The 1,144,080-nt window shown below is 40.6% G+C and overlaps 7 protein-coding genes, 2 long non-coding RNA genes and 2 other non-coding genes across 26 annotated transcripts; 6 read left to right on the top strand and 5 right to left on the bottom strand.

Moving 5' to 3' along the window:
* Positions 1-29,032: 29,032 nt before the first annotated feature.
* usp46 (ubiquitin specific peptidase 46) lies at positions 29,033-119,119 on the bottom strand. 3 transcript variants are annotated; one of them, XR_010017355.1, is made up of 10 exons: positions 116,447-116,882; positions 78,705-78,785; positions 75,828-76,041; positions 61,487-61,713; positions 59,000-59,076; positions 46,798-46,881; positions 41,855-42,052; positions 39,822-39,900; positions 38,389-38,540; positions 29,033-35,409 (listed from the first exon to the last, which is right to left on the bottom strand). XR_010017355.1 is itself a non-coding variant. In XM_063043153.1 (9 exons), the coding sequence occupies exons 1-9, from the start codon at positions 119,020-119,022 to the stop codon at positions 35,308-35,310; spliced, it is 1,095 nt and encodes a 364-aa protein (XP_062899223.1). In that variant the 5' UTR covers positions 119,023-119,119; the 3' UTR covers positions 29,034-35,307. The 3 variants fall into 3 exon arrangements, 2 of the variants coding, with proteins under 2 accessions (XP_062899223.1, XP_062899221.1); XM_063043153.1 differs by lacking the exons at positions 38,389-38,540; positions 116,447-116,882 and adding an exon at positions 118,990-119,119 and having other exon boundaries at positions 29,034-35,409; XM_063043151.1 differs by lacking the exon at positions 38,389-38,540 and having other exon boundaries at positions 29,035-35,409.
* Positions 119,120-177,242: 58,123 nt separating this feature from the next.
* Positions 177,243-183,754, top strand: LOC134343425 (uncharacterized). The gene is made up of 5 exons (XR_010017226.1): positions 177,243-177,448; positions 178,591-178,678; positions 179,516-179,576; positions 180,752-180,851; positions 181,794-183,754. It is a non-coding gene; the product is annotated as an uncharacterized LOC134343425 (long non-coding RNA).
* On the top strand, positions 179,155-179,271 carry LOC134344640 (small nucleolar RNA SNORA26). The gene has a single exon (XR_010017486.1). It is a non-coding gene; the product is annotated as a small nucleolar RNA SNORA26 (small nucleolar RNA).
* Positions 181,535-181,653, top strand: LOC134344639 (small nucleolar RNA SNORA26). Its single transcript, XR_010017485.1, has one exon. It is a non-coding gene; the product is annotated as a small nucleolar RNA SNORA26 (small nucleolar RNA).
* Positions 183,755-260,250: 76,496 nt separating the features above from the next.
* rasl11b (RAS-like, family 11, member B) lies at positions 260,251-269,036 on the top strand. Its single transcript, XM_063043150.1, has 4 exons — positions 260,251-260,510; positions 260,913-260,969; positions 261,099-261,175; positions 267,398-269,036. The coding sequence occupies exons 1-4, from the start codon at positions 260,396-260,398 to the stop codon at positions 267,863-267,865; spliced, it is 717 nt and encodes a 238-aa protein (XP_062899220.1). The 5' UTR covers positions 260,251-260,395; the 3' UTR covers positions 267,866-269,036.
* Positions 269,037-269,877: 841 nt separating this feature from the next.
* scfd2 (sec1 family domain containing 2) lies at positions 269,878-572,879 on the bottom strand. Of its 2 annotated transcripts, XM_063043148.1 has the most exons (9): positions 571,809-572,877; positions 567,135-567,303; positions 526,555-526,682; positions 495,530-495,705; positions 425,298-425,547; positions 325,009-325,154; positions 291,475-291,609; positions 278,782-278,901; positions 269,878-270,433 (listed from the first exon to the last, which is right to left on the bottom strand). In XM_063043148.1, exons 1-9 carry the CDS (start codon positions 572,632-572,634, stop codon positions 270,341-270,343), a joined length of 2,043 nt encoding a protein of 680 aa, XP_062899218.1. In that variant the 5' UTR covers positions 572,635-572,877; the 3' UTR covers positions 269,878-270,340. The 2 variants fall into 2 exon arrangements, with proteins under 2 accessions (XP_062899218.1, XP_062899219.1); XM_063043149.1 differs by lacking the exons at positions 269,878-270,433; positions 278,782-278,901; positions 291,475-291,609; positions 325,009-325,154 and adding an exon at positions 336,324-336,434 and having other exon boundaries at positions 571,809-572,879.
* A 4,643-nt stretch (positions 572,880-577,522) lies between these two features.
* On the top strand, positions 577,523-672,163 carry fip1l1a (FIP1 like 1a (S. cerevisiae)). Of its 5 annotated transcripts, none has more exons than XM_063043145.1 (16): positions 577,523-577,714; positions 577,929-577,974; positions 588,827-588,890; positions 590,489-590,595; positions 596,805-596,863; positions 598,223-598,333; positions 598,638-598,768; positions 606,925-607,034; positions 612,147-612,252; positions 617,945-618,110; positions 622,922-622,948; positions 625,604-625,655; positions 646,205-646,260; positions 652,634-652,871; positions 669,898-670,053; positions 671,794-672,163. In XM_063043145.1, exons 1-16 carry the CDS (start codon positions 577,627-577,629, stop codon positions 671,933-671,935), a joined length of 1,659 nt encoding a protein of 552 aa, XP_062899215.1. In that variant the 5' UTR covers positions 577,523-577,626; the 3' UTR covers positions 671,936-672,163. The 5 variants fall into 5 exon arrangements, with proteins under 5 accessions (XP_062899215.1, XP_062899214.1, XP_062899212.1 ...); XM_063043144.1 differs by having other exon boundaries at positions 612,150-612,252; positions 671,791-672,161; XM_063043142.1 differs by having other exon boundaries at positions 671,791-672,160.
* Positions 672,164-672,355: 192 nt separating this feature from the next.
* On the bottom strand, positions 672,356-854,426 carry lnx1 (ligand of numb-protein X 1). 6 transcript variants are annotated; one of them, XM_063043139.1, is made up of 12 exons: positions 854,303-854,421; positions 841,861-842,334; positions 778,384-778,865; positions 728,645-728,919; positions 727,571-727,717; positions 724,069-724,271; positions 716,551-716,910; positions 709,299-709,427; positions 700,489-700,666; positions 695,066-695,297; positions 678,317-678,475; positions 672,356-673,571 (listed from the first exon to the last, which is right to left on the bottom strand). In XM_063043139.1, exons 3-12 carry the CDS (start codon positions 778,746-778,748, stop codon positions 673,436-673,438), a joined length of 2,184 nt encoding a protein of 727 aa, XP_062899209.1. In that variant the 5' UTR covers positions 778,749-778,865; positions 841,861-842,334; positions 854,303-854,421; the 3' UTR covers positions 672,356-673,435. The 6 variants fall into 6 exon arrangements, with proteins under 6 accessions (XP_062899209.1, XP_062899210.1, XP_062899206.1 ...); XM_063043140.1 differs by lacking the exon at positions 841,861-842,334 and adding an exon at positions 843,838-844,148 and having other exon boundaries at positions 854,303-854,417; XM_063043136.1 differs by lacking the exon at positions 841,861-842,334 and having other exon boundaries at positions 854,303-854,426.
* A 38,713-nt stretch (positions 854,427-893,139) lies between these two features.
* LOC134343423 (uncharacterized) lies at positions 893,140-897,013 on the bottom strand. The gene is made up of 3 exons (XR_010017225.1): positions 896,887-897,013; positions 896,338-896,505; positions 893,140-893,736 (listed from the first exon to the last, which is right to left on the bottom strand). It is a non-coding gene; the product is annotated as an uncharacterized LOC134343423 (long non-coding RNA).
* Positions 897,014-1,067,723: 170,710 nt separating this feature from the next.
* On the bottom strand, positions 1,067,724-1,125,771 carry LOC134344027 (cysteine-rich hydrophobic domain-containing protein 2). 4 transcript variants are annotated; one of them, XM_063043131.1, is made up of 6 exons: positions 1,124,437-1,125,737; positions 1,096,363-1,096,417; positions 1,090,111-1,090,266; positions 1,074,565-1,074,621; positions 1,074,327-1,074,386; positions 1,067,724-1,070,644 (listed from the first exon to the last, which is right to left on the bottom strand). In XM_063043131.1, the coding sequence occupies exons 1-6, from the start codon at positions 1,124,787-1,124,789 to the stop codon at positions 1,070,594-1,070,596; spliced, it is 732 nt and encodes a 243-aa protein (XP_062899201.1). In that variant the 5' UTR covers positions 1,124,790-1,125,737; the 3' UTR covers positions 1,067,724-1,070,593. The 4 variants fall into 4 exon arrangements, with proteins under 4 accessions (XP_062899201.1, XP_062899200.1, XP_062899204.1 ...); XM_063043130.1 differs by having other exon boundaries at positions 1,124,389-1,125,724; XM_063043134.1 differs by lacking the exons at positions 1,067,724-1,070,644; positions 1,074,327-1,074,386; positions 1,074,565-1,074,621 and adding an exon at positions 1,075,228-1,076,771 and having other exon boundaries at positions 1,124,389-1,125,759.
* An 11,031-nt stretch (positions 1,125,772-1,136,802) lies between these two features.
* On the top strand, positions 1,136,803-1,138,495 carry gsx2 (GS homeobox 2). The gene is made up of 2 exons (XM_063043135.1): positions 1,136,803-1,137,227; positions 1,137,822-1,138,495. The coding sequence occupies exons 1-2, from the start codon at positions 1,136,855-1,136,857 to the stop codon at positions 1,138,160-1,138,162; spliced, it is 714 nt and encodes a 237-aa protein (XP_062899205.1). The 5' UTR covers positions 1,136,803-1,136,854; the 3' UTR covers positions 1,138,163-1,138,495.
* The last annotated feature ends 5,585 nt before the right edge of the window (positions 1,138,496-1,144,080 follow it).

The raw sequence follows: 1,144,080 nt of genomic DNA, 5'->3' as shown, positions 1-1,144,080 counted from the left end.
AAGAGGCAGATCCTTTAACCACTCTTCAGGATACACTTACAATGTCAGTTCATGAATTCTGCATTGCATGTCAACAGAAAGATACATAAGTTTAGTGGATGGACACATGAAAATCATGGCAATAGATTTCATTATTCTGGAAAACAGTTGATTTCTTTGCCTTGCTACTGTCACCCCAAAGGAGATTATTCTTGAAGACAATGACTGAAATCAAGCTAAATGTCCAGTTAGAAGACCTTGAGATAGTGACCTACTTACTCTTAATTTCACTCAAAGAAGCATCAAACAAAAGCAGAGGCACTATCAAACTTACTGGAGTTCTTTGAGGATATAATGAGATACTTTGCGGACAGGACCCAAGTCTAAACACGAAATCCATTTATATTACTTATACAGCTTATACATATAAACTGAAGATTTTTTATGCAAAATTTTTAAATAATTTTTGTGCGACAGTAAGCAGTCTTTGTCTTACATATGTACTTAACAGTAAAAATTATTACATACCATTAATATAAATAAAATATGCCGGGTAACAAAAGCAGCATCATCAGAAAACTTGAATCAGCAGATGAACAACAACAAAAGGCAGGCTTTCATCCACTTACGATGCACAGTTTGATTAAAAGGTTACAGTATATTGTCTTTGTATTTTTTTTTAGGTTTTATGACAGGTATTAAAGCAAAAGATTGAATTAATTACAAGTAAATGTAATGAAAATTGAAAAAGTCAACATTTTATTTTTAGGACAATAATGATGCTGGTCATGCTTGCCCTTCAATTTCTCTGCTTCTTCATAATCACACTTTATCACAAATCTTTAAAAATTTAATGTCATACCATTGCTTAAATTTCTGCAACCAGCCTGTTGAATATTCACAATTTCCTTCGATTTTCAGTTCATCATGATAGATCTTTCCTTATTTCATGACCAGCATACTGTTAAGCGGCATATGTTCACTCCAGCAGTGATGAATCCACTCTTTCAATACATAATCGAGATCTTCATTTTTCACTTTATGTAGTGTTTTCTATTTTTCATTAACTTCTGTCCATTATTCTCAGCATAGAATTTTAACAGCTTGTCCTTCTGTTTTTTCAAGTCATAGATGGAGGTTGTTCCAACACAGTGATCCTCTGTCAGATGCTTCACTGCTGACAACTTTTTCCAACAAATTAACTTTCTGTGTTGTAGATAAACATAAATGCTTCCTCTTTTTTCCTTCACTGTTATCCATAGGGCAACTGCAGACCCTTTTGACATTTTCAACAATATCTTCACAGCACAGAGCAACTAAGCACAAATCACATGGTAACCACTGTGAGTAAAGCACAAAGGTCTGGTGACCAAACAAGCAGGCGCCAACAGGGCCCCACTCAAAGTACATCAAGTCACTTCTCAGAACTGACTGTGATGCACAGAGATCTGCATATCACCTGGGAACCTTCCCAGTGCCTTGTGGAACCTACCATTGGTGTTGTCACGTCAGCACTCCAAAAAAAATTCAGAGTCCAGTGGTTTTCAGATTTTGGATTTTTGGATAAGGGGTGCTCAACCTGTACATCTAAGGCACAGTTAGATAGATTTTTGCATGGTAGTGGAATTAAGGGTTACGGGGAAAAGGTAGGTAGGTGGGGCAGAGTGTATGGCCACATCAATCATGATCTTAAAGAATGCAGGGTTGATTGGGCATTTTTCCTACTTCTGCTCTTATTTCTAACGTTCTTATGTTTTAAACCATTTTAAAAAACAAAAAATATGTGGAGTATTTTACCTCTTTAAAAGTATTTATCATTGAGAAGCTACTTTGTTGCCACAGTTGATAATATATCTTCACATGGGTAAGTCATACACATGAAATAAACAAGGCTTAGCCAAGTATAAAGGACCCAGAGGTACAGTAGAAGAGAAGCCAAAGGACATTCCAATTAGGACAGAACTGTTATGATCTTGCACTGATCATACTAGAACACAAAGGAATTGAATATTTGGTACCAAAACTCCAAAAAGCAAGTCAGAGGGTCTTTGTGACAGTCCTGCTCTAGTTTAACTAACCAGCATGCAACACCTCACACTTGTGCAAGTTGAAACCCATTTGTCATTTACAAATTTATTAACCAACTACATTATCATAGAACATAGAAACTACAGCACAGGACAGGTCCTTTGGCCCATAATGTTATAGCAAACTAATTAAGTTAGTGAAAAAGAATCTAATACTTTCCCGGCATATATGACAAATAAATTCTTCTCGGGCTTATAGCAGGGTAGAGGAATCAATTTTAACCAATGTTTCAATGATCTCTGCCATCTTCATCAGGGATGATGCCTAGGCATGTCTAGTCCGGAGGTATATATAACCCCGTTGTCCGTCCCTCCTCATCCAAGCAGTCTTCCACTGTCCCACCTTGCTTACAATAGAATTCCAGTTCTTACTTGGAGTGAGATCTTCATCTTTGTTAAAATTCTTCTTCCCTAGTTTTATTTCAATGGCTTCCATCACCAGGCGATCCCAAAACCCATTGGCACGGCACAGTAGTTTTGTGTCATCAAAGTCAATCCTATGGCCATTGCGAATGCAATACTCTGCTACTGTTGATTTCTCTGGGTAACCCCATCAGATACATCTCCTGTTCTCCTTGATGCGGTTTCCACTGTCTGGCAGATATACTCTGCTCCGCATTCACAGGGTATCCTGTAAACTCCAGCCATCCTGTGTCCCAGGTCATCTTTGACTCTCATAAGCTGTGATTTGTGCTTCCTTACGGGTTTGTGGACGGTATTGATCCGGTATTTCTTCAGGATCTTAGCGATCCTTCCAGAAACTGTGGAAATATAGGGAAGACAGGCGGCAGTGATGGGTTCCTCCTTGTTGTTAGGCTTCCTGGTTCTGCTGTTGGCCCTTTTAAGGGCTCGATTGATTTCCTTCACCTTGTAGCCATTTGGAGAGTGTCTATGAAGAAATATGACAATTACGCACAACGTTCCTACAGAATGGCTGCAAGGTGAAGGACTAGGAATACCCAAGCATCACTCCTGATGAAGATGGCAGAGTTTGTCATCGAAACGTTGGTTAAAATTGATAACTGCGTGCAGTTGGAAGCCAGAGAAGAGTTTATTCATAATTAAGTTAGTAATTGAATGCCCAACTAAACTAATTCCTTCTGCATACACTTAGTCCATATCCTTTGCCTTCCTTCACATTCCTGTGCCTGACTAAGAGCCTCTCAAACACCTCTATCCTATTTGCCTCCACCACCACCCCAGGCAGCCACCAGTCTGTGTAAAAACCTTGCCCTGCACATCTTTGAATTTGTCCCCTCTCCTTTTAAATGCATACCCTCTGGTACTGAACGTTTCAGCCCAGGAAAATCCGCATCAAACATTAATGGACCTCACACGAATTCCTGTGGCACACCACTGATCACAGGCGTCCAATCTAAAATAGTAAAATCACTATCACTTTCTGACTTCCATCACCAAACTAACTTTGCCCATCCCTCCCTGGATCCCATATGATTTAATCTTCCAGACTCACCTACCATGTGGAATCTTGTCAAAGGCATGGCCATTTGGTCAACATCCACTGCCTTGCCCTCATCAGTCCTCTTTGCCACCCCTTCAAAGAACTCAATTAAATTTGTGAGACATGATCTCCCATGCATAAGGCCATGCTGATGATTCCTATTCAAAGTTCAAAGTAAGTTTATTATCAAAGTACAGATATGTCATCATATACAACCCTGAGATTCATCTTCTTGTGGGCATACTCAGTACATCAATGGAATAATAATAACCATAAGAGAATCAATGAAAGACTGCTCAACTTGGGTGTTCAACCAGTGTGCAGAAGACAACAAACTCCAAATGCGAAAAGAAAGAATAAATAAATAAATAAATGCATACATACATAAATATCAAGAACATGAGATGAAAAGTCCTGGAAAGTGAGTCCATTGGGTGTGAGAACATATCAATGATGGGACAAGTGAGGTTGAGTGAAGTTATCCCCTTTGGTTCAATAGCCTGATGGTTGAGGGGTAATAACTGTTCCTGAACCTGGTGGTATGCATCCTCAGACCTTGCCTTTCCAAATGATGATAGATCCTATTCCTCAGAATAGCCATCTGTAACTTTCCCAACATTGTAGTTTGGCTCATTAAACTGTAGTTCCCTGGCTTGTCCTTCCTCTCCTTTCCAAATAAAGGGATAACATTTTCCACCCTCCAGTGTTCTGGTAACTCAGCCATGGCTAAAGATGTAAATATATCTACTAGGGTCCTTTCAGTTTCTTCCCCAGCTTTTCACAATGATCCTAGGATATTAGCCAGGTCAGATTTGATTGATCAAGTTAATATGCTTTAACACCATCAGCACACCCTCTTTTGTTGGATATGTGGATATGTTCGAGGATATCACTGTTCATTTTCCTTCTCTCCTGCGATCAACTGAGATGAGAAATATTCATGTAGGATATCACCCACCTCCTTTAATTCCACACATAGATGTCCATATTGATCCCCAAGGGGACATATTTTCTCCTTAGTTACTCTTTTGATCTTAATGTAGAATTTCTTGGGATTATCTTGTATCTTATTTGCCCGAGCTATCCAATCTCTTTTTACCTTCCTGGTTTATCTTTTGTATACAACTTAATTTCTTATACTCCTCAAGGGATTGGCTTGATTCCAGCGGCCTTTACTTGTCAAGTGTCTCCTCCTTGTTCCTGACCAGAGCCTTATCAACCAAGGTTCCCGAAGTCTGATAGTCTTGCTCTTCACTCTAACTGGAACATGCTGTACCTGAACAATCCCTATCTCACTTTCCACTTTGAAACATCCTCTCCCAATTCAACCTTTTCAAGTTCCTGTCTAAAGCCTTCAAAATTAAATTCTTTAACATGTGGCAATTGATGGTGATGAGGTTAGAACTTCAGGGTAGCATGTAGAATGGTGAACTGGGCCAATGAACAGCAGGTAGTGATCAATGAGTCTGACTAACATGGAAAGAAAGAATAACATAAAAAGCATTGTTTGAAAACTATAGACACAAGAGATTCTGCAGATGTTGGAAATCTTGAGCAACACACATAAATTGCTGAAGGAGCTCAGTAAGTCATCTATATTAAGACTGTAGATGAGATGAGAAAAATTGGATGTCCATACACAGAAAGGTAACAGGATAATTTAATAAAACAATTACATAGTGAGTTTTGCATTATTAGGCAAACAAAATATAAAAGCAAAGGAATCATACTACAAAATAAGTCACTGTTTAGGTCACAGCTGGGATACTATAAACCATTTTGGGCACCATACTTCAAGAAAGATAAAAGTAAATTACATTTACTGGGAATGAAAGATTTCAGATATCAGGAGAGTTTGGATAGTTGGGACAGATCAAGAAAGTTAATGTTTAAAAAGCCCTCTGGACTGATGATAACATTGCAGTCAATTCCTTGGTTTAACATCTGTTCTGCTAATGCACTGGATTCTAAACAGAATGATAAATTTGTTTTGTCAGTCAGCACTGAGTTTCAAACATTGAAAAATTTGCTCAAACGTCACATTTTCTTAGAGGTCAGATGGATAAATTTTGAATAAAATATTTAAGTCACAATTTTGCGGTAATTAATAATTTTCAGACATGTTCCTAAGATAAGGTAAGCAACTTTTCTTCTTTTCTACTGTGTTTTATCTGGAAATGTAGAATGCAGATGGTGTAAAGCAATAAACATAAAGCACTATCTAAAAAAAATAGAATTCCATAGCGAAGTTCCTCACAATGGAATATAAGCAAAGCTTGAATCATTTTATATCAGAAACAGCTGTGAATACAACCAGGGCCAGGCTGTCCTGCCCTAAAATGTTACATTCATATCATAAAAGATTATTTGTTGAATATTTTCTTCCACTGCCGAGCACCAAACTAATGTTTATGAGTCTATGAGTCTTTCTTTTTTAAAAACATCCTGTGACAAAACTGAAATTTCCAAAAGGGTCACAAAATTCTTCAAGCTAAGTATACTATTGCAACAATGAATATATCTCCAACAAAGGTAAAATTAACTCAGCAACTAACAGGAACAAGGAAAATAATGTAAATATCTCCAAAGGAGAGAACAATTATGTACCATGTTGTATGACGTGGGCAATCACGGTCTTCCATCTGTCTTTAATCTGAGAAGTTCTAATCACCCCTTCAAAACTTTTAACCGCTTATCCCTTGATGTAAGTATCAACTGTGACTTTTTCTTCCATTAATTTTTCCCGTCACTGCAAGGCATTTGAGCTTCTCTTTCCTTAGTATATCCCAGAAATTCTAGCTGCCATTGCCTGATCAATGATATCAGCTCTCTTCTTATTATTCCAGCTTTTCACAACACTTCCTCATTTGTTACTCTGTGCTTCTACGATACTTCCATCATTCTTCTCAAAAGCCACGTTTCTGCAGCTTCCAGTCTTCCCTCATTTTGCTTTGATATTGTCCAGTATTTGTTTCTATAGGTTAGTTTGGAATGAACATAGCACCGCAACACTCCCGAGTTTCGTACCCATGGAAGTTACAGTATGTTTTTTAGTACCTTGCTCAAATGCTCAAATGTGGATTTAGCAATCCTCTCTTTGCAATTTCTTAGATGACTTTATCTAGTATTTCCTGGAGGTTCTTTTTTTTTTAAGAAGTAACTATCAGCACTGTGTTATCTGTGTTTTGTAGGTTGTCCAAATTATCGTGCCTGGAATACTGCTAATTCCTCTTGGAATTTTCTCACTATAAAGGTTAAATACGTCAGGCAAGAGAACACATCCCTGTCTGACTCCCCTCTTATTCTGGACAAAATCACTTGTCTCATTTTCAACTCTCATTCCTGCTCTTTAATCCCAATACAAATTTCTGATAATTCTGATACCTTTCCCATCAACGTCCAAGTGCTGAAGGATTTTTATAAGTTCTTCATGTCTTACCTTTGGTTTAATCAATGAAACATAGGTATAGGTCTTTCTGGACCTCTATGGTGCACTCATAAATCATTCTAAGGATGAAGATTGCATTTTGCGTTCCACTATCATCAATGAAGCCACACAGCTCTTGCACAATCTTTGGTTTCGTGCTTTTTCTTGCTCTCATCATGATGATTCATAGCAGGACTTTTACAACATGACTCATCAAACTAATTGTGCAGTGTAAGTCGCATTCAACTGCTCTAGGATCTTTTGGCAATGCAGTAAATACTGACTTGCTGATTTCCTCAAGTATTTCCCCGTTATCATCTATTTCATTCAGCAAATCCCTCAACCTTTCAATCTGGAAATCTTCCAGTGCTTCAGTCATTTACGTACCATCTGGTCTTAATGCTTTATTCTTTTTCCACATTCCCCACAGCTGCTCTGACTTCTGATTTCATAATCAGTGGGCCACCTATCTTCCTAGTAATAGAGCGTTACATAAGAACATAAGAAATAGGAGCAGGAGTAGGCCATCCAGCCCATTGAGCCTGCCCTGCCATTCAGTAAGATCATGGCTGATCTGTCTGTAAACTCAGCTCCATCTACCTGCCTTTTCCCCATAACCCTTAATTCCCTTACTATGTAAAAACTTATCTAACTGCATGTTAAATATATTTAGTGAAGAAGCCTCAAATGCTTCCCTGGGCAGAGAATTCCACAGGTTCACCACTTTCTGGGAAAAACAGGTTCTCCTCATCTCTGTCCTAAATCTTCTCCCCTGAATCTTGAGGCAATGTCCCCTAGTTCTAGTCTCACCTACCAATGGAAACATCTTTCCTACTTCTATCTTATCTATCCCTTTCAAAATTTTGTATGTTTCTATAAGATCCCCTCTCATTCTTCTGAATTCCAGAGAGTATAGTCCCAGGCGACTCAATCTCTCCTCATAGGTTAACCCCTTCATCCCTGGAATCAACCTGGTGAACCTCCTCTGCACAGCCTCCAAAGCCAGTATATCCTTCTTCAAGTATGGAGACCAGAACTGCACACAGTGGCCAATCCTGCCATGAGAAGTTTTGAGAGGAAAGAACTTCAACCAGGTCTACAGTCTGAGGATAAAAGACAGCAGATGGCCGCGGCAGCATAATCGAGCTTTGACCAGTGACCAGTCGGCGCCTGGGATTGATTAGTAACAGCAAATTAAAGGAAGGCGGGGGCAAGTCATCTGAGTGGGCAGAGTCAGAGTGGTGATCTTGAGGGTTTAGCACTTCGAGGCTTCACTCAGAGAAAGCAAAAATCTAGTTTTTTTTTCCCTTCTCTTCTTTATATCTGCTCAGCTAGGACAATAGAAATGCCAAGCAGGATGGTGAAACACTCCTTTTGCAGGATGTGGGGAGGTAGGGAGACCTCCAGTGTCCCTGATGACGATAACTGTGAGAAGTGCATCCAACCACGGCTTCTAATAAACCGTGTTGAGGAGTTCGAGCTGGAAATGGATGAACTCCGGATCATTTGGGAGCTGAAGGGGTAACAGATAGGACATATTGAGAGGTAGGAGGTGCAGGACACAGAAAAATGGGTGACAGTCAGAAAGGGGAAAGGAGTTAAGAAGCCAGTGTGGAGAGTACCCCTGTGACCATGCCCCTCAAGAACAGGTAAATCACTTTGGATACTGTTGAGGGGTGAGATGACCTACAGGTTTCTGACACAGAGTCTGTATCTGTGACTCGGAAGGGGGGGGGGGGAGAAGAGGCACACTGTGGTGATAGGGGATTTGTCAGTTAGGAGAGTGGACAGGAGGTTCTGTGGGTGAGAACGAGTTTCCCAGATGGTAAGTTGCCTCCCTTGTATCAGGGTCCAGGATACCTCAAACAGCCAGACGCCGTGGCCCATGTAGGTACCAATGACATGGGTAGGATGAGTGATGAGACTCTGCATGGGGAGTTCAGGGAGTTAGGTACTAAGTTAAATGGCAAGACCTCCAGCACTGTGATCTCAGGATTGCTACCTATGCCATGTGCAAGTGAGGCTAGAACTAGGAATATTATATAGCTTAATACGTGACTAAGGTGTTGGATAAGTGAGAGGGCATAAGATTTTTGGATCATTGGGCTCTCTTCCAGGGAAGGTGAGACCTGTACAGAAGGGACAGTTTGCACCTGAACTAAAGGAGGACTAATATCCTAGCGGGAAGGTTTGTTAATGCTGCATGGTGGGGTTTAAACTAGATTCGCAGGAGGATGGGAACCAGAATGCCAGAACAGTTAGTGGAGAGATTGTGAAGGTAGCTGTTGGTAAGACCTCAGACAAAGTTTGGAATCAAAAGATTGAACATGGTGCAACTGGTGTCCTGAGCTGCCTATATTTCCAGACGAGAAGTATCGTAGGAAAAGCGGATTATAGTGCTGAGGATGAGGTAGCTGGTTTACAAACAGAGGCAATGTGTAATGAGGAGAGGCTGTTGATCGGGCAAGATTGCAATCAACAGAATGAGCTGCAACATAAAAGGCGGACAAAATTGAGAGGGGTGAATACAATACTGAAGGTGTTGTACCTGACTGCACGCAGTATACGGAATAAGGTAGATGAACTTGCAGCACAGTTGTAGGTTGGCAGGTATGATGCTGTAAGCATCACTGAAGCATGGCTGAAAGATTATAGCTGGAAGTTTAATGTCCAAGGATACACATTGTATTGAAAGTACTGGCAGGAAGGCAGAGGGGACAGTGTCGCACTGTTGGTAAAAAATGAAATCAAATCATTAAAAAGAGGTGTCATAGGGTCAGAAGTGTTGAATCATTGTGGATAGAGTTAGAAACTGCAAGAATAAAAAGACTCTGATGGGAGTTGTATACAGATCCCCAAACAGTATCAAGGATGTGGCTTATAAATTACAACGGGAGATAGAAAATCCATGCCAAAAGGGTAATGTTACAGTAGTCATGGGGAACTTCAATATGCAAGTATATTGGGAAAATCAGGTTGGTGCTGAATTACAGGAGGAGGAATTTCTAGAGTGCTTACGAGATGGCTTTTTAGAGCAGCTCATGGTTGAGCCCAATAGACGATCAGCTATTCTGGATTGGGTGTTGTGCAATGAAACAGAATTAATTAGAGAGCTTAAGGTAAAAGTACCCTGATGGGCAAGTGATTGAATTCACCCTGAAAATTGATAAGGAGAATGTAACAGTATTGCAGTGGAGCAAAGGGAATTACAGAGGCATGAGCGAGGAGTTGGCCAGAATTGATTGGAAAAGGACACTGGCAGAGATGACAATAGAGCAACAATGGCTAGAATTTTGGAAGCAATTCAGAAGGCACAGGATATATACTGTACATCCCTTTTAAAAACCAACAAAACGCAACTGAAAAAGTAAGAAGGTAACGACAGAATACAAAAGTAAGTTAGCCAATAATATTAAAGCGGATACCTAAAGTTTTTTCATATACATAAAGTGTAAAAGACAGGTGAGAGTGAATAACAGATCACTAGAAGACGAGGCTGGAGAGGTAGTAACGGAAGACAAGGAAATGGCGGATGAACTAAATAAGTATTTTAAACCAGTCTTCACTGTGGAAGACACTAACAGTATACTGCAAGTTCCAGGTATCAGGGGTGTGAAGTTACCTTAACTAGAGAGAAGGTGCTGGGAAAATTGAAAGGTCTGAAGGTTGGTAAGTCACCTGGACCAGATGGTCTGCATCCCAGAGTTCTGAGAGGGGGCTGAAGAGATTGTGGAGGTATTAGTAATGATCTTTCAAGAATCATTAGATTTTGGAATGATTCCAGAAGATTGGAAAATTGCAAATGTCATTCCACTCTTCAAGAAGGGAGGAACGCAGAAGAAAGGAAACTATAAACTAGTTAGTCTGACCTCAGTGGTTGGAAAGATATTGGAGTTGATTATTAAGGATGAAGGCTCAGGGTACTTGAAAGCTCATGAAAAATAAGCCATAGTCAGCAAGGTTTCCTCAGGGAAAATCTTGTCTGACAAATCATTGGAATCCGTTGAAGAAATAACAAGCACGATACACAAAGGAGAATCGGTTGATGTTGTGAACTTGGATTTTCAGAAGGCCTTTAACAGGGTGCCACACATGAAGCTGCTTAACAAGATACAAGCCCATGGTATTACAGGAATGATTCTAGCACGGATAAAGCAGTGATTGATTGTCAGGAGGGAAAGAGTGGGAATAAAGGGAGCCTTTTCTGGCTGGCTGCCAGTGACTAGTAGAGTTCCACAGGGATGAAGTACCACTGCATGAAATGCATCCAGCTGCACTCCTTGAAGACCGTGTTAGAGATCTGGAGCAGCAGCTGGATGACCTTTGACTTGTATGGGAGAGTGAGGAGATCATCGATCAGACAAACAGGGAAGTAGTCACCCCTAAACTGCAAGAGGCGAGTAGCTGGGTGATGGTCAGGAGAAATGGAAATGTGAATAGGCAGTTAGTGCAGAGCACCCTTTGGCCATTCCCCTCAATAATAAGTATACCATTTTGGATACTGTTGTGAGGGATGAACTCCCAGGGGAATGGAGACCAGGTTACTGGCACTGAGCATGGGGCTGTGGTGCAAAAGGGAAAGGAGGACGACAGGGGACTCAATAGTCAGCAGAACAGACAGGAGATTCTGCGAAGTGAACGGGACTCCCGGATGTTTTGTTGCCTCCCAGTTGCCACGGTCAGGGATGTCTCAGATCGCGTCCACAGCATTTTGAAGAGGGAGGGAGAGCAGCCACACATCTTGGTAAATATTGGTACCAATGACATCGGAAGGAACTGCAAAGAGATCCGAAAGAGAATTTAGAGAGCTAGGCAGAAACCTGAGAAGCAGGAACTCCCAGGCAGTAATTTCTGGATTGTTACATGTGCCAAGCGCCAGTGAGGGTAGAAACAAGTTGACTTGGCAGATAAATGCGTGGCTGAGAAGCTGGCACAGGGGGCAGGGCTTCAGGTTCTTGGAATATTGGGATCTCTTCTGGGGGAGGTATGACCTGTTCAAAAGTGACAGGTTGCACCTGAATTGGAGGGGGACCAATATTCTCATGGGCAGTTTTGTTAGAGCTGTTGGGGAGGTTTTAAACTAATTTGGCTGGGGGGGAGGGGGTTGGGAATCGGAGTGATGGGATTCAGGATAGGATGATGGTTAAAAAAAAACCAAAGATAGCATGCAGTCAGACTGTTGGGAAGGGCAGGCAGATGACGGGACAAAATTGCAGACAGCAGGAAGAGTATCAGTGCATTAGGGATGCAGAATCAAAAAGGGTAGCAAACACAGCACTCAAAGTGTTATATCTCAATGCGTGGAGTATAAGAAATAAGGTGGATGATCTCGTTGCACTATTACAGATTGTCAGGTATGATGTTGTGGCCATCACTGAATCATGGCTGAAGGATGGTTGTAGTTGAGAACTAAATGTCCAAGCTTATATGTTGTATTGGAGGAATAGGAAGGTAGACAGATGGGGTACTGTGGCTTTACTGGTAAAGAATGGCATCAAATTAATAGAAAGATGTGACAGGGTCGGAAGAAGTTGAGTCCTTGTGGGTTGAGTTAAGAAACTGCAAGAGTAAAAGGACATTGATGGCAGTTATATACAGGCCTCCCAACAGTAGCCGGAATGTGGACCACAGATTACAATGGGAAATAGAAAAGGCATGTCAAAAGGGCAATGTTATGATAGTCACAGGAGATTTCAACATGCAAATCAATTGGGAAAATCAGGTTGGAAATGGATCTCAAGAGAGTGAGTTTGTTGAATGCCTATGAGATGGCATTTTAGAGTAGATTTCCATTGAGCCTACTAGGGGATTAGTTATACTGAATTGGGTGTTATGTAATAAACTAGAGACTATTAGGGAGCTTAAGGTAAAAGAACCCTTAGGAAACAGTGATCACAATATGATGGAGTTCAACTTGAAATTTGATAGGATGAAAATAAATTCTGACAGAGCAGTTTTTCAGTAGAGTAAACAAAATTACACTGGCGTGAGAGAGGAGTTGGCCAAAGTAAATTGGAAGGAGATGCTGGCAGGGATGACAGCAGAGCAGCAATGGCGTGAGTTTCTGGGAAAAATTAGGAAGGTGCAGGATAGATTTGTTCCAAAAGCGAAAAAAATACTCAAATGGCAAAATTGTACAAGTCAGAGCTAATGTAAAAGCAAAAGAGAGGGCATACAAGAAAGAAAAAATTAACAGGAAGATAGGGGATTGGGAAGATTTTAGAAACCTACAGAAAGCAACTGAAAGAATCATTAGGAGGGAAAAGATTAAACATGAAAGCAAGCTAGCAAACAATATCAAAGTGGATAGTAAGAGCTTTTTCAAGTATGTAAAATATATGAGAGATGAGAGTGGATAAAGGACCACTAGAAAGTGAGGCTTGAGAAATAATAACAGGGGACAAGGAGATGGCAGATGAACTAAATGAGTATTTTCCATCCGTGCAACACACATAAAAGTTGCTGGTGAACGCAGCAGGGCAGGCAGCATCTCTAGGAAGAGGTGCACTCGATGTTTCAGGCCGAGACCCTTCGTCAGGACTAACTGAAGGAAGAGTGAGTAAGGGATTTGAAAGTTGGAGGGGGAGGGGGAGATCCAAAATGATAGGAGAAGACAGGAGGGGGAGGGATGGAGCCAAGAGCTGGACAGGTGATAGGCAAAAGGGATACGAGAGGATCATGGGACAGGAGGTCCGGGAAGAAAGACAAGGGGGGGGGGACCCAGAGGATGGGCAAGGGGTATATTAGAGGGACAAAAAGGAGAGTGAGAGAGAGAATGTGTGTATAAAAATAAGTAACAGATGGGGTACGAGGGGGAGGTGGGGCATTAGCGGAAGTTAGAGAAGTCGATGTTCATGCCATCAGGTTGGAGGTTACCCAGACGGAATATAAGGTGTTGTTCCTCCAACCTGAGTGCGGCTTCATCTTTACAGTAGAGGAGGCCATGGATAGACATGTCAGAATGGGAATGAGATGTGGAATTAAAATGTGTGGCCACTGGGAGATCCTGCTTTCTCTGGCGGACAGAGCGTAGATGTTCAGCAAAGCGGTCTCCCAGTCTGCGTTGGGTCTCACCAATATATAAAAGGCCACATCGGGAGCACCGGATGCAGTATATCACCCCAGCCGACTCACAGGTGAAGTGTTGCCTCACCTGGAAGGACTGTTTGGGGCCCTGAATGGTGGTAAGGGAGGAAGTGTAAGGGCATGTGTAGCACTTGTTCTGCTTACACAAATAAGTGCCAGGAGGGAGATCAGTGGGGAAGGATGGGGGGGACGAATGGACAAGGGAGTTGCGTAGGGAGCGATCCCTGTGGAATGCAGAGAGAGGGGGGGAGGGAAAGATGTGCTTAGTGGTGGGATCCCGTTGGAGGTGGCGGAAGTTACGGAGAATAATATGTTGGACCCGGAGGCTGGTGGGGTGGTGGGTGAGGACCAGGGGAACCCTATTCCTAGTGGGGTGGCGGGAGGATGGAGTGAGAGCAGATGTATGTGAAATGGGGGAGATGCGTTTAAGAGCAGAGTGGATAGTGGAGGAAGGGAAGCCCCTTTCTTTAAAAAAGGAAGACATCTCCCACGTCCTAGAATGAAAAGCCTCATCCTGAGAGTAGATGCAGCGGAGACAGAGGAATTGCGAGAAGGGGACGGCGTTTTTGCAAGAGACAGGGTGAGAAGAGGAATAGTCCAGATAGCTGTGAGTGTCAATAGGCTTATAGTAGACATCAGTGGATAAGCTGTCTCCAGAGACAGAGACAGAAAGATCTAGAAAGGGGAGGGAGGTGTCGGAAATGGACCAGGTAAACTTGAGGGCAGGGTGAAAGTTGGAGGCAAAGTTAATAAAGTCAATGAGTTCTGCATGCGTGCAGGAAGCAGCGCCAATGCAGTCGTCGATGTAGCGAAGGAAAAGTGGGGGACAGATACCAGAATAGGCATGGAACATAGATTGTTCCACAAAGCCAACAAAAAGGCAGGCATAGATTGATCTACCACCACTCTGCTCCGTCTAGCGGAATTAGTCCTTATTCTTAATAATTTCTCCTTTGGCTCCTCCCACTTCCTCCAAACTAAAGGTGTAGCTATGGGCACCCGGACTCAGGTTGGAGGAACAACACCTTATATTCCGTCTGGGTAGCCTCCAACCTGATGGCATGAACATCGACTTCTCTAACTTCCGCTAATGCCCCACCTCCCCCTCGTACCCCATCTGTTACTTATTTTTATACACACATTCTTTCTCTCACTCTCCTTTTTCTCCCTCTGTCCCTCTAATATACCCCTTGCCCATCCTCTGGGTCCCCCCCCCTTTGTCTTTCTTCCCGGACCTCCTGTCCCATGATCCTCTCATATCCCTTTTGCCTATCACCTGTCCAGCTCTTGGCTCCATCCCTCCCCCTCCTGTCTTCTCCTATCATTTTGGATCTCCCCCTCCCCCTCCCACTTTCAAATCCCTTACTCACTCTTCCTTCAGTTAGTCCTGACGAAGGGTCTCCGCCTGAAACATCGAGTGCACCTCTTCCTAGAGATGCTGCCTGGCCTGCTGCGTTCACCAGCAACTTTTATGTGTGTTGCTTGAATTTCCAGCATCTGCAGAATTCCTGTTGTTTGCGTTTAAATTTTCCTTCCGTCTTCACTGTGGAAGACACTAGCAGTGTGCCAGACGCTGAAGGGTGTGAAGTAGGGAATTGAGTGCAGTTACTATTACAACGGAGAAGGTGCTCAAAAGGCTGAAAGACCTAAGGGTACACAAGTCACCCGGACCAGATGAACCTGAGGGTAGCGGTAGAGATCATGGAGGCATTAGTAATGATCTTGCAAAAATCATTGAACTCAAATATGATGCCAGAGGACACAAATATTGTAAATGTCACTATACTCTTTGAGAAATGAGGAAGGGAGCAGAAAGGAAATTATAGGCCAGTTAGCCTGACCTCACTGGTTGGGAAGATGTTAGAGCCGATTGTTAAGGATGAGGTTATGGAGTACTCGGTGACACAGAACAAAATAGGACAAAGTCAGCATGGTTTCCTTAAGGAAAATCTTGCCTGATTAACCTGTTGGAATTCTTTGAGGAGATTGCAAGTAGGATAGATGAAGAGGATGCAGTGGAGGTTGTATATTTATACTTTCAGAAGGCCTTTTACATATGAGGATGCTTACTAAGTTAAGGGCCCATGGTATTATAGGAAAGTTACTAACATGGTTAAAGCATTGGCTGATTGGTAGGAGTCAACGAATGGGAATAAAAAGATCATTTTCTGGTTTGCAGCCAATGACTAGTGGTGGTCTGCAGGGGTTGTTGGGGGACCACTTCTTTTTATGCTGTATATCAATGACTTATATGATGGAGTAGATGGCTTTTTTGCCAAGTTTAAAGATGATACGAAGATTGGTAGAGGGGCAGGTCATTTTGAGGAAACAGGTAGGCTGCAGAAGGACTTAGGCAGATTAAGAGGATGGGGAAGAAAGTGGTAAATGAAATATAATGTTGGAAAATGCATGGTCATGCACTTTGGTAGTAGAAATAAATGTGCAGACTATTTTCTAAACAGGGAGAAAATCCAAAAATCTAAGATACAAAGGGATGTGATGCTGAGGCTTTATAAGTCACTGGTGAGGCCTCACCTTGAGTATTGTGAACAGTTTTGGCCTCCTCATTTAAGAAAAGATGTGCTGTTGGAGGAGAAGGTTCATAGGAGGTTCACAAGGATGATCCTGGGAATGAAAGGGTTATCATATGAGGATGTTTGATGGCTCTGGGCCTGTACTCAGTGGAATTTAGAAGGATGGGTGGGGATCTCATTGAAACCTTTCTAATATTGAAAGGCCTAGACAGAGTAGATGTGGAAAGGATATGGTGAGGGAGTCTAGGACTAGAGGGGCATCTATTTAAAACAAAGATGCACAGAAATTTCTTTAGCCAGAGGGTGGTGAATTTGTGGAATTTGTTACGACAGGCAGCTGGAGGCCAGGTCATTGGGTGTATTTAAGGTGGAGATTGATAGGTTCTTGATTGGACATGACATCAAAGGTTACGGGGAGAAGGCTGGCAAATGGGGCTGAGGAGGGGAAAAAAAGATCATCCACGATGGAATGGCAGAGCAGACTTGATGGGCCAATGGCCCAATTCTGCTCCTATGTCTTAAAAGACCATAAGATATAGGTTACTTGCAGGTTAACTTGCAGGTTGAGTCTGTGTTGAGGAAGGCATATGCAATGTTAGCATTCATTTCATGAATGAAATAAATGTGCTGAAACTGGAGAGGGTTCAAAGGTGGTCTAAAAAATGATTCCAGGATTGAATGATTTGTCACATGAAGAGCATTTGATGGCTCCGTGGCTGTGTTCACTAGAGGTCAGAGGAATGAGGGGTGACCTCTTTGAATCCTATCAAATGATGAAAGGCCTTGGAGTGGATAAGAAAGATGTTTCCTCTGGTGGGAGAGTCTAAGGCTAGAGGACACAGCCTCAGAATTGCAGAGCGTCCTTTTAGAATGGAGATGAGGAGGAATGAGGAGGAATTTCTTTAGCCAGCAAGAGGTAAATCTGTGGAATTCTTTGCCACAGGCAGTTGTGGAGGCCAAGTCTTTATGTATATTAAGGCAGCGGTTGATAAATTCTTGATTGGTCAGGGTATGAGGAGATATGTGGAGAAGGCAGGAGATATGGGCTGAGAGGAAAATTGGATCGGCCATGATGAAATGGTGGATCAGACTCGATGGGCCAAATGGCCTAATACCGTTCCTATATCTTACGGTCTAATTGTTGGCTTCTCTCGTCTCATATCTTTAAAAGAGTTGACAATGTATTCAGACCATCTAGCCTGTATATCTGCTTTTTCCATGAGTACCAATCCATCTTTCGCCTCCAAACATCCACTAGATGTTCAAGAATTCGCACCTGTTAGTGTCCTCACCCTCTTGTGCATATCGCCAGAATTTTTCAGTTTCTCTACCTTTGTACATTCTTCATTTATCCACTGTCCTTTTGCTTCCCTTCATTTTTGCTTGATTTCTTTGTTCAAAGTTTTATATTTATCACTGATGTTTGGTGTGATTTTCTGTCTTTCTTTCATTCATTAGATCCAGAATCTCATCTGTAATCCATTTTCCTTCTCTTTTCTCTATTTCAGTATCACTTCATTAGACAAATTCATGACTGCCTTTTTTTAAAACTTCAACCAACTCGGTGTGTTCTCCACTGTGAGAACTTCAAATCTGTTCTTCACTGCTAAAGTGCATTTCACTTTTATGCCTGGATCTTTCAAGCAAGCCAGATCTAATTAGGTAAAACCCTTAGACTTCTTTAACCATCTAAGCTTAACCTTTAGCTTGTGTATCACTGGAACATGATGACTCTCACAGCCTGCTCCTGGACATGCCTTGGACTATTGCATGGCATTCCTGAAATGTTTGCTGATTGTGATGTGTCTATTTGATTGCAATATTGACCTGGGCTTCTCCAAGTTCACTATCTTCTTACTGTATATTCTGCTTCAACCATGTGTTTGCTATTATCTGATCATTTGCACAACACCAATTTATGGATCACTCACCTCTGTCGTTCCTGGTTCCCAACCCAATGTGCTGACAATATCACCATCTCGTTGTTGTCCAACTTTAACATTCACCTCTCCTGCCAACATAATGATATCTTGTGATTTGCAGTAGTCCTTTGCTTCTTGCAAGGTTTCATAAAAACTCTCTATATCTTCTTCACTACAATCAGTTGTTGGAGCATATACTACTATTTTTGAAATGCTGATAGGTTGTTCTCAGAGTTTCACCTGTAGTACTCTGATAATGCCCAGTATCCCATAAGGCTTTTGCTTCTTTCAGCATCTGGTATCATTCCCACACCTCAGTCATGTTTATCACTACCTGAATAGACCAGTTTGTCTTCATCAGAATCAAAACATCCAGTCATTTTCTATTTGATGCTTCACATTCTCTAGATTTCCAGTTTGATATAGTTTTCACATTCCATATATTTGTTGCGGATAGTAGCCTGATGATGGTCAAGTCTCACCTATCGTACATGAATGTCTTTACTCAGTGAGGGATCATTGTCTGTAGGATGACTCTTCCCCTCCCCCATCCCTATCCATTTTTTCCTTTCAAAGTCACATTTTAATCATGCACAGATATAATATCCCACTAACTTTACACCAGTAGTCTTATAATCATTTATGATGTCCAAATCACTGCACCCATGAGTGATAGAGCCATTAAGTACAGAAACAAGTTCCTTAGTCCACATTGTTCATACCAACCATCAAGCACCTATTTGTACTAATCCTATTTACAAGCAATCAGCTATAGCGTATTGTGCCTTAACAATTCAAATGCTTGTCTAGTTGCTTCTTAAGTATCTGCCTCCATAATCTTCTCAAGCAATGTGTTACAGTTGTAACCACCCTACTGGGTGAAAGTACCCAAGGAGGACTAGAATATAAAACAAGGGCGTAATATTGAGGCTTTATAAGGCACTGGTGAGGCCTCACTTGGAGTATTGAGAGCAGTTTTGGGCCCATTATCTAAGAAAGGATGTGCTGACAAAGGAGGCTCACGAAAATGATTCGGGGATTGAAAGGCTTATCATATGAGGAGTGTTTGATGGCTCTGGGCCGGTACTCACTGGAATTTAGAAGCATGGGGGATGGAGCGGGGGGGGGGTTCTTCAGTGAAACCTTTCAAATGTTGAAGGATCTCGATGGAATGGATGTGGAGAGGGTGTTTCCTATAGTGTGTGTGGGGGGCAGGGTCTACGGCCAGACAGCACAATCTCAGAATAGAGTGACGCCCATATAGAACATATAGAATGAGGTCTTTGGAATGTATGTAGGAGGAAACCAGGGCACTCAGAGAAAACCACATTGACTCGGGGTTAACAAACAAACTAACTTCTGACAGCAGAGGGAATTGAATTCCAATTGCTGGTGCCGTAAAGCATTACGCTAACCACTACGCTACCGTGCCACCAAACTTTAAGTCAAAACTTTAAAAGAAGATTACAAGTATCGGTAGGGAATCGGACAAGTCGTTAACTGAAGTTTTAAAACTTCTTCTTCTTCTTCTTCTTCTTCTTCTATTTCCAGCTGTTTAGACTCATCTGGGCGTATTACAGCCCTCCGCAGGATGTACAATTAATTATAGAACTTCAAGGAACTCAAATTCTCGAATATAAACTAGTCTCATGTATAAACTGAACGACAGACTCTTCAATCAGATGTTGATTCTCTTGATGGCCAAACAAAGATTGAATAGAAAACCAAAATAAATTTAAGCCAGATAGCCTCTTGAACAGCATGCTTCTTTCAATTTTGTATCGATTACACCTCAGCAAAACATGCTGGACTGTCTCTGGACTACCACAGTCACATAATCCAGTAGGATGTTTTCCTATTATATTTAAATAATAGTTCAGCCCACAATGCCCCAACCTAAGTCTTGTAAATTTCACCATATCTCTATGACTTAAAAGGTAACAGTCTGAGACCTTTTTAACTAGTGGGTGACTAGAAAAATAATGCCTGCCTCTTAATTCATTTTTCCAATCCTCCTGCCACTTCTTCACTATACCTTTTTTAATCCTACTTCTCAATTCTGCTCTGCCTAGGGGAACTCTAATTTCTACTTGCCTGCTCTGTAAGGAAGACTTTGCAATGCCATCCACAATTTCATTTCCCTACACCCCAGCATGCCCAGGTATCCATGAAAATCTAACTGTACAACCCATCTTCCCTTCTCTAAACAACACTAAGAGAATCTCAATAACTATGTCAGGACGAGCTTTTGATTTAGTCCCTTTTATAGACTCTAAGGCAGCAGCAGAATCCGAACAGATGATAACCCTACATGGTTGAGAGTCTTCTATCCACCATAATGCCCAGAGGATTGCTAATAATTCTGTTGCAAAGACAGAAACACCATCTGAAACTCGGTGACCAATCTTAACTCCAAGTTGAGACACATACATCCCAAATCTGGGTCCACTGAGCCATCAGTAAAAATCTTTAGATAAGATCCCCATTTATTATTTAAATATTCATTTGTGATCATCGCTGATGAAATTGCACTGCTTCCTTTAAGCTGAAAAAGGAGGAATAGGTCTACTTCTGGTTCTGGAAAGAGCCAAAAAGGGATGGGTGGCAGGCAAATTTGGCCAACTATGTCTTCCTCAGTCAGTTTCAATTTCACAGTCCAGTTATTAACCAAATCTAAAAATGGATATCTTTTAACTTTACTTTGGCGCTCTGACTTCTCCTGCAAAAGACACTTCGATGGACAGCTGTGATTGAATCCATTTAGTTTTGCCCAATACTGCAGGCCCAACTGAATTCGTCTTAAATGTAGAGGCACTTCTCCCATCTCCACACATAATGCCGGGACTGATGTTGTTCTAAAAGCTCCACAACAGAGTCTAAGTGCTTTGGACTGCACAGTGCCTAATTTTCCAAGCACTGCCGTAGCAGCAGAACCATAAATAATACAACCATAATCTATAACTGATCTAATCATAGCTAGATATATTAAGTACATAGTTTCCCACCCTGCTCCCCAGTCACATCCAGCAATACTTCTCATAACATTTAAAACTTTCTCACACTTTCCAATTGTTTTATCTATATGAACCCTCCAAGTAAGTCTTTCATCAAACCAGACACCTAAAAACTTGAATACCTTGACTCTTTCTAGTGCAGAATCATATAGACACAATTCACGATCAGGAATCTTTCTTCTAAAGCCAAAAATCAGACATTTGGACTTCGAAGCAGAAATTCTGAAACCCCATTTATTAGCCCAGTTTTCAACTGATCTTAAAGCCTTTTGTACATGCCTTAATATATACTTGACGTTTCTTCCTCTTTTCCAGATTGCACCATCGTCTACAAACAATGATTTGCCAAATCCTGGCCCTACCTGATCAAAGATATCGTTTATCATGACATTAAAAAGAACTGGACTAATGACACTACCTTGAGGCGTACCATTACCTATTTTAACCGACTTGGAGCTTGTTCCGCCTTTTCTTACTTGAATTGTCCTTTCCTTAAGGAAATCTTTGATCCAATTAAACATTCTACCTCTAATTCCCGCATCATAAAGTTTAATTAATAAGCCATCCTTCCATAGTGAGTCATATGCTCTTTCAATATCTAGAAATACACTTACCATTACTTCTCTATTTTGAAACGCTTTTTTAATATCATGATCTAAAAGGGCAACAGATTCCATTGTTGATCTTCCAGTTCTAAAACTATCTTGATAGGCAGCAAAATGTCCCTTATTTTCCAAAAAATAAACAAGTCTGTTGGTGACCATTCGTTCCATAGTTTTACAAAGCACTGGACGTTAAAGCTATAGGCCGATACGACTAGGACTAGACGTGTCCTTATCTGGCTTTAAAATTACCACCACATGCTTCCATTCTACTGGTAATTTTCCTTCTTTCCACACTGAATTAAACAATGCTAGAACTTCTATTAATAGTCATCTAAATGCTTAAGCAATTCATAACAGTCCATCCCTACCAGGAGAAGTGCTTGAACCTGATTGGACAGCTTCCTGCAATTCCTGAAGGGAGAAAAACAAATTTATGGAGCTATTATCATCCAAACTCCTGTCCAATTTCCAACTTTCCTTTAACATAACTTCCTTTCTCAAATCACCTAACTCTCCAGAACTGTGTAACACTTGGAACACCTCTACAAACATATCAGCCTTTTCCTTATTGGTTACAGCTTCAATATCCCAGCAAAGCTGGGATAGATGGTTTCCTATATATATCCCTGACATTCTGTGAATGATCGTCCATAGCTGCTTTATAGGTGTCTCAGGGCCCAGGGTTCCACAAAATCTTCCCCAACTATCCCTCTTTGCATTTTTAATTACTCTTCTTGCTACTGCTCTTTCCTTTTTATACTCTATAACATTATCTAACACTGGGTACTTTCCTAATTTCCTGTAAGCTCTATTTCTGTTTCTTACTGCAATATCACAATTTTTATTCCACCATGGAACTAATGCTCGAGCCTTAAGTACATTCCGTAGCAGAATAGTCAACTGAGCAACTTTATGAATTATAGAACAGAGGGATTCATTCCAATCGTCTATGGAGCCCTCCCTATCAATCTCTTCTATTATATCAACAGCTTTCTCCTGGTACTCATCCCAATGGGCCAAAGAAAAATTATACCTAGCAGACCTCTCCTCAAGTTCTACTATCAAATTTCTACCAAATCGACATAATATAGGACAGTGATCACTTCCTAGTGTGTATCTGGCCATAACATCCCATTCCCCAACCCTAGCTAAGTTTGAGGAAGTGATAAATAAGTCTAAGTGACTATACATATCCTTTACAATATTGATTCTTGTAGGCCTTCCGTCATTTAGTAGTACCATGTTGTATTTATCTAGATACTCCTCTACTACTGCTCCATTACAATCTTTACTTTCACTACCCCATATAGGATTATGGGCATTGAAATCTCCAACCCAGATTACTGGGGATCTTACCTTATTCATAATTTCATCCAAATCTGATAACATCATATTACCTGGATTATAAAAGTTAATCAAAGATATTTGACCACAAGAGCTCCAAACCTCCACAGCCACAATTTCAAGGTTAGATTTAATATCAAGTCTTCTAAACTGGAGTCCTGTTTTTATGAAAGTTGCACACCCCCCACCAGATTTACCTGTTCTGTCAGCTCTCAAACTATCATAAAACGATCACAAAACCTAAATGAGGCTTCAACCATGTCTCCTGTATACAGATCAAATCAGGCTTGTCTTTAAAAGTTCCAACAAATCTTTTTAATTCTTGACCATTTGTAGATAAACTTCTTGCATTCCATTGTAATATTAAAAACATCGAAATACTAACTATTGGCCTCTTCATCCACATAAAGCTCCTCCGTACTCTCTGATCCCGACAACTGGCAAGTATTCAGCGATTGTTTGTCTATCATATACTCATGTAATTTTTCCGGCCAAATCTGTTTTATATCAAGGAATCCCAGCTCCAACAACTACTTTTATCATATCCGACCTCTTGGCTGTAGTTTTAGCCCCAAACAGTACATCAACAACAAACGCCAAAAAAAGACTCTTTAGTCATCAACAACATGCCTGAAGGAACCATAGTTGGAGAACTCGGAATGAACTGACTCCCCATCATTCCAATCTTTTCTTTACTTATCCCTTGCTCTCTTATCAACTTTCTTTACTGCCTGAGCATATGATATTTTTTTGTTGGATACTAACATCCTGAATCTGCTTTGCCTTACTAAAATACTCACATCCTCTGAACGCCGCTATATGGTCCCCTCCATAGAAACTGCATTTCGGCACCGCTGCCTTACGTACTTTAATATCATGATCCTCTCCACATTTCACACATCTTCTTTTACCTCGACATGAACTAGCAACATGTCCAAATCTCTGGCAATTATAACAGCGTAAGGGAAGCCTAATGTATTCTCTAACTTGATAAGACATGCACCCAAGATAGACTCTAGTTGAAACCAGAAGAACAGGGGAATCCCAATTACCACCTTCTCTCGATTTTAATCGTTTGGCTTCAATCAGAACTATAAATTCCTCCAATTCACCCATTTTCCTCAATTTGTTGTTCCCCCTTTACTTCAGGTCTTTCACTTGATGCACCCCTTTTTTGGCTGCCCTTACTTCGGGAGTATTCCACAGTCTCCCGCCCTCCCCCTTCAATCTCAACCCCACCTCTCCCTCTTGCAGCCATAGGCTACAAGCTAACCCTTTCCAAACTACTAGGCTCCTCCACACCAAAGTCAATCCACCTAACCCAATTCCAGCCAGCAGTTCAAGTTTTAAAACTGGCCCACTTCTTTCACTTAAATACGTAGTCCGTGCAACGTTGCCGGACATCAAGAGCGCCGGTGCCTGATTGAAGATTACTGAAGCCAATTGTGTAAGGGAATGCAAAAGACGTGTAAACGTTTTACAGCACATTCTCCCGAAATGCCGTGCCATTTAAAAACGCTACGAGCACCTACCTGGAGTCGGTGTATTAGCCGTTGCTATGGAGCGGCATTGACTGGAAGTGCGGGGCCCGACTCCCTGAACCATCAGCCGTTCTCTCACCAATCGCGTGCGAGATTTCCGAACCCGGCTCGCTTCTCTGGAACAGCTCGTAAACGCCTGATAAACCTCCAGTTACCTTTACTAATCCATGGCTTTTAGCCACAGTTTGCACGGTGTTGTGCCAGCTTCAAGCATGGATTGTGATTAGTTCAGCAGTTCTGGCTTGTAAGCGTGTGCGTGTTGTATTCGAAAATTATATTACCAGAAGTTCCTTTGACTAAATCCTCTTAGATTGTCCCTTGGGATGGTGTAGTGGGTTCCATTTTGACTAATGAGGTCAATGTGGGAAGTGCGGACACTCTGCAGTTGGAAAAGGAAACGACTGACCTGGCGACTGGGTAGTTTGTGAGGCGGTGCGCTCCTGTTACAAATTCTTGAGGTTCTCAAAGCAATCGCAAATGTTATTTCTTCACCTCTAGTCATCAAAAAGAGTTTTAGAGAATCGGTAGGGATATCGCATTTCTTGAAGAAAACTTTGACGTGACCCTGATTGTGTTTTTTCGTATCGCCGGCAAATTCCTCTATCGAAGTTAAATGGTACGTGTCCGATTTCCATTGTAACGAAGAGAGGGAAGAAAAGTTTATGTTTTTAAAAAAAGACCGTGTCTAAGAAAATACAGATAGGACTGAAACAATGATCTCATAACATTTTTTCTTTGTTAATATTTATAAACATGCAAACCGTTTGTTAAACGCTAACAGCGAATGCCTTTACCCCATGCAAGAAATTAAAAATTTGTCAGGAATTATTTCTCTGAAAAGTTGAGGAATAGGAATACAGTATCTGAGCTACTTTTAACATTTCAAATGTAAAGAGGACTTATTAATTTTGAACATCTTGCTTTCCACTTCTAATAAGTTACAAGACATGAACTGTTACATAATAAGCTGACATGAATAGTTACATCACATGAACATGAACAAGGAATTGATTGTGGACTTCAGGAACCGATTGTCAAGGGAACACCCACCAGTGCTCACTGAGAGATCAGAAGTGGAAAAGGTGAGCAGTTTCATGTTCTCGGGTGTCAACATCTCTGAGAATCTATCTTGGGCACAACATATTGATGCAATTATAAAGAAAGCACGACAGCAGCTGTATTTCATAGGCTTCTGGGCTCATTTGGTATGCTCATTTGGTACTTGCAAATGTCTACAAATGTAAAGTGGAGAGCATTCTGACTTGCTGCATCACTGCCTGCTGTGGAGGGAACACGGTACAGGATTAGGAAAGAACGTTACAGAAAGTAATACTCAGCCAACTCCATCGTGGACAGCCTCAAAGGGCAATGCCTCATAAAGGTGGCATCCATCATTAAGGACCCAGGACTTGCCCTCTGCTCACTGCTCCAGGCAAGGACGAGGTACATGAGCCTGAAGACACACTCAACATCAGATTTTTGAATGGACAATGAACCGATGAACACTTCCTCAGTATTTCCCTCTCTTTTTGCACTAATTATTTTTTTATATATGCTTATTGTAATTTATATTTTTTATTACTATGTACTGCTGCCACAAAATACATTTCATGACATATCGATGATGTTAAACCCGATTAAGATTCTGTTATTGCTTGTTTTAGATATAATTTCAAGGTAGAACATAACTTCCACTGGATTCCAAGCTATTTAATACACTCTGTGTAGGATTGTAGTCTCACCAACAGCCGGAGCTTGTTGCTTAGTAAATGCTCCTACTGTCGCACTTGGCCTCCATGTGCTCTGAACAGAAACAGATTAGGTGCTTAATGCTTTCCTGTATCCAGTTGTCTTGGGCCAGGGATACTCAAGTTAATGAGGACATTGGACTTTTTTCAAGTTTTTTAAAAATGTAATTCCTCTCTTGAAGCTTTTTACCTGTCCTCCTGGAAATCACATGATTGCTTCGAAATCTTTTGAAGATAAAGGGGCTGATAATCGAAACCAGTGGGTGTGATCACCGTCTCGTTACTACAGATGGCAACCTAAATTTCCTCCCAGGGGAATGAGAGAATTTTAAGGACTCCCTATCAGTTTTTCTGAGGGAGTAGAGGTAATCTACAAGATAATTTACAGGAGTGATCCTCTGAGAATTTAGGAAGGGAAATCTGGAAAATATACAGCAATCTTCATTGAGGGGTCAGCCGTGGCAAGTGGGAGCAGCTTCAAGCTCCTGGGTGTCAATGTCTCTGAGGATCTGTTATGGACCCAACACCAATACAATCATGCATGCCAGCAGCTTTAGCTGGTTAGGAGTTTGAAGAGATTTACTATGTCACCAAAGACTTGCAAATTTCTATATATATATATACAGTGAAGAGTGTTCTGACTGGTTATGTAACAGCCTGGTATGGAGGCTCCAACACACAGGATTGCATAGAGTTGCAGTGTTGTAAATGTAGCCAACTTCATCTTGAGTAAACCCTCCCCAACATCTTCATGAGGGGGTGTTTCAAGAAAATGCCATGCATCATTAAGGACCCTCTCCATTTGAGACATGCCCTCTTCTCATTACTACCATCAGGGAGGTGGTATAGGAGCCTAAAGACCCACACCCACTGATTCAGGGAGGTGGTACAGGAGCCTAAAGTCCCACACCCTACCATCAGGGAGGTGGTATAGGAGCCTAAAGACCCACACCCTACCATCAGGGAGGTGGTATAGGAGCCTAAAGTCCCACACTCTACCATCAGGGAGGTGGTATAGGAGCCTAAAGTCCCACACTCTACCATCAGGGAGGTGGTATAGGAGCCTAAAGACCCACACCCACTGATTCAGGGAGGTGGTATAGGAGCCTAAAGACCCACACCCTTCCGTCAGGGAGGTGGTATAGGAGCCTAAAGACCCACACCCCTGATTCAGGGAGGTGGTATAGGAGCCTAAAGACCCACACCCTTCCGTCAGGGAGGTGGTATAGGAGCCTAAAGACCCACACCCACTGATTCAGGGAGGTGGTATAGGAGCCTAAAGACCCACACCCACTGATTCAGGGAGGTGGTATAGGAGCCTAAAGACCCACACCCTTCCATCAGGGAGGTGGTATAGGAGCCTAAAGACCCACACCCACTGATTCAGAAACAGCTTCACCCCTTCCATCATCAGATTTCTGAATGGTCCATCAACACTATCTCTTTTTCTGTACACTTGACTTTATAATTTATATAAGTTTTATGTCTTTGTACTGTACTGCTGGTGGCGTAGTGGCATCAGTGCTGGACTTCTGGGTGAGAGGTCCCCAGTTCGAATCCAGCAGGCTCACTTCAACACTTTCCGTCCGTGCCTGGTTTGAGTGTCGAGCTAACAACTCGACCTCTTAAAGACAAAACCTGGAGAGGGATGGGCTCCGCCAGGTTTCAGATGCCCAAGACACGCCGTACGATAAGCATACCAAAAAGATCGGTGCAAAACCTTGTCAGACGGTGATAATAAAGCTAGTCTGATCTTTTATGAGAAGAGGCCACAATGGCATAATATTATGTTCCTGGACAAGTAATGCAAAAGACTGAGCAATTTATTTGGAGCAAAGTGGGGAAGGAATGCAAAACCAGGCAATATTGTTTCATAAAAAGGAGCTGCTCTGTTAAAAGTGAAATGAGAAATGCCTTCCATATGAAGAATCTTTCTATACCAGAGAGTTATCAAGGTTCGGACATGGACAGAGGAACACTTTTGGACTATTGAAGGACTCAAGGGTTATAGGAGAATCAAATGGAATTGCAGGTCTGCCATTGTATTGTTGAATAAGAGAAGCAAGCCTTAAGGCTAAATGGCTAACTTCTGATCCAATATTTTTAAAAATGAGGTCATCAGTTAAGTTTTTTGTCCAAAGATCCTATTTTGCCTGCTCAGTTTTTCCCTATCATTGCTTTTCATCAGCTCATGCTTAAAATATTGCAGTAACCTGTGGTAAAATATTTAAACATGGCAAAACATAACCTACAAATCTTTGACATGTACCCTTAGAAGTACAAATGCATGACGTTCAAAGAAACAAAATCACCTAAGTCACATGCTGTCCTTAGAAATAGAGAACTGGTCAGTTTTTCCAATCATCACTGGGTATAAATTACTAAAACTCCTTTTATAAAAGCTTAGTAACCAAAATGGGGTTCTGTTGGGTCAAGCTGACAACTCAGCGCTCAAGAAGTGATTATAGACTTAAACACCAGCCTAGCCTCACCCTTAATAATACAACCCAACTGAAACTAGTTGGAATGATTAACAGGCATTTCCTTAATGATGTTTTTTTAAAAATTCTGGTACATGGTTGTAACATTTTATATTGTGATCTGGAGAAAATACAACCACAATTTGTTTTTAGATTTTATTGAAGAAAATACAGATTATATACAAATTCTATATACATCCTCTGTCATGATCCCCATTTAATGAACACATTACATTTAAATCAAAGTGCTGTGTGGGTACACATACATAGGTACATTAAAATGTAACATTTTCCCATCAGTTCATTCTTCCAAACTAAGTGTTAAGCTTTTGGAAGTTTTACACATAACCTGCTTTTTGTTGATACATATTTATTTACTCAGTCTGATGCTGCTTTGACCAAATATAGTGATGGAAGAAATGAAGACACAAAGATTAAGAGAAAGTATTCACCACTTTCTAGGATTACAATATTGTTACTTGTGTACATCTGCAGTGAAAAGTTCTTGAATGCATAAATTTATCCATTGGCACTATATATTTTGAATGCCAAATGATCCAATGATTAAGATATTTTATGTACCCACAAAATGTCATCTGATATGAGCATTGTGTGTTATTTCACTACAGCAGATTACAATTTCAAGCCAACATTATTTTTTGCCATCATATGCACTAGGGGTTGTATGAAAAAATAAATCTTTTCTCATACATATCTATTATTCTAAGTTTGGCACCTTTTAAATCTCTTAACTGCAATTAATCTATTACAGTAGTTTACAGAAACCCTCGAGTAAACTGTGTACATTTAATCATTTTAATATTGAAAAGGATTTGCAGCTTTCATATATATAGGTACATATCCATTCTATATGCAGGTTATTGATTTCTGTGTATTTCTACTGTTTACATAATCAATAAGAAAAATGGATAGAACCACAGATATTGAACCTACACTAAAAACTCATTGCTTTTAAACTAAAATGTTGACAATATTACATTTCGCTAATAAAAAAAAATGTTAGTTTTCTTCACTTCAATGTAGGGGAAAAGTGTATTTAATGAAGTAGAGACAAATAGTACAGTGAAAATATCGATTCTGCAGCATTTATTTGTATCAAGATGTGCAAACTAGGTCATTAAAAAGTACCTAAAATGTGCAATGAATGTCATGTACAGGGATGTGCGAATAAAAGTCATTAACTTTAGGTCACTGAAGTTATTTAATCTAATAGGCATTGCCATCAGCCAATAAAAATAACAATTTTACATTGAGTTTGTTATTACAATATTGTCAGCAATTGGACTAAAAGGAGTATATATCTTGCAAGAAAATGAGCAATTTCATGACAACCTTTATCTTTTAATTGTTCTTCATCAGCACTGGAAAGGAGTCCAGTTTAAAAGCTGCAATAAATGCTGATTGGAAGGTAATATACAAGCCATGGCACCATTTATCAAAGTCAGATTATTGCTGGTAGGGATGCTGAAACACAAACAGTTATTGTATTTGCAGCACTGAACACCGTTCCCTCCAAGTGTGACTTGCCATTTTTAAATTGCACTAGCCCATTATTACATTGACAATCATTGAGTAAAATGAGGCTTGAACAGTTAGATACACAATAAATACTAAAGTTGCCCACAATTTGAAAGGAAAAATAACGTCAAAAGAAATCTACACTGCTAAGTTAACTGTACTGTGGCACAGAACATCTGGAATACAACAATGTTCACACGCCCAAATTGCCTTAAGGAAAATATTCTAGCAGGGAAGAGCTATAAGAAAGATAGAAAATAAATTTGTTGAGTGCATTTGTTATTTCCAATAACTTAGAATAATTTCATGGACAAAAATTTCTTACAAAAGAGAAGGCGGTGAAAATACAAGCAGCTTAAACTACCTTTGTTTCAGAAGGATAAATATATAGACTGACGAGTGCAAAAACTAAGATTGATTTTGGGAGGTCAGGTAATTAATCAGTAACTTTAAAGAATAGTATACTAAAGATGATTGATCTGATTATAAACACAAACAAGCACAAGTTGCCCTGTACAGATTGGATAGAAGCCTGTAATTTTTCTAATTGCATCAAGACTTCGAAAAGGTTATTGGTCGTGCTGTGTTCCTCCTTTTCCTCACCATTTTTTTCACGGATCTGTGGACATGCACAAGTTAGCTACACAAGAGGGAAACGTGCAGGGGACATTATATTAAAATACCAGTGCCAAAATTAACTAGTGTATCTCTCCACATTCCTCCATACAAATACACAAAGTACCAATAGGCTGTAAAATAGTAGTTTTAAAGGCAATTTAAATGATGCACAAGTCTAGGGCCAGAATTAACTCTGTAATTTTATCTAAGCCTAAAGTAACAATTGTCACAAATTCTTCTTCAACTAGCAACATAGTGCCCAATTTTGAGTTAATTAGCTTCCTAGTTTAGCAAGCTCTGTAAAGACTGAACAGATGTAAGGGGAAAAATAGATAAAGTGAAATCATCAGAAATTTTATTTGTATAGAAATTGGAATGGCTAAATGATGCTTAGTAAAATGGAAGAACGTTTTGATGACTAAAACAAAAGTGAATAAATTGAAGATGCATTTGCCTGCATTTAGAAAATGTTTGCTTACATTAGAAAATTGCAAATGAGCTTATTTTACTAATTGAAGGAAGGAGAGACAATATAACTGAGGAGCACACAAAATGCTGGAGGAACTCAGCAAGTCAGGCAGCATCTGTGGAAGAAAATGAACGGTTGACTTTCAGGCTGAGACCCTTTATCAGGACTGGAAATAAAGGGGCTGAAGCCAGAATAAGGCGGCAGGAGGAACGAGTTGGAAATTCAACCTACAGAGAATTGTCAGGAATTAATTGGACAAAATACAGCGTGGTACAGCAGGCATACAAAAGTATACTACAGTAATCTCAGGGTTTAAATTGAGGAAAGTTGACCCAAGAGAAAATGAGGTGGCACTTTCTAATGGGATCCAATTCTTTGACAGCGAGACTATGGCAATACATGTTTCTGAAAGTTTCAAAATCTAAGTTCTGCGACCACATTCATGTTGCTTGCTGTTCATTTCCTCCTCCACTCAAACCCACAAAAACTTACTTTTGCTATATGTTCATAGCCATTAGGCAGCTTCCAAAAGACAATTCCAAAGTAATGTTCCCCTGAAAATTTCCTTGAGAATTAAAGACTTCACTACAGATGAATGCTGGATGAAGGTACATTATTGGGCAAAGATTTTCTGGGTTAACATGAAAATTTCAAGAAAGTGACAACCTTGAATCTCGGGAAGCAAGAGAAGGGAAAGGGTTCTTTGAAGAGAAAGTAATGTGATATCATAATCACCATCCCCTAACTATTTAAAAAGGCAATGTCCATCTGTGAACCACCAGTGGCATTCTGAAGTCATGGTCTAATATTTAGACCAAATATGGCAAGCTAAGGGAAACAAAACAAGTTCAGCATTGCCAAAACAAAATTATCTCAAATATACCTGTTGTGTTGTTTTTTTTTGTCAGATGCCAAATGGATGGCAGGGAAGGATAGGTGGGCTGACAAATATTCGCTGTATACATAATGGAAACGGTTTCCTTTAGCAATTCAATCTAGTCCAGCTGGGAAGGTGCCAGAATTTAGAATCCAAACAAATTGTGAATCTAAAAATGTGCATGTCTATTTAATCAACTATAGATAAATCCTAGTAGAATGAGGGATCAGCAGATCAGGAATCTAGCCAGGATTTAGGACTTTGGAATTGCTATCAACTCCAGACCTGGAAGAAACAAGGCCTTGGTAACTTGTAAAAATCCTGCACTACATTCAAATAGGCATTTCACATCATGGAGGTTGCTTTATGAAAACCATTAGGTAGGTTCTAAGGGGATCAATCTTTATTCAGAGGTTCCCAGCCTGGGGTCCATTGACCCTTGGTTAATAGTAGGGGTCCATGGCATAAAAAAGTTTGGGAACCCTTGCTTTAGCTGATCTGATCTCCGTGTTTTTGGATTTCTGTTAAAATACTGATTTAGCTACTGTGATCAGGTGGACCATCAGCTGTAATTTTCATCACCATGCTTTTAATCTGATTGCAAATTAACATGGTCAAACAGACCATTTTATTGAGCTGAGAACAGATTTTTATAAAAAATAGTGCAATATTCCTAGGTATTATAAACAAGTGCTATGGATGCTGGTCATCAATAAGAAGCAACTATACAAGACCAATTTCAAAAGTGAAAAGTCACACGAATTGAAACCTAATACAATTTGATCACCACACAAAAAAAAAATCAGTCAAGGACTAGACTGCAGCAAATTGATCACAATACTCACTTTAGACTAGATTGAAACAATATTTGTCAGAACTTTTGTAAAGGTAAGTAAATGCAAAGGTTAGGTAAACTAGCATAAAGGTTTGCATACAGACTGAATTACTAGGCAATTATTTTAATAATATAAATAACCAAAGTGATTTTTGGAAGGATCATAAGCAGGAAGATGTGACAGTTGTTTAGAATTTTGTGTAAGTGATACAGATGTCTATGGCATTTTATTCTAATGTAGTCTACAGACTGGAACAAAGTACTTTAATTTAGAAACAAAAAGTAAATATTTTGTAAAAGTTTAAAAGAAAATCAAATGAGATGAATCTTACATATGTAGAATGGAAATATTAATCAAGTAAGATTTTAAATAAAAAAGCCCTTTCATTTGATTAGTACTTTATAAATCAAATTTATTAATTTAATCTGAACTGAAATGAAATAGGCCAAGAGATTAGATATTCTTCTAAATCAGGGGCTTCCAACCTTTTATTATGCATTGCACCAATACCATTAACAAAGGGTCCATGGACCACAGGTAGGGTACCCCGGTTCTAAACCAACACATTCAATCAAGAACCTATTAATCTAGTTTCAGTTTACCTCTTAAGCATTTTTGACAATGTCTTTGTTTGATCCTTTGTATAGTTATTTCTATCCATTCCAGATTTGCCAAAGATATTTTGTTTACCCCATCTCACGTGCTAATGTCAAACTAATCAATTGCTAATATTTATAGTATTCTCATAGATATGATTAAGAAGAAACACTAGATAACATCACAGAAAGTCATATATTTGATTGTTATCAATGATCAGTGTGGTCCAGCTATATTAGCTACATGATCTAGTTATATTGGGAAGCCATTTAAAATAAAGACTAAACCATAAGACTATTGAAGAATTACACTGCACTATTTAAAAGTGATTTTAAGGTTCAAATTTTGATTGCATACTATTCACTTCAAATCAGAATAAAATAATAATTCATGATTTGTTCCCATTCTCTTGATCTCTCAGAAGATAGGACCTTTTACACATGCAAAGACAGAAACCATTCAGCAATTTAAAAATGAAATGATCAAACTAACTGTTTCTATGACTTATAGCTGCTATACATTAGTCTGCAATGAAAGGGCTTTTAACACAAAAAAAAATCACATTTTGAAGCAATTAGCAACAATATTCCAAATTACACTAGGGAAAATAAAAATCAACCGAAATACATTTATTTTTCTAATCCAGTGAATCAACGGTCATTTTGGATGAGGCAAACTTGCATTTTGGAATTTAGAGGTAATTCTTTCTTCTTTGTTACCCCCATTATGCTCTAAAATCCAGGTCTAATGTTAGTAACATAAACAAATGTTTGGGCTCAGCAAAAGAAGTACACCTACATGGGGGGAAAAATGGAAACACTGCCATATCTATTGGCTCACTGCAATGCTTTTTTTTAAAAAGAAGGAAAGACAGTCTTGCATGCATACTTGCATTACCTTTGTTAGTATTTTGACAGGATGTTCCCTTGTCAAAACTACTCTGACTTGCATCTCCCATAAGATCATATATTTGCCATTAGCCTACAAATGCCTGGAGTACGATCGAAATCCTATTCCGACATCCTGAGCGAAAGGCCCTTAAAGGACAATGAATGCCCTAATAATCAGATGGCAATGGCCTGATCTTCTTTGGACAAGTTAAACAATTATCCTTCTGATTACTTAGTCCAGTGTTTTACATGTTACTCTCTTGATTGATAAAATAAAATATATCCTGACTCCGAGTTTTTTGAAATGTCTGAAGTCAAACCGTAGAATTCTTCAATAGCTTGAGCATCAATTTTCTGTAAGAGAAATAGAATTCCTTAGCAACTTTAAACTTATAAAATAAGCAGATACAAATTCAGATTAGTACTGTAATGTTTTAACCTTGAGAATTTTCAAACTGCAAATATGAGTTGCTTCTTCCAAATATCTGCATTGGCAAATTTCTGATTAATTGGCAAATCACAATCCTACATTATTTTGAAATTTTAATTCACCTTTGATCACATCAGCCAAATATTTTGCTTTCCAACCAACTATAGTTGCATTCAGATTGGGAACTTGTCAAACTATGATTAGATAAAATAATTCATAATAATTTGATTTATTCCTTTGTTTCAAATCTTGTTAATTCCCAAACATAGTAGTCTTAAACATCTGATATTCTGCTTACTATTCCAAAAAGTGTTCCCATAATACTCAAGCATAACATCCTTCCACATTACATTTTTCATATTATCCCAGCCCTGGGTCACTAGCTGCATCTCACTTTAAAGCAAGTTCCTACATATTCTCTATTGACCCTAATAAAAATTCAGAGACTGATGGGGGTGCTTGTACAGCTCACCAAATCTCTACCATTTGAGTCCATGCTCAAAAATATTGATAAATGTGATTGATATTGGTCATGTTCTGCTCCATCCATCTTCATGTTGAAGTGGGAGGATCACAAGATTGTCTCCCTTAGAACACCACCACCTTTTTCCCTTGACCAAGTTATGCATGTTGCAGATATGGAAGTTAAGGTCAATGGCAATTTATCAACAAGTAAGATTTACTTTAAATTTTCAGATAAAATAGTTTAACTCCCTCAGTTCCTGAGGGGAGAGGAAGATGCAGCTTCATAATTCACGTTATTCCATCTCACATGCCTCCTCTCAATGACCTTCAGATGGAGCAAATACCATAGGTTGTCATAAATCACGTCAATGCCTATCCACTCTATATAAATTACTTAATCCACAGACTTCAGAAGCTAGATCACCACCAAGGCAGATTCAGTCAGTAGACTCATTTCAATGCATTTCCAGTAGACAGTGTATGTAATAATTCAAAGTTTAACAGAATTATTTTATTAGCATAACCTCAAAATATGCAATCAGTTCAGGAAAAACAATTAAATATTCCTCATAAAAAGCAAATGTTGGGACATAGGGAACAAGGTTGAGGTATTTATACTAATAATTATAGACATTGTAGCATTAGTGCACAACGATGTAAATACAGAATAAATCCAAACAAATTGTTTTGTATTGAACTAAATAATACCAAGAGAGCAACACACTATGCTAGGTCCATAATAGGCAGCCAAATAATGGAAATGAAATCAAAAATGATATCTGTAAACTGGTTAGAAAGGCATATGTAAGTAACTGAGTAATAATTAAAAGATTACAAGATATCCAAAAATTAATCCACAAGATAAATTCTGTTCATTGCAATGTTCGAAATACTAATTCAGTAGGTTGCTAATCCAACAAGGGAAAATGTACAACTAAGACAGGTTCTGGGTAATGAGGTAGAACACATCTAAAAGTAGGAACTTTTTAAATAAAGGAAACCACAATCTAAACTGGTTCAGAAAAAGAGTGGCAAAGAGTATCAGCAAGAGCTGACCAATGTAATTGGTTATAAAGATAAATTTACTATAGATACAGGTGGTCAGAAAAATTGTAAGTGGGATTTAATCCAGGGAAGTGTGAAGTAAAAGCACTTGTGAATATGGAAATAGAAAATACCTGAAAGGTTTAGTAGGCTATGGAAAGAGAAGGTTAACATTTCAGGTCTGGGACTGTTCATCAAACCTCAAGTTTCCACAGATCCCACCTTACCTGCTGCATTTTTATGCAGCATTTTGGTTTTTCTTCAGATTTCCAGCATCTGCTGTTTTTTTTATTTTTATTTACTATGGAGTGCTTCTAGGGAAATGTAAAAAGGCAAGTGAACATACAGTGATGAAGATATCCACCTGCTGTGGACCTTGGAGATATAACCAAAGGTCCTTGCAAGTTGCAGGACAAGCAGGGCAGTTAAAAAGACATACCTGCAAAAGGTAGTTAAAAAGCCTTTATTGGCCAAGGCATAGAATACAAGAGTAAGGAGGTTGTTCTGAACAAGTATCTAACAATAGCTAGGCTGCAGTTTGAGTACTATCATCATTCTGGTCACAATTTTACAGGAAACACATGATTGCAAAAACAGAATGCAGAGGAGATCTACAAATATGTTGCTGGGACTACAAAATTATATCACTGAGAAAAATTCTACAGTGTGCATCACAAAATGTTTGACTGACATGAGATCTGAAGCTCATCTGGAGAAGAAATCGCAGAGCTATATAACACAAGATTAAACCCACATTTCAAACTCAAACCACACAACTGAGTGACTTCAGCCTTGTTCTCCTGCAACATGTAATAGTGATTTCTTAATAATGATCAGACATGATTACTCAGTGAGAAACCAATAATACTAGCGTTAGATACACAAATGGCCTATTTGATCATTATTGAGACACCACTAGGTGTGTATATTGTTGCAGGTTGCACAAGGACATGATCAGGATTGGTTGCACACCCATCTTTTTCCACTTCTATCATGGACAAATAGTCTGCTCGGTCAATATTAAGACTTTAACAGCAAAACTCATCAATGAACACCGACAACAAAGGTGAGGTTGCCCATGTGCCTACGGAAATGTACATCAATACCTTCAATACAAATGGAGGGAAGGGAAAAGTTAAAAAGAAAAACAAAAATGTATTTATATGGCACCTTTACTATATTCTGGATGTCCCAAAGTGCATCAAAACCAATTGTTTCAAAATCATGTTGATTTTATGTACGCAAATGTTGCAGCCAATTTGTGTACTTCAGGGTCACAAAGGACTAGCTAATCTGACTTGGTGATGTTGGATGAGAGGCTATTTTTGGCCAGAACTCTTGGGTAACACCCCTGCTCTTCTTCAAATAGAGCTACGGGATCTTTTACATCTCACCTGTGTGATGGCACATCCGACAATGCAGCACTCCCTCAGTACTGCACTGAAGTGTCAGCCTAGATTATGTACTGCAGTGGGTCCTGAATCCACCAGCTTCTGACTCAGGAGGTGAACGAGCTACCAGTGAGCCAAACTGACACTTGAAAGCTCTAAAGAAGAAGATAGTTAATAGATGGGTAATAGCAAACACTAAGAGTTCCCATTTCCCCAGGGTTAATCCTAGGTCCCATCATATTTAAAGGAATAAATATCGAGTAAAGATATTGTAAATAAAATGAAGCTTTTGGATATTAAATTAGACAGAAAACAAGATGTTCTGAGGAGACAGATGCAACCAGTTGAAACTTAAACAATGCTTGCTATTTCGGCACCCTATCCAAAAGCCTTTTCTTCATATATACTGTCTACTTCTAAACTTTATTTCACAAATCCTGCACATCCATTATTTCTGTCCTTGCAGCTCCACATGAGTTTGCCGTTCCTTAATACTCCCATTCTAGGTTTTCACCTGAGCTGAAATCATGGATCTGTTACTCTGCTTATTAAGCACCTGCTGCCTTATAAACATCACACCACGACGTCTACTCTTAACAGCTCATCCAGAGATCTTTCACTTCCTCCAAGCTTCTTATTTTCCACAGTGCTTAACTTTATACTCTCAGTCAAGTCATCAACTAGATTCCATACTCAAATCTATTCCCACCATCCTTCTAATCTTCTCACCTCCTTTAAGACCCTTTGTAAGACCAAATTATTTGACCAAATCTTTAGTGATTTGTTTCAAAATAGTTATTCTTATTCCATGTACATTTTTCTCTGATTGAGTTTTTGAGGTGCCTTGGGACATATTTCAAAATTAATTTTATAAATGAAAGTTATTGTTACTATAGTCCATTAACTCTGTCCCCAGAAAGACGTCTGATTTTGCAAATTCTACCATTGGACCCAAAACAAAAATAACCAATTGCTACGCTTGCTGTGAAAGAAAACAAAATAATATGCATGTCAGCTCAACTTTTTTCCCTGAATTATCTGATAAAGATTTTGGGAGTGGCACTGGTACAGAACTAGGAGATGGTTGACCTTGATTGGAATCTCCCCAAAGAGCAGGGCAAATTTTCTATTGTACTGCCTGGATCTATATTTATCAGCCAAGTAGAATGCAGAGGGGGATAGAATGGCTAGGAAGCTTTCATACTCTTAAGTGAGCACTCACTCCCTCTCATATCCCCAAGCAATTTTTTTCTAGTATAACTACAAAAGCTGACAAGTTCAGTGTAGAAAAATAAAATCAGACCAAATCCATAATAATCCATCTATTCCAATTTTGTACTCTATGCATCAGCCATGCAACACAATTACGAATCTACCCCATTCCTGTCCTTTTAAATGTACAATTTTATTCAGGTATTAATATTCATCAGACTGACCTCAACAATATCATCATCAAACAAAAGCCAGAAGCCATGACTTTTCACAATAGTTATGTAGTGTCCACGGTTAGGACCACTGAAAGAGAAAAGAGAAAAATATAACTAGGATATCTCACAAGCATAAGAAAACAAACATTGTGCAATAATTCTTGAAATCAAGGCTTTATTATTTCCTCATTTTAAAGCCATCCTGGAAGCAATGCTCAGTTACTCTGATTTATAGTAGTCGAAATAGATACCGAATACAGTGATTTGCCCTTGTAAATCAGATTACATATTCTTCTGTATTTTTCATACCTTATTTCCTGTCCTATTTCCAATTTCTATTTTAAAATTTTCCAAAGTTTTCTTCTCTCTGCATTACTAATTGGCTTTCGAAGTCACTCAATTTAAACCCAGTTTTATATTATCTGCGTAAATATCTTTCTGGTCCCATTTAATCTCTGGTGCTTCAGTCAAGCAGTAAAATTGACTATGTACTGCCATAAATAAATCCTCTTCTACACAGCTATAGGAAGTAGTCCGAATAGATGAAAGACAAACTTTAAGTCATGTAATTCACTAGGAATGGTCAGGAAGAAAAAAAAGCTCTGGTCAGTACTGAGATCTCAACATTAAAATGGAGAGGGTTCAAAGGAAGCTCCCAAAAGTGATACCAGGTTGGAATGGCTTGTTATATGAAGAGCGTTTGATGGCTCTGGGCCTGTATTCACTGGAATTCAGAAGAATGAGGGTTGACCTCAATGAAACTTATCGAATGGTGAAAGGCCTTGATAGAGTGGACATGGAGAAGATGTTTCCTATGGTGGGAGAATCTAAAACCAGAGGACACAACCTCAGAATAGAGGGGCGCCCTTTTACAACAGAGATGGAGAGGAACTTCTTTAGCCAGAGTGTGGTGAATTTGTGGAATTATTTGCCACAGGCAGCTGTGGAGGCCAAGTCTTTATGTATATTTAAAGCAGAGGTCAATAGATTCTTGATTGGGCAAGGCATGAAGGGATACAGGGAGAAGACTGGAGACTGGGGCTGAGATGAAAATTGGATCAGCCATGATGAAATTGTGAAGCAGATGCAATGGGCCAACTGGCCTAATACTGCTCCTGCATCTTATGGTCTATGGTCTTACTAACTGATGATATAAACTAGCTAGGTGCTCAGAAATAAACCTTTGTTTTAAACTTGTCCATTATGTTAGGTAGACTGGGCAGCAAGGTAGACAGGGAAAGGAATGCGATGTCTTGTATTATCGAGGAGCTGAGGTGCAAATTTGCAAGCATTTAGTAGCCATACTGAGGTACATGCAGTTAGTGTAAAGGTAGGCCTTTTATTACATTATATACAGATTATACTTGTATATTTAGGTGAAATCAGAAAATTGAGCAGACAATGTAATTTCCAAGTCTTAACTGATAGGAAATAATATGTTTTGGGAGGTTTTGCATTGTTTTAAATTTTCTCACTCTGACTAAAACTAGCAATTCCAAATATTAAAACAGAAGTAAAAGATAATCCAAAAATCAAATCCCCAAATTCTTGTCTGGTCACTATGCACGAAATTGCAAACTAGGAGTTTTCTGTCTCAGTTGTTCAGGAACTAACCCCTATTCCAGTAACAAAATAAAGGCTAAAGCTTGCATTTAATATCATGCGTGTCATGTTACATAAAATTGTTGAATGGTTTGTACTCAATTATTTTAAATTTATTTGTGGAATCCATACATTCATTCTGGAGTTTACTCTTTAATTTAATCATATAGCCACAGTAGTAATGTTTAATTTCTAACAAAATCAGAAGTTTTGTTTAGAGAATCAAAGGATTAAGCAATTGACTTCTGATTTTATGGGCCTCACCCCACCCATATTTGCAGCTTTATCAACTTCATGACATCCATTACCTATGTTCTTTTAAATACTAATTTCAAAGAAATATTTTAATGTACTCCATAGTTTTTCTACTAATGAAATCCACTTCCATGTTCATGGTAGTTTAGTTTGCCATAGCAAATAATAAAAAACTTCGAACAAACCTGCCACAGTGAACAACAACAGCCACCAGATCATACATCCGGTCCAAATTAATAGCGTCTCCTGATGTATTGAACAACCTCAGTTCCAGTGGAAACACCACTCGGTAAGAGAGTTTTGTGTACCGATGCAATTGTTCCATATATTTGAACCTCTTCAAGTGCAACGCAAGAATCATGGGCAGCTTCTTCACGCACATTCTGTCAACCAAAAACAAAACAAATAGAAGATTAATCTCAAACAACAGGAATTCTGCAGATGCTGGAAATTCAAGCAACATACATCAAAGTTGCTGGTGAACGCAGCAGGTATAGGAAGAGGCGCAGTCGACGTTTCAGGCCGAGACCCTTCGTCAGGACTAACTGAAGGAAGAGTGAGTAAGGGATTTAAAAGTTGGAGGGGGAGGGGGAGATGCAAAATGATAGGAGAAGACAGGAGGGGGAGGGATAGAGCCGAGAGCTGGACAGGTGATAGGCAAAAGGGGATACGAGAGGATCATGGGACAGGAGGTCCGGGAAGAAAGACAAGGGGGGGGGGGTGACCCAGAGGATGGGCAAGAGGTATATTCAGAGGGACAGAGGGAGAAAAAGGAGAGTGAGAGAAAGAATGTGTGCATAAAAATGAGTAACAGATGGGGTACGAGGGGGAGGTGGGGCCTTAGCGGAAGTTAGAGAAGTCAATGTTCATGCCATCAGGTTGGAGGTTACCCAGACGGAATATAAGGTGTTGTTCCTCCAACCTGAGTGCGGCTTCATCTTTACAGTCGAGGAGGCCGTGAATAGACATGTCAGAATGGGAATGGGATGTGGAATTAAAATGTGTGGCCACTGGGAGATCCTGCTTTCTCTGGCGGACAGAGCGTAGATGTTCAGCAAAGCGGTCTCCCAGTCTGCGTCGGGTCTCACCAATATATAAAAGGCCACATCGGGAGCACCGGACGCAGTATATCACCCCAGTCGACTCACAGGTGAAGTGATGCCTCACCTGGAAGGACTGTTTGGGGCCCTGAATGGTGGTAAGGGCATGTGTAGCACTTGTTTCGCTTACACGGATAAGTGCCAGGAGGGAGATCAGTGGGGAGGGATGGGGGGGACGAATGGACAAGGGAGTTGTGTAGGGAGCGATCCCTGCGGAATGCAGAGAGAGGTGGGGAGGGAAAGATGTGCTTAGTGGTGGGATCCCGTTGGAGGTGGCGGAAGTTACGGAGAATAATATGTTGGACCCGGAGGCTGGTGGGGTGGTAGGTGAGGACCAGGGGAACCCTATTCCTAGTGGGGTGGTGGGAGGATGGAGTGAGAGCAGATGTACGTGAAATGGGGGAGATGCGTTTAAGAGCAGAGTTGATAGTGGAGGAAGGGAAGCCCCTTTCTTTAAAAAATGAAGACATCTCCCTCGTCCTAGAATGAAAAGCCTCATCCTGAGAGTAGATGCGGCAGAGACGGAGGAATTGCGAGAAGGGGATGGCGTTTTTGCAAGAGACAGGGTGAGAAGAGGAATAGTCCAGATAGCTGTGAGTCAGTAGGCTTATAGTAGATATCAGTGGATAAGCTGTCTCCAGAGACAGAGACAGAAAGATCTAGAAAGGGGAGGGAGGTGTCGGAAATGGACCAGGTAAACTTGAGGGCAGGGTGAAAGTTGGAGGCAAAGTTAATAAAGTCAACGAGTTCTGCATGCGTGCAGGAAGCAGCGCCAACGCAGTCGTCGATGTAGCGAAGGAAAAGTGGGGGACAGATACCAGAATAGGCACGGAACATAGATTGTTCCACAAACCCAACAAAAAGGCAGGTATAGCTAGGACCCATACGGGTGCCCATAGCTACACCTTTAGTTTGGAGGAAATGGGAGGAGCAAAAGGAGAAATTATTAAGAGTAAGGACTAATTCCGCTAGACGGAGCAGAGTGGTGGTAGAGGGGAACTGATTAGGTCTGGAATCCAAAAAGAAGCGTAGAGCTTTGAGACCTTCCTGATGGGGGATGGAAGTATATAAGGACTGGACATCCATGGTGAAAATAAAGTGGTGGGGGCCAGGGAACTTAAAATCATCGAAAAGTTTAAGAGCGTGAGAAGTGTCACGAACATAGGTCGGAAGGGATTAGAGAAATGGCAAGCCAAATTTCTTGAAGCAAATGACACTTCAGTAATACACGAAACTCTCACTTCCCAAAAAAAAATCCAGATGTGGGTGACTAGTTGTAAACAATAGTAAGGAATATTCTCAGATGAAAACACTACGGCTTCATTCCAATGATAAAATAGTAGGGCCTCTGCATTTACAAAATGCTGGATGAACTCAGCAGGCCAAGCAGCATCAACGGAATAAAGTAAGCAGTCAACATTTCAGGCCGAGACCCTTCCTCAGGACTGGTGAGAAAAAAAATGACATCAGAGTAAGAATGTGGGGGGAGGGGAGGAAGAAATACAAGATAATAGATGATAGATGAAAATGGGAGAGGGGAGGGGTGAAGTAAAGAGCTGGGAAGTCGATTGGTCAGTTCCCCCGTCTCTGCTGCATCTGGTCTCCGAATGAGGCTTTTCATTCCAGAGATAAGGAGATGTTATCCTTCTTCAAAGAAAGGGGCCGCTCTTCCTCCATCATCAATGCTGCCCTCAGCCGCATCTCTTCCATTTTGCTCATGTCTGCCTTCATCCCATCCTCCCACCACCACACCAGGGATAGGGTTCCTCTTGTCCTTACTTACCATCCCACCAGCTTCCATATCCAGCAAAAAAATTTTTCGTAACATCTGCCATCTCCAACAGGATCCCATCACCAAGCACATCTTTCCCTCGCCCCACAGTGCTTTCCACAGGGATCACTCCCTAAAAGCTCTCTTGTCTATTCATCCCGCTCACTGATCTCTCTGCTGGCACTTATCCTTGCGAGCTGAACAAGAAGTCCTTCCAGGTGAGGGACGATTTCACCTCCAAGTCTGTTGGGGTCATCTACTTTATCTGATGCTCCCGGTGTGGCCTCTTGTATATTGACGAGACCTGACATAGATTGGGAGACCACTTCGGCGAGCACCTGCAGTCCATCCACCAAAAAAAAGCAAGATCTCTCAGTGACCACCCAAATTAATTCTATTTCCCATTACCATTCCCATATGTCAGTCCACGGCCTCCTCTAATGCCACGATGAGGCCACGTTTAGGTTGAAGGTGCAACACCTTATATTCCATCTGGGTAACCTCCAACCTGATGCCATGAACATTGATTTCTCGAACTTCTGCAAATGCCCCCCCCACTCCCATTTCCCTCTCTCATCTGATCTCCTTACCTGCCCATCACTTCCCCCTGGTGCTCCTCCCCCTTCCCTTTTCTCCCCCATGGTTTTCTGTCCTCTCCTATCAGTTTCCCCCTTCTCCAGCCCTTTATCTCTTTCACCAATTGCCCAGCTCCTTGCTTCACCCCTCCCCGTTTCACCCATCACCTATTACCTTGTATTTCTTCCTACTCTCCCCCACCTTCTTATTCTGACTTGTTGTCTTTTTTCTCCAATGCTGATGAAGGGTCTCAGCTCCAAATATCAACTGTTTTCCCTTTTCCATAGATGCTGCTTGGCTTGCCGAGCTCCTCCAGCATTTTGTGTGTGTCTGTATGTGTCTCTGTCTGTCTGCACGTGTCTTGGATTTCCAGCATCTGCTGATTTTCTCTTGTTTGTGAGGGCCTCTACGTTATTCAACCTCCCGCCAAGGACTGTTGCATAATAAAAAATACTTCACCTGACGGAACAACACATGAATAACACAATAAACAAAGTACAGGCATGGGTCATGAAATTCTCAAAGACTGAGCTCTTCATGTTAAGGAGAGAGCAAGGTCACACATCTCCTCACCAACCCATCACTGTATCATTCTCTCATCATCATCAAACTCCCGCCCCCAGATATAGCTATATTTACATGTTCAACTTCAGGAACAAACTCAGGAAAATTTAAAGTCCTGTGAGAGCCCTGTTGAAAGTCATTTGAAAATATTGTCCACCTGACTGCAAATTATTTCAGTTATTGCGGACACACTTGGTGGAGTATGGTTACATATTTCCCTCACAAAATAACTAATTAATTTCTGAATTGTAAGAACTGAAAGCCTGGATTACCATTGGCAGCCACTAGATTCAATGGGTCATCTGGGCCCTTACAGCTTCTTGAGTAGGATTGAAAAATTCTCCTTTGATGCTTTCGTATTTGCTGTTGGTATGCATTAACAGTCTGATTTCTACATCAATACCATCTGACATATCAGTGAATGACATAACTGTGACTTCAATTTGTTTTGAAACTTATTGAAGAAGCTGAAATGACCTCTCCAGTGCACTAAAATTCCTGTGCTTCTAAATAATCAAGAACAGTTCATGTGTTAAGAGTCACACTTCCAGTTTTGTAGACGTGCTCTAGAGAGACAGAAGAGTGCTAGAAATGTCTGAAACGGTGTCAAAAAAGCTAATAAATATTTGCCTAACTGTGTAAGGGGCTCATTTTGACATTTTGTTTTGGACCTTACTCCCTTAGCTGTTGTCCTCTAAAGATGGCTTAAAAGGTAATATCAGTGTCTTCTACCAGTTTTGCCGTGTCTTCCATCATGACTACACGGTTCTAATAACAGTCACTTGTGATGGAACTTGCTCCTGTGCTGTCCAATGTTCAGTTGCAGGCTAGAGTGGATGTGAAAGCTTACGTCACATGGAACCTTAGTAAGAGGTTGAAGCAAAGTGAGATCACTAATATCAAGCCATTTCGTCAAAGCTCTCAAACTTTTAGAGACAAAGATTTAATTCTTGAAAAGCGTAAATTCAGGGTTACTAGAACTATTAATTCAGAATTTAATCACTGCTTAGCCTAGCATGTTAATTATTTGACAGCCAGAGAAGATGTACAAAATTTATAATTCCTTACAACTTGTAGATAACATAAGTTACAGGTTATACACTTTCAATATACTCACCTTTTCTGAGCCTCCTGTTTACTACAACATGTCTCACAGTAATATTTATGTTCACTGCACAGTGTTTCCGTGTTGCTGAAGTCTCTAAGAATAAAAGTTGGGGACGTGTCACTATTAAATGTGTGTGCAAATGCTCTTAAAACATTGATTACATTAACTTTAAAATTGTACAGGAAAATTTAAACAATGTATCAGTCACAATTCAGATCACTTGTAAAGAATTATTAGAAGTTAAAAAAAGATTATAAATAGTAAGGTGGCGTGGTAAAGCGCACCATCATAGAAGTATTCAATAACAAGATGTTGTATTGGGAAATGGATCAACATTATTAATTTCAGACACTCGTATATTCCTGTCTTAATCATAAAACAAAAAGAGAAGGCACCAACCACCATTTTTCTATAGGAATGCAAAATAGAAAAATATAGGTTAGTGGATGAGGGTTAACAAACAAAACTACATTCTCTCTTGATTAGATATTTCAACCTAATTCATTTTTTTCCTTTGGAACAGGAGTAAAGGAAAGCTAGAGCAGGATTCCTGATCAATTTCATCTTCTTCAGAGATGTTGAAACTTTACATTGGGCTGGATATATTCAGTTAAATTAGGCAGACTTCATATAGTTTTCTAGATGTTATTGGTCAGAACACAAATATCATTTTTTAAAAATCACAAATCATTATTATTGTGATCCTGTGGAGAAAATCAGTCCACACACACAAAAATTAATCTTTCCCAGGTTCAATATCAAGTTGTCTAATTTTAGATCAAATTTATACTGTCGATGTTGGTACTGGTTTTACTGCTATCATTTGTAAACCACCTGTTTCTTTACTTATCCTATTATAGTGCCAGAGTGTAATCATTTTTTTTTCCCAATCTTTTTATTAGTTTCATAAAAATAAACATAACATGGTAATGGTACAAAGTTATTGGGAATACAGGAACATAGGAAAGACTGGCAGGGGCTCACAAGGCTAGCAACATTGTGGGCAGCACTCGCAAGAGGGCAGCACTCAAGCTACGACTGAACACGAAGAGCAATACCCCCAGAGTCTCCCGAGAGAGGGGGGTGGGGGGAGAATGAGAGACTCAACAGGTCGGTCATACCGGCAACGGCCAGGACAGGAAACACGACTACGAGGAAGCTAAAGCAAACAACACTGACCGGAGAGAAATTCACAGTAAGGTGTCATTGCGGGAAAGTCTGCAAAAACATCAGCGGACTCAAGATGCACCACAGCAAGTCTAGATGTGGATCAATGGTGACCCAAGTGCAGCGCACGGACATAGTGTCTGGTGAGACGAAGGAGAATTCCGGCCAGGAAGCACCCCACACCACTGAAGATCTCTCCGCACTTGAGTTGCCTCAGCACCGAACAACAGACCTAGTGAGTTCCTCTTCGGCTACCCAATCCATTCGTCAAAGAAAGACCGGATCAAATGGCCTAGATCGTCAGACAACGTCACCTGGGTGCAGTTCGATGATGATCTAGACGGCATCCTGGAAGTTGCCTTAGCAGGTCCAGTACACACAAAGATCGACTCATTCACAGCTATAGCGTACAATCTAGCTAAGGAACGATTTGGCCCAATGGAGCGGAAAGGCCAGCTGGAGTTACCGCGGCAACCAAATAGGAGGGAAACAGAGATTCGTCGCTTGAGAGGCGAATTAAAGGCACTCAACAAGAGATTTAAAACCAGCTCAACGGCCGAAAAAGAAGGCATCAAGGACTTAACCAGTATGCTGCAGGAAAAGCTGTGCAAACTCCAGAGGGCGGAACATCTGCGACAGCAAAGAAGGAAGAAAGAGAAAAGGCGAGCATAGTTTGTGAGAGATCCATTCAGCTTCATCAGGACTCTTCTCGGCCAACAAAAATCTGGTATACTATCCAGCTCGAAGCCAGAGGTAGAGGAGTTCCTGCGGGAGGCACAGCGACCCATGGAGGGGTCGGGGACTAGGAACCAATCGGGCTGTGCGTAGACCAGAAAATCCATCAATTGAGCTGAATGTGAAAGCGCCTACATGGCAGGAAATCCAGGACATCATCCGGAAAGCTAAAGCATCAGCTGCCCCAGGCCCGAGCAGCATACCTTATAAGGTGTATAAGAAATGCCCAAAACTTCTTCGGAGGCTGTGGAAAGTCATGAAAAAGATCTGGGCCAAAGGTACTATTCCATCAAGTTGGAAATTGGCAGAGGGATGCTTTATTCCAAAGGAAGAGGTTTCTTCCACAATTGCCCAGCTTAGGACAATTTCTCTCCTGGATGTAAGATTTTTGTTTCTGTGCTCCCAAGAAGGCTGACTTCTTACATGACGCAGAACCGCTATATCAACACATCCATCCAGAAAGGCGGTATTCCAGGCTTTTCGCGGTGTCTGGAACACACCTCAATGATTAGCCATTTGATCCGTGAGGCCAAGCAGAAAAAAAGGCGACCTAACAGTTGTCTGGTTAGACCTCGTGAACGCCTATGGGTGTATTCCACATGACCTCATCCTAGAAGGACTCGACCACTACTACATCCCAGTGGCTATTCGAGACATGATCACCAGCTACCGAGGAGATGAACTCAGATTTACATCAGCCCATTTTACAACTAGTTGGCAGGACCTCCAGAAGGGGATTCCAACAGGGTGCACCATCTCCCCCATCCTATTTATTATGGGAATGAACCTCCTATTATCAGCAGCAGAAGATGTAACCCGCAGCCCAACGCTGGAGTCAGGCATTGTTCAGCCGGCTCTACGAGGGTTCATGGACGACATCACTATAACAACTGAGTCACATGTCCAAGCAAGATGGGTATTGGAAACCCTGGGTAATGTAGCCACTTGGGCGAGGATGTCCTTCAAGGTTAAGAAGTCCAGGTGCATGGTGATCAGAAAGGGCAAAGCTACTAGCAAGTTTAGCCTCCAGGTTCAGGGTGAGGTCAAAGATCAAAGATAACCCGATAAAATGCTTGGGGAAGTGGTTTAAATGTGTCACTGACAGATGGGGCCAATGTCACCAATGCAGTGAAGCAGACAGACGAATGGCTGAAGAAGATCGACAAATCCGGGCTTCCAGGTAAATTCAAACCCGGCTGTACCAATACGGCTTTCTGCCCAGGCTTCTCTAGCTTCTCTGGCTCTTCACACTTTATGAGTTCCCCATGACTGTCGTAGAGGACATCGAGAGGAAAACCAACAAGCACCTGCGGAGATGGTTGGGAGTTCCCCCAAGCTTCCCTTCAGTGGACCTCTACATTTGTTCTGGGCAACTGCAGCTTCCCCTGTCATCGGTTGTGGAGGAATTCAAGGTGGCAAAATGCAGAGCTTTATTAAGCTTGAGAGATTCCAATGACGTCATGGAAAAGCAAGCAGGCGTTACAACCAGATCTGGGCGCAGGTGGGCAGCTAACGCAGCTGTGGAGGAGGCAGTGTGTTCTCTGAAGCTGCGAGATATCATCGGCAACCCCTACGTCGGGCGGCAAGGCCTCAGCTCAGTTCACTTCCAGAAGTGGGGAAACGCAAGCATAAGGAATAGGCAAGACATGATACAGGCAGAAGTACGGATCCGTGAGGAAGAGAAGCAGATTTCAAAGGCAGTGGAACAAGGGTCCCAGGGTGACTGGACAAAATGGGATCTGCCTAAGCACAAGATCTCATGGGCAGAGTTATGGAGACTGGAGCCCTTCCGTATTTCCTTCCTCTTGCGATCCGTGTATGACACCCTTCCTTCGCCATTACATCTGTACACATGGGGGATGAGAAAGGACCTGAACTGCAAGCTCTGTGGTCAAAAGGGGACACTGGTTCATATACTGTCCGGGTGTAAAACAGCTCTAACTCAAGGACGGTATAGGTGGCGCCATGATAAGGTGCTTCTGGCTCTTGCTGACACAATAGAGCGGGAGAGATGCAAGAAGAGGACGGCTGGCACAGATTTGAGGAAGGCCATCACCTTCATCAAAGAGGGAGCTAGGCCTTTCGTAACCAAACAACCAAAGCCCAATCTGCTGCTAACGGCCAGTTCCTGGGAGATGAGGGTCGATGTGGGAAGGAGGCTGCAGTTCCTGGATGTGGTGCACACAACCCTACGCCTGGACATTGTACAGTGGTCAACCGAAGACAAGAAAATAATTGAATTGACTGTGCTGTGGGTACAGTGATCTTAAGTTCTCTTTCCAAATTAGTTTTAGTTTTATTAGGTACATCAGGACATAAATTCATAATTATATTATAAATAATTTCTACAACACCTTTCTGAAAAAGATTTAAATCTAAAATTTTTTCCAAAATATCCATTGGATATAAATGTGGAAAATTAGGAGAAACAGTAATTTAAAAGTTTCTAACCCGTAGATATCTAAAAAAGTGAGGCTAGGCAAATTATATTTATTAGATAGTTGTTCGAAGGACATAAAACAATTATCCAAAAATAAATCACGAAATCGTACTATACCTTTGATTTTCCAATCTAAATAAGCTTGATCCATAGTGGAAGATTGAAAACAGAAACTAGATATAATAGGACTTGCTAAAATAAATTGATTCAACCCAAAAAAATTTCAAAATTGAAACCATATATGTAAAAGTATGTTTAACTATTGGGTTATTCATTTGTTTATACAATTTAGAAAGAATAAAAGGAAGCGAAGTCCCTAAAATAGAACCCAGTGAAAACCCTTGTAAAGAATTACATTCAAGATTTACCCAATGTGGACTTGAAATTACACCCAAGTCCCGTAACCAAAATTTTAACTATCGAATGTTAATTGCCCAATAGTAAAATCTAAAATTCGGGAGCGCTAACCCCCCTCTCACCCTTTTTAGCTTTCTGTAACTGCCTGTTACCTAACCTAGGGGTTTTTTTTCTGCCATATATATGAGGAAATTTTTGAATCAACATTATCAAAAAAGGATTTTGGAATAAAAATTGGTACCGTTTGAAATACATATAAAAATTTAGGCAAAATAATCACCTTGATAGCATTGATCCAACCCATCAGTGACAAAGACATTGGTGACCATTTAGTAAGCAAAAGTTTAATCTGATCAATTAAAGGTAAAAAAATTAGCTTTAAATAAATCTTTATGCTTTTTCATGATTTTAACCCCTAAATATATAAAAGAGTCAGTAACCAATTTAAATGGTAGACATCCATAAATAGGAACCTGCTTATTTAGGGGAAATAGTTCACTCTTATTAAGGATCAATTTATAACCAGAAAAGTTACTAAATTGAGCCAACAAAGATAAAATAACAGGAATTGATTTCTCCGGATTAGAGATATATAATAACAAATCATCGGCATATAATGATAATTTATGTATTTCATTTCCACGGGTAATACCAAAAATGTTAGGTGAGTCTCGGATAGCAATTGCTAAAGGTTCAAGGGCAATATTAAATAATAATGAACTAAGAGGGCATCCTTGCCTAGTACCCCCAGATAGACGAAAGAAGGGAGATCTTTGATTATTAGTACAAACCGAAGCTACAGGGGTATGATATAACAATTTAATCCAGGATATAAATATCAGACTAAAATTAAATTTCTCGAACACACTAAATAAGTATGGCCATTCAAATCTATCGAAAGCTTTCTCAGCATCTAATGAAATAATACATTCCGGAGTGTTATGTGAAGGGGTATAAACAATATTCATTAACCTCCTGATATTAAAAGATGAATAACGGTTTTTAATAAATCCTGTTTGGTCCACAGAGATAATTTGAGGTAATACCTTCTCTAACCTAGTTGCTAAAATTTTGGAATCTATATTCAAAAGAGATATCGGTCTATATAATGCACAATCAGTAGGATCTTTATTCTTTTTAAGAATTAAAGAAATAGAAGCTTCATAAAACGATTGTGGTGATTTACCTAATCTGTTTGCTTCTTTGAATATTCTAGACAACCAAGGAGAGAGAATACAGGAAAAAGACTTTAAAAATTCCACTGTAAAACCATCAGGACCAGATGCTTTACCGGAATTCATTGCGAAGATTACAGCTGTTATTTCTTCCTCTGTAATAGGAGTTTCTAATTTTAAACAATCTTTGGGTGATAATTTCAGAAAATTCAATTTTCTTAGAAAATCATGCATGATGTTAAAATCATGAGGAAAATCAGAATGGTATAAAGAGGTACAAAATTCTTGAAAGGTTTTGTTTATCTCATCATGATCAACTGTCAAGGTATCATCATATTTACGGATCTTAGTAATTTGACGTTTAACCAAAGTAGATATCAATTGATTAGCTAATAATTTACCTGATTTATCACTATGAATATAAAACTCATTTCTAGTTTTCATTAATTGATTTTCGATCGAGGATGTTAATAGTAAACTATGTTCCATTTGGAGTTCAACTCTCTGTTTATAAAGCTCCTTGATAGGAGCAATAGCATTTTTTTTAATCAATTTCTTTAAATTTATCAACCAACACAAGTATTTCATTCTTAATACGTTTTTTCAAACCTACAGAATAGGAAATAGCCTGTCCACGGATATAAGCTTTAAAAGTATCCCATACTGTTCCGTTGGAAATTTCTTCTGTAATATTAGTTGAAAAGAAGAAATCAATCTGTTCCTTCATAAACTTAACAAAATCCAAGTCTTGAAGCAAATTAGAATTAAATCGCCATTGTCTATTAGTAGAAGTAGTATCCATTAACTTAATAAAAAGTTTCCTTGGAGCAAGATCCGAAATGGCGATAATGTCATTATTGCAATCAATTACAGATGGAATTAAACAATAGTCAATAAAAAAGTAGTCAATTCGAGAATAAGAATGATAAATATGTGAGAAGACTGCAAACTCTTTGTCCTTTGGGTGTAGAAATCTCCAAATTTCAGAAATCCCAGAATCAGTCATAAAAGAGTTGATAAGAGTAGCCGACTTATTCAGTAGATCCGGACTACATATGGATCTATCCAACATGGGATTTAAACACAAGTTAAAATCACCACCCATTATCAACATATACTCATTTAAGTTAGGAAAGGAAGTGAATAGATGCTTAAAAAATTTAGGATAATCCACATTTGGAGCATAAACGTTAACCATAGCAACTTTTTTATTAAAAAGTAACCCAGTAATTAACAAAAATCTTCCACTAGGATCTGAGATAATGTCTTGATGAGTAAATGTAATTGAAGAATCTATAAAAATTGAAATGCCTAAGACTTTGGCTTGGGAGTTCGAGTGGTATTGTTAATCCTTCCAAAACTTAAAGAAGCGTTGATTATCCTCTTTCCTTACATGAGTTTCTTGTGCAAAAATAATGTGAGCATTCAGTCTTTGGAATACTTTGAAAATCTTTTTCCGTTTTATTGGATGATTTAAACCATTTGTATTCCAAGAGACAAAATTAATAATGTGAGCCATAATTTAATGGTAACCCTTTGGTATATAAAGAGTTAACCATAATGTAAACTCATGAGATCGGAAGAGGAATAAATATTCACAGCGGAACCGGAAATCACGACACTGCAGACATCTTTGTAGTACTAAATCAGCCCAATAGAAAAAAATAATAAAAAAGAAAAAAGAGTCCCTCCCACCCTCCACCCCTGAAATCCCCGATCTAAGCCACAGAAGGCTGAAAAAACTAATACTAAATCTAACCCCATTTCTGCGGGAGGCAACTCCAAAAATATATGTTACAAAGAAGACCCCTGAAATCCAATTAAAAAAATTAAACACTGTACTATAATAATCTACATATTGTGATTTCTAAAATACATGAAAAGTTAGTACCAATACATATGATTAGTGAATTACAAATAAAAGTAATTAGAAATGTCGCTTCCAAAAAAAGAGGAATTATGGGAAAAAGAAACCTAAGAACATGGCGTACACAGAAAGAACAAAGGAAATTATGCAAAAAGGGAAACAGACTGCCATTTTAATTATACAAAAGCAAAAATAAAGAAAATGTTCCTCCATATAGTCACAATTTATCATCAAATCGAATCATTAATGACAATGTCAGAAATCAAATAGGTAAAAATTAACTAGTTAAAGAAAAGTAAAATTACTCCTGAAAGAGAAAAAAAAACTTTAGATGAGTTGTGAAAAAATACCTACACTACTAACCACAGATGAAAATCTTGTTCTTGTGAAAAACCTCCTTCATATGGTAATTGAAGGTTTAGTTTTTTTTAAAAAAACACCTGAAAAAAGAGCCGGTGCTGAAAGTGCGGAACATTAATTAAAGGATGGTGTCCGTATCAAATGGGTAGTTCTCACCCAAAAAACTTCCAACAGCACTTGTGGAATGGAAGACACGATGAGATCCATCGGAAAGAGACGTGCACGGTACAATAATGCCAGTTTAAGATTATTTGATAGCATTCCGACATCAGAGGTTTAAAAGCCAGTCGCTCTTTCATCACTTCGGGACTGTAGTCTTCAACCAAACGGAATGAATGTTGTTGATATTTAATCATACCTTGCCGGCGGGCAATACAGATAAGTTGTTCTTTAACGCTAACATAATGGAAACGGAGAATAATTGGGCTCGGTCTAGATTCGGCGGATACTGATTTTGGACGCAGTATACGATGGGCGTGTCGAGCAATGGAGGATCGTTGGAAAATACTGAACTAAACGCATCCTTTAAAAGTTGAGAAAAAACTATTGAAGGGTCTCCATCCTCAACATCCTCAGGGAGACCAATTATACGCAAGTTCTGTCTACTACATCGATTTTCCAGATTAATAACCTTGGATTTAAAATGTTCCAGTTGTTTAGTGATCGAAGCTAAATTCTGCTCCAATTTCTTGATTTTTAAGTCACTCTTCTGAGATTTAGTATCTAGTTCAGAAATTTTACTTCTATGTTGCTTAACTTCACAATCCAGCGATTTCAGAGATTCCATGACTGACTTTAAGTCTTCTTTAAAACTTTGACGTTGTTGTTCAAATTTTTCCTCTAAAAACTTCATCATAATCTCATAAGATAGCTCCGTTTGTTTAGGATCACCTTTTCTTTTTCCTCCGTTCCCATCAGAATCTTTCCCGCCTTTTATTTTGGATCTTGTACTCATTTCTTCAGACTTCACAGTTACAGTTCAAGAAAAAAATCAGTAAAATAAAATAAATCTTCTAGTGTAGGTAAAAATTGGTTAAGTAAGGGAAATCATAGGTTAAAAAGGTAACAGGAATGGAGCGAAGCCAAAAACGGCCTCACTCCATGAGCGCTCCCTGCAGAATCCCTGTAATCATTTCTAACTCCAAATCAGCCCAGACCTTTCCCTCATTTTGTACCCCACCATTACAAATCTCACTCCACAGCACCAATATCAAACTCCACTTCTCCTCCTATCCTTATCTTCCAGTGTCTTCGAGGTCTGACAAATCAATCTGAAATATTAATCTTTCTGCCATCATTCTTTGTACGATATTGAATATAGAAACATGGAAAATCTACAGTACAATACAGGCCCTTCGGCCCACAAAGTTGCGCCGAACGTGTCCCTACCTTAGAAATTACTAGGGTTACCTATAGCCCTCTATTGTTCTAAGCTCCATGTACCTATCCAAAAGTCTCTTAAAAGACCCTATCGTATCGGCCTCCACCACCACCACCGGCAGCCCATTCCACACACTCACCACTCTCTACGTAAAAAAACCTACCCCTGACATCTCCTCTGTACCTACTCCCAAGCACCTTAAACCTGTGCCCTCTTGTGGCAGCCATTTCAACCCTGGAAGGTAGTGAGGTGACCAGAACTCAGAATATTTCCATGAATTTCTATCTGCATTCCTAGTAAACAAAATATCAAACAGGGATCTTATTTTTTTTTAAATAAGCTCCCTATATTTGTTGCAATGACAGCCTTTTAAAAGCCTGTGGCGGTAATACATTCTGTAGCAGTAATACCCTATTTAAGACCATACAACATAGGAGTAGAATTAGGCCATTTGACTCATCAAGTCTGCTCCGCCATTCAATCATGGCTGATCCTTTTATCCCCTCCTCAGCCCCACTCCCCTACCTTCTTCCCGTAACCTTTGATGCCGTGTCCAATCAAGAACCTATCAAACTCTGCCTTAAATACACCCAATGACCTGGACTCCAGAGCTGCCTGTGGTAATAAATTTCACAAATTCAGCACTCTCTGGCTAAAGAAGTTTCTCAGCATCCTTTTTAAATGGATGCTCCTCCATCCTGAGGCTGCGCCCTCTTGTCCTAGACTCCCCCACCATGGGATACATCCTTTCCACATCTACTCTGTCTAGGCCTTTCAACATTCAAAAGGTTTCAATGAGATCCCCCCCCCCACTTCCTTCTGAATTCCAGCAAGTACAGACCCAGAGGTATCAAATATTCCTCCTATAACTATTTCATTTCTGGAATCATCCTTGTGAACCTCCTCGGAACCCTCTCCAATGCCAGCACATCTTTTCTGAGATGAGGAGCCCGAAAGTGTTCATAATACTCAAGGCGAGACCTCACCAGTGCTTTATAAAGCCTCAGCATCACATCCCTGCACTTTTATTCTAGACCGCTTGAAATGAATGCTAACATTACATTTGCCTTCCTCACCACTGACTCTACCTCGGAGTTAACCTTTAGGGTGATAAATACATTTAATCGAATCTTAAGCAGCAAAATCTATTGCAGAAAACCATGAGAATCCCAAGGTATTTATTGATTGAACATTAAGTTTTATAAACTACCCAATTTACTCTTTTCTTGGCTCCTTATATTTAATGTTACAAGATACAGCCCAATACACACTGTAGCTACTTTATTACGTACAACCGGTTGTTAATGCCAATATCTAGTCGACCAATCATGCAGCAGCAACTCAATGCATGAAAGCATGCCGAGATGGTCAAGAGGTTCAGTTGTTGTTCAGACCCAACATCAGAATGGGGAACAAGCATGATCTCAGTCACTTTCACTGTGTTACAACAGTGGTGTGCAGAACAGTATCCCTGAATGCACATATCGAACCTTGAAGTGGATGGGCTACAGTAGAAGATCACAAACATACACTCCTGTATTATGTACCTCCTGTACCTAATAAAGTGGCTACTGTGTGTACATTCTTTATCAATTGAAGAGATCCGTTCCATTAATCAATATTCAATGCCAGTAGCCATAGAAAGATTTTATTGTCTGCCAAGGCATTTTATCCCATCTATTTTGCTCACTTAATCATGCTTTAGTTCAAGGGTGTCAGGACTTGCTTGTGAAGTTAACTTCTGCATTAGGCAACTGGAAGCATATCAGGAACAAATCCAACACTTTGTCGAAATATCTGTCTTAGAATATCCATTTTGCAGATCTAAAGTTAGAGAAATCTGGATGCCCTACTTTATGGTTTACAAAAGACTGCCGTGCTGGTACTGTGACCAACTAGAAAAGCTAACAGAATATTTCATAATTTTTTTGCTGGGAGAGAGAACCAAATACAAAAGTAGGGAAGTTATGCTTCAGTTACAAAATGGTTTTGGCAAGACTACAGCACATCTGGTGTACTGCATACTGTGATTATCTTATTTAAAAGGTCATCTTAATGCATTGGAAATAGTTCAGAGATATTTCATTGAACTAATGTTCAAAATGAACAAGATGTCTTAAGAAAAGCTGCACAGGCTAGACTTGTATTCTCTGGAGCTTAGAAGAGTAAGTGGAGAACATGTTCTAGACATGGAAGATCCTGAGGGGTCTTAGCCAGAGCACATGTTGAGAAATTATGAAGTGGCTGGCGGGGGGATGGGGTGGTGATAGAGCTCACTTCTAAAAGTATGTTGACGCCCATTTAAGAAAGATGGCATTTTTTCCTCAGGGAGGGTTGTGTTATTTGACATTCAATTTCCTCAAGTGTTAGAGGAAGTCGTCTCTGAATATTTAAGGCATAGGGAGGTAGATACTTGATAAGCAGACTAGTGAAAAGTTACCAAGGGTAAAATGGAGTTAAAGTCACACTTAGATCAGCCCTGACCTTATTAAAAGGTAGAGTAATCCTGACAGGCAGAGGCCTACTCCCCCTTCATATGTGTAGATTGGGTAGTGTTAATGGTTTCTACTTATTTTTGAAACTTCCGCCATGTAACACTTTAAAAAGCTGGAAAGAGAAATCTCCTTTAAAATTAAAACACCTACCATTGAGACAAGCAAAACAACTACTTTATAATGATAGCTTTAAATTATATAATTTCCAAGATTACTTAACTGGTCACTACTTACCTGAGGCAATGGGTAATTGATGTGTTCTGTTCCACGTCAACTGAAAGATCCAAAAAATCTTCATCTTTGCTGCTAACCTGCAGAAAACCCCTTATGCGTTAACATATACTTCCCACGTTACAAATATGTCTACATTTCAAAGGTATTTTTCAGTGTGATGCATTTTGGGATGCTCAGAGGTAGTGAACTACAAGTGATTTTCTTCCACTTTGACAAAGTTTAAGTACATGTAAGGGGTATTGAATATAAAAATAGAGTAGTCAGCTGAAACTTTGCTGGAATTTTGTGCTTAATTCATAGTCCTATGCTTTAGGAAGGATGTCAAGGATCTGGAGGGTGTTCTACAGAAAATACTTAATAGAATCATACACAGGATGAGCAATTTTAGTTACATGCACAAATTGGAGAACTTGGAATTATTCTCCTTAGAGTGGATGGTCTAAGAGACATCTAAATGAAGCATTCAAGATTCTGAAAGGTTCTAATACCAAAAATAAGAAAGAGACCATTTCATCTACAGAATAGCCAACATCCACAAATAATAAATTCAATATGGTTACCAAAATTCTAAAGTGAAACAAGGAGGTTAAAAAAAGCTCAAAAGCAAAATTTAAAAAGTAGCAATATCAGATTCTAAAAAGTAAATTCAGATAAAGGAACTGACATCCAGATGAACAATTCTCAGTTACTGAGGTTAAGGGTAGTAGGTTATTATGACTGCTTGTGCCTGCTGTACCGGTAAACAGACATGGCTGTTCAACTTCAATTTGATTTCTCTCCAATAACCCCTAATCCACCACCACAACACCCATGTTCCTAGATTTTTCGGGGTCAAAAAAAAATCTGTAATCTTTTTGTTTTAAAAAAAGTGTTCACTTTTTGGATCTGGGCATTGCTGACAAGGACACCTTATTGCCCATCCATAAATGCCAACCTGCAGCCCTAAAGAAAAGCAAGCAATCGCAATTATTGAGAATCCAGAGCCCATCTGGAGTTGCAAATTTGAAGGTTTCAAAGAAGAAATGACACCTTATCTCAATCCTAAATGTCTGATTCACTGCTTCAAGCTTGTCTTCTCGTTCTACACTTGCTCAGGATAATGGCTTTGCAGCATTCACTGATGAGTTTTCTGAAGCTGTTCTTTGTTAGATTATGGTCTTCTCTCAGAAAGAAACTTAGTGGATGGTTTAGGCATCAACTTCCATACCCTTGGTAAAATGATCAAAAAGTACACACAATAATGACACTAATGATCATCACAACACTGTGGATCAAGTTGCAAATTTTTGGTATTATCACTCAAACTGGAAACATCACATCCATCACTTTAAAAATGTATTCACATCACAAACCTTCACTGGCTACAGTGTCTACTAGCCGCATGATACACAGTAGCACTGACTAAGGTTTCTTTCAACATCTCCCAAACTTAACTGCACAACTACCCAAAGAAAAGCAGAAGACATAGGGAATATCACCAATTCTAAGATCACTTCTGTGTATCTCTGAGTCGGAATTGTAACTTCATTGTTCCTTTACTGCTTTGAAATCTAAACCTCAGAATTCCCTATCCAAAAGTATCTTCATATCTACAAACACTGCAACAAGATGACTCAATATCACTTCCTGAAGGACAATTAGAAGTGGTTGATAAATAATGGCTTTGCTTTTGAAATCCATTTCTTATCAATAAAATAAGTTAATTTATACTTTTGCATGCAGTCTCATGACTATTTGACTTACATTTTGCATAAATTGTTGACTTGTCTCAGGTGCTATGTAACAAGGTTTAGTTTGTTTGCATGTATTTGAAAAGGTTGTTTTGAACACTGGGAGAATACAGGATACCTTACAGCAGTGTAGGCCATGAAAATTAACCTTACAGGATTCACAAATCACAACCAAAAGGACTGAGATACAGAATAAAAAACATTTTTATGGAATGTGAAGAAAAAACAAAGTATAGATACAGAACTGAACTAATTTAGCAAGAGCAATGATTACAGACTGCCATTTCACAGTGGAAAGCCACTTAAGAGACCTTCTTTGGAAGCTGACGAGCCAATCACTTCTACTGATACTTCTACAACAAACAATGCATGTTTTAAATCAAGCAAGCTACAGACAGAGTAGGACTTGAATAATTCAAAATAAAGTTACATTTTCTTCTATATAATTTCTTTTAATTATTAAATCAAAATAAAATTTTACAATTCAGCCAAATTCAGATAATCTATATTCAAAAGGCTGACCATTTCAGTTGAATTCATAATCTCAATTATACTGCTCGTGAAAAAGATAATAGGAATTTCTCATTCAAGAGGTAAAATCTAATAACTGGAGGACATAGAGCAGAGGAATTGGATAATCCACTAGTTTAAAGTGAAACCAAGAATCTTATCCACATTTGAAAATTAGTTTTAAGAATTAGCAAGCATGTTTTTAAATAGTAAAATTAAAGTGCAAATTTTCTGTGTCTTTACTTACTGTTTCACAGTTCAGACATCTGGTCTCATTCGTGAGTGTTCCCTGAAAAATTTCATGTACCCATGTGGGTTCAAGTTTGTTCTCTTCAATTTCATTTGCATTTCCATTCTTCAATTTTCCATTTTGTTTCTCCTGCTTCTTCTCTTCCTGCAAGATGTCAGCGATGGTATTCAGCAGGTAGTTCAGAAACTCGTGTGCATCTTGTTGCATGTAGTTATCAAACAAATCTACAGTTAAAAAGAAAAATAATTATTTCACAATTGCAGACCTTTATCAGATCATGCAGGATTAGCTCCATAGCGTGCTTGTGGTGCTGTGCTACAAGTTCCGCTATGAGCATCTCCAAAACAAAGTTTTGCGGAAGACATTTTATCATGAGTATTATTGATAGAGATCCCATAAAAATGACAGTGATTTTTTTCAGCCAGTGTGTAAGCACTCACTTTCTGCCATTATGAAAGTATGAATAGGTAAATTGAAGGTATAGATGAGCAAATTGAGTAATACTGCATTGTGTGGTTATACCTTATGGTACTGAACATAGAAGAGGTAAAAAAAATAATACCCCAAAACCATGTTTATTACTCAATCAAGCTGTCACTTAACCATTCAGAATCATATCATCTTATATGACATGAAATTTGTTGTTTTGTGGCAGAACATTGGAAAGACATTAAATTATTGTCAATTACAATAAATAAATAGTCAAAAAGGAATAATGAGGTAGGTTTCACGGACCATTCAGAAATCTGATGGCTGAGGAGAAGACGCTGTTTCTAAATCATTGAATGTAGGTCTTCAGGCTCCTGTACCTTGTTCCTAATGGTGGTAAAGAAGAGGTCATGTTCCATATGGTGAGGGCCTTTCGTGAGAGATGCCACTTTTGTAAGACAGCATCTCTTGAACATGTCCTCAATGGTGGGAAGAGTTGTGCTCGTGACAGAGCTGGCTGAATCAACAAACCTCCACAGCCGCTTACAATCCTCTGCATTGGACACACCACACCAAGCCACATGCAAACAGTCAGAATTCTCTCTATCTAGATCTATAGAAACTTGCAAGATCGATTGGTGACATACCAAATCTTCTCAAAATCCTAATGCAGTGGAGCCACTGGCATGACTTCTTTGTGACTGTATCAATGTGTTGGGTCCAGGCCAGATCCTCTGAAATGTTAACATGCAGAAACTTAAATCTGCTCATGCTTTCCACCACTGGCCCCTCTGTGAGCTTTGGTGTGTATTCTCATAACCTTCCCTTCTCAAAATCCACTATCAATTCCTTGGTCTTGCTGACATTAAGTGCAGTATTATTGTTGCAATAACACGCAACCAATTGATTGATCTCACTCCTATGTGCTTCCTTGTAACTATTTGAGATTTTAACCGGGAGACTTCCGGTAGCGCTCATGGAGTGAAGTCGCGTTCTTGACTCGCTCCATTACCTCTGAGTTTTTTTTCTCTATGGTCAGCTATACTTTAATTAACCATTAAGGCATCAATTTTTACAATACTTTGAATTAAACTGAATCCTCCGACAATTGGATGGAACTTAGATCTGCTATGTCTAAGAACGGGAAAAACGGCAAGGATGGTAAACCTCCGGTTAAACCGAAAGCTACGGATCTCCCCCCGACTGAATCACCGGTGACTTTGAAAGCGATATCGGAGTTAATTCAGAGGGAAATTTCAACCTCTGTTAGGGAGATGATTCGTACGGAAATTGCAGGCTCTGTTAAAGACCTGATTCATACGGAAATCTCAACTAATTTCCAGAAAATTGCCGATTTAATTGATAAGATGCAAACATGTATTGCGGAACATCAGTCGGCTATATCTGATCTTCAAAAATTCGCGCAACAAAGTGAGCTTAAGATGGGGAAAATCGAAGAAACAATTAATGTAATGAAGAAGAAACTTGACTTTTTGACTTTTAAAAACTCTGACTTGGAATCTAGAATGTGACGGCAGAATTTACGAATGATCGGGGTAAGGGAAGCCGTGGAATCCAACAATCCCATGAAATATTTCTCTCAACTTTTAAAAGATGCATTCCCTACTGTATTTCCTGACCAACCACTGCTTCTGGATCGTGTTCACAGAATCCCATCATATTCGTCTAGGTCAGATAGACCTAGGCATGTTATTTTACGTTTTCATTATTTTCAAGACAAGGAGAGACTGTTTCGATTCGCTCGATCTAAAGGTTTCATTGATTTTTCGGATCTTAGGTTCCGATTTGTGGAAGATTTCAGTAAACCAATCTGGGACCAACGGGTTCGTTACAGATCCGTGATGTCGGAATTCTATAAGATGGATTTAAGACCAGCGCTGCTGTACCCTGCACGTCTAAGGATTCGCATGTCAGATGGAGCCCTTCGTTTTTTTGATTCTCCATCGGATGCCCAGAGTTATCTGGATCAACTTTCATCTTCAACATCTTAATTGCTTTTTTTTAATTATCTCCGTTGATCGGAGGCTGTGAATTGGTTGGTTTTAACTTTTTCGTGCCCTATTTGGGCAGAAAAGTTTACTTTTGATTTCTTAATATGGTTGCTAAACTTTCTTTTTAACTGCGTCATTTCTTTCTTTTCCCAGGGGATTCTGGGTGGTTACTTCCCTTTTGTCATCTTACGTATTTCCTGTGTGGCCTTAAATTTTGTAGTTTTTTTTTAAATTTTATTCTGTTTTGCTTTTTATAACCACTTTATGTCAATAATCTTATTGTTTTTTGTTGCTGTGTCTATTCATGGGTTTGAGGTTTATTGTGGTTTTTTTTTAATATATATTTTCCGGCTTTTGTTCTGTTCTGTGTGTATTTTAATTGAGCTACCTTTTTTTTTACTTTTTTACTGTTTTACAATTAGCTGATCCTTTTTCATATTTATACCTTTTTTTTTAGGGAGCGTATACCGGAAGTCACGGGGGTAGATTTAGCGCTTGCTTCTTTCTGGCGGGTCTGCTTTAGATTTTGCCTTGGGGTCTTGGGGTGGGGGGTGGTGGGAGGGGCTTCACGTTTTAGTTTGTTTCTCTTTGGGCTATATACATTATTGAAGTACTGGTTGCGTCCTTTTTCCCGGTATCTTTTGTATGTTCTGTTTCCTCTCCGGATTTGTGGGTCGCGCCTATCGTCAATCCTCCTTGTTGTGGGTTGACTTTAGGATTTATGGAGTCTATTATTAATTTTGTCTCCTGGAATACTAATGGTCTTAATCATCCTATTAAAAGGAAAAAAGTTTTTAAAGTGTTCCGGAGACTTAAAGCACAAATTTTATTTTTACAAGAGACCCATGTACGGAGAGGGGACAGACTACGTTTTTTCAAATTCTGGAAGAGACAACAATTTCATTCGAACTCCAATGCTAAGATTCGAGGCGTCTCTATTTTTATAGATTCCTCAGTTACTTTTATACAACAGGATATTATTTCTGATCCGAATGGTAGATTTTTATTGGTTAGTGGTTTACTATTTAATAAAAAAGTAGTTTTGGTTAATGTTTATGCTCCTAATATGGATTGTCCGGAATTTTATAAATCATTGTTCGATCAGTTTCCGAATTTGAACGAGTTTTCATTGATCTGGGGCGGAGATCTTAATACCTGTTTGTCTCCAGCTTTGGACCGTTCGGCTCCTTTACGGACTTTACCTAATAAATCTGCAAATCTGATTAATTTTTTCCTTTCTGATTCTGGGTCGACGGACATTTGGCGTTTTCTGCATCCTCAGGAAAAAGATTTTTCCTTCTTTTCACATGTTCATCATTCCTATTCAAGAATTGATTATTTTTTCATTGATTCTCGTCTTATTCCTTCAGTGATTAAATGTGATTATGATTCTATAACCATTTCGGATCATGCTCCACTTAAGCTTTCTATTAAAATTATGGCCAATATACCGAATAATAGACAATGGCGTTTTAATTCGCTGTTGCTTCAGGACTCGGACTTTGTTAATTTTATGAATGAACAGATTGAGCTTTTTTTTACAATTAACCATACAGAAGATATTTCGGTTAACACTCTTTGGGACACTTTTAAAGCCTATATTCGGGGTCAGATTATTTCGTACTCTGTTGCTTTGAGGAAGAAACAGAAGCAGGAGGAGATGGTAATTGTGGACAAGATTAAAGAAATTGATAAGAAATATGTTATGGCTCCTTCTGAGGAGTTATATAAACAAAGAACTGAACTTCAAATGGAACACAGTTTACTACTCTCGTCCTCGATTGTAAACCAATTAAAGAAAACAAGAAGTGACTTTTATGTTCACAGTGACAAAATTGGCAAGCTGCTGGCTAATCAATTGAAATCTAATTATGTTAAATCTCAAATCAATCAGATTTATAACCAAAATGATCGATTGATACTGGATCATGTGGGGATTAATCAAACCTTTTGTGATTTTTATTCTTCTTTATATCAATCAGAGTCTCCTCGAGATTCTAAATATATGAATGATTTTTTAGATAAGTTAGACTTCCCTCAGATTTCACAGGATATGTCTTCCTTATTAGATACTTCCATTACAATGGATGAGATTAAGAATGTTATTTTTTCTATGAATCTGGGGAAAGCTCCTGGCCCTGATGGGTTTACCGTTGAATTTTATAAATGTTTTGCTTCTTTATTGATTCCTTGGCTCGGTAGGGTTTTTGAGGCTTCTTTGAAACTTGGTAAACTTCCTGAATCTTTTAATAGAGCATCAATTTCTCTAATACTAAAGAAGGATAAAGACCCTGCTCAATGTGCATCTTATAGACCAATATCTTTATTAAATGTTGATTCTAAAGTTTTTTCTAAGTTATTAGCAAATAGACTAGAAAAAGTACTTCCTTCTATTATTTCGGAGGACCAAACGGGTTTTATTAAAGGTCGTTACTCTTTTTATAATATTCGTACATTGTTAAATATCGTTTATACTCCCTCACAAAATGTTCCTGAGTGTGTTATTTCTTTAGATGCCGAGAAAGCTTTTGATAGAGTAGAATGGCCTTATTTATTTAAGGTGCTTGAAATGTTTAATTTTAGCTTGAGATTTATATCCTGGATTAAACTGTTATATCACTCCCCTGTAGCCTCGGTTCATACTAACTCTTTAAACTCACCTTTTTTTCCTCTCTTTCGTGGTACTCGACAAGGCTGTCCTCTTAGTCCCCTATTATTTGATATTGCATTAGAACCTCTTGCAATTGCTATTCGAGAATCTTCAAATATTACTGGGATAACTCGGGGATTAAAGTCCCATAAATTATCACTCTATGCTGATGATTTACTTTTATATATTTCTAATCCTGAGAGATCCATTCCTGCTGTTTTAGAGTTATTAGCACAATTTGGTCTTTTCTCAGGTTATAAATTAAATCTTAGTAAGAGTGAACTTTTTCCGATTAATAAACATCTTCCCTTATATTACAAATTTCCATTTAAATTGATTAATAATTACTTTTCATATCTTGGGATTAAAATTACTTGTAAATACAAAGATTTATTTAAGACTAACTTTTTACCATTAATAGACCATATTACTCAACTTTCATCTAAATGGTTTCCTTTATATTTAACTTTGATTGGTCGTATTAATGCGGTTAAGATGTTTTTTTTGCCAAAATTTTTATATGTGTTTCAGGCATTACCAATTTTCGTTCCAAAATCTTTTTTTGATAAAGTTGACTCTAAAATTTCTTCATTTATTTGGCAGAATAAGAATCCGAGACTGGGTAAAATACATTTACAGAAAGCTAAGAGAGATGGAGGTTTAGCATTACCTAACTTTAGATTCTATTATTGGGCTATTAATATTCGACATATGAAATTTTGGTTACTTGACCAGGACATACTATCTATTCCTAAATGGGTAGCATTGGAATTACAATCGGTTCAGGGTTATACACTTGGTTCTATTTTAGGCTCCTCTCTCCCTTTTGATTCGAAACGTCTTAAGCAGGTCTCTAACCCGATAGTTAAATATGCTTTGCGCATTTGGTTTCAATTCAGAAAATTTTTTGATCTTAATCAATTCGGGTTAGCGATTCCTATTTTAGGTAACATATTTTTTCCTCCCTCTTTTATGGATCGCGCTTTTCAAACTTGGAAGACTAAGGGTATTTTACGGTTTTTGGATTTATTTTTAGATGGTTCCCTTATGTCTTTTGAACAATTATCTAATAAATATAACTTATCAAGAATACATTTTTTTAGATATTTACAAGTTAGAAATTTCCTAAGTACTATACTTTCTTCCTTTCCAATGCTTCCTCCTACATATATTTTAGATTCGATAATTAACCTTAATCCATGTCAGAAAGGTGCATCGGCTATGATTTATAATATTATTATGAAACTTAGGAAAGCTCCATTTGATAAGATTAGGGTAGATTGGGAACAGGAATTGGGGCTTACCATTTCTGTGGATGATTGGGAGCAGATTTTACAATTAGTTAATACTTCCTCTATTTGTGCTAAACATTCCCTAATTCAATTTAAAGTGGTTCATAGAGCACATATGTCCAAAGATAAGTTAGCGCGTTTTTACTCGCATATTAATCCTTTCTGTGATAGATGTTCGGGGCAGATAGCCTCTTTAACTCATATGTTTTGGTCTTGCCCTGCTTTGGAAACTTTTTGGAGAGATATTTTCAATATTATTTCTAAGGTATTAAATATAGATATCTCTCCTCACCCTATTACTGCTATCTTTGGACTACCTAAAATTTCTAGTAATCTTTCCCCTTCAGCCCGTAGAATGATTGCATTTCTTACTTTAATGGCGAAAAGATGTATTTTACAACATTGGAAAGAGCTTAATGCTCCAACTACCTTTTTTTGGTTTTCTCAGATGATTTTATGTTTGAATTTGGAGAAAATTAGAAGTAACCTTTATGATTCTTCATTTAAATTTGAACAGATTTGGGGACCTTTTATTCGATATTTTCATTTAATGTAATATTTACCCTTCTTGTTTTTTTTTCACTGTTTTTAATGGAGGTCGGGATTGAGGACGTGATTTTAAGTTTAACTCTGTTTGGTTTCAAGTTAGCCCATTGCTTTGCTTTGCTTTTAGTTAGCTGCACGGTGGGTTTTTTTTGGGGGGGGGGGGTTTTCTTTTTTTTCCATTGATATATATAAAATTTAGTATACTATTATGTTATCTTGGTTTCTTATGTTTAAATTACATTGTTTGTAGTAATTTCTTTTTGGTATTGATATCTTTTGGAATTTTATTATACTTTAACATTGTATTAATGTTTATATGGCTTACCTTTTTTGTATACTTACTCAATAAAAAGATTTAAAAAGAAAGAAAGAGATTTTAACCAAAAACAGTGGTCTCAATTGCAAATCTGTAGATGTTGTTTGGGCTGTGCTTAGCCAGAGAGTCATGAGTGGACAGTTGAGCAGTGGCTAAGCACAAATCATGAGGAGCACTCATGCTGATTGTCAGCAAGAAGATGGTTATCACAGATGCATACTGACTGTGGTGTCCCAATTAGAAAATTGAAGATCAATAACTAGGGCAACTACTTGGAATTTCTGAGCTTGCAAAAGGGGGCAGGGGACCATACATCAAATCATACAGCACAGAAATAAACTCTCAATGCTGACCATCAAATGCTCATCTTTACTAATTCCGTTTATCAGCTTTTTGTCTGTGGCCTTGAATGATGTGGTGATATATTTCTAAAATGTTCTGCCAATCTTATCAACATCATCATCCACTCTACTGTCAACACCACCAATTCTCATGTCATCTAAAGACTTACCAGTGACATCTTCTACTTTCACATCCAAAACATTAACATATGACAAACAATAAGGATCCCAGAATCAATCCCTGTGGTCCACCACTGGTCACAGGCTTCTAATCACAAGCACAACCCTTGATCAACACCCTTTAGTATTTACCAAGGCAATTTGCTGAATTGTCCAGGACCCTGACCATTTGATCAAGTTTCTCATTAGGACCATGTAAACAACATTAATTACACAGTCCTCAATACCATTTCTTCAAAAAACTCAATCAAATTGTCAAACATAATTTCCTTCTAAGAAAGCCGTGCTGACTACTTTTGATTATTCTCTGCTTTTCCATGTGTAGATTAATCCTGACCCCGGATTTTCTTTTCTTTTCCAACTTTCATACCACCGCTACCACATACCAGGATGGGTCACAACACATCCCTGCAACCCACATTGAATAAAGATACTGATTTTGCTGCCCTTCAATCATTTGGCACTTCACCTATGGACAGAGATTTAACAACTCAAATCTTCTAAGCCCTCTAATACCACCTTTATTAAGGTAAATGTGCTAGCATTTCACGTCCTTCTCCCTAACTTCTCCAACTACAATGTCTTTCTCCTTAGTAAAATCAGAGAAGTATTAGTTCCTCTGCACAACCTCTGGGTCCAAACACAGACTGCTTTTTTAGCCTCATCTTTTTCCACTGGTTACCCTCCTGCCCCAAAATACTTACAAAATGCTTCAGGATTTTCCTTAATCTTGTCCAGCAGTAATATTGCATGTTGTCTCCTATTTTTTTATATATGTACATTTCCGCCCCCCCCCACCCCGCCTTTACACTTTCTACACTCCTTCCACATTTTCAATTCTCCAAACCTGCCATGTATTTTCTTTCATTTGTTCTTTCCTCTTATCCAACCTTCAATATCCCTGGACATCTAAAGCTCCTTAGACTTACTACCCTAACCTTTTAACTTACAGGAAACATGTTGGTCCTAAGTTCTCATTATTTATTTATTCTGAATTACTCTCACTTGTCTGATGTAGGCTTAACAGCAGCCAACTGCTCAGAGTCTACTTTTGCAGGTCCTTTCTTATGACACGAGTTCTGCCGAGAGGTCTTGGCCCGAGGCATCAACTGTACTATTTTCCCTCCGTGGATGCTGCCTGGCCTGCCATACAGCATTTAGTTCCTCCAGCATTTTGTGTGTGTTGCTTATGACAGTGAACTCAGCTTTCCTCAATTCAGGTCCTTAATTTCTGCATCATCTTCATCTTTTCTCATTACTTATAGTCACACTCTCCAAAATGCTCTCCCACCGACATCTGAACTACTTGTCCTGCTATATACTGTAGAATCCAATGCTGTTCCTTCTCCATTGAGAAGACTTAGATACTGGCTCAAAAAGCTCGGCAGACACACTTTAAAAAATTCCAGTTTCACTACGCCTTTAGCACTAAACTAAAGTATCCTGCATTTGAAAACCACAAACCCTACCTACTTACAATATCCTTTTGTGGTTTTTTGCACCAATAATGTGAAGCTGTTTGTTGCTTCTAGTTAAAAATAACATCTAAGAACTCTGTTGAGGACATATATTATTCTTCGCCGCAACATTATACAAACCCCATTTCCAGAAAAGTTGGGATATTTTCCAAAATGCAATAAAAAAAATCTGTGATATGTTAATTCACATGAACCTTTATTTAACTGACAAAAGTACAAAATATGTTTACAAAATACAATTAAGTTGGTCAGTAAAACGATTGAAAATCTTTTCTTTGTACCTTTGTCAGTCAAATAAAGGTTCACGTGAATTAACATATCACAGATTTTTGTTTTTATTGCATTTTGGAAAATATCCCAACTTCTCTGGAAATGGGGTTTGTAAAATTAGGCATGAATCAAGTAACAATAAACAAAACAAAAGATGACCTCTTAAAACTTTTCATTGATTATCTGATATATAGCTATTGGTAGGATATTTAACTGCTTTGTCAAGCAGAATGTTATAATTGCAATATCATGTTTTATACCAATTTAATTATTCGTAAAGAATACCCAAAAATTGTATCCTGATAAGTATTCAATATTGCCCAAGAAAATTTCATTTGAATCCAGGAATAAACCACACTATGTACAGACCAAGCAGGCAACTGGCAAATGAATTATAATAAAATACAAAGTGATGCACTTTCATAAAAATAAACAAGAACAACAGAAACTAAATGGCACATATCTGTTCAGTAGATAGAAGGTATTGCCTTTGAGGTCAAGAGACATAGATTCAAAAGTGATAGACAAAAAATGCAGAATAATTCAAAGAGGAAAAACCTTTTTAGGAACAGGGTGGTTAAAATTTGGAACCTAGTAATGGCAGAGTTCATGGAGAAATCAGAATAGAAGAGACTGGGGAGTCAATTTTCAAGGCCACAAGGTAACCACAGGAAATTGGGAACTACTGAACTGTTCTGCAAGGAGTCAACATGGATAGAATGGGGCAGATTACCTCCTTCTGGGTAGTAATCATTCTATGATTCTTCAGTTCTGTGAATGATCTACTGATTTAGGTTCTGATTTGTCCATCGTCGTCGATGAAGGCCTTGACATCATTAGTCACTTTGAGACTGGATGCGGCGTGTCCGAAGATGACTGGTCAGGCCAATTCGGGCACGGAATGTCCTGGCACATGTTGGGCAGACATGCGTAGGCACTGCAGTTGGTGCGCTGGTGGCTCTGGACTTGTGCAGCTCGCGCTTATCTTGTGCTTCAGCAATGTGCCTTGCTTCGTAAGCTTGACAGCCCTTGTGGATGAGGCCGTGCCAGGCAGGGCGGTTTTGTGCCAGCATTTCCCAGGAGGTCCAGTCAAATGACTTCAGGGAGGCCTTTAGTGTGTCTTTGTATTGTTTCTTCTGCCCTCATTGCGAGCGTCTTCCAGCAGAGAGTTCCCCAAAAAGGAGCTGCGTGGGTATGCGCTCGTCTGGCATGTGGATGACATGACCTGCCCACCGGCTCTGTGCTCTCATCAGCAGTGTGTGGACTGATGGTAGACTTGCTCTAGAGAGATCTTCAGTGTCTGGTACTTTGTCTTGCCATCTGATGCCTAATATTCTGCGAAGACAAGTCATGTGGAAATGGTTGAGATGTCTTGCATGCCTTCGATATACAGTCTACATTTCACAGGCATACAGGAGGGTAGTGAGTACCAGGGCTCTGTAGACCTTCAGTTTTGTTGCTGGACTGATTCCTCAGCGTTCCCATACAGTGGAGCGCAGTCTACCGAAAGCAGAAATTGCCTTCGCTATTCTGCAGTTAACTTCTGTATTGCTCAGGACAGGGTACTGTTAAGGTAAGTAAACTGGTCCGCTGCCTGTAGTTTCTGTCCTTCGACTGTGATTTTCGGTTCTGTGCACGGTGCATGAGGAGCAGGCTGGTGCATGACTTCGGTCTTTTTGATGTTGATGGTGAGTCCAAAGTTGTCACACGCCGTGGAGAATTTGTCCATATTGACTTGCATCTCTGGCTCTGAGCCAGCATACAGGGCGCAGTCATCGGCAAAGAGGAAGTCTCTCAGAACAGTCTCCTTCACTTTGGTAATGGCTTGAAGTCTCCTCAGGTTGAAGAGCTTCCCATCCACTCTGTACTTGAGGCTGATTCCAGCATCACTGTCCTGGAAGGCATCATTCAGCATGGCAGAAAACATCATGCTGAACAGTGTGGGTGTGAGCACACAGCCCTGTTTGACACCATTGGTGACTGGGAACGCCTCAGAGGATTCTCTGCCGTCCAGCACTCTGGCCATCGTGCCATCATGGAACTGGCGTACCATCTGAATGAATTTGGCGGGGCAGCCGAACTTTGACATGATCCTCCACAGGCCTTGTCGGCAGACAGCGTCGAAGGCTTTCATGAGGTCAGCAAAAGTTGTGTAGAGTTTGCGATTCTGCTCCTGACACTTCTCCTGAAGTTAGTGCCCGGCAAAAATCATGTCAATAGTCCCACGACCTTTGCGAAAGCCACACTGTGGCTCTGGCAGCAGGCCCAGCTCCAGATGAATGACCAGACGATTTAGCAGGAATCTTGCCAGGGTTTTTCCTGCGATGGAGAGCAGCGAGATTCCTCGGTGGTTGCCGCATACTTGTTGATCGCCCTTCCTCTTGTAGAGGTGTACAATGGATGCCTCTTTAAGATCCTGAGGAATGGATCCTTGCTTCCAAAGAGACTGGAACAACTCCGTGAGCTTCTGTATAAGTACAGGACCACCGGCTTTGTAGATTTCTGCAGGTATGGCATCTGCCCCTGGGGCTTTGCCACCGGATAGCTGGCTGACAGCTTCCGGGACTTCAGCTACTACCAGTGGGTCATCCATGGCACTGCTGATGTCGACCTGGGGAACCTTGTCTATCACCTCATTGTCAGTGGAGGACGGCTTCAAAGTGTTCAGCCCATCTCTGCAGGATCTGAGCCTTCTCTGTAATGAGAGTTGTACCATCTGTACTCAGGAGGGGAGAACTCCCAAGAGGTCCATAGAGAGTGTTGAGGGCTTCATAGAATCGTTTCCATCATTTCTGTCAGCGTATCCCTGTATTTCATCTGGCTTGGTACTCAGCCAGGCATCTCGCATTTTACGCAGTTTATTCTGGACTGTCCTGCGAGCACAGGTAAAGGCGTTTTTCCTGGCAGCTGATGATGGGTCGTTCTGATGGGCCGTTCTGATGGGCACGATGAAGGCGGTGCTTTTCAACAAGTAGAGCCTGTATCTCCTCATCATTCTCATGAACCAGTCATGCTGCTTGCGGGTAGAGAGCCCTAGCATCTTCAGTGCAGATGAATGGACAGCATCCCTGAAGCGATCCCAGTCATCCACAGCACTGCCTGCAAGGTGTAGGTCAGCAAGCTTGGTTTCTAAATCTTCAGCCAGTGCCGAAGCTATGCTGGAGTTCTTCAGCCTGGCCACATTGATTCTTTTCATAGCCTTGCTTCCTTGTGGTCACTTCTTGGGTCTGATGCGGAGCTTCATTTTGGAGGCAATGAGCCTGTGATCTGTCCAGCCGTCAGCGCAACACATGGCCTTGGTCACTCTGACATCCTGCCTGTCTTTTCTCCTGACAATGACATAGTTGATAAGATGCCAATGCTTAGAGTGGGGGTACATCCAGGAGGTCTTGTTACGAGTAGGCAGGTGGAAAGTTGTGTTGGTGATGAGCATATGCTGCACAGGTTTTCAGTAAGAGTAGGTCATTACTATTACATTTGCCCACTCCGTGCCTCCCAGCAACTCCCTGCCAGGCTGCAGAGTCGCGCCCTAGTCTTGCATTGAAGTCGCCGAGCAAGATCAGCTTGTCGGTGCTACTCAATGCTGATAGTAGGGCGTCTAGTTCTTCATAGAACCTGTCCTTTGTCACGTCCGGGTTGGTCATTGTGGGGGCATAGGCGCTGATCAGGGTGGCTTGACTTCTGTTCTGTAACGGAAGCTGTAGTGTTATGAGCCGGTCGTTCACACCCTTGGGGAGACTGGCAAGTTTTCGAACAAGGTGACTCCTGATGGCGAATCCAACTCCAGCATCATGACGCTCATCGCTGCCGCGAGCAATCCAGAGAAATGTGTATCCACCTCCAGTTTCAGCCAGCTGACCTTTGTTGGCAAGCTGAGTCTCACACAGGGCTGCAATGTCAATGTTGTATCTTGCAAGCTCTCTGTCAACTAAGGCTGTTCTCCTCTCTGGTCTGTTTGCTGTAGGGTTGTCCAATAGCGTGTGCACGTTCTAAGTGCCAATGGTGAGCGGTGTCACCTTGCGTTTTGTTGTGTTTGTTCGGCCGCCAAGATGGGATCCCCGCCAGCTGCGGTAAACTGGCCAGGGTGTAATGAAGCAGGCAATGTTTAGGACACCTTTTCTAGCCCCTTCCTCATATTACGGAGGTGAGCAGCGCGTTCCTAAAGAGGACTGCTCAGTCGCCCAGGTAGACACCGAGTTTCACTGCCACTTCGGTCAGCGAAAAGTGACCATTAAACCTGAGCCGCCTGTGTGTAGGTCTGTGACTACAGCTCCCAGTGTATCCACACGTGCTGCTTCGTCGCTCGCCTATCGCCACAGGACTTCAAAGGTTGAGGGTGATGATGATGATGGTGTCGAGACTAGCGCTTGATTTGGATTTAAGTGAGGGAGAGTTGCGCAGCGTCAGCCTCACTCTCTCTTCCCAATTCCTATCTGGATCCAGTGGCAAGACAGAGTTGAGACGGCTGGAGATAGGACTAGGCACAGTGGATGACCAGGACGTCTTCTGTGTCTTGTCCTGCTCTACACATCCCACAACACTTGCAGAGACCACCTTCTTGACCGTTGGACCTTCCATTGGTCTCGTCCGCTCAATCCGCTGGAGTCTGTCTTCACATGCTGGGATAGACAAGTCCCTAACTCACTGAGAGTTTGAGACCCATCAGCTACCCTCACCTGGTTTAGCCGGCTTGTTGAAGCTGTTGCCCAGGGTGTGGCTGCTGTCACATGCAAACAGCGAACTGATTTAGGTACATACTTGTTAAAATGTGTTACAACTAAACATTCACAAAATGCATGTAATCTTTCTCATTGCAATACTTACCATTCTCTTTGCGTAACCTGGAAATAAATTTCTTGGGAGGAATCACACCGACCTTTTTCTTCTGGGTGGCAATGGAATGGAAGAGGTCAGCTAGACACGTCAGGAGATTTTCTTTCTTTTTCTGCTGTGCCTTGTATGCAAGTACATTCTCTCGAAATGGTCGGCAGAAGTACAGCGCTTGCAGCACAGAGTTACAATAGCAGGTGTTCCCAAACTATAACACCAAAAGACAAACGGTATTTATATCATACATTAATACAGTTTTTCATCTAATAGTTCCTGATTTTATACTTTACACAACCATGGAGAAAAAGGTGTTCAAGTGTCAAAGTTTTTAACTGTCACTCTTTATATCATAGTGTACTGTATAAAACTTTCAAAGCAAAAGATACTCTGTCCAATTGACTAAAGGTCAGTCTTAGAAGTAACTCATGGTAAAGAACTAGAAATGCTTGATAAAGATTTCTTTTTTTAAAATAGTTCCAATTACTACAGCCTTTTTAAACCACATTTTAATTTAGAGGATGCAACCCACAAATAACAAGCTCTTATTCTAAGATACCGTATATTATGATTTGAATCACAGTTAAAGATTACCTACCTTTTGCAGGAAACACCTCTATATTTTAAAGAACACTTAACAATTTTTATTATATTTTATTACCTCACTGATATTTTATACTTATACAGCAAATTTACAGAGTGTAAATGGAAAATGATCTTGAAATTCTTGACTATATTCAGGCAAGACCCAAGTCGGAATAATATAGCCGTTCAACAGATCCAACCTTTACACGAATATTATTGGTCAATATTTCAGTTAAGTATTATGTTTCTGGTTTATGTGAACTAGGGAGTTTAGCTTCAGCCAAGAAACACTGAAGGATATAGACAATGTGAAATGCAGAAAAGGGAGACGTGCCTGGCACTTCCAAGGGAATAATAAGGATGGGGGGGTGGTGGTTGGTGAGAGTGAAACTAAGCCTTCAGGACTCAGTGGTGACAAGAGAACTGCAGATAATGGAATCTGGAGTAATGAACAATCTGCTGGAGAAAATCAGGGGGTTGAGCAGGAGGAAATTAGTTGTCAAATGTTACATTAGGCTAACAGTGGGTCAGTGTCAATCCACAGGGTTTCTTCAGCAGAGTGCTTGTTTGCTCCAAATTCTAGCCTCGTCTCCATTGTACTACTCCTTCTGGAGTCAATATTGAATTCTACAACTTCAGGTAATTTAGTTTCTCTGCCTGTATCAGTCATCCATCTGCAATATATTGGCCCAGCTTGTTCCCCCCACCTCAAGGTCCTTTTTCATCTATGTAAGTGGGGGACATACATAGCCAGGCATGTCTTCCTGCACTGTGTTTCACAGCTCCACAGTCTTTTGTCTACATTCTCATTTTCTGACTGCCCCATTGACTCATTGACCAGATAACCTTTGTTGACAGCTCACCTCCACATTATTGATTTTTACCTCATCAGGAATGCCCTCCTTCCTGAAACTTAAGCTTTTTTTGTCCCATTCATAGTTCTCATAAAGGGCCTTCAACCTGGAATATTGACTCAGAATCCCTTCCTACAGATACAGCCTCACCTACCGAGTATTTCTAACATCTTAAATTTGTAGCATCGGCATTTCTATCTATTTACAGGCCTTTAAGCAACTCTGCCGTAATAATCTTCGCACAATGTAAGCAAACCAAAGATCCAGTCCAATCAGCTCAATGGATTGGGGCACTTTTAAAGACATTCACCAAAATTGAAAATATATGTAGTAAGATTTAATTCCTCAGCCACAAATTGTTCATATTGTTAAGTTCCACTGAATTTGAAAGTCTTTAAACCAACTTACATCTCCCTAAATTGTCTCCTTATTCCTTTTCCTTCAGCAAACAAACCTGAAAAATTGATACTGTGGATGCTTCCTTCACTATCTCTACAGTCTATAGGCGGAAAGGTATTTTCTTAGCCCTCAATCCTATATTTTAAATTTCATTCTGAAATTTAGTTACAAAGAACAGAATCACTGGAAATAGTCCCAGATCCTACACATTTTTATAAGAAATAAAAACACACTTAATTCACCTCAGTCTACTCTTCTCCCTGTTGCCAAGCTCTGCTCATACTCCATCTACAAGATTGCAGATGATATCACATAGTGAGCCATACCTCACATAACGAATAGTTGGAGATAGAGAGCCTTTTGAAGTGGTATCATGATAACAAACTTTCCTTCAATGTTAGCAAAATAAAACAGCTGGTTATTGACTTCAGGAAGTCATGGGGGGGGGGCGTGAAGAAGGCAGAGCAATGCTCCTGTTTACTTCAACAGTACTAAGGTTGAGAGCTTGCAGTTCATAGAGTGAACATCACCTGTCCTAGTCCAATCACTTTCATGTCAGGGACAAGGAAGCTCATCAGCACCTCTACTTCCTCAGGAGGTTAAAGAAATTTGGCATTTTCCCTTTGACACTCACCAATTTTAATCAATGTACCACAGAGAGCATCCTAAGTGGATACATCACCGTTTGGTGCATGACAGCGAGAAACTAGAGTCGTGGACAAAGCTTGGCACTTGGAAGCTACAGCAGGACATGGGTTAAGATGGTGTGCAACTGTACAGAACAAGGTCCATGGAAGAATAAACTCCCTTTAGTACAGTATGAAATACCAAGGCCATGAGAAGGCCAGACAAAATAAAAATCCTAATAAAGGATTAGAAGCCATTTTTGATCAAATTTGCTAGAAATAGAATGTCTCCTCCAAGGACAAATTATTCTTATTCATATAAGATTTCTTGATGATTTTGAAACAAATGTTCTTTCTTTGAAACAGTATTCACTATGTATTAGTTTCTTCAAAAAGTGAAACAGACTTACATTAACCAAACCAAAGTAGTGTTCATTGATTGGGAACTGCTCTGGGCCAATGTCTTTCTCCAGAGCAGAGGCATTGGTGCCCTGCAAGAAAAAAAATTGATGAGAATAGAGCCAGAGGTGTTGCAAACAACTGTTATTATTGAGCAAGCTGCGCAAATTGAACCAGCAGTACACAATGATAAATGTGTGAAAAACGGGAAAACAAATGGAGATCATCTTCATTCTATGTTTGGTACAATTCTGGTAATAGGATGAAAACACAAAAAGGATGACCTCATCTGATATTGCATTTATACCTTCAAACAGGCAAGCTATCTGGAAAGAATTGAATTAGTAGAATACACCAGTACTCAATCACATTAACAATTAGTAACAAAATCTTCATATACACAGCACAGCTGCAACTAAATGAGTCATGCTCATTATTTTTTTTGCACTGGCCAGCATTCTAAGTAGGAGAGCAAAACAAACAGAAGATTTTGAAAAAGGGACAAGATTCTAAAGTGGAAAAAGGACGATTTTGATTACCTCAGAAAGGATCTGCAGGCATGGATTAGGATAGTCTGTTTTCTGGTAAGTGGGAGGATTTCCAAAGTAAAATATTAAGAGCACAGAATCTGTATGTTTCTATTAGAATAAAATCCAAGATTACAGATTGAGAACCTCTGTTATCAAGGGATATTGGGGCCCTTGAAAAAGGAAGATGCTTATCAGCTATAGGCTGTTAGGACTAAATGAGGCACATTAGGAATGTAAGAGAACATGAGAGAAATCAGAAGGGCTAAAACATGACATGAGATTGTCCAGGCAGACAAAATGAAAGAGAATCACAAGGCTTCTATAGCTAGATTAAGAGCAAAATGGTAGCAAGGAAAAAAATTGGTCCTCTTGAAGATTAGTATGGTCAACTATGCATAGAGCTAAAAGAAAATGGAGGAGATCATAAATGAATTTATTTGCATCAGGAGACAGACACATACACTATTGAAACTGAGGCAAAAATGTAGTGAGGTCATGAGGAGATGTTGACTGTCTTGAGGCAAATTAGATTCAAGATAGTCTAATGTCTTTTCCTGAACGCAAGTGTAAAGGAATTAGAGTGGATATATCCCCAAGGTCTGATAACGTGCTCAGTTGGAGCTGGTGGGAGGCTAGTGCAGAAATTGCCCTAGCAAACATAATTAAATTGTCATTAGCCACTGGTGAATTGCCAGAGGACTGGAGGATAGTAACGTTGTTCTGTTTTCAAGAAAGGGTCTAAAAATAAGCTGGGAATTAATAGGCTGGTGAGGCTGACATCAGCAGTGGGTACATCATTGGAAGGTATTCCTAGAGATAGGATATTAAAGTATCTGAATGGACAGATCCTGATTTGAGATAGGCCATGTGTGACCAATATTAGGAGTTTTTCTAAGGAGGTTATCAAGAAGGTTGATGAAGGAAAGACAGAGGACCCTGTCTACATGGGCTTTAGCAAGGCCTTCAACAAAGTTTTGCATGGGAACCTGATCCAGAAGGTTCAGTCGCTTGACATTCAAATGAGGTAGCCAATAGGACCTTAGCAGGAGAAGGCAGAGTGGCAATGAATGCATGCATGGTACCATGGATCAGCAAGTCAGCAGATTACACCAAAATTGGGGGCATAGTGGATGATGGGGAAGACCATCAAAGATTGCAGCATCATGATCTTGAACTAGGAAAATGGACTGAAAAGTGGCAGATGGAATTTAATGCAGACAATGAGCTGCATTTTGGGATGATAAACCAGGTAAGACTTGCACAATAAACAGTAGGGCACTGTGGTTTGTGGTATATCAAGGGAAATTTGGAATACATAATTCATTAAAAGTGGCATCACAGGTAGATAGGGTCATGCAGAGAGCTTTAGGCACATTGACCTTCATAAATCAGAGCACAGATAACAGAGTTGGGATGTTATGTTGAACTTGTATAAGACTTTGATGAGGCCAAGACATTAGTAATCATGAAAAAGTTCAGAGACAATGTACAAGGATGTTGCTGAGACTTGAGGACCTGATTTCAGAGAAAGGTTCAATAGGTTAGAATTTTATCCCCTACAGCCCAGGGGAATGAGGAGATATCTTATAGATGTATACAAAATTATGAGGGGTATAGATAGGATGAATGCATGCAGGCTTTATCCCCTCAGGTTGGGTAAGCCTAAAACTAGAGGTCACAGGTTAAGGGTGAAAGGTGAAATAATTAATAGGACTGGGGGGGGGAGGAGGAGAGAGGAGGAGCTCCTTCACCTAGAAAGTGGTGCACGTGTGGAACAGGCTGCCAGTGGACGTGCTAGATGTGGTTTCAACAGAAAATCCAAAGAGAAGTTTTGATAGGTACATGGATGAGAGGGTTGTAGAGGACTACTGCCCAGGTGCAGATATGGGACTCGGCAGATGACCAGGTCAGCATAAACTAGATGGGTCAAAGGGCCTGTTTCTGTGCTGTTGTAGTAGTCGATGACTACGTAGAACAACATATGATTTATGGGAGCAGGCGGCAGGAGAAAGGGGGGAGAAGTGTGAGAAGTACAAAATGATGACATTTCAAAAGATGTTCAGTGCAGGTCAAGATGGCTGTAGATTCTGGCATTAATGGTACAACATAGCAAAAAACACACTGTGAACCATATTTGGCTGAGTAGTGACGCAGGCAAGAGTGCAAGACTGGGGAGCCTTTAGATGATAGTATAGGGAAAGTTGTTATGTTATTTGGTTGTTTATGCATAAAGAATGGAAAATCTGGAAGTCATACATCCAGCAACAGGGAACCAGTGTTAGTCAGTAAAGATCAGAGTAATGAGCAAACAGCTTCAGAGGTGAGGGCAGGTTCTTTATATGTTAGTGCATGGAGGGCCAGGGAGAATACTTAGGTTAGAATCAAAATCTATTCTAGCAGGAAAGATGCCAATGAACATTTCAGCAACAATATGGGCAGGGCAAGGCAGAAATCACCAATGTTACAGTGGTGGAAATGAATATTCTCATTCTGGGGACAGCAGGTTAGAGACCCGAAACTTAGTATTGAGTAGGACTCTCAGATTGCATGCGTGACCGTAAGACATAGGAGCAGAATTAGACCTCATGGGCTATTGAGTCTTTTAGCACTCAATCATTGCACATTCAATTTTCCCTCTCAGCCCCATTCTCTTGCCTTCTCCCTGAAACTTTTGATGGCCTTATTGATCATGAACTTATCAACCTCAGCTTCATATATACCCAATGACTTGGCCTTCACAGCCATGTGTGGCAACAAATTCTATAGATTCAACACCTTCAGGCAAAAGAAATTCTTCTATTCTGGATGACCTTTTCTTCTGAGGTTGTGCCCTCTGGACCTAGATTCTTCCACTATTCGAAATATCCTCTCCACATCCACTCTATCTGGGCCCCTCAATATTCATTAGGTTTCAATGGGATCCCCCACCCCCATTCTTCTAAACTCCAGCAAGTACAGATCTTGAACCAAACACTCCTCATACACAAACATCTCCTTCAAGATCATTCTTGTAAACCGCTTCTGGATACTCACCAATGCTAACATATCCTTTCTTACACATGGGACACAAAACTGTTCACAATTTAACAGGCACCTAATAATTTATTAAAAATAAAAATAAATACTGTAGGCACTTTCTGACAGTGGCATAGGAGGTTAAATTCTCTCAAATGATTTTCCATCTGTATTAATACAGTTCATTGACAGCCTGATAAAGACCAAACAGGTTTCCATTTCTGTAATACCATTTCCAAAACTCAGAATACCCCAGTTCATTTCTTTTGGATCTGGACCTCACTGGCAAGATCAAAATTAATTTCACTCCATAATTACTCAAGAAGGTGATTAAATGCCTTCTTGAACAGCTGCAATATTTCTGATGAAGTTACTGTTGTATTGCTGTTGAGTAAGGAAATCCAGGAGCTAAAGAGCTGTCAATATAATTGTAAACTGGTATAGCTGTGAATTGCAGCACTAACTTGGAGATGGCAGCTTTACCTGCTGTCCTTCTCCTCCATGATGGTAGAGACAGATGGCTTGAAGAATTCTGTCTCAGTAGCCTAGGTTAGTAACTGCAGTGCACCTTGTACATGCCACATACTGTAACACTAGCTACCATTCAGAAATAGTCACTGCCTGGCTCCTTCGTGGCACAAGTGGCCACTTAGTTGTTTATGCTGCTACATTTGCTAAGCGAATTTTGAACAGAATTGGACATTGTGCAATCTATCATTGATAAGATAGATGTTTAAACATAGAGTACCATTCTGACATATTTTAGCACATGGACTATTAGCCTGGTAATGTAATCACTATGCAAACACCCTCGGCAAGATTCAGGCATAAATTAGTGTAATAAATTTAAAGTGGAATAAAGGGACGAATTAATCTAAAAAGATTGTCCAGTATTGTAAAAAAAAATAGGTTGCATAATAAATTCAGCAATTAAGATAAAATTGCACAAGAATGGAAGATAATGATTCACTGGAGGAAGCCAAATTAGCTGAGCATGCGGGATTAATTCAAAGCTTGAAGGCAACATGGTTTGCCAAATATTAAATGAAAAAAAAATGTAAAACTCAGGAAAATGGACAAACAAAATGTAAAGACTTGTATTAACTGGGATAGAACTATACTGCTCTTTGCTAGCTATTTCAAACCTAGTGTTCAGTGTTTATACTGGATCCATAAAATCCATAGTATTCCAATGTTATATAACTAAAGGGTATGAAAATGCAAAAAATAACAGGAATGGATCATAAACCATTTAGAGAAACTAAACTGATGGTCAGCTTACACATATACGTACACACAGACAAAACCAATTGCGGTAAAATGGTTTGTTTGGAAGGTTCTCACACAGTTAAGATTATCCAAAAGACAGGAGTGCACAGAATCACAACAGTGTAATCAAACAAAGTTTATATTATTTCAACATTCTTCATATAAAAGATACTAAGTTTCTCAAGAGTTAGGAAATCATAATGTGTTTGTACAGCCCAATCTCACATTCTTCAGTAGACATTGATATCCAATTTCACAAGATTAACCTTCATATCATATTTTAAATAGACTATGTTCAAACTGAAACTTGAGAACGCTTTCATTGGAAACCTGTTGAACAAGGCAAAATTGTGCGTTTCCCACACAGGGATTAATTTAATGCTACACAATCTTCCCCATTCCCTTCCCCTCCTCAGCTAGATGATCCACTTTATTCAGAAAAGTTGCAAGAAAGTGCAGTCACTCCTTTCATCTGCTGTTGATGTATATCAGTAGTTCTCAACCTTTTTCTGCTCGTGGCCCTCTTGTGACATTCATTTACCTCTATTGCCCCCACCCTCTATAGTCTCTGTTAGTTGCTAAAGTCTTTTTTGGTCAACTGTACTTATTATTCTAATATACAGTCAATATTTATATTTAAAAGTTTGTGGGTAGGCCAAATATGTTATAGATGTATATGAAAAATAAAGTTATTTCAAAGCTCTGAATAGGACACTATTTATAATATTTTTCCAACTAGCAAAGAAAAAGTGCTTAATATTGTTACTTTGAGTATTTAGTGAAATCCTTGCAACTGTTTCAAACTAGCAAATTTTTAAGTATCTGGTTGCAACTTGGTTAAATATAATCAAAGAACACCTCCTTTCACAACACCAAGACAGTTATGAGCTTTTGCTAGCAGGTGAACAGCTTTTCTAAAAGCACATACAACTCGATAAGAAGTGACAAATTAAATCCAATTTTATTTTCTACCAGAGCTGTGGAAACTTATTTTGATATCACTAGTTATCCAGAAATTTTGCTTAGTGTGTTAGAATTTTGCTTGAGCTGTTAAATCACCCTGCAGCCTCAATAAGGCATCTTACAATTTGGTGGCAATATCATTCACATTCCTCCAAAAAGGCCCACCACCCAATCTGGAATATGCATCTCCAGTAGGTCCCTGAATCAAAAATTCCATATCATTATGCAGTCGTTTCAAATGATCAAGATATACAATCAGATCATCACCTTGCAATTCTACCTTAAGTGTGACCAGTGAAGGAAATTGCATAAAGTCGCGATGTTCAATTTTGCTGCTGAAAAATTTGTTTTCCAAAGAAAGTAGTAATACCCTCTTCATGTGATAAGAAATAGTATTTATTTCTTTGTAACTGTTTGTTTAATAAATTCAGTTTTTCAAATTTATCTTACAGCTAAAATATGTCAGCAACAATTTGTTCTCCAAGCTGATTATCACTTCAAAATGCTACAATACTAACACAAAGTGCAACAAAGCAATGAAGGCAATTATCTTTTGATAAGCAGTTGACCTCCGTATGCATTAGTAGCATGCTCTGTCTGCACAGCGGCATGATCAGCTGCATACATCATTATGTTTTCCAGCAGAATATTGTTTCCCAAGCATTAGCTATTGACTTCTTCAAAAATAATTTCAGCTTTGGTATCTGTCTTTAGCTTTCAGGCAAAAAGCATTACCTCACTGGCCTGATCACCATTCAAAAACCTACCATATGCCATCAAAAGGGCTTCATTGTCACGTAATGTGCTTTTATCAATGTGCAGGGCAAACTTCTTAAGTGCAGTTGTTTGACTAGTTTTACCACATCATCTGACATTTCATCAATACACCTTGATACTGATGAGTTGCTCAAGGGGATGCTTTGAATAGTTTCATATGCAGTCTGATTCATAACAATAGAAATTACAACATAAAACGCAGGTAGAATCAATGATTCACCTATGTGGCTTGACAGATTTTGCAATTAAGTTTGACATCTCATAGGATGCAAGTAAACCTCTGTCTGTCTTAACTGCTTTTTCACTAAACATTTGCTTTACTCTCAGCCTTGATTGAAAATCATTGTGTAGAAATTTGAAGTAATCCAGCGTCGCCTTTCTTGTCCTGATGTGCTGTCTCTCCAAGTACTTCCTCAGTCTACACAGCCACATGCTTTCACTTGAAAGTGTAGTCATACAAATTAGACACAGTGGCATCCTTCTGTCCTGTGGGGATGGAATAATATCATAGGCAAGATACTCAATGGAATATTGCTGACATTTTTTCTTGCCGCAATAGCTATGAATAATCTGATATATAAAAAGTATAGTGTGTTTGTGTTTGTCTGCAATGTTTGTGGGCTTGTAAAACAGTACCAACAATACAATTGTGTGCTTCGGCTCTACAGAAAATTAATAAATGTCAAAGTATTATAATGTATAATAAGTATATTATATAAGTATAAAAAATACCAGTACTGAATATACATGCAAAAATACCAGTACTGAATATACACGCTCTGTCCACCAGAGAAAGCAGGATCTCCCAGTGGCCACACACTTTAATTCCACATCCCATTCCCATTCTGATATGTCTATCCACGGCCTCCTCTACTGTAAAGATGAAGCCACACTCAGGTTGGAGGAACAACACCTTATATTCTGTCTGGGTAGCCTCCAACCTGATGGCATGAACATTGACTTCTCTAACTTCTGCTAATGCCCCACTTCCCCCTCGTACCCCATCCGTTATTTATTTATATACACACATTCTTTCTCTCTCTCTCTCTCCTTTTTCTCCCTCAGTCCCTCTGACTATACCCCTTGCCCATCCTCTGGTTTTTTTCCCCCCCTCCCCCTTTTCCCTCTCCCTGGACCTCCTGTCCCATGATCCTCTCATCTCCCTTTTGCCAATCAACTGTCCAGCTCTTGGCTCCATCCCTCCCCCTCCTGTCTTCTCCTATCATTTTGGATCTCCCCCTCCCCCTCCAACTTTCAAATCTCCTACTAGCTCTTCCTTTAGTTAGTCCTGACGAAGGGTCTCGGTCCGAAACATCGACTGTACCTCTTCCTAGAGATGCTGCCTGGCCTGCTGTGTTCACCAGCAACTTTGATGTGTGTTGCTTGAATTTCCAGCATCTGCAGAATTCCCGGTGTTTGCAAAAATAAAATTAGCTTTTTAGGCAGAACTTTTTAAGAATAATTTAATCTTTTAGGAAAATATTTTTAAAAATATACAGTGGTGCTAGAAAGTTTGTGAACCATGTAGAATTTTCTATATTTCTTCATAAATATAACCTAAAACAGGGTCAGATCTTCAAGCAGGTCTTAAAACTAGATAAAGAGAACCCAATTAATTAAATAACACAAAAAATCATTATACTTGTTTATTTCTATCACACTGTATACAAATTCTACGTGGCAATAAAAAGCATGTTCCCACCAAGGAAAGTAAATTGAACTTCCTTTCAAAATATAAGAATCAAGGACTTAACGGAATTTGTAGTGGTAGATAGTGATGCAATGGTAGACTTCAAATGTTCTTGCCTCTCTGCAGTTTAACCATTTCTGGCAGCCTTCCTGACATATTGTATAATTATTATAATACGTACAGGTCAGTGGAAGTCAAAGAGAACCAGCCTCCCTGCTGCATACTCGCAGACTGGTCTTGCTGCAGACAGTCCTGCCCAATCTGCAATTTGTAATTTGGTAATGGATGTGGAGGCAGTGGATCACCCTGCAGGGTGTAAACTGATCTTTGCATGCTCAAGCAGGAGCAGAGGTAACAATTGAATTGCCACGCACTCCCCCCACCCCCACTGTGCACATACGTAAACACACACACACACACAGCTGTTTTGCTACTTCATTTGGATCATCCTGCAAATTTCCCCCATTCATTTCATTTGGGGTTCCAATTAAATTACACATTTATTTCTTTTTTATTTAAAAATTTTAGTAATTTTTTCCATTAAAACAGTAAACTTATCATGGCCCATTCAAAAACTCCTGTAGCCCACTGTTTATTGCTTTGTTACTTGTGGCTCCTAAGAAATCCGGCATGGCCCTCTGGGGGGGTCATGGGGTGACATTCAGAACCACTGATGTAGATAATTGGTCTGCACTATAGATTTAAAAAGGGAATTTATTTAAGTCAAATCCCATTTAATCAATAGTTCTTAACTAATATTTTGTAGCTTCTTGTCAGCATGTTTTCAGGATAGCATTTCTTACCCCTAAAAGTATTGTTTAAGTATTACTGCATGTCAAAGCAAAATAGATCGCAACTGTTCTACACATGGAAATGTTTAAGTACCATCAGCATTATCTTAGCGTATAATCTTATAACTCGGCATAGGGACTAACCAACTATCTTCGATGTCAGAAGCAATTAATATTTTACCTCATTTCTGCAACAATTCCAGATAATTCTGAAAAAACCTCCTGCACAACATCCTTATCATTTACACTTGATTCTAGGTAGCGACAGTCAGAACAGAAATATGCTCAACATTAACTCCATTTTCCCATATCAGGGATGTGTCCTTCTATGGTTTGCCTACTAAATATCTAATATCTCTTAAGTAACTATTTTTTATTCCATTGCCTCCTCTGGCAGCGAGTTCCCAAAATCAACCACACAATATGTAGTGTATTTAATATTTCAGTAATATTGTTGTGGAAACACTAACTAAAGACACCAGAGTGACTTTGAGTTTTGTTTGAAGAGTTTATTAACATGATATCATGGAGAGTCTCCAGCAGTCTCCACTGCCACCAGAACTCTGATTTTTAGGTTATACTGAGCTCATCTTTATACAGCAAGATAAATAACTTCACATAATTTTGTTTGGCATCCCACGGTCAGTACATGATCAATCGCTTAAAAGGCACGTCAAGTATCTCTCAGTGCGAGTCTAACAGTTTTTCCTGCTTCCTGTTATCAGGACTCATAATTTACCCCCAGATGCATCCTCCCTCCTGGTTCCAGGGGCCGAGTATCTTATTTATTGGAGTTCCTAGTACTGCACTTATCATACAAGGTTATTCTCAACACACATCAGCAATCTTAAGCCCAGCTGCTCCAGAATGGTCGTATACAGCAGGCGGTGAAAAAGGCGAATGGTATGCTGGCATTTATAGCGAGAGGATTCGAGTACAGGAGCAGGGAGGTACTACTGCAGTTGTACAAGGCCTTGGTGAGACCACACCTGGAGTATTGTGTGCAGTTTTGGTCCCCTAATCTGAGGAAAGACATCCTTGCCATAGAGGGAGTACAAAGAAGGTTCACCAGATTGATTCCTGGGATGGCAGGACTTTCATATGAAGAAAGACTGGATGAACTGGGCTTATACTCGTTGGAATTTAGAAGATTGAGGGGGGATCTGATTGAAACGTACAAAATCCTAAACGGATTGGACAGGCTAGATGCAGGAAGATTGTTCCCGATGTTGGGGAAGTTCAGAACGAGGGGTCACAGTTTGAGGATAAAGGGGAAGCCTTTTAGGACCAAGATTAGGAAAAACCTCTTCACACAGAGAATGGTGAACCTGTGGAATTCTCTGCCACAGGAAACAGTTGAGGCCAGTTCATTGGCTATATTTAAGAGGGAGTTAGATATGGCCCTTGTGGCTATGGGGATCAGGGGGTATGGAGGGAAGGCTGGTGCAGGGTTCTGAGTTGGATGATGAGCCATGATCATAATAAATGGCGGTGCAGGCTCGAAGGGCCGAATGGCCTACTCCTGCACCTATTTTCTATGTTTCTATGTTTCTATCCCATCATACACTAGTTTTAACCATTTCTACCACAAATATTATAAGTATATTATTTGATTAAGCATTCTTTGTTGATTACATAATGATTTGAAGTTATAAAACACAAATGGCAATGAGAAAGTTTTAAATGAACCAACATCATCTACCTGTTGAAGTGCAGCAAAACATTGAGTTTTTTTTTTAAAAAGCAATGCAGCACCTGTTTCTTTGCAAGAGAACAGAGATGTCAAGTTTAAAAAAAAGCAGAAAACAGGCAAATTCACAAGTTCATAAACAAGGAGCTCCTGGTGATAATAATCATAAATAAAACAAAAAGCAGAAATGACTGGCTACATTGGAAAGATGGACACATTTGATTGCTCAGCGTTCAACACAATCATTCCTCAGAAACTGATTGGAAAGCTGAGCCTACTGGGCCTGAACACCTCCCTCTGCAACTGGATCCTAGACTTCCTGACTGGGAGACCTCAGTCAGTCCGGATTGGAAGCAGCATCTCCAACACCATTACACTGAGCACGGGGTTCCCCCAAGGCTGTGTGCTCAGTCCACTGCTGTTCACTCTGCTGACCCACGACTGTGCTACAACACACAGCTCGAACCACATCATCAAGTTCGCCGATGACACGACCATGGTGGGTCTCATCAGCAAGAACGATGAGTCAGCATACAGAGAAGAGGTGCTGCAGTTAACAACCTGAGAACAGCCAAAAACCTGTCTCTGAATGTGAACAAAAGAGATGGTTGTTGACTTCAGGAGGACACAGAGCGACCACTCTCTGCTGAACATCGACGACTCCACTGTAGAGATCATTGAGAGCACCAAATTTCTTGGTGTTCACCTGGCGGAGAATCTCACCTGGTCCCTCAACACCAGCTCTATAGCAAAGAAAGCCCAGCAGCATCTCTACTTTCTGCGAAGGCTGAGAAAAGTCCATCTCCCACACCCCATCCTCACCACACTCTACAGAGGTTGTATTGAGAGCATCCTGAGCAGCTGCATCACTGCCTGGTTCAGAAATTGCACCATCTCAGATCGCAAGACCCTGCAGCCGATAGTGAGGTCAGCTGAGAAGATCATCGGGGCCTCTCTTCCCACCATTACAGACATTTACTCCGCACGCTGCATCCACAAAGCAGACAGCATTATGAAGGACCCCACACATCCCTCATACAAAGCCTTTTCCCTCCTGCCATCTGGCAACAGGCACCGAAGCATTTGGGCTGTCACGACCAGACTATGTAACAGTTTCTTCCCCCAAGTCATCAGACTCCTCAATACCCAGAGCCTGGACTGCCACCAACCTACTGCCCTCTACTGTGCCTATTGTCTTGTTTATTATTTATTGTAATGCCTGCACTGTTTTGTGCACTTTATGCAGTCCTGGGTAGGTCTATAGTCTAGTGTAGTTCTTGTGTTGTTTTACGTAGTTCGGTGTAGTTTTTGTATTGTTTCATGTAGCACCATGGTCCTGAAAAACATGGTCTCATTTTTACTGTGTACTGTACCAGCAGTTATGGTCGAAATGACAATAAAAAGTGACGACTTGTACAAAGAATACTGTATCTGGGGATGTATAATGAATGCATTGAGCAGTATTTTGAAGCAAATAAAACAGCCAATGAGAAGTGAATGCCAATTTTGTTGAGTGCATTAGGTAGAAAGCATACAGTTTGCTTCAAAGTTTAACTGCTCCAACCAAACCAGCTGAAATAAGCTTTGCTGTTATCATCATGAAAGTAATGCAAGAACATTTTGAACTGAAACCATTGTTGATTGCAGAATACTTTAGATTTCATAAGCAGAATCAAAAAGAAGGGGAATCCATTTCAGCATATGTAGCTGATTGAAGAAATTGTCTGAGCATTGCCAGTTCAGTGATGGACTTAAGTTGCACCAAGTGCTTGTGGAATCTTACAAGAAAGCATTCAAAATGGCTCCTAACTAAAGTATAACTTACATTGAAAAGAACAGTTGAAATTATATCAAACAAAAAAGCAGTCAGAGGGGCAATTGTGTTGCAGTTGGAAATTAAAGTGAGCATGAACAAAATTGCAACGTTTAAACAGTAACCAGCTTGGCTGAACAAATTGTTTTACCATAGTGGCTCACATACAACAGACCAATGCAAATTTAAAGGTGAAATTTGCAGAAAATACCACAAAGTAGGACACATACAAAGAGCATGTCGGGCAGACAAAAGTTAAATGGACTGCACAGCGAAGAGATAAATATAACTAGTTGCAGATTCAAAAAGAGCACTAATTGGCATGCCTTTGATGAAAAATCTGATAATAATGAGTGACACAGCATTGAGAATTAGAATGTGGAAGACAACAGAGAAGTTAAATGGTTTATACCAGAAATGAACAGCAAATTAATTAAAGCAACACACATAAAAGTTGCTGGTGAACGCAGCAGGCCAGGCAGCATCTCTAGGAAGAGGTGCAGTCGACGTTTCAGGCCGAGACCCTTCATCAGGACTAACTGAAGGAAGAGTGAGTAAGGGATTTGAAAGTTGGAGGGGGAGGGGGAGATCCAAAATGATAGGAGAAGACAGAAGGGGGAGGGATGGAGCCAAGAGCTGGACAGGTGATAGGCAAAAGGGATACGAGAGGATCATGGGACAGGAGGTCCGGGAAGAAAGACAAGGGGGGGGACCCAGAGGATGGGCAAGGGGTATATTCAGAGGGACAGAGGGAGAAAAAAGAGAGTGAGAGAAAGAATGTGTGTATAAAAATAAATAACGGATGGGGTACGAGGGGGAGGTGGGGCATTAGCGGAAGTTAGAGAAGTCGATGTTCATGCCATCAGGTTGGAGGCTACCCAGACGGAATATAAGGTGTTGTTCCTCCAACCTGAGTGTGGCTTCATCTTTACAGTAGAAGTGGCCGTGGATAGACATGTCAGAATGGGAATGGGATGTGGAATTAAAATGTGTGGCCACTGGGAGATCCTGCTTTCTCTGGCGGACAGAGCGTAGATGTTCAGCAAAGCGGTCTCCCAGTCTGCGTCGGGTCTTGCCAATATATAAAAGGCCACATCGGGAGCACCGGACGCAGTATATCACCCCAGCCAACTCACAGGTGAAGTGTTGCCTCACCTGGAAGGACTGTTTGGGGCCCTGAATGGTGGTAAGGGAGGAAGTGTAAGGGCATGTGTAGCACTTGTTCCGCTTACACAGATAAGTGCCAGGAGGGAGATCAGTGGGGAGGGATGGGGGGGATGAATGGACAAGGGAGTTGCGTAGGGAGCGATCCCTACAGAATGCAGGGGGGGGGGGAGGGAAAGATGTGCTTAGTGGTGGGATCCCGTTGGAGGTGGTGGAAGTTACGGAGGATAATATGTTGGACCCGGAGGCTGGTGGGGTGGTAGGTGAGGACCAGGGGAACCCTATTCCTAGTGGGGTGGCGGGAGGATGGAGTGAGAGCAGATGTGCGTGAAATGGGGGAGATGTGTTTAAGGGCAGAGTTGATAGTGGAGGAAGGGAAGCCCCTTTCTTTAAAAAAGTAAGACATCTCCCTCGTCCTAGAATGAAAAGCCTCATCCTGACAGCAGATGCGGCGGAGACGGAGGAATTGTGAGAAGGGGATGGCATTTTTGCAAGAGACAGGGTGAGAAGAGGAATAGTCCAGATAACTGTGAGAGTCAGTAGGCTTATAGTAGACATCAGAGGATAAGCTGTCTCCAGAGACAGAGACAGAAAGATCTAGAAAGGGGAGAGAGGTGTCAGAAATGGACCAGGTAAACTTGAGGGCAGGGTGAAAGTTGGAGGCAAAGTTAATAAAGTCAACGAGCTCTGCATGCGTGCAGGAAGCAGCGCCAATGCAGTCGTTGATGTAGCGAAGGAAGAGTGGGGGACAGACACCAGAATAGGCACGGAACATAGATTGTTCCACAAACCCAACAAAAAGGCAGGCATAGCTAGGACCCATACGGGTGCCCATAGCTACACCTTTAGTTTGGAGGAAGTGGGAGGAGCCAAAGGAGAAATTATTAAGAGTAAAGACTAATTCCGCTAGACGGAGCAGAGTGGTGGTAGAGGGGAACTGATTAGGTCTGGAATCCAAAAAGAAGCGGAGAGCTTTGAGACCTTCCTGATGGGGGATGGAAGTATATAGGGACTGGACATCCACGGTGAAAATAAAGCGGTGGGGGCCATATTAATTAAAATTAATTAATTAAAATGAAATTGGACACTGATTCAGCTATTTCAGTCATTCTATAAAATGAGTGTGATCAGAATTTCAAAGATACTAAACAGAAACCCAGATACCCAACTAAGAACTTGTACTGTTAGGAATGACATTCGTAACAACCAACAAACCAAAATTGTGCTTGTATGTGGTAAAAACAGGAGGGCCAACATTTTGGGATCATGATTGGTTGAGACAACAACTTAATTAATGATCCATCCACCTTTTGCATGCCATATCCCTTGTAATAGAGTTAATTGAGAGTGAATTAGGGAAGGGACTGGATGATGCCACAAGCAGTGTTCGAGAATGGCATCGGAAATACTTTATACTTTATTGTCGCCAAACAATTGGTACTAGAACGTACAATCATCACAGCGTATTTCATTCTGCGCTTCCCACTCCCTGGATTACAAATATTAAATATTAAAAATAGTAAAAATTAGTAAATATTAAAAATTTAAATTATAAATCATAAATAGAAAATAGAAAAATGCAAAGTAAGGTAGTGCAAAAAAACCGAGAGGCAGGTCCGGATATTTGGAGGGTACGGCCCAGTTCCGGGTCAGGATCTCAAACATATCAAGGGTAAAATAGCATTAAATTAAAATGCCACATCCCAGTTTCACAAAGCCCATCTGGTTCCTTATACCATCCCTGATAAAGTAGTCAGAGAGCTAGATCGCATGGAGGTGGAAGGAATTCTTTACAAGTTGAGTGGAGTACATGGGCATCACCAGTGGTCACAGCAGCCAAGAAGAATGGGTCTGTCAGGATCTGTGGTGATTTTAAAGTCCCCGTCAACCCAGTACTGAAAGTAGATCAATATCCTCTATCCAGACAGAGGGCATCTTTGCAAACCTTTTTGGAGGGGAACACTTCAGCAAAGTGGACTTTGCTGAGGCCTACCTACAGATGACGGTGTTTCTTACCTTAAGGGGCTTTTTCAGAATAATAGCTTTATTTTTGTAACATCTGCACCTGCACTCTGACGGAGAGCTATGGACCAGGTGCTGCAAGGCTGCCCAGGCACTCAGTGTTACCTGGATGACATCACAGTCATCAGTGAGGATGACAAGGAACATCTCTAACGTTTCAAGATGGTGCTAAAAAGGCTAGAAGATTGTGGGCTCAGAGTACAATACAACGAGTGTGAATTCAATAAACCAAGCATCACTTACTGAGGTCACACCACTGATGCACAAGAAATTCACAAGTATGCTCAGGAAATTCACAAGTATACTCAGAAAATTCGAGTTGTGGTGAATGCCCCAAGACCAAAGGGCATATCACAGTTGCGGTCCTTTTTAGGATTTGTCAACCCCTATAGTTCCTGCCAAATCTGGCTATGGTGCTGCACCCCCTGAACTCATTACTACAGATTGGGAAAAAATGGCAATGGACAAAGCAGTTATCAGGTGACTTTCAAAAAGGTAAAAGGAAATGGTGACGTCAAGAACTGTAGTCCCATATTATGATCCTCATCATCCAGTGAAGCTTGCCTGTGGTGCCTTGCCTTATGGCAACGGTCCCCAAACACCGGGCCGCGAGGAAACGATATGATTTGGCGATAGGAGTCAGCTGCACCTTTCCTCATTCCCTGTCACGCCCACTGTTGAGTCATTACGCATGTAAGGTCATTACCCGCCCGTCATCCATTTCAGCGCGGGAAGGAGATCAACTCCTCGAGCTTGCAAATGACGGCGGGCTGAAAAGCATGTTTGACATAACATCTCTGCCGGCATTATGGATCAAAGTCAAGGCTGAATATCCTGAGATAGCCACAAAAGCACTGAAAACGTTGCTTCCATTTCCAATGTATCTCTGCAATGAATGCAACCAAAACCAAATTGCGGAATAGACTGGACATAAGGAACCCTGTTCGAGTATCGCTGTCTCTCGTCACCCCTCGATGGGACCGTGTTGTTGCAGGAAAACAAGCCCAGGGCTCCCACTGATTCAACGATATTGGTGTGTTGCAATGATCTTATATGTTCATACGGGGAAAATATGTGCTGCATGTTTAATATCCAAAAGATACTTAAAATGTTATGATGCTATTGACTTATATAACTATATAACAATTACAGCACGGAAACAGGCCATCTCTGCCCTTCTAGTCTGTGCTGAACGCTACTCTCACCTAGTCCCACCAACCTGCACTCAGCCCATAACCCTTCATTCCTTTCCTGTCCATATATCTATCCAATTTTTCTTTAAGTGATAATATCGAAACTGCCTCTACCACTTCTACTGGAAGTTCATTCAACATTTACTTCAAGCTCCCCTGTCCTCCCCTGATAATTGATTCTCACTATATTCATGCGAGGAAAATATGCACTGTGTGTTTAATATTGAATTCGTTAGATAAACCCTTTTAGAAACGAAATTGAGTGTATTAGCTAATTATCTATATTCCGGTCGTGATTAACTCTCCCCTCCCCCCGAACAGAATCTCCAAAAATGATATGTAGACAAAAAATTGCACACGCATGCGCAAGTTACGCATGCGCACTGGTGCCCGCGCAAGGCTTTATGGTCATTGTAGTCTTTCTCGGGGTAAACCCAGTGCATCTGACTGCCACTCCTGTCCACTGGCAACTGCCGCCGCCACCCCGCCCGGTCCGCAAGAATATTGTCAATATGAAACCAGTCCGCAGTGCGAGAAAGGTTGGGGACCTCTGCCTTATGGGATAGGTGCAGTCATGTCACATGTTATGTGTGATGGAAGTGAAAGCCCCATAGCATTTATGTCACATTCCCTTACGGATGTAGAGAAAAATTACGCACAGATTGACAGAGAGGCATTGAATAATGTTAATGGCTGTAAAGGTGTACTTAAACTGGCTCATGCAACTTATAAACTCAGTATCATTGTAGCTCCTTAGCAGAGATACTGACTGTCTAAAGGTGACCTGGACATTCATGATCTCCTGAATCTGGTTTGGGGTATATACTGTTTCAACCAGTACTTGAATGGGAGAGAAGTTACCCTCACTTGTTATTGTTGTTCAGTCATTAAGTCGAGTCCAACTCTTTGTGACCTTACGTAAACCCATAGGGTCCATAGGGTTTTCATGTCAAGATACGGAAGTAGATTGCCAGGCCTTTCTTGCACACAGATACTGCTGCTTCCCAGATTGGGACCTGGCTGGGTTTGAACTCAGGACCATCTGCCTTCAAGTCCAGTGCTGATGACAGTACATACCAGCCAGCCCTCAATACTGATCACCAACCACTAATGTCCATTTTCAATCCACAGAAGGGTATTCAACAAAAGCACTAGCACAAATGGGATCTGTTTCTTGGAGAACAGAATTATAAGATTGAATTCAACAGGACCACAAGTCATGAAAATACTGATAGATTGTACTGTTTACCCTTGGAAAAAGAAATACCTTTGTTCCCTATTACAATTCAAAAGTCTCCCTATCATGGCAGAGATGATCCAAAGAGAAACCAGAAAAGAAACCACACTGTCTCAGGTCTACATAACAACTCAAAATGACTGGAATGTGCAGAAACTCCAGTTTCCCCATTTTTAAGAGCACCAGGATGAACCTAATCTCAGAGGGAGCATGCAGGACAAAGAGCTGAGACAAATTGAAGGCTCTTCAAACAAAATGTCCTGGCGAGGGACTACAGAGGATCAAAAGTGGATACTTGGAAAGATTAAGGACAGAAATGGACCACTCTCCTACACAGTGGAGATTGCATCTGATATCATCTGGAGATGACATATCAATCAGTTGAGAGCAGACTCAGTTGTTAGAGAAGAAAGGTGTTCAAAGCTGTCAGAACCAGTTCCTGTAGTCCCAGAGTCAACTACTACAACTACCACAAGGGAGGCCCTGAACCGGACATTGTTTCACAGCCACAAGTCTCACCTGCCAAGCAGAATGGTCCACCTCATGGGACAATTTACAATGACCTATTAACCTACCAACCTGTGGGAGGAAACCTGAGCTCCTGAAGTCAACCCACACGGTCACAGGGAGAATGTACAAATTTCTTACAGACAGCGGTGGGAATTAAATCCAGGTCACTGGTAAAGCATTGTGCCAGCCACTACGTTATGTATGTTTACAAGTTAAGATACATTCTATATTGAGTTGGAATTTATAGCTAAGCAGGAAGGAGAGTTGTGTATTTAATATTTCAGTAATATTTGTGTAATTTAAATATATTTTTTGAATTTGCATTCTTCATTGATTACATAATGCATTGCAGGTAATATGCAAAAGTATGTAAATAGCATATGTCATTACGCTGCCATGTCATACATTTATGTCTCACTAAAAGTCCAAATGAAAACAAATGTATGCGAGTTATCCCAGCTCCATGTTTTTCTTTTAAAAAATTCAATATTTTGGAGTAACAAAACATAACACTGAATAAATTTTTACCTCAGATCTCCTTTAAAATTCCTACCTCTCACTATAAACTTATGCCCTCATACTTTCAATGCGGCTACCATGGGAAAAAAATTCAAAGTCTCTTATGTATGCTTTTCATAATATTATTATACTTCTATCAAGTCACTTCTTGGTTGCTTTCACACCAGGGAAAATAGCCCTACCAATCCAAACTCTCCCTATGGGCTGCATCTCATTCTTCATCCAGCACTACCACATCCTTCCTTATAATGTGGCACTGAGAACTCTGGTGCAGCCTAATGAGTGTCTTACAAAGCTGAAACATGACATCCCAATGCTTATATTCCACGCCCCAGCTGATAATTGCAAGCATGCTATTTGCACTCTTTACTTGCACTGTCTACCTGTGTTACCACTTTCAGGAAACTTCAAAGTCCCCCCTTTGTTCATCAAAACACACAAGTTGAAGAAAGAAAAAGATATTGTAAATCTTAAAAGTACACACAAAATACAATGAAGAGAAAAGACTCATTTGTGAAGACAAGCATGCCATATGCTTTCTTTGCCACCCCATTGACCTGCATTGCCTATTTCAGGAAGTATAGACTTGGATCCCTACATATCGTTGCTCAGCAACATTCTTTAGTGCTCTTTCATTTACTGTCTATTTCCTTCCCCTATTTCACTCCCAAAATACTTCACCTTACACTTTTTATAATCAAGCTTCATCTGCTAAAACTGCACCCAACTTTCCAACTGATCAACATTCTTCTGTAACCTAGATAAACCTCCTTTACTATCCATAACAGCACCAATTTTCATGCCACTTGCAAACTTACTAATCATACCTCCTATATTCACATCCAAGTAGTCAAACATCCTAGCACCAATCCTTGCAGTATGCCACTAGTCAGACTTTGAATCAGAAAAATATCCCACACCAAGACAATTTTTCATTCAATTAGCCAAGGCACTTTGATTCCGGGTGCCTTAACCCTTTGAACCAGCCTACCAAGTGGGACCTTAACAAATACTTTCCTTAAGTACATAAAGGCAACATCAATCCCCCTGACTGCAATCAAAAAAAAATCAAATTAGTGAAATAGGATTTCACCCTCAACGCCGCTCATTGTTTTCCCACATGAACACAAATCCTGTCTCCTCGGATTTCTTCCAATAATTTCGCTACCAATGACATAAGACTCAATAGCCTGTAGTTACTTGATTTATCCCCGTTGTCCTTCTAAAGGAAGGACATTAGATACCCTCCTATCTTCTGGTACCTCAGCAATAGCTAATGAAGATGCTGAAATCATCACTGGGGACCAGAAACCTCCTTTCTTTTTTCTCTTTGCATTTTGGGATAGATCTTATCCAGTCTTGGGAATTTATCTACCCTCTTGTGTTCCAAGCCATCAAACACCTCTCTCTTAATACCTACGTGGTCCAGGTAACTACTATATCCTTCACTATTCTCCACGTCCTATGCCTTGCTGAACACAGACAACTATTCACATGACCTTATCTACATCTCCTAGTTATACATTGATTACCCTTTGCTCTCTAAAGGGGGCCACTCTTTCCATAGCTATCATTTTGCTCCTAATATATTTATGTAATTACTTAGAATTCTCCTTAATCTATCCTGTCAAAAACATTTCATGACTTCATTCATTCCCCTCCAGTTTTCCAAAGTATTTGATTACACCCTCTATATTCCTCAAAGGGCTTAAATGATTATATAGGTGACCCCGCTTTTATGCCTTTACAAAATTCCCAAATAACTATTCAAAAAAATTGAAGTAGGAAATAAAACTTGCTTTTACAGAATTTGGATTTAAAAATTAAAAATGAACAAAAATTTTAATTTTGCATTTCTTGATGCATACACAAATGATATAGCATCACATTACAGAAAGTCAAAATGCATCTAAGAACAGAACCATCTTATAACACAGGAGTTGTTGATAGTTGCTTTTCATTGCATCATTACTAACTTCAGAACTTTTCAGAGGAGACCAGTTATCTACAATGATCATTCATGTAACCATTTCATTACTTCACAGAATGACATCCTCTAATAAAAACAAAGCTTTACATATAAATTTATACTTAAGGTAATGAAAATTATTTTAATAGTCTAACAGCACTTCCTTACATGACAAATATTTAGAGCTCAAGGAAAGTATATTTGTCAACTCCCTTTAATGTCACTTAGTGTCACTTTTCATTTCTTTTAAAATTCATTTGGAAAAGAACACTTTAACTCACTATTTCAACTGTTTGGCAATTTGTAATTTAACCAGCATAGTAATTGAGAGATTTCTGCTGCATTGGTAATTGGAAATATAACATTATTTCAGGGGTCTTGGGGTCCCATTCTATATCTCCCTGAAAGTGACCATACAAGTCAATAGGGTAGCAAAGGCAGCATGCAGCACGCTTTCCTTTATTAGTCAATGCATCGAGTTCAAGAACCAAGTTATACTGCAATTTTATAAAACTCTACTTATGATGTAACAATCCAGAATGAACTACTGCATTCAGTTCTGGTCATCTCATTATAGGAAAGATGTGGAGAATGGAGAGGCTCAGAAGAGGCTGCCTATAATAGGGGGTATAACTTAAGGAAACATTGGACAAACTAGGGTTATTTTCCTCAGGAAAGACAGAGGCTGAAGGGATAAAAGTGAGAGGGGGACCAGGATAGACAGATCATATAAATGATATATATTATTATAAGTATGTTATATTATATATACACAGACACATCATGGTGTGTGTCAGGGATGAAGTTGGAGGCACATACGAAAAAGGTGTTAATGAGGTTTTTAGATGGTCACATGAACGTGCAGGTAGGAATCTGGAACAGGTGCAGACAGAAAGGATTAGGTATCATTAGTTCAGCACAACATTGTGGGTCGAAGGGCATGTTCCTGTGCTGTACTGTTGCATGTTCACTATGTTATATGATTTGTTGGTGGAAACTGAGGTTCTGTTTCCCCAATTTATCTTGTTTGGTGGGATGAATCACTAAGTTTTGATGAGGAAGCAAACAGATTTATTCAGCAACATTTATGGCAAGTTCATTTTCTTTCCCAATGTTTAGCTGGGTAGTTTCTCGATCATATACAGTGCAATAGACAGAGAATCAATGTGCTCACTACGGAATTGAAGATGCATTTCGGTCAGAAATAACGTTAGTTATTTTGTCCCAGTTATATACAAATAACCCAGAAAATAACAAAACAAAGTCGTCAAACAATTCCTCAAAGAAATTCATTCATCCCAACATTGCCTAAAGACTTTAAGCAACATTAGCATTAAGTTCAATGCACATCAGTTGAATTGCTACCAAATGCGCTGATTAAGAAATATTTTGGCGGAAACTTGCAATAATGTTCAAGTTAGTGCACCTTGGCAGCTTAATATTAATTTTGTTTCTTAATTACGTGATTGTTTGCGAATGAATTACTGCTCTGTTAACAAAAATGGCAGACATAATACCTTAAGCTGTTGAATCTGTAAGAATCACAACATGACTCACAAATGTAAGATGCAAAATATAGAGATCGTGACTAACAAGTGTGGGCTAAATATTTCAGCAAGATAGTCACTTTTTCTTTTATAAACAAAATATTTACTTAGTCTGCAAACAATCAAGAATGGAACAGAGAAGTTACTTAATACCAAACTTATTTTAAAACTCTGTTGATAAAATTCAAGCTCATTTTGAGCAGTGAACAGGCCTATTATCAGCAGGGCACAATGACAGATCAAAGATCTCAATGAACACTCCAGCCAGTTGATCAGCGCAGGTCTTTAGTACTTGGCGTGGTACCCCATGTGAGCCAAATGCTTTTCATGGGTTCACGCTCCTGAAGGCTGCTCGCACCCTCCTGATTGCAGCCTCAGACAGCACAGCTTTGTGGGCTGAAAGGCCTGTATTTTGCTGTAGGTTTTGTTTTCTAAATCACTGGATTATCAGGGGATGTGGGAGTTCGTGATGGTTCCTCCATGCTTTGGTGGTCCAAGTGAACATAAAGGGCATTGAGCTCATCTGGAAGTGAAGCTCTGTTGTCACCCATGTCGCTTGATCTCACTTTATAGGAGCTGATAGCATTCATACCCTACTACAACTGTTGTGCCTTCTTTGGAATTGCACTTGCGTGCTGGTCCCAGGACAGATCTTCTGATAAGATAATGCCAAGGTATCTGAAGTTATTTACCCTCTCTATCTCCAATTCCCTAATGAGGACTGACTCATGGACCTCCAGCTTCTTTCCCCTGTAGCCAATAATCAGCTCTTTGATTTTGCTGATGTTGAGAAAGATGATGTTTTTGTGGCACCATTCAACCGTTTCCAATCTCCCACCTAAATGCAGATTCATCACCACTTTGATTCGGCCAACAACAGTGGTGTCATCAACAAAATTAAATATAGCATTGGAACTGTACTTGGCCTCACAGTCACAAGTATAAAGAGAGCAAAGCAGGGGGGCCAAGCACGCAGCCTAATGATGCACCTGTACTGATGGTGATTGTGAGAATATGTTGTTGCCAATCCAAAATGACTGGGGCCTGGAAGTGAGGAAATCACCCCCAAAATAGCAATATAATCAGCTAGGTGCTTATATTCATTTGACACCATCCCACTTCTTTCTTATTGTGTATACAAATCATCTATGATAATAGTTTCCAGAATATTTGCAGCTAGACTTGTTCATGGAATCCTTGAAATCTCCCATCAGTTTTTCCAGTTACTGATAATAAAAATATGAATTCCACCCTACTCAATGAAAGCTAGATCATGGGGAGGAAAGGTACTTGAACAGGTACAAGGATAGGAAAGGTTTAAAGGGACAGGGGTCAAACTCAGACAAATGGAACTGGTTTAGATGGGAATTTGGTCAGTATGGACTAGTTGCTAAAGGACCGTTGCTGTATTTTATATTAAATGCATACCAGGTTTTGGCAGCCTACTTTCACTAAGTGAATAGAATGGAACGTTATTTTATGTCAATACAAGCAGATAAAATTCTGCAAACATTAGGCAGTTCTTTCCCCTCATTATGGATGGCAAACAAGGCCAATCTTGCTCACTAACAATTCAAGGTGGTGGCTCACCACCAGTTTCTAAAGGACAATTCAAAGATAGGGAACAAGCAATAGGCCATAAAATGGTGAAATAAGGAAGACAATGAAGTAAACTTTTACCATCCCAGCTGATTTTCTGACTGATGTTAGTGTACTCAACACAACACATTTTAGGAATCAAACAGGCATGTACATCAACCCATCACCATTTGAAATTATTTACCTTAGTGTGTAAACAAATAAACATTTGTTTTTTGTGTTTAGTGACACTCTTGGTTTATTATATAATTACCCATGCAAAGGAAAAGGCCATAGCGCTGAAGGCTTCATATTTGCTTTTTAAAGGCACTTTTTAGATGCAGAAAGAGAAAGTACTTACAATAATGTGGTCTGGCTCACCACACTTTCTGACTGTGGATGAGGAAAGATCAATGGCCCAGCTCACTGTAGAAAAAAGCCTACTTTGGGATATTATAGACAAGCTCAAGTCTCTTCCCTTTCCTCTTCCACTTAGGAAACACAAAAAAAAGAGTACATTTGCATGTGGGGGAAGGGTATTGTGATAACTCATGTTGACAGTTTAATCATCACAATATTTATACTCCACTTGTTCAGAATTTGCTGTGACCTTCACAATTGGGTTAGTGTGATATCATTTTACTCCAATCAAACCATTACAACAAACCATCAAAACATTAAAAGCACCCAAAAGATAAATGTTGTAAAAGGGTCACACACAATTCAAACTAAATTGCATTAAAAAAGAAACAAATGCAGAAAAATCACAAAAAAACGACCAATCAGCTTTTTAAAATTTAATCAAGATTCTTTTGATTACAGTGGTTGGCCTTGATGTGTTGGCTTACAGAAAGGAGGTACAGAGGTTTGTCAAATTATGTGATAGCAACAATGTGAGTCACAATATTCACAAAAGAAATGGTTGTGGACTTCAGAAAGGCACAGGTCAACCACTTTCCATTGTACATCAGTGGCTCTACCATAGAGAGAGTGAAGAGTACAAAATTCCTTGGTCTGCACTTAGCAGATATCTATCCTAGACCCACAACACCGCCTCATTAGTTAAGGCACAGCAGCATCTACACTTTCCAAGGAGATTAAGGCATACAAATCAATAAACCTCTATCAAATGTCTAATCAACCCAAGAAAAATTAAATATTTAATTTAGGCTAGACAGATATGGTTGGAAAAATAGAGTAAGCCTATGGTGATTTTATTCTTAAACAAAATAACAAGAGGGTTCTCAAAGATCAACTCTTGTTAATAATAACCAAAGTTTCCAGATTACACTTACAGCAGAACTATACTACTGGACCCTGTTAGTATTCCTCCTTCCCGCCCCCACAGACTTCCCTTCGTCTTTCCCCTATTATTTTTCTTTACTGTGCAATTTAATATATTAAAGCATTTTTTCCCCGACAAGATTGGAGAAATTTAAAGAACACTAGTTTGTACATTGCAAATCCTCTGTCCTTTCTTTCTCTGCAGCAGGAATATGGCTCATTTCTAAGATTGTAGCCATTTATAAAACAGAAGGAAATATCAGTTGGCCATTTAGCCCTTATCATTAGTGGTCCAACACAATGCGTTTTAACACATTCAATTAACAAAAAGAAAAACCTGGATCTAAAATTAGGAAGAACTGCACTCCCAGAAATGCTCTCAGTGCATTAGACGTAATCCAACCAAGACTCTGCAAAGGCATATCAGTACAGTATAGCACAGTACAGGTCCTTCGGTCCATGGTATTGTGTCGACCTCTTAACTTACTCCAAGATTAATCTAACCCTTCCCTCCCACATAGACTTCCATCTTTCTATCAACCATCTGACTATCTAAGAGTCTCTTAAATGTCTCTAAGGTGTCAGCTTCTATCACCAACCTTGGCAGTGCATTCCACACACCCACCACTTTCCATGTGAAAAAAAAACCTACTTCTGATATTCCCCTCCCTCCCCCCATACTTTCCTCCAATCACCTTAAAATTACGACCCTTGCATTAGCCATTTCCCCCCGGGATAAAGCACTTCAGACTTTCTCCTTGCTGGTAAAACCATGCTCTTCCTAAGATGCCTTCCTTAATTTTTCTCCAAGTTATGGTTTGTGTATTTGTTTTACAAACCTAGTGAGTCCTAAAAATTTTTAAGTGATATAAAGACAGCAAAGTCTGAGGAAGAAATACAGGGTGAAACATTTCAGAATTGATCTGCCCGGTGACTAAATGAAGGACCGAGACAGGACTGTTTGCCCATTTGCTCCTCAAAGCTCATACAAATCGGTTGAAATTGAGCAGTATGGTACTGGGTGCCGTGGACACACAGTGATTAGCATGATGCAATTACGGCACAGGGCATTCTGAACTTCAGAATTCAGTTCCGGCTCCATCTATAAGAAACTTGAACATTCTCCCTGTGATTGTGTGGGTTTCCTCCAAGTGCTTCAATTTTCTCCCACAGTCCAAAGACATACAAGTTAGTAGGTTAATTGGTAAATTGTTCTATGATTAGGCTTGTGTTAAAAAGGTGGGTTACGGGCTGTGCGGCTCAATGGGCCAGAAGGGCCGGTTCTGTGCTGTTTCATCAACAAACCTGGATGAGTGGCTTTATAACCTGTCACCCAAGGCATTTACAAGATCAATTGTCGCACTCCCAGAGATACTTATGGAAAACACCCCTACAATTAACTAAATTCTCCCTCACCAATGGTGAATCAATTTCCTAACCAAGTCAATAACCACTTCCAAAAATTCAGTCTGGTGTGTCAGAAATAACCTACCCTACAAACTCAAGCTGGCTAACTCACTGCACACAGCTGAACATTTTCAACATGTTCAGTTTTCCATTTTTTAAAACTACAAACTGGTAATTTTCCAACATCAGATAGTAGATTAAATGGTCTCAGTCTCCCACTTAAATAATAAAGCAGGAACAATTTTTCTATGGTCACAAAGGTCAAACTTCAGAAGATTAAGATGAGGTCATCGCAACTATTCTCACCTACATCCTTATAAATTTGGGATTGTTCCAAGTAATGTTGCCTCTCGGTGTCATTATTTTCTTCAATATTACTTTTCTTATGTTCATTCTGATTATTTATTATCCCTATTTCAATATATGGCCCACTGAGTTTGAATCTGCACAATGAAAGGGAGCCAAACACATTCACATTCTTCTCCATAACACAAGTTACTGATCTTCAGTGGTCATCCAACTTCCTTTGAAACGAATTGGCTTTTAACATCCTTTTAAGCCAAGTCATTGTACATCACAACATGTTGGGAGTGAGAACAAAAGTGTTGATCTCTCTCTACTTTGTGTCAATGGTTCAACAGAAGCAGTTACCATCGTTATGTCAGGAAGGGATTAACGGGTAGAGAAAAGATTCAAGAGTGTGCTCAAAGCTTCCTTGAAGAAATCCAACATTCATATGGATTCTAGGTAATTACTGGCCCATTATTCAAACCAAAGAAGCAATCAACAAAGTATTGAGAGCCGAGGCCAAAGAAAACCAAAAGTGGATAGCAGATCACATCACAAACTATCTTCCTTCCCACCTGTTGAAGAATCTACACTTTCCATGTTGACTCATCTGCAATTTCAGATCCACAAAGGCAACATGGAAGCAAATAACCTGTATCCTGAACAATAGGTAATACATATCGACTTTACAAAGTGCATCCAAGAGTATATGTCCTGAGAACAAATGAAAATAACTATGAATACCATTACACATGAATTCAAAAATGTGATTACATTTCTGCTCATTTTTAAAATTTTACGTTGCATTGATCCATTTAACTAGATTTTTATTGCAAGTACAATTTTTATTGTAAGTATAATTTTGAAGTTTACAAACAGCTACAATCTACTTCATTTTAAAATTAAACACTTCGTTAATCTGTTTCATATTTTCATTTCTGCTTCCTGTGGGATCTTTGCATTATTCAAGTCTCTATGGTAGAACTTGAACCTGCAGCCTTCCTACTCAAGAGTGATACCAAAACATTAAATGATATTCATTAATTATTCATTAACATTTGTAGATATAGATAACAATATTGAAGATGGAATGAAATTTGAAAGTATATAAATAATCATTAAAAATAGAAATTAACTTCAGAGGAGAGACAGGGTTGTGGAGTGGACAAGCATGACAATGAAGTTAAATGTAGCCAAAGCAATAGGTAATGGATTTGGAAGGAACAATGAACAGTCAATACAAGTTAAAGAGCATATTTACAAAAAAAACTAAACCAAAGACTTAGGGATGTTTGTACACAAAAGTCTGATTATAGCAGGAAAGATTTTATTAGTATTAAGACTCAGAATTAATATAATTTGTTACATCAGCAAAAATGCTAGCAGTAACACGAGTGGAAAAAAATTTTTATGCAGCAAGTGAAAGGACAGTGGATGCAAACTTAATAGCAACCTTTCAAAAATAGGAAGCTAGTAGGCTGAATGGTCTATGCTGCTGCTATTTTAAAATTCTATGACAACAAGCAATGTCTTCTTAAACTCCTGCCAACATTATTGTGATCAATTTTTTGGAATTCCCTCCGTATTTTCCCTGTCAAGGACTCTTCATCTCATGTTCTCAATATACAAACCCCATTTCCAGAAAAGTTGGGATATTTTCCAAAATGCAATAAAAACAAAAATCTGTGATATGTTAATTCACGTGAACCTTTTTTAACTGACAAAAGTACAAAGAAAAGATTTTCAATAGTTTTACTGACCAACTTAATTGTATTTTGTAAACATACACAAATTTAGAATTTGATGGCTGCAACACACTCAACAAAAGTTGGGACAGAGGCCTGTTTACCATTGTGTTACATCACCTTTCCTTTTAATAACACTTTTTAATCGTTTTGGAACTGAGGATACTAATTGTAGTAGATTTGCAACTGGAAATTTTGTCCATTCTTGCTTGATAAAAGACTGCAGCTGCTCAACAGTCCATGGTCTCCATTGTCTGATTCTCCTCTTCATGATGCGCCATACATTTTCAATAGGAGATAGATCTGGACTGGCAGCAGGCCAGTCAAGCACACGCACTCTGTGTCTACAAAGCCACGCTGTTGTAGCCCGTGCAGAATGTGGTCTGGCATTGTCCTGCTGAAATAAGCATGGACGTCCCGGGAAGAGACGTCGCCTTGATGGCAACATATGTCTCTCTAAAATCCTAATATACGCCTCAGAGTCAATGGTACCTTCACATACATGCAACTCACCCATGCCGTGGACACTGATGCACCCCCATACCATCAGAGATGCTGGCTTTTGCACCTTTCGCTGATAACAATCTGGATGGTAGTTTTCATCTTTGGTATAGAGAACTAGACACCCATTTTTTTCTGAAAACTAGCTGAAATGTGGACTCATCTGACCACAGCACACAGTTCCACAGTCTTTCGGTTCATCTGAAATGAGCTCGGGCCCAGAGAACTCACCGGCGTTTCTGCATAGAGTTGATCTATGGCTTCCTCCTTGCGTAATACAGTTTCAAGTTGCATTTCTGGATGCAGCGACGGACTGTGTTGAGTGACAATGGTTTTCCGAAGTACCCCCGAGCCCAGGTGGCTATAATTGTCACAATAGCATGACGGTTTCTTAGGTAGTGCTGCCGGAGGGCTCGAAGATCACGTGCATTCAACAGTGGTTTCTGACCTTGCCCTTTATGCACTGAGATGTTCTGAATTCTCTGAATCTTTTCACAATATTATGTACTGTAGATGTTGAAAGACCTAAATTCTCTGCAATCTTGCGTTGAGAAATGTTCCTTTTGAACTGACGAACAATTCTCTCACGAATTTTGGCACAAAGGTGTGAGCCACGACCCATCCTTGCTCGCAAAGACTGAGCCTTTGATGGACGCTACGTTTATACCCAGTCATGATACCTCACCTGCTACCAATTAGCCTGCTTAATGTGGAGTCTTCCAAACTGGCGTTACTTGAATATTCTGTGCAGTTTTCAATCATATTTTAACTCTGTCCCAACTTTTGTTGAGTGTGTTGCAGCCATCAAATTCTAAATTTGTGTATATTTACAAAATACAATTAAGTTGGTCAGTAAAACTATTGAAAATCTTTTCTTTGTACTTTTGTCAGTTAAATAAAGGTTCACTTGAATAACATATCACAGATTTTTGTTTTTATTGCATTTTGGAAAATATCCCAACTTTTCTGGAAATGGGGTTTGTACATTGCTTATTTATTATTATTATTCCTTCTTTTCTATTTGCAGTTTATTGTCTTCTGCACGCTGGTTGAACGCCCTAGTTAGGTGGTCTTTCATTGATTCGATTATGGTTATTATGCTATAGATTTACTGAGTATACTCACAAGAAAATGAATCTCAGAGTTGTATATAATGACATGTATGTACTGTGATAATAAATTTAATTTGAACTTAACCGTCAAAATTTTTCCTTATTGGAAGTCAATTATTATCAAATGTCAAATTCATCTAAACTGGCACATTTAGTTGCTTACCAAATAAGTCTATAGTTTATGGTTTTCAAGAACTTGTTAAAGACTCAGATTCACCCGAAACCATTACAAACAAAAGTTGACAAGGAAGGAAACTAGTGTGAGGAGGAGGTGGGTGTATGGGAAGCAGCCAGAAAAAAAATCTGCTTTTAGATTAAGGGCGATTGCACCACAGCAATAAATTAGCTTAGACATAACCTTTCTGCCAGCTGGTCTACACTACTTCACAGCATTACAGCTGAGATCCAGCCTCTTACACAACTGCACAACATATTGCTGAATCACAGTGCAACGACACACAAATGTACTGTATGTCAAATCTTAAGGACTGCATTTTCTTAAATTCTCCTATGTAACGTCATTTTATCCTCGGCCACTCAGTACAAGTTAGATTTTGTTCTCCGAGCCACAAGCAGAATTTCTTGCCTAAAACTCCTCTGGAAGGAAACATGACATGCTAAAAGCTCCAGGCATACAAAATATATCAGCCAGCTTACTTCCTTGCTTAAAAAAAACACAAGTATGAACTTGTCACAAAGACAAGCACAAAATTTTACGTTTTCCAAATCTGGTTAAAAGCGTTTCCGGGAATTAATAAAAAGAACATGTATTTCAATTTTAAATCTAGACCATGCCATGCACTCTTCTCACTGCTGCCATCAGGAAGCCTCAGGACCCACACAAGCAGGTTCAGGAGCAGTCCCCTCAAACATCAGACTTTTTAAATCAGAGGGGATAACTTCACTCACCCCATCACTGAACTGTTCCCACAACCTATGGACTCGCTTTCAAGGATTCCTCATCTCATGTTCTCAATATTTATTTCTTTATTTATTTACTTTCATTTTTCTTTTCGTATTGGCATAGTTTGTCGTCTTTTGCACATTAGCTGTTTGGTACGATCTTTAATTGCTTCTATTGTGCTTCTCGAATTTACTGTGTATGTATGCCCAAAAGAAAATGAATCTCAGGGTTGTATATGGTGACATATGTACTTTGATAATAAATGTACTTTGAACTTGAACATTGAACTTTGTCTCATAGAAATAATTTTGCTTCCACTTGACCAGAAGTTTTAAAAAGAGTAAAATTGAAAACACAAGTACAAAATATTTGAAAATATATTCAACAGAAAAGTCAGAAGGAATTTCTTTACTTATAGAGTGTAAATAAAATGGAATCTTCTACTAATGAGTTCAAAAGGCATCTAATAAGGAAGAAAGGAATAAAAGAATGTTGATTGAGTTAAGTGATATAGGGTAGGAACTGGCTCATATAAATGATCAAAAGATGTCAATTGGGGCAAAACAGAACCTGAGAGAAGTACAGCGCAGAAACAGGCCCTTCAGCCCATCTAGTTCATGTGGAAACCATTTAAACTGCCTACTCCCATCAACCTGCACCAGGACCATAGCCCTCCATACCCCTACTATCCATGTTCCAATCCGAACTTCTCTTTAAGTGTTGAAATCGAGCTCACATGGAACACTTGTGCTGGCAGCTCATTCCACACTCTCACAACTCTCTGAGCGAAGAAATTTCCCCTCCTGTCCCTACTTAAACTTCTCACCTTTCACCCTTAACCCACAACCTCAGGTTGTAGTCCCACCCAACCTCAGTAGAAAAAGCCTGCTTGCATTTACCCTATCTATACCCCTTGTAATTTTTAATAACTCTACCAAATTTCCTCTCAATCTTCTTTGCTGTTCATTCTCTGCAATTATTTATACAACCTAAAAAGCTCAAGGGAAGGTGTATTTGTACACATGTTGATTCAAAACATTTTTCTCTGATTCAAAAATTATGAAAATTCAGATAAACAAAGAGTACCTAACTTTTCCCGACCTATGCAAATTGTAGCCTGTAAGGAACAGAACAAAAAATCCCTCTAGATGGTTTTTTCTTGTATTTGTTGTCTGCATGTCGTCATCCTTGACACAAAATTAAACATTTTAACCAGGTGGTGCTATTGGCCAATAAATGCAAAATAAGAATGAGCAAGTGAATTATTGTTTCTGTTTACTGTATAGGTATAACTATGAAATTGCAAGACTTATAAAGAATGGTCCCAGCTATTACACTAATCTGCTGTGAACATTTCTCCTTAATATCAACTTTTTCATCAATGGACTTTATGGACTTAATTTGTCCCACTTCTCCATCCTGTCATTTTGGCTAATAACTTAACGGAAGCTCAATAAAAATACTAATGGGCTACATTACACTTTAAAATTTTGACCTGGAACAAAGGTATTTAAATTAAACTACTAACCAAATATATTTAAAATAAACCCACATTATATATGTGTTTTAAATCAAGTGACTTGGCACCTCTAATTCTCATATTCATGATATGCACACATTTTTATGAGTGAACATTTTTGTATCAAACTGGTATTTACTGTAACAGAAAAAAAATCCTTTTTTTAAAACAGAAATCAGAATAAACTCTTCTCGGGCTTCCAGCTGGGTACAGGTATTGATTTTAATTGATGTTTCCATGACAAACTCTGCCACCTTCATCAGGTATGAAGGGCATGTCTAGTCTGGTGGCATTTATATCCTCATAGTCAGTCCCTCCCGATTGGGACAGCAAAAATCTGATTGGATGAGGACTAACCACCTTGTTTAGAATCGAATCCCAGTTCTTACTTAGAGTGAGACTTTTGTCTTTGTTAAAGTTCTTTTCCTTTAGCTTTACTTCAATGGCTTCCTTCACCAGGCGGTACCAAAAGCCATTAGCATGGCACAAAAGTTTTGTGCCAAAGTCAATCCTATGGCCATTGTGAATGCAACGTTCTGCTAGCACTTCCAATCTCTTTCACCTTTCCACAGGGATCACTCTCTCCACGACTCCCTGGCTCATCATCCCTCCATTCAGACCAAGCACAGACCAGGAAGCTGATTTACTAAGCCGCAATGACCATCTGGAGCTGCCAGTTGAAAATCATTTTTGTCTCCTTCCCACTTCCACACTGAACTGAACTTGCAACAAACATGTATCCTTCTCTCATTAATGGATTCAGATTTAAAAGGTATGTTTCAATTACTAACCCCTCCCCCCCCACCTCTATATAGACTTTTGTAACCAAATTAGTGCTTACTCAAATTTAAATCTAACTTGGAAAGTAATTAAATGGGATACACGCTGGTTAGATTCATTCTTAATGAGAATGGTGCAATTTTCCCCTATTCTGATAAAGAATTAATAAATGGCAACAAAAAAGGACAAGAAATACATGGATTATAAAATTTTAAATCAAGCCATGCGTTTACTAGTCTAAGCCAGTGGTTCTGCTTCAAAGGCCTCTTCCAACACTTCTAAGCATATTCTTACTTCCTCTATGAAAAAAAACTAACCTACTTAATTTTTCAGTCCCCTTCTTTTCTATCATGTGAAACTACAAACTATTTTTCTTTTGGGCCAATTTATTTCCCTTATCACCTTTAAGAAAGTAAATGAGAGATGTTTTGCCTGGCCTAATTATTTTTTCCATCATAAATCTATGTGTTGAACAACAAGTAATCCATACCACATATTTTGTTCCAATGATATAAAACTGTAGTACTCAAATGACAATAATGGACATTGATATGCCTTTTTATAAAGCGCAAACTCAAAACAAATTTTTGTTTTAATTTTAAATAGAATTTGGATTTTTTTTTGGTTCTGATACGTATTCCATCTTATTCATCTCTTTTAGTGGAGAGTGTTCAAATATTTTGTAATCCCAGTCACATAAAGCAGATGCTGTAAAAAAGAGACAATATCCAAATAAGACGGAGACAATCATTAGTTTATTGGAATTACTACAGGCACTGGCAGGGATCAACAAAAATTAAAATACGATATAGCCTTTACCCTCTGAAATAACGGAGGTGCTTTTCACTGATACAAGTTCAGGAAAGCCAAATTTTTTGTGTGTCTGTGTGTGAGAGATCTGTGCAAGTTCTGCGTCTCTGGTCTGCCTCAAAGGCCGCTTTCACAAACTGAGGTAATTGTGAATACAATCAGAAGCTGCTTTGTGCAAGCTCTCTGGGAAAAAAAAATGGAATGCTGATTTATAATGTTTACAAGTTTAAATTCTTGAAATCAAATCATAACATGAACCTTGAATAGGTTACGAATTGTGAAGATCAAAAACCATTATCAAAATATAAATCAGCAATTCCTGTGAGGTGATAGATTTCACAAGGCATGGTAGTAATGTTCACAAGATAAAAGGAGAAAAGAGATTTCTTACCAACAGGAATTCATGAGAGAAATTGAAAGTTTCATGAGAAGAAGAAAATTATCTCTAAAGAAATTCAAATAATTTTAATTACAGTCAAAGGGCTTGTCTGAATTCTTGCAAGCCCCAAAATTCAGCAACCATTTCAATAGGAAGGCACATTTTCTTCCAAGTTAAAATACACATTAAAAATAATAAATCTAAAGACACACCAGTTAACATCATCCTAATTCAGGAAACTGAATGATGCTATTCAATTGGGTCTCAAGAAAAATATGCAATTCCACACAAGTTCAGGTGTATTTCTTAGCAATACAAATCCATTTCATTTCAAGGGTGCATTTTCATAATTTTGAGGTATTCAGCCTATTTTTGAACTATGCTTGACTGAAGATCATAAGTAGCTACTTTGTATCTTCCAGCCCAAATTATCAAAGTGGCCCAATGACAAGCAGCAGTATATTTGGTGTTAATTATATAAATGTGGATAATTAACTAAGAGACCTCAGGTCATACAATTCCAATGCTTCTGGGTCTTGCTGTAAAATACGGATTTTAGCGCCAGCCAAAATACAATGGTTTAAATTAATTATTAACTTAGCCAGACCAAATTCAAAAAGACAACTTCTCACTGTAATAATCAAAGTATGCTGATACATCATTACCTTGACTTCTATCATTTCTACAGTAATGTTGCTGATGACAGATTACACTTGTTACTTACCTTACATATTGTTCATAGCAATAACATTTCCTCCATAATTCAGGGCCAATAATTTACAATTCCTTCACATATATTTATTCTTCAACTGAGGTAAAGTTTAAAATACCCAAAACAACAAGTAATTCAACACCTCCTATTGTTACTCTCTGTTGTATGGAATGATTCATAAAGAACAAGCAGCTACTTCCAATAAATCACATTAACTGTTGCATAATTTGTAAATTTCAAATATATTGTGAGGTTCATTTGTCACTCATTCCCTTTGAGCTTTCTAACTTGTGAAACATAAGCATTACATTTCTCCGCTGTATTTAATCTTTCTTTCCATACAGCAATGAAATGCACATGCTTTGCAAATGAAGAAAGCCATTCAGCCCATCATTTCTAACTTCTGTTGTATAACACAGGCTACAGATTAAATGTTACAACCTTAAACAAACTTTAGCCAAACTTGTGATCTCAGACTAAGCATGATTGAGCCTTTTTTTTAAAAAAACAGGTTTTTTTATGCAGTTAGGTTGATTCTAAGAATTGTATTCGTTTACATTTTAAAATGTGTAAATTGCAAATCTATCAAAGATTAGAAACTTAATCATCATATTTCATGGGAGAAAAGATGATTTCAAATTTTTTCTTTGATCAGAGATTACAGGAGAACTGCAAGAAAAATTGAATAATTGAGATAGCTTTTCATCTAGATGGAAAACTACAAACTCCAGGAAACACACAAGTAAACCAAAGCACAATATGGCTGAAAAGTAAAGACTTTACCATTTTTGTCCAAAATAACAAAATGCAATAAAAAACATACACGAAGAAAAATTAATCTTAATGAAATAAACGTCTTAGAGCAGGAATCAGTAGTATAAACGTACTTTGTGTACATACCATGATATTGTCTGTTCCCTAATTCCTGCTCAAATATCATAAATCAGTCACTAAAAGGTCAGTGTTGCAGGAGCAAAAGCTGTCAGTGTCAATCTATGCTGACAAGTTCAATATTCCAAAAAATAATGTAGCTAACATTCTAACTCGACACAGAAGCATATCCAAATGAGGGAAAATAAATGAATAATCTTATGCCGTTGTTTTGGGAACTCATCCTCCTGTTTTGCAAGAATATCGGAGGCAGAAACAAATATTCCACCCATCTCCCTCTTCTAAAATGACCCAACCTAAATGCTTTCGCCTTAAGAGAGGGTCTTTATCACATTTTTTATTCATCCATGTAGAAAGAGTTTCAAGTTCCCCACTACAATATCCAGTTGCTTCCTCAATGATTTCTGATGTTCTTTCATACATGGAAAAAAAAACTTTTGCTGCAAGTCTATTCCTGTTGATAGAGTTTTTGTGGTATCTCGAGATGGGTCAACCTCCGCCCAGTAACTTTCATTTAAATTCCACTGAATGATTGTTTTACTTAAAATAGTCAACGGTAAACATCTTAATGTAATCTTGTTTTAAGGGCCCAGATTTGTTTTCCCATTCAACAATACACCTACACATCTCGTTATGATTTCTTCAATCCCAAAAATGACTTTTTTACTAGTACATTTTCTATGCAAACACAAGAAAGGTTAACAGTGTTATACAACATATTTAAAAGTTATCCTCCCCCTACCCACGTACAATTTGCCATTGCATTTAAATTGCAATTCCACGGGTTCAAAGCTCTGTGTGTTTTCTATATATAAAGATAATTTCATCCGTGGTAGAATGTCTAAGGAAGTTTCATTTTCATTCAATGGCAATTCGATTAATACAGTATTAGGTTCGTGAACATGATGACACCCCGGCTTCGAACTATTCATGCAGATATCAATTTTAATCCCAATTTTTATATTTCGTCAATTTAATTTTGAATTGCACACAACTTCTTATCAGCCGCGGTGCTATTAAATCGACTCTCCAAAACCGAAATCTGACTAAATTAGATGGGCAGTTATCTGCACCGTAGATCAAACTGTAACGGCTTGTGTAACCAACCCGTGTAGCCCAAAAGCGTCCACGGACGTCTACTCACCATATTACAAATTGAAGCGATGTTTCTGACAGTCATTAGTTTGCAGCCTGTGGTCCCTCCGCCATCTTTATGAAAATATTATAAACCCAGGGGGAAAGAGGGAGAGAGGTGGACAGGATGTTTAACAGGACTCGGCGATGAGAACGGAACCGGCCGATGGTTTGCAAAGCCGGCACGACTAAGGTAAACAAAGCGCTAAAGCGGCATTGAGCCCTCTCTCACTGAAGTGGTTGTCCAGGCCCATCAACTGCCTAATCTTACCTAGCACCCCAAAATCCGAAAATATTAATAATTTTTTGCTATACAGTAACTGTCCCAGCTCGCTTGCCATGCTAATCGCTTTAAATGCATAATGGCGATCCCAGGCAGAAACCGGCGAACAGAAAGTCGAACAACTGCTAACCCCGTTCTGGATCGCTCGTGACAGCTAGAGGGAGGTGGGAGGGGGGCGGGGGGCAAAGCAGGGAGAGAAAGAAAAGAGGTGTTTGATTGATACGAGTTCTATCCAATCAAAAGACAAATCAAGTTGCCAATCACGTTAAAATTAAAATAGCTTGACCAATCGGTGCAGCCAGTACTTCTCACTTGGGTTCGTCATGTTCTTGATCTCAGTCTGTTCTGTTAGAAGGGGTAGTATTCATAAGTCTCAAGGTCGGCTCAGCAAATTTCTGAATACATATATGCAAACATTAATGAGACAATTTCACCTGCTTTGCCAGCCTACTATAAAGTTGGGTTTAGTCAAAGATTTTAATATGAAAATAATTGCAGGCCATACAGTTCATAAAATATTTTATTGAATAATTTGATCATTCAATTGAAACTAAAATTATTATGTACCTCTACGTCTATGCTATGCGATTTACAATAATATATTACCATCAATTTCCTACTCCAACTTATTTTTAAGATTTTGGATAACTAAATAATTTAGTGGCTATCCGTTTACAGAATGCTGCAGTATACTGTATATTGTGAAAAGGCTGAATGAAGAACAAAGATGCTCTCATGCATGTTCTTTACTCATCTCCAATTCAGCCCCCACCCACAAAAGAAAAACTTCTAGCCCTAATCTTATTCAGGAGCCAGTAATTCTTGTTCGTGATTTCATATATAAATGAGGGTTCAAGACTATGCAAAGCTGTGATGCCATAACCCATATTCTGCAAATAGTTATGTTAAGTATTTAACTAAAGGAAGAGTAAGGAATATTCTACCTATAACTGTTGATGACCTTTCGTATAACATGTAATGGGTTAATAAGGTCTCAAAACAACTGCCCCTGAGGGTGGATGACATTTATCCTGTTGAAAATTAGATTTGGAAGATGAAATAGCCATTGTGAGTGAGTGGGGAAGAACAGACTTATACAAACACACAGCCAAATGTCTTACATCCAATGGATGTAACAACTGAACCTATAATCAAAAGTCAAATAAGGATTATCTTTACACTTTGGCAATACAGTGAACAGCAGCCAACACAGGATCAGATGGAGATGATTCATCTCTGATATGTTTTGAGGAATGTGCTGTGAGGCATTTAAATTTCAAAATAAATTTGACAAAATCCTATTTAAAAACTCCTGCCTAGGAATTATGCAATCATTTTTAAAATCAAATTTAGAAACGGATAAGAAATTCTGGTCTTATAGGAATCAACTCATACATGTCAACAAATTTTGTGATAGAGGATGGTGCTGAAATTCCCAAGATTGTTTTGCAAGATCTTACTTCTCTACTGCACTATTCATTCTACATTTGTGCCTTGCATCCTAAAGTACAATATATGCTGATTAAGCTGAGAAATAAAACCAATGGGATTGATTAGGTTATCCAAGTGCCCCTGCATTAGTGCCCAATTCTAATAACACTGTTCCAGACTAACCACATCACTAAATTGCTGCAAAGAACTACCCAAGTCATCTTTTGTCCCAATGTCTGCTTTATTTTCTGACCTCCTCCCCTTTTCCTTCCATCATTGTCTAAGTGTCTCCGCGATCCTGCTTTAGTCAGTTCCATCTTGGGTACTAGTCTCCGTAGTATCCAAGTCATCTTCCAGGACGGTGCCTTAGAAAGGCAATATCCATTATTAAGGACCCCCACCACCCAGGACATGTACTCTTCTCATTGTTACTGTCAGGAAGGAGATACAGAAACGTGAAGGCACACTCTCAGTGATTCAGGAACAGCTTCTTCCCCTCTGCCATACAATTCCTAAATGGACATTGAACCCATGAACACCATATCACTTCTTTTAATATATATTATTTCTGTTTTTGCACTACTTTAAATCTATTTAATAGACCTATATATACTTACTGTAATTGATTCACTTATTATTTTTTCTATATTATTATGATTATATATCACATTGTACTGCTGCTAAGTTACCGAATTTCAAAACACATGCTGGTGACAATAAACCTGATTCTGATTATCTCCAAAACATGTCAGTTTCTTTGAAATGTTTCTACAACCTATGGTCTCACTTTCAACGACTCTACAACTTACATTATGTTCTCATTAGTATTTATTACTTACCTGTATTTGCATAGTTTGTCTTCTTTTGCACATTGAGTGGTTGTTAGTCTTTTCTTTTGTCTGCAGTTTTCACGGATTCTATTGTATTCCTCCATTCTACAGTGAATGCCTGCAACAAAATGAATCTCAGTGTAGTATACGATGACATTTGTAAACTTGCTTTGAACTTTGAGTTTATGTTTGTGTGGAACACTTAGCATGGAAGTAAGCTGACATGATATTCAATTTATTTAAAATAGCAGGGAAAAACTTGCACGAAGATAAGACCATCAGTCTCAAGTCCGAATAAGGTGGCCACTGATTGTATGTCTGTGGTCTTCTGCTGCTGTAGCCCATCCACTTCAAGGTTCGATGTGTTGTGTGTCAGAGATTCTCTTGTGCACGTCACTGTTGTAACACATGGTTATTTGTGTTCCTGTCGCCTTCCTATCAGCTTGAACCAATCTGGCCTTTCTACTCTGAGCTCTCTCATTAACAAGGTGCTTTCCCCCATAGAACTGATGCTCACAGGATGTTTTTTTGTTCTTCGTCCCAATCCCTGTAAACTCTACAAACTGTTGTGCAGAGAAATCCCAGGAGATCGGCACTTATGGAGATAGTCAAATCATCCCATCTGGCATCAACAATCATTCTCCTTTTGTTTTATTTTGTTTGCTTGTTAGTCTATGATAGTGTGTAGTTTTTCTCAGATTCTTTTATATTTCTCCATTATACAGTGAATGCCTACAAGAAACTTAATCCCAGGGTAATATATGGTCACATATACAGTACATGCATTGATATTAAATTTACTTCGAACTTTGATTTCCTGGTTGAGTGAAAAACTTACCCTTTTTGTAAGTTGACATGATTTTCAATTAATTTAAAATGGAAGGGAAAAACTTGCACAAAAATAAGGCCGTCAGTCTCACATGCATTGGGAACATAGCACCTAAAGTACGATGCAGAGCATCTTAATGCCTTAGTAATCTAATAATTCCCAGCCAATGGCACTGCAGTCTGAAAGAATGTGGTGGGGTTCATTTGGTTCAGAAATAGGCGGTTCATTTTTCTTGCTCTACATAAGCTTTTGAGCAGCTGGCTCTAGCAGCATTGGAACAGAGAGAAACTTTAAAGAACCTGTCATTGAAAGAACATGAAAATAAATTTGTTTGAGAGGATAACACAGATTTAAGATGGGTAACTGTAATGTTTTACAACAAAAAATGGAAAAGATACATTTTCTTATGAATGCTGGAATAGCAAAAGATGTGAAAAGAATAATAATGCTTTTAGGATGTGAAGCATGAAACAAACAGAATAGTGAATTATATAATTAAATTAAAAGAATAAAAGTCAGGAAAAGTCATGTACAGATTTCAGCATTCTCCTGCCGTAGTCATGTGGTTATGGCACTACACTCCCATTCCAGACATTGCACATTCAAGTCCTGTGCTGACAAACTGGGAAACTGAACTCAAAAAAGTCACATGATTTGTGAAATGACAAACAGTAAAATGGCATCAAAAATCTGCCTCGCTAATATCCTCCATGGATATCATTACAAATACCTTGACAGAGGGCACGTGACTCCAGTCCCACATTAAATTTTTGGTTCCTGATCTACACAGATTAATTAGAATAACCTTGTCACTGTCATCCACACCCTACAATAAATATATAAGTTTCAAGACTTCCTTCATGAATCCCAATTAACATAAGTACGAACTTAATTACTGACATCCTGTCTGTACCATTTCGTAATTTTCCTCTAAATGATACTTCAGCACCGTGTAAGATTTCAGACTCATCATTTTTATTTATAAATGCCTTCAAGCATCACCCTAAAATATCCTCCACTGTTTAGACTCGTGTGTACATCACCACTCAAATTCACATGTTTCTCTAAACTTCTTTCCTTCTCCTTTTAGATAGCTTCAATGGCCTCCTAAAGTCCTTTGAAATATCTTTCACGATGACTTTCATATGTCCCTGTTCCTTCTTTTGCTTTTACTTGGTGATATATTAAGTTTGTTAGGTCTTTAAATAATGAACGTCATTGAATTACACTCAGTGCTCACTCTTTCAGTACCTGTTGGACCCGATAAAGTGGTATTATGTGTATCTTTGTGGTCTTCTGGCTCTGTAGCCTGTCCACCTTGGGGTTCAACGTGTTGTGTGTCAGAGATGTTCTTCGTCACATCACTTTTGTAACACACGGCTATTTGAGTTACTGTCGTCTTCCACTCAGCGTGAGGCTTTCTGGCCATTCTCCTCTCTCCTCTCTCATTCACTCATAGAACTGCTGCTCACCGGATGTCCTTTGTCTTTTGTGTCACTCCCTGTAAACTCTAGAGACCATTGTGCATGAAAATCCCAGCAGATCAGCACTTACCGAGAAACTCTAAACACCCGATCTGACACCAACAATCACTCTTCTTTTGTCTTATTTTGTATATTGTTTGTCTGTTGGTCTCTACTTGCTTATAGTTTTGCACAGATTCTTTTGTATTTCTCCATTATACTGTGAATGCCTGCAAGAAAATTAATCTCAGGGTTGTATCTGGTGACATGTACATATTTTGATAATAAATTTACTTTGAATTTTAAGTTTCTGGTTCAATTGAACACTTACCCTGGAAGCAAGCTGACATGATGTTCAATTTATTTCAAATGGATGAGAAAACTTTGCTCAAAGATAATGCCTTCATTTTCTTATGAACGCTGGAATAGCTAAAAATGTTAAAAGGACAACAGAGCTATTAGGATGGGAAGCAGGAATCTACGAAGCAAACAGAATAGTAAATTATATCATTAAATCAAAATAATGAAAGTCAGAAAAGTCACGTACGGAATTCAACATTCCTCTGCTGCAGACATGTGGTTATGCCACTACACTCCCATTCCAGACATAGCACATTAAAGTCCTGTGCTGACAAACTGGGAAACTGAATGCAGAACAGTAGTCATGGTAGCATGGTGGTTAACACAATGCTATTGCAGCTTGGGGCTTTCAGCAGTTCTGTAATAAGCCTCTGTACGTTCTCCCAATGGAAAGCCAGGGTGTTCTCCAGGTTCCTCCCACAGCCCAAAGACCTACCAGGTAGCTTAATTGATCATTGTAAATTGTCTCGTGATTAGGTCTGGGTTAACGGGCTTGTGGGTTGTTACTGAGGTGGCATGTTTTGAGGGGACAGAATGGCCTACTCTGCACTGTATTACTAAGTAAATGAATAATCTTGTGATGCTGTTATGCACACCACTGTTGTAACATGTGATTATTTGAGTTACTGTCTCCTTCCTATCAACTTGAACTTGTCTGGCCATTCTACTCTGACTTCTCTCATTCATTAGACGTTTCTGCCCACTGAACTGCCTTTCACTGGAGCGTTGTGCGTGAAAATCCCAGGAGATCAGCAGTTTCAGAGATACTCAAATCACACCCTCTGGCACCAACAATCATTCCACGTTCAAAGTCACTTAGATCACATTTTTTCCCCGTCCTGATGCTTGATATAAACAAGAACTGCACCTTTTGACCATGTCTGCATGCTTTATGCATTGAGCTGTTGCCACGTGTTTGGTTGATTAGATATTTGCATTAATGAGCAGGTGTGTCCAGTAATGCAGCCACTGAATGTACAATATATATTGAAATGAGATCATACGTGACCCAGCAGAATAGATTGTGTAAATGTCAAATGAATTTTATACCATTATCACAAAGTGATAAGTTGATTGGAGGAATAGGGTGCATCATTAAAAACCCCCATCACCCAGGGCATGCCTTCTTCTTATTGCTATCATTAAACAGGAGGTACAGGAGCTTGAAGTCACACATTTAACATTTCAGGAACAGTTTCTAACCCCTCCACTATCAGATTTCTGAATGAATCCAGGAAGGTTACATCATTATTTTTTCTCCTCTCTTTTTATACTACTTCTTTAATTTAATTTTCAATATATACTTACAGTAATTTGTGTTTTTTATTATGCAGTAATATACTGTTGTCATAAAACAACAAATTTCACAATGCATGATGGTGATATTAAGCCTAACTCTGATTCTTTGAAAAATCACATGGTGGGGCAGATAAAGTTCTAGCCATGCACCTGCAAGTTCTTAATAATAATTTACAAAATTTACATAAAAAACATCATTCCCACAATCCTGATTGATAATTTACAGAACCTGGGCTTCTGTACCTCACTCTACAATTGGATCCTCGACTTCCTAAGTGGAAGACCACAATCTGTGTGGATTGGTGATAATATCTCCTCCTCGCTAACGATCAACACTGATGCACCCCTAGTGTGTATACTTAGCCCACTGCTCTACTCTCTCTATACCCATGAATGTGTGGCTAGGCATAGCTCAAATACCATCTATAAATTTGTTGATGATACAACCATTGTTGGTAGAATCTCAGTACAGGAGCGAGATATACCAACTAGTGGAGTGGTGTCACAGCAGCAACCTTGCACTCAATACCTGTAAGATGACAGAGTTGATTGTGGACTTCAGGAAGGGTAAGATGAAGGAACACATACCAATCCACATAGAGGGATCAGAAGTGGAGAGAGTGAGCAGCTTCAAGTTCCTGGGTGTCAAGATCCTAGAGGACCTGACCTGGTCCCAACATATCGATACAACTATAAAGAAGGCAAGACAGCGACTATACTTCATTAGGAGTCTGAAGACTCAGAAACTTCTATAGATGTACCGTGGAGAGCATTCTAACAGGCTGCATCACTGTCTGGTATGGGGGGGGGGGGGCAGGGTCTACTGCACAGGACTGAAAGAAGCTGCTGAGGGTCGTAAATTTAGTCGCCTCCATCTTGGGTACTAACCTACAAAGTACCCAGGACATCTTTAAGGAGCGGTGTCTCAGAAAGATAGTGTCCATTATTAAGGACCTCCAGCACCCAGGGCATGCCCTTTTCTCACTGTTACCATCAGGTAGGAGGTACAGAAGCCTGAAGGCACACACTCAGCGATTCAGGAACAGCTTCTTCCCATCTGCCATCTGATTCCTAATGGATATTGAACCCTTGAACACTACCTCACTTTTTTAATATATATATTGTTCTGTTTTTGCACGATTTTTAATCTATTCAATATACATATACTGTAATTGATTTACTTAGTTATATATTATTATTATTATTTTGTTTTTTTCTTTTTTCTATATTATGTATTGCATTGAACTGTTGCTGCTAAGTTAACAAATTTCACGACACATGCCGGTGATAATAAACCTGATTCTGATTCTGATTCTATTTCTAATTGAGCGAAATACAAACTAAGGAAATCTCTTACTAACTCTTCCTTCAGTTAGTCCTGACAAAGGGTCTCGGCCTGAAACGTCGACTGTACCCCTTCCTAGAGATGCTGCCTGGTCCACCAGCAACTTTGATGTGTGTTGCAACCATAAATTTTAATTAGTTACTAACAGTTTCAATAAAGAATTCAGGAGTAGGGTTAAGTTGCCTTTAAGATAAGCTAAATAGGTTCATGCCAGAGAAAGGAATAGAACATAGAACATACAGTAGAACAGAACAGGACAGTACAGGCCCATTGGCCCATGATATTGTGCCAACCTTTTAACCGATTCCAAGGTCAATCTAACACTTCCCTTCTGAATAACCCCCCCTCGAATATCATCCATGCGCCTATCTATGAGTCTCTTAAGTGTCCCTAATGTATCTACCTCTACCACCAACCCTGGGAGCACATTCCATGCACCCACCACTCTCCATGCAAAAAAAAATTACATTCCCCCTATACTTTCCTCTAATCACCTGCACATGAATCAAATTCAAAATTGCCAAAGTGACATGTTGAAGTTATTGAGAAGATGGGTTAACAGCTGCAGCAAGCCCTGGTGAACCTCTAAATTGTCACTGCAACAGCATGAATGAGCGAATGTGTTCCCAGTGATGACAATTACACAACTATGAGTTCTGAACTGGAAGCATCCCATATATGCAACAATATGATTGTACCTGCATTTGAACGCTAATGGCAATTGGCAAAGATTATGTGGATTCAACCACCTTCAGTCAATTGATATCTGGTCATTATTCACATTTGAAATCAAAGCACAGACAAGCATAAAGGCCAGGTCTTTGGGAATATTTAAAGTGGAGGTTGATAGGTTCTTGGTTAGTCAGGGCATCAAAGGTTACAGAGAGAAGGAAGGAGAATGGGGTTGAGAGGGTAATAAATCAGCCATGATGGAATGGCAGAGCAGACTCGATGGGCTGAATGGCCTAATTCTGCTCTGATGTCTTATGGTCTTAAGTTATTAATCACCTTAAAACTTCCTCTCCCATATTAGCCACTTCCATCCCGAGAAAAGGCTGCTGGCTGTCCACTCTATCAATGCCTTGATCCTCTTATACATAACTATCAAGTCACCTCTCATTCTCCTTCATTCCATGAGAAAAGTTCAAAGTTAATTTATTATCAAAGTGCACACACATATATAAAACCATGAGATTCATTTTCTTGCGGGTATACTCAATAAATCCATAATAGAATAATAACTATGTAGAATCAATGAACAACTGTACCAACTTTGGCATTCAACCAGTGTATAAAAAACAACAAACTGTGAAAATACAAAAATAAATAAATAATAATAGTGAATAAATAAGCAACAAATATTGAGAACATGAGATGAAGAGTCCTTGAAAGTTGTGCAAATATTTCCATGATGGGGCAAAGTGATGTTCAACGAAGTTATTCCCTTTGGTTCAAGAGCCTGATGGTTGAGGAGTAATAAGTGTTCCTGAACCTGGTGATGTATAGAAACATAGAAACATAGAAAATAGGTGCAGGAGTAGGCCATTCGGCCCTTCGAGCCTGCACCGCCATTTATTATGATCATGGCTGATCATCCAACTCAGAACCCAGCCTTCCCTCCATACCCCCTGACCCCTGTAGCCACAAGGGCCATATCTAACTTCCTTTTAAACATAGCTAATGAACTGGCCTCAACAGTTTGCTGTGGCAGAGAATTCCACAGATTCACCACTCTCTGTGTGAAGAAGTTTTTCCTAACCTCGGTCCTAAAAGGCTTCCCCTCTATCCTCAAACTGTGACCCCTCGTTCTAGACCTCCCCAACATCGGGAACAATCTTCCTGCATCTAGCCTGTCCAATCCCTTTAGGATCTTATACGTTTCAATCAGATCCCCCCTCAATCTTCGAAATTCCAACGAGTACAAGCCCAGTTCATCCAGTCTTTCTTCATATGAAAGACCTGCCATCCCAGGAATCAATCTGGTGAACCTTCTTTGTACTCCCTCTATGGCAAAGATGTCTTTCCTCAGATTAGGGGACCAAAACTGCACACAATACTCCAGGTGTGGTCTCACCAAGGCCTTGTACAACTGCAGTAGTACCTCCCTGCTCCTGTACTCGAATCCTCTCGCTATAAATGCCAGCATACCGTTCGCCTTTTTCACCGCCTGCTGTACCTGCATGCCCACTTTCAATGACTGGTGTATAATGACACCCAGGTCTCGTTGCACCTCCCCTTTTCCTAATCGGCCACCATTCAGATAATAATCTGTTTTCCTATTTTTGCCACCAAAGTGGATAACTTCACATTTATCCACATTAAATTGCATCTGCCATGAGTTTGCCCACTCACCCAACCTATCCAAGTCACCCTGCATCCTCTTAGCATCCTCCTCACTGCTAACACTGCCACCCAGCTTCGTGTCATCCGCAAACTTGGAGATGCTGCATTTAATTCCCTCATCCAAGTCATTAATATATATTGTAAACAACTGGGGTCCCAGCACTGAGCCTTGCGGTACCCCACTAGTCACCGCCTGCCATTCTGAAAAGGTCCCGTTTATTCCCACTCTTTGCTTCCTGTCTGCTAACCAATTCTCCACCCACACCAATACCTTACCCCCAATACCGTGTGCTTTAAGTTTGCACACTAATCTCCTATGTGGGACCTTGTCAAAAGCCTTTTGAAAATCCAAATATACCACATCCACTGGTTCTCCCCTATCCACTCTACTAGTTACATCCTCAAAAAATTCTATGAGATTCGTCAGACATGATTTTCCTTTCACAAATCCATGCTGACTTTGTCCGATCATTTCACCGCTTTCCAAATGTGCTGTTATCACATCCTTGATAACTGACTCCAGCAGTTTCCCCACCACCGACGTTAGGCTAACCGGCCTATAATTCCCCGGTTTCTCTCTCCCTCCTTTTTTAAAAAGTGGGGTTACATTAGCCACCCTCCAATCCTCAGGAACTAGTCCAGAATCTAACGAGTTTTGAAAAATTATCACTAATGCATCCACTATTTCTTGGGCCACTTCCTTAAGCACTCTGGGATGCAGACCATCTGGCCCTGGGGATTTATCTGCCTTCAATCCCTTCAATTTACCTAACACCACTTCCCTACTAACATGTATTTCGCTCAGTTCCTCCATCTCACTGGACCCTCTGTCCCTTACTATTTCTGGAAGATTATTTATGTCCTCCTTAGTGAAGACAGAACCAAAGTAATTATTCAATTGGTCTGCCATGTCCTTGCTCCCCATAATCAATTCACCTGTTTCTGTTTGCAGGGGACCTACATTTGTCTTTATCAGTCTTTTCCTTTTTACATATCTATAAAAGCTTTTACAGTCCGTTTTTATGTTCTCTGCCAGTTTTCTCTCATAATCTTTTTTCCCCTTCCTAATTAAGCCCTTTGTCCTCCTCTGCTGAACTCTGAATTTCTCCCAGTCCTCAGGTGAGCCACTTTCTCTGGCTAATTTGTATGCTACTTCTTTGGAATTGATACTATCCCTAATTTCTCTTGTCAGCCACGGGTGCACTACCTTCCTTGATTTATTCTTTTGCCAAACTGGGATGAACAATTGTTGTAGTTCATCCATGCAACCTTTAAATGCCTGCCATTGCATATCCACCGTCAATCCTTGAAGTGTCATTTGCCAGTCTATCTTAGCTAATTCATGTCTCATACCTTCAAAGTTACCCCTCTTTAAGTTCAGAACCTTTGTTTCTGAATTAACTACGTCACTCTCCATGTTAATGAAGAATTCCACCATATTATGGTCACTCTTACCCAAGGGGCCTCTCACGACAAGATCGCTAATTAACCCTTCCTCATTGCTCAAAACCCAGTCCAGAATAGCCTGCTCTCTAGTCGGTTCCTCGACATGTTGGTTCAAAAAACCATCCCGCATACATTCCAAGAAATCCTCTTCCTCAGCACCTTTACCAATTTGGTTCACCCAGTCTACATGTAGATTGAAGTCACCCATTATAACTGCTGTTCCTTTATTGCACACATTTCTAATTTCCTGTTTAATACCATCTCCGACCTCACTACTACTGTTAGGTGGCCTGTACACAACTCCCACCAGCGTCTTCTGCCCCTTAGTGTTACGCAGCTCTACCCATATCGATTCCACATCTTCCCGGCTTATGTCCTTCCTTTCTATTGCGTTAATCTCTTTTTTAACCAGCAACGCCACCCCACCTCCCCTTCCTTCGTGTCTATCCCTCCTGAATATTGAATATCCCTGAACGTTGAGCTCCCATCCCTGGTCACCCTGGAGCCATGTCTCTGTGATCCCAACTATATCATAATCATTAATAACAATCTGCACTTTCAATTCATCCACCTTATTACGAATGCTCCTTGCATTGACACATAAAGCCTTCAGGCACTCTTTTACAACTCTCTTAGCCCTTTTTAATGCTTGCCCTGGATTTGTCGGCCTGCCACTTTTACTTTTCCCCTTTGTACTTTTTGCTTCTACGCTCACTTTACACCCCTCTGTCTCTCTGCACTGGTTCCCATCCCTCTGTTGTGAACTAACCTCCTCACACCTAGCCGCTTTAATTTGATTCCCACCCCCCAACCATTCTAGTTTAAAGTCACCTCAGTAGCCCCCGCTAATCTCCCTGCCAGGATATTGGTCCCCCGAGGATTTAAGTGTAACCCGTCCTTTTTGTACAGGTCACACCTGCGCCAAAAGAGGTCCCAATGATCCAAAAACTTGAATCCCTGCCCCCTGCTCCAATCCCTCAGCCACGCATTTATCCTCCACCTCATCGCATTCCTACTCTCACTGTCGCGTGGCACAGGCAGTAATCCCGAGATTACTACCTTTGCGGTCCTTTTTCTCAACTCCCTTCCTAGCTCCCTATATTCTTCTTTCAGGACCTCATCCCTTTTCCTACCTATGTCATTGGTACCTATATGTACCAGGACCTCTGGCTCTTCACCCTCCCACTTCAGGATATCTTGGACACGATCAGAAATATCCCGGACCCTGGCACCAGGGAGGCAAACTACCATCCGAGTCTCTGGACTGCGTCCACAGAATCGCCTATCTGACCCCCTTACTATCGAGTCCCCTATCACAACTGCCCTCCTCTTCCTTGCCCTACCCTTCTGAGCTACAGGGCCAGACTCTGTGCCGGAGGCAGGGCCACTGTCGCTTCCCCCGGGTAAGCTGTCCCCCCCAACAGTACTCAAACAGGAGTACCTGTTGTTAAGGGGCACAGCCGCCGGGGTACTCCCCATCACCTTCCTTTTCCCCTTCCCCCTCCTAACCGTGACCCACTTGTCTGCCTCCCGTGGCCCCGGCGTGACCACCTGCCTTCCACTCCTCTCTATCACCTCCTCACTCTCCCTGACCAGACGAAGGTCATCGAGCTGTAGCTCCAGTTCCGTAACGCGGTCCCTTAGGAGCTGCATCTCGATGCACTTGGCGCAGATGTAGACGTCCGGGAGGCTTGGAGACTCCAGGGCCTCCCACATCCGACACCGAGAACAGCAAACTGCCCTCACAGTCATAATGCCCCTCTCCTCAAATAGCAACAGAAAATGAATGTCAAACCTTCCTCGCCTCACCCGCTTCCGCCTAAGCCCGGTGAGCCGAAGCCCTTAAGTCTTCACTCTGCTCCCGGCTCACTCCGCCGCCCGCAAACTACGCTGCCCGCTCTATGAGGCTCTGTTCCTTTTAAATCTGCCGCGCTGCACTGCCCTACGTCACACGCCTGCGCAGTCCCGCCTCTCAGAAAGCCGTTGGAGAAAAAAAAATAACGAAAATTTCAAAAATCTCTTTTTCGGCACTCCCACTCAGACTCTCAGACTCCTTCTTCGAATCAAATCCGAAGCAGGATGTCTGCCCTTTTAAATCTGCCGCGCTGCACTGCCCGACGTCACACGCCTGCGCAGTCCCGCCTCTCAGAAAGCCTGAGGCTCCTCTACCACCTTCCTGATGGCAGCAGCAAGAAGAGAGCATGATCTGGGTGGTGGTCACTGATCATGAATGATGCTTTCCTGCGACAATGCTTTGTGTAGATGCACACAGTGGAGGGGAGAGCTTTCCCTGTGATGGACTGGGCCATATCCACTATTTTTCATAGATTTTCCATTCAAGGACATTGGTGTTTCCATACCAGCTGTGATGCAGCCAGTCAATATATTCTCCAACACACATCTATAACATTTGCCAAAGCTTTAGATGTCATGCTCAATCTTCACAAACTCCTAAGGAAGTAGAGGTGCTGTCGTGCTTTCTCTGTAATTACACTTGCATGCTGGCCCAGGACAGGTCCTCTAAAATGATAACACCAAGGAATTTGAAAGTGTTGGCCCTCCCCACCTCTGATGCTCTGAAGAAGACTAGTTTATGGATCTCTAGTTTCCTCCCCCTGAAGTCAATAATCCGCTCTTTGGTCCTACTAATATTGAGTAAGAGGTTGTTACTGTGGCACCACTCATACAGATTTCCAATCTCCCTCCTAGGTGCAGATTTGTCACCACCTTTGATTTGGCTGCAACAGTGCTGTTGTCATCAAACTTAAATATAGCATTGGAGCTCTGCTCAGCCATATAGTTGTAAGTGTAAAGCAGTAGGGCAGAGGGCTAAGCACACAGCCTTGTGGAGCGCCTGTGCTGATGGAGATTGTGGAGGAGATGTTGTTGCCAATCTGAACTGACTGGGGTCTGCAAGTGAGGAAATCGAGGAGCCAATTGCACAAGGAGGTATTGAGGCCAAGAAGTTGAAACTTAATTATAAGTTTTGAGGGGATGATGGTATTGAATGCTGAGCTGTAATCAATAAAGAGTATTGTGATGTATGCATCTTTGCTGTAAAGGTGTTCCAGGGTTGAGCTTAGAGCCAATGGGATGGTATCTATTGTGGACCTGTTGCTCTGGTAGGCAAATTGGAGCAGATCCAAGTCACTTCTCAGGCAGGAGTTCATCAACAACCTCTCAAAACACTTAATCACCATTGATGTAGGTGCTACTAGAATAGATGATAATCATTGAGGTAGGTGACCACGGTCTGGTATAAGTGAAGTCTGCGTGAAGCAGGTGGACACCTCAGACTGCCGAAACGAGAGGTTAAAGATCTCAGTGAACAAACAGTTGATCAGCACATGTCTCCAGCACATTACCATCTCCCCCATCTGATCCGGATGCTTTTTGTGGGTTCACCCTCCTAAGAGTTGCTTGACATCAGCCTCAGAGACTGAAATCACAGGATCAGAATCAGAATCAGGTTTATTATCACCGGCATGTGTCGTGAAATTTGCTAACTGGTCGCTGTGGGAGTTTCTATTGGCTCCTTCATACTTTCATGATCAAAGTGATTGTAGAAGGCATCAAGCTTGTCTAGAAGTGAAGCCATTCCATCGCCTATGTCACTTGATTTTACTTTGTAAGAGGTAATAGCATTCAAGCCCTGCCACAACTGTCGAGTGTCCTTCAATGTTTCAAATTTAGTCTGGAATTGCCAGTTTGCCCGTGAAATGGCTTTCTGGAGATCATACCTGGACCTCTCATAACTTTCTTGGTCACTGGGCTTGAATGCTTCTGACCTGGCCCTCAGCAGACTGTGGATCTCATGGTTCATCCAGGGCTTCTGATTGGGAAAGACTCTAAGTGATTTTGTGGGGACATATTCATCTACAACTGTTTTAATAAAGTCCATGCTATCCATGGTGTATTCATTCGGATCCCTAGATGAGTCCCTGAACACGGCCCAGTCCATGGACTTGAAGCAATCCGGTAGCCGCTCATCTGACATCTGTGACCACCTCTTTGTTGTCCTAGTCTCTGGAGCTTTGCTCCTCAGCAAAGATTAGGACTGTATGCGGGTAGGAGAAAGATGCCAGGATATCAGGATGCTATAAATTAACTATAGCTCACCATTTAATACCATCATTCCCACAATCCTGATTGAGAAGTTACTGAACCTGGGTCTCTGTACCTCCCTCTGCAATTGGATCCTTGTCTTCCTAACTGGAAGACCACAATCTGTGCGGATTGGTGATAACATCTTCTCCTCACTGACGATCAACACTGGTGCAACTCAGGGATGTGTGCTTAGCCCACTGCTCTACTCTCTCTATACCCATGACTGTGTGGCTAGGCATAGCTCAAATACCATCTATAAATTTGCTGATGATACAACCATTGTTGGTAGAATCTCAGGTGGTGACGAGAGGGTGTACAGGAGTGAGATACGCCAACTAGTGGAGTGGTGTCCCAGCAACAACCTGGCACTCAACATAAGTAAGACAAAAGAGCTGATTGTGGACTTCAGGAAGGGTAAGACAAAGGAACACTTACCAATCCTCAGAGGGATCAGAAGTGGAGAGAGTAAGCAGCTTCAAGTTCCTTGGTGTCAAGATCTCCCAGGACTTGGTCCCAACACATCAATGCAGTTATAAAGAAGGGAAGACAGCAATTATACTTCATTAGGAGTTTGAAGGGATTTGGCATGTCAACAAATACACTCAAAAACTTCTATAGATGTACCGTGGAGAGCATTCTAACAGGCTGCATCACCATCTTGTTTGGGCAGGGGGGGTGGGGGTGCTACTGCACAGGACCAAAAGAAGCTGCAGAGGGTTGTAAATTTAGTCCGCTCCATCTTGGGTACTAGCCTACAAAGTACCCAGAACATCTTCAGAGAGCGGTGTCTCAGAAAGGCAGCATCCATTATTAAGGTCCTCCAGCACCAGGCCATACCCTTTTCTCACCGTTACCATCAGGTAGGAGATACAGAAGCCTGAAGGCACACACTCAGCGATTCAGGAACAGCATCTTCCCCTCTGCCTAAATGGATATTGAACCCTTGAACACTACCTCATTTTTTAATACATTCAGAATTGTTCAGACTTTCATCTAATATTTTACAAAATTTAATACACTGCAACATGTCTGAACAGGCCAAAGACACATAGAACTCTTGCTTCTGCTTAAAATGAAGATTACATATTAATATCCCTTGATTGATTGAAAAATAATATTATCAAAATTATTAAAATATGAAAAATTATACAGATCCAATTATTAACCTCAACCTTCACATTAAAATATATATCCTCATCCTCAAGGGGCATTAACAACATCTTGTTGAGAATTGAAAACAGAATGAGTTAAATTTACAAATTCCACATTGTGATCAAGGTTGTAAGAGTCAGATTACAATTAATTTGGCTCGTGTTTCACAGGAAAAAGTTGTATGAGGCCAGTCACTCTAGGTTTACAACATTCTCTCACACCTTCAGGCCCCCAATTAGCACATAATAATGTACATTTTTCCACAAAACAATAATATCCTTTTCACAAATCACAAGATTATCAGTGGCTTGTCGGGTCTCAGCTGAAGTCTGACATCCAACAAGACAAGCATGAAAACAGAACAAAGCAACATTCCTGCAGGAACCTTTAAAAACAAAATTAGGGAGATGGTTAAAAATATTTTCATTCCGTCTTAGTCAATTCACCCTTATCCACACACACACAGGATGGGTCTGTCCTCATACCATCATCCTGTATGTATTTCCTTGTCTATCAGCAATAATCTCACCCTCCAGTGGAGGGGAAGGCGGGTATGTCATAAACACCTCACCCCCCCCCCTTGCAGAACTGAATAAACTCTTTATCAGCGCATTCAGTTGTGCAATCAGGAACACAAGGAATAGATTGTTCTGTCATTAACAAAAGGGAGTATCTCCTTTCTACAGGCAATTGTTCAAATTGTACAAAGTATGGGAAAGGACAGGTAACCCTCCAGATAAGGTTTGGGCTGGAGCAAGTAAACAAATTTGCTGTTTTAATAGGCCATTTGTTCGTTCAATCAGACCACTGGCCTGAGGACAATAGGGGTCATGGAAGACCCATTATACACCATTAGAGACAGCCCACTCTTGTATCCTGGAATCCGTAAAGTGTGAACTATTATCGGATTAAAATTCAAGGGGATCATCATATGCAGAAATGTCCTGATCCTCAAATGATACCGTTCTGATTAGATCTACAATAGGGATTGCCATCAAAAGACCAGACACAAGGAAATTTGCAGATGCTGATCAAAAGACCAGCACTGGAATCATTTTGGTAAAAGAAGGGGACCAACATAATCTATTTGTCATATCTAAACAGGGACATGTCCACTGCCAAGGGGCAGCTGTTGGTCCTTAATTTCTAAAGGTAGCCTAAAATTCCCTACCACTATACAAGCTGTATCGGTGGAAAGGAAAAATCCCCATTGCCTAGACCAATCCATGGTACCCTGTAACCTCCCCCCAGCACCCACAATGACCAGAATAATCATGGCCCCACCGAGCAAGTGACAATAATGGTATCTGAGGCCGGGGGCTAGATGTCACTGTGTCAACACGAGCGAGTTTGGCGTCAATGTTGTCAGATCTTGTCACTGGAGAGTCATCTTTCAAATGGGTGTTGACATGGTAAACTGCATTAGCAACATCGGTTGCGAATGCCCTCCCATAATCTCATTCTCCATAAGGGACGTCCCATAATAAGACAGCTGGTTCCATTGGGTCAACCAGACAGCGTCCATTAGTAATAGCCCAAGATTCAGTACTAATATGGGCTTCTTCAGTTTCATGCATGACTGCTAAAAGCTCTGCGTAACGACTCGACCCATCCAAGCCTTTCTTCTTCAGAACTCGCTGGGTGAGACGGCTAAAGGCAGCAGCCTTCCATCAACGATTCCTCCATCTCACAGAGCCACCGGTGAACCAGGCATGATGCTGCTAAGCAGGAGTCAATAGGTCAAAGGGAACAGCAGGCGAGAATTCAACCAGAGTAAATTCAGACGTGGGTGACATAGCCTGAGGGGACTCAGCAACCAGTTCACGTATTTTGCTAATTCCATCCGGTCCCTCTGATGCTCATTCAGAAATATACCACTTCCAGTTGACAACTGAACTCTCATGCACGCCCAACCGTATGGGCGAGTGTGTAAGACAGTACCCATCCCATAATAGGTAAGTCAGGGCAGAGGGAGATGAGAGAATCCCCTGTCTGTGTTTCAGTCTCTATTAAAGCCCAGTAGAAGGCAAGAAGCTGTTTCTCAATCACAGTGTATCTGATGGCAGCATCAGGAAGCTTTGGGGACCAGAAATCCAGAGGCATATTCTTTCCTCCATACTTCTGCCAGAGGCTCCAAAGTGTCACATCATCTTTAACAGAAACTTGCAGGTCAAAGGAGAGGCTCAATGAGGAGAGAGAGGTAAGCCCATGGCAATGGCCTCCTTTGCAGCCTGAAAAGGCTGAATGTTGCACAGGGCCCCATACAAAACTAAAATTTCTTTCTGGTCACAACATATAAGGGTCGAAGGAGCATAGTCACATGGGAAATGTGGCACCACCAGGTTCCCAAAAGGCCAACAAATGTTGGGCTTCTTGATATGTCATGGTGGGGTGCTATGTCCGGATCTTATTCCTGACCTTATTGGGAGTTATCCTATCACCCTTGGTCCATTGTATTCCCACAAAATGATCAGTGATAGCTGGGCCCTGTATTTTATCAGAGTTCATTTCAGATCCCCTCGACAGCATGTGGTCAAAGCATTGATGATTTCAGAAACCTCCATTTCAAAGGATCCCCACAATTGCACATCATCTATTTAATGAGCTACCTTAATGCTGGGGAATAGGACACAGTCACACAAATCCTGTGCCACCACACCATGGCAAATAGTAGGACTATGGACATATCCCTGTGGAAGCCATGTAAAGGTGTACTGAAGGCCGTTTCACGCAAAAGCAAGCTGATCTTGGAACTGTTCAGCAATAGGGATGGAGAAGAAAGTATTAGCCAAATCAATAGCAGCATAATAACTGTCAGTCTGGGTAGAAATATCCTCAATCTGGGTCACAGCATCTGGAACAGCTGTAGCCAATGGAGAAACAAAGTGATTTAACTGCCGAAGAACTCCCAGGTTTAAAAGAGATTTGACTATCTCATCAATTTCCTTATGCCCTCCTGGGATATAAGATTACTCAGAAATTTGTAGTTGCAATGGCAAGGGTGTAAAGACAGGTTCCAACTTTGCCTTTCCAACCAGAATAGACACCTTTCTAATACCAAAGGCAAATTTGCCAAAATGTATCGTGATAGAAGTTCCCATTAACAAGTCAATTCCCATGGAAGATGAGCACACGAACAGCTTTGTTCTCTAACTTTTACATGTCTGAGGTGGTGCAGCTCAATTACACTGTTCTCATCCCTATCCAAATCATCATTATACCAAATATCCCCATCCCAGGCATCTGGATCCCAATCCTCCTGCAATACCATAGATCAGATCTTTACTGGATCCACCATCATGCAGCTCGGAGCGCTCAGTGCATTCTTGCACTGCACATGCCCTTTCGTTTAAAATAGGGTTCTGAGAACTCAAAAGGTCCAACTTGCTCTGCATTCACAAAATTTCCTCAGAGATCTCAGCTTTTTCAGGATTTAACTGTCACAATGCAGTCATAAAAATTCACCCTACAAAAGCAGAGAATTCCTGTTAGAGGGAAAAGCTATATGGTTAAGGTATTATGATATTGTATTTGGAAGCTTAACATCAGATAATTCAGTAAATACCTTCTCCTAACATATGAGAGGACCCCATTTACGCAGAACATTAGCCAGCGATCCAAAACCCTCAGGGTGATCCGCCCGTCCAGGGAGCAGATAAGTCTCAGCCATGCGATCACTCGATGGGCTTGTGCATCACCACATTTTCCTGGATCCTGCTTGTAGTGCTAAAGTGTAAAGGGCTGGGTTGATCAGGTCCAAAAGGCCCAAACAAATCTGAGTGTCCAGGAGATGTGGTAATAAGCATACAAGCACAACAAAGTAACTGAAGTCTAGTTTATTATCATAGAATAGAAAGCACAAATAAACTAAATACTATGTAGTAAGTTACAAAGGTTTCAGGGCTCATGATTCACAGTCTCCACGTGATTGTTGCTGTTGTTGAGGGATTTGGTTGTTGCTGTTGTCGGGGGAACTCTAAATTCTAACTCGTGAAATCAGCCTGGGTCCTTCCTCAGCCCCGATCGTGATCCCTTGGTCTAGGTGAAGTCCCAGGATCCGAGGCAAAGGTGCCTTAATAAATAGGGGTTCAACCCACAAGCAAAGTCACACAGATTAAAGCTTTAATCTTTTGAGCTTCCAGCCAGGTACAAGTATCAATCATAACCGAGGTTTTGATGACAGACTCTGCCATCTTCGTCAGGGATGATACCTGGGCATGTCTAGTCCAGTGGTATTTATACCTTGTAGTCCATCACTCCTAATTGGTTAGTCCTCATCCAAGCAGGTTTCCACTCTCCCACCTTGTTTACAATTGAACTACAGTTCTTACTTAGAGCAAGGCCTCCGGCTTTATTAAAATTCTTTTCTCTCATTTATCTAAATGCTTCCTATACCAGGCAGTCCCAAAAGCCATTGGCGTGGGACCGTAGTTTTGTCATCAAAGTCAATCCTATGGCCATTGTGAATGTGATGTTCCGCTATCACCGATTTCTCTGGGTAACCTAAACAGATACACCACCTGTGCTCCATGATGTGGGTTTCCACAGTGTGTCCTGTCTGGCTGATATACACTGCTCCACATTCACAGGGAATCCTGTAAACGCCAGCTAACCTGAGTCCCTGGTCACCTCGGACCCACACAAGCAGTGATTTGAGCTTCCTTATGAGTTTGTGGATGGTATTATTTGGTATTTCTTCAGGATCCTGGCGATCCTTCCAGAAATATAGGGAAAACGTGGAACCATCGATTATAATCGATACCTGTTGCCGGGTGGAAGACAGAGAAGAGTTTATTCATCATATACGCCGAGAAAGCACTAGATCCTTTTTCTTTGATCTTTTGTTCTCTTGCTACTAACTCAACATGGTTTCTTTCATTCAAACAACCCGTGTTCATCAACAGACATCCTGACGTCACTATGCCTGAGGCCAGAAAGAATCCAGCCACTATCAGCTGACATTTAACTAATCTCCAGTGGTTAATTTGTACAGACACCTTACATGCTACAAGCTCACAAAGATAAAGTATTACTTTAATTGGTCAGATTTTATCCAATAGCTTACAAAGTTTAATACACCACAACACAGTTGATATGTAAACTGCAGTTAGGGCTATGGAGGAGAACTTCATTAGTAAATAGAAAATATGGCATTTGCCCGCTAGATTTTCAAGGTTGTGGGAGCATGAGTTCAACAAAACCACCACATTGGAGCACCACCAACTGTTTATTATAAAACACACACCTCCACCTTATGCCTTTTCCTAATCAGCAGTTCTGTCTGATCATTGTATCTGTTGTATTGAGAGTAAGCCATGTCTCAGTCAAATATAGAACACAATAACCTTTCATTTCCCTTCGATACAGCAACCTTGGCCTCAGGTCCTCAGTTTTGTACTCCAGTGACTGCACATTTATGAACAAAATAGCTGAGTAGAGGGGCCTCATCCCTCTGCACTTCAGCTTGGTTTGGAACCCACCCCCCTCCCGCCTTACTTCCGGTCATGGCGATGAACCTTCGACCACTTAACGGTGCCATATCTACTTGTTTGAGAGTTAAATACACAGAGTCCTTCAGAAGATTGTGAAATCTGTAGTTCATTAGGTCAATTAAAAGTACATTACTTAAAGGGAAATTACATGCTGCAGATTGCAATGAGAGTAATTCAAGGACGTATGTTTAGAAGCATTGTTCGTAGCCCACAGAAGGTCACCATGGTTTGCCGGCACCATCCTACATCTAGCCCTAGCTCACTTCAACTTTCCTCATAGGACATGCTCTCTAATCAAGGCACCATTCTGCTAAATCTCCTCTGCACCTTCTCTAAAGCTTCCACATCATTCCCATAATGACAACTGAACACAATACTCCAAGTATGGTCCAACTAGAGTTCTATAATACTGCAACATTACTTTGTGGCTCTTGAACCCAATCCCACAATGGCGGCCAACATGCCATATGGCTTCTTAACCACCTACCAACTTGTGGAGCAACTTTGGATGATCTATAGATGTGGACATCAATTTCCCTCTGTTCCTTCACACTGCTAAGAATCCTGCCATTAACCCTGTACTCTGCCTTCCAGCTCAACATTCCAATTCCTCAGCCAAGTCATTTTTAAAATTCATTAATAAAGGACTAGAAAACAAAGGTTTAGATTCAGTAGGATGATAAGGGTCTCATTCAGAACTGCAATAGTACATATTAACTGAATCAAGTGTTTTTCTTTTATTTATCAATTAGTTATCAATAATCCTTCCTTAGAGTATCATGATGTAAATTTCCTCCCAGAAAAAAAATCTACCCTCCCTTGGACAGACAGAGATACTATTCTACAAGAATGTTGCAAAAACATAACTGAAGTTGGGAGAAGTGCTGCATTGCAGGATATATATGTAACTTATATGCAGAAATAATTCTTACTCAGAATAGTAACATTATTTTTGTATTAATGAGTAAGTGATAATGTACTGTAGATGGAAATCATGCATTTTGGATTTCTGTTTGGAAAGATAGTATGTAATCACAATAGTTGAGGTGAATATGTTTAGAAGATAACAAAACAACTATTATTCTATTTCAGGTAAGTAAAATCAGTAATGATGATACTTTTTACAGCACTGTAATTTCAAATTATAGCTTCTGAAACTTTTATCTGCAGCCTTATAAAGAGCTTTCATTCAAGAAAGGATGTTAACTGTTTGTGGCACCACAGCCTATTTTTACCTAATATCACAGAGTATTAAGTTGTTGTGAATCTGCCTTTGACTACTATAATATCCTTAATTAACTGCTTATTACAGTAGTTCTGGCTAAATGTAATTTGAAACCTCTCAATTGGTAACCATGTTTCACATGCACTGATGTAGGTTGCCTTACAACAGAACATAACAAGGAAAACCTCGTAATATAAACTGTAAATTATAATTAATTTAATTTAAAATTTCACTGCAATAAACTGCCCTGTCAGTAGGTAACTACATAAGCAGCAGTCTGCCTGGAATAAAATCTAATCAAAATACTTTTCAATAGACTGTTAACTTGAACAGGCATGCAGCTGAAGTCCTTTGAAAGAAATTTTAAGACATTTCTGAATATTAAATTAGATTACAGACACACAATAACATGTTACGTGGCAACTACAATTTACTTCGAAATGGTTTGTTGAAGAAGACTGATTTTATTTAGAATCAGAATTGTTACAGAAGGAAACAATTCAGGTACAGCCTGGTTCTTAGTAGAAAAATCCGATGGGTTCCATTCCCCCACTTTCCCCCCATAGTCTTGTCAGTTATTAACTCTTAAATGTTTGTCTAACTCCTTGTGAAAGCCCTGATTGATTGTATTTCCAACACCAGACTGTGTAAAACGACTTTCCTCACATCCCTCTTGTAACTTTGTGGCAGAACTTTAAACTTGTGCCTCTTGGCTTTGAACCACTATGATGTGAATAATTTCTTTCAATTTACCCCATCTAATCAAGACAGGACTTTGTGCACCTTCATTAAATATTTTCTCAACCTTCTAGAAATTCTAGAAGAACACTTCAGGCTCCTCAGGTCTAAATTTATAGCTGAACCATTTATTGTTGGAGCCATTTTAAAAAAGCTGCACCTCTCTGGGACCTACACATCTTTCTTAAAGTAGCCAGAATTGATATTATACTTGAGATTGTGATACAACCATGTTCAATATAACATCTCTGCTTTCTCATTCAATGTTCTAATTATGAATTCCAGGATTCAAAATGTTTTATTAATCTCTCTTATGTGCCCTGCTGCTTAAGATTTAAGTACATATACAGTGGAATAAGATCCCTACACTCTACTTAAAACCATGCCCTTTAGTCTATATTGTTACTTCCTATTCTCTCTGCTGGTGTATTGTGTTATACAATCTCTGTTAAATTTCAGCTGCTATTTGTTTACCCATTTTGCCATCTTATCTCTCTTTCTGCAGTTTAATACCACACTCCTGATTGTTTACCATATTTCCATGTTTTGTCCACCCAGGTCTAATCATTAATATATATCATACAAAGTTGCACACCACTCAATAGGGAACAGTGTCTACCATACTCCAGTCTGAGAAACAATGATTTCCACTACTGCCTACTTTCTATCTTTGAGCCAATTTCAATCCAAACTGCTAGTGACCCTTTAATTCCATGAACCTCAATTTTTCTAACCATTTTTTTCTTCGGAACCTTATGGCACACTTTCTGAAAATCCATAGAGATAACATCTCCTATATTCCATAAGACATAGGAGAAGAATTACGCTATTCAGTGCATCAAGTCTTCTCCACCACTCAGTCATGGCCGATCCATCATCCCTCTCAACCCCATTCTCCTGCCTTCTTCCTGTATCCTTTGATGCCCTTACTAATCAAGAACCTATCAACAACCATTTTAAACTTACCCAATTTCTTGGCCCCCACAGCCGTCTGTGGCAATGAATTCCATAGATTTACCAATATCAGGCTTACAAAATCTTTCCTCATCTCTGTTCTACATGGACGTCTCTCAATTCTGAGGCTGTGCTGTCTGGTGCTAGACTCCCCCACTGTAGGAAACATCCTCTCCACATCCACTCTATCTAGATGTTTAAATATTCAATGGGTTTCAATGAGATCCCCCTCATTCTTCTAAACTCCAGTGAGTACAGGCCCAGAACCATCAAACACTCCTCATAGATGAACCTTTACATACCTGAGATCGTTCTTGTTCTTGTGTACCTCCTCTGGACCCTCTCCAATGCCAGCACATCTTTTCTTAGGTAGGAGGCCTGAAACTGCTCACAATATTTCCAAGTGCAGTCTGACCACTGCTTTATAAAACCTAAGTATTACATCCTTGTTTTTGTATTCTAGTCCTCTCAAAATAAATGCTCACTTTGCATTTGGCTTTCTTACCACTGACTCAACCTAAAATTTAGCCTTCAGGGAATCCTGCAAGTCCCTCTGCACCTCTGATTTTTTAAATTTTCTCCCCGTTTAGAAAATAGCCACACCTTTATTCTTTCTGCCAAAGTGTGTGATCATGCACTTCCCTGCATTATATTCCATCAGTCATTTCTTTGCTCATTCTCTCAATGAGTCTAAGTCCGTTTGCAGATATCCTGTTTCCTCAATACTGCCTATCCCTCCACCGATCTTCACATCGTCTGCAAACTTGCCCACAAAGCTATCAATTCCTCCTTCCAAATCACTGACATACAACATGAAAAGAAACAGTTCCAACACAGGCCCCTGTGACACTCCACTAGCTACTGGCAGCTAACCAGAAAAGGCCCCCTTTATTCCCACTCTTTGCCTCCTGCCAGACACCCAATCTTTTATCTATGCTAGTACCTTTCCTGTTATACCATGGGCTCTTATTTTCTTAAGCAGCCTCTTCTGTTGCACCTCGTCAAATGCCTTCTGAAAATCCAAATAAGCAACATCCACTGACTCTACTTTGTTTATCCTGTTTGTTCTTTCCTTGAAGAACCCTAACAGAGTTGTCAGGCAAGATTCCCCCTTTAGAAATCCAGGCTGACTTTGGCCTATTTTATCACGTGCTTCCAAGTACCTCGAAATCTCATCCTTAAGAATATACTCCAACATCTTTCGAACCATTGAAGACAGTCTAACTGGTGCAAAATATCTTTCTTCTGCCTCTCTCCCTTCTTAAAGATTGGAGTGACATTTGCAGTTTTCAAGTGATTCTTGATAGATTACTAATGCCTCCACAATCTCTTTAGCTACCACTTTCAGAACCCTGGGATGTAGTCCATCTGGTCCAGGTGACTTATCTACCTTCAGGTTTTTCAACTTCCTAAGCACCTTCTCCTTAGTAATAGCAACGACACTCACTTCTGCCCCTGACACACTTGCACTTCCAGCATTCTGCTATTGTTTTCCACAATGAAGACTGATGCAAAATTCTTATTACATACTTCTGCCATTTCTTTGTCCCCCTATTACTCCCTCTCCAGCACCAAATTCCAATGGTGTGATATCCACTCTCATCTCTCTTTTACTCTTTAAAAATCTGAAAAAAAAACTTTTTGTATCCTTTTTTATATTATTAGTAGCTGCCTTTCATATTTCATCATTTCTCTCTTTATGGCTTTTTTCAGTCGCCTTCTGATCATTTTAAGAAGCTCCCTAATGCTCTACTTTCCACTAATATTTGCTATATTATATGCCCTCTTATTTGGTTTTAAGCTATCTTTCACTCACCTTGCCAGCCACAGTTGCCTCATCTTCCTTTTAGAATATTTCTTCACCTTTGTGATATATCTTTTCTGTGCCTTCAGAATTGCCCCCAGAAACTCCAGTCATTGATGATTCTGATGTCTTCTATGGCTGAGAGGGGGCAGGGCTTCAGATTCCTGGATCACTGGGGCCTCTTCTGGGGGAGGTACAGCCTGTACAAAAAGGACAGGTTACACCTGAACCCAAGGGGGTCCAATATCCTAGCAGGCACATTTAATAAAGCTGTTAGGGAGGGTTTAAACTAATTTGGCAGGGGGGTAGGAACCAGAGTGATAGGGCTGAGGAAGGGGAAAACAGAAATAAATCAAGGATAGCGTGCAACAGAGATTATAGAAAGAACAGGCAGGAGATGAGGCTTAATCACAGCCAGTGGCATGAGTTACAGGGCAACAGAGGCATGGTGCAGTTAAAACAGAAAGCAACAAATACTGGGCTGAAAGTGTTATATTTGAATGCATGCAGCATAAGGAATAGAATGGACGATCTTGAAATTCGGCTATAGATTGGGAAATATGGCTTAGCAGTCATCTCTGAAACTTGACTAAAGGATGGCTGCCATTGGAAGCCGAACGTCCAAGGACATATGGTGTATCATAAAGATAGCTTACTAGGCAGAGGGGGTGGCTCTGTGTATAATAAATAATATTAAATCATTAGAAAGAGATGACATAGGATTGAAAGGTGAAGAGTCTCTATGGGTTGAGTTAAGAAATGGCAAGGGTAAAAGGACCCTAACAGCAGTTGTATACAGGCCTCCATACAGCAGCCAGGATGTGGATTACAAATTACTGCAGGAGATAGAAAAGGCATGTCAGAAAGGCAATGTCATGATAATCGTTGGGGATTTTAACATGAAAGTAGATTAGGAAAACCAGGTCAGTACTGGACCTCAAGAGAGGGAATTTGTAGAATGTCTGAGAGATGGCTTTCTAGAACAGCTTGTTGTTGAGCCCATTAGGGGATCGGCTGGGGTGTTGTGCAATGATCCAGAGGTGATAAGAGAGTTAAGGTTAAGGAACCCTAAGGGAACAGTGATCACAATATGATCGAGTTCATATTGAAATTTGAGAAGGAAAAAATAAATCCAATGTGTCGTTGTTTCAGTGGAATAAAGGAAATTACAATGGCATGAGGGGGGAACTGGCCAAAGTTGACTGGAAAGGGACATTTGCAGGAATGATATCAGAGCAGCAATGGCTGGAGTTTCTGTGAAAAATGAGGGAAGTACAAGACAGATATATTCCAAATAAGAAGAAATTTTCAAAGGGAAGAAAGACACTACTGTGGCTGACAAGTGAAGTCAGAGCCAAAGTAAAAGCAAAAGAGAGGGCATACAAGGAAGCCAAAGCTAGTGGGAAGATAAAGGATTGGGAAGCTTTTAAAAACTTGCAGAAGGAAACTAAGAAGGTCATTAGGAAGGAAAAGATGAATTATGAAAGGAAGCTGGTGACTAATATCAAAGAAGATACTGAAAGCTTTTTTAAGTATATAAAGGGTAAAAGAGAGTCGAGGGTAGATATAGGACCAATACTAAATGAGGCTGGAGATATTGTAATGAGAGGTGCAGAGATGGCAGAGGAACTGAATACATATTTTGCATCAGTCTTCAGAATGGAAGACATCTGCAGTATACTGGACATTCAAGAGTGTCAGGGAAGTGAAGTCTGTGCAGTGAAAATTACGACTGAGAAGGTGCTTAGGAAGCTTAATGGTCTGAGGGTGGATAAATCTCCTGGACCTGATGGAATACACCCTTGGGTACTGAAGAAAGTAGCTGGAGAGATTGAAGAGGCATTAATGATGATCTTTCAAGAATTGATAGATTCTGGCATTGTACCGGATGACTAGAAAATTGCAAATGGTACTCCATTATTTAAGAAGGGTGGGAGGTAGCAGAAAAGAAACTATAGACTTATTGGCCTGACATCAGTGGTTGGGAAGTTGTCGGAATCAATTGTTAGGGATGAAATTATGGAGTACCTGGAGGCACATGACAAGATAAGCCAAAGTCAGCATGGTTTCCTGAAAGGAAAATTCTGCCTGACAAACGGACTGCAGTTCTTTGAGGAAATTACAAGCAGGGTAGACAAAGGAAATGCAGTAGACGTGGTGTACTTGGATTTTCAGAAGGCCTTTGACAAGGTGCCACACATGAGGCTGCTTAGCAAGATAAGAGCCCATGGAATTACAGGGAAGTTACTAGCACGGGTGGAGCATTGGCTGGTCAGCAGAAAATAGACAGTAGGAATAAAAGGATCCTATTCTGGCTGGCTGCCAGTTACCAATGGAGTTCCACAGGAGTTGGTGTTGGGACCGCTGCTTTTTACAATGTACATCAATGATTTGGACTACAGTATTAATGGATTTGTGGCTAAATTTGCTGATCATACAAAGATAGGTGGAGGAGCGAGTAGTGTTGAGGAAACAAAGAGCCTGCAGAGAGGCTTAGATAGTTTAGGGGAATGGGCAAAGAAGTGGCAAATGAAATACACTGTTGGAAGGTGTATGGTTATGCACTTTGGTGGAAGAAATGAATGGGCAGACATTTAGATGGAGAGAGAATTCAAAATGCAGAGTCGCAAAGGGACTTGGGAGTCCTTGTGCGAGATACCCTAAAGCTTAACCTCCAGGTTGAGTCGGTTGTGAAGAAGGTGAATGCAATGTTGGCATTCATTTCTAGGGGTATAGAATATAAGAGCAGGCATGTGATGTTGAGGCTCTATAAGACACTTGTGAGACTACACTTGGGGTATTGTGTGCAGTTTTAGGCTCCTTATTTTAGAAAGGATACAGTATACTGATATTGGAGAGGGTTCAGAGAAGATTCACAAGAATGATTCCAGGAATGAAAGGGTTACCGTATGAGGAATGTTTGGCAGCTCTTGGGCTGTATTCCCTGGAGTTCAGGAGAATGAGGGGGATCTCATAGAAACATTCCCAATGTTAAAAGGTCTGAACAGATTAGATATGGCAAAGTTATTTCCCATGGTAGGGGATTCTAGGACAAGAGGGCACGACTTCAGGATTGAAGGACATCCATTTAGAACTGAGATGCGGAGAAGTTACTTTAGTCAGAGGGTGGTAAATCTGTGGAATTTGTTGCCGCGAGCGGCTGTGGAGGCCAAGTCATTGGGTGTATTTAAGGCAGAGATAGATAGGTTCTTGATTAGCCAGGGCATCAGAGTGTATGGGTGAAGGCAGGGGAGTGGGGATGACTGGAAGAATTGGATCAGCCCTTGACTGAATGGTGGAGCAGTCTCGATGGGCTGAATGGCCTTCGTCTGCTCCTATATTTTATTGTCTTATGGTCTTCTCTGATAGTGTCCCCCTCGAATCAACTTCGTCCAGCTCCTCTCTCATGCCTCTATAATTCCCCTTACTCCCCTTACTCTGATGTTATACTGATAGATCAGATTTTGGCTTCTTCTCAAACCGCAGGTGAATTCTATCATATTATGATCACTGCCTCCTTAAGTTTCCTAATCAAATCTGGGTTATTACATAACACCCAATCCAAAATTACTGTTCCCTAGTGGGCTCAACCACACGTTGCTCTATTTAGTCATCTTGTAGGAACTCTACAAATTCCCTCTCTTGAAATCCAGCACAAACCATGTTTTCCAAATCTACCTGCATAATGAAATCCCCCATGATTATCATATTATTGCCCTTTTATCATGCCTTTTCTATCTCCCATTGTAATTTGTAGCCCACATCCAGGCTACTGTTCAGAGGCCTGTATATAACTCGCATCAGGGTCCTTTTACCTTTGCAGTTTCTTAACTCTACCCACAAGAATTCTATATCTTCTGATCCTATGTCACCTCTTTCTAAGGATTTGATTTAATTTTTTACCAGTTTACCCCTCTGCCTCCCTGCCTGTCCTTTTGATACAATGAGTATCCTTGTATGTTAAGTTCCCAGCTATAATCTTCCTTTATCCTCAAGTCAGAGATGCCAATCTCTAACTGCACCACAAGATCATCTACCTTATTCAGTATACTGTGTGCATTCTAATATAACACCTACAGTCCTGTACTCATCATGTATTTTGATTTTGGCCCTCCATTAGACTTTAACTCAACCCTGTGATTGTAACCTTGCCCTATCATTTGCCTGTTCTTCCTCCTAGTCTCACTGCACACTGCATCTACTTGCATACTAACTGCCCCATTCCTCAACCCTGTCACACCGGTTCCCATCCCTCTACCAAATTAGTTTAAACCTTCCCTCACAGGTCTAGCAAACCTGCCCGCAAGGATATTGATCCCCCTCGTGTTCAGGTGTAACCCATCATTCTGTACAGGTAGTATCTTGCCCAGATCCAGAAAATAAAACCCTGACCCCTGCATCAACTCTAAGACACACATTCATGTGGTAAATCATCCTATTCTTACCCTCAATGACACATTGCACATGGAACAATCCAGAGATTACTACCCTGGATAACTTGTTTTTCAGCTTTCCACCTAAATCCATATAATCTCTCTTCAGGACCTTCTCCTTTCTCCTACCTATGTCTTTGGTACCAATATGTACCATGACTTCCAGCTGTTCACTCTCCCCCTTTACAATACTGTGGACCCAATCCAAGACACCCCTGACCCTGGAACTGGGAGGCAACATACATATGGATGTCTCTCTCATGTCCACAGAATCTGCTTTCTGCTCCAGTTATGGCATCCCCTATCACTACTGCACTCCTCTTCTCCCCACTTCCCTTTTGAGCCACAGAGCCAGATTCAGTACCCGAGGCCGGGTCGCTGTGGCTTCCCCTGGTAGTTTGTCACCCCCAACAGTATCCAAAATGCTATACATATTATTGAGAGGAATGGCCACAGGGGTTCTCGGCACCGGCGACCTATTTCCTGTGCCTCTCCTGAGAGTTACCCAAGTATCTGCCTCCTGCAACTTAGGGGTGACTATCTCCCTATAGATCCTATCCATCACCTTGTCATTTTCCCACATAAGCCCAAGGTCATCCAGCTGCAGCTCCATTTCCTCAGCATGGTCTCTAAGGATCTGCAGCTCAGTGCACTTCATGCAGATGTAGGTCTCCCAGATTTCCTACGACTCACACAAGGAACATACTGCTACCTCTAGATCCGTTCTCAGCGCACTAGCTTTATACCAACAGAGAAAAAAAGATTCTCTTCATCAAACTTACCTGATACCTCATCAAAAATTTCAATCAGGTTAATCAAACAGAATTTACTTTTAATAATCCCTTTATTAACTCAAACTTCTCCAGGAATCTATTATATCTTATTCCTTGATAATTTTTTTCCCAAAAATCTTAAAGGTTAAACTGAACTGCCCAGGAATAGCCCAGATCCTTGTACTTCTTTTTTTGAAAAGGGGCATTGCTATTCTTCTTCAGAGGAAGTTTACCTGAAATTTAAAACTACTGTTAAAATTTCTGATTCATATAGATTTGACCATAGAGGACTGAGGGTGTTCAATTGATGAGCATATTTAAGAATGCGCTATAAATTTTTGGCACTCAGTGAATCAAGGGTTAGGGGATCTAGTGGAAAATTAGATGAGGTGTGGAGTTACCTATTATCTTAGTAAGTGGCAGATCATGTATCAGAGAACTCCTAGTTTAATGCCCATCCTTCTGTTCTTATGTTTAGAAAGACAAAATATGATGACTTTCACTAATTAGCATGAATTGTTTATAAATCTTCTGTGGTGAGACTTGCCTTTAGAATTTGAAGTGAACGAATATAGAATGAGACCTTTTGGAGATCATGCCAAAACACCAAAGTACACTGGAGTAAAGTACAATAGATTGTGATGGTAATATTCATTCGCACAATGTGAAGAAACTGATTATCAGTAATGATCAAATACATGAAACATATTTCATAAGAGTTGGTTATGCATCTCTTTTTCTGTGTACATGGCTTTTTCACTCAAGGATAAAATGGACAATGCAGGCTTGTTTCAGAATCAGGTTTATTATCACCAGCATGTGTCATGAAATTTGTTAACTTAGCAGCAGCAGTTCAATGAAATACATAATATAGAAGAAAAATTACAATAATAATGAATAAATAAATCAATTACAATATATGTATATTGAACAGATTTAAAATTGGGCAAAAAACAGAAATACTATATATTAAAAGATGAGGTTGTGTCCAAAGCTTCAATGTCCATTTAGGAATCGATGACAGTGGGGAAGAAGTTGTTCCTGAATCGCTGAGTGTGTGCCTTCAGTCTTCTGTACCTCCTACTCGATAGTAACAGGCCATTCCCTGGATGCTGGAGGTCTTTAGTACTGGACGCTGCCTTTCTGAGACACTGCTCCCTGAAGCTATCCTGGGTTCTTTGTAGGCTAGTACCAAAGATGGAGGCGACTAAATTTACAACCCTCTGCAGCTTCTTCTGGTCCTGTGCAATAGCACCCCCCACCACATAGCAGCCTGTCAGAATGCTCTCCACAGTACATCTATAGAAGTTTTTGAGTGTATTTGTTGACATACCAAATCTCTTCAAACTTCTAATGAAGTATAGTCACTGTCTTGCCTTCTTTATACTGCATCAATGTATTGGGACCAAGTCCTGGGAGATCTTGCACCCAGGAACTTGAAACTGCTCACACTCTCCACTTCTGATCCCTCTATGAGGATTGGTATGTGTTCCTTCCTCTTACCCTTCCTGAAGTCCATAATCAGCTCTTTCGTCTCACTGACATTGAGTGCCAGGTTATTGCTGCAACACCACTCCACTAGCTGGCATATCTCACTCCTGTACACCCTCTTGTCACCATCTGAAATTCCACCAACAATGGTCGTGTCATCAGCATATTTATAGATAGTATTTGAATTATGCCTAGCCATACAGTCATGGGTATATAGAGAGTAGAGCAGTGGGCTAAGCACACATCTCTGAGGTGCACCAGTGTTGATGGTCAGTGAGGAGGATATATTATCACCAATCCGCACAGATTGTGGTCTTCCAGTTAGGAAGTTAAGGATCCAATTGCAGAGGGAAGTACAGAGGCCCAGGTTCTGCAACTTCTCAATCAGGATTGTGGGAATGATAGTATTAAATGCTGAGCTATAATCGATGAACAACATCCTGACATACGTGTTTGTGTTGTCCAGGTGGTCTAAAGCCGTGTGAAGAGCCATTGAGACTGCATCTGCCATTAACCTATTGTGGTAATAGGCAAATTGCAATGGGTCCAGGTCCCTGCTGAGGCAGGAGTTCATTCTAGTCATGACCAACCCCTCAAAGCATTTCATCACTGTAAATGTAAGTGCTAAAGGGTGATAGTCATTAAGGCAGCTCACATTATTCTTGTTAGGCACTGGTATAATTGTTGCCTTTTTGAAGCAAGTGGGAACTTCCACCCATAGCAAGCAGAGGTTGAAGATGTCCTTGAATACTCTCACCAGTTGGTTGGTATAGGTTTTCAGAGCCTTACCAGGTATTCCATCAGGACCTTCTATCTTGCAATGATTCACTCTCTTTAAAGACAGCCTAACAGCCTACCTTCTGAGACAGAGATCACAGGGTCATCAGATGCAGCAGGGATCTTCACAGCTATAGTTGTAGTCTCCCTTTCAATGCAAGCATAGAAGGCGTTGAGTTCATCTGGTAGTGGAGCATTGCTGCCATTCATGCTATTGAGTTTCGCTTTGTAGGAAGTAATGTCTTGCAAACCCTGCCAGAGTTGTCATGCATCCAACGTCGCCCCCAACCTCATTAAAATTTGTCTCTTTTCCCTTGAAATAGCCCTCCACAAATCATACCAGATTTTCTGGTACAGGCCTGGGTCGCCAGACTTGAATGCCACAGATCTAGCCTTCAGCAGATGTTGTGCCCCCTAGTTCATCCATGGCGTTTGGTTTGGAAATGTACAGTAAGTCTTTGTAGGCACACACTCATTCACACAAGTTTTAATGCAGTCGGTAACAACTGTAGCATACTCATCCAGGTTTGAAGATGAATCCCTGAATACAGTCCAGTGCACCGATTCAAAGCAGTCCTGTAGGTCCTCCTGTGCTTCCTTTGTCCATACCTTCTAGGTCCTCATTACTGGTGCTGCAGTCTTCAGTTTCTGCCTATACTCAGGGAGTAGAAGTACAGCCGGGTGATCAGACTTCCTGAAGTGAGGGCATGGAATAGCACAGTAGGCATTCTTGATGGTGGTGTAGCAATGATCCAGTGTGTTGTTTCCTCTGGTATTGCAAGTGATCTGTTGATAGTAATTGCTTAGTGATTTTTTCAGACTGGCCTGGTTAAAATCTCCCAAACCAATGGATGCACTGCTTCGTGCATGTTGATCCCATTGCTCAGATCATCTAAAGCCTGATTGACATTGGTCTGTATACTGCTACCAAAATGACCCTGGAGAACTCCCGTGGTAGGTAAAAAGGATGGAACTTAACTGCTAGATATTCCAGGTCTGGTGAGCAGAATTGGGAAGGCACTGATATACTTGTGCACCAGGAGTTGATCATGAGGCATACTCCTCCAGTTCTGCTTTTGAGAGATTCTATAGATCTATCCTGACGGTGTACTGTATAGTAAACCCATTAATCTGAATCGCTGCATTCAGTACGAAAGGAGTTAACCAGGATTCCGTGAAACAAAGGACACTCGTGGTCCTAATGTTTATGGTTGAAACCAACTTAATTTGATGAAGTGATCAAATTTTGTAACAAATCAATCAGAGTTAACTATATATGGGCATATTCGAGGCAGAAATAAAAGTCAAATAAGACATATTCAAGATACCTATACCTATACAGATATAATAAGATAGATCCTCCCAGATAGGTATGTTTACTACTTATTATTGTGTCAATTCAAATAAAATTCTTTCTCACCATCATTTGTCTAACTTAAATGTTAACATTTCACAAGAATGAGAAAGCCCACATTAATCTTATTAATTTATCCATCTGGTAAAATCTTACTTCGACACAGTACACCTTGCCTGTATCCCTGCAGTTAAGTACGAATGTCTTACTTTGGGCATGTCCTCTTCTCATTGTTACCATCAAGGAGGAGGTACTGGAGCCTGAAGACACTCAATCAACATTCAAGATCACTTCTTGCCCTCCGCCATCAGATTTCTGAATGGACAATGAACGCATGAACGATTATTTTTCCTCTCTTTTTTGCACTACTTAATTAATTTAATTTTTTATATATATTTATTGTAATTTTTAAATTATTATGTATTGCAATGTGCTGCAACTGCAAGACAATGAATTTCATGACAAAAGCCAGTGATATTAAACTTAATACTGATTCTGATTCCTCACTTTGAACCCGTAACCCCTTGAATGGCAGCAACAACAATCTGAATATTTATAACACTTATCGCACAGAGGAAGATAGGTCAATTTACTCGAGATTAGGAGAGTGAACTAGTGAGCCCATGCCCCTAAGGAGGGACAGATGCATAGGGAAGAACATGCGGACCCCATGTACTCAGGAGTCACGTGGTAAGATACAGTGAAATTAGTGAAAATGTAGTGAGTCCCTGCTCGTGGACTGTTTGTCCCACCATCAGGTGAGAGGCTACACAGCTTCCATGCCAGGACCACCAGACTCAAAAACAGTAACTTCTCCCAAGCCATCAGGCTGATCAACACCTAGACCCATTAACACCACACCCTCCACCACCACTACTTTATCATTTCCTGTCAGGGTTTCCTTATGTACAGATACTCCTGTGCCAAATATCACTTTATGTATACTGTATACAATCAGTCCATGTATATAAGCTAACCTTATGTATTTATATTTATTGCCACCCTTGGGTAGTGCATTCCTTGCATCTACAATTCTCTGTGTATGTGCCTGCGTGTACTTCATCCTTATTGTGTTTTTTACTGCTGCATTAGATCTGAAGTAACAATCATTTCATTCTCCTTTACATTTGTGTACTGAAGAATGATAATAAGCAACCTTGAATCTTGAATCTTGAGACTTCAGCAACATTTAAGCCTCCAGTGTCCTGGGAGACAAATGAGGAAGGAGTTTGGCATTCAGAGACATGTTGAAACTATTAGAATTGCTGCAATAATTCATTCATTTATTATGTGCTGTGTCATATGACGTGAGCAATCATGGTCTTGACCATAACTATTCTTGGCAAATTTTTCTACAGAAGTGGTTTGCCAATGCCTTCTTCTAGGCAGTGTCTATATGAGATGAGTGACCTCAACCATTATCAATACTCTTCAGAGATAGTCTGCCTGGTGTCAGTGGTCACATAGCAAGACGTGATATACACCAGCTGCTCATATGACCATCTAGCACCTGCTCCCATGGCTTCACATGACCCTAGTTGGGGTGGGGGGTGGGGAAGCTAAGCAAGTGCTACACTTTGCCCAAGGGTGACCTGCAGGTGAGCGGAGGGAAGGAGCCCCTTATGTCTCCTTTGGTAGAGACATATCTCCACACCGCCATCCAAGCTGCAATAATTAATAAAATTAATTATACCTAAAAAATTGAAGTGCTTTAAGACAGTCAGAAATAATTAAAAACATTACAATAAAGAAAAATAAATGAAAGGTAAACTTAGCCTACTACCTTGTTTCTATCTATTTCACAAGGTCAGGAATTCCTATTCAAATAAGTAGAACGCTCAAATCCAAACCAGGGCAATCCCATACTATTTTTTGACCGTTTAACTTCATCATCACAGGTGAACCAGCATCTTTCATGCAATAAATCTAGGTTTTATGGTCAATCCTTGTTAATCTGGAATTTGTTAACTGAAAGTAGCTGAACGAAAGGTGGTTCCTAAGCCCAATATCTATGAATAAGCCAAAGATCAACCATGAGCTTTTCTTTCTACAAACCAGTCGAATGTTACTGCCATTCAGGTTGCAGAAATTCACCCTGCTGAGTTCTTGGGATTATCACGCACAACAGTCTCTGGGGATAACAGAAAATACCCAGTGAGTGGCAATTCTGTGGGTGAAAACACCTTGTTAATGACAGAGGTCAGAGAAGAATGGCAGGATTGCTTCATGCTGACAGGAAAGTGACAATAACTCAAATAACCATGCGTTACAACACTGGTGTACAGAAAATCACCTCTGAACACACAACTCTTTGAACCTTGAAGTGGGTGAGCAGAATATATAGAATTACACTCAGTGGCCAGTTTATTAGGTACCTCCTGTATCTAATAAAGTGGCCACTGAGTTCAAATAAATCAACTTACAATTTATATAACTCTCATTTCTTGGCGCAAGCATGGATGCTGTGGTGTTGCATTTCAGAAAATTACAATAGAGACCAGGAACACAACACTTCACTAATGCCTGTTCAGTTTTTCCCAGAGGAAACTCTCAATCTCACCAGATCACATGGGACCATAACATTTATAGGAAGACAAAGCTTGATCGCTGATCTGCAGACTCCAAAGTCGGGATTCAGTTTGTCAACCTACAGGTTCCTCAAATTCTTCTTGAGTTATTTTAGAAGTAAGTTCTGAGATTTGAGGAAGTACAACTGTCTGCACTATAGCTGCTTAACTTAGGTTAGCATCTCACATACTTATGGAGGTTGACATTAATAAATGTGAGTTTGCTAGTTACATTCTGATTTTTGGCACATCCCGTTGGAAATGTGGTAACAAAATTTGTCCTAAAATGGCAAATCAGCATTGCTTTCAATAAAAAAAATGCTGGAAGAACTCAGCAGGTTAATAGCATGCATGGAGGGGAATAAACAGTTGATGTTTATAGCTGGAAAGTCCTAATCAGTGGTCTTGGTCTGAAACTTCAACTGTTCATTCTCTTCCGTAGATACTCCCTAACCTGCTGAGTTCCTTCAGCATTTGTGCATGGTGCTCTGGAATTCCAGAATCTGCAGAATCGTATTAATTTTTGGTTTCCATAATCCTATGGCAATTTTTCAAGACGGTGTTCCATTGAATATCAGCAGAGTTTATTTGTGCAGTCCCTGCCCCTGCTGGTATGTAACATAGAGTTCAGTGAGAAAACAGGAACTACCGCAGCTGTCTGCAAAGTGTACCGCAGTTGGTTTCTATTCATAGCTGGTTTAAATTGATACTTGATGTTATCCCAACAGCAAATTTTGTCTGATGTTGAGAGTATCAAGAACTTAGAAAAACAACTTGGAAAATCGTCATGCCTTAGTGGACTACTTATGAGATTTTCTGCATAGTGAGTGTTTAAATGACTTAAGGAGTTGCAGTTTCTTAAAATTTAGGTTAAGCTACAATTTTTTCCCCAAAAATGTTCATTTCTTTGTGCCTTACTTGGTTAATGATTTGGAAAGATGTTGAAGGATTATCTGTACAAATAATTTTCTTTGACTGAGACAGCAGAATATATTTATGACTTTGGGAGTAGGCTATTCGGTAGACAAGGTCAATCTGTTTCATTAGATATACACAAAATATGCAATTGGTTAGCCGGACTGTTAAGTGTGTGTAAAGCTGCTTTACAATGTATTACAACAGATGCTTCAGCTAAAAGGCATAAAATGAACACAACATGAGTTTTCTAAATGTTAGAAAGGAAACTACTGTTGCCCGTTTCATTGATCAAGACTCTGGGATCAAGGAGTCCTAGTATAGCTTGGCAATAGGATTCAAGGGGAAAACATTTCGATGATGGAGTCATATCATGCACAACAGAAAAAGTCATTAGAGGTTTATCTTTCCATTCCCAGAATATCACTAAAGGAGTTCCTCAGAGCAGTATGCCTTAGACCCAGCCATCTTCAGTTGCTTCCATCATAAGATCAGGTAATTGTAATTAATACCCACCTGCTCAGCAAATGAAGCTACATATGTAAACGCTGCAAGACCTGTTCGGCACTCAGGCATTAGTTGAAAAGCCATTGAAAAATTCATGCCAGTAGAGTCTGAGGCAATAACAGAAGAGTTTATGCACCTACCAGCAGTGGTGGGTTCTGGTGCCATCAATATTAAAATAAAATAACTAGGTGTAGTACACACGCACTCTTACAGCTCAAACATATCTTTATTTTACTCATGCACAAGGAAAACAGCGTGGCTCCTGTCACCCACACTGTTCTCAAGCCAGGACCGAAAACTGCTATTTTTATACAGAATTGGCTTATCAAATATGGATATTGATCAAATGGTAGATTGTGTATGTTTGAATTCCTTACTTGCAAGATCAATTGCCATTCACAATCGAGATGTTAAAAGTCAGTTTAAACTTTAAACTGACAAGCAATGATATTTTGAAGTTAATAAAGCAATTGTCCCTTAGTTGTGCAGATTTCACATTCTCCCATTATTCATATCTCGTCTGTCTCCGGCACCCCCTACTGTGTAAAGAGAAGCTGTGTTCTTCTAGGTTGGTGACACACTCATTCTCACCTATCTCACAGTCATTTTCATCTAGCTGTCTGCAATAGGCAAGGTGGGCTTCTGTGGCGCTCTAAAGGTACCCCCTGTCTGGGTTTGACTACACACTGCTGCAGTCATCCTTGCCTGGATGCTGTCTTTAACACTTGCCCTAGTGCAACTTCCACAGTAAATGGCATGCTAATTTTCAGTGGACTGGTTTGTCCTAGATGATGCCAAGTGATAATACCATCACCAAGATTCCCACCACCAATTTCCTGGGGATCTCCTACGATCAGAAATTTAACAGGACTATCCACAAGTATTGTCTACAAGAATATGGCAGAAGCTGAGTATCTTGCAGTGAGTGAGTGATGGTTTAAGTACAAGTTCTGCCAGTTGCTATAGCAGTAGGGAATGAGTGCAAGGACAGGGACAAGTGAAGCATGGGGAGGGGTTGTCATGGAGAGAATAATACCTGTGAAAAGCAGAAAGTGGGGAGAGGGGAAGATATGGCTGGCAGTGGGGTCCCTTTGGAGTTGGAGGGTGGTGAAGATGACATGCTAGAATTGGAAGTGACTGGGGTAATTCTACGAGGAGCCAACCCGCCACGGGAGCCAACTTTGCCTATTGCAGACAGATAGGTGAAAATGTCCGTGAGATTGGTGAGAATGAGTGTGTCAACAACCTAGAACACAGCTTCTCTTTACACAGTAGGGGGTACAGGAGAGAGATGAGATATGGATAATGGGAGAATGTGAAATCTGCACAACAACTAAGGGACAATTGCTTTATTAACTTCAAAATATCATCACTTGTCAGTTTAAAGTTTAAATTGACTTTCAACATCTCAATTGAGAATGGCGATTGATCTTGCAAGTAAGGAATTTAAACATGTGCAATTTACCAATTAGTCAATATCCATATTTGATAGGCCAGTTCTGTATAAAAATAGCAGTTTTCAGTCCTGGCTTGAGGACAGTGTGGGTGACAGGGGCCATGCTGTTTTCCTCATGCGCAAGTAACATAAAAGTATGTTTGAGTTGTAAGAGTGCATGTGTACTGCACCCAGTTATTTTAGTTATTTTATTTTAATATTGATGACAACATCACAGCCAAATGAGGAGGTGGAGAGTGCTGGGTGGTGAGAACAGATGGAGAGAAATAGAGGATCTGCATGGGAGGACTCCATCAACAATGGCACAGGGAAGCCGTTTCTCCTGAAGAGATCCTACTGGGGTATGCCTCATCCAAAGAACAGAATTGGCAGAAACAAAGAACAGAGGAAAGGGGATGGCAGCCTTATAGAGAACAGTGTGAGAGGCAATGTTCCCTCTAATTTGTTTTACAGCTGCACAGACCAACCATTGCTCTGAGCAGAAAATTTTTACACATTCTGAAAACAGCACTGCACTTCAATTTTTTTAATATGCTTAGTATGAATATTTAGAATGAAAATTGAAGAATCACATACTTTTGATTTTATTTATTAAAGGGTACAATGAAATACATTACAACAAAGAAAATCTTTCATGTTTCATGAAATTTTTCTCATCTATCTTTATTACAAATCGAACATATGTCCAGATTAATTTTGCATCCAGATGGATACATCTTAATCCTCTTTAGATCATCCAAATGTTCCACTTCCAGTCTGTTTCTGAATTTACACTTGATTGAATTCATAATACTGATTCCATGTTCACAGTCAGACCTAGAGGCTTGAAGCGTTCCAAAGATGGAAACAAGAATTAAAAGTGCTTCAAAGTCTTCATTTCTGAGCATGTAGCTCAACGTCTTAATTGAACCAATTTTAACTTTCTCAGAAACGACGGATTTGAAATCACAGTATTGCTGCTATACTTTTGAGGCAATACTTTCATCATAGTTCGTATTAATAGCTGAATTTTTTTTGTTAGTCATACAACATTCTCTTTTCCAAATTCAGAATTTGTTGTGTTTTCAATAGCACCTGGGTCAAAAGCTTCTTTTAGCACATCATCGGGAAATCCATTATCCAAGTGATCACACACATTGAATGAATCGAATAATAGGCACAGTAACAACATCAGAACTTGTAGATGCAAGCAGAACCTTCACTTTGTCACTCTAATTAATGGTATCACCAAAATACAGTATTCATAACTTGTTCATTTTTGCTTTTACATACTGTAATGCTTCAATTGTATTCAAATAGCTTTTCTGAAGGAATTTACAAAGAGATGCTAGATCTTCTAAAACATCATTAAGGATAATTAATGCTACTTAATATTGTGGATTGGTCTAAACCTTCAGGCAGTAGTTGCTGATTGGATTATTATATTCATTAAGTTGCTCTTTGCAATACTGGATCAACAGTTGCATAATTTCTCATTAAAGCAGTAACGGTAAAATGTCTTGACAAGCCTTCTTACTTCATTTAACCGTCTAAATGACACGTCACATTCTGTGGCATTAGCTAATTCTTCTAGCTTTTTTTTTAGCTAGTGACCTGTATACACTGTTGATAGCAGTGTTTCTATATCCTGTATAATTGATACTTTCTTCCATGAGCTGTCTAATCGCAGGTCTTTTCTGTGTACAGCACAATGTTGCTCCAATGCTTTAATTCTCATCAAAGAATTGCTGCCACACCATTATTTTTCCAAGCATAACATTTGCCCTGTCGGATGTAAATATCACCATCTTTTGAATATCAAGATTGTTGCAGATATATATTTTTTATTGCTTCAGCAATAGTAATACTGTTACATGCAGTTGGGTTCACAATACCCACAAACACAGCATTATAGCAAGTTTCATTTTCCTGTCAAAACTTAAAATTCAGAAATGTCTGTACTTTCGTCAGCAATTAATGTATCGAAAGCAGATTTCTATAATTCTTCCATTATCTGTTTATGAAGCACAAAGCTGATGAACTCAACAAATTCAAACACATAGTTCTTGCTACACTAATGCTCTGGTATATTTACCTATTTGGCCACATGTGTATGAATTTCTTACACAGAATGCATAGAAACATAGAAAACCTACAGCACAATACAGGCCCTTCAGCCCACAAAGCTGTACCAAACATGTTCCTACCTTAGAACTACCTAGGGTTTACCCATAGCCCTCTATTTTTCCAAGCTCCATGTATCCATCCAGGAGTCTCTTAAAAAGACCCTGTCGTTTCTGCCTCCACTACAGGCGCCAGCAGCCCATTCCACGCACTCACCACTTTCTGCGTAAAAAACTTACCCGACATCTCCTCTGCACCTACTTCCATTTTGAAGCATTAATTTTAAATGCTAAGACATTAATTACCACTTTGACCATATCAAAGTTAGACATCTTTTGTGCATCTTGTTTCACTCTCACTTTAAGCTCTTTTGGAGTTTCAGTTAACATGCATAAAATTTCACATTTCTTCGGTTTCGTAATTTGGTAACTTCGTCTCTATAAATTCTCTGGTTAAGATGGAATTTTAAGTAATCTAACTTCCATTCTTCCCTTTATTTTTCACTACTGAACTCGCCACCAACTTTCATTTCCACACAAATGAAGCATTGCCAGTATTTTGATAGGTAAAAATATCACCAACTTTTATTTTTTGTTTTTGATGCGAAGAGGGTAGTTCAGTATCTGCAAGTTGAAAAAAATTCTACCTTAAATTTTGCACAAGCATTTAACCTTCCTTCTGGTTTTCTTTTTGACATCTTTTATGATACTAAAAATGATAAATATTATTATTTGAAAATTTTAACAATTTAAGTCAAAAATTTTATAATTTTAATAAAATTACCACAGCCCTGCAAACAATTTTACAGAAACATGTTTTTCCCTTGTTCTAACAATTTTTTGATTAAAAAATTCTTATTACATTATGATTTTTTGGAAAGATTACTTACCAAAAATGTCAGAATATAGAATTTTTCACATCAAACAAACACCAACCACAACTCACAACACAAATAAACCATGTCAGCAAGTCAAAACAACTGACGGGAACAATGGCAAAAATAAAATGTTTTGACTATACGCCGTATGCATTCAGAGGACCAGCACAAAAACACTGAAAACCTACAGCACAATACAGGCCCTTCGGGCCACAAAGCTGTGTCGAACATGTCCCTACCTTAAAACTACCTAGGGTTTACCCATAGCCCTCTATATTTCTAAGCTCCATGTAGCCATCCAGGAGTCTCTTAAAAGACCCTATTGTTTCTGCCTCCACCACCGTTGCCAGCAGCCCATTCCGTGCACTCACCACTCTCTGCATGAAAAACTTACCCCTGACATCTCCTCTGTACCTACTTCCAAGCACCATAAAACTATGCCCTCTCGTGCTAGCCATTTCAGCCCTGGGCAAAGCCTCTGACTATCCACACAATCAATGCCTCTCATTATCTTGTACACCTCTATCAGGTCATCACTCATCCTCCATCACTCAAAGGAGCAAAGGCCGAGTTCACACAACCTATTCTCTTAAGTCATGCTCCCCAATCCAGGCAACATCCTTGTAAATCTCCTCTGCACCCTTTCTATCGTTTCCACGTCCTTCCTATAGTGAGGTGACCAGAACTGAGCACAGTACTCCAAGTGAGGTCTGACCGGGGTCCTACATAGCTGCAACATTAGCTCTCGGCTTCTAAATTCAATTCCACGATTGATGAAGGCCAATACACCATATGCCTTCTTAACCACAGAGTCAACCTGTGCAGATGCTTTGAGCATCCTATGGACTCGGACCCCAAGATCCCTCTGATCCTCCACACTGCCAAGAGTCTTACCATTAATACTATATTCTGCCATCATATTTGACCTACCAAAATGAACCACTTCACACTTAGCTGGGTTGAACTCCATTTGCCACTTCTCAGCCCAGTTTTGCATCCTATCAATGTCCCACTGTAACCTCTGACAGACCTCCACATTATCCACAACTATCCACACTAGTGTCAGAAAGTGTCCACAAAGTATCCACAAAGTGTCAGAGGTGGTCCAAATCAATTTTAGGACAGGGTGGAAGTTGGTGGAGATGGATACCAGTGTAGGTTTGTAATAAGGACTGTTCCATTTAGTCTACAAAAATGCAGGTGAAGCTGAGGCCCGTGTCTACATCCTGATTTGCAGATAATGTGAGGAATCAAAATTAAAATTTGGCAAGAGTAAGAACAATTTCTGTCAGGTGGCTGAGTGTGTTGGTGGTGGGGAACTGGTTGGATCTTCATTTCAAAAGAAAAGTTGAGGACGTTAAGATCTTCCTGATTGGATGGAGAAATAAAGGTGTAGAAAAAATTAAATTTCTGCCTTCCAGCTGAGTCTCAGCACTATCATCTCTCTACCCCCCTCACCTGGCTCAATTTGCCTATCATATCCCTTCATCCGGTTCCACCTATTACTTACTAGCCTCTCTCTTTCTCACCCTTTTGTGTAACTTCTACTGGGGTGGCAAGGTAGCAAAGTGGTTAGTGTAAAGCTACTACAGAATAAACGATCTGGGTCCAAACCCCCCCCCCCGGCTAAAAGGAGTTTGTGCTGTACGTTCTCTCTGTGATCTTGTGCATTTCCTCTGGGTACTCTGGTTTCCTCCCACATTCCAAAGATGTACAGGTGAGCAGGTTAGTTGGTCACATCAGTGCATGGGCTCATTGGGGTGGAAGGATCAGTTGCAGTGTTGTATCTCTAAATAAAAACAAATAAAATAAATACACTCATAGTTCTGACACGGTGCTCAACTCATCCTTTGCCTCCACATATGCTGCTTGACCTGCTGAGTTCTTCCAGCAATTTAATTTTCACTCTAGATTACAGCACCTGTAGTCCCTTATGTCCCTATTCAATCCGTTGCCTGTTCTGTCATTTATTTAGGTCATTGTTCTATATCTTAATCCCATCCACACATAATACCCTTACTATGCTGCCAGACAAAAATCTGCAGGGCTATAGTCCATCATTTCCATCCGTCCATTGACTCAACCAGTACTTCTTCAGCTGCAGGATTATTTGTTGTCCAGTATTTTTCCCAGCATAACATTGCTGTCAGCTGACCAATTTGGATGGCCAGTTTTCTCAAATAGTTTTACTAAGGTTAGTGAATGTAGCATAGTTTACTGCATCATTGGGAACTTATTGATCCATTTCGTCAAGTTTTCATTTTGCTATTTCAGGTAGCCATCATGAAGTAGTGCTGGGTACATCAAACCAATGTGAATAACAGAACAATTTTGACTGTGCTGAATAACATTAAGGAAAAGGCTTGATCTATCTTCACTTAGGGATGAACCATTTCACTCACAGGAACAGGAGGATAGCCCATTTTGTTCCACAGCTTAACAAAGGCTCCAAGAATAAGCTGGGAAATTATAGGCTTATAATGGGTAAGTTATTGGGAGGTATTCTAAAGGACTGAATATATAGGTATTTTGATAGACAGCTACTGATTGGATAGTCAATATGGCAAGTCAGGTCTAGCTAATCTTATAGTGTCATTCGAGGAAGTTACTGGGAAAATTGATGAAGGCAAGGCAGTGGATGTGTTCTATATGGACTTTAGCAAGGCCTTTGACAAAGTCCTATATGAGAGGTTAGTCAAGAAGTTTCAATCGCATAGCATGCAGGATGAGCGAGTAAATTGGATTAGACATTGGCTTTGTGGGAGAAGATAGAATATTGCCTCTCTGACTGGAGGTGTGTGACTAGTGGTGTACTACAGTGTTTGCTGATGGGTCCGTTATCTGTCATCTATATCAATGATCCGGATGATAATGTAATAAACTGGATCAGCAAATTTGTGGATGACACTGAGGTTGGAGGCATAGCAGTTCAAAGTACAAAGTTCAAATAAAAATGTATTATCAAAGTACATATATGTCACCATATACAACCCTGAGGTCCATTTTCTTGCAGGCATAATAAATCTATAGAATAATGACCATACCAGTATCAGTGCAAGACTGCACCAACTTGGGCATTCAACCAGTGTACAAAAGACAACAAACTGTGCAAATACAAAAATAAATGAAGAATAATAATAATAATCAATAAATAAGCAATAATATCAAGAACAAAGTGAGTCCATTGGTTGTGGGAACATTTCAATGATGGGGCAAGTGAAACGAACCCCTTTGATTCAAGAGCCTGATGGTTGAGGGGTAGTAACTCTAACTGAACATGGTGGTGTGAGTTCTGAGGTTCCCGTACCTTTTTCCTGTTGGGGTTCCCTGATGATGGGTGCTGCTTTCCTGCAACAGTGTTTCATGTAGATGTGTCCAATGGTGGGGAGGGCTTTACCATGGGCATGTTAGACTGTGATGGACTGGGCTATATCCACTACTTTTTGTGGGATTTTCCATTCAAGGGCATTGGTGTGTCCATACCAGGCTGTGATACAGCCAGTCAATATACTCTCCACTGCATATCTATAGAAGTTTGTCAAAGTTTTAGATGTCATTCTGAATCTACACAAACCCCTAAGGAAGTAGAGGCACTGCTGTGCTTTCTTCATAATTGTGTTTACATGTTGGGCCCAGGACAGGTCCTCGGAATTAATAATACCAAGGGATTTAAAGTTGCTGACTCTCCCCACCTCTGATCCTCCAATGAGGACTGTCTCAAGGACCCATGGTTTCCTCCTCCTGAAGTCAGTAATCAGCTCCTTGGTCTTGCTGACACTGAGTAAGAGGTTGTTGTTATGGCACCACTCAGCCAGATTTTCAATCTCCCTCCTGTATGCTGATTAATCACTATCTTTGCTTCAGCCTACAACAGTGGTGTCATCAGCAAACTTGAATATGGCATTGGAATTGTGCTTAGGCATATTGTCATAAAGTAGTGTAAAGTGAGTAGAGCAGGGGGCTAAGCACACAGCGCTGTGGTGCACCTGTGCTGATGGAGATTGTGGAGATGTTATTGCTAATCTGAACTGACTGGGGTCTGCAAATAAGGAAATTGAAGATTCAATTGCACAAGGAAGTACTGAGGGCAAGGCCTAAGAGCCTATTGATTAGTTTTGAGGGAATGAATGCTGAACTGTAGTCGATAAAGAGCATCTTGATGTATGCACCTTTGCTGTCCGGATGCTTCACGGTTGTGTGAGGTGGCATCTGCTGTAGACCTGTTGCAACAGTAGACAAATTGGAGTGAATATAAGTCGCTTCTTAGGCAGGACCTTGATATGTTTCGTCACCAACCTCTCAAAACACTATATCACTGTGGATGTAAGTGCTATTGGACAATAGTCATTGAAGCAAGTGGGTACCGACTCCTGAAGTGAGAGATGAAAGATCTCAGTGAACAGTCCAGCTAGTTGATCAGCACAGGTCTTTAGTACATAGTCAGGTACCCCATCTGGGCTGGATCAGATTGAAAGACTGAAAGAATGCAGTGAAAATTTACAAGCATGTTGATGGGACTTGAGGACCGGAGTTATAGGAAAAGTTTGAATATGTTAGGATTCTATTCTCTAGAGAGTAGGAGAATTGGGGGGGGGGGAAGAGATTTGATAGAGGTATACAAAATTATGAGGGGTATAGATAGGGTAAATGTAAGCAGGATTTCTCCACTGAATTTGGGTGAGACTAAAACTAGAGGTCACGGGTTAAGGGTGAAAGGTGAAACATGTAAAGGGAACTTCTTCACTCAAAGTGTGGTGAGAATGTGAAATGAGCTTCCAGTGGAAGTAGTGAATGCTGGTCCAATTTCAACATTTAAGAGAAATTTGGATAGGGGTGTACATGGTCAGGAGGGGTATGGAGGGCTATGGTACGGGTGCATGTCTATGGGACATGGCAGATTTATAGTTCGGTACTGACTAGACAGGCCTGCTTCTGCTGTAGTGATCTATGACTCTATGACTTGTTGACCCTGACTTAAAATCACATATCCAGACAGTAATCTTTTTTCTCCATCTAGTTGAAGTTTCTTGCTGATTCAGATCAAGGCTCTGATATTTCGATAATTTTCTGAAACTATTCATATGCTATGTCTTTGCTGTCACTATGTCCAGCTTGTGACTCAGCTTGTGAGTTAGGCAAGGATCGCAAGATCTTACATCTGCAGGCCCCAGAGCCTGCTGGCCCCGACACTAGCAGGCATGAGCTTCAGATTGTGGCCCCTGCCATTGATCTCGCCAGCTCCAACACCCCAGGGCATGTTCAAAACCCAGACTCCAGCAACGACAATGGAGACCTTCAAAGTGATTGCGCAACCACTAACTGCGACTCCAGCCTTGAACTCCAGGCCGGGTCTTTATGTGCTGCTAATGTGACTCCCATCTCCCCTTCCCCCTCCACCACTCTGCAACCCCGTCTCCCTCAGATCCCACCGTCAACTCCTGGACCCTCAGAGGCTCCATCTTCCTCTCACCCCAACCCTCCCCTCTCCACTGACACCACCAGCCTCCCTCCCCCTCCCCCCTCTAATCCCACTTCTCATCTGTGCTGGGTCTTTACCATCCTCTCCGACCTTCAACTGTCTGAGGCAGAGCACTCTGTCCTCAGTAAGGGCCTCACCTTTGTCCCCCTTTGCCCACTCCTCAGCGAGTTCCGTGTTCACCATGACGCTGAACTCTTCTTCTGCCCGCTCCATTTTCGAGCCTACTTCAACCCTCCTCCTCTTCATGGACACCTCGCTCTGGTCTTCTGCCTGCTCTGGATCTCTTTATTGCTAATTGCCGACGGGACATCAACCATCTCGACTTCACCACACCTTGCTCCCATTCCAACCTCACTCTTTCCGAACGCTCGGCTCTCCACTCCCTCCGCACTAATCCTAACCTTACTATGAAACCCGCCGATAAGGGGGGTGCTGTAGTAGTCTGGCGTACTGACCTCTACCTTGCCGAGGCACAGCGACAACTCGCGGATGCCTCCTCTTATTTACCCCTCGATCATGACCCCACTAAGGAGCACCAGGCCATTGTCTCCACACCACCACCGACTTTATCCGCTCAGGGGATCTCCCGTCCACTGCTACCAACCTTATAGTTCCCACACCCCACACTTCCCATTTTTACCTCCTACCCAAGATCCACAAACCTGCCTGTCCAGGTAGACCCATTGTCTCAGCTTGCTCCTGCCCCACCGTACTCATTTCTGCATACCTCGACACTGTTTTATCTCCCCTTGTTCAATCCCTTCCTACCTATGTTCGTGACACTTCTCACAGTCTGAAACCTTTTGATGATTTTAAGTTCTCTGGCCCCCACTGTTTTATTTTCACCATGGATGTCCAGTCCCTATATACTTCCCATCAGGAAGGTCTTAAAGCTCTCCGCTTCTTTTTGGATTCTAGACCTAACCAGTTCCCCTCTACCACCACTCTGCTCCATCTAGCGAAATTAGTCCTTACTCTTAATAATTTCTCCTTTGCCTCCTCCCACTTCCTCCAAACTAAAGGTGTAGTCTTGGGCACCCATATGGGTCCTAGCTATGCCTGCCTTTTTGTTGGCTTTGTGGAACAATCCATGTTCCAAACCTATACTGGTATCTGTCCCCCACTTTTCCTTCGCTACATCAATGACTGCATTGGCGCTGCTTCCTGCATGCGTGCTGAGCTCGTTAACTTTATTAACTTTGCCTCCAACTTTCATCCTGCCCTCAAGTTTACCTGGTCCATTCCCGACACTTCCCTCCCCTTTCTAGATCTTTCTGTCTCTATCTCTGGAAACAGCTTATCTACTGATGTCTACTATAAGCCTACGGACTCTCACAGCTATCTGGACCATTCCTCTTCTCACCCTGTCTCTTGCAAAAACGCCATCCCCTTCTCGCAATTCCTCCGACTCCGCCGCATCTGCTCTCAGGGTGAGGCTTTTCATCCCAGGACAAAGGAGATGTCCTCCTTTTTTAAAGAAAGGGGCTTCCCTTCCTTCACCATCAACTCTGCTCTCAAGCGCATCTCTCCCATTTCACACACATCTGCTCTCACCCCATCCTCCTGCCACCCCACTAGGAATAGGGTTCCCCTGGTCCTCACCTACCACCCCACCAGCCTCCAGGTCCAACATATAATTCTCCGTAACTTCCGCCACCTCGAACGGGATCCCACCACTAAGCACATCTTTCCCTACCCCCCTCTCTCTGCATTCCGCAGGGATCGCTCCCTACGCGACTCCCTTATCCATTCGTCCCCCCCATCCCTCCCCACCGATCTCCCTCTCAGCACTTATCCTTGTAAACGGAACAAGTGCTACACATGCCCTTACTCTCCTCCCTCACTACCATTCAGGGCCCCAGACAGTCCTTCCAGGTGAGGCGACACTTCACCTGTGTCAGCTGGGGTGATATACATCCGGTGCTCCTGATGCGGCCTCCTATATATTGGCCAGACCCGACGCAGACTGGGAAACTGTTTTGCTGAACACCTACGCTCTGTCCGCCAGAGAAAGCAGGATCTCCCAGTCGCCACACATTTTAATTCCACGTCCCATTCCCATTCTGATATGTCTATCCATGGCCTCCTCTACTGTAAAGATGAAGCCACGCTCAGGTTGGAGGAACAACACCTTATATTCTGTCTGGGTAGCCTCCAACCTGATGGCATGAACATTGACTTCTCTAACTTCCGTTAATGCCCCTCCTCCCCCTCGTACCCCATCCATTATTTATATATATATATATAAAATCTTTCTCTCTCTCCTTTTTCTCCCTCTGTCCCTCTCACTATACTCCTTGCCCATCCTCTGGGTTTCACCTCTCCCCCTTTCTTTCTCCCTAGGCCTTCCGTCCCATGGTCCTCTCATATCCCCTTTGCCAATCACCTGTCCAGCTCTTGGCTCCATCCCTCCCCCTCCTGTCTTCTCCTATCAGTTTGGATCTCCTCCTCCCACTCCCACTTTCATATCTCTTACTAACTCTACCTTCAGTTAGTCCTGACGAAGGGTCTCGGCCCGAAACGTCGACTGTACCTCTTCCTAGAGATGCTGCCTGGCCTGCTGCGTTCTGCCATCAACTTCATCCTTCCTCTAACTGTGGAACACAGAATATAGAAACTTACAGCACATTACAGGCCCTTTGACCCACAATGCTGTGTCGAACATGTAACCTACTCTAGAGGCTGCGTAGAATTTCCCTCTAGAGGCTGCGTATAATTTCCCTAGTGCATAGCCCTCTATTTTACTAAGCTCCATGTACCTGTCTAAGAGGATCTTAAAAAACCCTATTGTATCTGCTTCCACCACCGCTGCCGGCAGTGCATTCCATGTACCCACCACTCTCTGTGTGAAAAACTTACCCCCGACATTCACTCAGTACCTATTTCCAAGCACCTTAAAACTATGCCCCCTCGTGTTAGCCACTTCAGCCCTGGGCAAAAGCCTCTGGCTATCCACACAATCAATGCCTCTCATCATCTTATACACCTCTATCAGGTCGCCTCTCATCTTCCGTTGCTCCAAGGAGAAAAGGCCAAGTACGCTCAATCTATTCTCACAAGGTACGCCCTCCAATCCAGGCAACATCCTTGTAAATCTCCTCTGCACTCTCTCTATAGTATCCACATCCTTCCTGTAGTGAGGTGACCAAAACTGAACACAGTCATCCAAGTGGAGTCTGACCAAGGTCTTATATAGCTGTAACATTACCTCACGGCTCTTGAACTCAATCCCACGACTGATGAATGTCAACACACCATACATCGTCTTAACAACACTGTCAATCTGCACAGCAGCTTTGAGTGTCCTATCGACACAGACCCCAAGATCTCTCAGATCCTCCACACTGCCAAGAGTCTTACCATTTATGTTATACTCTGTCGTCAAATTTGACCTATCAAAATGAATCACTTCACACTTAGCTGGGCTGATGTCCATCTACCACTTCTCAGCCCAGTTCTGCATCCTATCGATGTTCTGCTGCAACCTCTGACAGCCCTCCAGACTATCAACAACACCCCCAACCTTTGTATCATCAGCAAACTTACTAACCCACCCTTCTAATTCTTCGTCCAGGTCATTTATAAAATCACAAACAGGAAGGATCCAAGAACAGATCCCTGTGGAACACCACTGGTCACTGACCTCCATGCAGAATACGAACCATCTACACCCACCCTTTGCCTTCTGTGGACAAACCAATTCTGGATGCACAGAGCAAGGTCTCCTTGGATCCCATGCCTCCTTACTTTCTGAAGGAGCTTTGCATGGGGAACCTTAATAGATGCCTTACTGAAATCCATATACTCTACATCCACTGCTCTATCTTCATCAATGTGTTTTGTTACATCTTTAAAGAATTCAATCAGGCTTGTAAGGTATGACCTGCCCTTGACAAGGGCTTGCTATCCCCAATCAGATTATGTCTCTCCAAATGCTCATAAATCCTGCCTTTCAGGATCTTCTCCAAAAACTTGCCCACTGCTGAAGTCAGACTCGCTGGTCTATAATTTCCTGGATTATCTCTACTCTCTTTCTTGAAAAAGGAACAATATTTGCAACCTTCCAATCCTCCAGTACTTCTTCCATCCCTATTGATGCTGCAAAGATCATCGCAAGAAGCTCAGCAATCTCCTCCCTCGCTTCCCATAGTAGCCTGGGGTATATCTCATCTGGTCCCAGTGACTTATCCAACTTAACGCTTTTCAAAAGCTCCAGAACATTCTCTTTCTTAATGTCTATATGCTCAAGTGTTTCAGTCCTCTATAATTCATCCCTACAATTGCCAAGGTCTTTTTCCCTGGTGAATACTGAAGCAAGGTAATCATTAAGTACCTCCTCTGACTCTATGAAAGTATGTCCACTACCACAGCTGATTGGTCCTATTCTCACACGGCTCATCCTCTTGCTCTTCACATATTTGCAGAATGCCTTGGGGTTTTCCTTAATCCTGTTTACCAAGGCTTTCTCATGGCCCTTTCTGGCACTCCTAAATCCATTCTTAAGCTCCTTCCTATCAACCTTGCAATTTTCTAGAGCTCTAACAGTACCTAGTTTCTTGAACCTTTCATAAGCTTTTCTTTTCTTCTTAACTAGATTTTCTACATACTTTGTACCCCATGGTTCTTTAACCTTTCCCTGCCTCAATGGAACATACCTATGCAGAATACCATGCAAATATTTCCTGAACATTTGCCACATTTCTGCCATGCATTTCCCTGAGAACATCTGCTCCCAAGTTCCTGCCTAATAGCATCATATTTCCCCCTACCGCAATTCAATGGTTTCCCTCTCCAGTGCTAGGATGAAGGAGGTAGGGTTGTGGTCACAACTCTAAGGGAGGGAAGCTTAGGGGAGACATCAGGGTAAGTTTTTTACATAGAGGGTTGTGGGTGCCTGGAATGACTTGCCAGGGATGGTGGTGGAGGCTAAAACATTAGGGGTATTTAAGAGCCTCTTGGACAGGCACATGGATGAAAGAAAAATAGAGGGTTATGGGGTAGTGTGGGTTTAGTAGACTTTTTTAAGGAATATATGGGTCGGCACAACATTGAGGGCCGAAGGGCCTGTACCGTGCTGTAGTATTCTAGTGTCTAGTGTCTACCTTCAAAATGCTCTCCCACTAAGAGATCTTACACCTGACCAGGTTCATTTCCCAATACCAGATCAAGTACAGCCTCTCCTCTCGTTGGCTTATCTACATATTGAGTCAGGAAACCTTCCTGAACACACCTAGCAAACTCCACCCCATCTAAACAATTGTGCTAAGGAGATGCCAAGCAATATTAGGAAAGTTAAAATGTCCCATCATAACACTCTATTTATGATTGTACCACTCCAGAATCTGCCTCCCCAACTGCTCCTCAATATCCCTGTTGCTATGGGGGTGGGGGGGGTCTATAAAAATACCCAGTAGAGTTATTGTCCCTTTCCTGTTTCTGACTTCCACCCGTACTGACTCAGTAGACCATCCCTCCATGACTTTGCCATTTTCTGCAGCTGTGACACTATCCTTAATTAGCAATGCCATGCTCCCAACTCAGTTGCCTCCCTCTCTGTTCTTTTTGAAATGTTTAAAGCCTGGCACACTCAACAGCCATTCCTGCTCCTGAGACATCCAAGTCTCTGTAATGGTCACAATGCCATAATTCCATGTATTGATCCACTCTCTAAGTCCATCCGCCTTGTTTATGATACTCCTTGCATTAAAACAGACACATCTCAAGCCATCAGGCTGAGTGCATCTTTGCTCTAACATCTCCTCACGAACTCCCTACAAGCTGTTTCTACTTGTGCTCCAATCTCCCCATCCGCTGCCTCTTCACTTTGGTTCCCACCCCCCTGCAAGTCTACTCTAAACCCTCCCCAATAGCATTAGCAAACCTCCCCACCAGGATATTGGTCCCCCTCGGATTCAAGTACAACCTGTCATTTTTGTACAAGTCACACCTGCCCCAGAAGAGGTCCCAATGATCCAAAAATCTGAATCCCTGCCCCCTGTTCCAATCCTTAGCCAAGCATTTATCCTCCACCTCATTCTATTCCTATACTCACTGCTGCGAGGCACAGGCAGCAATCCCGAGATTACTACCTTTGAGGCCCTGCTTCTTAGCTTCCTTCCTAACTCTGTATTCTTCCTTCAGGACCTCCACCCTTTTTCTACCTATGCCATTGGTACCAATATGTACCGCAACCTCTGGCTGCTCACCCTCCCATTTCGGGATATTGTGGACGTGCTCAGAAACATCACAAACCCCGGCACCTGGGAGGCAAACTACCATCCGAGCTTCTTTCTCATGTGCACAGAATCACCTATCTATCTCCAAGGTAGTCACATTCCACTTTGTAAGTGCATCTTTCTTTCCTGAAATCATTTTATCATAATCCTGAAATGTTTTGTCACCTCATTGTGAAAGCATCATCAACTCAAACATGGTACTGACTGTTGGAGACAGTTCATCCATGGATGTAAAATATGCAACTTTGGCAATAACATTTACAGCCTATAACTAAAACAGTATATATAAAAGGATGTATTGTTCTCTTGATTTATAAAATTTGAGCTGAATTTTGACTACACTGGTTTATTATTGTCACATATACTGAGGTACGGTGAAAAACTTGGAGCAGGGGGCAGGGATACAGGTTTCTGGATCATTGAGACCTCTTCTGGGGTAGGTGTGACCTGTACAAAAAGGACGGGTTGCACTTGAATTCGAAGGGGGCCGATATCCTGGCAGGGAAGTTTGTTAATGCTATCGGGGAGAGTTTAAACTAGATTTGTGGTGGGGGGGGGGAACTGAAGTGAAGATGCAAGACCGTGATAAGTTACATTGTAGGGTCAAAGGTCCATCTTGAGAAATATATCTTTCGAATAATTTCTTATTTACACCCTACACTGAAAATTTGTTTTGTTCTCACCTGGTAGACAGGATTGGACATAAAACAAAATATGGAGGTGTTAATGCTGTGGAAGGTCAGAAGCATTTGGAGAGTTCAAGTTGATGCAACTTCGAAAATAGCATTTTAACTTAATGTCCCTTGTAAGGCAATGTGACATGCAAAGGAAGAATAGCAAATAAAACTCAGCAAGCCATATCTACTGCGACCTATGCTGAAGCCCTTGTTGTTTCTCACAGCATAGCCTGATTGCATTTCTTCCACTGGGGCTCATATTTACAAGCAGTAAGATCCCTCAAGAACTGATTTAAAAAAAACAAGACAAACCTTTTCCCTCTCTCATTCTGAAACATTGACATTAAAGAAGCATTGGCCTTAGGATTTATCCATCCACCCACCTCAGCAGCAGAGGTGGGCTCCGTTTTTGTGAGCAAGAATGATGACAAGCTCCATCTCTGCATTGATTATCCGCCACTCAGCAACATTGCACTGAAGAACCATTGCCCTCTTCCCCTGATTGTCTCTACATTTGAACATCTCCAGGGAGCAACCATATTGTCTAAGAAAGATCTGCGCAATGCTTACAACCTGAATGAGTGGAAAATAGCATTCAACACTTCCACTGGCCAACTGAGTACCTCATGATGCCATTAGTCTTGGCCAATTCCCTGGTTACCGACGTGCTCCAGGCCATGTCAAGTCAATTGGTTTTTATGTATTTGGATGGCAGTTGTGGACTGGTTCTCTGAAACAACCCACTTCATTGATCTCCCAAAGCTCTCATCAGCTTGTGAGACTGCTACTCCCATGGTTCAGCATGTGTTCAGGCTGCACGGCCTCCCTCCCGGGACATTGTGTCTGACTGAAGACCGCAGCTTGCGTCCCATTTTTGGAAGGTTTTCTGTGTGTCAGTGAATCAGGAGCTGGAGCCAATCCGGTGCTGTCGTGTTTTTGCCAGCTGGTTTGGGCGGAAACTTACTGCCACAGTGATATGGAGTCTGATACAATAGGGACATTTAGAAGACTCTCAGATAGGCCCATGGAGGTAAGGAAAATGGAAGGCTGTAGCTGAGTTAAGGGGGAATGGTCAGATTTACAGTTCAAGATAACTTTTCAAAGATCAAAGTACACAAAGAGAGGTCAGTTGGGTCTTTTATAGGTAGAGGAGGGGGAGTATGCTTCATGTATATGTTACATATACTATATTGGGATACATTTTCGCTGGCATTTATAGGAAAAAAACCCATAGAATTTACAAAAAAAATCTATATGTAAACAAAGACTGTCAAACAACCAAAGTACAAAAGATTAGCTGTGCAAATAAAATGCAATCCTGAGAACGAGTTGAAAAGGAGCATTTAAAGTGAGTCTGTAGGTCACAGAATTATTTGAAAGTAATGTTGACTGAAGTTACTCACGTCGGTTCAGGAGTCTGGTGGTTGCAGGGTAATAACTATTCCTGAATCTAGTCGTGTGGAACCTTAAGCTTCTGTTCCTGCCTGATGGTGGTAATGAGAAGATGGCCTGGCCTGGATGGCGGGTGTCTTTGAACATGAATGCTGCTTTCTTGTACAGAGTATTCAATGATGGGGAACACTTTGGGTATGATGGACCAGGATGTGTTCACCACTTTCTGTAGCTTTTTTCCACTCCTGGCAGGATTATATAGTTGGCACAACATTGTGGGCCTAAGGGCCTGCACTGTGCTGTATTACGTTCTAATACACAATGGCAAAAATACTTGAAGCTGCAGGAAGACTATTGTTGCTGAAAAATTGTGATCTTGCATTCCACAATGAAAAACCATTGACAAGAGGCAGCACGGTGGCGTCGTGATTAGCGTAACATTATTACACCAGGTTCAATTCCAGCTGCTGTCTGCAGTGAGGTTGTACCTTCTCCCTGTGACCGCATGTTCCCTCCGAGTGCTCTGGTTTCCTCCCACATTCCAAAGACGTAGGGGTTGGTAGGTTGCTTAGTCAAAGGGCAGCACAGGCTCTTTGGACCAGAAGGGCCTGTTCCCGTGGTGTATTTTAAGATAAAATAAATAAATAAAGTGAATATAGAGCACAGATATAGCAGATGTTGGCTTCTCTCTGGAAATATGATTATAAATTAAACTGTTAAAATTTGTTTTTTTTTAATTAAGAAAATATATGGTAACATAGTGGTTACCACAATCACTTTAAAGCATTGATCTGGGTATGATTCCCGCCACTGCCTGTATGTTCTCCCCATGATCGCATGCGTTTCCTCCAGGTGCTCCGGTTTCCTCCCATGTTCCGAAGGCATACGCTTATGGTTAGGGTTAGTAAATTGTGGCATGCCAGGCTGATGCCAGAAGCATTATGACACTTGCCAACACGATGTTCTATGATGTTGAAAAACACATCACAAAACAACGCATTACACTGAATGTTTCAATGTACATGTGACAAAAACTAATCTTTATCTTAATAATTTAACAGTCTGACAGTACGAAAGAATGGGGGAAAGTACTAAGAATCTTTTATTAAATAATTGAGGTAAAATTGGCATCAGATTAAATTTGAACAAATCTTATCAAATTCATGCTGTTTTTGATTAATTTGTGTATTTTTAAAAGAAGTTCATTCCATCCCTCGGGACTAAAGTTAAGTAAATAGGCCCATGATAATTCATCCCTTTTTACATAATGGTACACTCTTAACTTTCCTCCATTCCTTGCAGCCAGGGAGAGTTGAGGAATTACTGCAATTAGTCTGGGATATGTCAACCAGGGCAAGTCACTTCTCTACTGTCAAGGATGTTAAACCCTGTAATACATCCTCTTTATTATGTTAAACCATTTTATTATTTCTCATTTTTCCTTTATAAAACACCTTCTGTTTTGAGCATATCTACTGCTAACCCTCTTGAGGTAGAACTAGAACTCCATTGACCTTTATCTTCAGTTCCTCTTGCTGTGCACGTGAATTGGCTCACAAAGGGCATTAAGAATGTTTCTGATAGCCGTTGCCTCTCCATAGAGGTGTCTTTTTCGTTCTTCAGTTATCTTACAACTCTCACTACACTTATTAAACACCTTTGGATTTTCTTTAATTTTACTTGCACACCTTCCCTTTGGTTTCCTAATTTCCCTTTTATTTTTACTCCTACACCTTCTGTAGAACCAGAGGCCAGAGTTTAAGAATAAGGTGTAGACCATTTAGAACGGAGCTGAGGAAAAACTTTATCACGCAGAGGGTTGTGGATCTGTGGAATGCTCTGCCTAAGAAGGCAGTGGAGGCTAATTCTCTGGATTCTTTCAAGAAAGAGTTAGATAGAGCTCTTAATGATAGCAGAGTCAAGGGATATGGGGAGAAGGCAGGAACAGGGTACTGATTGCGGATGATCAGCCATGATCACAGTGAATGGTGGTGCTGGCTCAAAGGGCCTACTCCTGCACCTTTTGTCTATTGTAGATACTATACTTTGTTTTTACAAGTTCTTACAGGGGCATCTCTTCCTGCCTTAACTTTCATCCTCCGGAGAACACCAATCCTGACTATTTTCTTGACGAGATATGCTTGTTGTGAATCCCATTAATCTCCTTCTTGAAAGCTTCCAATTCACTGATTTTACTTTCAAGTAGCTGCCTCCTATCTACTTTTGCTAAATAATTACTAATTTAGTAAAATTACTTTAATACAATAGAGAATATTTATCCTTATTTTATCAGGTTCAATTTCTATAACCACGCCCAAGTGAAATAGCAAAACCTGAAATAGGCCGCTGAACTCCAACAGGTTAACAGTCCCGTTAATGCCCGCTACTCATATGAGGGGCAGGTGGTGCCTCTTCCACGTGACCGACGCGTAGAAGAGCCACGCCGTGTGATAGGGCAGTCCGTGGAGTACTAGTCACGTGAGAGCCACGCCCATATGCGATAGGATGGTTGCTGGAGATCTCGCCATGTACCCGCCCCGTCCCGCTGTGATAGGGCAGTCGGAGGAGACAGGGGCACGTGACCTCCTTTCCCCGTCCCGATAGGGCAGTCGGTGGAGACAGGGCCACGTGACCTCCCTTCCCCCGCCCCTCCGTGATAGAGCCGGCTGGCCCCGCTGCTTCTTCCTCTTCCTCCTCATGTCGGCTCGGCGGCGGGTGGCCTGCTGTTATGTGCGGAAGCAAGCGCGGCCCTTTGGGGTCCAGTGGGCCTGGGAAGGCACGACGCGGTGCTCTCTACGGCGTCCACGGGCCACCGCAAGCTGACTGGCACTTCTGCGGCGCTCTGCCTGTATGAGCGGGGTGGCGTTCCTCGCAGTGAGTTCGGCTTTATGTGAAATCCATAACGCGAAGCGTGGGGGTGGAGGCGGGCCCGGCCATTCGGCGCTGCTCTTTATTAAAGGCGCTGTCAAAGAGCAAAGAAAAGCATAGATGTTAAAGATGGGGGTGAATCGGCCCGTGATTTACTTTTTTTAGAGATACATTTGCGGAACGGGACCTTCCGGCCCAATGAGCAACCACCCGTAGCCTAATCACAGGACAATTCGCCATTGCGAATTAACCTTCAGATCGGACTGTGGGAGTACGTACACCCTTGCAGACGGCGGCGGAATTGAACTGACGTCCCGGCCTGGTACATCGTCCCGCTGACAGCCACGCTGCGTGGCGCCCCTGCCTGCGCTGAACGGGGGTCTCGGCCCGAAACGGCAACTATTCATTCGTTTTCTTCCTGGCCTTCGAACATTTTGAGTGTTCACTGGATTTCTGGCATCCGTTTTAGTACTTTACCGCTCCAACCTGTGCGGTTTGATTTCCGGGCGGTGCTGACCTCGTGGTTATTGGCGCCACGGCCAACGTGGCAGAGTCGCCAGAGCTTCCTTTCCATACACCCATACACGTCTGGTACCTTAAAATAGGGATAGTGTCCAGTATTTTTAGATATCCTACCTGAGCCATTCGGTCATGGTGTACGTGGGATTTAATTTAACAAAAGACAACGTACTCTATTTAGACTTTAATTGGGTGATTTTATCTAAATGGAGCACGTTGGGTGTTTTTATGGGGGGCGGGTGGCACGGTGGATCAGGCTGGAACGATACATGATCGATCCTATTTTGTGTGACCTGTGGGAAGTAGGTGTGATGGTCGTGGACTCGGAGGGCCTGTTCCCTTGCTGCATGACAGTTTTGAAATGATTTGAAAGAGGTAATAACATGAAACTTGTATCATACTTTTAGTTTAGTATCAGGGGTATAGATAAGTATGAGGGCTCAAGGAAGTATCCTGGACATGGTAGTGGAGGGGGGAGAAACTGTCTCTGATGTTTAAACAAGAATACAACCAAGGACTTCAGCCTACTTAACTGGATATAATTTGAGGATGTTGTGCCAGGAGGTTCAAAGTAAATATGTTATCAAAGTGTAAAGTTACCATATACTAAAGATTTTATTTTCTTGCAGGTAATTACAGGAGAGAGCAAAGAAATGAATTAGAATTTCATGAAGAAAACTGACTAACAACCAATGTGCAAAAGGCGACAAACTGCAGGTAAAAAAAAAACCAGGAGTGCTTAAAAAGTGTGTGTAGGTTGCGGAATAGGAAGATAAGTCAGGTTTCAACATTACTGCTGGAACTGAAAACCAGATCTCAGAATTCCAATAAAAGAAATGAAGGACGAGATAGGAATTGCATTCAAAACCAGTTAATTGGAATGAAAATCTGAGATGATGGCTGATTTAACTTGAAATTTTTGTCTTGGCTCTGTAGAATCTCTGCCAGGGTGTGGAAATATGGTATCACAAAGAGGAAACTAGCAGATTTTTGCTTTTTAGATTCAAACTTCAGTAAAGAAAACCTGAGGCAGTTGACGGGGAGATAGTAAAAGTCAGTTGGGGTATGCATTTGTGCAGTAGAGTGATGAATGGCTTGCTATAACTTGAATGTGTAAAATGTTTAAGGCTAATTAGGTTGAAAGTCAGCAACAGTAATTTGGGGTATCATTGTACAAATCCCCCTTTTCAGCTTTGCACATCTAAGATGATCTGTGTCTTAAATGTCCATTACAGAGGGGTAAATAATTTTCTCTTTCACACCAGGGCATTCTTGTCATGTTGTCTTGGATCCTGTCTAGAGGAACACACTGCTTTCTATTGGATTTATTATTCGCATGTACAGTGAAGGGTATAGATAAATATGAGGGCTTATCATACTTTATGTTGCCAGTACAATTGGAATGCTGGGGCAGTCTGCAGGTGTTGCCACACATTGCACTGCCAGCAATTAATGGTTGCGATCTTTTACAGATTTTTAATAACATGTATTGGGGAAAATTTTTATATCCTTAAATTTGGTAGTTTCAATAAATCTTACTTTCTCCAATTGCAGGTGAATGAAGTAAACAAAAGTGAGGAAGGATGTACATTTGGAAATGCAAAAAGTTGTCAAGGTGGGGAGCATTAAGAAAAAAATGCCCTGAATATCAATTTATTTTTTTTTCTTCACGTTCAGCCATTTAATTATCAGTGTACTGAGTGACTGACCTGAGCAAACTTTCTCTAACTCCAGATCAAATGTGCTGTCACTTTGAATCCTGTTGTGAGGAACAGTTATTTGAATTGGTGAAATTGGGGTATTCAAGGTTGGCACAAATTTGCCATTTGGTTATTTTGTTACAGTTGTACAAAACATAAGAAATAGCAGGAGTGGGCCATCTGGTCCACTGAGCCTGCCCTGCCATTCAATAAGATCATGGCTGATCTGTCTGTACACTCAGCTCCATCTACCTGTCTTTTCCCAATAACCCTTAATTCCGACCTTCCTGAATCCTCCTTATTAACTTAAAATATATGAATAGGGGAGCGGAGTTGATGACATTATTGAACGTATTTGATTTAAGATATTGGTCCAGCCTTGTTTTGTTCTGGTTTTTTTTAGGTTTAGTATTTATTTTTTGGGGGGGGGGGTCTTTGTATTTTTTCTTTTTATTTCTTTTTTCCTCTATGATTAACTATATTAAGAGTTTGGGAGTCTATTACACCTGTATTGAAATCTTTTTTGTACATGTTTATCAACAATAATATTCCAATCTCTCTCAATATTCTGTTTATAATTTTGGAAAATTAATAAAAAGATTTAAAAAGAAAGAACCCTTAATTCCCCTATGTGAAAATCTATAACTGTGTCTTAAATATATTTAGTGAAGAAGCCTCAACTGCTTCCCTGGGCAGAGAAGTCCACAGATTCGCCACTCTGGGGGGGGGGGGGAAACGGTTTCTCCTCATCTCCATCCTAAATCTTTTCCCCTGAATCTTGAGGCAATGTCCCCTAGTTCCAGTCTCACCTACCAATGGAAACAACTTTCCTACTTTTATCTATTCCTTTCAAATTTTGTATGTTTCTATAAGGTCCCCTCTCGTTCTTCTGAATTCCAGAGAGTACACAGTACTCCAGGTGTCCTTGAGTGAAGTATGTTAATGGGTGGTATCGAACTGGCACTGATCCTTCAAATATATTCAAGCTTTGAAATTTATAATTTTCTGCGAGGTCTATTGGAGACATTGGGAAGACCTCAAATTTTAATATGAAACACTTAAAATTGCAACTTACCTTTTTTACCCTCAGCTGAATTGCACAGACCAGAGCAAATTTTTAAGCGTTAAAAGCAAGACTCATCAAATTCATGCTACATCATTACAGGAATGTAATAAGGAGGATAAAAAAGGTAAGTTGCAATTTAAGTGTTTCATTTTAAAATTTTGGAACTCTTCTGAATGTCTGATTTAGAAGCCTTACAAGTGCTTGTCACCATTTGGCAGACTTAGCAAAATAGAATTGTCTCAGTTAAGTCATTAAATCTTTGTTTATTTAAAAATACCTTGCTATGTTCTTGTTTTAATATCCCAAGAGGAATATTGACTGAAAATCATTTTTTAACCAATTCAGAGGTCCTGCCGTGTTTTTGATCTTTGGCAGAAATCTTAATGGATTTTTCATATTTTAAAAATGTGTAATTGTGGCACTGTACATTTTTATTTTGTAACTAGAATGCAACTTCAAAGCTTTTTACCGATACACTCTTTAACAAAAAGTCAATATCAAGGCTGAAACAAAAACTCAATGAGTAGGATTTTTAAAATTTAAACCATGCCAATTTGGACAGAAATGATAGATTGCATATGCGTGGCAAAGATATCAGTCTGCTTCAAATATTAAATGCATTCATAAATTTACATCAGGAGATATAAGACTAAAATTTTGCTGTCATTACATGTTTTAAAAATCTCAATTTGCAGAGCAATGAAGTGAGCACAGAAGCAAGAGACGGAAATCTAGATGAATGTGCTTTGAAATGATAATGCGTGCCTGAAATGCCTGGTAGTTTTTAATTTGCCTCCCCCTTTATCATTGCCCATCTAAGACTAATAATGTCTTGGGTGACTAACACAGAAGGGTAGAGCAATTTCTTTCTAAAACACAAAGCAAGTGCATTGTCATTGTTTTGGATCCTGTCGTAAGAAACATCTGTGTTCCGTTATAAGCTGCAGTTGTGTGACTGAATGAGTCCTACCTGACTTCTCATTTGAATGAAGGTGTGTTGGGTTGCCCTGACCTGAGTTGATACCCATCTGACAGCTGTTCAGTCTTGTCTTTTTTGTATTTTCAGCATATGAAAAGCAACCCTTGGGATTTCCCCAACAAAGAATTGACAACTGAAGAGAAACTGGCAAGAGCAAGAAACTAAATGGGATTGGAAATTGTTTACATTTTGGTTTTGTAATTGGTTTGGAGCAAAATAAAGGACTGGTGGAGGAACTCAGTGCATCAGGTAGCATATGTTTGAAATATTGGTTTGAGGTGCAGGAACTCAATAAGATGTGTTAACTGTCCCAAATGATGCTGCCTGACCTGAGTTCCTCTGGCATTTATCTTTTCCGATATCAAAAAGTATGATTGGTATTCTTTTGTTTAATGCTGAGTTTGCTATCTTTGGGCCATGTTTTCATATTTGGTGTATTAAAGAAAACAGCAAGTGAAAGGGGAGGCTTAGGTTTGCTACTAAATGTGAATCATTTTTAAAATTTTCTAGGGAAATTTGTCAAACCAGAAGCTGGAGCAGCATAAGTGGGAGAACATCTGTGTATTCAATGTTTTTTCAATAGTACATCAAAGCTATTTAAATGAGCCAGAGGTTCACAGAAAGTTTAAAAATATATAGAAAGACAAGCTGAGTAACAATTTATATATTAGAAAGAAATGCTTAACAAATTGGAGTATTGCCAGTACTACCACAGTACTATAAAACTATAATTCCTAATAGTAATTGATGGACTGCCTTCATATGATGCTGTTGACATTTATTCATTGCTTTTATAGCATTCAAATTCTTAGTTTCTAGCCATTTCTAGCATCTCTAGGTTTGAAGGCTTGAAACAGCCGTGAGCAAAACAACACTGAATTGTCTTGCTCATTTCTCACCAACTACTGCTGACAAAATTCAGTACTTTGAACATAAACACACAGCTGACGATATTTAAGAACGGTTCAGCAAGTCTTCTGCCCTAAATAAACAAGGGGAATCATGACTATTTTGACAACTTTTTTGAGTTGACCCAAATAAGCGGCTGCCCTGATAAACTGATGACCCAGTTAACCAGAATTCACTGGATTTGGACTATTTGTCTATTCCACTGGCAGTTCAATCATCCCAGAATAAGTATTTTGTATGCAACACTCATCAAAGTTGCTGGTGAAAGCAGCAGGCCAGGCAGCATCTCTAGGAAGAGGTACAGTCGACGTTTCAGGCCAAGACCCTTCGTCTGTTGATTTTATTAGAGCAACTGTAAGTTCATAATGTATGCGGTGTTCTGATTGCATCTAGTTTTGTTTGAATTTTAATTGAATTATTCAGAATAATTCATTTAAACTGGTTCTTTCACCAATCCAATCTATCTTGCTCTTATGTTTTTTAAATGATGCCTTTTTAAAGTAGTTCTTAGTTATTGAAAATGTAATGATTTAAAGTTACCCATTGCTGAAGTGTCAAGTGCATATATGGGCAGACACAGCCTTTTGTAAGATCAGTTCTTAAGAAACCGCAAAGTGGCCAATAGTGATTCAAGGGAATGCAGTTGCACATTAGTAGAATAGCAACATTCCATCTAAATGTGATCTTGAGATGCAGTGTTCGGTTCTTTTTTGTACTTGTGTCTAAGAGTCCAACACTTAACCCTCTGACTTTTGAGGCTTGAGAATTGCCTGTCATAGTTAGTAAATTATGAGCTGCTTGCTGTGAACCATGATCATATTAACTTGTGTAGAAAAAACACACTTAAATCAGGGAGTTTGCATTTGTAGAAAATGTTTTGTGATTTTCTGTAATGCAAAATTTGTTGGAGTTGTAGAATTTTTTAAATATGTTTCATGAGAAAATTCTTCATTTTGAGATTTGAATGTTGTAGGGGGGTTCCATTACTTCTGTAATGCAGTTGTCACCTGTAAAAATAACCTCCAGTTTGTCAGAAGTTAGTTCTTATTAAGGGAATTGTGATTTTCTATTTTTGAACATTCCTTTGTATATTATATGTAATGTTTTGATTAGTTTACATTAAAATAAGAATAAATCAATGCTGCTGTCTACAATCTTCGTGTTTCCTCCTACATTGCAAAGATATAGATTAGTGGGTTAATTGGTCAGACGGCTCGTATGTGGTTGTTGGATTGGAGGGGCCTGTTACTGTGCTATACAGGTATCTAAATAAAAATAACTTGACCTATTGGAAAATCTGGTAGTGGAATAAATTGCTACCTACAGAATATTGCTGATGGCACAATTATGCCATGGAGTGGTCTGTCAAGGAAAGAATGGATGGGTTGGGTACTCAATGTTTATAGAAGTTGTTCTTAAACTTATTATTGCAGCTTGATATTCTTAAGCTAAACAAGCAGGTATGATGTGAGAGTGGACGTGTGGGAAGTTTTGCTCTCCTAGCTTTACTCTGCTTGATATAGCTCCATTTGTTACAGTGGGGATAATGTAGTTGTGTTACTCAAATCTGGCAGAAGATGCCTGCGGCAACTGACAAATCTATTCTGCTGGTCTCGTGCTTATTTACATGTAGGGGCTGCCTCTAAGTTGGATCTTGGTAACCTTGGGAGGGTCTCTACAGTGTTGCCAATAGATTTTAACTTTATAAAGACAGCAAATGGTGGAAATATTCATTTTGGTTAGGCCACCCATGGGAGAGATGCCTCAAATGATTTTCATTTCAGCTCCTATGAAGATCAGTTGATGACAATCAGTAGATGGAATGCTGGGTGCAATTAAATTAACATGCAAGGCTTGAAGCATAGACTGGGTTAAAAAACATAGATGAAGGGTCGATCTAAAGTGTCCACTTTTCTCTAGGGGTCTTGACTGACGCCGTTTGTCCAAAACTTGTGCTATTTAATTGCTGATCATTGACTAAATACGCAATGCTTCTGGCGTGTGTTGGAGTACTCTAGTGAAATACCATTTGGTACTGGTTGGTAAATTGTAAATTTTAATACTGTTGGGTGGAACATATTTCGGAAAAGGTTGGTGATCTGAAAGAATAACTTGATCTGGTTGACATGCTGAGATGTATACAAACCAGAAACAACTAAATTTATCACTGAACAAATTAGAAAAAAAATCATTAATTCAGTTGAAAGGACTTGTTCGTTCAGCTTGCAACATGAAGGATAAGCTGTAAACATGTAGGAATGTGCTTTAATGCATTGGCCTATTAAATTACTGCTTTATTGGTAGCTTTGAAGTAAATGAAGACTGGGGCTGCAGTTTATGCTGGAGTATATGTGCTAAGAGCATTATGAACCAGTGTTAATGAGGTCTCAAGATAATGGATGACCAACGGGAAAAGTAAGGAGTTGCAGTAGACTGGGAGTGCAGGGGTCTCCTGTGACCATTTGTCTACAATATTTTGGATACTGTTTAGCAGGGTGGTAATGGCTTTTCAGAGAACTAGCAGTCTAATTGGCTTTGCACAGCAGGAGAAGGTGGGATCTAGGACAGCTGTAGTGACATGATGAGACAATAATTTTGGTTGTGAAGGGGAATCTGGGAACCTTTGTTCCCTCCATAGTCAAGATGTCTGGTTGCTTTGGGGAGGGAGAGCAGCAGCAGGTCAATGTAAGCTGCTATAGATGACATAGGAATGAATGTGGTTCTGCAGTGTGCCTACAAAGGAGTTGGCCAAGAGGTTGAAAAGCAAGTGATTGGTCTTACCTCAAATAAGAGGCAGCCTGCAGAGAAGTCATCAGCCTGACAGTGGTCAAGAAAACAACCTCTCCTTCAATGTCATAAAAACAAAGGAGCTGGTTATGGACTACAGGAGGAATGGAGACAGGCTAGCCCCTATTGACATCCATGGATCTGGGGTTGAGAGGCTGAACAAGTTCCTTAACACAATAGCGCCTCTTTCACCTCAAGATGGTTAGAAAAAGTTTGGTATGGGCCCCCAAATTCTACAAACTTTCTATAGTAGCACAATTGGGAGCATCACTGGCTGGTATGGGAACTGTACTTACCTCAATTGCAGAACTCTGCAGAGAGTGGTACGGACAACCCAGCGCATCTGTAGACGTGAACTTCCCACTATTCAGGGCATTTACAAAGACTGGTGTGTAAAAAGGGCCCGAAGGATCATTGGGGACCCGAGTCACCCCAATCACAAACTGTTCCAGCTACTACCATCCAGGAAACAGTAAACCACAGCATAAAAGCCAGGACCAACAGGCTCCAGGACAGCTTCCACTAAGCCATCAGGCTGCTTAACTCATGCTGACGCTGTATTTCTATGTTATATTGACTATCCTGTGGTACATATTATTTATTAAAAATTGCACATTCAGATGGAGATGTAACATTAAGATTTTACTCGTGTATATGAAGGATGTAAGTAATAAAGTCAGTTCAATGTAATGTAAACCTGTACAGAATGAGCAGAGGAACCAATGTCCAGGGAGGGAAATTTGTTAGAGACTAATATAACAAAGATGTGGGATCCAAAGAATGTATGAGAAAGTTGAAGCAAATATAGAAGTCAGAACAAGCAAGTAAGCAGGAAAGGTTGGTGGGCTGAAATACATTCATTGCAAGGAAAGCTTGGGGTTAAGGCAAATGAACAGCCTGAGTAGGCACCTGGGATTTTGAAGTAGCTAATACAAAAATGTGGCTGAGGGATGGACAAGATTAGCCACTGTTCCAAGGTACAAATACTGGCCTGATAGCAATGGAGATAAATGAGGTTGGTGAGTTTTTGGTCAGGGAGAACATAATGGCAGTACTTGGGACATTACTGGTGGGAATGTCCAAAGAGACAGTATGGGTAGAATTTGGAAATGGGGTGGGTGGGTGATATCCTTAGAATTGTTCTATAATTACCCCCACCCACTGCAAGTAGCAGGAATTGCAGGAGTGGAGATGTAAGAAGCTCAAATAGCTCTTGGAATAATGTTTCAATAGTGGATGATTTTTACCTTTTCTAATAGTAACTGGGGCTCTTGCTGTGTTAAGAAATTGGGGTAGATTTAAGTGCAAGTTTTCGAGCATGGATATTCTGGTCATTGATTTCCAGCTGTGTTTGAGTTAACATACAGCAGCTTCTTTCAGAAGAAAAACTCTACATCAAATGCTAGTTTTTCTCAACAGGTGACAATTCTGGAATTTTCTGTTTTAATTGCATGTCTTCACAGCTACTTCCATATCTGATGTGTAACGTAACCTTGTTCTTAATCTAGTCAAGAATTTTATGCCTATATCCAGTACTTTAGCAGAAATAGCCCTATGCAAGAGTGATAATGTGCATCAGAGTTTGGGAGCAAACACAATGCCCATAGTGCCTGGAGTATTGAGTCCAGCATGTACAAAAATGTTTTCTTCTCTGCAACCAGCGCTAGTGCAATATGATCTGCAGTCAGCCCATATGTAATTGATAGCTTCTGAGCAGCTGGGCATGTGGAAGTTCATGTCATTGACAATTTCTGATACCAGGGTGTCCTCTTTTAAAGAACTGAAAGGCTTGCATGTTTAAGGGATGCAAAGTATTGTTTAAAAATAATTGCAGTGTGCATAAATACCTTATTTGTAAGGTAATATTGGAACCTATGCTAGGCACACAATGCGCTGGATGTACTCAGCAGGCCAAGCAGCATCTATGGAAAAGAGTAAACCGTCCTGATAAAGGGTCTCGGTCTGAAACATCAGCTGTTTACTTTTTCCATGGTTGCTGCCTGGCCTGCAGAATTCCTCCAGTGTTCTGTGCGTTGCTTGGATTTCCAGCTTCTGCAAATTTTCTCATGTTTTTGGGATCTCTGCTGGATTAATTACCTTATGTAGAAAAGGGAGGCTAACTTAGGTTCTATAATTTGTGCTGCTTTAAGTTTTAAAAAGTTTAATCTTAAGCTTATCCTCTGAGCTGCAGGTGACAAGCAGGCATGGAACAGCAAAGATGATTTAGGGTTGTCGTGGTGGATTCACCAATACTGCCATCCTACAAGACTGCTCTAAAGAACAATTATTCTAGGAGCTGTTAGCAATATAGAAACATAGAAAACATATAGCACAATACAGGCCCTTTGGCCCATAAAGCTGTGCCGAACATGTCCCTACCTTAGAACTACCTAGGCTTTACCCATAGTCCTCTATTTTTCTAAGTTCCATGTAGCCATCCAGAAATCTCTTAAAAGACCCTATCATATCCGCCTCCTTCACCGCCATCAGCAGCAAATTCCATGCACTCACCACTCTCTGCTTAAAAAAAACAACTTACCCCTGACATCTCCTCTGTACCTACTTCCAAGCACCTTAAAACTATGCCCTCTTGTGCTAGCCATTTCAGCGCTGGGGAAAAGCCTCTGACTATCCACACAATCAATGCCTCTTATTTATCTTGTACACCTGTATCAGGTCACCTCTCATCCTCCGTTACTCCAAGGAGAAAAGGCAGAGTTCACGCAACATATTCTCACAAGGCATGCTCCCCAATCCAGGCAACATCCTTGTCAAACTCCTCTGCACCCTTTCTATGGTTTCTATGCCCTTCCTATAGAGGTGACCAAGTTGAGCACAGTACTCCAAGTGGGGTCTGACCAGGATCCTATATAGCTGCAACATTACCTCTCGGCTCTTAAACTCAGTCCCACGATTGATGAAGGTTAATGCACCGTAAGCCTTCTTAACCACAGAGTCAACCTGCACAGCAGCTTTGAGTGTCTTATGGACTCGGACCCCAAGATCCCCTGGATCCTCCACACTGCCAAGAGTCTTACCATTAATACTATAGTCTGCCATTATATTTGACCTACCAAAATGAACCACCTCACACTTATTTGGGTTGAACTCCATCTGCCACTTCTCAGCCCAGTCTTGCATCCTATCAATGTCCCGCTGTAACCTCTGATAGCCCTCCACACTATCCACAACACCCCCAACCTTTGTGTCACAGCAAATTTACTATCCCCTCCCTCCACCTCCTCATCCAGGTATGTCCAACATTTTACTGCTATATCCTGAAAAATTCTGAAACAACTATGATAGAGTTCACGTAGCGTATGGCTTGAGGTTTCGGTGTGGGGTTCAGATATTGGTTACTTCTGTGGTTGTATAGAAGCTAGGGCATTGGCAATCTAAGGTGCATGAAATCAGACAGCAAGTTGAAACTGAGCTAGCTATTACTTTTAGGAAAGTTAGGCTCTGGACGTTGCACAACATATTCTGCAAGTTTATACTGATCTTTGAGATTACATGTAGACTTCATGGGACTCCCAGTGCACCCGCTTCCACAATTGGTATCTGTCAGGTACTGCAGGTTGCCTCTGTAGTCATCATTCAGTTCTGCATCAGAAATGAGTGGCAACCTTGTCCTCTGGGATGCAATAACCATGCTATCCTTTTCCTCCTCCATTGGTCTATTTGGCAGGTAACTTGCCATATATCGATCTTGTCACAATTATCCTCCGGTATTGCCAGTATCAAAGCTTGCACTTGGCAATGTTAAAAGTGGTATCGCTCTATTTACTTTCGCTCTTCAGCACTGGCTATTTTGCAGTGCTTGATCATATAAAAAAGAGGCACTAGTACGTAGTTGGGGATTAGGTGTTGAAACTCGTAAAGCAGAGGAAACTGAGACAAGGATGAAGTGTGTGTATGAAGAATTAGATATTAAGATACTGCTACAACCTTTGACTTGGTCCCCACTGTTAGCCATACATTCTTGGGGCAATTTCAATTATAGTGAGCATGGTTTCTGATGCAGGACAAAGTGCAGCCATTCCAGATGCTTATCAGTTAACTGTTTCTTGAGCTGACCCATTTTCTCCACAAATGGGTAATGTTTATTGGTGTGGCATAATGTGCTTGGTTGATATGTTAGTGAATAATCGCAATGCTTTCAAAATGGAAATGTAGAGCTTGCAACAAAGCTAAATTGAGGGTGCATTAAAGCAAATAAAACTTGGCTCAGGCTGGTTAATAGATTGTTGGTAGGTGTGTGGGGCTGTGGTGCATTGGGACCAGTGTCCAGGGCCAGGACTAATACTACAGTTGTCGGGATGCTAGCATTTACAGACACTGATCATTGAACCTTATTAAGTTATATTTCTATACTTGAATCTTTGGAGCATGACTCTTGGCACTGATTGAAATAACTTTCTTCTCCCCTGTTCTGCAGCTGGAAAATTCTGATTTGCTGTGGGCATGTGATATATTAATAATCTCTTCCAACAAATGCCTCCAGTATAGTGCCAGAAATTGGTGCTATTGCTGAATGTCTCTTGGGTTAGCATATCTTGAAATTGTGTAAGCATCTTTTTCAGCATGAAGTATTGAGAATATGTATAAACGACCATGCAAGTCTGTCTCCAAACTTGTCCACTCCCAAAGTCTGGAGAGACCAGAAGCTCCAGGTGCTGGAATCTAATGCAACAAATGTGATTCTGTATCACCGTTGCGGGTCAAGCAACATCTTTGGAGGGAAATGAAGACACTTCATCAGCACAGAGAGATAACCCGTATAAAAAGGTAAAGGGAAAAGTGGAACAAGAGCTGGCAAGTGTTAGGTGGATCCAGGTGAGGGGTGATAGGCAAATTGAGCAGGAGTGGAAATAGCAAGAGGCTGAAGTGATTGGTCTAGGTGACAAAAGTTACAGATCATAGAATCTGATAGGGAAGGGCCCAGTGGATACAGTGTGCGGGTAATGGGCAGTACGTCTGGGTGGAGTAGGGGGAGAAAACAGGGTGATGCGGTGTGAATTCCAGAAAGCCATGATGGATGGAGTGCAGGTGCTCAGCAAAATGGTCACCTAATCCGTACCCAGTCTCACTAATACAGTACAGGCCACATCAGGAGCATTGAATGCAAAGAGCTGGTAGAAATGCGTGTGAAAGTCTGCCTCACCTGGAAGGGCTGTTTAAGGCACTGTATGGAATTGAGGGAAGAGGGTTAGGGGAGGGTTTCATCTCCAACAGTTAGAGAGGAGTATGTCCATGACAATCAGGGAATAATGAGCAGTTGAGGGAGTCACAGAATGAGTGGTCCCTGCTGTAAAGGGGTGGGGAGGCAATGACTCTGGTTACCGGCCATTTTAATTCTCCTCATTCCCACATGGTTTGTCCTCAACTCCCTCCACCTCAAGGTGAGTCTTCGTGTAAAACATAGGAATCATCATCATCATCAGGTGCCGTGCCCAGTTTGAGCTTTGACTGCATTGGCCCACACACTCCTGTTTTGGGTCAAGTGGATCAATTAAATATAGGAATAGCACCTTCAATTCCACTAAGGTAGTTTATAACAAGATACACTAAGAGACTCTTAGATAAGCACATGCACAAAAGGAAGTGGAGGTCTATGTGGAAGGGAAAGGTTAGATTGATCCTGGAGTAAGTGAAAATGTTGGCACAACATCGTGAGCTAAAGAGTCTACTGTTCTATGTTTTAAGCTCTTAACATAAACGTATGGAGATATTGCTGAAAGCAGTTGGTTTTCTTTTCATCTACATTCAAATTCAAAGCTTTTAAAATCTATGCACAGTACATCCTGAGGATAATTATCAGTGCAGCATTAAATTTTCATCTTGAATGCTTAAAGCACTAGGGGGAATTAATGACATCAGATTCACTTAACCTTTCAAAAATAATCTCCTTTTGACTTTCTGTCATTTAATTGTTCGTGAATTGCCAGACGACAATTGTATGAGGATAATTCTAGTCTGTGAATTTAGGCATTGAATTATTTTTTAGATCGTCCACTTTAAACAAATCCTCTTGGTTTTGGAGAGTGACGATAAAATTACTTATATCTATCAGCAATTAAACTAAAATTACCTTAGATAATTGCGGTTTTATATTTGAATCTGCTTTTTTCAAGAATTTTTCATTACTTAGGTCAGAATATACAGAAAAAATAACTTTCTTACTAGACTATTATATAATATTTCCTTTGGTAATGGGTTCACTTTTTACCAAAGTTGTGACAAGTTTTGAAAAAGTGCTTTCTACAACTTCCAATGGATTCATTTAGTGAAAACATTTCTCTGCTGTTAGAATTCAGCTTGTATTTGCCTTAGGTTTTACTATTATTGAGCCTTCCTGTCAGCTAGTCTTAACAAATCCATTAAATTGACTTTGAGGTGTGGCTGAGTCAATGAGATCCACACGTTAGGACCCGCTGCATAATTGCTCCAAGTCTAATACAAACAGCCTTTTCTCTTCTCGTAGCCTTTTAGAAAGAGTTGACACTTGCTGTAGTACAGATCTGAAAGTGTCAGCTGCCATCTGGTATTTTCCTCAGTTGGCCATTATTGATGAGCGAGCCTTGACATAGTGTCAGCAGATTACTTGACCATAGGGGATTTGAGCATTTCCTGCAAAAGGCTGATGAATTGCCTTCAGGGTTAAGAATTCTGAATGATTTTCTCTTCCTTAACTCAGAGCACCAAAGAAAATAGTAATTCCACTGATGGTGCAGATTAAAGGCGTTTGGCACAGGATTAAATATCACAAGGCCACAAGGAAATAGGAGGAGTAAACTACCTGCCCCTCCAACCTGCCCCACCATCCAATATGATCACAGCTGATCTTCCACAGGGTCTTGACTCTTCCTCTGACAGATCCAGAGCCTCCAATTCTTTGCTCTTCCAAAAAAATTCTCATTCATCTTTAAATACCCCAGCATTCAGAGTAAAGAATTCCAGAGCTTCACCAGACTCTGCAAGAAGTTCTGACACACCTCTGTTTTAAATGGCCATATCCTTATCTTCTAGGATCCTTGTTTTAGATTCTTAACCTGTCATTACCCCTTAGCATCTTGTATATTTTAATATTAACCTTTATTATGCTAAATACAAAATGATACAAATCTGATTTTCGTATAGTCACTTGGGATAGAACCTTATCACAGGAATTAGCCTAGTGAATCTCTTGGATTGCCTCCAGTGCTAATATATTCTTTTTTGGTGTGCAGTATTTCAGGTATGTGCCTTATGAATATCCTGAGTACTTTGAACAGTTCTTCCTCATGTCATTTGTCTTCCTAACTACTTGCTCCACCTGCCTGCTCATTTTTTTTTGATTCATGTACAAGAACACCTGGATTCTTTCTGTACTACTTTCATCTGTAATCTTCTTCCAACGGCATGATCGTCTGCCTTTACATTCCTCTTAAAAGGGCAATTAATGAAATCGTTCCATTCGTGAGAACCTTGAATGAGGGGACATAATTGCAACAGAAGGGGTTGGTCATTGAAAACTAAGGTGTTTAGGAATTACGGTACACAGATTAGTGAATCCCCAGAACATGAGGTTTTTGGAGAGGGATGAGGAAGGTACATTTTTGAAAGATTTGGGGAATTGAGAGTTATGGGATATTGCTGCAAAAGAGATGCGACAAGGAGCAGATTGAATTGCATGGTGGATTTGAAGGGTCAAATGGCCTAACCATGCTTCTATTTTCTTTGTTCTTTGTTACATTAACAAGATTGTATAAGGAAGATGGCTCCAGTGAACAACATGACCAAAGGCAACTTCCTTCAGATAGTTAATGAAATTATTACTTTTACTGCCATCTCTTCCAGATACAATTCTGCTACTATTGGAAACTGAGATTTGCATTTTGGTGTGTTTTCGGACTGATTGAGCAACCTTCTGTGTTGTTGTCTCCAAGGGTGAAGTTTTGAGCAGAGTGTATGACCTGGAGGCCAAGAAGCCTGGAGCCCATGACAAACTCCATTTCTCGCTGACTAAAGCGGTGAGCAAGATTGAAATTAACGAGGATGAGAGCGGAAGGTGAGTGGGTGTTTACCGCCCTCTGCCTGCATTTGACCGGACTCGCTCACCGCGGCAGGAGGAAGGTACCTGCGCGTGATTGGTCTTTCTCTCTGCTCCCGGAGGGTGGTGCTGGAGTTTTGGGTCTTGAGCAAGTTTTGATGCAATCGATGAATTGGACTTTTTCATTTCTGGTTACTCTCTTCTATTACTGTTTTGTGTGATTTTGATCAGGGCAGACTGGCTCTGTGACCTGGAGTTAATGAGTGACAATGTTAAATTGAACTGGACTAAACTAAGCATCCCTCGACTGTTTAAATGACTGATGTTTTACATTTTGTTTCTCGCTCATTTTTTGCGGTTTGCGCGATTTGTTCTTTTATTGCGCATTAGGTGTATGATGTTTTCTTTGAATGGGTTCCATAGTTTTCTTTTGTTTCGTGGTTGTCTGTGGGAAGCCAAATCTCAGGATTGTTTACTGCATACAAACTTTGATAATGTAATTTGAATTTTTGAAATGGCTATTTGTAATGTACTGAAAGAAAAAGCCAGCAGTAGAAAGGTGTCAGCTGTTCCCCTGTTTGGTGTTACTGTTGCAGGCTGGAAAGCGTTAGAGGGGTTTTGGTGCATTTTCACCTGCAAGATAAATGGGCTGAATCTTGCTGAACTTAATTGATTGAATACTTGAATTCACAACCACATTTTTCACCCACTAGGACTGTTTCCTAAATATATAGGGCTGCGCCAGTTGGCCTTTGGACCTAACAGCTATGCTGTACTGTGATTAGGCTTCAAGTGGCGTGTCCCAAGGCTCCACATTGGAATGCCCAGATGCCCTTTGACAGCTATCTAAGCCCCTTGAACAGTTTTAAACCTATCTGATAGAAACATTTAAAACTTATTAAAACAGCTTTAAATAATCAATTCAACCTTCTACTTGAACAAGAAGCAGGGTGATCACCTGAGAGGTCAATGCAGACTGAGAAGGGTTGAGAGGCATAATAAATCAGCCATGATCGAATGGTGCAGTACCAGCCATGATCGTACTGAATGGCGGTGCAGGCTCAAAGGGCCGAATGGCCTACTCCTGCACCTATTTTCTATGTTTCTAGTTCTGATGGGCTAAATGAACTAACTCTTATGGGCTTGTGGTCAAATATTATTTGAAAAATGCTATTCTGGTGAGAATGATATCCCTCCAATGTTCAAACCACAAACGAGAAAATCTGCAGATGCTGGAAATGCGAACAGCGCACACAAAATGCTGGAGGAACTCAGCAGGCCAGGCAGCATCTATGGGGGGGATAAAAGTACAGTCGACATTTTGGCCTGTCCTGTTGAGTTGCTCCAGCATTTTCTGTGTGTTCCTCTAATGTTAACTTTTCAATTGCATTCCGCAGTTGTTAAATGTCTGATCTGAACTGACTTTGTTCCTTTTCACAGGTAACAGAATTATGAAGGGGTTTAACAATGCTTTACCTTTATTGAAAGGTTAAAATTAGTTTTCATTTGGAAGGAGGGGGGTTTGGTAGGAAGAATAGTATTTCTTTCACTTTTGAATGTTGCACTATCAGTGACATCGTAGAATAAACGGTATTCAAAAAGGGAAGGAACTGATGTCCAAAAAAGACATTTGTTACATCTCCATCTCATCAGTTGTCTATTTTTCTACCTTTGACTTCATGGATTATGAATGTAAAAACAGCCCTTATAGGTGTAATTGTTAGAAGATAAGTTTGTGACAGATTTGCTTCACTGACAAGCTTTGATGTGAAATTTGCCACTTTTTTTTTGCTGTCCAAGAATACTTGTTCAGTCATTGAAATAACATGTTATATAGTAAAGTATGTCACTCAGTAGCTTTTGTAGCTGACAGCTGATAGATCTGTACGGCATGTTTTTATTAACTGATAAATTTCCTGACTGCAAAAATGGCCCTAATCTTGAGTACAGTTGATAAGTTAGATGATAAATTGGGGTTTATTATTTCTAGATCTTAAATTGTAAGAACTTGTTCACTTGTGGAATGTTAGTTTAAAGATATGCAGAAGATTGTTAACAATTTTGTGTATGGAGCATGACTGAGTTTTGTTCATAATACTAATATTTTAAGATGTATTTTAGTGTACTTCTGCCTGTTCTTTACCTAGAAAAAAAGTTTAATATCTTTGAGAAATTATAGCAAACTACTGCAGGACTTTAAACATAAGAAAGCTTAATGTCTTAATTTGAAAAGCAATGATTATTGGTGATGTGGCAGTTGTATGCAAGAGGTGTAGTGAGTTGGAGAAAGGAATATTTTTCTCATTTGCTTTGAAAACTGGCAGCCTGGGGACATAATGTTAAGGGATATGGGTAGGAGAGTTTTCTAATTAATTGCTGTGGACCATAATAGCAAGATGCACTATAGCAATTCACAATCCTGTCTTTGTTGTTCCCCAAACCTATGACCTCACCATCTGGTAGAACAAATGTGTAGAAATTGCACCCCTTGCTAATTTCCCATTCCAGTCACATGTCAACCTGACTGAAATATTGTTCTTCCTTCATTGTCTATGCTGCAATCCTTGAACTCCCTACCCATCAGCACTGTGGGAATAATTTTACATGCCTGATTCAAGAGAATGGATCCCAAGCAATCCACAAAGGCAATTAGGAATGGCAGAAAAATGGCAATCTTTGCCTATACCCAATAATGTTCTTGAATTTTAACTTCGCTAAATTTTGAATTTCTGGAATCTTTCAAATATATAAAGGTTCTACATTTTCTCCCCATTCTTGCTTCTTTACTTGAGAAAAAGAATTGCATTAAGAATGCGGAGATATTAAGTCAATTTACCAAAGGTGACTCCAAGCTCTTCCTGGATCTTCCCTATTTTCCTCTGATATGGAAAAGGTACTGCTCAATGATCCCTTAGCTGCACTCAAACACAGCTTCCTCCCCACTGCAGTGGAAGCATCTTCACTAGAAAAATGGCTACAATTCATGAGGATGTCTCACTACCTCCTTGAGAGCAATTAGAGCTGGTTAATAAATGCAGGGTTCAATTAAAAAGCAAATACAACCTGCAGAAGTTGTCAGTCAGCTGCACACTAAGCCATTAATGAGACTTCAAATTAGCTAAGATCCAATCATACCACAAACAGAGTCCCAGAATACATCATAGGAATGTAGAAAGTCATGCACTTTGCTAAAAGGAATAAAGGCATAGACTATTTTCTAAACAGAGAGCGAATTCAGAAATTGGAGGTGCAAAAGTACTTGGAACCCTAGTGTAGGGTCCCCTAAAGCTTAACTTGTAGCTTGAGTTGGTAGTAAGGAAGACAAGCACAATGGTAACTTTCATTGTTAGAATGTAAAAGCAAGGATGTAATGCTGAAACTTTATAAGGCACTGGTCAGATTGCATTTGGAGTATTGTGAACTGTTTTGGGCACTGTGTCTAAGAAAGGATGTGTTGGTATGGAAGAGGATCCAGAGGAGGCTCATGAGAATAATTCCAGAATGAAAGTGTTAACATATGAAGAGTGCTTGATGGCTCTGGGTTTGTACCTGCTGGAGTTCAGAAGAATGAAGCCGGGGGGGGGGGGGGGGATCTTATTGAAACTTTTCAAATATTGAAAGGCTGAGAGAGTGGATGTGGAGAGGATGTTTCCAATGGTAGGAGGGTCTAGGACCAGAAGGCGCAGCCTCAGAATAGGAAGATATCCCTTTAGAACAGGAATGAAGAGCAATTTCTTTCACCAGAGGGTGGCGAATCTGTGGAAATCCTTTCCACAGTCAGCTGCAGAAGCCAAATGATTGGGTATATTTGAAGCCAAGGTCGATGGGCTTGTGATTAGTAAGGCACTAAAGGTTACAAAAAGAAGGCAGGAGAATGTGATTGCAAGGGGGCAATAAATTGGCCATGTTCAAATGATAGATTAGACTCAGTGGGCTCCTACATTTCATGGTCTTGTGCAGACAGATGTGATCAGTAAAGACATCATAGCCCGACTGGCCCATTGCTGTGCTGTACTGTTCTCATTCCTAACTTTGAGAGATAGTTGTGGAGCTTTAGTTCAAGGTATGGCTGATTCTTTAACCTCATACCTGGAGAGTTTGATTTTTGAGGATCTCTTTACTCAGGATCAATAGTTGGATCTTATTCCACGTTGTAAGCAGTCAGTTATTCGGCTTAATTGTTGAAGATTCCTTTACCTCAGCGCCATTTTGCTTTGCTTTTGCCTGGATCTTGTGCTGCCGCAGTAGGATTAGATTTTTCTCCGAAGATTAATGAGAAGCAGCAGACCATAAAATCATAGAAATTTGTGGCTGTAATTGAAACCCTCATGCCATGTCTGTATTACCCAAAAAAAGAGACATGGGTTAATCACACAACCTGTCTCTGCTGCTGGATTGCTATTTAAAATAGAAAGTATGGCGAGAGATGTACCAGCATTCAGCCTGGCCATTCTCAAGAGAACAGAGCTCCTTGCTCCACTAGTTGCACCACGAATACACCAGAAGCTGTATTGTCTGCCTGCTCCCCAGGTGCTGAAGCTGTTGTATCACTAGGTGAGCATGGCTAACTCACCACAGCCTGCCAATCGAACATCTTGCTCTCTTGCTGCTATCTGTAGGGGGATTTTTGGCCATTATAGCAATGAGAACCTGCCAATGTTTAATTATTTTAAAGAAGATTCGTTTCTCCAGAGGTATTTGTATGCCAGAAACCACATGTGTGCAAAGTTGAATTGGCTCTGCTGATCCAAAGAACTCAAGAGAAAATTCAGTGAACTCGCAAAAATGATGGTGAATTTTCAGGAGAAATGTGTTGAACATTCACATAAGTGAAAAAAATTCTCAGTATTCTGCTATACTTTGAAGATTCAGATGTGAATTTGATAAATCACCAATTTTCAGCCAAGTGGCTACATCAGAATTAGTTATTGCAATGCCTATTATGCATACAAATCAGGTATAAATAGATGGTGGAGTTGCTTAGCAAGTTGGAGACATCTATGGAGAGAATCCACTAATCTTTCAAATAATAAACTTTCAGTTTTACCAGCATTCATCAGGCATATATCTGCTGTTGCTCAGCCTGCTGAGTTCTTCCAGCAGATTGTTTGTTGCTCCAAATTCCAGCACCTGCAGCCTTATATAGGAGACTTAATACCATATCTGGTGACGATAATATTTCGCTGATGATCAACACTAGTAACTTGGTCCCAACATATCGATGCAGCTATAAAGAAGGCAAGACAGCAACTATACTTCATTAGGAGTTTGAAGAAATTTGGTATGTCAACAAATACACTCAAAAACTTCTATAGATGTACTGTGGAGAGCATTCTGACAGGCTGCATCACTGTCTAGTATGGGGGGTGGGGGGTGCAGACACTGCTGCATAGGACCAGAAGAAGCTGCAGAGTGTCGTAAATTTAGTCAGCTCCATCTTGGGTACTAGCCTACAAAGTACCCAGGACATCTTTAAGGAAAGGTGTCTCAGAAAGGCAGCATCCATTAAAGATCTCCAGCACCCAGGGCATGCCCTTTTCCCACTGTACAGAAGGAGGTACAGAAGCCTGGAGCCACACACTCAACGATTCAGGAACAGCTTCTTCCTCTCTGCCATCCAATTCCTAAATGGACATTGAACCTGTGAATACTACCTCACTTTTAATGTTATTTCTGTGTTTGCACAATTTTTAATCTATTCAATATACAGTACTTTTATTTATTTATTTTTTCTTCTTTCTCTCTCTCTCTCTCTCTCTCTCTCTATATATATATATATATATATATATATATATATAGTATTGAACTACTGTTGCTAAGTTAATGAATTTCATGACACATGCTGGTGCTAATAAACCTGATGCTGGTTATCTGTTAATGAGCATGGAGACAGAGAATTTCACAGTGTGATTCAGCAACAAAAATACTAACACTTGCATTCGGGTAACAACATGGTTATGCTTAACACATATTGACAATGTTTTTTATAGACTTACTAGTTCATATCAGAATCAAGTTTAATAGCACCGGCAAAGGTGGTGATATATATTTTAAAAGGGGAAAAATAGTGAGGTAGTGTCCATGGGTTTATTATTCATTCAGAAATCTGGTGGAGGGGAAGAAGCGGTTCCTGAAATGTTAATCATGTCTCTTCAGGCTCCTGTACTGCCTCGATGGTAGCAGTGAGAAGAGGGCATGTCCTGGGTGATGGGGGTCCTTAATGATGGATGCTGATTTTTTTTTCTTTGAAGGTATCCTCTGCTGGGGTGTCTAGTACCTATGGTAGACTGGCTGCAACTTTCTGCAGTGCTTTTTCCCCCCAATCCTCTGCAGTGGCCCCTTCATACCAGATGATGATACAAAGAGAATGCTCTCCATGGTACATCTCCAGAGATCTGCGAGAGTCTTTTTTGACATACAAAGTCCGCTCAAACTTCTAATGAAATATAGCCACTGCCATGCCTTCTTTGTAATTGCATCAGTATGTTGGGCCCAGGATAGATCCTCAGATCGGGAGCTTGGAACTGCTCACCGTTTCCACTGCTGATCCCTTGAGGACTGGTGTGTGCTCCCTCGACTTCTTGCTGACTCTGCAATCAACTCCTTGATCCTTATGCTGAGCGCAAGGTTGTTATTGCAATACTATTCAACCAGCTGATCTGTCTTGCTCCTGTATGCCTCCCCGTCACCCTCTGAAATTCTGCCAACAATAGTCCTTGGCAAATTTATAGATGGCATTTGAGCTGTGCCCTGCTACATGGTCACTGGTGTAGAGCAGTGGACTGAACACGCATCCTCGGGGTGTGCCAGACTTGATTGTCAGTGAGGAGGTGACATTATTTCCAATTTGCACAAACTGTGGTCTCTGGGTGAGGAAGTCGAGGATCCAGTTGCAGAGGGGGTACAGGGGCCCAGGTTTTGGAGCTTATTGATTAGAAATGAGGGTATGATTGTGTTGAACACTGAGCTGTAATTAATAAACAGCAGCCTGACATAGGCATTATTATTGTCTAGGCAATCCAAGGCCTAGTGGAGAGCCAGTGAGATTGCATCCACTGTAAACCTATTGTGGCGATGGGGAAATTGCAGTGGGTCTATGCCCATGCCTAGGAAGGAACTGATTCTAGCTATGACCACCTTCTCAAAGCATTTCATTACAGTAGATGTGAGTGCCACTGGGTGACGGTCATTGAGCCAACTCTCCCTGTTCTTGGGTACTGGTATGATTGTCACCCTTTTGAAGCAGGTGGGAGCCTCTGACTGCAGCAGTGGGAGACTGAAAATGTCCTTGAACACGCCAGCCAGTTAACTCCTGCATAGCTAACATGATATTATGGAGCAAAGTAACATGGATCAGTGATGAAATTTGTCATTACTTTCAACTTGCTAACATTTGGTCTATTGACAAAAAAGGTATATGAAGATGAGGGTTTCAGACCTATCCTCCTATATGCTTCTAATCAACACTGTCTGAAGCAGGAATCTCAAGACATGGAAAATACCACCAGTGCTGCCTGCTCACAATCTTCTGTAGTTGCTTGAAAGATGTGAGCTAATATCCTTGTTTTCTCTCAGCACTGAGGACTACCATCCATCTAACTGTTGGCCCACACTTGTTCTATTTGACAACTGCCAATGCTGTATTCCCATTACTGTATCCCCCACACCCGTGTGTGAAGCAGGAGCTCATGTACAGAGGGTCTGCAGCACTGAACCCACCCCATGTCATAGAACATCAATGTACAAATTAAAAACCACTTTTTCAGTGCTTTGTAATCATAAAATTAAATTTGCAACATGGCTACAGGTTAATTTCAAAAATAAGTATGAACATTTAAATATATACATTTGGAAGAACTCAAGTAATAGCAACAGACTGCAATGGGTCTAATTAAAGGTGAATAAAATCAAAAATTGTTGCTTGTGTAATTTACCTATTAGTCCTTTTTGCTTGATGGTGGGAGAATTTGCTGTCAATTCTCGAGTCGGAGGATCTTGGAATAAAAAGCGACAGAGCAAGCTGTAACATCGTAACAGTGACTATCAGTGTCCCGTTTCGCTGTGAGAATGGGTGATATCTCTCTATTCCTTAGTGAGAGAGAGCCTGTGGTATGTCAAACTGTTGGTGAACATTACTCCTTGTTGACTGCAGATCATGGTCTCTCTTAGGGTGCTTTTGCTGTTGCTTGGTGGGTGCTGATGCTTTTTTCTGAAATGGCGGGGGAGGGGGGAGGATGACGCTTGCTGCTTGCAGCAAGTGGGGGGGGCTTTGGGGTTCTAATGTTTTTGTCGTTCATTCTCTGAGGGTTCTTCTGTTTTCATGGATGTCTGTGAAGATGAGTATCTCAGCTTGCATAAGGTATACATTCTCAGATAATAAACAACCATTTGAGAATGGGGCTTTGTATGGTTTAATATTTATCAAGATTACTTACCTAGACTAAGTTGTTCTAAATAGTAGCTTAGTCAGTTCATTGATCAGAAAAGTCTGGATTTTTAATAAGGACTGTGCATATACAATATGTATTCTCATACATAAGTGTGCATAAAAGAAATGATTTGCTTTATTTCAAACAAACTTCTATGTAACCTTTTGGTTGTAGTATTGCAATGACCTTAACTAATTTTATCCCTCTTAACCATCTTTGAAGATTATTCAAATTAATTGGTGAGCACCAAATGGATAAAAAACCTAGTACAGGAGGCTTAATTTGTGAATTTATTCTGTGATCGCTGAGCCATTCCTGACTGAGAATGTAGCACGTTCAATCCATGGTATGTTAGCAATCTACAATGGCCCTGCAGAAGGGGCACCACAGTTGGCCTCACTGCTATGGTATTAAAAAGAGGAAAAATCAGTTATGATGTTTATGCTCCATCAATATTCTGTGATTTCCCCTACTAGCGATGAAAGTGGATGTTTAAACAAGATAAAAATTTGACTCTGGTGCTCCAATTATACAAGTAACTGCACAATCAAATCTCACACACGCCATTAAACTCACTGGATAAAGTACCAGAGGGGATCTGCTGAACTGTAAATGGAAAGGGCGGGGGTGGAGCTAACAAGGAATATAGAAGAAATAGAGCAGAACACATTTGAACATTATTGTTTTGGCTGACAATCACGCATTTCTGGAATGCAGAGACAGCCCTTGTAGGAAGTATTAGATGCTGATTGGCTTTGACAGCCACCATCTGCTAACAATAATATAAAGGAATGCTGCTTTATCAATTGGCAATGACAAATATTTAAAAAGTAAATAAACAAAATTAGATTTGCAAAACTCTTACAGCATTTCCTTTTTAATATTGGCTCCCTCCTTTTAAGAATATTCAAGTCATTAACTGCTTCACAAAGAGCAATCTGAATCAAATAGCAGACAATTAAGTGTTGATGGTCGGATTCCCAGCAGAACACTACAGGAGACCCATTTTTTTGTAAATGTTGATCTTGAACAAGAACTTGCAATTTAAAAAAAATACAGCCTTAATACATCAAAATTTTCTGAGATGCTTTGCAGGAGAGTTGTGAAACAACAAAAAATCCCAAGCTGAATGCTGATTTATTAAACAAAATCACGAAAGCTTTGCTTAAAGGAACTGATTTTAAGAAGCGTGCTGGAAGAGCAAAAGGAGATGAGAGCTGGTGGAAGCATCTCAGTATTTGAAATATGCCAGCAATAGACCAATTAACCTCAGTTGATCAAGAGGGTTGTGAGAGAGGAGTGAAGATTTCTTGAAGGCTTACAAGACTGAAGAAAGGGAGGAACAACCTCATGGAGAGATATGAAAGCAATTTTATCCCTTTCCTCCCTCCCTGACTTGAGTACAAATCAGCAATATTATTTCCAAGTTGAATTTCTTCATGTTTGAACCATAACAATGAGTGCCAGCTGGCCATCTCACTGGAAGTTAGATAGAAGTGTTTCCGAGTTTATTCTAACCTCTGGCATGCTTTGCAAGATAAAGATTAGCTTTCTTTGTCACATGTACACTGAACATCATTGTTTACATCAACAGCCAAGACAGGCCAAAGGAGTGCTAGGGGCAGCCCACTGGGCCTGACTCACATTCACTACCTTATTTCTGGGTCAATGCGACCACATTTGAAGCTTTTGCCTGAGCCTAATTTACTATAAGCTGATGACTAGTTGTGGATCTAACCTGGGATTTCTCGGTATATATCATTTTAGAATTAGATTTTGAGTCTTCTGTTGATTATTACATAATATCCCAAGACGTAATCAGAGTTAGCTTTGCACCTGCCGAGTTTCTCACTGCTGACTGAGTTTTTCAGACCGATTTGATTTTTTTTTAAGCATGCTCATAAGAATATTCTGGCTATTATCAGGAAGATTCAGAAAAAAAAATGTCAATCTTCTCAGCTGCTAGAGCATTTTTGGCTGCAAGAGCAGCTAAAGAGCTACTCTGGTCCCATCAGGAAAAGTTTTATCTACTTTTAAGTACAGTATAAACTCTATTGTTTCAGAAGAGACTGCACCACTCATACTACTGGTAGGTTTCTGGTCCTGACACTTCAGCATGGCCTAATATACACCCAGTGAGCCTTTAGTCAAAGTAGGCTTTTCAGTTCAATTTAATTGTCCATTGAGGTGGGGATATGAAATATTGATTGTTTTTCTGCTAAAGGTTGAAATTTATTATTTGAAGGATTTTCATAAACTTCAAGCACGAATCTGGAAGTGGCCGGTCAAATTAAACTTGTATGTGTTTGAGATGCTTGAGAAAGAAATGGACCATAGTAAAGTAACTGTCTCAAAGCCCGGCTTAACGTTCATATAGGCTAATGCTATGACCAAAATCAAAAATGAAGAAAAGTTACAGACCTACTGATTAATGTAAGCTTAATATAATTTACATTATAATAATTATTACCAAGCAGCAGCAAATCATGGCTCAAAACAAGCAACTAATGTTTGGCCATCAACATAGAAGAAATGTTTTTCCAAGGACAGGTATTAGAATGTTGAATGCTTTACCAAATAACTGCTACCATTTAAGAGATAATGTTTGAAAAGGCAAAACTCTTCCAAGGAATGGAAAAGGGGAAAGGAAATGGAATTAGTATGGCTTTTCTCTGAATTACACCAAGGGGATTTAGCATTCTCATTATGTTAAGACCCTGCCACTGTCTCCTACCCAGATTTTCCTCGTGTTTCTTCAAACATTTAAATTGGCCTGTGGCTAAAATAGGATCACATCATCTGCAGGAAGTGTCGTGAGACAGGGCCTCTTGGCAACTTCACCTTGCTTCAGGTCCCCTCATTGGCCCGCCTGGTAGAGGAATGAATGTTAAAAGGTGATGCCAACCAGAGAAAACCATGAATACAGGAGAAGACAAAACAAAACAAAGACAAATATTAAATTGTATACCTGCAGACTATTCTGAATGTTATTTTCCAATAAGAGGAGGAGGAACAGATCTTTATTCCCAATCACATGGTTCAGTCAGGGTGAGCCCACACCTCAATACTGTGGGAGAAAAATTGCAGCTGGCTACTGATTCTCATGACAATGAGCACCAATATATAAAAAATCTACCCTAGCTTTATAGCAGAAAGTGGCTATGCACCTCCATCCCCCACCAGGACGGCCTCAAAGCTCTCTGGACACCAGACCTAACCACCACTCTCCTCCATTTCCCAGAACTTGTCCTCACTCTAAGTAATTTCTCCTTTGGCTCCTCCCACTTCTTTCAAACAAAATGGGTAGCCATGGACACTCAATGGGTTCCGGCTGTGCCTGTCCGTGTGTCAGCTACATGGAACAGTTTATGTTCCAAGCCTGCAGTGGTGACACTCCCCCACTTTTCCTACACTACATCGACTGCATTGGTGCTGCTTCCTGCACCCATGCTGAACTCGTCGACTTCATCCACTTTGCCTCCAACTTCCACCCGGTCCTCAAATTTACCTGGTCCATTTCCAACACCTCCCTCCATTTTCTGGATCTCACTCTCTCCATCTCCAGAGACAGCTTATCCACTGATGTCTATTACAAACCCACAGACTCTCACAGCTACTTGGACCATACCTCTTCCCACCCTATTACTTGTAAACACGCCATCCCTTTCTCTCAATTCCTTCATTTCTGCCGCATCTGCTCTCAGGATGAGGCTTTTCATTCTAGGACGAAGGAGATGTCCTCCTTTTTCAAAAAAAGGGGCTTCCCTTCCTCCACCATCAATGCTGCCCTCAATCGCATCTCTTCCATTTCAAGCAAGTCTGCTCTCACCCCAACCTCCCACCACCCTAGCAGAGATAGGGTTCCTCTTGTCCTCACCTACCACCCAGTGGCATATCTAAGGTATGGCACGTGCCCTGGGCGCCACTTGAAGGGGGCACCACTGAGCAGTTTCTATTAAAGTCAGACAAGCCATCCTCGGATAGTGAAAAAAGAATTTTCTTCAGATGTATGATCTGTCTTTGATTATCATGGGTGAGAAGCACTAGGATGGCCTTACTTCAGAGCATTATGTAAGAAGACCATGAAACGTTTCTTCACGAAGAAGAAAGAAAGTGGAGCTGAAGAACGGAAGAGATGAAAGTTAGAGGTGGAGGAAGCCAAAAAGTCGAACAAGTTCTTTATGCCCTTCTTTGAAAAGTCCAGAACAAGTAGCTCGACATGTTCCATGGAGTTGCCTGCACCTGCTACAAGTTTGTTAGTATCCGAAGGTGGATGAAGTACAAATGTGTCACAAGCCGAGGAGGAAGTCAAGTCAGATAAATCCACGTATGACGAGATTAAGGGTGAGGCTGCCACAGAGAATGTGGACATGACAGGAGGGGAAGACGATGGTGGTGGTGGTGATGTTGAGTTTATAGACGAGATTTTACCTGATGAGATTGAACCTGACGATACTGAACCTAGTGAACTGGATGGTGTCAAAGAGCCTCGAACTGTCATACCAGAAGTGATTGAACAGCATGACATTGGACTTCTGAAGTTCGACAAGGATACTGGAAAAGCGATTCTGCCTGACGAGTTGAGAACAGAAATAATAAATCTGGGTTCAAAGTATTTCCGGAACAGTGAGGGGCCTTTCCTACCAACAAATAAACAAAACTTGGTTCAGGAGGAAATTTGGGAAATGGTCATGGTGAGGAAGTGACTTGCCCATGGCTGGTCTATTCCCCTTCTAAAAAGTCTGCATTTTGTATCTGTTCCCGGTCAGACCATCAATCCTCGTTGGAGCAGGAAAGTGGATTCAACCAGTTGAAAGCACCTGAAAGGATTAGTGTTCATGAAAATGCCAGGAATCATCGGGAATGCTTCACACAGTGGAAAGAAATGGAAAGAAATTTAGCTAGAAACAGAGGAGTTATTGACGCGGTATTTCAGTCACAGATTGAGAAGGAAAAGCAGAAGTGATGTGATATCTTGACGAGAATCCTTCACTGCATAAAACTCCTTGCGACTCAGAACCTGGCTTTGCGAGTACACAGGGAGTCACTTCAGCTAGACGATGACTCCAATGTGGGAAATTTCCTTGGCTTACTGAAACTACTGGCCATCTCTGACCCTGTCATAAAAGAACACCTCACTCATTTGGAAAGTCATCCTGGATCCACGTCTTATCTTTCACCGGGTGTTCAGAACGAATTTATCCACATAATGGGATCCACTGTTCACCAGAGTTTACTGAGAAGCATTCGTAAAGCCAAGTACTATGGTCTCATGTTCGACTCGACTCCTGTTCAGGCACACCGTGAGCAGATGTCAGAAGTAGTGAGGTATATGGAAGTTGATTTTGAGAGGAAAACAGTCCGTGTTAGAGAGTCCTTTCTTGGTTTTATCCAAATAAGCCAGAAGGGTGCTGAGAGCTTGGTTGAAGACATCTTGAAACAGCTAGAGAAGGACGAAATGGAGCTACAAGATTATCGGTCACAGTGCTATGACAACGCTGCTGTGATGGCTGGACACAGAAGTGGTGTTCATCAAAGAATAAGTGAGAAAAACAACCTGGCAGTGTTTGTGAATTGCGACAATCCTTCACTCAACTTGGTGGGTGTACATGCAGCCAAGCAGGATACAATGATGGTCACGCTTTTTGGAACCATCGAAGCTCTCTACGTGTTTTTCTCTCATTCAACACAGCGCTGGGAAAAACTCAAAAACACCTTGCCTGTGGTTGTTAAGTTGGAGTCCGAAACCAGGTGCAGTGCAAGGACAGAAGCAGCGAAGCCCGTCAACAAGTACCTTGAGGAGATACTTCAAGCAGCAGCTGGATGACTTCGACTCATAAGGGAGAATGAGGCAGTCATAGATGAGAGCTACAGGGAGGTAGTCACACCGAGGTTGTCGGAAGCAGGTCATTGGGTGACAGTCAGAGGGGGGAAAGCGAAGGTAAGCAGACAGGTAGTGCAGAGCACCCCTGTAGCCATTCCCCTGAATAATAAGTTTACCGTCCTGGATACTGTTGGCGGGGACGACCGACCAGGTGTGAGCCACAGTGGCAGGGCCTCTGGCACTGAGTCTGACCCTGTGGTGCAGAAGGGTGGGACGGAGAAGAGGAGAGCTGTCGTCATTGGAGACTCTATAGTCAGGGGAGCAGACAGGAGATTTTGTGGACGTGAGAAGGACATCTGCATGGTTTGTTGCCTCCCGGGTGCCAGGGTCCGGGATGTCTCTGACTGGGTGCACGACATCCTGGTACGAGAGGGAAAGCAACCAGAAGTCGTGATACATGTTGGGACCAACGACATAGGCAGGAAGAGGGATGAGGTCCTGAAGTGTGAGTTTCGGGAATTAGATAGAAGGCTGAAGAACAGGACCTCAAAGGTGACGTTCTCAGGATTGCTGCCAGTGCTACGTGACAGAGATGGTAAGAACTGGAGAAGATGGCAGTTGAATGCTTGGCTGCGGAGTTGGTGCAGGGAGCAGGGTTTTAGATTTTTAGATCATTGGGATCTCTTCTGGGGAAGGTGGGACCTGTACAGATTGGATGGGTTGGACCTGGACTCGAGGGGGAGAAATATCCTTGCAGGTAGGTTTGCTAGCATGGTTCAGGAGGGTTTAAACTAATTTGTGAGGGGGATGGGACCCAGAGCGATAGAGCAGTGAAAGAAGTGCATGGAATAAAGCCAGATCTAACATACAGAGAGGCTTTGAGGAAAGAGAAGCAGAATAAACAGTGTAAAGACAGTAAGGTAGAAGGGCTGAAATGTGTGTACCTCAATGCAAGAAGCATCAGGAACAAAGGTGATGAACTGAGAGCTTGGATACATACATGGAATTATGATGCCATTACAGAGACTTGGCTGGCACCAGGGCAGGAATGGATTTTCAATATTCCTGGATTTCAGTGCTTTAAAAGGGATAGAGAGGGCGGAAAAAGGGGAAGAGGGGTGGCATTACTGGTCAGGGATACTATTACAGCTACAGAAAGGGTGGGTAATGTAGCAGGATCCTCTTTTGAGTCAATATGGGTGGAAGTCAGGAACAGGAAGGGAGCAGTTACTCTATTGGGGGTATTCTATAGGCCCCCTGGTAGCAGCAGAGATACAGAGGAGCAGATTGGGAGGCAGATTTTGGAAAGATGCAAAAATAACAGGGTTGTTATCATGGGTGACTTTAACTTCCCTAATATTGATTGGCACCTGATTAGTTCCAAGGGTTTAGATGGGGCAGAGTTTGTTAAGTGTGTCCAGGACGGATTCCTGTCACAGTGTGTGGATAGGCCAACCAGGAGGAATGCCATACTAGATCTAGTACTAGGTAATGAACCGGGTCAGGTCACAGATCTCTCAGTGGGTGAGCATCTGGGGGACAGTGACCACCGCTCCCTGGCCTTTATAATTATCATGGAAAAGGATAGAATCAAAGAGGACAGGAAAATTTTTAATTGGGGAAAGGCAAATTATGAGGCTATAAGGCTGGAACTTGCGGGTGTGAATTGGGATGATGTTTTTGCAGGGAAATGTACTATGGACATGTGGTCGATGTTTAGAGATCTCTTGCGAGATGTAAGGGATAAATTTGTCCCGGTGAGGAAAATAAAGAATGGTAGGGTGAAGGAACCATGGGTGACAAGTGAGGTGGAAAATCTAGTCAGGTGGAAGAAGGCAGCATACATGAGGTTTAGGAAGCAAGGATCAGCTGGGTCGATTGAGGAATATAGGGAAGCAAGAAAGGAGCTTAAGAAGGGGCTGAGAAGAGCAAGAAGGGGGCATGAGAAGGCCTTGACGAGTAGGGTAAAGGAAAACCTCAAGGCATTCTTCAATTATGTGAAGACAAAAAGGATGACAGGAGTGAAGGTAGGACTGATTAGAGATAAAGGTGGGAAGATATGCCTGGAGGCTGTGGAAGTGAGCGAGGTCCTCAATGAATACTTCTCTTCGGTATTCACCAATGAGAGGGAACTTGATGATGGTGAGGACAATATGCGTGAGGTTGACATTCTGGAGCATGCTGATATTAAGGGAGAGGAGGTGTTGGAGTTGTTAAAATACATTAGGACAGGTAAGTCCCCGGGGCCTGACGGAATATTCCCCAGGCTGCTCCACGAGGCGAGAGAAGAGATTGCTGAGCCTCTGGCTAGGATCTTTATGTCCTCGTTGTCCACGGGAATGGCACCGGAGGATTGGAGGGAGGTTTGATGTTGTCCCCTTGTTCAAAAAAGGTAGTAGGGATAGTCCGGGTAATTATAGACCCGTGAGCCTTACGTCTGTGGTGGGAAAGCTGTTGGAAAAGATTCTTAGAGATAGGATCTATAGGCATTTAGAGAATCATGGTCTGATCAGGGACAGTCAGCATTGCTTTGTGAAGGGCAGATCATGTCTAACAAGCCTGATAGAGTTCTTTGAGGAGGTGACCAGGCATATAGATGAGGGTAGTGCAGTGGATGTGATCTATATGGATTTTAGTAAGGCATTTGACACCCTTGTTTTTTTTACTGTTTTTAATGGAGGTCGGGATTGAGGACGTGATTTTAAGTTTTTTAACTCTGCTTGGTTCCAAGTTAGCCCATTGCTTTGCTTTGCTTTTTAGTTTAGTTGCATGGTGGGTTTTTTTTGGTTTTTTTCCCCTTTTCTCTATTGGTATATATATATAAAAATTAGTATACTATTATGTTACCTTAGTATGTTATGTTTAAATTACATTGTTTGTATCATTTTTTTTGTATTAATATCTCCTGTAATTTTATCATATTCTAACAATGTATTAGTGCCTTTATGGCGTATCTTTTTGTATACTTATTCAATAAAAAGATTTAAAAAGAAAGAAAGTAAGGCATTTGACAAAGTTCCACACAGTAGGCTTATTCAGAAAGTTAGAAGGCATGGGATCCAGGGAAGTTTGGCCAGGTGGATTCAGAATTGGCTTGCCTGCAGAAGGTAGAGGGTGGTGGTGGAGGGAGTACATTCAGATTGGAGGATTGTGACTAGTGGTGTCCCACAAGGATCTGTTCTGGGACCTCTACTTTTCGTGATTTTTATTAACGACCTGGATGTGGGGGTAGAAGGGTGGGTTGGCAAGTTTGCAGATGACACAAAGGTTGGTGGTGTTGTAGATAGTGTAGAGGATTGTCAAAGATTGCAGAGAGACATTGATAGGATGCAGAAGTGGGCTGAGAAGTGGCAGATGGATTTCAACCCGGAGAAGTGTGAGGTGGTACACTTTGAAAGGACAAACTCCAAGACAGAGTACAAAGTAAATGGCAGGATACTTGGCAGTATGGAGGAGCAGAGGGATCTCGGGGTACATGTCCACAGATCCCTGAAAGTTGCCTCACAGGTGGATAGGGTAGTTAAGAAAGCTTATGGGGTGTTAGCTTTCATAAGTCGAGGGATAGAGTTTAAGAGTCGCGATGTAATGATGCAGCTCTGTAAAACTCTGGTTAGGCCACACTTGGAGTATTGTGTCCAGTTCTGGTCACCTCACTATAGGAAGGATGTGGAAGCATTGGAAAGGGTACAGAGGAGATTTACCAGGATCCCTGCCTGGTTTAGAAAGTATGCATTATGATCAGAGATTAAGGGAGCTAGGGCTTTACTCTTCGGAGAGAAGGAGGATGAGAGGAGACATGATAGAGGTGTACAAGATAATAAGAGGAATAGATAGAGTGGATAGCCAGCGCCTCTTCCCCAGGGCACCACTGCTCAATACAAGAGGACATGGCTTTAAGCTAAGGAGTAGGAAGTTCAAGGGGAATATTAGAGGAAGGTTTTTTACTCAGAGAGTGGTTGGTGCGTGGAATGCACTGCCTGAGTCAGTGGTGGAGGCAGATACACCAGTGAAGTTTAAGGGACTACTAGACAGGTATATGGAGGAATCTAAGGTGGGGGCTTATATGGGAGGCAGGGTTTGAGGGTCGGCACAACATTATGGGCCGAAGGGCCTGTACTGTGCTGTACTATTCTATGTTCAATGTTCTATGTTCTAAGTTCTCCAGGACATGATAGATAATGAAAACGAGACCAGTGAAACAAGAAGTGATGCGAGGTAGCTGTACAACCGCATGTTGAGTTACGATTTTCTGATTTTGCTAGGATTTTGGAACAAAGTACTCAATCACATTGACCGTATTCAAAAGAGGCTGCAGGATCCTAGCATGAACTTCCATGATGCTGCCCTGGATTTGAAAGCCCTCCAAGATCATTTTTATGATGAAAGAGAAGTGTTGATCAGTGAGTCACTCGAAGAAGGAGTTGGTCTCTGTCAAGAATAGAATATTGAAGTTGAAAGACGTCAGAGACGAAAGAAACGAATGGCTGATGAGAACTTGAGAGACGCTGGGTTAACAGCTAAGGAGGAAATGGAAAGAGTCATGAAGGGAACACTCAACCATCTTCGCAGAGAAATGGACGAAAGGTTTGCTCGTTTGCACGACACTGACGCCAAGTTTGGGTTCCTTCTCAATGTCGAGGGACTGAGTTACGGCGTCGACAGTATTGACCTAAAGAAGAAGTGCAAAAATTTGGGCAAATTGTACAGCTCTGATGTTGAAGGACAACAGCTATATGAAGAAATTTTGGATTGCAGAATGTTGCCATCAAGGTGGGTCAATATGAATTTCTTGAATCTATTGTTCAGTATGGAGATGAGAGCGTCTTCCCCAATCTTCGCATTGCTATTCAGATAATGCTAACCATCGCAGTTTCCATCGCCAGCTGTGAGAGATCATTCAGCAGGTTAAAACTAATACTTTCGTATTTGAGAGCCTCCATGGGTCAAGGCAGACTGTGATCTTGTTCTGCTGAGTGTAGAAAGAGAAGAAACTGAGAAAACTGACTTTGATCACATCATAGACCAATTTGCATCAGTGAAAGCAAGGAAGGTGCATTTATAATTTTCATGTACTGCCATAATTTGTTAATTAAAATATTAAAGAGCTTGACTTGTATTTTTGAACTGATATTATGGTAAAGTTATCTAAAAGATGGGTGTCAGATGTTTGGACAGGGGCACAATTTCAGTGTTTGCCATAGGCGCTATTTTCCATAGACACACCCCCTACTACCACCCGACCAGCCTCCACATCTAACGCATGATGCTCCGAAACTTCCACCATCTCTAACAGGTTTCCATCACCAAGCACATCTTTCCCTCTCCCCCACCGCCACCTTCTGCTTTCTGCAGGGATCGCTCCCTACGCAACTCCCTTGTCCATTTGTCCCTCCCCACTGATCTCCCTCCTGGCACATCCTTGCACGCGGAACAAGTGCTACACCTGCCCCTACACCTCCTCCCTCACTACCATTCAGGGCCCCAAACAGTCCTTCCAGGTGAGGCGACACTTCACCCATGAGTCTATTGGGGTCATCTACTGTATCCAGTGCTCCTGGTGTGGCCTCCTGTATGTCGATGTGACCCGATGTAGATTGGGAGACTACTTCGCCGAGCACCTATGCTCCGTCTGGCAGAAAAAGCAGGATCTCCTAGTGGCTACCCATTTTAATTCCACTTCCCATTCCCATTCTGATATGTCCATCCATGGTCTCCTCCACTGTCGTGATGAGACCACGCTTAGGTTGGAGGAACAACACCTTACATTCCATTTGGGTAGCCTCCACCCTGATGGCATGAACATCGATTTCTCAAACTTTTGGTAATGCCCCCCACCCTGTTCACCATTTCCCATCCCCTTCTCCCTCTCTCACCTCATCTCCTTGCCTGCCCGTCACCTACCTCTAGTGCTTCTCCCCCCTTTTCATGGCCTTCTGCCTCTTTCAACAATCAACTTCCCAACTCTTTACTTCATCTCTCCTTCCCACAAAGCTGTGCCGAACATGTCCCTACCTTAGAGCTACCTAGGTTTTACCCATAGCCCTCTATTTTTCTAAGTTCCACATAGCCATCCAGAAGTCTCTTAAAAGACCCTATCGTTTCCACCTCCACCACCGCCGTCGGCAGCCCATTCCACGCACTCACCACTCTCTGCTTAAAAAGACTTATCCCTGACATCTCCTCTGTATCTATTTCCAAGCTCCTTAAAACTATGTCCTCTTGTGCTAGCCATTTCAGCCCTGCAGAAAAGCCTCTGACTATCCACATGATCAATGCCTCTCATTATCTTGTACACCTCTATCAAGTCACCTCTCATCCTCCGTCGCTCCAAGGAGTAAAGGCCGAGTTCACTCAACTTATTCTCATAAGTCATGTTCCTTAATCCAGGCAACATCCTTGTAAATCTCCTCTGCAACCTTTCTATCATTTCCACGTCCTTCCTGTAGTGAGGCAACCAGGACTGAGCACAGTACTCCAAGTTGGGTCTGACCAGGGTCCTAAATAGCTGCGACATTACCTCTCGGCTCTTAAACTCAGTCCCATGATTGATGAAGGCCAATGCACCATATGCTTTCTTAATCACAGAGTCAACCTGCGTAGCAGCTTTGAGTGTCCTATGGACTCAGACCCCAAGATCCCTCTGATCCTCCACACTGCCAAGAGTCTTACCATTAATGCTATGTTCTGCCATCATATCTGACCTACCAAAATGAACCATCTCACACTTATCTGGGTTGAACTCCATCTGCCACTTCTCAGCCCAGTTTTGCATCCTATCAATATCCCGTTGTAACCTCTGACAGCCTTCCATACTACCAACAACACCCCCAAACTTTTGTTTAAATGAATGTGGTATACTTTTTGTTTAATCAATGCATTATGGCAGTCATTTTCATTTGGGATTATCACTCTATATATTTGTACGTCATTTTTGATGCAAGTTCTCTTACAGTTATAAATGTATTTAAGGAACCTTGAAATTCACTTACGTGTTTCACCTGATGATGTTTATACTGAGGATGTTGACCTAACAGGGTGACCTGCATTGTTTTCAAAGCTTGACACAAATCTGTGCCAAAGGTTCGAAATACAATTGCAAACTCTCTATTTTGTGATAACAAACAATCAAGTAGCTCAAAGAAAGATGGTACTCTTTCCCATCTTCACCAGTCGCAGACAGGTTATCATCGTGGGGATCTGTCCATTCCATTTGCTGTAAGTGATCAGTGAAAATCTTTTCAAAGAGGCAGCCATCCACAGTCCAGTGGCAGCGCCAGAGATTTTTTCTTGCTGGGGCTACAGTGGGGCTGAATTATTCAGTGATGGTGCTGAGGGATGTACCCTATGGTAATAGGTATTCACAATGCCAGACGCGTGGCGTTTAAAAGTAATTTTCAAGCATTATGTGCCTACTATAAACGTTTCTGTTGATTCACAAGCAACGGCAATTGATAAATATAATATAGAAGTGAACTGTGACAGTGCTAACAGCATCGGAGACAACCCGGGATACACAGAGCATAAACAAACAAACCAACAGAGCATCCGACCCACAGCGCACAACGTCAATCACGCACCAATCCCGCAATCAGCATCAAATGTGTGCCTTTCAACTGAAAAACACAACACTAACCCACAATGTCCACTGCTATTCGCATTACATAGACAGAAAATGCCAAAAGATACACCGTTATTAAAGTCAAATAAGGCAAACAACAGATGCAAGGCTTTGCCAGGAGTTGGACAAATCATACTCTGACCACGCAATACCTCAATTAATTCGGCGGCTGAACTTAAAACAAAAATCAACAGAATCACTGCTTGGAAGTCTAAGCAAAACCAGTAGGCTTAATAGCAGTAAATGTAATAGTATAGGATTTGCAGGAAACATAAGGACTATGGGGTATCCACCACAAAATAATAATAATAATCAGTATTATTCTTGGCCTAAATTTAAAAAAAAATCAACTGCACTCACCAGTGATGTTTTCAGAGAAGCACAATCCATCTGTTGTTGTGATTGGTGGTGAAAGTATCAATGATTTTCTGGGTGTGAAGTGCTTTGGTCCTCCGGCTGTTTATGGCCAACAGGGCCAAGTTGCTGTTCCGAGCATCGCCGCTGCTATTCCTTAGGTAGTTTTTGAGACGTCTGAGGCAAGAGAAACTCTGTTTGCATGAGGCAGATGTCACAGGTAGAGTCAGTGATATGCAGATTAATTTGTATAAATCTATAAATGCATCGTGGTAGGGTCTCATTGGAGCTAGAAATTCCACTGTGTCATTCACTGTCTGTCCTTGCTAGTGACTCAACCACTGCTCTCATATACTCACGATTTTCTTGGACAATCTTTGCATGTCCTTTGTCAAGCATATTTCCCAATCTTGAGCCATCTTGTTTTCTCAATCTGAATTTGGCCTGTGCCCCCATAGCAAACTTATGAGCTGCACTTACATGGTGGGTTTTGAAAGCTGTTGTAGCTTTCCGCCAGTTGCGGTAACCGGTGACAGTGAAGGTAGACTCGGAATGGAACCCATGTCCTCCACACAGGAAATGACTGCATGCGAAGCAGAATGTAGTATCTTTCGTGATCGAATATTCCAGTCAGTCAAACCAGCCACGAATAAAACTCCTTTGCTGATTGCCAAACTGTTGCGAGCAGCGAAGGGTACTTCTTCAATGCTGGCCGATGGGGTCCTTCCTCAGGCTGCTGGATAACATCGCTAACAGTATTCCCACTAGCACTAAGAGCAGCTTCATCTGCGTTCTCTTCCGAATCCCGCTCCATTTCTTGTTCCTCTACTTCGCCCTCACACTCCTTCGATGAACTGCTGTCGTCCTCATCCCCACTTACTTCTTTCTGCATGTCACTTTCAATTAAGACAGGCTCAGGCTGAGACACCACAGGCTGAGATTCCTCTGGAAGAGGTCGTTACCTCACGAAAAATCGATCCATTTTCACGCCACCAAAATAATGCACGTGCCAGGCCCATGTTGGCTTGTAAAAGCACAATGTGTGTGTGTGGGGCATCCGTTAGTCTTGCGAGACCATGGATCTGCACCTGGATGTATACTATCAATCTCTCGTGTGACTGACAGTGAGTGACATCACCACCTTAAGTGATCTTAGATAGCTTAACTGATCTGAGGACAGCAACAGCAAGACATTGACAACGAACGAAGTGTAGAGTCGGTCTGACAGAGTTTATAACTTTATTGCTGCGTGGGTGCTATGGTAATTGGGGGCGCTGTTTCACTAGATCAACTGGAGAAATAAGCTGTGTTCAAAACTATACAGAGAAAGCAAAGCAGCTGCAATTTGTATGTGAAATTTCAGTTAATTTCTTGGTGGTGCTACGCTGGTGCTATTGCAATTTCTGCTGGGGCTATAGCACCAGCTAGCACCACCTTAGCGCTGCCCCTGCTACAGTCTCTATGAAATCCAGCAGTTTCCCAAACTGTGAATAAAAGCTCACAGCCCCATCACAAGGTGGATTCAAAGAAGGTACATGGCTTGTCCATTTTCACTTTTCTTTCTGGTTGATCCATCACCTTGAATTTCTCTCTCCCCCTTCCCCCATCTTTTGCATCAATTTCTCAGCTTTTCTCTTCAGTCCTGCCAAAGGGTTTTGGCCCAAAATGTCGACTACTCTTTCCCATAGATGCTACCTGGCCTGTTGAATTCTTCCTGCATTTTGTGTGAGTCAGATTTCCAGCATCTGCAGATTTTCTCTTGTTAGTGGTAATGGGCTGATTAGTTTCTTTCTACCAACCAGTTATTAAGATATTATTGGCAGTGTATTGCCATAAAGCACAACATGGAGAACTCGTAATTTTAATGATGCAATTGTGACAGCACCCTAAAGCAAGTAAGAATCTGTCTCATTACTGTTGAAAGGTGAGGGAAGTGATGCTGAACAGTGGTACGTACAAGGTTACAACTGTAATTCGGATAAATAAATTCTAGCCAAGGAAAATAATATAAAAAAGTAATTATTCTGAAAATCTAAAGAAACGAAGTTTACTGGAAATTCTGGATGAATCAGTCAATATCCAGAGAAACAAAAGTAAACATTTTGGGTTAATGACCTTTTATTAGGTTGTTTAAAATGTCAGGCAGCATAACATCCGAGAGGATTTGTAATCAGAGGCTGAGGAACCTTGGTTCAGGGTATATTCCATGGAACTCATGCAAGGCATGAATTTGCAGAAGACTGGGAGGAGGTAGGAGTGAATCACAAAGGCAGACAAATAAACAGTGAGGGAAAGAGAATGAGAGGAGGTAGCAAATGTGGAGACATGGAGAATGTCAGAAATAATAAGGAAAAAGAGCCGAAGACAACGGCTGAGACAGTTTATTTATTTAGAGATGCAGCATGGAATGGGCTCTTCCAGCTGTTCAAGCTGTGTCTCCCAGCTGCCCTCGTATTAACCCTAACCTAATAACAGGACAATTTGACAATGACCAATTAACCTACTCACTGGTACATCTTTGGGCTGTGGGAGGGAATTGGAGAAAACGCCATGCTTTCCACAGGGAGGACATACAAAGTCCTTACAGAGGACACAAGGATTGAACTTTGAACTTCACCGTCCTGAGCTGTGGTAGCTTCACACTAACAGCTACGCTACCAATAAATGGACTCACTCATGGAGAACTTTGATGATGCAAGAAGTGAGTTTGAAGGAAGTTAGGCATCTGAGCCCTGCAGAAACTTTGATGGGCCTGTTTTCTGTGCTTCTGTGACTCTAATGGCTTATAAATGACTTTAGTTGCTTAACTTGCAATTCAAACTCCTCCTTGGCTGCTATGGAATTTAAATGGACTTAATAACCTGTTTTTTTTCCAAAAGATGAATTCCTGGATTGTCATAGAACACTATCAGACCCATTAATCCCCTTCAGGAAAGGAAATTTGCCATCTCACCTGGTCAGTCTCCATTAACACAATTGTGGTAGACAATGAAATGACCTTTAGACACAGTTAAACCTCTGATACTACATTGAAGCAGAGGAAGAATAACAAAAATGGACTGACCACTTGGTACTGACATTGACATAAGTTTCAGATACAGCAATATCATTAACAGCACAATCAACCTTCATATGTCCTCCTCACAGTCATTGTCCACCTGACATTGTTGTACTCTCACAGACCTCTACATTGCATATGTCCTGTCTCACAGAATGAAAAACAACATGTCTGAGATGTTGGTAGACAGCCAGGGGTGGGGGGGGGGGGAGAATAATTCTAAAACAAGAGAGAAATTATTAACCTATCTTTAAAGTTCAGTGTCCATGCTATAACAGAGTTCCTTCCCATAAACGTCTTGGAGTTCTGGGTACAATTGACCAGATTCGCAACAGGGCCAGCCACATTAATACTCTGACTACAGGAGCAATCAGAGGCTGGGTAATTTGTGGCAAGTAACTCACCACTTAATAAGTAACCATATCTACAAGGGACAAATCGGTAGTTTAATGGAATCCTTTCCACTTGTTTGGATAAGTGCAGCTCTAACATCCTCAATATTCTTTTACACAGTCAAGGAGAAAGGAACCCATTATAGTTATACCACCCTAAGCATTCATCCCCTCCACCATTGGTACACAATGGTTACAGAGGGCACCATCTACAAAAAGCACAATGGTTACTCCAGCAGCACCTCCCAAGAGGGATAATAACTGCACCACCTAGAAAGAGAATGACTTCCTGCACATGGAAGCACTCCCTATACAGACAAGGCGCTTTGCACCTCATCGTGTCTTGGAAGTACATTGGCGTCCTTCACTGTCTCAATCCTGGAAGACCCACACAGAGGGATTGCAGCAATTAGAGAGCGTTGCTTACCACCACCTTCTTATGGGCAAGTAAGGATAGACTATAAATACTGGTTTTCCTAGCAATGCCCTGCTCCTAAAATAGTAGTAAATTTATTTTAAAATGCCTATGAAGAATTACCTGATACGATTGGAAGGCACAGCAAGCTCAATACTTGAGAAAGAGAGAAAGAAAGTTATCTTCTCATTTCCAATAGCTGGAAGATGGAATTGTCCCATGTTAGATCTTTAATATGTTTGTACCGAATGATTTTCCACAGAGAATTTTCCTATTGCAGTGAACTTCTGGAATTGGGTATTCCTTGGTTTTATTTCAAGATTAAAAGAGCGGAAAGGCAGTGTTTAAGGCTGAGGTTGGTGACTCAGAAATGACCTGTGATCAAACTACCTCATCAATTCCTTTCAAAGTAAACTTACTCTGCTGCTACGAATGAACTCTGATTCATGCAGTAAATACTCCAGACTGATTCATCTGGTTGCTATTCAGTGTGAATATAGCTCTACTAGTGTTTTAACCCCCCCTGCGTCAAAGAAGATTATCACTATAACCAAGAACACACTGTACTTTTTCAGCAATGATAAATTTTGGTGTAAATCCGGACTTGGATTAACTAGCAGTTCACAGTATATGTTTTGCTTTAACCACAAATGGAGTTTACAATATTTCCAACAAAAGAAATACAAAATTTGAAAATCCATGCATCGCACAATTAATATTTAGAATTATTGTGAAGGTGCACTTCTTAGAAATAGAGATTGTTTTTAAAAGACAAACTTTGTGGGCACCAACTCGAGTACTCTGAGTGTATTTCGGCCGTTAGATCACTTTGCTTAGCAAGAACTGTCAGACCCAGAAGTTCACGATCCCAATCTGTTAGTCTACTAGTGGTGGAAAAGAACCTTTTCAGTGAAGTTCTGATTTCCAGGCTATGTACCTGTACTGGGTGGGGGGTGATAGTATTGGTACAACTTGACTGTGGGGAGAGCTATGAAGTGAACTGTCTGGAAGCCATGTGGGGACAATTCTGATAGTTTCTGAGTGACTGTAATCCAAAGAAAAACGGATTGACCCTATTTTACAAAGTCTACTTTCTTTGTATCTTCTGATCTCCTTGCACGTACTGTAACTGCTGTAAGGAAGTTGGGCAATAATCAAATGGTGGGTCCCACCTGAATGACTCACGGCCTTTTCACATAGGCGGATAAGTAGGGGCACAGGAGATGCCATTGTGATGAACTACAGTAGGTGACATCAATTCTCACTTTTGTCCCACCTCTGGAAAAAACATACATCATCGAATAAAACAGCACAGTATGGACCCTACGGCCCACAATGTTGTGCTGTTCTTTTAACAAACTTCATGATCAATTTAACCCTTCCCTCCTATGTAGCCTATAACCCTCCATTTTTCTTTCACTCATGCTTATCTAAGAGTCTCATAAATGACCCTAATACATCAGTCCCTGCCACCACTCCCCGGCAGTGCACTCCAGACATTTACTATTCTCAGTGTAAAAACCTACCTCTAACGTCACCCCTAAACTTTTCTCCACTCACATTAAAAGGATGTCTTTTGGCATTAGGCACTGCTGCCTATCAACTCAATCTATGCCTTTTATCATCTTCTACTCCTCTGTCAAGTCTTCTTTCATTCTCACCCTGCTGGATCTTGTCAAGTGTCATCCTAAAATCCATATGCACATGTCTACCACACTGTCTTCATAAATTTCTTTTGATACTTCCTCAAAAAAGTCAATCAAGCTTGAAGAGTGAGACCACCTACAATTTTTACCCACTGGTAAGAACTTTTCACTCTCTACGATAGTCCAGGCCCTATTCAAGTCCAGTCGTAACAGTTCTAATTGGATTTAGGAAGACAAACTTCTGCCTCTGTCAGCTCCAACAATGTCTGAGATACCCTAAAATATTGTTTTTAAATAAAGCTACTGGATCCTGATATTGTTACTTCTAGGAAGGCAATATAAAGTGTTTAAAAGAGGCAAGTACGGTGAAGAATATGAACTGATTTTTTTTATACTTTGGAGGGAATAGCTCTCTTTGATCAAATATAAAAAAAAACTCTCAGAATTTTCTCTGCCTTCAAGCTCTGCATGAGCTTATCCCCAAATGATGTAAAAGTCAAATGGGCTGAGATGTTAGCATTCACAACTTGGTTAAAAAAAAGGGTTATGGATTCGAATCACATTCAGGGTTTGAGTATATCATTTATTTTGATGTTTGTAATATGTTATAGGGCCTTTCTAATGAACATAAAAAGACCCTATAACATAAGCCAAAGCACTGTGAGTACTTTTGGTGAACCAAGCAACAATTCTTCCTCATCCATAAAAATTAGAAAAAGACCATGTATAGTGTTGAGGCCAAAAAGTTCTACTTTAGTCTTATCCAACCACAAGATCTTCTTCCACATCTGTACAGTGTCTTCTAAATGACGTTATGCAAAGTCTTTACTGGCAAGCATATGCTTCTTTTAGTAGTATGTGTGGCGTAGATCTAATACTGCTCATCAGCCAGATAACTGAATTCCTATTCTAAAGTGTGGTGGAGGTAGCATCATGCTATGGAGATACTTTTTAGCAGCAGAGACTGGAAATCTGGTCAGGATTGATGGGAAAATAAATGCACCTAAATACAGAGAGATCCTAAATAAAAATCTGCTTGCCTCTGACAGAAAGCTTATACTGGAGAGGAAGTTTGTCTCTCATCTAGACAACAACCCAAAGCATACTGCCAGAGCAACCATGGAGTGGCTTCAAATGAAGAAAATTGACGTCCTTGTGTGGCCCATTCAGAGTCCTGACCTTAACCCGATTGAACATCTCCGGCACGACCTCAAGATTGCAGAATGCTGCTCTCCAACTAACCTGCCATAGCTTGAGCAAATTTGCAAGGAGTGGGCATACCTTGCCCCATCACATTGTGCAAAGCTAACAGAGACTTATACAAACGACTACTAGCTGTAACAGATGCAAAAGGTAGTTCAACTAAGCACTGAACAAAAGAGGATGAATACTTTCGAACTGCTGACATTCCATTTTTTGAATTTTTAGCTTTTCATGCTTTACAATTCTCCCTGTTTTTTGGGCTCAACTATGGAAAAATGTAGCATGTGATTCACAAATAAAAATTCTCAGTAGTTAAATTGATCAAAATCTCCTGTTGTAATACATATTGTGTGAAAAAAGGTTGTTGGGGGCTGAATACTGTACTTTTTCAGGCACCATATTATAGGTCAAACTGCTTTTGTGTACTTTCTCCATATTTATATGAATATCTCAGAAATGATCTATAAATTGAAAAGTGCTTAGAGATAAAGTACCAGGTACAATTTACTTCTTTGACCTAAATTTAGTAACATTGTACATTTTCTACTGTCCTTTTTAAAAGACCTTACTGACAAAAAAAGAAATTAGGTAGTAATAAGACTTTTTAGTAATTTAAACAAGTTGTCTGGTACAGCAGGCCAACTTCCAATTTCCATCTTCCTGGTCATGGAAAAGAAGTCCAATTATCTTTCTTCTCAGGTGTGTGCTGTTTTAAGCTGAAAGATTCTTTTCTGTACCTTGTCGAATGTGGTTAGTTGGTGACTGGTTGTATTATCTATGTAGCTGTCTTTCATACCTTATTAAATAATTCCATTTATCTGGGAAATCATGTTTAGTAATTCAGAAGCTGCCTCCCATGTCTTTAATTGGTCTGGAGTCTAGATGGGAAGCAGGATTACTATAATATTGGCACCATCATTCCTACACCTAAGCTTCAGTTAGATTCACTTCCTAAAATATAGTTTAATTTGCTTTTTTGCTAATTAACTACTGTACGTATCTATATGTATATAACATTATGTAGAAGGACGTCCATTTAGAACAGATGAGGAGGAATCTCTTTAGCAAGATGGTGGTGGATCTGTGGAATTCATTGCGACAGAGGGCTGTGGAGACCAATCATTGGGTACACTCAAAGAAGAGGTTGATAGGCTCTTGATTAGTAAGGGTGTAAAAGGTTTTGGGGAGAGGGCAGCTGAAAGGGGTTGAGAGAGAAAGTAAATCAACCATGATTGAATGGCGGACAGACTTGATGGGCCGAATAGCCTAATTCTGCTCCTATGTCTTATGCTCTTATGTTAAAGTATATATACAGTATATTCCTTAAATATAGCCGGCCAGCGGTGTAGTGGCATTGGCTCTAGACTTTGAGGCGTATTATCCCGAGTTTGAGTCCAGCTGGCTCTGTGCACACTGAGTTGAGCATTGAACTAGCAACTTGGCCTCGTTAAAAACAGGCAAATGCTTCAGAGGTGGCAAAAATGCCATCCAATGTGCCACAAAATACAAAAAGGAACAACAACTTATATCCATTCTTGTTTATTGGCAATGTAGAGCAGCATTAATTACAGCAGATATTGGATTACTGCCAGTGGTAGTATGCTGTAATCAACGGTAAATGTAAGACGATATCATTCCAGACAGCACAGTTCAAGTAATGAACTTAAATCTGCCGACTGGACTAGCATAGACCCAAGGGCTAAATGAGAAAGTTCTGCATTGGTTATATCTGAGTATGGCTGAAAGTCAAAATGGCCTTGTACCATTTTCAACAAACAGGCATAAAGAAAATGAGTTGAATTTTTCCTGGAAAAAGAGCACATCCTAGCAACTCCCTGTTTTAACATCTGAAAATGCTATTGAAATGCTACTAAATTATTCATTATTTGTTATTTATATGTAGAATAATGCAAGAGGAAAAGACAAGTGGAAAGGATTTATGCATATAAAGCCCCAGATCTGTCTATTCCTTTATCGCTTTAGAATTGTTCTGTTTAGTTAGCTGTCTTTTATTCTTACTGCTGAATTGCAATATTTTGTACTTCTCTGTGCTACATTTCATCTGCTACTTTTCTATCCATTCCACAGCCTGACCTGAAGTCTATTATTATCATCCCCACAATTCATGACCCTCACATAGCCTGTGTCATCTTCCAAAATGGAAATTGTCATTAATATACAGTACTAGACAACAGGGTGACCCGTTGGGGCACCCTTTGAGAGAAAATTAGTGCCGTCTGATGTGATGTGCTTTGGAAATTAAAGAAGAAAAACTCAGTTTATTAAAGAAGAAAGACACATAGCAAGACAATTATAGCTCCTCCTTGTTTAACGAAAGACACTTTTGATGATAACATTTCTGGTTGATCTACCACCCTTCAAGAATACTCTAACATTTTCATTTCTTTTTCCCCGGCTTAAAGCCACATACAGCTGACCATGCTGGAATACTGGTTTCTCCAGATAAATCAACACACTCTCCACGGTTTGGCCTTGCGCCTTATGTATAGTCATAGCAAAGCATGACTGTATCGGGAACTGACTCCGCTGAAGAGGGACATCTTCCTTTCTGATAAACTGAGAGTAATTCTTGGGATCATGGCAATGTCATTTTTGAACGCACCAATGTTTATCTTTGCTATGATGAGATCGTCGTGCAGTTCTTCAACCATCATTCGCGTTCCATTGCAAAGCCTTGGTGGATCCAAGATACAGTTCCTCGAGAACAGTTCTGCAGGATTGTCGAATGTTGGGTAGATGAAATCAATGCATTCTTCCATAGTTTTTGCTGGCAGAATCATATTTTCAGGTAATTTGATTTCATCGTTTTCATTTTTCTCAACCTTGTCTTCTTCAGCATCCAATAAGAACTCAGAATATCGTCCTTCTCCCTCACTCAATCACATGTTTCTCTTCAATTGAAACTTGATGAATCTTCTCCATAAGTAGGATTTTTTTATGCATGAGTTCCCCACATCAGCATCATTTCCACGTTTCACAACTGCTAGAAGCTGACGGAAATCACCACAGCAAATGGTTAAAATACACCCAAAAGCCTCGTTCTTGCCGCATACATCACAAAGAGTCCAGTCCACGGCTTCGAAGCTCTCCCTCCTAATCATGCGGCACTTAACCCAGACAATAAGCCTCGCATTTTGGAGTAAATTTGCAGTATTGGTGTTTTTGTCGATGTAACAAAGGGCATCTTCATTGACTTTGAGGGGTATTTTGAATCTTGAATGCGCTGTCCTACCACCAGGCATCAATGTTGCTGTAGCAATAGCAACATCTCCATCTCCCCTAACTTTAACGAGGATCAAATTGATGATAAATGACTTGCCCATTCCTCCTGGTGCATCAATGAAAATAATTGAAGAGAGATTCCTTTCCAAGCAGTCGCACACATATTCATATACTTCTCTTTGCTCATTATTCAATAGGGTACTCCTTGCCGCATATTCTCGAATCGATCTTTCCTTTCCTCTTCTGTCTCTTCCTCTCTCCTCCTCCTCTGCCTGTTTTTGTCATTCTAGAGACATGTAGCCCTTTCATCCTTCGTCTCTTCATCTGACATCAACCTCTATATATATATACACTCACACTCACACTCTCTGTCTCTCTCTCTCTCACCTCTCCCTTTGCTCATTTCTTTCTCAATTCCTGCTAAAACATTGTTTACATTTACATCATTTATTATTTTGTAATTTGTCCTTTACTGTGCCTATTGTCTTGTTTATTAATTATTGTACTGTCTTGCACTGTTTTGTGCACTTTATGTAGTCCTGTGTAGGCCTGAAGTCTAATGTAGTTTTGTGTTATTTGATGTAGTCTAATGTAGTTTTGTGTTGCTTCATGTAGCACCATGGTCCTGGAGGATCATTGTTTCGTTTTTACTGTGTACTGTACCAGCAATTATGGTTGAAATGACAATAAAAGCGACTTGACTTGACTTTCTACCATTTGTTCTTTCTCTCTGATCCTGGAGTCGTGCGGCCCTGGCCTGATGGATTCTTGTTCTCTCCTCCTCCTGTGGCTATTGTTGTCATTTTGGAGACCTGCATGCCTCTCCTCCTCTGTCTCGTCTTCTCTCATCTTTTTTGTCCTGACTCTTTGATCCTGGAGTCATGTGGCCCTGGACTCATCCGGTTGATGTTCTCTCCCTCTCCTTGCCACTTCCCGATGACGTTTGGTGTAATCTCTTAACCATAATGTCCCCCTTCCCTTTCTACATAATTAGGCTGTCCGTATTTTTTTACCTTAATGCTGGATAGAAGATACGAAGCAGTAACACCAAAGCCTCCCGGATGCTGATTTTTCTTGATGATGTGGTTGGTGCTCTCCTAAATGGACGTGATAGCCCTGCCCTTTTGCTGTGGTTGGTGTCGTTGCTGTGAGCATCATGAGGCGCTGCAGAGGCTGGCCGTGCGCATACGTCGTAGTGTCGCCTCGTCGTTTCCATGAAAGGTGGAATCGGCTCGGGTTGTGGAAAGCGGGCCTGTTGATTGACAAGTGAGCAATTTTATACAAACATATAACCCTGAACTTTGCCTGCATCCAGTAAGTTAGCACATTTTAAGTCGATATAGTCAAAAAAAGTGCTGCTGTAATGCACCGTTTGGGTTAATTGGAGGTCACAAACAGACAAACAGAGCATGAGAATTTTACTAGTACAGTATATAGATATTCAACAGTGATCCTACTACCAATCCTTAAGGATCACCACGGTGAACTTTCCACCAGTCTAAAAAAATGTTTCCTGCCTCAGTCTGCTGCCTTTCATTTTCCATTTTTTCCATATTGTTACTGCCTCTTTTATTCCATCATACCTGATGACAAGCATGAATGTGACACTTCATCATTTGTATGCACAGCAATTACAGTTTGTAGAACATAGAACAGTACAACACAGGAGCATGCTCGTTGGCCCACAACGTCAGTACTGATTGAAACTGCACATTTGCCTGCACGTGGTCTATATCCCAACATTTCCAGCCTGTCCAAGTGTCTGTCTAAATGTCTGCTAAACGTTGTTATCATTGGCTGCTCCTGCTGCTTCCCCAGGAGTGTGTTTCCCATACCTACCACACTTCCTTGTAAATCTCCTTTCAAACTTGCCCCTGTCGCCTTAAAGGCAAACCCATCTAGTATTTGACAATTCCACCTGAGGAAAAAGAAATCCGACTATCTGCCCTATCTATGCTTTTCCTAATTTTCTGTACTTCTATCAGGCTACCCCTCAGCCTCCAACACTGCAGAGAGAACAACCAGCTTGGTCCAACCTCTCCTTCTGCAGGCAATCCCCCTTCCCTCCTTCCATTCCCTACTCTGGCTCCCCTCTTGTCTCTTCTCTTCTCACCTGCCTATCATCTCCCCTGGTGCCCCTCCTCCTTCCCTTTCTCCCATGGTCCACTCTCCTATCTGATTCCTTCCTTTCCTGCCCTTTACCTTTTCCACCTATCACCTCCCCCTGGTGCCCCTCCTCCTTCCCTTTCTTCCACAGTCCACTCTCCTCTCCTATCAGATCCCTTCTTCTCCAGCCCTTTACCTTTCCCACCTATCACCTCTCTCAGGTGTCCCTCCTCCTTCCCTTTCTCCCATGGTCCACTCTCCTATCTGAGTCCTTAGCCCATCACCATTTTCATCTATCATCTCTAAGCTTCTTACTTCATTACCCCTCCCCCCACCCACCTACCTTCATTTATCAATTTCAAGCATGTCCTCCTTCCCAACTCCCCCTCCCCACCATCTTATTCTGGTTTCTCCCCCTTCCTTTCCAGTCCTGATGAAGGTTTTCAACCTGAAGTGTCGACTGTTTATTCATTCCCATAGACGCGGCCTGACCTGCTGAGTTTCTCCAGCATTTTGTGTGTGTTGTTCTGGATTTCTTGCACCTGCAGAATCTTTTGTGTTTATAACATCCCAGTGAACGGTTTCTGCATCCCCTCAGAAGACTTCACATCCTTCCTGTAACATAGTGGCCAGAACAGCACACAAACTCCAAATGTAGCCTAATCAATATCTTGTACAGCTGCCATATGACTCACTGATTTTTGTATTATTGCCCCAATTGATGAAGGCCAATATGTTAAGTGTCTTATTTACCAGCCTACTTATTTGTGTGCCACTTTCAGGAAGCTATTGATTTGCACCTCAGGATCTCCCCATTTATCAGTGCTCTTATGGGTCCTGTCACTGTGCTTTTCATGAGTTTCTTCTCACCCTGCCTCTAGTGGTATAATCCTCAATTCCCTTCTGATTTCCACATAAATGCACACAAGTTTCAACACCAGATATACCCAAACTAGTGAGAGGAGCAGACTTTAAAAGTAACCCTGGCGCTTCCTTGGGTGCCATATGTTAGTGCGTGTGGGCTGCCTTTTACAAGAGACAGTTCAATGCTCTTTTGATATCACTTGTAAAAATTCTTACAGTATACATGAGACTCAAGAGCTCATTGAAGAAGGTCTTAAGAGGAGGATTGACATCTGCTTCAAGAGCTCCACAAAATCTTTGCTGCTACCAGTGAGATGCCACCTTTTACCAATTAAATGCCTTTGTAATTTCCCTTCCTGATCATTGCCAGGATTCATCCTAACCTTCACTAACAGCCCCCTCATCCCATCCGCAACACCAACTTTCAAACTCACCTGTACCAATACCTTCAGCCTGTGTCTCTCCATCATCTATCAATTACAATCCACCACTGTCCCCTATCTTCAAACCGATCCGCATTTCCTCTCTTTACCTGGTTAACCAGCTGTTCATTATTTGCTTGCCCCACAGTCACTGTCTGATCCATTATCATTTGTACAACTCTTCTCCACTCACCTCAGTGAGCCCACAGCATAGCTCCTACACTCACCCTTTGGACAGGCCTCCTGCTATCTGACCATCACATAGGCAGAAACACGGACATTGGTCACAGTGAGCTTTTAGAGCCTGAGACAGTAGGTCAATCTGAATGTTACTGTGGGCCATTGTTCTGGCACTCAGATCTACATCAATCACCTCAGCCACTCCCTGTGGTAATGAATTCTACATTCTCACTATTTCCAGGTAAAGAAGACTCTTTGTTTTTATTTGATCTCTGGTAACCATCAAGTATTGATTGCTCTGTGTTCGCTCTTCTCCAAAAGTGGAAACACTCTCTCTCACTAACTACATTAAATGAAACCTTTCCTTACTAGAACATGGAACATAAAACAATATGGTCCCTTCAACCCATGACGTAGCACCAACTTTTTAACCTACACTGAGATGTACCCAGCCCTTCTCTCCTACATAGCTCTCCATTTTTCTATCACCCATGTGCCTATCTAACAGTTTCTTAAATGCTCCGAATGAATCTGCCTCTACCATCACCACTGTGCTCTGTGCACTCACCACTCCGAGCAGAAGACTTACCTCTGATATCCCCCCTATGCTTCCCTCCAATCACCTTAAAATTTTCCCCCCTTGTATAAGCCATCTCTGCCCAGGGAAAAGTCTCTGGCTATGCCTCTTATTGTAAAGATCCCTACTTCTTTCAAGAGACGATAAGGCCATAATGATGAAATGGATTTCTGACATCCTTCTTTATCTTTCTTTAAGACCTAGGGATTCAGGATCACTGAAAGACATGCCAAGGTTTGTATTCCAGACCTGTTTTGTATGGACCCACCAAACAGAATGATTTATGCATACAATTCAGAAACCTGCAAAATCTCTCATTAAGATCGCCATGTTATCTTTGAACTGAAATTAGACAGAAAGTGTCTCTTTTGTGCGCACTGGTGTGCTTGCACGATCCACCAATTGAAAAACGAGCTGATGATCTGTGTTATGAATTAGCAAAATTTTCTGAACAGATTCAGTGTTTAGACAGTTGCCTTAACAGCTGCTCCGAGGATTCTGTTTAGTCGAGCAAATGACTGCATAACAACAGCAGATAGCTTTGCTGTCAATAGCTAAAGGATGGACTTTTCTGATCTTAAATGTCTATCCATTTGGGAAGCAAAGAAAAATGTTGTAGACACAGCTTTTGTTAAGGATAAATAATGCTTTCTGTGGTGAAACCAAGAACCTTCCAGTCGATCCAGATGGCGCTGAGCTGTGATCTCTGGTAAAGTTGTGGCTCAGGTTTAGTTGTTCTTTAGGTTCTTAGGAATAGTTTTGCAGAAAGGGAGGGGATTTAGGGGCCCGGTTAGGGTTTAGTCACAGGGATGTAGCAGTTAGAGATCAGGCTGAGGTCTAGGTCTCTGCTCCACATTCAGAGGCCAGCAACAACAGGGACAAAAGTCATGTCAGGCCAACAAGTCCTGTGGATGAATATTAGCAAGGACGAGGTCTGGTGCTCTCCCTGGTCCCCTGCTGGATCAGTGAGATCGGAGGTACCTGGCAGCAGGACGCACAAGAACTTGTGAATCCCTATTTACACAAGTTGGCAAGTTGGGAGTTCAAGGCCAGGGTTTCAGGATCCCGTCATCGGCAAGTCTTGAGTTCATGGCCCAGACTCCAGCACCTCTTCATCGGCAGGTGTTGGGGTCAATTCTATGATTGAAGCTCAAAGCTCAATCGGATGTCCAGAAGTTGAGACTAAAGCTCTTGGTCTGCAAGTCTGTGAGTCCACTAAGAAAGTTGGGACACTGATGACTGCAAGCCCACAAATCTGATGGAGCTGGAAGGCATGGAGGCAGCCTGTCCTGGGTTTGAAGATTGCCTGTGTTTAAGAGTGGATGGGAGGGAGGAAAGGGGTTTGTTCTGCTGTTGTTATTTTGTTGCTTGTGTTGTTCTGACTAACATTGTGGGCATATGATGTTGAATGTATAGTGACACTTGCAGGTTACCCCCCCAGCACATCCTTGGGTTATGTTGGTTGTTAACATAAATGACACATTTCACTGTATGTTTAGATGTTGATGCAGCAAGTAAGTGAATCCGAATATGAATCTGATTATTTGAATTGATAATTAATAACTGTAAAATTCTATAATCAGAATGTTATCTCCATTCCTAAAAATCATTCCAAGGAAATAGTTTGAATTTGCACATCCCCCTTCACTATTCCCCATTCCCGTTTCTCTCTCTCACCTTGCCTGCCCATTACCTCCCTCTGGTGCTCCTCCCCCTTTTCTTTCTTCCATGGCCTTCTGCCCTCTCCTATCAGATTTCTCCTTCTCCTGCCCTGTATTTCTTTCACCAATCAACCTTCCAGCTCTTTACTTCACCCCTCCCCCTCCCGGTTTCACCTATCACCTACGACCTTGTATTTCTTCCTCCCCTCTCCCCCCCCCCCCACCTTCTTACTCTGACTTCTCAACTTTTTCTCTCCAGACCTGCTGAAGGGTCTCGGCCCAAAATGTCGACTGTACCCTTTTCCATAGATGCTGCCTGGCCTGCTGAGTGCCTTCAGCACTTTGTGTGTGTGTTGCTTGGATTTCCAGCATCTGCAGATTTTCTCTTGTTTGAGTTTGAATTTATATAGTTCTCATGATATTCCAATGTACTTCACAAACAGGCAAGCATTTTTAAAGGGTACTTCATAATGTGGAAAGGTTACCAGACAATCTGCTCAGTGATGTTAGTTACAAAATAGGCATTGCCCAGAACATCTCTAAAAACTGGAATTTTTTCATAGCCATCTGAGGAAAAATCACACCTTTCTAATTTAGCATAGATAAATTAGGAACTATCTCATTCAAAGATGAATAGTTGAAAAGGAAACTTGGAGAATTATTGTCACTATCTAAAGTTAACTCAGTGTGGGGTGAACTAAATTAAATATCTGTCCATTCAGAATCCTTTAACAGTCTTTACATCACGTCTGTCTCCACATAACTCTTCCTGTTTCTGGCATTCCTCCCTTGAGGAGAGGGAACGGAAGTGCAAAGTCTGGAAATTCTGGCACAGAAACATATACATTTGGGAAATTTCCAGGACTATCTGCATATTGTTAGCTAAAAGTTATCTTTTCACCAGTTTTGAATCAGAGTTAATTAAGGATATGGTGATGAAATTGATATATTTGTAAGAAACTCCTCAGTGGATGCTTAATGTGAAAATCATGTGCCTCTGCTACTCTCTGGCAAAATATTAATGGTGCTCCGAAATATTCACAAATGCCTTGTATTTTTCTAACTTGATTTATAGTTTTTTAACCTTCTTTCAACCTCCAGAATTTGTAGTGTGCCTTTTTAAGTAGAATGCATTTTTGACATTCTTACATAACAAAAACAATGAAGCCAGTTTTATTCCGTACTAGCTGCTGCATGTTCGTCATTTTGTTGATTGCTTTTGTGTCACGTCTGTCCTGAAGAAAACTCAATGTTTTCATTGCATTATCAGTATAAATTGTGCCTGTGCGCCTTTGTAACTTTTAAAAGTTGTCCTGAAACTGACGTGTTTAGTAGTCCTATAAAAGTGTGCTTCTAACATATGGATCATAAAAGAGGAAAAAATCATTGTTAAAAGACAGAAGAGTAAAAAAGAATAATGGAGCAAAAACAGATCAAACTTTGTTGCTAGAAAGATCCAAATATTTCAAACAAACCATGTGAGATTAAGATCTACACTTCTAAACTTTAAAATGGAATTGCTTTTATTAAGTGCATCCTGTCATGTCACAAGACCAGCAAAGAGAGCCAAGATCACATCTGCCTGAAGGCTGCCAGGAAAAACAAGACAAAAATCAAAAAGATGGTTAGTGGAAGACATCTAAGGCAATGCCCACACAGGCAATGCAATTGCAACAACTTGGAGTCATGCAGGGAAGGAGAGAACGGTATGGGTAAACAGCAGCTTAATCGTAAGTGTGGATTTCAGAGATGGTAAAACTTAGTGATGGCAAATGGTAGAAGGACAAAGCTGGAGGCACAGCCAGTAAACATGGGCTGAGGGCAAGCATGCTGGATTCAGGCTAATAGGTAGGATTCAGTAGAGAGTACAGAGCAACAGGAGATACCTGTTACACTTTATGCATCGATGAAGCTCTGATAGAGATTGATTTTTCCATGAGGATGAGCCACACTTCAGCCGTGATGATTTGAGCACTCTCTAGGAAATTCTGCACAGGCTACTGACAAACTTTGATGCTAATGGGTGCATCATGTAACAAGCAGGTTTGATCTCAATTACAATTGGGGGAAGATTGTCAGAATAATGGAACAGCAATGAGATGCAGCTTAAGGAAGCCATTGATATTCTTTCACCAATGTTTTGCCAAAGTTACAAGAGGAGCAAATGAAACTTCCAAGGCCAAGTATAAGCACAGAAAAATAACTGTTCAGTTTCAGTCAACTTTCTCAGACAGCAAAGAAAGGTAATGTCATGCAGGGTGCAGGTTTGTGAATGTTAATCTTGGCAGTGGGATTTGGTTTGATGTAATCCATGTGTTTAATTTAGCATTTAACAGTATAAGCATGATACTACTGTGCAGCTGCAGTAGTATCCTTCATCTAGTTGTTCAAGACAGGAAGCTGTCCAAACCCATCAAGAACACTAAATGCTGTTCTGAAAAGGGAAGTTGTAAATAGAGAAAACGTCAAGGGGTCTACAAAGGACCAGGCATCCAGGGAAAGGAAATCAGCATAAGACAAAATATTTAACTGGATCTCCTCCCGGTGGAGATAGCACATAGTCCTCTGCAGTCTACTGCACATAGACCTGAGTGGCAAGGTAGGAACAATGAGTACCAAAAGGCAGAAGGCAAAACGTAACTCTTTAGTTTAGAAATTAAACCTCACAGTGTGTATTGGCTACTTGCTGCACAGTTGAACTGAGGTAAAAATTAATCACTGAATGGATCTGAGATGCAGACAATGGAACATAATTTAGGATCACAGGCTACCCTGAGCATAATGTGACCATGAAGTGAGCTGGACACTGTCGCAATCATCAAATCCATCACTTCCGAAACAAATGATCTTGAATTTCCAACAAAGAAACAGCATTAGCCTCAAATGGAAAAGTACGTGCTGATGGACAATTGCACTTCTACATCCACGTCCCTTTAAAGCACAGAGCTCACTTTCTTCATTCATTGCAGGTGACGTTGGTGGAGTCAGTTCAAACGAAACAATGGATAACACTTCATAGCACCTCTTTACTGTTTTGATTTTCTCCATTAGTAACCACTCTTTAGCACCACAATATTCAATCTAGTGACAGAGGAGAGAGATACTTCATCCAGTTCATCCAGAGCTCCTCATGGCACTTCACTCCAAACCAATCCACTACTTCCAGCAATGCATCCAGTGGAGAAATCTCATGGCGGTCAGATTAAAATCCACATACATCTATCACACATACTGTACGCATCTTTGCATGTTTTCTTGTGTAAGTGTGAATTCTGAGTCTGAGAATCTGCGAACTGGAGGTGGCTTGTAAATAGTTGGAGGCCTGTTTGGCTGTGTGGGAGGGAAGGGAAATGGATTTGTTTCGATGTTGGTGCCTTGTTTTATTTTTGATGCTTATGTTGTTTTGTGGAATATTGAGGGCATACTTTGTTGGCAGAATGTGTAGTGACACTTGTGGGCAGCCTCCCAGCACATCCTTGGGTGTGCTGGTTATAGAATACAGAACAGTACAGCACAGGGTCAGGCCCTTAGCCCCACAATGTTTTGCTGAGCCAGCTAAAAGCAAATGAAAAACACCCAAATACCAATCCTTCCCACCTACACAATCTCCACTTCCCTCCATCTTCCTTACATCTGTGTTTATCCAAATTCCTCTTAAAAGCCTCTAGTGTATTTGCCTTTAGCACCATACCAGGCATCCACCGCTCCCTACCCCTCACATCCCCTTTGAACCTACCCATCTCACCTTCAATGCATGCCCTCTGGTATTAGACATTTCAACCCTGGGAAGCAGATACTCCCTCTCTACTCTACCTATGCCTCTCATAATCTTATAAACCTTGATCAGATCTCCCCTCAGCCTCTGCACTCCAGAGAAGACATCCCAAGTTTATCCAGCCTCTCGTGATAGCACATGCCCTCTAAACCAGACAGCATCCTGGTAACCTCTTCTGCACCCTCTCCAAAGCCTCAACATCCTTCCTATAGTGGGCGACCAAAACTGTATGTAATATTTCGGATGTAGCCTAACCAGAATTTTATAAAGTGGCAACATAACTTCTTGACTTTTGAACTCAATACCTCAACAAATAAAAGCAAACATTCCATAAGCCTCTTAACCATCTTCTCAACCTGCGTCGCCACTTCCAAAGACCTAAGAACTTGGATCCCAGAATCTCTCTGCTCTGCGACACTGTTAAGGATCTTGCCCCTAACAGTGTACTGTCTCCTTGCATTTGCCCTACCAAGGTGTAACACCTCACATTTATTTGAGTTAAACTCCATCTGCCATTTCTCTGCTATATTTGCAACTGATCTATATCGAGCTATATTCTTTGCCAGTCTTCTACACTACCCACAACTCCACCAATCTTGGTATCATCCGCATGTTACTACCCACCCAGCTACATTTTCATCCAGATCATTTATATACATCACAAGCAGCAGAGGTCCCGGCACAGATCCCTGTAGAGCATCACTAATTACTGCACAGACCTTCAATGCGAATGTCCCTTTGACCACTACCCTCTGTCTTCTATGCACAACCCAGTTCTGAATCCAAACAGCCAACTTGCTGCAGACCCCAAGCATCTTAATCTTCTGGATTAGCCTCTCATGAGGGACTTTGTCAAATGCCTTACTAAAATCCATGTAGACGACATCACGGCCCTACCCTCATCAACTCTCATCACCTTGTCAAAAAATTTAATCAAGTTGGTAAGACATGAACTGCCCAACCTACACAAAGCCATGCTGCCTCTCCCTAATTAGCCCATAGGTTTCCAAATGCTCACATATCCTATCCTTAGAAATCTTCTCCAGCATTTTCCCTACAACTGATGTGAGACTCACCGGTCTATAGTTCCCGGGATTTTCCCTTGTTAACACAAATGACACATTTCATTGTATGTGATAAATAAATTTGAATCTCAATCTCAATGCCATAGAGGTTAGTCTGACACAATGAAATGAAAAATATAATCCTATCTGGGTTACCTATCAGACCTGTGCAGAAATCAATCATATACAGCTTTGCTGCATTTTACAGTAAAAGCACCTGATAATTATCTCTGGCTCCTGATTTAAATTGATAGAACAAAAGGAAAATATTCTGCAAAACAATAAGGAAGCCCACATGAATTGAAGGCTGAGCCTTAAATGCTATGGGAGGCTTTAAAGAAAGTTGGAGAGTAGTTTCAAGTTTTCCATGTATTAGCACATCAAAGATTACTTACAAGAAATAAAAACACCTGAGATTTTTGCAGTTCCTCAAACAGGAGTTTGGCGGTGTCCCAGAAAAATAACTAGCGGCTATCAGCCATTTATACTGTACTTGCCAAGGCTCTGCAGCAGCTACTGGAGGATGCCAAGGATTGGGAGAGTATGACAGAGCAATGGTTGAGAAATCTTATAGGTACATAGAGAATGTCGAAGCAGCCTAAATCACAAATGATGTATGGACACACTGTACCAGAAATGATCTTTGCATTATCTTGCAAGAAGTCCAAAGTACAAGCTTTGTACCTTAAAAGCAGATTTGAGTCCACGTTATGTGAAAAAACAGCTTACAGCTCATATCAGGGCCCTTTCCCAATACTGGGCTGCCTTAAACACAGCTAATACTTGGCCAGAATCTATCAGATTCATAGAGCAGAACCCATTGTTAGTATTCCCAGCTATAATCCCTGCACACTGCCTACTCTGTATATGCTGAGTTTCGGTAAAAGGGCACAGATTTGGGGAGTTCTGTCCCAGTGAGGGTCCAGGCCTTCAGAATGGTTAGGTGTAGAGGAAATTTGGAAAATTCTGTATTTTTGGGAATATATTCCATATCTTTAGCAAGCATTCACTAAATGCTAGTTACATTTCTTACTTTCCATGAACTGTAAACGTGATAGTATTTACCAGGACCACCTAGCTCAGGACTTAATCAAATCTTGGTCCAAACCTGAAATAATGGGCTAAGTTTTACAGGTAACATGAGAATGGCTGTTCCTGATATCAAGGCAGCACTTGAACAAATCTGGCATCAAGGCAATCCAGCATCAAAGGAAAAATGTTCCAGTGTCTGGATTCATACCTCTCACTAAGGATGCAGGTTGTTGTTGTCAGTCCGGCCCCAGAGCATCACTGCACAAATTTCTCAAGGCAGAGTCCTTCGTTTAGTTAACTTTGGTTGCTTCAATCATCTGTCTTAGAAATTCCAGTCTCTACTCCTCAGTAAATGAAGTAATCTGCACCCGTATGCTGCAAGGCCCAAGCAACATTTAATCATGAAATGGTAAGTAGCTGTGACAGTCACAACTTCAGAACGTCCCAAATCTCATCCCTTTAGAGAAGGAGTAAGCCTTCTGCCCCCCCCACCCCGCAAGCCTGCCTTCAAATTACTTGATCCTGGATGATCTACTTCTCTGTAGTTTCCCAATAGCCCTCAATTCCCCAAACTTCCAAAAAATGATCTAGTTTCTCTTTGATTACCTCCAGAGAGCTTACCTCCTCATTCTCTTGTCCAAACTCCCCTACCTGGTGCAACCTGCCTGTCAGCTTAATGCCTCTCCTTGGTCCACGAATCATCTCAGACTCCTGTCTCACCACTCCCCTTCTCCTCTTTACATGGTCATCTCCCCCACCACTCACTGTCCCGATCCAGGGTTTCAACATGAAATATCAACAGTTCCTTTCCTCCCACAGACTCAGCCTGACCTACTGAGATCCTCCAGCAGATTGTTTCTAGCCTCTCTAGCTGTCGCAGTGGAAAATTCCAGAGATTCACTACCACTGTGAAACAAAATGATTGCTATCGCTGCAGCACACAAAATGCTGGAGGAACTCAGCGGGCCAGGAAAAGAGTAAACAGTTGATGTTTCAGGCTGAGACCCTTCATCAGGACTGGAAAGAAAAAGATGAGAATGCAGGAGGTAAGATGGAACAGTTGATACTTCTTGTTTAAGTGCTAAGGTGTAGTGACAACAGCAAGGATGCTGACTGGAAGAATCAGGTTTATTATCACAGACATATGTCATGAAAATTGCTATAAATTACAACCAGAAAATAAATAAATAATTCAAATAGGCGGATGAATGAATAAATAAATGGACAATGAGATGACAGTAAAGCAAATAAATCAACAAATAATTGGAGAAATAGATACATGTAAACAATTAAATGAATAAATACTGTAGTGCAAAAAGAGACCAAAGTGAGGTAATATTCATGGGTTCCTGAACCGCTCAGAAAGCTGATGGCAGAGGGGAAGAAGCTGTTACTAAAAAACTGAGTGTGCGACTTCATGCTCCTGCATCTCCTTCATCATCGAGTCATAGAGAGGAACAGCACAGAAACAGGCTGTTCAGCCCAGCTAGTCTCTGCCTAAACCATTTTAAATGCCTACTCCCATCAATGTGCACCAGGACAATAGCCCTCCTTATCCTAACCATCCTCCATATTGCAATCCAAACTTTTCTTAACCATTGAAGTAGAGCTCGCATGAACCACTTGTGCTGGCAGCTCATTCCACAATCTCAGAGCCCTCTGAGTGAAGAAGTTTCCCCTCATGTTCCCCTTAAACTTTTAACCTTTCATCCTTAACCTCTGAACTCTACCCAACTTCAGTGGAAAAAGCCTGCTTACATTAACCCTATCTATACCCTTCATAACTTGGTATAATTATGTCTATCAAATCTCCAATCAATCTTCTACATTCTAACGAATTCAGTCCTTCCTTATAACTCAGTCCTCCAGACCCAGCAACAACCTTATATATTTTCTCTGTACTCTTTGAACCTTGTTTACATCTTTCCTGTAGGTAGGTGACTAAAACTGCACGCCATACTCCAAATTATTCCTCACCAATGTCTAATACAACTTCAACATGACATCCCATCTCCTGTACTCATTGATATATGAAGGCCAATGTGTCAAAAGCTTTCTTTACAACCCTACCTATCTGTGACAACACTGTCATCAAATTTTGGACCTGTATTCCCAGATCCCTTTGTTCTACCACGCTCCTCGGTGCCCCACCATTCACTGTGTAAGACCTACACTGGTTGGCCCTACTGAAGTGCAAAACCTCACACTTGTCTGCATTAAATTTCATCTGCCATCATGGTAGTAATGAGAAGAGGGCATGTCCTGGATGGTTTTGCCAAAATCAGTAGTTAGTAACCAGGATGTTTCAGTAATTATGCTGTTTCAAAGGATCCTTCCTGTGTAGCTGTGCCAGCTTATTTCACAGTTCTCTGCACCTGGAACATTACCTAGCAGAGAACTGGATGCTGGGGCCAAAATGAAGAATGTAATTGTGTTGTGACTGGAGTCAGATGAAAAATGGCCAAGAGGCAGTACAAACTCCATAGTAACAGAGTGAAGTATTCCCTTAACTACTAGTGATGCATCCAAAAAGCATTACCTAAGTGCTTTATGTGTGCACAGGTATGCTAAAGTAAGTATTGCCATATAAGCGAGAAAATTGATCTTTCAAAGAAATAGAGGCTAGGGGTTTTTAGAATTATTGAAGTTTTATTGAACAGAACCTCACAAGCATTTGTTTCTATGACTAATTAAAATTGGTTTTATAACTACACACTGCCTTTGGAAGAGTGTTGGAAGATCAACTTCTCTCATGCAGGCCAAAGTGGCAAATTGCATGTTGCTCGTCTGATGCCACAGATTTGCTTTCCAGTTTGGAGAGTCAGTCTTAAAGCAAGGAAATAAGTCTCTTGTTTACTTTGTCCCTGCTGACCATCAAGTACCAATCTGTACTAATTCAATTTTCCAACACTCTGTGCACAGACTCCTGTACCAGTGTTATCAGGTACTTATCTAAGCTTCTACAATGTAGTCAGAGTACCTGCCCCCACCACTCCTCAGCCAGTGAGTTGTAGGTTTTAAAATTCTTCTTCAGGTCACTTCTGAATCTGTTATTCCTTAACTAAAACACATGCTGTCTGTTTACTGGCACCTCTGAGAGGGGGAAATGTTCCTCACTATCTACACTGTCATTGCCCCTCATAATTTTGAAAACCTCAGCCTTCGCTCCTCTTCAGAAAACAAGCTCAGACTACCAGTTCTCTGTGTAGCTGAAATGCTCGATGCCAAACAACATCCCAGTGAATCTTCTTTGCACCTCCTCCAGTGCAAGCATAGCCTTCAATAATGCAATGACCAGAGGTGCATTGTAGTACTCCTGGTATAGCCTAAGCAACATCTGATATTGTTGAACCATCACTTCCTTGCTGACATAGATGATGACTTGGCCAACGAAAGCTAATACTCCATATGTCTTCTTAAAACCTTATGCGCCTGTGCTGTTGGACATAAAAAACTGAAAGATTCCTACTGGTGTTTCATAGATATAAAAGAAAATGAACACATTTATATTACTCTCTACCATGTTATCAGAGGTACAGTGGCACAGTGTTAACTGAATAGACATTTTTACTTTTTCTATTCAATAAACTATTTAAAATTAATTGAAACCTATCTATGGACAACTTAATCCTATTTTTAATCAGTTTATTTATTGTCTCCTTTATAATTGCACAGTTAAAAACAGTAGAGATGGCAGGCAGGATAGTAGAATGCTTCACTTGTGTGATGTGGGAAGGCGGGGAGACCTCCAGTATCCCTGACCACTGCAACTGTGAGAAGCTGCAGCTTCTAACGCTCCGCATTATGGAGTTCGAGCTGGAACTGGATGAACTCTTGGATCATTTGAGAGGCTGAGGGGGTGACAGATAGGACATATGTAGTAGTTACACCCAAGTTGCAGGACACAGGAGACTGGGTGACAGTCAATGAGGGGAAAGGGGTTAAGGAGCCAGTGCAGAGTACCCTTGTGGCCATCCCCCTCAACAACAGGTAGACCACTTTGGTAGTATAGCAGAGGAAAGTTACAGCGGTCTGGTCTCTGGCACTGAGTCTATCTCTGTGGCTCAGAAGGGAAGTGGAGAGAAGAGGCGAGCTGTGGTGATAGGGGATTTGTTAGTTAGGGGAACAGAAAGGAAGTTCTATGGATGAGAACGAGATTCCCGGATGGTTTTTTGCCTCCTGCGTGCCAGGGTCATCTCAGTATTCTTAAGTGGAAGGGTGAGCAGCCAGAAGTCATAGCCTACATGGGTACCAATGAAGTGGGAGTTCAGGGAGTTTGGTGCTAAGTTAAAGGACAGGACCTCCAAGGTTGTAATCTCAAGATTGCTACCCATGCCATGTGCTAGTGAGGCCAGAAATAGGAAGATCAGACAGCTTAACACATGGCTAAGGAATTGGTGTAGGAGGGAGGGCTTCAGTTATTGGACTCTCTTCCAGGCAAGGTGGGACCTGTACAGAAGAAGTGGTTTGCACCTAAACTGGTGGGGACTAATATCCTAGAAGGAAAGTTTGCTAGTACTGCGGTGGGGTGGTGGGGGGGGTTAAACTATAGTTGCAGGGGGATGGGAACCAGAATGCCAGAACAGATAGTGGAGTGGTTGTGGAGACAGATATTGTTAAGACCTTAGACAAAGTCAGGAATCAAAAGGTTGAGCATGATGTGTGTCTAATGTTCTGAGTTGCATATATCTCAATGCAAGAAGTATCGTAGGAAAGGCAGGTGAGCTCAGGGCATGGATCAACACAATTATGACATTGTAGCCATTAGTGAGACTTGGTTGGAGGAGTGGAAGGACTGGAAGTTTAATATTCTGGGATTATGTTGTTTTGGAAGTGATAGAGCGGGAGGGATTTAAAGGGGGACGGGTGGCGTTTACTAGTCAGGGAAATTTGTCATGACAGTGCTCAGTCAAGATAGACTGGAAAACTCGTCTAGTGAGTTTTTACGTGTGGAACTGAGGAATAAGAAAGGTATGACCGCGTCAGTGGGTCTATATTATAGACTACCCAGTAGTCTGTGGGAATTAGAGGAAAAAATTTATATATTGATCACAAACTGTTGCAAAAAGCATAAGGTTATGATAGTAGGTGATTTTAACTTTGCACATATTGACTGGAAATCCCATACTTTAAAAAGACTAGATGAGATAGAGTTTGTCATGTGTTCAGGAAAGTTTCCTTATTCAGTACATAGAACTCCCAACAAGAGAGCATGCAATACTTGATCTCCTGTTAGAGAATGAGACAGAGCAGGTGACAAAAGTTAGTGTAGGGGAAAACTTTGCCGCTTGTGATCATAATGCCATTAGTTTCCAGATGATTACGGAAAAGGATAGTTCTGGTCCTTGGGTTGAGATTCTAATTTGGAGAAAGGCCAATTTTGATCGTATCAGGATAGACCTGACAAGTTTGGATTGGGACAAGTTGTTTTCTGGCAAAGCTAACCTCGATGAGTATGCCTCAGCTGTCACGGACTTTATCTGGAAATGCACAGAGGACTGTGTGTCTCGCAAGACGATCCGGGTATTCCCTAACCGGAAACCTTGGATGAATTATGAGGTCAAGTCCCTTTTGAAGGTCCAGAGATACCAGTTGCTACAAGGAATCCAGGTGTGAACTCCGGAAAGCCATTAAGGGCGCCAAGAGGCAATATCAAGCCATGTTGGAAGCCCAGACTAACCAGAGGGATGCCGGTAGACTATGGCAGGGTCTAAATGAGATCACTGGGCGCAAAGAAAAGGCTGGGAATATCAATAACTGTGGCGCTTCTCTTCCTGACGAACTTAATGTATTCTACGCAAGATTCGAACAGAAGAGGAGCGTACCGCTCCCTCCGGATGAACCGGACCTGGTGGCATTGAGATTCATCGTCACCGAGGAGGACGTTAGAAGGGCCTTCCTGAAGATAAATCCAAGGAAGGTGACGGGCCCAGATGGCATCCCAGTACGGGTTCTCCAGGCCTGTGCAAGCGAGCTAGCTGGAGTGTTTGCTGACATCTTCAGCTGCTCCTTGCTTCAGTCTAAGATCCCCTCGTGTTTTAAGAAGGCAACGATAATTCCAGTGCCGAAGAAGAGCAAGGTGGCATACCTGAATGACTATCGACCTGTAGCTCTGACATCAATTGCTATGAAGTGCTTCGAGAGATTGGTTATGGCACACATCAACCACAGCCTACCGGTCAACCTCGACGCTTTGCAATTCGCCTACCGGAGCAACAGGTCAACGACAGATGCCATCTCTCTGGCCCTACATTCCTCCTTAGAATATCTGGAGAATAAAGACGCATACGTAAGGCTCCTTTTCATTGACTACAGCTCTGCCTTTAATACCATCATTCCAAATAAACTGATTCCTAAGCTCCGGAACCTGGGCCTTAGCACTCAGATCTGCAGCTGGATCTTCAACTTCCTCACAGACAGGACCCAGGCTGTAAAAATAGGGGACAAGCTCTCCTCTACAATCACTCTGAGCACCGGTGCCCCACAAGGCTGTGTACTCAGCCCCCTGCTGTACTCACTGTACACCCATGATTGTGTAGCCAAGTTTCCATCGAACTCAATATATAAGTTTGCTGATGACACAACAATTGTAGGCCGTATCTCGGGTAATGATGAGTTTGAGTACAGAGAGGAAATTAAGAACCTGGTGGCATGGTGCAAAGACAATAACCTATCCCTCAACGTCAGCAAGACGAAGGAATTGGTTGTTGACTTCAGAAGGAGTAGCGGACCGCACGACCCAATTTACATCGGTGGTGCGCAAGTGGAACAGATCAAAAGCTTTAAGTTCCTCGGGGAAAATATCACAAATGACCTGACTTGGTCCAACCAAGCAGAGTCCACTGCCAAGAAGGCCCACCAGCGCCTTTACTTCCTGAGAAAACTAAAGAAGTTTGGCCTGTCCCCAAAAACCCTCACGAATTTTTATAGATGCACCATAGAAAGCATTCTTCTAGGGTGCATCACAACCCGGTATGGAAGTTGTCCTGTCTAAGACCGGAAGAAGCTGCAGAAGATTGTGAACACGGTGCAGCACATCACACAAACCAATCTTCCATCCTTGGACTCACTTTACACCGCACACTGTCAGAGCAATGCTGCCAGGATAATCAAGGACACGACCCATCCAGCCAACACACTTTTCGTCCCTCTTCCCTCCGGGAGAAGGCTCAGGAGCTTGAAGACTCGTATGGCCAGATTTGGGAACAGCTTCTTTCCAACTGAGAGAAGACTGCTGAACGGATCCTGACCCGGATCTGGGCCGTACCCTCCAAATATCCGGACCTGCCTCTCAGTTTTTTTGCACTACCTTACTCTCCCTTTTCTATTTTCTATTTATGATTTATAATTTAAATTTTTAATATTTACTATCGATTTGTACTCCAGGGAGCAGGAAGTGCAGAATCAAATATCGCTGTGATGATTGTACGTTCTAGTATCAATTGTTTGGCGACAATAAAGTATAAAGTATAAAGTATAGCTGTACTTGGTAAGTGGGAGGCCTTCAAAAGTGAAATTTTGAGAGTACAAAGTTTGTCAGAATAAAAGGCAAGGATAACGGATTTAAGGAACTTTGTTTTTCAAGAGATATCGAGGCCCTGGTTAAGAAAAAAAGGAGGTGCATTGCAGGTAGGCACAAATTGAGTATAAGAAATGCCAGAGAACACTGAAGAAAGAGATCAGGAGGGCTAAAAGATGGCATGAAGTTGCTCTGGCAGACAAGGTGAAGGAGAATCCTAAGGGATTCTAGAGATATTTTAAGAGCAAAAGGATTGACAGGAACAAAATTGGTCCTCTGGAAAGTCAGAATGTTAATCTATGCGTGGAGCCAAAAGAGATATGGGAGATCTTAAATGGATTTTTTTGCATCTGTATTTAGTCAGAGATGGACGCAGAATCTGTAGAAGTGAGGCAAAGCACCAGTGAGGACATGGACCCTATACAGATTACAGCAGAGGAGGTCTATGCTATCTTGAGGCAAATTAGGGGAAACAAATCATTAGGGCCTGACAAGGTGTTCCCTCGGACCCTGTGGGTGGCAAATGTAGAATTTGCTGGGCCCCTAGCAGAAATATTTAAATCATCCTTAGCGACAGGTGAGGTACTAGAGAACTGGAGGATAGCTAATGTTATTCTTCTGTTTAAGAAAGGCTCTAAGAATAAACCAGGAAATTATAGGCTGGTGAGCCTGACATTATTAGTAGGAAAGTTATTGGAAGGTATTCTCAGGCTCAAGATATATGAGTACTTGGATAGTCATGGGCTGATTTAGGGATAGTCAGCACGGCTTTGTGAGTGGTAGGTTGTGTCCAACCAATCTCATAGAGTTTTTCCGAGGATGTTACCAGGAAAGCTGATGAAGGCAAGGCAGTGGATGTTGTCTGTATGGACTTTAGTAAGGTATTTAATAAGGTCCCACAAGGGAGGTTAGTCAAGAATGTTCAGTCACTTGGCATTCAAGATGAGGTAGTGAGTTTGATCAGACATTGGCTTTGTGGGAGAAAATAGAGGATGGTAGTAGATGGTTGCCTCTCTGACTGGAGGCTTATGACTAGTGGAGTGCCACAGGGAATGATGCTGGGTCTGTTGTTGTTTGTCCAGATCATCTATATCAGTGATCCGGATGATAATGTGATTAACTGGATCAGCAAATTTGTGGATAACACCAAGATTGCAGATGTAATGGATAGAAGAGAATACTATCAAAACTTGCATTGGGTCTGGACAAGCTGGAAAAATCATCGTGAGAAATGGCAGATGGAATTTAATGCAGACAAGTGTAGCACTTTGGGAGAACAAACCTGGGTATGTCTTACATAGTGAGCAGTAAAGCACTGAGGACAGCGGGAGTACAGGTCCATAATTCATTGGAAGTGTTATCACAGGGAGATAAGGTTGTAAGGAAATTTTTGGCGTGTAGTCCTTCATAGATCAAAGTATTGAGTACAGGAGTTGGGATGTTATTTTGAAGTTGAATTAAATGTTAGTGAGGTCTGTTTTGGAGCATTTTGTGCATTTTGGCCACCTACCTACAGGAAAGATATAAATAAAATTGAAAGACTACAGTGAAAATTTACAAAAATGTTGCCTGGACTGGATGACCTGAGTTATGGGGAAAGATTGAATAGATAAGAACTTTACTCCTTAGAGCGTAAAAGATTGAGAGTAGATTTTTATAGAGGTATGCAAAATTATGAGGGGTTTAGATAGGGTAAAAGTACATAGATGTGAGGAGTATGGAAGGCTATGGTCAAGATGCAGGTTGATGGTCATAGGGAGATTAAAGAGCTGTTTCTGTTCTGTAGTTTTCTGTCTCTATGATTCAGAAAACAGAGGTTCTAGAAATTGCAGCAATTTCTTGGCCAAAACTGTAATTAGGGTTTCTTTTTCCTGAGAAACTAGGGGACATTTTGAGAAGCTAGGGAAGAAATTTCTGTGCCCCTGGTACAGTTTTTATGTCTCTGCACTCTGCACCCCACATCACCCACTCTAACACTTTGATGCATAGAGTGCACAGGACTCTGTGCTGCAGTCTTGGATGTGCTACTGAACCAAAGCAGTATCCACTTTCTCAAGTGTAGGGAAAAGTTTGCAGGCCACTGCTTCAAAGATGAACACACTTATTTTCTTCAGTGTCCTGTTCAATATTTATTCTTCGGCCAATTTTACTAAAAACACATTCTGTGACCCGTTACTTATGTGATTGTGTAGTACATCACTTGGTTGCTACCTTTCCTACAAGGCACTGTTGTCTGCAGAGAATTCTTTGATGGTGAACCTTCTTTTGAATGTCAAGAAATTTTAATTTCTTTTGGTCCCAAGAGCCATATTCCAGCAAGAGGTTGTGGATCACAAGCCAGAAGGAAAGCCCCAAATTTCTGCGGAGCCATTGATGTATTCCTTTGCTCTGGCAAGTGACCAGAGTGTGTCCAGAGTGTAGAGTGTGCTTGTCATTGCCCTATTCGTGAGACGATTCTCTCTCTCTCTATCTATTCCCATTTCGTAAATACTTGTAAAACACAAGTAGAGAATATGAAACTATAATAATTTATGAATAAAGGGAAATTCCATTAGGCCCAAGAGGCTGGCAAATTTTGATTTATCTCAATTCCATCCAGCTTTCTTTGGAAGCATACTTGACTCCACATATATCCTGATTGAGGATCTTGCACAGAACGTGTGGGATGCTGGAGATATGAAAGTATACACCAAAGCACAGGACACCACTTTAGAGCTGAACTTTTTATTTCACTATAGTTTATAGGTATTGTAACTATGAACTGCTGGAAAAGAAAACGTAATAAAATGCATTAATATTCTATTAATAAAAATAATACCTCTGCCAGAAACGAGTAAAATGGAACATTGGATTATCTTCTCCTAAAAATAAATACAATATCTGTTTAGTATGACAGCTTTACCTTTTGCTGTGCTCCCTTTGTGCCTTTGCTCACTCATCTTTGTCTTTTAAGGGGTTCTTGCAGTTGTTTTTTTGGATTGATATCAAATATTCTTCGCAGGCTTGCCAGAAACAAAATGCTGCAAATGCTATTCCTGTCTTTGGAAAATTCTTCAGAGCTAGATCCTCCAGACAGTAACAATAAAATGTGATTCGGGAGATACTTCAGTTCAGCTTTGAACTAGAGAAAACAGCAACACCTTACAGCACCTTTACAGGGTTGATATCTTCCAAGGCACTTTACTTCATAGAAATTTTATCAGACAAGATTTTGGAAGATAACTAGAGAGATTAGCGCAGATTAATTAAAGACATTGAATGTCTTGAATTTGGAAAAGGTGGAAAGTTCCAAGGAATGGGTGTGGGATTTCCTTCCCGGTTTTATTTAATGTATTTTTCCACCAAACTATTAGGATTAATGTTACAACATGCTTTTCATGCAAGGAAACGTTGTTTACTATTTTTCATGAGTAAATAATGCCTTGTCCCAAATGAGTTGACCACAGCATATTAGGAAGCAAAATACTGATTCTTGTTTCCTGTTTACATCTATAAGGGGTGGTGGATATGTTTCCTAGTTTCTTCCTCTTCTTATTTCTTACAGCAGCCTTCTACTGCATAAATCTGAGTACCCAATAAAACAATGATTCAGCTTTTTTTCTCTTGCAATGCACGTGGAATGTAAATCAGATTCTTCTCCCTATTCATTGCATTGGCCACCCACATCACAGTTTTGCATTCTATGTGTAAACAGTGAAAAAATTGAATGTTGTCAGCTTTTCTGACAACAATAAGCACAACACTATCATAACCATTGCTCACTGCCTGGTTAGTGAAACCATAATAACTTAATTCCTCATCTGTACAGCACATTGCAATTACTAGCCTACAAAGTATCCAGGACATCTTCAGGGAGCGGTGTCTCAGAAAGGCAGCATCCATTATTAGGGACCTCCAGAACCCAGGACATGCCCTTTTCTCACTGTTACCATCAGGTAGGAGATACAGAAGCCTGAAGGCTCACACTCAGCCATTCAGGAACAGCTTCTTCCCCTCTGCCATCCGATTCCTAAATGGACTTTGAAGCTTTGGACACTGCCTCACTTTTTTTAATATACAGTATTTCTGTTTTTGCACATTTTTAAAAATAATCTATTCGAAATATGTAATTGATTTACTTGTTTATTTATTACATTTTATTTTATTTATTATTTTTCTCTCTCTCTGCTAGATTATGTATTGCATTGAACAGCTGCTGCTAAGTTAACAAATTTCAGGTCACATGCTGGTGATAATAAACCTGATTCTGATGCTGATTTGTAGCATTGTTTGCTTACCATGTTGAATTAAAGCATTGTGGTTGTGCCAGATTTTGATGGTGATTGATATTTATCAGAAGCTAGTATGGAATGGCATGATGCCAGTATGCTTGTCACTTATATATTAATTATTTAAATTAGGCTACTGGTCAAATTTCCTGACTGTGAACAATGCTCTTTGTTCTCTGTATCTTTTACTTTTCATGTCCATCATTCCACCGATAAACACATTGAAAGCTCACAAGCTGTTGCCTCTATCCCCATTCACAGATTACAGGTATTGTACTAAGCATCCATTATTCCCATGTCTCTTTGAATATAGGGACTATTAATGACCATCCAGGTATCCCATGACTCCTCTTGCCCTCAGGAAACCGTTCAGATTCCCTGCTTTCCACTGCTGGCTTTGCTGGCAAGGTCTGTGAGTTACGCCTGCCATGATCGGTGACTGGTTGCCGTGGTAATGCTGACTACCTGTGCGGTCCTGAACAGCTTCTGGTGCTTTTGCTACAGATGGACCAGCCTCTCCTGTTTATCTGTCATGATCTGGCTGTAAGGAGTCCTGAGCTGCAGGGTATTACTTTTTGTGCAAAGATTTTATTTAGAGATACAGTACAGCAACAGACCCTCCTGCCCAGTGAGCCCAATGACACTCGTGTGACCAATTAACCTACTAACCGGTATATCTTTGGAATGTGGGAGGAAACTGGAGCACTCGGAGAAAACATGTGGTCACGGGGAGAATGTACAAGCTCCTTGCAGACACTAGCAGAACTGAAGCCCGGTCACTGGTGCCGTAATAGTGCTATGCTGACTGCTACACCACCATACCGCCAGTGATATTGCTTCGAGCTCTGCTTCTCTGCAGGGAACTATAGGAGTGATTCATACCATATGTAGCTCATACGGTTACTATAGGGGTGATTCTGTACTGTAGATCATATGGTTTATATAGGGGTGTTTCCGTACTGTAGATCATAGAGTTACTATAGGGGTAGTTCTGTGGGTAGTTCATAGGGTTACTCTTGGGGTAGTTCATAGGGTTAGTATAGGGATAGTTCTGTGGGTAGTTCATAAGATTAGTATAGGGGTGGTTCTGTGGGTTAGTATAGGGGTGGTTCTGTGGAGAGTTTTGTGGGTTAGTATAGGGGTGGTTCTGTGGGTTAGTATAGGGATGGTTCTGTGGGTTAGTATAGGGATGGTTCTGTGGGTTAGTATAGGGGTGGTTCTGTGGGTAGTTCATAGCGTTATGGCCTGACAGTGCCAGGGATCTGTGTCCAGTCCTGGCTTAGATTGCCTGTTTGACCATGTGGGTTTCCTCCAAATGCTCTGGTTCCCTTCTGTACCGCAAACACATGATTATTGGCAGGTTAATTGGTGACTGTAAATTGCCCCAAGTGTGTAATGGAATCCAAGGAAGTTGTTGAGAATGTGGAGAAAATGAAAAGGTGGGATTAGTATGGGATTGAGTGTAAAATGGCTGGTTGACTCAATGGTTTGATGAGCCCGCTTCCACATTGTATCTCCATGACTCGATGATTTTTTTCCTAATTTTAAACAAATCATTTCAAATATTTTTCTCTTTGGCTCCTAGTTTCTAACCCCAGGTCTATTGTGCTGTCAAGCAGAGAAAATATCTGCTTGCCTTTGTACTGCTTGAGTTTGTCATGACCTTGAGCTTTTTAAGGCAGTTATGTGATGGCCATAAAACCATAAAACACAGGAGCAGAATTAGGCCATTCGGCCCATTGAGTCTGCTGTACATTCTTTATTATCCCCCTCAAACCTATTCTGTTGCCTGCTCCCTGTAACGTTTGACAAACTTACTGTAAAGCACCTATCAATCTCCACTTTAAATATACCCAGCAACTTAGCCTCCACATCCATCTGTGGCAATGAATTCCAGATTCACCATCCTCTGGCTAAAGAAATTTCTCCTCAGCCAAATGGCCAATTGAAACGACATGTAGCAACACAAAGCTGCCCTGTGCCAACTATATTTTCCTGCATATTCCTTAACTTTTATAGTTTCTTCTGCAGAGACATCCACACCAACAGTTGGAAGGATTGGGCATTCTGTGCCTATTTCCATTGCATAAATTGACTGAAGAGTCTCGTTTGTTCACTTTGCCTAATTTTTCCTCACAAGCACTTGTTGCCATCACAGTCATAAACTTTTACATCCTTTCATAAATCATCTAAACCCTGGGAGGATATTTTAATCAAATTCAACCAATAACAGAATGGATTAGGGTTGCTACTCTGCTCTTTTCCATTCTGTGCTCCTTGGTATTAAGTATAGCGTTTCTTTCTTTTTGATACAGTGTTATGAAAATAACTTCAAAGATGTACTTCTGCCTTGAAAAAGATCTGTTGCTCTCCACAGCACAGTTACTTATCTTCTCAGTTTTCTTCATTTTTCCGAAAGCTTTGAATGGTTGCAGGGAAATGGCTTCATATGTGAGTCTCAGAAATGTTGCTGGACTGTTCAACCACAGAGGATTTTGCTGCTCATCTTGTTCTGTCCTTCTCTGGCGTTCTTATATGCCGCAGAGTGTTAGAGTCACACCGTGTGGAAACAGACCCTTTGCCCAACTGTTTCATGCTGACTAAGATGCCCAACCAAGCTAGTCCCATTTACCAGTGTTTGGCACATAACCATCTAAATCTTTTCTATCCTTGTTTCTGCCCTCTTGTCTTTTAAAACTTGTTATTGTACCACTTCCTCTGCCAGCTCATTCTACATAGTGTACATACCATCCTTTGTATAATAAAGTAGCCCTCAGGCCCCTCTTAAATCCTTCTTCTCTCACCTTCAGCCAATGCCCTCTAGTTCTTGATTTCCCCAGCCTTAGGAAAAAGACTAAGTACTTTTACCCTGTTTATACTCCTTGTGAATTTACCCACCTCTCCATCTCTTTTGCTCTAAGGAATTAAATGTCCAATTCTAAATGAGAAATTGTAGTGTGAAGTGATTAAAAATCTTGGACAGTTTTCTGCTTGCTTGGCATGTAAATAAATTGTAGATCTCCAACCACCATGCTATCAGCTAATTCCATATAAATCAGCAATTTAACCTGAGGCGGTGCATCTGGATTGCTGTGCTGCTCAGTGGTTCAATTTGCTGAGTGGATCGATTATTAGTTATTTGCAATCAATTCTCTATTTATTCCTAGCAGAGTATAGCCATTGTGATATTTTAATCTTGATACAATTACACTTTAGTTCGTTATGACCTACTGCCAATATTTTTGTTTGGTTAAACTGAGAAGAATGTTTACATTTGGTAAAGAGTTCAAATGACAACAAGAATTAAAAGTCAATTCATTCATTGTTATTATTCATGGCTGAACTCTATTGCTGCAAACAACAGGAATTCTGCAGATGCTGGAAATTCAAGCAACACACATCAAAGTTGCTGGTGAACGCAGCAGGCCAGGCAGCATCTCTAGGAAGAGGTACTGTCGACGTTTCAGGCTGAGACCCTTCGTCAGGAGGGTCTATTGCTGCAAGTTTACTTCTAATGAAACTTAAGTAGAATGTAAAAATGGCAGATCACACTTCCTTTAAAATTCTGAAGCTCTCAGAAAGATCTGCTGTGTATACACTGTGGCGATCAAGATCAATAAGTTTTGAAGAAATAACAAAAAAAATACAAATTTTCAAAAGAAATGAAAAGTATGAGTTTGGTGAGAGGACTTAGATTCTTCTGACTTGGATTTATACCAGGACAAAACAATTTTTACTAAAATACTAAATACATTGTACTAAAATAAATTTGGTGCACAGTTTGTTTACAAGAACCCTCCCTGAATCAGATTTAAACATGTAGCATGTTTCCTTGACAAGGTAATCTTTTACCTAAGTAACAGAGCCAGTGGAAATAGAAGTTTTAAGTTTGCTTTCAAGTCAACATTTGAATCTTAGCTGAGAGCTAACTGTACTATCTGTATTTTCCCTGGAAAATATAAAAAATAACCTCTCATCCAGAGATTGATGAGCAGAACTGTTTACATACTGTAGTGCCAATCTTCCACATCAATTCGAGCCTCCATTGCAGTCAGAGTTGAGTCAGATAGAAACAAAGGATTTCTCTTCTCTCCATCCATTTGGTGGCTATTTGGCAGCTGATGTTTGTGTCCTTGAATTGCTCTCTCTTGCTTGTGGAGGAGTATGTTGTGTGGGAAACAAATACGTCTGTGATATAGAAATGTCCCACGATGAGGGACCATCAAGGACTACTTGAGGATAAATGTCCTTTATAAAGTTGAGTATGTCCAATCTGTTACCAGCTGAATGCTTGGCAAATGTTTTAATATGTGCTGTGATATTTCCTTTTTGTAGATATGTTTATCACATCAGAACAAACTGAAAACCCACAACCCAGATAAATATATTGTTTAGTAAAAAGCTGAAATAAACAGACCAGGGAGAGATTCACCTGCCTTCACAGCTCACACTTTATGAGTAATCTCTTGGTCAACATACTGAAGGCTGTTTGGCACCAGTAGAACCACAGACAGCGTAAGGCAGAAGAAGAGGAAAAGAATTATAATAGTGAAAAGCTGGCACCAAAGTACCCTGCTTCTCTCTTTAATATTGTCTGGATAGGAGAAGTACCATCTCATTTCTCAGATAGCCTTAAAAGATTGCATGAAACTATTTAAAAAAAAACAAAGTATACTCTCAGTTTCCAAAATGGTATTTATCCCACTACCAACATAAGCTAGAAAAAAAAAACTATGTGAAAGAGGGAAAGTAAGGATGTTGAACATTTATATAGCACATTATTGGTTCCTTTAAGGACATGCAAAAACATAGCACTGCCAGTGATTTACTTTGTGAATTATAAAATTGCTGTAGGCAATTTCCACACAGTAAACACTCACCAGCAATGTGACAATGGCCAGATAATCTGTTTGATGATGGGGTGTCAGGTAACAGCAATGCTGTTGACCAGCAAGAGGAAATGGTTAATCTGTCACTTGTTGGAGATGGGTATTGTCTGCCAATCATGTAGCACGTACTCAAGTTTTTAAACATCTGTGTGTTGTCTCAGTCTTGCGTGCATGGATTGCTTTGTGAATGGAACTGGATGTTGTCTATTCAGTTACTTATCAGGACATGAAAGAAGACCATTCAGTCCATGCCAGCTTTCAACGGAGCAACCTATCTGTTTAAATCTATTATTTCTTTGTTTCCTTACAACTTGTTCTCTCTCACACACCGATTACTTTAATCCTTTTGCCACTTAGGGATAATTGGGTTGTGAGCAGAAACCAGAGTAGCCAGCAGAAACCCACGCAGTTACATGTGTAAACTTCACACAGAGTGTCGTCAGGATGAAACCCGAGGCGGCAACACCATCTAATATACCACTGCGCACCAGCACCCTCAGCAAACAAACCCACCTCTGTATTTGTGTGGAGGAAAGAGCATTGGTGAAACAGTTGAAAATAATTGAGCCAAGAACACTGCCCTGGAGACCTCAGGGTAGGAACCATTGTATGTGATTGGTGCTGGGATGCTGCCTTCAATCTGAGATGTCCTGGGGCAGGGATGATTGGTTTACAAATGATTACCATTCCTTGAGGTTTCATTGCATGATCTTCTGCCTGTAACATCTGCGCCCTTTGAACTGCCTTTCACCCTAGCTTCACTGATGTAGTAACAAAGAATCTAACCTGTTGTCTTCAGAGGAACATTAGAATCTAAAGTCTTTTGCCACTGAGAGCTCAACTGTCATTAGGAAATAATCATGTGATGCAAGTTTGTCGAAGTATTGTCAATAAGAAACCAAATATTCTAATTAAGTGCTCTTCTTAAGCACTGGGGATGAGTTCCATACCACGTCTGTGGTGACTAAGTGAGTCCACATGGAAATCACAGGCTCTTCTACAGGTGGGTCAGGAGTCGGCTAGACGTGCTTAAAGGAGGGATAGAGTGAGTGAGTGGCTAGTTTGTGAGATCCCTTTGCAGGGACTCAAATTTCTCAATTTGAAAGATCATGGGCCAGGGATTCCCAGTGCCCTTGTGCACACTCCGGAATGTTATCCTCTGTCTCCCTGAGATTGCTTTCAGTGATGGAGCTTGGAATGGCATGCTTTTGCTGACAGTTTGGTGTTGGACTGCACAACTATACAAAACTGTTCATGGAGCTGGCTGAGACCAAAGAGGGGCTCAGTACTGATTCTTGGTGCAGTTAATTATAAAAATAGATGCCTCAGACCCAGAATTTACAGCTTCCACTAGCTATCTTGAGAGCTCCTGTTATGTGGAAAGAGTAAACTGAAGAATTGCTCTAAGAGATAAAAGCAGAAAAAGCTACCATTCCAATGTATTTTTGTACAAAGCCTGAAACAATGGGCTATTGAAGCTAAAACACACCTCAATGCCAAGTTTTAAGTTTTGCTTAATTATAAGCCAGTGAGGATACTTTAATCAAGGTTTAAAAACCAAATTGCAGCATAATCAATGCTACATTGAAAATCACTTGTTAGCGTCCAGGTACTTCCCAGAAAATATTTTCCAGATATCTATGCCATCACGCTTTGAGAGATTTGGCAATTTACATGAATACAACAGTGTGTGAATGGAAGTGAGCAGGAAAATAAAACAAAGTATGATAATGGTATAAAAGAGAACACTGAAATCTTCTATTACCATGTAAATTGTTGGAAGGAAATAAGAAGGGAGAAATAAACTGATTAATTTTAGAAGTGTTGGGTAAGGCTAGAATACTTCATTGAATGCTTTTAATAGCACTTAATCGAGAAATAAATGCTGATCAAAAGTTGGTAAAAAAAAACAATGGATGTGGTGAGAATTGGTGGGCAGGATGTACTGCTTAGTTGGGATTATTTACCTGGACCCATGGCTTGCATGCCAGGTTGCTCAGAGAAGTGAGCTGGAGGTACAGTATTGGAAGACCTTGATTTTCCAGCCTCTACATAATACAAGGGGAGGTAGCAGAGTATTGGGAATTGTCATCTGCTGAAGAAAGGGGGTAAAACACTCATACTAATTACAGTATAAAGCAGTATAAAATGATGATAATGAAACAATAATGAGGGAATAGATGACCAGAGGACATATCAGCACACATCTGTGAAGGACAGATTGTATTTGACTAATGCAACTGAATTTTTAGAACTATCACTCGAGAAGGTTCATGAAGAGAATGCGGTGGATGTGGTCTAAATGTTTGACTTCTTCATGAAAGATTGATTGACATTGTGCATTACAAGAATCATTGTCTTCCTGCATAAAGACAGTTGAGGTAAATATTTTACTAACTGCAGGATTGTAAATAATGCTACTTCGGGGGATCTGATTGAAACGTATAAGATCCTAAAGGGATTGGACAGGCTAGATGCGGGAAGATTGTTCCCGATGTTGGGGAGGTCTAGAACGAGGGGTCACAGTTTGAGGATAGAGGGGAAGCCTTTTAGGACCGAGATTAGGAAAAACTTCTTCACACAGAGAGTGGTGAATCTGTGGAATTCTCTGCCACAGCAAACTGTTGAGGCCAGTTCATTGGCTATGTTTAAAAGGAAGTTAGATATGGCCCTTGTGGCTACAGGGGTCACGGGGTATGGAGGGAAGGCTGGGTTCTGAGTTGGATGATCAGCCATGATCATAATAAATGGCGGTGCAGGCTCGAAGGGCCGAATGGCCTACTCCTGCACCTATTTTCTATGTTTCTATGTTTCTATGTTTCACAAAGCTCTGCCAGGGCAACTTGTCTTTTTTAGATATATAAATGATATGTATCTCAATAAAACACATTGGGTTATAGAGTAAATATATTTTATTTACTTTATTGGAATATAAAGTAAAATTTCAAAATTTGCCAGTATTACCATTCAACATGCTCGAAATGCTCGAGGAACTTAGCAGGTCAGGCAGTATCTGTGGAAGGAAATGAGCAGTCAATGTTTCGGGCTGAGACCCTTCATTGGGACAAGAAGGGAAGAGGACAGAAGTGAGGATAAAAAGGTAGGGGAGGGGGGAGAAAAGCAAATGAGGGTGGATAAGTCCCAGGGCCTGACAAGATGTCCCTTCAGACTTTATAGGAGGTAAGTACAGAAGGTGCAAAGTCCCTGGCAGAGTTATTTAAAACATTCTAAGCCACAAGTGAAGTACAGTAGGATTGGAGGATAGCTAAAAGTTGTTCAAGAAAGGCTCTAATGATAAGCCAGGAAATCATAGGCCAATGAGCCTGAACTTCTAGTGGATAAGTTGTATGAAGGTATTCCTAGCAACTGGATATATGAGTAAATGGGTAAATAGGGCCTGAGTAGAGATAGTTAACATAGTTTTGTCTGTGGTAGGTCATGCTGAACCAATATTACAGTGTTTTTGGAGGAGCTTATCGGGAATGTTGTTGCAGGAAAGGCAGTGGACATTTTCTACATTTGCCTTTGACAAAGTCCCCCATCAGAAGATGGTCCAGAAAGTTCATTCGCTTGGCATTCAGGATGAGGTAATAAATTGGATTCAACATTGGCTTAGTGAGAGAAGCTGAGTAGGAGAAGGTTGTCTCTTTGACTGGAGGCCTGTGACTAATGGTGTGCCACAGAGATTGGTGCTGTGTCTGTTGTTGTTTGCCATCTATATTAATGACTTGGACGATAATGTGGTAAACTGGATCAGTCAATTTGCGGATGACACCAAGACTGGGGCAGAGTGGACAGCGAGGAAGGCTATCAAAGCTTGCAGAGAGATCTGGATCAACTGGAAAAATGGGCTGAAAAAAGGCAGATGGAATTGTAATGCAGATAAGTGTAAAGTGTTGCACTTTTGGAGGACAAACCAGGGTAGGACTACAGTAAACGGTGTGGTAAAAGAAAGGGATCTGGGAATAAAGATCCATAATTCCTTGAAAGTGGCATCACAGGTAGATAGGGTCATAAAGAGAGCTTTTGGCACATGGGCCTTCGTATTGAGTACAGGAGTCGACATATTATATGCAGTTGTATAAGATATTGGTGAGGCCTAATTTGAAGCATTGTGTGTAATTCTGGTCATCTACCTACAGCAAAGATATCAATAAGATTGAAAGAGTAAGAGAAAATTTACTTTGCCAGGATCTGAAGACCTAGGGAAAATTTCAATATTATACTTTATTCTCTGAAACATAGGAGAATAAGTGGAGATTTGATAGAGGTTTATTTATGAGGGGGTATACATAAGGCAAATGCAAGCAGGCTTCTTCCACTGAGGTTGGGTGAGATTAGACCTAGAGGTCATAGGTTGAGGGAAATATTTAAGGGGAACCTGAGGGGGAACTTTTCCACTCAGAGGATGGAGCAAGGAGTTTTGGATGAGGTTTGATTGCAGCATTAAAGAGAAGTTTGGGTGGGGAAGGTATGGAGGGCCATGGTCTCGGTGCAGATCAATGGGACTAGAAAGAGTAATAGTTTAGCACAGATGAGATGGGTCAGAGGACCTGTTTCTGTGCTGTGGTGTTCTATGACTCTATAGTAGGCGAGTCCAGGAGATAAGAAAGGAAGGTGGGTGGGTGGGGTACAAAAGGAAATGACGTGAGAAGCTGGGATGTGATAGGTGGATAAGGCAAAGGACCAATAAAGAAGGAATCTGATTGGAGAAGACAGTAGACCATGGAATAAAGGAAAGGAGAAGGTGGAGAACTAGGGGAGGACGATGAGCAGATCGTAATGATGGGGAATGGGAAAGGGAAGGAGTGAGGAAGTAGAGTGATTACTGGAAGTTAAATAAATCGATGTTGATGCCAATGTATTGTTCTGCTGCAACTGGACATGGATAGCAGGCAGAATGGATGGACATGTGGCAGGTGGAATTTAATACAGATAAGTATGAGGTGATGCATTTTTATAGAATGAATGTAGAGGCGACATAGATTTCATTAAAACACCATCCTAAAATATCAAAGAAAAACCTGAGGGCTTATGTGCATAGATATTTGAAGGTGGCAAGGTGTGGTGAGAGAGCAACTGGCAAAGCATAGGAGATCCTGAATTTTTTAAATATTGAATGCAGAAGTAGAAATTTATACTGTATTTAAAGTTCTGGTTACGCCTCAAGACAATTGATCCATTTCTGCTTAGCACATTTTAAGAAGGATATGAAAGTCCTCAACAAAATGCAGAAGCGATTTCCCAAAATAATTCCAGGGTTGAAGTATTTTGCTTTACTGTTAGGCCTTGTTCTTTTTGAGAAGAATAGATTGAAATGAAATTTGATAGATGTGTGACCCATTTCAATAAGTTAAAACAAGGAGAAGAGCCAGAGTACACACAGAATGGGGCAGGAGACAGGACACAATGTGAGAGAGAACTATTTTTACGCAGATGGTGGCCATGATCTTGATCTCACTGCCTAGAAAGCTGGTATGATTTCCAAAGGAAATCAAATAGGATCATGTAGGAAAAGACAATTCTGGGATGTAGCGGAGGAAATGAGACTGATGAGCCAGCTTGGACTCGATGGGCCAAATGGCTTCCTTCTTTGCACCCTTGAGAGTTTATCTTAAAGCTGGACATTTCTGAAGTCATTTAACAAGTTCAAGTTACATGTCAACCATTAGGGACAACTGAATACTTTACTAAGCTACAGTCGTTCTTTGCACATAAGAGGTTGCTTTGGCATTGAAGAGGTTAGACCGTACCATAGAAACATGCTACGATTTAAAAAAAATAGAAGTTACACACCTGTTTATTCGCATTGCTTAGACTTCCTTCTCAGTGAAATGTTAAGAATCTAATCCGACGGAAGAGAAAACCATGATTGCTCTCACAAGTCTATTTGAATAGACTAAACACAATAATAATAGGGGATGAAAATAATAAAACTGCAGTGCCGGAAAAAACATTTAAAACAGAAAATGCTAGAAATATTCAACAGGTCAGGCCGCATCACATATCCTCACACCTGCTGAATATTTCAAACATTTTCTGTAACGATAGGGGGTATTGGGCCAGGTGCCACGGAGTCAAGGTGTGTGCACTCCCCTGCTTAGCCACGGCTGGCAGCAACCCAGTGGTAGGCGAGATGGAGGACTTGCAGGTAAGATGACGTCCTTCTGCAAGCATCCAATCGGTGGAATCACTGGTGTCCAATCAGAGGCAGCGTGCAGGTTGGCTATAAAAGTGAGCCGAGCGGGCGTCGCGGCTCCAGTTTGAGGGAGCGGACGCGTGTGGTGGGGATCGTGCTGTGCTGAGGCGGTGGCGGCTTGCGGGATCACCACTGTAGGTGGTGTTTTCTCAACTTCTCGCCACGATTTTCGCTCTAGTCTTGCCCCCGGCTGCCCGCCGACTTTCCGTCGCCACCGCTTGATATGCGCCTGGTCCAGAGCATGTCGACGATTCAGGAACTTGGACCTGCGGAGTACACCCCTAGCAACCGGGTGATCAAGATCGCAGTCATCGGCGGCAGCGCTGTGGGCAAAACGGGTGAGAAAGTTGGGGCCGGGCGCAGCTCTGGGCGGGCGTAACCCGGTGGGTTTACTGCAGGCGTCAGTCGGTGTGGCGGCCTGTGGCTCTGAGCCCAGGGAGCTGAGCTGCGAGGCGAGTCAGGTTGGTTCGCCGGGCTTTGATGTGTGTTTTGTTGAGATCCCCGACGCCGGCTGCAGCCAAGGCCGCGTCCCCCACGCGGCGGAGGAGGGGTTTTGACAAATGGAGAAAATCGGAGTTATTTTCCTTTGGGGAATAGCGGTCTGGAGAAAAATCCTTTACTGGAATTTAGCGGCTACCCGTCCACTGTCAAATGCATTATCTGAGAGAGGGAGGGGACGTGTTGAAGGATTCATGTCTGGGTTACACGCAACTTCACAATCCCATTTATTTCTCCTTCAGCTTTGGTGGTGCGGTTTTTAACCAGGAGGTTTATTGGCGACTATGAAAGAAATGCAGGTAAGTTCCTATTTTGAGAATACATAAAAGTTTGATTTGCGGCACCGTGTAAGTTTCTTTTTTGCCTGCATCAACTCCGCTGTTCAATCGAAAATTAATTCTCTATTCTGTCGGCTGGTAATATTTCAGGTACATTATACTCCAGACAAGTACAAGTAGATCGAGAGCAACTTGCACTTCAAGTTCAAGACACACCAGGAGTTCAGGTGAGGTTTCTGGATAGGGTTTTTAAGCTTTGTTCGTCTTCCCCAACCTTTATTGTCTATTGCATGGATGAAACCTTATAATGGGAATTAAACATCACTACTTCCACCAGTGTAAATAAGGGAATACTTGGGATAATTTGGCTTAATTGAAAAGCTGTTTGGATTCTCTAAAGACGATTTTAAAACTTAATTAGTGCAAAGGTAGAGGTTTGCAAAGCTTTAAGAAAACAAGGCAACTAAAAGGTCATAAGGGAAAAGGTGAACTATGAAGACAAGCAAGTCAATAAATCAGAGGATACCAAATGTTTCTTCAGAATCAGGTTTATTATCACTGGCATGTGATGTGAAATTTGTTAGCAGCAGTTCAATGCAATACTAGAAGAGAAAAAATAAAGTAAATCATTACAATGTATTTATATTGAATAGATTAAAAATGTGCAAAAAACAAATACTGTATATTAAAGTCAGACATATAAAGTGAAAAAGAGGTGAGAGTAGATATAGGACCACTGGAAAATGGCACTGGTGAGGTAGTAATGGGAGATAAAGAAATGGCAGATAAACTAAATGAGTATTTTGCATGTATTCACTGGAGACACCAGCAGTATACCGGAAGTTCAAGAGTGTCAGGGCAGAAGGGAGTGAAATTGCTATTACTAGGCAGGTGTTTGGGAAGCTGTGAGGTGTGAGGGTAGGTGAGTCACCTAGACCCAATGGACTACACCCCAGGGTTCAGAAAGGTAGATGAAGAAATTGTGGAGGCATCAGTAATAATCTTGTGAGAATCACTGGATTGTGGCATGGTTCTGGGTGACTGGAAAGTTGCAAATCTCACTCCACTCTTTGGGGGCGGGGAGTGAGGCAGAAGGGGGGAAATTATAGGCCAGTTGCCCTGACCTCAGTGGTTGTGAAGATGTTGGAGCTCATTTGAGGTCATCTCAGAATACTTGGAGGCACATGATAAAATAGGCCAAAGTCAGCATGGTTTCCTCAAGGGAATTCTTGCCTGGCCAATCTGTTGGAATTCTTTGAGGAAATAACATGCAGGATGGACAAAGGAGAATCAGTGGATTTTCAAAGGCATTTGACAACATGCTGCACATGAGGCTGCTTAACAAGATGAGAATCTATGGTATTACAGGAAAGATACAAGCGTGGATAGACAATTGGCAGGAGGCAGAGAGGGAGCCTGTTTTGACTAGCTGCTGGTGACTAGTGGTGTTCCATGTGATCATTGTTGGGACTGATTCTTTTTGTTATGTCACTGATCCGGATGATGAAGTTGATGGCTTTGTGGCCAGGTTTGCAGACATCATGAAGATAGATGGAGGGGCAGTTAAACTCAGGAAACGGAGGGGCTGCAGGAGGATTTAGACATTAGGAGAATGAGCAAAGAAGTGGCAGATGGAATACAGTGTCAGGAAGTGATGATCAGGCACTTTGGTGGAAAGAACAAAAGTGTAGCCAATTTTCTAAATAGGCAGAAAATTCAAAAATCAGAGGTGCAAGGTGACTTGGGGTCCTCGTGCAGGTTAACTTGTAGGTTGAGTTGGTGGTGAGGAAGGGAAATGGAATGAAAGGGTTATCGTCTGAGAAGCACTTGAGGGCTCTGGGGCTGTACCTGCTGGAATTTAGAAGAATGAGGGGAGATCTTACTGAAACCTATCGAATATTGTAAGGCCTTGATAGAGTGGATGTGGAGAGGATGTTTCCTATTGTGGGTGAGTCTAGGACTGGGGGGGGTCACAGTCTCAGAATAGAGATGGAGATGAGGAGAAATTCCTTCAGCTAGAGGGCCGTGAATTTGTGGCTGTCGGGGCCTGTGGAGACCAGGTCATTGGGTGTATTTAGGGCAGAGATTGATAAGTTCTTGGTTAGTCAGGTGTGATGGGTTACCGGGAGGAGGCAGGAGAATTGTGTTGAGAAGGAAAATGGATCAGCCATGATGAAATGGCGGAGCAGCTATGGCCTAATTCTGCTCTTGTATCTTATGGTCTAAGATTTGCTTCTAACTTTGTCAAAGTCATAAATGTCACTATAACAATTTTAGGACTGAATGTGCAGGTGTTCTTGTTCTCCTCAGATTATACTTGTTGACCGTATGGTTCTTCAGTCTGTGTCACTTTAGATCATGGCTTATGATTGTGGCTCATCACTTTCCAGTCTGATCCTTGAATCGTATTCAAAAATCTTACTGCAAATTCAAACATATAATGTGGTTTGGCTTGCACAGTTCTGGGTGAGAAAATTCCAGATTCATGAAATGCTGGAAACATTCAGCAGCTTGGGCAACATCTGTGGAAGGAGAAATGTCAGCAATTACCTGCTGCCTTGTACTCCTTGCCCTCCCCCACCCTTTTATTCTGGCTTCTGCCCCCTTCATTTGTAGTCCTGATGAAAGATCTTGGCCTGAAGCATCATCTGTTTATTTCCCTGTATAGATGTTGTCTGAATTGCTGAGTTCTGCCAGCATTTAGTATGTTCCAGTGGAGTTCTTGTTTCAGGTTTGGACTTTTCAAATAAAGGGCTTAGACTTGAACACTAATGATTTCTCTATCCACAGATGCTACTTAACCAGATGTTTCCAATATCAGAATTGGGCTTGGTATCACGGCATATATCATGAAACTTGTTCCTTTGTAGCAGCAGCACATTGCAATAAGCATATATAAAAGAAAATTAAGTTAATTTGAACCAAGGGGAAAATACCAAGGTAGTGCTCGTGGGTAAATTGTTCATTCAGAACACTTTTCATTTCCAGAGGTCATGGGGAAACAAAGTTTTACTTTTATACTAATTTCACTGTTTAAGATTTAGTCTCCAATTAGTGAGTTGGTGTCCTCACAAAATTGACACTGAACTACAGTAACCAACAGGAATTCTGCAGATGCTGGAAATTCAAGCAACACACATCAAAGTTGCTGGTGAACGCAGCAGGCCAGGCAGCATCTCTAGGAAGAGCTACAGTTGACGTTTCAGGCCGAGGCCCTTCGTCAGTCCTGACGAAGGGTCTTGGCCTGAAATGTCGACTGTACCTCTTCCTAGAGATGCTGCCTGCTGCAGCTTTGATGTGTGTTACTGAGATAGTGTTAGTTTTGTGAGGATCTCGCGTCTCACTTTTTAGAGTGTAATAATATATTTAATTTAGATAGCTATTTCGATTCATACATCTTTATTGTACTTGAGATCAGGCAAGGCAGTGATCAGGGAATGAATGGAGTTGCTGTCTTAAGTTAGTAAGTTAATAGGATTAGTGACTTGCTGTTGAGTGTGCAGCGAATGCATATCCTGTTGTAACCTATGACAAACTATTCACAACATCTCCAACCTCCATGGCAAATCTGAAGCTGACAACCCTTCCACTTTCATATAGAAATGACAAAGAACAGGGGTTCCAGAAGATTCTGGTGGACACTGCTAGTCACTGACCTCCAGGTAGAATACATACCATGCACCACCCTCTGCTGCCTTTGGGCAAACCAATTTCAAATCCATGCCATCAGGTTCCAATGGATCCCATGCTTTATGACTTCCTGTATAAGCCTACCATGGGGAACTTTTATCAAATGCTTTCCTAAAATCAATATATAATCCATTGCTTTAACATATCAATAATTAGAAATAGAATGGCTTGGAAGGCAACTTGTGGCACATTGTGGAAAGAACAGGTGATGGGTTTGAGGGTTTCTGTTCGGTAGTGTTTTTCTTATTAAGCAAATGGACCACTTGATCACAAAATCTAATTGGATTAGGCCTCAAAGGCTGTTTTGGCTGATGAAAGCTGAAAAGCTAGTGTTAAGTCATGTAAATTTTCTTGGAAGATAGTTCTGGAAGATTAGTGGAATAAAGGCACAAAGGATTTGGATGGAAATTTTAAAATATGCCCTGCTTATCTGGGAGTCAGTATACCAAAAGTGCAAGTAAAGGTTGAATTAGACTTGGTGTTTTTTTAAAAGAATATAGGACATTTGGTTGACATTTAATTTGAAAGTTTGGAACAGTGATCAAATTGGGGATGATGGTAGCTTAAATCAGTTTCAGTAGTGTGAAAGTGAGCAGTGTTAGTTTGTGCGGTCCTGATGGTTCCCAAGTGCAGAATTGAGACAGCTGGGTTTCTTCAGTGTGCTTATAGAGTGAGGTGACATGGATAAGAAGGGCAAGGACAGATTCTAGAGCGATGTGGTACAAATGAGTGGATGAGAAAGGAACAGGAGTGTAGCCTCAATACCTAGACAATGATGTTTTGGAGATGTGCAGTTAAATGAGTGCAGACAGGTTAATGAGAAGAGATGGATAGCCTTCATCAAAGTTACTTTGGATATAATTAACTTTGAACATTTATAGTATTTTGGCAGGGATGGAAAGTAATTGAACTGCTCTGGGGATGATGAGCATGGTTTGGTATGTAGCACCAGGCTAGAGGCATAGTTTGTATGGGTAAAGGGCAAGGCTTATTGTTAAGGAAAGGAGTGAAAATGAATCTGAGGGAGAATTTGCTCTTCAGCAAGAATCCATTTATTTCCTTGACTATTCTTATCCTAGGGGCACTGAATTATCATGTAGAGCATGACTCCTAAACTGCTGCTCGTGATTTCTTTTAAATTGGATAAATAGTTTTGTTGTGAGCAGGCAAATGAGGATCAAGTTTGGCAGTAAGCTTGGCATACTTTTGCAGATTTCTAAAGCACTAGCACTTCTGTTGCCTGAACTGAGAAGCCCTACAGATTCACAGTCCATTAATCAGCAGTCTGTGGTAAGCTGCTGGATACATGTCAAGTCTGTTCTTTATCTTACTGCAGTTAAGTCCAGAGCAGAAAAACAGGATCTGGCATTTTAAACCTCTATGATATTCCAGTAAGGTGATTATTTGAGTACATTCGATGAAGAATTAGTCTTTAGAAAAGCCTGGAATTCTGCACCAGTGGTTTAAGAGCAGTTTTGTGTAATGTGGAGGTGGTCCCACAGTTTGCTCTTTTTCAAGATTTTGATTGCAGCAGTTCAAATGTATCCCTTCAACCCATCTCCCATTTCAAAAGTCAACATTTTGGGAACATGTGTTTTCACTTGATACTTAAGTCTTGAAGTAATTTAACTTGTGTGAAAATTTAACAGAACAGAGTTAAAATGTTAAGCTGGATGTGGAAACTGCTCACTAAAACTGAAACAGCACTAGGAAGAACATCCTGCCTGAATGCAATATGCTGGTTTTGGTGTTTCCATTATTCCATTAGGGCTAGTTTTTGTGCAAATTTAAATGTACATTTAGCAAATGTTACTGGAAACACTTGAGTTCAACCAAATTGATGATTAATGTTGTTGCTTAAAGACTGAATACATTCCAACTAGTTTTTCTTCCCAATGCCTCTGGTTAACAGTCCACTATAGTTTGTTTCCTACTGTGAACTTTCTATTAACCTCAAGCTGCCCCCAGTGATCCTTTCTGCCATCTCCCAGGTCCATCTGGTGCTGTTTCATGTTTCTGAGATCAGTTCCAGCCGTCATTCCAAGCTGGGAGAACTCTATGCTTTGATACTGAGTTATGGAGAAACCATGGGAGGCCCACCATACTTGGAATGCCACTTACGTAGATGATGTCTTGGAATTTTAACAAAATGAGAATATATTAATGACTTGTATTTTATGACTAGATCTGCTGCGACACTAGAAAATTTTGGCTGTTTGTTATTTTAAGCTTTTTTGTTTTTTTAAAAACCATGAGTTCCCCTGGGTTTGCTTTTTTCAAATAAAATTAAAATGTTGCATTCAGTCTAGTTAGTTCAATTTGTAACTTTGCCCACAAACCCCCATGTTTGAAGTATAAAATAGAGAATTTTTACAGTCTAGTCAGTCTGTTTCCTGCGAATAGAAGTGCTACTTTAATCAGACTGCTCCTTTGATTCCTTGCTGAAGTCTGACACTTTTTGTGCTTTTGAGCTGTACAGCTGAATCAACACGGCTCTATGGTAGTAAAGCCATTATGTAGCTCAAACAAAACCAAATGATTCAGAAATGCAACATGGCACATATTTGGATGGCTTTTGTATTTGACCTTTGAGTTTTTGAGTTATCTACAAAGTAAACTTTTCACTGCTGTATTTAAACTAGATGGAATCTGACATTTCCATTCATCATGTTTCTGCTTGGAGTATTATTAATCCTTTGAAACTTTTTCAGCATTTGCATTTTGATACAAACTTGATCACATTTTATTCTCGTTTCTAGATAAATGGGCAGAGTCTTAGCTGCAACGAGCTGCTTAACAGATCCATACAGTGGGCTGATGCAATTGTACTGGTCTATTCAATCACAGACTACAAAAGTTATGAAATGATCAGTCACCTCCATCAGCATGTCTGCCGTGTGCATCCAGAAAACAGAGTTCCTGTCATAATTGTTGGAAACAAGGCTGACCTCCTTCATGCTAAACAAGTGGAACCTCATCATGGCCTCCAATTAGCAAACATACTTGGATGCACCTTCTATGAGGTATCTGCCAGTGAAAACTATAATGACGTGTACAATGCATTTCATGTGCTTTGTAAAGAAATTAGTAAGCAACAAATGAGCAGCAATGCTGAAAAAAGAAAAACATCCATTATACCCAGGCCAAAATCACCAAACATGCTAGATCTGCGGCGGCGTTTCAAACAAGCTCTTTCTGCTAAAGTACGAACTGCAACATCTGTTTGAGGCTGACACCTGAAGATCCTGATATGAAGTGCTTAATCACTTTTTTGTAAAATACTGTGACAAATCAACGTGGGTGTGAAAATCTGGAAAGCCAAGGCTATACCAGAAACTGAATGACCTACCCAGAACAGACTGTCCATTTAATCATTCACTTGGATCTTTGATCATTATCAAGAAGTGATTTTTGAAAATGGGTACTTCAGTGATCACTGCTATTCTCTTGAACATGGTGGGACCAGACCAGAAGTATCTGAAGTTGACTTCTGTGCTCCCTATTGGGAGCCTTGTAGGTTTTGATTTTGCAGTGTCTGTCATGATTTGTGTAAAATATGCACTGATGCATGGCCCAGATGGGACAGAGCGATTTCAAATTGGAGTCTTTGTTAATTCCTTTAAACAAAAAGTAAATCAGTTTGACTGCTTGGTAGCACATCAGTTGCTTTGTTTTATAATACTGTTTCACAAACTTGAATGTGTGGACAATCCTGCTCCTGTGCTGTGGGAGTGCATGCGAAGAATTCAAAGACAGCTCTGATCTTGTACTCCGAATTGCCCTCTGCTAGAAGCTGTGAACTATGTGGAATAAACATCCCAATAGTTGTTTCCATGTGCTGGTTTGGATGGCTGTTCAAATATGTCAGAAGTCAGATGCAACCTTCATATGTGGAGTTTCAATGAGCTAGCTTCATTTGAATAAAGCTATTACATAGGCAAAGTTGTTCTCTTTCCACTTCATTTTAGCCAGTATGAGGTAGCATTTGCTGCAGTACAAAATCATCTGCTTCAGTCTTGCATTTTTATTCTACCCCTCCCATTCCTGAGAGAATATGAAAATGTTAATAGAAGTATGATAAAGTATTTCATCCCACATCCAATACAAAACAGCTTCCAAACTGGAGCACCACAATATGCTGAAGGAGCTCAATCTATGGAAATGAATAAACAGTTAATGTTGTGGGCTGAAACCCTTCTTTAGGACTGGAAAGGAAGGGGGAAGATGCCAGAATAAAAAGGGTGGGGAGAGGGGCTGGAAGATAGCTGGAAGGTGATAGCTGAAGCTAGGTGAGTAGGAAAGTTAAGGGACTGGAGAGGAAGGAATCTGATAGGAGTGGACTATTGGAGGAAGGGTAATACAGGTGAGAAGAGATAAGAGTCCAGAGTGGGAAGGGTGAGGGAATTTTTTTTTAACCAGGAGGAAAAATTAATTTTTTTTCTCCCTTGGGTCTCCTCTTCCTTTTTTCCTATGATCCACTCTCTATCAGATCCCTTCCTCTTCAGCCCTCACCTTCTAGTTACCCTCCTTGCCCTTCCCTTCCTTTCCAGTCCTGAAGAAGAGTCTCAGCCTGAAATGTTGACTGCTTATTCATTTCCAGCAATTTGTGTGTGTTGCTTTGCATTTCCAGCATTTGCAGTGTGTTCCAAATTGGAGTTAGTTTTAACTTGGGTCAAATGTCAAAGCCAAGTTGGACAATGCCTGTCTTAATGGAATGGGGTTCCTACAGTCTTAAGTGCAATGGGCTTGAAATGTCTTTCTAAGTGCACTTTATGGATAGCTGGGCTCTTTGATGTCTGCAGTAGGAATTCCTTTCCAAAGAGCGCATACTTTCCAGCATGTTGACAAATAAACAGTTGAACCAAGTGTACTAGTGTTTTATGAAAGATCTTGTATTTACTTGCATAGAAATGGTTGTGTACAGTATCATTGTCAAGTTAGAGTATGTTCATTTGCTGTTTATTTTGCCACGTTCTAATTGTTATGTCAGCTGGGTTCCAAGCATACTTGTGTGACCAAGCACTTTAAGCATATCTAATCTCGACTATTTGAATTCTCTAATTCCATGATTGTATAGTGGGTCACTTATGGCTGCTATTTAAGTCAGCCCAGAGTTCATGCTGAGTTTCTAGTATTAAAAAGCTGTTCTCAATTAAACATGAAATATATTAAGTGTATCCCAGAGTATCTACTTAAAAAAGAGTCACTGAACATTTTAGGCAAAATTATGATTTTAAAGTATTTAATACAAACTCTGCCTCTTACCCAGTTAGTACAATGAACATGTAGACAAGTAGAAGTTGACCAGAGATTTCAGGAGTGGAATACCATCCTTTCACTAAGCACAACAGTAATCTAGAAATCCTGGTATGTTTATTCTAATACTGATGTTTTTATTTCAAAGCACTAGTACCGTGTGTATATAAAATTCTAAACTCTTCAAGCTAGGGTAAAAATATATTCTGGAAAAAACTGCTTTGAAAGCCAAGTCCCACAGCCTTGATAAAAATGAAAAAACGGTTATTTACATGGCTCATTTGAATGTCAGACAGGTTACTTGACTTGTTGTGTCATCCCTTATCACAAAAGGGCATGGAGGCAATTTGCAGCATATCCATTTATTTTCATATATTCAGGTAGATGTCTTGGATTTCTGAGTTTGCAGAACAGTTGAAAATTTATGGCTAGCAACACTGCATTTGTTACACTCCAATATCTGGATGTAGTCTGTTATTTGCAAAGATGAGCTGAGTCACATCAAGTGGTGTTAGTAGGCGAGTGGACAGCACAATCACCTGAAAACAAAAGATAAACAGAATCTGAGCCATGTGTTTACAAATCTGTTACCTTATAACTAATAGAAAGTCGCAAATTTGGATAACAAATATAAAGTACTAATGATGACATTAAACTGCTTTATGATTTACCCTCTCTCATTTGATCCTGTATTCATGTAGTATGGTCACAGGGCTATCACAGTTAGAATGATCCTGGGCTAGTACTGGACAACAGGCTAGGTTGCTTGCATGTAAGGAGAGGACATAGATACCCTGCTATGTTCATTGTCAAGGCTCATTCATCATTAATAATTATTTATGGCAATGAAAGAATGCCTCTTCAGGATCAAATCAAATGTAAAAAAATGCCACTGAAAAACTCCTTGACAAATTCTCAGTTTTCAAAGTGAAATATTTGTAGTTGCCATTGTAGACATTCTCGCACAAGAATGTAAAGCAAGTTGAACCAGAAGTCATACTCTGCCAACAATCAAATTGATTTTGGGAGAACAGTTTACAGAATCATATTACAAAGAGTAAGAAATCTGCCGGAGGGTATCCCCTGCAACTTGAGTAAAACCTACACAAAGCTGATACAGTACCCATTGGCCCTGTAATTAGTTCAGCACTCTTAAAAGGTTGTATCAGATTTTTAGATACTGCATTTTGCAGTATTTTAAAAATATAACACAATATGATTTATTTTTTGGTCGACTGCAACCTTTTTCTAGATCACATAAATACAATACAGTACTCCAGTTTTTAAATTACACAATTATAGGATGAACCTTGATACACTTATATGTAGCTAAAGATAGAAATGCTGTAGCAGTATCAGTTGATCCATTAGCCAACATGCTTTCAGCTACTGAGGGTAGGTTACTCCTGATTTGTTTTCCATGATTCTCTAGAAACAGATAAAAGAAATCTGACTGCAGGAATGTTAGAAATTTGAAAAATCTGAAGTAATGCAATTCACAGCAGGTAGATAAACATTTTAAAGAAAGTAAAACTTGCTAGCATTGTTAATGTTTTGAGGAGAATTTGAAACCAGAGTTCCCTTGAAGGTCACAAGTGAAATGTTACTGTGATTTTCTCTTTCAATTGGCAATCAAGCTGCCTTACATTTCCAGCATTTTTGTGTTTTTTTTTGCAGCAATTGCCTTATTGAACCTTCCTAACAAGACCCTTTAAAATGAACGAGACACCCCTTGGGTCCACTCTAAAAGCATTATATTTCTTTGAGGAGGAAATTGATTTGTTGATGAACATGCAGCCAACTGCATACCTTTGTAAGGAAAAATAGATGATGTTGAAGCTTTTTCAGTGAAATAGTGAAATTAAGCTTAAATGACAGTAACAGAAGATAGAGCAGATCGCATTAGATTGTGGCACATTGGGATTAGTACCTTTTGGCCTTATTAAGGGCTGCCCTAATAATCTGAAGTTTAAGGGAAATAGTTAAAAAGGTATCAAAAAGTCAAACCCCTGTTTAACTGAGTAAAAAATTATGTATTTAAACAGAACAAATTAGTAAACTACCAATGTTACTACAGTACTATAAATCTAAGTATTAGTTCATCATGGTTACCACCATCTGAATTCATTGTGTTTTACCTGGCAATTGGTAAACTATCCATAAAGCATCAAGGTTTAAAGCTTTTCCCAATAACTCCTTTTAATCAGTTCCTGACATACTTGAACATTACAACACAGTTATGCGATCCAATGCTTCCTTTGAACCTGATGTTGTAGTGTGTTTGTTGCCAAGGGAACTGTTTGGTGTGGCATGATTAAAAAAGCCTGTTTCATCTTCATTGTAGATATCGGCACAAAATTTTTGAAGCAAGTTGGGGAGTTTTGTGAATTTCCATGTTCATGCACTTACTATCAGCACTACCTTTCTCGCAGTGAGTGCTTTCTTGAAATTAATGTGGTGCCTGTATTTCCATTGAGACAACCAACCATCTGTTGCTTTAAAATCTTTGTGATCCAGCTTCTCAGCTAACTCCTCTGACTTGTTTTTTAACATTGGTCCACCAACATGCACACCTTGTCTTAGTTATAATCGACAACCATTGATTCAGGGCCTCTTCAACATCTGGGTCCTTACATTCAGACTTTTGTTTTTGTGATGGCCCCTGTTGCTACTCACATAACACCCATTCTTCTCGCCATTTATCTTGCTGATGTATCAGGTGTGTAATTGTAGGTTTTGGCACTCCAGTTATCTCTGCCAGCTGATGGTGAGCGGTGTCAGAAAGCTGGCTTTTAATTTGGTCCAGCAGGGTTTTTAGCTAGTGTCAAATCTTTTCATGGCAAAGGTCTCAGTTTAAAAATAAATGTATCCCAAATCACTGCTTTTTGAATTGGTGTCTGCCGGCCCAAATGGATAACCTAACACAAGCACAAGCAACTGATGCAACCGTTTACTCCAAGCACAGTGCAGTGTCTTATGGCCACACGAGTGCATGTGACTGACTGTCTCCTGCCCCAGTTAAGTAGCATTGTGTCCCAAATAAACAAAGGGAATCTCAGCTATTTTTCAATTTGTTTTTGTTCTTTAAAAGTTTTCCCAAATAAGTGGCTGCCCCGATTAACTAATGGCCCAATGAACTGGAATCCACTGTATTTTACTTAGGTTTTGATTCTTAGTTGTACTGCATGGAGAGCTAATTGCCAGCTAAAGTTTTGTTCCTCTCCTGATGCAATGTGTTTTGAAGCGGATTCCGCTCAGCCATGGTTACTTTGCTGTGAATGCTATAGACACCTGTGCACAATCTGAGTAACAAACCATCCACTCAGTTGCAGCTATGATCCATGAGGCAAATCTTGAGTAGCTGGCAAATGAGGAAAAATAAGGAAAGAGACTGAAGGATGAAGTTGTTAGATATGCAAGATAATGAGGCCCAGAAAAAAACTTCCCAAAAAAATCACCTTCAAATTAATTGAGACGGTGTTCAGGAACTAATAAAGGCATATTTCTCACACATTGGTAGATTTTATTCTGGCATGACTAGCATACAGAAAACTGGAGAAACAGGAACCTGGAATTACTTGAAAAGCATTTGTATGCTCTGGAAGGAGATATTCAGTGGTTTCCCAGTTGAATGAACCTCAATAGAAAAAAATCAGCTCCTAATCTAAGATGGCTTTTTGTTGGGTGTGGGTTTTTCAGCATGAAACTGACTTAAAATATAACAAGTTCTTTACACTTGCAGTAGAAATATTCAATTAGTATTGTACTTGGTTTGGACAATCTACAAAGGGAATTATAATGAATTTTAAACTCGAGGGTACCTTATGAATATCCAGAACTGAAACCATAGCAAATTTCTTATCCTTTGGTTTATTTTTGAAGCCATTTACAGTAAACATGTCATTGAGATATGTAAAATTTATTTCAAAATGGATCAACTTGACTGGTAGCAGGCTGGATCAGTTATTGGAAGTGTTGATGTTTTCCAATTTACAGAAAAGAAAATATCAAATAACTTAGAAGAGGTACAGAGTCATATAGTCAGACAGCATAAAGACAGGCCCTATGGTCAGTCCAATACGCTCATGCCTACCACACCATACTAATCCCATTTGTCAGCATTTATCTGTAGCCTTGTGTACATTGGTGATTCAAGACCTCAACTAGTTACATCTACAATGTTGTGAGAGTTTCTGCCTCAGCTATTCACTCAGTATGTTCCAGAATACAATCACTCTTTTGGTGAAAGTGTTCTTCCTCAGATCCCTTCTAAACCTCTTATCATTGCCATAAATCTATACCATATAGTTTTAAATATTTCTATTTTGGAGAAATGTTTCCTACTATCTACCTTATGTACACCATAAAAAGTTTATATAACTCCCAGTCTCCACTACTCCAAAGAAAACAAATCCGTCCTGTCATGAGAACTGAGACACTTCGACCCCGGCAATCTCCTCAGTATCCTTTCGATTCTAATCACATTCTTCCAAAAGTGTGATGATAGAACCAGATATACCATTATTTGGATAGTTTACGTATCAGTCTTTTACTGCATATGAATTTTAGAGACGAAGACCCCTGTTATTGTTGCATCAGATAGAATTTTTGGGCAATTGATATCTATTGGCTAAATTAGCTCATTTTGTTGGCAGAGTTCGCACCAAACACTTCATATTTATTTTCCAGTATCCTAGAGTGTGTTGTTCAACTATACTCTCATCTCTTTTTATTGCAAATATCTATTCAACTGAATTTCTTCACAAACAACATGAACACTGCAACAAAGTAAAATTAAATTGCTACTGCAGTCTCCTTGATTTCTCAGTTTCAAATTGTAGTGTTCTACGTTCTTCACAATGTTTATTTTTTTGATGTCAGATCATATCTTCAAACAAAAATGTTCACTTCTAATCTATCTCTGCTTTAGCCTTGATGCCTTTACTTCCTGATTGACATAGTACTCTTATCTGTAAACTTTCAAGATATGGCTTGCCTTTCACTGCCCCCATCTCACAAATCTTCACTCCATGTATGGTCCACACCAGTTCATCATACTCATTTTTAATTTCCCCAATATTGATTGGCATCTTCCTAGAGCAAGGGATTTAGATGGGGTGGAGTTTGTGAGCTGTGTCAGCAAGGTTTCCTGACACAGTATGTAGATAAGCCTACAAGAGGAGAAGCTGTACTTAATCTGGTATTGGGAAATGAACCTGGTCAGGTGTCAGATCTCTCAGTGGGAGAGCATTTTGGAGATAGTGTTCACAATTCTATCTCCTTTACCATAGCATTGGAGAGGGATAGGAACAGACAAGTTAGGAAAGCATTTAATTGGAGTAAGGGGAAATATGAAGCTATCAGGCAGGAACTTGGAAGCACAAATTGGGAACAGATGTTCTCGGGGAAATATATAGCAGAAGTGTGGCAAATGGGGATATTTGCGTGGAGTTCTGCATAGGTATGTTCCAACGAGACAGGGAAAGGGTGGTAATGTACAGGAACCGTGGTGTACAAAGGCTGTTGAAAATCTAGTCAAGAAGAAAAGCTTACAAAAGGTTCAATAAACTAGGTAATGATAGAGATCTAGAAAATTATAAGGCTAGCAGGAAGGAGTTTAAGAATGAAATTAGGAGAGCCAGAAGGGGCCATGAGAAGGCCTTGGTGAGCAGGATTAAGGAAATCCTTAAGGCATTCTACAAGTATGTGAAGAGCAAGACGATAAGACGTGAGAGAATAGGACCAATCAAGTGAAACAGTGCAAAAGTGTGAACGGAACCGGAGGAGATAGTGGAGATACTTAATTAATACTTTGCTTCAGTATTCACTACAGAAAAGGACCTTGGCGATTGTAGGGATGACTTACAGTGGACTGAAAAGTTTGAGCATATAGACATTAAGAAACAGGGCATGCTAGAGGTTTTGGAAAGCATCAGGTTGGATAAGTCACCGGGACCAGACGAGATATACCCCAGATTACTGTGGGAGGTAAGGAAGGAGATTTCTGAACCTCTGGCAATGATCTTTGCATCATCAATGGGGAAGGGAGAGGTTCTGGAGGATTGGAGGGTTGTAGATGTTGTTTCCTTGTTCAAGAAAATGAGTAGAGATAGCCCAGGAAATTATAGACCAGTGAGTCTTACTTCAGTGGTTGGTAAGTTGATGGAGAAGATCCTGAGAGGCAGAATTTATGAACATTTGGAGAGGCATAATATGATTAGGAATAGTCAGCGTGGCTTTGTCAAAGGCAGGTCATGCCTTACGAGCCTGATTGAATTTTTTGAGGATGTGACTAAAGACATTGATGAAGGCAGAGCAGTAGATGTAGTGTATATGGATTTCAGCAAAGCATTTGATAAGGTACCCATGTAAGGATTATTGAGAAAGTAAGGAGACATGGGATCCAAGGGGACCTTGCTTTGTGGATCCAGAACTGGCTTGCCCACAGAAGGCAAAGAGTGGTTGTAGACGGATCATATTCTGCATGGAGGTCAGTGACCAGTGGTGTGCCTCAGGGATCCGTTCTGGGACCCCTTCTCTTCATGATTTTTATAAATGACCTGGATGAGGAAGTGGAGGGATGGGTTAGTAAATTTGCTGATGACACAAAGGTTGGGGTGTTGTGGATGGTGTGGAGGGCTGTCAGAGGTTACAACAGGACATTGATAGGATGCAAAACTATGCTGAGCAGTGGCAGATGGAGCACAACCCAGATAAATGTGAGGTGGTTTATTTTGGTAGGTCAAATATGATGGCAGAATATAGTATTAGTGGTAAGACTCTTGGCAGTATGGAAGATCAGAAGGATCTTGGGGTCCAAGTTCATAGGACACTCAAAGCTGCTGCGCAGGTTGACTGTGTGGTTAAGAAGGCATACGGTGTATTGGCCTTCATCAACCATGGGATTGAGTTTAAGAGCTGAGAGGTAATGTTGCAGCTTTATGGACCCTGGTCAGACCCCACTTAGAGTACTGTGCTCAGTTCTGGTCATCTCACTACATGAAGGATGTGGATACTATAGAAAGGGTGCAGAGGAGATTTACAAGGACGTTGCTTGGATTGGGGAGCATGCCTTATGAAAATAGGTTGAGTGAACTTGGCCTTTTCTCCTTGGAGCGACAGAGGTGTTGAGTGACCACTCTCCGCTGAACAGTGACGGCTCCTCTGTAGAGATCATTAAGAGCACCAGATTTCTTGGTGTTCACCTGGCGGAGAATCTCACCTGGTCCCTCAACACCAGCTCCATAGCCAAGAAAGCCCAGCAGCGTCTCCACTTCCTGTGGAGGCTGAGAAAAGTCCATCTCCCACCCCCCCCATCCTCACCACATTCTACAGAAAATGTATCGAGAGCATCCTGAGCAGCTGCATCACTGCCTGGTTCAGGAATTGCACCGTCTCGGATCGCAAGACCCTGCAGCGGACAGCGAGGTCAGCTGAGAAGATCATCGGGGTCTCTCTTCCCACCGTTACAGACATTTGCAATACACACTGCACCCATAAAGCCAACAGCATTGTGAAGGACCCCATGCAGCCCTCATACAAACTCTTCTCCCTCCTGCCATCTGGCAAAAGGTACCAAAGCATTCGGGCTCTCACAACCAGACTGTGCAACAGTTTCTTCCCCCAAGCCATCAGACTCCTCAATACCCAGAGACTAGACTGACATCTACATTATTTATCATTATATTGTAATTTGTCCTCTACTGTGCCTATTGTCTTGTTTATTATTTATTGTACTGCTCTGCACTGTTTTGTGCATTTTATGTAGTCCTGTGTAGGTCTGTAGTCTAGTGTAGTTTTTGTGTTGTCTTACGTAGTCTAGTGTAGCCTTGTGTTGTCTCACTTAGTCTAGTGTAGTTTTGTGTTGTTTCACGTAGCACCATGGTCCTGGAGTAACGTTGTTTCGTTTTTACTGTGTACTGTACCAGTAGTTTATGGTCGAAATGACAATAAAAAGCGACTTGACTTGACTTGGAGGATGAGAGGTGACTTGATAGGGGTGTATAAGATGATAAGAGGCATTGATTGTGTGGACAGTCAGAGGCTTTTTCCCAGGGCTGAAATGGCTAACACGAGAGGGCACAGTTTTAAGGTGCTTGGAAGCATGTACAGAGGAGATGTCAGAGTAAGTTTTTTTATGCAGTGGGTGGTGAGTGCGTGGAATGGGCTGCCCGCGATGGTGGTGGAGGCGGAAACAATAACAATAGGGTCTTTTAAGAGACTCCCGGATCAATACATGGATAGAGGGCTATGGATCACCCTAGGTAATTTCTGAAGTAAGTACCATGTTTGGCACAGCATCGTGGGCTGAAGGGACTGTATTGTGCTGTAGGTTCTCTATGTTTCTATACCCTCATCCTCCCTAAAACTCCATACCTTCAAAATCTTCTCAACTTACTTTTTATTTATTCTCGCTCAGCATCCACTCTCTGTAAGCTGCACTAATAAACTATAGAGATATTACTTGCAGCTGTGGCCAGACATAGTTTTATGGTCTGTAGCGGCAGACGAAGACATCATGAACTCTTGTTCTCTTTATTGAAATGACAGAGATACCAATAACCTTTAATGGGCATTCCAATGCATTAATTTATTCTGTAGATGAAGGGAATTATTCCACTATGGAGGATTTCACAATCAAATCCAGACCTTTTAACATGCATGAAAACCAATTCAAGCTCAACAGAAAGCAAGAGGAAATCTTTGATTCCTCCTTCCCTGAGCCTAAATCCATGAAAGTCAATTGGAAAATTGAAAGGCCAGCGTAAACCTTAGCTTATCAGTCCTCAGTTTTAGGACTGAGAAGCAATTATTTAAAAGAGTAACAATTGCTTTCAAGATGTACAATGTTGACTCACTCCATCAGTCAAGTGCAAATATTACTCACCTGAGAGTTGGGTTTGTATGTTGAGACGAGGTCTCTTATCATTCGTACTTCTGAGATTGTGACTCCACCCAAAAGGAACACCATTAGTAAGGGATGGTCACTGGGATGGGGCCGGCTCACCTATCATGTTAACAACATAGAACAGTATTTTTGTCATAATCCAGACTACACTGTACAACTCTCTGCCCCTTTTCCAAGGCAGAAGTCACACTGCTTCATTATGAATACTTTACAACTTATATTTTTTTGTGAAGGTATTTTTGCCACATTACACACACTTTGTAAACTGAGCATTTTACAGATTTAGAAAGGAAACTCTTGGAGGACTAGTGGATTTCCTGTTTAAATATCAGAGGTTTGATGAAGTTGCTATAGGCTGGAGTAGACCGTGATGACAATACTCCCAGTGAGATGCTTATGAAATCCATCCTGAGTCAAGCATGTACTGTAGAAAACAGTGAACATGGCTGAAACGAAAGAAGAGAGACTCACCATCACTTCTTGGTGCATAATAAGCCTGTGAACCTCAATCATCCCCAGCAAGCAATATGGACTTCATAAGGCTGCCTTTAAACTATGGCCTTTGCCAATATGACAAGCTTAGAAACAATTCAATACCAACACACACATTTAGAAATTAACAATTATTGTGTTCAAGAATACTGCTGAAAATGGCACAAACACATCGTTATACAGATCAGGGAATAACTTTGATTTTAAAAATAATTTTTAAAATTGTCATTCATCACTGAGATAAATTCAATGATGTATTACACATTTCTAGCAACTTTTGAAATAGCTGCTAAAAAAACTTGCCTCGTAATTCTCCTTTAAACTTTTCCCCACTCTCTCTAATGCTATGTCCTATGTTTAAGAGCTATTTCGACAGTCACGTGATTAGGCAGGGAATAGAGGGACATAGCCCCTGTGCAGGCAAACAGAATTAACAACAAGGCAAGGGACTCTGTGGAGTGGCTCCCTGAACAAACTGTCCAAATCACTGGCAGAATGTCTCATCGCCAGAACTCGTTAACAAACATCAATAACTCTCATGATGAGAGGGGCCTTCAGTCACATTCTTCCTGTACAGATGGCAGAATCCTAACACACACTGCTGTCAGGACAATTGTGATGGGAAAGAGATGGTCACTCACCTCTTTGCAGACTGGATTTGCTAAGAGCGTGTGGTGAAGGATGCAAGGGTCCTTGTCTCGGTTCACCCCCAGCAGATGCAGAACAGAGGACTCTCTGATCTATGGAGTGTTCCCAGGGGTACACACACTGAGAAAGGCAAGAAGTGCTACTGAAAGGTCATCAGCTTGCTGAAAGCCACACTTTGAACTGGCTGAAACTTGTTGGCCTTCCAGTACAACAAAATGTCTGTAAGGAAATGCTGCTGACTGGCACATTCCAGTCTGCGGGAGTACACACTGAGAGATGTACTGAAGCTTGGTGCAGCCAATGCAAAGACTCTGGTGGGAAGGTCCACAGACTAGGCTCTTCACTACAGGACATGGAGGGACTGAGTCAGATAGGGATGCCCCTCAAAAAATGAAAGGGTGTACTGCCCCAGAAGCCATATAGAACATAGAATAGTACAGCACAGTACAGGCCCTTCGGCCCACAATGTTGTGCCTACCCTCAAACCCTGCCTCCCACATAAGCCCCCACCTTAGATTCCTCCATATACCTGTCTAGTAGTCTCTTAAACTTCACTAGTGTAGCTGCCTCCACCACTGACTCAGGCAGTGCATTCCACATACCAACCACTCTCTGAGTAAAAAATCTTCCTCTAATAACCCCCTTGAACTTCCCACCCCTTACCTTAAAGCCATGTCCTCTTGTATTGAGCAGTGGTGCCCTGGGGAAGAGGCGCTGGCTATCCACTCTATCTATTCCTCTTATTATCTTGTGCACCTCTATCATGTCTCCTCTCATCCTCCTTCTCTCCGAAGAGTAAAGCCCTAGCTCCCTTAATCTCTGATCATAATGCATACTTTCTAAACCAGGCAGCATCCTGGTAAATCTCCTCTGTACCCTTTCCAATGCTGCTACATCCTTCCTATAGTGAGGTGACCAGAACTGGACACAGTACTCAAAGTGTGGCCTAACCAGAGTTTTATAGAGCTGCATCATTACATCGCGACTCTTAAACTCTATCCCTCGACTTATGAAAGCTAACACCCCATAAGCTTTGATAACTACCCTATCCACCTGTGAGGCAACTTTCAGGGATCTGTGGACATGTACCCCGAGATCCCTCTGCTCCTCCACACTACCAAGCATCCTGCCATTTACTTTGTACTCTGCCTTGGAGTTTGTCCTTCCAAAGCGTACCACCTCACACTTCTCCGGGTTGAACTCCATCTGCCACTTCTCAGCCCACTTCTGCATCCTATCAATGTCTCTCTGCAATCTTTGACAATCCTCTACACTATCTACAACACCACAAACCTTTGTGTCGTCTGCAAACTTGCCAACCCACCCTTCTACCCCAACATCCAGGTCGTTAATAAAAATTATGAAAAGTGGAGGTCCCAGAACAGATCCTTGTGGGACACCATTAGTCACAATCCTCCAATCTGAATGTACTCCCTCCACCACCACCCTCTGCCTTCTGCAGGCAAGCCAATTCTGAATCCACCTGGCCGAACTTCCCTGGATCCCATGCCTTCTAACTTTCTGAAGAAGCCTACCGTGTGGAACCTTGTCAAATGCCTTACTAAAATCCATATAGATCACATCCACTGCACTACCCTCATCTATATGCCTGGTCACCTCCTCAAAGAACTCTATCAGGCTTGTTAGACAGGATCTACCCTTCACAAAGCCATGCTGACTGTCCCTGATCAGACCATGATTCTCTAAATGCCTATAGATCCTATCTCTAAGAATCTTTTCCAATAGCTTTCCCACCACAGACGTAAGGCTCACTGGTCTATAATTACCCGAACTATCCCTACTACCTTTTTTAAACAAGGGAACAACATTCGACTCCCTCCAATCCTCCAGTACCATTCCCATGGACAACGAGGACATAAAGATCCTAGCCAGAGGCTCAGCAATCTCTTCTCTCGCCTCGTGGAGCAGCCTGGGGAATATTCCGTCAGGCCCCGGGGACTTATCTGTCCTAATGTATTTTAACAACTCCAACACCTCCTTTCCCTTAATATCAACATGCTCCAGAACATCAACCTCACTCATATTGTCCTCATCATCATCAAGTTCCCTCTCATTGGTGAATACCGAAGAGAAGTATTCATTGAGGACCTCGCTCACTTCCACAGCCTCCAGGCACATCTTCCCACCTTTATCTCTAATCGGTCCTACCTTCACTCCTGTCATCCTTTTTTTCTTCACATAATTGAAGAATGCCTTGGGGTTTTCCTTTACCCTACTCGCCAAGGCCTTCTCATGCCCCCTTCTTGCTCTTCTCAGCCCCTTCTTAAGCTCCTTTCTTGCTTCCCTATATTCCTCAATAGACCCATCTGATCCTTGCTTCCTAAACCTCATGTATGCTGCCATCTTCCACCTGACTAGATTTTCCACCTCGCTTGTGACCCATGGTTCCTTCACCCTACCATTCTTTATCTTCCTCACCGGGACAAATTTATCCCTAACATCCTGCAAGAGATCTCTAAACATCGACCACATGTCCATAGTACATTTCCCTGCAAAAACATCATCCCAATTCACACCCGCAAGTTCTAGCCTTATAGCCTCATAATTTGCCTTTCCCCAATTAAAAATTTTCCTGTCCTCTTTGATTCTATCCTTTTCCATGATAATTATAAAGGCCAGGGAGCGGTGGTCACTGTCCCCCAGATGCTCACCCACTGAGAGATCTGTGACCTGACCCGGTTCATTACCTAGTACTAGATCTAGTATGGCATTCCCCCTGGTCGGCCTGTCCACATACTGTGACAGGAATCCATCCTGGACACACTTAACAAATTCTGCCCCATCTAAATCCTTGGAACTAATCAGGTGCCAATCAATATTAGGGAAGTTAAAGTCACCCATGATAACAACCATGTTATTTTTGCACCTTTCCAAAATCTGCCTCCCAATCTGCTCCTCTGTATCTCTGCTGCTACCAGGGGGCCTATAGAATACCCCCAGTAGAGTAACTGCTCCCTTCCTGTTCCTGACTTCCACCCATATTGACTCAAAAGAGGATCCTGCTACATTACCCACCCTTTCTGTAGCTGTAATAGTATTGCTGACCAGTAATGCCACCCCTCCTCCCCTTCTCCTGCCCCCCCCATCCCTTTTAAAGCACTGAAATCCGGGAATATTGAGAATCCATTCCTGCCCTGGTGCCAGCCAAGTCTCTGTAATGGGCACTACATCAGAATTCCATGTATGTATCCAAGCTCTCAGTTCATCACCTTTGTTCCTGATGCTTCTTGCATTGAGGTACACACATTTCAGCCCTTCTACCTTACTGTCTTTACACTGTTTATTCTGCTTCTCTGTCCTCAAAGTCTCTCTATATGTTAGATCTGGCTTTACTCCATGCACTTCTTTCATTGCTCTATCGCTCTGGGTCCCATCCCCCTTGCAAATTAGTTTAAACCCTCCCGAACCATGCTAGCAAACCTACCTGCAAGGATATGGCTCCCCCCTCGAGGTCAGGTGCAACCCGTCCAATCTGTACAGGTCCCACCTTCCCCAGAAGAGATCCCAATGATCTAAAAATCTAAATCCGTGCTCCCTGCACCAACTCCTCAGCCACGCATTCAACTGCCATCTCCTCCAATTCTTTCCATCTCTGTCACGTAGCACTGGCAGCAATCCTGAGAACGTCACCCTTGAGGTCCTGTTCTTCAGACTTCTGCCTAATTCCCGAAACTCACACTTCAGGACCTCATCCCTCTTCCTGGCTATGTCGTTGGTCCCAACACGTATCACAACTTCTGGTTGCTTTCCCTCTCGTACCAGGATGTCGTGCACCCGGTCAGAGACATCCCGGACCCTGGCACCCGGGAGGCAACAAACCATGCGGGTGTCCTTGTCACGTCCACAAAATCTCCTGTCTGCTCCCCTGACTATAGAGTCTCCAACGATGACAGCTCTCCCCTTCTCTGTCCCACCCTTCTGCACCACAGGGTCAGACTCAGTGTCAGAGGCCCTGCCACCGTGGCTCACACCTAGTCGGTCGTCCCCGCCCACAGTATCCAGGACGGTAAACTTATTATTCAGGGGAATGGTGCAGGGGTGCTCTGTGCTACCTGTCTGCTCACCTTCACTTCCCCCCTCTGACTGTCACCCAACGACCTGCTTCCGACAGCCTAGGTGTGACTAGCTCTCATCAATGACTGCCTCATTCTCTCTTATGAGTCAAAGGTCATCCAGTTGCTGCTCCAGATTCCTTACACGGTCTTCCAGATCGCCCAGCCGTATGCACTTCTGGCAGATGTGACTCTGCGGGAGAGGGGCGTTCCCCCAAGACTGCCCCATCTCACATGAGAGGCACATCACCATCTCAGGAGACATTGTAAAAACTAACTGCGAGCTAGCTTGTCCTCCACCTCTTCTCGTCGAAGCCTCTTAAGTCAAAGCCTCAAAGCTCCACTCCTTCACTGGCCCACTCACTCACTGGCCGCTTCGCTTGAGCTATCCCTCTATTTATCTGTTTGAGCTTTTCAAGATACTTGGTCACCTGACCTCGACTGCCCAATCAGCTGCTTTCTGCTGAGTCTGAACTATTCAAATCTTGATTGTCTAATCAACGGCTTTTTGCTGATCTATTCAAATCTTGATTGACTTGATTGCACAGACCAACTGCCAAAACTGCCAGAATCTCTTGAGTCAAAGCCTCAAAGCTCCACTCCTTCACTGGCCCACTCACACACTGGCCGCTTCGCTTGAGCTATCCCTCTATTTATCTGTTTGAGCTTTTCAAAATGTTCAACATCTGTAGCAATAGTATCATGATTTCAAAAAAGAAACCCCACTGAATGTAATAACCATAAATGTGGAAGTGTTGCAGTGTTTCTTCTTTTGTATATATATTTTTATTATGATGAAAGTCTATTTTTGAAATAAACAAAGATGGAATTAGTTTAAATTGTGGGTTGAAGGGATTCATGCCATACTGTAGCTGAAGTTCCAATCCAATTAGACAACATACTTCGTGCGGCAAGTTAAAAAGTAACCTTTACACAGCAAAGAAATCTGCCCTGAAATATTTTTCTGTCCAAGAGAAATAGTTTCCAACAGGATATAAGGAATGCAAAACACAAATTCCAGAAATACCAAGCCACAGCTTATTTAGTGAGTTCAAATGTTCAAAGTGAAATTACATCATTAGTTTAATTTGAAATGAGGCCAGCAATTTGGTAGTTCAGTACATGGACGCGAGGGTCTTATTTCTTCCTTTCAATGTCAGATTCATCTTTGTGAGCCACTCAGACAGGAAATGCTGCTTTCAACTTTAAAGTTAGCAGAAGCCTGAATTAAAATGTCCACAGAAAAGGTAAACACAACAGTGTGTGAAAAGTTGGTGTGTAATTATTGAATTGAGAAAGAAAGGAATTTTTATTCGTTTTAAAAAAGTAAACATTGCTGGCTTCATTTACTCTGAATTTGTCTGATCAGTTACATATTCTGCTCAATATCAGTTTCACGACAGCGCTTTGTCAATGAACAGTCATCTATTTTGTTCATTTTATGGGTGTTCATTATTCAAAATATAAAATTTTCACTCTTGGATTCATCTGAAATTGCTCAATTAGATTTAGTTATTTATTTTAGATATTAATTAGAGATACAGCTCAGCAGAGGCCCTTCCAGCACAAGGCCCTGCACCGCCCTGCAGCCCACCTATTTAACGCTAACCTATTCATAGGGCAATTTAGAATGGTCAATTAACCTACTAAAAAGCAAGTCTTGTTTATTGATCAGGCCTAATCTCTGTAGGCTAATTTTGCCAGATGGAGGAGAGTAATGTTAATAAACTAATTTTCTACAAGATGCTGCTTCACCAGAATTTTCTGTAACAGCTTCCTGCACAAAACCAGTGCCTGGCTATTTATTATCGTCTTTATTCTGTTATAAATATCTCAAGGTAGAATCCCAAGTGGCAAACACCTGTATGATTAATATCCAATATACTGGATGGGATTTGATCAAATTTTATCAATATAATTCATCAGAAGCCTGAAAATTATTTGTTGGATAAAACTCTGCTACCATAGCATGTGCATGGGCAAGAACTCAGAGACAAATACATTGGCGGTATTGTATACCCTCCTGGTACAGGAATTAAGATAAAGTTGCACTAACTTATGCCTCATTGCTCTATTCTCTTTGAAAAAAAAAATCCCTAAAAATGTCTTCTATTGAATCCAGAAAAACCCTGTAATTTTCGATACTCTGAACAGAATATCTGCATTTTCATAAAGTTATTTTTTTTATCAACTTTAATCATTCAGAAAGAATGTTACAAAATAATAGGTTGTTTAGTTGTACACAATCCAATTTATTTCTTGTTTTTGATTACTTAGCTATGCTCAAATTCAATTATTTCAGCCTCTAACAATTTTCCAGATGGTTGGGAGTGACAGTGAGTTTGTGATTATAGAAGAGGCTGTATACTTAGTGAACTTCTTCCTTTATCTGACTCATGCTTCTTTTCATAAAGTGTTGACACCTCTCAGCTAAAGAGGTTGCATGGTTGAATGCCCTTCAGTACTTTATCAGCAGATCATTAATCACAATTAAGCCTTTACTGTATGTGAGAGTTTTCAGCCTATTTGATCTTGTGAAGCATTACACCTGAGGCATAACCTTCCCTTTATCTCCTTATAGAGGCTGTCCCCCCCCCGCCCATCTTTCAGTCCAGATGTTGAATCCTGACCTAAAATATCGATTGGCCACTTCCCTCTGCTGAGCTCATTCTGCAAATCACAAACACTACAGATTCTGCAGGTACTGGAAGTAGTCTTCAGTTCCTCCAGCTCTGGCTCCAACATCAGCCCTGGCCTGGGCCACCTCCAGGCTGAGACCTTTCTTACTGCCGCTGAGTCCTACTGCTCTTCTTCCTCCAACAATCTTCCTACCCACTCTTGGTCTCTCAGGCTCCCCTCTACCCCTCATCTGCCCTTCATTCCTCTGAGCCCATATCTTCCTCCCTGAACACCCTAATCCTCCCTTGACCCCAGCTCCCACACCTGCTATGTCTTCATCATCCCTTTCGATCTTCCTTTCTCTGCCGCAGAATGTTCTGTCCTTAGCAAGGGCCTTACTTCCCCTCACCCGCTCCTCAATGAATTCCGCTCCACCCATAGCGCTGAGCTCTTCTTCCATTGCTTCTGTCCCCAAGCCTACTTCTTTGATAAGGATTCCCCAACTCTCACTGATGACCCCTTCTCCTGTTTTCAGTCTCTGCTTGGACATCTCACTCTGACCTTGTGCCTGCCATTGATCTTTTCATTTTTAAATGCTGATGGGACATCAAGCATTCCAATATGAAGAGATGAAAGGATAGTTTTGACTCAGGTGTGAACCTCCACAAGATCAAATGGGCTGAAAACTCTAACAGTAAAAGTCTTGAATTTTGAACTTCGCCTTTCCTTTCACCTATTCTAAACTCACCCACTCTGAACACACTGTCCTCCACTTCCTCTGCAACAATCCCCACTTTATCATCAAACCTGCATATGAGGGCAGTGCTGTTGTAGTCTGGCAACTGACCTCTACCAGAAGGCAGCTCTCAGTCACCTCCTCTTACTTAGCCTTTGCACAGGACCTCACTAAGGAGACCATGCTTCCTTCACCCATGCTGAGCTCATCAATTTCATGACCTTTGCTTCCAACTTCCACCCTACCCTTAAGTTTACTTGGTCATGTTCCCTTTCTTACTCTCTCTATCTCCATCTCTGACATATTTTACAAGCATACTGACTCTCACAGTTATCTTGACTATACCATTTCCCACCCTGTCACTTGCAAAAATGCCGTTTCCTTCCCTCAGTGTCTCTGACTCCACCATATCTTTTCTCAGGATGAAGCTTTCCATTCTAGAGCATCTGAGGTGTCCTCTTTTTTCAAAAAAATTGTTTCCACCACCATCAATGGTTCCCTCACCCTCATCTGTACATCTCATTTCCTGTACATCTGCCCTCACTCCATTTTCCCGTAATCATAACAGGGATAAAGTTCCCCTTGTCCTTACCTACCACCCCGTGAGCCTCCATATCCAGCAAATCATTTGTGGGTGGGTGGAGTTAAGAAATTGCAAGAATAAAATAACCATTATGGGAATCATAATGGTATTAGAGCAGCTTGTGCTTGAGGCTACTCGGGGGAAGGCTATCTTAGATTGGGTGTTATGTAATAACCTAGAACTTATTAGGGAGCTTAATGTAAAGGAACACTCAGGAGGCAGTGAGCATAATATGATTGAATTCATACTGCAATTTGAGAGGGAGAAGCATAACTCACATGTATCTGTATCACAATGGAATAAAGGGAATTACAGAGGCATGAAAGAGGAGCTTGCCCAGGTGGACTGGAGGAGGATACTGGCAGGGATGATGGCAGAGCAGAGATGGCTGAAGTTTTTGGGAATAGTTCACAAAAAGGCGCAGGATAGCTATGTTCCACAGAGGAAGAAGTTCTCCAATGGCAGGGGTAGGGAACCATGGCTGACAAAGGAAGTTAAGGACTGCATAAAAGCCAAGGAAAAGGTATATAAGGTAGCAAAAGTGAGTGGGAAGTTGGAGGATTGGGAAGATTTTAAAATCTGACAAATGGCAACTAAAAAAGCTATAAAAAGGGAAAAGATGAAATATGAGGGCAAACCAGCTAATAATATAAAGCAGGATACCAAGAGGATTTTTTTTTATATAAAGAGTGGACAAAGAAGAGGCAGTGGATATCACTTACTTGGATTTTCAGAAGGTGTTTGATAAGGTGCCACACATGAGGTTCCTTAACGAGATAGAATCCTGTGGCATTACAGGAAAGATACTGGCATGGATAGCGGAATGGCTGACAGGCAGAAGGCAGCGAGTGGGAATAAAAGGGGGTCTATTCTAATTGGTTGCTGGTGACCAGTGGTGTTCCTCAGGGGTCAGTATTGGGTCCGCTGCTTTTCACATTGTTTGTCAATGATTTAGATAATGGAATTGATGGCTTTGTGGCAAAGTTTGTGGATGATATGAAGATAGGTAGAGGGGTAGGAAGTGCTGAGGAAGCAATGTGATTGCAGCAGGACTTAGATAAATTGGAAGAACAGGCAAAAATGTGGCAGATGGAATACAGTGTTGGGAAATATATGATAATGGTTTTTGGTAAAAGGAACAATAGTGTGGACTATTATCTAAATGGGGAGAAAGTACAAACATCAGAGGTGCAGAAACTTGTGCAAGACTCCCGGCAGGTTAACTTACCGGTTGAGTCTGTGGTAAAAAAGGCAAATATAATGTTGGCATTTATATCAAGGGGAATAAAATAGAACAAGGAGATAATGCTGAGCACTAGTCAGGCCACACTAAGAGTATTGTCATCAGTTCTGGGCCCCACATCTTCAAAAGGATGATTCCAGGAATAAAGGGGTTAATATATGAGGAGCGTTTGGCAGTTTTGACCCTGTACTCACTGGAATTTAGAAGAATGCTGGGGGATCTCATTGAAACCTACCTAAAGTTGAAAGGACTAGATAGGGTAGATGTGGAGAGGATGTTTCCTATGGTGGGGGTATCCAGAACTAAAGGGCACAGCCTCAAAACTGAGGGGCGACTCTTTAGAACACAGGTAAAGGGAGTTTTTTTAGACAGAGAGTAGTAAATCTGTGGAATGCTCTGCCACAGACTGCGGTATAGGGCAAGTCCGTGTGTATATATAAGGTGGAAGTAGATTGTTTCCTGATCAGTTGGACATCAAAGGACATGGCTGGAAGACAGGCATATGGGGTTGGGTGGGATTCGGGATCAGCCACGAAAGAATGGTGGAGCAGACACGATGGGATGAATGGCCTAATTCTGCTCCTATGTCTTATGGTCTTGTCATTCTCTGTAACTTTTGCTATCTCTAACGGGAACATACCATTAAGCACACTTTTCCCCCTCTCTCCAACTTAATGGCATGAACGTCGATTCTCCAGCTTCTGATAATTTCTTCTCCCTTCCTGCTTCTCTCTTTTTCCATTCCTTATTCTGGTTACCCTATTACGCCTTCTCTTCTCCTCACCTGCCAATCATCTCCCTCCTGTTCCCCGCCACCTTCCCTTTTCTCCATGGCTCACTACCCTCTCAGCTTAGATTCCTCCCTCTTCAGTCTTTTACCTCTTCCACCTTTTGCCTCTCAGCTTCTAATTTTATTCCCCCTCCCCCACGCACCCACTTTCCCCTCTCCTGGCCTCAACTATCACCTGCCAGCTTGTACTCCTTCCCCTCTGATCACCACCTTTTTCTGGCTTCTTTCCTCTTCTTTTCCAGTCCTGATGAAAAATCTCAGCCCAAAATTTCGACTGTTTTGTTCCCCCACAGATGCTGCCTGACATGGTAAGAACCTCCAGCATTTTGTGTGTAGAGTTCTTTCAGCATCTTGCTTGTTGCCCCTTAACTGCCTTACCTGACACCACCCACTTCCTTCCAGCAAGTGATGGTGATAACAACATGGAAAATGGGATGGCTTCCTCATCATTATACAAGGACACGTTAAGGGTCAAATGGAACTCGAAGGAAAGCTTGGTATCTTCTAATGACTTTCTGACTCCCAAAAGCCTCTCCACTATTTATAGGTCAGTCATCAGTTGTGCTAAAACACATTCCATTTTCTTCTGCCTGGCGGGGGCAGGGGCGGGTGTCGGGGGGAGTGCCGTTGTGGAGAAGAGGGGCATGCAGCTCTAACACGCCTAAAGGTTTCAGCATCCCGAGGTAAATACCCATCTCCCACACCAGCATACTTGTGTATAATATTCACAGTCTGTATTGCACCGATTCACCAAGGCTTGTTCGACAGCAACTCAGATCACTGTGACTATTGATGTCTTAACCCTCCCATGTATCACTGTTTTTCTGGTCCAAGATCCTGGAAATCCTTCTCATTAATTCAGAGTCGTACAGCACAGAAAACGTGCCCTTTGGACTGCCACACCCATGCTGACCTCCATCCTGATTTACACTGATCCCATTTGCCTGCTTTAGGTTCATATCCATCTGTTTCTTGCCTATTCAAATGCTGATCTAAATGGCACGTAAACGTGGCGATTGCCTCTTCTGCAGTGAGTTCCAGATATAACTTTTGTTTCAAAACCATTTTAAAGCTCTTTCCTCTCAGCATAAACCTATGCCTTCCTGTTTTAGATACCCCTACCATGGAAAAAAAGATTTCTAACTATCTGCACAGTCCATATCTCTTATAATGTTATACACCTATCAGGTGACCCCTCAACCTCCTTCATTCCAGGGAAAACAAACATCCAATGTCTCTCCATAACTAAGGTCTTCTAATCCAGCAACATCCAGGTAAATCTCTGATGCAGTAATATCTTTCTTATATTGTGCAGACCAGAACTGCACACAATACTCCAAGTGTGGTCTAACTAGTGTTTTGCAATGTTATGGCATTACGTTTCAGCTTTTATATTCTATGCCCCAACATAGACATGCATAGTATATGCCTTTTTCAACACCCTATATGTATAATGATCATCTTTTTTTTAAGTTAAGCACAGCTAACCTTCATGAACATACTGAATCCAGTTTTCAGCAGTTCAGTTAAACCACCAGACATGTATTCAATATCCACAGTGTCAGTTCGGTCTGGATGAAATATTTCCTCCAAAATTTGCTTCACCAAAGGTTTGTACGTTGCCTACAAAAATAAAAAAAAGTTTGAATTAATCCTATTTGCTAATAGAAATTAATGCATGAAAGTATTTTCAATAAAAATCATAACATATTACAAGTAATTAATCCCCAGTGGAACTCATTACAGATGGCAGATGTTCTTTGTAGCCTTGCCATCTGTCTAGGCTCACCAGGCCTATGATTTAATGGATCCCACAACCAAAGTGAAGCCTTCAGCTACCTTTGAACTTCCACCATTTCTCCTCCATTTAAAAAAAGGTCTGGCAGAGATTTAATTCTTGCGGCAGTTGGTAAAATTCTATCTTCCCCAGAGCATGCTGGTGCAATTCTACACTGCCATCATCGAGATCATCCTCACATCAGTCATTATTGTCTAGTTTGGTGGCAGCACCCTCTCACAATATAAGAAAACTATGAAACTACAGCAAGCTGTCAGAACAGCAGAAAAAGTAATGGGCTGCAGTTTATCATCTTTGCAAGACTTGTATGTATCCACGACAAAGAAGTGGGCAGGAAAAAAACATCATTGTGGACATTACTTGCCTAGCAAACTGACTTGTCCAAAAGCTCCCCTCTGGAAACCACCATTGGGCTTTGAAAACAAAAATTTCACATTATCTTAAAAGTTTCTTCCCTTAGTGGTTAATCTGATCAACCTTTCTAGTTAGCCCTTCCATACCCCACTATTTATTCTCAGTCATTGCACTGCAAACACTTTAAACCACTTACTATAATCCTGTTTACATTGTAAATACATGCTGGTATTTACGCACATTTTTATTCCATATCTGTATTTCTAACTTTATTTTTAATTGTTAAATGTCATTTTCTGTTGCATGTTGCACCAACACATCACAGCAATTTCCTAATACATGTAAATGTATACGGTGAATAAAGTTGATCCTTGATCTTTGAAGTTAATCCCTTTTCATACCTTAAAACTTACCTTTTTTTTAAAAATCAAGCTTTTAGTCATTTCACATGTGGCTTTAGTTTAGTCTTTACTTTGTCAGCTTATTTTTGATATGTTCTTGTTATATTAAAGGGGGTTTATAAAAGTTGCTTCATATGACCAACATCTGACTCTTGAAACAGGTATTCTCTACTGTGTCCTGACATGGGAAGGGAACAGAAATATAGATTCAGTGATATCTCTAAGCCAACAACTGCAACATCAGCGTTGATACCTAGGACACTTGCTCATCACTACTAAATATGCAGGAGCATTTGGAATGGTTTGAAAAACTTTGAGTCCCAAGCATTAAAGAGTCCATCAAGAATGTAATCAGCACACAGCTCATGAATGACGCACTTGTCCATCCTATCAGACATCTCTTGTCCCAAATGTGGAAACTGCAAGGCCCACTTGGCCACATCAGTCACCTCACAACCGGAGCGAAGTACTGCGTCACGACAACTGTGCCTCCTGTTGAGCAGGTGTCACATGGGCAGTCGTTCACCTTGGGTGGGATGCTTCTGGTTCCATGTGCTAAACTCTCTTCATCCTTGAACAGGGTCACCTCATTCTCTCCCCCTCAGGAGAGACTGCCCAGAAAGATAACAATTGTTGTTGATGAATATGTCATAGCCAGAGTGCTTGGTCGCGGAAGGAGCAGTTATTGTGAAGTTCACTTACACTCCATAGCCACTTTATTAGTACCTCATGAAGTAGGTACTGGGTACATGTTCATGGTCTTCTGCTGCTGCAGCCCATCCATTTCAAGCTTTGACGAGTTGTGCTTTTCTGTACACCACTGTCGTAACACGTAGTTATTTGAGGAACTGTCTGTCTCCTCCCTGTCAACTTGAACCAGTCCAGCACTCCCCTTTGACCTCTCATTAACATGGCATTTCCACCCACATAACTGCCGCTCATTGGATGTTTCTGTGTTTTGCACCATTCTCTGTAAACTCTTGAGATGCTTGTGCATGAAAATCTCAGGAGATCAACAGTTTCTGAGATACTCAAACCATCTCGTCTGGCACCAACAATCATTCCACGGTCAAAGTCACTTAGATCACATTTCTTCCCCACTCTGATGTTTGGTCTGAACAAAACTGAACCTCTTAACCACACCCAGATGCTTTTGTGTATTGAGTTGCTGCCACACGATTGGCTGATTAGATATTTGCACTAATGAGCCAGTGGAAACTGAATATACATTCCTAATATAGTGGAAACTGAGTATACACTTAAGTGATTATTTTATTTTGATTCAGTTTTCAGCTTGGAAGTGTCACTTACTAGGTTGACATTCATTGCCCTCAAGGTGATGACAGCGAGCCACCATTCTGAATTGCTGCAGTCTGTCTGTTGAAGATAATCTCGAGGTGCTGTTGGGGATGACCTAATAGCATGTGACTTGGAGGGTAACCTACAAAATTTGAAGTTATAGAACACTACACAGAAACAGGCTTTACAGCCCATCCAGTCTGTGCTAAACTATTAACCTGTCTAGTCCCATCAACCTGCATTCGGACCATAGGTCTCTACACTCCACCCAACCGTGTACTGATCCACGTTTCTCATAAAAGCTGAAGTCAAACTTGCACCACACATAAAAATTGCTGGTGAACGCAGCAGGCCAGGCAGCATCTCTAGGAAGAGGTACAGTTGACGTTTCGGGCCGAGACCCTTCGTCACAACCAACTGAAAGAAGAGCTAGTAAGAGATTTGAAAGTGGGAGGGGGATCCAAAATGATAGGAGAAGACAGGAGGGGGAGGGATGGAGCCAAGAGCTGGACAGTTGATTGGCAAAAGGGATATGAGAGGATCATGGGACAGGAGGCCCACGGAGAAAGAAAAGGTGGGGGGGGGGGAGCCAGAGGATGGGCAAGGGGTATAGTGAGAGGGACAGAGGGAGAAAAAAGGACAGAGAGAAAAAGAATGTGTGTATATAAATAAATAAATAACGGATGGGGTACGAGGGGGTGGTGGGGCATTAGTGGAAGTTTGAGAAGTCAGTGTTCATGTCATCAGTTTGGAGGCTACCCAGATGGAATATAAGGTGTTGTTCCACCAACCTGAGTGTGGCTTCATCTATACAGTAGAGGAGGCTGTGGATAGACATATCAGAATGGGAATGGGACGTGGAATTAAAATGTGTGGCCACTGGGAGATCCTGCTTTCTCTGGTGGACAGAGCGTAGGTGTTCAGCAAAGTGGTCTCTCAGTCTGCAAACTTGCACCAACCAGTTTCACTGGCAGCTCACTCCACACTCTGACTGAAGGCATTCAACATTTCACCATTAACTCATAACCTCTAATTCAGGTCTCACCCAATGTTAGTGGAAAAAGCCTGCTTGCATTTAACGTATCTATAATCCTCATAATTTTGTATACCTCTATCAAATCTCTCCTCATTCTTCTACAATCTAGTGAATAAAGTCCTAAGCTATTCAATCTTTCCCTATTAACTTGGATCCTCAGATCTTGGCAACATCCTTGTAAATTTTCTCTGCACTTTCAATCTTGTTAACATCTTTCCTGTAGGTAGGTCACCAAAACTGCACATTTAGGCCTTCCCACTGTCTTATATGGCTTCAACACAACATCCCATCTCCTGTACTTAGTACTTCAATTTACGAAGGCCAATGTGCCAAAAGCTTTCTTTATGACTCTATCTACCCATGACACCACTTTCAAAGAATTATGTATCTGTATTGCCAGATCCCTCTGTTCTACCGCACTCCTCAGTGACCTACCACTCACTTTTCTCTCCCAAAGTGCAACATCTCACACTTGTCGGCATTAGATTCCATCTGCCATTTTTTCAGCCCATTTTTCCACCTGGACTAGATCCCACAGCAAGCTTCGATAGTCTTCCTCACTGTCCACGACACCACCAATCTTGGTGTCATTAGAAGACAACCAACAATGGATTTAGCAATGATACCTGTGGCAGACCACTAGTTACAGACTTCCAGTCAGACAAGCAACTATCTGCTACCAATCTCTGGCTCCTCCCATGAAGCCAGTGTGTAATCAAATTTACTACCTCATCTTGAATGCCAAGTGACTGAACTTTCTTTGCTGGACTTTGTCAAAGGTTTTGTTAAAGTCCACATAGACAACATCCACTGCCTCGCCTTTATCAATTTTTCTGGTAACTTCCTCAAAAAACTCTATAAGATTGGTTAGACAAGACCCAGCAAGTACAAAGCTATGTTAACCATCTGTAATCATCCCTGTCTATCCAAATTCTCATATATCTGGTCCCTTAGAATACCTTTAAATAACTAACCCACTACTGATGTCAGGCTTACTGGCCCAAAATTTCCTGGGCAATGTGCTAAAAGGCTTTCTTAGAGCATTTCTTAAACAATGGAAAAACATTAACTATCTGCTTATCCTCCAGCACTTCACCCTGGCTAAGGATATTTTAAATATCTCTGCTAGGCTGCTGTGATTTCTGGACCAGCCTCCCACGGGGTCTGAAGGAACAGTTTGTCAAGCCCTGGGTATTTATCCACCCCTAACTTGACTCTAGACAGCAAACACCTCCTCCTTTATAATCTGTATGCGGTCCATGACTGCCCCTTTGCCTCATTTCTATAGTCTTTGCGTCTGTCTCCTGAGCAAATACCAGATGCAAAAAATCAATTTAAGATCTCCCATCTCTTTCAGCTCTATGCATAGATGCCCACTCTGATTTTCCAGAGGACCAATTTTGTCCCTTGTTGTCCATTTGCTCTTAATATATCTGTAGAAGCCCTTGGGATTCTCCTTCATCTTGTTAGCTAGAGCAACTTCATGTCTTCTTTTAGTTCTCCTGATTTCCTTCTTAGGTATTTTCTTAAATTTCTTCTATGCCTCAAGTACATCATTTGCTCCTTCCTGCCTATACCTGCTATGCACCTCTTTCTTTTTCTTAACCTATGCCTCAATATCTCTTGAAAACCAAGTTTGTTACCCTACATAATTGCCAATTACTCTGACAGTAAAGCTCCCAATTTTTAAAGCACATAGTCTGAAGTCCTACAAATGTTTTGAACATGGTTATTGCTTTGAGGATTCACATAACTATTTTGTGCTACTATGAAAAGGGAAGCACAAAGAAAACATTTTCATAAAAGAGACATGAGACAAGAGACACATTTTCATAAAAGCTGGACTCTGCTGCAACAATCTGCTGGAGGAACAGCGGGTTGAGCAGCAGCTACGGAGGAAAGGAAACGTCAACGTTTCGGGTTGAAACCTCTATCAGGGTTGAGGTTGGAGAGACAAGATGGCCAGTATAAAGAAGATAAGGGGAGTGATGAGAAACAGCAGGCATAACCTGCCTCTACACCCCTCATCACTTCACCAATCACCTCAAGAGTTCAAAGAAGATTTATTATCAAAGTACATATCTGTCACCTTATACAAACTCCAAATTTATTTCCTTGCGGGTATTCACGGTGGAACACAAAAATGCAATAGAATCAATGAAAATCTACAAACAGCCAACGTACAAAGGAAGACAACTATGCAAGTAAATAAATAAATAAATACATAAATAATATTGAAAACTGGAGTTGTAGAGTTTGTGAAAACCCACAGTTTGTGGAATCAGTTCAAAGTTGAGGTGAGTGACGTTATCCATGACTCAAACTACTTTCTGAACTCTACCTTTCTCTTCCTTGTACTGGCCCTCTCTACCCTCAGTCATGATGCAGGGTTTTGACAATTCCTTTCCTTGCACAGATGATGCTTGAACCACTAATTTCCCCTGCAGATTGTTTGCTACTAATGTTTTCAGAAAAACTGATGTAAAATTAATAACAGATTTATATTAAATATTTAAAAACCTTTAAACATTTGAAGAACACCAAAACTTATCATTCATGAAAAAAGCCCAATTTCTTTATGGACTAGATTAGATTTATTCATTAGTCACATGTACATTGAAAGGTGTTGATAGCATTAACAACCAACACAGTCTGAGGATGTGTTGGAGACAGCCCACAAATGTCACCACACTTCCGACGCTAACACAGCATGTCTGTAAAGTTCAACAGAACAACAAATAGCCAACATATAACAAGGTAGACACAACAGCAAAACAAATCCCTTCCTACCCTCCCACCTCCCATTGGGGATCAAAGCCTTTGACCTCAGGGCCCACAGACCACGGTGATCGCAGGTCTTTGTCCTCAGCTGACTCGACCTCCATCCTCAGGGATCACAGGATTCTGGCATCCAGATCTGATGATTGACCTTGTGTCTCCAGACCTGTTGACTGATCTCGGGTCTCTGGATCTGTCCCCCATGCACTTTGGCCCTGTGACTCACAGATCTCAAGGGTCACCAACTTTTATTGTCGTGGCCCACCAACTTTGATCTTTAACCATGGGGATCGTTGGGCTTCGACCCATAGCATTGTGATCTGGACTACGACTGCTGCCTCCTGCCCCTGACCTCTAACTCTCCCTCATCACTAAACTCTAACCTGACCCCTAGCCCCGTGTTGTCCCCAAAACCATCCCTATGAACTGTTGGATTGAACTGTGTAATTGTTACTTTCCTTTAACTTTTCTATTCTTGTTTGTATTTTAATACAAACGTACATTTACCTCTTTACATGTAATTGTTCAGTGTGTTTACTAGTAGTTGCAGTTGCTTTTGTAACAACTTAGTTTAAGTGGTGGGTATCACATTACTTGAACAGGGACCATCTTTTTGGTTAACTGATACCTATGGAAACTTAATGGATTGTGTTATCTGCAAACGGGTATAAAAGGACTAAACCATGCTGGTTCAATCTCTGTGTCTTTGGCTCTTTATCTCTTTATTTCTCTCTCTCTCCCTTACCCTTATGCTTCATCTTCTTTCTTCATTCATTCTTGTAGCACTTAATAAATAACAGCAATGGTAAGCAACAAAATTTAGGCCTCATTCTTGCCTTCTGAAGAACATTTGATCGCAAAAAAATCAGAATCCAACAGAACCTAAAAAACAATTAAGGCTGAGCCACAACTTTGAGAAACCTCGCAGCTTGGTGCCATCGGTTCCTCAGAACAGAGCCAGGAATTTTGGAAAGATTAGCCAAGCTAAGCTTTGATTAGCATAAGCTTGAACTACATAAAGCTACCTGGGCAAGACATGCAGCCTTAGATTACAGGCCAGCAATACTGTGGAAAGAGTGTGTGAATATTTTACGTAAGTATTGATCCAGGGAAAGAGTGAAAATAGAAAGGCAAACTCAGTGGTGCCTAGGTTTTCTGTCCCTACTTTAACTGTAAGGATGCATTTATAGCTTCTCCCATAATCAGTATCCTTTGAAATGACTAGTAGTGGCCCTTCCATTAGTCGAACTGAGAGAAGTTTCCAGAATTTAACTCCCCGCCCCCATCAGCAAACTAGAGCGGTGATAACTCTGCCTTGGTGGTCAGCAGTGAAGGACTCATCAGTAGCTAATGAAGACCACATCCAACAAAGGTCTACTCTGAGGGTTCCAACCAAGGAAGTGAAGACTTCACCAGTGTTATCTGAGGCAGGAGACCAGTCTTTAGGAAAGTAGAAAGCCTGGTGAAGATGCTCATTTGTAGTGTTGTTCGAGCTATACTATCACAGAGGTATCTGTTCAATACATTGGCAGTGATTCCACATCCTGTCTGCATAGCATCACTGCTACTCCTGTGGTCTGCTGGGATGACACAGACTTCAAGTGCTTGAGGAGCTTCTACCATTGGCCTAGCCTCTCAATGTCTAGTAGTAGAAAGTCCTCATCTACAGTGCCTATAAAAAGTATTCACACCCCTTCAGTTTTCATGTTTTATTGTTTTACAACATTGAATCACATTGTATTTAATTTGTTTTTTTTGACACTGATCAACAGAAAAAGACTTTTGTATCAAAGTGAAAACAGGTCTCTATAAAGTGATCTAAATTAATTACAAAATAATTGATTGTATAATTATTCACCCCCCTTTAATATGACATACCAAATCATCACTAGTGCAGCGAATTGACTTTAGAATCACATAATAAGTTAAACGGAGATCTGTTTTTGGAGACCTGTGTGCAGGCGAGGTGATTCAATTGATTGTAGTAAAAACACACCTGTATCTGGAAGGTCCAACTGTTGGTGGGTCAGTATCCTGGCAAAAGCTACACCATGAAGACAAAAGAACACTCCAAACATCTCTGCTAAAAGGTTATTGAAAAGCACGTCAGGAGATGGATACAAGAGATTTTCCAAGTCACTGAATATCCCTTGGAGTACAGTTAAGTCAATCGTCAAGAAATGGAAAGAATATGGCACAGCTGTAAATCTGCCTAGAGTGGGTGTGCTTAAAACTGAGAGACTGTGTAAGAAGGGGACGAGTGAGGGAGCTCACCAAGAGACCTATGACAACTTTGGAGGAGTTACAAGTTTCAGTGGCTGAGATGAGAGAGACTGTGCATACAGCTGTTGTCCGGGTGCTTCACCAGTCGTAGCATGGAGGAGTGGCAAGAGAAAGCCATTGCTGAAAACAACTCAAATGAAATCTTGGCTAGAGTTTGGTAGAAGGCTTGTGGGAGACGCTGAAGTCATCTGCCAGAAGGTTCTATGGTCTGATAAAACCAAAATTGAGCTTTTTGGCCATCAGACTAAACACCACGCATCATCAAAAACAGACCATCGCTACCGTGAAGCTCCGTGGTGGCTGCATCATATTGTGGGAATGCTTCACTGCAGCAGGCTCTGGAAGGCTTGTGAAGGTAGAGGGTAAAATACAGGGAGGAAAACCTGATCCTGATGCAGACTGCAAGAGAACTGTGACTTGGGAGATGTTTTCCAGCAAGACAATAACCAATGGCTTAAAAACAACAAAGTTAATGTCCTGCAGTGGCCAAGTCAGAGTCCAGACCTCAATCCAATTGAGAATTTGTGGCTGGACTTGGAAAAGGGCTGTTCACTCATGATCCCCATGTAATCTGACAGAGCTTGAGCAATTTTGTAAAGAATGGGGAAAAATTTCAGTGTCCAGATATGCAAAACTGATAGAGACCTATCCACACAGACTCAAGGCTGTAGTTGTTGCCAAAGCTGCATCTACTAAATACTGACTTAAAGGGGGTGAGTAATTATTTTGTGTTTAATAATTACAATAGATTTGGACCAATTTGTAGAAATTTGCTTTCACTTTGATACGAAAGAATCTCTTCTGTCGATCAGTGTCAAAAAAGCCAAATTAAATCCGTTGTGGTTCAATGTTGTAAAACAATAAAACATGAAAATTTCCGGGGGGGGGGTGAATACTTTCTTTAGGCACTGTTCTTGAAGGAAGGCAACGATATTGTCCATGTGCAGGAAGACTTTGACCTATGTGCCCCACTGCCTAGTGTCATCTTGTACTCATTCCCCTCTTGATGGATTTAGTCAAGGCTTTCATGCAGCACACAGACTAGCCAGAAGAGAATGGGCAACCTAGACTTGATGGGAAGCTATCTGCTTTCCATCTATTGATTTAAACTGCATTACAGATGCCTGTGCAGTGCAGTAGGATCCAATTCCTGATTCCCTTCCTAAAGTCCATTTTGGAAAACAAATTCATCATGACATAGGTGATATTTTGTTGAAAGACTTTGTCCTAGTCCACTGCACCAATCATTACCTTACAGAACCAAACATGTATCTGATCGTCTCAGGCCTTTCAAAGACTTGAAAGCCTGGTTCTAAGCATGATTAACAGCACAGAGGCAAAATGCTGTTGCTTCAAAATTTCATTCAGCATAGGTTAGACAGGTGACATATTGTGACACTTTGGATGTCTGATTCTCAGTCAACAGGAGATTTTCAAACAACTGTAATGGTTAAAAAAAATGAGAAAGGTAAACAAGACATATGGAAACCATAATAGAAAACAAGTACAAATGCAAAAGCACCAGTAAAGCTTGGAATAAGAACCAGATGTCATAAAGCACCATTACTAAAGTAAAATAGTCATACATTTGCAACCCATTTTCTATTTAATATTTTTGATCATTTAACATTTTGAATAAACTCTCCTCTACTTAGTTTCAGGTAAAATTGCCGCTCTTTATCCAGTAGCAGAAGAAACATAATCTTTTTTTTCTCACTAATCTCTCATTGGAATGTGTTTCAGATACTTAATGAATTACAAAGAATCATAGAAAATGATGTCACATAAGGTAGCCCATGGTACTTGTACCCATCAGGGAAGAGTTACCCAGTCTAACCCCATATACAAATATTTTTTTAAATATGTGAAGGATCTCTGGCTCTAGCACTCTTTTAGGTGAGGGGATCCACTATCATCTATCAAATACTTTAATGCCTCCTAATCTTTGGCTCCTCTGTCATGAAAAACAGTTTCTTACTACATCTGTGCCCATTCAATCCTATATACCTGTACCTCAATTAAGTCTCATTTTAGCCTCCTCGGTTCAAAATAAAATAACCCCTGCCAATTCACTCCTTCTACATTTTTCTCTTCTGCAACACATTTATAAATCCTCTATGCTCCTTGTTCAATGTAATCACACTGATCCTGTAAAATAGTGTACATACAGTTCCAGCATAACCTCCCTGTTCTTCACCATCCTGTTTGCTTTTCTCATTACGTTATCAACTTGTTCCGTGAAGTACACTGCAATATCCCTCTGCTCCTCATAGAAAAGCTTTGTGATTTTTCAGATCTATTCTTTGGAAAAGGAGGCGGCAAAAGTCATGAACCATTGGAAATCCAGAGCACCAAGTTCTACAAGAGTACAAATGATTCAAGCAAACAGGAGGCAGAATGCCAAGCAGACTCATATCTACATATGTTCTATGTTTGCAAAGGTCAACTAAAGAGAGATTCAGGCATCACCTTCATTTGAAGCCAGTGATAACTTACATTATTGGCCACGCGAATTAGTACCCCTCTATGGACACCTGACAAGGAGGGAATGCCCACTACTCAACATGGGAGAATGATAGCACAGATGGTATATGTGGAATCCAGGCCTCAGGATGAACTCACAAAGGGCACTGGTGATTTTATAACAGCAACTAACAGACTCCTCAGAATTATTTAGAACAGATCACTTTGACTAGAGTATCTGTTAAGCTTTTAACCATTACTAGTAGATCACAATGAGTAGCTGAATATGAGATACCTCCTCATTCTTGTAAGTTCCAGTGAGTACAGCCCCAGAGCCATCAAACACTCCTCACTCCTATAGGACCCAAAACTGCTCACAATACTCTAAGTGCAATCTGACCAATGCCTTATAAATTCTCAGCATTACATCCTTGCTTTTACATTCTAGTCCTTCTGAAATGAAAGCTATCATTGCATTTGCCTTCCTCACCACTGACTCGAAGAAGGAAGTCTGAGAATCGGAGCGGGAGTGTGGAGCAAGCCATTTTTGAATTTTTCGGTCTTTTTTTCCATCAGCGTTCAGAGACTGTGCAGGCCTGTGACGTCGGGCAGTGAAGCGTGGAAGATTTAAAAGGACACAGCCTTATACAGCGGGCAGCGGAGTGAGCCGGGAGCAGAGTGAAGGCTTAAGGGCTTTGGCTCAACGGGCTTAGGTAGAAACTGGCGAGGCGAGGAAGGTTTGGTATTCATTTTTTGTTGTTATTTGAGGAGAGGGGCAGTATGAGTGTGAGGGCAGTTTGTTGTTCTCGGTGCTGGATGTGGGAGGCCCTGGAGTCTCCAAGCTTCCTGGACGTCCACATCTGCGCCAGGTGCGCCGAGATGCAGCTCCTGAGGGACTGCGTTAGGGAACTGGAGCTGCAGCTCGATGACCTTCGTCTGGTCAGGGAGAGTGAGGAGTTGATAGAGAGGAGATACAGGCAGGTGGTCACGCCGGGGCCACGGGAGGCAGACAAGTGGGTCACGGTTAGGAGGGGGAAGGGGAAGAGTCAGGTAATAGAGAGTACCCTGGTGGCTGTGCCCCTTGACAACAGGTACTCCTGTTTGAGTACTGTTGGGGGGGACAGCTTACCTGGGGGAAGCGACAGTGGCCGTGCCTCCGGCACAGAGTCTGGCCCTGTAGCTCAGAAGGGTAGGGAAAGGAAGAGGAGGGCAGTTGTAATAGGGGACTCGATAGTAAGGGGGTCAGACAGGCGATTCTGTGGGCGCAGTCCAGAGACCCGGATGCTACTTTGCCTCCCTGGTGCCAGGGCCCGGGATATTTCTGATCGCGTTCAAGATATCCTGAAGTGGGAGGGTGAGGAGCCAGAGGTTGTGGTACATATAGGTACCAATGACATAGGTAGGAAAAGGGAAGAGGTCCTGAAAGGAGAATATAGGGAGTTAGGAAGGGAGTTGAGAAAAAGGACCGCAAAGGTAGTAATCTCGGGATTACTGCCTGTGCCACGCGACAGTGACAGTAGGAATGCAATGAGGTGGAGGATAAATGTGTGGCTGAAGGATTGGAGCAGGGGGCAGGGATTCAAGTTTTTGGATCATTGGGACCTCTTTTGGCGCAGGTGTGACCTGTACAAAAAGGACGGGTTACACTTGAATCCTAGGGGGACCAATATCCTGGCAGGGAGATTTGTGAGGGCTACTGAGGTGACTTTAAACTAGAATGCTTGGGGGGTGGGAATTAAATTAAAGAGACTAGGAGAGAGGAGGTTAGTTCACAACAGGGGGATGGGAACAAGTGCAGAGAGACAGAGGGGTGTAAAATGAAGGGTAGAAGCAAAAAGTAGTAAGGTGAAAAGTAAAAGTGGCAGGCCGGCAAATCCAGGGCAAAAATCAAAAACGGCCACTTTTCAGCATAATTGTATAAGGGCTAAGAGCATTGTAAAAGCGAGCCTGAAGGCTTTGTGTGTCAATGCAAGGAGCATTCGTAACAAGGTAGATGAATTAAAAGTGCAGATTGTTATTAATTAATATGATATAGTTGGGATCACAGAGACATGGCTCCAGGGTGACCAAGGATGGGAGCTCAACATTCAGGGATATTCAATATTCAGGAGGGATACACATGAAAGAAAAGGAGGTGAGGTAGCATTGCTGGTTAGAGAGGAGATTAATGCAATAGAAAGGAAGGACATTAGCCGGGAGGATGTGGAATCGATATGGGTAGAGCTGCATAACACTAAGGGGCAGGAAACGCTGGTGGTTGTGTACAGGCCACCTAACAGTAGCAGTGAGGTTGGGGATGGTATTAAACAGGAAATTAGAAAGGTGTGCAATAAAGGAACAGCAGTTATAATGGGTGACTTCAATCTACATATAGATTGGGTGAACCAAATTGGTAAGGGTGCTGAGGAAGAGGATTTCTTGGAATATATGCGGGATGGCTTTTTGAACCAACATGTCGAGGAACCACCTAGAGAGCAGGCTATTCTAGACTGGGTATTGAGCAATGAGGAAGGGTTAATTAGCAATCTTGTCGTGAGAGGCCCCTTGGGTAAGAGTGACCATAATATAGTGGAATTCTTTATTAAGATGGAGAGTGACATAGATAATTCAGAAACAAAGGTTCTGAACTTAAAGAAGGGTAACTTTGAAGGTATGAGACATGAATTAGCTAAGATAGACTGGCAAATGACACTTAAAGGGTTGACGGTGGATATGCAATGGCAAGCATTTAAAGATTGCATGGATGAACGACAACAATTGTTCATCCCAGTTTGGCAAAAGAATAAATGAAGGAAGGTAGTGCACCCGTGGCTGACAAGGGAAATTAGGGATAGTATCAATTCCAAAGAAGAAGCATACAAATTAGCCAGAAAAAGTGGCTCACCTGAGGACTGGGAGAAATTCAGAGTCCAGCAGAGGCGGTCAAAGGGCTTAATTAGGAAGGGGAAAAAAGATTATGAGAGAAAACTGGCAGGGAACATAAAAACTGACTGTAAAAGCTTCTATAGACATGTGAAAAGAAAAAGATTGGTTAAGACAAATGTAGGTCCCCTACAGACAGAAAGAGGTGAATTGATTATGGGGAGCAAGGACATGGCAGACCAATTGAATAACTACTTTGGTTCTGTCTTCACTAAGGAGAACATAAGTAATCTTCCGGAAATAGTAGGGGACAGAGGGTCCAGTGAGATGGAGGAACTGAGCGAAATACATGTTAGTAGGGAAGTGGCGTTAGGTAAATTGAAGGGATTAAAGGCAGATAAAATCCCCAGGGCCAGATGGTCTGCATCCCAGAGTGCTTAAGGAAGTAGCCCAAGAAATAGTGGATGCATCAGTGATAATTTTTCAAAACTCTTTAGATCCTGGACTGGTTCCTGGGCATTGCAGGGTGGCTAATGTAACCCCACTTTTTAAAAAAGGAGGGAGAGAGAAACCGGGGAATTATAGACCGGTTAGCCTAACATTGGTGGTGGGGAAAATGCTAGAGTCAGTTATCAAAGATGTGAAAACAGCACATTTGGAAAGCGGTGAAATCATCGGACAAAGTCAGCATGGATTTGTGAAAGGAAAATCATGTCTGTCGAATCTCATAGAATTTTTTGAGGATGTAACTAGTAGAATGGATAGGGGAGAACCAGTGGATGTGGTATATTTGGATTTTCAAAAGGCTTTTGACAAGGTCCCACACAGGAGATTAGTGTGCAAAATTAAAGCACACAGTATTGGGGGTAAGGTATTGATGTGGATAGATAATTGGTTGGCAAACAGGAAGCAAAGAGTGGGAATAAACGGGACCTTTTCAGAATGGCAGGCAGTGACTAGTGGGGTACTGCAAGGCTCAGTGCTGGGACCCAAGTTGTTTACAATATATATTAATGACTTAGATGAGGGAATTAAATGCAGCATCTCCAAGTTTGCGGATGACACGAAGCTGGGCGGCAGTGTTAGCTGTGAGGAGGATACTAAGAGGATGCAGGGTGACTTGGATAGGTTAGGTGAGTGGGCAAATTCATGGCAGATGCAATTTAATGTGGATAAATGTGAGGTTATCCACTTTGGTGGCAAAAATGGGAAAACAGATTATTATCTGAATGGTGGCCGATTAGGAAAAGGGGAGGTGCAACGAGACCTGGGTGTCATTATACACCAGTCATTGAAAGTGGGCATGCGGGTACAGCAGGCGGTGAAAAAGGTGAATGGTATGCTGGCATTCATAGCAAGAGGATTCAAGTACAGGAACAGGGAGGTACTACTGCAGTTGTACAATGCCTTGGTGAGACCACACCTGGAGTATTGTGTGCAGTTTTGGTCCCCTAATCTGAGGAAAGACATCCTTGCCATAGAGGGAGTACAAAGAAGGTTCACCAGATTGATTCCTGGGATGGCAGGACTTTCATATGATGAAAAACTGGATTGACTAGGCTTATACTCATTGGAATTTAGAAGATTGAGGGGGGATCTTATTGAAACGTATAAAATCCTAAAGGGATTGGACAGGCTAGATGCAGGAAGATTGTTCCCGATGTTGGGGACGTCCAGAATGAGGGGTCACAGTTTGAGGATAAAGGGGAAGCCTTTTAGGACTGAGATTGGGAAAAACTTCTTCACACAGAGAGTGGTGAATCAGTGGAAATCTCTGCCACAGGAAACAGTTGAGGCCAGTTCATTGGCTATATTTAAGAGGGAGTTAGATATGGCCCTTGTGGCTAAAGGGATCAGGGGGTATGGAGGGAAGGCTGGTACAGGGTTCTGAGTTGGATGATCAGCCATGATCATACTGAATGGCGGTGCAGGCTCGAAGGGCCGAATGGCCTACTCCTGCACCTATTTTCTATGTTTCTATGACTCAACCTGCAAGTTAACCTTTAGGAAATCCTGCATGAGGACTCACAAGTTCCTTTGCATCTCTGATTTTTGAATTTTTCCTCCCTGTTTTAGAAAATAGTCTATGCCTTTATTTCATCTATTAAAGTACATGACCATACATTATATTACATCTGCAACTTCTATGCCCATTCTACCAATTTGTCTAGGTCTTTCTGCAGACACCTGCTTCCTCAACACTACTTGCCCCTCCATTTATCTTTGTATCACCTACAAATCTGGCCACAAAGCCATCAATTCTGTCATCCAAGTCATTGACATATAATGTGAACAGAAGTGGTTCCAACTCCGACCCCTGTGGAACACCACTAGTCACCGGCAGCAGCCAACCAGAAAAGGCACCTTTTATTTCCACACTTTGCCTCTTGCCAATCTTCTATCCATGAGAGTATTTTTTCTGTAATACCATGGACTCTTAACTTGTTAAGCAGCCTCATGTGCAGCACCTTGTCAAAGACCTTCTGAAAATCCAGGTAAACAACATCTGTTGACTCTCTTTTGTCTATCCTGCCTGTTATCTCCTCAAAGAATTCCAACAGATTTGTCAGGCAAGATTTCCCCTGAAGCAAACCATGCTGACTTTGGCCTATTTTATTATTAAATATTTTCTATGTTTATGTTTCTAGAATTTTAAAATGGTTTTTGTTTTCTGTGACGGCTTTTCTCTTTTTTGAATTCACTACCCCTGCACACTTCCCTGATTATCAATGCTTTCAGGACTTAATTCTTTCTTAATTGTGGCATTAAGCAGGATACACCATGCTGTAATTTATATAAATATAAAAGCCATGATTTAGAATTTTCAGGCTGTACTGCACAGCTTCTCCACATTTATTTTTTTTGGATAAAAATGATGGCAGTTGCTCTAACTGTTTTATACTTGCTTTCATCTATTGCTTTCCATTTTAGGCAGGGATTACATGTTTAAAAAAAAATCAACCATCCCAGCAAATACTGGATTGGTACTTTTTGATAACTGCGTGTCTGTGTAAAGCCAACATACGTTTTCTGTTAAGGCCCACAGGTGTTGCTAATCTAATCTTTTCCTTTCTCTATCATTCTTAATTTCACAACATGGGGTAGAGAGATGCCTTATTCAAGCCCTTTACCCAAAACATTAAAATTTCCACAAAGTCCATCTAAAAATGAGCCAACAGTTCAATATTAAAGCAACATCAGAAATCAGAATTAACATAACTGGCATATGTCGTGAAATTTGTTAACTGTACGGTGGCAGTACAATGAATATATGATAAATAAATATAGAGGAAAAACTGAGTTACATTAACTATATATATATTAAAGATTTAAGTTAAAGTAAGTAGTGCCAAATAAAAGAAATAAAAAAATAATGAGGTAGTGTTCATGGGTTCAATGTCCATTTAGAAATTGGATGGCAGAGGGAAGAAGCTGTTCCTGAATCACTGAATGTGTGCCTTCAGGCTCCTGTACCTCCTTCTCAACAGTAACATCGTGAAGGGGCATGTCCTGGGTGGTGGGGATCCTTAGCGATGGACGCTGCCTTCCTAAGGCACTGCCCCTTGAAGATGTCTTGGATACTACAGAGGCTGGTACCCATAATAGAGGTGACTAATTTTACAAGTTTCTGCAACTTAATTCGATCTTGTGCAGTAGCATTCCCCACTCCCGATACCAGACAGTAAAGCAGCCAGTCAGAATGCTCTCCATGGTACATTTGTAGAAGTTTTCAAGAGTTTTAGTTGCCAATCCAAATCTCCTATAACACCTAATGAAATATAGTCGCTGTCTTGCCTTCTTAGCAGCTGCCTCAATATGTTGCATCCAGGTTAGGTCGTCAGAGATATTGACACCAGAGAACTTGAAATTGCTCACTCTCTCCACTTCTGATCCCTCTATGAGGACTGGTTTGTCTTCCTTCGTCTTACCCTTCCTTTGGTCTTGCTGACGTTGAGTGCAAGGTTGTTGCTGTGACACCACTCAACTAACTGGTATATCTCACTCCTGTACACCCGCTCATCTCCATCTGAAATTCTGCCAGCAATGGTTGTATCATCAGTAAATTTATGGACGGCATTTGAGATGTGCCTAGCTACACAGTCATGAGTGTAGAAAGAGTAGAGCAGTAGACCCTGTGAAGTGCCAGTGTTAATTGTCAGCAAAATGGAGATGCTGTTTTGAATCCGCACAGATTGTGGTCTTTTGGTTTGAAAGTTGACGATCCAGTTGCAAAGGGAGCTACAGAGGTCTAGGTTCTGTAGCTTTTCCATCAGGACTGTAGGAATGATGTTGTTAAATGCTGAACATTTAATTTAAGCAAACACAGTGATTTTACATTTGCCCTTGGATATCGAAATGATGCTTATATTAGCCTTCAAATAATTTGAGGCAGAAGTGATGGAAATCAAAGGTTCATTTATTAACAAAGTATACAACTCTGAAATCCTTCTTCTCCAGAAAGCCATGAAACCAAGAAAGAAAAGAAAGGCAGCATGATCATCAGCCCCCAAATCCCTCCTCCTGCACAAAAAGTAAAGATGGAACAAGGCACATCAACCCCCAAATCCCCCTCCCCCGTAGACAAAAACAAAGAAAGATTGGGCGAATAACACAGCATACAAAAAACCGTAAGACTGAAAAAAGTCCACAGTTCAAGTCCAAGTACACATCGAAAACAGAGAAAACCTGGGCAACATCCTCCCTCTCTATAACAGAGTGATCACACCAGTGATAAAAAAAATACAGCCTCCCCTCTCCGTGCAGAGCAATCTCACCAACAATAAAAAGACATTTTCCCCTCTCCATGCAAAGTGATCTCACTAGCGATAAAAAGTCAGTCTCCCCTTTCTGTAGCAGAGCAATCTCACAGCAATAAAAAGGCAGTCTCTCATCTCCATAGCAGAGCAATCTCACCAGCAATAAAAAGACAGGCAGTCTTTTGTGACTGCTTAAATTCTCCAAACTTTACAGATTTCATATTGAAGCAAATTTTATATTGGTTATTTTAAATTCTTGCATTATTGCTCGATTTTACTTTGCTGGTGCTACCTTAATCATCAATAAACTAATATTAACTGAAGATCATTAGATCACTCCTGAGTGCTGTACCATGTAATATTCCCACTACATTTTCTTTTCCTCTTATTTTTCGATCCATACTGAAATACTTATTGTCCCTCAGCTTCTAGTCTAATGAAAGGATCACAATTGAAGCATAATTTACTCTTTCCACTTAACATGGCTAAGTGACTATTTTCTCCTGTAGTTTGTAAAATAATGAACTTTTCTTTAATAACTAACACTGCTTGTGATTTTCATATGTGGTTAGAACTCATCAGTAAAATAAAACTAAATTGGAAAAATAAATATGTAGGTAATAGAGTTTAAAACACTAATTTGTGTAGTTCATTATCCAATAGAACTAACATAAAAGTAACATTAAAATACTGAAATACCCCGTCATCGGCAAATTTAGAAATATTGATGAAATTACCATTTAGAAATTTAGAAGTTGCAATTACATTGTGACAGAAGTAGTGTAATACTCTTCAGCTAAGTACAGGAATTAAAAAAAACCTGTTACTGGGTAATGTTTATAGCAAATTCAATCTAAGATGTATTGAGCTTGTAACATGATTGATTCTGTAACTTACAAAAATAATGTCTTTCTAGCCTGTAATGTTGAATTCCATCAGGTGACTGATGCTTAAATCCTGACTCAAATTCCACGTGGGCTTTCATTCAAGTTTGGCAAAAGGTTGAGAAATTCCAGCTGTGTATCACTCCTTGGTTGGTACACCGCCAGCCTTGTGAGCTGGTCATTCTCATTTCACATTTATCCATATGAATGTTCAGTGTTCAAAAGCAACAGTAACGCAACATATAAAATTAGTTAGAAGGCTGTACGTTGAAGTCCCACTGCAATAACTTCAGTGTAAAAACCTTGGCCAATATGTCAGGGTATTAGAAAAGGAGTACTGCACCAATGAAAGCATTGTTATTTAGTCCATACATTAAGTTGGAACACCAATTGTTTTCTAAGATGGATGCAATAGATCCAATAGCTCTATTTTGAAGAAGATCAGGAGTGATATCCCGTAAAACAAATCCCTTACTCAATATTACAAAAACAGTTTTGTGTAAACTATATTTAGTTGACAGTTGTTCAAACGAAAAGAGACTTCCCTCTACAAACAAGTCCTGAAAGCACTTAATATCTCATCTATCCCATTCTTTAAAAGCCACATCAATCATGGAGGGTTTAAAAAAATAATTAGAAAAAATGGGACCCGAAAGAGAAAATCTCAATAAGCCAAAGTATTTTTGGAATTGTATCCAAATTCTCATAGTGTGTTTAACTACCAGATTATCAGTTAACTTACTCAGAGACAAAGGAAGTGAGGATCCAAGAAGAGAAATAATAGAAAATTTATTAACAGAGTTAGCTTCTAAAAAAACCCACATCGGGCAATCCTCACGATTAATGTAATATAACCAAAATGTAAGATTTCTTATATTAACTGCCCAATAATAAAATCTAAAGTTTGGTAAGGCTAATCCTCCATTCTTTTTATCTTCCTGAAGATGAATTTTATTTAATCTAGAACGCTTATTCTTCCATATATAAGAAGATATAATAGTCAAGAGAATCAAAGAAAGATTTAGGAATAAAAACAGGTAATTCCTGAAAAAGACATATAAATTTAGGTAATATATTCATTTTAATAGAGTTAATTCAGCCAATCAGCGATAACTAAAGAGGTGACCAATTTGATAGTATCCTTTTTACGTGATTCAATAGAGTAAGAAAATTTTCTTTAAATAGACACTTATAGTTTTTAGTAATTGTTACACCCAAATAGGTAAATTGGTTTCTTACAATTTTAAAAGGACGGTTAGAATTTATTGGTATCAAATTATTCAATGGGAAAAGTTCGCTTTTATGTAGGTTTAATTTATAACCTGAGAACTGGCTAAAACAGGAGAGTAAAGAAAGCGCATGAGGTAACGAAGTCTCAACATTAGAAATAAATAGCAGCAAATCATCAGCGTACAGTGAGACTTTGTGAATAGTGTCTCTCCTTAAAATACCGGTGATATCATTAGATTCTTGAAAGGCAAAGGCTAAAGGTTCTAAGGCCAGATCAAAAAGCAAAGGGCTCAACGGACAGCCTTGTCTAGTGCCACGTTGAAGCTTAAATGGTTTGGAATTATGAGAATTAGTGATAACCCTAGCGGAAGAAGCTAAATAAAGTAATTTAATCCATTGAATGAAAACAGGTCCAAAATTGAATTTTTCTGAAGTTTTAAATAAATAATTCCATTCAACTCTGTCGAAAGCTTTCTTAGCATCTAGAGATACCACACATTCCGATATCATGTTAGAAGGAGAATAAATAATATTTAATATCTGACGAATATTAAAGTGAGAATATCGATTTTTGATAAATCCAGTTTGGTTATTGGAAATGATTGGTAAAATATTTTCAATCCTATGGGCCAAAACTTTAGATAGGATCTTAGTATCAACATTAAGTAAAGAAATTGGTCGGTAAGAGGAGCATCCAATACAGATGGAGGCCACTGGGCCTGGAGAGTTTATACCAGCTCCTGGTAGAACTATCCCATTCCTGTGATCTTTCCCATTAGCCTTGGAAATATTGCCCTCTGAGACACGCCAATTGCCTTTCATTTTCAACAAAAAACACAATAAAAACTAATCAATTGTTGGTGCCTGGCAACTAAGATGAGCACAAAAGGGCCTAAATAAATATCTTCCTTTTTTTCTTTGTCCAGAACTATTTCAGGATATGAAGACACTTGAACTCTACATATCATCAGCAAAATGTCAGAGCAATTTAATAAATGCAGAACAACCAGTACTGGCAACAAGCAGATGATGATTATCTATTTTTACTTAAGTCAGTGAGTGGCACGGTGGTACAGTTCCACAAGTGCTGGCCACCTGCATAAGAGCATAAGTAGATGTAGACCATTCAGTTGCTCCAATCTGCCCTGCCATTCAACACAATTATGGCTGATCTGCCTCAGAACTAGTTTCCTGCCGTTTTCCTTTGTTTTCATTACTATCCAGAAAACTAGTATTCTTAGTTCTGATTGCAATCAGTGATGGAATCTCCATAGCCCTGTGGCAAGAAATTCCAAAAACTCATCACTCTCAGGGTGGAGAGTATGCTCTTCATTTCAGTCTTGAATGGGCTATCCTTTATCATGAGACGGTGCCCCAGCACAACGAACATGCACATTTTAAGGAAATACACAGATCATTATTTGAGAGTTGGGGTAAGCAGATCTGGTTTCACCCAATACAAAATAAGTATGCTTTTGAACAAATCAATAAACAGACAAGATTCTGCAGATGCTGGAAATCCAGAGCACCAGACACAATTTTGGAGGAGCTCAGCAGGTCAGGCAGCATCAATGGAAAGGAATAAAGAGTTGGCATTCCAGGGCTTGTTCAGGATTTTCCAGCAGGAGCTAGGACAGAGAGTTCTGACATCCAAGGGACATAAAGCCCTACCCTTATCAATGAACATTTCTGCTAAGACTGGAGAATGAAGGAATAATTAAGTTATGCATTTACACAAGGAACCAATGGGAGAGCTACCCTCATCAGCTGGGAGATCACTTTGGTAGAATCTGAATGTTATTGTCACAGGACGACTTAACTCCACCCTTCTAGCCATTGCCTGACTCTGGAGACTGGGAAGTTTCAGGCCTATTTGGTCAAAATGCAGCCTAAACCCAACATATGGATTACTACAAATGATACTGGGAGAAAGATAGAAAATTATTACAGATAAAAGTTGGCATTTCTTCTGCTAAATTCTGGAGCTGCAGTCTGCAAGATAATAAGTAGTTCAAAAAGAAAGGCAAGGATGGGGTTAGGCTTGAGAAGATGATTGTGGAAATTCACATCTGCAATCTCTGCTGGTGTCAGAATTCAGTAAAGTCAAACTTCTTGTGTTCAGCATTGCAATAGAAAATAGACTGCCTTCTCTGACTGTACAATCCAATTACCCCCATTTATAATTGTGTGCTAATGTCAGTCCTGATAAAATTCCAGACATTTGAGAGGAATTGAAACCTATTTTTCTCCTGCCCTCTGGCCAGACAGAGGGTCAGAGATTAGCATGAATGACATAAATTAAATGTCGAGGTAATTAAAGTAGTAATACATAGTATTAATGCTACTTTCAAAGTAGATTAACACAGATGCATAAACAATACAACGCTTTCAAAACGAACTCTGGTTTCTCGAACTTTTGGTAACGTCCAACCGCCCACTTCTCCATTCCCCATTCCCATTTCTCTCTCTCAACTTATCTCCTTACCTGCCCATCACCTCCCTTTGGTGCTCCCCCCCCTTCCCTTTCTTCAATGGCCTTCTGTCCTCTTCTATCAGATTCCCCCTTCTCCAGCCCTTTATCTCTTTCACCAATCCAGTTCCCAGCTCTTTACTTCACCCCACCACCTCTCCCCATTTCACCTATCACCTACTATCTTGCATTTCTTCCTCCCCTACCCCCACCTTCTTACTCTGACCTCATCTTTTTTCTCCAGTCCTAAAGAAAGGTCTTGGTCTGAAACATCGACTGTTTACTCTTTTCCAAAGATGCTGCCTGGCCTACTGAGTTTCTCCAGCATTTTGTGTGTGTTGCTCAGATTTCCAGTGTCAGCAGATTTTCTCTTGTTTGTAGTTGAGCCCACTAGAGGAAAGGCAATTCTGGATTGGGTGTTGTGTAATAAACCTGATTTGTTTAGGGAGCTTAAGATAAAGAAAGCACTGGGATGCAGTGATCATAATGTGATAGAATTCATCCCACAGTTTGAGAGGGGGAAGCTATAATGAGATGTGCCACTGTTACAGTGGAATAAAGGGAACCACATAGGCATGAGCGATTAGCTGACCAAAGTTGACTGGTAGAGGCCACTAGCAGGGATGATGGCAGAACAACAATGACCGGAGTTTCTGGGGATAATTCGGAAGGTATAGGATAGATACATCCCAAAAATGAAGAACAATTCTACAGGGAGGATGAGGCAACTGTGGCTGACAAAGACAGCATAAAAGGAAGTTAGAGGATTGGGAAGCTTTTAAAAACCAATAGAAGGCAGCTAAAAAAAAACATAAGGAAAGAAAAGATGAAACATGAAGGAAAGCTGGCAATAATATAAAAGAGGATACCAGAAGTTTTTTTTCAGGTTTATAAAAAGAGTAAAAAAAGAGGTGAGAGTGGATATTGGACTGCTGGAAAATGATGCCGGAGAGGCGGTAACGGGGGACAAACATACGGAGGACGTACTTAGTAAGTATTTTGCGTCAGTCTTCACTGTGGAAGACAATAGTAGTATGCCAGAAATTCAAGGGTGTCTGGGGATAGAAGTGAGTGTAGTTGCTATTACTAAGAAGGTGCTTGGTAAGGTGAAAGGTCTGTAGGTAATTAAGTCACCTGGACCAGATGGACTGCACCCCATTCTGAAAGAGTTAGAGGCATGAGCAACGATCTTTCAACAATCACTAGATCCTGGAATGGTTCTGGAGGATTGGAAAATTGCAAATGTTATTCCACTCTTTAAGAAGGAATGGAGGCAAAAAAAAGGAAATTATCGACCATTTAGCCTGAATTCAGAGGTTGGGAAGATGTTGGAGTCCATTACTAAGGATTAGGTTTCAGGGTATTTGGAGGCACACCCATTGTAGGCAAAAATCAGCATGGTTTCATTAAGGGAATTCTTGCCCAACAAATCCGTTGGAATTCTTTGAGGAAATAACAGGCAGGATATACAAAGGAGAGTCAGTGGATGTTGTTTACCTGGATTTTCAGATGGCCTTTGACAAGGTGGTGCATGTGAGACTGCTTTACAAGATAACAGCCCATGGTATTACATGAAAGATACTAGCATGGAGTGGGTACAAAGGGAGCCTTTTCTGGTTTGCTTGCCAGTGACTAGTGGTCCACAGGCATCAGTTTCCGACTGCTTTTTTTCATGTAATATGCCAAAGATATTGGATGACAAAATTGATGGTTTACAGACAATAAAGTAAGGAGTAAGCAAAAGGACCTAGATTGTTAGAACAGGCTAAGAAATAACAGTTGGAATATAATGCAGGGATGTGTATGGTCATGCATTTTGGCAGAAGGAATAAAGGCGTGAAGTATTTTCCAAAAGGGGAGAATATTCAAAAATCAGAGGTGCAAAAGGACTTGTCAGTCCTTGTGCAGGATTCCCTAAAGGCTAACTTGAAGGTTGAGTCAGTGGTAAGGAAGGTAAATGCAATGTTAGTTTTCATCTGAATCAGGTTTAATATCACTGGCTTATGTCGTGAAACTTGTTAACTTTGCAGCAGCAGTACAACGAAATACATGTTAAATAAATCTGGAGAAAAAACTGAATTACTTTCATTTATATTTACGTCCATTAAATAATTAAGTTAAAACAAGTAGTGCAAAAAAACCAGAAATAAAAAGTAGTGAGACAGTGTTCATGGGTTCAATGTTCATTTAGAAATTGAATAGCAGAGGGGAAGAAGCTGTTCATGATTGCTGAGTGTGTGCCTTCAGGCTCCTGTACCTCCTTCCCAATGGTAACAGTGTGAAGAGAGCATGTCCTGGATGGTGGGGATTCTTAATGATGGAGGCACCACCCTTTGAAGTTGTCTTGGATACTACAGAAACCAGTACCCATGAAGGAGCTGACTAATTTTCTGCAACTTACTTCAATCCAGGATGTAATACTGAGGCGTTATAAGGCATTGGTCTGACCACACTTGGAGTATTGTGAGCTATTTTGGGCACCTTATCTAAGATGTGCTGGCATTGGAGAGAGTCCAGAGGAGGTTCACAACAATGATTCCGGGAATGAAAGAGTTAACCTATGAGGAGCATTTGATGGCTTTGGGCCTATACTCACTGGTGGTTAGAATGGTGGGGATGGGGGTGCAGAATCTCACTGAATATTCTCAATACCGAAAGGCCAAGATAGAGTGGATGTGGAGAGCATGCTTCCTATAGTGGGGGAGTCTAGGACCAGAGGGCATGGCCTTCTGAATAGAGGAATGTCCACTTAGAACAGAGATAAGGAGGAATTTCTTTAGGCAGAGGGTAATGAATCTGTGGAATTCACTGTCACAGACAACTGTGGAGACCAAGTCATTGGGTATACTTAAAATGGATGTTGATAGGTTCTTGATTAATCAGTACGTCAAAGGTTATGGGGAGAAGGCAGGAGTATGGGGTTGAGAAAGATTAATAAATCAGCCACGTTGGAATGGCAGAGCAGACTCGATGGGCTGAATGGCCCAATTCTGTTCCTATGTTTTATGGGCTTATATCCAGGAACGCATCGGAAAGAAGCCATGCTGCATCTATATAAAACTTTACTTAGTCCACACTTAGAATATTGCATGCAGTTCTGGTTAGTAGGATGCTGCCTGGATTAGAGGATATTAACAATAAGGCTGGACAAATTTGAGTTGTACTCCCTAGAGTTTCAGAGGCTGAAGGGTGACCAATAAAGGTTTTTAAAATTATAGGAACCATAGATTGGATAGTCAGTCAGAATCTTTCCCGAAGATAGAAATGTCAAGTACCAAAAAACATGCTTTTAAGGTTAGAGGAGGGAGGCTTAAGGGTGATATGAGGGGCAGGTACTTTTTAAACACAGTGAGTGGTAGGTGCTTGGAATAGGTTACTGGGGTTTATAAGTAGAAGCAGGCAGATGGATGGGGTTTTAAGAGGCTCTTATATAGACGCATGAATATGAAGGGCAGAGGATACACAGGACATATGGAGGATACACGGACATTTAGTACAAACCGGCATCAACATGAGCTGAATGGTCTGAACTGTTCTATCTCAGAAAGAAATTGTGCAGGGAGACAAAATGAAAGAGGAATCAAAGGGAACACAAGGGTCAACACATAGGGAAAGGGATGGAAGAATGGGAGGAGAGTTTGTACAGAGGATTTTTGGTGAAATGTAGGGAAAGAGGAAGGAAAGGAAGGTTACACTGGCCAGAAGGGAAGGGGAGGTACAGAAGAAGAGGACGAGGGGAAAGCATAGATAGAAATAGGCAGGTGGAGGGGAAGGTGTGGATAAGCAGGAGGAGAACGATCGGGAATAGAATAAACAAGGAGGTGTGAGGAAGTAGAAACTGCCCCATTACTGTGTCAGCTATTCCAGGACTGTAAGCTTAAAACTGTGAAGGTAAGCCCAATGTGGCAGGACTGTGTCAGTAGAATGAAATTAGTCAATGTTGTGTCTTTGCAACCACATATGGAGTAAATAACTGTTGGTGCAGTTCATGATATTTTGTGACATTCAGTTCTAACTTGTCACCAACTTGTTGAGAGAGAGAGAGGGATAGAGAAAGAGAGACAGACAGACAGACAGACATGTGCAGACAACCAATCCATACATAGTCAAAAGAAAATCTGAAGATGCTGGAAATCCCAGCAACACACACAAAATGCTGGAGGAACTCAGCAGGCCAGGCAGCATCTGTGGAAATAAGTACAGCCGATGTTTCAGGCTGAGACCCCTTGGCGGATTGACCAACACATAGTGCTGGGGGGGTGGAGTCATTGCTCTAAAAGAAAGAGATCCGTACATTACAGTTAAGGTGAGAGTTGGTGGAAGTTTCAAAAGACAATGATATAATTGCAAGAATTTATTTCCTTCCCCTATTGGTGCCAGAAGCACATCTGAAATACAATTTAAAAAATTCAAGAGGATGCCAGATAAAGCTGAATTTATGGAATGCAGCATTATTGAATTAATTCATAATTCATGACTCATAATTTATGAAATAATTCAAGAATAATTTAACGAATTAATAAAAAAAGGAATACCTAAGGATCTGGAAAAAAGAATATGATGGACAAGGTAGCGTAAATGGAAACTATTGGTGGAGATAAGTAGCTGCAATGTTACCATTACCAGGTTGACTTTCTGGGTTGGAAGTTGATGAAAGTGGCAAGATGGGGCTGGAAGCTAATGGAGAAACATAAGCCCAAGCTTCTCAAAGGCTACTGAGTCTTAATTTCATTGCAGGCCACTTCTCCCTATGCCAACATCCACAGCAGGTAGTCGACTTCCATTCTAGCAGGAACCATTACAGAGTAAACACAAAATAATCTGCAGATGCTGAAGTCAAAGCAACACTCACAACACGCTGGAGGAACTCAGCAAGTCGGGCCTGCTGAGTTCCTCCAGCGTGTTGTGAGTGTCACCATTACAGAGTAATCCGTAGTTTCAGATTCGGCAGCCCATTCCCATTGCTAATAGGAATAAGTGAGCGGGTGTTCAGTCCTTGGCATTACAATGGAATTGTGTGCAGTATATGATTTTATTCAAGGAAATTGGCAAATATTTCTGCTGTTCCTGGTTCACAAGCCGTGTCTTTCCAAAACTTCTGAGAAACCTAGCCTGTCAGCTTCAGTGAAACATATAAATTGCCAACCTGCCTATTAGAAATGGTTGCCTGTCACTGTCTAATTTCAAGTTTTATCCACAGGGTTGGTTGAGTGAGTAAGGTCTGAAAATAATTACATGGAAACACAAGAGATTGCAGGTACTGGAATCTGGAGACAAAGGCAAACTTGGAGGAACGCAGCAGATTAAGCAGCATTTCCAGAGGCAAAGGGATGGTCAAGGTTCTTGGCTGAGACCCTGCATCAGGATTGAGAGTGCAGAGGGAAGACAGGAGGGGTGAGACAGGGGCTGGTAGGGGATAGGTTGAAGCAGGAGAGGTAGGAAATCATGGGAAGATGGAGTCAGGTGGGGAAAAAGGAGGGAAAAATGAGTGAGCAGAGAGCAAGGGACAGCACAGTCTGTTGAATGAGTTTTAGATTTCTTACTCAGTAAAACAGAAAAAAAGATAACCAATAGCTAAATGGAAAATTGATATGGCATACTGGAAATAGCTGAAAGGTGTGTTGTATAGATATAATTAATTCTTTCATTGAATATGGAAACCATGTTTTAGTAGCAGAAGGTTTTCATCATTTGGACTTGCCTCCCAGACACAATATTACATTTCAACATTTCTACTTGAAACAATTGCACTGAAATTGCAAGCGATTTTGATAGGAGGCAGCAATGAGTTTTGCTTCATATAATGTGTGTTGTCAGCACAGAGCTCAATGGACTGCATGGGCTTTACAACAGCATAATGTTTCTTTCCCATCATCCAGCACATATTTTATTCTGAACAATTATCACAGCTACTTTAGATTTGGCCTGAAAATTAACAAACAGATAAAAAAATTCAGTCTTGAATGACTTGGGTCACAATTAAATGAAAGAAACCCAGGACCCTGAGCATTTCTGCATGCAAGAGAGACTCCAGACCAAAAGACAAGCCCACTGCAGTCACTGTGCAGATGTTACAAATAGTATATCAGTTAACCTATGATTACTTAAAAACTAAACTGTATTCTCAAAATTTGTTCAAATGTTTTGAAATTCCAAAGAATATGAACAAGGATTGAAGTGAATCTTAATTAAAATGCATTAAAAGGCAAGTGACATTTGAATTGTTGCATACAAGTCAAACTATTATGAACTATTACTGTATCTCCCATATCTATAGAATTTTTAAAGAAACACAAAACATTTTGACAACTTTGATAACAAAAAGATACAATGGCACGAGCAGTCTTGTCATTCTGCTGTTGCACGTCTGCTGTGACTAAGTTAAGATTTGGCTGCATTTGAAGTATTGTGTACAGTTCTAGTTGCTGCATTACAGGAAGGACATGGAGGCTTTTGTGAGAGTACAGAAGAGCTTCATCAGGATGCAACCTACATTAAGGAGTATTAGCTATAAGGAGAGGATGGAGAAACTAGGATTGTTTGCTCTGGGGAGTCAGAGGCTGAGGGGAGACCTGATAGAAGTTTATAAAATTATGACAGGAATTGATGGAGTAAACAGAATCTTTTTATCAAATATTAGAGGGCACAGCTTTAAAATGAGAGGAGGGAAATTAAAAGGTGATGTGCAGGGCATGTTTAATTTTGTAACACAGAGTATGGTAGGTGCCGGGAAAATTCTGCCAGGGAGGGGCTGGAAGCAGACATTTAGAGGCATTTAGAAAGGCACATGAATCTGCAAGGAAATGGAGGGATTGGTATTACCTCCAGATGGGATTAGTTTAATTTGGCATCACGGTCAATATGCACAACATTGGCCAAAGGGGCTATCACTGTGCAGTACTGATCTATTTTGATGCAAGAGTGAGGTACAAGCTCTGGAAGAAAGTAAGAAAAACACTCAAGTATGTATATATGGGTTCTCATGTAAAATTTTATTTTATTGATTAACCATGACAAAAGGGGAATGATATTAAAATTACATTCCTCTGTCTTATCAGTTTGTCTCCCCTTCTTCTTTTTGCCAAAATGTTATCATTATGTACTTCGTCTTTAGTACTATCAATATTATCCCTTTTTTCTATGAAAACTGAACAATTTGGCTTGATCAATCTCACCTCTGAGTGGGGCAACATTACCTATAGCTGCATTTTCTTCAAGGGGTTGGTGGGTGCTAGCAGTAGGCTAGGGATAGTAGAGAGTACTTGGAATTGCTGCATATTTCAGAATGCCTGAGAGCTCCTAGTCACGCAAACCCCAAGTGCCTCTAATAGCAGTCAATAGCTCTAAGCCAAAAACAGACCATCTGGTTAACATCCAGATACAGTCAAACACTTGAAAACTGAAATACATTTGGAATGAGGCCAAGACTTTTGTTGAAGAATAATAACAAACATCACTGATAGTTCCATGCCTGCTCTCCTTGGTACCATATTGAAATTTAATTACAATTATCAGTATTTTTTTACTACTTGAGTTAGAGCTTTTTAAAAAGTGTCCTTTCTGTAAACGGTTCAAGAAAATATGTTGTATAATATATTTAAAAATGTGCAATACTGAGTTTATCAATTGGAGCTTAATAAATTTAATGATGTGCATTAATTTTATATATTATTGGGTGAGGTTTCAAAATATGACATGTTAATCACCACATTCTCCTTGAAATGCATTGAAGGATAACAGTAATATGCTGATAACAGATATGCATTATATCAGGACAGGATGGAGGACATAAAGTAAGATGATGAGTTTGGGGGTAGGGGCATGTAGTGATGCTGGAAGAGACAGTAAAGCGCAAGGGGAAGACAGGGACTGTCAGCATGAAATTGCTATTGTTTTGTGCAGAAGATGACAAGAATTTGCATGATATTCATACAGCCTTCATTACAAGAAAGCTTTAAATCCTAAAGGCACAGAATTGCATTTATATGAATCGTTTTACGTCCTCAATGTCTTCCAACCAAATGGATTACATCCATTCTTTGATTTACAAAAGGAATGTGTTCCTCCAACTGAAGCTTTGAAAATGATAAAAGCTGGGGGAAGGGCACCATGGACATTTCTATACAGTGCAGTCCCGTGTATAAATTGTAGTATACTTCTATACAGTGCAGCAAAATATTGATTCGTAAACTGAAGACAAGGCTCAGTGATGTTCTAGAGAAAATTCATAAATTATACTTTTGGGATGCAGTCACTGTTGTTATACTGGCTCCAGCTACTTTACTGGATGCATTCATGTGAACTTAATTTGCCCACTGTAAAGATTAAAGTTTAGCTTTATTTGTCACATGTACACGAAAACCATTAAACATACAGGGAATTGCATTGTTTGTGTCGAGGATGTGCTGGGGGCAGCCCACAAGTGTGGCCACACTTCTGGCACCAACAGAGCATGCCTTCCACTTACTAACCCTAACTCATATATCTTGGGAATGCGGAGGAAACCGGAGCACCCACTAGAAACCCATGTAGTCATAAGGAGAACGTACAAACTCCTTACAGACAGCAGCGGGAATTACAGCTGGTGCTGTAAAGCATTACACTTATTGCTGCCACATGCGTATTGCATGGAAATGCTGAAAAGATGGATTTACCAGTAAGGTATATCAAAGGGCACTCTTTAACAATACTTAACTGCGGAGGCATAACCACTGCCTACTTAACAATGAAATACTATTAGGAAGGTCAAGAAAATTGTCTTGAGTACTTTTTCCACAAGTTGGATAATTTGGTGTGCTTAGACAAAGTGACCATTGTATTCCCGATTCCATGAATTTGGCAAATTCACAATTGTCCTGACAGTATAAATTAGCTTTTAAAAATTCACCACTATTTATGTAGAGACCACTACTTCCATACTTTTTACAGAAGAAAGACCAAACTCCAACAAATAACATTAACTCCTTGGTGTACTGATTACTTAAGGAATGAAACTACTTGTATATTGTTGAAACTGATAAGCATATCCACATGATACTAGACCTTTGTATTATCCAAAAGCTTCCAATGTGGCTATTTATAATAACTGAAAAGTTGTGTTTATTCTTTGCCTTAATGGGATGTGAAGCCATGAGCAAACACACCTGTTTCCATTCAGTTGAAATGGAGCATTTCAGCACGAGACTTTAAAATGAACATTAATGGATGGATGGATGAAGGTTATTACTTATTTGATTCATATTATTGAGGGATTACTTCACTTCAAATGATGGGTAGCTCATTGGAAAATGCTGCATCACTTGAGAACAGCATGATCCCACATGCAGCATGTGATCAAATACAAAAAATCTGCTGGATAATGGTTGGAGTTGGGAGGCAGTGTCAGGTAGAATACAGATGGAGACAGATTAGGAGAACACAAAAATATGAAAGGCAGATGGAACAAGGTGAAAAAGAGGAGGATGAAGGCAGGAGACATCAGGGACAATTGTTGAGGGAAAACTTTGCCTCGGATACATCTGCTGCTGTTGTTCAAACAGCGAGGCATGGTCTTTTACATTCAACGAAGCGAAAAATTAATCCCAAAGTTAATGTTTCACTGCATGATCTCTACCTATCAAGCCTTCAGCCATAGGAGGCAATTTCATTTTGTTTACCATTCAAACACTTTATTTAATAATCCCTATCCAATCTGTTCAATCTTCTCTGCCCTACAGAAAACAATCACTGCTTCTCAAAGTACATTCACATCACCGTAATCTCTCATCTGCAGAACCATTCTATTAAATCTTTATCTGAACTCTTTTAAAAGTCTCTTAATCCTACTAAAGTGTGGTGCCTAGAATTGGAGCAATTTTAGATACAGTACAAAGGAATTTGCTAGAATCTATTAATAGGGTTGAGTTAGCAGAAAGTCACAATATGATATCCACAATCAACATGTATTTATTAAAGAAAAATAAGGTTCAACAAATAGATTTGAGTTTTTGAGGATGTAACTAGATGAGAACTAGTGGAAGAGATTCTCTGAAAGCCTTTGGTAAGGTGCCATGTAACAGAATATCACACAAGATTAGAGCTCAGAGGATATTAGTACAGATTGAGGATTAGTTAATGGACAGAAAGCAGTAGGAATAAATAGGTCATTTTCCAGTTGGTATGTTGTAATTACAGCAAGGATCAGTGCTTGGACTAGTGCTACTTTACAAATTATATTAATGATTTAAATGAAGAAACTGAATGCTTTGTAACCTAGCTTCCTGGTAATATAAAACTTAAGTGGGAAATTAAACTGCAAATGCTGGTGATAAAAGAGTTAAGAATTTCATTCGGCACTTCTTTTTGCCTTGGTAAGTTGAAAAGGATCAACAAACATGTATGTAATTAAATTTAATTCCATTGCCTTACCTGATGGGTATTACCACCGGGAATGTGTAAAGTCTTGAACTGTTTCATGTGTGCCCGTGCTCTTGCTATGCCCCGAAGTGTCTCAAACACTTGCTCCACAACGTCAGTGGCTATGTCAGATGTTAATTCAGCTGATGAAGAACAACCTGAAATCAATATATAAATATACTTAATTTAGGGATATTTCTTGTGCAGCCCCGTAACACACATTTTTATTTCACTGTTCACAGAATGCCTGCTATGAAATTATATAAGTCATGCATTCACTTCAGTTTGTAGTGATTGCTATGATATTGATCCACAAAGGCTAGAAAGGCTCTGAATTAATCACTGGTCACTGTTTAGATAAAGAATTTCATTTGGGATGACAAGTTTCCCAGTTCAGTACAAATCACTATGGCCTGGAATAGAAGCAGAGATGGAATGTGGTGAATTCAGGAAGTTTATTATCCTCATTGCCACTAATTCTACTCAAAATACCAGCAGAACTTTTGTAGCAATTGAACACCGTCATGATTTTCAATAGCCTAGCTTTTAAAGGGGCTAAAATTGACTGGCTTTTCTGTTCTGGTTCACTCTCCAGACGTGCTGCTACCTGTGCCTGACTGCAAGCTCTGTGCTAATTCCTAATGCAAACATAATTATACATTAGGGAATAATGTAGATCACATGGGGTAAATTGCACTTCATTCTCTTTCAGAGGAGCATCCTTTAATCAATAGTTATAAATATGGTTGAGAGTTATCCTTATGCCATCTCTCAGAGATGGCACCAAGACAGCAAGTGAGTAGTGCAAAGTTCTTGAAGTTTTCACTATGTTCAGTAGCTATCAAGTAACGATCTAATATTAATCATCATGGTCTTTAACTTTGCTTAAATAATCATAATTTCAATTCTACTCAATCACTTTCGTAAATCAGGTAACTGCTCCAAACAAAGTTTCCTTTCAGTAAGCAAACAATGTTTCTATGTGATACACATAAAAATTGCTGGTGAACGCAGCAGGCCAGGCAGCATCTATAGGAAGAGGTACAGTCGATACCTCTGTAGATGCTCGAAACCTCGACTGTACCTCTTCCTATAGATGCTTGAAACGTCCACTGTACCTCTTCCTATAGGTGCTGCCTGGCCTGCTGCGTTCACCAGCAATTTTTATGTGTGTTGCTTGAAATTCCAGCATCTACAGATTTCCTCGTGTTAATGTTTCTATGTACTCATTTTAAGATGGGAAATAGTGAAGTGATAGGTAACTTAGACCCTGGGGTAAGGATTGTGAAAATGTATAAAGGATTCCATCACGATTGCTACCCAAATGTTGTATGTTTACCACGATGATTAGGGTTTGCCTCATTCTTTTAAGGGATGGAAGAAGCAGTGCAATTTGGGGCAGTTCTAACAAAGCAGTGGGCTGCCAAGTGTCTTCTTTACCGTAAGCTTCTAGGCCAGTGATAGTGAGAATCACAGAAGATGCACGTAGCCAGGTCAGAAACTACAGAAACGTGAGAAAATCTGCAGCTGCTGGAAATCTGAGTAACACACAAAAAATGCTGGAGGAACTCAGCAGGCCAGGCAGCATCTAGAAAAAGAGTACAGTCAATGTTTCGGGCTGAAATCTACAGTATGTGTTTTCTATTTGCAGAAGAATATGCAAGGAAACATAATCCCCAGACAATAATACTAAATTGAATTTACTGAAAGTGATGAAGGAATTGTTAGGATCTCAGTCCTTTGCAGCAATTGTACAATTTCACCAGTCCTTATTATTACATCAATTTCAGATTTTAACAATGGGAGAAGATTCTTTGTAGTTAACTGTGGAAAACTTTAAAATGTAAAATAAAATTTGTTCTGTGAAATTGAATAAAATAATCAGTCTGTCAGAGTGCACAAAGTAATTAATGAATGTGAATCTAATTTTTTGTCAACAGTCATTGACCAATAACTTTTTAGGATGTTTTAATCACGGTGCTTAGCTAATTCATCTTATGGAACACCTATGGTAGACCCCAATTGTGTGTTTACAACAAGGTTCTTAGTTGTTAGCCTTTCTCTAAGCCAATGTAAGACCACCTTTTAACCATTTTAACCTCACGCTTCAGGTCTTGCTTAGATTTAGAACAGTGACCAGTTTACAAAGTCTGCCTGTTGATGCTGTCACCTCTGTGCTGGTTATCAGGAAGACACACCTGGTAAGCTGTCTCACTGTTGACTTGTTAATGAGCATTCATGTTGAACACTTGACATTCAACTGAATGACAGAGTACTTTAAAATTAATTTCCCTTGCATGGAGTTAGATTAATGGAATCACAAAACATTCTTAAAATACCATTCAGCCTTGTATCACTCAAGTGTTGGGAACCTCCTTTTCTTATTCTACAATACCCCTGTCAAGAATGCTTCAATTATGAATTACATTTCTAGTTAAAACCCCTGTGAAAGTGAGTAATAGCGTTGCATGAAAAGAGTCAGCAATTGACTGAGACGACAAAGTCATAAGATTGCTTTTTTTTTACCTTGATAATAGAGGCAGTTCTGACAATCAGAAGCCAAGTATGGAATTCCTTTTTCTGGGAGATCATACTTCCATGACATTCTTTGCTGCCTTCAGATTTGATCAACTGAAGGCACTCCTATTTGGTCTTGTATTCCCTCTATTCATCCACCTTGCTTATATCTAACATGCACTGTCTTTTTCAGACATTATTCACAACTCCCTATAATGATCTATAAAATTTATTTTGACTTACCCACTTCTATTTCTTTGATCTCCTGCAGTGTTTTACTCACTTGTGAGCTCTGACCTCCTGGGCATCTCCTACTTCCTTCATTTTATCAAATGAAACTACACCTTTTGCCAGCTAAATTTTAAATGTTGTACCCTGTCCTAGACCTCTCTACCTCCAATTCTGCATCATCACTCAAAAAGTTTATTTAAACCAATCTTTCGTCCGAGATCTTTGTCATTGTTGTTAATATCTCCTGCTCTAACTCAGTATAAGCAGTGTTTAATTACATTACAGTAAGTTGCTTCAGGATCTCTCACTAACTTCTCTATTCCTCATTTACGCATACTAATGCTCATAGTTTGTTTGATGAGCATAAACATACAGTTCCTAATAGCAATGTTGTCAACCTAGATGTTCAAGTTGATTGAAAATTAATATATTAAAAATCCCCTAAATGGTGTAAAGATTATGTTCCTTATTAAAAGAAAACAACATCTGGTTGCAGTTTCTATGAGAATGTTAAAACAAAACATCAAAATTGCCCATTTTTTCTATAGCCCCTCAGAATGAATAAATAACTGTTCAGTTAATCTGGAAAAGTTCCAAATAGTTCCAAATCAAATTTTAAACTACGTAGAAATAGTTGATTTATCTTGCTACGTTTTTCAATTCACTGCCCTCAAAAATGTTGCAAGTCAAGCCAAGCTGCAATTCAATTTTTCTGCCCCAGGGGTTAATATTTTCTCAAACATTTATAATCTATTCATTTGTTCATTTGGATTAATAAATAATTGGCAGGCTTTGAAAAACTGTAATATTTTTCATTCAAATTAATTAAGCTGTTTACAAAATGATTTTGGTTTTCAACATGTGCATCTGCAGGCATTTTCAGTCTCCACATAAAGTGAGAAGAAATACCCACGTGGACCTTTCATCAATGCAAGGTAAAATTAACTATGTAGAGTACATATGTAATATAATTTACATAAAGTATAATAAATGCTATATATTATGTTTATATAATGTGTGTATATAATAGTACATCACAAAGAAGTCCAACTTTGTTTGAGATGCAATTTTTTAAATATATTAGGCATAGCTAACATCCAAACTAAAATTAATGCGTTGCAAACAGTCAAATTGCAAGAACAATTAAAGTGCTTGACCTTAACCTTTACTGATTTTATAAGCAAACCCTGTAGCCTTAAGGAAACAACTTCTCCATAGCAAAGAACTCTACCTCACTTTTTAAAAAAATATACAGTACTTCTGTTTTTGCAAATTTAAAAAAATCTATTCAATATATGTAATTGATTTACTTATTTATTATGTTTTATTTTATTTATTTATTTCTCTCTCTGCTAGATTATGTACTGCATTGAACTGCTGCTGCAAAGTTAACAAATTGCATGTCACATGCCGGTGATAATAAACCTGATTCTGATTCTGAATATATAATGCAAAGAAAGTAAAACCCTTTATTAACCTGAAGTAAATCTGGAAAATTATAGTTTTATCATTAGAAACATTAAGGATTTGTTCTGCATAAATGTTGATGGCGAACATGTTAATCAGATATTGTCTAAAATCAGAATCAGCTTTATTGTCACTGACATTAGTTAAGAAATGTGTTGTTTTGTGACAGCAGTACAGGCATTACAAATTAGAATAAGTTACAATAATAAAGAAATAAGGAAGCTAGTTCAGCTGTGATCTTATTGAGTGGTGGAACAGTTTCAACAGTCTACTGTTGCTCCTATTTCTTATGTTCTTATAAATATTGCAAAGTACAAGGGGTGATTGGTAAGTTCATGGCCTAAGGTAGAAGGAGTCAATCTTAGAAAACCTAGCACATTTATTTTTCAACATAGTCCCCTCCTACAGCGGTCATGGAGCATACGGATCCCTTCTTTGTAGAAGTCAGCGTAGGACCTATGTAGAATTGTGCTTGAGCCTTTGATGGTATACTAAGCTCCTTAACTCCTAATTTAAGTATAGCTGCTGTATGCTTTTGTTGTGTGTGCATCAATATGGTGGGTCTAGGATAGATCTTCAGGTACTTTCTTATAAAGTACTTTAGTAGTTAGCTATTTGCAATACAATGGAACGTTGTCTAGTGATATGAACAAGGCACACCAACTACCCCACCCTTATGTCTGTCAGATTTGAAAACGGTAAAACAAGAATGTGGCAGATTGCAATGTATAACGAACACTCCTGGAATAGAAAATAATCAGTTTGTAGATTGTACATTGACCATACCAAACAAAGTCAGCATTTTGACCCATGGCATACAGAAAGCCTGAAAACAAATACTCTTTAACAGAAATTAAACTTTCTGGCTTTAAACTGTTAGAACTTCAGTACGTAAATCAGCTTATGACTCAACTTATTATAAACAAAGGGATAGGAGATCAGAGGTATGAATCATAGAGAAATACATCATATTTGAAGTTATGCTTCTCAGATACAAAATCTCTAAAATATATCATATGAGCAGATCAGAAAAACTGAACTAAATACTACAAATCAAATGATTTAAACATGAGGAGTAATACTTTTTTGTCAATAGTAAAGGACAGAAAGAACTAATGAAATTGTTCCCTTCCTGTCCTTTACTATTGACAGAAAAAATGAATTAATCAAATTATTTTATTTTCAGACTAAGTTTGAACGATTTGCAAAATAAAAGTTTTAACATAGTGTGATGCTTAAGGGGGGGTGCAGTCGACAGATCGTCTCAGCATTCCTAATGACAAGTGCTACTTATTGCTCTTTTGTGGGATTATGGTGGGATGCTCAAGTTCATTTACTGTTACATTTTAGTGTGGGTTATGTGTAATAATCACCTCCTCCATCTGTATGTGACTGAGTGGGTTCGCTCTCTGGATCATAGTGGCTGGTCTGTTTTTGTACTTATCACAATAAAACAGTTGCTGAGTTTAACGATCTTCCTCGTCTGTCATTATGGACCAAATGCTCGCCACCATAGTAAAGATGTAAACAAATCTTAGTTCAGAAAAAGATGATGTGAAATGTTACAAAAAATGCTTTGATCTGTCCTGTCTGTCTGCAAAGCTTCAGTTTAACAGCTTTCTCCAGAGCTGTCATTCAATTAGGTGCATCAAGGACTTGAACAAGACAGCAGACAACAATCGCAATTCATCAATTCACTGTCCAAGCAATTTGTATGTCCTATACAGTTAACAGAATAATTTCTTGGAGTGTGGGGCACGAGGAATTTTATCTGATTTGTTGCAAGACTGGCCATGCATAAGGCATACTAGAAATAGCCTGATTTTAGTCTCAAGTCATTATCCAGTAATAAAGATGACTGATAGTATTCAAAATTAGGACATGAATTATGCGTTACGTGTATGTTTATAGACAATCACAAATTTGTTTCAAGGTACTAAATATCAAAACAAATCATCCATTTTAATGGATATAACTCACATAGTAACTAGTAGAACTTTATTCAGGAATAATTAGGCATCAAAAGAATATTACATGGACAACCATTTGTTTACTGTAACTGCAAAAAAACTATTATTTTCCTAATCTTCAACAGATCCAGAAAAAAACAATTGTTTTACATTTGTATAAAGTAGAAAGGCCAAAGATTTGCTGTAATTAATAATGCATAGATTTTGAAAGGAATGTGTTAGTCAGATGTTAAGTGTCCATATTGTATACAAAATCCTGATTTTCTAGGAGCCTTTAAAAGAAGTAATTTCCTCCCCACTGTCTTCCTCTAAAAGGCTTACTAGATCCTTTCAGTTGTCAGTGTGACTTCAAACCTGATAACTGCATTGGAACCAAGAACTTTACCAGTTACTCAGATCAATTCCGAACAAATAAGTACAATTCCAACAAGTTGAAAAAAAATTCTCATTTGGCTTATATTTTTTCCTGACTCAATCCAGTGATTTCAGGAGGAATACCCTGCATTCTGGAACAGCTCTATTTATTTCAATGTTTGTAACTATGGATTGCCATAAAATTAACCTGAAGTCTTAAGGACATTGGGTGGAATGCAAAGGAACCTGAATTTTCTTTGGATTGTCCATGGATGACACAAAGGTTGGAGGTGTTGTGGATAGTGTGGAGGACTGTCAGAGGTTATAGTGAGACATTGATAGGGATGCAAAACTGGGCTGAGAAGTGGCAGATGGAGTTCAACCCAGATAAGTGTGAGGTGGTTTATTTTGGTAGGTTAACTATGATGGCAGAATATAGTATTAATGGTAAGACTCTTGGCAATGTGGAGGATCAGAGGGATCTTGGGGTCCGAGTCCATAGGTCACTCAAAGCTGCTGTGCAGGTTGACTCTGTGGTTAAGAAGGCATACAATGCATTGGTCTTCTTCAATCGTGGGATTGAGTTTAAGAGCTGAGAGGCAATGTTGCAGCTATATAGGACCCTGGTCAGAGGTCAGACCCCAATTGGAGTACTGTGCTCAATTCTGGTCACCTCACTACAGGAAGGATGTGGAAACCATAGAAAGGGTGCAAAGGAGATTTACAAGGATGTTGCCTGGATTGGGGAGCATGCCTTATGAGAATAGGTTGAGTGATCTCGGCCTTTTCTCCTTGAATCGACGGAGGATGAGAGGTGGCCTGACAGAGGTGTACTAGATGATGAGAGGCATTGATCGTGTGGATAGTCAGAGGCTTTTTCCCAGGGTTGAAATGGTTGTGACAAGAGGACACAGTTTTAAGGTGCTTGGAAGTAGGTACAGAGGAGATGTCAGGGGTAAGTTTTTTTACGCAGAGAGTGGTGAGTGCATGGAATGGGCTGCTGGCAGCGGCGGTGGAGGCGGAAACAATAGGGTCTTTTAAGAGACTCCTGGACAGGTACATGGAGCTCAGAAAAATAGAGGGCTATGGGTAACCCTAGGTAATTTCTAAGGTTAGGACATATTCGGCATAGCTTTGTGGGCCGAAGGGCCTGCATTGTGCTGTAGGTTTTCTATGTTTTCTATGTACATCCTTTCTAAGATAGGGGGCCCAAAGCTGCACACAGTATTCCAAATGAGGTCTCACTAATGCCCCATAGAGCCTCATCAACACCTCCTTACTCTTATACACTTTTCCCCTTGAAATGAATGCCAACATAGCATTCGCTTTCCTTACCGCCGATCCAACTTGGTGGTTAACCTTTAGGGTATCCTGCACGAGGACCCCCAAGTCCCTTTGCACTTACGATTTTTGAATTTTCTCCCCATCTCAATAATAATCTGCCCGATTATTTCTTCTTCCAAAATGTACAACCGTACATTTGTCAACATTGTATCTCATCTGCCATTTCTTTGCCCACTCTCCTAAACTGACTAAGTCTCTCTGCAACCTTTCCGTTTCTTCAATATTTCCTGCTACTCCACTTGTCTTGGTGTCATCCGCAAACTTAGCCACAAAACCATTTAATCCATAATCCAACTCACCGATATACATCGTAAAAAGAAGCGGCCCCAACACCGACCCCTGCGGAACACCGCTAGTAACCAGCAACCAATCAGAATAGGATCCCTTTATTATAATTCCATGGGCTCTCAACTTATTACGCAGCCTCATATGCGGCACATTATCGAAGGCCTTTTGAAAATCCAAATACACAACACAGTCTCTCCCTTGTCAATCTTATTCGAGATTACCTCAAAAAATTCCAATAGGTTGGTGAGGCAGGATCTTCCCCTCATGAAACCATGCTGGCTTCGGCCTATCTTGTCATGCACCTCGAGGTATTTCATAACCTCATCCTTGAGGATCGACTCCAATAGCTTTCCAACTACCGATGTCAGACTAATAGGTCTGTAATTTTCTTTTTGCTGCCTCCTTCCTTTCTTAAATAGTGGAACTACATTTGCGACCTTCCAGTCTCCGGAACCATGCCAGAGTCTATTAATTCCTGGAAGATCATTTCCAATGCTTCCACAATCTCCAAAGCCACCTCCTTCAGAACCCTTGGGTGCACCTCATCCGGACCCGGAGACTTATCTATTCTTAGTCCACTTAGATTCCCAAGCACTTTCTCTCTAGCAATCTTGACTGTACCTAATTCTATTCCCTGATACCTCTGGCTATCAGGTATATTGCTCATGTCTTCCACTGTGAAGACTGATGCAAAATACTCATTCAGCTCCTCCGCCATCTCTTTGTTATCCATTATAATTTCTCCAGCATCATTTTCAATCAGTCCCATACCTACCCTTTTCACTCTTTTACTCTTCATGTATTTAAAAAAACTTTTAGTATCCTTTTTTATGTTAATCACCAACTTCCTTTCATAATTCAGCTTTTCTTTCCTAATAACTTTCTTAGTTTCCTTCTGTAAGTTTTTAAAGGTCTTCCAGTCCTCATTTTTCCCACTAATTTTTGCTTCCTTGTACGCCGTTTCTTTTGCTTTTATTTTTGCCTTAACCTCTCTCGTTAGCCACATTTGTGCCATATTTCCATTCATGATTTTCTTTTTTCTTGGAATATATTTTTCCTGCATTTTCCTTATTTCTTGTAGGAATTTCATCCAATTCTGCTCTGCCGTCCCTCCATTTAGCTTACTTTTCCAATCGGCTTGGGCCAGTTCCTCTCTCATACCACTGTAATTTCCCCTGTTCCACTGAAATATCGATACACCTGATACCAGCTTCTCCTTTTCAAATTTGAAACTGAACTCAATCATATTATGATCACTACTTCCAAGAGGTTCCTTTACCTCCAGCTCCCTAATCGCCTCAGGTTCGTTATACAGCACCCAATCCAAAACAGCCGGTCCCCTGGTGGGCTTCTGGACAAGCTGTTCCAAAAAGCCATCCTGTAGGCATTCTACAAACTCCCTCTCCTGAGATCCATTACCTTCCTGACTTTCCCAATCCCCTTTCATATTAAAATCCCCCATAATTATCTTGACATTTTCCTTCTGACACGCTTCTTCTATTTCCAGCTGCAACTTGTAGTCCACATCCCGGCTGCTGTTTGGAGGCCTGTATACAACTGCTATTAGTGTCTTTTTACCCTCGCCATTTCTTAATTCTACCCATAAGGATTCTACCTCTTCTGATCCTATGTCCCTTCTTTCTATTGATTTGATATCGTTACTTACCATCAGGGACACGCCACCCCCTTTACCTACCTTCCTACCTTTCCTATACACTGTGTATCCTTGGATATTCAGCTCCCAATCACATCCATCATTTAGCCATGACTCGGTGATGGGCACAATGTCATATCTTTTAACCTGCAGCTGTGCAGCAAGGTCATCCACTTTATTTCTAATGCTGCGTGCATTTAAGTACAGTACATTTAGATCGGTATCTGTTGTCGATTTTGCTATATTTTTATTTTGCAGCAAATTATCCTGTATATTCACCCGCCGGTCCTTCTTGCCATCTTTGCTGCACAGTATTTTTGACTTATTTCTATTTTCCTCTTCCTCGACCCTAACACCTTGGTTTCCTTCCCCTTGCCAACTTAGTTTAACCCCTCCCTAACAGCTATATTAAACAATCCCACCAGGATATTAGTACCTTTCGAGTTCAGGTGTAATCCATCTTTTTTGTATAAGCCATACCTTCCCCAAAATAGATCCCAATGATTAAAGAATTTGAAGCCCTGCCCCCTGCACCAGTTACTTAGCCACACATTCATCTGCTTAATTCTTCTATTCTTACCATCATTAGCATGCAGCTCAGGCAGCAATCCTGATATTATTACTCTGGAGGTCCGGCTTTTCAATTTTCTTCCTAGCTCCCAGTAATCTTTCTTCAGGACCTCCTCTCTTTTTCTGTCTATGTCATTGGTACCAACATGTACCAAGATTTCCGGCTGCTCGCCCTCTCTCATCAGAATACTCTGGACTCAGAATAATCCCGTACCTTGGCACCAGGGAGGCAACACACCATCCGGGTATCCTTGTCCGGCTCGCAGAATCTCTTGTCCGTCCCCCTTACGACGGACTCCCCTATAACTACCGCATTTCTTCTTGCTCTCTTGATTTCGGCGTTGGGCAGAATGCCAGAGTCTCGTTCACTGTGGTCCTCCTCTGTCAGGTCTGCCTCTTCAGCAGTATCCAAAACGATATATCGATTTCTGAGGGGGACTGTCACAGGGGTGCTATCCACTACCTCTCTATAGGTAGTATCTATCACCTCCTCACTTTCCCTAATTAGCCAAAGGTCATAAATTTCCATCTCCAGCTCCTTAACACGGTCCTTCAGGAGCCTCATCTCAGTGCACCTGGTGCAGATGTAATCCTTGGGGAGGCTGGGAGTCTCCCAGGGTCCCCACATCTGGCACTCCAAGCACAACACTAATCCTAGATGCATACCTCTAGTGCTACTGTTTGTACTAAATACCAAAAAACTGTAACTTACTCCGATACTATGAGACTCAACGGTCGCAAGAAGCCTCTTCCCGTCTCCGCCAAAACTCGTTGAGCCAAAGCCCTTTCACTCTGAACCCTCTCACTCCGCAGCCCGCTCCGACGCTGGATATGGCGGTTTTCTTTTTAAACTGTTCGTGCTCAACTGGCTGATGTCACGCGCCTGCGCAGTCTGGCCTCTCTCCTACTCCGAGAAATAAAATGTCTTCTCGCTGGAAATCCTTAGACTCTTACCGCTGTCTTCTTGATCCGAAGAGAAAAAGCCTGCGACTTCCTTCCTCTTTTTAAACTGTTCGTGGGACGAAGTGGGACAAACCAGAGACCTTGGAGAGGAACCCAAAAGATCACAGGTAGAATATGTAAACTTACAAACATCACCACAGGTCAGGGTTTAACCTGGGTCACTGGGGCACTGTGCATCACTATATCATCTGTTTGTTTACTCATATTATTCATTTTCAACACCTGAATTCACTGTATTCTCAGTATCAAGATGGTAGATTACTTTCATGAGTCAAAATTAAATGCATCTAGATGGAAAATCAAACTCCTTGTCAGAAGCCTCTACTACTTGAAGCTTAGATCACATTTAGTTTGGCAGAATGCATGATCCACTCAATTCAGTCATCCCCAGCAAAGTTGAACCAGTCATTTAATAGGTTTTCAATATGGTTGCCCTGCAAACCAGGAACTTGTATTTAAATTTTTAAAACCTGAAATTATTCGAAACAAGGGAAACAAGTAATCTAGATATTAATACGTTTATTCCACTTCTGGTTATAAAGAAAAATACTAGAGATCTATGGTTTTACAAGAAAATCAAAGCTAATCATGGAAAAATAATTAAAAATCCAGAAAGAACCACCTGCAATACTGCAACAATAAATTCCTGCTATAACTGAATAGTCCTACATCACACAACCTCAAACTTCTCACCCATACTCTCTCCAGTCATGAGACACAAACTAATATACATTTTCTAATAATTACAAACCATTCATCTATTCATGTTGCGTATTAACTGATTATAAATATTAAACATAAGTAAAGCGAAAAATGATTTCTAAGGTCAAATCTAATGACATTATGTCTCTGAGCTCATAAGCTATTTGCATTCACATTTTTTCATTTTTACCAGTGTGTTGGTATTGGGTTTCTGAAATATTTTTAATACCAAGAGTCAATAGGTTTAACAATCAATTTTGCAGGAGCAGATTAAGTGGAATCAGAACTGTCTCATCCATCCTGTGAGCTTAACTACTTACTGCAGTTACCAGCTCAGCTGCTCATGGAATCAGTGGTGCCCCCAAATAAACAGTTCCTAGACAAGTTTGATCATTTCAAATCAGTTTTTAATGCCTACTTGTTTATCTCTGAAAAAAAATTCAAGTAAGCATCTGGAACAAATAGATTTATTATATAAAAATTAAGATAAGAAAGCTGTTTTATCATTTGTACTCTAATAACATTTAATGGCATGTAAGAAATGATAGAACAAAGCAGTGACTTATACTTAGGTCAGGCAGCATCTGTGGAAAGAGAAATAGAGTTAACATTTTAAGATGAGGACCTGCAAAGGATCGTTGACATGAAACGATAACTCCAATTCTCTTTTCACAGATACTAACTGAATTGCTGAGAGTTTCCAACATCACCCTTTATTATTTCAGACTTACAACATCTGGAATTGCTTAGTTTATCTCAAAGTAAAAGTTTGATTATGACAATAAGAGCACTAGGCACTGCAAGTACACAACTCAGAGCAGTTTCCTCAGAATACTCCTATACTTAATTTTTTGGTATGCAAGACATCAGTCTCTATAACACAAGAAAATAGTTAACTTGTCACTAACTGTTATTTTAACAAGGTGACACTGCACTCTCTTACACTGTTATAAATCTGTCAAAAAATTAGACAATCTGAAATCATTACAAAGGAATTCAGCCTTTAAAAGGTTCAATCAACTCCTACAAGGAACACTTCCATCTGGAAACTTTGCCTTCCTCAGAAATGTGTACAATGCCTATGTACTGACAATCACTTTATTAATATAAAAGTAGGATTTATTGTTCACTCACTTCTATAAGGGTTGTGCTATTTGTACTACAAGTATCTGGGGATGCAGCTGGATGACAGACTTGAGTGGAGCACCACACAGAGGCTGTGTGCAAGAAGGGCCAGAGTTGCCTCTATTTCCTGAGGAGACTGAGGTCCTTTGGAGTGTGCAGGCCTTTCCTTCACATGTTCTACCAGTCTGTTGTCGCCAGTACAATCTTGTATGCGGTAGTGTGCTGGGGCAATGGCATCAACACGGGTGATGTCAACAGGCTCAATAAACTGGTTAGAAAGGCTGGCTCTGTTACAGGAGTCAAACTGGACACAGTGGAGGCTGTGGGAGAACAAAGCACCCTACGGAAAATCCTGGCAATTCTGGACAATGTTTCTCACTCTCTGCATGCCACCTTGGCTGAACAGAGGAGCACTTTTAGTAATAGACTAAGACAACACTGCTGCTCCAAAGAGCGCTATATGAGGTCATTCTTACCCTCGGTCATTAGACCCTATAATGAGTCAACCTATAACCGGGGAAGTGATGACCACCCCCCACCCCACCCTCTTGTTAGACTGGTTGAGGTAACTTATTTTTATTCTTTCTTACTTCTCTTCTAATATTTGTATATTTGTACACAGTATCTGTGCACTTGTAATGCTACCTTAACACTGTAATTTCCTTTGGGATCAATAAAGTATCTATCTAATTAAAAAATGAGATTACTGTTTTAATGTTTTTTTGACAATGTAATGCAACATTGGGTAGACACTGATTTATGATATCAAGAATCCCAAATAACCTTGCTATAATACCACAGATCCCAGGTATCGATTCAGGATGGACTGCTGATTCTCATCTATGAGAAACCAAGTTTACTGAAACAGATCTTTGTTCTTTGGAGCGTAGAAGGTTGAGGGGAGACTTGATAGAGGTGTTTAAAATTATGAGGGGGATTGACAGAGTTGACGTGGATAGGCTTTTTCCATTGAGAATGGGGGAGATTCAAACAAGAGGACATGTTGAGAGTTCAAGGGCAAAAGTTTAGGGGTAACATGAGGGGGAACTTCTTTACTCAGAGAGTGGTAGCTGTGTGGAACGAGCTTCCAGCAGAAGTGGTTGAGGCAGGTTCGATGTTGTCATTTAAAGTTAAATTGGATAGCTATATGGACAGGAAAGGAATGGAAGGTTATGGGCTGAGTGCAGGTCGGTGAGACTAGGTGACAGTAAGAGTTCGGCATGGAATAGAAGGGCCGAGATGGCCTGTTTCCATACTGTAATTGTTATATGGTTATATTAGACCAAAATTAAATTAATATGAGGCTTTGCAGGAGAATTGGGATAGAGCTTTTCAATATGTCTTGGACTAGATTTAAACTGCATTTCTCAATGACTTGATTGAATCCAACTTATTGTTCAGTTGTGCCTATTGTAATTTGTTTAAGAATATTTTTTGTTATATAACAAAGAATTCTACTGTACTCCCTTAAACATCAGATGCAGTGGTGGAGAAAATATACCATCAAGTATAATTTCAGGTTAGTAAAATAAAACTAAAGATACTTAACTGAGAATTTACTAATTTTGCAGCAAGCTTTGGCTTTGTATTGAATAATTATCTGCTAATATATTTTCTTTTACTGATTTATTTGTTTCTATTTTCCTTCTGGGTTTGTGCTTTCCTGTAGATGTTTGACTTAATGACTGCTGTTCCATAGATTCTCTGTACAACTTGGATTGTGTGGATTGGCAGGTTTCTGCATTCCTGGCAGACAGCAGTGGGGAAGATGATGGCAGAGGTAGCAGAGCAGTTTAGACATTGATCCAGGAGACAGAAGCGTTGATAGAGAAGAGAAGGGTCGGGGGGGGGGGAAATGGAGCTAGGAGAGGGCAAAGGATGGTGAAAGGGGGAAAATAGATGGGGAGCTGGATGACGGGGGAGGCAGAGAAAGTGACATACTGGGAATAGATGGCAGGTGACGGATATGAAAGGGGGTTACAGAAGACAAGAGAAGGAGGGGCGGTGCAAGAACATCAGGAGCTGGGACACCAGAAATAACCTGTATTTATTTACTTGGAAAAAAAAAGCATGACAAGGTGTTTCAGAGAAGTGCAAGCAAAATAGGTTCAGGATGACTTTGGGGAAGGTGAGGGTTAGTTGAAGGGTGAGGGGTGAAAAGAAGTAGACTTGAAGTGCAGTACCTCACTTAACAGCTAAAATCTCATCAAATAGCACAGTAGTCAGCTGTCTAGCAAAGGCCATATTTTATTGAAGGTATCTTCCTCCTCCTCCTTCCTTCTTCTTCCATTGCCCATTCTAGTTCCCCTCTTCCCTCTTCACTTCTCTGCATCTGTCTATCACCTCCTCCTGCCCTTCACTTTCTCCCATGGTCCACTCTGTTCTCTTATCGGACTTGCTGAGCTCCTCAAGCATCTTGTATATATTATTGTACATTTTATTTCTTCTGCTCTTAAGGATGCCCAGTAACAGAAGGTCAAATACCAGAGACGGCCAAAAGCTTGGAAAAAAGATGATTTTTTTTGAACACAAACCCAGCTGCAGGGAGTTTGGAAATCAAAGCACAGTCAGTGCAAATGGATTGAACTTTCAATGGATGGAAACGTTGGAGAGATTCTTAATTAAAGTCAGAGGAACAATTATAGAGCTAGAATGATTACAGGGGCATGGATGAACTGTATCACATGATGGGGATTTAATTCTATTATGATGGGGAGGAAGGAGCCAACTCAGATTAATGAGATAAATATGATGTTCATGTATGTTTTCTTAAATAATTCATTGACTATGGCAGCTGATGGCAAGACTAAAATTTATTGCCATCCCTAATTGCTCCTTGAAGTGACAGCTCCAGGCACATTACTGTTAGTCTAGAGTCACAAATAGGATAAACTAATTAAAGATGGTACAATTTCTTCCCTTCCAATAGTAATAAGTGAACCAAATGAATTTTTATGATGATCTTTCATAGATACTATTATTACTATTAATTTTCACTCCAGATTTACTAGATCAACTTAAATGCTATTTATTTACTGACATGCTGGGATTGGGTCTCATGTAAATGAATCATTAACTCAGGAGTGCGAGTTCAGGTATTAAAGATAATTCAATGCATAGCACTTTTCCTCTCGCATTGTGCGATGGAAAATAGATTTTTTTAATTTAAGTACAGTAACATCTGTTTCTGGGTATTGTTGCATTGCAGGGAACTCTTGGCCATGTGGGGTTGATTTCTGTGAGGGGACGGAGGTGCAGAAATAACTTTCTGTTCATAAAGTTTGAAAATACTTCATTGTGTGGATAACCCTTTTAATTCAACATGACCAGAATTAAGTCAATTCACCAAGCAAAGCCTGCTTTGCAGCATTGCAGGATAACTTGGAAGCTCTTTACTCTTGGAGAATGCATAATTGGTTACCTCTAGGATAATTGATTATACAGCATCCCACTCTAGGTTCCATAGGCCTCAGCCCTAGCATAAAAACAAACCCTTTTCCATACTGCCCATGATCTCTGGGAGTCCCCGGACACACTTGCACCCAAAACGTACACTTCGACAACCATCTCCACAATTCTCCAGCAAGATGTCCATAGGCTACTGAAATTTGGTTGCACATCCTCCTCCACATGGTAGCAACCCAAGCTCTCACATACAATAATAGCCTGCTCCTAGATTGAGAAGGTTCTAGCATCATATGGAATGAAGTCAGGAGAAGAGGAGAAAAGGAGGACAACATAACTGTTATAGGTCACAGACCATCACACTCATGGAGACACAAGATACTGTATTCGATGCAGGACTTCAACAATTCCTTCCTCCCACAGTTGCTGCTCAACCCACTGAGTTCCTTCAGCAGATTGTTTGCTGCAGTGTCACTCATTACAGATTAGAGCTGCTTTATACTGTGACTTGGATGGAAATGGAGGGACTTAGAATTTGCACAAGGACTAAGGAAATACTTTGTTAGGGCGAACATGTTAAAAGAAACCTCAGGAAAGGACAGTTGAGGATCAAGTGAATAATTTATGAGGATGTTAACAGAAGTTAAATTTTAGTACTGTAAAACATATCATTATGGTTAGTTACAGGGAAATTAAAGAGCAGATAGACAATAAGGCATGTAGGAGCCATGTCTATTTTCTGCCTGTATTGTACAAACGTATTTTGTGTTGTGCGTTTATTATGGGTTTTGGTAATCTGTCACGTAGGTTCAGGTGTAGTAGAAGCAAACACGTATAGTTACGTATTCACACTTTGTCATAGTTAGTTCAGTTGAGAGTGAGTGGGCTGGGGATGATCATTTGAATGCTAATTGATCTTATTTCGTTATATTGCTAATTTAGTTTTGTTGGTTTTTTATTGTAATAAGATCATTAATCTTTGCTGTTTCGTAATAAAAGATCAAACGTACTTTTTTCGACTTGGAACTAGGTTACTTGGAAGCACATCATACTGTGTTAATTCCTGTACTGTCTCTCAACGGTTTTGATTTGTTTTCAAGTATCTGCTACATGGTGCAAGGTCCTTGACGCAGTACATTGCAAGGACAAGAATTCATCTTTAACATACAGGAGGTCCATTCAAGAACTTTATAACAGGGGGATGGAAGCTTTCTTTGAGTAGTGCACACTGCCAAGCTTTTGAATCTTCTGCCTAATGGAAGGGCAGAGAAGAGAGAATGTCAGGTGTGGGAAGCACATATAAAAATTAGAGAGAAGAAAATAATTGAGCAAAGAACTGAGTCTCCATTTGACTGCTGAAAGATAGAATAGAAGCCATAGGGAAGAAGAGCGGGGTATGGACCTGGGCTGCTTTCATTAATTTCCTGCAGAAGAGTGCTAAAAGAAAGTCTATAGCTAATAAATTATGCCTAAGTGTTTCCATGATGCTGAGGTGGAGATAGAGCTATGAGGTGGAGAGAGTCATGGAGCAAGGATGTGGTCCAGAGCTACGATTCTTTGGTGTAGACATCACCAGTAGCTTGACCTGGTCCAAGTTGATGGTATGGCCAAGACAACACATAAGTACTTCTACTTCCTTAGAAGGCTAAGGAAATTTAGCATGTTGTTCATCCTCTCCAATTTTGATAAAATGCACCATTGAAAACATTCTATCCAGAGACATCACAGCTTGTTATGACAACTGCTCTACCCAAGAACTTACAGAGAGTTGTGTGCAAAGCTCAGTCCACAACAAAAACCAGCTTCCCCTCCATGGACTTTGTGTATACTTCTCACTGTCTCAAAAAAAACAGATGGCACAATCAAAGACCCTTCTCTTAGTTTGCAAAACTTTTACTGTATCTCAGTCCATGTGACAATAATAAATATCAATAAAAACTTGGAATCTAATGTTATTTAACAAACTTTAACTTGAATCATCTTCAGAAAAGGAAGAACTTTACAGAGAAGGGGAAAGGGGAAGAAAATGACTTTGAGCTATAATGGAACAGTAAGAAAGGCTAATTTAAGTTTTGTCAAAAAGATGCTTCTAGAAAGTGGAGAGTTAATTGAAAATGGTCAATTATGAGAGATTTACAAGCTCTGACTAGAGAATTACAAAAGAGGTAGTGAGAGATTATAAAGAACCTTAAAATTCTTTCAATACACATAATATGTCTAAAAGAATTGGCATAAAGTTTGAGGCAGCAATTTTGATTGACAGCTCAATAAATCAATTGCCAATGGTGAATTATGGGGGGGGGGGAAGGGAGGCACTGAATTCAAGTCTTTTTCCTTCTCTCAAACTGGAATCAACACAGTCTTAAGTCAATTTTCAGGAAAAGAACAGTGATAGAAGTAGTGATAGAGTTTCAACCCAATTAAATATATTCCCTGGTGAAAAAAGATGCTATATCACTGCAACTTCATCTTTAAATACATGAAGAAACAAGGCCAACACACACAAAATGCTGGTGAACGCAGCAGGCCAGGCAGCATCTATAGGAAGAAGTACAGTCGACGTTTCGGGTCGAGACCCTTCGTCAGGACTAACGGGAAAAAGAGATAGTAAGATATATGAAAGTGGGAGGGGGAAGAGGGAGACAGGAGGGGGAGGGATGAAGCCAAGAAACAAGGGTGGTTGGATCATCCTTGTGAAGGGTACTATGAGCAGTTGTATTCACTCTGTCTTTTCTTTAATGTTAAAGTCACTCCATAAACCAAAACTCTTTATAAAGATTTTATAAATGAACCTTTTGAAATATTTGTTCTAGGTAGATCATATCCCAATGATGAATTCAGTATTTATTATGGGTAATTAAAGCTTTAACTATATGAATGCAGACAGCTTTCTTGTTAAGTAGACAAGCGCCATACAAGATATGAGCATGAAATCAGTGATTTAAGAATAGCAATAGCTCGGATTCAAATAGTTGGCATGCCAGCAGATTCAAAGCACACAGGCCAAATGAGGGTAATGTTGTCAGATTAAAATTATTGCTGAAATTCCTGCATGTTTCTAAACTTCTGAAACTCATTATAAAATACTTCTGAAATTAAACTTTTTATTTATTGAATTTATAGTAAGTGTACAAGAAACTAAAATCCTTCACTGGTCAAACAGTAACACATGTTCAATTGTTTTTTTTGTGGATTTATTAATTGTTTGAAAAACAACCTGCAAGTAAGAAAATAAATCCCATATTTCATTTCCAGCAGCTGCATACTTTGGTCTTTAGTTCTGATGTTTTCATTTCATCCTAAATAAAATGCCAACTTGTATTAAATTGTTCAGTTGTACTTTCACTGAGTTTGTAAACCTCAAAACATTGAGCGTTAATTGCTTAACATTTTTGAAAAAAATTATATATCTTCACAACTAGAAACATTTAAAACAAATTAAAGCAGGACATTCAAAACAAAATTTTCACTTGAACAGTGTGGAGGATCAGAGGGATCTTGGGGTTTGAGTCCATAGGACACTCAAAGCTATTGTGCAGGTTGACTCTGTGGTTAAGAAGGCTTACGATGCATTGGCCTTCATCAATCGTGGGATTGAGTTTAAGAGCCGAGAGGTAATGTTGCAGCTACATAGGACCCAGGTCAGACCCCACTTGGAGTACTGTGCTCAGTTCTGGTCTCCTCACTATGGGAAGGATGTGGAAACCATAGAAAGGGTGCAGAGGAGATTTACAAGGATGTTGCCTGGTTTGGGGAGTATTCCTTATGAGAATAGGTTGAGTGAACTCAGCCTTTTCTCCTTGGAGCGACGGAGGATGAGAGGTGACCTGATAGAGGTGTATAAGATGATGAGAGGCATTGATCATGCGGTTAGTCAGAGGCTTTTTCCCAGGGCTGAAATAGCTAGCACGAGAGGGCACAGTTTTAAGGTGCTTGGAAGTAGGTACAGAGGAGATGTCAGGCATAAGTTGTTTTTTTTTACACAGAGTGTGGTGAGTGCATGGAATGGGCTGCTGGCGACGGTGGTGGAGGTGGAAACGATAGGGTCTTTTAAGAGACTCCTGGTTAGGTACATGGAGCTTAGAAAAGTAGAGAGCTATGGGTAAGCCTAGGTAATTTCTAAGGTAAGGACATGTTCGGCACAGCTTTGTGGATCGAAGGGCTGTATTGTGCTGTAGCATTTCTATGAAGTTGAATTCCACATGCTGTTAAATGTTGATGGTTCTGAATAGAAAATGGAAGGAGTCCTGCATTCTTGTGCATATGTGATTAAATGCAGAACAGCCAAATGAATCAGTTCAACTTCTGCAAGTTGTAGCAAAGCTTAGTCTTGTTGAGATTATCCTATGTTTACAATGGGGAAATTTGCCTTACTGATTCTGTCATTGATTATAGAACTGCAAATGGAAAGGACGAAAGTTTCTTATTCTTCAAAAATCATTTAAATTAAATGCTCATTATATGATATTCCATTTCATAATATTTTATAATATGGTTCCTTAAGGTTGTTATAACCGGGTTTGGGTGTGGGGGGGGGGGGGGTTAGTGGAGATAAGCTCCCACTATCTATTAAATGCTCCCAATGACATGAGTCTGAAATAGACTTTGACAACCAAGTTCAGCTCCTGGCCATGTGGGTTTAGCTATCAAGCCTGGGGGATCCCTTTCCACTGACGGGAGAAGGGGCGAAGGCAGGTTGCCAGTACCTTAAATCCAGTTATTTTGGGTACATGGAATGTATATTTTAGATGAATTTGAGTAGATACTTTAAAAAATAATATTATTTTAATTTTTTAAAAATGTACTTCAATTTCAATAGTCTTTCAACTGTCTGAGTCCTAGAGCCATTTCTACACTATTAAAATAATTCTCAGAGCTTTGACAGGTGGCAAAACTTTACTGTTGGTCAAAGACTTCTGTGGTTCTGTGGTCCAGCTGCCGCTAAGATTGTACTGCTGGAGTCTGGACAGTGTTAGGCCAGAAAGATCAGCCCCCTGCACTCCGCCCTGGCAAGTACAAGTGTGAGGACACTGTGGAGTGAGATTCTGAGTGTGGGTTCCAGGCCAGTAAGACAAGATGGAATAAATGCTTTTGCAACAATTGTGTTTGGCACAAGACACATGTCATTGCTATTTTTATGTCAACAATGCAAGTAGTATTTTAAAATTGTCCCTGGCTAACCAAAAGGATCATGAACGCAGGTGCCTTTGTTCATATTGCTGCACAACTGTGCAAAGCTTTTCGTTTGTATGTGATTCAGTTGTTGAGAAATTTATTTGGCTGTGTAATTACTGAGAGGTAATTCATGATTGCTGGTGTCCGAGAACTCAGGTTACACTGGACCGGTATGAAAATGCCTTAAGAATTCAGTAGATGCTGAAAAGTTTACATACACCACTACTGCCATCTTCTGATGAAGTTCTGTAATGTATTCTTTGTAAATAGGTGGCAGACTTTGTAACACCGATCCATGATCTCTTTAGCATGCACAGAATACTTGGGATGCAAGATGAGTTAAATAAATTTGTTTCTGTAACTTTACTTTGCTGCTTCTTAAGACAATGATTGGACAGAGCTAGGACAGATGCAAAGATGGCACTGATGAGACATGGTGACACTTTGCAGGCTGCAAACAAAACTACTAACAATTCTACTAAATGTACTTTTTCAGGACTATGATCACTGCAATCCGCAGCCTGTAATTTCCTGCTGGAAGGTGTGCTTTGAGCTATCCGTATGACTTGGCATTTTAGTGGCTCCTGAGTGCAGGTATCAGCATGGCAGCCATTGCTGGCGCAGACAGGGCTGAACTGAAGAGGTGGGGCATGGGCCCCAAGACTGGTGAATGAACCCATGTTTGGCCAATTTAAGTGCTGAGCCAGATTAAAAAGATTAAGGTGTCGAGGCTGAAGGCCAATGATGAAACGGTGTTCAGCTCACTATTCTGGGAGGCTTTACTTGCCTCGGCACTGAACCTAGCTCCACTGGGCTCCTGGACCAGCTGCAGTGTTGAACTGGCAGTGGACTTACTTTTGGGACTCTACAGTTCAGGTTCTGTGGATCGTTTGCTTGTTTTTTAAAATTTAAATTGCCTACATGATTTGTTCTTTGTTTTGTGCACGTTGGATGTACGACTGTCTTTGTGGTGTGGATTTTTTTCATGAATTCTGTTGTGTTTCTTTGTTTTGTGGCTGCTTGCAAGAAAAGGGATCTAAAGGTTGTACATTTATTATCAATGGCATACTCTGATAATAAACGTACTTTGAATTTTGAACCCTGGATAAACTGGAAAGGTGGAAAGACTGGATAAACAGGCTGCTTGAACTTAAATGGAAGTGACTGAGGGAAGAGAACCTTGAAAAAAAATACTAGGCCGGTGAAAGAGCAATTTGGAACATATGTTAGGAACATCATGCAGAGTGATCAGCATTTAGTGATATTTTTATTGTAGAAAGATGAATTAACTTATCAGCATTTAATGATAAAGTTACAATACTTGAATCAATTTCTGCTGCCTATGGCTGAGCATATTTATTAATTGTTTATCACATTGGGCATCAACATGGATTTCCCATTAGCCAAAAAATTGCAAGAGATGAACGTGGTAAAGGAAAGATGACAGGTTGTTCAGAGTTAAGGCATCTTGGCTACTTTTGCCAGACAAGTGATGTTTTTCTCCCACTCTAATAAAGGAACTGAGCAAAGTTTGGGAAAATCATGTACTCTTTCAATACATAAATATTGTGAGTGTACTGTTCACAAAATATGCCAAGTATCTCCACTAGAAATAATATTTCATATTACATTAATATTTCCTCAGCTCCTTAGAATATGATCCAGAAATTTAAAACAATTTATTTCTGATGAGTGAAAACTGGTACAATTAGTATAGAGGCACTTCCCAGATTACCTAAGGGTTCTGTTCCTGAAAACTGTCTGTAAGTCAGTGTTTTGAAATTTCCGTTTTCTATAATAACCAACATTGTATTGCTCTGCATATGTTTGCTGAGTTTCCAAATTCCCAATGGCATCATTCTACCTCTGTAACCTGGATATGAGTGCAGCCCAGAATGATGACATGCAAAGCATCCATGGTTTATTTTTGACATAATAATTTAACATTAAATGGGTTCTTTCACCCAAGGTCAATCATTAGAGCATAGCTGATGGAAAGTGGAAATATTGTCCTGCAATGAAATTGTCCATCTGAAGCTGGAATTGAGACAGGTGGTATTGGAAGAATAAGCATTTTTTTAAAATTTGTACTGCCTAGTTCAAAGGAAGATACATTTCAAGTCCTGTTCTGTTAATCTTAAATTCTGGGTGGCAGGGTGGTGAAACGTCTCTACCAAAGGAGGTGCTCCTTCCCTCTACTAGCCTGCACATCACCCTTGGGCAAAGTGTAGCAGTTGCTTAACCCCACCCCCACTCCTGATTAGGGTCACGTCAAGCCATGGGAGCAGGTGGTGAATGGTCGTATGAGCAGCTGGTGCTCATCACAAGTCCTGGTTATGCGACCATTGACACCAGGCAGACAATCTCTGAAGAATATTGATAATGGCTAGGGTCACCCTTCTTGTAAAGACACTGCCAGAAGGCAGAAAATTTGCCAAGAACAATCATGGTTATGGAAAGACCATGATCGCACACATCATATGACACAGCATCTTAACTTTACAGAATTCTTTTCCCCACTACCAGATAACGCAAGAGAAGTACTTAACCAATTAATAAAAATAAAATATTTTGCTTTTCTGCAGTTTGGTTCCATATTCCACTTACTGTACCATAAATTATTTGTATACCAGGAAGACAAGCAGTGCTTTGCTTATTTAATGCCATTTCATTACACTGAACTATTAGGTTGAACCATAGAGACACAGTGTTATATCACATGAATACAGGTCATGTCAATCAATTTGTCTGCTTGAACTAGTCCTACTTTCTTGTATTTGGTCCATATTCCTCTAAACCTTTCTTATCCATATACACATCTAAATGTCAGAATCAGACTTGCCAAATTAATAACACCCTTCTTATAAGGAGCCGGCTGGAATGGTACACACTCTTCCGCATGCAGTCTCAATATGTCTTGTACAGTTGTAGTGTGACTTCCCAACTCTTGTACTTAATGCCCTGACCAATGTAAGCTTAAGTAACCTTCTTCAATATCCACTAACCACTAATTATGGTTTTGTTTTCAAACTTGTTAACCATGTTAAAATATTCTCATCCACTCATTAATATAGATGACAGGGAACAGGGAACCCAACACCAATCTCTATATACACCACTGGTCACAGGCCTAAGTACTAACAATTGACAAGACACTATTTTAGCTCTGGTAAGGTTTGTTCTACTTATTTTTATTTTCCTATTTTACAATTATTAAATAAAAGCTATCAACAGCCTTCAATACTCTTAGTATTTAAAGTCTAAAATCTAATAGAGAAATAAATTTTGAATTATAATTCTGATATTACACAACTTAAAAATAGGAGTTTGAATAGGAGTTTGAATCTCTACCACTTAATTTAATGTTCTAAAGCTGAAATCGCAGCAATTTATCCTCCATGGCTCAGGGTGGCACAATAACCCAAGCCAGAAAATTCAGAAAATAATCTTAATTTCAGAAGAAATCATTTTAGTTTACCCCAAACATGCAAGATAACCTCTCTGTTCAACAGCTGTAAGGATCATGAATTGTGGAAGTACCATGAGATCTCCAATTAGTTGGAGCAGTACTATTCAGATAGTGGGAGTTTGCACCATGACCTGTGGGTCACATCTTTGTCTGACTAAAGCAGTTACTCTTGTAGGATACATTATGATAGAAAGGGATATTTAACTTTCATACTTGTTAGACAAACCTAATAACTATTGACATGATAAGGGTGATTGTAGACTGGGTAGAATAAACACTATGCAATCTAACCAGTTGAAGATTTCTCCATACTAATAATTCCTTTATAATTTACTATACAATCAAGCTTGTAAGCAGTATTTTTAATGTTAGATTCTGTAAATGAAGGTCAGCTGTTGATTGCCGCAGACTCTTGGGATTCCATTGGAACATCATCTACTTTACAACTGAAGAGAACACAAGGTCTTAAACTTCTTGCCAAAAGAAACAAACAAATTGTCGCTTTCAGAACAGTCTGTGGTTCTTTTTTCTCTAGAAAGAATATTACTACAATCTGTTTCAACTAACTTTTTTTTCTAAACACAATATATTTGAAGAGATTTACTTTTCTTGAAAGTGAGCCAAAAGTGCAATTTTGATTCCAAGAAACTGATGTTTGTGCAGCGTTCATAATAAACTCTTATGGTCTCACTCACCACCAACCCCCCCCCCCCAACTCTCATCTTCCGTCCAACCACCCTTAGCTGCCAGCTAATTTGCCTATGACCCTTCTCTTTCCATCTATCATAAGCTCAGACACTGGGCGGCTTACTGACATTTATAAAGTATACAGCTTCATTCAAAAAAAATCTGCTGGTAATGATTCAGCCCGTCACACAACAGAAGAATCTGTGCAGTATCCTAGATTTGGGCTGACAAGTACCAGATAATATTCATGTCACATATCTGACAGGTCATACTTATTTTCAGTAGAGAAAGCCCAGCCATCTCTCCTTTGACCTTGCATGGTTGAATTTCCCATTATCATTTTGCTTGCTGGGGTTGCAGGAAGCTAGGATCGTGGTTCTGACTGACCAAAACCAACGTAATCCAGCCATATTAATGGCAGAGTAGAGCAAAGAGTGGGTTCCCTATCTGTTGCTCCAGATTTCAGTGTCTCTCTAAATCAAGAAGTGCACATCTTGTAGTGTACTTAATATCTCAAATATTACCTATTTGAGTAATATGCAGATATATTGTTTGATTAAGCATTCGTTTGTTTATGGTAATATATAAGTAGTGTATGTGAATGGCATACATCATTACACCATCATGTCATATGTGAGCACCTCACTAAAGAAAACCTAATTAGACAAAAAACTGGGGTTTATATGCTTTTCCTTCAATTAGTTTCTGGAGTTGAGGTGACTTTAAACTAGAATGGTTGGGGGGTGGGAATCAAATTAAAGAGGCTAGGCCAGAGGAGGTTAGTTCACAACAGGGGGATGGGAACCAGTGCAGAGAGACAGAGGGGTGTAAAGTGAGGGTAGAAGCAAAAAGTAGTAAGGAGAAAAGTAAAAGTGGCAGGCCGACAAATCCAGGGCAAGCATCAAAAAGGGCCACTTTTCAACATAATTGTATAAGGGCTAAGAGAGTTGTAAAAGAGCGCCTGAAGGCTTTGTGTGTCAATGCAAGGAGCATTTGTAACGAGGTGGATGAATTGAAAGTGCAGATTGTTATTGATGATTATGATATAGTTGGGATCACAGAGACATGGCTCCAGGGTGACCAAGGATGGGAGCTCAACGTTCAGGGATATTCAATATTCAGGAGGGATAGACATGAAAGAAAAGGAGGTGGGGTGGCGTTGCTGGTTAAAGATGAGATTAACGCAATAGAAAGGAAGGACATAAGCCGGGAAGATGTGGAATCGATACGGGTAGAGCTGCATAACACTAAGGGGCAGAAAACGCTGGTGGGAGTTGTGTATAGGCCACCTAACAGTAGTAGTGAGGTCGGAGATGGTATTAAACAGGAAATTAGAAATGTGTGCAATAAAGGAACAGCAGTTATAACGGGTGACTTCAATCTACATGTAGATTGGGTGAACCAAATTGGTAAAGGTGCTGAGGAAGAGGATTTCTTGGAATGTATGCGGGATGGTTTTTTGAACCAACATGTCGAGGAACCAACTAGAGAGCAGGCTATTCTAGACTGGGTTTTGAGCAATGAGGAAGGGTTAATTAGCAATCTTGTCGTGAGAGGCCCCTTGGGTAAGAGTGACCATAATATGGTGGAATTCTTCATTAAGATGGAGAGTGAGATAGTTAATTCAGAAACAAAGGTTCTGAACTTAAAGACGGGTAACTTTGAAGGTATGAGTCGTGAATTAGCTAAGATAGACTGGCAAATGACACTTAAAGGGTTGACGGTGGATATGCAATGGCAAGCATTTAAAGATTGCATGGATGAACTACAACAATTGTTCATCCCAGTTTGGCAAAAGAATAAATCAAGGAAGGTAGTGCACCCGTGGCTGACAAAAGAAATGAGGGATAATAGTATCAATTCCAAAGAAGAAGCATACAAATTAGCCAGAAAAAGTGGCTCACCTGAGGACTGGGAGAAATTCAGAGTTCAGCAGAGGAGGACAAAGGGCTTAATTAGGAAGGGGAAAAAAGATTATGAGAGAAAACTGGCAGGGAACATAAAAACTGACTGTAAAAGCTTTTATAGATATGTAAAAAGGAAAAGACTGGTAAAGACAAATGTAGGTCCCCTACAGACAGAAACAGGTGAATTGATTATGGGGAGCAAGGACATGGCAGACCAATTGAATAATTACTTTGGTTCTGTCTTCACTAAGGAGGAGATAAATAATCTTCAAGAAATAGTAGGGGACAGAGGGTCCAGTGAGATGGAGGAACTGAGCGAAATACATGTTAGTAGGGAAGTGGTGTTAGATAAATTGAAGGGATTAAAAGCAGATAGATCCCCAGGGCCAGATGGTCTGCATTCCAGAGTGCTTAAGGAAGTAGCCCAAGAAATAGTGGATGCATTAGTGATAATTTTTCAAAACTCGTTAGATTCTGGACTAGTTCCTGAGGATTGGAGGGTGGCAAATGTAACCTCACTTTTTAAAAAGGAGGGAGAGAGAAACTGGGGAATTATAGACCGGTTAGCCTAACGTCGGTGGTGGGGAAACTGCTGGAGTCAGTTATCAAAGATGTGATAACAGCACATTTGGAAAGCGGTGAAATGATCGGACAAAGTCAGCATGGATTTGTGAAAGGAAAATCATGTCTGACGAATCTCATAGAATTTTTTGAGGATGTAACTAGTAGAGTGGATAGGGGAGAACCAGTGGATGTGGTATATCTAGATTTTCAAAAGGCTTTTGACAAGGTCCCACACAGGAGATTAGTGTGCAAACTTAAAGCACAGGGTATTGGGGGTAAGGTATTGATGTGGATAGAGAATTGGTTAGCAGACAGGAAGCAAAGAGTGGGAATAAATGGGACCTTTTCAGAATGGCAGGCAGTGACTAGTGGGGTACCGCAAGGCTCAGTGCTGGGACCCAAGTTGTTTACAATATATATTAATGACTTGGATGAGGGAATTAAATGCAGCATCTCCAAGTTTGCGGATGACACGAAGCTGGGCGGCAGTGTTAGCTGTGAGGAGGATGCTAAGAGGATGCAGGGTGACTTGGATAGGTTGGGTGAGTGGGCAAATTCATGGCAGATGCAATTTAATGTGGATAAGTGTGAAGTTATCCATTTTGGTGGCAAAAACAGGAAAACAGATTATTATCTGAATGGTGGCCGATTAGGAAAAGGGGAGGTGCAACGAGACCTGGGTGTCATTATACACCAGTCATTGAAAGTGGGCATGCAGGTACAGCAGGCGGTGAAAAAGGCGAATGGTCTGCTGGCATTTATAGCGAGAGAATTCAAGTACAGGAGCAGGGAGGTACTACTGCAGTTGTACAAGGCCTTGGTGAGACCACACCTGGAGTATTGTGTGCAGTTTTGGTCCCCTAATCTGAGGAAAGACATCCTTGCCATAGAGGGAGTACAAAGAAGGTTCACCAGATTTTCCTGGGATGGCAGGACTTTCATATGAAGAAAGACTGGATGAACTAGGCTTGTACTCGTTGGAATTTAGAAGATTGAGGGGGGATCTGATTGAAACATATAAAATCCTAAAGGGATTGGACAGGCTAGATGCAGGAAGATTGTTCCCGATGTTGGGGAAGTCCAGAACGAGGGGTCACAGTTTGAGGATAAAGGGGAAGCCTTTTAGGACTGAGATTAGGAAAAACTTCTGCACACAGAGAGTGGTGAATCTGTGGAATTCTCTGCCACAGGAAACAGTTGAGGCCGGTTCATTGGCTATATTTAAGAGGGAGTTAGATATGGCCCTTGTGGCTACGGGTATCAGGGGGTATGGAGGGAAGGCTGGTGCAGGGTTCTGAGTTGGATGATCAGCCATGATCATAATAAATGGCGGTGCAGGCTCGAAGGGCCGAATGGCCTACTCCTGCACCTATTTTCTATGTTTCTATGTTTCTATAACAGTGGCGACAAGAGGATTTAAACTGAACCTAAGACAACTTCCATCTGTTGAAACACAGCAAGTTTTTCCTTTGGAAGGGGGAAAGAAACATTCTTGTTAAAAAAAAAGGCAGAGAATGGACAAAATTAACAAGTAACGCGTACGGCCACAGCTTCATAAACGATGAGTACCAGGTAATAATATTATACAAATTTTTAAAAAGCAGAAATGGCTGACTACAATGGAAAGATAGATACATTCAAATGCACACAGATAACTGGATGATGTATACTGAAAAAACTGAAGTGTTTTAGAGCAAATTCAATAGCCAATAAAAATCGAGTGCCAGTATTGCTGAGTGCCATGGGTGGAAAAGCGTACAGATTGCTTAGAGGTTTAACTGCCCCAATCAAACCAAAGCCATTGCTGATTACAGAATGCTTTAGGTTTCATAATTGGAATCAAAAGGAGTCATTATTAGTTTATGCGGCTGAATTGAAGAAATTGTCTGAACATTGTCAGTTCAGTGATTACCTTAATGAGGCACAGATAAAGTATGTGGAATCTTACATGAAAGCTTTCAAAAATGGCAAATTGAAGCACAACTCACATTTAAGAGAACAGTTGAAATCAGTACATCAATGGAAACAGCAGACAGAAATGAAATTAAGTTGCAGACAGGAATGAAAGTGGATGTGAACAAAATTATAATGTCTAAATAAAAACCTGCCTGGTTGAAAAAATTATGTTTACGTTGTGGCAGGGGCTCACATACACCAGACCAATATAGGTTTAAATGTGAAACTTTCAGAAAATACAACAAGCTAGGATACATAGAAAAAGTATGTTGGGCAGAGAAAAATAAATGGAGTGCACAAGGAAGAAAAAAAGAGAAAACATTGATTTGCAGTTTCAAAAAGAGCACTAACTTGCATGATGTTGATGAAAAATCTGATAATGATGAGAGTGACACAGCTTAGAGATTTACAATGTGAAAACTAACAATAGACAAACAGTAGGTTTACACCAAAAGTAAATGGCAAATTAATTTAAATAGAATTGGACCCTGGCTCAGCTGTTTCAGTCATTACACAAAATGAGTTTCAATGTCATTTCCAAGATACTGAACTGAAGCCTGCAGATACCCAACTAAAAACTTACACTGGAAAAAAGGTAAGTCCTGTGGGAATGACATTCATAACAGTGAAATACAAGAAGCAAGAAGTCATATTGGGCTTGTATGTGATAAAAACAGGAGGGGAAGCATTTTAGGACCATCTGAGACAACTACAACTTGACTGGAGATTCATCCACCATTTTCATGCTACATTCCCCAGCAATAGAGCCAACTGAAAGCGAACTAAGAAAGGTACTGGATGATGCCACAGCAGTGTTCAAAGATGGCACTGGAAAACTTAAATATATCAAGGGTAGAATAGTGTTAAATGAAAATGTCACACACAAATTTTTACAAAACCTGTCCAGTACTGTATACCACTTGTGATAAAGTAGCCAGTGTGCTAGGTTGCATGGAGGCTAAGGGAATTCTTTCCAAGGTTGAGTGGAGCCTGTGGATAACATCAATAGTCCCAGTAGCTAAGAAGAATGGGTCTGTCAGGATCTGTGGTGATTTTAAGGTCATCATCAACCCAGTACTGAAATTAGATTAATATCCTCTGCCCAGGATAGAGATATATTTACAAACCTTTCTGGAGGGAAATACTTCCGCAAAGTAGACTTTGCTGAGGCCTACCTACAAATAGAGATGGAAGAAGAATCCAAAGTATTTCTCACCATGAACACTCAGAGGGCTTTATCGTTACAATAGGCTTATTTTTGGAGTAGCATCTGCACTGCACTCTGGCAGAGAGCTATGGGCCAGGTGCTGCAAGGCTGCCCAGGCACTCAGTGTTACCTGGATGACATATTGTTACTGGTGAGGATGACAAGGAACATCTCCAAAATCTCAAGAGTATTAAAAAGATTAGAAGTTTATGGTCTCAGAGCACAATGCAACAAATGTAAATTCTTTAAACCAAGCATTATTTACTGTGGTAATCCATCAGATTTCTTCACCTTCAGCCCTTTAATTTTCCCATCCACCTGGCTTCACCTATCAACTTCCAGCTATCTTCCTCCTCCCCCCATCTTTTTATTCTGGCATCTACCCCCTTCCTTTCCACCATTTTCAACCAGTACTTGTATTTTAAGAGAGTTTACCCTCATTATTCATCATCAACCACTAGTGTCCATTTTCAATCCACAGAAGGGTGTTCCACTAAAAGCAGCAGCTGCCTGGACAAGCAGTCCAGTTGAGGGACTACAAAGGTGATCAAAAGTGGGTACAGTACTTACAAAGATTAAAGACAGAACAGGACCACTCTCCTACACAGTGGAGATTGTGTCTGATGTGATCTGGAGATGGCACATAAATCAGTTGAGGAGAGCAGAGTCAATTGTTAGAGAAGAAAGATGTCCAGAGCTGTCCGAACCACTTCTGTAGCCCAGAGTCAACTCCTACAGCCACCACATAGGAGGCCCCAGAAGCTAAGGTAGTTTCACAGCCATAAGTCTTACCAGCCAAGGAGAAAGATATTATCCCACAAGAGTAAGAAATCCTCCACAGCCATTTCATCTTTAAGCCAGAATAAATTATATATATGTAAGTGTCCACACAGATGTGGAATATACCAGGGTGATGCACTATCCCACTACTGTTCTGCACAGGCTTGAACCCCCCTCAGCCAGATCATCTCAAAGAGTGGGTGTGTGTACAGGTCCAAGAGTGGAGTGACCATCAGCACTCCTGTATATCAGTGACATCAAGCTGTATGCTAGAAATGAAAGAGACATTGACTCACTGACCCACCTGACAAGGGTGTACAGCAGAGACATCGGATGAATGCAGTCAGATAGTAGTGAAAAGAGGACAACTCATCCAGACTGAAGGAGTCAAGTTACCTGAAGGCCACATACCAAATGTACAGGACAGCTACAAGTACCTGGGGATCCTGCAGGCGCATGGTAGCCACCATGAGGACACAAGACTACAACATCCAAGTACCTCCAAAGAGTGAGACAGGCCCTAAAAAGTCAGCTGAATGGGAAGAACAAGATCAGAGCCATCAACACATTTGCCCTACGGTCAGCAGACACCCAGCCGCAATAACATGCTGGCTAAGGAGCAAACTGGAAACCTTTGCCATCAAGATCCAAAAACTACTAACAATACATGGAGGTTTCCACCCAAAATCTGATATCGGGTGACTGTACACCCACCAGAGTAAAGGAGGATGGGGATTTGGAAGTGTCAAGGCCACAGTCCCGGAAGAAATGTGAAACATCCATGAGTATATCAGCAAGGTGGCCCTGCTGGGAGATGACCTGCTAGGAGAATACCTCAGACAGCAGGCAGGACATGCCACTGCATGGGATGTACATTCGCCAGGCATCAGAGGTGGCTGACATCAGAAAGTCCTACCAGCGGCTGGAAGTGGCAGGGTTCAGGGACAGCACAAAGGTGCTGCTCATGGCTGCACAGGAACAGGCACTGAGCTCAAGAACAAGAGAAGGAGGGGTCTGGTGTGACAGCCCCAAGATGCAGCGTACACAGAATGGCACAACCAAGTGCAGGAATTGTGTACAGGAACATCTGCGCTGAGTATGGATTGGACACTGCCAAATCCAAATTTCAAACACCCGAGAAAGTAGTGGAGAATGACAGAGCTATAATCCTGTAGGACTTCCAAGGTACTGGCCGACCAACCAGACATGGTAATACTTGACAACAAACTAAAGGAAGCAATACTAGTAGATGTGGCATCACGAAGAAAGAATATTAGAAGCTGGAGAAATATCAGGGCTTGAAGAGCAGAAAGAAAGGATGTGGAAGGTTAAAGCCAGAGTAATCCTGATGGTGATAGGAGGGGAGGAGAGAGGGGGAAGAGGGGGGAGGGGGGAGAGGGGGGGAGAGAGGGGGGAGAAGGGGGGAGAGGGGGAGGGGGGGGAGAGAAGGGAGAGAGGGGGAGAGAAGGGAGAGAGGGGGAGAGGGGGGAGAGAGGGGGAGAGGGGGGAGAGAGGGGGAAGGGGGTAGAGAGGGGGGGAGAGGGGGAGGGGGGAGAGAGGGGGAGGGGGAGGGGGGAGAGGGGAGGGGGAGAGAGGGGGAGAGGGGAGAGAGGGGGGAGGGGGAGAGGGGGAGAGAGGGGAGAGGGGGGAGAGGGGGAGAGAGGGGAGAGGGGGGAGAGAGGGGGGAGAGGGGGAGGGGAGAGAGGGGAGAGGGGGGAGGGGGAGGGGGAGAGGGGGAGAGAGAGAGATATGTGTTTACAAATCTAACAGGTGCAAAGGATGTTGGGAATACTGAGGGTGGAGGACTGTGGGACAAGTGACAGAGAAAGAGTGCCAGGGACAGGGGTGATGCAGGTTCGGAAACACCCAGCTCTGAGACACCAGACAAGGTCACTTGATTCCAAACAATTGCTTTATTGATCACTACAGAATGCCTCACTGGTGCTTCCTGCTCCTTCCCCTCTCCCTGCCCCCTTTCTACCCTCAATCCTCAATACAGACCAATATCAAAATCAGGTTTATCATCACTCATGTCATGAATTTTTATTTTGCAGCAGCAGTACAGTGCAACGTAAAGTTATTACAGTACATACATACATATTAAAAGATGACTAGCGAACAATACATTATATATTTGAGTTGAGATGCATTCCATTTTCAGTTGGAATGTATAGCTATGCAGGGAATATTGTAATGTATTCAATATTGCAGTGATCTTTGAGTAATATTGGAAATATATTGCTTGATTAAGCATTCTTTGTTTGCTTACATAAATAAGTTAGGAGTTCATGAATGGCACACATCATAACACCACCATGTCATATGTGAGCACCTCACTAAAAGAAAAACTCATTAGAGAAGAGTCCTGGGCTCCTGTGTTTTTGCTCTGATTAGTTTCTGTAGTTACAAAACATAACACATCTGTAATGTAGTACTCCTGGAAAAGCCCAGTCCAATTCCTAGCATAATCAACTCTGTAAAACCACTTTCATGCACAATTTGCACCTGAGAAATGTGGGCAAATTGAGTAAATTTTGTAATTTTAAATACGGTCTTCCTAGTAGTAGCCGTATCAAAGGAACAAAATAATAGTCCTTGTAAAAAATTATATGAAACAATCTATTGCTAACAATAGCTCTAGTTTAAAGTATCATTTATAAGTCCTTCAATCCGTGCTAGGTCAAACATTGCTATCAGTCCTGAAAGACCCACTCTTGTTGCTGCTATTCTCTGATAAGTAATTGCTCGGAAATACTGACAGCCATCTAAATCATGTCCATTCAGCTTGGCCAGCTATTAAACCTGTCAAGGACTAATAAGGAATCTATAATTCAAGAGATGCGAATTATCTAAATACTTGCCCTGACAAGCAACACCATATTACGGGTTTAAGCAGGCAGACTCCCTGCCACTGAGTGAGAGGAAGTTGTGGCAAGTTTGCTCCCTATCATGGAGCTGCATAAGGAGTCCAACACTGAAGAGCAGTTATAAAACTCCACAGTGAAAGGCTGCCAGCAATTTCAGGCCTTCAGCAATCACATGGAAATCCCAGAGTTAGCACTATGCAAAGATATGCCAGCAGTTTGACACTGAACTGTCACTAATGCTCATCAGGAATGTTTTTCTCTTATAATTGGAATATATTATCACATATTAGTAATTATTTAGGCCAGCTTTCTACTGCCAGCAAAAACTCAACCCATATTAGAGGTCATGAGCAAAACCAGAGCCGAAGAAGTTTTGATAAATGAGTATTTAAAGTAACATTACAAAAATGCCTGGCCTGAAAGAAGCAGCTGAGCCAAATAATAAGAAAACTATCTTGTAACATGCTAAACGAAGTCCTGTTTTTTTTGGAGAGGTTTCAATTCCTTCTTGTAAAGATTTGGTGGTTCTACATCAAGTATAAAAGTGGCATATCGTTTTTTAAACAGTATCTGATGAGGGGAAATTTCTAAGAACCTCCAATAAAGAATCACTAGTGAAGTATTATATATTTTGTGGCAAACTCTAGAAAATCAACAATGCATGTAACTACAGACTGAAATGCTGGCATAATATCAGAATATCAAGCTAATTTAATGGCTTTGAGCATTGATAATGAAAATTCAAAAGAGTGCAAAATATATTAGTCAAGTATGTATGAAAAGATCCTGAATTTTTGCATAAATAATCATGAACCTGCATGGATTTCAAAACAGTAAATCAATCTTACAACTTAAAGTGAAGCTACAATTCATAGAGCAAAGCTCAGATATAAAGGTGCAACATTTTAGCATTTTGTTCTGTTAGAACATAGAAATCCACAGCACATTACAGGCCCTCATCTATTTCCAAGCACCTTAAAACTATGTCCCCTCGTGTTAGCCATTTCAGCCCTGGGAAAATGCCTCCAGCTATCCACACGATCAATGCCCCTCATCATCTTATACACCACTATCACGCCACCTCTCATCGTCCATTGCGCTAAAGAGAAAAGGCCAAGTTCAATCAACCTATTCTCATAGGGTAAGCTCTCCAATCCAGGCAACACCCTTGTAAATCTCCTCTGCACTCTCTCTATAGTACCAACATACTTCCCGTAGTGAGGCGACCAGAACTGAGCACAGTACTCCAAGTGAGGTCTGATCAAGGTCTTATATAGCTGTAAAATTATTTCACGGCTCTTGAACTCAATCCCACAGTTGATGAATTCCAACACACTATATACCTTCTTAACAACACTGTCAACCTGCGCAGCAGCTCTGAGTGTCCTATCGACACGGACCCCAAGATCTCTCAGATCCTCTACACTGCCAAGAGTCTTACCATTAATATTATATTCTGTCTTCAAATTTGATCTACCAAAATGAACCACCTCACATTTATCTGGGCTGAAGTTCATCTGCCACTTCTCAGCCCAGTTCTGCATCCTTTCAATGTCCCGCTGTAATCTCTGACAATCCTCCAGACTATCCATAACACTCTCAACCTTTGTTTCATCAGCAAACTTACTAACCCACCCTTCTACCAGTTCATCCAGGTCATTTATAAAAATCACAAAGAGGAGGGATCCCAGAACAGATCTCTGCGGAACACCACTGGTCACCGACCTCCTTGCAGAATACCAGCTTTTGTAAAATAATAGTTGCAATTGCTGCTTTTGAACCAAGCCTTGGTACACAGGAGACTTGAGAGTCTGCAATGCTGGAATCAAAATAAAACCAAACTGCTGGAGGAACTCACAGCATCCATGGAAACAAAAGAACAGTGAACCTTTTTGGTTGAGGCCATGTATCAGGACAGAAGCTTTGGTCCAGCGGTATATTATGGTGTGTGTTGTAACATTAAGGAACAGTACCTAAAGGGAAAATGCTGGAATAAAACACAGATAGGCCTAAATCTTTCCTGGAAATGTCAGCACATAACATTGCAACTTGTCTGGAGTCCAATGGCAGAACAGAAACTTCTATTGTTTTTGCAGCAGAAGTAGTATATCCCTGTGGGTAAAGGACAAGAATGATATAATTTATAGTTTTGAATCAATGAGTAAAGTGCAGCTAATGGCTCTGAAATGTTTCAGATGATGTGTTTTGATGTTTCATATTGGTTAAATTTCAATTTTTAAAATCTGTTTAATCTTTTCAATAAGTTTGGAATGTTTATGTACGTTAGAGACATTACATTTCTTTGATAGCTTCAAAAAGCAATTAAGCCCACGGATGTGGCTTAACTAGTTACCAAAGCCGTTCTGTGGTGAGACTTACTTTTTTATGATCAGAAATGTCCTGTGCTGGCCCTTGTCATTCAGTGCAGATTCAGCTTCCTTACATAAATTTGCTGTAAGGATCTACTCCGTGTGAGAACGGATTTAGTGGGAAAGTAACTAGCAAGCTGTAGTGGCTCACGGTTCAGAAGATCTGGGTCAATATTAACTGGTGTTGACATTTTATGATAAATATTAGTTTGTATACAGTTCTACAACTAATCTTCATGTCCTTAGTCAATATTTTGCAAAGTATTAAAAAGCAATGAAGAGGAAAATGAATTTATTTTCTTCTTTACACTATTTTGCATATGGTACTAATCAAGGTACTGCTGTGTTTACTTACATCAGAGTTTGCAGGTGACACTCAACCCTCAAATGGCATCAGACTGTCTTGATTGCTCATCTTGCTGGCATATCTTTACCTTGTACAAAACTAACTGCTGCACTTGCTTGTATTACAACATTGATTACAGTTCATTGGCTGTAAAGTTCTGCATCATTCTGATGACACAAAGTGCTACAAAATGAAAATGATTTCTTTCAGACTTTCCTTTAGTCCCAGAAATGCATTTCATGCAGCTATCTTTACAATATCTATGGTGCAATAAGATGAACAATCACCCATATTAACAGAAAGTATAATAACTGGAGACACATATGCACACACAAGGACTCTAATACTTGCACTAACAGCACTTTGTGCATTACTGTGATATTCTGGTGCTGCTGCAACTTGTTTTCTGCTACTTATCTATTTAATACTGTTTTTCTATTACTGTCTTGTTTTTATCCACCACTTTATTTAATTGCCTGAGAGGAAGCCAAACAGAGTAACTATGTATAATGACAATAAAGATCATCCAATTCAATTCATATTACTTCATTTGTTTCCCCGTAAAATGTTAATGGTTGTAACACATTTAAAACTTATACTGAAAAGTACAGGGAAGTACCCTTTTCAGTAATATTCAGGGAAGTTGATGATAAGATGCAATCCATTGCACTGCCCTCAACTTTCTAGACACCTCTATATTAATGGAAACAGTTTACAGATATGCTTGTCCCAATATTGTCAGAAATTGACAGTAGGTCCACTTCTGCATAGACATGTGTCCCAATGAAGAGCAATTGCTCCAATGACAATATGTTGCCTGGTAAACTAAATAAGCAATTAATTAACCTCATTAAAACACATACCATTGTAGATTTTTTAAAGATAAACATCAAAATAAAGTATCTCAGATACTCCAAGGGAAGGTTGAGCTTCGCAGAATGCTGGAAGAATGCTATGACATTACACTGGCAGCAAACTTCGTATTAAAACTAAAAGTTGAACAGTATACATCTTGTCCTCTTGTATGACCACTGATAGCTCCACAAACAACAGTCAGCCCTAAGCAATTGCCAATTTCATGGTCATGCAGTATATAAGCATCAGCAAAAGGCACTGAAGCTACCAATTGTTTTCCAAACTCTGCTACATACAACGGGTTTTGCAACTTCTGAACAAATATGGAAGTTCTAAGCTACCTGGCTAAATTCTGACGGCACCTTTCCAGATCCTCTCTGATTTTTTTCCCTCAGTAATTTTTGTAATGTTTAGTGGCTCATTTCATTTTAAAATTGTTAAATGTTTCTGAATTTCAGGGATATTCTCAGAAGATTAATTTCATATTATTTACTTTTTGCTTATGACATAAAAGGAGACCATTTTATCAACTAGATCTATGCTGGCTCCCACAGAAATCCCATTAATCCTACTATCCCATGTACTTTCCTGGAAACTGTTATCTCTGACACAGATCAACTCCACCCAGATTCTCCAAACATCAAGACTGAACCTAGGTCATTGGATCTGTGAAACAGCAGTACTTCTTACTGCACCTCTCTGCCTCCAAATCCAAGGAAGGATTTGCCAAAATTTTGCAAGGGCAGCAAACAAGATGCTGAAAGAGCTCAGGTTGGAGGAACAACACCTTATATTCCGTCTGGGTAGCCTCCAACCTGATGGCATGAACATTGACTTCTCTAACTTCCGCTAGGCCCCACCTCCCCCTCGTACCCCAGCTGTTACTCCTTTTTATGCACACATTCTTTCTCTCACTCTCCTTTTTCTCCCTCTGTCCCTCTGAATATACCTCTTGCCCATCCTCTGGGTCACCCCCCCCCGTCTTTCTCCCTAGGCCTCCTGTCCCATGATCCTTTCGTATCCCCTTTTGCCTATCACCTGTCCAGCTCTCGGCTCTATCCCTCCCCCTCCTGTCTTCTCCTATCATTTTGCATCTCCCCCTCCCCCTCCAGCTTTCAAATCCCTTACTCACTCTTCCTTCAGTTAGTCCTGACGAAGGGTCTCGGCCTGAAACGTCGACTGCGCCTCTTCCTATAGATGCTGCTTGGCCTGCTGCGTTCACCAGCAACTTTGATGTATGTTGCTGAAAGAGCTCAGCATGTCAGGCAGCATCTGAGGAGGGAAGTCTGCATTTCTAGTCAAGACCTTTCATGATTGTCTCCACCTGAAATGTCAACTGTGTATTTCCCTCCATAAATGCTATTTAATCTGCTGAATCCCTCCAGCAGTTTGTTTGACTCCAGATTCCTGTATCTGCATTTTCTTCGGTCTTCATTTAAGATTTTCAGAAGGATTTCATGGGTGGGGAGTTAAGGTTAGAGTTATCACTGAAACCCTGCTGTTCCTCAGGGCTTCATGTTTCAGTTCAGGGAAAGTCTGGGCCAAAAGGACTGACCTTCCAGATCTGGAGAAGGTAAGCTTAGAGATACAGGAAACAGGAAACATAGATGCAGAGAGACTGTCCAACAGACCCCAAACAGGAAAATAAAGGACATCCCTCTAATGATTATGAACGATTTCCAGAGGTTTCTGAGAGTGAATATTTGAAAGGGCTACTTGGCTTAAAATTGCTTTCAAATTTTATCAATAACAGTATAGCCTTAAAAGAGCAGAAAAGATGATGACACCATGATATCAAGTATGTCACGGAACGTAGAGGAGGTTTGACATAATGGCAGAACCTCTCCCCCCACCCCCATCCTACTGCTGGCACCCAACAGCTTAGGGCAATCCACATGGGTCCAGTGGAATTTCTCAATGAGCGAAGGATCCAAGATAAAACTGGACAGTTCCCAAGACCTCTCCCCTGTATAATACCCTTTCCAGTTGACTAATTACTACACAACCCATCCATGCAACATTAATCCATCCAACCGGTGAACTGTGTACACTGGACCACCTTCCACCTTCCTTGGTTCTCAAGGTGCAGGCTCACATGGGTTGAGTGGTCAATGGATAACAGGCTTGAAGCAGGATGGGTGGAAAATAGATGTGATCCTGAGGGATAATGGCAAATGGAGATGGTAAGTGAACGGGTTGACACAATGGGTAACCTTAAAGGGTGAGAGCTTGCAGGAGTCAGTGCGCAGGGGCAGATCTCAGGTGGACTGCCAGGCATGGTCCCTAGGCTGGAAAAGTCTAGCTGGGAAGCAACAGCGGTTAGTCTGGTGGCAGCGGACATAGTTGGCAGCTAGGTTTTCCCTCCATGCCCTCTTCCAAGCATTCCAGCATCAGCAAACCAGGGCCCTGGTGGATGGGACATGATCTGTAGTCCATCTTCTTAAACATAATATGAAACTTGGATAAACAGTGTTCCACCTGACTACAGCAAATTACTGTGGGTCTGTACATTGTGCTGTAGTTCTTAGCAGTTCTGGAGCTGGCATTTTCAGTTAATTTTCTATCTGTGAATAGGGGCAAGGTTTATTCTTTGCAATGTCTGCTATTAAGCTGCCTTTCTTAAGTGGTCACTGTAGAGTTAAGTAATTTTGAGCTCTTCATTTTTAAAACTGCTGCATTAAGACAATCCTGTAGTTATTGAATGTGACCCATAAAAGCATAATCTCAGACAGGTGTTACATATGGAGCTCACTGGTTGTTTTTCATGTATCATTTACACTAGCTCAAGGTTCTTAGGTCACCTTAACTTTACCACGGCTGTAAATTTCGGTGATTTTTGTCAGATTATAACTTAAATAACAGCAAAGAATTCTCTAGTGAACATGCTCAGAGCTATAATTTCAATTACATGATCTGGAGAATTCAATGTTACTGCTGAGTACTTTTGACTAAAGGGACTAATAAGCTCACCTTGTAATTTCCTGGCTGGCATTATTTGTGGTGTAGGAATTGCCCTATCAATAAGCTGAATAAAATATATTAACTGTCAACCTTCCAATCTTTAGCAAAAAGTATGGGTACTGTTATAGAGTGTTGTAGACAAAGCACAGGCATCTTAATTGACAGATGTAGTAGTTCAGGCCAAGAACAAGGCAGGTTGGCTCTGAAACCCAAATACTTACTGGTGAAGAACTCAATAAATGTCAAGACTATTGAATGCAAGTTATTAACATTCAAGAATGAAGAACCCAGTTTTACTTGGACTGCAGAATTTCTTTGGCACCAATGTGCATAAAATCAGGTGTTTAACTCATTCTTTTGAACTTGCAGCTTCTTTGAATTACAACTGTACTGTTCAGCTTTGGGCTGAATGCTACAAAGAAGAACTATGTCACGAAGCATTAGTTATAAGGTTACTTGGGAGGTTGATCAGACAGCAGAACACAGAGCAAGTGAGGGAATTGGTGGTAGGAGGATGGAATATGATACCTGGGCTCAGCCCATGACATTACTCTTACCTGTAGCTAAACATCCAGTGCTAAACTTTAGGGCTAGAAGGCTCATTTTAGGCAAAGAGATGGGTTTGAGAAACTCTGTTCAGATCCTGCACTTCCTGCTACCATAATGCAGCCCAGTATGATGGAAGGCAAAATTACAACAGTCACTCCTCTGACCATTGATTGGAGTTGGGTGGGGATGATGGAAATAACAGCCAAGAAGAAGAATGGTTTCATTAATGGACCTTCAAATTTTCTGAGTGGAATGGAGCTCAGCAATGGATTTGACTCAATGCTCAATGACTCAATGAATTCAACCACATCAAACAATACTGGGGCTGATTGCTGGGGCAGCATCTCTGGAAAGACTTAAGAATTTTCATTCAAAGACCCTTGCTTCTAATGAAGCACTCCAATTCTGACAGATTAATTCTGTTTCCCTTCCCACAGATGCTGCCTAGCCTGAGTGTTTCCAGTATTTTCAGATTACTAACATTAGCAGTTTCGATTTTCCTCAGAGGTCATTTTTGTTTTGCTGTACTTACAAACATTTTGTAAAAGATATCCAAATTATTTATCATGTAGGCTATGGTTTTTGGGTTCAGAGCATAAATGTTTATTTTCCACTGAGGTGGGAGAATATTTTGTGTAAGTATCGTCTAGATACACAGCTGAAGAAGCCTCGGTGAATTTTTTTGCAGTACATTTTGTGGGCTACATTCTGCAGTCACAATACATGGTGATGGAGTAAATTTATAAGATGATTGGATGCTGGATCGTCAGGCTGCCTTGTCCTAGGTGGTCCGCAGCATCGTCCTTTTGCTGAGGGCCACCTACCCCCTTATTCTCCCAATCTATTAGGTAATATTTTTCTGTTTTCTATTCTGTACTATAAGCCGTCATTTGCCTTGATTAGCCCAAAACTCACCAGACTTCTTTCAAGACCGAGAACCCCATATTCTTGAAGCTTACATCTCGACTTCGTCTATGAATTTGGCAATCGCAAAACTATTATTGTTGGCAGAATTTTAGATGGTGACAGGGAGGTGCGCAGGATAGAGATAAGATCAGCTGGTTAAGCGGTGTCACAACAAAATCTTGCACTCAATGTCAATTTAGATCTCTAACATTTCTGAATGGACAATGAACCCTTTTACACTACCTCAAATTATTATTTTTTTCTTTTTTATTCTCTTTTTCTATTATATATACACATGTATAAATCTTATTGTAATTTATATTGTTTATGTATTGCAATGTACACCTGCTGCAAAACAACGAATTTTACAACATATGCCAGTGATATTAAACCTGATTCTGATATGAACACCAGGGGTCAGCCTTGTACATCCAGCAATGCAGTTCCTGACATGTGTCTTGTAAATTTAACAATATGACACTAATTTGACATCATCACAGACTGAACATTGTTTAAAGGGCGCCAGGTTCATTGCAATATCACATACATTGTGATCATTTTTCATTTATGAGCCTAGCAGGCCATTCAGATGCAGGGGAAGCAGATGTGGGAATGTGTGATATTATTCAAAAACTCAAACTCAATTTTGCTCACAAGTAGTTGTGGTTATTCCATTATGAACAGGGTGGAAGCTATCCTGGCATATTGCTTTACTATCATTCAGTTAACAACACTAATTGGCTACTTACAAATTAAAATAACTTGCTTTTTATCATTTATTGCAATAAACGATCTGAGCTATGGACAGCTACATCTAACGGTTATCATCATGAATATTAGTTCAGTTCGTTGTCAAAGTATAGGGAGAATTCAAAATGTTGGTATTTGTGTTAAAAAATCTAGCTTTTTATCAATTAAAAACAATTGAAAACAGTTACATGCTCAGAGATCCAGCTTCTTAATTTAATTTATCTTACCCAAAAATCCATGTTAGCAATCTAAATACTGTCCAATTTCTACTTCAACCATAGGTTCAATTTGCTGCCACTGAAATGGTAGAAGGTACTAAAAAATAAACCTTTCATTAATGGCTCTATATCCTGTTAAATTTTTATGCATGCCTTTAGTTTAAATGAAAGTATATAATCTTTGCAACTTTTCCTAAACATTCATCTTTTAAAAAAAATTGTAGAATCTGCTAAAATATCTTCGACTTGCACACAAAAAGGGAGAATAGTCACAGCAGGAAACACATAAATACTATCTTATCACTGAGGAAAACAGGCTGGGAACCAATCTTCAGTTGCAATTATCTGAACTTGAACTTCCTGTTCAATCCAGCATAACTGTAAATGCAAAGATATGGCTGTAATTGGAATTTAACAAAATATTTATTACATCTAAGGGACAAATTGCTTCCTTAGATACTCATGTTTATACTTTGAAAAGTGACTGGATCGTGGTAGCATCCGTACTGCAACACAACATTGTTAGCATAATCAGTATCCGACATACGTATGTACAATCGTGTTCATTTCTTGATTTCAGTTCCAAATAAATCTTTTAGATTTGCAGATATCTAAATTTTTCAGAATCCACACACTGATATTAATTATGCACATGCTGCTAATGTGGGTCTCTGATGAATCACATATTCAGTCCGCCACTGTCTATTTTAAATTCCACAATATCACCCAAATGAAGTAGATAAAATCATTTGCAATTTCCAGGCTCTGAAAATGTGAGATAAAACTGGAAGAACTGGCAAATTAATTAGAATGAAAAGATAAAGCCCATTCTAAATACATTGACAAATCCCTCAGTATCATAGAAATACTACAGACCACACATTATAGCAACTCCAAGTGCAAAATGGTGATAGTTATTAATTCCTTCCAAGAAAAAGGGGTTCCTCTTGAAAAACAACACTGTTATAACTTGTCTTTTTTTTAGAAAGTTAGTTGGTATCTTTAAAACTAAAATTTTCATCCAATTCAGTCATAACAAAACATACATTTTCAACATCTGTTTTGCTACAAATCTACTGCTGAATATTTGAAAATTAAGTGAATAAGAAAATAAGACTGAAGAAATTCTGAGATGCTGAGTAAATTCCAACAGCATATAAAAAAATTAAGAAACTATAGATGCTGGAAATATGAAATAAAAATGGAAAATGCTGAAAACACTCAGAAGTCATTTTGTAAGTGTATGAACAGCTGGTGGGGTCATGGCTCAGGAGGAGGCTTGGGGAGGTAAATAAGAGCAGACATTTGGCCTCTGCAAGATAGCAAACCCCAGACTGCAACTAAGTCACCTTTGTCAGCAAAGCTGGTAACAACGGCAGGATTAGCTCTTAGCGAGCTGAGTACTTAGTGTTCAGAAAAGAGGTTAGACTATGTGAGGAAAATACAAGGCAATCAATGTCATCTTTGCAGTTAAAAGTAAATAGATCTAAAGAGATGAAGAGGCCTATAGGAGGAGTTTGTGTGGATTGAAAAGTCTGGAGTTGGGAGACAAGATTTACACTTTAGGGTGAGGACCCTTGGCCAAAGAAATGGGACATATATGTGGAGAAGAATTGCTCAGATCATTTTGGGCTCAGAATTCATTGAAATGGGGATATGAGGTTGATAATGGGGCCTTTGCTGATGACAGACTGCTTGAAATCAGAAGGGACAGTGAAAACCATGGCAGTGGTAGAAATATGAAGATGGCAAATTGGGGATTGAACTACGTCTGATAAACATCGATGAGCTTGTATTTGTCACAGGTCATTTAGGATAATTAGAGATGCTCTGCTTTAAGCTTTTAATTTTAGCCAATAAAATTTGCAAATATCTTAGTGTGAAAGTAGGAACAGCATAAAATTCACTCAAAATGCTGGAGAGCCTCAGCACATATGGAAATCTATAAATAGGCAATATTTTGGGGCAAGAGCCTTCTTCCAGACTGGAAAGGAATTGGGAAGAAGCCAAAATAAAAAGGTGGGGGATAGAAGATAGATAGAAGGAGATAGGTGAAGCCTGGGGAGGAAGGAATCTGACAGGAGAGGAGAGTAGACCATAGGAGAAAGGGAGGAAGGGACCCAAGGAGATGATAGGCAGATAAGAGGTAAGAGGCCAGAGTGGAAATAGAAGAAAAGGGGAGAGGGAGGGAATTTTTTTTTAACCAGAAGGAGAAATCAGTTTTTCCTTGGGTCCCTTTCTCCTTCCCTTTACCTTCATCACCCAACTGGCTTCAACTATCACCTTCTAGCTGCGAACAAGAGAAAATCTGCAGATGCTGGAAATCCAAGCAACATACACAAAATGCCAGAGGAACTCAGCAGGCCAGCCAGCATCTATGGAAAAAAGTACTACTGACATTTTGGACTGAGACCCTTCGGCAGGACGCTGCTTCCCCTCCCCCCCACTTTTTTATTCTGGCGCCTTCCCCCTTCCTGAAGAAGGGCCTTGGCCTGAAACGTCAGCTGTTTATTCATTTGCACTGACGCTGCCTGACCTGCTGAGTTCCTCCAGCATTCTGTGTGTGCTGCTTTGGACTGCCAGCATCTGCAGATTCTCTTGTTTTTATAGCATGAAATTGCTCTGTGATTTTTATGTTACAGATTTTACAGCTGAGAAAGAATTGGTGACAGGAACAGTGATGGATGGGGGAAGGGGTGGAAGCCTACAACCTTTAAAAGTGGGATTGTGAGGAGCTCCCTTAGACTTTATTAAACTTCCTTTATTGGTTGCAACCTAACAGGCAGCCCCTTTAAGTATTATTACCAGGCCATATGTGGCAAGGTTTCTCCTGACTGCAGTTAACACGGGCTGCCTCGGGGCATGTAATCTTAGACTGAGGGCTGCAGACAGGAGTAGGCTGCTTGCACACTGCTCATTTCAGGCATTACCTTGGACGTCTCATTTTTGCCTACCCCAATTTCTAAAAATGCCATGCTTGCAGAGGGAAGTGTTGGGAATTGAGCTGATACGTTAAAGACCAAGAATTTAGAGAATTATAGGCTGCAGAATATTAAAGGAAATCTTAAGGACAGCTTGTGGCTTGAGAACCAGTGCATGTAAACTTTGTTCTGGATGGAATTTTAATGCCTTTGGAGAGTGTGATCAATTCTCCTGCTATTACTTAGAGATATTTGAAGGTATGTTCTTAAGACCATGGTCGAAAACTAGTGTAGAACAAGTTATACATGATGATATCAAATACTTTCAAAGGTGACTGTTCAATAGGTAACCTGCTACAAATTACAGTCAAAATTCCAGAGGGAGAGGGAGAACTGGAGAGATGGAGTTAATGGGCATCATAAAGAAACATATCATATAGGTCACTATGCAGCTTTACATCAACAATAAATCACCAACAGGCAAAGCATCAGTTAGTAACGTTCCTAGTTTTATTGGAACAAAGAAGGTTCGTGCTATGTGCTGCTCAGCTGACTCAGCTCCATATGGACAAAAAACATCTGCATTATGTGCACCACAATTATTCTCCAGTCACCAAGCACGGTCCAACCGTGTGACCGCATGTCTGCACTCTATGGACTCATAAAGCTAAATTTTTTGACCTGGAGGCTGATCTGGTCCTAAATGCTCTGCAGTATTACAGCCAAGAAGCTTAAAATTTAGAAGTGCACACCCACCATAACTCTGAGGTAACAATCAACTCTGAACCATGAACTTTGGACCGTGTGTAGCAATACTGCTGTGGATTCCACTGCTCAACCTTTAACATACAGTCTGAAACAGTATCCCTCTGTAGCAGACTCTCAGTGAAATTGGAGAAATGTGTGTTTTAGTAAAATTAAGCTAACTCTTCAGTCATTTGTTGACATTTTTCCTTCCTCAAACTTCTGGAAAGAATTTTGAACTGCACTGGTCTACCAGTGTCTAGTGGAAGCAGTGAAAAATGCAGGCAATGTAATTACAGAATTAAAATTCCCTTTGCTCTCCCATTTTATTACTATGGTTGTTTATTAAATATTTTGTTACAAGCTACTAGATATTGCCAAGGCAACCAAGTAATACAGAAAACAGGCCTATATTTTCATTTTTAATTTTGATTAAAAAATTCCAAAGCTTCATTGGTTTCAAGGATGTAAGTATAATCCCAAGAATTGCTCTATGTCTTGTGCGTGTATGGTACTTAAACATTAGTCAGTCCACACAAGGGAACTAGATTCTTGTTCCAGGATACTAACAGGTAGGTTAATTGGTCATTGTAAATTGTTCCACGATTAGGTTAGGGTTAAATCAGGGTTGTGGGGTGGTGCAGCTTAAAGGGTCTGAAGGGCCTACACTTCTAAATCAATGGTTCCCAACCTGGGGACCACGGACCCCTCGGTTAATGGTAAGGGTCTGTGGCATAGAAAAGGTTGGGAACCCTTGCTCTAAATAAAATATAAAAAAACAAAAATACTCACAGAGGAAATATATTGTATCTAAAACAACCACAATATCTGATAGATATGATTTAATTTTAACTACTGGAAAGTTCACCATTCTCAGCCTCTGTAATCACGGTCACTTTTACCAAAAGGTGTATTGCATCTCAGAGCCAAATGCTCTTCTTACATATCATGTACTCAGAGCTGGATTTTCTGGAGACACTTGATAATCCAAAGGTCTTTGACATAACAAAAAAATTGCTTGGAAAAGAACATAATAAAGTTCATATGGTGAGGTTATTGCATTATTTAAAAGTGTCTCTGTTGTGGCACAAAGCCTTGCATGGGTTAACTGGATTAAGCCAGTAATTATTTATTAAACAATTTTTTTTGTTAGCTTTATATTTTACATCTTCAAAGCCAAACATAGTTTTTGATTTTTCCTCCCTCAGAAAAAGTGAATCACTCACACTTAGAACTAATTACAGTACCTTTCACAACTTTCTTTAGCCTTGCACACAGCAATCACTGACATATGAGAGATGGAAAGGGCCTAACTTTTAATCTTTTGTCAAGTCAGTGTGCAATCAAGATGGAATCTAGATGACCAGAAGGTTTTAACATGGTGGTAAGATGACTGCTTCCACTGAAGTTGCCTCTACCACAAGCATTCAGTCAAAGTGAAGGTAGTACACATCTATCCCCTTGATTTCAGAACTAATATTTTTGCAATAAGGAGGTTTTCTGCTACATAGCTTTGCTATTTTATCTCTTCATTCACTACATTATTGATGGGTATAACACATTGTTCATTCTTCACTATGTTCAGAAGATCTTGGGACATCTCCTTCATTCTCTGGAGCCTGTGGGAATGGAAATAATTGCACCATATTATCTTCCCAATCTTTAACCAGCAATGATGAAAGAATGGCAACTTAGTTTGAAATCATGATGACATGTGAGATGCTGTTACTCCCAAGAACTTGTTGCATTTAGCCTTTTTGACAGTAGAGATTGCCGGTTTGGGGATTGTTGTCAAAGAGGTTTTGGCATATTATTACGGTGCAACATGTAGATGGTACACATGTAGCCACAATGCTCTGGGTTCAGAACTGCATTCCTAAGGAGGTGGAGTTGGGTTGCTGATCACACACACTGCTTTGTCTTAGCTGATGATGAGCTTCAGGTTCAGATTTATTTATCACATGTACATCGAAACGTATCGGAACACTGAATTGTGTTGTTTGCATTAACAACCAGCACACCCAAGGATGTGTTGGAAGTGAGCTCCGCACAGAACGTGTGTCACCATAAATTCTGGTGCCAACACTGCATGCCCACAATGTTCCATAGAACAACACAAGCAGCGACAGCAACAACAAAAACAAAACAAGTCCCTTTCCCATCGCTCCCATCCTCCCACTCACATAGCCAGATAGGTCTCCAACACCAGGACAGAATGCCTCTGGGCCTCCAATCCTTGTCACCCGACTCTCAGACTCGCAGACGTCGGGCAGCCAACCCTAGAACGCCTGAGTTTCACCTTTGGGACTCAACTTCCTGAACATTTTAGCAATTGCGCTCATCCAAGCAGGCACTGAATACTCCATCATATTTCAGACTTGGCTAATGAGTGGTAGAATCCAAATAGCTCTGTTGATCATTGTATGGAGACCATTTTCTGGTCTTTGAGATGCCAGAAAATCAAGATAAATCTGAGGTATTGCATTTTACAAGATCAAACTAGGGTGAGACTTGTACAGTGAATGGTTACGTTCTTGAGTGTATAATGGAAGAGGGAGACCTACGAGTGCATGTGCATAGTTTGTTGAAAGCAGCATCTCAAGCTGAGTATAGGAGATGGGATGTTATGTTGCAGGTATATATGATGTCGGTGAGGCCTCATTTGGAACGTTATACACAATGTGTATAAAGATATTCATCCCACCCTTGCTTTATTGTTTGACAACTTTGAATCACAGTGGTCAACAAAAAAACTCTCATGTCAACGTGAAAACTGATCTTAACAAAGTGATCTAAGTTAATTATACAAAATTATTGACTGCTTATGTATTTATCCTCTTCAAGTCAGTATTTAGTAGACGGCACCTTTGGCAGCAATTACAGCCTTGAGTCTAAATGGATAGATCTCTATCAGCTTTGCACATCTGGACACTGCAATTTTTCACCATTCTTCTTTCAAAACTGCTCAAGCTCTGTCAGATTGCATGGAGGTCATGAATGAACAGCCCTTTTCAAGTCCTGTCACAAAATCTCAATTGGATTGAGGTCTGGACTCTGATTTGGCCACTTCAGGACATTAAATTTGTGGTTTTTAAGCCATTCCTGTGTAGCTTTGGCTTTAAGCTTGGGGTCATTGACTTTTGCTTTTCAATTACCTTTTCGCGGAGTTGCTTGGAGTGTTTTTTTGTCTTCATGGTGTAGTTTTTCCCAGGATACTGACTTACCAGCAGTTGGACCTTCCAGATACAGGTGTATTTTTTCTACAATCATTTGAAATACCTTGACTGCACACAGCGCACACAGGTCTCCAAAAACAGATCTCCATTTAACTAATTATGTGACTTCTAAAACCAATTGGCTGCACAAGTGATGATTTGATGTGTCATATTAAAGGTGAATACTTATGTAATCAACAACAGGAATTCTGCAGATGCTGGAAATTCAAGCAACATACATCAAGACCCGACGCAGACTGGGAGACCGCTTTGCTGAACACCTACGCTCTGTCCGCCAGAGAAAGCAGGATCTCCCAGTGGCCACACATTTTAATTCCACATCTCATTCCCATTCTGACATGTCTATCCACAGCCTCCTCTACTGTAAAGATGAAGTCACACTCAGGTTGGAGGAACAACACCTCATATTCCGTCTGGGTAGCCTCCAACCTGATGGCATGAACATTGACTTCTCTAACTTCCGCTAATGCCCCACCTCCCCCTCGTACCTCATCCGTTATTTATTTTTATACACACATTCTTTCTCTCACTCTCCTTTTTCTCCCTCTGTCCCTCTGACTATACCCCTTGCCCATCCTCTAGGTTCCCCCCCCGTCTTTCTCCCCGGACCTCCTGTCCCATGATCCTCTCATATCCCTTTTGCCTATCACCTGTCCAGCTCTTGGCTCCATCCCTCCCCCTCCTGTCTTCTCCTATCATTTTGGATCTCCCCCTCCCCCTCCCACTTTCAAATCTCTTACTAACTCTTCCTTCAGTTAGTCCTGATGAAGGGTCTCGGCCTGAAATGTCGACTGTACCTCTTCCTAGAGATGCTGCCTGGCCTGCTGCGTTCACCAGCAACTTTGATGTGTGTTACTTATGCAATCAATTATTTTGTGTTTTACATTTGTTATTAACTTAGATCACTTTGACACAATAGAGTCTTTTTCTGTTGATCAGTGTCAAAAAAGCCAAATAATTTTCAATTCGTTCATTTCATTATCAGAGTATGACATTTGCTTGCAGCATTCGAAAAAAAGGTTGGCTACATGAAGAATTACAGAAGATCTACAAAATATCAACACCCTGATAAGCATAACACAACATATTTTAAATAAAATTGCAATTTGTGGCTTTCCTCTGCAGTGAACTTCTAGCCGTAGCTGAAGATGCTATGTTGTCAGTTATCAATGAATTAAGGTAGGTTGGGGGAGTGGATCCTACAAGGCTGAGGAAGCCATGAACACAAGATCTAATCTAATGCATCAACTTGTGGCCTGCTTAAAAGAATCTTGGCAAATCCGGAAAATGACTGTAAGCAAATGATACCAAGCACAGACAAACTAAAAAGAGCAAGGAAAAAAACCATGCATGACTACACAGGAACTTCAGCTCCCCAAAGATTATTCCCACATTACACAAAGTAAAATTGAGGAGCCAGCTGCATCTGGAAAAAGTCATAGAAAACAGTAATAAGGATATTTTGTAATTTTGGAACTAAGGTGGATACTATTTCCATGTAAAAATTTACATAACTTCAGTATTGACCTTTTAATCAACACATTTTAATTAAAAGAGCAAATTTAGAACAGCCAATAAATTAAAATGCTTTTTTAGTGAAGAAACTTAAGCATCTCCTGTCTAACTAATGTTAACTGGATTCAAAATAACAGATGTAAAACTTTTATCTAGGGACATTTATTAGCAACGAGCATTATCAGTCGAGTTTTAGGGCACCATTCAAATCAGCACTGTGTTCAAATGAGCGCTAGAATTCCAATTTTTATGGTCTTCTGTTTTCTACCAAGTATTAGTATTGAAGACCAATAAATACTTAGAACACTGAGTATCCTAGTATCAATTGTTTGGCAACAATAAAGTATCTTTAAGGATGAGATTTGCTTACCAACTTTTCTTTCAATGGAAATTAGGCTGGTGAGTAATTCTCATCAATTATTTCACAATATTTCATTCAATCCTGTTGAGTTAGTTGATGCACTACACTTAGATTTCGTATTATTGGCAGCAAGATCCTTCTACTGTCTTTTGAGCATGCTCATATATGAGAATATAACATAGCTGGAATCAGCTGAAATGTTTGAAGGCAGATCACAGAACAGCAGAACCATTCAAATTTGATGGTTAGGTTAGCACAACCTTCCTGCCAACCACCCACAGTAACAAGTAATTTTCAGCAGCTAACCAACCTTACAGCACATCTTTGGGATGTGAGAGAAAAGGTAGCATCTGGGGGAAAGCTCACACAATCACAGGGAGAATGCAAAACTTTCACAAGGCACCTAAGGATAGATTCCAACCCAGGTACTCAGAGCTAAGAGAGCAGCAGTGCTAATTACTGCACTGCTGTGCGACCTGTAAGTATTTTAACCCTTACATACTGTTCATATTCTATACCTTCACTGTATGGTCCGGGTTGTCTATACCAAATTTTGAACCACAGATCTATTTAGAATGTATAAATAGCCTATCTGACATTAATAAATGGGTAATTAATCCTTAATTAATGTTTCAGAGATCTAAAATCCATTTCAATACATACGGGTCAAATTTGACCTGAACAGTATGTAAGGGTTAAGTATTGCTTCTGGAGTTTGATGTCAAGAACTGTGTACTGAAACATTTCACAGTCAGATCAATACCCAACATCAAACTTCCAAGAATACTGCTCAAAGTCAGTTGTTTCAAACAGAAAGTACAGGCTGGATAATTTATTCATCTGATTTCTTGAAGCCACTTCCCCATTACAAGATCTGTTCTCTAATCAACACCTCCCTAACAAATCACAGACAAGATACTAATTGTAGTTCAGTACAATTAGAGGTATTGTATTTGCTAACCCAGTACAACAGACAGCATGGCCCAGTGGCAATGTTCACACTTTATTCTCAAATATACTTCTTAAATACTTCATGTTCATGCTTTAGCAGGTTCGTACCACAGTAAGGAATTGCTCACAACTTCAACTGCATATACACTCAGTACACCTGCTATTGAATGTAAATACCAAATCAGCCAATCATGTGCCAGCAACTCAATGCATAAAAGCATGCAGACATGGTCAAGAGGTTCAGTTGTTGTTCGGATCAAACATCAGAAGGGGGAAGAAATGTGATCTAAGTGACTTTGACCGTGTTGTTGCCTGAATAGGTGGTTTCAGCATCTCAGAAACAGCTGGTCTCCTGGGATTTTCACGCATAATAGTCTAGAGCTTACAGAGAATGGTACAAAAAACAAAAAAAATGCATCCAATGAGCAGCAGTACTGTAGGCGTTCTTAATGCCAGGTTAATGAGAGAGGTCAGAGGACGAGTTCAAGCTGACAGGAAGGTGACAGTAACTCAAATAGCCATGTATTACAACAATGGTGTGTAGAAGAGCATCTCTCAGCACATGATACATCGAATCTTGAGGCAGAGGACCACTGACATAAACTCAGTGGCCACTTTATTAGATACAGGAGGCACATCATAAAGTGGCCACTGAGTGCATATTGGAAATGTGCAGAAGCATGAATTCACATTCTTAAATGTCCAGTAACCTGTAATGTTATAGAATGAGAATACTCAAGAAATCTCACTAACAAGCGACAAATAGTTTATTTGCAATTATACTGCTGATATAAGTAACTGTATTCACATGACACAGCAATAACTGCAAATTGATATGGAACTTATCAAACCATTTATATGATGAGTAATTTCTGCCATCTACATTTTCTTATCTTTGTGATAAATTACAGTTAAGTCAGACTAATCACAACTTTGGTTTAAATACACAGTTGTTAAAATCTGCTGCCAAACCAGCAACTTTCTGTTCAACCTATATGAAAAAGATCATTGCTGTTGCACTTGACGTACAAACTTTACAGAACATTTATCCTTAGAGCATCCCTGTAATCTGACCCCTACTCCCACTCCACAAACCTCTGAACTCGATTTGAACTTGACATGCCCGCTTTGCTGCCACTGCTACTGTGTGGTAACCGGAATCGCCGGAGCAGAAGGCCCCGAAATCCTCGGCTTTGCTTGTTTTAGCGGCTGGGGTGAGGTTGAAGGTGCTCGGGAGGCTGTATTGGAGGAGCTGCTCGGAGGCTCCAAGTTTTTGGATGGACGGACTCAGTGTCGGCTGTGGTCGGCTGCTTCCAAGGCATCGGCAAGTTGACGGTGCCTGGAGGTTTATGGCAGGGAGTTTCTCCCTTTTGCCGCCTGCTATCGGGGACTCGGGAGTTGATCGACTCAGGGACTTTGAGACTTTTTTTTACCGTGCCCATGGTTTGTTCTTTATCAAATTATGGTATTGCTTTGCACTGCTGTAACTATATGTTATAATTATGTGATTCTGTCAGTGTTAGTCTTTGGTTTGTCCTGTTTTCTGTGATATCACTCTGGAGAAACATTGTATCATTTCTTAATGCACGTATGCATTTCTAAATGACAATAAAAGAGGACTGAGTGTTCTCATAATCTAATTCTAGAGAATCCAATCTCCCAACATCTCTCACTATAAACCTCTGCTCTAGTCTCAAAAATGTATGGACACTTTCTTGACCGTGCAATGCTCTGAACCGCAGATCAAACTCTATGCTCACCACTCGACTATGGTCTCAGTCTTTAATTTCTCACCATCACTTAGTACATTTTTGTCCCTATTCATATTCTTCCTTTTCTGAAAAACAAACATTCTAAATAGATTTCCTCTCCCCCAATCTCAAGCTATGACAGAAGATGGTTCCAATGACCCAATCCATTTCACCTTCTCAATCTAGCCTGAAACCAGCTATCAGGCCCTTAAGAACATAAACAACATCCATTGAACTGTGCCAAGGTCCATGATGAAGCTTGTGATGATGGGGAATTGAGCAAACAGGAGATGGCTCCCTGCTGCATCCCTCATCTAGAACACCTTTTATATTTTACTAGGATTTCCAGATCAATAAACAAAGCATCAAAATTATTTTACTTCCCTTGACTTCTCACCCAATTAAGCCAGAGTAATGGCCATATTAAATATTTCCAGAAAATGTAAAACGTAATTAGAAAATACATATATCAAAATGGTTTTTGCATTCCATAGTGAACTAATCCATCATTTAAATTTATTGCTGATTGTTAAAACTTAATCTTTCAATTTCAATCCAAGTGAAATTACTTGGATGAAAAACAGTCCCAAACTGAAAGCATCTTTTTTTTTGAAGAATTCATTTTGTATAAAATTCTGTCACAAAACTGCCCTCCTTAGCACTATTCTTCAAAATGTTTCTGAAAAAAAATCCAAATGTCCTGAGTTTTTGGGTTTGTTAAGATGTGTATGAATAAAATGTTCCATGTTCTAAAATTAAACATTAGAGAATAAAGTTGCATGCTGTGTGTGTCCTGTGTTGTACAAATCTAGAAGGCTAACATTTTGTTGTCCCTTTAAATAATTCCTCACATGCATTATCACTAAACAGCTTAAAATTCAAACATCTCAAAACAGTTTATATTCTGCTGAAAAGCAGATGTTGAGCTGGAGGGTAAAAAGATAAATAGAAAGATGTTGAAGGAATACAAAAAAAAGCTTTTTAAAAATCTAGAAATGAGATGGAAAGGTAGAAGAATCAAAAGCTGGAATGCCTGCAGAATAGTGGTTTGAACAGTAGTAAATAAGTTGGAATGAATGACTAGTAAACTATGGACAACATGGAACAACAATTAGTGATCAGCAACCATTAAGTCAATGATAATAAATCTGACTCTGATATGCATTAGACTGGTATAAACCAGTAAGGCAATTGTGGTAAATTTTGGAAAATTGAGTGCGAAAGCAAGGATTATTAATTTAAATTTTCTTAAATAATTGCAAACATATAACTTATGAAGTCATTTTTACATTTGAGACATCATATTTTTAGATATATTGAATGTCTTTAATATGTTGTGGACAACGAAATGCTGATGGGTGCCCAGTACAATTTTTCAATAGCTTGAGCTTTGTTTTGGTTATGCATAATGTGAAAATAGGCCTTGCCCTTTGTGGAGAATAGGAAGGGTTGTTCTTACCTTGTGGCTTCCTACCCTTTGACCTTCTTGATGCATAGTCTGGGTCTATATGGGAGGTATCAAGATTGTGAGTAGTTCTCAGAATAGGTCCCAGATGGTCTGATATTTCCATTTAGAGTTCACACTTAGCCCCATTAAGATTGGAATACATTCATGTTTGTATGGAAAGAATAATGTCCTCCCAGCCTCTTACTCAGGGCCAAAAGGAGATCATTATGGCAGTTAATCTGGAAAACCAGGTGAATATTGATAAGGAGGGAATTGATTTTTGAGCAAATGAGAGTGGAGGAGCAGCAAATAGAAATTAGTTTACAAAAGTTATAGGTTTGTTTCAATAGCAACCAAGAGTATATTGCTTTTGCACATTTAGAATTAGTCTTGAACTGTACAAATCTACCATTACAACAGAACATGCACCAATGTTAACATATGAATTTATTTAACAACTTGGGCTTACCAAGTTGAAGTTGCTAATTATTGTCTTTGAAGTTCTAATTGTCTTCCTGTCAAGTGTATGCTAATAGACTAAGCAAAATAAAAGGCTTCATCTCTTACCAGTCTCTTCAAAATTCTGAATTTCTTCATGAAAAAAATCCTGTTCAGTTTTAAAAATCACCGTGTGTATAATATTTCATAAAAATTGTTACCTTGGCTATGCTTTTGCTGCTAGAAAGTGGGCAAAAAAAAAAGAACTGGGAATGATTTATCATTGTGCCACCAATTCCTTGTCCTTGGGTCCAAGGGACAGATAATTCTTGGTTGTGTCAGTTTGAGAGCACTCTTGCAGTAAAGTCTGTGGAGATTGAGTCACTGAATATGCTCAAGCGGATACAGACACATTTTTAGATAGTAAGAGAATCAAGGAAAGTGGAAGAAAGCCAATATTAAATTAGGCATGATCTTGTTGATCTGCAGTTCAGGCTTAAGGGGATGCATAACCTATTTTGTGTATGCTAAAACATTGCTGCAGAACCACCATTCCTGCACGTTCTCTGACCCTATCATTGTTGATAATGGAACAGTTTTAAGAAAAGTAACTTAGAAATTCTGGTCACAGCAATGTTGCTGTAAGACATAGAAGCAGAATTAGGCCATTTGGCCTGTTGAGTCTGCTCCACCATTCCACCACGGCTGATTTATTAACCCTCTCAAACTCATTATCCTGCCTTCTCCCTGTAACCTTTGACACTCTTACTAACCAAGAACTTATCAATCCCTGCTTTAAATATACCCAATGGCTTGGCCTCCACAGCTGTCTGTGGCAATATATTCCACAGATTCACCACCTTCTGCCTATAGAAATTCCTCCTCATCTCTGTTCAAGGCCAGACCTAAAAGCTAAGGGTGATGTGAACATTTCTGCATCTAACATAACCCAACATTGCATCAGGTAGCTGTAGTGGAACAGAGGTCTCTGAGGTTCTATGTTGTGACTGAACTTATTGAACTTCTGCTTCATGCTCCTTACTGGATCCTTTAACCCAGCTAGCTCATTACCTCATACTAATTGTTTACTATTTCTTTTTAAATCAAATAATTTAAGCATATTATGATAGCAAAACAGTTGTTCTTAGAATCACAATATTGTACCAATATGGTTTCCTTCAGGTCACTTCAACAGCAATGACACATTGATTGTTTAACAAGACAAAAAGGTCAATAATTGAGAGGAAAGGCATTTTTTAATACAATTTTGCACTTCTCAGCACCATAGTCTTAGCATGTAGCTGATTTCATGGCACACGTTCCCAAAGTTATATGCTGCTTTAACAAGTCTGGCTGAAAATCTGTTCTAGTCAGCTTGAAAGATGTCCAGAGAGCAATCCTGCTTCATAAATAATAGCCAGTTCTTGTCAGCTGCTGCAGACATTGAAGTATAGTAACATGTTTTTCGAGCAGATGGAACAGCTCTTCTCTGCTGTGATCTGGCTTATAAACTTCCTCTTCAGTGGTATGTTTTTCATCAACTTTCCTTCATTCAAGAGTCCTTTCACTTGTCCTCCAACAGTTAGCAGTAGTGCCTGAATCTAATAATTTACTCGTCTCCATTTACAGGAGATTATACAATGATGTGAATTTTACAGTGAAAGAATCCAAACTGATATCAAGAGGTTATAGTTTAAAAGCCTTGGCAAGAGCAAGCTTTGATACCAGTTTCTCTTTTTTCCCTCAGATCAAGAAGGAAAACTAACTGATACTTACCAGTGGCTCTGTGAAAATGATCAAAAAAAGTGTATGAGCCTGGACGAAAGTTACCATATTCTTCTCCCACTTGGAGAGAGAATCTGAATTTAATTTAGTACCTTGTTACTGAAAAGCCAGTTGAGGGACTAATAAAATTCACAGTACCCCCCATTTGATTTCAGGCCAAGGCATTAGATAACACATTCCACCTTAAGCAGTGAGCAGTCCACCTTGTTAAGTACAGTGAGATTTTCCAAGCTACTGTTTGCTCATCAGCAATGGAAGTGGTGCTTTCATTTCAATCACCTGTCTAGCTACATTATTGCACAGGAAAGTCTTTGTTCACTTGCTTCATGACCATGAGTATTCAAAACAATCTTCTACTTATTAACATGCAAGTAAATACAGTATGTTCTAAAACTATATGCAGTACTCCAAGTGTGGCTTCAACAAAGCCCTATGCAGTCTTACTACTTTGGCAATCCAGTTCCCTTGGAATAAAGTCCATTTAGTCTTTCCTACTCACTTGCTCTAACAGCATGTTAAATCTATGTTTCATGTGTGAGGACACCCAAATCTCTCTGTACAGCAGGCTATTGTGTCAACACTGTCCTCATAAATATATTTGTATTTGTACTTATTTTATTTTTTTTTACATCCAAGGGAGTAAAAATCTCCCTCACGATGTGCAAGCAATAAAGTGGGGAAGTGTGGGAGGATATTGCCCAAACACCAAGATTGTGTACATAATTGTTTTATATACATGTATGTGTCATCAGATACACAATCAGATCAACATACAGTCAGATATGCAATCAGATCAATGTGTATTGATAGATCTGATAGCCTGTTGGTCCTGGCCTTAATGCTGCGGTACCATTTGCCAGGCGGTAGCAGCTGAAACAGTTTGTGGTTGGGGTGGCTGGAGTCCCTGATAATCCTCTGGGCCTTTTTTACGCACCTGATTCTGTAAATGTCCTGACTAGAGGTAAGTTCACATCCACAGATGCGCTGGGCTGCCCGCATCACTCTCTGCAGTGCCTTGCAATTGAGGCCCTGCGATTCCTTATCTATGTTTGTATTGTCTGAAAAATTGGATTCTTCATCTAAGTCATTAATATAGTTCACAAGCAGTTGAGAATTCAGCACTAATCCTATGCATTCCACTAATTACAACTAGCCAACTTGAAAATGACCTCTTTAATCCTCTGTTTTCTGCAAGAGAGCCAACTCTCTATTCAAAGCTCTTGTTTTGTGCAATAGACTTTCATGTGGCATTTAATGAGATGCTTTTGGAGAATCAAGTTTACATTATGTACTGGCTTTCCATTATCCACCCTGTTGGGTGTATCTCTGAAGAACTCATAACAAATATGATTTGCTCTTCACAAAACCACTTGACTCTGAACTACTTTATGATTTTCTATAGGTTCTGCTCTTACTTCATTAGTAATGGATATCACCATTTTCAAATGACTGACATTATGATTACTGGTCTAAACTTTCTATCTTTCCGTGCTATTGAATTACAGCGTTACAGTTTTATAAGTTTTCCAATGTACTGGGAACTTTCCAAAATTCAGGGAATCCAATGCATCCACTATCTTCTCCTTTCCTTTTGCTCTCTGATTTTCTATCTTTATTGGGCTGGTTTTCAGAACTTCTACTATTATGACAGAAGTATATATTTTTTGCAAATCTCCGCCATTTATTTCCCATTAATAATTCCCAGTCTCATCCTCTTAATGACAAACATTTACTTTAGTTGCCCTCTTACTTCAATCATATGTCAGTGGAAGCTCTTAGCTTTTATATATTGCTTGCTAGCTTACTCTCAACCTATTTTTTTCTTCAAGTGATTTTTTTTCCCAATCACCTTTTGTTGTCTTCTAAAATTTCCATAATATTCTGGCTGACCACTAAACTTTGGACAATGTATGTATTTTCCCCTTAATTTCTGTAGTTAGTTACAGAGGCGTTGTTCATTTTAGAATTATTAATATATCTTTATGGATAATATATTTGGTACTATAAAACATCTCTTTAAATGTCTGCATTTGCATCTCTATTTTCACAGTTCACTTCACCGATTCTACTTCATATCATTGCATTCACCTTTAACATTAGGTTAAAAGTTAGGTTTTATTTTTCATTCACAAACTAAATGTGACCCTGGTAGGGTCCACAATGTTTCGATCTAAGCATCCCAACTCCCCTTTATGAACACATCCTCAAGAAGTTCAATCTCATCCACCACACAAAGGATTACTTGAACAGACTTCTGTCACTGATTTAAACATCTAATCTCTTCATTCATTGTTGCATTGGATCTACAATGTGTGCTGTCTAAAATAACTTATGCAAAAACACATCATGTTTACTTCTTTGACTGGGTTTTAACAGATGAGAATAATTAAAGCATCAAGGATAAGACAAGATTGGCACACTGAAAATATCAGCACTTAGTAAAGTACCAAAGTTGTAGGAAAAAAGACTTGCAATTTTATAGCATTTCCTTTGAAAATGCTCCAAAGCACAGCTAAGTACTTATCTCTAAGTACCAATTTGTTTACATCAAGCTCCCACACACAAAAAGATGATGTCCAGAACATCCAATTTTCATGTGATATTTGATGAGGGATAACTATTGACCATGACACCGCAGTTACCTGCTCCATTTTATGTAGCACTATATTAAAACATTCAGGACAGCATTGGCCTAAATCTTCCATCTACTCTTCCAATCCTGATGGAGGCCTATCCACTTCCCTCCAGATGATGCCCAACTTGCTGACTTCCTCCAGCAGCTTGTTTTTTCTTCAAGATGCCAACATCTGCAATCACTTAGGTCTCCAGCCTATTACACAACATCTTCTCAAACACTTTACAAGTCCCTTTGTGCTACATGAACCAAATTACTTTCATCAATATCCTGTTACTATATCAAAAATACAAATTAGGTTAGTTAAATAAAATTTGATATTTGCAAATCCAGTGTCCAATAATTAAAACATTTTATTTTCAGTGTTTTAATTTCACTCTTAATTACTGCTTCTAAAAGCTTCCCCATTACAGAGATAAATTGACTGATTGTCTCAACCCTGAAAATCTCTTTGAATGAAACTGCAGTATTAGTAATTTTCCATTTCACTGTCAATATCGCTCTTTTATTAATCCTTACTCCATCCAGTATTCTAATTCCTGTCTTCTTTTTAAATGGAGTTATGACACCTTTTCCATGATAGTGCCAGATGTCACGTACTTATTTAGTCCCTCAATATTAATATTTATAAATCTTTCATATTAGCCACTGGTTTCATTATCACTTTGCAAGTTTTTTTTTCCACTTCCCCTCTGAGAATTGTTTAATATATAATCTGATTCAAACTTTTATTATCAAACTAACAGCGTAGTGGAACGGATGGGCTTAGTGGCCTTATTCATTACTTCATCTTCTGGAATGAGATCATTTTCTTACTCTTTCTAATTTTCATTAATTCAGGAATCCTGAACTTGCTTTACCTTTTGCTTGGTGGGAATAACTTAAGCTGGACCTGAATAACCTTGACTTTAAAGGCTGCCTAGTGTTCAGTTGCAGTTTATTTATCAAGATCCAACACAGACTAGGGAACCGCGTTATTGAGCAGTTTTGTCCAGCCGTAACAGGCAAGCTTTCCCAGTGGCCAGCCATTTTAATTCCACACTCCATTCCCATCCCTAAGCCTCCTCCACTGCCACGATGAGGCACTATAAGGTTAGCGGAGCAACAGCTGATATTCCGTCTGTCTCTAACCTGACAGCATGAACATTAACTTCTCCAGCTTCTGTTAATTTCTCCCCTTCACCTTCTCTCATTTTCTATTCCCCATTCTAGCTCCCCTCTTACTCCTCCTCTTCTCCTCACCTGCCCATCAACTTGCTCTGGTTCCCTTTCTCCTTTCCTTGGTCCACCCTCCTTTCCGGATTCCTTCTTCAGCCCTTTACCTTTTCCACCCATCACCTCCCAGCTTCTCACTTCATCACCCCTCCTCCACCTACCTATCCTCCTTTTCACTTGGCTTCACGTATCATTGCCAGCTTGACCTCCTCCTCCCCCCCAACTGCATATTCTTCTTCCCCGTCACTGTTCCTTCCCAGTCCTGATGAAGGGTCTCAGCCAAAATATCAAATGTTTATTCCTCTCCATAGATGCTGCCTGACCTGCTGAGTTCCTCCAGCATTTTGAGTGTTACTCTGAATAGTTCAGCTTAGTAGCTGGAGAGAGCTAAAGGAATAATGATTTGCTCAGAACAGCAAAAAGAAAAAAAACTACAAAAGTAGCATATTCAAAATGTATCACAGATCACTGTCAAGTGATAATTACTGTAGCATGCCAAATAGGCAAGAAAATTATCACTGCAAACTTATGCAATATTTAACATACTCTAGTTGAAATTTTAACATCTATTTTTAACACATACCAGTATATGCAGTAGAAGCACAATTATCTGTATTTCCATTGTCCTGGTGTCTGATTATCTGCAGAAATTTTTGCAAGGGTTGGCATTTCATTTTACACTAATCAGCAAAATATAATTCAACATTTAAACTTATTTTTCAGATGAGGGTCTTTGATCTTATTGTTATCTGTTTTCACAGTACTGTACCTAGTGGAATTTCCCATCCATGAAATGCTGATCTTTGACTTTGGGCCAAAAGATGCACAAAAATTTAGACTTTTGAGTCCAGAAGACTAGCAGTATTTTTTTAAGATTTTACTGCTAAAATGAAGTGATTCTTATCTGCTGAAGCTGGGCACTACATGTCTCAATAATCAAAATGTTTTCAGGTTGAATCTCACCATCCTGGAAATTTGTCTGGGCACTTCTGACTGTAATTCACCCTTGTAGTGATGATACTCCCTGCGTCAATTGTTGTTGGCCATTGCCAGAACAAATGCTTTCAAAGTGTTGTTCTCTCAGAATCAGGATCATGTTTGTTATCATTTATATACAGCATGAGATTTGTTTCTTTGTGGCGATAGTACAGTGCAATACATAAAGATATTCTGACTGGCTGCATCACCACCATGGTGTGGAGGCACTAGTGCACTGGACCAGTAAGAGCTGCAGAGAGTTGTAGATTCAGCCATGGCACTAGCCTCCTCACTAATACGAACATATAAAATATACATAAATAGTAAAATAGTGAGATAGTGTTCATGGACTATATAGAAACTATGATGGCAGAGGGAAAGAAGCCGTTCCTAAATTGTTGGATATACGTACGATTCAGGCTCCTGTACCTCCTCTCTGATGGTCGTAATGAGAAGGGGGCATATTCTGGACAGTAACAGTCAGTTCTTCTTGATGGATGCCACCTTCTTGAGGCATCACGTTTTGAAGATCTCCTCAGTGTTGGGGAGACTAGTGTCCACGACGAAGCTGGCTGAGTCTAGAACCCTCTGCAGTTTTTACTGACCCTGAGCACTGGTGCCTCCATACCATGCTGGTGATGCAACCAGTCAGGATACTCTCCACAGTGCATCTGTAGAAATTTCCTAGAGACTTTGGTGATAGACAAAATCTCATCAACTCCAAATGACGTATAGCCACTGGTATACCTTCTTCATAATTGCATCAATATGTTAAGTCTAGTATAGATCCTCAGAGATGTTGACACCCAGGAACTTGCAACTGCTCACTCTTTCCATTGCTGACCCCTCAATGATGACAAATGTGTTCTCCTGCTTGTCCTTCCTGAAGTCCACAATCTGTTCCTTGATCTTACTGGCACTGAGTTAAGGTTGTTGTTGCAACAACACTCGACTAGTTCACTGTAATTCTTCTAGTTCCTCCAGTCAAAGAGGGCTTCCTGAGCAGATCTGAGCCTAATGACGGAAACTCAACCCAAGACTTTGATCTCTGAACCACTACCTCAACAGTTTTGATCTTTAGTCACCAACATTACCAATCTCTCTCATTTCTGGCTTCTTCCCTCTGGTCCCAATAAAGCACTTGACTACAGGCCCTCTCTGGTTCCCACTTTAGATGCAGATTTGTAGACATTTCCTTTACCTGCACATGAAAGAATAAGTGTAAAAGGTCATAGCTGGTCCCAACAACAATTCATGGGGAAATTCATTATTTTGCAATGACAAGCGCATATAAATCAAAACACAATAACCCTTTGTGTGTATTTAAATGGTGCTGATCAATTTCTAGTCTATCAAACTATTCTAACTAAGGAGGGTTTCAGTAGCTTTTAATTAAAAGTGGCAATACATTAATGTTTAAACTGGTACAGTGAAATGAATCAAGAACCAAACTAAACGAAATAAATGTTTGCAAAATGAATAAATTTACAATCATATTTGGAAAAAAAGAGGTGCAAATTTGTTCGGGAAGTAAATATGTTGTCTATTACTTTCCAGTTTTCAGATTGGAAAATTCTGTAAATATGAATGAAATATTCTTTGTAGCGTGAGCACAGCGCCTTGAAATACTTTATCATTTATCTATCCTGGTTAGGTGATCCATGAAATTTTCCAGTGGTAAAGAATAAGAGCAGAACTACAATCTTCTGGTATTTCATTCATTAATAAGTGCTCCATTTAACAAAATCAACATAAGTGGAGTAGCATTCCATTTGCGATTGACTACTAAATACCAAGGAACTCTTAAGTACTAGATGACATTTTGTTTATTTCAATTAGTGCAAAATTCCAAAGCTACGTTAGACTTGACATCCACCATGTAAATTATTCCTACATTATATATATTACCTTATAGCCCATATTAAGTACTCAGGATTAACCCAACAAGATACATAATTTATCAGATTGCAGTTTCTATAAACAGGAGGAAATATTTCGATTGAAATCTTTGACTATACTGTATACTTTGTATTATCTGAGTTAGTATGGTCCAATCTAACTGTTAATTCTGTTACAATAAAATCGAAACATAATATTGTGTCGTGCAACTTGAGGTGCATAGTTTGAAAATTGACAGACCATCATTCTTGTCCATTCTCATCGTGTTTTCTTTTTTGATGCCTCAGTAACAGTAGGAGGAGATGGATTGACTAAATCAGTTTATACTGCTACACTCTGTTTATTTCTCGTTGGCTTGAGTTGATAAAACTGTTAAGTTTTGTAGCTTCAAAACATAAATTAATTCAAAGGAAGACACGTGAGTCCGAAATATGAGTCTAACTTTGAGTTTACGTATCACATGTAGAATGATGTATACAATTCGCATATTTATACATATAACGTAATGAATTATTTAAACTAATAAGAATGCTTAATCAAAAATACAGCATATATAGAAAATACACACAAAATTACTCAAATATTAAATACACATCACTCCTCCCTGCTTAGCTATAAATTCCAACTCAATACATAATGCATCTCAACTATATACATATTCTATCATACAACTATAATACACAGGTGCCAAAAAGGTTGTTGTGACGCCTCTAGTATGGGAATGCAGTGGGCAGGGCTTGTCGCTCTCTCTTTCAGCTTCCACCACTGGCTAGCAGTCTTGTGAAAAGGAGAGCTGAATGCGCAAGTGTCTCCCTGCCCCTCCAACAGCAAGCCTCATGCAGTGCCTCCTCACTGGCAACACAGAGAACCTGAACTCCTTTCGACTCAGGCTGAACTACAGAGGACGGGCAGGAGGTCTGGCCCCTGCATATGTAGTACAGAGGTCCACCGGTGTGTGGCCATGCCCTGGTGCTCATGAACCAGATCTCCAGCTGTGGGTAAATAGCCCCAATGTCTTGTGAGCAGCCTTGGGAGAGACAAAGGCTACGGGAGTAAACCCAGACAGCAAATCCAGAGTGGAGCCCCAAGGCAGCTGGATGTCTTTGAACATCCTTCCAGCAGCTCCTGCAGCCAAGCTAGTGCCAAACATATTGCTTCATAAGCTTTCCTTTGGACTATACTTGTGAGGCTGAGAGGACCCTGATGACTGGGCATCTCAGGATCTCCATAGCTTCGGCCCAGGCTTGTGATAATCATCATCATCACCCACTGTCCTTCAAGACAGACGGATACCAACCAGTACGTATACAGACATCCACAGCATAGACTTTAAATTGTTCCATTCAGGCTGGAAGATTTAATCGCTGTGGAGAGTCTCTTACTCACGTGGATAATGTCTTTCCTGACAAAGGGGTCACTCTGCTTGCTAGATGAGACTTGTGGCTGTGAAAGCAGTTTCAGATTCTGGGGCCTCCTCTGTGGTGGTTATAGAAGTTGACTGAGACTGCAAGAAGTGGTTCTGACAGTGATAGCCACCTTTCTTCTTCTTCCTTTTTCTTGGGAAGGTGCATTTAGTTCACTGGAGAATTCTCTTATGAATCCTTCTCTTGCTCCCTTTATGATCTGATCTCTCCTTTTCTCATCCACAATATTAACAAAAATGGAATACTCTACTTTTGTATCTCCATTAACTCCTTTCTTTATGGCATTCCATTCATCCAGCTGGGCTTTTGCCTTTGCATTTGCTTTTACAAGTACAAGCAGCTTTTTGTCTCCTATTTGAAGTTCATGCAATGACCTTAACACACACAAAGCAGATTCAGATTCTTTATACTCCCAAAAGCTGAATGCTTGAAACGTCCTTGAAGTTCCTTGAACTCTCTTCCAGCTTAGAACCAAGCCACATTTCACAAGTAACTGCCTGATTAACATACCAGAAACTTTCTCAGATACATTGCTACAAAAACTGTTATAGTCTGACCTATGCTTTTGTCACTTTCATGATTTCTCTGAGCAGCATGGCCCTTACTTGGTCCAATATGCTTTCCAACCAGAGGCACAGAGGTTGGCAACAACACCTGTTTGCCCTCTCTGGGGAGCAGTTTACGGTGTACAACATGGAGACAGTTGTAGCATCATCTGGTATCTTTCTTAACTTGATATCTTATGGCTTCATTGCAAGGGATGTAGCATGCAAATAGTAGATGGATCTTCAATCAACTTGTAGTGGTCTTAGCCAATCATGCCCCCACACTGCTGGTCCTCCTGTTTTTACAACATACCCACTCAATGTGGCTTGTTGGTTGTTGTATTCCACTGTTACGAATGACTTTCCCACAAGAATGCTCTCTTCTCCAGTATAAGTTCTTAGTTGGATATCTGTAGGCTTCAATTCAGTATCTTTGAAATATTGTTCAAACTCATTTTGTGGAATGACTGGAAGAGCCGTGCTGGTGTCTAATTCCATTTTAATTAATTTGCTATTCACCTCTGGCATAAGTAATATTGCTGGTCTCTTGTTAACTTTGCCATTGTAAATCAGAAGGCTACACAGTCCTGCTTCACTCTCATCATTATCAGATTTTTCAGCAGCATGCAGACCAGTGCTCTTTTTGAAACTGTAACTTGTCTTTTTAGCTTTTTCTTTTCCCTGTGCAGTCCATTTATGCTCCTTGGATGCATCCTACTTCGTTGCATTTTCTGCAAGTTTCTTCTTGAAACCTGCATTTACTTAGTGAATGTGAGCCCCTGCCACAATGGTAACACAATTTGTTTGGCCAGGCTAGTTTCTGTCTAGTCACTGCAATTTTGTTCATGCTCAATTTCATTCCTGACTACAACTCAATTGTGCCTCTGTCTGCAGTTTCCATTGAAACAGCAATTTCAACTGCTCTTTTAAAAGGGAGTAATGCTTCAGTTAGGAGCTGTTTTTGAACGCTTTCTTGTAAAATTCCACAAACCAAATGATCTCACAGTGCATCATTAAGCCCAATAGTGAAAAAGACAATGCTCAATCTCTTCAATTCAGCCACAAAGGTTTAAATGGACCCAGGTCTTTTTCTTATTCTGCTCATGAAACCTAAAGTGTTCTGCAATCAACAATAGCTTCAGTTCTAATTGTTCCTGTATTACTTTGACAATATCAGCAAAGCTCATTTTTGATGGTTTGGTTGGAGCAGTTAAACTTCAAAGCAAACTGTATGTCTTTAAACTGAATGCACTCTGCAAAATTGGTACTTGTTTCATTCTCATTGGCTATTTCATTGGCTCCAAAATATTGCTGAATTAGCTGGGTGTACATGAGCCAGTTACCTGTTGCGTAATCAAGCTCATCAATCTCTCTGATGTCGCCTGACATTTCTGCTTTTATTTATGACTATTATCACCCAATACTCACTTGTTATGAACTTCTGAATTCCTCTATTTTCTGCCTTTTAAAAAAACTGGACAGTAGGCATGTGTTGGGCTGCGTTTTTTAAACAAAAATCAAACATCATGTTATGTTTTAACAGATCAGTAGCTGTCTCTGGTTCGTTTTAAAAATACCTCATCGCCAATGTTATGTTTTGTAACATAAAACTAATTCAAAGGAAGATATGGGAGTCTGAAATGTGAGTCTAACCTCGAGTTTACTTTAAGTGAGGTGCGTACCTATCACGTAGTAGCATGATGATGTATGCAATTCATGTAATTATACACATAATTTGTAACAAATTATTTAAACAAATAAAAATGCTTAATCAATCAAAAACTATTAATGTTGTTTTAGTGTCAATACATTCTCCCTGGTAGAGATGGGAAAGGGAGCTGCTTCAATATTGCCATCATGGATTTGAACAGAATTCAGATGGAGTTTATGTGCCACAAGGGTTAATTTCCCTATCTTTCATTTACATGATTTTAAATATGTTAAATTCAATTGTGGGATGTCGTCATATAGATCAAAGCAACTAAGCTGTTAGATCTGAGTTTCCAGGGTTTTGGTCTATTGACTGGACTATTGATTTGGAAACAGAAGTTTGAATCCTAATATGACAAATGAAATACAGCATTTAAGTTCTATGTAATTTAGTCACCTGCATTGGAAAGCTGCTCAGCAACTTGGTGAAAACCAATATGGATTACTAATTATCTTCAAGGAAGGAAATCCTATGTTCTTACCCAATTTGTCTTGTGTGTGAGCACGAACCAACAGATATGCTTTTCATTCAATGTTCCCTTGAAATGCAAGACAGGCCATTCAGCTCTGGGACAATTAGGGATGACCACTGCGACCAAGACTGAAGTAGCCACATAGCAAACAAAGTAAAAATTACTGTACCTTTGTTTTACATCCATCTCTGTACTATGCATATTCAGCTCGTGTAAATATAGCCAAATACAACATAATTACTGATGCAGCATGGAACCCTACCAGCTCTTGCGCCTTGCTGCCTGAAGAACAGTATGCTACTCAGTTCTAAAAAGGGCCTGAGAAACCTGTTGTCTAGATTAATCTTGGTCACATCTATGTAAATATTTACTTTCCAAATGGCGTCAATCATTAAAACCAGGCTATATGGGAAGATGTGAAAGCCTTTTAAAATTCACATTATCTTTAGCACCATTTCCCCCCCTAAATTGTGCTTGTTAAAATTAGCTTAATGGGACATTTACTATATCAATAATTAAAGCTTTAGCCCTTCTCCTGGGTCTTTTTCATGTTATCCTAAGACAACTGGTAACTTACACTGGCATTTTGTCTTAACTGTTGGCATTAGATCTATTTCTGCAGATCTGTAGATCTATCTCTGTGCTCACCTGGGGAGTTTTCAGTTGTTATTAGTTACACTAACTGTTATTGGTCATCACTATTTGATTATCTATTGTTGCAACTTATTGATCAAACATTTCATCTTCGCAGAAATTTCTTTATTATTTTTAGCAGCTATATAGAATAATATGAATTTTTTATGCCAAAAATAAGATAAATGAGAGCTGCAATATTTCAGTAAATATTAGCTAACTACACAATGAAGAGCTAAACTGAGCCAGTTTATCTGAAACAAATAATTATATATAGAATATAACAACACTAAATTTATAATCAATGTTATCAAGCATCTGATGTGGTTTAATCTAGATTTTAAAATCAAATGTTTCTGATAAAAGTTCTATATTATCTTTAGAGAGAAAGGGGAGAAAAGTATAATTGTGATAATAGATTCAAATCCTCTCACTTTTATATTTCAATTGCATTCCAAGTACAGTACAGGGAACAGGTTTGAGAATGAGGGTTATGTTCATGTTGGAAAAGGACAAGTGCAGTTAAGGTGCAAGTGGACAGCTGAAGTTCAAAAGAATCAGGGTTTAAATTTTAGATTTTAAAAGTGAAACATCTTAAATTGTCAAACATATTTTAAAAACTTACCAAATCTTTGGGAGTGGAACTGCTCATATGAAAGAGTAAAAGACTAATTCCTGATATGCAGCTTAATAAGACTTATAGATATTGGCATAAAAGCACACCCTGAAAATATACCCAGTAGTATAAAATTAATGCAGTGCACTCATAAGCATGGAAGTACACTTGTGAAATTGGTTGTAACTGTACTAAGTGATAATTAGCCCAGCATATACAAATAAAATTGATCAAGCAATTTATCTATGTCCAAAATATTTTTAATAATCCCAATTCTAGTTCACCTCAATAATCATATTCAAAGGAAAACAAAAATGAATAATTAATTGCACTGTTTCAGTCTCCCCTCCCATGAGCCCATGTTGCCCAATGAACCCATGTGACCAAACAACACACTAACCTATATGTCTATGGAATGTAGGAATAAAATGGAGCATCTGGAGGGAAACAATGTGCTCACAGGGAGAACATACAAACTCCTTACAAACAGAGACGGAACTGAATCCAAGTCACTGGTACAGTAATAGCGTTATGCTAACTGCTACACTACAGTGCTACCCCCTCCCTCACTTATTTGAACAATATTATTGGTATACTGTACACTGAGTTAAGCATTATTTTGTACTTTTAAAACCAATTTCATGTGTGTACATCTATGCTTATGGGCTTACTGAATTACCCTTCCTTAGCTGGGCATACATTTATTACCAGATCGTTTGATTATCCTAAATACTAAACAGCATCTTCAATATATGAAAGGATTTTAATCACTTTAAGATTTAGTACAATATATTATCTGTTGCCAGTTTCTCTGAATAGTGCAAAGCCCTGCTAGTGATGAATGTGAGCAGTCTAGCTAGTCATTTAAGACTTTTGGAGATGAGTGATCCAACTCACATCTGCTAGATTCCTTCTTGATAAAAAGTAGTCTGGTTGATGTTGCACTGATTTTACTTACTGTCCTTGGTTTTTCTGCCTGGTCTGTTTTTGATCCTAATCATAACACATTCTTAGTGTTTGAAGACACAGAACTCCAGATTAACCTTTTCATTCCCTATTTATATATTATCTATTTCTTCTAAAGAGAACTATTTTTATCCAATGCAAGGGCAGGTAAGATTGCGATCATTTGAACATTGTCATCCAATCTTCTTCATTACGAAAATGACAACTTGGAAAATATTCACATACTTTGAAAATATCAGGCAGATTTTTATCCTGGTGATAATTTGAGACACTCAGGATAAATTGCTTTATTCAAACTACTTCTGTAAGTATGCCTAGTTGGTTCATGCCATATGTTAAAAAAAACTATCGAATCTCCTTTATGCAAAAGGACCATCTCATACAACTCTACTGTACATGTTCAGATATACGACCAGCAATGTGAAATACACTGAACAACAGGAATTCTGCAGATGCTGGAAATTCAAGCAACACACATAAAAGTTGCTGGTGAACGCAGCAGGCCAGGCAGCATCTCTAGGAAGAGGTGCAGTCGACGTTTCAGGCCGAGACCCTTCGTCAGGACTCATAAAAGTTGCTGGTGAATTGACATTCAATAATTTAAATCAAACTGGAGGATGAGGTGGTTAATGTTTGCTGCATACATTCTGGCAGAGCTTTTGACTTGCATAACTCAACATGGAAAGGATTACTGCAAGAAATGATTAATAAATTAAATTCTAAGAGAAAACATTTTCTTTCATAAGACAAGGAGAAGTCTGTAAGTTAACCCAGCTGATTACTGATGATGCAAACATAGCTAAGCAAGCTATGTACAGGATATAATTGGCTACAAATGAATGCAGATAGTAGGCTAAGATGTGGTAAATGGAACATAATGAGTAATAGCAATGTTCTGCCAAAGGCTCTCAGCCCGAAATGTCGACTGTACTTTTTTCCATAGATGCTGCCTGGCCTGCTGAGTTCCGCCAGCACTTTGTGTGTGTTACTTGGATATCTAGCATGTGCAGATTTTCTCTTGTTAGCAATATTTTTATTAATTTTTCCTGGTAAAATAGCTGAATTCTGAGATGCAGAAGGATCTGGAAGTCTAAGTGCATAATTTGTGAAAGGCTAACACGCAAGTATGGCAAGTAATTTGGAAAGCTAAAAGACTGTTACCATCAAGAGCTATGTTTTTACATAGAATAAAAGGTGAAGGATTTCAATTTTGCAAAGACTTTGCCTGGCAAAAACAAATAAAACATTCCTGTGGTTTCAAAACATATGTGTACATAATTTAATATGCATTTTTGAAACAAATTGGTCCTGGTCTATTCTTATGTTTTTGATCTTCATATCAGATTATGTACTGGAGGAAGAAGAATGAGGTCACCTCGTGCCTATGTATCACTGTGTCCTGATATCAAGTTACATAACAGTAAGATAGCTAAATATAAATCAGAAACATATTTAAAACTGAATGTTCTTACATTAAAAAAAACATTTAAAGCTTCACAAAACTATGCATGATAAAAAATAAAAATTCAATATTGCTGCTCTTGTAGTGCATATGTATTTTCAAAAAAGTGCAGCTATTTTCACTCTTGCACAAATGGAAAAGAAAATTTTTGAAACTTTTGCAACAAATGTTACAGCAGTCAGATGCTCACCTACCAAATTTACAATACTGCTGTTCATGACCATTCGTTACAGGACACCAGTAATAGCATGCTATAAGACTACAGAAGCATTATTGTACATGATTATATTTTGGCTTGTTATCTAGTCCACACGTGTTACGTGTGTACTGTACCAGCAGCTTATGGTCGAAATGACAATAAACTTGACTTGACTTGACTTGACTTGACGACGCGTACACTCCTAGTTGTCAACCATAAATGTGTATTTTGATTATTTAAGCTTCTTTATTCAATACATTTAGGCTTAGTGAAAAGCTAAACAACCTACAGCTCAAGATTTGTTAACTCAGTTTAAATTAAGGGTCAAATTTTGGAAATGTTTCAAGTTATTTGATTTATCCAATTTGGGTCATCCCTCTCAAAATGGGAATGCATGTAGTTTCAATACAATGCCAATGACCCAGGTTCAATTCCTGTCACTTTAAGTAGTTTGTACACTCCCCTCCTGACTGTGTGAATTTCCCCCCATACCACCAAAACGTACGGGTTAATAGTCACATGGGTGTTATTAAACATTTCAGGCTCTTTGGGCCAGAAAGGCCTGTTACTGTACAATTTCTCTCAATAAAACACCACTTGTGGTGCAATCAATGAGACTTTCAGATAAATATATAGTCTTAAGCATTTATGTGTTTGCCTGCTGGGTTTTCATCAGACAGCAAGAGTTAAAATAAGTTAGTCATTTTACTTTTCTTCAATACTTGCATTCCATTTGTTGCCTTGTACATTCTGACAGACAATGTACTGTATATTACGTAAAAAGATAGATAGAGATTATATCTTTGCCAGTAATTTGCAGATGTGGAGCACACACCACATTCAAAACATCAATGTTAAGCTAATGAATGTTAATACCTTAAACATATCTACTACAATTTATAAATCTTCAATCCAGAAATACTACAAAAACTGTATGATGTTTAGATAAATGTTTAGACAAATGAAAACTACACAATGCACTCCTGAATCCCTATTAAACTTGAACTATTCACAAGTGGTCCAAATCTTGGTTTTACAAATTTTATAGTGTTTAACAGACTTCCTTTTGTAAAGTTTTATAGAACCACATGCCTAAGTAAAATATAATTTGACAATATATCACAAACATGAATATAATAGAAATTCTTTCATAAGGCAATGGAAACAAACATAAATTCTGAATATAATTTATTTTATTAAATTCTGTAAAGGAATCGTGAATAAGCATTTGAATTTTCTATGATTTAGTATCAGAAACCATACTGTTTCATGTTTTCCATACAGTTGGAGATGATGAAGGCTAAATTTTAATCTAACTAATCACACAGTACTGAAGAGGTTATCTGGTTACAGCAAAATCTTAAATTCTATAACAGAAATGAAACAGAATGAAATGGCTTAGAACTCAATTATAGGGGACATTCAAGACATTTCTCTCCCCTCCCCATCCTCCCCACACACACACTGAATTTAAGGAAATCCATTGTTCCATAATGATCAATTCACCCTTTTGGTGCTAGGAGAGAGTAAAAATGCAGGGTAAAGGAAACTGAAGTCCAAGAGGAGTTTTATAAAAGGACACCGGAGGCTACAGATATAAACACACTGATGTAATTAAGATTTGCGGGTAGTTATAAACGAAAACATTTGCATTCTACTGTTTTAAACATTCATTTGCCTTGTTTACCTCAAAGATAAAAACAGTAAAGCGATATACTTAAAATGACCTTGTGTGAAGCCACTGAAGCACTCAAAAGGGAATAGTTCTACTTCCTTTCTAATGTTGAACAAATAACAATTATTATTTTGAAATTCTACTCCTACGAACATGTTCTTACACATAGAGCAACTAAGCATGAATAATTATCTCAAAGGGATAAGCAAGTGTACTGTGAGAAAGCAGAATAGTGAATATAAGTGCAACAAAAAAAATCAAGAATTTAGTCCCTTGGATTCCATGACATTGGCTTTACCACGAGTACATCCTAGCTATAGAGTCAAAAAATATGTCCATGTGTTGAAGGCAGATTTTCAGCAAATCATCTTTTCCTTGGAATTTCAGCTATTCTCCTGAACATGCATTGTAATTGCACAGGAACCTAAGGAAATTTATGAAATTCTTTTCCCTTGACAAATAAAATAATTTTAATCGCCGGGCACAAAAATAAACATGTTATCACAATAGTATGGGGGAAATATCCAGATATTCAAGGCCTGATACCTGGCAAATAACCTCTTTCACAATGTCAACAAAGCAAAGGAGATGGTTATTGACTTCAGGGGAACTCGAACCACTCACACCCCTCTACATCAGCCGCACAGTAGTGGAAACTGCAAGCAGTTTCAAACTCCTGGGAGTGCACATCTTGTATGAACTCTCATGATCCCAGAACACATTCTACACAAACAGGAAAGCTCACCAATGCCTCTACTATCTGAGGAGGCTGAAGAGAGCTGGACTATGCACATCCATACTCACATCATTCTATGGTAGAGAGCATTCTAACAAGATGCATTACTGCATGGTATGGAAACTGCACTCTGGCAGACAGGAAGGCTCTGCAACAGACAGTGAAAATTGCTGGAACCAGCTACCCTCCATCAAGGACATATGTACAGAAAGGTGCTGGGAAAGGGCCAGTATCATCATGAGGGATCTCTCCCGCCCTGCTCATGGACTGTCTATCCCACTCCCATTAGGGAAGAGGCACTCAGAGACTCAAAAACAGCTACTTTCCCCAAGCAGTAAGGCTGATCAACACCTCCACCCAATAACCTACCCCTCCACACCTCCCACCACCACTACTTTATCATTTCCTGTCAGACACTCCTGTGCCTAGTGTCACTTTATGGACATGCAATGAATGTATATAAGCTGTCTTATGTATTTACATTTATTGTGCTTTAATTATTGTGTTCTTTATCTCATTGTGTTTTTCTTTTTGCTACATTGGATCAGAGTAACAATAATTTCCTTCACCTTTATACTTGTGCATTGGAAATGACATCAAACAATCTTGAATATTGTATGTTCAAAATAGCAACATGGCAAAGTAACTATTTACCCTTCAACAATATGGAAAGGACTGAATATCAAGAATCATAGAATAGCCAAACAGACCATTTGGCTTATCAAATGTCTCCAACAGTCAGCTAGCTGAATATTTAATAGTATTTTTTCCTCAAATAAATAATCCTTTGACTGCTTCGACAAAGTTCAAAGTAAATTTATTATCAAAGTAAATATATGCCACCATATACAACCCTGAGATTCGATGTTTTACAGGTATATTCAGTAAATCCAAGCCATAATAGAATCATTGAAAGACTGTAACAGTGTGCAAAAGACAACAAACTATGCAAATACAAAAGAAAAAAGAAATAACAATAATAAATAAGCAATAAATATCGAGAACATGAGTTGAAAAGTCCTTGAAAGTGAGTCGACCTTGTGGGAACATTGCAGTGATGAGGCAAGTGAAGTTCAGTGAAGTTATCTGTATAACCATATAACAATTACAGCATGGAAACAGGCCATCTCGGCCCTTCTAGTCCGTGCCGAACTCTTACTCTCACCTAGTCCCACCAACCTGCACTCAGCCCATAACCCTCCATTCCTTTCCTATCCATATAGCTATCCAATTTAACTTTAAACAACAACATCAAACCTGCCTCAACCACTACTGCTCGATCCCCTCTGGTTTAAGAGCCCAGTGGTTGAGGGATAATAACTGTTCCTGGACTTGGTGGTGAGAGTCATGAGGCTCCTGCACCTCCTTCTTGATGGCAGCAGCGAGAAGGGAGCATGGGCTGGGTGGTGTGGGACCCTGATGATGAACGTTGCCCTCCTGCACAGCTCTCCGTATAGATACGCTCAGTGGTGGGAGGGCTTCATGGACTGGACTGTATCCACTACTTATAAATAATTCCTTGCAGAATTCTTATAAAGATCCTGAAACAGTTTTAAATTGCCAGCAATCATGAGAAAAGATAGGAAAGCAGGTTAATGGACTTTGTTTACAGCTGAAATGTAGAGCATATTGAGATAGTCTTCTCTTAAAAGCTTAGCAATTTTGAGTAATTTGTCTGGTTTATCAACAAGAAACATTAGGTATGTTTGTATATGGTTTCCTCAATATAAATGTTGCTTTTAGTAGTCAAGAACAGCATGTTAAGTGCAAACTATTTTGTTAATGTGTTTTTCCATTACATTAGGTTCTGTACAGATCTGCTTCAATTTATCTTTTAAAATTCAAGGTTGACTCTAAGAAAGGTACAGCTTGCAAGAAATGAGAAATCCATTCCTGCATAAGTGTTGGAAAAACACCACAATCCCATACAAAGCAGCGTCTTGCCAGCTGGATGTCCAACTGGATGCCAAAGCACAGAATCAGAAAAGGAGTTAAATGATCACTCTGCCATGTACCAAAATAAAACACATCATGGCACTGCTCTAATAAAGGAAGTCATAAACAACAGCACAGTGCATGTCGCAGAAGTTACAAAGATAGGCTTCAATGTTACTGATACGAAGATAACTTCCCTTGAAGTGCACTGGCTACACTAGTAAGAGAGGGAAAACAGACTTACATAAAAAAAGTAGACCATAAGATCATAATATCATAGCCATAAGAGCAGAATAAGGCCATTTGGCCTATTAAGACTGCTCCACTATTCCATTGTGGCTGATTTACTATCCCTCACAACCCCATTCTCTTGCCTTCTCCCTGTAAATCTTGATGCACTTACTAATCAAGAACCTATCAACCTCCACTTTAAATACACCCAATGACTTTGGCATCCACAGCCACGTGTGGCAATGAATTCGGAAGATTCACCACCACCCTCTGACTAAAGAAATTCCTCCTCATCTCTGTTCTAAAGGACGTCCTTCTATTCTGAGGGAGTATCCTCTAGACTCCCCACCTAAGCATCCTCTCCATGTTAACTCTTTTTTTAGGTCTTTAAATATTCATAGGTTTCAATGAAATCTCACCTCATTTTTCTAAACACCAGCTAGTACAGGTTCAAAGCCTTCAAACATTCCTCATACACTGACCTTTTCCTAGAATCATTTGTGAACCTCCCCTGGACCCTCTCCAAGCACATCTTTTCTAAGATGAGAGGCCCAAAACTGTTTACAATACTCTGTGACGAGAATACACATAGATTAAGATGTAGCTGTCCTGTGCTGGCACCGGGGGTATCAGCAGTTGGTCTGCCACCTCTCTTCAGGAGAGGGAGAGATAAGGAACACAATGAAGCAGCATTTGGAGATGTTAATGAAGAAGACATCAGTCTGGGTATTGTCAAGATCGGCTCCCCCTTTGAACCCTGAACTGTTTGAAGTGATGGACAGGCGATACCCCAGCAGGGGGATAAAAAGGGACAGGTTCGCTAAGACAGACACACACGCCACCCGAGGTAACGAGACCCTGGAAGCGGTGCGCCTCTCACAAGTCGGGGGGAAGCTCTTGGACGGCTGATCGCGGGATCAGCCTTAGACGCTCAGAGTGGAAAGGCACGATCGGCGGGAACCTGGTGTGTGTCCACCCTTGCCTGGGTGCCAGGTTCAGCGCAGAGAAACAGTCGTATCTGGAAATGGAGGGGTCACGGTCAGTGACCTCAGATGACATCACAAAGGGCTCACCCGAAAGCTGACTGCGAAGGTTTGTGTGGAAGCTGTGTTGAATATTCATTCGTTTTGCTCTCTCTCCTCCCCCCCCGCCCACTGTCCATCGCCATGGCAACGATTACTGCGAACTGAACTAAATTGAACTGGACTTTGTGTCACTTTGAAACTGGTCATTTACCCCTAGACAGCGATAGAGCTTGATTAATCTTGTTATCTTAATTCTGTGTACATGTGTGCTTATCATTGCTGAACTGTTGCATTTATTATCCTTTTTGATTAGAGTACTGTGTTGCTTGTTTCTTTAAAAAAACTTTCTTAGTTCTAGTAATCCAGACTCCAACTGAGTGATCCATTTCTGCTGGTTTGGCAACCCAGTTACGGGGTACGTAACAACTCCAACTGCATTCTGACCAATGCCTTATAAAAGGCTCAGCATTACATGCTTGCTTTTATATTCTAGTCCTCTCCAAATGAATCCTAACATTACATTTGCCCTCCTTTCCACTGGCTCAAACTGCAAATTAACCTTTAAGAAATCCTGTACAAGGACTCCTAAGATCCTTTGCATTTAAAATTGTTCTGAAATTCTTCTTTTCCAAATGAAACATACAGAACATTCAAGTGGACCAAATGTTGACTTTCATATATTTTTCAAATAGCAAAATGATGAGATTGCAAACTTCAAATGTTAGAAGATTATTAAAAGACTCAGGAGGGGGTACAGGGTTTTGAGACTGGCCAAATTCAGCAATGAAATCCTTCTTTATACAAGTCTTCAGGCATCATTGTTGCCTCTTCCCAAACTCACTGGCCTTCCTTCTTAAATTTGCCAACCATCCCCATATATTTCTGGGCGAACCCCTGATCCAATGACCTCCAGTCTTTAATCAACCTGATCATTTCTGATTGAGAAACAGAGAAGAAATAAAATTCACACCAAGAATTCCACAGGATTTTCTTGCTTCTCATACTTCCCAAATCTGTTGCTATCTCTCTAACCTTACTCCATTAAATACTCCAGTCCCAATTTCAGCTTTGAGCTCTCCTTCATCAGGAATCACACAAACAGATTGGCTGTTTTGACTGACATCCTAGAGTTTTGAGTCAGGAAACAGAACTTGGACAACTCATTCCTTCCCTCACTCTCCCCACCAACAGCCCTTGATGTGTAACAATTATGAGAGGTTCAAAGTTCAAAGTAAATTTATTATCACGGTACATATATGTCACCGTATGCAACTCTGGGATTCATTTTCTTACGGGCGTACTCAGTAAATCCTATAACCATAATCGAATCAATGAAAGACCTCAACAAGAAGATGGACAACCAGAGCGCAAATGACGACAAACTGTGCAAATACAAAAGACAAAAGAAATAATAATAAAAAATAAATAAGCAATAAGTATCAAGAACATGAGATGATGGGTAAACAACAGGAATTCTGCAGATGCTGGAAATTCAAGCAACACACATCAAAGTTGCTGGTGAACACAGCAGGCCAGGCAGCATCTCTAGGAAGAGGTACAGTTGACGTTTCAGGCCGCGACCCTTCGTCAGGACCTCAAACGTCGACTGTACCTCTTCCTAGAGATGCTGCCTAGCCTGCTGCGTTCACCAGCAACTTTGATGAGATGATGGGTCTTTAAAGGTGAGTCCATAGGTTATGGGAACAGTTCAGTGATGGCACAGGTTCAAGAGCCTGATAGCTGAGGGGTAATAACTACTCCTGAACCCGGTGATGAGTGTCCTGAGGCTCCTGTACCTTCTTCCTGATGGAAGCAGCAAGAAGACAGCATGCATGACCTGGGTAGTGTGGGACCCTGATGATGGATACTGCTTTCCTGCGACAGTACTCCACATAGGTGTGTTCAATGGTGGGGAGGGCTTTACCTGTGATGGACAGAGCCGTATCCACTACTCTTTGTAGGCTTTTCCGTTCAAGAGCATTGAGGTTTCCAACACCAAGCTGTGATGCAACCAGCCAATATGCTCTTCACCACTATAGATCTTTGCCAAAGTTTCGGATGCTATGCAGATAAGCTCGAAGGATGTTGTGCTTACTTTGTAATTACACTTACGTGCTGGGCCCAGGCCAGGTCCTCTGAAATGATAACACTAAGGAATTTAAAGTTGTTAACCCTCTCCCACCTTTGATCACCAAAGAAGACTGGCTCATGGACCTCTGGTTTCCTCCTCTTGAAGTCAATAATCAGCTCCTTGGTCTTGCTGACATTGAGAGAGAGGTTGTTGTTGTGGACACCACTCAGACAGATTTCCATTCTTCCTCCTATATGCTGATTTATCACCATGTTTGATTTGGCCAATGACAGCGGTGTCATTAGCCAACTTAAAAATGACACTGGAGCTCTGCTTTTGCAGGATTTTTATTTCAACAGCATTGTGTTTCTATAGCAAGCTGTGATGCAGCCAGTCAATATACTATCCACTACAGATCCACAGAAGTTGGTTAAAGTTCTGGATGTCATATTGAATCTTTGCAAACTCCTAAGGAAGTAAAGGTGGTGCCATGCTTTCTTTGTAATTGCACTATGTGCTGGGCTCTTATGACCACCTTTGATTAGATACATGACAGTGGTGTTGCCAGCAAACTTAAATATGGCATTGGGGCTGTGCTTAGCCATACAGTTATAAGCATAAAGCAAGTAGAGCAGGGGGCTAAGCACACAGCCTTGTGATGCACCTGTGCTGATGGAGAGGTTGGAGGAGATGTTGTTGCCAATCCAAATGACTAGGGTCTGCAAGTGTGGAAATCGAGGATCCAATTGCACAAGGAGGTATTGTGGCCAAGGTTTTGAAGTGTATTGATTAGCTCTGAGGAAATGATAGTATTGATTGCCGAGCTGTAGTTGATAAAGAACATCCTAATGTATGCATTTCAGATATTTAGATATTCCAGAGTTGAGTGAAGAGCCAATGAAATAGCATTTTGCTGTGGGCCTGTTATGCCAGTCAGCAAATTGGAGCCGATCCAAGTTGCTTCTCAGGCAGTAGTTGATGTGTTTCATCAAGCTCTCAAAGCACTTCATCACTGTGGATATAAGTGCTAACAGATGACTGTCACTGAGGCAGGTTGCCACGTTCTTCTGAAGCACTGGTATAATGGAAGCCTGCTTGAAAGAGGCGGGTACCTCAAAGTGCCGAAGCAAGAGGTTAAAGGTTGCAACAACCTAATGTTCATAAACAACTTAACTCTATCTTAATGTTCATATCTACAAGATGAAGAATGGAAATAAAGGGGGGCATGGGGCTGCACAAAGAAAGAAATCTCTGAAGTGGAGCACAGCCAAGTTGGAGATCTTCCTCTCTACATTATATCATACCTCTTCCAGAGAAGAGGAAACCTCCAAAGAACCAGCAACATCCCCACCCCCACCAGAGTCATCAGTCTCTAAATGTTAATTTTCTGAAATTAGAAATTTCATGTTTGTAACAGATACTCACTAGCAACCAGATTCATGGTGTGGTTAAGAAACAGAATTACTTTGCCCAAAAGTAGATTTATTCAAAGCAGTGAGAATGAGAAAATTTGAGACTTATGGGAAAACAGTTGGGAACTGTTAGATAGCATTACAAATATGACACTGGCACAGTTGGCCAAATAACTTCCTTCTTTGCTGTATGATTCTACAATATTTCTCCAACTCATTTAACTTGAAACTATGCAGCCAGCATTTCACTCAGCATGTAGCACCCTTGTCAGTTCAGAAGATAGTGGGTTCAAGCTGCAGCACATAATGCAAAATGACACTTTGGTATCGTAACAGGGGAGCGCTGCACTCGCTTGATGAGATGTTAAGCCCATCTGTATGTGGATTTGGAAATAAAGGCAGATTTTATTTGGCTTAATATGCTGTGCATGAAGTACTGCTGATATCCCAACCAATATTCCTTTTTCAACTGTCAAAAATTTTCAGTCATCTCATTCTTTCACGAGACACTTGACAATATGAAATACTGCAACAGAAATGGAAATTATTTATTGCCTGCTGTCACACTGGGAAGAATTTGAACAGCGCTTATGCATGCTGAATCTGGTTCATCACCAATCTAATAACATATAGAAATGTTTAAATTGCCAATTGATCTGCTATGCACTCTGAGTCTTACCTGCTCACATTTAAATCTCCTACAATTAAATATTTTCTTAAAATTCTTTTTAAGATCCAACTGGCTGGAAACAGGAAGCTACAAGGCCCATGTCAGTTGAGACCAAGTAAAACAGTCTGTGAGAAGTCATGTTCTGGGCAAAAATTTACATTTCTCATTCAAAATTAATATGGAAGTTAAATTGCTCCAAATGTTGATGTGCTGTCTGGTTGGACAATGCTTCAATTTTAAATCTCTTATTTGTATGTACAAAACACTCCAATACCTCACTTTTTCCTGTCTCTACAACACTTTCCAGTCATAGAGCACAGAAACAAGCCCCTGGGTCCACCTGGACAATGCTGACTAAGATGCCCACCTAAGCTAGTCCCATTTCCCCAATGATAAGACTATGTCCCTTTACCCCTTTCCTCTCTATATACCCAACCAAAAACCATCAAATGTTTATACTGCATTTAGATAGATAGATAGATACATAGATATACTTTATTAATCCCGAGGGAAATTTGGTTTTGTTACAGCCGCACCAACCAAGAATAGAGCGTAAATATAGCGATACAAAAAACCCCGACAATCAAACACCAAAATGCAAACTATGCCAGATGGAAAATAAGTCCAGGACCAGTCTATTGGCTCAGGGTGTCTGACCCTCCATGGGAGGAGCTGCACGTTCGATGGTCACAGGCAGGAACGACCTCCCGTGCTGCCAAGAGTTGTATCATGGTGGAATGTGGCCGAAGTCCAACAGTAAAAAGTTCAATATCCAGTCTGCAAACATGTTCCTCAATCGTAATATACCCCGGATTGCACCATCTGTTGTTAGCCAGAACAGTAAGCAACCAACTCCTTTACGCTTACCGCTCTCAGTGCACTTCCCGTCAGCTGGAACGGTATTACCCACCAAACTCCTCTTCTCCAAAAGTCTCTGCTGTCTCAACCTGGTCTCCTTCCTTGGCTTTGTGATCCCCCTCTGTGTGTTTTCCTCCGGATTTCAGCAGGGGTGTCCGCCGCTCTGTTCGCTAAGCCGGCCGGTATTTGCTGGTCCATGGAATATACAATGCAACCTTGCTTCTGTCCCGCGTGTCGGCATGTAACCATTTCCAGCGCTATTTTATTGCATCTTGCAAGTTTTTTTTACAAATGGTTTGTAAATATCTGTATTCCTCCACTTCTGACCTGAGTTATTTTATAGCACTTTCCTGTGTTAAAGATTAAATGTGGATGCAAGCTGTTCTTCTCAGTGAGACACACTCTGTAGTCTCAGACCTGCTCCTGCAGCTGCAGTATTGTGAGATTGGTTTCTGATTAATATTACTGTCCACCATCCCATCCCCCTTCCCCACCCCAGGTGTTGATGGCTGGAAATTTGATAAAGGTAATCTAGGTGAATCTCAAGGGGAGATGCTAGGTTTACTTTTCTTGGCTAACAAAAAAATCACTGTGAGGCACTGGAGTGATATAAATATTATTTGCAACTTCAGTCAAACCCTAAATTTTAACTGTTCTTCCAGGTTTAGTTTTATGAAATCATCCTTAATACCTTAATACTAAGGAAGAAGGAGTCAATTTTAGAAAAGCTAGCATATTTATTTTTCAACATAGTCCCCTCCTACATGTACACACTTAGTCCAGCGGTCGTGGAGCATACAGATCCCTTCTTTGTAGAAGTGGTCCACAGCAGGGGTGATTGATAAGTTTGTGGCCTAAGGTAGAAGAAGATGAGTTACTAACTTCAAACTTTCTGCATTATCACTCAAAGAGTTGAACTGCACGTGCATGTAACAGTTATACAGCTCTTGTTACATGCACGTGCAGTTCAACCCTTTGAGTGAAAATGCAGAAAATTTGAAGTTAATAACTCATCTCCTTCTACCTTAGGCCACAAACTTATCAATCACCCCGCTGTGGACCGCTTTCTGGAGGTCTAAGACGCTGGCTTCTACAAAGAAGGGATCTGTATGGTCCACGAGCACTGGACTAAGTGTGTAAATGTAAGAAAAATAAATGCGCTGGGTTTTCTAAAATTGACTCCTTCTACCGTAGGCCATCAACTTATCAATCACCCCTCGTATATACCTTTCTAAGATGTTTATATAATTATCAAAATCACCACAGTATCAAAAATATGGATGCTCACCCTTGGTGACTGCTCTGTACCTTGCTGGTCATTCTGCAGTCTTGGTGGATTTCAGATTTATTTACCATATGTACGTGGAGACATACAGTGAAAAGTGTCATTTGTATTAACGACCAAAACACCAAACGATGTGTTGGCAGCAACCCACAATGCTCAGAGGAACAACACAGAACACACCAAAAGAGAACACAAGCCAAAGAAAAGAGCAGCAAAATAAGCCCCTTTCCTCTCTGCACAAAGGAAGTCATCAGAAAATCATCACCTCCCTCTGGTGCTCCTGCCCCCGCCCTTTTTTCCATGGCCTTCTGTCCTCTCCCATCAGATTCCCCCTTCTCCAGCCCTTTAGCTCTTTCACAAATTGACTTCCCAGCTCTTTACTTCACCCCTCCCCCTCTCCTGGTTTCACCTTTCACCTACTACCTTGTACTTCTTCCTCCCCTCCCCCCACCTTCTTACTCTGACTTCTTATCTTTTTTCTCCAGACCTGATGAAGGGACTCAGCCCAAAATGCTGACTGTTTACTATTTTCCAGACATGCTGCCTGGCCTGGTCAGATCCTCCAGCGTTTTGCTTGGATTTCCATCATCTGCAGATTTTCTCTTGTTGGTTATTGAATGGCTGGTTGGATGAGAGCATAACCATGAATAATCTATCAGGCCTCTTATGTCTACTCTGCCATTCAATTAGATCAGGAATGAATTTACACTAGAGTTAAAAAAATCAGAGTACAGGTTTGTCAATAGCACACTAATCATTTGGCTGAACATTAAGGTGAACACATAATTTAGGTTACACACATCAAAGTTGCTGGTGAACGCAGCAGGCCAGGCAGCATCTCTAGGAAGAGGTACAGTCGACGTTTCAGGCCGAGACCCTTCGTTAGGACTAACTGAAGGAAGAGTTAGTAAGAGATTTGAAAGTAGGAGGGGGAGGGGGAGATCCAAAATGATAGGAGAAGACAAGAGGGGGAGGAATAGAGCCAAGAGCTGGACAGTTGATTGGCAAAAAGGATGTGAGAGGATCATGGGACAGGAGGCCCAGGGAGAAAGAAAAGGGGGAGGGGGGGAAACCACAGAGGATGGGCAAGGGGTATAGTGAGAGGGACAGAGGGAGAAAAAGGAGAGAGAAAAAGAATGTGTGTATATAAATAAAAAACGGATGGGGTACGAGGGGGAGGTGGGGCATTAGCGGAAGTTTGAGAAGTCAATGTTCATGCCATCAGGTTGGAGGCTACCCAGACGGAATATGAGGTGTTGTTCCTCCAACCTGAGTGTGGCTTCATCTTTACAGTAGAGGAGGCCGTGGATAGACATGTCAGAATGGGAATGGGACATGGAATTAAAATGTCCGGTCACAGGGAGATCCTGCTTTTTCTGGCGGACAGAGCATTCAGCGAAACGATCTCCCAGTCTGCGTCGGGTCTCGCCAATATACAGAAGGCCATATTGGGAGCACCGGACACAGTATATCACGTCAGCCAACTCACAGGTGAAGTGTTGCCTCACCTGGAAGTTCTGTCTGGGGCCCTGAATGATGGTAAGGGAGGAAGTGTAGGGGCATGTGTAGCACTTGTTTCGCTTACAAGGATAAGTGCCAGGAGGGAGATCAGTGGGGAGGGATGGGGGGGGGGGAAACGAATGGACAAGGGAGTTGCATAGGGATGTGCGTGAAATGGGGGAGATGCGTTTGACAGCAGAGTTGATGGTGGAGGAAGGGAAACCCCTTTCTTTAAAAAAAGGAGGACATCTCCCTTGTCCTGGAATGAAAAGCCTCATCCTGAGAGCAGATGCGGCAGAGATGGAAGAATTGCGAGAAGGGGATGGCATTTTTGCAAGAGACAGGGTGAGAAGAGGAATAGTCCAGATAGCTGTGAGAGTCAGTAGGCTTATAGTAGACATCAGTAGATAAGCTGTCTCCAGAGATAGAGACAGAAAAATCAAGAAAGGGGAGGGAGGTGTCGGAAATGGACCAGGTAAACTTGAGGGCAGGGTGAAAGTTGGAGGCAAAGTTAATGAAGTCAACTCCCGCCACCCCACTAGGAATAGGGTTCCCCTTGTCCTCACCTACCACCCCACCAGCCTCTGGGTCCAACATATTATTCTCCGTAACTTCCGCCACCTCCAACGGGTTCCCACCACTAAGCACATATTTCCCTCCCCCGCCCCCTGCTTTCTGCAGGGATCGCTCACTACGCGACTCCCTTGTCCATTCGTCCCCCCACCCTCCCCACTGATCTCCCTCCTGGCACTTATCCTTGTAAGCGGAACATGCCCTTACACTTCCTCCCTTACCACCATTCAGGGCCCCAGACAGTCCTTCCAGGTGAGGCGACACTTCACCTGTGAGTCGGCTGGGGTGATATACTGCGTCTGGTGCTCCCGATGTGGCCTTCTATATATTGGCGAGACCCGACGCAGACTGGGAGATCATTTCGCTGAACACCTACGCTCTGTCCGCCAGAGAAAGCAGGATCTCCCAGTGGCCACACATTTTAATTCCACGTCCCATTCCCATTCTGATATGTCTATCCACGACCTCCTCTACTGTAAAGATGAAGCCACACTCAGCTTGGAGGAACAACACCTTATATTCTGTCTGGGTAGCCTCCAACCTGATGGCATGAACATTGACTTCTCTAACTTCCACTAATGCCCCACCTCCCCCTCATACCCCATCCGTTTTTTATTTATATACACACATTCTTTTTCTCTCTCTCCTTTTTCTCCCTCTTGCCCATCCTCTGGGTCCCCCCCCCCCTTGTCTTTCTCCCCAGACCTCCTGTCCCATGATCCTCTCATATCCCTTTTGCCAACCACCTGTCCAGCTCTTGGCTCCATCCCTCCCCCTCCTGTCTTCTCCTATCATTTTGGATCTCCCCCTCTCCCTCCCACTTTCAAATCTCTTACTCACTCTTCCTTCAGTTAGTCCTGACAAAGGGTCTCGGCCCGAAACGTCAACTATATCTCTTCATAGAGATGCTGCCTGGCCTGCTGCGTTCACCAGCAACTTTGATGTGTGTTGCTTGAATTTCCAGCATCTGCAGAATTCCTCGTGTTTACATAATTTAGGTTGCCGCTTCTGTGCAGTGTTGCTGAATATGCTGATTTTTCAATGAGACACTAAACGAATGCCATATACACATTCTCACTGGGTTATTGAAAAAAAACACATGAAATATTTTTCCGACCAATATTTTTTTCATCACCTACCACTAGAAAATCCAGACTACTTTGGTCATTTACATCTTTGTATTTGAAGATCATGCTGTTTGGAGAATGACTGTTCATCGTACAATTGCTTAGGGTTAGGGCAATCACATAGTTTGCGATGCTAGATTTTGTGAAAACCACTACAGAAGTACAAGTCCTTCTTTAATAGCTACAGGAAGTTTGAGCAAACGAGAACTGATAATGACTGCCTTATGGATGCAATGCTAGAAGCAGCACCACAGCACCACCGCCACCCCCCGCCCCCCCCTCCCAATTCTGGTTAGAGCTTTTAATAGCTATAATCTGATAGGTCTATCTGTCTGGGAAGGGACAGCATCATCCTCCACCAATCCTGTGGAACTGTCAACAGAACAGCAAATGCAGGAAAAAATAACTTTAAAATTGGAAGATATGTTGAACAGTGAAGGTAGAGAAGCCAACAATGTCTGTTTTATAATTAGGCTTTTTTGTTCTGAATTCCATACTTACAAAGTCTATGTTTAAGTTCATAAAACAGAGCACAGATGGAGGCCATCCTGTCTATTTTAAAGAGTGGACACAGTTAATCACAAATTTTATCCAATACTAAATTTACTATCTATGAATGCATGTCACCATATAATACCTCAAAAGCCATAGTCATGATCATTAGACTGTATTCTATACATTTTGCAAGGCACTTACTGGCTAACACACAGGGACCTTCCTCTGAGAGTAGTGGGCGAGAAGGAGCCTGTCACACATAGACACCTTCCTCCGACAGCAGTGAGTGCGAGGCTGAATGTCTGCTCACCTTCTATACTTGCCTTGATGATTTCAGTCTTCCTCGATGCTTGAGTTGCCAAAATCAGGGAGCAATGAAGTCAACCAGGGGCTTGTGTCCCATCTCCTGCCTTCTTGGGCTCGAGGCTGCACACCACCCTCGGAAACAGATAAGCGCCAGGTTGCTCAATCAGTCCGAAAACACACAACCAAAATGCAGATCATGAGCTCCATTCGTAGCAGAACCACGTTTGAAAGGAAAAGAAGACGTAAAAGAAGTGAAAAAAAGTCGGCCTTGGTCACTTTGTTCTCTGGTGCCATCTTCTTCTGAATCAGATCGATTGATATTAAGGCTCTGAATTCTCACAAAGGCTGTTGCCAAATGTTACTAGTTCTTGGTTCACAGGATACATTGAGGACATATTTTATAAAGATCATAACAAGAAGAAATAAGGCAATGTTTCCAAAATAATTAAACTGTGATTCTTTTGCCTTCATAAAGTAAAGTGATATTAAAATGTGAATAACTTGCAAGCAATTTAATCAATTCTGGAATGTACACAGTCATACTACTGTAAACACTCTCTCAACTAAGATAAACAAATGTCTTAAGTTAAGAATCCAAGCTTTAACTTTGAAAAAATATTTCCAGATAACAATAAAGCAGTATTAATTTATACATCCAAAACTGTATTTTGGCTGCCACAAAGATATGCTCTATTCCAGGACAGTATTTGGCAAACTACAGGTCAACAAAGTTTCAGTCAACAATGATCTCAATACTCAAGGGCAAATTACCCTCTGTGATTAAATATAAAGCCAACAAATACTGTGTATGACTATCACAATTTTTGATGCAATTGTCAAATTATGCAGTTAGTTCATCGCCCATTTGTTAGTCTTGAATACAAAGTCCAACAAAGTGCTTTGGAAAAATAAGGACATATTAATCCCTTTTGCTGATGAAAAATGCTCACCTCTCAGGAGGAATAAACTTTATGTGTGAAATGTATTAAATGATAACACACATTTCATAAATGCCTTTATAAGCTGTATTATTTTAAACTACTGGGATATTGGCAGTCACTTTTCTTTGTAAATTACCAACTTGTCTTCCTCTTATATCCTAAAACTTACTATCATACTAATGATAATTATTCATTAGGCTCATGAGAAGCGTTTGGCTTCTTTGCCTGGACAGGAAAGGGTAAATCAGGGAAGAAACCTCATTATTTTTGAAGACTGCCCCATAACACAGGGAAATAGTGATCAGCTTGTAGGTACTAATTGGTTGCTCACAAGTGGTTAAAAAAAAACTCTAGAATCCCAACACGCACTTAGTAATTATTGCCCATTATTTAACATTAAATGGCAGAACTAATTGCTTCTGCAGACCGACTAGCCAAATTTAAATCATACTTCTGCAGGTTCTATTACTGCAAATACATCTATTTGGAATTAGACAACTTTCATTTGCATTTCAATACTAATAAAATAGGATTATCCATCACCTTCAGATACAACAAGTTTCCTGCTACAATTGGAACTGATGCTTGGGTTCAGCTGTATTATTATGCATCAGGTTGCACAATGATGCAAAACGAGCATTATCAGTGCTCCATCTTTCCACCAAATAAGGAGAAGCCACCAGGAGCTGATAATCAAGGAGGATGGGAATCTAGACTTGCAGTGAAGATCTTTCTACTCAAGCTAACTTCACATTTGAGCTGGGTGATCGGAATATGATTTATTTATACAGAGGTTCTCATGAAAGGGTTATCATCTGAAAATTATTGACAGAGTGAGTAGCGAAGATGATTATTTGAACACAATGGTGGCTGCAACAACGTCCAATGCAGCTTTAAGATAATTGTCACTGAATAGGTTTCCAAGATGCTGGGATACTGTTTATTTTAGCAGTCCTTGTGGATCAGAAGAAACAGGGGTTCTCTCAACAGGTTCATCAAGGAACTGGTCAGCTTTCACCACTCCCAGCTGTTTGCTTCAGTGCTGCAAGTTTAGAGAGCTTTCAGTACCAAGTAGTAATTCCATTTCACAGACAAAAGATGTAAAGTAGACTTAAGCAGATCCCCCCTTTTCCAGCCCTGTATCCCTTTGACCAATCAACTTCCTTGCTCTTTACTTCACCTCTCCCCACTTCCCTGTTTCACCTATCACCTTGTGTTTCCTCCTCCCCTTCCCCCACCTTCTAATCTGACTCATCTTTTTTCTCCTGTCCCGATGAAGGGTCTTGGCCTGAAACATTGACTATACTCTTTTCCACAGATGCTGCCTGGCAAACTGACAAATACAATGGATTCTGATTCATTGCGATATTGGTTAATTGGGGCATCCGTATGTTTGGGACAACTCAAAGAATAAAAACTAAATCAATAAAATAGCTGGGATTCCCTTCTTTTATTTGAAAAAATATGGTGCTTAATTGTGGCAGGAGACTGTTGCCCAACAGTTTCTAACTAGCATCAGTCAGGTGCACTTGCATGGCGGTCAGGCACTACACCAAGCTTTGAGCAATCAGTTCTTACATAGCATGCTTGCGTTCAAAAAGCAGTGATTTGTGTCAGTGACAGCTGGTGACAAGTAAGGAGTAAAACAATTCAGAACTGTTTTGCACACTGTGGTTTCAAGCATTCAGGTTTGGAGATGCCAGAAACGGTAGTAGTAAAAACGAAATGATTTCACTACTTCAACAAGTTAGCAACTACAAAGGCATCAACAATCGTCTTGAATGTTACATAGCATAGTATGAAGACAGTCCATTATCTGCACTAGGTGACTGCTTTGATTTTGTTCATTTACAGTCAACCAAATCCCTCTATCAATAACTATTAGGAACTAATAAAGTTTTATAGCACTGTAGAGGCATTGGTAGTGTTCCAATTTGTTCTGTATTTCATTTACATACATAGCTCATTACTCAGTTAAATGTTAGTTTGTCTTTTTATACCACTTAACTATTTCCATGAAACTTTGGCTAATTGCGACAGCTGCTTAACTGGGCCAAAATGTACTGGTCCCGATGTGTCCCAATTAACTGGAATCCACTGTTGTTCTAACGAAACAACAATAATGTCCTTCAGAGGAAGAAATAAGCCACCCTTAACTGATCTGGAGCAGAGAGGTGAAAAAGTGCAGTAGAGTACAGCAAGACTTGGAAAATGGATAATATGCAGGCTACAGATGAGAAATGGCATGTAGAATTTGAATGATCCCTGTACCGAATAATGCCCATCTCCTACTCATAAGATTCCATCCACTTGGTTTTGGCATTAAATTACCAGCAAATCTTTCTACAACCAATCCTTAACCATAAGACTATAACACATAGGAGCAGAATTTGGCCATTTGGCCCATCGCATCTGCTCTGCCATTCAATCATGGTTGATTTATTACCCCTCTCAACGTCATTCTCCTGCCTTCTCCCTGTAACCTTTGAAGCCCTTGCTAATCAAGAACTTATCAACCTTTGATTTAAATACACCCAATGATTTAGCCCCCACAGCTGACTGTGACAAAGAATTCCATATTCATCACCCTCTGGCTAAAGAAATTCCTCCTCTGATCTGTTCTAAAGGGACGTCCCTCTATTCTGAAGCTTCTCCACTATAAGAAACATCCTCTCCACATCCACTCAGTCAATAGGTTTCAATGAGATTCTCTCCTCATTCTTCTAAACTCCAACGAGTACAGGCCCATTCTCATTCTGATATGTCTATCCACAGCCTCCTCTACTGTAAAGATGAAGCCACACTCAGGTTGGAGGAACAACACCTTATATTCCGTCTGGGTAGCCTCCAACCTGATGGCATGAACATTGACTTCTCTAACTTCCGCTAATGCCCCACCTCCCCCTCGTACCCCATCCGTTATTTATTTATATACACACATTCTTTTTCTCTCTCTCCTTTTTGTCCCTCTGACTATACCCCTTGCCCATCCTCTGGGTTTTTCCCCCCCTCCCCCTTTTCTTTCTCCCTAGGCCTCCTGTCCCATGATCCTCTCATATCCCTTTTGCCAATCACCTGTCCAGCTCTTGGCTCCATCCCTCCCCCTCTTGTCCTCTCCTATAATTTTGGATCTCCCCCTCCCCCTCCCACTTTCAAATCTCTTACTAGCTCTTCTTTCAGTTAGTCCTGACGAAGGGTCTCGGCCCGAAACGTCGACTGTACCTCTTCCTAGAGATGCTGCCTGGCCTGCTGCATTCACCAGCAACTTTGATGTGTGTTGCTGGTAGTTAGACCGGGCCCGCTTGGATTTTACAGGAGAATTTTAATTGGTTTCAAGTACTAACTTGCTGAATAGGCCAAGTCAATAAACTACACATCAAGTCACTGAGACATTGTTTAAGAGCTAGATATATGGTCTAGTTGGCTCACTGAGATAAAAATATACCTTTCATCAACTTGTGTCAGAACTATATGGAAAAAATATCAAACAACAGATTCACTTTCTCATAACAATTGTGCAACAAAGTACACCACACAAATGACTACATCAGTTTCTGGTTGAATGAAGAATTTATGTAGTCAACAGTCATTCAAGTAGAATTATCGTAGCTGGCAAAAATAAATAGTGACTGAATAATCCACATCACAGATGAATGTTTTCATTAATTATACTTTTAGATCTAGCTATATTTAAACAAGCTATGGAACACAAAATAACAGAAAACAGATGAATGAAAAAAAGTTACATTTTCTTTTGGATTGTAAGTATTCACAGGGAATCCAACATCAAAACGACTCGTAAAGGATATTGATTTGTCCTTACTACTTTGCTTCTTGTCTTTATTGTTCAGAACTACAAACAACAGGTAATGGGTAAATAATACGTCAGCCAATGCACTAAGCTCTGACATCAGGCATGGCAGCTGCAAAAGTCTTCCCACATGCAGGAAAATAGAGGAAGCACACTAAGAAAGCCTTAGAGAGAAGTTAATCATACAAAAAACATCCAAAATAAATATTCTGATCATTTCCATATGTTCCATGCCTATTCTGGTATCTGTCCCCCACTTTTCCTTAGCTACATCGACGACTGCATTGGCGCTGCTTCCTGCACGCATGCAGAACTCGTTGACTTTATTAACTTTGCCTCCAACTGTCACCCTGCCCTCAAGTTTACCTGGTCCATTTCCGACACCTCCCTCCCCTTTCTAGATCTTTCTGTCTCTGTCTCTGGAGACAGCTTATCCACTGATGTCTTCTATAAGCCTACTGACTCTCACAGCTATCTGGACTATTCCTCTTCTCACCCTGTCTCTTGCAAAAATGCCATCCCCTTCTCGCAATTCCTCCGTCTCTGCCGCATCTGCTCTCAGGATGAGGCTTTTCATTCTAGGACGAGGGAGATGTCTTCCTTTTTTAAAGAAAGGGGCTTCCCTTCCTCCACTATCAACTCTGCTCTTAAACGCATCTCCCCCATTTCACGTACATCTGCTCTCACTTCATCCTCCCGCCACCCCACTAGGAATAGGGTTCCCCTGGTCCTCACCTACCACCCCACCAGCCTCCGGGTCCAACATATTATTCTCCGTAACTTCCGCCACCTCCAACGGGATCCCACCACTAAGCACATCTTTCCCTCTCCGCCTCTCTCTGCATTCCGCAGGGATCGCTCCCTACACAACTCCCTTGTCCATTCGTCCCCCCCATCCCTCCCCACTGATCTCCCTCCTGGCACTTATCCGTGTAAGCGGAACAAGTGCTACACATGCCCTTACACTTCCTCCCTTACCACCATTCAGGGCCCCAAACAGTCCTTCCAGGTGAGGCAACACTTCACCTGTGAGTCGACTGGGGTGATATACTGCGTCCGGTGCTCCCGATGTGGCCTTTTATATATTGGCGGGACCCGACGCAGACTGGGAGACCGCTTTGCTGAACATCTACGCTCTGTCCGCCAGAAAAAGTAGGATCTCCCAGTGGCCACACATTTTAATTCCACATCCCATTCCCATTCTGACATGTCTATCCACGGCCTCCTCTACTGTAAAGATGAAACCACACTCAGGTTGGAGGAACAACACCTTATATTCCGTCTGGGTAGCCTCCAACCTGATGGCATGAACATCAACTTCTCTAACTTCCGCTAAGGCCCCACCTCCCCCTCGTACCCCATCTGTTACTCATTTTTATGCACACATTCTTTCTCTCACTCTCCTTTTTCTCCCTCTGTCCCTCTGAATATACCTCTTGCCCATCCTCTGGGTTCCTCCCCCCCCCTTGTCTTTCTTCCCGGACCTCCTGTCCCATGATCCTCTCGTATCCCTTTTGTCTATCACCTGTCCAGCTCTTGGCTCTATCCCTCCCCCTCCTGTCTTCTCCTATCATTTTGGATCTCCCCCTCCCCTTCCAACTTTCAAATCCCTTACTCACTCTTCCTTCAGTTAGTCCTGACGAAGGCTCTCGGCCTGAAACGTCAACCGTACCTCTTCCTAGAGATGCTGCATGGCCTGCTGCGTTCACCAGCAACTTTGATGTGTGTTGGTTGTATTCTGATCATTTAACTGCTCTATGTAAAAGCCTGCTGTGTGCAAACTGGCTGCCACTTTTGCTGCATTTCAGTAGTGACTATAGTTCAAAAGCAATTGGTTTAGGACACCCAAGATATTTGAAAGGCATAAAATAATTATGATACCCTCTTCATTAAAATGTAAACTTACTAATGTACAAGCTAGTAATATTTGTGGTGAATGCTTGATCTTCCCATTCCATCTTAGTGGGTTCTTCTGAAAGTATCACCAGTGATTGCCCAACTTCTTTAGGAATTTGCAGACTCAGATGATTATCTAAGACTTTGACAAAAGATAGTGGTGGAGAGTATACTGACTGCTTGCATCGTGGCTTAGTATGGAAACACCAATACTCTTGTACGGAGAAGCTTATAAAAAGTAGTGGATACAGCCTAGTCCATCACTGGTCAAACCCTTCCCACCATTCAGCACATCTATATGGAGCGGTGGTGCAGGAAAGCAGCAACCATTATCAAGGATGGCCACCATCCAGGCCACTCTCTCTTCTCTCTACTACCATCAGGAAGGTAGTACAGGAATTTCAGGACCCATATCACCAGGTTTAGGAACAGTTATTAGACCTCAACCATCAGATTCTTCAACCAGAGGGGATAACTTGACTCAACTTCACTCTCCCCATCACTGAACTCTTCCCACAAGCAACGGACTCACCTTCAAGGTCCTTTCATCTCATCTTCTCAATAATTATTGCTTATTTATTTATTATTATTATTTCTTTTGTTTTCTTTTTTGTATTTGCAGCTGGTTCGTGTTTCCTTGCACATTGGTTATTGTCTGTCCTACTGGGTGTGGTCTTTCATTGAATCTAATGTTTCTTGTATTTACCGTGATTGCCCGGAAGAAAATGAATCTCGGGGTTGTACACAGTGACATATGTATACTTTGATAATAATTTTACTTTGAACTTTGACAAATAATCCTCACAGTAGATGGTTTATCAATACCAGGAACTGCATTATCTGACTAACGTTGCTCAATATTTCACCAGATAGCCTTCTGCTCCTTCGTTTATATGATTATAACTAACAAATGAAACAGGTGGAAGAAAATTTATAGCAAGCTTCTGAATCTTCCGTAATTTCTTTCCAGGGCTTTTTACAACAATATCATTAAGATTATTACTTTTTTTTTCAAATTTCAAGAAACTCTAGCACAATGCTAGAGGGTATTAGGAATGGAATACAAGGATTAATATTTATTATTTGATTGAAGTCGCATTTCAGGAAATAAGTGTGTTTTCCCCTTCCCATGAAGCTGTGATTTCAATAGTAAATACTCTTTGTCAAATGTTCATTTGCTTTTGTTGCCCTTAACTAAAACAGACTTAAGAGATAAACAGTCACTGAGTGATCTATAACAAAGACTCACTCCTAAAGGTTTGTAGTGTAGCACCAGCATGTGAAGCACCATGCAGCTAATACTGAACAATGTTTGGAATAAATTGAAAAGACAGTGAGACAACAAGAAGTCAACAGTGAGTTACCATTTGGTGACAAGTAGACAAAGGATGGTTAAATGATGGGGTCAATCTTTGTTTTAATACAGTTGTCCCTTAATGAAAAGTAGCAGAGGAAACAAAAGGAACCAGCTATTAGCAGTAAATCGACAGAAACATCAGTCTGTTCTCGCAATGAATTGATGTGAACATAGTAAAAGTTCATTTGCTATTTATTTAACATAACAGCCAGTGGAATTATCTCTACTTAAAACTATTTCAAATAATACAGCTAATGCTAATCTACATCCTAAAGATGATTTGTTATATTTTGTTTTTGTTTGATTACAAATGCTGGCAATGGAGGAGGCTCTGTAAGGTTACCGAAGTAAGCAAATATCATGCTTCCCACTCCTGTCTTAGTTCTTACATCATGACGAAGAGCTAAGTGTTTAAATCCAGCTGCTACACAAGGCAACTGATACAGACACTAGCAAACAAATGCTAATGAGCTGAATCCTGCTGATTCCGTATCCACACCCACCATATCCACTCACTCATGGAAAGAAGGGAAACATTTCAAGGGGGCTATGCATCCTGGAAATGGTATTGTGTAGAAGTGGCACAAGCTCTGGCAGAGCAGAGAAAAAGCTCTACCCCAGAAATGTTCTTCAGCCGAGGAAACGAGGAAAGTGCATTTCAGGGCTTTGTCAGTTAGATCATGGAGTCATACAGCACAGAAACAGGCCTATTGCCCCTCTATATTTAGGCTAACCATCAAGACTTCATCCCATTTACCAGCAATTGGTCTGTAGCCTTTTATATGTTCCTGATTCAAATGCTCATACAGTAGAAGCTACTTAATGATGTGACAGTACTTACTTCCATCAGCAACTCAGGTAGTTCAACCCAGTTACTAACAACCTTCTGGGTGTAAAAGTCTTTGAATTCCCTCCAAACTTATTAACACCTATCCAAAATTTAGGGCCTTTGGTTGTAATAATACTGCTATGGGGAAAAGTCATTAAATAATAACACATGAAAGAGGCAATGGAAACAAGCTTGTCTCATTATTAGATAATAATTCCACAAGAAGATAAAGTAATACAGATTTAGAAGCTACGAACATATTAAATAGAAGCTGAAATAAGTCATTTTACCCTCAAGCCTGTTCAACCATTCCTGTATGATTTTCTATATCAGTGCCATTTTCCAGCTCTACTCGGAAAGCGAATTCTGGATGTTCACACACATTGAGTAGAGCAATTTCTCAAATGGCACATCCCTCATTTTCAAGCAGAGTCTTTGATCTTAATCACCTCAAAAAGGGGAAAATAACCATCCTGCATCTAATCTGCTAATCCCTTTATTAATTTTCTAAGTTTAAGTGAGATATTTTCTCATTCTTCTAAACTCCAGAAACCATAACACCAATCCACGCAAATTCTCCTCATTCTGCAAACTGTAACTTGGCTGTCCTTCCTCTACAGGAAATGCATCGTTACTTAGGAAAAGAGTCCAAAACTATATATGAACAGTACTCTAGGTGTGGTTAAAATTGCAGTAAGACTTCCAAACTCCTTAATAAAATTCTTATGTAGTAAAGGTCAATATATTATTTACCATCTTCAACACTTCTTGCACCTGCCTGTTAGTTTTCAGTGACTTCTTCCCTTTTAACAGCAATACCCTCTTCACCATTTAAGATGCCCTATTTCACTATTTTGAACACCAAAATGAGTAAACTCATATTTTCTAACATTATTTTCGATCTATCAAATTGTTGTCCACTCACTCAGCTTGCTCATGTCCTCCTGAAGCCGAGTACTGACAATCACAGCCAGTTTGGTATTGTCAGCTAACTTGAAAATTTACATCCTGTTTTCTCAGACAAATCAGTGACAAAGATCACACATAGCTGTGGCTGAAGCACCTATCCCTGTGGTCACAGTAACATGTTCCTTTCAGGATTTGCTCACATGGTATAGATTGATGCGCACAGATTTGAAGGCAATAAGCAAACTTGAAAGATATTTTAGATAACAAGCTGATATGCAGCATGCCTAATCCAAACTTAGAGGATATATCTTAATTTTTGAATCGTTGTGCTAATATCACTTCAATGTATGGCAATACCTTTAAAATATTTTTTTCTGCAGTCTTGTAAATTGTGGTCATTTTTTCCTCAACTAATGAGAAATAAATACTTGACACATTTCCACATTGTTACAGAATCATCAGGATCAGTACTCACAGAACGTCTCTGATGAGGCCTACATAATAAATATCAGCCAAACTCTGTTTTGTTTTTTGTACATTGTTGGTATAATTGTTATGACATTCCAGCTTTAGCTGCACCCAATGGAATTCAAACCCACCTGTCATTTCCTGGAGTGCTTGAGGTAAATTAGGTTCAGCACACAATGACCACAACAAGGCTTTTTTGACCTCGCATTCAGCTTTATCCGTTGTGCTGTCCAACTTGTGTTCTCCTACCACAGAGTAGATGAAAACCAACAGAACAAGAACTTCTTCCAGGTTGAAATCAGAGGGGTCCCTTTTCTCATGGGACTTGATTAAGGACAGAAGTTGGGTTAAAACACATGACAAATCGGAATGCTCCAAGGTCTACAAAACAAAAGAATTGAACAATTTTTAATTTCAGTGTAAAACAACTAATTTTTTCAGAAGGTTTATACAGTATTTCAAACTTCAAAATTTAAAGCAGTTTAACGGAACTATACCTATGAAATGCAGAAAACACTTAAAAAGAAGCACGATGAATGTTTTGGATAAAATGCCATGAAATGACTATAAAAATGCTATACAAGGACTAGGTTCTTTGCATTAGATAGCCCAATTCTTATATTAGTCAGATTATTTCTCAACTATTTACTATAATTCTTAACAACTTCAATTATTAAGTGATATATACTGCAGAGTCTAATCTCAGGTAATGATCCACTGGATTCAGTGGTGGGTTCACTACTTTTCAATGTTATATATTAATAATCTGGTTGATGAAATTGATGACTTTGCTGAAGATGACAAAGAAATAAGTGGAGGGTCTGGTAGTGTCGAGTAAGCAGGGAGATTGCAGAAGGATTTAGACAGATTGGGAGAATGGGCAAAGAAAAGGCAGATGGAATATAGTGCGGGGAAGTGTACGGTCATGCACCTTAGTAGCATATAGTGCAGATGGAATATAGCGCAGGGAAGTGTATGGTCATGCACTTTAGCAGAAGGAATAAAGGTGTAGACTATTTTCTAAATGAGGAGCATGTTAAGAGATTGGAGGTGCAAGAGGATTTGGGAGTCCTAGTGCAGGATTCCCTGAAGGTTAACTTGCAGATTGAGTCAGTAGTAAAGAAGGCAGTATAGTGGATTCCGGTTAACTAGGACACATCAGGACCAGTACAGGTACATTTTGGCCCAATTAAACAGCTGCTCCAGTAGCCTAAGTTTCATAGAAATAGTTTAAAAGGCATTAAAAAAAAAGAACTATTTGAGTAACACATTATGTACTTAAGTGAAACACAGAACTAATTAGAACTATATAGTACTATAAAACTATGTATTAGTTCCTAACAGTTATTGGAGGAATTCATTGGAGTACACTGCTGTGTTCTTTTGATTGACTGTAAATGAACAAAATCAGCACAGACATCTAGCACAGATAACAGACTATCTTCATACAATGTTTCTGACAATTACTACCTCTAAATCATTTCCATTCTAACATTCAAAATGATGTAGATACCTTCAAATTATTCGTAGTTTCTAACTTGTTAAAAGTAGTGAAATGTTTCATTTTCACTCCCAGTCATTTCTAGCATCTCAAGCTTGAATGTGTGAATCTGCAGTGAGCAAAACAACTCTGAATTTCCTTACTGTTTGTTTCCCTCCAAGTATTAATAACAAAAATTGCTGATTTTTGAATACAAACACACACTACTGATGCCAGTTAGAAACTTTTTGGCAAGTCTCCTGGGCCAATTAAGTAGCATATAAACAAAGAGAACCCTGGCTATTTTCTTGATTAGGTTTTGTTCTTTAAGAGCTGTCCCATATAAGGGCTACCCCGATTAATCGATTGCTTAATTAACACTGTATTAGCATTCATTTCCAGAGGATAAGGATATAATTCTGAGGCTTTATAAGACATTGGTAACACCAAATATAGAGTATTGTGAGCAATTTTGGGCCCTTTATCTCAGAAAGGATGTGCTGGCACTGGGGAAGGTCCAGAAGACATTTATGAGAATGACCCATGGAATGAAAGGGTTAATGTATGTGGAATGTTTGATAGTTCTGGGCCTTACTCATTGGAGTTTAGAAGAATGAGAGAGGATCTCATTGAAACTGACCAAATGTTGAAAGGCCTGGACAGAGTGAATGTGGAAAGTATGTTTCCAATAGTGATAGAACCTGGGACCAGAGAGCACAGCCTCAGAATAGAAGAATGTCCCTTGTAACTGAGATGAGGACAAATTTATTTAGCCAGAGTTGGTGAATCTGTGGAATTCACTGCCACAGACAGCTGCTATGAAGACCAAGTCATAAAGTGGAAATTATAAAGTTCTTCATTAGCAAGAGCATCAGAGGTTACTGGGGGGGGGGGAGGAAGGAGAATGGGTTTGAGAGGGAAAATATATCAGTTATCATTGAATGGTTGCGCAGATTCGATCGGCAAAATCCTTAATTCTGCTCCTGCGTCTTAGAATGTCACTATACAGAACAAGCCACATCCACTGGACACAATGAAATCAGTACGTTCAAAATGTAAACACGAGGAATTCTGCAGATGCTGGAAATTCAAGCAACACACATCAAAGTTGCTGGTGAACGCAGCAGGCCTGGCAGCATCTCTAGGAAGAGGTACAGTCGACGTTTCGGGCTGAGACCTTTCGTCAGGACTAACTGAAGGAAGAGCTAGTAAGAGATTTGAAAGTGGGAGGGGGAGGGGGAGGGGGAGATCCAAAATGATAGGAGAAGACAGGAGGGGGAGGGATGGAGGGATATATGGCTCGCTATCACGGCCATATATCCTTTCTTGGAACGTGCCTCCGTCGCCAACTTACTCCAGTTGGCTTTAGGATTTGTTTTCGAGCCTCTCAATTTGGACCTTCTGAGGATCCCAGGTACTCACATTTTATTTACTCTGCCTCTCATTGCTTCTCCCGTCAAGCTCTGAAGGTGACACTCTCTGCCATGAGGAGGTATTTGGTGTCCCTATCCCAGACCCTTCCACACCTTCGGGACACTTTCTTCGCCGTCTGTAATGGTCCTACTCGTCATTTCATCCTCTGTCGGATCCATGCCTGCAATCGCTGTTTTTTTTGACTTTATCATGTCTTACATCTGCAGGCGCCAGAGCCTGCTGGCCCCGACGCGAGCAGGCATGAACTTCAGATTGCGGCCCCTGCCATTGATCTCGCCAGCTCCAACACCTCAGGGCATACTCAAAACCCGGACTCCAGCAATGACCATGGACACCTTCAAAGCGATTGCGCAACCACCAATTGCGACTCCAGCCCTGAACTCTAGGCCGGGTCTTTATGTGCTGCTATTGTGACTCCCGTCTCCCCTTCCCCCACTACCACTCTGCAACCCCGTCTCCATCAGATCCCACCGTCAGCTCCTGGGCCCTCAGAGGCTCCATCTTCCTCTCACCCCAACCCTCCCCTCTCCACTGACACTCCCAGCCTCCCCCCTCCCCCCTCTGATCCCAGTTCTCATCCATGCAGGGTCTTTACCATCCCCTCTGACCTTCAACTGCCTGAGGCAGAGCGCTCTGTCCTCAGTAAGGGCCTCACCTTTGTCCCCCTTCGCCCACACCTCAGCGGGTTCCGCGTTCGCCATGATGTGGAACTCATCTTCCGCTGTCTCCGTCTCCGAGCCTACTTCTTCGGCAAGGACTCTTCCACCCCCACCGATGACCCCTTCTCCCATCTTCAACCCTCCTCCTCTTCATGGACACTCCGCACTGGTCTTCTGCCTGCTCTGGATCTCTTTATTGCTAACTGCTGACGGGACTCAACCATCTCGACTTCACCGCACCTTGTTCCCATTCCAACCTCACTCCTTCGGAACGCTCTGCTCTCTACTCCCTCCGCACTAATCCTAACCTTACCATTAAACCCGCCGATAAGGGGGGGTGCTGTTGTAGTCTGGCGTACTGACCTCTACCTTGCCGAGGCACAGTGACAACTCGCAGATACCTCCTCTTATTTACCCCTCGATCGTGACCCCACTAAGGAGCACCAGGGCATTGTCTCCCACACCATCACTAACTTTATCCGCTCAGGGGATCTCCCATCCACTGCTACCAACCTTATAGTTTCCACACCTCGCACTTCCCGTTTCTACCTCCTACCCAAGATCCACAAACCTGCCTGTCCTGGCAAACCTATTGTCTCAGCTTGCTCCTGCCCCACCGAACTCATTTCTGCACACCTCGACACGGTTTTATCCCCCCTTGTTCAATCCCTTCCTACCTATGTTCGTGACACTTCTCACGCTCTTAAACTTCTCGATGATTTTAAGTTCCCTGGCCCCCACCGCTTTATTTTCACCATGGACGTCCAGTCCCTATATACTTCCATCCCCCATCAGGAAGGTCTCAAAGCTCTCCGCTTCTTTTTGGATTCCAGACCTAATCAGTTCCCCTCTACCACCACTCTGCTCCGTCTAGCGGAATTAGTCCTTACTCTTAATAATTTCTCCTTTGGCTCCTCCCACTTCCTCCAAACTAAAGGTGTAGCTATGGGCAACTGTATGGGTCCTAGCTATGCCTGTCTTTTTGTTGGCTTTGTGGAACAATCTATGTTCCAAACCTATTCTGGTATCCGTCCCCCACTTTTCCTTCGCTACATCGACAACTGCATTGGCGCTGCTTCCTGCACGCATACTGAGCTCGTTGACTTCATTAACTTTGCTTCCAACTTTCACCCTGCCCTCAAGTTTACCTGGTCCATTTCCGACACCTCCCTCCCCTTTCTAGATCTTTCTGTCTCTATCTCTGGAGGCAGCTTATCTACTGATGTCTACTATAAGCCTACTGACTCTCACAGCTATCTGGACTATTCCTCTTGTCACCCTGTCTCTTGCAAAAATGCCATCCCCTTCTCACAATTCCTCTGTCTCCGCCGCATCTGCTCTCAGGATGAGGCTTTTCATTCCAGGATGAGGGAGATGTCCTCCTTTTTTAAAGAAAGGGGCTTCCCTTCCTCCACCATCAACTCTGCTCTCAAACGCATCTCCCCCATTTCACGCACATCTGCTCTCAGACCATTCTCCCATCACCCCGCTAGGAATAGGGTTCCCCTGGTCCTCACCTACCACCCCACCAGCCTCCAGGTCCAACATATTATTCTCCGTAACTTCCGCCACCTCCAACGGGATCCCACCACTAAGCACACCTTTCCCTCCCCTTTCCCTCTGCTTTCCACAGGGATCGCTCCCTACTCGACTCCCTTGTCCATTCGTCCTCCCCATCCCTTCCCACTGATCTCCCTCCTGGCACTTATCCTTGTAAGCAGAACATGCCCTTACACTTCCTCTCTTACCACCATTCAGGGCCCGAGACAGTCCTTCCAGGTGAGGCGACACTTCACCTGTGAGTCGGCTGGGGTGATATACTGTGTCCGGTGCTCCCGATGTGGCCTTTTATATATTGGCGAGACCTGACGCAGACTGGGAGATCGTTCTGTTGAACACCTACGCTCTGTCCGCCAAAGAAAGCAGGATCTCCCAGTGGCCACACATTTTAATTCCACATCCCATTCCCATTCTGATATGTCTATCCACGGCCTCCTCTACTGTAAAGATGAAGCCACACTCAGGTTGGAGGAAAACACCTTATATTCCGTCTGGGTAGCCTCCAACCTGGTGGCATGAACATTGACTTCTCTAACTTCCGCTAATGCCCCACCTCCCCCTCGTACCTCATCCGTTATTTATTTATATACATACATTCTTTCTCTCTCTCGGCTTTTTCTCCCTCTGTCCCTCTGACTATACCCCTTGCCCATCCTCTGGGTCCCCCCCCCCGCCCTTTTTCCTTCTCCCTGGGCCTCCTGTCCCATGATCCTCTCATGTAACGAGAGCCTCTTGGACCTCCAGGTGGTCCACAGCAGGGGTGATTGATACGTTTGTGGCCTTGGGTAGAAGGAGATGAGTTATACAGCTCTTGTTACACGCACGTGCAGTTCAACTCTTTGAGTGAAAAGGCAGAAAGTTTGAAGTTAATAACTCACCTCTTTCTACCTTAGGGCACAAACCTATCAATCACCCCTGCTGTGGACCACCTCTGGAGGTCCAAGATGCCGACTTCTACAAAGAAGGGATCCGTATGCTCCACGACCGCTGGACTAAGTGTGTAAATGTAGGAAAAATGTGCTGGGTTTTCTAAAATTGACTCCTTCTACCTTAGGCCACAAACTTATCAATCACCCCTCGTATATGAATGATCTGGACGTATTTCTTTTCTGATTTCTATTTAGAGATACAGGACTGTAACAAACCCCTTTGGCCCAACAAATATAGGAGGTGTTATCTCTAAATTCAGAGATAACATGAATACTGGTGGAATTGTTGATAGCTCAAAGCAGGGGTTCCCATCTTTTTTATGTCATAGAAACATAGAAAACCTAGAGCACAATACAGGCCCTTGGGCCCACAAAGCTGTGCTGAACATATCCTTACCTTAGAAATTACCTGGGGCTACCCATAGCCCTCTATTTTTCTGAGCTCCATGTACCTGTCAAGGAGTCTCTTAAAAGACCCTATCATATCTGCCTCCACTGCCGTCGCCGGCAGCCCATTCCATGCTCTCACCTCTCTCTGCAAAGAAAACTTACCCCTGATATCTCCTCTGTACCTACTTCCAAGCACCTTAAAACTGTGCCCTTTCATGCTAGCCACTTCAGCCCTGGGAAAAAGCCTCTGACTATCCACATGATCAATGCCTCTTATCATCTTATACACCTCTATCAGGTCACCTCTCATCCTCCATCGCTCCACGGAGAAAAGGCCAAGTTCACTCAACCGATTCTCATAAGGCATGCTCCTTAATCCAGGCAACATCCTTGTAAATCTCCTCTGCACACTTTCTATGGTTTCCACATCCTTCCTATAGTAAGGCGACCAGAACTGAGCACAGTACTCCAAGTGGGGTCTGACCAGGGTCCAATATAGCTGCAACATTACCTCTCGGCTCCTAAACTCAATCCCACGATTGATAAAGGCCAATGATGCACCGTTTGCTTTCTTAACCACAGAGTCAACCTGCACAGCAACTTTGAGTGTCTTATGGACTTGGACCCCATGATCCCTCTGATCCTCCACACTGCCAAGAGTCTTACCATTAATACTATATTCTGCCATCATATGTGCCCTATCAAGATAAACTACCTCACACTTATCTGGGTTGAACTCCATCTGCCACTACTCAGCCCAGTTTTGCATCCTATCGATGTCCCGCTGTAACCCCTGGCAGCCCTCCACACTATCCACAACACCTCCAACCTTTGTATCATCAGAAAATTTGCTAACCCATCCCTCCACTTCTTCATCCAGGTCATTTATAAAAATCATGAAGAGTAGGGGCCCCAGAACAGATCCCTGAGGTACATCACCAGTGACCGACCTCCATGCAAAATATGACCCATCTACACCCACTCTTTGCCTTCCGTGGGCAAGCCAGTTCTGGATCCACAAAGTAATGTCCCCTTACTTTCTCAATAAGCCTTGCATTGGGTACTTTGTCAGATGCCTTGCTGAAATCCATATACATTACATCTGCTGCTCTACCTTCATCATTGTGTTTAGTCACATCCTCAAAAAATTCAATCAGGCTCGTAAGGCATGACCTGCCTTTCACAAAGTCACCCTGACTATTCCTAATCATATTATGCTTCTCCAACTGTTCATAGATCCTGCCTCTCAGGATCTTCTCCATCAACGTACCAATCACTGAAGTAAGACTCACTAGTCTCTAATTTCCTGGGCTATCTCTACTCCCTTTCTTGAATAATGGAACAACATCCGCAACCCTCCAATCCTCCGGAACCTCTTCCGTCACCATTGATGATGCAAAGATCATTGCCAGAGGCTCAGCAATCTCCTCCCTCACCTCCCACAGTAGCCTGAGGTACATCTCATCCAGTCCCGGCGACTTATCCAACTTGGTGCTTTCCAAAAGCTCCAGCACATCCTCTTTCTTAATATCTACATGCTCAAACTTTTCAGTCTGCTGTAAGTCATCCCTACAATTGCCAAGATCCTGTTCCATAGTGAATACTGAAGCAAAGTACTCATTAAGTACCTCTGCTATCTCCTCCGGTTCCACACACTTTTCTACTGTCACACTTGATTGGTCCTATTCTCTCACGTCTTATCCTCTTGCTCTTCACATACTTGTAGAATGCCTTGGGGTTTTCCTTAATCCTGTCTGCCAAGGCCTTCTCATGGCCCTTTCTGGCTCTCCTAATTTCATTCTTAAGCTCCTTCCTACTCACCTAGTAATCATCTAGATTCCTATCATAACACAGTTTTTTGAATCTTTCCTAAGCTTTTCTTTTCTTCTTGACTAGATTTATAACAGCCTTTGTACACCACGGTTCTTGTACCCTACCATCCTTTCCCTGTTTCATTGAAATGTACCTATGCAGAACTCCATGCAAATATCCCCTAAACATTTGCCACATTTCTTCCGTACATTTCCCTGAGAACATCTGTTCCCAATTTGTGCTTCCAAGTTCCTGCCTGATAGCTTCACATTTCCCCTTACTCCAATTAAACGCTTTCCTAACTTGTCTGTTGCTGTGGTAAAGGAGATAGAATTGTGATCACTATCTCCAAAATGCTCTCCCACTGAGAGATCTGACACCTGACCAGGTTCATTTCCCAATACCAGATCAAGTACAGCCTCTCCTCCAGTTCGCTTATCTACGTTTTGTGTCAAGAAACCTTCCTGGACACACCTAACAAACTCCACCCCATCTAAATCCCTCGTTCTAGGGCCATGCCAATCGATATTTGGGAAATTAAAATCTCCCACCACGACAGCCCTGTTATTATTATACCTTTCCAGAATCTGTCACCCTATCTGCTCCTCGATGTCCCTGTTACTATTGGGTGGTCTATTAAAAACACCCAGTAGAGTTATTGACCCCTTCCTGTTCCTAACTTCTACCCACATTGACTCTCTAGACAATCCCTCCATGTCTTCCTCCTTTTCTGCAGCCGTGACACTATCTCTGATCAACAGTGCCACGCCCCCACCTCTTTTGTCTCCCTCCTTGTCCTTTCTGAAACACCTAAAGCCTGGCACTCGAAGTAACCATTCCTGCCCCTGAGCCATCCAAGTCTCTGTAATGGCCACAACATCATAGCTCCAAGTACTGATTCACGCTCTAAGCTCATCTGCTTTGTTCATAATACTCCTTGCATTAAAATAGACACATCTCAAACCATCGGTCTGGGCGCATCCTTTCTCTGTCACCTGCCTATCCTCCCTCTTGCACTGTCTCCAAACTTTCTCTATTTGTGAGTCAACAGCCCCTTCCTCTGTCTCTTCTTCTTGGTTCCCATCCCCCAGCAATTCTAGTTTAAACTCTCCCCAGTAGCCTTAGCGCAAACCTCTCCGCCAGGATATTGGTCTCCCTTGGATTCAAGTGCAACCTGTCCTATTTGTACAGGTCACTCCTGCCCCATGTCATGGACCAATTCCATTAAGCAAAGGTCTGTGGATCCCAGGCAGGGAAACCCTGGTGTAAAGGATAGTTTTAGCTGCAGGGTGATAGCAATACAACACACACAAAATGCTGGAGGAACTCAGCAAGCCAGGCAGCATCTATGGTAAAGAGTAAACAGTTGATGTTTCGGGTCAGACCCTTCATCTGAACTGGAAAAAAAAAGAAATCAGAGTAGCAAGGTGGGGGTGGGGAGGGGAAGAGAAGAACAAGGTGGTAGGTGATAGGTGAAACTGGGAGAGGGGGTGAGGTAAAGTAAAGAGCTGGGAACTCGATTGGTGAAGGAGATAAAGAGTTGGAGAAGGGGGAATCTGATAGGAGAGGACAGAAGGCCACGGAAGAAATGGAAGGGGGAGGAGCAACAGGGGGAGGTGATCAGCAGGTAAGGAGATAAGGTGAAAGAGGGAAATAGGAATGGGGAATGGCGAAGGAGGGAGGGGGCAATTACCGAACAATCGAGAAATCTACGCTCATGCCATGAGGTTGGAGGTTACACAGATGGAATACCTGCTGTGTTCCTCCAGCATTTTGTGTGTATTGCTTTGATTTTCAGCATCTGCAGATTTTCTCTTGTGGATGATAGCAATATGTTGTCTGAATATAATTTGTACATTAATGATCTAACAGATCAGCATATAGTTAATAGAACATATCCTATAATATCCTCAAAATCCATTTTTATGCCAAGAAAAGTAACATTGCAGGCCTAGACTTACAAAATAAATCTAACAAAGTGACATCCAAAAGGCAACAAGGATTCAGGAAATTGTAAACAAATTAGTGCAAGGGAAATTTTGGAGTTATACTTGGATTAGTTCTTGATAAGGTTCTAATGCTATGGTGTTATAGAACATACATAGTGTCCTTCAATCTAGCAACACCAATCAGGAAAAAAAATAATGCCCCTCTTTGTAGATGAAGCTCCAAATCATCATCAATGTTTTCATTGAAGCATATATGAGATGGGCCTTACACTCAACATTTGCAAGACAAAGGTCCTCCCCCAATTTATGCCTACTGGACCATACTACCCTTTGACATTAAAAGTTTATAGTGATACACTGAAAAATGTAGACCATTTCCCATATTTTGGGAAAATACCTGTTGGCAAAGGCAGGGCACATATCAAATATATCACTCACTGCCACCACTTTCAATTCACCAGACCACTGAAAAGCGTATATGAAAATCAGTACCTCAGACCAAAGATAAAATTTATGATCTACCAGACAGCAGTGAACCCTGCCCTCCTTCATGCTTCTGAACTACCCGTAGCAGACAGTTCAATGCACTGGAAAATACTGCCGATGTTCTCACTGCAAAGAACGCCACATTCACTGAAAAAACATGTGAACCAATGTTAATGTCAAAGTTAATGTCAGTGTCTTCTCCCAGGCCAACACTTCCAATATCAAGGCCCCAGTTACTGTTAATTAGTTATGTTGGGCAGGCCACATTGCTTGCATACACTTCATGGTGAACTTTCAAAATTCAAAGCCATATCACGGAATGAGACAGCAAACAGAGGGGAAAATACCAAGGATGCATTCAGTGCCTCTTTGGGAAAAAAAAAACAGGGAAATCGGTGGGAAAGCAATATTTAAGTGGTAATGACCACTTAAAATGTTAAAAGAACACTTGGATGGTATTGAGACACGGAGCAAACAGAGGCACTGCATAAGTGGCAGATAGAGCACACCAATTTTCAAATTACTGCCCACATTTCTCATTGACCACTACCTGCATAATGTGTGGAAGAGCCTAACTCCCACATTGGCCTCATTAGCCATCTCTGATTCCATAAATCAAGATTAGAAGCAAGTCATCCTCAATCTCAAGAAATGATGTAAAAGGAAGTCTCTCAGAAAGCACAAACAGGAGATGAATTTGGAGGTGAAATTGTGTTGGCTGGAAATGTTAGTTGTGACAGTCAATGATCTGCTGAATGGGAAAGCTGATCAGATGGAAGTTAAGTGCATGGAAACCTATGGTTGGAGGAATCAGGAGGAGTGGGAAGTGTGTGAAATGCAGAAGGGAAGCTAAGGGGAAGGGAAGCAATATTGGAAGCATAGTATGAAAGAAAACATCATCAGAACAGTTGAAGCAGAAAACTGAAAGGAGTCCGTACTGAACCCAGAATGGAAGAAGTTACAGTGAGAGTCAATGGGTTCCAACTGATACAAATTAATAACATTAATTTTAAAATTAAAATTAATCATAAAACTAATCCTGGCTAACAACTGCATGCCAGTTTTTGATATTTTAGATTTTCTGTTAAGCAGTGAAATGTAATAACTTTTACAAACCTTATTCTATAGGTTATAGCGGTTACTTTAAAACAAATCAAAACTGATCAGAGACTTAGAGACAGGAGATTGACACTGTGTGACACGCTCCACAAGTAACAAAGTCTAGGTCAAAGAAGGTACATTCGACCCTTTATTAAGAAACCAGCAAAAATGAACTGTCTTATAATGCTAAAAAAAACTAACGATATAATGAAATACACGCAAAATGCTGGAGGAACTCAGCATCGATGGAAGAGAGTACAGTCGACATTTCTGGCTGAGACCCTTCAGCAGGACTGGAAAAAACAAATGAGGATTCAGAGTAAGGAACTGGGGGAGGGGAGGAAGAACCACAAGGGTGATAGGTGAAACTGGGAAGCAGCAGGGGTGAAGTAAAGAGCTGGGAAGTTGATTGGTGAAAGAGATATAGGGCTGGAGGATGTGGAATTTGATAGGACAGAACAGAAGGCCATGGAAGAAAGAAAAGGGGGAGGAGCACCAGATGGAGGTGATAGGTGAGAAAGGGCAATGGGAATGGAGAATGGTGAAGGGGGGCATTACCAGAAGTTTAAAAAATTGATGTTCATGCCATCAGGTTGGAGGCTACCCAAATGGAATATAAGGCGTTGCTTCTCCAATCTGAGTATGACCTCAATGCGACAGTCTGGGAGGCTATGGACTGACATGTCGGAATGAGAATGGAAAGTGGAATGAAAATCAGTGGCCCCTGGGAGATCCCACTTTTTCTGGTGGATGGAGTGCAGGTGCTCGGTGAAGCAGTCTCCCAATCTGTGCAGGATCTCACCGATATACAGGAGGCCACATCGGGAGCACCGAACACAGTAGATGACCCCAACAGACTCACAGGTGAAGTGTCGCCTCACCCGGAAAGACTGTTTGGGGCCCTGAATTGTAGTGAGGGAGGAGGTGTAGGGGCTGGTGTAGCACTTGTTCCACTTGCAAGGATAAGTGCCAGGAGGGAGATCAGTGGGGAGAGACAACTGGACAAGGGAGTAATATAATGAAATAAGCAGTCTTAAGCGGTCTTAAATGTACTTAACCATATTTAGACATTAGGTTTAAGCATATTTAAACATTAGCATTAAGTGGTTAACAAAAAATATCATCCTCTCGACCTGCCCTCTGCTCTAGCCAGACTGAAGCTCAGCAAAAGACAAAGCATGAATACGTAATATACTCTTCACTTCTACCCTACCCCAACCCTCGTGAAAAATTACCCATAATAAACATGCAACATAAAATCGTAAACACGAGGAAATCTGCAGATGCTGGAAATTCAAACAACACACAGAAAATGCTGGTGAATGCAGCAGGCCAGGCAGCGTCTATAGGAAGAGGTACAGTTGACGTTTTGGGCCGAGACCCTTCGTCAGGACTAACTGAAAGAAGAGATAGTAAGAGATTTGAAAGTGGGAGGGGGAGATCTGAAATGATAGGAGAAGACAGGAGGGGGAGAGAAGAAGCTAAGAGCTGGAAAGTTGATTGGCAAAAGGGATACAGAGTTGGAGAAGGGGGAGGATCATGGGACAGGAGGCCTAGGGAGAAAGAAAGGGGGAGGGGAGCCCAGAGGAAGATGGAGAACAGGCAAGGAGTGATTGTGAGAGGGACAGAGAGAGAAGAAAAAAATGGGGGGGGGGAATAAAAGTAAATAAGGGATGGGGTAAGAAGGGGAGGAGGGGCATTAATGGAAGACTCCTCCAACTCTGTATCCTTTTTGCCAATCAACTTTCCAGCTCTTGGTTTCTTCCTTCCCCCTCCGGTCTTCTCCTATTATTTCAGATCTCCCCCTCCCCCTTTCAAATCTCTTACTATCTCTTCTTTCAGTTAGTCCTGATGAAGGGTCTCGGCCCGAAACGTCGACTGTACTTCTTCCTATAGATGCTGCCTGGCCTGATGCGTTCCACCAGCATTTTGTGTATGTTACTTACAACATAAAATACAACCTAGACAGACAGAAAATAGATACATGGCACCGACACAGTTTTTATCTTGGCCTAATTTTTCAGGAGTAAAAATATTATAGATTTAAGTCCCACTTCTGGGTTTAAGCTCATTAATTTCAGCTGACTCTTCAGTCTAGTACTTGAGAGAATTGTTATTTTTCAAATGGGACAGTAAACTGTGACACATTTAGCTGTTCTGGAGAAAGTTATATGTCATAGAATGTTACTCAAATACGAGGCTTTCCTGGGTTCCTATCTCACATGTTATTGTTCATCCAACATCAGGTGCTAACTGGTTGTGGTTTGACTATCTATTAGGAGTTTATATTTGAAATACAATTTATTTAATGTGAAACACTGAGATGTTATGCACAAGTGAAAACTATTATTTAACTTCAAGAAACAGCAGATCCATAAAAGTTAAAAATAGTAAATGATGGAAATACTCAGAAGGTCAGGCAACATCTACAAGGAATGAAACAGTAAACATTTTAGACCATGACCTTTCATTAGAACCAGGAAGAAACAAAAAAAAGCAAGTTTAAATTGTGTGGCAGAGCAGGGATGGAGAGAAATTAAACAAATAAACCAAAATAAAAAGAGTAATTATGTTACCTCAGTACGCAAAATATGCAGCAGAAAAGCAACATGGGCCTCATACATTATTACTACTATTACTACTAATGAATAAAAATAGAAAACTGTGGAAATACTCCGCAAACCCAGCAGAAATTTATTTTCTTCCTACAGTTTGTGCCATGGTAGCGTAGAAGTTAGTGTGACACTGTCACAGCACGGGGCATCGGAGTTCAATTCCAGCATCCTCTTTAAGCAAGTATGTACATTTCTTCCTGTGTCTGTGGCTTTCCTCCCACAGTCCAAAGGCACACTGGTTAGAAGGTTAATTAGTCACTGTAAATTATTCTGTGATTAGGCTAGAGAACAGAAGATTAGGTCTGATATATGGAGATTTGAAATGCCCACAAAGAACATTGGAATTCAGATCTCTTCTGGAGTGGAGGTGATCTGTACAAAAGGGATGGGTCGTACCTGAACCAGAAGTAGACCAATAGCCTGGTGGGGAGATTTGCTTAAGCTCATGGGGGTGGGGGTGGGGGTGGGATTTAAAACTACTTTGGCAGGGATGTAGAACTCAAGATAGTAATGATTAGAAAATTGAATCAATGGAGAGTTTAAAGTAAGCGAGTTCAATAGCCAACAATACTTAAAAAATAAAAATAGTAGGTTTGGTCAGTTATATTTACATATCAATTGCTCGGGATTCCCAACTCCCTCAAGTTTCTACCATGCCCAAGATCAAAGGCACTGAGTGCAGTTCAGTAGATAGGTGGATGGGAGGGAACCAAAACGCAGGCAGATGATTTTGGAGGGTGGAGCATGGGTGAAACATTGAAAATTTTATCAAGGTGTTTACCTGGAGCAGTCCAAGATGGGAGGGGCACTTAAAATAATGCCAAAGCATATCTCCAGCTTTAGGGTGAAACACATGTCATTTGCCTTGTAAGCTTGGTGTATATTGGGGGAGGAGAAGATGGCGGCATGAGGGCAGCGTGCGTGGCTTCTCCGGTGAATGATATCTGTAATCTGTCAAGTAAGGGACCGTGCACAATTCTGATTTGATGGAGACGGATGTGAGAGTATGGAGGAACATCTGGAAAACTCCTGAAATGCCCGCTTCGCTGCCGCTGCGACTGTGTGGTAACCGGAATCTCCAGAGCAGAAGGCCCCGAATCCTCGGCTTTGCTTGTTTCAGCAGCCGGGGCGAGGTCGAAGGCGCTCGGCAGAGGATGGCGCTGGGGAGGTTGTATCCGAGGGGCTGGCTGGAGGCTCGAAGTTTCGGGTGGACGGCTCAGTATCAGCTGTGGTCAGCTGCTTCCAAGGTATCAGCAAGTTGACGGTGCCTGGAGGTTTATGTCAGGGAGTTTCTCTCTTTTGCCTCCTGCTATCGGGGACGTGGGAGTCGATCGACTCAGGGACTTTGAGACTTTTTTTTTACCATGCCCATGGTTTGTTCTTCATCAAATTATGGTATTGTTTTGCACTGCTATAACTATATGTTATAATTATGTGGTTCTGTCAGTGTTAGTCTTTGGTTTGTCCTGTTTTCTGTGATATCACTCCGGAGAAACATTGTATCATTTCTTAATACATGTATGCATTTCTAAATGACAATAAAAGAGGACTGAGTGTTCTCATAATTTAAAAATCTAAAAATATGGCCCAAGTGACATCAAACAAGAACATGCCCACAACCTCTGTGCTCTGGCATCACACTTGCACCGAAATACATGCAACAATTTTGGCTTAATATTCTGCTCCAACTTGAATGATGCCTTCAAACTTAAAAGTCCAGGCAACTTTGATGCAGCTCAATTTTGATCTTACTATCAGATAAGAATATAAGTGAACACCCTTTTTATTAATCAATGTTTTAGCAGGATTGGACTGCATACTTTAAACATAGTGGATACCGTGTCTGAATTCATAGTGAAGATTTCCTTCACATACCATATATTATCAGAATTATGCATCTCTGTTCGAGTACCATGGTTAGTAAGGATATTGCCTCACAACACTAGCACCCTTGGTTCAATCCTATCCTTCAGTGCAGTGCTTGTAGTTTGCACTTTCTCCCTATAACCATGTGACTTTCCTCCAAGTACTTTATTTTTCTCTCACATCCCAATTGATATGTTAAATAGCCATTGTAAAGTGACCTTAGTGTGTAATTAAATGGTAGAGTCCCAGCAGGAGCGGATGGGAATGCAGGGAGAATCAAAGGAGATTATAATATAATAGGACTACAGGAAATTGGTTTTTGATGGTCAATGTGGATTTGCCCATTTCTGTGCCACGTAACAATAAGACAGACAGCTTTGTGTAGAAGAATCAGCCAGCTCAGTTCCCTTTTAAACACCATTCCATTTGCAACTTAATTTTCATCTTCTTTCAATAACACAAGTTAAGCCTCTTTTTATATTAGTACAGATAAATAATTGTAATATAGAGAAGGTTACACTAATTTCCCAATGATGGACCTGATGGCTCTTTTCTTTGCAGCTCACATAATACCAAGGAGATAGTAACAGCAAATAACCATCAAAACCTCTACTCCCTACCTCTGCACACTTGCATTTTGCCTTCCATCCCTGTCTCTAGCATTATTCTACCAGCTCCTGGTATTTGGTTTTCTTACACTCTAGTGTCTCCTCAATTTGGTCTTCTCAAAGAATGTTCATTTCTACCATAGCATGACCACCTGCTTTGAGGTTTCTGACAAAATGATCATGTCAGGCCTCAGGGATGATGATGCAATGAAGTCAAGGAACTTTAATTGCTTGCCAAGATTAAAAGTCAACATCTGCAGTACAGTTTTCACTGTTGACTTCTTATTTATGTAAAGATATTAATGCTTTCAAAATAGTTCAGGTAGGCTATCCTACCTGTAACACCCCAGGAAAGGTTTTACTGCTAATGCAATGGTCTTTCTGTAGAAGCAGTGTTTGGGTTATGGTGAGAGATAACAGATGCTTTGGAACATCCAATGAAGGGAGTGTGTTTTTGTGTTGTGTGCCTGACGCCGAGGTGAGCTTGGTCTTTGTTCGGTGGGAGATGAAGGGGGAAGATGCCAGAGTGGAGAGGTCGCAGTACTCGAGTGGTGCCATGGTTCGACAAAGGCCGGGGAGATCGAAGCAGGATCGGTGAAGAGGATACCGTGAACTCCAACTTGTGCACATTAGACTGTTTCATTAAAATGGGCCCTTCTCTTTTTTTTTGTTTTCTCTTTACTAACCCTTCTGTCAAATTAAGAATTATAAAGCTAAATCGGTTAATTGTGTGTGGTGTACTGTTTGTTATTTTGTGGTACTGATTTGTAACAGGGTAACAAATCACGCAGCATCCACCCAAACAGTGGGTTTCGGGTGAGCTTATCTCACACATTTGGCGGGGCCAGAGATAGTCTCCCCTAGACTTATGCAGCTAACAGAACCTGAGTGTTTCATACCCTAATACTGAATGGGCTATTTCTGATATGAGAAAAGGTTGAGCAGTCGAGGCTTATATCTGCTGCTGCTTAGAACAGTGATAGGGAGCTTGATTGAAATACATAAAGGTACTGTAGAACACACACAAAATACTGGAGGAACTCAGCAGGCCGGGCAGCATTGATGGAAAAAAGTACAGTCGAGGTTTCAGGCCAAAACCTTTCAGCAAGACACTTCTGGCTCAAAACGTCGACTGTACTTTTTTCCATAGATGCTGCCTGGTCTGCTGAGTTCCTCCAGCATTTTGTATATGTTGCTCGGATTTCCAGTATCTGCAGATTTTCTCTTGTTTGTGAAGATACTAAGGAATTTTGACAGGCTGAATGTAGAGAGGATGTTTCTTCTAATGAGAGAATCTAGAAATAAGGGTCACTATTTAAAAATTAAGACATGGCTGGAAGAAGCAAAACAACTACTCAGAAGTTGGAGTTTTGGAGATCTTTCCTCAAAGGGCAATGGAAGTAGGGTTTCTGAGTATTTCTTTGAGTGAAGTTGATAGATATTTTATAAGCAATAAAATGAAAGGTTATTGTGAGTGCATGGGAATGAGGAGATGTGATTACATCAGTTCAGCCACAAACCTATGAAATGGGAAAACAGGCTTGAACAGCTGAAATGGTCTACTTTTGTTCTCAATTCCTATGTTAGTATGAGAATGGATTTCTCATAGGGTAAGTAGTGATTAGTAATTTGCTGCCATGCATGCATTAACTTTGACTATTCTTTATAATATAGAGGTTTATTGTTTTAAGGTCACCATGGCTTACGTGCAGATTGGCTTAATTTGTTCAGGAAAATTATTTGCAATTTAATTAACACACAAAGTTTCTAACATTCCTATTACATCATTTTTCCTAATCACCCTCTGCTATTTAGCAAGGAAAACTAAAAGCTAGGACAAAAACTTTTGATGAAAATACCTGAAGTCAGCCAAGTGCTTTTTCTCCCCCCAATCTATTTGTGTTGATACAAAACACTGCCAAAATAACAGGGTATTTTCTTGTGTCTGAGCAAATATTCTTTCATAAGATCTAATACGGTGGCTATTAATATGTCAAGCCAGAAAAGTAATTTCAAACTGACATTCCTGAACACTAGTTTGTAAACTTGTAAATTACATTCTATACAAAAATAATCTATTTGGGTTGGGTTCTAATGCCTTACCAAATCCATGGCAACTTTTATTATGAAGGCAACACTGTTGGAGTCCAAGCCTGCAGAAGTTGAGAAAGCCATATAGAATTGCTACACAGATAGGAACCCCGAGAATGGTGGGAATCAAGAACAGACAAAACCATGCCAGTAACAACTAAACAATAATTGATTTAAATGCTTCTGCTCTAATGTACCATTACTGATTTACAATTAGTCAGCTCTCATAACTATGAAAACTGACCTACTTTCTTACATGGCAGGTTGAAAAAAATGTTGTTACCTCTGAAATGTATTTCCTGTTAGTTGAAGAGATCTCGGAATGGTCTTATTTGTTTAGTATCAGTGAATTTTATAAAAGATGGTCAGTTCCTAGATGCTGAAATGCACTCTAAAGTTGGCGCCATAAGCGTACAAGCTGTCTAGCATGGCCTCTTCTTAAAAAGTAAGCATTAGTTATGCTCATAAAAAGACTCATTAGTTGCTTCATACAACCAAGGAGGATCCGGTTATCTTAACCTGGATATTTTGGTTTTAAGCTAAACCTGAGAGGAATTGTGGTGGTTATAAATATATTATTTAATCGCAGGTGAAAGCTGAACTCAAACTATGGCTTTACGTTTCAACATACATGTGATAAATAATTCTGAGTCCCGAATACAGTTATATCAGCCATACTCCCCAGCAATCACTAATAACTACATTTGGATTTGCTTGGCTAGCTAGTGCAATGAATAGCTATTTTTGTTCAAACCTTTTTAAATACATCGTAGCAGCATTGAACAAAAATGAAAAATGTTAATCATCTACAGTTAAGTAGCCTCAGGTGAACATGGTTTAGCATTTAAGTGAGCCATTAAACAACCGTCAGTTGTAGTTCCGATGTTACAGGAAAGAGAGCAATTCTTCTTCAGATTTTGTTTTGTTATTTCTTCACAGGATGTTAGCAATTCTGGCAAGTCCACATTTATTGCCTACATTTCAGTGACTGCATTTCCCTTTAACAACTAACTTGACTATCGCAGAGATTATTAAATCAGCTAGTGTGAAATTGTAGTCACAAAGACAGACAGGACTTGAAGACAGCAGGTTTCCTTTTCAAAGGAAAAACAACCAGTTTTCTCAGATGAAAGCCATTTTGGCTCATATGCAGCTCAAGACTTTTCATTGCAATTTTTATCTTACCCATTCCACAACATGTGAAATATTTCAACTGTTGTCAAAAAGAATTTAAATTCTGAAATACTCAACATACACCCATTCTTGTTCATATGAAAAGAGGATTCATTCCAGTTTCTTTTTTGATGGGGAAAATATGGAATTACTATGATCTTCCAATTCAAAGCAACTCTGCAAACCAGCAATAATCACAAATCACTTAGAAGCTGTTCATGCACCTTAGCACCATATTTCTATCTGATTATTATAGAATCAGATTGAAAATCTGGATAGATCCAGACAAAGAACTGGCATAGGACCCAAGGCTGACATCAGAAATATAGCTAAGGATGAGAATATCATCACACGTACATTCACTTTTATTGGTAGGCTGGCCAACTTTTGAATTTTTGAATAGAATTAATTGTAGCTTTAGCTTTACATTGGATTTATGATAAAAAGCACTGCCACAAGTTTGGAATAACCCAAGAATTTTCATGTATTTGGTGCAATAACTTTTTTAGGAAACTTTCAGAGCTACTCCCATGGGGGAAGTAAATCTCATAATACTTTACTTTTGTTCTTACAATAGTATATTGCTGATATTTATATTTATCTAGTACCTTTCACACCTTCAGAATAGTCTCAACTTCTTTAAAGTCAATGAAATATTTACTAAGTGTTATCATTGCAGAAAAGATGATAGCCTATGTGCACACTCTATACTCCCACAAACTGCAATGTGACTATGATTAGATGACTTACTTCAACCCTGAAACAATGTCCATTCAGAATGATGCCTTTTTTAAATGTCCTGGGAGAGATTCATTTGAACATAACATCCATTACCTCATATTCAATTGGCTCGATCCTGAGCTCAAATTGCAGGAGTGGAACTCAAATCCACAAACAGCTGCAAAACAACAAATTAAACAACAAATTTCACAACATACTGTATGTCAGAGATATTAAACCTGGATTTTCACCCAGAGGAAGAAATGCAACAACAGCATTCCCACTTCTGTCTACAGCCAGGTTTTTTTTGAAATATTTTTCAATGTGAGTTAGTGTTAAACAAATGTAAAGGAGAATAAAATAACTGTGACTCTGGATCAGATACAGCACCAAAAAAAGATAAAGAACACAATAATAAAAAACATAATAAAAATGAATACATAGATTGCTTTTATGCCCATAAAATGATGTTAGCCATTTCTATATTTGGCATGCCATGAGAAATCTGGAATGAAGAAATCGTGTTATTTCTGGGCTCGGCATGTGCATTATTGCTATTCACTGCTATAGTACAGTGTGAGCTATTAGAGTACAGTGTTAACTATTACTCTTTTCAAAGACACATAGATGACAAGTCTGAGAATGTGGAAGAAACATGGTGCAACACAGTTAGGTCAATGGAGTTTGCTCTTCAGTTGGATGAGTCAACTGTACTAGGCAACGAATCTATGCTTCTTCGTTATGTTCACTTCATAAAAGAAGAAAGCATGGTTTAAGAGTTGTTATCTGCAAGGGGACTCGAAAGAGATACAAATGGGAAACCAATATTTCAGGTTGTTGAACAAGTTTTCAAAGAGGATGACATTCCACTTTCCTCCTTATGTAATAGATGGGGCACCACCGTGCGGTAATTACTTTCTTGAAAAAAAGCTGTACCAAACATATTTACCATTCACTGTGCAATTCATAGGCAACATCTTCTCACAAAATATTTCAGTGATTGGCTGCACAAATCATTAAATACTGTTATCACAGCAGTAAGTAAAATCAAGACCCATGCTCTCAATTCTTGACCATTTTGAGAGCTTTGTATTGAGAATGATGAACAGTTTGAATGCTTGCTGTTACACATAGAAGACAGATGGCTCTCAAAAGGAAACTGCCTGAGATGCCTTTATGCACTTTTTGAAACTGATTTAAAAACTTTTGTAGCCTCGAACTCTTCATTCAATAGTCATCTCAAGAAAAACAGTATAACATCGCTTATTTGTCAGAATTATTCGCGAAGTTTAATTAAAACAATTTTCAACTGCAAGAAACATGTGAATCTTATCAAAGTCAAATTAGTCATCTCCGCATTCTGTCCAAGTTAAAGTTCGGATTGGGTAATAAATCCATTCCTGAAAACCTGTAATGAGGAATTAACAGGAAGAACAGAGGAAGAAATAATCTCTCTACAGAATGACTTTGAGCTGAAACCGAGGTTCAAAAAAAACATAAAGACATTTGATTGCAGAAAAAAAATCTCTGAACACTGTCCTGCACTGTGAAAAACAGGTCAAGGTATTCTTTATTGCATTTCCAACATCTTATTCAGTGGTGTGCAGTTCCATTGCAGTCGCCCAAGTTCTTTCAAAGCAACAAAACAGAGAACAATGACACTCAGCCTCATGTTGGGAAGCTGATACTTGCTTCTGGTCGAGATGGCGCCAGCAAACAATAATTCCTTGAGCGACATTTTGCAGATAGTCAATCGAGTTTTTCTACATCTTCTCCGTATTCTTTTTATCTTAGATTTGTTTCTCAATCTGTTGGAGCCTGGGTTTTACAGTCTGTGGTTCAATTGAGTGAGCTGGTGCTCTGCTGTCGCTGAGAAAACTCCAGGAGATAAAATGTGAGCATGAGCTACAACAAGGAGAAGCTTAGAGACTAGACAAGGGGCCAAGATTGACTACATTTCTTTGAATTTGTAGTTCCTATTTTCTTTCACTGTGCATTGCAAATAAAAATTCTTTATCATTTTTATGTAATGGCCAAAGAGGGGTATGGAAGGGGAAACACTAAGGATGTGGTCTGGGAGCCGAAGGGGCAGTAAGCCAAAAATGTTTCGGAACCAGCGATGTGGATGGATGGGTTAATATGCTTTCAGCCAACACAAAAATTGATGGAGTTTTTATTATAATTAAATGTAGAGGGCTGTCGAATAATAAAGCAAAATATAGATCAGTTAAAGGTATGAGCAGAAAAATGACAGATGGAGTTTAAACTAAGTATGAGGTGCTACATTTTGGGAGGTCTAATGTAAGAGGGACATATATAGATAACAGCAGGATCCTTAGGGGCATCGACGTCCAGATTGACCTTGGAGTGCTAGAGTATTGTGTGCAATTCACAAATTCAAGTTTAATTGTCATTCAACCATTCACATATCTACAGCTAAATGAAAGAGCATTCATTCCTCTAGGGCCAAGGTGCAAAAGACAGTACATTCTCTCACACACAGCATATATAGTTATGACAGCACATACAGTAAACTAAAAATAATTTTAGCTCAAGTCCTGGAGTGGCAGGGCCTATAGATTGATGGTGCATGAATTGTTGTCCTAGAACAACACTTCTGCAAGAACAAGCATGCAGTGAACACCGGAGAGCAGCCCCAATGGGAGAGCTAGCCTGCAAGGCCAGCTTCCAACTGAGCATGGATTCCAGTGTACTAGCCATGCATCTGTCCTTTCCCACACTCCTTCCGCATCTCTTCCTCTGGGTGGAGGTAACAGGCGACACCATGGCATGAATGCCTGGTCCACACAACAACAAAGGTCCCACACTGGTCTCACCACAAAAACCAGTGAACCATACTTGCAGTATTTTATATTACCAATGTCCAACATGGTCTTGTGATCACAAGAAAAACATTTAAGGCACATATTTGCAGCATCTGTTGGACACTGAGAGGTTGCTGCAAACCAAGCATGCCATCATCTTACTGGCTACCTGCTCCATCATTACATGAGTGATGTGGAGACAATGGAGAGGGTGCAGAAGAGGTTTACCAGGGTGCTACCTGGATTAGAGGATATGAATAGACTTGGGTAGTTTTACTAATCCTTTACAAGGCATTGGTCTGACCGCACTTCAAAGTTCAAAGCAAATTTATTATTATTAAAGCAAATATATGTCACCATATACAAGAAATATAATAGAATCAATGAAAGGCCACACACAACAGGACGGACAAACAACTAAAGCGCAAAAGCCACAGCAGGGCAAGTAGAAAAAGGAAAGAAAAAAATTCATGATGATAATAATAAATAAGCAATAAATATTGAGAACATGAGATAAAGGGTCCTTGAGAGTAAGTCCATAGGTTGTGGGAACAGTTTAGTGATGGGGCGATTGAAGTTGCGTGAAGTTATCCCCTTAGTTCAACAGCCTGATGGTTGAGGGGTAATATCTCCTTATGTGAAAAAGACTAAGGAGCTGGTGGTAGACCTGAGGAGAGCTAAGGTACCGGTGACCCCTGTTTCCATCCAGGGGGTCAGTGTGGACATGGTGGAGGATTACAAATACCTGGGGATATGAATTGACAATAAACTGGACTGGTCAAAGAACACTGAGGCTGTCTACAAGAAGAGTCAGAGCCATCTCTATTTCCTGAGGAGACTGAGGTCCTTTAACATCTGCCGGACGATGCTGAGGATGTTCTACGAGTCTGTGGTGGCCAGTGTGATCATGTTTGCTGTTGTGTGCTGGGGCAGCAGGCTGAGGCAGACACCAACAGAATCAACAAACTCATTCGTAAGGCCAGTGATGTTGTGGGGTTGGAACTGGACTTTCTGACGGTGGTGTCTGAAAAGAGGATGCTGTCCAAGTTGCATGCCATCTTGGACAACGTCTCCCATCCACTACATAATGTACTGGTTGGGCACAGGAGTACATTCAGCCAGAGACTCATTCCATAGAGATTCAAGGAAGTTATTCCTGCCTCTGGCCATCAAACTTTACAACTCCTCCCTTGGAGGGTCAGACACCCTGAGCCAATAGGCTGGTCCTGGACTTATTTCCTGGCATAATTTACATATTACTATTTAATTATTTATGGTTTATTACTACTTAATTATTTATGGTGCAACTGTAATGAAAACCAATTTCCTCCGGGATCAATAAAGTATGACTATGACTATGAACCTAGTGGTATAGATTTTGAGGCTCCTATACCTTTTTCTTGATGGCAACAATGAGAAGAGAGCATGACTTGGATGGTGGATGCTGCTTTCTTGCAATAGTGCTCCATGTAAGTGTACTCAATGGTGTGGAGGGCTTTACCCGTGATGGACTAGGCTGTTTCCACTACTTTCTGTAGGTTTTTCCATTCAAGGGCATCAGTGTTTCTATCAGAAATCAGACACTAGCAGTATGCTTGATGTTGTAGACAGTGAAGGAAAAGAAGTCGGTGCAGTTACTATTCCAAGAGAGAAGGTGCTCAAAAAGCTAAAAAACCTAAAAGTACTTAAGTCACCCAGACTAGATGAACTGCACCCCATGGTTCTGAAAGAGGGAGCATTAGAGATTGTGGTGGTATTTGAAAAGAAGTTTCATAAATCATTGCACACCGGGATGGTGCCAGAGGACTGGAAAATTGCAAATGTCACTCTACTCTTTAGGAAAGGAGGAAGGCAGCAGAAAGGAAATTATAGACCAGTTAAGCCTGACATCAGTGGTTGGGAAGATGTTAGAGTCAATTGTTAAGGATGAGGTGATGGAGTACTTGGTGACACAGAACAAGATAATACAAAGTCAGCAGGGAAAATCCTGCCTTACGAACCTGTTGGAATTCTTTGAGGAGATTACAAGTAGGACAGATAAAGGAGATGCAGTGGATGTATATTTGGACTTTCAGAAGGCCTTTAACAAGGTGCTTACCAAGTTAAGAGCCCATGGTATTACAGGAAAGTCACTAACATAATTATATCATTGGCTGATTGGTAGGAGGCAGCAAGTGGGAATAAAAGGATCTTTTTCTGGTTGGCTGCCAGTGACTAGTGGTGTTCCACAGGGGTCAGTGTTGGGACCACTTCTTTTTATGCTGTATATAAGTGATTTAAATGATGGAATAGATGGCTTTGTTGCAAAGTTTGTAGATGATACAAAAATTGGTGGAGGGGCAGGTCGTGTTCAAGAAACAGGTAGGATGCAGAAGGACTTGGACAGATTAGGAGAAGGGGCAAGAAAGTGGCAAATGAAATACAATGCTGGAAAATGCATGGTCATACACTGTGGTAGTAGAAATAAATATGTGGACTACTTTCTAAATGGGAAGAAAATCCAAAAATCTGAGATGCAAAGGGATTTGGGAGTTCTTGTGCAGAACACCCTCAAGGTTAACTTGCAGGTTGAGTCGGTGGTGAGGAAGGCAAATGCAATGTTAGCATTCATTTCAAGAGGTCTAGAATACAAGAGCAAGGATGTGATGCTGAGGCTTTAAAAGGCACTGGTGAGGCTTCACCTTCAGTAATGGAACAGTTTTGGGCCCCTCATCTTAGGAAAGATGTACTGGCATTGGAGAGGGTCCAGAGGAGGTTCACAAGGATGATTCCAGGAATGAAAGGGTGATCATATGAGGAATGTTTGATGGCTCTGGGTCTGTACTCGCTGGAATTCAGAAGGATGAGGGAGGATCGCATTGAAACCTTTCAAATGTTGAAAGGCCTAGACAGAGTAGATGTGGAAAGAATATTTCCCATGGTGGGAGAGTCTAGGACAAGAGGGGACAGCCTTGGGATACAGGGGTGCCCTTTCAAAACAGAGATGTGGAGAAATTTTAGCCAAAGAGTGGTGAATTTGTAGAATTTGTTGCTACATGTGGCTGTGGAGGCCAGGTCGTTGGGTGTATTTAAGACAGAGATTGATAGGTTCTTGATCGGACATGGCATCAAAGGTTACAAAAAGAAGGCCGAGAACTAGGGTTGAGGAGGAGAGAAAAAAGGATCAGGTTTGAATGGTGGAGCAGACTCGATGAGCCAAATGGCCTAATTCTACTCCTATGTCTTATGGTCTATACAAGGCTGTGATACAGCCATTGAAAATACTCACCACCACACATCTATAGAAGTTTGTTGAAGTTTTAGATATCATTCCAAATCTTCACAAACTTCTGAGAAAGTAGAGGCACTAACATGTACAATGGTGCCATAGAGGAGCTGGGCCCCTTGTGTAAGGAAGGATGTGTTGGAATTGGAGAAGGTCCAGAGGATGTTCATGAGAATGATCCTGGGAATTAAAGGGTTAACATTTAAGAAGTGCTTGATGGCTCTGGTCCTGTTTAGAAGAATGAGGGGGGTTCTCATTGAAACCTAACAAATATTGAAAGGCCAAGAGAAAGGATGTTTCCTGCAGTGCAGAGTCCAGGACCAGAGGGCGCAGCCTCAGAATGCACGGACATCTTTTCAGAACAGAAATGAGGAGAAATTTCTTTAGCAAGACGGTGGAGAATTTGTGGAATTCATTGCCACAGATAGCTGTGGAGGCCAAGTTATTAGGTATATTTAAAGCGGGGGTTGATAGGTTCTTGATTAGTAAGTGTTTAAAAAGTTACTGGGAAGATATAGGGAGAACGGGATTGAGAGGGATAATAAATCATCCCTGATCATATGCAGAGCAGACTCGATGATCTGAGTGGCCTTATTCTGCTCCTATGTGGTATAGTCTTGTGTTTTCTCTGGAGCATCAAAGTCTGGGGTGAAATCCATCAGAAGTGTATTACACTATTTGAGTGCAGCTATTAGCCTGATAGTCAGAATCTTATTCCTCAGAGAGGATATAAATTTAGGATGAGAATGGCAACATTTGAAGGGTTTTTAATGAAGCAAAATGATCTAAGAAAGTATCTTCAAGTCCTCATGTAGTATACTCAAATTTTAAAATCAATCATTTGAATTTACACTGTTTATGGAATCCCAAGCAATATTTAGAATTGAAGAAATGTTTTCATATCCCTACCCAAGTAATTTGCCATGTCCCCTTTGACCCTCGCCACAGAAGTTTTACAGGTTTGTATGGCAACTGCTCTGCCCGTGACCACACAGGAAACTGCAAAGAGCTATGGACACATTTCAACACATCATGGGAACCAATCTCCCCTCCATGGACTCTGGGTACACTGCTTACTGCCTTGATAAAGTAGCAAACATAAAAGACTCCACCCAACCCAGACCCTCTCTTCTTCCCCTCCAACCCTCAGTTAGGAGATATAAAGACTGAAAGCACATACCACCAGGCTAAAGGAGAACTTCTATCCTATTGTTGTAAGGTTATTAAACAAGTATAAGATGGATCTTGACCTCACCCACCTTCCCCATTATGGCCTTGCACTTAATTGTCTGCCTGCACTGCACTTTTTCTGTAACTGTAACTTTATTCTGCATTGTTATTGGTGAACCTCAATGCACTTTTAAAGAGAAGTTTTTTCACAGCACCTCAGTTCATGTGACAGTTACAAACCAATTTACCGAATCAATGATTTGCAAGTTACAAACTTGTTTTTTTTTAAAAGAAACAGATCACATCTTGTTAACATTACTTTTCTGAAAAGCATACCCAATCTATCTTAAGAGCAATCTCATTAAAGGTGCTGACAGAAATAGTCACTTGGAGTGTATATTGTGCTCATATAGTGCTCATGTTTTAAGGAACATACAATGCATGGAACAGAATAAAATGTATGACATATGGAGACATCAATTTACTTACTTCATATTTACATCGACCAGCAACTTATATTACAACAAATTACACAACAACAGATAAAATATAACATTTGAAAAATCTTGTAAGTAAATGCCAAAATAAAAGTTAGCATGAACTATTCAGGTCACATATTAAAACAAAGCAGTGCCTTAAGTTTTCTCCAGAGAACTTTTCTTTTCTGCTGCTGGGGTTGTTTTACTTTTTTTTCCAGTACAACTATTTCCTGCCAAAGAATAGTAAAGTGATCTTTAGTAGCCAATCAGGTTAGTCTTTACATTAACCACACATCGAGAGCATGTTGCATGCACTTTGTAAAGTGCAGTCATCAATTTTATAATAAAGAACAGATGTGTTGCGGAAGGGGGTGGTGGTCAGAGTTAAGAAAATACAAGTTCTATGAAGAGAAGCTCCAGAAATACAGTACATAGGCTCTATACGTAAAGCTTCCATGGGATGTACAAGCATTGTGCAAACTATTTTTCCCCATTACTTTGCCAGAATTTATAGCAATGACATGTTACAAACTGAGAGAATGCAAAACAATAAGTTTTCTTTTTAGGTAGCAAATGTATATGCCCCTTCAAAGATACTGCTAGTGCAAATTTCTTAATTTTTCCTCCATAGTGAATACAATATAGTACAGGAACAGAACATTATCTTATGGAAAAACAAATCTGACACGTAAAAAAATCCTAAGCGTAAGCATTTTAAGTCTTGCTTTGAAATAATTAGTGCATCAGTTACTGGTGTAGAGATGGGAGGACTGCACTGGCATATTAACTCAGCAATACTGAAGTGTTTCTCCGTCTACCGACATTAACTGTGTACTTGAGGCAAACTGTCTCTCCAGAATCATTTTATTAACGGCAGACAGTGTAACATAAGCTCACAAAAGTATGAATGGAGCACACAGATCACCTCAGATACTTACTTCTCTCTCAATATTCCATAGCATCTCTATCCCCAACATATTAATGGCAAAGCATACAAGTAAAACTTAAAAAAAGAAATTTCAATGATACATTTGCACAAGACATCCAAATGTCTTTTTCCCCCATGAACTACATATATCTCAGAAGAAATATACATCCTATCTGAAAGCCCTCTCAGAACCAAATATCAATAAGGTAAAGGCTTACTCAAGCACATACACAAGATATCAGGATCAGGTTTAATATCACTGACGTAGGCTGTGAAATTTGTCATTTTGCAGCAGCAGCACATTACAATACATAATAATAAAATTATATATTATACTAAGAAATAAATATTGAAAAAATTGAGTTTAATAATTAGTGCAAAAAAAAGGAAAAAATTAGGTAGTGCACATGGGTTCATTGTCCTTTCAGAAATCTGATGGCGGAGGGAAAGAAGCGATTCCCAAAAAGTTGAGTGCGTGCCTTCAGGCTGCTGTACCTCCTTTCTGATGATAGCAATGAGAATAGGGCATGTCCTAGGCAACAGGGATCCTTAAAAACGGATGCTGCCTTTTTGAGGCATCACCTTATGAAGATGTCCTTGATGCTGAGGAGGCTAGTGCCCATGATGGAGCTGGCAGAGTTTGCAACTTTCTGCAGCTTTTCCCAATTCTGTGAGGTGACACCTCCATACCAGATGGTGATGCAACCAGTTAGATTACTCTCCATCATACATCTGCAGAAATTTGCTTGTGTCTTTGGTGCCATACCAAGTCTCCTTAAACTTCTAGTGAAATATAGCCACTGCTGTGGGTTTTTTTTTGTAATCGTATCAATACATTAGGTCCAGGATAGAGCTTCAGAGATGCTAACACCCAGAACTTGAAGCTGTTCACCCTTTCACACTTTCTAGGGTGACCGAAACTTTCAATGTTGTTTATGACAGAAGAGAATTGACAATGTGTTGGAAGTAGCACCATGGCCAGGTGTGATTTCAACAACTCTATAGTAAATGTCAATGTAGCTGATCACAGAACTAGAAACCCTCCCATGTTAACACCTGCAACCACACGTGCATTTGTGACAATACAGCTGTCCCCCACTTTTCGAACATTCGCTTTACGAAACCTCACTGTTATGAAAGACCTACATTAGTACCCTGTTTTCGCCAACATAGGTGTTTTCACTGTTATGAAAAAAGCAGCGCGCGAAAAAAATCAGCGCACGATAAAAGGCAGCGCGCGCCCCGAGCAGCCGCTCTCCCCCGGATTCGGAACAGAATTCTCGCTGGCATCGCTTAAACACGTGCCTGTGAGCAGCCGTTAGCAAGATGAGTTCTATGGTATCGGAAAAGCCTGAAAGAGCTCGTAAGGGTGTGACACAGCATAAAACTAGACATAATTATACATTTTGAGCGTGGTGAACGAAGTAAGGACTAAGTGAGTTTGGCTTGTTGAAGCCGACGAAGATGATGTTGAAGAGGTTTTGGCATCCCATGACCAAGAACTGATAGATGAAGAGCTGATGCAATTGGAAGAGGAAAGGATAACAATTGAAACCGAATGAATAATGATAAAGTATGACTTTAATTTTGAAAGAGTACGTCTGTTTAGGGGATATTTGCAGGATGGTTTGAGTGCTTACAAAGAACTGTATGATAGAAAAATGCGCGAGGCTCAGCAGTCAAACAAGCCTTCCACATCAGCCACAGCAGACGACGAACCTTGACCTTCGACATCGAGGCAGGCAGTCGGAGAAGATGCGCTGCCTGCTCTAATGGAAACAGACGGCGAGATGACACCCCAGTGTCTCAGCACCCCAACACCCAGACTGTGGACAGATACCGATTCGCGGAGAATGCAGCAGTAGCCGGAAGACACACAGCACATCTTTAAGGAAAAAGCCGAAATAAACAAGCTAATTAATTAGGTGCCGTCTGACACGTAATTGTCAGCCCAGATCAGAGGTGATGCAATCGGCAATTGGCACTGATCTGGGCCGACCATTATGTGCCGGGCGGCACCTAATTAATTAGCATGTTTATTTTGGCTTTTTTCTTAAAGATGTGCTGTGTGCCTCCCGGCTACCGCTGCATGCTTCGCAGATTGGTATTGGTTCGCTGCCCGGAGGGTGGGGGCCACTGCACCACCCAAACTCTGACGACTCAGTCTAACACATCACCACCAGTGTGCTCCGCGCTTTCCCAATTCCGGTAAGTGATACTACACTGTACATACATTATTTCTACTTTATATCGGCTGTGTATTTTTACATGTTATTTGGTATGATTTGGCAGCTTCATAGCTTAAAGGTTACTGGAGAGCGCTTGCGCCATGTTTTTGCCGACGGCGCTTGCGTGAGATTTTCGCTACGGAGAACAGTTCGGGCAATGATTGTGGAAAAGTATTTCTACTTTATATAAGCTGTGTATTTATCATATGCTTTTACGATATGTTACTGTTATTTTAGGTTTTATGTGTTATTTGGCATGATTTGGTAGGTTATTTTTGGGTCTGCAAATGCCAAAATTTTCCCATATAAATAAATGGTAATTGCATCTTCACTTTACAACATTCCGGCTTACGAACCGTTTCATAGGAACGCTCTACCTTCGGATGGCGGGGGAAACCTGTATAGCAAACTCTTTCTGGAATCAGCTCATCAATGAAAATAGGGTACAATATCTCTTTAAAAGTCTGAAATATTACTCTCCTGATACAGATGAAAGATTGCCTGGAAGGATTATCAAGTAAATTACTGTGAAGTCAATTGCATAACACCACCATTACACCCAGCAACCTTTTACAGACTTCCATTTAAAGAAATAACTTTCTTGAAAATTCTTCAACTTCTTTTCACAACCTATTGTCTGCCCATGTGACTGAGAGCATCTCACTTTTCCAAACAGTACTGAAATTCCAGTGAAACAAAACTGGAAAATTGCACTGCCCTTACCTGAAGTGCTTGGCCATGCTGAAAAAAGACCTTCAGGGTCTTCATGATGAAGGAGATGGGAGTGAAGATGCAATCTGAAAGGGTTGCAAGGGAGAGGGCAGCACCTATGCTCAAGTAGGGGAAAAAGATTTTGGTGGTGAGCAGCAATTACATCAAAGTGCCAGTTTTACAGTGGGGGAGGGGTTGGCGGTAGAGGGCGAGGCATGGTAGCGTGGCAGTCCAAATGATGTCACAACGTATAACTTGAGAAGGGTTAATGATGTACACATTATTTCTCAAACTCCTCTCCAGCATTTTCTTGGCTCCCTCAAGAAACTACAGATAATCTGCACACTGAATCTTTAAAATATTTTACTGAAAAATTTCTGTGCTAATTGGTACAGCTGGTTATTGCCTTCTTTTTCATTAAACTTAATTATAAACAAATCTGAGAATGTTAAGATTTTGCTACCTAAGTAAAAATCTTAAATGAAAAATATTCCAGCAATTTCAATTTAGAGCGAATTGATTCTGTAGTCAAATAAAAATGAAGTCATAATTTTGTAAAACAATAGCTAGAAGCTTTTTGACAAGATTGAGCTTTATCAGAGCTGACAACAACTATGCTGGTGGCTGTAAGATTTATTAAGACTGCAGTAAAACTGAGAGCTAACACTGGACATAAAGGTAACAAGATATTTCCTTAACCAGGACCAGGTTTCCTTGAACTTGATAAATAGGAAAAAAGGTTGACTTGCTAAAAATGCACTTGGTGAACCATTTCATACTTTCGTTGTCTTGGTTCGGCTGCAGATACACATTCTGAAAGTTGTATTTGTGAAACAGTAACCATGCAGCTAAATGACAAAGGATAAATAAGCATTAAGCAAATAACTACTAAATAAGTGACCCATTGCAAACTGAAGGAAACAATGCAGACGTCAGACACAGATGTTATTAAGGATAATTGAACAGCAACAAATAGTATTTCAGTATTAGTGCAGGACTGTGGCACAGGGAAGAGGGTCTCTGCCTCACGGCACCAGAGATTCAGGTTCATCTGACCCAAGTCTGTGATGTGTTTCCACGGTCTTCTTGTGATCATTGATAGATCTATCTTTCTATGATCCCTTTTAGTCCTGACTTTATTCATTCCTAGGGATGCATTCTCAGCACTAATTAAGGTCCATTGTGGGGCTATCAGTTCTTAAACTGGTTAATGAAAAGTGAATTATAGTGTTCTATGAATATTGGTGTTGAGATTAATGATGTGTAAGGGTTTCTTCTTTTATGTTACTGCTAAGGTAAATAAAATGGCTTCTCTGTACTGTTACAACAGGAATTCTGCAGATGCTGGAAATTCAAGCAACACACATAAAAGTTGCTGGTGAATGCAGCAGGCCAGGCAGCATCTCTAGGAAGAGGTGCAGTCGACGTTTCAGGCCGAGACCCTTCATGAGGACTAACTGAAGGAAGAGTGAGTAAGGGATTTGAAAGTTGGGGGGGGGAGGGGGAGATCCAAAATGATAGGAGAAGACAGGAGGGGGAGGGATGGAGCCAAGAGCTGGACAGGTGATAGACAAAAGGGATACGAGAGGATCATGGGACAGGAGGTCCGGGAAGAAAGACAAGGAGGGGGGGAGGAACCCAGAGGATGGGCAAGAGGTATATTCAGAGGGACAGAGGGAGAAAAAGGAGAGTGAGAGAAAGAATGTGCGTATAAAAATAAGTAACAGATGGGGTACGAGGGGGAGGTGGGGCATCAGCGGAAGTTAGAGAAGTCGATGTTCATGCCATCAGGTTGGAGGCTACCCAGACGGAACATAAGGTGTTGTTCCTCCAACCTGAGTGTGGCTTCATCTTTACAGTAGAGGAGGCCGTGGATAGACAGGTCAGAATGGGAATGGGATGTGGAATTAAAATGTGTGGCCACTGGGAGATCCTGCTTTCTCTGGCGGACAGAGCGTAGATGTTCAGCAAAGCGGTCTCTCAGTCTGCGTCGGGTCTTGCCAATATATAAAAGGCCACATCGGGAGCACCGGATGCAGTATATCACCCCAGTCGACTCACAGGTGAAGTGTTGCCTCACCTGGAAGGACTGTTTGGGGCCCTGAATGGTGGTAAGGGAGGAAGTGTAAGGGTATGTGTAGCACTTGTTCCGCTTACACGGATAAGTGCCAGGAGGGAGATCAGTGGGGAGGGATGGGGGGGACGAATGGACAAGGGAGTTGCGTAGGGAGCGATCCCTGCGGAATGCAGAGAGAGGTGGGGAGGGAAAGATGTGCTTAGTGGTGGGATCCCGTTGGAGGTGGCGGAAGTTACGGAGAATAATATGTTGGACCGGAGGCTGGTGGGGTGGTAGGTGAGGACCAGGGGAACCCTATTCCTAGTGGGGTGGCGGGAGGATGGAGTGAGAGCAGATGTACGTGAAATGGGGGAGTTGCGTTTAAGAGCAGAGTTGACCCGGAGGCTGGTGGGGTGGTATGGGTACTAGCTCTGCCTGCCTTTTTGTTGGCTTTGTGGAACAATCTATGTTCCGTGCCTATTCTGGTATCTGTCCCCCACTTTTCCTTCGCTACATCGACGACTGCATTGGCGCTGCTTCCTGCACGCATGCAGAACTCGTTGACTTTATTAACTTTGCCTCCAACTTTCACCCTGCCCTCAAGTTTACCTGGTCCATTTCCAACACCTCCCTCTCCTTTCTAGATCTTTCTGTCTCTGTCTCTGGAGACAGCTTATCCACTGATGTCTACTATAAGCCTACTGACTCTCACAGCTATCTGGACTATTCCTCTTCTCACCCTGTCTCTTGCAAAAACGCCATCCCCTTCTCGCAATTCCTCCGTCTCCTCCGCATCTGCTCTCAGGATGAGGCTTTTCATTCTAGGACGAGGGAGATGTCTTCCTTTTTTAAAGAAAGGGGCTTCCCTTCCTCCACTATCAACTCTGCTCTTAAACGCATCTCCCCCATTTCACGTACATCTGCTCTCACTCCATCCTCCCGCCACCCCACTAGGAATAGGGTTCCCCTGGTCCTCACCTACCACCCCACCAGCCTCCGGTCCAACATATTATTCTCCGTAACTTCCGCCACCTCCAACGGGATCCCACCACTAAGCACATCTTTCCCTCCCCCCCCCACTCTGCATTCCGCAGGGATCGCTCCCTACGCAACTCCCTTGTCCATTCGTCCCCCCCATCCCTCCCCACTGATCTCCCTCCTGGCACTTATCCGTGTAAGCAGAACAAGTGCTACACATACCCTTACACTTCCTCCCTTACCACCATTCAGGGCCCCAAACAGTCCTTCCAGGTGAGGCAACACTTCACCTGTGAGTCGACTGGGGTGATATACTGCATCCGGTGCTCCTGATGTGGCCTTTTATATATTGGCAAGACCCGACGCAGACTGAGAGACCGTTTTGCTGAACATCTACGCTCTGTCCGCCAGAGAAAGCAGGATCTCCCAGTGGCCACACATTTTAATTCCACATCCCATTCCCATTCTGACATGTCTATCCACGGCCTCCTCTACTGTAAAGATGAAGCCACACTCAGGTTGGAGGAACAACACCTTATGTTCCGTCTGGGTAGCCTCCAACCTGATGGCATGAACATCGACTTCTCTAACTTCCACTGATGCCCCACCTCCCCCTCGTACCCCATCTGTTACTTATTTTTATACACACATTCTTTCTCTCATTCTCCTTTTTCTCCCTCTGTCCCTCTGAATATACCTCCTGCCCATCCTCTGGGTCCCTCCCCCCCCTTGTCTTTCTTCCCGGACCTCCTGTCCCATGATCCTCTCGTATCCCTTTTGCCTATCACCTGTCCAGCTCTTGGCTCCATCCCTCCCCCTCCTCTTATCATTTTGGATCTCCCCCTCCCCCTCCAACTTTCAAATCCCTTACTCACCCTTCCTTCAGTTAGTCCTGACGAAGGGTCTTGGCCTGAAACGTCGACTGCACCTCTTCCTAGAGATGCTGCCTGGCCTGCTGCGTTCACCAGCAACTTTTATGTGTGTTGTCTCTGTACTGTTAACTGCTGAGGCAGTGGTTCTCTATAGCAGCATGTCTGGGTTATAACTAGTGATAACGGGACCTGTATTCATTTGCTAACCAATTGAAATAGATGTTATCCTTTCTGTCTGTGTGAAAGCTGTTGGTTTGCGCGGGCTTGGGGGAGAAGGCGTGAAGAAGTGAAGAAAGAAGACGTGGCTTGAGGAGACGGTTGCTGGACCTGCTGGGCCTAGGCTTGGGGTGGGAGCCCAGCGGTCGACAACGAGCAAAGGAGGATCAGCGAAAGGGAATCCGTGAGCTCCAACGTTTGTGCACTGGACATGTCTATGAGATTATCGACGTCTTTTATTTGTTTTCCTTTTCTTTTGTTTCTCTACTAACCCGATACTTAAATATAAAATCTTAATCGTTTAACCGCACATTGTGGATTGAATGTTATTTCAGCGTACTGATGTTACAGGGGATACAACACGTAGCATCCACCCAAACAAGAGTGTTAAAGTTTGGCCGGGTAGGGGGCACCACCCCCAAGATCATGCCCCTAGGCAAAGCGAGTGTTACAGATGTAAGCATTTTACATTCACAAATTGGATTTGGGAATTGGAAATAAAATTTTCCTATCTGAATATGACACCATACGGTTAGATACAGATGACACAAAAGAAGATTGTTACCAAGTACATAAATAAAACTGCAGAACAGGTATTCAGATGAACTCGAAAACTTCAACAAATATACTGTGGAAAGCATTCTGACAGGCTGCATCACTGTTTGGTTTGTTGGGGGGGGGGCTACTGCACAGGGTAGAAAAAGCTATAGAAAGTTGTAAAATCAGTTAGCTCCATTTGACTTAGCTTCTGCTAAGTCAACAAATTTCATGATATATGCCTGTGATATCAAACCCAATTCTGATTCTAATTTCTGCCAACATTATATAGTGAACACAAAAAATACTGCATGGTTGGTAAATGAAGGTTGAAGCAGGCTATAGAAATAATTATGTTGGATATGATCATTGTGTATTAACAGATTTGTAATACAAATTCAAATCTCACCATGACAGAAATGGAAATTCAATTAATAGTTTGGAATTTAAAATAAAGCTGGTCATTCATCAATACCCCATAGCTCACTAACACATGCTGTAAATCAGAAGTATAAATTTGAATAGCATTCTACTTCTAAGCTTTTGTCAAGTATTAAATTGAATTCAATAGAACCGTCAATTTCACTGTGTTGTGGAAAAGGCCGAAATCATTATCTCTGTTTGCACAGAGTCTGAGCATCAGAATGGCAAATGGGTGAGGTATACAAGCAGCTACGATGCCGTGAATATGGAGGAAGCTTAAAAGAATACATAGCCCACTGCTATATTTTCTTAATATTCTCATATTCATTAAGATAACAAAATCTTGCTAAATCATAATGAAGTCACTGCAGTGAAACATGTAGTGAGTATGTTATATAGAGGCATAGAAAAATGCAGCACAGAAACAGGCCCTTTGACTCATCTAAGCTGTGCCAAACCATTTAAATTGTCTCCTCCCAATGACCTGCACCAGGACCACAGCCCTCCATACCACTACCATCCACAACCCTATCCAAACTTCTCTTCAACGTTGAAATCAAGCTTGCATGCACCACTTGCACTGGTAGCTTTTTCCATACTCTCACAACTTTCTGAGAGAAGTTTCTCCTCATGTTCCCCTTTCAGCCTTAACCTATGACCTCTAGTTGCATCCCACCCAACTTCAGCAGAAAAAGCATGCTTGCATTTACCCTATCAATCAATACCTCTCATAATTTTGTAAACCTTTATCAAATCTCTCCCCCCACCCCCCAATTCTTCTCTGCTCTGGGGATTAAAGTCCTAACCTATTCAATCTTCCCTTATAACTCAGGTCCTCCATTCACGGGCAACATCCTTGTAAATTTTCTCTGTGCTCTTTGAATCTTACTTACATCTTTCCCGTAGGCAAGTGACCAAAACTGCAAACAATTAGGCCTCGCCAATGTCTTACACAACTTCAACATAATATCCCATTTCCTGTACTCAATACTTTGATTATGAATGCCCATGTGCTGAAAGCTTTTTTCATAACCCTATCTATCTGTGTCTTCACAAAGTGCAACATGTCTGCATTAAATTCCATCCACCATTTTTCCAGTTGGTCCAACTCCCACTGCAATCATTGATAGTCTTCCTCATTGTCCACTACACCCCAAATCTTGATGTCACCTGCAAATTTGCTGATCCAGTTAACCACGTTATCATCCAGATCATTGATACAGATGAGAAACACCTACAAACACAGCACTGATCCCTGTGGCACTCCACTAGTCACAGGCCTCCAGTTAGAAAGTCAACCATCTACTACCACTCTCTAACTTCTCCCACAAAGACATTAAATTAGAAAATTTACTACCTCACCTTGAACACCGAGTGACTGATCCTTCTTGACCAACGCCCCAGGCGGGACCTTGTCAAATGCCTTGTCCATGTAGACAATATACACTGCCTTGCCTACATCAACTTTTCTGGTAACTTCCTTGAAATATTCTTTATAAAATTGATTAGATGTGACTTATTGTGCATAAAGCCCTGCTGACTATTCCAGATCAGTCCATATCTATCCAAATACTCACATCTGGTCCCTTAGCATACCTTCCACTATATTTCCCACTACTAATGTCAAGCTCAGTAGATTCAGCCCGTAATTTCGCCAATCCTCCGGTACCTCACCTGTCACTAAGGATGATTTAAATATCTCTGCTGGGGCATCTGCAATTTCTGCACTTGCCATTCACAGCGTCCAAGGGAAAACCTTGTCAGACCCTGGGGACTTATCTACTCCAATTTGCCTCAAGGCTTTCCACACCTCTTCCCCTGTAATCTGTATAGGGTCCATAACCTTGTTGTTGCTTTGCTTCACTTCCATAGATTCTGTGTCCATCTCCCAAGTAAACACTGATGCAAAAAATCTACTTAAGATCTCTCCCTTCTCTTTTGGCTTCATGTATAAATTACCATCCTAACCATCCAGAAGACCAATTTTGTCCCTTGCAACCCTTTTGCTCTTAACGTATCTGTAGAATCCCTTTGGATTCTCCTTCAACTTGTCTGCTGAGGCAACCTCGTGCCTTCTTTTAGCTCCCCAAATTCCTTGCTTAAATGTTTTCTTACATTTCGTATACTTTACAAGTACCTCATTTGCTCCTATCTGCCTATATCTACTATGCACATCCTTTTTTTTCTAACCAGAGCCTCAATATCTCTTGAAAACCAAGGTTCCTGAAACCTGTTATCTTTACCTTTTATTCTGACAGGTACATACAAGCTTTGTAATCTCAAAATTTCACTTTTGAAAGCCTCCCATCTACCAAGTACACCTTTGCCAGAAAACAATCTATCCCAATCCACACTTGCCAGATCCTTTCTGATGCCATCAGAATTGCCCTTTCTCCAATTTACAATCTCAACCTGCAGACCAGACTTACCTTTTCCCCTATTTACTTTTAAACTAATAGCATTGTCATCGCAAGATGCAAAGTGTTCCCCTACACAATCTTCTGTCACCTGCTCTGCCTTATTCCCTAATAGCAGATCAAGTAACACACACTCTCTCATTGGGACTTCTATATATTGATTAGGAAACTTTTCTGAACAAATTTGGCAAACTCTCTCCCATCTAATCCCTTTACAGTATGGGAGTCCAGTCAATATGTGGATAGTTAAAAATCACCTACTGTAACAACCTTATATTTCTTGCAACAGTTTGCAAACTCTCTACAAATTTGATCCCCTAAATCCCCCAGAGTGTTGGGTGGTCTATAATATAGTCCCATTAATGTGGTCATACCTCTCTTATTCCTCAGTTCCACCCATAAACCCTCACTAGACGAGCTCTACAGTCTGACGTGACTGAGAACTGCCGTGACATTTTCCCTGACTAGTAAACGCCACCCCTCTCTCCCCTTAATCCTTCTCGCTCTGTCGCATCAAAAACAGCGGAACCTAGGAATACTGAGCTGCCAGTCCTGCCCCTTCTGCAATCAAGTCTCACTAATGGCTACAGTATCACAATTCCATGCGTTGATCCATGTGCTGAGCTCATCTGCCTTTTCTACAATACTTCCTGCATTGAAACATATGCAGCTCAGGACATTAGTCGCACCATGCTCAACCTTTTGATTAACACACATAAAAATTGCTGGTGAATGCAGCGGGCCAGGCAGCATCTATAGGAAGAGGTACAGTTGACGTTTCGGGCCGAGACCCTTTGTCATTCCTGATGAAGGGTCTCAGCCCGAAACGTCACTGTACCTCTTCCTATAGATGCTGCCTGGCCTGCTGCATTCACCAGCAATTTTTATTTGTGTTGCTTGAAATTCCAGCATCTGCAGATTTCCTAGCGTCAACCTTTTGATTTCTGCCTTTGAGTGAGGTCTAAATACGTCTCCACAACCTCTCCACTTTCCGTTCTGGCACTCTGGTTCCCATCCCCTATCTTGACCCCATATCTTGGTAAGAGATACCATTTAATCAGAATTTCCTAAATGGCTGAGTAGCATAAAGCAGAATCTGACTGAGGAAAAAAATTAGTTAAATTAATCTGATGCTGCAAAACGAATACAGTGGATTCTTGTTAATTGGGCCATTGGTTAACCATGGCAGCCATTTATTTGGAACAACTTTTAAAGAACAAAAACTAATTGAGATAATAGTTTGGATTTTTTTCATTTATTTGGGACACTATGCTGCTTAATTGGAACAGGAGACTGCTGTTGTCAAACAGTTTCTAATTATCATCAGTCACAACATACACTCGTGTGGCCTTTAGACACTAACTGTGCTTAGAGTAAACAGCTTTTTAAAAAAGATAGCATCAGTTGCAAGTGCTTATGTTCAAAAAGCAGTGATTTTTGATGCTGACAGTTGGCGAGAAATAAAGAAAATTCAGAACTACTTTGCTCAGTGTGGTTTCAAGCATTGAGACTTGGAGATGCCAGAAACAGCCGAGAGTGAAAAGGACACGATTTCATTACTTCAGCAAGTTAGGAACTGTGAAGAGTTAAGATATTGACAATGAAAATGAAGATTTGGACGAAGCAAATTTCGAAAACATTGTATGAAGGCAATCCATTATCCGCACTAGGTGTCTGCGCTGATTTTGTTCATTTACAATCAAAAGAACGCGGCAACATACAATGGATGAATCCCTCCATTGATAACCATTAGGAACTATTACACAGTTTTATCGTATGGTAGTAGTATCGGTTTGTGTTCTAACTTGTTCTGTGTTTCATTTAGAAAAATAATTTGTGACTCAGTTAAACCGTAGTTGGTCTTTATTTTATACCTTTTTAACTATTTCCATGAAACTCTGGCTAATTGGGGCAGCCGTTTAATTGGGCTAAAATATACTGGTTCCAATGTGTTCCAATTAACCACTGTAATTGGGATGAATGCATTTTCAGATTCTAGTCCCAAATATATGCAGATATTAATATTACAAAAGACCACGTTTCTATCTGTTTCATGAGGATAAACACATTTCAAAATTTATGCATGTTTTTTCTCTAATCAGATTGTTTCTTTAAGTACCAAAGATGATCTGATGAATAATTTAAACACTTAAAATACCTTGGAGTAACAGATACCGAATTTATTAGATCACGTGAACCTTCCACCAGAGTTCTCAACCCAAATAAGACCATAAGATAAAGAAGCAGGATTTGGCTATTTGCCCCTTAGAGTCTGTTCCGCCATTATTTCATTATGGCTGATTCATTTCTCTCTCTGCCCTAATCTCCTGCCTTCTCCCCAATAAGACCATAAATAATGAATGTTTTCTTGCCTGTCAATCATTGGCTGCTTTCGAATTCCACCTCATGTTTTGATAGTCAAGTTAAAAGTACCCAAACACCACTCATCCTGTGAATTCCCAATTCTACAAGAATTACTCGCATTTAGTGCCAAACAGTATACATAGGTGTTCAAAATATTGTACAATTCATGTTTATGAATGTAATGTAAAGATTTTTAGTGAAATCATACTAACAAAGTTCTGAGTCCCTTCACTGATTTCTACAAAAGCATCAGGAATGTCACCAGCACCAAGAAAACTATTTAAGATACACAGAATGATTTCTGCAACTCTGTTTTGTGTACTCTAAAGCCACAGCTACTAAAGCAAATAAGGAAACTATAATCACTTCTAAAAAAGAATGAATTCCCTAGATATTGCTCCACATTTTGCCAAGTCTGAATTGAAACCAAACTTTAAGATCTAATTCAAATTTTGTGCCAGCAGAAGGTGAACAAAAAGGTACAAAGGGCACATGCAGAATTTGTCCTTCTTTTCTCTAATTCTTTTTGGTAACAAATCCACAGCAGTGACTACTCAACTACAGAATTCCTCAGGGTTAGTGGAAATGCGGAGGGCCAGATGATTAATTACTCAGCTATGAAGCCCTGACTGCTGCTGCACAATGTTACCAGAGTAAGGCCAGAGATGGAAACATCTGCATTGCTGAGGTTTAGCTGCATTGTGCAAGATATAAACAGATGGAACTGAAAATAAATGTTAACTTACAAAGTTTTCTCTATTTACTAGTGAAAACATTAATTGTCATTCACCAAAGTAACTAAAACTGAGTAAATTCATACAGAAAAAGGTCAGTGTGAAAAGTTGATGCAAATGCTAACAAACAGCATACAGAGCTTGGAAAATCTTTAGCATCTGGATAAATGTATCTATTAAATTGCATTTGCTTCTAGATTGCTTGTAAAACAAAGACATCCAACATCAGCTTGCAATATGACAACGAACAATTTGTCACAAATCAAGCTAAGAAAAATGAAAGGATTAAACAAACTAAAATTATGCTTAAGAATGAAAGGAGCTAAGCAGACCAATTCATTTATAGAATAAGCCTTCATGAACGTCAAGGCGCTAAGATTACCATTTGTATAACACTAATAAGCTGATTGCTCATAAAGTCAAAATTAGCTTTTCAACTTTTCTGGGGTATTCAGTTATTCATTTAGAACCCAAATTTTAGATAAGTGACTTGGAAGTTTGGAAATCATGTTGTTTTACAGCATTTTGGCCCTTGGGAGTCTGTTAGGAATCTTACTCACAGATAAAATGCAAAGCAAAAACCAAAAACACATTTATTCAGACTGGAGGAGAAAAAAAGTAGTAAAACAACCTCGTGACTCCATAATGAACTTCACATTTCTCCTGGGACTTGACTTCTGACACAAGGAGTGGGCCAAATAAGAACCAGGGAGTGGGCCCCCAACATGAGCCTGGTTTTAATTAGGCCACGTAAAGGAGCTCTTCGACAGAAACTCATCAAGTTGAATAGTTCATACACAGAACCTCCTGTGGGCCTATGCAAAGCTAACACTGTATGGCAGTGTCTTTGAAATAAATGTTGCTGTTATACCAGCAGTACAGAGTCATTTATATAGAACATTAACCCTCTGACATTCAGCATAACAAAATGTTATTCATGGGTGCTACAGTGACCTAACGTGGCACAAAATCACATACTGCTGCTATTCTGGACTATTTCTGCTAGTTAATCAGGACATTCCAGAATGCCAATAACATTGGGAAGCAGATAATAATTTAAACTACAACAACCCAAATGAATTGCCTTCATTTTGGTTTAATTTTCTTTTAGTGAAATGATGATTACATTGTGTATTTTACTGATGTGAATTGGTAAGGATACATAAATTATTTTGAAGCAGACTTGAATGTTATAAAATTAATCTTAAACAACCTTCCACGAGTTGGAAGATTGCTTAAGATTAAACTTCTTTGTCAAGAACCATGAATCAGTGGTTCAAGAAAGCAACTCAATTTAAGACACAGATGGCAACGAGATATTAGGTGAAAATGAATGACAAGTCTGCAAATCAGCTTTGGAAACTGTTTTTCTAACCATTTCTTACTGCAACATAACAGAAAAACATACGGAAAGAAAAGTAAAACAAATGGTTAAGGGATCAACTGTTAAAATTCATCCAGTGCACATCTTTCAGATGACACAAAGAAGCTTATGATAGGTTGAAGGAATAAAAACATCATGAACATGAAGAAATACAAAACATCTGAAAATAACAATATTAATTCAATTACTGTATGCGTTGTGACAATGAACAATCTATGTTAGTTTTTATATCTTGCACCAGCTACAGTTCCCATTAACGAGGCAGTTTTTTGTATCTCTTGCTTAAATCTCAATATTTTTTTAAAAATACAATGTTCCTCATTCAATTACCTTATACTACTAGCTTTTAATGGAAGATTTACTGCATAATAAATCATATCTTTCAAATTGATTTAATGAATGATTTTTACAACTCTTTTTATTTATTTTCTAAAACATGATTAATTTTTTGAACAAAAATGTGGCCAATTTCTTAAAAAAATCAAATGTAAAACAGGACAAAACCATATTGTACAATCTCCACATTAAGTTTCTCTCAATATTGATGCATGGTCCCACCAAAGATATTGCTATCATTGAGAAGACATGGACATCCTTGAATCAGATTAGATCACTAGTGTCACATTGCCTCCTGGTCAGACTTGTGTTTCAGAAAGAAATTATATTAAAAATAAATCAACCATTGCATTCTGCAAGAAAGTTGTCATCGAACAGCCTTTATTACAGCTTGATTATTTCTGTTCTAAAATTTCCTGAGTTTTTTTTAAATGTAAGTGAAGTTGAACCCACAACTGATTTTATTCTTGTCCATTCCAGGAAGTGCTCTTAGCCTTATAGAATGTAATCAGAAACTAAATGTATGACTTTTAGTAGGAGAACATTATTCATTGAAAAAGTTCATGAAAAATTAAGTGAAACTTCCAGCCCAATCACAAACCTCAAAATTTAGCTACCATATACTTTCTGATTTTGAATTATAGTGCCTGCAAATTATGTTAATGTGGACAAGCTATTGTGAATTTCCCAGTATTTTTGCTTCACGTCAATCAATGAAAAGGAAGTCACCAACTAAATAGAGGCAAGGATAGCCTCTGAAAGATGCCGAATCTAAATTGACTTAGAGTTTTAAAGAAAGCTAAAACAATACAATCTTTATTACCAAGCAATGACAAGTGTAATCTGCTGTTATTATCATTTTCTATTGCTTCTCAGACATTAAGACAAAACAATTTTCTAGTGAGGAATGAGCCTGTAGAGTACATATTACTGACAAATGAAGCATGGCAACTGAAGTATTTCAGTAGGAGGGCACTGGGATAATAGTGATCACAATCTGCAGTATTTAGTTTTGAAGTTACTTGTTAAAAACAAACAGAAAAGCACACAGTAAAAATATGCGACTGCAAGATAAACCAATTTCAGTGATTTGATGAGGGATGCAGCATTGCAAATGACAAAACAAAGATTAAGACCATAAAACGTAGGAGCAGAATTAGGCCATTCGACCCATCATATCCGCTCTGCATTCCATCATGACTGATTAATTATCTCTCTCAACCACATTCTCCTGCCTTCTCCCTGCAACCTTTGACCCCTTTACTAATCAAAAACCTATCAAGCTCCGCTTTAAATATACCCAGTGACTTGGGTCTGTGGCAATGCATTCCACAGGTTCACCACTCTCTGGCTAAAGAAATTCCTCTTCATTTTTGTTCTAAAGGGATGTCCCGCTATTCTGAAGCTGTGCCCTCTGGCCCTAGACTCCTCCACTGTAGGAAACATCCTCTGCATGCTAAGTCTATCTAGGCCTTTCAAAAGTTGATAGGTTTAAATGAAATTCCGCCCTCACTCTTCCAAACTCTAGTGAGTAAAGGACCAGACCAATCAAATGCTCCTCAGATGTTAACCCTTTCATTCTAGTAATCATTGCCATAAACATCCTCTGGACCCTTTTCAATTATCAGCATATCCTTTCATAGATAAGAGGCCCCAAACGGCTCATAATACTCCAAGTACGGTCTGACCAATGCCTTATAGAGCCTCAGCATTACATCCTTGCTTTTACATTCTAGTTCTCTTGATACGAATGCTAACATTACAGTTACCTTCTTTACCACAAAATCAACCTGCAAATTAACCTTCAGAGAATCCTGCACAAGGATTTCCCAGTTCCTTTGAACCTTTGATTTCTGAATTTGCTTTCCACTTAGAAAGTAGTCTATACCTTTATTCCTTCTACCAAAGTGCACTTCCCTACACTGTATTCCATCTGTCACTTCTTTGCTCATTCTCCTAATCTACTAGAAGATTGTGCCAGAGAAAAATGCAATCAAAGGCAACATCCTTTGGACAGCTCACGAAACAATTTCTTTTACTTCTTCTTTGATTCTGTTACTACTGCTGTGATTTATATTTTAATCCAGTGTTTTGGCACTTCACTGTCTCCAAAGGAGTTCGGTGAGGTTACCAGCAGAGTTATAGAATAGTACAGCACAGAAACAGGCCCTTCAGCCCATCTAGTCCATTTCAAAACTATTTAAATTGTCTACTCCCATCAACCTGCACCAGGACCATAGCTCTCCATACCCCTATCATACATGTACCTAATCAAACTTCTCTTTTAACGGTGAAATCAAGCTTACATGCACCACTTGTACTGGCATCTTGTTCCACACCTTCACGGCCCTCTGAGTGAAGAAATTTCCCCTCATGTTCCCCTTAAACTCCTTACCCATGACCTCTGTTTGTAGTCCCACCCAACCTCAGTGGAAAAAGCCTGCTTGCATTTACCCTATCTATACCCATCATAATTTTGTATACTTCTATCAAATCTTCTCTCAATCTTCTATGTTCCAAGGAATAAAGTCCTAACCTATTCAATCTTTACTTAGGTCCTCCAGACCTGGCAATATCCTTGTAAGTTTTCCCTGTACTCTTTCAACCTTCTTGACATCTTTCCTGTGGGTAGGTGACCAAAACTGCATACAATACTGCAAATTAGACCTCATCAAAGTCTGATACAACTTCAACATAAGATCCCATCATCTGTACTCAATACTTTGATTGATGATTCATCCCTGTTCTAAAGGGACATCCTTCTATTCTGAGTTTGTCCTCTGGTCTTAGACTTCCCCACTACGGTCCACTCTGTCTAGTCTGTATATTCTCTAAAGTCTGCCAGGCCAGAGGACTTGTCAACATTAAATGTTTCAGCCCTGTTCATAAAAAGGGAGACAGATAAACTTAATAACCAAAGACCTTTGCCAATAATATCTACAATATTCCTCATCTTCAGATCCACTAGCACTTATATCCACAGTGACAGCAGTGCTTAGAGAGGTTAGCGATGAAACATATCAAATCCTGTCTGAGAAGTGATTTGGATCCACTCCAGTTTGCCTGCGTCACAACAGGTCAACAGCAAGTGTCACTTCATTGGCTCTTCACTCAACAATGGAACATCTGGACATTGAAGATGTTGACTACAGTTTGGCATTCTTTGACTACAGCTTAGCAATCATTATTATCATCCCACAAAATCAATCAATAAGTTCAAGACCTAGGCCTCAATACTTCCTTGTGCAACTGGATCTTCGACTTTATCATCTACCCCAGTCCCATTCAGTTCAGACTGGCAATATCTCCTCCAGGCTGTGAGCTTAGCTCCCTTCTCAACTTGCTTTATATTTATGATTGTGAAGCTAAGCAAAACTACAGTGTACATATTTAAGTTTATTGATGACACCACTGTCATTGGCTGCATCAAAGATGGTGATGAATCAGGAGATAGGTGACAGACTGAAGATCTGGCTGAGTGGTGTCACAACAACAACCTCTCACTCAGTGTCAGCAAGACCAAGGAGCTGATTATTGAATACAGGAAGAAGAAATCAGAAGTACATTAGCCAGACCTCACTGGGGGATCAGAGGTAGAGAGGGTCAGAAACTTTTAAGTTCCTCAGTGTTATCTTTTCAGAGGATTTGTCCTGGGCCTTGCAAGCAAGTGCCATTACAAAGAAAGCATGGGAGTTCCTCTACTTTCGTAGAATTTTGCAAAGATTCAGCATGTCATCTAAAACTTTGACAATCTTCTAGAGATGTGCGGTGGAGACTATACTGTATTGGCTGGTTGCCTCATGGCCTGGTATGGAAACACCAATGCCCTCAATCAGAAAAGCGTACAAAACTTAGTGGCTACAGCTCCAACCTTCACAGATAAAGCCCTTCCACATTGAGCAGACCTACATGGAGTGCTGCATTATCAAGGACCTCCACAATCCAGGGCATGTTCTCTTCTCACTGCTGCCATCAGGAAGGTGGTACAGGAGCCTCAGGACTCACACCACCAGGTTCAAGACAGTTATTACCTCTCAACCATCAGGCACTCGAACCAGAGGGTATAACTTCACTCAACCCATCACTGGACTGTTCCCACAACCTACAGACTCACTTTCAAGGACTCTTCATGTCACGTTCTCGATATTTATTGTTTCTCTATTTATTAATATTATTTCTTCTTTCTTTTTGTATTTGCAATTTGCTGTCATTTGGCCATTATTATTATTTTCTCTTTTTCGTATTTGCACAGCCTTTTGCATATTGTTGTTTGTCTGTCTTGTTGGGTGCATTGACTCTATTGTGTTTCTTTGTATTTACTGTGAATGCCCTCAAGAAAATGAATCTCAGGGTTGTAAATGGTGACATATGTACTTTGATAATACTTGAACTTTGAATCAGTTAATAAGAGAAAGCAAACACATATCCGTGAAATGCAAATTTTTTCATACTAGCTTGATTGAATAACTTGATACAATAATGGTTGTTTGATGAAGGTCATGCAGCATATATTTTAATTATGAATTTTCATAGGACTTCTAAGAAAGCATTAATAACAAAAAATGTAACAATGACACTAAAGAGGCAGTGGTAACGTAGGTATATAACTGGCTTAGAGACAGAATGCAGATGGTGCTAATGAATAGGTGAACACTGTCCAGGCGGAAAAGGCAGAGACTTAATAAAGGGTGCCATGACATTCTAAACTTCCCTGTTCTTAAAGAGTCTAAAAGAGTGTCAGCAAGGGCCAGGAAGTCGGGTCAGGGACTATCATCTTACATTGTGTTCCTTGAAAGCCAAATCTGGAGTATTGTGTACAGTTCTGCTCACCGAGTTATAGGAAGATGTCAATAAAATTGAGAGAGTACAGAGGAGGTTTACTAAAATGTTGCCTGGGTTTCATCTCCTAAGTTACAGAGAAAGGTTGAACAAGTTAGCTCTTTATCTTTGGAGCGTAGAAGGTTGAGGGGGGACTTGATAGAGCTGTTTAAGATTATGAGGGGGATTGATAGTGTTGACGTGGTTAGACTTTTTCCATTGAGAGTGGGGAAGATTCAAACAAGAGGACATGGGTTGAGGATTAGAGGACAAAAGTTTAGGGGTAACATGAGGGGGAACTTCTTTACTCAAAGAGTGGTAGCTGTGTGGAATGAGCTTCCAGCAGAAGTGGTTGAGGCAGGTTCTATGTTGTCGTTTAAAGTTAATTTGGATAGATATATGGACAGGAAAGGAATGGAGGGTTATGGGCTGAGTGCAGGTCGGTGGGACTAGGATAGGGTAAGAGTTTGGCATGGACTAGAATGGCCGAGATGGCCTGTTTCTGTGTTGTAATTGTTATATGGTTATAAACACACAAAAAATGCTAGAGGAACTCAGCAAGCAAATCTTGCAGAAGTGCCTCGGTCTGAAACATCGACTGTTTGCTTCCATGGATGCTGCCTGGCTTGCTAAGTTCCTCCAGTATTTTGTGTGTGTGTTGCTTTGGATTTCCAGCATCTGCAAAATTTCTCGTGTTTGTCAATCTTTAAATTCTGTAGGAAAGTTTTTTTTTAGGTGCATGTTTGCTGCCATATTTCTACTTTGGACAGTATTTTAGACTTTGAATACTGTAGCAAGTACTGTTTTATTGTAACAAAAATGTGTTTACAAATAAATATTAATTATACACAGATGCAATCACACTGAATACATAGTTAAAAATAAATTACTTCTTATGGTTAAAAGTGGATTCAACCCACAAGGCTCCTGAATACATTGAATAGTTGGCACTAGGTCTACCACTGACAGTATACTAATGGAAAACATAATTACATATACAATCTGTGTGGAGACATTAATTTCCTTTCAGTAAATACATCTTCTTAAAAAAATCAATACATTTATCAAATGAAAACATCACTGGCTCAAATTCAATTACACTTGAAGTGAAGAATTTCATTAAATCATACAGTTCAGCATATTCAACACATATTGGCATACAATTCAGAAAACTGTATTCTTTTAATTATAAAATGTTTTCCAATTATTCCCCTTTCTCAGTATTTCCAAGTTATCCCTCATGTCATCAACCTTTACTGTTATTTTAGGGTGTATCCTCCCAGGTACAAATATTACAGTTTCAAAAAAAAACCATCAGGCAAACAGGCTAATTGTTCACCAACCAGACTTGGATGGGTTTAATTAAGGTCTTTCTGGACGAGCAGTAAGTGTTTGAGAGAAACTTCCAAAGCAATGGGTTAAGGCAGCTGAATCAGAAAGCGAAAGATCAATGCACAACAAGCTAAACTCAGATGATCAGAGAATATGCAGAGACAGATAGAGAACTATACACTAGGACTATAGATAGAGAAGAGGGAAAGGCAAGGCCCAGAAGAATATGGGATTAAAGCCATAGTCAACTGAACAACCACAACCCTTCATGAAAGAACACACAAAGCCTGTGATGCTGTGGTGCCTACTTTCAAAGAAAATTATTGAACATATATGCTGATGAAACATTTACTGTGATCAGTGTGAGGGTTACTCCATAGTGTCTGAAATGATCTAATATCCTTGATCTGGCCTGTTTCAATGAGTTGAACCGCAATATAAGTAGACAATTTGAATAAGCATGTTAAAATAATACTTATGCATGCAATACCAGATGACCTTTAGTTATGGTGGCAACCAAGTAGGGTGCATAGTTTTTTCAGAGAAAAGGACCTGGATCTAGTGTATTAAATAGGTAACTATATTTTTTATTATATTACTTTGTTTTAGTTATATTAAAGGTTTGTCTGCCAAATTAATCAGAAATAATCGAGAACATTGCCAGATTTGATAGATGTTAAATCTAAGATTAGGGTGCTGTCAACTCTGAAAGGCTTATGGGAATTTGCGTGGACAGAATTGATTTCATACTGTCCAAGTGACTCGGTTGCCTGTTGCCACGTTGCTCCAGGTCAATATGGGCATGATCAGTCTTCCAAATCCAGACTGGGCAAGTTAGTGGAGATGGGTGGTGAGAAGCAAGGAAGTCTACAGGAAGATTAATGAAACCAAAATAGTCCAAGTCCTATCGGTGTCTTCTCTAAATTATGTCAAAGTAACTCCATTTTAATGGTTTGTGATTTGAACATTTTAATGGTTCCTATTTCCACCCCTTCTTGCATAGCATGACCAAATTAGCACCTGTCAAGTCAACTGCAACTGACCCTTTGAGCAATTAAATGAGTAAATTGTTCACATAAGACTCTGTGATATGTCATGAGGCCAGTAGGTCAATCAAATACGAGTATCATTTCAAATTAATTTAATTGGATTTACCTCTGTTGATACTACCTTAAAAAATAGGAGGTATACCAACCTTGACTGACCTGATCCATGTAAAGAAAAACTGCCGGAGGAACTCAAGCTGCATCTGTGATGGCAAAGGGATGGTCAACATTTCAGTTAGAGATCCTGCATCAGGACAAAGTGTAGAGGGGAGACAGCCAGTACTTACTTTCCCCTACAACTATCAGAAGTGCATCACTTGTCCCTAGTTCTCTTTCCTCACCACCACCCAGGAACCTAAACAGCTCTTCCAGGTGAGGCAGATTTGTGATCACCTCCTCCATTACTAATTGCATTGTGTTCTCAATGTGGCCTCTTCTACATCAGCAAGACCAAGTGTAGACTAGGTGATTGTTTTGCAGATCATGTGCTCTGTCCACAATGGCCATGTTGAGCTCCTGGTTACACGCTATTCAACTCCCTTTCCCATTCCCACACCCATACCAACTTATCTGCCCTGCTCCCTCACCACTGCCAGGACGAAAGCAAATGCAAAATGGAGTACCACACTTCATATTCCATCTGGGTAGTAAACAATCCTGTAGCACAAACACCGTAGTTTTCCAATTTCAGTAAACTACACTTCCTTTTTCTTCTCCTTCCGATACTCCCAAGATCTCTCTTCCCTTGCCTGGTTCCGTCTGCCTCCCAACCACATTTCACAAATCTACTGGGCTCCCTATGCCTTCACCTAAGTACTTCAGATTGCCCTTAATTGGTTCCACATCATCTTCCATGCTGATCAGATTCCTTCTCCACAGTCCTGAAGCAGTCTTGATTAAAAATGTCTACCCTTCCTTTCACTTCCAAAGATGCTGCTTGATCAGCTAAGTTCCTCCAGCAGTTTGTTGTTTTGCTCCAAATTATAGAATGTGCATTTGCTTGTGTTTCCACATCCAAGTTGGTTGAAAGTTTCAAATAATCTGTCATATTGTATTATCAAAAAGTACAAGTTTGTTACAATCAGCTGCACTGCTTTTGTATAAATTTCCCTTTTGCAAGATAAACTCGCACCAAAATACCAAGCTTGGGATTCTTGTAAAATGTGAAAGCATCTAAAATGTTGGCTGTTCTCCAACTGCAGATCATAAACTTCCTGCAGTTCCCAAGAATTACACTAAAGAATCCATCCACTGAAATTATGCCAGGTTAGATGTGGCCCAGGAACAGCATGTCCATTCATTTCAATGCAGAGAAACAGCTTTAAGGAACATATTTAAGCATTAGGGTAATGCACCTTTCTGGCACAGTTGGAAATGAACTGGTGTTAACAATGTATGGGCAATTACAATGAAATATATTATAATTAAGTTTAAGGAAAACAGCTTTAAAATACTAAATGTGGTGAACCTAAATGTTCAGTCAGTTTTATTACATACCAAAAAGCAATCTCTTTTATTATGCAAATATAGTAGTCATTCACAGTCTCCAGGATTTGTTCTATCATCTTTTCATATATAGGAATAACATGCAACTACTAAGACTTGTACTTAACCCAGGATTCAATACTATTCTATTTGAGAGTGACCTTGGTAATGCTAACTCAAATATGGATTAGGAAAGGATGGTGAAGGCGGCACATGGCACGCTTGCTTTCATAGGCCAGGATATCGAAGGAAAGAACCAGGACGTTATGTTGCAACTTTATGTTTAAAAAAAAAATACAGATTAGTTCAAACTTGGGAGCATTTTGTACAGTAGCCACACTATAGTAAGGTTGTAATGAACAAGAGATGCTTAAGAGGAGATTTAGCAGGATGTTGCCTGTTCTGGAGGACTTCAATTATAGTGAGATTGGATAGGTTGGGATTGTTTTCCCTTGAGTAGAGAAGATAGAAGTTTTACTTGGTAGAAGTATATAAGATTATGTAAGGGACAGACAGGATAGATAGTCAAAATCTTTATTCCATGCTAGAGCATTGTTTTAAGATGAAGGATAAGAGTTTTGAAGGGGATTGTGGGGGGGGGGGCTATTAAAAACAGTAGTTGAATCAGTTGCAACTACAACATTTGAGAGGTACTTAAACATACCTCTTAAATTGGCAAGACATACAAGGATATTGTCCTAATGTGGGCAAATGAAATTAGTTCAAAGTACATTTATTATCGAAGTATGTATACATTATACTAGTGGTCCCCAACCACTGGGCCTCGTGCTACCAGGCCGCGAGGAAACAATATGATTTGGTGATATGAAATGATACGAGTCAGCTGCACCTTTCCTCATTCCCTGTCACACCCACTGTTGAACTTGAACACACGCAAGGATATTACCCACGTGAGCTCATCAGTCAGTACAACCTACAACTACTCCATGAGTAAAAAACAAACGTCGCTTGAGAGTTTCTTTGGAAGAGGTGGTAGGGGCGATAAAAGGCCTAAAGATGATGATAACGCAGAGACAGCTGAGGCCGAGACTGCAAAAAAAAAGAAAGCTTCCTTCAACAGAAAATACGACGAGTTGTACATAAAATATGGCTTTTTTGCGACTGGTGACTCGCATGCTCCAAGCCCCCTGTGTGTGTGATATGTGGAGACAAGCTGTCTAATGAGGCAATGAAGCCCTCAAAACTGCTTCGGCACCTTGAGTCCAAGCACCCTGCACCTAAAGACAAACCCGTTGAGTTTTTTGAGCGGAAAAAATGTGAGTAAGCGGGACAGAAACAAGTGCTGAGAGCCACCACCTCCACAAATGCTGCTGCTCTGAGAGCGTCGTACTTAGTGGCTAGCCGTATTGCTAAGGCTAAGGAGCTTTTCACTGGTGAAGAATTGATTCTGCTTGCTGCCAAGAACATGTGCCATGAACTGTTGGGAGAAGCTGCAGCTAACAAGATGGCACAGGTTTCTCTTTCAGCTACCACAGTTTCAAGGAGAATCGATGACATAGCGGAGGACATCGAAGCACAGCTGTTGTAATGGCTTAACGAGTCACCATGGTATGCTATCCAGGTCGATGAGTCTACCAGTGTCAACAACAAGGCAATACTGCTGGTTTATGTGCAATGTATATTTCAAGACGATGTGCACGAGGATATGTTGTGTGCACTGCCGCTGCCAACTAACACAACTGGGGCAGAACTACTCAAGTCTTTGAATGACTACATGTCAGGCAAACTGGACTGGTCATTCTGTGCTGGAATATGCACAGGCGGGGCTGCAGCTATGACTGGACGGCTGTTTGGTTTCACTACCCGAGTCAAAGGGGTTGCTCCTGAATGCAGACATCCCATCTCTCCCGGAAGTTCCGGGAGTCTCCCGCATATGAATAGTGGCTCCCTGATGCCCGCAAATTATATACAATATCACGGAAATCAATTTTTTTGTGAGCGAGCGAGCAAGAGAAAGCAAGCGAGAGCAAGAGACAGAGCGAGAGAGAGAGAAAGCAAGCGAGAGAAAGCGAGAGAGCGCGAGAGAGAAAGCGCGAAAGAACAAGAGAGAAAATGAAAGAAAGCAAGCGAGAGCGTGAGAGAGAGAGCGCGCCATGGCAGAGTGTTCCAAAAAAATATAAAACGTACGTCACCCTGGACTACACTAAAGTGTACCCCTGCCTAATAGGGGTCAAAAATAATGACAGTGTTGCTCGCTGCACTGTTTGCAACAGTGACTTTTCTATTGCCCATGGTGGGTTAAGACTGTAAAAGACATGTTGAGGTGAGTTTAACAGGTGTCATTCGTTCATTGGCATAGCTAACGTTATTTAAACTAGCTGGCCAGCTGCTAAGGAGCTACTCTATTGCAGACATTCCACCTCTCCTGGAAGTCTCCCGCAAATTGATGGTGCTACCTCCCTGAAATGGGTTTTAGCAGGGTGGGATGTCTGTGAATGCCACGCTACACACTGTGTCATACACAGGGAATTGCTGGCTAGCCGAAAAACATCACCTGATTTCAACAGCATATTGAGTGACTTTGTTGAAGTTATCAATCACATCAAAGCAAAAGCCCTTAACTCACGTCTGTTTGAGCAGCTTTGCGAGGAAATAGATGCAGTGCACAAACGCCTTCTCTTACACACAAGTCAGGTGGCTATCAAGGGGGAGAGCCCTGGCCAGGGTTTTTGAGTTAAGAGAGCAACTACAGAGATTTCTTTCAGGAAAAAAGTCACCACTGGCAGCACACTTCAGTGACGAGGAGTGGATCGCAAAAATCGCTTATCTCTATGACATCTTCAATTTATCACTTCAGGGGAGAATGACAACTGTCTTCAAGTTGGCAGATAAAGTGTCTGCTTTCAAAGCCAAACTGGAACTGTGGGGACGGCAAGTGGACAGGGGCATATTTGACATGTTCCCAACATTAGCTGGGATTTTGGGAGTGACTGAGGTTGCACCGTCCTTCTCACAGCTGGTGCGCGATCACCTAACTTCGCTGTCAACAGAATTCAAGCGTTACTTCCCAACCACAAATGACGTGCAAAGGAATGGGTCCGTGACCCATTTGTGAATGTCTCCGGTGAATCGTCCATGTCAGTGCGGGAACAAGATCAACTCTTCGAGCTTGCAAATGACGGTGGGCTGAAAAGTATGTTTGACATAACATCTCTGCCGGCATTCTGGATCAAAGTCAAGGCTGAATATCCTGAGATAGCCACAAAAGCACTGAAAACGTTGCTTCCATTTCCAACATCATATCTCTATGAAGCGGGGTTTTGTGCAATGAATGCAATGAAAACTAAATTGCGGAATAGACTGGACATAAGGAACCCCCTTCGAGTATCGCTGTCTCCCATCACCCCTCGATGGGACCGTCTTGTTGCAGGGAAACAAGCCCAGGGCTCCCACTGATTCAGCGATATTGGTGTGTTGCAATGATTTTATATGTTCATACGAGGAAATATGCGCTGTGTGTTTAATATCCAAACATTACTTAAAATGTTATGATGCTATTGACTTATAAGTGACTTATATTCATGGGAGGAAAATATGCACTGTGTTTAGTATTAAATTCGTTAGATAAACCCTTTTAGAAATGAAATTGAGTGATTGGGTGTACTTATAGTTGACTTATCACCTATATTCCAGTTGTGATTAACACCACCCCTCCCCACCCCCAGGTCAGCCAGTCCGCAAGAATATTGTCAATATTAAACCGGTCCGCGGTGCAAAAAAGGTTGGGGACCCGTGCATTATACAACTTTGAGATTAGTCACCCAACAGGCAGCCACAAAACAAAGAAACCCATAAGAACCCTTTTAAAAAAAGACTGTCAAGCACCCAATGTACAGAGAGAAGAAAAATAAATCATGCAAACAATAAACACTAGCAAATAGTGATCTAAACTGAAATCCACAAAGAGTCTGTCCACAGAACCTTATTTTAGCACAGAGCTGAGAAGCGAGCTGAAGTGGCCCATCCCTCGCCTTGGGCCCTGAACCCCTGACCTTTTTAATCTGGCCTGGAGCCTAAACCATCAGTCGCTTCCATTTGCTCTGGGTCCTGAACGCCGCTGCCTCAATTTGACCAGTACCTGACCCTTCAATTCAGCCCAGTGCTTAAGTCGATCGAACCTTGGGTCTTCCTCACTCTCGATGACAGGCATGCTGCCTCGCCTTGGTTCTGCCACATCAAATCACAAGCAAGAGAAAATCTGCAGATGCTGGAAATTCAAGCAACGCACATAAAATGCTGGAGGAACTCAGTGAGCCAAGCAGCATCTATGGAAAAAAGTACAGTCGACGTCTCGGCCCAAAACGTTGACTGTACTTTTTTCCATAGATGCTGCCTGGCTTGCTGAGTTCCTCCAGCATTTTGTGTGTGTTGTCTGCCACATCAAATTGCCTCCAAGTCTAACAGGAAGTTACAGGCTATTGTTTGTAATGATCGTTTACCAGAAAGAGTGATCAACAGGTATTTAAACACGAGGAATTCTGCAGATGCTGGAAATTCAAGCAACACACATCAAAGTTGCTGGTGAACGCAGCAGGCCAGGCAGCATCTCTAGGAAGAGATACAGTCGACGTTTCAGGCCGAGACCCTTCATCAGGACTAACTGAAGGAAGAGCTAGTAAGAGATTTGAAAGTGGGAGGGGGAGGGGGAGATCCATAATGATAGGAGAAGACAGGAGGGGGAGGGATGGAGTCAAGAGCTGGACAGGTGATTGGCAAAAGAGATATGAGAGAATCATGGGATAGGAGGCCCAGGGAGAAGGATGGGGGGAGGGGGGGAAAAACCCAGAGGATGGGCAAGGGGTATAGTCAGAGGGAGAAAAAGGCGAGAGAGAGAAAGAATGTGTGTATATAAATAAATAACGGATGGGGTACGAGGGGGAGGTGGGGCATTAGCGGAAGTTAGAGAAGTCAATGTTCAGATTCTGATTCTCTCTTATCCCTTTTGCCAATCACCTGTCCAGCTCTTGGCTCCATCCCTCCCCCTCCTGTCTTCTCCTATCATTTCCGATCTCCCCCTCCCCCTCCCACTTTCAAATCTCTTACTAGCTCTTCTTTCAGTTAGTCCTGACGAAGGGTCTCGGCCCGAAACGTCGACTGTAACTCTTCCTAGAGATGCTGCCTGGCCTGCTGTGTTCACCAGCAACTTTGATGTGAGCAACAGATATTTAGTTGTTTTCTTTGTTTCACTGGCTACCAGCCAGAAGTCACTGAGATTCACTAATACCAAAAGATTGGCATGAATGTAATGGAACCAAGAACCCTCCTATGCTGTACAATTTAATTACTCTTAAATTTTCTTCTGTCTGTATTAGCTACTCCAAAAATAATGGCATAACCGGTTTGCAGCATACCTGTGATATGAAAGTAGGTTTTCTGTCAGTCCCACAAAATAATACAATGGCAAATTCATGCAGTCGGAAAACAGAAGGACATGAAAAATCTTTTTAAATCTGCATTTTAATTAATGTTTTACCACCGCTTTACTATTAAAGCTATAAATAAGGTTTTGGAGAAATCCAAGAGAATTTAATTTAGTTAATTCAAGTTTAATTATCATTCAACCATACATGAATACAGCCAAACAAAAGTGTTCCTCCAGAGCCAAGCTGCAAAACTGTACCAACAGTCGTACAATCACAAGGCACATATAGCACATATAAGATAGCAAGTAAATATAGTCACATAAAGAAACATATAGCCCAAGTTACTGAGTGACATGTCCTCAGCAGGTCAGGCAGCATCTCTACGGAGAGGTAGAGTCGACGTTTTGGACCGAGACCCTTCGTTAGGACTAACTGAAGTAAGAGTTAGTAAGAGATTTGAAAGTGGGAGGGGGAGGGGGAGATCCAAAATGATAGAAGACAGGAGGGGGAGGGATGGAGCTAAGAGATGGACAGGTGATTGGCAAAAGGGATATGAGAGGATCATGGGACAGGAGGCCTAGGGAGAAGGAAAAGGGGGAGGGGGGCAAACCCAGAGGATGGGCAAGGGGTATAGTGAGAGGGACAGAGGGAGAAAAAGGAGAGAGAGAAAAAGAATGTGTGTATATAAATAAATAACGGATGGGCCCGCTAATGCTCCACCTCCCCCTCGTACCCCATCCGTTATTTATTTATATACACACATATTTTTCTCTCTCTCCTTTTTCTTCCTCTGTCCCTCTCACTATACCCCTTGCCCATCCTCTGGTTTTTTTCCCCCCTCCCCCTTTTCTTTCTCCCTGGGCCTCCTGTCCCATGATCCTCTCATATTCCTTTTGCCAATCACCTGTCCAGCTCTTGGTTCCATCCCTCCTCCTCCTGTCTTCTCCTATCATTTTGGATCACCCCTTCCCCTCCCACTTTCAAATCTCTTACTAGCTCTTCTTTCAGTTAGTCCTGACGAAGGGTCTCGGCCCGAAATGTCGACTGTACCTCTTCCTAGAAATGCTGCCTGGCTGCTGCGTTCACCAGCAACTTTGATGTGTGTTGCTTGAACTTCCAGCATCTGCAGATTTCCTCGTGTTTGAGTGACATGTCCTGCTAATTGATGATGCATGTGTGTTACTGGCAAGAACAAACAGCACAAGCAGCTTGTAAAATAAAAGAAAAATCTTGCTGATTTGTCCACTGTAAGTAGCTTTTCAATGTGGCTAATGGAGTTTTACTCATTAAAGGAATCAAAGAATATAGCACCAGTAGAGGAAAGTGGCATTATGCAATACATCAGACATAATTTTAATCGAAAGTCTGAGCGAGCACAAGGAGTCAAACGAATTACTCCTGCTTCTATTTCATATGTTCTTGCCGTATGTCTTCACTTTCTCGGTGACAAATGACAATAAGGATTATTTTAGATTAACTAAAACACATTTTTGAGCTGAACTTTCTTCTAATGCAAGTACAGGTGGCAATGGTATTGAAGCAATTATTCTCATAAAGAAAAGTAAATGAGAAAGAAAGCAGTGTAGCTAGCAAAATGGAATCGTTTTTAGAACTTTTTGGGAGAAAGAGCCTAAAGAACACCTTATTAGCTTAAACTTGAAGCTTAATGAACTGGAAGCTGAAGATACAAAGGACTTTTGTTCACATATTAACATAGATTATTTTCTTTCTTCTCCAAACCTAATGTATTTCTGGCAAAAGATAACAGTTACAATACAGTATCAATCTGTTTTTAAAATACAGCTTCCCAAAACATGTCAGTCTTTAACATCTAATTTCATTGTTCTTGTAGATTTCCTGTATGATATCAACTTAAATAATAGTATTTACTGGATGATATAAAATTCTGCTGCTTTGCTGTGCATATAAACAAAGCTATGCAGTGAGTTAAACACCTTCTCCAAAAAAATCACACAAGCCAGAAGCTTTCTTCCGGGTCTATAATGAGATCTTACTTGTGAAATTAAAAGGTTAAGTAAAATACGTATTAAATTCAATCTAGACTCATCATTCCCCTGAATATACTAATACGATTGATTATCCTCGCAATCAGTGTTAATCAAGGAAATACACACACACAACACTCCATAATTATGCCATGTAAACAGGAGTAACTCATGGCTCAAAGTTCAAAGTACCAAGTAAATTTATTATCAAAATACATACATGGCACCATATACAACCCTGAGATTCATTTTCCTGTGGGCATACTGAATAAATCCAACAACAATAATAGAATCGATGAAAGACAGGACCAACTTGGCCGTTCAGCCAGTGTGCAAAGGACCACAAATGTGCAAATACAAAAAGAAAGAAATAACAATAAATAAATAAGCAAGAACATGAGATGAATCGGAATCAGGTTTATTATCACTGGCATGTGTCGTGATATTTGTTAACTTAGCAGCAGCAGTTCAATGCAATACATAATAGAGAAGAAAAATTAAAATAAAACAATAAAGTAAGCCAATTACAGTATATGTATATTGAATACATTAAAAATCATGCAAAAACCAGAAATAATATATTAAAATTGAGGTAGTGTTCATGGGTTCAATGTCCATTTAGGAATCAGATGGCAGAGGGGAAGAAGCTGAGTGTGTGCCTTCAGGCTTCTGTACTTCCTGCCTGATGATAACAGTGAGAAAAGGGCATGCCCGGGGTGCTGGGGGTCCTTGAAAGTGAGTTTATATGTTGTGGGAATATTTCAGTGATGGGGCAAGTGAAGTTAAGTGAAGTAAACCCCTTTGCTTCAGGACCCTGATGGCTGAGGAGTAAAAAATGTTTCTGAACCTGGTGGTGTGAGTTCTGAGTCTCCTATACCTTCTTCCTGAAGGCAGCTGTGAAAAGAGAACATAACCTATGTGGTGGGTGAATGCTGCTTTCCTGTGACTATACCCGGTGTAGATGTGCTCAGTGGTGGGGAGGGCTTTATCTGTAATTTTCTAGGCCGTATCCACTACATTTTGTAGGATTTTCCATTCAAAGGCATTTATGTTTCCATACCAGGCTATGATGCATCCAGTCAATATACAATCCACGGCACATCTATAGAAGTTTGTCAATGTTTCAGGTATCATGCCAAATCTTCACAAACTCCAAAGAAAGAAGAGGCTCTGTGTACTTGCTTCATAATTGCACTTCAATGTTGGGTACAGCACAGGTCCTCTGAAATAATAACACTAATGAATTTAAAGTTGCTGACCTTTCCACCCATGGTCCCCCAATGAGGACTGGCTCGAGATCCTCTAGTTTCCTCTTTGTGAAGTCAATAATCTGCTCCTTGGTCTTGGTGACATTGAGCTAGAGGTTGTTGTTGTTGCATCTCCCTCCTATATGCTGGTATTGGAATAGTGCTCAGGCACACACAAGTGTAAAGTGATTACAGCAGGGGACTAAGCACACAGCCTTGTGGTGCACCTGGGCGAATGAGATTGTAGAGGAGATGCTGTTGCTGATCTAAACTGACTGAGGTTTGCAAGTGAGAAAATCAAGGATCAAATTGCACAAGTAAGTATTGAGGCCAAGGTCTAGAAGCTTATTGATTAGTTTGAGGGAATGATGGTACTGAATGCCAGATGTATGCATCTTTGATATCCAGATGTTCCAGGGTTGAGTGAAGAACCAATTAATCTACTACGGACCTGTTGTGCCGGCCAGCAATTTGGAATGGATCCAAGTCACCTCTCAGACAAGAGATGACATGCTTCATCACCAACCTCTCAAAATACTTCATCACTGTGGATGAAAGTGGTACTGGCACAATAATATCTTAATAGCAATAAATGATAAACATAATACTTCCTTCAAAATATATCTACTAAATATTTACTTATATTAACGAAACATAAGATTCATAAATATTGCTCTTTCAAGGACACGTAAAGAGGGGATAGAGATGTATGCCTTTCCACCATGCACTTTGAATTGAAATCTAATTTAACCCTTGCAGGAAATGATATAAAAATCAGCTTGTGTAAAGAGTGATATACATACAAAATGAACTGCACCTCTTGAGGCCAGAACACCAATTCTCTGGTTACATTCACAAATGTAATGAATGCAATCCCAACTAAAAAAGAGAAAAAAAAAATACACATCATCTCCACCTATTCTAACCCATCAGGCTACTACACTTGTACCATAAAATTAATTCCTACATGTTGTTTTGAAACAATGGACTTAAAGCAGAACAAATAGGTGCCTTACTACTCTTACCACTGCCTAGACATTGAATGATGGCCTCAATTACACTTTCTAGCCTGATCGCCATTCCCCAAAACTTCAAAATTATTCCTCAGCCTTGAATGTATCTAATGAATCATGATGGACTCAGTCCACTAATCACAAGATTGGCATTGCTCTATCTTCTGAAGATAGTTGGGGAGTTGAAAATAATGATTTGTCTTTCAATGTAAAGATCCCAATCCAGGATGCCACTGACATCTTCTGCCACAAGGTAAAGCTGATGACAACCTCATCTTCTGTCAAAGCAGCAAGGTTATTTTGGAAAATTAACAGACAGCAAATGCAGAGCCAACAAAGGAGGAGCTCAACAGGTTACTAATCTGTGGAGGCAAATGGATATCTGATGTTTTCTATCAGAACAGAGTGTGGAGGGATGACAGACAGTACAAGTAGATGAAAGGAATAGATAGTAGGTGGTAGGTAGAACCAGGTGAGGTGGGGGATAATGAACAAGTTAAAGTGGTTGGTAGGTGAGGCATAGAAATAGATAAGACCAAAAAAAAAACAAAAGACACCCACACTACCCTGGGATAGAAAAGTACAGAGATACACAACCCACAGTAGAAATTCTTCCTTGTGTCAGACTAAGTGGCCAATCTTTTATACTACCTGGTCCTAAGTATATCCTTCAGCCAACCAACATTAAACTATGGGAGACATCATTACAGGATCAATAGAGATACAAGAAACTGCACACGCTGGAAGTGGAGTAACAGAAAACACTGGAGGAACTCAACAGACCAGGTAGTATCTATAGAGGGAAAATCAACAGATGACATTATGGTTCTGAAGCCTTATCAGGATCTTTTATGCTTTTAGAACAGGGAACAATACAGCACAGAATTGAGTCCTTGGATACACAATGTTGTGCTGAATTAATGAAATTAATAATCAAATACCCAACCAAACTAATCCCTTCTGCTTATACAATATCCATATCCTTCCATTTCATGCATAATCATGCCTGTTTAAGATGCTTTTCAACTTCCCTATCGCATTTGTCTCCACCACCATCTCAAGCAGTGCAATCCAGGCATTCACCACTGTGCTAAAAGAAAACTCGAACTACACATCTCCTTTGAACTTACTCCCTCTCACCTTAAATGCATGCTTGTTGATATGTGACATTTCAAATCTGGGAGAAAATCCTGAGAACAGAGGTGCAGTGGGCTGGCCCCCTTCCTGTCAGTGCTGCTCGGCAGTGTTTACTCCCTCACAGTGTTCACTCCCGTCAGTGTTCGCTCCCCGTCGGCGATCGCTCCCTGTCGGCGCACACTCCCATCAGCGTTCACTCCCGTCAGTGCTGCTCCGCATTGTTCACTCCCTGCAAGACAAGCTGGATTGCTTGTGGCTGACAGAGGATGAGACAAGCTGATTTGCCTTCGTCTGCTGAGATGAGGAACTGCTGCATACTTATTCTTCAGAAACGTGGCTCAAGGACATTTCATTTGTATTCTTAACTTCTTCCTGTACCTGCATATTAGCTTTAAATTCCTTGTACAGGAACACTAGTTCTCTTTAATAACCCCTCCTTTCAAAGTAGAGGATCATGCATTGCCCCTCATTATACTTCATCTGCTACCTTTTTCCTCCTTCTCATTATTTAGTTAGGTGCCTTAACAAATTTTGCATCCTCTTGATTATTTAATTTCCCCCTATATTTGCTTCATCTGTAATTAAATACATTACAGTTGGACCCCTAATCTACCTCACTAATTCTTGAGACGTCATCAGCAATCCCCGAATCACCTAGCTAGTCAGGTCTTGCTGACATGAAAATGATTACTTAATCTTAAACTCTAATTCATTTTCTGTTTTGAACCAAGACTGTGGTATACCGTGCATCTATATTACCCACAATCCTCATGGACCTGTGTTGCTATTTATCAAATGCTTGTTGGAAAACTACATTAGTTCTCCTTTATTCATTCTGCAAGTTACATTGAAAAACAAAATAATACATGTGTTAATCATTGAAGCTTGATATCCAATCACTGAATTTAATATAATATCTTTTAGGTGCTGATAATTAAGGGCTGTAATCTGGTAGTTCTTCACTAAACAAAACCTCTCAATGCTCAGATAAGAGTTGAAAGTGGTAGGACTACCCTTCAAAGAGTTTTCAAGTTTTAAACACCCTCTGTTCCTTTCTAAGAAAGGTTTGTTCATTGTCATTGTCTGGAAGATTTGCACAAAAAATCTTATTCAAGTAATGAGTTTGTATAGATTTCAAAAGCTGGTTCAAAGTCGTCGTGCCATTTGCTACTGCACACATTGTAATAAATAACTAGATCGGGCAAGCCAGACTGCTTTAAAGTGTTAGGTTTGTCTGAAATTGATCTATGTATAATCTTGTAATCAGAAGTCAATTACTAGCCTCTGGCAAGGTTTTGCAACTCAATTCATGCAAACTTGAACTTCCAACTCGAAGTTCAACTTTGCAATGAAAACTGATTTCTACAATGAGCAAAAAGAAGAGCATAAATTTCCAAAAGGACTTAAACTGAACTTTAATCTGATACACTGCACTTTCAACAATAGAGTTCAGTATGGTAATTAAAGGCAAATTGTGAACTCAATACCAGTGTGAAAATTGAATATACAATCTTACACACAAAAGTAATTATTTGCTTGACTCTCCATGCTCATATATACAGCACCAACAACAAATTGTCTTTGTAAGACTTGCACAGGTATGCAACATAAAACAAAAAAAAACCAGGAAGATAACATTAATTGTTTGACAACAGAATGTACACCATTTGCAAAGTTACTATCATTGTGTATTTAATATGTCAGTAATATTTGAGTAATATTGTAAATATGTTGTTTGATTAAGGTTTCATTAGCAGAATCAAAAGAAAGCTTACATGGCTGAATTGAAGAAATTGTTACAGCATTGCCTATTCAGTTATGGGCTTAATGATGCACTGAGAGATAGTTTAGTTTGTGGAATCTTACAAGAAAGCATTCAAAAATAGCTCTGAACTAAAGCACAACACACATTTTAAAGAGCAGTTGAAATTGCTATATCAATGGAAACAGCAGTCAGGGATGCAATTGAGTTGCTGTCAGAAAGTGAACGTGAACAAAAGTGCAATGTCAAAACAGAAACATGCCTGGCCAAACTAACTGTGTTACCGTTGTGGGAGATGCTCACATACACAAGACCAATGCAGATTTAAAGGTGAAACTTGCAGAAAGTGCAACAAAGTAAGTGTCATAGTCCGGTCCGTGAAGTCCAAGTTCACGGTCCAGTCCATCGACCCTTGCTCCAGGTTTTCCTATCTACCCTGTTTCTGTCCTTGTTGAGCTAATTGAGACAGCTGATGCTAGTTGGGGCTGGCTGCATAAATACCTCCAGAGACCAGGGCGTGGTTGCTGGATTGTTCTTGTCCTTACTCCTTGTATCCCTTCCCCTGCCTTCTGTTTCCTCGCCTGAAGCCCTGCCTTGTCTTGCCAGTAACTCTCACCTCACCCGAAGTTCTCATCTTGCCTTGCCTTGTCAGTAGCCTTGCCTTGTCTTGCTGTCTGGTTCTGGAGCCACCCTGTACCTAGCTCCTTTCCTGTCCCTTGCCTCCGCCCAGGTAAGCCAGGCCGTCTTGCCATTACCTGGGGTTGGTTCTGTCCCTTCCTTGCTTCTGTCAGGTGGTGATCCGCGCCCTGCCCAGGTGATCTGCGCCCTGCCCAGGAGGAGCCTGCCAAGCCTCGCCTCAAGTCTCCAGCCTCCAGCCTTGCCTAGTCTCCAGCCTCCAGCCTCACCTAGTATCCAGCCTCCAGCCTCACCTAGTATCAAGTCTCCAGCCTCCTGCCAAGCCTCGCCTCGTCTCTTGCCTAGCCTCGAGCCTGTAGACTCCAGCCTCTAGCCTCGAGCCTCTTGCCAAGCCAAGCCAAGTCTCTAGCCTCAAGCTTCAAGCCTGTAGATTTCTGCCTCGTCCTGCCTGCCTGCCAAGCCTCGTCCTTGCCTAGTTCTGGGGTCCGAGCCAGAGGCAAAACCCAGGTACTGGGTCCTTGTCCAGTCTCTGGCTCAGAGTCCAAGCCCGGGCTCCTAGCTCTCTTGTTCAGTCCTGTTCCAGGTTCCTGGTTTTCCTGTCCATGTCCTTGCCATCACCCTGTATCCTAGTCCTGTCCCTAGTACTTCAGTGTCTGTGTCTTGCACTTGGGTCCGTTCCCAGCCGTGCCCTTATGACAGTAGGACACATACTGTACACAGAGCATGTCAGGCAGACAAGAATAAATAGACTGCACAGGGAAGGAGATCAGTAAGTCAAGTTGCAGTTTCAAAAAAAAGCACTAATCTGTATGATTTGATAATGGTGACAATGATACAATTCTGAGTAGCCTTGAGATTTACAATGTGAAAACTAACGAGAGACAGAAATATGGTTTATATCAGAAGTGAACCGCAAGTTAAAATGGAATTAGACATTAGCTCAGATCTTTCGGTCATTCCACAAAATGAGTTTGAACAGCATTTCAAAGATACTGAACTAAGGTTTGCAGATATCTAACTAAGAACTGATACTGGAGAAAGTTAGCTCCTGTGGGAATGACATTCTTAACAGTGAAATATAACAACCAACAAGCCACATTGAGCTTATATATGGTTTAAAAAAAAACAGGAGGGCCACCATTGTGAGGCCACGCTTGGCTGAGACAACTGTAAATTGATTGGAGACCCATCCACCATTGGCATGCCACATCCCCTGCAAAAGAATCAACTGAAAGTGAATTAAGAAAGGTGGCACTGCATGATTCCACAACAGTGTTCAAGAATGGCATTGGAAAACTCAAACATAAAATAGTGCTGAAGGAAAATGCCACACCCATGCTTTACAGTTCCTTGTATGAGTTAGATCACATGAATGCCGAAGAAATTCTTTCCAAGGTTGAGTGAAGCACATGGGCAACATCAGTGGTTCCAGTAGCCAAGAAGAGTGGCTCTGTCAGAATCAGTGCTGAGTTTCAGGTCACCATCAATCCAGTACTGAAACTAGATCAGTACCCTCTACCCAGGATAGAGGATAACTTTGTAAGCTTTTCTGGTGGGAAACACTTCTTCAATGTGGACTTAGTAGAGGCCTACCTACAGAGTGAGATGGAAGAAGAGTCCAAAGTGCTTTTCACCATAAACACTCACAAAGGGTTTTTATCAGTATAACAGGCCTATCTTTGGAGTAGCATTTGCACCTCCACTCTGGCAGAAAGCTTTGGACCAGGCACGGAAGGCTGGATGACATAATTGTTAGCAGCAAGGATGACAACAAACATCTCCAAAATCTCAAGATAGTGTTATAAACTAAGATTATAAGCTCAGATCACAATGCAACAAGTATGATTTATTCAAACCAAGAATTGGTGTACAATGATTGCAGAAATGTGCTGAGAAAATTCAATCAGCAGCAGATGCCCCAAGGCCAAAAAGGCATGTCACAGTTGCAATCCATTTTAGGATTTCTCAATTACTATAACAGGTTTCTGCCAAATCTGGCTATTGTGCTCCACCTCTTGAATTCATTACTATAGATCAGGAAGGAATGGCAATGGACAAAGCAGTGTGAAGTAGCTTTCTAAGAGGTAAATGGCAACATCAGACACTGTACTCAAAAACTATGATGCCACACTGTCCTGTGAAGCTTGCCAGTGATGCCTCACCTTATGGTATAGGTTCAGACATATCACATTATGAGTGACGGGAGTGAACGCCCCATAACGTTTGCTTCACATTCCCTTACCGCTACAGAGAAAAATTATGCACAGATTGATAGACAAGAGAGAAACCTTGAGGCTTGTTTGGGGTGTAATAGCATTTCAATCAGTACTGTTATGAGAGAGAGTTTACCCTTATTACTGATCATCAAACACTAGAGTCCATTTTCAATCCACAGGTGTTCCACTAACAGCAGCAGCACGAATACAGAAATGGGCTCTATTTCTTGAAGGACACAATTACAAGATTGAATTTGGAGGATGACTAATCATGCTGATGGATTGTCCTGCTTACCTTTAGAAAAGTAAATAACTGAAAATTTTACAAAAGAGGACACTCCTCTTGACATATTCTCCCTATGCAAACTGAAAATCTCCCTATTACGGCACAGATGATCTAAATAAAGACCTCATACTGTCTCAGGTCTACATGGCAACCCAAACTTCACTTGCCTCATCATTGAAATGTTCCCACAACCAATGGACTTACTTTCAAGACTCTTCATCTCACGTTCTTGCAATTCATTGCTTATTTATTATTTCTTCTTTTTCGCATTTGCAGTTTGTCGTCTGTTGTACTCTGGTAGAACGCACAAGTTGGGCAGTCTTTCATTGATTCTGCTATGGTTATTCTTCTATAGATTTATTGAGTATGCCCATAAGAAAATGAATCTCAGCATTGTATGTGGTGACATACACGTACTTTGATAATAAATTTAGTTTGAACTTTGCTCTTTGAACAATAGTAAGCAAAGCACTCCAACTGAAGCAAAACCACCCTAATTTTTTATTCAATTTTATCAGTGAACAATAACATTGTGTTCTCTTTTCAATTACCTTCTGTACCTGTAATATAGTTTTTTGTGAACTTGTGTTCTCTTCATAGTTCACTTCCTAGTTTTGTGTAAGTTTCATAACTTTCAGTCTCTTCATCAGTTATTTCTATGCATTGTAAAAAGCAGAACCTCAGCACCAATCCACATTTGAGCTTACCACATCTTGCCAACAGAAAATGATCTATCTATGACCACAGTTTCCTGTTAACCAGCCAAGGAAAAAGGTGGAAATGCATGGAATACTTTCTATTTGCCTGGATGAATGGAGCACAAACAAATCTCAGAACAATCTTAACACCATCCAGGACAAAGCCGTTCATTTATCTGGCACCCCATCAACCACCATAAACATTCATTCCCTCTGCCATCTGCAGACAGCATCTACACTGTGTACCAGTGCAGTTTCCTGTCTAGGGTACTTTGACAGCATCCTCTAAATCTAAAACACCTACCACCAAGGACAAAGACAGCAGGTACACATCAACATCTGTTGGATCCTCGTCAGGTTATACCTTATCCTGATTTGGAATTATATTGCTCGTCCACATCTCTACTGCAATTGCCCAGATTCCAAAAAATGATTAAAAAATTATACCTTTTAATGACAATCTGAATATGCTACAGAAAATGAAAATAGTTAAAATCAAACCTGCAAAAGCAGCCTTTCAAAAGCAAGAAAGTTGTCCCATTTTGAGTAGGAAGCATGTCCCAAAGTCTGCACTGTTGCCATGGTAAGTTGCAAGAGCCCACAGTGATTTTCCAAAGCTTTCACATTGTTCTTGAATAACTGCACAAACGAATTGAGTTGTTCAGGTGTGACTCTACCTGTAACAAGAGAAGGATGCATGAAAGTTATTATAGTACATTTAGTATGAAGCAAGTATCTGGATTACATTATTGGATCCTTTGAACAAATGACCAAAAATAAAAACAGCATTATTGTGCATGTCATGTATTCTTAAGCAATCAGAAATAGTGTGCCCTGGCATAGAATAAGGTTTGATTATCTTCTTGTTTATCCTGTACTTATTCATGATGAACAAAACCACATACTAAGTGAAATTCAAAGCAGAATTCCCTATGGTAGTTGGTTATAGAGCAAGAATGCCGACAGATTTCTCCTAATAAAGATGAAATATCTGGAAACATGGAACGCTATTTATAATAATAACAGTGTTGATGTACCTGAACTGTGCGTACAAAATGATGAACCGTTCTTGAATGCATTACTTATAACATTTAAATACACAGTTCATATGAAGTTATTACAAGATTGAATTCTTTCTATTTATATATATTTAAAAGTGATGTTAAAAGGGTTTAAAAACTAGGAATTTCCAAATCTCCAGATAACTTTAAGATCTGCTCATCTCCCTTTCTCTTAAATGACTTATTGAAGTATTGCTCCAACTTTGTAACAGGAGTCAAATATCATTATGAGGACCCTCAGCAAAATGTTCTCCTAAATTGATGCAAATGCATTTCCAGTATCAGCAAAACCATCATCACTATCACCATTCTGGCAGAGACCTGATGGGGTAATTTGAACCCGAAACTTTTCTGATCTGTGTCACAATACTCTATGCTGTGCAGAGTAGCCAGAAACTGAACTACTAGGGGAGCAGACTTCCGCATACAAAAAAAAATCTAAACAACTTCGTTCTGCTTGCCCTGAAAAAGTGTTCAAACACTTCACTTGTATTCCATTCATTTTAGTAATAGTACAAAACAGCAATAGACTCTGATGTATTTCTGATTTATGTTTCAGTTTGTATATAGAACAGAAATAAGCCCAGCAGTCCAAGATGCTCCGCCAAGTAGTTGAACTGGCTATTAAATACTTAACTAAACTAATCATTTCTTCCTGCACAATGTTCATATCCTTCCACTTCTGCATACTTATGTGCCTATCTTTAACACCTCTATCGCACTTGCCTCCACTACCACCACTGGCACCACATTCCACGCAGCCACCACTCAGTAAAAATAAAATTATCCAATCCATATCCCCCTCGCCTTACATCCACGCCTTAAATGTATTAGACGTTTCAGTCCTGGGGAAAAGATATTAATGTCTACTCGATCTATGCCATTGTAGTTTGTAGTACTGTGGTTTTCAATATTTTACTACTGCTGACCAACAAAGCAAGAAAGTGAACCTAGAGCAGAAACGTTGCAACTACAACACAATTACAGTTTTATAATTTGAATAAGAATATTTTATTCAATCTAAGGTGTTAGACGGTGCAGAACAATTTTTAGTTGAATACAGATCCTACAATTTATTAGACAGAAGAAAAGTTGCGAAGATATCAGGTAAACAACAGAAAACAATTTATCTGTTTAAGTATTAAAGACTCTAGTTAAAGTAATTAGGTCAAAACTGAAGTCAACAGAAAAGTATGATTAATAAATTTAAATCAACTCACATAAATGAAAACCAAGTATAATATCAAAAATATTCAATGGAACTAATGAAAATGAGCAAAACAGATAACAAAACCAACAGCAAATGAAAGAGATTAGAAAACAAATAATGGATCAAAAATACATTGTTAAGAAAATCTTGAATAGTGATCAAGAATAAAGGCAGCAATATTACTTTATATTAAACCAAGAGAATAAGACGACAAAGAGACACCAGAAACTGAGAATCTGGAAGAACACAAAGGAGTTGGAGGAATCAGGCAGCATCTATGGAGGGAAACAGCCAGTTCACATTTCAGGTAGAAAACATTCATCTGAACTCAAAGACGATATATGAAAAAAATCAGTCATAGAGTAATACAGCACAGAAACAGGCCCTACAACACACCTAGTCCTTGCCAAACTTATTCTGCCTAGTCCCATCGACCTGAACCTGGATCATTGCCCTCCATTACCTTCCCATCGATGTACTTCTAAAAAAATTCTCTTAAATGTTGAAATCAAACCCGCATCCAGCACCTCTGCTGTCGGATCGTTCCACACTTGCACCACCCTCTGAGTGAAGTTTCCCCTCAGGTATTTCACCTTTTACCCTTTACCCATGACCTCTAGTTCTTGTCTCACCCAACCTCAATGGCAAAAGCCTGGTTGCATTTACCCTATCTATACCCCTCATAATTTTATACAACTATCAAGCCTCCTATCATTCTCCTAAATTCCAGGAAATAAAATCCTAATCTATTCAACCTTTCCTTACAAGTCCCAGCAACATCCTTGTAAGTTTTCTCTGAACGCTTTTAATCTTATTGATATCTTTCCTGTACGTATATGACCAGAGCTACACAAAACTCCAAATTTGGCTGCACTAACAACTTCAACATATCATCTCAACTCCTGTACTCAATACTCTAATTTATGAAGGCCAATGTGCCAAAAGCTCTCTTTGTAACTCTATCTACCTCTGATACCACTTTCAAGGAACTTTGACTCTGTGTTCCCAGGTTCCTTTGTTCTCCCACACTCCTCAATGCCCTACTGTTTACTATGCAAGTCCTATCTTGGTTTGTAATCACAAAATACTCTGCAGATGCTGGGGTCAAAGCAACACTCACAACACGCTGGAGGAACTCAGCAGGTCGGTCAGCATCCGTGGAAATGAACAGTCAATGTTTCGGGCTGGAACCCTTCATCAGGACTGAAGAGGGAAGGGGCAGAGGCCCTATAAGGAAGGTGGGGGAGGGTAGGAAGGAGAAGGCTGGAAGGTTCCAGGTGAAAAACCAGTAAGGGAAAAGATAAAGGGGTGGGGGAGGGGAAATAGGGAAGTGATAGGCAGGAAAGGTGAAGGAATAAGGGAAAGCACAATGGGTAGTAGAAAGAGGTGGAACCATGAAGGAGGTAGTAGGCAGCTGGGGGAGGGGGCAGAGTGAAATAGCGATAGGGGAAGGGAGGGGGAGGGAATTACCGGAAGTTGGAGAATTCATTGTTCATACAAGGGGCTGGAGACTACCTAGATGGTATATAAGGTGTTGCTCCTCCAACCTGAGTTTAGCCTCATCATGGCAGTAGAGGAGGCCATGTATGGACATATCCGAATAGGAGTGTGAAGCAGAGTTGAAGTGGGTGGCAACTGGGAGATCCTGTCTGTTGACTATCCTGGTTTGTCCTCCCAAAGTGCAACACCTCACACTTGTCTGCATTAAGCTCCATCCGCTATTTTCAGCCTGTTTTGCAAGCTTTGATAGCTTTCCTCACTGTCCACTATGCCTCAATCACAGTCTCATCTGTAAATTTGCTGATCTGGTTAACCACGTAACTATCCAGATCATTAATATAGATGACAAACAACAACAGACCCACCACCGATCCCTGCTGCATACCAATAGTCACAAGCCTCCAGTCAGAGGCAACCGTCTGCAACCTCTCCCACAAAGCCAAATCTGAATCCAGTTTACTACCTCATCCTGAATACCAATCAACTGAACCTTTCTGACCAGCTTCCCACAATCTCTCAAAAACCCAGAATCCCCAAGCCTGTTAGCTTTACCTTTTACTCCAACAGGAACATACAAATTCTGTACTCTCATTATTTCCCTTTTGAAGACCTCCCACTTACCAAGCATTTCTTTGCTAGAAAACAATCTATCCCAATCCACATCTGCCGGATCAAATCTGATGCCATCAAAATTGGCCTTTCACCAATTTAGAACCTCAATCCAAGCCAAGACCAGTCCTATCCTTCTCCATAATTACATTAAAACGAATAGAATTATGATCACTAGATCCAAATTATTCCAATTTACACACTTGTCACTTGCCCTATCTCTCATTCCCTGATAGGAGATCCAGTGTTGCACTCTCTCTTGTTGGGACCTTCATATATTAAGGAAACCTCCCTGAACACATTTGACAAACTCTATCCCAAACAGTCCTTTTATAGTTGGGAAGTCACAATCAGTGTGCAAAGTTAAAATCTCCTACTATCACAACCTTATTTTCCTTGCAATTGTCTGCTATCTTACTACAAATTTGCTCCTCTAAATGCTACTGACTATTGGGAGGTCTATAATATAATCCTATTAACAGGGTCATCCCTTTCCTGATCCTCAGTCCCACCTATATAGCTTCATCAGATGAGTCCTCCTGTCTGTCCAGATTGAGCACTACTGTGACATTTTCCATGACTAGTAATGTCACCCCTCCCCCTCTAACATGTCAAAACAATGGACCCTCTGGGTTGCCAGACCTGACCCTCCTGCAACCAAGTCTTATTAATGGCTACAATATTGTAATTTCAGGTATTGATCCATGCTCTAAGCCCATTGGCTTTACCTACAATACTCATTGCATTGAAATAGACACAGCATTATTCCCGCCATGTTCAACCTTTCTGTTCCTGTCTTCGTATGTAGGCTTAACATTTTTTTTCCATAACCATTCCACTGTGCCCAAGCACTCTGTTTCCCATCTCTCTGCAACTCTGGTTTAAACCACCCTACTCCCCCCAACCCCCAGAGTAACACTAGCAACCCCTCCCACAAGGATATTGGTTTCCCTCCAGTTCAGATATAAACCATCCTGGTTCTACACATCCCACCTTTCCCGACAAATACTTATACAAATGTCTCCACTTACAGAAGAGTGGAAAAATGAATTATTGTTAAGAACAAGAAAAGACTACATTCAACAATCCACGAGACACAAGGCATAGGAAATGCTGGAGATCTAGAGCAATGCACAAAGGAGCTGGAGGAACTCAGCGAGTCAGCAAAGTGAACATTTGTCTTTCCAGATGAGGCAAACTTTCACATGTAAATTCATCAGTGTCTTCTATTGCATCCAGTGTGGTTTCCACCATATTGGGACACTGCTTCATTAAGCATCTTTGCTCTGTCTACACTAGAGCCGGGATCTCCCAGTGTTTAGCTATTTTAATTCCGCTTCCCATTCCCACACCAACATGTCTGTCCATAGTCTCCTTTGTTGCTCAGCTGAGCCTATACGCATATTAGAGGTCAATATCTCATGTTCTGCATTGGTAATCTCCAACCTGACAGCATGATCAAATTCTAATTTCCATTTACCACTCAGCACTCTCCCCCCTCCACTTTTCCCCCTCGTCTGATCTCACTGGCCCCCATTACACCCTTTCTTCTCTCCCTCCCTCTCCACCTGCCCATCACTCACACATTGCTCCTGCTGGTTCCTCTCTCCACCTCCTTCCCTTTATTTCATGGTCTACTGTCCTCTTCTATCAGATTCCAACTTCTTCAGCTCATTGTCACTTCTGCTTTTCACCTTTCAGCTTCTTGTATCATTCTCACTCTCCTTCTTCATCTGCCTACCTCTCCCATCACCTGAATCCACCCATCACTCACCTGTTCTTGCTCCACTTATTTTTACTTCTACAATACTGGTCCTTTCTCACTTTTGTAGAGACGCTCAATCAAGTTTTATTAGTCCTATACCCAATTTCAACAACAGTACCCTCCCTTTTCTTGTTCTCCAATATTTCAGCATGTTCAGACTCAGGACTCCGTTGTGCACTAACATTCACTTATGTTTTATTTGCCTCTTCTCCTGATAACCTATCAGTAAATTGAATACCAAAACAGTTTTGGTCATGGCTTCCCTCTACACATTAACCCACTTACTACAAGCCTTGGATTCTTTCCCATGTTTATTAACCATCTGATGAATATCTTTCACCCATTATCAAAATCACTTCTGCATCTTGATCATAACTTTTATTTTTTTTTCCCACTTCACTTTGACTTCACTCCCATCTCAGCTAACTTTTGGTCACCTTATGCATCAATCAGATTGATAACTTAATGTTGCAAGTATCAAAATTAATGTTATATATAAAACCCCATTATGGAGCATACTGGAGCAACTTAATGCATTGTATAAATAGCTGAACTAAAGGAAAACAGAAGAATTTTAACTAAAATGCATCAATATTACAAAAGCAATACTAAAGAGCGATGATGCAAAAGGACAATGGGATTCAAAATTTTCTTTCTTTTTCAATATTTTTATTAATTTCTTACATAAAAGAATAGAGTACAGTAGGATATATAATATAAATCGATTACAATATAATGAAATCACAGATAAAGTGTAATTACCCCATATCCACATAAAATTAAATTTAAACATAATATTGAAAAGAGATAATTTTATTATACAAAAAATCTAAACCCACTACCAGAAAAATAGCAGCTGTTAGGTTAAAAAAAAAGGAAGAAATCCTTAACATAGAGTAAAACATATTATTAGCCAACATCTGTGCTTAATAGCAAATCAAAGATTTTCAAAATAATTCAAAAAAGGTCCCCACAAGGTTAAAAAATCTTGTCTAGGTTCAGAAATTGAACAGCGAATCTTCTCTAAATTTAAGCAAGACATAACATCATGTAACCAATGAGTATGAGCAGGCGGAGTGGCATCCTTCCACTTAAGCAACAACGCCCTCCTGGCTATGAGAGAAATAAAGGCCAAATATGCAGATCATGTGCCTCCAAAATAATACCACTTCCTTCAACAATACCAAATAAGGCAGTCAAAGGATTAGGTTTAAAATTTACTTTAAAAAGCACCAAAACAATTTGAAATACTTCCTTCCAATATTTTTTCAAGACTCAGAACTCAAGTCCAAAACATACGGATTAGTGAAACTTCTCCATCATTACATGTATTACAAAGGGAGATATATCCAAATAAAAACGAGACAGGTTATCTTTAGACATAAAGGCTCTATGAACCACTTTAAATTGTAGAAGGGAATGACGGGCACATAACGATGAGTTATTAACTAATTTAAAAATTTCATTCCAAGTGTCCTCAGAAATTGAAATCTGTAAATCTTGTTCCCAAAGATTTTTAATTATATCTACATTTCTCATTCCCAACAACATACTATAAATATTAGATATAGATGCATTATGGAAGGTTTTCAAATTTAAAATTATTTGATTATGTAATTATTTATCTGGACTTTTAGGAAATGTATGTACTCGAGAACGCAATAAGTCTCTAATTTGTAAATATCAGAAAAAGTGAGTTCTCGGTCGGCTATACTTAACTGACAGTTGTTCAAATGAAGAGAGACTACCTCCAACAAACAAACCATGAAAACATTTAATACCCAATCTATTCTACTCTTTAAAAACTACATCAGATATAGAAGGCTTTAAAAAAGTTAGAAAAAGTGGGACTAGAAAGTGAAAAACTCAATAAACCAAAATATTTTCTAAGCTGAACCCAAATCCTCAAAGTGTGTTTTAACTACAAAATTATCAGTTAAATTACTTAAAAATAAAGGAATTGAGGATCTGAGAAGAGAAATGATAGAGAATTTATTAACAGAGTTAGCTTCTAAAGAAACCCAGACCGGACAGTCCTCTCGATTAATATAACCAAAACGTAAGATTCCGTATATTGACTGCCCAGTAATAAAACCTAAAATTGGGCAAGGCTAAACCTCCATTCTTTTTAGCTTTTTGAAGATGAACTTTATTTAATCAAGAAATTTTATTTTTCCATATATAAGAAGATATAATAGAATCCAAAGAATCAAAAAAGGATTTAGGAATGAAAACAGGTATGGCCTGAAATAAGTATAAAAATTTAGGCAAAATATTCATTTTAACGGAATTGATTTCAGCAAATCAACGATAAAGAGAGGGGTGACCAATTTGAAAGTGCCTTCATAACATAATTCAGAAGTGTAAAAAAATTTTCTTTAAAAAGGAATTTATAATTCCTAGTAATTTTTACGCCCAAATAAGTAAATTGATTTCTTACAATTTTAAAAGGCAGATTAGTATTAACTAATAACTAGTCAAAGGAAAAAGTTCACTCTTATGAAAGTTAAGTTTATATCCAGAAAACTGACTAAAGCAGGAAAGTAAAGAAAGTAGATAAGGTAAAGAAGACTCCACATTAGAAATGTAGAGAAAAAGGTCATAGCATAAAGTGAAACTTTGTGGGTAATACCCCTCCTTAAAATACCAGTGATATCATTAGATTCCTAGAAAGCAATAGCTAAAGGTTCTAAGACCAAATCAAAAAGCAAAGGACTCAAAGGACAACCTTGCCTAGTTCCACGATAAAGTTTAAATGGCTTAGAGTACCGAAAGTTAGTAAGAACCTGAGCGGAGGGAGTTAAGTAAAGTCATTTAATCCATTGAATAAAATCGGGCCCAAAGTTAAATTTTTTCTGAAGTTTTTTCTTTTCAATATGTTTATTGGTTTCTACATACAAGAATACAGAGTACAAGGAAGTGTATATAAAAGGTCAAAAAAAGATTTTAAAAAACTACCAATTACATAATATCAATTCATAACAACAATCTCATTACCCCGTATCCATGTAAGTTAGTCAATAGTTATATTGAAATATACTAATTTACTACAGGAAAAAAGTCTAACCCCTACCAAGACTAAAGCTGTTTATTGAGAAAAAAGGTAAAATACCTTCTCGTATAATAAAAAAATTAATAATAGCCAACATCTGAATTTAAACAACGAATTGAGGGTTTTGAAAGTTTTGAAGATAATTCAGAAAGGGTCCCCACAATGTTTGCAAGTCTTGACGAGATTCAGAAATTGAACGACAAATCTTCTCTAAATCTAAGCATAACGTAACGTCGCATAACCATTGAGCATGAATAGGAGGAGAAACAACTTTCCATTTAAACAAAAGCACCCTCCCAGTTATAAAAGAGCTAAAGGCCAAAATATGTAAATCAGATGCCTTCAGCTTGATATCTTGTCCTGCAACAATACCGAATAGGGCCATCAGAGGATTAGGCTTAAAATTGACTTTGAAAAGTAAAGAAAAAGTTTGAAAACCTTCCTTCCAATATTTTTCAAGACATGGACAAGTCCAAAACATATGAACTAATGAAGCTTCTCCATTATTACATCTGTCACAGTAGGGAGATATATCCGAATAAAAATGAGATAGCTTATCTTCAGTCATATGGACTCTATGTACCCCCTTAAATTGTATGAGGGAATGGTGAGCACATAGCGATGAAGTAGTAACCAGTTTAAAAATTTCATTCCAAGTTTCCTCAGATATTGATGTCTGTAAATCTTGTTCCCAGAGATTTTGTCTAAAGGAATATTCTTTGTCTCCAGTAACATACCATAAATATTAGATATCAAACCATTATGAAAAGGTGTCAAATTAAAAATTACATCTAGTAAGTTTTTATCTGAGCTTATAGGAAATGTACATTATTGAGATCTTAGAAAGTCTCTGATTTGTAGATATCTAAAACAGTGAGTTTTGGATAAGCTATATTTAGCTGACAATTGCTCAAACAAAAAAAGATTTCCTCCAACAAACAGATGCCAAAAACATTTAATACCCAACCTGTCCCATTCTTTAAAAACTAAATCAATCATGAAGGGTTTAAAAAAATTAGAATAATGGGACTAGAAAGTGAAAATCTCAATAAACCAAAAAGTTTTCTAAATTGTATCCAGATCCTCAAAGTATGTTTAACTATTAAATTATCAGTTAGTTTAATTACAAATAAAGGAAGTGAGGATCCAAGAAGAGAAATAATAGAAAACTTATTAACAGAGTTAGTTTCTAAAGAAACCCATACCGGACAGTCTACACGATTAATATAATATAGCCAAAACATAAGATATCGCCATGATATTATTTCTGATCCGAATGGTAGATTTCTATTGGTTAGTGGTCTACTATTTAATAAAAAGGTAGTTTTGGTTAATGTTTATGCTCCTAATATGGACTGTCCGGAATTTTATAAATCATTATTTCATCAGTTCCCAAATTTGAATGAGTTTTCATTGATCTGGGGCTGAGATCTTAATACCTGTTTATCTCCAGCTTTGGACCATTCGGCTCCTCTACGGACCTTACCTAATAAATCTGCAACTTTGATTAATTCATTCCTTTCTGATTCTGGGTCAACGGACATTTGGCGTTTTTTGCATCCTCAGGAAAAAGATTTTACTTTTTTTTCACATGTTCACCATTCCTATTCAAGAATTGATTATTTCTTTATTGACTCTCGTCTTATTTCTTCAGTGATTAGATGTGATTATGACTCTATAACCATTTTGGATCATGCTCCACTTAAGCTTTCTATTAAAATTCTGGCCAATACACAAAATAATAGACAATGGCGTTTTAATTCGCTGTTGCTTCAGGACTAGGACTTTGTTAACTTTATGAATGAACAGATTGATCTTTTTTTTACAATTAACTATACAGAGGATATTTCTGTGAACATTCTTTGGGATACTTTTAAAGCTTATATTCGTGGTCAGATTATCTCGTATTCTGCTGCTTTGAGGAAGAAGCTGAAGCAGGAGGAGTTGGCAATTGTGGACAAGATTAAGGAAATTGATAAGAAATATGTTATAGCTCCTTCTGAGGAGTTATATAAACAAAGAACTGAACTTCAAATGGAACACAGTTTATTACTTTCGTCCTCGATTGTAAACCAATTAAAGAAAACAAGAAGTGAATTTTATGTACACAGTGACAAAATTGGCAAACTGTTGGCTAATCAACTGAAGTCTAATTATGCTAAATCTCAAATTAATCAGGTTTATAACCAAAATGACCGACTGATACTTGATCATGTGGGGATTAATCAAACCTTCTGTGATTTTTATTCTTCCTTATATCAATCAGAGTCTCCTCGAGATTCTAAATATATGAATGATTTTTTAGATAATCTAGACTTCCCTGAGATTTCACAGGATATGTCTTCTATGTTAGATACTCCCATTACCACGGATGAGATTAAGAATGTTATTTTCTCTATGAATTTGGGGAAAGCTCCTGGCCCTGATGGGTTTACCGCAGAATTTTATAAATGTTTCGCACCTTCATTAATCCCTTGGTTCTGTAGGGTTTTTGAGGCTTCATTAAAACTTGGTAAACTTCCTGAATCTTTCAATAGAGCGTCAATCTCTCTAATATTAAAGAAGGATAAAGATCCTGCTCAATGTGCATCTTATAGACCAATATCTTTATTAAATGTTGATTCTAAAGTTTTTTCTAAGTTATTAACAAATAGATTAGAAAAAGTACTTCCTTTTATTATTTCGGAAGACCAAACGGGTTTTATTAAAGCTCGTTACTCTTTTTATAATATTCGCACACTGTTAAATATTGTTTATACTCCCTCACAAAATGTTCCTGAGTGTGTTATCTCTTTAGATGCTGAGAAAGCTTTTGATAGAGTAGAATGGCCTTATTTATTTAAGGTGCTTGAAATGTTTAATTTTAGCTCGAAATTTATATCCTGGATTAAACTGTTATATCATTCTCCTGTGGCCTCGGTCCGTACTAACTCTTTAAGCTCACCTTTTTTCCCTCTTTTTCGAGGTACTCGACAAGGTTGTCCTCTTAGTCCTTTATTATTTGATATTGCATTAGAACCTCTTGCAATTGCCATTCGAGAATCTCCAAATATTACTGGGATAACTCGGGGCTTAAAGTCCCATAAAATATCACTCTATGCTGATGACTTACTTTTATATATTTCTAATCCCCAAAAATCCATCCCTGCTGTTTTAGAGCTATTAGCACAATTTGGTCTTTTTTCAGGTTATAAATTAAATCTTAGTAAGAGTGAACTTTTCCCGATTAATAAACAACTTCCCTTATATCATAACTTTCCATTTAAATTGATTAATAATTATTTTTCATATCTTGGGATTAAAATTACTTGTAAATACAAAGATTTATTTAAGATTAACTTTTTATCATTAATTGACCATATTATTCAACTTTCATCTAAATGGTTTCCTTTATATTTAACTTTGATTGGTCGTATTAATGCTGTTAAGATGTTTTTTGGGCCAAAATTTTTATATATATTTCAGGCATTACCAATCTTTGTTCCAAAATCTTTTTTTGATAAAGTTGACTCCAAAATTTCTTCATTTATTTGGCAAAACAAAAACCCGAGACTGGGTAAAATACATTTACAGAAAGCTAAGAGAGATGGAGGCTTAGCATTACCTAACTTTAGATTTTATTATTGGGCAATTAATATTCAACATATGAAATTTGGTTACTTGACCAGGATATATTATCCATTCCTAAATGGGTAGCATTGGAATTACAATCTGTTCAGGGTTATACACTTAGCTCTATTTTAGGTTCCTCTCTTCCTTTTGATTTGAAACGCCTTAAACAGGTGTCTAACCCGATAGTTAAATATACCTTACGTATTTGGTTTCAATTCAGAAAATTTTTTGACCTTAACCAATTTGGGCTAGCAATTCCTATTTTAGGTAACATATTTTTTCCTCCCTCTTTTACGGATCGTGCTTTTCAAATTTGGAAGACTAAGGGTATTTCACGGTTTTTGGATTTATTTTTAGATGGTTCCCTTATGTCTTTTGAACAATTATCTAATAAATATAATTTATCAAGAATACATTTTTTTAGATATCTACAAGTTAGAAATTTCTTAAGTACTATACTTTCTTCCTTTCCAATGCTTCCTCCTACATACATTTTAGATACTATAATTAACCTTAATCCATGACAGAAAGGTGCATTGGCTATGATTTATAATATTATTATGAAACTTAGGAAAGCTCCATTTGATAAGATGAGGGTAGATTGGGAACAGGAATTGGGGTTTATCATTTCCGTGGATGACTGGGGGCAGATTTTACAATTAGTCAATACTTCCTCTATTTGTGCTAAACATTCCCTAATTCAATTTAAAGTTGTTCATAAAGCACATATGTCCAAAGATAAATTAGCTCGCTTTTATTCTCATATTAATCCTTTTTGTGATAGATGTCCGGGGCAGATAGCCTCTTTAACTCATATGTTTTGGTCTTGCCCTACTCTGGAAACTTTTTGGAGAGACATTTTTAATATTATCTCCAAGGTATTGAATATAGATATCTCTCCTCACCCTATTACTGCTATCTTTGGACTACCTAAAATTTCCAGTAACCTTTCTCCTTCAGCCCGTAGAATAATTGCATTTCTTACTTTAATGGCGAAAAGATGTATCTTACAACATTGGAGAGAGCTTAATGCTCCAACTACCTTTTTTTGGTTTTCTCAGACGATATTATGCTTGAATTTGGAGAAAATTAGAAGCAATCTTTATGACTCCTCTTTTAAATTTGAACAGACCTGGAGATCTTTTATTCAATATTTTCAATTAATGTAATATATACCCTTTTGTTTTTTTTTACTGTTTTTAATGGAGGTCGGGATTGAGGACGTGATTTTAAGTTTTTTAACTCTGTTTGGTTTCAAGTTAGCCCATTGCTTTGCTTTGCTTTTAGTTAGTTGCACGGTGGGGTTTTTTTGGGGTTTTTTTCTTCCTTTTCTCTATTGATATATATATAAAAATTAGTATACTATTATGTTACCTTGGTATGTTATGTTTAAATTACATTGTTTGTATCATTTTTTTTGTATTAATATCTCCTGTAATTTTATTATATTCTAACAGTGTATTAGTGCCTATATGGCTTACCTTTCTGTATACTTATTCAATAAAAAGATTTAAAAAGAAAAGAAAGATATCGTATATTAACTGCCCAGTAATAAAACCTAAAATTAGGTAAGGCTAAACCTCCAGACTTTTTAGGTTTTTGAAGATGAACTTTATTTAAACAAGGATGTTTATTTGTTTAAATAAAGTTCATCTTCAAAAACCTAAAAAGACACTTGGGGAAGGCTATATATTTTCCATATATAGGAGGATAAAATAGATACAAGAGAGTCAAAAAACGATTTAGGAATAAAAACAGGTAAAGCCTGCAAAAGATATATAAATATAGGTAGAATATGCATTTTAATAGAATTAATTCGTCCAATCAACTTTATTGAAAGAGGTGACCAAATTAATGATATCTTTTTTACATGGTTCAATAAAGTAAGAAAGTTTTTTTTAAACAGGTGTTTGTAATTCTTAGTGACTGTTACACCCAAATAAGTAAATTGATTCCTTACAATTTTAAAAAGGAGATTAGTATTAATTGATACCAAATTATTTAAAGGAAATAATTCACTCTTATGTAGGTTCAATTTATTTCCTGAAAACCGGCTAAAATGGGAGAGTAAAGAAAGTACGCAAGGTAACGAGGTCTCAACATTAAAGATAAAAAGCAATATATCATCAGATTTTGTAGGTGATACCTCTCCTTAAAATACCACAAATATCATCAGATTCTCGAAAAGCAATGGCAAGGGGTTCTGAAGCTAGATCAAAAAGCAAAGGACTCAATGGACAGCTTTGTCCAGTTCGGTGGTGAAGTTTAAATGGTTTGGAATTTTTAAGATTAGTAAGAACCCGAGCAGAAGGAGCTAAATAAAGTAATTTAATCCATTGAATAAAATCTGGTCCAAAATTAAAATTTTCGAAGGTTTTAAATAAATAATTCCATTCAACCCGATCAAAGGCCTTCTCAGCATCTAAGGATATCACACATTCCGATATCTCCTGAGAAGGAGAGTAAATAACATTTAACACACAGTGTATATTAAAACGGGAATGTCAGTTTTTAATAAATCCAGTCTGATCATCAGAGATAATAGAAAGTAAAATATTTTCAATCCCACGAGCCAGAACTTTAGAAAGAACTTTAGTATCAACATTGAGTAATGAAATTGGTCTATATGAAGAGCATTCAGCTGGGTCCTTGTTCTTTTTTAGGATAAGTGAAATAGAAGCTTCAGAAAAAGATTGAGGCAAACTACCCAATTTGAAAGAATCCAAAAAGACTAAGTGTAACTACGGTATAATTAATGAAGAAAAAGCCTTAAAAAATTCTCCAGAAAATCCATCTGGATCCGGAGCCTTCCCCAAGTGTAATGAATGTATAGCCTCGGAATTTTCCTCATAAAAAATGAGTTGATCCATCTGTTTGCAATTTTCTGCAGAAAGTGCAGGGACACTTAATTGATCTAGAAAATTATTCTTACAGTATTATCTTTAGGGTAATCAGAACTATAAAGTTTAGAATAGAATTCTCGAAAGGTGTCATTTATTTCAGAGTAATCAGTTGTCCTATCACCATTAGTTTTGCAAATTTCTTTAATTTGTCGTTTAACTACAGAAGTTTTTAATTGGTTGGCCAATACTTTTCCCGATTTATCTCCATGAATGTAAAATTGAGTTTTATCTTTAAGAAGTTGAGTTTCAATTGTCCACGTTAACAGAAGATCATATTTAGTTTTAACTTCAACATGTCTTTTATATAAAACAGGATCTGGAGCTGTAGCATACTTTTGATCTAATTGTTTCAATTGATTGGCTAATTCAATTCTTTCTTTATTAGCTTTATTCTTAACACTCGCAGTATAAGAAATAATTTGTCCTCTAATATAGGCCTTGAAAGTATCCCATACAATAAGATTAGAAGTCTCTTCCTTTTTATTCTCTTCAAAAAAACAAAATAATATGCTTCTCTAGAAATTTTAAGAATTCCTTATCAGATAACAAAGTTGTATTAAAACACCAAAATCTGTTGGTTTCAGGAAGAACAGGGAGTTATAGGGTGGAATATTAAGATTCTTGAAGATTATTCGCTTGAGGTTATGCAGGAACATGCTAAGATTAAACAAGGTTTATTGGAATTTTTTTTAACAAAGGTTTTAACCCCTCCCTTGGCTACCCAGTTTGACTGGGAATCTGATCAAGACAGATCCTTCGAATGGTTTCGTTTGAATGCTGAAGCACAAGGAGTTTTTAAATTTGAAGGTTAACTGCTTAGTCTGTTTTTCCATGAAGATATAAGATTAGATGTTTAATGTCTGTCTGTATGAATAATTGTATCTTTTACTTTTGGTAAAGCTTTGCAACTAACTTCCTTTCGCATTTTTTAATATAGGTGTCCCCAGCTTTTCGAACGTTCGCTTTATGAAACATCACTATTACGAAAGACCTACATTAGTTAGAGAAGGTGCTTTAACTGTTATGAAAAAAAGCAGCGCGCAGAAAAAGGTAGCGCGCGCCCCGAGCAGCCGCTCCTCCCCCAGAACTGTATTCTAGCCGGCATTGCTTAAACACATGCCTGTGAGCAGCCGTTAGCGAGATGAGTTCTAAGGGTATTGGAAAAGCCTGAAACAGCTCGTAAGGGTGTTACACTCAGCGTAAAACTAGACATAATTAAGCGTTTCGATCGTGGTGAACGAAGTAAGGACAAAGTGAGTTTGGCTTGTGGAAGATGACGAAGATGATGTTGAAGAGGTTTTGGCATCTCATGACCAAGAACTGATAGATGAAGAGCTGATGCAATTGCAAGAGGAAAGGATAACAATCAAAACCGAATGCAGTAGCGAACGGACTGAAAGTGAAGTCGTCCAGGAACTGAACGTGAGGCAACTACGTCAGATTTTCACTGCAATGATAAAGTACGACTTTAATTTTGAAAGGGTACGTCAGTTTAGGGCATATTTGCAGGATGGTTTGAGTGCTTACAAAGAACTGCATGATCTAAAAATGCATGAGGCTAAGCAGTCAAGCAAGCCTTCCACACCAGCCACAGCAGACGAAGAACCTTGACCTTCGACATCGAGGCAGGCAGACATAGAAGAAGATGACCTGCCTACCCTCATGGAAACAGACGACGAGATGACACCCCAGTGTTCCACCATCCCAAACCCCGGGCCGCGGACAGATACCGATCCGCAGAGAATGCAGCGGTAGTCAGAACGCACCCAGCTCATCTTTAAGAAAAAAGCCGAAATAAACAAGCTAATTAATTAGGTGCTGGCCCGGTACGTAAATGTCCGCCCAGATCAGAGATGATTGCGTCACCTCTGATCTGGGCTGACATTTACGTGCCGGGTGGCACCTAATTAATTAGCTTGTTTATTTCGGCTTTTTTCTTAAAGATGTGCTGGGTGCATCCCAGCCACTGCTGTACCCCTGCATGCTTCGCGGCAATGTATTGGTCAGTGGCCTGGAAGGTGGGGGCCACTGCACCACCCCAACCTCCGACGACTCAGCCTAACACACCATCATCAGTGTGCTCGGCGCTTTCCCAATTCCGGTTAGTGATACTACACTGTACATACATTTCTACTTTATATCGGCTGTGTATTTTTACATGTTATTTGGTATGATTTGGCAGCTTCATAGCTTAAAGATTACTGGAGAGCGCTTGCGCTATGTTTTTGCCGAGAGCGCTTGCGTGGGATTTTCGCTATGGAGAACAGTGCAGGCAATTATTGTGGAAGAGTATTTCTACTTCATATAGGCTGTGTATTCATCATATCATTCCTCCTTTTACTATATGTTACTGTTATTTTAGGTTTTATGTGTATTTGGCATGATTTGGTAGGTTATTTTTGGGTCTGCGAATGCTCACAGATTTTTCCCATATAAATAAATGGTAATCGCTTCTTCGCTTTACGACATTCCGGCTTACGAACCGTTTCATAGGAACGCTCTACCTTCGGATGGTGGGGGAAACCTGTACTGTATTTTTGATATACGAGAATTGAATCTTTGCTTGGATACTGTTTAGTCTAGGTTGGAATATAAATAACCTTGAAACTAATTGGAGTGATGACCAGGTTTTTTTTTGTGGGGGGGGGTTGTCCGTAGTTTTAGATGCCGACTTTCTATTGGCCGGTTTTCTTTCTTTTGGAGGTAGGCAGGGGTATGGTTTTTTTTTCCTCAGAAGCTGTTTTCGAACTTTTAGCCAACTTGTTGCTTGGTTACCATTTCTCAAGGTTTATGGCTTGGTTTTTAAACTTACATTTTAACCCTTCCTTTAAATAATATTAAAAATGGACCAAACTATTAATTTACTTAGTTTTAACGTGAAAGAGTTAAAACACCCTGTTAAACGTAACAAGATTTTTGCCTATTTAAGGTCCCTATTATATTCTTACAAGAAACTCATATACGCAAATGTGATAATCTACGTTTTTTTAGCCGTTGGAATGGACTTTGTTTTCACTCTTCTTTTCAGGCCAAATCTAGAGGAGTTTCGATTTTTATAGATAATACACTTTCCTTTGTCCATCATAAAATAGCGTCTGATAGTAATGGGCATTTTGTTACAGTTTCGGAAAAACTAGATAATAAATTAATAGTGTTTGCCAATGTGTATGCCCCGAATGTAAATGATCCAGGATTCTTTGAGCGTTTTTTATCGTTTTTACCAGATCTGAATCCTTCTTCTTTGGTGATGGGAGGAGATTTTAACTGTTGGCTACACCCAATTTTAGATCGATCATCTTCTAAACTCTTGTCTCTTAATAATCAGCTTTGTTTATTCAATCCTTTTTATTGAAGTGTGGTATTGTTGATGGTTGGCATTTTTTTACATCCTTTAGATAGGGAATATTCGTTTTTCCCCCAGTGTTCATCATACATATTCCAGGATTGATTATTTTTTTATTGATAGTCAAATGTTTTCATCAGTTCGTTCCTGTGAATATAAAGAGATTACTGTTTCAGATCATGCTCCTATATTTCTATCTTTAAAACTCCCTGGTCTTCCTAAAGTTTTAAATAAATAATTCCATTCAACCCGATCAAAGGCTTTCTCAGCATCTAAGGATATCACACATTCCGAAATTTCTTTAGAAGGAGAAAAAATAACATTCAATAAACGACGAATATTAAAGTGGGAGTATTGATTTTTGATAAATCCAGTCTGATCATCAGAGATGATAGATGGCAAAATATTTTCAATCCTACGAGCCAAAAGTTTAGATAAAATTTTAGTATCAACATTAAGTAAGGAAATAGGTCTATAAGAAAAGCATTCGATTGGGTCCTTACTCTTCTTAAGAATAAGCAAAATAGAGGCTTCGTAAAAAGATCGTGGCAACTTACCTAATTTAAAAGAGTCGGAAAGGACTGAATATAAACGAGGTATAAGAGGAAAAAGCCTTATAAAACTCTCCAGAAAATCCATCAGGACCCGGAGCCTTCCCCAGTACAAAGAGTGAACAACCTCGGCAATTTCCTCATAGGAAATAGGTTGATCCAACAATTTTTGAATATTATCAGAAAGTGTAGGAATGTTTAATCGATCTAAAAAATTATTCATTAGAGTATTAACTTTAGGAGGATCAGAACTATAAAGTTTAGAGTAGAATTTTCTAAAAGCATCGTTTATTTCTAAATGCTCAGATGTTTTACCACCACTAGCTTTACAAATTTCTTTAATTTGACATTTAACTATAAAGATTTTTAATTGGTTAGCTAATAGTTTACCCATTTTATCTCCATGACTTTTATCTTTTAAAAGTTGCATTTCAATTGGATAAGTTAAGAGCAGATCGTATTTGGTTTTAATTTCAACACATCTTTTATATAAAACAGGATCTGGAGCCAAAGCTAGGAGGGGAGGGAAGGAGAAGATGGCCGCACGACGCAGCGCATGCAGCCGCTCCGAAATGATATCGTATTTGTAAGTAGGTTGCCATGCTCAATCCTGATTTGATGGAGGCAGACGTGAGAAGCATGGAGGAACACCTGAAGAAACTTCTGAAATGCTCGCTTCGCTGCCGCTGCTACTGTACGATCGAGAATCTCTGGAGGGGAAGGCCCCAAATCCTCAGCTTTGCCTATTGCCTGTTGCTGGGGCTGGGGTTGAAGCACTCGGCAGAGATGGTGCTTGGTGTCGGAGGGCTGGTCAGAAGCTCGAAGTTTTCGGACGGACTCAAGAGTTGGCTGTGGTCGGGTGCTTCCAGGGTGCTGCATCGGCAAGTTTGCGGCACTGGAAGCTCATGGCAGGGAGAGTTTTTCTTCCTTCTCTGTCTGCATCAGATGATGGGACTTTCGAGAGACTTTGAGACTTTTTTTACCATGCCCATGGTCTGTTCTTATCAAATTACGGTATTGCTTTGCACTGTTGTAACTATATGCTATAATTATGTGGTTTTGTCAGTTTTAGTCTTGGTCTGTCTTGTGTTTCTGTGATATCATTCTGGAGGAACATTGTATCATTTCTTAATGCATGCATTACTAAATGACAATAAAAGAGGACTGCATGTCCTCATAATCTAATCTAATCTAAGCATATTTTTGGTCTAATTGTTTCAACTGATTGGCTAATTCAATTCTCTCCTTCTTTGCTTTTTTCTTAACACTTGCGGTAAAAAAAATAATTTGACCTCTAATATAAGCCTTAAAAGCATCCCATAAAATAAGACTAGAAGTCTCTTCTAGTGTATTCTCTTCAAAAAAAAAATTGTCTCTACAAAAATTTTTAAAAATCTTTATCTGATAACAAAGTTGGATTAAAATGCCAGAATCTGTTTATTTGGGAGATACCTGGAAGATTTAAAGATAAAAACACACGAGCATGATCTGAAACAGCAATTTCTTTATATTCACAGGATCGAACTAATGGAATCAATTGGCTATCAACAAAAAAATAATCAATCCTGGAATACGCATGATGAACATGAGAAAAAAATGAGTACTCTTTATCTGTTGGATACAAAAAACACCAAACATCAACAATATCACATTTCTTTAGAAAAGACTGGATAAAGGAGGCAGATCTACTATAAGTCAATCGTTTAGAAGAACGTTCTAAAATAGGATCTAAAGAACAGTTGAAGTCTCCTCCTAAAACCAAAGAAAATCAAATCTGGTAAAAGCAAAAAAAAACGTTCAAAAAAGCCTGGATCATCTATATTCGGGGCATACAAATTAGCAAAAACCATTAATTTATTATCTAATTTCCTCGAGACTATAACAAAACACCCATTGGTATCAGATACTACATTATGTTGAACGAAAGAAACTGAATTGTCTATAAGAATCAAAACTCCTCTTGCCTTAACCTGAAAGGAGGAATGGAAAGACAAACCCTTCCAACAGCTGAAAAGACGTAAATTATCACATTTGCGAACATGTGTTTCTTGTAAAAAAAGAAGAATTGAGACATTCAATTTCTTAATATAATTAAATAGCTTATTACGTTTCACAGGATGGTTTAATCCTTTTACATTAAAACTAAGTATGGTCCATTTTAAATATTGCTGAAAGGAGATGTTTGAATAAAAACCGCTGGAATATATATTAATTCCGAACAATGAGCTTTAAGAAAAAGTAACCAAGCAACAAAAGAAGCTAAGAGAGCCAAACAGCTGATAGAAAAAAAGAAAACCACCCCCACCCCCTTCCAAAGAGATAAAATTGACCAAAGGGCAGTTGATGGCTAAACCTACCATTCCCTCCCAAAACAATCTACTGGCTGAGTTCCCAAAAAAATATTTCAAGGCAAAACTGCGTTCCAACAAGACACAACAAAAAAGAGCAAAATTAAACATATTTAAAAAACCTCATAAAAATTATAGTATAAAAATATTAGAAAGAAATATAAAAGTTCAAAACATATTAACTTAGAAAGTATTAATTCAAAGAAAACTTATTAATATTAAATCCTTAATTTTCTAAACAAGGAAATAAAAGTACAATAAAAAATTAGATATGAAGGTATACCAAAAGTAAAAAAAAATTGTTCATTAAAGAAAGTAATGAACAGTTAGACTGCTGATTCTAAAAAAAAAGGATCCATCAGGCAGACGCAACATAAATTTGTGTAAAGAGTTATTGAACAGTTAAACTTGTGAAATTGATTCGGCACTCAAGAAATCCTGCACCTCTTCGGTCAAACGGAACATCTCTGACAGCCATTTCTCAAAATGATTCTAAGACGAGTGGGGTAACGAAGAGAGGGTTTAAAACCTTTATTATACAGCTCAGACATGACTCTTTAAAACTTGAAGCATTCATTCAACACCTCGGGTGAAAAATCTTCCACAATTCTGAACTTCTGGTCTTCATAATCAATCATACCTTTTCCACAAGATTCACAAATTAAAAGCTCAGTCTATTTTAGGTGGCGATTTTAAAATATTCGGAAGTAAATTAGCCAAAAGGTTTGCAAAAAATTCCGAAGGCTGATTGCCTTCCAATGACTCTTTAAAACCCAGAATATGTAAATTATTTCTTCTGTTTCTATTTTCTAAGTCGATAATCTTCTGTCTTAATATTTCACTAATCTTTAACTGTTTATCACAGATCTGTTCCAGGTCGTCAATCTTCACGTCGAACGTCGTCAAAGTGTCTTCGTTCTCTTTTATCCATTTATCGTGTTCACTTGAAGTTTTTTCAATAGAACTCAATTTTTCATCCATCTGTTTAAATTCAGCGATAAGTTGCTGGAACTCCTCCAAAAGTTCATTTTTATGCTTCCGAAGTGTCACCATAATAGATTCCAAAGTTACCGGAGGGTCCTCTTCTTTTTTAGTAGCTTTAGCACAACTCATCATAAAGCAATATTGCGTTTCAAAGTAAGTTTTCAAAACAAGTTGGAAGCAGTAAATTAAAAAGAGTAGGAGCACCTATAAAAGCACTGCTGCTCCATCAACAGCCAGTAGGATCTGGGATTCAAAATTTTGAATGAACTGATACACTGATAGAAAATTTTAAGTTGTTAACCTTACACTTACAGTTGATAGGTAGATAATTTCTGATGAAATGGAAAACTTAGAAAGGACAGGAAACATAAATCCAAGGCAAGCCTTAGATAATCTGCAGTACAATTTAATTTTAGGCTTTTAAAATCAGAACAGATAATTGACATTCAACATGATTATCTACAGATTCACCAGAGTAAGAACAGGACTTTAGAAAGAAAGGGATAAATTTCAACATCATTACAAAAACCCCAGTATATGTCCTCTCTGATCTAGATGGTTCGGAGGAATAGGTATAATAGAACTAGTCCTTGGGCTGGGCAATCCAAAACAAAGGCATTATCTCAAAATTAGAATTACAATTCTTAGAAGCACACCACCGAAAAGGCCCTGAGAGGTCGGGGTTATTTGAAATTTAAAACAAACAGGTCTGGGGTGGGGGGGTGGGTGAGAAGGCAGATAATTCATTGATCTTCATGGATTTTAACAAGGCATTAGGTACCCCATGCAAGGCTTATTGAGAAAGTAAGGAGGCATGGGATGCAAGGGGACATTGCTTTGTGGATCCAGAACTGGCTTGCCCACAGAAGGCAAAGAGTGGTTGTAGACGAGTCATATTCTACATGGCCAGTGACCAGTGGTGTGCCTCAGGGATCTGTTCTGGGACCCCTACTCTGCGTGATTTTTATAAATGACCTGGATGAAGAAGTGGAGGGATGGGTTAGTAAATTTGCCAATGACACAAAGGTTGGAGGTGTTGTGGATCGTGTGGAGGGCTGTCAGAGGTTACAGTGGGACATTGATAGGATGCAAAACTGGGCTGAGAAGTGGCAGATGGAGTTCAACCCTGATAAGTGTGAGGTGGTTTATTTTGGTAGGTAAAATATGATGGCAAAATATCGTATTAATGGTAAGACTCTTGGCAGTGTGGAGGATCAGAAGGATCTTGGGGTCCGAGTCCATAGGACACTCAATGCTGCTGTGCAGACTGACTGTGTGGTTAAGAAGGCATACAGTGTACTGGCCTTCATCAACCATGAGATTGAGTTCAAGAGCCAAGAGGTAATGGAGAGGTAACAGCTATAGAGAACCCTGGTCAGACCCAACTTAGAATACCGTGCTCAGTTCTGGTCGCCTCACTACAGGAAGGACGTGGAAACCATAAAAAGGGTGCAGAAGAGATTTACAAGGTTGTTGCCTGGATTGGGGAGCATGACTTATGAGAATAGGTTGAGTAAACTTGGCCTTTTCTCCTTGGAGCGATGGAGGATGAGAAGTGACCTGATAGAGGTGTAGAAGATAATGAGAGGCATTGATCGTGTGGATAGTCAGAGGCTTTTTCCCAGGGCTGAAGTGGCTAGCACAAGAGGGCATAGTTTTAAGGTGCCTGGAAGTGGGTACAGAGGAGATGTCAGGGGTAAGTTGTTGTTTTTTTAAAAGGCAGAGTGGTGGGTGCGTGGAATGGGCTGCCGGCGGCGGTGGTGGAGGTGGAAATGATAGGGTTTTTTAAGAGATTCCTGGATAGGGACATGGAACTTAGAAAAATAGAGGGCTATGGGTAAGCCTAGGCAGTTCTAAGGTAAGAACATGTTCGGCACAGCTTTGTGGGCCGAAGGGCCTGTATTGTGCTGTAGGTTTTCTGTTTCAAATGAACTTACAGTGTCACAGCAGCATTACAAGTGCACAGATACACAAATATTAGAACAGAAGTAAGAAATAATTAAAAAAAGTAAGCTATCACAAACAGTCTTAACAGGAGGGCATCATCACTTCCCCGGCTACAGGTCAACTCATCATAGAGCCTAATGGCCGAAGTAAGAATGATCTCATATAGTGCTCTTTGTTTTAGTCTACTTTTAAAAGTGCTCCTCTGTTCAGCCAAGGTGGCATGCAGAGGGCGAGAAATATTGTCTAGGATTTTCCGTAGGGTTCTTTGTTCTACTACAGCCTCCAGTGTATCCAGTTTGACCCATGTTGATACCATTGCCCCAGCACACCACCGCATAGAAGATTGTATTGGCAACAACAGACTGATAGAACATGTGAAGGAGATGCCTGCATACTCCAAAGGACCTCAGTCTCCTCAGGAAGTACAGTCACTCTGGCCCTTCTTGTACACAGCCTCTGTGTTGGTGCTCCACTCAAGTCTGTCATCCAGGTGCACCCCCAGGTGCTTGTAGGCCCTCACCACATCCATGTCCTCATCATCAATAGTGACAGACAGCAATGAAGGTTTAGTCTTCCTAAAGTCCATCACCATCTCCCTTGTCTTACTGATGTTGAGCTGCAGATGATTCAGCTTGCAACATTTGACAAACTCCTCCACCATGGCCCTGTATTCATCCTCCTGTCCTCCCTTTATACACCCAGCTATTGCTGTGTCATCAGAGAATTTCTGCAGGTGACATGACTCACTGTTGTATCTAAAGTCCGAGGTATACAGGGTAAACAGGAAGGAAGCCAATAGTCCCCTGTAGGGCCCCAGTGCTGCTTATAGCCATGTCTGACACACAGCTCTGAAGCCACACATACTGTGGTCTGCCAGTCAGGTAGTCCATTATCCAAGATATAATGGGAGTGCAAATTTGCATTGAACAGAACTTTTCTCCCAGCAATGAGAGCTGTATAGTATTAAAGGCACTTGAGAAATCAAAAGACATGATCCTCACAGTGCTGCCCTGCTTATCCAAATGGGAGTAGGCTCTGTTCAGCAGGTAGGTAATGGCATCATTAACTTCACTGTGCTCCTGGTAGGCACACTGCAGGAAATCGAGTGCTGATCTGACCAGGGGTTGGAGGTGAGTCTGGACCAGCCTCTCTAGGGTCTTCGTGACGTGAGAGGGCAGGGTCACTGGACAGTAGTCACTCAAGTCTTTTGGTTGACCATTCTTGGGTAATGGGACCACACATGAACATAATTTTATCCACACAGTTGGGACCCTTTCCAGGCTGAGACTTAGACTGAAAAACTCCACACCACTGCTCAGCATACTGCTTCAGGATCTTGGGGTTCACACCATCCGGTCCCAATGCTTTGTAGTGTCTGAGTTTCCCCAGAGCTCTTCTCAGCTGCTCAGTAGTGAAGGACAGTCCATGATGACTGCTCCACTATAGAAACATCCTCTTCACATTCATTCTATCTCGGCCTTTCAATACAGGACCAGAGCAATCAAATGCACCTCATGCATTAACTTTTTCATCCCCAGGATCATCCTTATGACTCTCCTCTGGTCCTTTTCCAATGCCAGTTCATACTTTCTTAGAAAAGGGGCTCAAAAATACTCACGATACTCCAAGTGTAGTCTGATCAATGCCTTATAAAGCCTCAGCATTACATCTTTGGTTTTATATTCTAGTCCTCTCAAAATGAAGGAGGAGCAGCTTAGGAGGGATAATGGCGCCTAACGGTGACTCCTTTGCTTGCATCTTCAGAAACAGCTCTATTTCCATCTTTAATATCTCTATTTTTCTCTTTCAGGGTTCTTTTGAAGATCCTGACCCGGAGTTACACTCTGACTACAGTTCTTTGCAGGAATGGGACCTGCTCTCGGGGCCGTTTTTTGGCACGCCAAGGGCACGGCCTAAGCGCTTCGCTCACCTTCAAAGGTTCAAGATTTCATGGCTCTAGAGATGGGGGTGGGCGGGGGGGAGAAATCAGAGTTCAGTGTCCAGGCAAGAGGTTGGTGTGTCGTGGGAGATGGAAGAATGGAAGATCTAAGGCTATGTGCCCAGAGACCTGACATCTTTGGGCACAGAGCTCGGAAAAAGCGATGCAATGGACTTTTATCATCGTAAACCAGCGAGTTGTTTGTTATGCCCCCCCCCCCCGTCGCTGTGAAACGAAGACACCTCTTTCTCCCTTATTACGGGGGGGGGGAGGAGAGAGAGAGAGAGAGCTCGTTTACCAGGTGAACGAGCAGTCTTTGGAGTACTGCAAGTCTGTGTCTTTGCTCATGCTTGAGTGCTCAGTGGCAAGTGCTGATGTTTTTTTTGCCGGTGGGGGGAGAGGGGGGTTGTTGCTTGCTGCCGCTTACACACAGAAGGGTGAGGAGCTGGGGGGCGGGGGGGACTTTGGGATTCTAACATTTAACTGTTATTCATTCTCTGGGGGCACACCTCTGTTTTCATGGTTGGTTGCGAAGAAAAAGCATTTCAGGATGTATATTGTACACATTTCTCTGGCTTAAACGTACCTTTGAATGCTAACATTTGGGACGTCATGGAAGCATAGCGGTTAGCATGACTCGGTTACAGTTCGGGGCATTGGAGTTTGGAGTTCAATTCTGTAATAAGTTTGTATATTCTCCCCATGACTGCGTGGGTTTCCTCTAAGTGCTCTGGATTCCTCTCACATCAAAAGATGTACCAGTTAGTAGGTTAACTGGTATTTGTAAATTGTCCTGCAATTAACCTTGCGTTAAATAGATGGGTTGCTGGGCAGCACAGTTCGATGAGCCAGAAGGGCTTGTTCTGCAGTGTATCTCTAAATAAAATAAAAAAATAAAATTGTTACATTTGCCTTCCTCACCACTGATTTGGCCTACAAGTTAACCTTCAGGGAATCCTGCATGAGGACTCCCGAGTCCCATTGCACTTCTGATTTTTGAATTTTCTCTCCGCTTAGAAAAGTCTATGCCTTCATTCCTTCTACCAAAGAACATGACCATATACTTTCCTATACTATATTCCATCTGTCACTTGTTTGCCCACTCTTCCAATCAGTGTCCTCTGTAGACTCCCTGCTTCCTCAACACTAACTGCCCCTCTGCCAATCTTCGTATTGTCTACAAATTTGCAACAAAGCCATCAAATCCATCGCCTTTGACATATAACATAAACTGACAACTCTGACCCGAGGAATACCACTAGTCAGCAGCAGCCAACCAGAAAAGGCCCCGTTTATTCCCACTCTTTGCCTCTTACCAGATAATATGTAGGTAATCATGTGGCTGGTGGATATAATGATATCATTAAGTTTATAAGAAAAATATAAACAGCACTTATCAAGAGTTTTTTCCCTGTTAGAGTGGAATGAAGTAAACATCCTTGTACATGGAACCACTCAACAAACCTGTTCTTGTATCCTTTAACTGTTACCATCTGTTATACTGTTATACAGCTCTCGTTACATGCACATACAGTTCAACTCTTTGAGTGAAAATGCAGAAAGTTTGAAGTTAATAACTCATCCCTTTCTACCTTAGGCCACAAACTTATCAGTCACTCCTGCTGTGGACCATTTTCTGGAGGCCCAAGATGCTGACTTCTACAAAGAAGAGATCCGTATGCTCCACGACCGCTGGACTAAATGTGTAAATGTAGGAGGAGGACTATGTTGAAAAATACATGTGCTAGGTTTTCTAAAATTGACTCCTTCTACCTTAGGCCCTGAACCTATCGATCACCCATCATAGAACTAAGAAGGTATTGCTTGTACAATGAAGCACAGCAGACAAGAACCTAGCTTTGACTGTAGCATCAGCATTTAAGATGGCAAGGAGTAGGAGGGAACCATAAACAGGGAGCAGGCTGAACGGGAAGGTAACAAAAAACAAACAATCCAAGCTTGCGGGAAATCAAGTGTGATTTTGTGTCAGAGTCTGACCATGATATTCTGCAAATGTGTCCAGATTGGGTCATGTATATTAAAATTAGAAGGATCAGGCTTGCCTCGGGTATATATTTATTATGATCAGGTTGGAATCTAATTCTTTACTCAAGCACTTCTCTGCACTCCATTATTTCAAGGGATGCTCTACCTTCAATGTTCACCAGTTTTATATAAATTAAGTGATGTGTAGATAAAGCAGAATATGTCAAAACACATTAATGTTTGAAAAATATTGTAGAATGAATGACTGGATGCATGATCAAGATACTGAACTTTGATGGAATATTTAAGACTGATATGGTTAATAATACCTATTAGCATTAACAATTACATAAGCAAAATAATAGAAACATATTGAACTATTGTTTCAGTTTAAACCTGAACAAAGTACAGTAGATGATACCTGATGGATACAAAATATGGGGGATCAATTGATTTGTTCTTTAATAACAGTTAACATGTCCCAATTAAAAGCAACAGCAGAACAAGAAAATCTCAGCTATAAAACCTACTTCAGACACTTGTCTAATCCTAAAACAAAGCAACAAAATATGTAAAGTTCATCCCTCAGTGACAGCAGTATGGTCAAATGGAACAACTTCAAACGGCAAACATTTACCAAAGATGACAAAATGCATCCTGTAATGCGAGAATGTAGCAGAATGCCATGATATCAGACGGGATAAGAAAACACAATTTTTTCTGAATTTGGCAGGTAAAAACTAACTAACCATGTTTGGTTAAGAAGAAAATCTCAGCATTTATCAAGAAGCACCCAAATTTAAGCATAAACATTAAACTACTGAGTTGACAGAAATAGTTGGTTAAAGAATAGTTGTTTGTAAAATGCAAAGAAACACTAGAATCCTGCCGGCAGTGAGTCATAATTCCATTGCTATCAGAGATACCATCATATAGCCAGCTTTAGTGCAAAAAGAAAATCAGATTTTCTGAAGCTTTGCTGAACATTTTTATTATATTATTTAAAAATACATTCTTTGTTTTCTAAGCACTGAGATAATGAAGTCACTGTGGGAGCTAGACATTATGGCTCCTTGTTCAGCCAATCTCAGGGGTTTCCTCAAGTCCTCAACACCCTTTAGAAAAGCTAGATATTATTCCTACCTTCTTATTTATTCATATCAGCTATGATGTAATGCAGGGTTATCAGCTCAAAAGTAAGCAACATAATTTCCTATGAAATCCATAAGCTAGACCGTGCATCGAATCAGAAACACTGACATCTCACATACGTTTTTGATTAACTCCTTGCCACATATACAAACTTGTCATTCTTTTTCCCCTTCCCAGTATGTTGTATCCTCAAGAGGGCGCTGTGTGTTCATTAAGCTAAAATTGCAGGTTGAGGAAATGATCAGTTTTAAGTGCTAGATACAGGATCCCATTTTGTACTTACTAGTTTTCTGGGAATATCCAGGGTCTAAGCAAAGAAAAATAACACTATTTCAAAGTAGGAATGTCTGAAATCACAAAGAAACTGTAGATAGTTGTGTTTGCACTATTTTTGTAACTTATGCTATCACAAAAATCAAATTTGATATCTGATATCGATAACAATAAACCTGATTCTGATACAGCTCAGCACATTACGAAAAACCAGCCTCCCCTCAATGGACTCTACTTCTCGCAGCGGGGATAATCAAAGACCCCGCCCAACCCAGACATTCTCTCTTCTCCCATTGGGCTTAAGATCCAAAAGCCTGAAAGCATGTACCACCAGGTTCAAGGACATTTTCTATCCTGTGCTTCGACTATTAAATACTTCCCTTCTGCAATAAGTAGGACTTGACCTCAACTATGGCATTATGATCTTGCACTTTATTCTTTTTTATATATTACCACACACACACACACACACACACACACACACATACACAATGTTAAGATCTGATCTGTATGAACAGTGTGCAAGACCAGCTTTTCACTGTATCCCGGTACTTGTGACAGTAATAAAGCAATACCAATTACCAAAAATGCATCCACTACTGAAGGAGCCGCTTACAAAAAGTGAAGTTGTCCAATTAAAATCTACTGAATTTTGAAATAAATTTAAAAATACTATTCTTTCAATAGCAATCAAAGTGTATTGAATTATGTAAATGCACTAGGTGAACAGAATATTTACAAAATCTATTAGTGTGATTTGGTTATTTTCAAAAATAAATTAGTTAAATACTTGGAGTAAAATTGTAGGGACAAGGAAAAGAATGAAGGAAAACTAACTGGGTTACCCTTTGAAAGAAAAGATGGTCTCAGAACTCAGTCGGCTGAGTAGATTAAGTGCTGCAATTCTCTAATGGATTCAAGTCGTCACTTGAGAAAAAGAAAGCCCATCTCACTATGGCACTGTACCTTAAAAAAACACATTTAATTGGTGCATAAATAATTTAATGAGGAAAAGCAATAAATAAATGTTGCTTCAGGAAAACAAACTTTGGCATCATTAAGAAAATATTTGTAAAACTGGTAAACATGAAGGCTTATGTTACTTTTACAGGTATAAAAGGAATTAAGTTTCCCTTTGTAAGTTGCATTAGATGAATATTATGCATTTAAATTAATCTTGGCAGCAGATGAAACAAGTAGACAAGAGTGCCCATTTTGAGAGACAAATATCATAAGCTACCCAGACTACTAAGTCAAAGTAAATGGAGAATAAATTGGTTGTGCATATTACCCAAGTTCATCTTAATAGGGAGATTCTCCTTGCTAGCAGCCTCCACTAGGTGCCTCCGCACTTCCATCACAGCCTCTTTATGTTTCATGTTTAACATGGACTCCCACAGAGCTTTGGCTGAAGGGTCACTGCAGTGAAATAACAGGGTTAACAGTATATTAATGCATAGCTTCACAAAACAAAACTCCATTCTCTGTGTATGTTCTGGAAATGTTATCTATTCTTGGCTTCTGAAAAATATTTATACAAATTTAGTCTCATTTTGTCCTTTGAAAAGAGAGATTGGCAGGTGAAAAGGCTCTAATGCCAACAATCTGTCCAGGACAGCAGCCAAATGATGGCAGCATATCATTCCTTGTGAGAAAACATCTCCTCTCTCAGTCCACTTTCATAAATAGATTTGTGCTTCTGATATTTCTGGTTGGATACAGCTGGTAGTGTTGAGATTAGCAGGTCGGCAACTCATATTATTCAGAATGTAGCTGAATCCAGTTTGTCCATTCCCTTGCCCTTCCCTTTTGTGAATTTGCTTTATTTGGTTATTCACTATTTTTTATTCTGCCAGCCAACAACATTATTTTCATGGTTAGGTTTATGAAAGAAATGATTAAAAAATACCCTTCATCTCAGAACTTCCTCTCCAATTCTTTGGAGTTTGTGGTTAAAAGTTCTTAAAATTCATTTTAGTAAATAATGAATCCTCACCAAAAAGAGTAAAGCACACACAATAGTAGAAAAATACTGCTTTCATCCTCCAGTGTTAATAACCAATGCACATCAGTAGTTAAAGTACAAACACATAAGCTACACCAGTTGGAGTATTAAAATCACATATTGATGACTGTGCCTATCACTTATATTCATTTATCTTAATGGGCCAAATGGCCTACTTATGATCCCATGTCTTATGGTCTTATGTGAAGTTATTTGCAACTAGTAACATGTGACTAGTAGTAAATCATTGTGGGCTAAAAACTTCAGAATTGATGAGGTTAATCTTCCAAAATACAGTATTTGTGTTTGAACATACACCATTTGAGACAGTGCTCCACCTCACCAACTCTAAATATAATAGAAACATCAAGATCTTCAAATGGCAGACCAAAGGCTGTCCCAGCGTTATAAACATTCGATGTATGGACACCCCTACATACAAACTAGATCCAATATTATTAAATTCAGAAGTCCTACATACATTTGAATATTCATTCCTACAAACAGGAGAACCAGCTTGCTCAAACAACAGGACGAAGGGTCTCGGCCTGAAACGTCGACTGTACTTCTTCCTAGACATGCTGCCTGGCCTGCTGCATTCACCAGCAACTTTGATGTGTGTTGCTTGAACTAGCTTGGTCTACCCTTTTAGCAATGGTCTTTCTCATTAATCTTGTGCTTTTAATGCCATACAATACCATGGAGGTATAATTACCATAACCCACTGATCTTTGTGCATTTTCTGACTATTATCAAAGTATATACATGCCTTGAGATTTATTTTCTTGTGGGCATTCACAGTAAATATAAAGAAACAAAAAAGAGTAAATGGAAAACTGCAAACAAAGGACAACCAGTGTGCAAGACAATAAACTGCAAATACAAAAAGAGAAAAACAAAACAATAATAAATAAATAATAAATATTGAGAACATGAATCGTAGAGTTTCTGAAAGTTCCATAGGTTGTGGAATCATTTCCATGTTGGAATGAGTGAACGTTGGCACTTCAACTTTTCAGCCACAAGTAAAACGTCTTTGGATGAAAAGTAGTCCCAAATGTTATACACCACAATTCTGCAATTAATTTTGATCAAGCCTTAGAAGTGGGAACTAAAATCATGGGTGGAGGTTGGGTATATGGCCTGATGCCTGTAGAATCCATTATTTAGGTTTGTGTGTTATCAGCAGTAAATCTTCCCTTTTACCAGTATTATCAACTGGAGGGTCTGGAAAAGCTATTACATCACTGCCTTGCAGGCAACAGTTAATTAATTTTCTACAGCTCAAAGCAAACTTTGCTGAGAATACAGAACCTGGTCACAGATATATGCATAGAAGCTTACGGTTGATGAAAACCTACAAGGAAAGGTACGTACTAAAGAGCAAAAATTTATTGAAATGAATAATAATCACATCTAATCAAATTCTACAGGAAACCAGCTGTGAAAATAACTTCTGTCTTAATCAGAGGACAAGTCACCAACATCAAAGAGCCTTATCTGTCATTCACTAGATAATTTTTGCTTTAAGTAATACAAAAATACTTTATCCAGTTATTGGCCAAGATTTCACAGCGGAACAACAATGTGATTATTAGCACTCACCATTACTATGTAAATTGGACAGCAATGTTTGGTGCTTACACATGCACGGTAACACTTGGAAACCGGTAAGCTGCTGTCCCATTTTCCCAGATCCTGCAGAAACCTTGTGTCAACACTTCCTCAAAAAGAAACTCAGCACAGCAAACTCAATAAGAAAATAGTTTGTCTATTCAGATGAAAATTATTTTTTTAAGTAGTAACATTGTTAATTATATCTCAATAACTTCTATAGCATTAAAAATTACATAAATAGAATCTCACCCCTTCAGATTTCTAATATTTTGGAGATATTTTTCTTAAACTGTATGTTCCTACCTCTTAACTTTCGCTTACACTCCTATTTTGCTTTCCCTTTATACTTCACTCTCTGTTCACAATCCATAAAGGAAGTGGGACATATAGATAAATAAGGGTGAGATAGTGCTCAAAGCAGAGAACAGCATGCTGCTTGGCCTGGAGAATTTTAAGCAAGTAGTAAGATTCAGTGGACAGACTGCATTTGTTTTCTTTGATTCACAGGAAATTCACGATAAGATTGAAAATAGCCATAATTAGAGTGGATAGAGAAGAGCTCAATAACAAGTGTACATTATTGAATTTGTTGGTGGTCTGGAACTCTCTTCCCGAGAGAGATTACAAACAGGAATCTTTATAATCAGAATCAGGTTAAATATTGTCAGCATATGTCGTGAAATTTGTTAACTTAGCAGCAGCAGTAAGTACAATGCAATATACGATAATATAGAAAAAAGTAAATGAATTACAGTAAGTATATTAAACAGTGAAATTAAAAATAGTGCAAAAACAGAAATAATTTTTTTAAAAAGAGTGGTAAAGTTCATGATTTCAATGTCTATTTAAAAATCACACTGCAGAGGGCAAGAAGCTGTTCCTGAATCGCTGAGTGTGTGCCTTCAGGCTTCTGTATCTCCTTCCTGATGGTAACAATGAGAAGAGGTCGTGTCCAGGGTGATGGGGCTCCTTAATAATAGGTGCCACCTTTCTGAGGCACCACTCCTTGAAGATGCTGAGATACTATGAAGGCTAGTACCCATGATGGAGCTGACAAAGTTTATAACTCTCTGTAGCAAGCCTCCACATTCCAGATGGTGATGCAGACTGTCAGAATGCTCTGCGTGGTAAATCTGTAGAAGTTTGTGAGTTTCAGATGACAAACCAACTCTGCACATATGTAATACTCCAAAATGAAGTTTAAGCCTGGAATTGGAAGGGAATTATTCTGTAAAGCTCCACTCTGCCTTCTCCAAATAACCACTTCAGTGCCAGCAATACAGCTATTTGTTTCTGCAATGCTGAGGCTTTAAAAGGCACTAGTTAAACTGCACTTGGAGCACTGTGAGCAGTTTTGGACCCCTCATCTAAGAAAAGATATGCTGGCATCAGAGAGGGTCCAGAGGAGACTCACAAAAATTAACCCAGGAATGAAAGGGTTAATGTATGAGCAGCATTTGATGGCTCTCAGCCTGTACTCACTATAGCTTAGAAGAATGTGGGTGGATCTCATTGAAACCTGTTGAGTATTGAAAGGCTTAGAAAGAGTGGGGGAGTCAAATAACAGTGGGGACAGACTTGGAATAGAAGTAAGCACCCCTTAGAATAAAGATGAGAAGGAATTTCTTTCACCAGAGGATGGTGAATCTGTGAAAATCATTATCACAGATGGCTATGGAGATCTAGTCACTGAATATATTTAAAGCAGAAGTTGATAGATTCTTGATTAGTAAGGGTGTCAAAGATTATGGGGAGAAGGCAGAAGAATGGGATTGAGAGGGAAAATAAATTAGGCATGGTGGAATGGTGGAATATACTTGATGGGCCAATTGGCCTAATTCTGCTTCTATGCCTTATGGCCTTGCATTCTGGCAATGAGTTTTAAACTAATATTTGCTTTCACGTGTCCACAAATAATTTCAGTTGTCTTGGGAAATACCATTCACAGGAGATTTCAAGTATCCTATAGGGAGTAGAATGTCTTAATCATCTAGTAACCAGAACTCTCAGATTAGTTGTCCAAGATTTGTATGTATGTATTATGCTCCAGAGTTTGCAGTTCAAATGACAACGAAGCGGTCATGATTGACAAAAACCTTTAGTATTGATTCTGATTGGTTAAAGCTGTTAAGAAGCTGTTATCAGTGGCATCCTACACTGTCAAACTCGTTACAGATGACATTATCACAGGATTTAATGACACAAATTCATTCCTTTGTGCAATATTCTCATTGGAAAAGGCAATATATCTTAAATGTTAATTCTTTTGGCATTACTGTGCTACCAAGCCAGAATCATTAGCCCTGAAAACCTACTTTTAGTAAGTAAAACTATATTGAGGTATAATTCTGCCCATTACATGCTAACACAGCCTTTAAAAATTAAAATGGCATCAATATTTGTTGATTATAACATTAACTAAAGTTGTTTTTGTTTAACTTACAAGAAAAACAGAAAATACTGGCAATACTCAGGAGGTCAGGCAGCAGAGAGAGCAACAGATGACATCTTTGGTTGATAACCTTTCATCAGAACTGGAAGAGTTAAATTTTTAAATTGCAGAGAAAGATGAGCGATAGTGAGAAGAAAGGAAGCCTGTGATAGGATGGATACTGAGAAACTGAATAACACAAACTGTGGAGCTGTTGGCAGAAGACTTACTAATCACAGCTACCATTACCTCCACTTTTTCCTTCACTTGCTTTATCCCTTTTACTTTGCAAATTAAGCCATATTAGAAATTGAACTTTTCTGACCTGAACTGTTAATTGCTTCCGTTTCACAGTTGTTGCCTTAGCCACTAAGCATTTCCAGTACTTTGTTTTTATTTCAGATTTCCAGTACATGCAGTTTGCTGCTCCTTTATAATTCCTTCTTTCTACAAACATATTTCTAGGCTTAACGTCCAAGAATTCTTCAGTCTGACTCAATCTGTCTGATGATGGTAGACCTGAGGAGAGCTAAGGTACCGGTGACCCCTGTTTCCATCCAGGGGGTCAGTGTGGACATGGTGGAGGATTACAAATACCTGGGGATACGAATTGACAATAAACTGGACTGGTCAAAGAACACTGAGGCTGTCTACAAGAAGGGTCAGAGCCGCCTCTATTTCCTGAGGAGACTGAGGTCCTTTAACATCTGCTGGACGATGCTGAGGATGTTCTATAAGTCTGTGGTGGCCACTGCGATCATGTTTGCTGTTGTGTGCTGGGGCAGCAGACACCAACAGAATCAACAAACTCATTTGTAAGGCCAGTGATGTTGTGTGGATGGAACTGGACTCTCAGACAGTGGTGTCTGAAACGAGGATGTTGTCTAAGTTGCATGCTATCTTGGACAATGTCTCCCATCCATTACATAATGTACTGGGTGGGCACAGGAGTACATTCAGCCAGAGACTCATTCCACCGAGATGCAACACAGAGGGTCATAGGAAGTCATTCCTGCCTGTGGCCATCAAACTTTACAACTCCTCCCTTGGAGGGTCAGACATCCTGAGCCAATAGGCTGGTCTTGGACTTATTTCATAATTTACTGGCATAATTTACATATTACTATTTAAGTATTTATGATTTTATTACTATTTATTATTTATTGGTAACGAAAACCAATTTCCCCTGGGATCAATAAAGTATGACTATGACTATGATTATGATTTTATTGTTGCAGAATGGCACAGAGTTACTCTAGATTGGACCAGACTGAGAGTGATGGCAACCTAGGGGGAAATATGCCTGCTAAAACTTTTAAAATCTTTTTTAAGCAGCATTTTGTTTTTATAATGTAAAGAAGAAACTCTGGGGGTGCAGCAAGCTATGATCAAAATTTAGCTGTTCAGAAGATTAAAATTCAGTAAACTATGATTTCCACCAAATATCTGCCTAATATATTAATATATATTACAGATACTGTCATATATGATTATGGGTGCCGTGGCAGTTTAACAGTCAACGCGACACTATTAAAGCTTGGGGCGTCGCAGTTCAGAGTTCAACTCCAGCATCATCTATAAGCAGTTTGTATATCCTTCTTGGGAGATCATGGTTTTTCTTCAGGTGCTCCAGTTTCCTCCCATAGTCCAAAGATGTACTGGTTAGTAGGTTCATCGATCATTGCAAATCGTACTGTGTATAGTGTGTGACCTCCATTCATCAAGGCCAGCCATTGACCTTGCATCTGAGCTACCCATGTTGTTGGTGCAGCGCCGTTTACATTTGACGAGACCAAAGCGAGAGTGGCAGTTTCTGTTGCAAAGGTTGTATCTATAAGTGGTCTCTGCACTGCTGGAGATGCAGTTTTCCTTCCTATTGGCCCATTTGTCTTCTGCTGCTTTCAGGAATTTTTCTTTGCCTAACTTAAGGTGTGGTTTCAGGATGCTTCTCCATCTGGCGCAGTCAGCTGCAAGTTCCTCCCAGGACTCAATGTTGATGTCCAGCACCTTCATGTCTCATTTGCAGACATTTTGTAGCACAGCTGCTAGTGGCCAGCGGTTCTCTAGCCTGAAGCCACCTCACTGTAGAGGATGTCTTTTGGAATGCAAGCATCCTGCATGCAGCAGGCATGGCCCAGCCAGTGCAGCCTACACCGTCTGAGCAGGGTGTACACACTAGGGAGGCAGGCACAAGAGAGAACCTCAGCATTGGGTACTCTCTCTCTCTCTCTCTCTCTCTCTCCAGGAGATGCCCAGGATGCGATGACGGCACCTTAAATGGAAGGTGTTGAGCCTTCTCTCCTGCTTATGTTGTACATGTTGTCCAGGGCTCACTGCTGTACAGCAGTGTGTTGGTGAAACACTGCCATCTTTGTTTTGATTGAGAGTTTGGAGTGCTTCCACAGTCATGTGATGAGGCAAGCAAGAGTTGTTGTGGCCTCCCTGATGTGCTTGTTGATTTATGTGCCCAAGGAGAAGTTGTTACTGATGATGGACCCCAGGTATATGAACTGATGAACAAAAATCAGTTTGTAGTTAACAATGGTAATGACTAGAGGTGCCTCCATGTCTTGTCCCTAGACATTTGTCTTTTTCATGCTGATGGACAGACCAAATTCTTTGTCGGCCTGGGGCAAGCAAACCATCAAGCCCTGGAGGTGCAGCGGAGTGTGGGATGTGACTGCTGCATCGTCAGCAACAGCACGTCTCTGATCATAGCCTCACACACTTTGGATTTGGCTCTTTGGCAGGCAAGGTTAAAAAGACATCTGATCTGTCGTGGAGGTAGATCCCCTTCGCTGCAGTGCCAAACGCGAGCCTCAGGAGAAGGGCAGAGAAGATCCCGAAGAATATTGGGGCAAGGACACAGCCTTGTTTAAAGTCGCTGCTCGTGTCATTGGACTCCAAAGAGCTGCTGCTGTACTGCACAGTCCACTTCATGTTGTTGTGGAAGGATCTGATCATTCTCTGTAGTCTTGGCGGGCAGCCTACCTTAGAGAGGATCTGAAAGAAACCATCTCTGCTGACCAAGTCAACTGCCAAGGTGAGATCAATAAATGCAACATAAGGAGTCTTTTTTTATGTTCTTTGCACTTCTCCTGGAGTTGGCGGAGCAAGAAAGTCATGTCCAGAGTTGACCTTCCAGCACAAAAGCCCCTCTGTGAGTCCAGGTAGACACGTTCAGCCAACACCTGTAGGCTGAGTAACGAGGCTCGGGCAAAGACTTTGCCAACAACATTAAAGAGGGAGATGCCCCTGAAGCTGTTACAGTCGCTTCTCTCACCTTTATTTCCTGTAGAGGGCAATGACCTCAATGCCCCTCATATCCTATGGCACAGCTCCTTCCTGCCAGCACCAACAGAGAACTTTAGTGCAGTGGGTGCAGTAGGGTAGTCATGCAGTGCTTGATCAGACTTGGGGAAATCCCATCATTGCCTGGTGTCTTTCCTGAAGCCAAGCTGCTGATAGCCTTGCTGACCTCCTCTAGGGTCAGCTCTGTATCCAGTTCTTCCATTATCAGTAGGCAATCAATGGCACCCAAGGCTGAGACGGTAACTGTTCATCCATCTCTCCATCTGTTGAACAGGCTAGGGTTAAAAAGGGGGGTTGCTGGGTAGTGTGGCTTGTTGGACCAGAAGGCACTGTATCTCTAAATAAATAAAATAATAATTTAATTACATTCATGTAATTGCAGGAAACAAGGTTCACTGTTTCTACTTGCAACAGCTAATGTGACATCCACACTGAAGTAACTACTGCTTTTCTTCCAAAATCTGGGGATACTAGGGGACAGCAATTTTGCCATAGACTCAGTCTATATATTTTGGCAATAACTCAAGCTTTCACAAGGTGTTCTAGTCAATTCACATGCCTGAAAAAGGCCCAGACTTAAATAGCTGGTGATGAGTTCCTACCCTAAGCCACCTCACTGAAAGAATACTAAATGTAGAAAGAGGATCTCGATTTAGGTGTGTGCACAGAAGATGTAAGATGGCATTTAATATAATGAACAGATGGCTGTGCTGGCTAAAAAGCTTCAATAATTTCTTAGAGAAATGGGGGTCTCAGAACTTACTTTAAAATACATTATCACTAAATATAGTAAATCAGCAAAAATAAATCTTCAGACATGACATAGAAAAATATCCAGCAATAACCAACTATTAAAATACAACACATTTTTCTGTTATGTTTTCACTGAATCTTTTGTTTTCTGATAAACAGACTTTTGACTGCACTACTATTTATTATGACTGAAAATCTATTGGGTTATGCACAAAGGATTAGAAAGGTATATTCCTACCTACCTTTTAATCAGTTCTTTACATTACATACTAAGCATGAAGGAAGAAAATCATCTTTCTGGACATTACCAACCCTTCTCTTCCAGGAATATTCTCTGCTTACTTCATTATAATGATCAAATATTCATCAATATTTCATAACATGACACAGATAATTTTCCTATATCTGTTGTACATACTGACATGAGAAGTTCTAATACAAAGAGTCATTGTCAAAAAGGTGTGTGCTTATTAGAATCTAGGACCTGCGTGAACCCTGTCAAGCAAATAATTCTTTAGTCCAACTGATGAATGAGCTTGAACCAGGAAGAATTAGTTGGAACATTCAAGGCCAACTGATGCACAGAAAGCAAAATAAAAAGGAGGGAAAAAAAGAATTTGCTTCTGATACAAGAGATATAAAGAATATTCTTAACTCTTCAACAACTCCAATCTGAAGATTCCACTCACATAAGGTTTATTTTCAGTGCCAGACAAACTGTCCAGCAATAATCCAAGCTTACCATACCATCAGTGGGAACAACTCTAAACTTTATTCTGACATTTAGACTAAAAGACCATAAGACATAAGAGCAGAATTAGGCCATCCAGCCCATCGAGTCTCCTCCACTGTTCCATCATGGCTGATCCCAGATCCCACTCAACCCCATACACCTGTCTTCTTGCCATAACCTAATCAGGAAACTATCAATTTTCACTTTAAATATATCCACTGTCCTGGCCTCCACAACTGTCTGTGGCAGAGCGTTCCACAGGTTCACTACTTTCTGACTAAAAAAGTTCCTCCTTACCTCTGTTCTAAAGGGTCAGCCCTCAATTTTGAGGCTGTGCCCTTTAGATTAAATTAGATTCAACTTTATTGTCATTGTGCCAAGTACAGATACAAAGCCAATGAAATGCAGTTAGCATCTAACCAGAAATGCAAAGAATAGTGTTATTTACAAAATAACTGCGAATAAAAAGTAAGTGCTACAGCACACAAATATAAAAGTACTGAGACAGTACAATATGGGTGCAATACTGCTTAGCGCTGTGATGTGAGGTTTAGCTGGGTCACAGCCTCAGGGAAGAAGCTCTTCCTGTGCCTGCTGGTGCGGGAGCGGAGGCTCCTGTGGCGCCTACCAGATGGGAGGAGAGTAAAAAGTCCATGGTTAGGGTGAGATGCATCCTTGATAATGCTTTTCACCCTGCCCTGGCAGTGTTTATGGTAGATGTTCTCAATGGTGGGCAATTGGGTGCCAATAATCCGCTGGGCATGAGTGTAGCTCCTAGCATGCCTGAAGTCCACAATGATCTCCTTGGTCTTCTGGGTTTTAAGGGCCAGGTTGTTATCAGCACACCACGCGGCCAGGTGCTGGACCTTGTCCCTGTAGGCCGTCTCGTCATCCCCTCTGATCAGGCCAGCTACCGTGGTGTCATCTGTGAAGTTGTTTATGGAGTTAGAACCATGTACAGGAATGTAGTCATAGGTGAAAAGGGAGTACAGAAGAGGGCTCAGTACACAGCCTTGAGGCACGCTAGTGTTCAGGGTAAGAGTGGAGGAGGAGAGGTTGTCTAACTTAACTGATTGGGGTCTGTTAGTCAGAAAGTCCAAGGTCCAATTGCAGAGGGATGAGCTGATACCAAGCTGGTGAAGTTTGGCGATCAGCTTGGAGGGCATCACAGTATTGAATGCCGAACTGAAGTCAGTGAACAGCATTCTGACGTAAGAGTTGGGCTTACGTTAGTTCTGGATGCCTTACCAAAGGAAACACTTGGTATATATATGCCTCCATAAACAATCCCAACCACAAACCATTCCTTTAATTTTAAATGCTAATCTTTCTGTGACTGGAGGGAAAAGAGTATTCAAACAGAATTTTCCTGATTTCTGCACTTAAGCAAGAACCGGATGCTTATAAAATATATTTGTCCATACTTTTACTGCAAAATCGACACAAAAATGCTACTGAAATAAAAGGAACTTCTGAAAATACTGATAGAAGTCATTCAGAATCTGTGGAGAGAGAAGCATTGTCTACGGGTGCTACTACATCTCCTGGTAATTTCTATCACTTTCTGCTCATCCTGGAAAAAGAAAGCTCCTGTCCAATTGTTTCTTGGTTTTAGGAAAAGACAGAAAACTTTGGGTATTTTTCTTGGAGCTTATAAACTTCGAGAGAAATATTAGGAACAAAATTCAAACCTATTGATAATTTCCACTGATCTGACAAAAACAGTAGGAGAACCCTCCAAAAATTTATCAGCAATCCTCTGATGAGATGCTCACTTATATAATTTTACAGTCTGGTTTCCTCACAACTGTCTTCAAAAAATGATTTCTACCATAGTGACCAATGTATTCTATGATGGTGATTGGCATCAGAAGCTAAACTGTAGGCAAATTCTTCATTCTGAGGATAACAGAGATGAGCAAACTTATTAGATTATGAGAACACTCAGTCCTCTTTTATTGCCATTTAGAAATGCATACATGCATTAAGAAATGATACAATGTTTCTCCGGTGTGATATCACAGAAAACAAGACAGACCAAAGACTAACACTGACAAAACCACATAATTATAACATATAGTTACAGCAGTGCAAAGCAATACCATAATTTGATGAAGGACAGTCCATAGGCACAGTAAAAAAAAAGTCTCAAAGTCCCCAAGTCGATCGACTCCCGAGTCCCCAATAGCAGCGGCAAAAGGGAGAAATCCCCTGCCATAAACCTCCAGGCACTGTCAACTTGCCGATACCTTGGAAGCAGCCATCTGTCCGAAAACTCCGAGCTTCCAAGCAGCCTCTCCGATACAGCCTCCTGAGAGCCATCCTCTGCTGAGCGCCTTCGACCTCTCCCCGGCCGCTGAAACATGCAAAGCCAAGGATTTCGAGGCCTTCAGCTCCAGAGATTCCGGTTACCACACAGTAGCAGCGGTAGCAAAGCAGACATTTCAGAAGTTTTCCAGATGTTCCGCTATGCATTCACGTCTGTCTCCATCAAATCAGAATTGCACACAGTCCCCTACTTAACAGATAACAAATATCCATCACCGGAGAGGCCGCGCACGCTGCCATCTTCTCCCTAGGCACAATTCTAAGCAATTTTCCATTTATTGGGTAGCACACTTGTAAGTAATATTGCTGCCTCACAACTCTAAGTGACCCAGATTCAACCTCACCTCCGTGCCTCCTTTGTGTTGTTTGCATATTTCCCCCGTGACCTCACAGAATGCCCCTAAGTGCTCCAATTTTCTCCCACGTTCCAAAGGTAAGCTGACTGGTAGGTTAATTGATGACTGTAAATTGCCCCTTTGTTCTAAGTTGGTTATAAATGAATCAGGAAGAGATGAAGAGTATGTGAAAAAGTACAGGTTACAAGGAAATAAGTACCAAAATGGGATTTCTGAGAGTTGGCATAAATTTAAATGGGTGTCAATGACCTCCTCTTTATCATAAGGAAATACAGAAGTATGGGGAATCCCAAGAGTCTCATGGGGAAAAGTAGATTGGAAAAGTGAGTTTAAAAGGTAGCATCATCACATTGGATACAATGGAGGGAAAGGAATTGGGAGAGTGTAATGCCTATAGAAAGCAGTATGAGAGAAAGCTCAGGCACAGTAGCTGAGAATGCTGGAAACTCCCTGTACCTTGTTATTGTGGGAGCACTGGAATTGCTAGTACTACACTTATTTTTGTGGGAACATATTTAATTTGAGATCCTGGAATATCCTCACTGATTACCTCCCCATATATAGATGTAGCAGAGAAATGGAGGTCATTTAAAGGTGAAATTTTGAGGGTTCAGAATCTTTATGTTCCTGTTAGGTTGAAAGGAAAGGTTAAAAGTTTGAGACAGCCATGGTTTTCAAGAGATATTACAAACTTGGTTCAGAAAAAGAGAGGGATCCACAATAAATATAGGCAACTTGGAGTTAATGAGGTACTCAAGGAATATAAAGAATGTAAAAAGAATCTTAAGAAAGAAATTAGAAAAGCTAAAAGATACGAGGCTGCTTTGGCAAGTAAGGTGAAAATAAATCCAAAGGGTTTCTACAGTTATGTTAGTGGCAAAAGGATAGTGAGGGATAAAATTGGTCCCTTGGAGAATCAGAGTGGACGGCTATGTGCAGAGCCAAAAGAGATGGGGGAGATTTTGAACAATTTCATTTCTTCGGTATTCACTAAGGAGAAGGATATTGAATTGTGTAAGGTGAAGGAAACAAGTAGGGTAGCTATGGAAAGCATGACAGTTAAAGAAGAGGAAGTACTGGCACTTTTAAGGAATATAAAAGTGGATAAGTCTCCGGGTCCGGACAAGATATTCCCTAGGGGTTTGAGGTAAGTTAGTGTAGAATTAGCAGGGGCTCTGACAGAAATATTTCAAATGTCATTAGAAACGGGAATGGTGTTGGAGGATTGGCGTATTGCTCATGCGGTTCCATTGTTCAAAAAGGGTTCTAAGAGTAAACCTGGCAATTATCGGCCTGTGAGTTTGACGTCAGTGCTGGGTAAATTGAAGGAAAGTATTCTTAGAGATGGTATATATAATTATCTGGATAGATAGGGTCTGATTAGGAACAGTCAACATGGATTTGTGCGTGGAAGGTCATGTTTGACTAATCTTATTCAATTTTTTGATGAGGTTACTAAGAAAGTTGATGAGGGTAAAACGGTGGATGTTGTCTATATGGACTTCAGTAAGGCCTTTGACAAGGTTCCACATGGAAGGTTAGTTAGGAAGGTTCAATCGTTAGACATTAATTTTAAAGTAGTAAAATGGATTCAGCAGTAGCTAGATGGGATATGCCAGAGAGTAGTGGTGGATAACTGTGTGTCAGATTGGAGGACAGTGTGTAGCGGTATGCCTCAGGGATCTGTATCAATGTTGTTTGTAATATATATCAATGATCTGGATGATGGGGTGGTAAATTGGATTAGTAAGTATGCAGATAATACTAAGATAGGTGGTGTTGTGGATGATGAGGTAGGTTTTCAAAACTTGCAGAGAGATTTAAGACAGTTAGAAGCGTGGGCTGAAAGATGGCAGATGGAGTTTAATGCTGAAAAATGTGAGGTGCTACATTTTGGTAGAACTAATCAAAATAGGACATACATGGTAAATGGTAGGGCATTAAAGAATGCTGTAGAACAGAGGGATCTAGGAATAATGGTGCATAGTTCCCTGAAGATGGAATCTCATGTGGATAGGGTGGTGAAGCAAGCTTTTGGTTTGCTGGCCTTTATTAATCAGAGCATTGAGTATAGGAGTTGGGATGTAATGTTGAATTTGTATAAGGCATTGGTAAGGCTAAATCTGGAGTATTGTGTACAATTCTGGTCACCGAATTATAGGAAAGATGTCAATAAAATTGAGAGAGTGCAGAGGAGATTTACTAAAATGTTGCCTTGATTTCATCTCCTAAGTTATAGAGAAAGGTTGAACAAGTTAGGTCTTTATTCTTTGGAGCGTAGAAGGTTGAGGGGAGACTTGACGGAGGTGTTTAAAATGATGAGAGGGATTGATAGAGTTGAGACTTTTTCCATTGAGAGTGGGGAAGATTCAAGCAAGAGGACATGGGTTGAGAATTAGAGGACAAAAGTTTAGGGGTAACATGAGGGGGAACTTCTTTACTCAGAGAGTGGTAGTTGTGTGGAATGAGCTTCCAGCAGAAGTGGTTGAGGCAGGTTCTATGTTGTCGTTTAAAGTTAATTTGGATAGATGTATGGACAGGAAAGGAATGGAGGGTTATGGGCTGAGTGCAGGTCGATGGGAATAGGATAGGGTAAGAGTTCGGCATGGACTAGAAGGGCCGAGATAGCCTGTTTCCGTGCTGTAATTGTTACATGGTTATGGTTATATATCTCTGAGACCAATTTACCTTCGAGTAGTTCAAGTAGAAAGACATTCAGATGTTGGAAATCCACATACAAAATGCTGGAAGAGCAGGTCAGGCATCATCTATGTTAAGGAATAAAGAGTCACTATCCCCTCCCTCCACCCATCTGGCTTCACCTATCATCTTCTAGCTTGTACTCCTTCCCCTCCCCCCATCTCCTTATTATGGCTTCTTCCCACTTCCAATCCAGTCCTGATGAAGGGTCTTGGCCCAAAACATCAACAGTTTATTCCTTTTCATATGTGCTGCCTGACCTGCTGAGTTCCTCCAGCATTTTGTATGTGTTACCTTCAAGTAGTTCTTTGCTTTTCACATTCACTCTATCTAGCCCTTTCAATATTCGATAGGTTTCAATGAGATCTTTCAAAGGCGGATGAATTTAGAGAGTGATCAATACGTGGAACTATGACATTGTGGTCATTACAGAGACTTAGATGTTTCAGGGGCAGAAATAGCCGCGAAATGTGCTGGGCTTTAGATGTTTCAAAAGGGACAGGGAGAGAGGCAAAAGAGGTGGGGGATGTCATTGCTAATCAGGAATAGTATCACAGCTGCAGAAAAGGAGGAGTCATAGAGGGATTGTTTACTGAGTCATTGCTGGTGGAAGTCAGAAACAGGAAGGGGGCAATGACTCTACCAGGTGTTTTTTTTATATATAGACCCCACAATAGTAACAAAGACATCAAGCAGATAGGGAGGCAAATTCAGGAAAGGTGCAATAAAAACAGGGTTGTTGTGATCGGTGATTTTAACTTTCCTAGTATCGACTGGCATTTCCTCTGATCAAGGGGTTTAGATGGCGTGTTCAGGAAGGTTTCCTGACACAATACGTAGATAAGCCAACTGGAGGAGAGGCTGTACTTGATCCGGTACTGGAAATGAACCTGGTCAGGTGTCAGATCTCTCGGTGGGAGAGTGTTATGGAGGTACTGATCATAACCCTATCCCTTTTACCATAGCACTGGAGAGGGATAGGAGCAGACAATTTAGGAAAACATTCCATTGGGGTAGGGGGAAATATGATACTATTAGGCAGGAACTTGGGAACATAAATTGGGAGCAGATGTCGTCAGGGAAAGCATGGCAGAAATGTGGCAAATGTTCAGGGAACATTTGCATGGCATTATGCATAGGTATGTTCATTTGAAGCAGGGAAAGGATGGTAGGGTAAAAGAACAATGGTGTACAAAGGATGTAGAAAATCTAGTTAAGAAGAAAAGCTTACAAAATGTTCAAGAAACTAGGTACTGTTAGAACTCTAGAAAATTACAAGGAATGAAATTAGGAGAGCAAGAAGGACCCATGAGAAGGCCTTGGCGAGCAGGATTAAGGAAAACCCCAAGGCATTCTACAAGTATGTGAAGAGCAAGAGGATGAGCCATGTGAGAATAGGACCAATCAGGTGCAATAGTGGAAACATGTGCATAGAGTCAGAGGAGGTAGTGGAGGTACACAATGAATGCTTTGCTACAGTATTCACCAGTGAAAAGGACCGAGGCAATTGTGGGGATGACTTATAGTGGACTGAAATGCTTGAGTGCATAGACGTTACGAAAGAGAATGTGCTGGAGCTGTTGAAAGGTATTAAGTTAGATAAGTCACCGGGACCAGACGAGATATACCCCAAACTACTGTGGGAAGTGAGGGAGGAAATTGCTGAGCCTCTGGTGATGACCTTTACATCATTAATAGGGATAGGAGAAGTACCAGAGGATTGGAAGGTTGTTAATGTTGTTCCCTTGTTCAAGAAAGGGAGTAGAGATAACCCAGGAAATTATAGACCAGTGTCTTATTTCACTGGTGGGCAAGTTGTTGGAGAAGATCCTGAGAGGCAGGATTTATGAGCATTTGGAGAGCTATAACCTGATTAGGGATAGTCAGCATTGCTTTGTCAAAAGCAGGTTGGGCCTTGGCGAGTCTAGTTAAATTTTTTGAGGATGTGCCCCAGGCTACTGTGGGAGGCGAGGGAGATTGCTGAGCCTCTGGCGATGATCTTTGCATCATCAGTGGGAACGGGAGAGGTTCTGGAGGATTGGAGTGTTGCGGATGTTGTTCCATTATTCAAAAAAGGGAGTAGAGATAGCCCAGGAAATTATAGACCAGTGAGTCTTATTTCAGTGATTGATAAGGTGATGGAGAAGATCCTGAGAGGCAGGATTTATCAACATTTGAAGAACATAAAATGATTAGGAATAGTCAGCATGGCTCTGTGAAAGGCAGGTCATACATTACAAGCCTGATTGAATTTTTTGAGGATGTGACTAAACACGTTGATGAAGGTACAGCAGAAGATGTAGTGTATATGAATTTCAGCAAGGCATTTGACAAGGTACCCCATGCCAGGCTTATTTAGAAAGTAAGGAGGCATGGGATCCAAGGGGACATTGCTTTGTGCATCCAGAACTGGCTTGCCCACAGAAGGCAACAAGTTGTAGACGGGTCATATTCTGCATGGAAGTCGGTCACCAGTGGAGTGCCTCAGGGATCTGTTCTGGGACCCCTACTCTTCATGATTTTTATTATCGACCTAGATGAAGAAGTGGAGGGATGGGTTAGTAAATTTGCTGATAACACAAAGGTTGGAGTGCTGTGCATAGTGTGGAGGGCTGTCAGAGGTTACAGCAGGACACTGATAGGATGCAAAACTGGGCTGAGAAGTGGCAGATGGAGTTCAACCCAGATAAGTGTGAGATGGTTCATTTTGATAGGTGAAGTATGATGGCAGAATATAGTATTAATGGTAAGACTCCTGGCAGTGTGGAGGATCAGAGGGATCTTGGGGTCCGTGTCCATCAGACACCCAAAGCTGCTGCGCAGGTTGACTCTGTGGTTAAGAAAGTATACGGTGCATTGGCCTTCATCAATTGTGGGATTGAGTTTAGGAGCCAAGAAATAATGTTGCAACTATATAGGACCCTGGTCAGACCCCACTTGGAGTACTATGCTCAGTTCTGGTCGCCTCACTATAGGAAGGATGTGGAAACTATAGAAAGGGTGCAGAGGAGATTTACAAGGATGTTGCCTGGATTGGGGAGCATGCTTTATGAGAATAGGTTGAGTGAACACGGCCCTTTTTCCTTGGAGCGACGGAGAATGAGAGGTGACCTGATAGAGGTGTCTAAGATGATGAGAAGCATTGATTATGTGGATGGTCAGAGGCTTTTTCCCAGGGCTGAAATGGCTAGCACGACAGGGCACAGTTTTATGGTGTTTAGAAGTAGGTGCAAAGGAGATGTCAGGGGTAAGTGTTTTTTTTTACGCAGAGAGTGGTGAGAATGTGGAATGGGCTGCCGGTGATGGTGGCGGAGGCGGATACAATCGGGTCTCTTAAGAGACTCCTGGACAGGTATATGGAGCTCAAAAAAATAGAGGGCTACGGGTAACCCTAGGTAATTTCTCAGGTAAGGATATGTTCAGCACAGATTTGTGGGCCGAAGGGCTTGTATTGTGCTGTATTTTTTCTATGTTTCTATGTCTATGTAACAAAACACATTGAAGGTAGAGCAGTGGATGTAATGTATATGTAGCGTAGTGGATTTCGGTAAGGTATTTGATAGGCTTCCCCATGCAAGGCTCATTCACACAAAAAACAGCAACAAGAACATCAAACTCCCAACACAGTCTTTCACACACTAAAAACAGATCACACACACAGAAGAACAGCAACAAGAACATCAAACCCCCAAACCCCAACCCACTCCCTCACTCAAAATCTAACATAATCACCCACCTGGAAAACAGCAACAACCTGCCAGTCAAACTTTAGGGAATTCTGCACAAAGTCTCCTATGATTTCTGAATTTGCTCCCCATTTTGAAAAAAAAAGGCTAGGTCTTATCAATCTAGCCTGTGTAGCTCCCATGTTCTCCAGAACCAGTCCCATCACCACAGAGCCTTAAGCTTTTCTCATTGCACCAATTCTCCACCTGCAATAATCCTGTATTTCAATATTCACTACCACATGATCTTATCGCATTTTTATCTATCATTCATATCAATCTGGACTGTGGACTCCAGTCATACAGTGAGTTAGCATAACATCCTGAAATCAGACAGAAAGCAGTGTTTGCTTCTCTAACTATAAGATCTCCAACAATTATAGCTGTATCGACCTTTTTCCACCTTCCCCGTGCATACTGCTACCCATGGTGCTAAAGTATTGGCTGTGCTGCACTCTCTCAGTGGAACCCTTCCTTCTCCAATCATCCCGCAATTAGTATTTGTAACTGAGCAGTGATTAGCAGATAAAATTACCTTAGGCATCTCCCATGATACCGACTTGCTACTTTGTTGTTCTGAAAATCATCTGCTTGCTCTTTTGGCCATGCAGTCACCTGCTCTCGAAGTGCGATAGCCAAAAAACATTCAGTCTCACAAATGGGGGGGGGGGGGGTAGTGATATCAGCTGTTGCACAAGCTCAACACACAGCAGCTATTTCAGCCAACAGAATTTCAAATGCCCACGTTTCTCCAAGGCAGAGGAAATTTCCAAGAATTTCCTTTATTTATTACATTAACTTGCACAACAGAAATGAACAACTCTTTCCAATTCCCCCATCACCAAAATCCCATGCTTCGTACTCTATAGAAGCAGTTCTCCACCTTGCTGGTTCCTGAGCTATTGAAAGGGATAAAACTTCAGAATACTTCTTTAATTGCAAGGTTATCAAAAGAGAAAAGAAAACAGAAGAGTTTGTTTGATTAGTTAATGACGAACAACTGTTCATGAATGAGATAGATGCCAATTTCCACATTTCACAATGGTTTAATGAACAAAGTATGTCAAAGTCACTTGTAAATCAAACGTAGAGAAAATGGGACCAGTAATATAATGTTCTCTGTAAGATTTTGGTTTCAATTTGGACAATTTGAGAAGAATACCTTGATTCATGTAGTCCTGAGTATGTAAACCAAATCAAAATCTGTTGCTCTGGTGGGAATATAAAAGCCTTTGAGAAATACATGAAAATATGTTCCATAGCATAAATTGGGCTCAAGACTTAGTTTTGGCCAGTGATTCCATAAAGGACCACCAGTGACTCTGATTGGCCTGCTTGTGTCTGTCAGAATGCTATCAGGGCACTCCCGCGATAGGCATTAGGGCCTGCTGTCCAAGACTGCACCGTGCTCAATCTACTCCATTTTCTCAGTCAGTGAGTCTTTCAAGGGTTGAAACAGTGCTGATGCATTAGCAGATGAAAGCCTGTTTGTAGATCCTGATCAGCAGGACATTTCCTTCCCTCTATATGACCATGCCAAAAGACATCAACATATTCCAGAATTAGTGTTGAGCATTCTTTATGCTGACTGAAACCACTCTGTCACCCTTCCTGGGGGGAAAAAAATAATACCATCTGTGTGGAAATGTTGCTCGATTGACCATAGTGCAGATCTTGTGAGTTTGATAGTTACTTCCAGAATTACTGTAGTGATCTTTGCAAGACTGACTGAACTGAGAATCAGAATCAGAATCAGGTTCAATCTCACTGGTATATGTAATGAAATTTGTTAATTTTACAGCAGCAGTACAATTAAATTTATGATAATTTTGATTTTTTTCCTTCATGTCATCGGAGTTAAGAGAGGCGGAACGGCGCAGGGGTGTGACATCGGGCAGTGAAGCACGGAAGATTTAAAAGGTCAGAAATCCTGATTCGGGTTTAATTCGGAGAAGGAAGTCTGAGAATCGGAGCGGGAGTGCGGCGGGAGCCATTTTGATTTTTTTCTTCTTATCATCGGAGTTAAGAGAGGCCGGACTGCGCAGGCGTGTAACATCGGGCAGTGAAGTGCGGAAGATTTAAAAGGTCAGAAATCCTGATTCGGGTTTAATTCGGAGAAGGAAGTCTCAGAATCGGAGCAGGAGTGCAGTGGGAGCCATTTTAATTTATTTTTCTTCTCATCATTGGAGTTAAGAGAGGCAGCACTGCGCAGGCGTGTGACGTCGGGCAGTGAAGTGCAGAAGATTTAAAAGGAACACAGCCTTATACAGCAGGCAGCGTTGTTTTGCGGGTAGCGGAGTGAGACGGGAGCAGAGTGAAGGCTTAAGGGCTTTGGCTCAATGGCTTAGGCGGAAACGGGCGAGGCAAAGCAGGTTTGGTTTTCAATCTTCCCTGTTCTTTGAGGAAAGGGGGAAGTATGAGTGTGAGGGCAGCTTGCTGTTCTCGGTGTTGGATGTGGGAGGTCCTGGAGTCTCCTAGCCTCCCAGACGTCCACATCTGCGCCAGGTGCACCGAGCTGCAGCTCCTAAGGGACCGTGTTAGGGAACTGGAGCTGCAGCTCGATGATCTTTGTCTGGTCAGGGAGAGTGAGGAGTTGATATAGAGAGGAGTTACAAGCAGGTGGTCACAGCGGGGCTACGGGAGGCAGACAAGTGGGTCATAGTTAGGAGGGGGAAGGAGAAGAGTCAGTTATGAGAGAGTACCCCTGTGGCTGTGCCCCTTGACAATAAGTACTCCTGTTTGAGTACTGTTGGTGGGGGGGGGGGACAGCTTACCTGGGGGAAGAAACAGTGGCCGTGCCTCTGGCACAGAGTCCGACCCTATAGCTCAGAAGGGTAGGGAAAGGAAGAGGAGGGCAGTAGTAATAGGGGACTCGATAATTATGGGGGTCAGATAGGCAATTCTGTGGACACAGTCAGGAGACCCGGAAGCTAGTTTGCCTCCCTGGTGCCAGGGTCCGGGATGTTTCTGATCGCGTCCAAAATATCCTAAAGAGGGAGGGTGAGGAGCCAGAGGTCGTGGTACATATAGGTACCAATGACATAAGTAGGAAAAGGGAAGAGGTCCTGAAAGAAGAATATAGGGAGTTAGGAAGGGAGTTGAGAAAAAGGACCGCAAGGTGGTAATCTCGGGATTACTGCCTGTGCCACGTGACAGTGAGAGTAGGAATGGAACGAGGTGGAGGATAAATGCGTGGCTGAGGGATTCGAGCAGGGGGCAGGGATTCAAGTTTCTGGATCATTGGGATCTCTTTTGGCGCAGGTTTGACCTGTACAAAAAGGACGGGTTGCACTTCAATCCTAGGGGGACCAATATCCTAGCAGGGAGATTTGCGAAGGCTACTGGGGAGACTTTAAACTAGAATGGTTGGGGGGTGGGAATCAAATTGAAGAGACTAGGAGAGAGAAGATTAGTTCACAAATAGAAAAAGCTAGTAGACAGCATGCGAGGGAGGATAGGCAGGGGACAGAGAATGGGAGCACTCAGACCGAAGATGTAGGGGAGAAGGAAGAAAAAGATATTTGCACCATTAGGGATAAACAGAGAGTAAGAGGTGGAGAGTTTCTTAAATGCAACTATTTTAATGCTAGGAGCATTGTAAGTAAGGTGGATGAGCTTAGAGCATGGATTGATACCTGGAAATATGATGATGTAGCTATTAGCGAAACATGTTGCAGGAGGGGTCTGATTGGCAACTATTCTTGGATTTCATTGCTTCAGGTGTGATAGAATTGGAGGGGCAAGAGGGGAAGGTGTTGCATTGCTTGTCAGAGGAAATATTACAGTGGTGCTTTGGCAGGATAGATGAGAGGACTCGTCTAGGGAGGCTATTTGGGTGGAAATGAGGAATGAGAAAGGTGTAGTAATGCTTATAGGGGTGTATTATAGATCACCTACTGGGGCGCAGGAATTGGAGGAACAAATTTGTAAGGAGATAGCAGATATTTGTAGTAAGCACAAGGTTGTGATTGTGGGAGATTTTAGTTTTCCACACATAGACTGGGAAGCCCATTCTGTAAAAGGGCTGGATGGTTTGGCGTTTGCAAAATGTGTGCAAGACAGTTTTTTACAGCAATACATAGATGTACCAACTAGAGAAGGGGCAGTGTTGGATCTCCTGTTAGGGAATGAGATAGGTCAGGTGACAGAGGCATGTGTTGGGGAGCACTTCGGGTCCAGTGATCACAATGCCATTAGTTTCAATATAATTATGGAGAAGGATAGGACTGGACCCAGGGTTGAGATTTTTGATTGGAGAAAGGCTAACTTTGAGGAGATGTGAAAGGATTTAGAAGGAGTGGATTGGGACAATTTGTTTTATGGGAAGGATGTAATAGAGAAATGGAGGTCATTTAAAGGTGAAATTTTGAGGGTACAGAAACTTTATGTTCCTGTCAGGTTGAAAGGAAAGGTTAAAAGTTTGAGAGAGCCATGGTTTTAAAGTGATATTGGAAACTTGGTTCAGAAAAAGAGAGAGATCCACAATAAATATAGGCAGCTTGGAGTAAATGAGGTGCTCGAGGAATATAAAGAATGTAAAAAGAATCTTAAAGAAATTAGAAAAGCTAAAAGAAGATATGAGGTTGCTTTGGCAAGTAAGGTGAAAATAACTCCAAAGGGTTTCTACAGTTATATTAATAGCAAAAGGATAGTGAGGGATAAAATTGGTCCCTTAGAGAATCAAGGGAACGGCTATATGCCGAGCCAAAAGAAATGGGGGATATTTTGAACAATTTCTTTTCTTCCGTATTCACTAAGGAGAAGGATATTGAATTGTGTAAGGTAAGGGAAACAAGCAGGGTAGTTATGGAAACTATGATGATTAAAGAAGAGGAAGTACTGGCGCTTTTAAGGAATGTAAAAAAGTGGATAAGTCTCCGGGTCCTGACAGGATATTCCCTAGGACCTTGAGGGAAGTTAGTGTGGAAATAGCAGGAGCTCTGACAGAAATATTTCAAATGTCATTAGAAACGGGGATGGTGCTGGAGGATTGGTGTACTGCTCATGTTGTTCCACTGTTTAAAAAGGGTTCTAAGAGTAAACCTAGCAATTATCAGCCTGTGAGCCTGACATCAGTGGTGGGTAACTTGACGGAAAATATTCTTAGAGATGGTATATATAATTTTCTGGATAGACAGGGTCTGATTAGGAACAGTCAACATGGATTTGTGTGTGGAAGGTCATGTTTGACAAATCTTATTGAATTTTTTGAAGAGGTTACAAGGAAAGTTGACGAGGGTAAAGCGGTGGATGTTGTCTATATGGACTTCAGTAAGGCCTTTGACAAGGTTCCACATGGAAGGTTAGTTAGGAAGGTTCAATCGTTAGGTATTAATATTGAAGTAGTAAAATGGATTCAGCAGTGGCTGGATGGGAGACGCCAGAGTAGTGGTGGATAACTGTTTGTCAGATTGGAGGATGGTGTGTAGCGGTGTGCCTCAGGGATCTGTACTGGGTCCAATGTTGCTTGTCATATATATTAATGATCTGGATGATGGGCTGGCAAATTGGATTAGTAAGTATGCAGACGATACTAAGATAGGTGGAGTGGTGGATAATGAAGTAGGTTTTCAAAGCTTGCAGAGAGATTTAGGACAGTTAGAAGACTGGGCTGAAAGTTGGCACATGGAGTTTAATGCCCCGACTAGGAGTTGAGGATGCCATCGTCTACCTGCTGAACTGTGTCTATGCCCACCTGGACAAGCCAGCGAGCACTGTGAGGGTCATGTTTTCTGACTTCTCCAGTGCATCCAAGACCATCCGCCCTGCTCTGCTGGGGGAGAAGCTGACAGCGATGCAGGTGGATGCTTTCCTGGTATCATGGATTCTTGATTACCTGACTGGCAGACCACAGTAGGTGTGCTTGCAACACTGTGTGTCCGACAGAGTGATCAGCAGCACTGGGGCTCCACAGGGGACTGTCTTGTCTCCCTTTCTCTTCACCATTTACACCTCAGACTTCAACTACTGCACAGAGTCTTGTCATCTTCAGAGGTTTTCGGATGACTCTGCCATAGTTGGATGCATCAGCAAGGAAGATGAGGTTGAGTACAGGGCTACGGTAGGAAACTTTGTCACATGGTGTGAGCAGAATTATCTGCAGCTTAATGTGAAAAAGACTAAGGAGCTGGTGGTAGACCTGAGGAGAGCTAAGGTACCGGGGACCCCTGTTTCCTTCCAGGGGGTCAGTGTGGACATGGTGGAGGATTACAAGTACCTGCGGATAGGAATTGACAATAAATTGGACTGGTCTAAGAACACTGAGGCTGTTTACAAGAAGGGTCAGAGCCGTCTCTATTTCCTGAGGAGACTGAGGTCCTTTAACATCTGCCAGACGATGCTGAGGATGTTCTACGAGTCTGTGGTAGCCAGTGCTATCATGTCTGCTGTTGTGTGCTGGGGCAGCAGACACCAACAGAATCAGCAAACTCATTCGTAAGGCCAGTGATGTTGTGGGGATGGAACTGGACTCTCTCACGGTTGTGTCTGAAAAGAGGATGCTATCTAAGTTGCATGCCATCTTGGTCAATGTCTCCCATCCACTACATAATGTACTGGGTGGGCACAGGAGTACATTCAGCCAGAGACTCATTCCACCGAGATGCAGCACAGAGCGTCATAGGAAGTCATTCCTGCCTGTGGCCATCAAACTTTACAACTCCTCCCTTGGAGGGTCAGACACCCTGAGCCGATAGGCTGGTCCTGGACTTATTTCATAATTTACTGGCATAATTTACATATTACTATTTAATTATTTATGGTTTTATTACTATTTATTATGTATGGTGCAACTGTAACAAAAACCAATTTCCCCCGGGATCAATAAAGTATGACTATGACTAAGTAGTGTAAAAAAAAGATTAAAAAGTAGTGAGGTAATGTTCATGGGTTCAATGTCCAGTTAGAAATCGGATGGCAGAGGGGAAGAAGCTGTTCCTGAAATGCTGAGTATGTACATTCAAGCTTCTGTACTTCCTTCCTGACGGTAACAATGAGAAGAGGACATGCACTCTTCCATGCACTCTTTACTGAGTGCAAAGGTTTGAACCATGTCCCCCACATTTGTTGTGTTTGTAACAACTTCAATCACTGATTGACTTGCTAAGCCTTTTAAAGATCAACTACATGGTGTAGTTGTGAAGTTACAGTGCTCCTAATCAGTATTATATTATGAAGTAATATGCACAAGAAAATTATTTTCAATTTAACAATGTTCTGAAAGACAACGCAAGAGTATGATAGTTTGAAAAAAGGATCTAGTGTTTTCCCGGCATATATGACGAATAAACTCTTCTCGGGCTTCCAGCAGGGTACAGGTATTGATTTTAACCAACTTTTCAATGACAAATTCTGCCATCTTCATCAGGGACAATGCCTCGGCGTGTCTAATCCAATGGTATTTACACCCCCATTGTCCACCCTCCTGATTGATTAATTTTATTTAGTTTTATTTTAGCTCTGGTTTTACTTCATATTTCCACTGTTTCTGGAAGGATCGTCAGGATCCTGAAGAAATAATCTGATTAATACCGTCCACAAACCCATAAGGAAGTTCAAATTGCAGCTCATGTGGGTCAAAGTTGACCTAGGACTCAGGACGGCTAGCATTTACAGGATTTCCTGTGCTTGCGGAGCAGTGTATATTGGCCAGATGGGGCGCACAGTGGAAACCCGCATCATGGAGTACAGGAGTACCCGTTTGGGCTATCCAGAGAAATCGGCGGCAGAACATTACATTTGCAAAGGCCATAGGATTGACTTTGATGGCATAACACATCTGTGCCACGTCAATAGTTTTTGGGACCGCCCGATGAAGGAAGCCACTGAAATAAAACTAGAGGAAAAGAATTTTAACAAAGACGAAGGTCTCACTCCAAGAAGGAACTGGAATTTGATTGTAAATAAGGTGTGACAGTGGAAACATGATTGGATTAGAACTAACCAATCAAGAGGGATGGACAATGGGGGTGTACATACCACCAGACCAGATGTGCCTAGGCATCATTCCTGATGAAGATGGCAGAGTTTGTCATTGAAACGTTGGTTAAAATCAATACCTGCACCTGGCTGGAAGCTCGAGAAGATAGATCGTTTACCCTGGAGTAAAGGAGTGACCTGACAAAAGTTTTAATATGAATAGTACAAAATCAAGATGACATAAAGGTGGGAGGAAAGAATTTTAAAGGTTTAAATAAACACACAGAGAGTAGTTCATATTTGGAACTTACTTCCGAATGAGGTATTGGAATCAGATATAATCACTACATTTGAGACATTTAGAAAGGAACCCAAATACATGAGGCATACAAAGACACAAAAGCCACACCTAGCACAGGCAAATAATAAACACAAAATACTCTGCAGATGCTGGGGCCAAAGCAACACTCACAACACGCTGGAGGAACTCAGCAGGTCGGGCAGCATCCGTGGAAATGATCAGTCAATGTTTCGGTCCTGATGAAGAGTTCCAGCCCGAAACGTTGACTGATCGTTTCCACGGATGCTGCCCGACCTGCTGAGTTCCTCCAGCGTGTTGTGAGTGTTGCTGCAGGCAAATAATTCCTGTTGACAGATAAAAATTTTGGCAAGAAAATGGTGAGCTAAGGGGCTCATTTTGGTGCTATATCACTCTTAACTTTTCGTATGAACAGCTACTCAAGTACATATTTCAACCTGAAAAGTTAATAAGTATAAAGACAAGAGTTTAATAAAAGCACCTTCTGTAAAGGAATCAGTGAAAGTGCTAATGTGGGACAACAAAGAAGGGTAAATGATCAAATAAAAACAAAGGTTTTTAATACATTTTTATTTATTTCCATTGCCTTTGAAGATAAGAAAATGCAACCGATAATCTGATGAAAAGTTCCGACTTTACCGAGAAAGTGGAGAGGGAGGTAAAGATGCTGAACAGCTTAGGGAGGGAATTCGGCAATGACCAAGGAAGCTAAAAGTCTACCAGCAAGGAGCAGATACATAAAAGACTAGGAACAAACATCCAAAAGAGAATTATATGGCTTCAAAAGGAGGAATGAGGAGATGAGGGAAGGTACAGAGGAATTTAAAATCATGAATGGAAAAAAATGTGTTTCAATATATCAAGAGACCACACAGATGATCAATCGGTACAGGTACAGCATATGGGAGCAGGATAGGTTGGCTGAGAATAGTTTGGGGTCAAACAGGATGCTGATCAAATGACTAAAGAAGCTGGAGTAGATAGCAAAATCAATGGTGAAGAGAATAATCAATGGTAATGATAAATTCATGGTCTCATTCTCCGTAAAGAAACATTTCCTTAGTCACTATTCAAATCAATCACTCAGTCTGACCAAGACCCAAAAAATAGGTGTTGTAAACAACAGGAAGGTAGGACATGATTTAAAAGAGCATGAAGATAATTGCTAGGTGATACATTTTCCATCAACTTCTCCTCAAACTATTATTCCAGTATCCTTAGATCAATGTCCTCCAGTTATTGATACCTCTACCAAGGATAATCTTTCCTACTCACTAGATCTTGGGCCCAAAAGTAACCCCCCACACCACTGTGAAAAACTGAAATACTTAACAATTTCAGGTGGTCAGTTTTTCATGTTTGTGTCAGAACTTGCAGGTATTAATGCAAAATTAATCACTGAACAAAGACTTAATAGCATAGTATGGGCCCTTCGTCCCATAATGTTGTGCTGACCCTATACAAACCCACTCTATGATTAATCTAACTCCTCTCTCCTACATAGCCCATAGGCTTCCATTTTTCTTTCATCTATGTGCCTATCTAAGAATCTCATCAGCCTTAACCACAACCTCTGACCCTTTCCATTCATCAGGGACATTTATCAGGAGCGGTGCATACTCAAGGCCCTTAGTATTATCAATGATCCCACTCATCCATTCAGCACCCTCTTTGACATTCTACCATCAGGCAGAAGACTCCAATGCATAAAAACAAGAATGGTTAGGATGGGAAATTAGGCTTCTGAACTCCCTGCCATATCTCATTCAAAGTGTCACTGATTAATCTGCTCTGTACTTTACAATATTTAATTTATCAGAATCAGGTTTTTTTTAATCACCGCCACGTGTGGTGAAATTTGGTAATTTAGCAGCAGCTGCTCAATGCAATACATGATAATACAGAAAGAAAAAAAAAGTAAATCAATTACAATAAGTATATATGTATATTGAATAGAAGAGTAGATTAAAAATAGTACAAAACAGAAATAATAATATACAGTTTTTAAAAAGTGAGGTAGTGCTTATGGGCTCAACTTTCATTTAGGAATCATATGGCAGAGGGAAAGAAGCTGTTTGTGAATCACTGAGTGTGTGCCTTCTGGCATCTGTACCTCCTCCCTGACTGTAACATTGAGAAGAGGACATGCCCTGGGTGATGGCCATCCTTAATCATGGACTTTGCCTTCCTGAGGCACCACTCCTTGAAGATGTTTTGGGTACTACGGAGGCGAGTACCCAAGATGGAGCTGACTAATTTTAATGACTTTCTGTGGCTTCTTTCGGTACTGTGCAGTAGCACCCCCACCCCCCACTTCCACCAACCTTACCAGAGAGTGCTGCAGCCTGTCATAATGCTCTCCATGGTACATCTACAGAAGTTTGACTGTTGTAGTTGACAAACCAAATCTCCTCAAACTGCTAATAAATATAGATGTTGTCTTGCCTTCTTTAGAGCTGCATCAATATATAGGGACCAGGTTAGATTCTTGGAGATCTTGACAACCAGGAACTTAAAATTGCTCACCCTCTCCATTTCTGATCCCTCTATGAGGATTGGCTTGTGTTCCTCGTCTTACCCTTCCTGAAGTCCACAATCAGCTCTTTAGTTTGTTTACTTATGTGTAATCTATCTGAAGATTTTATCCCTACTTTCACAAGTTAATTTGTGTTACATAAACTACAGTGCTTTGTACCTTGGTTTGGAGAAACTTTGTCTCGTTTGACGGTATACATGTACATAGTTAAATAGCCATAAACTTAACAGCTTGTTCCAAACACTTACCACTCTCAGTGAAAATAAAAAAATCTACCTTTGACACCTCCCATAAATTTTCCTCCACTCACCTTACAGGTATGCCCTCTGGTATTAGCCACTGTTGACCTGGGAAAAAGGTGCTGGCAGTCCACTCTATCTACTCTAATTATATAATTTATATACCTCCATCAATTCATCTGTCATCCTCCATTCCAAAGAGAAAAGACTTAATTCACTCAGCCTTTCCTCACAAGACATCCTGGTAAATCTGCTCTACACCCTCTCAACTATAATGACATGGTTAGCAAGAATCTCATCACAGATACTGTTTGATCTGCTGGATATTTCCAGGATTCTCTTTTGTTTCAGATATCCAGATCTACCGAGTTCTGCATCTCGTAGCTTCAATATGTGTTTAGTTTCCTTTCTCTTTAACTACCAATACAACAATTAAAATGGCTGAACTTTTGTCTCTGTTCTATCATTAACATTCACGTTCTGTTAGGGATTATTCTGGCATTATGTAAATATAACAGATGTTAATTCAGATGAGAACCTTTAGTTCTTAATGTAAATTTCAAATATAAAATTGAAGTTGAACGTACACCCTTGCAAACTGGTGACCAAGAGATGTTTGCATATGCATCAGCCAAAAAATTAAAACAATGGGGTTATGCTAATTAGCCTGCATCAATCTTGGCAATTATGGGTTTCGGTTGGCTCTCTTTCCTCAGAAGTTTTTAAAGCGTATCTGTGTTAATTAGTTTCTCCCAGCAAAGGCATTTGAATCTACAGATGTCTCTTATCAATTACAATGTGCTTCCATTGTAAATATTTACCTCAAAGGAACCATTTGTCAACCCAAAGTATTGAAGTAAACGTCGTTGTAACTATTGAATCACCTTTGATCTTATGGGTACAAGAATAAGTTTGCAGAACTCTACTGAGAGAGTCTCCACGAGAATGTCTTTTTGTCATGATGAATAAAGACTCTCTTTTTCACAATTTCACTAGTTTCTCCAGTGACTTAGTCACAGTCAAAACATTTGGAGGTTTGTCTTGGATACATTCATGACCAAATTACGTGGCCAGTAACCTCAGCTATCCAAGGAGGACAAAAATTTCTGATCGCGACCCCCCCATACTTAGATCTGCTCAGGCCAATGATCTTGGGGTCACAAAGTATCAAAGAACAAGGTGGAGAGCTGGAGAGGTAAATGTGGAAGTGTAGTGGTGTGTGTTTGTTTTGTGTAAATGACTAGCAACCAGACAATATTGGGCAGTTTGTTAAAACAAAGCTACCAGTTGCAAAAGGTGGTCATCGACCATTCGGGACGCCAGAGGGGTGAGGATATACACGTTCAGTTAGGTAAGTGTAGCCTGGCTACTGAGAACATTTGGGTAGTGTGGAAAATACTGCTTGGGATGCCAGAGGGTGCATGTATACCCTTTTGGGGAATTGTTTGTGTGTGTTTGACTGTGTGTGGAAAACTTAAGAATCAAAGCCTAAGACAGACAATAGCACAGAAATACTTTCTACATAAAAGCAATGCAGCAACTTCATGGGCTTAGTTATGAATAGGAGAACTTACAGAGTATATACTCCATAAACTTGAGAAGGCTGAACAGGGAATGGACCAAGCCAGGTGGGTTAAGACCTGGACTTGGAAGAACATTGGCAGTGGTAGAAAAGCCGATCAAAAAGGAAGACAGATAAAGCAGCAGTCATTTTATGTCACGTGTATTTGAGAGAGAGAGAGGACAAGATATCAGGTATCACATAATATACTAGAAATATGTAAGTAAGTGTATAAGAAGAGCTGGACAGAGTGAATAAAAGAGCGAGAGCGCGCGAGAGTGCGAGAGATGAAAAACAAGTACAAAGTAAATTAATTATTAAAGTAAATATACATCACCATTTATTTTTGTGGGGCAATCACAGTAAATACTAGAAACACAATAAGATCAATGAAAAATTGCACCCAACACAATGGAGAAACAACAAATGGCCAAATGACAACAAATTGCAAATATAAAAAGAAAGAAGAAATAATAATAATAAATAGAGAAACAATATATACTGAGAACATGAGATGAAGAGTCCTTGAAAGTGAGTCCATAGGTTGTGGTAGCAGTACAGTGATGGGGTAAGTAAAGTTGAGTGAAATTATCCCCTCTTGTTCAAGGACCTGTTGGCTGATGCTTAATAACTGTTCTTGAACCTGGTGGTGTGGGTCCTGAGGCTGCTGTACCTTCTTCCTGTCACTCTCAAGCAGGAATTGGTATGTTTCATCACCAATCCTTCAAAGCACTTCATCACAGCGGATGCAAGTGCTACTGGATGACAGTCATTGATGCAGTCAGAACAATTAGAACAATACATGAATGGTTTAGTCAGAGTGCGGTAAATTGGATAAGGCCCAGCAGCGTGCTCACTGGGCAGCAGCCATGGAAATGACTGCTGAGAAAGGTGATGAGGTAAATTGGAAAGTACTGGACCAAGAAGTTGAAAAGTAGGAAAGCACTCACAAACAGGAGAGGTTATACCCAATACTGCCTGTTGGAATGGCACCTACAGAGACCAGGCAACAAGCTCAGAAGCCCGATAATCTCTCACACTCTCATTACCACCATCCACAAGCCCTTCACCCCAGCAGAAAAGCAGAGCAATATGTCCAAACTGCCCTCACTTTGAGTTGAGAGTGGAAATTTTGGAGTAAGTTACAAGAAATTATCAAAATCCACCAAGGCACCCCAAAGAGGTACACATATTGGTTAAAGCTAAATGCCTGAGAAATATGTGGGACAGCATGACCCCAGGGATGAAGGAGGGAACATGGGGAACTAATGGAAATGTCGGTAATGAGAGGTACTGGACCTTTAAAGAAGTGAGGCAGTGAGTGGGAGAAGGAGAGAGTAACTGGGGAATGATAATGTCAGTTAACCCAGAAGGCCGATGAACCTGCCATGGACTATGCAGAGCAAAAATACCGGGCCTACCAAGAACACTCAGGGCTGGACAATCCTGGGAGAATGACTCAAGTCTTCCTGAAAATGCTCAAGGAAAGGCTGAGCTCAGTCCGCGTGGAGGTTTTAGACTTGGGGATCCACCTGTTCCACAACAGTTTCATGGGCTGGGAAAATAGACAGAAAGACAAGGAAGAGGGGTTGAAATGTGGCTGTAGTAGATATAGCTGCTACAATGACAGAGAGGACTTGCTTTCTGTGCCAGCAACCTGGGTACCAAGCAAAGGTCTGCTGAAACAAACAAAAGGGTAAAAACGATGGTTTGTTACAGCTATGGCCTCTCAGGCCATGATCGGAGGCAAAGTTGCAAGAAGGAAATAAGGCGTGACAGCCATTCACCAACCCAGGCAGAAACCACAGAACAATCCTCCCTACCCACATTACTTGTTCTATCATCTGGTCAAAGACAGCCCATTCAGGCAAACAGCTATCAGCAGCCCCCATCGCCAATACCGGTCACCCATGGAGGTACACAAGCACTCTAATGAAGGGTCCGCTATGCAAAATTTTAGGAGACACAGGAGCCTCAGTATCCATAACTGACCTTGCCTACAACTGGGGTGGCTATTTCTCTTACAGGTGTGTGGGGGGGGGGGGAGGCAAGGGGAACAAATGAGAGTAAAAAAAAAACTGAGCCTTAGATACTTCAGATAGAGTGGGGGCTCTTTCCAGTGGATTTCTGGGTATGCCCAAACAATGATGGTACTCTCCTGGGGATAGATGCACTTGGCAAGGCAGATACTGTCATAGGTTCCAGAACAGGACGGATTCGGATTACATGAGTAGGGGTGAGAGAGTGTGGGGCAGGGCGCAGAGTCGGGGACAGAATGTACGAGTGACTGGGTGCAAAGCCTGTCATGTGTTTGTTAAATCTGTATTGGAGGGCGTTTGAATTAATCCAAAAAGAAGTGAAATGCATCTGCAGGATGTCTTAAGAGGCAGTCACTTTAAGTAGGTGTGGGTGAGTGCGTGTATGCGTGCACGCGTGGGGGAGGGTGAGCATCCATCTATCTATTCCTTTGTTCTTTAGAATATGTTTATAGTGCATTAAGTGTTTGTTCCAAGTACTTTTCAATTTATTTGCGAAGCTTCAGAAGGAAGAAAAGTGCAAGCATGGATTTTTGTTTTGCCTTATCTGTGTTGAAGTTTGTGTTCATTTCCTTATTGCTTTAGAATTGAAAGAACTTTGGAAAGCTGAGACATAGTCACAGTGTTTGTCTCATAAAAAGCAAATGAATACCCAGGATTCAGGTCATTCCTGTCTCCTAGATTGGAAATGTGGAACGTGCTTGAGTCCAGCATGTGTCAAGAACATGCAAATGAGAGTTACCACTGCTGACAATAGAGAACCAGAGGGAGAAGACAGACCAAGTGAGTCAGCCCCCTGACAATCTCAATACAGGAAAATAAATAATGACCACCAATCTCCTGAATGAAACACACCTACAAATGAAAAGGAATGGAAACGTGAGAGTGGATAGCAAGCCGTGAATAACGTGTTAAAATATAACAGTAATGGTATTCTGTAATGATGGCTGGTTCTGGGAGATAGATGATTAGTTATATCGATCAGAATAGAAAGATATTGAGAAAGTAGATGGGAAGGAATCAGAGTTGTCCCAGAGACATCAATCTCGACAGCAAGGTAGACCGATGGAAAGAGAAGAAATCACACACAGCATCCGAAGGCAGTCACCCCATCCTGAATGGGGAGTGAGCTCAAATGAGCTGGCCCTTTCAATGGTTGGGCCTGGTATCAAAAGGACAGTTTGAGAGGGGTGAGATTCCTGCAGCTAATTGAATAGAGACCACCCCAAACCCTCCTGTAGATCAATCAAAGAGACCGATTTACTAGTTGTCAGACTATTCTGATAACCCGCTACAGTTTAAGGACTGATTAAAATCAAGAAGACATACAGTATGTGAACTGTTGCCTGGGAAGCTGAAACAAAGTTACCTTGCTGGTGCCCCCTGCCCACACAGTAATTACTGACAGCCATGTCGGAGAGTTTCGGTTATCAGAGACTGAAGGGGCAAAGATAAGGATGTGATTAAAGTGCAACTGGCCAGCAGGGAAGGAGGCAACAAGCACATGAATGACAAAGCTGCATTTTAAAGACTGATTGAAATCCAGAAGACAAATATGACCAAGAAGAGCATGTAATCAAATTTCTGGAATGCTTTATTGTCATCAGTGCTTAATCTTGCAGATAGCCAATTAGGGATGGCAGATAGTGTAGATGTTGATACATAGGGACATGATAGGTAAGTAACTGGAGAAGGGCATTGTTGCTGCCCCACTTAATTAGAACCTCTTTAAAGTTTGGCCTTCTGGGACAGATTTCTGTCCAGGGGCTGAGAGGAGGGTATAGATCTTAAAGATACAAGAATGTGATGAACCTTGAATTTGTGGGACTCCACCAAGAGGGTCTTCAAGAGAATGTCAGTTTGTCACGATGAATAAAGACTTTCACCTTCACGACTTCTCCAATTTCCCCAGTGACTTAGTCACAGTCACAACATCACTACAACTTAAAACATACTCATTGTCTCACTTGTTCAGCTCTGATGAAAAGTACTTGAGCTGAACTTCTCTCTCCTTCATCTAGTTTCATTTTGTTGTTTCAAAGTTTGAATGTTTGCATCTCCCCACCTTCAAAAACTAAACCACACTGCATAAAACTTAATGATGTGCGGTTTTATTCCAAAAGTGGTGAGGTATATGCAACTTCAGAGTGGTACACAACGGCTTTTCATGCTCAAGCAACTATGTTCTCCTCAATTCTCCAAATATGCTTCACTTGTTTTGAAGACCAATTTACATTATCCAAGTTGCATGAGATCCAGTGAGTTAATTTAAAGCATCCAGCTGCTTTGGCTGAATCAGCTCATAGTCCCCATCTTTATAATATTTAACAGCTTTTCTTTACCACATCCCGAGCAATAGTGGTGACACACCATACAATTGGAACAATTTAAGCTCCTTCACTTAAGCAACCATTTTCCCTTTAAATCTTCTCTAATAACAGAATAAAAAGATGCTTGGTGGTATGGATTGTGAAGGGAAATATGAACAAAACTGAGAGATGATTTACAAATTGTCAAGATTCTTTTCAAATCAGCAAATCCACACTTCAAATCAATCTCACTGAGTATATACAACAACTCGTGGTTCAAAAATGCAGCTTCGTTTCGGTATGGATTCACATCTTTGCGTCTCTGGATTTGGTTGCTAAGGGAACTTTGTTTCCTCTTCCTCATGTATAAGGTGTTTCTTGGTATTATTTTTTACAGATGTACAATAAGAAAATTGCCAAGAACAATCATGGTCATGAAAAAACCATGACTGCCCACGTCATTTGACATGGCACATAATGAACAATAAGGAACCAATCACAAGATAGCAATGCTCCAAAATAAAAGAGAAGAGAGCATTAAATCCACAACAGATCTCAATAAATACAAAATTAAAAAATGTAAATGCTGGAAATACTCAGCAAGGCAGGTCATATCAGTGGGAAGAGAAACAGAATTAACACCTCACACGCAAGACTTTCTGTACAAGTCTTGTACACCTTGACTCCCCCCCCCCGATCCTCCCCAAACTTACTTTCTCCTCTTCTCTTCCAGCTTTCTCTGCTGTCTCCAGAGCAGTTTTTCTACTCATAAGGCCCAGTGATCATGTCCCTGCCAACCCTTTCCATGCTCCGTAATTGGCTCCCAAATTATTTCATTTGCTTCCTCACAACACCCTGAATCTTTCCCCGCAATATCATCACTGCAATTTCCATCCTCCACCAAGATTTGAGGGGGAAGAAAGCATGTGCAGGACTGGATTTACCATTTCTACAGTACATAATGAATTTGATAAGCCATAGATAAGCAATATTGGAGATAGAGTATCTTGATCTAATTTAGCAAAAGTCCCCCCGCCCATAAAAATACATAAAAACATGTGTTAATGAAATCTGAGGATAAAGTATACAAGAAATACTTTTGCCCTTTATCATTATTATTCAGTTAAATTATTCCAATATAGTTTTTAGCTCTAAGCAGTTAAAATAATGTAACGGCAATAACATCAGCAATACTTTGAAATGAATATTTTCATTATTACATGGGTTATTTCAATGGTTAGATTACAAGCCACTCAATGGGTCAGATTTTGATATGTACAGTATAAAGATCACAGGAAGTTGATTTCTGTAGCAAAAACATTGTTTAAAGAAAACACTGAACAGACAATACAAATATTTAAGTATTGTATAAGCATATTCTGATTATTCATTGCATCTGATAAAAAACAATTAAGGATTGACTTAGCAGTTTCCTACTTAAAAATACTAAAAAAATTCCCAATTTAATAACCCCAAAATCTTGTCATTGCTTTTCTTGCAGAAAAAAAGTGTTTTGAATTTTCCATCACACTTTAGATAATCACACTTGATTACTGAATAACAACCAATGCCAGAACAAATTTAAAAACCAGACTTTACAAAAGGAAATATATCAGATATGATTTATTAGTTAGTACCAAGTTGCACTACAAGTTACTAACACATGTTGTGCAATTTCTTTTTTTTATCAAAGTTGATCATACAACCACAAATGACTGGTGACTCCAGTCCACTGAAAAGCAAACACCCAAATTTAACTGCAGATAATTGCATACAAATGAAAAACACTTTAAGAGATCCCAAGAAATACAGATGTTTTTGAAAATCATTCACTGAGAATATTTGAATAATCTTGTACCATCATGATAGCACCTTGCAAATTACCTAGTGAATATATGATTGAACATATCGAACATGTTTAAATAGTACCATATTTATTATTCATAATAAATATATTATTTTTAGTGCCAATGGAAAACATTCGCTATTCTCCAATCCTCTAGCACCTCACCTGTGGTAAAGGATGTTTTAAACATCTCTGCCTCAGCCCCTGCAATTTCTGCATTAGCCTCCCACAAGGTCCAAGGAAACACCTTGTCAGGCCCTGGGGATTTTATCCACCCTAATTTGCCTCCACACCGCAAACACCTCCTCCACTGTAATCCGTATAGGATCCATGAACTCGCTGTCGTTTTGCCTCACTCTTATATACTCAATGCCTGTCTCCCGGGCAAATACAGATACAAAAAGTCCATTTAAGATCTCCTATATCTCTTTCAGCTCCAAGCATAGATTACCACCATAATATTCCAGTGGACCAACTTTGTCTCTTGCTATCCTTTTGTTCTTAATAAATCTGTAGAAGCCCTTAGGATTCTCCTTCATCTTATCTGCTCGAGCAACCTCATGCCATCTTTTTGGTGTCCTGATTTCTTTAAATGCTCTCATGTATTTCTTATTCTCTTCAGGTATCTCATTTGTTCCTATCTGCCTATACCTGCTATGCACCTCCTTTTTCTTAACCAGGGCCTCAAAGTCTCTCGAAAACCAAGGTTCCCTAAACCTGTTATCCTTGTCTTTTATTCTGACAAGAACATACAAACTCTGTACTCACAAAATTTCATGATTGAAGGCCCCCCACTGACCAAGTACAACCTTTGTCAGAAACCAACCTTCCCCAAACCACCCTTGCTAGATCCTTTCTGGTACTATCAAAATTGGCCCTTTTCCAATTTAGAATCTCATACCAAGGACCAGACCTATCCTTCTCCATTACTATATTGAAACTAAAGGCATTATGATCATTACATGCAAAATGTTCCCCTACAAAAACTTCTGTCACCTGTCCCATCTCATTCCTTAATAGGAGAGTTAGTATCATACTTTCTCTAGTTGGGACATCTAGGAAACTTTCTTGAACACATTTGACAAACTCTTTCCCATCCAGCCCTTTTACAGTATGAGAGTCCCAGTCAATATGTGGAACGTTAAAATCAACTACTATCACCACCATAGGTTTTTTGCAACAGTCTGCGATCTCCCTATACATTTGCTCCTCTAAATCCTGCAGACAGTTGGGTGGTCTATAACAATCTCATTAATGAGATCATACCTTTCTTATTCTTCATTTTCACCCATAAAGCCTCACTAAATGAGCTCTCCAGTCCTTCCTGTCTTGGCACTACTGTGACATTTTCCCCGACTAGCAGTGTAGCAGCGCCACCCCTCCCTCTTTAATCCCTCCCACTATATCACATCTGAAATAATGGAACCCCAGAACACTGAGCTGCCATTCCTGCCCCTCCTGCAACCAAGTCTCACTAATGGCTAAGTCTTAAATCCATGTACCAATCCATTCCCCAAGCTCATCCACCTTTCTTACAATACTCCTTGCATTGAAACATATACAACTCGGAACATTAAAACCACCATACTCAACCTTATGATTCCTGACTTTGTGTGTAGGCTTAACAACATCTTTCTCCACAACCACTTCACTATCTGTTCTTGCACTCTGGGTCCCAACCCCTATAAATCTAGATTAACCTCCTTCCCCCCCACAAACACCACCAGCAAACTTCCTGCTCGGAGAGTCGCAGAGTAGCTCCCTCTCCAGTTCAGGTGTAAACTATCCCTTCTGTTCAGGTCCCACTTTCCCTGGAAGAGAGCCCAATTATCTAGTTCACACGGTCTGTTAGAAGTTGGAGCTGGATGCATTTCCTGCAGGTGTAGTTCTCAGGGGCACTGTTAGGTCTCCCTGCCTTCCCACATCATGGAAGAGGAGCAGTCCACTATCCTGCCTGGTATCCCCACTGTTCTAAATAACTTGACCTTCACAGCCATCTGTGACAAGTTCCACAAGTTCACCACCCTCTGGCTAATTCTGAACCTTAAAAGTTAACCTTTCAGTAATCTTGCACGAGGACTCCCAAGTCCCTTTGCACTTCTGATTTCTGAATTTTCTCCCTATTTCGAAAGCCGTCTATGCCTTTAATCTTTCTACCAAACAGCATGACCATACACTTCTTTGCCCATTCTCCCAATTTAAGTCCTGCTGCAGACTCCTTGCTTCCTCAACACTACTTGCCACTTCACCCATCTTTGTATCATCTGCCAGTTTGGCTGCAATGTCATCAAAACAGTCATTCAAATCATTGACATTTAACGTGGAAAAATAGATTTCCCAACACCAACCCCTGCAGAACAGCACTAGTCACTAGTACCCAGTTGAAAAAGGCCCTCTTTATTCCCATTCTTTGCCTCCTGCCAGTCAACCTTCTATCCATGCGAGTATCTTTTTCTCTAATACATGTTCTTATCTTGTATAGCAGCCTAAAGTGCAGAACCTTGCCAAAGGCCTTCTGAAAATCCTAGAAGGAAACCCCCACACCCAAGAATAAAAGTTGTCAACTCTGATCCAAGATGCTCATTTCCAGTTTTTCATATCCTTTGATTTTCATGCACCGAGTAAACTATGCAAACATAATTTCCTTCGTGAAAGGTCATATTCATACCAGTAAGAAATCCTGCATTCGCTGTCATTGACACAATTTAAACTTCAGTTCTCTCAAACAGCTTTGTCCATATTAAGAAAAATTATGCCTGGATATCAGAATTCTATTTTTTTGTATTAGTTGGCCAAATCATGCAATTAGTTGTTTACTTTTTGCCACTACACTCCCAATACAAATTCCTAAGGAAGTGAACATAATTATATGTATGAAATTATCATTTTCACAAGTTTCACTTTAAATTGGAAAAGCTTTTGCTATATTATTTATGCTTAAGTGACACATTCCTTTGCATCTGATATCATAGGTACGCCAGTTATAGTTTAGAACTTCCTTGAGAACTTGGATGCAAAAAAAATCAGCTACATATTGTTTTGTTTCAATAAGTAATCAATCATGAGTCACAACTTCTTGACTTGCCAAACTATGAATATATCTCATTAATACGATATTCCACTAATGAGTTGATTTAAAAGGCCTTACTTCGGTTGAGATAAGCATCCTGGCGCTATCATATTTTGAGTTTCTTCATTACTTTGGACAGCTGTTAGGTCCGCCATGTTAACCTTTACATCGTTGGTGAGCCCAGGAAACTTGGGCAGCATGTGAAGAATCTTCTCAACTAGAGTATCGCCATGATGCGCAACAGCACCTGTGGAGAAACAAGGTGTTTTTTGGTTACATGAACAAACTTTGATTATGGGACAAAAGGTGAAGTATCAGAACTGCTCCCTGGTGCTCCTCTTCTGAAAATGCAGAAATTGTAACAGGCTAGGTCATCAACAATATGAGGAACCAGTGGACCAAATCTCAAAATTTACCAAGTCTGATGCTGTCACAGGGTCTAATAAAAATCTCTAGATTCCTTATTGTTGAGGAACAGTATACAGTACAATAAATCCACAGTCTAAATTTCATTAAACATGAACTTAAATGTCTCGGTGCTTCATTATGTGAAAAGGAGTTATGACTTACAGAGTCCTAAATTAGTTTTCTAACCTATATTCGAAGTTTCCTCCCCAACAGAGATGGCCTCTAGCTGGCTTAAGGAAAAGAAATGTAGATTTAATAGGCAGCCAGAAACAGTGAGCCACCCAAACAGGTCCTGCTTGAAGATCCTGGGGAGGAGATAGTAGCACGTATTGCAGGGTCGAGGAAGCAACAGGCTGGAGTCTGTGAAGGGCAAGATACCCAAAGGAAATGAGATTGGTGATTTTCTATGAGTAACTGGCCTGATGGCCAAGTCAGTCTGAGGAGGTGTCTCATTGTTGACAATCCACCTCAGCAACATAGAGGTCAGAATGCCAAACCACAACAACATCCTGCTTGAGAACACACACTGTTCAGGTTATAAACAGTTCACCTGAACAGAATCCTGCCATAATGAGCTGTATCACAAACATCAAGAGTCAAAAATGAGGATGAAGGCAAAAGTGATAGAAGAATTCAACACCAAATCAGTTTTGCAATTCATAAAGGGGATGGAGGGGAATGTAATTGAGACTCCTGCCAAAGACTTATCATCAGGAACCAAAGGGGGAAAAGGAAAAGGAACCATGAAAATACTGCAAAGGGTGCAACTGGGAGAGCAATTTTAAAATAAATTAAGGAGGAGTATGATCCAGAGGACTATTCAAATTTAAGAGCGGTTGGAAATACTAATTTAAATTTTTTGACATTGGAACACAAATCATTAAAAAAATACAAACCAAACCCCTGCAAAACCATACCTTGAGTATGTTTTATCCTCCCCAGTTCAGTCCCTTCCTACCTACATCCATGACACTTCACACATTCTGGATCTTTTCAATGATTTCAAGTCCCCTGGCTCCCATCATCTTATTTTTACTATGGATGTCCAGTCTCTATGCATCTCCATCCCCCACCAGGAAGGCTTCAAAGCTCTCCACTTCTTTCTGGAAATTAGACCTAACTGGTTTCCCTCCACCACCACTCTCCCCTGTCTAGCGGAACTTGCCCTCACTCTTAATAATTTCTCCTTTGGCTCCTCCCACTTCCTCCAAACAAGAGGGGGAGCCATGGACACTCGTGTGGGTCCCAGCTATGCCTGCCTGTTTGCTGGCTACTTGGAACAGTCTATGTCCAAGCTTACACTGGTGACCATCCCGCACTTTTCCTACACTACATCAACGAATGCGTTGGTGCTGCTTCCTGCACCCATGCTAAACTCGTCGACTTCATCCACTTTGCCTCCAACTTCCACCCTGCCCTCAAATTTACCTGGTCCCTTTCCAACACCCCCCTCTCCTTTCTTGATCTCACTGTATCTATTTCCGGAGACAGCTTATCCACTGATGTCGATTATAAACCCACAAACTCTCACAGCTACCTGGACTATACCTCGGCCCACACTGTTACTTGTAAAAACGCCTTCCCCGCCGCATCTGTTCTCAGGATGAGCCTTTTCATTCTAGAATGAAGGAGATGTTCTCCTTTTTCAAAGAAAGGGGCTTCCCTTCCTCCACCATCAACGCTGATCTCAACCACATTTCTTCCATTTCATGCACGTTTGCTCTTACCCCAACCTCTTGCAGGGATAGGGTTTCTCTTGTCCTCACCTCCCACCCGCCTCCGCATCCAGCACGTAATCCTCCAAAACTTCTGCCACCTCCAATGGGATCCGACCACCAAGCACATCTTTCCCTCCCCTTCACTTTCTGCTTTCCGCAAGGATCGCCCCCTACGCAACTCCCTTGTCCATTCGTCCCTTCCCACTGCTCTCCCACCTGGCACTTATCCTTCCAAGCGGAATAAGTGCTACAACTGCCCCTACACCTCCTCCCTCACTACTATTCAGTCCTTCCAAGTAAGGCAACACTTCACCTTTGTGTCTGTTGGAGTTATATATTGCGTTTGTTGCTCCCAGTGTGGCCTCCTGTATATCGGTGAGACCCAACGTAGATTGGGAGACCGCTTTGCTGAGCACCTACACTCTGTCTGCCAGAAAAACCAGGATCTCTCGTGGCCTCCCATTTTAATTCCACTTCTCATTCCCATATGTCCATCCATGGCCTCCTCCTCTGTCGTGATGAGGTGACACTTAGGTTGGAGGAACAACAACTTATATTCCGTCTGGGTAGCTTCCAACCTGATGACACGAACATTGATTTCTCAAACTTCCGGTAATGACCCCCACCCTTTCTCCAGTCCTGCCGAAGGGTTTCGGCCCAAAACGTCGACTGTACTCTTTTCCTTGATGATGCCTGGCCTGCTGAGTTCTTCTAGCATTTTGTGTGTGTTGCTCGGATATCCAGCATCTGGAGATTTTCTCTTGTTTGAAACCAACCCCTGGATCTGGCATCAGAAAGTGGAACACAAACAACCACCCAGAAGTGTTAAGAGTGAGAAAGTGAGAGCGCGAGAGAGTGAAGGAAATCAGTACCGGTCAGAAAAGTGTTCGGAAAATCAAGGGGACTGAAGGTCAATAAGTGCCCAGCACCTGGAACTCTGCACCCCAGAGAAGAAGTAAGGAAAAATTAATATTGATCAATGAGCCTGATAATAGTTATGCCTGAAAAATACTACAGTCTATTGCTAAAGACATAATAACAGAACATCTGCAAAATGGTGACAGGATTAGCTAAAGAAGGGTTTGCATAAGGAAGATCATACTTGATAAAATTACTTGAATTTTTTTATGACTAGTTTAGTGCATGGGTAAGAACCTGTGGATTCATTGCTCTTGGACTTTCAGAAAACTTTTGACAAGATCCCACATAAAATTATTGTGCAAAATGAAATCGCTTGGGATTCTGGTAATGTTGTGTCATGGACAGAAAACTGGTTGGCAGATAGGAAAATAAGAGTAGGAATAAACAAGTTATTTTTCAAGTGGCAGACAGTGAGCATCAATATAGTCCAAGGTTCAGTGCTTGTGACCCACAAGATCGATTGATTCAGATGAAGCTAAATGTACCATTGTCAAGTTTGTTGGAATATTTCTGGCAGAAGTATGTGCAGCAAGGATGATGAAGAGATCTTCTAGAATGACTTAGACTAGGGGTTCCCAACCTTTTTATGCCATAGACTCTCATCATTAACTGAGGGGTCCTTGGACCCCAGGTTGGGAACTCCTGATTTAGACACTTTGACAAAATAGAATAATGTTAATAAATGTGAAGTTATTTACTACCTTGATGTTAAAAATACAAAGCCAGATGATCTGAATGGTGAGAGATTAGGAAAATGCAAGGTTTGGTCGGACTTGGGTGCCCTTTTGCCATTGACAGTTAAGAATGCAAATGAAATGTTTACTTTCTTAGCAGGAGGATTTGAGTAGAGGTGTACCACAATCTTACAAGGCTTAGTGGGAGCACACCCTGTGTGCATATTTGTTATCCATATCTGAGAAAGGATATTCTTGCTATGGAGTACAGCAAAGATTCACCAGACTGACTCCTAGAAGAGACTTTGGGACATTTGAGCTTGTATTCACTGAAGTTCGGAGGAATGAGTGGGGACCTCACAGAAACTTTTAAAACACCAACAGGACTGGATAGACTAGACCCAAAAAGATACATGAGATGTTCGAAGTCAAAGCATACCTGGTAATTGATTTAAGACTGAGACAAGGAGCTATTTCTACACCAAAGAAAGATGAATCACTGGAATTCTCTAACACAAAGGTTCTGAAGCCAAAATCATTATGTTCAAGTAGAAGAAAGATATAATTGTTTTGGCTAAATGTTACCAACATACAAAATCTCACACAAGGTGACGTGGCGCAACTTTCATCCAAGATGATAGTGCAACCTTGTATATGATCCCTGTATACCTTACAGTAATATTCTTAAGTCCACAGAAACAAGCAAAGCAATAGCCTGCATCATAATGATAAATAGCAAGACCATAAACGGTAAATAATACCAAATAAGAACTATTCAAAATGCTGAAAAATAAGTCATTGTTCGTTCACACTGAATTAAGTAATATATTAGCCTAATTATCACTGTCATAAATTACATTCTGTTTGATACATGCAAAAACACTTATCTAAGAATGTAAAATATGCAAAAAACATTTTAAAATAGCTACGTTATAGTTAGCATTAGCTTCAGATTAGATGTATTAATGAATAAGCCAAAATATGACATAGTAAGGAAAACGGTAATGTAGATGAAGAAAAGTATGTTTTACCTGAAAGATCAAGTGTTCGATCCATAAAGACAATAGATGCTTTATGCTGAGCATTTTTTCTCCTCTGTTTTGCCAGTGGATAATTAGCAAGTTCTCCTGCAATTAATCTACTGGTAGGGCCAACTGCAAAACATTCCTCTTTGAGCTGTACCAGCTCAAATATAGAGTTCAAGGACGAAACTAATGACTTGATTTGAATTTGAAGTTCAAAAGGCAAAGAATGATAATCAACGTCATTCAGGCTTCCAAATTTCTTTTTGTCAGGCCGGGTGTTATTGAGCAGTTTCAGGTCTTGAGGCACAAAAGAGAAAAAGGATGAATAGGGTGCAGTGATGAACAGGTGGGGAGCAAGAGGCGCCAGTAATATAGGCAGGTGCATGACCTCCCCTGTATAGTTCATATTACCCATCCACTGACACAACAACTCCCCGAATTGCTCGAAGACCAGCTCCTGCTCGAGTTCGGCAGTCACATTATTGGCAAGCAGGTGGACAGAGTGGCTGACTGCGGTGATCACCACACAGTACTGGAAGGAGCTTAGGGTGACAATATCACGGATGACATCAGCTGTGCGCCCCTTTAACAAAGTGCTCACCACGAAAACCGCTTTGGCTTGCTCCGGGACGCCAGCTTCGAAGGAGCTGAATTCTTTAACGTTGAGGGCGCCGGCCTGGAGCAATTTACTTATGCCGCCGACCCAGTGTAAGCTCTCAGCGCATCCCGAGTCTATGAACACCACCGCCCTTTTAACCTTCTCACACACCTTCTCCCATACGTTATGGGCAACCCCCACAAACTTCGACCCCAAGCCAGATCCATCACTCATGCTTTCTGAGTCCAAAAACCACTACAGGAAACTTGACACACAGCAACGCACCGTCAGCCAAAGATGACGCAGAATAGCACTGGACGCAAATTGATGATGACTTGGGATTTCGCGACTTCGGTCGCACACGCAGGCATTCTGTTTATTTGGGACCTCGCGGGACTGTGTCAAGCTCAGATTTATTTTGTCACAGGCGAACATCACACGGTATAAATGTCATGAAAATCAGCTTTTGCAGCAGCAGCCTAGTACGTTGCAAACGGAGTTAAAATTAACTTAAATTATGCCTCATTTATACCCGTACAAAATAAATAACAAAATACATAACGCAAGTGCAAGATTGAGTGGGAGGGAAAAATCTTAGTCAGAGGTAGTGTTAAGGTTTGTGGAGGTTGTATTCGGGTGTTTGTGGGAAATAAATTAGTTATTTGGGCATACAAGTCTGCGGTGGTAACGCAGTCAAAGCTCTGAATTCAAAAGCCAGCAAATTATTATGCAGATTTATAAATGTCTGGAGTACAGCATTCATTTCTGTTCTCCCAATTATAAGAAGAATGTAGAGGCTACAGAGATGGTGCCAAAGAAGCATACCTAGTGCTGCCTGGATTAGGGGGTGGCCAAGTGGAGATAAGTCTCTACCAAATTTTCCCTCTGCTGGCCTGCTGATCACTCTTGTACAACATTCTGGGCCAAAGAGCTTGACCCTATTCTGTACTGTTCTGTGTTCTGTGTACAGTATATCAATACGTAGGGTTCTTTAGATTTAAAATGTTCATGTTGACTGTTAATGTTAAAACAAATTACCTTGACTGTGACTATGTTCTATGTACAGAAGGCCATATGCAGTGTCCTCCAGCTCACAAACCTTGTAATAACATGGGCCACAGATTGCATCCATTTCACACATCAAAGTTGTACAAAACTAAGTACATTAATAGAATGGCAGTAGACCAGCGGCCCAACGTAAGTACTGATAAAAATTTATTTTCACTAATCTGTCGCAGACCCCAGTATTATTAGACAAGTATGATCAAGTATAATCAATCTGATTTTCCGATTTCATTTAAAAGACACCAGCAGTGACACCATACTCTTCCTTGAGATCTTCCTTGCAACTCTTAACAACGTAAAAAACAAGATCAGTAATAGCTAATCAGAGCCTCAAGCCTGTTCCAGTCCTTAAGGGCAGCATGGTAGTGTGGTGGTTAGGAGAGCACTTTACAGTGTCAGTGACCTGGGTTCAATTCCTGCCACTGTCTGTAAGAGTTTGTAGGTTCTCCCTGTGACCGCATGGGTTTCGTCCGGGTGCTCCAGTTTCCTCCCATAGTCCAAAGACGTGCTGCTTAGTAGGTCAACTGGTGATCGTAAATTGTCCCATGACTGCGCTAGGATTAAATGGGGGGGGGTTTTGCAGGGTGGCACAGCCCAAAGGGGCAGAAGGGCCTATCCCATGTCGCTGCTCAATAAAAAATAAATAAATAAACAAACAAACAAATAAAAAGATGGTTCACTGAATTTTGAACTCACAAATCACAGGACGGAATTAGGCTATTTAACTCTGCTGGACCCTCTCCAACGCCAGCACAGCCTTCATTAGGTAGGAGACCCAAAACTGCTTGCAATACTACAAATATGGTCTGACCAACACCTTATAAAGTGTCAGCATCGTACTCTTGCTTATATATTCTAGTCCTCTCAAAATGAATCTGACATTGCATTGACCTTCTTTACTACTGACTCAACCTGCAAGTTTATTTTTCCGGAATCCTGCACCCGGACATCCAAGTCCCTTTGCGCCTCCAATTTCCGAATTTGCGTCCCGTTGATAGAATAGTCTACACCTTTATTCATTATACCAAAGGGCATGAGCACGCACCTCCCTAAGCTGTACTTTTTGCTCATCTCCTAATGTCCAAGTCCTGCTTCAGACGTCCTGCTTCTTCAACACTAACTGCCCCTCCACCTGTCTTTGTATCATCCGCAAACCTGGTCACAAAGCCATTAATTCCATCATCCAGATCATTAACACATAACTGTAAAGTAGCAGACCCAACACCAACCCCTGCAGAACACCGCTAGTCACCAGCAGCCAAACAAAACAGGTCCTCTTTATTCCCATACCTAGCCTTCTACCAGTCAGCCAATCCTCTGTCCATGTTAGTATCTTCCTATAATCTCATGGGCTCGTATTTTGTTTAGCAGCCTCATGTGCGGGACCTTGTTAAGGACCTTCTGAAAATCCAAGGAAGCAATATCCACTGATCTTCCTTTGTCTATCCTGCCTGTTACTTCCTCAAAGAATTCCAACAAATTTATCAGACAAGATTTCCCTTTTTGGAAACCATGCTGACTTCAGCCTATTTTACCATGTGCCTCCAAGTATCCCAAAACCTCACCTTTAATGAAGGACTCTAACATCTTTCCAACCACTGAAGTCAGCATAACTGGCCTATTTTTTCCTGTCTTTTGCCCCCCTTCCTTCTTATAAGGTGTAGTGACATTAGCGATTTTCCAGTTCTCCTGAACCTTTATAGAATCTAGTGATTCTTCACAGATCACCACTATTGCCTCCACAATCTTTTCTGCAACAACTTTCAGAACCCTGGGGTGCAATGCAGTTGGCCCAGATGACTTATCCATTTCAGATCTTTCAGTTTCCCAAGCACCACCGCCTTAGAAATAGCCACTACCCTCACTTCTACCTGACTCTCTAGAATTTCTGGCATGCTACTGGTGTTTTCCATGGTGACGAACGATATGATATACAGTCCATTCGCCATTTCTTCTCCCCCATTACTGCCTATGGCATCATTTTCCAGCAGTATGATGCATTCTTACTTCCCTTTTACTCCTTATATATCTAAGAGAAAGTTTTGGTGTCCTCTTTTATATTATTGAGTGGCTTACTATCAAATTTCATCTTTCCTCTCATTTCTTTTTCATTGCCTTCTGATGGTTTTAAAAGCTTCCCAACCTTCAAACTTCCCACTAATTTTGCTATATTGTGTGCTCTCTCTTTGGCTTTTATGCTATTCTTGACTTCCCTTGTTAGTCACAATTGCCTCATCCTCCCTTTAGATTGCTTCTTCTTCTTTGGGATGAAAAGATCCTGCATCTTCCGAGTTACTTCAAGAATTTCCAGCTATTGCTGTTCCACCATCATCCCTGATAGTGTCCCTCTCCAGTCAACTTTGGCCAGCTCCTCTCTCATGCCTCTGTAGTTACCTTTATTCAACCATAACACTGATACATCTGATTTTAGCATCTCCCTCTCAAACTGCACGGTGAATTCTTAAGCTCCATCATCAAATCTGGGTCATTAATCAACACACAATTCAGAATTGCATTTTACCTAGTGGGCTCAACCACAAGCTGCTCTAAAGAGCTATCTCATAGGCATTCTACAAATTCTTCCTCCTGGGATCCAGCTCTAAAATAATTTTACCATTCTATCAGCATATTGAAATCCCCCCATGACCATCATAACATTGCCCATTGCAAAAAGCATGCCATTATGATATCCCATTGTAATTCGTATCCCACATCCTGGCTACTGTTCAGAGGCCTGTCTATAACTCTCATTGGGGTCTTTTTACCCTTGCAGTTTCTTAACTCTACCCACAAGGATTCAATATCTTCTGATCTTATGTCACTTCTTTCTAAGGATTTGATTTCAATTTTTAGCAACAGAGGCACCCCAGCCCACCCTTGCTTACCTGCCTGTACTTTTGATACAATGTTTATCCTTGGATGTTAAACTCCCAGCTGTGATTGTCTTTCAGTGATAACTCTGTGATGGCCACATCATATCTGCCAATTTCTATCCACCTTTTACCTTATTTTGTATCCTGCCTGCATTAAAATTCAGTCCTGTATTCACTACTTCTTTCCTAAGTTGTCTCCATGTTGCCTTAAGTTACATTCTTATCCTTTCCTAAATATTTTTGTTTTATTCTTTAAATAAAAAGTCAGGCCATCAGGTCTAGGGGATGTAGTACTCTTGCTTACGGTAGAGATTGTTTTAAATTCCTCTATCCCCCATCCTCCTAATCCCTCTATTTAATATGATACTTGGTTAATTAGCAAGAGATGGTGCATTCTTCTTGTAGACCTTTTCCTCCTCACTGGAATATACTAACGGCAGGATAAACAAACTAATGCCAGGAATACATCCCCAGAACTACACTTTTAATCGCACTCAGTAGGTTGCGCTGGGTAGGCTACATCACTTGGATCCCCTACACAAGAACCCTGAAGCAAACACTCCAAATCAAAGTCCATCATGGCAGTGAATTATAAAATAAAGACAAAAGATTCAAGTACATTCTTAAAGGCTCCTGGAAAATAAAATTTTTACATCCCGAACAATGGGCATTCCTGACAAAATGAAGACATAAAATAAAAGGTTGGAATTGGGAATTTTGAGTTAATTCTTACAAGAACACAGAAGTTTATAATAAATGGCGTGCACCCATTCTGAAAATATCCATCGCCACCTTCCCCAGACACTCTGCACTGATGGATCCTACCCCTAGCCTCATCAATCACCGCAGAACTCAGGGAACTGAATGGAAGCAAATAGTCCTCCGACTAAGACTAAAATAAAAAGGCGGGCACAAGAAAGACTGCAGAAGCTGGAAATCTGGAGCAACGCACAAAATGCTGGAGATACTCTGGCAGCATCTATGTAGGGAAATGGACGGTGGATGTTTGGAGGTCGACACCCTCATCAGAAAGATGCAAGGCATTTATGATACAAGCACGAACATTAGGATACTGCACGGAACGACACCTATAACCTCCCCATCTCCGACAAACCCTCTTCCGCCCACCCCCCCGACGTTATTGAAGACGCCAGCACCTCTTCCGGGTCAGAGGGCGCCGCGCCGCAGTTGCGTTTCCTCCGTTAAAGGTCAGTTTGGAAGCGAATCTGCGTGTTTGCTGAGGAGGGAGAGAAGCCCGGAGGAGGCGGCGCGGGGGAGCGGCACGGAAATGTCAGCAGAGGCGGAGAACACGACGAAGGAGGCCGCCGCGGGCAATACGGCGGCCGGCGAAGACGAGGAACACTGGCTATATGGAGGTAGGAGAAGTGAGGTGTTGCGCTCTGGGCCTGCTCATCACTGGCGGCTAGCAAGGCGGCAGAATGAATAAAAGTTAACCCGGCTTGGCCTTGCTTGAGCCATCGCCTGATCCGGGCCTACTCCACATACCCGATGGGTCGGTGCTCTTGGGGCTGACCGTGCACCTAATTCTCTCCATTTTATCTTTTTAACCGATAGCTTTTCTTGTTGCAGATGAAAACGACCCAAATAAACAGGAGGAGGAAGCGGCCGTTGACAGGTGAGCTGTTTTCCTTGTTCTTAACAAGGTCCAGAGCGGTTGTTTTTCCGCTTTCAGCGTGTTTCTAATTGAGGTGTTTAATTTTTACAATGTGAGATGGTAATTTTTTAATAAAATGATGTCATCTTTCTGGAGAGATTCTCTGTGGTGAAAATCAGCCTTTGAGAAAAGGCCGATTGCGAGCTTGCATTGGTTCAAAGGTATTTAAAAGAGATCATGGTGTTGGACCTCAAAATTGATAACCAAGTGGCATCTGCTCAAGATTATAAGATGTGGAATCTACAAACACACCCTGCAGGAAATAAAATCAGCATTAAATTCAGATGCCGCAGGGACTTCAAATCCCATGTGAGCCAAAATAGCAGATTGTGGGTTATATGTGGCGCATGTACATAAACCAGTGCTAGACATCTGGGGAGTCCTTGTGGAGTGCATTGAAGCTTAATTGAATTAGATTCTGAGACCTTGTCCCATAATGACTGGTCAATCGAACCAGCAGAAGAGACTGAATTTGTGAAGTTTCTGTAGCCTGTAGCCAGCAGTATACAATTGCAAGAACAATATTCTGCCAATTTAAACAGTGTAATCGTAATTTATTCCAATGCTGATTTTAAGCATACATTTTTTTTAGTTGTCCTTTGCTTCCCAGATTCGAGCCAAGTTGCAGTATGCATATTGTATTGCTGGAATCAGCCTAAACACTGAATCACTGCCAAACCATACGATATCTTCAATTGCGTAGTTTTCAGCTTTGTGATTAGTCATAGGAATCTTAACTTTGGTGCTTTTATTTTCCCATTGTTGCTTTCTGTCACTCAAAGGGAGCTTAGCTGAGGACATGGTATTGAGTGAATAGAGGAATTGTCTGGCTTGGATCTGTTTAGGAAGCATTGATCCATATGTGTAATTGAGGCATATTCATTCAGAAGACAGGGTAATAACAGATGGAGTGTATTTTGTCTGGAGGTCAGTGATCAATGGTCTTTCGCATGATATGTACTGGGACTCTACTCTTCGTGATTTTTGTTTTATATCTAAATGACTTGGATGAGGAAGTGGAAGGGTGGATTAATAAGTTTGCAGATGACGTAAAGGTTGGTATTGCTGTGGATAGTGCAGATGGTTGTTGTAGGGTATAGTGGGACATTGATGGGATGCGGGGCTGGGTTGAGAAATGGCATATGTGCCAGCAAAGAAGATTTCTCTTGCCTGCCCCCCCCCCCCCACAGAAGCAGGCACTCTGCTTGTCCTGGGCTGATGTGAGGAAGACTCTAGCCAAGGTCAACCCATGTAAAGCTGCGGGGTCTGATGATGTACCTGGTTGGCTGCTGAGGGACTGTGCTGCCTAGTTAATGGGTTTTAACAGATATCTTCAACAACTTCTGGAACACTCCATTGTCCTCTCTGGCTTCAAGGTGGTCATCATCATCGCAGTGCCCAAGAGGGTGACAGTAACCTGCCTCAAAGACAACTGGCCAGTGGCATGAGCTCAACAATAATGAAGTGCTTTGAGCAGCTGGTTGTGGATCACATTCAATCCCATCTTCCTGTTATATTTCAGTTCACTTAAAACTCAAATCTCTCCACTGATGATGCTATAGCTTCTGCACTCCACACCGTCCAGTCCCACCTGGAATTTGGTGCCTCATATGCCAGGATATTTCTTAACAACTTGAGCACAGCATTTAATACAATCATCCCTTTGAAGTGGTGGATAAACTGTCCTTGCTGGTTTTTCTCTGTAACTGGATCCTGGACTTGACTGTAAGGCCACAGTCAGTCAGTGTTGGCAGAAATGTCTAGCTCCATCAAGCTGAGCAATGGAGCTCCCCGAGGCTACTGCTGAAGAATGACTGCACTGCTGGATCCGGATCAAATAGAATCAAGTTCTCTGGTGACGCAACAACAATGAGACAGTTTACAGAGGGCAGGAAGAGCAGCTGTTGTGCGAGCATAACAGCTTGAGTCTGAACATGAACCAGACCAAAGAGATGACTGTGGATTTAAGGCTGGGCACTTCTCACTGGATGTACATCGCTCCTCAGTGATGAGCGTTAGGAGCTCCCAAGTTTCTGAGAGTGCACGTAACAGGCGATCTCACCAAGTCCCTCAATACCACCTCTTTGGTCAAGAAAGCATGGCAGCTTCTCCCCTTCCACTTCCTGAGGTAAGTGAGGCTGCCTCCCCCCACCACCACCATTCTAACCAATTTTTTCAGGAGCACCATTGAGCAATTATATCACTGTCTGGTATGGTAATTGTAAGGCATTTGACCAAAAGTCCCTACAAAGGATTGTGAGGGCTGCTGAGAGGATCATCAAGGTCTCTCTTCCACTCATCAGAGATATTTATTAGGAGTGCTGTGTACACAGGGCCCTTAGCATTGTCAATGATCCCGCCCATCGGTCCAGCAATCTCTTTGATCCCCTGCCACCGAGATACAACTCTGGGCATCATCGGAAGTTGTTCCTGCCTGTGGCCATCGAACTTTGCAGCTCCTCCCGTGGAGGGTCAGACACCCTGAGCCAATAGGCTGGTCCTGGACTTATTTCCATCTGGCATAGTTTGCATATTGTTGTTTTGATTTTTTGTGTTTTTTTTATTTCTATATTTATGCTCTATTCTTGGTTGGTGCAGCTGTAACGAAACTCAATTTCCCTCAGGATCAATAAAGTATGTCTATGTCTATGCCATCAGGCAGGAGGTACTGTAGTATTAGGACAAGTACTGCTAGTTTGGGAAACAGCATTTTCCCCAGACCATAAGACTACTGAACTTACTGCCACCACCCAGGTCTCATCACACATGAAGCACTCGTTGCATCATGCTGTTTACTTTTTACCTTGTATCATAAATGCACCTTATTATTTGCTAATTTACTACAGTCCTGAGGTAATGCAAGAAAGATCGCTTTTTAAACTGGTGATGTCCGAGTTATATCAAAGAAATTTCCAACCAGCTCTGCTATTTCCAGCTCGCCTAAGGGTTGTTCTGCCTGATAAATCGCGTAAATGGTTTAAATCCGTGGACGAAGCATATCAATTTCTTGAAGGTCAAAGTTCGAGCTCAGCTGTCTAATAAATTTACTGTTTTTTTTCATGTCTGTATTCACTTGTTTATAAGTTAATAACCAGTTCATAGATTTGGACTTCTTGAAGAATTTTACCCTTGGTTTGATAATGCTCGTATTTTGTTTTGGAGTATGGATATTTATCATGCTTTTATGTTGCAAGTTCCTTTTTCTTTCTTTCCCTTTATTATTTTATTCTATTATTTTCAATTGTTTTTGAAAATAATTAAGAATCTGATTTGGTAATTGATTTTTTTTCTTGAAATATTAATAAGATTATATTCTGTTTCACTTTCCAAGATCTTGCCTTTCAAAATGTTTCACAAACGGCTGTTTTTTTAACATTTGTTTGGTGTTTTTTATGGCATTCTCTTCTCAATGTTTTGACTGCAGGTGGTGTTTTGCATTCTTTTTTCATTGGAGACTTGCCTTCAAGAGAGACGGGGGTAGGGAAGTGTTTAGATAGCTTTCTGGCATTCTATTGGCCAGTTTTTGGGTGGGGGTGGGGCTATTTTTAGTTTAGTTTTTACCATCTGGGCTGATCTGAAACTACAAATATGTCTGAATTGTCGTAACTTCCAGTTCCTCTTTAAACCTTTTTCCCTCTTCCTGATTCATGAGTTTCCTATGCAGTAAGGTTAACCCTTTACAAACCATATGGTTTATTCGAGTACAATGGATAATATTATTAACTTTGTTTCATGGAATACGAATGGTTTGAATCATCTGATTAAACGGAAGAAGATTTTTAAAGTTTTTCATAGATTGATTGCTCAGATTATCTTTGCCCAGGAGACTCATGTAAGGAAGGAGTATAATCAGCAGTTTTTTAGGTTTTGGAAGGATAAACAATTTCAATCTAATTCACAGACTAAGGTGAAAGGAGTCTCTATTTTTATAAATTCCTCAATTTCATTTGTTCACTATGAAACAACTTCAGACCCGAATGGCAGATTTCTGTTAATTACTGGTTTACTTTATAACCAAAAAGTTGTTATGGTTAATATCTATGCACCAAATACTGATGATCTTGAACTCTTTAAGCATTTATTTGCATCTCTTCCTAACTTAAATGAATATATGTTGATAATTGGTGGAGATTTTAAATGTTGCCTGAATCCCTTGATGGACAGGTCTGCGCTCAGTCAAGTACTTCCAAACAAATCCGCTATTTTTATCCATTCCTTTTTAGTTGACTCCGGAATTTTAGAAGTTTGGAGGTTTTTACATCCTAATGATAAAGAGTTCTCATTCTTCTCATGTATATCATAATTATTCCAGAATTGACTACTTTTTCATTGACTCTCAATTAGTTTCATCTGTTACTGCCTGTGAGTACGATGCAATTATCGTCTCTGATCATGCGCCCCTGAAACTATCAATCAAATTAACTGATGTAACTTTCAGTGCTAGACAATGGCGGTTCAATTCTACTCTGCTTCAGGACTTAAATTTTGTTAACTTTTTAAAGAACAGATTGCCGTTTTCTTCTCAACTAATTTTACGGAAGAAATTTCCAGGGGGATATGATGGGACACTTTTACAGTATATATCTGTGGGCAAATTATTTCATATTCTGCTGGATTGAAAAAATGAATTAATAATGAAATACATACATTGGTTGATGAGATTAAAGAAATTGATTTAAAAATATTCTGTTGCTCCTAATTTGGAGCTTTAAAAAAGGAGAGTTGAACTTCAGATTATTAACATCCCCAATTGAAAATCAATTACTTAAATCTAAGCGTCAATTTTATATACATGGTGATAAATGGGTAAATTACTGGCCAACCAATTGAAAGCTGCTTTGGCTAAACGTCAGATTATTAAAGTTCGTAAACGGGATGGTACTTTGACGGTTGATCACGATGAAATTAATAAATCTTTTCAAGAATTCTATACCTCTTCATACCAATCAGAATTCCCTGACGATTCTACCATAATGCATGAATTTCTAAGAAAATTGAGTATTCCGAAATTACCACTTAAATGAATGTTTAGCATTAGATGCACCCATTACGGAAGAAGAAATAAAGAAAGCAATTTCTTTGATGAATTCTGGTGAAGCACCCGGCCTGGATGGGTATACAATAGAATATTTAAAATCTTTTTCAAATTCCTTCTTTTGTCTTTGAGTTTTCCTGTGCAGATGACTTGATGACCTCTGTGTTACAGCACCTTACAGAATTTGCAAAATCTTGAACACCAAAGTTCAAAGTAAATTTTATTATCGGAGTACAGGTTTCTCCCGCCATCCGAAGGTAGAGCGTTCCTATGAAACAGTTCGTAAGCCAAAATGTAAAGAGAAGAAGCAATTACCATTTATTTATATGGGAAAATTTTGTGAGCGTTCGCAGACCCAAAAATAACCTACCAAATCATGCCAAATAACACATAAAACCTAAAATAACAGTAACATATAGTAAAAGCAGGAATGATATGATAAATACACAGCCTATATAAAGCAGAAATACTTCTCTACAACGATTGCCTGCACAGATCTCCATAGCGAAAATGTCACGCAAGTGCTCTCGGCAGAAAATCTCACGCAAGCGCTGTTGGCATAAACGCGCTCTCCTTTAAACTGTGAAGCTGCCAAATCTACCAAATAACATGTAAAATTACACAGCTTATATAAAGTAGAAATAATGTATGTACAGTGTAGTATCACTTACGGGATTTGGGAAGACATCAAGCACACTGATGATGGTGTGTTAGACTGAGTCGTCGCAGGTTGGGGTGGCGCAGCGGCCCCCATCCTCCTGGCCGCCAACTGAGACATTGCCGCGAAGCACTCAGGGGTAGCCGGGAGGCACACAGCACATCTTTAAGAAAAAAGCCGAAATAAACATGCTAATTAATTAGGTGCTGCCTGGCACGTAAATGTCGGCGCAGAGCAGAGGCGATTGCCGATTGCATTGCCTCTGATCTGGGCCGACAATTACGTGTCGGCAGCACCTAATTAATTAGCATGTTTACTTCGGCTTTTTTCTTAAAGATGTGCTGTGTGCCTCCTGGCTACCGCTGCATTCTCCGCGAATCGGTAATCTGTCTGGGGCCGGGGGGTTGGGGTGGTGGGACACAGGGATGTCATCTCATCGTTGGTCAGGACAGGCAGCTCATCTTCTCGTATGACTGCTTGCCTCGACGTCGAAGGTCGAGGTTCGTCATCTGCTATAGCTGATGTGGAAGGCTTGCTTGACTGCTGAGCCTCGAGCATTTTTCTATTACACAGTTCTTTGTAAGGACTCAAACCATCCTGCAAATATCCCCTAAACCTACGTACTCTTTCAAAATTAAAGTCGTACTTTATCATTGCAGCGAAAATCTCACGCAGTTGCTTCACGTTCAGTTCCTGGATGACTTCACTTTCGCTACTGCATTCGGTTTCGATTGTTTTCCTTTCCTCTTCCAATTGCATCAGCTCTTCATCTATCAGTTCTTGGTCATGGGATGCCAAAACCTCTTCAACATCATCTTCGTCAGCTTCCACAAGCCAAACTTACTTTGTCCTTGCTTCATTCACCACGATTGAAACGGTTAATTATGTCCAGTTTTACGCTAAGTGTAACACCCTTACGAGCTCTTTCAGGCTTTTCCGACACCTTAAAACTCATCTTGCTAACAGCTGCTCACTGCAACATGTATAAGCAATGCTGTTCCGAATCCGGGGCAGAGCGGCTGCTTGGGGTGCGCGCTGATTTTTTCGCGTGCTGATTTTTTATCGCACGTTGCCTTTCTTCGTAACAGTGAAAACACCTTCTGAAAGCGAAAACAGGGTACTAATGTAGGTCTTTCGTAACAGTGAGTTATCGTAAAGCGAACGTTGGAAAAGCGGGGGACACCTGTACATACGTGTCACCACACACAACCCTGAGATTCTTTTTCCTGTGGGCATGGTCAGCAAGCCGAGAGAATAGTAACTATAAGAGGATCAATGAAAGATAGAGTGCAGAAGACAACAAGCTGCAAATATGTCAAACGTAAATAAATAGCAATAAATAAGGAGTTCATGAACTAATAAGATAAACAGTCCTTAAAGTGATATAATTGGTTGTTAGAACATTTCAGTGGAGGTGAGTATAATGATCCCCTTTTGTTCAAGAGCCTGATGGTTGGGGGGTAGTAACTGTTCTCGGAACCTGGTGGCGCGAGTCCTGATGCTCTTGTACCTTCTACCTGATGGCAGCAGTGAGAAAAGAGCATGGCCTGGGTGGTGAGGATCTCTGATGATGGATACTGCTTTCCTATGACAGTTTTTCATGTAGATGTGCTCAGTGGTTGGAAGGGCTTTACCTGTGATGTACTGGACCTCATCCACTTCCTTTTGTAGGATTTTCTGTTCGAAGGAATTGGTGTTTCCAGGCTGTGATGTAGCCAGTCAATACTCTCTCCACTGCACATGTCTCAAAGTTTGTCAAATTATTTAATGTCATGCCAAATCTCCACAGATTCTTAAGGAAGTAGAGGTGCTGTAATGCTTTTTTCACAGTTGCATGTATATGCTGGGTCCAGGACTTGTCCTCTGAAATAGTAACACCCAGGAATTTAAATTTGCTAACCTGAATATTATCAAAAAATCTTCGATACAAAATACATTCTTATGAAATTTGTGTGTGGAGAGGGGAGGTAAAAATAAAGATTTTTTTGAACTCTGGTCTCTTGGTGCATGTTCAGATAAAGTGGTTGTCCATTATGGAAAATCACTATATGGATCACTTCCCAGGAAGATGAGCCATCCTGCCCTAATGCAGTCGTAATATGGCTGTTATCTTTCAGTACAAAATGAGCTGCGATTTTGTTAATCCCAATCGCCAAGCACTTATCATGGGTCCTTTTCAGCTCTCCCAATTTTCCATTTAAATTTGTTCTTCCTTTATATTCCTCAAAGGCCCTGTCTGATTTCAGCTTGCTATACCTTGCACGTTTCCTTCCTCTTTTTGAATAAATTTACATCATCCCTAAATTTATTCTTCCAACGGGAACATGTTAGTCTTTGACCTTCTGACATTTAAGCAATTCCCATATGTTGTGGCCTTTCCCAATAACAGCCGCTCTCTGTCTACTTTCCCCATTTCCTGCCTAATACTGTTGTAATTAGCCTTCCTCCAATTCATCACTTTCCCTCAAGGTCCTGTCGTATCTTCGTCTGTAACTGTCTGAAAATTTAGAGTTAGGATCACTGTTCCCAAAATGTTCTCCCACTGAAATTCCAATCATCTGGTTCGTCTCATTTTCCAATACAGAGTCTTGTATGGCCCCATGGTTAAATTTTCCACTTACTGTTTCAAAAAGCCATACTGGATGTGTCTAACAATTTCTGCCTCCTATAAGACCATAAGATATAGAGGCAGAAGTAGGCCATTCGGTCCACCGAGTGTGCTCCGCCATTCGGTCATGAGCTGATCCAATTCTTCCAGTCATCCCTGCCTTCCACTCCAATACCCCTTGTTGCCCTGGCTAATCAAGAACCTATCTATCTCTGCCGTAAATGCACCTAATGACTTGGCCTCCACAGCCACTCATGGCATCAAATTTCACAGATTTTCACAGATTCTCTGACTAAAGTAATTTCTCCGCATCTCTGTTCTAAAGGGACGTCCTTCAATCCTGAAATCGTGCCCTCTTGTCCTAGACTCGCTTATCACGGGAAATAACTTTGCCATATCTAAACTGTTCAGGCCTCTTAACATTCGGACTGTTTCTATGAGATCCCCCCTCATTCTCCTGAACTCCAGGGAATACAGCCCAAAAGCTGCCCAGATGTTCCTCATACAGCAACCCTTTCATTCCCAGAATCATTCTTGTAAATCTTCTTCAATATCAGCACATCCTTTCTTTTAAAAAAAAGCCAAAAACTGCACACAGTACTCCAAGTGTGATCTCACAAGTGCCCTATAGAGCCTCAACATCACGTCCCTGCACTTATATACCCCTAGAAATGAATGCCAACATTGCATTTGCCTTCTTCGCCGCTTACTCAACCTGGAGGTTAACCTTTAGGAAAATCCTGCACAAGGACTCCCAAGTCCCTTTGCACCTCTACAGTTTGAATTCTCTCCCCATCTAATAATAGTCTGCTCGTTTATTTCTTCCACCAAAGTCTATGACCACACACTTTCCAATATTGTATTTCATTTGCCACTTCTTTGCCCATTCCCCTAAACTACCTCTCTGCAGGCTCTCTGTTTCCTCAACACTACCTGCTGTTCCACCTATTTTTGTATCATCGACAAATTTAACCACAAATCCATTAATCCCATAGCCCAAATCATTGACATACATCATAAAAAACAGCAGTCCCAACACCGAACCTTGTGGAACTCCACTAGTAACTGGCAGCTAGCCAGAATGGGATCCCTTTATTCTCACTCTCAGTTTTCTGCCGATCAGCCAATGCTCCACTCTGTAATTCCATGGGCTCTTATCTTGCTAAGCAGCCTCATGTGCAACACCTTGTTAAAGGCCTTCTGAAAATCAAAGTACACCACATCTACTGCATCTCCTTTGTCTACCCTACTTGAAATTTCCTCAAAAAATTGCAGTAGGGTAGTCGGGCAGGATTTTCCTTTCAGGAAACCATGCTGGCTTTGGCCTACCTTGTCATGTGCCTCCAGGTACTCAGTAATCTCATCCCTAACAATTGATTTCAACAACTTCCTAACCACTGATGTCAGGCTAACAGGCTTTACCTAAGCCTCTGCACTTCTACTCACTGACATCACTGTTGCCTGTGATTCTTAATCACTATATTTGGTCAAAGGACGAACAATGATCAAGATGCCTTTTCAATTTTTGTGTTTGCTTGAACTAGCAGATGGGACTTTCCACAAAATGACACCCCTTCCCCATGCTGCATTGAAATATCAATGTAAATAAACTTCCTAAGTTGATGTTGAACGTACAACCATCATTTATTTATTAATCATTTTTTTGGGATGTGAGGTTCCCTGGCAACGCCATCATTTATTGTCCTTGCGAAAATTATGATGAGTCACCTTGCTAAACCATTCTGGTTCCTTTAATAAAGCTACGACTACCATGCTGATGGGTCAGGAATTTCAGAAGCAGACCCAGCAGCAATAAGGAATGACAATGACATTCCATGTTTGAATATGTGCAGCTTCCAGTGGAATGTGCGAGGGGATGATGTCCCATGTATTTGTTTCCCTTGGTGGTTGAGGTTACAGATTTTGGAGGGGTTGGCGGAGTGTCCTTGAGTAACATGAACAGACATTGTAGATGATATTGGATGAGCTGCTAATCAAGTGGGAATCTTTGTCCTGATGTGATCTAGTAGAGAGTGTTGCCTCATGGATAAACCACTTGGATTACAGTTAGATAGAAAATTTGGAAGGGTGGTCCCAGAATTTTGTTTGGCAAGATTAAAACCCATACAGAAGTGAGTCTCTTTGAGTTTTATGAATACCTTGTTTTTATATTATTAATTTGGAGCGAGGTATTCCAAAATACATTATTAAAAAACCTAATTATAAGATCAAGCATAAAGTTTTTGCATCCCTCGAGTTGTGTGCTTAATATTTTTGAGTGTGCAACATGACAGTCAGGAGGTAATTAGTTCAGAATTACATATTACCCTAGTGATAGCATGTTCCGCTGAAGCCTGTATTCTTCTAAAAGTATGTAATTTGGCATAATTCTATTTAGAAATATTTTACCAATTTTCTGAGTACCAAATATTTGTTTTCTAAAACATGGTTGGATTTTTATTTTGGCTTTGTTTTAAAACCTGCTTTTTAATGTGAAACATTATTTATTTAGCACTGAAGCACCAGCTCCAGCTGCTACGGTAGAAGAAACGAGAGGGAATGGTGTAGTGAAAATGGTAAGTTTCAGATTGACATTTTTGAAATAACGACTGTTGAATTAGGTCAAATAAATTATAGACAGATAAACATTGTGACTTTAAGGGGAGATGAGTGTGGTTTTAAATTAGAAATGTGATTAACTTTAAGGTGTCTTTTTAAATGAGAAGCTAATGTACTTGTCTTTTTGAAATGTAAAAATTTGGTGGGACTTTTTTTTTTGTCCATCATTAAGTTGCTTTCAATTTGATGCAAATTTCACAGGAGAGGATTGAGGTGAAAGTTCTTTAAAATAAATTTTTAAGTTAAATAGTAAAACTCTCAGCTGTGTGTTAGAAATGACCTTCCATGAAGAATGTTAACTTTATATGATTATGAAGACACGTAGTCCTCTTTTATTGTCATTTAGTAATGCATGCATTAACAAATGATACATTATTTCCTCTGGTGTAATATCACAAAACACAGGACAAACCAAGACTGAAAAAACTGACAAAACCACGTATTTATAACATAAGTTTCAAACGGTGTAACAATACCATAACTTGATGAGGAAGTCCGTGAGCACAGTAAGGTTCAAAGTTTCTCAAATGTCCCACATCTCACGCAGATGGGAGAGAGAAGAAAAACTCTCCCTGCCATGCTGACCTCAATCCGACTCTGAGTCATCTGAAAACTTCGAGCTCTGATCAGCTCCCCGACACCGAGTACTGAGCGCTATCTCTGTCCAAACGATTCGACCTCCTTCTCGGTCGCCAGAAGCAGGCAAGGCTGGGGATTTTGAGGCCTACCCTCTGAAAGAATCACGGCCACACAGTTTATCTTTGGTTTATCTTTGATTAACTTGGTTTATCTTTCTGTAAATGTTGAGGGAGGGAGGGTCCATGCCAACCATCAACCACCATTTACACTTGTAATACAGTACGTTAATCCCATTCACCCTACATGGACAGGCACTGATGTGATGGATCCAAGACCCAAGACCTAAGATGCAGATTGTGCAAGGACCTTTGCCCCCTCCACCTTCAGATTCTACCATTTACCTACACTGGGGGCAATTTGTAGTGGCCAATTAACTACGCGTATTTAGGGTGTGAAAGGAAACAAATTAGACAAATAAATACTATGACATTAAGTGAGGAAAAGATTGAACTGTGTGGGTTAGTTTGAGAATTTGTTGGCTAATAGCCCTTATAACAATTTGTATTTCATTGAGTTAATGGGCCTTCATTACATTCATGTATTGATTTTATTACTTGCACAGTCAGGTATCTTCAAAATCAAAAACAAATTGGTAAATAGACCATGTACGTTCTGAAAGTTAGTAGATTTATAACATAATTGGAAAAGGGAACTTTTTGTGTCTTAGTCACTAATTGTTTAGAGTAGTTATTAGATTAAGAAGTCTGTATTCTTCAGTGTTATGGAAGCAGATATATAGAATTACAGGCTGGTCAATCAGTGTTTTATGGCTGAAGCTTTAAAGCTGAACTACAAAACATGACAGTGTTTGCTTCCAACATAGGGTTACATGGGGAGAATAGATATTTCATAGAATAAAAGTACAGGTTGGGTGTTCTAATTAGTTATAGAAAATAATCATGTTTTCATTCTTTAGAATCCTACAGCTGAAGGGGAGGATGAAAGTGACAGTGATAGTGATGATGATGATGATGATGTTCAAGTTACAATTGGTGACATAAAAACTGGAGCACCTCAGTACACGTAAGTTCCCATCCTTTGTGAAACTTGAGATAGAAAATGCAGAGCTTTCGTTGGTTAGATTTACTTAGATTTTCATTGTTTGATATTTTGAAGTGTTAAGGCTAATTTATACTTGTGCGTACTAGCTTATGCCGTAGGCTACGCAAGTGGGCTACGCCGTTGTGTGCATTTATACTGTGCGTTGGTGTGTTTGTGTCGCTCTGCAATTCACCGCTAAAATGCTAGTTGGTGGTGGGGTTTCCATGCCACTGTGTTGAGTTTCTTCGTGTTGAAACTCAACACGAAGGAACTCAAACTTCAAACAATGGTGACTGAAACTGAAGGAGGGTGGATTTTCTGTGCTTGTCCGGCCACTGAGAGACATGGACGAGGAAATGCATTTCAAATAATTTCAGATGGTGGCAGGTAGATTTGACAATTTGGTTTATCGTCTCCAACCATTTATTTCACATCAGTGTATGCACAGTATACTCTGAGACTGGCAATCACCATTTGAGTTTTAGCTTCAGATGGAAGTCAACAGGCTGTAGCAGCTAGCTACAAACTTGCGTCAAGCATAGGGTCCTCCATAATTTCTGAGGTCTGTAAAGCTTTATGGAAAGCATTGCAGCCAGAGTTCCTTCCCTGCCCTTCAGTCGCCCAATGGCAAGCTATTGCAGCGTAGGTGGAAATGCGATGCTACCAAGCAGACCAATCACAGTTGTTGTGGTCTGCGACGCGTAGTTACATTTTGGGAGAGGTGCGCGGTAGACTACGGCATAAGGTATGCTGCTATGCCGTACCTATGACGTACATTTGAAGCACAAGTATAAATCTGCCTTTATTCCAATCAGTGTATGTATACAAATTTATCTCCTCCTGGAAATGGCACGGCTGAGGGACAACACAGAGGCGCTGCTCATGGTTCCACAAGGACAGGCGCTGGTGTGATAGACCCAAGATCCAAGATGCAGACTGTGCAAGGAATCCACTGAAACCATCCAGCACATAATAGTAGGGTGCAAGATGCAGTCAGGGGTAGCATACACTGAATGGCACAGCCAAGTTGCAGGAATTGTGTACAGGTGCATCTGCAGTGAGTATGGATTGGACACTCCCAAATCCAAATGAGGAACACCGGAGAAGGTGGTGGAGAATGACAGAGCTGAGTTCCTGTGGAACTTGCAAATACAGACTGATAAGCAGGTACTGACCAACCACCAAACATAGTAATACTGGACAAGGAACAGAAGAAAGCAATAGTAATGGATATGGCAATCCCAGATGACAGTAACACCAAGAAGAAGGAATAAGTGAAGCTGGAGAAATACCGGGGATTGAAAGAGCAGATAGAAAGGATGTGGAAGGTTAAAGTCAGAGTAATCCCAATGGTGATAGGAGCACTTGGAGCTGTGATACCTGGAATGGGAAGGTGGTTCCAGTTAATCCCAGGAACAACATCTGATATCTTGACCCAGAAGAGTGCACTACTAGGAACAGCAAGGATACTGCGCTGAATCCTCAAGCTCCCAAGCCTTTGGTAGAGGACCTGAGATTGAGGGAAAACTACACATACACACCACCCATAGACTGTGTTGATGATTTTCTCCTTGAACTGTTGTAATTTTTATATTAGTATTCTCACATTGATTCTTCAAGTTTGTTTGTTAGGGTGTTCCCACGATTTTGCTGCTCTTGTACTTCAGTTGTAGTAATGGTGTTGAGATGATTATTCCTTTTATTAGTAGACAGGGACCCGGCTGGTGGCGTAATGGCATCAGTGTCGGACTTCGAGATGAAAGGTCCTGAGTTCAAATCCAGCCAGCTCCCTTGCACGCTTTCCATCCGTGCAGGGTTACGAGCTGGTGATCTCTTTGGAAACTCACCCGGCAGAAGGCAATGGCAAACCACTGCTGTAACTTGCCTCGTACATGGTTCCCCGCTACGTCAGAGAGGCGTGCAAGGAAATTGCCTGCGAACTGGAGAAACTCCTAATAGACAGAATATGGGTAATTCTGGCAAAGGGATTGACCATCTTTAATTGCTTTCAGATGAGAGTTAATAAGATTGCAATGTTTTTGGACGTGCATGTATACCAGATTGGTTAAAGGGGGTTGATTCCCATAGAACAATACAGCACCTGAACAGGCACTTAAGGTCACCATGTATGCATCAACCAATGGTAATGATCCCATCTGACTGCATGTGGTCCATATCATTGTATTTGTTTTCTATTAAAAATATGTCTTAATGCTTCTTCAACAATGCCATCATATCGGTTTCTCCCACCTCTCCCAGTTGCATGTTTCAGGTAGGTGCAATACTGAGTTTTTTAAAAAAATGCAAATCTCCTGTAAATTTTCCCCAACTCAGCCTAAATCTATGTCCTCTAGTATTTCACATTTGCAAGCTTGGTGGTGGATAAAGAAGCTATCTAATGCACCATAATTTCAACTCATAATTTTCATCTCTCATAATTTTATATTAACCAGCTAGGTCATTTCCTTAGTCGTCAACACTTCAAAGAAAACAGTTCAAATTTGTTCAATCTCTTTTTACCTAATACATTGCACTCCAGTCCAGGCAGCTTAGTGGTGAAACTTTTCTGCATGCTTTGCAAAGCTTGCATGTCCTTCCTGCCATGTGCGGTTTGGTTGCCATACTAAGCTTTGTAAGGTTGTAACATAACTTCAAACTTAACACTCAATGCACTGACTGATAAATACAGGCATTCCATATTTGCAAATTTGTGGATGACGCCAAGATTTGAGGGTGTAGTGGACAGCAAGGAAGACTATCAAAGCTTGCAGTGGAATCTGGACCAGCTAGAAAAAGGGGCTGAATATTGGCAAATTGAATTTAATGCAAACAAGTATGAGGTTTTGCATTTTGGGAGGACAACCCAGGGTAGGTCCTACAGAGTGAATGGTAGGGTTTTCAGGAGTGCATTAGAACAAAGTGGTCTGGGAGAGAATACAGGTTCATAATTCAGTTAAAGTACCATCAGAGGTAGACAGGGGCATAAAGAAAGCTTTTGGCATGTTGGTCTTCATAGATCAAAGTATTGAGTACAGGAATTGGGATGTTCTGTTGAAGTTGTATAAGATGTTGGTGAGGCCTAATTTGGAGTGCTGTGTGCAACTTTGGTCACCTACCTACAGGAAAGATGTGAACAAGGTTGAAAGGTGCAGAGAAAATTTAGAAGGATACTGCCGAGATTAGAGGATGTAAGTTATACGGAAGGATTCAGTAGGTTAGGGCTTTATTTTGGAACGTAGAAGATTGAGGGGAGACTTGGTAGACGTATACAAAATTATGAGGGCTATAGATAGAGTCTGTAAATACAAGCAGGCTTTTTCCACTGTTGAAGTTGGTTGGGCCTAAAACTAGAGGGGATGGGTTCAGGATGAAAGGTGAAAAGTTTAAGGGGAACACGAGGGGAAGCTTCTTCACTCAGAGGGTGATGAAAGTGGGAACAAGCTGCCAACGGAAGTAGTGGATGTGACTTTGGTTTCAGTGTTGAGGAGAGGTTTAAATAGGTGTATGGATGGGAGGTGTTTGGAGGGCTATACTGCAGGTGCAGGAGGATGGGACTAGGCAGTATAAATGAGTTGACATGGATTAGATGGGCCAAATGGCCTGTTTCTGTGCTGTATTTTTCTATGACTCTGTATGCTGCCTTTATCACACTCTCTATTGTGTTGGCACTTGTGGGGAGCAATGGAATGAATCCCAGATCCCCTTGTACATTAGTGTTCTTAAAGGTCTTGCCATTAACTATTATTTATTCTTGCATTTGATCTCCCAATGAAATCTCTTTGCATTCATCCACATTAACCCCCATTTGCCATTTCTCCACCCACCCCTCCAAATTTCCAAACTATCTATATCCTGCTTCCTCCGTCACTATATCATCATTCACTTCACCACTGGTCACAGACCTGCAGTCAGAAAAAAAACACCTCCATCCCTCATCAATCATTTATGTCACATCTTTAAATAAAAATCAAATTTGCAGAACAGACTTCCCCAAGATAAAGTTATGCTGTTTATCACTAAAACCACGTTTCCTAATGTGAATAAATCCAGGTGCATCCTACTTCTGGTGTAAGGTTTACTGGCCTATAATTTCCTGCATTATCACCTTTGCTTCTTAAAGAGCAGTATCAGCTATTCTGTGGCTGAAAAGGATACAAAGATCTTTGTCAAGGCTCCAGTAATCGTCTCCTCTTGCTTCCCTCAATATCCCAGGATAGATTCTATTAGGCTCTGGGACCTAATCCTTAATAGTTTTCAAGACAATATCAACATACCCCTCTGTAATTTCACCACCATCCATGTCCTTCTGTTTGGTGAATACCCATGCGAAATACTCACTTAAAACCACGACCATATCTGGCTGTTGTTACTTGGAAAAAGGTTTGAGTGCCACGAGTCAGCTTATGGAAACTGTTGAATTTCATAAATTGGAAACATCATTATCCATCTACAGTGCCTATAAAAGTATTCACCCCCCTCCCCGCCCCGGTAGTTTTCATGTTTTATTGTTTTGCAGCATTGAATCACAGTGGATTTAAATTGGCTTTTTTTTACACTGATCTAAAGAAAAAGACTCTTTCGTGTCAAAGTGAAAACTGGTCTCTACAAAGTTGGTCTAAGTTCATTACAAATATAAGGCACAAAATAATTGATTGCTTAAGTATTCACCTTTAATATGACACACCAAATCATCACTGGTGCAGCCATTTGGTTTAGGAAGTCACATAACTGGCTTTAGGAGATCTGTTTTTGGAGACCTAGGTGCAGTCCAAGGTGTTACAATTGGTTGTCGTAAAAATGCACCTGCATCTGGAAGGTCCAACTGCTGGTGAGTCCGTGAGCTGGCAAAAACTACACCATGAAGACAAAAGAACACTCTAAGCAACTCTGAAAAGATATTGAAAAGTCAGGAGATGGATACAAGAAAATCTCCCAAGTCACTGAACATCCCTTAGAGTACATTTAAGTCAATCATCAAGAAAAGGAAAGAATATGCCTAGAGCAGGCCGTCCTCAAAAACTGAGGGACTGTAAGAAGGAGACTAGTGAGGAAGGCCATCAAGAGACTGATAACAACTCTGGAGGAGCTACAAGCTTCAGTGACTGAAATGGGAGAGACTGCACATGCAGCAACTGTTGACCAGGTACTTTACCAGTCGAAGCTTTATGGGAGAGTGGCAAAGAGAGAGCCACTGTTGGAAAAAACTCACGTGAAATCTTGGCTAGAGTTTGCCAGAAAGCATGTGGGAGGCTCTGAAGTCATCTGAAAGAAGGTTCTATGGTCTGATGAAACCAAATTTAAGCTCTTTGGTCATCAGACTAAACGATATATTTGGCGTAAGCCAAACAACGCACCTTGTCAAAAACCCATTGTCCCTACCGTGAGGCATGGTGGTGGCTGCATCATGCTGTGGGGTTACTTCACTGCTGCAGGCCCTGGAAGGCTTGTGAAGGTACAGCGTAAAATTAATGCAGCAAAATACAGGGAAATCCTGGAGGGAAACCTGGTGCAGTCTGCAAGAGAACTGTGACTTGGGAGATTTGTTTTCTGCAATGACCCCAAGCATAAAGCCAAAGCTACACAGGAATGGCTTAAGAACAACAAAGTTAATATCCTGGAGTGACCAAGTCAGAGTCCAGACCCCAATCCAACTGAGAATTTGTGGCTGGACTTGAAAAGGGCTGTTCACCTACGATCCCCTTGCAATCTGACAGAGCTTGAGTAGTTTTGTAAAGAAGGATGGGGGGGGAAAATTGCAGTGTCCAGGTATGCAAAGCTTATACAGACCTATCCACACAGACTCAAGGCTGCAATTGCTGCAAAAGGTGCATCTGCTAAGTACTGACTTGAAGGGGGTGAATACTTATGCAATCAATTACTTTGTTTTATATTTGTAATTAACTTAGATCACTTTGTAGAGATGTTTTCACTTTGACATGAAAAAGTCTTTTTCTGTTGATCAGTGTCAAAGATCCCAAATTAAATCCACTGTGATTCAATGTTGTAAAACGAAAAACATGAAATCTTCCAAGAGGGGCTGAATACTTTTAATAGGCACTGTATATCCTGTATGATAAAAAATGTAAGTATTTTCTTTGAGAAAATTCAGTAAAGAATGTTGAATTGACAAGTGAGCAGCATATTGTGAGAATTTTTTTGCCCTAATTTAAACTATATTTTCTGTCCAAAAGCTATGGTGTAACACCTGTAAATCTCAATATCAAGTCTTCAAGTAGACTTTATGGATCAGGTAAGAAACCTTTTATGTTTTTCATGATCTATTTGCCCGCTTCAGCCCAAGACACAAGGACAGGGTGGCAAATGCCCTTCATTGCCATTCTGTACTACTTAGTGGAGATGTACATAACATCACTTTCCCTTGTTCATTTCTTACTTGTGGCCGTTTTGAAAAATTAAATGACACTCTACATTCTAAATGGAAATTTGTAGTTCAAGTAAACACTTAAGTTTTGAACCTGACGCGACATCAGAATACCCTTTTTTTAAAGTTTAATTGGCATTTGTAAAACAACAACTTTGAGTTTCTGTGGAGTCTTGAGTGTAATCATAAAGTAATTAAGAACATTTAGAGTCAGAATAACCTAAAAGGCCATCAATGCATCTTCCAGCATGTTAGAAGGAAAACTACTTTCAACAAAAGATTCTATGATAGAATACTTTCAGAAAAGAGGACCTGTTAAATGATCGAAACTTAATGCAGTAGGGTAGAGGGAGTAGTATTGGTACTAGAGCTATCCCTTGTCCATGACTATAGCAAGAAACCTCCAACTGTCAAATTTTAGTGATTTTTGGCCTGAAAGTAAATTGGTAACTGGTTGGATTTCATTAATTTGTCTATATTTAAATTGCTTGACTTTTTCACAATGGCTTCAAATATTGTGAGTATCATTAGCTATATAGTGTGCTGTCATTTCCTGAACCAGTGGCTAGCTTTATGAATTATACAACTCTGAAAGTAGGCCTTGGTCCAAAGTGAGCAGGCATTATAGTTTTTGCTTTTTTTCTAGAACACTGACCATCTGTTCGATACATGCTTTAGGCTCAGATACATTCTTAGATAGTTTGTACATGAGACTAATGGCAATGTGTTCAGTTTTCATAGGTAAAGTGAACAATCCACAGATGCTGAAAATCTTAAGCAACATGTATAAAATGCTGGAGAAACTCGGCATGTCAGGCAGCATATATGGAGGGAAATAACCAGTCGCTTTCTCGACCCGAATGATTGACTGTTTATTCCCCTCTGTTGATGCTGCCTGCCTTGCTAAGTTCCTCCAGCATTGTGTATGTGTGTTACTGTGAGATATGGTTTTGTTTTCAATAGTAAAACTGGGGATATTAACCATTCAATCTTTGTCTACTGGCATTCAATATCTTCGATACTTAATAAGGTCACCAACTTAACTTGTGGATATGCCTGTAAGTTAGTTTTTGAATAAGTTGTTCTAAATTTGTTCTCAATTGCAACAGTTTTACCAAATGAGTAGTTCAATATTAGAAATGTCAGAGTTCAAAGTATTTTTTTTTATAGTGCTGTATCATGGAAATAATTTTTGTTAGCTGCTAATCCTGAATTTTTACTTTCTAGGAACAAAAGCTGGTAAAGGAGTTGACCTTGATGCTCCTGGTGATATTAATGGGATCCCAACATTAGAAATAGACTTGGATTCTTTTGAAGATAAACCTTGGAGAAAACCAGGTATAATGTATTCTGTTTGGAAATGACCCTCTCAGTAATTGGCTATTTAAATCTGATTGTTAATTTGAAAACTATTTCTATGCTTCTGTTAACTATATCTTGTTTCTGAATCCTATTTGGAAAAGCGTCATTCTTTTAAGAAATTCCTGAAATCTTTAAAAAAAAATCTATTGTCTAATGTAATGACCACTGTGTATCTTTAGCTCAGAAAATTGGTGAATATGGGAGAAAAATAATAATAGGATAATCAGGGGTCATCTTGGCATTGGGTTTTCTTATGCATTTCCGCTCTTCTCTATTTAAGGTGCTGATCTTTCTGATTACTTCAATTATGGCTTCAATGAGGAGACCTGGAAAGCCTACTGTGAGAAACAAAAACGTCTAAGAATGGGTCTTGAACCTCTTCCTCTTGCTTCAGCTACGAACAGAATTACAGTAAGCAGTGAAATGTTAGAATTGTCTACAATATGGCAGTGCATTTTGCAAATTATTAATTTACATTTAAGCACATTCAAAATTCTAATTAAATTTATTAGCAAAATACATGTGTCACCGCATACAACCCTAAAGTCATTTCCTTGTGGGCATTCACAGTAAATACAAGAAACACAATAGAATCAATGAAAGACTGCGCCCAACAGTCTTTCAAACAACATACAAACAACCAATGTGCAAAAGACAATAAACTGTCCAAATACAAAAAAAGAGAATGAATAAATAAACAAACAAACAAACAAACAAACAATTAATATTGAGAGCATGAGATCAGAGTCCATGAAAGTGAGTCCAGAAGGTGTGGAAACAATTCAGTTATGGGCCGTGTGATATTTTCCCCTCGGTTCAAGAGCCTGATGGCTGAGTTTAGGAACTGTTCCTGAACTTGGTGGTGTGGGTCCTGAGGCTGCTGTACCTTCTTCCCAATGCCAGCAGCGAGAAGAGAGCATGGCCTGGATGGTGGGGGTCCTTGATGATCGATGCTGTTTTCTTGCAACAATGCTACATGTAGATGTGCTCAGTGGTGGGGAGTGCTTTACCCGTGGATGGACTGGGCCATGTCCACTACTTTTTGTAGGCTTTTCCATTCAAGGGCATTGGTGTTCCCATACCAGGCCATGATGCAACCAGTCAATATACTCTCCACCACACATCTATAGAAGTTTGTCAGAGTTTTAGATGTCGTGCTGAATCTTCACAAACTTCTAAGAAAGTAGAGGTGCTGCCGTGCTTTTTTGTAATGACACGTGCTCGACCCAGGACAGATCCTCTGAAATAACAACATTGAAGAATTTAAAGTTCCTGACGCTCTACACCTCTGATCCCCTGGTGAGGACTGGCTCATAGACCAATGGTTTCCTCTTCCTGAAGCCAAGAATCAGCTCCTTGGTTTTGCTGACGTTGAGAGAGATGTTGTGTCACAACTCAGCCAGATTTTCAGTCTCCCATTTATAGTGATTCATCACCAACTTTGATTCAGCCAACACCAGTTATGTCATCAGCAAACTCAAATATTGTCTTGGAGCTGTGCTTAGCCTCCCAGTCATGAGTATAAAACAAGTAAAGCAGGGAGCTAAGCACACAGCCTTGTACAACTGTGCTGATGGAGATTGTGGAGGTGATGTTGTTGCTAATCTGTACTGACTGGGGTCTGCAAGTGAGGAAATGGAGGACCCAGTTGCACAAGGAGGTACTGATGCCTAGGTCTTGAAGTATATTGAGTAGTTTTCAGCGGATGAAAGTATGGAATGCTGAGCTGTAGTCAATGAAGAGCATCCTGATGTATGCATCGTCACTGTCCAGATGTTCCAGGGTTAAGTGAAGACCTAGTGAGATGACATCTGCTGTGGACCTGTTGGCAAATTGGAGCTGATCCAAGTCACTTCTCAGGCAGGAGTTGATATACTTAATCATGAACGTCTCAAAACATTTCATCATAGTGGATGTAACTGCTACTGGTGAGAGGCATTGAGGCAGATTACCATGTTCTTCTTAGGCACCACTATAATTGAAGCCTGCTGGAAGCAGATGGGTACCTCTTACTGCTGAAACGAGAGGTTATAGATATTAGTTAGTATTCCAGCCATTTGATCAGCACAGGTTTTTAGTACTTGGCCAGGTACTGCATCTGGGTACCTGTGAGATCACAGGGGTTGTGGGAGTTTGTGAAGGTCCCTCCATGTTTTAACGGTCAAAGTGAACATAAAAGGTTTTGCGCTTTTCTGGGTGCGAAGCCTTGGCGTTTCACTTTGCAGGAGATGATAGCAGTCAAGCCCTGCCACAGCTGCCAAACATCCTTCAGTGATTCAAGATTGGTCTGGAACTGCCACTTGGTACGTGAGGTGGCTTTCCACAGATTGTCCTTAAACCTCTTGTATTTTACTTGGTGGCTAGATCTGAATGTCACTGATCTGGCCCTCAGCAGATTGCAGTTCTCATGGTTCATTCAGGGCTTCTGGTTGAGAAAACCCTGAATGATTTTGTGGGGACAAACTTGTCTGGCTATTTTTATAAGTTCTGTGATAACCGCAGTGTATTTGTTCAGATCCCCGATGAGTCCTTGAACACTGCCTGGTCTACAAACTCAAACGGTGGCCCCTCGTCTGCCTCCTGCAACCACCTCTTTGTCATCCTTACTTCTGGAGTCTTGCTCTTTTAGCCTCTGTCTGTATGCAGGTAGGAAGAGAAGTGATCAGATTTCCTGAAATGCAGTCAAGGCATGGAACGGTAGGCATTCCTCATTTTAGTATAGCAGTAGCTAAGTATGTTAGGTCCCCTGGTGCTGCAGGCCATATGTCGATAATTGGGTAGAGATTTACATAGAAACATAGAAAACCTACAGCACAATACAGGCCCTTCGGCCTACAATGCTATGCCGAACATGTACTTACTTTGGAAATTATCTAGGGTTACCCATAGCCCTCTATTTTTCTAAGCAACATGTACCTATCCAGCAGCCTCTTAAAAGACCCTATTGTATCTGCCTCCGTGCACTCACCACTCTTTGCGCAAAAGAAAACTTACCCCTGACATCTCCTCTGTACCTACTTCCCAGCACATTAAAACTGTGCCCTCTCGTGTTAGCCATTTCAGCCCTGGGAAAAAGCCTTTGATTATCCACACGATCAATGCTTCTCATTATTGTATACACCTGTATTATGTCACCTCTCATCCTCCGTCACTCCAAGGAGAAAAGGCTAAGTTCACTAAAATGTTCTCGTAAGGCATGCTCCCCAATCCAGGCAACATCCTTGTAAATTTCCTCTGCACCCTTTCTGTAGTTTCCACCTCCTTCCTGTAGTGAGGTGACCAGAACTGAGCACAGTACTCCAAGTGGGGTCTGACCAGGGTCCTATATAGTTGAAACACTATCTCTCAGCTCTTGAACTCTTCAGTGTCCTATGGACACTGACACCAGGATCCCTCTGATCCCTCTGATCCTCCACACTGCCAAGAGTCTTACCATGAATACTATTTGACCTGTCAAAATGAACCACCTCACACTTATCTAGGTTGAACTCCATCTGCCACTTCTCAGCCCAGTTTTGTATCCTATCAATGTCCTGCTGTAACCTCTGACAGTCCTCCACACTATCTGCAATTCAAAGAAGTCTATTTGAAGTCCCTAACAATGATTTGAAAGGCATCAGGGTAGGCTGTTTCTTCTATGCTGATGGTGACACTTAGTACCTCAAGTACCTGCTTAACATCAGCCTTTGGCGGTATGTAAACTGGTCTGGATCGCTGTGGCGAATTCTCTTGATGAGTAGAACAGTTGGTATGTAATTGTTAGATGTTCTAGTGCAGGAGAGCAAGAGTGCAACAAGACCACTGTATCCGTACACCCATGAAGAGTTTATAATCAAAAACAGATGACCCCCCACACCTTTTGCCTTCTCCAAATCAGCAGTCTGGTCCATCCAGTGTATCGAGAAGCTCTCTGGTCTGATTGCCAAATGCAGTGTGTCCGGAATGATCTATGTCTCTGAAACAGAGAATGCTGCAATTCCTCTTTTCCCCCTGTTAGAGCAATCTTGCCTTTAGGTCCTCAGTCTTCTTCTCCAGTGACTGTACATTTGCTAACCAGATGCCGAATGGAGGAAGTTTCATTCCCTGACGTTTTAGACTGGCTTGGAGTTCTCCCTTCCTCCTCTTTCAGCCATAGTGACGTACCTTCTCTCTCTTGGAAGGTGCCGTACCTGCGTGCTTGAGAGTTAAGTCCACTGAGTCCTTTAGAAGATTTTGAAATTGTTAGTTCATTATGACAGTTTAAAAGTACATTAATTAAAGGGAAATTACAGACTGCAGATTGCAGTGAGAATAGTTCAGAAAAAAGTATATTTAGAAGTTTTATAAGCTGCCCTTAACATATCACAGTGGTTTACCAGTGCCATCTTGAAGCAGCCATGCTTGTTCAACTGTACTCCACTTCTGTTGACAAGCTTCCAATACTGATATTCCAAATAGATTGTGACAGATTTGTACCACAACTTCATTTTTCTGTTATTTCTGCACACTACTTGATGTTGCTTGTTAACAAAATCTGTCCATCTTTGGTTGAAGGTCTTAATTGAAACTGAATTCAGAGCTTCGGAGGGAGAGATGTCCATATTTCTTTGTGTTTATGTTTTAAAACCGTGGCTGACAAGGGAAGTCAAGGACAGTATAAAAATAAAAGAGAAAAAGTATAACATAGCAAAGATGACCGGGAAGCCAGAGGATTGGGAAACTTTTAAAGAGCAACAGAGGATAACTAAAAAGGCAATACGGGGAGAAAAGATGAGATACAAAGATAAGCTAGCCAAGGATATAAAGGAGGCTAGTAAAATTGCTGGAGAATGCAGCAGGCCCTGCAGCATCTGTAGGAAGAGGTACAGTCAACATTTTGGGCTGAGACCCTTTGTCAGGACCCGACTGTACCTCTTCCTAAGATGCTGCCTGGCCTGCTGCATTCACCAGCAACTTTTAAGTGTGTTGCTTGAAAGTCCAGCATCTGCAGATTTCCTCGTGTTTGCAAGGATAGTAAAAGCTTCTTTTGGTATGTGAAGAGGAAAAAAATTAGTTAAGACCAAAGTTGGGCCCTTGAAGACAGAAACGGGTGAATTTATTATGGGGAACAAGGAAATGGCAGATGAGTTGAACAGGTAGTGAAGATCTGTCTTCACTAGGGAAGACACAATCTCCCAGATGTAATAGTGGCCGGAGGACCTAGGGCAACGGAGGACCTGAAGGAGATTCACATTAGGCAGAAAATGGTGTTGGATAGACTGATGGGACTGAAGGCTGATAGATCCCCAGGGCCTGATGTTCTGCACCCCAGGGTACTTAAGGAGGTGGCTCTAGAAACCGTGGACGCTTTGGCAATCATTTTCCAATGTTCTATAGATTCAGGATCAGTTCCTGAGGACTGGAGGGTAGCAAGTGTTATCCTATTTTTTAAGAAAGGATGGAGAGAGAAAACAGAATTACAGACCAGTTAGCTTGACATCAGTGATGGGGAGGATGCTGGAGTCAATTATAAAAGATGAAATAGCAGCACATTTGGATAGCAGTAACAGGATCGGTCTAAGTCAGCATGGATTTATGAAGGGGAAATCATGCTTGACTAATCTGGAATTTTTTTGAGGATGTAACTATGAAAATGGACAAGGGAGAGCCAGTGGATGTAGTATACCTGGACTTTCAGAAAGCCTTTGATAAGGTCCCACATTGGAGATTAGTGGGCAAAATTAGAGCACATGATATTGGGGGTAGGGTACTGACATGGATAGAAAATCGGTTGGCAAACAGGAAACAAAGAGTAGGGATTAATGGGTCCCTTTCAGAATGGCAGGCAGTGACTAGTGGGGTACTGCAAGGCTCGGTGCTGGGACCGCAGCTATTTACAATATGCATTAATGATTTAGATGAAGGGATTAAAAGTAACATTAGCAAATTTGCAGACGACACAAAGCTGGGTGGCAGTGTGAAATGTGCGGAGGATGTTATGATAATGCAGGATGACTTGGACAGGTTGGGTGAGTGGGCAGATGCAGTTTAAAGTGGATAAGTGTGAGATTATCCACTTTGGTGGCAAGAACAGGAAGGCAGATTGCTATCTGAATGGTGTCAAGTTAGGAAAAGGGGAAGTACAACAAGATCTAGGTGTCCTTGTTCATCAGTCACTGAAAGTAAGCCTGCAGGTACAGCAGGCAGTGAAGAAAGCTAATGACATGTTGGCCTTCATAACAAGGGGAGTTGAGTATAGGAGCTAAGTGGTCCTTCTTCAGTTGTATAGGGCCCTGGTGAGACCATACCTGGAGTATTGTGTACAGTTTTGGTCTCATATTTGAGGAAGGACATTCGTGCTATTGAGGGAGTGCAGCGTAGGTTCACGAGGTTAATTCCCAGGATGGCGGGACTGTCATGTGTTGAAACATTGGAGCCACTGGGCTTGTATACACTGGAATTTAGAAGGATGAGAGGGGATCTGATTGAAACATATAAGATTATTAAGGGATTGGACACGCAAGAGGCAGGAAACATGTTCCCGATGTTGGGGGAGTTCAGAACCAGAGGCCACAGTTTGAGAATAAGGGGTAGGCCATTTAGAACAGAGTTGAGGGGAAAACTTTTTCACCCAGACAGTTGTGGATCTGTGGAATGCTCTGCCTCAGAAGGCAGTGGAGGCCAATTCTCTGGATGCTTTCAAGAAAGAGTTAGGTAGAGCTCTTAATGATAGCGGAGTCAAGGGATATGGGGAGAAGGCAGGAACGGGGTATTGATTGTGGATGATCAGCCATGATCACAGTGAATGGTGGTGCTGGCTCAAAGGGCTGAATGGCCTACTCCTGCACCTATTGTCTATAAAGTACTTCCTGATTCGACAGCGACCCAGCACTAAATTTCAACTTGTGATCCATATTTTGGGCTCCTTCACTTGAGATTATTTTTCCCTTTATTTATCCTGTGAAGCATTTTAAATTCTTCAACATTTGTCATATTATTCCTTACTTTTGTTTATATAATTGAAGGAATATAACCCTACTCTATTGCTAACCTACGAAATAAATGCTTAAAATTCAGCTCAGTTTAACTATTAAGCTCTGATTGTCATTCTAAGTAAAGCTTTCTGAGTGCATTGTTGACCCTAAATTAACTCTCATGGGTTCTGATGAAGATTCTGGAACTGAAGCACAATCTCCTCACTTGGGTCTTCTGACTGCTTAGAGATAAAGACCATTATTTGATTTGCTTTGGTGCATCAGTTTTAGCAATAATGGACATGGCCTAAATTTCTTTCCTCTTTTCCATCCTTTTTTTCCCTCACCATTAAGGAAACAGTCTTTCAAATCTGCACAGGTTGACTTCACACTTCTTTATTTGGAACTTTTTGTGTTAACTTTTAACTACTTAGTTTTTTTTTGTCCCATTCTCTTGCTTTAATTTTCAAACTTTAACCTCAATTTACTTTCGTTAACCTTCTGTCATTCTCTTTTTTGGATCTGTTCCTTGATCCAAGTCATTACTTTCATCTTATGTATGTTACGAGTCTTCAGAACACAATATTGATCTTGCCATAACTTTCTCTTTCTCCCAATCCTGTCTTCTAGTTCAAGTAATAGCAACCTGGTTTACAAGGCTGATTGGAAACTTGAGCAAAATTTTATCAAGAAATTTCCTGAAGTTCATATGAACAACACCGTGTACAATGAAGATCACTGAATAAATGTGCACAATTAAAAATATACAACCACTTGATCAGTTTGTGATTGTCCAAGTGTGCACTACCTAGTTTTCGATTCAACCCAGCAGAATATGAATATTAAAAAATCAGTCAACTGATTCGTAATGGAAATAGAATCCAAGGTTTCAGCCATAAGGAGTAAAATTGATAGTATGTAATTGCCTCAGTTCTTTCTCTTTTCAAGCAATGGAAGATTTTTTTCTTCTAAAGGTTCATTTTCTGTATCTTAACATCTTAATAGTTTGGCTAATGTATTTACTACTGTTCCCTTAACTTTTTTTTATTTGGTTATGGAACCATGCTGTCCTGCAGGTATCTGCTTTCTTCTATTATTTTCAACAAGCCATTTTTTATTGCCCTTTAGTTTTGAAAGAATTTCTTTCTCAGAATCTAAACCTTTCCTCTTGTAATTTTGATTTACAAACGTTTGTGTTTTGCGTAAGTGTTTTTCATGTTAAGAATATTAGATTGTGTGTAATGGAAAACAGGTAAAGGAAATGGAAGGAAACAAGCAAACATCCGATGTTTTGGAAGAGTTGAAATTATGTTTTAATTTTCTTACAATATAATTTTTCAGAAACTTAAAACTTCCTAAATGCTCAAATCACTCAAATGTCTGGAATTTTACTTTATGATTTAAACTTGTGCTCTTCTAGTAGTACTAGATGTCTATTCTTGTCTGAAATGAACTTTGATTTAAATCTGGTCTTCCCTGAGCATTCATGGAATATTATGAGAAGTGTTTGTGGAAACGTTCTTTGGTCATTGATTATCTTAGATTTAGTATAACAGAGAAGTGATATTGACACAGATTTTCCTGTTAATACAAGTGGAAAATATGCTTACTTTTCGTATTGAAACTTTTTTTCAGGTACAGCAGGGTAGAACTGGAAATCCTGAGAAAGAGCCAGAGATACCACCCCCCAAGATGGATTTCCCTTCTCCTCCAAATCGTTTCAGAGCAGGACCTCCACCCAACAGGTTTGAAAATAAACAAAAGCAGATCCACTGAAACTGTTTCCATTTCTTCTAGAAGTTTTTGCTGGGTTTATCACATTTAAATAGAAATATGAAATTTTGGCTCCAAAGCTAACAGTCGTAGGCAGGTCTCTAGACTGTGATTGCCTCGGAGGGAAAGTATGAAGTCAGACAAGGTGATGTTGATAGGAGTGTCGATTATGAGAGGGACAGACAGTAGTTTTTGGCAGGTGAAGAGAGGTCAGGATGGTGTGTTACCTCTGGGATGCCTGGGTAAAGTGGCTGCTGCAGAAAATTATCGGGGGGGGGGGGCGGGTGAGGAGATGAACAGCCAGAGGTGGTTGTACAAGTTGGTACAGATGACATAATTAGAACAGGGGATGAGGTCCTGTAGAACGAGTAAAGGGAGATGGGTAAGAAATTAAAATGCAGGATCTCAAGGGTGGTGATCTCTGGATGGGGTAGAATTTGTATGGTGCATCCAGGACAGTTTCCAAATGCAATATGTAGAAGACTGACTTGGGAAGGATTTATACAGAACCTCCTCTTGGGGAATGATTTGGTCCAACATTGGGGATATTAGGCAGGATCTAGCTGGGTTCAACTGGGTGACTATTCAAAAGCAAAGGAACTGTTGGCAACTGGGAAGCTTTTAAAAAGGCCATAAAAGGAGTCCAGGGGCAGAAACTGTTTCCTGTTAGTGTGAAGGGTAGACATACCAATTTTAGGGAACCTGGGCTGACATTCTGCTAAGGAAAAAGAAGGAAGCATACATCACATTTAGGATGCTGGGTATGAATGAATCACTTGATAAGTATATGAAGTTTAAAAGTAGGCTTATGAGGAAAATTAGGAGAGATTCAGATGCAGGTTTATTTATCACACCTACATCAAAACATGCAATGTCATTTGCATTAACAACCAATATACAGATGTGCTGGGGGAGGGGTGCAGCTTGCAAGAGTCGCAACATATTCTGACGCCAATATAGCATGTCCAGAATGCTAGGCAGAACAACACAGAATACAAAAAAAAACAGAACATACCAAGCAACAAAACAACAGCGAAACAAGTCCAGTTTCACCCACCCATGCATGTACAGAGTCACCTAACCCCAGGACAAGCCATCTTCAAACGTTGAGTAGAGACTTCGGCTTGTACTCCAGCCTGTCCTCCAGTTCCCCGATATCTCTGTTTCTGAACCCTATCCTGACCCCTACCTCGGCTCTCAGTCCCCAACTTTCTCTGACAGCTTATTACTACGCATTACCCTCTGCATGAAGAAGTTGTCCTTTGGGTCCCTTTTTAAATCATTCCCCTGTCACATTAAACTTACGCCCTCTAATTGTTGGTTCCCTTTCCCTGAGCAAAAGACTGCACATTCACTTATTTGTATTTGATTATGTTGCAAATTTTGCATTTTAAAAAAAAGCCTTGCATAGCCCTAATTTTTTGCAGAAATATGAAGTATGAGTCTTCCATTAAATGGTTCTGTTTTTTGAAATACAGTGTACTGGATTAAATGGATGGCTCACAGAAGTTTTATTGAGTTTTACTCTCAGTGTAATTACTTAAAATGTTGAAATGTGCAGTGTATGTCTTTTAAGTGAAAAATCTTCAGAGTCAAAGCACAGAGCAAGGTTCCAGTTAAATGCTAGCCCTTTAGGTGTTTCCAGTCTAATTTTAAGTGGTAAATCTACTTAACTGGCTGCATATAATGATGCATTCTAAGTTTTAGTGAAGATGCATGTGGGGAAATAAATTCTTCTAGGTCTCTGCTGTATTCTTCTGATACTCTTTAATCTATGCCTTCTGATTTGTGTCTAAAATAAAAACTCACTTCTTTGGCTCTCAAATTTGAAGGAAAAATTGTTTAGATTTGGAATCAGAATCAGGTTTATTAACACTTATATGATGTGAAATTTGCTGTTTCGCGGCAGCAGTAAATGTAAAGACATAAAATTGCTATAAATTACACACAATAAGTGGTACAAACAAAAATAATGAAGTAGTATTCATGGATTCAGAAAACTGATGGTGGAGGGCTTCAAAGCAGTTCTTAAAGCTTTGAAGTGTGGGTCTTCAAGTGTAGTGGTAGTAACACGAAGAGGGTATATCCTGGGTGTTGAGGGTCCTGCATTCTTGAGGCATCACCCCTTGAAGATGTCTTCTGCTATTGGAGCTTTCAGAATGTGATGCAATCAGTGGAATGCTCTTCACTGTACATCTGTAAACACTTTTAAGAGTCTTTGGTGACTCTTCTCCTAAAGACTAAATCTCCTCAAGCCTAATGAAGAAGAACTGCTGGCGTGCCATCTTTGTGATGGTATCATTGTGTTGGGCCAGGATATGTTCTCTGTGATATTGATGCCCAAGAATTTAAACTGCTCACCCTTTTCACTGCTGACCGGTCAGTGAGGACTGGTGTTTGTTATCCAGACTTCTCTTTCGTGAAATCCACAGTCAATTCCATGGTCTTGATGGTGCTGATGGTGAGGTTGTTTTGAGACTGCTCAACCAGCCGATCTACTCACTCCTGTACGCTGTCTCATGATTCTACCAATTTATGGATGGTGTTCGAGCTTAGCATAGCCCCATCGTCAAGGTGTAGAAAAAGTAAACCAATGGGCTGAGCAAACATCCTTGAAGTGCATCTGTGTTGATAGGAGAAAAAGTTATCACTGATCCACACTGACCGTCTTCTAATAATGAAGACAAGGATCGTTGCAGAGGGAAGTAGAGGCCCAAGTTTTGAAGCTTGGTTATTAGTACGAGTTTTATGTATCTCCTTAATCTATTTCATTTTTGCCGTAAATAGTTTTTATATTAAATCCGTCAGCATCTTTGTTTTCATGCCCTGTGATTGAAGCTGTTAGTTAGTTTCTCTACTTGTTGTTTTTCGGTTGCAGCAACTTTTGAAAATGGATGTGTAGCGGGCTGTTGGAATTAAATGTTAACCTGAGATGAAAATACTTCAAATGTCATATCCTTGGCTCACATTAAGGAGCACTTGAAAAATTGAGCATGGGATCAATCAATAATTAGCATTGCTCCTTAATATAGTAGATTACAAATAAATTTTCAAAGCACACTTATTTGCATTTCAAGTTCTGCCTTGATGCTGGAACTTTATTTAGAAATGTGACTTCAGCGAAATATGGCTAATGCGAGGGAGCATAATCTTAAGGTGATTGGAGGAAAGTATAGGGAGGATATCAGGCAGGTTTTTTTTTAAACAAGGAGTGAGTGATAGGTGCATGGAACGTGCTACCAGGCTGACATATTAAGGACATTTAAGAGACTCTTAGATGGGCACGTTTGAAAAAAGGAGGTCTATATGGGAGAGAAGAGTTGGACTGATCTTAGAGTTGGTTAAAAGATCGATGTGACATTGTCTGCCAAAGGTCCTATACTGTCCTATACTCTTCTATGAAAATCTGTTGTGGTGCCTGTAGGTACCAATGTTACAGGAAAAAAGTGGGAGGAGGCCCTGCAAGCTAAATTTAGGGAGTTAGGAGATAAATTTATAAAGTAGGACCTCAAGTAAAAATCTCAGGATTGCTACCTGTGCCATGTACTCGTCAAAGTAGGATTAGCAGCATAGTTATTCTGCTCCTTGGGTCTCTCTATTGCCCTGATCTCATTCTTAATTTGCAAGTGTCATGCCACTGTTTTGAAAGAAGGATGTAGGCAAAAGGCAGTTAACTAGAGACCAGTTAGCTTAACATCTGTAGTTAGAGAAGTGCTTGATGCTATCGTTAAGGATGAACTAGTGAGATATTTGGATAGAAATGGTTCTGTCAGGTAGATTCAGCATGGATTCATGACAAACTTGCTGGAGTTCTTTCAGGATATAATGAGTACAGAGGGTAGAGGGGAACAGATGGATGTTGTGTACTTGGATTTCCGGAAGGCATTTGAAAAGGTGCTGCATAAAAGACTTACCCATAAGATAAGTATGCATGAAGTTGGGGGTAATATATTAGCATCCATAGTGGATTGGTTAAGAAATAAGAGTTGGGATAAATGTGTTTCTGATTGGCAATCAGTAGTGAGCAGACTGCCGCAGGGATCTGTGCTGAACATACACCTGTTCACAACTTACAATAATGATTTGGAACAGGGTACCGAGTATAGTATGTTTAAGTTTGCTAATGATATTAAATTGAGTGAAAAAGCAAATTGCGCAAAGGATGCAGAGAGATATGGATAGGTTAAGTGAGTAGGCAAGGGTTTGACAGATGGTGTACAAAGTTGGTAAATGCAAGATCATCCACTTTGGAAGGAAAAATAGAAGATTAGATAGATCAGATTGCAGCATGGTGCTGTGCAGAGGGACTTGAAGGTGCTTGTGCATCAATTGCAAAAGGTTATTTATCGAGAAGGCAAATGGAATGTTGGCCTTCATTGCTAGAGGGATTGAATTTAAGAGCCGGGAGGTTATGCTACAACTGTACAAGGTACTGGTGAAGCTGGACCTGGGGTACTACATGCAGTTCTGGTCTCCTTACTTGAGGAAATGTTACTGGCTTCGGAGACAGTGTAGAAGAGGTTCACCAGGTTGATTCCGGAGATGAGGGTGTAAGCCTATGTGGAGAGACTGGGAATCGCTGCTGGGAATTCAGAGGAATGAGATGGAATCTTATAGGGAACATATAAAATTATGAGAGGGAGAAATATGAGATGTAGTAACATTGCTCGCATTGATAGGTGAGGTGAGAACTAAGGGACATATCCTCAGGATTCAGTGGAGTAGACTACAGACAGGGATGAGGTAAAACTGTTCCTTGGAGAGTACATTTGTCTACACAAGGAAGCAGTAGAGGCTACCTCATTAAATACAGATAGATTTTTGCATAGCAGAGGAATTGATATTGTGGGGAAAAGGCAGATACTTGGAGCTGAGTCCATGTAAATCATTGAGTAGCAAGCAGGCTCATGGGACATGTGGTCTGCTGCTCCTGCTTTGTTCTTATTGTCCATGAACCTGAAATCCAGTTTGTAGTGCTTTCTTACACTTTGTTGGGAATCGTTCAGTATGCATGAAATTTTAATTTGCTTATGTTACTGTTTTATGTTTGTTGCCACTAGCTTAATCTACAACCTGTTTTTCAGAAGGCTGTCTGGTTCTATAGAGGTTATTGGAGGCCAATTAATAACCATTGCTCGTGTGGAAGGACGACGTCGTGACAGGGGTGGAGCAGAAGAAAATGCCATCCAGGTTTGTCCTATCATCTCATGATATATATAAGATGCCATATAAATGTTGCTTTAAACAGATTGCTGTTTCTAAAATAGTTATTTTGCATTTGTGGATAGAGGCAATCCTTAGTGATTTGATTTATAAGAAGTTCACCTATAAGAATTCTTTTTTTTAAATAAATCAAACTTTCATATTATTTCAATAAGCTTGAACTTTTAAACTCTTTCCACTTGAATATTTCCATTCAAGTTTGTAGTTACAGATGGGATTAAGTGTTGTATCTGACAGGCAAGATTTAATATTTCTTGAAAGCGTCTGAAATAGAACTTGATGTTCACAATTCTTGAAGTGTCCTAGTTTTACTTCCATTTTCTCCCCTATAACTCACTAGGAAGCCTTATGAAATTCCTGTTATCAGTGTTTTCAGCAATACAACTTTTATTGAAACCAGAGGATATAAATCTGCATTAAGCAAACTAAAGGCATGAGGCTTGAGTTGCCTCTGATAGATTAAAATTACTGACAGTGAACCAATAAAACCTAATTTGTAATGAATTAATTCATAAATTACAAATACCTGTACACCATTTTTAAGGGAAAGTAAACATGAAAAGTGGTCTATCCCTGGCTATGAGAAGTTAACAATAATACTTTAACAATAATGGGAAGAGGCTTATAATTTTGCCAAAAAATTGGTAATAAGCACAGGAATTGATTTTTTTAAAACTTCAATATAGACTGATGAAAATTTATTTAAGAGGAGAGAAAGTGGAATGCAATGTACTAATGTGGAAAAGAAAAGTGGATTTTAAAAGCTTCTGTGAACATTTAAGAAAGGAAAAGATGAGCAATAGTTATTGTGGGTCCCTTGCAGATGGAAACAGAAAAAAAATGTATTGAGAAAATGGAAATGACAGAAAAATAAATAACTATTTTGATCTGTCTTCATGGAAATAATGAAGTTATGCCTAAAGAAGTTAAGAAGCTCAATGAAATTGGTATTTTTAAAAAATAAATCGAGCCTTGGGGGTGATTAAATAAGGTAGTTCCCAATGACCATTACTTGGGGTTTAAAAAGAGTCGATAAAGTGGTGGATGCACTGGTTGATATCTTCCAAATTTCGATAAATCCCAGAATGGTTTCCACAGACCAGGAGATAGCAAATATAACCTCATTATTTAAGAAAGATATGTCTCAGATACATAAAGAGTAAAAGAGACGAGAGTAGATAGTGGACTGCTGAAAGATGACGTTGGAGCGATAGTGACAGAGACAAGGAAATGGTGGACGAACTCTAAGTGTTTTGCATTAGTCTTCACTTTAGAAGACACTAGTAGTATGCTGGAAGTTCTCGAGTGTCAGGGGAAAAGTGAGTGCAGTTGCTACTACTCGAGAGATGGTGCTTGGGGAAACTAAAAGGTCTGAAGGGTGGATAAGTCACCTGAACCTGATGAGGGGCACCCCAGGGTTCTAAAGAGGTAGCTGAAGAGCCCGACTGGATTCGAACCCGGGAACCTCCATTCCGGAGTCCGGCGCTGATGTCACTGCACCACCAGTCACAAGGACTAGAATATAAAAGCAAGGATGTAATGCTGAGGCTGTATAAGGCAATGGTGAGGCCTCACTTGGAGTACTGTGAGATGTTTTGGGCTCCTTATTTAGGAAAGGATGGGCTGACATTGGAGAGGGTTCAAAGGAGGTTTACGGGCATGATTCCAGGAATGAAAGGGTTATCATATGAGCAGCGATTAAAAGCTCTGTGTCTGTTCTCGCTAGAATTTAGAAGAATGAGGGCGGGATCTCATTGAAACATATGGAATGTTGAAAGCAGCACACATCAAAGTTGCTGTTGAACGTAGCAGGCCAGGCAGCATCTCTAGGAAGAGGTACAGTGGACGTTTCAGGCCAAGACCCTTCGTCAGGACTAACTGAGGGAAGAGTTAGTAAGAGATTTGAAAGTGGGGGGCCACTTTCAGTATGGAGTTGAGAAGGAAATGGATCAGCCATGATGAAATGGCAGAGCAGACTCGATGAGCTGAATAGTCTAATTCTGTTCCTATGTCTTATGGTCTAAAGGGGGTAGAGAGAAGGTGATGGGATCACTCCATCACCAGTAATAGGGAATTTGCTGGAATCTATTAAGTAGGTGATGATAAAATGCTTGTAAAAATAATTGAAATTGGGAGGCAGCGTGTCATTGTGTTGAACAAATTTGATGAAATATTTTGATTATGTAACTGGCTGGATAGTTGGTTCATGTGGACCTTCAGAAATTTTGTTAAGATCTCATGAGATTATTAGAGTACACAATATGGAATGTAATATACCAATCTGCTTTGACACTTGGTTAGTAAGTAGTAAACAGTAGGAATGAATGAGTTATTTTTCACAAGGGAGACTGTAGGGATATGTGCAAGGCCCCACGTGTTCATAATCTCTAAACAATTTGGATGAGGGTATCAAGTTTAATAATACAAAACCTTTTGATAATTGCAGAAGATATAAGGAAGCTTCATGTGATGCTGAGGCTTTATAAGGCACTGGTGAGGCCTCACCTTGAGTATTGTGAACAGTTTTACATCCCTCATCTGAGAAAAGATGTGCTGGCGTTGGAGAGGGTCTAGAGGAGGTTCACAAGGATGATTCCAGGAATGAAAGGGTTATCATATGCGGCTCTGGGTCTGTACTCACTGGAATTCAGAAGGATGAAGGAGTGGATCTCATTGAAACGTTTTGAATGTTGAAAGGCCTAGACAGAGTAGATGTGGAAAGGATGTTTCCCATTGTGGGAGAGTCTAGGACAGGAGGGCCCAGCCTCTGGATAGCGGGGTACCCTTCCAAAATAGAGAAGTGGAGAAATTTCTTTAGCCAAAGGGTGGTGAATTTGTGGAATTTGTTACCACATGCAGCTCTGGAGGCCCAGGTCATTGGGTGTATTTAAGGCAGAGATTGATAGGTTCTTGACTGGACATGGCATCAAAGGTTACGGGAAGAAGGCCAGGAACTGGGGTTGAGGAGGAGACCAGACTCGATGGGCCAGATGGCCTAATTCTGCTCCTATATCTTATAGTCTCTTCAAAGATATGTAGACAGGTAAAGGGAATGGGTGAACAAATGGTAGATATAATATGATGTTGAAATTTGTGTATTTCTCCACTTTGGTCAATTAAATAGAAGATTTTTTTTCAATGATGTAAGATTGAGAGATGTTGACATTCAGAAGACCAGTCATTCTTGTACATATCTGCAATTTCAAGCAATTCAGAAGCTTGAAAATTATTTGCTTAATTGGCATAAGTCTTTTGTAAAAGGAGTTGAGTATAAGAGCGTCAGTGTTTTGCTCCATTTATATGAGGCCATGGTGAGATTGCTTCTGAGATTTGTTCACAAGGCTGATCTCCTGCCTGGGGAAGGATAAACTTAGAGTAGAGGGTATAGAAAAGATTCACGAGATAGTTTTGTAAATTGCTGCAAAGTTTTTGGAAGAGAGATGATGTAGTCTAGGCCTGTCTTGAATATAAAAGAATGATCTTGTGAAAATGTACAAAATTCTACAAGTGGCTTCCACAGGGTAGATGCAGAACTGGTGTGAACCCTGGGTAGGATGTCTAGAACCAAGTGTCACAGGCACAATTTGGGAGAGAGATGAGAAGAATATTTTCGCACATTGATCAGTATTTTTGGCTTTAAGATGAAGAAAGATCATTCATGATATTAATTAGCAAAAGCGACAGGCTGGGTTGAATAATTTATTTGTGCTCTTGTTTCTTATGTTCTTTTATTACGATTACTATTATCTCGGATCCTTTTTAAATTGGACAATTACCACTGTCGTCACACAGTTCTAGGTCTGAAATAACCAAGAGGTATTTTAGTATTCAAAATGTGTGTATCACTTTATCTGAACTTGTTATCCAAGCTAGATTTACTACTTTGTTTTGCCTCCTGTAGGATATTACAAGTTCCTTCGATTTATTATTTTCAGTTATTTGCATCTCTACTTACCCATATGATGCTCTTTGTAGCATTTTAATTTTACGTACTCACTGTTCCTATTATTGTTTTCTTCCATTCTGTTAGTTTTTAGTTCCTGCCATACTAATTCTACATCCTGATTTTTCTAGCCTGAGGTCCTTTCTCATTGCTGCCTTTATCCATTCTATATTAGTATCACAGTCAGCATTGGGTTTATTATCACCGGCATGTGTTGTGAAATTTGTCAAGGCTATTATCAAGTCCTCCTTTTCCTACTTACCTGGCTTTCCCTATGTGACAGACACATCAGTTTATTTATTTCCTATTCAGGGCTAAATTCAACCTCTTTGCAATAGCTCTGTACTGGACCCATTTTGAATCTGCCATTGAGGCCATCCTCAGCAGGTGGCATCCATCACTAAAGACCCTCACCATCCAGAGTATGCCCTCTTCTCATTACCAGAGCAACTACAGGAGCATGAAAACCATACTTAATGATTTAGGAACAACTTCTTCCCCCACCCTCCCAATCAGATTTCTAGAAGGTCCATGAACGCTACATTGTTACTTTTTTTCCTTGTACTGCTCTGCTGCCATAAAACAGCACACTTTATGTCATATGTCAATGATAATAAGTCTGATTCTTTTTCTCTGCTTATGGTATTCAATCATATTTTAAAAAATTTTTATATTCCAATTTTGTGATCTTTCTTTAACAGAGGATCCATTTAAGTTCAATAATTAACCTTATCATCTCACAATATTAGATCTAACAGAGCCTCGTCCTCGATTTCTTAATGTACCATTTCAGAAACGTAAGACCACTCTTCGTGTGCATAATTTTGAAATAACCCTTTTCCCTGATGTGGCTAATTGCTAAAGCTAAGCTCCCTGCTCTCAGAATTTAAACTTTGCCCCTTCCTAATGCTGTCAACTTTATTTCATTATATTGTTGCTGTTAAAATTCAAAGTTCAAAGTAAATTTATTATCAAATGAAGTATATGTATGCTCGTTGTGTAACTTAAGTCATAGAGAGAAAACCTGGACTTTCAAAGTCTGCTATCAGCCAACAATCTTTATTCTCCACATATTCTCTTCACCATCCCATCCCCCATTCCACCTGCCCCCCCCCCCCCGAGATTCTACCATTGGAATACAGACGTGGTGCAATTTACAGCAGTCAATTAACAACCCACTCGTCTTTGAGATGTAGAAAGAAACTTGCAAAAGCTACCTCTACTATACTCAGAATGAACTCTGCTCTGTGGTTCTGTGAGACACTGACTCCACTACCTGTGCCACTCTACTGCCTTAAAGATAAATTAACCTTGCCCAAACTACTGCTACTTGCTCACATTCCCTTTAAAGCTATTTAAATTGAGAAAAGTCAATGGACAGTAATGTTAAGATTATTTCACTATGTCTAAAATTAAGTTGATTCTAAAATTTGCAGAATTGATTTGTAAAGGCTGCAATTAATGATTTTCTCATTGTGTATTTCTCAACCTCCAAATGTCAGAGTTGTAACATGATCCTGAAGCCCCTTGTATCCCAACCCACCTGCTCTCATCTTTCCTATAAAAACTTTGGAAATAAGTGTATTTAAAGATGGCTTTGTTAAATAGCCAACACTTCAGTCAGTTTCATAAAGTTGAAATGTTTGACTTCATAATTGAATTTCATCTTTGAATGTACATTGAATTATAAACTTAATTATTGTCTTTTCTCTGAAGGTTCTTGGAGACCACGTTGTACCAGAATTTAACAACAATAACGCTGCAAAGCGTCCTTCATTTATGCCTCCAGGGGCACCTCCACCTCATATGACTGGTCCACCTCCTCCATTCATGCCTCCTCCTCCACCTGTCAATACGGGACCTCCTATACTTCACCCACCAGGTCAGAGTCTTGTATGTAGTTTTGATTTGAAAATGCACATTTTCATTTTGATGTTTCACTTTCTGTTAGTGTGTATAAAGGTCAGAGACTGAGAATTTTGGTTCTTGATTCTGTTGGGGGGGAACAATGCAGCTGATAACATACACTTCAATTGATTAAATAAGGTTTGAAATATTAAATTTGATAGTAAAATGTCAACAAACTGCAATACAGTATTCTTGCACTTGCAGCAGAGCATTTGATTAATGGACTATTTAATTTTTCTCTAACTTAATCTTGTGCCTCTAAGGTCAAAATTGCCATGGCCTAGAAATTTCATCATGCACCTCAATAGTTATGTGCAAACACAATAGGAATTCTGATTGGTAAATGCAAATGTGTATCCATAGCTCACCTAAGCAAATTTATTCTGTATACTGCATGAGCCTAAAGACAGTGACTATGGGCACATGTAGTGACTTCACAGAATACAATGTATATTTCAGTGTCACTTGTGCAAAATTTCTGATGTCTGTTCATGAGCCACAAATGGTGTTGGTATGGCAAATCAAAGCAGACCTTGACTTGAGGCATATTCAGAATTACCATCCCCTTTTAGACAAGTCCTTCTCAAAATGATTTTTTTTTCCTCTAGTGCACTCTCAACCTTCTTTCAGTTACCAGTATCCTTGGGGAACCTGACCTCCAATAACTTCTCTGCCTGACTTCTCCTTCAGCCCAAGTCATTCACTTGACCATCCCTCAGCCCAAGTCATTCATCTGACCATGCCAGATCCTCAGATATGAAAGCATTTTAGCACTCGCCTTTTAGTTATATTTTAGGGAGACACTCTTAAATTGAAAATTGCGTTTTGATAACAGCTGTTTAGGAAAATGTGAGAATTATACTTTATAATTGTTTTGTGGTTGATATGAAGAAAATAGAAAATATATATAAAAAATGTAAAACAAGGATATTTCCCTAGATTTTTTGACTCATGATGGCTTTGAATAGAGATTTTTTTTGTGTGAGCTTTAATTGATAGAATTGTAAATTGTTTGCCATCCTGTGTTCATTATGTGAATGAGTACCAGTTGCTGACCTAAAACAGAGAATAGGTTTTGGTCCTTTTTTGAAAAGTGTGCATTTTTGAATCAAAGTATTAAAAGAAATACTGGGCTTTTTCTATTTATTAAGTTTAGTAACCTGATGTTCTAGTTGACATCTGCTATGTGAAATTGGCTTATGCCTAGCTGCATTTTAATTGTGTTGCTTCCAGTTTTTTTTTAAATCTTCAAAGCAGTTTCTAAAATAGAACTGAAGCCTATGGTTTCAATGAAAACAAGACCGCTGTTACCTGTGAATAGCATGCCTGTGCCAAAATCTTTATATCACTACAAATATAAAAATCCTCTAGAGTGCTCTTTGAAAGGTGTCATTAAGTCAATCACTACTTATCAAACTGTAGTTTGCTAACTTTGTAGTTTGTGTGGTTCCTAGCACTGTATGTACAATCTCCCTGTGACCATTTGGGTTTCTTCCGGGTGCTCGGATTTTCTTCCACGTTCCAAAGAGTACCGTTTAGGGTTAGTAAGTTGTGGGCAAGCTCTGTTAGTGCCAGAAGCATGCTGACAACTCGCAAGCTGCCCCCAGCACATCCTTTGACCATGTTGGTAGTTGATGCATTTCACTCTGTGTTTCAATGTGCATGTGACAAATGAAGCTAGTTTTTCTCTTTGCCCTCTTTTTTTTAATTCAAATCTTAGTTTTATAAATGGCAATTACTAGTACTGTTCGCATTTTTATATATAATCTATTTTCTTCATATCAACCAGGAAGAAACATTCTTTATTATATTGGAACATTATGTTGTATTAGATTTTTCAGCCTACCATTACTATGGAGACAGGGAACTAACCTTGGTTCAAATAAGGAAAGTCAAAGGGTATGCCATTAACAGGCAAGCTGGACAAATGCAATCAATCTCTGCCCCATTGAGCTACATTCAATAGTCATAAAGCAATAAAGTGCTATTAACAGTGCTGTGAGTTGACATTTTCACGCACTTGGTGTTCAAATTTCAGTCAGGATTACTATTCTAGACCTCATTGTACCATTAGGTCAAACTAAAGAACTGAGTTTCAGAGATGACTGTCTGCCATTTGTATGAAGGTGCCATTTGTTTGAAGGTACAATTTGATTGCTTGTGTCATTTGTTAAAGCCAAGTAATAATTATCATTGGAATTAAGGAAATCTGTCTACTGACTGAGATAATTCCTTGCATAAATGAAAATAATTGCTCACCAAATGTCAATAATCTCTGCTCCCAACCATCTGCCATAGCTTGTCAGTGTAGTGGCATAGACCAAACATTTTTTAACTACTTCCTCAATGAATCATCATCATCACCACTTTTTGTATCCATTTCCACTAAGACTTCGACAATGTTCAGGTTTGTGCTAATAAGTGGCAAATAAAATTAGCGCTATAGAAGTTGCTTGAATGCTATCAAAGCAGAAGTCAAATTCAATAGCATCTTCATCATACTGAATTGTCAATCTTTCCAAGGACTTCTGGATGTCATGAAAAATACCCTGAACTGTAAGAGCAATGCCAAGGCAACCTGTGCTTGTGACTTGTTGCTTACTTCCCAAAGGCATTCTATTATCTGCAAACCACAAATCTTGAGTATGATGCAACATTCTACTTGACTGAATAATTGCAAATCCAATGATATTCAAAGATGAATGACAAAGAATCTACATACATTCCATGTACTGTCAGTGATGACGTGAATGTTTGTCAATCACTGCCACCTTCTGAAGGCCATTTAAGGATAATAATAATTACATTTTATAGTTAATGCCCATGTTCCATACAAAAGTGATGATTCGGAAGTGTATTTTTAAAAATTGATGTTCGTGTTAGGTTTTTGTTACTTTCAAAATAATTAATCTAGCTTCCTGAATTTTTTTTAATCTCAATGCTAACGACCATTCCCACTAATGTTTTTTTAATGCCAATTATTAGTGGAGCTTTACAAGATATTAGTTTGAATGTCAGTGTTGGATCTCGTTTGGTTTGTGACAATTTTGGGATACCTTGTTGCAGACAGTATTTTTTCCATAATGGAGTTGGTTGTATTTTTATTGAGGGCTACTGCTGAAATCCATAAGGCAATTGAACAACCTTGCTATTTTTTAAAACAAATTTAAGGTCAATGTTAATGTTAAGCTATTTCACATGATCTGTTATACAAGCCGATAAATAATTAAGTTAATTGTCATACTTGTTGGCTTAATTTAATTGCATGGTGTATACTATTTGAGCTTCCAGAAGAGCAAGTATGTTTACTTTGAATGTGCATGCTTTCATTGAAAGGCTGGTCCTTGGAAAGCTAATATTTCCAGATTATATTTTAAACTGTGTTATATTTTATGAGCATAAACTTAATCCCCTTAATATCTCAAACGCAGTGACATATTCCATGGTCTGTAAATACTACATACTGTTGTATTAGGTATTTATATTCTCTTCAAATTTAAGTGGTTTTGTTTAAGTATGCAAAATAAACTGAGTAATCTCCAGATTTTACCAAATCATGAACAATTAATTTATAAAGTTCAGAAAAGATTGAGTAAGTAGTTTTGTATATAATTTTTTAAACAAAAGTTTTTGTACCTGCTGTTAAAATATGGAAGGTTCACATCTGGCACCCAGTTAAATTGCTCACAGATGGCTTTCCTCTGAAGTTGAACACTTGAAACTGATTGCGACTTCATATTTCAAATGGCTTTTATTTTTCCGTAGATCCATAAGGGTTAAGTTATCAACAATGACACTGGATGCTTTGGAAAAAGATGGGAAAACTACTGAGCTTTAGTTTCTTGTTTAGTTTTTTTAGAAATTTTATTCTGATCATGTCAAGGCCTTAGAAACGACTTGTCATCCATGCATTAAGGTGATAAACTAATAACAACCTTTCACTAACCCTAATATATTGCACAGTTCATAGCTAATTAAATTTCAGAAATGAATCTGGCTTTTTTTTAAACACTTAATGAATAGGTGCTTTTCTCATTTTTTTTCCTTCAATTCATTTTCTTTTTTCCTGGAAGTGGTAACACTGGAGCAAAATTCCATCCCCTTGGGCCTTCTTTCACCATCTTGTATAAGTGACCATTTCAAAAATGTCAGCTGACCTTTTATTGGTAGCAGTTATTCCAGGATTTCAGAATATTTTTCTGCAGGATATCTTAAGCAGCCTTAAGTATGCCTGGTGTGATACTTATTGAACTGATAGTCCTTTTTAATCTTTAGCATCTTTTTCAGAAATACAGTTGACAAATTTAGTATGTGCGATTTTACTTGTGCCTATTACTAGTAATTGGTGTTGCTTTTGAATTTTGAGGTTTTTTTTACTCTTTGGTTTTTCTTTACCTGTGGTGAGCATTCTTAAGTCAAGATTAACGTAGTTCAGAAATATACCAAATTTCCTAAGCTTTGGTCTAACACAGAAACTTGACTTAATTTGACCTTCAAAGAATGCTTTCACCTGTCTTACTGCAATAAAACCATGTTCAGTTTTGACCAACAGTGTCTATATTACTTTTGTTATTTATATGCATTTTGATTTACACGTCTGTTGATCTTCAGTTAAAGTGGACATTTGGTTCTCTTCAATTCAATTTTGATCAATACCCCAGTATAAAAGAACGATGTGTTGAACTACTTACCCCCCCCACCGCACTTTGCACCAATCTTTTACGTTTGTGTATAACAAAGCTGATGTACTATATGGTTTTAGTGACTCAATTCTCTTCTCCTTAGGAATGCCTTTAACTACTCCACCTCCAGGTATAGTTGCATATTTCTACCTAAACCATTGTCATACTATAGTGTATTAAATATGTATCTGTCTGTCTCTCAGCCTTTTCCCTCCCTCTTAAGCAGTCACTTGGAGTCAGATGACTTGCTTGCATTCTGGTTATGTGGGTTCTAAAGTGGCTGATACAGCCAGTATGGCAGTCCTGAATCCTGTCAGTTTTGGGAAAGGGGGTGCTTGATGAGTTGGAAGCTTGGCCATTTTTAGATATAATGTACTCTTTCTGCTGTTATTACTGTGGCACTCTATGCTTCTGATGTGGACAGTCAAGGTTTTCTGTACCATCCTGAATGCCTTTGCATGGTCATAGATGAGGAATTCTTATGAATCGCTGGTGACATTACACTTTCAAAGGAAATTTTGTGGACATGGTTGAATTGTATCCTCCATCATGTTGGTAATCCTTTGACATCGATGAGGATCAGGGTAGAGTGCTGCTGTGCAAGGCCCTGGTGTTGGACATCCAATGACATGGCCTTATGTTGGAGCCAGCTGAATGTCCTGTTGCTGGCATGGGAGTAGATCATAACTTTGGTTCCCTTATCCTGCTCGTGAATTTGAAGAACTCAATAGAGGCAATTTTGATGGTACTTCTCTGATGCTGAGAGGTGCCTGCTATTTGAATCCATACTTTAGAACAGGGATTGCTGTTGCTCCTTTGTTCCGAGTATGATGTCTTGAATGGCAAACCCACTTTTCCTTGGCCAGCCACAGACTAACAGTCTTTCAAAATTTCTCTATCAATGTCGATCTTTGCTGAGAGCTGGGTCCTGAGATACAGAAAGTGCTTTATGGTTTCTAGGGTTTCATCAGTGGTGGAGCTGGAGGAGCAGGGAGAAATAGGTGTTGGGACAAATTTAAAGCATCAACAGGGATATAATCTGGTCTCAAAACCATACTGGTTTTTAGTTCATGTATTGTTTCTAATTTGCTCTGAGGTGGTGACAGAATGGACCGGGATACTTTGTTGTGTGATGGGATTAAGGACATTTGTGTCAAGGGTGGAATCACTGTTGTGAAGTGCTTTAAAGTGTTACTTTAAGCAGGTGCAGACTGCCACACTATCTTTGATAAACTGGCCTGTGTTCTTCGCTTTCAGTGGGGTGAGCACTTTGGTATTGTATCAAAGGTTTTCTTGACAGTGCTGTGGGGTTTGCGCATGTTGGGCGAGCAGCTGGATTGCCTTTGCTCTTAACATCCATTGTCTCTCTTGGTCAGTTCTCCACTGGACTTCGATCTTTAGGTCTGTATAGAACTGCTTAATTTCTCTTGAAGTGTGGTGAAGTTGCTAGTCTAGTTGTATTTTGAGGTTTATTAGCTCCTGGATCTTCTGGAGCTAGCTAGCCTCTCCCAGAATTATCTGATGTAGATAATATCTGATGAAGATCATCTACCTAGGATGGACCTGAGATTACTTTAGGCACTATGACACGGCAGCTCTCTGTTCATTAGGATTTAAAGAGTGTCTCTTACACAGTGACACTTGGTTTATTTTCATTCCTTGCTTGCTCCAAGCGCAGTCCACTCTCTTTCCTTTTGATCATCTGCTCACCCTGCCCTGCTTATCCTCTTATCCCCTCCATTTCTCCCTACCCAGTGCAAGTGCTCTTCAAGCTCTCCCTTGCTGTCCAGCCCTGTGAGATGGGGAGCGGTTGAGTGAACTCCGTTGCCCCTGAGGGTGAACACCTAAGGTAAGTTTTCAGTTGATGCTCGATTGAGACCTCAGGAGTGATTTCAACTGGTTTCCCAGTGGAGCATCAGAAAAGCTGAAGCCATCCTCTTCACTCCCTATCACAGACTCTATTTCTGAACCATTAACTCCATACATTCCTTGGGAACTCTAGAAACTGCAACTTTGTTATTGTGTTTGTTCTCGAGTTGCATTCAGAATTTGCAACTGTTCCTTTGCTATGATGACCTACTTTCAGTTCTATTAATTCATTCACCTTTAATATTACTTTAGGTCAACTACTTCTGCAAAACTCAACTATGCACTGCATGCTGTTGTTTCCTCCTGGAATTGACAATTCCAATAAGTACTGTTCGTCATTCCTCGCTTTATAAATTTGAAGTCTCCAAAACTGTGCTTCCCCTGTTTAACTCATACTGTCACACTTGTTCATGACCTTTTAAGGTCTTAATTTTAGAATACTCATCCTTGAAAGCAAACCTCACTGTAATCTAACCCATTGCTATCCCTTTTTATCTTTAGCCCAAAAATGACTGATATTTCTGTACTCCTCTAAATTTGGCTATAAGGGAATTCCTAAACTTAATTGTTCCTAAATTTAACTGAATTTAGTTGAGTTACTAAGATCTACATCTCTGGAATTATTTCTTGAGATGCCTTTACTTTTACTGTTCCTTTTAAAAATTATTCCTGAACCCTGTTCAGCTATAATTTCTTATGTAGCATGGCATCAACTTTGTTAATGCTCAGTTTGGGTGGCTGTGATGTTTCTACCATGTTAAAAAATGATTTGTGATATTCCTAAGGTATATTGGAATTTCTGTTAGTATTGATGCTATATTTAGTACTTTGCATTGTAATGTTTTTCTTATTGCCAAAATTTTGATGAAATAACGGAGTAGTCAGTTTGATTTTCATTTTAAAATGTGTTTTTCAGGTTTTCTGCCTCCACCTGGAGCTCCTCCACCCTCACTTGTACCACTAGATAGGTAAATGAAGCTTTTGTTTAAATAAAACATTTTGTATATAGAATAAATAAAACTTAATGTGCCAAGTATCATGTAATCTTATCTTCTTTAGGTAAGTGTTCAATTTTGTTTTGTCTACTTGGCTTTTTAAATATCTACTCTGTTCTTTCTATGATATTCCATTACAAATATTTAACATGTTTAAAAGAACTTATTTTTCAATAAAACTTACCATATTGTATTAACTTTGTATAAAATATACTTTTGTTCTATTCCACAGATAATTCTGAATATAACATTTTGACATAAAACTAATAAGAAAGATAATAGCCTACTAATAAGTCGACACTATTATCTAGTAGGGGAGTGGCAGATCCTTTGCGGGAGGTGGGGAAATGAGAGTTACAAATGTAATATGCCAGTATCCACACACTGCCGATCCAGACTTCAGTTGTGCCGAGTTTACAGATTGCCAGGTCTTTATGATCTGATTGAAAAAGTTAAGACATTGGATATGAAAAGATGGCCTAACGCAGGAAAATGGAATTATCGGTATTGAAGTTGGCATGGACAAGATGGGCCTAAGGAGCTCATTTCTGTTGCGAAATAATTTATTTTCTAGGTTGCCCTTGACTTGATAGCCTGAGTTCAGATAGATTTCAGCTAGAAAAGAAGCAAATGGTCAATAATAACAGAAACTTGTCTTCATAACAATAAATTAGTATCATATCGCTGAGAAATATAGCCATGCAGTCCAGCGGTGCACTGTCACTAAGTTAAATGCTGCAAAATGACCAATTCATTTGAATACGAGCATTTTACTGGTATCTAATATGAGGAGCACAAACACGGATTGATGAAGAAGTGTATCATACTTATTGCATTTCCCCTTGAATCCAAATTTTCACTAGCTAATCTGTATGAACCAAAAAAAGCTCATGAATTATGAAATAGAATTAGCACTAAATGATATTCAAGATTTCAAAGGTTCAAAGGTCAAATTTAATGTCAGAGAAATGTATATAATATATATCCTGAAATGCTTTGGAAAAAGTATATACCAATTTTCCATGGCAGATACAGGTTTCCCCCGTTATCCGAAGGTAGAGCGTTCCTATGAAACGGTTCATAAGCTGGAATGTCGTAAAGTGAATAAGCAATTACCATTTATTAATATGGGAAAAAATTTTGAGCGTTCCCAGACCCAAAAAATAACCTACAAAGTCATGCCAAATAACATATAAAACCTAAAATAACAGTAACATATAGTAAGAGCAGGAATGACATGATAAATACATAGTCTATATAAAGTAGAAATACTTTTCTGTAGCACTGTCTAGCGCAGCGAAAATCTCACGGAAGCACTCTCAGGAGAAACACTCTCTCCAGTAACCTTTAAGCTATGAAGCTGCCAAATCATACCAAATAACACATAAAAATACACAGCCTATATAAAGTAGAAATAATGTATGTACAGTGTAGTTTCACCTACCGGAATCAGGAAGACTCCAGTAAATTACAGTTTCGTCACAGTTAAACACTTGCTTATATGAATAAGCACCTGACGCAATCGGCAATCGCCTCTGATCTGGGCCGACATTTACATGCCGGGCAGCAACTAATTAATTAGCTTGTTTATTTCGGCTTTTTTCTTAAAGATGTGCTGGTTGCATTCCGACTACCGCTGCGTTCTTCGCGGCAATGTATCAGTCCACGGCCCAGAGGGTGGGGACCACTGCTTAAACTATGAAGCTGCCCTTGCCTCAGAAACCGATCAAACCACCCATGACTACCTTTAAATTCCACTTTCGCAACATTTTCATTGCCATCGTCCAGTGCTTTCTGTTTCAGCTTATTAAAAAGACTGACTGATTTCTCCTTAAGTATAAGAAAACTAAATGGAACACCACGCTTTGTACACCCATCAATCCACTCAAGCAATAGACTTTCTATTTTATCCATTATTAAGAGAGACCACTTTGCTATGAGCAGAACCAATAGTAACATCGGCAGCTTTCAAAATTCTCTCTCTCTCTGTTTAAATAGTGCGAATGGTGGATGCAGGCAAGTTCAATGCGTGGACAATGTCCTTACTTTGTTCACCACGATCGTAACACTTGATTATATCTAGTTTTACGCTAAGTGTAACACCCTTACGAGCTCTTTTAGGATTTTCCGATACCTTAGAACTCATCTTGCTAACGGATGCACAAAATAAATCGAGATAAAGCACATGTTTAAGCAATGCCGGCTAGAATGCAGTTCCGGGGGAGGAGCTTGGCTGTTACGGCGCGCACTGCCTTTTTTCGTAACAGTGAAAACACCTTCGGTTAGTGAAAACAGGTAACTAATGTCGGTCTTTCGTAACAGCGAGGTGTGGTAAAGCAAACGTTCGGAAAACGGGGGCCACCTGTATAGGTAAAACTGACTAGGTTGTATTTTTTTTTTGTTTTGGATCAGGTGTAGTTATAATTCTGTTCTGCAAGATTGTGAAAGACCTAGACACGGAGAATAGACTGATACACTTAGTGGAGAAAATTATAATTACAGAACATTTTATTGGTAGAATGGTTGGTAGCTAGTTGTGGGAAATATTTTTGTTTGCTTAGACTAGTGTAGTTCTGGAAATCACTGCCTGAACTTGTGTCAGAGCAGAAAACATAAATGCAACAACAAGAAATAGCTGCAGGAGCACTTGAAGAGTCATATTTTGATTGGTAAGGATAATGACCTCCTGTGATGTGTACTTCTGGTTTTAATGAACAGAAAGACATTGGAGAGAAGTAATTTAAAGTGAAAAGAAGTTAGTTGATATTGTTGCATTGGGTAATTTGCAGTTTACTTACATTCCATCTTGCTCTGAAAGGGATCTGACCAGCAGTAAAGGGCACTAACTTTCTGAAGATATGAATATACATCAGTGTGCGAATCCATTCTTCAATTCATCCTTGATGACTGTTTTATTATCTGGTTTTTGACATATCAATTCCCTTTTTAAAGTTGGCATTCTAAGACGAATTTAGTTGAAAAGTCACACTTTAATATTTTTAAAATCAGAATCAGGTTCATTGTCACTGACCTTAATTGTGAAATTTCTTGTTTTAATTTGAACCCTCAAAAATTAATGAACAGCATTAAAAGTTATAGTGTTCACCAATGGACCTTGCTAACCTCACTCTCCATAAATTCTTTTTTCCTGTTTTATTTGCACCCAAAGAAGATGCATTCATTTTTTGTCGACTTCGTTAGCTTTGCCTCCAGCTTCGACCCTGCCCTGAAATTTACCTGGTCCTTTTCTGACACCTCCCTCCCCTTTTTCCATTTCTCTGTCTCTATTTCTGGAGACAGTTTATCCAATAACATCCTTTATAAACCCACTGATTCTCATAGCTACCGGGACTATACGTCTTCCCACCCTGTCACTGGTAAAAATGTTCTCTCAGTTCCTCCATCTCCACCGCATCTGCTCTCGGGATGAAGCTTTTCATTCTAGAACAAATAGATGTCCTCCGTCAAAAATAGGGGCTTTCCTTCCTCCACCAGTAACGCTGCTCTCACCTGCATCTCCTCCATTTCACACAAGTCTGCCTTCATCCCATCCACTGGCCACCCCACCAGGGATAGGGTTCCTCTTGTTCTCACCTACCACCCCACCAGTCTCTGCGTCCAGCATATAATTCTCCGTAACTTCTGTCATCTCCAACAGGATCGCACCAACAAGCACATCTTTCCTTCCCCCTCCGCTCCTCACTTTCCACTTTCCACAGGGATTGCTCCCTACATGACTCTCTTGTCCATTCGTCCCTCCCCACTGATCACCCTCCTGGTACTTACCCTTGCGAGCGGAACAAGTGCCACACCTGCTCCAACAACACCTCCCTCACTATCATTCATGGCCCCAAGCAGTCCTTCTGGGTGTGGTGACATTTCACCTGTGAGTTTATTGGAGTCACCTACTGTATCCAGTGCTCCCGGTGTGGCCTTCTGTATATCATAAAACCATAAAACATAGGGGCAGAATTAGGCCATTTGGCCCATTGAGTCTGCTCAGCGATTCAATTGTGGCTGATCCTTTTCTCCCCTCCTCAGCCACACTCCCCGGTCTTCTCACTGTAACCTTTAAGCCATGTCCAAACAAGAACCTATGAAGCTCTCCCTTAAATACACCCAACGACATGGCTTCCACAGCTGCCTATGTTAACAAGTTCCACAAATTCACCACCTTCTGGCTACATTAATTTCTCCGCATCTCTGTTTTAAATAGACACCCCTCTACCTTGAGGCTGTGCCCTCTTGTCCTAGACTGTGCCACCATGGGAAACATCCTTTCCACATCTACTCTGTCTAGGCCTTCCAACATTTGAAAGGTAATAATGAGATTCCCCCCACCCCCATCCTTCTAAATTCCAGTAAGTTCAGACCCAGAGCCATTAAATGTTCCTCGTATGATAACCCTTTCATTCCCTGAATCATCCTTGTGAACCTCCTCTGAACCCTCTCCAATGCCAGCACATCTTTTAGATGAGGAGCCCGGAACTGTTCACAATACTCAAGGTGAGGCCTCACCAGTGCCTTATAAAGCCTGAGCATCCCATCCCTGCTCTTGTATTCTAGACCTCTTGAAATGAAGAGGGCATTGCATTTGCCTTCCTCACCACCAACTCAACATGCAAGTTAACCTTTGGGTGTTCTGCACAAGTACTCCCAAGTCCCTTTGCATCTCAGATTTTTGTATTTTCTCCCCATTTAGAAAACAGTCCACACATTTATTTCTACTACCAAAGTGCGTGACCATGCATTTTCCAACATATTTCATTCACCACTTTCTTGCCCATTCTCCCAATCTAAGTCCTTCTGCATCCTATCTGTTGCCTCAACACTACCTACCCCTCCACCAATCTTCGTATCATCTGCAATCTTGGCAACAATCCATCTATTCCATCTTCTAAATCATTGATATACAGCATAAAAAGAAGCGGTTCCAACACCGACCCCTGCGGAACACCACTAGTCACTGTTAGCCGAACAGAAAAGGATCCTTTTATTCCCACTCACTGCCTCCTACCAATCAACCAGTGCTCTAATCATGCCAGTAATTTTCCTGCATCACCATGAGCTCTTAACTTGGTAAGCAGCTTCTTGTGTGGCACCTTGTCAAAGGCCTTCTGAAAATCCAAATATACAACATTCACTGCATCCGGTTTATCTATCCTACTTGTAATCTCCTCAAAGAATTCCAACAGGTTCATCAGGGAAGATTTTCCCTCAAGCAAATGATGCTGACTTTGTCCCATTTTGCCCTGTGTCGTCAAGTACTCCATAACCTCATCCTCAACAATTGACTCCAACATCTTCCCAAACACTGAGGTCAGGCTAGCTGATATATAATTTCCTTTCTGATACCCTCCTCCTTTCTTAATGTGGAGTGATATTTCCAATTTTCCAGTCTTCTAGGACCATGCCGAGTCAAGTGATTTTTGAAAGGTCATTACAAAAGCCTCCATAATCTCCACTGCTACCTCTTTCAGAACCCAGGGGTGCAGTTCATCTGGTCTAGGTGATTTGTATACCCTGAGGTCTTTCAGCTTTTTGTGTACCTTCTCCCGTGTAATAGTAACAGCACTCACTTCTCTTCCCCCTCACCCTTCAACACCTGGCATACTGCTAGGGTGTTCCACAATGAAGACTGATGCAAAGTACTCACTTAGTTCATCTGCCATCTCCTTGGCCCACAATTATTATTTCTCTGGTCTCATTTTCTGGCAGTCCTATATCCACGTTCATCTCTCTTTTATTTTTAACATATTTGAAAAAGCATTTACTATCCACTTTGTTATTGTTTGCTAGCTTGCTTACATATTTCATCTTTTCTCTCCTAATGGTTCCTTTAGTTGTTTTCTTTAGGTTTTTAAAAACTTCCTAATCCTCGTTCTTCCCACTAATTTATACTTTGTATGCCCTCTCTTTTGCTTTTACATTTGCTTTGACTTGCATTGTCAGCCACAGTTGTACTACTTTGCCATTTGAGTATTTTTTCGTTTTTGGAATACATCTGTTTTGCACCTTCCTCATTTTCCCCAGAAAGTCAAGCCATTGCTGCTCTTCTGTCATCCCTGCCAGCATCTCCTTCCAATTTACTTTAGCCAACTCCTTTCTCATACCGCTGTAATTTCCTTTACTCCTCTGGAGTATTGCCACGCTAGACTTTATATTTTCCATTTCAGATTTCAAGTTGAACTCAGTCGCATTGTGATCACTGCCTCCTGAGGGTTCCTTTACCTTAAGGTCCCTAATCATATCCAGTTCATAACTTATAACACCCAATCCAATATAGCTGATCCCCTAGTGGGTTCAATGACAAACTGCTTTAAAAAGCCATCTTGTAGGCATTCAACAAATTCACTGTCTTGAGATCCATTACCAACCTGATTTTCCCAATCTACCTGCATGCTGAAATCTTCCATGACTAGCATAACAGTGCCTTTTGACACACCTTTTCTATTTCCTGCTGTAATGTGTGGTCCACATCCCAGCTACTATTGGGAGGCCTCTATATAACTGCCATCCAGGTCCTTTTACCTTTGCTTAACTCAACCCACAAGGATCCAACATCTTCTGATCCTATGTCATATCTTTCCACTGATTTGTTGCTGTTCTTTACCAGAAGAGCTACACTTTCCCCTCTGCCTACCTTCTTATCCCTCCGATACAATGTGTAACCTTGGACTTTCAGCATCCAACTACAACCGTCCTTCAGCCACGATTCAGTGATGGCTACAACACCATACCTTACAATCTGTAATAGTGCAATAAGATCATCCACCCTATTTCTTGTACACTGTGCATTGAGATCTAACACTTTGAATGCTGTATTTGCTACCCTTTTTGAGTCTGCTTCTCTAATGCACTGATACTTATTCTACTGACTGCAATTTTGTCCTATCATCTGCCTGCCCTTCCTGACAGTCTGACTGCATGTTGTGTTTTTTTACCATCCGTCCCATTGAGTCTCTTCACTCTGGTTCCCACCCTCCTGCCAAATTAGTTTGAACCCTCCCCAACAGCTGTAGCAAAACTGCTCATGAGAATATTGGTTCCCCTCAGGTTCAGATGCAACCCACCGCTCTTGTACACGTCATACTTCCCCCTGAAGAGAACCTGCCCCCTACACCAGCTTCTCAGCCACGCGTTAATTTGCCAAATCATCCTGTTTCTACCTTCACTGGTGTGTGGCACAGGCAACAATCCAGAAATTATTACCCTGCAGTTCCTACTTCTCAGCTTTCTGCCTAGCTCTCTAAATTCTCTTTTCAGGATCTTTCTGCTTTTCGTTCCCATGTCATTGGTACCAATAAGTATCAAGACAGCTGGCTGCTCTCCCTCCCCCTCCAAAATGCTGTGGTTACAATCCAAGAGGTCCCTGACTCTGGCATCTGAGACGCAATATACCATTCAGGTGTCCCGTTCACGTCCACAGAATCTCCTGTCTGTTCCCTCACTATTGAGTCCCTTATCACTACCACTCCCCTTTCTCCCTCTTTCCCTTCTGCACCACGGACCCATGCTCAGTACCAGTAAGCAGGTGTCTGTGGCATTCCCCTTGCAGGTCATCCCACACAACAGTATCCAAAATGGTGTACTTATTATTAAGGGGAATGGCCACTGCCTTTTCACATTACTATTTCTCCATATCGGTGAGACCCAACATAGATTGGGAAAACGCTTCACCAAGCTCCTATGTTTCATTTCGCCAGAAAAAGCAGGATCTCCCAGTAGCCACCAACTTTAATTCTATTTCCCATTCCCATTCTGACATGTCAGTCCATGGTCTGCTCTACTGTCGCGATGAGGCCACAGTCAGGCTGGAGGAGGAACACCTTGTATTCTGTCTAGGTAGCCTCCAACCTGATGGCATGAACATTGATTTCTCGAACTTCCAGTAACTGCCCTTACCCTTCTTCTTCACCATTCCCCATTCCCCTCTCTCACCATATCTCCTTAAATGCCCATCACCTCCCTCTGGTGCTCCTCTGCCTTCCTTTTCTTTCCTGGCCTTCTGTCTTCCCCTATCAGATTCCCCCTTCTCCAGCCCTTCATCACTTTCACCAATTGACTTACCAGCTCTTTACTTCACCCTTTCCCCTCACCCTGTTTCACCTATCACCTACTACCTTGTTCTTCTCCTCCCCCCACGTTCTTTTCTCTCTTTTTACAGTCCTGATGAAGGGTCTCAGCCCAAAACATCAACTGTTGGCTCTTTTCCATAGATGCTGCCTGCCCTGCTGAGTTTTGTGTGTATTAAACGCAAACAACAGGAATTCTGCAGGTGCTGGAAATTCAAGCAACACACATCAAAGTTGCTGGTGAACGCAGCAGGCCAAGCAGCATCTATAGGAAGAGGCGCAGTCGACGTTTCAGGCTGAGACCCTTCGTCAGGACTAACTGAAGGAAGAGTGAGTAAGGGATTTGAAAGTTGGAGGGGGAGGGGGAGATCCAAAATGATAGGAGAAGACTGGAGGGGGAGGGATGGAGCCAAGAGCTGGACAGGTGATAGGCAAAAGGGGATACGAGAGGATCATGGGACAGGAGGTCCGGGAAGAAAGACGGGGGGGGGGGTACCCAGAGGATGGGCAAGAGGTATATTCAGAGGGACAGAGGGAGAAAAAGGAGAGTGAGAGAAAGAATGTGTGCATAAAAATAAGTAACAGATGGGGTACGAGGGGGAGGTGGGGCCTTAGCGGAAGTTAGAGAAGTCGATGTTCATGCCATCAGGTTGGAGGCTACCCAGACGGAATATAAGGTGTTCTTCCTCCAACCTGAGTGTGGCTTCATCTTTACAGTAGAGGAGGCCGTGGATAGACATGTCAGAATGGGAATGGGATGTGGAATTAAAATGTGTGGCCACTGGGAGATCCTGCTTTCTCTGGCGGACAGAGTGTAGATGTTCAGCAAAGCGGTCTCCCAGTCTGCGTCGGGTCTCGCCAATATATAAAAGGCCACATCGGGAGCACCGGACGCAGTATATCACCCCAGTCGACTCACAGGTGAAGTGTTGCCTCACCTGGAAGGACTGTTTGGGGCCCTGAGTGGTGGTAAGGGAGGAAGTGTAAGGGCATGTGTAGCACTTGTTCCGCTTACACGGATAAGTGCCAGGAGGGAGATCAGTGGGGAGGGATGGGGGGGACGAATGGACAAGGGAGTTGTGTAGGGAGCGATCCCTGCGGAATGCAGGGGGGGGGGAGGGAAAGATGTGCTTAGTGGTGGGATCCCGTTGGAGGTGGCGGAAGTTACAGAGAATAATATGTTGGACCCGGAGGGTGGTAGGTGAGGACCAGGGGAACCCTATTCCTAGTGGGGTGGCGGGAGGATGGAGTGAGAGCAGATGTACGTGAAATGGGGGAGATGCGTTTAAGAGCAGAGTTGATAGTGGAGGAAGGGAAGCCCCTTTCTTTAAAAAAGGAAGACATCTCCCTCGTCCTAGAATGAAAAGCCTCATCCTGAGAGCAGATGCGGCGGAGACGGAGGAATTGCGAGAAGGGGATGGCGTTTTTGCAAGAGACAGGGTGAGAAGAGGAATAGTCCAGATAGCTGTGAGAGTCAGTAGGCTTATAGTAGACATCAGTGGATAAGCTGTCTCCAGAGACAGAGACAGAAAGATCTAGAAAGGGGAGGGAGGTGTTGGAAATGGACCAGGTAAACTTGAGGGCAGGGTGAAAGTTGGAGGCAAAGTTAATAAAGTCAACGAGTTCTGCATGCGTGCAGGAAGCAGCGCCAATGTAGTCGTCGATGTAGCGAAGGAAAAGTCGGGGACAGATACCAGAATAGGCACGGAACATAGATTGTTCCACAAACCCAACAAAAAGGCAGGCATAGCTAGGACCCATACGGGTGTGAGGCAACACTTCACCTGTGAGTTGACTGGGGTGATATACTGCGTCTGGTGCTCCCGATGTGGCCTTTTATATATTGGCAAGACCCGACGCAGACTGGGAGACTGCTTTGCTGAACATCTACACTCTGTCCGCCAGAGAAAGCAGGATCTCCCAGTGGCCACACATTTTAATTCCACATCCCATTCCCATTCTGACATGTCTATCCACGGCCTCCTCTACTGTAAAGATGAAGCCACACTCAGGTTGGAGGAACAACACCTTATATTCCGTCTGGGTAGCCTCCAACCTGATGGCATGAACATCGACTTCTCTAACTTCCACTAAGGCCCCACCTCCCCCTCGTACCCCATCTGTTACTTATTTTTATGCACACATTCTTTCTCTCACTCTCCTTTTTCTCCCTCTGTCCCTCTGAATATACCTCTTGCCCATCCTCTGGGTCCCCCCCCCCTGTCTTTCTTCCCGGACCTCCTGTCCCATGATCCTCTCGTATCCCCTTTTGCCTATCACCTGTCCAGCTCTTGGCTCCATCCCTGCCCCTCCTGTCTTCTCCTATCATTTTGGATCTCCCCCTCCCCCTCCAACTTTCAAATCCCTTACTCACTCTTCCTTCAGTTAGTCCTGACGAAGGGTCTCGGCCTGAAACGTCGACTGCACCTCTTCCTACAGATGCTGCTTGGCCTGCTGCGTTCACCAGCAACTCTGTGTGTATTACTTTGATTTCCAGCATCTGCAGGTTTCTTTTTTCTTGACATTCATTTGTATCTGCTAGATTCTCCTATTTCAAAGTGAAGGGCTCAAAATAATGTTAAGATTTGCCAAGCTGAGATAATAAGGCATGATTTATAAATATAATTAGGGGAATTGTCCAGAAATACTAGCCCTTGTTTTCAAGAGTAACCATAAGGCATTCAACACTTCAAGCCTCTTTTAGGATTTGGTTGAAATTATGGTTATCCTGATACCTAACTCAAACCAATTTTTATGTTCTATTTCCCTTGTGACTTGACATGGTTCCTCTGGGGCTTTGTTTTTGTGCAGCAGAGCTTGCTAGCTTCATCTTTGTTAGTCTTTATAATGATTTTTGTTTATTTTTAAAGCAAATATCTTTAAACCTCCATGTTCACAACCTGTCATTGTTCTTGGCGTGGAGTGAATACCTTCACACTTGCCTGTTCAGTTTCTAGATCCTGTGATCAAATTCTTGCTCTAAGTCTTGCTTCTACCACCCTCCTTAAATTCTCAGAATTTTTATGTTGTTAGCAAACTTGTTCCTGTGCAATAGTTATGGTGAAGATTGGTTTGGAAGAACTCCTCACCTCTTGCTGTCTGCATCACCTCCATGATGCAACACCCAGTGGCCTCTCTGATCAAAATATTTATCGCCTTTTGGATAGAAAATTCCCAAGACTTTCAACCTGTTTCCCATGTATACAGATTTGTATGATAGTAGCCATTATTTTATTTATTCATCCCTGCCATAAGGATGTAGGATACAAGGTTAGTCACTATTATAGCTCATCATTAGTTTTCTCTGAACAGAGAGGCTTTGTTACACCATGAGATATAGGAGCCAAATTACGCCATTTGGCCCATTAAGTCTGATCTGCCATTTCATCACGGCTGATCTAATTTTCCTCTCAGTCCCATCTCCTGCCTTCTCCCTGTAGCCCTTCATGGCCTTACCAATCAAGAATCTATCGACCTCTGCCCTAAATATACATAAAGACAGCCTCCACAGCTGCCTGTGGCAAAGAATTCCAGAGACTTGCCACTCTCTGGCTAAAGAAATTTTTCCTTATCTCCATTTTAAAAGGATGCTCCCCTATTCTGAAGCTGTTTTCTAGTCGTAGACTCTCCCACCATAAGAAATGCCCTCTCCACATCCACTCCATCATGGGCTTTCACCATTGGATAGGTTTTCAGTGAGGTCACTCCTCATTCTAGTCAATACAGGCCCAGAGCCATCAAATGCTCTGTAGCCTCTCTACATTCTCAAAATGATCTGCTCTTCCATTTATCTTCATATTGTCTGCAAACTTTGCAACATAGCCACAAATTCCATCATCCAAATCATTGACATATAACATAAAAAGAATTGGTCCCAACATAGACCCCTGTGGAACACCACTAGTCACTGCCAGCCAACCAGAAAAGTCCCCCTTTATTCCCATTCTTTGCCTCCTGCTTTATCCATTGCTAGAATCTTTTGTGTAATACTATGGGTTCATAGCTTGTTAATCAACCTCATGTGGCACCTTGTCAAAGGCCTTCTGATTGGAAAAGAACACTGGCATGCATGATGGCAGAGCAGCAATGTATGGAATTTTTGGGAGCAATTCAGAAAGCACAGGATATATACATCCCAGAGAGAAAGTAGTATTCTGAAGGCAGGATGACATAACCATGGCTAACAAGAGAATACAAAGCCAATATAAAAGACAAAGAGAGGACATATAATAAAGCAAAAATTAGTGGGAAATTAGAGGACTGGAATACTTTTAAAAACCAACAGAAGGCAACTAAAAGGTCATAAAGAAGGAAAAGGTGGAATACAAAGGCAAGCAAGCCAATAATATTAAACAGGATACCAAAAGTTTCTTCAGATACACAAAGTGTAAAGGAGAGGCAAGAGTGGATATTGGACCACTGGAAAATGATGCTGGAGAGGTAGTAATGGGGGAGGGGAAACAAGGAAATGACAGCTGAACTGAATGAATGTTTTGCAACAGTCTTCACTGTGGAAGACACTAGCAGTATGGTGGAAGTTCCAGGTGTCAGGGGTCATAAAATATGTGAAGTTATCATTATTGGAGAGAAGGTTTAAGGGAAACTGAAAGGTCGAAAGGCAGATAAAGTCACCTGGATCATATGGTGTACACCCCAGGGTTCTAAAAGAGTGGCTGTGGAGGCATTAGTAATGATCTTACAAGAATCACTAGATTCTGGAATGGTTCCATGAGACTGGAAAAATGCAAATGTCTCCTTAACTCTTTACCCTTTACCCTTTACCCTTGCAGTTCCTTAGCTCTATCCACAATGATTCATCACCACCTGTTCCTATGTCACCTCTTTCTAATGATTTAGATTTCATTTTTTACTAATAGCAATGCTGTTCCCTCTGCATTCCTGCCTGTCCTTTCGATACAATGTGTATCCTTTGACATTAAGCTCCCAGGTCTTTCAGTCATGATTCAGTGATGCCTACAAAATCATACATGCCAATATGCAACTGTGCTACATGTTCATCTACCTTATTCCGCATACTGTGCACATTCAAATATAACAGTTTCAGTCCTGCATTCACTCTTTTCGATTTTGTCTGCCTTTTACATTGCAACTCATCCTGTTGAATTTTGCCCTATCAATAGTGTCTCCTCACTACACGTTGCCCCTGTTTTTACACCAGCTACCTTGTCTCATATTGAAATATATGTAGGCCAGGACTCTTGTCGCACTGTGCTCAGCCTTTTGATTTCTAACTCTGTCTGAGGTCCTACAAACATCTGCCTCTATAAGCTTTCCACTTACTGTTCTGGCACTCTGGTTCCCACCCCCTGCAACTCTAGCTTAAATCCCACCGTGCAGCATTAACCAACCTTCCCACAAGGATATTAGTTCCCCTCCAGTTCAGGTGCAAACTGTCCCGTCTGTACAGGTCCCTCCTTCCCTAGAACAGAGTCCACTAATCCAAAAATCTTATGACCTCCCTCCTACACCAACTCCTTAGCCATGTTTTAAACTATGCAATCTTCCTAGTTCAAGCCTCACTAGCAACCCTGAGATCACAACCCTGGAGGTCCTGCCCATTAATTTAGCACCTAACTCACCGAACTCCCTATGCAGAATCTCATCACTCATCTATCCTTGTCATTGGTAAAAGTAAACAATTTCCATCCCTCAAGGCATTAGTAAATCTGGTAGACAACAGCAGTTAAGAAAGGTGGCACAGTGGCGAAGAGGTTAACATAACGCTGTTACAGAGCCGGTGACCCCTGTTCAGGTCTGCTACTGTTTGTAAGTACATTCTCCGCGAGATTACCTGGATTTCCTCTGGTGCTCTGGTTTTCTCACACATTCCAAAGATGTAGAGGTTAGTAAGTTAATTGGTCACTTGGGTGTAATTGGGTGGCGTGGGCTCATTGGACTGGAAGGGTAGTTTACTGTGCTGTATTTCTACATTTTTTTTTAAAAAGTGTAGCAGATAATTCTAATATCAGTTTTTTAGTCCAGATATTTATTTAATTACTTAATTTCTGCAGCTATCTATATGGAATTTGGGCTTGTATTTCCAGATAATTAGTCTGTGGATTAATGATTAAACATCATAACCACTGCTTTTGTAGACTTGTGATACAAACATAGATTTAAGGCAATGAATGTAAAACCTTCGGTTGATCGACTAGAAGATCAAAATTCCCATCTTTGGCCAGTGGGTCACTTTAAAGCAGAGTAGGTCAGATTAAAGTGTTGATAATCTTTTCTCCAACCCCCCAACCCCCATTTCAAAAACTTCTCTGACCCAACATTCCCATCATATCTAGTTGGTTCATCAGCCCCACTATATCTCGCTACATCCCCACCACTGCACCCAGTCTTAGGCTAATAGCTGTCCCCATAAAAAGAGTACATCATTTGCAGAAACAGCAGAAATACGATCCGTTGTTTCCAAAAACCATGGAAGGATGAGGGTGCTTTAAGGGCTGCTAAGCATAGAAAACTGGTCCAGTTATTGGAGATTGTTCTCTATTATCATTTAATAATATGTGTGTCAAGGTTATCTTAAATACCAATTAAGATGCTTAAGCAGTAGCTATATTTCAACGGAAAGTGAAATGAAAACTTCACTCATGAATGTTGGCATGCTTGTTGCAGTTCACGTGCCACCCACATATGTTGGCTACTACTGCACTGTGGAGTCTGGCAAATGTGAATCTGATTTAAGAGTATATTTTTAGAACAATGGATTAATAGCCCACCTGTTTATAACGTGAATTTTTTGGATGAGTTTACTGACATTAGTGTGCTACCGGAAGGATATATGGAAACATTCAATCAGCAGTCGGCCTACTGCCAACCTGTTAGACAGAAAGTAAAGTAACCTGCCAATTCTTCAGTGTGTGGGTTTCTAAATCCAACCTGCATCTTGAGTTTTAAATTAAAGCCAGTCACTTCTGGAAAAGTGTTCCAATTTTGAGGAATTGTTGCGCGTAAGATTAAACATCAAACACTTTTAAAAATAGCCTTTGCTTTCCAAATATGGATTCAGTTTGGATTGAGCTTACTTTTTAATTGTATTTGTTAAGTGTTCAAAGATCTTTCCCATTTCTTTTAAGTTTTTATCAAACTTTTGATGTTTTGCTCACAGAATTTTTAGAAAGCAGGTAGATTCCTTAACATTTCTGTGCCATTCATTAACATGAGACTTAGGAACAGATTTATGCCATTCATCCCATGGAGTCTGCTCCGCCATTTGATTGTGACTGATGTATTTTCCCCCCTCAACACCATTCTCCTGCCTTCTTCCTGTGAGTTTTGTTGGCCTTACTCTGCTTTAAATATACCCAGTGACTTGGCCTCTATAGTCAACTGTGGCAATGAATTCTACAGATTCTCTACCATCTGGCTAAAGAGATTTCACCCCATCTCTGTTCTAAAGGGAAGTCCGTCTATTCTGAGGTTGTGTCTTCTGGTCTTAGACTCATCCACTAGTGGAAACATCCTCTGCACGTCCACTCTTATCTAAACTGTCAATATTCGGTGGGTTTCAATGAGGTTCCCCCCCCACCCCCATTTAAAATATAGGCATTGGAAAAGTACTTTGTTAGCTATGAAGTGTTTTTAGCTTTATTGAGAACATGAAAGGCAAAATACAAGTGTTTTCTTTTTAGAAGAGGCTCTCTAATGGATTGGCAATGGGAATCTAAATTTTGGTTGACAAATTAATAAGATAATATGCGAAAATATTGCTGGTTTCATCAGTTGTCAGGTTATCTTAATGTTGAGTCATGAACAAGATTGCCACGGTAGTATTTTGTATAAAGCTACAGTGGTTTTGTATAAAGCAAAATTTAGAAAATGATCCAAATTTTTATAATGGGATCTTTTGATTTAGAATAATTTATTCTTAGCAGAAATGGGAAATTAGCTTCAATGGGTTAATGCTTCTGTTTAAGCTCACAAGAATGCTCCCCCCCTCTTTTAACTGCTCTCATCAACATATTCATATAACTTACCTTAAAGCCCATACATTTTTATTTTTTGCCATAACTTATCCTTATAATAACGGCCCATGTCCTAATCGCTGTAACTGAAGTTAGTTGAGAATTTCCTGTTTCAGTATAGTTATTGTGTATTTGTTTCAAAGGTTTTTGCAAAGTTTCTGCAGACAGTTGCTATACAACTCCATGAAAACCAGATGCTTGTGTTCTCAGATCAAACCACACCTTGTTTCAATCTTTATTCATTACTTAAATAACTAATATTACCAATCAGACATTTGGTAGATCAGGTGGATAGGGTTGTGAAGATGTTTCACTTGCTTGCCTTTCTTGACAGGGGTATTGAGTATGTGAATTGTGGTGTTGTTGCAGCTGCACTAAAGATTAGTTAGACCACGCATGAAATATTGTCTTGATCAGCATGGATGAGTCAGGCCAGAGAGCAGTTTTCCATGCTAAATGACTCTTACACTGGTACCTTGCTTGAACATAAGCATATTCTATTCGTCTTTGCTTTATGTTTTAAATAACAAAGATATTTATCCCATCTATTCTGCTCCTTCTATATCGCCATAAAGTTTATCACATGAAAATATTTATACAAATCGTTTTTAAAAAGTTACTATGAATCTGTTCTTCCCACCACTTTTCAAGATCATTATAATAGAAATAAATATCTTTTTATTTACCTTTGCCAGTTGTTTTAGAATACAGAACAGTACAGCACAGGAGCAAACTTCTGGTCCACAAAGTCTATGCCTTGCATGATACCAAAATAAACTAATTCCTTCGGTCTGCATAAGGTCCATATCCCTTTATCCCCTGCATGTTCATGGCTGTTAAATGCCATGCTCATATCTGCTTCCTGCCTGTGCATTCTATTATATACAGTGCCTATTAAAAAGTATTTACCCCCTTGAAAGTTTTCCTGTTTTATTGTTTTACACCATTGAATCAGTGAGTTTAATTTGGCTTTTTTTTTACACTGATCAACAGAAAAAGACTTTTGTGTCAAAGTGAAAACAGATCTAATTTAATTACAAACATAAAACACAAAATAATTGATTGCATAAGTATTCACCATCTTTAATATGATACACCAAATCAACACTGGTGCAGCCAATTAGTTTTAGAAGTCACATAATAAGTGTGCAGTCAAGTTCTTTCAATTAAATGTAGTAAAAGGACACCTGTGTCTGGAAGGTCCAACTGCTGGTGAGTCAGTATGCTGGTAAAAACTACACCATGAAGAAAAAAGAACACCCAATCAACTCCACGAGAAGGTTATTGAAAAGCACAGAACAGGAGATGGATACGAGAAAATTTCAAAGTCACTGAATATTCCTTGGAGTATCATCAAGTTAATCATCAAGAAATGGAGAGAATATGGCACAGCTGTAAATCTGCCTAGAGCAGGTGTCCTCAAAACCTGAGTGACTGTACAAGAAGAAGACCAGTGAGGGAGGCCACTATGACAACTCTGGATGAGTTATAAGCTTCAGCGGCTGAAATGGGAGAGACTACGCATAAAACAGCTGTTGCCCAGGTGCTTCACCAGTTGCAGCTTTATGGGAGAGTAGCAAAAAGAAAGCTACTGTTGGGGGGAAAAAACTCATGAATTCTCAGCTGGAGTTTACCAGAAGACACGTGGGAGACTCTAAAGTCTGCTGGAAAAAAGTTCTATGACCTAATGAAACCAAAATAGAGCTTTTTGGTCATTAGACTTAATGCTATGTTTGGAGTACCTCATCAAAAACACCAGCCCTACCGTGAAGCATGGTGGCGGCTGCATCATTGTGTGGGGATACTTCACTGCAACAGGCCATGGAAGGCTTGTGAAGGTAGAGGGTAAAAATGCAGCAAAATGCAGGGAAGTTATGGAGGATAACCTGATGCAGTCTTAGAGAACTGCAACTTGGGAGAAGATTTGTTTTCCAGCAAGACAATGACCCCAAGCATAAAACCATTACACAGGAATGGCTTAGAAACAACAAAGTTAATGTCTGGAGTGGGCAAGAAAGAGTCTAGACCTCAATCCAATTGAGAATTTGTGGCTGGACTTGAAAAGGGCTGTTCCCTTACTATCCTCATGAAATCTGACAGCTTGAGCAGTTTTATAAAGAAAAATGGAGAAAAATTGCAATGTCCAGATGTGCAAAGTTGATAGATACCTATGCATACAGACTCAAGACTGTAATTGCCACCAAAGGTGTATCTACTAAATACTGATTTGAATGGGTAAAATACTTACGCAAACAATTGTTTTATATTCATAATTAATTTAGATCACTTTGTTGAGATCTGTTTTCACCTTGACACAGAAGAGTCTTTTTCTGTTGATCAGAGTTTTTAAAAAAAAGCCAAATTAAATCCACTGTGATTCATAGGGGGTGGGTGCATACTTTTTATAGGCACTGTATTTAAAAAAAAATTGCCCTCTCCAAAGTCAGAGTTGAGTTTATTGTTATATGCACAAGTGCAGTAACTGTGCAAGTCTTCTGTGCATGTAAAAAAAAATCAGAAATAAAATAAATGAAATAAAAATAATGAAAAATTTCTAAATATCAAAAAAAATTATAAAGTTGTAAACAGTAAAATACTAAATCAAATCAATATTTGGTATGACACCCTTTGCCTTTAAAACTGCCTTAATTCTCTCGGGTACACTGTTGTGCAGTTTTGTGAGAAAATTGGATAGTAGGTTGTTCCAAGCATCTTGGAGAACTTGTCACAGTTCTTCTACAGAATTTGTCTGTCTCACTAGCTTGAGTCTCTCCAGGTAATCCCAGGCAATCTCGATGATGTCTTTATGACCTTGGCTGTGTGTTTGAGTTCATTGTCTTGCTGCAGAATGAAGTTGGGACTGATCAGGTGTCTTCCTGATGATAATGCTTCATGGATGAGAATCCACTTATACCTCTCAGCATTGAGGATTCCATTGATTCTGACCAGGTCACCAACTCCATTTGCAAAAGTGCAGCCCCAAACCTGCAGGGAACCTCCTGCATCCTTCACTGTTGGCTGCAGACAATTGTCTATGTCGCGCTCTCCTGCTCTTCTATGGACGTGCTGCCTCCTGTTTGAGCCAAGTCAGAAGTAGTCTTCATGGAAGAGTTGCTGCCAAAAAGCCCTTCTTCTCAAGTGGAAACAAAGCCAAGAGACTGACCTATGCACAAAAACACAAGGGCTGGGGTTCTTAACAATGGCAGCAAGTGCTTTGGACTGACAAGTCAAATTTTGAAAGCTTTGGCTCAAACAGGAGGCAGTTGGTTCATAGAAGAACTGGAGTGTGTTACATGGATGAGTATCTGCAGTCAACAGTGAAGCACAGCATTCTGTACTCTTTCCAAACCACATCTATCCTGTAATGAGGCAACTAGAACTGCACATTATAGTCCAAATGTGACCTAACCAACGTTTTATGCAGCTGCAACATTGTGTCCTGACTTTTATATTCAACGTTTGAATTGGTGAAGGAATGATGGCAAGCATTTTGTATGTCACCTTTACCACACTGTATACTTGTGTTGCCACTTTCATATAGCTGTGGGACCTCCTTCTGTACACCCAAAATTTTTAACTCATTTGTATGTGATTGTTGATCTTTATGCCAATGAAAATGGTTTATCTGTTTTTATTTTTATAACCCCTTGTTCAAGTGGCAGTCCTGCTTAAAGACAAATAGTAGTGTCACCATGACGCTATTCATGTTGCCTCTGCCCATTTAATTTAAATAGTTTCAATTTTGCCACCAATCCTTGCTTTTATTTTCTTGAGTTAAAATTGAAGATTAGAATAATGTGGTGATTTGACCATTGTAAGAAGACATTGAAAAATGAGCTCAAAGATTTATTATAACTATATAGGAAGGCAGGTTAACAAGAAATTGAACTTCAGAAGTAAGACTGGGGAATTAGGAGTGAGCTAACAGCAAAATTTGGTCATGTTAGAAAACTTTAAATGGTTCAAGTTGCAAAACAAGCTGTGAAAACGGAGAATCAAAAGATAATTCCAGCTGCCCACCAGTTCATGACATACTTAATTTTTGTCATGGATTTAGTTCAAATGTTATCAGTTGCATTATAAATCAGATAGCACACATGAATTGGAGAAATGTTGGGTATCATGATTTGTACTATTTAACATATAAATATCCTTAACCACCAAAAGCATGTCTGCCAGTGCACTCGTCAGATTTCAAGACAATTGCAGCAGCATTGGTGCATTCACAAAAACGGACTTTAAATGTGCTCTTTTGGTTGGATTTGTTCACGAAAGGGAAGTTATTAATCTACCATGGTATTGAATCCCTTGAACTGATATTTTAAGGATGGTGCTGCCGTTGTTGATGTGAAATTAAATTTTGCCATTTTATCCAGTTTTTTTTTTGCATTTATGTTTTGCATGGTATGATACAGTACACGTTTGACAAGTGGTTTGCTCTTATGATTTCTAGTGGACCTCCAGCATATAACAGCCGGACTGCTCCTCCATTTGGTTATCCCACCAATGGTAAGTACATTCTGTAGCTTTGTATTACAACATGTAGAGACATCTGAAAGAAAGATGCTTCTGGACACTTGAAACAATGCTTTCAAAGATTTTACAATGGAACTTAAGATGGTTGCAACTCCAGCAACATTTTGTACTACTTTTGTGGTGTATGAATATCATTGAAATTACTCAGCTAGTGTTGGATCAAGTTTTCTTGGGTTGTGTTACTCTGTATAATTGAAGTGCTGCCAGTGCACCATTAAGCAGGGACTTTGAAAAGTATGACCCAGCAGAAACGTAGAATTGAAGTATTACCAATTCAGGACTTGTGGTGCTTCCCATTCCTGCTGGCCTACATTGTATATGTAACTGATTTGAAAGATTTGGCAAACTTGTACAATATAGTTTGTAAAGGATACATGCTATAACTGCATTACATGGATGGCAGAAGCATTGCCTATTTAATACGGTATGTGTCACTTAACGTCCACGATATGTTCTGTGAAATCGGACGTTATGTGATTTGGACGTTGTGCGATCACCATATTATATACTTAGCAAACCTATATGGAGTACTGTAGTGTACCTGTGTTGACTAAATCCATGTCATTAGCAATTTCTCCATATCTGATATAGGTCCCTCTCGCATTTTTGTGAGCCTTGTAGTTTTCAGTGAAGCCGATCCTTTAACAGCTTCGAGAATTTTTTCTTTGTTTTTCAGGATCGTCGTGATTGTCGAGTGCGACATGCCTAAATCCCGAGCAATAGCATTCGCTGGTTTCCACCTTCATATTGTTTAATAACCTTTTGTTTCACTTCTAAATCAATACTGTTCCTTTGCCTCTTGCTGCTGCAATCACTAGGAGTGGTTTTGCTGCGTTTGGAAGCCATGATGCACTTTACGGTAGTATTTTCCAAAGAAAATTAAACAGATAATGTTACTACACTCAAGAGACGTGCAATACATTGATTGGTTACATCCGCTATGTCACGTTCTCTGATCAGGACTACGGAAGTATATGCGATCGGACGTTGCCCGAATGGTGTATTTAGTACTAGCTGCCACCCAAGCAGGCTGTACTCCTCTTCTGAGATTTTTGCTACAAGTACATTTATCCTGGCAGGCTTGGAGTTGCCTTCATGCTCCTGATTTGTACCTTAGTGGCAAGGCTTTAAGTAGTTAAGTATAGCAGAATGTGGTTGTCTAGTTTCCTGGTTTGTGGTGGCCCCAGAATGTTGGCAGTAATTCTATTGAACGTCAAAGGGAGATGCTTAGACTGTCATTGGAAATGGTCATTGACTAGGACTTGAGTGAAAATTATGTTAATTTCCAACAAATCTTAAGCATGAATATTCAAGCCTTGATGCATTTTCTAATACAAGAAATTCTACAGATGCTGAAAGCCCAAAACAACAGACACAAAATGCTGGAGGAACTTAGCAGGTCAGGCAGCATCTTTGGAAACGAATAAACAGTCGATTTTTCAGGCCAAGGCCCTTCATCAGGACTTGAAAGGAAGGGGTAAGGAGCCAGAATAAAGAAAGTGGGGGAAGGGGAAGGAGGACCAGCTAGAAGGTGATAGGTGAAACCAAGTGGGTGGGAAAGGTAAAGGGCTTGAGAAAAAGAAATCTAATAGGAGAGGAGAGTGGACCATAAGAGTATGGGAAGAAGGAAGTTCACCAGGGGAAGTGATAGGCAGGTGGGGAGAAGTGGTAAGAAGCCAGAGTGGGGAATAGAAGAAGAGAGCAGGGGAGGGTGATTTTTTTTTGTACTGGAAGGAGAAATCAATGTGCATGCCATCAGGTTGGAGGCTACCTATATGGAATGTGAGGTGTTGCTTCTCCACCCTGAATGGGGAGAGGAATTAAAATGACTGGTCATTTTGGTGGATAGAGCGGAGGTGCTCGACAAAGCGGTCCTTAAATTTATGTCTCATCTCACCAATATAGAGGAGGCTGCGTTGGAGCACCTGATATAACAGGTGACAGGTGACAGATTTGCAGGTGCAGGGTTGACTCACCTGCAAGGACTGTTTGGCACCCTGAATAGAGGTAAATGGGCAAGGGTAACATATCTGTCGCTTGCAGGGGTATATGCCAGGGGAAGGATTAGTGGGGAGGGACAATGGACAAGGAAATCATGAAGGGGGTGATCCGTACAGAAAGCAGAGAGTGGGAGGAAGTTAATGATGTGTTTAGTGGTAGGCTTCCATTGAAGATGGTGGAAGTTGTGGAGATGGATGTGTTGAATGTGAAAGTTCATGGGGTGGTAGGTGAGGACCAAAGGAAATCTATCCCTATTATGGCATTGGGAAGATGGTGTGAGCGCGGACATCTGGGAAATACTGTAGGTATGGGCAGCATCAATGATGGAGGAAAGGGAAACTCCATTCTTTAAAGACGTCCTGGAAAGGAAAGCATCATCCTGGGAACAGATGTGATGGAGACGAAGGAATTGAGAAAAGGGAATAGCATTTTTGCAGGAGACGGTGGGAAGAGGTATAGTCAAGATGACCATGGAAATCGGTATTATCTAAAGATCTGTGCCCACATTGCTGTCCTTGTGCTGAAAGAACAATTATTACTAGAGCAGTAGAAGATTTGACTTTAGAACAACTGGCCCAAAGAACTCCTTGTAGTGATAATCTGTAATGGAAGTGATTGGATTGTTTCATTGCGCTAGATGATACTTGAGATAGTGGAGAGTCTTTAACTACTTGTTGAATTTTGTGAAGTAATCTGATTCAATAATTCTTGTGTCAAGGGCAATCAATGTTGTCTGTCTTCAGGAAGCCATCTTTTTTAATGTGTGTTTGGACAATATTGTGATAACGTCTGGAGGCAAGTGGTCCTAATGAACTCAAAATTGTTGACGAAGTTGTCAGTAATTAAGAGCTGCTTCCCTGTCACAAACAGTTCGTGTCATTTTGCTGATTGTTCCAAGTTAACCTTTGAGATTGTGTTTAGTTAAATTGGGCCCTTTCTGATCTTGTGAACTGGAAGGATCTGGATATTTTGTTTCATCTTGTCGAACAGAGGTATGTTGATGGGTAAAATACTAAAGTGGTTGAGTCATGAACCTATTGAATCACTAGCCTATTGATTCAGCGATCTTGCTTGAATCTGCTGTAGCAGCTTGGAATTTATATACAAGTAATTAAATTAAACTGAACTAAAAATGTTTTATATAGATAGCCATGAAACTGTGGGAATATTTTTTTAAAAATTTGATTCACTGGGATTTTCCAGGGAAGGAAATCCCTATTCTTGCTGATTCTGATATATATATATATATATATATCGTAATTAAGTCTTCCCAGTCTTTTAAAATGCTTATAATAAAGGGCAGTTAGTGGCCTAACTGGGAAATCCACATTCTGTAGTTGAACTGTAGCAGCTTTCCTAGAAACATGCAACTAATCTTTAAAACCACAGTCTACAGTTGTCTAAAAGCTCTGATATGTTTTGTGCACTTAATGTGGAGTGCATTAAATTAGTTGAAAACAGAATTGAAATCCAACTTAGCAAAATTGGGTCAGAGAAGTGGATCATTGCTTAGCACTCCTGGCATAATTATCTGCAGTTTCCTCAGTCATGCTGTTATCACTGAGTGGTGCCCATTAATGACGGAGATGCTGCTAATATTGTCTCCCTGTTCAATTGTACTTCACTATTTGCAACTGGATATGGGGCTTGGTCATAATGATACCATGTTGCTTCTGTAGTTTAGTGGTAGTTTCAAGGGCTCAGACCTTTTTGGTATGTATGATGCTACTTTTGTACCTCATTTAAACTAGTTATTTCTGGTATTTTTTCTAGGAATGAATGCAGAAGGAAGAAGGGTTGTTGCATGATGAGTAGGGAATGGTTTAAGGAAGTCATCATCATGTTTTGCCTTCTCTATGAATGAAATAACGGAAGGAGAATGACAAAGTCAAGGGAGTGGCTGAAGCTGAATTAAGAGTACAAATTCATTGCTACATAGCTTCCTTGAATCATGGCTTTCATTTAATGGACCAAAATGAAAGGAAATTGAAGTAACAATATGAAAAGTTGTTGGGTCCAGGGATTAAGGAGAAGCAGTGAAAATGTCACTGAGAAAAAACAGTTTTATATTTGAGTGGTTTGGAGAGAATTTGGATAATAAATGAGAAGCAAGTTTGTTGGCACAAAGAATATCAAAAGGAGAAGAAAATACCATATACATTAAGATTATGGATCAAGTTATAATTTGGTGTCAAGAGCCACATCACCATGTTGATTGTCCAGGCTGGACAAATAATAGAACGTATTATCATGTAAGAGTGCTTATTGATCAACTGAAAGTGGTCAGTGTTAATCAATAGGTGGATTTTTTGTCATTGTTTGGCTTAATGGTATGAAACCTGTAGTTTGTGTGTTATCTGGAGGACTTCCAGTCTACTCCTTCCAGACATGGAGCCACCACTTATGATGGGCTTGTCCTATTGATAATGCAGGCTTTACCCATGGATAGTAATAAAATTCTGTAACTGTGGCTGAAAGATATGATTCTGAGGATGAGCATGCCAAGTTATTGCTCGTCTAATCTGTGGAACAGCTCTCTGACCTTTGGTATTAAAACAATGTTTTTTAATCACAGTCTGGTAATATATCACTTTCCTGATATTTTTATTATTCCATTATTTGATTAAATTCCCTGGGAAATCTTGGAAATATTTAAACCAATGTCTTGAGATCATTTAGTCATAAATAAGCTTTTCTTAAAATAGACTAGGCATTTTTTAAAATATCATGCTGAGCAATTATGATAGGATTATTCATTTGAAAAACATTAATGTGATGGTGACAAACATTTTCATTCAACTAAATTGCTGCTGACTGTGCCATTATTACTAGTAGTGCACAAGAATTCAAGCTATTATGAAGGGGCATAATAACCAACACAACAAAAAAAAACTTGGAAAATTGGAGCTGCTTTCACTGGAACCAAGTAGAGTAGAAAGTGACTTGAAAATATTGTGGATAGAAATCCACAGTGTCTTTGCAGTGTCTTTATAGGTCTGGAACAAGCAGTCACGATTAAAAAAAAATTAGGAAATGTATATGGATTTTAGAAGAGAGCTTCCATAGGAAAATTAGGACAAGCAATGTGGAGAATGAACATGCAAATAATTTGGTCTTGATGATCTCTTTCTGTTTTGGAATTGTTAAATGGTATCAAAACTTTTAGCCACTGTAGTAATTATTTTTGATTAAAGGTAGCTTTTTAAAGAAGTGTATTGGCAGTGGGTTTAAAAATCACTCATTAAATATCTGTAATTATTCAATCACTGATGATGGTTGCTGGCAAGTCTGCATTCATTGGCCATTATCCTATACTGATGCAGCATCAAGACCCAAAATGTTAACTCTCTATTTGCCTTCACAAATGCTGCTTGACCTACTGATTTCTTCCAGCAGTTTGTTGTTTTTTTGCTTCATTGTCCATTTGCTGGAAATGTGGTGAGCAGTTCAGCTGATTTGTTTTAAAGCTAATTAGCCAATTAAATTGTGTCGAAGTGGAGATTTGTATATACATTTAACCAGCAAATGGTGACTGCTTCTTTCCCCTGAAGAGCGCTAGTGAAATTGGTTTTTTCCCCAGAGCTCTTGTACAAGTAATATGGCTTCTTGGCCTATAGATCATAAGCAGCAGCAACTGAACATTCATTTTGTACGCATTTGTCCACTAACTTTTTTTTTTGCTCTGGTAGAGCTGTCTTTCTGAAACAAAAATGGAGTGGAACAGTCTGGGGACATGTGATCTGTATGACTTATTATTTAAAATGTAGTCTATACTATTGTTATTTTGAATATTTAATTCAATATTAAGTTGTGCATGGAACAAATTAAAGAGAAGGAAAGATGCAACAAAACATTAAAAATGTTTTATAAATGAAAATTTGAAAAGCTGCAGATGCTGGAAATCTGAAACAAAAGCAGAATGCTGGAAATACATAGCAGGTCAGGCATCATCTGTGGAAGAAGAAACCTGGTTAACATTTCTAGCCGAAGGCCCTTTATCAACTAGTTCAAGGTGAATGATATGCTCCATGGACATCTGCAACAAATGCAAGCCATTGGAAATTTCTTTGTTGAACATCTTGGTGAGAGACTATACTTCTGGAAGATAAAGAGCTACTTAAATAACTTCCTGAACTTCTGGCATGTGAGCTGTGCTTGTGCAGTTTCCTTTGTAATTGGAGGGCTGGCTGCTAGCTTTGTTATTGTTTTGGCCATAAAAAAGAAAGTTAATTAGAAATGCTTTATTATTATGATAACTATGGTTTTATTGTTTCATGGGCCTCAAAATGCCATGAAATATGATGATGAAAGAAAGTAATGATTGCCCAGTACTGCTTCCTTTCAGATTATGGTAATCTATCATATCCGAATATCCCAGTTTCTTCTTGGAGTACCTTAATTGACAACAACAAACAACCAGCACAACAACAGCAACATCAATGGGATTATTATCCACGGAGAGAGAGGGAAAGGGACCGTGATCGTGAAAGAGATCGCAACAGGGAGCGAGAACGTGATCGGGACAGGGACCGCGACCACGAGCGAGAACGTGACCGCAGCCCTAGTTCAAGTGCCTACAATGGGTGAGTCTAACTAAGAATGTTTGTGTTCCTTATTACATTTCACCCTAGCAGTACCACTCCTTACTTTATTTACCTAAATCATACTGTGTTGATTTCAGGATAATAAGAGCAGTCCAGTTTTTGCCTGACGCCGGCCCCCTAGGCCTGAGTCGACATAGTGGTAGTAGTTTATGACAAATTACTACTTTATTTTAATTTGGGTGTGCCCTTTAAATACTGTGAAATGATAAATTTCGGGTCTGATTAAAAGGGTTAGTAGTTGAGCAGTTTATTAACAAAGATGGATAATATGTCCTGTCTTTGCTATTAGACGAGAATAATTTGGTGGCATAGGACTCCTTTTATGAGGTTTTGATAATGCAACACCAATGGTTTTGTAACCAGTACTGGAGTGCAAACCACATTCAGATGGACAATAGTTGCATTTGTACCCTTTGACCTGGATTCTCCCTGCCATTTTGCAATTGCACAGCATACTGTGCACACTTTCCCTCACTGCCTACATTTTTGTTTATGGGCTTTCTGATGCAATTAGCTTCTCTCGCTTTGGAAGGGGTTCTGATATTATGAAGTACTTGCAAAGAGCAGTTTAACTGGCCTTAACACAGCAATGGAACCAGTAATTTTCTTCATTGGTATCACTTGATGTTCAACAGAAAATCTTGGTTTCTGCTTATTGGTTGTGATGGATAATGACCTTTGAACGTAAAAACGTAAGTAAAAATGGAAGTAGACCACTTAATCAGATCATGGTAATTCCTTTTGCATTTGTCTCCGAACAAATATATATGTGAGGGTAATTGATGTCTACAGAAATGGTGAATACCATTAGAGGAGAAAATAAATTGGACTTTACAGGGCATTCTTCAGCAATTCAGATTTGTGTACATTGTTTCCTTGATACTTGTTTAACAAGGTCAGCAGCATCAAATAATTGCTTTATTTGCCCAGGAGCGGATAAGTTGGATAGTACAATAGCAGATGAAATTTGTTCAAGGAGGCCTTGAGAATGTAATTGAATCTCATTCTCCATCTGTCTGGTAATCTCTTCACGTGGTAAGGTGTTTTGAGAGGCTGGTGTCAGGCATATGCATAAAATAGTATCTCCAAAGTAGCCACCTGGATGTAGCTAGGGCTTCAGTCTTGAGATGTTGATTTAGGAGAAGGCACTAACATTGTTTGCTTGCCCTTCTAGCGAATTTGGGGGTTTTTTGCAGAGATGATGTTGATGGTATTGTTCTAGTGGTTTGAGATATCTACTCCAGGTAGTCTAGATATTGCACTTTTGCCTCCGTGTTGAACTGGAATATCAGATGTTGTTAGAGAATGGTGTGTGTGTGTGTTTTGGCTCTATTTGCTTTTGATTACGATGCCCTTCCCTATCTACAACAGTGCATCTATGAATTTCTTTTACCCGTTGCATGAAAAAGTGCTATTTAACCACAAATTAACATTGCTTCTTGTTCTAGATTTCTTCCTTGAGGAATTCCTTTACTTATGCATCTGTAATTCCAGCACACGAACAATGAATTTATATCATAGTATTGACAACATTTCAGTGTGGATAATATACAGTTCCAATTAATACAGTATGTTATGTGCTATATTAAGGTTTTAGTTAGAACTGTTCAAAATTGTAAAGTATTTTAAAGTTTTTTTCAGCCATATCTTTTCACGAATAAGTGCTGGAATCAATTAACAGGAAATGGGGTAGTCAGGTCTGTAGGAATTGTAGTACTTCAGCTTCTCAGTTCAATGGATCTCATTAAAAGGAGAGTTCTGCCTTTTGGTAAAACATCTAAGCAGCGAAAAAAGAGCTGGAAAAATATGCAACTATATAACTTAAAGCTTGTGACCATCTGCTCCAAAAAAAAACGGCCCCAAACTACATTTAGAACTATAATTGTGGTGGTATGGATGCTATGGCTTCAGATCTGCCAATTACTTAGATCATTAAAACCCACTTTTATTATAAACTTATTTAGTGTTGCATCTCATCAAATGATCTTTAATTTTGCTCGCCTTACTTTTCACAGATTTGTAATGATGGGATTCTGTGAGCAAAGTGCTGCCATTATATCATTTCCTGTATCAGGAACCTGGAGAATAGGCAGAGAATGTAATCTGATTTAAAAACAGTAAGCACATACAAGCCCAAATTATTTTATTTGAATAGTTGTATTCTTTTAGGGTTTTGTGTGGTGCAAAAAAAAACTGTAGCAGTAGGGTAGAGGGCATTTTGTTCTTTTTATTATGGAAACGTGACAATTACTTGACTGCACACGTGCACTTGCATGTATGTTAGAAGTTGTAGTGTAGAAGCATAATGAACTGGAGCATGCAGAACATCTGTTTGTCGTCAACTTCCAGGGACCAGGGAGAGGGCTGGTCACTGAGAGCTGGCCAAAATGAATCTTAATGACTACCAGCCCAAGAAAAGTCTCTGTGCTGTTGCCAAAATTGTTCTAAATAGGGGAGGAGGACTCTGTAGGACGAAGTTGAATTATTTGCCAGCTGTGCAAGTTCTGCTGCCGCATGTCTTGGGGAAGAAAAGTAAAAGGCTTTTAATTCATAAAAGCTGCAGTTAAGGGTAAAAGAAAAGGTGGAAAGAAGTTCCATATGTCAGGTATAATAAAAAAAATATAGATTAATATATAATTTGTCATTTAATATATGTTATATTAATATGTATAATCTCCTTTGCGTCTTGTTTCTCTCTCCATAATTTGCTCATTACGTTCAGAGTATTTTAAGGATAATAGGTAAAATTCATGGTGTTGATTTTTGACATTTTAGTTTTTATTGGCAGGTGTGGCAAATAGCGGGTCACAAATCACTTACCATAGGCACCTTTCTGTATTAAAATGGTTACAGTAATATTTCTGAAATTTTGTATTTTGTAACATTTTTGTTTTCAGCAATACTTTTTGGAGTCCATTTGCATTGTTTTCAAAATGTAGCAGATGGAAACACAATGCTTACAAGGTACCCTGTTGAAGAAATAATGACAGTTTGTACATTAAGGAGTTGGGCGGGGGGGTGGAAATGTAGAAGAAAAGAGATCGTAGTGTTATTGCTCTGTGATCTCAGATAATGAGGGAGGATGTCTTGGAAGGGTCTTTAAATGAGGCCATATAGGTAGAATTAAGAAATAACTCATGAATGACGGAATGAAATAATACAGGACCTAGAGCAGCAGAAATGTAGGCAAATCCAAGAGGTGCAGCAGTGATCCAACTTTGCCACAATAAACTGAGATCACCCTGTGTGAAAGGATTACACGGAGTGAAACTTTTAAATGTAGACCAGGTGTTGCTACTTGCATGTACTTTGACATTCAGAAAGTAGGATTCATTACAAAATGAAATGGTAAGAATTTGTAGCTAGTGTGTTTCCACAAGTAAGGATGCCAAGTCTAGGGATTCCTGGATATCAAGAGATATCACATGACAAGTACAGAGTATCAAAAGTGTGGGAGGTCTTTAGGAACCAGGGAAAGGATGTGGGGAGGGTGTGCTTTTAAGCAAAGTTAGGAAGGGAGTACTACAGTAGCATAGCAGCATGGCTATTAAAGCTTGGGGTGATGGAGTTCTGAGTTCATTTCTGGTGCCGTCTGTACATTTCTTCCCATGAGCTCATGGGTTTCCTCCAAAAGCTCCAGTTTCCTCCCACATTCCAAAGATGTACCAGTTAGTAGCTTATTTGTCCTGTGGTTAGGCAAGGGTTAAATAGGTGGGTTGCTGGGTAGCTTGTTGAGCCAGAAGGCTTCAAACACAAATCTTGGGCTTCTGAGTGGTCCACCCAACTTACTAGCTGATTAATGTCAACGGCAGGTAGAATTATGCATTTTGGAGGGTAGGGTATTGTTTGGTTAGGACATAACATAAGCAGTAATGCTTAAGAGATAGCATATTATAGAAAGGACTTTATTGTAGAGTAGATTTACAAGGGATTTGCCTGGAAGGAAATGCTTGTTATAAGGGGAGACAGGACAGGCTGGGGGGCTGAGTAGGATCTGACAGCAGTATACTTATGAAACCACAAACATCCTGTATCTAGTAAAGTGGCCACTGAGTGTACAGTGTAATAGAGTCAAACTTAAATGGAAATACTGCTGTAACCCAGAAGCTACAGTCTCTGTGGAATGGTATGACTACAAACTAAAGCATATCCCATGAGTATATCTTAGTGGAGCCATACAACAGAACAGCCAGAAATGTATCTGAACAAAACTAGACTCTGTACAAGTCACTTGTGAGTTGTAACAATGAATTTTAAACCTGAGAATTTGTGAGAGACTGCATAAGCTCTTTTGTTGTGATGATGTGCCAAATCAAAAAGCTAGCAGTGTTGGAGATGAAACCATGCAGCAAGGCAAGAGAACTAGGGTCACAGCAAAGGACTGCCTAGATCAGCATTCAAGGAATTGGGAAGTCAGCAATTTGTCAATCAGCTGCTGATCCACCATGTTCCAACACAAAATGTTAGCAAGGACATTGCAAACTGCTGGTTAACTAGACACCTATTAACGTTGTTCCTGCTCCGTATCAATGCTTGTGCTTATAGATTTCCTTTAAAGCAGTTGGGTAGTTTGGTGGTTCACCAGTTAAATTATTAGCTGAGTGATTAATACAGAGATCCAATTTAAAACTACTGCAGCAGCTGTAGAATTTAAATTCACTTAATTTGGCATTTGGAGAAAATTAATGCTAATCATAGACATGATGAAAACTACTGTTTTATTAGTTAAACAAAATTGTATGGTAATATCCTTCCAATCTATCATCTTTATCTGATCTCTCATTGTAATTTCAGGCCAAGACCTGTGGTTCACTCTTAAATACTGTAGCAATCCAGTTAGTTGTAGCATTTGAACAGAGAATAAGTAAAACTAGATGAAACAGCTGGGAACAATCAATTCAGATGTGGCAAAGTCACCAGCAGTCCAATTGATCTTACAAGTTTCCTATTACAAACATTTAAGGACCGATGTCTAAATTGGGAGAATTGTCCCACAGACTTGTTGAGCAGAAGACTGACATGGTGGTGTACTGATACACATCTTACAGATAATGTGCCAGACATCTCCATTGAACAGCCATCTTTCCTCATGGTCATGAAAAGGCCAGATATGTAGCACAGTTGTTTCCAGAAGAGAGGGAGTAACTCTGGGAGGTCTTCAACATTGACTCCATTGAAGTCTCGTGCAATGTGTAAGGAAATCTCTTACTGATTGACACTTGCTGACCCTTCCATAGATGATGTAATCATTTCTTCCTTTCAACAACATTTGGAAGAAGCATTGAAAGTTACAAGTCCATTACTAAGAGGATGTCAGTGGCACTCAGACCGAACTAACTTACCCTGAAGGACACGGCTGCCACTCTGGGTCTGCAGCAGTTGGCAATGTCATGAGGACAAATTCAATAGGAATAAACCTCCTTGACCTCAAACATGCTAGTCTGCCAGTGGCAGGTGCATCAGTTATTATAGTGTTGGACAAGTGATCACCACAGAGGTCAGTGTAGTGGTCAAATCTCATTTTCACACCAGAGATGCCTCCAATCTGTGTCACTACAAATTTGCCAAATGGGATATTTTCTGAACAGATCAGACAGCCAAAACAGAAGCATTATGATTTATCAGAAACATAGAAGGCCACAATCTGTAATCTCATAATCCAGTATTATTTCTCATTATACTGTTACCATCAAGCCTGGGATTGACACTAGTTCAGTGAGGAGTACAGAAGGGTGTGATGGAACAGGACCTTAAGTTTGTCAGCTTAATAAATTATGTACACTGAGCAGCAAAAATCAGCGTGTGGTATACAAAACAGCCAATGCATCAGTTGAAAGCTCTGTAGTCCTCTACACATTGAGTTCTGAATGCTAGTGAATAATTAAACTTACAACTATAGAAGAGGGCTTCAAGAGCATCCCATCTTCAACAGTGATAGGGCCCAGCATGCAAGGCAACACAAAAGGCTGAAGCATTAACAGTTACGTTTGGTCAGAAGTGTTAAATAGATGTTCTATCTTGGTTTCCTCCGAAGAATGCCACATCATAAAAGCCTGTCTACAGCCAATTTAATTCACTCCAGGTTAATAATAAGCAACAGCTGAGGGCTCTGGATGTAGTCAAGAATGTGGACCCAGCCAACATTACAGCTGTAGTACTGAAAAACCAGCTCTGCTTCCCTAAGCTGTTCCAGCACAGTTATAAACTGGCGTTTATATGAAAATGTGAGAAGTTGCCCAGGTTTGACCTGTTTGTGAAGATGGGAAATGTTATCTGGCTAGTTTCCAAGAAATCATTCTACCTTCAGTCATCAGCAGAGTATTGGAAGCTGTTGTGGACATTGCTTGCCAATAATGTATTTGCCAATATCTAGCATGAGTTTTGCCAGAAGCACTCTGCTCTAGACCTCTTTGCAATCTTAATCCAAATATGGGCTAAAGAGCTGAATTCCAGAGGTGAGCTGAGAGTGACTCTCCTGTACATCAAGGTAGCATTTGGCCAAGAGTGGCATCATGACTTCCTGGAAAAGCAGAAGTCAATGTGCATCAGAAGGGGAGAATATGTTTAATGATTGTAGTCTGATGTCAAGTAGAGGTAGGTGGCTGTAGTTGTTGGAGATTGATTCTCCCAACCCCAGGATATCATTGCAGGAGTTCCTTGCAATGGAGTCCTTGGTTCAATCATCTTCAGCTGCTTCACTAATAACCTTTATTTGTCAGGTGTTCAGAAATGGGGGATGTCTATGGATGACTATAGAATTCTTCAATGAATGAAGCCATTGAGGGATTTGCGATGTCTGTGAAATTTAAAAGTAAGGTATTGCAGAATTGCAAGCCAGTTTAATTTTATGTTCATCAATTTGGTGCAAAGTGGAGGATAAATAGCAGAATTTTCAATAAAATCAAATCAGGAGGATATAAGATGAATCATCCAACAGAGTGTTTGAATAGCTGAATTTACAGATAACAAAGGCATGGAGGAGAGATTTAATAGTTTATAATGCAGAAATATGAGTAAAATTTTAAGGTGGTGAAAAGTAAAAGTAAATACTTTCTTCATGACCATTTGCTGATATCACCAAGTACTTTAAAGCTGATTAAATACTTCTGAAATGGAGTTTATTTCTGTACTATCAGAGATGTAGCCATGTGAATAACAAACCTGGCCAGTAGCCTCCTAATTTTGGTAATGTGAGTGTGAAATATGTATTAGCCAAAGCACTGTGAATCACTTCCATGCTATTTTGAGAGAATCCATGATGTAACTTTACGAACAAGAGAAAGTCTGCAGATGCTGGTGTGACGAGAATACACATAGATAAGATGTTAGCTGTCCTGTGTGATCAGCAGTTGGTCTGCCACCTGTCTTCAAGAGAGAGATAAGGAACACAATGAAACAGCATCTGGAGATGTGTAATGAAGGGACGGGAGAGAGAGCTGTCTGGAGCGGCTCCCCCTTTGAACCCTGAACTGTTTGAAGTGATGGACAAGCGATACCCCAGCAGGGGGATAAAAAGGGACAGGTTCGCTAAGGCGACACACACGACACCCGAGGTAACGAGACCCTGGAAGCGGTGCGCCTCTCACGAGTCGGTGGGAAGTATCGGACAACGCACTGGGTGGAAAAGTACGATCAGCGGGAACCCGGTGTGTGTCCGCCCTTGCTTGGGTGCCGGGTTCACTGCAGAGGATCGACCGCATCTGGAGGAGGGGTCACAGTCGGTGACATCACCAAGGACCTGCCCGAAAGCTGCTTGTGAGCAATTATCGGGTCTGTGAGTGGAAGCCGTTTCTGAATGATCAGTCGTTCTCGTTCTCTCTCTCTCTCTCTCTCTCTCTCTCTCTCTCTCTCTCTCTCGCTCTCTCTCTCTCTCTTTCTCCCCCCCCCACACGTTGTCCATCGCCATGGCAACGATTACTGCAAACTGAACTACTAAATTGGACTGAACTTTGTGTCACTTTGAAATTGGTCATTTATCCCTAGACAACGATAGAGCTTGATTGATGCTGTTATCTTAATTCTGTGCACGTGTGGTTATCATTGCTGAACTGTTGCATTTATTATCCTTTCGATTACTGTGTTGCTTGTTTCTTTAATAAAACTTTCTTAGTTCTAGTAATCCAGACTCCAGCTGAGTGATCCATTTCTGCTGGTTTGGCAACCCAGTTACGGGGTACATAACACTGGAAATCCAAGCAACACAAACAAAGTGCTGCAGGAACTCAATAGGCCAGACAGCAGCTATAGAAAAAGAATAAACAATCGCCAGACAGCAACTGTAGAAAGAGTAAACAATCCCCAGTCCTGATGAAGGGTCTTGGCCCAAAACATTGACTGTTTACTCTTTTCCATAAATGCTGCCCGGCCTACAGGGTTCCTCCAGCATTTTGTGAGCGTCACACAGTTTTATATTTGGCTCATTGAAAGATAGCACCTCTGTCTGTCAATTAATACATGATTGTCAGCCAGCATATGTCTGCTCAAGTAGAATTTAAATCTAGAACCTTGCAACTTAGTTTTGAGAGTGCTATTAATTGAGTTAGCTCTAAGCTATTACAGAAACATCTTTGGATATGACCTAAGCTTGGATTTGCTCAAACAGAGGCATGTTTGCTATCGGTTTCAACTTTGCCTTAGAATCACCAGATGGAAAGATAGCATCAATGAACAGAATTTGTGATGGTACAAAAGACTATGACTTTTTTTTATATCCAGTTGGCATCAGACACTCAGTATAGAGATCCAAGGAGGTACATTTCTTTGGATTAATAACAATGAGTTAGAGCTATCTTTCAGTGATATCTCTGCAGAACCTAAAGCGACAGCACAGTAGCTTGGCGATTAAAGCAATGCTTTACAGTTGTAAAATCAGAGTTCAATTCCCACCGCTGTCTGCGAAGAGCTTGTATGTACTCCCCATGATGTGTGGGTTTCCTCTGGTTTCATCCTACATTCCAAAAATGAATGGTAAAGGCTAGTGATTTGTGGTCATGCCACGTTGGCGCTGGAAGTGTGGTGACACTTATAGGCTGCCTCCAGCACATCCTTGGACTGTGTTGCTCGTTGATGCAAATCACACATTTCACTGTATATTTCAATGTGCTTATGACAAAGCTAATCTTTAACCTTTAATGTGGTATTTGAATCGTAATGGCCCTTATCTAAACTAGAGCTTTTTCCCCTCTTTCTACCAAAATGGTGGATGAACTGTATAAGTATTTTGTATCAGTCTTCACTGTGGAAGGCACTAGCAGTATGCTGGAAGTTCAAGAGTGTCAGGTGCAGAAGTGAATGCAGTTGCTATTACGAGGGAGAAGGTGCTTGGGAAACTGGAAGGTCTGAAGGTAGTTAAGTCACCTGGACCAGATGGATGACACTCCAGGTTCTGAAAGAGGTAGCTGAATAGGGTTAATGCAATTGCTAGCTCTCAGCATTCCCATCAGCCCCATTTTCCCATTTATTTCTCTTTAATGTATTCTCCCTGATAGGCCCATCAATTCTTGCAATCTAGCAGCACTTTGATTAACCTACTAACCAGTACACCTTTGGAATGTAGGAGGAAATCAGAGTACCTAGGAGAAACATGCAGTGTCATAGGGAGAACATGCAAGTGTTATGTAGACAGCACTAGTCAGAACTAGACAGTCAGAATCAAATTGCTAGAGTTCAGAGTTCTCAGAGGATATAGGAAAAAAATAGAAATTAGTACCTTTTTAAATGGTAAGGGATTGAAAGGTGTTTGGATAAAGTGACTTTAGTGTTATACGCTAATTTCTGTGTGTTTCCTTGGCTAAGATATCTAGAACCAAGGACAAAATGAGAGGACAGTGATGAGAAGAATTCTCTTTGCTGGCTGCGGAGATTCATTCAGTTAAATTCAAGACATTTAAAGGTGTTGATATGGGTTCAGTGCAGGAAGGTGGCGCTGTGGTAAATATCAGACATGAAGGGTTGGAGGCTCATCTTCTGTTCCTATTTTCTTCTAATGTCTCTTCAGATGGTATTTGTCAGGTAGCAGATCTACTTTGCTTTTATATGCTTGTCATTGAAACTCTCTGTAGTTTTGATTTTACCTGCTGTTCTGTGAGTGCATAATAATTTTGTGAAGATCAAAACAAATGCGGGTTCATCTAATTTGTTCTTTCTAAACACAATGTATGCAGATTCTTTGAAAATCACCACCAAATATCAAGAAGTCAAGATCTGAGAGGAATAGATTTCTCAACATTGTCATTTGTTGTAAATGGTTTTATGTATCAAAAAGTTTTGTATTGTGGTTTGTGATTTTTTTTAATCTCCCTTCATTTTACCTATTCATTACTTTATTCATTACTCATTTATGAATAATGGTCCAGAGATTATATTTGCTCTTGAACAGACTGTTTCCAATGAACTTTAACTTATATAAAGTTAATTGTGCTTTTTTCCACAAGAGGTATTCATTTCCTGCAAAGAAAATTGAAACGCTATTTTGTTGTCTTGTCAGGAGTACTCCCCTTGTAATAATTAACGGCTAATAGTACAGAATGCGTTTGTCATAGGAGATGTATAAAGGATTTGATTTTGTTAATTGAGGAAATGCCTCTTCAGCGAATACTGGAATGTTGCTCATTGCTTCACTTGGCTTTCTTGTAGTTTTGGCACTGTTACAAATTTGTGAATTTTCAGATCCACATGTTATTTTTAAGCAAGCTAACTCTTCCAAGTTAGCTTCCTCAAGCAGCAAATGCTCTGGATTCTTTACTGTCTGAAACATGTATTATTTTCTATGAATCATAGTCATAATGTTATTTCTGGAATTTAAAAGTTTTGGCCAGAGAGGGCCTTCTAAACCCAAGCGAGAGATTGACTACCACTGTCACTTTTTAAAGTACTCTTTCCAAAATGCATTTGTCACCTTTGCATTGAATATTCTATTATCATTTGGAATCAAGTTCTTAATAACCATTCCTTCCACAAGATTACGCTGCTACATGTGAAAACTGAGAAGATGATGTCGTTGCCAGGCAGGTTGCAAATATATATTCTGGTTATTTTGTTAGCTTCAGTAAATTTCAAAAAAATGTAAGTAATCATTTGCAATTTTTTTGAGTATGACTGTTTCTATTTTAGGTAACCAGTACAAGGTGAAGTCTCCCAAACTGTGCATTTTACTTTCACAACATTTGGAATATTGGTATCTCTAGTTTGACATATGAGGCTAAACTGAGAAATTGATTTTGTCTATATAATGTTGATATCTGGTAGTGGAACCTTTGTTATACTAGTAGAAAACCTTTGTATATAGAGATTTTCTTTTTTGTTAAATCCCTTTAAGTCTGCTAATCAAATGAAGCCTAATGTAAGCCTAGAACAGCACTCATCTTCTTTCTGTACTTTGTAGTCTGCTGAACTTAACATTTGGGTTCAGCCAATTCAGATAAACACAGATTCCAGCCTTCATGCAGTACATTTCCATCATTCAAACTTCCAGTTTAACATATTTGTTCACTTTCTGTTTGCTGCTCCTCCAGACCTATATCTTGTAATTCATTAAATATTGCTTTGGCTTTTACTTGCTACTGTCATCCATTTACTTTCTCCAGTCCTCTGCAATATATGACAAAACATTTTTTAGTCTTTTTCTCTTTCTTCCCACTGCCATCCTTGTATGTCATGAAACGTGCTTCATTTCATGATCATCCTTCAAGCTTCTCTGAGACATAGAGATACATCATTAAAACAGGCCCTGCAGTCTACTGAGTCTACACTGACCATCAGTTTACACTAAACCTATGTTAATCTCATTTCTTTCTTTTCTCCCCACATTCTCATCTACCACTTAGCTACACGCTAACAGAATTTACAGTGGCCAATTAACCTACCAACCTATACATCATTTGACACATGGGATGGGAGAAGAGCACCCAGAGGAAACCCATGCAGTCACAGGGAAAATGTGCCGACTCCATGCACAGGGCCCAAGGTCAGGATTAAGAGCAGTTTTGGGCCCCATATGTAAGAAAGCATGTTTTGGCATTGAGAGGGTCCAGTGGAGGTTCACGAGAATGATCCAGTGTAAAGGGGTAAAAGTAAGATGAGCATTTTATTGATCTGGGCCTGTATGGAGGGGGTACATATCTCATTGAAACCTACTGAATATTGGAAGGCGTAGATGGTGGATATGCAAAGGATGTTTTCAATAGTTGGGGAGTCCAGGACCAGAGGGCATCACCTCAGAGTAGGAGGACATCCCTATAGAACATAGGTTATAAAACCATAGGAACAGAATTCGGCCATTTGGCTCATGGAGTGCTCTGCCATCCCATCATGGCTGATTTATTATCCCTCTGAACTGGATTCTCCTTGTAATCTTTGACACCCTTACTAATCAAGAGCCCATTAAAATCTGCTTTAACTATTTACAATCACTTGGTCTCCACTGCTGCCTGTGACAATGAGTTCCACAGATGTGCCACCCTCTGGCTGAAGGTGTTCCTCCTCATCTAAAGGGATGCAGCATATTCTGAGGTTAAGCCCTCTGGTCCTAGACTTCCCCACTCTTGGAAACATCCTCCCCACATCCACTAATTAGATCTTTCAATATTTGATAGGTTTCAATGAGATCATCCCTCGTTCTTCTAAACTCCAGTGTGTATAGGTACAAAATATCAAATGCTCCTCATACGTAACCCTGTAATTTCTGGAATCACTTGTGAACCTCCTGGATTCTCTCCAATGCCAGCACATCTTTTCTTGATTAGGGGACCAGAGTTGCTCACAATACTCTTAAGTGCGGTCTGACCAATGTCTTAAAACTCCAAAATTACGTCCTTGGTTTTATATTGTAGTCCTCTTAAAATGAATACTAACATTGCCCTTGCATTCCTTGCCACTGACTAAACCTTCAAGAGTTAACATTTAGGAAATCCTGCCAAGGACTTCTAAGACCCTTTGCAATTCTGATTTCTGAATTTTTTCCCCATTTAGAAAATAGTCCATGCCTTTATTTCCTCTACCAGAGTACATGACCATATATTTCCTGACACTCTATTCCATCTACCACTTCCTTACCCATTCTCCTAATCTGTCTATAAGTCCTTCTGTAGCCTCTATTTCCTCACTACCTGCCCCTCCTCCTACCACAAAGCCTCCAATTCCATCATCCAAATGATTGATATATAAAATGGAAAAAAAAGCAGGCACAACACTGACCCCTGTAGAACACTAGTCACTAGCAGCCAACCAGAAAAGGCTTTGTTTATTTTTACTCTTTCCTGTAATACCATGGGCTCTTGTCATGTTAAGCAGCCTCGTGTGGCACCTTATCAAAGGCCTTCTGAAAATCCAAGTACACAGCATTCACAATATCCACTGATACTCCTTTGTCTATCCTGCCTTTTATTTCCTCAAAGAATTCTAACAGATTTGTCAGGCAAGATGTCCCCTTAAGGAAACTGTTGGCTTTCACCTGCTTGATCATGTACCTCCAAGTATCCCAAAACATCATCCTTAATAATGGACTCCAACATCTTTCCAACGACTCAAGTCAAGCTAACTGACCTATAATTTCCATTCTTTGGCCTCCTTTCCTTCTTAAAGAGTGGAGTGGCATTTTCAATTTTCCAGTCCTCTGGAACCATTCCGGAATTTAGTGATCTTGAAAGATCATTACGAATGCCTCCACAATCTCTTCAGCTTCCTCTTTCAGAACCCTAGGGTGTAGTCCAACTAGTCCAATAGCTTATCTACTTTCAGGTTCTCAAGTGCCTTTTCCTTAATAGTCACAACTACACTCACTTCTGCCCCGATACTTTCGAATCACTGGGATACTATGGGTGTCTTCCACAATGAAACCTGATGTAAACTACTGAAACAACAGGAATTCTGCAGATGCTGGAAATTCATGCAACACACATAAAAGTTGCTGGTGAACGCAACAGGCCAGGCAGCATCTCTAGGAAGAGGTGCAGTCGACGTTTCAGGCCGAGACCCTTCGTCAGGACTAACTGAAGGAAGAGTGAGTAAGGGATTTGAAAGTTGGAGGGGGAGGGGGAGATCCAAAATGATAGGAGAAGACAGGAGGGGGAGGGATGGAGCCAAGAGCTGGACAGGTGATAGGCAAAAGGGATACGAGGGGATCATGGGACCTCCTCTCGTATCCCTTTTGCCTATCACCTGTCCAGCTTTTGGGTCCATCCCTCCCCCTCCTGTCTTCTCCTATCATTTTGGATCTCCCCCTCCCCCTCCAACTTTCAAATCCCTTACTCACTCTTCCTTCAGTTAGTCCTGACGAAGGGTCTCGGCCTGAAACGTCGACTGCACCTCTTCCTAGAGATGCTGCCTGGCCTGCTGCTTTCACCAGCAACTTTTAGGTGTGTTGCGTAAACTACTGAAATTTGTTTGCCATTTCTTTTGTTCTCTACCTTTACCTCTCCAGCATGATTTTCCAGTGGTTTAATCTCCACTGTCCTCTCCTTTACTCATTATATCTGAAGAAAACTTTTGGTATCCTCTTTTTATGTAATTGGTTAGCTTACCTTCGTATTTCATCTTTTCTCTCTTTGCTTTTTTAGTTGGCTTCTTTTGATTTTTAAGAGCTCCCTAATCCTCTAATTTCTTACTAATTTTGCTGTATTGTATGCCCTCTCTTTCTCTTTTATGCTGTATTTTAGTTGCAGAGGAATTTCTTCAGCCGAAGAGTAGTGAATCTGTGGAATTCATTGCCATAGATGGCTGTGGAGGCCAAGACATAACATATACTCAACTGGAGGTTGATAGGTTCTTGATAGATGTTAAAATTTATAGGGACAAGGCAGAAGAATGGGGTTGGGAGGGAAAATTATCGAGCAATGGTCAAATGGCAGAGCAGACTGAAATGGATGAATGGCCTAATTCTGTTCCTATGCCTTATGGCTTTTCTCATTGTAATCAATAACTTTGTTAGCAACTGTGAAAAATCATCAACCTGTACTGCAAGGGTAACAGGATGGCAACAGCTTACAATGGAAAATAGAAAAGGTGTATCGAAAGAGCAATACTATGATAGTCGTGGGAGCTTTTAACATGCAGGTAGGTTGGGAAAATCAGGTTGGTAATGGATCTCAAGACAGTGTATTTGTTGAATGCTTACAAGATGGCCTTTTAGAGCAGTTTGTCATTGAGCCTACTAGGGGATCAGCTATACTGGATTGGGTGTTACGTAATGAACCGGAGGCGATTAGGAAGCTTAAGGTAAAGGAACTCTTAGGAGACAGTGATCACACTTGGAATTTGAAAGTAAGAAAGTAAAGTCTGATGTAGCAGTTTTCCAGCTGAGTAAAGGAGTTGAAGGGAGTGAGGGAAGAGAAGTAAGTGCAGTTAATATTACAAGGGAGCAGGTGCTCAAAAAGCTGAAATATCTAAAGGTATGTAAGTCACCTGGACCAGATGAACAGCACCCGAGGGCTCTGAAAGAAGTAGTGATAGAGATTGTGGAGGCATTAGTAATGATCTTTCAATAATTATTGGACTCTGGCATGGTTCTAGAGGACTAGAAAATTGCAATTATCACTGCGCTTTTTAAGAAAGGGGGGAGACAGCAGAAAGGGAATTTTGACCATTTAGCCTGACCTCAGTGGTTGGGAAGATGTTGGAGTCAATTGTTAAGGATGATTTTCAGAAGACTTTTGACAAGGTGCCACACAAGAGGCTGCTTACCAAGTTAAGAGCCCATGGTTAGAGCATTGGCTGATTGGTAGGAGGCAGCAAGTGGGAATAAGGATCCTTTTTAATTGGCTGCCAGTGACTAGTGATGTTCCGCAGGGGCCGGTGTTGGGACCCTTCTTTTTATGGTGTATATCAGTGATTTAGAAGACAGAATAGATGGCTTTGTTGCCAAGTTTGCAGGTGAAACAAAGATTGTGTTGAGGAAACAAGAAGGCTGCAGAAGGACTTAGTTTTGGAGAATGGGCAAGAAAATGGCAAATGAAATATAATGTTGGATAATGCATCGTTATACACCGGTGAAATAAATGTGCAGACTATTTTCTTAACAGGGAGAAAAATCCAAAAATCTGAGCTGCAATGGGACTTGGGAGTCCTTGTGCAGAACACCCTTAAGGTTAACTTGTAGGTAGAGTCAGTTGGAAGGAAGGCAAATGCAATGTTAGCATTCATTTCAAGAGCAGGGATGTGATGCTGAGGCTTTATAAGGCACTGATGCAGACTCACCTTGAGTACTGTGAACAGTTTTGGGTTCCTTATCTAAGAAAAAATGTGCTAGTATTGGAGAGGATTCAGAAGAATAATTCCAGGAATGAAAGGGTTATCAGATGAGGAACATTTGATAGCTTTTGGCTGTACTCGCTGGAATTTAGAAGGATGGGGTGAGGTCGGGGATCTTCATTGAAACCTTTGGAATGTTGAAAGGCCTAGACAGTACATTTGGAAAGGATGTTTCTCATGATGGGGTGTCCATTTAAAACAGAGATGTGGAGAAATTAATTTAGCCAGAGGGTGGTGAATTTGTGGAATTTGTTACCACAGGCAGCTGTGGGGGCCAGGCCATTGGGTGTATTTAAGGCAAAGATTGATGGGTTCTTGATTGGCCACAACATCAAAGGTTATGGGAAGAAGGCCAGGGAGTGGGGCAGAGGAGGGGAAAAAAGGATCAGCCACAGTGGAGCAGACTTAATGGGCCAAATGGCCTAATTCTGCTCCTATGTCTTGGTTTGTTTTCTGTTTTGATTCTTTTGCTAATGTTTGTTTAGTGTGTCTGCCCAAGTATATGACTATTCGATTAATTATTTTGATCACCTTAGAAGGTACAAAAGCAATTTGCTAGAAGCTTGCTATTGTTGATCCAGCTGTTGTCTGCTGGACATTGATTTTATTTGAGCAAATTGTAGTAAAGAAAAGTGGACTATCATGCTATGAGCATATCACCACTGCACATGAGTTAGTTTGATAGAAATTGAAAAGTGTTCTAAAGCGTATCTCATTTTTTAAAAAATACAAGTCTTCAACCTTTGTTTCCCCTCCACAGTGAAGAAAGTCGATATAGACACAGAGAATACTCTTCAGATAAAGGTTATGATCGTGATTACCATCACCGAGATAAAGGTAGCAGGGAAAAAGAAGACAGGCACAAAGAACGCCGACACCGTGACAAAGAGGAGGGGAGACACAAATCTTCCAGAAGGTAACAAAATCTCAAACTGAGTTGCTTCTTCTTTCTTTCAAGTTGAACTTTTCTTCAAACTCTTTCTTTCAAGTTAGACTGCTTTCCTACAGCATAGTATTCTAACTTGCCTATCAGACATAAATGAGACAGAGATAATATAGCCAAAATAGTGCTAAAATACTGATTAGAGTTATTGGTTGCATTGGTCCACATTTTGCGAGGAGTTATCAGCATTTTGCCTTGGAACTGTCAGCGTATTTGCTAAGTTTCTCACCCCAGCCAAGTGATCCTGTTGATCAGAACTGCACGTTCACACTGGGGTGAAGTTCTGATGAAGTTGTGTACTTGACTCAGATTGGTGTGTGAGTGATATGTTTTAGTTCATCGGGTAAAAAGTGCAGGGAAAGAGAAATGTTTCACTGGTATTTGAATCCAACTGGAGAAGTGTTTGAGTGAATCAAATCGCTAAGGCTGTACTTAATTTTTAAACTAATCAGGTAGCAGAGGGATGGATTCTGCATGGGAAAATTTAAAACACTGAAGAGGGCAAAGGAAAAGCACGTAATTTAACACTATAAATCAGGAGATAGGTGCATGCAGCAAAAATATTACAATAATTATAGTAGGATTTTAATCTAGTTTAGAGTAAACAATCCACATTACTGATAAAAGCGTGGAGGATGAATTAAAGAAATGTGATGAGAGAATTTCTACATCAGTATGTTGAACCGATGGAGGTACAAGCTATATAAGCTAATGTGTATTGAGAAAGGATCTAGTAGCTAAGTGACCTTAAGGAACAGTGAAGATAATTTAATGGAATTTGAACATGAAAACCTAAAGTTATTTAGTGTCTTTGTCTCTCTCGCTCTCTCCCTCTCTCTCGGGTGCTCGCTGTCTCTCTGCTTTTACAGATACCGCCTGACAAGAGACAAAGGGATTGAGGACATTCCAATTGAGATTTTACATCAGTATGTGAAATGTCAGCTATCCCTGTACCTCACGGATGTAGCCTGACCCACTGAGTTCTTTCAGCAGTTTTATCTTTGCTCGAAATCCCAGCATCTGCCATCTCGTGTATCTGTATTTGTACATTCATAAAGCTGTTCATAACGTTCACACAAGAGTACAGAAACAAATTTGGAGTACATAATTATGGGGATAATGTACTTTTGTGGATCAAGGATTGATTAATGAACAAAAAAGATCATAGACTCCACAGCTGAGTTTTAGGTTGAAAGGCTATGATCAGTAGGGCACTACAAGCTAGGTGGGCTGAGAGGAGCATACAGAAAGCCTTCAGGGAGACCAGGTGGCAGAGATGTGGAGTATATGATAAGGTGAAGATAGAGATTCAGATGATAGAGATGACATTGGCTGCCTCAGACCTGACAGTGAAGGCTTGTTAGTCTAAATTCAAGCTGGAATCACCATTGAATCATCATCATTTTGTGCCATGTCCTGATGTAGGCGATCATGGTTTTCCATCTGTCTTTAATCTGAGAAGATCTAATGAGCTCTTCAAAACTTTTGCCTGTCCATCCCTTGAAGTAATGCACGTATGTCACCCAAGGTGCCATTGAGTACGACTGTAACTTTCTTCTATTTATAACAATTGTGTGGATTTGACTTTTCACCCTAACACTTAACAGTTGTATTTTAAAATTTAATGTCACACCTGATTTTTGTGAATGGTTACACTTGAGAAATAGAATAGGGAAAGTCCTTAGTAATCATTTTTGTCTTGCATCGCAGCAGTAGAAGACGCCATGACAGTGAAGAAGTAGATGGCCACAAACGACATAAACACAAGAAATCAAAGCGAAGCAAGGAAGATAAAGAAGCCAGTGAAGAGCGTTCCCAAGAACCAGAGCCAAGTGAAGCTGCTAACAGTAATTAGATATCTGGGTCTTTGGCTGTTGGCTACGTTGTTACTAAAAATAGGAAGAAAAATGTTGGAAATGCTTGAAATATCATTCAGGTAATGGCAAATCTCATCTGAATTTCTGAAGACGGCAGAACTTCAGTAATTTGAAAGACTGTTGAAGAGTGGTGCTTCTCAGCACCAATTGTGTTGTTAAAAACTGAATTACTATGTTTGTATTAGTTTATTGAAGATGAATAAAATTTCTGCACTCTTGTTTAGAAATAGGTGTTTTATTTGACAGTTTATTGGAGCCATAGCATTCCGTTTAAAAAAAAAAACATTTTACTCTTGCAGTAATTGTTATTAGTCCTGGACACATTTATGAGATTTAGCCCAGCTATAAAAATAACCGTACCTTGTTCTGGAGGTATAACGATGCTTTTAGATAGCTGACAGAGAGAATAAGTTACGAATGGGCAGGAATTATGTGGACATAAGACTGCAGTTTCATAGAGCCAAACTAACGAATTGCAGCACTCTTCACTTGTGGCCCTTCTGTTTTAAACCACTCACCGCTGCTGCAGCCAGAAAATCCCCACTCATTAGGATCTTCACTGAAAATTGCATGGTTTGTTGTTACTTGACTTTAATTGATGTTCATGTTTTTTGTTGCTTTAAACATTCAGTGTGATTTCAAGTGAATTTATTTATTTTATTAATTTTATTTGTTTTTTAATGAGCTGATTTGGATCATAGACAGTTAGAAACACTGAGCACTATCAAGGCAGGTTGCGGGCAAACCTTTTGCTTCTGCTAGACTGGACCTAGTGTGATCTAGCCCCACTGTACTCTATTTTGCAGCACCACTTTTCATGAATATAGAATATGAATTGAGCCAATAAGGTGATGGAAGCCAAGTGATGATATTTTATCCAAACTTTAAATAGCAGAACATGCTTCATAAAACTACACCAAATTTGTTAGGCCGCAATGTTTCCTGCTTATGTAGACCATGCAAAAATGCTGTATCATTTATAGACGAGATAGTATGGTTTTTTTTCAGTCAGACTGCTAAATGTAAGACCATTATTTCACGGAGGTAAGATTTATTGTCATAGTAATTTATTCTTACAAGAGCATTCTTTTCCAAAATAAAGGAATTATTTTGATAAACAACAGTTATAGAGAAACCATATACCAACGAACCTGAAATAGTTTGATACTTTGCAATCTGAAATGCAATAGTAAAAACTTCAATCCTGCCCAACAAACTTAAAATTGCATTTCCTGATATCCATTAATGCATTTGAATTTATTTTTTTAATTCCAAACCATCCTGTCCCATTTAAGTTTTTAAAAAATAATTTTTACTTCAGAAAGTATAACTTGTAGAGATTCATGGGTACTTGAGGTGTTTTAGAAAGGCAGCAGAATTAATTGTACTGCCACTTGAGTAACAACATTTAAAATTATATGGTTCCTTTGTTGAATCATTCGCTTTGACTAATTTTATTCTATATTCATAACACCATTCTAGAGACGGGTGCCAGGCCAAGATGCCACAGTAAGAGTAACCTTTCCTTTGATTTCTTTGAGCATTTTCACCATACAGGAATGGCTTATTCCAGAGGTGCTTCTGCCATTGACTGCCAAAATTACATCTCCACACCTATAAGAAGATAAAGTATACATGAAACTTAGTAACTTGTTAATATCAATTTTAAATTAACATTATTACAAAATGAGAATAGGTTAACTTTACTTTGGTAACCTACAGTAAACAATGCTCTGGGTTCTGATATTGAGTTTATATTTTGTTGATCATCAAATAAAGTGCTTCTGCCCCTGTAAACAGCAGGGATTCCTTCTCTATCTCCATCTAAACTGTTCATCCAGTGTTTTAAAGTTCCACATTTTAGAGGCCAGTTGTTTTGAAATATGACAAAACTATACACTGGATCTGTGAGGTAAGATTATCAAGTTGCTTGGATATTGTTTTAGTTTTCATTGGCAAATTCCAAATTTATTTGGCTTCAATCCAAATAAAAAGGGTGTAAAGAAAAATAGTGGATCAGGTGGGAGGGAGGAGTTAGATTGATCTAGGAGTGGGGTAAAGGGTCAGCTCAACATTATGGGGTGAAGGCCTGAGCTGCACTGTTCTAAGTTCTCTAATGACATCTGGGTAAAAATCAGCTTTTGAATAGCTCAAATTCAGTGAGTTGAAGATGAAAATCAAGTCTGGCCATCTGGTGATAAATTTAGTTTTGATATTTAGAGAATGAAGGGTATTAATGTGGAAAACTAACACTGAGGTGTTGGATCACCATGATCTTACTAAATGGCAGAGCAGATCTACAGGGCATTATGGCTTACTTGTACTAACATTTTCTTAGGTAGTTGTGTACTGTATGATGTAAAAAGGGTCTCAAAATTAGGAAAATTATTTTTTCTTTAAAGTTGCCATTAACACCTTTTGTTATATTGAGATGCATTAGATCAGCTATTTTAATAGTGTTACATTGCTGGGTCAATTTGTGTGTTTCCTATTCAACCACGATCAACACAACACTTCTAAGTGTTTCAGGCTCTTCCACAAGGCACAAAGTACATGTAGTCTTGTTAGGAATGTTTAAAGGAGTGCTGTACAATGGTCAGTTGAAGCTGAGTTGGTATTTCCTCTGTCAGATTAATTATATTTAAAAAGATAATTGTAGATAATGATCCTCAAGTTCAAGACTGAGTTGATAATAGACTATGTGAATTCTTCTAAGCTTCAGTAAATATGGAAATATGGTAGATCAATGTAAAATACTGAATTCAGTGGCAAATTTGATTGAACATTTCAAAGTAATTCTTCAAGAGCAAGTGATATAAATGAGCAAAGGTGTTTTCCTGAGTGAAATTAATTTTCTTGGGTGAAATCATAAATGTTAACTCCAAGTAAGACTGCAAGTTTTTAAAATAGTTTCATACTATAGGATATTCAACCATTGTACTTAAGAACATAAGAAATGGCAAAAGACTAGTTTACTCCTCCAATCAAGATCATGGTTAATATTCTACCTTAATGTTTTCTTGTACTATCTCTATCTCTTTCCCTTTAACGTCCAGAAATCTATCAACTGTTATTTTAAAATTAACTCAATAACTAAGGACTCCAAGGATTCACCCTTTCAGAAGAAATTTCTTTTTAGCTTACTTGATCACCTTTATCCTATTATTCTTTTTATGATCTTCTGTTATTACACCCCTCTCTATCTATTCCTGCACCTACCACCACCACAAATTTTTGGCTTAATTGCTGGTAGTTCCATGTTTTCTTCTCTGCCTCCTTTCTTAAGTAGTTGTATGACATTTGCTGTCCTCTGATCCACTGGATCAATTCATTTCCATATGATGCTAGCTTTACAGTTAAATATTCTATATTTTGTGTTTAAAGCTAGCTGTTCTATTAGAGACTTCCTAATTCCTCAAATAAAATATTGCCACTATCCTTAAGATAATTGCCACATGGCATCTTTAGGTAGACTGCAACTTTTTTCTAACATTTTATTCATTTTAAGATTCATAAAATTTAGTACATTTTAAAGAGGTAAAACACCAAACTTCATTCTCATCGTTATCTTTTCCTTGTATCTGCAACATTTGTGTTTTCACTGAGTTCTTTCTAATTATATTTTAATTTATGAATAGTCTAGCAATATGAGAATGTTATTGGAGCAGCTTTTTCAAATTAAAGCATGTTCATTTATAATTTTGTATTAGCATCTACTGTGGTGTCAAGAGGAGTTAGTTGTATGTCAAGTATATTTTTGAATAGATGTAGCATAAAATCAAATTCCTGTATAATATCATATTATTTATTCTTTGAGTAACCATGATAGAAATTGTCTTTCTGCTTGGGTAATCATTACATCTGCTTAGAAGAGAATATCAGATTGTTTCTATCTTAAAATAGTAATATGCTGCATCAGGCTGTTTACAGAACAGCCTTGTCTTCCATTTTGCAGCATGAAAAAATATTTACACAAGTGGAATTGGGTTTAGCTTCAAAGTTTATCACTAATATAGTAGCACTGACTTTTGGCACTTAAAGGATTGCATTTTGTTGAACAGACTCAAGCAGGAGTTTGTGGATGTCATATTTGAGAAATATCCAACAGAGCGCTTCATTTTTGATTCTGTGTTGGATTAGATATTTTTGCTTTAATTGTGCACTAGTCTGCATCTTGATTATAACAGATGGAAATTAAAACATTCATCTTACTTTTCCATTTGTAGCACTCTAATTTACACTTTTAGTGACACAAGTTAGTTCAGTTATTAATAAATTTGTCTCCATCAGAAAAGGTTCAAAGCTCACTGCAGTGATTGCCTTACTCTTCAAACTGTGTTAATCCAAATTTGCATTGGAAAATACCTGTAAGATGCTTTCAGACTTGGGATGTATTTAAGAAAGATCTCTCAGTAAGGACTGAGAGTTCGTACGATTTCTTAACCCACATCTTCCAAATAGAAAATCCTTCGTGGAATTTTGCTGAGTGAAAATTGTCATTTTTGCCTCCATAACAGAGAACACATTAAACAATTAATTGTTTGTATTTTTTTTTTCTCATGCTACATAGGCAAAAACAGCATTCTGGATGCTGAAAATATTCATCAAATTGGGCAGTATCTGTGAACATTGAAAGAAGTTAATATTTCGGGTTGAAAACCTTTCATCAGAACTGGTGAAAAGTGTTTGATGTGACATATTAACTTTTCCTTTTTTAAAATACAATTTTAGTAATTTTTCTTATGCAAAGTATATTTGCATACCAGGTCAATAACGGGTATTTTTCATAAATCAGCCATATCTGTGTGTGTGTAGTTTAATTCAAATTTAAGAAATTGGCAAATCATTATTATTCCATCTTGCTTCATTGCTGTCTAAAATGCTACTTGTAGAATAAACGGTCACCAATTTTCACTTATTTATATATCTGTCAATTTGCTATGAGTTCATGATTTTAAACACGTTTTACCGTCCATAATGGGGAAAATAAATCAAAGTGTACCTGATAATTTTGCAGGGTTCTTGGGCATCCATGGACCAGATAGGTTCCATTTAATGTCTTGATAATCTTAAATTTGATACTTAATTTTTTTTTACAGATTTACTGTATAAAATTATGATTTCATTGGTTACTGTCAAAGTGTAATGTGTTGGTTAGGAATAGAATGAGTTTCTTGCACATGTCACCATTTTTTTAAGCCTTATACTATAGGTTAAATACTATAAAAATTGTTTCTTATTTTTCCCTGTGTAATGTTCACAAACGGTTGGAAAAAGATAACCTTTCCTGCTCTATAGTGGGGTTGGACATTCAGATCCTCATTGAATTAATGCATACACCCATATCAAATTACATTACCAAACTTAATTATTTGGAATTTAGAAGGGTACAACATATTGAAAATTAAAAGCTGTAAAGTAGTAATTAATGTTAAATCTTTAAAATTAAACATTAAATCATTAGGTTTATGCTTCCTTGACTTGTTATGTACATTGGTGTTGCCTCTAATTGATACAGACAGCATTAATACTGGTTAAATTAATAAAACAATTCATAGTGATTAAATGCAATTTTTAAGATTTTGTTTTTAATGGAGTTTGGACTACCAATACAAAACTAAGAGGCAATGTGGGCTTGGGAAATGCAGTGAGAATTTATGGAGATAAGTAGGTTATGGGCAAGGAACATGGTAGAGGGAATATAATGTGGAAAATTTGTAGATAAAGCAGAAATTTGTTTTTAACGGTGAGCCATTAAAAGATGGTGGTGTTTAGAGAGAGCTTGGTAGCATTGTACATGAGTCACTGAAGGTTGACCGGTACTATAGTAATTTGAAAACAAATGCTATGTTGAGCATCACTGCAAGAGGACTAGGATACAAGATGAAGATGTTATACTAAAAATACACTATGTGCAGATCTGTTGTATGAGGAAAGGTTAAGTAAACTAGGCCTGTATTCTCAGGATAAGAAGAATGAGATCAATAAAGACCTAGTAGATTACCATGATATTTTTCCCTTATATAAGCTGTCTGAAAACAAGGATTAGAGTCTCAAAATAAAGTAAAAATTGGGAAGGAACCTCTTCAGCCAGATTGGAATACTGTCCCCAAGAAGGTTATGATATCAGCACTGAGAATATTGGGTGGGGTGGGGGAAGAGAATGATAATAGTTTAGGTTTTAAGGAATGTGAATTATGGGGTTAGTACAGGATAGTGGCACTAAAGTAAAATACTGTTTTAATCTTGACCTTGTTGAATGGTGGAGCAGACACAAGGAGCAAACAGCCATCTCTTGTTTTATTGATGTTCTTGTAATAACTATAAAACAAAAGTACTTTAAATCTCTTGTGTGTTACCTCAGTCTGCCATCATTGTGAGCTGGCATTCCATTAACAATGGACTTTATGAAAAATGGCTGGTTGCCATGGTTTTCTTCATATCCACCTACAATGCTGAATCCCAAACTTCCAGATGTATTTCTTTTCAATTCTATATCTTTGCACAAATAAAGATACCTAGAATGGCATAAGAAATTAAATATAACATGTTTCTCCATTTCTCATTTGAATAACATAATTATGCAAACAGTAGTTGGACCTACTTATAGTTCAGCACTCAGTCTAACAACCAGTCAAGATTTACAGGATTTGTATAATTTAGAGAGTTACCAAAGGAACATTTTTCAATATTATTTTTAGTGTTTGATATGGCGGATGAATGTGCAGCTGAAGAGTTGGTGCAGAGTTTCAGATGGGGATCTCTTCTGGGGAGGATATAACTTGTACAAAAGAAATGGGTTACGCCTGAACTTCGGACCAATAGCCATGCAGGCAGGTTTGCTATAGCTACTGGTGAGAATTTAAAAACGCAAACAATAGGAATTCTGCAGATGCTGGAAATTCAAGCAACACACATCAAAGTTGCTGGTGAATGCACTAGGCCAGGCAGCATCTCTAGGAAGAGGTACAGTTGACGTTTCAGGCCGAGACCCTTCGTCCCCTGCTGCGTTCACCAGCAACTTTGGTGAGAATTTTAACTAGGTTGGCAGATGGATATGAACCAAAGTGATAGGAGAAATGATGGAGCAGTTGGTTTAAAGATAGATACAATGTGTAGAGAGACTGAGGAAGTATAGGTTGTGGGGGAGAAAACAAAAATGCAGTTACTTAGATGGGTTGAAATGTGTCTACTGCACAAAGTATCAGGAGCAAGGGCATGGATCAGTACATGGAACTATGACATTATGTCATTACAGAAGTTTGGCAGTCATAAGAGCAGAAATAGCTGCTGGATGTTCCAGGGTTTACATGTTTCAAAAGGGACGGGGTGGGGGATAAAAGAGGTGGGAGAGTGGCATTGTTAATCAAGGATAATATAATAGCTGCAGAAAAGGAGGATGTGGTGGGGGGATCTTCTGTTGAGTCAGTGTGGGTGGAAGTCAGAAACAGGAAGAAAATAATCATTCTTTTGGGAGTTTTCTGTACCCCAAGTAGCAGCAGAGCCACTCGGGAGGCAGATTTTGGAAAGGTTCAAAAGGTTTATTGTCAGGGGTGACTTCAGCATTTGGAGAAGTAAAATCTGATTAGCAATACTCAGCATGGCTTTATGAGGGGCAGGTTATGAAAGGTAAAGCAGTAGATGGATTTTACTGCAAACAACAGGAATTCTGCAGACGCTGGAAATTCAAGCAACACACATCAAAGTTGCTGGTGAGAAGGGTCTCGGCCTGAAACATCGACTGCACCTCTTCCTACAGATGCTGCTTGGCCTGCTGCGTTCACCAGCAACTTTGATGTGTGTTGTTAGATGGATTTTACTAAAGCATTTGACAAGTTTCCCCACAGTAGCAGAAATTCGGGAGGCATGGGATCCAGGGATTTAGAATTGGCTTACCTACAGAAGGCAGTGGATGGCACATAGATTTAGCATATTCTGTCTGGAAGTCAGTGATCAATCGTGTTTGGCAGGTTCTGTTCTGGGACTCTTGTTCTTTGTGATTTTGTAAATGATTCGGAAGAGGGAGTTGTAAGTTTGCAGATGGCACAGAAGTTGGTGGTGGTGTGGATAGTGTAAAAAGTAGTTGTAGGTAACCATGGGACATTGATAGGATGCAGAGCTGGGTTGAGGGGTGGCAAATGGATTTCAATCTAGAGAAATGTGAAGTGATATAATTTGGAGGGTTAAACTTGAAAGCAGGGTACAAGGTTAATGGCAGGGTTGTTAGCAGTATGCATCGATACCACAAAGTTGCCACATAAATTGATAAGGTGGTTAAGAAGGTATATGGTGTATTGGCCTTCATTAGTCTGTGGATTGAGTTCAAGTGCTGTATGGTAATATTGCAGCTGTATAAAACCACACATGGAGTATTGGGTTTAGTTCTGGTCACCTTATAGGAAACATGTGGAAGCTTTAGAGAGGGTGCTAAGGAGATTTACCAGGATGCTGCCTGGATTAGAAAGCATTTCTTATGGGAAAGGTTGAGTGAGCTAGGGCTTTTCTTTTATTTGGAGCAAAGGAGGATCTATGGAATTGATTGCCACCGGTGGCTGTGAAGGCCAAGTCATTAGGTGTATTTAAGGCAGAGGTTGATGGATTCTTGATTAGTCAAGGTGTGAAAAGTTGCAGGCAGAAGGATGGAGAATGAGGTTGAGAGGGAAATGGATCATGATGAAATGGTGGAACAGGCTCAATGGACCAATGGCATAATTCTGCTCCTTTTTCTTATGGAGGATGAATGGTGACTTGATAGAGGTGTATACGATGATAAGACACATATATTTGGTGGACAGTTAGCACCTTTTTTTCAGGCCAGAATGGCTAATGTGAGAGGGCATAATTTTAAGGTGATTGAAGTAAAGTATGGGGTGGGGGGGAATCGTCAGAGGTAGTTTCCATTTTAAACACAGAGTGGTGGGTGCAAGAAATGCACTGCCATAGAAGGTAGAAACAGATGCATTAGGGATATTTAAAGAGACAGACTTGCACTTGCAAGAAAGGAAAATGGAGGGCTATACGCGAGGGAAGTGTTAGATCGATCTTGGAGTAGGTTAAAAGATATGGACACCATTGTGGGCTAAATGTCCTGTACAGTGTTGTATTGTTCTATGTGTATTTCTTTTGATATCTTATAATAGTTAATCATTCCATGCTGTGGAAACAAGCATTCTATATTTGGGGTTGTATGCCCTTTCTAATACCTGATGGCACATTTACTGCAGTATACATCCTCGTGAAGAAAAACTGGATGTTATCTCACATCTGTTTCAATGATTTTTTGAAGAAATGGAGAAAAAATAGATATTAAATTGAATATCCAGAGCCAAAATTATGGAACATTCAGTTCAATGAGTAACTCGTCCCCAAATCTATCATTTGGAGCCTAGACAAAAGTCAATCTCACTTTTTCAGTTCTCAAACCTGTAATGATTGGTGGATGTAAGGGTAGGTTGGTGCCCATTCTTTTTCTCATCAGATAAAAAGCCTTTTGAACCTCACACTGTCCATTCACTTAAAGTTTCAAACCTGAAAGCTACTCTGATCCCTATTACTGAAAAACACTGAGCTTCCTTTGTTGACTAATTCTCATCTCTAGTTTTACTTGCTGTGAAAGCATATTGAATGTTTGTAAAACTCCTAAATATTCAAAATTAAATCTAAAAGTGCATTATTAATAATTAAATACTAACAATTTCAAACAAACACAGACGCAGGAAACTTCTGGAATCTGGAGCAACACAGAATGCTGGAGGAACTCAGCAGAACAGGTATTACCTAAGGAAGGAAATTTCACGTCAAGGCACGTCAGCTGGACTGGAAAGACAAGGGAGATGGCCAGAATAAAAAGATGGAAGCGGTGAATCAATGTGGTTGCTGGGGTGGGGGTGTTGGGGGGTGGTGGAGTTGATAGGTGAAAATGATAAAGGGCTAGAGATGATATCTGATAAGAGGAAAGTGTGTTCAACATTTAGATGTGTTCAATTAACTATTAAATTAAACTTGATAGACCAAAAAGTGAGTGCCTGGATGGGCATATATACATTTGGCTGACATCAGTAAAGATGCAGGGTTTCAAACCTTAACATCAACAATTCCTTTCCTCCTAACGAGGGTGCTTGACCTGTTGAGTGCTTACTCGTCCAGCTGATTGTTGGACTATTAGCACCATGGCTGACATTGATGTACTTCAGAATACAGGGTAATATTTTGAAATGTGTAGATTAATACAAAATTTGGAACACTGAAGAAAATAGTAACAGGAATATATGTGCTCGTGGCTAATGTACATTTTTTTGTTACATTTTCGTACAAAGAATGATAAGGAACACCAGAAAATGATACAGTTTTAAAGAGAGTGACACTAACATCAGGGTACTTAATGCAAATCTCGAAAAGTAGCTGAATAAATTAACAGCTCTTAAAGCACAAGTGATTATGTTTTACAGAACTATAGCATACAGGACCTCCAGGGTGGTAATCTCAGGATTGCTACCTGTGCTACGTGCCAGTGAGAGTAAGAATAGGATGCTCTGGAGGATGAACAAGTGGCTGAGGAACTGGTGTAGGGGGCAGGGTTCCAAATTTCAGGATCATTGGGACCTCTTCTGGGGCAGGTGGGACCTGTACGAGAGACGGGTTACACTTGAACTACAGGGAGACCAATATCCTTTCAGGGAGGTTTGTTAGTGCTATTGAGGAGGCTTTAAACTAGATTTGCAGGGGGATGGGAACCAGCGTGCCAGAGCTGACAGTGTGGCTGGGGTGAAAATAAATGATGTTAAAAGTTCAAGCAAATCCGCTAATGGAAAGGTTGTGAGTGGTGGTAAAAATCTTCTGAGGTGTATATATTTCAATGCTAGGAGTATTGCGGGGAAGGCGGATGAGTTGAGGGCGTGGATTGACACGTGGAATTACGACATTATAGCAATTAGTAAAACTTGGCTACAGGAGGGGCAGGACTGGCAGCTTAATATTCCAGGGTTCCGATGTTTCAGATGTGATTGAGGCAGAGGAATGAAAGGTGGGGGAGTAGCATTGCTTGTTAGGGAAAATATTACAGCAGTGCTCAGGCAGGACAGATTAGAGGGCTTGTCTACTGAGTCCTTATGGGTGGAGCTGAGAAATGGGAAAGGTATGGCCACATTAGTGGGATTGTATTACAGACCACCCAATAGTCAATGAGAATTGGAAGAGCAAACCTGCAGAGAGATAGCAGGCAACTGCAGGAAACATAAATTTGTGGTGGTAGGGGATTTTAATTTTCCATATATTGATTGGGACTCCCATACTGTTAGGGGTCTAGATGGTTTAGAGTTTGTAAAATGTATTTAGGAAAGTTTTCTAAATCAATATATAGAGGGACCAACTAGAGGGGATGCAATATTGGATCTCCTATTAGGAAATGAGTTAGGACAAGTGACGGAAGTCTGTGTAGGGAAGCACTTTGGTTCCAGTGATCATACCACCATTAGTTTCAACTTGATCATGGACAAGGATAGATCTGGTCCTAGGGTTGAGGTTCTGAACTGGAAGAAGGCCAAATTTGAAGAAATGAGAAAGGATCTAAAAAGTGTGGATTGGGACAGGTTGTTCTCTGGCAAAGATGTGATCGGTAGGTGGGAAGCCTTCAAAGGAGAAATTTTGAGAGTGAAGAGTTTGTATGTTCCTGTCAGGATTAAAGGCAAAGTGAATAGGAATAAGGAACCTTGGTTCTCAAGGGATATTGCAACTCTGATAAAGAAGAAGAGGGAGTTGTATGACATGTATAGGAAACAGGGAGTAAATAAGGTGCTTGAGGAGTATAAGAAGTGCAAGAAAATACTCGAAAGAAATCAGGAGGGCTAAAAGAAGACATGAGGTTGCCTTGGCAGTCAAAGTGAAGGATAATCCTAAGAGCTTTTACAGGTATATTAAGAGCAAAAGGATTGTAAGGGATAAAATTGGTCCTCTTGAAGATCAGTGTGGTCGGCTATGTGTGGAACCAAAGGAAATGGGGGAGATCTTAAATAGGTTTTTTGTGTCTGTATTTACTAAGGAAACTGGCATGAAGTCTATGGAATTAAGGGAAACAAGTAGTGAGATCATGGAAACTGTACAGATTGAGAAGGAGGAGGTGCTTGCTGTCTTGAGGAAAATTAAAGTGGATAAATCCCCGGGACGTGACAGGGTGTTCCCTTGGTCCTTGAAGGAGACTAGTGTTGAAATTGCAGGGGCCCTGGCAGAAATATTTAAAATGTCGCTGTCTACAGGTGAGGTGCCAGAGGATTGGAGAGTGGCTCATGTTCCGTTGTTTAAAAAAGGATCGAAAAGTAATCTGGGAAATTATAGGCTGGTAAGCTTAACATCGGTAGTTGGTAAGTTATTGGAGGGAGTACTAAGAGACAGAATCTACAAGCATTTGGATAGACGGACTTATTAGAGAGAGTCAACATGGCTTTGTGCGTGGTAGGTCATGTTTGACCAATCTATTGAAGTTTTTCGAGGAGGTTACCAGGAAAGTGGATGAAGGGAAGGCAGTGGATATTGTCTACATGGACTTCAGTAAGGCCTTTGACAAGGTCCCGCATGGGAGGTTAGTTAGGAAAATTCAGTCACTAGGTATACATGGAGAGGTGGTAAATTGGATTAGACATTGGCTCAATGGAAGAAGCCAAAGAGTGGTAGTAGAGAATTGCTTCTCCGAGTGGAGGCCTGTGACTAGTGGTGCTACAGGGATCAGTGCTGGGTCCATTGTTATTTGTCATCTATATCAATGATCTGGATGATAATGTGGTAAATTGGATCAGCAAATTTGCTGATGATACAAAGATTGGAGGTATGGTAGACAGTGAGGAAGGTTTTCAGAGCCTGCAGAGGGACTTGGACCAGCTGGAAAAATGGACTGAAAAATGGTAGATGGAATTTAATACAGACAAGTGTGAGGTATTGCACGTTGGAAGGACAAACCAAGGTAGAACATACAGAGTTAATGGTAAGGCACTGAGGAGTGCAGTGGAACAGAGGGATCTGGGAATACAGATACAAAATTCCCTAAAAGTGGTGTCACATGTAGATAGGGTTGTAAAGAAAGCTTTTGGTACATTGGCCTTTATAAATCAGAGTATAAGAGCTGGAATGTTATGATGAGGTTGTATAAGGTATTGGTGAGGCCGAATCTGGAGTTTGTGTTCAGTTTTGGTCACCAAATTACAAGGATATAAATAAGGTTGAAAGAGTGCAGAGAAGGTTTACAAGGATGTTGCCGGGACTTGAGAAACTCAGTTACAGAGAAAGGTTGAATAGGTTAGGACTTTATTCCCTGGAGCATAGAAGAATGAGGGGAGATTTGATAGAGGTATATAAAATTATGATGGGTATAGATAGAGTGAATGCAAGCAGGCTTTTTCCACTGAGGCAAAGGGAGAAAAAAACCAGAGGACGGGGTGAGGGGGGAAAAGTTTAAAGGGAACATTAGTGGGGGGCTTCTTCACACAGAGAGTGGTGGGAGTATGGAATGAGCTGCCAGACGAGGTGGTAAATGTGGGTTCTTTTTTAACATTTAAGAATAAATTGGACAGATACATGGATGGGAGATGTATGGAGGGATATGGTCCGTGTGCAGGTCAGTGGGACTAGGCAGAAAATAGTTCGGCACAGCCAAGAAGGGCCAAAAGGCCTGTTTCTGTGCTGTAGTTTTTTCTATGGTTTCTAAAAGGCTAGGATGTTAATTTATACCCATATTTGGTTATTTGATTTCAGTAATTAGATGTTTTTTTCATAGATGAAGATCAATACAAAAAGATAATAGCTTTAGAGTGACTGAAAAATACTAAGATGATATAAGGCAATCCACACAGTGAATGCATGTTATAATCCACAATCTACACCTACCCATTCACTTACATTAAGGGCCCCAAACATTCCTTCCTGGTGAGGCAGCACTTCACCTGCAAAACTGTTGGGGATTGTCGACTGTGTCTGGTCCGGTGCCCCCGATTGGTGAAACCCATTGTAAATTGGCAGGTCTCTTTGTCAATCATCTCCGCTTCATCCACCAAAAGTGGAATTCCCTGGTGGCCAACCATTTTAATTCCTATTCCCACTCCTGTTCCAACATGTTGGTCTATGGGCTCCTCTTTTCCCACAATGAAGCTACTCATCAGCGAGGGTGGAGACTCAACACCTCATATTCCTTCTAGATAGTCTCCAACATGATGGCGTGAACATCAATTTCTCCTTCCCCTTCCTTCTTCACTCTAGCCTCTTCTCATCTAGTGCCTCTACTTCCCTCTCTCTCATAGTCCACTCTTCTATCAGGTTCCTTCCTTTCCAGCCGTTTACCTTTCCCAGCCACCTTGCTTCACCTATCATCTTCTAATTATCCTCCTTGCCCTCCAGTAACCTTTTTATTCTAGCTTCTTCCCCCTTCCTTTCAAGTCCTGAAGAAGGGTCTCAGCCCAAAATGATTTGTTTATCCATCTCCATGAATGCTGCCTGACCTGCCCTGCTAGTTCCTCCACCATTTTGTGTGTGTGTTGTCGTTGATTTCCAACATCTTCAGAATTTCTTGAGTCAATTAAGATGATAGATACAAATTGAATAATAGCCTTAGAACAGAATTTTGAGAATGTAGGGCTATGGACAGTGCAGTGGGATTTACGACGTCACCCTTTAGAAATGATGACGCCAATCCAATGGGCTAAATAGCTTCCAATTGTACTATGCCATCCTATGATAAACAAGACTGTTTTGCTAGGCACGGCTTAGTGTTAAAGGACTATGTACAGCACATTGCTTTGGCAGTTTAGTCCAGCAGAATTGTGAATATGTATTTTTATCTGATGTTGCGTTAAACATGATTCTTAAAAGTTCCTGAAATAGTAATTGACATGAGTCCATTCTCTACACATGTCAGCAAGACCTCTGCAGCAAACCACAATACTTGCATTCCTGTACTGGACGTGGTGAGGACAAAATCAATCCCAACTGAACAAATATTTAAACTGTAAATGTTCCATGTGTTGTTTAAATATTCTTTACAACTGTCATAAAGTACAAAATAAGTGATAATAGGTTTGGACAAGATGTGAAATACCAAGGAGCAGAGCCAGGCATTCAAAATATTTGATACAATACTTATCTTCTTGTGAGTTATATGATGCTTGTTTACAAGCAAGTCTGCAGCTGTCAACTCCAGCCTGACTACTACAAAGCTGTTTGAATCTGAGAGATTTAAAGTGTTAGGAAAAATCCTTCTGGTATCTGCTCTGTCAACAGATAATAAGATACTGAAATGCAGCCTTTTCTAACAGTAGCAGTCCTGATATGGAAGACATTCACAGCGGCTTGAAAGAATGAATGAATGAATGAATTGGGCATTATTGTAATTTACACACTTTTTTGATAATTTGGATATTATGATGTTTTACATTCACAGGAGAATAAAGCTGACAGGCATATCTACAATATGCCTGAGAGTAACAACATCCTCCAATTGAATCCAGACCAAGGACGCAAAACTTAAATTACAGCAAGGCTAGTTAGGAATGGTGAAAAACATAAGGGGCAATGGAAATATAAAACACCAAAGGTACTGAATAAACTTTAGAGAATATAGTTTATGGGCAAGGATATAAATAGCAAATGATTATCTAATTAATGATATGTTTAAGTTAATTATTAGGCTTGTATGCATACATCAAGAACCACTTCTCTTAGTAGAGTTGCACTATTCAAAAGATTTTCAGACACAGTTATCAACCCCAAGGTCAGTGGAAATCTGAAACTCTATCCCAAAGTGTTCTTCCAAATGAAAAATTCAAAACTTAGTTGATAATTTTAGTTAGATAAGGATATTATGTGGCACCATGGTAACGTAGCAATGCTTTACAAATTGGGGTCAATTCCCACCACTGTCTGTAAGATCAGGGTCAATTCCCACCACTGTCTGTAAGATCAGGGTCAATTCCCACCACTGTCTGTAAGATCAGGGTCAATTCCCACCACTGTCTGTAAGATCAGGGTCAATTCCCACCACTGTCTGTAAGGAGTTTACACGTCTCCACTTAACCACATTGGTTTTCAGGCAGAGCAATAGTGATAGTTAGGGCGATGGACAAGAGATTTAATGGCCAAAGAAAGACAGGATGGTGTGTTGTCGCCCAGGTGCTAGGGTCCAGGATGTCTCGTTGGCTGCAGAAGAATCTCAAGAAGGAGGGTGATCAGCCAGACGTTGTGGTGCACATTGGCAGTATTAAAGCAAAAGAGAACCATATAATATAGCAAAAGTTAGTGGATTAGGAAGCTTTTAAAAAAAACAACAGAAGACAACTTAAAATTCATAAGGAGAGAAAAACTGAAATATGAAGGTAAGCTAGCCAATAATATAAAAGAGGATATCAAAAAATTTTAAAGATATATAAAGAGTAAAAGAGAGGCAAGAGTGAATATTGAACTGCTGGAAAATTACACTGGAGAGGTAGTAATGGGGGACAAAGAAATGGCAGATGAAAATAAGAATTTTGCATCTTTTTTTCTGTGGAACACGGTAGCAGTATGCCAGAAATCCAACAGTGTCAGGGCAGAATTGAGTGTACTTCCCATTACCAAGGAGAAGGTGCTTGGAAAGCTGATTTACCTTCAGATTGTTAATTATTCACCTGGGTTGGATAGAATACACACCAGAGTTCTGAAAGGAGTAGCTGAAGAGATTGTGGCATTAGTAATGATCGTCAAAGCATCACTACATTCTGGAATGGTTCCAAAGGATTGAGAAACTGTAAATGTCATACCATTCTTTACTAATGGAGGGAGGCAGAAGAAAGGATATTATAGGCCAGTTAGCCTGAATTCAGTCATCGGGATGGTGTTGGAGTTTATTATTGAGGATGAGGATTTGGGGTACTTAGAGGCACATGATAAAATAGGCCAAAGCTAGAATGGTTTCCTTAAGGGAAATCTTGCCTGACAAACCTGTTGGAATTCATTGAGGAAGTAACAGCCAGGATAGACAAAGGAGAGTCAGTGGATATTGTTTACTTTGATTTTCAGAAGCCTTTGACAAGGTACCACATCTTAGAGTGATTTTTGGGTTTAGGACATATACATTTACAATTGACTTTGGCTACCAGTCTTCACATTTGAATATGTATTGTGCATTTAATTTGGAGTGCAGCTGTGAACAATGGGTTCCTGAAAGCTGTGAATCCCAGTCCAGACAATGCTGATTAAAATTCATTTGGATGTCTGTGGTGTGGATGTAAATCAGGAGGTGTGAAGGTTGTATCTAGTTTCAAAGAAAGCATTGTCCATACATTGTAAATATGGAGTTGTCCTTTGATGTTCCACATAAAATGTCGAGCCCCGTGTTGGGCTAGCAGACCTTGCCACTGGAAGTGTCTCCACAGGATGCCCGCTGTACCTCGCTTTGTCAGATAAAGAAGCTGCTTTGTACCTACCAGTATTTTTCTCCAGTGACTTAATTCATGCAACAACACCATACATGAGGCAGCTTAACAAGATAGGAGCCCATGGCATTACAGGAAGTATACTAGCATGGATAGAAAATTGACTGGCAGGAAGTAACAAGTTGGATTAAAGGGGGCATTTTCTGGTTGGCTTCTGGTGGTAGTGTTTTCAGGCACTCTCCATTCCCTATGGGGAAAAAACCTTGCCTTGCAAATCTCCTTAAAATTTTCCCCTCTCACTTGAAGCTACATTATTTGATATTTCCACCCTTGGAAATTACATTGATTATCTACCCTATCTATAGCTGTCATAGCTTTATATGCTTCTGTCAAGTCACTTTACAATCTCTGATTCTCCAGAGGAAACACAAATGCGTTGAGAAGCAAAGAAGGCATATGTAATACCTCTCTTCATCTGTCAGGGTATAGGGTCTAAAAGTTGGAAATTTATGTACAGCTGTATAAAACTTAGTACCACAACCAGAAGAACATACAATGCTCCAGATGTGGCCTAAGTGAAGTTTTATACAATTGCAACATGACTTTGCAACTTCTATGCTCAATATCCCAACTGATGAAGCAAGTATGGGGTGTCTCTTCTTTACCATCCTATCTACTTGGGTTACCACTTTCAGAGAGCAATGGGCCTGCACCCTAATATCCTTCTGTACATCAAAGACCCCTAAATCTCATAACTAACAGATCAGATAAAAAATTCTACAGTTCTACCAAACCTAATCATAAATACTGGTCAACAATTGACTGGTAACAGGAGGCTGCTCCAGAACATCCCGTGCTCACTGATAACAGGATCTAGTATGTAAGTGCTAATCACAGGGCTAAAGCACTCACACCAGCATCTGGCAAAATGCCAAGCAGGTGATCCATCTGAACTTCATCCAGTATTCCATTCATTACAGAAGCTGGCATTGAGGCAATTTGATTCACTCTGAGTAATATCACAAAACAATTCAAAGCACCAGATACAGGTCCTCGCCAACATATAAATAGCAAACTTACATATAGCCCCTCCATACCAACAAGCATTTGGGATGCTGGTGGGAAGGGGGTTTGCTGGCTGCTGGCATCTTCCACAGTTCCAAATTAAAGCTGTTCTGGTAATGATCAATTCATAGTAACAACCCTGCTGTAACCAGGGTAGAAACTGTACTGCAAAAGACTATAGAACCAGAAAATATCTCATTTATAATATTGAAGAGCTAGATGCAGCACTGGTCAAGCTGTTCTAGTTCAAGTACAGCACTGGCAACCTATCCAACAATGTGGAATATTGCCCACCTATTTATGTTCATAAAACTCAGGACAAGTGCAATAGATCTATTAATCATTGGTAAAGTGAAGAAATGGGTCACCAGCAGTGCTTTCAAATGGTCACTTACACACCAGTCACCTGTTCAACAACACACAAGGGTTGATCTTGATATGATTACCACCTAATCTCTGATATTATCACAGCCTGGGTCCAGAGCTGAGAGTATTCGTCCCTGATGTTGAAGTAGCATTGAGTCAGGTCTGGCATCATGGAGCTTTGCTACAACTGAGGTCAACGATAAAGGGAAATGAATGAGCTGGCAGCGGAAGTGGTGGATGTGGGTTTGGTTTCAACATTGAAGAGAAATTTGAATAGGTACTGCTCATATGCTGGTCAATTAGACTATCAGTTGGGTATAGACTGGAAGGGCCTTTTTCTGTGCAGTGGTGCTCGCTGACTCTATGCACCGATGATTGAAGTTGTGCCCTGCTCAGGAGAAGATGGTTGAAGATGTGCCCTGCATGGGAGAAGATGGCTGTGGTTGTTGGAAATTAGTTATGCCAGGACAACATTGAAGTGTTAACCCAGTTCTTGACCCAACCAACTTCAGCTGGTTCACCGATGATTACTTTAATGTCCCAAGGTCAGATGATCAATGGTGTGTGCAGCCCTTCAGCAAATGACGCAGCCTGTGCTTGCATGCAGAAAAACCTAGGAAACAGGTACAGGCTGACAAATAACAAGTGCCACCAGATAAACAAGCTACTAACTAAAGATCATCTCCAACAAAAGAGCCTATGCACCTAACTTAGCATTCAATGGCATTTCTTTTACCAAATTCCCGCCAAAAATATCCTGAGGGTCACAATTGACCAGTAGGTCAACCTGCATGATTTCCAACCATTACTGGATCCAATCACTGACACATACAGAAGGATGGGCATTACACTCAAAAAACAAAAAGTCCTTTCCCAAGTTTCTCCTCCTTCACCAAAAAACCCTCTGACAATAAAAGTTCATGGTGAGACCCAAGATGATGTAGATTGCTTTTGGCATTTTAGGACTCACCTCTCACCAAAGCAAAGATAAGTAAGGGCTTTTGAAGATATGACACAAAAAAAGGTTTACCACGGATCATTGATCCATGCCATCTGATAGATTTCTGAGGCCTGGATTATATACAACAGGCATTTCATGTTATTGGAAAGATACCTCCAAAGATATATCCACAAAGAACCCAAAATTCATGGGTATAATAAATGATCAAATGTCAGTTAAGTGTCAGGATGAAAAACCAAGATGAAAGTTATACTTCTTTGACAGCATTGGGCTAGCTACATTGTTAGTTGCTGGGCACCAGACTCCAGAATCAATCAAAGCATGCAAGAAACAAACTGCTGGAAGAACTCCATGGGCCAAGCAGTATCTGTGGAGGGGAAAGAATGGTCAACTTTTTGACTGAAGCCCCTGCATCAACACTTGCTGCACCTTAGATATTTAAATTCTGGATGATGGTGATGAGAGTTTGTCAGTCATACCGATGATATTCAGCAAATTTATTAAAGTATCTGAAAAGAGTGCAAAGCTCTTGTCTGGCAAGTCCAGGAATATGTCTCTGCTGGGAAAGATGTTGTTCATAATAACAAAGACTTTGTGATCTCCAAAAAGAGTGTTGTTGGCGTTGTTATTCTTTCACACTGGGACTTTAATGTCATTTTAATGCCTTATGAAAACAATTCACGTTTTCGACACGAGTTGCTTTATTGTGATAACGGTTAATATAACTAAGTTTACCCATTTTTGTCAGTTTTATAAAGTGGGCACTTTTTATTTTGCTTAAAGTTTCTCCTTAAAATTTTTACCTATGTTTTCCACTGTTAGCGGTTTACATTCGTTTCATGCATTTTTCTCTGTAACTATAAAATGATCTTATAAAACATTTTCAATTTATTTCTCAGGATATAACTGACACCAACAAGGTAGCACCCACTGGCCATCACAAATTGACTTTGGCTCATTGAGGACTAGAAGTGAGCTAAATACGAAAAGCTCCAATCTCTGAGTGATGGATGATATTGACTACAAAATGTCTCATTTCTAGTTATAACATACATCAGCTGCGTTTTTCTACCAGCTTTAATCTTGTAAGATTTATTTTAGTTTCAACAGCCACACTGATAGCTGGAATTGGTTGCTATTAATACCTTCTTTATTAATTAATTGCTGCAAGAAGAAAGAATTGATCGTTCAATTGTCGTGGGATTCAGATTATCTGCATACAGCTAGACATTTCATAATCCAATTATCTATTATCAGCATCATATTTGAATATTCTTGAGACAAAAAATCGACATAAGCTGTGAAAAATATGTTATATGTTAATAAAGCCCAGGGAATATCGTGTATTTGAAACACAATGGAATTATTTCAGTGAATCATTCCAACTGCTTATTTTGTAGGCTTGATTGTAAATTACATTGTTCTCCCTTTGACAGTAACAGTTTCAATGAAGGTTCACGTGCATGGTCACATCATGACACATCTAAGGTACATCTCTGAGCACCTTAAAGTACCATTTATATTACAGCTTTAATCTTGCTGCAGATGGCTTCCTGACCTGATTCCATGGCTGACTGATATGGTACCCTACAAAGCAGATAATCTGACACTGATTGGATCAAAACCCTTTTGGATGTTACATCAGGTTAATATAGTCCTCATGTTGTAAATTACCGAACAAGGGTCTTAGCCCGTCTAACCTCTGTAAAGACTGTGCATACATATACCAACACAAACGTGTAGAGCTCTCTTTCAAATTTTAAAGGCTAATCTCACAGCTGCAAATGGATACTGATAGTTAACTGCTGCTTTGAGATACTCAAAGATGATCACTCACCTCGAAACAGAAGGGGTGGAGAAATACTTTAGTCATTGGACTTACAGTTTTCATTTTGAACATACCCTACTCATATAGAAGAAGTAAACTAATGTATACAAATACAAGAGACACAAAATAATCACTCACAATCTTTGTTTTTTTTTGAAACTCTGGATTTCACAATTTAGTATACAGTATGCAACATACAGTTCATTTCAACTTACAGTTACATCCACGTGAACCATCAAAGGTCTTATATTCTCCCATGAGCTTTATAGCTACTGCAAAATATGTTATGTATCTTTGTTGGAATAATTTATTTTTTACTTTTTAAATTATATACTTTGCAAATCAAACGTTTAAAAGATTGCTGAGGTGGTTTAACTTTGTGCAACATTATGGAAAGTCAGTTAAAATAAAAGTGGTGAAATTTACAGGCATTTCAATGTATAATTCTCTTTTTTAGAAAGGAATGAGTGAAAGACCTTTATCAAAGGTTAGTGGACTAGGCATGATTAGGTGCCCTGCCTGTTCCAGGATAGAGTTAAAGGAGTCAGCACTGAGTCTGCAGTAATAGGGATAATCCTGGGAATGATAGACCAGTGCATATTATGTCAGTGGTGGGAAAACTATTGGAGAGGATTCTTAGACTCGGGATTTATGAACATTTGGAGAATCAGTTTTATTAAGGATAGTCAGCATGACTTTGTGAGGGGTTGGTTGTGCCTTAAGAGCCTAACTGAATTTTTCGATGAAGTGACAAAACAAGCTGATGAAGGTAGAGTTGTAGATGTGGTGTATATGAATTTTAGTTTGACTTTTGACAAGTTTCCCTGTGCTAGGCCCATCCAGAAAGTCGTGAAGCATAGAAAATTAGCTGTTTGGATTCAGAATTAACCCCACAGCGGCAGAGGGTAATAGTAGATGGAAAGTATACTGCCTGGAGATTGGTGACCAGTGGTGACCAGGAACCTGTTCTGGGACCCCTCCTCTTCTGGATTTTTATAAATGACCTAGATGAGGAAGTTGTAGAGAGAGAGATTAGTAAATTTGCAGGTGACACAAAGATTGGAGGCTGCCTGGTTTAGACAGCATGTCTTATGAGGAAAGGTTGAGCAAGCTGGGGCTTTTCTCTTTGGAATGAAAGTGGATGAGAGGCAATTTGATAGAGGTATATAAGACTGTGAGAGACACAGAGAGAGTGAACAAGGAGCACTTTTATCCCAAGGCAGCAATGACCAATACCAAATGACATCTGCTTAAGATACAAACATATTTCTTGAATCAGAGTAATATATTCTCAACTGTTCATTTCTTTAATGAGAACCCAATTTATTATCAATCTAAGGTACTAATCTCAGATTGCTGAAGTTATTACATAAGAGATAAAATGCAAAATAGTTACAGGCAATTCCTATGTATTTCAAATTAACCTTTTTAGGTTTGACCTCTTAATGAAAGGTTTTAATTCATGGAGAAAACTGAATAGATTGAGTAAATATTTACTTACCGAGGTAATACCAACCACATATTCCATAATGGTGACCAGTCCTCTTCAGGCACGATATTTTGAATGGAGTTAGGAGAAATTTGGCCATCAGTATTGTCTTTTTCTGCTACCCTTAACTCCAAAGCTTTGAAAGTAACTGAAGAGGAGGTAGCACTGTGCTTTATAATAGACACTGCTTCACTTTGTGTCATACCAATCAGGTCAATGCCATTTACATCCAATAGAAGGTCACCTAAGAAAATACAAGATATGTAGGTTCATTTTGTAATTTAAAAGGGACTCCACTTCATTAAATGCATTAACCTAAAATCTATTTTCATTCATTTTCCTTTGCCTGTTTACTGACGTTTGGTTAATAATTATAAATTTATAAGTACTATTGGAAATCCTCCCCTTTTTCATGACCTCAATACTAACATAACAGATAGCGTAACATTTTATGATCAGGGTTCAGTTCCTGCTGCTGTCTCTGAGGAGTTTGTACATTCTCCCTGTGACCGTGTATGTTTCCTCTGGCACTTCTGGATTTGTCCCACATTCCAAAGGTGTACAGTTACGGTTAGTAAGTTGTGGGCATGTTATGTTGGTGCCAGAAGCACGGAAACATTTGTGGGCTGCCCCAGCACGTTCTCAGACTGTGGTGGTCACTGATACAACAACGCATTATTCTTTGATACACATATGACAAATAAAGCTAATCTCTTTATCCAAGTACTGTACTGCATTTTTTCATTTTCTTGATGTTGCTTTTATCAAACAGCAGTCAATACAACTGTGGATGCATTCCATAATAGATCAAATAAATTGACGGAGTTTGAAGTACAGGTAAAATATTATATGTTAATCCAAATAAATGAATAGGAAAACTCAGCCAATGCAGCGACCATTACTTTGAAATACAGTGCATTCTGTTTAATAGGGCCATCGGTTAATTGGGGAAGCCACTTATTTGGGACAACTCTTAAAGAACAAAATCAAATTGAGAAAATAGCTGGGATTCCCCTTGTTTGTTTGGGACAATGTGCTGCTTAACTGGGACAGGATACTAGCATCAGTCATGTGATTGTTAGACACTATACCATGCTTAGAGCAAACATTTTTAAAATAACATCAGTTGCATGTGGTTTTGTTCAAAAATCAATGATTTTTGTCACCGATAGTTGGTGAGAAATAAGCGGTAAGACAATTCAGAACTATTTCGGTCACTGCGATTTCAAGCATTCAAACTCCGAAGTGGCAGAAACGGCCGGGAGTGAAGATGAAACGATTTCACTACTTCAACAAATTAGGAACTATGAATAATTTGAAGGTATCAAGCATCATCTTGAAAGTTACCTTTGGTCTTTACCAGACACTCAGCTCTCACCTGTGTCTCCAAGCTGCCTGGTACACCACTTCGGCAGGTGGGCTAAACAAAGGGAGGGTGGCTAGTATATCTTGGTGAGGTAGGAACATGCCTGTCCTAACATGCAAAGTCAGTTCTTGCGGACTGAGCAGAAGAGATTTACAGTGAAATCAAATGGCCAGGATGGCAGTTCTACAACGGTACATGGACAGTGAAGGGCATGACAAGACACAGAAGCAGTCATGGTCATCCACTGCAGCCAGGGAAGAGGGAAGACTCGTCCCACTGGACCCAGACATCCGAGGTTCAGAGAGTGGAACTGCAACAGTGCAATGTGTTTTCTACTTTTTAAAGCTTTTCTGCAGAGGTTTTCTGTCACCATTGGATGTGACAGACAACCATCAGCAGTATTATAGTGTTCTAATTTGTTCTGTATTTCATTTAATTTTTTAGTCAGTTAAATGGTAGTTTATACCTTTTCGATTATTTTGATGAAACTTTGGCTAATTGGGTCAGCCATTCAAGTGGGCCAAAATGTACTGGACAGAGACATGGCAAGGGATCTGAAGTGAGAGGGTAGCCTTTGTTGACTGTCTGGTCCATCTAACAACTTGTGAATTTTGAATAATTTTGAAATTCTGATTAAAGTTTCCTTAGGGGATAGACTTAAACCTTTATAAAAGTTATTAATCAAAACCTGAATCTCCCACTCCCAAGGCAGAGTTTAAGACAAGGTAATGCTAAAATCAAAGTGATGGACATCAGTAACACCCCTTTCCATTGATGGAAGGTTCTGCAGGGTTTTTTAACCCACGGATTCGGAGCAAGAAGGCTGCGGGTGAACGGCTAAGGATTTCTGGAGCGAAGGCAGTTTTACTACTCAGGGTAAAAGAGAGGCAATACTGTGCAGGCGTGTGACGTCAGCCAGTAGAGTGGGAAAAGTTTAAAAAGTAGACCGCCATATCCAGCAGGCAGCGGAGTGAGAGGTAGCAGAGTGAGAGGGCTTTGGCTCAAAGAGCTTAGGTGGTAACAAGGCCAAGTAGGTCTACCTGTGTAAATTGTGGAAGAAGTACGGAAGAAATGTGGCAAATGTTCAGGGGATATTTGTGTGGAGTTCTGCATAAGTACGTTCCAATGAGACAGGGAAGTTATGGTAGGGTACAGGAACCGTGGTGTACAAAGGCTGTAATAAGTCTAGTCAAGAAGAAAAGAAAAGCTTACAAAAGGTTCAGAGAATTAGGTAATGTTAGGGATCTAGAAGATTATAAGGCTAACAGGAAGGAGCTTAAAAAGGAAATTAGGAGAGCCAGAAGGGGCCATGAGAAGGCCTTGGTGGGCAGGATTAAGGAAAACCTCAAGGCATTCTACAAGTATGTGACAAGCAAGAGGATAAGATGTGAAAGAATAGGGGACCTATCAAGTATGACAGTGGGAAAGTGTGTATGGAACCAAAGGAAATAGCAAGGGTACTTAATGAGTATTTCACTGCAGTATTCACTATGGAAAAGGATCTCGGTGATTGTAGTGATAACTTGCAGCAGACTGAAAAGCTTGAGCATGTATATATTAAGAAAGAGGATGTGCTGGAGCTTTTGGAAAGCATCAACTTGGATAAGTCACCGGGACCGGATGAGATGTACCCCAGGCTACCGTGGGAGGCGAGGTAGGAGATTGCTGAGCCTCTTCCAATGATCTTTGAATCATCAGTGGGGACGGGAGAGGTTCTGGAGGGTTGGAGGGTTGCGGATGTTGTTCCTTTATTCAAGAAAGGGAGTAGAGATCGCCCAGGAAATTATAGACCAGTGAGTCTTACTTCTGTGGTTGGTAAGTTGATGGAGAAGATTCTGAGAGGCAGGCTTTATGAACATTTGGAGAGGTATGATGCAGTATGATTAGGAATAGTCAGCATGGCTTTGTCAAGGCAGGTCATGCCTTACGAGCCTGATTGAATTTTTTGAGGATGTGACTAAACACATTGATGAAGGAAGAGCAGTAGATGTAGTGTCTATGGATTTCAGCAAGGCATTTGATAAGGTACTCCATGCAAGGCTTATTGAGAAAGTAAAGAGGCATGGGATCCAAGGGGACATTGCTTTGTGGATCCAGAACTGGCTTGCCCATAGAAGGCAAAGAGTGGTTGTAGACGGATCATATTCTGTATGGAGGTCGGTGACCAGTGGTGTGCCTCAGGGATTTGTTCTGGGACCCTTACTCTTCATGATTTTTATAAATGACCTGGATGAGGAAGTGGAGGGATGGGTTAGTAAATTTGCTGATGACACAAAAGTTGGAGGTGTTGTGGATAGAGTGGAGGGCTGTCAGAGGTTACAGCAGGACATTGATAGGATGCAAAACTGGGCTGAGAAGTGGCAGATGGAGTTCAACCCAGATAAGTGTGAAGTGGTTCATTTTGGCAGGTCAAATATGATGGCAGAATATAGCATTAATGGTGTGACTCTTGGCAGTGTGGAGGATCAGAGGGATCTTGGGGTCCGAGTCCATAGGACGCTCAAAGCAGCTGTGCAGGTTGACTCTGTGGTTAAGAAGGTATACAGTGTATTGGCCTTCATTAATCGTGGAATTGAATTTAGGAGCCGAGAGGTAATGTTGCAGCTATATAGGACCCTGGTCAGACCCCACTTGGAGTACTGTGCTCAGTTCTGGTCGCCTCACTACAGGAAGGATGTGGAAGCCATAGAAAGGGTGCAGAGGAGATTTACAAGGATGTTGCCTGGATTGGAGAGTATGCATTATGAAAACAAGTTGCGTGAACTCGGCCTTTTCTCCTTGGAGCGACGGAAGATGAGAGGTGACCTGATAGAAGTGTATAAGATGATGAGAGGCATTGATCATGTGGATAGTCAGAGGCTTTTTCCCAGGGCTGAAATGGTTGCCACAAGAGGACACAGGTTTAAGGTGCTGGGGAGCAGGTACAGAGGAGATGTCAGGAGTAAGTTTTTTACTCAGAGAATGGTGAGTGCGTGGAATGGGCTGCCGGCAACGGTGGTGGAGGCGGATACGATGGGGTATTTTAAGAGACTTTTAGGTAGGTACATGGAGCTTAGAAAAATGGAGGGCTCTAGTAATTTCTGAGGTAGGGACATGTTCGGCACAACTTTGTGGGCCGAAGGGCCTGTATTGTGCTGTAGGTTTTCTATGATTCTATGGTCCTTACAATATGTTAATTATTAGAAACCATAATTAAAAGAGATGAATCTGCATATAAATTTAAAAGAAAAGCATTATTTTATTTAAACATTATCTGGAAGCATATATATAGTTATAGTTATGGGATTGGCGCTGGCAGACAAGGTGAAAGAGAATCTCAAAGACTTTTATAGCTGTATTAAGAGCAGAAGTAGAGCAAAGACAAAATTGGTCCTCTTGAAGGTTAGTGTGATTATTTATGCATGGAGTTGAAAGAGATGAGGGCGATCTTAAATGATTATTTTGTATCCATATTTACTTGAGAGACAGACTCGGAGTCTATAGAACTGAGGCAAAAGAACAGTGAAGTTGTATAAGATGTTACTGGAGCTAAATTTGGGGTATTGGGTGCAGTTCTTGTTAGCTTCCAGCAGGAAAGATATCAATAATCTTGAAAGAGTGCAAAGAACATTTACAAGAATGTTACCAGGACTAGAGGGCCTGCGTTATAGGGAAAAAGTGAATAGGTTTATTAACTGGAGCACAGCAGAATGAGAGGATATCTTATCGAGGTATATAAAATTATGTAGGATATAGAAAGGATGAATGCGCGCAGGCTTTTCTCCTCAGGTTGGGTGAGGCCAGAACTAGAGGTCGTAGGTTTAGGGTGAAAGCTGAAATATTTAAGGGGAATCTGAGTGGAAACTTTTTCACTCAAAGAGAGGTGTGCATGTGGAACGAGCTGCCAGTGGAAGTGACAGGTGTGGTTCAATTGTAACATATAAAAGAAATTTGGATAGGAACATGGATGAGAGAGGTGTAAATGGCTGTATTCTACCTGCACATAAATGGGACTAGGCAGAAGACAAGGTTGGCACAGTCTAGATGGGCCCAAGGGAACGCTGGAAACATGCAAAAAGCTCTCGGTTACCATTTTTTATTCTTCCATCATTCCCCAAGCAGCCATTGGGATGCACATTTGCAACATAGATTGGGAGATCCCAGCCTTTGCTTAGTAGGCCTCCTGATATAGTCATTCCCAAGGACTCGTGCACTTCTTTGCTAACATTGATGATCTTTTCATGGCATGTGAAGGCATGAAGGAAGTTCTAGAAAAGACACAAATAATTTGTGAAATGCAATAGCAAAATAAGTCTTTTGTATGCCTCTTAACAAATGCAGCTTATAATCAGGAATATATATATACTGTACCTATATATCTACACTCAGAGGCCACTTTATTATGTACACCTGTACATCTGCACATTAATGCAAATACCTAATCAACCAATCATGTGGCAGCAACCTGGTCCCACTGCAATTTGCCCATCACCACAATAGGTCTACAGCAGATAAACATAGAAACATAGAAAATAGGTGCAGGAGTAGGCCATTCGGCCCTTCGAGCCTGCACCGCCATTTATTATGATCATGGCTGATCATCCAATTCAGAACCCCGCCCCAGCCTTCCCTCCATACCCCCTGACCCCTGTAGCCACAAGGGCCATATCTAACTCCCTCTTAAACATAGCCAATGAACTGGCCTCAACAGTTTCCTGTGGCAGAGAATTCCACAGATTCACCACTCTCTGTGTGAAGAAGTTTTTCCTAATCTCGGTCCTAAAAGGCTTCCCCTCTATCCTCAAACTGTGACCCCTCGTTCTGGACTTCCCCAACATCGGGAACAATCTTCCTGCATCTAGCCTGTCCAATCCCTTTAGGATCTTATACGTTTCAATCAGATCCCCCCTCAATCTTCTAAATTCCAACGAGTACAAGCCCAGTTCATCCAGTCTTTCTTCATATGAAAGTCCTGCCATCCCAGGAATCAATCTGGTGAACCTTCTTTGTACTCCCTCTATGGCAAAGATGTCTTTCCTCAGATTAGGGGACCAAAACTGCACACAATACTCCAGGTGTGGTCTCACCAAGGCCTTGTACAACTGCAGTAGTACCTCCCTGCTCCTGTACTCGAATCCTCTCGCTATAAATGCCAGCATACCATTCGCCTTTTTCACCGCCTGCTGTACCTGCATGCCCACTTTCAATGACTGGTGTATAATGACACCCAGGTCTCGTTGCACCTCCCCTTTTCCTAATCGGCCACCATTCAGATAATAATCTGTTTTCCTATTTTTGCCACCAAAGTGGATAACTTCACATTTATCCACATTAAATTGCATCTGCCATGAGTTTGCCCACTCACCCAACCTATCCAAGTCACCCTTCATCCTCTTAGCATCCTCCTTACTGCTAACACTGCCACCCAGCTTCGTGTCATCCACAAACTTGGAGATGCTGCATTTAATTCCCTAATCCAAGTCATTAATATATATTGTAAACAACTGGGGTCCCAGCACTGAGCCTTGCGGTACCCCACTAGTCACCGCAAATCTGATTGGTTCTCCACTCAGCCTTGGATCTCCGGGATAATAGCTATATCTATGTTAGGCAGCTATTTATTGATTATAGCTCAGCATTTAACACCATCATACCCTCAGTACTAATCAACAAGCCTCTGTAGATCCTCTCCACCCCCAACACAACTAGATCCTTGACTTCCTCACCCAGAGACCACAGTCGGTGCAGATCAGAAATAACTTCTCCTCCTCACTGATAAACAATACAGGCGCACTTCATGGATGCATGCTTAGCCCACTGCTCTACTCTCTCTACACCTGTGACTGTGGCTAGGCACAGCTCAAATGCCATCTATAAATTTACTGACGACAGAACTATTATTGGCAGAATTTCAGATGGTGACGAGGAGATGTATAGGTGTGAGATAGATCAGCTGGTTAGGTGGTGTTGCAACAACAATCTTACACTCAATGCCAGTAAGGCCAAGGAATTGATAGTGGACTTCAGGAAGGGGAAGTTGAGGGAACACACTCCAGTCCTCACGAGGGATCAACAGTGGAAAGGGTGAGCAGTTTCAAGTTTCGTGGGTGGCAAAATTTCTAAAGTTCAATCCCAGGCCCAAGACAAAGATACAATTGCAAAGAAGTCATAGCAGCAGCTATCTTTCGTTAGGAGTGTGAGGAGGCTCTCTCAACTTTCTACAGATGAACCGTGGAGAGCATTCTAACTGGTTGCATCACCGTTTGGTATGGAGGGGCCACTGCACAGATTCAGAAACAAAAAATGTTGTAAGCTGCAAAGTCAGCCTCCCCAGCAACGAGGACATGCTCAAAAGGTGATACCTCAAAGAGACGGCATATATCATTAAGGGACCCAGGACATGCTGTCTTCTCATTTCTACCATCAAGGAGGATATACAGGAGCTTGAAGACACGCACTTAATGTTTTTGGAGCAGTTTCTTCCCCTCCACCATCAGTTTCTGAATGGACAATGAACCCATATACGTTACATCTCCCTGTTTTTTTTTGCTCTCTTTTTTCACTACTTACTTACTTTAATTATATATACAGTACACAGTATATATGTTTCTTACTGAAATTTATAGTTTTTTTATGATGTATTGCACTATGCTCCTGCTGTAAAACAACAAATTTCATGACATATGCCAGTGATATTAAAGCTGCTTCTGATTCTGCGGTCTGGTTCAAGCTGACAGGAAGGTGACAGTAACTCACATAGCTACGCATTACAACAGTGGTGTGCGGAAGAGCATCTCTGAATGAACATGTTGAACCTCGAAGTGGATGGGCTACAGCAGCTGAAGACCAGACCAGATTCCACTCCTGTACCTAACGTGTATATATCTATTCCATAGCTATATAGTGTGTGTATGTGTATATGTATTTTTTTAGGGATGATTTTGGGGACAGGGAGGGGAGTTAGGTGTCAGGTTAGGGTTTAGGTGCAGTGATGTGGGCCATATGAGGTCAGGCTAAAGTCTAGGCCTCTACACTGTGCTCAGTATTTGAAGGCCAGCAACGTGGACGTGACAAAGGGCATCCATGGTTGGATGGCAGCCTGGCAGTTCAGTGAGGATGAGAGTTAGTGGCCCCTCCATTCATTGATGGATTCTGGGACAGAGCTCTGTGGGCAGGAGGCCCTAGTGCCCCCTAGATACCTGAGATGGCAAGACTGGAGCTCAAGGCCTAGTGTTTGGGGTCCTGTCATCAGTGAGTCTGGAGCTTGAGCACTTCATCCAGGATCCTCTTTCATCATCATTGGTGAATCCTGGGATCGATACCAAGGATCAAAACCCAAAGGCCGATCGGAAGTCCAGAAGTCCAGAAGTCGTGGCCCAGTGGCTGAAACACTGAGTCAGCGAGTCTGCTGGGGAAGGTCAAAGGCTCAGTTTCTGCAGGTCCATGAGTCCAATGGAGGTTGACAATGCAGAGACAGCCTGTCCCAGGATTAGAAGACTATCTGTATATGGGCACGGGTAGGTGGTTGGGAGAGAAATAAGGAGCTTGTTTTGCTGTTGTTGTTGTTGCTGCTGCCTGTGTGTTCTGCAACCTGGTGGGTATGCTATATTGGTGTTGGAATGTGTGGTGACACTTGCAGACTACCCTGAAGCACATCCTTAAGTTGTGTTGGTTGTTAACAAATGATGCAATTCACTGTAAGTTTTGATGTACACAATAAATAAATTAATCTATTGAAAATCTCCTCAGTTCTTTGAGGTGCCACTACAGTAATTCAAGTCTTATAAATATACAGGAGGACAGAAATCTCTGCTGCAAGGAGGCCATGAAGTTTGAGATCTTGAGCTTCAAATATTCTCTTTTTGACCCATGGCCAGAGGCATTGCTTGTGCAGTGAAGGTAACTGTAAATCAACCCCTTCAACTGCTTTCTCTGAGAGATGGTTCCTGGGTCAATGGAAGTACTTCCTGTTTTCTAGCGCAGCAAATATCTCAATGCAAGTGAGGTGCGACAATGTGCATCACCAACTTCACTGGTATAGAAGCGTGAACAGAAAGTCCTACAAAAAGTCGTGGATACGGCCCAGCCCAACATTGAGCACATCTACATGAAGCATTGTCACAGGAAAACAGCGTTCATTATCAAGGACCCGAACCACCCACGGCATACACTCTCCTCACTGTAGCCATCAGGAAGAAGGTACAGGAGCCTCAGGACCCACACTACCAGGTTCAGGAACAGCCACTACCTCTCAACCATCAGGCTCTTGAACCAAAGGAGATAAGTTCACTCAACTTCACTCGCCCCATTACTGAACTGTTGCTATAACCTGTGGGCTCACTTTCAAATACTTTTCATCTCATGTTCTGAATACTTAATGCTTTTTATTTACTATTATTCTCTTTTGTATTGGCACAGTTTGTTGTCTTTTGCACCCTAGTTGTTTGCCCTGTTGGGTGTGGTCTTTCATTAATTCTATTGTGTTTCTTGGACTTGCTGTGTATGTCCACAACAACCTCAGAGTTGTGTATAGTAACATATACATATGTATGTACTTTGATAATCAATTTGCTTTGAACTTTGAGGTGATAGAGAGAGAAGGGTGGACAGGACATTTACAGGAATTGGGATGTCATGTTTCATATGTAAAGGACACTGGTGAGACTGCACCTGGAATATTGTATGTAATTCTGGCTACAACATAATAGGAAGGATACAATTAAGTGAGAGAGGCTACAAAGAAGATTCACAAGGATGTTGCTGAGACTGCAGGACATGAGTTATAAAGAACAGTTGGAACTGTTTGACCTGGAGAAAAAGAGGCTGAGGTGTAGCAGAGACTTTTATAAAATCATGAGAGTTATAGATAAGGTATATGGTCACAATCCTTTCCCCAATGTACGGGAGTCTAAAACTAGAGGCCATAGATTTAAGGTGAGGGGCAGATGAGGTTTTAAAGGGGCTTGAAGGGCAGGCTTTTCACACTGAGGGTGTTAAGTATATGGATCAACTTACTAGTACAGCGGTCCCCAACCACCGGGCCACAAAGCATGTGCTACCGGGTCGCAAGGAAACGATATGATTTGGCGATATGAGTCAGTTGCACCTTTCCTCATTCCCTGTCATGCTCACTGTTGAGCTTGAACGCACACGAGGTCATTACCCACGCGTCATCCATGTCAGCGCAGGAAGGAGATCAACTCCTCCAGCTTGCAAATGACGGCGGGCTGAAAAGTATGTTTGACATAACATCTCTGCTGGCATTCTGGATCAAAGTCAAGGCTAAATATCCTGAGATAGCCACGAAAACACTGAAAACGTTGCTTCCATTTCCAACATATCTCTGCAATGAATGCAACGAAAACTAAATTGCGGAATAGACTGGACATAAGAAACTCCCTTCGAGTATCGCTGTCTCCCATCACCCCTCGATAGGACCGTCTTGTTGCAGGGAAACAAGCCCAGGGCTCCCAATGATTCAGCGATATTGGTGTGTTGCAATGATTTTATATGTTCATATGGGGAAAATATGCGCTGTGTTTAATATCCAAAAGTTACTTAAAATGTTATGATGCTGTTGACTTACTTATATAACCATATAACAACTACAGCACGGAAACAGGCGATCTCTGCCCTACTAGTCCGTGCCGAACGTTACTCTCACCTAGTCCACCGACCTGCACTCAGCCCACAACCCTCCATTCCTTTCCTGTCCATATACCTATCTAATTTGTCTTTAAATGATAATATCGAACCTGCCTCTACCACTTCTACTGGAAGTTCGTTCAACACTTACTTCAAGCTCCCCTGTCCTCCCCTGATAATTGACTTATCGCTATATTCATGCGAGGAAAATATGCGCTGTATGTTTAATATTAAATTCTTTCGATAAACCCTTTTAGAAACGAAATTGAGTGTATTAGCCACTTATCACCTATATTCTGGTCGTGATTAACAACCCCCACCCCGAATAGAATCGCCAAAAACGATTTGTAGAAAAAAATCGGCACGTACACGCATGCACAGGTCACGCATGCGCACACAGGTCCCTGCGCAAGGCTTCATGGTCATGGTAGTCTTCTCAGGGTAAACACAATGTATTTGATTGCTACCCTTTCCGTTCGCAACCCTACCCCACCCCACTGGTCACTGGTCTGCAAGAATATTGTCAATAATAAACTGGTCCGCGGTGCAAAAAAAGGTTGGGGACCCCTGTACTAGAAGAGGCTGCAGAGGTGGGTACAAATACAATATTTAAAAGACATTTGAACAGGATCCTGGATAAGAAAGGATTGAAGAGATATAGGCCAAACGCAAGCAACTGGGAGGCCTCTTGTTTGACATGGAAATTTGGGCCAAAGGGCTTGTTTCCATGCTGTATAACTCAATGAGGTACTGCCGGATTGGCCGAGCTTTCCAATATTTTCATTTTTTAAAAATTTTCAGGCTGCCACACACACAATTCTGGCCTCTCCTGAGGAATGAGTGGTAATCATCTTGATCAAAGTCAGCTCTCTACAGAAACAAATGATCGCAAATAATGAAGTTGTTTTTTTTGTCTGTTGAATCTTCCTAAACCTGTCTTTCTCAACTTCCAGGCCAAAGATTTATAATTTATACTTATTTCTATTTTAAGCTCTGATCAAAAAACTATATAGTGAATTTTCAACTGCTGCATTGTGATAAATGGCCAAAATTGCAACTTCAGCGGAACAGCCTAAATTAATCTTTTTATATTTGCTGTAATTAAAAATCTTATTCATTTTACAGTTAAACCCATCAATATGTGGTGTATTGTGGCAAAATACTTTAGTGACATGAACCCATTCCCATCAGAAATTAGGTAATCATTCTTTATATCGGACAGAAAAATACATTTCTTTCAGAAAAAAAATCTGCAATAATATACTGACTTCTAGCAGGCTGTGTATTGATTTAATACTTCTGAATTTAAACACTTTCTGAAAGCAGTTAAAGGGCCTGCGTAATACACTGGTTTTTCAATCTTACTGGAAAATCCTGTACAGCAAAATAATCTGAACAGACTCAACTAAAATTTTTGGGGGTTACACAAAAAATATACAGAATTCTGTATTAAGTATATCAGCAAGATCACAGGAATGAAAAACGGAGAAAACAGCATTTTAGTTTAACATACTATCTTTTAATATTCATTCCAATTGGAGGGTCTCAACCCAAAACATTAACTGTTTACTTCCTTTCAGAGATGCTGCCTGACTCATGAATTCCTCCAGCAGTTCAATTTTTGCTGCAGAATACACAATCTGCAGCCCCTTGTGTTTCTACCTTTTAATCTTGGGAGTTTGGGAACACTGGAACATCACAAGGTTGTTGGAATACCAAAGGTGCAGGACCTCTTTAGCACCCACACTGAAATGGCAGCCCAGGGAACGTATTTATGACCATAAAGAAACATTTCTGATTGGGCAACTAAGTTGGCAGGACGGTGTTGGGTTAGGCTGATTTAAGATGGTTGAGCTACATTTGGTGCTCAATTAAGCTAATCTCCACAGTAATGTCAAAATTCGGTTTGATAATATTTTTAAAAGATTAGGAAGTGTTTTAGAAAATCTTTCCAATATTTAGCACTTCAATATAGAATCAATTAAGAGGAAACTATTTTACCTCAAGAATCTAAATGAGTGGAAATGTGAAAAACAACAAAAAAAGATAAACATGTAATTGAAAGCTGAATAATTGCTGATAAAATCCAGAGCCAAAGCAGACTTTGTTTATCTTCAGATACATCTGAGTACACTCAGTGACTCTCCACTGACATTTTTACATCACTGTCTAAGCCAATCTTCCGGCAACTCTAACCTCTAAGTAATTTTCTATGACAGACATCAGCTTTAACTAACCTTTTTGTTCACTATGAGACAAATATTTAGAAATATTTAGTCTAACAACCACTTCATTGTGGAAGATTTGCACTATGGCCAGCATTTTTGTGTTGCAAGTCTTGAATTTTCCTTTACAAAGTATGTGCTGTAGATGCTTAGGGTTTGTAGCATAACAATTATATAAGTGGCATTCCTCTTAAAAATTCTTTCTGTGTAAAATTACATTTTGTTGTATTTTTGCTTAGCAAGGCACTATTCTCTTTTGAATGGTGTCCTGAAAAACTGTAAGGCAGGGATTACTTACCTGTACCCTGATTTCCTATTTATTTATGTAAATGGAAGGCTGGGCTCTCTGATAGGTGCCCTTTTTCTTGTGGGTAAATAGAACTGCTGCCAAACAACTGCGGCCTGGGTTCAATCATAACCTCTCGGGCGATCTGTATAGAGTTTGTATGTTCTCTCTGTGACTGTATAGGTCTTTATAGGGCCTCTGCCCCTTCCCTCTTCAGTCCTGACGAAGGGTTCCGGCCCGAAACGTTGACTGATCGTTTCCACGGATACTGCCCAACCTGCTGAGTTCCTCCAGCGTGTTGTGACTGTATTGGTTTCCTCCTGCCTCCCACAGGTTTATTAGTAGATTAATTGGTCACCGTGAATTGCCCTTTGGTGAGTAGTAGAACCTGGGGAACATTGATGGGAATGTCGAGAACAGGATACGGGGAAATCACAGGAAAATGGGATTGCGTAGATAGCCTATATTCACTCTGTAGACAGAATGATCTCCTCCTAGGTCACATCAAAATATGGAAATTTCTCTCAACACTCAGACAACTAATGCTTTGTGTCCCAGCCAAAAATAAGAAATTGTTATTGTTTGAGACCAAGACCTTGTCTTCAGTTATATGAGAATTAAAAACATTACTAATATTTATGACTAATTGATGCAAAATAAATGTCAAATTGGCATTTTAACACACAAAAAGACATCAAAGTAATCCATCTAAATGACTTTGTCTTAAAATATCCCTATCCATACCCTGTTATGCAGATTTCTTTGATTAGGACTAGGTGGGGTGCTGCTGTTCCAGTTGTTTTCTTGTAAGATATCCGGGGTTCGTTCCTTTGTCCGTCTTGATACAATGAAATGCACCCGATCTTCACTTATCTAAAGATAGACAACACAGGACAAATAAATGGGGAAACATCTGCACTAAAATACATATTCAGCACCAGAATTCTGAAAAGAGACCACCAGTAAGATTGCATTTTTGATTTCCAGATTTTTATCAGTCCTCCAACATTGTATGTCTGTATTTTATTGTGATGATGTGATTCCATAATCGTTCTTACTGCAGTTGCACTTAGTACTGTCAATGTATTTTGAATTCAGCCCGAATAGAATTGCTGCGGCAAAGTCTGAGTCATTTAGCCGGTCAGAAAATTTCAAAAGGATATTGGAAAATGAATACCCGGGGTACTACAGGAAGTATAAAGGAAATAGGGAAGGCAAGATAAATCCTGGTACTGACAGAACTGTGAGCCTAACATTAATAGCAGGGAAGTTATTGGAAAAATTCTGAGGGACAAGATTACTAATCATTTGGAAAGACAGGGATGAATTAGAGGTAGCCAGAATAGCTTACTTCAAAATCACTTGGTTATATAAAATATCTTTTGTTGAAATAATGTAGATGAATTTCTTGAGTATTTTTTAAATAAAGGTACTGCCCATCAGCATAAATTGTGCTTTAGTACATACAAGTCTGTACTGCTGATTCAGAAAAGGTGGAGGTGTGTGTTCATGATAAACTCTCAGTGGTGCACCGATGGGGTGGTTTTGTCAAACTCATGTTCCCCCGACCTTGAACACCAAATGGTCAGATGCCAAAAATGGCCACGTACCACCAGCAGCCGACTATAATAAAGCGCTTGAGATACTGCAAGGTTCCATCCCCAAACAAGGAGCAGCCCATCCCAATGCATTTCAGATCATTGTCAGGGACTTTAGCCAGGCCTGTTTGAAGAAAACCCTGCCCATTGAACATCAGCATATAACTTGTTGACACCAGAGGTCCCAACACAGTAGACCACTGTTATACTAAGGAAAGGAACGCCCACCATTCCATATCCAGACCACATTTCAGTAAATCTGATCACTTGGAAATCCTTATTTACATAGAACATAGAATAGTACAGCACAGTACAGGCCCTTCGGCCCACAATGTTGTGCTGACGCTCATGCATATAGGCAGAGCCTAAAGAGCAAAACTCCAGAGTTTAGAACCACAAGGGGGTGGGGTGTGGGAAGTAGATGATCAGCTACAAGATTGTTTTGAGTTAGTTGGACTGGGCCGCGTTCAAGGACTCATCTGTGGATCTGAGTGTGTGCTTAGCCCCCTGTTCTACTCACTTTACACTTATAACTCTATGGCTAAGCATAGGGCCAGTGCCATATTCAAGTTTGCTGATGATGCCACTGTCGTAGGCCAAGTTCAGTAAAAGTTATTACCGCTCAACCATCAGCATATAGGAGGAAGATTGAAAATCAAGCCCAAAGAGCTGATTATTGACTTCAGGAGAAAGTACCCAGAGGTCCATGAGCCAGCCCTCATCGGAGGATCAGAGGTGGAAAGGGTCAGCAACTTCAAATTCTTCAGTGTTATTATTTTGGAGGAACTGTCCTGGGCCCAGGATGCACGTGCAATTACGACAAAAGCACAGCAGTGCCTCTACTTCCTTAGGAGTTTGTAAAGATTCGGCATGACACCTGAAATTTTGACAAACTTAGATGTGCAGTGTGGGAAATACTACAAAAATTAATAGATATGCCTCAATCAATCATAGGTAAAACACTTCCCACCATTGAGTCTTCCCTACATGAAGCACCTTCCCTGCGTGGAACATTGTCATAGGAAAGCAACATCCATCATAATGAACCCTCACTAGCCAGGAGATGCTTTTTCCTCACTGCTGCCATCAGGAAGGTGGTACAGGAGCCTCAGGACTCACACCACCAGGTCCAGGAACAGTTATTACCCTTCAGGCATCAGTTCTTGAACCAAAGTAAATATCTTCACTCAACTTCTCTTGCCCTATCATTGAAGCGTTCCCACAACCTATAGATTCACTTTCAAGGACTCTTCATCTCACATTCTCGATGATTATTGTTTATTTATTTATTATCATTACTTCTTTCTTTTTGTATTTGCACAGTTGGTTGTCTTTTGTACACTGAGTTGAACACCCAAGTCATCGCGGTCTTTCTTTGATTATTTCATGGTCATTATTCTATTGTGGATTTAATGGGCATGCTTGCAATAAAATAGATCTTAGGGTTGTATATAGTGACATATATGTACTTTGAACAAAGTAAACAGAATGGACAAAGTAAACAGAGCGGTGACGTTGAGAGAGTCTTTAGGTGTAAATCCATTGCTCCCTGAAAGTGGCAAGGCAGATAGGTGCTGCTGAAGGGTCGACTGTACTCTTTTCCGTAGATGCTGCCTGGCCTGCTGAGTTCCTCCAGCATTTTGTGTGTGTTGTTAGGCAGATAGTTGGATGGGATAGTCAAAAAGACATTTGAAATGCTTGCCTTCATAAGCTGAGGCACTAAGTATAAACGTTGGGACCTCATGTTGCAGTTGTACAAAGCATTGGTCAGACTGCTCTTGCTGTATTGTATACAGTTTGGGACACCTCACTACAGAAATGGAATGGCATCAATAGAGAGAATGCAGAGAGATTTGCTGGGTTGTTGGCTGGAATGGAAGGCTGTAGTTATAAGAAATAATTGGATAAGTTGGGCTTAATTTTACTGGAATGTAGAAGGCTGAGATATAATTTTACGGAAGTTTGCAAAAGTAAGGGGGGCATAGATAGGAAAGGTAGTGAGAATCTTTTTTCACAGGGCAGGGAAGAGTAGAACTGGAAAGAATAGATTTAAGATGAGGAGAGAAATTTAAAAAAGATTTGAAGGGTATGTTTTTCCACACAGAGGGCAGTGAATACTTGAAATAGGAGGAGGTACTGAGGCAGATACTATCACAATGCTTAAAGGAATTTTTACAGCCTATTTGGATAGTGAAGGATTAGGGAGATACAGGTCAAATACAGGCAAACAGAATTAGCATAGATAGGTATCGTAGTCAGCCTTGGCAAGTAAGGGCCCTTCTGTGTCGGTGTGCTTCTGTGATTCTATGATAAAATCAAGTTGATACATTTATAAAGAAATTTACAGATTTAAATTAGTGATGACCTAATGAAATCTGACTTGTGATTCATCCATTCTAACTTGTGAAATTGATCCTAATAGTTCAGATCAAATAACTGGTGCTGAAATATTCTAGAATCATTATTAATGTTGTGGAAACAAGCCATTTCAAGAATTATATGATTAGACAGTCAACATGGCATAAAAATGAAAACGTGGCATGAAAAATGGGGTAATGTGTGGTTTTATTTTCAGATGATACTGAATATGATAATTAAGAGGAGATCAATGGGATTAGACGTATAATCAGAAATCCGTTGTTCAAAAATGAGGCTTTTCAGCCCTGGGTGAGCATGCTAGCTAAAAGATTGATTATTTAGACTAAACTTCAGTCAGTTGCTCTGCAGCTCTTATAAATGGAACTGCTTGGGTGAGGAAATGAGACAGCCATTTCTCCAGCTGCCTTCCATTCATTAAAGCCCTACTCTTCCTCACTTTTCCAGTGCAGTAATTGGCCACCTTTCTCTTGCAGGATAAAATTGGCCTCATCAAATGGCTTAATTAATAAATGAGAGCCATTGCTTTATGCTCAGGAAGGCTCAGCACACGATAGAAGAGGATCCACCTTCTTCTAGATATTGCATAACTCAGGCTATAATCCTATTTTCAATGAGAATATGATGAATAGACCAGGTGTGCAATAACGTAGTGGGCATTAGCCACACCTAATTCGTTCCTAGTTCTGGCCACTCACCTAAAGTGTCTATACACTCAACCATAGCAAGATCTTCTTGTTTGTCTTTATTATTGCAGTGATCTAGCTGAGGCCACATCACGCTCACCTCTCAACCTTATCATAGGAGTCCATCCCAAGATGGAAATTGAGCTTGCACTTTGTGCCTAATAAGACAAAACGCCAGCTCTATTGCTAGAACTATAGAAGGTTAATAAATAAGATTTGAGGTTCTAAGTACATAAATTCAAGATTCAAGATTGTTTAATGTCATTTCAGGTACACAAGTGTAAAGGAGAATGAAATAGTTGTTAGTCCAACTCCGATGCAGCACCAAAAACTCAATAAGATAAAGAATACAATAATAAAAAACACAATAGATATAAATACTTAAGACAGCCTATATAGATAGACTAATTGCATGTCCATAATTGCAGGCATAGGAGTGTCTGTACATAAGGTGACTGACAGGAAGTGTGATAAAGTAATGGTAGCTGGTGGTGTGGTGGGGTGGGTTAGTGGGTGGTGGTGTTGATCCACTTTACTGCTTGGGAAAAGTAACTGTTTTTGAGTCTGGTGGTCCTGATGTGGATCCTAAGTAGACTCCTCCCTGATGGGAATGGGTCAAGCAGTCTGTGAGCAGGGTGGATGGGATTCCTTTCTGGCACCTTTCTGTCTATATGTCTTTGATAGCAGGTAGTCTGGTGCTGGTGATGTGCTGGGCAGTTTTAACTATTCATTGTAAAGCTGTGGTAGTAAAATGGTTGTGCTTTTGATCCAAGGTCACCATGGTGAATTGTAGCTGTCTCATTATTTATTCTCCTGAATCATCTGCAGCAGAAGTGAAATTCAAGGGTAAAAAATGGTCCTTTAAGTCAGATACCCTCAGTGATTATTTTTGTAATTCATTTTTAATGTGTACCCATGCCTGGTGAAGTCAGCATTCCATCCCTAGCTGACCTTGAGAAGATGATGATGAGTCATCTTCTTCAAGCACTTCAACCTTTTATGATGGTACTGCGACAAAAATGGTGAAAGAATAATAATATATTTCAGTAATAGGATGATGCATGTTGTGTTGACACCGTTGCAGATGGTAATGTCTAAAGTACAATACTGTGCAAAGGATAGGTTTATATATATAGGGTGCCTAAGACCTTTGCACAGTATTGTAGTAATTTTATGTATTGCTGTCCCAAGAAACCAAATTTCATGACGTACGTGAGTGATGATAAGCCTGATTCTGATTTGGGTCTTAATTGTGGACTGAGAGAGGAAATGGGGCAAAGAGAGGAGAATCTTGTTTGGGAAAAGGAGCAGGGAGAAGGAAGAAAATGGGAAGAACCAGAGAGACATTCTGTAGTGATCAATACACCAATTGTTTGAAATCAAGTGACCTTGCCTGGTGTCTCAGGGCTGGGTGTGTCCGCACCCGTGCCACCCCATTCGCCCCCCCCCGCCACGCCTGGCACTCCTTCTCTGCCACCTGTTCCACACCCATCCCACGGCGCTCCACCCTTGTCATTCCCAACTTCCTTTGCTCCCACCAGGTTTACAAACTCACTGTCCGCTCCACATTAATGAATACGGTATTGTGCAAATATCTTAGGCAGCCTAACTCTATATACGTGCCTGAGATTTCTGCTTAGTATTGTGACTGCTGCTATTTCCAGGAACGGAGGAGCTTTCAGCCTTCTGTTCAGGACAGAAACCTCCTCTGAGCAGACCGCTCCAGTGACACCCACAGAGTTTCCTGGATTTCAGGAAATCCTCAGATTTTCCTATCTATAATTTATACATTTTATTGAATGTCATAATCAATAGACCTCTTGCGTAAAGTTGTTTACTTGAAATTTTGGAAAGCCTTTGACAAGGTGCTGCATGCAAGGCTGCTCGATAAATTAGAGCCAATGTACTACAGGAAAGATGTGAGCAAGAATAGAAGATAGGCTGAACGACAAGAGGCAAAGAATGAGAATAAAGGGGACCTTTTCTGGTCGTGTTCTGCAGGGGTTGGTGTTGGGACCACTCCCTTCCACGTTATATGTCAATGATTTGGATGGTGGAATTGAGAGCTTTGTGGCCATGTTTGTGAATGATACAAAGATAGGTGGAGGGGCTGGTAGAGTTCAGGAAGCAGGGAGGCTGCAGAAGGACTCAGACAGATTAGCAGAATGAGCAAAGAAGTAGCAGATAGAATATAGTGCAGGGAAATGAAGGAAGAAAGGCATAGACTATTTTCTAACAACACACATCAAAGTTGCTGGTGAACGCAGCAGGCCAGGCAGCATCTCTAGGAAGAGGTACAGTTGACGTTTCAGGCCGAGACCCTCCGTCGACTGTACCTCTTCCTAGAGATGCTGCCTGGCCTGCTGCGTTCACCAGCAACTTTGATGTGTGTTGCTTGAATTTCCGGCATCTGCAGAATTCCTGTTGTTGACTATTTTCTAAACATGGAGAAAATTCAGAAATCAGAGTGCAAAGGGACTTGGGAGTCCACACACAGGAATCCTTAAAGGTTAACTTGCAGGTTTAGCTGCTGGTAAGGAAGGTTAGCAATGTTAGCATTCATTTTGAGAGCACCAGAATATAAAAGCAAGAATGTAATGCTGAGGCATTTTAGGCATTGGTCAGACTACGCTTGGAGAACTGTGAGCAGTTTAGGGCCTCTTATCTAAGAAAGGACAGTCTAGACAAGGTTCATAAGAAGGATCCCATGATATTATATGGCTAACATATGATAGCTCTGTGCCTATATTCTCTCATGTTTAGAAGAATGTTGGGTGATCTCATTGACACCCAACAAATATTGAAAGGCCTAGATAAAATGGATGTTTCCTACAGTGGAGGAGTCTAGGACCAGCGGACACAGCCTCAGAATAGAAGGATGTCCCTTAGAATAGCGATGAGGAGGAATTTCTTTCTCCAGAGGGTTGTGAATCTGTGGAACCACAGACAACTGTGGAAAGCAGAGGTTGATCAGTTCTTAACTAGTAAGGGTGTGAAAGCTTACAGAGAGAAAGCGGGAGAATAGATTTGAGAGGGATAATAAATCAGCCATTATAGAATGGTGGAGCAGACTTGATGATCCAAATGGCCTAACTCTACTCCTATGTCTTATAGTAATTACAGAAAGAAGAATCTAGCTTTAAGATCTTGGGATTTTGGAGTAAATAAAACATAGGTTTAATCCTGATTGTAATGAGAAGCAAATGGCAAGCAAACCACCATCCACCCAGTTCACATCTCAACCTTTCTGGTAGTAACATAACCAAATGATATCAATGACATTCCAATAGCAACTGTCAACCCAATCAATGACCTATAAAAGATTAGCGAACTGACCTGTATGAAATGTGCTGCAATTTCTGGAGATCCCCGACGAAGATCATGCCCGTTGATTGCAAGTACTCTGTCGTCTACTTGCAGTTGGCCATCTTGGGCAGCAAGACCACCTTCAAGTAAACTGAAGATAAAAACTCCAGATTCATCAGGTCTGCGGACCAATTTTATTCCTAAGGGTTGATCAGCGCTCTTGTGGAGAATAACGTGGAAGCTGTCATCTCTGCAGCAATTACTTTCAATGTTTTTTCTGCATTTATATAGTTGTTCTCGGAGCACACTCAGCAACATGGTTCGACAAGGCTGTTTCAATACTGCCAGTGCATAGTTATGAGGCACATTGCTTAAGTCAGTACCGTTTACCTGGACAAGAAAAAAAGTCAGAAATGCAGAGATCATTTGTAAGCTGACCTGTATTTTGTGTGGTAATGACATCAGAATTATTAGTATCTTAAGCAACAGGTTTGTGGCCTCTGCAAAGGTAGTTTAATGCAGAAACCGTGAAGCTGCTATGAGTGAAATAGTACATCACTAACAACTTCTACAAATACATCAAAGGAACTTACACAGAGTTCAGGTATTCAAGTTGTTCTGCTAGAAAATAAGCTGCAAATCTTGCAATCAGGCAAAATAAGTTTCTAAGTATCATGCAAATCGTAATTTTTGCTTGCAAATTATCTGTCCCAAAATACTATTTAAATGGATTGTAATTCTCTCAATTTTTTGAAGATCTTAAAAATGCAAAAAGCCTTAAAATCATTGCAACTTCTACCTTAAGCATTTATGCTTGCTTATTTATGTAGCACACTACTCAATATTTAAGAAGTTGATTAAAAATATACTTTTGCAACTTGCTATGGTGTTGTGGTAATTCTTTAATCTGATTAGTTACTTGGCCAAAGATTTTGCCATAGAGACAGCTAAATCTTTATGCGTAACTTACTTCCAAATCAACATCAGTGTCGTTGCTTCTATGCCAAAAAAGATTCAGCACCATAAAAATCTGTTAGAATAACTTAGGGCAGAAAACAAAAGATTTTCTACAGTAGTTTGTAGTAAGTTGCCAAATATGCTGTTACAGAATAACCAAATGGGCTGAGGTAACTATTGCAAGATGTCTGTGGTACACTCACAGTATATTGAAGTTCCAGGCAAGATTAGATATACAGACAAAATATCCTTACTACATTATAGATTTTAAGATCATTCATGGGTTGCTTTGATATTGGATATGTTTTATAGGAATATAAATTATAATTCTATTGCAACTACAGAACTTAAAGGCATGAAGTAGACAATTTTAAAAGTTTAGTGAAAGAATTATCTGTTCTTCAGTTTTGATAAGAATTCGGATAAATTTATGTAGGCTTTTCTTTCCCTTCTAAAGTGCAATTGCAAAAACATTCTGATCTACTTTAACAATGATCATGAGATTTTAGGTTTTCAATTGGCTTTCATTTCATTAGCATATTCTTTTAACAAAATTGCTTCAGTCCACGGAGATAGAACATTTTTACATGTAATATATTTGCTTCAAATAAACAAGAGAAATGTGAAATAACAGATGGCAAGCATAGGGTATGACATTACTATTTAGTTCAGTGCTAATATTATTTAGATAAACATGATTATTTAATTGGATCCTCATTAAGCTGGCTACATATTAAAATAAAACCACACGTTTTGGGTTCTCAATACTATTTATTAAGTGGAAATGTTTCACATTCATGTATTGGAAAAAAGATGGCTAGTTTTCATTTCAAAACAGAAATAATAAACAATATTTTAGAGTGGCATTACATGGAGAAATCTTATAGACTGGGGGAGAAGTGAAGAAGTATTCTGTGAATATATGATATCAAATAATTCCAGCTCTCCCTAAAACATAACTATGTCCCAAAACATGGCTAGAACATCAATAGATTATTTCCTCCCAACAGAGAAGACTACACAGAGCCAGCAAAGGGGTACCCAGGGGTCATCTGTGATACAACAGTAACATATACAATAACTTGACTTCAGTCCTTTGACACTAAATGCCATATTTCAAATATATAACAAATATATTAATAAATGGCATTTTTGAGCACTCTATTGTTGTGCACCACAGTTGCAAGAGCTAATCAGCATAATAGCAGCAGAAATTCAGATGCTAGTGCTTTCACTTTTCCAAGTCACCCAAAGAATTTCACAGTTTAATTTATTGTTTTTGCAGATTATTCATTATCATTCAGGTAAATGCTCCAAATCTGCAAAAAGCAAGAATCCTATATAGCAAATAAGATGAATGATAAACTAATTACTCTATTTTGGTGTCACTGGAAGTATGTAAGTAGAATAACAAAAAAGAACACAAGCAGGAATAGCATAGAACCCAGAACTATCTGGGCCTGTAGCACATCAAGATAGAAATTCATTTATATCATAAAAATAAATGGCTAACTTGAAATTCTCTGCATTTATCATTTCCAATTATATATTGTGGGAGTAGAACGATGGAAAATCACTGCATGCGTTTATGTACAAGAGATTTGCTTAGAATTTCTTACAAAAGTAGTGAAAGATACCAGGTCTATAAAGTAATGCATAATCAGCAATAGGTTTAGCTGGCACTGCTTGGGTCCAAACCTCTTCAGTCTTAGTCCATGAAAAAAATTCCAATTTTGAGTTGAGAATGGCAGGCCTTGAATATCAAGACAACATTGATATTAGGGAGCCCTGGTAAAATGGAAGTTAATGGGCTTCCAAAGAAAAACCTTGCACAAAGAAAATTGGATATGCTTGTTGGACATGAGCGTAGGTTCATGAGCATGGTATCTTAACTCAAGATTCTTCATACCACCTAGAACAAAGAAGCCCCTTGATTGGCAGTCCATATTTCTCGCTAAACATTCTTTGATTTCACCAGTGCATCCTGACTATAGGACACACCATTACAAAATGCACCAAAACTTGCAACCTCTCCCACCAAGGAGCAAATCCATGAAAACAACTTTGATTCCTCTCCAAGACACACTTGCAGTGATGTCTGGATCTGGGTTGTTGCATGTGCAACAAGCACATCCATTTTTCTTTGTGCAAGGTTTTCCTTTAGAAGCCAATTGATTTGGAAATAATGCATATTGCCTACACTTTATGATTACTAGGTTTAAATCCCTACCCAACAGCAGGGAGAAGAAGGTGGCTCAACATTATTTTTGCAAGTAATGGAGTATTCACCTGAAAGGTATTTCTCCCTGCAGCAATTTGGATACTGCTGGGGGAAGGGGGTGGTAGCAGCAGCTAGGTCAGTGACACTGAGGGAAGAGGTCCTGTGCCATGCACATAAGATGGTAGAGGAACTCAGCAAGTCAGACACCATGTGTAAGACCATAAGATATGGCTCAATTGGCCCATTGAGTCTGCTCCACCATTTCATCATGGCTGCTGTATTTTCCCTCTCAGCCCTAATCTCTTGCCTCCCCCTCATAACCATCCAAACCCTGACCGATCAAGAATCTATCAATCTCTACCTTAAATATTCATAAAGACTTGGCCTCCACAGCTGCCTGTAGCAAAGAATTCCACAGATTCGCCACTCTCTGGCAAAGGAAATTCCTCCTCTTCTCAGTTCTAAAAGGACACCTCTCTATTCCGCAGCTGTATCCTCTGGTCTTAGACTTTCCCACCATTGGAACCATCCTCTCTACCTTCGAAAGGTCACCCCTGATTCTTCTGAATTCTAGTGAATACAGGCCCAGAGCCATCGAACACTCTTCATATGACAAGCTGTTCAATCGTGGAATCATTTTCGTGAACCTCCTTAGAACCCTCTCCAGTTTCTAAGATAAGGGGCTCAAAACTACTCACAACACTCTAACTGAGGCCTCACCAGTGCTTTATAAAGTCTCAATATTACATCCTTGCTTTTATACTCTAGTACTCTTGAAATGAATGCTAACATCACATTTGTCTTCCTCATCACAGGCTCAGCATGCAAATTAACCTTTAGGGAATTCTGCACAAAGACTCCCATGTCCCTTTGCATCTCAGATTTTATATTTTCTCTCCATTTAGGAAATAGTCTATCCTTTCATTTCTTCTATCAAACTGCATGACCATACACTTCCCGACACTGTATTCCATCTGCCACTTCTTTGCCCATTCTCATAATCTGTCTAAATCCTTCTGTTGCCCCTCTACTTCCTCAAAACTTGCCCCTCCACTTGTCTTTGTAATGTCTGCAAACTTTGCAACAAAGCCATGAATTCCATCATCCAAATCATTGACGTAAAACGTACTGTAAAAAGAACCGGTCCCAACACTGACCCCTGTGGAACATCGCTAGGCACTGGCAGCCAACCAGAAAAGGCTCCCTTTTATTCCCACTCTGCCTCCTGCCAATTAGCCATGGCTTTATCTATGCTAGAATCTTTCCTATAATACCATGGGCTTGTAAGTTGTTAAGCAGCCTCAAATGTGGCGCCAAGTCGAAGGCCTTCTGGAAATCCAAGTACACAACATCAACAAATTTCCCTTGGTCTGTCCTGCTTGTTATTTCTTCAAATAATTCCAGCAGATTTGTCAGGCAAGATTTTCCCTTGAGGAAATAGGCCATGCTGACCATGGCTTATTTTATCTTGTGCCTCCAAGCTCCCTGAGACCTCATCCTTAACAATCGACTCCAACATCTTCCCAGCCACTGAGGTCAGACTAACTGGCCTATAACTTCTTTTCTTCTGCCTCCCTCACTTCTTGAAGAGTAGAGTGACATTTGCAATTTTCCAGTCTTATGAAACCATTCCAGAATCTAGTGATTCTTGAAAGATCATAACTAATGCCTCCCCAATCTCTTCAGCCACCTCTTTCAGAACCATAGGGTTTATATCATAGAAACATAGAAACATAGAAAATAGGTGCAGGAGTAGGCCATTCGGCCCTTCGAGCCTGCACCGCCATTTATTATGATCATGGCTGATCATCCAACTCAGAACCCCGCCCCAGCCTTCCCTCCATACCCCCTGACCCCTGTAGCCACAAGGGCCATATCTAACTCCCTCTTAAACATAGCCAATGAACTGGCCTCAACAGTTTCCTGTGGCAGAGAATTCCACAGATTCACCACTCTCTGTGTGAAGAAGTTTTTCCTAATCTCGGTCCTAAAAGGCTTCCCCTCTATCCTCAAACTGTGACCCCTCGTTCTGGACTTCCCCAACATCGGGAATAATCTTCCTGCATCTAGCCTGTCCAATCCCTTTAGGATCTTATACGTTTCAATCAGATCCCCCCTCAATCTTCTAAATTCCAATGAGTACAAGCCCAGTTCATCCAGTCTTTCTTCATATGAAAGTCCTGCCATCCCAGGAATCAATCTGGTGAACCTTCTTTGTACTCCTTCTATGGCAAAGATGTCTTTCCTCAGATATCATCTGGTCTACCTTCAGACCTTTCGGTTTCCCAAGAACCAATTTCCCTAGTAATTGTAACTTCACGCACTTCATGACCCCTATACCTAGAACTTCCACCATACTGCTGTGAAGACTGATGCAAAATACTTATTCAGTTCATCCTCCATTTCCTTGTCCCCCATTACTACCTCTCCAGTATTGATTTCTAGTGGTCCAATATCCACTCTCGCTTCTCTTTTATACTTTATGTATCTGAATAAATTTTGGTATCCTCTTTAATATTATTGGCTAGTTTACTTTTGTATTCCATCTTTACTTTCTTAATGACTTTTTTTAGTTGACATCTGTTGGTTTTCTAAAAGCTTCCCAATTCTCCACCTTCCCACTAATTTTTGCTCTATTATATGCCATCTCTTTGGCTTTAATGTTGGCTTTGACTTCTCTTGTTAGCCACTGTTGTGTTACCTTGCCTTTGGAATACTTCTTCCTCTTTGGGATGTATATATCCTGCGCCTTCTGAATTGCTTCCAAAAATTCTAGCTGTTGCTTCTCTGCCTTCATCCCTGCCAGTGTTCTTTTTGAATCATTTCTGGCCATCTCCTCTCTCAGGTCTCTGTAATTCCCTTTACTCCACTGTAATACTGATACATCTGATTTTAGCTTTACTCCATAAGTTTCAGGGTGAATTTGATCAAATTATGATCACTTGCTCCTAAGGATTATTTTACCTTAAGTTCTCTAATCAATTCCTGTTCATTCCCCAATTGCCGATCCCCTAGAGAGCTCAGCCATGAACTGCTCTAAAAAAACATCTCATAGGCATTCTAGAAATTCCCCCTCTTGGGATCCAGCACCAACCTGATTTTTCCATATTGTAATGCATATTGAAACTTACTGCATATTGAAATTCCCCGTGACCATTGTAGCATTGCCTTTTTGGCATGCATTTTCTATCTCCTGTTGTAATTTGTAGATCACATCCTTATTGCTCTTTGGTATACAACTCCCATCAAGGTCTTTTTACCGTTGCTATTCTTTAACTGTATCCGCATGATTCAACACCTTCCAACCCTATGTCACCTCATTCTACTGATTTGATTTCATTTTTTACCAGCAGAGCAATGCCACCCCCTCTACCTTTCTGCCTGTCTTTTCAATACAATGTGTATCCTTGGACATTAAGCTCCCATGTATGGAGGGGAATAATCAGTCAGCATTATGGGCCAGTCCCTTCAACAGGACTGGAGAGGAAATGGGCAGAGGCCAGAATGAGAAGGTGGGGGGAGGAATGGAGAATAAACTGGTGAAAGCAAGTGAGGGAGAAGGTGGATGGGTGAAGGAGGGGAGCTGATAGTTGGAAGTGGTAAAGGGTTAAATAAGGAGAAATTTAATTGGAGCTGACAGAGGGCCTTGGAAGAATGAGAAGGAAAAAGGGAACCAGAGGGAGATGATGAAAAGGGATAAGAGGGTAACCAGATGGAAATACCCCTCCTCTTACTTCATCACCCCCCCCCCGCCCCCAAACCTGGTCTCACCTATCACATGGTTAAGGGTTAATCAGATGCTAGGAGGTGGAGAATAGGGGAAAGGTCCTAAATGAGTACTTTGCATCCGTATTGACCAAGGGGAAGGGCATGGAGGATCAGTGAGATCAGTGTGGAACATGCTGATATGCTGGGGCATTTTCAGATATAAAAAAGAAGGTAATGTTGGGTTCCTTAAAGAACATTAAGGTGGCTCAGTCCAAAGGGACGATGGGATAGATTCCAGTTAATTGAGAGAGGTAAGAGATGAAATTGCTGGGGACTTGACCAAGATCTTTGTGTCCCACCTAGCCAAAGGCAATGCCTCAGAGGACTGGTGAGTGGCTAATGTTGCTCCATTATTCATGAAGAGAAGTAGGGATAATCCTGGAAATGATGGACTTGTCTCCCACCAGTGTTAAGGAAGCTTCTGGAGAGGATTCTTAGGGATAGGATTTAGGAGCATTTGGAAAACCATGGCCTAATTAGTGACAGTTAGCATGACTCTGCATGCGCAAGTTCACCCACAGTTATGCATCATACGAGACACAAACAACCTGAAAACAGAGGATACAATTCACATTTTGAAATAAAGCCACAATGTGCATTACCTCGAGAATCATGTCCCCTGGTAAAAGTCTTCCATCTTTAGCAATGGCACCCTCTCGATAAATATCTTGTATGACAATATTTTCTATTGGAGTTTCACAGCCTCCCACGATGCTGATGCCGAGGTTTACATGTGGATCAGAGCGGTCGATCTTTATAATGGTAACTTCCCCATCCGGAATGAGGTGATGAAACCTGGAAGGTGCTGGAAATTTAAAACAGACATGACTGAATGTTTGAAAATGTCGTCTGTTATCGCATTGATGATCTTATAAATTACAAACATGACTTCCAAATCCACTCGATCATATTACTTTGGCTCAGAATTTCCTGAGAAATTCTAGCAGTTCTGAATGAAAACTTTAGTAGTTCCTCAAATAATTGAATGCTCTGGACTCACTGTATCTTGGCACACGTGACAACAATAAACCAATTAACTTTATCAAGAAGCGTCCTTTGATGTTTTGCTGACTGAAAATCTGATGCCTCTGGAGTCCAGTGGCAGTGCACATATTCACTCCAGTTTCCCACTAGTTACACTGGGAAGGTTTGCCTGCTAATCCTGTTTTTAGTTCCAACAGAGAGCACAGGCTCTGCCACTGCAGTCATCTCACTGGATGAAAGAGCTGCAAGGGAGAGAAAGTCCAGATCAGGTACGCTTATTTAATTGGCTTAATCTTAATATATTCAAACATTTTAGAGTTTGCCTTAATTGAGGGAGAGGGAGAAGTGGAGAGTCCGTCATCGTGCCCGATGCCGGCCCCCTAGGCCTGAGTCGATGTAGTAGTAGGAGTAGTTAGAGTTTGGGTAATTAACTGTTTTAAAAAATAAATGTGAAAATATTTTACTAGCGGGACTAATTGTTTTAATATTTGCTGAATGTTCAAAATGTTTAAGAACTTTAACAGTCAATATAGCCACTGGACGTGGCTTAACATGGCATCTATATGTGATTTACAAAGCAAAGCCCTTGATCAGCTCAAGTCACCAATCCGCCTCAAAACAACAGGGTTAGTGCTTCCGGGAAATTGTGGGCCGTTATCTGTCAATGAAGGTTAACTGTCTTACATTGCTAGTTCATGGCTACATATTATGTTATGTAATACACTATTGTTAACTAGTATACGTAACACCAGATTACAAAAGTAAATGGTAAAATCGTGAAGCCAATAGAATTTTAGTTCAGAAACACGAGAAAATCTGCCGACGCCAGACATCCAAGCAACACACACAAAATGCTGGAGGAACTCAACAGGTCAGGCAGCATCTGTGGAAAAGAGTACACAGTCGATATTTTGGGCTGAGCCCCTTCATCAGGATTGGGTTCACTGCAGCTATGACAAGGAATTATTAAGTATTATGGTACAGAAACAGGGCTCTTGCCCCAAAAGGCCCACGCCAATATCATGCTCCAGATAAAGCTCCTATCCCCCTCTTAGTTCAAAAGACCTGGATGATTATTGAAATTTGCCTGTCATAACTTACACTGGAATGTTATTAGATTTTTATAATATCTCTGGTCAAGTCATGAACATGTGTTCATTGCTGGAACTTGCCCGGTGCTGTGTTGTAATACTGAGCTATCAGATGGAAGACTTTACCAAGCCAGGACGCTGCTATGTATCTGAGGAGAAGGGATTTAACAAATGAAAGAAATTTGCTGGAGAAATGTCAAACCTTATAACATTAGATTAGTATAATGAAAGGCTGGTAGCAAGCATGAGTTCATTGGCTAGACATTACAAAACCACCCACATGATACACAGCAGTTGCTACAAGGAAAATTAAAACATAATAAAAAGCTATGAATTTTAACTTGCACGCAGAGTTTCTTTTTGGAAAAAAAATCCTTGACAAAGCCTGCTGCCAAGCCTGTATTATGAAAGCATTAGTTTTGACTTCATTGTTTCTCCTTCTTCTAGATCCAACCTCCTTCTCTTTGGTTCAGCACTTATTGTTTTCAGTAAGGAATACCACACTCAGCAGCAGATGGATTTGGGAATACAGAAGATCACCTGCTGATAGTTGGTGGTAATCTCACTTTGGACACAGAGGGTTCAAGCTCTATAGCAGATACATGAGGACAGAAAAATAGACCAACACTTTGGTGTAAGACTGAGGATTTGCTGCACAGCCTTTCAGATATTATGTGAGACTGGGGCTGTGTGCATTCTCCAATGTACATAAATGATCACACTGCATAAGAAAGAAGAAAAAGAATGATTACATATTATTTTGTTTTCACTTTATTGTGGCTTCTGGAAGTTAATGTCACAAACTGTCAACATGCTTTCTTCCTTACAGCAGTAGCTACTCTTTAAAAGAGCTTTCAGATTTTACTCCTCCTCTGGATATCACTGCCTCCCGTCAGCCTGTATCACCACTACTTTTGTAATTCAGCCTTTCTGCTCTGCACTCCACTCCATGACATTTTGTTCTCTCCACTCTTTCTCCTTTCCCTGGAATGCAAACACTTTACTTTATCTCTAGTTTTTTTCCCAATGAAAGAATACTGGCCTGGAAAATTAACTCTGTTTCTCTCTCTGCAGGCACTGCCTGACTTGCTGAACGTCGAGAGTATCTTGTGTTTTATTTAGCTTTCAAAAGTACTAAATTGATTGCAGAGTGACAATGGTGCCCTGAGAATATAAGTGATGTGATTTGTGGAACTATTGGAAGTATTGATCATTGATCATCAAGAGTATTAAAACATAGAACAGTACAGCCCTTTGGCCCACACTGAACTAGTTAAAAAAACAAAACAAAATTACTGATTTGAGAGTCAGCAGTAGAATTACAAACCTTGCAGCCAAGCCCAAACCTTGAGGTAGGGTGTGGAAAGGAAGCATGCAGTTATAAAAATGTGAGAAGATAGATGAAAGCAGTAATAATTTAGCAAAATGGTGTTGGCAAATTAACTTCAATATATGTACACAAAAGTGATAGATATACTTTTGGAAGGAGAGGGAGAGTCTGTAATCCTCTGGAAATCCGATGTCTAAATATGAAGAAGAAGAGGTAAAACTAAAAAGAGAAATTGTGTTAAATTGGTGCAGAACTTTGGTTTAGCCCATATTCAATGCATGGTGAACATTTCCATTTATATGAGAGATTAGAACTAGGGGTCGTAAGTATAAAATGAAGACTGTTAAATTCAGAACAAAATTCAGGAGAAACTCCTTCATACAGGGAATGATTAGTGCGGAAGTTATAATCACAAGGAGGAATTAAGATGAACAGCTTTACTGCATTTAAGGGAAAGCCCGATAAACATATGACACAAATAGGATAAAAGGATATCTCAATATCAGAAGATGAAGAAGGGTTGGAAGGGTTGGAAAGCACTGGACTAGATCGGTAAAGCAGACTGGAATGTTTCCATGCAGAAGTCTTTTGTAAAACGCATCTTTGTTTTAACTACCACACCACCAAAACCGTTTGGAGTTCTCAGCTTGCTGATACTATTAAAACTGTTTTGCATGATGATTTATATGCCTTTGTTACCTTCATCTGGAAGATTAGACGTTTGCACACTTTCACCCGGATCACAGTCAACTAAATTCGTACTGCTATTCTTGCGGAGATAGCTGAAAGCACGATTCAGTTTCTTAAAGGATCTGCTTGTCACTGAAGCACGATCAAAATTTCGGTCTACAAGAAAATGAAATTTAGTAATATTAGTCATGTTTTGTGAATCTAAAAAAAGACAAATGCAAAAAGCTAACAAAGAACTATAAGAGTATATTAATTGACTTACATGCTTTTTTAATATAAATTGCAGATTTATGAAGCGTCTTAAACTTCAGACATTATATTTTGATAAACTGCTGACTGCTAAGTGAATTTTGAAATAGTGACTGTGTAATCTTGATCTTTAGCTTCTCCTCTGCTCGTGTCAGGTTCAGGCAATTCTGATAACTTGTCTAATTGTGTGAGCTCTCAACAGAACGGGGCATGTAGACAGCCCTATTATGGACCTTCCTGGTGGATGCCGAGAACAATTATGTCCCGACCAATATATTCCCTAAGATCAGCTAATTTACAAGGCATTGGTACTAAAAAAAGTATTGAGAAGGTAACTCACTACATCAGAGAATAAGGAATGTTAATGAGGATGGTGAAGGTAATAATACAGTTAAGACGAATGGGTTAATGTAACAGGAATCACAATGGCATGTTGCAGCCTCAAGCATGCTACAATATTTAATTGTTTGCTTCACAGCGTTTCTTTCTGATTACATATTCCTAAGGAATTCACCATTTGTTGTGACTCCCAGGGGATGCCACCTAATGGCCCTTCGTTTGCTTGGCTGCCAAAGGGATATTTCCATAATTCTACTCTTCAACTCCTGGCTCGTGGCCCCGATGGATTATTGCACTTCAAGCTCCCAACTAGGCAATGCTTAAATATGGTGACGATTACTCCTCCAGGCAGAGTTCCAATCTTTTACCACAGGTTTAAGAACATCCAATCTTTCCCAACTTTCCTCTTACCTATTCTGTCACTTCTATTTCCTTCCCATTCGTCCTTGGAAATTTATGCAACGTTTAAATTAGAAAGATCACAGAGAGACTTACTTTTCTTTATACTGCTCTTGTTGTGGATGTTACAATTGCTCTCCGAATGGCTGTCCTCTGAGCCTGTTTCAAATGCTGGATTCGTCAGACCTGCGTCATTTGTTGTCAAGGCCACAGCTACAGGTGCAGACGTTGATGGAGAAAACTCAGGTGCTGTCATGTCACTGCTTTCCACAGGAATCTTCGGAACTAAATCCGTATCATCTGCTGAAGAATATTCCTGCAAACACTCCTCTTGTTCTTTCAAGAGTCCACATTGGATTGCACCTTGGCACCTAAAACATAGATTTGTAAATGTAAAATATCATAAAACTTGCTGTATTTGTGAGACAAATTAAGCCAAATGGATATTTTGATCTGATGTGGATAAAAACACTGTTCTAATTTTTACTTTGCGCCAAGTCCAAATCACCTTTAATTTTTAACTTTTAACTGTTAAAAGTGGTTCCCAGTGGTCTCAACAACACCATGTACAATTGTTACAAATGTTCCCCATTTTTTAAACCCCTGTCAATTTTTTTATGGTCCCCATGTTTTTCTATCCCTCCTTTCAAAATCCTTCCATTGTCACATTCCTTCTAATCTGTTATCTCTTCCAATCCTGTACCGCACAGGAACACATAATAATAACAGCAATAGATCATCTGGCCCCTCAAGTCTGTTCCCCCATTCAATGTGCTCATTGATTATCTACTCCAGGCCTCAATTCTTCCTGTGTGTCAGATCCCCACTGCCATCAATTCCCTGAAAGATTAAAAACATATATGTTTCCATGTGAAACACTTCTAAGAGAGCATAAAACAGTACAAGACAGGAACACGCTCTTCAGCCCATAGCATCTGTGCTGACAATGATGCCAATTTAAACTGCCTGGATGTGGTCTATAGTTAAATGCCTTTTACTGATCTAGCCTCTGCCACTCTCTGGGGGAGGAAATTTCAGGGATCCACTACCTGCTGTATGGAGAGAAGGCAGGTTCAGGGTTCTGAGTTGGATGATCAGCCATGATCATACTGAATGGCGGTGCAGGCTCGAAGGGCCGAATGGCCTACTCCTGCACCTATTTTCTATGTTTCTACAAGTCGAGCGATGGAGTTTAAGAGTCGCGAGGTAATGATGCAGCTCTATAAAACTCTGGTTAGGCCACACTTGGAATGTTGTGTCCAGTCCTGGTCGCCTCACTATAGGAAGGATGTGGACGCATTGGAAAGGGTACAGAGGAGATTTACCAGGATGCTGCCTGATTTAGCGAGTATGCATTATGATCAGAGATTAAGGGAGCTAGGGCTTTACTCTTTGGAGAGAAGGAGGATGAGAGGAGACATGATAGAGGTATACAAGATATTAAGAGGAATAGATGGAGTGGACAGCCAGCACCTCTTCCCCAGGGCACCACTGCTCAATACAAGAGGACATGGCTTTAAGGTAAGGGGTGGGAAGTTCAAGGGGGATATTAGGGGAAGGTTTTTTACTCAGAGAGTGGTTGGTGCGTGGAATGCACTGCCTGAGTCAGTGGTGGAGGCAGATACACTAGTGAAATTTAAGAGACTACTAGACAAGGATATGGAGGAATTTAAGGTGAGGGGTTATATGGGAGGCAGGCTTTAAGGGTCGGCACAACATTGTGGGCCGAAGGGCCTGTACTGTGCTGTACAGTATGTTCTATGTGCTATAAAATATGTATATTTACCATAACAGTTTGAAATATGAAGTAGTGGGATAAATATCCATATCTACATTCAGTTTGATTGGTCAAGACATATGTAATTGTATGTATGCCAATGTAACTAGAAACATAAAACCAATCAATGATTGCTGAAGAAACAGTTGATATGGAATTTAAAAGAAAAACAAAATATGGGAAGAGAAACAGAGTCAATCAGAACGCTGGTGAATTTCAGGTTTCCAGTATCTGGAGTTAGTTTTTAAATTTTCATTTATGATATGAAACTTAACTTTGTTTTTCTCACCACAGAGCTGAGTTTCTCCTACACGTTCTGTTTTTATTTCAGATTTGTAGCAGCTTTAGTTAATTGTCTTTCTATAAACTATCTATTCCATTCAGACACTAGCACAAACTTTATCATTCTTAAACGGAATTCTGAATTATAAAAGTTCACAAACTAAGATGACTTCCATTATATCTAGTGTCTTGCAAACTTCCTGGTAACCTGACGAAACAAAGGTAATCAGAAGTAATGAGTCATAAGATAACATAACTAAAGATACAAAGAGCAAGAAAGATTTAAAAGAAAACACTGTAAAACAACAACTTCTGCCTCTTTGATTTTCTATTGCAAGTAGATTCTCACCACTGTTTCTAGTGCTTGCAACTGTTTTTACTTAGGTTCTGTGCTTGTTCTTCTATTTTCCTTTCACTGGCCTTTGCATGTGTTAGGAAACTTGAACATGTTCTTGCTCTATGCCTATATAAATAAAACTTAAACCATGTGTACTATTGGTTAATAAGATTATGAAAACTTCCTAGCTGCTTCTAAACTGAACTAGAATCACAGCAGTAAAGAAAATGAAAATGGCACAAAAAGGAAGAACACAACTGCAGTCACTGTATTCCAAGGTCATGTTCTTTCCTTTCAAGTACATTTCCTTTCTTGCTATGCTGTGAAGTTCACATCAGAACTTTAACCTCAGGGTGCATTCAACCATTTGAAACACAGCTATTGCACAATTTGCCTTGGAAATTAATGCGTGTGTTCTACTATTAAATACAGGGATCTTGGTATGAATGATCAAAGATGCTGTTGAAATGTTAAATGGTATATTTTGTTATGAAGAGCAATATGAATTAAATGATAAAATACACTGTACAGGAGAAACAATTTTGAAGGTTGCAGGAAAGTGTGGAGTAGACATATGCAACTCTTTTAAAGTAGCAGAACAGGCTAAGAAAGTTGTTAAAAACACAAGAAGAAAGGAGAGTGAAAGAAACAATGAAATGTTAAGTTTTCGCAAAATGCTGGTTAGATTCCAGCTAAGACATCGTCAGCAAATCCAGGCAGCACACTTTTGAAAATACATCAGTGATTTGAAGACAGTGTAAAGAAATGATCCAAGAGGTCGAAGATTTCAGTGATGTGGAGAGATTGGGAAGAAATGAATGTTCTCTCTAAGCAATTGATACTGAGGAGATTTTATAAATCATAAATAGCTCTGAAATAATAAAGACAAATTGTTTTCAGTGGTAGCCAAATGGTCAGTTATTAGAAAACACAGGTTTAGTAAAAAAAGTTACGTGGGGACAAATCTCAGAGTTGAATTCTGTGTAATAAATTTTGATAATAAATGTGCTTTGAATCTTAATCTTCAAATCTTAAAAACAGGCAACATAAAGGCAAAAAGTCAACAGCAAATTGCAATCTGGAATATTTTGCCTGCAAGGACTCTGGCATTACTTGTTATATTGGCTATAAAGAATTGTTATTTTAAGGCCATCTCAACTTTAAAGACTAGGTCATGTGATGAACTACGTGGATTAATCACCCTGTCTGACAAATACAGGTTTATAAACTTTACAATGGGCTTCTTCAGGGGTTAGAAACAGACATTTTCCAATCAATCAGATCCAATAATAATTTTAAAAAGGAAATTGTATAAATGCTTGAAAAGAAACAAAAATTCCACAGGTATATATTTAATATTAGGAGTGTGCCAGTAATTGGATCATTCTGTAATTCTATGAAAACTAAAATGTTTACAATCTCCCTAATTACCATATTTGAATTTTAGTGGTGTCTAGGTGCTCTAAATACAAAAGCACTAAAATTCAGCCTGCAAAATATTATTGCTGTCAGGAGTAACACCTGCAGTCAATAATCGTTGGATAGTGATTTAGCAGTTTGCCAATTCCTCATATTAGCCTCTAAACTGGGAAAGTGTCAGAAGCTACTGAAGGTCATGAAGACTATTAGTGCAACTCCTTCCCTCCTAGCACAAGACCCTGTGCAAAAGTCTAGCTCGGGTGCCTAAAACTTTTGCACAGTATTGTTATAACATTATGCAATGCACTGTACTGCTGCTGCAAAAAACACAAGCATTTCATGACATATGTGATAAACCTGATTCTATTGTGGACTGGGAGTGAGAAGGGGGCAGGGAGAAGGGAATCATGGTTGGGAAAAGGGGAAGGGGCATGGGAGGGAGCAGTAAGCACCAGGGGGGGATTCTGTAATGATCAATAAGCCAATTGCTTGGAATCAAATGTCCTTGCCTCGTGTCTCAGGGCTGGGTGTGTCTGTACCTGTGCCACACCCCTCCTGCAGCGCTCCACCCTCACCAATCCAAAAATGTTTTTCCTCTCCCCAGATTTACACAGTTGCTCTCCGCTCCACCTTGACAAATACACTACTGTGCAAAGGTCCTAGCACCCTAGCTTAGTATACTGCACAGTACTGCATGTTGATTTACAGCATTGGGTGCATTAGCTCAACGGCACTGGCTACGAGGATGAGTTCCCCTGGCTTCTTCAAAATACCATAAATTGATTGTGCCATATTCCCCAAAGCAAATCATGAACATGAATACTTATGATATCTATCAAATTTGAGCACACCTCTAAAAAACTCTGAGAACCAAGTGGCAAGGTTTCTAATACACTACTACATCAGCTGTGTTTGAGGAATAACACTGGCCATCAAAAATGTTTCATGAAAAGGTCTACCTTGTTTAATTCCCTTCCCAAATAACAACAATAGAGAAAGGTTTGTGTCTTGGCACCAAGTTTGGGACATTGCTACTGAGAAAATGGCAAGGCAGCAGTCACGTTTGAGTGACTAGTGAACAGGGTTCTCCAGACAGCGCAGTACTGATGACAGGCAGAGAATGCAGAGTACATTCGGACGAGCTGCAAAAACAAGAGAGGTCACAAGTACTTTGCTCTGTGGATATTCCCGAGAGCAAATGATATTGTCCAGAGTAGAACTGAAGATAGAGAACACAGCTATGTAGCCATTTTTGGAATGCCAGGCACAAAAAAATTCAATAGCTCCACAAAAAATGGTTGCACAACTAGTGAACCTGCTGCTTCACATCTCCAGTGATCAGAGTTTGATTCTGATCTTTTGTTTGGAGTTTGTTCGCTTCCTTTGCTGGTTCCCCTTGGGTGAACCACTTTCCTCCTCAATATCCCAAAGATGCGCAGGTCAGTAGGTTAGCTGTCCCGCTAAAGATTGACCCTAGTGAATAGGTGAGGTGAGGAGAGGAACAGTGGATGGAAAGGTGGGGAAGATAAAGCAGGTCAGAGCAGGATCAGTGTAAAAGTAGGCTCTTTGGTATCTTTATCTATGACATTTGTAGAAATTGTAAAATGTTACCACCTGAGCATCAGGCCTGTGACACACTATTGTTACATCTGACACTCCAGAAAAAGACACATTTATGCCTACTCTCTCTTTCACCTTAGCCAACTAATCTTCTATCCATACCAATGTGTCACTTCCAACACCTTGAGTTGGTGGCGCCAGTGATCTTGCTTTTGATGAGTGATGGGAACATTCACAGCCTTCAGCAGCGAGCAGTTGAGAAGAGAACTCTGAACAGTTTAGACGACAGAAGTAAACTAGTTCACCAAAACAATCGACAATAGATGCACGATAAGCAGTATCACTGGGAAGAAAGAAACCAATATGTTCAATGTAGGGTCCTGGACTTATTTCCTGGCATAATTTACATATTACTATTTAATTATTCATGGTTTTATGACTATTTAATTATTTATGGTGCAACTGTAATGAAAATCAATTTCCCCCGGGATCAATAAAGTATGACTATGACTATGTATTGTAACAAGAGCATTTCAGTCAGGTTGGATGGGGCGGTGGTGGAGAGGAGATGATGTAATTCACTGCTCATTCAATGTGACAGCACACTCTTCAGTTTATAGAGATGCTGAGATCCAGACTTTGGACCTATCACCAAACTCATGCATTGCTCTGGATTTCCAGCATCAATAGACTCTCCTTTGCTTACTAAATTCATGGTCTGTTGGGTGGCAATGAACTTGGCATTACTATAATCTTCTAAAACCAAGTCAGCATGTATCACAAGACAATTGCAAAACACTGCCAATGATTTTGTGCCAAATCCTCCAAAACCTCAAAAGGTCCCTAATATTCTTTTTCATTAACTTCTCTACCACTGACATAAGAGTCAATAGTCTATAGTTTCCAGTAATTAAGATTGAAAACAAATATTCATATTTAACTAAATGTACAGTTGTGTTTAAAATATTTTATATATTAAAATAGATGCATAAATGGTTAATTGATAAAAATAATTATGTGTATGTAAAAGTTATTGTGTATGCAAGCAGTGTTGTAAATGTTGATTGTGTACAGACCTTTAAGGACTGTATACCATGAGGTAGTATTGTATATCGTATTAGCCATTGCTTTTATTTGGGTGTCCTACGTCATTGATAGAGGATGTTTGGATAGTAGCTTCATCCTGTTTACATGTGGTTACCAAACAGCAATCAGAGAAGAACCTGTTGATGCTACAATACTCAATGCTCACATTGGAGGAAGTACACAGCAGCCATCAGAGTTGCAAAGCCACAAGTGTTGCTATGGTGTCAACATGAATCTCTGACCTTGGGAAGGCACGAACAACAAGAACAATTAGTTCCAATTATCATGGAGCAGAGGTCCATCATGAGGTCAAAACTGCTCAACTGATTTTAAGACCCTTAAAATCTGCAGACAAAATTTCATGCCAAAGTACTGAAACATAATGTTTTTATTGTACTAACCCATTCCTTGTGCAATTCAAAAAGGCATGTAAATAGCATGTAAGAAACATGTAAAACATAGCAACTACTCAATAAAAATACCAAAGCCCACCTAATTTGCTGGAATTAAAGAAAAATAGTGAATGGTTAAGAAAAAGTGAGAAATAGAAGAGACAAAGAGATAATAATGAAAGGAACTAGACATTTACAGCAAAGAGAAAAAGTACAAGGCTTCACACATCATAGAGTGAGCAAATGCACCCAGAGGGCTTCAATATGGCCTGGCTCCAATCCAGGTTTTTTTTTTGCTTACTTTCCAAACAATGTTCTATATTGACTTCTGTTAACCCAGTTACTAAAACAAGTTTGCAAATGTGCATTCAAAATTGGTTGCTATCACAGTTCTTGTTAACTTAAACATCAGTGCCCAGGCATTATTTATAGGACTGCACCTGAATAAACTGGTCAGTGTTTTGCCTAATTCCATTGCTGATGCAGTGCTTTACTTGGCCTTGAAATGGAGCCATAAATACTAAACTAATGCAAGCTGCAAGTTAATGTTACAGATGAGTTTCTTTTTACATTGAATTTTCATATCTTGCAAAATTATTTTAAAATATCATTAAGTTGCAGAAAAAAGTGATTTATTAAGCATCATCAGTTATTATTCAAAATTAGTGAAGTGGTTTGGCAGGGCAAACTAAACTTCAGTGAGGATCTACTGTAGTATTTTTCCCTGATGTCAAATGCACAGGGGCCTTAAATACAGTCGTCATGTGTTAAAGGTCCTGCCCCACAGTGCAGTAGCATTATTAAAAACAGAGAACTTCTCATCAATGACTGTGAAACATTCATGCTTCCAATCTCTGCTTCCCCAACACCCACCCCCTCCAGTAAAATCCTTCTTTACTAACTTTTGAAAACAATGGAACATTAAGAGCGGTAGCATTCGTTCTGCTTCAAGTTTCTGCTGCAGGGGATTTCTTGTGTGTCCACATTCTAGACACCTGATTTATTTCTCCATCTTAAAAGAAATAATGTTTATGTCATCTTAATTTTACTATCCTCTAAACTCAGATCGTATTCTGGCCTTATAATCCTTTTCATATTTAATCTGTGCTGAAGTACCTCACTAACGCTAAATTACATCTGGTTTCTGAGCAGATCAAAACTAACACAGAGATCAGACTGAAGACGAGCAAATAATTTGAAAAAGGAAGCAGAATACCCATAACCAAGCGAACGAGCAAATCAGTGGTAAATATAATGATCTCTGATGTAACATTGAACTTTTGGGTTAAAAATACCAATTTTACTTTAAACTTAACAGCCACATGAGAACAATCAGATGTTTGAATTTCCAATTGATCAAATTAATAACTATTTCCAAAGCACACTGCTTCAGGATCCAAATGTTCTCATTAATTTCTAGATATGGCACCATCACTTTAAAATTAAAAAAATTAACATATAGCATTTTGCACACAAGTTCCTAAGTACATTTACATGTTGTCCTTAGGGTGAACTGTATGGATCACAGTACCCAAAGTTGACCACCAGGGTGAGATTTTGCAAGTAACCTCACAGGAAGTGGGTTTGGCCCTAGAAAATCCACCACCAAAGCACTCCTCAGAGGCTAGCCGATCTGCGAATTCCACACCTGCACATTTCAGTGCAGAGGTCAGAGGCACGCAGGAAGTCAAAGACTCCAGTTTGGACATCTGACTTCCTCTTTTGCCACTGGGTGAACCAGAGGCAAAGCCCAAACATACGGTACTGTGGAGCTAGATCTACCTCATATCAGGCCCAGCAGCTTAGCCAGAGTTGGTGGACCTAAGTAGTTTGACCCCTTTCACTTGAATGGGATGGCTGATATTTTAATGCTCACATTTAGAAAAAAATACTTTGCATTTTCAATTAGATAATAATGTACTTTTAAGAAAAATTTAAGTATGCTTTAAAATGTTTAAATCTACCTTTGGTTTTCTCTTACGCACCACTTGGTTTCTTACTGCTGCTTGTGGCCTGCTCCACTTTAAGGATGGTTATTGTTGAGAGGCTTGATGCAATGGGGGAGTGTGTCTCCGGGAATATCAGGGCAGATAACTGTGGGCAATGGGCCAGCCCAATCTTCACCTGCCCATTACCTGCTTTAATAAGATACGTTACATTGACATCTTGTGTAGTTGTTGGGAATATACAGCAAATACTGCAGGAATCCAGAATTGGTTGTATTTCCATATCAATAGTGGGTTTGCACTCAATTCAATTATCACTGGAGACTGTCATCTTGTGATCATTGTAATTTGTTATACTTAATGAAATGGATGTAGGCTATGACAGAGTGATTTGTGCACTTGTGGAGGAAACAAGGATTTGAATGAATATACAGATAAAACGACGAATAATCTACAGAGGGATCTTGCGCAATAGTTTACCCCACCTGTGAAAAATGATAGTTAAATATTGTACTGAGCAGAATCAAAAAAAATTTTTGAAAAAGAAACAATTTGGTTTTATAAAACATAATTCTCTAAAGACACAACTTAAAACAATAATTAAAGCAAATATACCACTAGGTTTCACTGCCATGAGAATTCAATATTAAACCTAACAAGCACAAAATTTCAAAGTTGCTGGTGAACGCAGCAGGCCAGGCAGCATTTCTAGGAAGAGGTACAGTCGACATTTCGGGCCGAGACGTCGACTGTACCTCTTCCTAGAGATACTGCCTGGCCTGCTGCGTTCACCAGTAACTTTGATGTGTGTTGCCTGAATTTCCAGCATCTACAGAATTCCTCGTGTGAAGCACAAAATTTATTTCTTTTAGATAAGAACTTGGCTTGGCCTTGCTATGTTCAGTTTCAGCCCTATCATTAGAAATTACTGAAAGAAGCTTCAGGAAAGGCTCAGAATAATTACACTTCAAAATACTTCTAGCTTCCAAGATAAGAAGAAAAAGATTATTGTTTTAAAATATGAATAGACTGCAGAAAGAATATACTGTGAAAACTAGGACAGGTTTTATATTTAGCTACATGAGAAGGGATCAGTGTCCTGCCAATCAAGATCAGAACCAGGTTAGATGTCAGAGTGTTTGACTTTTCTAAAAGGATAAGAGACTACAAAACAGTTTTCATTTCATTCAAAGAAGAGATTCTCTGCAGTATTGCTGATTATTCTAGTAATTATGACCAAACTGATACACTTGATCTGGAATTTTACAGATTTTTTACCTAAACTGCCTATGTTTTACACTTTGTTTATCGTCCTTCTGGAGATTAAATGACTGCAGATAGTTAGGAATATGCTGGAAGTGTATTTGTAAATCACAATCTTCCACCGAATCTTGATCACAGTTGCAATGGATAAAAAAATTATGTGATATTTTAAATATCAGATGAGGCCACCTACACTGCAATATAGTTAGATAGATAGATACTTTATTGATCCCAAAGGAAATTACAGCATCACAGTAGCATTACAAATGCACAGATATATAGAAATATACAAATTTTAGAAAAGAAGAAAGAAAGAATTAAAAATAAGTTACCTCAAACAGTCTAACAGGAAGGGTCATCACTTCCCTGGCTACAGGTTGACTCAGTATAGAGCCTAATGGCCGAGCATAAGAATGACCTCAGATAGCGCTCTTTGGAGCAGCACAGTTGTCTTAGTCTATGACTAAATGTGCTCCTCTGTTCAGCCAAGGAGGCATGCAGAGAGTGAGAAACATTGTACAGAATTGCCAGGACTTTTGGTACGGCCCTTTGTTCTACTACAGCCTCCAGTGTGTCCAGTTGCACTCTTATGACAGAGTCAACTTTCTAATCAGTTTATTGAGCCTGTTGATGCCATTGCCCCAGCACACCACTGCATAAGAGATTGTACTGACAACAAAAGACTGGTAGAACTTGTGAAGGGAAGGCCTGCTCCAAAGAACTTCAGTCTCCTCAGAAACTAGTGGTGACTCTGGCCCTTCCTGTACACAGCCTCTGTGTTGGTGCCCCACTCAAGTCTGTCATCCTGGTGCACCCCCAGGACTTGTAGGTCCTCACCCCATCCATGTCCTCATTATCAATAGTAACAGGGAGCAGTGCAGGATTAGTCTTCCTAAAGTCCATCACCATCTCCTTTGTCTTACTGATGTTGAGCTGCAGATGATCCAGCTTGCACCATTTGACAAAGTCCTCCACCAGGGCCCTGTATTCATCCTCCCGTCCTCCCTTTATACACCCAGCTATTGCTGAATCATCAGAGAATTTCTGCAGATAATGTGACTCAGCATCGTATCTAAAGTTTGACTATAGTTCCAGCATGAAGTACACTGACCAAAGTATATATCCTCAAAATGAAGACCCAAATCAGGGGTAGGAGTCTTCTCAAAAGATGTTCAAACAGATTTTGCTATATTATCATTTAACATGTTTCTAGAAAGATGTTTCCTTGGACACTGATTATTTAACAATCAGTTTATTAAAACTGAATGAGTATTGTGATGAAGGAGGGCTGCAAACTGATCTAGAATCTCAACAGGCACTGTTTTGCCAACAGAATAAAAGAGCGGCGTCTGCTGCAGTAAGAAGAGGGAGGCTGGGATATCAGTATTCAGGGCTGCCTCGCAGTGCAGCATCTGCAGTTGCTGGCAATCATTTGGGTATGAGAAGGCTACTAGGTTCCTTAATTAGTAACAGAATGTAATAGTGAATCTGTGGGCATTGAGATAAACAAGTTCAGAACACATACAAGTGTCCTTCGAGTAATCAGAGTGAACGTCTCCTTGCCTGGAACGATTCCCCCCCACCCCCCAGATGCTAATTGGCCTTGTTCACATTTTGAACTTTTTTTAAAGTTCTCTTTTATTTTCCTGAGCAAAGCTTAGCATCTGGTTACTGAATACCGATGCCAACTAATACTTAGTGCACATTTGAACTAATTAGAATGGCTGAGGCTTCTGTTGGATCATATTATAGGGCCCACACCTTTTCAAATTCCCACATCTGCTCAATGTGAACAACATAAACTTTGGGGGAAGAGAAAAAACACATTACGACTCAACTCTTCAGGGTCTACAAAAAGTAATACATGAAGATATATAAATGTTTTATTAGGCAATTACACAAATGGCCGATAGTTCAGTGTTTATGTAGAAGTAAAACTGAAGAAATTCTTTTACATTCTTATCAGTCTAGGCCCAGTCACGTGATAAGATATGATGACAATGTATACAAGAATCAGAAAATGTTCTGCTGAATGAGCGTCACTTTGCAAAAGCAAGATTAATGTCAATTTACATTTTGTACTGCTGCAAATCTTCTCAGTTAAGACTGAAGCAAATATTATTTTGCTAATGCAGCAAACTCCACTGAGTGTTCAAAACCAGTAATGTAACAGTGAAAAATCATCCTAAGAAAGGGATGCATTCATTGAGAATGCTCAAAATATCAGAATGTCAAAATACCACGTATTAATCAATCTGAAATGATGCTTCAGTAAATCACTTTCATTAGTTACACCCTCAGCATTAACTAAAATATGCAAAAAATGATTAATGAAATTGTTAAAGTTACCATGTATATTTGTATTTCCTATGTTCAGAGTAGAGTGGAGAATATATTCTTCCTGTAGCCTGTCATTGTGGTGCAACAGCAACACCCATGACCTTGTCCTACGGGGTGGGGTAGGGAGGCATAGCTAAGCAAGAGAGAGACTGTGCAGTCAGATCTATCCTCTGATTTTAAAGCAAAGGTAACTTGAATCATCAGGATTTGGGTTAATTATAAATAATAACAGAAAGTAGAGAATATTTTGGAGGCAAATACAAATATAATAATGGACTGGCTTTACTAATGTTATTGTTCACTTGTAAAGGCATCATGGAAGAATGATTATTTTGGCTTTACCCTTATTTTTAGCTTCATTGGTCTGAAATAGCATTTCCAATGGTTAATTTGAACAATTAAAGATAAAACAATCCAACAATTTTTAACTGGAAGATTATTTTTTCTACTTGTGAGAAGACAAGAAATGGTATATCTGTTGTATGCTGGCATAATTTCCTGAAGTACAAGCTGGCATCTTATAAAATGAAAGATGCATTTGGGGGTAGAGCTATTCTGACTTTCTATAATATCATTCTAACTAGAAAGTTGCTTGTATGCAGTTGTCTACTACCACACAGTATGTGACAAAGCAAAACTACATGGTTTGTGAAGTAACAATACAATAATATATAAAAGTCAATATTGCACTCAGTCTAAGCAAGCAAATTAATCAACTCCTTAAAGACAGTCACGTTAAACATTTTAGATTTTACGTTTTGGACACATTTGACAGGGGCGGGTTAATTGACACTGCCCTTTGGCTTTTCTGAATATAGACTCCTTAGTGTCCATGAGGTCAGTTAGATCATCAGGCTGTTTTCCACTTGCAATAGTGACTGCAAACAGGGATAATCAGTTTCATCAGCCCTGGGGTCAGACAGTTGACAATCAAATAACAATCAAAATAATAAGCTTCTAGTTGTTTCCTGTTACCTCAATAACTACTGCAGAATGTTTTCAGATTCCTAGTTTCTCAGCAAGTTACTCTTGCTGTGACTGCTATATAATCCTCATATTGCAATTGCACTAAACTGAATAGAACAGGCCAGATTAATCGCATCATTACAATTGTTAATAGTATTTTGTTAAGCATTACTAATTAAATAAAAACAATATCAAATATTTCAAAATCATACTTTTGCGATACAACTTGCAATGCTGTATGTGAGCTAATGGTGTGAAGTAGGTGTGCTTTCATTCCACATTATGCTTTGGAACAGACCGTCTCAAGAAGGGAAAACATCCAAATTGTTTCATGTGAAATAAGACACACTGTTATCCAGGAGCTGATAGGAGTGCCCCACCAGTCACCACTCTGCAATTGGGTTAAGACTAAATAATATCAGCCACTGTACTCTTTGCTTGATAACACATTTATTATGGTTAAATAATAAGCCAGCACACTAGGTGAAGGTCATGCATGGAACATGTCGAGTGCATTACAGAGGACCCGAGAGCATGAGTCTGCGCTGTAATACGTGTATCTATCCCTTCGGAGAGGCAGGGATGGAACTGAGATCAGAGAACAATTCAATTCAAAGAGACAGCAAACAATAAGCTGCAAAGCAAGCAGCATTTGTTGTGGGGCAAAGGTACTGAGACCTTCCAGGTCAAGATTCCGATCAGGACAGAGAGGAGAGAGGAGACACTCAGTATGAAGTGGAGAAGGAGAGGGGTGAGACAGGGACTGGCATGAGACAGGTGGACCAAGGGCTGAAGAATGACAGATGGATGCCATTCCACCTGTCATCTACTGATCTTTGTCTCACCATTCCCTGTCCCTCCCCTCTTTACATTAGACATCTTCCCTTTCCAGTCTCAATCCTGATGCAGGGTCTCAGCCTGAAATGGTGACAATTCATTTCCCCCCTACAGATGCTACTTGACTCACTGAGTTCTTCAGCAATGCTCCTTTGCTCCATATTGCAGCATCTGTGTTCTCTTGTGTCAGACTGAATGAGGTGCTGATGGACTTAGCAGAGACCCGAAGCTATACTTTTTGATGAAATAGCTTACTCAGGAGTCCTAAAGAGAAGTAAAATTTACAGCTTTACATTAGTTATTTTGACATAAATGGATTTGTAAAACTAATAAATTGACATAATTACTAAAAACCAACCAGTAAATCAATAGTTAGTATCATATATGACCATTGATTCATTGGTCATTATTTTCACTTGGAATCAGTTTCAGTACTAATACACTGCTTTAGGTCATTAGGGAATTCTGAAAATTTTTAAATTTATTGACATTTTTTGTCACTAAACATATTATTGTCTGACATAAAATAAACTTAACGGTGGTCTTGGACAATAAAGAATGGAGTCAGCCTGATTTCACTCCACTAAATGTTTCCTCAGATTCCGAGAACATTTTACCTAATCTGTAGATACTAGTGCCTATTCATGAGGCAAAATTTCCTCTGTGTGCTATATGCACTTGCAGAAAATATGTTTACTACCATTACATCATACCTGGGGTATGGAGGAAACTTGCCTGTTATGTTTGATATTAATCACACATCATTAAAATCTCAGTCATTGATTCTTTTACAATATCCTTTGGGTATGCTTATTGCCCAAAATAAATTAAGACTCCAAACAGAGGCTTGCGTTCTACATTTAATTTTCAGTGCTCATTCTTTGCACTTATTAAGAATGGACAGCTGTATGGGAAATGTGTACATAGAACTGTTCAGCACAGTACAAACCCTTCAGTCCATAAAGTTGTGCCAATCCATTGACCAAATTCAAGTTCAATCTAGCTATTCCTTCCCACATAGCTCTCCATTTTCCATTCATCTATGTGCCCATCTAGGAGTCCCTTAGCTGCTCCTAATGTATTAGCTTGTTTTACCAACCCTGACAGGGCATTCCATACATTCACCACCCTCTGTGTAAAACAACTACCTCTGACGTGCTCCCCGTGCTTTTCTCCAATCACCTAACAATTAGGCCACTTCATATAAGCCATTGCTACCCTGGGGAAGGGCCGGCTGGTGGTGTAGTGGCATCAGCACTGGACTTCAAGGTAGATGGTCCTGAGTTCAAACCCAGCCAGGTCCCAAACCTGAGCAGCAGCAGCATCTGCACGGAAGAAAGGCCTAGCCATCTAATTCTGTATCTTGTCATGTGACCTCATGGCACAAAGAGTCGGACTTGACTTAACGACTGAACAACAAACCCTGGGGAAAAAGGCACTGGCTGTCCCCTCTATTTATGCTGCTTTTCATTTTATGCAACTTGCCTCTCATCATCCTTCACTCAAAGAGAAATGTCCTAGCTCGCTTTACCTTTCCTCATAAGACATGCTCTCTGATAGGGGCAGCATTCTGGTAAACTTCCTCTCCAAAGCTTCTAAATCCTTCCTATAATGAGACAGCCAAAGCTCAATGCAGTGGTCCTACTATGGTCTAACCAATCGTGTAATAGAAATAGTTGTAAAAAGATGAGGAGGAATGGCTACAAAATTAAGAGAGGCATTAAAGCAGCTGGATGAAGATGAGAGAGACAAGGAAAGAGTCCTCAGTATGAAATATCAACTGTTTATTCATTTCCACAGATGACATTATTGTTTGTATTTTAAAAGGCCCAGTTTATTGTATCTCCTACTACTATGTTTGGGGTTCCTAAGGTTGTTGTAGCCAGAGTGGTAATTAAATATGACAGATGGTAGTCTCTGACGACCAAGTCCAGCTCCTGACTTTCACATGTGGCTTAGCCACTAAGCCCGGTGGAACAGTTTCTATGGACAGGAGAAGGGGCAAAGGCAGTTTACTGGTGCCTTAAAAACAGTCACTTCGGGCAAATGGGGCTCATCAACTCATTTAGGAGAAGAGAAACTCTGCTGCCTTGTGGCTATACCCACTCAAGGGGAAGGCTTCGGGAGTAAACTCTGAGGAAAAATCTGGAGCTGGAGTCCCTAAGGCAGTCTTGGGTTGAGTTAAATGCTGACTGGCAACTCTGTGACATCGCTTGTGACAAACTGTATTGGTCTTTGCCGTTCTTTTGGATCCATCAGTTGCACGGAGAGAGGGAGACTGCTACATGGGCAGTAGCTAGCTTTCCATATCATACTGCCCCAGCTGGAGGCAACATCATCATGTAGACGGAAAGCTTCATTGCTATGTTTGGAAATTTTAAAAGAGTTAACAGGCAAAACTCGCAAATGTTTAGAAAGGGTGCAGAGGAGATTTACAAGGATGCTGTCTGGATTGGGGAGCATGCTTTATGAGAACAGGTTGAGTGAACGCGACCTTTTCTCCTTGGAGCGACAGAGCATGAGAGGTGAGCTGACAGAGGTGTACGAGAGGCATTGATCATGTGGATAGTCAGAGGCTTTTTACCAGGGCTAAAATGGCTAGCATGAGAGGGCACAGTTTTAAGGTGCTTGGAAGTAGGTACAGAGGAGATGTCAGGGGTAAGTTTTTTTACACAGAGAGTGGTGAGTGCGCGGAATGGGCTGCCAGCGGCGGCGGTGGAGGAACCCATCCCTCCCCACTGATCTCCCTCCTGGCACTTATCCGTGTAAGCGGAACAAGTGCTACACATGCCCTTACACTTCCTCCCTTACCTCCATTCAGGGCCCCAAACAGTCCTTCCAGGTGAGGCAACACTTCACCTGTGAGTCGACTGGGGTGATATACTGCGTCCGGTGCTCCCGATGTGGCCTTTTATATATTGGCGAGACCCGACGCAGACTGGGAGACCGCTTTGCTGAACATCTACGTTCTGTCCGCCAGAGAAAGCAGGATCTCCCAGTGGTCACACATTTTAATTCCACATCCCATTCCCATTCTGACATGTCTATCCACGGCCTCCTCTACTGTAAAGATGAAGCCACACTCAGGTTGGAGGAACAACACCTTATATTCCATCTGGGTAGCCTCCAACCTGATGGCATGAACATCGACTTCTCTAACTTCCGCTAGGCCCCACCTCCCCCTCGTACCCCATCTGTTACTTATTTTTATGCACACATTCTTTCTCTCACTCTCCTTTTTCTCCCTCTGTCCCTCTGAATATACCTCTTGCCCATCCTCTGGGTCCCCCCACTTGTCTTTCTTCCCAGACCTCCTGTCCCATGATCCTCTCATATCCCTTTTGCCTATCACCTGTCCAGCTCTTGGCTCCATCCCTCCCCCTCCTGTCTTCTCCTATCATTTTGGATCTCCCCCTCCCCCTCCAACTTTCAAATCCCTTACTCACTCTTCCTTCAGTTAGTCCTGACGAAGGGTCTCGGCCTGAAACGTCGACTGCACCTCTTCCTAGAGATGCTGCCTGGCCTGCTGCGTTCACCAGCAACTTTGATGTGTGTTGCGGAAATGATGGTGTCTTTTAAGAGACTCCTGGATGGCTAATTGGAGCTTAGAAAAATAGAGGGCTATGGGTAAAGCCTAGGTTGTTTGAAGGTAAGGACATGTTTGGCACAGCTTAGTGGGCCGAAGGGCCTGTATTGTGCTGTAGGTTTTCTATGTTTCTATGTTATTTCTAAAATGTGGAAGGCAGGAAACTAGAAGAACAAAGATTTACAGAATACATATCATCTAAATGTTCTTTTTCAATGACTAATTAAAATATGTTGTATCATCAATCTATTAAGCAAAAGTGAAAAATAAACTTACTTAAGATCATAAAAAACATGGCAGATTTTTGTATTTTTCTTAATTTGTAATTTCTGATGCAATTCACCTTGTAAATAAGAGCAGGTAGAAAATAATTCCAGATTTCTCATTTACACTCAACCTTAATTTTTTTTTCATTACAGTTAAAATGATAAAGAATTAGCTCCTGGAAATACCTCAGAGCATTTTGGTACGTTGCATGGTTGCAAAGCTTATCGTGAGTGATGCCCGCTCCTGCAAAATTCTATTCTGCACTAGGCCCAAGGTTTCAGGTGAAGCAAGTGAGCATTCATGCCTTGCCAGCTTCACATTAACATCACAGCAGAAAATAGTTAGAGAGGTTCAGACAGAGGAAAGGCAGAGGTCATATTGGGTTGGGAGAGGGTTCAAAGCTGAATTTGGTGTTGAAGAGTATGGGCAAGGGGTGGAAAGGGGAGGATAAGAGTCCGAAGAGGGAAGAACATAGTGATGCATCTACTAGTAGAGATGTTTTGCCTCACAACAACAGTGGCCGGGTTCAATTCTGACCTCTGATGCTGCCTTTCTGGGGCTCACATGTCCTCCCTGTGAACACTTAGGTTGCCTTTCAGTACTCTGATTTCCTGCTACATCCCAAAAAATGCGCTGGTTGGTAGGTTAATTGGACATTGCTCCCCCCCCCACTCCCCAGAGAGTGTAGAGGAGCGTGTGAATCAAGAGGAAGCTAATGGAGGTGCAGGGAGAACAGAATGAGTTGGAAGGATTAGTGTAAAATGGCTGCTTGTTGGTCAGCACAGACTCACTGGGCTAATGGACCTGATTCTATGCGGTACCCCTCTATAACTGGTGACTGTGCTTCAAAATTCCAGACACCCCTGCCTGGCTGCAGTACAAGTTCCTACATATCCCCAATTGCTCTTAATGTCTTAAAGCTTCAATAAAATTAACCTTAAACCACATTTGAAGAAATACAATCAAAACTTGGGCTTTGTAATCAAGAGCTTCTACTTTTTCCAGCATCTTTTTTTTACGATGGTGCCAGGAACTGCTCACTTTATATATGTATACCCTAACAAGAAATAGTTAGCTGCAGCACAATTTCTAACCCCTTGAAATACAGCTCTCTTTTTAGCTCCACCGATATAAGCCTTTGAAAGTGCTGACACACTAGTGTTTGGCTGTCACACAGATTATCTGTGTGAGTCAATGTGAGTCAAACCTTACAGTTGCACCTCCCCATTCATCTCTTCCTGTATTGGAACTGCAGATCTATGAGGAGGGCAATTTCACTGCAGTGTGCTAATTCTGTTGATATTCGCCTTGACCTTCGACTGAGTCCTGAAGTTTGAGAGCATAAGCAACATCTGTGTTTTATGATGGATCTCCAAACTAGGAAACTCAAAAGTTTGGATGTTATTCACCAATGTTCAGAAAGTCACCTTGCAAGCTTTCCAACTATTACAAGTTTCATGAACAATGACTTGGACAGAAATACTTAAGCATGTGCTGATTACATACAGATTGCCAAATTTGCCTTCTCCAACATTGCTACAATATTTATGCATTTAGTTCACTGGCATATTCAAACAAGCTTAGGAAATCCAAGGATCCAGAGCAATGGTTTAAGCCACATTAATATGGTTTTGATTAAGTAATTAACACATTGAAGGAAGGCAGCTATCTGCCTCTCTTAGACCAGAAGTGTTTATGAACACTGCCTTGCTATTCCACCTTTGCACTATTTAGTTTAATTTTTTTTTATTGTAACCTATCGTAATTTTTAATGTCTTACACTGTTCTGCTCCAACAAAACAAATTTCACATCTTATGTCAGTGATGATAAACCTGATGCTGTTGCCAATATACTCAGATTCATTTCAGAAGCCAACTTGCTAGAGACAGATTCTCCATCACATTCAGCACATCATTCACGTTCCCTGTTTTGGTCCGAACTCACACGTTTCATCACATGAAAATAATCAGCCTTCTGTCTTCAGCTCATTGTACGAACCCCACACCTTTTTTGATTCAATTATACTCCCAACTAACTTGGTTTTCCTCTGTAAGGGGTTTTCATCAGCTTCAACCATATCTTTTCCCATATCCACCTACATCCATCTTACCAACATTGAGTATTACCAGCCCACCTCCACTGATCCACCGCAGGAACCTCAGATATTTGGTTTTTCAAAATATTGACGCCTACTGCCAGCACCATTTTTTTTCCTTGAAAGGATATGAATCTCAAAGTCATATATGGTAATATACTGTCTATGTACTTTAATAATACAATTACTTTGAACTTTGAAATATTTACATTCTACTGTTTAATTCCCTCAGGACCTTAGTCTCCTGATTGGCAAACTCCTCCAGTTTATAACCTTCTAAGATTCAATATTTCTGCAGTTGTAGGCTCTGCTGAATCCCACGAGATCTTCACTTCACCACAGATATCTCTTCAGCCATCTAATCCTCTTTGGGATTCTCTCCCTAACCTCACCACCTCAAATATTCCTTTCCTTCAAACTCATCATTCTGATCAGTTTTCTGAACATTTGCTTATTGACTCTGTCAACTTTAGTTTGATTTCACTACTGTAAGGAGTCTTGGGATGTCATTATGTCACTACACAGCCATAAGCGATATTTACTGTCACTTTTCATCCAGTATTTTATTTCAAATCCCTTCACTTTGAGTCACAAACCAGGAAAATACCACACTCATTTCCTTATCAATTGGCTTTCACTGGGAAGCAGGTCTGGCATGTTCAATGTCAATTCTACTGGATCTGAGAATTTAAAAACACTAAAATCATCCCAATCTCCTGCCACTTCTACAGGATTTCAGAGTATTTGTATTTGTATTTTATTTTTTCTAACATCCAAGGGAGTAAAAATCTTTATGTTGCATCTCCATCGCAATGTACAAGCAATAAAGAAGGGAAATGTGGGGGGATATTGCCCAAAGACTAAGATTATATAGATAATTGTTTTGTATACATGTCTGTACAGTCAGTACACACATGTTATAACAGCAAAATGGTAATTGTTCATTGAGATTTTACCCTGTGCTGCTTAGCGTTACAAATATAGGCTCTTTAACATTACAAATATAGGCTCTTTGGCAAGAAAAGCAAAGATGCCCAGTGAACATAAAACTACATGCCAGCTAAGATTCACTAAGAACAGGACAAGACAAATGTTTGAAAGAAAAGGAGTGAACAGACACCATTTCCTAATCTTCTAAAATCTGTTCCCAATTTATCCTTCAAAAGGAACAATGCAGTCTTTCACATTCATTTGGAATGGGTTAAAATTGTAGCCCATTTGATGGGAGCTGTTTCCTTCTTTTAAGCCATTAATCACACAGCCAGCTACCATGATGTTGACAGCTTTCCAGGTTTCTTTGGCCAAGACAGACACAATGTAGTTATAAGGATAACTATTTATAATCCAACAGTTAGGTTCAACTGCAACTATAATCCAATAGATATATCCCGCTACGCCACATGTATGTTAACCTGGACAATGTGTAGTGGCGAGTGCTCTTCTGTGAAGGAAACTTTGATGCAATGATGGCTCGAAATAACAGTTTAGCTTTTCCAGTCTTTGAGCAATCAAAAATGGTCTGATAAAGGCACTCATTGGAGTTAAAAGACAGATAATGTTCAATTTCTCATCTCATCATCGTTAGTTATATAAATTCAAAAACATTCAAATGACCAGGTTCTACACATGAACCACGTTTTTTTTTGATTTGTTTATAAGGTTAAGTGCAATGAATGAAGCTTATATGTTCAATATGTGCAGTAATTTTCACATCTGCTTCAGTGAGCAAAATAAATGCATGGCAAGTAACACTATAAGCCAGCTTGGTTCTAAGTATTTAGTTACATTGAATTTTTGTCACTCAAGAACAGTAATTATTAACCAACTAAAGTTAGCAGCATGTCAATAAGATATACAGATAAACAAAGTCCTTCATTATTAGTATATCACCAAGTCTTAACTAAACAATTGGGAGCAAAAATGATGTTGTCACATTGAAAGCAATATTTCCACATTTACTAATCATTGGAACTTTGAGATATCTATGTATGATGTACTGTACAATTTATTACAGAAGCATGATCATTAACGTTATGACTAACAATTGAATCTGAATATCAACAGCACTAGTTTTTGTGATTATTGCTGGACAAAGCTCATATGAACACACTTTGTAGTGACGTTTAAAGACTAATCCTATCATAACATGTATCAAATGATCAATAACACAGATAAGAATTTTCTGGAGGATTTTTTTTTTCTTTTGATTTACATGATATGATTGGTAAATGTGAGGTCATCCACTTTGGAGGGAAAAATGAAAGAGCAGATTATTATTTAAATGGTAAAACATTGCAGCATGCTGTTGAGCAGAGGGATGTGGGAATGCTTGTGCAGGAATCACAAAAGGTTGGTTTGCAGGTGCAGTAGGCTATCAAGCAGGCAAATGGAATGTTGGCCTTCATTGCTAGAAAGATTGAATTTAAGAGTAGGTTGGTTATGCTGCAACTGTACAGGATATTGGTGAGGCTGCAGCTGGAGTACTGCATGCAGTTCTGGTCTCCTTACTTGAGGAATGATATACTGGCTTTGGAGGCAGTGCAGAGGAGGTTCCCCAGGTTGATTCTGGAGATGAATGTGCGGAACCAAAAGAAATGGGGGAGATCTTAAATGTTTTTTTTGCGTTTGTATTTACCAAAGAAACTGGCATGAAGTCTATGGAATTAAGGGAAACAAGTAGTGAGATCATGGAAACTGTACAGATTGGGAAGGAGGAGGTGCTTGCTGTCTTGAGGCAAATTAAAGTGGATAAATCCCCAGGACCTGACAGGGTATTCCCTCGGACCTTGAAGAAGACTGGTGTTGAAATTGCAGGGGCCCTGGCAGATATATTTAAAATGTCGGTGTCTATGGGTGAGGTGCCGGAGGATTGGAGAATGGCTCATGTTGTTCTGTTGTTTAAAAAAGGATCGAAAAGTAATCTGGGAAATTATAGGTCGGTAAGTTTGAAGTCGGTAGTGGGTAAGTTATTGGAGGGAGTACTGAGAGACAGAATCTACAAGCATTTGGATAGACAGGGACTTATTAGGGAGAGTCAACATGGCTTTGTGCGTGGTAGGTCATGTTTGACCAATCTATTGGAGTTTTTCAAGGAGGTTACCAGAAAAGTGGATGAAGGGAAGGCAGTGGATGTTGTCTACATGGACTTCAGTAAGGCCTTTGACAGGGTCCTGCATGGGAGGTTAGTTAGGAAAATTCAGTCACTAGATATACATGGAGAGGTGGTAAATTGCATTAAACATTGGCTCAATGGAAGAAGCCAAAGTGCAGTAGTAGAGAATTGCTTCTCAGAGAAGCACTGCTTCTCAGTGCTGGGTCCATTGTTATTTGTCATCTATATCAGTGATCTGGATGATAATGTGGTAAATTGGATCAGCAAATTTGCTGATGATATGAAGATTGGAGGTGTAGTGGACAATGAGGAAGGTTTTCAGAGCCTGCAGAGGGATTTGGACCAACTGGAAAAATGGGCTGAAAAATGACAGATGGAGTTTAATACAGACAAGTGTGAGGTATTGCACGTTGGAAGGACAAACCAAGGTAGAACATACAGGGTTAATGGTAAGGCACTGAGGAGTGCAGTGGAACAGAGGGATCTGGGAATACAGATACAAAATTCCCTAGAAGTGGCGTCACAGGTAGATAGGGTCGTAAAGAGAGCTTTTGGTACATTGGCCTTTATTAATCAAAGTATTGAGTATAAGAGCTGGAATGTTATGATGAGGCATTGGTAAGGTAATAAGGCATTGGTGAGGCCGAATCTGGAGTATTGTGTTTAGTTTCGATCACCAAATTACAGGAAAGATATTAATAAGGTTGAAAGAGTGCAGAGAAGGTTTACAAGGATGTTGCCGGGACTTGAGAAACTCTGTTACAGAGAAAGGTTGAATAGGTTAAGACTTTATTCCCTGGAGTGTAGAAGAATGAGGGGAGATTTGATAGAGGTATATAAAATTATGATGGGTATAGACAGAGTGAATGCAAGCAGGCTTTTTCCACTGAGGCAAGGGGAGAAAAAAAAAACAGAGTACATGGGTTAAGGGTGAGGGGGGTAAAGTTTAAAGGGAACATTAGGGCGGGCTTCTTCACACAGAGAGTGGTGGGAATGTGGAATGAGCTGCCAGACGAGGTGGTAAATGCGGGTTCTGTTTTAACATTTAAGAATAAATTGGACAGATACATGGATGGGAGGTGTATGGAGGGATATGGTCCGTGTGCAGGTCAGTGGGACTAGGCAGAAAATAGTTCGGCACAGCCAAGAAGAGCCAAAGGCCTGTTTCTGTGCTGTAGTTTTTTCTATGGTTTCTATGAAGGGGTTAACCTATGAGGAGAGATTGAGTCGCCTGGGGCTATACTCTTTGAAATTCAGAAGAATGAGAGGGGATCTTGTAGAAACATGCAAAACTTTGAAAGGGATAGATAAGATAGAAGTAGGAAAATTGTTTCCATTGGTAGGTGAGACTAGAACTAGGGGACATTGCCTCAAGGTTCAGGGGAGAAGATTTAAGTTGGAGATGAGGAGAAATTGTTTTTCCCAGAGAGTGGTGAATCTGTGGAATTCTCTGCCCGGGGAAGCAGTTAGTCATAGTCATAGTCATACTTTATTGATCCCGAGGGAAGCTGGGTTTCGTTACAGTTGCACCAACCAAGAATAGAGTATAGATATAGTTGAGGCTTCTTCACTAAATATATTTAAGATACAGTTAGAAAGGTTTTTACATAGTAGGGAAATTAAGGGTTATGGAGAAAAGGCAGGTAGGTAGAGATGAGTCCATGGCCAGATCAGCCATGATCTTATTGAATGGTGGAGCAGGTTTGATGAGCCATATAGCCTATTGCTGCTCCTATTTCTTATGTTCTTATGATCTCATGACCTTTACTTTGCTCCATATTTCAGCTGGGATCAAGGCCGTGTGATTATTCATGGCATAACCTGAATTGCATGATCCTATTGATAGTTTAGGGGTTGTGGGAAGGTGAGGAAAATGGGTTAAGTTTACTACAATCAAGTGTGCCTTGTGACTCCAGTAGGAAGGAAGTAAAATTATTGTAATTTTTGTATACTTTGTTTTGCCAAACAGTCTCTGCTTTAAAATTCAGCAGGCCAGGCAGCATCTCTAGGAAGAGCAACACACATTAAAGTTGCTGGTGAACGCAGCAGGCCAGGCAGCATCTCTAGGAAGAGGTGCAGTCGACGTTTCAGGCCAAGACCCTTTGTCAGGACTAACTGAAGGAAGAGTGAGTAAGGGATTTGAAAGTTGGAGGGGGAAGGGGAGATCCAAAATGATAGGAGAAGACAGGAGGGGGAGGGATGGAGCCAAGAGATGGACAGGTGATAGGCAAAAGGGATACAAGAGGATCATGGGACAGGAGGTCTGGGAAGAAAGACAAGGAGGGCGGGGGGGACCCAGAGGATGGGCAAGGGGTATATTCAGAGGGACAGAGGGAGAAAAAGGAGAGTGAGAGAAAGAATGTGTGTATAAAAATAAGTAACAGATGGGGTACGAGGGGGAGGTGGGGCATTAGCGGAAGTTAGAGAAGTCGATGTTCATGTCATCAGGTTGGAGGCTACCCAGATGGAATATGAGGTGTTGTTCCTCCAACCTGAGTGTGGCTTCTCTAGGAAGAGGTACAGTTGACGTTTCGTCAGGGTCTTGGCCTGTTACGACGACTGTACCTCTTCCTAGAGATGCTGCCTGGCCTGCTGCGTTCACCAGCAACTTTTATGCGTGTTACTTGAAATTCCAGCATCTGCAGATTTCCTAGTGTTTCCGCTTTAAAATTATTGGCCTGATATTGCCAATTGTACGGTAGCATTAAGATTTTAGATTTCTTCTACGCTCCTTAGTAATCAAGATGGCAAACCAATATTTCTGTAACATAAATGAAAAGCTTTGAAACCTGTGAAATATTCTCTCATCTGTTTCGCATTATAATTCTTCTGACAATGGGTAGCAGAAGTATAACGTACAAGGAATTCTACTTAAGGCATGGAATTGCAGACATGTCATCAGACCCAGGAGATTAGGTGGAACAGCTCATCTAGTGCCTGTCCAAAATCAGGCACAATGAGAGGAGCAAATTCTTTGTTTCCGGGTGGTTAGTTAATCTTGCCATATTATTTGCCTCAGGAAATCACAGACCAATTCCAGCATGTTGTCATCTGACATGCTGCTTTGTGATTTTCTATCAGAAGTCACTAGTGGGAGTCAGAAACAAATACTTTCTCTCTCACTGAGGGGAATATGAAAGGACATTTGATAAGATTTTGAAAGGAACTCAGGAGCAAAGAGACCTTGATATTAAATATAAGACTCTTCAAAAAATGTTTGGATGAGCTAGCTGATAATTACAATCTTTGGACTTGGAGGACAGAATGTGTCACATTTCCACATGCTACCTCACCAGAGTTTTTAGAACAAAATCATACTACGTCTGCGTCATTTCAACTCTCAATAGTTGTCAGTTTAACATTAATGAAAGAAACTTATGAGATTTATCAAGCTCAGTGGTGTTTTAAACTTCTTCCATCAGGAAAAATTGCGATTTTATTTTTAAAGACTCAAAGTTTTCCTAGCAAAGGTAATAAGCCAACTGGCCTATGAAACCCTGATGTAGAGTGTTCAGACTTGCTCTATTTCAGTTTTCTGGCAGTCACTCACATTCCCTGTAACATAAATTCCTTTTCTTTCCCTGGGATCCTCAAATCAGGACTTCCTTCTTAATATTTTTAGTCGAATACAAACTTCTGTATTTATTAAAATATTTACTGTGTTAAGAAAAATTAATTTAAGAAAATTCTCCTGATAGGGTTCCCTCTTAAATATAACAGTATAGAAAAGCATCTGCTTGGACTTCTTCAATAACCTATTGTGTTTCATCCTCCATGAATTCACTATTTGTCAGTTCTTAAGAGTGGGATTCCAGCAACATTTTGACATTATCAACAGTCACCTCAGGATGATAAGCCAGCTCAACAATTTTTAATGGCCTCTTCACAAACCTTTTGCCAATGCACATGGCAGAGTTTACAAACTGTGGGCACACCTCAGTCACGCAGAAGAGCATTTTGGAGACATTGACCATAATTCTGTAGCTATGGCAAGGCTTAAGGATGGGCTGAAAATTAAAGACCTTGAGGAGTTAAGGATCAATATCATAAAGTCAGACCTTGCAAAAATTCACAGGGCATAGCTACTTGCAAGTAAGTCTACATCAGAAAAATGATGGTTACTCAGAAGTGAAACCACATTGGGGTCAATATGTTCCTAGAAAAGGTGAAATGCAAGGAGAGTAAACCCACTGTACCTTGGATGCCAAGGCATAGAAGGTTAGATAAAGGGGAAAAATACAAGCCTAGAATAGTATATAGAGTTAAATATGGAGAAATTCTGACAGGAGTATAGAAAATATAGAAAGTTTTTCTTTACAAAGAAATTAGGAGACCAAAGAAGGGACACAAAATGTCACTGGTGATGTTAAATAACAGAGCATAAAGCAAAAGTGTAACTGGGGAAAGAGTGGGGCCTTTAGGATTAAATCTGGCAATGGATGTTGTAGCTGGAGAATTCAGGGCAGAGGGCAGTTAAATTCAAGAACATATTATCTTTGTAAAGGAAGATGTCTCTCAGTGGGCTTAAAGCTGGATAAATTGCCAGGCCTGATGAAATGTAACTAAGGCTAAAATGGGAAGCAAAGGAAGAGACTGTTGGGATAGAGGTCCTTTGCTGAGCTCAGGTGACTGGTACATGGCTCGTCTGGTAGCTTTATACTAAAGTGATAGCAGGGATAAACAGATATTTATAGGATTGTGCATCTGACATTAGTAATAGAGAGTCAGAGTACCACAGCACAGGATCAGGCCCTTTGACACATTCCGTACGTACTAAACTGGTATCCTGCCTAGTCCCATTGACCCAAACATTCACCATAGCCCTCCATACCCCCCTAATCTATTTTCTTATTCAAATTTATCTTAAATGTTGAACTCGTACCCGCTTCCACTGGCAGTTCATTCCACAATCTTACCAACTTCTGAGTGAAAAAGCTTCCGCTCGAGTTTCCTTCAAATATTTCACCCTTCAATCTTAATGCATGACCTCATAGGGATATAGATATGGTTCATCAATTGGAAAAAATTGGGCCAGGATTAATGTACACTTATAAAGGCAAGGTTTAATCAAACAAGTGCAGTGTGGATGTATTAGGAGTTTGTTTGACCAGTTTGATAGAATATTTCAAAGAGGTAATAAGCTGAGGATACTGTGTTGATGTTAGGTACATAGACTTCAGTGAAGCCTTTGACGTGGTCCCAGCATGAGAGATTGGTAAAAAAGTTAGTGCCCATTTGGCAAGTTGGCAAATTGGGTCTAAAATTGGCTTGGTAAGGGCGATTGCCTCGAGATTTGTTTATGTGACTGGAAGCTTGTGTCCAATGGTACACCATATGGATTGATGCTGTTTGTTATATATTGTAATGATCTGGATATGAAGTATGATTAATAATATTGTAAGAGTCAGTGTTGTTGTTTATCTTGAGAAGGATAATCAGAGGCCACAGGATGGTACAGGTCAGTTTGAGACTGACCAAGCCTGGTAAAATGGTCAGAGAAATGGCAGATGGAATTTAATCCTGATAACCATAAAGATGCATAAGGAATGGTAGTGCCCCAGGGATTATTGAAGAGGAACTCATTATTGCCCAAGGTTCCCTGAAGGTGGCAGCATGGAGAGACTGGGTGATGAAGCTTAGCTGGGACATGGAATAGAAGAGCTGTGAAGTTATGATACAACTCTATAAAGCATTGGGTGGGCCACAGATATGTAATGTTCCAATAACCACAACATAGGAAGGATGAACTTGTGCTAGACAGATTACAGAGACTATTCACCAAGATGTTGCCTGGGATGGAATATTTCAGTTATGAGACCTCCAATTTCCTCTTCCTGAAGTCAACAATCAGCTCTTTGGTCTTGCTGACATTGAGTAAGAAGTCAGTGTTGTGGCACCATTCAGCGAGATTTTTAATCTCCCTCCTATATGTTGATTTGTCACACCTTTGACTTGGCCTACGACAGTGGCGTTGACAGCTTTGGAGCTGCATTTAACCACACAGTCATAAGTGAAAAGCAAACAGAACAGGGGGCTAAGCACACAGCCTTGTGGTTCTCCTGTGTTGATGGTGATTGTGGAGAAGATGCTGTTCCCAATCCAAAGTGACTGGGGTCTGCAAGTGAGAAAATCGAGGATCCAATTGCACAAGGAGGTATTGAGACCAAGGTCTGGAAGCTTACTGATTAGTTTTGAGGAGATGATAATATTGAACGCCAAGCTGAATTTGATGAAGAGCATCCTGATGTATGTATCTTTGCTGTCCAGATGTCCCACAGTTGAGTGAAAAGCCAGTGAAATAGCATCTGCTGTGAACGTGATGAGCTAGTAGGCAAATTGGAGCAGATCCAAGCCACCTCTCAGGCAGGAGCTGATGTGTTTCATCACCAACCTCTCAAAACACTTCATCACTGTAGATGTAGGTGCTACTGGACAATAGTCATTGAGGCAGATTACCATGCTCTTCATGGGCACCAGTATGATTGAAGCCTGCTTGAAGCGGGTGGTATCTCAAACTGCCAAAGTGAGAGGCCAAAGATCTCAGTGAACACTCTAGCCAGATGATGAGTACAGGTCCTCAGTACTCAGCCAGGAACCCCGTCTGGGCCGGTAGCTCTCCGTGGCTTCACCCTCCCGAATGGTTGTTCTTGTTGGCCTGAGCCACTGAAATCTCAAGGTCACAGCGGGCTGTTGGGGTTTGTGGTCAAAGTGAACATAAAAGGCATTGAGCTTATCTGGAAGTGAAGCCCTGCTGCCTCCATGTCACCTCTGAGATTCTCCCACTATTGGTAACATGCCCCCAGAATCTTACAGCTTTCAATAAGATCACCAATTATTCTAAGGTCCAAAGAATACTGATGCAATTTCACACCTAAATTAGAGAAGGAACTCAGCAGGTCAGACAGCATCTCTGGAGGAAATAAAGTGTCAGTGTTTCAGGCCGAGACATTTCATTTGGACTCAAGTAACATACAGCTTACATATATGCTCATAAAAATTTACTCACTTGGGATTTTTTTTGAACCTGAGTTTATTTTGTTTGTCATGTGTAAGATTACAGGAAGAACTCCATTATACCTTTTTAACACTTCACTATTTCATTCAATATTCATTAAAACATATTGTGATGTTCTCCCTTTTGTTTTGTACTCTGCTTTTTACTTTCTCACTTCAGTTTGTTCATCATTCTAGTTATTAATCTTTAGATGACCTCTTATTTTTTAGATGGTTTCAAACCTCAAAGTGTTAAAAAAAAATCCTATACCTATGTTCCAGCAAGCCAATTTCAACAAATTCCCTCATGTTATTGGCTTGCTCACTTTGCCCAAAATCTCCCAGCTCCAGATTGTATAACACTCGTCCTCCTAACAGTCCGATTGTAAAATTTACCACGTTGCGGCTTCCATTTCAAGGTTCCCTAGCTCATTTAACTGATTTATTTTATTAATCAGGCACAGAATTAGCAAAGCACACCTGGCCCTGTGGGTCCGTCACATGGATTTGAACAATGTGTGCTTTACACACAGTTAAGGAATTTACTCTATTTATTCCCCCTTTTCCCAAAATAGCAACGACCCACAAACAGATATTGACCATCAAATATTGATTATTTTAACCATAATGCCATTTTGCTTTATCCAATAGGACTGAAATTCTGATTAAAACTGGCAGAACTACAATTTGAAAAGGGAACAATGCTGCAGAGAAGGGGAGTCATATTTGCTTCCACTATCAATTAGGGAGTAAAGCTTCTTCCCTGTCCCTATACCCCTCACTTGTTTAATACTGAAGCGTGAATCATTATTACAACATGAAAGTACTAACATTGCCTGTAAACTCTTCTAATCATCACAAGCTAAGGCAGGGCTTGGATGGTGCAGGACAACTCAGGGTACCTTTGCATGATTTGCTGCCATCAGATTCCAAAACTAAACATAACTAACTTTGAACATAAAGACTGGGATGCAGTGGAGAATATGGGTAACCATACAGTTGCTCTGTTTTTAATTTAAATCACAGACCAAATAACAGGTGATGCCTTTCACATGTAATTTTCAATTTGTACATTACACTATCAAAAATAAACTTTGTTGCAGCAAGTCATGTAATCTGAGATGTTTGAAGCCTTATCATGATGAATGGACCACAACTATAATGTGTATGTGAGAAAGAGAGACAGACAGACAGATGAACACTCTGAGGGAGATAGATTACATAACACAGAAGAGGCTTGAAAAACTTTCTCATCCCAGGACTTTATAACAAAGGAGCATGGATTTTAAAAAGTAAAGATTCAAATATAGAATGGACGATGTTTCAAATCTTTGCTTTGCTGATTGCTTCTTTGAGAGAGTGGAAATGTTGAGCTTGAGACGACTAACACTTTTCTACAAGGTTTATCTTTAGCCACATAAACAACATGCCGCTAAAAAGCTGCTAACATACTCATGTGTCGTGGAAACAAAAGCACTAAAGTCATTTTATGATTGCATAGTATGCCATGATGAGATACACTTCAGGTATCACTAATGAACTAAAATGGACAAGATTGCCATTTGATTCATTTTCATAAGTAAAATGAATGGATTATGTCCTCCATACCGCTAAGGCTATTTACTTGCTTCCAAGTGCCACATTTTTACTATTTTTAAAAATATGTTTCAAAGCAAATTACAACTCAAGTTCTGTTGGAAATCTATTTATTAGCCAGAACTTAAAAATAATGGATTACACCAAATGCACCATAACAGGAAAGGTGAAATAAATCTGGAACTGTATCATGACTTGATTACCTTTCATGCCAAAGTTTAACATTGTTTTAGTTTCTCTAGAGCACTGCTCACTCACAGCATGTTAATTTACAGCTTTTGATGTCCCTACGTAACCTGTGAGTTCATGGTAGCGTTGCATATTTTGTTTCAAAACATCTATGAACTTTTGATCAGAATAAGGAAACACATTCAGATCTCATTCCAAAGAGATAAGTACAAATATATTAGTTACACAAATGATGAAAGAAAGTGAGAGAGAGGGTGGGGTGGAGTGGATACGTGTACTGATGTCTTTACAGATACAAAATTTACAAGCGCCAGCAGTATTGCTATTACAAATCAAGCTACTTCCCTAATCGGGTTTACAACAAAAACTTCTATGACTAACCCTGTAAAATACATTTCAAAATATCAAGACAGATATATAGAAGACCATAAACTTTATAAATATCAAGACAATAAACTTCAGTTATTGGTAATGGCATTGGAATTTTATTGTTTTCTTAATGATGTGACCTGTAAATAAGACACAATCTATCAGATAGCTTTGATAAAGATTTAATTCTTTCACAGGAGTTTTATTAACATAATAAAACTTTAGAATCACATGGTGTCTTTGATGGAAATGTACAAATTACATCAAATTCTGCTTCGAAACAAAACCTTAGAACTGGATGACCTGCAACTCACTAAAATATTCCCAGGTTTAGGTAGAATTCTATATTCCTGATTCAGTATTAGAAGAAGAAGACAACTAAAAACAATGGATAGGCAATATTGCTTTGCAATATACCAACTACGTTAACCAGGCAAGACAATGGAAACCTCATAGTAACACACCACAGTAATGTGGACTTGACAAGGAACTGTTTACAGATAAATAATCATACAGGACAAATAATTCCTACATTTCAACATCAAATTCAGAATCTTGGCCTTGACAAATATCACTTCCAGGAAATAATCACAGAAGCATTGTTACAATACAATGGCCATACGTTCTTCTTTAAATGGATAATTATTTCTTGCTTTTTCATGTGATAAAAATGTTTTATTTTCTAAATTGAACTAAAGTCCAAATACGTTAAAGGAAAACGTGGTTCATCGTCACCCTGCAATAGATAGAATGAGGAGGGCAAGGTCAAATACCCTCAAGTGGCCGCTTTCCACAGTACACGAGTGTATCTAATAATGAGGCACAGGAGTGGAACTGCCGACGTCTTCTGCTGCTGTAGCCCATCCACTTCAAAGTTCGACATGTTGTGCATTTAGAGATGCTCTCCTGCACACCATTGTTGTAACTCGTGGTTATTTGAGTTACAGTCACCTTCCTGTCAGCTTGAACCAGTCTGGCCATTTTCCTCTGACCTCTCTCATTAACAAGGCATTTGTGCCCACAGATCTGCTGCTCACTGGATTTGTTTTTTGTTTTTCTCCTCATTCTGTATAAACTCTGGAGACTGGTGTGCATGAAAATCCCAGGCAATCAGCACTTACTGAGACACTCAAGCAACCCCTTCTGGCACCAACAATTATTCTATGGTCAAAGTCACTTAGATCACATTTCTTCCGCATTCCGATGTTTGGTCTGAATAACAAATGAAACTCTTGACCATGTCTGCATGGTTTTATGCATTGAGTTGCAGCCCCACGATTGGCTGATTAGGTATTTGCATTAATGAGCAGGTGTACAGGTGTACGTATTAAAGTGGCCACTGACAGTAGTCTTAGCCATCCCTTTGGATGCTCACTACTTGCACAATCCAAAGCTGATAGCTTCGTCCTTCAAGTCTTGGTCACCTCCGTCAGTGATGACACTTCCAAATCACTTCTGCTGATGGACATTCTGTTCCCTTGAGAGTGTTTTATCATTCCTTGTGGAGGAGCCCCATTTGATCAGCTGCTGGAGCACAGTAATCCGCTATCAAGAGGAAGTTTTCTTAACCATGATTAATGTAATGCCATGAACTGTTACTGTGGCAATGTTGAGGGTTGGAGTCAATGTTGAGAACTTTCAGCCCTACCTTTCATGTGAATCCTGAAGAAGGGTCTCGACCCAAACGTCAACTGTACTTTTTTCCCCTATGGATGCTGCCTGGCCTGCTGAGTTCCTCCAGCATTTTGTGTGCGTTACTTGGATTTTCAATATCTGCAGTGTTTTTCTTGTTTACCATTGATACTAGAGTTTCAAAAAATATTTTATTAAATCTAGATTATTCTAACTATATTTAAATTCCATAACTTACAAAGTGGAATGCAAATTCACATGTTTGGGTTGTCAATGCAGGACTCTGGGTTCCTAATTCAATAACTTAACCAATGAGCAAGCAGTACACTTTCCAAGTGCAGCTTTTTCCACGTCTTCTTCATGGTCATTGTCAAGTTAAAAAGAGAAAGCTGATTTTAAGACTTGAAGCAACATAAAATGGCAGTCACCTTCTAGTGTTGTAGAGTGGAGGGGAGGAATCAATCATTCTCGCTTGAAGTTCAGCCTAATTTCCAATGAAGATTTTGCAAGGACTAGCCTACAAAACAGCATATTGACTCAGCAAAGAAGAACAGAAGACAGTCCGTCCATGATGGACATAGGGGTCTGCCAACCATATGTTTAATTCTATAAAATTAGAGAGGAAATTTCTTTCTTCAACTATACATTACTGACTTTGATCCACAATAAACTTTAATTGAATAATCAATAGAATAAATCTCCTAGGTTGGGAATGCTTTTCAAAATTGTTTCACAATATTTTTGAGAATTCACCTGGATTTCTAAAATACATGGTAAGTTTATAGTAGGGGTAGGCCATTCAAACCTTCAAAGCAATTCCTTCAGTCATGGATGATCATCTGTCTCAATTTCATACTCCCATTTTCTCTTTTTATCCCTTTTTGCCTTTTATCTAACTCATAAATGTATTTATTGACGGCCTCAATTTCTCTATGGTTATGAATTCTATTCTCCATCTGACTGAAGAAACTTCCCAATCTGTCTGAAATATCTTAAATTGAAACGGTGACATTTTGTTGTAGACACCCAAACCAGGGGACTACCCAAACCTTCTTTAAGTAACGGAGTTTCCCTCCCTCCACTATTGACACTGCCCTCACCTACATCTCTATTTCCCAAATATCCAAGCTCACCCCTTCTTCCCATTGCCTCATTAGTGATAGAGTTCCTCTTGTCCTAACCTACTACTCCATGAGCCTTTGTATCCAACACATTACCCTCTGCAACTTCTACCATCTCCAAAGACTAAACGTATCATTACCTCGCCCTCCCCCATTTCCACAAGGATCACTCCCTCCATGTTTCCTTTGTCCATTCTCCCCACCCCACTAATCTCCCTCTCGGCACCTGTCCCTGCTAGCAGCCAAAGTGCTACACCTGTCCATTCACCTCCTCCTTCACCTCCATCCTCCTCCCTCACCTCCATTCACCTCCTCCCTCACCTCCATCCTCCCCCTCCCTCACCTCCATTCACCTCCTCCCTCATCTCCATTCAGGGCCCCAGTCTTTTCAGGTGAGGCAGCACTTCACCTGTGAATCTAGATGGATCATCTGTTGTGTCTGGTGCTCCTGAAGCGGCCTCTGTTCCATTCACCAAAAGTGGAACTTCCCAGCTGCCGAACATTTTAGTTCCAATTCCCGTTCCCAGTCTGACATGTCGCTCCATGGCCTCCTCTTGTGTCGTGACAAGGCCACCCACAGGGCGGAGGAGCAGCACCTTATATTCTGACTGGTTGCTTCAAACCTGATGGCATGAATATTGATTTCTCCTTCCGGTAAACCAATTTCCCCCTCCCTCCCTCTAATTCCACTTTGACCTTTTTACCTCTTCTCACCTGTCTATTACTTCCCCCTGGGTCCCCACCTTCTTCCCTTTCTCCTATGGTCCACTCTGCTCTCCTATCAGATTCTTTCTTTTCCAGCCCTTTACCTTTCCTACCCACCTGGCTTCCCCTATCACCTTCCAGCTATCCTCCTTCCCCAGCCCCCCACCCTTTTACTCTGGCATCTCCCCCCTTCCTTCTCAGCCCTGAGGAAGGGTCTCGGCCCGAAACATCAACTATCTACTCATTTCCATTGATGCTGCCTGACCTGCTGAGTTCCTCCAGCATTTTGTTTGTGATGCCATCTTCATATTCACTTTGTCTTGTCAGAACTGTATTACTTTAAGTTAGATTCCCCCCACCCAATTTTTTATGCTCTTATGAATACAAACCTACTCAACAATCTGTCTTCATGTAGTAGTTTCACCACCACATGTATCAGTCTGGTGAATCCTTGCTGCACTCCCTCTGTTGCCAACACAGTCTTTCTTAGATAAAGAGTACAAAACTGTATACAATACTCGAGGTACAATCACAGCAGTAAGGCATTCTTGTTCTTCTACTCCAATTCCCTTGTTATGGAAACCATTGGCCTGTATTGACTGTGTGCTATTGCTGCTTTACCTCAGACTCTACCATTGCCATATTATCTCTTGATAAATTTAAACTAAGTTTATCTTAACTATTAACTATGGGCTGCTTGATCAACATATGGAGTTCTTGGTCATCGGCTCCCATATGACAGTGGCTACAGACAAAACGAACAACCCAGAACTGAATAAAAATATTCAGCATATACAAACGTTTGTAGTACTGTACAGAAAATGTATGCAATCTCAACATCATTTAAATGTAATTCTGTACATCGTATGCAAATTTGATGTGAAGAGTGGTCACAGTGAGTAGAAAAAAAATTAATTCCAGACATCTAATGTCAGAATTAATCTATTGCACAAACAATTCATATTAATGCAGAATAAGACTATTTTACTCTCAATAGTGTGCTATCATCTTAATAACTAAAACATCTGACTGCTCAATAATCTTCCACCTTAGCTATCAAAGAGCCATGCTAAAGTTTGAATGCCAATTCAGTAGCTGGCCTAAATTATAACAAATTTAGAAATCTATCACTCCTCTATTAAGACTGTGGAGAACACACACAAAATGCTGGATAAACATGACAGGCCAGGCAGGATCTGTGGAAATGAATAAACAGTTTGACGTTTCAGACCAAGACCCTTCGGCAGCACTGGAAAGCAGGGGGGAAGTAGTACACCCAGATTTAATCATTTAATTATATTCTGAACATTTGTTTTCAGAACCATAACATTAAGTAATAATTCTATCGTGAAACCACCTTTACTTATCGATTATTCCCTAGTCACACGCCGGAAAACTGTGAACTGATTGTATTTGAATCAAAACATCCAATGAGGAAAATAAATGAGTCAATTAAAATTCTATACCTCAATGCTTTCAGCATTTTCTTTCACTTTATGTATTTTCTAAGTATCATCAAAGAAAACTCCAAGCAGTACATGCCTCATAAATACAGAAACAAAAGGAAAGTACACTTTCAGCAAGAATGCTATAATAAAGCTTTCATACACATCTGGTCTGTCTTGTTTTCCTTTATATAATTGCTACTCAATGGGACAGGCTAATCTTCCATATCAAGTAACATAAAGAAGACATATTCTTTCAATAAAGAAAAGACAAACATCCAACTTCATAATTATTATACAACTACAGTCAGTGACATTTATTGTTCTTTTATTGAAACAGAGATTGAATCGCAAAGAAATATTTAAATGGGTATTGGCCACAAATTAATAAAAGTTAATACAGGTTGAGTACCCCTTATCTGAAATTCCAAAATCTGAAAACCTCAGATGGTTCTGAAAGGTGACCTCACATATGTAATGAACAGAAGTTAATGAAAAATAGAAAACACTGCGTAAAGCGAAAAATGAAGATCTCAAAATTGTGTATCATGAGGGTCAGAGTGAACATATGCTGCTAAACAGTATGCTGGTCATGAGACAGCAAAGATCTATCAAGACAAACTGAAATTGAAGGTAATTGTGAATATTCAGCAGGCTGATTACAGAAATGAAAGAAAAGGCACACCAGTAATTTTTAAAGCCTCTGCTGATCACAAAAAATTAGCACCAGAACAAATCTACAATGCTGATTGTTTTTATACTTTACATAACAGCATTACGTTTTTAAAGCATCACTGATGCAAATCTAACAACAGAACAGGTCTACAATGCTAATTGTTTTTTAGGTTTGATGTAAGGACTAAAAAAGTAAAACACAAATGCAGTGTACTGTAACCTTTTAATCAAAACACAGAGTCAAAACGAGCTTGCTGTTGTTTGTTGTGTTTAACAGCTGATTTAGATATTCTCCCAGTGCTGGTGTGCTCCTTCTGTTACCCCGCACATATTATATTTTCATTATATTAATGGTATGTAATAACTTTTGCTGTAAAGTACATATGCGTAATGAACAAGCACAAGACAAATACTGCTTACTGACAGCACATAAATTCCGAGTCGGAAATGATAGCGACAAGCTAACTCATTATATATGCCAAAATCCAAAATGCTTCTGGCCCAAAGCATTTCAGATAAGGGGTAATCAACCTGTATTAAAATAAGAATCCCTTCTGCAAAAACTGGATTGCCATTATCTGAACAATTTTTCCACTATTGTTGGGAGGGGAACCTCAGATATTTGAGTCCATGCTGCCATGATTATTTTTGGATCATTATGATTGGGAAATTACAGACAGAGGACAGCGAATTATTGATGTACAATAATGATAGGTAATCAATATCAGAGATGAAGTTAATCATAATACATATATTGAAAGAAGGTGAAAGTAAATATGAGCAGAATTCAATATTACTTGAAAACTTCGATAAATTCAACCTCTCAAGGACCAAGAAACTTTATTTAAAATTTTAACCTGAATTGTAGCTTTGTTGGAATTGAAAGATTCAGTTTCTGTGCATCGGAAACTCAATTATAGAACAACATATTCTACTAATTGTATTTTTATTTGGACAACAAATGGATCTGTAGCATCACCATCAAATTCACAATGAAACGTAGAGTTCAATAAGGACCGCTCTTTCTCTGCCTTGCTTAGGCCCTTGTCATAACAATCCAGTTCTCAAGTCTGTTGGAGGTGGGGACTTGTAATCAGTTCCATGCTCTCTAGCTTACTCTTCACTGAAACATTCCATTCCACAATCCAAATTTATATTTAAGTCAAAAGTGTGCCTATAGATGAGCTGTTAAAATTAACACTGTAAAACAACACCATCAGAGAAGAGATTCATAGAATTCCACAGTTCCCTCAAAATCGTGACTAAACATAATGAACATTTTTATTGCAAATATTTTATGGACTCTACTAGTTTTCCAGAAAGATTTTTAGAATAGAATGCAGATTATGGAACTATTCTTCATAAATCCGGTAGAGAAGCAATTGACTTCAATCGGAAAGAAAGGAAAATCGGGTTTGCCTTGATTGGCTTAAAGCAGCTCTGAATTCTAAGCTGAGGTCAACTAATGATTGCATAGTGGCAGGAAGTAAAAAAAGATTTTAGAAATGAATATTTTAATAGAGTATGTTGCTTGGGAGAACCAGTCCTAAAGTTTGGCCAAAGAAAACTGGCCATTGGCAGAAGCCTGAAGTCCAACACAGTCAGGTTCAAGAATAGCTACTTCCCATCAATTGATTAGTTCTTGAAACATCTAGTCATTTTTTAAGCAACGCACATAAAAGTTGCTGGTGAACGCAGCAGGCCAGGCAGCATCTCTAGGAAGAGGTACAGTCGACGTTTCAGGCCGAGACCCTTCGTCAGGACTTCGTCTCGGCCTGAAACATCGACTGCACCTCTTCCTGGAGATGCTGCCTGGCCTGCTGCGTTCACCAGCAACCTTTATGTGTGTTGCTTGAATTTCCAGCATCTGCAGAATTCCTGTTGTTAGTCACTTTTTAACCACTTTTGTTCTAATTGTGTTCTTTCTTGTAAAAATAGTCAATGTTTAATTATGTTTTTCTTGTGAATACTGTTTATGATTCTCTGTGCTGGTGAAGCTATTGAAGGAAGGTTTTCATTGCACCCGTGTGCATAGGACCATAAAATCCTGTGGTTGGATGCAGATAGTTTTGGGGGTGGCAGGTTTCAATTCATTGGATTGGCAATACTGTTAAAAGAGCTGAATATGTATTTTGTCAGTAGACTCAATCATTCATATTACCTGCCAAGACTGAGATGAGAGAACACAGCACAGATATCACTGGGTGAGGGAATCTCATGTATGGCAGAATTTGTTTGTAGTTTTCTAAGGGCGCTTAGAGGGTGAAATACCTAGTATTTCATCATTGGCCCCAAACTCACCTCTCCAGATCTCTCCAAACTACGGATTCAGGAAATTACCCCTAATGATTTTGCAAGGTCATAGGCAATCAATAACAAAGAATGCAGGAGTTTTGCCTACTTTGTCTACAATAATTAAAACATAACTACCTAGCCTAAGCCCATTTCTCAGTATTTGGACTGGTGCCTGTACAGTTAGAGCTTTTCAAATACACAGCCAAATAGTTTTTAAATGTGATGAGGGCTTTTGCTTCCACCACCCTTTGAGGCAGTGAGTTCAAGACCCCTACCATCTTCTCTATGGGGAGCAAACCTTTCTCCTCTGTTACTGCTGTTAATACCTTTAATTCATACCCTCTGTTTTTTTTAACTCATCAGCCAAAGGAAATAGATCCTTTGAGAGATTAATCAAATCTCTCTACAGATTTCTATTTCAAGAAAACAACACCCATCATCTCCTTCTCAATTACATTTATCTAGCCTTGGCAATGTGCGCATATATCTACTTTCCAATCATGTCTTTCCTATAAAGTTGAGGCCAAAACAGTCTGCTGACTGCAATGCAAACTATTGTCTAACCAGTTCTGTACATATTTATGGCATAACTTGTGTTCTTAAATGCTATTCATCTGCATATGAAGTAAATAACCCATCTTCTTAGCCTGCCCATGTATATTTAATGATCTGTGGACATTCAATCTGAAGTCTGTCTGATCCTTTTAAAATCCTCCCACTTAATGTGTATTCCTTTACATTGCTGTGCCTCTGCAAAATTTTCACCACACACACTGCTCTGGGTAAAATCTATTTGCTATTTTCTATCCAACTGAACATGCAATCTACTGCTTCCTGAAGTCAAAGCTGTTGTACCTGTAACCTACACACGCAATGTTTGCACTACCATGTTTCCTTGTCATGTTACTTATGTTTAGGTCTAAGTCATAAATAAATTCTTCAGAAAGTAAGGAATTGAGTACTGAGTCCAACTGAACCTGACTGGTAACAATCTGTCACAAAACACACATCAATCATTACTGCCTGCTTCCTGCCTCTGAGCCAATTTTGGATTTAATTTGCCACTCTGCCTCAGATCCTTTAGGTGTTTGCTTTTTTTGACTAGCCTGCTATGTAAATGTATTAAAAATCTTGCTGAAATCCATGCTGATTACAACTAATTCACTGACCTCTCAATTTGTTTCTTCCTTTTCAGTAACAGTACAAAATTAACAATACTCCAACCCTGTTACACCAATTCAGCTGTAAAGGGGGATGATCCAGACTACTGCAATTTCCTCTGTCACTACTTTTAAATGAGTGGGATGCATTTTCTTTTGATTTAATGAGTTATGTATTCTCAAAGGTTTTAAATGTAATAGTGCCTCTGTAATGATGTTTATACCATTTATTATTTAATATTTCTCCTCCTGAGAAATAATTCCTAATATTTATTCCTATTTTACTAACCTAACCATCAATCTGCTCATTATTGCACAATTTTTTTGTGGGAATTTGCTGTGTGCACCTTGGCTTTCACATTCCCTATATGACCGCAATCATACAGGGAATGTTACGTACCAGCAACAATAGATCACAAATTGAGTTAGGTTTTAATGTTAAAACCACTATATTGATTAGTATCTACTCAAAAATATAGAAAATTAAACAAAATAAACAGAAGTTAACAGTGTTATGTGTGTGTGTGGCTCCCAAACTGTCAAGCTTAGGAACAGTTCTTAAAGTCTTAAAATGGCAAACTAGAAAGGTCCAGTAATTCACAGAATAAGTGAGGGGAGGGACTGAAAAACCACATTCAAATGTAGAGAGGAGGCAATCATGAAGAATTCCACAGGTTCCACGCTAGGAAAACGAAGTAACAGTCGCTGAAGATCTTATCTGTCGAGTCATCCTGAAATCCACGTAGAAATATCACAAGGTGACAGTCACGGAATATACCCTAGCACAAGTGGTTAGCAGATAACATACCCGAAACCATGTAAGGGTTAACAGAAGTGGTCGCCACAGGGTACTCCAACAAAATCCACGTATGGATCATACGAAGTGACAGTCACACATCCAGAGTGTACTGGGTGCTGTTGATCAACCCAATTCTTTGGGCATGGGAGAGTATCAGACTTTACCCATTGTTGCAGCAAGCCCCTGCCAGCTTGCGGTCCAAAGCCTCCTCTCTCTCCTCTCTCCTCTCCCCTCTCTTTCTCTTCTGAAAGTCCCAGTGGTCTATCGCAGCTTGTTATACTGACGTCGTAGTCCCGCCTCATTTAGGCAGTCTTAAAGTGACGCCCACAGTAAATGAAACTGAGGTCATGTAACACTATTTTACTAACCTGACCGTTAATCTACTCATTATTGCACAATCTTTATTGTGGGAATTTGCTGTGTGCACCTTAGCTTTCACATTCCCTATACGACCACAATCACCAGCCTTCAGCAGTAGTTGTCTGGCTGAAAAATGTTTTGCAGAGTCTCAAAAGGTACATGAGGAAAAGGGCTGTGTTTTGTACTCTTTGTTCCTACTCACAGTTGTAAAGAAATGTCAACATTCTCATTACTAGTACCAAAACAATAATTACTATTTTCATTCTTCTTATATTTTTTTATCTTATTTTATCTTATTTTTATATTTGAGAGAATTTTGCATAAGGGTTTCTACCGATCTGTTCCAGTAGGAGTTCTTCTGAACTTTCTGGAGAAGCTGTATAAAGAGGAAAGTAGAGTTCCCAACCCATTTCTCTAACTCTACACTGAACTTTCTAAGAGTTCACTGCAAACTTCAAGAAAACAATGATTGCCCATAACATAGAAGGAAATAATTCATCCTCAAGTCAATGCCAGTTCTCAGTGCATTCTAGATTAATGCCATTGTCCCACTTTTTTCCTGTAAGCTATTCATTCTTACATGCTCATGAACTCCATCCTCGTTTTCTTCTCCAATTCACTGATATTTGGTTAATTTGCAGTAACTGATTAATCTACCCACCAGCACGTTTTGGAGATGTGGGAGGAAATTGGAGACTTGGAGGAAAACCATATGGTCAGAGAGAGGACATGAAAACTCCACGCAGCCCTGGAGATCAAAATTGAACCTGATTCAAGACAGCAGCAAAACTTATTGCACCACTATGCCAGCCACTGTATCAAAGTTTTCAATTGTTAATGTGATGGTCCTGGCTGTGTGAGAGGGTAGTTTAATTTCTGCCTGGGCAGGGTAATGGGTAGGATCAAATCTGAGTAATCGTTGGCATTAAACAATGAGGGTAGGCAATGATGATACATAGAACATAGAACGTAGAATAGTACAGCACAGCACAGGCCCTTCGGCCCACTATGTTATGCCGACCCTCAAACCCTGCCTCCCATATAAGCCCCCACCTTAGATTCCTCCATATACCTGTCTAGTAGTCTCTTAAACTTCACTAGTGTAGCTGCCTCCACCACTGACTCAGGCAGTGCATTCCACGCACCAACCACTCTCTGAGTAAAAAACCTTCCGCTAATATCCCCCTTGAACTTCCCACCCCTTACCTTAAAGCCATGTTCTCTTGTATTGAGCAGTGGTGCCCTGGGGAAGAGGCGCTGGCTATCCACTCTATCATTGACAGTGAATAAAGATGGTGACTCAATTAATAGAAAAGTTATTGAAATTTGCAAAAGCAAGTGTGGAGAATGTCAAAACTTCAGAAAAGTTCCAAGGAAAAAGTTGCTGGGATGAAGCTTCAGTGTAACTTTTAGGACAAAGGGATAAAAAAGATTAAATGGAAAATAGATGAGAAAAAGTTAGAAGTGCTAGAGCACTATAGTGTGGATTTCAGTGAAAGAGAAATTTCAAAGTATTTCAAATAGTATAACAAAACACATCAATCAGTAGACTGGGCATAAACCTATGAACATCAGAATTAAAGAACATAATGCCGAAAAGGAAAACCAGAGAAGGTGGCCTGGTGACTGAGAAAATGAGGCAATTACTGTTCTCAGTTATGGACAGTAACTCATGGATGTTGCAGGTAATTGCAGATGATGGCAACAGTGGTACAGCTGTAGAGTGATCACCTCATAGCTCTAGCCAACTGGGTTCAATTCTGACCTCCACTGTCATTTGAGTGAAACTTAAATGTTGTCACTGTGTAGGTTTCACCCTTTTGTTTGCTTCTCTCACATTTGAAAATGTGTGGATTAGTATGTTAATTGACCACTGTAAATCACCCCTAGTAGTAAAATCTGGGAGAAACTGGTGGAAATACAGAGACAATAAAATGGGATTATTATAAAAGAGTGCATGCTGGTCACCTTTAGTAAGCCAATGACCCATCTTCTAGGACTATGAGGAACTTGTTCAACTATTTTTTTGGAAGCATCAAGCAAAGAGAAAAGCCAAAGGGAGTCTGGTTGCAGCATCTCCTGGCCCACAGCACCTGCCAATATTTCCAAATACAAATGTCTCCTCGCCCATTCACCCATCATAAAGTTGGTGAATATTACAACCCTACATCCTGCTTACTGCCAGCACATCCCACAGACCTCTGCTGGCTGCATCCCAGTGAACACCCTCAGATGAGAAGCAAAATCTACTGACATTGGAAATTGGAAACAAGAACAGAAAATGTAGAAAGCACTCCATAGATCAGTTAGAGAGAAAAACAAGAGTTAATGTTACAGGTTGAAGCTCCTTCTTCACAAACACATTCAGCATTGAGGAGAAGATTTGAACCAATCAGAACGGGCATAAGGGTACATTTCAGCAAAAACTAGTTTAAATCTGACTCAACGAGTCTCCACGGAAATGTAATCGAGCAACTTACGGGTATAAAACCACAAAGAGTATAAATTAAAATTCTTCTTAGTCTTAGTGTCCATGTTCTTCACCTTCTGGATCACTCCCATTCTTATTTTTCCAGCTCTTTGCTTCTCCTTCCATCCCATTCTATTCACAGTTGTTTATTCTTGTTTATTGATTTTTACACTTTCATATTAAGCTCCCTCACTTTACCTGGAATTCTTTGTTCTTGTATTCAAAAGTCTTCCATTTCATCCAGCTTTCACCTTCCAGCGACATTTTTATTCTTACATATCTTGCATCTTTAATGCAAGCCGCTGAGACATTGCTTTCAGTAAGTGAACGTTACAAAAATTGAAGCACTGTAGTTCTTTTTCTGAATGCCAGAAATGGCATTTTAGAATTATCGCAATGAATCTCTATGTCAGATCGTACAAATGGCTCGTGTGCCCTTCTGTATTTAATTATGATTTCCGGTAATTACATTTTTCATTTTAGTATTAAGATTCGGAACAGGTAAGAAATATATTTTGATAGCATGAAGTTTTTTACAGCAGGTCACAAAACTGCATGCTATAACGTCCATATGCACCAGTCTTAATTAAAAACCAAAAGCAATACAGATCATACAGAGCAAGTATTGTAATTAAATATGTTTACAATGCTGGAATCTAATCATAAGGTACTGTAGCAGGCAAAAATACACATCAATATCAGCAGGAATTTTGGCACCTTTAGTTTCAGTTTTCATTGTTCCTAAGCATAGACATTAAAAAATATTTTGGTATAAACAAAATGTGGAGCTATTTTTGGCTACTCACAGCTCTGAATACTTAAATTGCAGGTTATCGACAGTGTCAATATAGTTAGCTGGACTTAGCCAGGGTAACACCAGTAGTAACAGAGCCTTCATTGTCAAAGGGTCAGCGATGGAGTGTTGCTCTGTTAGAGTTAAGGACACATACATTTAAATCCATCTGCATCACAAGTCACTTCCTGCTTTATGGATCAATTGTGATTTCAGTCCAAAGACTGGCATTCTAACTTAAATCTCTTAAAACTAAGCTGCACTGAACGTTATTGAAATATAAGAAGATTACTGAATCTGATCTTCAAATGATTGACTGGAAGCAATGTCCTTTCAAAGATACCAAAATACTTCGGGACAGCAAACAGGTGAGGCACTGGCAGTGCTCTCGAGCCTACAGTTTATTTTTAATTAATCATTATCGAACACAAAGAATAAAAAAGGTACTGCACTTCATAAACATTTCCTATTGTCTGAATCCCTGCCTGTTGTACCAAAGATTAAGATTAACATCTCTACAACAGATGGGAGAAGGTCACTGGAGGTTAAATTAATAATAAAGTGAATGAGTCACCAAAAATAATATTACAGAAACTGGAAACCTGAAACAGGAGCTGAAAATAGTGTTCAGACAGCACTTTTGTGGAGAGAGAAACAAAGTTAACACTTCAATAAATGACACTTCATCATAACTCATCTGTTGATTCAGTTGGTAGTGTGGTCAAATCTGAACCAGAAGGATGCATTTTCCAGTTTCAGTCTAAAGGCTTCAGCACAAAATTTAGAGAGATCCCAGGACAGTAAAGAGTGCTACAATTATAGAGGAACTAAGTTTTATAGATTTGTTAAACAATGCTGCTATCTAAATTTTTACTGGTATACTGACGGCCATGCCTTTATCAACATGACTAAAGCAAATTACATTATCATCTTTATATTACCACGACTTGAGGAACTTGTTAAGCATACACTAGCTGTCATGTTTCCAAAGTATTCAGAGTTGTCCTGTCAAAGTGACGTACAGCACAAAGGGAGGCCCTTCAGCCCATCGGGCGCATGCAGATCATCGACTACCCATTTACAGTTGTCGACTTAATTCCATTTTTTAAATTTTCCACACATTCACCCCAACTTCTACCACTCACCTCTGTACTAGAGGCAACAATATTCTATTAACTTGCCAGCCTGCATGTCTTTGGGATGCAGGAAAAAAAGTCAGGTAGTCACAGGAAAAACTGTGAAAACTCTACACAGACAGCCCCTTAATATCTGGATTGAACCTGGGTCTATCATCCTGTGAGGTAGCAGTTCCACTGTGCTGCATTGAGTGTTAGGCAATTCTGGGTGTCAAGAGGGTATAAAAAAGTCTTTACGAAACCAAATGTTTTCTTCTTTCCATCGGGTACCCTCAGTATGCTAAGCTTGCAAATAAATACTTTCTAGTATCCAGTTCCATTTTCAGTCTTTCACTTTTCAACCTATTGAATGTTAACAAGTTATATTAAATTAGAAGATGCCTTAGCCAGTCAGGATCCTGTCTCAAACCAAAATCTACACCAATTTTAAGGAAACATATTAAAATGTTTTTGCAGCTATCATTTTCCACACTGTGCATGGTCTGTTTGGCTGTTCAATCAATCATGTGAATGGCTTAAATAACAAGAAAGCTTTAGGACTTCCTAAAATTAAAACAAACAATGCTAGTTGTTTTTTTTTTAAAGTAAAAACAAAAACTCTTCCATTTTCCCTAGTAGGACACTAATTAAAGTCTTCTTATAAAAATCCACTGTGTAGTACTTTGCACAGTTAAGCTGCTTATTTCAAATGATTAATGACTCCCTTAAAATAGTCTATGAAAGAATGTTCTTCAAATGTGTTAACAATTGCTGTGTGAAGAGGAAATTAAACCCTGGATAGTAATAAGTAATCAAAAATATCCCTTATATAATCTAAACTTTGAAACTTGGCGTCTAACATCTCATGATTGAGCCACAAACCAGAACATTATAAAGATTTGAAGGGCAGACTCGACCGGCCAATGGTCTAATTCTGCTCCAAAATCTAATGGTCTCATTTGCAAAGATTTACCTGCTTTCTCCCTAAAATTCAAATTGAGTCTACAAATTTTGAGGCCATCATTTATATCAGAGTTGGACTATATTACTTGGTAATATAGTTCCACCGAGATGCAACACAGAGCGTCATAGGAAGTCATTCCTGCCTGTGGCCATCAAACTTTACAACTCCTCCCTTGGAGGGTCAGACACCCTGAGCCAATAGGCTGGTCCTGGACTTATTTCCTGGCATAATTTACATATTACTATTTAACTATATGGTTTTATTACTGTTTATTACTTATGGTGCAACTGTAACGAAAACCAATTTTCCCCGGGATCAATAAAGTATGACTATGACTATGACTACATTCTGTGAAGCTAAGCACAGCTCCAATGCCATATTTAAGTTTGCTGATGACACCATGGTCACTGGCTGAATCAAAGATGGTGATAAATCAGCATGTAGGAGGGAGATTGAAAACCTGACTGAGTGGTGCCACAGCAACAACCTCTTAATGCAATGTCGACAAGACCAAGGAGCTGAATATTGACTTCAAGAGGAGGACAATGGAGGTTCAGGAGCCTGTCCACATTGGGGGTATCAGAGGAGATGAGGGTCAGCAACTTGAAACACTTCGGTGCTGTTATTTCAGAGGACCTGTCCTGGACCTTTCTTAGAAGTTTGTGAAAATTCGGCATATCATCTAAAACTTTGACAAACTTCCATAAATGTGTGGTGAAGAGCATATTGACAGGTTGTATCATGGCCTGGTATGGAAACACCAATGCCCTTGAATGAAAAAGCCTACAAAAAGTAATGGATAGGGCCCAGTCCATCATGGGTAAAGCCGTCCCCACCACTGAGCTTATCTACATGGAGAGCTGTCATAAGAAAGCAGCATCCACCATCAAGGACTCTCACCAGCCATGCCATGCTGCCATCAGAAAGAAGGTAGAGGAGTCTTAGGACTCACACCACCAGGTTCAGGAAAAGTTATTACCCCTCAACCATCAGACTCTTGAATGAGAGAGGATAACATCACTCAGCTTCACTTGCTCCATCACTGAAACATTCCCACAACTTAGGATTCACTTTCAAGGACTCTTCATCTCATGTTCTTGATGTTTATTGCTTACTTATTTATTTATTAATATTTCTTTTTTTCTTTTTGCATTTGCACAGTTTGTCTACTGTCCTGTTGGAAGCGATCTTTAATTAATTCTATTATGGTTCTTGGATTTACTGAGTAGGCCCACAGGAAAACCAGTCTCAGGGTTGTATATGGTGACTATATGTAACGTTCAGAAAAACTCACCAAGTTTCTTGCTTTTAAGATTGCCACTGAATGCACAAAGTTTTCACAGGAAAGACAAGGAAATAAAATGTGAAATAAAAACACCTTTAATGTTTGATATAAGGAGCAGTTGCAGGCAAGTTAACCCAAGCCTGCTGCACCAGAGAGAAGTTGAAAATGATCTCAATATTTGCAGTTGTGGAAGGACAGCTGTTATTAATAAGAAAAACACACACAGGTCTTTGATTTAAAATCAAAGAGATAAATATTGACATTTTAAAAGCTGTATGTACTGATGAGAAAAATGAATTAATCTTTCTATGATGTAACACAGGTTAGTTTGGCCACAATACACAATGAGTTAAGAGTCAAACCAATTCATCAGCAAGGTAAATGTACTAATACACGAATGGCTCTTTAGAAATTTAACAGTTATTTAAATATTACAGAAAATTTTAAGTCATAATAAATAGCTGACTTTGCATTCATATATTGTGAGTGGAACTGATCATTTTATTCAAGCAAAAACATTTCTGGGAGACAAAACCCAACAAAGGAATCATTTCGTTGTGAACTTGCATCATTATTTTTCTCTCCATGTCCAAGCGTACTTACCTGCGACGTAGATGAATTTCGAGGTCACAGCGCTGCAAGACTTCAGTACAATGTTCCTTAAATGGGCAGAAAACCATTGCTTTATCCAACAATTTATGCACCAACAGGCTCGACTTCTTGCACACCATCAGACACAAGGGCTTGCGATCCATGGGACAGAAATCTTGGGCAAGTAGGAAGTTAGTAAGGCACAAAGTGCAGTAGGTATGGCCACATGGCGTATCCATTGGCTCCACCAAAGGCTGCAGGCAAATGTCACACATGAGGTCATCATCTATTTCATCTCGATAATTATACGAATGATTTTCTTGAGGCGGGTGTGATTGTCCACAGCAAATACAAAGGCTCAGCTTCGGAAGATTCATTTCAACTGCAGGATTATATTGGTTTACAGTCCAGGTCCAGCAACATTCAGTGAAAACAAATTCCAAATGAATATTTAGCCTTCTGTAGATTACAAACTTTCAAGGCAAATTTCACAACTGAAAGAAAATAGATGTAGGTATTAAAACAAGGTAAGTTCTCTTTTACTGGATAGTAATTTAAATATTATGAAATTAAATGTTGCTAAAAAGCACAGTACTCTACATATCAAAGAGATTTCCCATTAGCAGCTTGAAATAGCCCAGGTAACATATTCAAAACCATTGCATGATTTGCCTGAGACAAAAGTGTCTCAAAGTTCTGTTGCAGCCCAGATCATTTAGCATTACAACTCCTACAAAAGGCTGAGCACATTATCTACGCCAAAAGAGTTATGTAGAAACAGGTTTGCAGTTATCATCAGTGTGTAATGTTTAGTCATAATACCATCTGGAAGCCAGTTCATTTATGTCTCAGAAAATGAGGAGAAGGCTATATTGGGAGAGTGTGAGTATAGTAACAAATTTAATGAAGGGCAAGTGGTGCCAGGAAGTGCTGCAGTTGCTGATATTGAATCAGAGGCAATTCTGAAGTCAAGACTGAGGTGTAAAACTTTGTGGTTACAGCCACTTCATCGAGTGTTACTAGAACAAAGAAAAAGAAGTTGTGGTTGTCTCAGTTGTGGTAAGCGATTATATAAAATTATAAGCAAGCATAGGAAAGTTAAACTAAAGGAAAGTACAAGATGACAATTCTACACCCTAATCCAGCAGGTGTGGTAAGGCAGGAGGTAAGAAGGAAGGAAGCCAGAAGAATCAAGAGTGCTAACACTTGAAATGAGAAACCTTTTGGTAATCAGCTTAGAACTAGCCCACAGAGTGAACTTGTTAGAAATAGGTAAATTTCTTCATTATTGTCAAATGTGTCTGAGGAACAGTAAAAAAAACTTGTCGGGCCTACAGGCCAATTCTTCACAGCAGTGCATTGAGGTAGCACGCAGCAAAACAATAACAGAGTGAAAAATCAAGTGTTACACCACAGAGGAAGTGCCTTGCTGGTAGACAGGAAAACACAAGGTCACAACAAGATAGATTGTGAGATCAAGAGTCCTCCTAGGGAACCATTCAATAGTCTTATGACCGTGGGACAGAAGCCGCCCAGGAGCCCGCTGGACGTACTTTCAGGCTTTTGTATCTTCTGCCCGATGGGAGGGGTGAGAAGAGAGAAATCCCTGGTGGGTGGGATTTTGATTACGTTGGCTACTTTACCAAGGCAATGAGAAGTACCGTAGTAAAGCAGGCAACATCATCGAATCCATGGAGGGGAGGCTGGTTTCTGTGGTGTGCTCAGCTTTGTCCACAACTCTGCAGATCTTGCTGTCATAGGCAGAGCATTTGATACATCTGGATAGGATGCTTTCTATGGTGCCTTGATAAAAACTGGTGAGAATCAAAGGGAACATGTCAATTTACAAGGCAACACATACAAAATGCTGGAGGAACTGAGCAGGCCAGGTAGCATCAATGGAAAAGAGTAAACAGTTGGTGTTTCAGGCAGAGACCCTTCATCAGGTCTGGAAAGGGTAAACAGTTGGCGTTTCAGGCAGAGACCCTTCATCAGAACATGAATCTCAGTCCTAGAGTCTGAAAACTCACAGAACATAACTCCCGTACTTTAAACAAGATAGTGTCCAGACTGCTTTTTGCAAACTCCTGCACTCTGTTGGCACTCCCACAGCAATGAAATGGTGAAGTTAGCAGCACAGGACATACGTAGAGTGAGCACTGAAGTAATGTGCAGTGGCTCATTTTAAGTGCTCCTGTTTGACAGGCTGGCTCAAGCCATGAGACCGCACAGAATTAAGATCGAGTTGAAACATCCCGGCTCACATGATATGTCATAAAGGAGTGTTGGGAGCGGACCCAAATGCAAGATACAGACACTGAAGTACTAGGAACAAAATAAGGTTTATCAAGAAAGCAAGAAGAGTCTGGAAGAAACGACGCTGGACATGGACACAGGCCCTGGACGAGACAAGGACACCGGGCCTGGGCTAGGACTAAGACTAGGAAAGCGGGACCAGGACAAGGAATTTGGAACTAGAACCCTGGGCTAGGACTCCAAGCCAGAAACTAGACAGGGACCCAGAACCTGGGTCTTGACTCGAACTCGGACCCCGGATCTAAGCGATGACAAGACGTGGCTACAGGACTGGACATGGAACTCTTGCACAGGACGAGGCACGTGGACAAGATGAGAACACAAAGTGTTGACTTTGACAGGACAACGTTCTTGGACTAGGCTTGGACAGGATGAGGTTCTAGGACTTGGCCTGGACTGGATGAGGTTCTTGGACGTGGCTTGGACTGGACTAGAGACTCCTGGACTGGATGAGGGAACTCCAGCACTGGGCTGGTGGAGGAACTCTAGCACAGGACGTGGCTCTTGGACTAGGTTTGGCTCAGTTCTTGTACGCGGCTTGATTAAGCTCTTGGGTACAGAGCCAGGACTCCTTCTTGGAGCGCAGGGCCGGGATGCTTTCACAGGGCTGGGATGCTTTCTAGGACATAGGGCCAGGATGACTGCTGAGGACACTTGCCAAGATAACTCCCAGGGATTCAGATGGGGAGGGGAAGGGAACAGTCCAGCAAAGATCCCTTGGTTTGCAGAGGTATTTATGTGCCAGCCCAAAACAGGAATCAGGTGTCTCAATTTAGGCACCCAATGGAACAAGGGAAAACAGGAAAACCCGGAATAAGGATCGATGAACCAGACCGTGAACCGGAATCAGGATTTCATGGACCGGACCATGACATGATAGGAGAGGAGTGCCTGTCTATTACCTCCCCCTGGTGCTCCTCCTCCTTCCCTTTTTCTCATTATCCAATGTCCTCTCCTATCAGTTCCCTTTTTCTCCAGCCTTTTACGTTTCAACCTATCACCTCCCAGCTTTTTACTTCATTCCCCCTCCCCCACCAAAATGGCTTCATCGATCACTTTCTAGCTTGTACTCCCTTCTTACGGCATCTTCCCCTTTCTTTTCCAGTCCTGGTGAAGGGCCTTGGCCTGAAACATTGACTGGTTATTGCTCTCCGTAGATGCTGTCTGATCTGCTGAGTTACTCCTGCGTTCAGCGTGTGTTGCTCTGGATTTCCAGCCTCTGCAGAATCTCGCGTTTATAAGTTGTGGGCATGCTACGTTGGTGCTAGAAGTGGGGTGACCACCTGTGGAACGCCTCCAGCACATATTTGGACTGTGATGGTCATTGACACAAATAGTGCATTTCCCTGTATGTTTTGATATACTTGACAAACAAAACTTTTTTTAATAATAAGAAGCAGAGAGTAGGCATAAGTAGGTCGCTTCCTGCTTAGTAAGATGTGATGAGTGGTGTGCCACTGGGATCAGTGCAGGGCTTCCTGTTTTCACAGTTTATATAAATGGCTTGGATGAAGACCACAATAAAGTTGCTAGATAAGTAGACTGTGAAGAGAATGTAAGGAGTCTTTACGGTGAGTATTCAAGGACCTGACAATTAGTGTATGTGAGAAAATGTGAAATTGTCCATTTTAGCTGGAACAATAAAAAAGGCACATTATTTAAGTGATGAGAGAATGTAGGACCCTGAAATAGAGGGGTCAGGATGTTCTAGTAAATGACTCACAAAAGTGCAATGTAGCAAATCATTATGAAAGCTTGCCTAATAACGTTTTTATTGCTGAGTGAACTGAACACAATAACAAGTCATGTTTCAGATATTTAGGGCAATATTTTAAACTCACTTGAAGGGACCTGACGAAGGGTCTTAGCCTGAAATGTCATCTGCACTCTTTTCCACAGATGCTGCCTGGCCTGCTGTTTCTCCAGCATTTTGTGTGTGTTGCTAAGATCTTCTGGGATTTGACAGGGTGGGTTGGAGAGAAATTGTTTTCTCTTGTAGGAAAATCTAGTGCTAAAGGACAATGTTTAAAAATAAGGAGTTGCTCATTTAAGACTGAGGTAATTCTTTGCAAGAGGTTAAATGTTCGGAATTCTGTTCTTCAAATTGCCGCAGAAGCTACGCGTTTCAATATTTTTAAAGGTAAGTAAATGTAAGGAGGTGAAGTTACCATGGTAGGAAGGAATGCAGAGACAAAGTTATAGTCAGATTAGCCGTGAATGACAAAGTGGGTTCTGAGTTTACAAGACTTTTTTTAATTTACAGAACAACAGGAGCCATTCAGCCCATCAAATCCATGCTAGCTCCTAGCAGACACATCACATCATTCCTATTTCTCTGCAACCCTATAACCTAGTTCCCTTCATGCCCATCAATTCCCCCTTTGATTTCTTTGCCACCCAACTATACCATCGGCTAACTTCGAATACAGAACCTTTTTGGATGTAGGAGGAATTTGGAGCTCCTGGAGGAAACCCATGGGGTCACAGGGAAAATATGCAAACTTCACATGAACAGCTCCAGGTCATGATGAAACACAGTATGCTGGAGCTGCAAGATGCTGTGGGCTTTGAATCATTCTAAACATCAAAGATGTAGATTTGCTGGATGAAAATCAGATGAAAGACAAAAGGGTAAAAAAATCAAAGAAAGAAACAGTTTCACCTTCAAGTTATATTGAGTTATGCAACTTTGCCTTTCTGTCTTACAGTACAATTCCCCAGATCGGTTGGTATAGGCCCCTTATTAATACGGCAGAATGGGTGGTGCAGTAGTATCATTATTACTCATGTGCCAAATGAAAAATGCAAAATAATAGAACTGAGGAAGAGGGAAATAAACAATCTATTTCAACAATTACATGATTCATTGCTCTGTGAGTTGCTACAAACAAACTCCATGTCACTTTCCATGGTGGAACTACACCAGGTTTGTTCAAAATTAAATTCCTAGAGGATCTGACTGAATGATTCATTTCAGATAATACCCATAAATATCTTATCTTAATCCATTTTTCTGAACTGACGGATTTTGCTTGCGTGTCAGTTGCTATGATCCTCCCTATAAAAGCAAATGTCTGAATCTGTCTGAACCTGTAGAGGTGAAACTATGCTGTTTTTCCACTTCCCACTGAGAGGTTCCCACTTACAAGAGATGAAACTTATCCATGACTTAACCCATCAGGAAATAGCAGAATCTCAATGTAAAATGACAGAATCATATTAGATACAAACCACAAAACCTTTCATCATGCAAATCTCTAAACAAGTTTCATATTGTAATTTGTTGATATGATTAAGAAGTAAACCAAATTGATTTCAAGAAAAAAACCTTATTACAATAACACACATCAAAGTTGCTGGTGAACGCAGCAGGCCAGGCAGCATCTCTAGGAAGAGGTACAGTCGACGTTTTGGGCCGAGACCCTTCGTCAGGACTAACTGAAGGAAGAGCTAGTCAGAGATTTGAAAGTGGGAGGGGGAGGGGGAAATCCAAAATGATAGGAGAAGACAGGAGGGGGAGGGGGAGGGATGGAGCCAAGAGCTGGACAGGTGACTGGCAAAAGGGATATGAGAGGATCATGGGACAGGAAGCCCAGGGAGAAGGAAAAGGGGGAAGGGGGGAAACCCAGAGGATGGGCAAGGGGTATAGTCGGAGGGACAGAGGGAGAAAAAGGAGAGAGAGAGAAAGAATGTGTGTATATAAATAAATAACGGATGGGGTACGGGGGGTGGGGCATTAGCGGAAGTTAGAGTAGTCAATGTTGTCAATATTCTCTCTCTCTCCTTTTTCTTTCTCTGTCCCTCTGACTATACCCCTTGCCCATCCTCTGGGTTTTTTTCCTCAGAAAAGTTTGCCGTGCAAAAAAAGATCCAAATGATTGTAGTCTCCAAATCTCTGATGTCATCTTCTGCATTCTCTTATCTGAGTCAAAGGTCCTTGGTTAATTTAGTTCCATAAAGCACACCAACAAGGTATCAGTATCAATTCTGAAGGAGCACTGCACTGTCCAGAGCCCCATCAGCCTTTTCACACGAATGAAAACCAGGAGATTCCATCTTTCTACCTGTCACCCCACATCATTATAAAAATAAGCTGGAAATAATAATGTTGCTGTTCTTTAAATCCTGATGAGCTGTCACATTTCAAAAGTTACAACAGTGACACACTCCAATGGTGCTTTTCTTCATTTGGGATACATTCAAGTCATGAAACAAATTGCATAAATCGAAATTATTTCTTAACTATTGATCAGATCTATCAATCTCAAGGTAACTTTTGCATAAAACTATGTAAACATTATTGTATTTATGTACCTGTGAATAATCACGTCTTTTTCCCCTATTCTGTTTTGTATTGGATTGGCAGATTTAAATTAGGTTCTATCCTTTTCCAAGTAAGAGCAAATTAATTAAAAGTGCCCTGGTCAGTGAAGCCAATTTGTTACTATTGGGAACTTGCACAGTGAAACCTGACAGAACACTTAGATTTAAAGGATTAATAGTCAAAGGTACAGATTAAATTCAATTAGAAATTATTTTATTAAAATTTCACTACAAACAAGCAAAAGCTTGTAAAATGTCAGCAACATGCTCCCAAATGATCGGCAACACTAAATAGCACAAAGGCGAAGGTTGATTGCCATAACTTACCTGAACATGATGTCAAAGATAAGTTTAACCAATTAAGCTGTTTATTGCTTATAAGTAGTAACACAACACTCCGAGTTGAAAGAACACAGCACACAACAGACCAACCACACTGAGTGTCTTCGATAAAAAATACATCATCAAATCAAGATGTAGAATCCATTCAGATCTAATTGCAGGCGCTGAAGCTCTCTTAAACTCTGGCCACACCTTTATATCAAATATTCACGTCACACATTCCCATGAAGTTTCCATGCAGTGACAAGAGAACTATACTTGTTTAAAGACCACCTTTTATACAGCAAAATGTCTGTTCTGTACTTCAGAAGTCACAAGGAAATGCAATACCATGTTATTTGCATACAATGCCACATTCCCATAAACCCACACAAGTCAAACTGCTCTTCCTTCTTTTAAAGCTGCTAATACAATTTCCCAAAGAGATTTCCTCCTCTATTAACACATTCACATACCTGCATTCTAAATTCCTTCCACAGGCAAGAATACCCAGATCCATCTGTAGCATAGCACTCTGTACTCTTTGTTCATTCTGTTTTTCTGTAAAAGCAGATAACCTCACAGTTCTCACAGAACACCACATCTGTCAACTTTATCTCCACCTTTTTTGAAAGTTTATCTATCATCATTTGCAACTTCTTTGTGCTCTCCTTATGACTCACTCTCCCACTATCTCCACATTGCCAGTAAAACTGGCTACAATACACCCCTTTTCTTTGTCTGAGTCATTAATACAGATTTTAAATAGCAAAGACTCCAGCACTGATGCCTGTGGCACCCTACAAGTCACGGCTTGTGAACCTAGAAATGACTCATTTATTTCTGCTAAAAGAAAAATATCTTCTATCCCTACCAATGTATTACTCCGAATGTCATGAGTTGAGACTGACATTCAGAATCCTTTGACAGCTGGTGAGCATGTGGTGGAGTTCAACTGGCTGACAAAGGACATCAGGCGCGATGATTGCTATAACTGCTATTGAGGCACTGCATCTTGCTAATCAGAAACTGGTTTTTGCAACCAAGTTGCCACCCTAAGAAAGAAGGGCTGGTAACAGAGAGCCATCAAGTCAAACTGCACAGAACTGCCTCATTGATTACTTGGATAAGGGTAGGGATTACAGAGAGAACATGCAAAGTGTCCATAGCAACATAGCACAGGGGTTCAATGACTTGGAGAAATGAGCTCTGATTCACTGGGCTTACAAACCAGGACTCGGGGAAGGGAGCTGTTCAATTGTGAAAGGTTTCATTTGAATCACGCTGGGGTCAATGGAACATTGACATGACTTCAGCCTAACTGGAGTGGGAGGGAGATGAAGGAAAAGGACAGTTACACTAGGTACAGCAGAGGTTAATGACAATCAAAGCAAGACAGGAAGAGACAAAATATAAGCTAAAGCGTGCAGTGAAGAATCAAATCAAAAATAATTAAATATTTTAAAGGGTCAAAGCTCAAGACTTTATATCTGAAAGCACGGATCATTTGTAACAAGAGTGATACTAATGAGTTTAATTTAATAGTTACTAAGAGGATCATTTTCAGACTGAGGTAATTAATGTTTTTGATCCTCAGTTATTTTCTATCTTTCACACTTGGAGTATTGTATTCAGTTCTGGTTGCCTCATTTTAGGAAAGATGTGGAGCATTAGAGAGGATCCAGAGAAGATTTCCTAGGATGCTGCCTGGATTAGGGAGTATGTTTCATGAGGAAAGGTTGAGCGAGCTGGGCCTGATAGTGGTGTACAAGGTTATAAGATGCATTGAGAGAGTGGGGAGATAGTGGCTTTTCCTCCAGGGCAGAAACAACTCATACAAGAGGGTATAATTTTAAGGTGCTGGGAAGAAAGATACAGAGGATGTTAGAAGTAGGTTTTATTTTACACAGAGTGGTGGGAGTGCAGAACACATTGCTAGGAGTGGTGGTAGAAGCGGAAATATTAGGGACATTTAAGAGATTCTTAGATAAGCACATGGATGAGAGCGAAATGGAGGGCTATGCAGGAGGGAAGCATTAGATTACTCTTGGACTAATTAAAAGGATGCACAATATCATGGGCTGAAGGGCCTGTGCTGTACTGTTCCATGTTCCATATACTGTAAATTAAATATCTGGAAGAGGAGTAGAGTGCAAGTTATCCATACAATAATAAGGATATTTGGAGTCTGTAACAGGATACAAGTAGGTCTGGCAAGTGGGTGAAAACTTGGTAAGTGTAGTTTTATACAGGGAAATGTGATGTCATGCATTTCAGTAGGAAGAATTAAAAATCTATTGCCTGAGTGGAGAGAGGGCAAATGATTAAAGTATAAACAGATCTTAGCATTGTTGTGCAGGAAGTACAAAAAGTTAACATGTGGGTATTGCAAATAATTAAGAAGGTAAATGCTTATTGGCCTTTATTGCTAAGATGTTCACCTTTGTAAACAGATCAACAGGGTATTCCATCTTCCAGACACTGCGTTCAGCTCTGGATTATCTTAAGGATGCATATGTCACAGCACAACTTCAATGTCATAATATCTAAAAAACTCATCAACAAACTCTTGGATCTTGGCCTTTGGGATTACCCATCTGCAACTGGTTTCTGCATGTTCTGACTGGCAGACCTCAGTCAGTTGGAGTTGCTCACAATATTTCACTTACCCTGACCCTCAGGAGTTCCCCAGGATCACATGCTCAGTCCCATACTCTGCCCTATGTATACTGTACCCCGAGAATGGTCGAATTCAGTGCCAGTTTGAGTTTGCTGATGACATCACTGTTATAGGCCAGATCAACAAAAATGATGGCGTGAAGGACAGGAAAGATATCACAAACCATGTGTCCTGCTGTTAGAATGAAAACCTAATCCTTAACATCAGCAAGGTGAAGGAGCGTGTGATTAACCAAAGGAAGCAGAAGGGGGTAGAGGAAGAGGGTGGTAGTGGTTAAACACTAACCTCATCAATGGAGTGGTTGCAGAGATGGTTGATAGCTTCAAGTTCCTATGCATCCTTATCACCAGAAAACTCAGTTGGGCTCTCCATACTGACATGATCAAGAAAGCACATCAGCGCATGTACTTTCTTAGGTGGCTGAGAAGATTCAGCTAGTCCACAACAATTCTCTCAAACTTCTACAGATACGCTATGGAAGTTATCCTGATGGGTTGATTTTGGCCTGGTATGGCAACTGTTCTAACCTGATGGAAGTTATCCTGATGGGTTGACTTTGGCCTGGTATGGCAACTGTTCTAACCTGCAGAGAGTGCTAAACACAACCCAGTCCACCACAAGCTCACCATAACCTTTCGTCTAGTCCACCTTCCTGGAAGATTGAATCAGAAAGACTAAGAGTATTGTCACTCTAACCATTCCCTTTTCTCTCATCTACCTTTTAGGAAAAGATGCTAGAGCTTGAAAGCCCAGACAATCTGACAGAAGAACAGTTTCTTCCCAGCTGTTATCAGATTCCGAATCTTTATAGTCCATACGACCATCAGACATCGGAGTAGAATTAGGCTGTTCAGCCCATTGAGTCTACACCGCCATTCCATCATGACCCGGATCCCACTCAACCTCATACACCTGCCTTCTCACATATCTTTTGTTGCTCTTACCAATCACGAAACTTCCACTTTAAATATACCTACAGACTCGGCCTCCACCGCAGTCTGTGGTACAACATTCTACATATTCACTATTCTCTGGCTAAAAAAAAATTCCTCCTGACCTCTGCTCTAAAAGGGTCACACCTCAGTTTTGAGGCTGTGCCCTCTAGTTCTGGATACTCCCAGCGTAGGAAACATCCTCTCCACGTCCAACTTATCTAATCCTTTCAACATTTGGCAGGTTTCAATGGGATGCCCCCCCCCCCCATAACTTTCTTCTAAATTCCAGTGAGTACAGGGCCAAAGCTTCCAAACAGTCCTCGTATTTTAAACCCTTCCTTTCCAGAACCATCCTCAAGAACCTACTCTGGATTATCTCCAAAGACAGCACATTCTTTCTGGGATATGGGGCCCAAAACTGTTGACAATACTCCAAGTGCGGCCTGACTAGTGTCTTAAAAAGGCTCAGCATTACCTCCTTGCTTTTATATTCTATTCCCTTTGAAATAAATGCCTTCTTTATCAGAGACTCAACCTGTAAATTAACCTTCTGGGTCTTACATGAGGACCCCTAGGTCCCTCTGCACCTCTGATGTTTGAAATTTCTCTCCATTTAGATAACAGTCTGCACTATTATTCCTTTTACCAAAATACATTATTTACATTTCCCAACACTGTATTCCATCTGTCACTTTTTTGCCTATTCTTCCAATTTGTCTAAATTCTGCTGCAATTGCATTGCTTCCTCAGCACTACCTACCCCTCCACCTATCTTCATATCATCCGCAAACTTTGCTACAAAATCATCAATTCATTGACAAACAATGTGAAAAGTAGCAGTCCCAATACTAACTCCTGAGGAAAACCACTAGTCATTGGAAGCCAACCAGAAAAGGCCCTTTTTATTCCCACTCGCTGCCTCCTGCCTGTCAGCCATTCCTCTATCCACGCCAGTATCTTTCCAGAAACAATCACCTCTTTCACATTCTCTTGCTAGTTCTGCTGCCATGTTTTTGAAACTTTCATTGTAACTCTTCCATTATTGCCCCTTTGTTACAAACACAGAAAATCTGCAGGTGCTGGAAATGTAAAGCACACACAATGCTGGTGGAACTCAACGGGACAGGCAGAACCTATGGAAAAGAGTAAACAATTGATGATTCGGGCTGAGATCCTTCTTCAGGACTGAGAGAAAAGGAGTGAAATGGCTGAATTAAAAGGTGTGAGGAGGAGAAATAGGCTAGCTGGAAAGTGATAGGTGAAGCCAGGTAGGTGGGAAAGATGAAGGGCTGGAGAGGAAAGAATCTGATAGGAGGGGAAGAGTGAACACTAGGAAAAAGGTAAGGAGGAGGGAGCCTGAGAGGGAAGTAAAAAGCAGGTGGGAAGAAGTAAAAGGTCAGAGTGGGGAATAGAGGGCAGTTAATTTTTGACCCTTTATTAATTCTTTTCACACTACATCAGTTTGCAGGGCTATACTTTGTTACTTTAGTTCTCATTTGCTATATTTATTGTTTAGCATGGTACAATATATCCACGTATGCTATTGTATTCTTATGTCCATCTGTACTGTTTATGATAGGTGCCTCATACGATCCAAGAATTTCATTGCACCTTGGTAAACCTGGCAACAAAATTAATCTGAAAGCACATTTTTCCAAGGGGAGGGAGTTTAAAAACAGTGACACATAGCAACATTTACACAGGATAATTGTGAGGTCACAGCTGGAGTGCTGTGCACAGTTTTAAAAAATTTTAGTTTAGAGATAAAGCACAGCTGCAGGCCCTTCTGGCCCAAGAAGCCCAATTACACCCACGTGACCACTTAACCTACTAACCCGTAGTTAGTCTGAAGACTAACCCGTACGTCTCTGGAATGTGCAAGAACCCAGAGGAAACACAAGCAGTCACAGGGAGAATGCACAAACTCCTTACTGACAGAGGCGGGAATTGAACCCTGGTCTTTGGCATTGTACAGCGACGCACTAACTGCTATGCTACCCTACCGTCCCTTATTTAAGAAGGAACCTACAACCATTGTGTGTTGGCACGTGGCCAAGTGGTTAAGGCATTCGTCTAGTGATCTGAAGGTCGCTAGTTTGAGCCTTGGCTGAGGCAGCGTGTTGTGTCCTTGAGCAAGGTACTTAACCACAAATTGCTCTGTGATGACATCAGTGTCAAGCTGTATGGGTCCTAACGCCTTTCCTTTGGACAATATTGGTGGCGTGGAGAGGGGAGACTCGCAGCATGGGCAACTGCTGGTCTTCCATGCAACCTTGCCAGGCCTACGCCCTGGAAACCTTCCAAGGCGCAAATCCATGGTCTCACAAGACTAACGGATGCCTATAAAAAACAACCATTGGAAGCCATCCAGAAGAGAGTCACTAGGCTACTGAAGGGGATGAGTGGATTGTCTTATCACTAATCAGCCCGGCATTCCATGTAATTTGGAAGAATGAGGGGGCATCTCACTGAAAGATACAAGGTCCAAAGGGAGTACGACAACATAAATGCTGCAGTACTGGGTTTTGAACAAGGATGCACTTTTATAAGATAAAGAAGCATTTCAAACTGAGGGGTATATGTTGTTGCAGAGAGTGGTGAATTTTTGGAACCCTCCATTCCAGACTGTTATGAAGGCTGGATCACTTAAGGAGAATTAGATACATTTTTGAAAGATGAAGAAAGTGAATGGACTGTAGAATGGCTCAGAGATAGCAATGAGGTCAATGATAGATCAGCCACGATCACAATAAACGGTGGGACAGGTTTTGAGGGGCTAAGAGTTACGCCTGCCTCTATTTTGTTGTGTTCTTCAGTTACGGGCCTGAAGAGCTATAAATTAAGGGAACATATATCATGGACCTAACTTTGCCTGCACAATTTCCCTTCCAAGGAAAAGCAACACAATGTGCATCTTTTTCCTCAACCGGCTTGTACCGGAAGCAGAGGATAATGACTGGGGAGTGTTTTTATCACAGGAAAGCTGTTATGAGTGCAGCTCCAAAGGGCTCAGTGATGTGTCATTTGCTCTGGCCAATGTATCTAAACATAGGAATCATGATAAGGAAGTTTGCCAACGCATTGAAATTTTTCTGTTTGGTTTCCATTAGAACTGCAGGAAGATTTAAATGGTCTGCTCAGTTGAACACAAAACTAACAGATAGGATTTAATCCACAGAAGTGCCGGATAATGCTGTTGGAGAGGTGTAACAAGGCTGGGGAATACATACTACAAATGATTCTGCAGATGGTGGAAACTTTAAGCAACACACACAAAATGCTGGAGGAACCCAGCAAGTCAGGCAGCATCCAAGGAGGGGAATAAGTAGCTGATGTTTCAGGCTAAGACCTTTCAGGTCTGGGAAGGAAGGGGATAGAAGGCAGAACGAGTGGGGGGAGAGGAAGGAGTATAAACTGGCATGTGATAATGAGACCAGGTTAGGGTTGTGAAGCTGAGTGGGGACTGGGGGGCGGGGAACTAAAGTAAGAGTCTGGGAGGGGATTAGTGTAAAAGGGTAAATGGCTGAAGGAGGTGAAGACAGTGGACTATGGAAGAAAGGGAAGAAGAAGGAGAGACCTTGTGGAGGAACAAAGGGACCTTTGAAAGCATATCCACAAAATCTATAAAGGTAACTATACCGGTCAATGAGGTGAACTGGGCAGCACAGAGGTTTTTAAAAACCTATAAACCATGGTTTTTGGCTCCTGAGGTAAGCTGGATGCCAGGAATGTGTTCTTCGAAACAGAGAAATTTGATACTTAATATAACAGTATGAGAGGCTGAGATGAATAGGAAGGATTTATTTCCCTTGATGAAATGATCAAAAACAAGCCAATAAATTTGAAAAGAAATGAAGAAAAGACATTTGCAGAGGAATTTGGAGTGGGAGGGGATATATCCAATTGTCATGGTCCAACTGTAGCTCAATTTTCCATAACGTGAACTACATTGTCTGTGCACGTGTCAAGACATACTAGCTCAAAATAAAATAAAAATTGACCCAAATTCTGTGAGCACCAAATTTTATTATCCATCTCAGAGAGAATTAGTAGTGAACTGTGACCTCGTAAGACTGAATTACTATAGTGAATGTGTCTCCTGTATGCCCTTGGAAATGCATTACCACATATTCCATTTGTCACTTGTCTACACACATGATCAACATGTTGATACTTCTGAAGTTTCTTGAAGAGCTGCTTGGAAACGATCACTAAAAGAAAACAAAAGATTGAGAGAGAAAAACAAACAAAAACATAAATGAAGCTTTTAAAAGTGCAGATGTTGGAAATCTGAAATAAAAACAGAAACTGCTGGAAAATCTCAGGTAAGCTTCTATGCAAAGAAAATTAATTCAAATTTCAGTTTCAAGGTGCCTCATCAGAAGTGCGGAAGATAAAACAAAGTTATTCTAGGAAGCAAAGAAGGATGGGGAGTGCAATGGGTGGAACAAAAAGAATATCTGCGATAGGTGAAATATAATAAGTAATGTAGCTATTAAGGGACACTTAGAAACTCCATTGTCTATGTAATGCTTTGTGTATGTTCAGCTTGCTATGATTGTGAAATCTTGCTAATGTTGCACAGTCTGGACTGTTCTTATATACCCAGCAGGTAAACATACATGAAAGGGAAACGATAAAGAGGAATAGCAAGAAAAAATTACCAGTCATTATGCAAACAGAAAGAGCAGAAAGCTCCTTAAAGTTGGAGAATTCATTACTGAGTTCTACACGTCTGTCAGCTTGTGGAATATGTAGACGAGTCTTTGTTACAGTCTTGTTAGGGCTCAAACAGCCAGCTCTGTCTGCTAGTTCAATGATGACTCTTTCTGTACTAATGCCTCTGAAATATCTCTGAAAACTCTCCCTTCTCTGCCATAGTGACAAAGCCCTGGACCATATCCAATCTTGCACCCCTTGTTCTACCCTTCTCCTCCTGCACAGATCAAGAAGAGTCCGACTGTCCTTATCTTCTACCCCATCACCCTCCACATTCAACAGATCATCCATCACAATTTCTGCCAGCTGCATGATTCCACCACCTGAAACATTATCTTTCCTTTCAGCATTTCCACAAAAAAAATCACTCTTTGCCCGTGCCCAGTGCACTGGTTCATACCTGTTGGCTGGTACTTTCTCACCATAAGGAATGTATTACCTGTTCCTTTTACTTAGAACATAGAACATAGAAAACCTACAGCACAATACATGACCTTTGGCTCACAAAGTTGTGCCAAACATGTCCTTACCTGAGAAATTACTTAGGGGTACCCATAGCCCTCTATTTTTCTGAGCTCTATGTACCTGTCCAGGAGTCTCTTAAAAGACCCTATCATATCCACCTCCACCACAGTCGCCGCCAGCCCATTCCACACACTCACCACCCTCTGTGTAAAAAACCTACACCTGACATTTCCTCTGTACCTACTTCCAAGCACTTTAAAACTGTGCCCTCTCGTGCTAGCCACTTCAGCCCTGGGAAAAAGCCTCTGACTATCCACACGATCAATGCCTCTCATCATCTTAAACATATCTATCAGGTCACCTCTCATCCTCCATCACTCCAAGCAAAAAAGGCCGAGTTCACTCAACTTATTCTCATAAGGCATGCTCCCCAATCCAGCCAACATCCTTGTAAATCTCCTCTGCACCCTTTCTATGGTTTCCACATCCTTCCTATAGTGAGGCGACCAGAACTGAGCACAGTGGGGTCTGACCAGGGTCCTGTATAGCTGCAACATTACCTCTCGGCTCCTAAACTCAATCCTGTGGTTGATGAAGGCCAATGCACCGTATGCTTCCGTAACCACAGATTCAATCTGAGCAGCAGCTTTGAGTGTCCAATGGACTTGGACCCCAAGATCCCTCTGATCTTCCACACTGCCAAGAGTCTTACCACTAATACTATATTCTGCTATCATATTTGACCTACCAAAATGAACCACTTCACACTTATCTGGGTTGAACTCCATCTGTCACTTCTCAGCCCAGTTTTGCATCCTATCAATGTCCCGCTGTAACCACTGACAACCCTCCACATGATCCACAACACCCCCAAGCTTTGTATCAGCAATAAGTTTACTAACCCAACCTTCCACTTCTTCTTCCAGGTTACTTATAAAGATCATGAAAAGCAGGGGTCCCAGAACAGATCCCTGAGGCACACCACTGGTCACTGACCACCATGCAGAATATGACCTGTCTACAACCACTCTTTGCCTTCTGTGGGCAAGCCAGTTCTGGATCCACAAAGCAATGTCCCCTTGGATCCCATGCCTCCTTACTTTCTCAATAAGCCTTGCATGGGGTACCTTGTCAAATGCCTTGCAGAAATCCATATACACTACATCTACTGCTCTACCTTCATCAATGTGTTTAGTCACATCCTCAAAAAATTCAATCAGGCTCATAAGGCACGACCTGCCTTTCACAAAGCCATCGTGACTATTCCTAATCATTTTATGCCTCTCCAAATGTTCATAAACCCTGCCTCTCAGGATTTTCTCCATCAACTTAACAACCACTGAAGTAAGACTCACAGATCTATAATTCCTTGGGCTATCGCTACTCCCTTTCTTGAATAATGGAACAACATCCGCAACCCTCCAATCCTCCAGAACCTCTCCTGTCCCCATTGATGATGCAAGGATCATTGCCAGAGGCTCAGCAATCTCCTCCCTCGCCTTCCACAGTAGCCTGGGGTATATCTCGTCCAGTCCCGGTGACTTATCGAATTTGATGCTTTCCAAAAGCTCTTTCTTAATATCTACATGCTCAATGTTTTCAGTCCACTGTAAGTCATCCCTACAATCACCAAGATCCTTTCTCGTAGTGAATACTGAAGCAAAATACTCATTAAGTACCTATGCTATCTCTTCCGGTTCCATACACACTTTCCCACTGTCACACTTGATAGGTCCTATTCGCTCACGTCTTATCCTCTGGCTCTTCACATACTTGTAGAATGCCTTGGGGTTTTCCTGAATCCTGTCCACCAAGGCTTTCTCATGGCTCCTTCTGGCTCTCCTAAATTCATTCTTAAACTTCTTCCTGCTAGCTTTATAATCTTCTAGATCTAGTTTTTTGAACTTTTAATTACCTAGTTCTTTGTCCACCATCTAGTGATTCAAACAATCATCCCAGGTAAAGCAGTGATTCACTCACACTTGGAGTCATACAGCTATACAATATCGAGATAAGCTCCTCAGCCCATTTAATTGCATTTGGCTCGTATTCCTTGAAAACATTTCTATTCATGTACCTGTCCGAATGCCTCTTAAGAGTCATGATTGTATCGAGCTCTACCACTTCCACTGGGACCTTATTCCATTATATCCACCATCTTCTGGCGGAGGAAATTTGCCTCTCGTTTCTTTTAAATCCTTCCTTTCCTACTTTAAATCCATACCATTGAGTTTTGGACTCCCCTGTCCTGGAGAAATGACTATCTATTCACTCTGGTCATTCTCTCTTCTCCCCTCTCTCATCAGGCAGAAGCAACAAAAGCATTAAATCTTCTATCAGCAGGCTCAAGAACTGCTTCTATCCCAATGTTATAAGACTATTGAATAGCTCCCTAGTGATATGATGGATGTTTGACTTTACAATGTCGTTTGTTATTTTCTTGTTTACTTTATTGTTTACCTGCACTGTATTTTAGACCATAAGACCGTGAGATACAAGAGCAGACATGTGCCATTTGGCTCATCGAATCTACTACGCCATTTCATCATGGTGGATCTATTTTACCTCTCAGCCTCAGTCTCCTGCCTTCTTCCCGTATCCCTTCATATCCTGACTAATCAAGAATCTATCAACCTCTGCCTTAAATATACATAAAGACATGGCCCGTAGCACTGAATTCCATAGATTCACCACTCTCTGGCTAAGGAAATTCCTCCTCATCTCCAGTGTAAAAGCTTCTATTCTGAATCTGTGTGCTCTGGTCTTAGACTCCTCCACCACAGGCAACATCCTCTCCACATCCACCCTTTTGAGAGCTTTCAGCATTCGATAGGTTTCAATGAGGTCTCCCCTCATTCTTTTGAATTCCAGTGAATACAGACTGAGAGTCATCAAACGCTTCTCATATCACAAGCCTTTCAATCCCGGAATCATTTTTGTGAACCTCCTCTGCACCCTCTCCAATGTCTGCACACCCTTTCTTACATAAGGGGCCCAAAACTGCTCACAATACTCCAAATGAGGTCTCACCAGTGCTTTAAAAGGTCTCAACATTACATTCTTGCTTTTATACTCTAGTCCTCTCAAAACCAATGCTAACGTTGCATTTGCTTTACTCCCTACAGACTCAACCTGCAAATTGACATTTAGAGAATCCTGTACAAGGATTCCTAATTCCCTTTGCAGCTCAGATTTTTGAATTTTCTCTCCATCTAGAAAATAGTCTGCACTTTTATTTGTTCTACCAAACTGCATAACCATACATATCCCAACACTGTATTCCATCTACCACTTCTTTGCCCATTCTCCTAATCTAAGTCTTTCAGTAGCCTCTCTACTTCTCCGCCAGCTATCAGTGTATCATCCACAAACTTGGCCACAAAGCCATTAACTCTATCATCAAAGTCATTGATATATAACGTAAAAGAAGTGATACCAATACAGACCCCTGTAGAACACCACTAGTCATCCGCAGTCAACCAGAAAAGGCTTCCTTTATTCCTACTCTTTGCCTCTTGACAATCAGCCAATGCTCTATCCATGCTAGTATCTTTCCTGTAATACCATGGGCTCTAAACTTGTTAAAGAGCATCATGTGTGGTACCTTGTCAAAGGCATTCTAAAAATCCAAGTACACAACATCCACCAATTCTCCTTTGTCTATCCTGCTTGTTATTTCTTCAAAAAATTTCAACAGATTTGTCAGGCAACATTTTCCCTTAAGGAAACCATGCTGACTACAGCTTATTTTACCATGTGCCTCCAAGTACCCCAAAAACACAATAACTAACTCCAACATCTTGCCAAACTGGCCTATAATTTCCTTTCTTCTGCCTCTCTCCCTTCTTGAAGAGTAGAGTGAGATTTGCAATTTTCCAGTCCACCATGCCAGAATCAATTAATTCTTGAATAATCATTACTAATGCCTCCACAATCTCTTCAGCCACCTCTTTCAGATCCCGGGGGGTATAGCAACTGGTCCAGGTGCCTTACCTACCTTCAGACATTTCAGTTTCCCAAGAACCTTCTCTGAAGTAATGGCAACTTCACATACACCTCTACCTGATGACACTCATACTGCTGGTGTCTTCCAGAGAGAAGACTGGTGCAAAATTACTACCTCTCCAGCATCATTTTCCACTGGTCTGATATCTACTCTCACCTCTCTTTTACACTTTATATATCTGAAGAAATTTTTGACATCCTCTTTAATATTATTGGCTTGCCTTTGTATTTGTATTTCCTTATTTATGACTTTTTTTTAAGTTGCCTTCTGTTGGTTTTTAAAGTATTCCTAATCCCCTAACTTCCCACCAATTTTTGCTCTATTATATGCCCTCCCTTTGGCTTTTACGTTGGCTTTGACTTCTCTTGTCAGCCACAGTTATGTTGTCCTGCCTTTAGAGTACTTCTTCTTCTTTGGGATGCATGTATTCTACACCCTTCAAATTGCTCCCAGAAATACCTGCCATTGCTGCTCTGCCATCATCCCTGCCAGTGTTCTTTTCCAATCAATTTTGGCCAGCTCCACTCATGCCTCTGTAATTCCCTTTACTCCAATATAATACTCAGACATCTAACTTCAGCTTCTCCTTCTCAAATTGCAGGGTGAGTTCTATCATATTATAAACACTGGCCCCTAGGTGTTCCTTTGCCTTTAGCTCCCTAATTAATTCCAGTTCATTGCACAGCACCCAATCCAGTACAGCTGATCCTTTACTGGACTCAACCATGAGCTGCACTAAAAAGACATCTCATAGGCAATCTAGAATTTCCTCCTCTTGGAATACGGCACCATTTTGATTTTCCCAATCTATCTGCATAGCGAAATCTCCCATGACTGTTGTAATATGCCCTTTTTGACCTGCATTTTCTATCTCCCACTGTAACTTGTAGACCACATCTTTACTACTGTTTTGGGGTCTGTATATAACTCCCATCAGCGTCTTTTTACTCTTGCAGTTCCTTAGCTGTACCCACAATGATTCAATAGCTTCCAATCCTATGCCACCTCTTTCTAATGATTTCCCAACAGATCCACGCCACTCCATCTGCCTACCAGCATGTTCTTTCGACACATGCGTATCTTGGACATTAAGCTCCCAGCTATAATCTTCTTTCAGCCATGATTCAGTGATGCCCACAACGTCATACATGCCAGTCTGTAACTGTGCTACAGGTTCATCTACCTTATTCCGTACACTGCATTATTCAAATATAACAGCTTCAATCCTGTATTTACCCTTTTTGATAGTGACTGCATTTTACATTGGAACTCATCCTGTTGACTGCAATTTTTCCCTATCATCAGCCTCTCCTTGCTAGCAATCTGAGTACACACTGCCTCTGTTTGTAAACCAACTACCTCATCCTCAGCACTATCACTCCAGTTCCCATCCCCCTGTCAAATTAGTCTCAACACACCCGGCCAGCTCTAACAAAACTGCCTGCAAGGATGTTGGTCACCCTTGGGTTCAGGTGTAACCCTTCCCTTCTGTACAGGTCATACTTCCGCAGAAGAGATCCCAGTAATCCATAAATCTAAAAGACTACCATCTGCACCAGTTCCTTAGCCGCGTATTCATCTGCCAAGTCATCATATTCTTACCCTCTCTGGCGTGTGGCACGGACAGCAGCCCTGGAGGACCTGTTTTTCAGCTTTCTACCTAGGTCCTTAAAATATCTCTTCTGGACCTCCTCACCTTTTGTATTACAGTATGTCATTGTGCCAATATGTACCCAGACTTCTGGTTTCTCACCCTCCCCCTTGAGAATACCGTGGGCCCAATCTGGGACACCCCTAACCCTGGTACCTGGGAGGCAACGTACCATCTGGGTGTCTCTATTGTGCTCACAGACTCTCGTTTCTGTTCCTCTGACTATGGAATCTCCCATCACTATTGCAGTCCTCCTCACCTCTCTTTTCTGAGCCACAGCACCAGACCTGCCAGAAAGCTGGTCACTGTGGCTCCCCCTGCCCCCAAACCTGGTAGGTCGTCCCTCTTGACTGTATCCAAAGTGGTATACTTATTATTGAGGGGAACAGCCACAGGGACTCTCCTACACTGGATGCCTATTTTCCTTCCTTCTCTTGATAGTCACCCAGTTCCCTGCCTCCTGCATCCTAGGGATGACTACCTCCCTACAGCTCCTATATATCATCTCCTCATTCTCCCATATGAGCTGCAGCTCCATTCCCTTAACACTCTCACTGAGGAGCTGCAGCTTGGTACATCAGGTGTAGATGTGGTTATCCAGGAGGCTAGAGGTCTCCCAGAATTCCCACATCTCACACACAGAATAAAACATTGTCCTTGGAGCATTCTTACTGCACTAATTGTGTCCTAACAGACCAGGAATGAAGAATAAAGAAGAAAAAGAAAAAGAGAAACTTACCGGATATTGACCTCACCCACGCCTGATCTCGGCGAAGCTTGATGAGCCAAAGCCTTCCCACTCTAACTCTGACCCATTCACATTAATGGCCGTTCCACTTGCGCCTGCCTTATTTTCATTGGCCCTTTCTATTACATCCTGCTCAGTGATTGGTCGTTGCCAACTCTGTAAAACTGCTGAGAAGCGCTGCCTTTTTAATCTTGAGTGTGAACGGAAATGAAAAGGTAGCTCTCTTCTCTTCTCTGTGATTGTTCATAGTCCAACTCCAAAAAACTGCCGCAAAGTGCTGCCCCGTCAATCTTGGGTGCAAACCTAAGCACTCCTTCCATACTCCCACTCGGTGACTGGTCGCAGTCCAACTCATTTTCTCTGAGCTGTTGTACTTTGTCTGCACTCTGCTGTTGCTTTAACTTGTTTTACCTCAAGGCGTTGTGTAAGGATCTGATCTATATGAGCAGAATGCGAGACAAGCTCCTCACTGTACCTCAGAACATGTGACAATAATAAACCAATTCCAAAGTACACTAAGAAGCTTAACTGCAAAATATAAGCAAAGTCCAGCAATCAACTCTGAATCCATCCTTGCCTCTCCCCTTTTATACTGGCCATCTCGCCTCTCCCTTTCAGCTATGATATAGGGTTTTAACTCCGAACGTCGACAAATCTTTCAGTCTCACAAATGTTGCGTTACCACCTGAGATCTTTCAGCAGATTGTCGCCCTAAATTATTTTACTATTCCACAGAAATTTACTTTGTTCCCTCCTTCGCTGCTATGTAGAACAAATTAATTCCTCCCTTTGTCAGTTCAACTAAAATATTAAGAGTTTTCTCTTCCACAGATGTAGCCTAACCTGCTGAGATTCCCCAGCATAATTTGTTTTTATTTGTAATCTCTATCATCTGGTAGGAGAAACACTTTCCTCCAAATCCTACAATTTCAAGTGTTCAAATAATGAGAGGCAAGCTACTTCCAAATTACAGATCCTGCAGAATCTGATAAGACAAAGCTTCCAATCGTTCTGGGTCCTATGTAATATGGATGTCTGCTTGAGTACTGATGAGTCAAGGCTACTGGGATTCTAAAACAGGTGCTGAAACCTCACTTTTCATTTCATATAAAGGGCTTAGGCATATGTTTGAAGATTGCATTCCCAAATCTGCAGATGACATAAAACTGGAAATGCAATAAATGGAAACAGAAACAAACTTAAGGCAGAAGATTGCCGAGTAGAGAAAACAAATGAAACTCAACAAAAATTGTGTCAAGTAATGCATTTGGTAGGATCAAAAATGAAAAGCAATATAAATTAAATGTTGCAATCTTACTGGTAGAGGGAAAAGTATATTCAACAAAAATAAAAATCACTGAAATGGGCAGAACAAATTAATAAGTTAATTAAAGCATACAGGATATTGTCCCATCCTTCCTTCATAAAAAAAAATGTAAACAAAGATTTCTTAAAAATAACCTGTTCTTAACTATCATACTGTTGATTTCAGGCCATTAACGGGGATTGATTGGGAAAGTTCTAAAATAGAAAATGTAACTCCTTTCTTGATAAAAGGAGACACAGAAAGCCACATATTAATTAGTTTAACATTTTATAGGGAAAATGTTAAAGATTATTAAAGATTTTATAGTATGGCACTTAGAAAAAAATTGAAGATAATCAGGCAAAGTCAACAAGGAATTTTATGAAAGGGAAATCTTGTTTAACAAATTTATCGAAGTTCTTTATAGTAGTAACAGGTGCTGAGGATAAAGCAGATCTAGGAGATGTCTTTCCTTAAGATTTCCTGTAGGGATTGATATGATGACACAGGGTATTAAGAAATAAAAGCTCCTGGTGTAGGAGGTAGTATTTTGGCATAGAGAGGACAAAAGCTAGCTAACAAGAAGAAGAACTTGGCCAGGGAGTTGAAGGTTATCACTGGGAGATGGGAATTCAAGTTATAATCAGATCATCCACAACCTTACTAAATAGTCATAGTCATAGTCATAGTCATAGTCATACTATATTGATCCCAGGGGAAATTGGTTTTCGTTACAGTTGCACCATAAATAATAAATAGTAATAAAACCATAAATAGTTAAATAGTAATATGTAAATTATGCCAGGAAGTAAGTCCAGGACTAGCCTATTGGCTCAGGGTGTCTGACCCTCCAAGGGAGGAGTTGTAAAGTTTGATGGCCACAGGCAGGAATGACTTCCTATGACCCTCTGTGTTGCATCTCGGTAGAATGAATCTCTGGCTGAATGTACTCCTATGCCCAACCAGTACATTATGTAGTGAATGGGAGACATTGTCCAAGATGGCATGCAACTTAGACAGCATCCTCTTTTCAGACACCACCGTGAGAGAGTCCAGTTCCATCCCCACAACATCACTGGCCTTACGAATGAGTTTGTTGATTCTGTTGGTGTCTGCTACCCTCAGCCTGTTGCCCCAGCACACAACAGCAAACATGATCGCACTGGCCACCACAGACTTGTAGAACATTCTCAGCATCGTCCGGCAGATATTAAAGGACCTCAGTCTCCTCAGGAAGTAGAGACGGCTCTGACCCTTCTTGTAGACAGCCTCAGTGTTCTTTGGCCAGTCCAGTTTATTGTCAATTCATATCTCCAGGTATTTGTAATCCTCCACCATGTTCACACTGACCCCCTGGATGGATACAGGGGTCACCAGTACCTTAGCTCTCCTCAGGTCTACCACCAGCTCCTTAGTCTTTTTCACATTAAGCTGCAGATAATTCTGCTCACACCATGTGACAAAGTTTCCTACCATAGCCCTGTACTCAGCCTCATCTCCCTTGCTGATGCATCCAACTATGGCAGAGTCATCAGAAAACTTCTGAAGATGACAAGACTCTGTGCAGTAGTTGAAGTCCGAGGTGTAAATGGTGAAGAGAAAGGGAGACAAGACAGTCCCCTGTGGAGCCCCAGTGCTGCTGATCACTCTGTTGGACACACAGTGTTGCAAGCACACGTACTGTGGTCTGCCAGTCAGGTAATCAAGAATCCATGACACCAGGAAAGCATCCACCTGCATCGCTGTCAGCTTCTCCCCCAGTAGAGCAGGGCGAATGGTGTTGAACGCACTGGAGAAGTCAAAAAACATAACCCTCACAGTGCTCGCTGGCTTGTCCAGGTGGGCGTAGACACAGTTCAGCAGGTAGACGATGGCATCCTCAGCTCCTAGTCGGGGCTGGTAGGCGAACTGGAGGGGATCTTAGTGTGGCCTGACCATAGGCCGGAGCAGCTCCAGAACAAGTCTCTCCAGGGTCTTCATGATGTGGGAGGTCAATGCCACCGGTCTGTAGTCATTGAGGCTGCTGGGGCGCTGCGTCTTCGGCACAGGGACGAGGCAGGACGTCTTCCACAGCACAGGAACCCTCTGGAGACTCAGGCTCAGGTTGAAGACATGGCGAAGTACTCCACATAGCTGAGGGGCACAGGCTTTGAGCATCCTGGTACTGACACCATCCGGTCCTGCAGCCTTGCTTGGGTTGAGACGTTTCAGCTGTCTTCTCACCTGTTCAGCTGTGAAGCCCACCGTGGTGGTTTCGTGTGGGGAAGGGGTATAGTCATGACAGCAGGGTGGGGGACTGTGAGGAGGGGTAGGAGGGGAGAGTGGAATATGTGTTGGTTGGGGGCTGACAACAGATGACTCATGTGGGGAATGGGCAGGGGCCACAATGTCAAATCTGTTAAAGAACAGGTTAAGTTCATTGGCCCTGTCCACATTGCCTTCAGCTCCTCTGTTGCTAGTTTACCGGAACCCAGTGATGGTCCTCATCCCCCTCCAGACCTCTCTCATGTTGTTACACAACAGTTTTGCGAAAATAAACAGCCTATCCCTGTGTTAACATGTTCCAAGAACAATAACGACTCTCCTTGACATTGTGACGAGAATACACATAGATTAAGATGTTAGCTGTCCTGTGCTGACACCAGTGGGATCAGCAGTTGGTCTACCACCTGTCTTCAGGAGAGAGAGAGATAAGGAAAACAATGGAGCAGCATTTGGAGATGTTAATGAAGGGACGGGAGAGTTTAACGGAAGGAGAGCTGTCAAGATCGGCTCCCCCTTTGAACCCTGAACTGTTTGAAGTGATGGACAGGCGATACCCCAGCAGGGGGATAAAAAGGGACAGGTTTGCTAAGGCAAGACACACACGACACCCCGAGGTAACAAGACCCTGGAAGCGGTGCGTCTCCCACAAGTCGGTGGGAAGTTTTGGACGGCTGGTCGCGGGATCAAGCCATAGACGCATAGGGTGGAAAGGCACGATCAGCGGGAACCTGGTGTGTGTCCACCCTTGCCTGGGTGCCAGGTTCACCGCAGAGAAACGATCGTATCTGGAAACGGAGGGGTCATGGTCGGTGACCTCAGATGACATGACAAAGGGCTTGCACGAAAGCCGACTGCGAAGAATATCGAAGGTCTGTGTGTGGAAGCCGTTTGAATATTCATTCGTTTTGCTCTCTCTCTCCTTCCCCCCACTGTCCATCTCCCACAGCAGCGATTACTGCAAACTGAACTGAACTAAATTGAACTGAACTTTGTGTCACTTTGAAACTGGTCATTTACCCCTAGACAACGATAGAGCTTGATTGATCTTGTTATCTTAATTCTGTGTACATGTGTGTTTATCATTGCTGAACTGTTGCATTTATTATCCTTTTGATTAGAGTACTGTGTTGCTTGTTTCTTTAATAAAACTTTCTTAGTTCTAGTAATCCAGACTCCAACTGAGTGATCCACTTCTGCTGGTTTGGCAACCCAGTTACGGGGTACGTAACAACATGTATTATCTTGTAATTGAATGCATAGGGCACCACTTCAAAATCAGCAGATGATAAAAACGACTGGGACAAATAAAGGCAATTATAAAAGGGATGAAGGAACAGGCACCTGGGAATATTGTACAAATCTTTGAAGGTGGAAGGAAGATTATTAAAAAAATATTGGATGCTAGTCTTTCTATAGAGATTTGCAGCACTTATCGAATCATAGTAATGTACAACACATAAAAGAGACCCTTACAGTCCATCATGGCCGTGATACTCATCTATGTTAATCTTTGATTTAGGCCTATATCCTTTTGCCCATTCCTTATCCAGGGACTTATCTATAGGTTTTTAAATGACTGAAATAGTATCTGCCTCCACTACCTCCTCTGACAGTTCTTTCCAAATATTCACCATCCTCCATGTGAAAAACTTAGATCTCCTTTAAATTTCTCCTAGCTCAGCTTAATCCTATGCACTTGAGTTCCAGATAACCCTGCTATGTGTAAAAGTGAAAAATATCTACCCTATCCATGATCAATTTTGTAAACATCTAATGGTCACCATTTAGACTACTAAATTGCAGTAAGAATAATGCCAGCCAATCTAATCAGTCCTTACAACTATAGCCCTCTATTCCAGGCAATCTCTCCTGCCCGCTCTTCATTGAACATCAATGGAACACTGATTCAGTCACAACAGGAGTATTACATTCAACATGGACCAGTGTGACACAGGATGTGAAGATGTTGGAAAATCTACAGAAGTTATTTAGTGGAATGACCTGAATGAACTGAGAGACTTCAGTTATATGGATAGAAAGAGGTGAACTGTTAGAAATATCGAAAATCATTGAGATCTAGACAAAAAGAGGCACTCATCCTGTTAGTGGAAAAATCAAGGACCACAGAAGGGAGATGAAAGGAATGGGGTAAAAGATCCATTGGTAAGAAGGAAAAGCATGCTTTCTCATGCAATAGTTGTGATTAGAGATCCAGAGCAAGTTTTGTTTTGGATAGATAAGAAGAGAGAAAGAATTCAAGGTTAGGTGGCACAAGATGGAGAAAGTCACTAACAAGATTTCTTTCTGAGAGCCTGCTCAGCTTCAATTGCTAAATAGCTTTCCTCAGTGCTTTAACAATAGAACTAGGCAACAATAATAAATAAACCATAATTATAGTTTGCTATTCAACCAAACTAGTAAGTTAGATATCATTCAAGAAGAAAATAGTGCTAATTGTATAAAAGCCTCTATTAATCTATTGTTTATATGCTATCTAAAAGACGAACAACCAAGGAACATATAACTATTCACTCATGTTAACTTTAAATGTCTTTGTGCTTTTCAGCACAGTCGTTATATGGAAGTAAACGATTTTAATGGTTACATGAGTTTCATAGCTAATAAGTTATGCTTTATTGGTGAGCTAGTTGATTAATATTCCAGAAAGCAGTCATATTACCGGTAAAATTAAATTGTTGTAATTTGTATGACTCCCCAGTTACCTTCTGAAAATGAAACTTGGTTCTCTTTAAAATGGCCGAGTTGCCTCATTTGGTCTGTTCATGGAAAGATACACACAAAACACAAGCGCCATTAGGCTTTGCCACTGAAGCACATGTAACAAAAAACTCACCGGGCAACAGGGCCTCTGTAAGCAGAAAATTTAGGTCCACACATAATCCACTCGTGTTCAACAAGAATATTTAAAACTTCCAGACACAAACACATAAGACCAAAATGAGTCTCTTATCCACAGGCAATTTGAAAATGAATGCTGTCACAGCCCAGCCTTGTGAGACCGCTCTGTATAGCTTGCTTGTCAAGACCTGCATATCATTTTCTTTTCATGCAAATTAAAACAGCAGGTCACAGTTTAGGGTTTTGTCTTGTGAATAAACACAAAATAAAGCATCATATTCCCTCCTGCTGGAATTTCTCTGACTATTAGCAAGCCTTAAATGGAGTTAATTACTACATCACTGTAGACAACTTCAGAGTGAACACGAAAGGAAATTACCACCACGACTGGCAAATTTTCTTAATGTATAATGAGCAGAATTTATTAGCATCAGAAGTGCCAGATGAATGACATGTGAACAGCGTCAGTGTTTCAAATGAACTGAGCTATTATGACCTTTCTGGAAAATGTGAGCTTTCAAGATTTCTCCCAGCCACAAAAATGGTATCCCAGAAAAATAAGCACAAAGCTCCACATTTACATAACAGTTGTTGCCTGCAGAAATCCATTCCTTTAAATATGTCTCACAAAAGTTTTCACAGTTAAAGAAAATTTAAAATTCACCATGTTTTATGCAGTGCATACAAACTAAATTCAGTATTACAAATTATGATTCTATCCCTTTCACAGCAGTGAAGTAACACACCAATGTTTCTCTTCTGATACCCAGTTCCACAGTAACCTATTCATCATGGCTACAGCAACAGTAACACTGCATTTTCTTCACCCTTTATGCTTCCCAGACCTCCATTTTCCCTTAGCTACAAGAGCTGGGCTCACATATCAGAACACATTCATGACGTCAGACAGTTGGTCTTAGATAAGATGGATTTTTCTTCACTAAAAATCCAGAGATTCATCCCATCCCATTTGACATCAACTCTAAACCTTCCTGCCACTTAACAAGGCCAAATCTCAAGGAACACTTATCAATACTATCTCAAGAACTGCTTCAGCCTCAGTTTTATAAAATTGTTAACTTTATTGCTCCCTCCATAAATGCTGCCTTGTCTACTGAGCAATCCCAGCATTTTTGGTTTTCATTGCAGATTTCCACGAGCTGCATTATTTTGCTTTTCTACATATTGTCCAAACCTCATCGGTCTTGAACAGATGCAGCAGAGAGTCAACAACACTGGTGGGATTGAGATTAGACATCGGGCCAACCAGATGAAGGTGACAGACATTCTTTCCTGAATGGTCCTTACTAAACCATATAGGGTTTTAAAGGATAGTCCAATATCTTTAAGACTACTAAAACTAGTTCAATTCTAGATTTAATTAATTACTTGAATTTAAATTCTCCAGGTGACTTGATGAAATTCAATCTCATATCTGGATTAATAGTCCAGAACTCTGGCTGCCAGTCCAGCAACTGTGCTATTGAGATTCAATCCAAGACTAATCTAATTCTTAAGAAACTGTTTTAAATAACGCACTACTCTTGAGAACAATTTATCATAACTTCTACTGAATTATATAATGGATAATCTTATTTATTCAAACAATGTAGTTCTCTCCACACATAGGGATCTAAACTGCTAGTAACAGTAGTGAACGTAGTTGCAGACAAAGCAATCTGAAATAGCTGAATTCAATGCATTAACAATTTCAACCTTCATAAACGTTTTTGACGAAAGACAAGTTTGAAATACAATAGAGTTGTACATCCTTTGTAAGCTAAGCAGTTAGATTTATCTTAACCTAAGCAGATGTTCACATATCTGAACTCCCAAGAAACATAGATGTCTGTAACCACATCCTTTGATAACAGAGCCAAGAAATATATCCATCCACTCAAGTTACCAAAGCTACTCCTTCTAGGTTCTGTCCAACAAGTATATGCGCGGAATGCCCATTAGTACATCATAAAGCACTACTGTCTCCCTAACCTACAATAATAAGGATTACACTCAAAAATAAAGCCAGTCATTCAGGCTCTGACATTAACTAGCAATCATGCATGGGGCAGACCAGGCAAAAATGGCAGTTTTCTTTCCTTAATAACCAGTTGGGTCTTCAAATCAATGCCATAGTTTCATGCCCACTGTTACTGAGATTACTTTCTTTTTAAGAAATTCGAGATATTATTGATGACATGTGAATCTCTCAGCTGCCACGGTGTGGTTTGAAATTCTGTGTTGATTACTGACCCAGAACTCCGACTGCAATTGTCTCTTTACAGATGCTCCATCTAAGCATCGAGCAAGACTGCAACAAAATCATCTCTCAGCAATTTTAAAATACCTCAGCACTCATTCCAAAGACAAAGTTGGATTGCTTATAGTCCAAGTTGCCAACTGCTCTTGGGAACAAGTCAATATCATCACATTTCCTTTGGGCTGTACAACAGAAATTGCCCTTTACTCAAAGGCAACACAGTAATTTTTCCCATACTGATTTACAACAAAATTGGCCTTGTTAACAACTTCACCAAGAAATTAATCTGGAATTTTGATTTCTTTCTTGTTCTGCTGTTCTACAAGCTACCTATTGTCTCAGTTCTAGTCCAGTTCGTGAGTTTGAAATTGAAATATTTAAGTTAAATAGTCTATTTTCATCTAATCCTTCGGATTGAATTTGTTACTGCAATGAAAAAAATTACCTGTAATTGAAACAGTTTTAGAAACATAAAAACATAGAAAACCTACAGCACAATACAGGCTCTTCAGCCCACAAAGCTGTGCTAAACTTATCCTTACCTTAGAACTACCTAGACTTACTCATAGCCCTCTATTTTTCTAAGCTCCATGTATCCATCCAGGAGTCTCTTAAAAGACCCTATTGTTTCTGCCTCCACCACCGCTGTCGGCAGCCCATTCCATGTACTCACCACTCTCTGCATAAAAAAACTTACCCTTGACATCTCCGCTGTACCTACTTCCAAGCACCTTAAAAATATGCCCTCTCATGCTAGCCATTTCATCCCTGGGAAAAAGTCTCTAACTATCCACACGATCAATGCCTCTCATTATCTCGTACACCTCTATTAGGTCACCTCTCATCCTTCAACGCTCCAAGGAGAAAAGGCCAAGTTCACTCAACCTATTCTCATAAGGCATGCTCCCCAATCCAGGCAACATCCTTGTAAATCTCCTCTGCACCCTTTCTATGGTTTCCACGTCCTTCTGGAAGTGAGGCGAACAGAATTGAGCACAGTACTCCAAGTGGGATCTGACCAGGGTCTTATATAGCTGCAATATTACCTCTCAGCTCTTAAACTCAATCCCACAATTGATGAAGGCCAATACACCGTATGCCTTCTTAACCACAGATTCAACCTGTGTAGTACCTTTAAGTGTCCTATGGACTCGGACCCCAAGATCCCTCTGATCCTTCACACCGTCAAGAGTCTTACCATTAATGCTATATTCTGCCATCATATTTGACCTACCAAAATAAACCACCTCACACTTATCTGGATTGAACTTCATCTGCCACTTCTCAGCCCAGTTTTGCATCTTATCAATGTCCCACTGTAAATTCTGACAGCCCTCCACACTATCCACAACACCCCCAATCTTCGTGTCATCAGCAAATTTACTAACCCATCCCTCCACTTCCTCATCCGGGTCATTTATAAAAATCATGAAGAGTAGGGGTCCCAGAACAGGTCCCTGAGGCACACCACTGGTCACTGACCTCCATGCAGAATATGACCTGTCTACAACTACTCTTTGCCTTCTGTGTGCAAACCAGCTCTGGATCCACAAAGCAATGTCCCCTTGTATCCCATGCCTCTTTACTTTCTCAATAAGCCTGGCATGGAGTACCTTGTCAAATGCCTTGCTGAAATCCATACATACTACATCTATGGCTCTACCTTCATCAATGTGTTTCATCACATCCTCAAAAAATTCAATCAGGCTCATAAGGCATGACCTGCCTTTCACAAAGCCATGCTGACTATTGATAATCATATTATGCCTTCAATACCTTAAGCGTGAAAACAATACAACCTGAGCCAGCAATCCATAACAGCTGAGAAACTGCAGTTTTAACTTTGGGAAAAGTAAAACCAAGAAGGGAAGCGTAGGAAGAATATCCTCTTTTAAATCTATTAGTATCATTTAAATGTACTGAGCCAATGTCTGCAGAGATCTCCACCAAGACGGTAGATATTAACTTGGATAAATCTTTAGAAAGAGCTTCTACAGTATTTCAACTTCACCTTTCAAAAGAAAGGTGACAACAGCCGAAGTTTCTCCGATAATGTCATGTCAGAGGTTGAAAGGTGTAAACTTTCTTTTTTTAAACATTAAAACTAACTGCACATACCTTTTGGGTAAATATAGTACTGGGTTACTATTTGTTTTTCCCCAATTTCTTGGGCATCTACCAAAAATATACAGTTCTATGCCACATCCAACTTCTGTAAGGTTCTGGAAGCAAACAATTACATCTAATGCAACACCACCATTCTAAATGATACGACTGAAAAGAAAAAAACACTGACTATGAGAAATATTAAGGCCATCTGCTGAAGCAAAAGTTTTATCAGACTAGATTAAATGGAAAAAATGCTAAAGGAACTGCATGTAATTGCCAGCATTTTTCCTTTTACTTTTAGAAGTGTCTTAAGTTTAGGATTATTTTTGAAGTGCGTACTGGCTGCTCTCTTACCCAAAGTAGAGAAGCCGTCCCAGAACCTGCACCAGGTCAGTCCTGGCACAATAATGATAATTCTATATAAATGGAGTTGACCGGCTGAAAGGAACCAAAGTATTTTATAATTTTCATCATTTTGTATTAAGTTAGAAAACACAAATGAAAATTTCAGGAAAAAAAACAATATAATTTTTAAAAAAAATCATTGGTCTTAACAGCTATGTAAGCGAGTGAGGTAACCTCTCTCAGCTGTTCCACGAGCATGGCTTGTTCTGCTCGTCCACTCTACATGATAGCAGGAGCTGAATACTGCAACCGTTTACCATTTAGCTATACAAAGTCTCACAGCACAGATAACCATTCTGCCCAGAGAAATCTTTTAGAGCAATTTATTAAGTTCCTTTCCGCTTCAGGCGTGTATATTTTCCATTCCATTCCTCTTTGAAAATTCCGAATATCTGCAAAGATCACAAATTAGCTTTATAGTTCTAGTTAATAACCACACTTTGCACGGAGGTTTATTTTTGTCTAGCTTTTCTCTTCAATTTAAAATCATTTTCCACTGATACTTAAATGACCTGCTAATGGGATTAGGTTCTACAATGCCTATAAAAAGTATTCACACCCCTTTGAGATCTTCATGTTTTATTGTTTTACAGTATTGAATCACAATGGATTTCTCTTAGCTTTTTTTTAAACATAGATCGACAGAAAAAGACTTCCATGTCAAAGTGAAAACAGATCTCCACAAAGTGATCTAAATTAATTATAAATATAAAATCAAAATAATTTATTGCATAAATATTCACCCCCTTTATTATGACACACCAAATCATCACTGGTGCAGCCAACTGGTTTTTGAAGTCACATAATTACTTAATTGGAGATCACCTGTGTGCAGTCAAGGTGTTTCAATCGATTGTAGTAAAAGTACACTTATAAGGTCCAACTGCTGGCGAGTCAGTATCCTGGCAGCAACTACACCATAAAGACAAAAGAACACTCCAAGCAACTCCATTAAAAGGTGTCTACGCCCACCTGGACAAGCCAGCGAGCACTGTGAGGGTCATGTTTTTTGACTTCTCCAGTGCGTTCAACACCATCCGTCCTGCTCTGCTGAGGGAGAAGCTGACAGTAATGCAGGTGGATGCTTCCCTGGTATCATGGATTCTTGATTACCTGACTGGCAGACCACAGTACGTATGCTTGCAACACTGTGTGTCTGACAGAGTGATCAGCATCACTGGGACTCCACAGGGGACTGTCTTGTCTCCCTTTCTCTTCACCATTTACAACTCGGACTTCAACTACTGCACAGAGTCTTGTCATCTTCAGAAGTTTTCGGATGACTCTGCCATAGTTGGATGCATCAGCAAGGGAGATGAGGCTGAGTATAGGGTTATGGTAGGAAACTTTGTCACATGGTGTGAGCAGAATTATCTGCAGCGTAATGTGAAAAAGACTAAGGAGCTGGTGGTAGACCTGAGGAGAGCTAAGGTACCGGTGACCCCTGTTTCCATCCAGGGGGTCGGTGTGGATATGGTGGAGGATTACAAATACCTGGGGATATGAATTGACAATAAACTGGACTGGTCAAAGAACACTGAGGCTGTCTACAAGAAGGCTCAGAGCCGTCTCTATTTCCTGAGGAGACTGAGGTCCTTTAACATCTGCCGGACGATGCTGAGGATGTTCTACGAGTCTGTGGTGGCCAGTGCTATCATGTTTGCTGTTGTGTGCTGGGGCAGCAGGCTGAGGGTAGCAGACACCAACAGAATCAACAAACTCATTCATAAGGCCAGTGATATTGTGGGGATGGAACTGGACTCTCTGACGGTAGTGTCTGAAAAGAGGATGCTGTCTAAGTTGCATGCCATCTTGGACAATGTCTCCCATCCACTACATAATGCACTGGGTGGGCACAGGAGTACATTCAGCCAGAGACTCATTCCTCCGAGATGCAGCACAGAGTGTCATAGGAAGTAATTCCTGCCTGTGGCCATCAAACTTTACGACTCCTCCCTTGGAAGGTCAGACACCCTGAGCCGATAGGCTGGTCCTGGACTTATTTCATAATTCACTGGCATAATTTACATATTACTATATAACTATTTATTACTATTTTTCTATTACTATTTATTATTTCCATGACTATTGCTATTTACTATTTACTAATAGTAATATTACTATTACTATTTCTATTACTATTTATTATTTATGGTGCAACTGTAACGAAAACCAATTTCCCCCGGGATCAATAAAGTATGACTATGACTATGACTATTGAAAAGCACAAGTCAGGAGATGAATACAAGAAATTTCCAAGCCACTGAATATCATTTGGAGTACAGTTAAGTCAATCATCAAGAAATGGAATGAATATGGCACAGCTGTAAATCTGCCTAAAGCAGGCTGTCTGCAAAAACTGAGTGACTGTGCAAGAAGGGGACTAGTAGAGGCCACCAAGAGGCCTATGACAACTCTGGAGGAGTTACAAGCTTCAGTGACTGAGATGGGAGAAACTGTGCATACAATAACTGTTGCCCGGGTGCTTCACCAGTCACAGCTTTATGGGAGAGTGGCAAAGAGAAAGCCACTGTTGTAAAAATTCACATGCAATCTTGGCTAAAGTTTGCCAGAAGCAATGTGACAGACTCTATAGGCAGCTTGAAGAAGGATCTATGGTCTGATGAACCCAAAATTGAGCTTTTTTGGCCATCAGACTGAACACTATAATTGGTGTATGTCAAACACTGCATATCATCAAAAACACACCATCCCTACCATGAAGCATGGTGGTGGCTGCATCATGCTGTGGGGATGCTTCACTGCAGCAGGCCCTGGAAGGCTTGTGAAGGTAGAGGGTAAAATAAATAGAGCAAAATAAAGGGGAATGCTGGATGCAGTCTGCAAGAGAAATGTGACTTGGGAGAAGATTTGTTTTCCAGCAAGGCAATGATCCCAAAGATAAAGCCAAATCTATACAGGAATGATTTAAAAACAACAAAGTTAATGTGGAGAAGCCAAGTCAGCATCCAGACCTCACTCCCATTGAGAATTTGTGACTGGATTTGAAAAGGGCTGTTCACTCATGATCCCCATGCAATTAAACGAATTTGAGTAGTTTTGTAAAGAAGAATGAGGAAAAATTACAGTGTCCAGATGTGCAAAGCTCTTAGAGGCCTATCCACACAGACTTAAGGCTGTAGTTGCTGCCAAAGCTGCTTCTACTAAATACTGACTTGAAGGGGGTGAATAATTATGCAATCAATTATTTTGTGTTTAATAATTGTAATAAATTTAGACTAATTTGATCAGTGTCAAAAAAGCAAATTAAATCCACTGTGATTCAATGTTGTAAAATAATAAAACATGTAAACTTCCAAGGGGGGGAGGTTGAATATTTTTTTATAGACACTGTATTTAACCCTTCCAAACAATTCTATGCTTGTACATATTAACAAATCTTCTCTCCACCTTATCTGATCCAGAGAGATCTCCAGATTCTGCAGTCTAACTTTTCAGCTGAAATCTTGCGTACTTGGAAGCACTCTCATCAATATCTTCTCTCCTTCTCCAGGACCTACACATCCTCTCTAAAGTACAGTGACCAAAATTGTATACAAAACTCCAGTTTACACTAACTACCATTAGAGAAAGATTCAACATAGCCTTTCTGTCTTCGTTCATACCTCTTACTAATGAAGCCTAAGATCTGATACTTCATAAACATATTCCATTACTTTCAAAGATTCATGCACATATGCAATCACAAACACTTATTCCTCCACATTCATTTAAGCTTTCTATTCTACCCAATTATTTTTCAGTATTAGCATAGTGGCATTGCGGTGGGGGGAGGGAGTGGAGTTCTGCAAAAGGCAAGTTCAGGAGCTGACATTATGCAGCTGTGAGCAAAGGTTATTCACCATAGCATAAGCTTCAGCTCAATTGATGTGTCACACAATAACATGCTGATGCTCTTGTTTAGTTTTATCCACAATTTCACTTGATAAGTACAAGGCATACCATATGTCAAAAAGTATAACTACACAAGTATTTGAAGGAATCATTCTGTTGCTCCTTTACCTGATGACCTATGACACAGTCATGAAGTTATATTTAAATGCACAATCTTTTAGGGAAGCTGGAACTGTGAACCTCAGAGCTCAACCATACACGTACACAAGTTGGCCAATTCCAAGTCTGCATTGGCATCCATTAAAGTTAATACTCTTTAGATAAATTTAAACATTTGTGGTTGTGCAGGTTGGAGTGTTGTATGAGATAATCGACGTGAATTCACTGCATGGTTGAAAAATATACCGTCATTGGGTAGATCTATAGATTAGTGCACGTGGCGCGGAGCTTTCAACAAAAGCAATGGATTGAGAATTGGACATACAGGGCAACATATCCCATACAGTCTAGCCTTGAAAATCATGAGGACATATACAACCCTGCTCAAATCTTGGTAACTGGTAATCTGACTTTGCCTACTTTACCTCACATACAGAGCAAAGTGCTGGAGGACAGACATGTGCTGAAACATATCCAGATGCTATGTGGATTTTGCATGTCCTCCCTGTGAGAGTGTGCAATTATCTAGATCAGTGTTCCCAAACTCTTTTGGGTTACAGCCCCCCATATCCCACGTGTGTCCCTTCTCTCCTTTTCTGGCCATTGTATAAAAATCTAAGAAAATTTTTCATTTACAAAAGACGGTGAAAGAAAATAGGATCTGCAAATTTAAAGCACTGACAAGTAATTGCAAAATTTATTCAAATCTATTTAAAGGTGCAAATAAAGCTATTTCTTTATTTGATTACAGTAAAACAATTAGCATTCTTAAGAGTGTACATTAGTAGTCCAACTATTCACTCTTCATTGCTTTCTCCCCTTTCAATAAGAGGGATTAGGTTGGTGCAATTATATCAGCTTCTCAACAGCTGGCTGAATATCACTCAGGAGGTGCAGATCCCCATATTCAATAATTTGCAGTCCGTTTCATTGCATTGAAAGAAGTTGGGTGACTCCACTAAAATGGCACTCTACTAAATATGATGTTGGGAATGCAATAAAGATCATCTTGATCCTCTTCCACAGTATAGGATACCATTGAGACTTCTTTCTGCAAACAGAAGTCTCAATATGAATTTTTGAACACTTCAACTCAGTCATTTTGTACCAAAATCAGTTCTTCCTCTATCCTTCCGGTTAATTCCTCATTACGAGTTAATGAGGATGGAGGAAGAACCTGTTAATTCCTCATTACAAGTGTTCAGGAATGGATTTATTACTCAATCTGGAACTTGGATTGAGAGAAGATTCCAAAGTCTCTCTGATACGTCTTTTTCAGCTCACTCAAGTGGCAGAGTGTACTTGAAGATCATCGTCTGGTATTCTTACATCAAAGTCGCTGGTGAACGCATTCACCAGCGACTTTGATGTATGTTGCTTGAATTTCCAGCATCTGCAGAATTCCTGTTGTCTGGTATTCTTTCTTGCTTTTTCAACTCAGAGAGGCAGGGATATTGGAAAAGGTTGCAATTGCCTATGTGGCACTTACATAGAGTTAACCTGGACTTGAATCTTGAGTTGATTACTGAATGAAGCATTCAAGTCTTCAAGGAATTTTATCACAACTTCAAAAAGTGCATGAAAGTGTTCATTTTGAGAGTTTGCTTTGGAAAGCCATCTGACTACTGTGTGCAACAGCAAGTGTTCAAACTGTCTGTCATTCTTAATATAAAGCTCCGAAAGTAGTTGAGAATTGAGAGCATGGGACTTGATTTTACTTATTGCTGAGTAATCAGTACTTAATGATTTGTGCAGCCAATCACATACTGTATGTTTTTTGCAACTACATGTTGTCTGTGAATTACACTGTGAATGGTAAATATGTCAGATACAGCATTTATTTCAAGAAAGTAGTAATTCCACAGTGGCGTCCTGTCATTGATAGTGCCTTATCTGTTGCATTAGAACAGGAGTAGGCAACCTATGGCCCGCGGGCCACATCCGGCCTGTGAGTAAATATTGGGATACTATGCTTCTCCGGCCTGCGAGCGATTTTTCCTTATTCTGAGTGTTTCACGCGACCACACTGATGGACATGCATGGCATCTTGTTACACTGGCCCCAGGTTCCCTTTTGTTCCAAACCAGACACTGGTATATATGAATGACAGGAAGGCAGACTACCTTATTAATATGTATTAGATACTTTCCGTACACGCGCGGGTTTTCAGATGGGATCGTTCAAATTTGTAAACAGAAATAGTGTCACTGTGTTTTAACTAAAAATCCACGCTAAATATCCAGATATTTACATGTGCTACGATACTTGTTGAATAACTTGCGTTTCGAAATAAAATCGAAGAAAAGAATTCCAGTGGCAATGAATGCAAAACACAAGGAGGTAGACACTGAGTACCGCATTTTCCAAGACACTTGGACACTGGATTACTTCTTTATCGAGCAAGCTGGGAAACCAGTTTGTCTCATTTGCCAAGAAAATGTTGCTGTGAAGAAGGTGACAAATATCAGGCGACATTACGAGACCCGCCATGGTGGAAAGAAAGCTGCAATTGTGGGAGTACCAGCTTCAAAAAGGAAATTGTGCACATTCTCCCACTTTTCAAAAAAGTAAAGCACAAGATCCGGGCAGTTTTGTGAATATGGTCCAAGAATTGAGAAAAGAGTTTTCATCTCATTTTGCTGATTTTCGATTGCATGCAAATGAGTTCAAGCTGCTTGCTAATCCATTTGATGTGAAAGTGGACACTGCATCAGAAATTTTTCAAATGGAACTGATTGAGGTGCAGTGTGACAACATATTGAGATCGAAATTTCATTCTGAAGATGTGTCAGTGTTTGATTTCTATAGAAAATATATTCATCCAAGTGGGAAGTATCCTAACTTAGTGGACCATGCAAAAAAGATGGCATCATTGCTTGGCAGCACTTATCTGTGTGAGCAATTATTTTCAAAAATGAAGCACACCAAGAACCATTTGAGAACAAGATTGACTGATGCCCATCTGGATAATGTCTGGCTCTTGGCATCAACAAGTCTGACACCCAATATTGAGAAGCTTTCAAGCAACAAATGGCATCAAGTTTCACGTTGATTTATTGACTGTTTGCATTAACATTTTCTTTTTTATTATACTGTACTTAATTTACCACCATTCAATGCATCATGTTCATATGTTTTATGTTTAAAGATTCTTCGTGTCATTTTAATAGATTCAAAAGATGTCTTGATTGAAATAAATTGCAACCAAACTGAGTTCTTTGATTACTAATTGGCATCCTTGGTTAAGCACAAATTATTTTCTAGCATGTGTTATTCATTAATTTGAGGCAAAACGTAACTAGCTGTATTTAAATGGATAATTCCCATATTTCAAGTTTTTTATGGCATTTATCTGGCCCACCGTCCGGCCCACAGAGGCAAAAAGGTTGCCGACCCCTGCATTAGAACATAGAACATAGAAAACCTACAGCACAATACAGGCCCTTCAGCCCACAATGCTGTGCTGAACATGTACTTACTTTAGAAATTACCTAGGGTGACCCATAGCCCTCAATTTTTCAAAGCTCCATGTATCTATCCAAGAGTCTCTTAAAAGACCCTATCGCATCCACCTCCACCACAGTTGCCGGCAGCCCATTCCACACACTCACCATTCCTTGTGTAAAAAAACCTTGCCCCTGACATCCCCTCTGTACCTACTTCCAAGCAGCTTAAAACTGTGCCCTCTTGCGTTAGCCATTTCAGCCATGGGAAAAAGCCTCTGACTATTCACAGGATCAATGCCTTTCATCATATACACCTCTATCAGGTCACCTCTCATCCTCTGTCACTCCAAGGAGAAAAGGCCAAGTTCGCTCAACCTATTCTCATAATGCATGCACCCCAATCCAGGCAACATCTTTGTAAATCTCCTCTGCACCCTTTCTATATTTTCCACATCCTCCTTGTAGTGAGGTGACCAGAACTGAGCACAGTACTCCAAGTGGGGTCTGACCAGGGTCCCATACAGCTGTAACATTACCTCTCGGTTCTTGAACTCAATCCCATGGTTGATGAAGGCCAATGCACCATATGCCTTCTTAACCACACAGTCAACCTGCGCAGCAGCTTTGAGTGTCCTATGGACACGGACCCCAAGATCCCTCTGATCCTCCACACTGCAAGAGTCTTACCATTAATACTATAATCTGCCATTATATTTGACCTACCAAAATGAACCACTTCACACAGCTGGGTTGCACTCCAGTTGCCACTTCTCAGCCCAGTTTTGCATCTTATCGATGCCCGCTGTAACCTGTGACAGCCCTTCACACTATCCACAACACCCCCAATCTTTGTGTCATCAGCAAATTTACTAACCCAACCCTCCACTTCCTCATCCAGGTCATTCAAAAAAATCACAAAGAGAAGAAGTCCCAGAACAGATTCCTGAGGCACACCACTGGTCATCGACCTCCATGCAGAATATGACCCGTCTATAACCAATCTTTGTCTTCTGTGGGCAAGCCAATTCTGGATCCACAAAGCACGGTCCCCTTGGATGCCATGCCTCCTTACTTTCTTCATAAGCCTTGCATGGGATATCTTATCAAATGCCTTGATGAAATCCATATACACTACATCTACTGCTCTACCTTCATCAGTGTATTTAGTCACATCCTCAAAAAATTCAATCAGGTTCGTAAGGCACGACCTGCGTTTCACAAAGCCATGCTGACTATTCCTAATCATTTTATGCCTCTCCAAATGTTCATAAATCCTGCCTCTCAGGATCTTCTCCATCAACTTATCAACCACTGAAGTAAGACTCATTGGTCTATAATATCCTGGGCTATCTCTACTCCCTTTCTTGAATGAGGGAACAACATCTGCAACCCTCCAATCCTCTGGAACCTGTTCCATCTCCATCGATGATGCAAAGATCATCACCAGAGCCTCGGCAATCTCCTCCCTCGCCTCCCACAGTAGCTGGGGTATAGCTCGTCTGGTCCCGGTGACTTAAAGCTTTCCAAAAGTGCCATCACATCCTCTTTCTTAATGTCTATGTGCTCAAGCTTTTCAGTCCACTGTAAGTCATCCCTCCAATTGCCAAGGTCCTTTTCTGAACCTTTTGTAAGCTTTTCTTTTCTTCTTGACTAGATTTTCAACTGCCTTTGTATAGCATGGTTCCTGTACCCTACCATCCTTTCCCTGTCTCATTGGAACGTATCTGTGCAGAACCCCGTGCAAAAATCCCTTGAACATTTGCCATATTTCTGCTGTACATTTCCCTGAGAACATCTGTTCCCAATTTATGCTTCCAAGTTCTGGCCTGATGGCTTCATATTTCCCCTTACTCCAATTAAACCCTTTCCTAACTTGTCTGTTCCTATCCCTCTCCAATGCTATGGTAAAGGAGATAGAATTATGATCACTATCTCCAAAATGCTCTCCCACGGAGAGATCTGACACCTGACCAGGTTCATTTCCCAATACCAGATCAAGTACAGCCTCTGCTCTTGGAGGCTTATCCACATATTGTGTCAAGAAACCTTCCTGAATACACCTAACAAACCTTACGCTGTCTAAACCCCTTGCTCTCTGGAGATGCCAATCTATATTGGGGAAATTAAAATCTCCCACCACAACAACCCTGTTATTGTTCCATCTTTCCAGAATCTGACTATCTATTTGCTCCTCGATGTCTCTGTTACTATTGGGTGGTCTATAAAAACACCCAGTAGAGTTGGTGACCCCTTCCTGTTCCTAACTTCCACCAACAGAGACTCCGTAGACAATCCCTCCATGACTTCCTCCTTTTCTACAGCCGTGACACTATCTCTGATCAGCAGTGCCATGCCCCCGCTTCTTTTGCCTCCCTCCCTGTCCTTTCTGAAACATCTAAAGCCTGGCACTCTAAGTAGTCATTTCTGCTCCTAAGCGATCCAAATCTCTGTCATAGCCACAACATCATAGCTCAAAGTAGTGATCCACGCTCTAAGCTCATTCGCTTTGTTCATGATATTCCTTGCATTAAAATCGACACATCTCAAACCATCAGTCTGAGCGTATCCCTTCTCTATCACCTGCCTATCCTCCTTCTCACACTGTCTCCAAGCTTTCTTAATTTGTGAACCAACCACCCCTTCCTCCATCTCTTCAGTTTGGTTCCCAACCCCCAACAATTCTAGTTTAAACTCTCCCCAATAGCCTTAGCAAACCTCCCTTCCAGTATATTGGTTCCCCTCAGATTCAAGTGCAACCAGACCTTTTTGTACAGGTCATGCCTGCCCCAACAGAGAGCAATAATTAAAGTGATCCGAATCCCTGCCCCCTGCTCCAATCCTCCACCTCACTTTATTCCTATAGTCACTGTCGCGTGGCACAATGTGACATAACTCATTAGAAAGAATGTTGGTGAGCAGAATGTACTTCTCTTTGAAAAAATTGCTGAACAAGCAGAAATATTGGTTCCCCCTTAATTTCTGTTTCTAGTCCATGTGCAAATAGCAACTCCTGAACCATGCTTTCATCTTTAATGAAGTGAACATAACCAAGGGGCAAGGATTCTTTGCCTGACAAAATTGACTCATCCAACTCTAGAGCAAATTCTGTTGCCCTAAACGCAATGTCTGTTCCACATTCTCAGACATTTCGTCTATTTGTCTTTAAACAGAGTTGTCACTGAATGGAATCACTTTAATTATTTGGTCTAATGAGTTGTGGAAAACCATACTCAGAATCTCCCTTACTTTTGGCAGCATCAGTTCTTCTCCAATTGTATGGGGCTTTCCAGATTTAGCAATGAGCAATGAAATGTTAAATGAAGCACCTAAATCATCACTGTTTTGCTGTGAAGTGTTGTCAAACATGCCTTGAAATGTTTATCGTTTCTGAAAGGTTTTGTGAAGTTTGTTTTTAGCGTGTTGCCATTCAGCTATTCTTGTCTGGCACGTAGTGTCAGAATTGGTCTCCTTTCGGATTAACCGGGTCATGATATGAACATTCCTGACTCGACCCTTTTTTTTCAACGAGGCCGAGTGGTTAGCTCGACACTCACCCCGGCACAGATGGAAAGCGTGCTCAGCGGGGTGGCCCGACTTGGATTCGAACTCAGGAGCCTTCGCTCTGAAGTCTGGTGCTGATGCCATTGTGCCATCAGCCGGCCCACTTTTGTGAAGTGACTGAACATAAGCCACATTTTTGTTGCTTTATTGGGGTGTATTTTCTTCAACTGTTCAAGAAGCCTGGATGGTTTCATTGCTTCATTTGAAAAAACCTTTTCACACAACAGAGACATTGGCTGCTGTTGGTTGCTTAGTGATGGTATAAATCTGTATTTCAGATACTCCACACTATACTCTCTACACTTCTGGTACATTTGGTCTGCTTCTGTCATTTTCATTATTGATTAACAACCATGGTCAATCACCTGTTGTTTAGGTCCAACCTCAAGAACTGTGATCAATAAAGAGGAACATTATGACATCATCATAGCTTAACAAAACCTGACTCTGCCCGAAGGTACATAAAGTGGGGCAGTGATATCTTGGATGGACCATTGGCTTGAGAATGCCAAAGAGCAGATTCTGAATTTTACCCCATTGAATGCCATACTCTAACTCACAGGAATAGCATGGCTGTATGATTAGAATATGGGAATTGTATGATCTAACACCGTACTACAGTAGTGAATGGCAATAATGTGTGGGCCGGACCAGAAATAACACAATTTCTTCAGTCCAAAGTTCTCATGATATGCCAAGTACAGAAGTGTCACATTGCTTTTCAACAAGTATAACTTGCTTCAAACAAAGTCTACAAGATTAGTGAGTTAGCAAGAGATTATTATTGTAATCAATTATGAGGCACTGAGGATCAAATGTATCTAATAGGTAATTAATGGCTTATATTAAGACTGTAATCCTTCAGCTGCCCCCCTTGCTATGAAGGACCCTCCCCCACCACTCCTGGGTGGAATGATATCGCCCACTTTAGGAACCACTGATCTAGATGCTCCAATCTCTTCTTGTCCCAAAACATGTTAGTTGCTAAGCTAAGGTGACAAAAAAAGGACATCAACTGCAGGAATCTAGGATGAAAGCAGAACACAGAAAAAAATGTACTACATTAACGAGCACTCGTGGAGTCAAAAAAGTCAACATTTTGAGTTGGCATTTAGATAACTGCATCAGGACTTAGGAGGAGCAGAAATGGCTGTCAATGTATAGCAGCATACATTCTGGTCAATGAAAGGTGGAACCAGTTAAAGAGGTGATAATGAGTGGATGAATCAGACAAATAGAACTCATCCTTTCAGATCTCCACTCCACAGCCTGTAATCTTGTGGTACTGGATGCCTGCACTATCTGCTTCTATCTCTTAACCAAGATACATAAACAGCTTTAACCTAATAGGTCTATCATTTCACAGTCATAGTCATAGTCATAGTCATACTCATACTTTATTGATCCCGGGGGAAATTTGTTTTCGTTACAGTTGAACCATAGATAATAAATAGCAATAGACATGAACCTGCCTCACTGAACTCATTTCCTCATATCCGGATTTCATTTTGTTGCCCATCATTCAGTCCTTCCCCTGTTATGTCCTGGACATTGTATTAGAGCCTACCAGGGAGAAGGCAATTTTAGTGTAGTGTAATGAGCCAGATTTGATAAAGGAACTCGAGGTAAAGGAGCCATTAGGAGGTGGTGACCATAATATGATAAGTTTTAATCTACAATTTGAGAGGGAGAAGGAAAGATTGGAAGTGTCAGTATTACAGTTGAACAAAGGGGACTATGGAGCCATGAGGGAGGAGCTGACAAAAGTTGACTGGAAAGATACCCTAGCAGGAATAACAGTGGAACAACAATGGCAGGTATTTCTGGGAATAATACAGAAGGTGCAGGATCAGTTCATTCCAAAGAGGAAGAAAGGTTCTAAGGGGAATAAGGGGAGATCGTGGATGACAAGGGAAGTCAAGGACAGTATAAAAATAAAAGAGAGGAAGTATAACATAGCAAGGATGAGTGGGAAGCCAGAGGATTGGGAGACTTTTAAGGAGTAACAGAAAATAACTAAAAAGGCAATACGGGGGGAAAAGATGAGGTACGAAGGTAAGCTAGCCAAAAAAAAGGAGGATAGTAAAAGCTTCCTTAGAGGAAAAAATTAGTTAAGACTAAAGTTGAGCCCTTGAAGACAGAAACGGGTGAAATTATTATGGGGAATAAGGAAATGGCAGACGAGCTGAAGTGGTACTTTGGATCTGTCTTCACTAGGGAAGACACAAACAATCTCCCAGATGTAATAGTGGCCAGTGGACCTAGGGTAACAGAGGAACTGAAGGAAATTCGCATCAGACAGAAAATGGTGTTGGGTAAACTGATGGGACTGAAGGTTGATAAGTCCCCAGGGCCTGATGGTCTGCATCCCAGGGTACTTAAGGAGGTGGCTCTAGAAATCGTGGACGCATTGGTAATCATTTTCCAATGTTCTATAGATTCAGGATCAGTTCCTGCGGATTGGAGGGTAGCTAATGTTATCCCACCTTTTAAGAAAGGAGGGAGAGAGAAAACAGGCAATTATAGACCAGTTAGTCTGACATCAGTGGTGGGGAAGATGCTGGAATCAATTATAAAAGATGTAATAGCGGCATATTTGGATAGCAGTGGCAGGATAGGTCCGAGTCAGCATGGATTTATGAAGGGGAAATCATGCTTGACTAATCTTCTGGAATTTTTTGAGAAAGTAAATATGAAAATGAACATGGGAAAGCCAGTGGATGTAGTGTACCTGGACTTTCAGAAAGCCTTTGATAAAGTCCCACATAGGAGGTTAGTGTGCAAAATTAGAGCACATGGTATTGGGATAAGGGTACTGACATGGATAGAAAATTGGTGGGCAGACAGAAAACAAAGAGTAGGGATTAATGGGTTCTTTTCAGAATGGCAGGCAGTGACTAGTGGGGTACTGCAAGGCTCGGTGCTGGGACCGCAGCTATTTACAATATACATTAATGATTTAGATGAAGAGATTAAAAGTAACATTAACAAATTTGCAGATGACACAAAGCTGGGTGGAAGTGTGAAATGTGAGGAGGATGTTATGAGAATGCAGGGTGACTTGGACAGGTTGGGTGAGTGGGCAGATGCATGGCAGATGCAGTTTAATGTGGATAAATGTGAGGTTATCCACTTTGGTAGCAAGAACAGGGAGGCAGATTACTATCTGAATGGTGTCAAGTTAGGAAAAGGGGAAGTACAACGAGTTCTAGGTGTCCTTGTTCATCAGTCACTGAAAGTAAGCATGCAGGTACAGCAGGCAGTGAAGAAAGCTAATGGCATGCTGGCCTTCATAACAAGGGGAATTGAATATAGGAGCAAAGAGGTCCTTCTGCAGTTGTACAGGGCCCTGGTGAGACCACACCTGGAATATTGTGTACAGTTTTGATCTCCAAATTTGAGGAAGGACAATCTAGCTATTGAGGGAGTGCAGCGTAGGTTCACGAAGTTAATTCCCAGGATGGCGGGACTGTCATATGTTTAAAGATTGGAGCGACTGGGGTTGTATACACTGGAATTTAAAAGGATGAGAGGGGATCTGATTGAAACATATGAGATCATTAGGGGATTGGACACGCTGGAGGCAGGAGACATGTTCCCAATGTCCAGAACCAGAGAGAGTTTAAGAATAAGGGGTAGACAATTTAGAACGGAGTTAAGGAAAAACTTTTTCACACAGAGGGTTGTGGTTCTGTGGAATGCTCTGCCTCAGAAGGCAGAGGAGGCCAATTCTCTGGATTCTTTCAAGAAAGAGTTAGATAGAGCTCTTAAAGATAGTGGAGTGAAAGGATATGGGGAGAAGGCAGGAAAAGGGTACTGATTGTGGATGATCAACCATGATCACAGTGAATGGTGGTGCTGGCTCCAAGGGCTGAATGGCGTACTCCTGCACCTATTGTCTATTGACAACTCTCACATCTCTACACCTGCATCCCTCATGGGCCATCTGTTTCCTTCTTGAACAAAAAACAAACCAGTGCCATCCAATAACAAGTTCATCCGCTGAGAAGAGCTTGTCCTTGCCCTCAACAATTCCTGATTCTTTTGATTCCTCCTACTTTTCGCAAAGAGAGTAGGCATGGGTTGTGTGGGCCCTGGCGACACCTGTCTTTTTGTTGGCACATTACGTAGGACAGTGCTTATTCCAGGCCCCATACAATCCCCACACCCATCCCCTTTTCTGCACTACATCAGAGATTTAATACCTCTTGCTTTGGCTCAATAGTTCAATAGTTCCATTTAATATCAGAGAATGTATACAATATACAACCTGAAATTCAATAGGTTCAATAGGTACATTTAATGTCAGAGAAATATATACAATATACGTCTTGAAATTCTTTTTCTTTGTAGACATCCACAAAAACAGAAGAGTGCCCCAAAGAATTAGTGACTATTAAAATATTAGAACCGCAACCCCCACTCCCCACTCCCCCCTCCCATGCACAAGCAGCAGCAAAGCATCAACCCTCCCCTCCCCCACTTACTTCAGCAAAAAAGCATCAGCACCCGCCACCACCAAGCAAGCAATAGCAAAGCCCCCACGAAAGACCATGACCTGCAGTAAAACAAAAGCTAATAGCTCATCTGACAATTCAACATACCACAGGCTCTCTCTCTCCTTAATGAAGATGTAGAAGTTTTCAACTTCATCACCTTCATCAGATTCTATCCAAATCTCAAATTCATCAGGACCATCTTGGACCCTCCATTTCCTTTTCTGGATCTTTCCATATCCATCTCAGGAGACAAGATGTCAGTGAAAAGTCCATAAAGTCACGGATTCCCATGGCTACCTTGACTATATCTCCTCCCACCCTACCTCTTGTGTGGATGCCAACCATTTTTCTCAATTTCTCCATATCCGCCACATCTGTTCACAAGACGATGCCTGCTTTAAAGTTTATGGAATGTCTTTCCTTGACTCCATTGACTTTCCTTTTAGCATAACTGATGGAGTCCTCACACATATTTCCTTAATTTCCTACAAATCTATTCTGACCACCTACTTCCCTGCTAACTGAATAGAAATCGGATTCTCTTGGTCATCATTTTCCACCCCACCAGCTTTTGCGTTAACATATCCCATTCCACCAGCTCAAAATTATCCCGGACACATCTGCTCCCTTTTCCTCTTTCTCTTTCTTTCTTTTTAAATCTTTTTATTGAATAAGTATACAAAAAGGTAAGCCATATAGGCACTAATACACTATTAGAATATAATAAAATTACAGGAGATATTAATACAGAAAAAAAAGTGATACAAACAATGTAATTTAAACATAACATACTAAGGTAACATAATAGTATACTAATTTTTATATATATATATCAATAGAGAAAAGGAAACCCCCCCCCCAAAAAAAAACCCACCGTGCAACTAATCTAAAAGCAAAGCAAAGCAATGGGCTAACTTGGAACCAAGTAGAGTTAAAGAACTTAAAATCACGTCCTCAAACCCGACCTCCATTAAAAACAGTAAAAAAAAACAAGAAGGGTGTATAAATATGGAGCAAAAAAGAGAAGGAAAAAAATTACATTAAATGAAAATATTGAATAAAAGATCTCCAGGTCTGTTCAAATTTAAGTGAGGAATCATAAAGATTGCTTCTAATTTTCTCCAAATTCAAGCATAATATCGTCTGAGAAAACCAAAAAAAGGTGGTTGGAGCATTAAGCTCTTTCCAATGTTGTAAGATACATCTTTTCACCATTAAAGTAAGAAATGCAATCATTCTACGGGCTGAAGGAGAAAGATTACTGGAAATTTTAGGTAGTCCAAAGATAGCAGTAATAGGGTGAGGAGAGATATCTATATTCAATACCTTTGAGATAATATTAAAAATGTCTCTCCAAAAAGTTTCCAGAGTAGGACAAGACCAAAACATATGAGTTAAAGAGGCTATCTGCCCCGGACATCTATCACAAAAAGGATTAATATGAGAATAAAAGTAAGCTAATTTATCTTTGGACATATGTGCTTTATGAACAACTTTAAATTGAATTAGGAAATGTTTAGCACAGATAGAGGAAGTATTGACTAATTGTAAAATCTGCCCCCAGTCATCCATGGAAATGATAGAACCCAATTCCTGTTCCCAATCTACCCTAATCTTATCAAATGGAGCTTTCCTAAGTTTCATAATAATATTATAAATCATAGCCGATGCACCTTTCTGACATGGATTAAGGTTAATTATAGTATCTAAAATGTATGTAGGAGGAAGCATTGGAAAGGAAAAAAGTATAGTACTTAGGAAATTTCTAACTTGTAGATATCTAAAAAAACGTATTCTTGATAAATTATATTTAATAGATAATTGTTCAAAAGACATAAGGGAACCATCTAAAAATAAATCCGAAATCCGTGAAATACCCTTAGTCTTCAAAATTTGAAAAGCACGATCCATAAAAGAGGGAGGAAAAAATGTTACCTAAAATAGGAATCGCTAGCCCAAATTGGTTAAGATCAAAAAATTTTCTGAATTGAAACCAAATACGTAAGGTATTTTTAACTATCGGGTTAGATACCTGTTTGAGGCGTTTCAAATCAAAAGGAAGAGAGGAACCTAAAATAGAGCCAAGTGTATAGCCCTGAACAGATTGTAATTCCAATGCTACCCATTTAGGAATGGATAGTATATCCTGGTCAAGTAACCAAAATTTCATATGTCGAATATTAATTGCCCAATAATAGAATCTAAAGTTAGGTAATGCTAAACCTCCATCTCTCTTAGCTTTCTGTAATTGTATTTTACCCAGTCTCGGGTTTTTATTTTGCCAAATAAATGAAGAAATTTTTGAGTCAACTTTATCAAAAAAAAGATTTTGGAACAAAAATCGGTAATGCCTGAAATATATATAAAAATGTTGGCAGAAAAAGCATCTTAACTGCATTAATACGACCAATCAAAGTTAAATATAAAGGAAACCATTTAGATGAAAGTTGAATAATATGGTCAATTAAGGGTAAAAAGTTAATCTTAAATAAATCTTTGTGTTTACAAGTAATTTTAATCCCAAGCTATGAAAAATAATCATTAATCAATTTAAACGGAAAGTTATGATATAAGGGAAGTTGTTTATTAATCGGGAAAAGTTCACTCTTACTAAGATTTAATTTATAACCTGAAAAGAGACTAAATTGTGCTAATAACTCTAAAACAGCAGGGATGGATTTTTGAGGATTAGAAATATATAAAAGTAAGTCATCAGCATAGAGTGATATTTTATGGGACTTTAAGCCCCGAGTTATCCCAGTAATATTTGGAGATTCGCGAATGGCAATTGCAAGAGGTTCTAATGCAATATCAAATAATAAAGGACTAAGAGGACAACCTTGTCTCTACCTCGAAAAAGAGGGAAAAAAGGTGAGCTTAGAGAGTTAGTACGGACCGAGGTCACAGGAGAATGATATAACAGTTAGATCCAGGATATAAATTTCGAGCTAAAATTAAACATTTCAAGCACCTTAAATAAGTAAGGTCATTCTACTCTATCAAAAGCTTTCTCAGCATCTAAAGAGATAACACACTCAGGAACATTTTGTGACGGGGTATAAACAATAAAAAGAGTAACGACCTTTAATAAAAACCCGTTTGGTCTTCCGAAATAATAAAAGGAAGTACTTTTTCTAATCTGTTTGCTAATAACTTAGAAAAAATTTTAGAATCAACATTTAATAAAGATATTGGTCTATAAGATGCACATTGAGCAGGATCTTTATCCTTCTTTAATATTAGAGAGATTGACGCTCTATTGAAAGATTTGGGAAGTTTACCAAGTTTTAATGAAGCTTCGAAAACCCTACAGAACCAAGGGATTAATGAAGGTGCAAAACATTTATAAAATTCTGCGGTAAACCCATCAGGGCCAGGAGCTTTCCCCAGGTTCATAGAGGAAATAACATTCTTAATCTCATCAGTGGTAATGGGAGTATCTAGCATAGAAGACATATCCTGTGAAATCTCAGGGAAGTCTAGGTTATCTAAAAAATCATTCATATATTTAGAGTCTCGAGGAGACTCTGATTGATATAAGGAAGAATAAAAATGAAAGGTTTGATTAATCCCCGCATGATCAAGTATCAGTCAATCATTTTGATTATAAATCTGATTAATTTGAGATTTAGCATAATTAGACTTCAATTGGTTAGCCAACAGTTTGCCAATTTTGTCACTGTGTACATAAAATTCACTTCTTGTTTTCTTTAATTGGTTTACAATCAAGGACGAAAGTAATAAACTGTGTTCCATTTGAAGTTCAGTTCTTTGTTTATATAACTCCTCAGAGGGAGCTGTAACATATTTCTTATCAATTTCCTTAATCTTGTCCACAATTACCAACTCCTCCTGCTTCAGCGTCTTCCTCAAAGCAGCAGAATACGAGATAATCTGACCACGAATATAAGCTTTAAAAGTATCCCAAAGAATGTTCACAGAAATATTCTCTATATAGTTGATTGTAAAAAAAAATCAATTTGTTCATTCATAAAGTTAACAAAGTCCGAGTCCTGAAGCAACAGCGAATTAAAACGCCATTGTCTATTATTTTGTGTATTGGCCTGAATTTTAATAGAAAGCTTAAGTGGAGCATGATCCGAAATGGTTATAGAGTCATAATCACATTTAATCACTGAAGAAATAAGACGAGAGTCAATAAAGAAATAATCAATTCTTGAATAGGAATGGTGAACATGTGAAAAAAAAGAAAAGTCTTTTTCCTGAGGATGCAAAAAGCGCCAAATATCCGTCGACCCAGAATCAGAAAGGAATGAATTAATCAAAGTTGCAGATTTATTAGGTAAGGTCCGTAGAGGAGCCGAACGGTCCAAAGCTGGAGATAAACAGGTATTAAGATCTCTGCCCCAGATCAATGAAAACTCATTCAAATTCGGGAACTGATTAAATAATGATCTATAAAATTCTGGACAGTCCATATTGGGAGCATAAACATTAACCAAAACTACCTTTTTATTAAATAGTAGACCACTAACCAGTAGAGATCTACCATTCGGATCAGAGATAATATCATGTTGTATAAAAGTAACTGAGGAGTCTATAAAAATAGAGATGCCTCGAATCTTAGCATTAGAGTTCGAATGAAACTGTTGTTCCTTCCAGAATTTAAAAAAACGTAGTCTGTTCCCCCTCCATACATGGGTCTCTTGTAAAAATAGAATTTGTGCTTTAAGTCTCAGGAACACTTTAAAAACTTTTTTCCTTTTAATAGGATGGTTAAGACCATTAGTATTCCAGGAGACAAAATTAATAATAGACTCCATAAACCCTAAAGTCAACCCGCAAAAAGGAGGATTGATGATGGGCTCGACCCACGAACCCAGAAAGGGAACAGAACAAATAAGAGATACCGGGAAGGAGAACGCAACCAATACTTCAATAGTGTACATAGCCCAAGAAGAAAAAAACTAAAACATGAAGCCCCTCCCACCACCCCCCATCCCATGACCGCAAGGCTAAATCTAAAACAGACCAGCCAGAAAGAAGCAAGCACTAAAACTACCCCCATGACTTCCGATAGATGCTTCCTAAAAAAAAGTGTAAATATAAAAAAGATCAGCTAGTTATAAAACAGTAAAAGAATAAAAAAAGTAAATCAATTAAAACAAACACTTAATATAACAGAGAAAAAGCCAGAAAATATAAAAAAAACCGCAACAAACCCCAGACCCTATGATAAACAAAAACAGAAATGAAATTATTAACATAAACTAGTTATGAAAACCTACAAAAAAAAGTAGATTTAAAAACTACAAAATTTAAGGCCTCAAAGGAAATACGTAGAATGACGCTGAGGGAATAACCACCCAGAATCCCCTGGGAAAAAGAAAGGAATGTCGCAGATAGAAAGAAAGTTTATCAACCATATTAATTAATCAAAAATAAACTTTTCTGCCCATATAAGGCAAAAAAAATTAAGGCCGACAGATTCACAACCTCCGATCAAACGGAGATAGTTAAAAATTACGATTAAGATGTTGAAGGTGAAAATTGATCCAGATAACTCTGGGCATCCGATGGAGATTCAAAAAAAACGGAAGGCTCCATCCAACGTATGAATCCTTAGACGTGCTGGGTAAAGCAGCGCTGGTTTTAAATCCATCTTGTAGAGTTCCGACATCACAGATCTATAACGAACCCGTTGATCCCGAATTGGTTTACTGAAATCCTCCACAAACTGAAAATGAAGATCCAAAAAATCAATGTAACCTTTAGATCGAATGAATCGAAACAGTTTCTCCTTGTCTTGAAAGTAATGAAAACGTAAGATGACATGTCGAGGTTTATCTGACTTAGACGAGTATGATGGAACTCTGTGAACACGATTCAATAATGGTGGTTGGTCAGGAAATACAGTAGGAAATGCATCTTTTAAAAGTTGAGAAAAAAACCTCATTGGGTTGTCAGATTCAGCAGCTTCACGCACCCCAATCATTTGAAGATTCTGCCGTCGCATTCTGGATTCTAAGTCAGAGTTTTTAAAGGTCAGAAAGTCAAGTTTCTTCTTCATTACATTAATTGTTTCTTCAATTTTCCCCATCTTGAGTTCATTTTGTTGCGTGGATTTTTGAAGATTACATATAGCCGACTGATGTTCCATAATAGATGTTTGTATTTTATCAATTGAATCGGCAATTTTCTAGAAATTAATTGAAATTTCTGCACGAATCAGCTCTGTAATAGAGGTTGAAATTTCCCTTTGAATTAGATCCGATATAGCTTTCAAAGTCACCGGTGATTCAGTCGGAGGAAAATCGGTACCTTTCGGTCTAACCGGAGGTTTGCCGTCCTTCCCATTTTTTCCATTCTTAGACATAGCAGACCTTAAAAGCATCCGATTATCAAAGAGCCCAATTTGTTTCAAAGTATTGTAAAAGTCGATGCCTTAATGGTTAGTTAAAATATAGCTGATCATAAGAAGAAAAACTCAGAGGTAATGGAGCGAGTCAAGAACACGACTTCACTCCATGAGCTCTACCGGAAGTCCCCTCCTCTTTCGCATCTGCAGGAGCTGTTCTCTTCAGGAATCCCTGTTCCACTGATTGCTCCCCACCCATCCCTCTCTGTCCCCAGGCCTTCCCCTAGCAACCAACATGCAACCACCCATCCCTCCCTGTCCCCAGGCCTTCCCCTAGCAACCAACATGCAAACGCCCATCCCTCCCTGTCCCCAGGCCTTCCCCTAGCAACCAACGTGCAACCACCCATCCCTCCCTGTCCCCAGGCCTTCCCCTAGCAACCAACGTGCAACCACCCATCCCTCCCTGTCCCCAGGCCTTCCCCTAGCAACCAACGTTCAACCACCCATCCCTCCCTGTCCCCAGGCCTTTCCCTAGCAACCAACATGCAACCACCCATCCCTCACTGTCCCCAGGCCTTCCCCTAGCAACCAACGTGCAACCACCCATCCCTCGCTGTCCCCAGGCCTTCCCCTAGCAACCAACGTGCAACCACCCATCCCTTCAGCTCCTCCATCACAACTATGCAGGTACCTAAACAGCCCCTCCAGGTGAGCATGTTTTATTTTAAGACTGAGGTCTCTGGTTCGAGACATCAGCCAGGAAAAACACATCTCTGAATCAAACTTCTCATGTCCCGTAAAGGAAGAAAGTTTCACAGGGATTATTTCTCATTCTTCTAAACTCTGGGAAGAACATGCTCAGCTCTGATCTCTTCTCAAAGGGCAATGTCACACTGATCAAAGAATCAATCTGGTGAACTTTTGTTATGCTCCTATCATGATGTGATCTCTGGCAAGTGATCCTTCCTTTCTTAACCACCACAGATATTTAAACAGAGACAGGGTCAACAGTTGTGAAGTTATTAAAGTGAAAGTCTTGCCCCACCACTCTGGCAATATGGATCATGTCCTAACGAAAATCTTGGCCATCTTTGATCAGATAAGGGCCAGTGCCAGGACACTTGTATGCAAACTCCTGCTGCAGCATTCCTGCAATTAACTTCACTAGAGTCAATAAGATGCAGCAGAGGTTCACTTTGCCTATAGTGTTTTGACAGCTGCGAATGGAATTTCAACAGGATTCTCCTGTCAGGAGACCGAGTATATAAATAGATGTTGAACAATTTATATTACTACTTTGACAATGTTAAGTAACTGTCTTGTAATTGTTAACAAATAGTTAGCATTTGCTCATACTAGATGAGAATGGTCACAATTCGACCAATTAATGAAAGCAAATGTAATTTAGGGTGTGATGAAAACATTAATAGCCTTTGGTACTAAAATTTGTGCAAATTATTTCAGTGGTTCAAAAAAGTGATGAACTCTAAACGTTGCTTTTGCATCCAAGAACTGGGTTCTCACATTATATCCTATATACTCCAGGCAGCCAAACTTAAAAAAATGTTTAACTCCAAAATTGTTGCACGGTCACACCTTCTGAAATGTCATTATTAATATGACCTGCAGCTTTCTGTAGTTCATTAATTAAAAATTAATTTAAATAAACTCATCACTTTTAAGTAGCACAAGAGAAAAATAGTATGATCTTCTATGAATGTCAGATTTTTTAAATTAGGATTATTGGTCATAACTAGAACTGTTTTTAAATATTAAGCTATAAATTTCTGACTAGCTTCTTGAAATCCACCCATGGCTGATTTGACAAACAAGCTAAGTGTGGAAATACTGCCCAAATAACAAAAAATAAACTGCTGAAGCAACTACGTAGGCTTGGCCTGGCAGTAGCTGAGGGAAATGGACAGTCAATGTTTCAGCGTGAGACAATTCATCTGGACTGGGTTTTCAAATCTTTTACACGCTTGTAACTATCAAGGGACTTGCAGTTGTTTTCAATACACTGTTATTCAAATTAACCTTGAAATAAACCAACACACACCCATTTTCCATTTCAGAAGCCATCAGTTATTAATTTACACTTGCAACCAGCTGCACTCTAGCTCAAGTTAACCTCAATGTTATGGTTTATTAACCTGCGGAAACATTAGAGACAATTTATTAAACAGAACAATATTAAATATTTAAGAAACATTTCCAGAAGAGGGACTAAAATTGAATTTATTTGCTTTACTTCCAAAGGAATGGAATATAAACGAGGATGAATCCCAAATGTATATGGAACCCATACTAGATTGCGTTTGGACCATACTGCACAATGCTGGTTTCCAAACTAAGATATTCAAGCAATAGAGAAAACACAGAAGAGAATTGCCAGAATAATACCAGAAATATTGCACTGTAAGCATCAGAAAGGAAAAGTAAATGCAGAAGATGGAAGAGGAAGAGCAGGATAGATGCAAGAAAACCGGCAGATCAAATTAAATAAGCTTATTGCAGATGTAAATAAAAATGACTTCAGGTAATAAAAATAATGCTTGCTGGTCAACTGGGATACAATCAAAGTAGAAAAGTGAGAAGATGGAGGGAGAGCACAGAAAGCACGAGTAATACAGGCATGATTTTTGTTTATTTTTGTCTCTCTTTGGCACCATAACACATCAGAGTCAGCACATAGGGATGGTAAAGCTATACCTCCTGAGGCTGTCATTGAAGCAGTTAGCTTTTTTTAACTAAAATAATTTAGTGCCCATATTACTCATCTCTGCACAAACAACTGGGGGGAGTGGATGGGGGGGGAGAGATGCCATTATCGAAATTTCCAGTATGATTTTTTAAAATCTTCAAATCTAGAGACAATGAATATAGAAGGAAGTAATGATAAACCCAAATGAGCAATGGTTCGACAACAACTGAAGTTGTGTCCGCTTTTGATCAACACATTTTAGGAAAGAATGTGACAACCTTGGAGAGGATGCAAGAAAGATTTATTAGAATGTTTTCTGAACTGAGGGGCTTGAATTACTCGGAAAAGCTGGGAAATCTGTGATTGGTTCTCCCGAGGTTAAAGAAGATTAAGAGATAACATGATGGAGATGATGATCTAGACAGATTAAATTAAAACTGCTCCTCTTGGTGGAAAAGTCAACAATCAGCACACAAAAACGTAAGTTGATTTGCAAAATAACCAAGCACAACACGAAAAATGCTTCAAGCTTTGCGTGAACAGCAGATGGAATGCATTCCCTGTCGGAATGGGGATGCAGAACCAAGTATAGCTTGAACTGTTAGGGATCAGGATAATTACCTGAAGGGAAAATTGCAGGACCACGGGGACAGGATAACAAAGTGGAACTACTGCAGTGCTCTCAGAGAACTGATTTGAAACCAAAGGCAAAACAGTTGCCATCTCAGATATTTAAAAAAATTAACTTCAGCAAAGTTGTTTCACAGGTCTCCATATGTGTAATGTTGCAGAGTCTGGATTATTTATTTATATATTAGAGATCAGATACTTCCATAGAAGATTTATCAAGTTAATATAACTGAAGCTGACTTCTCCACTTCAGCAGAAAAGAATATTTGTATTTGTTTTGTAGTTCATGGCGTTGTTACTTGGCAGCAATGAGGAGTAATCTCTACATTTGTCTATTGATTTCCATCCATCTTCCACAGCAAGGAGTGCTACAGCACTGCAAGAGCAATTAATTGCCGGTTCTACAATTCAATGCGTTTCTTGAATTTTGCTTCCTCACAAGCTCTACATAGATTGTCTTTGGTTTAGGATAGTACTAATGAAGCTCGGCAACTACTTTACTGGTGGTGTTCAAAACAAAGAATACAAATAAGTACTTTTTTAATAACACTTCCTCTTAAAATTTATGGTAAACAATCACTCACATGCGTCCCTTAAACTTTTCACCTTTCACCCTCAACCCATGACCTCTAGTTGTAGTCCCACCTAACCTCAGTGGGAAAACACTACTTGTATTTACCCTATCTATACCCCTCAATTTTGTATACAAAATTGACCCCATTGTTTCCAAATGGGGTCAGTGGAAAGAGGAAGAATATACAACAATATAGCACAGGAAAAGGCCATTCTGCCCACAATGTCTGTGCTGACTATGATTCTGTACATCTTATCCACACAGGGTCTATATCTGTTCTTGTGGAAGTTTTAAATCGGAGTAGGGCAAGTTACTTTCAGGGAGTTGAAGGATCACTGCCTGCCCTTTCATCTACTCACCACCTACTCCTTCCTTGCCCTGCCCCACCACCTACCTATCCTGGCACAGCAATGTAAACAAGAGAATGTAAAAGTCTGCCAAAACAGATATTCCTCTAGTATTTTTCTTGAATTCTTGACTAAATGCATGGACACAGATGAATTAAGCACTCCAGCCATATTAATCAGATGTAGAATTCATGTAAGAAATGTGGCAGCCAATGGGACACAGCATTATTCCATAAATAACAATATGATGGCAACCAAAAAATCTATATTCAGAAATGCAGACTTCACAAGTAAAATAAGCCAGAGCACCGGTTTTGTCTTCATAATAATGCCATTGGGTTTTTGCTTAAATCCTTGTTAGAAATGCAGCGCCACTGCTCATCAGAAACACTATGGGCCAAACTACCCAATTCTATGGTGTAAACTTCTGTTTCTGTTTCACATTAATTCACAGCTGACTTTTGACAGGACGCCTCTAACAATTGCAATGTTTCTGCCTGTGTATTGAATTCTGCTTCATGTGTGCAATTTCAGAACTTGACGCCTTGCAAGCCGAGAGGCAGCTTCAGAATGAAGTGGACCGAGGGACTTGTATGTCAGATAAATGTAACCAGATGGCCTGGGGTAGGGGAGAAAACACTAGACTGTAACTACCAGTCAGACTGCCTAATTGTGGTGGGCAAATTATTGGAGAAAATTAAGAAACGGCTTAATTTGTCATTTAGAAAAAATATAGATTAATGGACTCCAGTTAATGTGAATTTGTTTCGGGAAAGTTCAGTCTCATTAAATCATTGAGGTAACATTGATGTGTGTGTGGCACGGTAGACGTAGATGGAATTAAGAAAGGTACTTGGCAAGAAGCCACATGGTTGACTGATCAGAGCAGTAAAAGCCCATTGATGCAGAAGTCACTCAGCAGCTAGACTCAGAAAGGTACAGGTGATCAGGTTTGTATGACCAGCAGCTGTGTGCAGTAATGCCATGGGGTCTGTTCAGCCCTTTGTTTTTTTTGGCATATTTCAGTGTTTGAATTTGAATGGTAAGGGCCCTGATTAATCAAACAAAGTTGATGCAAAAATTGACAACATGATTAATGGAGTGAGGAGAAAATTGCTGGCTGCAGAAATCCAACAAGTGTGGCAAATGGAATTCACTTGGCAGAATTGTGAAGTTGTGCATCAGAGGGGAAAACTGGAATGTGCAATGCATGGTAGGCTGCTGAGAAGCATGGAGGAATATCAAGGTCTTGAAATGCATATCCAGAGATATCTGAACCCAGAAAAAAGTGTTTTTTTTAAAAATATACAGAACATTGGCTTTTTTTTGGCTGAACTATAGAATGGGGACACCATGACAGAAATGTACAAAATACTGTTGGACTGCAGTCTCAGGGTAATGAATGGGTTCCAAAAGTCAATTTTGCTGATAAGTCAGAAAATACGTTAAAAAGTCACACGATTTGTATTCATACCTCTTCAGTATTGTGATGAATAGCATCAAAAGTGAAAAGCAGTTACCAAAAGTGGAGAGAGGGAAGAAATGTGTGCCATTCATAGTAATGAGACATGTATGCATGTGGACTTCTGCAGTTAATATTATTGTGGGAGCTCATTTGTAAGCACGGGTGTCCACAAGTTGGGCACTGAGAACACAGTAGTGTCCCGTAACATGTAAAATCTGATCATTGTGTGGCAGTGAGCAATCAGAGACAGTCTCAGAGCTGATCAACAAACAATTACAGCTAGGGAGTCATGGGTGGACAATACGCAGGGGACAGTGAAAGAACCATCTGGAAGGGATGAAGGGTGGAAGGGAAGAATGAGAGGGAAACTGAAGGAGATAACAGATCAATGTGGGATGTTGTGAGGAAATGTGGCTATAGAAATGGATGTGGCTAAGATTACATACTGTATATGTGAGTCAGACTCTATCCACAGACCCAATTGGATCCATACAACCAGGTTCCCACTCCATGGCTCTGGCCACACACTTAACCACACCAGTCACTAGCACTCCTGAAGTTTTAGAAACTGCTCCGAGGGCCACCATAACATGAGCAACCAGGATTAGTTTCATGAGAATGGCAAGGTGATCGAAAGCTAACTGACTGTAAACCAGAATCATTCCTGAATTGGATCTTCCACCTTCCCTCAAGAATAGAAAAGGCTCTTGAAGCACCTGACAGCAGAGATTCATCAGAAAACTGAGGACCTAAAGAAGAGAAGGTGGATGGACAGTGTGCAGGAGGCTCGCAGCCACACTGAGAGCTATGACAGGTTGCTTCTACAGCACTGTAGATGCAGCTACAATCCAAACATACGAAGCCTGACCACACAGAGGACCACAGACAGGGGTGAACTCATTAGGTTCTGGGACAAAAAGCCCCCACTATAAAGGCACACTGCACAGACACACTCAGCTCAGATTATGTCCTTGACGCGAGTACCCCTGTCTCAATCTCACAGCAGCTTAATTGGACCAGCTTTTAATGCCACAACTGATGGACAAGAATTTGAGATTGCTACATCCCAACTCAAAAACTTGTTGAAATCGTAAAGTTGTGCAATGTAGAACAACCTGCAAATGCACAGCTTTACTGTACACATCTGGGAAGGAAAATATTCTGAGGGGGCTTGGAGTTGCTATAATCATAATCATCTTCGAGAAACAGTCTAACTGAGCTGATTCTAGAGAGATTTTCCCAGTACTTCCCACAGGGGAGGTCTCCTTCAACTATCTTTTCCCAGTGGCTGAGAAACTATTCCCCCATTTGTGGAGTGTGAATATCATCCATCATGGAGCATAGTAGACACGGTTCGCACCATACATCAACCTCAACTCTATTATCAAAGAGGCTGCAACATTGTCCCAAAGTTTTAATCAATTCTTCTTGCTGTTCATCAAACTTCCCACAGAAACAGAGCTAATCTTCAGAACTAATGGGGAGGTGTTGAATCCACAATGATGACACTCCAGAATGCAAGTGACTGGAATTTCTGCAGTCAGGTTGGAATATGCAGATAACATGTACTTGCAAACGTTCTGAGGACATACTCAGTGATGTCATCAATACCTTCACCGTGGATGGGCCTTGCATGGAAAACGCATAAGATGAAAGTTCTCTACCGAACAGAACCAGACTACATCACATTCCCCAATGCAAAGATGCACATCAAAACCATGGAAAAGTAAATAAGGCCCTTAGGGTCTTGGGAACCATTTCACAGCACAGGCAGGCACTAACAATAAAATTCACTACAGCCTTCAAAATCCCAACATAGCCTTTGATATTTTAGAAGAAAAGAGTATCTGGAAATCAATATTTCAGATTTGGCACAGAACTCAGGCAGCAGTGTATGTTTGCACCCTTCTGTGACCTGGACTACTTATAGCAAGGAACCTCAAGGCACTGGAAAATACCACAAAATCCTCCAAGTTAATTGAAAAGATAAGAAAACTGATGCTGGTTCCTCTACAAGACCAACATGCCTAGCACTGAGGCTCTGGTTGCACTTTTAGCCTTGTTGCATGTCCCACACTAGACCAAAGCAGACCAAATCTCTGTTTCAAGTTCTAACTGGGAAGAGATTATTCTGGAGGCAGAGAAATATTCAAAAATGTGCTCAAACCTCTTTGAAAAAATGCAATATATACACGAATAATTGGAAATTTGATGCTCTTGACTGCTAAAAGTGAAGGAGCACTTGATATTGAATACCTGAATCATATCAGAATCAGAATCAGTTTTATTATGTGATCTGAAATTTGATAACTTAGCAGCAGCAGTTCAATGCAATACATAATATAAAAGAGAAAAAATGAAATAAAAAAAAATAAATAAGTAAATCCATTACGTATATTGAATAGATTTTAAAAAGTGCAAAAAAATCAGAAATACTGTATATTAAAAAAAGTGAGGTAGTGTCCATGGGTTCAATGTCCATTTAGGAATCGGATGGCAGAGGGGAAGAAGCTGTTCCTGAATCACTGAGTGTGTGCCTTCAGGCTTCTGTATCTCCTACCTGGTGGTAACAGTGAGAAAAGGGCATGCCCTGGGTGCTGGAGGTCCTTAATAATGGACGCTGCCTTTCTGAGACACCACTCCCTGAAGACGTCATTGAGCACTGTCTTCTGGTAAGAAAGCAATGTACTCCATTGCAGTGGCACCTTTGGGTCCAAACAAATGCGTAATTGTTCATCCTTGGTGTCGTTTTTGCAATTGCAAGACACTGCTGGGTATTAGGGACATCAAGTGCTGCAGGTCAGTCCCAATGGCAAGTTGCTCGATGACAGTGGAACTGGACTTGTTGCATATTGCGTTGCCACCTGCTACAGCCACCCAAGGAGGAAGGCATCAGATTCAGTGTGTAGTCCAACGGATCGAGCAAATGATTTTCTTGGACATTTTTCTTGTGATTGCAAGACCCTTTGTCTACCGGAACAACAAGTCCACAGTAGATGCCATCTCACTGGTTCTTCACTCAACCCTGGAACATCTAGGCAGCAAAGATACATATGTCAGGATGTTCTTTATCAACTGCAGCTCAGCATTCAATACCATCATCCCCTCAAAACTAGTCAGTAAGCTTCAATACATTGGCCTCAATACCTCCTTGTAATATAGGATCCTCTATTTCCTCACCAGTCAGTTTGGATTGGCAACAACCTCGCCTTCATAGTCTCCATCAGCACAGGTGCTCCACAAGGCTGTGTGCTTAGCCCCCTGCTCTGCTCGATTTACACCTATGACTGTGTGGCTAAGCACAGGTCCAAATCCAGGTTCAAGTTTGCTGACGACACCACTGTCAAAGGCCGAATCAAAGGTGGTGACGAATCAGCGTATAGGAGGGAGATTGAAAACCTGGATGAGTCGTGCCATAACAGCAACCTCTTGCTCAATGTCAGCAAGACCAAAGAGCTCAATATTGACTTCAGGAGTTAAAAACAAAGTCCATGAGCCAGTCCTCATCGGAGACGGACAGGATCAGCAACTTTAAATTCCTTGTTGTTATTATTTCAGAGGGCCTGTCCTGTCCTGGGCCCAGCACTAAGTGTAGTTACCAAGGAAGCAATGTAATGCCTCTACTTCCTTATGAGTTTGCAAAGATTTGGCATGACATCTAAAACTTTGACGAACTTCAAAAGATATGTAGTGGAGAGTATACTGACTGGCTGCATCACAGCCTGGTATGGAAACACTGATACCCTTGAATGGAAAATCCTACAAAAGGTACTGGATACGGTCTAGTCCATCATGGGTAGAGCCCTCCCCACCATTGAGCACATCCACATGGAACGCTGCAGGAAATCAGCGTTCGTTATCAGGGACCCCCACCACCCAGGACATGCTCTCTTTTCACTGCTGCCATCAGGAAGAAGGTACAGGAGCCTCAGGACTCACGTCACCAAGTTCGGGAATAGTTATTTCCCCTCAACCATCAGGCTCTTAAACTAAAGTGGAAAAATTCACTGAATTGCAGTTTACCATTGAAATGTTCTCACAGCCTACGGACTCATTGTCAAGGGCTCTTCACCTCATGTTTTCAATATTTATTGCTTATTTGTTTGTTATTATTATTTATGTTTGTATTGGCACAGCATGTTGTCTTTTGCACGCTGGTTGTACACTAAAGCTGGTGCAGTCTTTTGTCAGTTCTATTATGGTTATTATTCTGTTGTCGATTTATTGGGGCTGTCCACAAGAAAATGAAACTCAGGATTGTATATGTATCTACTGTGATAATACATTTACTTTGAACTGTGGACATTGGTCATGTAGAATACTGCAAGTCCTGTTGACTGGTTCATTGGTGCGACCGACAGCAGAGATCCTGTCGGTCCTTGCTGAGCTGGGTCTGGCCCCTCCCGTCAGTGCTACTCTCCACTGTTTGCTCCGTGAAAGACAGGCTTGGTTGTGCTCGTGAGCAGCTACACCAGCGCGTTGTGAGGACTGCTGGGCGCTTGTTCTGGCAGAACACATAATCTCAAAATCTACTCACCTGTCTTCCCTATTAACCATCACCTGTCTCATCTGTACAAGAGTTAGCAATTCGCAGAGAGATCTCCTTAAGCACCTCATACCTCACATGGCAGGAATAGGAATAAATCACCTGCACAGGAGTGTTGTCAAGTGCATTTGAGTGTGCATGTACGTTAAATCTCTGTGCAAAGCTTGGACTCCAATCGCCCTAGATCTCCTTGCTCCTGGACCGGGTCCCTGTTCTCATTAAGGCAGTTGGATAGCTGATGTTTGGTTCAAGCAGAGGTATCTTCCACTCCTCAGACCTGGACTGCAGACCCAAGTGACTGCCTAATATGAAACAAATGATCCATTTTCTAAAACATTGAACAAATAAGGGTTTGGTTATACACACATTCTTTCTCTCACTCTCCTTTTTCTCCCTCTGTCCCTCTGACTATATCCCTTGCCCATCCTCTGGGTTCCTCCCCCACACTTGCGTTTCTCCCCGGACCTCCTGTCCCATGATCCTCTCATATCCCCTTTGCCAATCACCTGTCCAGCTCTTGGCTCCATTCCTCCCCCTCCTGTCTTCTCCTATCATTTTTGATCTCCCCCTCCCCCTCCCACTTTCAAATCTCTTACTAACTCTTCCTTCAGTTAGTCCTGACGTAGGGTCTCGGCCTGAAACGTCGACACTACCTCTTCCTAGAGATGCTGCCTGGCCTGCTACGTTCACCAGCAACTTTGATGTGTGTTGCTTGAATTTCCAGCATCTGCAGAATTCCTGTTGTTTGGTTAATGCCTTGTTTTTCCAGTAATTAAGAGAATTTTAGAAAATATGATACATATCCACCACCAAAACATATACCATTATTATAAATAAATGGTTCTCATTATTCAATAGTTCCATTTATTATCAGAGAATGCATACAATATACAAACTGAAATCCTTACTCTGTGCAGACATCCTCAAAACAGATGAAAAACCCCAAAGAATGAATAACAGAAAAAAATGTAAGAACTCCAAAGCCCCCTGCCCCATTTCCATGCACTAGCGGCATCAACCCTCCCCCCATTTATTCCAGCATAAAACATCAGCATTCCCACCACCCACCTCGCAGACAACAGCAAAGGCACCAAAGAGAGACCGTGATCTACAGTCCCTCAAAAACTAACTGTTCACTCCAACATTTTCAACATCCCACAGGCACCCTCTCTCACACTAACAGGACAGATATCACTCCTTCCACAAAGCATTGTTTTAAGAATAACAGTTCAACTTAATGATGCCTCAACTTGGTAATAGTAAGGTCGATTGTAGAAAGTGCAGAAGTGAGTTTAGAACTACTCTTATGACTTCCATACTGATTCATATGCAAATACTGTACATACTGAACTAATTAGATTGCTGTCTGTTAAGAGCATTTAATTTTGTAAACATCCAGTAATGTCTGTCAAAACTAATTAAGAGTTGCACACAATTAACATTATTAAAGTTTGAAGCCAAGACCAAAATCTATTCTGGTCGTTGTGGGGAGGAGATGGTCTCCAGAAAGATAAACCACAAAAACCTAAACCTATATATTATAAATGGTCACTGTAAGTAATAATAGAACGAACAGTCCTTTGATCATTTTAAAGCTGAACTATACTGTAAATTCTAAAGATCATGCCCCTAAATTTTGATACAATCTGTGTAATGATTCTGTTTACAATTAAAAATTGCAGATCACCCATGGGTTGCTTTTCCTGCATCACTTAATTTCTTCAGTAAGCTAAAGTGACAATTAAACTAATGAGTTCCTATCATGTACCACATCCTTCGCGAGACTGATTCTATACTGACATAATAAAGTCTGTCAAATTGGCAGGCTGTCTCTGAAAAATCAAAAGATAGTTTGAATAATTATGATAATAGTGTATTATTGGAAATTTTTTCCTCCACAACACCCTCATTCTCATTCTCTCTCTCTCTGATTCTCTGTGTCTCTGTCTCTGTGGGAACCATTGAAAAAAGGTACAGTCACAGATACCAGTGTGTCCCCTTCCCTGTAATGCTAAAATATTTCGAGCACTACACTCCTAGTGGCCCTGCATTGGTCGAGGTTGACCATGTTGCATCCTTGCTGTCAGACTGTGGCTGATGAGCCCAGTGTGAGAGTGGCAGTCTCTGTTGCAGAGGTCACATCTATGTGGTCTCTGCACTGCTGGAGATGTAGTGTTCCTTTCTATTGGGCTGTTTGTCTTCTACCACTCTCATGAATTTTTCCTAGCCAGACAAGGTGTTGTTTCATGGTGCTTCTCTAGTTGGTTCAGTCGTTGCAAGTTCATCCCAGGACTCAGTGCTAATATCCAGCAATTTCATGTCTTGCTTGCGGATATCCTTGTAGCACAGTTGCAGGCAGCCAGTGGTTCTTTTGCCTGAAGCCAGCTCTCTGTCTTTTGGGATGTGACCATCCCGTATGTGGCAGACATGGCCCAGCCAGCGCAGCCTATGCTGCCTGAGCAGGGTGTACATGATAGGGAGGCAGGCACGAGGGAGAAGCTCACCATTGTTCGTTCTCTCTCTCTCTCTCTCTATCTCTCTCTCTCTCTCTCTCTCTCTCTCTCTCTATCTCTCTCTCTATCACTCTCTCTATCTCCAGGAGATGCCCAGGATGTGACAAGGACTCCTTATATGGAAGGTGTTGAAGCTTCTTTCCAGCTTAGCAAATATTGTCAGTGTGCTGCTAAAACAAACATTATACACTACCATTTTTGTTTTGACTGAGAGTTTAGAGTTTGGCCTGACTCGTGTGGTGAAGCAGGCTAGAACTGTTGCAGCTTTCCTGATTCACTTGTCGATTTCTGCATCCAAGGAGTAGTTGTCACTGATGATGGACCCCAGGTATGTGAACTGATGAACAAAAATCAGTTTGTAGTTATCAATGGTAATGACTAGAGGTGCCTCCATGTCTTGTCCCTAGACATTTGTCTTTTTCATGCTGATGGACAGACCAAATTCTTTGTCGGCCTGGGGCAAGCAAACCATCAAGCCCTGGAGGTGCAGTGGAGTGTGGGATGTGACTGCTGCATCGTCAGCAACAGCACGTCTCTGATCATAGCCTCACACACTTTGGATTTGGCTCTTTGGCAGGCAAGGTTAAAAAGACATCTGATCTGTCATGGAGGTAGATCCCCTTCGCTGCGGTGCCAAACGCGAGCCTCAGGAGAAGGGCAGAGAAGATCCCGAAGAATATTGGGGCAAGAACACAGCCTTGTTTAAAGCCACTGCTCGTGTCATTGGACTCCAAAGAGCTGCTGTTGTACTGCACAGTCCACTTCATGTTGTTGTGGAAGGATCTGATCATTCTCTGTAGTCTTGGCGGGCAGCCTACCTTAGAGAGGATCTGAAAGAAACCATCTCTGCTGACCAAGTCAACTGCCAAGGTGAGATCAATAAATGCAACATAAGGAGTCTTTTTTTATGTTCTTTGCACCTTTCCTGGAGTTGACGGAGCAAGAAAGTTATGTCAGAGTTGACCTTCCAGCACGAAAGCCTCTCTGTGAGTCCAGGTAGACATGTTCAGCCAACAACTGTAGGCTGAGTAACGAGGCTCGGGCAAAGACGTTGCCAACAACACTAAAGAGGGAGATGCCCCTGAAGCTGTTATAGTCGCTTCTCTCGCCTTTGTTTCCTGTAGAGGGCAATGATCTCAATGCCCCTCATATCCTATGGCACAGCTCCTTCCTGCCAGCACCAACAGAGAACTTTAGTGCAGTGGGTGCAGTAGGGTAGTCATGCAGTGCTTGATCAGACTTGGGGAAATCCCATGATTGCCTGGTGTCTTTCCTGAAGCCAAGCTGCCGATAGCCTTGCTGACCTCCTCTAGGGTCAGCTCTGTATCCAGTTCTTCCATTATCAGTAGGCAATCAATGGTGCCCAAGGCTGAGACGGTAACTGTTCACTCTGGAGCTGAGGTCAGAGTTCACTCTGGAGCTGAGTTCATCCATCTCTCCATCTGTTTCCCCAACTTAGATTATTTCTCCATTGATGGATTTGAGGGGAGCCACCTTGTTCTGAGAGGGGCCAAGGGTTTTCTTGACGCCGTCATACATACCCCTGTCAGTGCTGTGGTCTGCGTGTCTTCACTGAGGTACACGTGAAGCTCACTGAGGTTCACATCCAGTACACGTTGAAGAAGCGCCTGGCAGCCTGCTGAACTTTACTTCTAACAGCGCTGAGGATATGTCGCTTCCTCTCAGTTGGTGAATGCCTAAACTCAGCTGGGGCAGTACGTTTGGCGTCAATAACAGGCATCATCCCATCGGATTTAGCTTTGAACCAGCCATTTGTTTTCAAGGTCTTCTTCCCAAAAGTAACGAAGGCTGTGTTGTCGATGGTATTCTGCAGAAGTTCCAAATTCTCTGAGACAGAGTTTTCAGCCTACTGGGTGTTCAGTTCTTTGCAGAAGGACTTAGCAAACTGTGCCAGCAGGTCTGGGTAAGACATCTCGCTGACATCAATGCGAGGGTTCCCTTCTTGCTTAGCACAATGGAATTTCTTTGACTGCAGTCTAATCTTGCAACGCACCAGCGAGTGATCTGTGTTGCAGCTGGTGGTAGGAACATGTGAAAAGCATGCTGCTGAGGAAGGAACGCCTGACCAAAATCACGTTCAGCTGGTGGCAGTGTCTGGAGTGAAGGTGTCTCCAGGAAACCCTATGTTGAAACATCTCAAATCTAACATAAAAACAAGGGCAATACATTTTCAAGTCAGAATGGTATAGGACTTGGAGGGAGACTGTAAGTTCTTGAGAGCACCGCCACACGTGGATTCTTGTCCAAGCCACATACCATATTGCAATCCTTCAACATGACTGGATGCTAGTCTTGGAAATGACTCCTAAACTGTTTTTGTGTTGAATCTTCACTGGAAGGAGTTGGAGAGTTTAAGGAATTGACTCACTAGCACTTAGAGAGGAAATAGGGATGGGACATTTGATGCTAACGTCCATTATTAAGGACCTCCAGCACCCAGGGCAAGCCCTTTTCTCACTGTTACCATCAGGTAGGAGTTACAGAACTCCGAAGGCACACACTCAGCGACTCAGGAACAGCTTCTTCCCATCTGCCATCCGATTCCTAAATGGACATTGAATCTTTGGACACTCTTCACTTTTTTTTAAGTATACAGTATTTCTGTTTTTGCATGTTTTTAAAAAAATCTATTCAATATACATAATTGATTTACTTGTTAATTTATTATTATTACTTTTTTCTTTGGAAGATTATGTTTGCATTGAACTGTTGCTGCTAAGTCAACAAATTTCACGTCACATGCTGGTGATAATAAACCTGATTCTGAACTTTAGTAATAGTGCTCAGAACTTTGAGAAAAAAATCCAGCTTTTATCATCTTTGGTTTAAGATAGCTGAAAGTCATCTTTGTCTTCTATATTCATGTGCTGTTGAGGATATGGATGCCCCTGTGACCTTCCGTTTGCTGTTTTTTCATTCTAGGCTAGCTGTATTATTCTATTTAGTTATTCCTTTTTCTATAAAGGTTCCCACCCTTTAGTATTTGGAAAAAAGTGATTTTCATTACACCCATTTTCATTATTTCACTTTTCAGACAGCACACCATTTGGTTCTGAAACTGAGCTGCAAAACTCTAATCATCATTTACAGTCTGTAAAGCAACACTAAGACCTCTTTGTGGTACAGTAGACTGTCATTTTTTTTTGGTTCTAGTTGTGGCCTTTCTGGTATAATTTATGATTAAATTGTTCTCTTGTGGACGTTGTGCACCTTTTGCCACGTGACTGTGATGCTGCTGCACACAAGTTTCTCATTGCACGTGTACCTGCGCATACGAGAATAAACTCGACCTTAGTACCCATTGTATCTTCAAATTACATTACAGTGTATTACAACACTGATTAAACAACACTTCATTTAAGCTAATTTTAACATCATCTCAGTTGATGCTTTAATAGGTCCAAGTTGCAAACTTACATGCAAGTGATAACATTGCTTTCCTGATTTGAATCAGCCATTACATATGTACGATAGACAAAGAATAAACCACAAGCAAAATTGTTGATTATTCTCCAGACCACATTCATTAAATTCAGTCAATCTTATGAAAACATCGGTCTTAACAAATTATGCTCCATTGCAGCTATAATAAATTCCTCCAGAAAGATCACTTATTATTGCCACACACACGCATCAACATCTTTGGTGATAAGTCAGTACATGAATTTAAAAGATTTGACATTTTAAAAATCAATCCCAGTTAAACTCATTTTCAAGGTATTTGGTTGGACTATATATGTGTAATGGAAGCATAGACAGAAATTTATTATAATGAGTTGTACTAAATGTGTTATATTACATATTATGTGTCTCACCCTGCCTCTGAAATTCATTTCATTTGAAACCATTGGCGAAAGTCTATAGAAACAGAATGCAATGTGCAAACAATTCTATGTTGCATGTTTGGTACTGTTAGCTGGCAATGAATTTCCAGGCGGTGATGTTATTTTAGTTTTGGCTTGCATTATTCTGTTTGTTGTATTGCATGCTATTTCTATAATCCTCATTGATATAATATTTAACTTGAATCAGTAGAATCAATACACAACTTCAGAGTTGGTACAAAGCAGCCCGATCCTTTAACCAAAATAGGCAGTGTATGTACTCATCAGCCTGCATTTGCTGATCTAGTCTGACTTCCAGTGAAACAAAGCCTCCATTTTAAAATTATAATCATTTCTTCCAAAGTTCTCCATCTCATCTCCAATCTCTTACTGGCCTACAACCTTGCAATGTCTCGGCACGCCACCAATTCTGGTCTGTTGATCATCCCCAAACTTAAAAGCATATAAGCTCCATTTTGGTGGCCAATCCTTCCATTTTCTAAGCTGCAGGTTTTAGAATTCCTTCCCAGGTCACACCTGAGGGCAACAGTGTGGTGGCAAAAGTACAATTTTATTTCGTGTCCACTGTTACATTTACTTTAGCAGATAGATGCAAGGGGTGCAAAACAAAAAAGCTTTATTAACAATACAGTGTGCAGTTCTGGTCTTCAAATTAGAGTGACAGAATTCAGGCCAGAATGCATTGCAAATTCAATAAAATGATGAGTGAATACAAATATGTATCACTTGGACATTTGGAAGGGAGAACTAGAAATTCTCCAGCATGGGTAAAGAATAAGGGGTTGTGCAAGATCTCCTGGCAGGGAACCTCATTGTATGGCAAAGACTTGTACAACATTGCCCAGAGGGTATGTTAGATGGGTGGTTTCGGAATAAAAGGATCCTGGGAACAAAATAACAACATCGAACTGGGCCTGCTGCTCTAGAGGAGGAAAGTACAAAGATTTCATGTTGTTTTTTTCAGTAAAGCAACATAATAGCTTTTGAAACTCAATGCTGTTAGTAATCCCCATCATAAACTTCATAATACTTTCAGTGCAGGTAAGTTTTAAAAATGGCTGTTTCAAAAGCAAGAAGCCAACAACTAGCAAATGATTTACACTAAAAACAAGTCATTATCAAATACTGTAGAATCAAAATGAAGCATACAAGAACAAGACATTACTTAACTTCTACACTTTTGAACCCTCAAATATAGATTCTTCTTCACAAGCTATTAATCAACTAAATTTCCAGATGTGTTTATTCAGATTTACATCATGATCAATTCTACCATTCCATAATTTTCAGTTTTTAAATTCTAATAATCTTACTTTTTTGTTTGCTAATTGAAGACTTGAGAAGCAGCAAAACAAACTGAAGTTTTCATGAGCATGCTGTGCCAAGAGAGAAAAATGTTTACATTTTAAATCTACTGATAGTCCTTTATAAACTCCAAGGGCAGGAAAAGAATAAAGACTTTCAGTCTAGTACAATCTGATAAAGATGAAACCCCACCTAGAAACTAATTTGCTCTAATACAATCTGATTACTAGTTACGTAGTTGTAATAACTGGTTTGATTTAACACCTGTGTTTTCCAGCTTGCTCTAGCTTCTGTTTAATTTCTCATTTTAAATCACACCTAATCACCTTAAACATATTGTCATTTGAACTCTTGAAATTAGAAATTGAAAAATAACCTAGATTCAATAATACATTTTGTTAGATATTATACAGTTGTCAAATCCATAACGAGCAAAACTAGTGCCAGTACCCTACATGTTAAACTATTTTCATTCAGGGTTTAAAATTGGACATAGTGCAGCTATTTTTGGTATTTTCCACAATATTATTTTAATCTATACTGATCTACACAAGACAGAATTTTGCTCTGATTCTTCTTGCCTTTTAGCCAATCAGGCAGCATTAGTAAAAGTGGAACAAGAGGAAAACACTTCCTTGACAAGTGAAAAGATGAATCATAGCCATTTGTATGAACAAAGCTTTACTAAGAATGTAATTAAGTGAGATAAGAGATACCATCCATCCTTGGAGCTTCTCTGCCTTTAGTTCTTTGTAGTGCTTTTGGTTCCACTGGAATAGAGATGTAAGCTAAATCCTGTTTAATTACCAGTGATACTGATTTATCATGAACTAATAAAAGTGAAGAAAATCAATAAAGATGTCAAAATTTCTTATTTTAAGCTGTTTGCAGAATTTTCATATGATTAATGTGCTGTTTTTATTTACTGATCTAAAATAGACATATCTGGGAGACAATGACTCTTACGATTGTGTTTCTGTTCAGCATATAAAAGTGTTGTATATTGTGCAGGTGATCACAATCACTGAAATCAATTAATTTGACAACAAAATTCTTATATCTCCATTTGCTTAATTATCATTGCGTTTAAAGAAATGCATGCGATAGTTAATTGACACTAGCTATAGGCCACAAACTCAGCAATATTTGGAGTCTGAAGGCCGTTGACTCAGAGTAGAAATCATTTATCAAACACAAAATCTAGGCTGATATTCTCTCACTGTGAATGTTGAACTTCCACAAGTGTGTTCCTTTGGGATAAAAAAATAAAAGCTTCAACTGCTCCTTCCAGTACAGTGTACGTAAATCTTACTGCACCACTTGAAACAACATCTACCTTATGCCATGGCCAATAATGATTCCTCAACTGGACCTCACCAATAATCATTTACAACGAAATCAGGTTATGTCTGTACTGTTTATAACAGAGAATGTTACAGAATAGGAACAGTTCCTTAAGCCAAGCACATCGACTCTGATCATAATGCCAATCTAAACTAGGTCTATCTGTTTGCCCACGGTCTGTATCACTATGCCTGTCCACATCTAAATGCCTCTGAAATATTGCTAATGTATCTGTTTCTACCACCTCCCTTCACAGTCCATTCCAAGTACCTCAACTCTGTAAAAACTTTCTTACATATTTCCTTAAAACCTTTCCTCCTCCCTTCTTAAATACGTGTCCCCTGGATTTTGATATTTCCATGCTGGGAAAAAAACTGACAATTTATCTATGCCTCTCAATTATATCAGGTCACCCCACAGTCTCCGATTCTCCAGAGGAACCAATCCAAGTTTGTCCCAGTTTTCCTTATAGCCGATAGATTTCAATTAGATAACGTCCTGCTGAAGCACTTCTGCATTGTTTCATAAAGCCTTCTTGTCCTTCCTATAGTTTGGTGACCAGAACTGAACACAATACTGCAAATTCAGCCTGAGGCATATTGAAAAAGAATACTCCACCATTTTCTTTTGACACCATGAATTATATTGAAAACTATAGGATAAAATTCATTTTTGTTGTGTTTCTATATACCAATTGTGCCAAACTAAATAGCATTTGGATTGTTGATTTTAACTGCACAATAAAGTTAGGATTTTTGATATTTTTTCCATTTTACAAACCCATTAAAGTCTCTTAAACAGTTTATTTAATTCGTTACATCTAAGTTGTATTCAAACGATGAATAAATCAGAGTGTGCACATGGTCTCTCCCAAATCACACAATGCCTATTTCCTCAGTAATAAGAGTACAGAACTAGATCAAACTGTGTATAACGGCATTCACCATCTCTCAGGGATTATGCAGATGGGTACTGACAGATATATAGTGTATTGCAATTCATTGAGTTTCAAACTTAGAAAGGCGAAATACTGACCTGTGAATACTCGCGCTTGATACTGAGCAATTAAATTGCTGCATCTTATTAAAGTCCACACCCTTTCAGATTTTGTACGTTGCTCTTTAAACACCTGCATTTATTTGCACATTTTAAACAGAGTATTTGGGATTCTCATATCCAGTTCTAATACCATTTTCTATTTCTTGTTTCAAGGCATACCTAAGTACATGCAATGGCAACTGCCACAAAATATGAAGCTATTTGCATATTGGTTGGATTGGTTGCTGTTTCTCCAAGGTTAGAACAACAAGACAAAGGTGCACAATTGCTTAACAGAGTGTTAGTATCAAAGCAAGTCTTTATGACTAGGCACAGAATTAACAATCCGCACTGGGCATAACCATCACATGTAATTAACCAGTAACTCACCTGTGATCAACAAACAATCTCTTTAAAAACTGTTTGAAAACATTCCCAGAGTAGACTGCTTCAGGTAGAATAAACCAGGACTGCCGTTTGTTAACCTGACTCGCTGCACCTGCAACCAGCTGACTCTAGGATCCGCCTCCCAGCCCAGGAGGGAAAAGACACTGGCTGCCCACTTGCAGGGTGGGGCTGCAAACTGTTGACGCCAAATTCCCCACACGTCTATCAGTACATTACGTGAGAGCTCAGAAAAGCCATCTGTATTTTTCTTGCGTTCAAATCAGACATCGTGAACTTAACAGCAAATAAGGGAACAGCTTCAAGTATCTGCTCCAAGCCTTCTTACAAAAACGTGACATTCCCACTATCTCTTAGGAATCTCTGGCCCTTGACAACTCAGTGAAGCAGCAGCCTTAGAGATGGTGTTGGGGATCTTGAGGCCATGCCTTGCTAGTCCACAGAAGCCCTACACTTGGAGGAAAAGGTGCAGGCCATTTCACAAGTCATTGCTCATGCCTGTCCCATTACCTAGCTCTGTACCATCTGTGGAAGTGTCCTCAGTTCCCACATTAGACATATCCATCATAAAATTGCTGTGAAAGTAAGACATTCTCAGCCCCAATGGACTCAACGTATCCCTTCATGGGAAAGGGGAGATAAAAGAATAACAGGAGCGGTTGAGGTCTTTGATTATGCTGGTTGCTTTACTGAAGCACTGAGAGGTATTGACAGAGTCCATAGAGGGGAGACTGTTGTCTGTGATGTGCTGAGCTGTGGCCACAACAGTTTCTTGTGGTCATGTTTAGGGCAGTTGCTGTACCAGGCTATTATGCATCCAAATAAAATACTTTCTGGGTGCATTGATAAAAAGTGGTGACTTTAATCTCCTGAGGAAGCAAGGGCATCAGTGAACTTTCCTGGCAGTGACATCAACATGGCTGGCTGTTGGTGAAGTTCACTCCTGTGAATTTGAAGCTCTTAGCCGTCTCAGCCTCCATTCTGTGGATCTGGACAGGAACTTGTGCACCACTCCCCTTCCTGAAGTCAATGACCAGCTCTTTAGTTTTGCTGACAATGAAGGAAAGATTGTTGCCATGACACCGTGTCACTAAGCTCTCTATCACTTTCCTGTATAATTGGAGATACAAACTGGTGAAAGGGAGAGTTTATCTTTAATTATTAGTTCTTAACATGAGCAAGAGACTCTGTTGCTTGTTCGCAGCTGTCAATGTCCTGCTTCACTAAAGTCTTTGGGATTTAATACTGGGATGTGAGTCCTAAGAAGGAGCAAAACTCTCATAATTGCTGAATGCTAGTAACTAAAAGAAACTTCTTTTAACTTTATTTTTATTTTTCAGAAATGAATTGCTTTGCCCTAAACTCCAATTTGTGAACTCAATTGGGCACACAGTTGAAGCTGTAAAGATCACATGGATGAACTACAACAATTGTTCATCCCAGTTTGACAAAAGAATAAATCAAGGAAGGTAGTGCACCTGTGGCTGACAAGAGAAATTAGGGATAGTATCAATTCCAAAGAAGAAGCATACAAATTAGCCAGAGAAAGTGGCTCACCTGAGGACTGGGAGAAATTCAGAGTCCAGCAGAGGAGAACAAAGGGCTTAACTAGGAAGGGGAAAAAAGATTATGAGAGAAAGCTGGCAGGGAACGTAAAAACTGACTGTAAAAGCTTTTATAGATATGTGAAAAAAAAGATTGGTTAAGATAAATGTAGGTCCCTTACAGACAGAAACAGGTGAATTGATTATGGGGAGCAAGGACATGGCAGACCAATTGAATAACTACTTTGGTTCTGTCTTCACTAAGGAGGACATAAATAATCTTCCGGAAATAGTAGGGGACAGAGAGTCCAGTGAGATGGAGGAACTGAAGGAAATACATGTTAGTAGGGAAGTGGTGTTAGGTAAATTGAAGGGATTAAAGGCAGATAAATCCCCAGGGCCAGATGGTCTGTATCCCAGAGTGCTTAAGGAAGCAGCCCAAGAATAGTGGATGCATTAATGATAATTTTTCAAAACTCTTTAGATTCTGGACTAGTTCCTGAGGATTGGAGAGTGGCTAATGTAACCCCACTTTTTAAAAAAGGAGGGAGAGAGAAACCGGGGAATTATAGACCGGTTAGCCTAACATCGGTGGTGGGGAAAATGCTAGAGTCAGTTATCAAAGATGTGATAACAGCACATCTGGAAAGCGGTAAAATCATCGGACAAAGTCAGCATGGATTTGGGAAAGGAAAATCATGTCTGACGAATCTCATAGAATTTTTTGAGGATGTAACTGGTAGAGTGGATAGGGGAGAACCAGTGGATGTGGTATATCTGGATTTTCAAGAGGCATTTGACAAGGTCCCACACAGGAGATTAGTGTGCAAACTTAAAGCACACGGTATTGGGGGTAAGGTATTGATGTGGATAGAGAATTGGTTGGCAGACAGGAAGCAAAGAGTGGGAATAAATGGGACCTTTTCAGAATGGCAGGCAGCGACTAATGGGGTACCGCAAGGCTCAGTGCTGGGACCCCAGTTGTTTACAATATATATTAATGACTTAGATGAGGGAATTAAATGCAGCATCTCCAAGTTTGCGGATGACACGAAGCTGGGCGGCAGTGTTAACTGTGAGGAGGATGCAGGGTGACTTGGATAGGTTAGGGCAAATTCATGGCAGATGCAATTTAATGTGGATAAATGTGAGGTTATCCACTTTGGTGGCAAAAATAGGAAAACAGATTATTATCTGAATGGTGGCCGATTAGGAAAAGGGGAGGTACAACGAGACCTGGGTGTCATTATACAACTAGTCATTGAAAGTGGGCATGCAGGTACAGCAGGCGGTGAAAAAGGTGAATGGTATGCTGGCATTCATAGCAAGAGGATTTGAGTACAGGAGCAGGGAGGTACTACTGTTGTTGTACAAGGCCTTGGTGAGACCACACCTGGAGTATTGTGTGTAGTTTTGGTCCCCTAATCTGAGGAAAGACATCCTTGCTATAGAGGGAGTACGAAGAAGGTTCACCAGATTGATTCCTGGGATGGCAGGACTTTTATATGATGAAAGACTGGATCGACTTGGCTTATACTGGTTGGAATTTAGAAGATTGAGGGGGGATCTTATTGAAACATATAAAATCCTAAAGGGATTTGACAGGCTAGACGCAGGAACATTGTTCCCGATGTTGGGGAAGTCCAGAATGAGGGGTCACAGTTTGAGGATAAAGGGGAAGCCTTTTAGCACCGAGATTAGGAAAAACTTCTTCACACAGAGAGTGGTGAATCTGTGGAATTCTCTGCCACAGGAAACAGTTGAGGCCAGTTCATTGGCTATATTTAAGAGGGAGTTAGATATGGCCCCTGTGGTTAAAGGGATCAGGAGGTATGGGGGGAAGGCTGGTACAGGGTTCTGAGTTGATGATCAGCCATGATCATACTGAATGGCAGTGCAAGCTCGAAGGGCCGAATGGCCTACTCCTGCACCTATTTTCTATGTTTCTATGCTTCTATCATTTGTGTTAAAGTGCTTGCACTGAGGTGCACCTAATTAAAATGTGGTTGCATCCAACTTTAAAACTATAGGCAACATTACAAAAACTTGATAGTTAATTAATTCCATCAGAAAATACAAGAGACACACCTACTTGCAATCAGGAAGCCCAGATTAAGTGAACCAGACATAGGAATACATTTCAGCAGTTTGCATTCTGCAGCATACAATAAGAAGTAATTGCTCTGTGGTAAAGATGCCATTGTGTGAAGTTTAACATGCATGTTAAGAGCCAGCAAATGCAGTATCCTGAAGCTTCAGAACTATGAAGAAGAAAGATTTGAAAAAGTTAAATGTTAATGTAAAAGATTATTAGCTGTGAGTTATACACATCCAGCAGGATGTGAACTCCCCATTTGACAAACTCTTCTTAACTGTTGTTATTGAGATTGTGCTTGTGCTCAAGTTTCACTTGTGGGACTTGAATCACAACTTTCTGACTCAGAGGTGAGAATATTATTCACCGATTCATCAGCAAAGTTCAATTAGCCATTGCATTACCAGCAAATAACAAAAGAAATTCCCTGAATGGAAAGAGTAAACTTGGCTAAAGATTCTACTCAGGACTATGCTCATTATGCAAGACACCAGTTGAATCAGTTTATTCATCGTAGTCCTGGTCCAGTACATCTAATATTTCAATGCTCCAGTTTTGTCACATTGAAATATTTGCAGGACCCTTGACTGGATAGGTGTTAAGAACTGTTACCCTGCTATTCAAAGCATTAATCCTTAAATCTGTATTTCATGACTGAATAATGAAGACAGAGATGTTTGCTTCATTATGAGTGCATTATAAGAGCTGACAAGAAAATCAACATCCACTTTTTAAAATTCTGTGCTGATGTCACAATCTAGCTGGAAATTCTAGAGTAAAAGGCCCTTCTCTGAAGGTCATAGAATCAAATATGCTCTTCTGTGCTTTAACAAAGTGGTCCCCAACCACTGGGCCACGGACCAGTACCGGGCCGCAAAGCATGTGCTAACAGACCTCGAGGAAACGATATGAGTCAGCTGCACTTTTCCTCATTCCCTGTCACGCACTGTTGGACTTGAACATAGGGTTGCCAACTGTCCCGTATTTGCCAGGACATCCCGTATATCAGGCTAAATTGGTTTGTCCCATACGGGACTGCCCTTGCTCTGTATTTCTCCCGCTAAGGTAGAGCGTTCCTATGAAACCTTTCATGCCGAAATGGCGTAAAACGGAGAAGCAACTACCATTAATTTATACGGGAAAAATTTTTGAGCGTGCGCAGACCCAAAAAATAACCTATCAAATAACACATAAAACCGAAAATAACACTAACATATAGTAAAAGCAGGAATTATATGATAAATACACAGCCTATTTAAAGTAGAAATAATGTATGTACAGTGTAGTTGGGAAGATTAAGCCAAAACCAATTTGTGGAAAAAAAAATCGGCATGTACACGTATGTGTACGTCACGCATGCGCACACAGGTGCCCGCGCAAGGCTTCATGGTCATGGTAGTCTTTCCTGGAGTGAAAACAAGTGTCCTGGGATTTGACTGCTACTTTTGTCCCTTATTTGGGAGTGAGAAAGTTGGCAACCCTAACTGTAAAAGACATGTTGAGGTGAGTTTAACCCTGCATGGAAACCCCTGCCCCCGGTCGGGTGGTCCGCAAGAATATTGCCAATATTAAACCGGTCCGCAGTGCAAAAAAGGTTGGGGACCCCTGCTCTAACAGTTCTATCACCCTAAGCAGTCCTGCCGAAGGGTCTTGGCCTGAAACTTTGACTGTACTTTTTTCCATAGGTGCTGCCTTGCTTGCTGAATTCCTCCAGTGTGTTGCTTGGATTTCCAACATCTGCAGATTTCCTCTCACTTGTGACCCTAAGAATTGTGCTTAGGGTCATGATTGGCCCAGTTGAACCTCACCTCACCAATTCATCTCTTAGTTCCCCATCAAAAATGGGAGAACAATTGCAATTATTGCAGAAATGAGCCCCTACAGCAAAGAATTGTTCTTTTTTACCTCACTGTCAATGGCTTTCATGCATTCAGAATTCTCAGTGATGCATTTATAACATATTTCATATGCTATAGTCATTATGAACAGTTGTTGTTGTTCTAAACCTTAGCAACTTCGGAACTGGATAATGTGACTGCCTTCTGGGTTATCACAACAAAGTTTCACATCTGTTGAGACAGTCTACCTCTACGGAGAAAGCTATTGTAAGGTTCTTGGGACATGGTACAGGAATTTTGTCCTAAAATGTATCGATTTTCTAATGAAATGAAATGACTTATTGACTATATTCGACAGAGCGAGAGAGAGAGAGAGAGAGAGAGCGAGAGAGAGAGAGAGAGAGAGAGAGAGACTAGAGAGAGAGAGAGAAATAAAAGGAAAAAAAGAGAGAAAGACAGATAGATAGATCACTATGAATTGATGTCATGGTCTGGTCCGTGAAGTCCGCATTTCAGTTCACGGTCTGGTCCATCGATCCATATTCCCGGTTTTCCAGTTTTCCATTTTTCTGTTGGGTGCTCTAATTAAGGCACATGATTCTCATTTGAGCAGACACATAAATACCTCCGGAGACCAGGGCATGGCTGCTGGATTGTTCCTGTCCAAACCCCCTGTCTGAATCCCTTCTCTGCTCCTTCCTCCTGAAGCCTTGCCCTGTATGCAGTGTCTGAAGCCTTGCCTTGCCTATAACCCTTGCCTGCAACCTTTGCCTGCACTGCTGTCAAGTTCAACTGCTGGAGCAAGATAAGGAACTGTCTATCGTTGTTTTGAATTGTCTCTGTGTCCATGCCTTTGCTAGGTAGGTCTGGCTGTTTGCTGCTAACTAGTGTTGGGAACTGTCTCTGTGTCCATGCCTTTGCTAGGTAGGTCTGGCTGTTTGCTGCTACCTAGTGGTAGGAACTGTCTTGTTGTGTTCAGCATTCTGTGTATGAGTCCTGGCCCTACGTCCTGTTCCCTGGGAGGGGTACTGGCTCTGTGTTCTATGTTCCTGCTCTCCCTCGACCAAGGCTCTGCATTCCTGTCCATGTGCCTCGCCCAGCCCAGTGCTGGGGTTCCCTTGTCCTGTCCAAGCCATGTCCAAGAACCTCATCCTGTCCAAGTCATGGCTTTGTGTTCTCGTCTTATCCATGTGCCTCATCCTGTGCAGGAGTTCCACGTCCTGTTCTGTAGCCACGTCCTGTCCTTGCCAAGATCCTAGTCCCGAGTCCTAGCCTAGACCCGGGTTCCGGTTCTGAGACAAGACCCAGGTTCTGAGTCCCAACCAAGACCTACATTCTGGGTCCTTGTCCAGGCTCTGGTTCCGGCATTCTGTGTCACTAGTCCAGGCTCCTTGTTCCTAGTTCCACATCCGGTTTCCGTGTTTCTTGTCCATGTCCTAGCCCAGGCCCTGCATCCTAGTTTCGTCCAGAGCCTGTGTCAATGTCCAGCATCCTTTCCTCCCCACCTCCCTTGCTTTCTTGACACTCTGAGTCCTGTTCGTAGTACTTCAGTGTCTGTGTCTTGCATTTGGGTCCGCCACCAGCGCCCCCTGTTATGACAATTGAGGCAACCTACAGATGCATAGTAAGAGATTGTGAGCTTTGCAAGTCAAATGAGAGAGTGTATGATTAAGCCCCACTATGTCGATGTACTTCCAAACAAGTAACTTGACTGAAGAATGCTAAGTAAATTTTCAACTGTAAATAGAGCTGGCAATATTATATAAACCAGATCAGGCATAAGTAAAATTGCCACAGTCTAACAACAGCCCTTCTACCACCACATTTCTAGACCTTTCAAGTTCTGTATAACTTACCTTTGTGGTAGATGCAAAGATCAGCAAAGACCAGATCACTCATGCCAGAAGTGCTCACAGCACTAACAGGTGCTCGGTGACCTATGGTCCAAATGTGTTTAAGGACCAGTGCATCTGGATCTTTGGTGCTCTCCAAGCAGTTAAAAGGCTTAATGATGACAAGTTCTATTCATATAGAACTTCATGGTAGTTGGCACTTGGCAATGTAGTCCAGTAACAGCTCTCTATATCTGCCTACCAGCTTATCAGCCAGAACGTTTACGGCCACCCATCCTCAAAGCCCTCCCAATGTAGGGTTTTGACCTAAAATGTTGACAATTCCTTTGCTTCCACAGATACTACTTGACCCAGCTGAGTTTATCCAGCAGATTGTTGTTCTTAATATGTAAATTAATTTCAATTCTGGACAGGGCAGCCAAATAAGTAGTCCAATAGGCTGAACAGAAAGAAGATTTTTTAAAAGTTTCTCCAGATGCAGTTGCTAAGAAAACAATCAGTGACAATTTGGCTTCCATAAGGAATGTACCAGTCTTTGGAAAAGCAGGAGCTTGATCTGACACCCCAGTTATTGTTTGTCTGATACTATATGGCACCAAAATTGTTTCAGTAGTTTCGTAAAGTAAATTAAAACACCATTCATTTCTTCATCTTAATGTTGAAACCTTTGATGGGGAATTTCTGCCAATCGAACCAATCTATTACAGTCAATTGGACTCCACATTTTTTAATCCAGTAAAGTATCAGTTGAAATAGTAACTATACAGAAGCATGCATATAACTAACATCTTTAGCACTTTCACTGTCAGATGCTTTATTGATTGCTGCCAATGATTCAAATAACAGAAGAGTACAAATTAAATCTCATTTAACCATTTTTCTGTCTTTCAGAACTTTAATAGATCTGAAATAAATACAGAAACACAGGCAGTATTCAGCAAAATGGAGCATCTGTGGAGAAAAAGAAATATGGTTAATGATTCCAGATCCATGTTGGTAAGCTTTGTATATTTGAGTAGGACAGGTATCTTCATATGAAAATATCTTCGCTTCTCTACAACATCTCCAAGGAGCCGAAAGCCAATTAGAAATTATACTTTGTCTACAGTTGTATAAGTGGAAGGATCTGCCTTAGGAATCTCTAATCTTGGAGACAGGTTAGGGTGAAATGTTTGCAGAAAGTCTTTAGATGCATAAGTATATGTATCTCTTCCTACAAAGCAGACTTTTCATAAGAATCAATAACAGGATACACTAACTGCAACATGCATTACTTTGGCATTTTAAGGAACGTCAACTCCAGCTAGAATGATTCGTATTATAATCTATCTTTACATTAGATCAAAATTTAACTCAGTTCAGTAGATGATCTCCTGAAATTTATTGAGGAATAATGAATACCCTTGAGAGCTTCTGTTCTCTCTGTTTTGTATCCTTTCTTATTCCATTTACTTCACCAAGAAAAGTTCAGCAAACTACTTTTAACTTTTAAATGTTAGAGAATATTTTCCTGATTTTGTCAAGACTTCAGTGTAACACAGTATCCCAAGTGATTTTGAAAATGTTCTTTTTATTCTTTGATCTCTAAGCAAAGGTAACATTTTTAGTGAGACCTTTGCTCATGGATGAGACAGCAGTGAAAGAAACATACATTTTGGGTATTTTGGTGTTTTTGCACATAGTGTAGATCAGAGGCAGGTTTAGGGTTCTGCGTTTATGTGTTATGTTCCTCTTGATAGTACAAGGATAGGCTGTTACATACAACTGTAGTCTGCTGCAGCAGAAACATAACCTAAAGTTCAGGAATCAGATGTAATTGGTAAGAAAGTGAGAGGATTATACATATCATAATTCCTTCACATGAGACATTGAAAAATGCATTAGATGCATTGCAACCTATTTAGAAATGACAGTGTTCTTTAAGACACAGCCAGGAGCTGGGATAATCCTTTGATATGTTATAAAGCTGAGATTGTTAGTAGATAATTGCACTTTCACAAATGTAGAAGACTCACTTCATCAGAATTGGAATTCTTTGATCTATTGACCTTAGTTTGTCTATTGTTGTCAAAATACTGGAGTCCATAAGAGGAAATAACTGGTTATCTAGAGAAAATGTGGAATCAAATGAAATCATCATGATTTTATGAGAGATTAATTGCTTTTGACAAATTTGCTAGTGTGCTTCAGGGGGTATAGGGCACTTTATATCACCAGAAACCCAGGTTAATTTCCCTCCGATATCTGTGAGGAGTTTCGATGATCTCACCGTGACTGCGTGAGTTTCCAGCAGGTACTCCGGTTTCCTTCCAGCCTTCGAAAGGATCAGCAGAAACTCAAGAAATCGATCCAGAACAGATTGGAAGAAGCTGGTGGTGTAATTGCGTCCCAGATGCAGATGAACACGAAGCGTGAGTCAGAACTGCTGAGACTGTGGTGAGAGTTGGAGGAGTCAGAGGAGAAGCTGACGTCTCGATTGCCGGAGGCTGAAGAGGCTGCAGAGACAGCCCAGGCTAAGTGCTTCAGTTTGGAGAAAATCAAACAGCAGCTACCGATCAAGGAAATGGGGAAGAATATGGATTCGAAGGATGATGTGCTGGATGTGTGGTACATGCTGCCTTTCACTAACTTCCCCTTGATTGAGGAAGAGACTTTTGGCCCTTCTCCCACTGAGTCAGGGGTAGTGAGAAGGGTTACCTGTGGAAAGCCTGAGTTACAGCGGGACCCTGAAAGAAAAGAAACGGGGCCCTGGACATGGGACAGGGGGCTCCAAGTTGCAGTGGGGGCATGAGTGAGAGATTGAGAGAGGATTTGGCAAGCAGACCCAAGGTATCCACAGTAGTGTCCGAGCCTGAAGGGTTTAGGTGAGGGGTTACGGAGGTCTCGGAGGATTAGGAAACTCCCAGATAGGTTGGCCTATGTTCCACCTGAGGAACAGGGTATAAGATCTACTGTTTGGGTAGCAATCTCACTGTTTGTACCTGGATTGGGTGTTTGTGTCTGCAGGAAGGGTTGGCAAATTATTTAGAAGTCATGAGGACATGACTAAATTTGGTGGGGGGGAGAGTGTAAGGGGTTTCTTCTTTTATGTTATTGCTAAGGCTAATAAAGTGGCTTCTTTGTTATGTTAAAAATAAAATGGCTTCTCTGTGATGTTAACTGCTGAGACAGTGGTCCTCTTTCTAGCAGCTTATTTGGGTTATTATTACTGATAATGAGAATTGTATTCATTTGCTAACCAATTGGGATAGATGTTATTCTTTCTTGTGTGTCTGTAAGCTATTGTTTTCGTGGGCTTTGGGGCAGAAGGCACAATGGGGACAGAGAGAGGAGATGTGATGCTGTAAGCGGGGCGATGGAATGGATCTCGAGTGGGAGTCCGAGGCCCAGGGTCTTCGGCGAGGAGAGGAGACAAGGACAGACTGAAGTAGAGCGTTTGGTCGATCACCGAGGGTGGTCCCATTCGTGGGTCGACAGAATTCGGAGGACATCGACTGGAGGAAGGGGGACCCAGTTCTGTAAGAGCTCCAATGATGTGTGCACGAACTGGTTAATAATAATGGTGCCTTTTTCTTTTTTTAAAAACAGTTAAACAGTTCTTATTTTGTTCCTTTACTATCTACATAGTCAAAGTAAGAGTTATAAAGTGTAATCATTTAATCGCATATGGTGTACTGTCTGTTATTTGGCATGGTGGGGTACATCACACAGCATCCACACAAACTTGATTACACAGTTTAGCGGGTCTGAAGGCTGCTCCCCCTAGACAAAAGCGAGCTGAGCGTGCCTGAGGCTTACCGGCGGGGGGTGGGGGGGGGGCTACACGTGAAATTTGTTAACCTAGCAGCAGCAGTTCAATGCAATACATGATAATATAGGAAGAATAAATAAATGAATAAGCAAATCAATTCCAGTAAATATATATATTGAATAGATTAAAAATAGTGCAAAATCAGAAATAATGTATATTTTTTTAAAAGCAAGATACTGTTCCTGGGTTCAATCACAAACAGGAGAAAATCTGCAGATGCTGGAAATCTAAGCAACACACACAAGATGCTGAAGGAACTCGGCAGGCCAGGCAGCATCACTGGAAAAGAGCACAGTTGATGTTTCGGGCTGAAATGGTTCAATGTCCATTTAGGAATACTATGGCAGAGGTGAAGAAACTCTTCCTGAATTGCTGAGTATGTGCCTTCAGACCTCTGTACCTCTTTCCTGATGGTGACAATGAGAAGAAGGCATGTCCTGGGCAATGGGGGTCCTTAATAATGGATGCTGTCTTTTTGAGGCACACTTCTTGAAGATGTCGTGGGTACTACGGAGACTAATACCCAAGATGGAGCTGACTAATTTTACAACTTCTTTCAGTCCTGTGTAATAGCCCCCTGCCCCCCATATCAGACAGAGATGCAGCCTGTCAGAATGATCTCCATGGTACAGCTGCAGTATAGACATTTGAGTGTTTTAGGTGACAAACCAAATTTCCTCAAACTCCTAATGAAATATAGCCGCTGTCTTGTCTTCTTTATAGCTGCATTGACATGTTGGGACCAGCTTAGATCCTCAGAGATCTTGACACCCAGGAACTTGAAATCACTCATCCATGTTTCCTCATTTTACCCTTCCTGAAGTCGACAACCAGCTCTTTCATCTTACTGACCTTGAAAGCTAGGTTGTTGCTGTGACACCACTCAACTAGCTGGTATATCTCACTCCAGTATGCCCTCTCATATCCATTTGAGTTACTACCAACAATAGTTCTATTATCAGCCAATTTATAGATGGTATTTGAGCTATACCTAGCCACACAGTCATGAGTATAGAGAGAGTAGAGCAGTGGGCTAAGCAGTGGTGCACCAGAATTGATCATCAGCGAGGAGGAGATATTATCACCAATCCGCACAGATTCTGGTCTTCCGGTTAGGAAGTTGAGGATCCAATTGCAGAGGGAGGTACAGAGGCCCAGATCCTGTAACTTATCAATCAGGATTGTGGGAATGATGGTGTTAACTGCTGAACTATTGTCGATGAACAGCATCCTGACATAGGTGCTTGTGTTGTCCAGGTGATCTATTCTAAGGCCGTGCGAAGAGCCATTAAGTTTGTGTCAGTCGTAGACCTATTGTGGCAATAGACAAATTGCAGTGGGTCCAGGTCATTGCTGAGGCAGGAGTTCATTCTAGTCATGACCAACCTCCCAAAGCATTTCATCACTGTAGATGTGAGTGCTACTGGGTCATTAAGGCAGCTCACACTACACACCTTAGGCACTGGTATAATCGCTGCCATTTTGAAGTAGGTGGGAACTTCTGACCGTAGCAGTGACAGGTTGAAAATGTCCTTGAATACTCCTGTTGACATAAGTTTTCAGAGCCTTAACAGATACCCCATCGGGGCCTGCTGCCTTGCAAGGTATCATCCCCCTGAAAGACAGCCTGACATCAGCCTCAGAGACTGAGATCATAGTGTCACCGGGTGCAGCAGGGATCTTCACACCTGTAGTTACATTCTCCCTTTCAGAGCTGACATAGAAGGCATTGAGCTCATCTGGTAGTAAAGCATCGCTGCCATTCATGCTTTTGGATTTTGCTTTGTACGAAGTAATGTCTTGCAAACCCTACCAGAGTCAATGTGCTTCTGATGTCACCTCCAACCTCACTCAGAATTGTCTCTTCACTCTGGAAATAGCCCTCCGCAAGTCATACCTGGTTTTCTGATACAGACCTGGGTCAGCAGACTTAAAAGCCATAGATCTAGCCCTCAGCAGATGTCATGCCTCCTGGTTCATCCACGGTCTTTGGTTTCGGAATGTACAGCAGGTTTTCACAGGCACACACTCACCCACAAAGTTTTAATGAGACAGTAACAACTGCAGCACTGTCATCCACACTCAAAGACGAATCCCTGAATACAGTCCAGTTCATCGATTCAAACCAGTCCTGTAACCACTCCTCTGCTTTCCTTGTTCATACTTCTTGGTTCTCACTATTGATGCTGCAGCCTCAAACAAGAGAAAATCTGCAGATGCTGGAAATCCAAGCGACACACACAAAATGCAGGAGGAACTCAGCAGGCCAGGCAGCATCTATGGAAAACAGTACAGTTGATGTACTCTTTGTTTTCACTCAGAAACGTCAACTGTACTCTTTTAGATGCTACCTGGCCTGCTGAGTTCCTCCTGCAGTTTGTGTGTGTTACTGCAGTCTTCAGTCTCTGCCTATACTAATGGAGTAAAAGTACAGTCAGGTGTCCAGACTTTCCGAAGTGAGGGCGTGGAATAGCATGGCAAGCACTCTTGATGGTGGTGTAACAGTGATCCAGTGTGTTGCTTCCTCTGGTAGTACAAGTGATTTGTTGATGGTAATTATTTAGTGATATCTTTTCATGCTGGCACATAGAAGGCTGATAGTGAAGATATTAAGTGCTCATAGTATTAGAAATGTTAACATGGATTGAAACTTGTAATCCTGTCAAAGGTTAATAGTGGGAATAAGTTATTGTTCTGGCTAGATGGATGTAACTAATGGAACAGCCCAATAATCATTTCTTGGTTCTTGTTATTTTCAATTTATAATAATGACCTGTAGAAAGGGGCAGACTGTAAGTTATGCAAGTTTACTCGTGACACAAAATACATTAAGGGGGAATATTGCAAAGAGAATATTTACACTGTATGGTATAATGAGCGAAAGCCAAACAAGAGAATTGGAGCTTAATGTGGAAAAGTCTGAGGACATGACATTGGGAGCCTATTATTAAGTCAAGAAAGATTACAAAAGAGTGAAGTTTAGAGGGATCTTGGTGTTCTGATGAGTCATAAAAGTAAGCAAGCAGGTAGAGCAAGTGTTTGGGAAGGCAAATAGCATATTGGCTTTCATTGCAATAGGGTTGGAATTTAGAAAGAGAATTGTAAAACTGTCAGTAGGGTTGTACCTGTTCACATCCTTGATCCCTTTAAGGAAGGATACACTGGTACCAGTGGCAATCAAAAGAAATTAACTAGACTAATTCCTGGGTTGAGAGGATTATTCTATTATAAGCAGCAAATGAAATTCATCCTATATTCTTTAGAGAGTAGGAGCATTAGGCTGCTTATTGAAATTCAGAATAGAGAATGTGAGGGGAATTGAAAAATGTAGGATTTGTATAAATGGATGGTTAGATGGTCACTGTGAATTTAATGGGATGAAGGGCCTGTTTTGATACGGTGTGTCTCTCTCTTTCTCTCTTTTCCTCACTCTCTTTCTCTTCTGTGAAGTATATTAGAAGGGCATGACAGGGCTGATTTCAAGATGTTCCCATTTGTTGGAGAATCTTGAACCAGGGGACATGGGATTTTTATTTAAAATTAAGTAAATTTTAAGCAACCAGGGGATGCTTAAAGAGGAACTAGATAATTTTATGGCAGATTGGGGAATTGAGGGCTATGGGGAATGAGCACAGAAGAGGCGATAAGGCCTAGAACAGGTCAGCTACAGTCATAATGAATGGCTGGCTTGAGGAGATGTGACCCACCTGTAGTCATATTTTCTTAGATATTAAGAATATGCACATGTTGTTTATGGCTCATGGAAAAAGGGAAGTGCAAAAACTTGCAATAAGACAACTAGATATGGCCAGAAGAATACAATTACAAGGGATGATAAAGCCCTTCCTCTACCAAGCACCATGGGGATAGTGAAGTTGAAACCCACATTAGACTGGTGCTAGATGTGGCAGAAAGATGAGAGCTGAACCATCCACATCGCACGCAAGATGATACAGGCATAATGGAGAAAGAAGAGGCACCATCTCAGGAAGACTATCAATGAGCTAAACTACAAAGAAGTTGATGTGGAGATAGCAGAGATTGCAATGCTAAGCTCGCAGTGTGTTAGCACCACAGCATGATCAGAGATATTGGAAGACAATCAGAACGGATTTGGAAGACAGTTTGTTAACCTGAGTATCTGGAAGATTTATGTCACATAAAGACTGGGTACTTATTTTGTATTTTCTTTTTCCATTTTTATAATATTGTTTTAAAAATATTGGTTTTAAATGATATTAATTCAAAATATCACAGATGATGGAAATTTGAAATAAAATCAGAAAATGTTGGAAATATTCAGCAGATCAAGCAGCATCTGTGGAATGAGAAACAGAATTCATCAGGATTGAAAGGTCAAGCATTTTTATTGTTGTTTTAAAGTACTACTACTTTAAATATTGCATCATATGACTGACAGCTCTTTACTTTGTTGCAACAACGTTTAGTATGGAAATTTCTAGAGTCTGTCTACATTTGAGAAGAAAGCCACTGTATTGGGTGAAAATATAAATTCTTTCTGGGTAATTGAACAAGACAAAGAAATTTTGAGCCAATTCTCATTCTTGTCATGTCCTACCCCACAATTATTTACAAATAACTAACAATTTACAAATAACTACAAACAAATACCACAGATTTTGCTGACAAATAGAGAGACTGTTCCCCTTCATTTTGCTTTGGAGAAGTTGAGAATTCAAGATCTCCAATCATTGCTTTGCCAGTCCAGTGTGATCCTTATAATGATAAGTAATGCTAAAAGTTAAAACACATTTTAAAACTTCAAAAAGTGTATTTTTACTCAATGACATTTCACCCATTGTAATTCGCTGGCTATTATAACTAATTAGAAGGCAATTCTTTAACTTTTGATTATATGCCTCTGTCTTTACTAGTTATTGCACTCTATCTGTATAGTTTGTAACTAGTAACTAGCTAACTTAATAGTAGTCTAAACCTTAATTAGATTTCTTTTACTCTTGACTAATTACCACATCTCAGTATACTGTGTATCATTTCATTCTTAGTGTCTGGCCTGCAATTTTTCTTTTACAGATGATTAAAAATAAAATATGAAAGAAGTAATTGGCTTAGTTTGCCTTTTAAATGTCAATAATAATGTGTCATCATCATTCTTTGAGGATACTGCTTTTTATTTACTCAGGTTAGTTAACTTAGCATCTTCCTTGGGTTTTGATATCATGACAATGACAATCTGTCACTGTACCATGAGACTGTTGCATGTGGAGTATGGCATCATTTGTAGAGATCCACAGCCTTTCTTTCACAGGTCACCCACAATGAATACTGGTCTTCATTTCGTGTCAGAATCATAAACTTTGAGCAGTTCATTGCAACTCTGGAAACTACTAAGTATCAGCCCAGTGGAAAGCCTCATCAGGGAGAATCTGGTTCTGCCTATGATCCACTTTCCTTTTCTCATAGAGAGCACATCCTGTATTGCAGTGGTTCCCACTCTGGGGTTCACAGACCCATCGGTTAATGGTAAGGGTCCATGGCATAGATAAGGTTGCAAACCCTTGCATTAACGACAGCTTATCAGCTGGATATTTATAACACAAGTAAGAATTAACCGTAGTATTGCAAGTGGTAGTCCTGTTGATAAGGTCTTTAATAAAGCTCATATCCATAGTTAAATCAGTACATTCTGCCTAAACATAGCTCTGAATATCAGGCCAATATTTCCTTACTGCTACTTCAGCAATCTACAATTTACAACAAACTAAATGATTATTTTTTACCTACTGAGTTGTTCATTTGATATTTTTTACTGAATAACGGATAGAATGATGACACAACTATCATAATTCATAGCTATTTTGTGACTAATTTACTTTCCTTTTCACTGTGACTGGATAAAAATATAGCTGTTGTCAAATTGTTAATCTGATGTTATCTCCAGTTCATCTGAGTTTAATGCACATACTGTATATAATTTAGCCATATCAGAAGCTACCCCTTTAAACTAAGATAGTGGAGACAATTTGAACCCTCCAGTATCCAATGGTAATATTGCATGGGGGTGGTTTGAGATACCTGGTAAGCTGAAAACACACTGCTGTTACCTAATAACATCTAGTACACTTCATAGCTACACAGGAGCAGAAAGAAGTAAAAAAAAATCATGACACGCTTCAGATAAAGAAAAGAAAATGCTGGAAATATTCAGCAGATGAGGCATCTACAGAAGGCAAAATAAAACTAGTATCTCAAGATTCTGACATACAGACATTCATAATCCAGTGGATGATAGTTTAGCACCATTGGCTCCTCAGCCAAGCACAGACAACTGTGTTATGTTTTGTAACTCCACAACTTATTGAAAGAAAAATACGAGAGCCAGGAAATGGACCTGCATATTTTTCCTTTTCTTTGGTGAGGCGCCCACATATGACATGGTGGAGTAATGATGTACGCCATTCCTGTACTTCTTACATATAACCTGTAATGAATTGTGTAAACAAACAAAGAAGACTTAATCGAACAATATATTTACAATATTACCCACATATTATTGAAATGCACTGCACTCCGTGGTTAGCTAACTCCAACTCTATATACAATGCAACTCAATTCAAGTAGGTAATGTATTGCTCTCTAGTCATCTATGTATGTTTATATACACACACACAGTATGCCATTTCAAACAACTGCTACATAGATATTCACAGCAGAAAAAAATACAAATTGTCCCATTCAGGCCTAAAGATTTAACACTGTGAAGGATTTCTTACTCTTGTGGGATAATGTCTTTCCTGATAAGGCTGGTCACTCCGCTTGGCAGGTGAGACTTGTAGCTATGAACTAATCTCAGGTTCTGGGGCCTCCTCCCTGGTGCTTGTAGGAGTTGTCTCTGGGACTGCAGGAAGTGGTTCTGACAGCTCGGGACATCATTCTTCTCTAACAAATAACTCTGCCCTCCTCAACTGATTGATGTGTTGTCTCCAGATGACATCAGTTGCAGGCTCCACTGTGTCGGAGAGTGGTCCAGTTCTGTCCTTAATCTTTCTGAGATTACCTCTGTAGTCCCTTGCCAGGGCTGCTTGACAAGGAGTAAAACATTGAATCTCCTTGTTTGAGGAGCCCTCAATTTGTCTCAGCTGTTTGTCCTGCATACTCCTTCTGAGATTGGGTTGAGGAGATCTAAATATGAGTGCAAGGGCAACTCAGGAACAGCATAACCTTTGAGTTGCTGGCTGTTGAGTTTGCTGCATTGCGATATGAATAGAGGAAATTAGTGAGCGTTTGATTCAGTGTCAGTGTAGTGTGTTCTGCTGACATTGCTCACAGAGTGCTCTTTAGACTGCAGACAAACATTTCTGACAAGCCACTTGTAGCTGGGTGATACAGTGCAGATGCAATATGTCTTATTCCATTCATTTTCAGGGAAGTCTGGCCCTGTTCCACAACAAACTGTGGTCCATTGTAACTGATTAAGTGTTCTGGAACACCAGTCCTTGAAGAGGCTTCTCAACACATCAACAATATGTGAGGCTGTAGTGGAGGCTATTGGGAACTCTTCTGGCCACTTTGTAGCTGTATCCGCTGCTACCAAGAAATTAGTGCCCATGAATGGTCTGGCAAAATCCACATGAATCCTCTGCTGGGCAATGTAGGCCATTCCCAGGGATGGAGAGGCACTGCTCTTGACATCCTCAGGATGTGTTGGCAACCCAAACACTGCATTGGAAGCCACTTGAACTGCTGAACTATTCCAGTCCACCAGACAAAGCTTTGAGCCAATGTTGACATTTTGATCACACCTAGATGACTGTCAGATAACTCCTCTAACACTTTAGCTCTCAGTTTGAATGGCACAACAAATCTCAATCCCCACATAAAGCAACTCCCGTCAACGGCAAGTTCATCCTGGCGCTGGTAAAGATGGGGGAGCTGGGATTCTGTTGCACATCTTCAGTCATTTTGGGTTGCCATGTTTACCTGAGACAGTGTGAGGTCTTTTCTGATTTCCTTTGGATCATTCTGCAGAAATAGGGAGATTTTTGATTTGCATTTGGGAGAGTACATCTAGATGAGTGTACTCTGTTGTGAATTTTTCATGTATTTCCTTTTCCAAGGGTAACGGACAATCCATTAGCATTTCCGTGATTTGATGTCCTCTTGAATTCAATCTGGTAATTGTGTCCTCCAAGAAACAGGGCCCATCTCTGCATTCATGCTGCTGCTGTTAGTGGAACACCTTCTGTGCACTGAAAATGGACACCAGTGGTTGATGATCAGTAATAAGAGTAAACTCTCTACCATACTGCTTGAAATGTTTTATATCCCAAACCAGTTCAAGCCTGTCTGTCAATCTGTGTGTAACTTGTCTCTGCCGTGGTAAGGGAACATGAAATAAAGCAATGGGGCATTCCCTTCCACCATTCATAACATGTGACATGACTGCACCTGTACCATAAGGCGAGGCATCACAGACAAGCTTCAGTGGACAATGTGGATCATAGTGTGTGAGTACAGTGTCTGACCTCACCATTTCCTTTGCCTTTTGGAAAGCCACCTCACGCCACTACATCCATTGTCTTTTCTTCCAGTTCTGTAGTAACGAGTTCAAGGGGTGGAGCACAGTGGCCAGGTCTGAAAGAAACCTATTATATTAACTGACAAATCCTAAAAAGGACTGCAACTGTGACGTGCCTTTTAGCCTTAGGGAATCCACCATGCTTGAATTTTCTCAGCACCCTTGAGTAATGCTTTTGAATGAATAGTGTGACTGCAGTAAAAGATGCTTGTTTTAAAGAATTCACACATGTCACATTATGCTCTGAGCCTCTAATCTTCTAATATTTTTAACACTGTCTTGAAATTTTGGAGATGTTCCTTGTCATCTTCACCAGTAGCAATGATATCATCCAGGTAACTCTGAGTGCCTGGGCAACCTTGCAGCACCTTGGGGTTGGCGTTCTCATTTAAAACTATTTTACCCTTGATATGTTTGACTTTTCCAATGCCTGTGGCATCATCCAGTAACTTTTTAAATTTGATTTCAGTTTACTCTATTGCAGGGAATGTGGCATGCATATGGTCGATGGATCTCCAACCAAGTTAGTAGTCATCTCAGGCAATCATGGCCCCACAAGACTGGCCCTCCTGCTTTCATCACATACAATCCCCATGTGGCTTGTTAGTTGTTGTATTTCACTGATACAAATATCATTCACACTGGAGTTATCTTTCCTTCAGTATAAATTCTTTGTTGGATATCTCAGATTTCAGTTCAGTATCTATGAAATACCATTCAAACTAATTTTGTGGAATGACTGAAACAGCCGAACCAGTGTCTAATTCCATTTCAACTAATTTGTCGTTCATTTATTATGTAAGCCATATAGCTTGTCTCTTTAAAAATGCTGGTGAACGCAGCAGGCCAGGCAGCATCTATAGGAAGAGGTACAGTTGGCGTTTCGGGCCAAGACCCTTCATCAGGATTAACGAAGGGTCTCGGCCCGAAACATCGACTGTTCCTCTTCCTATAGATGCTGCCTGGCCTGCTGTGTTCACCAGCATTTTTTATGTGTGTTGCTTGAATTTCTAGCATCTGCAGACTTCCTCGTGTTTGCTTGTCTCTTGTTAGTTTTCACACTGTAAATCTCAAGACTACCCATTCCTCTGCCACTCTCAGCATTATCAGATTTTTCATCAGCAGCCTGATGACTGGTGCTCCTTTTGAAACAACAGCTTGACTTCTTATCTTTTTCTCTTCCTTGTGCATTTCATTTATTTTGTCTGCCTAACATGCTCTTTGTATGTGTCCTACTTTGTTGAATTTTCTGCAAGTTTCACCTTTAAACCTGCATTGGTCTGGTGTATGGAAGTCCCTGCCACAATGGTAACATCATTTGTTTGGCCAGGCAGGTCTCTGTTGGACATTGTAATTTTGTTCACACTCACTTTCATTCCCGACTGCAACTCAATTGTGTTTCTGGCCGCGGTTTCCACTGATACAACAATTTCAACTGCTTCATTAACTGTGAGTTTTCTCCAGTTAGAAGCCATTTTTGAAAACATTCTTGTAAGATTTCACAAACTAAACAATCTCTCGGTGCTTTATTAAACCCATCACTGAACTTGCAATGCTTGGACAATTTCTTCATTTCAGCAACATAAGCTGAAATGGACTCCCCTTCCTTCTGATTCACTTATGAGGCCTAAAACATTCTGCAATCAATGGTTTTGGTTCTAAGTGCTCCTGCATTATTCACAATATTAGCAAAACTAATTTTAGCTGATTTAAAAACACAAACACGAGGAAATCTGCAGATGCTGGAAATTCAAGCAACACATATAAAAAATGCTGGTGAATGCAGCAGGCCAGGCAGCATCTATAGGATGAGGTACAGTCGGCGTTTCGGGCCGAGACCTTTCGTCAGGACTAACTGAAAGAAGAGTCTCTTACTATCAAAATCTCTTACTATCTCTTCTTTCAGTTAGTCCTGACGGAAGGGTCTCGGCCCGAAACGCCGACTGTACCTCATCCTATAGATGCTGCCTGGCCTGCTGCATTCACCAGCATTTTTTATGTGTGTTTAGCTGATTTAGTTGGAGCTGTCAAACTTCTAAGCAAATTGTATGCTCTTTCACCTATTGCACTCCGCAAAACTGGCACTTGTTTCTTATTGGCTATTTGATTTGCCCAATTGGTGCTGTATTCATCATCCAGTTACCTGTTGTTCAATCGAACATGTCTATGTCATGGTCCGTTCCGTGAAGTTCGTATTCCGGTTCATAGTCTGGTCATTCGACTTTGCTCCAGGTTTTCCTATCTACCCTTTCTGTTCTTGTTGAGTTCGAATTGAGGCAGCTGATGCTAGTTGGGGCTGGCTGCATAAATACCTTCAGAGACCAGGGCGTGGCTGCTGGATTGTTCTTGTCCTTACTCCTTGTATCCCTTCCCCTGCCTTCTGTTTCCTCGCCTGAAGCCCTGCCTTGTCTTGCCGGTAACTCTCGCCTCGCCTGAAGTTCTCGTCTCGCCTTGCATTGCCTGAAGCCTCGCCTTGTCTTGCCAGCAACTCTCGCCTTACCTGAAGTTCTCGTCTCGCCTTGCATTGCCTGAAGCCTTGCCTTGTCTTGCTGGTAACTCTTGCCTCGTCTCGCCTGCAGTCTTGTCCTGGAGCCACCCTGTACACAGCTCCCTTCCTGTCCCTTGCCTCCGCCCAGGTAAACCAGGCTGTCTTGCTGTTACCTGGGGTTGGTTCTGTCCCTTCCTGTCCCTTGCCTCCATCAGGTAAGCCAGGCTGTATTGCTGTTACCTGTGGTTGGTTCTGTCCCTTCCTGTCCCATGCCTCAGTTGGGTGCTGATCCGCACCCTGCCCAGGAATACCGCGCCCTGCCCAGGAGGAGCCTGCCTAGCCTCAAGCCTGAAGACTCCAGCCTCCTGCCTAGCCTCAAGCCTCGCCTCTAGCCTCCTGCCTCCCGCCAAGCCTCGCCTCAAGTCTCTAGCCTCGCCTCTAGCCTCAAGCCTGAAGATTCCAGCCTCGTCCTTGCCTAGTTCTGGGGTCCGAGCCAGAGGCAAGACCCAGGTACTGGGTCCTTGTCCAGTCTCTGGCTCGGAATCCAAGCCCGGGTTCCTAGCTCTCTTGTCCAGTCCTGTTCCAGGTTCCTGGTTTTCCTGTCCATGCTCTTGCCATTGCCCTGTATCCTAGTCCTGTCCCTGGTACTTCAGTGTCTGTGTCTTGCACTTGGGTCCGTTCCCAGCCACCACCTTATGACAGTCTATCTTTCTGATGTGCCAGCCATTCCTGTTTGCTTTTATTTATTTATTATTATTGTCACCCAGTACTCACTGCTTATGAAGCCATAACTTTTATGTTTTCTGTTTTTCTTTGTTAAAAATTATGTAAACAAGCAAAGAATGCTTAATCAAACAATGTATTTGCAATATTGCTCAAATGTTACTGAAATATTAAATACACTACAATGGAAACCTGTGGTTCTTCTCATATTAAGCAAGATTACAATTGCAACAACAAACTTGGGAAAGTAGGAAAACAGGTTAATATCAAGTTGTAGAGATGGAGGGGGAGAGATGGACAGAATAAACGGAATATCTCTGATGGTGTTAGCCAGATGTTCCCGAAAGTTACAGAGTTAACTAGTTAACAGATTAATGAGAGTAGGTGGAGAGAACAAAAAAATCAAAGGGAAATGCAAGCAACACACATAAAAGTTGCTGGTGAACGCAGCAGGCCAGGCAGCATCTCCAGGAAGAGGTACAGTCGACGTTTCGGGCCGAGACCCTTTGTCAGGACTACCTGAAGGAAGAGCTAGTAAGAGATTTGAAAGTGGGAGGGGGAGGGCAAGATCCAAAATGATAGGAGAAGACAGGAGGGGGAGGGATGGAGCCAAGAGCTGGACAGGTGATTGGCAAAAGGGATATGAGAGGATCATGGGACAGGAGGCCCAGGGAGAAGGAAAAGGGGGGAGGGGGGAAAACCCAGAGGATGGGTAAAGGGTATAGTCAGAGGGACAGCAGGAGAAAAAGGAGAGAGAGAGAAAGAATGTGTGTATATAAATAAATAATGGATGGGGTACGAGGGGGAGGTGGGGCATTAGCGGAAGTTAGAGAAGTCAATGTTCATGCCATCAGGTTGGAGGCTACCCAGACGGAATATAAGGTGTGGTTCCTCCAACTTGAGTGTGGCTTCATCTTTACAGTAGAGGAGGCCATGGATAGACATATCAGAATGGGAATGGGATGTGGAATTAAAATGTGTGGCCACTGGGAGATCCTGCTTTCTCTGGCGGACAGAGCGTAGATGTTCAGCAAAGCGGTCTCCCAGTCTGCGTCGGGTCTCGCCGATATATAGAAGGCCACATCGGGAGCACCGGACGCAGTATATCACCCCAGCCGACTCACAGGTGAAGTGTCGCCTCACCTGGAAGGACTGTCTGGGGCCCTGAATGGTGGTAAGGGAGGAAGTGTATTGGCACGTGTAGCACTTGTTCCGCTTACAAGGATAAGTGCCAGGAGGGAGATCGGTGGGGAGGGATGGGGGGGACGAATGGGCGGGATCTCCCTCTGGCCACACATTTTAATTCCATGTCCCATTCCCATTCTGATATGTCTACCCACTGCCTCCTCTACTGTAAAGATGAAGCCACACTCAGGTTGGAGGAACAACACCTTATATTCTGTCTGGGTAGCCTCCAACCTGATGGCATGAACATTGACTTCTTTAACTTCTGCTAATACCCCACCTCCCCCTCGTACCCCATCCATTATTTATTTATATACAAACATTCTTTCTCTCCCTCTCTCCTATTTCTCCCTCTATCCCTCTCACTATACCCCTTGCCCATCCTCTGGGTCTTTTTCCCCCCTCCCCCTTCTCCTTCTCCCTGGGCCTCCTGTCCCATGATCCTCTCATATCCCTTTTGCCAATCACCTGTCCAGCTCTTGGCTCCATCCCTCCCCCTCCTGTCCTCTCCAATCATTTTGGATCTCCCCCTCCCCCTCCCACTTTCAAATCTCTTACTAGCTCTTCCTTCAGTTAGTCCTGACGAAGGGTCTCGGCCTGAAACGTCGACTGTACCTCTTCCTAGAGATGCTGCCTGGCCTGCTGCGTTCACCAGCAACTTTGATGTGTGTTGCTTGAATTTCCAGCATCTGCAGAATTCCTCGTGAAAGGGAAATGCAGGTCAGAATTTTTGCTGAATGCTGAAATTAAGTAGAGAATGTGATAAATGCCCTGCAAATCAGACAATGTCTCTGAAGAGACCAAAATTGAGTTAATAATACAGATGGATAATCCAGTGGCAGAAATGGCCACTTTTGCTACAAAAAGAAAAAGCAAGTACCCTGAAATTCTTGAATTCATTATGAAGTTCTGCTGGCTACAATGTCCCCAAGAGAGGTGCCTAACACTGGACTTTGTTGGTTACAAGGAGGTAGGTCAGAGTGGGAGTGGGATGAAGAATTACAAGTAACTAGAAGCTCAAGTTTACCCCTATGATCTGAACATTGGTAATCCTTTAAAGTGTTCCAGAGGAAACAACATTATGAGCACTGAATGCTGTACAGTAAATTGGAAGTAAATATCTGTTTTACATGGAATGGCTGTTTAGGTTCCTGCTTGCTGAGGAAAGACAAGGTTACATCTCCTATGGTTGCCTGGTTCAACTCCTACTCTGAAAATTGAGTGAAATATCATTTCATTTTGTTGGAAGAAGAACACAACTACACTTTACATTGATAATTCCTAAGGCAGTAATAGTTGCTGGGTGAAGCCTGGTATTCAGGGTGTTAATATTAGATTTTTATTATTAGTGGCTGAGCTGGAGTTTCAATTTTGGTTGGCAGTCATTGATCCATTGACTATAGCTCAACAGGTTTCCGCAGAAACAAGTTCCAGCCTTTTCTGTTTGCACTTATTTGGCACAATATTAATTAAACTGACAGTAATGTCTAAATTAATATGTATTCTGCTGGTCTTATTTACAGTCATTACCAGCTGTGATGTAACATGGTTATGCTTTTGCCCGTTTCTATGCCCACATTACTGTGATCTAAAGATCTGAAGTCAGCTTTAGTGGTAGATGTGGCCCATGTCTCAATAATACTGCTGTCACTCTATGTAAGACAGTGCATAGAGAATGAATATTCCACCCAGAAGATTATAATTACACATATTGATGTCAAAGAAAAAATAATTCCCTATAACAAAAACTCTAAACAAATAGTATACAAAACTATTGTGCACCGATCTGAACTCTGGAGAAATGGATTCCATAGAAAAGTTTTATTTAAAAAAGGGAACTGCAGCACCTTTACATTTATAAGGCAAACTTTTCTCTTCTTTAATCTGACAGAGGCAAAGTGATGGCATTTCCATTTAAAGTGGGCCTTCCTTCGGCGAGCTTCATATTGAATGCTGTTTATTTTCTCCCTGTGCATGCAGTACGGAAATCCTGAAGCGGGGGGGGGCTATTGATTTCCTTTGAGATCTCTTTTAACTTAATTCATAAGCTTTCCCCCTTCTTATTTTCAGAAGAGATTCATCTCCATTCAACTTATTCATTGTATATACAGTTACAGTAATATTTGAACCATACTTTGGAGCGTTGCAGAGTATTTGGCATTTTTGAAGTGCAGGCAACATAAAGCTTGTGGTTTACACAGCTGTTATTAGGTATTCAGGGAGCAGAACAGACCCTTTGTAGTAGGATGAAATGCTTGAGGTCCTCTCCATACCCTGGTACATTATTGTTAAGAATACAAGAGGTCCATATGATAGACAGCATTTAAAACCATACCCTACATTATACCAGCTCAAAAACACACCTGTTGGGTATTCTTAAAAATCCTCCTTCAGGAAATAGTACGCATCCCAAACATAAGGCAGCTTATCTTGGATTTATCATTGATGCAAATATTTATAGTGAATGCTATAAGTATCCCATCTGCTAAACATTATTGTGGGGTGCAGCTCATATCTTTCCTCTGCGCATAAACATCATGAAAACTCACTAAACAGTTTTATTAGTTAAGTCAGTAAAAGTCAAAATATTTATACAACAGTTTAGATCTAATATATATTGGCAGGAGAATGAAAACTATTTTAAGTAGTTTTACGTTAAAGGGATATTCCACTGTACCATCTCCCTTTATTTATGGCTACATAGCTTAGTCATTAGGCCATATAATCATGTATCAGGATTATCTATTTAGCAATGCATTGTAAATATGCTTGCTTTCATGGTTTGATGTTTGTGCAATTCCTTTGAAACTCATTGGATGTAAATTCTTTTGAACTACTTTATCCCAAAGCATTTTCTGATTACATATATGTCATGGTCTGGTCCGTGAAGTCCACATTCCAGTTCACGGTCCGGTCCGTGGACTCAGGACTCCGGGTCTTCCAGCTGTCACTTGTTTCGGTTGGGTTAATCATAGGCAACTGATTCCCATCTTGGGGCTTGGAATATAAGTATTCTTGGGGTCGGGTGTGGGCAGCTGGTTTGTCTTGTTAAGATTTCCTGGGAGCAACCTGCCAGTGGAAGGCTAGAGCAGCCACTTGCCCTCTTAAGGCTCTGTTGGAGAACCATCACTTCATGGAGCCTTGCTGTCGGTAGTCAGAGCTGTCTTTGTGGTATGGAGTTGGCTGTTTCCCAGGCCAGCTGAGTGGCTGCCAGGCACTCTGAGCTAGGTAGGGATCTGGCTGTTTCCATGGCCAGCTGAGGTTGTTGGCCAAACTGCGACTCAGAGCAACCCCGATGCAGAGATGGAACTGTCTGTCATTCTTCGGTGTTTGTGTCTCTTCTTGTCCTCACCTCCATGGGCTAAGTCAGGCCGTTCTGCTGTTGCCCTGCAGGTGGATCTGTCTTGTCTTGTCCTTGCCTCCATGGGGTAAGTCAGGCCGTTCTGCCGTTGCCCTGTGGGGGGGCGGGGGGGTGTCCTGTCTTGTTTTGTCTCGTTTTTGCCTCTGTTGGGTAAGTCCAGCTGTTCTGCCATTACCCGACGATGGACCTGTCCCACCTTGGTGTGGAGATGAAGTTGAGTCCCGGCTTGTCTAAGGATAAGTCCTGGCTCTATGTTTATGTTCTGTCCAGTCTCATGTTGGTGTCGTGTTAAAGATGAGTCCTGGCTTTTCGAAGGATAAGTCCCAGCTCTATGTTGATGAAAAGTTTCCAGTCTGTCTCTGAGTTCCAGCCTTCAAGTTAGCAGCCTCAAGACCCTAGACCCCAGCCTGCAGCCATGTCATGTCCTTGCCTGGTTCTGGGGCCTGAACCCAAAGCAAGACCCAGGTTCTGGGTCCTTGTCCAGTCTCTGGCTCGGAGTCCAAGCCCAAGTCTGTATCCTGTCACGTCCCTACTCTAGTCAAGCCCTGTTCCTTGTACTTCAGTGTCTGTGTCTTGCATTTAGGTCCGTTCCCAACACCCCCATTGCAACAATATAATAACTGATAAAAGTTTTTTTAACAGTCTCTCATTCAGTGTAATAGAAGATTCTGTTAGATCAATGTAATGTTTTCATTCACCTGGTTTCATCTTTTTTTTTCAAGTATTTGTGATGAAAATTTATCACAAATAAACTGTGGAGAAACTGCAGATTGCAGAGTAGTAAATTCAACTAGCAGTGATAGAATGTGGGCTCAAAAGTTGGATCAGGATTCCTTTGGCTTCCTTTGTCAACTGGATAAAAAGGAAGAAAGAAGCTCTGGTGTTCCCCATCACAATTCTTCAGTGCTTGCTCAAGAATGGATGAATTTTGATGCAATCCACCTTAATATAAGGCAGCTGAAAATCTGCTTATGTAAGTGAAATAATTAAGGGTGGTAAAAGCCTTGAGCATGATCTGGAGATCCAGAGAAGGTAACTGTGACTTTAGGAATATGATTCCATGCATAATAATTTTCAAACAAGGCCTTTCCTAAATGAAAAATGATCATCACCTCATCTTCAAGCTGCAGGCTTATCGCAAACAATTACAGAAGCTGAAGAGCAAATTTTGCTCTACAATCTCAAACAATAACTTTTCTGGGGCATTGTGCCTTCTAGTTTGCATGTGAGTTACGGGATCATTGTCCCATTAAATCAAGGATGGATTTTTCATCAGGACCACACAAAGACAGATGATTCAACTGAGACTCTAATATCTTTTGGATCATCCCAGCTCAGTGTGTCACAAGGGGGCATTGGTGGCGGACCCAAATGCAAGACACAGACACTGAAGTACTAGGAACAGGACAGGACTAGAGACTAGAGTTAGCGATATGACTGGATGCAGACTAGGAGCTGGGACAAGAACACAGACATGGGCTAGGACATTGGCTAGGCAAGCGGGACCAGGACCAGGACTGGGAACTAGGAGCCTGGGCTTGGACTCCGAGCCAGAGACTAGACAAGCACCCAGAACCTGGGTCTTGACTCGGGCTCAGACCCCAGAACAAGGCGAGGACATGACGAGGCTTGGGTTCCTCGAGGTGAGGACATGACGAGGACCCCTCTTAGGGAGCAGGACGTAGGGCTAGAACTCATACACAGAACACAGAGAGAGACAGTTCTCAACACAAGGTAGCGGCAAACAACCAGACCTACCTAGCAAAGGCATGGACACAGAGACAGTTCCAAACAACAGACAGTTTCTTATTCTGACACAGCAAGGCTCCTGTTTTGCTCCAACAGTTGAACTTGACAGTGGTGCAGGCGAGGCAAGGCGAGACAAGGCGAGGCAAGACCAGGCGAGGCAAGGCAAGGCAAGGCTCCTGGCTAGGCAAGACTTCAGACACTGGTTGTAGGGCAAGACTTCAGGAGGAAGGGGCAGAGAAGGAATTCAGAAAGGGGGGTTTGAACAGGAACAATCCAGCAACTGAAGCTGAACCAAGGAGCTATTTGTGTAACCAGCCCAAAATGTGAATCAGCTGCCTCACTTAGAGCAGCTAACAGTAAAAAGGGAAAACCAGAAAACCTGGAATAAGGAATGATGGACCGGACCATGAACTGGAATCTGGACTTCATGGACTGGACAATGATACAGTGCCAGCATTAACTCACAGATCTACTCCATGATAACAGATCAGTGAGGGAGTCCCACATAACTCCCCTTGGTTCAACCACCCTCCAGATCCTGTAACAGCTTCCTCCAGTCATTGCACGCAGGTACACTTCTCTGCTGCACTGTCTGAGTCTTTGCTGCATTTGCACAATCATCTTTACTTCCACATTCAGAGGCATGTTCAATGGTTATTCAAGTCAAGTCAAGTCATCACTTTTTAATGCCATTTCGACCATAACTGCTGGTACAGTACACAGTAAAAATGAGGCAATGTTTTCAGGACCATGATGCTACATGAAACAATACAAAAACTACACTGAACTACGCAAACTACACAAAAATGACACCAGACTACAGACCTACCCAGGACTGCATAAAGTGCACAAAATAGTGCAGACATTACAATAAATAATAAACAAGACAATAGGCACAGTAGAGGGCAGTAGGTTGGTGTCAGTCCAGGCTCTGGGTATTGAGGAGTCTGATGGCTTGGGGGAAGAAACTATTACATAGTCTGGTCGTGACAGCCCAAATGCTTCGGTGCCTTTTGCCAGATGGCAGGAGGGAGAAGAGTTTGTATGAGGACTGCGTGGAGTCCTTCATAATGCTGTTTGCTTTGCGGATGCAACGTGTGGTGTAAATGTCTGTAATGGCGGGAAGAGAGACCGCAATGATCTTCTCAGCTGACCTCATTATCTGTTGCAGGATCTTGCGATCCAAGATAGTGCAATTTCAGAACCAGGCCATGATGCAGCTGCTCAGGATGCTCTCAATACAAGCTCTGTAGAGTGTGGTGAGGATGCGGGGTGGGAGATGGACTTTTCTCAGCCTTCACAGAAAGTAGAGATGCTGCTGGGCTTTCTTTGCTATAGAGCTGGTGTTGAGGGACCAGGTGAGATTCTCTGCCAGGTGAACACCAAGAAATTTGGTGCTCTTAACAATCTCTACGGAGTCGTCAATGTTCAGCAGAGAGTGGTCGCTCCAAGTTCTCCTGAAGTCAACAACCATCTCTCTTGTTCACATTCAGAGACAGGTTGTTGGCTGTGCACCAGTCTGTTAGCCGCTGCACCTCCTCTCTGTATGCTGACTCGTCGCTCTTGCCAATGAGACCCACCACGGTCGTGTCATCGGCGAACTTGATGATGTGGTTCGAGCTGTGTGTTGCAGCACAGTCGTGGGTCAGCAGAGTGAACAGCAGTGGACTGAGCACACAGCCCTGGGGGGCCCCCGTGCTCAGTGTGATGGTGTTGGAGATGCTGCTTCCAATCCGGACTGACTGAGGTCTCCCAGTCAGGAAGTCTAGGATCCAGTTGCAGAGGGAGGTGTTCAGGCCCAGTAGGCTCAGCTTTCCAATCAGTTTCTGAGGAATGATTGTGTTGAATGCTGAACTGAAGTCTATGAACAGCATTCGAACGTACATGTCTTTTTTGTCCAGGTGGGTTAGGGACATATACATAAGCTCGATTTTCAGCTGCATATCAAAATACTGTAGACTGTATTTGACAATTGTTTCCCAACTGAAAAAACTAAACCATAAACATGAAAACATTGTGCTATCCATTGAAATTAAAATTCACAAAAGAACATACATCTTTCAATGACATTGAATTTGATTTTTTGTTCTTGTGTAATGAGTGTGAAAGGGTTAGATTCCAAAACCTCAGCACCCACAGATAAATCAAATATTGCAATAAAATTGCCTCTGTATAAACATCAGCCACCTGGAAATGACGTCATCAGAAGTGGTTAGAAAATTACAGACAAACAAACTGCTTTGAGGTTAGTCATTGCAGTAGAATTGTTATCTCAAATTATTTCGTATTTCACTCATGAAAGACTTAGCATTCTTTATTTAACCAAATAACCTATAAAGTACCTGAATTGTCTGGGGAAGAGAGATCACCTTCACTCGATAATTCCCTGCCCATTTGTTCCACATTTAACCGTAGGTTTTCCTATGACAACTTGGTCCAATCTCGTTGATGAGTTCGTAGAGTGCACAGAGCGTCTATCTACCTATAAACAGCAAGCTTTAGCTCCACTCTTTGGCTTACTTGTTGTCAAAACCTGCAAAGTACATTGTTCGTAAATTTTTAAATACTATTAAAAGTAATCATACTATTAAACATACACAAATTTGAAATTCTTGAAACACTAGAAATCTCTTAGGAATATACTTAAGTTCAATGATTTAAAATGGAAAAGAATGTCACTTGTCTCTCTCACTCGTACCTTGTGTCTACATTGAAATGGAGCTATTGAACCTGCACCAGGTCTAACCTTGCACAAATTTTATTTATTCAGGGCATTGGCATTGTTGGTAAAACCAGTATTTATTATCTATTCCCAATAACCTTTCAGAAAGTGCTCTTGAGACACTTTTTTGAGATTACCGCAGTACTGTTGCATAGAGAGTTGCAGTATTTATACCCAGTGATGAAATGCAAGCGATCTATTTCCAAGCTGGGATTTAAGATGCAGAAATTGGTCCTCCTCTGCAGGATTTACAGAGTCTTTCTTTAGAATACAGCCAGGAAGACTGGGGTAAGGACCTCTCAGTGTTGCAAGGACGTGGCAGTGGTACGAACTCAAGTGCTGAACACAGGCGCGGAGGCAGAGTTGGGAGGCGTTATGGTCGTAGCTGGCGTGGAATTGGTGTCCAGATAGAGTCTTTAGCCGAAGACTTGGTTTTAGTACCTACAAGACGAACTGGGGACCTCGATTGGAGATGATGTCCGCGGTGATTCCATGGAGGCGGAAGATATGGTGGACAAGAAGATCTGCAGTTTCTTGAGAGGAAGGGAGTTTGGGGAGGCCACAAAGTGCACTGCCTTGGAGAATCGGTCTACCACGGTGGGGACAGTGGTGTTTCCACGGGAAGGGGGTAGACTGGTGAGGTCTAAGGCGATGTGTGACCAGGGGCGATCAGGGACAGGTAGAGGACGAAATAGTCCCGCAGGTGGCCCATGAGAGACCTTTCCCCAGGCACAGATGGAAAAAGCCGAGACATAAGAACAGGTGTCCCCCTTCATGCACGGCCACCAAAAGTGCTTCCTCAGGAGAGCCAGGGTCCGATCACTCCGGGGGTGGCAGGCGAACCAGGATGTGTGCCCCCATTGGAGAACCTGGGAGCTGATGATGATGGGCATGTACAGGCGATCGCTGGGTCCATTGCCCGGGTCGGGGTCATCCCACTGGGCTTCCTTTACTTTAGACTTGATCTCCCAAGTGAGGGTGGCAACCATACAGGATGGTGGGAGGATAGTCTCGGGACTGGAGGTGTCATCCTTGGAGTCATGCTGGCGGGAGAGCGCATCCGGCTTCCCGTTCTTGGATCCTGGATGGTACGTGAGGGTGAACTTGAACCGTTCAAAAAACAACGCCCAACGGGCCTGGCAGGAGTTCAATCGCCTGGCGGTCTGATTATACCCCAGGTTCTTATGAGAGGTCCATACCACAAACGGGTGTTCTGCCCTGTCCAACCAGTGCCTCCATTCTTCCAGCGCTAGTTTGACCGCCAGCAGTTCCTGATTCCCCACGTTGTAATTCCGCTCGGCAGGGGACAGTCGGCGAAAGTAGAAGGCGCAGGGGTGAAGTTTTTCATCTGAACTTGACCGTTGGGACAGGACCGCTCCCACCCCGGAGTCAGAGGCATCCACCTCAACGATGAATTGGCGTGATGGGTCCGGATGGACCAGGATGGGAGCGGTGGTGAAACGCCTCTTCAGGTCAGTGAATGCTGAGTCCGCTTCGGAGTCCCAGCAAAATGGTGTGGTAGATGAGGTAAGCCGGGTAAGGCAGGGCCACCACTTGACTGTAGCCTCTGATGAATCTACGATAGAGTTTGCAAATCTCAGGAATCGTTAAAGTTATTTGCGTGTCGTGGGTCTAGGCCATTCCTCCACTGCCCGGATCTTCTCGGGGTCTGATTTTACCTGCCCTCTTTCAATGAATTAGCCTAGGAAGCTGACCGAAGGAACGTGGAACTCGCATTTCTCCGCCTTTGCAAATGACTGGTTTTCCCATAGTTGCTGGAAGACTTGACGGACATGCTGTACGTGTTCTTGGGGGCGACTAGAAAATATCAGAATATTGTCAAGGTAAACAAATACGAACCGATTGATAAAATCCCTCAGTACGTCATTGATCAGGGTTTGGAAAACGGTGGGAGCATTGGTGAGGCCAAATGGTATGACCAAATATTCGAAGTGACCCAGAAGTGTATTTAAGGCCGTCTTCCATTCGTTCCCCTCCCTCATCCTGACTAAATGGAGGGCATTGCGAAGGTCCAGCTTTGAGAAGATGGTGGCTCCATGCAGTGGTTCAAATGCCGAACTAAGGAGTGGCAGAGGGTACTTGTTCTTAACTGTTATATTATTTAAGCCTCGGTGGTCGATACAAGGGCGAAGCGTCCTGTCCTTCTTTTCCACAAAAAAGAAACCGGCACCTACCGGGGAGGATGAAGGCCTGATAATGCCCGCCGCGAGGGACTCACTAATGTATTTTTCCACTGCCTCTCTCCGGTCGGGATAGGCTAAAATGGCGACTGGTGGGTAGCAGGGCCCCGGGGAGAAGATCGATGGCACAATCATACGGGCGGTGTGGAGGCAGGGATAGGGCCCGTTTACTGAACACCTGTCCCAGGTCATGGTACTCTGTGGGGATGCGGGACAAGTCGAGGGGTTCCAAAACAGGTGGGGTCGCGGTACTTCCTCTGGGAGATGGGGCTGACCGCAGACAGTTGGCATGGCAAAACGGGCGCCATTTGGCTATCCTCCCAGTAGACCAGTCTATATGGGGATTGTGTTGGGTCAGCCACGGGTACCCTAGAACTACCGGGGCTTGAGGTGAATGAATGAGACTGAATCTTACCTCCTCCTGACGGTTGCCAGATAAGATCAAGGTCAGGGGCGGCGTCCAGTGGGTCACCCGAGCCAGCAACTTTCCGTCCAGGGCCCAGGCCTCCAGGGGGTTGGTTAGCGGCTCGCGAAGTATTCCAGACTGGGTGGCTATCTCTTCGTCCAGCAGATTGCCCTCAGCACTGGAATCCACCAAAGCAGATAGGGACAGGGACTGTTGTTGGCAATTCACAGTTGCCGGGATCTGCATCGGAGTCAGGGGTGCTGAAGGGAGTATCATTCGACTCACCAGAGCTCCCTTTCTCACTGGTGAGCCCTCGCTTTTAGGCCGCTGAGGGCAGGTATCCCAGAAATGGCCTGGCTGGCCACAATAGCATCAATCCCCAGCTCCCTACCTCAGAATTCGTTCGGCTGGGGTAGGAGCCACACTGGGAGCGACTGGGGAGGGTGGGGGGTGGGGGGCTGGCTGAGACTGGTTCTCTCTGTCTGACGCTCCTGAAGTTGATAATCTAATCGAATGGCTAGCGAGATCAATGAGTCCAGACCATCTGTGTCATCCCTCTCGGCCAACTCATCCTTTATCTTGTCCGAGAGACCCTATCGAAACACCTCCCGTAGGGCCGCGTCGTTCCACCTGGAGTCTGCGGCTAAGGTCCAGAACTCAATGGAATACCTGGCCACACTTCACGAAGCTTGACGAAGGGTAAGCAATCGTTTCACGGCATCCTTACCGCGAATGGATTATTCGAAGACTTTCCTCATTTCAGCGACAAAAGAGGAGTAGGAGGAACAAATCTCTGGTCGGTTATCCCATATTGCAGTTGCCCAAGCCAAGGCATCTCCTCATAGCAGCGCCATGATGTATGCAATCTTTGATTTATCCGAAGTGTAGGTACGTGGCTGCAGCTCAGAGACTAGGGAGCATTGGAACAGGAAGGCCCAGCACCTACCTAGGCCCCCGGCGTAGGGTTCAGGCTCGGGTACATATGGCTCCCGAGGGGGTGGTGTTGCTGATTCCAGGGGCGAGGTCATCCCGAGCGGTGCGGTTTTGGTAGCCGGGGTTCTTGAAGGGGACGGTGGAACAGAAGCAGAGAACCGATCCGCTTGTTCACTGACCTTCAGCACATTCATGGATAGTGTCCGAAGGTTTTCCGTGATCTCCCAAAGTAGTTGGCCGTGGGCGCCTAATAGAGAACCCTGGCTGGCCAGGGCCTGTTGTATGGGATCCTTATCAGTTGGGTTCATCATGGCCAGTTCATTCTGTTGCAAGGATGTGGCAGTGGTACAAACCCAAGTGCTGAACACAGGCGCGGAGGCTGAGTCAGGAGGCGTTATGGTCATAGCAGGTGTGAAATTGATGTCCAGAGAGTCTTTAGCCGAAGTCTTGGTTTTAATAGAGAATTCAGGAATGATGCTAGACTTAGAACTGATAGTCCTAAGAACCTTAGAACAAGGCTACTCATACAAGAGTCAACAAATGAACTGGCAGCTCCTTGTTGTGGTCACAGGGTCTTTATCCTGCAGTTTCTGATGGGAAGCAGGTGTGTGTAGTTAGTGGAACCTGGGAATGATTGGAATTTAAATGAGGTGATTGAGGCCCAATTCCTGAGGTAAATGGCATGGTGGGGGATTGCCAGAAGGGACCATGACACTCAGTAAGTTTGGAACTTCTGCATTTGTGTTCATGCACTCTCATATGCGAGTCCCAAACTCACTCATGATGGGGAAAATGCTGGCGTGCAGTGGTGACAGCTGAAACTCTAGGTTCAGTGGGGAACAGGCTTCCTTCTGATGTTATGAAAGTATGATCCCCTTATCACAAAACTAGTTCTGTGGTCCCAGTGATTCCTCCTCTTTGAGAATGCAAATTGGTGAGCAGAGTGTAATGGCCAAACCTTCCAATATTAGCAAAAGAACATTTTTAATTGAATAGCATGAGTGATAAATATAATCTGATATTATAGGATTAATTTGAACCAGCTTTTTATGCTGAAAGTAAATTTCTAGATTAAATACTGCCAATGAAATGAAATTTGACTATATTTGCATTTATGCAAAGAGGCTTCCACTTATGACACAAGTCTTTTCTGGAGGTATTAAAATAAAACATAACTTTTCTACTTAATACACTTTTTTCTCTTCGTAAAATAGAAAATGAATGATCATGCAACTAAAACATCTGTTTTGTATTAACAGTTAAATCAAATAAAATATATTTATTAATGTAACCATAAAGCTCAAGACTAGCATAATAGATCAACTTTGGCTAATTTGTCTTGTCTGAGACAGTCAGGTCTGTCTTTCAGGGCTACATATCTATTCAATGCTGCACTATACATACAAGGTTATTCATCTATTAAGGTAAATGAAACTATTCCAAGATTTCTGGATCTTTAGACCTTTAACTTCTGTAAAATGATTGATTCCATCTGAATACAAACCTTGTTCTCTAGCTATTTTGGTTTACCATCTAATGTAAATAGTTGAAAACAAAACATAATTTTTTGAGGGAGTTGTGTGAAATTCTGCAAGGAAACAAGCAAAATTCTACAGAATGTCAAGGTCAATAAGTACTAAGTAATATAAACACTGTACCATACTAGTAAAATAATCTAAATTCCCAAAAAGTACACATGCCTGTGTTTATTATTGAAATGAATACACATGATGTTGAATTTACTGTCAAAATAATGATGAAGCTAAGGTGACTTAATAGTATTTATGCATAAGGTTCATGCCAGCTTCTGGCAAATGAAGGTGTAGTTAAACATGAAATCCAGAAGTTATTGTCCTTGATGAGCTGTCTATTATTAACCTCTTGAAGATATATTCAAATACATCTTGTACTTGTGACATAGTTCTCTACTAAACCTACCACGGAAGGTTTTGGTCTTGTTTATTTTAATCCAGATAATTTTATTAATGGTATGCTTTGTTGTTATGACTGCCAAACACTTTTGTTTGTACTGAAACTTAACCATTGCTTTGTGAAACATCATTATTCCATTTTTTAACTTCTGAAGATTAATAAAACAAAGGTTAAATTCATTGTTTTATGTTGTTTTTCTCACTCTAACTACATTATGGGCCGTGACCTCCTCTGTGCCATAAATTTCTATGATTTTTATTATTTTGTCATTCCAGTCTTGAATTCACACATTTAAGTTATAGTTCCTGTTCAGATTACACACTGATCAATCGCAATTCTTTATTCTGAATGGATAAAGCCATACATCATTATATGCCCTTTGGAAATAAGTTTCAAGGGCTCTGGAGAATATGACATGCTGTTTTCATCTTTCACTTACAGCAGCTTCCCATTGCAAGAGCTCATAGAAATTAAACTTGCAAGAATAATTGCTAGCTACGTTTTCAAAATTGGTCTAGATTAAAAGGCAAATTAAGCAAACTATTATATAACATTTTTTCATGTTTTTAATTCCTAAAACCTAGGGCATTTTAGTCACTAATAAGGAAGCACATTTTTAAGAACTCTGGTAAGAAGTTATTCATTATCAATGTAACTAAAAAGGATCATTGTTGTATTTGGAAAAGGGAAGTTAAAGGACATTCCTTATAACATGGCCATTGACCAAATGAGCATTTATGGTGAATGGAAGACATATGTAATATTTATATGAAAAGGAAATGAACACAGATGTGGTTAAGAATCATGGAGCACTGAGTTTATTATCTGTGTAATCAAAATATAGGCTGTATGTGTAGATTTTCTAAATGACTTTGAATAGGACCTCAAGGGTAGTTTTAAAAATTATCAGAGCAGGAGTTGGTAGAGAATGACCATCCATTTTTGCTGGTGGAAATTCTTGAGCCATTTCAAGCCCAGGGCTGCTGTCTAATCTCTCAGTTGTTGGAGAGTGTGCAGCCATGCATATTAGTCAAAGGGAAGAGGGTTTACAACAACACACACAAAATGCTGGTGGAATGCAGCAGGCCAGGCAGCATCTATAGGAAAAAGTACAGTTGAAGTTTCGGGCTGAGACCCTTCGTCAGGACTAACTGAGAAAAGATTTAGTAAGAGATTTGAAAGTGGGAGGAGGAGGGGGAGATCCGAAATGATAGCAGAAGACAGGAGGGGGAGGGAAGAAGCTAAGAGCTGGAAAGTTGATTGGCAAAAGGGATACAGAGTTGGAGAAGGGGGAGGATCATGGGACAGGAGGCCGAGGGAGAAAGAAAGGGGGAGGGGAGCCCAGAGGAAGATGGAGAATAGGCAAGGAATGATTGTGAGAGGGACAGAGAGAGAAAAACAAAGGGGGGGGGGATAAAAATAAATAAGGGATGGGGTAAGAAGGGGAGGAGGGGCATTAACGGAAGTTACAACATTCATTTTATAGTTGTATGGCTGTCCTTCTGAGCATCCTGATGGTTCTAGAAGCACTTGAAGCCTGAGTGTGAGGATATTGTGTACATCTAACCAATGACGCCGCTAGATGTCTGCCAAAAGAAATATCCTAGGTAGATATGAATACACCAGAATAAGGTATTGTACACAGGAATACAAATCAACGTGGGATCAAAATATCAATGCTTTTAAAAAAAAACTCTTACAATGAATGAAAGTGATACAGGAACAGTGTTCTGTAAAATTCACCCACAACTGATCAGCATAGTAGATTAAAGACAAATTGATATAAACAATGTGCTGTTAGACACTGTCGGACAGAACTAGCATACTATAGTGATGCTAGTACTGATGATCAGCACACCTTGACTTGCTGGTTTTTCATTGTTGACACGTTCTCTGTTTGCACTTGATGTTACACTTGGCCCCAGTGAGAGTTCAATGTTGTGCAAACTATGACGGTTCCAGGGGGTACACATTGCAGGCTGCTGGTCATTGGGAGAAGATGGTAAATATAGAGGAAGCTGTAAAATAAATGAAGCATCAGTTAACAATTCAACAACAAAAGATAGCTTCTGAAAATCATTTATTCCTGAACTTTTCAACATCTTCATTGTCACAAAAGCTTAACTTAAGTACCAAGCCTCTTAAGACAATTTCATCTCCAACTTTGATAAATTATTCGGATAAGAACTTGATCCAGTCTGACAAGGATCACTTGAGTAAACTAAGCTTGATTGGAATTGAGTTAAAAACCAGCCCATCTTTTAATTTGGCAAACAAGGTCTAAAGTAGATTCAGTACTTATATGGGGCTCATATTCCCACCATCCATAATTTTACCAATCTTGCCAGGAATGATGTGAATGTGGGAATGGAAGAACAACATAAATGGCACACCAGGGTTATGTTACACACATGAAGGGACACAGATTTTACCATTGTTAGGATCGGCGGAGGAAAATCTTAGGCAGGAGACACCTAATGACTTTTATGGAAGCAAAGAAGCTTCTTGTGTTCCTTACCACAAGGAAAATTGAAAAAAGTTGAATTACTGTACTTTCTAGTCTTGCTCCTTGGCACTTGATCATCTTGACAAAGTCAGCACGGGATCTGAGAGAACACTGAGCCTACACTACTTCACCAAATTCCATTTGGGATTTTATACTAAATCATCACCTGTTTAAAGCAGGAAGCTTGTTTGATTCCCAAAGCCTGCAACTTAAAATAGCATGAAGTACAAGTGTAGAGGCTAGCCAGATATACAATTTGATTAGCCTGTAAACACCTTCTCAATAGTTGCCTGATGTGAGGAGGGGAGGTCAATGGGCGCATCATTTTAGAAAGGTCTTTTAAATTCTTCATTCCAGAATTGTGTAAGTTTGTCTGTATAATAAGATTGTCTGCATAACTGAATTTCATATACAAGCAGTTGTAAGAACCTGAATGAACCCTGTTCAAATGGAACTTCTGCACTGAGCAACTCATTAATCATTTATTATTCATGCTAAACTACAGTGTGCTATATCAGCTGTGTTTAGGAATAATGTTGAGCAGCAATGGGTTCTTGCCATATTGATATTTAATAAATTAGTCAGCTAAAATCTACTTTGCCTCTATTTCCCATTATTTAGATTTATATCCATGTAGTAGCTGCTACTCATTAGAAAAAAGTCTTTATTTCACAATGATATCAGATAGGTGATTCAACATAAATACTTGCCAACCCCAATCATTGGCTAAAAACAGAACAGACATTTTTTTCCAGACAATCTGATTACCCTTAATGCTTATAAATCTGTTTACAGTATCTGATTCACACTGGCTTTGGTTACTCCAAAGAAGTACTTGCATCCTGTTGGAGAAACCACATGAAAAAAATAAGAATGATATGAGATTAATTCTGTATGTTCTCAGTGATGACACAAAAATCTCTCTCTCACACACACATTCTTTCTTTCTCTCTGTCTCTCCCTCCCTCCCCCTCTCTTTCTCCCTCCTTCCCCCTTTCTCTCTCTCTCCCACCTTTCTCTCTCTCTCCCTCTCTCCCCCTCTCTATCTCTCCCCCCCTCTCTCCCCTCTTTCTCTCTCCCCTCTCTCTCCCCTCTCCCCCTCTCTCCCTCTCTCTTCTCCCCCTCTCTCTCTCCCCCTCTGTCCCTCTCTCCTTCTCTCCCTCTCTCTCTCCCCTTCTCTCTCCCCACCTTTCTCTCTCTCCCTCTCTCTCCCCCTCACCTTTCTCTCTTGCTCTCTCTCCCCTCTCTCTCTCTCCCTCTTTCTCTCTCCTCTCTCTCTCCCCCTCTCCCCCTCTCTCCCTCTCTCCCTCTCTCTCCCCCTCTCTCCCCCACCTTTCTCTCTCGCTCTCGCTTCCCCCTCTCTCACTCTCTCCCCCCTCTCTTTCTCTCTCTCTCTCCCCCTCTCCCTCTCTCTCCCTCTCTTTCTCTCTCTCTCTCCCCCTCTGTCTTTCTCTCACTCACTCTGTCTCCCCCTCCCTCTCTCCCTCTCTCCCTCTCTTTCTCTCTCTCCCCTCTCTCTCCCCCCTCTCCGTCTCTCCCTTTCTTTCTCTCTCTCCCCCCTCTCCCTCTCTTTCTCTCTCTCTCTCCCCCTCTGTCTTTCTCTCTCTCACTCTGTCTCCCCCCCTCTCTCCCTCGCTCTCTCTCTCTCTCTCTCTCTCTCCCCCTCTTTCTTTGTCCCCTGTTCATTACTCACTTTAAAATTACCAACCGCCTCAATTCAATCACTTACTGTCTCCAGCTGCCACCACCCCTCAGGGTCACACCTACCTTTGATGTGTCCTCAAGCCCGTTGTTGTGGACCACTCAACCCAGCTGAGCCCGCACCTGCAGAAACTAGGATGGCGGAAGGTGGTCCAGTGTACATTTTCGCCAGTTGATAGGCTCACACCGTTGTGGACGGGATGTGCGTTACCTGGTCAACTGGAAAGGTTATGTCCTGGAGTTGAGGAGTTCCACCAGACCCATCTGGATTGCTTTGTGCCATTGGGTGCTGGCTGTAGGAAGGGGGGTCCTGTCAGGCCTGTACAGGCAGGCTTCGCTCAGTCACACCCAGCTAACAGGAGTCACCTGCCACTCATTTCCAACTCATGACCAGCAACCTATTTTAACCCACCTCTCATCCACAATCTTTGTTCACTCGTTTGAATTAGCCAGCCTCAGCCAGTTGCTCTTGGCCTTCAGTTACGTTGTTGCCTTGACATTGTGACAAGAATACACATAGATTAAGATGTAGCTGTCCTGTGCTGGCACCACTGGGATCAGCAGTTGGTCTGCCACCTGTCTTCAGGAGAGAGAGAGATAAGGAAAACAATGGAGCAGCATTTGGAGATGTGTAATGAAGGGACGGGAGAGAGAGTAACAGAAGGAGAGAGCTGTCAAGATCGGCTCCCCCTTTGAACCCTGGACTGTTTGAAGTGATGGACAGGCGATACCCCAGCAGGGGGATAAAAAGGGACAGGTTCGCTAAGGCAAGACACACATGACACCCGAGGTAACAAGACCCTGGAAGCGGTGCGTCTCTCACAAGTCGGTGGGAAGTTTTGGAAGGCCAGTTGCGGGACTGGGCCATAGACGCACAGGGTGGAAAGGCACGATCGGCGGGAACCTGGTGTGTGTCCACCCTTGCCTGGGTGCCAGGTTCACCGCAGAGAAACAATCGTACCTGGAAACGGAGGGGTCACGGTCGGTGACCTCAGATGACATCACAAAGGACTCGCCCGAAAGCTAACTGCGAAGGTCTGTGTGGAAGCCTCGAATATTCATTCGTTTTGCTCTCTCCCTCCTTCCCCCCACTGTCCATCGCCACGGCAGCAATTACTGCAAACTGAACTGAACTAAATTGAACTGAACTTTGAGTCACTTTGAAACTGGTCATTTACCCCTAGACAACGATAGAGCTTGATTGATCCTGTTATCTTAATTCTGTGTACATGTATGTTTATCATTGCTGAACTGTTGCATTTATTATCCTTTTGATTAGAGTACTGTGTTGCTTGTTTCTTTAATAAAACTTTCTTAGTTCTAGTAATCCAGACTCCAATTGAGTGATCCACTTCTGCTGGTTTGGCAACCCAGTTACGGGGTACGTAACAACATGTATCAGTTCTCTCTTATTTTGCAATTTGTTATTAAAGTTTTCATTCTTGGCTTAGTCATCTCTGTTGTTCTCCATTTGGGCCAAGCCTCCCCTACATTTCCTGACAGGCCCTTCTTTTAAAACGAAGGCTCACATGTAGTTACCTGTGGTCAGTCTGGCTATTCTTCATATAGAAAGGAATTTCTTGAAGATTTTCTGCACTATAGTCAGACTTTGTGGTCAGTGGAAGGAGTGTAGTTAATTACGCATGTCTGGTAGTCAAGTACAAGGATAATGGGAAAATGTTATGTTTTGTAATTCCAGAAACTAATCTAAAGAAAATCACAGGAGCCTGGATAACTTGTCTCTTTGGTTATTCTCTGGTGAGGCATTCAAATATGATGTGGTGGTGTGATTTATGCCATTCATGTAATGTTAATGCCTTGCTAGAAGAGTTGAATGAACTCAACACAGCCATCTGGCCAACCAAGCTCTAAAGTAAGTACTGAAGGTTGAAAATAATTTGAAAGCTTGCCTGCAACGGCAGTAGATTTGGATGATAAACTGCATTTATCAAACGCAAATCATGCTCCAACAGAATACATTTTAATATTATTTTAGATATTTTGGCTTAGATAGCTTTTAGGATCAATTTTTACTTTACTTGAGGGACCAATTCATTGTTGGTTATACAATCAAACTATATGCTGGCTGATTGAATTTTCATTCCTTTAAAACTTATCGAAGTAATCTTTGCCCAGTGAATATTGATCAATACTGTTCAGTAATGTTTGATTTTGATTCTCTGGTGCATGCTGAGTCAAACAATCACAGTGAGTGTGTCAGTGTAGTTATCAAAGTTAGAGTTGGCATTTAAAGAGAGGAAGGTGTAAAATTTAATAAGTCTTGTTAGAAATAAACATACCTCAAAATTAAGTGAGTGAAGGACATTCATAGTCACACAAATAACGTCTGCTTCTCGAAGCTGTCAGAAGTCTCCGAGTCCATATGGCTGCAACTCAGCAAAGGGGATGAATTAGAATCGGAATCAGGCGGGCCGGCTGGTGGCGCAGTGACATCAGCGCCAGACTCTGAAACGGAGGTTCCCGGGTTCGAACCCAGTCGGGTCCGCTCCTAAGTACGCTTTCCATCCGTGCCGGGTTGAGTGTCGAGATCGCAACTCGACCTCGTAAAATAAAGGGACAAATACTGCAAAATGTCTGTGTGAAGAGTGGCGTGTCACACAGTCTCTCTCTCTCTCGCTCCCCACCTTGTAAAGGCTTAAAAAAGACATCATCCCACCAACATCACACACACACGGACGCACACATGCAGACGCACACACACAGATGCACACGCCAAAAAAAAGAATCAGAATCAGGTTTATTATCAGTCAAGTATGTTGTGAAAATTATTGTTTCTTGGCAGCAATACAGTGCAAGGCATAAAGAGATTACAATAAGTTACAATATAAAAATATGGTGCAAAAGGGAAATAGTGAACAAGAGAAAATCTGCAGGTGCCGGAAATCCAAGCAATGCACAGAAAATGCTGGCAGAACTCAGCAGGCCAGGCAACATCTATGGAAAAGAGTGAACAGTTGATGTTTCATGCGGAGACATTTCAGTAGGACTGAAGAAAAAAATGATGAGGAGTACCCCCCACCTTCTACCTCTGACTCCTCTTCTTTTTTTCTCCAGTCCTGCTGAAGGGGTCTTGGCCCGAAACGTCAAGAGTGCACTTTTCCAAGGGAAGTAGTGAGGTAGCGTTCATGGGCATATGGGCCAATCAGAAATCTGATGGCAGAGGGGAAGATGCTGTCCCTAAAATGTTGAGTGTAGGTCTTCAAGCTCTTGTACCTTCTCTCTGATGGTAGCAATGAGAAGAGGGCATGTTTCGAGTGATGATTGTCCTTAATGATGGATGTTGCCTTGTTAAGGAACTGCTATTTGAATATGTCCTCGATGATGGGGAGGATTATGCTTGCTGAACCTACAACCCTTTACAGCTCTATTGATCCCGTGTATCAGAACCTCCATGCCAGGTGGTGAAGCAACCAGACAGAGTGTTTCCCCATACCATATATCCTCAAACTCCTAATGAAGTAATAAAGTGGGAGTAGTAGATAAAAATAACTGAATTTCAGCTCCAAAAGCAAGTGGAAGAATTGTAATACATGCACTATATTATTGCTGTGGATACTTAATATTTATTGTTTACATTTGCTGAGATGCTCGAGGCAACATAATAATTCAATCTTCCAGTACGTGAATGAGGGGCAACCTCATACAAGTATTTAAAATTATGAGAGACATATATAAAGTGGATGGTAATAGTCCTTACTCCTGGGAACGTGAGTCCAAAACTATAGTGCATAGGTATAGGGTGAGAGGGGAAAGACTTAAAAGGGGTTTGAGGGACAACTTTTTCACACAGAGGATAGTGAGTATATGAGCTGTCAGAGGATACAACCGAGACAAGTACAATATATCGTTTAAGAAGAAATTGGATGGGTACGTGGAGAGGTGGGTTTGAGGGATGTGGGCGGAACTCAGGAAATTGGGACCAGATGAATGTATAACGTGGTCGGTACAGACTAATTGGGCCAAAGGGCCTATGTTGTATAGCTCTATGATTCTGTGTGTGTTTAGCATCAAAATCTACAAAGAGATGGTCGCTGTTTGATGTCGCTAGTAAATAAACTGCATCTAGAAATAAGGGCTATCTATTCCATTGGACATGAGCTTTTGCACAGGTCACTCAGATAATACACATCAACAACACAAGGGTCTATAAACCAAGGCAGCTAACTGTAAATGCATTAAGAAAGAAATGAAACAGTGTACATTCTCATTGAAAATGTAGCAAAAATGGAAAATTTCTATGGCAAGTGTAAAGTTATCTGGCATGCAGATCGTTAATTACTTTGATTTTACAAGACAAGAAACGTGATCGGATTCGCCATTATACCCATGAGTTACTGTGATAAACGTTTTCAATAACTACTTTTCTATCAGGAAATTTATTTTATTTTATGGTTTAGTTTTTGCTTAAGGGTATATCTGTTAGTGGCCCCCAACTACAGATTGACAACAGTTTTTACATGGACTTAGCTTGAAGCATAAATTCTAAAAATGCTAATTAGTGATCTGATGTACCTTATTAGGTGGAGTTGTTTGCAGCCTTTTCTTCCTAATAGAAATAAATGAAATGGTTTGGCTTGATATAATTTTCAAGAGTCTATAAATTTATCCCACAACAAAAAGTTTTGAAAATATTTTAACAATTAAAGATGACAGATTAGTTTCATTTCTCACATGTACATCGAAACGCCAAAACATATCGTGAAATATGTTGTTTCTGCGTCAGCGACCAACATCATCCAAGAATTGTGCTGAAGGTAGCCTGCAAGTGTCGCCATGCTTCTGGTGCCAACATAATATGCCCACAATGCACTAACCCTAACCCTAACTGTATGTCTTTGGAATGTGGGAGGAAACCAGGGTACCTACAGGAAATGCACACGGACATTAGTAGAACATATAAACTCCTTACAGACAGTGGCGAGAATCGGTGATTGCTCGCACTGTAAAGCAATTGCAATAGTTGCTACACCACCCTGCTGCCCCTTTATTATATTCTATTTTATTATATGAGGACTAATGGTTAAGGCGTTCGTCTAGTGATCTGAAGGTCGCTAGTTCGAGCCTTGGCTGAGGCAGCGTGTGTGTCCTTGAGCAAGGCACTTAACCCCACATTGCTCTGCGACGACACCGGTGCCAAGCTGTATGGGTCCTAATGTCCTTCCCTTGGACGACATTGGTGGCGTGGAGAGGGGAGACTTGCAGCATGGTCAACTGCTGGTCTTCCATACAACCTTGCCCAGGCCTGCACCCTGGAAACCTTCCAAGGCGCAAATCCATGGTCTCATGAGACTAACAGATGCCTATAAATATGAGGACTAAGCAAGTTTTTAATATTTCTTAAATTATGTCCTTAATTTAATGTTTATAAATTATTATTTTACATGAACTTTTCCAAATATTGAAAACCTCACATTAAAGCAGAGTGTCACAGCGATTGCCTTATCACATTTGCCTTGTAATGAAGCAATGACTAACTTAGAACAGGGCAATATTCAAATACAGTTGCTGATAATTGTCCGAAGACAGTGTCAGAGTTACACGTAAGGTTCAGTCACAAACAAGAGAAAATCTGCAGATGCTGGAAATCCACGTGACACACACAAAATGCTGGAGGAACTCAGCAGGCCAGGCAGCATCTGTGGAAAAGAGTACAGTTGACATTTCAGGCCAAGACCCTTCATCAGGACTGCAGAAAAAATGGTGAGGAGTCAGAATAAGAAGGTAGGAAGGAGGGCATCTAAACTTGCCTGCCCTGAAGAAGATTAAATCTTCCCTTCGATGGGAATTCAGTGAAACCTTCTCTCACTTCTCCCCCTCTGTGATCTCTGTGGCCCCCCAACTCTTTGACTAAATGCTTACCCGGACCCACTCCCACAGCCATGAATCCCTCCCGGGAACATGTCTTTGCCACTAGCTTGTACCACACGGCTTCCAAGTCTGTTTTCAAGCCTCTCAATTCGGATCCTCTGAGGACACCAGCTACTCACATTCAAATGACTGCTTCCCCCATAGCATTCTACGTGCCACACTTTCCACCATGAGGAGGTACCTGGCGTCCCTGACCCAGTCCCTTCCACAACTCCGGGATTCTCCATCGGCTGTCCTATTAAATTCCCCCTTCTCCAGCCCTGTATCTCTTTCACAAATCAACTTCCCAGCTCCTTACTTCACCCCTCCCCCTCCCAGTTTCACCTACCACCTTGTGTCTCCTTTCCCTCCCTCCCGCCTTTTAACTCTACTCCTCAGCTTCTTCTCCAGTCCTGCTGAAGGGTCTTGGCCTGGAATGTCAATTGTACTCTTTTCCATAGATGCCGTCCGGCCTGCTGAGTTCCTCCAGCATTTTGTGTGTATTGCTTGGATTTCCAGCATCTGCAGATTTTCTCTTGCATCTCGTACTCCGAACAGTGAAGCCTACTCCTTCATCCTCTTCCAGACTACATAACACCAGAAAATCTCTGTACAGAAAAAAAGCTTCTTCCTTGTTCTCCACAAGTACAGGTCTGAAAGGCAGAGTTACCTGTTTTTGAGTTCTGGTGCTCTAAGACTCCCAAGAACTACAGATCACTTGGCATTCTTGCTCTGCAGTGGTAACCATCAAACCTCTGCCTAAAATTATGCTTTGCTCTTGGCCATACTCTAAATCCAACTCTGCAGTTTAACATTAGCATTATAACTGCCCATTTGACTTTAGACTTACTTTTCCAACAATGACAAACACATCTCTCTCTCTCTAATTTCCCTAAAATGAGTCAACCAAGATCAGTTAAGAGTTGCTCAAAGAGTCCCTTGAGCATTTTTGACCCCAGGTATTTCACCAAACTGGACTGAGAATATATGTAGGCCTCAAATTATTCTTGGCCTTTTCAGCTCAGTCTTGGCACTTGCAGGGTTTGGAAACTAAACAAGGAGTGAGAAAAGTTGGCTCCTGATCTCCTCAAACTGGTCCTGACATCTGGAAGAGCTTATTATGCAGTGGGGAGAAATTATTCAGTCTGAGAACTGCCTGAGCACATGATGCTCCGAGATGGTGAAGGTTTACCAGATGCCTTCCCAAATGGGGATCTCGAGGGTTTTGGCCTGGATCTGGGCTTGGACCCTTGAAGTATTTTGACAGTTGTTAAGTTCGTAAATGACACAAATGTCCCAAGGCTTCTGCTTGCACCTTTTCCACACCACCCCCTTCAGATGTGTATGTTGTAGCCTGGATAGCCATCAGTAAAATTCTGATTTGTAAACCTCCTCTGACTCTGAGTGCTCTGGCTGGGTCAGCAATGGAGATTCCCAGAGGAAAGATCCTAGAATTCCTGCCAAAATGGAGAATCCCCAGATCTTTTTTCATCTAATGAGGAGTGAAATATCTGCCTCCAGGGAGTCTCATACAGATCAAGTGTTGTTTCTGGACTTCACTTACACACCAAACCCAGTGCTTTTCACTGAAGCTTGGGATTTCTGTGGTGCAATGCGATGAAAGCCATTGTACTTTGACAATGTAAATGTTCCTGCTCCTCGTTAGAGTGTTGCTCTAATGGCTGCACCAAGCAGACAGCGGCTGGGCCGCCTGCCTCCGTGCCAAAGGGTTAGAAGGTTGCTACTCGAACAAATGTGCTTCTAAACTCTTCTACACAACATCAGTATTTTTAGCCTGTGTGGAGGAAGCTTGGTGTCGTCTGTAGTACACAGAACACAGAACAGGACACCAGAGGAACAGGCTACTTGGCCCACAATATTTGTGCTGAACATAATGCACAAACTTAAACTAATCCCATCTGTCTGCACATCTCTCCATTCCTCTCCTGCTCATATCTCTGTCTAAATGCCTCTTAAGTGACATTTTTATATCTGCCTCCATCATCACCCTTGGCAGCACATTCCACACACTCACCACTCTCTGCGTAAAAATCTTGCTCTGCACACTCTTTTGAACTTTCTCTCATCTCACAGCTACACTCTCTAGTATTTGACATTTCTTCTCTGGGGAGGGACATCTCCCTTTTACTATCCTGTGTGATAATAATTTTAACCTCTTGTACATAATTTTATATCAGGTCTCCCCTCAGCCTCCAGCACCCCAGAAAAATGATTTACATTTGTCCAAACTCCCCTTATGGCCGATAACCTATAGTCCAGAGTGGAATTTTTATTTCTGAAGCGTAACTTTCCAGAAACACAACCAAGCAGTCCTGTCACAATTCATCTTCAGAGAATCGATCCATTTGCAAAGTAGGACATGTATGTATTGACATCAACCCATGTTGTCAGTGAAGGGAGAAATTACACACTTCTATTGCTGGTCACAGAACAGAATCAGGTTTCCATTCTGCTATTTGCTGCAAAGCTGTGCAATTTAAAGTGCTACTTGCACATTTTGATCCAACTGCGACAATTTCCTGCCAGATACTCTGGAGGCCGACTGGTGTTAGGTAACTGTTCTCCATTTTATGCCGAGGACTTTGGGTAAGATCCACTGTTATTTCCAACCTGAACCATTCTCACTGTAGCCGCAAGTCTGTGCGCTTAGCCCCCTCTCTACTTTCTGTGTGACAAAACACAGCTCCAATGCCATATTCAAGTTTAATGATGGCACCACTGTCTTAGGCCAAATGAAATGAATCAGCACATAGGAGGGAGATGGCCATGTTCCCCAAGGGAATTCTTTTCTGATGTCACCTAAAGCTTGTTTCTTCTGATTTTTGGGTGACAATGCCTCACCACTCACCCCCTTCCTCCACACACTGACAAATGGAACGGCAGGGCAGTGGAGGAGCTAGAGCTTGGAGCTGGTGGCAGGGTGCATTCTCTCTCTGCCAATGACACCATTGCTTACGTCAATGATATTGGATTCTTGGAGCAGGCCTTTTAAGGACTGGAAACCTGAAATATTAGCTACCCAGAAGGTAGATGAACAAAATTCACTGATAATTACTTATGCTCCTTGCTACTTCCCTTATATGTCTGCGTTGCCAAATGAAGAGATCCCAGCGCTGTTATGCTAGAGAGGAAAACTAAATACACTGCATGAATTTGCATGGGACAGCTCCAAATATACATCTCTATTATGGGACAGATGAATCTATAGTCAATGATCTTGGAACTCCCATAAGGAATGAGAGAGAAAGGCACTGCTACTCGAATCAGTTGGAGATAGAATGCTACCAAGACAAGATCAATGTGGTTGAACCTGAATATCTTTCATTCCAAAATCCCAATCCACTGTATGAGATGACCATGAACGGCAAAACAGCCTGAGCATTTAAGATTTTTATTTTTGCAGTAGTGATTCATTACTTAGTTGGTTTGAATTTTAAGAATAAAAGCTCTCATTTGATTTCGTTGTCTCATCAGGGAGTTTTATTTTCAGAAAGCCCCGGCCCCTCAAAAAAGTGAGTATTTTTGAACCATTGGTTCATTTTTGGGATTTCCAAAACTACGGAACTGAAGTGAGTAAATATAAAGATCTTACAGGCCAGTCTTGATCAAGTAGAATAGCAGAACCAGCCTGCAGACTGAATGAACTGTTTCTATGTTTGGACATGTCATCAACTTACTAGCTGTAAGAAAAGCCTTACATTTTTTTTTCACAATGCTTCTTCATTAGCGCCTACATCAGTGGTTCCCAACTTTTTATGCCATGGACCAATGCCATTAAGCAAGGGCTCTGTTTACTCCAGGTTGAAAATCCTGGTCTAGATGATCAAGATGATAACATGGTTTGCTTTCTAGTGCCTCAAGGGGTCTTGTGCACTCACTACCACTGCAAATCAAGGTTGCCATGTTGCACATAAGTACTTATCTGGCAATCAAATTGCAACTTGTGTCCCTGATGCACTTGGATGGCGGGAGCCATAATTTACTCTTTGAAACTGTCTGTGATATTGCATCTGGAAAACTCTCAACTCCTTCTGGATCAGCCTGAATAATATACAGCCACCTAGAGTCAAATTCAACCCCACCACCGGGCGGTGAGGCAAGATACAAAACTTTATATTGAGTTTGAGTTGGTGCTGCTTCATAACAAGTAGAATGTGTTTAGGAAGAGACTGCGAGAAGGGCTGCCCCATACTCACGATCCCTGGTGGGAAGTGCTTCATATCTGGTTTTCCTCCCCATCACAGCATGTTTCCATCTAGATTGGAAACATTATCAGTTTGAAGGAAAGTGTTTCTCTATCATGACAAACTTCCATTCAGTTTCTCTCCTAGAAATGCTCAATTCTCCCTTGCAAAATTGAGGATAAAGGAACGCAGCTCCAATGGGATTACACAACGTGGTTGGTTCTGGGAGTTTCCAGAGCTTCCCCACTTGCAGTGGAAGGTAGTTGGGAAGTATTGAATTTGGACAGTTGGAGGTTGGAGTTTTTGCATCTGGAGCTTTTAATTGACATTTAAATGAGATGAAAAATTAACAACCTATGCCTCAACATCCTCACCCTATAAAAGTCAAGAGTCCATCAGAAATGATTCACAGAATTACAGACTTTGCACCTGGCGTTCCTAAGATCAGAGGAGAAAGAGGGCACATGCAAAGAAACTATCGAAGGCCTGAAAAACTTCAGGCCCTCATTAGACCCAAAGGCTTAATGATTGTTGATTTTTGAAAACAGTCAGATGGTTCCACAGCTGGGGGCCGATACCACTTCTATTGGTCTCCGAGGTTAAATCAAGCTACAATTACATTGAGCTTAGGGTAATCATCAGAAACAGATGCTTCGGGTCGGGTCTGACAAATGTGTTCCACTCCAATGGCATCCATGTGTCTAGTGACAGGGGCTGGGGTGGGGTGGGGTGGGTTGGAAGGAAGGACTGTTGACCCCTACCATTGAGCATTAGTTTACAAATTATTAAAACTGAAGTTCACCTTTACTAAGCCAGAGGTGAATAAACTATCTAGCTGTTTGGATCTAAGGGAAATCACTCCAGAAAAAAACACATATTCTGGAACGAAATTACCTTATTTGTGTAGGTTTGTATTCATTTAAAATTCCTCCCCTTGACCTCTTAACCAAGAAAAATACACATTTTGTTGGCATTTTTAAAAAATTGCAGACAATGGAACTTAATGAAAACATTTTACCATGCTTTTATTTTACTGTTGCTCAGTGTAATTTTATCCCAGCCCCACTAATTAAAATATATTACTCCTAACCACCAACAGCCTAGCAAAAATATTCAATGTAATCAGGATCAGCACATGTTCTCAGTTTGGTCCTCAGGGCCATTTCAGTCTTTGACAAATATTCAAGCCCCTTGCTCAAGGATCTGTATTGTGACTGCAGGCATTTGTGTTCAATGCTCAGAGCTCCGTTTCCACCAATGTCTCCATTCTGAAAGGTGGCTCTGTTCAATTTGTTAAACAACAATGCATTAATACAACTGCTGGTCTCCAGTGTCCTGTTCTGATCTTCCTGCCTAGTCTGGTCACAGTCCCCTATGGAATTACCTTTGATTATCAATTGTCATAGATTTCTGAGGGCAGGAAATAGGGTTTGTAGGTTTTCTGTCAGAGGAGTTTGTTTCAGAGCAAGAGACTTCATTGGTGTTAAAGTATTGAACATTATTGAAATGTCATATTTTACTAACAATTTTAAGCCAATTACTTAGGGCAATCGTTGCTTCTGGAGAGGAATACAATGGTGCACAGTGAATATTCCTTTTTCCATATAGAGCAGTCACTTTTAATTTATGGAATGGAAATATAGATGACTTTCCACCAGCATTCTTGGATTGTTTAATAGGTAAAAAGTGTGTATATGTATGTGTGTGTGTGTGTGTATATATTTGATTAGTCATCAGGTTTAGTTAGATTGTTGTGATTAACCTCTTTGCAACAAGATTTGTCAGCACAGTGAAACAAAGCAGAATGGAAAATTCTGGGCTGTGACATCTCTGGGAGATTCTGGGACAAATGCTAGCCCTGTCCATGACCAGCCCATGATTCAGTCTTTAGTGTTCAAATGCTCAGGTCAGTAAAATTATATGGAAAAAAAAAACTTTTGATACTAGTCTGATATGGCATGGCCAATTTGCCTAGATACTGTGTTTCAGAAACCCACCGCCTTAGCCTTCTGAAATGCTGAATAAGATCCCCACAGTACTATTCGTAAATGTCTGGGAAATTCTTTTCAGTATCACTAAATTAGATCATCATTCTCTATGGTATCCTACTGTTTAAAATTCTGCCATATTTCCTGTATTACTATAATGAATACTCCTCAAGCATGTTGCATTTGGTGTAAAATACTTTTGGACATAATGGTTTTGTGAGAAATAGTGTAGTGGCAAATTACTTATTTTTTTCTTCAGAGAATCCACAAAGGTGGGTTGAACATAACCTTCTTTGAAATCCATGCTGACATTTGTTTTATTATTGTTGTATTCCTTGTGTCCAAATATATTGTTTCTGGGCATTTCACCAAAGATTCAAGCATGTTTACTAACACTAACGTTAAGCTAGCTGGTCAAGAGTTCCCTGAAATTCTGCAATCTCCCTTTTAAAGATAAGGAAAATTTGATGTTCACCAGTACTTTGTGATAATTCCCTTTCCTACTGAATTTTTACATATAGATACTACTAGCTGTATCTGCCTTCATTTCTTTGAGTATCTGGTTGTGCAATCCATCAGGACTTAAATTGTTTATAATTTTTTTTAAAAACTTCTAAATTGCTTCCTCCATGCCTGGGCAAAATGGGAGCAAGAAATTTTTTCTTTTATTTCTCTAATTGAAACAAAAATAATTGGACCTGAGATTTATTTTACATTTGTGACTTGTAACTTTGTTTCCACTCGGATAATCTGTGAACGATGCCATTAATGAGACTTTCACTGAGAAATGCTATCACATCCTTTTGTTTTGTCCTTGAAAGATAGCCAATGCTCAGAATAGCACATGTGTGTTACAAGTAGAGCTAATTTAATATTTCATTTTCTTTCTGGGCTGCATTGTACGTATGATCTCTGAAAAATTAGAAATAACACATTAAGGTCTTTAGCTTCCAAAATTCCCTGACTAGAAGGAATGCATGACTGCTTATGGATAGCAGCCTATTGCTTTGCACAAGTTTAACATTGTAATTGATATTCATTCAACCCACAGTGTTTAATTTAACTCAGTAAGAAGTGTCCTGATTATCTTTGTTATTTATCAGCTGGAGGCTTCAGTGCGCTGTGTGCACACAGTTTTCTGCAGGGGTCCTGGCAGACAGCTGCAACTAGCTGAGTGAAGTGGGAGACCACCAGTGTCATTGTAGCAGTTTACACGGTTCATGGTCATAGCTGGGGGTGGGGGGAGTGGATGAGGAGCGCTTTTATCCTGGTCATGTTTGAAGAGAGATGGCAGTAAACTTAGAAAAATCTGAAGCTTGTTTTGACAACATGACCTTGAGTCTTTTTATGCTGTACGGGTCAAGTAAAACGAAAACACTTGCCTTTATACTGGCATCACTGGTAGCACATTTACATGATATGGGAAAGCTGACTCTCATGCATAGCTTAGAAAACGGGGGCTGCCACTGTTTATAAGATGCAATGCGTTGAAGAACAGCAGAGGCATCATGCTGTTACCCAGGAGACAGCTTTCAATCTGTATCTCTGGGTGTCTGGACTAACACTGGCCAAAGCACATTCACTCAGAAATATGTTGGTTTACTGAAATCAATCTGCTTGACTATTGCAGATTAATTTCAGAAACAACAATTTGACCAGTTTATGAGCTCTGAGTTGAACCATCATTGTATGTGTAGGTAATTAATTTTTATTTTAGCCTCCCAGAAAGGGCAGATCAAAACTCATGTAACCCAAGAAGTTCAAACAAGCAGTACCTGGTTTATTCAAAGGTTCCATTCAGATTGCCCTGCCATGAGGTAATACATCATTAAGGATCTCACACATATTTACATATGCTACACTGCTTCCTGCTTTAACGTGTAAACACCATAGACATTTGCATTATCTGTGATCTTTGCAGCAGTACTAATGCCACTTGTCTCGAAAGTGTGAATTCTCCAGATGTTATTCACCTCTTCTTGAACATAGGGATTCATTTCCAGAGTTGTCTTCACTGTTCTCCAAGAATAAAGTGGTCATTGTAAACAAAAATTCTGATTCTCTCACCAGTTCTTATGAATTAATCTGTGGAACTGTATTCTTCCACTCTTTTCTCTGAAATTCCATTTTCTCACCTCCAACAGTGAGGGAGGTCTCAGAGAATGAATCCCAAAATGCAGACTGATCATAGGAAGATAAATAGAAGGAGGAATGTATTTGCCCTTTGTGACTGTGCTACCAGCCAGCGTGATCGTTTTCTGCTCTCATCTCCTATCACTTGATCACCCTAATCTTTGTCTCGATTATGCTCAATAACTGAGCCTCCACAGACCTCTTGTATAGAAAATAACAACGAAGCTCTACCTGTGGATGAAGAAATTTCTTATCTTATTCTTGAATGCCAACCCTTTACCTTGGGTCAAAGGTTTCTAGTTATATACATGTTATCCAGTGGAAACATCATCCCAACGTCTAACCCAGGGAAATGGTACCAGGAAAGCTATTGGAGCTTCATGGCCTGAAGGTATATAAGAAGTGATTAGTGAGATCATTTTAATTTATGATACTTTACTGAAAATTTCCACAATTGGTAAATAGCAAATGTTGCAAACTATAGTCTGATTATCATCTGCCATAGAGAGTATATTAAATGCCATTCATGAAGATGTAATAACAGATCTCTGGGAAAATATTCAAGGTAATTAGTGAAAGACAACAGAATTAAGTGAAAGTGAAATCAGTTCTGACCAATTAACTGGAGCTCTTTGAAGAAATAAGACATACTTTTGATGAAGGGTAACCAATATATTTGCTATACTTTGAATTTCAGAAGGCAGGTGATAAGACCATAAAACATAGGAGTGGAATTAGGCCATTTGACACATTGAGTCATGGTGTAGGAGGTGTGATTAGAAGATCATTTGACTAACAGGAAATAGAGGGCAAGCATAATTATGCCTTGTTTATTTGGCAAGGTGTAATATGTGGTGTTCCACAGCGATCAGAGAGGGGACCTTAACTTATACAAGTGGTTGGATAAAGGAACCAAAGTTGTGGATGCTAAATTTGCTGACGACATGAAAATAAGTAGAAAAATACGTTGCAGAAAGAGGACATAGGAGTATACAAAGTGATAGAGATAGGATGAAATAAATAAGATAGGTAGATTGATATTTTATTGATTCCAAAGGAAACTTCGATGTCACAATAGCATTACAAGTGCACAGATATACAAATATTAGAAGAGAAGTAAGAAAGAATAAAAAGATGAGTTCCTCAAACTGTCTAACAGGAGGGTGTCATCACTTCCCAGCTATAGGTTAGCTCATTATGGAGCCTTATGGTGGAGGGTAAGAATGACCTCATATAACACTCTTTGGAGCAATGCACTTGTCTGAGTCTGTTACTAAAATTCCTCCTCCGTCCAGTCAAGTTGGCATGCAGAGAGTGAGAAACATTGTCCAGAACTGCCAGGATTTTCCATGGGGTCCTTTGATCTACCACAGATTCCAGTGTGTCCAGTTTGATCCCTATAACAGAGCCAGCCTTTCTAATCAGTTTATTGAGCCTGTTGGCATCACCCGTGTTGATGCCATTGCCCCAGCACACTACCGCATACAAGATTGTACTGGCGACAACAGATTGGTAGAACATGTGAAGGAGGGGCCTGCGTACTCCAAAGGACCTCAGTCTCCTCAGGAAGTAGAGTCACTCTGACCCTTCTTGTACACAACCTCTGTGTTGGTGTTCCATTCGTCTGTTATCCAGGTGCACCCCAGATATTTGTAAGTCTTCACCACATCCACATCCTCGCCATCAATAGTAACAGGGAGCAGTGCAGTCTTAGTCTTCCTAAACCAAAAACCTGGCAAGTAGAATATAATATAAGAAGGAGAAAAATTGCCACTTCTTACAAAAATGAAAGATTTACTAGTTTGTATGTTATCTGAATAAATGACAAGAAATTGCAGAGCTCAAAAGAGCAGTGTGACCTCCCCATCCTGGTGCGTAACTCACATAGGCCTAGAGTGCAGGTAGTGTAATAAATCAAAAACACTGTCAAATTGTTATTGTTAAGGGAAATACTTTAGGGTATTGGTAAGACCACATCTGGAGTACAGTGAACTGTATTGGTCTCCTTATTTAAGGAAGGATATTACTGCATTGGATATTCTGAGATTTACTCGTTTGTATTGGCCAGGGTTCAGTAAAAGGACAAGATGATTGAACTATATAAGATCCTGAAGGTTTTTCACAGGATGGATGTGGAGAGGACATTTCCTCTTGAGGGAAAATATATAACTAGGGGTTGCTGTTTAAAAATAAGAGGTCACTGTTTAAGTCAGAGATTAAGTGATTTTTTTTCTCACGGAGGGTCAAAGGTCTTTGCACTCCTTCTTTACATAGCATTGGAAGTAGAGTCTTTCAATAATGTTAAGGCAAAGGTAGATTGATTCCTGATAAGGATACTTAGCATGAACTAAAATTATTATTGGTATTGTTTTCTTGCACAGATCATACATCTTTTGCTGATGTTTTCACCACTGTAAGGGTTTTCCTTAATAATTGACGAAGTGGAGTCATTATTGGGGCAAAATCAGATAGAAATCTAGCAAAGCACTGGATCATACCTAAAAATGACTGGAGCTCATTTCTATTTCCCACTTTTTAAATTTGGTGATGGGCTCAGTCCTCTCCTCCACTGTCGTGGCTTTGTTTTTGATCTACTTGCAAACCTAATTAAATCCCTTCTAGATTTTAAGCCGATGCAATGTTAAGTCTTCTGAACACTTCCTCAAGTACACAAAGGTTTTCATCTTCAAGAGAGAATACAATGAGAATGCCATCATAATTCTACAAACAACAATGGAACTGCTGCTGCGTATATAGTTGCCCAAAATATTTTTGGAACTGAATGAAGTAACTTGGTATACCTGGTAGATATTAAATCATTTTTGTTAGGTGGTTCTAACTGAGGATAAACCTTGGCAATAACAGTTCTGACACAGAGATAAAATATATTATTTATTCATTTTCCGCTGCTCTATAAATGATCATGTTATAAGCTCTGCAGTTCTGAACAATCTTATCTGGTCTAGGTATAACCCATTCATTTTGAGGCATAAGCACCAGCACCTGGTGGTGCTTCAGTTTGTTAAGCTTTATTTTTATCTGAGCGCTCAGAGTATATTTTAACAGTGTTTAGGGTTACAATAGATCAATTTGGCAATTGGATTAATACATTAGTAAGAGTGGTATTCTTCCACGTTCATGAATGACTTCTTAAAGACTCCTTTTATTCAATAGCTTTTTTAAACATTGCTGTGAGATTTTCCTGATAAATATATTTTTCTAATTTATCCTTAGCATTGTAAACATTCCTGAATGGCAGAATTTATCTGTTACATAATACATCACTGCAAATTGTATCCTCACCTTTTGCCCGTTTTGGAGGGCTACACATTCACTAATGTTCATAAAGGTTTCATCAGATTATGTTCTCAGTTTTAATACACTTCTTGCTTATAATGCCTCACTGACTTCTGGTCATGTGTATCCTTCCCATGATGGAAGAGTCAGTGGTTGTGTCAGTATTCATATCAATGTGTAAATTATTAATCCTTAATTTTCACCAGTTTTTAATGCACATCAAACTTTGGAAGGTGCTATAGTTCCCCCTCATTACTTAAATCTACAGCTCAGGCTTGTCGAGATTAATAGTGAGCTTCTCAGAGTCACCTTGCCAACTGAGTCATGTAGTCACTTGACTTTTAAACTTGGAAAGCCTATGATTCTGTGCTATCCCACCCTTTTTCACCACTACAGGTTATACGTAATCTGTGAAGTGCATTGGAAAGTGCACAGATTTATCCACACAATCTTGGACCAGGTCCATTTATTTATATTTTTATTGAGTTAGAGGAAGAGCATGGACCAGGTCCTTCTAACCTATGCAGCAACCCACCTGCTTAACACTAGCCTGATCAGAGGAAATGCTACAATGATCTACTAACTGGTACATCTTTGGACTGCAGGAGGAAACCACACACGGTCACATGAAAAATGTACATACTCTTTACAGATGGTGCCAGAATTGAACTCCGAACTTTAATGCCCTGAGCTGTAATAGCACCACTAGCCATTACGTTACTTTGGCAGCTTACTTATTCAAAGTCCCTACCTACACAGCCATTGCACGTAATAATACACACAAAGCAATATTTTATAAATAACACACGTATTTCTACATAGAGGACTACTTTACTGAAAGCTCTTTACTTGGCAATTTCATTCTAATTTCAAAATATCCATTTTACCAACATATGAGTTCTGTGTTTTGTTTTGTCAATAGCTCAGGCAAAGCAGCATTAAATTAAGTTTACGCAGGATGAGGGATTTGTATTATATTTATGCATGAAGGAATTTACCACTTGACAAATTGCTGAGTGAAGTGAGACAATTGTCCTATTTCATGCTCAATGGAAAATCCGAGATTACTTTTTTGCTGAACCACTAATGCACATTTTCTTGTTGGTGGTTGAGGAGTCACATTAGTTACGTCTGGAAACAGATGATTTCTTGGACTTCCTATGTCATGCATTAGTAGGAACAGAAATGGCTCATCCAGTCTACCTGATTATTCATTTAGTTTATGGCTGATATGTCATAGTAATGTTTACCAGACTTAATCATTTAGCATATTTTATTTACAAATACCTGCAGATTATCATGAATGGAGGAGCTATAGAGTCATACATCATGGAAACAAACTCTCTGGCTCACTGAATGTGCACTGACCATCAAGCACCCATCTACTCGCATTCCATTTGGTTCTTCCTACATTCCCATCAACTCAATTCCTGTCAATTAGCCAGACACTGGGAATAAATGACAATTGTCACGGCGTTTGGATATGGCCTAAGTGCGGAAGGAGAGAGAGAGAGAGAGAGAGAGAGAGAGACACTGAAGTGGGTCGATAGTTCACAGACCTTAATACGAACAGGATTTTAAGGGAAAAGAAAACCCCTTAAGGCTGTTAACTAGAACTCAAATGGAAACCTAGATGCCGACAACGTGGCTGAAAGGAATACCTAAACATAAAATGAATACCGCTAGCCTCTAGCATCAGTCACCTTGCTAGTCCACTTTCTCAGACAGGACCGAATGCAAGCAGGCAGCGTAACGTTGCTGTGCTTTGCTGAAGTCTCAACAGGAGCTACAACAGAAAGAAGGGAGTAAAATACCACCATAACGAAACAGTAATTAGCTGACACTTGCTTATTCACGAACACTATTTGCCAAATCTGTTGCACAGCCCGCCTGCGGGGGCACGTGGACCCTGCAGCGGAGTCCGTGGTTGTGACAACAATGGCCAATTAACTCTAACTTATTTGGGATGTAGAAGTAAATCAGGGCACCTGGGAAAAAAACTACACACAGTACCAAGTCGTTGGGGGTGTGTGGCAATTGCTCGAATGGTTATGCCACCTAAAAGTACGCCCCTTCATTCCAGACTTGGGGTGAGTGGAAATAGGTGATCAATCTGTGCTGGTCATTAAGCACCCATCTACATTCATCCCATTTTATTCTCCTTCGCCACCCCTCTTCCTTCCCGTTCACATCAATCCCCTCTGAATTTACCTATTAGCTGCACATTAGGAGAAAATGACAGTGGTCAATTAATCTACCAATCTCAAAAGTAATTTTGAAGATGAATTCATGGAATGCATTCAGGACAGTTTCTGAAAAATGTTGTGTCATGTATCAAAATCATGAATTTAGGACTTGTGGATTGCAATGAGATTTCTTCAAAAAAGGCCCTCTTCTTTAATAATCATAATATGATAAATGTATAAATTTAGAGTTTTGAACATAAATAAAAATCATTTATACAACTCTGAAGGATTTATTGTTTATGTTAACTTTTAAAATTAGTTTAAGAGTTATGATGGTAGATGAAACAAAAAAAACTTCATGATTATCAATGAATATACATTACAGAGAAAAATAAAGAAACTTCATGGGAAAGGAACACATCTTAATCTAACTAACGAGGTTAAGAATGTTAATAGTATTGTTTCCAAGAAAGGTTGTGTCACAATTAGGAAGCCTGTAGAAACTATCAAACCATGATCAAGAAACTTGATAAGGGCATAGAAAATAGAATTAAAGTAAATATGAAAGAAATATAGAAACAGACCGTATGAGTTTCTACAAGAATTAAAACAGGAAGTAAGTAATTAAAGAAAACATGGAACCCCTAGAGACTGAGACAGGAAAAATTATATTGGGAATATGTAAATTCTTAAGGTTAAATAAATACATTTCATCTGCCTTTCTGGTAGAAGATACACATAACATACCAGAAAGAAGAGGGACAAAATCCAAATTCAAAGAGAGTGACAAACTTTATCAATATAGATCAGTTGCCAACATGGGCTGAGAAATGGCAGATGGAGTTTAACCCACATTAAATGTGAGTTGTTGCACCTCTGTAGGGCAAATGCAAGAAGACAGTACACTGTTAGGGGCAAGATCCTTAACAGTGTTGTTGAGCAGAGAGGTTTTGGGATCCAAGTTCATAGCTCCTTGAAAGTGGCTACACAGTTGATAAGGTGGTTGAGGAGGCTTATGGAACGCTTGCTTTTATTAGTCAAGGCATTGAGTTCAAAAGTCAGGAGGTTATATTACAACTTTATAGAACTCTGGTTTGGTCACATCTGGAGTATTGCGTACAGTCTGGCCGCACCCACTATAGGAAGGATGTTGAGGCTTTGAAGCAGGTGTAGAAGAGGTTTACCAGGATGCTGCCTGGTTTAACAGGTATCTGCTATCACAAGAGGCTAGATAAACTTGGGTTGCTTTCTCTGGAGTGTCCGAGGCTGAGGGGAGATCTGATGGAGGTTTACAAGATTATGAGAGGCATTGATAGAGTGAACAGAGAGTAAATGCTTCCCAGGGTTAAAATGTATCGTATCAGAAGGCATGCATTGAAGGTGAGGGGGTAGTTTCAAGGGGGATGTAAGTTTTTTTTAATCAAGAAAGTTGTGGGTGCCTGGAATGCACTGCCTGGTAAGGTGGTTGAGGCAAATACATTACAGGCTTTTGAGAGGCGTTTGGGTAGGCACATGGAAGTAAGGAAGATGGAGGGTTATGGAAATGGTGGGCTGAATTGCCTGTTCCTGTGCAATACTGTTTTAAGGTCTATGTTCTATGTTCTAATATTAGTATATAAAAAAGCAAGGAAGAAATTAAGAGGATTAAGACCAATAAATCTTCTGAATCTGACTACTTGTATTGCAGGATGCTAAAAGTGATGACGGCATAGATAGTGATTGTACAAATGTACTAAATGAAGCAATTGATTAGAATTTAGCAAATATAATCCCAATATTCAAGATTCATTTGTTATCAAAGAATGTATAAATTATACAACGTTGAGATTTGCTTGTTCACAGGTAGCCACAATGCAAGAAACATGAAAGAATCCAATTAAAATAAAAAAAAGTAAAAGGCCAACACTTGATGCACAAGGGAAAGAAAAAAATAAAATATGCAAACAATTGAAGCAAACAACAACAGCATTCGAAACCAGAATTGAGGCCTCAGATCAGAACCCCGGAGCAGCCTGCAGTAGGCCTAAAGCCTCGCTTATCAGTTCATCATGTTTGCAGGCACAGAGCAGCTGGTGCCGTCTTCATACCCTCAGCACCATGGAGATGACCATTGCAGAGAACAAGTGAAATCGGCTCTCGTCTCCATCTTTCTGGGCTGGTCTTTAAATTGACCCAAAGGAACAGCGAAAGGCTCTGCACCCTTGCGAGAGGAGTGAAGATCGGCTCTTGTCTCCGATCTGGGCCGGATTTAAATGACCTAAACAGCGTATCATACCTTGCGCTAGGACGCAGCTACCAAGAAGGACTCCAGGCTGAGACTATGCCGCCTAGCGACTCGCTATGTGCCCAGATTCCTCCACTGAGACCAAAGCACTCTTCAAATCAGCTCAGTGCACAGAGCAACTGAGCCAGTTGTATGGGCACTGAAACTCCTCTGCCCCTATTTTTCCTTTTGGTGCCCAGAGTGATCCAACCTCACACCCAGGCCAGTTGTATGGGCACTGAATCTCCTCAGCCTCGACCTTTTTCGCCACCCAGAGCAATCCTACCTCACACCCGGGCCAGTTGTATGGGCACCGCATCTCCTCTGCCCCTATTTTTCCTTTCGCCACCCAGAGCAATCCCACCTCGCACCCGGGCCAGTTGAACGAGCATCAGAGTTTCTCTGCCCAGGCCCCAACTTCTCATTTCGCCACACAGGATGATCCAACCTTACTCCCGGGCCAGATGTTTGTGCATCAGAACTTACTCTGCTACGATTTTGCAACAAACTATCTCAGCTCATCCCCCGAACTCATCATCGCTTGCCCCTTCATTATTTGCAGTGATAATTTAGCACACTTTATCTCAGAAGAAGTACTTTTAGTAAATAGTCAAGAAAGGACATAGAGAACCGACTGTCAATTCCTGAGAAAATTCTGAAATCTGTTAATAAACAAATAGTAAATGGAATTTAGAAATCTTGATGTGATTGGCCTGAAAGAGACATTGCATTCAATAAAACTAATACTTTTTTGAGAACATACTGTAACTTATAAGATATGTTAAGAGGAATCTAGTGAATACAGCACACCTAGATTTTCAAAAAGCTTTTGATAAACTACAACAGAAAAGCTTGTTACGCAAAGTAAGAAAAAGAATTTCAGGATGTACATTGTATTCATTTTTCTGACATTAAATGCACCTATTGAAACCTATTGAGATACAAGGGCTAATAAGATAACACTGATATGGAATTGGTTAAACAACAGAAAATAGAGAATAATGGATCAATTTCCATTTGGGGTCTATTGTATGCCAAATGATTCAGTTGTCTACAATCCATACTTATGATTTGAATTCTAAAGGAAAGAAAGAAAGGTTGATTCGGATCTGTACTGTATGCAGTTTGGAAGAACTGGAGATTATCAGTTTGATAGTTTGATAATCAGTTTGATTATCAGTCCAGTCTGGTTTCTGATTTTGCCACAATGCTGATTTGGTATTCTATTAATCCTTAAGCATTTATTAAATCATTTAATGTTTACTGTCAATGCTTACTGTAGCATTGACAATCTGAAACTTCTTGTGGCACTTGCACTCTTGATGCAGTTACTTACAGCATCTTCCTCCAGTGCCTCTCCACTATTATCCAGATGCATGGGATTACACTAATCTGGTTCAGCTCTTAATTATCCAGTCTTCATCAGAGAAATATTTGCAATAACCTCCAGTAAGAGCATCAATACCAGGAATGAATTATCTTTGGCATTTTCCTATTAGCACTCTACATGTTCTTTCTCAACAATATTTGTTAAAATTACATGTGAAAGCTCATATGTTAACATTCAATTTTACCTCACCTCCAACTCATTTCACACCCTCATTGTTTCTAAATTGTCAGATCATTTATTCACCTTCTATTATTAGGTGAGCAGAAACTGAGTTCATTTCTGTCAGCCATTCCCTTGCACACTTTCAAATGCAGATTTAGATTTATTTCTCACATGTACATTGAAACATTCAGTAAAATCTGTCATTTGCGTTAACAGTTAACACACCCAAGAATGTGCTGTTGGCAGCCCACAAGGGCTGTAACAGATTCCAGCACCAAAATATTATGTCCACAATGTTCAGCAGAACACCACAAGTAGCAACAGCAAAAACAACAACAGAATAAAACTAGACAACAGCAGCAAAACAAGCCCCTTTCCCACTTTCTCACCCCCTCACACACATAGACAAGCCTCCAATTCCATGACAAGCTGCCTCTGGGCCTCCAGATCTTGTTCCCAGACCCTCAAACCTGCTGACATCAGTCATCCAACCTCCAGCCTTTGGTCCGGTGTTGCAGGATCGATCTTCAAACCTCCAGCTCTGGATTCACCAACTTTGATGTTCAACCCAGCATAAGAGCCAAATATCTGAAATTGCATTATTGAACAGCAAACTGCAAACACCTCAGATTCCCCAGTTGGTCTAGCTCCTGTTGTAACCTGAATCAGCCTTCTGTTCTGCACTATCCATTATACCACCGACGATGGTAACATCTACAAGTTACTAACCCTGCCACTTATGTTCACCTCCAAATCATTAATGTATAGGACAAGCAATGAAGGGCTTAGCACTGATCCCTACACCACACCACTCAGGTCTCCAATCTGAAAAGCAGCCCTCCTTGAATAGCCTCTGCCATCTGCAAGCTAAGGAAAGGTCAGTTATGGAAGGGAGGAAAGGTATGTCGAGCTTAATTCTGTAAACTGGGGATGTTAATGGAGATCAATCTATTGGGAGAGAAAATTGTTTGAGAAGTGGTCACCAATTCACTGCTGCCTGCATCCTCTGTTTTTATAGTTACTTTGGGGTCCTTAATATGTTTGTGTTGAATTCCTCCATCTGCTGGATAAATGAGGCACTGGCTCATTTCAGACAGCTTGGCTTAAAAAGACATTTAAAAGAATCTGACACGAATATATTATCTGAGTATGTGCCAAACCACTCAATGCCATAGTTGATTGGTGCAATCAGGGTAGGCTTTGTTTTTTTGTTCTAGTTAAGTGCAAAGGTTCTCTGCTAAGCTGTGTTGTAGTGCTCCTTTAAGTTACAGATTTCTGACGGCTGCCCTCCTCCAAAACCTGCCATCACCACCCCCACTTCACTGCAACTCACAATCTACGTTGATTTGGTCCCGAACATTCAGTTCTAAAATGGCGACCCCTATGAAAGTGTCAGCCTCAACTCTTTTTTCCCCTGCAACAGCTACTAATTCAGAGTTGTATCAAGCTTGCAGCTGGTTCTTATTAAGATGCAATGTTCAGGGGTGGTCTGGGAGTGCTATAGTGGAGGGTTGGGCTCCTGTGCCGGAGGCCAGGTTTTAAATCTCAGCCTTGACTGCCATCCAAACCTGGCTATCCTCAATGGGCCTTTATTTTACTAATTCTTGGCTGAAGTGATAGACAGTTTTGGATGGGGTGGAGCACCCATTTCAGGAAAAAGAAAGGTTATTGTGCTGGTTAGGCATTGGGTACTAAAGTGCATCTCCTCCTGACCAAGAACAGTTACAGCATTAATAGATTATCCTGCCCTTCAGCTGACATTGTGTACCACAAAATTGATAGAGATTGGGAAATGTAAATTGTATAAACGTGTTTATCTTGTTGTTATTTTAAAGTAAATATGACCACCTTAATGATACTGCTTCCAGTAAGTCAGATTTCTTGCTTGTGTACTTTCAGATTTTTGCTGGCTTTATGCCTTTTACACAACACATTTGTGGTGCTGAGCTGCCGTCGAAGGCTTATGGGAAGGAGGTGCCTCGAGAGAAGACATAGGTGGTTTCTGAGTTTAGGATAATTAATGTACATAATGTGGTGTGGAGTGCCACAGAGCAGCAAGTCCCAGATTTTCTCCCTGATCTGTTATAAATTAGCACATTTCAACTAGGAATATGCCCTGAGGAAGAAAATGGGCCATTTTGACTATTTTCCAGAGGGCAAAGTGACTAGTGGAAATCTGTTCCCAAGAATCTTCTCCAATAATTTCTCCACCACTGATGCAAGGCTCAACTGACATATAATTAACACACATCAAAGTTGCTGGTGAGCGCAGCAGGCCAGGCAGCATCTCTAGGAAGAGGTACAGTCGACATTTCGGGCCGAGACCCTTCGTCAGGACTAACTGAAAGAAGAGCTAGTAGGAGATTTGAAAGTGGGAGCGGGAGGGGGAGATCCAAAATGATAGGAGAAGACAGGAGGAGGAGGGATGGAGCCAAGAGCTGGACAGGTGATTGCTAAAAGGGATATGAGAGGATCATGGGACAGGAGGCCCAGGGAGAAGGAAAAGGGGGAGGGGGGAAAATCCCAGAGGATGGGCAAGGGGTATAGTGAGAGGGACAGAGGGAGAAAAAGGAGAGAGAGAGAAAGAATGTGTGTATATAAATAAATAACGGATGGGGTACGAGGGGGAGGTGGGGCATTAGCAGAAGTTAGAGAAGTCAATGTTCATTCCATCAGGTTGGAGGCTACCCAGACGGAATATAAGGTGTTGTTCCTCCACCCTGAGTGTGGCTTCATCTTTACAGTAGAGGAGGCTGTGGATAGACATATCAGAATGGGAATGGGATGTGGAATTAAAATGTTTTTGTTGGAGCACAGAAGGCCAAGAAAGAACCTGCGAACAATATAGAAAATAATGAGGGACAGAGAAAGGATGGATAATAAAAAAGATTTTCCCCACAGCAGGGTCTCCAAGTCTGGAGGACACAGGTTCAAGGTGAGGAGTAAGAGATTTAGAAAGGACTGATGGAGAATACTTGCACCCTGACAGAGGTCTGCAATCTGGAATACATTGCCTGAGAAGGTGCTGGAGGCAGGTGTCCTCAAAATGTATACAAAACTTCTGGATGAGTAACTGAATTACCAAAGCTATGTACAAAATGCTGACCATGGGATTAGTAGAGGTAAGTTCTTGATGATCAGCATGGACATGGTGGATTGGAGGACCTGCTTCTATTTTGTATGACTCTCTGACTCCATGAAATTGTGAGCAGGAACTTGCAGAAAGCAAGATGCTAGTACTGTTGCTCTCTGCCCAATGGTCTATCCAAGGCAATCAGGAGCTGTCGTAAGTGATAGTTCTCAAACAAAAGCACATTCATTAGCAGCTTCTAGTTTTCTAAGCAACACCTAGAAGCAATGGAGTTAATGAGTTTCTTTGATTTCCACTAATCCTGGAAGCCAGCGTCAAAAAAGGCCACTCAGAAGTAACCACAGTGCTGGTCATCAGGACTAACTGCAGACAGAAGGGCCTGAAGCAGGTCAATTGAAGATGTTTTCTTCTATAACAGCACGTAGGCACAATTTGAGAGCTGATTCTAGCAAATGGATTTTATCCCATTTGCTGTAAAATAGAGCTTTTTACAAATATAAGTACTTATTGTCAGCTCTGTCTGCCTTCATACAAATTGAAGGAGTAAATATTGGGGAAGGCATTGGAGAGGGTCCAAAGGAGGTGCATAAAGATTATTCGGGGAATGAAAAGGTCAATGTATGAGGAGTACTTGATGGCTCTCGGCCTGTACGTGTTGGAGTTTAGAAGAATGAGTGAGGATCTTATTGAAAGCTATTAAATATTGAAAAGCCCAGGTAGAATAGATGTGGAGAGGATGTTTCCTATAGTGGGAGATTCCAGGAGCAGAGTGCACAGAATACAAGGATGTCCCTTTAGAGCAGAGATGAAGAGGAATTTGTTTAGCCAGACAGTGGTGAATCTGTGAAATTCATTGCCATGGATAGGTGTGGGGGCCAAGTCATTTGGAGTATTTAAACCAGAGGCTGATAGATTCTTGATTTGTAAGGGTGTCAAAGGTTATGACAAGAAGGCAGGAGAATGGGGTTGAGAGGGATAATAAATCAGCCATGACTGAATGGCAGAGAAGACTTGATTGTCTGCATGTCCCAATTCTCCTCCTGTATCTTATGGGTTTATGATATAAATATGCACAAGGCACGATTGACTTATTACAGGTGAGAAGCGATTTCATGTCATGCTCCGAGTGTTTAGTTACATGAGTAGTTACACGGCCACCATGGACTTCCTTCCAAAGCAAGAAATGAGATCACTAAATGATGTGAATGGAGCCACTGAATCCAAGTAGATTCCTGGGGATGAACTGAAATAATAGCAAAGGGATAGGGCCCTCCCAGCAGTGCAAGTTGGGGTCAGAAGATGAATGCCTGTGACTTGGTAATATGCATAATAGCTGTAGGGCTGAAGAGAGCTGGTCAAGTTGTCAGAGATGCAGAGATATTTCATTCCTTCCCTGCTTCAGGGATCAATTCACAATATTTAAAAGGCCTGTTTCCTGTCACAAACTGCGGATCTTCTGCAATCTGATAGAAGTACTTTAGTGAGTTTTTCTGGCGGTCCAGTTGAATGAGGAATGAGAGAGAATGCTACTCACGGGTCTGTGAGTGAGGCTTTAAAAAACAGCACTTGTGGGCATTCCGCATTTTCAAATCGTGATTGGTTAGCAAAGGCAAATGCAAGTAAGCTGTGAATGTGCGGGGTGGCCATTTTGTCAGTGTTAAGAGTGGGGAGGCTTTGGTGAGAGCAGGCTTGGGCGAGGTAAGTACCTTGTAGGTTTCTTCTTTGTTCTTCCACTGCTAGTTCATAGTTAGTGCAGTGAAGTAGGCTCCAGGGGCTGTGTTGTGTTATTTGTGTGAGAAGTGGGAATCCTTTTGGAGAGATATTTTTAATATTATTTCTAAGGTATTAAATATAGATATCTCTCCTCACCCTATTACTGCTATCTTTGGACTACCTAAAATTTCTAGTAATCTTTCCCCTTCAGCCCGTAGAATGATTGCATTTCTTACTTTAATGGCGAAAAGATGTATTTTACAACATTGGAAAGAGCTTAATGCTCCAACTACCTTTTTTTGGTTTTCTCAGACGATTTTATGTTTGAATTTGAAGAAAATTAGAAGTAACCTTTATGATTCTTCATTTAAATTTGAACAGATTTGGGGACCTTTTATTCGATATTTTCATTTAATGTAATATTTACCTTTCTTGTTTTTTTTTCACTGTTTTTAATGGAGGTCGGGATTGAGGACGTGATTTTAAGTTTAACTCTGTTTGGTTTCAAGTTAGCCCATTGCTTTGCCTTGCTTTTAGTTAGTTGCACGGTGGTTTTTTTTGGGGGGTTTCTTTTTCTTTTTTTCCATTGATATATATAAAATTTAGTATACTATTATGTTATCTTGGTTTCCTATGTTTAAATTACATTGTTTGTAGTATTTTTTTTTGGTATTGATACCTTTTGGAATTTTATTATACTTTAACATTGTATTAATGTTTATATGGCTTACCTTTTTTGTATACTTACTCAATAAAAAGATTTAAAAAGAAAGAGAAGTGGGAATCCTAGGAGATCTCCATCCTCCCGGATAACCACAGCCACACCAGGTGCAGCTCCTCAGAGAACGCGTTAAGGAACCGGAGCTGCAGTTCGATGACCTTCAGCACATACGGGAAACTGAGAAGGTGACAGACAGAAGCTACAGAGAAAGGAAATGGGCAGCCAGCGCAGAGTACACCTGTTGCCGTTCTCCTCAATAATAAGTACACCACTTTAGATACTATTGGGAGGAACATCCTACTGGGGGAAGCCACAGCATTCAGGTCTCTGGCACTGAAGCTGATGCTGTAGCTCAGAAAGGAAGGAGTGGTTAAAGCGAACTGCAGTAGTGATAGGGGAGTCTACTGTTAGAGGAGTAGACACAAGATTCTGTGTCTCGGATAGGGTCCCACAGCTTTCTAAAGGGGAGGGTGCAGCCAGAAGTCTTGGTACGTATTGGCACCAAAGACATCGGAAAAGGGAGGAGTTCCTGAAGAGAAAACTTTGGGAGCTAGGTAGAAAGCTGAAACAGAACCTTTAGGGTAGTAATCTCTGGATTGCTGCCTGTGCCATATGCCAGTGAGGGTATGATAGGACGATTTGGCATGTGGCTGAGGAACTCGTGCAGGGGGCAGCGTTTCAGATTTCTGGACCATTGGGATTTCTCCTGGGCGAGGCTGACCTGTACAAAAGTGGTGGGTTACACCTGAACCTGAGGGAGACCAATATCCTTGTGGGCAGGTCTGCTTGAACTGTTGGGGAGGGTTTGTCAGGGAGGTGGGAAATTGAGTGACTGGGCTGGGGATGGGACAGTTGCTATACAAGCAGAGGCAGTGTGTAGTGAGACTGTGAGGAAGGACAGGCAGATGAAAGGTCAAACTTGCAGTCAGCGGAAAAAGTTGTAGTCAGTGCAAAAAGGGAATCAGCGATTCAGGATTGGGGAAACAGATTTGATTCGGGAGCTTAAGTTAAAGGAACCCTGAGTAGGCAGTGATCATAATGTGATATAATTCACCCTGCAATTTGAGAGGGAGAAGCTAAAGCCAGATTTATCAGTAATATAGAGGAGTAAACAAGGCTAAAGTTATTTGGTAGGGTACACTATCAGGGATAACAGAACAGCATCAATGGCTGGAGTTTCTGGGAGCATTTCAGAAAGTGCTGGATAGATATATCCCAAAAAAGAAGTAGTATTCTAAAGACAGGATGACACAACTGTGACTGACAGGGGAAGACAAAGCCAACAAAGAGAGGGCATGCAATAGACCAAAAATTCCTGAGAATTTATTAGATTGGGAAACTTAAAAACCAACAAATGGCAAATAAAAAAGCCATAATGGGGAAATATGAAGGTAAGCAAGCAAGAGGATACCAGAAGTTTTTTCAGATATTTAAAGAGCAAAAGAGAGGCAAGAGTGGATATTGGAGTGCTGGAAAATAATGCTGCAGCAGTAGTAATGGGGGACAAGGAAAGGGCAGACAAACTGAATAACTATTTTGCATCGGTCTTCACTGTGGAAGACACTAATAGTACACAGGAAGTTTGAGAGTGTCAGGTGGTAGAAGTGAGTGTGGTTACTATTGCTAGGGAGAAGGTGCTTTGGAAACTGAAAGGTCTGAAGGTAGATAAGTCACCTGGATCAGATGGGCTACACCCAAGAGTTCTGAAAGAGGTAGCTGAAAAGGCTGTGGAGGCAGTAGTAATGATTATTCAAGAATCACTAAAATTTAGCATGGTTCCAGAGGACGGGAAAATTGCAAATGTCACTCCACTGTTCAAGAAGAGAGGGAGGCAGAAGAAAGGAAATTATAGGCAAGTTATGTTAACATCAGTGGTTGGGAAGATGTTAGAGCTGATTGAGGCTTTCAGGTACTTGGAGGCAGATGATAAAATGGGCTAAAGTCAGCATGGTTTCCTACAGGGAAAATCTTCCCTGGCAAATCTGTTGGAATTCTTTGAGGAAATGACAGGATAGAAAAAGGAGAACTGGTGGATGTTGTGTTTGACAAGGTGCCACACATTAGACTGCTTAGCAAGATAAGAGCCTATGGTATTACAAGAAAGATATTAGCATGGACGGAGAATTGGCTGCTTGGCAGAAGGCAAAGAGTGGGAATAAAGGGAGCCTTTTCTGATTGGCTGCCAGTGTCTAGTGGTGTTCCACAGGGGTCAGTATTGGGACCATTTCTTTTTATGTGGTTTGTCAGTGATTTGGATGATGGAACTGATGGTTTTGTGACCAAGTTCATGGATGTTACGAAGATAGGTGGAGGGGCTGGTAGTGTAAAGGAAGCAGGAAGACTGCAGAAGGACTTAGACAGATTCAGAGAATGGGAAAAGAAATACAAATGGAATGCAGTGTTGGAAAGTGCATGGTCATGCACTTTGGTAGAAGGAATAAAAGCCTAGAATATTTTCTAAACATGGAGAAAATTCAAGAATTTGAGAAATTAACTCGCTAGTCAAGTTGGTGGCAAGGAAGGCAAATGCAATGTTAGCGTTCTTTTTGACAGGACTAGAATATAAAAGCAAGGATGTAATGTTGAAACATTATAAACCACTGGTAATACCTCACTTGGAGTATTGTGAGTAGTTTTGGACCCCTTATCTGAGAAAGGATGTACTTGTCATGGTCCAGTCCGTGAAGTCTGCATTCCGGTTCACGGTCAATGGACCCTGGCTCCAGGTTTTCCTGTCTACCCTGTTTCTGTTCCTGTTGAGCACTAATAGAGGCAGCTGATTCTCGTTGGGGCTGGCTGCATAAATACCTCCAGAGACCAGGGTGTGGCTGCTGAATTGTTCTTGTCCTTACTCCTTGTATCCCTTCCCCTGCCTTCTGTTTCCTCCCCTGAAGCCTTGCCTTGTCTTGCCGGTAACTCACGCCTTGCCTGAAGTTCGTGTCTCGCCTTGCATTGCCTGAAGCCTTGACTTATCTTGCTGGTAACTCTCGCCTGGTCTCGCTTGAAGTCTTATCTTGGAGCCACCCTGCACCTAACTCCTTTCCTGCCCCTTGCCTTCACCGGGTAAGCCAGGTCGTCTTGCCGTCACCTATGGTTGGTTCTGTCCCTTCCTGTCCCTTGCCTCTGCCAGGTAAGTCAGGCTGTCTTGCTGTTACCCTGTGGTGGGTTCTGTCCCTTCCTGTCCCTTGCCTCCATCAGGTAAGCCAGGTTGTCTTGCCGTTACCTACAGTTGGTTCTGTCCCTTCCTGTCCCTTGCCTCTGTTGGGTGGAGTACTGCGCCCTGCCCAGGTGATCCGCGCCCTGCCCAGGAGTACCGCACCCTGCCCAGGAGGAGCTTCAAGACCCTAAGCCTCAAGCCTCGCCCCAAGCCAAGCTTCAAGACCCCAGGCCTCAAGCCTCTGGTCTCCAGCCTCACCTCAAGCCTCTGGTCTCCAGCTTCGCCTCAAGTCTCTGGTCTCCAGCCTCACTTCAAGACCCCAAGCCTCAAGCCTCTGGCCTCCAGCCTCTCCTCAAGCCTTGCCTCAAGCCTCTGGCCTCCAGCCTCGTCTCAAGCCTTGCCTCGTCTCTGACCTCCAGCCTCGTCCTGCCTGCCAGCCAAGTCACGTCCTTGCCTAGTTCCAGAGTCCAAACTCTGGCTCCTAGCTCTCTTGTTCAGTTCTGTTCCGAGTTCCCAGTTTTCTTGTCCATGTCCTAGCCCTCACCCTGTATCCTACTTCAGTGTCTGTGTCTTGCACTTGGGCTCGTTCCCAGCCACCCGTTATGACAGTACTGACCTTGGAGAAGGTTCAAATGAGGTTCACAAAAATGATTCCGGGATTTAAAGGCTTATCATATGAGGAGCATATGATGGCTCTGGGCCTCAACTCACTGATGTTCAGAAAAATAAGGGTGGGGGGGGTGAACAATCTCATTGAAACCAATCAAGTTGAAAGGCCTAGATAGAGACGATGTGGAGAGGGTGATTCCTATAGTGAGGGAGTGTAAGACGAGAAGTCACAACCTCAGAATAGAAGGGTGTCCATTTAGAACTGAGATGAGGAGGAATTTCTTTAGCCAGAGGGTGATGAATCTGTGGAATTCATTGCCACATTTGGCTGTGGAGGCCAGGTCACTGGATGTACTTAAGGTGAAGTTTGATAAATTCTTGATTAGTGAGAGCCTGAATGGTTACAGGGAGAAAGCAGGAGTATGGAGTTGAGAGGGAAATGTATCAGCCATGATCAAATGGTGGAACAGACTCAATGGGCTGAATGGCCTAATTCTGCTCCAATGTCTTCTGTCTTCTGGTCTTATGGAGTTCATTATCATGCCTAAATAACTGTCAGTAGTGCAGTAAATTCTGTAAGGATCGAACTGAGGTTGGAAGAAATTACTGTGAGTCAGGCAGTTAGTTCAGTAAGGAGCTTATTGCACTTAAACAGTATTTACCAATTCTATATTAGCAAATAAAAGAAAAAAGTACTAAGAAGGTAATTTTATGAGTTTGTTTAAGTAGTGGAGAGTCTCACCTGCATATTAGGAAATTGCAGAAGCTTCACATACATCTTTTCATTTCATTGACTGGGTCCTTGTAAACCAGCTATGGGAAGAATCCATACGCAAGAGGAGAGCTGTAACGTGGTCAGTGCCTAGAGTTCATGGGTAAAGAATGCCAAAAACAATTGCTATTACTAGAACAAAGTCTGAGCAAATTAATTTAATTAAGATTAAAGACAGCTGCAGAAAAGTACTGATACTGTTGCAGCTTGTGTTCGAGTTTGGTTGAAGCTGCTCAGAGGCTGGTGTGGTGTGACTTGGCTGGAGTTATATGGGGCAATATTGCAGTACGTTAATTGACTTCCCCAGAACCAAACAACTAATGGCACTCTTGAGCAATTACAGGTTGACCTGTAAATGTCTGGCATATGGTGTTTGTCCAAGTAGAGTAAGTGTTAATAAATTGCTTTGTGTGAGACGAAGTCTTATAAATTAAACTGAGCTAGTGGTTTGCTAATCCAGCAATGCAGGAATAGGGCCAGTGAATATTTTATGCATTGATTATACACAATCCTATTAACCTGAGCCCAAAATCATGGTGAGCAATAAAACGAGCTTTGAAAATGCATTTGCATTTCCTGCATTTGGCTCCTCTATTATAACATGAGTAGGGTAATTTCAACAGGTCAATAGGTTCATTTAATGTCAGAGAAATGTATACAATATACATCCCGAAATTCTTTTTCTTTGCTAACATCCATGAAAACAGAGGAGTGCCCCAAAGAACAAATGACAGTTAAATGTTAGAACCCCAAATGCCCCCAGCTCCCCCCACCCACGCATAAACAGCAGCAAAGCAACGACCCCCCCACCCCCACCAGCAAAAAAGCAGCAGCACCCTGCACCGAGCACTCAAGCGTGCAGCAAAGCATCAATAAAGACACAGATTTTCAGTACCCCCAAAACTACCTGTTCACCTGGTAATTTGACATACCACAGGCTCTCTCTCTCCCTAAAAGGGAAAGAAGAGGTATCCCTGTTTCACAGTGAGAGGGGAGACATAACCAACAACTTGCTGATTTACGATGTTAAAAGTCTGTTGTGTCGCTTTTTCCGAGCTCTGTGCCCAAAGAGTCGGCAGCAGAAAGGCGCAGCTCTCTGGACACACGTCCCCCGGTTGCGAAACTGCTGCTCCCGATGTTCTGTGTTCTCCTGCGATGCTTCAGTCAGGGGCACTGACCCAGAATCAGCCCGTCTCCAGAGCCACGGAAATCCGGCACCCTGAAGGCTCACTGGTCTTGCAGGCCGCGTCCTTGGGATATCAAAAAGCAGCCGGTTGTGAAGCTCTGACAGCAGGTCCTATTCCCACAAAGAACCAAAGTCAGAGTGTAACTCCAGGTCAGGGTCTTCAAAAGAACCTTGAAAAACCAAAAAAGAGATATCAAAGATAGAGATAGAGCTGTTTTCGAAGATGCAAGCGAAGGAGTCGCCGTTTATCGCCATCTTGACTTCGCTCTGCCTCCAGTCACTTAGTTGAGATGATAAGTTTTGGGTTCATTGAGATGGTGTCAAAGAGCACAGAATGAATGTTTGGGGCTCCAGTTGAGTTGTGGGTGAGGGGGAGGGTAGTGGTGATCAATCAAAGCAATGGAGCTTGGGCTTGGACGCCAGGAGTGTTGGGGAGAGGTTGTAGAGGTTGTGACTGGATGACAGTGTAGATGCAACTGCAGGGAGGCCAGGCTCAGATGATAGCAATCCACGACAATGGGAAAATATAGACCTTAAAGGAGATCTACCTACTACTACTAACCTTTAGAATCCAGTTTTCTGCCAGCCCCCTTCAAGTGCTGCTGACACAGTTGAAGGCACGGTAATACATTCGTTGTCTCTACTGTTTTATCTCTACCTCTGGAGACAGCTTATCCACTTATATCTTTTATAAATGCACTGATTCTCACAGCTACCTGGACTATAAACACAAAATATTCTGCAGATGCTGGGTTCAAAGCAACACTCACAACACACTGGAGGAACTCAGCAGGTCGGGTAGCATCTGTGGAAAAGATCGGTCCACGTTTCGGGCCGGAACCCTTTGTCAGAGGCCCTATAAAGAAGGTGGGGGAAGGGTGGGAAGGAGAAGGCTGGAAGGTTCCAGGTGAAAAACCAGTAAGGGGAAAGATAAAGGGGTGGGGAGGGGAAGCAGGGAGGTGATAGGCAGGAAAGTTGAAGAAGGAATAGGGGAAAACACAATGGGTAGTAGAAGGAGGCAGAACCATGAGGGAGGTGATAGGCAGCTGGGGGAGGGGGAAGAGTGACATAGGGATAGGGGAAGGGAGGGAGAGGGAATTACCGGAAGTTGGAGAATTCTATGTTCATACCAAGGGGCTGGAGACTGCCTAGACGGTATATGAGGTGTTGCTCCTCCAACCTGAGTTTAGCCTCATCACAGCAGTAGAGGAGGCCATATATGGACATATCCAAATGGGAATGGGGAGCAGAGTTGAAGTGGGTGGCAACCGGGAGATCCTGTCTGTCCTGGCGGACAGAGCGGAGGTGCTCGACGAAGCAGTCCCCCAGTCTGCGTCGGGTTTCACCGATGTAGAGGAGGCCGCACTGGGAGCTCCGGATGCAATAGATGACCCCAACAGACTCACAAGTGAAGTGTTGCCTCACCTGGAAGGACTGTCTGGGGCCCTGAATGGTGGCAAGAGAGGAGGTGTAGCACTTACGCTTACGGGGATAAGTGCCAGGTGGGAGATCCGTGGAGAGGGACGTGTGGACCAGGGAGTCGCAGAGGGAACAATCCCTGTGGAAAGCGGAGAGGGGTGGAGAGGGAAAGATGTGCTTAGTGGTGGGGTCCTGTTGAAGGTGGCAGAAGTTGCGGAGGATAATATGCTGGATCCGGAGGCTGGTGAGGTGGTAGGTGAGGACAAGGGGAACTCTGTCCCTGTTTTGGTGGCGGGAGGATAGGGTGAGGGCCGAAGGTGCTGGAAATGGAGGAGATGTGGGTGAGGGCATCATTGATGACGGCAGAAGGGAAACCACGATCCTTAAAAAAAGAGGACATTTGAGATGTCCTGGAACGGAAAGCCTCATCCTGGGAGCAGATGTGGTGGAGACGGAGGAACCGGGAATAGGGAATCACATCTTTCCCTCTTCACCCCTCTCCGCTTTCCACAGGGATTGGTCCCGCTGCAACTCCCTGATCCACACGTCCCTCCCCACGGATCTCCCACCCGGCACTTATCCCTGTAAGCGTAAGTGCTACACCTCCTCTCTTGCCACCATTCAGGGCCCCAGACAGTCCTTCCAGGTGAGGCAACACTTCACTTGTGAGTCTGTTGGGGTCATCTATTGCATCAGGTGCTCCCGGTGCGGCCTCCTCTACATCGGTGAAACCCGACGCAGATTGGGGGACCGCTTCGTCAAGCACCTCCGCTCTGTCCGCCACAACAGACAGGATCTCCCGGTTGCCACTCACTTCAACTCTGGTCCCCATTCCCATTTGGATATGTCCATATATGGTCTCCTCTACTGCCATGATGAGGCCAAACTCACATTGGAGGAGCAACACCTCATATACCGTCCAGGTAGTCTCCAGCCCCTTGGTATGAACATAGAATTCTCCAACTTCTGGTAATTCCCTCCCCCTCCCTTCCCCTATCCCTATGTCACTCTGCCCCTCCCCCAGCTGCCTATCACCTCCCTCATGGCTCCACCTCCTTCTATTACCCATTGTGTTTTCCCCTATTCCTTCTTCACCTTTCCTGCCTATCCCCTCCCTGCCTCCCCTCCCCCACCCCTTTATCTTTCCCCTTACTGGTTTTTCACCTGGAACCTACCAGCCTTCTCCTTCCCACCCTCCCCCCACCTTCTTTATAGGGCCTCTACCCCTTCCCTCTGCAGTCCTGACGAAGGGTTCCAGCCCGAAACGTTGATTGATTGTTTCCACGGATGCTGCCCGACCTGCTGAGCTCCTGTGGCGTGATGTGAGTGTTACCTGGACTATGCCTCTTCCCACCCTGTCACTTGTAAAAATGCCATCCATTTCTATCAGTTCCTCCATCTCCGCCACATCTGCTCTCAGGATGAGGCTTTCATTCCAGAAATAATGAAATGATGAGATATCCTCCTTCTTCAAAGAAGGGGGCTATCCTTCCTCCACCATCAACACTGCTCTCACCCGCAACTCTTGCATTTTGCACACATCCGCCCTCACCGCATCCTCCCACCACCCCGCCAGGGATAGGGTTCCTTCACCTACCGCCTCACTAGCCCCTATATCCAGCACATAATTCCCTGTAACTTCCGCCATCTCCTCGGGGATCCCACCACCAAGCACGTATTTCCCTCCACCCCACCCCCACTTTCCACAGGGATCACTCCCTACGTGACTCCCTTGTCAATTGTCCCTCCTCACTGATCTCCCTCCTGGGACTTACCCTTGCAAGCAGGACAGACAATGGCTGCACCTGCCCCTACACTCCTCCCTCACTATCATTCAGGGCCCCATACAATCCTTCCAGGTGAGGCGACACTTCATCTGTGTGTCTGTTGGGTCATCTACTGTATCTGGTGCTCCCAGTATGGCCTCCTGTATATTGGTGAGACCTGACATATATTGGGAGACGGTTTTGCCGAGCACTTATGCTCTGTCCACCAGAAAAAGCAGGATCTCCCAGTGGCCACCCATTTCAATTCTACCGCCCTTTCCAACATGTTTATCCATGGCCTCCTCTACTGCCGTGATGAGCTCATACTCAGGTCGAAGGAGCAACACTTTATATCCCATCTGGCTAGCCTCCAATCTGATGGCATGAGTATTGATTTCTCAAACTTCTGGTAATTGCCCTTCCCCCTTCACCATTGCCAATTCCTGTTTCCCTCTGATGCACTATCAATTACTCCAAAAGACCGGAAGTAGAGTAAATACTGAAAGGCTTTTATTAACAGTAAAATGGATCCATGTCCCTGCTGTATGTCTGTCCTGGACTGTGGGAGGAGCAGTGACACAATCACCTTTATTCAGGGGTCTGTGGGAGGAGCCACAGGAGCAGTCAGCAGAGGGGCGTATCCAGGCATGTCCAGACTGGTAACCCAGTTACAACCTATATACATGGTTTACCACACCTCTTTCACCTTATCTCCTTACCTGCCCATCTCCTTCCTCTGCTGCTCCTCCCCTTCCCTTCCTTCCATGATTTTCTACCCTCTCCTAGAAGATTCCCCTCTCCAGACCTTTATCTCTTTCACCAATCAACTTCCCAGCTCTTTTCTTCACCCCTCCCTCTTTCCTGGTTTCACCTATCACCCACCACCTTGTACTACTTCCTCCCCTCCCCCCACCTTCTTATCCTGACTTCTCATCTTTTTTTCCCAGTCCTGATAAAGGGTCTCACCCCAAAACGTCGACTGTTTACTCTTTTCCATAGACACAGCCTGGCCTGCTGAGTTCCTCCAGCATTTTGAATGTGTTGCTTTGGATTTCCAGCATCTGCAGACTTTCTTGTGTTTGTGCTCCATGCCTCCGTGTTGGATTTCAAACCCACATTTGGCAATCAGTAGTCCTGAACAAGAGCCGCTTGCTTGGCAACTCAAACACTGCACTGCTACATAATACCACTCTCAAGTAAGGGGGGAAGGGGCTGGGGACGTGATCATTGGAAGGAAGGAGCTGTGTAAAGAATGCTAAGGATTCTTTGTAAAGCTGCAGGGGTTTCTTCTGGGCCACAAGGAAACCTGATGTTAAATTTTAAAGCTTACCTTGCTGGAATAACCCCTGCGCCTTTCAGCAGATGGACTGCGTATTCAAAAGAGTAAATTTGCATGGGCCACTGGATCAGAGATGACTATCACTCATAGTTTAACTATCCTGTGCCTAGGATCTGTTTGGAAGTTGATGCAGTATAAAGGAATTGTCTATCCACATACTGTACTGACCAAAATAACAACTACAGATGTCCCACAGATCTGCAGCAGTTAGAAACTGAGCAGAGAAAAGGTTTATGATCTGCTATCCTGCACATGGATAACATAATAGCTCTAAGTTTTGTACCAAGGCCAAACTTTCAGAGAAAGATAATAGTGAACATATTACACAATAAAGAAGCCAGCTGTCCCAATAAAACTATGATACTCCAAAGTATACATACATTTTAATGTCCTAATTATGTTAAACTTGTTTTTAAATTTAGAAATGTTAACTGAACATAACACATGACTACTTAGAATTTTATGGCATCTTTACTGCAGTTACTTGTCCCAAGTCTTGTACAAGAGAATTAATGGCTGAAGATTGATAGTGAGCCACATAAATTATCAAAAGTTTGATCAAAGGGAAATGCAGGTCTTTGCTAATTTGGTTTAGCATTTTGGATTTGGGATTGAAGCATTAGCTGGTCACACAGACAAATAGGAGTCATGGTCCAGAGCAATCTGCCCTCTCAAACAGGTCTGCACAATGTCGAATTTGTAAGGTTTTCCATTGTCTGCACTCTACAGCCTAACTCCTTCATCCTGCCAGCGTCATTGACCCACAAGAATTTGAGTCTGCTATTTAAGATAACAGAGGGAAATGCATCAATGTAAGTACAGGGACCAGTCTAATATTTCTTTTGTCTGTTGTGCTCAGAATAAAAGCTGAGCATCATGCACCACCAAAGTCAGTTCCCCCCGGTGTTCTCCCCAAAATTCATTTAAAGCATGAAGATCAAAACAAATAAATCAGTATTGCCACTTCATAAGTGTTGTGATAAGCTGATGGCAAACTTAGTTTGAGTATTATGGAGAAAATCTTAAATAGTGTTCCAGTTGGGGAAGCTGATTGGATAACAGGATGGTGATGCCACAGACATTTTCCTGACTCTTCTGAATTTCTGATGATATAATCAATAAATTGGATAAAGATGGTATTGCTAGTTTGCTAATGGTGATCTGCTTTCCTGGGGAAAATGTGAAGTACCAGCTCAAGAATGTAAATTATTAATTAGCAGATGCATGCCACTTTAAGGTGTTATAAGACCATAAGATCTAGGGGCAGGATTAGGCCATTTGGCCCATCTAGTCTGCACCACCATTCCATCACGGCTGATTTATTATCCTTCTCAACCCCATTCTCCACCTTCTCCCCATACCTTTGACACCCTTACTAATCAAGAACCTGCCAATTAACCAATGGCTTGACTTCCACAGGCATCTGTGGCAATGAGTTCCACAGATTCACCACCCTATGGGTAAAGAAATTCCTCCTTATTTCTGCTCGAAAAGGATGTCCTTCTATTCTGAGGCTGTGCCGACTGTTCCTAGACTCCTCCTCTACAGAAAACATCTTCTTCATGTGCACTCTATCTAGGCCTTTCAATGTTCGATAGGTTTTAATGAGATTCACCCTCATTCTTCTAAACTCTAGTGAGTATGGGCCCAAAACTATTCGCAATACTCCTGGTGCAGTCTGACCAGTGCCTTATAAAGCCTCAGCACTTCATTCTTGTTTTTATTTTCTAGTCCTATCGAAATGAATGCTAACATTGCACTCACCTCCCTTACCACTGACTCGGCCTGCAAGTTAACCTTAAGGAATCCCAAGGTGCTTTGTACCTCTGATTTCCGGATTTGGTCCCCATTTAGAAAATACCCTTTATTCCTTCCACCAAACTGCATGGCCATACATTTTCCTACACAGTTTTCCATCTGCCACTTCTTTGCCCATTTTCTTAATCTGTCTAAGTCCTTCTGCAGACTCCCTGATTCCTCAACACTACCTGTCACTCCAACTATCTCTGTATTGTCCGCAAACCTGGCCACAAATGGCATGCTTAAATGGCCATTTGCCACTACCACAAAATGACAGATGGTTTCTCTGGTAGATCCACTCTGGCAAGAAAATAATTTACTATTTTCCTTTTATAAAAGATGTGTGAAATTAAAATACAATTTTCTATATATATATTTAAAATACAATTTTATATATATATATATGTAAAACTCAGGAAATGGACTTAGAAAATTTAAAATATCCAAGGGAGGCGGAGTGAAAGGAACAGAAGAAAATTGGTGAGAAGGTAAAATTGTAAAAATTTTCAGCCTGGAATTTCTCACATTGACAATTATTGCAAAAAAAAAGCTCATTTGGAGAATTATATTATGTTTTGCATTTTCACTGTGATCAGCTTTTTATGCTTTCTTCCAACTAACTCGGTTAAAGCAAGAAGTTGCAATCCATGTTTTTTTGTTCTGCGTTACATAACTGAAGGATTATTTGCCCCAATTAGGCCTTTGAAAACTGTTGTAACCTAATACTATGAAGGTGAGATTTTGGTACAGTTGAGAGGAAGCTGATGATAATACGTTGAAAAATAGAGAGATGTGTTTAAACATTTCAATCCTGCCTGATAACTCAGCCTCTGTGAAGATAACAAAACTGGTCATTTTTCACACTGGTTCTCAGAAGTGACCAGTTGAAAGCACAGTTTATCAGTTGAGTGATATCTGCAACAAACTGGACTTTTGTTTGCCAGACAGGGTCTGCTGTGTGTGTGCCTCAGATCCCTGCTTCCCATCACTATTGACACTTTGTAGTAATGATGGACTTCTGCCTAATGAAATTCTTGTTACTTTGGTGGGAATTACCTTGAGTGCGGCTGAGAACATGTTTACACCTTTGTCAGAACGAGGCTGCTAAGACACCAGCTGAAAGCTGCAAACTAACAAAGCTAATATGAATGATAAGATAGCTTGTTGATCTGTGGAAACCCAAGGCTCTGGATGATGACAACGCATGAGCACTTTCTGCTGATTAAGCTGGAAATGCTTGAAGAACTTTGTCATTTTGCTGTTCCTTCCAGCATGAGTACCAAAATTTAATTGATCTTTGGGGGAGATTATAAAAATTTACACCAAACCATTTAAGAAGATTTTGGAATAGGGAATACAATCTCAGTCAGAGTGCTGGATTCTAAGGACTCTCTCAAAGGGGGAAAGAGAACAAGGTTGATGGACAAAGATTTAGAAATACTTTTGAAAGAGAACCTTGTCAGCTGAACGCACTGCCACAAGTGACAGAGTGATAAAAAAAAATCAGGAATATGTTTGAGATCGGAATTGGAAGTCCTGTTGATATTTTGAGGATTGAAGGATCAGCATATGTTAGCTACTGAATTCTGACAAATATTAAACATATTAATTAATCATAAGACCATAAGATATGGGAGGATAATTAGGCCATTATGCCCAATGACTCTGCTCTGCATTTTCATCATGACTGATTCATTTTTCCTCTCAACACCATTCTCCTGCCTTCTGTAACCTTTCACATCCTGACTAATCAAGAACCTGTCAACCTCCAACCTTAAGTACATCCAATGACCTGGCCTCCACAGCTGCCTATGGCAACGAATTCCACAGATTCACCACCCTGTGGGTAAAGAAGTTCCTCCTCCTCTCTATTCTAAAAGGGCGTCCTTCTATTCTGACACTGTGCCCTCTGGTCCTAGACTCCCCCACCATAGGAAATAGTCTTGCCACATCCGCTCTATCGCAGCCTTTCAAAATTTGATAGCTTTCAATGAGATTTCCCTTATTCTTTTAAATTCCAGTGAGTAAAGACCCAGAGGCATCAATCACTCCTCAAACAATTGTTTGCATTGCAGTTTACAAAGTATTACATCTTAAAGAAATATTTCATTAAATAACTATTTTTGTTACATGACTTTTCATGTTCTGTGGCATTGCTCATGGATGGAAAGGAAAGAGTTAAATACCAGTCCTTCATCCCAGAGACTCCTCTTAATTACCTGTATACAAACAGATATAAAAAACAACCTATTTATTCCCATGCACAGCTAAACCTATGAGCAACTTCTGACTCTGAGTCAGAAGCTGGGGCTAATTCAACGGTGCATTGTCACCTCAGTGTGTGAATCTACTCAAGTCACCGATTAGTGAGATCAAGCAACTCACACAAAATGTTCGGGAATTCAGCAGGCCATGGAAAAGAGTAAATAATTGACGTTTCAGGCCAAGAAGTCCTGATGAAGGGTCTTGGCTCGAAACGTTGACTATTTACTCTTTTCCTGCCTGCTAACTTCCTCTAGCATTTTGTGCATATTGCTTGGATTTCCAGCTTCTGCAGATTTTCTCGAATTAGTGAGATTCCCTTGCTGCTCCTTCTGTGGATTGACAATGTTTGGCTAAACAAGGTTATGAAAGGGATGAGAGAAATAAGTATTCAGTTTTTCATTTCAAATGACATGCTGTTAGCAGTAAAGCAACAATGACAGGAATTTTACCATCAACACCCATTTCTTCCATTAGTCAACATATGAACTGTTCTTAGCAAGAAAATGATTGCTAAATACTTCAGTATTATTTCAGTTTTTTTGGTTTAACACTATGTGATATTTTCATAAAGAATGGTAACATTCTTTTCAATAGACAATATTGTTTCAAAAAATGGAGCATTAATGTCTTGCCTCTTAATGCCAATAGCTATAATTGTAAGAATGAAACTGTTCTCATTATGCTAGTGCCATCTGGTTAACAGGTCATTAATAATTCACCAAGCATCATCTTTATTAGAATAGACACACCTCAAGACTGCTCTGAGCACCTTTGATCCTTTTAGTAATTTCAAAATGAAACATCAAACAAACATTAGTTGTACAGCTGGAAAAAAGGCCAGGTCTAACATGAGATTTCGCCAACATCCCGCACTAGATCAATTGTTTAACACAGCATTATATTGATGTTGGGCTTATTTCATAGCTAGGCCACTTTGAAGCAGCAAATAGAAAATAAAGATGACAACCTGTCAATGGCTCACAATTATGAAGAAAAGCTTTTAGCTTGTATATCGCACCTCATTACGTCTCTCTGTATCTTCTCAGAGCTCATCACTCCAAGTTATTTTGTGTTACAATTAATGTTGTTTTGTGAGCAATGGGAAGTGCACTGAAGGTTTCCACTTCCACTGAAATAACAAGTATATACAAAACTATTGCTCAGTACTGGAATCTCTAATTTCTCCACGTGTAAGCAAGTAAGCTATGCATGTTGAAGTATAGGTGTCCCCCGCTTTTCCAACGTTCGCTTTACGAAACCTCACTGTTACGAAAGACCTACATTAGTACCCTGTTTTCGCTTTCAGAAGGTATTTTCACTGTTACAAAAAAAATCAGCGCGCGATAAAAAGCCGCGCGCACCGAACAGCCGGTCTGCCCCGGATTCGGAACGGCATTGCTTTAACACGTTGCATTGAGCAGCCGTTTGCAAGATGAGTTCTGAGGTATTGGAAAAGCCTGAAAGAGCTCATAAGGGTGTTACATTCAGCGTAAAACTAGACATAACTAAGCGTTTTGATCGTGGTGAACGAAGTAAGGACAACGTGAGTTTGGCTTGTGGAAGATGACGAAGATGATGTTGAAGAGGTTTTGGCATCTCATGACCAAGAACTGATAGATGAAGAGCTGATGCAGTTGGAAGGATAACAATCGAAACCGAATGCAGTAGCGAAATGAACGTGAAGCCACTGCGTGAGATTTTCGCTGCAATGATAAAGTACGACTTTAATTTTGAAAGGGTACATAGGTTTAGGGGATATTTGCAGGATGGTTTGAGTCCTTACAAAAATGCGTGAGGCTCAGCAGTCAAGCAAGCCTTCCACATCAGCCACAGCAGATGACGAACTGTGACCTTCGACATCGAGGCGGGCAGTCATAGGAGAAGATGAGCCACCTGCTCTAATGGGAATAGACAACGAGATGACACCCCAGTGTCCCACCACCCCAACACCCACGCTGTGGACAGATACAGTACCGATTCACAGAGAATGCTGAAGTAGCCGGGAGACACACAGCACATCTTTAAGAAAAAAGCCAAAATAAACATTCTAATTAATTAGGTGCCGCCCCACACGTAAATATCGGCCCAGATCAGAGGCGATGCAATTGGCACTGATCTGAGTCGACAATTACGTGTCGGGTGGCACCTAATTAATTAGCATGTTTGTTTCGGCTTTTTTCTTAAAGATGTGCTGTGTGCGTTCCATCTACCGCTGGACTCCTGCATGCCTCGCGGCAATGTATCGCTCGGCGGCCTGGAAGGTGGGGGCCACTGCACCACCCAACCTGCGACGACTCAGTCTAACACACCATCATCAGTGTGCTCGGCAAGCTGTCTTCCCGATTACGGTAAGTGATAATATACTGTACATACATTATTTCTACTTTATATCGGCTGTGTATTTTTACGTGTTACTTGGTATGATTTGGCAGCTTCATAGCTTAAAGGTTATGGAGAGCGCTTGCGCCATGTTTCTGCTGACAGCGCTTGCGTGAGATTTTCTGCCGACGGCGCTTGCGTGAGATTTTCCCTTCGGCGAACAGTGCCAGCAATGATTGTGGAAAAGTATTTCTACTTTGTATAGGCTGTGTATTAATCATATCATTCCTGCTTTTACTATGTGTTACTGTTATTTTAGGTTTTATGTGTTATTTGGCATGATTTGGTAGGTTATCTTTGGGTCTGCGAACGCTCACAAAATTTTCCCATATAAATAAATGGTAATTGCTTCTTCACTTTATGACATTTCGGCTTACGAACCGTTTCATAGGAACGCTCTACCTTCAGATGGCGGGGGAAACCTGTATTCCTCATGGCTGTAATATATGCAACACTATAAGCAAGCAGTGACGGAACTGCATGATGTTGTCTGTAAACAAGAAACATCCCATCCCGATGCATTTCAAATTATAGTCAACGACTTTAACAAGGCCTGTTTAAGGAAAACCCTGCCCAGTTATCACCAGCGTGTAACCTGGTGCACCAGAGATCCAACACACTAGGCCTCTGCTACATTATGATAAGGAATGCCTATCATTCCTTCCCAAGACCACATTTTGGTAAGTCGGATCATTTGGCTTTACTTCTGCTATCTGCATACAGACAGGGCCTACTGAGCAAGGCTCCAGAGATCAAGACAGAGGAATGGGATTGCCTTGAGTCACTGGACTGGCCATGTTCAAGAACTCATCTGAGGAACTGAATGACTACAACAGGGTTGCTACAGACTTTATTACAACAGCTGTGGATGAGTGTCTCCCCACAAATTTGTTCAGTGATTTCTGTAATCAGAAGCCCTGGATAAACAATGAAATCCGGAATCTGTTGAGAGCTAGGTCAGAGGCTGGAGATCAAGAATGCTACAAGAGGTGCAGGTATGATCTCTGAAAAGCCATCACACGGGTGAAGTGGAGATTCCAGACTAGACTGGAATCAACAAGGGATGCTCGACAGATGTGGCAGGGATTGAATGCCATAACTCCTATAAAGTTAAATTTTTCGACATAGGGGACAGCAGAGCTTCACTTCCAGATGAGCTCAATACCTTCTATGCTCACTTTGATCACCGGAACAGGGAGGAAACATCACGCAACCCCATGTCTCCTGATGGTCCTTTGGTCTCAGTATCTGAAGATGACATGTAGGCTGCCTTCAAGAGAATGAATCCAGGGAAAGCATCCAGTCCAGACAGAGTACCTGGCCGAAATCTAGAGACCTGTGCTGACCAGTTGGCTGGTATATTTGTGGATATCTACAACCTCGTGCTCCGATATAGTGTGGTACCCACCTGCTTCAAGCAGGCTTTAATCATACTGGTGCACAAGAAGAGCGTGGTAACTTGTCTAAATGACTATCATCCAGCGGTACTTACATCCACAGTGATGAAGTGTTTTGAGAGGCTGGTGTTGAAGCATATCAGCTCCTGTCTGAGTGGTGACTTGGATCCGCTCCAATGCACCTACTGAAGCAACAGGTCTGCAGCAGGTGCTATCTCGCTGGCTGCTCACACAACCCTAGAACATCTAGACAGTAAAGATGCATACATCAGTATGCTCTTTATTGATTTAACACCGACATTTAACACCATTATCGCTTCAAAACTAATCAGGAAACTCCAGGATCCAGGCCTCAATACCCACTCATGCAATTGGATCCTGGAGTTCCTCACTTGTAGACCCAGGTCAGTCCGGATTGGCAAAAACATCTCCTCCACAATCTCAGGAGCACCACAGGGATGTGTTCTTAGACCCCTGCTCCACTTGCTTTACGTGTTTGACTGTGTGGCAAAGCACAGCTCCAAAACTAGGTACAAGTTTGCTGATGACACCGCTGTTGTGGGTCGTATCAAACTTGGGGATGAATCAACATACAGGAGGGAGACTGAAAACTTGGCTAAGTGGTGCAATAACAACAACCTCTCACTCAGTATTAATAAGATCAAGGAACTGATTGTAGACTTCAGGAGAGGGAAATCAGAGGTTCATGAGCCAATACTCGTACGAGGATCAGAGGTGGAGAGGGTCAGTAACTTTAAATTCCTGGGTGTCACTAACTCAGAAGACCTGTCCTGGACTCATCACTTAAATATAATTACGGAGAAAGCAAGACAGGGCCTCTACTTCCTCAGGGGTCTGCGGAGATTTGGCACGTCATCAAAAACTCAATCATCAGGCTCTTGAACAAAAGGGGTTAACTACACTCATTTAAGGACTCGTGTTATTTCATGCTTGTTATTTATTCCTACATTTGCACAGTTTGTTATCCATTAGTCCTGTTATAGATTCACCAAGTATGCCCACCGAAAAAGAATCTCGTGGTTGTATGTGGTGATTTGTATGTACTCTGATAATAAGTTTTACTTTGAACTTTGAACTTTTGAACTTTTATACTTCTAACTTAAATCAGAAGTCAATGGATTCAAGTAAGATGTTAGGGCAGCTGCATATTTCAAAGGACTCAGAAAAAGAGTATTGCATTTTCAAATGTGCTGAATTTCAGTAGGGATAGTAAAGTGAGGGTTTGCCTGGTTAGGGAAGCCAGATAAAGCAGATTAAGTGCTATTTTATCCAAGAACATCATTTTATGATGAAGACAATAACTTCGAAATCTGAAATAAAAATGAAAAACAAATGCAAGAAAACTCAACATCTGTGGAAAGGGAAACAGTTAACATTTCAGGTCAAGGGCCAGCCAGAATATCTGAGACAGAGGGAAAGCAAGGTTGTCCAAGTAGCAGAGAAAGTATGGAGGGCAATACGTGAACAAAGGGAATGTTTGTAAAAGCATGAAATGATGTCGCCACTGAATAGATAGTCAAGCAACAAATGACTTGCAGGAAGAATTCAGTGATTCCTGATGTATTGCTTTCTCTACAAATGTTGACAATTCCTTTCCTCTTACAGATGCTGCCTAACCTGCTGACTTCTTCCACAGATTGTTGTTGCTTCAGGTTCCGGTATCGACAGGTTCTTGTGTCTTGACCGGTGCTGCAGATATTATGAAGTCTCAGTAAAGTTGTATAGTGCAGCCTGTTGGTTCATGATGAGCAGATCAGAATAAGTAAATTATAGAGAAAGTAAAGGAAACAATGGAGGGTGAGGGGTAGCAAAACTAAAGGCTAATCCTGATACAAACAGAAAAAATGAGGAAGGTTCTTTCTGCCCTCTGAATCTCTGTGCTCTGACCTCTCAGTCTGTGACCTCCTGCCCTGTTGGCACCAGACCCAATGTAAGCTCCAGGAACAATGCCTTATTTCCTGTCTAGGCAGTCTGCAGGACTGAATATTGATAACTCCAGTGTTGGGGGGCTTTCTCTTTCTGTCTGCTTGCATCAAGATGAAGTGAGGACCAAGATTTGGCCATCCTATTGAAGTTAACAGCCATAATGCAAGGTTTCCTGCTGCCTTCGTACAGACAACGTTCTATTCCACCTTCTATTACACATTCAAGGAGTATATTTTGGTGGTTAAACTATAATTTTAGGGTAATCCTATCTTTTAAAGGATCAGATTTGAACTATTCTGAGAAGGTGGAGCTTAGGAGGGATAATGGCACCTCCTTTGCTTACATCTTCGGAAACAGCTCTAGTTCCATCTTTAATATCTTTATTTTTCCCTTTCAGGGTTCTTTTGAAAACCCTGACCTGGAGTTACACGCAGATTTCAGTTCTTTTTGGGAATGGGACCCCTTCTCGGGGTTCCATGACCGGCCATTACTCGACATGCCAAGGGTTTGGCCTGAGAGTCTCAATTGTGCTCGGAAGCCTAAGATATCGGGGCTCTGGAGACGGGCGGATTGAGGGTCGGTGTCACGGCAGGAGACTCATGTGTTGTAGGGGAGGCCGGAAAATCTTTCGCTGTGGGCCCGAAGACCCAAGGTCTTTGCGATCTTTGGACACAGAGCTCGAAAAAAGCAATGAAACAGACTTTCAACATCGTAAACCAATGGGTTGTTGTTGTGTCTCCCGCTCGCTGTGAAAATGGGGGACACCTCCCTCTCCCTTGCCAGGGAGAGAGAGAACCTGTGGTTTGTTGATTGTTGGATGAAATGCGAAGCCTTTGGGGTAACTCTGGTCTGTGTCTTTGCTATCGCTTAGCTCACGCTTGGGCTCAGTGACGGTACCGATGCGCAGTTTTTTGCTGGTGGGGAGGAGGGGATCGTTGCTTGCTGCCACTTATGCGCAGGAGGGGGGAGCTGGGGGCAGACTTTGAGGTTCTCATGTTTAACTGTCGTTAATTCTTTGGGGCACTTCTTTGTTTTTGTGGATGTTTGCGAAGAAAAAGTATTTCAAGATGTACATTGTATACGTTCCTCTGACATTAAATTCGACCTTTGAACCTTTGAATGTAAGATATGCATCAAACTACCGTTGACTTCAACTGTTATGTTAAACTGATGAAAAGTGACTTCGGTCATTTCTTCGGCAGTTTGAATGGGGCACGACTGCGCAAGCGCGTGAAGGTCGGCCTGTGAGAACAGCGGGAGAGCTTAAAAAGTGAGCAGATTGAGAAGAGGAAGGTCATTTCTTTGGCATTTTGAACGGGGCACAACTGCGCAAGTATGTGGAGGTCAGCCTGTGAGAACAGCGGGAGAGTTTAAAAAGCAAGCAGATTAACGGAGCGGGCATTATAGGAGTGGGCGATGGAGTAGTGGGAGACAGTAAGAAGGCTTTGGCTCAAGAGGCTTCAGCGAGCAGAGGCCGAGGACGAGCTTGCTCCCAGAGAGGTAAGGCTGGGTAAGTTCCTTTAATAAATCTAATTAACTTAGAAATAGGTAATGGAGGCAGCAGTTAGGGCAGCCCAGTGCTCTGTTTGCAGTATGTGGGAAGTCAGGGCGAGCACAATTGTTCCTGACGACTACACCTGTAAAAGGTGCATCCAGCTGCAGCTCCTGACAAACCGAATTAGGGAACTGGAGCTGGAGCTGAATGAACTTCCAATCATTCGTGAGGTAGAGGCAGAAATAGACAGAAGTTTGAGGGAGACAGTCACCCCTAAAAGTCAGGAGACAGGTAGCTGGGTGACTGTCAGGAGAGGGAAGGGGAATAGATAGAATGAGCAGAGCACCCCTGTGGCCATTCCCATCAATAATAAGTATACCATTTTGGATACTGTTGGTGGGGATGACCTACCAGGGACAAGTTGCAGTGGACGCGTCTCTGGCATCAAGACTGGACCCACAGCTCAGAAGGGAAGGAGGGAAAAGAGGAGAGCAGTAGTGGTAGGGGATTCGATAGTTAGGGGGACAGATAAGAGGTTCTGTGGGAGAGATCGAGAATCCTGGATGGTCTGTTGCCTCCCTGGTGCCACGGTCCACGATATCTCGGATCGAGTTCTCAGTATTCTCAAGAGGGAGGGTGAGCAGCCAGATGTTGTGGTCCATGTAGGGACCAATGACATGGGTAGGAAAAAGGAGGAGGTTCTGCAAAGAGAGTTTAGGGAGTTAGGTGCAAAGTTGTAGGACAGGGCCTCCAGGGTTGCAATCTCAGGATTGCTACCCATACCACGTGCTAGTGAGGCTAGAAATAGGAGGATAAAGCAGCTAAATACGTGGCTAAGGGGTTGGTGCAGGAGGGAGGGCTTCATGTTTCTGGACAATTGGGCCTTGTTCCAGGGAAGGTGGGACCTGGGGACCTGTTCTGATGGGACGGGTTGCACCTGAACTGGAGGGGGACTAACATCCTTGCGGGAAGGTTTGCTAGTGTTGTTCCCGGGAAGGGGGGGGGGGTTAAATTAGATTTACAGGGGGAGGGGAACCAGAGTGTTAGAGCTGATATGAGAACTGTGAGAACTGCAAGTATAGTGCATGGAGGAAAGCCAGATCTAACATATAAAGAGGCTTTGAGGAAAGAGAAGCAGAATAAAGGGTGTAAAGGTATTAAGGTAGAAGGGCTGAAATGTGTGTACTTCAATGCAAGAAGCATCAGGAATAAAGGTGATGAACTGAGAGTTTGGATACATACATGGAATTATGATGTAGTGGCCATTACAGAGACTTGGCTGGCACCAGGGCAGGAATGGATTCTCAATATTCCTGGATTTCAGTGCTTTAAAAGGGATGGGGGGGGGGGTGCGGGAGAAGGGGAGGAGGGGTGGCATTACTGGTCAGGGATACTATTACAGCTACAGAAAGGGTGGGTAATGTAGCAGGATCCTCTTTTGAGTCAGTGTGGGTGGAAGTCAGGAACAGGAAGGGAGCAGTTACTCTATTGAGGGTATTCTATAGGCCCCCTGGTAGCAGCAGAGATACAGAGGAGCAGATTGGGAGGCAGATTTTGGAAAGATGCAAAAATAACAGGGTTGTTATCATGGGTGACTTTAACTTCCCTAATATTGATTGGCACCTGATTAGTTCCAATGGTTTAGACGGGGCAGAGTTTGTTGAGTGTGTCCAGGACGGATTCCTGTCGCAGTAGAATGACAGGCCGACTAGGGGGAATGCCATACTAGATCTAGTATTAGGTAATGAACCGGGTCAGGTCACAGATCTCTCAGTGGGTGAGCATCTGGGGGACAGTGACCACCGCTCCCTGGCCTTTATAAATATCATGGAAAAGGATAGAATCAAAGAGGACAAGGCTAGAACTTGCGGGTGTGAATTGGGATGATGTTTTTGGAGGGAAATGTACTATGGACGTGTGGTCGATGTTCAGGGATCTCTTGCAGGATGTTAGGGATAAATTTGTCCCGGTGAGGAAGATAAGGAATGGTAGGGTGAAGGAACCATGGGTCACAAGTGAGGTGGAAAATCTAGTCAGGTGTGAGAAGGCAGCATACATGAGGTTTAGAAAGCAAGGATCAGATGGGTCTATTGAGGAATATAGGGCAGCAAGAAAGGAGCTAAAGAAGGGGCTGAGGAGAGCAAGAAGGGGGCATGAGAAGGCCTTGGAGAGTAGGGTAATGGAAAACCCCAAGGCATTCTTCAGTTATGTGAAGAACAAAAGGATGACAGGAGTGAAGGTAGGACCGATTAGAGATAAAGGTGGGAAGATGTGCCTGGAGGCTGTGGAAGTGAGCGAGGTCCTCAATGAATACTTCTCTTCAGTATTCACCAATGAGAGGGAACTTGATGACAGTGAGGACAATATGAGTGAGGTTGATGTTCTGGAGCATGTTGATATTAAGAGAGAGGAGGTGTTGCAGTTGTTAAAATACATTAGGACAGATAAGTCCCCGGGGCCTGATGGAATATTCCCCAGGCTGATTCATGAGGCAAGGGAAGAGATTGCTGAGCCTCTGGCTAGGGGAATGGTACGGGAGGATTGGAGGGAGGCGAATGTTGTCCCCTTGTTCAAAAAAAGGTAGTAGGGATAGTCCGGGTAATTATAGACCACTGATTCTTATGTCTGTGGTGGGAAAGCTGTTGGAAAAGATTCTTAGAGATAGGATTTATGGGTATTTAGAGAATCATGGTCTGATCAGGGACAGTCAGCATGACTTTGTGAAGGGCAGATCGTGTCTAACAAGCCTGATAGAGTTCTTTGAGGAGGTGACCAGACATATAGATGAGGGTAGTGCAGTGGATGTGATCTATATGGATTTTAGTAAGGCATTAGACAAGGTTCCACACGATAGGCTTATTCAGAAAGTCAGAAGGCATGGGATCCAGGGAAGTTTGGCCAGGTGGATTCAGAATTGGCTTGTCTGCAGAAGGCAGTGGGTTGTGGTGGAGGGAGTACATTCAGATTGGAGGATTGAGACTAGTGGTGTCCCACAAGGATCTGTTCTGCGACCTCTACTTTTTGTGATTTTTATTAACAACCTGGATATGGGGGTAGAAGGGTGGGTTGGCACGTTTGCAGACGACACAGAGGTTGGTGGTATTGTAGATAGTGTAGAGGAATGTCTCAAAGATTGCAGAGAGACATTGATAGGATGCAGAAGTGGGCAGAGAAGTGGCAGATGGAATTCAACCCGGAGAAGTGTGAGATGGTACACTTTGGAAGGACAAACTCCAAGGCAGAGTACAAAGTAAATGGCAGGATACTTGGTAGTGTGGAAGGCGCAGAGGGATCTGGGGGTACATGTCCACAAATCCTTGAAAGTTGCCTCACAGGTGGATAGGGTAGTTAAGAAAGCTTATGGGGTGTTAGCTTTCATAAGTCGAGGGATAGAGTTTAAGAGTCGCGAGGTAATGATGCAGCTCTATAAAACTCTGGTTAGGCCACACTTGGAGTACTGTGTCCAGTTCTGGTTGCTTCACTATAGGAAGGATGTGGAAGCATTGGAAAAGGTACAGAGGAGATTTACCAGGATGCTGCCTGGTTTAGAGAGTATGGATTATGATCAGAGATTAAGGGAGCTAAGGCTTTACTCTTTGGAGAGAAGGAGGATGAGAGGATACATGATAGAGGTATACAAAATATTAAGAGGAATAGATAGTGGGCAGCCAGCAACTCTTCCCCAGGGCTCCACTGCTCAATACAAGAGGACATGGCTTTAAGGTAAGGGGTGGGAATTTCAAGGGGGATATTAGAGGAAGGTTTTTTACTCAGAGAGTGGTTGGTGTGTGGAATGCACTGCCTGAGTCTGTGCTGTACTATTCTTTGTTCTTCTTCTTTGAAAGTCATGTTTTGCAGACTTCTTCACATTGATTTTCAGGATTCACTTCAAAGTTTAAAGCTAGAAGTAAGTTTATTAGCAGAGTACATACTGTATCACCATATACTATCCTGAGATTCATTTTCTTGCAGGCAATCACAGTAGAACAAAGAAATTCAATACAAACAGTGAAAAACTACTACGCACAAATACTGAAGAGCAACCAGTGTGCAAAGGAAGGCTAACTGTGCAAACACAAACAAACAAACAAATGATAATAATAAATTAATAACACTGAGAACAGGAGTTATAGAGTCCTTGAAAGTGAGTCCATAGGTCGTGGAGTCTGTTCAGTTTTGGTTCAGGAGCCTGATGGTTGAAGGATAATAACTGTTCCTGAACCAGGTGGTATAGGATCTAAGGCTCCTGTATTTCCATCCCAATGGCAACAGCAAGAAGAGAGTTTGGCCTGGATGGTGGGAGTCCTTGATGATAGATGTTGCTTTCTTGTGGCACTGCTCCTTGTAGGATGTGGGAAGATATGCTCAATGGTGGGAAGTCTTTTCCTGTGATGGACTAGGCTGTATCTACCACTTTTTGTATGCTTTTCCATCCTAGGAATTGCTTTTTCCATACCAGTTGCAACCAGTGAGGATACTCTCCACTGTGCATCTATAGATGTTTGTTAAAGTTTTAGATGACATGCCAAATCTGGGCAAAATTCTAAGAAAGTAGATGCGTTGCTGTGATTTCCTTGTAATAGAATTTGTGTGCTGGTCTCAGAACAGATCCTCTGATATGATAGCAGCATGGAATTTAAAGTTACTGACCCTCTTCACCTCCATTCCCCTAATGAGGACTGGTTCATGGACGCCCCCCCCCCCCTCCGCCCCCGCCAGTTTCTTTCTCCTGTAGTTAATAATCAGCTCTTTGGTTTTGCTTGCATTGAGTGAGATTTTCAATCTCCCCCCTATATGCCGATTTATCAGCGCTTCTGATTCAGCCATTAAGAGTGGTGTCATCAGCAAACTTAAATATGGCATTGGAGGTGTACCTGGTCTCACAGTCGTAAGTGTAAAGTGAGTAGAGTTGGGGGCTAAGCACACAGCCTTGTGGTGCACCTGTGCTGATGGAGATCATGAAGGAGATGGTGTTGCCAATCCAAACTCACTGGGGTCTGCAAGCGATAAAATCAAGGATCCTGTTGCTCAAGGAGGTATTGAAGCCTAGGTCTTGGAGCTTAATATTAGTCTTGAAGGGATGATAATGTTGAATGCTGATCTGTAGTCAATGAAGAGCATCCTGATACATGTATCCTCACTTCACTTCACTTGCAAGGTAAACTTATTGAGTTGCCTCGTTCCTCCTGAAAGCTGGGATCCCGCAATTGGATGAATTGTTTACAGGGAGGTTTACTCACACACAGCTGGGCCAGAGAGGGATTTATTGAATTGGGGATCAGTTTCCTAAATCAAGCTCCTTTGTTTGGTATACTGTATCACCAATTCTGTTCATTTTTGCTTGCCTTCCCTACCTTATGTGTTTTGTAGTTCCATCCAGAGCTGGATGTCAAACACTCCTGAACATGTATTTAACTGGCGGCACCAAGGGTGATTGACACTGATATACCTTTCTGGATCTTAATCTTAAGACATGTGTTGCTTCATTTTTTTCTTCATCAAATTGGTGCAAAACTATGTCAATCTGGGCCTAAGGAAGTAGAACTTTGGTCAAGGGTTCAATTACACCTTCTGCAGAATGCATTTTCAATCCACCAGAATCTATGTTATTTTAAAGAATGATCGAGGTAATGTACAGTCACAAAAGTCCATTGTAAATGCCTGCCTACTGAAAAGGTGTAATTACACTGGACCCTAGAAAATGGAAGGCGATAAGCAGAAAGTCTATAAACATAGTAGAGAAGGCCACGTGGGGGGAAGCCCCTTGAGGGTCAGGCAGTGCATGTTACAAATATCTGTGCTTACTGATTTAAACTTACACTGGGACGTGCAATTGGTTCTATATAAGGATCTGAAGAATTAAATAACACTGGACACTCTCAGTCTATACAACTCCATTTGTAGAAGCATTGTATGACTTGAGATATGCTTTACAAAGAGGGGTTACTGTACTACTAAGTGGCAAGAAATTGCACTTAGGAAGTTTGCTCCCAAAGGACATGGACCTTTTATACTGACATATTGTTTATAGAAAAGGAACAGCTGACAAGTGTGCTATTTATTTGGCTTCAAAAGGTTTCAGTGAACCAGTCCACCAATGCTGACCTTACCAGTCCCTGATCTCATATTAATCCATGTTCAGAATGACAGATCGACCTGTTGCCAAACCTCACTAGTTGAGATAGTGTCACTTCAAATAAATACTGAAAATTAAACATATATTTTCCAAATCACAAGAAATTCTGCAGATGCTGGAAATGCAAAGCACCACACATAAAATGCTGGAGACACTCAGCAGGTCAGGCGGTTTCAATAGAAATGAATAAACAGTGAACGTTTCGGGTCAAGACCCTTCATCAGGACTGGAAAGGAAGGGGGAAAACGCCAGGATAAAAAGGTAGGGAGAGGGGAAGGAGGATAGCTAGAAGGTGATAGGTGAAGCCAGGAGGGTGGGAAAAGTAAAGGGCTGGAGAGGAAGGAATCTGAGGAGATGAAGAGGATCTGAAGAAGAGCGTGGACCAAAGGAGAAAGGAGAAGAAGGAGAGGAACCAGGGGGAGGTGAGAGACAAGTGAGAAGAGGCAAGAGGCCAGAACGAGGAATAGAAGAAGAGGATAAAGGGAAGGAATATTTTTTTGCTGGAAGGAGAAATTCTTGTTCATGCTATCAGGTTGGAGGTTACCCAGATGGAATATGAGATATTGCTCCTCCAACCTGAGAGTGACCTCATCATGGCAAAAGAGGAGGCCATGGACCGACATGTTGGAATGGAAATGTGAATTGGAATGAAAAGGTTTTGGTAGATGGAGTGGAGGTGCTCAACGAAGCAGTCCCTCAATTTGCGATGAGTTTCACCAATGTAGAGGAGGCAGCATCAGGAGTGCCAGATACAATGGGTGAGCCCAGCAGATTCACGGGCCTGGGAGGACTTCTTGGGGCCCTGAATGTAGGTAGGAGAGGAGGTGAATAGGCAGGAGTAGCACTTTGGCTGTTCGCAGGGATATGTTCTAGGTGGGAGAATCACAGAGGGAACAATCCCAGCAGAAAGCAGAGAGTGTGTGGGTGGGGGAGGTAAAGATGTGTTTGGTGGTAGAGTCCCTGTGGGGACAGCAGAAGTTGCAGAGAATGATATGTTGGACATGGAGGCTCACGTGGTGGTAAGAGGATCTTTTCTCACCTGCCTATCACCTCCCCCTGGTGTCTGTCCTTCTTCCCTTTCTCCTATGGGGTCACTCTCCTCTCCTATCAGGTTCCTTCCTCTCCAACCCTTTAACTTTCCCACCCACCTATCTTCACCGATCCCCTTCTAGCTATCCTCCTTCCCTTCCCCCACCTTTTTATTCCAGCATCTCCCACTTTCCTTTCCTGTCCTGAAGAAGGGTCTCAGCCAGAAATGTCGGCTGTTTATTCATTTCCATTGATGCTGCCTGATCTGTTGAATTCCCCCATCATTGTGTGTGTGTGTGTGTGTGTGTGTGTGTTGCTTTTACTTTCCAATGATTTCCTACATCTGATGCAGATTCTGTCATCTTGCATTTAATTGCCTTCTACACTCTTTTAGCAAGAGGTGCCTTTTCTAATCCAGTGCATGGATCTATTTTAATATTGTAATTGTTAAATACAGGTTCATCATCACAAATATTGATTCAGTTCATTTACTGTACGTGGACTTTCACCCTGACACAATGGTGTCAATAAAACAATCTCTCCCTCAACGTCGCAAAAACAAAGGAGCTGGTTGTGGACTACAGGAGGAATGGAGACAGGCTAAACCCTATAGACATCAATGGACCTGGGGTTGAGAGGGTGACAACTTTAAGTTCCTTGGCATAAACATCACCGAAGATCTCACGTGGTCTGTACATACTGGCTGTATGGTGAAAAAGGCACAACAATGCCTCTTTCCCCTCAGACAGTTGAAGAAGTTTGGTATGGCCCCCCCAAATTCTAAGAACTTTCTCTAGGGGCACAAATGAGAGCATCCTGACAGGCTGCATCCCTGCCTGGTATGGGAACTGTACTTCCCTCAATCACAGGACTCTGCAGAGAATGGTGTGGACAGCCTAGTGCATCTGTAGTTGTGAACTTCCCACTATTCAGGACATTTACAATGACAGGTGTGTTAAAAGGGCCTGAAGGATCATTGGAGACCGGAATCACCCCAACCACAAACTGTTCCAGCTGCTACCGTCCAGGAAACGGTACCACAGCATTTAGACGGAGACATAAGATAAAGATTTTTACCCCTCATGTATAGAAACATAGAAACATAGAAAATAGGTGCAGGAGTAGGCCATTCGGCCCTTCGAGCCTGCACCGCCATTTATTATGATCATGGCTGATCATCCAACTCAGAACCCAGCCTTCCCTCCATACCCCCTGACCCCTGTAGCCACAAGGGCCATATCTAACTTCCTTTTAAACATAGCTAATGAACTGGCCTCAACAGTTTGCTGTGGCAGAGAATTCCACAGATTCACCACTCTCTGTGTGAAGAAGTTTTTCCTAACCTCGGTCCTAAAAGGCTTCCCCTCTATCCTCAAACTGTGACCCCTCGTTCTAGACCTCCCCAACATCGGGAACAATCTTCCTGCATCTAGCCTGTCCAATCCCTTTAGGATCTTATACGTTTCAATCAGATCCATCCTCCTCACTGCTAACACTGCCACCCAGCTTCGTGTCATCCGCAAACTTGGAGATGCTGCATTTAATTCCCTCATCCAAGTCATTAATATATATTGTAAACAACTGGGGTCCCAGCACTGAGCCTTGCGGTACCCCACTAGTCACCGCCTGCCATTCTGAAAAGGTCCCGTTTATTCCCACTCTTTGCTTCCTGTCTGCTAACCAATTCTCCACCCACACCAATACCTTACCCCCAATACCGTGTGCTTTAAGTTTGCACACTAATCTCCTATGTGGGACCTTGTCAAAAGCCTTTTGAAAATCCAAATATACCACATCCACTGGTTCTCCCCTATCCACTCTACTAGTTACATCCTCAAAAAATTCTATGAGATTCGTCAGACATGATTTTCCTTTCACAAATCCATGCTGACTTTGTCCGATAATTATTCAATTGGTCTGCCATGTCCTTGCTCCCCATAATCAATTCACCTGTTTCTGTTTGCAGGGGACCTACATTTGTCTTTATCAGTCTTTTCCTTTTTACATATCTATAAAAGCTTTTACAGTCCGTTTTTATGTTCTCTGCCAGTTTTCTCTCATAATCTTTTTTCCCCTTCCTAATTAAGCCCTTTGTCCTCCTCTGCTGAACTCTGAATTTCTCCCAGTCCTCAGGTGAGCCACTTTCTCTGGCTAATTTGTATGCTACTTCTTTGGAATTGATACTATCCCTAATTTCTCTTGTCAGCCACGGGTGCACTACCTTCCTTGATTTATTCTTTTGCCAAACTGGGATGAACAATTGTTGTAGTTCATCCATGCAACCTTATGATGGATGTAAGTAGTAAAGTCAATTCAATAAAGCACCTTAAAGGTAAATATTTTGGAGTTGATAGTAGGTGAGAAGTGCTATGGGATGTAGTATACAAAGTGAAGTCTCTCCATGTTGCAAAGAAGGGGAACATATCCAGAATTCCTTACTTAACTGACTAATAATCTTACTAGGATGAAATTATAGAATGTCCGTGCAAAATGTGAGAGAAATGAAGTTAGAAAAGTGGTATGGGTAAAGTAGGAATCAAGCTTGGAAGCCTTGTAGAAAGCATTTTCATTTATATGCTCATTAACAACATTAATTAGAAAGTAGAATCTTCTACAATAGATCATTTTTTTCTGTAATTTGTGAGATTTTGCTTGCACAAAAATCACTTTTGGATTTAGCAGAGAAAAGTTAATTTCTTGTTTTGTATTGAAGGTAGGAACACAAAAAGAAACAGTAGCACTTCTGTTGTCGAGGAATATCTTAGACAACCTTCTTCACTTTGCAGAATGCCACAACATCAGCATTTCTGAAAATACATAGGGGAAACAATAGGGGGCGCTGTCTGTTCATGCTGCACTTGGAGGGGGAAGGGAAGAGATCGAGCTGTGTAAATTGGAAACAATAGTCCACATTCATATTCAGACCACATGCTGAACTCCCCCATGTAAGTATCCCCATCCTTCCTCAACAGCATTAAGTCAGATTTAGTGTACTGAAAAAAATGAAGTTATTAAGTGAAGAAACTGCAATGAATTTAGTCATTGCCTCTTTAGTCATTGTGTAGGTCTTTTTAACTCTCATAACTTGAACTGCAAAGAAATACTGCCACGGTAATGTTTCTTGTTACATTAACAACGGCCCAATCACAATCTTTACAGTGTAGACAATGTTATCCTTCAGCTGATTGTATTTTGCTGCTGCTTTGATGATTACTCCCACTCTGTTTTTCTTCTGCTTTTATAAAACACCGACCTTTGTTGAAAAAATTTGCAGAAAAATACCTTTGACCATATGTCAATCAGGTATTGGTCTGCTCCGAATGTCCTGGAGACCCTGTGGGATAAGCGGACGCTGGATCCAAAGGGATGACGACACAAGAGACTGAACGTGCGGGAAACAAAAACGGGGATAACTCGATAGGTCAAGCAGCATCTGTGGAGGCAAATTTCAGGTGGAGACCCTGCATCAGGCCCACGAGGGAACAGGAAAGATAGCAGTACATAGGGACAGGTTTGGACAGAGACTGGTGGGTGACAGGTGAAGAGGTGACGGTGTGTCGGTAGATGGAACTTGATGAAGGACAGAATGGAACAGGGCCTGGTAGGTCACTCCAGAATCCCTTGTGTCAAAGACAATACCATGTTCTGAATATATAATCGTATGTTTAATAGATGGGCAGCAAAAGTATTGCCGACTGTGTCTATGAGCAAAATGGAAATGATGTGGAGGAATGCTTAAATTATAAACTAAAGCCTATTTCTGGGATTAGAACAGAAAATGTTTAAAATACTCAGCATGTCAGTTAGCACCTATGAAGAAAGAAAAGAGTTCAACAGATCTTCTGTATTTATTTTCCTTTTATGTTCTTGACAGCGGGTAATTAGGAAGCAACTGCCTGACATACTTGACACAGATTTATATTGAACAGCAAATATTTGCAGTCTATGGAGAAAGAGTGATGGATTCATGCCGACAGAGGAGCTCTTTAGAGACCCAGTATAGATATGGCCAAATGGTCTCTATACAAAGCACGAATTATTTATTTTTGTAATTTTTCTGCCTTGCACGGTGCTGCTGCCACAAAACTATAAATTTCACGATAGCCTCAAGTGATCCATGCCACTCACAGCCCCCTCCCATCAGCAGCACAGCAGCTTCAAGCTCCTGGCAGCGCACATCTCCCACAAGCCCCACAGTCGGGAGAGCTCACCAATGCCCCTACTTTCTGAGGAGGCTGAAGAGAGCTGGTCGATGCTTAGTTGAGAGCATCCTAACATGCTGCATGACTGTGCAGCACTAGGACTGCACTGTGGAAGACAGAAGGGTAGTTGAAACTGCCCAGCGCATCACTGGCACCAGTCTACCTGCCAACAAGGACAAATATACAGAAAAGTGCCGTAAAAAAAGCCAGCAATATGAATGAAGAAACCCACCCATTCTGCTTATGGACTGTTCGCCCCATTCCAATCAGGGAAGATGCTCCACAGCATCCATACCAGGGCCACTAGCCTCAAGAACAGTTACTTACCCCAAGCTGTCAGGCTGAGCAACACCCCCACCCACTCACCACCACCACGACATGCACATCACCTGGCGTCACGTTATGTACATGCAATCAGTCTGTGTATGTAAGTTGCTTGTACATTGTGTTTCAGGGGATTGTTTTTATATTTATTTTTATTGTGCTTTTTATGCTTTTTGGGTATTTTTATGCTGCATCGGATCCAGAGTAACAACTATTTATGTACTAAAAATGACAATAAACGGTCTTGAGTCTGATAATTAAACCTGGTTGTGAGATTCTGAAAAAAACACACAAATAGCTGTTCTTTTCTGATGATGCTTGATTCGGGAATAATAATCCAGGCTCCAGAAGAATAGCTCTATTTTTGAACAGGAGCATGTTCATTTGCATATTCAGAAACTGGTGGGGAAATTGTCCTCACTGGGTCTCAGCGCCTCCCTCTGTAACTGGATCCTGGACTTCTTAACAGAAAAGCCACGGTATGTCCGTGTGGGCAGCAAGGTCTCTAGTCCCATTACACTGAGCACTGGTGCTCCACAGGGCCGTGAGCTCAGCCCACTGCTGTTCACGCTGCCAATCCTTGACTGTGTCGAGGGATCCGGCGCAAACCGTGTCATCAGGCTTGCGGATGACTCAGCAGAGGTTGGCCTCATCGACAACAATGATGAGTCGGAGCACAGAGAGGAAGTGGAGCAGCTAGTGCATGGTGTAAGAACAACAACCTAAGTTTGATCGTGAAGAGGACCAAGGAAATTATTTTGGATTTTAGGAAGATGCGGATGGACATCCATCCGCACATGCATGGTTCCTTCGCAGAGAGTTAAGTGCACCAGGGAGTTCACATCACCAATGACCTCACCTGGTCCCTCAAAATCACCTCCCTGAATAAGAAGGCACAGACGCGCCAGCACTTTCTGAGGATATTGAGGCAAGTGAGGATACCCCCCCCCCCCCCGCCCGCCCTCCTTCCCCACAATTTTAACTGAATTTTATCTGGTATGGGAGTAGCAGAGCATTGGAACGGAAGTCCCCACAAAGGACTGTGAGAATGGCTGAAAGGATCATTGGAGTCTCCCTACCATCTATTGGGTACATTTATCAGGAGCACTGCATATGCGGGGCCCTAAGTATTATCAAGGATCCTTTCCAACCATCCAGTATCCTCTTTGACATTCTACCATCAGGCAGGAGACTCCGATGCATAAAAGCAAGAACATTCTGGATGGGAAACAACTCCTTCCTACAGACCAGAGGCTTCTGAACTCCCTGCCACATCGCATTCAAAGTGTTAGCAGATAATGTGTACTATACCCTACAATATTTAATTTATGCACTTTACTTTGTTTATCTATGCATAATTCATCTGGAGATTTAATTCTTACTTTCCCAAGTTATTGTGTGTTACGTGTACTATATTGTGGTCTAAAGAAACATTATCTCATTTGATGGTATACATGACAACAAACTTTACTTAACGTGACTTGACGTGACAAGGAATTAGTTTTCAGGTTGAACAACTCATCTGAACCCACCTGATATGTAATTTACTTCAAATTTCTGTGATTGATGCATACCATCCTCACTGTGGGACATCAGTCCATTTACTGTTGAGGACAGTGTCCTTTGCCCAACTACTTTCCTTTGTCAATGCATTTCCTTCATCCAAAGTTTAGACATGGGGACATTCACTGATGATGCCATAAAATTCAATTCTATTTGCATCTCCAGAGAAAATGAAGTAGGTCTGCCTGCATGAAACCAGACCAGGATAACATTCCATATTGGCCAATAACATAAGAACAAAAGAAATAGGAGCAGGAGTAGGCCATCCGGCCCATCGATCCTGCTCCGCCATTCGATAAGATCATAGCTAATCTGGCCATGGACTCATCTCTACCTACCTGCCTTTTCCCATAACCTTTAATTCCCCTACTATGCAAAAATCTATCCACCCTTGTCTTAAATATATTTACTGAGGTAGCCTCCACTGTTACATTGGGCAGAGAATTCTACAGATTTACCACTCTTTGGGAAAAACTGTTCCTCCTCATCTCCATCCTAAATCTACTCCCCCAAATCTTGAGGCTATGTTCCCTAGTTCTAGTCTCACCTACCAGTGGAAACAACTTTCCTGCCTCTATCTTATCTATCCCTTCCATAATTTTAGATGTTTCTATAAGATCTCCTCTCATTCTTCTAAATTGTAGTGAGTACAGTCCCAGGCAACTCAATCTCTCCTTACCTCTCCTTATAGTCTAACCCCCTCATCTCTGGAATCAACCTGGGGAACCACTTCTGCACCACCTCCAAAGCCAGTACATCCTTCCTCTGGTAAGGAGACCAGAGCTGCAGGCAGTGCTCCAGGTGCAGCCTCACCAGTACTCTGTACAGTTGTAGCATGACCTCTCTGCTCTCTGGCAATGAAGGCCAATGTTCCATTTGCCTTCTTGATGCCCTGCTGCACCTGCAAACTAACCTTTAGTGATTCATGCACAAACACTCCCAAGTCCCTCTGCACAGCAGCATGCTGCAATGTTTTACTATTTAAATAATAATCTGCTCTTTCATTTTTCTTTCCAAGTGGCAAGTGCAAAACAAACATGCCACACTATTTCCCAGGCAATAAGCATCTCCAACAAGATAGAGTCTATACGTTTCCTCTTCATATCTGACAACATTACCATCAATGAATCTATCAACATCAACATCCTGCGAAATACCCTTGACTAGAAACATAACTGCATCAGCTCAGGAATACACTGGGCAGCAAACCAAGTCAGTGCCTCTGTATCCTACAGCAAGTAACTCACCTTATGAGTCCCTGAAGACAAAGCAAATGCCAGGAGGTGATTGGAATAGCTCTGCTTGGGTGAATTCATCTCCAAGAAGCTCACCACTATTCAGTGCAGAACACAGGCTGATGACACGCTATCCTCTAGCTTAGATACCAGGGGTGATCGATAAGTTTGTGTCCTAAGGTAGAAGGAGTCAACTTTAGAAAACCTAGCACATTTATTTTTCAACATAGTCCCCTCCTACATGTACACACTTAGTCCAGCGGTCGTGGAGCATACAGATCCCTTCTTTGTAGAAGTGGCCCACAGCAGGGGTGATTGATAAGTTTGTTGCCTAAGGTAGAAGGAGATGAGTTATTAACTTCAAACTTATTGCATTATCACTCAAAGAGATGAACTGCACATGCATGTAACGAGAGCGTCTTGGACCTCCAGGTGGTCCACAGCAGGGGTGATTGATAAGTTCATGGCCTAAGGTAGAAGGAGATGAGTTATACAGCTCTTGTTACATGCACGTGCAGTTCAACTCTTTGAGTGATTATGCAGAAAGTTTGAAGTTAATAACTCACCTCCTTCTACCTTAGGCCACGGACTTATCAATCACCCCTGCTGTGGACCACTTCTGGAGGTCCAAGACGCCCACTTCTACTTTGTACAAAAAAGGAATCCATATGCTCCACGACTAAGTGTGCAAATGTAGGAAAAATAAATGTGCTGGGTTTTCTAAAATTGACTCCTTCTACCTTAGGTCACGAACTTATCAATCAGCCCTCGTATTAACCCACTCCGTCAACCAATGCACTGTCACTGTAGGGTATACTATCACAATATATGCTGTATCTATTCACCAGAGCACTTTTCAGAGTATCTGCCAAACCCACAATCTCTTCCATTTTGAAAGATTAAGTCGGAAAATATCACTTTTTCCAGCTTTCTGTCATTGGTGTCCTGGCCAAATTCCTGGAACTTGCTATGTTACTGCATTTTGGGAGAAGCTTCGACTACATGGATTGCAACAGTTCAACAAGGCAGTTCACCATCACCTTCTCAATAGTAATTAAGGTGGGTGATAAACACCGGCCCTACCAGCAGCATCCACATCCTGTCAGTAAACAAAATTGTGAGTCACCGTTACTGTTAGTGTTTTTCCAGAGAAAATGTGTGGGAAGCTACATTCTGTTTTATGTGGGAAGGCAGAATTTTGATTTTTTTTCATGATTGTAGTCATAGAAAATATCAAAATACATTATAATCTAGAAGGAAACCAGTTGGCCCATTGATTGCAGCCAATTCAGACCCATTTCCTGCTTTCTCTCTATAGCCAAGCAAATATATTTCCATCCAGTGTTCATCCAATTTCCTTTCGAAATCATTGACCATCGTTGTTTCACTCTCATTGGCAGTGAAATCCAGGGTATTACCTATCATGACATAAAAATGATTTTTCTCACATCACATCCAGATATCCTGTCCAAAACCTCAAATCTGTGACCCAGTCCTTCTTTCAGTCTAGAACAGTTTATGTTTGTCTACCTTGTCTCTGGCTATCATAGTCCTTATCAAGTTTCTTTTTGATCTCTTTTTCTACAAGGAGAATCACCTCAGCTTCCCAAAGTAACACTCTAGTTAAGTTGTTTTATCCTTGTAACTAGCCTAGTCTCTGCACTCCTTCAATTGCCTTCCAGCTCCTTCCAAAAATGTGGTTACCAAAACCAGACACAATAGTCCAGTTGGACTCTAACCAGAGATTCATCAGTGTAACCTCCCTATCTTTGTAATCAGTAAGTCTATTTATGGAACCAATGATTCTAATATGTTTCGCTAACTACATGTGTCCTTTCACCTTCAAAGTTCTAAGCATAAGAATTCCTGAGTCGATCTGTTCCAATACACGTTATGAATTTTATCATTAAGCCTATATTACCTCTCTTCATCCCTGAGGCTTAAAATGGATCACATCAGACTTTTCTAAACTGAATTCCATCTGCCACTTGCCTGCCCATTGTGTCAGGATCTCTATGTCCTGTTGCAGTCAATTGGTACCATCCAAGTCTGATTATTCAGCATATTTTGAACTATTATTATAGAAACATAGAAACATAGAAAATAGGTGCAGGAGTAGGCCATTCGGCCCTTCGAGCCTGCACCGCCATTTATTATGATCATGGCTGATCATCCAACTCAGAACCCAGCCTTCCCTCCATACCCCCTGACCCCTGTAGCCACAAGGGCCATATCTAACTTCCTTTTAAACATAGCTAATGAACTGGCCTCAACAGTTTGCTGTGGCAGAGAATTCCACAGATTCACCACTCTCTGTGTGAAGAAGTTTTTCCTAACCTCGGTCCTAAAAGGCTTCCCCTCTATCCTCAAACTGTGACCCCTCGTTCTAGACCTCCCCAACATCGGGAACAATCTTCCTGCATCTAGCCTGTCCAATCCCTTTAGGATCTTATACGTTTCAATCAGATCCCCCCTCAATCTTCTAAATTCCAACGAGTACAAGCCCAGTTCATCCAGTCTTTCTTCATATGAAAGACCTGCCATCCCAGGAATCAATCTGGTGAACCTTCTTTGTACTCCCTCTATGGCAAAGATGTCTTTCCTCAGATTAGGGGACCAAAACTGCACACAATACTCCAGGTGTGGTCTCACCAAGGCCTTGTACAACTGCAGTAGTACCTCCCTGCTCCTGTACTCGAATCCTCTCGCTATAAATGCCAGCATACCGTTCGCCTTTTTCACCGCCTGCTGTACCTGCATGCCCACTTTCAATGACTGGTGTATAATGACACCCAGGTCTCGTTGCACCTCCCCTTTTCCTAATCGGCCACCATTCAGATAATAATCTGTTTTCCTATTTTTGCCACCAAAGTGGATAACTTCACATTTATCCACATTAAATTGCATCTGCCATGAGTTTGCCCACTCACCCAACCTATCCAAGTCACCCTGCATCCTCTTAGCATCCTCCTCACTGCTAACACTGCCACCCAGCTTCGTGTCATCCGCAAACTTGGAGATGCTGCATTTAATTCCCTCATCCAAGTCATTAATATATATTGTAAACAACTGGGGTCCCAGCACTGAGCCTTGCGGTACCCCACTAGTCACCGCCTGCCATTCTGAAAAGGTCCCGTTTATTCCCACTCTTTGCTTCCTGTCTGCTAACCAATTCTCCACCCACACCAATACCTTACCCCCAATACCGTGTGCTTTAAGTTTGCACACTAATCTCCTATGTGGGACCTTGTCAAAAGCCTTTTGAAAATCCAAATATACCACATCCACTGGTTCTCCCCTATCCACTCTACTAGTTACATCCTCAAAAAATTCTATGAGATTCGTCAGACATGATTTTCCTTTCACAAATCCATGCTGACTTTGTCCGATCATTTCACCGCTTTCCAAATGTGCTGTTATCACATCCTTGATAACTGACTCCAGCAGTTTCCCCACCACCGACGTTAGGCTAACCGGCCTATAATTCCCCGGTTTCTCTCTCCCTCCTTTTTTAAAAAGTGGGGTTACATTAGCCACCCTCCAATCCTCAGGAACTAGTCCAGAATCTAACGAGTTTTGAAAAATTATCACTAATGCATCCACTATTTCTTGGGCCACTTCCTTAAGCACTCTGGGATGCAGACCATCTGGCCCTGGGGATTTATCTGCCTTCAATCCCTTCAATTTACCTAACACCACTTCCCTACTAACATGTATTTCGCTCAGTTCCTCCATCTCACTGGACCCTCTGTCCCTTACTATTTCTGGAAGATTATTTATGTCCTCCTTAGTGAAGACAGAACCAAAGTAATTATTCAATTGGTCTGCCATGTCCTTGCTCCCCATAATCAATTCACCTGTTTCTGTTTGCAGGGGACCTACATTTGTCTTTATCAGTCTTTTCCTTTTTACATATCTATAAAAGCTTTTACAGTCCGTTTTTATGTTCTCTGCCAGTTTTCTCTCATAATCTTTTTTCCCCTTCCTAATTAAGCCCTTTGTCCTCCTCTGCTGAACTCTGAATTTCTCCCAGTCCTCAGGTGAGCCACTTTCTCTGGCTAATTTGTATGCTACTTCTTTGGAATTGATACTATCCCTAATTTCTCTTGTCAGCCACGGGTGCACTACCTTCCTTGATTTATTCTTTTGCCAAACTGGGATGAACAATTGTTGTAGTTCATCCATGCAACCTTTAAATGCCTGCCATTGCATATCCACCGTCAATCCTTGAAGTGTCATTTGCCAGTCTATCTTAGCTAATTCATGTCTCATACCTTCAAAGTTACCCCTCTTTAAGTTCAGAACCTTTGTTTCTGAATTAACTACGTCACTCTCCATGTTAATGAAGAATTCCACCATATTATGGTCACTCTTACCCAAGGGGCCTCTCACGACAAGATCGCTAATTAACCCTTCCTCATTGCTCAAAACCCAGTCCAGAATAGCCTGCTCTCTAGTCGGTTCCTCGACATGTTGGTTCAAAAAACCATCCCGCATACATTCCAAGAAATCCTCTTCCTCAGCACCTTTACCAATTTGATTCACCCAGTCTACATGTAGATTGAAGTCACCCATTATAACTGCTGTTCCTTTATTGCACACATTTCTAATTTCCTGTTTAATACCATCTCCGACCTCACTACTACTGTTAGGTGGCCTGTACACAACTCCCACCAGCGTCTTCTGCCCCTTAGTGTTACGAAGCTCTACCCATATCGATTCCACATCTTCCCGGCTTATGTCCTTCCTTTCTATTGCGTTAATCTCTTTTTTAACCAGCAACGCCACCCCACCTCCCCTTCCTTCGTGTCTATCCCTCCTGAATATTGAATATCCCTGAACGTTGAGCTCCCATCCCTGGTCACCCTGGAGCCATGTCTCTGTGATCCCAACTATATCATAATCATTAATAACAATCTGCACTTTCAATTCATCCACCTTATTACGAATGCTCCTTGCATTGACACATAAAGCCTTCAGGCACTCTTTTACAACTCTCTTAGCCCTTTTTAATGCTTGCCCTGGATTTGTCGGTCTGCCACTTTTACTTTTCCCCTTTGTACTTTTTGCTTCTACGCTCACTTTACACCCCTCTGTCTCTCTGCACTGGTTCCCATCCCTCTGTTGTGAACTAACCTCCTCACACCTAGCCGCTTTAATTTGATTCCCACCCCCCAACCATTCTAGTTTAAAGTCACCTCAGTACCCCCGCTAATCTCCCTGCCAGGATATTGGTCCCCCGAGGATTTAAGTGTAACCCGTCCTTTTTGTACAGGTCACACCTGCGCCAAAAGAGGTCCCAATGATCCAAAAACTTGAATCCCTGCCCCCTGCTCCAATCCCTCAGCCACGCATTTATCCTCCACCTCATCGCATTCCTACTCTCACTGTCGCGTGGCACAGGCAGTAATCCCTGCCAATATCTGTTCCAATATTTAAATAATTTCTATCCATGAATAACACAAGTGACCCTACCACTGATTCTTGGGAGAGAAAACAATGTTTTCCATCTCTCAATAGGAAAACAATATTTGCCACTTTTTCTAATTCTTGTCCATATACTTTTAATCCAAACTGACAATAGTTCTCCTCAGTTTTATTAACTAACCTTTTCTCTTTCACTCTGTTAAATACTTTCTTAAAGTCCTTATAAATAGCTTCCACTGCATTCTCTTCATCAACCTTCTCTGCTACCTCAATAAAGCATTTTTACTGGGCATCTCTAGAGATGCAGCTCATTAGCCCCTCGCTAACAGCCATTGAACTCAGCGGTGAGAAAACCACCTTTCTCAGACTCTGTATGTCTGGCGTCGATATGACTTGGGTCCCACTAAACCTGAGGGGTTGGGATATCTCGCCCACCTGAGCCCCGATCTATGTGTATACTATGCAGAAGATATGAAGATTGCTGAAGGGGCAGGTAGTGTTGAGGAAACAGGTAGGGTGCAGAAGGACTTAAACAGATTATGAGAATGGGCAAGAAAGTAGCCCTCCGGTGAAAATGATATTGTATCCGTTAAATAGGGGCCATGGACAATTCTGATTTGATGGAGACAGACGTGAAAGCACAGAGGAACTTCTGGAGAAATTTCTGAAACGCGGGTTTGCTGCCGCTGTTACTGGGTGATCAAGAATCTTCCGAGTGAAGGCCCCAAAATCCCTGGCTTTGCCTGCTGCTGGCGACCGAGATTGAGGTCGAATTGTTCGGATAGAGATGGTGCTCGGTACTCGGTGTCGAAGGGCTGATTGGAGGCTTGAAGTTTTCGGACAACTCAGAGTCGGACTGTGGTCGGGCATGGCAGGGAGAGTTTTCTTCCTTCTCCCGTCTGCGTGAGATGTGGGATATTTGAGAGACTTTGAACTTTTTACTGTGCCATGGACTGTTGTTCATCAAGTTATGGTATTGTTGCAGTGTTGTAACTATATGTTCTAATTATGTGGTTTTGTTAGTTTTTTTCAGTCTTGGCCTGTCCTGTGTTTTGTGATATCACACCGGAGGAAATATTATATCATTTCTTAATTAATGCATTACTAAATGACAATAAAAGAGGACTGTGTGTCTTCATAATCTAAAAAAAAATTAGATTAGATTATGAGAATACTCAGTCCTCTCTTATTGTCATTTAGAAATGCATACATGCATTAAGAAATGATACAATGTTTCTCCGGAGTGATATCATAGAAAACAGGACAACCAAAGACTAACACTGACAGAACCACATAATTATAACATATAGTTACAGCAGTGCAAAACAATACCATAATTTGATGAAGAACAAACCATGGGCACGGTAAAAAAAAGTCTCAAAGTCCCCGTGTCGATCGACTCCGGAGTCCCCGATAGCAGGCGGCAAAAGGGAGAAACTCCCTGCCATAAACCTCCAGGCACCGTCAACTTGCCGATGCCTTGGAAGCAGCCGACCACAACCGACACTGAGTCCATCCATCCGAAAACTTTGAGCCTCCGACCAGCCCCTCCGATACAGCCTCCCGAGCGCCATCCTCTGCAGAGTGCCTTCAACCTAGACCCAGCCGCTGAAACAAGCAAAGCCAAGGATTCGGGGCCTTCTGCTCCAGAGATTCCGGTTACCACACAGCAGCAGCGGCAGCGAAGCAGGCATTTCAGAAGTTTTCCAGATGTTCCTCCGTACTCTCACGTCTGTTTCCATCAAATCAGAATTGTGCACGGTCCTCTACTTGACAGCTTACAGATATTATTCACCGGAGAGGCCGCGTGCTCTGCTGTCGTGCCACCATCTTCTCCTCCTCCTTTGAAATAGAACATTGGAAAATGCACGGTCATATACTTTGGTAGTAGAAATAAATGTGCGGACTATTTTCTAAACGGGGGAAAATCCAGCAATCTGAGATGCAGAGGGACTTGGGAGTCCTTGTGCAGAACACCCTTAAGGTTAACTTGCAGCTTGAGTCAGTGGTGAGGAAGGCAAATGCCATGTTAGCATTCATTTCAAGAGGTCTAGAATACAAGAGCAAAGATGTGATGCTGAGGCTTTATAAGGCACTGGTGAGGCCTCACCTTGAGTATTGTGAATAGTTTTGAGCCCCTCATCTTAGAAAAGATGTGCTGGCATTGGAAAGGGTCCAGAGGAGGTTCACAAGGATGATTCCAGGAATGAAAGGGTTATCATACGAAGAACGTTTGATGGCTCTGGGTCTGTACTCACTGGAATTCAGAAGGATGAGAGGGGATCTCATTGAAACCTTTCGAATGTTGAAAGGCCTAGACAGAGTAGGTATGGTAAGAATGTTTCCCATGGTGGGAGAGTCTTAAGACAAGAGGGCACAGACTCAGGATAGAGGGGTACCCTTTCAAAACAGAGACGTGGAGACATTTCTTTAGCCAAAGTATAGTGAATTTGTGGAATTTGTTGCCACATACAGCTGTGGAGGCCAGGTCGTTGGGTGTATTTAAGGCAGAGATGGATAGACACTTTATTGGACATGGCATCAAAGGTTATTGCGAGAAGGCCAGGAACTGGGGTTGAGGAGGAGACAGAAGAAATGATCAGCCATGATTGAATGGCAGAGCAAACTTGATGGGCCAGATGGCCTAATTCTGCTTCTATGTTTTAAGGTCTTATGTAAATACTGTCCCCATGCAATTAGCCATCGACAAGAAATAACAGATTGTACATTGCATACAATTATAAAGAAAATATGTTTACAAATGTCAGCTTTATCAAACAGTTAGTAGGATAAAGAAAAGGAAAAAACAAAATAAGAGGGCCCATTAGTTAACCCAGTCCAAATGTGCACATAAGATTCAGCTCGTCTTGAAGTCATCCTTAACACACACACTGGACCCACTGTCTGCACACACCACCGTCCTAATGTCACTCGAAATCCATCTTGAACAAATGGGCTCCCCCATGGGAATATTGGTCCTTCCTCCTTGAAGCCATTCATCTGCACCAAGCACCTTGTGCAACATCGATAGCATGTTCGGCCATCTTCCCTCCTGTTTCCTCCCAGCTCCAATAAGACCTCAAATCACACCAGTGTCCTTTACAAAAACCACTCCACCCAGTATTCTCTGGAACCTTCTCCCGATTTCACCATCCTGATTGGCTGACACAATGTTCCTAAGTTGAACAACATATCTCCTTATCGTTAGTTCATATCCAAACAAGCTAAAAGCAGAACAGACTACTCTTACAGAACTGCTAAAATGAAATACCTACAGCATAGCAGTAGAAATGTTAACCAGTGTTACACTCTTCCCCCACCAAAAATAATCATGTCCTCATGACATTGAAATTTATCAACCCATGATGAATAACAGTTTTCAAAGGAAGTTTGTGATGGCAGGACCACCTATCCTTTTGTAAGTGGTAGTGAAATATCTCTTTTTTCTTTCTTTTTCAATCTTTTTATTAATTTTCAGATTAATATGCATAATACTAATGACACAAAGATAATGATAATGGTTAACATATACAAACATAATTCGAGTAAAATATATAATTCAAGCCTCCCAATCTCTGAGTAATTGAACATGAAAAAGAGTTTTATAAAGAACCCCCTAAACTAAAAAAAAACAAAACGAAGACTGGGATGTCCTATTCCCTTGGATAAGAACATTATTTGTCATTAACTCCACTCCTCCATAGATAAACAAAAGATTATTTTTTTTAAAAGGTTCTGAAAGGGACAACTTACATCATATGAAAACGTTGAATAAATGGTCTCCAGGTTTCTTCAAATTTAACTGAAGAATCAACCATACCACACCTAATTTTTTCCAGGTTTAAACATAATATAGTTTGAGAAAAACATTGAAAATTAGTAGGAGGATCAGAATCTTTCCATTTAAGTAAGATGGATCTTTTAGCTATTAGTGTAACAAATGCAATCAAACAGCAAGCTGAAAAGGATAAATGACCAACATCTGTTACTGGTAATCCAAAAATTGCAGTAATAGGGTGAGGTTTTAAATTAATATGCAAAGCTGTTGAAGTAATATCAAAAATATCTTTCCAATATTTATCTAAAAGAGGGCAAGACCAAAACATGTGTGTCAGAGAGGCCACCTCAGTTACATCTGTCAAACACAGGATTTATATGTCGGTAAAAACGAGCTAATTTATTCTTAGACGTATGAGCCCTATGGACTATTTTAAATTGTTTCAGTGTATGTCTAGCACACATTGATGAAGTATTAACTAGATGAAAATTTTTCTCCCAATTTTCTTTCTTTTCAAATCTTTTTATTGTTATTAACCAAAATTGACAAGAGTACATCGAAGTAGGCAACACTTGCAATGTCTCAAGAAAAAAAACATTGTTTTAAAGATTGAAAAAATTTTGGTGACAAAAAAAAGGGGAAAAAAACCCCTACTAAAGCAAAGAAAATTGAGAGAGAAAAAAAAACATTAGTTGTTCAACCCCAGAGCCATGCATCGTACAAAAAGCTTCTAAAGATAAACATCAAACCGCCAGCCAGAAAAAAAAGTACCAAAAATTTACAATTAGATCGTGGAGGAAATCTATCAATTAACTCAAATGATAGTAATGAGCAAATGAACTCCACCTTTTCTGAAAATCAAACATGGGTTCAAAGGTTTGACTTCTAATTTTCTCCAAACTAAGACATAGCATCACTTGAGAGAACCATTGTGACAAAGTGGGAGTTGACGTATCCTTCCACTTCAACAAATGGCCCTCCTAGCTATCAATGTAACAAATGCAATAACATGTTGGTCAGACAAAGAGATACTGTGGATATTTTGAGGAATTATTCCAAAAAGCACAGTTAATTTGTTAGGTTGTAAATTAATTTTAAGTGCTTTAGAAATTGTAGAAAAAACTGACTTCCAGAACTGTTCCAGCATAGAACAGAACCAAAGATGTACCTCGATGTATTTTCGTAATTAAATCATACAAAACTGCTATTAAGCGCTTCTGATAGGGATTTAAACCTAAAAATTTTTCTGTAATATTAGTTGGATGAAATATTGGAAAATTAGGTAAAATAACATTCAAAAAACTTCTAATCTGCAGATATCTGAAAAAATATGAACTAGGCAACTTATATTTAGCCTTTTTTAGGCTTTTCAGAGGTACTAGACAGGGTTGTCCATTAAGTCCTTTGTTATTCGGTATAGCTTTGGAACCCTTAGCAATCGCCTTTCGTGATTCACCCAATATATTTGGAATTACTCATGGGAAGGAGACGCATAAGGTATCATTATATGCAGTTGATTTGTTACAATATATCTCTAACCCAGAGAAATCCATCCTGGCAGTTTTATCACGACTAGCTCAGTTCAGTAGTTTTTCTGGTTATAAATTAAATCTTAATAAGAGTGAATTTTTTCCATTAAATAGGCAGGTTCCAATTTATAGACAATTTACCATTTGAATTAATTACTGATTATTTCACTTACTTGGGTGTCAAAATTACTAAAAAAATATAAAGATCTATTTAAAGTTAGCTTTTTACCTTTAATTGACCATGTTAAACAATTGTTTACTAAATGGTCCCCACTGTCCTTATCATTGATTGGTTGAATTAATGTTATTAAAATGACTGTTTTACCTAAATTTCTGTATTTATTTCAAATGGTACCAATTTTTATCTCTAAATCCTTTTTTGATATTATTGATTCTAAAATTTCTTCATATATATGGCAGAATAAAAATCCTAGATTGAGTAAGAAGCATCTACAGAAATCAAAAAAGGATGGTGGTTTAGCATTGCTGAATTTTAGATTTTATTGTTGGGCAATTAATACCCGATATTTAATGTTTAGGACGCAAGATTGGGATGAAACTCATTGTCCACAATGGGTGAACCTTGAGGGTGAGTCTGTGCAGGGGTTCTCATTAGCTTCTATTTTAGGAGCTTTGCTCCCCTTTGCATTAACCAAATTGAATAACCAAATAATTAATCCAATAATTAAACATACAATACGAATATGGTTTCAATTTCGCAAATTTTTTGGATTGAACGCATTTATTTTATCTAGTCCTATTATATCTAATTTTTTCTTTCAACCTTCTAGAATTGATCAAGCTTTTTCCTTACGGAAAACAAGGGGAATAGCATGCTTTCGTGACTTATCCATGGATAATTTTTTCATGTCGTTTGAACAATTATCTAATAAATATAAGTGAAATATCTCACCAGGGGGATAGCTGCAACACTCTGTTCCCCCGGTACGTCATAGGACAGTCTACCTGGGTGTTTCCTCACTCTTTGAGACCTCCTTATCCCATCTTCAGCTCCTCCAGCTTCAACCACCCCTTGTGACCCTTCTTGTCTACTAAAGGGTGCCTTCCCCGTCCATCACTTGTGACTTCCAGTGGCTCAGGTCGCCCTGCTCCATGATGCACAGATAGGAATGTATCTTCTCCAAAACTTCAGTCTGTTCCTTTACAGGATCCCTCCATAGTTTTCCCTCTTTTCTTCACTGTTAAACAATCGATTAATTTCTGAAGGTGTTCCTGTCCTTCACACTACTGCTTGAAATGTCCATCTTCTCTACAGTGGTAACTGAAAATACTGGTCACATCTCTACTAAAGGGACCCCCTTAATAGCAGCCCTCACCTTGGTACGTCCCACCAGTGGGTCCAGCTTCCTATCGGCCTTGTCACGCTTGGTGGCAGCACCAATTGATATCACCTCGGCCCTCAGATCTTTCACAACATCCTGCAAACCCCCCGCTTGTGTGGTATCAATGGTCACTTTAGCAATGGAGACTACTAATGAGGACTTTGCCCTGCTGATGGAGGCTTCTCACTCATCCGTTGTGTTTTCCTCCCCCTAACTTTTCTGAGTAACTTGGTAAAGATGGAGGAGGGCGCATCTTGCGGGTCATTAGAATACGTAGAGCAATCACGTCATGCGACAGAGCACCCTTCACAACTTGCTCCATCCTTGAGCAATTTCTCTCAGACAGCTGAATGCCTCCTTTGTGGCACAAACAGTGCAGCAGGCTGTCTAACCTGAAAATGTAGGCAGACAACTTCTCTCCTTCCTCCTGAAATGTGCGCCTAAACTCCATCCTGAGATCGGCTGCACTTCCAGCATTGCCAAAAGCATCTTCTAGAGTTTGCAGGTAATTAGCTGACATGGCTAATGGATATTTTGTCTTGAGGAACCTCACTGTATCAGCCACCAGGCCCTTTAATCTCTCTGCCAGTCCCAGTTTTTTTCATACTAATTGAGCACTGCCATTCACCCAGAAACTGAGATGTCTGAGCCCAAGCCTCATATTCTTCTTCCACATTGGGTGTGGGCTTGACCCCAGAGAGCACTCCCAGCCTACAATTTGGTTCTCCATAGATATACTTCTGCATTTATCATGGCGGGGAGGAAAAGATGGCGGCGCAATGCAGCGCGTGCGGCCGCTCTGAAATGATATGGTATTTGTTAAATAGGTACTGTGCACAATCCTGATTTGATGGAGACAGATGTGAGAAGCACGGAAGAACATCTGGAGAAACTTCTGAAATGCCTGCTTCGCTGCCGTTGCTACTGTGCGATCGAGAATCTTCGGAGGCCCCAAATCTTCAGCTTTGCCTATTGCCTGTTGCCAGGGCCAGGGTCGAAGTGCTCGGCAGAGATGGTGCTCGGTGCTCGGCGTCAGAGCGCTGGTCGGAGGCTCAAAGTTTTTGGACGGACTCAAGTCGGTTGTGGTCGGGTGCTTCCAGGGTGCCGCATCGACAAGTTTGCTGGAGGTTCATGGCAGGAAGAGAGTTTCTTTTCCTTTTACCGTCCACATGAGATGATGGGACTTTCGAGAGACTTTGAGACTTTTTTTTACCGTGCCCGTGGTCTGTTCTTTATCAAATTACGGTATTACTTTGCACTGTTGTAGTATGTTATAATTATGTGGTTTTTGTCAGTTTTTTTAGTCTTGGTTTGTCTTGTGTATCTGTGATATCATTCAGGAGGAACATTGTATCATTTCGTAATGCATGCATTACTAAATGACAATAAAAGAGGACTGCGTGTCCTCATAATCTAATCTAATCTAATCAACCAGTGATGTAATAATAGCCAAAATGAGCTTAGAATTTACATCAACTGCTGAAGGACTCATTAGACATTTCACATCAGAAAACTCCTTCCCTTCACTTTACAGAAACGAGAGCAACTTGTCTTTAAAGTCTCCGCCCACAACTACGGAAAAGTTGTCTCCCAATTTTTCACCCTCGCCTACACATCTCTCTTCTCTAAAAGTATGGACGGCCCATGGCCCCGCCTCTCCAGGTACCCCAAGCACATTAGGCAGATCCACTCATGTCACATTATTGCTAGTCTGAACTAAGGCGACATCTTTTCCCGCCATTTGGTCAAACTGACGTTCCATAATGGTAACTTGCCCTTATACTGGAACCAAGCTTAAAACTCTTATCAGCAATTCATCTGGACTGTGGATATCTACCCCACTCAGAACACAAGCCTTAATTACAAGTGATCTCTTTGAATTCAAATGTTTCAAGGGTACATTACATGTCAGAGAAATGTATACAGTATACATCCTGAAATGCTTTTTCTTTGCAACCAACCATGAAAACAGGAGTGCCCCCAAGGAATGAATGACAGTTAAATGTTAGAACCCCAAAGTCTCCCCCAGCTCCCCTCCCTCCCTCATGTAAGCGGCAGCAAGCAACAATCCTCCCTGTCCCCACCAGCAAAAACAGCATTGGCACCCGACACTGAGCACTCAAGCGTGAGCAAAGCAACAGCAAAGACACAGACTTGCAGTACTCCAAAGACTACTTGTTCACCCGGCATTTGACATCCCACAGGCTCTCTCTTTCCCTAATAAGGGAGAAAGAGATGTCTCTGTTTCACAGCGAGAGGGAAGACATAACAAACAACTCGCTGGTTTATGATGTTAAAAGTCCATTGTGTCGCTTTTTCCGAGCTCTGTGCCCAAAGATCTCGGGTCTCTGGGCACACAGCCTTAGATCTTCCATCTCCCACGACACACCGGTCTTCTGCTTGGATACTGACTTCTGCTCTCCCCGTCTCCAGAGCCATGAAAACTCGGTCCTCCACAGGCAAGTGGAACCTTTAGGCCAAGCCCTTGCCGTGCTGAACAACGGCCAGTTGTGAAACCCCAAGAGCAGGTCCCATTCCCACAAAGAACTGTAGTCAGTGTGTAACTCCAGGTCAGGGTCTTCAAAAGAACCCTGAAAGGGGAAGATGGAGATATTAAAGATGGAAATAGATCTGTTTCCAAAGATGCAAGCAAAGGAGTGCTTGCACCAATGCTTAATCCCCGTGGCATCCATAATAACGTATCTTAATCATTTTCCCAGGCAATATGTTAACACAGGCTTAAACACACAAACCACTTAATCAATTGTTAGAGAAGTTACACAGTATTCAGCAAATCCAGTCCTGAAGGAGCCCCCACAATGAAAACCTTTTTTTACCGGGTATATGTAGAGAAGTGGCTCGTTAGCTCCTTGCCAGAAGCCACTGGACTCAGTGGTGAGAAAACCACCTTCTCGCAGATTCCATACATCTAGGGTCAATATGATTTGGGTCCCACCAAACCCAGGAAGCTGGGATGTCTCGCCCACCCGAACCCATATTTGTGTAAATACTGCCCCCATGCAATTAGCCATCGACAAGAAAGAACATAGAAACATAGAAAATAGGTGCAGGAGTAGGCTATTCGGCCCTTCGAGCCTGCACCGCCATTTATTATGATCATGGCTGATCATCCAACTCAGAACCCCGCCCCAGCCTTCCCTCCATACCCCCTGACCCCCATAGCCACAAGGGCCATATCTAACTCCCTCTTAAATATAGCCAATGAACTGGCCTCAACAGTTTCCTGTGGCAGAGAATTCCACAGATTCACCACTCTCTGTGTGAAGAAGTTTTTCCTAATCTCGGTCCTAAAAGGCTTCCCCTCTATCCTCAAACGGTGGCCCCTCGTTCTGGAAACATACACGGCATACAATTATAAAGAAAGTATATTTACAAATGTCAGCTTTATGGAACAGTTAGTAGGATAAAGAAAGGGAGAGAAATGAAAGGGGCCCATTACAGTTAACTCAGTGCAAGTATGCACATAAATTGCAGCTCATCTTGAAGTTGTCTTAACTCAGGCGCCAGGCCCATGGTCTGCATGAAAGCACGCACCATCTTTCAAATGTCACTTGAAATCCACCTTGAGTAAATGGTCTCCCCAATGGGAGTATAGGTCCTTCCTCCTTGAAGCCATTCATCTGCACAAAGCACCTTGTGCAACATTGATAGCATCCTCAGCCATCTTCCCTCCTGTCTCCTCCCAGCTCCCACTAAAAAGACCTCGACCCACACCAGTGTGCATCACAAAAGTCTGTCCTCCCAGTGTTCTCTAGAACCTTCTCCCAATTCCACCATCCTGATTGGCTGACACAACATTCCTAAGTTGAACAACATAGCTCCTTATCTTTAGCTCAAACCCAAACAGGCTAAAAGCAGAACAGATTGCTCTCACAGAACTGTTAAAATGAAATACCTACAGCAGAGCACTAAAAATCCGAACTAGGGCATTAAACGTTCATTAGGTATCAAACTAAATCTACATTTTACATTTCCATGATGTTTCTAAATGCCAAACCTCTCCAATAACCTATTAATTTATTACTCCTCCCTGATTATTATTTCTAAAACTCAACCCAGCACTGATATTAAATAGACCAGCCTCTGGCTTCCAGTTCTTGACTGGAGTGTCACTTTCAACATTCCCCAATCCTTCGGCACTTCTCCATGTTTAGGGAAAATTAAAAGATAGCGGGAAGTCCTTCCACTATCTCCACTCCAATTCACTTGGCAACCTGCGACCAATTAAGGTAATATCCACTCTAAGCATAGCCAGATCTTCCATCCAGTGTTAATTTCATCCCATTCTTTCCCTCTGTCATCTCTGCTTCTACTAATATTTTGTCCACAGTGCCTCTATTTCCTCAGGAGTCTGTGGAGATTTGATATATCATCAAAAAAGTTGGCAAACCTCTGTAGATGTGTAGTGGAAAGTGTGCTGACTGGCTGCATTACAGCCTGGTATGGGAACACCAATACCTTTGAGCAGGAAGTCCAGCGAAAGGTAGTGGATTCTGCCCAGTACGTCGCGGGAAAATCCTCCCAACCATTGAGCGCATCTGCATGAAACATTGCCATAAAAAGGCAGCATCCGTTATCAAAGAACTTCACCACCCAGGCCATACTCATTTCTCACTGCTGCCATCAGGTAGAAGATACAAATGCCTCAGGACTTATACCACCAGGTTCAATTAGAGTTACTACTCCTCAATCATCAGGCTCTTGAACAAAATGGGATGACTACACTCATTCTACTTCTGGTGCTCCCACAACCGATGGTCTCAATTCAAGGACTCTTTACCTTGTTACTTCATGCTCGTTATTTATTGCTATTTATTTATATTTGCATTTGCACTGTTTGTTGTCCATCGATCCTGATAACAGTTATTGCTCTATAGATGTGTTAAGTATGCCCACAGATAAAGGAGCTCAGAGTTGTATGTGGTGATATGCTACACCACCATCAAGAATGCCTAGCGTGCTATTCCACGCCCATACTTTGGAAAGTCTGGTCACCTGGCTGTACTTTTACCCCCTGAGTATAGGCAGAGACCGAAGACTGCAGCACCAGTAGTAAGGACCAAGAAGGTATGGACAAGGGAAGCACAGGAGTGCCTACAGGACTGCTTTGAATTGGTGGACTGGACTGTATTCAGGGATTCATCTTTGAATCTGGATGAGTATGCTGCAGTTGTTACTGACTTCATTAAAACCTGTGTGGGTGAGTGTGTGCCTATAAAGACTTACTGTACATTCCCAAACCAAAAGGCATTTATGAACCAGGAGGTATGTCATCTGCTGAAGGCTAGATCTGTGGCATTCAAGTCTGGTGACCCAGGCCTCTACCAGAAAACTAGGTATGATCTGCGGAAGGCTATTTCAAGGGCGAAGAGAGAATTTCGAACAAGCTTGGAGGTGACATCAGATGCATGACAACTCTGGCAGGGCTTGCAAAACATTACTTCTTACAAAGCGAAACTCAATAGCATGAATGGCAGCGATGCTTTACTACCAGATGAACTCAACGCCTTCTATGCCCGCTTTGAAAGGGAGAATATAACTACAGCTGTGAAGATCCCTGCTGCACCTGATGACCCTGTGATCTATGTCATAGAGGCTGATGTTAGACCGTCTTTAAAGAGAGTGGACCTTCGTGAGGTAGAAGGCCCCAATGGAGTACCTGGTAAGGCTCTGAAAACCTGTGCTAACCAACTGGTGGGAGTATTCAAGGACATTTTCAACCTCTCTTTGCTATGGGTGGAAGTTCCCACTTGCTTCAAAAAGGCAACAATTATACCAGTGCCTAAAAAGAATAATGTGGGCTGTCTTAATGACCGTCGCCTGGTAGCAGTCACATCAACAGTGATGAAATGCTTCGAGAGGATGGTAATGACTAGACTGAACTCTTGCCTCAGCAAAGACCTGGACCCATTGCAATTTGCCTTTTGCCACAACAGGTCAACAGCAGACGCAATCTCAATGGCCCTTCACTACTTTAGACCACCTAGACAACACAAACACCTATGTCAGGATGCTGTTCATCGACTATAGCTCAGCATTTAATACCATCGTTCCGACAATCCTGATTGAGAATTTGCAGAACCTGGGCCTCTGTACCTCCCTCAGCAATTGGATCCTTGACTTCCTAACCAGAAAACCACAGTCTGTGTGGATTGGTGATAACATCTCCTCCTCGCTGACAATCAACACTGGTGCACCTCAGGGGTGTGTGCTTAGCCCACTGCTCTATTCTCTATATACCCATGACTGTGTGGCTAGGCATAGCTCAAATACCATCTATAAATTTGCTGATGATATGACCATTGTTGGCAGAATCTCAGGCGGTGATGAGAGGGCATACAGGACTGAGATATGCCAACTAGTGGAGTGGTGCTGCAGCAATAACTTGGCACTCAATGTCAGTAAGACAAAAGAGCTGATTGTGGACTTCCGGAAGGATAAGATGAAGGAACACATATCAATCCTCATAGTGGGATCAGAGGTGGAGAGAGTGAGCAGCTTCAAGTTCCTGGATATCAAGATCTCGGAGGATCTAACCTGGTCCCAATGTATCAATGTAGTTATGAAGAAGGCAAGAGAGCGGCTATACTTCATTGGGAGTTTGAAGAGATTCATTCAAAATTTTCCATAGATGTACCATGGAGAGCATTCTGACAGGCTGCATCACTGTCTGGTATTGGGGGAGGGGCTATGACACAGGACTGAAAGAAGCTGCAGAGGATTGTAAATCTAGTCAGCTCCATCTTGGGTACTAGCCCACAAAGTACACAGCACATCTTCAGGGAGCAGTGTCTCAGAAAGGCAGCGTCCATTATTAAGGACCTCCAGCACCCAGGGCATGTCCTTTTCTCACAGTTACCATCAGGCAGGAGATACAGAAGCCTGAAGGCTCACACTCAGCCATTCAGGAACAGCTTCTCCCCTCTGCTATCCAATTCCTAAATGGACATGGAAGTCTTGGATACTACCTCACTTTTCTTTAAATATATAGTAATTCTGTTTTTTGCACGATTTTTAATCTATTCGATACACATATCCTGTATAAAGTATACTGAATGAGATTTACTTATTTACTTATTATTATTATTACTTTATTTTCTTCTTCTATATTATGTATTGCATTGAACTGCTGCTGCTAAGTTAACAAATTATACAACACATGCCGGTGATAATAAACCTGATTCTGATTCTGTATGTACTCTGATAATAAATTTTACTTTGAACATTCTCTCCCTTGCTAAATATCAGTACAAAGTATTGATGATGATTTCCAGATATCTCCTGCTCATTTAAGCTTATGTTATGTCTTTGTCCCAAATGGGTCACACCCTGCCTCCTACTTACTATTTATAGTAAATTATTTTTGGGCTCCCATTTACATTATCTACATCTTTATTCTTACATTCTCTCTTAGCTGGCCTTATTAAAGTTTACATTTCAGTTATACCCTCATCAAATTATCAGGTGGGTGCACCAATCATCCCAAATCCTACCACTTTTATCTCAACAGCACTGACAATGCAACACCTTGAATCTTGTAGATGCAGGTATACAGAGTTTTGCAAAAGCAAAAAGAAAATCAAAAAATATCAACAATAGAAGACAAAGATCCAGAAATTTGCTCTGCACGCACAAAAATAGCATGAGCACATGCCAGTCTATTGGAGAAAGCACAGGGCTAGACTGTGTATGTGTGGTTCACTTTGAAAAATTTTCTGCTGCTCCACACATCTGCTGGTTGTCGTCTTGGGCTGTGCACCTCATCAGGAAGATCCTGTACTGTGTGATCAAGTGGACGGGCTTCCGAAAGGGGACTTGTCTCTGCAACTGCTGTTGCATGACTTAGAGTGAATTTATTTGGAGAAGAAGCAAGAAGGACACAGGCCACATGAATTGTTTGGCAATGGTTATGAGATCCTGGCAGAGATGGATATCTAGAGAAACATAGAGAAAGCCTCAACAAATAGCAGAGATCAATTTTACTCAGCTGTCCTTCCGTCAACGTTAGCTGTAGAGGTACTCTAATGTTAGTTTCATCCCTTCTAGCAAGGTCCAGCACTGTGAGGTTAATATGAATGCTCGAAGCTTATCAATGCACAGCACAATACATCCCATGAAAGTAACAACATTACAGGAAGGCCGTGGATGCTGCATGACTTGCTAATTACTCCCACCATCACTGGACTGACTCTTCAGGACCTTTAGCAGGCCATGTCTCTAGGTTCCATTTTCCAGCTGGTGCTCTTTCCAATATCTAACAAAAACCTCAGCTTCTGCATTGAAATCAACAAAATAAAACTTACATTCATTTGAGGATTTTAGAGCAGATCCATACTTCTATTCAGTCATGAGAGTCAGTCTTTAGTTTGTGTGAATTTCTATCAGTTCTTGCTGGATGATGATAAAATTTCAGTCAGTGCAATTTGAATGAGACCTGCCTGGAGATTAAAATATTCTGGATCATAATTTTTACTTCATACTAACAGCAAATCTCAAGATAGAGGCAAATCTGATGGCCGCCCATCCCTGGACATAGTTCAGGGGTAAATAAGCAGCTGTCGGCGTAAAAGTTAGGCAGGTTGAGTTATCCAAAAATATATGTTGGAATATAGAGGTTATGGGCAGAGAGGAGGTATAGGATCCTGAAAACTCACGCTCAATAGTCAAGGAAGAGCTTCTTCCCCTCTGCCATCAGATGGTCCAGGAAGTCATGAACACTACTTCATTGTTCCTTTTTTATTTGCACTGTTTATTTATTTTATTATTTATAGTAATTTTTTGTCTTTGTGCTAGACTGCTGCCACAAAACAACACAGCCATCATACAAGACAGTGACAGTAAAGCTGATTTTGATTCTAAACATGAGTGTTCATTACTTACAAGCTTATTTAGGGAATTGGTATACTAATAAATCAACTGGAGGGAGTAAAGGCACTATAATGAACTAGACCAGCCAGTGCTCTCCCAATGAGCCTGGGTGAACCATGTTATCAAGCTCACATAGCCTCTGTTGCAACACATTGAAGAATAATTGGAGAGTCATGTAATTTTAGAAATTAACCTTCCTTAGTTGTGAAAAAAAATTCTTAGAGCATAGAACGTAGAACAGTACAGCACAGGAATGGGCCCATCAGCCCACAATGTTGTGCTGAACTAATTAAATTTGTAATCAAATAGTCAGATAAACAAATGCAGGCTGCCTACTCAATGTACATATTTCAATTTCCTGCATAGTCATGTGCCCATCAAAGAGCCTCTTGAATGTCCCTATCGTTGTTTCCTCCACCACAATCTCCAGCAAGGCATTCCGTGCACTCCACCAATCTCTGTGTTAAAGAAGTAAATTGCTCCACACATCTCTTTTGAAATTATCTACAGTCACCTTAAATCCATAACCTCTGGTATTAGAAATTTCAACCCTGGGAAAAAGATACTGGCTGTCTATCTATGCCTCTCAAAATCTTATCTCTCCTCAGCCTCCATCGAGCCAGAGAAAGCAATCCATATTTTTCTAATCTCTCCTGAAAGCTCATGCCTTCTGACTCAGGAAATATCCTGGTAAATCTCTGCTGCACCCTCTTCAAAGCTGCAACATAATGGGGCAACCAGAATTGAATGTAAAACTCCATGTTGTTGCATGAATGAGGTCTCCAGAAAGAAGCACTAGTAGACATGAAGCAGCCTCTTTAATTGACAAAACAAGATACAGCAAGCACCATTTTGAGATGCTTTCGGTGGAAAGGTCTGGCTAGCCCAACGCTACCCAACATTTTATGCACTAAAGATCAAAGGACAACTCCACATTTACAATGCATCCATAATGCTTTCTTTGAAACTACATACAAACTTCACACCCCCATTTCATACCAACACCACAGACAATCTAAATGAAGTTTAATCAGCAGTGTCTTGTCTGTGATTCAAGGCTTTTAAGAATCAATTGTTTAGGGTTGCATTTTAAAATTAATGTACAATCTACATTCAGATTTGAAGATTCATGACTGAAGTTATTTGCTATATGTGCTAAACCCCAAAATCACTCTAACACTCCACATCCAGCCGAACAGAAGTTTAATTAAGCTGCAAAATAACTTCCCAACTCTTGAGCTCAATTCCTTGATTAACAAAGGTAAGCATACTATATGGTTTCTTTACTACCCCAACAATTTGTGTAAACACTTTCAGGGAGCTAAGAACCTGGACCTCAGATCCCTCTGCAGATCAATCCTGAAAAGGTCTTGCCATTAACAGTGTACTGTCTCTTTACATTTTCATTCGCAAGGTGCAACATTTCGATTTGGCAGGATTAAACTCCATTTATCATTTTTCCACCCATATTTACAAATGAACTATACCTCATATAATGTCCTCACAAATTAACATGCTCCATACTGATCTCCCTATCCTCCATGTCCTTCTCCTGCGTAAAAACTAATTCTAAGTACTCATTTAGGATCTCACGTACATCCTCCACCTTTATCCTTGACAGTTCTACCCACTCCCTAGTTATCCTCTTACTCTTGATGTATGAAATACCTTAGGATTCTTTAATCATACTTGCCAAGGACATTTCATGGACCCTCCTGGCTTTCCTAATTACCTGTTTGAGTTCATTTCTGACTTCTTAAGAGCTTTGTTTAATTATAGCTTGCTAAAACTTACATATATTTCCTTCTCCTTGACAAAATTTTCAACATCCAAGGCTCCTATATGTTGCAATTCTTGTTTCTGACTGGAACATACCAGTTCTGTACACAGTGCAGTTAGTCTTTAAACACCCTCCACATGACAGATATGGACTTGTCCTCAAACAGCTGTTCCTAATTATCCCTCCCTAGTTCCTGCCTCATACTCTATAATTTGCCCTTCTCCAATTTTATACTCTCATGCAAGGTCTATAAGGTCTTTATCTGTAGCTAAAAACTCAAGAGTTGTAATCACTGTTGCTTAACTATTCTCCCACAGAGTGGCCAGTCACCTGGCCAGGCACATTATTCAACAGCAGATCCAGTACGGCCTCTTCTCTTGTTTGACCTAAATATAAATGTATTATATAAATATAAATATATTGATTTAAGAAACCCTCCTGGATGGAACTAAACAAATTCAGCCCCATCCAAAGCTCTTTCACTAAGGATGTCCCAGTTTATATTAGTGAAGTTAAAGTCAACTATGACAATAACCTTGTTAGTTATACATCTTTCCCTGCATACCTGTTCCTCCATGTCCTGGTGGTTATGGGGGGAGGGGGGATTGTAGTGTACTACCATCAGACTGTTTGTCCATTTCTTATTTGAGTTCTACCCATACAGAGTTTGTGCATGAGACCTCCATTATATCCCCTCTGAATACAGCAGTGATTAATAGTGATTATCTGTGATTAATAGTGCATCTCCCTCCTCTTTTACCTCCTTCTCTATCTTTTCTAAAACATTAAAACACTGCTACATTAAGCACCTATTACCGTTCCTCTCTCAATGAAAGATTATCCAATTTTTGTTTCACTATTATGCACCTCAACTCCAGGTTGATAAATCCTCTGATTTATAAATACAAAGTTTCTGCAGTTCTGGAAATTCAGAGCAACGTAGATAAAATGCTGGAGGAACTCAGTAGGCAAGACAGCATCAATGGAGAAGGCAGGAAAGGAAGGGGGCAAGAAACCAGAATATGATTTTCATATCTTCTAACTTCATGGGAATGGTTTATTGGTGATATGTTGTTTGAAAATCAATATTTGTTCATGGGCAAATGTTTCCATAAGTATATTAGCCTGGACTTCCAAAATGTTCTTCTGATGATGCTAAAAGCATATGATGCATGAAGTTCAAATTTGAATTACTTCCACATTTTAGTCTTACGTCTGACATTTGGTACTGAACATCTATAATTACAGTGACCATTGAGACTAATTGATTCTCATGTTGGTGACAGCTTTATGACTCTCAACCGCACTTCAATTCCAAACAGATACCTGTGGAATAAAATGTTTGACTTGTTGCAATTTGTCCCCAGCTGCAGAGAAGTTGACTGTAAAATGCCGTGCACTCTGCAAACAGAAATAAAATCAGCGACATCACGCTAGATGTAGTAGTGTAATGGAAAGCCCGTCAGTACAGTCAGAGAAAAAAACAGTCGTTGCCCTTGAGCTCCATCTTTTACAGCAGTACATTTTACGATGTTTGAGCCATTTACCTGGGGATATTGAAATCCTGTTGCATATTTGCTGTAGGCTGTTGGAATGCTAAACAGAAACAGATCAGATTAGAAGTGACATTTTACTGGATGTAATAGACGGTACAGGCTGAAAACGTTCAAAAACTTTCAGCAATGTCATATTGTAACCGTTTAATTCACATCTTGCTCACCCTGCAATCATGTGCTTTTACAAAGCTTGGCCTGTCTTAAGAAAACATCAATTATATAGCGCTTTAGGTCCTTTAAATCTATGTAATATGAGGCATGTCAGTCCTCAGAGGACAGGCAATTGCTGTAAGATGCCACTTGATTTAATGACCCCTGACAATGTGCTAATAATTCCCAGGAGAAATTGGCCGGGCTTCCTAAGTCATGACGAATGATGCTGTCATACACTGTCTCTTCCCGCTGGTTAATAGTTCCTAGCAAAGGAAGTTTGCATGAAGATGAATAGTGTATTAGCAATGGATCTAAAATACTGGCACACTCTCAAATTCAACAAAAAACACATTTAACAGTTCATACCAGGGATTTTCTAAATGGATTTAACCACAATGTAATTACAGCAAAGTCAGCCTGTCAACAGAAGATAGACAGCCATTCATTCTGTCAGGTTTACCTATCTCGTTAGAGACCTAGTCTGCTGACTCTGAACTAACAATCTCCAAAAAAAATGATAGTTAAGTACACCAATAAAAAGAAAATTAAACGTTCTTGTCCCAAGTGTTTCTCATTAAAAGATTAAAGCCAACATTTTGTCATTATATTCAAACATAAATTTCTTACGTGTGGAGGAACACTAGGGGAAATAGTACTCAGCATTTTAAGAGAAACTTGCATCTACATCTTACTTTTTTATTTTCCTTTTTCTACCTTTTCTAACTGCATCCCTCTTTTTAAAAATTGTTCCATTGCAAAAATTATTGTTCTGTAAGTAAAAGAAATTCAAAAGGCAATGGGTGAACGTGTCTGCCTTATTGCCTCATTTTTCACTGATGGTGACAGGACAGCTGCTTATTGTAACAGGACACACCAGGAGATACTAAACTGCCAGGAACAGACTATGAAAACAGAAAGTAAATAGACAATAACAGAATAATAAGGCTCTGTCTGAGAAATACAAATGCAATGTTTGCACCTGGGCTGCTTGCAGTTAAATTTATCATCGCCAGGCAGTAAGTTTGTTATACATACATGTCTTCATCAACAGTAGATGAACAGAAGTAGGCCAATTTGGTTTTAAACATTGTTTGATTTACCTCAGGCAATGCCCCCATGTTGCTTATGAGACAAATCTGCAATTAGAGTTTAAAAAAATCTTCTGGTTTGGTTTAACAGAATTCGCCCAAGGTTATTGGCTTTGAGTTTTCCTAAAGTTAGCAATTAGCTGATTTCCCTACAGGGAATTGGGTTAACTGGACCTTGGCCTTTCACAAGAATTTAGTTCTGCACAGTCCTCCTCAGACTGGGAAATGGGCCATGAACCTCCACGGTGCTGGGTCTCTGTGCTCTGGTGTGGGCCTGCGCACAAGAGATGCATCTTCATGTTGTGAAGAAGGCAGACACAATGAGATTTGATGAACGTCACCACATACTCTTGCTTTTGTGCTATTCAGCTTATTATTTTATAGATGAGCCAGTCCACCGAGATTGATTCCCAGGACCATAATGGTCCCATCCCTTTGAATAAAAGCTATAGCTTATTTCAACAAAATGTAGTCTAGACAACTTGATTTATGGTCCAACACCATTACAGTAACACATTAGCACAGAATAACTCCTCTGATTATTAACCACAGCACGGAATAACGAGTACAATCAAGATGAGTCCTAGCTCCTTGCAGTTGGTCAGGATTCTTGGGTAACATTTCTTCTTTCATCTTACTGGCAAATTAATCCTATTAAGTTATGATCTATTTTTAACATATGCAAACGGGATATTCAAATTATAATTCTGCAATTTCCAATTTTATCCTATTAGGACAATGTTACTCTGGTTTAACCGCCATATTCAGTTATTAGCAACTGAGTCACTATATTTGCATCATATTTACGTTTATTTACAAACGGAATCCACATGCTTCTTGAGGACAATTTACAATGAAGCACTGAGAAAAATGCTTCCACTAAATGTGGTAGTGTTTTGGGAAGGGTGTTTCCTTCGATATACTGTGAAAACACGAGCAAATGCCAATCAGAAAATTAGCGCACGGGGCTTTTCCAGACTAGTGAAAGCACATGGTAGTTCAAAACTTGGTCTGAGTGATCTTCACAGGGAAATAAGGACCCTGTCATCATACTTATGTAGCTGAACCCAAAGGATAGCAATAATTGAATCCTAGTTCCCACTTTATCCTCAGTGTGTTTTGTATTGTTCTTTAAGGAGAAAGAAGCAAAGCAGTAGATTAAAGTTTTTGAGAGGGAAAAAAAGTGCTTTTTAAGTTATCCCTGACCTCATTCAACAAGTTTGATATTAATGAGGTGGAAGATGTGGGGCTAGGAAACAAAGCATTTCCCAATTGCTTGAGAGAGATTAAATGCTATCTAATACTGGTTGTCAGAATATCAAATCACCACCCACACAGAGTACTCAAATCAAAATTATTACCATAAATGTACACACATAAAATATTTTTTCCTAATTTGTCTCCATTCTAGCTATAGCTCTATAAATGCTAGCAACTATCACAAAGCAGCCATTGTCATTTAGGATCACCGGCAGGGAATGTCTCCTATTCATTTGTCAGGCATTCACAGCCAAAAATCAGTCTTTCTCCTCACCCAGCTATGGCCCTTTATCACCCTTAGCCTTGACAAGTTTCCTTTTCTCATCTTCACACATTCCAATTTCTCATTCTGCATAATTATCAGTTTATTTGGAATTTTGACATGTTTTCTGTACTGCACCATCCACCGGCCCATTAGCCCCAAACCAGAGGATGTGCACTAACTCTCTGCTCTGAACACCTGGAAGTTGGCGCCAGTGAACAATGTAACTAAGGGCGACATCCTTCAGATGGTTCACGAAACTACTTTCATTTTGATTACTTCATCTTTTTCTTTCAAATGTGGTTCTGCTACTTTTGGAGCCTGTGATCTACATTTGGTGACGTGTTTTCAGGTCAATTGAGCGATCTGGCACTTTACTGTCTCCGATGGATTTCGGTGAGGTTTTGAGAGAAGCCTGGAGACAGGATGCAAGACCATGATCAACTCCATTTCTAACTGATCATGCTGATTAAAGTGTTAAGGAATGAGGAAGGGAGCAGAAGGCAGGTGAGTGTACAGTACTGTTTACTTGCTTGTGAATGGTCTTCCTCTTTCTCTTGCTGCTCCTGAAGGAAGGTGCCTACATATGAATGGATTCTCTCTCTCTCTTTCTCTCTCTTTGTCTCTCTCTATCTCTCTCTATCTCTCTCTCTCTTACACTTGATGCTGCCAGAGGATGGTGCCACATCCATGGGTCTTGGGCAAACTTTAATCAACAAGGTTTGTGGATTGGGCTCTGTCATTCACATTATGATGTGTTTCTGGTTTCTTGACATTCCTTTCTTTTTGTGGCTGTTTTGTATGATTCTGATTGGGGCAGACTAGCGCTATGGCCTGCAGATAGCGAGAGAAACAGCCCTGAATTGAACTGAACTGTGCTAAGCTGAATATGCCTAGATTCTTTTAATGTCTTTGAGATGTGGTGTTTATATTCTGTGCTTATTGGCTCATTTTTTTCTTGCCATTTGCATGATTGGTTCTTTTTTTTCTGCTCATTACAGGTTTGATGTACTTCTTTAAACAGGTCCCATAGTTTTCATGTTTCATGGCTGTCTGTGGGAAGACAAATCTCAGGGTTGTATACTGCATACGGACTTTGATAGTATATGTCCTTTGAAACATTGCACCTTAATATTTCTAAAATCTATATTGCCTTGCCAGATGGAGTAGAAATTAGATTGTGCCTCTTGCTGCTACCTACACACTCTACTCATTTAAAACCCTAACCTTTTGGCCAAGCTTTTAGTCTCCTGGCCTTTACACTCCATGTATGGTTATATGTTCATTTTCATGAATTTTTATGAGAATATTTCCTTTGCTGACTACGAAAGCACTATTCCCCACAATTGCTTAAAATTGTGAGAGAATTTAGTAAGCAGAAGTTTTCACAGGAAACTGAAATCTCTCCCAGATTCTCAAAGGTAATCAAGGAAAAGCTATACATCATCATTAATTTACTCTACAATTATTCTATAGCAAGTTGCAAACTACAAATGTTAATCCCAATATCCAATGCAAAGCATATTGAGCAGATTTATTGCTTAATGTATAGAAACATGCATTTCCTGTACTTTTAAAATATGTCATTGTCAAATATATTATCAAATTGTCACTTATACAGTACAGTTTTCACATCAGTGCAATCTAATATAAAGTTCACTTGTCAATGATATATTGGTTTCTTTCATTGTTTCAAAGCACATGTGGAAGTTAAACCAAAAGAATTTATTTTGCGTTCCTTCTACAAGCAGAAAGCAAACAAAATATTCTGTTTGCTTATAAATATGAAGGTACATTCTATAGAAAGCAGTAATGAAAAGGGCCCATTTAATTCTGATACAATCTAACAATCGTGTCTGAAAATCAATTGGTCTGACTTGATAATGACAGAAAAGCCAAGCCAATTTAAAGTTCAAAGTTCAAAGTAAATTTATTATCAAAGTGCATATAGGTCACCATATACAATGGGCAAAAGACAACAAACTGTGCAAATATAAAACAGAATAATAATAATAATAAATAAATAAATAAGCCATAAATATCGAGAACATGAGATCAAGAATCCTTTAAAGTGAGTCCCTAAGTTGTGGGAACAGTTCAGAGATGGGGCAAGTGAACTTGTATGAAGTTATTCCATTTGGTTCAAGAGCCTAATGGCTGAGATAATAATAACTGTTTCTGAACCTGGGAGTTCGAGTCCTGAGGCTCCTTCAGCTTCCGCCTGATGGTAGCAGCGAGAAGAGAACATGACCTCAGTGGAGGAGGTCCCTGATGATGAGCGCTCCTTTCCTGCGACAGTGTTCCATGCGGATGTGTTCAATGGTAGGGAGGTGTATATCCGTGATGGACTGGGCAGTATCCACTACTTCTGTAGGATCTTCCATTCAAGGGCTTTAGTGTTTCCATATCAGGTTGTGATGCTGCCAGTCAATATACTCTCCACAACACAGGTATAGAATTTTGTCAAAGTATTAGATGTCATGCCAAATCTTGACAAACTTCTAAGGAAGTAGAGGTGCTGCTGTGCTTTCTTCATAATTGTACTTACGTGCTGTGCCCAGAACAGGTCCTGTGAAATGATAACACCAAGAAAGTTGCTGACCTTTTCCACCTTTGAACCCCCTTCCCCCCCCTACCCCTCCCAATGAGGAGTGGCTCGGGAACCTTTGTTTTCCTCCTACTGAAGTCAATAATCAGGGTCTTGGTGTTGTGGACATTGAGTAAAAGGTGGTGCTGTGGCACCTCTCAGCCATATTTTTAATCTCCCTCTGATTTGCTGCTTCATCACCATCTTTGATTCAGACAACAACACCGGTGTTGTCAACAAACTGAAGTATGGCATTGCAACACAGTCATAAGTGTAAAGCGATAGAGCAGGGGGCTAAGCACACAGCCTTGAGGTGCACCTGTGTGTATGGAGATTGTGGAGGAGATGATGTTGCCAATTCAAACTGACTGGTGTCTGCAAGGGAGGAAATAGAGGATCCAATTGCACAAGTTATTGAGGCCAATGTCTTGGAGTTTATTGATAAGTTTTATTGTTCAATTGTCTTAAACATAAACACTAAATGAGCTTTATTTGTAGAAACTTTTATTTGGAAGCTAGTTACTTTCATGAGACATATATATTCAAATTTCATTAAACTAGATCCGAATCTTCTTGTTGCAACAGTTCAAAGGAGATTAGTTCCATGTCCATTCTGTTTAAATGTAGCAGTAAAATATTTACAACCATAAATCCAATCCAACTAGGCAATATTTATGTCTTTGAAATGTGGAAACATTGTAAGGCAACATTGATGATCTGGTGTGTTATGATTTTAAGTCAGATGAAAAGTGGAGCTGGTGTTGCTGGACAACATTAGTCACCTTGCTGGATTTACTAAAAAAAAAGACGAGAGTTTTAACAATCTCCACTATTTGCAGTGGCAGCTCACAAATTACTAGATATCTTGAATTCAATTTCACAAAATTCCATAATTGCTGAATTGCTGGATAAACATTGAACATAGAACGGTACAGCATTAGAGGCCTTTTGTCCCATGCTGTTGTACTGAGCTTTTAACCTACTCCAAGGTAAATCTAACCTTTCTTTCTCATATACCCCTCTGTTTTTCGTACATCCCTATAGCTAAGATTCACTTAAATGTCCTTAATGTATCTGCCTCTGCCAGTTCATTCCATGAACTTATCACCTCTGTGTAAAACACCCATCTCTGACATCCCCTTATACTTTTCTCTAAACACCACAGGGGAATGTCTTCTAGTATTAGCCATTGCCACCCTAGGAAAGGGTAGTGGATGTCCACTCTACTTATGCCTCTTAGGGATCTTTATCAAATTACCTCTCATCCTCCTTCACTCCAAACAGAAAGGCCCCCTAACTTGCTCAGCCTTTCTTCATCAGACATGTTCTTTCCATCCCATTATAAGGCAACCAGAACTCAACAAAATACTTCAGGTATGGTCTAACCAGACTTTTATAGAGCTACAACATTATCTCATGGCACTTGAACTCAGTTCCCTGACTAACAACAACTAACATGCCATAAGCCATGTTAACCACCCTTTCAACATGCATAGCAACTTTGAAGGATATATAGACTCGGACTCCAAAATTCATCTGTTCCTTCGCAATGCTAAGAATCCTGCCATTAATCCTGTATTCTACCATCAAATTTGACCTTCCAAAATGTATCATGTCACACTTTTCTGCATTGAACTTCATCTGTCTCTTCTCAGCCCACCTCTGCATCATGTCAATATTCCATTGTAATCTATGACAACATTCTACACTATCCAGAAGACCACTAACCTTTGTATCATCTGTATACTTACCAACCCACCCTTCCATTTCCTCATCTAAGTCATTTATTATATAAAAATCACAAGGTGTAGGACTCCCAGAATAGATCTCCGTGGAACAGCACTAGTCATAGACCCCCAGGAAAAATACACTCCATCTACTACCACCCTTTGACTTCTGTTGGCAAGATAATTCTGAATCCACTCAGTTAAGTTTTCTTGGATCCCATGCCCCCGACTCTCTGAATGAGCTATCCATAGGGAGCATTGTTGAACACCTTACTAAAGTCCATATACACCACATCCACTGCTCTAGCTTTATCAATTTGTTTTATCACTTTGTTGAAAAACCCATCCAGGCTTGTAAGGCGTGACTTAGCCACGTAAAAAGAAAGCCATGTGGACTATCTCTAATTGGACTATGCTTCTCCAAATGCTTGTAAATCCTGTCTCTAAGAATCCTCTTCAACAGTTTTCCCACTATTTATGTAAGACTCTCTGGTTTGTAATTCTCTATTGCCTTTCTTGAATAAAGGAATAACATTTGCCACCCTCCAATCTTCTGGTACTATTTCTGTGGGTAGTAATAATCATCAATGAGGCAATAATCATCGCCAATAGCACAACAATTTATTCCTGTAGTAACCTTTAAAAAACATTAGGACAGGTAAGTTACCCTGAGCTATATCCCATCTGGCCCCAGGGACTTATCTATCCAAATCTTTTTCAGAAATTCCAACACATTCTCTTTCTTAACTTCAATATGTTCCAACATATTAGCATGTTCAATGCTAATCTCACAATCAACAAAGATCCTGATATTACTGAATATTGTAACAAAGTATTTTTAAAGGATCTCCCCTACTTTATCTGACTCCAGGCTCATGTTTAATTTTTTATCCCTGCTCGATCCTAGTCTTACTCTAGTCTTCCTCCTTTTCTTCATGTATGTGTAGAATGCCTTGGGGTTTTCCTTAATCCTACTTGCCTTCTCATGTTCCCTGCTAGCTCTCCTAAGTCCCCTCTTAAGTTCCTTCCTGGCTACCTTATAATTGTCAAGAGCATTGTCTGATCTTTACTTCTTAAATCTTAAGTATGCTTCCTTCTTCTTCTTGACTAAATGTCCCACTTCTCTTGTCAACCATAGTTCCTTCACCTTTCGTCCTTCATTCTTTCCCTATCTCAATGGGACAAACCTATCCAGAATTCTATGCAAGTGCTCCTTGAACAACTTCCACAATCTGATTGTATATTTTTCTGAGAACTTCTGTTCCCAATTTCCTGTTTAATAGCATCATAGTTAGCTCTCCGCCAGTTTATTACTTTCCCATACCGTCTGCTCCTAAACTTGTCCAAGGATATGCAAAAGGTTAGGGAGTTGTGATGACTGTCTGCAATTGCTTCGCCCACTCAGAGATCCATCACCTGACCAGGTTCATTGCTAGTACTAGATCTAGTAAGGCTTCTACTCAGGCATGGTATAGCCTCATTGGACATTGTAATATTAAAGCCATTTCATCCTGTTGTCCCAATTATTACTTCTCTGTCAGAACAAACAGCCAGAGCAGTTAGAAAATGTATCCTGATATCTTTACTCATTCTCATACGATCTAAGATGTTTTATAGGTCTCTACGTTCAAGAATGGAATCACAGTTCAAACTTCCCTATTATTTATATGAGGGGTGGTTGGTAAGTTCATGGCCCAAGGTAGAAGGAGTCAATTTTAGAAAACCTAGCACATTTATTTTTCAAAATAGTCCCCTCCTACATTTACTTACTTAGTCCAGCGGTCGTGGAGCATACGGATCCCTTCTTTGTAGAAGTCGGCGCCTTGGACCTCCAGAAGTGGTCCACAGCAGGGGTGATTGATAAGTTAGTGGCCTAAGGTAGAAGGTGATGAGTTATACAGCTCTCATTACATGCACGTGCAGATCAGCTCTTTGAGTGATTATGCAGAAAGTTTGAAGTGAATAACATCTCCTTCTCCCCTGGGCCACGAACTTATCAATCACCGCTGCTGTGGACCACTTTCTGGAGGTCCAAGACACCGACTTCTACAAAGAAGGGATCCGTATCCTCCACGACTGCTGGACTAAGTGTGTAAATGTAGGAGGGGACTATGTTGAAAAATAAATGTGCTAGTTTTTCTAAAATTGACTCCATCTACCTTAGGCCATGAACTTATCAACCACCCCTCGTAGCTTGGACTCTTATTATATATTGCTTTAGACAAAATTGAATATGTCCTGGTCTTGATAAAGATATTTGGATTCAACTAAGTTGGAGCAGGAGCTATCTAATATCTGGAATGTGTGAATTCAAACAAGTTCTACAGATATGAAGCCATCTAGTCTAGTAAACTGATATGCTGTTTCTGAAACATTTGGCTTGTGACTTTGATTAGCCTTGAGTTAAATCTTACTTTCAACACTACTCCTTGGGGATGCGCCAGCACTGTGTGTTCTCCAGAAGGTAAAAGGTCCCCAGTCTTTTCTGTCAACAGATTCTTGGGTCTTGTTCTTCTAATTCTTGTTGCTTATAAAAAAGTAAACCTAAAATTGGAAAGATTAAATTGATATTACAGATCTTTAAAAAATCCAAACCAAATCTGTTATTTAACTATTAATCCATTTTAAAAACCTGTTGATTATTAGGGCTTTAAGATGTCAAGATCTTCATCAATAATATTAAATATCTCTAAATATTTTGACAGTATTTTTTAGAGTTAGAACAGGGTAATAGGCCCATCCAGTCCAATGAGCACACACAGCCCAATTACACCCCAATGTGATCAATTAACTCACTAACCTATACATCTTTGGAATGTGGGAGAAAACCGGATTACCCGGAGGAATCCCACTTGGTCAAAGGGAGAACATACAAACTCCTTACATTAGACAGCAGTAGGAACTGAACCTGAATCACTGGTGATATAACAGCACTGTGCTAACTGCTGCACTACCATGCCACTCCCTTTAGGTTTTAGTTAGTTTTCTCTTTTAATTTCTTCAGCATACTATGTTACAGTACGCAAAAGTTAGTTTTGTGTCCAGTACTTATTGTTTTGCTGCTACACTTCAAGAGACAATAAATTAAGAGTCTTAATTCAGCTCAAAAATCTTAAACAATATTAGATGATATTTTAAGATTTGTTGGTAGTCTTTGATTGTAGTGTATAACAAAGTGGAGAAAAGAGTTTTTAAGTTATTCCTTTCATTAGGGAACAATTAAACATCACTTCATTTATTTTTTGGGACTGTCATCAATACTGATGGAATTAGCTCTGTGCTGTGATCTCTCAGTCCCATTCAGAAGTTGGCAGCACAGTAACATAGCAGTTATTGAAACGCTTCACAGGGCTAATGATCAGGATTCAATTATCGCCTCTGTCTGTACGGAGTTTGTATATTCTTTCTGTGACCATAAGGGTTTCCTCCTGGTGCTTTGGTTTCTTCCCACATTCCAAAGATATACAAGTTACTAAATTGTAGGCAAGTTATGTTGGAGCTGGGAGCATGGCAACATTTGTGGGCCGTCCTGCACATCCTCAGATTCTGTTGGTCATTGACGCAAATGGAAGATTTCACTGCATGTTTCAATGTTTTGATGCACATGTGATGAATAACACTAATCTTTATAAAAGAAGTATGCTAGATGACATCTTCTGAGTGTGTGAGCAGCCAGCTCACTTGAAGTTAATTGGCTTGTATTAGCAAATTAGATGTTGCTTGCAGGACCAAAACTGGTCCGAAATTGGATGTAGATCACATTGTGAACATTTATTTCAGGAACTGAGCTTCTCACTCAGCAGCTGTGAAAATGTTACTGTCCTCTTGTGTTGTGATAGGCAGCCAATCCAAATGGAGCCTGACACCCAATTGGCTTGGGTCTCTCACCACCATCTTTTTAAGTATTTCTGGACAAAATTTCCAGCAAAAATTTGTGACAAATGTCACAATAGACATTGTAAACTATATTGATTCCAAATGCTATGACCCTTGTCTTAATTTAACTTTCCTACTGCAAACTTCATTTAATGATTCAAATGAAGACAATCACTTAAGAGAGCTGAGAGAGATGCAGAATATTACACATTAGAAGACATTAAAATATCCCAATTATGATAGATAATCAAGATGTTAAAGGGAGGAACAATCTGTCACTTGAGAAATGTATGAGGCAAAGAAATCTAAAGACCAAAAATTACTCTGGACCTGATAGCTTGCATTTAAGACCCTGCTTAAAGGAAATGATTACAGAAATAGTGAACACATTGCTTTGCTGGAACAAATTGTAGTTCTTGAATTTGGAAAACTACAGATGTAATCCCACCATTCAAGATATGTGGGACACAGAAAATTGGAAATTATAGTCCAGTTAGACCATTGGGGAAACAGCTGGAATCTATTATTAAGTAGAGAATCATATGACAATCAAGTAAAAATTGCATACTTTATGAAGGGGATATTCTGTTTGACAAATTTTGCTGGAGTTCCTAGAGGATATAGCAAGTGTGGTGGATAAAGTAGAGCAGTAGATATAGTGTATTTGGAATTTGAGAAGCCATTTAATAAGGAGCCACATAGGGTAAGAGTTCATGGTTTAAGTCGTAGTATAATGGTATGGATAGGCAATGGGCTGACTAACAGAAAGCAGAATGTGAGGATCAAATGGTTCATTTTCAGAATTGCAATCAGCAACCAGTGTAATGCCAAATGATTAGTGCTGGGGCTTCAATTATTGATGATCTATATTAATGATTTGGATGAAGGTACCAGCTATGGTAAACCCAGATATGTTGGTGATACAAAGATTATGAGGATGGCACAAAAAGCCCAAGAAATAATAAAAATAGGTTAAGTGTTTGGGTAAGAAGTTGGATGATGAAGTACACTGTGAGAAAATTTGAGGCTGTCCTAGAAGAAAGAATAAAATAACAAGTTATTGATTAAATACTATGAGAGTATAAAATGATGAATTATATAAGGATTGCAGGTTCCTAGTGTGTTAAACACAAGGGGTTGGCGTACAGGTGAAGCAGGTAATTAGGAAGGCAAATAGTTGAACTTCATTGCAAGGAGATGGAGAATAAAAGTAGAGATATTTTGACGCAAGTTTACATATTTTTGATGCACTGGTGAGACTACACTGGGACTGGAAAACAAATAAAGATGAGAAAAACTCATTCACTCAATCCAAATCTGTGAAAATAGAAAGCAGTCATCCAATATTCACACCAAAATTATTGTGTACAGTTTTTATCTTTGTATTTAAAAAATATACATATATTGGAAGCAGTTCAGACAAGTTGCACTAGATTGAGGTTTCATTAATATATAAAGTGCTTTTTTATTTTATTTAGAGATATGACATAGAATATGCCCTTCTGGCCCTTTGAGCTGCACCGGTCTGCAACCCCTGGATAAGCCCTAGCCTGATCACAGGACAATTTACAATGATCAATTAACCTACTAATCAATACGTCTTTTGAGCTTTGGGAGTAAACCAGAGGACCGAGAGAAGACATATGCATTCCATGGGGAAGATGTACAGACCCCTTACAGATGATGTCAGAGTTAAACTCTGAACTCGAACTGTGACAGCGTTGCGCCCAGGAGTATAAAAGAAAGATGATTTTATTGGATCATAGTTGAGCGATGGATGGCTCAATTGATGCTGGATGTTACACCTCGTTAATATCCAGTTAATATCGAGAATTAGGAAGCATAATTTCGGAATAAGGGGTCACTCATCTTAAGGTGAACATTAGCAGGTATTTCTTCTGTTGGAGAGTCATAAGTCTTTAGAATTCTCTACCTCGGGGTTATAAAGGTGGAGGTATTAGAGGTATGGAAGGTAGACACTGACAGACAATTGAACTAAAAGGGAGGAGAAAGATATGGGGAGAAAGACAGGATAATGGAATGTGAGGACAGGAACAAATTCACCAAGATATCAAGGAATGGTGGAGCAGGCTTATGTTGACAATTGCAGCCTCCTGCTTATTTTTTAAATTGATAATTCCAGAGGTTTTTAGGACATAGTCTGCATTTATAATCAGGACCTTGAACAGAGGAGCAAGGACAGCTTCCCCAAAATGCCAAATCTATTGCATGTAGGACCATGATCCAGAGAGAACCAAACAATGCTATAAAATTGATTTAGGTTTCTTTTCAGACTAGAGAAGATGTTCCTCAGGTCATATATGATGGCATTAGGCTTTTCGACCCAGATTGCTTCTCTTTCCATGATCCCCTGCAGAGCCACTAACAACCTCATTCCTGGTCACCTGACTGCCATGACACTGTTACCATGAGGTTCTACCTTTGGTGGACTACAATTTAATGCCAGGATGTTGATCTGACTGAGCTTCATCTATGGAAATGAGGCTCTTAAGATTTTTGGGCCCCCACTTCTCTGGTTGCCCCAGGAATTGGCTGCCCCTGATCATTTAAATTTGCATCTACATTTTAAAATTAGTCACAGTGGGTATTTAACATAACATTAGTTAAGTGTAGTCTGGTTATTATCTGGAAGGCAGATCTATTTTTAAAATGTGTGTGGGACAGTTCATGTGCATCTTAAGTGGACAGTTGTTTCCACAAAGCTAAATTATTGTTGTGTTCCAAAGTGTAAACTCTGTTCATTCAGTTTTTCATATAAGCCTTGAGGGCACTTGATCGGTGATGACTGCAGGCGGTGCATTTCCTGTTTTTCTCCCACGCACAGACGTACGCACAGCCACATCATTTATAGCATAGAAAATGCAACAGTTCATCACTGCTGACTAACTGACTACCGGCAGCTTAAGAGATCCAAATTCTCCCTTGAAATGAAAGCAACTGCTGGAGGCAGGTTTAATAAACGAACAATTGACATCCACAATAATGCATATATTGCTGCTTAAAAGTTAAGCTGTTCTCTTGTTGCATCTAATTCATGACTAATGGGAAAAGAGTTGAGTTTGAAAGTTCCAGGCAAATGGGTTCATTATGAATTTACTGAGATATCATAAGCACAAATCATTTCAGAAAGATGTGAGGAAATAATGATGGGAGTTTTTCTTTAATTATGCCATGTAACTAATCCAGAACAGCAGTGAAGTGATTTCTTCTGAGTATAAGCACAGTGTGAAACTGTCTTCTAGCCTCTAATTTTCCTAAAGGACATCAGATGTGATCATGACCTTTCTGAGTGTGGTCTGTCTCAACTCATATCCAAATACAACGCACAGTCAGTTTACATTCTGATGACCTCTAATAAATTCAATTTTATCTTGTGTAATCTTTCTCCCATTTCCTTCCACACAGTTTTAATTCTTATCTTCAGATTTCACAAATGGGAGATGTATTTGGAAATCAATAAACCCAGGCCATAGCAAATAAAGTAAATCCAAATAATTCAAAGATTAAATGCAAACAGCACACTATATATAATCAGACTGATTCAGGGGAATTAGTATAATAAATGTTAAGTGTTATTTTAAGAGGTAAAAAGAACATTAAAACATACAAAAACTTGCTTTCATATCATCTTTTAAAAATACAATTCTGTTGTTTCTGAGCTGGTTGGAACAAACATGGCCATAGTTTCGGCAGGAGCAGTAATTATCTAATGGAAAACAAGTGGAGTATTGTCAAGGGACCCCACAGGAACAACCAGCTCTTATACTAGCCAAGGGAGGAGGGGAGTTGATAAAAACCCCACATATCTTAAATGCCCCAAAAAGTATGTGAGTAAAAGAAAATCAAGTCAAAATGAATTTTTGTGGTATTTATTTATGTAACATTCCAAGATAAAATACTCTTAAAAATATTGTAAACTTTTACTCTGTCTAGACTAAAACATGTTTGGATTTATTTTTCTAATTACAGCATAAGCCAAAGAACAACACAGTTGAACAAGTTGTAAAGCACATTGCACTTACTAACTTCCAGTTATTTTAAACACTTTCACAGTTTATTCTGTTCTTTCTTTCTTCTGAGCATTTGTGGGGCCAAACTGCCCTTCTCATTCACTGAGCCCTCTGGCTTAATTTAGGAATATTTAATTCTGTTAGTTACGATGCGTCATCGTCCCCTCTTAGGTAAATTGTGATGTAGTCTCACTCTTCTAGGGAGAGTATTCTTGACAACTTAAGATAAACTTCATGATAACTTGGAAAGATTTAGCACATCCTGTCAAAAAGTTGACCTCAGATAGATGAGAGTCTACTCATGGTATTAAACATCCATTAATTTTATTTTAGTTCAATCCATTCTCAACCCTAATAGTAAACAGACTGCTAGTATGAAAAGAAGGTAAAGCAACCTGTCGAGGCAAATTGTAAACTTGGTATTTAAGTGAGTGCTGTTGACATCAGTCATGTGCAGGAATCTGAAATAGTGTTTGGCATTTATCAAAATCCATCATACTTTTTTAAATAAAAGAAACAACACAATAACTTTGGAGATTATACAAAATATTGGATTGCATCCCAAAGGAAACAATGGAGAAGATCAACACAATTGGTTTGTAAGATGCTCATTGCTCAAGTCAGTTAGAGATAATTATGGAGGACATCAGCAGAGAGAGGCAATCAGTATCAAGCAAAGAAGGATCCATCTGGAGGAAGGCTGGTGCCAGCGGTATCCAAGCAGGGCTGAGGACTTTAAATGAAACCAGGTAAGAGTGTTTCGGGCAAAATACGGTAAATTACAAAACTTAAAAGAAAGAAAAGAGATGAAAGAAAATAAAGAAGGACTTCATCAATGCAAACAGGAGCATCTAAACTCAATGATTTTTCTAACCTGGAACATCCTGCCTTGACATGACCTCATGCGATCTGTGGTGTGTTGTGAATTATGTCAACACTACCTCCAGCTATGATTGCTTCACCCTTACTGAGTCTTCAATTCACAATAGTGACCACTGACCCTTCAGTGAATGTACTGTAATTTGCCTCCTTAAGCCCATTTGATGGATGGCACTATTGACAAGAGTGTGCATGATTTACTACAAGGTCACATTTATTTTGCCACACATATCTCACTACATTTATTCTTTAGTTTCACCAACTTCAAGAACCATATCCCCACAGACCAGAGCAGTTTTTCCATACATTGACAGCATGTGACTTGTTGGTTTTAACTCCAATATCCCCATGTTGATGGCTTGTGTCAGGAGAATATAACATATTGCTCTCACTTCAAGTTTGAATGTGAATGACTGATCTTGCACCTTAATATTGGTGTTGACATATCTAATTAGTGTCCTTACTCTAGATTGACCTCATTTGGTACGAGAATCATTGCATTACATTGATAAGTGATCTTTCTTAAATTCATTCTTGATAACATGGGTTTCCCCGAGTGCTCAGGTTTTCTCACACATTTCAAAGACGTACGTATTACCAGGTTAATTCTTCACATGCATGCAATTGGGTGGCACGGGCTTGTTGAGCTGGAAGGGACAGTTACCGTGCTGTATCTCGAAATAAAGGAAAAATACAATGTGCCCACATTTTCTGTCCTACATCAGTTGCAGGACTAATTGGAGTCAGCTGTAACTACCTACCTCGTCATTAATTTTCAGAATAGATTTAACATTTTTTTTCAGTCTTGGGCCTGGAAAGACATATCAGCAATGCCCACTGGACCTAATATAAATGAAATATTTATAACATCTGTTGTGGATTGAAGTTATCAATCTTAATCCCAGCTGCTGAAGGTTTGCAATCTTTACAAAAAGAGCTGGCTTATACTTCTGCCTTCATGACATAATGGAGTGTAACAATGCATGCTTGAGTCTTTTAATGTAAAGTTTCTCTGAAGATGCAAATATAACTTGCAGATTGTTTTCAAATTGCTCTTTCCAAATTCCTTCACAGGAATAGAAAAGGTTTTTCTAGTTGGTTTTGTTTCAGTTTGTTACTTGTAAATGGTCTCCTATTTCCTAGTCTTACATGAATCACTCTTACAACTTGATTTTGAAAATTATTCCATTTGTGAGTAAGCATACTTAGTAGCATAGTCTGTTATAAAAATGGTGTTGTGTCTTTCCAAAGTTCAAAGTAAATTTATTATCAAAGTACATAAATGTTACCATATACTACCTTGAGATTCATTTTCTTGCAGGCATTTACAGGAAAATTAAAGAAATGCGATAGAATCTATGAAAAAAACATACATAAACAAAGACTGTCAAGCAACCTATGTGAAAAAGAAGACAAACTATACAAATAAAACAAATTATACTGAGAACATGAGTTGTAAAGAGTCCTTGAAAGTGAGCCCATAGGTCTTAATTTTTGTAGGTTTTGGAGTGAATTGAGATGTAACAAAGTCATATGTGCTGTGATAATCCAAACAATAAAAGGATAATTTCCACTACAGCATTCTAAATTACACACACTAAATATCACAGAGTATATTTCAGACTATGGGATGCAAGCACAGAAATTTTAAGTGCCTTAAAAGTAGTTTTGGGTAGGAAGCATTTATTTAACAACATTTTCTTTCTGCAAGTTCTCTCTTGAAACAAAATTCAGTAAAATGCATTAGGGAAAGCCCAGATTGTAAAATTATTTACCTTGCATTAAAGAGCCTGTTGTAATTTATCACACCCTGCTGATTCCACCAAGATGTTGATGTGGTGCAAAAATGTTACAGAGTTTTAATTACGACTTGTCTGTCAACATTTAACTGATACTTAGCAGATGAGTAAAGACGCCATTAAACTCAGAGTAGGTTAGTGCCAATGGTGTGAACCTTACAGAAGTCTAATAAAAATACTATCAGTGAGCCACAGAAAGACACTGGAACACCAGGAGGAATCTCAAAGGAGGGTGCATTCGAGTGATGGAGAGGATAATTGGGGGAAATGCAAAGTTTAGAACTGACCTGTACCTTAGTTTATTTTGCCAGTCCACCTTAGATTACTCCACCGAGACTCAACTATAATCCCCCTTATTTGTGCAGAACCCAAAGCATGTTATGATTATGTTACTGAGCTGGTACACAAATTGATCAAACAAACCAACTTTGATGATCATGTTGTATAAGTCAGCTAACTACAAGGTTGGAAGATGCTAGTTCTCTTGTGAAACTGTGGATTTTTGCATAATTCATCTGAGCACTGGAACAGCCCAGCATTCAGATTGACACAGTTCCACAAAAAGCAAATATCTATTATTGATTCTGATTTGGGGAGTGATTAGTTAAGTAAGAGTGAGTTTATTATTTAAGCTCGATAAAATGCAACGATTTTGAATGATGTGATTTATGTTGCATCATCCTTTCAGGGAGCAAAGTGACCAGTGGGAATCAATGTATCATAGAGATTGAATTACAGTCAGAACAATGAGTAAACCAGATCACGAATGACTAGTTCACAGTAATTTTATTTATTTATTTGTTTATTTACTTTATTTCCAGTTACAGCATGGAATAGATGTGCTGCCTAGCAACCCCTGACAACCTCGATTTAATCCTAGCCTAATCACGGAACAATTTACAATGACTAACTAACCTACTAACTGGTACATCTTTGGACTGTGGGAGGAAACTGGAGCACCTGGAGGAAACCCACGCACACATGGGAAGAATGTACAAACTTTCTTATGTGAAATTGATGCTGGAATTGAACGCTAAACTTTGACACCCCAAGCTGTGGTAGCATCTCACTAACCATGACCCTGCCGTGGTTATTCACACAGCTTGCTTAACCCATACACAGATATCGAACAGTTATGATTGGATAACCTGCTTCATAGCTTGTGGTCATGACTGTGGTCCTTCCCCACCAAGCCCTTGCTGTGGCTACACCACACTTCAGTGTGTCCCTCAGCACGTACTCCTGCATCCTGGAATCTGCCAGTCAGCCAGACGAACGTCAACTGCTGCTGGCAGAACATCAACTCAGTGAAAGACACCTTTTGGTCTGCCTGAAAGTTGTTTGTCTGCCAACATCTTGATATGCTGGAAAACCAGTGGGTAACTTTCACTGAGCTGATGATCTGCTGGTAGCATTTGATACTCGTCTGTGTGTGTGTCCCTGGGAACAGCCCGTAGATCAGAGAATCCTCCATCTGGGATGACACCTGCCTGCGATGGTCCACAACACAGACCTTGCCATCTCTCTCCACACCCTTTATATAATAATTGTCAGTACCGAAACCATTCCTTCCAGTTTATTGATTTACAGTGGCATATGTTTGTGGTATATTCTCTGGCCGTTTACTTTCTATGAACAGTGACAAAATGGGCAGCTTCGTGGCACAGCTAGTCGAGATGCTCTTCACAACACCCAAAAGCTGGGCTCAATCAGAACTGAAGGTGCTATATCTGTGCAGTTTGCGTTTTCTGCCTGTGAACATGTGGGTTTCCGCTGGGTGCTACCATTTCCTCCAACAGTCCAAAATATGCAGATTGGTAGGTTAATTGGCCGTTGTAAATTGTCCCTAATATGCAGAGAGCAGTAGAACCTGGGGGAAAGAGATTGGCATGCGTGGAGAAAAAAAATGAGATGAATGTAGTTTTAGTGTAAATGAGGTTGCTGGCATAGACTTGGTGGGCAGAAAGGCCAGCTTCAATGCTATCTATACATAAGTATATACATATATGTGTGTGTGTGTGTGTGTGTGTGTATACATTCTTTCTTCTCTCTCTTTATCCATGTGCTACGTAAATGCACAAGTCCCTGGAGAGTGGGGGTGGGGGCAAAGAAGTACCCAACATTGCCCTCACCCTGATGACCACCTTCAATGCTGGATCTAAATACGTGAGCATATGGCAAGGTTCTATCTGACCCTGGTATTCAACAGGATAGGTCTGGGCCTTTTGCTGTGTGACATCCCAGTCAGCTGGATGTTGCCACAATATCTGACCTTTGTGGAAAAGTTCTTCTAGACCAACACCTTTGACCACAACTCCATTAGGCAGTGGTCAGCATGGAACATTCTGTAGATACCATCGAAGGAGGATTCGATGGACACTGGGGTGGTTCCTGAACTGACTGTCCAGACATTCTGGCAGAATGCCTCATCGTCAGACCTCACCAACAAGCACCAAGACCTTGCCTGGCTGGTGCTGAGAGGAAGCCACCCAGTGAGATCCAGCCTGCATGCCTAGAGCATCACTCCCACAGTGTGCAGCTCATGGGATGTCTGTAGTGGGGAAAAGGCAGCAGCTCACCTCTTTGCAGACTGTGGATTTTCAAAGAAGGTGTGAAGAATTATGGAGAGGCCTGTGGCACCCGGGGCAGAGAAGACTCTCTGATCTATGTTCCCAGCGGCACACACACACACAAAAAAACCTTAACTGCTGCTAGCAGATCATCAGTTCAGTGAAAGATGCCCATTGATCTTCCCAAAGGTTGTTGGTCTGCCAGCACATTGAGATGTCTGTGGAGGAATGCTGCTGACTGGCCCACTCCAGGTTGTAGAACTCTGTGTAGAGGGATGCATTGAAGCATGGAGCAGCCACCGTAAGGTCTCAGTGGGGAAAAAGACACAGTGTAGGGTTCTGCTACTGGAATGAGAGGGGCCGGGTTGGGTGAGGAAGCATCTCAATTATTGTAGTAGCATTAGTGCCATGTGTGCCAGCAATGATACTGAAGTGTACAAATGTAATAGAACAATACAGAAAGCATTGCCTATTGTTGTAAAGAATGAAATGGCATTGAACAGTTTATTCTTGTAAATAATTTTTATTTAGAATAAAGTTTATTTTGTTTAAAATATGTGCTACATGAATGGCCTTGCTTCTTACGCAATACAATTTGGAGCATTTAGTAAGATCACAGCTGTCCTGGTTGTAACTTCAACTCAAAGTTCTATTCTATCTGTGGTAACCTTTCACTCCAATTCTATCAGTATCTATTTCCTTCTGCTTAAAAAAAATTCAAAAACTCAGTTTCTACTGCCCTTTGAGGAAGAGTTCCAAGGATTTGCAACCCTGAGAGGGGAAAAAATCACCTTTATCTAAATTAGCAGCTCTCAGTTTTATATTCTCCCACAAGAAGTACCAGTCTTCACACACATCCTCAGAATCTTACAAACTTCAATCAAATCTCTGTTCACTCTTGGTACTTGGTTTACTTTTGTCGCATGTACCGAGATACAGCAAAAAAAAATGGTTTGCATGCCATCAAGACAGGTCATCCCATATGTAAATACACTGAGGCAGTAGACCCTCAGTTGATCAGGGCCAATCTTGGATATTGCTTCCTAGCTTGCGTAGATTGAGGTAGAACAAAGGGAAATGAAAAACAGAATGCAGAATAGTGCAACAGTTACTGAGAAAGTGCAGTGCACGTAGATAAATCAAGTGCAAGCCCTAATGACAAGGTAACTGGGAGATCAAGAGTTTATCTTCATGGTATAAGGGGTCCATTCGGGAGTCTTATAACAGGGGGACAGAAATTGTCCTTGAGCCTAGTGTATGTGTTGTCAGGTTTTTGTATCTTTTGCCAGATGAGGGAGGGGGGAAGAAGAAAGAATGACTGGAATGGGGGAGATCATTGATTATGCTGGCTGCCTCCCTGAAGAAGAAGGAAATATAGACAGAATCAATGGAGAAAAGGCTGGTTTTCTTTATTTCCCTTGGCCTCAATACTTCCTGTGCAATTGAACTTTCAGTTTCTTCACTTGCAGACCCCAGTCAGTTTGAAGTGGCAACGTCTTCTCCACAATCTTCATCAGCACAGGTACACCACAAGGCTGTGTGCTTAGCCCCCGCTCGACTCCCTTGGCACTTATGACTGTGCGGCTAAGCACAGCTCCAATGACATATTCAAGTTTGCTGATGACACCAGTGTCATAGGCTGAATCAAAGGCAATGATGAACCAGCATGAGTGGTGTCATAACAGCAACCTCTTACTCAATGTCAACAAGACCAAGGAGCTAATTATTGACTTCAGGAGGAGGAAACCAAAGTCCTCACTGGAGGATCAGAGGTGGAGAGGGTCAGCAACTTTAAATTCCTCAGTGTTATTATTTCAGAGGTCTTGTCTTGAGCCCAGCACCTAAATGCAATTATGAAGAAAGCACAGCAGCACGTCAACTGCTTTAGGAGTTCGTGAAGATTCAGCATGACATCTAAAACTTCGACAAACTTCTATAGATGTGTAGTGGAGAGAATATTGACTGACTGCATCACGCCTGGTATGGAAACATCAATACCCTTGAATGGAAAATCCTACAAAAAGTGGTGGATACAGCCCAGTCCATCATGGATAAAGCCCTCCCCACCATTGAACATATCTACACGGAGCATTGTCACAGGAAAGCAACATCTATCTTGCTCTCTTCTTGCTGCTGCCATCAGGAAGAAAATACAGGAGCCTCAGGACTCACACCCCCAGGTTCAGGAACAGTTATTACCCCTCAAACATTAGGCTCTTCAACTAAAGGGAATAACTTCACTGAATTTCACCTGTCCCATCACTGAACTGTTTCTACACCCTTTGGACTCACTTTCAAGGACTCTTCATCTCATGTTCTCAATATTTATTGCTTATTTATTATCATTATTTCTTTCTTTTTGTATTTGCAGTTTGTTGTCTTTTAACGCTGGTCGCACACCCAGGTTGGTGCAGTTTTTCATTGATTCTATTATGGTTATTATTCTATCATAGATTTATTGAGTATGCCTGCAAGAAATGAATCTCATGGTTGGATATGGTGACATGTATGTATTTTGATAATAACTTAACTTAGAAATTTACTTTGCCTTTTGACTGGGCTGTGTTCGCAAATTTCTGCAATTTCTTGCAGCCTTGGGCAAAGTGGTTGACATAATATGTTGTGATGCATTCAGGATAGGATACTTTCTATGGTGCGTTCAATGAATTCTCCTTTCAATTGATACAAGCCTAGTCTGTTCAATTTTTCCTCATGTGGCAACCTGCCCAGTCCAGATATTAGTAAATTGTCTCTGAACTTCTTCCAATGTACTAACATATTTCCTTAAATAAGGAAATCAGTATTGCATGTGATACTCCAGATGCTATCTCAGCCATTCACTATATAAATGAAGCATAACCTCACTACTTTTGATTTCAGTTCCTTAAGCAACAGCCTTCTGCTAGATTTCCTGATTACTTGATATACTGGTATACGAGCTTTTCTTGATGCAGTAAAATACACACACTCCTTTACATTCCAGAGCCCTGCAATCTCCTACCACTTTGGTAATATGATTTTTTTTTTTACCAACGGTCATTTTTTACCTTGCCAGATTTTAGCTCACAAACCTATATCCCTTGGCAGCTTCCTCTTCACAACACGCACATATGCAATGTTAGCATTCATTTCAAGAGGACAAGAATATATAAGCAAGGATGTAATGCTTAAGTTTTATATGGCATTGATCAGACCACATTTGGAGTATTGTAAGCAGTTTCATGCTTCATATCCAAGAAAGAATGTAGTATGGAGAGGCTCCTGGGGTTATGAGGATTATCATGGGAATGAAAGAGTTAATGCATGTGAAGCGTTAGATGGCTGTGGGCATGTATTTGCTGAAGTTTCTAAAAATGGTGGGGGTGGGTGGGGGAAATCTCATTGAAACCTACCGAATATCGAAAGACATGGGTAGAGTGGGTCAATCTGTGGAATTCATTGCCACAGATGGCTGTGGAGGCCAAGTTACTGGGTATATTTAAAATGGAAGTTAATAGGTTCTTGAATAGTAAGGGTGTCAAAGGATACAGGGAGAAAGCAGGAACTACGGTTGAGAGGGAATATAAATCAACTATGATCAAATGGTGAAGCAGGCTTGATAGGCCGAAAGGCCTAATTCTTCTCCTATGTCTGGTCTGGCTTTCCCATGTATCTTTGCATCACCAGTAATTTTAACAATCTTGCGTACTTGTTTACTTTCATTCAAGCCATTGGCAAAAAGTTGTGGTCCCAGTACCAAACTATGCAGCATAACACTCATTAAATCTTGCTAAACAAAAAGGCACATGTTTCCTGTTAGTTAGCCAATGCCAAAATATTAGCTCCTACATTGAGAACTTCTGTTTTAGCCAACGAGTTTTTAAATGAGTGTTTACTTATTGAGGTACAGTGTGAAATAGGCCCTTTCAGCCCTTCGAGCCGCGCTGCCCAGCAATCAGCTGATTTAATCCGAGCCTAATCACAGGACAATTTACAATGACCAATTAACCTACCAACTGGTTTGTCTTTTGGACTCTGAGAGGAAACCAGAGCACCCGGAGGAAACCCACGTGGTCATGGGGAGAAGGTACAAACTCCTTACAGGCAGTGGCGGGAATTGTACCTAGGTCATCTGTACTGTAAAACGTTGCGTTAACCACTAGTCTACTATGGCACCCACCTTATCAATTATCTTCTGGAAATCTAAGAGGAGTATATTTTGGGGCTATAAGGGGTAGCTTGATCCGAACATTTTTTGGCCGAATTTATTTCTGATGTGTTCTTGGGTAATGTGTGTTCTCCGTCTCTGGGGAAGCTGTATGCATAATGTGGTACTTGGCCAACCACATGAACTCAGGGTGCTTCTTAAAAAGAGAAACAGGTTAAAAAAACATATGTGTGTTGGAATTTTGGGTATCTTATTTGATTCACTTGGTTATTTAATTAATCTTGATTAAGCTTTAATATAACAACGGTTGTCTCTAACTGATTCTTGCCTTTTATTTTCTGCATGACTAAGAAATAAGATGCATGAATGATCGCTACAATTAAAGCTAAATCTACTGAAAATTAGGTTTAGAAGTAATATATCTTTCTGCAAAGACATGACTTCAGAGTTGATTTAACAGGGTAATATATAGATTGGCAGTCTAAAGGCACACGTCATATAGGAGAAGATATGTAAACATACTACATATCAGTCATCAAACAATCATTTGTTTGTTTTAGATCTTTTAATATCTTGCTGAATTTATCAAATATGCAGATTATGCAATTTCATCTTTACCCATCGAATGCCTTAAACCTGTTAAAGTTGAAGCATGAATGTATAATGTTAATTTTTTATTCCACGCTACAGGAAATATAACAACCTTTTGGGATGAACTCACTGATTCCTTGGAATCTGCTGGAATTATCCAAAGCAAACAATGAAACTACCAATCATATTTTAATCAAAATAATCTAATGTGTTTTAGTATTTAAAGCATCACAAACTGGAAGCATAAAACTGACCTGAAGAGCCATACGAACATTGAAAGTAAATTCTGTACATGGTCAACTGTATGTAACACAATATGAGTAGGTTTTCAATTTGTTCTCAATGACAAGTTACTGAGAAAGTTTAAAGCATTTCATTATTAAAGATTATCAGATCTGGATTTATTATGCTTGCCTCTTGGAACAAATTTTCTCTCCCTATGTTTCTCTGGCATAACAAAATATAATCATGGCTGACAGAATGTGCCAAATGACCTCACAATTTAATGTGTAAATTGAGGAAACAAATCAACACAGCATTTGCTTAAACTGATGTTCCATCGATGACTGCTTCAGTATGGTACACCTGTATATTATTTATATTTTTCCAGGTTAATTAACTTTAGAAATTGTTGCTTGATAAAGCGTTGTTGTGGAAATAGAGAATGGACATTAACACTGGCAAGGTTTAACTGTAAAATGTAAAGCTTTGCATGGTGTGATTCCAAATGCAATGAATGTGCAAGCCACAGGAGGTGATTTGCACATAGCTATCATTTTTAAAAACTTTCTCAAAGTCTACCATTGCTTTTTTACTGGTGAATAACATTAAGGTATTTTTAAATTTCAAGCCCACCCACATCTAGGGAAGTCAGTTCAGCTGCCTTTATAACTGATTTATAAATGGGGAGGTTAAGAATCTATACATGATATGGTACAGAAAGCTCCTGCTAAGCTTAAAATGTTAACTACTGAAAACCAATTTAAAATGCTTAATTACCAGGATGATAATTATAAACAAGAGAAAATCTGCAGATGCTGCAAATCCAAGCAACACACACAAAATGCTGGAGGAACTCAGCAGGCCAGGAAGCATCTAAGGAAAAAAGTATAGTTGACGTTTCGGGCCAAAACCCTTTGGCAGGACTGGAAGATTTAAACTTCTTCAGCATGGGCATCCCTGGAAGAGTAGTAATCAATTCACAAACAAGAGAAAATCTGCAGATGCTGGAAATCCGAGCAACACACACAAAATGCTGGAGGAACTCAGCAGGCCAGGCATAATTATAAGTTTTCTTTAGGCAAAAGTAATTTGTGAAAAATACTTCTCCACACTATAAATTTTCACTCTGGATTAAAATATAGTTACCTAAGAAGATAAATAATCAAAACTTGCAACTACAATGACAGTCAAATATCAGCTCAAACATAAGTAAAAGAAATAGATTAATCTTGTTGAAAGAGAACAGAATCAGAATTGGAATTAAGGTTATCAGTGACATATGTCACAAAGTTTGTTGTTTCCCAACAGCAGTACAGTGCAACAGATTTTTAAAAAAACTAAACATAAATAAGTAATTCAAAAAGAGAGTAAATTAGTGAGGTAGTCTTCATAAGTCCATGGACCGCTCAGAAATCTGATGGCAGAGAGGAAAAGTTGTTACTCAAACGTTGAGTGCATGCCTTCAGGCTCTTGTACCTCCTCCATGGTGGTAATGAGAAGAGGGGATGAACTGGATGCTGTGGGTCCTTAATGATGCTGCCTTCTTGAGGCATCATCTTTTGAATAAGTCCACAATGGTGGGGACACTAGTGTCCACGAAGGAGCTGGCTGAGTTTACATTCCTTTGCATTGGTACCTCCATACCAGACAGTGATGCAACCAGTCAGAATGCTCTCCAAGCTATATCTGTAGGCATTTGCCAGAATCTTTGGTGACATACAAACTCTTGGTGAAATATAGCCGCTGGTGTGCTTTCTTCATAATTACTCAATATATTGGGCCCAGGAAAGATCTTCAGAGAGGTTGACACCCACAAACTTGAAGTTGCTCAACCATTCAACTACTGACCCCTCAATGTGTGTTCTCCCTGCATCCCTTTTCTGAAGGCCACAATCAATTGTTTGGTCTTACTGATGTTGTTGTTATGACACCACTCAATCAGCCAATGTATCTCACTCTTGTACGCCTCTTCATCTCCATCTGAGATTCTGCCAACTACAGTAGTGTCATCAATGAAATTAATAGATGGTGTTTGAATGGTGCCTAGCCACAAAGAGAGAGTGTAGCAGTGGGCCAAGCACGCATCCTTGAGGTGCACCAGTGCTGATTGCCAGCTAGGAGGAGATGTTATTTCAAGCTTGTTGATTAGTACTGAGGGGATGATAGTGTTTAGTGCTGAATTGTAACCCATAAGCTGCAGCCTGATGTAGGTATTTCTGTTGTCCAGGTGTTCCAAGGCTGAGTGGAGAGCTAGTGAGATTGCATCCACTGTAGACCTATTGTGGCAGTAGGAAAATTGCAGAGGGTCTAGGAAGGATATAATTCCAGCCATGGCCGACCTCTCAGAGCACTTCATCACAGTAGCTGTGAGTGCTGCTGGGCGATAGTCATTGAGACAGATCACCCTATTCTTCTGGCATGATTGATGCCCTTTAGAAGTAGGTAGGAACTTCCAACTACAGCAGTGAGAGATTGAAAGATGTCCTTGAATATTCCAGCCCATTGGTTGGCACAGGTTTTCAATACCTTACCAGAAACATCATCAGAGCCTGATGCTTTGCAAGAGTTCATCCTCTTGAAAGGTGTTCTGACACCAGTCTCAGCACATAGCTTATGTATCTCCCGTAAAGTACAACTTAAATACAGTATATGCTACCACAATCTTTAGAACTTGTATAACTAAATCTTTGTCATTAACTTTAACATCCTTTTATTTGTGTTAATTTTTACTGCATAATTATTTTTAAACTGCAAGTTGTAGTAACTTGTGCATTGGTTCCGTCATGAGCTCTACCGCAGTTGGTAGCATGAAGGAGCTGAACTGCTAACTGTGGCACAAGCCATTTATTTCAAGCATGCAGTTCTCGTTGAAGTTTCTTATCTCCTCTCCTGAAGAAACAAATTCATGTTATGTTCTGCTTCCTCGTGTACCTCATTTTTGTTGGCTTAAGTTCCCTTCATTGGCCTAAGGTGTGAATAGTTGATCACAGGCAGAGTGACCTTAATCCTGTCCTCAGATGATGCTCATTGTGAGGCCTTACACACGGTAGTTAATAGATAGTAATCACAATCTCTTTACAGACCGGCTTCCCTTCCTAGCCCAGAAACTTGGAACCTTTCTTGCTGGGATCAGCCAGGACAACATCTGCCTGCAAGGACAGAGGAAAAAATCAGTCAGGAATTTCACTAGTTCAAAGTTCAAAGTGAATTTATTCACTTTGGTTTTACAGGATATTGGATAGAAGAGAAAATACCAAGCAGGGTTACAGCGGAAGTGTGGGGGAATAAGGCAGCAGGATCGACTCAGTGTGTTGATTGCCTGTCTTTGTGTCAAATGGATTCTATGATCCTCAAGCACAAATATAACTTCCCATTTGTATGGCACAATTTTATACAATACGAAGTTTTTGATCAAGTCATTATAACTTCAACACCCTAGTTCACCTCTCACTTTTGACGGATGAAGATGTTAACATAGAACATAGAACAGTGCAACACAGTATAGGCCCTTCGGCCCATGATGTTGTGCTGACCCTTTAACGTGAGGTGGCATGGTAGCATAATGGTTAGCACAATTGCTTTACAGCACCAGTGATCATCGATCGTGGTTTGATTTCTGCCACTGTCTGTAAGGTGTTTATATTCTCCCTGTGAATGCATATGTTTTCTCCAGGTGCTCAGCTTTCCTCCCACATTCCAAAGACACATGGTTTGCGCACATGCTATGATGATGCTTCAGGTAGATGGAGCTCGTCAGCCTGGGAAGGCAGTCCTTCTAAGAGAGGGAAATCACTGATTTCAAACCTCCGCTGCCTTGTGGCCATACTCACTCATGGGAAAGGCTTCGGGAGTAAACCCTGACAAATCCGGAGCTGGAGTCCCTAAGGCAGTCCGACGTTGCCTTCAACCTCGTTCTGACAACTCCTGCGACGACACTCGTGCCAAGCTGTATCGGCCCTTGTCCTTCCCTTGGACAACATCAGTGTCGTGGAGAAGGGAGACTTGCTGCATGGGCAACTGCCGGTCTTCCATACAACCTTGCCCAGGCCTGTGCCCTGGAGAACCTTTCCAGACACAGATTCATGGTCTCACGAGACTAACAGATGCCACCATATGATGATGCTGAAAGTGTGGTGTGAAAGTGCGGGAACATTTACAAGCTGCCTCCAGCACGATCCTCTCTGATTTAATTTGACGTAAACAATACATTTCACTGTGCTTCAACGTATGTGTAACAAATAAAAACAATCTTTTTCTTTCTTTCTACGCTAAGCTCAATCTAACGCTCCCCTCCAACGTAGATCTCCATTTTTCTTTCATCCATGTGCCTAAGAGTCTCTTAAATGTCCCTGATCTGTCTGCCTCTGTCAATTTGTTAATTGATGTTGGAATAATATTTTAAGAAATTGATACTAAGATGAAATTTCTTACAATATATTTCATCATAGTGATAATACAGCTTTTGCCCTTGAAAAAAGATCTAAATGTTACAATAACATTGTTTAAGTAGTCAACAACTTGTTGATAGAAATATCATCGTACAACCTTAATGGCAATCTCACAGCAAAGCTGTAAAGCACTGCAAAGCAGTTCATAAAGGTTTGAGCATCTGCTCTGAATTTGCATTATATAAAGGGTCTGCTCCTCCAGTTTGACACAGCCTGAAATAAAAACCATTGCCACTTCAGGTTCAATCACATGGTACAATGTTGTCGGAATTCAGACCAAATGATCTGAGTTTAGGCTCCTTTGTACAATGTTGACTTTTCATGATACCCAAACATACAATAACAAAATCTTGCTAAAAACAGAATAAGGTCACTTCATTAATGTTAATATTTCATATGAATATCAAGGTTGGAAAATGTTTCTTTTTCATCAAAAATATATCAGTATTTGAATGTTACTGATAATCACTTGACCTGCTCCCTGATTCACCTGTCTATCTATTTGTTTATACAGCACAGAATAGGCCCTTCTGGCCCTTTCAGTGACTCTGCCTCAGCAGCCCCACAACCCTGACTAACCCTGATCTAATCCCGGGACAATTTACAAAGACTAGTTAACCGACCTGGCACGTCTGTGGTTTGTGGGGAAAACCCCCACGTTCCGTCCACACTGAGGACACACAGAGACTCCTTAAAGGACGGCACCGGAATTGAACTCCGCGCTTCAGAACGCAGCAAGCTGTAATAGCGTCACGCTAACTACTACGGTACCGTGGCACCCTTGAACCCGCTTGAATCCTGGCTCAAAACGTGTTATTACGCTGTGCTGCCATACAGGAATCATCGCAGTACTGCCAGCCCACTGCACACACACAACAGCTTTGACAAGGGCAGTGATTCGCTGCCCCTAGCTGCTGTCAAAGCTGTCATGGAAAGTGAATGGCTGTGAATGCCGTCAATCACTCTGGATCTAATAAAATCTAATAACAATGTTCTCAAAGTTGTAACAGAAGCGGTTGAGCAGAGAGTACTGCAGCACAACTTATCTCATGCCTGATGCTGCACAGAACATCGCATATCATTTGTGAAAGGAGGCTCCAAGTCAAGGGTGTACAGCGCAGGCCCACAATCAAGCATACTTTCTTCAGCCAATGATTGGTGCATCAAGGCCGACCTGGATGGGAAAGGCAGTTTCCCAGAGTGAATAGCTTTCACCACATTGCGTCCAGATATAATTGTATGGTCTGACACCAGTGGAGAAGTTGTTATTGGTGAACTCACAGTCCCCTGGGAAGACAACATCGATGCAGCCCATGAGCGCAAGTTAACCAAGTATGCAGAATTAAGATCAGAGTGCAGAGACAGAGGGTGGAAGGTCTCATGCTATCCATTCGAAGTAGGTTGCCGTGGGTTTATTGCGTTCACTTTCCAGAAGTGGCTGCGTGGCCTTGGGTTCACTGGAAGAAACATAGAAAATAGGTGCAGGAGTAGGCCATTCGGCCCTTCGAGCCTGCACCGCCATTTATTATGATCATGGCTGATCATCCAACTCAGAACCCCGCCCCAGCCTTCCCTCCATACCCCCTGACCCCCATAGCCACAAGGGCCATATCTAACTCCTTCTTAAATATAGCCAATGAACTGGCCTCAACAGTTTCCTGTGGCAGAGAATTCCACAGATTCACCATTCTCTGTGTGAAGAAGTTTTTCCTAATCTCAGTCCTAAAAGGCTTCCCCTCTATCCTCAAACTGTGACCCCTCGTTCTGGACTTCCCCAACATCGGGAACAATCTTCCTGCATCTAGCCTGTCCAATCCCTTTAGGATCTTATACGTTTCAATCAGATCCCCCCTCAATCTTCTAAATTCCAACGAGTACAAGCCCAGTTCATCCAGTCTTTCTTCATATGAAAGTCCTGCCATCCCAGGAATCAATCTGGTGAACCTTCTTCGTACTCCCTCTATGGCAAAGATGTCTTTCCTCAGATTAGGGGACCAAAACTGCACACAATACTCCAGGTGTGGTCTCACCAAGGCCTTGTACAACTGCAGTAGTATCTCCCTGCTCCTGTACTCGAATCCTCTCGCTATAAATGCCAGCATACCATTCGCCTTTTTCACCGCCTGCTGTACCTGCATGCCCACTTTCAATGACTGGTGTATAATGACACCCAGGTCTCGTTGCACCTCCCCTTTTCCTAATCGGCCACCATTCAGATAATAATCTGTTTTCCTATTTTTGCCACCAAAGTGGATAACTTCACATTTATCCACATTAAATTGCATCTGCCATGAGTTTGCCCACTCACCCAACCTATCCAAGTCACCCTGCATCCTCTTAGCATCCTCCTCACAGCTAACACTGCCACCCAGCTTCGTGTCATCCGCAAACTTGGAGATGCTGCATTTAATTCCCTCATCCAAGTCATTAATATATATAGTAAACAACTGGGGTCCCAGCACTGAGCCTTGCGGTACCCCACTAGTCACCGCCTGCCATTCTGAAAAGGTCCGTTTATTCCCACACTTTGCTTCCTGTCTGCTAACCAATTCTCCACCCACACCAATACCTTACCCCCAATACCGTGTGCTTTAAGTTTGCACACTAATCTCCTGTGTGGGACCTTGTCAAAAGCCTTTTGAAAATCCAAATATACCACATCCACTGGTTCTCCCCTATCCACTCTACTAGTTACATTCTCAAAAAATTCTATGAGATTCGTCAGACATGATTTTCCTTTCACAAATCCATGCTGACTTTGTCCGATCATTTCACCGCTTTCCAAATGTGCTGTTATCACATCCTTGATAACTGACTCCAGCAGTTTCCCCACCACCGACGTTAGAGAGTTCAAGTCAACCGGCAGGACTATAGCTGAGGCAGCAGAGACAGGACCATCATGGGTGTCGACCAAGTATGTCCAGGGGGGCAGATAGACGGACAGTGAATCCATCTTTTGCTAACCCTTCAGTAGTTGCATAGACACCTGAAGAGTAAACTATCTGTTGGATGGAACAACTCTGATAGAGGCAGATGCCAAGTTTTTAAGCTCACCAGTGGGAGGTGGTGCTTTAGCATTGCTGGCCCACCACCTCGAGGGAGTCTTGATCATAAGCGGGCCGAAACTCCTGAAGACAGGTAGCAGATCAACTGATGATCCCACTGGTGATAGCGTAGGACAGTTAACATCTTAGTCCAAGTGTATTTTCAATTCTATTAAATATAACATTATAAATTTTAAATTATCAACTTTAATTTGGAAAGTTAAAGATTAAAAACATGCACATATGCTTAAAAAGAGGTAAGGATTTTTACTGAGTCCTGACGAAGGGTCTCGGCCTGAAATGTCGACTGCACCTCTTCCTAGAGATGCTGCCTGGCCTGCTGCGTTCACCAGCAACTTTGATGTGTGTTGCAAGGATCTTTACTTGCCATTTCTCTGACATCCTTTCTCCCCACTTGCTGCCAGAGACTTAGATTTTGCGATTTAACAGTTGCTGATATTTGCATCTGGAATCTAACAGGGCAATTACATCCTTGCCCAGTTAGTCTATACCAGTGCTGAATTGTTCCAGGCTCAAAGAGAAAAATCAATAAAGCACCAAAAGCAAACAAAGTGTTTTCAGATACAATGAGTAAGTAACTCAATGAGTGAGTCTCTTGTTTTGTGACTGATAAATGGAAATCGATGGAGCAAGTTACATACCAGTGCACTTGGCCACCTCTGTGATGTTCAGGCAGACCGTAATTGGCTAAGTGACCCAGCTGCCTAAATCAGTTGTAAGGTACTTGAAAATACTATTAATCCAATTACAGAATCCAGACAGCAAATCATTTGCAAATGGACAGAAATAATGTTTTGCAACCTTTGTGAAGTTGGTTCAGACAATGTGCAGCCTGCTCCATGGTAACTAAAGAAACAAACACGGATTACAGTGGATTCTGTTTAATTGGGCCATCAGTTAATTCGGGCAGCTGTTTATTTGGGACAACTCTTAAAGAACAAAAACCAATCAAGAAAATAGCTGGGACTCCCTTCATTTATTTGGGACACCGGGCTGCTTAATTGGGGCAGGAAACTTGCTGAATAGTTGCTAACTAGCATTAGATGAATGCACCTGTGTTGCCATTAGACGCTACACCGTGCTTAGAGCAAACAGTTTTTAATATCATGTGCTTGTGTTCAAACAGCAGTGACGTTTGTCACTAATGGTTGGCAAAGCATAAACAGTCAGACAATTCAGAACCATTTTGTTCACTGCAGTTTCAAGCATTCTGGCTTAGAGATGCCTGAAAACGGCCAGGAGAGAAAATGAAACAATTTCACTACTACAACAAGTTAGGCACTATGAAGAATGTGAAGGTATCATCAATGATCTTGAATGTTACAATGAAAATGAAGAGTTGGAGGATGCAATCATCAAAAATTGTATGAAGCCAATCCATTATCTAATGAAGGGTCTCAACCCAAAACGTCGACCTTTTACTCTTTTCCATAGACACTGCCTGGTCTGCTGAGTTCCTCCAGCATTTTGTGTGTGTTGCTTGGATTTCCAGCATCTGCAGATTTTCTCTTGATTGTGATTGGAATCCATTATCTATGTTTGGTATCTGCATTGATTTTGTTCAGTTAGTCAATCAAAAGAACACAGCAATGTGAACACTGGATGAATTCCTCAGTCGATAACTATAAGGAACTAATAAAGTTTTATAGTACTGTAGTATTGGTACTGTTCTAATTTGTTCTGTATTTCATCTAAATACACTATTTGTTACTTAGTTAAATGGTAGGTTGTCTTTTTTTTATACCTTTTTAACTACTTCCATGAAACTTTAGCTATTTGGGGCAGCTCCTGAATTATGCTCAAAATATACTGGTCCTGATGTGCCCCAATTAATCGAAATCCCTGTATTAGACCAATTTCTCAAGTTAAGCATAGCAACAGAATCAGCAAAAGGAAAAACTTTGTCAATGAACTGGGTTTATTGAATTAAAATGTTTTGAAAGGTATTGCCAGAATATATTGACCAGAAGGCAAAGCTATAGCAGATAAGTTAAAGCGGTTGATTTTAAGATAGGTAAAGGAAGGAACAGAAGTCAAGAAGTTTTGTGAGTGGATTCCTGAACTGAAATGCTTGGATTGTGAAGATGCAGCATCCATTGGTGAATTATTTAAAATAGGAGTTGCGCAAAAGATTTCTGGAGTGCAGACATCCCATAAAATTGTAAGACAGGAGAAGATTAGATAGAGAGAGGAACGGTAATGGAGAGAGCGGAAAACAAGATGAGGATTATATAAACAAAGCCTTGCTCAATCAAGAGCTAACTGACTGAAACAATTGTAAGGCACTTGAAAATGCAATTCTGGTCTTAAATGATGCAAGCACACAGGCAACAAGTGAATAAGGAACTGGGTGCCTCCAAACATCAACAGCAATTTTTCTCTGTGCTAATATCCGATTTGCCTGTTGTTTCCAGGACTTTCTGTTTCTGATTCAGATATTCAACATCTACTGTAGTTTCACTGCAGAACTTAAAGCACAAAACAAAAATAAAATTATTCTTTTGGTCACAGCAATTTTCTATCTGAAGCCAGCTTGTCTCACAGGCAATCCAATCCATTCCATGAGTGACTTCCTGCTGGCTGTCTGTGTAGGGGTACTGCTTCAACTCAAGGAAATCTAGGCCTTAGATTAATACGGACTGGGACTTGGAGACACTGTACTTTTGACTTGTTTTGTGCACGATTAATTTCTAGACCAAAACTGTCTGCCCTCTTCCCATCAATGATGCTACGGAGATAAAGATTACGAAAGATTTAAGTCTCCCACTTAGTAGTGCGTCTGTAGCTTATCTTTTCCAAGTAAATTTTCATCTTGACAACTACAGTATCAAAGTTGTTAAATTTTTCAGTGCATGCTGCTCCAGAGAGAGCAATCCCTTTACTCCAGTTATCTCCAACATCTGGTAACAATCTTCACATAGCAAGAAGGAAACAAAAACATTCTCTTCCTGTTACCGTCATGCTATTGCAGTTTTTTTTTAAACTTTCTGCCTTGTAATATTAAGCCATATGGAAAAACTCAGCAGCTGTATTAGTGGCAATTACTGATAGTAAGAAAATAACTGGCAGTCATAATGGAATACGCAAGTCTGCACAATGAAACATGAAGAGGAAAAGCTTACTGATGGAAAAATACAACAAAACATGCAGTTTATAAAGCATAAAAAATGCCTGGGAATGTGTTCAAAACTGAGATCCTCTTGGGTTTCATCTGATCTTGTTGTACATTGATTGCTCGGGCTTTGTACGTGTGGTTCGTGAACTAAAACGTATGGCTCAACCACCGAAGGGAATACTCTGTTTCATATCCAAGCTCATAAATGAGCTGGAAGCATTCATTGCCTAGGGACAGTATTTAAGCAGAACCATAAAAATACCTCAAATAGTTCTCAAAATTTATTCAAGGTGCTACATAAGAGGGAATTCTTCTGTTAGCTTCCTCTTATGTAGCACCTTGAAGTATTGTTCACCTGTTAGCATTGTAAAAGGATATTACAAAGTGAAATTGAAAATCAAAAGGCTGCAGATGCTGGAAACCTGAAATAAAACAGAAAGGGCTGGAAACATTCAGCAAGTCAGGTGACATCTGTGGGAAGGAAAACAGCATTAATATTTTGGGTCACTTCATCAGAGCTCTTCTGAAGAAGGGTTTTTGACCTGAAATGTTAATTTTGTTCCTCCCTATAGATGCTGACTGACCTGCTGAGTGTTTCCTGCATCTTCTGTTGAGATTACAAGTTGCAATTTTTTACAATGCACTCCCCATCAAAAAGCAGAAGGACAAAATTCAGGTTGCTTATTCAGGTTGATGGTCACTGATTCACATTGGCCCCTGCAGCAGTGATGTTTCTGATTTACAAATGTCATACTTGTTTTCAAGACCCTTCATGGAATTGTCCCTGTATAGCTCCAAAATCTTTACCTTACAGCTTCCAAGATCTGCCAACCAGATATTCTGATTTTCATCATTCCATCATTGCCCTTTCAGATGCTTGACTCCGGGTCAAGAATTTATTTTCTTAACCCCTCTCCCTCTTTATTGCTCTTCCTTAAATTCTCCTTAAAATGCACCTCTTTCACAATTTTGGGCACTCATTCTAGTATCTTCTTACATGGCTCACCGTTAAATTATGTATGATAATATTCCAGTAGAATATCACAGAACATTGCCAAGTGGAAAGTCTAGCTGATTAGCTATTTGTAATGATTAGAAAATAATGAAAACAAAAGCAAAGTTTTGTGTTTAAATAAAATATGTGTTACTATAAGTTTAAGAGCCTGATTTACTGAAGAGGAGACTACCATTAAGAACTCTGTAACCCAGAAAAACAACTATGTGATCACTATCCTCATCAGGTGCCGTGCCCAGTTTGAGCTTTGATTGCCATGGCCCACACACTCCTGTTTCAGCTCAAGTGGATCAATTCATTAACACAGAGTACTCTGCAGATGCTGGAGTCAAAGCAACACTCACAATACGCTGGAGGAACTCAGCAGGTTGGGCAGCATCCGTGGAAACGATCAGTCAACATTTTGGGCCGGAACCCTTCGTCGAGGGAAGGGGCAGAGGCCCTATAAAGAAGGTGGGGGGAGGGTGGGAAGGAGAAGGCCAGTAGGTTTCAGGTGAAAACCAGTAAGGGGAAAGATAAAGGGGTGCGGGAGGGGAAGCAGGAAGGGGATTGGCAGGAAAGGTAGAGGAGCAACAGGGGAAAACACAGTGGGTAGTAGAAGGAGGAGAAACCATGAGGGAGGTGATAGGCAGCTGGGGGAGGGGGCAGAGTGAAATAGGGATAGGGGAAGGGAGGGGGAGGGAATTACCGGAAGTTGGAGAATCCTATGTTCATACCAGGGGGCTGGAGACTACCTAGACGGTATATGAGGTGTTGCTCCTCTAACCTGAGTTTAGCCTCATCATGGCAGTAGAGGAGGCCATGTATGGACATATCCGAATGGGAATGGGAAGCAGAGTTGAAGTGGGTGGCAACCGGGAGATCCTGTCTGTTGTGGCAGACGGAGCGGAGGTGCTCGACGAAGCGGTCCCCCAAACTGCGTCGGGTTTCACCGATGTAGAGGAGGCCGCACCAGGAGCACCGAATGCAATAGATGACCCCAACAGACTCACAAGTGAAGTGTTGCCTCACCTGGAAGGACTGTTTGGGGCCCTGAATGGTGGCAAGAGAGGACAAGTGTAGCACTTACGCTTACAGGGATCAGTGCCGGGTGGGAGGTCCGTGAGGAGGGACGTGTGGATCAGGGAGTTGCAGAGGGACTGATCCCTGCGGAAAGCGGAGAGGGGTGGAGAGGGAAAGATGTGCTTAGTGGTGGGGTCCTGTTGGAGGTGGCGGAAGTTGCGGAGGATAATGTGCTGGATCCAGAGGCTGGTGGGGTGGTAGGTGAGGACAAGGGGAACTCTGTCCCTGTTGTGGTGGCAGGAGGATGGGGTGAGGGCTGAAGTGTGGGAAATGGAGGAGATGTGGGTGAGGGCATTATTGATGACGGCAGAAGGGAAACCACGATCCTTAAAGAACGAAGACATTTGAGATGTCGTAGAATGGAAAGCCTCATCCTGGGAGCAGATGCGGCAGAGATGGAGGAACTGGGAATAGGGAATGGCATTTTTGCATGTGGCAGGGTGGGAAGAGGTATAGTCGAGGTAGTTATGAGAGTCAGTGGGCTTGTAGAAGATGTCAGTGGACAATCTGTCTCCAGAGATGGAGACCGAGAGATCAAGAAAGGGGAGAAGTGTCCAAAATAAACCAAGTGAATTTGAGGGCTGGGTGGAAGTTTGAAGTAAAGTCAATGAAATTGACGAGTTCAGCATGGGTGCAGGAAGAAGCACCAGTCGTCGCAGCGAAGACTACATTGGTGCTGCTTCCTGCACCCATGCTGAGCCCGTCAATTTCATCGACTTTACTTCAAACTTCCATCCAGCCCTCAAATTCAGTTGGTCTATCTCAGACACTTCTCTCCCCTTTCTCGATCTCTTGGTCTCCATCTCTGGAGACAGACTGTCCACTGACATCTTCTACAAGCCCACTGACTCTCATAACTTCCCATCCCCCACACCTTTATCTTTCCCCTTACTGGTTTTTCACCTGGAACCTACCAGCCTTCTCCTTCCCACCCTTTCCCCACCTTCTTTATAGGGCCTCCGCCCCTTCCCTCTTCAGTCCTGATGAAGGGTTCCAGCCCGAAACATTGACTGATCATTTCCACAGATGCTGCCCGACCTGGTGAGTTCCTCCAGCGTGTTGTGAGGATCAATTTATTGGTATTCATTTCCAGTTCTCTGACTGCTATCTCAACTATGTGATACTCATCTCTATAATGATCCTCATAGTTTTACTTTCTCAGGTGGCAATGATACTCAAAGGGCAAACTTTAAATTTAATTCTACCATTGTTCAGATTACTTTTCACTATAAGGTACAGAGGATTGAACAATGACAATGAACAACAACAGTGGGTTTATATTTGTTCCAGGTTTGGTGATAATGCCCAACTGTAGTGCATCAGCAAGTGTATAAAGATGTTTATTTTCATAGAGCATAGAACAGTACAGCCCAGGAAGAGGCCATTCAGCCCATAATGTTGTGCCAAACCAGCTAGAAAGTAAATTAAAAACACCCGAACACTAATCCCTCCTACCTCCGCAATGTCCGTACCCCTCCATCTTCTTCACATTCTTCTGATTATCTGAATGTCTCTTAACAGCCTCTAATGTATTTGCTTCTACCATCATTCCAGGCAGTGCATTCCAGGCATCAACCATGCTCTGAGTAAAAATCTTACCCCTCACATTTCCTTTGAACCTACCCCCTCTCACCTTCAATGCATGCCCTCTGGTGTTAGACACGTCTGCCCTGGGAAACAGATGCACCCTGTCTACTCTATCTGTGGCTCTCATAATCTTATAAACCTCGATCAGATCTCCCTCAGACTTCACCACTCCAAAGAAAACAACCCAAGGTTTTGAACCTCACATGGAGAGATCAGAAGTGGAGAGAGTGAGCAGTTTAAAGTTCCTGGGTGTCAAAATCTCTGAGGATCTAACCCGGTCCCAACATATCGATGTAGTTATAAAGAATACAAGATAGCAGGTATACTTCATTAGGAGTTTGAAGAGATTTGGTATGTCAACAAATGCACTCAAAATCTGCTATAGATGTACTGTGGAGAGCATTCTAACAGGCTGCATCACTGTCTGGTATGGGGGAGCTACTGCACAGGACCGAAAGAAGCTGCAGAGGGTTGTAAATCCAGTCAGCTCTGTCTTGGACACTAACCTACAAAGTACCCAAGACATCTTCAAGGAACAGTGTCTCAGAAAGGCAGCATCCATTATTGAGGTCCTCCAGCACCAGGCCATGCCCTTTTCTCACTGTTACTATCAGATAGGAGGTACAGAAGCCTGAAGGCACACACTCAGCAATTCAGGAACAGCTTCCTCCCCTCTGCTATCCAATTCCTAAATGGACATTGAATCCTTGGATACTACCTCACTTTTTTTTTAATATACAGCACAACTTTTTTTTCATGTTTTTAATCTCTTCAATATACGTATACTGTAATTGATTTACTTATTTATTATTATTATTTTTTATTTGTTTTTTTCTTCTATATTATGCATTGCATTGAAATGCTGCTGCTAAGTTAATGAATCTCTCGTCACATGCCAGTGATAATAAACCTGATTCTGATTCTGATTCTGATAGCACATGCCTCTAAACCAGGCAGCATCCTGGTAAACCTTTTCTGCATCCTTTCCAAAGCCACAATATTGTTTCCCATGGTGGGGTGTCCAGAATTGTATACAATTCTCCAGATGTGGCCTCACCAGAGTTTTATAAAGCTGCAACATTAGCTCTTGACTTTTGAACTCAATGCCTCAACTAATAAAAGCAAACATTCCATAAGTCTTCTTAAATATCCTATCGATCTGTGTAGCCACTTTCAAGGACCAACGAAAAACATAGAAACATAGAAAACCTGCAACACAATACAGGCCCTTCGGCTCACGAAGTTGTGCCGAACATGTCTCTACCTTAGAAATTACTAGGGTTACACATAGCCCTCTATTTTTCTAAGCTCCATGTACCTATTCGAAAGTCTCTTAAAAGACCCTATTGTATCTGCCTCCACCACCGTTGCCGGCAGCCCATTCCAAGCACTCACCACTCTCTGTGTGAAAAACCTACCCCTGACATCTCCTCTTTACCTACTCCTAAGCACCTTAAACCTGTGCCGTCTTGTGGCAGCCATTTCAGCCCTGACTATCCAAACGATCAATGCCTCTCATCATCTTATACACCTCTATCAGGTCACATCTCATCCTCCGTTGCTCCAAGGAGAAAAGGCCGAGTTCACTCAACCTGTTTTCATAAGACATGCTCCCCAATCCAGGCAACATCCTTGTAAATCTCCTCTGCACCCTTTCTATTGTTTCCACATCCTTCCTGTAACGAGGCGACCAGAACTGAGCACAGTAATCCAAGTGAGGTCTGACCAGGGTCCTATATAGCTGCAACATTACCTCTCAGCTCCTAAATTCAAATCCATGATTGATGAAGGCCAATACACCGTATGCCTTCTTAACCACAAAGTCAACCTGTGCAGCTGCTTTGAGCATCCTATGGACTTGGACCCCAAGATCCCTCTGATCCTCCACACTGCCAGGAGTCTTACCATTAATACTATATTCTGCCATCATATTTGACCTACCAAAATGAACCACTTCACTTATCTGGATTGAACTCCATCTGCCACTTCTCAGCCCAGTTTTGCATCCTATCTATGTCCTGTAGTAACCTCTGACAGCCCTCCACACTATCCACAACACTCCCAACCTTTGTGTCATCAGCAACCTTACTAACCCATCCCTTCACTTCCTCATCCAGGTCATTCATAAAAATCACAAAGAGTAAGGGTCCCAGAACAGATCCCTGAGGCACACCACTGGTGACCACCCTCCATGTAGAATATGACCCATCTACAACCACTTTTTGCCTTCTGTGGGCAAGCCAGTTCCGGATCCACAAAGCAAAGTCCCCTTGGATCCCATGCCTCCTTACTTTCTCAATAAGCCTTCCATGGGGTACTTTATCAAATGCCTTGCTGAAATCCACATATACTACATCTACTCACAAAATAATCTGCAAATTATTCAATCAGGCTCGTAAGGTACAACCTGCCCTTGACAAAGCCATGCTGACTATTCCTAATCATATTATACCTCTCCAAATGTTCATAAATCCTGCCTCTCAGGATCTTCTCCATCAACCTACAAACCACTGAGGTAAGACTCACTGGTCTTTAATTTCCTGGGCTATCCCTACTCCCTTTCTTGAATAAGAGAACAACATCCGCAACCCTCTGATTTTCCAGAACCTCTTCCGTCCTCATTGATGATGCAAAGACCATCGCCAGAGGCTCAGCAATCTCCTCCCTCACCTCCCACAGTAGCCTGGGGTACATCTCATCTGGTCCTGGCAACTTATCCAACTTGATGTTTTCCAAAAGCTCCAGCATATCCTCTTTCTTAATATCTACCTGCTCAAGCTTTTCAGTCGCTGCAAGTCATCACTACAATCACCAAGATCCTTTTCCATAGTGAATACTGAAGTAAAGTATTCAATTAGTACCTCTGCTATTTCCTCCGGCTCCATACACACTTTCCCACTGTCACACTTGATAGGTCCTATTCTTCCTAATGAATCCTAATGAACTTGGATCCCGAAATCTCTCTGCTCAGCAGCACTGTTAAGGATCTTGCTCTTAAAAATGCACCGTCTCCTTGTACTTGCTGTACCATGGTGCAACACATTTATCTGGGTTAAGCTCCATCTGCCATTTCTCTGCCCATATCTGCAACTGATCTATATTGTGCTACATTCTTTGCCAGTCTTCTACATTATCCATGTCTCCACCAATCTAGGTATCATCTGCAAACTTATCAACCCACCCACCTGCATTTTCATCCAGGTCATTTATATATGTGACCCTCAGGCTCAGCCGGCACGTGTTCGTCTCGGGGAAGACAACTTCTGGCCCCGCCAAATTGAGAAATCTCGTTTGTGTGGATGCTGCGTGATGTGTTTCCTGGTTACAAATCCGCACCACAAAATATCAGGCAGTACGCCATATGCAATTAACTGATCGAACTTTATAAATCTTAAACTGAATATAGGGTTAGTAAAGAAAATAAAACAAAAAAGGGCCCATATTAAGAGAAAAGTCAAAAGTGAACGTTGGAGCTCACAAATATGGCCATTCATCAACTATCGACCTCCTCTGAGCATCGCCAACCTTCGGATCCTCGCTCCCAGTCCACTCCGTCCGATGGTCTTTAAGCTCTCTCCGCACGCGTCTTCCTTCTTCTCCTCTCGCCAACCAAAGACTGCAAAAATCTCTCTTCCAGACTCACAAGGAAGAACAACAGCATTCCAAACCCTGTTATCTCGAGTCATAACCCAAACATTACTGCTACAGAGAAACCATTACATTATCAGTAAAACCTTACAGCATGTTACACAGCAGTGAAACCTTATAGCAAGTTACATATACATCGCAAACAGCAGAAGTCCCAGCAGAGATCGCTGTGGAAGACCACTAATTACAGACCTCCAGCTTGAAAGTCACTTTAACCACAACCCTCTGTCTTCTATACACAAGCCAGTTCTGAAACAGCCAATTCACCACAACCCTTTTCAGAACTTATGGCAGTATCAAAAATTATTTTACAAAGAATTCCAATTGGGTTTTGTTTCAAAGATGTGTGGAATTATCATACCAGAAAACTTAGTTTCCATAACTTTTGTCTATTGCCACAGAAAGACTGAGGACCACCAAACGTATGCCCCAGTACCAAAGCAGATTTATTCCCTCTTCAGATATTTCACTTTAATCTGTAAATGCAAGTTCACTTGGGCTTTTAAACCATACCCTGAATTGGTTTTGTGGATTTTCTATAGTACTGAAAGTCTACACATCAAACCAGTAATGAAATGAGGTGTGGATTTCAGGATTATTTGATTTCATAAGGTTTTCAAGTATTTTTCTATGTTTTTCTATTCGCTAATTTTGGATCCGAACAATTTTTTTCAGAATATTCTGAACTCTTCAAAAGACTGTTGAGAAGTAATAGGAACCCATGCTTGTGACCCATGATTTTACATCAATTAATATACTGAATTCTCCATTTGTACCCTGAGGGCACATAACTGTCTGACTGGAACAATAAGTCATAAAATCACTGAACAGAGAAGAAAGATTTTTTCCCTGAATGATAGTCACTAGAAAGTATGGGAACAGTAGCTGATGAGATAAATATGAACATAAGAAAATACGAGCAGGAGTAAGTCACTTGTTCGCTCAGGTCTGCCCCACCATCCAACATGATCATTACTATATATTGTATCTATTGAGCAAAAAATTTCAAAGATTCACTACCCTCTAAAAAGAAGTTTCTGTGCATCTCAGTTTCAATTCATCTTTAAGTCCCCTTATTGTGTAGCTATGTCAACTTGTTTGTGACTCTCCCATTAGTGGAAATATCTCAACATCTACCCTGGATTTTATATGTTTGAATAAGGTCGTCATTTTACTAAACTCCAAGAATACCAACATGCAGTGCCTAGCATTTCATCACAGAACTACTGCTTCATCTCAGAAATTAACCTGTGGAACCTCCTTTGCACAGCCTCCAATGCTACTATATCCTTATTTAGGCAAGGGGACTAAAACTGTGCACAATATTCCAGGTGTGGCCTCAACAATACCTCTACAAATGTACCAAAACCCTATGATTCACAAATTCCAACCTCTTTGCAATAAAGGCCAACAAGCACAATGTTTGCCTTCTGACCTACTTATTGAACCTGGTGGAAAGCTTTTTTGTGATCCATGCACTAGAACAACTTAATTCCTTTCAATTTCACTCATTTGCAGCCATTCCCCTCTGCAACAAGTATAGCTCTTTGGATATGCTGGGTGGTTGCCCCATTAGGGTACAGCAGCAGTGGCTCCGACACTCAGCAAGGATGGGTAAAGTCAAGCAGAGTGGTAGTGATAGTCGACTCGATAGTTAGGAGGACAGACAGGAAATACTGTGGCCATGAAAGAGAAGTTAGAATGGTGCGTTGCCTCCCAGGATTTCCCAGAGTGACTGCAGAAGATTCTCAAGAGAGAGGGTGAACAACCAGAGGTCAACAGTGACATGGGCAGAAAGGGGGAAGAGATCTTGCGCAGGGAGGACGGGGAGCAAGGAAAAAGCTGAAAAGAACACAGGACCTCTAAGGTAGTAAACTCTGGATCACTCCTAGTGCCACGTTCTAGTCAGGGCAGGAAAAGGACGATGGTACAGCTGAACGAGTGGCTGAGTGAGTGGTGCAAGGGGCAGGGCTTCAGATTTTTGAATCATTGGGATCTCTTCTGGGGAAAGTATGATCTGCGCAAAAAGGATGGTTTACACCTGAACCCTAAGGGGACTAATATCCTTGCAGGTAGGTTTGCTAAAGCTGTTGGGGAGAGTTTAAAGTAAATTGGCAGGGGGAGGAGAACCAGAGTGATAGGGCTGAGGATGGGGCTGTTGGTAAACAAATCAAAGCAGTGTGTAATGAGACCGTGAGGATGAACAGGCAGATGATAGATCAAAATTGCAGTCAGTGGGATGAACTTAAGTGTTACATGGGGGGAAAAATGAAAAAGGTGACACACAGCACTGAAGGTGTTATATTTGATTGCACGCAGTATAAGAGATAAGGCAGATGAACTATAGCGCAGTAAGGGTTTGGTAGATATGATGTTATCGGCATCACTGAGACATGGCTGAAAGAAGTTCATTGTTGGGAGCCCAACATCCAAGGATAGAGCTTGTGTTGAAAGGATGGGAAGGTAGGCAGAGGGTTGGATGGCTCTGTCGGTAAAAAATGAAATCAAATCCTTAAAAAGAGGTGATATGAGATCAGAAGATGCAGAATCCTGGTGGGTAAAGTTAAGAAACTGCAAGGGTAAAAAGACCCTGATGGGAGTTATATACAGACATTCAACCTGTAGTCAGGGTTTGGGCCACAAATTACAGTGGGAAATAGAAAAAGCATGTAATAAAGACAATGTTACGATGGCCATGGGGGATTTCAATATGCAAGTAGATTGGGAAATTCAGGTTGGTGTTGGATGCCAAGAGAGGAAATTTGTAGAATGCCTATGAGATGGCATTTTAGAGCAGTTTGTGGTTGAGCCCACTAGGGAAAAGGCAATAATGGATTGGGTGTTGTGCAACGAACCAGATTTGATTAGGGAGCTTAAGGTAAAGGAACCCTTGGGAGGCAGAGATCTTAATATGATAAAATTCACTCTGTAGTTTGAGAGGAAGAATATAAAGTCAAATGTATCAGTATTATAGTGATACCCCGTTCTCATGTCTTATCTGCATAACCTTTCACACCCTCACTAATCAAGAACCTATCAACCTCTGCCTTAAATGCACCCCATGATTTGGCATTCACGTCTGCCTGTGGTAACGAATTCCATGGATTCATGACCCTCTGGCTAATGAAATTCCTCTTCATCTCTGTTCTAAATGGACATTCCAGTTTTTGAGGCTGTGTCTGCTGGTCCTAGACTCCCCAAATAAAGGAAACATCCTCTTAACATCCACTCTATTTAGGCCTTTCAACATTTGATAGATTTCAATGAGATACTCCCTCATTCTTCTAAATTCCAGAGAGCACAGGTTCAAAGTCTTCAATCGCTGCTCAAATGATAACCATTTAATTCCTGTAATACCATGGGCTCGTAGCTTCTTAAGCATCCTCATGTGTGGCACTTTGTCAAAGGCCTTCAGAAAATCCAAGTACATAACATCCACTGATTCTCCTTTGTCTATCCTGCTTGTTATTTCTTCAAAGAATTCCAACAGATTTGTCAGACAAGATTTTCCTTTCAGGAAACTATGCTGACCTTGGCCTATTTTATCATGTGCTTCCAAGTACTCTGAAACCACATCCATAACAATTGATCAACATCTTCCCAACCACTGTGATCAGGCTAACTGGCCTATAATTTCCTTTCTTCTGCCTTGCTCCCTTCTTCAAGAGTGGGGTGACATTTGCAATTTTCCATTCCTCCAGAACCATGCCAGAATCTATTGATTCTTGAAAGATCATTACTAATCATTTCAGCTACCTCTTTCAGAACCCTAGGATGTATTCCATCAGGTCCAGCTGACTTATTTATCCTCAGACCTTTCAGTTTTCCAAACACCACCTCCCTAGTAATAACAACTGCACCCACTTCTGGCCCTTGACACTCTCAGACTTCCAGGATACTACTAATGTCTTCTAAGGTGAAGGCTGATGCAAAATACTTTTTAAGTTCACCCAACATTTCCTTATCTCCATTACTACCTCTCTGGTGTCATTTTCCAGTTATCCAATATGTACTCTCACCTCTCTTTTACTCTTTAATTATCCGAAATAACTTTTGTTATCATTTTTGATATTATTGGCTACCTTACCTTCATATTTCATCTTTTCCCCCCTTATGCTTTTTTTTAATTGTCTTCTGTTGATTTCTTAAAATTTTCCAATCCTCTAACTTCCCACTAATTTTTGCTATATTATATACTTTCTCTTTTGCTTTTATTTTGGCTTTGACTTCCCTTGTCAGCCACGGTTACATCTTTCTGCATTTAGAATACTTCCTCCTTTGGGATGTATCTATCCTGCTCCTTCTGAATTGCTCCCAGAAACTCCAGCCACTGCTTTTCTGTCATCATCCCTGTCAACTTCAGCCAGCTCCTCTCTCATACCTCTGTAATTCCCTTTACTGATACATCTAACTTTAGCTTCTCCCTCTCAAATTGCAGGGTGATTTCTATCATATTATGATCACTGCTTCCTAACAGTTCCTTTACCTTAAGCTTCCTCATCATATCAGGTTAATTACTCAACACCCAATCCAGAATTGCTGATTCCCTAGTTGGCTCAACCACAAGCTGCTCCAAAAAGCCATCTTGAAGGCATTTCACAAATTCTGTCTCTTGGGATCCAGCATCAACTTGATTTTCCCAATGTATCTATATTCCAATCCCCCATGACTAATGTAACATTGTTTTTTTGATAGTCTTTTCCCTCCTAAAGTTGACAGGGATGATGACAGAAAAGCAATGGCTGGAGTTTCTGGGAGCAATACAAAAGGTGCAAGATAGATACGTCCCAAAGGAGGAGTATATACTACTGTAATTTGTAGACCACATCCTGGCTACTGTCTGGAGGCCTCTGAAAACTCCCATCAGGGTTTTCTTACCCTTGCAGTTTCTTAACTCTACCCACAGGGATTCTACATCTTCCGATCCTATGTCACCTCTTTCTAAAGATTTGATTTCATTTTTCACCTGCAAAGCAACTCCTCCTCCTCTGCCTACCTGCCTGTCCTTTGAATAGATTGTGTGTTCTTGGATATTAAGCTCCCAACTACAATCGCCTTTCAGCCATGTCTCCATGATACTCACAATGTCTCACCTGCCAATCGCTAACTGTGCTACAAGATCATCTACATTATTTCTTATACTATGTGCATTTAAATATACCACCTTCAGTCCTGTATGTCACCCTTTCCAATTTTGTCCCCATTTTACACTGCAACCCATCCCACAGAATGAAATTTTTCTCTATCATATCTCTGCCTGTCCTTCCTGACAGTCTCATTCTACCAACAATCCTATCCTCAGCCCTATCAATCTGGTTCCCATCCCACTACCAAATTAATTTACATCCTCCCCAACAGCTCTGGCAAATCTGCCTGCAAGGATATTGCACCACACTGACTGGCAATCTCTATCTGATAAAGGATCACAAGAATGCCACTAACTGCAGATTACTATCCAATTCACATGCCATCCTCACTTGGAAATATACTGCCATTCCCTCATTGTTGCTGGGATGAAAACCTGGAACTGTCTCAACTGCACTGTGGAAATTCTTTCACAGAAAATCTCAGCAGTTGAAGGAAGGATGGACAAGAACTGTCAACCTTGCCAGCAGTGATCTACAGATCAAATGATGAATAAGGAAGAGAAAAAATACATAATTGTATATACATATACATGCAGAGATACTATGAGGGAAAGCAATAACAGAAGGCAGAATAAATATTACAAAGAAAGTACAATGCAGGCAAACAATAAGGTGCAAGTCCATAATAAGGTGGATTGTGAGGTCAAGAGTCCATCTTAACATACTTTCTTGTTAAAACTCTTCTTGAAAGTGAATGCATTGTCGATGGGAAACTTTCATCATTGTAGGCTAATAATTGCTGGTTCTACGATGCATCAAAACGTGTGCGCTGTATGTGAAAAAATTCATGAAGGTTTTATTTCCTGAGAGTAATTATACTAATCAGTAATTAGAAACTACAAAGAAGGAGTAAAGGAAGTCATGTGACCCACCTTTTTGAATACCAACATTTTCTGGGTTATGCATTCCTGAGAACTGTCCATAAAACAATTTTATTCTATTACTCAGAAATAAACAGTTTCAATTATGGCTGATTAACATTTATTAATGTTTTCCCCTGTGTAATTATAATAACACAGAATCAGAATGTCCTGTACCTAATGGCTAGTTTTGATCGCCTTTGAGTATAAATGGATGTTACATTGTTTAATAAAGTATTTTACAAGTACAATACAAAACTTGCCTTGTCAGTTTCCAAAACAAATCCCTTCATTAGTCTCACACTATGAACTGCAGCTGCATTCTTAAAGACAATGTATTGAACTCTCCTCTTTGTAACTGGATCTTGGACGCCTTGATGGGAAGATCCCAATCAGTCCAAGTTGACAGAAACATCTCAAGCACCATCTCACTGCGTACTGGTGCCATCCACTGCCAGATCTAGCTCAAACTGCATGCAGTAGGGGACAGAGGGTCCAGTAAGATGGAGGAACTGAGCGAAATACATGTTAGTAGGGAAGTGGTGTTAGGTAAATTGAACGGATTGAAGGCAGATAAATCCCCAGGGCCAGATGGTCTGCATCCTAGAGTGCTTAAGGAAGTAGCCCAAGAAATAGTGGATGCATTAGTGATAATTTTTCAAAACTCGTTAGATTCTGGACTAGTTCCTGAGGATTGGAGGGTGGCTAATGTAACTCCACTTTTTAAAAAAGGAGGGAGAGAGAAACCGGGGAATTATAGACCGGTTAGCCTAACGTCGGTGGTGGGGAAACTGCTGGAGTCAGTTATCAAAGATGTGATAACAGCACATTTGGAAAGCGGTGAAATGATCGGACAAAGTCAGCATGGATTTATGAAAGGAAAATCATGTCTGACGAATCTCATAGAATTTTTTGAGGATGTAACTAGTAGAGTGGATAGGGGAGAACCAGTGGATGTGGTATATTTGGATTTTCAAAAGGCTTTTGACAAGGTCCCACACAGGAGATTAGTGTGCAAACTTAAAGCACACGGTATTGGGGGTAAGGTATTGGTGTGGGTGGAGAATTGGTTAGCAGACAGGAAGCAAAGAGTGGGAATAAACGGGACCTTTTCAGAATGGCAGGCGGTGACTAGTGGGGTACTGCAAGGCTCAGTGCTGGGACCCCAGTTGTTTACAATATATATTAATGGCTTGGATGAGGGAATTAAATGCAGCATCTCCAAGTTTGCGGATGACACGAAGCTGGGTGGCAGTGTTATCTGTGAGGAGGATGCTAAGAGGATGCAGGGTGACTTGGATAGGTTGGGTGAGTGGGCAAACTCATGGCAGATGCAATTTAATGTGGATAAATGTGAAGTTATCCACTTTGGTGGCAAAAATAGGAAAACAGATTATTATCTGAATGGTGGCCGATTAGGAAAAGGGGAGGTGCAACGAGACCTGGGTGTCATTATACACCAGTCATTGAAAGTGGGCATGCAGGTACAGCAGGCGGTGAAAAAGGCGAATGGTATGCTGGCATTTATAGCGAGAGGATTCGAGTACAGGAGCAGGAAGGTACTACTGCAGTTGTACAAGGCCTTGGTGAGACCACACCTGGAGTATTGTGTGCAGTTTTGGTCCCCTAATCTGAGGAAAGACATCTTTGCCATAGAGGGAGTACAAAGAAGGTTCACCAGGTTGATTCCTGGGATGGCAGGACTTTCATATGAAGAAAGACTGGATGAACTGGGCTTGTACTCGTTGGAATTTAGAAGATTGAGGGGGGATCTGATTGAAACGTATAAGATCCTAAAGGGATTGGACAGGCTAGATGCAGGAAGATTGTTCCCGGTGTTGGGGAAGTCCAAAACGAGGGGCCACAGTTTGAGGTTAGAGGGGAAGCCTTTTAGGACCGAGATTAGGAAAAACTTCTTCACACAGAGAGTGGTGAATCTGTGGAATTCTCTGCCACAGGAAACAGTTTAGGCCAGTTCATTGGCTATATTTAAGAGGGAGTTAGATATGGCCCTTGTGGCTATGGGGGTCAGGGGGTATGGAGGGAAGGCTGGGGCGGGGTTCTGAGTTGGATGATCGGCCATGATCATAATAAATGGTGGTGCAGGCTTGAAGGGCCGAATGGCCTACTCCTGCACCTATTTTCTATGTTTCTATGTTTCTATCGTATTTGCAACAGTGGTTGGCCTCATCAGCAACTATGCTGACTCAGCATACAGAACTTGTCAAGTGGTGTGAGAAAAGCTAACTGAATCTCAACATGGACAGGATAAAAGAGATGATTGTGGACATCATGAAGGCACAGGTCATCCACTCTCTATTGCACATCAATGACTCTGCCTTGGAAAGAGTGAGGAACACCAAGTTCCTTGGTGTGCACACAACGGTTGATCTAATCGGGACACCCAACACCTCCTCATTAGTAAAGAAGGCAAAGAAGTGTCTACATTTTGAGAAGATGGAGGCATTCAAGGATCCCCACCCCCATTCTAAAAACTTTTTACAGGAACACGATTGAGAGTGTCCTGTCTGGCTGCATCATTGTGTGATACAGAAGCTGCAAGGCATCAGACTGCAAGACCCTACAGAGAATTGTAAAGTCCACTGAGAGGATCTATTTGTGCCATTTACTGGGAGCGTATTCAAAGGGCAAGGAGCATTGTTGAGGACCCCTATTACCCATACCAGAATTTCTTTAACCCACTACTGTCAGGAAAGAGATACAGAAGCGTAAGGACCAGGACTGTCAGACTGGGTAACATCTTCTTTCCCCACGCTAAGACTAATTAACAACCTGCCACCAGGTTACCAAGGACTCATCACCAGGACAGCGAGCTGTTTATTGTACTGCTTACCTGTACTGCACAAGAATTTTGAATTATATTTTATGAACTTATTGGTGGTTTTATGTTATGATTTTATTTTATGCATAGTATGTGATATACGTATTAAGTGTGCACTCTTTGTGTTTCAGAGGAATGTTGTTTAATTTGGTTGCATATATGTACAGTCGGATGACAATAATCTTCAATTTGAACTTGATTACTTTAGGGAGATTGCAAGTAATCAGTGTTTTGGAAGACTAATTCTCTTTTGAATCAGCTAGCCCATTCCATAATTCCTGAATTATGTTTGCATTTCTGTAACTAACATCCCAGTGCTGAAAAATGTGGGACTTTGGATAAAGTCAAATTTCCAAAAGTGAAGTCTTCCACAACCCAAGGAACCCCTGTAATATACAATATTAATCATGAAATTGTGCAATGAACCATAATTGATTAGAGAGCTGAAGGTAAAAGAACCCTTAGGGGCAACTGATCATAATATGATCAAATTCACACTGAAATTTGAGGGGAAGCTAAATTCAAATTTATCAGTATGGAGTAAAGGGAATTACAGAGACAGAAGAAAGGAATTGATTGGAAAAGAACACTGGCAAGGATGGTGGCAGAGCATTACCAGCTGGAATTTTTGGAAACAATTCAGAAGGCACAGGATGTTTACATCCCAAAGAGAAAGAAGCATTCTCAAGGAAAGATGACACAACCATGGCTAACAAGAGAAGTCAAAGCCAACATAAAAGCCAAAGGGAGGGCATATAATAGAGCAAAGATTAGTGGGAAATTAGAGGATTGGGAAGCTTTCAAAAGCCAACAGAAGGTAATTCATAGTCATAGTCATACTTTATTGATCCCGGGGGAAATTGGTTTTCATTACAGTTGCACCATAAATAATAAATAGTAATAGAAATAGTAATAGTAATACTATTATTAGTAAATAGTAATAGTAATAGAAATAATAAATAGTAATAGAATAGTAATAGAAAATAGTAATAAATAGTTAAATAGTAATATGTAAATTATGCCAGTAAATTATGAAATAAGTCCAGGACCAGCCTATCGGCTCAGGGTCTCTGACCCTCCAAGGGAAGAGTTGTAAAGTTTGATGGCTACAGGCAGGAATGACTTCCTATGACACTCAGTGCTGCATCTCGGAGGAATGAGTCTCTGGCTGAATGTACTCATGTGCCCACCCAGTACATTTTGTAGTGGATAGGAGACATTGACCAAGATGCATGCAACTTAGACAGCATCCTCTTTTCAGACACCACCGTGAGAGAGTTCAGTTCCATCCCCACAACATCACTGGCCTTACGAATGAGTTTGTTGATTCTGTTGGTGTCTGCTACCCTCAGCCTGCTGCCCCAGCACACAACAGCAAACATGATAGCACTGGCCACCACAGCCTTGTAGAGTTAAAAAGTTATTAAAAAGGTAAAGATGGATTACTGAAGAAAGCTAGCCAATAATATCAAAGAGGGTACCAAAAGTTTCTTTGGATACATTAAGTATAAAAGAGAGGCGAGAGTGGATTTTGGACCACTGGAAAATTATGCTGGAGAGGACTAATGTAGGACAATGAAATAGTGGATGAACTAAATAAGTATTTTGCATCAGTTTTCACTGCGAAAGACACTAGCAGTATGGTGGAAGTTCCAGGTGCTGGGGCATGAACTGTACCATAACTACAGAGAAGGTTCTTGGGAAAATGAAAGATCTGAAGGTAGATGCCAACTGGACCAGATGGTGTACACCCCAGGGTTCTGAAAGAGGTGGCTAAGGAGATCATGGAGGCATTACTCATGATCTTTTAATAATCACTACTTTCTGGAATGGTTCCAGAAGACAAGAAAATTATAAATGTCACTCCACTCTTCAAAAAGAGAGAGAGGCAGAAGAAAGGAAATAATGGGCTAGTTAGTCTGACCTCAGTGGTTGGGAAGATATTGTAGTCCATTATTATGAATGAGGTCTCAGGGTACTTGGAGGCATATGATAAAATAAGCCGCAGTAAGCATGCTTTCCTCAAAGGAAACCCTTGACTGACAGATCTGTTGTAGAAATAACAAGCAGGGTAGACAAGGGAGAATTGGTCGATGTTATGTACTTGGATTTTCAGAAGGCCTTTGACAAGGTCTCACACATGGGTCTGCTTAACAAGCTACGAGCCCATGGTATTACAGGAAAGATTCTAATGTGGGTAAAGCAGTGGCTGATAGGCAGAAGGCAAAGAGTGGGAATAAAGGGAACCTTTTCTGACTAGCTGCCGGTGACTAGTAGTGTTCCACAGGGATCTGTGTTGGGACCAATACTTTTTATGTTATATGTCAATGATTTGGATGGTGGAATTGATGTCTTTGTTGCAAAGTATGCAGACAATATGAAAATAGGTGGGTGGGCAGGTAGTTTTGAGGAATTAGAGGGGCTACAGAAGGACTTAGACAAATTAGGAGAATGGACAAAGAAATGGCAGATGGAATACAGTGTAGGGAAGGGTAAGGTCATGCACTTTGGTAGAAAAAATTAAAAGGTTAACTATTTTCTAAATGGAGATAAAATACAAAAATCTGAGATGCAAAGGGACTTGGGAGTCCTTGTGCAGAATTTCCTAAAGGTTAATTTGCAGGTTGAGTCTGTGTTGAGGAAGACAAATGCAATGTTAGCATTCATTTCAAGAGGACAAGAATATAAAAGCAAGGATGTAATGTTGAAACTTTATAAAGCATTGGTGAGGCTTCACTTGGAGTATTGTGAGCAGGTTTTGGCCCCTTAGCTTAGAAAGGATGTGCTAAAATTGGAGAGGGTTTAAAGGAGGTTCACGAAAATGATTCCAGGATTGAATGGATTGTCACATGAAGAGAGTATGATGGCTCTGGGCCTGTATTCACTGGAATTCACAAGAATGAGGGGTGACCTCATTGAAACCTTTCAAATGGTGAAAGGCCTTGATAGAGAGAATGTGGAGAAGATGTTTTCTACAGCAGGCAAATCTAAGGCCAGAGGACACAAACTCACAATAGAGGCCATCCTTTCAGAATGGAGAAGAGGAGGAATTTCTTTAGCCAGTGTGTGGTGAATCTGTGGAATTCATTGACACAGGCAGCTGTGAAAGCAACATCTTTATATACATAAAAGTTGCTGGTGAACGCAGCAGGCCAGACAGCATCTCTAGCAAGAAGTACAGTCGACGTTTCAGGCCGAGACCCTTCGTCAGGACTAACTGAAGGAAGAGTGAGTAAGGGATTTGAAAGCTGGAGGGGGAGGGGGAGGGGGAGATCCAAAATGATAGGAGAAGACAGGAGGGGGCGGGATGGAGCCAAGAGCTGGACAGGTGATAGGCAAAAGGGATATGAGAGGATCATGGGACAGGAGGTCCGGGAAGAAAGACAAGGTGGGGGGGGGGGACCCAGAGGATGGGCAAGGGGTATATTCAGAGGGACAGAGGGAGAAAAAGGAGAGTGAGAGAAAGAATGTGTGTATAAAAATAAGTAACAGATGGGGTATGAGGGGGAGGTGGGGCATTAGCAGAAGTTAGAGAAGTCTATGTTTATGCCATCAGGTTGGAGGCTACCCAGACGGAATATAAGGTGTTGTTCCTCCAACCTGAGTGTGGCTTCATCTTTACAGTAGAGGAGGCCGTGGATAGACATGTCGGAATGGGAATGGGATGTGGAATGAAAATGTGTGGCCACTGGGAGATCCTGCTTTCTCTGGCGGACAGAGCATAGATGTTCAGCAAAGCGGTCTCCCAGTCTGCGTCGGGTCTCACCAATATATAAAAGGCCACATCGGGATCACCGGACGCAGTATATCACCCCAGCCGACTCACAGGTGAAGTGTTGCCTCACCTGGAAGGACTGTTTGGGGCCCTGAATGGTGGTAAGGGAGGAAGTGTAAGGGCATGTGTAGCACTTGTTCCGCTTACACGGATAAGTGCTCCCGATGTGGCCTTTTATATATTGGCGAGACCCGACGCAGACTGGGAGACCGCTTTGCTGAACATCTGCGCTGTCCGCCAGAGAAAGCAGGATCTCCCAGTGGCCACACATTTTAATTCCACATCCCATTCCCATTCTGACATGTCTATCCACGGCCTCCTCTACTGTAAAGATGAAGCCACACTCAGGTTGGAGGAACAACACCTTATATTCCGTCTGGGTAGCCTCCAACCTGATGGCATGAACACTGACTTCTCTAACTTCCGCTAATGCCCCACCTCCCCCTCGTACCCCATCTGTTACTTATTTTTATACACACATTCTTTCTCTCACTCTTCTTTTTCTCCCTCTGTCCCTCTGAATATACCCCTTGCCCATCCTCTGGGTCCCCCCCCACCCCCGTCTTTCTTCCCGGACCTCCTGTCCCATGATCCTCTCGTATCCCTTTTGCCTATCACCTGTCCAGCTCTTGGCTCCATCCCTCCCCCTCCTGTCTTCTCCTATCATTTTGGATCTCCCCCTCCCCCTCCAACTTTCAAATCCCTTACTCACTCTTCCTTCAGTTAGTCCTGACGAAGGGTCTCGGCCTGAAACGTCGACTGCACCTCTTCCTAGAGATGCTGCCTGGCCTGCTGCGTTCACCAGCAACTTTTATGTGTGTTGCTTGAATTTCCAGCATCTGCAGAATTCCTGTTGTTTGTCTTTATATACATTTCGGGCAGAGGTTGACAGATTCTTGATTGGTCATGGTATAATGGGATACAGGAAAAGGAAGGAGATTGGGCTGAGAGGAAAATTGGATCAGCAATGATGAAATGGTGGAACAGACTTGATGGGCCAAATAGCTTAATTATGCTCCTGTATCTTTTTGTCTTATGGTCTAAAATTTCAAATTGCCCTTTGGTAGTACAACAAACTTAAATAAATATTATTTTGATATTATTTCTTTTTAATTGCTGTTGCATGTTTTTATTTATTGTCTTAGGCACGTTGCTTAGAAATTAACCTGGGTTGATCATACTAAATTAACTATAAGGCAGTAGTACTACTTCAAAAGAACACAGGGCTACCACATTATATCCAGTTATTGCGACCACCCAGAGTGAAGTTAAAAGCAATTGTTTACCAGTCAGTTTTGGGAAGAATGCAGAAACCTTTGGAGCAAATGCAGTCTGAAGCTTCAGCAAGTGAGCAAATCTCAGCCAATGCACTTCCAACACTGCCGGAGGTTCCCCAGGTAACTTGCAGAAAGTTTGTAAGAGGACCAAAATAGCAATGCTGAAAGAACACAGCTTGTCAAGAAGCATCTTTAGAAGGAGAAACACTTAACTTTCTGGGTCAGGAACCCTTCCGTAGAACTCTTATTCCAGTTTGGCCCAGGGAATTGAAAACTATCAAAATAGCAAAAGGCATGCGAATTGTCACAGAGATAAGTAGGAAGGGACTAGATCACGGGGGCAGGATCAGTTACAAGAACTAGGAAGTCCCAAATCTCTTAAAAGGCTGGTACCACTAGTATACTGATTGACTCCTACAGTGGGCGTCATGGGAGGACACTCATATCCTGCAGTTTCACAGAAGATAAACCAGGGAAGATTCAGGCATAAAAGGAAGACACTGCCTAGTGGAGCGGTCATTGACAGAGTGCTCTGAGTCAGAGCAGTAGGGCTTTGGCTCACTCTGGCTTTGGTGAGGTAAGTGGGTAAATGGACCTCATTTTTTCCTTGCATTTTTTGAGGAATAGAGAGCATGTCTGTAGGGTTAGTACTTTGCTTTGGGTGTCAGATGTGGGAGTCCTGGGAATCTTCCAGTCTCCCAGATGGCCACAACTGCGCCAGATGCACCAAGATGCAGCTCCTGAGAGACTGTGTTAGGGATCTGGAACTGCAGCTTGATGACCTACTGCTTATTAGGGAAAGTGAGCAGGAAATAGATATGAGCTACAGGGGGTTAATCACCCTGAGGCTGCAGGAGTTAGGTAAATAAGTGACTGTCAGGGAAGGGAAGAGCTCAGATAGTAGACATTCCCCTAGTAATCGTTATCCTGTTTTGGATGCTGTTGAGGGGGGGTGACCTAACAGAGGACAACCACAGCGATCGGGTCTCTGGCACCGAGCCTGGTTTCATGGTGCAGAAGGGAGAGAAGAAGATGAGGAATGCAGTAGTCATAGGGGATTCCATAGTGAAGGGAACAGACAGGAGGTTCTGTCAGCCTGGTAGAGATACCTGCATGGTGTGTTGCTTCCCAGGTGCCAGGGTACGGGATGTCTCGGATTGGGTGCAGAGTATTCTGAAGGGAGAGGGTGAACAGCCAGAAGTCTTGGTACATGTTGGTACATGTTGGTACCAATGACATAGGTAGAAAAAGGGAGGAGGTCCTGAAAAGAGAATTCAGGGAGTTGGGTAGGAAGCCGAAAAAAAGTAGTAATCTCAGGATTGCTGCCTGTGCCACATGCTAACGAGTGCAAGAATAGCATGATCAGGCATATTAATGCGTGGCTGAGAGACTGATATAGGGGACAGGGTTTCAGGTTCCTGGATCATTGGGGCCTCTTCTGGGGGAGGTACGACCTGTACAAAAAGGATCGGTTACACCTGAACCCAAAGGGGTCCAATATCCTAGTGGGCACATTTAATAGAGCTGTTCGGGGGGGTTTAAACTGATTTGGCAGGGGATGGGAACCGGAGTGATAGGGCTGAGGAAGGGGGAAACAGAAATAAATCAAAGATAATGTGCAGCAGAGATGATAGGAAGGACAGGCAGGAAATGAGGCAAAATCACAGTCAGTGGGATGATTTACAACAGAAAACAACAAATTGTGGACTGAGAGTGTTATATTTGAATGCACGCAGCATAAGAAATAAAATGGACGCTCTTGAAATTCAGCTACAGATTGGCAAGTATGACATTCTGGCCATCTCTGAGACTTGGCTAAAGGATGGCTGCCACTGGGAGCTGAATATCCAAGGATATACGGTGTATCAGAAAGATAGGTTAAAGCAACACTCACAACACGCTGGAGGAACTCAGCAGGTCGGGCAGCATCCATGGAAAAGATCGGTCGACATTTCGGGCCAGAACCCTTCATCAGGACTGCAGAGGGAAGGGGCAGAGGTCCTATAAAGAAGGTGGGGGAAGGGTGGGAAGGAGAAGGCTGGAAGGTTCCAGGTGAAAAACCAGTAAGGGGAAAGATAAAGGGGTTGGGGAGGAGAAGCAGGGAGGGGATAGGCAGGAAAGGTGAAGAAGGAAAAGGGAAAGTACAATGGGTAGTAGAAGGAGGCGGAACCATGAGGGAGGTAGTAGGCAGCTGGGGGAGGGGGCAGAGTGAAATAGTGATAGGGGAAGGGAGGGGGAGGGAATTACCAGAATTTGGAGAATTCTATGTTCACACCAAGGGGCTGGAGACTGCCTAGGCGGTATATGAGGTGTTGCTCCTCCAACCTGAGTTTTGCCTCATCATGGCAGTAGAGGAGGCCATATATGGACATACCCGAATGGGAATGTGAAGCAGAGTTGAAGTGGGTGGCAACCGGGAGATCCTGTCTGTTGTGGCAGACGGAGTGGAGGTGCTTGATGAAGCGGTCCCCCAATCTGCATCAGGTTTCACCGATGTAGAGGAGGCCGCACCAGGAGCACCGGATATGTTTAGTAGGCAGAGGGGTGGTGTGGCCCTGTGTATAAGAAATAATATTAATTCATTAGAATGGGATGACATAGGATCGGGAGGTGTAAAGACTCTATGGGTTGAGTTAAGAAATGACAAGCGTAAAAGGACCCTAATGGCAGTTGTGCTGGATTGGGTGTTGTGCAATGATCCGGAGGTGATAAGCGAGCTTATGGTTAAGGAACCCTTAGGGAACAGTGATCACAGTATCATCGAGTTCACTTTGAAATCCGAGAAGGAGAAACAAAATTCCAATGTGTTGGTGTTTCAGTGGAACAAAGGAAATTACAATAGCATGAGAGGGGAACTGGCCAAGGCTGACTGGAAAGAGACACTAGCAGGAAGGACAACAGAACAGCAATGGCTGGAGTTTCTGCAAAAAATGAGGGAAGTGCAAGACAGATATATTCCAGATAAGAAGAAATTTTCGAATGGAAGGAGGACACTACCGTGGCTGACAAGTGAAGTCAGAGCCAAAGTAAAAGCAAAAGAGAGGACATGCAAGGAAGCCAAATCTAGTGGGAAGATAGAGGATTGGGAAGCTTTTAAAGACTTGGAAACTAAGGTCGTCAGGAAGGAAAAGATGAATTATGGAAGGAAGCTGGCGACTAATATCAAAGAAGATACTAAAAGCTTTTTTAAGTATATAAAGGGTAAAAGAGAGTTGAGGGTAGATATAGGACCAATAGAAAATGATGCTGGAGATATTGTAATGAGAGACACAGAGATGGCAGAGGAACTGAATGTGCATTTTGTATCAGTCTTCACAGTAGAAGATATCTGTACTATACTGGACATTCAAGAGTGTCAGGGAAGTGAAGCAGTGAAAATTACAACTGAGAAGGTGCTCAGGAAGCTTGATGGTCTGAGGGTGGATAGATCTCCTGGACCTGATGGGATGTACCCTTGGGTTCTGAAGGAATTAGTTGGAGAGATTGCAGAGGAATTAACGATGATCTTCCAAGAATTGATAGATTCTGGCATTGTACTGGATGACTGGAAAATTGCAAATGTTACTCCCCTATTTAAGAAAGGTGGGAGGCAGCAGAAAGGAAACCACAGACCTGTTAGCCTGACATCAGTGGTTGGGAAGTTGCTGGAATCGATCGTGAGGGATGAGATTAGGGAGTACCTGGAGGCACATTACAAGATCGGCCAAAGCCAACATGGTTTCCTGTAGGAAAATCCCACAATTTCTTGAGGAAATTACAAGCAGGGTAGACAAAAGAGATGCATTAGATTTGGTGTACTTGGATTTTCAGAAGGCCTTTGACAAGGTACCACACATGAGGCTGCTTAGCAAGATAAGAGCCCATGGAATTATAGGGAAGTTACTAGCATGAGTGGAGCATCGGCTGATTGGCAGAAAACAGAGAATGGGAATAAAGGGATCCTATTCGGGCTGGCTGCCGGTTACCAGTGGAGTTCCACAGGGGTCAGTATTGGGACTGCTGCTTTTTACGATGTATGTCAATGATTTGGACTACGGCATTAATGGATTTATGGCTAAATTTGCCAATGATACAAAGATAGGTGGAGGCGCGGGTAGTGATGAGGTAACAGAGAGCCTGCAGAGAGACTTAGACAGTTTAGGGGAATGGGCAAAGAAGTGGCAAATTAAATACAATGTTGGAAAGTGCATGGTCATGCACTTTGGGGGAAGAAATAAACGGACAGACTATTATTTAGATGGGGAGAGAATTCAAAATGCAGATATGTAAAGGGACTTGGGAGTCCTCGTGCAGGATTCCCTAAAGGTTAACCTCCAGGTTGAGTTGGTGGTGAAGAAGGCAAATGCAATGTTGGCATTCATTTCTAGAGGTATAGAGTATAAGAGCAGGGATGTGGCACTCGTGAGACGAAACTTGGAGTATTGTGTGAAGTTTTGGGTTCCTTATTTTAGAAAGGATATACTGACATTGGACAGGGTTCAGAGAAGATTCACAAGAATGATTCCAGGAATGAAAGGTTTTCTGTATGAGGAACATCTGGCAGCTCTTGGGCTGTATTCCCTGGAGTTCAGGAGAATGAGGGGGGATCTCATAGAAATATTCCAAATGTTAAAAGGCCTGAACAGATTAGATATGGCAAAGTTATTTCCCATGGTAAGGGAGTCTAGGACAAGAGAGCACAACTTCAGGATTGAAGAACTTCCATTTAGAACAGAGATGCAGAGAAATTACTTTAGTCAGAGGGTGGTAAATCTGTGGAATTTGATGCCACAAGTGGCCATGGAGGCCAAGTCATTGGGTGCATTTAAGGCAGAGATAGATAGGCTTTTGATTTGCTAGGGCATCAAAGGGTATGGGGAGAAGGCAAGGGAGTGGGGATAACTGGAAGAATTGGATCAGCCCATGATTGAATGGTGGAGCAGACTCGATAGGCCAAATGGCCTACTTCTGCTCCTATACCTTATGGTCTTATGATTTATCCTTGTCGAACTGGTTTAGTGCACAGATGAAAGGCTGCTAGGATATGCAGGTTTCAAGTGATTTCTATTCCCCCACCACCTCTAATTCCATTTAACTTAAATGCATTCAACAGTTTTAAACTATTTCAACATTTCATAATAGTTTTTTTTTAATGTTTATGATTGTCAGGGAAATCGATAAAGGTTTAAACACTTTAGCCGTCTTGATAGCTCGTACATTTGGATGTTGCTTAAATGTCTATTAGTGCATTACTCTGGGTGCTGCCTGCTAGTTATGCCCAAAAAGCCCTCCATACACACTCTCTCCCTGATCAGATCTTGGTAAACCGACCTTTGGCAATGAGTTACAACTGGTCCACAGAAGTAATTGAGTTCCATTATAAAGTCTTAGGCACTGAAAAATTTACCTGAGGAATGTCACAAACGTTGAGAACAAGCTCCATTAAGTGTAGACAGAAGAGCAACAGAAGGTAACTAAAAAGGCAATACGCGGAGAAAAAATGAGGTATGAAGGTAAACTAGCCAAGAATATAAAGGAGGATAGTAAAAGCTTCTTTAGGTATGTGAAAAGGAAAAAAATAGTTAAGACCAAAATTGGGCCTTTGAAGACAGAAGCGGGTGAATTTATTATGGGGAACAAGGAAATGGCAGACGAGTTGAACAGGTACTTTGGATCTGTCTTCACTAGGGAAGACACAAACAATCTCCCAGATGTAACAGTGGCCAAAGGACCTAGGGTAATGGATGAATTGAAGGAAATTTATATTAGGCAGGAAATGGTGTTGGATAGACTGTTGGGTCTGAAGGCTGATAAGTCCCCGGGACCTGATAGTCTGCATCCCAGGGTACTTAAGGAGGTGGCTTTAGAAATCGTGGACACATTGGTAATCATTTTCCAATGTTCTATAGATTCAGGATCAGTTCCTGTGGATTGGAGGGTGGCTAATGTTGTCCCTCTCTTCAAGAAGGGAGGAAGAGAGAAAACAGGGAATTATAGACCAGTTAGCCTGACATCGGTGTTGGGAAAGATGCTGGAGTCAATTATAAAAGATGAAAATACGACACATCTGGATAGCAGTAACAGGATCGGTCTGAGTCAGCATGGATTTACGAAGGGGAAATCGTGCTTGACTAATCTTCTGGAATTTTTTGAGGATGTAACTATGAAAATGGACAAGAGAGAGCCAGTGCATATAGTGTACCTGGACTTTCAGAAAGCCTTTGATAAAGTCCCACATAGGAGATTAGTGGGCAAAATTAGGGCACATGGTATTGGGGGCAGAGTATTGACATGGATTGAAAATTGGCTGGCTGACAGAAAACAAAGAGTAGCCATTAATGGGTCCCTTTTGGAATGGCGGGCGGTGACCAGTGGGGTACCGCAGAGTTCAGTGCTGGGACCTCAGCTGTTTACAATATATATTAATGATTTAGATGAGAGAATTAAAAGTAACATTAGCAAATTTGCCGATGATACAAAGCTGGGTGGCAGTGTGAAATGTGCGGAGGATGTTGTGATAATGCAGGGTGACTTGGACAGGCTGGGTGAGTGGGCAGATGCATGGCAGATGCAGTTTAATGTGGATAAATGTGAGGTTATCCACTTTGGTGGTAAGAATGGGAAGGCAAATTATTATCTAAATGGAGTTAAGTTAGGAAAAGGGGAAGCACAACGAGATCTAGGTGTTCTTGTACATCAGTCACTTGAAAGCAAGCATGCAAGTACAGCAGGCAGTGAAGAAAGCTAATGGCATGCTGGCCTTCATAACAAGGGGAATTGAGTATAAGAGCAAAGAGGTCCTTCTGCAGCTGTACAGGGCCCTGGTGAGACCACACCTGGAGTACTGTGTGCAGTTTTGGTCTCCAAATTTGAAGAAGGACATTCTTGCTATTGACGGAGTGCAGCGTAGGTTCACAAGGTTAATTCCTGGGATGGCGGGACTGTCATATGTGGAAAGGTTGGAGCGACTGGTCTTGTATACTCTGGAATTTAGAAGGCTGAGAGGGGATCTTATTGAAACATATAAGATTATTAAGGGATTGGACACACTGGAGGCAGGAAGCATGTTCCCGCTGATGGGTGAGTCCAAAACTAGAGGCTACAGTTTAAGAATAAGGGGTAGGCCATTTAGAATGGAGTTGAGGAAAAACTTTTTCACCCAGAGAGTGGTGGATATATGGAATGCTCTGCCCCAGAAGGCTGTGGAGGCCAAGTCTCTGGATGCTTTCAAGAAAGAGATGGATAGCGCTCTTAAAGATAGTGGAATTAAAGGTTATGGGGATAAGGCAGGAACTGGATACTGATTGCGGATGATCAGCCATGATCACAGTGAATGGCGGTGCTGGCTCGAAGGGCCGAATGGCCTACTCCTGCATCTATTGCCTATTGTCTGAATACCATCACATCATGCGCCAAAGGGCCTGTACTGTTCCAAAGTTGTTCTCAACCTTTAAAACTCCAAAGTTTCTCCCGACTTTCCACATAACTGAGGGTCTTACTATTTTCCTAAAGTATGGCATGTAGAACTGAACATTCTCTTTAAATAAGATTAGTTAGCTGCTATAAATTCTGAGCATAATTTCTTTGTTTTTGTATGATTTCAAAAGGGAAAGAAATACCCTCAGTGGCCAGTTTATTAGGTACCTACTGTACCTAATAAAGTGGCCACTGAGTGTATGTCCATGGTCTTCTGCTGCTGTGGCCCATCCACCTCAAAGTTCAATGTGTTGTGTGTTCAGAGATGCTCATCTGCACACCACTGTTGTAACACGTGGTCATTTGAGTTACTGTACTGTTGCCTTGTTGTCAGCTTGAATCAGTCTGGCCATTTTCCTCTGACTCTCTCATTAATAAGGCACTTTTGCCCACAGAATTTGCCTCTCATTTGGATGTTATTTCTTTTGTTTTTACACACCATCCACTGTAAACTTTAAAGTTTGTTGTGTGTTTGGTCTAAACAACTGAACCTTTTGACCGTGCCTGTATGCTTTTACACATTGAGTTGCTGCCACATGATTGACAGATTAGATATTTGCATTAATAAGCAGGTGCACAGATGTACTGCACCTAATAAAATGGCCACCAAGTGTACTTGGCTTTATTGTCTTCTGAACTTGCCACTTTCAAAGACATAATCATGCCTCCAGTTTCTTGTACCATTTAGGTCAAATTTAGTTCTCCCTCATTTTAAAATGCTTCACTTATCCACATTATACTTATCTGCTCTACCTTTCAGTTTTCCCAATCTATGCTCTACTAAGGTCGATTATACCCCTTGTCAAGTTTTACAGTGAAGGAGGAATAAATGAAGGAAGAGGATGCTCAAGCAGAACATACATGCAATGAATGGGCCAAATGGCCTTTTTGTGTGCTGCATGTACTCAACTATTTACCTACAAATGGGAAGCATGATGTTGATTATTTAATCTAATTAAATAAGTATTGCGATCTATGTTCATGATTAATTGTTATTAATCTACATTTTGGTGTATTTTCATGGTTCACTGGCTAAACAATTAGGTACGATTTTAGTTATGGTCTAGCCCTAGGGTTCTGATAGAGGGAGCTGAAAAGATTGTGAAGGCACAAGTAATGATCTTTAAAGAATCACTGGATTCTGGAATTGTTCCACAGAACAGGAAAATTGCAAGTGTCACTACACTCTAAGAAAGGAGAGAGGCAGAAGAATGGAAATTTCGCCCGACTTCAGTGATTGGAAAGATCTTGGAGTCCATTGTTCAGGATTAGGCTTCAGGGTACTAGGAGGCATATGATAAACTAGGCCAAAGTCAGCATGGTTTCCTAAGCAAAAATCTTGCTGAGAAATCCACTGAAATTCATTGGGAAAGTAACAGGCAGGATAGACAAAGATCTAGTGGATGTTGTTCACTTGGATTTTCAGAAAGGCTTTGATAAGGTGCCACACATGAGGATGCTTAACAATAGCCCATAGTATTACAGGAAAGATACTAGCATGGATAGAAGATAGGCTGACTGGTAGGAGGCAAAGAGTGGGGCTGAAGGGGGGCTGTTCTGGTTGGCTGCCAGTGAGTAGTATTCCATAGGGACCGCTTCCTTTCATGTTATATGTCAATGATCTGGATGGTGAAGTTGATAGCTTCATGACCAAGTACATGGACGATACAAAGATATCTGGAGGTGCAGGCAGTGTTGAGGAAGCAAGGAGTCTGCAGTTTGGACTTTGACAGATTGGGATAATGGGCAAAGAAATGGCAGATGGAATATACTATAGTGAAGTGTAAGGTCATGCACTTTGATAGAAGGAATAAGGTGTAGATTATTTTCTAAGCGTGGAGAAAATTCAAAAATCATGGGTGCAAAGTGATTTGGGAATGCTTGTGCAAGATTCCTACAGGTTAACTTGTAGGTTGAATCAGTGGTAAGGAAGGCAAATGCATTGTTGTATTCTATTTCTCTCAGAATGAATTCTAAGAGCAAGGATGTAATGCTGAGGGTACTTAAGGTATTGGTCAGACCACACTTGGAGTACAAAGTACATTTACTATCAAAGTATGTATACTATATACATCCAACATATACAAAATGCTGGAGGTCCTCAGTAGGCCAGGTGAGAGAGATACAGAGCTGGAGAAAGGGGAATCTTATAGGAGAGGACAGAAGGCCAAGGAGGAAAGAAAAGGGCAATGAGCACCAGAGGGAAGCAATGGGTGGGCAGGTAAGGAGATGTGAGAGAGGGAAATGGGATGGGAAATGTAGAAGGAGAAGTGGGGCCATTACTGGAAGTTTGAGAAATCGATGTTCATGCCACCAGGTTGGAGACTACCATGATGGAACATAAGGTGTTGCTCCTCCAACCTGATTGTGGGCTTATCACAACAGTAGAGGAGGCCTTGGGTTGACATGTCAGAATGTGAATGGGACGTAGAATCAAAATAGGTGGCTACTAGAAGATCCCACCTTTTCTGGTGGATGGAGTGTAGGTGCTCGGTGGAGTGGTCTCCCAATCCACGTCGGGTCTCGCCAATATACAGGAGGCCACACTGGGAGCACCAGACACAGTAGATGCCCCCACATACTCACAGGTGAAGTATCACCTCACTTGGAAGGACTGTTTGGGGCCCTGAATGGTAGTGAGGGAGGAGGTGTAGGGGCAGATGTAGCACTTGTTCTGCTTACGAGGATAAGTGCCAGGAGGGAGATCAGTGGGGACAGAAAAATGAACAAGGGAGTCACGTAGGAACCGATTCCTGCAGAAAGCAGAAAGTCCGGAGGAGTGGGGGGGGGGAGGGAAAGATGTGCTTGGTGGTGGGATTCCGTTGGAGATGGCAGAAATTACGGAGAATAATGTACTGGACACAGAGGCTGGTGGGGTGGTAGGTGAGGACAAGAGGAACCCTATCCCTGGTGGGATGGTGGGGTGGTGGGAGGATGAGGTGAGGACAGACATGCGTGAAATGGAAGAGATGTGGTTGAGGGCAGAGTTGACGGTGGAGGAAGGGAAGCCCCTTTCTTTGAAGAAGAGGGACATCTCCTTTGATCCTGCCTGTCCAGGTAGACCCATTGTTTCAGCTTGTTCCTGACCCACTGAACTCATATCTGCATACCTCAACTCAGTTTTATCACCCCCACTCTCACCCCCGGTTCAGTCCCTTCCTACCTGCATCCGTGACACTTCATTCGCTCCTGATCTTTACAATGATTTCAAGCTCCCTGGCCCCAAGCATCTTATTTTCACCATGGATATCTAGCCCCTATACACCACCAAGCCCCACCAGGAAGGCCTCAAAGTTCTCATTACTTACTGGACAGCAGACCCAACCCGTTCCACTCCACCACCAGTCTCTTCCATCTAACAGAATGTCCTCACTCTCAATAACTTCTCCTTTGGCTCCTCCCAGTTCCTTCCTTCAAACAAAAGGGCACTCGCACAAGTCCCAGCTATGCCCACCTTTTATCGGCTATGTGAAACAGTCCAGGTTCCAAGCCTACATTGGTGTCACTCCCCTACTTTTCGTACACAACATCGATGACTGCATTGGTGCTGCTTCCTTCACCCATGCTGAGTTTGTCAACTTCTTCAATATTGCCTCCACTTCCACCCTACCCTTAAAATTTTCTTGGTCCATTTCTAACACTTCCCTCCCCTTTCACAATCTCTCGCTCTCTCTCTCTCTCTCTCTGAAGACAGCTTATCTACTGAATTCTGTTATAAATCCACTGATTCTCACAGCTACCTGGACTATACCTCTTTCCACCCTGTTACTTGAACAAAATGCCACCCCCTTCTCTCAATTCCTCTGTCTCCACTGCATCTGCTCTCAGGATGAGGCCTTTCATTCCAGAATGAAGGAGATATCCTCTTCCTTCAAGGAATGGGGCTTTCCTTCCTCCACCATCACCACTGCCCACATTGGTTCACACTCCCTTCTTTTGGGAAGTTGTGAACAGTTTTGGGCCCTTTATCACAGTAAAGAAATGCTGGTATTGGAAAGGGTCCAGAGGAGGCCCACAAGGATGATTATGGGAATGAAAGGATTAAGATATGAGGAGCGTTTGATGCCTCTGGGCCAGTACTCACTGAAGTTTAGAAGAATGAGGGGGATCTTATTGAACCAACTGAATATTGAAAGGCTTAGATAGAGTGGATATGGAGAGGATGTTTCCTTTAGTGGGGCGAGTCTGTGACTAGGGGGTAGAGTCTCAGAATAGAGGATCTTCCCTTTAGAATAGAGATGAGAAGGAATTTCTTGAGCCAGAGGGTAGTGAATTTATGGAATTCATTGCTATGGAGGCCAAATCATTAAGTATATTTAAAGCGGAGGTTTTAGATTAGTCAGGACATCAAAGGTTACAGAGCGAATGCAGGAAAATGACTTTGAGGGGGATAATAAATCACCCATGGTGAAGCATACTTGACGGGCCAAATGACCTAATTCTTCTCCTGTGTCATATTGTCTTATAAGTTGTAAAGGGTCCTTCAAAGTGAGTCTGTAGGTCATAAAATCAGTTCAGAGTAGTGTGAGTAAAGTTATGCACACTGGTACAGGAGCTTGACTGTTGTAGGGTAATAACTACACCTGAACCTCGTGGTGTGGGACCTAAGGCTTCTGTACCTCCTGCCTGATTGTAGTCTGGATGATGGAGACCTTTGAAAGAAAGAGATAAAGATTAGAATTATTTGTTGCATATACAATGAAATGGTTCATTTTGCATCAACGACCACAGTCTGAGGATTGTGCTAGGGCAACCTGCAAGCATCACTACGCTTCCCATGCTAACAGAGCACACCCACAACTCACCATATGTCTTTAGAATGTGGGAAGAAACTGTAGCATCCGGAGAAAGTCACAGGGAGAACATATAAACTTGTTAGAGACAGTGGCAGGAATCGAACTCCAACTGATCATCACTAACTCTATAAAGCGATTGCTCTAATTGATACACTATCATCCCACCTTTCCCCTGCCCCCACCCAGCCCCTTTCCATTGATGATGGATGCTGATTTCTTGCGGCAGTGCTCCACGCAAATGTATTCAGTGGTGAGAAGGGCCTGTGATGGACTGGGCTGTGTCCTCCACTTTCTGCAGCCTTTTCCATTCCTGGGCATTGGTGTTTCCATACCAGGTCGTGATGCAACCAGTCTCCACTGTGCATCTATAGAAGTTTGTCAAAGTTTGTGGTGATTATCAAATCTATGCAAACTTCTAAGAAAGCAGAGGCGTTGTCGTGTCTTCTCTGTGATGACACTTACATGCTGGTCGCAAGACAGATCCTCTGATATGTCACCTGCCATTACCCATTGCTTTGTTCAATCTTCCTCACTGCAATTATGCTCGTCACATCCAATAAATTTCCCAATGAATTGGGGAAATCAGAGCATCCACTGATTAAAAGGTAACCCCAACTTTGATCAATGAATTGCAGAATATAGGTGACACTTGAATATGCACAGATTTGGTGGTTGAGCTCCAAGACACTTTTTACTTTTTTATTAAAAAGTATGGAAAAAGTCTTCACAATCAACATCTGCAAAACAGATTCCTTTGCCTACCTGACAACAAAGCCCATAAAAACAGACAAATTCCCACTCTCTTGGAAGCCAACTCCCAGAAAGGCATACATTGATAACTAACAGCAACATTGCCTTCAGTACCTCAGCAGAGCTATGAGGAAAATAAAAGTTGAAGATGTTGTAGCAATCATCATCATAAAGGGCAAGGCAATGGAAAAGGGTAATGGGACTATTGGCAGCTAAATTGACAGGTTTCAGCAGTCTATTCCCAGGGATTTAAAAGGAAGCTGCTGCAGAGCATGTGGAGTCATTGGTTAAGGCTTTACCAGAGTTCTGGAAAGTTACTAGCAGATTGCGAACTGGACAATGGGACTCTACTGCTCAAGAAGACAACAGAAAGCTGGTAACTCTAGGTTTGTAAGCTTAACGTTTGTTGAATCCACACACAGTGGCCACTTTATTAAGTATGTCCTGTACCTAATAATCTGGACCTGATGAAGGGTCTTGGCCCTAAATGTCGACTGTTTATTCATTTCCATAAATGCTGTCTGCCAAGTTCCTCCAGAATTTTGTGTGTGAGGCAGTGGAAATTGTCCTTATCTGCCAATGACATGAAAATAGATGGGAGGGAGCATTGCAATGAGAATATCTAGACTCTGCAAAAGGATGAAGAAAGGTTGAATGAGTGAGTTAAAAAATGGTAAATTGAGTTTAATGTTGGAAAATAGGAGATCATGCACTTCAGTAAGAGGAAGCTAGAGGCAGACTGTTATATAAAAGGAGGCAGTCTGCAGATGAACAAAGTATATAAGGATCTAAGTGTTCTTGTGCACAAATTGCAAAATGTTTACAGGCAGGTGCAGCAAATAGTGAGGGAAGTAAGTGGCATATTGGCTGTTACTGCAATTTAGAAGGTTGCTTAGAAAGTGGAAAACTTAGAAAGAGAAGGGTTTGATTACATTTACACTGGATATTGATGAGGCCGTATCTGGAGTATGTACAGTTTTAGTCTTTAGTATGCACAATACTCAGTACTTCTGTATGTGCAGTTTCAGTTTTAGTCCTCTTTCTAAGAAAGTACATACTGGTATTGGTAATCTAAAAAAGTTTCACTGGGCTAATTCCTGGAAATGAGAGTATTGTCCTATCACAAGTGGCTGAAGAAAGAAAATCCACATACAATGTATATCTTCATGTGAGGCTTAACATGCAAGAGGTATTTGATGCCTCTGGGCCTGTGCAGAAAGATGAGGAGGGGATCTCATTGAAATCTACCAATATTGAAAAGCTAAATAAAGTAGACACGGCTGTTTCTGTTAGTAGAGGAGTCTAGGATCTGAGGATACAGCTGCGGAATAAAGGGATGATCTTTCAAAACTGAAATGATGCTGAATTTCTTCAACCAACAGGCATGGGTCTGTGGAATTTGTTGGCACAAATCACTGCAAGGCCAAGTCCTTGGGTGTAATTAGGGCAGAGAATGATAGGTTCTTCATTGGCAAGGGGTTTATAGGTTACAGGGAGAAGGTGGGAGAATGATGTTTAAAAAATAATGAGCCATGACTGAATGGGCTAAATGGCCTAATTCTGCTCCTATATCTCGTGGTGTTATTGTGTACATTCTTTAAATGCATGATCTCCCATTTTCCCAACATTGCTTCCACTAGTAAAAGATTCTCAAATAAGGGGTCATAATTAAAAGGGACAGTCTTTTAAAGCTGAAGTACACAGAAATTTCTTTCCACAGGGGTGGTGAGTCATGTTCTACCCAAATAGGTTGCTTAACTTGGATCATGGGGCTTATTTAATAAAATTGGTAATTTTGAGAAGGATCCGGCAACTGTAGGCTATGGGGAACTAGCACAGAGTAGGAGATGATGCTTTGAGCAGATCACATTAAATAGTTCAGCAGGCTGAAGGGGTGTTTGAAATGGCCAACCCCTTACACTATTTTCTTATGATCTCTGATCTTAAACCAACAGGAGACTTGATGATCGCTGCCATCCCCTATGTTCTGAAACATGAGCTATTTACAACAGACAGCTCAAAGCATTCAACTGCTGATGATTTTTGTTTGTACTCAGTGTCTGAGGCTTCTCACTTCACTTAAGTGTCCAACAATAATCAGCCAGCATTGATGGATTCCAGCTGCCCTGACACTGTTTCTCCATGATTTCATTGTCCTGGTGAACACTTTCACCATGCTCATCACTGACAGCGCCAAGATCTGCAGGGAAGAAGTCTAAATGGGAATGCAGAAAATGAATCTTTAGCAACATGTTGCATTTCATGTTTTTGTATGCTTGAAGCATGTTGTCAACCAGCTGCACATAGTTTGGTGTTCTGTAGTTGCCAAGAACATATTCAACAACATCCTTGAATGACTTCCATCTGATTTTCTCTGGTCCCACTAGATGTCCTTCAAATTGCCATTGACAGCAACACACACACAAAACGCTGGAGAAATTCAGCAGGTCCAGTGGCATCTATGGAAAAGAGTAAACAGTCGACATTTTGGGCCGAGACCCTTCTTCATTGATGACATGTTTGATTTGTGGACCAAGAAAAATGCCTTCCTTAATCATGGCATCAGTTATTCTGGGAAACATCAGTGCCTGGTGACAGCAGATTCCATCTTTGCAGTCTTGAACCCAGCATCTGCAGATTATTTTGTGTTGAACCCAGTAATTCTGCTTTTGACTTTGACAAACCCAAGTCTCTGACCAGCTCATTTAACTGAGATTGAGTTATCAGATGAAGCTCACTCAATGTAAGGGGTTCAAAATCTGTATCAGTATCATTTTCTATTCCTGGCTTGTGCATCATGGCATCTTCGCCTGCCTCCTCTAGACTTCACGTTTCTGGTGGCTTTGGTACTATTGTCATGTGGCATGGGTTTCATGGCTGAAAAGAAGTTGGGGTATTCGATGGATTTCTTGTTTCTAGCATTAAAAAAAAGACACACTGGTCAGACAGAAGTAGCAGTCTGTTACATAATCCTTCTGCTTTTGCTATCATTGGGACAGCAAACGACATTGACTTCTGAGCACCTCTGGGCCAAACTCTGAGTTCTGACCTCGGTGGTTGGGAAGATGTTAGACTCAACTGTTAAGGAAAAGGTGATGGAGTACTTGGTGATACAGGCCAAGATAGTACAAAGTCAGTATGGTTTCCTTCAGGGAAAATTCTGCCTGATGAACCTGTTGGACTTCTTTGAGGAGATTGCAAGTAGGATAGATAAAGGGGATGGAGAGGATGTTGTATATTTGGACTTTCAGAAGGCCTTTGACAAGGTGCCACACATGAGACTGCTTATCAAGTTATGAGCCAATGGTATTACAGGAAAGTTACTAACGTGGTTAGAGCATTGGCTGATTGGTAGAAGGCAGCAAGTGGGAATAAAAAGGTCCTTTTCTGGTTGTCTGCCGGTAATTAGTGGTGTTCCGCCGGGGTCGGTGTTGGGACCACTTCTATTTATGCTGTTTATTAGATAGATTTGTTGCCAAGTTTGCAGATGATACGAAGATTGGTGGAGGGGCAGGTAGTGTTGAGGAAAAAGGTAGGATGCAAAAGAACTTAGACAGATTAGGAGAATGGGCAAAAAAGCAGCAAAAGAAATACAATGTTGGAAAATGCATGGGCATTCACTTTGGTAGTAGAAATAAATGTACGGACTATTTTCTAAATGGGGAGAAAATCCAGGAATCTGAGATGCAGAGGGACTTGGGAGTCCTTGTGCAGAACACCTTGAAGATTAACTTGCAGGTTGAGTCAGTGGTAAGGAAGGCAATTCATTTCAAGAGGTCTAGAATACAAGAGCAAGGAGGTGATGCTGAGGCTTTATAAGGCACTGGTGAGGCTTCACCTTGACTATTGTGAACAGTTTTGGGCCCCTCATCTTAGAAACGATGTGTTGGCATTGGAGAGGGTCCACAGGAAGTTCACAAGGGTGATTCCAGGAATGAAAGGGTTATCATATGAGGAATGTTTGATGGCTCTGGGTCTGTACTCACTGGAATTCAGAAGGATGAGGGGGGATCTCATTGAAACCTTTTGAATGTTGAAAGGCCTAGACAGAGTAGATATGGAAAGGATGTTTCCTATGGTGGGAAGAGTCTAGAAAAGGGCACAGCCTCAAGTTAGAGGGGCACCCTTTCAAAACAGAGATGAGGAGAAATTTCTTTAGCTAAAGGGTGATGAACTTGTGGAATTTGTTGCCACTTGCAGCTATGGAGGCCAGGTCATTGGGAGTATTTAAGACAGAGATTCATAGGTTCTTGATTGGACATGGCAGCAAAGGTTACAGCTGGGAACTGGGGTTGAGGAGATTTCAAAAAAAAAGGATCTTACGATTGAATGGCAGAGCAGATGGTCCAGATGGCCTAATTCTGCTCCTATGTCTTATGGTCTAAGATTGACAGCACATGTTGTGCAAAAAATGTGACAATCCTAGGCTTCGTCTTGGTCACCAACCTTACACCCAAAGTAGAGCTCATAGGCTTTTTAATGAGGAGTCATTCCCAGTCTTTGATATTTAAGTGTATACTCGCCTATATATACAACACAGAAAACTTTTCAGCTTACGTTGTAGGCAACATTTTAATTGACTTGAATTATGAATTGAAATAACAAATATAGATGATTTCAAAAAAATGGTGCATGATAGGGAAATTTCATGGTGCTTTTCATGATCAGCAGCCCAAAATCCATTAGATACACCCAAAAGTATTCAGGAAGTAAAGTATTTATTGCCCAATGTAATCAGGTCAGCTTGCACGCTGAACACCAGAATCCTAAAGCAAATAATCTGAGTTTTGTCACCAAAAGAGATTCCCATATGGACAACAGAAGTGTTTAAGTATGTTTTTAAGTCTCCCTTCAAAAGTATATCTCCAACTTGTACGTATCGCTATCCATGACCATTCAAAATAGAGATGGAACATTCTCCTGTCCATTGATGGAGCACTCAGAAGCCCAGTGTAAATGCAGAGAGATACAGCTTCCTGAACTAATCATCAATTGTCCTGCCATCTACCTCCTAGACTTCCTCCGGCAGAGTCCATTTCCCACAGTGCTCTCGCCTGCAAACCCACAGAAATCGTATAGAAGTAAGTCATCCTCTACTAGGGAAGGGGAAAATTCTCACAAAATTCACACGCAGCTGGCACAATTAAAATTCCCCAAAAGAAATCAAAACCTATTCTTGGTATCAGAAATATCTACGTTTGGAAGCTGTAGAATGGTCTGATTATAATCAGTCCTACAAAAGCAATTTTCACTCCCAGCTTAATACACAGTTTCACAATGTTAATTAAAAAGATATAAACAGGAATTTAGATGAACCAAACTGATTCGCAGTTTTTTTCCATACATTGTCAAGGCGATACTAATGATTTTCTGCAGGAGTTTAAGTAAGTGGGTGGTCGGCGGTGATGGAGGCGCTCGACCAACTTTTCTCCCCCTCTTCCAGCTGATAGTGAACGCTCTCAACTCAACAGCAGCCTGCAGCTCACTTCATTTCTCACATGAGTGCCCTTCTTTAGCCTCTTTTCTCTTCCGCACTTTATATCGGCTTCATTACACGACCGATTCATTTGTAATGTAAATTCAGAAACTTAGGGAAGTTTTCCTTCGCCCTTGTCTGAAAGGATACTGAAAAGGTATTCAATACGTATTAACACAAATCAGTGGTAACAGTAAAGCAAATCTCCTTAGCAACATAATCTTGATTGCAAAAGGAGAGCCGAGTGTCACGGCGAGAGCATTTAAGATCCAACAGGCCACATGGAATGGGCATTTATCTGTGAGAATGCTACACAATACCTAGCAGGCAGACAGACTATGAAAAATTCAAAATTAACTCACAGAATTGTTACTCTTTTTCACACGTTAGACAATCGGTTACATTAAATCGATCGTGCAACTTTTCTTCTCAGCCACATTACGCCACACCCCAGTTAACCGAGAGCTAGGCCACTAATGAATAATGCTGCCGCGGCTTCTCTCCTGACAGGGTCGCCCCCAAAGACCGTCATCGAAAGGGCAAAACCTCCTAAAACTTTTTAAAACAAACGTTCACTTCACTTTTTAATAACAACACGTGGTCGAAATTTAATTATGTTACTGCTTTGTTCGTGTTTTCTTTGCAATATTTCAACATTTCCTTATACACCAAAGAGCTTTACCAGATATAGGTTAGCAGTAATAAATAATCCGCGTTTCCCAAATTTGTATTCTCAAAACACTGCATTTGTGCAAGAACACTACTTTAATTAAACTTGCAATTTTTACATTTCTCATAATTAGTGAAACACATTCCAGGAAGATCGATTGAAAGCCTGACTATATTTTGCTTCTGAAAGAATAGATAAGGAAAAACTTCCAGTACACATAATATTTAAAGAAAAGAGTATTCCCCCTAAGTTGTAATTACTTTGTTTCCTATCTATAAAATAGGCTGACGATAAAATACGCTGTTTGCAATTGCCCAATTACAAGCCCCACAACCCAATCGGAATGAGAATTTCTTCACTGGCAACGTCAAACAAGGAATCTGGAGAACGTTCCCTCGCCCAACCTCCTCCAAATAAGTCTAACATCTAAATAGCACTACCACTAAATAAAACAAAATGATTCAACCGTTTGCCTTCAAAGTATCAGAATGCAACGAGTCATAAGAATATCGGCACCTGCTTCTCTTCAACGGATTTTAACATTTAAGGACAAACACGTGGTGAAAAACTTAATCCGAGAAGTATGGCCGCTAAATGGTTAGAAACAAAATATGTTTATCTTCTATCCAGGTCCAACAGCTTAATAGGCACATATTAAAAATAGTAGATGTTTGATCATATTTCAGTCGTGAATCAGATTCTTTATCAGACTTTCAAATAAAGGAACATCGTGTTTTATAACCACGCCAGAACGGATGAAAATACGTAAGTCGGGTCTAAAACAATATACTTAGACGCAACATAATCACATCAGAATTGATGGAAATATAAATCAAGTTCCAGAATCGAGAAAAAAACTGCAATTAAACAAGTGGTAAAGCTCTATGAGAACCTCCCTCCACAAGCACTCCTCAGCACAGGATCTCAAATTCAGGCTGCCATTCTGTTAGCACAACTACATACCGCCAGCCTTACAGCATGGAAGCAGGCTCCTTAGCCCCATTTGTCTATGCTGACCAAGTTACCTAGCAGGGCTAGTCTCATTTCACACAAAATGAGTGGATCTGCAGGGAGCAGCTTGCAACTAATCACTATACTCTAGCACCATCTTGCATCACACATCACTCGACCAAGTCATGCATAGTGTAGCTTGGATATACACACAGTGGTGATTTTGGGTATTTTATTAATGAACAGTTATACCTAATAATCAGCCAAACATGTGGCAGCAAACCAATGTATAAAAGCATGTAGCCATGGACAGAACATCAGAAAGGGGAAGAAATATTATCTAAGTGACTTGGAACTTGGAATGATTGTTGGTGGTAGACAGGGTGATCTGAGTATCTCAAAAACTGCTGACCTGGGATTTCCACACACAACAGTCTCTAGAGCAGGGGTTCCCGACCTGTTTCTTATGCCATGGACCCCTACTGTTAACCAGAGAATAGTGTGAAATAAACATCCACTGAGTGGCAGTGCTTTGGGCAAAAATGCCCTGTTCATGAGAGAGGTCAGAGGAGAATGGCCAGACTGGTTCAAGCTGACCGGAAGGTGACAATAACTCGGAATCACGTGTTACTACAGTGTTGTGCTCAACAGCATCTCTGAATGCACATGTTGAAATTTGAAATTGTTAGGCTACAGAGGACTATAAACATACAACTCAGTGGCCACCTTATTAGGTACAGGAAGTACCTAATAAAGTGGTCCTAAGTGTATATCACTGGTCTTTCATCATCATTGGGTCTAAATCCTGGAACTCCTTCCCCATTAGCACTGTGGGAGCACCTTCCCCATGCGGACTATGATGGTTGAAGGTGGCAGTCCTTCCCGTCTTCTGTGGGCCAACTAGTGATGGGCAATTACTGCTGGCCTGCAAAGTCCATATTTGAAGACAGTGACTTGTTTTCTGATCTCCCTTTCTCTCTTCTGATACAGTAAAATTCCCATTAATGCAACACACCTGGGAATTAAGGATTAAAGTTTTAAATATCACCAGAAATAGCAACTCCAAATTTCTCATCTACAATAAGTGATTAACGTAGGTTTAGCAAATAGAGAAGAATAAATTTTTTAAAATACAAGATGTTAGTACAATCGTGCTTGTATGAATGGACTGCTGGACTCTACCTGAAAATAGTGTGAGTTCAGCACAAAAAAGAGATCTTGAAGATTGGGATCCAACTTTCAGTACCTTTGTGTTCCATTTTATTTTGAAAGTGAAATAAAACCATAAGACATAGGAGCAGAATTAGGCCATCTGGACCATAGAAGCTGCTCCACCATTCAAATCATGGTCTATCCTTTTTTTTAAAAAAATCTCCTCCTCAACCTCAGTTCCCAGCCTTCTCCCCATATCCTTTGATGCCATGTCCAACCAAGAACCTATCAATCTCTGCCTTAAATACACCCAACAGCCTGGTCTCCACAGCTGCATGTGGTAACAAATTCCACAAATTCATTACCCTTTGGCTAAAGAAATTTCTCTGCATCACTGTTTTGAAAGGGCGCCTCTCTATCCTGATGCTGTGCCCTCTTCTCCTAGACTCTCCCACCATAGGAAGCATCCTTTCCAATACTCTGTCTAGGCCTTTCAACATTCGAAAGGTTCAATGAGATTCCCCCCTCATCCTTCTGAATTCCAGCGAGTACAGACCCAGAGCCAAACGTTCCTCGTATGATAACCCTTTCATTCCTGGAATCATCCTTGTGGACCTCCCCTGGACCCTCTCCAATGCCAGCATATTTTTTCCAAGATGAAGGGCCCAAAAAGGTCCACAATACTCAAGGTGAGTGCCTTATAAAGCCTCAGCATCACATTCTTGCTCTTGTATTCTAGACCTCTTGAAATGAATGCTAACATGGCAGTTGCCTGCATCACCACCTACTCAGCCTGCAAGTTCACCTTCAAGGTGTTCTGTACAGGACTCCTCTGCATCTCAGATTCGTGGATTTTCTGCTTATTTAGAAAATAGTCCTCACTTTTGTTTCTAATACCAAAGAGCAGGACCACGCATTTTCCAACATTATATTTCATTTGCCACTTTCTTGCCCGTTCTCCTAATCTAAGTCCTTCTGCATCCTACCTGTTTCCTCAACACTACCTGTCCCTTCTATATCCAGTTGCACATACAGTACATACTTCTATGACATAGTTCATGAATTGTAACATACCTTATTTGCAAATGATATAAATAACTGTACTAGTTAAATTTTGGATAGACACATACTCAATACAATTAGTTTCACCTGGTTAACTGTGCCGTTGTTACTTTATTAAGATAATTAAATAATGGCCTCCATACCTCCTTGTGAAACTGGATCCTCGATTTCCTCACTTGCAAACCCCACTCTGCTCGGATTGACATCATCTCCACAATCATCATCAGCACAGGTGCACAAGGTTCTGTACTCAACACTCACTGCGCCACTTGTTTTTTACTTATTGACCATGAGGCTAACTACAGCTCCAATGCTATGTTTAAGTTTGAGGACAATGCAAAGATATGACAAATCGGTATATAGGAGGGAGATAGAAAGTGTGGCTGAATAGTGCCACAACTACTTCTCACTCAATGTCAGCAAAACCAAAGAACTGATCATTGAGTACAGGAGGAGGAAATCAAAGGTTCATTAGCCAATCTTCATTAGGGGATAGGTGGTGTAGGGGATCAGTAACGTTAAATTCCTTGACGTTATCATTTCAGACGATCTCTCCTGGGACCAACAGGTGAGTGCAATTATAAACGGATGACAACACCTCTAATTCCTTATAAGTTTGCGGAGATTCAGCAGGTCATCCAAAACTAACAAACTTCTATAGATGCATAGTAGAGAGTATCATACAACCTGAAAGGTTTTGGCCTGAAATGTCAACTGTACTCCTTTTCTATTGATGCTGCCTAGCCTGCTGAGTTCCTCCAGTATTTTGTGTGTAGCTTGGATTTCCACCATCTGCAGGTTTTCTCGTTTGCCAGTGGAAAGTATTCTAGCTGGTTATATCACAGCCTGGTATGAAAACAGCAATGGCCAAGAATGGAAAAGCCTAAAAAATGTAGTACAGCCCAATCCATCAAGGGAAAAACCCTCTCCACCATTGAGCACATCTACAATGAGCATGACAACAAGAAAGCAGAATCCATCATCAAGAACTCCCACCATCCAGGACTTCTTGCTCCTACCAACAAGGTGGTACAGGAGCCTTAGGTTCCATACAACTAGGTTTCGCCTTCAACCATCAGGTGGATAACTTAACTCTCAACACTGTACTGATTCCACGACCTATGGACTCACCTTCAAGTACTGTACAACTCACATTCTCAGAATTATTTATTTAGATATTTATTTATTATTTGTTGGTGTGTATTTATTATCATTGATTCTATTGCATTTCTTTGTTCCACTGTGAATGCGGACAAGAAAACGAATCTCAGGATAATACTGTATATGGTGGCATATGTATACTTTGATAATTTACAGATAACTTTGATAACTACACAGTTAACCAAGTATATAGGGCTAAAGTCATTTATGAGGAAGATTCAAAGCAAAAGCTGGTAACCAGAGAGATGTAGGGATTTGTAATTGGCTTTAAAAGTTCACAATCCATGGCACAAGATCAAGACCATAAGATATAGAAGTAGAATGAGGCCATTTGGCCCATCAAAGTCTACTCCGCCATTTCATCATGGCTGATCCAATTTTCCTCTCAGCCCCAATCTCCTGCCTTTTTCCCCATATCCCTTCATACCCAGACTTGGCCTCCACAGGTGCCTGTGGCAACAAATTCCATATATTCGCCAAGCTCTGGCTAAAGAAATTCCTCATCTCCATCCTAAAAGGGCACCCCTCTCTTCTGAGGCTGTGTCCTCTGGTCTTAGACTCCCACCAAAGGAAACATCTTCTTGACATCCACTCTGTCAAGGCTTTTCACCATTTGATGGGTTTCAATGAGGTCATCCTTCATTTTTCTGAATTCCAGTGAATACAGACCCAGGGCATCAAATGTTCTTCATATGACAAGCCGTTCAAAGTGACAGAAGTTAGAATGCTTCAATATAGAACATAAAAAGACCATCATTGTCCTTCAGGAGGTTAAATTTAAAAGGTTAATATACAGTAAATAGCAAAATTCTTGGGTGCATTGATGTACAAGGGATCTTGGAGTACAGCTCCATAACTCTTTGAAAGCAGCAACATAAGTAGATGGGGTGGGTATCACACACTTGCTTTCATCAGCCAGAGAAGAACTTGGGAGATACAGACCACATGCATGTAGATGGGATTAGTTCAAATTAGCATCATAGTCAACATACATTGGGGGCCGGAGAACCTGGTTCTTTGTTGTGCTGTTCTATATTCTAAAAGTTTGATTGCACCTCATCAAGAATACGATGTCCTATTTTAAAGGATGGACTCCTCTAGCACCTATGAAGTAAATTCTTAAGCAGCTACTGGGTGGATGCCAGTTTAAAAATCACTGGTTATCACAAAAGGTTTTCAGGCTGAGTTTTAAATCTAGAAAATAGTCTACATTATTTGAAAGCTACTGACTAAGTCTCCCTACATAAACAACAGAAAATCTGCAGATGCTGGAAGTCCAAGCAACAGCCCTTCGGCAGGTTTCAGCTTGAAACGTCGACTGTGCTCTTTTCTGTAGATGCTGCCTGGCCTGCTGAGTTCCTCCAGCATTTTGTGTGTGTGACTACATCTCACTATAGACTCTCCAGGTAACTTAGTCAATAGCTTTCAAATAACAAAAGAAAAATTGGAATTATGTTCATATGGATAATTATGCTTGAGATGTATAGAACACAACTTACATGTCAGCAGATGGACCTTATAGCAATGAATAGTCCTTGGAATACATTTCTGGCTCATGTAAGGAATACAGATTTTTGTAAAAATTCAAGAGTGCTATACAAGGATCTCAAGCCATTATTCAGCTCTTCCAAAGTCTCATGATTTTGCTGCTGAGTGCAGTTCACCACCTTCTCAATTCCTCTCAGCCTCATTCTGTTTCCAGTCCTATAAAGTTTGAAATAAAAAATATGGAATATAGCTCATTTTCAGCAAGGGAATATACATCCATTTATATATTAAGGTACCGACCAAGAGAGGATGAATGGGTGGGAAAGAGAGCAGAGGAGAAATCTTCCTTTTCCAGATTGTTGAGGCAGGACTATTATGTATTAATTTGCATTTACAAATGAAAATAAATTTAAAACTACAAAATGACATTTAATTATGCAAATTTTGAAACAAGATGATGTTACCTTGAAGCAAGTGGTCTCAATACAGAAGTCATTTGCAAACATTTTGGATACATCTCAGGCAAGGCTTACTTCCTGGTCCTTTCCACCAAGCAGTTGTCTACAAGCTCCCAGAAACCTGGACTGCTGTGTGCTTTGGAAGCTGGCCAACCACTCGTCAGAAGGAACAAAGGCAGTGACCATACACTCCAGCTTCAAGTAAAGCTCCACAGAAAGCTGACAAACAAATTAAAATCCCAATAGCTCTTAGCTCTTTAAGAACCACCTAAAGGCTACAGGAACTACTACTTTCAGCCCCAGCATCCTTGATTTAATTCTGAGCTCCAATGCTGTCTGTTTGGAATTTGCGCATTTGTCTGACAGCCTGGATTTCTTCTGAGTGTTCCAGTTTCCGCCCTCCTCACATTGTAAATTGCCTGAAGTTTATGAGAGAGTTGTAGGCATGGTGGGGGGTGGGGGGTGGGGAGAGTTAGTATGGAGTTGGTGTAACAATACATTTCTTATGCTTAAATAAAACTAATCATTCTTAACTTAGCATTGGATTTTGGTGCACTAGAAAAAATAACTGTCTCATACTTAGCACATTATCTCTCATTGACTTAGAATTCCTTTCAATGATGGTGACAAATCAGTCCAGACTTTACACCATTCACGTCAACAACTGGTGAATGCAACAGGATCTAGATAGGCAAAGCAAGCCATATCCATCGATTTCTTTCACATCATAGTTACATTTATAGAGTGAGGAAGCTACCTTCAGGCTGCAATTTTTTAAAAAATCTGCCAAACAAAATTCAACTTCCAAGCATCACGAATGTTCATTACAAGATGTCCACAACTTTGATGAAATCACAAGAAATTTACATTCAAATTAGCAGAATTAATATAACAGCATTAAGTCAGTCTTTTATTTCAGAAATAACTAGTTCTTATTTAACCATCCGCAGAAATTGCTTTTTTTTTCCTCTGTAGATGTTTTCCCTAGGAGAATCACATGCAGAAACATTCAAGAGAATTTGAAGTAAATGAGCACAACTCGAAACTAATGCAACAAAAACAGTGAACATATGACAAGTTGTACATGTATTATCTGACTGAAAATTAGGCAGCAAATTGCTGTAGGCAAAATAAACTTCAATAGAGATGTTACTGATTATAGAAAACTATGCCATTAATCCACTGATTATACAGTAGTGTTTCTTGGGAGATACTAAATGTGCCTTTTAACCACAGAAAATATTTAACTATCAAACAATGTTGTATCAACACTGAGTTTGGTTTATGAGGTTATGGTAACTTTTAGACAGATTAAACTAAACATATCTTTCCTCCTTTATCAAAGCAGAATAAAAACTTTTTATTCAAAATTAATGTGTGAAGCAACTTGGTGAATTTACTTCACAATCTGTGCCTTTGATCTCAATTTCAGATTTGTGCAATGCACATTGACTAAAATGATCAAGGCAAAGAAGTGTTTTGTTGTAGTAATTCAGAAATTATAGCATGCGCTGGATAATCTCACACATCAGGAAATTATATATAACTTTTATATATTACAAATTGAATTTCACTAGTATATGCTGGGCACAAAAACAAGAAAAAGTTAATTGTATACATTTTTTCAATGGCAACAAGACGGATACTAAGTAGGACATGGAAATTTATTAAAGATCATCCCTCATGTTTCAGTTATTACATTTAATAAGAGCTGGTCCTTCAAAACCAAGGGCCTATTTTAAAGTAATAAATTGACTTTCTAAAAGTCAGAGTAAAACTAATAATTAAAAATGCTAAAAAAATAATCTGCACCATAATTTCTGCCAATATGCAATGAAGTGCCAAAAATGAAAGCACCTCTCCAAATATAATTTACAGGTTCCACAATCCAGAGTGCAGAATAAAACTATTTGGCCTGACCCAAGAATCTGTTGAATATACAGTCTACTTTATAATTATAAACAGGAAAAATCAAAACATCTACATGTAAACCTAAATTGTTCAGGACAAAGTAAACATAGTAACAGAAGTCATAAAGCCATCACATATGACAGTTAGTGAACAAAATGTTCATTTTATGTTTGCAAACCTGCTGCATTTTCCATGGTCCTGGCTCCTAGTGACCTTACAATGCATGCAAAAGCCTTCATCTATTTTTGCTACATTATTAATTCAATGTATTCTTTTCCATTTGGATTGTGTTAAAATGTTTAGGAAGTAGCCAGAGCCATTTGACATTGCTTCTTCACTCAGACTTCTTCATATTTGTGACTTCGATATCGCAGAAGAGTTTATGTTCCTGAATAAGTGCACAGTAGGTTTCAAGTTCAAATTTCATGGACAGAAATAAAGGACATTAAAACTAAATTTTTAGTGGGACAACACTACAATACTATTTGTTCCACATGTATCAGATACAGAATTTAATACGAAGTGTATTGCTTCTAATAAATACAGCTAACAATTTCAATCTACTATTGAAAATTCTGGGATGATTCACAAGCATTATCAGTAAAATCAATTTGTTAATAATCTTTTCATACATAATTTTAGTGAATGTTGTAAAATGGTTGAGTGTACAAAAGAAAGTATGTATCAACAATCATTAAAAAGAGCAAAATAATAATCTTAAAGTTTTTTTGGGGGGAGGTTAGTTACGATGAATCACAATATGAAACAGATCGGAAGTCTGGAATGCAACTGTTATTAAAAAGTTAGCAAAAATATCTGGACGGACTAGTGAGCAGATGGAGTGAAAAACTGGATAGCAGGTGTTACAAGTGTCAGATTTTTCACAATCTTCACTAGGAAGTACCATGCAAGGCACCATTGGAAGGACAACACACTAAGACACGTCTCTAAAAAGAAAATCTTATTCTAATCTGGTCGAAATATTGGTGTCTTCGGTAAAAACTCTATTAAGATGACCTGCAAAGGAAACAAAACAAAATAAGTACAAAATTCTACTGTTTTCTTAATAGTTTTATCTGAACATCACTTAAAATAAATGCCAGGTACTCCTCCCAAAAAAGGTCCCAGAAATGGAGATACCAGTTCTTTATCTTGAAGATCATGTACCAAAATGCCACTAACAGCCAGTAATATCCACCTCATATGTTAACTCATTTCCAGCTTCTGTGCCTGTGCAGTGCATCACACGTCAAATGAGCAAGTCCTCTTCCTCTGCCCTAGGGCACACCATGAATTGCAGGACAGAGGAATAATACTTTCTTTCAGTTTCAACAATGCAACTTTTCAAATTTTTAATAATTATATTTAAACTTATTTAAACTGTTTTTACATGGTTCTTATTTCCAGAAACAAATAAAAGGCCTCCGACAGCTGCAAAAGACTACTAGAGATTCAGAACCCACTACCTTGAGGCTGGTTACCACCTATGGTCACTCTACTATGAGGAAGAGCAACAGAAGCAAGACAGAGCTTGGTTGGAATTGCTGAACTGGAAAATGTAACTGCAATTGTGGGATTTATGTGGGCCATGTGATTAACAACAGTCGTTAGATTTTAATACCGATGCAATAACACTTACAGGGTGCTGAGTTACCAACTATCTATCAATTATTTGTCAATTTTAATGGATTAGAGCCAGGTGAAACTCAATTAATATTTAAAATGTACCAAAGTTCAAATGCCCCAAGTAAGACATGTTATAGCCATTTGATGTAAATAACAAAAAAGGATATGAAACAACTCCCAAGTTTCTTTATCTAATATTAATTGCAGGAAGGAGACCTGCTAAATACTCAAACATTAATATGGTTTATGTAGTGTAAATAGGGAAAGAATATTTCCACTGTCCAGACATTCAGTAACTATAGTGAATAATTTTCACACAAAAGAAAAACAAATAACCCTATGTAGTGCAAGTGCTGTGCCCAATGACTTTTAAGGGTAAAGAAACGGCATATTTGAAGAAAAAAATTAAAGCAGTTTGGAAAAAAGTAAGGAAATGGAACTTGAAGGAGGAGTGCTCAGCATAGTAGTGATAGCTTAAAAGGTTTTCTTTAAGGGAATAACTGAGTCTTGAACCTCATCCATTGTTGGCCATTTGCAGGCCAATTCCTGACTTCTTTCTAAAATTCCTCAAGATGTATTGTTATTATAAAATCACTATATGAATGTAAGTTTTTAGCAGACTGCACATGTCCAGAATAAATGAATTCATATAACATTCAGTTTTGATGGCGGCAGCAATTTGGCATGATAATGCTGCTTACATGGGGGGGGGGGGGAAGCAGAACAAATAAAGTTAGCACTTGTCAAAGCTTGAGCTGTTTGGTGGGTGGGCTCTAAACAGATCGTACTCATTACAGGAAAAAAACAGTTTCTTTCATTTAAGTGATGACACCAAAATTATGAGCTTTGGATTTTCTATTTGGCAATACGCAAATGACTTTCATCTTTATGGATTCAAACCAGAGATAGAAATGTATAGGTAATCCTGAAGTTAATATGGGAAGGAAAAACTTTATATTATTTAGTATTTGTAGGGATACAAGAAAATCTTGAGCCGTAATGATGGAGACTGTTTTCTCAGTAAAGAGTACATCCTGATTCAAACTTTTCGTATGTTTGACATCTAGAAATAGGAAGATGCTATCTGAAAATAGAAGAATCCTTCAACAACTCACTCAGGTCCTCCTGCTTTGCATTACAAAAAGCTCTTCACGTGCCTTTCACATTCTCATAAATCAACATGTTTGATAGTTACTGATGTTGCAAATAATCTATAGCAACCAATTCAGCAAAAGGATGCTGTTCACACAAAAAAGCCTTTTTGAAAGGCCTTTGTTATCTTGCAGACCTTGGTTTCAAATAGGGTTTTCAATAAGGTTAACAGCAAGAAAGGTGATGGGAAAAGCTAATTAAATAAGGCATTTAATAGAAATTAACTAAGATTTTCAATTTCCAAAGGGAAAGAGTTTGCAAAGTTATAATTTGCAAATGAAACTGCTACCACACCTCAATGGTTTTCACAATTAAAAAAAAATACAATGTTCAAAAGAGGTGGTGTTAGACATGAAAAAGTCTTGAAAATAATTTTGAGCTTAAAGTGCATGTTCAAACTGAAAACAGCAATCAGTAAGAGTTCAGAAAGAATGAAAAATTGTGTGTCTTCGTGCATCACATCAAGAGCTTTATAAAATAACACATTCAATATGCAACGGATACCATGTAAAGGAACTACAGTGGGATATAATAACAACAGCTTGTATTGATGTGGCACCTTAATACAGCAAAGCATTCTCATGATGTATCTTGAAAATATTATCAAATAAAATTTAACACTAAACCACAATGACATTGCAAAGCACTGTCAAGAGTGGTTCTAAAGGGAATCTTAAGAGTAGGATAGGGAAGTGGAGAAATATTGGAAAGTTCCAGAGCTTAGTATCTTGGTTGCTGCCGGCATGGTCATGAATTGATTAAACATAGGGATGTTCAAGGAGCCAGAAGAAAAGGAACATGTTTTTGCAGGGTTGCAGCAAAGAAGGAAGTTGCAGATTCAGAGGGGACAATGTACTGAGATGTTTCAAAACAAAGGGTGAAAACGTTGGAAACACTGCTTAACTGAAAGCCAACCCAAGTCAAAAAACATTGGAATAATGGGTAAACAAGTCAAGTGCTGTGGCACCAGAATTTTGGAAGATTTCAAATTTCTTTGGGAGCAAAGCTAGAAATATGTTGGAATTCTAAGTTTCAGATTAACAACAGCATAAATCAGGGTGATTGAGCAAATGATTAGATAGACAGAGCTGGACTTGCATGTTAATTAGGTGGAAATAGGTAATCTAAGTGATGGTGAAAAAAACAAACAAGTATGTGAATTGAATAATACAAAATGATTTAGGACAACAATTATTGGAGGAATTGTTTTTAACTTAACTGTTCAATATTAAAATGTATCAAATGCTTTACTGACTATGCAACAATAATTCTACGTAGAACTGAGCTTGCAAACACAAGTTTCAGGAAAAAAGTTCAAAAACAGCCTGGTGCTTTATTGACACATGACTAGATTAAGTGAATAAACTTCTTTTCTGAGTTTACAAAGCAAACATGTAATACAATTTTGTCTTTACCTTTGCATGTGTTCTATTTTTGTTTTATCTAATCACTGAACACAACAATCTTTTTAATGGGTTCTCCTGCAAAACACAACTTATACATGGAGTATTATTCTAGCTATTGCTAATTTCTTCTTTTGTGCTTTCTCACGTGTGCATGAAAAAGAGATAATCTTATTTTGTAGAATTAAACTAAAACAAGTTAAAGGATTTTTGTGATGAACTCAAAGATTCTTTATTTCAGAAACACAGTAACCCTTCAATACATCAGAGTTAATTCATTCTGGCAATTAATTTATTATTTTCAGAACACAGTACAAGCCTTGTTTTCAGGCCTTTCATAACTTTATAAATCTGCCTTGCACGTGAATACGTGCATCTGTGGACCATAATAAATTTTTCCACTCAAGCGACTAAGTAGCCTGACACCTTTCTGATTAATAACTGCTAAAAGAATAAGATCAGAAGCAAAATAAATGATCATTTAATAGAGAAAGTAACAAAACAGCCCTTTAACTTACATATTCCATCATGTTATTGGTTTCACATTTCCTTTTACTCAGTCTCCAGTGCAAGCACAGCTGGAAAAGAAATAGAGAAAAGAAAGAAAAATGACTTCCATTTTACTCCTGCATCCAGACAAACCCATTTATCCATCTTTCATATTTTTCTACCAACAAAAGCATCTGTTTCCATACTGTGCAATTCAGACCCCAATGGTCTGAACCCCATGCTAAAGTTGCTCCCTGCTGCACTCACCTTGTGGTATAACCTATTGTTTTCCCATTCTAATAACTTCTCGATCGATCTTCGTGTCTGGAAGACAAATGAGGTAGAATTTTACTCTTGACTGACTTCTGAAAAACTTTGTAGTGCAGCTGCTTGTGTGAATGGAAAATACAGAGGTGTGGGGACAGTGACTGAATACAGGGTGGTCCTATAGCACAGGCTATGAAAGCACCTTTTAGTATTAGACAGCAACTAAAAATAGTTCTTTCTTCCACACCCTTCTACTTTTCCACCAACAACGTTTTAAGAGGCTTTTAGTAATGACAAAAGAGAAAGTTATTATTAAGTAACAAAATTCTACACCACATTAGTTACTATAGGACATCCAAAAATCCTAAACACAAAACCAAATAATAAATGGAGATTATGAATACAAACAACTTGTAAAATTCATTCATACTTAGTGCCAAAATCTATAATACCCAAATATTAAGCTTCCAAAATGCAGAGCACTTTTAAAATTCTGCAGAAATTCTCAAATTGTGAATTAACTCAAACACTGCATATTATATTTTAGAAATAATGTTGAACATTTTGGGAAGTATACCAAATTGGGGGGGAGGGGGGGAGGAATGAGCTACAAGGATAAAATACCATATTTACAATTAGTTTCCATTAATAAAGTTAATTTCTTGTTTCAGCTACACATAAATTACAAAGTACTAATTTGATTTTAAACAAAAGTTAAAAAACTAGATTACTTGTTGAAGCTTGTTAAAACATATATTTAATTATGTACCCTAACGTCTGCTTATTTCAATGCAGAGTACTAAAGCCAATGGACTATAAAATTTGTATTTAGTATCATTTCTCAAAACAAACCCGTTTATTTGGTGTTCATTCATCCGGTTTAATTGTGCAAAGTGAAAAGAATGCATCTTCTTCAGTGGTGCCCAAGTCCAGCACTAAGCTGAGAAGCTAGTGCTCACACTCTGTTTGAACCAAAGTTAGAACATAGCACTGGAAATATTGCTTCTAATTGAGAAAGAATGACAAAAGAATCCCTACTGACTATCCCTTTTCATATCACTAACATCTATATATCAACAGGAATTGGACTCAAGAAAGGAGAGAAAAATTGTTCTTTTTAAAAAGGAAGGGGGAAGGGTAAATAAGTGATGATGCCAGGTGTCAAAATAAGCTTCTATAGCTGCAGGTGCAGAAAAGCCATTAAACATTGCCCTACAGTTCAAATGCACTACCGATGCAGCTGCTGCTCAGAAACCAAAACGCATCATTGTTTAAAACCATGTCAGGAAACAAAAACAGGTAAGAGTTATACTGCAGTCTTTCCTGTTCTGACTTATAACTGAAGCTGCAGAGTATTAATTACAAAATATTGCAATCATTATGTAACTGGAAATCATATATTCCCATTGAAATCTGTTATGGAGCAACAATCCCTTAAAGCTAAATTTTGGTCAATCCAGAAAGGTGTCTATCCCTGTTCACTGCAACAACAGTGAAAATTAAGGCATTAATGATAGGAACTAAATTTGCTTTGAAAATTACATTTAATTATATTTTTGGTATTTTAAAAAAATTCTTGATTTGTGAAGCCATTTTTGATTATATTCAACTTTTACATAATAATACAAATGCAACAAGATCTTTGTTTTAAAATGTACTGTTAATAATCCGATTCCATGATTTGACCATAACAAACAAGACTCTTTTACTAATTTTACTAAATACTATGGAACATTGGGTAATATGTTCAAAATTTGCAAACACAGAACCACCATAAACAAGCCAAAACGTTTTTTTAAGCTAGGAAACAAATCTAATTAGGTGCTTGAATATCATTTTATTTACAGATCTTTTAAAATCTGAATCAATTCCAAAAAAAACTCTGGGGGTGGTGACTCAGCAATAGGCTTAAAAATTTGACAGCCAACTTGGATTTGAAATACCACTTAATGCTATTAGTTTATTTTCATGACTATAGTAGAGATAAATATACAGATCACAATTAATTTTAAATTTTGCTACATGAAGTGTCTCATAAATCAACAGTGGTTCACAAGTAGAAAGATTATATTTTGAAAACAAAAATATCCTTGGGGAATCTTTAATTCTATATTTAACCATTACATCAGATGTCCAGATGCAGACTTTTCAGTTATTAAACAGTCAAAGACGAGCATCTTCTAGTACCTGCCTGCCACGAAAACAATCTATAATGAAAAAGTACAGAACAGGATGTCATTTTTTAAAGCAAAAGTTTAATATGACAGATTTCAAACCTGAACTTTTCAAATGTTCCCAGTCCAGATCATAAATATAATATAGTACGTGTATTTTCAATCAACCACAGATATTTTGATATTGCTGTTTATCAATGCCTGACCACACTTGCATGTAAAAGATATAGCAATTTATGGTCACACATTTAATTTTGCTTGCAAGTCAATGTGGAAAAGAAAATAAGGTTGTGGAGTGTAATTAACATTCACTTCAGTCATTTTGGCCCTTGTCTAGCCCCCAAGCTTTGTTAAAATTTACCATTCTGAAGGCTGAAGGGAAATCGATTTGATTCTAATGGTACCATGAAAAGAACATGATCTAACTGCTTTCAGCCCTCCGTAAATCTGTACTTGGTCTTTATCACAATGCTACCCCAATTTAAAAAGCACTGAATGTCTCGTCAATGACTTTGTGAAACAGACAAGGAGCGGACATAAAAATTCCAATAGTTGTTTAAGCAGCAAAGTTCATTTGCATCACAGCGAATTTGAAAAGGCCTGACCTCTCAAACCGCCTCTCAGGTCTATGAAGTTGTAGCCTTGACAAGCTTGCATTGACAGAGCTCATTGACTCTGAAAGGCTACTTTATCAATGGAAAAAGACGGTACTACGTTCTTCTACTTCAAACTGGCATCTGCCTGCCCACCCGCTGCTGATTTGAAGGTGACACTAATACAAAACTACAGATTTTACTCTCCAACATCCCTTTAGTGCAGACATTAAGTGCAGGATATACTTCATTTCTGTGTTTTTTTTCAATGCTGGCTGGCCACATTCTGCAATGGTTGTACTTCTTAACAAAAGTACAAATGGAACTACTGGGTGTGATCACATTATAGACTAGAACAAAAAACTTCGAACACAAGCTGGAAGACTGCTCAGCCTTGTCAACAGAAGCTGTACAGATCACAAATTTCAATGTCATGCCCTCATAAAAGGAAGTTTCACTAATTATGGTCTTGTTTCCAGCAAACCTGCTAATACCTATTAAACTAAATATTTGTTAATGTTACAAGCATATTTATCATTTATCTACAAGGACAATTTTACTAATATTAAATTTGAATGCACTGTTGCATTTCTCAAGTTATAAATTCAAAATGCTTGTAAGTAAATATACTTCTGTACTGCTCAGCTTTTATACACCCCATCCCCCCACTATCTAAATGTACATTTTGTTTGTGAGAAAGTGTTAAATCTTCAAAGGTCCCTGACACTCATTGGAGAGAGAACAAGACAGGAGTGTAGTCTGGTCATTTACAAGAAGGATATGGATGCTTAGGAGGGTGCAAAAGAGCTTCATCAGGATGTTGCCTGGATTATAAGGAGAGGTTGGACAAACTTGAATTGCTTTTTTTGAAGCATTTGAGGTTGAGGGGTATATGACAGGTATAGATTGGGCAGTCAGTTTTTCTCCCCCAGGGTGAAAATGTCAAATACTGGAAAGCACAGTTTTAAGGTAGGAGGGGTGGAGGTTTAAAACAGTTATAAGCCAAGTTTTTTTTTTAGCAGAGATTGGTATGTGCACGGAATGTGCTACCAAGGGAAGTGATGGAAGCAGTATTAATATCAACACTAACAGGCATCTAGGTGAGCACATGAAAAGGAAGGGAAATTACCCATGCACAGGCAGATGAGATTAGTGTGAATTGGCATCATGGGTCGAATGACCTGTTCCTTTGCTTTATTGTTGCATGCTCTAAGACCAACATGTCAGGTTCCCGTATATCATTGCTTCTGAGAGTGATTATGGACTGGGCAAAATTATGGATTCACCTACTTGTATGGCTGTGATCAGCTAGCTCGGCATTAAAGACTTGGTGCTCTACAAATTTCAGCTTTTCATTTAATAAATTCACTGATGGATCAAAGAAGTTAAAATAGTCTCTGAAACAAAGCCTAAAAAGGGTGTTCAAGAAGCTGCACTTAGAGGCTGCTGCTGAGAAATTCAGCTCTAATTGTATCAATGTTTTCACGTGACTGCCAAAAAGCTCCCATGTTTACATACAGATTCAAATACTTTTGCATCAATTTCTAAATTTGAGGTTAGCGAAGTTTAGAATACTTGGATTTTTATACACGGTAGATCATTTAAGAGAATGATGGGGAGGAAAGAAGGAAAACCGGGAAACTACAAAGGATGACACTTTAATTCCTCTCTGATATACATGTCCTGTTTTGGAAAAAAAGCAAAAATTTCACTTAAAATACTGGGTGTGAGGTGTAACGTTCAAGCAACTTATTTGGCAAAATGCAACTTTGGTTAGATATGCCTTGCCTCCTTCTTTCCTGTTAATTGTTCATTCCAAGATGTTGCCCGACTAGCTGGGTGCTTCCAGCATTTACGGCTTTTGTTTAAGATTTCCAGCATCTGCACTTTTTTTTGACTGTGTCAAAATTAGAGGAATATTTCTACAGTTTTGTTCACTCCTGAGTAGCTACTATATAAGATGGAGTTTATCCAGTATGTGTTGCCAGAATTTTAGACACTCAAAGACACTCACTATCATTAACTTGGAAAAATATTGAAGGTGGTGTTTTCTTGTAAAATCCATTCCATTGTTTTTTAATGCTGATGTTAGTCACTTTAATAAGCACCACTTCTCTCCTGCTCCCACAACCCATCACTATCTTGCAACTTCGCAATTAAAAAATCTGTAAACATGAACAAATGCACCACAGACTACTGAAAGAAAAAATTTTAAAGTTCCTTTATTAAAATTTGAGACCTTATTTTTGTGTTTGCTTTATTAAATCACTGATTAATTGTGTATGCAGTTCTCTTCATCACATGCCAGGAAGGCAGACAAATGGCATTAGTGTAGATGAACAAAACGGTGGCATGGACATGGTGGGCTGAATGGCCCATTTCTGTGTTGCATAACTCTATTAAGCTGATCCAATAATGACATCAAGACTTTGGCACAGCTGCATTACATTGCGTTAAATGCATGATAAACCAATCTGTTGCTAGTCTAAGGAATGAAACTATGTCATATCAATGATAAATTGAACTTTAATAATACATCCCTTCATGTGTGTTGGGTTTTTAGTTAAAAGTCTTTGCAAGGAGGTACTAGTAGCCAAAGAACAGACTTAGTGATTTTGATTCATGTTATTTATACTGAGCTCTATAGAGAAATGTTCTTTGATGGCAAATTATAAAGACCAATGGAAATAAATTTGAGAAGTTAATGTGAGCTAATATTTCTTCAAATAACATGTTAATATACAAAAATTTGCATAAAGCAGGTAAAGAAATCAGACCATTAATTGTTTTAACTAATAGCCAGCCTTTGGGAGCCAAGATTCAAGTCTATACCTGAAGCTACTAAAAACAAAAGAAGAAAATTTGTGCAAACTACTCTATATGTAGTCCATGAAACTATGAACTGAAAGGGCACTTCAGTCTCTAATAATGTATTTCTTTACAATGTGACAGGTGACAAAAAACACTTGCACGTGCAGCCTAATTAATCACAACACTTGATGTCTTAGTGATTTACAGTGAGAAGCAGGTGAAAAAGCACAAAACAAAATAGGAAACATTTGGGTTTTAGTTAATGGAGGGGAATGTCACTAAATCACAGACAATCTAAGTGGCATGGTGAATACAAAAAGAATCGCCAGACCAAAAAGAAACTCTTAACAAAGCTACTAAAGATTACTTTTGGAACAGGCATTTAAACTACACTATTGTTCTAAAATCATGATTATATACGTACATAAGAAAGGCTTAGACCGAATGTATTTTTTTTGCAAAGTTTTTGATTACGTGGTTCTTTTAAGTTGGATTCATATGACTTTTTTGTTATTTGACAAAATGACAAGTTCTAAACTCTAATGTGCTGGCACACTAAAAACCAGGACATTCAGTGGCAGAGCATAAACTTAAAAATAACTTAAGTTCTTTAGAAAAAAATGTTCCACTTTAGTTGTGTATTTAAATACAATGAAATTTCATCTCAACACTTGTTGCACAGAACTTAATAGTGATTAAGGCAGTATATAGGAAACTTATCATTATTAACTAAGGAGTGAAATGCAAGAGCAGAGAGGTTACGGTGCAATGATACAAATCATTAGTGAGACAATAGTTGGAATACTGTATGCAAATCTGGTTACACTCTATAGTGTGTTGTGATTGCATTGGCCAAGGCATAGTGGTGATACAGTAGGATGTTGCCCAGGATAGAGCATTTCAGCTATGAAGAGAGACTGGATTAGCCTCTCATTGTTTTGATTCCACCACTGTTGGCAGGATTCTTAACTGTGCCTATTTCATTTCTCGCTTTACTCTTCACCCCCTCACCTCTCACCTACATTAAGGATATACAGTTCCTTGAAGTACAGCCTCCACTAATATTTTCATTTTACTTCATTTTCTAAATTTAAAATATATTGAAGTAGGATTTTGAGTTAATCTACAACATCGTGCATCATGTCAAATCAAAAGAAAATTCCAAAACCTGTCAACAATTTACTAAAAATTAATTGAGGCTGAAAAAGTATTCATCCCCCTTTAATTACTATGCTAACTTTCCTTAGAGGTAATATATAGTATTAGCTTATCCACTCACCTAATTTGTCAATGTAGAAAATCACCTTTTTTTCAATGAATTCATAAGAGTAAGTACCCCTTCTCTCTGTAAGGTGCAACAGTATGGTAAATTTTCAACAGACCAAACCAAAATGAAGACAAGTCAGGGAAATGATAATAGAGAAGCACAAATCTGGGGAAGGGCACAAGACCATCTCAAAGGCACTGAACACACCTCACAGCACAGTGCAGTCCACTGTGGAAAAGGTGAAAAAAATATGAAACCACAGCCACACTGCTTAGGTCAAGCCATCCCTCAAAACTTAGTCACTGGAGAAAAATGGCACATGTAAGAGAGGCTACTGTGACACCAACAGTTACTCTGAGTAAGCTGCAGAAGCCAGTCTCTACAATTGGAGCGAAGCTCATGGCTCCATAATCTCCAAGGCCTTGCACAGAAAGGGTATTTATAGAAGAATGCAAGGAAAAGGCCTCAGCTTAAAAAAAACGCATATCCTTGCCTGTAAACTTTGCAAAGATGTGGAAGAAGCTTTTCAACAGCAGGCACAGGAAATCTGGTCAGGATTGATGGGAAGATGAATGCTGCTAAATACAGAGAGATCCTGGGTGAAAATCTGCTAACCTCTGCCAGAAAGCGCAAACTGGGGAAGAAATTCATCCTTCAGCAGGACAACTACCCAAAACGCACTCTCAGAGCAACCATGGAATGGTTTCAAATGAAGAACATTGATGCCCTTGAGTGGCCCAGTCAGAGTCCTGACCTTAACCCAATCAAACATCTCTGGTAAGATCTCAATATAACTGTCCACTGCCACTCCCCAACTAACCTGGCACAGCTTGAGCAATTCTGCAAGGAGGAGTGAACAAATCTTGCTCCGTCATGTTGTGCAAATCTAATAGAGACTTATCCAAAAAGACTACTGACTATAATAACTGCGAAAGGTGGTTTAACTAAATACTGAGCAAAGGGGGTGAATACTTTTTGAACTGCTGATATTTCAGCTTTTTAGCTTTTAGTTTCTTGAGCTTAACAATTTTCTGAGTCTTTTGGGCTCTTTAGTGAAAACGGAGCATATGATTCACAAATAAAAGTTCTCAATTAAATTGATCAAATGTATGTGAAGTTAGGCGTTGAATACTTTTACAAGGCACCGTAGTTTTTCCCTGGTTCTCACCTTCCATCCCACAAGTCTACATGTTCTGTAATTCTCATCACCTTCAACTTCATCCTACCACCAAAAACTCATCTTCCCCTCTTCCCTTGGCATTTCGAAAGGACCATTTTCTCCGTGACTCACTGATTTATTCTTTCATTGCTACTAACACCAACAATCCCACTCCCCAACACCTCCCCCACCCTACAACACTTTCCCTTGTAAACACAAGGGATCCAATAACTGCACTTTTACCTTCTTTTCCACCATCCAAAGAGCAAGCTTCAACAACTGGCATGCCATGCCTTCAATTTTGTTAGCTGCAAAAGTTGGGAATTTCATTTAATGGTTTTTAATGTTCCACGCAGATGTTTAAAAAAACATTGAAAAAATGGCAAAAAAATTTAAAACATGATAAAAATAGCTAGAATGCTTCAAAGAAATAGATACAAAAATGTCGAACCTGGCACAAGCAGGACCTATGTGATGACTCACCAGCACTAATGCTAGGGATCCTCAGCTGGTTAGACTTTTGCTACTGGATTCTGTGTGCACTTCTGCAGCAAAGCAAACCAAACCAATAGATTTGACTTTCCAAATCTGATCACTAGTTCTGGTCTTTGTTTGTCAATACACCTGCTGAAATCCTGAAGTTTCTCAAATCAAGACAGGTAATTGCCAGTGGTACCAGTAAGATTTTGGCCAATGCAGCTGTCTCCTTAAGCGATGTAAAGCTTATTAATATCAGGATGCCTGAGTGTGCTGAATTAGCACCTCAACTTGTTTTGCAGCAGATTTAAAGAGAATGTGATCACTGTTCCTCAAATAAATGTGTTTTCATTATTGAATTATGCCAAAAGTTGAATTATTTTAGCCCAGAGATGTGAATCTGCTCACCACATTGAGGATTACTTAAGATGTGCTTGTTTTCCAGGCTTTCTAAATTCTGATGAAAGGTACTTGATTTGAATCATTTACTGTTTTCTTCTCTATAAATGCTGGCTGATCTCCTGACCATTTAGAGCATTGCCTACTTTTATTTCAGTTTTCCAACATCTGCAGTTTTTTAAAATTTGAATCTTCCAAGTGTTTTTTTCAAATCCATGAACAATACTCACAGACATTTCCTTTTTACTATTTTAGGTGGTTGGATAAGCAATTAATGTGGAAAAGTTAATTTCTAAATTAAAGTAATAGTAATACATTTTTGGAGAGGCTTTCCTCTTCCTGCCAGAGAAATCCTACTGGGAAACCTGCCAGTTTTCACTATTCAGTAAAACATGCCCCATTCCAGTAGTTACTGGGGACTAGTTTCAAGTCCTTTAAATGCTTTTAACTCATAAGAAGGCCTTTTATTGCACTGAAAGAAATTTAAGCCCCTTTACAAATCTCTTCAAAGTGTGGCTTAGTTTATGGTTAGAGCAATGCTAGCATGGTTAGAGCAGCGGAGCACACTTTTCACAGGGAGGATTAGGTTTACAATCCAAACTTAGAAGGCACCTCAAAAAAGTGTTTTCATTTTACCACACATAACAATAATAAAAACTAGTGATGACATGTTAAAAGGACACATGCCTTAGTTCTTGCCTCCCCTTAATAATGTCAACTCATTGTCCCCTTACTGCTCCACTCAAGCCTCTCATGCTCCTTGCTAGATGTGTATCCATCAGTAATGCACCAGGAGACCTGTATCTATCACTTCAGTACCTATTTTACAATGACCCATGCCCGTCAGCACAGTACATATGGGTCTAAAGCTGGATATTGTCCTGAATATAAATTCATACCCAGGTGATCTAAGTGGGCCACATATGGCCCATGGACTCCCTTACAGAAATTTCTGCTCATTTGGGATCTGGCACTGGAGTGGCCTTACAGATCTGATATTAAGAGATGCAAGCAGATGGAAGTAAACCTTTAGAGGATGGTGTGGGTACGGGAAAAAGTTCAGTTTAACATGGATCGTTAGCCACAGCAGCATTCACCTGGTGCTGAGGTGTTTTACCTAATGACACCACTGATGGCTCTCTTTAAGAATTGCAGCCCTTTTGGGAACAGAAACTGGCTTACAAGACAGCGTTGCTGACGTTATAAAGAAACTCACAACACCTCCAAGGCAGAGGATGGGATAACTGAGGCCAACTTTGGAGAATTATAGGATTCAATGTAATGGAGGAAAAATTACTTTTGAAAGAAAGGTGTTACAAGAACTACAATGAAGTTTACAAGCACTCTATGCCACAACACATTTTTCAATATTCTAAAACATAGAGCATCATATATTTATACATTTGTATATCTGTGCAAGTAGTTTGAAACCAACTATTCTCTTACATATAGGTGCAGTTACAAAGGCAGCATCTTGTAACAAAGGATTTTTTTATAGTATTAACACAATTTGACTTACAATGTTACAATTTCATAGCTAAGTGATACTTCTCATGAATAAGTCAATATCATGATTATTGTTAGCCTTCTAACCAAAGAGTCAAGTTTTGTGCATTATTTTTTTGGTTGTTCCCAGTTTTTCAATGGCTGGATACAAATTAAATCAAATGTGTGAAAAATCCTATGCTATTCCCATGCTGCCACTTCTTGTTCAAAAGTTAATTGACAGCCAAATAAAACTGGTCATTAATTATGGTCAATACATTCTGTCAAGAAGGTTACATTTTACATAAAGAGAGCATTCAGAACTTTAGAAATAGATAGAAGCGACTGCATTGAATCTCTTTTTCAAGGCCTCAGTTATCTGGTTGAAAGACTAATTATACATGGTGAACAATGTAATTTAAAACAAGGAATGTTCCACATATCATATAGTTTTGCCAGTTTATATTCACAAGTGCAATTTATTTGGTGATTGAAAAGATTAGTGGATTATTTTAAATGGAAAGAATTTTTCTATCAAGGAATACATTCTGCGCAAGTTTCCTCTTCTATTTATGTCAGATATAAAATTTTCTAAATGAAGGATTACAAGGGACAAAATTGGTCCACCAGAAGAATAGTAATCCACGTGTGGATCCAAAAGAGATGGGGGAGAATGAATTTTTTGCATATGCATTTACTCAGGAGACAGACACAGAGTCTATAGAAGACAGGCAAAGCACCATCAACTTCATGGACCCTATAGATCACAGAGGAGGAGGTGTTTGCTGTTCTGTGGCAAATTAGGATCAATAAATCCCCAGGGCCTGATAAGGCGCTTCCCCCGGAAGACAAGTGCAGAAATTGCAGGGGCTCTAGCGGAGATATTTAAATCATCCTTAGTGACAGGTGAGGTATCGAAGGATTGGAGACTAACTAATGTTGTTCTGCTGTTTAAGAAAGGTATTGGAAGGTACTCTAATGGACAGGACATATGCGTATTTGGATAGACATGGACTGATTAGGGACAGTCAGCATGGCTTTGAGTGTGGTAGGTTGTGTATAACCAATCATATAGGGTTTTTTGAGGAGGTTACCAGGAAAGTTGATGAAGGCAAGGCAGTAGATGTTATCTACAAGGACTTTAGTAAGGCACTTGACAAGGTCCTGCGTGGGAGGTTGGTCAAAGAAGGTTTGGACACTTGGCACTGAAGATAAGGTAATAAGTTGGATTTGTGGGAGAAGCTAGTGGAAGTAAATAGTTACCCCTCTGACCGGAGGCATGTGACTAGTGAAATGCTGCAGGGATTGGTGCTGGGTCCATTGTTGTTCATCATCTATGTCAATGATCTGGATGATAATGTGGTTAGATCAGATCAGATCATTCAATGATCTGATGACACCTGGATCAGTAAATTTGTGGGTGACACCAAGATCGGGAGGTGTAGTGGACAGACAGGAAGACCATCATAAATTTTAGTGGGACCCAGACAAGCTGCAAAAATGGACTGAAAAATGGCATGTGTGAGGTTATTTTATTTTAGTAGGACCAACCAGGATAGGTCTTATACAGTGAACACTAGAGCACTGAACAGTGCTGTGAAACAAAGAGATCTGGGAATACAGGTCCATAATTCATTGAAAGTGGCATCACAGGTAGATAGGGTTGTAGAGAAAGCTTTTGACACATTAGCTTTCATAAATCAAAGTACTGAGTACAAGAGATAGGATGTTATGCTGAAGTTGTATAAAACATAGGTGATGCCTAATTTAGAGTATTGTGTGCTGTTTTGGTCCTCTACCTACAGGAAAGATGTAAATAAGATTGAAAGAGAACAGAGAAAATTTACAAGGATGTTTCCAGGATTTGAGGACCTGAGTTATAAGGAAGGATCAAATAGATTAGGGCTTTATTCCTTGGAACGTAGAAGATTAAGGAAAGATTTGATAGAGATATACAAAATTATGAGGGGATGAGGTTGTGTGGGACTACAACTAGAGGTCATGGATTAGGGTGAAAAGTGAAAAGTTTAAGAGGAATATGAAGGGAAATTTCTTCATTCAGCGGACTGAGAGTGTGTGGAAGTTGTGCATGCCAGCTTGATTTCAACATTCAGGAGAAGTTTGAATAGGTACATGGATGGTAGGGATATGGATGGCTGTGGTCCTGGTGCAGGTCAATGGGAGCAGTCCGGTTAAATGGTTCTGCACGGACTACATAGGCAGAAAGGCCCATTTCTGTGCTTTCCTTTTCTATGATTCTAAGAATGCTATTTATATTTGAATACTGAAGCCATTGACCATTTTAAATCTAAAGGTGTCTGAATAAAAATAAATATATTTTTGACTGTTTTCATGGATAACAATACTTCACAAGAGCTGGGCAGGCTGGGGCCATCACTCTTGGTATTAAGATCTGGGGTTCCGAGCAGTGTCCTGACCAACATAGAGAATTTAGGCTATTACCAAAGGAAATCAGTAACTGTTGTTTGTATTGACATCATATGGTCTCTCCCATCACTTCTTGGATATAGTGTAAGCTGCTGTTAGCCCTCTCTGTTTAATTGCTTGCGCTAGCCTACCATCAAAACCCAGATCTTGCATGTCAACTCTGGGGTTCACTCACATCAAACCACATGAAGAAGAAATTACTTTAACCATTTATTGCTGCAAGAATGCCAGTAGATGGCCGAGTCCCCTTCAAGGCTCCCAGGACAGCTGCAGGGTAGGTAATGGTTCACTCAATTTTACTGACATAGCAGTGTAGTTGTGAATATATCTCTACACATAATGCTATAATCACTACTTTTAGCAGTGAATCCATCAGCACTGGCATTCTTGGAACTCAAGAGGACTGTTAGTCTACTGCAAACTCAAACGTACTAGCTACTCTGAACTGCTGAATGCTTACTGAGTTCCTTGCAGAGAATTTCTTCAAAACTGAATCCAACTCAATGTAATTGAATCATATTATAGAGACAGAGATCAATTTGCATGACAGAGGTATTTTACCTAATGCACAATTGATTTTCAACTCCTGAGATAGCAGCCAGGGATGACATTAAAACTTTCCAAATTCAGACCCAAATCCAAACAAACCATTTCTGGATTTAACCTAGAGATGCAGGCAGCCTTCCTGCTCATTAAAGAGGACAGCTGACCCCCAAATCTCAGGTTATGCATCAGTTAAAAAGAAGATGAAAACAAATGCCTTTTAAGAAACTGCTTGTGTGAACTTCACCCTCACTGCTGAGGCTACCACACTCCACACCATGCCCAACACGAATCATACCTGTTTAATTCAGCTCAGCCAATACACAGAGAGCAAAGGGGTCTGAAGCTTTGCCCCTCATCCAGTAAAGACAGCTAATATTTTGAAGGATTTCCCCAGACATTCAAGCCACTTTACAGGAAATCCATTAATTTTACATTAAACTACTTTAATACCACTTTATAAATTTTAAATAGTATGGCTTTCAAAGAGAAAATTACTTGTGCTTATATCCTGACCTGACCTATAACCTGATTTACAATCTATTGCAAACCACGAATATTACATATTTACTTACTTAGATGAATAACAGGAATACTATGCTGAACTATTATCAGAATTCTATCCTAAAATTAAAATTCCAAGCTCTGTATCACAAGGATTATATATTAGTATAGCTATACATTTCAAAGTCAAATTAATAACTTCAGGATAAAAGCTTGTGTACCAAAGCATTTGCTTTTGTGGTGATAATTAGTTTAAAAGGTATTTTGAAATTTTGTTGGAATTTTGAATATTCAGATATCTTTAATTGAAAAGATTTAAGGTTCAAAGTAACCTGCATGATTTAAAATCAACAAATCAAGAAATCAATTTCAATCACTACTTAAATCTGAACATCATTTAAAGTTGAACTTAACACCCTACTTTGCATTCCATGATTTCTAACACAGATTAGAATCTATTTCAAGTAATAGAAGAATTTCCAAAAACTTCCGATAGTATAGACTTCTAATTACCAACTTTTCAAAATGATCTTTTCAAGAAATATATAAAAGTTCAACTGATCCTGGACAAGATGAACAAGATGATTCTGTGATTACCATTGACAGTTATAAACTATCAAGTTCTCCAAAAATACTAATCCCAAATTTAAAATTTAATCAAATTTGTGAAAGTATGCTGTTGGCAATAAATAGGACAAATTGAGAATTTCTCAAAGGACACTTAAGAAGCACTTGGACAGGTACATCAGATACATGGAGGGGGCAGTCTTGGAGGGATATGGGCCAAATGCAGGAAATTAGCTGGGTTGACAACATGGTTGGCATGGACTCATTACGCCACAGGGCCTGTATCTCCCAGTGGCCACACATTTTAATTCCACATCCCATTCTGATACGTCTATCCACGGCCTCCTCTGCTGTAAAGATGAAGCCACAGTCAGGTTGGAGGAACAACACCTTATATTCCGTCTGGGTAGCCTCCAACCTGATGGCATGAACATTGGCTTCTCAAACTTCCTCTAATGCCCCACCTCCCCCTCGTACCCCATCCGTTATTTATTTATTTACACACATTCTTTTTCTTTTTCTCTCTCTTCTTTTTCTCCCTCTGTCCTTCTCACTATACCCCTTGCCCATCCTCTGGGTTTTTCCCCCCTCCCCCTTTTCTTTCTCCCTAGGCCTCCTGTCCCATGATCCTCTCATATCCCTTTTGCCAATCACCTGTCCAGCTCTTGGCTCCATCCCTCCCCTTCCTGTCTCCTCCTATCATTTTGGATCTCCCTCTCCCCCTCCCACTTTCAAATCTCCTACTAGCTCTTCTTTCAGTTAGCCCTGACGAAGGGCCGCGGCCTGAAACGTCAACTGTACCTCTTCCTAGAGATGCTGCCTGGCCTGCTGCGTTCACCAGCAACTTTGATGTGTGTTGCCTGTATCCGTGCTGTATTGTTCTGAGCCTGTGATAACCAACAGAGGAAAACTTCACGTTGGTAGGGGTAGAGGTGTTCTCTATTGTTGGGATGAAGTATTTATAGAGTGAAGTAAGCATTGATTTGCAATTATAATCCTGTAACCAGAAAAGCAGCATGATGCTGACTGATAAGAAACTTTAGTTAACATTCTTCACATGAACTAAATTTTATGCTGAACAATAGGCACAAAGGCATCTTAAAGACTAAGAAAACTTACTCTTTTACTGAGACAAATTACTGGCCACATGCTGCAGCCCAAAGTACAACAACAACACAAGCAGCCACAGAGTAGCCATCGCACATTGACAGGAAGATTCTTCTTTAAACAGCCATTAATGCGACCAATGCTGGCTTTGAATTCCTCTGGCGCAACCTGTTGAAGCAAAAAAAAAAGTTTAAATTTATAAATTCAATTCCAAACTTTTCCAAAGATATCATTTGTAGCACTATACAAAATCAAAATATTATGGAAGCTGGAAATCTAAGACCAAGGTTAGAAAAAACTCAGATACGAGAGAGAGAAAAATCTTATATTTAAAGGTTAACGATCTTCACTTTCCACTGCAAAAAGTGGTAAGCGAGGGAAAAAAATGAGAAAAATGAGGAGTGGAGAAAAAAACTGAGTAGTGAATGGATATTGTAGCAGCATTAAATAGAAAATTATGTTGCAGAACAAAAAAAGGGCAATTGGAATAGGGGAATCATTTACAACAGCTGTTGTTTAATAACCAACCTAAAAGTTTTGATTTTAATGATGAGTCTGAAAGGTTGCACAAAGATAGGGTGCTGCCCCTCAAGCATATAAGGCAGAGACATTCAAATCGGATTCGGGAATTAAATGACAGACAACTAGTAATTTCGCGGTCACAACAGACCCTGAAAAATCGAACACCAAATTTGCATTTGTCACCCTAACACAGAAACTACAAGTTGCAAAGTATACTTTAAATAGTAAATTACTGTTTCAGTCATGAAGCATATTAAGGGCTTTAGTCTGTGGAAAGAAAAGAGGTAAAGGGGTAGGTGCTGCACTTTCAACAGGAGAAAAGGATAACTGTGGCAAGGATCAAGATACGGTGAAAGGAAAGACCCATTTTGTAGGAGATAGGAAGGAGATATTAGCTTTGTGGTGGTTTCATGCTAGCAGTGGCAGAAATATGATGCACAATGTGGAGTCTGATGTGAAAAAGGGTTCTGGTACTTAAAGGAAAAGGTTAAGAAGCAGAAGTGCAGCCAATGGTCCTGTCTACCGTAACAGTGAATGAGAGAGGGAAAATAAACAGATTGAGTAAAGATATGAAAATTGGCTTCCAAGAATAGCTGATGGATGATTTGGAAAAAGTTGGAGAATGATATAAAATCCTTACAGGAAACAGATGGAAGTGTAACCGGTCTATTAAGGAGTCTGTAGTTATATTGAATATTGGTCAATAGCCATCCAGCCACAACTGTTAATAATAATCTCACCATTTCCATTAATTATTTCAGATTTTTAACGACATATTACCATTCTCTCTCTGACTCCCAAGTTTTGATAAACTTGGGAACTTGGCTCCTCTTGTAAAATCGAAGTAACAAGCCTGGGTATTATCCTTGGCTCAAGATTTGAATTTTAAATCCCACATTAAGAAAGTGACCACAGCAGTATTTCTACACTTAAGAAATATTGCAAGGGTACATCCACTTCTGTCACATAAGGATGGTGGAAAACTAATTCATGCCTTTATATCAAATACTCTAGATTACTGCAATGTAATTTTTACTGGCCTTTCAAAGCAATCTACTGACAAACTTCAACTCATTCAGAATGCCACTGCTAGATTTTTAACTAAAACCAGGATGATGGAGTATATATTACTGCTGCCCTAACTACTGTGCATTGGCTTCCTCGGTCTTTTAGAATTGATCTTAATGTTCTCTTACTTGCTTTTAAAGTTCTCAGTGGCCTGGGATGGAGTACATCACAGAATTGCTTTTGTCTTATAATCCTTCTCAAGCTCTAAGGTCTTCTTCCGCCAGTCTCTTAAATTCAAACAATCTCACTCAAAAGAAAACTGTCAGGTCAGCCTTTTTTTTAAAAAAACTTTGCTCTTAAACTGTGGAACTCAATATTTAAAACTATAAGGGAAGAAGACTCAGTTGACACTTTTAAATGCTAGCTCAAAACCTATTTATTTAACTTTGCTTTTAATTAACATCATTTTGTCTTTTATTTTGTTTGCACTTTATCCCTTTGTAAAGCACTTTGAACAACATCGTTTGTATGAAAAGTGCTCCATAAATAAGGTTTTATTATTAATTAAACCATAATGCTCTAACACAATGGTTCCTAAACTTCTGTGGGTCACTGCCTTCTTGGCTCCCAGACCACATCCCTGGTGCCACGCCCCCCCTTGCTAGCCATTACATAAAAACCATAATATTTTGTCTTGTGATGCACAGTGAAAGAAAATAGGAATTGCACATCCAAAGTAGTTACAAATAATTGCAAAAAATATTCAAATCTATTTAAAGCTACAAATAAAAATTTTATAATTACAGTAAAAATAATTTACATCATCAATTTTAGAGCATATACTCGTAGCCCAACTATTCACTATTTCATAGTTTTTTTTTTAACTTTTCAATGAGATGAATGACCTTGATGCAGTGATATCAGCTTCTCAACATCTGGCTGAGTGTCATTCAGGAGTCTCAGATCTCCATGTTCATTAATTTGCAGTCTGTTTTGTTGTTTTGAAATAAGTTGGGTGATTGTACTGAAACTGAAACTGTGCTCCGCTAAGTATGATGTTGGAAAGTCAATAAAGAACATCTTGACATTTTCCAGTGTAGAGTAGAATTCAGCAATTTCTTTCTGAAGTCAACAGTTTTGATATGATTTTTTGAACCTCAGTTTCATTTCAAAGTCATGTTGTGGTAAGATCAGTTCTTCCTCCATCCTTTATGTTAATTCCTCATTACAAGAAGATAGCGCCAACAAACAATGCGACCAAGGGCAATTCATCCAGATGGGTCATGCCTTCTTTTTCTTTCAAAAGTGGTTCTACTACTGTTGGAACCTGTGATCTACATTTTGGTGGTGTGTTTTCTGGCCAACTGACCAATTTGGTGTTTGGCTGCCTCCGAGGGTGGTGCATGGCATTGAAGCCAAGAAGCTGAGACGGGAGTGTGAGCCCATGATCGACTCCATTTCTCACCAATTTTGCCGATTAAAGTATAGAGGAAGATTGAAATCACTGAGGTGAGAGCGGAATGCAAACCGGTGTTCAGGGCCGTCCACCAGCCTTTCACTCACTGCTGCTGGAGGAAGGAGTCTGCGTATGACTGTCTTCTTTCTCACTGTTCAAATGGCCCACCTCTCCCTCGATGCTGTTGGAGGATAGTGCTGGAGTCCTAGGTCTTGGGCAAGGTTTGATCAATGTAACTGAGGATTGAACTCTGCAGTTCACATTACGATGTGTTTCCTTTTCTTGTTGCTATTTTGTGTGATTTTGATCAGGGCAGCCGCAGATAATGAATGACACAGTGCTAGATTGAAGTAGAACTGAGCAGAAACTGAACTTGCCCCAATTCTTTTGATGACTTTTGTGGGTTGGTGTTTTATATTGTGTTTTTTACTTTTTTATTGCCCTTTGTGCGATTTGGTTTTTTTTGGGTGGGGAGGGTTGTCAGGTGTTTTTCTTTGAACGGGTTCATGGTTTTCCTTCGTTGCGTGGCTGTCTGTGGGAAGATGAAATCTCAGGGTTGTATACTTGGTTAAAAATGTACTTTGAGCTTGAACTGCAATGTTCAGGAATGGATTTATTACCCAATCTTGAATTTGGAATGTGTCTCCGGGAGTTTCTCTCTGACAGCCATTTGACTTCATCATTCTCAGTACAAAGCTCTCAAAACAGTCGAGAATTGAGAGCATACGAGTTGATTTTATTTATTCCTGTGATAACGGTATTTAACGGTTAGTGTGGCCGATCACTTATGCTTTTTGCGACAAAATGATGTCTGTGAATTACACAGTGAATGGTAAATATGTTAGGTACAGCATTTTTTTTTCCTAAGTAAGTAATAACCCCACGGTAGCCTCTTGTCATTGATGATGCGCTATCTGTTGCATAAGAAAGAATGTTGGTGAGCAGAATGTCCTTCTCTTTGAAAAATTGCTCAACTTGAAATATTGACACCTCCTTCTTATCTGTTTTTAGCCCCATTTGCAAATAACAACTCTTGAACCATGCTTTCATCTTTTATGAAGTGAACATAACCAAGGAGCAAAGATTTGTTGTCTGGCAAACTTGATTCACCAACTGCAGAGTAAATTCGGTTCTCTGAAGTATGTTGCACAATATGTCTTCTACATTCTCAGAAATTACATCTATTCATCCTTGAGCAGAGTTGTTGCTGAGCAGAACTGCTTTAATTATTTGGTCTGCTGACTTATGGAAAACCATTCTCAGAAACTCCCTTACTGCTGACAGAATCAGTTCTTCTCCAACTGTATAGGGCTTTCCAGATTTAGCAATAAGATGTTGTATGAAGTACACAAACCATCACTGTTTTATTGTGAACTACTGGCAAACATGTTTTGAAGTGTTTCTTGTATCTGAAAGTTTTCACTATGTATCTGAAAATAAATCAATTTCTTGTTTGCTTTCTCTTCAAATGTTTAGGAAGCCTGGACAATTTCATTCCCTCATTTGAAAAAACCTTTCACACAACAAACACACTGGCTGCTGTTGGTTGCTTGGTGCTGGTATAAATCTGTATGTCAGATACTCCACACTACACTGTCTACACTTTGTTTTTGTTTGGTCTGCTTCTGCCATTTTCGTTATGGATTAATGACCAAGATAAATTGGCTATTGCTTAAGTGTAACATCAAGCATTGCGATCAATAAAGGGTAAAGTTATAAAGTCATAACTGCTCAGGCAAAACCTGACTCTCTGCCTGAAGGTACATAAAGTGGGGCAGTGCTATCTTGGTTGGGCCATGGGCTAGCGAAATGCAGTCAAGACCATTCGAAAGAGCAGATTCTAAACTTTACCCCATTCAACATTACACCCTAATTCACAGGAATTGCATCACTGTATGATTAGACTATGGAAATCATTCTACTTAACACTGTACTACAGTAGTGAATGACAATAATGTGCAGGCTGGGAAATAATACAATTTCTTCAGTCCAGATTTCTCATGATATGCCAAATACAAAAGTGTCACATTGCTTTTCAATGCGCTAATGCGCTTCGAGCAAAGTCTAAGAGAACAGTGGGCTAGCAAAAGCTGAGGAGATTATGTAATCATTGTAATCAATTATGAGACAATGAAGACCAAATGTTTATAATAAGCAATTCATTTCTTAAATTAAGCCTGTAATCCTCTAGCTGCCCCCTTGCTAATGAGCACCCCCACTGCCATCTTTATCTTTATCCTTATTGCCCCCTTAGAAACTCACACTGCACCCAGGAGTGGGGGTGGGCAATATCACCCATTTTAGGAACCACTGCTCTCTCATATTTTCCTCTTTTGTCTCCTCTCATGCTTCCTATACATTTAAAATCTACAACATACCAGAGGTTTTGCTCAACTTAGATGAAAGACCAGGCACTTAATCCATTCACTTAACCTACTGAATATTTCCAGTGCAATGTCCATAATATTAACTTTGCTTTTAAACAAAAATATGGAATATTTCAAAGCTAGGCTTCTGAAGATTTTAGATAATATTCCATGATCTGATACAATACTATAATAAAAAATACCCAAATGCCTTTATTAATCATGCTGGCATCAGTGCTGGAGAAAGAGAGCTATTCTTTTGGGATGCAGCAGTAAAGCAGTGATGATCATATCTAATAAGATCAACATTAAAGTAGCCAGTATTGCAAAAGTACAATTTAGTGGTGTTAAAGCATACAATACCATATACAAATTACTCAAAAACTACTTTAAGCAACTGTAAGGATAAAACAGAGAACATAAAATATTTTCTCAATTTTTGTATCATTAACTTATTTTAATGTTATCAATTTTAAAGATTTGCACAACTCCACACAGAGTAACTTAGCTCTAAGATGTTCTAAGCTTTAAGGAGCAAAGGGAGAAGTAGGTATCCAAATTTACTACAGTAGAAATTCAGCTGAGTTTGACTAAAACTAATTTATTTAACACCTGGGATTTATCCCAAATAATGCAGAAAACAAGCAAGAAAGATTCTCAATGATCAACAAAATATTTATTTATATCTTTTTGACCTGATGACTCAAGGGTTACAGCTCAAATTTGTGCACAATGTGTCTACTGTTGATAGATCACTTCACATTAAAGCCATGCTATTAATAGGTTTACTTCCAAAACAAATTATCACTGTTAGGTACATTTGTTAAGTAAACTTATTTACTTGTTCAAATGCAGTTTTACCCTCAATAACAGCAAAAAGATTAATTGGAGAAGAGAAATAAAAAGATTCACCTTTCCTGTTAATGGCGAAGGAAATTCAAATTCAAATTTGTTGCTCAAACCAAACCTGAAATTACAAAAAAAAACAATGCAATGCACACAATTCTTAAACTCTTTAGGAACTAAGTTTGGCTTTGTGGTATAATGGATCAAAAAATATACACATTCAAGACATGCAGAACAGAGTATTATTGCTCGTTGATTAAGACAGCAGAGCATAGCATTCCCAAATACTTCCATTCGAAATGGAAGATTTTTTCCTAAGTTAACCTCAAGAATTTATTGTAGCAGAACATCCTACAAAACTTTATTGGCTTATTACCAAACAAAATTTGACACCAAGCCATATAAGGAGATATTAAAGCAGATGTCCAAAATTTTTAAAATGGAACCAAATTTTAAAGAATGTCTTTAACTGAGAAAGACTGGGAGTCATTAAATCTGGCAATGATAATGAGATCAGAATTGAAGCACAGATGTTGAAATAAGAGGTAGCGAGCGATGAGGTCACAGCAGTTATTTGAAATCAAGGTTGAGAATCCTTAAATCAAAGTACTGATAACTCAGAGCCAAGTTTATTAGCTTCGGGTGATGAGGCTACAGGTCTTAGTGCTATGTTAGGATGATCTGCAGTTTGTAAGAGGTAAAGTGAGGAAGTTTAGATGTGCATTTGTCTAGCCAAATATAAGGGCAAGAAAAGAATGTATGATAACATCATTAGATGTTATGGAGGCAACTACTCATAGTGATAGCATAGTGTGGTTGAAAGGTTACCTTGGATTCACACATGACACCAACGCTATGGACAGTCTAGCTGAGCTTGAGACACGTCAGTGAGAGAATAGAAAAAAGAAAATACTGGCAGTACTCATCGGGCCAGAAGAAATAGAGGTAATGTTCTTTAACCTATGGACTCACTTTCAAGGATTTTTGATCTCATGTTCTTGATATTTATTGTTTATTTATTATTAGTGTTTCTTTTTTGTATTTGCATAGTTTGTTGTTTTTTATACACTGGTTGTCTGTCCGTCCTGTTGGGTGCGGTCTCTCATTGGTTCTACTGTGTTTCTTGTATTTACCGTGAATGCACACATGAAAATGAATCTCAGCATTGTACATGGTGACACATATGGTATATTTAGAGGATAAGGAGACTTGGCAGGCATTTTAGGAATAATATTTTTCCTCCATCCAAAAGGTGCTCAAAGATGATGGAAACAGGTACTCTCACAAGATTTATCGTTAATGATGTTGTTGAACCACCAATGCACAGGAAGCTACACATTAGTGCAGATAGCTGCACACTACGGCTAGCAGAGACACTGAGGTAAAGATTATTGCAAGTTATTGCTTGATATCTTGACACCTCTGTTACACCCTGTCCACTTTAATTCCAATTACATCTGCAACATATGATGTTTTCTGCTCCTTCATTATTTTCCAACTGGCATACTTTCATCAGAGATTGGATCTCTTGCCATTCATTCAACTCAGTCCCTCCCAACCAAAGATACAGCTATGGGATCTACACGGGTTCAGATTATGCTTATTTCTGACAGAAGTGTGGAACATTATTACTCAGGCTGCCTCCCTCACCATTGCTTCTCGTACATTGATGGCTCTATTGTTGTCGCTTCATACTCATATAAGAATTTGCAAGTTTCACTAGAGCTACTGATTTTCAGCAAGGTCTCTCACATTGTAAACTCCATCTCCATTTCAGCAGGTTAGTGATCAAGATAAATTGCAAGATCAATTTAGGGCACATTCCAAGCCATCCTCCTTGTTTCTCATACTCCATCATATCTGTGTTTTTAACAACATAATCCATAAATGGAGTAATCCTACAGGAGGAAGAAACCAGAGATCCATGAGCCAATTGTCATCAAGGATTCAGAGGAGGAGTATATTGACTGGTTGTATTGCAGCCTGCTATGGAAACACCAATGTCCTTGAATGGAAAATCCTACAAAAAGTTGTGGATGCAGCGTGGTCCATCATCGGTAAAGCCCTCCCTACCATTGAACACATCTACACAGAGCGCTGTCACGGGAAAGCAGCATCCATCATCAAGGACCCATACGACCCAGGCTATGCTACTGCCATTAGGAAGGTGGTACAGGAGCCTTAGGACACATGCCACCAAGTTCGGGAATGGCTACCCATCAATCATCAGGGGTTAACTTCAGTCATTTTCACTTGCCCCATCACTGAACTGTTTCCACAACCTACAGATACACTCTCAAGGACTCTTCATCTCATGTTCTTGATATTTATTGCTCATTTATCCATTATTATTATTATTATCTCTTTTGCTTTGGTGTTTGTGTGTTATTAGTTCAGGCAGATTGTGTTTGTCTATTATTGTGACTTAGATGAAAATCAGACCACATTTTATGAGTAACTAACACATAAAACCAGATAACTGCAAAGTGTTCGCAAACATTTTTTTGCAACTGTATGTACTTTGACAATAAATTTACTTTGAACTAGAATGCCAATTTTAACCTTCCCTTTCTTTAAAGCTTTGAAGGTGGGGCAGCCGCCCAAATTCATGCCCATCTTTTTCAGTACTATTTTATTCCTTTATTGAGATACAATGCAGAATAGGCCCTTCGAGCCATGCCACCCAGCAATTCTCCTATTTAATCCTAGCCTAATCACGGTTCAATTTACAATGGGCAATTAAAATTCCAACTGATATGTCTTTGGGCTATGGGAGGAAACCAAGGCACCTGGAGGAAACACACTTGGTCACAGGGAGAACATACAAACTCCTTACAGGCAGCAGTGGGAAATTAACCCGGGTTGTCAAACTCACTCTTTCTAGCTCAGTCTTATTACCAAATGACTCTATCAAAAGTACATGGGTAGAAAGGGTTTTCTTGCTTTCATGTGATCTTCTGAAGGAAAAGAAAATGAATGAAGAGGGAAAGAAAGAGAAAAGGTCAATAGAAGGCAAAGCTACTGCACGATTCTCAAGCTGTAACTGACACATAAAAATGGAAGAAGGGTGAGTGCAATCCCTGTAGTATAAAAGCAGCAGAGACTCAAAGTCCTGACGAAGGGTCTCGGCCTGAAACGTCGACTGCGCCTCTTCCTATAGATGCTGCTTGGCCTGCTGCGTTCACCAGCAACTTTGATGTATGAGACTCAAAGGAAGATGTTCATAGTCATAGCCATACTTTATTGATCCCGGAGGAAATTGGTTTTCGTTACAGTTGCACCATAAATAATAAATAGTAATAGAACCATAAATAGTTAAATAGTAATATGTAAATTATGCTAGGAAATTATGAAATAAGTCCAGGACCAGCCTATCGGCTCAGGGTGTCTGACCCTCCAAGGGAGGAGTTGTAAAGTTTGATGGCCACAGGCAGGAATGACTTCCTATAACGCTCTGTGCTGCATCTCGGAGGAATGAGTCTCTGGCTGAATGTACTCCTGTGCCCACCCAGTACATTATGTAGTGGATGGGAAACATTGACCAAGATGGCATGCAACTTAGACAGCATCCTTTTTTCAGACACCACCGTGAGAGAGTTCAGTTCCATCCCTACAATATAACTGGCCTTACGAATGAGTTGTGGTTGCACGAATGAAGTTGTGGTTAACCATGACAAAGATGCATTAATATTAACATTTTTCTTCCAGAGCACTTAAATTCTCCACAGAAACATCTGAAGAGTCTGTTCTACACAGAAGACATAACCAAATCTCTTCAAAAACTGCTTTGATAAGAATCTTAAAATATAATTTAAGCAATTATCTAAACTTTCTTACGTGATTTGGTATCAAAACTTTGTTCGTTGGGTTGCCTGTGAGGCACTTTGGAAGAATAAAAACACTGTTACATAAATATTGCTCAATATAAAGCTAATAATACTGATAAGTCTTTAAGAAATATTAAAAATTCAATTTATATGTTATTGGACTAACTTTCTAAGGTTGCACTATTTTGTGCTGCTTTTGCATAATCCTAGGGAAGGAGTAAAAAAGATAAAGCTGCCAAAAGTTTCAATGAGATTTACAGGAAAATGTTGTTTCCTGCTTGGCATAACTGCCTGCCACACTTCCAACATCGTCCTTAGGTCAGCTGCAGGGTCATCAGTCAGGGACCACCACTCACTGATGATAACTAGATAACTAAAACAATTATCAATCCAAAGAATTAAGGGTCACTTAGCTTTTGAAGTTTAAGCTAGTGCAATCACTTTCATATCATTATTTCAGTTTGATCTAAAAGTGATGGACTTTCAGAACTTATCACTATGACTATGATCAGATTAGAAGTTTTCATTATGTAGAATATATCTATAAGAAATTATTTAATATTTTACAAAATTAGACTCATTAGTTTTCAAAACTGGGAAAATTAAAAACTTATATAAATGTAATATTTAAGTACAAGGACACTTGCATCAATATTTGGGGTAGAAAGTGCAACTTCTGTTGCCAGAAGCCACAGACTGGAAGTGAAATGTTAAAAAAGGAGTATGTTTCAGCCCTGCTCTACATTTTCCAACAAATTACAATACTCAAGCGTTAAATATCTTTCAAATGAACATGGGGAAATTAGAAGTGATTTATGATTAGGTTGCTGCTACCACCTGTGATTTATAAATAATTTGGGCTCTGTTGAGATCAAGATAAATAACTTCACAAATTTACACAACAGTGGGATAATTCAGCAAAAAATTCTGAAAATGTGGGTGTTATGGAAAATTGTGGGATCTTATACTCTCCTGAATGTGGACACACCATCTCCATGTCTTCTCTATCCAGGTCTTTCAGCATTCGGTGGATTCTACTAATCTTTCTGAACTGGATTGAGTGTAGGCCTAGAGTTAAGCACTCATGCATTGAGCCTTTCATTCCCAGGATCATAACTGTGAACATTCTCTGGACCTACTCCAGGGCCTGTACATCTTGGGTTAGACATGGGGTTCAAAACTGCTCATAATATTCCAAATGCACTGTGCCTTATATTTTCATCCTCTAGAAATGAATGTTAACAGTGCATTTGCCTTTCTTACTACCAACTCAACCTAAACAATAACGTTAACTGAATCCTGAACAAGTCATAGTCATACTTTATTGATCCCGGGGGAAATTGGTTTTCATTACAGTTGCACCATAAATAATAAATAGTAATAAAACCATAAATAGTTAAATAGTAATATGTAAATTATGCCAGGAAATAATAAGTCCAGGACCAGCCTATTGGCTCAGGGTGTCTGACCCTCCAAGGGAGGAATTGTAAAGTTTGATGGCCACAGGCAGGAATGAATTCCTATGACACTCTGTGCTGCATCTCGGTGGAATGAGTTTCTGGCTGAATGTACTCCTGTGCCCACCCAGTAAATTATGTAGTGGATGGGAAACATTGACCAAGATGGCATGCAACTTAGACAGCACCCTCTTTTCAGACACCACCATGAGAGAGTTCAGTTCCATCCCCACAACATCACTGGCCTTACAGATGAGTTTGTTGATTCTGTTGGTGTCTGCTACCTTCAGCCTGCTGCCCCAGCACACAACGGCAAACATGATATCACTGGCCACCACAGACTCGTAGAACATCCTCAGCATCATCCGGCAGATGTTAAAGGACCTCAGTCTCCTCAAGAAATAGAGACGGCTCTGACCCTTCTTGTAGACAGCCTCAGTGTTCTTTGACCAGTCCAGTTTATTGTCAATTCGTATCCCCAGGTATTTGTAATCCTCCACCATATCCACACCGACCCCCTGGATGGAAACAGGGGTCACTGGTACCTTAGCTCTCCTCAGGTCTACCACCAGCTCCTTAGTCTTTTTCACATTAAGCTGCAGATAATCCTGCTTACACCATGTGACAAAGTTTTCTACCATAGCCCTGTACTCAGCCTCATCTCCCTTGCTGATGCATCCAACTATGGCAGAGTCATCCGAAAACTTCTGAAGATGACAAGACTCTGTGCAGTAGTTGAAGTCCGAGGTGTAAATGGTGAAGAGAAAGGGAGACAAGTCAGTCCCCTGTGGAGCCCCAGTGCTGCTGATCACTCTCTCGGACACACAGTGTTGCAAGCACACGTACTGTGGTCTGTCAGTCAGGTAATCAAGGATCCATGATACCAGGGAAGCATCCACCTGCATCGCTGTCAGCTTCTCCCCCAGCAGAGCAGGGTGGATGCTGTTGGACGCACTGGAGAAGTCAAAAAACATGACCCTCACAGTGCTCGCTGGCTTGTCCAGGTGGGCACAGACATGTTTCAGCAGGTAGACAAGTGCATCCTCAACTCCTAGTCGGGGCTGGTAGGCGAACTGGAGGGGATCTAAGTGTGGCCTGAACTTCAACTTAGAAGTAAGGACTTCTAAGTTGATTTGCATATCTGACATTCTACAGATGAGCTCCTACATTCAGTTAAACTTGCTTGGCTCTTCTTAGAGCAATTGTAAAAATATGCTAACACACACAAAATGCTGGAGGAACTCAGCAGGTCAGACAGCATCTATGGAAGTGCATGTTTCAAGCTGAGACCCTTCTTCAGTACTGGAAAGAAAGGGGAAAGACACCTGAATAAAAAGTTGGGGGGGGGGGAAGGAGGAGAATAGCTTAAAGGTGATAGGTGAAGCCAGGTGGGTAGGAAAGATAAAGGGCTGGAAAGGAAGGAATCTGAAAACACAATGGGTAGTAGAAGGAGGCGGAACCATGAGGGAGGGGATAGGCAGCTGGGGGAGGGGGCAGAATGACATAGGGATAGAGGAAGGGAGGGGCAGGGAATTACTGGAAGTTGGAGAATTCTATGTTCATACCAAGGGTCTGGAGACTACCTAGACGGTATATGAGGTGTTGCTCCTCCAACCTGAGTTTAGCCTCATCATGGCAGTAGAGGAGGCCATGTATGGACATATCCGAATGGGAGTGGGAAGCAGAGTTGAAGTGGGTGGCTACTGGGAGACCTTGTCTGTTGTGTTTTCGCATATTCCTTCTTCACCTTTCCTGCCCATCACCTCCCTGCTTCCCCTCCCCCACCCCTTTATCTTTCCCCTTACTGGTTTTTCCACTTTGAACCTACCAGCCTTCTCCTTCCCGCACTTCCCCCACCTTCTTTATAGGGCCTCTGCCCCTTCCCTCTTCAGTCCTGACAAAGGGTTCCAGCCCGAAATGTCGACCGATGTTTTCCACGGATGCTGCCCGACCTGCTGAGTTCCTCCAGCGTGTTGTGAGTGTTGCTTTGACCCCAGCATCTGCAGATTATTTTGTGTTATCAGGTGAAGTGTCGTCTCATCTGGAAGGGCTATTTGGGGCCCTGAATGGCCGCAAGGGAGGAGGTGAATGGGTAGGTGTAGCACTTAGGCCACTTGCAAGGATAAGTGCCGGGAGGGAGGTTAGTGAGGAGGGATGAACGGAGAAGGGAATCATGGAGCAATCCCTGCTGAAAGCAGAGAGAGGGGGTGAGGTAAAGTTATATTTGGTGGAAGGATCCCTTTGGAGATGGCAAGAATTGTGAGGGATGATGCATTGGATGTGGAGGCTTATAGGGTGGTAGGCAAGGACAAGAGGAACTCTATGACTGTTAAGGCGGCGAGAAGGTGGGGTAAGCAAGTGTAATGCCTTGTTTAAGATCTTACTGTAATGCTGTAGGTATTTCATTTTAGCAGTTCTGCAAGAGCAGTCTATTCTGTTTTCGGCTTGTTTGGGTTTCAGCTAAGATAAGAGGCTTGTTATTCAACTTAGGAATGTGCTGTCAGCCAATCAGGATAGTGGAATTGGGAGAAGGTTCTGAAGAACACTGGGTTGAAGGTCTTTGTTGGCGATAGCTGGGAGAAGACAGGGGATACGATGACTGAGGATGCTGTCCCTGTTGCACAAGGTGCTTTGTGTAAATGAATGACTTCGAGGAGAAAGGACTAAAACTCCTGTGGGAGATCCGTTTGTTCGAGATGGATTTTGAGTGACTTTCGGAAGGTGGTGTATTTTCATGCAGACCGAGGGTCCAGCGCGCGAGTGACAGACAAGTTCAAGAGGTGCTCCAACTTAAGTACACATTTGACTGCTTAATTATAAGATCAAAAGACATAGCAGCAGAATTAGACCATTTGGCCCTTTGAGTCTGCTCCACCATTCAATAAGTGTTGATCCTATTTTTTGCTCCTCCTCAACTCCAGTTCCTGGCCTTCTCCCCAAAATCTTTGATGCCATGTCCAAACAAGAACCCATCAATCTCTGCCTTAAATACATCCAATGACATGGCCTCCACAGCTGCATGTGGCAACAAATTTCACAAATTCACCACCCTTTGGCTAAAGAAATTTCTCCGCATCTGTGTTTTGAAAGGGCACCCCTCTATCCTGAGGCTGTGCCCTCTTGTCCTAGACTCTCCCACCATGGGAAATATCCTTTCCACATCTACTCTGTCTAGGCCTTTCAACATTCGAAAAGTTTCAATGAGATACCCCCCACCATCCTTCTGAATTCCAGCGAGTACAGACCCAAAGCCATCAAACGTTCCACGTATGATAACCTATTTATTCCTGGAATCATCCTTGTGAACCTCCTCTGGACCCTCACCAATGCCAGCACACCTTTTCTAAGATGAGGAGCCCAAAACTCTTCATAATACTGAAGGTGAGGCCTCACCAGTGCCTTATAAAGCCTCAGCATCACATCCTTGCTCTTGTATTCTAGACCTCTTGAAATGAATGCTAATAAGCCCTTTTTGATTTTTTTCTTTACTAATTTTTTGGTTATCGTTCACAAATACATTTCTTTATAATTGTATGCAATGTGCGATCTGTTATTTCATGCTGATGGGCTACTGCAGGCAGTAAATCACACAGCATTCACACAAACTAGGGTTTGGGTGGGAGACGCATCCCATTCTCATGGATTTGGCAGGGCCAAAGTTGTTACGAAGCTGGAGGAAGGTAGGTTTATCACCATGGAATCCAGTGGCTGTTAGCAAGGGGCTAACGGGCCAAATTTCCAGAGACGCCCAGTAGAAGGGAGATTCATGTGGATATTCAGGAAATGGAAGAAATGCAGAGAGGGCAGCATCAATGGTGAAGGAAGGGAAACCCTGTTCTTTGAAGGAGGACATCTCTGATGTCCTGGAAAGGAAAGGAAAGCCGCAATTGTTTACAATAAATTAATTTCAAGTCTAATTTCAATTCTCAGCCCTTGTCAATATTAACATTACTTTCACTAGATAGCATTTGCAATAATAATCACTTAATATAAGTACTTTAAGGTAAAGATATTGCTTTTTGAAGAACTACCAGCAGACATTCTATGTATTTCAAGATTAAATAGTTTGCAAAATTTCACGTAATTCTCAGAACTCCCACCAATGTTTCTTTACCATCCAATGGACAACTTAATTTTAAAACCTATAACTTATAAACTTTCAGAAATGCTTTTAAAATGGAGGCAGTTCCTCAAGATGAATGAAGCTGACAGTGCTTACATAACAAAATATAATCAGCGATTAACTTCAAAGGGGGCTTGAGCGTTAACACTTTTTAGTTGCATTGTTAGTAATTGGCCTACACAAAAATACAAACTACATCAAGGCATAACACATCTATCAACAGTCAAAGTAGATGCAGGAACAGAGCAGGTCAAGCTGATACAACTGTTGTCATCTCAATTGCTTGTGGAGTTTGGCAGATGCATATTGGTAGCATCTTTTCCCTCTCTTAAGACATTGACAACACTTTAAAAGTATTTATTTGGCTGCATAGTATATCGGGTTATCCTTAGATTCTATGAGATGCCTTATAATTACAAGATAGTTACATTTATAATGTCAAAAATACTTTTTAAAATAAAAAAAGAGGGACAATATACAAAAGCAAAGGCAATACAGTAGTCCCTCAGTATCAGCCGAGGATTGGCTCCAGGACCCCTCCCAGATACCAAAATCCGCGGATGCTCGGGTCCCTTATATAAAATGGCGTAGTATTTGCATATAACCTACACACATCCTCCCGTATACTTTAAGTCATTTCTAGATTACTTATAATACCTAATACAGTGTAAATGCTATGTAAGTAGATGTTATGCTGTATTGTTTAGGGAATAATGACAAGAAAAAAAATGTCTGTACATGTTCAGTACAGACGCTCTTCTCGGAATGCTGATGCTGCCTCGGCATCAGCCAATGCCGATTCTCCCGTGATCTCTAAGTTCTTAAGGCTGTAGCGCTTTACATAGCTAGCCAGCCATCTCTTACTAGCCTTAAACTCCTTCCTCTCACTCACAACACAAGTAGCGAATGAATGAGATGCGAGGCGAACAATGCTCAAACAACGAGTGCTGGAGAGAGACTGAGGATCTGTGAAATGGCGGGAGGCTACAGCAGGGTATGCCTACACATCACTTTATTCGCGTGGATTCAGCGTAGTGCTTGACGCATGGCAAATTCAAGTTTTGCTTTTTGGAACTTTCTGGAATTTTTTTTCTGAATGTTTTCGATCCGCAGTTGGTTGAATCCGCAGATGTGGAGGGTAGACTGTATTCTCTACTTTGCAGGCTGGGCTTTAGCAAAAGGCTTAGTTTTTCAGTTAGCAGCAAGCCATTTGTTCTGTACACTAACAACCCGCTGACACAACCAGTGGTTATTTTTTTGTCAAATTGAAAATTAAACCTATTAATATCCAGATTCCAAATGGAAGTCCAAGTTGTGGATAAGCAAACAAGTTTTATAATTTCTTTCCCTCATTTAATTGGTTATCTTTTCAATTCAATGCAGTTGTGAACAGTAGCCCTTTTGATAAAGTTAAAGAAGCTGCCTCATCATGAAACAATAAATAAATTTACATAAAAAGAATGTGGCAGAAAGTTCCAATATAGCTTTGAATCTTTGATATTTCCAAACTTTAGATCATTTAACAACTTCCTTAGGCCAATGCCTTTAAGTCAGAATATCTTGTTAAACTTTCATTCACAATGTAACAAACTCAATTATTACACTTATTATCTGGTGGTATTATTCTTACGTTCCTTAGAGCATCATTGTCTTAAATCAACTTACAAATAATTGCAATGAATTTTGCACATGAACTTAATGGTAAGTGACTACACTGTCATATTGGAATTTCAAATCCAAAAACTCTGAAATGAAACGAAAACATCAATCCTTAAAGTTATTTTTCAAATATTTTTCTGTACACAGCTGTAATTCTTTGAAATTGCAGGAACTCACTATTATACCTGAGCAACTTCTCAAAGGTTCAAAAAAAATCTACTACCTTCATTCGTTCTTGGTAGTTCAAGCTACTTAAATTCATGACTGCTTCATCAGGTTTACAGGATTTAACAAATTGAATGTGGAAGCAAAATCCCAGCTGCTATATATGAGACAAAATCAAACTGCATATTCATACAAAAATATTAAAGCAAAAAGTCTTGAAACACTTTTAGGAAGTTCACCAAAAATCCAGTTGGTTGGTCTGTTTAAAAACTCTCTGTAAGTACTGAATTTAAGACAACTGGCGGTATAAAATTAAACAAGTGTACGAAACTTATGCTTCCCTCAAAGTTCAAATACATTCCTGATTTTCTTTACAAATTACTCAATTCCTCATCAATTGTTTCTATTAAAATCTCTGCTGTGTATCTATTAGCATGGGCTGATAACAGGAAAATGTTCGTGTCTATTTCACTCGTCATTCACTATCTAGATCAATCCAAGCGAAATAGGCCATCCATGCTACTTAATGTTTTTAAAGTTGCAGGTCAATTAATCAACTTTTCAATTTAATATTACTTTTATGTGCTCACAGTTTAAATGTTCTAAAAACCCAGAAGCAAATTAGTGATACTTCTTTCAATCAACTTTGGCACATCATCCTTCCTCATTTCTGCCAGACGAAACAGGATCCCACCAATCATCATCTCTAACCCCCTTCTCCAATCTGTCCCATATCCCAATGACTCACCCTTCCAATGACCCCCCACCCTGCTGGTTTCACCCACTTACGACCTACACTCCTTACTCATCTCCAGTTGACCCAAGGGGCCTTCTCCAATGCTATACAACTTTATCAGAACCTCTTCCCCAAATGAAATGTGCTGCGAGTGGAGGTGATGGAAGCAAACAACAATGCAGCTGTTAAAAAGTATTTAGACAGACATGACAACAGCAAGGAATAGGAGATGGCTACACTAAACAGAAGGGGTAGAGTTGGATTGGCATCAGCTATGTTGACATTGCTGTTGTGGGCCGAATCAAAGGTGGTGACAAATCAGCATATAGAAATCTGACAGGGTGCTGCCACAACAACAAACTCTTACTCAACGTCAACAAGACCAAGGCGCTGATTATTGACTTTAGGGGGAGGAAATAATCCATTCCTCATTGGAGGATCAGAAGTGGAGCGGGTCAGCAACTTTAAATTCCTCAGTGTTATCATTTCAGAGGACCCGGCTTGGGCCCAGCACGCAAGTACAATTACAAAGAAAGTGCAGCAGCACTTCCACCTCCTTACGAGTTTGTGATGATTCAGCATGATATCCAAAACTTTGACAAATTTCCAGAGCTGTTTGGAAGGTACAGGAGATATACATCCCAAAAGAAGAAGTAGTATTCTAAAGGCAGGATGACACAATATTAAATAGGGTACAGAAGTTTTTTCAGATATATAAAGTGTAAAAGAGAAGCGAGAGTAGATATCAGACCACTGGAAAATAATGCTGAAGAGGTAGTAATGGGGGACAAGAAAATGGTGGACAAAGCAAGTAAGTATTTTGCATCAGTCTTCACTGTGGAAAACAGTAGCAGTATGACAGAAGTTTCAGAGTTTTGGGGCAGAAGTTGTTAAATTGTCATTACTAGGGAGAAGGTATTTGGTCTGTAGGTAAATAAGTCACCTGTACCAGGTGGTCAGCATCCCAGGGTTCTGAAAGAGGTGCCTGAAGATGTCGAGATGGCATCAGTAATGATCTTTCAAAAATCAATGGATTCTGGCATGGTTCAGGAGGACTGGAACATTGCAAATGTTGCTCCACTCTTCAAGAAGGGAAAGAGGCAGAAGAAAGGAAATTACAGACCAGTCAATCTGACCTCAGTGGTTGGGAAGCTGTTGAAAGCATTTGTTAAGAATGTAGTTTTGGGGTACTTGGAGGCACATGATAAAATAGGCCATAATCAGCATGGTTTCCTCAAGGGAATATCTTCCCTGGCAAATCCACTGGAATTCTTTGAAGAAAAAGTAAACAGACAAAAGAGAATCAGTGGATGTTGTGTATGTGGATTTTCAGAAGCTAACCATGAGGCTGCTTAACAAGTTAAGAGCCCATGGTATTACAGGAAGGACACTGGCATGGATAGAGCATTTGCTGAATGGCAAGAGACAAAGAGAGGGAATAAAGGGAGCCTTTTCTGGTTAGCTGATGGTGACTGATGGTGTTCCACGGGGGGTTTGTGTTGGGACCGCTTCTTTTTACGTGATATCTATTGACAGAATTGACGGCTTTGTGGCCAAGTTTGCAGACGATACAAAGGTAGGTGGAAGGACAGGTAATTTTGAGAAAGCAGCGAGGCTACAGAAGGACATAAAACAGATTAGAAGAATGGGCAAAGTAGTAGACGGAATACAGTGTCAGGAAGTTTTGGTAGAAGATGACCATTTTCCAAATGCAGAGAAAATACAAAAATCTGAGACAAAGGAACTTGGGAGTCCTTGTGTAGGATTCCGTAAAGGGTAATTTGCAGGTTGAGTCGGTGGTGAGGAAAGTAAATGCGATGTTAGCATCATTTTGAGAAGACCAGAATATAAAAGCAAGGATGTAATGTTGAAGCTTTATAAAGCATTGGTGAGGCCTCACTTAAGAGTATCGTGAGGAGTTTTGGGCCTCTTATCTTAGAAAGGATGTGCTGAAACTGGAGAGGGTTCAAAGGAGGTTCACAGAAATGATTCCGGGATTGAAAGGCTTGTAATATGAGGAGCTTTTAATGGCTCTAGGCCTCTAATCACTGGCCTAATTCTGCTCTTCTATCTCATGGTCTTATGTGTGGAGGAGTACATTAACTGCTTGCATCACAGCCTAGAGATACACCAATGACCTTGAATAGAAAATCCAATAAAAAGGTAGTGGATACGGCCCACTCCATCATGAATCAAGCCCTCTCCACGACTGAGCAAATCTACAAAGAGTTCTGCAGCAGGAAAGCAGCATCCATCAAGCACCTCCTCCACCCAGGTCATGCTTTGTTCTTACTGTTGCCATGAGGAAGAGGGTAAAGAAGCCTGGGGGCTCACAACCAGGTTCAGGAACAGTTATTACCTCAAAAAAAAAGAGAATAACTTCACTCAACTTTATTTGCCCTATCACTGAAATGTTCTCAAAACCTATGGACTTGCTTTCAAGGACTCTTCATCACATGTTCTCGATATTTATTATTTATATATTATTATCACTACTACTACTTCCTTTTGTATTTGCAATTTGTTGTCTTTTGCACACTGGTTGAACGCTCAGTTGGTGAGGTCTTTCATTGATTCTGTTACATTTATTACTCTATTATGGATTTATTGAGTATGCCCTCAAGAAAATACATCTCATGGTTGCATATGATGATATATATGTACTTTGATAATAAATTTACTTTGAACTTTGTACTATCTATATTCTGTGCTAATAAGTAAAATTCTCAACTTGCAGAGATAAAGTGATTAAATTCATATACACACATTTTCAGGATTGGACAAGCAGACAATTCTCATATTTTCTTGTCATGCAAAAGGTAATCTGACCCATCTGGTCTGTGCTCTCTCTCAGAGCAATCCCACTCCCCCTTTAATTTCCTGTAATCTATTCTCTCTCTCTATATGCCATAAACTCTTCCCTTATTGTCCTACCACCTATCTACACCAAGCATAATCTACAGCAGCCAAGTAAACTATCGATCAGCTCATCCTTAACATGAGAGGAAACTGAAGCAAACAGGCAAAAACTATGCAGTCATGGAGAACCTGCAAAATTCACACAGTTTGGATTGAACCCAAGTTCCTGGAGCTGTGAGACAGCAGTCACTGTGCTGTATAGTGCAGAACACAAAGGAGAAGGAGAAAGATCAAGAATATGAAAACATTCTTTTTTTCAAAATCATGGTATTACTTAACTATGAATCAACTGCTTTACCATACAGCCAACTCAGGATAGATAACTATGGATGTAAAGGTTTCAAAGTACATTTAGAGTCAGGAAACTACAGCACAGAAACAGACCCTTTGATCCATCTAGTCCAGCAGTCCCCAACCACCGGGCCGCAAAGCATGTGCTACTGGGCCGCAAGGAGACGATACGAGTCAGCTGCATCTTTCCTCATTCCCTGCCACGCATCGTTGAACTTGAACATAGGGTTGCCAACTGTCCCGTATTTTGGGCTAAATTGGTTTGTTCCATACGGGCCACCCTTGTCCCCTATTCCTCCCGCAAAGGTAGAGTGTTCCTATGACACCTTTTGTGCCGAGATGGCGTAAAGCGAAGAAGCAATTATCATTAATTTATATGGGAAAAATTTTTCAGCATTCCCAGACCCAAAAAATAACCTACCAAATAACACATAAAAGCAGGAATGACATGATAAATACACAGCCTATATAAAGTAGAAATAATATATGTACAGTGTAGTCAGGAAGATTAAGCCAAAACCGATCTGTGGGAAAAGAATTCGACACGTACGCGCATGCGCACTCAGGTGCCCATGCAAGGCTTCATGGTCATAGTAGTCTTTCCTGGGGTAAACACAAGTGTCCCGTATTTGTTGCTACTTTTGTCCCTTATTTGGGCGTGAGAAAGTTGGCAACCCTAACTGTAAAAGACATGTTGAGGTGAGTTAAACTCTACTTGAACACCAGCGCCCCCCCCCCCCGGTGCGCAAGAATATTGTCAATATTAAACTGGTCCGCGGTGCAAAAAAGGTTGGGGACCCCTGATCTAGTCCATGCCGAACAATTTAAACAGTGTAGTTCTATTGACCTGTACCCAGACCATAACACTCCATACCCCTCCCAGCCATGTACCTATCCAAACTTCTCTTAAACATTGAAATCTAAATTGCATCCACCACTTGTGCTGTTCCACACTCTCACCACATCCTGAGTGAAGTAGTTTCCCCTAATGTTCCCCTTAAAACCATAAAACATAGCAGCAGAATTAGGCCATTCAGCCCATCGAGCCTGCTCTGCCATTCCATCATGGCTGATTGTGGATCCTACTCAACCCCATCCACCTGCCTTCCCACCATATCCTTTGATGCTCTGACCAATCAGGAAATTATCAATTTTCATTTTAAGTATACCCACGGTCTTGGTCTCCACAGCTGTCTGTGGAGAGCATTCCACAGATTCACTACACTCTGGCTAAAAAAATTCTCCTTACCTCCCTTCTAAAAAGTCGCCCCCTCAATTTTGAGGCTGTGTCCTCTAATCTTGGACACTCCCACCACAGGAAACATCCTCTCCACATCCACCATATCTAGTCCTTTTAACATTCAGCAGTTTTCAATGAGATCCCCTCACTTTCTTCTAAATTCCAGTGAGTAAAATCCCAAAGCTGCCAAACGCTCCTCATATGTTAACCCCTTCATTCCCAGAATCATCCTCATGAACCTCCTCTGGACTTTCTCCAATTGCAACACATCCTTTCTGAGATATGGGGCCCAAAACTGTTGACAATACTCCAAGTGCAGCCTGACTAGTGGTTTATAAGGTCTCAGCATTATCTCCTAGTTTTTATATTCTATTCTCCTTGAAATGAATGCCTACATTGCATTTGCCTTCTTTACTACAGACTCAACCTGTAAATTAACCTTCAGTGAGTCTTGCACAAAGGCTCCCAAGTCCCTTTGCACCTCTGCTGTTTGAATTTTCTCCCCATTTACATAATAGTCTGCACTTTTGGTCCCTTTACTGAAATGCATTATCATATATTTCACAACACTGTATTCCATCTGAGACTTCTTTTGCCCATTCTTTCAATTTGTCTAAGTCCTTCTGCAATTGCATTGCCTCCTTAGCACTACCTACCCCTCCATCTAGCTTTGCATCATTGGCAAACTTTGCCTCAAAGTCATCAAGTCCATTATCCAAATCATTGACAAACAATGTGAAATACTGACCCCTAAGGAACACCATTAGTCACTGGCAGCCAACCAGAAAAGGCCCCTTTTATTCCTACTCACTGCCTCTTGCCTGTCAGCCTTTCCTCTATCCATGCCAGTATATTTCCTGTAATGCCATGGGAAATTATCTTTTTAAGCAGCCTCATGTGTGGCACCTTATCAAATACGTCTGAAAATCAAAGTAAATGACATCCACTGCCTCTCCTTTGTCCACCTGCTTGTTACTTCCCTGACGAATTCTAACAGATTTGTCAGGCAAGATTTCCCTTCAGAGAAACCATGCAGACTTTGACTTATTTTATCATTAGTCTCCTAGTACCCCGAAATCGCATCCTGAATAATAGACTCCAACTTTCCCTATCACTGAAGTTAGGCTAACTGGCCTATAATTTCCTTTCTTTTGCCTTCTTCCTTTCTTAAAGAGTGGAGTGACATTTGCAATCTTCTCTGGGACCATGCCAGAATCAGGTGATTCTTGAGGATCATCACCAATGCATCTGTTATCTCTTCAGCAATCTCTTTCAGGACTCTGGAATGTAGTCCATCTGGTCCAGGTGACTTGTCCACTTTAAGACCTTTTGAGTTTGCCGATCACTTTTTTCCTTTGTAATAGCAATGGCACTCAGGATTATTACAACACCCAATCTAAGATAGCCTTTCCCCAAGTAGGCTCCAGCACAACCTGCTCTAAAAAGCCATCTCGTAGACATTCAACAATTTAAACATTTTACCTATCACCCTTAACCCATGTCCTCTAGTTGTAGTCTCACCCAACCTCATTATTATGCATCTCTATCAAATCTCCCCTCAAACTTCAACGTTCTAGGAAATAAAGTTCTAACCCATTCAATCTTTCCTTATAACTCAGGTCCTCCAATCCCAACAACATCCTTGTAGATTTTCTCCATACGCTTTCAATCTTATTTACATCTTTGCTATAGGTAGGTGACCAAAAATGTACACAATACTCTAAATCAGGCCTCACCAACATTTTGTAGAACTTCAACGTAACATCTCAACTCCTGTGCTCAATACTTTGATCTATGAAGGCCAATGTGCCAACAGCTTTCTTAATGACCTTATCCACCTGTGATGCCACTTTCATGAATTAGTTATAGTCATAAACATACTTTATTGATCCCAGGGGAAATTGGTTTTCGTTACAGTGGCACCATAAATAATAAATAGTAATAAAACCATAAATAGTTAAATAGTAATATGTAAATTATGCCAGGAAATAATAAGTCCAGGACCAGCCTATTGGCTCAGGGTGTCTGACCCTCCAAGGGAGGAGTTGTAAAGTTTGATGGCCACAGGCAGGAATGACTTCCTATGACGCTCTGTGTTGCATCTCGGTGGAATGAGTCTCTGGCTGAATGTACTCCTGTGCCCACCCAGTACATTATGTAGTGGATGGAAGACATTGTCCAAGATGGCATGCAACTTGGACAGCATCCTCTTTTCAGACACCACTGTCAGAGAGTCCAGTACCATCCCCACAACATCACTGGCCTTACAAATGAGTTTGTTGATTCTGTTGGTGTCTGCTACCCTCAGCCTGCTGCCCCAGCACACAACAGCAAACATGATAGCACTGGCCACCACAGACTCGTAAAACATCTTCAGCATCATCCGGCAGATGTCAAAGGACCTCAGTCTCCTCAGGAAATAGAGACGGCTCTGACCCTTCTTGTAGACAGCCTCAGTGTTCTTTGACCAGTCCAGTTTATTGTCAACTCGTATCCCTAGGTATTTGTAATCCTCCACCATGTCCACACTGACCCCCTGGATGGAAACAGGGGTCACTGGTACCTTAGCTCCCCTCAGGTCTACCACCAGCTCCTTAGTCTTTTTCACATTAAGCTGCAGATAATCCTGCTTACACCATGTGACAAAGTTTCCTACCGTGGCCCTGTACTCAGCCTCATCTCCCTTGCTGATGCATCCAACTATGGCAGAGTCATCAGAAAACTTCTGAAGATGACAAGACTCTGTGCAGTAGTTGAAGTCCAAGGTGTAAATGGTGAAGAGAAAGGGAGACAAGACAGTCCCCTGTGGAGACCCTGCGCTGCGCTGCTGATCACTCTGTCGGACACACAGTGTTGCAAGCACACGTACTGTGGTCTGCCAGTCAGGTAATCAAGAATCCATGACACCAGGGAAGCATCCACCTGCATCGCTGTCAGCTTCTCCCCCAGCAGAGCAGGGCGGATGGTGTTGAATGCACTGGAGAAGTCAAAAAACATGACCCTCACAGTGCTCGCTGGCTTGTCCAGGTGGGCGTAGACACGGTTCAGCAGGTAGATGATGGCATCCTCAACTCCTAGGGCTGGTAGGCGAACTGGAGGGGATCTAAGTATGGCCTGACCGTAGGTCAGAGCAGCTCCAGAACAAGTCTCTCCAGAGTCTTCATGATGTGGGAGGTCAATGCCACCGGTCTATAGTCATTGAGGCCGCTGGGGCGCGGCGTCTTCGGCACAGGGACGAGGCAGGACGTCTTCCACAGCACAGGAACCCTCCGGAGCCTCAGGCTCAGGTTGAAGACATGGCGAAGTACTCCACATAGCTGAGGGGCACAGGCTTTGAGCACCCTGGTACTGACACCATCCGGTCCTGCAGCCTTGCTTGGGTCGAGACGTTTCAGCTGTCTTCTCAACTGGTGTTATGGACCTGTATTCCCAGATCATATTTTTTCTACCACACTGCTCACTGTGTAAGATCTACCTTCGGTGGTCCTCCCAAACCTCACACTTTCATGCAATAATTTCCCTCTGGCATTTTCTACCCTATTTTTCCAACTGGTTCAGATACTGCTGCGAGCCACAATAGTCTTCCTCACTGTCCACTGCACCCCCAATCTTGCTGTCACCCACAAATTTGCTGATCCAGTGAACCACATTATCATCCAGATCAATGATATAGATGATCTTGTCAAACAACAATGGAATCAGCAGTGATCCCTGTGGCACACCCCTAGTCACGGGCCTTCAGTCAGAGAGGCAAACATCTACTACCACTCTCTGGCTTCTCCCACAAAGCCAATGTTGAATCCAATTTACTACCTCATCTTGAATGCCAAGCGACTGAATCTTCTTCACCAACCTCCCATGTGGGACCTTGTCAAATGTCTTGCTGAAGTCCATGTAGACAACATCCACTGCTTTGCCTTCAACAACTTTCTTAGTAACTTCCTCAAAAAACTCTGAAGTTGGTCAGACATGACCTACCATGCATAAAGCCATGCTAACTATCCCTAATCAGTCACCAACTATCCAAATACTCATATATCCTGTCCCTTAGAATACCTTCCAATAACTTCCCCACTACTGATAAAGCTCAACAGCCTATAATTTCCTGGTTTATTCTTAGAGCCTTTCTTAAACAGCGGAACACATTAGCTATCCTCCAATAATTCACCTGCCTCAAAGGATGATTTAAATATCTCTGCTAGGGCCCCTGCAATTTCTGCACTTGCCTCCCACAGGGTCCAAAGGAACCTGGGGATTTGTCCACCCTAATTTGCCTCAAGACAGCAAACACCTCCTCTTCTGTAACCTGTATAGAGTCCATGCACTTGATGCTGCTTTGCCTCACTTCTATAGACTCAGTGGCTTTCTCCCAAGTAAATACTGATGTAAAAAAATCCATTTAAAATCTCCAGCCATCTCTTTTGGCTCCACACGTAGATTACCACTCTGATTTTCCAATTTTATCCTTTGCATTCCTTTTGCTCTCAACTTATCTATAGAATCCCTTAAGATTCTCCTTCACCTTGTCTGCTACAGCAGCCTCATGTCTTCTTTTAGCCCTCCTGTTTTCTTTAAGTTTTCTCTTGTATTTCTCATACTCCTCAAGTACTTCATTTGTTTCTACCGACCTATACCTGTTATGCATCTCCTTTTACTTAACCGGACCTTAACGTCTCTTGAAAATGAAGGTTCCCTAAACCTGTTATCCTTGCGTTTTATTCTGACAGGCACATATAGCCTTGTACTCTCAAAATCTCACTTTTGAAGCCTTGCCACTTACCAAATACACCTTTGCCAGAAAACAGTCTATCCCAATCCACACTTGCCAGATCCTTTCTGATATCATCAAAATTGGCCATTCTCCAATTTAGAATCTCAACCCAAGGACCAGATCTGCCTTTTTTTTTGTAGTTACCTTGTAACTTATGGCATTATGATCATGAGATACAATTTGTTCCTCTACACAAACTTGTCACCTGCTCTATCTCACTCCCTAATAGAAGATCATGTATTTCAAATTCTCTCATTGAGACTTCTATGTACTGATTAAGAAACCATTCCTGAGCACAATTGACAAACTCTATCCCATCTAGTCCTTTTACAGTATGGGAGTCCCAGTCAATACGTGGAAAGTTAAAATCACCTACTATCACAATCTTATGTTTCTTGCAACAGTCAGTGATCTCTCTACAAATTTGTTCCTCTGAATCCTGGGCACTGTCAAGTGGACTAGAATATAGGCCATTAACATGGTCCTATCTTTCCTATTCCCCAATTCCATCCATAGAGCTTCACTAGACGAATTCTAAATTTCAGAATAAATTTCAAACAATTCTGAGATTTTGACATTTTAAAATACACGTTTGAAAAATAGTAACACTTATAATGTTAAATACATTGATATACTTGTGATGATGGGACTCATGCAGCCTAATTGTGGTCAAAGTTTACTGCACTGAAGTTATGATAAGAGATTACTGTAAGAATGGCTCCTATCAATTTGACAGTACTTCATAATTTACTGCTATTTTATCAACAGTTGGCTCAAGCTCAGTTATTGTTCCATTTCCCAGTTTAGCACAATTAGGTGAGACGATTAAGTTGCAGGAATGTTTTGCTGCTGAAGACTGGTTCCAGTTCTTTTCAATACAATACCAGGATGACCCACATTTTGGAATACTACATGAGGCACATGTTTTAAACCAACTAGTTTGACAGCTGAAAGAAAGTGAAACCAAAATATATTTACTCTCTCCATTACGCTTTTATAAAAGGGAGCAATTTTCCAGAACTCCATATAGCTTCCACTCCATTAATCTGTCAGTAATTTAAGAAATTTCATTTTTGAATTGCACTTATTATGTACTGACTGGTTGAAGTGGACCCTGCTGAATAATCTAAATCTGAGAAAAAAGCAGTCCAAACTTTATATTACCTTGAAATAGATATGTGTAAATGAACAAAATAATAGAATTTTAGCCTAACGTTCAGGTAATGAAGAACTTATGAATTATACCACCTGTGGCTGCTGCCTGCAATTCCACTCTTGCCCCATTTATATTTAGAAACATAGAAAACCTACAGCACAATACAGGCCCTTCAGCCCACAATGCTGTGCCGAACACGTACTTACTTTAGAAATTACCTAGGGTTACCCATAGTCCTTTATTTTTCTAAGCTCCATGTACCTATCCAGGAGTCTCTTAAAAGACCCTATCATATCCGCCCTATCATATCATATACCGTAGCCGGCAGCCCATTCTACGCATTCACCACTCTCTGTGTAAAAAAAATTACCCCTGACATCTTCTCTGTACTTACTTCCAAGCACCTTAAAATTGTACCCTTAAATTTGATGGTACATCAACTAGAATTTGAATTATTAGTTTCACTTGTACCTAGGTCCAGTGAAAAGCTTCTCTTGCATACTGATCATACAGATCAATTTATTACACAGTGAAGTAGTACAAGGTAAAACAAAGCAAGATATAGTACAGAGGAAGTGCATTGCAAGTCAACAGTAGTCTACTTAGTTATAATAGTCTTATAACAGTGTGATAGCTGCCCTGTGCCTGGTATACATGCTTTAAGGCTTTTATACCTATTGCCCAATGGGAGGGAGAGGAGAGGAGAGAATATCAGGAATTGATGGGGTCTTTGATTATATTGGCTGCTTTACTGAGGTAGCAAGAAGTGCAAAGAGAGTCCATGGACGTTAGGCTGCTTTTTGAGATGTGCTGAACTGTACCCACAACTCCGCAGTTTTTTGTGTTCATGTCCAGAGCTGTGGCATATCAAGTCATGATGCATCCAGATAGAATGCTGTCTATGGTGTATAAATAAAAATTGGTAAGGGTTGATGGAAACAGGCCCAATTTCTTTAGCTTTCTGAGGAAATAGAGATGTTGGTCTATGCGTCTAAATCAGGATAGGCTACTGGTGATGTTCACCCCCAGAAGCTTGAAGCTCTCAAATCTCTTGAGCACCATTGATGCAGACAAGAACATGTGCATCACCCACTTCCTTAAGTCAATGATTAGGTTTTTCTTTACATTGAGGAAAAAGATGTTGTCATGTCACTATGTTACTAGGTTCTCTACCTCCTTACTGCACTGAAGACTAATTAATATTTGATATACAACCCACTATGGTGGTATCATCTGCAAACTTGTAGATGGAGTTGGAGCAAAGATTGCCGGAATGACATGGATGCTTAGGGAGTAGAGTAAGGGGCTAAGAGTGTAGCCTCATGGAGCACCAGCTTTGAGAATAATCAAGGCAGAGGTGTTGCTGTCTGTCCTTACTGAGGTTACTTACTGTTAATCATTTTGTTATAGTTCATGGATTGTAACAAACAATTAAATATATTCATGCACTAACCTCCATCATTAGATACTGAAGTGGATCCCAAAAACTACCTTAGTGCAAGCTTGCAATAATAACGATCTTTGAAATTTAAAATGACAGCTGATCAAGCTGTACAGATCACTCTTGGTATGTCTCCCTCCATCAACACCCCCTCAACACAAAAATAGTGACTGAGGGGGGAAATTGGAAAAATAAAACAGATAAATTTTGTTATGCACAGATACAAGGGTTAAACAATTCTTTAGGTTCAGTCCAGATGACGACAGACAGGTACTTGAAGAGCTGAATGATGACTCATGATCTTATGATGATTATTTTAATGATGCAATCAAATCCCATTTACACTTATATAAACAGCTAATGTCAACAACTGGCATAGACAACATGTTTCTGAACATTTTCTTTTCTGCTTTTACTTGTTGTGTTACTGAATACATATAAAGATAGAAATTAGGAGATGTAAGTCACCAGGCCTCTCAAACCCACCGCACCATTTAATGAGAAAACACGATCTGAATGCAATCTCAACTCCACATTCCCATTTACCCATAGTAACTTTTCTAATTTACCACCTGTCTCCGCCTTAAAAATGTTCAAAGATTCTGTTATCACCACTCTTTGAAAAAGAGCTTTCAGGGACTTGCAGTCCTCAAAACAAAATCATATCATCCCCTCTCAAATGGGTAAATATTTAAAAATGATTAAGCTCTAGTTCTAGATAAAAAGGAAACATCCAAAAGTTATAGGTACAGCCCAAAAACAGGCCATTTAGTCCACAATGTCCAGGTTGACCACCAACCCATTTACATTGATGATGATGACGACGTTGACTCAGGCCTGAGAGGCCAGCGTCGGGCATTTTCATGCCTTACAAGGCACGGACTGGAAGGCCATGTGGGGCGCCACTCCTCGCACAGACAAAAATTCATCTCATTTGTTTTTATTCTCATCAATTTTCATCACCTTCGCTCTGATTCTATGACTCATTAACACACTCTAGGCAATTTACAATGGTCAATTAAACTACATTCTGCATGTCTTTGAGATTTGGGAGGAAACTGAAGTATGCAGAGCAAACCCACATGTTCACATGCAAATTCACAGAGTACCCAAGGTCAAGAGGGAACCTCAGTCTCTGGCACTGAGAAGCAACAGGTCTACTAACTAACCGTCTCTCCTCCATCAATCTTCATTCATTCTTCTAAACTTGAACATATACAAACTTACCCCATCCAACCTTTCATCATAAAAGCTTCCTTTCTCTTAACTGCTTCCAAGGTATGAACATTTATCCTTAAACAAGGAGACCCATACTGTACACAATTCTCCAGACGCAGTCTCACCAAAGTCATAATTAACTGCAGAAGTGTATAACCTTCCAGCTCTTGTATCCTATTACCTCAGCAATAAATAGGAACACCTTGTTAAAACTCTAACCTTTTGTGAATCATACTCTTGGAAACTCAAATATGACAAGACCTTATTAAATCAATACTTAGAAGTTACTGAAATCAATATTATGAAAGAGCTTAAGTTTTCCAAATACCATTGCCCATAATACTGCAATTGACTGTATCTGATATCTAATTGGTGATGACATTAATTTAACTCCAGGAAATCACCCTTTGACAATCCACTCATTTATCAAAGTGGACGAAGGATTCAGTTTGAATAGGAACCAAAGGAAATTAAAGAATAGCTAAATTGTAACAGAATTTGACTATTTACAAATCTTATAATACATTACCAGTTGTAAAATCAGCACCTACATCTACAGTTGCAAATTTGCAGTGCTGTACCATGCATTGTTACCCTAACACTGTAAAAGTTTTGTAATCTCACTTTGTATTCATGACACAGTTTGACTTGGGACAAAGGGTCCATTTCCATGTTGTACGACTTTATTACTGGTGCAACTTAAAATTTTTAATTCTTCCTGCTGGCTTTTTATTTGTTCTCCTCAACAGCAATTCCATCCTTCATGAAATAACCATCTCCTTTGTGAAGTAAATCTTCCATGCCTGCCCGACATAATCCAGTACTTCACCTATTAAGACACACCCTGCGGATGAATCCCAACAAGCTGCTGACTAAATATTTGATACAAAGCTCAAATCACACCTATGTCACTATTGTCAGAAAACTGCTTCTGGATTTCTGTTTGGCTTTCAACACATTGTCCCACAGATCAAACACCTACTCCTTGATTTAAATACACCACTGTGCAGCAGGGTGTCGGATTTCCAAACCAAAAAACCTCAGATGATCAGGATAAACAAATCCTTAACACGGGGCTGTGTGTTGAGCTCATTGCTGTAAACTCTGTTCACATATGGCCGCATGGCCAAACACCCAAGTAATCACATTTGTCAAATTCATCAATGACATGACAGTGATTGGTCTCATCTACAACAACGATGAGATGGCCTGCAGAGAGAAGGTGGAAGAGTTCAAGGGCTGGTACTAGGTAAATACAGGTCGACCTTCACTAATCCGGCACCATTGGGACCTGAGGAATGCTGGTTTAGTGAAAACACCGAATTACAGAAGGATTACATTAAGCATAATCAGTGCCGGATTATCGAAGGAACCGGATTACAGGTAGTCAGATTAGTGAAGGTCGACCTGTAATCTCTTCCTCAATATCACCAAGACCAAGGAGGTAATTATCCACTTCAGAAAAACTTGCACAACTCATAGCCTTCTTTACTTTGGCAGCACAGCAGTCAAAACCGCGAGCAGTTTCAAACTCCTACGAGTGCACATCTCATACAACCTCTCATGGGTCCAGAACACATCCTACACAATCAAGAAAGCTCACCAACAACTTTACTTCCTGAGGAGGCTGAAGAGAGCTGGGCTATGCACATCTATACTCACATCCTTCTACAGATGTCCAGTATAGAGTACCGCTGCATGGTATGGAAACTGCACTGTGATGGATGGGAAGGCTCTACAACAGGTAGTCAAAACTGCCCAAAGCATCACTGGCACCAACTATCTGCCATCAAGGACATACGTAAAGAAAGGTGTCGAAGGCGGCCAGTAACATCATGAATGATCCCACCCACCCTGCTCATAGACTGGTTGTCCCACTCTCATCAGGCAGGAGGTTACGTAGCATCCATGCCAGGACCACCTGACTCAAAAACAATTACTTTCCCCAAACAGTAAGGCTGATCAACACTGCTACCCACTAACCCACCACCGCTACTTTCTTATTTCTCGTCAGTCACCTTATGTACAGACACTCCTGTGCCTAGTGTCACTTTATGGACATGCAATCAATGTATATAAGCTACCATGATCCTCTCGTATCCCCTTTTACCTATCCCATGATCCTCTCGTATCCCCTTTAGCCTATCACCTGTCCAGCTCTTGGCTCCATCCCTCCCCCTCCTGTCTTCTCCTATCATTTTGGATCTCCTCCTCCCCCTCCAATTTTCAAATCCCTTACTCACTCTTCCTTCAGTAAGTCCTGACGAAGGGTCTCGGCCTGAAACGTCGACTGCACCTCTTCCTACAGATGCTGCTTGGCCTGCTGCGTTCACCAGCAACTTTGATGTGCGTTGCTTGAATTTCCAGCATCTGCAGAATTCCTGTTGTTTGCGTTTAAGGTACCTTATGTATTTTTTTTTATTATTGCACTCTTTATTTTATTCTGTTTCTTTTGGTGCTGCATCGGGTCTGGAGTACAATTATTTCATTCTCCTTTATACTTGTATACAGGAAATGACATTAAGCAATTTTGCCTCATATTCGTATCTGACTAAAACAATATAAATATACAATTAACAAATTTCTTCTCACCATTTAGTCTACGGTAACCCCCCCAAAGTATTTTTATGCATATTGATACAATATTTACTAATTCAGTTCACTGAACGAAATCGAAATCAACATCCAACCAAAGTCAATGTTTTAGCCTACATCATACTGATTTACTCATAATATTCTAACTATGTTAGCTACATTATCAATTTCCTGGTTACTCCGCACCGAGTAATCCAGCTGAGAGAAGCCACTCTGCCGCGAATTGACAAGAGCAGTCACGTCATTCATTATCTCACACTGTTGAAGCAACACAGCGGTAACAATCCCATCTACTTTTCTCCCCGTGTAAAAAAAACCTAGAGAACTGAGGAAGGACTGTCACCACAGGCCCGGATCTACATCGCTTGAACTCCCAATACATTTGACTCGAAGCCCCAGGTGACTCGGCAGCTTCGTCCGGGCCCGGCTCCGTAAGTCACTAACTCGGTGCCGCCTGCCCACCAACCCCAACGCGGTTTTCCGTTCGGTCTTACACAGTGACGTGTCCCGAGCCCCGAACCACCACTGGGTCGGGCGCGTACTTCAGCAGCTGCTCCTCCACAGCCCGCTCCTCATCCTCCTCCTCTTCCTCATAGATCGCATCGAAATCCGCCATCATGCCGGAGGCCGCCAATTCCATAGAGACACCGCGCACAGCGCAATGGAGCAACCAGAAATCGCGAGAGTAGTCGTGCTGACAGCTGCTCCCCGGCCCGCTCGCGGAGGAAGGAAGTGACGTGTCCCGCCGACTCTGCTGTGGAGATGCCGAGACTCGACTATTAGTGGTTTCAAATTCATTAATCGCGTTGTGATGTATGTAAAATATCAGCACAATAATCGCAATTAAATCTCTGGATCGTTGCGCCCGCCCATATTTTATCACAAATCTCTTCATAAATGTCGGTTACGTTCTCCACCAATACGTACTTGTAAGTCATCGTAGATTTAGCTCACTGAAGTATGGGAAAGGATGTACTTTGCACTGAACGTAGAACTCCAAAGGCTTTTTAATAATATATTCCCGCTGCAGAACATCTCTTCCCAGTTGTAGTGTGACAAGACCCTGGACCACTTTCAATATCTTGGGAGACACCTCTCAGGCAAACATTGATGGTAAAATTCGCTACACTTTCTGGCCTTTTGAGGAAAAGGATATCCAAAGGTCAAGGCTTCAAATCAGGAATGAAGCTCATATTCGAACGGACAGGTAATCCCAGTTACGTAAATTGTAGATATGTGGACTAACAGGCACCTTAAAAGACTGGAGATATACCACCAACTTTATCCTGATAAAATACTCCAAATGTACTGGTAGACAACTTTAACCTAGTACTTGCCATTGAAGATCCAGTTGTATTCATTTTGCTCCGACGGTTGTTTATGTGCTCAACATTAAACTCCTGAAGCAGCTATTCATTCTACTCCAGGAAAATGGAAATTTATCACAACAAAAAGTTACCAGGGGACGGTGGCCATAAACTCAAAATCATTTTTAAATCTTTCTTGAAAAAGTGCAACATATTTACTATCTCAAGGGAATCAACCCTTGGTCTTGCCCACTCAAAATGGAGAAGGAACTCTGAGAATGCCAGCAATCAAGGTTGGTATTTTTGTTAGGTACACAAAAAGACCAATGAAAGAAGTAGAAGGACCACATTACCCACTCCTCCCATAAAACACCACATTACCCACTCATCCCATAAAGCATCTTCTTTTCTACATATTGAATAGTCTGTGGATTCCACATTACCCTCATTAGTCATTAAACTTGTCAAACACAACATGTCCTGGGGAAGTTTTTAAATATTTTTCTTTAGCAGAGCAAACAGTCCGGATTCTGAGATAGCCAAGTGTGTTGGACCTACTTTCTTCAACCAATTGAAATTGATTAGTTGAGCTAACCTCAATGTCAGCCATTTTCTCCATATTGGTTTATCTAGCATGACATCAAAGGCTGAGGTATTTTGCCTGTATTAAATGCCATTTTAAATAAATAATGCATTGTACATTAGGCAAGGAAGTAAAGTACACACAACACACACTTCAAAGAAATGTCTTCATATTATATTTAGACTTTTTATTTTGGTGATAATAGACACATTATTTGGTATTCTTACCCTGTAAATGAATTTTAAAATCATTGTTAATATCCTAAAAAATGCAATTATTCACATCTAGATTCGTAAATAATCTTGTGTGACTATAGGTTGATGTATGTCAATCATTGTATTAGACCTACTGCTGCACTATCTGGAAAATTCCAAAATCCAATTTTTTTGGGGAAGTGTGGCTTCTTTAGTATATCACCTAATTTCTATTTGGTTACGACATTGCTGGATGATTAGGCCATCTCAGATGCTTTGTTCTTTCATTATTTCACTAGATGTACACATCACTACCAAAATCATCTCCGATTGAGTGGTTAGTTCATTTCATGAACATTACTTTATTGACAGGAGACAAAAAAAAACTGGACTAGCCAACAAGAATGGTTCATTTCTATTCATGAAGGATGTAGGTGAACCAGACGTGTTGCGATAACAATCTGGTCTTTTAAAAATTTCTGGATAGTTAAGTTAATTTAAATTCCCCAGATGGCTTGGCAGGATTTCAAATTATATTTCTTAATCGTTTATTTAAGCTTCAGGATTACTGGTCTAATAATAGCTGATGTGCCACCATCACTCTGCTTTAATGCCATTTGGTGGCAGTATGCAGTCTAAATTGTCTGTACTTTAAGCTTTGGTGCTAATAATCTTGCAGTATTACAAAATTGCATTTTAATTGGTAATAACATGGATATATTACGGGATAGTTGAATAAACATGAAGTAGCTAAATAAATATGAAAGAAAAAGAAATCAAAGGCCATGTTGATAGCTAAGGCCAGGAGGAGGCTTTTGTGAAAATGCAAACAAGAACATTGATCAGCTAGAACAAATACTCATGGCTGCACATTTTGTACATCTGCACAACCTTTCAATAATTTGTGTTGGAAAAATCTTTTCTGATCTGGAGCTTTAGTTTTCTCCCCATTAAATAAATATTTCTGTTTTTCTTATATTTAAATTGGATGGCTTCTGACTTTCCCACACTAAACTACAATAATTATTACAAACTCTCTTCTCTCTCTTTGCTTTATTATGATTTTCAACTTTGTGGGATCAAGAATTTTCTATGCGTAAATTAATTCACTTATTTATGGAACTTAAATATATTATATTGGAAATCTTAAGAAAATCATGAATGACCAAAATGATTAATGAGTTGTTTATTTTCTGTAAGTAAAGCAGAATAAATAACCTTCCTCCCCGAGTCTATTCTGCAATCCAATTTACAATTCAATAATGTAAGCAATTTATAAAATTGCTGATTTATAATGTTCTTGACAAATTTTGAGAATGGAATGTAAAACAGAATTCCAGTTAAATGATCCCACTGCGGGTGACATTGAGACCTTCAGAAACAATTTGGGTGATTCTGTAGCCAGAACGTCTGTAGTTTAGCGATGCAGATCAACCATCCACCTACACTACATAGTAGTAGTCCTCTCTCCACACTAAACATCTGGAGATTGTCTATTCTTTAAGATGTTTACAATTAATCAGCAGGCTACTGCTTGCAGCAATGTGAAACTTGCATGATGCTCTTTCATTTCACAATATCTGATGTACCCTCTGTGATTCTACCCTGGACAAAACTCCCACTCAAACACACAGCATTTCTAATCATGGACACACCAATTCAACTGTTGTCAATCACAGCAGAATGAAACAATGGGAGCAGAAACCTCTGTCATATATAAGAAAACAACCCCTTTATTCATACCAGAAATTTTGTTTTCAAAACAGATGTCAAAAGGTTCAAGTGAATATGGAACACATTTAATAGAACTGTTTTCCTGCAATTGATTGTCCATTCTTAAGATCTTTTAATTAATCAAACATGATAAATTAAAATAACTTCCAAGTAGGAGCAAAATCCGCTTTGACATTTTAAAACATTTCTTAATCTTATTTCTGTTACCCTCACATGACAAATTATCACTGTAAGCCATGTTAGTTCAAGATATAGGCTTATATCCACATTAGTAGCAAATGTAGTTGCATTTTCAAAGCATTATCAATTGTATGCACATTAGATTAGATTAGATTCAACTTTATTGTTATTGTGCTGAGTACAGATACAAAGCCAATGAAATGCAGTTAGCATCTAACCAGAAATGCAAAGAATAGTGTTATTTACAAAATAACTGCGAATAAAAAGTACAAGATGCGATGAAGCTGCTGCAATTTATACTGCTTTGCTGACAGCATTTAAAGACTGAAGCTCACGAGATAGGCAATAGTAATATTTTAAGTAGCAAACTGTAATACTGTAGTGGCAATTCTGCCAATATTTACTCCTCATATTCTCAAATATGTAAGAACTAAATGTTCTGCAACTAACATAGGCTAAGAATTATACCAGTTACCATTGCAGTTTGCATGAGTATTCACTGATTTAAAACAGTAAATAACATGGTAACAATTCAGATATTACTGGGTCATCTTTTACAGTAAGGCAAACCTGAATATCATACTGGAGATAAAAATGCATAGGTGATGTACCCCAATAAATGTGGCTAGAAAGTTTTGCTGTTGGCCTTCCCAATGTTTATATGGCTGGGCAAGAAAAAATTACAGATGCTGGAAAAAAGGAAATAAAGCAAAACATGCTGGAAGCTTTCAATATGTCAGGCAGCATCTGTGGCAAGAAAACCCAACTTAATATTTCAGGCAAGGACCAATTTGATTTAAATATTTCTGACATGAGCTAGCACTGCAAGGGATATATCTAATGAACCTGTCTGTAGAGTCTGATAGATATTGTAAAGCCTGTGGGGATGTGGATGGAGTGGGTTGGAACCATTTAGAAGAGAATGCTATTGTAATCTATATCTCCTTTTAATATCTGAGTCATGGATTTTTTATTCTGCTGGTCTTATTTAGTGCAAGTAATGTCTTCACCTCTAACAACTCCAAATAATAGCATCAATGCAGAAGCAGGACCTGGAAAGGCTAAACTGTAGACTCATAGCGCATTTACTCTGAAGTTACTGTGCAGATGTAACTGTGGCAGATGTTTGGTCACACTAATTAGCTTTTATTGTTTTCAATTACTGTATATGACATTACAAGCTCCTTAACAATATTCCAGATTATTGTTTTCTTCCTTAAAACAAAATACTGTTATTAAGACACAGAAGAGAAGTTATTCCATTGAGGATGACTCTTGGGAGTTGTTCATTAGTATCCGAATTTTCCAAGTTGAATGGAGCTGCAGATCGGGCCTAGAACCAGGCGGGGGGGGGGGGGGGCGGGGTTGCTGGTGGTGATGGTGGTTCCAGCCTGGGGTCCATCAACACCTTGGTTAATGGTAGGTGTCCATGGAATTAAAATGGTTCAGAACCCCTGGACTAGAGTAATTAAATTTAGTTAAATCTATAAATTGGTGTAATGGGTCACATGAACACAGAAATTGAACAAGTAATTCCAAGTCTTTGAAATACTCTATCAAAATTGAGTTACAGTCCTGTAAGGAATTTTATTTCAGTTTTTAAAATCCAGAAGTAAAATTCTGCTATATATATTGCTTTGGAAGTTCACTAAAGTCCATTAGGGAGAGATGTCATCCTTTGCTGGTCTAGCCTGGTTGAGACTTTAACTCTATATCATGCTGTGGTATATTATATTCATGCCTGAGGTATATTATATTCTGCAGATCTGCTTTCCCTACCTAAGGAACAATATTTTGTCCTTGCAACAAAGCTTCACCAAATTGAATTCAAGATTGGTGAATTTGGCCCTTGTGGATAGATTAAGCAGACTGAGATTATATTCTCTTGAGATTAGATGAATAAAATGTAGTCTAATTGAAACACATAAAAAATTATTATTGGCCTTAATAGAGTATGCTTTTAGCTGTGGCTTGGATGTTTAGTACAATGGTCACCATTGGAAAAAAAATAGTTAGCTAGAGAGGAGAAACAATGTCTTCACCCCTAAGTGTGGCAAATTCATGAAACGTTCTACTCAAAAGAATAGTGGAAACTGTGTAGTTGAATAAGGTCAAAACAGAGCTGAGTGAATTTTTGGCTGCTAAGGAAATGAAAGGATGAGGGATTAGTACAGCTGAGGTAAAGAATCAACCATAAACTCACTAAATTGTGAAACAGGCAAGAGGAAATGTAAGTCACACTTCTGCTTTTATTTATTTTTTTCTTTTGTTTCATACCAAAGTGGTTGGTTCCTAATGAATCTTCAACACAGTCTAGTAAATCACTCAGATGTATCCAAATAATATCATACTCAAGATAACTCAGCATTAACTGTTGACTTTGCCCATACTTTTAAGAATGAACAGTAAAAGAATTTGATTTCCATTTCTGCAGGTAAATTTGTGATGAGAGGCTACAATGCAATGCCAATTTTCCTACCATGTGCAGGAAGTTGAAAATATAGTCCATTTTCTATTCTCCATCTGCAATATTTCACAATTATTAGTTTTAAATTGATTTTGCCATTTGTCTGTCTAATTGAATAACTGCTGATTAACTGGATCATTTGTCTGTATTACTCTCCCCTATTTTGGAACGATCATCAATTTATAGTAGACTATATTAAAGCAGGGCAAGCTATTATATTCTCATTGTTCTCCTTTGCATCACCCTGAAATTGCATGTCAGATGTTTTTCATTAAAATACGGTTCTATTATTATTTTGCTAACAATCAACAGGGCAAAACATTCCCAGCAGAAGAATTGGAAGCTTTAAAAACTCAGCTTATAAAGTCTGTTTATTCTAGTTCTTTTCTTCCTTAACAATTGCAATGTTGAATTTATATTATAGGCTAGGCAATATTGGTTAAAATATCACAGCTATACTTTTTTTGTATTACTGGAGAGCCAATAAACCTGTATAAAGTGAAAAATGCAAAGTAACCAGCATTTTTCAAAGTTTGAAATATCAATATGTAGAAAATGCATCTACCCTCAATGTCAAGGATGAAATGCATTTGCTTAGGGTGCTTCAAAGTAATCTATGTTCTCACTTTTAGTTTACACATAGAATCTACCAGGTGCCCAAGAAGGATGTGACCTCATCCCCATTGTCTTTTTAACTGAAACCAATTTTAAAAGCATGCTTCATGGTCACTTTGCCATCCATTGCACTACAGCTGCAAACCTATCATCAGTCTGCAGCTGATTTACTCTCGTAAGTGAGGCAGAGTGAATTTAGGGTAACATTTCTCACCTCCTATCAACCAATAAAAAGAAGACTGTGAATAAGAGAGCATCTATGAAACAAGTCAGCTGTTTTTGTTTTGTCTATCACAAAGGAAATAAAGGGCAGAATGTTTGGGAGGGAGTTTCAATGAACGTGGCGAATAGGTCTGAGGAACCACATAAAATCTGCAAGGTTCCATTCAGATACTTTGCAAACTGTGATTCACAAATGCAATTGGGCATCCATGTTTACTTTCTATTGAACATGCGATTCCGACTTTAAATTATCTCAGGTGCTACGTATAGAAAGACAAACGATTGGATGTTGATAAGAATCATCTGAACTAATCTGGATTGGCTTCAAAATAAATAGATGGACTAATGCATCTTTTATTGCAATTTGGTGAAATTGATGTGGATAATAGACAATTGTCGTTTAGTGTGCTTTTATACTTGACTGCAAAGAACAGCAAAACGATGCTTTTATTTTAAAATCGTAGTGTCGAGCAAGAAATAAGTGTTTAAAATCGGGGTACAATCACATTTTTCAACTACAATATGTGCCTATGAAAAGAAAAGAATTATAGATTCATATCTTTAGTAGTTCCTGTTATTTCAAACCATATAAATACGGTTTATAAATACGGTGGTTGGGGGTTGGCTAGTGGTGAAGAGAAGGGGTTCAATTCTTTCCAGAAATGAGCTGTCTGAAATGAACACATTTACAACCATTCCCGGTGTCACGCGCTTTCCACTTTGTTTGTTTCCTGACGCCTTTGAAATGTTTCAATGGACGAACCGCCCAACGTTGACACTTTGGGACAGATCCCATAACGCCTGACTTCATATTTTCGATCTTAATTATACATCAAACACGCCTAAACGCCCATTTTCTGCCGTGCTGGTTGTTTTTGTGCAAATCTGAAATTTTATTACCCAAACACAAATTTTTCATGCAAATCGCTAGAAGCGAACATAATAAATAAAGCAAAATAAGAATATCAGAGACCCTTTTTTGAATGGATAACTGAAGAATAATTGCTTGTGAAAAGTCACCCCAGTGGCATTTTGTTGTCTCTTTGATCATTGTCCTTTTTCACTATTATTGAAGACTTTTTTTGAAGTTTAGAGGACAGCAGACTGAGCGGTTCTTTTCAATTTTTGTTATTCAAGAACTGTTGCCTAGTAACAAAAACTTAACAAATTACAAGTGTATTTTACGGTAAATATCGCAAAATAACATTTAAGATTTTTAGAAAAGTTTGATACAAATTAATAACATCAGTTCACCTGTTCAGCTCCAGGACGACTAACCACATAATTTTGGTCAACATTTGGAAAATTTGATTAAATTGCACTTTTAGGCAAGTAAATACAATCGTTTAAAAAGCAATGTTTTAAAGTAAACAATATAATATATTGAATATACATACTGTTTTTCCGGCTGAATGTCATCTTAAACAAAGCTTTGGCGCGAGTTCTTTTTGAAGCAGTAATTTGAAGCGTTTGAAAATACAACAGATTAGACTTGGTTTAAGATAAACAAGAAGTGTCCCAATACGAATACTTATGTCGGCGATGGACTTACAGCTACAACTTGTAGAATGAAATAGCAACATTCATTTCTCGAGATTGCAGAATTTGTTGTTTTGGTGGGAATTCATGAATGAAAAAAATTGAAGCTTTTTAATCAACTGTATGTAAACTCGATGTATGTTGACAAAGGAGAAAAGAATCGTAATGCTGGTTCATCCATTTCTCCTTCAAATATCAGTCAAAGGCTTTACAGCAAAGACAAGTCCACGTTCATGACGTTCCATGGAGGGTCATATATACTGGAAAAATTGCTTAAATATATGCATCTCATCACAAATACAAGTAGCACACACAGTATTTCAATAATACTTAAGTCACTGAAATGATACAAAACTTTTCTTCAGACATTTTCCAAGAAGTTTTGAATTTATTTCCTGTTGTGTGACAGCTTATTTAGAATTAATAAGAAAACCAATGAAAAAAAAACCCAGAACAGACAGCAGCCCCCTCCAACGCAGTGCACTATCGTTCTTTTTTGCTCTTTAGAAACCGGAATCACAAAAGAGCAATTTTGTTATATTCGCATTTTTACACAGGCTTAACCAACACAGACAAAGCTACTTTGTCACCCGAGTAGAATAAACGGATTCAAAAAGATTTCCCTTAAATAGGCTAATTTTATACTTGAATTATGAAAGTAATGTTCAGGTAACAGTCGGCGCTCTGTACCAGCCGCTTAATTCCTCTTAAGTCCTTACACGTGTCTTGGCTAGTCGAGGCAATTTGACCTCATTATAGGCTCATAACCACTCTCATTCCCGGGATTACTTCATGAACAATGAAATTTTATTGGTTATAATTATAGAAAATAATATTGTAACGAGGGCTATGCGATGTGGGCGCGCGCCTTGCATCATTCCGCCTGGCTTAGACATTCTTGCATTTTATTTCACTGTAATCATTGTTTTTTTTTTCCAGCGCGCTGCTTCTGTAATATCGTTCACTGGCTTTATTAGTACAATTACAAAGCTGCCTAGTGATTTGATTGAGGCTACCTGACCTCCATTCAGCTAACTCACTGCGAAACTTTCCTGGATCGAGTTTTATGACCATCCCAAGTGACCACTGAATTTTACATGCTTCCCCTCACTATTTAGCCCTTGTGGAAATCTTGCGAATAGAGCGAAAAAAAAACAAAAGACGTTGAAAATCCTTATTATGTTTTAGTGCGAAAGAGGTTGTGCGTCACTTGAAAAACAAAAGTTTTATGTTTAAGGGAACCATAGCTAGGCCATTCCAATGTACGTCACTTATATTTTTATTATCTTGTATGGTTTTGTCTTGATATAGAGAGCAGTGAAAGAAATTGATGCTGGGTTAAACCAGCCCTGCTGCTGGCTTTGTTTACGGAAGTGCTGAGCAATACTGTACTTCGTGGCGTTCAAATTGCTGAGAACACACGTGGATTTTGTCTCAAGACGGTGAAAGGTTTGAAGAAAATATCTGCTCACAGCATTAACATGGAATAATAACACGAGACGGATGTACTAAATTATTGACATTTATTATTTAATGTAATAGCATTTTTGTGCAGTAGGGAAGTGGTTTTCTTGAACAGGTTCTCATCGATGTTCACTTTATCGGAATTCATTCTTCTCTTTAGAACAGAGACGAGGAAGAATTTTTTAGCCAGACGGTGGCGAATCTGTGGCGTTCATTGCCACAGATGGCTGTGGATGCCAAGTCAAGGTTGATAGGTCCGTGATTAGTAAAGGTGACAGAAGTATGGGGAGAAGACAGGAGAATGAACCATGATGGAAAGACGGATCAGACTCGATGGGCCGAATAGCCTGGTTCTTCTACGACTTACGATCTTTCAGTGTACTTTACTCTGATTAGTTGCAAGGAAGCTTCGTCGGGGCACAAGGACGGTGAACCCCATTACAACGAAGACAATATAAAGTTCATTTTACGAACAGGGAACTGGAGCGTCGTTGTTTGAAAACACGAAATTAATTAAATGGGTTGAAATTTTACTTATTTGCCCCAAAGCGTCTCGAAAATCTTGATTTTCAGATTATTTGTCTTTTTTTTTTGCAAGTTGCAGAAATTCGTGTTGGAGGTCTTTTCCTTTAAGACGTGTGAAGTCCCAAATTGACTCGCCAGGACCTTGACGGAGACCAAAAATCCCTAATAATTGTCACAAGATCTAGGATTAACACATAGCAGGCAGCTAACAATCTCAGCAAATATTCGCTAATCCAGTGCATAATAAATACTTACTGATTGAACAATAATCGCAAACAAATAGCGCAATCATCAGTCACTGTGCTAATTCACGAAATAGTGAATTGTCGCCCATAAGTGATACTTCTCATAGACCCCAATCTTGTAGCTCGAAGTATAGGATCAATTATTTAATATATTTGCAATTGTTAGCTGTAATTGTAGCAAGGAGATTGAAAATAAATGTTAAATTGACGAGCAGTTTCCACTAAGTACCTTTCCATTGAATATACTGTATGTAACAACCTAAAAGATAGGGCTTGCTATTTAATAACATTTATGTTAAATTCAGGTGCTTCCCTACGAAATTGTATCGCATATTTTAACTGACTTTATCGTCAGAGAGGGAAAAAGGATAACCTGAATTCCATGACTAATTTTCGGAATTGTTACTCTTTACTAATAACTATAATCTGGATATTGTCGCCACTGGTGGCATTGGTATCTGTTAATGAGATGTTTCAGTGTAGATTCCAGAGTCACTTCTAAACTCCTCGTTGGTTATTCAAACGATATGAGTACTTAACATAATAACAGAAATTAATGATTTTTTGAGGATTTCATATTCTATTTGTCCAATGGTGACATATACTGCGTAAAGTAGATGTTTCATTCGCCACGGGTACGCTCACATTAGAAGGCACCTGCTTCTTACCAATTTTATATTCAAATAATAATGTACGTTTATGAACTGTGTCCAGGATCAATTTTCTGCACCATGCTAAGATTAGTACTTAGAAAATACGATTTTCCCTTGGTTATGGTGGGGCATATCGTATCCGGTAATGCTAATATAAATTGATATACCATTCCTTTGTTCGGGTGCAGTTAAAATAAATGCCCTCGATTTCTTTTATGCTGATCCAACCACTGAATAGAACAGACAAATAAGGTCAACTGCGATTCCATCGATTATAAATAACTCAGATGTGTAATAAAACAACATTAGCGTAAGACATTGCGTAAAACTCGAGCGCCCACTCGTTGGATACGCGACCCTTCACCCCTTGTCCCTTCAAACTGACCCACTGGGGGATGAACTGGTGTATTTCTAAATCAAGACACACTTTGCAGATCGTTAAGAGTGTGCTTTGTCTTTCAATGTATCAATAGCCTGGATATATTATGCATTTCGGATACTGAAGCACATGCTGAGGAACTACATTTATAACCAGATAATTCTAAATTGAAGTAAGAATCATTTTGAGTCTAGATTTGTCAGTCGGTGGAGTCATAACATTATCATGAACGCACGCCATGTATGAAAAATTAATTATATGTTTATAATAATACATTTGGTTTGCTGCCAGAGTCCAGAAAAATAAAGTAAATGTTCAATGGAATGACTTCTATGTTGCATTGGAGACGCCTGCACATGCGACAAAGCATTCACAAAGGTCCAGAAAGTTTCACTAGATTAAACCATTCCCTTGCTCGGTGAGTCAATTGAAAGTGATTTTAAATCTCATGACAATGACACTGTTAACGGCAGCTGGTTAACTTGTGGTGTATCCGTCTTAAGTCAGCTGTGGAGCTTTCCTTTTCCACACAGAAAAATTACAAAACATTCACTTAAAAAGTTTTTTGTTTCTTGTTTTGTCAGACTTTGATAGTGCGTCTCAAGGGATTGCCTGACAAATGGGGAAATGTTGATCTCGCCCCGCTTTATAATCACGTGTTAATAGTTCACTGGCAGCACTTTTTTTTAAAAGCTCTGGAATAGGGCGCACACGTGGGTGACGTTCAGACCAACCATCGTCTGAGACCCTTTTGTTTAGCCTCCAAACATAAGCACCTTCTGACTCTCTCCCTGCGCAGTGTTTACTGAACCAGGAATCCAGCAAAGCCAGAAAGAACCAAGAAGAATACACAATGTCTCGATCTTTTTATGTTGATTCCTTGATCATCAAAGACTCTTCAGTAAGACCATCTCCCGTCTTGAACGACCACGGCCAAGACTTTCTAATTCCTATTAGCGTTCATTCACCAACAATGATGTCCGTTTCTGGTCCCGTCTGTCCGTCCAGAAAGACGGGTACTTTCTGCGTCTGCCCCCTCTGTGTCACGTCCCATATTCACTCATCTCGAAGTGGGATCCCACTGCTGAAAAGCCAGTTCCCAAATGGAGATCCACAATACTGTCAACGAATTAACCAGCAGTCAAACCCTGGGCTCGGGCATCCACCTGTTTGCACACCTACTTACAGCGTAACAGACCCTAGAAGATATCACTGTCTTTCCGTGGGTAAGTTTTAAAAGGAACTAATACATCAGACACTTGAATACAGGTTTCATGTTTAGCGAGATATGTGCTTGGGAGAGAAGTGATGGCTTATGGCCAAAAGTTCATTGCTACTTTAATTTCAAATGGGAAGCTCAGAGTTGCATATACACATCCAATACTTCAAAGTGGTGATGTTATTTCGAAGAAAACATTAAGATGTTTTCTGCTTTCATCTTAAAGATTAAATCGAACGTTTACAATAATTGTTAGAGATAAATGGTTGCAGAATCGACACCGTGCTTCAGAATTAATATGATTAATAGGATAGAATATTTACTGTGTCCTAACTATACGAGCAATGTAAATATTAACAACAAATTTAATTTTAAAAGATGGGGTTAACACAAAGCACATTTAGTTATAGGCGCTGTTGATATTTAATACTGAGAAGGCTAGAACAGTTTGGACTTGATTCGGGACTGGGGGAGACATTATACAGATATCTACTTTGGCGGGATTATGTTGATGTCGAACTGACGGCGGGTAAGCATGATATGTTTGATGCTTTTTCTTTCTTTCATTTGGTAATGTTGCAGTATCATTACGTGTTCATAGGTCCTGAAAGCAACAGTCACTTACAAAACGGCAAGCGGATGAGAACAGCCTTTACGAGCACACAACTCTTAGAGCTCGAGAGGGAGTTCGCCTCAAACATGTATCTGTCGAGGCTTCGCAGGATTGAAATTGCTACTTACCTGAACCTATCCGAGAAGCAGGTGAAGATCTGGTTCCAGAACCGGCGCGTCAAGCACAAAAAAGAGGGCAAAGGGACCCCGCGGAACGCGCACAGCATTTGTAAATGTAGCAGCCAAGGTCACTGTCTGCGCTCCGAGGACGAGGAATCCCTCTCACCGATATCATCTGGCAAAGAAGACAAAGATATGTCACCCGCATAGTCATCAGGAACAGAACTGCAACGTTTTAGAGTTTACAGCCATTTGCAGTTCTACATCCCTTCGACGTACCTATCTCCTCATTCGTTTAGCATTTAAAAGAAATCCGAAGTCGAGTTGTATTTGCCTGCTCGCCCTGCTAGCATGAATAGATCCATTGTAGAATTGTACTAGGATGGAACACGCAACCGTCCTATGAGCACTGTTTTCATAAGTGCAAGTACTTTAGTTGAAGTGCTGCCGTTTGAGGCTAACATGATTTGTCTGAATCATTCAGGGTTTCTTTTCTCCAAATGGTGAAGTAATATTCATGCACTGGCTTTTTTGAAAATCCAAGTGAATTATGTAAATATTGTATTTTATACTCTGTTAAAACTTGTAAAAAGAAAAAAAGTAGACATTTATGTAAATGCGCCAGACTTAAAAAACAAAAGTAGTTTGAGCGGGGAAAATAACTGTAAATAGTTAGCTATTGGTACATTACTGTAAAATGGTGAGGTTGAAGTTCATTCGTTACGAATAGTTTTATATGACATTTATATTTATATTTATTTAAAATAAAATGTTGGGATCTTTGAAAAAAATACTTTTAGCTAATAATGTAACTCGATAGACATAAAAATGTAAAGGAAAAAAGGAAACCAAGAAGTGCTGAGACATTTCTCACGAATTATATTCTTCTCCCTTCATTTCAATAATCAGGAAGCAGTGGTTTCTGAAATACACCTTAATATAAGCAGCAGCGGATCCGGGAAAGCCTCCCACTTCACAACACAGCAAACAAGAAGCAAATCCTGAGAGATCGATTAATTGATTGTGTAATAATAATTCGTGGTACACATTCTTGCTCTTTCCCAGACAAAACAAGTCGTGTGTGTTTGTGTGTGTGTGTGTGTGTGTGTGTGTGTGTGTGTGTGTGTTTTTGCTTGGTCACTGGGAAAAGAGGGTGGAGTTAGGGGAGAAGGGAGGTTCATTCAATGCTTCCTATGGAAAATAACGTGGTCGTAATATTGAAGGTTAAGATACCAGTATATAAAATCGATATGATTATGAGGAATGATTGATTATCTGTCATCTTTGAATGCAAGTGTGGATGATAAAATATATGAATTTCCATTCTGTATTACATCACCGCTTCACTGGATAGATTATAGATCCTTCAGAAGGAAGTAGCCATTTCAAATCTGGTTCTGCAATGCACATGTTCATCTGTTGGTACATGCTGCAGAAAACCTCAGGCACAGCGAAGTGAGTGTTATCATCTTCATTCATGAGCACGCGAAATAAAAACCTATTTGTACCCGTAACCCACCCTTCCCTTCTCATCCAAGAAACAAAAGTCTAATTTATCACTGACAGTAATAAATAATTATCGCCAAGAAAGTCTACAGTTGCTTTGGATGTCAAGAGGCCTACTGACCGAGATCATCTTTTGTAATTTCCCACCATGACAAGAAACATTTCCAATCATTTTCGTCCCTGTGTATGTTTCTTGTAGGTGGCACGTTCACTGCGAACTTGTCACGAGCAGATGAAGGGAGAAATGGAGAATGTTTCTACTGAAAATAAGCAACGATTATGTGAGAGGCTGCTAATGATTCGAGAAATGTTAATTTTAATACGTGGGGTGACTATCTGATGTCAGTTACAGGCAAATCCCAATGAATATATTTAGTTGCTCCTGTCATAAGTGTCTTGTCAATTGGGACGGACGTTATGGATTGCGGAGTACATCAGTGGTTTCTGGAAATAAGTGCTATATTTTACACCTTAATTACAATGAAAAAATGTACTAATAAACACGAGAAATTGCGCAGATGCTGAAAACCCAAAGCAACACACACACACAAGATGCTGGAGGAACACAGCAGGCCAGGCAACATCTATGAAAATAAGTAAACAGTCAACGTTTCGGGCCGAGACACTTCTTCGGCCCAGGTTCGAGTGCGTGCACTTACAAGTATCTCAGAAGTATGCTGGTCTTTGTCTCACTTTCAAAAATATCACCCACGTATTTTAAAATAGATCCAGCTTACATAAGGGACCACAGCATTTGTGCAACGCATAGCTTGTAAAGAAGACCAGCGCAATTGTGTACATAAATCTGCAAGTCCAAGACACCCAACTTAAGATATCTGCTAGAAAATGCACTTGGAATTTTAGGGCCAGGTTTGGTTGTGTAGGGCTCTTGTTAATTCTATTGCAACTTTCAACTGAGCATAGGCTATCAGTTTCTCGAATTCTGCCATCGCCCAAACAACAGACAGTCCTTCGGGCACTTCGCAGAATTGTTAGGGCAATAAGAGAAGATAAATTGGAACATTATTCATTGGCAGCATGGAGAAAATAGCCACAGATTAATGAACTATTGACAATTTCCATCTGTTGAAAGGCCGAAGTTGGCAATGTCCGGGACTGAGCGTGGAGAGCCCGGCGGAGCTCGCTGTGGCGAAGGGCGCATTGTGTATTTTTTCTATGCAAGCGACAATGATGGATAGGAAAGCATTGAGGGACCCAGAGGAGTGATTCAGCAACTCGTAAACCAGTGTCACTGTTAGACATGGCCCGAGGTGCTTTTATGATGCCTTATTAGCCCTATCTATACAATATCGGTCAAAGATATATGACTTTGACGTCCTTTTAATTGACTTTAAACCAAATGCAGTTGGGTGTACAATAAGCATGTGTCTTTTCTGTAAAATGGATGACATTCATTGGCAAAAAGTTGAAGCCTTCATTTTTAACAGTGCTATTAATGTTCATGTAAAAAAGGAAAAGTTTAGAAATGATCTATACCCTGAATTGGATCGTCAAAGTTAATGTTGGTTTCAATAAAATTTCTTTTCTAGTTCGTTTCTTAATGTTAAACTATCAACGCACATTTAATAGTAAAATGTTGTCTAGGAACTTTTATTAACAAAAGACGTCGTATGGGAGGCTTTGATTGTTGGTCTTTAATATATTTGATTGTTTAACATCTTGTGTATTTTTAATAAGTGCGATTTCTGGATATTAAAGTCACCAAGTTCACTGCTTTGATCTTTCAGCGTTATTAAATTTTCATTTTGTACATGGTTCAGAACTGTGTAGAGCCTGTATTGCGCAGTCGCCACATGTTTAGTCTGAAGAACATGAGTAACGTTGACAACTTTATCCAAACGGCGCCGTTTATTTTCAGTTTCAATGCACTAAAAGGTTTATATATTTCTCTCGCGCTTGGAACCTCTGTAAAAGCAGAAAAAAAGACTACGTTCACCAAAAGAACGCTTTGACAGGTATTCTGCTGCCAAAGACTTGCATTGCATTGAGTGGGACCCCCGACGGTTGCAAACCCAGAGCCTTTGAACACGGAGCTGAAGGGCTCCAATGTCGGCTTAGTGAACGATTTAGTCACTGTTTCATTAAGCAGTATTTGAACCTTACAACATGTGGTAATTTCTAGGGGCAAGTTAACCGCCGTAAAAAAGAAGGATTATGTGGTAGGGACACAAGAAAATTAGCGAACGGTTAATTTAACTCGTTTCTGGCAGAACTTTCGATACATTCCTAATTGCCTAGGGAGGCAGGTGAAGTTGAAGCCCAAGCACATTCAATCTCGCATTTAGGATGGGAATAAATAGGTCCCATTTAACTCGCTGTTGACAATTTATCTTTGCAGAAAGACGCAGAATAACAATTAGTTTAAATTTTCATTAATTAAATTAGATCCTGTCTCGCAGGTGGAGAGATCAAAGCCATCCTATCAACTTGTAAGTATTACTACTAATAATTAAAAAAACAGATCCTATTTGCTGGGTTGTGGGCCTCAGTTTTAAGATTTCGGACCAGCTGCTGGGACCATACCGCTCTTTGTAGGCAGCAAATGAAAATCCCACAGAATGAGGAGAACTGTCAAAACAAGGCACAGAGGAGAAATTCAGCGCTGATTAGCGTCAATCAACCAGCGCTCAGCAGCCAGCGCGGCAAATTAATAGCAATTATTTCTACCTTTTGTTCCCCTCAGTGGCTTGCAATATTGATTGTAGTAAGTTTTCCAAAAGTTTGTATGATACACCTGACAAATGCGTTTGCTTTCGTGGCTACACTTCCTATTATTACCGCCAAAGACGCGTCGTCGGGAAGAACCCAAATTGATACTAATTCCGCAAAGGGGGCTATTGACTCCGTTGAATTTAACTTCTCCAAGCAAACAAGAGATGGAAATGGCAATAAAGAAATTACTTAAGAACAGCTTGAGCAAACGGGGTCGCTTATAATCTGGCCAGCACACCGTTTAGTTCCCAGCACAAAGCGCAAAACGCGCCGCCTCTATCTCGCCGCCAGCTTTAGAGGGTTTTTTTTGTTAAACAATGTTCAGATTTTAAAAGTTTCTCAAACTTGCTGTGTAGGATTGAAAAGGCAGCTTGTAATAAATCAGATCCTTTAGTTAAGAAGCCTTCGGGACACACAATAGAACCAGAACTTAGTACCTGTGTCTGGTAGACGAGGTGATATATGCAAATGACAATATTCGCAAGGAAAAATACTCGAATCCTCCAAATGCTTCTTTTGTGAGTTTCTTTAGAAATCAAGGAATTCTGCATGACAAAGAACAATTAATAAGCCGTCTTTTCACGAGCTAGCAGCTGGTACCCCGTGGGGAAAGTAGGGGAAAATCAGAGATGAATGCGCGCAAAAGTTTTATTTTGCGCACCGACATCTACTGTTTGGAACTGCGGCCACCTGAACAATGTTGATCAAAAAAGAACACTTGTGAAGGATCAGGAGCTTATAATAAGCATAAAACATCTCGAATCAAATGCAGGAGCTTTAGAAAACCCTTTGGTCGGAGGTGGTTATGTTGGAGAAGGTTGGACACGTGGCGGATCAGTTTGGAGACGGAATTACGCGGCAAGCGCCGCACCAGCGCAGTGCGTTTCTTCTCCCTATTTCACTCCTTTGAAACAAACTTTATCGTAAAATATAAGAATAGCGTGGAGCATGTTGAAGATTTGCATGTTTATTTAGCTAAGATATGAATTATATTGGCAATATTGCATTTAAACTGGAAATACTTTATATGCGTACTTTTGCTTGAAAGAAGCTGGACCTGTTGTGCTAAGGGAGCCCGACCAATGAATCTGCTTAATGTTATTTATTTTTCTTTTGTAAGAATTGAAGGCCATCGTCTCCAACATCCCCCCCCCCCGCCACCACCACCACCACCACCACCACCACACTCCAAACACCGCTAGCTTACTTACATGCACCGTGCAACCCAGAAGTATATTACGGTAACGTATTAACAAATGGCCGATAAAAGTCTTTATTTTATACTTTTATATTCGAATAATTTTAAGAACTCCGCGTTACTTGTGTGGACTAAAGGAAATCAGAACTTCGATATGCAGTTTCTATTGCTCTAAACAGTTTTTAATTACTTCAATAGAAGAACTGTATGTTAACAATAAGAAAACAATAGGAATTAGAAAGTGCGGAAGAAAAGATTATAAGAAAGAATGTAATTCCAATAAATTAAACCAAAATAGTAGTCAAAGGGTTATAGATATGGTTGAGGCGAATCTTACGACAATCGTACACATAAAGGTTAATTAGCAGATGTTGTAATACTTTATTGCCAGCACAATTACATTGTTTGTTGGAAGATATAAATGCTTCATGGGACGCCGTTGAAGTGGCACTGTAGCTAGTTTGTGGGTACAATAATGCGCTCCGTCCTCCTGCGGTAGTTTTGTCAATTTGAATATATATCCAGCAAAAATAAGAACTCAGAATTCTTGTAAATATGGACACATAGTAGCACTGCCGTCCTAAAAATCGGCGCAGAGGCGTGTGAACCCTATTTGAATATTAGTTTTGTTAATTTAACTTTACCTAAGAGACCCGTCTTTAAAGATTACAAAGTATATTGTGCAATCATG

Source organism: Mobula hypostoma, chromosome 3, assembly GCF_963921235.1.
Source record: "Mobula hypostoma chromosome 3, sMobHyp1.1, whole genome shotgun sequence".
Lineage (NCBI taxonomy): Eukaryota > Metazoa > Chordata > Chondrichthyes > Myliobatiformes > Myliobatidae > Mobula > Mobula hypostoma.
This window is presented reverse-complemented; position numbering and strand designations above follow the sequence as displayed.

Bases quoted from the DNA above. Each gene is read 5' to 3' on its own strand.
- usp46 (XM_063043151.1), bottom strand. From the start codon at position 116,482: ATGACTGTCAGAAACATCGCTTCAATTTGTAATATG. The intron at 76,042-78,704 runs GTAAGTCTGTTT...TTGGTGTTATAG, and splicing joins ACTACTTTGGTTTGGTTAAT to TTTGGGAACACCTGCTATTG. The intron at 59,077-61,486 runs GTAAGTAAAGAC...GGTTTTCTGCAG, and splicing joins GATGTCTGAACTGTGAAACA to GTTAGCAGCAAAGATGAAGA.
- rasl11b (XM_063043150.1), top strand. From the start codon at position 260,396: ATGCGCCTGGTCCAGAGCATGTCGACGATTCAGGAACTTGGACCTGCG. The intron at 260,511-260,912 runs GTGAGAAAGTTG...TTTCTCCTTCAG, and splicing joins CAGCGCTGTGGGCAAAACGG to CTTTGGTGGTGCGGTTTTTA. The intron at 260,970-261,098 runs GTAAGTTCCTAT...GTAATATTTCAG, and splicing joins CGACTATGAAAGAAATGCAG to GTACATTATACTCCAGACAA.
- scfd2 (XM_063043148.1), bottom strand. From the start codon at position 572,634: ATGAGTGATGGATCTGGCTTGGGGTCGAAGTTTGTGGGGGTTGCCCAT. The intron at 425,548-495,529 runs GTTTGATTTTAA...TTTGTTTTGTAG, and splicing joins TTGAAAGGCTGCTTTTGCAG to ACCTTGGAGCATTCCGATTT. The intron at 291,610-325,008 runs GTAAGGCAATGG...TTATTTTTGTAG, and splicing joins CCGGTGGTAATACCCATCAG to GCAACGTACAAACCTTTGGT.
- fip1l1a (XM_063043142.1), top strand. From the start codon at position 577,627: ATGTCAGCAGAGGCGGAGAACACGACGAAGGAGGCCGCCGCGGGCAAT. The intron at 618,111-622,921 runs GTCAGAGTCTTG...TCTTCTCCTTAG, and splicing joins TCCTATACTTCACCCACCAG to GAATGCCTTTAACTACTCCA. The intron at 670,054-671,790 runs GTAACAAAATCT...CTTGCATCGCAG, and splicing joins AGACACAAATCTTCCAGAAG to CAGTAGAAGACGCCATGACA.
- lnx1 (XM_063043136.1), bottom strand. From the start codon at position 778,748: ATGAATCTTCCGAAGCTGAGCCTTTGTATTTGCTGTGGACAATCACAC. The intron at 700,667-709,298 runs GTATGGATAGGG...TGTCTTTTCTAG, and splicing joins AAAGAAATCTGCATAACAGG to AACTTCCTTCATGCCTTCAC. The intron at 673,572-678,316 runs GTAACACACAAG...ATCTTCTTATAG, and splicing joins CACAATGATGGCAGACTGAG to GTGTGGAGATGTAATTTTGG.
- LOC134344027 (XM_063043130.1), bottom strand. From the start codon at position 1,124,789: ATGAAGAGATTTGTGATAAAATATGGGCGGGCGCAACGATCCAGAGAT. The intron at 1,074,622-1,090,110 runs GTAAGTTTTCTT...TTTGTCTTCCAG, and splicing joins TAATTTGTCTCAGTAAAAGA to ACACGAAGATCGATCGAGAA. The intron at 1,074,387-1,074,564 runs GTGAGTGCAGCA...TTTCTTTTCCAG, and splicing joins ACAATAGGTTATACCACAAG to CTGTGCTTGCACTGGAGACT.
- gsx2 (XM_063043135.1), top strand. From the start codon at position 1,136,855: ATGTCTCGATCTTTTTATGTTGATTCCTTGATCATCAAAGACTCTTCA. The intron at 1,137,228-1,137,821 runs GTAAGTTTTAAA...ACGTGTTCATAG, and splicing joins ATATCACTGTCTTTCCGTGG to GTCCTGAAAGCAACAGTCAC.